We start from the raw sequence: 1,153,433 nt of genomic DNA, 5'->3' as shown, positions 1-1,153,433 counted from the left end.
TGTGTGTGTGTGTGAGAGACAGAGAGAGACAGAGATGGAAGTAGTGATGATATACAAAAAACTGATGGCAAGCTCCTTCTCCCATTAACACTTTTTAACCAGAAGCAAAGGGAAGATTTAATCTGCCATACTCACCTAAATGCACCTACTTCATGCATTGAGTACAGAATACTGGGACCAAACATACAAATTATGCAGACAATCCTGAAAATATGCAATGTGTTTCATATGGCTTAAAAACATTCCCTTCACTTTTAAAGATTATGTTCTGTGTTTCATTGCACCGTCCAGCCAATTCCATTCCTAAATATTTAAGGACAAAAGGAACTAGAACTGGGCAAATTTGTTCACAAATAAGAAAATTGCAAAATATGCATTTTCTGGAGCAACAGAACTATTCATCAAATCAGGTTGATTTCAGCAAATAGTTTTGAGAGAGAAAAAACAGGGAGAAAACAATATTTTAGAAATGCTGAAATGTTTAATTTTGACATTTTGTTTCAAAACAATGTTTTTTAAAAGAAAATGTTGATTCAAAATTGACACCTTTGATAATTTTGTTTCAAATCAACATTTTGTTTTGAAAAGTTGTTTCAAATCAACCCAAAAATGGTGGGAGGGGGAGTTTTTAATTAGAAACTTGTTCTGTTCTTTTCTTTTTTTTCCTCCCTTTTTTTTTCAGTTTGATCACCAAGCTGAAAAGTAGATTATTCACTTAGCTTGAAAAGCAACTGTTATGATCATCTAGTTTATCCTCCTGCATAACGTAGGGCATAGAATTCACCGACCTTATATGTTCATTTTTGTGAATCGTACATCTCTGCAAGTCCAGCAAAATCCAACTTAATGTGTCAAACTAAAGTCATCATTCCTCCCAAGCCCCCTACTCTGCTGGCAATTTTACTACTCTCCATGCCCCTCAAGCTTCCAGTCTCATTTCTTTCCACCTCCTTCCACAATGATGCCCTCACTAAATCCAGGATGTATTTCCTTTGACATCTTATCCAAAATCCATCCACTCTTTTCCTTTCTGACTCTGAAAATCTTTTTTAAAGGCCGTGATGATTTCTAATCTTGACTATTTTGAAATTGTTGATTCACTGTTGTGGTTCTGTCATTTGCGGTACTATGGGGGTTATCTTATCATCCCTCTTGCTCCCAGTATATATGAAGCTTTAATGGGCTAATGAGTAGGCATGCTTTGAAGTGCTCTCAGTATGTTCACTGCACACAGATTTATATTTCTATCTCAATCAGTCCAATGGGAGTGGTTGAACGCATTATCCTATCTGGTAGAGACTGGGGCCTGGATGAGAGCCTGCTGGTTGAAGTTTAATTCAGATATGATGGAAGTGATTATTGTAGGTTGCGTTAAAAAAAACCCCAAAATCTATGGTTCAGATTATATCTGCACTTTTGATTGTGGGTATACATCTGCCACTCATTGCCTGATTTCATAATCTGGGGTGCGGTTAGAAGAGCAACTGGTTTCATACTAGTAAGAAGTAACAGCAGACATATCATTTTTTCATTTATAATGGGTCAGAAGAGTCCAGTATTTTCTTTTAGCTGAAGAATTTGGTAGTGTAATCCATTTTGTTATTACTGAGATCAGACTTTTCTTTATGGGATTACACCTTCATTCTCATCAGAAACGTAAACTGGGTGAGGAATACAGCCACTTGCTTATGGGATGAAGTATCTCACTGGGAGTATACAGCATCTTTGCTCCATGAGCTGCACTGGCTGATCGTTGGCTTTCAGGTAACATTTAAAGTGTTGACTTTGACCCATATAGCCTGAAACCCCCTTCTTGATGTAGTGCATCTCTCTCCTTACATCCCTGCCACAGCTGCGTTCAGCAGATATGTTTGAGTTTAACATACCTTGGTTTTACCTTTAGAGCATGCTACAAGGACCATCTATTGTCACAGGCATTTGGGAAGGGGATACAGAGAGGATGAGGTGGAGCTTTGAGGTGGATTTGGGGTATTGATTTGTTTATTCTGTTATTTTGAGAATGGATCAATTCTGTTAAAGGGTCAGGGTGATTGATTTGTCTTTTCAGTATTACATAAATGTGTATGTGACACTTTAATGTAATGTAACCCACATACTTTCTGGGTGTGGTGTTCTGTCCCATTTAGAGGCACTGAGACCACTTACAGAGAGTTAAATGAGTCTGCTCTACAGCCTTAGCTAAGAGCCAGTTGGCTTTTAGCTCATGCGGTAGAGGCTCATGCACTGAGGTCCCCAGTTTGATACCATCTGCTGATGACTGGGGTCTGTTGGCATTACATAAGGACTGTGGATAGGTCCTTTTCTAGATATCAGAAGAAAGTCACTTTAAAAATTAAAGAATACTGCAACCTACTCAGCTCCGAATTTCTAGATTTAACCTTGCTCTCTTCATCCCATCCAAAATGCATCCACATAGATTATCTACCTTCTTAGATGTGCTGTCGTATCCAGCCCTTTTTCATTTCCTTTCATTGACTTCCCATCTTCTCTGCATCAACTTTCAATTCCCTGTCTTTGCCTTCAAGGGCCCTCCTTAACTTGCTTCCTTTGCCTACTTCTGTGCTTTCATTTCTTTCTGCTGCCTTCCTTGCCCCAAACTCCCCGATGAATCCCCATTCTTATTCTTGTTTCCTCAGGACTTTTTTCCACATGGCCTTCTTGTATTCAGAATCTTCTTCATTAACCAGTTCACTCTGTCTCAGGCAAAGGAGAAGGAGAGTAAGCACAATGTATATGTTTATCTCCTTATTTCCCTGGATGTGTTTCCCATATATTTTCACTTAATAACTAGAGCTAGGTAAATAACTGATTTATTTTTTTTTTGGTTCACTGGCAGTTCTGAATAAATTAGGGGGGAAGTTCTTTTAGGTCAAACCAAATCCAAACATTCTGAACAATCTCGGTGTTTTGGGTCAAATGAAAAATGTCATAAAATAGTGGCTTTGAATAGCCATTGGGCCAAGGTGATAAAAATGACCCTACAGCCTGGTGGTAGGGCACTTTCCTGATACCAAGGAGACCTAAGTTCCAATCTCTTCTCTAAAGTATATTTATTTATACAAAGTGGAATAGCTTCAACTGGAGATATTGATAGAGACCCACCTCAGAATAACAAACAGCCTGGTGGTTACAGAATTCATGGGGGCGGCAGACACCTGGCTTAAGTCCTTGCTCCAGAGTGTAAATTTAAACCAGGGGCTCCTACATTCCAGAGTGCCCTAAACACTGGATTCAAAGCTGTACAGTGGCCGCCATCACCTCCTCTAGCCTCTTTGTGAATCTATCCTGAAAAAACAAATATAGACAAAACTATGGTATTTTTCAGCAAATAAACCATTTGTTTGAAACATTTCACCCAGCTCTAATTATGACCCTCCGCCACACACACACATCTATTTCCCAACACCTCTTCCAAATAGTCAAGGCATCCACTTATTTCATACAGACCCTCTTTCCTCTGCAGATATGGACAGTTCCCTCACCTAGGTCTGGCTGATGCCAGAAGGTGGAGTGAGCTTCTGGAGTTTTGAAGATGAGTTCCTGGTATACCTGCTACTGTGTCTCCCAGCGTCCTTTTGTGGCTGGCCCATGGGAAATGCTGATGAAGATTGTCGGATCTGGGAAGAAGGCCTCCAGGGGGCTAGGTGGCCTAGCATCCAGGTATCTAGGGGGAGCCAACTGGCTTGTTCCCTCCCCTTGCCCTGGTATTTCCCTACTGCTCTCTGTTATGATCCTCCTCAGAGAACCTTTATACAGTTTCTACCCCACTTGGAATGTGTGGGTGGGTGGGTGGAAGTGTGTGCTTTGAACAGCACCAGTAGCCCAATCTCTCTACAATATAAACTCTTTGGGGTGGGGACATTGTCTTCATAGCTGTCTGTAAAGCCCCTAACACACTGCTGTTGATATACACATAAATAATGATATACTAGTGTTTTAAATAGTTGTCCTTGTCTTTGTAGTAAGGGCTTGTTCCCTAATGGGAAGCAGCACTGTTGGAACCACTGTATGTGTGTCCATGGTTGTAGCAAGCTGAGAAGTATCCCCCTTCCCATCCCAATCCTTGTAAAGAAGGTAGTGCCACTACAGGGCCCTGTGACAGAGGTTCTGAGATACTCTGTGGGAGCCAAGGCTGTGAAGGTAAAATATTCAAACTGTCACTCAATTGGGAGTGACTGGATCTGACCATGAAGTGAGACAGCTGACCTCAGAAGCTTCAGGGAGAAAGTATGTGGGTATAATTACCTCCTGTGATGGGGTGGGGGTCCCCATCCAGTGCGGGGTGAGTACACCCCATCCCTTGAGTGTCAGTTTCTTTGGGGTAGGTCACCCAATGAACTTATATGATAAGCTTATCCCGCATCACAGGGCAATAAGGCCTACTGGTCAGAGCCAGTGGCGAATATCTGGTTTGCGGGGTCAAGGCCTAGCGGCCTGAATCACTGAGGCACCCCTGGGTGGCAGGGCAGGCAGGCCTCGTGGATCAAGTTGCTGAGGCGTCCCTAGGCTACAGGGTAGTGGGCTGCCCCCTTGGGGAGTGTGGCAGCCTAGAGTAGGGGGACCCGGGCCCTCCCTACTACACAGGGTTCTAGCCCAGGGCCCTCATAGTGGCAGAGGGTTCCTCCACTGAGGTCAGCGGGGATCTAACCGCAACATGCTGCCTATGTCCAGGACTATGGCTAGTCCCTCCCGGCTACTTCCTACTGTGGTTGTGGTGGCAGTAGTTGGGGCATCTTCGGATTGCTCGGCTGGGGTTGTTCCCAGCGTCTCCGACCCCTCCTGGGTATCAGCAGGCACCTGAGCATTGGCTGAGGCCTCAGAGCTTTGGGCTTCTGTGAAGTGGACTGGGAGCTGCTCCCTGGCGAGAGCCTGTGTGCTACATCCTTCCCCTCTGGCAGTCAGCCCCAACTTAACTGGGCTGCCTGCTTTTGTACAGCCACTGCTCCTGTAGCATGCCCAGTAGGGCCATGGCTTCCTCAGCCACCAAGAAAGAGTTAACCCCTTCTTGTCCAGTGTGGGGTGAGTACACCCCGTCACACCTCCTTATAGCTTACTTGTCCTACTAGTACCACTTTTCAAGATGACCTTGGGTATCCAGGTATATCCATCCCACAAAAAAGCCCCAAAGCACTTGTTGCAGTCTTTTGTTTCAGATAAGGGCTGTCAGAGCCACTAACTCCTGTTAGACAGAGCCAGGTTAATGAAAGAGGGAAAAGTTGTGAGGAAGTAAATAAGGAAATCCCCTTGAGAAACACTACTCCATTCTCTCTAGTGCCACGGTGTCTATTGCTTGTTTAAATAGAAGGCTAAAGTTGAAGGTCTGCAAGTTAATTTAATCAGCAGTGACTGGAGACACTAAAATGAATGCTGTGGCCTTTATTGCCCAGCTGGAGTTTTAGGAAAAGGCTGACAAAAGACAGAATAATTCTTGTTGCTAGTTGTAAAAGAGTGAACAGTGCTGATGTTCATCTATGTAGCCCGTTATTTATAGAATTAACTTGTATGAGCTTGACATTTGCAAGTCTCAACGTTTGGCCTAGAGAGATTTTCATCTTCAAAATACTGTATTAATGAATTGATCATTGCAACATCCCTGTGAGAGAGGTAATGGATAATTACTCATTTGTACTTCTGCTTCTCTTAAGGAACCATTTGACTGAATTCCTACTCATAGGTCTCAGATTTCTAATGTGAACTAGACCCTCCATCTCACCCAAGTTCATAAAATGATGGGGTCTAAATTAGCTGTCACCACTCAAGAAAGAGATCTTGGAGTCATTGTGGATAGTTCTCTGAAAACATCCACTCAATGTGCAGTGGCAGTCAAAAAAGTGAACAGAATGTTGGGAATCATTAAAAAGGGTATAGATAATAAGACAGATAATATCATATTGCCTCTATATAAATGCATGGTACACCCACATCTTGAATACTGCATGTAGATATGGTCGCCCCATGTCAAAAAAAGATATATTAGAACTGGAAAAAGGTTCAGAAAAGGTCAACAAAAATTATTAAGGTTATGGAACAGCTTCTGTATGGGTAGAGATTATTAATACTGGGACTTTTCAACTTGGAAAAGAGATGATCAAGACGGGAAATGAGAGAGGTCTATAAAATCTTAACTGGTGTGGAGAAAGTAAATAAGGAAGAGTTATTTACTCCTTCTCATAACACAACAACTAGGGGTCACCAAATAAAATTAATAGGCATCAGGGTTAAAACAAACAAAAGGAAGTATTTCTTCACACAACGCAGAGTCAACCTGTGGAACTCCTTGCCAGAGGTTATTGTGAAGGCCAAGACTATAACATGGTTCAAAAATTGCTAGATACATTCATGGAGGATAGGTCTATCAATGGCTATTAGCCAGGATGGGCAGGGATGGTGTCCCTAGTCTCTGTTTGCCAGAAGCTGGGAATGGGTGACAGGGGAAGGATCACTTGATTATCCATTCTGTTTGTTCCCTCTGGGGCACCTGGCATTGGCAACTGTTGGAAGACAGGATACTGGGCTAAACCAGTATCGTCATTCTTATGTTCTTTAAGAACTGTTGGCCCTGCATGAAACACTGGCTTGTGAGATCCATTCTGAGACTAGCTGCAAGCACTGCAGTGTATAATTCTTTACAGTCACAAAAAATCAAGGATTGGACCACAGCCTTGCAAAGTGAAGTCTTGACTATACCAAAGATTAAAAAGCAGTCATCTTGATGAAGAGTCTGTAATAACATTCTCCCTCAAAAATGTTAATGGAAGAAAATTTCTCCAGTAGGATAATCAACTGCATCTAGCATATACCATAGCCGTTCCTTCTTCCTCAGCTTCTACTAAGGTCATTGGCCTATGTGTGTTTGTGTCTCTATCCATCTATCTCTATTTAGATATTATATACGTGTATGTATGTATGTATGTATGTATACACACAATAGACACATTTCATCTTGAAGTGTAACTTACCCTCTACGTTAAATGTGAGGCTTTGTGCATGCCTTCAGACTTCTAACCATTCCCTAAACAATGAAAACAATCATAAATAAGGCTGTGAGTCTGTCATGGAGGACATGGAAGTCATGGAGAAGTTTGGGTGTGGGGGAGGTAACTCAGGGCTTGAAGCAGGGGGTTGATGGGTTGGGGGGGTGCTTACCTCAGAGTGGGGGGCTCCCACTGGCATGGCCCTACAGCTCCAAGGTGGCGAAGGGGCCGGGGGGGGAGCTCCGTGCCACGTGCTGCCCGCACCCAGAGGCCCCGCCCCCACAGCTCCCATTAGCTGTGGTTCCCAGCCAGTGGTAGCCGGCACTTGTGCCCTCCGCTGCTCAGGAGCTGCAGGGATGCAGAGCTGGGTAGGGAGCCCCTGCCAACCCCACCAACCCTCCCCCCTCCCAGAACCAGCAGGGGTCCTGGGCTACCTCCCCCAACACCTTTGGTGCCCCTGGACTGCCTCCCTCCAGAGCACCCCAAATTTTAGTCACAAGTGTTTTTAGTAAAAGTCATGGACAGGCCACGGGCTGTGAATTTTTGTTTACTGCCCATGACCCATCCATGACTTTTACTAAAAATACCCATGACTAAAATGTAGTCTTAGTCATAAATTTATATTACCAACACATTTTTTGTAATCTTTAACACTCTGCAGCTCTGCATCAATAAAACCTATTTTCTGATTGTCTAATACATGTAAATATTGTCCTCTGATATCAGGCTTGGGGAAAAATACATGGTTATCAGCTCCAGTATAGTAAATTATAATGTTTTCTCTTAGGTTTTATATGGGATCATATTCCTTAGTTTAAGAGATTAACTTCAGCAGCTGCATATCATAACATTTCCCTCTTAGAATTAGTAAATCCTTTGAAATGTACTGAATGGTATTGCTACAAAAAGTTGCAAAGCAGTATTTGAAATGATAAAAGTACCTACAGACTACAGAGACTCTAGACAATTTGTAAATCCATTTATCAAATTGTGTGTGAACTCTATCTTTAGGCAGATTGACATAACACTAAATATTAAGCTAAGAAAGTTCATCTTTCTCCAGAGCTTTTCAATAAATGTTTTTTAAAAAATCAGTGCAGAACCATTGGCTTTTGCAAACTGTTTGGATTTGTGTCTTATTGTAATCTCCCAATAGAATAAATAAAATTATTTCTAATACTGAAGTGACTGGCAATCCAAACGAGATTTTGTCAAATTATATAACCCTTTGAGGGAGATCCTGGCAGCTAGACCAGTAAAGATAATCTTTATCAACCATATGTCAGGCTGTAGAACAACTGTCCGTGGGGCTATGGAATGCATTAATTGAACTATATTTTACATCCAGAGGAACCCAAAGGGATCGAAAGGATTATGCCATTGTAAGGGTATGTCTACACTACAAGACTATTTCGAATCAACTTAAGTCGAATTTGTGGAATCGACCTTATGAAGTCAAATTTGTGTATCCACACTAAATACACTAATTCGACTGTGTGAGTCCACAGTAACGGGGCCAGCGTCGAATTTGGAAGCGGGGAACTGTGGGAAGCTATCCCGCAGTCCCCGCTGCCCATTGGAATTCTGGAATTTCCCCCCAATGCATGCTGGGGGAAAAAATGTGTTGAGGATGGTTTTGGGTAACTGTCATCATTGAACCGTCAATCACGCCCTCCCTCCCTCCTCGAAAGCGCCTGCGGGCAATCTGTTCGTGCACTTTTCTGCTCAGTGACAGCGCGGGCGCCACAGCACTGCGAGCACGGAGCCCGCTGCAGTTATGGCCGTTGTCAACTCCTCACACCTTATCGTCCACCTCTTCCACAGTCAGCTGCTGAGAAATCGGGCTACTTTTCAATGGTGCTGCGAGCACTGGTGGACCATGGGGGACGTTTTACCAACATCAACGTCGGGTGGCCGGACAAGGTTCATGACGCGCGTGTTTTCAGGAACTCTGGTCTGTTTAGACGCCTGCAGGAAGGTAGTTTCTTCCCGGACCACAAAATAACTGTTGGGGATGTGCAGATGCCTATAGTGATCCTCGGGGACCCAGCCTACCCGCTAATGCCCTGGCTTGTGAAGCTCTGTGCCGGCGCCTTGCACAGCGACAAGGAACTCTTCAAGTACCAGCGAGCAGCGTGACCTGTGACTGTTCAGTTTCTTTACAGAGAAGCTGAACCTGCCCCTGTTTCTTTACCAAGTTACTGTTGACTAGCATCTGCAGTTACATACCCCGTCCACCCCACTTCCAACACACGTTTAAAAATAAAACACATGTTCCACTGTGACTTTACAAAGGTTTCTTTATTGATGACTTTGCGTTAAAGGGTTGAAACTGGGACGCAGACTGTGCTGGGTAGGGTGTGCGGTGATGTAAAGACCGCCTCTAAACTCGAGGAATGACAGGCTCCTCCTCCCAGAGCGGTCCGCAGTGCCGGACTGGTTGTTTCAACGGAGCCTGCCATCCCTCCTTTTTGGGACTCTGTGTGCGGGGGCTATGTGGCCTTGCGGCGGGGGAGGACGGATACAGATTCCTCTGCTGCGTGGCTCTGTGGTCCAGGACAGGGACCATTGCATGAGATCTGTAACCCCCCTCCCCCGCTACAAAGTCACGTACCCCCCCACCCACCCAGAACCTGCAAACCACCTCCCATACCGACCAGGGTGCCTACTGACTGCACTGTGTGTGTGACCTGCTGCTGATCCTGCCCCCGTCTCTGTACCCTGCTAAAGGTGACTGTCCTATGCAATACCCTACCCCCTTCCCCACCCACCCACCCACCCCTTCAAACACAGCGTTGTGTAAAAAAGCATGACGGAAACAGTAATTAACAGCAAAGTATTTTTAATAATTAACCAGACAGTCAGGGGATGAAACTGGGATTGGGGCCTGGGTGAGTCAGGAAGGGAAGGAATTCTCAAAAATTAGGGTATGAGAGCTTTTGGGTACTTGAGCGCTCTGCTGGGGTGCAGTGACAGTTTTCACGGCCCCTGGCGCCACTCCTTCTGGTTACTTTGGGTGACGGGAGGTATGGGACTTTGTGGCGGGGGAGGGTGGTTGCAGATACACTGCAGGGGGGCTCTGTCCTCCTGGCTGCGGTCCTGCAGAACATCGACAAGGCGCCGGAGCATGTCTGTTTGCTCCCTCATTAGTCCAAGCAGCGTTTGAGTCACCTGCTTGTCTTCCTCACGCCACCTCTCCTCCCGTTCGTTGTGTGAGCGCTGGTACAGAGAGAGGGTCTCCCTCCACTGGCTCTGCTGGTCCGCCTCGGCTCGGGAGCACCCCATAACTTCAGCGATCATCTCGTCCCGTGACTGTTTCTTTCGCCGCCTAATCTTTGCCATCCTCTGTGAGGGGGATGCTGTGGCAGGTCTGGAGACAGTCGAAGCTGTGTGATGGGAGAAAGGGAGTGAATTCCTTGCAAAGATACATTTTTGCGAACAATGAACACAGTCTAGTCTGTGTCTGTGAACAACACCATGCACAGCACCTATCTCGTCCGCACTCCTGCAGCAGGCAATCCTGAAAGCATAAACTCTGCCCCTGTTCTACCTCATCACAGTGTCCCCCGACCCTTGCACTTCTGGGTTGAGATCCCAGTGCCTGATGGTGCAAATTTCATTGTCGCGGGTGGTTCTGGGTAAATGTAGTCAGTCATTCCTTCCTCCGGGAAAGCAACGCCAGACAATCATTCTGAGCCCGTTTTCCCTGGATTGCCCTGGCATACGCCATAGCGTGGCAGCCATGGAGCCTGTTTTGCCTTTTGTCACTGTCACCGTATGTGTACTAGATGCCGCGGACAGAGGTGATTCAGCAGCGCTACACAGCAGCATTCATTTGCTTTTGCATGACAGCAGAGATGGTTATCAGCCATACTGTACCATCTACCATGCCATTGTAAATTGGCAAGGTGATGATGGTTACCAGCCGTATTGCATTATACCTTCTGCTGCTGTCATAGGTGCCCCTGGCCGAGATCAGCTGGGGGCGCAAAAGACAAAACTGGGAATGACTCCCCGAGTCAATCCCTCCTTTATGGTATCTAAAAATAGAATAATTCCTGCATAGAATATGGGGCTAGTGTAGTAGAGATCCAGTGTTTCAGAGAACCAGAGAGCACAGCCGCTCCATGTCAGATTATTCAGGAATGATGAGCTGCATGGCATTCACAGGGGGTGCTCCTGCAACAACCCCACCTGTTGCTTCCCTCCTCCCCCAGCCTTCCCGGGCTACCATTGCAGTGTCCCCTGATTTGTGTGCTGAAGTAATACAGAATGCAGGAATAAGAAACAGTGACTTGTTACTGAAATGAAATAAGGGGAAGGCAGCCTCCAGCTGCTATGATTGTCCAGACAGGACATTAAGCAGTGTGTGGAAGAGGAAAACAGCATCCTGCTGCTATGACAGTCCAGGCAGTACAGAATCTTTTCTTTACACATGAAGGGCGGGGGCTGATGGAGCTCAGCCCCCTGTTGCTATGATGAAGACGGTTAGCAGGCCGTCTACTTATGGGCTGATGACGAGGACGGGTACCAGTCGTATTGCACTACACCATCTACAGCAAGGCTGATGATGATGACGACGGATATCAGTCATATTGCACCGTCAGCCACCCATGGGGGGGGAGGATGCTACAGTACAGTGCCACAGCATCGCGTCTACCAGCAGCATTCAGTACACATAGGGTGACATTTAAAAGAGTCAAGAGATGATTTTTTTTCCTTTTCCTTCTGGGGGTGGGGGAGGGGGGTACATTGACGAGCTATGCCCTGAACCGCCGCAGACAATGTGTTTGACCGTACAGGTATTGGGAGATCAGCCAAGAATGCAAATGCTTTTCAGAGACTGCAGGAACTGTGGGATAGCTTGCATCCTCAGTCCCCCCTCCCTCCATGAACGTCCATTTGATTCTTTGGCTTTCCGTTATGCTTGTCACGCAGCAGCGTGCTGAGTCTCTGCTATGCCGTCTGTCCGGAGATTTTTTTAAAATACTTTGGACCAGGCGTAACATTACAGTAATTCCCCTAATTAGATGCAGGAGTCTCCAAGCGAGATCACCCTGAGGACGGTCACTGAAGGAGATAGAGAGCGCATGCTGCGTGAAAGCCAGCACAAACCAGGGCCCTATGCAGCCGTGCTTGGGGAGGCAATGCTCCCTGAGTACCTCATGAAAGCCTGGCGCGGAAAAGTGTGCTACCACGGAGCACCCAATAAGGCAGCTCTCCCCAGGAACCTCCTGCGGAGGCTTTTCGATTACCTCCAGGAGAGCTTCGTGGAGATCTCCCAGGAGGATTTCTGTTCTATCCCCATATATATAGAGACCTCCTTTTCACATACTTCAGCTTCCTGTTATATTAAGAATAAAAGTTTACATGTTTAAAGCACTTACCGAGTGATCCTTCCCCTGATTCAGGGTCCAGGTTAACGGCCGGGGAGGGTTGGTAGGGGATCTCCGTGACAGTGATGAAGAGATCCTGGCTGTCGGGGAAACCAGCATTGTAAGCGCTGTCGCCTGCCTCGTCCTCCACAAACCCTTCCTCATCTTCCCCGTCCATGAACATCGCCGAGGAACTGGCCGTTGACACTGTCCCATCGTCAGAGTCCATGGTCACTGGTGGGGCATTGGTAGCAGGCTCCGTAGCGTCCGTTTGCCGCTTTGATTTTTTGGTAGCCTTGTCTGGAGTCCTTGATTTTCACGCGGCGCTGCGTTGCATCCCGCCTGTATCCTCTGTCTCTCATGGCTTTGGAGACCTTCTCGTAGGTCTTTGCATTCTGTTTTTTGGAGCGCAGCTCCGAAAGCACAGACTGCTCGCCCCACACACCGATCAGATCCAAGACTTCCCGGTCAGTCTATGCTGGGTCCCTCTTTCTATTCAGAGATTACATGAACTCCTCTGCTGGAGAGCTCTGCATTGCTGCCGGTGCTGCTGAGCTCGCCCCGATGTCCAACCACGAAATGAGATTCAAACTGTCCAGACAGGAAAAGGAATTCAAATTTTCCCGGGGCTTTTCCTGTGTGGCTGGTCAGAACATCGAAGCTCGGACTGCTGTCCAGAGCGTCAACAGAGTGGTGCACTGTGGGATAGCTCCCGGAGCTACTAAGTTCGATTTGCATCCACACCTAGCCTAATTCGACATAGCCATGTCGAATTTAGCGCTACTCCCCTCGTCGGGGAGGAGTACAGAATTCGAACTAAAGAGCCCTCTATGTCGAATTAAATGGCTTCTTGGTGTGGACGGGTGCACGGTTAATTCGAATTAATGCTGCTAAATTTGAATTAAAGTCCTAGTGTAGACCAGGCCTAAGACATTTTTCTTTTTATTATAGTTTAGAGATGAGTCAGACTGCTTCAGCAATGTGTGGAGTATCCCCAATCTCTGGGCATTTGGAACCCACCAATAAATGAATAATTGCCTGCTGCTACTGGTCCTCTTGAACTCAGATTAGTTGTCCAGACTATTGGAAGTGTACAAGGCATGGAAGATTTAACCAGAAAGAGGAAGCTCTGCTACTATATCTAGGTGTTCTCCAAAACCTTTTCGTTATTTCAAAATTAGTTTAGGTCATTCTTGACTATAAGGCAATTTCTAGCCTTAAATTATAAAGTTCTGGTCAGCTGAAAAATACAAGTTAAACAATCTACCCATATTTCACCTATTACTGAGGATCTCCAAAATATTTAAAAATAGAAATAGGTTTCTCTCTCTTTTTTCCTTCCCAGCCTTATTGGAGAAATGGATTGATTACACTGGTCTACAATTTTTGAGAAGTCGTCTGCTTCAGAGATAAAATGTGCTATTTATTATGTATTTTGATGTGCTGAATTCAAATATGACAATTAAAACAACTAATTGGCTACTGTTTCTAAGATATTTAAGTTTTTACATTTGATGTCTATGTATATTGTGTAGATAATAGAGTTTTAATCATAAATTGTAAACCTAGGTCTTTTCATGTGTTTATGGTTGCTTTACATGATAATATTTCACCTGTCCTGTTTATGTAATACTTTAAAAATCAGCAAAAGGGTTATCTAACTAAACTTTATTATGAAACAAAAGGCAAAAAACTATTATGTACATAGTTTAGTCCTATTCAGTGTCTACTCGGCGCTTCTTGGCTTGTCTCTTGTATTCATTAAATGGAGCATCTCTTGTCACTGTCCAGCAATAGTCTGCAAGCATTGATGGGCTCCATTTGCCCTGATAGCATTTCTCCATTGTTGCAATGTCCTGGTGAAATCGCTCGCCGTGCTCGTCGCTCACTGCTCCGCAGTTCAGTGGAAAAAAATCTAGATGAGAGTGCAAAAAATTTATCTTTAGTGACATGTTGCAACCAAGGCTTTTGTATGCCTTGAGGAGGTTTTCCACCAACAATCTGTAGTTGTCTGCCTTGTTGTTTCCGAGAAAATTTATTGCCACTAACTGGAAGGCTTTCCATGCCGTCTTTTCCTTGCCATGCAGTGCATGGTCAAATGCATCATCTCGAAGAAGTTCACGAATCTGAGGACCAACAAAGACACCTTCCTTTATCTTAGCTTCACTTAATCTTGGAAATTTTCCACGGAGGTACTTGAAAGCTGCTTGTGTTTTGTCAATGGCCTTGACAAAGTTCTTCATCAGACCCAGCTTGATGTGTAAGGGTGGTAACAAAATCTTCCTTGATTCAACAAGTGGTGGATGCTGAACACTTTTCCTCCCAGGCTCCAATGACTATCAGAGTGGCCAATCTTTCTTGATGTAGTGGGAATCTCTTGCACGACTATCCCATTCGCAGAGAAAACAGCAGTACTTTGTGTATCTAGTCTGCAGACCAAGCAAGAGAGCAACAACCTTCAAATCGCCACAAAGCTGCCACTGATGTTGGTCATAGTTTATGCACCTCCAAAGTTGTTTCATGTTGTCATAGGTTTCCTTCATATGCACTGCATGACCAACTGGAATTGATGGCAAAACATTGCCATTATGCAGTAAAACAGCTTTAAGATTCATCTTAGATGAATCAATGAACAGTCTCCACTCATCTGGATCGTGAACGATGTTGAGGGCTGCCATCACACCATCGATGTTATTGCAGGCTACAAGATCACCTTCCGTGAAGAAGAATGGGACAAGATCCTTTTGACGGTCACGGAACATGGAAACCCTAACATCACCTGCCAGGAGATTCCACTGCTGTAGTCTGGAGCCCAACAGCTCTGCCTTACTGTTGGGTAGTTCCAAATCCCTGACAAGGTCATTCAGTTCTCCTTGTGTTGTGAGGTGTGGTTCAGAGGAGGAGGATGGGAGAAAATGTGGGTCCTGTGACATAGATGGTTCAGGACCAGAAGTTTCATCCTCTTCCTCGTCTGACTCAAGTGAGAATGATTCTGGTGCATCAGGAACCAGCAGTCCTTCTCCGTGGGGTACTGGGCGTATAGCTGATGGAATGTTTGGATAATGCACAGTCCACTTTTTCTTCTTTGACACACCTTTCCCAACTGGAGGCACCATGCAGAAATAACAATTCCTGGTATGATCCGTTGGCTCTCTCCAAATCATTGGCACTGCAAAAGGCATAGATTTCCTTTTCCTGTTCAACCACTGGCGAAGATTTGTTGCACAAGTGTTGCAGCATATGTGTGGGGCCCACCTCTTGTCCTGATCTCCAATTTTGCAGCCAAAATAAAGGTGATAGGCTTTCTTAACCATAGTGGTTATACTGCGCTTTTGTGATGCAAAAGTCACTTCACCACAAACATAGCAGAAGTTATCTGCACTGTTCACACAAGTACGAGGCATCTCTGCTCACTTTGGCTAAACAGAAATGTGTCCCTTTGCAAAATCAAACACTGACAAATAAGAGAGCACGACACTGTATGATTTCTAGAGCTGATATAGGGCAATTTGTTCAGCAGAGTGATGTAAGCTTCGTTATGATTGCATCATCCATGACTTCTAGGAATAACATGATGCAATTCATATCATGTATGACGCGATACCAGCTTCAGATTGCAGCATTCATTGTTTTGCCTAAAAAGCAAGTACTGTCCAAACCCAGTCATAGATTTATTCATAGATCCAGTCAAAGATGTATTTTAGTCATTTCTGGTTTAAATTGAGATCCCTTCCCTTTATAACTCACTTATCCTCCGCTATTCCCAAGTCAAGGGTCGTATATACTGACCCAATAGCATATCTTGAAAACTAGAGCCAATCAACAATTTTAAGCATCATTTTCGTTCTCAGTGACCCAGAATTAGTAAAGTTAGACTACATTTATTTCAGAAGCATTTTGGCTGTAGAGCAGTGAATTATTTACTTGTGTATATATATATGTCTGTGAATAGAGCTGACTGAGGGAAAGGCAGGTCAAAGAATTTTTGCATTAAGTTCTGAACATGGCACACCCTGTCATCGAGATGGAACAGTGCATATGACAGTCTTTCTGATCCATCTGTAATGTACTTCATACTGGTGATACAAATTATCTTAACTTATCACTGAGCTATAAAGTTAGTCTCTGACTGTTCCTTCCCCTTCCTCGAACTGAAAAATTTCAAAATGTCTGTTTTTCCTGTTTTGTGGAATGTGAAAACTGTTTCCTGCCCAGCTCTACTTCATACCTCTCTAATGTTTGTCCTTTATAACAGCAGCAAAGATTAATCCACAAGGGACATATTAAGTATCAGAGGGGTAGCTGTGTTAGTCTGTATCAACAAAAACAATGAGGAGTCTGGTGGCACCTTAAAGACTAACAGATTTAGTTGGACATAAGCTTTCATGGGTAAAAAACCCACTTCTTCAAAAACATGGAGTGAAAATTACAGATACAGGCATAAATATATATTGGCCCATGAAGAGAAGAGAGTTACCTTACAAGTGGAGAAACAATGTTGACGGCCAATTTGGGACATATCAGTTCCCTAACCCCAGCAAGTCCTTTAAAGTAATTATGAAGGGTAAAAATAGGTCCTTAAACAAGCATTCTACTGGTGCAAAAGTCTGTGTTAGCCCTCTGTTCAAAGGGGGAGGTTTCACTTATAATGAATACTTACCCTAAAACGTTGTTGTTGTTGTAACATGCAACTCGGCAACCTGCAGACCTTATGGATGCTTTGTGTGCTTAGGGCCTGATCATAATAGTTGCTGAGCACCGACAATGCTCAATAGGTTAACTGGATGTTGTACATGCTCAAAAAGTATGTAGCAACTCTTAGGGGAGGCCAAGAGCCTGCTTTAACTGTGATCCAGGGCATTTTTTTTCCATTTACTTTATTAAGAGTAAGTTTAGGCCTTATTCTGGGCTCTTTTAAGTCAGTGGGAAGTTTGTCACTGATTTCAATGAGTTGAGGATAAGACCTTGAAAGAGCAGAAGGATTCCTAACATGTGTGTCCCTGTTGCTGTTTTATATTTTCTGTGGGAGTACAGTTATGATTTTTATTTGAAAAGATAACTGCATCTATTTTCCACAGTTCAGCTATCTGAAAGTTGAAAAGTTCACATGGGGGCAAAGCACTTGTCACCATGAATAAACTGTTAAATATATTTGAAAATATTTATTTTAAATTAAAACTGACATTTCTAAGGCTTCTGCTGGTTGTGGCCATCTCATTATAGTCACATGATTTGTGACACTGGCAGTATGGGAGAAGATAGGAAGTTTAAGATATTATTTAAAAAAAAATCTGTTAAACATGAATACGTTACCTTTTGAATTCTCTCTCTCCTATTATTCCCCAAGCTTAAAACAAGTATTATTTGGTATGAACTGGGCAGAGTGACCAGCTATCATGGCAACTGAAGTACAAGATCAATAAATAAGCCAAAAGCCTTTTGTTCATAAAGCAGGGCAATTTTTTTCATCCAAAACTTCTTTCACCAAAACTTTGCAGATTTGGGTCAACCAAAACATTTTGTGAACTTATTGAATTCATCATATTATTATGGTAGAAAAAAACCCACCCACATTCCAAACAAAGTCAAAACGTTTTGTTTTGACCTTTATAAATGAAACATATCAATTTTTCAATTCAAAATGACTTCATTTCCAATTTCCATTCAATTTTATTTCACAATGTAGAAGGGGAAAAAACAACCACCTTAAAATCAAAATGAAATGTTCTGTTTCAGGTCAAACAGAACATACTGTTTGACTAAAACACGTTTTTTATGGTGTTTCATTTTGGTCAGCAAACTGAAAAATCAGTTATTCTTGTTGCTCTATTTCTTATTATTAGATATAGTGTTTCACTAAAATACAGAACTGCAGTACCACACTTTACCAAAACAAACATGAGGTCATCGGGAAATTAATTAAGAGACATTATCAAATTGTATACTGATTGTGGATAACCTGGTAGATACAAGCAGAGTAAAACTTGAGTGCCTGTGGTATCTGGAAATTACTGAAAAAAAACAAACAATTATTTTTGGTAGCATGAAGAAACACATTTAAGAGAAACTGTATATTCTTTTTCTCAAGGCACATAATGCTGTACTCAGACATTTTGTCATAAATATGCAAAATAAAGGACAAATAGAAACCATGAAGTTTTGAATGATGCATTATAATATGGGTTGCTTTGTAGCCCTCCATTTATGGAGCTTTCTGTAAACCCCAAAAGTGTGGGTATATGTTGCCTGCTCACCAAGTCAAACTATTCTGCGGAGGGTCTCTCTGTTGTGGTAAAGGGGAGAAAGTGATGTTTACCGACGGTAGTCACATTACTCATAAAATGCCAAGTTATTCCATTATTTGGTTCCACCCTGATTATTGTTTTAAAGATTTAATTTCCAATTCAGCAAAGCATTTAATCACATTCCTAAATCCAACTGAAGTCAATGGAACAGCTGTATGTGGTTAAAGATAAGCACATGCTTAAGTACTTGGCAGGACTTAACCATGTGCTTTCATCGATTAATAGAATTTTCAAGCTAGAATGAGTTGTCATGATCATCTAATCTGACCTCCTGCATAACACAGACAGAGTAATGTTAATTAGGCGGATAACTTCTGTATGAGCTATGGTCTCATCTTTTAGACAGACCTCCAATCCTGATTTAAAGCTTTGAAGTGCTGGAAAACCCATCACATCCTTAGGTAAATGTTCCAATGGTTAATTACCCTCACTGTTAAAAAAAATGCATTTTATTTATTGTCTGAATTTGTCTGTATTCAGCTTTCAGCTATTGGATCTGATTATGGGTTTTTTTCTGCCAGATTAAAAGTTTGTGTACTATTAAATCCTTTCTCATGTTAGGTACTTGTAGACTGTGATCAAGTCAACTCTTAACCATCTATTGGATAAACTAAATACACTGAGCTGATTAAATCACTGGCTATCAAGTATGTTTTCCAGACCTTGAATCATTCTTATGGGTCTTCTCTGAACCCTTTTCTGTTCTCCAACATCATTTTTGAAGCATTGTCACCACAGTAGGAAACTATATTACAATAACAGTTTTGCCTTTAAGCTAAGCCCATGCTTCAGTGGTTTGATAAAATTGCTGCCTCGGTAGGTTTTGAGGGAGAATCATCCAAAAGCAAACTTTTAAAAATAGTACTTCTCTCCACTGAAAAAGGTTTGTGTGAGTTATTGTGTCTAGTTCAGAAAGTCAAGCACATTAATTCTAAATAGTATAGATTCAAAACAAACTTAAAGAACTAATTCTGGTATCAGTTACAGGTAGAGAACTGTGATTTGACTTACATTCTGAAGTATACATAGTTATATGAATATCTGATAGAATCATAAATGATATGTAGAGAGATGTTTTGATGAACGACTTGGTAAGAACTTGAGGTCTAAACTAATGAATTTGTACCTACCTGTCAACCATTATACCTACAGAAACCTCTTATTTACACTAGTCACACTCACCAGTCACCGTAACTGAATTCTGATTTGCCCATCCATTGTTCTTGGCTATAAGTGTTAAATCAGGCCTTCCTTCAGTCTGGTTGTATTCTGTTTATATAGTGGTGTGAAAGTTACTGGTGACCCCCCCCCCGCCTTAATCACTAGCAGGCAGCCAGTAGAGGGAAGCAGAAGCCCTCACGTACACAGTAACCTGAACTTTTGAACTGTCTTTCCTCCTCTGCCTTGAAGCAGAAGGAACTAGCTCCAAACTGGTTTTCACTGACCAGATAATGGTTTCACGGGGTCTGGCAACCACCAATGAAGTGTTAACATGGCATGGTCTTTGTCTGAAAGTGTATACAAAGTTTGTGAAATTTGTATGAAGCAGAATAAAGCAATCTTTCCTTATCCCTGTCAGGCTGTTGTTGGCTCTCAGCTAGACGGACCCGATATTTCGGTAACAGTTTCTGGCGACCCCACACGGGACTCTCCTAGCTCAGACATCGGACTCCGGACGGCTGCGGCGAACAAGGAGCGGCACCATCGGGGTGTTTAGCCCCTCTTCCTCACTTCACTGCTGCCCCTGGGGTTCGTGCTCTGATAAGGTGAGCCCTAATAGGATAAGGAAACGCTATCTGGTTCTTGTTCTGTTCTGTTTGGTTAACCGATTAACATTTTTCTACTTTACACATTTGGGCGTTAGGTGTGTGGGCGGAACTGAGCCTCTCGTTCGTAATTCCTCAGGGTGGAAGCCATTGCGTGCGATGAAGCACTGAGGTTGAATTGAGATCCTTCTGCCCCGTCCCCTGTAGCAGTCAGGTCAGTGAAATAGAAGTAGAAAATCCTGGTTTAGACCATAATTCCCTCTGCTCTCTGTTTAATTCTCTGTGCGAGTGTCAGAAGACAGATGGGTGGGTCTCAGAGAAAACTCTCTTAGGATAGCCCTTTGGATTATATGCTAAGTAAATGGCCCTTACCTGGTGTTCAAAAAGGGATGTCAAGGAAGCGCTTTTTGCAGCTTTGTACCCAGGAATGGCCAGCTTTGGGAACCACATGGCCCGAGTGTAGCTCCTTTGATATTCCAACTTATTTAACCCCTTTGCTCCTGATATTGGAGAACCAGGCACCCGGGCAAATGGACTATTGGTATTTGTGGGACAATGAGGCTCATCGTCGCCTAAAGAAGGTACAGATTCAGGCCCCTCTATTCCCGAAAGCCTCTGCCCCTCATGAAGCCGATTGTTGGGAGGATATCTCCCCCCCATGTATTGTCCTAGTCCACGGCCACCCCCAGTGGTAGCACCACCGACCGCGGCGGACCCGGTACCCTCCTCTACAGGATCTGAAACAGCAGCTGTACCAAAACAGGACCCGCCACCGAAACCTGAGGAAGCCAGTCAGTGAATCAAGTCAGTGAATCAGCTGGTGGAGCAACCAGCAGTGGGTACATCTCTTCTCTGTCCACCATCCTTAGCCCGTCCTGTACGAGACAGGGAGCAGTCTATAGGGAAGATGCAGTTAATATTCAGGCACCCCTCCGAACCATCCTGGTTCCCATAACGGATGGGAATGTCATAGACCGTTATGTTCATATCCCGTTTAGCACTGCAGATCTTATGAACTGGCAAGCCACTACACCTCGCCTCAGAGACAATCTGGACGTCGTTTATAGGCGATTCCATGCTATTTTCCAGTCTCATAATCCTGATTGGCGAGATGTTGGCCAGCTTCTAGAATGCTTATTGCGTACGGAGGAAAAGGAGCAGGTCCTGAGGGGGGCCCGGGAGGCTGCAGAAGCCGCCAACGATGGCCGCGACTTTATAACTCTCGGCAATCCGGCCCAATGGAACCCGAATGACTCGACTCAACAGGCAAACCTAAAGAAGTTCCTAAACCATATTCTGACAGGTATAAAACAAGCGGGAGAAAGAACTCTAGATTGGTCAAAAGTCCATAATATTGTACAAGGAAAAGAAGAACACCCTTCTGATTTCTATGAGAGACTTTGTAAAGCATTTTGTACCTTTACTAACATAGACCCCAAGGCCTCGGACACACAGTCCACGGTCAGGCTTATTTTTATTTCTCAGTCAGCCCCGGACATCAAGAAGCAGTTGCAGCAACTCGAGGGCGCTGAGGGAAAATCCCTGGAGGAACTGGTAAGCGTGGCCACCCGTGTGTATCACAGAAGAGATAAAGTTCAAGAGACCAAACAGGTGAGGATGCTAGCAACCCTTGTAAACGCTGGAAGTGAGAAACAAGGAGGGAGGTGGGGGAACCCCAAGTGGCAACCAAAAATAGATCAAGGGGGGACCCCAAGTCGCACTAATGACATATGTAATTACTGTAAACAGCTTGGTCACTGGAAAAGGGAGTGCCCAAACTGATGTACTGGACGACAACCCCGACCTCAACACCAGGTGGCTGTGGAAAGAACTGATGCTGTTGATAGTGAGGAATGACGGCGACCAGGGGGTCCACTTGTTACCTATTCAAATGACTTTACCACGAATGTTTGTGCCTCCACAGACGCCCAGGTCCGTTTAACTTTGGGAGGAACCGCTTATTCTTGTCTTCTGGACTCAGGGGCTGCCCTTTCTACTGTTACTGCCAAGCCAAAGAAGGGAAACCTTACAGATAAGAACATTCCGGTAATGGGTATAGGCGGAAAGCCATTTGACTGTCCTGCATTACAAGAGGCTGCTGTAGAAATCTCTGGTGTTTCTGCCTCCCATGCTTTCCTGTTAGCACCCGACTCTCCAGTTAACCTCTTAGGCAGAGACTTGTTGTGTAAATTGCATGCTCAGATCTTTTTTTTTCAGATGACAGGATCGTCCTCCGGTTACCTCAAAACCAACTTCCCCAGCTGTGTGCTGTTCTGACCCAGGCTTCAGAGGACTCGATCCTGCCTGCGGGCTCGATCCTACCCGAGCGATTCAGACAGGAGGAAAGCCTCCTTATGGGGCACTTCAAAGGCAGATTTGGGAACTCTCCGAATAGAGCCGGTACGAATAACCCTGAAGCCAGACATTGACATTCCTCAAATTCGCCAGTATCCCACCCCCCGAGAAGCCTTGTTGGGCCTCCGGAATCTTATCAACACATTCCTGTGGTTGGAAGTGTTGGTTTGCACTAAGTCCCCTTTCAACACCCCCATTTTGCCTGTTAGAAAACCTGACCTGGATCCAGAGGGAAAACCGGTATACCGGGACTTGCGTGCAGTGAATACAATCGTCCAGGATAGACACAATGTGGTACCTAACCCTCACACAATCCTGACTGCCATTCCAACAGGTACCGTTTGTTATTCAGTGATAGATTTGTGTAATGCCTTTTTCAGTATTCCTCTAGACCCAGACAGCTGGGATATCTTTGCCTTCACGTGGACGGACCCAGAGACCGGGAGAGCAGAGCAACTAACCTGGACCTGACTACCACAGGGATATGTTGAGTCTCCAACTATTTTCTCCTCTATCCTGGCACGCGATTTAGCTGATATCAACCTGCCGGGTGGGTCTACGTATCTCTTGTATGTGGATGACGTCCTGGTTTGCTCCCCGGATCAGGTAACATGTGAAGCGGACACTATTTACTTGCTAAATTGCCTGGCAGAGAAAGGACATAAAGCATATTCTTCTAAGCTTCAGTTTGCCAAAGACAAGGTAACCTATCTTGGTTATATGCTCACCCCGGGGCATCGAGCGTTATCCAGTGCCCATATTCAGTCAATCCTTAATATTCCCTGACTAGAGACAAAACATGAAATGCGAGGATTTCTGGGCCTTGCAGGATTTTGCCGTTCCTGGATTACAGGCTCTGGGGAGATGGCTAAACCCCTCTTTGAATTGATCACTCATGATGCCGAGGAGCCCCTCCATTGGGATTCTGGGGCTGTGAGGGCCTTCCAGGGAATCAAAACAGCTTTGGCCTCAGCCCCAGCCCTTGGACTCCCTGATTATCGAAAACCTTTTGTTCTCTATGTACATGAGCGTCTAGGGGTGGCCTCCGGTGTACTCACACAGGCTTTTGGACCTAAGGAATGGCATGTGGCTTATTATTCCCAAAAATTGGATGCTGTGGCACAAGGCTTTCCTGGCTGCCTCTGAGCAGTGGTTGCAGCTGGCCTCCTGGTACCGCAAGAAGAAAAGATTACCTTGGGCCATCCAATGACCCTACGGACCCCGCATGCAGCCCAACAGTTGTTAGTCCAAAAGGGCACCCAGCATTTAACTAGTCAGAGATTAACTTATTTGGAAGTTTCTTTGTTATCTAGGATCAACCTAAAAATTGAACAATACCATACCTTGAACCCTGCTACCCTTTTACCCTTCCCGGACAATGAGCATGAGCCATCACATGACTGCCTTCAGGTAGTGCAGCATCAAGAAAAACCTCGATCAGATCTTTCAGATGTGCCCATTCCAAATGCTGAACTGGAGCTGTACACAGATGGCTCTGCACGGGTCGTGGAAGGCCAGCGGGTATCTGGATTCGCAGTAACTACTCAGTTTGATGTATTACAGTCTGCCCCCCTGGGGCCCTCCACCTCAGCCCAGGTGGCAGAATTGGTAGCCCTCACCCGAGCATGTGAGTTGGCATCAGGTCAGTCGGTGAACATATATACTGACTCGAAATATGCCTTTGGTGTCTGCCATGCCACAGGCCAATTGTGGGCAGAACGTGGGTTTATCACCTCCAGTGGCACTAAGGTAGCACATGGGCCCTTGATCCTGAAATTATTGGAAGCCATCCATTTGCCATCTAAGGTTGCCATCGTCCATGTCCGGGCCCATCAGAAAGGAAATGATCCCACCGTCCGTGGCAACCGGCTGGCTGATACAGCTTCAAAAGCGGCTTCCTTACAGCCTTATGTTGCCCACCAGATGGCACTCACGTCCTCTCTCCCACCAACTTCAGTCCTGGTCCCTTTTACCCCTGAGCCTTTAGAAGTTAAGCATTGGGAGAGCATAGGGACCACCAAGACGCCAAGGGGGGAGTGGCAACTACCAGATGGAAGAAGGGCTTTGCCCCGAGCTGCTCTGCGGCCTGCCCTATTTAAACTACATCAGGAAACACACAGTGAGGCAGAAGCTATGGTGGCTACTGTGAATAGACTTTGGTATGCCCCTGGAGTATTCCAGGAAGCTAAACGAGTCCTTGCTACCTGTGACATCTGTGCAAAATTCAATCCAAGGGGGGAACCTAAAGGCCCCCCGGAGCCAGGTTATGGGCATACACACCCTTTGAATGACTCCAAATTGACTATTCAGAGATGCCTAAGTGCCCAGGCTACAAATATCTTCTTGTAATCGTGTGTCAACTGACTGGCTGGATTGAAGCATTCCCGACTAGATGAGCAACCGCCTTTGTCATGGGATCTCACCCCCACTTTGAGCTTGTGGGTTCAAAGATGGGGACCCGCATGTATTCTGCCACCATGTCCTATGGGATCTCACCCCCACTTTGAGCTTGTGGGTTCAAAGATGGGGACCCGCAGGTATTCTGCCACCACCCTAACCCTTAGGGTAGGGTTCCTTCTCGCTGCCACCACTCAATTAGGAAATGTGAATTGAGACACAGTCCTTCCCCAAAATCCTAGGGGATTCCAAGAGCCCCAAATCCATGGAGTTCTTACACCCAGGAGAAACAAACCATTCCCCCTGCTTCCTCCCCCCTCCCTTTTCCTAGGAGAGATACCGGGATCCAACTACAGAGGGATACCTCCCCCTCCCCTTTCCCTGAGAATCCACCCAAGGAAAGACCAACAAGTCCATAATAGAAAAGAATTTATTAAAGAATAAAAAGAAAATACAGAATCTCTATGAGCCCAAGCTGGACACTCATAGGGTATAACCTTATCAATCTCTGGAGAGAATTCCCCCTCCCCCCTTTCTCAGTCAAAGCAAAATTAGCAAACAGGAACAAAGCATTTCCTTTAGCAAACACACAATTGCAAATGTAGAAATCAAATCATAAGACTAATTCGCCTTTCCAATCAACACTCACTATTAATTAGTAGAACTACTCCAGGAGAACTTGGAGACATGACTGTCCTCTGTTAGATCCAAAAACAGTTCTCACACAGACAAAGGCTTCCCTCCACAGAGATTTGAAAAAATCTTATCTCTGATTGGTCCTCTGGTCAGGTGGTCACCAGGTACTACATGTTAACCCTTTACAGGTAAAACAGACCTTAACCCTTAACTATCTGTTTATTTATGACACGCCCCCCAAATCGCAGACAGTGGGGGAACCACACTGGCGGTGATTTCCTTCTAGAACTTTAAAATAAACAGATTAACAAAACATATGCACTATTACCTATACTACTAAGTATGTAAACAACAAGATAGGACATTGAAGAACACTTTTTATGCATTTGCCCGGACATACTTGGCGACGTCCTTGCCCATCCTCCCAGTGGAAGGACTTCCCCAACCTGTCTTTGGTTTGTTGACCCCAGAATGCCCACTGGGATGTCAGGGCCCAAGCTTAAGAGCTTGTCCCAGTACTTAGTTGGAACTACCAACTGTCTTTGAGGATGCTGGCCTTCCTGGTGTCCACCAGAAAGAATGTCCTTATATAAAAGTTCTTGTTTTACAACAAACTGGAATTGGGTAGAAGAGCTGAGAGGCAGTGGGTTGCTGCGTGCCGCCGCCCAAACTTTCTTAAGGCTGTTATCGGCTTCCTGCTCTGTCTGGAACTGTTCCCTTGAGGCGGGAGACACCAGTTCCTCTGGGAGCGATGTAGGTGATGAGGTTGTTTCCATTGACTGTGGACCGTTCCCCGCTGGTGCACAAGGTGATATTTCAGGCTCTGGCTGAGCCTCTTGGGTAGAGTTGTCTGCTGCTTTTGCCAGTTTAGGCCCGTTGGCGCCCCCTGGCGGTGGAGTTGCAAGCGCTGGCGTCAGTGCTGGCGCTGGTTCTGCCGCTGGTTGCTTTTCCAGTTCCGGTCCTGGGACTGGATGTACTATGGCTGCTGTAGTTGTTGGCATGGGATCCGGTTCCACCACCTCTGTCTGGGTCTCTGGTAACACAGACAGGGTCCTGGTGGATGGCTCAGGAACAGGGATGGGAGTGCCTGCTTGTTTGGCCTGGCCGCGGGTGACCACTCCCCCACTCTTGGCCAGCTGCACCTGGTTGGCCAAGTCTTCCCCCAGTAGCATGGGGATGGAATAATTGTTATAGACAGCAAAAGTCCACTTTCCTGACCAGTCCTTGTACTGGTTTTCAGGGATGCTGTACCCATGGCAGGTCCTTTTAACCTTTTTCAAGAAGGCCTGAGTGTCCTCACCTGCCATGTAGGTGGGAAATTTTTTGGGATGGGGAACAGTGCCTTCTGGTGCTGGCCACACCCCTCTGCAGTCAGTGAATTTTATGTGTGGCTTGCTGGTGTTGCTCTTTGGTGCTGGCCACACCCCTCTGCAGTCAGTGAACTGGTTTCCCCAATTCCTAACCCTTTCTATTCACGAAGAGACTGAATAGAAAAAAACCCAAAAGTTTTCATTTGCAAATGTGTAGTTGCTGTTTGCTGATATACTGAGAAGACCAAAAAAAGCTGGTTTGTCCTGTTTCTAGCAACTTGCTAAGTACCTCACAGTGGGGGTCCTTCTAACAAAGCCTCCTAGAAAAACTTACACCTCTTTCCTAGCTGTTTTTAAGCAGACAGAAAGAAAAAAAGGAGAAAAAAGAAAAGAAGAAGGAAAAAAATCCTTTTCTAACACAGCCTGTTAGAAAACCTTATCCCTCAGCTAAACCCAGCTGAAAATTTGTTTCAAAGAAAAACAAAAAACAATGTCCCTCTCCTGGCTCCCAAGAAGGTGGAAACCTGCCCTGCAACTCTGCCTTGCAATTGCTAAGTACTCTCTGAGCAGGGAGTTCCTTGCCTCCAGAGGATTTTAAAAGACACAGGGAAAAAAATGTGGCTGGAGGGTTTCTGTCTCCCCCCCCCCAAACCTGTTTTCCCCACTGGATGGGAATGTACTTTGTCGAGCACTTCCCCCCACCTTAGGAATCCTGAGTGATACCTGATATCACAAAGGAAGGACACACCTCTAGGGAAGAGTTTTTCCTCAGCATAGCCAGCAGAGAAAAAAAACTCCTAACCCTGAAAACTGCTTTAAAACTGCCTTTTCCTCAAGCTGCCTGTTCAAGCAACAAGAAAGAAAAACTGCTTCAAAACTGCCTTTTCCTCAAGCTGCCTGTTCAAGCAACAAGAAAGAAAAACTGCTTCCAACAAAGCCTGTTGGAAAACTTAATTCCCTTCAGCCAACCTGGCTGAAACTGTAAACTCCCTCTTCTCTCAGGTTGCTTTCCTGCTCTGGAAGAAGAGAATAGCTCCCTTCAGCGTAGCCCAGCTGAAAAAAACTGCTTGTAACAATGGGTTCGAAACTCCGCTGCCACCATGTCATGGGTCTCACCCCCACTTGGAACTGTTGGGCTCCAATGTGGGGACCTGACTTGGTTTCCCTCTAAACTAAAATCCTAGTTTAGATCTAGTAAGCTGCCACCACTCAATTAGGAAACATGGATTGAGACACAGTCCTTCCCCAAAATCCTAGGGGATTCCAAGAGCCCCAAATCCATGGAGTTCTCAAACCCAGGAGAAACAAACCATTCCCCCTGCTTCCTCCCCCCCCTCCCTTTTCCTAGGAGAGATACCGGGATCCAACTACAGAGGGATACCTCCCCCTCCCCTTTCCCTGAGAATCCACCCAAGGAAAGACCAACAAGTCCTTAATAGAAAAGAATTTATTAAGAGAACAAAAAGAAAGTACAGAATCTCTATGAGCCCAAGCTGGACACTCATAGGGTATAACCTTATCAATCTCTGGAGAGAATCCCCTCTCCCCCTTTTCTCAGTAAAAGCAATATCAGCAAACAGGAACAAAGCATTTCCTTTAGCAAACACACAATTGCAAATGTAGAAATCAAATCATAAGACTAATTCGCCTTTCCAATCAACACTCACTATTAATTAGTAGAACTACTCCAGGAGAACTTGGAGACATGACTGTCCTCTGTTAGATCCAAAAACAGTTCTCACACAGACAAAGGCTTCCCTCCACAGAGATTTGAAAAAATCTTATCTCTGATTGGTCCTCTGGTCAGGTGGTCACCAGGTACTACATGTTAACCCTTTACAGGTAAAACAGACCTTAACCCTTAACTATCTGTTTATTTATGACAGCCTTAGAAGTGGGAAAGACCTTATTGAATCACGTCATTCCTAGGTTTGGCCCTCCTAGGTCTATTGACTCTGACCAAGGAACTCATTTCACTGCCCAGTTTATTCAAACCATCGCAAAGGCCCTGGATATTACCTGGCTTTTACACACCCCTTGGAGACCACCATCTTCTGGGCAAGTGGAAAGAATGAATCAGACTTTGAAACTTAAACTCTCTAAACTGTGCGCTCAGACTGGGTTAAAATGGCTTCAGGCCATACCCCTGGCTCTTTTGGCAGTTCGAACCGCCCCCAGAGGCCGGCTCCGTCTCTCACCCTTTGAACTTTTATTTGGCAGGCCATACACCGGATTTGCTGATCCAGGACCTGTTACCGATATTTCAGTAACAGTGGCCTCTTAAGTAGAGAAAACAGATTTTTCCTGAATATGAATCCCTTTTATAATTATGATTCCTGGCTATGCAATATAAATTATTGAAAACCTTCTGTCCTTTTGGCACAATGTCAATTAATATCGATTGATTTTACAGTGCACAGAAATGTGCTACATGCTGTACAGAACAAATTTGTAATTTAATTTAGTCCATATTACTTCATTTTTACTTTATACCTGATTTCTCTGCTGTAATAGCAATAGGTTAACAGATTGATTTACACCCGCTGAGAATCTGGCCCTGCATATTTATTGCTGGATGAAGAATTGTTAATTTGAGCCACGTTAAATGGCTAATAGAACATGTTCAGTTATTTAGCACCTCTCATCTTCAGATGCCAAACAATTATTAGGCAGTGATAACATCTCTGCGTCGGGAAGACATTATTTCCTTTTTACAGCTGAATAAACTGGGGACACAGAGGGGTTGAATAATTTGCCCATTTGCTACAGAGTGACTCAGAGAGATACTTGAGAATAGAAACCTTGCATCCCGACTCCCAATCCTACTCTTTAACTACGAAAAAACCCTTCCAATTGAAATAGAAAAGTGTCATGGGAGGCCCACCAATATATTGGAACAAATATTTCTTGCACTATTCATAACATTTGGAAAGGTTACTTTCACAAGGGATGATGATAGTATGTTGATCAGTGCAGGTGAAATTTTGGGTATACATTGTAAATAGTGAAGGTTGCAACCAGCCAAGAGTGAGACAACTTTCAATACCATCAACAGCTCTTGACAAAGAATATCACTCTGCCCTAATCCTACACCAGTCCCTTAAATGCAGACTTTTTAAAAATTGAATACAACTAGAACTTCAACTGTTTTGAGGTGGTAAAAGAATCCAAATTCTTCATGTGTTAATGACCATGGAAATTAATACACAGAAGTGAGTAAAAATTACTTCATATTAAGGTCAGTTTTTTTTCCCTAGGATCATTTTGTCAGTCTTTGAAGTAATGAGTGAGCTATTAACAGCGATACATTCCACTACAATAATAGGAAAATGTAGAGGTATATACTGTAGCAACCAGAGTCCTTTCATAGTGATAAGAACAAAGATTGGCATACACATTATTAAAACTCATTACCAGGAACGAGAGTGGAAAAGGGGGGGCTGGGGGAAGCAGATGAAATATTGAAAATGAAAGCAAGGGTTGAAAAAGAAATGAAACTGAACTGTGTATATAAAATGGAGATCAAAGTCCATGCAAGGAAAAAGAGTTTGAATGACTATCATTAAATATAACATGTACAACAAAGTGAATGTTGGAAGGGTTTAGAAGGTCTTAGACACACACACCAGAGAAAATTTACCATGATTAAGAGATATGGGCTATGGGAGCTCTACTGTCTTAATGAAGAAAAATGGGATAAACTAATGTTTAACCATAAGGAAATGTTCCCCAGCGTTTTCAGAACCCAAAACAGTAGTAACTTAACTGTTTCACTCCAGGGAGTGTCAGGAATAAATCAATGGAAACACAGCACTCTAGCTGATGAAAGATTAATACAAGTAAGCGTGCTCTTATCTAAAACTACAATTTATTAGATTTAAGCACACACAAGCAAGAGGTTTAGAATATCCCACATATTTACTTAAAATCTGAGATGGTATTGAGTAAGATGAGGCAGTTCAGCAATTGTTGGTTGCTTACCTGTTGGGGATTAAGGTGTCAGAAAAAAACCTCTCTCAGGGTAGCTTCAGAGGACTACCCCAAAGTGCACTTTATTAACTAGTCCTTTTTTATAACTAACTTTAACAAAATACATAGATCATAGCATAGGCACTGACTTTTGGTTTTGCTGGTGCCCCCTCCCGGGGCCCTGCCCCTACTCCGCCTCTCTCTGCTCAGGGTAGGAAGGGTTTCCTAGTGATTAAGGCACAGGCCTGAGACTCAGGTGTTCTGGGTTTGATTCTCTGCTATGCCACAGATTCCATGCTTATCTCTCAGGAAAGTCACTTCACTTCTCGGTTCTCTAGATCCCTTGTCCCAAATGGGGCTAATACTTCTCTGCCTCATAGGCTAAATCCATTCATGCCTATGTGGTGATGGGGGCAATGGAGGTGTCAAGGTTCTGGCCTTCACAACATCCTCTGGAATGAGTTGACATGTTGACTGTGAGTTATGTGAAGAAATACTTCTTTTTGTTTGTTTCCTATAAGCTCTAAGACACCTGAAGGTCTATTTCCAGTAGATGCAAATGTTATCTCCTTTTTCCAATGGCAATGTTTTCTTTTCCTTTTAAGATACTCAGAAATTAGAAATAGAGTCTTAAACATTGTAATCTATTTATACAATGCATTTGATATTTCTCCAGCACAAATGAAAACACACTCCAGTTCAAGGTACTAAAGGTGTAAAGATTCAAAACATAAAAACAAATTTAAAAATTGAACTTACATTTACAAATGACTGATCCATAGCCCCTGGAAACAGTTCGTCCTGAGTATGTATCTACAGTGACCCAACTGGATGATTCTTAACCATGCCTTAATGAAAATATAATATTACACTATATGTCTTAAACGTTATTAAGAAAATTTACCCTCTCTAAACAATGTCATTTTCAAGGGCATACTCAAATATTAAGGAAGTTAGTAAAGAGACCTGTCCTAAGGCTGCAACACCTGGTAGAATTAAGAGCACTTCAGGAGCTGTTAAAAAAAGAAAAAAAAGTCCCTGGGGTCAATAGACTAATTCAAGAAAGAAAACATTTGCATTTCCTGATTGAGAAGCCAAGGTATATACAATGACTTCCTCTGATTTCCATCAGGAGCAACTGAAATGTGTAAGGGAAGCGCTGATTGTTACACTGAAAATAAAACTGATCTGTGTGGGAAAGTCTTAAGGAGATCAGCACTCATCAGGTCCCTTCTCTTGGCCAAGGCTAGCCAGAAACTGCTCTCTCCTCATTCTCATCCTATCAGTTGGGTAACAAGGAGCTATTTACCCCACATGAACTGCTTTCAGTGCCCCTGCTGGCTGGCAGCAGGGTTTCTAAGGCACACAGGCTCTCAGCCGCCCAGCCAAGGGGGCATTTGGGAACCTCATTAGATACTTCCTCTGTGTACGAAGGGGTGGGGCACACAAAGCAATACAGACAGCTCTCCTGTTTCCAGTCAAGGTGAAGCAACACCCTGCACAACCGCGGAATTTACCTTTCCCACAGCCTAGAGCCAAGCGGGAGGGAGGGGCTGCTGATCCAACTCCTCCAGGACAGACCTATTAACCAACAGAAACCTCTTGCTCAGCTCACAGATAAAGGCTTTGGGTTCCTCCTGTGACAGAGTGGAACAGCAGTTCATTTCATGGTACAAAACTCAGTGGGGAGCAGAAGCCCTCCTTAAATGGTTCCTCTGCTCCCTCTACCCTGGAAAGGGACTCGCCTGCAGTCGAAGCTGGGCTGGGAGCTGCAGCCACACATGTTGGGAAACAGCTCAACCTGGCTCCCTGCCAAACAGCTAACCAGGGGTCGCCTGCCAAACAGCTAATTGGGGCCACCCACATGCAAGAGTTGATTTGTGGCTGCCCACAGCTGATCATCCCAGTGGGTGATCTTTTCCATGGGTGCTCCAGCCCCGGAGCACCCATAGAGTCAGCGCCTATGGATTATAGTGACCCCTACGGGCCTTAACATCAATAAACAATTTATCAGCAAACATGCCTAAAAATCTTAGTCCTAAGAAGCTTCTATATCAAAGGTGCACAAAACTCCAGGTTCCCGTTCGCTTATTTTCTTTCAGTCTCAAATTGTTGATTCTTTTTCTCTCCTCCTCCCATTCTGATTAGCAGAAACTACAGATAGTTTTGACCTTGTGGCCAGAAGCCATGCTTGTTCAATTAACCCTTAATTAGGTGGTCTTCTATTTTATAAAATCATGGTGGCTGAATGAACATAATATGGTTGCAATTGATCAAAATCTGGTGCTCACACATCCCTCAATTCTGGACAACTGAAGAGCTAAACTCTAAGGGTATGTCTACCCAGAAGGAGCTATGAACCAACTAGCCTCCCTGAGCTAGCCTGAATTCAGCTAAGCTGGGTAACAACAGCAGCGTGAGCTTCAGTAAAATCCTGACATGGACCCTGGATATGTACTCAACTCACTAGCCCACTCTGAAGCCCACACTGCATTGTCTTCCCCAGGGCTGCCCGGGGGGGCGCAGGTGGTGCAATTTGCCCCAGGCTCCGCAGGGGCCCCCATGAGCATGGCTGAGGCGCCCTCCCCGGCCCCAGCCAGCCCCGTGTCCTCCCCTCTCCAGGCGCCTCAGCCCATCCAGCAGCGTCCCGGACAGCTGCATCGTGGCTCCGGCGGGGCCCCTGAGCCCCGCCCCGCTCAGAGCCATGTGGTGAGGGGGCGGGGTTACGAGCTCCAGGCTGAGCGGAGGGAGCTGAGCTCAGCGTGGAGCTCCCAGCCCCGCTCCCTGACCACACGGTTCTGAGCGGGGAGAGGCTCAGGCCCTGCCGGAGACACGCTGCCTCTGTCGAGTGAAGCTCCTGAATCCGCTGAGACTACGGGTGAGAGGGGAGCCAGGGGTAAGGGGCCAGGGCTGGGGGGGTTGGCTAAGGGGCAGGGAGTGGGCAGATGTTGGGGGTGCAGTCAGGGGACAGGGGGGTTGGATTGTGGGCATTCCAGGGGTCTGTCAGGACTCAGTGAGGGGGTGATAGGGGTTGGGGCAGTCAGGGGACAGGGAGCAGAGGTGGGGTCCTGGGGTGGTGGTGGTGGGGTCTCTGGGGGATGGTGAGGGGGCAAGGAGCAGGATGGGTCAGGGATTCTGAGGGGGGTGGGCAGTTGGGGGGCAGGAAGTGGGTGGAGGTCACATAGGGGGCAGGGCTAGGCTGTTTGGGAGGCACAGCCTTCCCTACCCTAAAGCTCATTCAGCAGTTTGAGGCTTGCAGAAGAGACAAGCTGTTAGCTTTTCCATTAGTGCTACCATCCCTTTCACTTCTCAAATGCAAAATTATAGTCTATATTTAATTTTAGTGCCATAGGGAGAGTCATGTCTGGGTAGGGTAGCTTCGTTTAAAATTAGCCACTGAGGGTACGGATCACATGAGAAGAGCAATATCCTACACCACCTACCTCCTTCCCAACCCTACCAGGGGAAATCGCCCCCTCCCCTATATTTCCTGAGGATCCAGAGGGGTTAATTCAGTGGATCTCAAACTTTTGTACTGGTGACCCCTTTCACATAGCAAACCTCTGAGTGTAATCACCCCCCTTATAAATTAAAAACATTTTTTAGATATATACCACTATTATAAATGCTGGAGGCAAAGCAGGGTTTGAGGTGGAGGCTGACAGCTCGCGGCCCGCAGTAATAACCTCATGACCCCCCTGAGGGGTCCTGACCCCCAGTTTGAGAACCCCTGGGGTAATTTAATTTTAACACCCCATGTCCATTCACATACATGTGCTATTTTGAGCATTTCAGTTTTCACAACATAGGCTCATCCCAGGTTTGGAACAAGCTCAAATGCTCAGTTCGTGGAGTATGTACATAAGATATACTAAAGACAAACCCACAGTAACCGTCTCCAGTTTGTGAGGGACCCCATGGAACCAGTCTCTAGGAAACAGATAAATGCATGGAGGTTAAGTCCATTAATGGCAATTAGCCAGAATGGGTAAGGAATGGTGTCCCTAGCCTCTGTTTGTCAGAGGGTGGAGATAGATGGCAAGAGAGTGATCACTTGATAATTACCTGTTAGGTTTATTCCCTCTGGGGCACAAAAGGTTTGAGCCAATATGGCTGTTCTTATATTCTAAGCTAAATGAACCCAAAGTTATGGAGACAGATATGAGTCAAGGAAGCCAGCAGAGTATCAGAAACCTGGAAAAATCTCTGACTGGATGGGCTCAGGCGTTTGGTCACAAGCTGAGGTGGTTCAAAAAGTTTTGGATTTTTTTTTAAGCAGAATTTTTTTATTGTTTCTTTAAACAATCAAACACAGCAAGCAGCAGATATTTGGCCACACACTTCTGAAACCCCAAACCATGTTCAGGTTATGGCAGACAAATTTCAGCTTTTCACTTAAAAAAAACACAACAAATTTTGAAGGAAAGCAGACGTTGTCCGTGATTTTTTTCTGCTTTTTAAAAACCCCTAGTTTTCGATCCAGAAACAGTTTTGACGGCACGTTTGTCCAACCCTTTTAATGAGCTTTAGTGCCTTTTAGCACTAGCTGATGCTGAGAACCAGTGATACCTTGTAAAGAAGTTTTCTCAAAACTGGATTTGTTCCGAGATGCAGAAGATTTTTTTTTCCCAGGGCCGCCCATGGTGGGGGGGAGCAAGTGGGGCAATTTGCTCCGGGCCCCACAGGGGCCCCCACGAGAATATAGTATTGTAATTTTTTTTATGGAAGGGGCCCCCGAAACTGCTTTGCCTCAGGCCCCCTGAATCCTCTGGGTGGCCCTGGTCTTCCCTGCTGTTGTTACTCACCCTAGCTGGATTCAAGCTAGCTAGTGCACAACTGCTGCTGTACAGATATACCCTTAGAAAAGTCAGTGTGCATGTATGCATAATCTTCCTTTAAAGAACAGATAAAATATTGACCCTAATTTTGTTTAAAAGTGAGTGTCAATGATAGACTGTCAAGATATTTTAATAATTTAAGCATGTGAATAAGTATTCACATGGTCAGCATCTATATTATGAAGAAAAGGAATTAAAGGAAGAATCACTGTAAGTTTCTATGGACACTAGTTCGATGGCAATGGAAGGATTAATGCCACACAGTTACTTAAGTGAGTATCAAGGGAGGATGTCTGAATTTACGGTCAAGGACTAAGAAAATATAGATGGAATTTTTATCTTAGATTACCAACATTAGCAAGAGGAAGAACTAATGAAAACACTTTTTAAAAGGCATTAAATCTGTTAACATGACTTTTTAAAAAAAACATTTTTTATTAATTTATAATATTATACAATTTGACAGAAAAAAGAAGCCTGGACAATGACTAAACAAACAACAATGACTAAACCCATTTCTATAGGCTTGATGTAACACTGATTAAAATCAGCAGGGTTTTTTTCATGGGCTTGGATCAGATCCCATATGAGCCAACAAAAATGAGTGGAGATTAACATCACAGTTAAGGGCAACTGCATCTGTATTCCCCTTCTGTAGTCCAGCAAGTCACCTGATCCAGGCTTCTGAGTCTTCAGTCTCTCTTTGGCAGAGGCATTCAACGTCTCTTTCCTTCCTGAATGGGGTAATTCCCGGCTGCATAGTTCCCTGCCTACGCTGTGAATTCCCCAGCAAGTCATACTGCCTCAGCAGGCCTGCTTTGCCTTTCTTCCTCGCATGCTATGAAAAGCATAATTATAATTACCAGAATGAAGTTACCACATAGCTCTTTCTAAGCAGACACATTCTTTTTAAGGTGAAAACATTAAAGAGAAAACATTAAAAACAATGAAAGAGCCTACCTGCATTCTAATAAATGTACCAGAGATCACTCCAGCTCCATCAAGGGCTTTGTTCATCAAGTTCATCACAGGTGTTAGCTCAGACAAAGCACCCCAAGAACGAGAGCCGCTTTTTTATATAATTTGGGTCTTTGATCTGTCCTCATGTAATAGGTGATCAGCAGACAAAAGGTCCTCTCCTCCAGGTGAAGCTTCGAAAGGCTGAGTCCAAGGTGGGAAATTAGAATTCCTTCCCACCAGGTCATTCTTAGAAAATCCACTTTACTTTAAAAGTTCACATTATTTCAAATTGTCCTTTGAAGCTCATAACACTTCCTAGGGTTTACATTAGACAGGTCTCTTCCTTAGAGACATTACATATGATCACAGCATGATACATAAACATTTGCATTTTAATACATGGAACTCCTAAGATACTTAAACTTAACTCAATAAAGTTTCACTTAATTCAATAAGGTTTTGTCCAGAATATTGCAGAAAATTGCCAAAACTGTCACAATTAGAGCTGGTTGGAGATTAGTCATCACATTCAAAATATTTTGTGAAAACAGTCACTGCCAACAAATTGTTATTGAATTGCAGGCAGGGTTCCAGTGGGTTCCATTGTGAATGACTACAAATGACAACATATAGTCAAGGAAAGAAAATAAGTGATTCTATAGTCTGGCCATTAGGACACTTACATAGAATGTTTCAGGTTCTAGTTTGCCTATTCAAATATCTATTTATGCACAGTGGAACAGTTTCAAGAGGGAAGATTGAGGAAAAACCAGCCTTAGAATACCGAAGAGCCCTGTGTTTGGGGAACCCACCTACAATGTTAGGAGACCCAGATTCAAATCCTTTTTCTATATCAAGCAGAGGGGATAATTTAACCTGAGTCTCCCACCTCCCAGGTGAATGCTCTGGTCATTGGCCTAAATGTTATAAGGGAGATCCGCTAGCTAGAAAATCCATTCCAGATTGACTCATTAGACCCAACATGGATTGTTTCAGTTCACCAAAAGCTTTCATAATTCTTGGACTTTGTGTCAAATCATTTTTTTTAACTGCCAGTGAACAAAAAAAAGTAGTTATTTGCCCTTGTCTAGTTGTAACAAATATCAAGGGACTAGAGTGGTGGGAGGCAGATGCTTACAACAGTTAACTAGTGTGGTGGGTACGATTATTTGTGGGATCATTTTGCAAGAAACAATTTCAGATAATGTTACTTTGAGGGGAAAGCACAGTCTAGTAGGATTCACAGGAGATGTTTTAAAGAGTGGCTTGAAAGCACGGTGCATTCAGACAGTAAGAGAGATCCGGATGCCTGGAGGGAGGAACTGAGAGGGGATTAGAAGAAGGAAACAAAGACGCTGGTTAATTTGTGCAGTTTGCAGCAGAATGGGAGAGGAACAATGTAACTGTAGTACATTATTGCTGTTGAAGGGTCAGAATCCATTAGCTATGGGTGTAAGATCTTAACTACAGTTTCTGCTAAGAACTTTTCAATATAGGCCTGGAGTCCAGAGCTTGGTTTGGGTTATGGGGGCTGGCTAATAGAGAACAATACATAGCTCAGAGGAAGCTGGGATAAACAGATAACCTTGTGTGTTTCAAGTCAGTGAGCGGAGTCAGCATAACTCCGAATGTAATTGGTCATCCTTATCGTGAGTTATAGACACATTAAGCGCTGAGAAATGCCTCATGGTTACTCCCTAATGCAGGGAGGAGATAGTGGTACAATATCCCTCAGATCCTAGACAAAGTTTGGGGAGAAGCCTAATATGATTGACATGAGTTCTGACACTCTCCCCTCACAGATGTATGCCAGTCCTAGCCCACAGAAATGCAAGGGTAAACTTGTGAAATTGTTAAGTACTAATTACTGCTTTTTCACTTTAAATCTCTAGGTCAACCAAGAGAGCTGCTACCTCATTCCCCTGGACCCCAAAATTAGGATATAACCTATACACTTTAATAGACATAGTTGGGGGGTAATTACCTGTGTGTCAGCCATATGTTAATTTGGGCCATGGGCAGAACCATTATGTAATCTTTTAGACCATTGGCTTATTGTGCTTACCTTGCCTTGCTGTTAGGGGTTTGGGAAAACCCATCCCTGTCACTTCTCTCCACCTAATGAGCACCATATATAATCTATTGTAACTAATTATTTTGCAGTGTCACTGAGCCTAATAAGCAAAGTGACACTCCGCCAGCGCTATGTGTAATAAACTCCTGTGCTTGACTGTATACGGTGTGGATTATTGTTCCTTCACTGTAATATTGTGGAGCAGAACTAGTAAATGAAAGGAGGTGATGGAAATACTGTGGTTGAGCTTTCAAACCTGCTTCTCCCCTAGATCTTTATGTATCTGACATTATGTCCCTCTGATGCTGAAGCATGAAAAAGCTGTATAATAATAATAAAAAAAATGTGTTATGCACTGATGCAGGGAGATACTAGTTGGGGGAAATTAATTAAAATATATAACTACTTTAATTACTAAGACCATTAATAAATGATTGTTTTCCATGGAAACTGCTTGGAAGTTGCAAATACTAAATTCAGAATCAGAAATGCAGTTTTTTGGTTGTTGTTGTTTTAATCCAAGTTAATGGACCAGTTACTCAAAGCCATTAACAGATACTGTATCTTTTCTCTGAGTCACTCCCCCTTGTAAGTCATACTCATTTGCACCTTAATGCACTATAAAATTACATGCTTTAGTTTGATATTGTAATATGCTCCTTATTATTTACTAAAGGTCTATTTCTGACACAAAAAAAGCAACCAACTGTGAAACAATTGCCATAGCACTTTTGCCTGTCAGGGGACATAAACCCCAGCTTGTGTCTCAGAAGGAGACCAAACCACTGCTGATAAAAAAGTAGCCATAAGCCGTTCTGCTTATTTACTTGTTTAGTTATAGTTAAGATATGGTGTCAACCCTGAAAATGGAATCAGAAACAGTTTAATTAAATCTATTTTGTAAGTGTTGTCAAGTTACACAGCTCTCCTCTACTAGCCCAAATGATAATTAAAACACAGCTGAGTTCCAAACATGCTAAAAGCTCCCCCTGCTGGCAAAGACCATTAAGAGAAGAATCAGTCTTCATTTTTTGTTTTGTAATGGAAAGCAAAACTCCAGAGCTATAAACCTGCTAGTAACCAGAAAAACACTCATTTAAGTAAGGGCATCTGCAACTGATAAAAATAGGAAGGTAATATGCTTGGTGGAGATTTTAAATTACTGTAAGAATCATAGGATAAGAAGGAATTTCAAGGAGGAAAAAAAAAGACTACTCTAATTAAGCAAATAACAAGAGGAAAATAAAGCTACTGTTTAATTCTGCAACAGCACTATTATTTTAGAGTTGTGGAATCAATGTATACTGTGAATAATTCTAGTTTCTGCCAATGTATATTTCACAGTCATGCTTTAGTCTTAGATACTTTGTTCAAAGGAATTCTGTGATAGAATAATATTAACTTCTGAGCCTGATTTACAGAAGTGCGGCCACTTACAACTCTAACTGAAGTCTGTGGCATATCAAGGTGAATCAGCACCTCTGAAAATCAGTCCCTTCATTATTATTCATAATAACTCAAATTAGTTTATAATAACATTAATAGATTCATAGATTATAAGGCCAGACGGAACCACTTTGATCACCTTCTGAATAACACAGACCATAGGACTTTCCTCAATTAATTCCTGTTTGAATTTGAGACAACAGTTTATTAATGGCAGGGCTTGTGTGTGTGTGTGTGTATGTATGTGTGTATATATATATACCTATGTTTTTCCCCAAGGAAAACAGGTAGTGCAATATATGTTGTTCACTACTCCCAAGTGCAACTGTGTCCAAAGGGCCTGTGTATACTAAGTAGTGCGTGTTTGTGAACAGAATGCACCATGCCTTGAAAATAATAATGAATTATATTGGTGTAAAGGAAATAAGCAGAGATGAAGAGGCCCAGAATGTTTAGGATACTGAAATAAATTGGCTCTTTGGTAAATTAACTGATTTGTATGCCTGTCCTGACCAGATAGGCCTCTTCCATTTCCTCGAAGAAGTGCCTGCCTGCCAGTAGCATAAAAAGCAGACTTTCAGGGATGCCCCGAATGCAGGTCTAGCATTGGGAAACTCACCAGAATCATAGCCAGCCAGGACCAGCATTAAGATGGCAATGAGGTGTGCAAGGGTGGTGGTGGAGGTTGGGGGATGCTGTCATGAAAGGAGGGTGGGAGATGCTGTACTGGTGAGGACTGTGGAATGATGGGATGAGAAGGAACCAAAAACATATAAAATATTGTGGTAGCTCATGAACCAAATAAGACAAGTAGGAAAATTGATCTGGAATAGAAGGATCTCAATGAGGGATGCATGTATGCTGAATCCTATGTCTATAGCACAGAATCTTGGCCTGTGACCCAACTTGTCTGCTTCAGGCTGTAAAACTGAATATCATTCACAGCTGGATCGATGACAGTTAAGCTGTACTCTAGGGTAGAGTCCCAGCTCTGCCACTGAGTTTCTGGGTGACATTGGCCAAATCACTTCAACTCTCTCTGCTTGTCCTCAGTTTATTCATCTGTAAAATGGGTTAATGATGCTTACCTTCATTGAGGTTGAAAGATGAAAATTGTTATAAAGGGCTAAGTATAGAAAAGGGGTTATTGTATAAACTGGTCTGGAATTTTTCATCAAAATGGGTTTTAGTAGAAAATGCAGCCTTTGGGGGAAAAAAATAATCTATCTGGAGAACTTGAACAAAATATTTCATATCAGGTTGACCCAAATAAAAAAATTTCAGTCTGTCAAACCAAATCAAAACTTTCATTTTGGATCACTGTTCGTCTGTCCTGTGGCAGTGCATCAGGTGTAATTTGTGTGCCTTGTGCCCCATTCTCATAAGATGGGCTTCCTGGCTGGACTACATCTCCGATAATGCTATATTACAGCTTAAGTTGACGTAAGTTATGTCACTCTGGGGTGTGAATTAGCCACCCCCTTGAGTGATATAACTTATACTGACTTAAGCACCGCTGTGAACAGCACTATTTTGGCAGGAGAGCTTCTCCCGCCGACATAGCTGCCACCATGCGTGGGGGGCTGGAGTAATTAAGCCAACAGGAGCTCTCTCCTGTCAGCTTAGAGCAGCCATACTGCACCACTGTAAACTCTCTAGTGTAGACATAGCCCCTAGATCTCTCTGTTGGTTGAATTGATACAGTGCATCATGGGAGATGTAGTCCAGCTGAGGCGCAGGGGAAACAGGCTCTTAAAAGTGCAGGGTGTTTTTTGTATTGAAGGCAAACAAACTCTCTGCACATGAAGTATATCATCTTATACCACTAACATTTTGTTTCTATCAAGCTGGAATGCTGAAGCAAATTGTCTAGCAATTCAGTCAGTTGGAAGGATTCACGCAACTAAAAGCGTCAACTAAAATATTATGCAGAGTGTGCAGCATAAGACCAAATTCTCAGTTACCTCCATGCAATACCATTACAATCAATTAGGTGGTACAGATATAGCTGAAGGGAGAACTAGCCCTCTAGTGTTCAGCTAGAAAAACTAAATGGAGAACCCATTTCACTGTCAGGGGTGGCTCTAGCAATTGCGCCGCCCCAAGCAGGGCGGCGCGCCATGGGGAGCGCTCTGGCGGTCGCCAGTCCCGCGGCTCCGGTGGACCTCCTGCAGACGTGCCTGCAGGACCAGCGGACCCTCCACAGGCTTGACTGTGGCAGGTCCAGCGGAGTCGCCGGACGACCGGACCCTCCACAGGCATGCCTGCGGTAGGTCCACCAGAGCTGCCTGCTGCCCTCCCGCTGGCATGCTGCCCCAAGCGCGCGCTTGGCACGCTGGGGTCTAGAGCCGGCCCTGTTCACTATCATGATTCTTTGTGCACAGAAGTGCAGCATATCTTGTTTTCCAGGATGGCAAGCATAAAAACAGGTATTAATTGCCACAAAAGCCATCGTGAGATCAATTGGCACAAAAGCAAAACTGAGATCACTGATTCAAAAGAGTTCTTTGGTACACAGTTGATGTTAGGTCTCATCTGCATGATTATCTAGACCAGTGGTTCCCAAACTTGTTCTGCTGCTTGTGCAGGGAAAGCCCCTGGCGGGCCATGCCGGTTTGTTTACCTGCCGCGTCTGCAGGTTCAGCTGGAAGAGGCGCGGGCTGAGGGACGTACTGGCCGCCGCTTCCAGCAGCTCCCATTGGCCTGGAGCAGCGAACTGCGGCCATTGGCCAAACCTGCAGATGTGGCAGGTAAACAAACCGGCCCAGCCCGCCAGGGGCTTTCCCGACACAAGCGGCGTAACAAATTTGGGAACCACTGATCTAGACATCTGTCTGTTTCTCAACTAATTGTCCACTCACTTCTTATCTGGGCAGCCTGCATAACTCTGAGATCAAATGGCATACTTTAGATCTGGCTAGGGTAGTAGCCTTATGTAAACATCTATCTATAAAGCATCTAGTAATCAAGATATCTGGTCTTTCACATTACATCTTCACTTTCATTTCTTTCCAGTGTGACTGGGTGATCAGGGAACATGTGACACTGGTTTCTCTTTTCATGGCTATTTCTAAATATTTTAACTGGCAATACCCCTTTTATGATTTCTGTATTAGACTTCTGTTACCCTTTTCATATTGGGAAGCATCACAATGCTAGCTTTTTACCCTTCATCTTACAGTACTTGTAGCACTTTATACTGTTTTTTGATGTATACCAGCTACATATCTGATAGTATATTTGGGTACTAGTTTATTCCCAAACTATAGATTATACAAGTGTCTATGTCTATGTCTTATTCATGGTAAGAGCTCCAAAGCATCCAGTATATTTTACTGCTTATCTATGTTACTTGATTCTGGATCAATTCCATTGGTGAAACTTTTCCTGTTGTGACAACCTTTATCAGTGTTTATGATTTACTTGGGGTTGTTCCTGCTTTGAGCAGGGGATTGGACTAGATGACCTTCTGAGGTCTCTTCCAACCCTAATATTCTATGATTCTATGATCAGCTTATTGTGTGAGAATCACAGAGGATTTACAGATTTGTTACTTGAGGGTGCTATAAGAGGCCTTTACTGATTTTAATAATGAGAAATAGTCTTCCAAAAATCCAGCTTTTCTCTTTGATCTGTTACTTCTTCATTCCTTTGTTCCTCGAGTTCTGCTTCCCCATACATCAAGAAAGAAAGCTGTTTTCATTCCACCAGCATTAACTTCAACAGCTGTTCGGTTTATATAATAACACCTATTAAGTTCTTCCCTTTCTACGTGTGCATTGTTGCAAATTAAGGGACTTAATTAACAAGGTGCTGAGCACCTCTTGCAAAGTACTTAGCTACACTGACTAGGAGTTGAATGTCAGCATCTCACAGGTGGTACACAGTACTGATAGAATTGTGTCTTAGGTCTGTAACATCTTACTAAAGCAAAAATATTACTTTATCTCTTATGATTTGCCTTTCAGAATATTGCATTTGATTTCAACACTTTATTAGATGACAGCTGTCACCTTAGTACATCAATTTTGTTTATGCCGAGTAATTTTTTTCTTTTCTTTTGCTATTTGTTCTGAAAATGCTGCTGCATTCTTTTGAGAATATGTCAAATATTTCTAAATGAGTCATCCTAGGAATCAGCAGTGGGTTCTTTTGCATAAAGTAAAATTGCTTGTAAAATATTTTCCTTTATGCTCATCTGACAAATACAGAACCCAGAACCCGGTGACAAACAATATTGGCCCAGTTCTTTGTATCCCAGAGGCACAATACCTTTCTCAGCACCCTGTGGAGCAGTGCTTCTTCAGACTGTCCTCTACTCTTATTTGACTTTAAAAGGATTGGGATAAGAATGCTGAAATATCCTGAATTCCTGATTTTTTCCCTGTACTATTTACAGTCCTTATTCATGCTGCTGAGCATTTAGACATTGTCTACTTTTGGATTTTTACTCCAGTGTAGCTGCATTGATGCAAAACCCTAGTGTAGATGCAATGCAGTGATAAAATCCATGACTGTCTTGTGCACAATTTCTACTCTAGGGCTTTGCACTGGTGCAGGTAAGCCGGTGTAGAAATATTAGTGTCTGAGGGTATGCCTACACTTACAAATCTGCAGCGCTGGTAGTTGCAGCGCTGGTCGTCCAGCTGTGCAGGGCCAGCGCTGGTGTGTGGCCACACTCACAGCTACCAGCGCTGCAGTGTGGCCACATTTGCAGCATTTGCAGCGCTGTTGGGAGTGATGAATTATGGGCAGCTATCCCAGCATTCAAGTGGCAGCAACGTGCTTTTCAAAAGAGGGGGGTGTGGGGCAGTGTAACAGTGACTGGGGAGGGGGAAGAGAGAGTGGATTTTTGGAACTGATACTGTGCAAAATCAGAAAAATTTTCCACCCCCTTACTGTTAACTGCAAACAGCCTGCATCCAACAGCCTGCATCTTTCCCCCCTCTGCCCCCTCCCCCCGTTTCTCTCAAGCAAAGCAAACACTCAACCCCTGTGAATGACTCCTTTTCTCGCTGCTGGTCAAGCAAAATGCAAACACTCAACCCCTGTGAATCACGCAGGGAGGAGGATCTCATTTGATTGTTCACAGATTGATCACAGCAAACAGGAGCTGATAAGCAGCTCCGGTAGAGCAGCTCCGGTAGCAACGGAGCTCCGGAGGTTCACAACAAAACAAAGAGAGGCTGCATAACAAAACAAAGGGAGTAATTTAGTTAAAAGCATTCTGGGATATCTGCTAATACCCTGGAGGCCAATCACAGCGCTGGTGTGTGGCCACACTTGATGACCAGCGCTGCAGCACCAGCGCTGCAATCCTTATTCCCCATGCTGAGTGAGGTGTACGGCCAGCGCTGCAGCCAGGGAGTTGCAGCGCTGAAAGTGCCCTGCAGGTGTGGCCACTTACTAATTGCAGAGCTGGAAAGCCTCCACCAGCGCTGCAACTCGCAAGTGTAGCCATACGTTGAGAGCCCAATGTAGGTAAGGCCTTATACAAATGTCAGTGGAAGCTCCTTGTGTGAGTAAATACTCATTATCCTGAGTAAAGGCTGAACAATCTAGTTATATACACCTCTACCCCGATATAACGTGACCCGATATAACACGAATTTGGATATAACACGGTAAAGCAGTGCTCTGGAGGGAATGGGGGGGCTATGCACTCCGGTGGATCAAAGCAAGTTCGATATAATGCCGTTTCACCTATAACGCGGTAAGATTTTTTGGCTCCCAAGGACAGCATTATATCGGAGTAGAGGTGTACCTATATAGCCCTCATCACCATAGCATCTGAGCACCTCATAATCATCAATGGATGTTATCCTCACAACACCCCCATGAGATAGGGAAGTGTTATTGTCACTTTATAGATGGGGAACTGAGGCACAGAGTAGATTAAAAGGGAGATTTTTCAGGGGCAGATATGACAAGCGCTTAACTCCCAGGTAGTATCAATGGAAGTAAAGCATCTCGCTACCATTTATGCCTTTGAAAATTTCCCAGTAAGTGACTTGTCCAAGGTCACACAAGAAATCTGTGACCAAAGCAGGACCAGAACCCAACTTTCTTTAGTTCCCATCTAGTGAATGATCCATTAGATAATTCTTCCTATTCCAATTTGAGTAAGGCTGAAAAAAGTCAGTATGATTATGATATAAGTAGTGCTTTAGTTTATAAAAAATAATATTAATTGCAAATTGTATAACATTACTGTTTAAATTAAATGTGTAAAAAATTAGATTTAGCCTACTAGATATTGATGGTGTAATAAACTGTTGAAAAGAGTTTACTTTCCTTCATGATGAATGAAATCAAAAGCAATGAATGTAAATGAATACATTAATTCAAATTTTAGGGAAGTACAATATTCCACAGTATACAGTACTCTCTAATGCTTTTATTGGTAGTGGTGATCATAGTTTAACACCCAGAGCTCATAATAACTTTTCACATGGTGGGAATGTGGCACTAGAAACACAGGAAGAGGAGGGGAAACAAAATAAAAGGCCGCTATGATTTTCAGCACTCTGATAGTTTGTTAAATGGTTCTATGCTTGAAGTCATTTGGCTTTCTTATTAAGCTGTAACTTATGGAAAGATGATTTGTTGGTAAGAACACTTTTTATAAAGATCCCTTGATTGTACATTACAACATAAGTATGAAAATATGAGAAGCAGTGACCTATGCAGTGAAAAGATGCCATGTTGTGAGCAATTGGTCTTGGATGAAAAAATTTGAAATCTGTTAGTGAACACAGTTGTTGGCAATAAGAGAGAGATTAAAGGAACCCAGCAATCTGCATTACTAAGTGTTTCCTACAACTTTGGATGGCTGTCTTAATTTCCCCCTACTCGTGTTTAGCTGCTGTTAGATAAAATTTAAAATTTCAGTTACTTAGGTATCTATTCACTTGGCAGTTTTGAACTGCCAGTGTAGTAAGTGGGTCTGCATTGGGAGTGAGGTCAAACCTCTTTGATTACCTGAGTTATTCACCAGACATTATCTAGTGTGTCACAAGTGTTTTGGAGTTGTTCTTTTAAACTCAGTTTGGATTTCCTTGACATTCCCTTAATATTATGGGCTGGAGTGAGAGACAATCGGAGAAGCTTATGAAATTGCAGACAATTATTGTGGTACATAAAGAATGATTAGAGATATCTCAGCCAACAGGCAAGCATGAAGCGATGACAGATGCCTTACGAAGCTGAATAAAAAGATGTCTTGATGTCAACGAGAGGGAGAATTATAGAGGGAGAGTCAAAGTGAATACGAATGAGTATGGAGATGCCAATTCTGAATGCCTGTGGTGAAAAGGGCTAAAAAAGTTCCGTTAGTGGCATAGAGAAAGCAGGGACATGGTGTGGAAGAGGCCTGGAAGAATTATGGAAGTTAATGACTTTCATAATGACTGAAGTGGCACAATAAAGCGCATTCAGGATTTAAAGGGCCTGATGAAGTACCGTTGAATGAATGGGAGAGAACTGGCATTTGCATGACATCTCAGGGATCTTTTGGATGAAGCTGAATGGTTTCTAAACATTTTGGAGCTGGAAACCATAATGGAATGGGTATGACTTGGTGAGATGGTGATACAAGTGAAATGGAGATGATAATATAACCATTAAAAACCTAAAGCAGAGTTCAGAGTAGCAGCCGTGTTAGTCTGTATCCTCAAAAAGAACAGGAGTACTTGTGGCACCTTGGAGACTAACAAATTTATTTCAGCATAAGCTTTCGTGAGCTACAGCTCACTTCTTCGGATGCATAAAATGGAACACACAGACAGGAGATATTTATACATACAGAGAACATGAAAAGGTGGAAGTACGCATACCAACAGGAAGAGTCTAATCAATTGAGACTTTAGTAAACACAATCTAAATATACCTGAGACTAAAGGGGTAAGTAAGCATTTTCCTAAGTAACTATCCCCCTGAGCAAACTGGGTTCTGGAGACTGCTCCAACGTCCATTGAAGTCAATGGAAAGACATCAATGGGAATTGCATCAGGCTTTTGGTAATAATCCACTTAGCAATAAGTACAGATAAAGAGTAATCATTGTTTTTTTTAAATCCATCTGACTTATTTGAACACCTGTTTGTCATAGCTCAATGTGGCAATTAACCCCTTCATCCCAAATTGTACGTCACCACATGCAAAACTTGTCACTTATATGGCTTTTAGGATCTGAGTGACACTGACCAGAGAGAGGGGCAAATAGAGGGTCAGATTATGATTGGCCTTTGGGTGCATGCACAAGGGAGAAAGGAACAGGGAGCCTTATTTCCTACCAAATGCCTTAAACCAGGAACCACTGCAGTCCCTATGTTTTGTTCAGCACAGGAACTTGCTTCCTGCTAGCAATCTCTGGAGTGCAAAGACTGGGTAGGGAGAATATGACCCTAGGCCCTTTGTGTCTGCAGAGGAAGTAATATTCTGCACTATCGTGATGGGACATTCAGCAGCCCTGTTTCTTCCGTGCTCCAAGGAGATCTGGAAGGCATTGAGTTCTTCACATACTGGATGGTGAAAAGGTGCACTACACCAAAATGAACGTGTGCTTTCAAAGCACAATTCGGCTTTCTGGAATTTATAAAAGCCATTTGAAACCAGCATAGCTGGGGGAGCTGAATATTTTATTGTAAATGTTTGGGGTTCCTTAGCACCTCAAAGGCAAAAATCAGCAAAGGAGGAAATAAGATAATTACAAAATACGATACAAAATTAAGCACTACAAAATGGGGAAAATAGTTTAATATCTATGTGTATGAGAGAGTGCTTAAATATACCATCTGACACTCGGAATGCACATCATTACCTTTGATTTCTTGATCAATAGGATGTGATGCTAGAATAACTAGAGCATATCTTAATCAGTTCAGATTCAGAACTAATTAGTGTTGCCTTTGAGTTTTGAAAGGTAAACAGGGCAACTACCAGTAGGCTGCTAACAAAAATCTCTGAAATCATATGGAGTTGCCAAATAAACATAGAATTTTAAAGACAATGGAATAGATTGTTAGGTAGTATAGATCTACATGGATCCACTCATGTCATTGAGACAATGTTGATTTTCATCATCTGATGTTCTGGCCTTATGTATGTGTGCACAGCATATTTATATTCAAAGTCAGAAAGCTTTTTAAGGAGACTGGGCCCAGTTTGTCTGATAGAACCCTGTTCAAGTAAATGGAAATAGATCAGGGATACATTTGGACCACTTAGTTTAAATTAATGTTTTCCTAGCCAAGATGTATTGCTAGTGTATGTTCTATCATTATGCAGAATGAATTCTGTATATGGCATACTCAGAAGAGAAGGGCAAAACTGAAAGCTGTAATGGTTTTTGCAAGACCTCATTGGTCAGGTGGTCACAAAACCAATACAAAGATTTCGATCTCATTCCCGCTTTAAACAGCTGAGTTAATTACTTGCCCAAAGCCACTGATGTTGTTAGAAGTGGTATGGGGACTCAGGAAGAACTAGTTTGTCCTCTGTTCAGAACTCTGAACCACTGATTAGTCCAGAATGCCATACCTTGCATGAAAATATATAGGAAGCCGTGTGGCATGGTGGACAGAGTGGATTGGGATTCAGGAGCCTGGGGTTCTCTTCCAGGTCTGTCACTTACCAGCTGTGTGACCTTGGACATTGATCTGCTTCTGTTTCCACTCCCACACTTTTTCTTGCCTGTCTAGTCTGTAAGTATTTTGGGTGTTTGTGACAGGAACTCTCTCTCTCTCTCACTGTGTGTTTGTATGGCACCTAGAACAGTGGGGCCCCAATCACAGGTGAGGTCCCTAAGAGCTATTTTAATTCAAATAATAAGCAGAGAAACCCCACATATATTTTATGATAATGAGCACAAATTCAATATTGTTTAAGATCCCACTGACATTTTGTGGTGCAATTTGGAAGAAGGAAGCATTTTGTTTAGCAAATTGTCATTCCCTAGCAAACCTAAAACTGAGGTCCCAAAACATGTTGCATGCAATGTGGACATCATTAGGGGGAAAAAAGTTACACACACACACGCTTTAGAGTTAAATACAAGGAAGTGTCTTTTTTTGGCAGAATCCACTATACCAAGATTCAAGGAAGAAAATGCAGTTACCCTTGATACCAATGGTATCTGGAGGTAGTAATTATTAATTGATTTACTCTTTTACTCTTTATTTCAGTTATGTATGAGTATTATCAGTCACATGTACAAGTTCAGCTGATCAACAGATATTAGAGGTCGAAGATATTTTCCCCCAGGACATATTGTAAAGGCTCTTAAAGGGTTTTCCCCCTTCATCTGTAGCACTGAGAAAGGCTTATCTGTTAGGATCAGTTAGCGGCCTATCCTACCGAATTAATATGCTGATATTGCAAGGGGACAGGAATTGGTGGCTCTCAAGCCTTTCTGTCTTAATTTTCCAAGAATAGAGGTGGTCACTGAAGCTGTGTGAAAAGTTGATTACAAAACCCGAGGACTTCCTACTTTCCGATTATGTAGCAAACCGAGATCACATTTGTTTCAAAATATTTGTTAAGTTTTGCAGATACTCTTAGCAAATCTGGACCTGACTCAAAGTGAAACTGAGACATTTTATAGTTTGTGAGAAATTAATGATTTTGCTTGTAACAGGTGAAACTCGGTAGTTTTAGCTGTTGATTTCTGTTTTGGGGTTAATTCATTTCAAAACAAAACAAATCAGCACAGATGGAAAGCAAAGAAAATGTCTAACTTTCCCCTGTAAAATGACCCTAGATGTGTGCTGGCTTTATTGCAAGATGGTAAATATATTCTAATCAACAAAATTTCCCCATACAAATTTGGCTAAAGCCAAGTATTAACAATTCCATCCAAAAAATCTTTTCTCTATTGTTGCTTGTGCAGAGTGGTTCACTAACAGTTGATGGTCAACCTTTTTTTTGGCTCAGATTCTTCATCTGCTGAAGCTGCTTTGCACTACGGTGTTGGTCTCACACATACCTGGCTATAGTGGCCCCTCAGGCTCAGAGAGAGGTCATTTTGTCTTGTTGAGTCAGGCAGCAAATAACAATCAATTATCAATCTCTGGCTCTGAGTGGGGGTAAGATCAAGCCTCCTGGCTAGGGCAGACAGCAAACACAGTCTTGGCTCTGACCCTCTGGGTGGGACAGAGCAATAAGCAAGGTCGCAGGCCTTCAGACCTAAGGAGACTGTGCAGCCAATCCCCAGCTGTGGGGTTGGCAGCGAAGGGGGTAGGAGGATTCAGGGCCAACCTACTCGACCAGGTTCCTCCAAGGGCCCTGCTAGTGGTGGATGATCCTGCCACTTGGTCAGTGGGAAAGCCAAACTCCACTGCCCCGCTTCTTGGCAGCACAACTTGACCAAAGTCTAGTTCCCCTGGGCTACTTCCTATTGCCCTCCATTGGCATGGCTCCATAGTCAGCAAGTACTCAGTCACTCCCGGGTAGACTGCTGACGGCAGTCCCAGTAACTCCTCTCCTCTCTCGGTCCTCCGGTGGCAGGGTGTGGCACAGTTCAGTGCCTGGCCAGAGCCCTGTGGAGGGCTCAAGATGTCTGCCTCCTTCTGTGGCATAGCCCCAGTTGAGCTGCAGGGCCCTCTCTTTATACTTTCTGTCCTGCCCCCTACACTGGGGGAGGGATAGCTCAGTGGCTTGAGCATTGGCCTGCTAAACCCAGAGTTGTGAGTTCAACCCTGGCGAGGACCATTTGGGGATTTAGTGGGGGATTGGTCCTGTACTGAGCAGGGGGTTGGACTAGATGACTTCCTGAGGTCTCTGACAGCCTATTCTTCTGAGGTCCCTTCCAACCCTAATAATCTATGATTCTGGTAGGGGAGCAGGGCTGGTTCAGCTCTTCCCCTGCAGGGAAGTGTAGTGATCCCTCAATCTCATGCTTGGAGTGAGGCCACTCTGCCTCACTACATGGACCAGAGGAGGATAACCACAATACAGGGGGGGTCTTATTTTACCATAAAGAGTATACTAACTCCTGCATGATTCTGCTCTTTGAGGCAAGTGTGAAGTGAAGATGGCTGGGGGAAAAAAGATTGTGTCCAGAGCTTTACTACAATCCTCAGCTACTATATCTGCTTTTTGGCAGCATTAGCAGCTGGTGTAAGCCCTCACACGGTATTTACTTATGCTAAGGGAGTTACACAATGAACAGCTGGCCCATGGGTATAGGAGAGCATGTGAATGCACATACCATAAGCTTACTCGCTCGATAGAGATGGACAGATTGGAGAAAAAGTGAAGAGACTGAGTTGTAAAGTTAATTACATATCTTGTTAATTTCACAAATTTTGCCTGAATTTTATATATAATGTATAATTTCTTCTACACTACCAAAACTTTTTCTGAAGGGTAATGTGCCTGTTGGGCTGAAATATGTTGTAATTGAATTTCTGCTCAGGAAATTCTCTTGACATTGAGGAACTAGCCTTCTATTTAGGGAAAGGTAATCAAGAAACTTGCAACTAAGCAGCTCCAGGGCATCTGGACAATATATGATTTTATCACATCTTTCAACTTGCTGTGGGTTTTTAATTCTTGTTAGCTTTGTCAGTTGTTCCATATTAAGTAGAAGGCAGGGATCAGAAATTAGGATATTCAAAGCAGAACTCACCAACCACCTCTATCAGCACTGGTTTCGTTTTGGTGGCTTTCTTGGTATGGACATAGTAGAATGGAAGACCAACAAATTCTGAAGCATGTTTACCAAGAAATGCTGCTATGTGGCCAGCAATCACATGGATGACAAAAGCTTTAGTGGTACAATAAGATTGCCAATGTCAAGCATAACTGAATAAGAACGTAACAGCTAGACTACCTTAAAGGTCTAGCCCAGGGGTCGGCAACCTTTGGCACGTGGCTCGCCAGGGTAAGCACCCTGGCAGGCCAGGCCAGTTTGTTTACCTGCTGTGTCGGCAGGTTCGGTGGACCGTGGCTCCCACTGGCCGCGGTTCGCCGTCCCAGGCCAATGGGGGTGGCGGGATGTCATGGCCAGCACATCCCTCGCCCGCGCCGCTTCCCACCACCCCCATTGGCCTGGGACGGCGAACCGTGGCCAGTGGGAGCCATGGTCCACCAAATCTGCCAATGTGGCAGGTAAACAAACTGGCCCGGCCCGCCAGGGTGCCTACCCTGGTGAACCACGTGCCAAAGGTTGCCAACCCTTGGTCTAGCCAGGGACAAGTCTGGGTGGTGGTGAATTTTCAGATAGACTACATCCTTCTGGGTTTTACCATGATGATGAGGAGGAGGAGGAGGATCTTGGTGTGGGGATGTGAAATGTTGTGGCATTAGTGTGCGTTATGGATATTGGGGTGAACACCAGACAGATTTCCAATGTTCTTTTCAACTAGCTGTTTTTGATATAATTGATTGCAAGTTGTTCCTCAGTCAACTGCATGATCTAACAAAAGTGAATGGGACTGATCACCTCAGTGATCACCTATATATTTCAGAGAGTGGTAATGAATAATACTCATCTAGTCCAATAACCATTGCATATGGTGTCCTACAAGGGTCTGTTTAGTCATCATACTTTTCAATGTGTATATGAAGCCACGTCAAGAATAGGCACCAAGGTCTACGCAGTGAGAATAACCAGGTCTTATATAACCACCATATCCAATCTGGGCAATTCTGTCTTGGCCAGAATTGCAGGGTGGTAGTGAGACATTTGGTTGAAACTCCTAATGGACAATATGTAGGTATTTTTATGATGCATGGAAAACATATTGAGGATTCTTTCTCTGCATTGGAGGCCATAGAAATAACAAAACTTATTCCAAACAGATTAATAAAGTTTACAGTTTGGTGAGGATCCATTTTTGATGTGTAATTAAACATGAAAGTTCATATTTCTGTAATGGTCAAGAATGGCTGTTTCAATCACCAGAAATCAGCCTTTTCTTCCCGCTGCATGCAACTTGTCAGAGAATGATCATTGTCCTTGTGACTTCTAGGTTAGTTTGCAATGTGAACTTTTGTTGGAGCTACATTTCAAAAGCACTCTTAGATTGTAACTAATTCTCTTGAGAAGCTGAGACAAATGATCTCAGCCCTATGTTTTCTAAAATGTCTGTGTAGAGTGAAAAACTTGATGTGAAACTATGGAGCTGCTATGACACTTCCATAATAGAATTCACAAGCTGTCTTATCCACTAAGTTTTCAAAATCTGTATTGCTTTTGAGTCCTTTCATAAGTAATTTGACTCTAGTAGACCGGGGTCTTTTTAAGCAAATGTGTTGATTTTTTTTCTAAGTATTTAATCCTTGCATCATTCACTCTGAGTGGTACAATATGTAGCTTCTTTTAATACTTAATGAATAAAGTATTATCTTCCTGTTTTCACAAACAAAGCAGAACAGTAACCTGATCTGTTGTTTCTTCGCATGTCCTTGTAATTTACACTTCAGCTGCAGCATTGTTTATTGTGCTAAATTTCCTGACCGACTATTGTGACATGTTCCAATCTCATATTTGCGAGCATGGGTATTGTACTTTGTAATACAATGGAAAATGTTTTCTTTGCTTACAAAAGATGTTTCCATTAACACTGTCCATGTAGTTTGATTTCTTTTAAATATAATTGTAGTGACTATTCAGATAGATGAAACTAGACTGATGTAGCCCTGAAGTATGAGTAGTTCTATTTAAGTCAATGGGAGATGAAGGTGCTTACACAGGGGCTCAGTCTGATTCTTTATATGATGTCTTGCTATATGATATGGTTGTGTAGAGTGCCTTTACTTTTGTTGAAGAGTCTATTAATTGGAAAATATGTACCTGGAAATTTGATGAATCGAACTATTGTGCTGAAAAGCTTTTAGTTTCTAATGCTACATTTAAAATGTTGGGAAGTGCCTAATAGTCACCAAAGAAATACAAAATATAAATAAAAATTAACAATATATATTGTCTATTAGTCAGCACTTTAAAAACAAGGTAAGTTACATTCCTCCCTGTTGAGCACACCCAGTTAGGTGCTGTATGTTTCCCATATGTGTCAATTATCAGCCTTCAGATCACATCACATAGACATTACTGCAACGTGAAACTGCAGCTTCAGTGATAAGGTGAAAGACTTTGGTGCTGATAGTACTAACACAATTACAGAACTGTTCAACAGAAGGAAATTAATGTTCTGCAAGATACAGGAGAAGCAATTAATATGGTTTTTCACTCTGTACTGAACATAACAGACATAATGGCATTGAAATGGCTGACTGCTTATCAATATCTGTACAAGTCATTGTGAATAAGATACGTAGTTGATGAATTGTTATAGAAGAACAATGGAAGAGTTAAAGATATATATTTCTATATGTAGATATATATTTAAAGTTTAGCACCAAGTTGCATTAGAGTACAATCTTTAGTTTCCATCCCTATGGCTTGCGTTTTGCATTTTTGATAGGCATTTAATTCACATTCCTGTTGGAAGCAAAACATCCCACAATAATCACTGGGTTGTTGTGTTGTGTTTTGTTGATTTATTTCCCATGGTTCTCGTGCCAAGCTCAAACATTGCATTTTACACAGCCGACTAACTTCAGCCATTTACTCAGTCACCCTGAAGGTAAAGAAAGAGAGTCTTCCTGCCAAAAGAGAAATAGAAAGTTAGTTAAAAAGAACTGATGAGATAGCAATTGTATTGAACAAAAAACAGACCAGGTGGGTAAACTTTAACAATGTGTAGTAACAAACACACATAGATATCATAGGCATCAACCAAATACTGAATATGCAGCATGGAGAAAAAAAGCTTATGGCCTTTCAAATGTGAGCTCTGGAGATAGGCCTGGATCAAAAGCCTGGGTCCAAATACTCCTGATTTGGGGGCCAGTTTGGCTCTAGAACTGACAATCCTGACCTGATTTTCTTCTCAGCTGGCCCACATTTAGGCCAGTGTAACACCACTAACCTCAGAAGTTACTCCTGATTTACACTGGTGGTAACAGAATTAAGCCTAAACTCGATGGCCTGTGCATATTTAGTGCAACTATCTATCTTGATGTGCTTTAAAGGGTGAGATCTTGCTTCCCAGCATCATCTATATTGTATGGCATTAGGGCAGGTCTACACTGGGGGTGGGATCGATCTAAGATATGCAACTTCAGCTACGTGAATAGCGTAGCTGAAGTCGAAGTACCTTAGATCGAATTACTTACCATCCTCATGGCGCGGGATCGACGTCCATGGCTCCCCATGTCGACTCCGCTATACCGCCGTTCGCATTGGTGGAGTTCCGGAGTCGACAGGAGCGTGTTCGGGGATCGATATATCGTGTCTAGATGAGACGCAATATATCAATCCCCGAGAAATCGATTGCTACCCGTTGATCCGGCTGGTAGTGAAGACGTACCCATTAGTAACAATCTTTAGGTCTGAGGCAATAATGTGGCCACTAAAATGAATCTGTAAATTAGACAAATCACAAATATGAAGAATTTCTTGCAAAGAGGAATGGAATAGGACTGCATTGTCATGTTGGTATCTGGGTTCATTTAGTTCATGTGTCAGAAATGATTCAATACAGCTGCTTTCAACCTGTGGTTGTGACCAATGTTCCCCCTCACTTTTTTTCCCCTGTGTAAGGAATGAGAGGCTGACTGAATGCAGGTTTAATACTGAGCTCAGCTCCTTCATTCTCTATTCACATACTCTTTGGATAAGTGGTTCTCAGCCTGCGGCCCGCAAGCCACTTGCGGCCCTATCAGCACAGAACTGTGGCCCATAAAAGTAATATATATTTTGTGCAGATGCGGTCCACATAACACATAGAAATCTGCATATGCGGCCCACAATTGTAAATAGATTGAGAAGCAATACTTTGGATTCATTCTTCTGAGGTTTCTCATTCACTCTGTCCTAAATTCTATCCAACCCATTCCCCAAGTCACTCTCTGTTCATTCTGAATCTCTCTCCTAGTCTAACTTGCTCAACCATCTCCTCATTCAGTACTTCTCCCCATACCAGCTATGGGGAAGCCTCTACTAGAGGCAGTAGCTCTGTTGTTGTTGCTTAGCTTTCCCACTGAATTATGCATCAAATAGTCGTTTCTTCATTGTTTCAGGCTCATTGATTTGACTTGCTGTAGTGGCCCCTTGCTCTCAAGTGGGGAGGGTGGCCACTCAGCGCTCGGGCGCGGGTCCTGCTCGTGGGGCTGACTCATCAGCAGTCTATAGTTCTGTAGCCACCTAATAAAGGCAAACAAGAAGCAACAGTCCAAGGCTCTCACCCTCCTTCGGACGGGCAGGGGGCACTGAGCAGTCTTTAGCCCACAGCTGCTTGGCTGGGCTGGCAGCAATTAACAATCTAATGCTCTGGCTCTGTGGGCAGGACAGAGCAGGGAGCATGCTTTAGCCTAAGCTTGTGGGCTAAGAAAGCCAACAGTCAGTTTAGGCTTCAGCTAGGGATGAGCATTCACACAGTCTAGGGTCTTCTGAAGGGGGGGCACCAACCGAGTCTAGCATCCTAGTTTGATGGACAGTAGGTTCACACTGGCCTCTTGGCCTATGGTGGGGAGTCGGCCACCCTAGGGGTTGGGTGGCAGGGGAAGGGTGACGCGGGCCCACCTGACTCCACCAATTCCCAGCCCAGGGCCCTCCACTGGGTCAGCGAGGATCCAGCCACAAAATGCTGACCTTGAGTCAGTCAACAGTGTAGCTGGACAGTCATTGGTTGCCTCTGGGCTACTTACTGCCTCCCCAGGGTTTGGAACCTTTGTAATCCACAGGTCCTCTGGCTCCTCTGGGTGCACAGCAGATGGTAGTCCTGGCAACTTCCCTTCTGGGTCAATCTCTTCAGGGGCAGGGTGCTGCAGAGTGTCAGTTCAACTACAGGGTGCTGCAGCAGAGTGTAGGCATCCAGCTCCTTCTCTGGGTCCCACTCAATGGAACTGCAGCACCCTCCCTTTATACTTCCTGTCCCTCCTTGGTACTTCCAGTGAGGGGGTGGGGCAGGTTCGGCAGGAATGTAGTGGTCCCTTGCTCTCAGCTCAGGAGGGAGGCCGCTCTGCCTCACTACACTTGTGCTTAGGCTGGTTCTCATCAGAATTTGTTGTCTTATCTCCCATGCTATTTATGAAGAAACTAACTTGAAATTCCCTACTTTAGTTATCAAGTGCAGATGCCAAAAGCAACTGCTAAAAATGGACAATCCATTAACACCAATGTGATTAAAAAGCAAAGCTAAAAGCATATGGGGCATTATGGAGAACATTATCTTTTTGTTCCTTTGCAAGTCCTGTTTTATTACTCTTCCCCTCATCTCCTCCCACCCTCCCTTGCTGCTTCTGGACCTTTAAGTTTGGCGTGTTATTTTTTCCTCCCTGAAGATTGGCATGTTCTTTTTATTCTTAGATTTATAGACTCTAGGATTGGAAGGGACCTCGAGAGGTCATCAAGTCCAGTTCCGTGCCCTCATGGCAGGACCAAATACTATCTAGACCATCCCTGATAGACATTTATCTAACCTACTCTTAAATATCTCCAGAGATGGAGATTCCACAAGCTCCCTAGGCAGTTTATTCCAATGTTTAACCACCCTGACAGTTAAGAACTTTTTCCTAATGTCCAACCTAAACCTCCCTTGCTGCAGTTTAAGCCCATTGCTTCTTGTTCTATCCTTAGAGGCTAAGGTGAACAAGTTTTCTCCCACCTCCTTATGACACCCTTTTAGATACCTGAAAACTGCTATCATGTCCCCCCTTTTCTAGGCCTTCTTGCTAGAGCTAGGTGGAATTTTTTGGCTAACATTCTTTTATGATGAAAAATGCAGATTCAGGTTGATTGCAACATTTTGCAAATGCATATTGAATTCATTAAATTGTTTTTGTTAAAAACAATCTAAAAAATTAAAATGTTTTGAAATGAAATGTTCTGCTTTTTTATTAGAAACGTTTTTTCATTTCAAAATTTACTTAAATATTATTTTTAAAAATAAGCACTTTAAAAACCTCAAAAATAAAATAAAATATTTAGTTCAACTCGAAAAAAGCTTTTTTCTCCTTTTTTTTTTTTTAAATCAGTTCTTCACACAGCTATATTCCTCACGGCAGCTGCTTTGCTATAGGGCCAGTGGATATTTTCTCTGTAGAGTCTTCCTAATGGAGTCTAATTTTTCTTTGCCCCTATGCTAGTCAAGGGCTTTTCTTGTCCTCTCAGCCCTTCTCTTCTTTCTCTGGATTCCTCTTTTGGGGCCTTCTCCAGTGCTTGGGATGAATAAAACAATTCCTCCTCTCTGAAGGTGGAATCCAGTCACTTCTAACCAGGGGCGGCTCTAGGGATTTTGCCGCCCCAAGCACGGCAGGCAGGCTGCCTCCGGTGGTTTGCCTGCGCCGGGTCCACTGGTCCCACGGCTTCGGTGGACCTCCGAAGCTGCGGGACCAGCGGACCCTCCGCAGGCACGGCTGCGGGAGGTCCACCGAAGCTGCAGGACCAGCGGACCCTCCGCAGGCAAGCCGCCAGAGGCAGCCTGCTTCCCGCCCTCATGGCGCTGGCAGAGCGCCCCCTGTGGCTTGCCGCCCCAAGCATGTGCTTGGCATGCTGGGGCCTGGAGCCGCCCCTGCTTCTAACATCGTGTTGTATTGTGGCTCATGCAAGAGCAAGGAGTGTATGTGTTTCCAGCTTAGGTGAGAGCTTTATTCCGAACAAGTGAATGAACACTATTTTCAGGTATAATGAGGCCGTCTAAATTAACCTACCTCAGTCTAAAGCAAGGCTGGCAAACTAGGTGGCCTTATGTGTGATGTTTAATAAGCAAGCAGGAGTCAAGTTTTTCAGGAAAGATGGCTCAGTACTACTTCCTGTTTGAGGACTTCATTATGATTCAACCTGTTCAGGTTTCTAGAAAATCAAATTGATTTTTCCATTTCTCTAGTATGGAGGGGAAATACAGTATTTAGTTCCATGTGGTGGAATGGAGGGTACATGACGTTACTCAGTGACAACTTTTCTGGAAAATGAAGTACTGGCACTATTTTGCTGTCTTCTTCAAAGAATTCTAATAGGGTGATAGACATGTTCAGTATTGTCAGTCTGGGGCATTAAAAAATGTTGGTCAGTTCTATCATGAGATTAATGTAAAAATCATTACAGAGAAGTCTGTGTGTGGAGGGGAGGGGGAGAGAGAGGAGCAATCTTTACTTCCCTTTTATTTTTTGAGCCTGCAGGGGAAATTCAGGCTTTTCTCTGCAGGTATTAGGGCTAAAAACTTGCTTTAATTTGTAAAATGAAAGCTGACATCATAACACCTATATTTCACTTTTCATCAGTTATATTTCACTTTTCATCAGTAGATGTCAAAGTTCTTTAAAAAGGGCAGTATCATATTCCCCATTTTACAGATGGGGAAACTGAGGCACAGATAGGTGAAATGACTTGCCCAAGGTCACCCAGCAGACCAGTGGCAGAAGCAGGAATAGAACCCAAATTTCCTTCATTCCCATTCAGTGCCCTATCCTCTAGGCAATATTGACTCCATTGACTTCAGGTGCAGGGTCTTTAAGAAAATCACCAAATATCATGAGATTTTCAGTAAAATTGTGAGTTGGCAACACTAAGTACCACTTTCCATTATAGAAGACACTTCTGCTTCCGTGCAGCTGTCTTTGATTTAGAGATGGATTGGAGTAAAACAAAGTGGCTGGTGTTTCAGGGCTGATGTTTCAGTTTGCATCCTTCTTATAGAAGAAGGATTGGGTCATAAAGTTTGGATTGGATCCAATCTAACTTCCAGAAAGTTCAAAGGGGTCTAGATTAAGTGTCCCGATTTGGGTCCATCTGTAATCTAATTCTAGGCATAAGTGCATCTGTTGTGAAGGTATGCATAAAGAAAGAGGACATCTGGATAGTGAACAAAGTAAAGTTTGAGTTTCACCAATTATAGCACAATGTGGTGGTATTAATTCAGGAAAAATAAAGTGAGCTTTATGAACTGGGCACAGAAAAATAGATTCTTAAAATGTATTCATCTGAAAAATGCTTACAACCATTTGTATGGAAACTACACACACTTTTAAGATGACAACAAATTTGAATATGCTCATTAAAATTGTTTTGAACTCTTTTTTAATCTGCAGGGAAAATAGCTACTGAGGAAGCCACTTTTGGACTTCTTCAGGATACCTGATCAAAATGTTGCAGGTAGGAAAAAAAAAACAAGATGGAAAAGGAACTGTTAATTTCTTTAAAAATTAGGTCCAAATTGTGCTCTCACTCATTCCACCATGAATACTTATTGTCTTTAGTGGAGTTACTCCAGTTTTCCTCCAAGGTAACTACAAGCTGAATTTGGTTCATACTATTTATTTAAATATGCCTCATTTGAACAAAGTCAGTCTTCTAACTAGTCAAATTAAGAAAGTTAAATTAGAATGTACTTGTTTCCCTTTCTAGGGCTAATAAACCCATAAAGCAGATCTGAATTGGAGATAGGCAAGATGCCATCTAATGGTGCTTTCCTACTTGACCATAGTACACTACTGAGACAGTTATTCTGATCTGTTACATTGTTGCAAACCTAGAGTGACACAGGGGTAGTGAAGTAACACCTATGTAACTAAGGGCTTGGCTACACTTACAAGTTGCAGCGCTGGGAGTTACAGCGCTGGTCATGCAGCTGTGTAGGGCCAGCGCTGGAGTGTGGCCACACTGACAGCTACCAGCGCTGCAGTGTGGCCACACTTGCAGCACTTTCCAGCGCTGTATTGAGAGGTGCATTGTGGGCAGCTATCCCACAGAGCACCTCGTCCCATTTTGGCGCTGAGTATTGTGGGAAGGGGAAGGAAGTGTGCGGGTCATTCCGCTTCCTGTTTGCCAGCGCCCCGTGGTGCATCGCTTCACATCCCAGCATTCACTCTTTCCGGCAGCGTTTGGCGCCATTGTGAGTGTCTTTCTGTTTTACTCTCTGTGTGAATCGCGATTTCTGTGGCAAATGGAGCCCGAGCTGCTGAGGACTGTGCTGATGAGTGTCGCCAGCACAACACGTTTGGCAGTCGAGCTATTCCTTCAGCTCCAAAGTGACAGTGAGGAGTCTGACGATGATATCGATATCGATTCTCCTGACGCGTGTGACACCAAAGTGCTTGTGGCATTCACAGAAATGCTCAGCACCGTTGAACGCCGCTTTTGGGCTCGGGAAACAAGCACTGACTGGTGGGATCACATCGTCATGGAAGTCTGGGATGACGAGCAGTGGCTGCAGACCTTTCGTATGAGAAAAGCCACTTTCATGGGACTGTGTGCTGAGCTCACCCCCACTCTGCGGCGCAAGGACACAAGATTGAGAGCTGCCCTGACGGTGGAAAAGCGGGTGGCTATTGCAATCTGGAAGCTGGCAACTCCAGACAGCTACCGGTCGGTCGGGAACCAGTTTGGTGTGGGAAAGTCGACCGTGGGAATCGTTTTGATGCAAGTTTGCAAGGCAATTAATCGCATCCTGCTAAGAAAGACCGTGACTCTGGGGAGCGTGCAGGACATTGTGGATGGCTTTGCACAAATGGGTTTCCCTAGCTGTGGAGGGGTGATAGATGGGACGCATATTCCTATTCTGGCCCCCCCCCCCACCTGGCATCAGAGTACGTTAATCGTAAGGGGTATTTCTCTATGGTTCTCCAGGCGCTTGTGGATCACCGCGGGCGTTTCATTGACATTTACACAGGCTGGCCTGGAAAGGTGCATGATGCACGCATCTTTCGGAACAGTGGCCTGTTCAGGAAGATGCAGGCAGGGACTTTTTTCCCAGACAGGAAGATCACAGTAGGAGATGTCGAAATGCCCACTGTGATCCTTGGAGACCCCGCGTACCCGTTACTGCCTTGGCTCATGAAACCCTATACAGGGAAGCTTGACAGGAGCAAGGACCGGTTCAACTACAGGCTGAGTCGGTGCAGAATGACTGTGGAGTGTGCTTTTGGGCGTTTAAAAGCCCGCTGGAGATGTCTGTATGGGAAGCTAGACTTGGGGGAAAGCAGCATCCCCGCGGTTATATGCGCTTGCTGTACCCTCCATAATATTTGTGAAGGGAAGGGTGAAACATTCAGTCAGGCATGGACCACCGAGGTTCAAGTCCTGGAGGCTGAATATGCACAGCCAGAGAGCAGGGCTAATAGAGAGGCCCAGCACAGGGCTACAAGGATTAGGGATGCCTTGAGGGAAGAATTTGAGGCTGAAAGCCAACAGTAATGTTTGCTGCCTTGCATGGGAGTGAATTGCACTGCTTACACTGTTATTCTATTATCCCTAATAATAATATGATTTGCAGTGCCTCTTTCTTTACTGGGCTAAGGTATCTTTAACTATCTGCTATAATAAAGACTGTTTTCAAAGCCAAGAATTGTTTTATTGAAAAGAAAAAAACTTCCTTGACAGACAGACAGACACACAACATTTCATGAACACAAGAGGGCAGGGGTGTGGGTTGGTGAACTGTACAGTCACAAGTTTGCATATGTCCTGTCTGGAGTGCTGTTTAATGAATCCTGCACTTCAGGGTGCATATACTGCATGGTGATGGGTGTTGAGTGCAGAGGGTAAGGGTGGTGGTAGGTATCAGGGCTGGTTGGTGAACGTACAGGTGTTGGAGGCAGCTGGTGGTGGTAAGAACCTGAATGCTGGGGAAAGGCGGTTTGAGCTGACATTGGGGCACAAGGCAAAAAGCTTTGGGACGGGGGGGGTGGGGGAGTAGCACGGTAGTGCTCTGCTTGCATGGCAACGAGTGACTCTATAGAGTCCGCTTGGCGCGACAGGATGCTTAGCAGCCGCTCCGTGCTTTTCCTCTTGGCCACTGCATTTCTCTTGCGGATCCTGCTCTCCTTCTCTCTCCACTCCTTCAATTCTTTACTCTCTCGAGCAGAGTGATGAAGAACAGTTTTCAGCATGTCCTCTTTGCTCTTTCGGGGATTTTTTCTCAAATTTTGAAGCCTCTGTGATGTTGAACATCTGGGCAGTCCAGTAGTCAAGGTCACTGTAGAAACACAGAAATGACAACATTTAACACGGGCAGCATTGTATTCACTATCTCCAGACATGAATTGTTACACTGAGGGAGTTCTCACTTTAGCATTCTTTTCCCAAACGCATAACACAACAGAAGCCACGAAATGGTGAGTGAGGGGTGCTTATAGAGGGAGAAGTGGGGCTTGAGTGATAGAGGGGAGCTGGTTGCTTCGGGTAATCTGGAGTGCTAGAGGGGTTGAGTGAAGATGCAGCTGCAGGGGTGATCTTATCTCCCTATCTCTTCACTAAAGAGTCTCCCAACATTTTTCACAGGAGTTAATCCTGGAAGATGTCTCCTTGCTGCGAGTCACTAGGGAACAGCGGGAGGCTCTTTTAGAGCAATGTGGATTCCGCCCGGGACCCTACGCGGCTTGCCTGTGTTCAGAAATGGTCCCCCCACCACTGGCAGCACAGTGGCGCGGACGCGTCACCGTCACTGGGACAAGGGACACAGTGGCTCTGCCTATAAACCTGCGCAGGCATATTGCCCACGCTCTGGATGAAACTTTTGCTGAGATAACTGAAGCAGATTACCACGACGTGATAGACCACATCAACGGGCTATTCCACATCTAGAGGCTGGTATGCATGCAGCCATAACCCCCCTTCCTCTCCAGAAACATTTCCACCCAGAAAATAAAAGCCGCTTACCGTTAACCCGCTCCTCTGCTTGTCCTTCTGCAACTGCTGGCTGCTGCGATTGGGTACTTTCCTCCTGGCTTGAGAAGAGCTCCTGGCTGCATGCCCACTCTGGGGTGTCTTCCCCCATCCCAGTAGCTTCACTCGCGGTTTCCTCCCCCCCCCGCCGCCGCCTCCGCCGCCTCCGCCTCCGCCTCCGCCTCCTCCTCCTGTCCCCCAGCCTGCTCAGAAGTGTTATCCTGGGATTGGCAGTGGGGTCACCCCCAAGTATCTCGTCCATCTCCCTGTAAAAACGGCAGGTCGTGGGGGCAGCTCCGGATCGGCGATTCCCCTCGCGGGCTTTGTAATAGGCACTCCGCAGCTCTTTAACTTTCACCCTGCATTGTAGTGCGTCCCGATCATGGCCCCTATCCAGCATGGCCCTTGATATCTGCTCAAAGATATCGTAATTCCTACAGCCGGAGCGCAGCTGTGCCTGCACAGATTCCTCCCCCCAAACACTGATGAGGTCCATCAGCTCGCCATTGCTCCATGCTGGGGCTCGTTTGCCACGTGGAGGCATGGTCACCTGGAAAGATTAACTGATTGCACTCCACACACACCTGGCTGCAGCAAACAGGAAGGAGATTTTTAAAATTCCCGGGGCATTTAAAGGGTGGGTCACCTGAGGCAAGAGCAGTAGAGTGCAAACTGATGAGCAGAGTGGCTGAACAGGAATTCTGGGATAACTCCTTATTCCCTGGAGGACACTTAAAGCGCTGGTGAGTGTCCACACCTGCTGAGCAGCGCTGGATCACCAGCGCTGCACTCCTTATACCCCTGCCGGGATGGGTTTTCAGCCAGCGCTGCAGCCAGGGAGTTGCAGCGCTGGTTGTGCCCTGCAAGTGTGGACGGGGTGTAATTGCAGCGCTGGAAAGCCTCCACCAGCACTGCAACTTGTAAGTGTAGCCAAGCCCTGAGATCAGATTATCCCTACCCAAAGCAACTATATCTGTGGCATGCAACTCTCAGTAACACCAATGACTACCACGTAGCCACAGGTACCACTTTGAAAATGTAAACCCTTTTCAGAATCAAGTTACAAACAGAGTGTAAGTAAAAACATTTCTCACAGCAGATTACATGTAGGTGCCAGATACCACAGTAGTTACATAGAGTGAGAAATATTGTGGTGAATGTATCAAGAATACTGCAAATACAATGGTAAAGATAAATACCATGGTGTGGTAAATGTCTAAATTTTATGTTGCCCACTGTACCTGTAGTTACATTCCTATATTTACCCTGCAGTATCATGCTATTTTTAAAACAGGAGACATGGGGAATACAGAATTAACGTGCAGCAGCAAAAAGAGCATGTATTAATGGTGCCTATTCTACATCATTGTTCTGTACACCACAATGTCACTATTGTCGTTTCTCCTGTTGGCATATACATCAACAAGATTGTTTTTAAATGTTTTGTCTCAAGTAGGATTTAAATGGTTTCCCATCCGTTCTTTCCAAATGCTTACACATCCAGGAGATGGGAGGAGATGGAACATCTTTAGTTATTGTCTACATAATTAAACCTCATGTAAATGTCTTTTTTGTATTTACAGAATGAGGGCTATGGATCCTTGCTATGGCATGCAGAGCAGTGATTCATGAAAAGAGGCTGAATTTTGCTGGCCTTTGCTAAACAAAATTATCCCATTCTTCACAATGCACATTCTTAGAGGGGGAAAAAAACCTAAGGGAATACTTGTTTGTAGATATACTGTGGGCTCTTAACATCACTCACTTTATTAGACAGCTGACTCTGCATGGTGCATAAATAAATTCTGTGCAAGGCACAAAATCTTCCTTGTAATCATTTTAGATTAAAGTTCAAGGACTACACATAATGGATCAAATTAAATCTGTATAGAAACTGGTATTGGCATTTTGAGGAAGCATGAACTTTTTTGAGGCTTGGTGCTCAAAGACAAGTTCAATGTTTGCCTATCTAGGGTAATAGAACAGTGATTGGGTTCAAAATGAGACGCAGTATATGGTGAAAAAATATCTGGATGTATGGCTGGACGACTGATGTATGTTTGAATGTGAGTTATTCTTTCCATTTTAACCAATCTCCATCAAAAACCTCACTGTTGACCACACACACTTCATCTGGAATAAAAATAACACATTTCTTCTTTAAGTGATGCCCATGTGCATGCCATTCTTGGTGTGTGTGCACCCAGAGCACGGCTGTCAGAAGCTTTTCCCCTGAGCAGTACCTGTTGGGTGACCCGAGTGCCCTCTGCTGCTGCACACCACTGCATGCAGGTATAAAAGGCAAAGCTGCCTCTAGCCCCCCTCAATTTCTTCTTACCAACCATGATAGTCACTGGAAAGCTTGTTCATTGCCAGAACAGTTTCTCTCCACTCTTTATATATGGTTTAGTAGTTTATTACAGTTAGTAAGTTTTAGTTGTTTGGTTTAAAAGCATTGATTTTGTTGTTTTTTCTCCATTTTGGGGTTCTGCTGCTAACACTGAGGCATGCCCTGGTCACTGAGCTTTAAGCTGTGTGCTTCTTGCTCAAAGCCTGTGCTGGTGAGTGGCCCTCATAGTAGTTGTCTTAAGTGCCTGGATGAAGCATATGTGAAACCAGGATTTGCCCAGAACTCACGCCTAGAACAAAAAAGGAGAAGCAGGAGAGGCTGAAATTCCTGCTGATGGAGGCAGCACTTAGATCCCCATTCGAGCCTCCTTGTCCAGCTCTCTGCTGAGTGCTGCAACTTCAGTGAGAAGCACATGCCTACAGCATTATCAGAGTCCCAGCACTGATCTTCTTCTCCCATGCCAAGGAAGAAATGAGGCTCTGACTAGGGGAATATCTCCACCTTCCATGTCTGGTAGGAGGGTGAGAAGGAGTCAAGTAGAGTGCATCTGAAATCTAAGCACTCCTCCTCCAAATCAGTGCCGCAGTTGGCTCCAGTACTAGAGAGGGCACTATTGTGAAGTTGAGGAATAGCCACTCAACTTCACTGGCACAGCAGCAAGATAAAATCTCCATGCTGAGGTTCCTGGATGTGTTTGCAGCATCAAGGAATTTGCTTGTCCTTTTGGTGCTAATGTCACCAGCAGTGCAGGGTTCAGATTCCTCGGCACTATTGCCCCACTTGGCATCAACACTAACAGTGGAACTTGTGGTACCACTCCAGCTGCCTTCTTCCCAGATGGTCAGCCTGATGGTACCGCCTAAGGGGACGCCAGCAGTGATGGACCCAACACCAACTGGAGCAGTCCCTTCATAGTTGGAGGAAGGGGAATCTTCATCATCAGACTTGGAGGTGGGATCTTATATCTCAACCCCAGACTAGAATCAGACGGTCCCTTTGAAGAGTCTCCTTCTCCACCATCACAAACTCACAATTGGAGCTGCCATTGGAATGTGGTCAGGAGATCACTGGAATCCAGACCCATATCCCTGGACTTTTTGGAACTTGTGGAGTTTTTCCCCAGTTTCTATATTTTCCCCTTGTCATGACTACTAAGTACACTATTCTAGGTGGGGGAATCTACACACCAAGCTGCCCCGTCTCCTGTGTCCAGTATTGGGCCCAGTGCCAAGCCTCAAGAAGAGGTTCTGGAAGCAGAGGAATAGCCACTCTGTGGAAGAGTGTCAACCATTTCCAGTCTTGGCTTCCTCCTTGTCCTCTTGCGGTGAGGTGGTTTCCTCACAGGCAACTTTACTATCTCCTGCTGATTGTAAAGCTTATCAGGAATTGTTAAAGAGGGTGGATTCAGACATAGTAATTCAAGTCAAGGAGGTCAGGGAGTGCTCACGTCGCCCAATTTACATTTATTAATGGTAGGTGCCTCTACCATGGCACTACCAATTACTGAGGCAATATATAAGCTTACAGAGACACTATGGCAGACCCCATTTTCATTGTCTCACATCTCAAAGCAAACAGAAAGAAAGTACTATGTGCCCTCCCAAGGCTTTGAATATTGTTATTCCCACCCACCTCCAAGGTTGTTAGTTGTTACAGCAGCTAATGATAGCTAGTGAGAGGGCATCAGGCTGCCACTCCCAAATCAAAAGACAAAAAGAGATTGGTGATTGGCAGAAAGATTTATTCAGTTGAGGAACTGCAACTTTGAATTCCCAACCATCAGGCTCTGCTGGAACACTATGATTTTAAATTATGAGGCTCTAGGGAAAAGTTCAAAGAACTGCTTCCTGAGAGTGCTAGGCAAGAGTTCTGTTCTCTGATGAACAAGGGCAGACAAGTAGCAAGAACATCACTGCATGCTGTGCAGAGTGTGGCAGACTCAGCAGCTAGAGCCATGACTTGTGGTTACAGTCTTCTGGTCTCCCCTATGAAGTCCAGAATACTATTCAGAACTTTCCTTTTAAGTGTCCTTCTCTGTTCTCAGGCCAGATGGACTGTAAGCACCATGTGCTTGAGGACTCAAGAGCCACTTTAAAATCCTTGGGTTTGTACATTCCTGCCCCAGTCAGAAAGCACTACTGACCTCAGCAGATGCACCATTTTTCTGCTCTACATCTTTGTCAGGTTCTGTCAATAAAGAAGTCAACATATTATAGGCTCAGGCCTTCCCCTTGAGTTCCAGTTTTGGGACCTTCAAGATACCTGGGAAGTACCAAACAGTCACTTTGATGGGCCTGTTGAGAACACCATACACCATACACATGTGTCTCCAGACACATATTCCCCCACCTTTACAAAGAGTCTGTCTCATTTCCTTGGTGCTGGGTCCTGAATTACTTTAGACTGAGGGCCCTGAGCACTCTGGTGTTGGGATAAACTCTACAGTTTGTTTCTACACCTTTCTCCCACTCTCTCTCTCTCTCTCCATCCCTTTCAGGAACCACTTTTAAAGGGAGCGCCTCGTCCAAGAGGTACAATCTCTCTTCTCTTTACAGGCGGTCCCATGCTGTCTCAGAGAGAAAGGGTTTTATTTCCACTATTTCCAAAAGCAAAAGGAGGAGGGGGGTTCAGACCAATTTTAGACTTGCGTTAACTCAACACATTTTTTAAAAATGATAACGTTTTGGATGGTCACCCTAGCTTCCACTATCCCCCTTTGGATCCTGGGGATTGGTATGCCGCCCTTGATATAAAATATGCCTACTTCCATGTGGTAATCAACCAAGCTCACAGGAAGTAGCTCAGATTTCTGGGTAAATCAAAATCAATACCAATTCAATATACTACCATTTAGCCTGCCAGCAACTTCCAAGGTTTTTACAAAAGTTGTGGCAGTAGTAGCTCCATTCCTCAGAAGATCAGGGGTTCAAGGTTACCTCTATCTGTACAACTGGCTTGTCAAGGGCTGATCCAAGAGGCAGGTACTCTGTATTAGGTATCCCTAATGTAGTCAACATTCAATGCTTTGGGACTGCTAGTCAATGCAGAGAAGTCTCTCTTCTCCCTGGTCCAGGGCTTACTTGATTCAACTCAAGCTAGAGATTTTCTTCTAGACTTGAGGTTTCAGGCAATTCAGTCAATTGGTAGATAGAAAAGCATACCCAGCACAACAGTATGAAAGTGTTTGAGGCTCCTTGGACGTATGCCTCCTGCACTTATGTGGTTCAAGTTGCCAGACTGTGCCTCAGGGTTCTAAAGGGTTAGCATGCACCAGTTTGCTCACCAAGCTGGCATCATCTAGACTTGGTAGGGTGTGTCCGTGACTCCCTAGAATGGTGGATAATGTATGTATAGGAGTTCCCTTAGCCCACACGCAACAGATGCTCATGTTAGTGATAGACGCATCTGTCTTTTGTTGTGGGGCCCATCTGGGTTCTCTACAGACTCAGGTCTAAGTCCTTGGAGGACTTAGCTTTACACATCAGTGTCAGAGAGCTGACAGCAGTTTGACATGCCAAGTGTTTCAAGTGCAGATCAAGTTCTATCTCAACAAGCAGGGATTTTTTCTACTCAGTTCAAACACAAGTCTGCTCTGAGAGCTCTCCATTGCCACGTTATATCTAGAAGCTTCTTGCCTACTAAGATTCCAAAATGATCTAGCAGCAGTACTGGGTTCACAATGCCACCAATGGTGCTGTGGCACCAGGCCCACACTTATACGGGTCCCAGTGCCCAGACTGTGACCCCACATTCCACCCTGAGGCCCTGCCCCCCCTTGGCCTCTTCCCCCCAAGGTCACACCCACCACTCACTCCTCTCCACCCCCTTTCCCTGTGAGAGAAGTGGAAGGGTCCTCAGTGGGAAGATGCTGGGTGGGGCGGGGCATTGGGGCATAGTGTGAATGGAGCCTTAGTGGGAAGAAGCTGAGTGGGGATGGTGTCCTGGGGTGGACCAGGGTGCAAGACCATGGTCTGGACTCTGGGGCTCACAAAAGATTAACCTGTCCCTATCTAGCAGACAACCTGAGCAAATCATTTACAAATTACTGGGAATGGACTTTTTTTCCAGACATGGATAGATACATCTGCCATGGATGGGGTTTCCCCCAAGTAGACCTATTTGTGACAAGGATCAACAGAAAGTATCAGCAGTTCTATTCCCTACGAGGTCACATCCTGAGGTCTCTGACAGATGTGTTTTTACTCCTATGGTCAGGCAGTCTCCTCTATGCTTTTCCCCCAGTTCTTTTCATTCACAAAGTATTATTAAAGATAAGATGAGACTAGGCTAGAGTCATAATATTAGCTCCAGTGTGGGCCCATCAGCACTGGTTGTCCACAGTCCTGGCACTGTCAGCGAAACCTTCAATCTCACTTCTGCTGTACTTGGATCTAATCTTGCAAGATCATGGTCTCCTACTCCACCCAAGCCTACAATCCCTTCACTTAACTGCATGGATGCTCCATGGCTAGATAATAGAGAGTGGTCTTGGTCAAAAGAAGTTCAAGAGATAGAAAGTTAAATAGTAGAAAGCTTTCTACAAGAGCCACTTACCTCTCAAAGTGGAGATGTTTTTTTCCATCTGGTCTAGCCAGTATGGAGTATCACCAACCTGTTCTTCAATTCAGCATATTCTGGACTACTTGTTGCCCCTGAAACATTAAGATATGTCTGTTAGTTTAATCAACTATATCTGACAGCTATTTCAGTGTTCCGTCCTAAAGTTGATAATCACTCTATTTTCTCTCACAAGTCCATAAGGTTTTTGAAAGTCAAATTGTATTCTCAGGTGCAAAATCACATTCCCCTGTGGAATCTAAACTCAGTGTTATCATAACTTAAGGGTTCTACATTTGAGCCTTTGGCTACTTACTTTCTGCTGCATCTATTAATGAAAGTAGCAATTTTAAGTAGTCATCACCTCAGCCAGAAGGGTAGGAATGCTGGGCCTCCCTACATGATATTATTCAAGGACAAGGTTTACCTGTGCCCTCCTCCAAGATTTGTCCCAAAGACAAAGTGGTGTCCTTTTTCCTTATTAACCAGACAATTTATTTGCCTGCATTCTACTAGAAGCCTCATTTGAGGAGAGAAGAAAAGTGTTTACGTACCCAGGACATCAGAAGATCTCTGGCATTCTACATGGACAGAACCAGGCAATTCTGTAAGTCCTCCCACCTCTTTGTAGTGGTAGCAGACAGAATAAAAGGACAATCAGTCTCCACCCTCCAAAAAAACATCCTGGATAGTCTCCTGTATATGCAAACACTAGGGCCTGACTAATGTCATCCTGCCAAGCAGAGTCACAGCTCATTCAATGAGATGGCAGTTGGCTTCAATAGCTTTTATGGCACATGCTCCAACTGTGAATATTTGTAGAGCAGTAGCCTGGTCTTCAATCCACACATTTGCCTCACATTATCCTGTTGCTCAGGATTCCAGAGTTGAGGCTAGAGTTGTACAAGTTGATCTTCAATCTTTATTTAAATAGACTGATCCAACCTCCTGTTTTCATGGCTTGTGAGTCACCAAGACTGGGATGCATGTGTACAGTGACTAACGTGTTCTGTAACTGTTGTTCTTTGAAATGTGTTGCACATCTCCTTTCTACAACCTGTCCTTCTACATCAGAGTTCCAGAAAGAAGGAATTGAGGTGGACTAGGGATGGCTCTGCCCTTTATATCTGCATGCAGTGGTGAGCAGCAGCAAAGGGCATGTGAGACTCCCAACAGGTACTGCTGAGGGAATAATTTTCTGGCTGCTGTGCACTGGGTGTACAGACAACATGAGTGGAGTGGACATGTACAAGATATCTTGAAGAACAACAGTTAATGAATATGTTAGTAACTTTTTTTCCTCCTAATGGGGTGAAATTCATCCCAGAGCACAGTGCACTTTCATGACAAGATCCTGGGTCCATTGAAAGTAAATGATAGAGATTGGTTAAATACCTGTGTGGAATCACTACACTGGACTGCATCTCACCAAAAAAAAAAAGAATATATATATAACCTATTAGCTAAAATAGGGTTATTAAGAGTAATTTTGTGGGTTTTAATTACAATTTCAAAGTAGCATATGTATTATGTCCATTCTGTTAGCCAAGTAGCACACTTTAACATATTGTTTTCTAAAAGACTACCAGGCTGAAAAGGCTCTGTTTATATTTGTAATATATTAAATATATTTGTGGCATATTATTACTTCTGTGACTTTCAATATTTTTGTTAAGGACCTAACCCTGAAAATTCTTATCACCATGAGTAATCCCATTGATTACTCACTATAGTAAGTATTACCTTTGGTAGTAAATGCCTGTATGACTGGACACTCATTTTTCATCAAGCACTTTTATGGACCCATGTAGTATGTTAGTAAAACACAGTGGAAAAGCTTTTGTTCTGGGGCCCAATAATTAAACTGTATTTATTTCTTTCCCCCCCACACACAAAAAAAGAGAAATAATTCCTTTAAATGAATTCACATTTTGTAAATTATCACAGCTGAAGGCAGTCATAATTTACACTCTATAGATAACACAGGTTGTAGACTCTTAATTAAATAATTAAAATTAATGTATTCAATAAAAAGGTAGATAATGGCTATAGTAACCCCTGTAATACACTTTCCATTAGAATCTTCTATTAGAATTTTAATGAGCCAAGTTGCTGTTTCAAAATACAAGGAGTCATATGATTTCTCACTGTGAAAACCATTTCAGTTTAATGGAAAGGCACAGAATATTGTGTTCAATGGTTTTCACAATGGGAAACCTGTGCTTGTTCACAAAAAGGCCCAACATTTGTCGACAGATGGCATGATTCCTAGGGGACCACACTAAAGAGGGAGAGTGTTTTGAAAAAAATTTTTTTTTCCTTTGTCAGTTTCCTGAAAAGGAGTTTATCTTAGATTCCTTTTGGTCTTTTAATTCTTAATCCATGGTATAAAAAAGAGCAAATTACTAGAGAAACTAAAGGAATTTTGCTCCAGACAAGCACAAATAGGATAAACCTTGATTTATAGTTTTGCCGAAACAATCATGGCAAATTGCAGACTTCTACAGATAATTGAAAAAAGCCATATATCTCTTTTGTGGAAATTTTCAAATCTAATGCCTCTTTGCACCAGAAGCTTACTTACAGGTATTTTATCATTAAGTCAACAGGAGAGAAAGTTTGCAGCTGGGTAAAATAATTAACGTTAAATATAACAAATGCCAAATTTTGTGTCTATTTTTTTAGCAACCCTGCTATAAAAAAATCTTAAACACATTTGGAAGCTAAGTGTGCTAGACATTGTTGGGTGAAGCTTAACACATGTGAGGCAGAGATACTCATGTTTCTTAATTCAAACCTTTATTTGAATCAAAACCATAACTTGCACTTACAATTACTATAAAAGCAATGGATAACAACAGATATACAGAAATTTATAAGCATCAGTTACTTTCTGCTGGGGTGTAAGCAGGTCATAATGGATTTCTCCTACGATACTCCAACTACTCCATTACATTCTAGCATATTTATACCTTTCCAATTATATAACAATGACTTTCCTCCAATTGACATTAAGCATTATATTGTATGTAACTCACATAATATGTATGTGCAATTTTCAGATTAAGTAATTTTTGCTGTCCATGCTATTTTCATGTTATATTTCTTTTCTAATTGTGTTTTTTCCCCCATTGATCACACACTGATCATGCATGCTGATCAGGCCATGTACCTCTTACTCAAGGGACTTTCCTGTTTTTCCTTAATTGCCTTTTGGCAGTACATTCTGTATATCTGTTGTACTGACAACATCCTCTTATCTATATAATATCCCCCAACTTAGATACATTCCTTGTTCAAAATATTACCTGTGTTCTACACAACACCTATGAGCATTATTGAGCAAGTTTACATAGGGACAAGTCAGCAAAGGAACATCCACATCAAATATTATCCCAGCCTGTCCAAACTTACTGACTGTATATGATCCATACTTCTGACATTTCCAACAACATGTAAGTACTGGCAGCGTGTTTCACCTCACTATGTATAACTAAGATTGAACAAAAAGAATAAGAGTACTTGTGGCACTGTAGAGACTAACAAATTTATGGTAGCATAAGCTTTCGTGGGCTACAGCTCACTTCATTGAACAGATATTCATCATTTTAACTAACTTATAACTAGAAATGGTAGAGCGGGGACCCTGTAAATATTAGAAGCGTTTGAAATGTTTGTAATATTGCCTGAAGTTAGGTGAATCTCAAAGGTAGTGCTGTGTGTAAATGGTAAATATTTATGCACTGAATTTCACATGGAAATATTCACCATTTTATTTTGTGATACATTCTGCTGAGATTTAATTTTCCCATAATAGTTTGGCATCATATGGTTATTTTAGATTTACTTGCCAGGATCCATCTCTGAGACCATTATTAAGCCAAAGATATCTGTTGGTTCATATAATCAGTGACATTGTTACCCATGAGTGCTCCTCTGTCAAATTAATAGTAATTGATAATCTATATGTGAAAACTTCCCTCCTCCACCAGGTAACATGGGTACTGAGTCCTGCTTATCTTAAGCATGTAAGTAGTCCTATTGAAATAAATTTTACTACACATGTGCTTAAAGTTAAGCAGGTATTTTGCTGGATCAGGGTCAGAATGCTCAGCAATTTGCAAGACTGAGTCCATAATGTCTAGATACCTAGATATAGGAATATAAACTCCTTTTAACCCATCCCCTGAACTTCATTCTCAAGAACTTTGAAGGAACTAGATGGAAAATCATAAAAATATTGAATCCATAGTCTTTTTTTAAAACTGCAGTCCAGATCCACATGGGCAGTATTGTGCCCAGATGGAGCTCCGTTGACTACAATTGGACTCCGTGTGAGGGTGGAAGATTTTGCCCTTGCAGATTCCATTGCCTACGTGGGATCTAATTGAAAATCTCTAACATAAGAATTAACAGCATTTAGAGAAATCTTTCTTTGTCACCCCATCACAGGTATTGTAAACTGGTTATGCGATCAGAAAACACTCATCAGCTGTTCCCATGTCATTCACACCTTTCGTAGTAGCAGTAATTATATGTTTATTGACCTATAAACAGACTGCACAGGAATTAATATACAATACAGAGTAAATATAAAGATCAGTTTAGTTGTTCAGCAAATGGCTTGGTTTGTTGAAAGGAATGCTAAACGGCTGGGAAGAAATGAGATTTTAAATTGTATGATAATTGCTGATATCTGACAGACTGGTGAACATAAATAAACACTGGATATTTATGTGATATAATATTTGCCTGATAGGGTCTGAGATATTGAGGCCTGATGATTTTTAAGTATCTTTTATTTTCTGTAATTTAAATATTACTTGTACTTCAAATAATCTAAAAGAAATAATAGGATTACTTTTGATTGACTTAAATCAGCCTCTTTATTTATTTGTCCTGAGTTTTGTATAGATTCGTGGATGTTAAGGTAGGAGGGGACCATTAGGATTCATCTAGTCTGATGTCCTGCATAACAAAGATCATAGAACAGTGGTGGCCAACCTGTGGCCCATGGGCCACACACGGACCATCAGAGTAATCTGCTGGCAGGCCGCAAGACAGTTTGTTTACAATGACCATCCACAAGCACGGCAACCCGCATCTCCCATTGGCCAGGAATGGCGAACCGCGGCCACTAGGAGCTGCGGGTGGCTGTGCCTGCAGACAGTCGTTGTAAACAAACTGTCTGGTGGCCTGCCAGTGGACTACCCTGATGGACTGCGTGTGGCCTGTGGGTCGCAGATTGCCCACCACTGCCACAGAATCTCATCCAGTAATTTAGGTTTCAAGTCCATAACTTCCATTTGAAAGTTATCCAGTCTGATTTCATGACTTCAAGTGATCGAGAATCCACCAAGTTGTTCCAATTGTTAGTTAACCTCACTGTCAAAAATGGGTGCCTTCTTTCTAGACAGAATTTATCCAGCTACAGCATTCAACCACTGGATCTCCTTGTGCCTTTTTGTACTTGATTGTCTGCTTTCAGAAATCTCATGATCAAGTCACCTATTAATCTTCTCTTGCATAAACTAAATAGATTGAGCTTCTTAAGTATCACTATAAGTCAGATTTTCCTGACCTTGAATCAATCTTGTGGCTCTTTTCTTAAAGGATCAACATACAAACCCTACTTTTCACATTTTATGCAAGTTTCCATTCAATAAATTTCAAGGTGCTACAAGGTACATTATCATCCCTAAAAAGGGCATCAAGTAGTACAATTATTACAATTATTTTTATGTAGCACCTAAAAGTATGCTCACTACTTTACAGATCTATCAAGAGAAGTCATCTCCCTAAGAAGTTCATGCTCTAAGTCCCAATTACTTCAATTAGACTATTTCTGGGTGTCAAGTTAAGCATGTGCATAATTGTGTGCAGGATTAAGGACTAAATAGATAAGAGTTGAGACAAGCGAAGGAATCAACACAGGATTTTTTTCTCACTTCCAAAATCTATATTATACTTCTGGTATGGGTTCTTCTAGCAGAATAGACGTCAACTTTTTATTCGAAAAATGAAGTATGTTTTGTTACAATGCACAGTTTTGCCTGAACTCTCTATTTGATAAGACTTCTCAGTTTTCTAACATGGAACAACAAGTGATTGTGTACAACAGACCTGGTTTTTACACTGAGAAAGCTGTATAAGAGAGTACCCTGACTTGGCAAGATTCTCTTGGAAGAGATCACCCAAATATACACACATGGATTCAGTTCAGTTCTGTACCACCTTCTTTTAGAGAACTGATTTTTGTGTGTCACTTTAAGGTTTCACTCTATGTGTTCAGCACATTCCTGCATGCACTCTTGAAAGATCGGAATGAGACACACACCAGGTTTTATGCATGAAAATTCAACTCCGTAATTATGAGTTTCTATCACAGGCTTATTTGTGATTTATTATCTTACTGCCTCATAAGCAGTAATTATAATGTTATTTATTTGTACTGTGCATAATCTCTATTGAGCTGTTAAAATACTTTCTTTTCCCATAAATTTAGCTCTGATTTCAGTCTGACCATGTGTCCATACGTCAGACTCTTGGGCTCCTTTGCTCACCTGTGTTGCAATACAATGAGGAATAAATATGTAGAAAAAGGACTGAGGAGACCACTGACAATTAAAAGATAGCTACAAGAAAAGTTCTCTCTCACACCTAGAGGACACCAATTTTGCGTCCTTTTGAACAGTGTTCAGTCTGAAATACATACAGTTGGAAGGTAGAAAATAGCTGGTCAGAAACAGTTCAAACTCAGGGATATGCTTCTTGACTGAATGCTACTTTCACCAAGTAAGGTCAAATTCTTCTCTTAATCACACTGAGTCAGGAATAATTCCCCTGATGTCCGTGGAGTTACTCCAGATGTGCATCAGTGTAAAGAGATCAGGATCTAAGTGTGTATTAAACACTATTGACTTGTGAAAGCAGAGTTATTCAATGCTACACACTTCCTATTCCTGCTTCTCAAACTGGAATAGTGTGTGACCTTGGACAATAAATGTTACATGGCTCTATTTATCCATTCACAAAATAATGACATACGCTGGGGTGCTGTGGGTTTATTTAATTAATATTTGTGAAGCACTCTGAGACCTTAATAACTTGAATTGTCATTTTGATTTTTCCTTTTATCATTGCACTATTACCAAAACCATCTCTCCACTCCTCATGCCCATCTTTATACCCTGCTCCCATTCATATAACTATGGCCATCCTACAGGAACAGCACAAGGTACCATGAACAATTGCAGGGTTGGGGGTGGAAAAATCAGTGAGTGAGCTGTCACATAATTTCTGACCAGAATGAAACTGAATTACAGATTCATTCTCTATGCTCGTGCACCATAGAGATAAAATAAAACAGCATGCATATGTCTGAATATAAATTGTTATACTCTGTGATTACACATCCAGTAAAATATTAAAAATTGGCTTGTTGTTCTATGAAATGTAAGCAATAAGTAAAGCATTGTGCAATATGTCAACTGTACTGAGAGTAAAATTAGGCTTGTTTTTCATATTTACATATTTGGAAATGACTTTAAGATTGCACATGCAACACAATCAACACATTTCTATGACATGATGCAAATCATATTGCCATGTTATTGATGCTCTTTGTGAGGGATGCAATAAATATGCCATTAGCTATGCTTGAGTATGTGCGTGTTTTCCCCTTTCTTAGTGCAAATAAGTGTTTTCATAAGAATATGCCATATTGGGACAGACTGATCATCCTTCTAGCCAGTACAGTACAGTACAGACAGTGGCCAGCTTCAGGTGGACAGTACAGAACAGGGCAGGTTTGGAGAGATCCACCCCTGTATTCTCCTCCTGGCTTCTGGCAGTCATAGGTTTACAGTTGCCCCAAATAGGGGGTTGCATCCCAGACCATTTTGGCTGATAAAGATTGATGGATCTATCCTCTTTAAATTTATCTAAGTTTTCTTTTTTTTTTTTTAAATCCAGTTACACTTTTGGCCATCACAATATCCCATGGCGATGAGTTCCACAGGTTAATTGTACATTGTGTGAAAAAAGTATGTCCTCTGGTTTGTATTAAACCTGCTGCCTATTAATTTCATCAGGTGACCTCTATTTTTTGTATTGTGGGAAAGAATAAATAAAACTTCTATATTCAATTTTTTCATACCATCCATTATTCTACTGACCTCACTCATATCCTCCTATAATCATCTGTTTTCTAAGATGAACAGCTCTAATCTTTTTTCTCTCTGGTCATATGTAAGCCGTTCCATATCCTTTATCATCTTTGTTGCTCTTCTCTGGAACTTTTCCAGTTCCACTATATCATTTTTGAGATGAGGCAATCAGAACTGCACAAAGTATTCAAGCTGTTGATGCACCATGGATTTATATAGTGGTGTTATATTATTTTCTGTCCCTTTCACAATAGTTCCCTATATTCTGTTAGCCTTTTTTACTTCTTCTGTGCATTGAACTGAAGTTTTCAGAGAATTATCCATGATGACTCCAAGATCTCTTTCTTGAGTGATAACAGCTAATTTAGGACACATCATTATGCATGTGTAGTTGGGATTATTTTTTCCAATGTGTTTTATTTGCTCTTATTAATGTTGAATTTCATCTGACATTCTGATGCCCATGTCATGCTGTCTGGACTGATTCACAACTGATTGCCAACCTCAGGGCAGACTGTCAAAAAATAGTGCAGATTCCTCAGACTGTTCTATAATTAGATTTCACCAACTCAGTAACAAATATGAACTCTTGAACACTGTGTTGGTCTTACCATGGAGTCACAGACAGTCCCCTTGGGCATTCCAGTCTATCTTGCCACTCAGGCAAGCTGGACTCTGTGATAAATGGTCACTTACACTATTGATCACAAAATATTCAGGTTTCTCCCTTTCTCAAGAGACCAATCGCTTACCCCATGTCAATGTGTAACTTTGACCTCACACCAAAGACAACATTAGTAGCCAATCTTATAGTAAATTAACTAAGAATTTATTAACTATGAAAAAAAGAAATGAGAGAATTATTTACGAGTACAGCAGGCAACATATATGCAGAAATGAGTGCATGGTTCCAAAAGATTGCAGAGTTGTAGTAATCTGTCCCCTGAATGTCTTTTAGGGCTAACCAAGGCTGCCCCTGGAAGTTTCTGCTTTTGTTTCCTAGCTCCAGCCCTGTGAGAGTTCAAACAGCATAAAGATGAAAATTTTCCTCTCAACTATCTTTATTTTCCTTTTCCAGGATTCACACTGATGGCATATTCTCTTCTGCATGTAGCCTGTTTAGGGGCATTTAGCAAAGTCTTTGTATCATGATGCTTTACAATGGACAACTTAGTCTTGATAGTCCTCCTCAATGGGCAGGGGAAATCACTTCTTCTGTCTGAATTCACAGGGTCACAGCAGGCATTTTTACAATTATAAAGCAAAACATAGAAATTACCTTATTGCATGGGATGTAGACATTACAAGTAATATTAATGGAAGCAGCAACATAAAAGCATTTTATAGAGACTGAACCAATCTTTACAAGTTAACACCAACTTTGAACAATACTAACATACAGGTGTGATGGTCTGTTTTCTATAGAAATGAATTTGTTAGTGCTCAGCTGACACCAACCACCTTAGCAAGAGCTGACACCTGGTCAACTAGGATCACAGCCCAGTCAACCAGTTCTGGTAGTTCCCTCTGTAACTCTTTGCAGTGAACTTTGGACTTAACTATCTTGAACAATTTTAACTCATCTGCAAACTTTGCCACTTCACTGTTCATTCCCTAGTTCAGATCATTAATATGTTGAAGAGAACAGATCCCAGTACAGATCCTTAGAAGACCCAACTAGTTACCTTTCTCCATTGTGAAAACTGACCATTTATTCCTACCCTTTGTTTCCTGTTTTTTAACCAATTACTGATCCATGTAACTCTTATCCCATAGCTACTTAGTTTTCTTAAAAGCCCTTGGTGAGGGATTTTGTCAAAGAGTTTCTGAAAATCCAGATATGCTATATTGACTGGCTCATCCTTATTCACATGCTTGTTGACACTCTGAAAGAATTCTAATAAGTGGTTAAGGCATGATTTTCCTTTACAAAAAACATGTTAGTGTAACACTGACAGTGTCATAGGTCCAAGGACTCCCTCCCTCGGGGTCCCATGGGGAAGCAAATCAGCATTGTATGTTGTTAATGAGGTTGCAAGAATCGCAAGGCATTTTGGGGGAGGGTCAAAGGTGTGAGTGTGAAATGGAAGATTCCTTTGCAGGTTGCAAGAGGCCAAGAGGGGGAAGGTGGAAGAGAGCAGAGAATGGGTTAACTCGACACTTTAGCTAGCTCTGTGTGAAGATAAGACACTGGCCCCGATCCAAGGTCATGGGGTCAACGAGAAATCTGCAGCAGCCCAGCCAGGAGAAAAGCAGAACTAAATTGAGCAGAGCTGCAGAGATAGTAGTGAGAACAGTGAGAGCAAATGAGATGGTGAAGGCCAATGGGGGGAAAGCAAAGTCTCTGGAGCTGGTGTGTTTTGGGAAGCCAAGGAGGCCACAGCAAGCCGGTTTGGACTGGTACAAAGAGCACCAGGAACAGAGGGCCCTAAAAGAAAAACACTTCCAAAAGAACCCAGGACTTAAAAACCCTCCCGAGAACCAAAGCAGGTCAGAGATCACAGCGGACCCTGGACGACCCATGCATGGGACAAGAACTCCCGTTCACCCCTCCCCCTCTTCTTCTTATGTTACACTCAGTCTTGGCCAGCCTCGGGTTGTGCACATGTGAGTATGAAAGTGGGTTAGGGCTGGGGTACTAATGCTTTCTTGCTTCCTTTGAGTGATGTGGGAGCAGTCCCAACACTCACCGCTGTTATTTTATTAATAAAGCTTTAAAACCTAGACACTTGGTATGCTCCATCATCTCCTGCCCTAAAGATCCTGCAGCCTCAGCCTGATCACCTGGGCAGATTGGTAACAGAAATCTGTCACAACAGACCCTGGTCCTTGGAGGACTGGATCGAACCCAGGACCTCTAGAGCTTAATGCATGAGCCTCTGCTGCATGAGCTAAAAGCCACATAGCCCTTAGCTAAGCCTGTAGAGCAGATTCATTAATCTCTCTCTAAGTGGCCTCGGTGCCACTACATAGGACAGAACACCACACCCAGGATGTGTGTAGATTACATTAGCTCTTCCCCAACAAATTGTGTTCATCTATGTCTGATAATTTTGTTTTTTACTATAGTTTCAACCAATTTGCCCCGCACTGAAGTTAGTTTCATCAGCCTAGAATTGTCAGAATCACCTTTAGAGCCCTTTTAAAAACTTGGCCTTACATTAGTTACCCTTCCAGTCATTTGGTACAGAGGCCTGTTTCAATGATAGATTACATATGAGCTTTTCTGCAATGGCCTTGTCTTCCTTCAGTGCTCCTTTAGCACTTTTGTCAAGTAGTGGTTCCACTGCCAGTTTGACAGGCTTCCTGCTTCTGATATACTTGAGACTATTTTTATGGTTGGTTTTTGCATCTTTAGTAAATTGCTTCTCAATTTTTTTTCTTGGCCTGCCTTATTATACGGTTACACGTAACCTGCCAGAGTTTGTGTTCCTTCTTATTATCCTCACAATATTTTGACTTCCAAATTTTAAAGGATGCCTATTTTGCCTGTAATCTTTGTGATGGGGTGTTTACCCCACACCAACCTCGAAAGGGTTTACGAAGCTCAGAAAGGGCCAATTAGTGTGATAGGCCCCACAGGAGGGGATTAGGCTGGAGAAGCAGTGCCTGATTGGAGGATGAAGCTCATCTGAGCTGATATGGCTTGGGCTAGTATAAAGCCAGGAAGCTGGCAATAGAAAGAGTGGCAGTGGAGAAATGTGTATCCCCCTTCTGTGCATTAGAGAGGGAAGGAGGGAACCCAGGGAAAGAATAAGATCCTGGGATCCTGGCCCTGAGGGAGAGGTATATCCCAAAGGGAGAAGGGTGGAGAAGAAAGCCTCTGTGAGGTGAGTATGAAGCAGCCCAGGAATGAGAAGCCAGGTTGGGGACTGAGCAGACCTTGGCTGCATGTTGTACGGTCCCTGGGCTGGAATCCAGAGTAGAGGGCAGGCCAAGCTTCCCCTACCAGCCACTGACTGAGTGGCACTGCCTGGACATTGGATCCAGGAAGACTGTATCCTGGAAGGGGAAACCCCATAGTGACCAGTCCAGAGGGCTGAGTCATGAAGAGGAAGCTGCAGCTCCTGGAGCGGGGGAGAGGCTGTAGTGTGTGTGAGAGAGGACAACAAGTTGAGATACCACAAGGGGAGGTGTTGGACCTGGCAGAGAGCTAATCTCCAGAGCAGCCAGGAGGAGGAACCCTGTGACATTCCCCCATTACTCTGCTACTTAGGCACGATGGCATTCTTTTGGTGGTCTTATTGTCTTTTCTGATTTGGGGTACACATGTAGTCTCTGTTATGGTGTTTGTAAATATTCCCCTGGAGGCTTTCAGGCATTTAACCCTTATGACAGCTCCTTTTAATATCCATCTAACAGGTATCCTCTTTTTCTGTAGTTCTCCTTTTTTAAATTAAATGTTACCATTAGGGGGTCTTTTGGTATTATCCTCCCAACAAGGATGATAAATTAAATTATTGAGTAGTTCAGATATTGTTACCTCTTGGACCGGATCCTGTGTTTCACTGAGGACTAAATCAAGAATTGCCTCTCCCCTTGCAGGCTCCAGGACAAGTTACTTCAAGAAGAAGTCTTTATGGTGTCTTTATTGGTCTTTCTAAAACTGCCCCGCATGTGAGCCAAGTTCTGGAGAAGTCCTACCCCTCTGGGTGGAGTCAGAGCTGAGAATGGATATACTTCATCCGTATCACAGGGTCTAAAATACTCAGGTGTGGGATGAAAACACCCATTGAGATTAATAGAGCAGTTTAGAGCTCTCGGAACTATTGTTTCAGTCTATATTCATCTCCACAGGGTGTTGTCATTCCACTGAGAACATCACATTGAGCTGAATGGGCCACTTCACGCCTTTCATAGAATCATAGAATCTCAGGGTTGGAAGGGACCTCAGGAGGTCATCTAGTCCAACCCCCTGCTCAAAGCAGGACCAAACCCAACTAAATCATCCCAGCCAGGGCTTTGTCAAGCCTGACCTTAAAAACCTCTAAGGAAGGAGATTCCACCACCTCCCTAGGTAACCCATTCCAGTTCTTCACCACCCTACTGGTGAAAAAGTTTTTCCTAATGTCCAACTTAAACCTCCCCCTCTGCAACTTGAGACCATTACTCCTTGTTCTGTCATCTTCTACCACTGAGAACAGTCTAGATCCATCCTCTTTGGAACCCCCTTTCAGGTAGTTGAAAGCAGCTATCAAATCCCCCCTCATTCTTCTCTTCTGCAGGCTAAACAATCCCAGTTCCCTCAGCCTCTCCTCATAAGTCATGTGCTCCAGCCCCCTAATCATTTTTGTTGCCCTCCGCTGGACTATCTCCAATTTATCCACATCCTTCTTGTAGTGTGGGGCCCAAAACTGGACACGGTACTCCAAATGAGGCCTCACCAGTGCTGAATAAAGGGGAATGATCACGTCCCTCGATCTGCTGGAAATGCCCCTACTTATACAACCCAAAATGCCATTAGCCTTCTTGGCAACAAGGGCACACTGTTGACTCATATTCAGCTTTTTGTCCACCATAACCCCTAGGTCCTTTTCTGCAGAACTGCTGCCCAGCCATTCGGTCCCTAGTCTGTAGCAGTGCATGGGATTCTTCCGTCCTAAGTGCAGGACTCTGCACTTGTCCTTGTTGAACCTCATCATATTTCTTTTGGCCCAATCCTATAATTTGTCTAGGTCCCTCTGTATCCTATCCCTACCCTCCAGCGTATCAACCACTCCTCCCAGTTTAGTGTCATCTGCAAACTTGCTAAGGGTGCAGTCCACGCCATCCTCCAGATCGTTAATGAAGATATTGAACAAAACCGGCCCCAGCACCGACCCTTGGGGAACTCCACTTGATACCGGCTGCCAACTAGACATGGTACCATTGATCACTACCCATTGAGCCCGACCATCTAGCCAGTTTTCTATCCACCTTACCGTCCATTCATCCAGCCCAGACTTCTTTAACTTGCTGGCAAGAATACTGTGGGAGACTGTATCAAAAGCTTTGCTAAAGTCCAGAAATAGCACATCCACTGCTTTCCCCTCATCCACAGAGCCGGTTATCTCATCATAGAAGGCAATTAGGTTAGTCAGGCATGATTTGCCCTTGGTGAATCCATGCTGACTATTCCTGATCACTTTCCCCTCCTTTAATTGATTCAGAATTGATTCCTTGAGGACCTGTTCCATGATTTTTCCAGGGACTGAGGTGAGACTGACTGGCCTGTAGTTCCCTGGATCTTCTTTCTTCCCTTTTTTAAAGATGGGCACTACATTAGCTTTTTTCCGGTCATCCGGGACCTCCCCCGATCGCCATGATTTTTCAAAGATAATGGCCAATGCTCTGCAATCTCATCGGCCAACTCCTTTAGCACCCTCGCATGCAGCGCATCCGGCCCCATGGACTTGTGCTCATCCAGCTTTTCTAAATAGTCCCGAACTACTTCTTTCTCCACAGAGAGCTGGTCACCTCCTCCCCATACCGTGCTGCAGAGTGCAGCTTTCTGGGAGCTGACCTTGTCTGTGAAGACCGAGGCAAAAAAAGCATTGAGTACACTAGCTTTCTCCACATCCTCTGTCACTAGGTTCCTTCCCTCATTCAGCAAGGGGCCCACACTTTCCTTGACTTTCTTCTTGTTGCTAACATACCTGATAAAACCCTTCTTGTTACTCCTAACATCTCCGGCTAGCTGCAACTCCAAGTGTGATTTGGCCTTCCTAATTTCACTCCTGCATGCCTGAACAATACTTTTCTACTCCTCCCTGGTTATTTGTCCAATCTTCCACTTCTTGTAAGCTGGTTTTTTGTGTTTAAGATGAGCAATGATTTCACTATTAAGCCAAGCTGGTTGCCTGCCATATTTACTTTTCTTCCTACACATCGGGATGGTTTGTTCCTGCAACCTCAATAAGGATTCTTTAAAATACAGCCAGCTTTCCTCGACTCCTTTCCCCGTCATGTTATTCTCTCAGGGGACCTTGCCCATCAGTTCCCTGAGAGAGTCGAAGTCTGCTTTTCTGAAGTCCAGGGTCTCTGTTCTACTGCTCTCCTTTCTTCCTTGTGTCAGGATCCTGAACTCGACCATCTCATGGTCACTGCCTCCCAGGTTCCCATCCACTATTGCTTCCTCTACTATTTCTTCTCTGTTTGTGAGCAGCAGGTCAAGAAGAGCTTTTCCCCTAGTTGGTTCCTCCAGCACTTGCACCAGGAAATTGTCCACTGCACTTTCCAGAAACTTCCTGGATTGTCTGTGCACTGCTGTATTGCTCTCCCAGCAGATATCGGGGTGATTAAAGTCACCCATGAGAACCAGGGCCTGTGATCTAGCAACTTCTGTTAGTTGCTGGAAGAAAGCCTCGTCCACCTCATCCCGCTGGTCTGGTGGTCTGTAGCAGACTCCCACCACGACATTACCCTTGTTCATACTTCTAAATTTAATCCAGAGACTCTCAGGTTTTTCTGCAGTTTCATACTGGAGATCTGAGGAGTCATACTGCTCTCTTACATACAATGCAACTCCCCCACCTTTTCTGCAATGCCTATCCTTCCTGAACAGTTTATATCCATCCATGACAGTACTCCAATCATGTGAGTTATCCCACCAAGTCTCTGTTATTCCAATTACATCATAATTCCTTGACTGTGCCAGGACTTCTAGTTCTCCCTGTTTGTTCCCCAGGCTTCTTGCATTTGTGTATAGGCATGTAAGATAACTCCCTGATCGTCCTGCTGTCCCAGTATGGGGCAGGAGCCCTCCCATCTTGCATTCACCTACTTGTGCTTTCTCCCAATATCCCACTTCCCCACTTACCTCGGGGCTTTGGTCTCCTTCCCCCGGTGAACCTAGTTTAAAGCCCTCCTCACTAGGTTAGCCAGCCTGCTTGCAAAGATGCTCTTCCCTCTCTTCGTGAGGTGGAGCCCGTCTCTGCCTAGCAATCCTTCTTCTTAGAAGACCATCCCATGGTCAATATTCCAAACCCTTCTCTCCGACACCATCTGCGTAGCCATTCGTTGATTTCCACGATTCGACGGTCTCTACCATGGCCTTTTCCTGCCACAGGGAGGATAGACGAGAACACCACTTGCCATCTCTGCCAATGTCTGTTGGTCTATAAGGTGCCTCAAACTCCTTTATCCTTCTTTCCAGAGCCAAGTAGTCTACAGTGATATGCTCAAGGTCATTCTTGGCAGTATCATTGGTGCCCACGTGGAGAAGCAGGAAGGGGTAGCGATCCGAGGGCTTGATGAGTCTCAGCAGTCTCTCCGTCACATCATGAATCCTAGCCCCTGGCAAGCAGCACACCTCTCGGTTTTCCCGGTCAGGGCGGCAGATAGATGACTCAGTCCCCCTGAGGAGAGAGTCCCCGACCACCACCGCCCTCCTCCTCCTCCTCTTGGGAGTGGTGGTCGTGGAACCCCCATCCCTAGGACGGTGCATATCATGCCTTCCAATCAGTGGAGTCTCCTTCTGCTCTGTTCCCTCAGATGTATCATCCATTCCACTCTCTGCACTAGTACCTGCGGAGAGAACATGAAAACGGTTGCTCACCTACATCTGTGTTTCTGGTACATGGACATTTCTGGTACTCTTCCCTCTTCTGGAAGTCACATGCCGCCAATTATCCTCGCTGGCCTTCTGTCCCCGCTGCGTAGCCTGCTCTGAATCTTCGGAACATTGTGCCCGCTGCAGCTGATCCTGACGTCTATCCAGGAAATCCTCATTTTCTTTTATGGAATGCAGGGTTGATATTCATTTCTCCAGACCTTGAATCTTGTCTTCCAATATGGAGATCAGCTTGCACTTTGTACAGACGAAATCGCTTCTATCCTGTGGAAGGAAGACAAACATGGCGCATCCTGTGCAGGTCACAACAGCGGATCGCTCAGCATCCATAGTCTCTTCCTTCTCCGAGCTTCCTTACTTGTGGCGGACGCGACTCGGAGAAACCTGCGAGAGGGGGGCCTCAGTAGGCTCTCTCCAGGCGAACTCCCAGGCAAACTCCTTCTGTTTGCCTCTCTGCTGTTCGCTGCTCAGCTGGTTCGCAACTACAAAACCAGTTTCTCCTCCCTTGGTTTTCACACCTCAGATGCTAGAAGAGGGCCTCATCCTCCCTGATTGAACTAACCTCGTTATCTCTAGCCTGCTTCTTGCTTGCATATATATACCTGCCCCTGGAAACTTCCACTACATGCTTCCGATGAAATGGGTATTCACCCACAAAAGCTCATGCTCCAAAATGTCTGTTGGTCTATAAGGTGCCACAGGACTCTTTGCTGCTTTTACAGATCCAGACTAACACGGCTACCCCTCTGATACCTGAAAAATATAGGCATTTAAAAAATAGGTGGAGTGGAGTTTTTGTGCAAAATTGACTAAAGGCAATCTTTGAGAGACCTGAGAACAGAACCTAGATCTCTTGGGTGAAACTTTGGCCCTATTGAAGTCAATGGCAGTTTTTCCACTGGTTTCCATGGGCTTGTATTTTCACCTTTTGAGACCCAATTCTAGTGGTAGGCCTGGTCTAGAGTAAAAAGTTAGGTTGCTGTGTGTTGAAGCAAGTGGAGCTTTCAAGGTCAAAACCAAGAAGACCTAACTTGAAGGTAAACAATGTAGAAATAATGGAGGCGACCATCCATATCCAAGAGGAATGGGCATATCTTTTTGAATGGGAGCAGATAGAAGAAGACATTTCTTGCCAGAATTTGCTTACATTTCTAGGAGTTGTAAAGAGTTCAGCAGGACTCTAGGATGACATATCCAAGGAAAAATGACTTGTAGAATGGGAAAACTATGTTCCATAAATCTCCATGAGTGTTCTCTCTCTCTCTCTAGTAGTACAAATTATATTTTAGTTGAACTAGACTGAGCCAGTTGCTTTGCATCCATATGCTTATTGCTTATTTTTCATTGTGACTTCTAGGTTGTCCATGTCTCCTTCAAATGAAATATCCACCCGAGTTAATGCACATTTCAATAGTCTAATCTCAGTGACCCTAACTGCTATTGGTACATGGATATCTAAGCACATATGGATATCTAAAGCCATGTCTACACTACAGAGTTAAGAAGGCTTAAGTTTTGCTGATGATCATAAATTGTTTTAATAACATCAGTGCAGCACATCCAGACAACACTCCTTGTGTTGGCTGAGTGCATCCACAGTCATTGCTCTTACATTAACAGAGAGAGTGTTGCATCGTGGGTAGCCATCCCACTGTGCAACTCACCACCATCTTTTATCCTCTGCTGCTGGGAGCTCTTGGAATGGATCACAATGCATCATGGGAATGTGCTCGCCGTCCCGTGTTGCAGTTTATTCTGTTCCATCATTCCATGGGCTTCCTAATTCATTTCGTGCCATTTTTCAACAGCCCTTGTAAACTGTGTGCCCGCCATCTCTGCCTGACAGGATGGATCCTGAACTGCTGACCATTCTGCTGATAAGTGTTATGAACACAACATGACTGGTTCTGCAGTATTTCATGAGCTGCAAAACAGAGAGTGAATCGGCGATGCCTGCTCTGCTGTCTGCCATGGAAACTGTAGTGGGGTGGTTACCCCGCGCCTGCCAGTAGGGGTTAAAAACAGCCCAGGAGAGGGCTGTGGCTGGGGCAAGCAGGTCCAAGGCTGATTGGGGAAGGTCCAAGGCCCAGCTGGCCCTTATAAGAGGGCAGTGGGCCAGGAGCAGACAGTCTCTCTCTGCCTGTAGAGAGGGAGACGGGCCTGGCTGCTTGGGAATTCACAGGGTACCTAGAGTGGAGCAGGGCTGGGGGAAGGCCAGAGGCGCTGCGGAGCTCCGGCCTGGAAACCCCCCAGGCAGCAGGCCTTGTTAAAGGCCCAGAAGGGTACTGGGGTTGCAGAGGGCAGCCCAGGAGTAGGCCAAGGCAGCGGGTCTAAACCCCCCTTGTGAATGATGAGTGGCCTTTACAGACTGCAGTCTGCCCCAGTGAATGGGAGCTAGATGCTGACTGGCAGTAGCCACTGAGGCAAGATAGGGATAGGGGGTTGGGGATTCCCCTGAGTGGGGAAACCCAGATTGTGAGTTGCTGCAGTGGGCAAAACCCCTGGGTAAAGGGCACCGGGGTCCAGGAGGGACACGGGGTCCAGCAGCAAGCGGGACACTGGCCTGCAGAGGGTGCTCTGGAGCTGGAAAAAGAGCTAATTCCCAGGAAACCAGCAGGAGACACCTCAGTGGTGAGTCTTGCACTGCTACGGAACAAATAATTCAAGATTGCTGCTGGCATTCATGAATCAGCTTGCCACAGTGGACTGTCAGTACTGGGCTTAGGAACCCAGCACTGAGTGGCGGGATAGCATTGTGATGCATGTCTGAGATGATGAGCAGTGGCTGCAGAACTTTCGGATGCACAAAGCCATCTTCCTGGAACTGTGTACGGAGTTCATCCTTGCACTGCAGCACAAGGACACCAGACTGAGAGCTGCCCTCACTGTGGAAAAGTGAGTGGTGATCGCTGTATGGAAGAATGGAAGTTGTCAACACCAGGCTGCTACTGGTCAGTCATGAATCAGTTTGGAGTTGGAAACTCCACCATGGGTGCTGTGGTGATACAAGTGTGCAAGGCCATTAATTGCCTTCTGCTACGAAGGATTGTTAATCTCAGTAATGTCCAGAAAATAATTGATGTCTTTGAGGCATTGGGATTCCCTAATTGCGGTGGGGTGGTAGATGGAACCCATATCCCAATTTTGTCCCCTGACCATTTTGCGATGGAATACATCAACCAAAAGTGATACTTCTCCATGGTATTACAGGTGCTGGTGAATCACCAGAGCTGTATCACTGACATCGACGTGGGCTGGTCAGGGAAGGTATATGATAGAACACTGGACTATATAGAAATCTGCACACTGGGACTTTCTTTCCAGACCAGAAGATTCCAATGGGGGATGTGCAAATGCCCATAATGACCCCTTTGTTCCTGGTGTAAGGCTGCATGAGCCACGGGAGCTTAGACAGCAGCAAGGAACACTTCAACAATATGCTTAGCAGGTGCCAAATGACTGCTGAATGTGCCTTTGGCCGATTAAAAGGTCACTGGTGCTGTCTTTTTGGCTGGTTAGACCTCAAAAAGGAAAATATTCCAATGGTCATTGTGGCCTGCTGTACTCTCCATAATACATACAAATCGAAGGAGGAAAAGTTTCCCTAGGGGTGGGCCGCTGAGGCTGATCCACTGACTGCTGATTTTGAGCAGTCAGATACAAGGACAATGAGAGGGGCACAGCGGGAGGCTCTTCGAATCAGGGAGGCTTTGAAGTAGAATTTTGACAATGATTCCCAGTAATGTGTCTGTATATGATGCATTTGGCCAGGCAATGTTTATTTGCTGACATAAATTACCCTTTTAGTGTCAATAACTCAACAAATATTTTCTTTAAGTATCTGACCAACTCTAATAACAATATTCATGAAGGAATCAAAGTTCACAGTTAATGTCAGTGTATTTTGAATGTCATTCTCTTCATTTTAGCACAGATATAAAATGACGTCCTGTGTAGTTTCCAGGGGATGGACCCTATTTGTTGTTTTGAACTAAAGCTGGTCCAAAATTTTCACCTGAAAATTGTTTCCACTAAAAATATATATTTTTGTCAATAACAGAAATGTTCATAGGGAAATATTTTTACATTTTCCCTTAGAAACTTCTGAACAAACTAGAACTAACATTTTCAATGTAAGTTTTTGTTTTAATATTGAAAACCTATTTTAAAAAAGATACCAGATTTGGTTTTCCCCGTACAGTATTTAATGCAGAGGTATGAATAATGACAAGGAGGTTATTTTTATCTTTTTCCCCCATTCAACTTTTGAAAAGTTTTGGAGTGGCCAAAGATAAAAATGAAACTCTGTAACATTGCCACTTTGTAATTTTTGAAAAGTTTAAGTTTTCAGAAGTTTATTGTGGCAGCATTACTATTGCCAGTCTAACTCATCCCAAACTGCAGAAGTTTTCAAAATTATAGTAGACTGAAAAGGAAAATGGGGATGGTGGGTATGTGAGGAAATGGACATTAGACACTTTAGTTTGCACACAGTGAAGAAATGAAAATTAAAAAAAAAATCACTAATTTAAAAAAAGACAAAACCAAGAAATCTTTCCATAAAATGATAAGCAAAATATTGACATCTTGAAATTTTTCATGGAATAGATTTTCCATTTTTCAACCAGCTCTATTTGGAATGAATCCATTTTCTGGAGCAATATCACCAAAACTGCTTCAGCTATCATGTGTATTATCTGCACAAAATATAACCAGCTTGTTTGGATTGTTGCCCTTTTTATTTCTTTCTTTGCATATCTCCACTGCTGTGAATATGAACATTAATATCGTGCCCGATCCACTTCCACATTTTAGCAAAACATTAGTGGCAGAAGTTATAACCAATTAAAATGTATATTTCTTATTTTAGTTATATGACACTGTTGCATGACTCAAACAGAGCCCTTATACATTGTCTCTGCCCTGAAGAACTTTCGCTCTAAAGAAACGAGAATCTACAAAGAGTGGGAGAAAGAGAAACAACATACATGGAATAAAAATGGGAAAGTAGAGATTAAAAGACTGATCCAAAGATTAACATAAATAGCCTTGACTTTAGTGACCACAGACCACAATTAACTTGCTCAAGGACCCAGCTGTAGTCTGTGGCAGAACCAGGAACTGAACCCAGATCTTCCAAGTCCCAATCTAGCAGTTGTGCAAAACAACAACCCATGTTGGAGCTGAAATGCATCTGTTGAAAATCATACACAATTAATATTTATATAATAACAACACAGCTACCATGAGAGCCCTTTACTCTTCTGCTCCTTTTTCTTCTATGGCTCATCAACTCTCCATCGCTTTTCAAATCCAATTTTCAATTTTTTTCTCTGTCCCGCCACTTTTCCTTACCTGTTAGTTTCTCTCTTCTTTTAACTTTTTAAATTTTGTAGCCGAGCTATTTTAGAACTATACTGTGTCTTTGCCAGAAGCCCTATATAATGGGATCATAATTCTTTCCTTTTCCAAGGGGTTATTCATTTGTTTCTGTTCCATGTCAGCAGCAAATTATTGCTCCCCAACACCCTCTGAGGTATCTTATGGGGGTGCTGGGGAAGTAGATCAAAGGCTAGATGTCAGTGGCATTTGTTATTCAGCACCTTTCCAGATTAAGCCCTTACAAAGCCATTGCATAAGGCATGCTAGCCTATTTTTTTATCCCTTTGCATATTTTAATGTCACACCACCATTATTGAAGAAGTAATGGCTCCTTGATGTAAGCCTGCTTTGACTCAAGTAATTTGCCTCATTTTTTAATGGGCATGACTGGGACAATGAATGGAAGGCTAAATTGTCATGACAAGCAGTATACTGGAGTCAGGACGGCTAGCTAAAATTAGCAGGAACATCCTGGTGTTAGTAAATGAAGCTCAATGTAAGATAAATTAGCGGTCAGATTATCTATGGAAAGAGCATGCAACACAGAAATTGGTTTCTACTAAATAACCATGCCAATCCCAAATGTGTGATGCAATGTAATGTGTAAATATATAGAAAGGAAGAGATTTTCTATAACTTTGGTTGTGTAAATGCCCTATACCCATCCTCTATGCTCAACTCTGCGTAGATTTCTTGTATGCCAAATAAAGGATATGCAAATGACAACATCTGAAGTCGAACTGAGTTCTTGGGAAGCTGAGTGGAAAGAGGTCTGAGAGGGAATCCCAATAATTGGTACTTATCTACTTTTCATGGTTAAGTTACCCATGCAAGCAAAGTCTTTTAAAGGATCACAATAGAGTTTTTTGACCATACATTAACATTTTTTAAAGAGATTTTTTCCACTTAACCCAATCCAATATTCAAAAAGCATATGGGAAAAAAGCATCAAAGGAGACTTGTATCTTTGATTCTTTAAACTGAAACATTTTTGACCTCGATAAAAGAAAATGAAAAGATAGGGCGAAAGGAATATATGGATAATTGAATTGCTCTTAAAAAGAAAATGGTGAGCCTAAAAGCCTGCTATGACTCTAGTATATATTTTTTTCATTGTAAAACCTTGTTAAGAGGTGCTAAGAATGAAATAAAAAAAACAGGGAAGATCTGTCGTCTCCTTTGAAGGACGGAGTTAATAATATAAATGCCAATGCTATGGTTTAGAAAGATCATATTTTATAACTACTACTAAAACATAGTCACTCATTCTATAGTGAAACTGGTGGAGACCCCCAGAATGATAATTGTGGACTAGAGAATAAAGACATGTTAGTGCCTCTACCCTCTTTAAGCTGTTAATTCGATTTGCAAGTATTAAATTTCCAAAGCATTCTTAAATGTTGCTGTTGCAAAATTGTGCTGTTGATTTCTCTTTGCCTTGTGTTCAGTCAGAAAATCGTTATAAATTGATGAAGTGTTAAGATTTTCATGATTCCTAGGGCTAAGAAGTGAGTACTTAGCAATTCAGTGCCTTTCCTTAGGGAAACTGATGTGATGGTGTTAAAGTAGCAATTTCAGTCAATTAGAGGATTTTTTTAAAAAAGATTCACATTAACCTTCCTTGCAGAGCTACTACATCTTAAGGATTTCAGACTAGGAGGTTCCCAAGATACAAAGAACCTGGTCTTGAACTGTTGTATAATTTTGCTCAAAGTGCATTTTCTTGCCAATTTTATTTGTAGACATAGGTAACTGAGTTCAGTGCCCTGGTGATTCCTTTAGCTTACACTATAAATTATTGTTAAACACATGGTAACTCAATCATGAGAATTACAATCCATGAGGAGGGGGCTTGTGTTGGGCTGAGATTAGCATACAAAAAGGACCAGATTTTTGTAGCCTTTTTTCTCTCAAATTATTCAGAAATAGAGGATCTGAAAGAATAGTGCCTTCATTAACACCACATTCATAAATAGCTATAAAACAAGACTGCAAATACCCTGGGTGCCTCATAAAAACACCTGCATCCACTTTCTGGTTCTAGGCTTGAAATCATAATTAGCTTTCTGAGATTCTTATCACTACTAAAGATGTTTTGCTTTTACAGTTATAACCAACTGGAATATAAACTCATATCTATTGATATTCAAGGAAAGCTAAAATGCCTATTTAAGACCATTTGTTTAATTTGTTTGGTTTGTGTGTTTGTTTGGTTTGGTTGTATTTATTTTGGTGGTAGGGAAGCATCTAAGGGCTTGTCTGCATAGGGAATATTTAACCAGAGTAGGTCAAGTTAATCCAGGTTGAAAATGCTTGCATACACAGGATGCAATTCATTGTAGCACACTGACTCAACGTGTATTTCAAACTCTGGAGTCCTCTTTCATAGGAAACTAACTGTTCTTTTTCGAGTGCTTGCTCATATTGATTCCAATTAAGTGTGCGCGCGCCACGTGCACGTTCGTCGGAAGATTTTTACCCTAGCAACACTCGGTGGGTCGGCACCCCCTGGATATATACCCCTGCTGACCCAACCGCCCCTCAGTTCCTTCTTACTGCCCATGTCGGTCGTTGGAACAGTGGAGTGCGGTTTTACTGACCTCCACCTCCCTAGCTACTCATAGTTCTCTAGTATTTTGTTGTGTATATAGTTCAAACTTTTTATAGTTATAGTGTAGTTAACATTGTTCATAGTTAGTTTATAGTTAAGAGGGGTTCGGGGTTTAGCCTGTTCCCCGTACCCGGTGCCGGGGCCCATGCCCAGTTCACCGGGTTTCAAACCGTGCTCAGCCTGCCGCAAGCCGATGCCGACAGGAGACCCACACGACTCCTGTCTTAAGTGCCTCAGGGAATCGCACCTGACAGATAAGTGTCGCATTTGCAAGGCCTTTAAGCCTAGAACAAAAAAGGAGCGGGACTCTAGGCTAAAACAGCTCCTCATGGAGGTGGCTCTTACCCCCCCATCATCGGCACCGAGCACTGGACAATCGGCGGGCAGAAGCTCCTCCTCAGTACCGGACTGCCCCGGTACTGCCAAGACCTCTCGGCACTGGCCGTCACCGGCACCGAAGTCAACTAGACACCGCTCCCTCTCCCTGAGATCGAGAAAGCCTAAGGCCTGGTCTACACTAGGATCTTAAATCGAATTTAGCAGCGTTAATTCGAACTAATCGCTCAACCGTCCACACCAGGAAGCCATTTAATTCGAACTAGGGGGCTCCTTAGTTCGAATTTGGTACTCCACCCCGACAGGTGGAGTAACGCTAAATTCGCACTTGCTAGCTCGAATTAGGCTAGGTGTGGATGCAAATCGAACTTAGTAGCTCCGGGAGCTATCCCACACTGCACCACTCTGTTGACGCTCTGGACAGCAGTCCGAGCTTGGATGTTCTGAGCAGCCACACAGGAAATGACCCGGAAAAATTTGAAATCCTTTTCCTGTCTGGACAGTTAGAATCTCATTTCTTGCTTTGACATCGGGGCGAGCTCCGCGGCACCTGCAACGATGCAGAGCTCTCCAGCAGAGGAGTCAGCCCAATGCAAGAATAGAAAGAGATCCCCAGCATGGACAGACCGGGAAGTCCAGGATCTGATCGCTGTGTGGGGCGAGGAGTCTGTGCTGTCGGAGCTGCGCTCCAACAAGCGTAATGCAAAGACCTTCGAGAAGGTCTCCCAAGCCATGACACAGAAAGGATACAGCCGGGATGCGATGCAGTGCCGCGTGAAAGTCAAGGACCTGAGTCAAGGCTATCAAAAAGTCAGAGCGGCAAACGGACGCTCCGGAGCACAGCCCCAGACATGCCGCTTCTACGAGGCGCTGCATGCCATTCTCGGTGGGTCTGCCACCACTGTCCCACCAGTGACCGTGGACTCAGTGGATGGCATAGTGAGCCAGGACAGTTCCTACTCGATGTTCGCCGATGGGCAAGACGACGAAGGGTCCGTGGAGGAAGGCGCAGGCGACAGCGAACACAATGCCGCTTTCCCTGACAGCCAGGATCTCTTCATCACCCTCACAGAGATCCCCTACCAACCCTCACCGGCCGTGAACCCGGACTCAGAGTCAGGGGAAGGATCAGGCGGTAAGTCGTATAAACAAGAAAATATTTATTTGCTCGAAAACATGTTTACCAAAAATATAAATTCTATCTATAAATACTATATCTAAAAGTTTTTAAAGGGAAACTAAACGAACAGTAGGTCTACACAGATTGGGATGGAACAATAGTCCTCCATGGACAATTCCACAAATGCTTCAAACAGTTCCTCAAATACCCTCCGCAGGAGGTTTCGAGGAAGAGGTGCCTTATTTGGTCCTCCGGTGAAGCTCACTCTTCCACGCCACAACATCCTCAGATACAGGGGAACCATCGCCTCTACCAGCATGGCCGCGTAGGGTCCCGGTCGGTGAAGTGCTTCCCTTAACATCCTTTCTTTCTGCACTCGAGAGACACGCCTCAGGGTAATCTCGTTACTGAAGTGCTGCATCTAATTAGGGCAATTAGCGAATAGTTACTGTTCTTAATGGTTTACTTATACTTTGCATAACAAAGCCCCGCGCTTAGCAGCCACGTGCTGTAGGCCACACAGGAAAAGCATACATTGATCTTTCTCCTGCAGTGTCGGGAGTGGCTGCAAAAGGGTCATAGTATCTGATTTCCAGATTGCCTTTAGCACGACGGCACAGCTATCCGTTAACTGATAAGCATAATGTACTGTAAGGCTTACCAGGACTCTCTGCTAGAGGGATTCTGCTATCTCTCCCGACTTCTCCGCTCTCCTGTTCAATGGCGCAGCCAATCAGAGCGTAGGCCAAAATGTTGTGCTTCTCTGGAGACCACGTGACACTTGTTGTCCGGTACGGTCTTCTTCATAGAAATTGACTAGACGGTGTTCACTGTTCGCCAAAATGTATCTGTACAAGGAAATCACTAACTTTCCCCATCACACAGCTTCGGCTCCTTCCCGGACTGCCCCGGCATCCCCCTCGCAGACACTGGCAATGATTAGACGGCGAAAGAAGAAGACTAGGGACGACATGTTCGCTGAACTGATGGCCTGCTCCCGAGCAGAGGCTGCAGAGCAGAAACACTGGAGGGAGACCCTATGTGAGCAGCATCGCACACTCATGGAACGTGAGGATAGGTGGCGGCAGGAAGACCAGCAGACCACCCAAACGCTGCTTAGTCTCATGAAGCAACAAACGGACACGCTTCGTCGCCTTGTTGATGTCCTGCAGGACCGCAGGCTGGAGGACAGGGCCCCCCTGCAGTGTCTCTGCAATCGCCCTCCCCAGCCAAGAAGTCCTGGCCCCCCCTCACCCAAAAGTACAAGACGGAGGGGTGGTAGAGGCCATGAGAACTGTCACTGAACCAGAGCAGAGCGGCCGTGTACCCCGCACTTCTCACGTTAGAAATTTGTAGAAGTGCTTCCCTTATAGGCTCAGCCAGTCCCAAATCCAAGGTTCATCCCCCCACTGTTTATTAGATTAATAAAAGATGTTTGCTGTTAATCACTGTTTCCGTCATGTCTTTCCTGTCAGAGGATTTGATGCACTTGCAACGGATCCACGAGCCTATCCGCTGCCATGAGCCCCAACAAGAGCCCTCATCCACGGACAGATAGTCACCCTTCTCCCACACCCATCACCCCTTCCCACGCAGAAACCCGCAGCCCACTGCCGTCATCCAAACCCCTATGCAAAAAAGGCACCACTCGCCCCTTCCTGCAAACCCTCCCCTTCATGCAGAACCACTGTCATCCGTCCCCCACCCCAGGGACCTATGTAGGAGCAGGAGGATGTCAGTCCTCTATGGAGGAAGCGGTCTGTACGTCAGTGCACACCGTGCCCAGCACAGTATGCGTCCATGTCTCAACACCAGAACAGAAATGCAAAGTAAAAGAAAGATTTATTAATAATGAGTGTAACAATTAATTTGCTTAAAAACGTGCTTTGGAAGTGGGGGAAACTTGGAGAACGCGGCATGTAGCCGCAGATCCAAATCGACACAAACTGACACAGGCCCAGGGTCAGTTTCTCTTGAAAGCAAGTGGAGAGTCATAGGTTACCCTGATCTCTGAGGAAACTTGCTTTCAAAGCCTCCCGGATACAGAGCGCTTCCCGCTGGGATATTCTCTCGGCACGGGTGTCTGGCTGAGCGTAAACTGCAGCCAGGCGATTTGCCTCAACCTCCCATCCGGACAAAAAGGCCTCGCCCTTGCTCTCACACAGATTGTGCAGCACACAGCGTGCAGCAATAACTACGGGGATATTCTTTTCGCTGATGTCCGAGCGAGTGAGTAAGCTCCGCCATCTCCCCTTGAGACGTCCGAAAGCACACTCCACCACCATTCTGCACTTGCTCAGCCGGTAGTTGAAGAGTTCCTTCTCTCTGTCCAGGGCGCCTGTATAGGGCTTCATGAGCCAGGGCATTAGCGGGTAGGCTGGGTCCCCGAGGATCACTGTAGGCATCTGCACATCCCCAACCGTTATTTTGTGGTCCGGGAAGAAAGTACCTGCCTGGAGGAGTCTAAAGAGACCACAGCTCCTGAACACACGCGCGTCATGAACCTTGCCCGCCCACCCGACGTTGATGTTGGTAAAACGTCCCCTATGGTCCACCAGTCCTTGCAGCACCATGGAAAAGTAGCCCTTTCGGTTAATGTAATCGCTGGCCTGGTGGGCCGGTGCCAGGATAGGGATGTGAGTCCCATCTATAGCCCCACCGCAGTTTGGGAATCCCATCGCGGCGAAGCCGTCTATGACAACCTGGACGTTTCCCAGGGTCACCACCTTTGAGAGCAGTTGCTCAACGATTGCGTGGGCTACTTGCATCACAGCAACCCCCACGGTAGATTTGCCCACGCCAAAGTGGTTCGCTACTGACCGGTAGCTGTCTGGCGTGGCAAGTTTCCAGAGGGCTATGGCCACTCGCTTCTGCACACTCAGGGCTGCTCGCATCCGGGTGTCCTGGCGCTTCAGGGCAGGGGCCAGCAAGTCACAGAGTTCAAGTAAAGTGCCCTTACGCATCCTGAAGTTTCGCAGCCACTCTGTGTCATCCCAGACCTGCAGCACTATGCGGTCCCACCAGTCCGTGCTTGTTTCCCGGGCCCAGAATCTCCGTTCCACACCATGAACGTGACCCATTGCCACCATGATCTCCACTGCCCGGCGTACCCTGCTTTCTGAGAGGTCTGCGCCACTCTCCTCACCGCGCTGCCGGAGCCTCCTCGCCCGATTTCTCAGCAGCTGACTGTTGCAGAGGTGGACGATAAGGTGCGAGGAGTTGACAACGGCCATAAGTGCAGCGATGATCGCAGCGGGCTCCATGCTCGCAGTGCTGTGGCGTCCGCGCTGTCACTGCCAGAAAAGTGCGCGAACAGATTTCCCGCCGGCGCTTTCAGGGAGGGAGGGCGTTTGTGAGTGACGGTTGAATGATGACAGTTACCCAAAACCACCCTCGACACATTTTTCCCCCAGCAGGCATTGTGAGCTCTACCCAGCATTCCAATGGGCAGCGGGGACTGCGGGAACTGTGGGATAGCTTCCCACAGTGCACCGCTTCCAAAGTCGACGCTGGCCCCGTGAATGTGGACTCAGAAATTCGAATTAGTGTATTTAGTATGGATACACAAATTCGACTTCATAAGGTCGAATCCACAAATTCGAACTAAGTTGATTCGAAATAGTCTTGTAATGTAGACAAGGCCTAAGGCTCCTGCTGCTTCCGTGCCACCTTCACCGCAGCCAGAGAGCTTGTCTAAGTCGGATCGCCCGGCACCAACGACGTCGGCACCGTCGATTCCGGTCCCACAAGGGCCATCGAGTCCAGTGCCTGTCAGCTCCCCAGCATGACCCGTGGTTGAGCTTACTATTCCATCCACGCCGGAGACATTCTCTACGGCGCGGGACCTGATTGCCATGACAGAGTCGACTCTGCCTCGTCCCCCAGCATCGCCTGTGCGGGTAGTTCAGTCTATCGGCAAGCCGGCCATGATACGACCATCCTCTGTTGGCACGCCAGAGCGGCACCGTTCCCGGTCACAGTCCCGCAGATGTTCTCGGTCCCGCCGGCGCTCCCACTCCTGACGCCGCTCGCAGTCCCGGCACCATTCCCCTCACCGGTACCGGTCGCACTCGCGGCATCATTCAATATCCCGTTCGCCAGCCCGCCACTCTCGGCACCGCTCCAGCTCCCGGCACCGCTCCAGGCACCGTGACTCCCGTAGCCGCTCCTGACGCCGAGCCTCAAGATCTCAGTCGACCTCCCGGCACCGCTCCGGTCGCAGGTCCTGATCTCGTTCCCGGTACCGGTATGCCTCCCAGTACCGGTCCCCGATGCCGAGTGGAGCAAGGTCTGCTAGAGACAGAGGCTCTGCCCAGGGCTTCTCAGCTCCTCCATGGCCGTCCAGACACGCATCAGGGTCTTCCCACATGGACAGCTCTTATGCACAGGACCATGACTCTGATGTACCCACCAGAGTCTTCCAAGAGACCCAGGCTCAGGACCAAGGGCCCCAGCAGTGGTCATTCTGGACACCCTGGGCTTACCACCAGGCCCAGGGTGTACCAGTAGTGCCGTCCCGCTCTGTTCCATCAGAGCACAGAGTGCCAGAGGTGACGATCAGCCGTCCCCCTCCGACTGCTATGGAAGATGCCCCAATTCACCCACCGGACTCCCAGGTTCCACTGGAGCAGGAGTTTGCCCAAGAGCAAGAGGCCACACAGGACCCGCTCGTCCCCGGCATCTCCTCTTCCTCTTCTCCAGATGAGGCGGTGGCAGGAAGATCCTCCTCGGGCCCTCCTCCAATAGACCTGAGAGCCCATCAGGACCTCCTCAGGAGGGTAGCACTCAATATGAACCTCCAGGTGGAGGAGGTCCCGGAGATAGAGGACCCGGTAGTGGACATACTGTCAGCGGATGCCCCCACTAGAGCGGCCTTACTGTTTATTAGAACCATCCAGGCCAATGCGGACACTATATGGCAGTCTCCAGCCTCTATCCCCTCTGCGGCCAGGGGAGTCGAGCGTAAAATATATGGTGCCCTCTAAAGGGTATGAGTACTTGTATATCCATCCTCCTTTCTGCTCACTGGTCGTCCAGTCTGTTAATGAGAGGGAATGCCATGGTCAGCAGACGCCAGCCCCGAAATCGAAGGAGGCTAGGCGGATGGACTTACTCGGCTGCAAAGTTTACTCTGCAGGTGCCCTACAGCTCCGGGTGGCAAATCAACAAGCCCTGCTTAGCCGCTATAATTATAACACCTGGGCGGGTGTGGGTAAGTTTACGGAGCTTCTCCCTCAAGACTCCCGCCAAAAGTTCGCTGCCCTCTTGGAGGAAGGGAAAAAGGTGGCCAGAACTTCCCTCCAGGCTTCGTTGGACGCCGCCGACTCAGCAGCCAGGACTCTGGCCTCGGGTGTTGCCATGAGGCGCATCTCATGGCTTCAGGCTTCAGGAGCTGCAGTATACCATCCAGGACTTGCCATTTGATGGTAAAGGCCTTTTTTCGGAAAAGACTGACCCCAGGCTGCTAAGCCTGAAGGACAACAGGGTCATAATGCTTTCTCTGGGCATGCATACACCAGTGACCCAACGTCGGCCTTTTCGTCCCCAGCCTCACCGCCAATTCCCTGCGCCTAGGCAAAGACAGGACTTTGGCAGGCGGTGCGGACGAAGTGGTCGCAGGAGACCTTCAGGTTCCCAAGCGGGCCACAATCAAGGTCCCTCAAAACCACCACCAGGACCAAAGGCAAACTTTTGAAGGTGCGCCCAAGAGCGACGTACCAGTTACAGGCCAGGATCCTTCTCCTCCCTTCTCCAACCGTCTCTCCTACTTCCTCCCGGCGTGGTCCCTGTTGACTTCCAATCACTGGGTCCTGGGCACGGTGGAGTATGGCTACCACCTCCAATTTCTTTCAAGCCCGCCCTCCCACCCTCCAACCCCGTGCCTCTTCAGGGACCCCTCTCACAAGCAATTCCTCTTACAAGAGGTGCGGACGCTCCTCACCATGGGAGCTATAGAGGAGGTACCAATGGACAAAAGGGGCAAGGGGTTTTACTCCCGCTATTTCCTAATCCCCAAGTCGAAGGGAGGTCTCAGACCTATCCTAGACTTGCGAGGACTCAACCAATTTATGATAAAGTTGAAGTTCCGCATGGTATCCCTGGGGACCATTATCCCGTCCTTGGATCTTGGAGACTGGTATGCCGCCCTCAATATGAAGGACGTGTACTTTCACATCGCCATTTTTCCTCCGCACAGGAAATTCCTTCACTTCGTAGCCACCCGTCAGCACTTCCAGTTTACGGTACTGCTGTTTGGCCTTTCTACAGCCCCAAGTGTATGGTCATAGTCGCCGCCTACCTCCGCCGTCGTCTGATACACGTTTTTCCGTATCTGGACGATTGGCTCATCCAAGGGCCCTCCGAGACACTAGTCACTCAGCATGTGGGCATCATCAAGGACCTATTCATCCGCCTAGGCCTGATGATCAATGTGGAAAAATCCACTCTGGTTCCCACGCAGAGGTTAGAATTCATAGGCGCTATCCTGGACTCCAATCTAGCCAGAGCCTGGTTGCCACAACCACGCTTTCAGGCGATGGCAACAATCATCCGAGGTCTACAGAATTTCCCAACAACCTTGGCTCGCACTTGTCTCGGTCTCCTGGGTCATATGGCTGCCTGCACGTTCGTAACCAAATACGCCAGGCTCCGCCTCCATCCTCTCCAAGTTTGGCTCAAATTGGTATACCACCCGGGCAGGGACCCAATAGACACGATAGTCACAATTCCCCCGAGCACCCTAGGCTCCCTGGACTGGTGGCTAACTCCCTCCTTGGTGTGTGCAGGGCTGCCGTTCCATCCGCCCCAGCCCTTAATGTCCCTGACGACGGATGCGTCGTCTCTCGGCTGGGGTGCTCACCTCAGACACATTCGTACTCAAGGCCTCTGGTCACCTCAGGAGCTGACATTACACATAAATGTCTGAGAACTGAGAGCAGTCCGCCTGGCGTGCCAGGCGTTCCAACATCACTTACAGGGCCGTTGTGTCTCAGTGTTTACAGACAACACAACGGCCATGTACTACATAAACAAACAGGGAGGGACACGATCCTCCCCCCTTTGTCAGGAGGCCATCCAACTCTGGGACTTTTGCATAGCCCGCTTGATAGACCTGGTAGCGTCCTTTCTCCCGGGGGTTCGGAACACTCTGGCAGATCGGCTCAGCAGGTCCTTCCTGTCTCACGAATGGTCCATCCGCCCAGATGTGATTCATTCTGTTTTCCAGAACTGGGGATTTCCCCACGTAGACCTGTTAGCTTCCCGCGCGAACAGGAAATGCCAGATGTTCTGCTCCTTCCAAGGTCTCTCCCCCGGATCGATCTCGGACGCTTTCCTGATGCCATGGAAGGGCCAGCTCCTTTATGCCTTCCCACCATTCCTGCTGGTTCACAGGGTCCTGCTAAAACTCCGCAGGGACAGAGCGCACCTCATCATGATTGCTCCAGCATGGCCCAGGCAGCACTGGTTCACCACGTTGCTCGACCTCTCGATAGCCGACCCAATTACCCTGCCACTCCACCCAGACCTCATAACTCAGGACCACGGCAGACTTCGCCACCCGGACCTGCAGGCCCTTCACCTCACGGCGTGGCTGCTGCGTGGCTAAACCAGTCAGAGTTGCGGTGCTCTGCATCAGTACAACAAGTTCTCCTGGGTAGCAGAAAACCTTCCACCCGGTCAACGTATCTGGCCAAATGGATACGAAACGCTGGTGCGAAACGCATAATCTTACTCCCACTGAGGTCTCGATCCCCTCTATTTTGGACTACCTCTGGTCTCTCAAACAGCAGGGCCTAGCAGTATCATCGCTGAGGGTACCCCTGGCAGCCATCTCTACCTTCCACCCAGGGGAAGGTGGCCATTCCGTGTTTTCACACCCTATTGTTTCGAGGTTCCTCAAGGGCTTGGAGTGCTTATACGCCCAAGTATGCCGCCCAGCCCCGACCTGGGACCTCAACCTGGTCTTAACCAGACTTATGTCTCCCCCATTCGAGCCGTTAGCAACCTGCTCGCTACTCTACCTGTCTTGGAAGACAGCTTTCCCTGTAGCCATTACATCGGACAGATGAGTCTCCGAGCTTAGGGCTCTTACGGTAGACCCACTGTACACTGTGTTCCACAAGGACAAGGTGCAGCTGCGACCACACCCGGCATTCCTCCCTAAGGTGGTTTCAGTCTTTCATGTTAACCAGGATATCTTTCTCCCGGTCTTATTCCTGAAGCCACACTCAACGCGACGGGAGCAGCAATTGCACTCCATGGACGTCCGTAGAGCACTCACTTTTTATATTGAGCGGACAAAATCCTTTCGGAAAATGTCCCAACGCTTTGTCGCAATAGCATACCGAATGAAAGGCCTACCTGTTTCCTCTCAGAGGATCTCATCTTGAGTGACGGCGTGCATCTGCACTTGCTATGATTTGGCTCATATTCCTCCAAGCCACATCCCCGCACATTCTACCAGGGCTCAGGCTTCATCTGCCGCCTTCCTGGGTCGTGTACCTATCCAGGAGATATGTCGCGCAGCTACCTGGTCTTCGGTCCACACCTTTGTCTCACATTATGCTCTTGTTCAACAGTCCAGAGATGATGCAGCCTTTGGCTCAGCAGTTTTACATTCTGCAACATCTCACTCCGACCCCACCACCTAGGTAAGGCTTGGGAATCACCTAATTGGAATCAATATGCGCAAGCACTTGAAGAAGAAAAGACGGTTACTCACCTTTGTAACTGTTGTTCTTCGAGATATGTTGCTCATATCCATTCCAAACCCTTCCCCACTGTCAGAGTAACCGGCAAGAAGGAACTGAGGGGCGGTTGGGTCGGCGAGGGTATATATCCGGCGCCATGGCGGCGCCACTCCAGGGGGCGCCCAGCCGACCCATCGAGTGTTGCTAGGGTAAAAATCTTCCGACGAACGTGCACACGGCGCGCGCACACCTAATTGGAATGGATATGAGCAACACATCTCGAAGAACAACAGTTACAAAGGTGAGTAACTGTCTTTGAATTAATTTAGTCTGGTCTATTGTTTGTGTGCATGCAATGCTGCTGTAATCTACTCTGGCACTATTCAGTTGGCTAGCCCATACTGTTTTGATGGCGACTATTAGTGACCTGTGTGTCCTCACCTCCTCTGGTGTCAAGTGGACTGGATGTCCCCTTCCCCATTTATCAGTTGGCACACAGTTAGATTTTGTCCATTTACTCCTGGATTCCAGTTTATAACAACTGCTGTGATATTACTCCAGAAGCCCTACAGTCTGCCTCAAGGAGATACACTGAGATCCTGGATCTCATGGCCATCTGGGGAAAAGCATCAGTGCAGGAGCTTCTTGTAACCAGCCACTGTATTTAAAGACCTTACTGTGGACATTGCTAGGCAGATCTCTGAGAGGGGCTAACAATGCCAGTTAAAGAGAAAACAGCTTGGAAGGACCTACATTAAAACGAAGGATAACAGGGGGGAAAATAGCACACATGTAAACGGTCTTCTTTTTTTTTGAGGAGCTGGACAGGATTTGACATAACTATACAACCATTCAATCCAGAAAGCTTGTGGCGCCTGCTGCACATTTCCCTCTCTCACCTCCATCCCTCTCCCACAAAGATGACCGGCAAGATTCATTGGCGGATGAGCACGAGGAAGCCAGTGAAGAGATTATCCCAGAAAACTTGGATCTCTTTGGCACTCAAAATGCTGATTCCTGCCCTGCAGAAATCCAACCTAGTTCCCAGGCAGCAACTCAGGCCAGGAGGAGGAGGCTGATCCTATAGAGGGAACCTCAGCTGGTAAGTCTTTTTATCATTTTTAAAAACAATTTAAGTTTTAAAATTTATTATAATCCTGCTATACTGCCATACTAGCTTCTGTTCTGAGTGGCCCATGGCCATAGCCGTGCTGGGCAGATTTTACCTGCAAGGCTTTCCATGTCTCAAGTTCCTCCCTCCGACTGTCTCACACTGTCTATTCAGCCCCCATACATCATTTCAAAATGGAAGCTACTTCAGTTGGTCTGTCAGCCTCCGTCTCATACTAAAGCTCTGACTGCTGACTATTTTAAGGCTAACGCTGCAGGAGGCGTGTGTCCATGTACTTATTCTTCTTTCCCCTTCCCTCCACTGTCCTTCCCAGTGAACACTGCCACCCTCCAGTTCCTACCCCCACCCCTCCAGCAGCCCCATTCACCATCTCATAATGGCATACAGCAGGTGCAGCTACAGCTTCTGCTATGCCTGTTGTATCCTTGAGGACAGCAGTTTTAGGAAGAAATCACTTGAGACGCAGAGGGCTGTAGACCTTGAAAAGCAGCCATTTATTGCCACACTGAGCTAACCAACAACCACCAAAACCAGCTGGGTTATCCCCTAATAATCTAACTCAGTTGCCATAGCAACAACAAGATGCTATTACTACAACAACCAAATACACAGCATATTCCTCCCCCGCTTAATGAGAACATCCCCTAAATAAAACAAACACTAAACTAGAGAAGGAAGGTAGACTGCCTCCGTTCCCAGCTAACCCCTGGGGATTATTTTCCCCTATGACCGTGGGTTCGCCCAAGCTAAAGATCCAGTCATTGAGGAGGTCTTCTGTCTCTAGGTGGATGGACTTCCGGTGTTGTTGCACCCAAAAGTATCTTGAACGCAGGCATGACAATGGGCTCAGGGTTCATAGTATAAATGGGTGAGGATGTGGTATCAGCTCATCAGGGAAGGGGTGTATCTCCGTCACAGGCAGTAATGGAGGGGGAAAGTCAGAAACAGGTGACTCTTGATTTGGTGTCTCGCTGGAAGTAGTGAAGTCAGGCAACTCAACTGAAGATGTGTCCTGGGGACTAGTATAACCTGGAAACAGCTGATCTACATGTCGCCAGGTGAGATCCTTGGCAGTCTGTACAATGTAGGAGGAAATAGGTCCTGTTTGGGCAATGACAGTGGCAGGGACACATTTAGCTCCAGAAGCATAATTCCAAGCCAAAACCCAGGCTAAAGGTTCAGTCTTTTGCTCTGGGTGCACACCTGATGACTTGATCTTGCTGCTGACATTGCACAATTTGAGGGGTTCAGAAGATTTCAGCACATCAAAACAAGTGTGCAACTGTCATCCCATCATTAAAAGGCTGAGGACGCCTTGGTCGTTGCATGAGGTGTGTTTCTGTAGGATAGTAAGAAGGTGTCCAGATGGTTTTGAATGGATAATTGTCCCCTTGTTGATTTCAAAGCTCATTTCATTGTCTTCACAAATCTTTCAGATAATCCATTGCTGGATAGATGATATGGTGTTGAAGTGATTTGTGTATCCCATTTGCCTTCATAAAATTTCCAAACTCCTGAGAGACAAACTGTGGTCCGTTGTCACTCACAGGTTGTTCTGGCAGACTGAAATGACTAAAGAGTCCCCGTAGTTTTTGGATAGTACTCTCTGCAGTAGTGGACTGAATTATAGAGACGTCTGGCCATGTACTACCACAAAGAACATGCTTCCTTTTAGTGGGCCAGCAAAGTCAATGTGAATACGCTGCCACGGGTTTTCAGGCCAGTCCCACGGATGTAGGGGTGCCCACTGAGGTGCATTCCTCACATCCTGACATGACATACCAGCTCTTGCCTTTTCTTCAATAGCACTGTTCAATCCCGGCCACCAAAACTAGCTTAGTGCAATTTCCTTCATGCGCACTATTCCACAGTGACCATAATGTAGCTGGTCTAACATCTGTGATCTCAGTGGTGGCGGGATAATTACATGTCTTCCACACAAAAAACAAATAGAATGGACCGATAACTCTGTTCTCCCAGACATGTAGGTAACAAGGTCGGGTGAGACTGGAGAGGTTCATTGAGATGTTCCATGCATCACCAGGTCTATAACTTGGGACAACACTGGGTCTACGCAAGTTGCCTTCTTTATCTGAGAAGCGGTGATGGTTGTGTTCTTTACTAGTTCAAAGTAAAAGATTTCCTTCTGGGCAATATCTTGACATTTGACTGGCAAAGGCAGCCTTGAGAGATCATCTGCATTGCCATGCAGAGTGGATTTCCAATACTGGATTTCATGTGTGTGTGCGGAAAGCAACAAAGTCCATCATTGCATACGACTACAGCTAATGGGGGAATGCCTGTGTGTGGTCCAAAAACTGAAATCAGAGTTTGATGGTCTGTGAGAAGTGTAAACTTTCTTCCAAATAGGTACTGATGAAACTTCTGAAGTCCGAAAATGATTCCCAATGCTTCACGTTCGATTTGGGCATAGTTAGTTTCTGCTTTGCTTAGTGTGCATGAAGCAAAAGCAACAGGTCTCTCTTCTCCCAAAGGCATAATGTGTGACATGACCGCTCCCACTCCATAAGGGGAGGCATTGCAGGCCAACTGTAGAGGTAAGGATGGATTAAAGTGCATCAGAACTCCCAAATTTAGCAATGCACCCTTTGCTTTCCTAAATGCAACATCACAGGCTTCAGTCCACTTCCAGGTCTTGTTCTGCTCTAGGAGTTCATGAAGTGGTTTTAACAGTGTGGCTAACTGCGAGATGAGCTTCCTATAATAGTTCAATAGTCCTAGAAATTAGCGAAACTGGCTAACAGTTTGTGGAGGTGGAGTCTCCACAATAACTAACTTTTTCAGGGGCTTTACAAAGACCTGTAGCATCAATGATGTGTACCAAATATTCATCAAGGGGCTGAAAGAATTCACACTTGTCTTTGAGGACTCGTAGGCCATACTTTTCCAGTCTTTGTAGGGTAGCCTCTAAATTCTTTAGGTGATCCTCCTCATTCCTTCCAATGACCTGAATGTCATCCAGATAACACTGGACTCCTGGCAAGCCACACAAGATCTGGCCCACAGCCCTCTGGAACAAGGCGGGAGCAGATTTTATTCCGAAGGGTAGGTGACAGCATCAATAAAGCCCTTTATTTGTCACAATTGTCAACAGCTCTTGGGACTTTTCATTGACGTGCATCTGTAAATATGCTTGACTCAGATCAATCTTACTGAACTTTTGTCCCCCAGCCAGGCCCACAAAGAAGTCATCGATGTGGGGAAGCAGGTATTGGTCTGCACACAACACCGGGTTGGCTGTTACTTTAAAATCTCCGCAAATCTGGAGGGAGCCATCTTTCTTCAATATTGGAACAATTGGAGTTGCCCATGGGCTATGGGTAACTGGTATTAGGACTCCATTTGTGACTAGGTGCTCCAGGTCCGCTTCAACCTTTGGCCTGAGAGCATATGGTACAGTTCTAGCTTTCAGATATTTAGGTTGACTGTCAGGTTTAATGTTCAATGTCATGGTGTTTCCCTTCATACTTCCCAGTATGCTCTCCTTTTCAAAAACATCAGCATGTTTCCTTAGTACAGTGGTCCAACCGGTTTAATCTTTAGTCATTTGGTGCACTTTTGCCCAGTTCAGCAGAATCTTCCTCAGACAAGACCTACCCATTAAGGCTGGGTAATTTCCTTTCACCACAAATGGTGGCAATTTAGCAGCCTGTCCATTGAGCTCCATCTTAACATCAGTAGTGTCCAACATGGGCACAGCTTCTCCCGTATATGTCTTCAGAACAGTTTTCATTGTCTTAAGCGGAAGATGCTGTAGCTTTTCTTTATACACAATCTCTGAGACCAGTGAGATGGCTGCGCCAGTGTCCAGATCCATCCGTACAGGTTTGCCATCCAACAACGGCGTTACCCAGTATTCATGTGATCCCACTGCCAAAGACAAAACGTGGAGTGGCACCCCTTCTGACGAGGTGTCACCTTGATCATCCTAGGTCTGCTCTAGGGTATGCAGCGTTTCCTTTTTGGTCCATCAGACCTCAGGCCTCTTTTTCTTTTGCTTACAGGCACACTAAATATGTCCCTTTTTGCCACAGTGTCGACACACCAGGTCCTTACACCAGCATTCCGATGCGTGGTGACCCAGCTTACCACAGTGATAACATTCTTGACTCCCCACAGTTTTGTGGGTAGGTTTTTGTGACACTTTATGCACCCTAGGGGATGCACCAATGTATTGCACCTCCTTTGTAGCCAGTTCCATGGACACCGCAATATCAATGGCCTTCTGTAAGGTAATCTGAGCCTCTGTCAAAAGGTGCTTCTGTATAGCTTCACTGTGCAGGCCACTAACCAGTCACGCAGGGCGTAATTTAACATATCCTTAAATTCACAGTGTTCCGCAAGCTTTTTCAAAGTTTCTATAAATTGTACAACTGTTTCATCTTCTTTCTGGTCTCTTTTGTGGAACCTATATCTTTCAGCAATTACCAGTGGTTTTGGAGAAAAACGGGACCCCAGTATTTCCACAATGTCACTGTAAGGTTTGGTCTCTGGTTTCACAGGATATAGTAAGCTGTGTAGCAGGGAGTAGGTCTTAGCCCCGACCACACTTAAGACTATTGGCACCTTCTTCTCTTCTGCAATGTTATTTGCAATAACAAAAAACTCAAAACACTCAGTATACACATGCCATTGAACTGCAGTCTCAAAAGTTTCCAGCGACCCTGTAAGTGTAGCCATGGTTTTAGTTTCAGTTTGTACCAGTCCATACCCCCTTCTAATGGTAAAGATTGTATTTTATTTTATTAATGACCTTGGCTTCTACCTTATTCTGTTGCTGGAGCAGCGCAGGGATCCCACTCTCATCTCCATGTTGTTTTATCCTTGGAGGAAGCAGTTTTAGGAAGAATCACTTGAGACACAGAGAGCTGTAGACTTTGAAAAGCAGCCATTTATTGCCACACACTGAAATAACCAACAACCAGCCAAACCCAGCTGGGCTATCCCCTAATAATCTAACTCAGTTGCCATAGCAACAACAAGATTCTATTACTATAGCAACCAAATATACAAAAACACACCCCTCCCCCGCCACCCAGGCAGTTTTGAATGTGGAAAATATTCGTTTGTGCTAAATGCAAAAGTTTGAGATAGAAGATAGAGGAAAAGAAGTGTGGGTAGAGTTCCTAGTTTACATGAGGTAGACATAGACACTGGATGCCCTTAAAGCTACAAAGAGTACAGCTCCCCACTGAGGTAAAAATGCCCTCTAACATGCATACTTACAGACTGGTAACAGTGAATCTTCAGTCAATCATTGCAGAAGCCTGTCTTTTTCTCTGCGCTGGCTGCAGGGGTGATAAAGCAAAATCTAAGGCTCAGAAATTGCTCAATTTTTGTTCAGGAATTTTCAAAAATAGTTGTACAGCCTTCCCCACCGGTATAGTTTGTCTCCTTTCCACTTCTGCAGTACTTCTGGTGGGGACCATCTTAGTGAATAACTTCACAAAGTATCTTGCTGGTCCACACTTTGCCTTTTTGAACAAGGTCTTTCTCTGCTGCCTCATTACCCACCTCAGTGTAACATTGTCCAGAATCAGGACAGCTTAAAGGGGTTGTAGAGGGGATTACAATAGAGCTTGCCCCTATATTCACCCTGTAAAACCCCTTCAACACCATATAAGCACCTCTAAGGCAGAGCAAAACACTAAAGACAGACTAAGAACTTATTTCCCAACACCTGCCCCACCCCCAAGCTTCCAACATACAACTACCAAGCCAAGCAGTCTATACTGTATGGACAGAAATCCCAATGTACACACTGCTTACCATCTCATAGGTCCCCCAAGACTTGGAAAGAGCTCAGGGAGCTAAAGCCAGAAATAAAAAATGCTGTCACATCCTTCTGAGATTAATACCCACACAGCTACAGCACCTACATTGGCCAGAGCCTCAAGGGGCATTTATCAACAGCTGAGCAGCTGGCAAACCTGACAGAAGGAATCTGACAAGGGGCTTTCCAGGGAAGTCATTGCAGTGGTCAATGACACGTGGCACGTGCCAGGCATGACCATGGCCAAAGACAGAATTTTAAAAAGCAACTCCTGCAATGCAAAGCCAGAATGCCCTGCTGCAGCCAGATGTTGCAGTTAGGGCAGCAGGCAGTGCAGTACCATAAAACAACACCCTGAACAATACAGACTACTGCAAACTACAAATTGTCCTCCCCTCTGTACCCCTGTAGCAGTGCTCCCAAAGACCATTCTGCTCACAGACCCCAGCTCAGATTACTGAGAATAGTGGTACCTGGGAGTGGGATCCCAGCTCTTTTGAACCCTCTATCTCCCCCGGTAACATCATCTTGTCCGAAATAGATTACGGTTCGTTAAGCTTGGTATTGAGTGAGGAAAAACAAGCAGGACCAGAATAACAGTGAAAAGCCAAGTGACTGCGTTTATTTGGGGGATAATTACAACTTGGGCCGGGGGAACAGGCAACTTTGGCTGGGATGGTATCAAAATTACAAACACACCCCAAAACACAGTAATAATACACTTTGTACTGCTCACCACACCACACCAAATAGGCAGACACACCAATCTTACAAGATAGGAATCGGGTTCGTCAGGGCGGTACCCGGTGCAACACAGAACAGAGACCCACGGGCCACTGCCTCAGCCACCCTTGCTTTCACACTAAGGGTAACCCAGAGTGTGGTGCGGCTGCAGCTGGGCAGATTCCACTCACTCAGACCGCGGGGCGGGAACCCCTTGGTCTGCTAATCTCCAGGTGGAGAAAGCTCCCAGATTCATTCACTCTGGAAAAGACAGAGCAGTGATTCACACACATAAAACAGTTTGCAATTAACAATTTACTAACAACTAGAACAATTATACAAGCTAGCTAAGCAATTGTGTAATTCTGAGCTCATTAATACAATCCTGATATCCTGAGTAGATACTTGGTACTGAGTTAGGGAGGGGAAAAACAAGAGGCTAGATAAGCTAACTGTCAGACATCAAAAAGCAAATACCGCACTCCAGGCGCAGCTGACCAGCAGAACAGACACCAGAAGCATGACGAGCTGACAGGGATCGGGTCCAAATGACAACGAATCCAAACGATACGACACGAGCGCGCTTTACCGGGAGGAGACCCTGGCCGAAAGGGTGATCAGGTCCTTCAGCTAACATGCGAATGCTCAATACAAATTTTGGGGGGAAACCTAGATTTATTGAGAGGTCTCACTCCCTCGTATCGGTATCTGATTGGCTCCCTGGTCCCTCCTCCCTCCAGACTCCGAGCAGTTGCCACCCCACGTCAGCAGGATTTGCACACGGCACACTGGAGTTGACAAGTAAACAAGCTTGACCCTTAGATGACTGGGTCCAAAAAGAGCGGGAAAGTGAGTCGCTGGGCAGGATTAACCTGACCTCCAGACAACTGGTCCAAAAAACAGGTTGCCGGGCAGAACCAGGCCTTCACACACAGAACTAGCCTGACCTTTAGATGGCCCAGCAGGAGAGAGAAAAAGAAACAGGAGAACATACACAGCCAGTGTTGCTGGGCAGAATTGAGTCTCTGCCCTCTCCTATACAACAAGAACCTGGTCCAAGATGGAGGCAGTCCTGTCCTTTTAACAGGACAAGATGGCCGTGGACCGACAATTGGCCATTCAAAGCCATAACTTTGTATCGGATCGCGACACATCTCAGCACTCAATACCAGAAGTCTTACAAACCAAGAGAAGCAGAGCCAAGACATGTACTTAGATGTGACTTTAAGTTCTGTCCCCTTGTCTTGTGCACTGTAGTGCATTGCATTTTGCTGTTTTGTTTCACTGATACTTTAATGAAAGGGTTTTTAATGTATTGTTTCTTAATTAAAATCTGTTTTTTTCAGTTGAAGGTTCATTTATGTTTGTTACAAAATATTGTTTAATAATAAAAACCTTTAAAGTTTCCTTCATAAGTAATTGAGATTCCATCTTTAAGAGAAAAATGTGTTTGTACTAATTCATAAGGTAATTCATACTTCATAACCAAACACAGAAATGTACAATAGAAACATTTAAGCAAACACACAATGTACAAGAGAAATTGCCTCTATTATTGAGGCATTCCACTGCCCATATACAATGCTGAACTGCACAAAAAGCTTCCAACTGTGCCCTCTACAGGTTAGCAGCTCAATGTACATCTGCACAATTACAGGCCTGAGACTCAAAATAAGAGCAATGGACATCCCTGACAATATTCATGGGCAGCAGGTGGAGCCCCCCCTTCTAGGAGGCTAGCTCCCGGTTCTGCCCCTTCCACCGCCCTCCCCCCTCGAAGCTGGAGCCCTGATTTCCCCCCTCCCCTCGGCTGGAGGAGCCACAGGCCAGCTGGAGCCCATCCCCTAGCCCCCCACTGCACCGCATCTTCCCAGACCCCAAGCTGCCCTGCAGGAAAAGCTCTTGTCTCTTCCCTTCCGGAAGAAGAACCTGAGCTTTTGATATGCGCCATGCAGGTTACGGGGTGGCTGAGGAGTCAGTATTTTACTCAGTTTCCTGGGTTCCCTAGTAATCTTCCTGGAATTTAGGGAGGTTACTGATGAACCCAGGAAACTGAATAGCAGATACCACCTCCTTGGCCATCCTGGAACGTACATGGGGCATAATAATAAGCAAAAACTTTCCCCACCAAACCCACAAATGGCCTATTATACCCGCCGTCCATGACAATATTGCCCCAGATGTTTTCACTTTGTATTGGACGCCTTCCTGGCTGCTTTCAAAATACTGAGTCAGCCTCTGCACCTGAGTTTCCCACCCATCACTAAGACTATCTCCCTTATTTTCACAAATAGTGTGTAAAAGTACAACATGTTGCTATGATTTTGGGGATGTCTTTTGCAGCTGCTTCCACCATATTCCACAAACAGCACCATCTCTCTTTCAAACGGCACACTCTGATGGCTTCATTTACTAGGAAAGCAGAAGATAAGCTGGGACAACCAAAAGAATGTCCCCACCATTAATGTCTATAGTGTTCCTGCATACAAACAGTCCTTTCTCCATTAATTTAAACAGATTCGAGTTTCAAAAGATCCTAGGATCGTGACTCCTTCCAAGCCACCCTGCATTTATGGGGATACATCCCTTTCCATTTTTGAATTCTGATCCCTGATTGGGTGGTAGAGATAGGAGCAAATAAGAGGCACATGTGTCCCATCAATTCCCCTAGTAAAGTTTGGGAACCCTATGTCTCCAAAGTCACCAGTAATGAGCATTACCAAGCTTTATAACCTGGTGCAACAGTATACTTTATTCATGACATCACACACCTGCATGATAATGGCCCAACAATCAATCTCTTTGTAACCAGCTAGTTCGGCTTGGCATGGTAGCATTCAGGGGTGGCCATTTTCCTTATGGCAATGATGACTCACTTGTCCATGGTTACGGGGCACCACATGTTGGTACATTGCCACTGCAGCTCCAGGGTAGGTTCAACACCTATCTTCAAAAAGATTGCCTTCCCCATTCTGAAATTCTCTCTCCACTGCTGGTCATCCCAAGTCTGCAGAGCACTCCTTTCCCACCAATCTGTGCTGGTTTCCTGAACCCAGAAAGTATATTGCATGCTGTGAAGCTGCTCCAAGGACCAGTCTTCTCCTATCAGTTGTTCAGCATCTTCCTTTTCTGCATCCTGGTTTAATGGTGGCTGAGGATCCTGCTGCTGCTGCTTCCATCTCAGCTGCTTGGTGGTGCAGCAGGCAAAATCCCAAGCTGACTTCATCTAGCATTGAGTGCTAGCCTCTGTGAATTCATGGTTGCCACCACAGTGGCATGCAGCATTGCTGGGTCCATGCTAGCTGACAGCAATTGAAAAAGGGCACTAGCCCACCTGTAAAGGAAGTGCAGTGGGATTTGTTTCAAAATTTGAACTAGCTTGGCTTCTGCTACGCATCCCGTAATGCACAGTGAGAAAAGTCCCAAAATACACACAGTATAAATAACAAGATGTCTTTAAAATTCTAGCACTTTGTTCCCCTTCCACCATACCTAAATTGTTTGCTGTCCATTTAGGGCTGGGATTTCAAAGGAGTCTAAGGTGCCCAGTTCCCATCCATTGAATTTCAATAGGAGCTGGGTGTCTTAAGTCCTCAGCCTTAAAAAGATGATGATCTTTTGGGAAGATACCTTATATTTTTATCTATATGTGACTCACCCAGCATAATATGGATGCCCATATATGATAAATATAGAAGATTCCTGGAACTATTACCTTGTGCATCAGCATCAATGTATATCATGAGTGAGAAATGGGGCTAATGATTCTTCATTGTTTCATGGCAGGGTTTCTCTTTTCCTTCACTGTTATGAGTTTGGGATAAATACTGAGGATTTGCTTTCTTATCCTCCAGAAAAGCCACTTAGGGCTAGATTGTAGCGTTACCACAAGCCCTGAGGAAGGGGCAATGTGTAGTTGAACTGCCCCAGGAGCTTGATTGTCACTTGGTAAATATCAGTGGAAAATTATTTGATCTGTGAATATTAAATTCACACCTCTCTTTTTTAAAGCTTTCATCACCATTTTGTGGTGATTTTTATGGCATGTGTTGTTCATCTTTTAGTAATGAACTTGGAAAATAAATATTGAAATATAAATGAAAATCATTTAAATTCACTTAAGATGTTGCAACTAGAATCTACACTCCTATTTTGAAAGCCATTCTAAGGGGAGGGATTCCTTGACCTTGGAGAAAGCAAATGAAAAATCATTTCCACACAAATTGAACTTGCATTTTCCAGGAGCCTTTCCCTTACGAGCTTTTCAGAAGTTATTGGATGTACAAGGGTTTCTCTTTCTCAAGCTTTATCACCTAGCAGAAGCACTTTGAAGTAGCCCTGAAAATTTGTGTGGCAGGGAAAACTCAATTACAGTCTAAAATTATTAGCAGTCAGTAAATGATAAAGTGTCCGATAAAGCAGGAGATCTCCAAATTAACTCTTTATTGAATAGCCTGCGAAGATATATATATATGTCTAGGTTTATACAATTAGCAGTTCATTGTTTTCTGATGATATATCTCACATTAGGAGCGTAAAGAAAGATTATCTGAAGATGGCTCCAATGTGCACATGTTATAGGAAAGCAAAGCAGTTTTTCAAGGTAATTTTTTTAAAATAAATATCAAGGCAAGTGAGGCCTGGAGGAATGACATAGCCTGAAATGGTAGGACTACCATTAACGTGAATGGGCTCTGGATCAGACCCTATACACAAAGAGTGCTTTGTTTCTTGGCAGCACTCTCACATTTTTGTTCTTGATCCCTTGGAGGGGAAAAATGGCTAATCAGGGAAAGGTTTTGCATTAAGTCAATATTTCAAGGATTTCCTCTTGAAGCTAAGAATTGATCAGATTCCCAGCTGGGGAAGTTCGTGTAGCTTTATTGACTTCAATGGAGCTTTGTCTGTCTATAATGACTTGTCATTTCAAGAGTAACATGTTTCATGTGGTGCTGTTTTAAATTCAGTATTTACAAACATTTTTCATTTTACATGACAAAAGTGGGAAAGTCTTAGACACACACAAAATGAACTAAATGATCATCATGATTATGACTTATAAACCAACATCGGTACAAAGGATAACACTGGATGAACAAAAGTCATTCATTCTATTCATATTTCAATAGAAGATTGGTACCCACTTTATTCCCGTGCACACTGCAGCCATCAGTCTACATCCCTCCCAATGGGTTCACGCCATAGCCCTAAATGTAGAGTATGGATCTAACAGACTAATTTACTATATTTTGACAAGGCTAAGCCTCCCTGCAAATGTCTTGTGCAGGGATGCTATCAGACAATCAGGTGGCTGGCATGCCCACTTTCCCAGATCCAAGTTACTCCATTATTCATCATGCCCTTATGATTTCTCTCTGCCCCAGTTTGTGTCATGGTTTCCCTAGGCAATCATGAAAATTTCCTGTTTCAGTCTCTCTCACTGAAAAGACTAGGAGTGTCAGCTCCTGGGAACTCACCACCCTATGGGGGAGTGCTCAGTGGCCTTGGCCCCTGGTCCTACATTCCCCATCTGCATAAGATTCAAAGGTATTTGATCTGTAACATGCTGTCGGCTGGAAGGACCCACACCCTTTTGGCTACTGTCGCTAGCCCAATTCTGCACAAAGGCATGACTGCAAAGGGCCAAATGCCAGATTCTACCACAGGGGGTATGCTTTGTCTACCCCCTAAAGACTGGGCCATATGATCCACAAAATCCACAATCCCATTCTGTTCTCACAGTCCAGCTACTGGCAGCAGGTGGAGCCTACTCTATAGACTACTGCTAGTCCCTGGAAAATCCAAGGGAACAGAAAACTCCTCTAACACTCAATCCTTGTGTAGAGGATCCTCTAACTTCCTCCCCGAGATCACTGATTCCAGCCCTGGAAAACTCCTGGCCTCTCCCCCACTTTTTATTTCCCCTCATAGCTTGGTAGGGGGAAGAGCATGGCTAGGATATCAACTGCCCTATGCCCACTCACCCACCCCCGGCCAAGAGAACACCTATCATCACTGCCATCCTTCTTGGTTTCTGCTTGGGGCAAACAAGAGTCATGATGTCCTCACAAGGGAAAAACCTAGTTTTAACCTATATTTAAAGGGCCTGGCCCCTGGGCTGCTGCTCTGGGGATGCCCACCTCTGTGCTTCTGGGGATATTTTCCATCCAGTCCCTATGGCATCCTGCTGGTCACCCTGAGGCTCAATGCAGTAATGGGTGTGTGTGTAACCTCAGCAGGCTCCTTGCAGCCTTTCTAATGCAGAATGGTCACCCCAAGTACAGGGAAGGGCTTATAAACCCTCCCCTTGGGTATACATCAGTAAAATAGGCCTATGTTGTACCTCTTTGTTCAACCAATCAGCCCCAGAGAACAATTCCTCAATTGCATGAGGAAAGAGGTATACAGCAATTCTGAGGGGGTGTCAAGGGTTTTCTTTCTCTTGGTGTTCCAGACAAAGCCCTTCCCCCCACCTCTGAGACCGCAGATGGGGCATGTTCTATGCATAAGGCATCAAAGAAGGTGCAAAGATGCTTGTGGAAGAATCAGACCAATGGACCATGCAGGCTGGAAATGAGGAGGTGGTGGGGAAAATGATAAGCTATAGTGGCAGACAAGTAAGTTGGGGATAGGGTGGGTAGGGCCTTAAAGGTGAGGACAAGAAGGTTGTAGTTGATGAAGTGGAGCTAGAGGAGCCAGTGAGAGGATTCAAATTTTTGGAGGGGCAGAGGAGGATAAGATTGGACAGAACAAGAAGATAATCTTAACAGCAGCATTTTGAATGGACTTGAGTCTGTCAAAGGAGTTTTTAGGGAGGCTAGAGAGGAGGACCAGGCTGAGAAGTTTACCTATGTGAACAGATTAAAAAGGCTAGATTTTAGGGCCTGTCTACACAGGAAAGTTAGTGCGGAGCTAGCTAGGTACAAGGAGATGAGTCATCCCTGAATGAGAGCCTGATTAACCTCTGACCTGGGGCTCCCACCAGTAAGTCCAACTGCCACCACTCCAACCCATAGGCTTGACCACACCCATCATGGTGTCTGATGCTAGGCTGTGAATTTACTCTGCACTAGCTACTCCCCACTAACTCCCTGGGTAGACACTGTGACCTAAAAATGCCTTTGTGCACTTTAGCTTAATACACCCCAAAGTCTACTAAGCTACGCCACCCAAAGGCATTTTTCGTTCACAGGAAGAGTGTCAAAATGGGGAATTAGTACAGAACAGCTAGTGTGATGTAAATTCACACCCTATCTTGCTGAGCGCTAACTTCCTGCGTTGAAAAGCATTTACAGATTTTAAGGAGGAAGACACAGCAAGCTCTGTAGACAGATGTAGTCAACACTGTAATACCCAGTGATCCCTGTGTGGCTGGAGCCATAATCTAAGCAGCCCTTACTCCAGGAAGCATGGAACTAAAGGAGGTGAGATTGGGGCAGGGGGGAAATACTCTTCTTCTTAGTCAAGAAAGGCTGTAATCCTTTATGTGCTTGTACACATCAACATGTACATTTTTTGCCCTGTCACAGCTAATCCACTTGGATGACTTTCAAAATGGTTTTCCATAGTAACCAAGGATTTGCCATATCACAACAGACCATTGGTTCATTAAGTCCAGAATCCACCCTTTGTCTGTGTCCAGCTCCTGATTTCAGAGAAAAGGGGAAATACATTTCTGCACCTCACTAAAAATGCTTATAATTTTGAAGTCTGAAATTTAATTAGCCATTTTTTGCATTCATATCAGTTACAAATAGTTGCTCAAAAATATCTACCCTTTATTTAAAATCTATCTCGAGGATTTAAGCTCACACTTGCCTATGAATATTGCTATGTAAATTTCATGTCCTTAAAATGTTAAGACCATCACTATTAATAAACTACAATTTATTTGGACTTTTGTGATGCTTTGGGGATTCACACAGATTAGTTAAGGGGTTGGGTCACTGCCTGCCCTGTAACCCTGGGCACTTCTGTGCTGCTTTGTCTCACACCATAATGGCCTCACCCTGGCTTCCAGCAGCCTGGTTATGCCAAGTACAGTGACACCAAAACTCCTGCCATTCCCAGGTCTCCCCACAGGAATCTCCCTGGTATCATCCAGTCTCTCACACTGGATACTCACAGAAGTTATCCACAGTTTGCTGCCTCCAAAGAGACAGAACAAACACCAGCCTGATAGTTTGGCTGAAGATCCAAAATTCAGTTAAATACACAGCATTGAAATGGCTTTGTAATAAAACAAAAATAAGTATGTCATAAGGTGCTCCCTTAGGTACCCTACATGCCTTACTTTCTAGCCAGTTACTGTTATAAACATGTCCCAGTTGTTTTCCTTTCACCACATAGACCTTTTATTTCTCTGCTCATCTACATACATAACATAGGCATCTCATAGCACAGCTTCCCTTCTGACTCCTCCACCCATTCCTTCTACTTATATCCTCTCAGTTACATCATGAGCTCAATAATTACCACCCAAGGGCTCATGATCCCCCAAAAGAAAGAGTTTCATTGCTCACAGCTGATCCTGCAGCCTTCTTTGTGCTGCAGCAATGTCAGCAATCAGGGAGCTGTTACTAGCACTCTGTCATAAAGTTTATTAATAAAGAATGTAGATTTAGGTGATTTACAAGTAAGAGTGAGTGAGATAGGAAAGGTTACAAATAAAGAAAACAACATGCTTTCTACTGACTAAAACTTAATTCTAGTAAGTTACAATCTTTGCCTAAGCAATTTGCATAGTTACATCAAGTTATAAGCATACCTAGTACTCCAGAAGGATCTAGCTTGAATAGATTCTGAGGTTTCTGTATCCTATTGTCCCCTCAGTAATGGATACCAAACTGGTCTTTTGGTTCTGCTTATATTTTCCCAAATTTAGTTGATCCTGTTTCAAGGGGCAGGAAGACTAGGGGGTGTAGTCTCCATCCCCTGTTGAGATTTTTAAGTGGTCATCTTCTTCCACTTGCTCTCTTGGTCACTCTGCTGTCCATACTTATATGGACAGCTTTTCTTTTTCTTTGGCCTTGTGACATTATCTGATTAAAAAATGACTATGTAGATCTTTGTTGCTACCACTGTCATATAATTGCAACAAATCTTGTACAAAGTATGTGAAGTAAGATGTCTATTGAAATGCTATGATTTGTTGAATATGATTATGCAATTTGTATGCATGTATTATTTTTGTATCTGAAGTTATGAATATTAAGTATGTACTTGTATTTCAAAAGCTTGCTCCTGTGGTAACACCAACATGGTATTTAGCCTGCATATCTTGAAAGGACTATTCAAGTTAAATGGCTCCTCAAGGAACAGTTAACTCAGGATGGACCATGGAAGATGCCTATCTACACTTAATGGACTTTCCTGTAGTGGCTTCTGCTATGACTAAGCAAAATCATGCATTGCCATGTGACTTGCCCTTGTGACTCCAAACACCATCTTATTACCTGTAATTTTCCACAGTGAGAACAATGGTATTCCCTTTACTTGGCAGAAACTATAAACGGCCCTGGAAACATCTCAATTTTGCCTCTTCCCTGCTCAAACCTCTGGACTATGAACTTGTACTAATGGGATCCTTCTAACCAAAGGATTGAGGACCTTCCAGTGATTTGGAAGCCACTAGAGACTTAACAAGCCAGTAGTTTATTCCATCACTGCTACAAGCCTGATCCAAGAACTTTGCAATTATTGTATCTATTTGATACCTTTAACCAATTTTAACTCTCGCTTTCTCTCTTTCTGTTTATAAATAAACCTTTAGCTTATAGATGCTAAATATTGGCAACATCATGATTGTTGGTAAGATCTGAGTTATATATTGACCTGAGTGTGGGGCTGGTCCTTTGGGATCAGAAGAACACTTTTGTTTGATGAAATTGGTTTTAAATAACCACTCATCATTAAGTCTAGTGTCTGGGTGTTGAAACCAGGACTGGAATACCTAAGGAGGCTGGAATACCTAAGGGGACTTCTTGTTAGCCAGTGTGGTCAGACAGAAGTGTACTTTTGTTACTGGACTGGTATATGTTATGGGAGAATAATCACCATTTTAGGGGTGTGTCTGCCCTATTTCTCAGCAGCTTGTCCTTAATTTGGTATTCTCAGTTCTGACCCATGGGGGCATGGTGACAGGCCACACCTTGCTTAATTTACAGTGGAGACACAATCAAGCCAGTGAAACAAAATTCCTTTGTCTAGGACAGGTTGGGCTTATGCATTGCTTGCTAAACACAGTTTTTGGAATATATTTCGAGCACACATCTGTAATTCTCATACACTGTCTGTACATACATCACACAGTAATATTAATAGCTAGTGTGTTACCAGTTTTCATATGACACCTTACATGACTCACTTTAGATACACTCATTGCCATGGTTCGGTGTTGTCATAACCTGTGACAGTTGTTTTTGAGTGATCCATCCCTTATTGTGCAGTTCCACCTTCTGACAGTCAGAGGCTTGGGGACACCCATGGGATTGCATCCCTGACCTTCTTGGCTAATAGCCATTGATGGGTCTATCTTCCATTAATTTATCTAATTATTTTTTGAACCCAGCTATACTGTTGGCTTTCATAACATGTCTGGCAATACATTCCACGGGTTGATTGTAGACCAGGGCTGACATTGTAGATGATGCTTCCACTATGATTGCACACTTTACCCAACCCCCAACCCCCCACCCCAAACCCAATAAGAAAAATAACTTCTGAGCAAATATTTCAGAGGCAGACAATCAATGGGTTATTTATTTATTTATTTTGAATAATTAGAGAGTGAATAATTCTTTTCAATTTTGAGACATCAAAGCCAGTTCATATTTAAATTGGAAAGCAGACTGCTCTAAGGTAGCATGTCACAGCAAGAAAGCTAAATAAACTGAAGTTTAGAAAAAAACCTACAGTGTACTACAATGGTAGAGTCTGCTCTCAGATAAACAGGTGTAAATCCAGAGCATTGCCATCATTGAAATAAAATGATTCCAGATTTAAATTGGTGAAACTGAGAGCTGAATCTGGTCCTTTTTTTTTTTCATTATTGTGTGACCTTGGTGACAGTATTCTGTAAAATACTTTGATAGCAGCCTTGGGCTCAGCATGTTCTGCTTGTTTTTAAGGAACCTATAATTACATTTTCTAAAAGTGGATGTTCAGAATTCAATAGTTTGTGATGATGTGTATTTCTTTGGTCAATTTCATCTAGCAGATTTTTGACACAGCCTGTACTTTGGCTCCATATTTTTCATCTATGTACATAAGATAAATAAATGGAGCAGAGAATTTTACCTTCTGTAGTGCATTAACACATGTATTGTAAGTCACACTCTCTGGTATAGTTTACCACTCAGAGTGCCAAGCTCAGGTCAGACTGTCAGGAAACAGGGCAGACACCTGAAACAGGTTGTGTGTTCTATAATTAGATTTCACCAAGCTAGTAACAAATGTTCACTCCTGGATTACTATATTAGTGATACTACACACAGTCACATTAGGCTCTCTACCCCATCTTTACCACCCAGAAAAATTGGACTTTGTGATGAACGGTTATTAAAACCAAAAATCACCTTATATTAGGTTACTCCCAACCTTAAGGGATCAATCACTTATCCCAGGTCAATAGATACTCTGTATCTCATACCAAAGATTTTACAGCAAATTATTCTAGTAAACTAACTAAAGATTTATTAGCTAGGAAAAATAAATGAGTTATTTAGAGGTTAAAGCAAGTAAAATACAAGTGAGTCAAAATGTATATGTCCAAAATGATAGCAGAGATGTAGTAATCTGCTAGTTTTCCATAATCTCTCAGGGTTGCGCAAAATAACTTTGGTCACCTCTGTCTTTGTATCTTGAGCACTCTCTGTAAGTGTCCAAGACAGCTCAGAGATACAGGATGGCTCCCTGAATCCATTCTTACAGCGAGCGGTCTTCCCTGGAAAGCAATCTGGAAAGTGTCTCCATCACAGCATGGACTTTTCTTCTGTTGACTAAACACAGACCAGGTCTGTGGATTTTCCACAGTCAAACACAATGACCATGCTTTGAAGTTAACATGCTTCTTCATTTACAGTTCGAGGCTCCAAACCCATTTGATGGGCAACCAATTATAGATACATACATAATGTATTTAGTTACCAGCAATATTTCATTAGTTTTCATGTAGTTTAACATCAAGTAAATACACCTTTGATATAGGATTATCTCATTACAGCGTATACATAATGTAACTATATGTAATGTGATAGCAGACAACAGAATACAGATAGGAGAAAACAATAATGTGATGTTGCATTCCATATGCTTTATGGAAATATGCTTATGAATATGACATAACTGGAATATGCTTTTCACTAAGTACCCCGTGTATGGTGTCATTAGAAAGCTTGTGATCTACTAAGTGTGTTCATCCTATTTGTTTGCATGTATTATTTCTATATCTGGAGTTAGGAGAATAAGATATACATTTGTATCACTGATATAAACATATTAAATGGAGGCCATTAAGGGTGCTCCAGAAACAATCAGCTATAAATGGCCTTAGTTACTTGAAAGCCTTCCTGTGTACCTGTGGGCCAGCCCATGGTGAATGGAGACTAGGGGTCTTACAGTGACATGTGACCATGTCACCTGATAATGGAATCCATCTTAAATCTGGTACTTTTCATTTAGAAGGAGGGGTGGGCACCCAGAGAGACAAAATATTCCTGCCTTGTGCCAAAGCTATAAAAAGGGGGCTGCCAGTCCTGAGAAAACCCCTGCTTGCCACCTGAGATGTCTGCTGGAACTAACAAGGACTCTACCAGGGGAAAGGACTGGGCCCAGACTAAGAAGGAATGTAGTCTGCGAAAGAAGCTTATTGGAACAACTTTGAGGGTGAGATATTACCTGTAATCAGTTTCTTAATGCATTAGGCTTAGACTTGTGTGTTTATGTTTATTTTGCTTGGTGACATACTTTGTTCCATCTGTTATTACTTGAAACCACTTAAATCCTATGTTTTATACTTAATAAAATCAAATCACTTTTGTTTATTAGTAAACCCAGAGTAAGTGATTCATACCTGGAGAGCAAACAGCTGTGAATAGCTCTCTATCAGTGATATAGAGAGTGAACAATTTATGAATTTACCCTGTATATGCTTTGTACAGAGTAAAATGGATTTATTTGGGATTTGGATCCCATTGGGAGCTGAGTGTCTGGGTGTGGAGACAGGTAACCTGTGGACCTGTTTTAGTTAAAGTCTGCAGCTCTGGGGGCATGGACCAGCCCCTGGGTCTGTGTTGCAGCAGACTAGCGTGTCTGGCTCAACAAGGCAGGGTTCTGGAGTCCCAAGCTGGCAAGGAAAACGGGCTCAGAGGTAATCCAAGGAGATCTCTGTGACCGAACCCATCACAAATACTATTAACATTTCCTTTTGATCGGTTCTAACAAGTGAATTGGCTTGAACATGCTATGACCTTTGAACATTTCCTTGATATTCACACACAAGTGAATTACCCTATTGCTCTATCCTGGGCAGGCAATCTGCTAGCCAGCATCACACTATATACAAATGTTAAATGATAATGAATAATGATTATAATCATTATAATTGTAATCAACATAATAATTATTAATTAACTCAAGCACCAAGGGATCTAAATAAGCCCATTTCAGCCAGGGTTAATGATTGTTCCTGAGTAGGAGTCAAGGGGATTTGCTGAAGGGGACTAAGGTGAGAGCCCCCCTGCCATCACCAAGGTATACTTTATGGAAAGCCATCCCTCTAATGAGCATCTACAAACCTCTTAGCTCTTCTTATGTTCCTATTTAATTCACCAATTACATAATCTCACAGTTAGATTTCACCTTCCAGCTACAGTGACAAAGCTAGAATAAACACAAACACTTAAGCATACTCTACACTAGAAAATTAATTCTGATTCACTGTGTTGCTCAGGGATGTTAAAAATCCACACCTCTAAGTGGTGTAGTTAAGATGACTTTCTCGCCCCTCTCCCTGTGTAGACAGCACTAGTTCAATGGAAGCATTGTTCAGTTGACATAACTACTGCCTCTCACCTATAGGGGAGGGGGAGTATTCTCCTGCTCCACCCAATCCTGCCTGTCTGCTTTGCCTGACTCTACCAGCTGCCTTGCTGTGCATTCCCCTGGGATTGAATCTCCTGCCTATTGGACCTCTTGGGTGCAGGGGCGGCTCCAGGCACCAGCACGCCAAGCACGTGCCTGGGGCGGCAAACCACAGGGGGCGCTCTACCGGTTGCCGCGATGGCGGCAGGCAGGTTGCCTTCGGCGGCATACCTGCAGAGGGTCCGCTGGTCCTGCGGTTTCGGTGGATTTCCCGCGGGCGTGCTGCCGAATCCATGGGACTGGGGACCTCCCACAGGCAAGCCACTGAAGGCAGCCTGCCTGCCGTGCTCGGGGCACCAAAATACCTAGAGCCGCCCCTGCTTGTGTGAATGCTGACCACCAATCTAGAATGCCCTTCAACCTGCCTGACATTACATTGCTGGGCCTTACATCCTCCTTAGGACAAGACACCTTTCCCATCCCCGAACCCATTTAATCTGTGCCCTCAAACTCCACCAGAGAACAAGTAGAGAGATTACATCCTTCCCCACCAACTTTTCTTCTTAAATAAATAAATCAAAGACAAACCATAAACTCAGACACAAATGAAGGTGTGCAGATGTGAAGAGCTAATGTGAACTTGGCCCTTTAGTTAAATGAATTTAATATTTGTGTCTATTAAGAAATGATGATATAAATTCTCCAAAGAAAGACTCTATATACAGCTGCCAATGTTAAATCCCTCCAAATAATACAATAGCATTATGATAATCTTGAAACAGCATGTCCTTTTGTACCATGCAGATTTGCTTATGAGCTCAACTGCTTTAAAGCACAGTAGGCACATTACTGAAATCACTGCCTGGGTTGAATCATATACAGATTTTCTGGTGTCAAAAAGCAATTGCTAGATTCATTCATGTTCCATGTTAAGTGCTAATCCTGTGATGAATGCTTTAAGAAGCTCTTCTTTGTATTTCATAGCTAGGAACTGCTTAAAGGAGAGCTGTATTTTTTTTGTTATAGTGGTCTTTCCTTTTCAATACTGTGACCCTTGCTCACCAAACTTTTTCTTTTTGTCTGAGGCAGTCTAGGCTTTTATTATCATCTCTTGAAGCTGACACAGCATGCAAAAGCACAACAGTTCAGAGAGAGAGAGGAAGAGAAGTTGAAATATGTCATTTTAACTATACCTAGGGCTTTCTTTTGTTATCTGTTACCACCCCTGTAGGAGGAGTTTTATTTATTTTATTTTTGGATATGCTTATGTGAGAGACCCAACTACATCAGCATTTACATCTGATTCATGTAAATAAAGTTTGTCAAAGACTGCTGTCCCAGACACCTCAATATGATAACCACCAATGTTCGACTGTCTGATGCACCTTATTATGGAGTATAATTTTAGCCATGCCAGTCCCAGGATATTAGAAAGACAAGGTGGGTGATGTAATATATGTTATCGGACCAACTTCTGTTGGTGAGAGAGAAAAGTTTGTCTCTCTGATACATTTTAGACCTTTAATGGACAGCTCCAAGATATATTGCATGGAGACAACTCCCTGGCTTGTCATGGAAAGAGGAAATTCTTTCCTGAGGGCCTGGGGCTGTGATTCAAAAATATTCTTGTCTGGCTAGGTGACATGTAAGAACAATTCTGTTCATAATGACACAATGTATCTGAAAAATACCCCTTTAAAGATGAACGGGGGTGGAGGGGGAGAGAGAGTTGTGTCTTTTATTGCTTGTATGATGTATAAAGAAAGCAACACATTGTTGAGTTTTTTTAAAACATTTTTCTGCTTGGCTTTTTTAATACTAGAAACATTGGGTCTTGGCTTTGATTTTGCTGAAAGTCTTTTCAGAACATTGGAGAACATGAGTCTTAAATTGTGTCAGCATACTCCTTTCCCTTCCTCTCCTTCCTAGGCCGGGGGTTGGGAAAGCTGTATTGCATTTTCCAGATGATCCTTTGCTTTCAGGGGGAATAAATTATATGTTATACTAAAAGAAACAGACAACAAAAACAACAACAGAAGGAAAAAACAAAAAATTGTCTCCAGGAGAGAGGACAGTGTGTCTTTTCTTTAAGATGCTGCAGCAACTGCCTGATAGAATGGCAACTGTAGGAGGCAGACTCTCCGAGAAATTTAAAGTTATGGTACATCTGCTAAAAGATAATGATATTTACATAGGTGCATATGTAATGAGGGGCAGGGAATGCTCAGGAAAAATTCTGTTTAACTATACACTCCCCTTCTTCCTGCACCTTATCTTAACTCTTTGCTGAAGCACAGGCCAGTGTTGTGTGTTTTCAGGACCTTTTGGAAAGCATTACTCAGAGTTAAATCTCAGGGCTATTGTGTGTAAAATCCTGGTAAATGGATGTGAATAGCCCCCAGTCAAGTTCAAAGAGAGAGCACCTTTCACTTTCTTAGTAAAACGAACATCTATAAAACATTATAAATAAGGTTTGGAATACTATGAATAATTTTTAAACAAAAGCTGTTATACAGTAAATTACTGGAGTTCCTTATGCAAACTTTCCTCCTTTTGTTTCTGTTACAAACATTCAAGTATAAGGTTTCAATATAACATTTTCTATACTTCAGCGCACACATCAAAACACAGTCCCTTCTGATCTTCTCACAGAAATAATTCCTTAATCTTCCTAATGCGAGAGTGGTATTTAGTGGCTGTCATCTGGACTCTTCAGAGCTTGATAAAATGGCCCCATCTCCATCCTTTCAAACACTTCAGAACCCTGTCAGCAAACAAACAGTCTGGAGGTCTCCACAGACATTGGCATTCCATCTGTTGGGTTAGTACAGGGGTGGGCAAACTTTTTGGGGCGAGGGCCACATCTGGGTGAGGAAATTGTATGCAGGGCCGGGGCAGGGCGGGTGGAGTGCGGGATGTGGAGGAAGGGGCTCAGGACAAGGGATTGGGGCAGAGAAGGGGTGCAGAGTGTAAGAGGGGGCTCAGGGAAGGGGGTTGGGGTACAGGAGGGGTACGGAGTGCAGGATGGGGCTCAGGGCAGGTAGTTGGGGTGCACGGGGTGCAGGGTGCAGCAGGGAGATCAGGGCAGGTGGTTGGAATGCACAGGAGTGCAGAAAGGGGCTCAGAGCAGGGAGTTGGGTGCAGGAGGGGTGCGAGGTACAGGCAGAGGGCTTAGGGCAGGAAGTTGGGGGGCGGGGGGCAGGAGGGGTTTGAGCTCCAGCCCGGTGCCGCTTACCTAAAGTGGCTCCGGGGTGGCAGTGGCGCACACCAGGGCCAGGGCAGGCTCCCTGCATGCCTGCCCTGTCCCCACGCCACTCCAGGAAGTGCTGCGGCCCCTGGAGGGGGGGGCAGAGGACTCTGCGTGTGCACATGGAGCCCTTTGCCTCCCGGCCCGGGGGCTGCTTCTGAGAGCAGCGCCGGGCCCGCAGCACCACCAGGGGTAATCCCGCGGGCCGGATCCAAAGCCCTGAAGGGCCGGATCCGGCCCGCGGGCCATAGTTTGCCCATCCCTGGGTTAGTAACTCTCAGGCCTGGTCTACACTACGCGTTTAAACTGGTTTAAGGAGCGTAAAACCGATTTAACACCACACCCGTCCACACTAAAAGGCCCTTTATATCAATATAAAGGGCTCTTTAAATCGATTTCTGTACTCCTCCCTAACGAGAGGAGTAGCGCTAGTATCGGAATTACCATATCGGATTAGGGTTAGTGTGGCCGCAGATCGACGGTATTGGCCTCCGGGTGGTATCCCACAATGCACCACTGACCGCTCTGGACAGCAATCTGAACTCGGATGCAGTGGCCAGGTAGACAGGAAAAGCCCTGCGAACTTTTGAATATTTCCTGTTTGCCCAGCGTGGAGCTCCGATCAGCATGTGTGGCGATGCAGTTAAAAATCAAAATAAAAAAAGAGCTCCAGCATGGACCATGCGGATGTGATCGCTGTAAGGGCAGGCAAATGTGTTCTATCAGCGCTCAGTTACGGAAGACTCAAGCAATCCCACAGTTCCTGCAGTCTCTGAAAAGCATTTGCATTCCTGGCTGAGCTCCAAATGTTTCTAGGGTCAAACACAGTGTCCGCGGTGATTCAAGGCATAGCTTGGCAATTTACGCCCCCCCCCACCCACCCCCAGAAGTGAAAGGGAAAACAATCCTCTCTTGACTCTTTTACATGTCACCCTATCTTTACTGAATGCTGCAGATAGATGCGATGCTGCAGCAGTCAACACCAACATCCTCACTCCCCCCCCCCGCCATGGGTGGCTGATGGTGCAATATGGCTGATATCCATCGTCATCATCAGCCTTTTGGCACATGGGGCAGTGCAAAAGAACTGGTAACCATGCTGACTAGCATCCAGTGAGGTCGACCATGGGCGCCTGTGTAAAAAACTCTTGATTTTTTATGGTAGATGGTGCAATATGTCTGGTAACCGTCTTCATCATAGCAACAGGGGGCTGAGCTCCATCAGCCCCCACCCTTCATGTGTAAAGAAAAGATTCAATTGTCCCTGGACTAGCAGCGGGATGCTGGGCTCCTCTCCCCCACGCTGCTTAATGTCCTGTCTGGACTATCATAGCAGCTGGAGGCTGCCTTCCACTCATTTCTCGCTAACAAGTCACTGTGTTTTATTCCTGCATTCTTTATTACTTCATCACACAAGTGGGGGGACAATGCTACGGTAGCCCAGGAAGGCTGGGGGAGAACGGAATCAACAGGTGGGGTTGTTGCAGGAGGACCCCCTGTGAATAGCATACAGCTCATAATTTCTGTGGGATCTGACACAGATCAGCTGTGCTCTCTGGTTCTATGATACACTGGTTCTCTAGTACACTTGCCCCATATTGCTAGTCTGCCATTGCTTTCCCAGAGGAAGGAGTGACTGACAACATTTACCCAGAACCACCCGCGACAATGATTTTTGCCCCATCAGGCACTGGGATCTCAACACGGAAATTCCAAGGGGCGGGGGAGGCTGCGGGAACTATGGGATAGCTACGGAATAGCTACCCACAGTGCAACGCTCCAGAAATCGACGCTAGCCTCGGACCATGGACGCACACTACCGATTTAATGTGTTTAGTGTGGCCGCGCGCACTCGATTTTATACAATCTGTTTTGCTAAACCGGTTTATGTAAATTCGGAATAATCCCGTAGTGTAGACGTACCCTCAATTGCTGGTGAAACAGAAGTCTGTAGCCTGTATTCAAAAGTAATATAGGGATTGGCATCAGCATATAAAAGAGCCATTTCCTGGATCTCTGTAAAACTCCCACCCTATAGAGCACCATCTTCACCCGAGCCCTAACAGCAGACACATTTCTTGGTCCTTTTCTGATCAATTGCTGCGTCCATACTGCTGTATTTAACTCCTGTATTTATGACTTCCCCCCTCGGACTCTGGCTCAGTTTCAGAGGGTCACTAGGGTGTGCCCTGCCAGGTGGATTGCCAACAGTGAAAACTTGCTACACAGCCTCAGAAATAGCTACTGAACATGTATAATTAACTGTAACACCCCATTCTGGATGTTTCTGGGGCCTTCTAATTCAGTTGTCCTGCCTTCTTCTCTACATGTGTGCACAGACACAGAATATCCAACTAAGATTTTTATCTTCTCTCCACTGCTGCTCGCCCTCTCCTCGGAAGAAATGAAGTCAAATGCTGTGGTATAAATCATGTGAATTCCATATACTGTAGAAGATGCAACTAAGGTTTCCACCTCTTGGGATGTCGTTGTCTCATTTCATTACTCTTCCAAAAGAGACCTCCAAAATTTGATATGTTTAATGGGAAGGGGAAATGGTGGGAGTAGGAGGAATAGAATAGAAAATAAACTTTTCTGGGAGCTAACCAGAGACTTTACACTTCAATAGTGACATCCACCTGGGTTCAGAAAAAGTGAGACTTAAGTGATATTTAGGTCAGTAAAGAAGTGAAATTAACTCCAAAAGGGCAATGAAGACCATGATAGTTTCTTTTCCTTTTGCCGTGCACCTTTATATGTGATGACTCTGAAGAGAACTACATTAATGTGACTTAAACACAGACAAAACTATGCAGTAGATCAGGGCCGGCTCTAGACCCCAGCGCGCCAAGCACGCGCTTGGGTCGGCATGACACCGGGAGGGCGGCAGGCGGCTCTGGTGGACCTCCTCCAGGCGTGCCTGTGGAGGGGCCGGTCATCCGGCGGCTCCTGTGGACCTGCCACAGGCATGCCTGCGGAGGGTCCGCTGGTCCCGTGGCTTGGGTGGACCTCCCGCAGGCATGCCTGCGGATGCTCCACCGGAGCCGTGGGACCAGCGGACCCTCTGCAGGCATGTCTGCACTAGGTCCACCAGAGCCGCGGGACCAGCGACCGCCAGAGCGCCCCCCCGCGGCATGCCGCCCTGCTTGGGGCGGTGCAATTGCTAGAGCCGCCCCTGCACTAGATGCATCAGTGCTATTAGAATTTGTTATAGGGAAAAATAAAGCAAAACACCCAGGCTCTGAGAGCTTACTGGTGCTCAGTATATATATGCAGGCACCAAGATTTTCATGGGGGTGGCTAGCAAAAGTATGCTTAAAAAAGATTGAACATTGTGTGAAAAATCAGAATAGCCCAGCACAAATAGCTATAGTATACTGAAATCAATCAATCAATCAATAAAAATGCCCAGGGTTAGCCAATGGAGGAAGCATGGTTCAGTAGAGTTAGAGGATTGGGAATCAGGACATGGATTGTATTTTCAGCTTTGCCCAGGATGGCTATGTGGCCTTGTTCAATGCAGTGTTGTAGTAGCCAGGTCAGTCCCCCCAGGATATTAGAGAGAAAAGGGGTGAGATATCTGGGGATGAATCTTATTACCTCACCTACCTTGTCTTACTAATGACCATGTGTAAGACATTTAGAACAAAACGTTTGTATTTGGCTACTTAACCATTAAGCTCTTTAATCCATATCTAGACTCCTAAGTGTATTATCTGATTTCCAGGAGTTCTGAGCACTGGAAACTCCCATTGACTTCAGGGAATTTTATTTATTGAGAAATATAGTTTATTTAAAAGGTCACACTCAGATCTGAAAATCTATCTGATTTTAAAAATTGCATATTTTCATGAGGGCTATGTGGACTTGTTTCAATAAAGCAAGTATTGACCCAAGTCTTCATCCAGAGGTGTCAAGGTTTCCTCCCCCACTCTGAACTTTAGGGTACAGATGTGGGGACCTTCATGGACACTTCTAAGCTTAATTACAAGCTTAGATCTGGTAACACTGCCACCAGCCAGAATTCCAGTGTCTGGCACACTCCCTGTCCCCCCAAAACTTTCCCCTCCCTGGATAGCCTTGAGGCTTTTCCACCAAGTCCCTGGTGATACCGATCCAACCCCTTGGATCTTAACACAAGGAGAAATTAACCATTCCCCCCTCCTTTCCCCCACCAACTCCTGGTGAGTCCAGACCCAATTCCCTGGGATCTTAAAACAAGAAAGAAAAAAATCAATCAGATTCTTAAAAAGAGAACTTTTAATTAAAGAAAAAAAGGTAAAAATTATCTCTGTAAAATCAGGATGGAAAATACTTTACAGGGTACTTAGATTTATATAGCCCAGAGAAAACCCCTCTAGCCTTAGGTTCAAAGTTACAGCAAACAGAGGTAAAATCCTCTTAGCAAAAAGGAACATTTACAGGTTGAGAAAACAAACATAAGACTAACACGCCTTGCCTGGCTATTACTTACAAGTTTGAAACATGAGAGACTGATTCAGAAAGATTTGGAGAGCCTGGATTGACGTCTGGTCCCTTTTTGTCCCAAGAGCGAACAACCCCCAAAACAAAGAGCACAAACAAACGACTTCCCTCCACCAAGATTTGAAAGTATCTTGTCCCCTTATTAGTCCTCTGGTCAGGTGTCAGCCAGGTTTACTGAGCTTCTTAACCCTTTACAGGTAAAAGAGACATTAACCCTGAACTATCTGTTTATGACAAGAGGTTAGACTGAATTTGAATAGAATCGGTTTCTATTTGTTTGCATTTTGAATTTCAAAAAAAAAATCGGTTAAAATTACTTAATTATTTTTCATTTTCTTCAATGGTTTCTAACTCTAATCTGGACCAGAGGCACAATTGCTGAAATGCCCCAAGAAAAACCATAGTATTTATAACCCAACCAGAAACAGGAAGTACTAGAAACCTCGTTAGAATCTTAAGGACAAAAATTAGGATCTAATTCAAAGCCATTTGTCATCAATGGAAAGACTCCCATTGACCTCAGTGAACTTTGGTCAAGCCCTTTGCAAGAGCCCAGATTCAGAGGCAGAGGAGTGGGGAGAGAAGAGAGAGAGTTAACAGTGAGGTTGCAAGTCTGGGGAGTGGGGAAGATGAGAATGGTTTTAATAGTGTTTGAAAAAGGCAGGGAAAGGAGAAGGATGGACAAAAAAAACCTGGCAGGATGAGTTTTAGGTATATTGAGCATGAGGAGGCTGCAAGAAAGTAGGTAGTATATGCATAACTGGATAGATGAAGAAAAACGGAAAGCTATATTGGCCTTAAAATAAATTACTTACATAGAATGCTTGAAATGAAAATAAAATCTGGTTTATATTTGTACTGGTTTAAAAAAAAACAGATTAAATTCTTCTTTAATATTTTGTATTTTCCCCAGCTGTTAACCAGAAATTATTAAAGAAGGGATCTTTAGAGTCTGCCAAAACTTCAACATACACCACTTGTCTGCTAAAATGCCTCCTCCATCTTAGGCTAGCAGTATGCAGCCAGGCATTTCATATCAGAAAATAGCAAGCCTACAATGTATCATTATTATTGTCACAGTCTGATTCAGCCTTTTTTTTTTTCCAGGGAGAAGGCCTTACTGTAGTGTCACCAACTATTTTTGTCTACAGTCACACATATCTTTACCCCATCAGTTATTCAACTTGTACATTTCTCTAACTTTCTTTTTTATTTTCCGGCAAAGAACCATACATTATAGGATTAGACCAATTTGCCCCTTCCTTTCCCACAGTTCATATGTATGCATTTGATACTCTGTAGAAGAATAAAAGACATCTGACAATAGAAGCACCTGCATTGTTCTTCTATGAATTTAACTTTATTTTGCATGCCAGAACATAATACACTTATTATCTAGTATGAAATATCTGGACAGTAGAGAGCTGTATTCTTGGAACTAGAGACATATATATTTCAATCTTTTAAATTACTTTTCCTATTAAGATAAATATAGAAGAATTAACAACTGGCAATGACTAAGCTGGAGGTGCGACCCACTGTGACTTTTGCCTGCAGTAATAGAGAGAACAAACAAACTAAACCAAGATTCTAGCTACACACTGCAGAACCAAGAATATACATTTTTAGTACTTTAATTTCAGTTTATTTTTTTACTTAGGTGGCACATAGATGATAGATTTTCTACCAAGACAAGTTCATACAATCCCTGGCAAGACATACTGCAGTCTCACTAGAATAACAGTGGTGAGTGATTCATCCTTAATATAGTTCATATTTTCATCCGGGCAAATGTAGAGGATGAGTTCCTGGCAACGAATGAACTGCAGGTGCAGCTCTATAAGGACAATTTAAAGAAACTTCATTCTAGAAGAACAAAAATGTGGAGTCCAATTGCTGGCAGGAGACAGATGGTAGCTGAATTTCTGGTGGGAGGAAAATACATGTTACAGATCTTTGATGGTGCACATATAATTTTCAGAGCGGAGTGGGGTGCACACAAGAGCTGAATTCCAGGCACCATAGTCTTATAATGTGCCAGGTAAAACAGTTGCACTCTTGGCAAGTGAAAACTCAAGGATTTATTATTTGTGAGGGGATAATCAGAAGTTGAATGACAGATGAAGAAAACTAAGTTAGAGGGTTATTTAACAGTTTGACAGGACTACTGGTGAATTACAAACTAAAACTGTATGAAAAGGGGGGAGTCACTAAACTGTCAAGTATATGGTTAAAGTAATTGATTATCAATTTGCATGCCACACATGTAATGTCATTACAGTTGTATCATGCTTATTATTACTGTGCAAAATGCCATACGATTGTATAACAGAATAAATCGGGATTTGCATTGCTAGGAGGACCGTGAGATAGATTTAAGACTTTTTGCTCAATAATCCATTATTCCATTTGGATTTATTTCCATTCCACTCCAGATACTGTTCTCATATGGGATAAAGCCTCAACTTCCAGTCATCATTCATTGTGACGGGATGTCCACCCCACCCAGTGCAGATCAGGTTAAAGTAGGCGCAGCCTATCAGGGTAATTAACCTGCAGGAAAGCCAGGGCTTGATAGGCTGATTGATTGGGCCCAGCTGAGAACAGGTGGGGCTGATCTAAAGCCAGGAAGTGGGTAGCAGAAAGGGCTGTAGGGGAAGTGGTCTTCAGTTACTCTCTGGGAGAAGGCAGATGTGTTTGAGGCTACAGAGTTAAGTAGTCTGTAGTTTCCCTCTGAGAGGAGGGAGTGTGGACTAGTAAACCTGGGAGCTAGAAGATGTAGGAAGGAGTCTGGGGATATAGCAATGGAATCTGGGAGAAAGCAGACCACAGTTGCTTAAGGTCCCTGAACTGCAGCCCAGTGTAGAGGGTGGGCCTGGGTTCCCCTCTGAACAACTGGAGAAGTGGCAGAGACTGGACAGAGCAGCAGAAGACTGCCTGGGCCAGTTCGCTTGTAGGACTGTCCTACCCTGAAAAGGGAGATCTATATTGACTGGTCTGAGGGCAAACCCGTGATGAGAAAGCACCCTGAGTTTCAGAGGGAGAGGCAGAAAGGTGTGTGAATGAGCGGCAGAATTGGGTGTTGGATACTGTGTGTTATACTTGAAGGGGTTAATGGTGTCATTTAGGCACAATATAGAGTATGGGGGCATTGTGGAGCCATATCATCCTCATGGAGTTCTACTCTACAAATTTATGGAGTTCAGCTTACTGTTCAGAACATGGGGAGGAGGTAAAGCCATGGTCATTCTTCCTGCCCCTCCACTCCCACTCTTTTTTGGGGGGGACTGGGTACCCTTGTAAGAGAAGAAAGGAAGGAACACCTGCACAGCCTTGAAAACAAGGGAGACATATTGTCTGACTGTAAACTGTTGGTCGGGGCTCAACCCTCTGGCTGGCGGGAGGGGAGCCACACCGACTCGCTACAGGCGGCAAGAAATCAGGGTTAGCACCATCTCATGTCTCAGGCCCTCTGGATCAGGGGGGCTGAACAGCAATCAGTCTCGAGAAGGTTCACAGGTTCAGATCCTCAGGCAGGGGCTGAACACAAGGCACACAGTCAATCAGTGTAAGCCCAGGCCCTCAATCAGGGCGGGGCACCACAATAGCAGTTCTATGCTCAGATCCTCACAGTAGGAGCTGGGCAACACCAGTTTGATATAAGCCCAGGCCCTCTGGAGCAGGGGGCTGGGTATCAGCGGTTCACCGCCCCCCCCCCTTAAGTCTGGCGCCCGGCGGTCGGGGCCAGGCTCTTCCATTCCCCCAATACGGGACATGAAGTCCGCGTTGGCATGGTCCTTGCCAGCTCGATGCAGAATAGTAAAAGCATACGGCTGCAAGGCCAAGTACCACCGCATGATGTGGGCATTCTTGTCCTTCATCCACGTCAGCCAGGTGAGGGGGGCATGGTCCGTGACCAGGATGAAGGGCGCCCCCAAAAGGTAGAAACGGAGGGCTTCACAGGCCCATTTTATGGCCAGCGCCTCCTTCTCTACCACCGCATAGTTCCTCTCACGGGGGAACAGCTTGCGGCTCAGGTACAGCACGGGGTGGTCCTGCCCATCTACCTCCTGGGACAGGACGGCCCCCAGTCCTACCTCGGTGGAAGTCCGGGCTGTACAGGACTGGCTCTTGACAGAGACATCTCTGGAGGCGCCGGAAAGCTGTCTCGCACTCCTGGGTCCATTTCACCTGCCGAGGGCCGGTGAGGGGGGCTGCTAGGGAGGCGAACTGCGGGATAAACCTTCTGTAATACCCGACCAGGCCTAAGAACTGCCGGACATGTCGTTTGGTGGTTGGGGTCGGGCAGTCCATTAGGGCCTGGACCTTTCCCACCAGGGGTTTTACCTGCCCCCCGCCAACGGTGTAACCTAGGTAGGTAGTTTCCTGCCAGGCGATCCGGCACTTCTTGGGGTTAGCCGTCAACCCTGCCTGTCTTAGGGACCTCAGGACGGCCGCGACCCGGGGCAGATGGTCTTCCCACCGACGACTATAGATGACCACGTCGTCCAGGTACGCGGCAGCATAGTCATGATGGGTTTGGAGCAGGCGGTCCATCAGCCTCTGGAAGGTAGCGGGGGCCCCATGAAGACCAAATGGCATCCTGGTAAATTGATACAGCCCCGTCGGGGTGGCAAAAGCTGTCTTCTCCTTAGAGGTCTCTTCAAGGGGGATTTGCCAATACCCCTTGCTGAGGTCCAAGGTAGTGATAAAGCGGGCCCCTCCCAACCGGTCCAATAGCTCGTCCACTCGGGGCATTGGGTATGCGTCAAAGCGCGAGATGGCGTTTACCCGCCGGAAATCGATGCAGAACCGACGGGTGCCGTCGGGCTTGGGCACCAGGACCACGGGGCTACGCCATTCACTTAGGGAGGGCTCGATAACGCCCAGGGCCAGCATCGCTTGTACCTCTTCTTCGACGGCCTCCCGCATCCTGTAGGGCAGCGGCCGAGTTGTTTCTCGGATCACCTTTCCGGGTTCCGTTTGAATGGAGTGGCAGACCAGTGCGGTGTATCCCGGGACGGCTGTGAAAGTCTTCCGGAAGGCCCTCAGGAGACAGTTCGCTTGCTTGCGCTGGTCTTCGGAGAGTGATTCCCCAAGCATGGGAGTTGGGGGGTCCTCCGCCTGGGGCACTCGGGGACCCAGTTCCGGCTCGGGCGGGTAAGGGTTGATCAAGAGGCCCTCTCAGTCCCGCCAGGGTTTTAACAGATTTACGTGGTAACACTGCATTTCTTTACGTTTATCAGGTTGGCGCACCTCGTAGTTGACCGCCCCCACCTTTCGGACGACCTCGTATGGTCCCTGCCAGCGAGCCAACAATTTGGACTCGCTAGACGGCAGGAGGAGTAGGACTCGGTCCCCTGGCTTAAACTCCCAAACATGAGCCTCTCGGTTGTAGGTCTGCTCTTGTCGCTCCTGGGCCTTCTTCAAATTCTCCCGTGCTAGGGTCCCGGCCTGGGATAGGTACTCCTGCAACTGTAGGACATACTCCAGGAGGCCCTGGGCTGGGGAGGCCGCCTGTTCCCAGGTCTCCCGTACTAGGTCGAGGAGGCCGCGCGTCCGGCGTCCGTATAACAGCTCGAAGGGGGAGAACCTCGTCGAGGACTGGGGGACTTCCCGGACGGCCAGCAGCAAGGCAGGTAGAAACTGGTCCCAGCGGCGGAGCTCCCCTGGTGGGAACTTCCGCATCATCCCCTTAAGGGTCCGGTTGAAACGCTCCACCAGCCCGTCAGATTGCGGATGGTACACAGAGGTGCGGAGCTGTTTTACCCCCAAGAGGGTACATACTTGTTTCAATAGCCGGGAGGTAAAATTGGTTCCCTGGTCCGTTAGAATCTCCCGTGAGAGTCCGACTCTTGCGAAGATTTTTAGTAGCTCTCCGGCAATAGTCCGGGCGGTTGTGCTACGTAGCGGGACGGCCTCCGGAAACCGGGTGGCATAGTCGACGAGGACCAGAACATACTGGAACCCATCCGTGCTCTTCGGGAGGGGCCCCACAAGGTCCATGGCAATCCTCTCGAAGGGTACCTCCATTAATGGCATAGGAATCAGTGGCGCTCAAGGGACCCCCGGTGGTGCGGCGAGTTGGCACGCTGGGCACGAGGCACAGTAACTCTGGACGTCTTGGTGGATCCCTGGCCAGAAGAACCGTCCCAGGATCCAGGCCAGTGTCTTTTCCTGCCCCCTCGGCTTGGACTTCGGGGTGGGCTTCGTCGGACCCCCGGGGTTCCTGAACCGGAACCGGCAGGTCCGGTTCGGAGGTCGGCCTCCCACCAACGGGCTTGAGGCTCCGGGTGCGAGGTAAATTCGTGGCCAGGATTTCGCACCGCCTTCGCGGGGCTCCCCTTTTTCGCCGGGCAAGCGGCCTCAGGCCTGGCGCTGGGTCGCGGGAGCGTCGGCCCCATCGCCGTCTCGGCGGCGAGGAAATCCTCCATAAGTGTCACCGCTGCCGCGAGCGTCGCCGGCCAATGGCGGAGCACCCAAGCTCGTCCGCGGGAGGCCAGGATGCTAATGAACTGTTCTAAGACGACGTGCTCTGTCACCTGCTCTGCTGTCCGGAGATCGGGGAGGAGCCAGCGTCGGCCGGCCTCCTTTAGCATCTGGGCCACCGCCCGCGGCCGGGCGCCCTGCGGATACGTCTGGCTCCGGAATCTTTGCCTGAACGTCTCGGGGCTGACGTCCAGCGCGTCTAGTATAGCGGCTTTTACCCGGTCATAGTCGCGTGCGTCCTCAGTCGCTAGGTCTCAATAAGCCGTCTGGGCCGCCCCGGTCAAGTACGGGGCTAACAGTGTAGCCCAATGCTCTCGGGCCCACCCAGCGACTAGGGCTACGCGCTCGAAAGTGACCAGGAAAGCTTCAGGGTCATCATTCGGGCCCATCTTGGTCAAGCGGAGGGTAGCCGCCATCCGGGGGGTTCCGGTCCCCCCACCACAAGGCTCTTCTGCGGGGCGAGGGAGGGTAACCAGGAGCTGCTGGAGCTGGGTCCCCAGCTGCTGTAGCAGTTGCTGCTGCTGCTCCAGCTGGGCCGCGTGTAGCTCCTGGGTGAGCCGGAGGTGGGCGGCATCCCGTTGCTGCTGCTGCTCGTGTTGCACAGCCTGCTGCTGTTGTTGCTGTTGCATTTGACCAGCCTGCTGCTGCTCTTGGCTCTCCACTAGGCGTTGGATTAAGCGCTCCATATCCATGCTGGTCCGGGGAGGGGTAGATAAACCCCGCCCCTCTCGTTACCCTTTCTCACAAGATAGGGGTTCGGCAGGGCCTCAGAGAAGGCACCAGTGTAAACTGTTGGTCGGGGCTCAACCCTCCGGCTGGCGGGAGGGGAGCCACACCGACTCGCTACAGGCGGCAAGAAATCAGGGTTAGCACCGTCTCACGTCTCAGGCCCTCTGGATCGGGGGGCTGAACAGCAATCAGTCTCAACACCTTCAGGCCCTCTGGATCAGGGGGGCTGAACAGCAATCAGTCTCGAGAAGGTTCACAGGTTCAGATCCTCAGGCAGGGGCTGAACACAAGGCACACAGTCAATCAGTGTAAGCCCAGGCCCTCAATCAGGGCGGGGCACCACAATAGCAGTTCTACGCTCAGATCCTCACAGTAGGAGCTGGGCAACACCAGTTCAATATAAGCCCAGGCCCTCTGGAGCAGGGGGCTGGATAACAGCAGTTCCATATAAGCCCAGGCCCTCTGGAGCAGGGGGCTGGATACCAGCAGTTCAATATAAGCCCAGGCCCTCTGGAGCAGGGGGCTGGGCAACAGCAGTTTATCACAACAGTTCAGTTTAGGGCTCAGGTCCTTGCCTCAGGAGCTGAGCAACTACAAAGTCAGTAAGCCCAGACCCTCTGGTCAGGGCGGGGCAACAAACCCTAGTCCACAGGGCTCAAGTCCTGGTGTCAGGAGCTGAGCAATGGCAACAACTCAGATTGGTGCAGGCATCTCTGTCTGTGTCGGGGTGAGGGGGAGACTGCCACCCGTGAGTGGGGTGGCAGGGTGGACACAGGCCCACCCACTCCACTGTGTCCCAGCCCGGGGCCCTATTAGCGGCTAGCACTGCCGCTGGTCAGTGGGGTCCTGACCGCAACACACCGACATGGGCACCTTGGTGCCTACAGCCTGACAGGGGTCGGCTATCCCCGGGCTACATTCCATTTCCCCCTCTACGGGTACCTGCTCCTCGGTCGCCGTGAGTTCGGACCAGTCCATCGGCATGGGGTCTGCAGGACCAGGGTTTGGGGGCAGGTCTGGCAACTCCTGCTGGAAGTCCGGCCAGGCTGCCTCCAATGGCTCCTCCGGATAACAGCAGGGCGGAAGCGGCGGCGGCGGCTCCTCCTCGTACCGGGCGTGAGGAGGTCCTGGCGGCTGCTCCGGGTTCCGATCCCGGGGAAGTTCCGCGGGCTCCTCGTCGTACCGGGCGCGGGGCAGTGGGGGCCAGTCCTGATCGCCGCCTCGGGTCCTGGAGGGTTCCCAGTCTGGAGCTCCCGCCGGCACGTCTGTTCGCGGCGGTGGCTGGCTCCTGATTGAGCTTTGGCGTTCTCCTTTTCTACTTCCTGTCCCGCCCCTTGACTTCCGGGGGGCGGGGACAGGAAGTGGTGACTCAGCCCACTTGGGCGTCTGGGAGGGACCTCCTCTGCTGGGCAGGAGGGGAGCCACACCGACTCGCTACACTGACCCATGAGACAATCAGGGGCATAATCTAGTATAAAGAAGATATATTCTCTAATTTGATGTGCTATTTACTAGTGCTGAATGTGAAAAGGCTTTCTTCTCCTATGAGAATTTTTGTGATTCTTTTTTTTTTAAAAGAAACTTTACTCTCCTGAATTGGGATACAAAACTGAAATCTCAAACCAAAAACATAAAGGTGTGGCGGGGGGAGGGGGAAGAACTGGATCGGATTAATTGAAATGTTCTATTTTTATTTCAAACTCTTTTTTTTCAATTAATTAACTCTCATCTTGAAATGAAAAGTTGTTTCAGTCTAAAAACAGAAACTTTTAATTTAGTTTTGAAAATGGGAAATGATGGGAAATTTTGACAAGTTTTAATGTTTTTCACTTTTTAAATAGGAAACTCACCAAACCCAATCCTTTCACATGAACTGCTTTTGTTTTGATGAATTGGCATTTTCTGACCCAATGTGTTTTGCAGAAAAAATCGGGACCAGCTATACTAATTTCTATCTAAATAATACTAGACAGTCGCTGTTTTAATATGGTGCAAGCCCTGCACATATCAGTGGCAAGATCAGGACAGTGAAAAAGCAAACATATCCATATTTGCATATCCATCCCTGAACCTACAATCTGTACAGTTCATCCTTTCTTGAGTTCTGGCCAAAATTGTCTGATTTTGGAAAGATGAGCTTGACATGATTGGTCATTCAGACTGGAGGTGCAAAACTAGACAGGATCAGAGATAATGAGAATAGATTTCAGAATCATTAGGATAGAGATGGTGATTGAAGATAATGGAAGACTCTTGATACGTTTAATCTAAAACCACTGAAGTGATGATTCCATGAGAAGGCTGTATTATAATTAAGCCTTATTGAGATAATTGTCTTCTTTTTATGTTGTAAACTTTGTTTGAAGTTGTGAGTGGGCAACAAAAATATTCACCAACAGCAATCTCTGGGACAAATTACAGTAACTCTACAAGTCAGAGGGTATTGCTGTGTTCAGATGTACCAGAAAATGTGTGAGAATATCTGTGATGTCTGCAATCAGGACTAAGCATTTGGACTGGTCTCATACTCTGATGTAATATATAACAAGAGGTGTAATGTAAATATCTATGAATTCCTGCAGTAGTTCTTGCTGCAATGTTGGTCTGATGTACACAATTGAATTCTGGGGATAAGGGTTTGTTTGAAAAGCCAAAGTGGACAATGAGGCTTCTGAAATATAGGAATGACAAGTATAAATAACATTAGGTGATAACATACAGTACAAGGGAGACCAGACAGCAAGTGTGAAAAATTGGGACAGAGGGTGGGGGGGGGGTAATAGGAATCTATATAAGAAAAACACCCCAAAATTGGGACTGTCCCTATAAAATCGGGACATCTGGTCACCCTATACAGTACTGAAATAATTCAAATTGAATTTTAAATAGAGGAAGTATAAATAGAAGAGATGAAGTTCACCTCTACAAACCTTATCCTTCCACCACTCAGGATATTCCTTGACTTCTGCATGAGTTTCTAATTATTTAATTGCTCACGAGCTTATTTGTATTTTGTTCCTTTTCCTAAGGTGCATTGAGCCTTATCAGATGAACCCTGGGAAGGGTGGAGGCGGTCAGGAGAATGCCTAGTACAGCAAGGCAAAAATGTTTGTTTCTGCTCAAAATTTAGAAATGAAAGTTGAAAAAGATTCAAATGTCCTCCTGGGAAATTCTCTTTGCAGTGATTTATGGAAAAGGGTCAGAAAGCAATATACTCTTACCGCAATGCTCAATAATGAGGAAAATGAAAGATGACTGCAGACATATTTAGTCCAACTGAATGGGGAAAACAAATGTATCATGTGCCCAGGAGAGTCAAGACAGAGTACTAAAAACAGTATTTGGAGGTACATTGATGATTCAAAGCAGCAGTGGGTTTAATGTCACAGTCAAAACTATCACAGCAAAGCAATAACAGGCATTTGGGGGAAGGAAAGTATCCTGAATTGTTTTTAGGCATTTGCTTTTATTTGACCAAACTCATAATAATGGACTGAATTTTGCCCTTGCTTTACTTGGCCAGACAGAGTATAGGAGGTGTAAAGACACTCCCCTATCTTTGTGCACTCAAGAGCAGTTTGCAAATACAACCTGGGCTCGGAAGAACACAGAGGATGCACCCCCCTCCCTTCCTTCTAGGGGAAAATGGCTCCGGGTGGAAAGGATGCAGATGAAGCAATACCGCTGCACCAGCACATGCTAAACAGCACAGCCAGCTGTTTGCACAGTAGTGTGTATGCTGCATCTCAAACAGATTCCCACTCCTTCCAATGGGGACCACTGGGAGGTATTGTGAGAATTCGTCCAGCATTTGCCCTGTGAAGGTGTTACCTCCACACCTTCACTTAGCTTGGGTTGTGCCTAATGGCCAAGGAGAAAAAGAAGTTTAAACATATCCTTTGGGTATTTTGTTTATGTTTTATACAATTTATTAAATTTGTAATGATGTAACAACCATTACTGATGTATTCTTAATGTTCAGAAAATGTTAAAGGGTGCATCAAACTATTTTACAAAAAACCTTTACATTACATTATGTATTAAAGTGCTCAGGTGGGAGAGATCTTAAACTGGCTATATTTTAAGTGTTGCATCTCATGTTTCCAGTGTGATAGTCTGAGACAATATATAATGTACAATTTCACAAATGCAGCTTATGTCTACATTTGAGATTCCAAGCTCATGAAGACATACTCACAGTAGCTGTGCATGAGCTAGTGCCTGAAACTAACTGCCTACAGCTGCACAGGCGACTGCTTGGGCTAGATGCACAGAGTACAATCCTGCCGGACTCCCTGGCTACTTACTAAGGTGGCTAGCCTGAGCTGCTGCCTATGCAACCACAGACACACTGCTGATTTTAGGTGCTAGCACCACAGAGCTAGCACAGGTATGTCTACTTGAGCTGAAAAATCACATCTCCCAGTTCAAATGTAGCTGTATGTACGTTAATAGTTATCTGACACCTACAGTTCTACTTTTATACTCTTATTTTTAGACTGGGTTTCATACTTAGGATATTTTTATGGCATAAAGAACACTTCCTCACTGCTATGTACAGCTGTGTTTCTGCCTGCATCTCAATTCTCATTTCCTCCTCCTCTTGCTCCCTACCCTGTCAACTCTATTCCAGCTTTGTTTCCTTTTAGTAGGACTAATGAGGGACTAAGGTTCTGCTCAGTCTGAATAAAATGGCAGAATCTTGTCTATTGACTGTAGTGGAATACTTGTAGAGCAGGGGTTCTCAGACTTTTGTACCAAGCCTCTGAGTGCGAACCCGCCGTATACATTAAAAACACTTTTTAAAATATATTTAACACCATTATAAATGCTGGAGGCAAAGCACGGTTTCAGGTGGAGGCTGATAGCTCGTGACTCCCCAGGTAATAACCTCGCAACCCCCTGAGGGGTTCTGACCCCCAGTTTGAGAACCCCTGTTGTAGAGTAATATGCTAATGATCAACATGAGTAAGGATGACAGAATCTGGAGTAGATTTTGAGCATTTTAATACCACTGTGTCCTGAGACTCCAGTTCTATACTATTTATGGTGTGACTTACTTCCCTGAATAGTCACACTGAACTCAATGGGCCAGATGTTCAGCTAGTGTAAATCTGTGTAGCTACATTTGATTTTACTAGACCTTCATCAATTTACTCCAGCTGAAGATGTTGTGTAATGGGACTACTGAGGGAGTGAATACTACTGCATTCAAATAAAGTAAAGAATTATACCCTTACCTCAGAAACAGTAGTTTATTAAAGTGCACTTAATTAGGCTGCACAAAGTAAAGCTGTCCTGGAAAGCAGAATCAAGTAAGTGACATTATTTGTGAAATAACCTGACCAAGGCCTATGCTATGATGAACAACAGAGATTATCATTCTGCATGATTATGAAATGTGAACCAAAGATTTATACTGTTGGTCCAATCTTAGCGTTAATTTACTGTGTGAGAGCATACGAGAAATGTCATCCTGCCAACTTCTTTATAAAACAACATTAAAGGTAATTCTTTTTCAGTAGTAGTAGATTTCTGATCAAGTTATGTGTGTGTAACCAGATGATAAATGAAACACTCAACATGAAGCACAAAGGGGGGAAAAAGCCACTATATGGCTTCAGGCTGTCATCACTATAATTGCTGAAACAACAAAGTTAGAGTGATATAAATATATGTGAATATGAACCCTGTGAAGTTCTAGGCAGCAAATCTGCACAGCTGAGAAGTACTATTGGAGACAATTGCCTTAAGATGCTTTCTGCACAAAGTGAGTTGTGCTAACTCAAACAGCTTAAATGCTCTTGGATGTGGATAGAACACATCTGGAACCTGTGGCAAAGCATCCAAATTGCATAGTAGGCACACACAGAACAATTTATGTCTTTAATTAAATAGCAAAAAAAAAAACCTCATTAGCACAAAATTGAGGTTCCCAGTGATAGCTGGTTCTCTTCCAGAATGTTGAGTTCAGCAAAACTCAGACTGCTGACAAGCAGGCAATACCGAGTAACTGCCCATGCAACCTTAGCTCTGACTCCCTAATAGTGCTCCACAGAGCATTCTCCAATCGACTCTGGTACTCCACCAGAATGAGAGGAGTAAGGTAAGTCAATGGCAGACACTCTCCAGTCAACTCCGGTTAAGTTATTCATGTAGCTGGAGTAGCATAACTTAGGTCAACTTACCCTGGTAGTGCAGACAAGGCCTTAGTGTAACTAACTGGAGAAGCTGACTTTTTTTTAAAAGATATTTTAATTTTATTTCCACCGATGTCTGAGTATGAATGGATGGTGGTGTGCACAGCTGCACTATCCCAGAAGCAAACACACTGCCTTCTTTTGCTCTGAACTATGCAGAGCGACTACTAACCACTTATGCAAGCTCCTCCAGACATTGTGAACAAGAGTCAGAGCCATGACATTGCCCCTCCCCATTCCTTTTGGAATAGCTTGCAGTCAATGGGGTACTGAAATACAATCGATATTGTCTCCATGTACATGGCTTATGAATTATAAACTGGAACAATTTAGACAACTTTGGCACTTGGACCCATATTCTTACACACAATTTATACCAAACATTTAAATCATATATAAATGTAATCCAACGTCTCTAATCTATCAGATGAAAATCATGCTGTGTAGAATATCTTGAAACGAAGTTTCTTCATTTTAAATTTATCAATGTCATAGTGACTAGATTGTTACATTAAAAAAAACAATACTACAACAACAACAAAAGCTTGCACTGGGCATGAAAGCCATGCAGATATTACATTTGTCACTGGTCAAATTTGCTTAATGCCTCATTGTAAACTTCTTCACTGTGGAGCACCTTTTGAAATGTAGCTGCTAGGGTCATTTCTGGGACAAGGCTGATTAATCACCAATCAACAGCACAACACATCCCAGCAGTCAAATTAATAACCATAAGCTGAAGGTTAGCTTGTAAATGGCATCAGGACTTCTCTGATGAGGCTATAGATCTTGAAACCTCTGAGATGTTAGTCTTCTCAGCATCTCTCCCTTGGAAAACCTATTTATTGCTACCAGAAGTGAATGAATTCTGCTTTTATTACCAAGAATAATTGAGTACTACATTCTCCATTTTTCTTCGGCTTAAACACTTGGTCCTGGGCTGTTAGTTAAACAAACATCCGGTTATCTTCATCCAGGGTGCTAGCTGTCAGGGCAGTAAATTGAATAATGATTTGCTTTAATGGAAAACAGAACTGAGTACAAAATCTCTTTGAGGATATAAGTTTCCATCTATACACAATAAATAGTAATATTTTATCTTTTGGTCCTTTATATGTCAGGATTTCTTTTTTAAATGTAAATTATTTTGAGTTAATGAGTCACTGTATCTGAAACTGAATCACCTATTAATGTGATTTATTGCAAATGTTACACTGTGTTCCCTTGGGACCATACACAGTATCCCCTTGGAATCTAGTGGCCCAATCTCCTGCTTTCCATGCAGCTCTCCATGACATTAAGGGGACTGGCTATACATATCTGAGGACAGTATTGGACTGAAAATATGTCTGGGCTTTCAAACCTTGACTTTTCTACCAGGAAAATTATGCTTTAAAGCAAACAAAACAGCAGGACCATTGACATGACAGTTCAGACATAGAGTCACAGATCCTCAGCTGTGATTGAGATGTGCTAAATGCCACTGTCAGGAGCGTGTGCGCGCAGAAGTAGCTTTCCAGTCTTGGGGCCATCTTGTACTAAGTCAATCTCAACCATAAATTAAAGCAACCCAAAGGGTGTTATTGTAATGGTGACAGACCCCAGTCATCAGTGGGCAGGATTGAACTAGGGAGCTTAATGTATGAGCCTCTATTGCAGGGATTGGCAACCTTTGGCATGTGACCCACCAGGGTAAGCACCCTGGCGGGCTGGGCTAGTTTGTTTAACTGCCGCGTCCACAGGTTTGGCTGATCACGGTTCCCACTGGCCGAGGTTCGGGAGCCATGATTGGCCGAACCTGTGGATGCGGCAAGTAAACAAACCGGCCCAGCCCGCCAGGGTGCTTACCCTAGTGGGCCATGTGCCAAAGGTTGCCAATCCCTGGTCTATCACATGAGCTAAAAGCCACCTGGCTGTTAAGCATACTTATTTAACTCTCTCTCTAAGAGGTCTCGGTGCCACTAGATGGGACAGAACACCACACCCAGGAGGTCTGCGAGCTACATAATAATCTGTCACCTGCCAGGTGCCCCCCTGGGCTATTCAAGCTGTCATAGATTGTTGGGAAGTAGGGACAACCTGGTCACACACTCTAGGCATCTCATAAGGAGGTTTATGAGGGAGGAACTAAGGAGGCTGTATGCCAGGTGTGGCCTCACTTACTGACCATTCAAGCCACATATGACAATCTTTGGAAGTTCAAGAGCTGGGGTGGAGCTTCTACCTCAACAAGCACTCCCTGTGGGGCTGAAGCCCTGAGAACCCCTCCTCCCCACTGGGAAGAAGCCAGAGGGGACCCATAAGTGGGCACTCCACATGTCCCCCAAGATGTTTGCTGGGGTTTGCTGGCCCTGCTCGGTCACATGGTGCTGCCGGGCTCCTCCCCTAAAGGGCAGCTGCTGGAGCTGGCAAGCTGGGAGCTGTGGCCATGGGAAGAGGCAGCAACAAACAGCTGAGAGCTTCAGGAAAAGAGGCTGCTTTTGCTGCTGCCTCTTCCCAGGAAGCTAAGGCAGTGGCTCCTCCTTGCAGCTTCCAGCTGTTTGCCACTGCCTCTCCACATGGACCTAACACCTGGGAGCTGCAAGAAGAGGCCACTGAGAGGGAGTGCATGCGTGGAGGTGTGTGACTCCGGCTGTGGGTGGGATCTTTAAATTGTGCCCTTTCCCCTCTTGGCAGGCACCAGTCATCTCTGAAAGCCCTTAGCCCTTCCACCCCGCTGAAGGGCAGAAGCCTTGAGCTCCTCCCCCACCCCAGTCTGGTAGGTAGGGGGGAACACTTAAACTGTAAAAAGAGCCGCACAGTTTGGCCACCCCTGTTATATGCTATCCTTGGATCCCTCTGTGAATGGGGACTCCTAAAGCAGCCATATTCACGGGGATTAATGCAGAGCAGGGCAGAATGTGGCCCCAAAAATCAGTAAGTAGGCTAATGATAGTTAAATAATTCAGCTAAAAAAAAAAAAGGAAAAACAAGTTTGCTTAATTTTATGGTGTTTTAATTTAGAAATAGGCAAATGACGGACTATACCCAGAGGATTTTATTCATTCATGGTAGGAATGTGTCACGCATAAAATTTGTCTTTTTGTGAGTTCCTCAATAACCTTATCTTTTTATCAATAAACACCAACTCAGAATAATTTAATGATAATGAAATCGAGCCTACCAACATGTAGATGAACTGTTCTCATCCAAATTGTCTTAGCCTTGTTGCTCCACCACATTTTGTCATTTCTGGTGTGGTGCTTCATCAAGTGTCATTAACAAACAGTGACAAATAATCAGTATTGCTTGGGCTGCAATTATTTACAGAGTGTCAAAATGAGCTGGGGCTGAGAAACTTAACTTGACTTTTTTTGATGCTTCCCATGTATCTGTGTAAGTACATTTGCTAATTGCAGGTGATCATATTTCCCCTAGCACCTGGCCTGAATTGAGGATCCCTGCTACTTGCTCATAGCTAAAGGAGTTATTCCTTTAACTCAAGTGCTAGGGAGTTTTGGAGATGAAGGGCTTAGGTTCCATTCCTGCAGATGAGTGGTTGCTGTAGGTATGTGGTGCTGGGTTCATTACATTTGCTTCCTTTGACAGTTATGGAGATTATAGGGGAAAGGAGTTACATTAAAACAAAAAAGGGGAAAAAATACATTCATATAGTTGTCCCACAATAAGCTCAGGCAACTGTTAATAGACTCTGTTGAGCTGATCTGACATTTGTATCTACTTAGACATCGTATCTGCTGTTGGCAGTATAATTGCTGACACTTTGAGGAACAATGGTTGGAGCATACAGATTCTCCTGCTGGTGCCACTATGATGGCTGCTCCTTGAAATCACTTGGTAAAAGTAAAAAGAACAGGAGTACTTGTGGCACCTTAAAGACTAACAAATTTATTTTAGCATGAGCTTTCGTGAGCTGCAGCTCACTTCTTCGGATGCATAGAATGGAACACATCCGAAGAAGTGAGCTGCAGCTCACGAAAGCTCATGCTAAAATAAATTTGTTAGTCTTTAAGGTGCCACAAGTACTCCTGTTCTTTTTGCGGATACAGACTAACACGGCTGCTACTCTGAAACTTGGTAAAAGTACTATTTGTTATCTTCAAAGATTCTTATCAATGAAGGAAATTCTTGAATGAAGTAAAGTATTTGCCATCCTGAATTGCAATCTACAGATAAGGACATTACAGGGATGCCTATCATGGCACTATATTTACATGTTTGCCTGTGATTCTGTGAGAAACTAAAGTATAGGATAGGGAATCAGGAGATCTCGGTTCTGTTTCTGGCACTATCATAGGCTTCCTTCCATTGCAAAAGTCATTTAGGCTCAACTTTTCAAATTTGGGTGCCTAATTAGGCACCTGAATAAGTGGCATGATTTCAGAGATTCTGAGCACTTGCAGTTCTCCCCAAAGTCAATGGGAACTGCAGGTGCTCAGCACCTCTGATAATCAGGCAACTTTCCTTGAGTCTAAATATTGTAATAAAATCCAGGCTGAGGGGGGGAAATAATAAATATTCTGGGAATAAGAAGATCTAGTGCCTGGAATTTGGAATGAAAAAAGAATTGAAACAGAAAATAAAACACCATTTTTTCCAAGTGAGGGAAATTAAACATTGGATCAGCTTACAAGCAATTAGGGTAAATTTTTCATCATTTAGACTCTTTAAATTAACATTATATGTTCTTCTAAAGGATATCCACTTGTTCATTAAAAGTTATTTGGCATAATACAGGAAATACTGAGTAAAGTCCTATGGCCCCTATTACGCAGGAGGTTAGGTGAGATGGCCAAGAATGTTTTCTTCTTACCTTATAAGTGATAATCTTAGGTATTCCAGCTTTGCTATGATGACATTATTTGGGGAATCTGTTTATATACAACTTTTTAATTATGATGTTATGATATTTGACTCATGGAATACCTCCGTGCATGTGAAGTCTTTCATCTGTTGTCAGGGCTGTAACATGTCCCTCCCAGGCCATGTGCAATGGTGGGTTGTTAGAACTTAACTGTTGCCTATTCAGGTGCAAATACTTTAGGACAATAAGCTGGTTGAGGTTGGGCAAGTTCTCCAGCTTCTCTACAGAGGCCTGGCATTTGGAGAGCAGAAAATCCCCAAAACACAGGACAAAGAAAGAGAAAGGTGTTTGTTAACCTTTAAAACTGCAAGGACACACAGGACGCTTTAGGCCATAGAGAGGAAGAATGGGCATGAGTTTGTGGTGGTGAGTTTAACAGAGGTTAAAGGAAGCAAGGTGTGACCTAGAATAGAAGGAGAGAGACTCCATAACTTGGAAGAGAAACCATGTGCCGGAGGGGGATCCTGAAATCCAGTCTGAGCCCCAAGAACTCCCAGAGGGATGATGAAACTGAGGTATGGGAATATGGACAGGTTTGTTTATTATTTCGTCTAGATCTGTGTATCTCATGTGATATTTGAGTAGATAGGTTCTGTAAGGGTTTCTAAAAACACAATAACTATCTGTGTCTGTTTGCTTCACTATCATATGCCCCTGACAAATTACTCTGTAAACCCAGAGCACCCACATGGTTGGAGATCAGGGAGAGTGTGTTCTTACGGTACTGGGGAGTCTGGGTGGTTAGCACTGGTGTTGGGGCCTAAAGCAGTTAGGCCACAGGGACCAATTTCTGTGAAGGGATTAAAAGAGCCTGGGCTCAGGCAATGTCCTGGAGAGGACAATGGGAGAGAGAGTACTGTGGCCTACTGAGACCCAGAAAAGTTAGAGCATGAATCCAGTGGACTGTGATTCAAAACAGCAGCCTAGTGAATGTCCAGCAGAGGGATTTTGAACAGGGCTCTGTGTGACAATTAGCAATTGAGACACTTACTTTTTGGTTTTATCTGTGTAGATATGTATCAGAGCTTTACGGCTAGGCATCATATTTCTTCCAAAGAAGAAATAGCCCAATTTTGTTTCTATTGAAGTCAGGAGATTTTGGTCTTGAATCCATCCACTGTCCAGTGGTAAAATCTTGTTAACCTTACTTGTTTGATTTATGCTGGAATACAGTGGGATTGTGTGTCAACATCCTGATACAAGAAATGAGGGGTGGAACACTTTAACACCTGCTCACTTGAATAAGGCATGCACAATTTACTGGTTTTGAGAAGTAGTTTCATCCCAAACATTACATCATTGTCCCAGTTCATAATAACTAGAAAATTATCAATGCCCAGAAATGGAGCAGGTCCCTTTCACTTATGGAAACAGAAAAGGAAACAAGGCTCTGTGAATAATGAAAAATAAATAGAACTGTAGCAATTTTTAAATTCCTAATCTAGAATGTTATCAGTAACATAGGTAAGGATTTCTTTTAAAGTATGGTATGTTAAGCCTGATTCACCTTTGCAACATTATTTAAATTAATGTGCTTGTACTAGTATAACTGGAGTAGAATATGAGCCATAACATTTATTACGATGATTCTCCTTTAATTTCTAAAAGGTAAAAAAAATAAAAATAAAATACATCTGCTATAGTACGCATTTCTGCACTTTTTGGCATTTTGAATAAAAGCTGCCTTTCTGGGTATTTTTTGGCTTGAAAAGAAACTGCTGAGGTGAGTCACCTTTGAGTCTACAAAATGAATTCAGCTGTAGCACTTCATGAAGACTGTTGGTGCTAGTTTTGTTCAGTAGGGAATAAATTCAATCAAGCCTTCATTAGTTTTCTCAGTTAGAATAGCTAAATGAAATAAATAAATGAAAAGACATTTTACATTCTGCACAATGGTTTGTGTCCAAAGAAGTAAGACAGGTTTTGAATTTTGTCCTGTCCATCTAGTTTCATTGCAATTTACTTTGACACCTGATTGAAATTTTAGTAGTAGCAGTGGTCATCTGAAAACTTCTCTGTGCGTGAGAGGAGTGAAGGGAGTTTGCATTCCCAAACTCCACAAGCTGCTTTAAAATTGTTGACACAACTACCCACTTTTAAATAAGCTTTTCTGGTCTTTTTGAAGAGATGAAAGAGTGTCTGGTGACCATATGAGTCACGGTCTTGAATAAATAGTCTTTCTGGCTGTGAGTGGAGGAATCATGCAGGCAGAAACTCCCATTTTCTCATGGGAAGATTTCTTGCTGTAATTATACCAGAAAGAAAGAAAGAACTCATAACCTAGGAGCATTACACTTTAGCTACCTATGTTATTAAAGGGAAAACTTTGTGCTTTTAATCTTCCCACATTTCTGAATGACCAATCTACGACTTCAATCTGATTACTGAGCCAAGGCCTCCCATGAGCTTAGCTACTTGTTTTTGGCTTCATAAATACAAGGTTTTCAAAGATGTCTAGTGACTGGAGGACAATTCAAGGAGTTGATTTTTTTGAGACAATTTAAAGGCCACTTTCTGAAAATCAGGTCCGTTTAGAGTGTCTTGAGTTGGCACCCCAAAACTGAGGCATCTAAATTCACATCATTTCTGAAAATTTTGGCCAAAGAACTTCATCTTCAAACTACGTACTATAGTGTAAACTTTATTCACATTGGCTGAGGGGGACCACTTGTCTGACTAATGCTCACCAATGTGAGGGCTGTGAAATCAGATCTATGGTTTGAGACACACTACAGAGTTAAGTCGTCATAAGGCAGCTTACATTGACGTAATTATGTCAGTGTACGCACTACAGCCTTGCTGCTGCCGATATATGTGTCCTATTTATGACAGTGTTGTTAGGGCAATGCGGTATTGGTGTAGGCAGCACCTTTGAGTTTGCAGGTGGAATGGATTTAGAAGATGGGGTGGTAGATTGAGAAATAGGTGGGGCAAAGTGTCGTTGGGGGAAAACTAGAATATGTTTGTCTTTGGAAGGAAAAGAGATAAAAGAAAGCAAAGGTTATGATTGAGAGGAAGGGAGTAAAAAGTGTGGATGGGCAACATGGAGCTGAATGGGCATGTGGAAGGATTAGACTAGAGAACAAGCAAGGGACTTTGCCCCTTTGTTAAAGTGCACTGGGGGCCTCTTACTGCACACAAGCAGGGACCACACAGACTAATTAACGTGCAACACATTAGTGAACTTTAGAAATCTCGCTCCTGTAGTGTACCTTAGCCCACTGTGTAAATGTGCTCTGTTTAATTTATTATGGCCCTGATCCTGCTTCATTGAAGTCAGTGCCAATTTTGGCATTGACTTCAACAAATTGTAGGGTAAAGCCATAAGAGTTTTAAAGTAAATACAAAGCTAGAAATAACTGGTCTCCCCCCACCATTTTGTAATGGGTTGAAAACTGTCATTATTATTATATTGGACTGAAGATGATTACCTAGTGTTCAGCCCATTATACGGATTGGAATTCACTGCAAAATTCAAAGCTGTGTTCAGATTTCAAATCCTAGGCCCAACATTTGGGGTGATCCACTCAAAGTGTACTTTTTCAAAAAAGAAAGAATTTGCTTAATGACCCCTAACCATCGCCAATTTTGATATCCCCTGCAGTGTGGTACTGTTATAGTTTACTTCCCAGACAGGAAGTGTGAGGAAGGGGCTGCAATAGTCCATGTTTTGATATGCAAAGGCAGTTGGTGCAGCATCACTGATTGTCAAGGCTGATTCCCCCCTCTGGCACTTCGAGTGCAGAAGGTGGGGGCCTGCAAGGATTCTAAAAATTAATACTGGCCACTCCAGGCTTGTATTAAACTCCCAGGGTTACAGCTTTTCACTGACCTTAGCTTGGTAAACGCTGCCACCACCCAAATGCAAAACCCATTGGAATCCAGGAAGGTGCACTTGGGAATTCCTCTCTTGTGGGGTATCCTCAAGCCCTTACACACACACACACACACACACACACACACACACACACACACACACACACCTGAAAAAGGACAACAAATAAATCAGCTGTTGCCACCAGCTAACTTTAAAAAAAAAAGTGCACAAACCTCTTAAGACACAAAAATCCAAATTCTGTTCTTAAAAAAGGTAAATTTTATTAAAAACAAAACAAAGAAAATACATCTGAAAACTCAGGCTATTGCTAGATTTTTAAAAGAGCAATTCCAAAAATTAAGCACCCAAATAGTCTTCTGGGGGTTCAGCTTAAAGGTTACAAGCAACAAAAGCATCTGGGGTTAGCCCAGAGGAATCCACAAGCCATAAGAAATAAACAAAATAAATCTAATTGCATCTTTCTACACATTTTCTGATCTACTTACATATCTGGGTTTTCAAATAAGCAATTTCTAGGTATGATTCTGATGATTTTCATTCCTGGCCTTTAGCTTCTCACAGCATAACTGGTGCCCTGTTCCCCTCTTCCCTGGAGAACAACAGCAACCCACAAAGGGGAAGTCTTGTCTCAATTTTAAAATGTTCTAGCCGTTCCATTGGCTCTTTTGGTCAGGTGCCCACTCCCTTTCTTTTGCCTATGCAGGGAGATTTTTTTAACCCTTTACAGGTAAAACAAGAAGAGCATAACATTGGGGGAGGGATAGTTCAGTGGTTTGAGCATTGGTCTGCTTAACCCAGGGTTGGGAGTTCAATCCTTAAGGAGGCCACTTAGGGATCTTGGGCAAAAATTGATCCTGCTAGTGAAGGCAGGGGGCTGGACTCAATGACCTTTCAAGGTCCCTTCCAGTTCTAGGAGATTGGTATATCTCCTATTATTACTTTATAGCTAACTGGCTGGCTAGGTGTCCATGAAAGGGAGCTCTCCACCCCACCCTTCATTTATCACTGGTTTACTTCCCAGACAGGAAGTGTGAGGAAGGAGCTACAATAGTCCATGTTTTGTTATGCAAAGGCAGTAGGCACAGCATTACTGACTAAAGAGGATCTCTTTCAAACAGCTTAGGTCCAGAGTGATACCTGAGCAACACAAAAAGTAGCTCCACAACTGACTGGATGGTGTAACTAAAATATGGATTATAATTTATAATTCTAAAAGTATATATGGAAAATCTTAAAAACCACTAGTATGATCAGTATTGTCCCCTAATGCTTTTTTTGGTTGAATACATTAACTTATTACATTTATCACTTAAGCTCACTTTTTTACATTTTTTACAAAATTAAGTAAAGATGTTAGTTTGGGATTTTTTCAAAGAAACCTAAGGGAGTTAGATGCACATCGCCCCATGGATTTTACTGAAATATAGGCTTCCCTATACTCCTTTGAAATACTCCCTTCAACTCCTTTGAAAATGCCAATAAATTATTGTTTTATTAGGTTACTGTTGTGAACTACCAAAATACAAATGTCTGCTTCAGGTCAAGGACACACACAGATCTTTCTACATAATAATAACTCCTTGAAACTGACTTATAGCTAGCAAGTAAATACAGAACAAAAATCTTATATATTCTGCAAGCCCAGGAACTGCAGATGGGCAGAAAGCTCCATTGAACAGTATATCCGACACATTCAGCAAGGCAGGGTACCAGATCTAAAATATGCCTGAGTTTTCACATCCAGTTTTTCACCTAACTGGCACAAAAGAATAACCATTGGGTGGAGGCAATTGGGTATTGTCTGCAGGTTCATTTAGCCTACCCTTTTATATTATACAGAGCACTACAAAAAGTCCTCGCACTGCTAGGACTTGTGCATGAATATTTTTGGACAGTTAAGAAGACCTCCTTATGGAGCACGTCACTTAGTACCTGTGCATAGGCCAATTCAGCTCACACTTCTTGACTTTATAAACCAATCAGTAAAGAAAACGGCAATGCAGAAGTTCAAAATCATCTCACTCCACAGCTGTAACTCTACAACACGTATCATTTAACTGATCCATGATATAATATAACATGACTGACTTAACACTTACTGAAGAGAAAACAAGGTTATCTGACAAAAATTAAGATCTTAAAGAAATGAACTGGAAATTCCAAGCCAAGCCTTTCTTCCTTTCCTACTCATGTAGCATTGATGGAAATTGACGCATCTTTGCCTGACAGGAAGCACAATATAGGGATGATATTTGTAACTAGGTCATTGTTTCGTGTTTGAGCAAAAAATCTGAAACTACTGGGCATATCATCTTCAAAAAGGAGAAAATTCCTTTATCAATAGCACATTGCAAGGCCAGATCCTCAACTTGAGTAGATCCATTGAAATCAATGGATATGTAACAACTTACACCAGCTGAGGATCTCATCCAGAATCTTTCACTATAATGTTGTTGTTTGAACTTAGCCAAAAGGTGAAATACATACATTTTGGAAGGTTTTTTATTTAAAAAAAAAATCTGAGTATTTCTTTTGTTTTATGCGAATTGTTGTACTTGTTTGTGTAAATTTCAAATAATGAACAAATTCATAATTCTTCTCATAAATTCACAAAGAGGAAGAAAAGACAAAATCTATCTGCTAAAAGGGTGCACAATGAATAATTCCACCAACTCTAATTTCTAACTGAAATCAGGCAAGACTTGGTGCTCTTGGTTCAGTTTTAATTTGAGTTTACAGAATGGAACCCAGAACTCAAAGTGAAATACAGGACTTGTGAGTCCATGAGAACTAAAAAGGTTTGAACAGCTGTATTCACAACATACAGGAAGTATTCATAGAATCATAGAATAGTAGGGTTGGAAGAGACCTCGGGTGGTCATCTAGTTCACCCCTCTGCTCAAATTTCTCTAACAATGTCTGTGTGCTTATATGGCTCCCATAAGTGTAGTATTTGGGTGCCTCACAGTCATTAATAAATTATTTGTAAAATAAAATCTTTGCAAAATCCCTCTGAAATAGGGAACTACTACTTTCCTCTATTAGCAAATGGGAAATGTGAACATAAAGAGATTATTGCTTTCCCAACTTCACAAAGAAATGTTTAACCTGTTTGACAAACAAGAAACTGTCCCATTTCCAAAGATCCTACAATCTAAGGCCTGTCCTACACTAAGGTCTACACCCCTGGTACACTGCACACTGGTTTACATCTCTGACAGATGTACCTATACTGACCTAATCTCTGATGTAGATAGCACTAGGTTGATGGAAGAATTCTACAGCCTCTCAGGGAGGTGGATTACCTATGCCGACAGTGAAAGGAAACAGTATTATCCCCATTTTGCAGATGGGGAGCTGAGACAGAGAAATATATTTGTGGGGGAGATTTTCAAACACAAGCATGGCATTTGGGATTTTCAGTGGAATTAGATGTCTAATTGCCATTTGTGTCTTTGAAAATCAATTCCTAACTGAATTCACAAGATGCCACAGACTTCCTGTGTGACATCTGGGATATAAACCATGACTTCCTTAGACCCAGTCCAGTGGCTTAATCATATGACCATTCTTTTCCTTGTGTCCACACAACATCTCTGTCATTTCTTTCATGTTCTTGTTTGTATTTAATTATAAATTATTGGGTTTTTGAGTGGAATACCCATCGAAAAGGGACCCTGGCAGCTCTGGTCAGCACTGCTGACCGGCCCATTTAAAGTACAGTTGGTGGCGCAGCGGGCTCCACACAGCTCCAAAGAAATGGCCGCCATTTCTGGCTCCTAGGCACAGGGGCAGCCACGGGGATCTGCATGCTGCCCCTGACCTGAGCACCAGCTCTGCAGCTCCCATTGACTGGGAACCATGGTCAATGGGAGCTGCGAGGGCAGCGCTTTTGGGAGTGGAGCCTGCAGGTGCGGGCAGTGCACAGAGCCCCCTAGCCCTCCGCCTAGGAGCCTGACATGCCAGCCATTTCCAGGAGCTACCTGAGGTAAGTGCTGCCCAGCTGGAGCCTGCACCCCAAACTCCCACACCTGAACCCCCTGCCCCAGGTCAGAACCACCTCCCACACCCTAACTCCCAGAGCCCGCACCCTTTACCCCAATCCCTCAGTCCCATCCCAGAGCTCCCTCCCACATTCGAAACCCTTCATCCCTTGCCCCAGCCCAGAGCCCCCTCCTGAACTCTGGACCCCTCATTTCTGGTGCCACCCTGAAGCCCGCACCCCCTCCCACACTCCAACCCCTTGCCCTAGCCTAGTGAAAGTGAGTGAGGGTGGGGGAGAGGGAGTGACAGAGGGAGGGGGGATGGAGAACGTGGGGGCAGGACCTTGGGGAAGGGGCAGGACATGGGGTGTGGTAAGGGTGTTCAGTTTTGTGTGATTAGAAAGTCGGCAACCCCATTCTCCAGTCATCTTAAAAAAGTAATAAGTAAATATTCGAGGTAACCCAGAATGTTCCTACACTGTTCAAAACCAACCATTTTCTGCGTATTTATTGCTTAGGTGCATACAATATTGTCTTGGATCTGCATTTTGGCATATTGATGGCTTTTTGTTTTTTCTCTTTAGGGAGCAGTTGTCTCAATGCTGCATTGTTTCTGAAGTTAAGAGCCATAACTGTTCCATTATCATTTTTAAATGCCTACTGTGGTGCAACAAATACAATATGCTTCAAATATAATGTTCCTTCCCACGCAGTCAAATTGTATACTCCAGAAATGGCCTTTTTATAATTACATGTACAACAGCAGTAATTCCACCTAACTGAGATTTGTCTTCACTGAAAGTAGTCCCCTTTCTATTGTGCTAGAGCAACTAAATTTGAGGGGGAGGGGGAGGGAGGAATGGGGATTTTTCAAAAATCCTAAGGTTAATTAGATGTTTAAATTCACTTTCTATCTTTAACAACCTCCTCCAAATGAATAAAGTTGAGTTATAAAGAATGTCATAAGTCTTCTGGTCCAAATTCACAATAATGTAAGAGGGAAAAGACTCCATGAAAATCAAATGAGTTTTGCAGACTTACACTAGTAGTTATTTTTGTGCTATGTCTAGCTAATATAGGGCCTAATTCAGAAGGTATTGAAATGTATGCCCAACTTTAAGCATATAAAAGGGTTACATCAAAATCAAAGGAACTACTAACATTAGACACATACACTTTCTGAATCAGGACTTTACAGATGTTTTTTGTTGTCACATTCCCTTGTAGTCCAGCTGCTATTAGAAAAGTAGGAAGCAATCATGGCTAGTTTCCTTCTCTTCTCCCTCTCTCCCCCCATCCCCAATCTTTAACACAGGAAAAGGGCTGTAGAGGCTTTCTTTTCCATGTGGACCCAGTCATGACCATCTATGCACCTTGAAACTAACTTTGAATAGGTTACAGTGCATTCTATAGAGGACTACATCTAAAAATCACCTGGAAATTGCAGCAGGTGCAGATTTAATTCTTTTGGTTGGTAAGAGGAAGGTTTATTAGGCCTGTGCTCTATGACCTGCAGTTGTCTATCTAATAGTTGCCAGGCTGATTTTAAGATGTTGGGCTTTTTAGGTCAAAAACCTAAATGACCGGGAACCTCCCTAAGAAACCTTTTTCTTCCCATAAGGCCTTGTCTGCAGTACACAGTTAAGTCAACTTAAGTTACGTTGATGCCCATATGCCATTGAAATTCATCAGTTGTGCATGTCCACACAATGCTCCTTGTGCTGACAGAGCGCATCCACAGTTGGTGCTCTTGCATCAACAAAGAAAGTGTTGCACTGTGGTTAGCTATCCCACTGGGTAACTTGCCACCCCTTGCTGCTGGAAGATCTGGGAACAGATTACAGTGCATCATGGAGGTGTGCTAACTATCCCATGATGCAGTTCCTTCCATCTCATCATTCCATGGGCCTCAAACTTTGTTTCATGCAGTTTTTTAACAGCCCCTATAAACTGTGCACCCACCATCTCTGCCTGAAAGCATGGATACTGAACTGCTGACCAGTTTGGTGATGAGCATTCTGAACACAGTGTGATTGGTCCTGCAGTATTTAATGAGCTGGGAAACCGAAAGTGAATCTGTGGTGCTTTCCCTGCTGTGTGCAATGGAAAGAAACAATTCAAGATTGCTGCTGGCATTCATGGATCAGCCCCACATGGTGAACCATTGGTAAAGGGCTAGGGAAACAAGCATTAAGTGGGGGGATAGCATCACGATGCATGTATGGAGTGATAAGCAGTGGCTGCAGAACTTTTGGATATGCAAAGCCATCTTCCTGGAACTGTGTGCTTAAGGACAACAGACTGAGAGCTGCCCTCACTGTGGAAAAGTGAGTGGTGATCGCTGTGTGGAAGCTGGCAACTCCAGACTGCTACCGGTCAGTCGCAAATCAGTTTGGGGTTGGAAATTCCACTGTGGGGCCTGCAATGATGAAAGTGTGCAGGGCCATTAATCACCTCCTGCTACAAAGGACTGTGACTCTAGGTGATGTGCAGGAAATAATTGATGGCTTTGCTGCATTGGGCGGTGGATATGCATTCCATCTCATTTTTTACCCCAGACCACCTTGTGACAGAGTGCATCAACAGAAAGGTCTTCTTCTCCATGATCTTGCAGACGCTGGTGGATCACTGGGGCCATTTCACTGACATCAATGCAGAGTGGTCAGTGAAAGTTGATGATGCACATATCTTTAGGAACAATGGACTGCATAGAAAGCTGCAAGCTAGGACTTTTTTTCCAGATGAGAAAATTATAATGGGGAATATGTAAATGCCCATAGTGATCCTTAGTGACCCCACCTACCATTTGCTTCTGGGGGTCATGAAACCTTACACCGGGAACCTAGACATCAGCAAGGAGTGCTTCAACAACTGGCTCAGCAGATGCTGAATAACTGTTGAATGTCCCTTTGGCAGGGTTAGACCTCAAAGAGGTAAATATTTGATGGTCATAGCATCCTGCTGTGTTCTGCATAACATTTGTGAATCAAAGGGGGGGAAGTTTCCTCGCGGGGGAGCGCTGAGGTGGATCATCTGGCTCCTGATTTTGAGCCGTCAGATACGGGAGCAATGAGAGGGGCTCAGCGGGGAGCTATTAGAATTAGGTATCAGAGGGGTAGCCGTGTTAGTCTGGATCTGTAAAAGCAGCAAAGAATCCTGTGGCACCTTATAGACTAACAGACGTTTTGCAGCATGAGCTTTCGTGGGTGAATACCCACTTCGTCGGATGCAAGTAGTAGAAATTTCCAGGGGCAGGTATATATATGCAAGCAAGAAGCAAGCTAGAGATAACGAGGTTAGTTCAATCAGGGAGGATGAGGCCCTGTTCTAGCAGTTGAGGTGAGAAAACCAAGGGAGGAGAAACTGGTTCTGTAGTTGGCAAGCCATTCACAGTCTTTGTTTAATCCTGAGCTGATGGTGTCAAATTTGCAGATGAACTGGAGCTCAGCAGTTTCTCTTTGAAGTCTGGTCCTGAAGTTTTTTTGCTGCAGATCTGCTATTGTGTGGCCAGGGAGGTTGAAGTGTTCTCCTACAGGTTTTGTATATTGCCATTCCTAATATCTGATTTGTGTCCATTTATTCTTTTCCTTAGAGACTGTCCAGTTTGGCCGATGTACATAGCAGAGGGGCATTGCTGGCATATGATGGCGTATATTACATTGGTGGATGTGCAGGTGAATGAACCGGTGATGGTGTGGCTGATCTGGTTAGGTCCTGTGATGGTGTCGCTGGTGTAGATATGTGGGTAGAGTTGGCATCGAGGTTTGTTGCATGGATTGGTTCCTGAGCTAGAGTTACTATGGTGCGGTGTGCAGTTACTGGTGAGAATATGCTTCAGGTTGGTAGGTTGTCTGTGGGCGAGGACTGGCCTGCCAGCCAAGGCCTGTGAAAGTGTGGGATCATTGTCCAGGATGGGTTGTAGATCCCTGATGATGCGTTGGAGGGGTTTTAGCTGGAGACTGTATGTGATGGCCAGTGGAGTCCTGTTGGTTTCTTTCTTGAGGATGTCTTGCAGTAGGAGGCTTCTGGATACACGTCTGGCTCTGTTGATCTGTTTCCTTATTTCCTCGTGCGGGTACTGTAGTTTTGAGAATGCTTGGTGGAGATTTTGTAAGTGTTGGTCTCTGTCTGTGGGGTTAGAGCAGATGCGGCTGTACCTCAGTGCTTGGCTGTAGACAATGGATCTTGTGGTGTGCCCGGGATGGAAGCTGGAGGCATGAAGGTAGGCATAGCGGTCGGTAGGTTTTTGGTATAGGGTGGTGTTAATGTGACCATCACTTATTTGCACCGTGGTGTCTAGGAAGTGGACTTCCCGTGTAGATTGGTCCAGGCTGAGGTTGATGCTGGGGTGGAAGCTGTTGAAATCGTGGTGGAATTTTTCCAGAGTCTCCTTCCCATGGGTCCAGATGATGAAGATGTCATCAATGTAGCGTAGGTAGAGAAGGGGCGTGAGTGGACGGGAGCTGAGGAAGCGTTGTTCCATGTCGGCCATAAAAATATTGGCATATTGTGGGGCCATGCGGGTGCCCATAGCAGTGCCACTGATCTGGAGATATATATTGTCATCAAATTTGAAATAGTTGTGTTTGAGGATAAAGGCACAGAGCTCAGCAACCAGTTGTGCTGGACAGTCTCTACGGAAAAGGATAAATGGACACAAATCAGATATTAGGAATGGTAATATACAAAAACCTGTAGGAGAACACTTCAACCTCCCTGGCCACACAATAGCAGATCTTAAGGTGGCCATCCTGCAGCAAAAAAACTTCAGGACCAGACTTCAAAGAGAAACTGCTGAGCTTCAGTTCATCTGCAAATTTGACACCATCAGCTCAGGATTAAACAAAGACTGTGAATGGCTTGCCAACTACAGAACCAGTTTCTCCTCCCTTGGTTTTCACACCTCAACTGCTAGAACAGGGCCTCATCCTCCCTGATTGAACTAACCTCGTTATCTCTAGCTTGCTTCTTGCTTGCATATATATACCTGCCCCTGGAAATTTCCACTACTTGCATCTGACGAAGTGGGTATTCACCCACGAAAGCTCATGCTGCAAAACGTGTTAGTCTATAAGGTGCCACAGGATTCTTTGCTGCTTTTATTAGAATTAGGGAGGCTCTGAAGGAGTATTTTGACACCAAGCACCTGTAATGTATCTTTATATGATGATTTGTCAGGCAATGTTTCCATGCCATCTCAAAAGATCCCTCTAATGCTTGCTTCCTGAGCTTTAATTGTATTGAGCAAATGTTCCTGCCTATTGCCACTGTGTTTGAATTTAAGCCACAACTACTGTGTGCATGACACAAAGAGAGACTCATTTTGCTTCAAATATTAGAAGTTAATTAAAAGATAACTCACCCATTTTTTTGCAAATGGAGAACATGGCATTGAGGAGCAGTCTCTTGGTTCAGGCTCTTGTAGATGTATGTAACTCTAGCTTTCATCATGAAACCAGTTTCTAGGTGTGGATTGCAAGGGGTGCTGCGACAGAATGGGAACATGCGAGGAATGTGTTGGGAGAGTTTGGGGAGGGCATTATATATTGGTTGCAGGGAAAGTCATGCACTCAGATTGCAGCACTATCATGGACTTGAGCATTTCTGTCTGTCCTGTCAGTAGCTTCATCGTCTGCTCCTGCCTGTTTCCTTTCCAGGCTATCCAGCCTGAGGTTTTCATTCATTCTCTCTCTCTCCATGCTCTTGTTTTGCTATGTGCTGCATCTATGGACTTCAGCACTTCTCAAAACATATCATCCTTACTCTTGGTTTGCCTACTTATCTGATGGAGGTGCTCTGCAAGTGTGTATGGTTTGGTATTGAAGGGCACATCTGCAGAAGCCAAAGAAACAGTGAACAGAGACAGTATTGAGAGTGCACTCAAAGCTGTGAATCACAAAAGTCACATACATTTCTTTGTCACTGTCCCTTTGCTAGCATACAGCTCATCAAGAGTCCCAAATTTGTGAGTTTGGTGGGGAAGGGGGGAGAGGAGGGGTTGGGAAGGGGGAATGGGCAAGAAGGGAAAAAGGAGCTGGGTGGTTTACAAAGAGGATCAGTACACACACATAGGGAGAGTATTCTGAATATTGGCACCTTTTTCCACAGGCTGGGGGAATTGAACCAGATATCTCACACTTAGGAGGCAAGGGTGCATCTCCTGCATGCGTGCCGCTTCAGACTGGCTCTCTATGCTGCTCGCCTACAGGGCCATCCTTACCCATGCGCAAAGCACGCAGCTGCATAGGGCACCAGGAAATTTTGGGCACCACATTTTCTGGTGCTCTGCACAGCTGCATGCAGCTGCAGCCCCTGCTCCGGCTCTTCCCCAGGCCCCCGCCCCAGCCCCCCCTTCCCCACCCCTGCCCAGCCCTGCCCCCACTTTCTTGAAGATTGCAGCCAGGCCGGACCCTGCACTCACTGTGTAGTAAGTGGAGTGACCCGGCCCCAGCCTGCTCCTCTCCCCTGGCTCCCAGACGGCCACTTGCGAGTGCTGGGGGGGGGGTTTCCTCCCTCCTACCAAGCCTGGGAGCCAGGGGAGCGAAGCAGCCTGAGGCCCCAGGCCTCCGCGGGTGGGAGCAGGGGAACTTGGCTCCAGGCCTCCGTGGAAGGGCTATGTGGGGCCTCAGGCCTCCGCGGGCTGGCCCCAGACCTCTGTGGGGGACGGGGGGGCCTGGCCACTTCCTGCGGGAAGTAGAGTGACCCGGTCGCAGCCTGCTCTGCTCCCCTGGCTCCCAGGCTTGGGGGAAGGGGGAAAATGCCCCCCAGCACTCACTGGCAGCATGGCTGGGAGCCAGGGGAGTGAAGCAGGCTGGGGCCGGGTCACTCCACTTCCTGCAGGAAGTTGCCAGCCCCCGTCGCGCACGGAGGTCTGGGGCGAGGCCCCCCACAGCCCCCTCATGGAGGCCTGGGGATAGCCCTCCCCACTCCCTCCTGTGAAGGCCTGGGGCCCCACACAGCCCTTCCCCTCCCCCGCATGGGGACTGCGTAGGGCACCAAAATAGCTAGGGACGGCTCTACTTGCCTATGTGCCGCTTTGGTCCCTGCACAAATAATTGCCAGTTGGCGCGGCAAAGTTTCCAACAGTGGGGGCAGAAAAAAGGCAGCTCTGCCAAGGAACCTTCAACAGAGGATTGCTGATTACCTACATGAAAGTTTCCTAGAGATCCCTATAGAGGATTCCCAAGAAGTCCCAGTGTACATTAACAAACTTTTCTGCCAGGCCACCACTACATAACTGCATAGGCTCTGTTAATCCTTTATCCTTTCCTCTACCATATAACAAAGTAAATGCCAGGTCCATCATTTCTCCCTCGTCTCTGGGGAGCTGGATGACGCTTGAGAAGTGATTGGAGTGAGGACTTCAGAGGTGAGCGTATTAGTGAATTATTACATTTGTGTTTATGTATATGGCTGCCAGAGTAACATTATCTGATGGTAATTGCGGTGGTGTTCGTCAGTGCTGCTTGGGATCAGTGGCTTTGGTCTCATGGAAGTGCTCACTAACATGTATAAAAGGTTTGAGTTCTGGCCCATATTTATGTAGCACTGTAATCAGTTGGTCGGGGCTCGACCCTCCAGCGGGCAGGAGGGGAGCCACTCCGACTCACTTCTTGTCTCCTGTTAGTCTGCTTGAGTGACAGGGAACAACGTTAGGAGGCCCAGGCCCTCTGGAGCAGGGGCTAGGCAACAGCAGTACAAAGTAGGCCCAGGCCCCCTGGAGCAGGGGCTGGGCAACAGCAGTACAGTTAGGCCGAGGCCCTCTGGAGCAGGGGCTGGGCGACAGCAGTACAATTAGGCCCAGGCCCTCTGGAGCAGGGGCTGGGCAACAACAGTACAAAATAGGCCCAAGCCCTCAGGAGCAGGGGCTGGGCAACAGCAGTCACAGGGCTCAGACCCTCAAGCAGGGCTGAGCAGCAGTTCAAGTTCAGGGACTCAGGTCCTCAGTCAGGAGCTGAGCAAACAACCGGTAAGTCCAGACCTTTGGGTCAGGGTGCTGGTGTGAGGGGGGAGACTGCCACCCGTGAGTGGGGTGGCAGGGGGGACACAGGCCCACCCACTCCACTGTGTCCCAGCCCGGGGCCCTAGCAGCGGCATGGATCCGCGGCTGTCAGTGGGGATCCTGGCCGCAACACACTGACATGGGCACGTTGGTGCCCACAGCCTGACAGGGGTCGGCTACCCCCGGGCTACACTCCATTCCCCCCTCAGGGCCTACCTCGTTGGTCGCACTGGGTTCGGGCCAGTCCGTCTGCATCGGCTCCTCTGGACCCGGGCTTGGTGGCAGGTCCGGCAGCTCCTCCGGGAAGTTGGGCCAGGACTGTTCGGGCGGCTCCTCCGGGTAACAGCAGGGCCTGGGGGGCTCCTCGTCGTAGCGGGCGCTCGGCAAGCCTGGGGGCTCCTCGTCGTAGCGGGCGCTAGGCAATCCTGGGGGCTCCTCCCAGTACCGGCTCCGGGGAGGCTCCTCGTCGTAGTGGGCGCGGGGAAGCTCCGGCCAGGCAGGCAGTTGCCTCGGGCCGAGGAGGACTCCCAGCCAGGAGCTCCCACCGGCACATCTGCTCGTGGCGGCGGCTGCCGGCTGACTGAGCTTTGGTGCCCTCCTTTTCTACTTCCTGCCCCGCCCCTTGACTTCCGGGGGGCGGGGACTGATGGTGGAAGCTCCGCCCACTGGGGGGTTGGCAAAGGAGCTCCCTCTGCCGGGCAGGAGGGGAGCCACACCGACTCACTACAAGCACCCATTGCCAAAAAGACACCTGAATTCTATAGGTAAAACACTGTATAAATCAGGCCCAATGGACTGGCTATAACCCGCTTAAAACTGGCAGAGACTAGACCTGGGTGAATAATGGATTTTTTCTTTTTCTTTTTTTGGGAGGGTGTATGGGGGTGGGGTGGGGTGGGGTGGGGGGTGTTCACTGGTCATTTTGAAATGTTGTATGTGGGCAGTGGAGAAGTGGAGGCGAGAATTCCTTTTTGGTTGGACCAAACCTGACAATTTAAAACAACCCCCCCTTATCCCCAAAGGCTTTTGTTTCAAGAAAGTTGAAATGTTTTATTTTGGCTTTAACAACTTTTAAACTTAAAAAAAAATAAAGGAGATTTTGAAACAAACTTAAACTGATTTTCAATTTTTCAAAACTCGCAGTGAAACAAATGATCAGTTTTTCACTCAGCTGTACTCATAACATCATCCTGCCTTCCTTCCCTCATCCATTTGTGTAAAAAACAGGAAATAACCTTAGTTAAAATGTCTTAAAATGAGTTCAGAAAACAGCCATGACCATCCTCTCTGTTGAAACCAATTACTTCTTATATTCAAAATCACTAGAAATTTTGTCCTTGTTGCTCCCGGAGATATTGTGAAAGAACCGTGATGAAATTATTTGTAGTGGTACAATGTCTTCAATGATTTAAAACAAAGAAACAAACAAAAAAAACCCCATGGAGTTTAAGGTATGAGGTATGATATAAAATTGCTCATCCATGGAAGTTCTTTTTTTATTGGCAATATTATTACTGTTAATAATCTTTCTTGTTTCTTTTGGGGCGTTTTCACATTAATCTTTCTCATTTTAGGGAAATCAATGTGTTTGGAATAAGTGTGTCATAAACACACCACCTATGCTCTGTCAATGTCCATTTCAGAGTTCAGTAAAGGGTCACTATTTCAATGTGGCAAAATAACAATTTGAAGACATTTTAGACTTCATACATTCACAGGACTTTGGCCATTTTAACAAAATATGCTGGAGGACACTTTTGTAACCACATGACTATTTCAGGAGAGTATATTCTACAGTGGGTTTTTGTTTGTTTGTTTGTTTTTTACTCTAAATTAGGGTATGTCTACACTGCAATTAAACACACATAGCTGGCCCATGTCAGCTGACTTAGGCTCATGGGGTCAGGATAAGGGGCTGTTTTAACTGTGTTATAGATATATGGGCTTGTGGTGGAGCCCAAAATCAACATTAGGAACCTCAGGTCCCAGAGCTTGGCTCCAGCATAAGCCTGAACATCTACACCATAATTAAACAGCTACTTAGCACACGGCCTGTAGCCTGAGTTAACTGACACAGGACATCCATGGGTGTTTGTGACCGGAATCCCAGGTTAGCCAGCTGAGGTCACTCAATTAGGGCGAACTACAAAGAATGGGGCAGGCAATTCCCAAAGCTGATGGATATTCCAATACCCCAGCACAAAACATCTTCTATTATACCTCACTGGTTACTCAGAAGTCAACAACACACTTCTCTTAAAGTAATCCAGCCTCAAGCACCCAAGTCAGATATGATGAGGATTAATGAAAATCTTATTTAATCATGCAACAAAGGTTCTACCAGTGAATATTCCAAATCTTACCCAAATACACGCTTATAACCAATTCTTATTAACTAAACTAAAATTTATTAAAAAACAAAAGAGAGAGAGAATTGGTTAAAAGAACAGTCAAACATGAGTCAATCTTGAGATTCAGATTCATAGCAGAGATGGTGAGCTTTGTAGAGGCAAAGAGTTCTTTCAGAAATAATTCAAAGGTTATAGTACAATGTTTATATTTCAGGGGGGTCCAGTCAGAACTGGGATCTCAGTCCTTGTGGCTTAGGCTTTCCCTGCATGAAACCTCAAACAGATATGAGATGACAAGATCAGGACCCAAGGGTCATTTATACAATTCCAGGCCTTCTTTGACACGTCAGAGTCCTTAGTTGAACAATAGGCACTCATGTGGACTTTGAAGTGGACCTCTTTCATAAGCATAGATGGTAATTATCCACACAGATTAAAAAAAGGCAATTGCCTGTTTTTCCACCATTCACAGATGATTTGCCATAGACTTCAAAAAGAGATGAATACAGGGATATCCTATGTTTATAGCTCATTTAAATGTTAAGATGTTCTTTTGATCTCTGAGTTAACAGAATTCAGCATAGGCAGGGACTGTTTGATCACATTGTTGACTTCTACCAATCAGGGCTGGCTCCAGGGTTTTTGCCGCCCCAAGCAGTGGGACAAAAAAAAATAGAAGCTGTGATCACGATCTGCAGGTCTACTGCAACCGCTTCAGTCTTCGATGGCAATTCAGTGGCAGGTCCTTTGCTCTGAGAGGGACCGAGGTACCCGCCACCGAATTGACGCACGTGCTGCCCCTTCCCCATGGCCACCCCAAGTACCTGCTTGCTGGGCTGGTGCCTGGAGCCAACCCTGCTACCAATATATATGTAAATACACAAAAACACAAACATTATCTCCCCATATGTTTTTAAGGGTTGAATTTGAGTCATTTATCCTGCAGGATGCTTAACCCTTTCTGGTCATGTGTCACAGTGTTTAACTGCAGTGTAGAGATACCTTTACTGTATTGTGCTGGTTTCAGAATTACCATAAGGCTAACTTCCCCCTACCCACAACATAACCTATAGAGATCTTTCTTTTTAGAATGAAGCATTACAAGGGCTGTCCATCAATCACATTACAGCACACCATGAAAAGCCTTTCCTACACCTCAAAGGAAAACCCATTTCAATCCAGTACACTTCAGTTCTAGCTGATAGAATTATACATTACATTATGTGTCATGAGCAACAGAAAGGGGAAAAAAATAACCCTCATGTACATTTTTGTTATTTTAAGTAATGATAAACTACATGTCAGGTTAGAGTCACACACATGTCCCTCTGCAGCATTAGAATAAGCAGCAGTGAGAGCCTTTCAGCTTACTACACTTGAAGGCAGGTGTGATTCTGGGCACTCTATCATGCTGTTTTATGCTGTGGCATGAACATTCCATGGCACTAGAATCTAGTGAATGGCCAAGCTAAAGAGATCATCATTGCTTTTGTGATTTATATGATGTGATCTTAGCAAAATTAGGTCATCCTTCAGATAGTGCATTCTTCCTCCCTTCCTATGATACCAATGAAATAATTGACTACCTTCTTCCCCTCCCTTCCCCCTCTCCCTCCACCAAAAGAAGAGGGAAAGATTGATGGTAATGATAAAGGAAAACCTCATCAACTTTATACAATACGTATTATGGTAGGACTAAAAATCTTTGTCTTTCTCATGAGATAGTTGCTCCTGTTAACAAAAGACATTATATTAAGTTTAGCATTTTACCTGGGAGCATCATGCTATGGCACCTATTAGCTGAGTTAGCGGAGATGCTTATTTATAGTCTGATCTTGCAAACTTTAATGGAGGTACTGTGCATGGATTTCAGATGCAATAGGATATGTTCCAGGGTTACGGGATTCCACCCATTACTTTTGTAATACTACTAGTGTGTGTGTTTTAAAATTTGACAGAGTACCATGCGTTCTGGTTTCTCTTTTTATTGTTATTAAAGTGTTGCTCTCCATATAATATCTTCCTGAGAGTCAGTAGGTCAGCCTTGAAGTAAGCAGACACAACTCTCACTGACTTCAAGGGATTAGAACCTACTTATGTCTGGGCTGAATTTGGTCCATTGCTTTTAATTAAGTTGTGAGCATCAGATTCCCCACTTAATGGTAACATTATGCTAAAGATCTATACTGTGAGACGACACTATACGTTACATGCTATTAATTCATAGCTGCAAAGTGCATAGAATCCTCCACAATGTTAATATGCAAAGTGCCATAACACTCCATTAGGATTCAAATCTCTCTTGCTGCAGTCAGCAACAATTCTGAAAAAAGCAGAGAGCTGTTGGTTTCTTATTAGCAGGGATTTGATTGCCCAACATTCTCCCTGCTGTTGAATTTAAGTATGTTCAAACAATTAAAAAAAAACTTTGTTTTAAAAAAATGTTCATTATCAATGTTGTCAGTATAACATCTTAGATTAATGCCATTTTTTTAAATTAAACAGATCACATGTACCTTTTAAAAATGCTAATTTCTGACTATTACTAATGTTTTCATAGTTATAAATGCTAGAAATACCAAATATCAAAAAGTAAAATGACCACTTATGAAGAGTTAATGTTGACAAAAACCTACTTGAGTAAGTGGAAACAGCTAGTAGATGGGATGATTCAATGAATTGTTGTGTGTTTTATTGCATAGTGAGTACTTTCAAAAAAACCTCAATGCACTGAACTGTACAGCATAAGAAATTATATGTACAACTAGCTTTGTGTTATGAGCACAGTGTTAGAATGTAATAAGTCAATTCCCAAACTATAAACAAGATGTGTATAGTGAGTGAAATCTTGACCCTATTGAACACAAAGGGAGTTCTTACCATTTTGACATATGACGTCTTAATACATGTAGGGTTGATTGAGTATAGCACATGGGGAATCAATTAATTTAGAATTAACTGAAAGAATGAGAGATTTTTGGTAAGTGTGTGTGTTTACATTAAATGTACAGTAACAGTGAAAATAAGAAAAGAAAAAAAAGATAGGTTGAATAGGAAAAACCATTTAATGGTGAAAACTATTAGATTACAGTGTAGCCTTTCAAGAAAGTCAGTCAGCCTACAGTATTTAGTGTCTTAAGCAGTACTGATGGCATCTGAATGTCACTGGCTAGGCAAACTGTAGATTTTGATCCTATGCTCTATGGTGTTAAAAGCACAGTTCAAACAGCTAAAAGACTAAAAATCTTAAGTGGCATGTGTAGACAACTCATAAATCTATTAGCCTTGAGAGGGGAGCAAAGACCTATGTTCTTATTGAGGTTACAAGAACATCAAAAAAATTAATCACTTCAGATAGCTTTAATTTTTTCTTTCCCTCTCCTATATCTATAGTTAGTTAATTTGTGTGAAAATGATAGAAGCTCCATTGCTGGAGTAATTTTAAGACTACAAGCATTCTTGAGTGATTTTCCAATGTAGAGAACAGTCTTTACAGCCTTGAGATGGATTAATTGGCCTAATAGGTGTTTAATTTCTGTGTTACTTTAACAAAGCTATAGACTTCATGGCGGTTGTTATGGTGTTGTCAGGGTTCCCTCCCCATTCTTAACTTTAGGGTACAGGCATGGGGACCCACATGGAAGACCCCCCCTAAGCTTATTTTTACCAGCTTAGGTTAAAAACTCCCCAAGACACAAATTCTCCCTTGTACCTTGGATTAGGTAATGCTGCCACCACCAAGTGATTAGACAAAACTCAGGGAAAGGACCACTTGGAGTTCCTACTCCTCCCTAATATCCCCCCAAGCCCTACGCCCCCCTTTCCTGGGGAGGCTTGACAATAAACAAGATGAGCAAAGACCAACCTTGGATTTTTTTTAGTGTCCTAAAAAAAAAATCAGATTCTTCAAAAAAAACCCCAGAACTTTATTAGAAAAAAGGTAAAAGAAGCACCTCTGTAAAATTAGAATGGAAGATAATCTCACAAGGAGACCAGATTCAAAACACAGAGGGTTTCCCTCTGGGCAAAACTTTAAAGTTACAAAAAGAAAACCAGGAATACACCTCCCTCTCAGCACAGAGAAAATCACAAGCCAAAATAAAAGTAAGCTAACACATTCCCTTGCTAGTACTTATTAATTCTAATGGAGTTGGATTGCTTGCTTTCTTGATCTGTCTCCGGCAAGCACACAGAACAGACAGACAGACAACAGACAAAACAAAGCCTCCCCCCTATCCCGATTTGAAAGTATCTTGTCCCCTGGGTCCTTTTGGTCAGGTGCCAGCTAGGTTACCTGAGCTTCTTAACCCTTTACAGGTAAAAAGATTTTGTGCCTCTGGCTAGGAGGGATTTTATAGTATTGTATACAGGAAGGTTGTTACCCTTCCCTTTATATTTATGACAGGTGTACACCATGGACATTGTGATCCTGGGAGCCTCTCAATGGCAACTGCAGAGAGCACACCATACTGAAACTCACACCAAGCCTAACACACTCATTGCCCCTATATACTGTTACCAGAATCTGTGTCTATAAGGTATCTGGTAAGGTATCATATGCAAACTGGTAACCTGATGGTCATTAATAATATTGTCTGATGTATGTGCAGGCATTGTATAAAGAATTATAGATATGTGCTGGAAATGTGTACTTAAATGGTGTTTTGCAAGCAGTGCATAAACTCGGACTGTCCAAGACAAAGGGATGTTGTTTTCCCTGTTTTCCTGTGTCCGCAATGTAAACTGAACCAGGTAATACCTGTGAAGACACTGAAAAGTACATCTGCATGGAAGGTAAACAAAGCCATCAAGTGAAACAAATGGGAGAGGAGGGCACAGGTGGGAAGACTGCTTAATGATCACAATGAAGGATGGAGTGTCAATGTCCAGTTCTTAGCTCTTGAAACAGAGACAATAGACTTTGGGAAATATAAGCAAAGGCAGAAAGACATTTTGGCATCCACCATGGAGGAAATTAAATTTGTCACTGGAAAGCATGTTTGTTTTACTTATTGTTTGCAGTGTTGTTGTAGCCAAGTGGATCTTTTGTCTTTTCTTGCTTATCACTTCACTATCAGTTCTTCCTTAATAAACTTAAGTTTGTTTTATTGCAAAGCTGAAGGGTGAAATCCTCCACTGAACTATCAGGCTGGTGTATATTCTGTCTCTTTGGAAGCAGTGAACTAAAAAATGCCTATGAGTATCCAATGAAAGAGACTGGACACTGCAAGGGAGATGGTTTTGGGGAGACTTTAGATTGGAAGGACTGCTGGTGTCACCCTGCAAGGAACAACCAAGCTGGGGGAAGCCAGGTTGAGGCCATTGTGTTGTGAAAATGCTGCTGGTGTCAGGGCTCTGAGCCAAAGCTGCACACCACAGAAGCACCCAGGGTTACAGGGCAGGTGGTGACACCATCTCTTGTGGGTCTTGGTGAAATCGCATAGCATCACAGCCAATCGGAACTTCACAGTGAGAGAAGAGACTACATTTACATTCTCTGTTCCCAAATAGCCTTGCAAATTGTGGAAGCCAATTAATAATTAACAAGGATTTGAAGAGATCTTAATGAATGTTAGTTAGTTAGCATGAGTTAGGCTAGCTGTGACCCTAATGACGTGAGATTTGTAGAAGCAAGATAATGTAAGACAGAGTGAACTGTGTGAAAGTTATTACGACCTTGCAATATGCAGTCTTGCTTTTTTTCTAGTAGTGAGACAAATAAGATAGCAAAGAGGCTTATGTATAAACAAATGCAATTGTTTTCTTTTTACTTTCTCCATGATTGCTAGAAATTGTCTGTAACAAAGGTATAAAGGCTTGATGTAATTGTTTACCAGTTGAGAGACCTGTCCGGGACTGGGGCGACCCTGTGTCCTATGGCACTCTCTCCCTCCATTGTAATTACTGGAGAAATAATAAAGTATTTGATTTTGCTGCACCCAAACAAAAAGCGAGAACTAAGTTTTTCTCCGACAAAATGGAGAATTCTTGTAGGGGGGTTAATGTTTAAAAGTACTCATTCCAGCCAATAGAAGGTAGGGGTAGGCATTTTCTCCAGGTCATTGCAAGCTATTGAGATAAGGACACATACTGAATAACTTAACCTCATAAGATATAATTGTATGTAATGATCTGTGAGCGGGGGAAAAAATCAGATATGCCTTTCTAGAATACATCGTAACTGGCAGCAGCATAAATACCAGTTTCATAGTAACTTATGAGAGACTACTCATGGCTAATTGAGGGTAAATTGAAAAAGAGATTAAACTGAGAATTTGTGATGGAAATTAACAAAATTCAAAGACAAATAAACAACATGTATTGTCTCAGGCATCTCATCTTGTGTTATAACATCTCAAAAACTAAGTAGAATCATAGAACTGGAAGGGACCTAGACAGGTCATCTAGTCCAGTCCCATGCACTCATGGCAGAACTAAATATTATTTAGACCATTCCTGCCAGGTGTTTGTCTAACCTACTCTTAAAAATATCCAATGATGAAGATTTCACAACCTCCCTTGGCAATTTATTCCAGTGCTTAAAAACCTTGAGAGTTAGGAAGTATTTCCTAATGTCCAACCTAAACCTCCCTTGCTGCAATTTAAGCCCATTGCTTCTTGTTCTATCCTCAGAGGTTAAGAAAAACATTTTTCTTCTTCCTCCTTGTAACAACCTTTTACATACTTGAAAATTAGTTTCATGTCCCCTCTCAGTCTTCTCTTTTACAGACTAAACAAACCCAATTTTTTCAATCTTCCCTCATAGCTCATGTTGTCTAGACCTTTAATCATTTTTGTTGCTCTTCTCTGGAATCTCCCCAATTTGTCCACATCCTTCCCTGAAATGTAGCTCCCAGAACTGGACACAATACTCCACTTGAGGCCTAATCAGAGCAGAGTAGAGTGGAATAATTACTTCTCGTATCTTGCTTACAACACTCCTGTTAATACATCCCAGAATGATGTTCGCTTTTTTTAGAACAGCGTTACACAGTTGATTCATATTTAGCTTGTGGTCCACTTTGACCCTCAGAGCCCTTTCCACAATACTCCATCCTAGGCCGTTATTTCCCGTTTTGTATGGGTGCAACTGATTGCTTCTTCTGAAATGGAATACTTTGCATTTGTCCTTATTGAATTTCATCCTATTTGCTTCAGACCATTTCTCCAGTTTGTCCAGATCATTTTGAATTTTAATCCTATCCTCCAAAGCATTTGCAACCCCTCCCAGCTTGGTATCATACTCAAACTTTATAAGTGTACTCTGTATGCCATTATCTAAATCATTTATGAAGATATTGAAGAGAAATGAATACAGAACTGGACCCCACTCATTATGCCCTTTCAGCATGACTGTGAACCAGTGATGATTTACTCTCTAGGAATGGTTTTCCAACCAGTTTTTCATCCACCTTATAATAGCTCCATCTAGGTTGCATTTCCCTAGTTTTTTATGAAGGGTCATTCAAAACAGTATCAAAAGCTTTACTAAAGTCAAGATATACCACATATACCACTCCCCCACCGCCCCATCCAGGAGGCTTGTTACCCTGTCAAAGAAAGCTATCAGGTTGGTTTCACATGATTTCTTTTTTTGACAAATCCATGCTCATTGTTACTTAGCACCTTATTATCTTCTAGATGTTTGCAAATTGATTGCTTAATTATTTGCTCCATTACAGAAGTTAAGCTGACTGGTCTGTAATCCCCCGGGTTGTACTTATTCTCCTTTTTATAGACTGGCATTATATTTGCCCTTTTCCAGTCATCTGGAATCTCTCCAGTCAGGACTTGTGAACTGAAGGTCAAGCTGGCCTGGGCCAAATTCAACTAGAATTTTCTATACTAATTTGGTATCCGTGTCACACTGGCCTTATTAGAGATCTGATGAAATTCCTGTTACTCCTGGTGTGTCCCCAGGCATTTCAGGAGCTGGTACATAACCTTTGCCACTTGCTGCAACTTCCATGTTTACCAACATGGACATTACCTCAATCATGGAGTAATTGTTGTAGTGGCAACAGGATGTTTTCAGGAATGTGGAAATAAACTAGTTCACATGTATATAGTAGAACGTGAAGCTGGGACTGAAGCACCCTCCTGATGCTATTATCATGGTACAGATAAGTTGGCCACGAACACTTTTTTGCGTGGACTTACATTGAACGACTGGAATTATGAGACAGAGATTGTCCCACTGTATTTTCCTTACCAATATTCAGAGTGTAAAAAGAAGTGAAATTCATTATCCTACTCAAGCACCCAAGATTACATGTTAAAAATCCAAAAAAACCAGCACTCCCGAGTACTGTCAGTACTAGCCAAAGTAATGTTAGTTAAGGACACGCTTAATGGGTAGTTTTTACAGGAGTGATGACATCTGGGAATGGCTGTCTGGTGCATCAGAAGTTCTGGTACACAAATTATCCACTGTCTGCTACCCAGAAAAGGTAAAAATTACTCTGGATAGGAGGGCTTGAATAAGGTGGTGCAGCACCCCAGAGGCTGGTGGAATGGTGGAGGAACTAAGCTTGTGCCCTATCCCTGGGGTCAAGGATGGATTTCACTCTCCAACCCCTTTGAACTTCCTCAAAGTCCAGATTTTATAAAGTTAATTGGAGATCAGTTTTGCTGGGAGGAGTGGAGCAGGGTGACACAAGTGGCTCATTGAGTCTACTTTGTTTGATTATGATGCTAGTGAAGGCCTTTCATCAGCATGGAATGTGGTAGCATACCCTTTTTCTGTCACGTTACCTTCTCTTCCCTCCTGTCCCCTTACACTGAGAAGAGTCGCTTGACACTGACTGGAGATTCCTCCTACACATACTGATTTAAGTTTAGTTTGCATTTTATAAGCTGTGCAAAGTGAACTATGTAGACCAGGGTTTCTCAAACAGGGGACACCGCTTGTGTAGGGAAAGCCCCTGGTGGGCTGGGCTGGTGTGTTTACCTTCCCAGTCCGCAGGTCTGCCCGCGGCACCTCCGCTTCCAGCAGCTCCCATTGGCCCGGAGCAGTGATCCACGGCAAGTGGGAGCCATGATCGGCCGGTCCTGCAGATGGGGCAGGTAAATACACTGACCCGGCCCACCAGGGGCTTTCCCTAAACAAGCGGCAACCCCTGTTTGAGAAACCCTGGTGTAGACTATTGCTTGGTCGACACCAAAAATGTAAGTAGACTGAGCTATATCACTCAGGGCTGTGAAAAAATGTTGTGCCCTGTGTGTCGTAGTTAGGTCAACCTAACCCCCACTGTAGATGTGGCTAGGTGATAGATGAAGTCCTCCATCAACAAGATATACCACATATACCACTCCCCCACCGCCCCATCCAGGAGGCTTGTTACCCTGTCAAAGAAAGCTATCAGGTTGGTTTCACATGATTTCTTTTTTTGACAAATCCATGCTCATTGTTACTTAGCACCTTATTATCTTCTAGATGTTTGCAAATTGATTGCAATACTGCTTCTCAAGGGAATTGATTTACTTCAGTATCAGGAAAAAAAAACCTTCTGTTTCTGTAGGAAGAGTCTACACTACAGCAGCATAGCTGCCATGCCTCTGTAGTGCACGCACAGCCTGGGGAATCTGGCTCTGATCATCCTAAACAAATTCCTTTCTGCATTGACAAAAAGGTGTAACTAACATATTCAGTAAGTGAAATGACTTCTGATGTTCCCTGAGATGGTTTGGGTAGGGAGTGGGGAGAAAGATCTGTATTTAAAACAAAAAACCCATCCCAGCCAAAATACAAGCTAATTAATGGTGTCAGCCATCCCAAATCCAGATGTGGTCTGATATTTCCACTATGTAACAATTTTGTAGATATTTACTATACCCCAAATGCAGCTGTCTGACCACAAAAGGAATAGAAAATATAGCACACGTAAGGGAGATAATTGAAAACAGGGCTTGGAAAAATGTGTTTTAGTCCCTGAATGTGCAGTATTTTTATTTTTATTTTAATGTTTACTGGCTCTTTCCACCAGCTGTTCTTTCATTTGAAAAAATTATGTCTTTTGTTAAAGAAAATATAGATGCTGTTTGCACTTTCAGAGCTAAGCTACACTGCATTAATATCCATTAGTTTTCATTAATTCTGCTCACTTCTGTCTAGCCTATGAACCATGCTAAACCTTTTCAGTGTTTTTTTTAGCTGTATTCAATTTTTTTAAAAACTCAGTTGTTTGTTAAAAGATTCCATTTCACTGCACAAAATTAAATATATGCAGAATATCCATATTATCTAGTAAAGATAGAAACCTGTTTAAAAAAAATACTCTGAAGCTTCAGGGTAATCTACCAATTGAGAATATTTGAAAACTAACCCATTAAAAATTGTGGGTTTTTTAAATTAAGCTTGTTCTGTGACCTAATCCTCAGTATACTTCGTGAGCATGAATACATACAGTTGAATACGCAAGCTTTGTTTCCTCTTCTTAGTTATGCCATTGTAAATCAGGAGCAACTACACTAAAGTTAATGGAGTTGCACCAAAGTAAAACAAGTACTGTAACTCCTCACTTAACATTGTAGTTATGTTCCTGAAAAATGCAACTTTAAGCGAAATTATGTTAAGTGAATCCAATTTCCTTACAAGAATGAATGTTAATAGGGGGGGTTAGGTTCCACGGAATTTTTTTTTCACCAGACAAAAAACTATATATTATATAGATATACATACAGTATATGTTTTTAAACAAACAATTTAATACATTTCACAGCTATGATGACTGTGAAGCTTGGTTGAGGTGGTGAAGTTAAAGGGTGGAAGAGGGTGGGATATTTCCCAGGAATGCCTTGCTGCTAAATCAGTGGTTCTCAAACTTTTGTACTGGTGACCCCTTTCACATAGCAAGCCTCTGAGTGTGACCCCCGCCTATACATTAAAAATACTTTATTATATATTTGCAGCAAAGAGTCCTGTGGCACCTTATAGACTAACAGACGTTTTGGAACATGAGCTTTCGCGGGTGACTACCCACTTCGTCGGATGCATGTAGTGGAAATCTCCAGGTATGCCCCACAGGACTCTTTGCTGCTTTTACAGATCCAGACTAACACGGCTACACCTCTGATACTTTATTATATATCTAACACTATTATAAATGCTGGAGGCCAAGCAGGGTTTGGGGTAGAGGCTGACAGCTCACAACCCCCCATGTTATAACCTTGTGACCCCCTGAGGGATCCCAACCCCCAGTTTGAGAACCCCTGTGCTAAATGATGAACTAGCACTCAGCTGAGCCTTCAAGGGTTAACAGGTTGCTAGTGTAGCCTCTCACTCCACAAGGCAGCAGGAATGGAGGGGAGGAGAGATAGCATAGCAGACAGAGACAGACACACACCTTGTGTGTGGGAGAGAGAGAGAGAAATGCACACTGCCCCTTTAAGTAAGCTGACCCACTCTTAAGTGCATTGTCTTTTTAAGTGGATCAGTAAATTGAGAGAGCAGCTGCTGCCCCAGGCTCTCTGTTTCTCTCCCTCTGTGTCCCCATCCTGCTCTATTTGGAGAAGAAGGGGTAAGTGGGGTGTACAAGCAGGGGGGATGGGGACCCTGATATTAGCCCCCTGCCCCCCACACAGCAAGCAGGAGGCTTGGGGAGAAGTTCCAAGGCAGAGGACAGGAGCAGCACATGGCAGTGGGGGGAGGGATAGCGGCAATTGCTAGCCTGCTGGGTGGCTGCAGCACAGGGAACTTAGGGGAGCAGGGAGCTGATAGGGGGGCTGCCAGTCCACCCTGGTTCCAAGCCCCCACCAGCTAGTTCCAATGGGCTGCTCTTTCTGCAAGCAGTGGACAAAGCAGGCGGCTGCCAAAGGGCGTTAGAAGGGAGCATTGCACAACTTTAAACGAGCATGTTCTCTAATTGATCAGCAAAGTAACAATGAAACAACCTTAACCGGGATGACTTTAAGTGAGGAGTTACTGTATAAGGAGAATCTGTTTATACATTTTAAAAGATCAGACTGTCAAAGGAGCAAGTTTTCTATTTAAAAAACTGATTTTAACAAGTTTCTACTGTAGAAAAATAAAATAGTATTAGTGCGGTATTTATATCTATCTGGAGCAATACTTTACATAGTTAAACTAAAAAATATTACAGAGCTCTTCACTTGAACTCAATACCAATAGTTTAATAACTATGTGTATATACACGCAAAATTGTCAACAATTACGCAGCTAGCACTTTCTTGAGAGACTCAAGTAACTATGGAAAATCATTTAGGAAATAGGCATAAATAATAACACTGGGCTTTGTTAGTTGTGGAATGAAAATGACAGTGCAAGGGGACAGGCATGGAGTTGAGTAAATAAGAGGGAGAAATTACCCAAGAGAAAAGGGCTGAGCTTGAGAATAAATTCATTGGATAGAGTATCTCTTCTGGTAAGAAGGAAAACCTATGGAACTGAGCTTTTCCTCACAAAGGATAGGCACAGTTTCTACAACTGCAGGAGAGAGGTGCCGAGTCAGGAAAGTACTTAAGCACGTGCCATCTTTGGGCTTGTCTACACTATCCGCCAGATTGGCAGGCAGCGATAGATCCAGCTGGGGTTGATTTATCGCGTCTAGTATAGATGCGATAAATCTACTGCTGAACACTCGCCCGTCAATTCCAGTACTCCACCAGAACAAGAAGCACAAGCGTAATCGACAGGAGAGCGTGAGCTGTCGACTTACCACAGTGAAGACGACACAGTAAGTAGATCTAAGTACATTGGCTTCAGCTACGCTATTTACGTAGCTGAAGTTGAGTATCTTAGATCAACCCCACTTAGTAGTGTAGACAAGCCCTTTGTCTGTATTGGGACCACTTGCCTGATACTGTAGCCCTTTTCATATCCTTTGTGAGGAAAAACTCAGTTCCAGAAGATGAGGATCCTCAGCTGGTATAAATTATCATAGCACCATTGAAGTCAAGTCAGCTGAAGGTCTGTCTTTAGGTTTTGCTTCTGACCTGAATCACAGCCAAAAGGATTAAGAGGCACTGGAATTGATTCTGATCTTATTTACCTGGAGTAAATCAGGAGTTATTCCATTAATCCCAGTGTAATTGCAGCAGTTTAAATTGGGAATGAGGCCCACATAAATAAAAAGCACCACTGTAAACTTGGGCCATTAAGCAAGGTGCTAAATTCAGCAGAACTAAACAACAAAAAATCATTTTTGCCAATAATTCCTCTCCCACTAAAAATTCAGGATTACCTACTATCTTAATGTTAGTAGACATGATTTTTTCCCCATTAATTCCATTTCCCTTTATACTAGTATTTTGTATTTAATGCATGTTCCGCTTATTTTGTGTTTGTTTGTCCCATTAATTTTATTGTCAGACACTTTTAGTGTGTTTTTCCATAGACAGAACATGTTATCCAAATCTAAGATTCTTGTGGGAACTAGATCTAATTAAAAAGTTTGTGAGCCTAATTAATTTGTTGGTATATATACATACTTCTGATGTTCACAAAGAGTGTGAAGGGCTCCTGCAGGGATGACCAACAGAGCTATGACAGAGAGAAGCCTGAGGAGCAGGAGGCTCTTATTGGGAAATTGGGATAGCATTTGGACCTAGAAGTTTGAGGACCTAGATCAGGGGTCGGCAACCTGCGGCTCCCGGCTCGCCAGGGTAAGCACCCTGGCGGGCCGGCCCGGTTTGTTTATCTGCCGCGTCGGCAACTTCGGCCGATCGCGGCTCCCACTGGCCGCAGTTCGCGGTCCCAGGCCAATGCGTGAGGCAGGAAGCCGCGGCCAGAACGTCCCTCGGCTCGCGCCGCTTCCTGCCTCCCGCATTGGCCTGGGACCGCGAACCGCGGCCAGTGGGAGCCGCGATCTGCCGAAGTTGCCGACGCGGCAGATAAACAAACCGGGCCGGCCCGCCAGGGTGCTTACCCTGGCGAGCCGGGAGCCACCGGTTGCCGACCCCTGACCTAGATGCTAGTGCCAGAAGGCTAAGTGCCAGCTAGCTAAGAGCTGGGAGGACAGATTTGGACAGAAGAAGAGCTCTTGCTGTGAGATAATCCCAGAGCTAAATATGGATGGTTGCCTGGTGAGGGACTTCATTTGGGATCCTGAGGATTGTTTTTTTTTTTTTTTTAAAGTTTGTTATTTAAACAAACCAGAGGCAAGAGTGTTTGTTATCCATGTGAAAGGCTGTATGCAGTTCATATGGGGCCCTCAAGAGAGGGCTAGAAGAGGCAGCGTGCATGCAAAGTGACCTCTGGCCATGAGTAAATGTCCACCCTGCTGCACACTAACATACACAGAACACTGGAGACCATACAGAGTAAATTTCTCTCTCACATACAAAATCTGTATGGTAACAGACAGACAGGAAGGAAAGCAAATATATGACCTATGCACACCAACAATAAAAGTCAGAATGTTGCAAAATGTTCACCGTTTGACCCAACTCTGCTCCCAACTGAAGTCTCTTGTAAAACTCTTACTGATGTCAATGGAAGTAGAGTTAGGGCAATTCTAAGAGCTTTTCAAAATCCCCTTCTAAGTAAATAAACCAACTCCACAATTCCTCTCTGCAGCGGTGCTTTGTGTAGTGCTCTGTTTCCACAGTGAAAATTCAGCTATAATCAAATTTCCAGTCAGCACCAAAGGTGGAGTACACAGAGGGATAGAACTGGACTTCAAAGTGATCTGGAAAGAGGAGAGAAGTGAGGGCTGAAGGCAGCAAGGTCATAATTAGTACAATTAAATGTAAAGTCTGACAGCTACTGACAGAAAATAAACATCACAAAATGTGGGCACATAACCAGAGGGTAGAAAACATTCTATTAAGGGAAGTTTATTTTTACTCTCCTCTAATATAATTTTTTTTTCGTGCAATTTACCACTCCATTAGTTGCAGGTGAAGGACTGGGAATCTGAAGCTAGAATGGGAGGTCTCCAAAGAGAGAGGCTCTGTATTTGAAGACTGTGCACTTATAAGTTTTAGAACTATAGTTCTGAGACACAAACAATGCTTGTTGCAAAATAACTTGTACCTAGTGCAGCAGTATTCTCATCTGCAACAACATCCTGAGTTTGGGATTGACACTGTGATGGGGCTTCTCTTAGAACATTACTAAAAGGGTCACTCCTATTTCCCCTGGGCTTCCTAGATATATTCTTAGGATAGAGAGGAATAACCAGAGCAGAGGTTTCCCCTTTCCCCCATAATGAAATAATTGATAAAATAGAGACTAAGCAAAACCCATTTCACTAGTCGATACCCACCTGTGTATTTTCCATGTTAAGGACAAAATAGTATAGATACAATGTAAAGTGACATTTTATGATTCAAGGGAAATCACAAATTACATACATGCACATATATACAAATGATCAAAATGGGCCTAAGACAATGGATCTAACTGCGGATACTGCACCATAGATGGGGAGGAGTTTTGCAACAAGCAATTTGAAAAAACAATGAAATTCATATATAGAGATCATAGAATATCAGTGTTGGAAGGGACCTCAGGAGATCATCTAATCTAACCCCTGCTCAAAGCAGGATAAATCCCCAGACAAGGTTGTTTGTTGTTTTTTAAAACCACTCCAGTTCCCTAAGTGGCTACCTCAAGGATTAAACGCACAACCCTGGGTTTAGCAGGCCAGTGCACAAACCACTGAGCTGTCCTTTCCTCCCAATCAATAAGTTGTATTCTGGATCTGTGAAACACACACTTTTGCCCTTCAGACTAATATGATTGGGACTTCACAAGGTAATGTGTGCTTGCAGATTGTGAAAGGGAACTCCTGCAAGAGTGCTTTAGCTTTATAATAACAATGATAAAATCAAGATAGCAGAGTCTTCTGCAGCCCAAGCGGAAAGGGCACCCACATAATTTCCCTTTACAAAAAGAACACCCATAGCATTAAAGATGAAAGTGGATTGGGAACAAATCAGTTTTTGCAAAGGGTTCACACCATAAATTGTGCTGTCATCAAAAATGGTGCCTCTCACTTTCATGGATTATTAATATTCATTTTATAAATGGTTGTTTCTCACATTAATTACTTGATTTACATTTCTCCCTCTACAGGTCTAACAGCAGAAAAGCTAGCATTAAGCGCTTGTTACCAGGGGCGGCTCTACAAATTTGGCCGCCCCAAGCAGTCATGCCCGGGAGGCGCCCCCGAGCCACGGGAGCAGCGGACCTCCCACGGGCATGATTGCGGAGGGTCCGCTGGTCGCACGGCTCGGCTGGACCTCCCGCAGCTGCGGGCAGTTCGCTGGTCCGGCAGCTCCGGTTGAGCTGCCGCAGTCACGCCTGCGGGAGGTCCACTGGAGCCGCGGGACGAGCACCCCCTCTGCAGGCATGACTGCTGCAGGTCCGCCGGCCCAGCCTGCCGCCCCCTCGGGAAAGGGCCGCCCCAGGCGGGTGCTTGCCCCGCTGGGCTCTGGAGCCGGCCCTGCTTGTTACACGTGAGGGTTGCAAGCAATAGTACATAGAACCTCCCCCTACTCAACCTATTACCTCAACCTCCCCCTACTCCCAATGTCATCAAGAAATTATCTCATGTTCTTAGAAAAGATGTCAGCTATACATTGTACTTTCTTCTGAGACACTCAAAGCACTTTATCATGAATTAAGGCTCACAACAACCATGTGAGGTAGAGAAATATTACTATGCCTCTCCGTATGTATGTTGGGGAGTGTGCAAGCTGCCCTACATTCAGGATAAATATAAGAGTCAATTAAACCCCTTTCAGATTAAGATAGATGGAACAGTAGGAGTCACCACCCAAAACACAGGCCTCATGCCACATCGGTCAGACATTGATCTATGTAGGTGACAGGATTTGGCTGGGGTGGGGCTGATTGCAAACTCAGGGGTCTGTCAGCAGGAGTCAGTAGAAATCAAGAAGAAGACAGAGAGGACCAGAAAAGGGATGGGACAACCAGAGATGCACTTGGAGAGTGGCCCTACGAGGAGGTCAAACTTGAGCATTTCGGCAGAGTTCTGGCTGGAAAGAGGATTGGAATTGTGTGAGAGAAAACTGTCTCCTGTTGTTTGATTCCTACTATGTTCAGAGAAGCAAGACTTCATTTACAAAGAATGTATATGAACAAGATTGCTTTGAGGAAACACCTGACACTATCTTCAGTTTCTCCTCCTAATGGAAACAACCTGGAAGACTTCGAATATTGGCTACCCACTTGGGCAAAAAGGGGTAACAGTGGTGCCATTGGTGGGATCCAGGTTTCAAGGTGAGAAAATGTGAGCTGGTATTCCTGTTGAACCGTGATGGAGAAAATGACAGAAGTTCTTGCAGAACTCAAAGATGGCAAAAAGAGTTTAAAAAGAAGAGCTAAACACTTTGCAAAAAGGAATTACAACAACATCTGGAAGCGTCCCAGAAAGGACTGAGGGCTTGGCTACCCTGAAGAGTTGCAGTGCTGGTGGTGGCTTTACAGCACTGCAACTCACTCACCGTCCACACTTGCAAGGCACATACAGCGCTGTATCTCCCTGGCTATAGCGCTGGCTGTACTCCACCTCGGCTTGGGGAATAACGACTACAGCGCTGGTGATGCAGCGCTGCCCCACCAGTGTGGCCACCAAAAGCGCTGTTATTGGCCTCCAGAGGTATTCGGAGGTATCCCAGAATGCCTGTTCAGCCACTCTGCTCATCAGTTCGAACTCTACTGCCCTGGCCTCAGGTGACCCGCCCTTTAAATGCCCTGGGAATTTTAAAAATCCCCTTCCTGTTTGCTCAGCCAGGTGTGGAGTGCAATCAGTGAATCTTTTCAGGTGACCATGCCTCCACGCGCCAAACGAGCCCCAGCATGGAGCAATGGCGAGTTGCTGGACCTCATCAGTGTTTTGGGGGAGGAAGCTGTGCAGTCCCAGCTGCACTCCAGCCATAAGAATTACAATACCTTTGGGCAGGTATCAAAGGCCATGCTGGAAAGGGGCCATGACCGGGACGCGCTGCAGTGCAGGGTTAAAGTGAAGGAGCTGTGGAGTGCCTATTGCAAAGCCCACGAGGGAAACCGCCGCTCCGGCGCTGCCCCCACGACCTGCCGTTTTTACAAAAAGCTGAACGCGATACTTGGGGGTGACCCCACTGCCAATCTGAGGACTACGATGGAAACTTCAGAGCGGGGAGGGGGGGGAGGAAAGCAAGAGTGAGGGTACTGGGGTGGGGGGAGACACCCCGGAGTCCTTGGAGGCATGCAGCCAGGAGCTCTTCTCAAGCCAGGAGGAAGGTAGCCAGGTCGCAGCAGCTGGTACTTGGTGGAGGACAAACAGAGGAGCGGGTTCCCAGTAAGCGGCTTTTTATTTTCAGGATGGAAATTTTTCGGGAGAGGAGGGAGGGTTCTGCATGCATGCATGCCTAGATGTGGAATAGCACATTGATGTGGTCTATCACGTCGCGGTAATCGGCCTCGGTAATCTCTTCAAAAGTTTCAGTCAGAGCGTGGGCAATGCGCTTGCGCAAGTTTATTGGGAGAGCCACCGTGGTCCTTGTCCCAGTCAGGCTAACACGTCCGCACCACTGTGCTGCAAGGGGTGGGGAGACCATTGCTGCACACAGGCAAGCTGCATAGGGGCCAGGGTGGAATCCGCATTGCTGTAGAAGACCCTCCCGCTCTTCCCAGGTGACCCGCAGCAGCGAGATATCTTCCAGGATCAATTCCTGTGGAAAATGTTGGGAGAGTGTTCAGTGTAGGTGCCCCCTGCAGCTGTTTGCTTTCCCCAATGCACAGAAACCCCAGTACAGCCCTGAAGCAATCAGTCCCCCTTACTCACCATTTCGGGGCTCCTGTGGGTTATGTGCGCTCTCTTTGGTATGGGAAAATTATGCTATTGTGAAGAATGTTACTCCTTCACTTTATGGAAATAACTGTCTGAGATATAAACAATGCTGCCTCTGTTAAGTGTTGTCTTTTTTGCCTTTTTTTTTTAATAATTAGAGATATACCAATCTCCTAGAACTGGAAGAGACCTCAAAAGGTCAGCGAGTCCAGCCCCGTGCCTTCACTAGCAAGACCAATTTTTGCCCCATATCCCTAAGTGGCCTCCTCAAGGACTGAACTCACAACCCTGGGTTTAGCAGGCCAATGCTCAAACAACTGAGCTATCCTCAAGGTTGCTTGCTTTTCTACAAGCAACCTTGAGTTCTCGGCTGCCCGTGTTATCAACAGCTCAAAGACTCCAAAACCTCCGGAAGAAGACGCGAAAAAGCAAAGAAGACCTGCTGCAAGCAGTTATGGATCACTCTGCCAGAGAGAATCAAAAAGTGCAGGACTGGAGGGAAAGGGAAAGCAGGATCTGCCAGAAAAACACAGCGGCCAGGAAGAAAAGCACAAAGCAGCTGATAAGCATCCTGGCGCACCAAGTGGACTCTATCCAGTCACTCGTAGCCATGCAGGCAGAGCACTACCGCGCTGCCCCCCTCCCCATCCCAAAGCTCTTTCCCTTGTGCCCCAATGTCAGCTCAAAACCCCCTTCCCCAGCATCCAGGTTCTTACCACCACCAGCTGCCTCCAACACCTGTATGTTCACCAACCAGCCCTGAGAACTACGACCCTTACCCTCTGCACTCAGCCCCCATCACCATGCAGTATAGGCATCCTGAAGTGCAGCAGTCATTGCACAGCACTCCAGACAGGACATATTCAAACCTGTGACTGCACAGTTCCCCTCCCCACCCCCCTGCCCTTTTAGGTTCCCAAAATGATGTGTGTCTGTCAATAAAGTTATTTTCTTTTCAATAAATGAATTCTTGGCTTTGAAAACAGTCTTTATTATTGCAGAAAGTCAAAGATACCTTAGCCCTGGAAAGAAACAGGCACTGCAAATCAGCTTAGGAAAAACAGATTCCTACTAACATTGTAACCACTGCACTTCACTCCCGTGCAAGGCACTAAACATTACTGTTGGTTTTCAGCCTCAAATTCCTCCCTCAAGGCATCCCTAATCCTTGCAGCCCTGTGCTGGGCCTCTCTAGTAGTCCTGCTCTCTGACTGTGCAAATTCAGCCTCCAGGCGTTGAACCTCGGAGGTTCATGCCTGACTGAATGTTTCACCCTTCCCTTCACAAATATTATGGAGGGTACAGCACGCAGATATAACCGCGGGGATGCTGCTTTCCCCCAAGTCCAGCTTCCCATACAGAGATCGCCAGCGCCCCTTTAAATGGCCAAAAGCACACTCCACAGTCATTCGGCACCGGCTCAGCCTGTAGTTGAACCGGTCCTTGCTCCTGTCAAGCTTCCCTGTATACGGTTTCATGAGCCATGGCATTAACGGGTAAGTGGGGTCTCCAAGGATCACAATGGGCATTTCAATGTCCCCTAATGTGATCTTCCAGTCTGGGAAAAAAGTCCTTGCCTGCAGCTTCCTGAACAGGCCAGTGTTCCGAAAGATGCGTGCATCATGCACCTTTCCGGGCCAGACTGTGTTAATGATCCACAAGCACCTGGAGAACCATAGAGAAATACCCCTTCTGATTAACATACTTGGATGCTAGGTGGGGTGGTGCCAGAATGGGAATATGCGTCTCATCTATCGCTCCTCCACAGTTAGGGAAACCCATTTGTGCAAAGCCATCCACAATGTCCTGCACATTCCCCAGAGTCATGGTTCTTCTTAGCAGGATGCGATTAATGGCCCTGCAAACTTGCATCAACACGATTCCAACAGTCGACTTTCCCACTCCAAACTGGTTCCCGACCGATCGGTAGGTGTCTGCAGTTGCCAGCTTCCAGATTGCAATAGCCACCCGCTTCTCCACTTTCAGGGCAGCTCTCAATCTCATGTCTTTGCGCCGCAGGGTGGGGGTGAGCTCAGCACACAGTCCCATGAAAGTGGCTTTTCTCATCTGAAAGTTCTGCAGCCACTGCTCGTCATCCCAGACTTCCATGATGATGTGATCCCACCACTCAGTGCTTGTTTCCTGAGCCCAAAAGCGGCGTTCCACAGTGCTGAGCATTTCTGTGAATGCCAGAAGCAATTTACTGTCATACGCGTCAGGCGACTCGCTATCATCGTCAGACTCTTCATCACTTTGTATCTTAAGGAATAGCTCAACTGCCAAACGTGATGTGCTGGCGAGTCTCGTCAGCATACTCCTCAGCAGTTAGGGCTCCATTTCGCACAGAAATCGCGCTGCACAGAAACCGTTGAGAGAGCCAAGATGGCACCAAACGTGGACAGAAAAACAGGGATTGCTGGGATGTGAAGCAATGCATCACGGGGTGTTGGGACAGGAAGCAGAATGACCCACACCCTCCGCCCCCTTCCCACAACCCACAGCGCCAAAATGGCACAAAAACGGGACGAGGTGCTCTGTGGGATAGCTGCCCATAATGCACCACTCCCAACACCGCTGCAAATGTTGCAAATGTGGCCACACTGCAGCGCTGGTAGCTGTCAGTGTGGCCACACTCCAGCGCTTTCCCTACACAGTTGTACGAAGACAGCTGTAACTCCCAGCGCTGCACACCTGCAAGTGTAGCCAAACCCTGAGAAATGAAATGCAGGCAGAGATGAAAATTTTGTTATGACAGCAGCTACAAAGAGTCTGGGTGGCTTAGGAAGCCCAGATACAACACTCCTAATCTGGAATGCTAAAATTAATTGAAGAGGTGGCCAGCAACCTGATTGCCATGGATCAGAAGGTTTCTCATAACCTACGGACAGTGGTGAGCTGCAGCCGGTTCGCACCGGTTCGTGGGAACCGGTTGTTAAATTTAGAAACCTGTTTAGAACCGGTTGTAAAGGGCTTTTAAATTTAACAAAAGCTCCAGCAGCTCCCTGCCCTGCCCTGCCCCCGACCCCAGCTCACCTGGCTCCAGCTCTGCCTCTGCCTCCTCCTCTGAAGGCTCCCGCTCCCGGCTCTCTGCCAATCAGCTGTTAGCGCGGGAAGCCTGGGTGGGCTAAGAAGGAAGTGGCAGCTTCCTGCAGGTGAGCTGGGTGGGGAGGCACAAGGAGGGCTCTAGGCACCGCGCAGCCCCGGCCCCGGCCCCAGCCCCAGCCCAGACCCCGACTCTGGCCGGGTGGCACAGCTTTGGGCCAGCCCCCGACCCCGACTCTGGCTGGGCGGCGCGGCTCTGGGCCGGCCCCTGGCCCCGACCCCGACTCTGGCCGAGTGGTGCGGCTCCGGGCCGGCCCCCGACCCTTACCTCGACTCCGGGCCAGCCAGCGACTTCAGCTCCCAGCTCTGGGCTGATCCCCAGCCCCGGGCCAGCCCCCGGTCCCCGACTCTGGCCCGACCTCAACTCTGGCCTGGCCAGTGGCTCTGGGCCAGCCCCCAGCTCTGGGCTGGCCCCCAGTCCCGACTGCGGGCCGGCCCCCGATTTCGGGCTGGCCAGCGGCTCTGGCCCGGCCCCCAACTCCAGCCCAGCGCCCGTGGCTCCCAGCCCCGACTCTGGGTGGTACGGCCCCCATCTCCAGGCAGCGCGGTAAGGGGGGCAGGGAGCAGGGAGAGGGTGTTGGATAGAGGGCAGGGGGTGGATTAGGGTTGGGACTGGGGGCAGTCAGAGGGCAGGGAACAGGGCAATTGAATGGGGGCAAGGGTCCTAGGGGGGCAGTCAGGAAGGACCAGGGGTTGGATGGGGTGGTGGGAGGCAGTCAGGGGCAGGGGTTCCAGGGGCAGTCGGGACAGAGAGAAGGGGTGGTAGGATGGGGCAGGGGTCCCGGGGGCATCAGGAATAAGAGGAGGGGTTGGATGGGGTGGCAGGGTGCAGTTAGGGGACAGGGAAGGGGGTGGATGGGGCAGGGGTCCTGGGGGGCGGGGCAGGAGTCCCGGGGGGTGGGGGGGGTGACCCCCTCGTGGGGTGAGGAGGAGGGAACCAGTTGTTAATATTTTGGCAGCTCATCACTGCCTACGGAAGATGAGGAAAGCCTGGCCAATTTAGCTAACAGAGAAGCTAACAATTTAGCTAACAGAGAAGCTGTCACATGGACTGAAGGAATGAAAAATCACGTGGAGAAGTATATCAAATCTTAGAGGATCAGCCCCACAGACGTTATTAAGGTCTCAGCAGTTGAACAACAATAATGGCTACTGAATGTGTAATAGGATGTGTGAAATGTGTGGGGATAACGGACAATGGATGAAACATAACAGTCATTGGACCAAATACTGTAAAAAGGTTGGAGAATAGGGTATCCAAAGTGAACCACCTAATTGGTCCCAGATGAAAACAGAGACTGGGGAATGTCCACCAGTCCAAATAAAAGGGGAAAAATGATTTGAAAATTGGACCTCAGAAATTCAAGAAAGAAATCCGGATTTCTGAGGCAATGGACAAGCTAATAATTGGTTTGGATTTCATCATGGCTAAATGCAGGGAAGGGGTCTTACAAATTAAGTCTGTGGAAATGCCCTCTAAAAATATGGCCCAGGTGAGAGAAATTATTTATATACAATTAGTTTGCAGTGAATAAGTTGTCCTACCTCCTCAGGCAGAAACCATAGTAATAGCTATCTGCTGAGGTAGCTTTCTAGCAAAGGACAGTGCAGGAGTAAGAGCAGCTTTGTGACCCAGAGTATTGAAGAAATTTTAGCTGCTAAAATTCTTGTGGATCTGAAGCAGGAATGTATTCCTGTTTCTTTTATGAATGTTGCTGACAAGAAGCAAATAGTAAAAAGGGGACCCACAGCTTCAAAATGTGAACCAGTGGATCTAATAAATGGTCAGGTAGAAGAATACTGAAAGGGGTAAAAGAGAGCTCCCAGAGTTTCTATTGGACTTGTTCCAGTGCAGTGCTGTTCATTTAAGTAAGCATCAGAACAGTCAGACGTTCTGGTTAGGAATTGGAAGTAGTTCTCCCATTCCAACAAAGATGTATATTGTATAGGCTAGGTTGGGGAGGTCTAGCACAACAGTGATAATGGGGGACGCCAGCCCATTAAACAGTCATATCACTGTATATCAGTAGCAAAGAGGGAAAAGGCTTTAAAGGCTATTGATGACACCTATCAGGAAGGCATAACTGAGCTTTCAACCTGTCCTTGGGTTTCATCCATAGTGCTGGTTAAGAAAAAGATGGCAGTACCAGATTGTGTAGGGACTATAGAAAGCTACATGAAGTCACTTTAAATGATTCACTTTCATTATGGTGAATAGATAATGTAGCAGGTTCAGTCTGGCTTTCCACTCTGGATCTTAAAAATGGGTATTCACGGCAAGGCAAAGCCTGTGGCAATTTAAAGTGATAGCTTTTGGCTTGTGTAATGCACCAGCCACATTGAATAGGCTATTACAAGGCAGGACTCATTTGTTAGACATAGATGAGGTCCCGAGGCATACTAAAAACTTTGAATAGGAATTTACAAGTGGTCTGTGATAAGCTAAAGGCTGCCAATCTGAAACTGAACCCAAAGAAATATAAGTTGTTTCAAAAAGAAGTAAAAGACCCTGGGTACACAACCAGCGAAGGGGGGATTTCCAGTGATAACTATAAAAATAAGGCTGTTCAGATTGGCCCAGCTCCCCAGATACTTGCAGATGTGCTGAGTTTTGTAGGACTTTACAGAAGGTTTATTTAAGTGTTTTCTAGTATTTCAAAAACACTATGTCAGCTGGGAAAAAGAAGGGCAATCACTTCAGTGGTCAGCAGAGTTTTAAAAAGTCTCTAGTGTCTGCTTCTGTCTTAATTTACCTGTGTTTCAAAACCCCTTTCTTATTGGACACAGATACTAGTGCTTACAGCATGACATCAGTATTGATCCAAGAACACAAATAGTAGTGGCGTATTGCAATAAAAACCTAAGCGGTCCAGAGAGAAATGAGTGCACCATCCAAAAAGAACTCCTGGCTGTGGTTAAATCTATAGAAAATTTTCACCACTATAAAATGGGAAGAAGTTTCTAGTCGGGCGAGACCCTGTGTCTCTGCAATGGCTCTTTAGATTCAGAAATCCTAAGAGACAACTTGCCAGGTGTTTGGAAAAACTGCAGGGTTGTTTTAGTCACATGCTGCCCATGAGTAGAGTTGGGTAATTATTTTTTAATAGTAAATTCACCAAAAATGCTTTCCCCCCGCATGATACCAAAATTATTTAAGAATATGGGTCAAACTTGGTGAATAGTTGGAGACAAAACCCCCTGAACATTAAAAATTTGGACATCTCAAAATGGTTTATTTAAAAAAAAAATTGAAACAAATCATTTGAAATAAAAAGTCAAATCAATTAAGTTTTTTCAAAATGTTGTTTTGACCAGAACAATTTTCTTTTGTTTTGTTTTCATTTCGTCAAGAAAAACAAGAATCAACTCCGTTTTGATTCTAAATGAACTGATTTTATTAGTAAGTATTATTTATTATTGTTTTTTAGTTTGGCTCCTGAACTGAAAAATGAATGATTCATTCTGCTCGCAAGCTGATGACTTGTTCAAACAGCCTTGTAGTGAGGCAAATTGCAAACAATGCCCTTATCACTGTATGGGAAAAAAATAGATACTCTTCGGGGGGGCCTATGGAAAGAGCCTCCTCTGAGATTGAAAGGAAATTAGGCCAGGAGAGAAAGAAGCTCCAAGAAAACATGGATGGACGTGAAATTGTTTTGGATTAGTGATGTGTGACTATCCCCCCAGAAAGACACTATCTTAATAGCTAAGATTGTGCACTTTGTAATTTTTGTTTTTTTCTTTCTTTCTGGGATAGGTGGTTAGGGTGTCAGTGTGTTAAGCTCCTTTGGAGACAAAGGGCAAAGCTGAGATAGGGGTGCTAGACTAGAGGGCATGCTAGCTGCCCTTCATTAAGTATAAATGTAAGAAGCAATTAAGCCCCTTTTGTGGAATAAGATAGTTGAAATAATGGGATTCACCTTCCAAAACAGAGGCAACATGCAAAGCTGGCCAGAAGCCAGACTATGTGGGTGGAGGGGTTTGGCTGGAGATTGGTTGCAAATGCAGGGACTGTGTGCTGTGTTGTATGTGCATCAGAAGCAGGCAAAAAAGTAGGCAGAGGACCAAAAAATGGAAGAAACAGGCAGAGAAGTGTTTGGCGTGTGGGCCTTTGAGAAAGAGACCTTTTTCAGCACAGCGCTGGCTGGAAAAGTAGGCTTTGAATTGTGTACAAGGAAACTGCCCCCTGATGTCTGATTCCTATTGCCTTCAGGGAAACATTCTTTGTAAATAAACACTTACATTCTTTGTAAATAAACAGGATTTCTTCAAATAAATACCTTATTCCATTATCAGTTTTTCCCTCCTAATAGAAACAAGCCACAAGGCTCTGAATATTGGCTACCCACTTTGCTCAAAAAGGGGTAATATATATATATACCCATTTTACAGATGAAAAAGTGAAGGCACTGTGAGGCAAAATGTCTTTCCCAAGGTCACACAGTGGATCAGTGGCAGGAATAGAATCCAGGAATCTTGAGTCAGAGACCCTGGCTGTGACCATTTTAAAATGACCTCTCATTAAAACAGTCTCTGTCTCAATATCAATGTACAAACTGCAAAAGCATTTTCTCTCCAATGAGGCCCATTCAACCTTTTATTTAGTTGAAAGAATGAAGCCCCATGAGACATCTCACATCAGTCTTGGTGACTTTTTGTGGTTGATGGAGATATAGTTTGTACTTGTATTGTTTGGTCAAAACTGAACATTTCCATTTTGTGGGAAATTTTGAAATGTTGTTTCTTTGGTCTGAATCAGAATCAAATGTAATCTCTTAGAAGAGAGAGATCAGTTATAACAGAAAGTTACACAGGATTTGCATTGCTATTGTTTTGTTTAGACAATTTATTCTGTTCTTGATTTAAATAAAAAACTAACTAGGCTATTATTGAACCTGATATTGCATTAGCAGAAGGCTAGGTAGTGGTATAATGCATTTTGATTGTTCAGAAACACTTAAATGTTACCCCCATTAGGGTTATGATTAAGGGTCATTTCATTATTTGTTTTCATCATGCTCTATATCTCAAAAACACTCACTGTTCAGGAGATGTGGAGTGGAAAAAAATAATTGCAAGGAACTTACACAAACAGAAGTTACCAAATGAAAAACAGACATACCATGTGAAGAAATGATGAGCTACACTTTAATGGATCAGTAGACCCTCTTTCTTTAGCTCTATTTTATACAGGGTCACAGTTTACCGTGCTATGTCAGACACAGTTTTAAGAACTCCTTTATCTTCATAGATGCAATTAATGCTAAAATAAATACAATGCTTGCAGCGCTGTAGGATAAGGCTTTGATAAGTCTTCAAAGAAAGATTTTTTTTCTTTTACTTTTAGATGTGAATACTCTTAATATAAGAATATTTTCAATGAAGCCTCTGTAGCATAATAACTCAGTAGGTTGTCCTTTGATGCACTTAAATACCCTCTGGTCTACAATATACTCCAGAGACAAAGGCTTGGTCTACACTGCATACGTACTTCAGTATAACTGCATTGCTCAGGAGTGTGAAAAATCCATGCTCTTCCTCTGGCATAGCTACAGCCTCTAGTGGAGGTGGACTTACGATCCCGATGAGAGAGCTGTCTACCGTCGGCTTAGTGCCTTCACCAGACGTGCTACAACAGAGCCACTGCATCAGCACAGCTGTACATTTGTAGTGTCGGCCTGTCCAAAGTCTATTCTCATGTTCTCCAGTGTAAATACAAACTAATTCCATTGTCTTCAGTGGAGAGTAACCCTGGATTTGTCGTGGAGTAACACAGAACAATTTAGGCCAGACTTCCTTTGCATCCTATGCAAACTGATCTCTGTGTGTGAAACACCCTCTTTCCATCTCTTCCCAAATTCTTGCAGTTTGAATTTTTGGCTCCGTTGCAAATCCACATTTTAAGAGCCATGTTTACAAAGCTCGGGTTTACAAAGGAGAATGTTCTTGAGTCTACATTTCAATGCATATTTTAATTCTGATAATGTAGTTAAACCATCTGGACTTTTCTAACTACTTATCTTTTCAGTACAGAGACATTTAAAAATAAGTCTTTTTTTCTGTACTATAAAACTCCCACTTCAGACTATGACACAAAAAGGTCTGTAGTCTTATATAGTCATAATTTGAACCCATCAATTTTCTTTTTTTTTATTCTAACTCAGATCTCCTTACACCTCTATCTTTATAGCAATTTCTTACATCAGTGCTAGAGAAAGGAATTGCTAATGGTAACAGGCTGGCCAGGTGAGCAGCACTCGGATAATCCGTACCAACATGGGCGCCGACTTATATGGGCTCCTGGGGCTTTAGCCCCAGGAATATTCCCAAGCAGGGGCTCTGCTCCACCAATGTTTGGAGCTAGGTTGGTTTCTCCCCTGCTTGGAGCGCCGCCGCCGCCGCCAGGGCTGGAGCTTCCCCCCTCCCCGCCCCGCCCCGGAGCTTCCCTGCCTGAACGCAGGCAGCGTGTCTCTCTCCCTTGCCGCTGCTGCTGCTGTGCCTAAGGGCTACAGCATAACAGCAGTCCAAGCTGCTGTTGCTGTAGCACCTCGGAGGGGAGTGGAGGGGGCCCTGCAGTGCTCGGCAGCCCTCTCCTCCTCCTCTCCCCTCCCCTGCCCCTACCTGGAGGAGACGCGAGGGGACTTCCGGCCAGGAGACGGACATCACTCACCTTAGCAGCTGCTGGGGCTTCCGTGAGTGTTTGACCCTATGATTCCCTCCCAGCCCCAGCCCTAGCCCCAGCCCCCACTCCTGCCCAACACTGGGGAAGGGGCAGTCCCATGCCATCCCCTCCCACCGTCCCCCAGTGAAGCTACAGTGAGGGGCAGCAGGCTGCAGCCTGCAGCAGGGGTCAGGGAGGCAGGAAGCCATATGTGAAGGCAGTGCCCCTCCCCTCCAGCACCCACCCACCACAGGGCAGATGGGGGAGGGGGTTCATAGACCTACCTGAGCAGCTGGGGCTTGGGTGAATTTTATGACACCCGTCCCTGCTCCCCCGCCCCATAGCCATCACCGTGCAGACCCCACTTCTGCCCCATGCTGGGCAAGGGGCAGCCCCATCCACAGTGAAGTTATGGAGAGGGGCAGCAACATGGAAGGCCACCTGTGATGGCAACCCCCACCCCCTAGTACCCATCATAGAGGAGGTGAGTGAGCTTTCTGGACCTGAGAGGGGCCCTAGGAGCATGTGCAGTGACTGTGGTGCAGAGTGAGTGTGCTGTGGGGGGCAGGGAGGAGAGGAGGGGTCCCTTCCCTGGAGCTTGCTGCTGCCAGTGGTGGTGATGGGGAGTCCTCTCTGGCCCTAGCCCTGGGGCAGCCTGTCTGCACCCCAAGTTCCTCATCCTCAGCCCTGCCCCACCCCAAAGCCTGCACCCCCAGCACCGAGCACGCTCCTGCACTGTGAACCCCTCATCCCCAGCCCCACCCCAGAACCCTCACCTGAGGGGAAAAACGTGCAACTTAAATTTGGTGGTCAGTTTGGAGTATCATTTTGTTTAGCACGATACTTGACTATTTTACACCCCTTTAAAGTATATAACTAGTCGTATACAGGTGTTACAAAGTGGGAATGTTCTTAATGTTTTCTCTGAATACTGTGTGGGTGCCTCAGTTTCCTCTCTGCATTTCTCAAGGATCTAGATGGTGGGATAAGGGGGTGTGATTGTTGTAGAGCCCTAGAGGGACAGTGTGAGCTGTCTGCACAGAGAATGGCTGAAACCCTGTCTCCTGGTAACTGATGGCCTGGGCCACTCTCCTGCAAGGTGCCAACTGAAGGTGTTGGAGAACAGAGAGATCGGGTGGCCTCCTAATGCCTGGAAAAGAGACAAAGGCCAGAGGAGGGAGTGTAAGTGCCTGTGCAGACTTCTGGGAAGTGCATGGTGTGGAAGGGGATGCTGTGATGCTTTGGAACAACTCCATACAAAGCCAGTCAGGACTCTGGGGGAGCCTCCTCTCTCGGAGCATACTGTCTCCAGGAAGCTTACACTTTCCTGGGTCTGACCTCGGAGCATTCAGCATGCCCTTCCACATCATGCACTTTCCACAGCGAGTCTGCCCAGGCGGGTTCTGGGGCAACCAGAGGTCCCTGCACCCCAACTCCGCAGTCAGATGTGACTCTCAGCCAGACAGTAAAACAGAAGGTTTATTAGATGACGGGAACACAGTTTAAACAGAGCTTGTTGGTACAGAAAACAGAACCCCTCTGTCAGGTCCATCTTGGGGGGTGGGGAGCCCAGAACCAAGTTCTGGGTCTCTCCCCATTTCCCCAGCCAGCTCCAAACTGACACTCCCTCATCTGGCCTCTGTGTCTCTTCCGGACAAGGAGGCCACCTGATCTCTTTGTCCCCAACACCTTCAGTTGGCATCTTGAAGGGGAAACTGAGGCACCCACACAGTATTCAGAGAAAATATTAAGAACATTCCCACTTCATCACAACAGGTGCAACAAAATATAATACTGTATATTGAAGTAGGCAAGTGCTGCTTCTGACTTTCCACTTTTAATTGACCCTTGTAATCTTGTGGCACTGACGTGTTGTAGCTTCATTTTATATCGGCTTACAGGGCGGGAGTGGGGGGGCACCACCATTTTGGGCCCCACCAAAAATCATACAAACCTGCCACCTATGCGTACCAATACACACAAGTGAAAAAACCAGATGTATGCAGATGGACCCCTGTGCCCGTTTGGAGGAATCCCATTGAAGTCAGTGGGGCTCCTCCCCAGCACAGGGATCTTTACATGCACATGACTGTGCAGGATTGGAGCCCTTTTTTTTAAAAAAAAAATAACTACTGAGTGTTTTGGATGTCCAGTTTGTGACCCCTTAAAAGGGCCTGTTTTTGAGATGTGTCAGACACCCAAAATCATCAGTCATGCTCGGACCTGTAGACCTAGATATCTATCTATGTTCTTTCGTGGCCCCTATCATCATGATATCCAATAGCCTCATAGTCATTAAGTATTTACAATCATGACACCACTGAGGAGCAGGAAGGATGGCGAATTGAGGCACAGAGAGATTAAGGGCCTGATCCATCTCCCTTTAAATCCAATGGAAAGACTCCATGGCCTGTAATGAGAGCTGGATTTGACGCTAAGGGCCTGATGTTCAAAGGTAATTGGATGCCTAAAGATATAAACAGGCAATGCATAAACGGTCTTCAAAAAGTGTGTGCGTGTGGGGGGGGGGCATCCTATCATAATCTGGGAGCAGCAGCTTTGGTACAGCTGTGCTTACAGTGCACCATGCAACCACCCAGCTCAATTCATTGTATTTATTTATTTATTTATTGTTGTGTCTGTGACCTATAGTGCCTCCCTAGTCCACATGCATGTGCACATTTTTCAAGTACTGCAGATAGGCACCTACAATCTTCGGAAGACTTAGGTGCCAAATGCCAGTGATCTCAACGGGAGTTCAGCACCAAGGCACTTCTCAAAATACCACTGGCTGCCTAGCTGCATTTTCAGGCATCTAAATCCTTTTGTAAATCTGGCTCTAAAAAGTCCCATAAGGTCCCACAACAAGTCTGTGGTAAAGGCATGAGTTGAATGGAGTGTCCAAACCACACATTAACTACTATCCCGTCCTTCTCCCTTGTTCCAGATATCCATGTCCAACAGTAACTTCAGCAGGCTGAGCTAAACCTGCTTGATCGCTCTTTAAATTAAGTGGCTGAAATAAATTTTTTAATTAAGATTGACAATTAAGTTAATATTAATAATTGCATATTAATTCATTTAATTAAAAAATCTTGCTGCAAGTTGATTAGCTAGATGATAGGAACATCTCATTTACAAACCTCTTAAATGTCAAAAATATATGCATTTGATAATCATTTTATATTTGTTTAGCAAACAAGAACTCTCTTCTTAAATATGTATTGTGAGCAATGACATGACAAGGGTCATATTCTCTGCCTACCACCTTTGGAGTCCAGGCTGCACTATCCAGACTAAATTCCAGTTTGCTCCAGAGCCCCAATATCCCATCTCCCAGTATCCAGTAAAATTATAACTTTTAGTGACATTCATGCTCTGTAAAATCAGACAGTCAGAATCTGCTCTCTGTTACACTACTGTAGGGATTACTAGTGAAATATATGTAAAGAACCCTGAGTAATGTTACCAAGAGCTGAATGTAGCCCTGTGACTTCACTGGGGGAATGGACAGTATGGAAGTCCTAATTTTGCTATGGCAGAAGAGCGCTGATGAAATTCCTGTCCACAACAGAGATGAAGCATCATATATAAATCCATTACAATCAACACACCACAAAGACTATAGTGAGAGATTGTGGCATCTGATGAAGTGGGTTTTAGCCCAGAAAAGCTTATGCCCAAATAAATGTGTTAGTCTCTAAGGTGCCACAAGGACTCCTCATTGTTTGTGCATCACATATACAACACACAGAAAGGGGTGCCTCCACAAATGTGAATTTTGGCTGGATCAAGCCTCCCTGGCAAATGCTAGCAAATGGTTCACATGAAGTTTTGTTTTACAATTGCACAGTTGGGACCTGATTCTCATTTATGCTACAGTCCCTTTACACCTCTTTAGCAGTGTAATTTACACCTATTTTAAGAGCAGTGTAAAGTGACCTTAGTGTGAATTATAATCAAGCCCTAAATTTGATTAAAATGTGTTAACTGTGCTTGACATTTATTAGTTCTTTAGATGGCAGAGGATAAGACGTCCTTTGGTGAATGAAAGACTGTAATTCACTCAAGGCTCACACTCACCCTGCCAATGCCATAGACCTCAAGTGCAGCGCAAGCAGATTATGGACCAATGTAGAAGCCTGAGGGCTTGGCTACACTTACAAGTTGCAGCGCTGGTGGAGGCTTTCCAGCGCTGCAATTACACCCTGTCCACACTTGCAGGGCACAACCAGCGCTGCAACTCCCTGGCTGCAGCGCAGGCTGAAAACCCATCCCGGCAGGGGTATAAGGAGTGCAGCGCTGGTGATCCAGTGCTGCTCAGCAGGTGTGGACACTCACCAGCGCTTTAAGTGTCCTCCAGGGAATAAGGAGTTATCCCAGAATTCCTGTTCAGCCACTCTGCTCATCAGTTTGCACTCTACTGCTCTTGCCTCAGGTGACCCGCCCTTTAAATGCCCCGAGAATTTTAAAAATCTCCTTCCTGTTTGCTGCAGCCAGGTGTGTGTGGAGTGCAATCAGTTAATCTTTCCAGGCGACCATGCCTCCACGCGGCAAACGAGCCCCAGCATGGAGCAATGGCGAGCTGATGGACCTCATCAGTGTTTGGGGGGAGGAATCTGTGCAGGCACAGCTGCGCTCCAGCCGTAGGAATTACGATATCTTTGAGCAGGTATCAAGGTCCTTGCTGGATAGGGGCCATGATCGGGACACGCTGCAATGCAGGGTGAAAATTAAAGAGCTGCAGAGTGCCTATTACAAAGCCCGCGAGGGCAATCGCCGATCCGGAGCTGCCCCCACGACCTGCCTTTTTTACAGGGAGATGGACACGATACTTGGGGGTGACCCCACTGCCAATCCCAGGATAATGATGGACACTTCTGAGCTGGCTGGGGGACAGGAGGAGGAGGAGGCGGAGGCGGCGGGGGAGGGGAGGAAACCGCGAGTGAAGCTCCTGGGATGGGGGAAGACACCCCAGAGTCCCTTGAGGCATGCAGCCAGGAGCTCTTCTCAAGCCAGGAGGAAAGTACCCAATCGCAGCAGCCAGCAGTTGCAGAAGGACAAGCAGAGGAGCGGGTTACCGGTAAGCGGCTTTTATTTTCTGGGTGGAAATGTTTCTGGAGAGGAAGGGGGGTTATGGCTGCATGCATGCCAGACTAGAATAGCCCATTGATGTGGTCTATCACGTCACGGTAATCTGCTTCAGTTATCTCAGCAAAAGTTTCAGCCAGAGCGTGGGCAATATGCCTGCACAGGTTTATAGGCAGAGCCACTGTGTTTCTTGTCCCAGTCACGCTGACGCGTCCGCGCCACTGTGCCGCGAGTGGTGGGGGGACCATTTCTGAACACAGGCAAGCCGCATAGGGTCCCGGGCGGAATCCACATTGCTGTAAAAGAGCCTCCCGCTGTTCCCTAGTGACTCGCAGCAGGGAGACATCTTCCAGGATTAACTCCTGTGAAAAATGTTGGGAGACTCTTTAGTGAAGAGATAGGGAGATAGTGAAGATCACCCCTGCAGCTGCATCTTCACTCAACCCCTCTATCACTCCAGATTACCCGAAGCAACCAGCTCCCCTCTATCAATCAAGCCCCACTTCTCCCTCTATAAGCACCCCTCACTCACCATTTCGTGGCTTCTGTTGTGTTATGCGTGTGGTAAAAGAATGCTAAAGTGAGAACTCCCTCAGTGTAACAATTCATGTCTGGAGATAGTGGATACAATGCTGCCCCTGTTAAATGTTGTCATTTCTGGGTTTCTACAGTGACCTTGACTACTGGACTGAGCAGATGTTCCACTGCACAGAGGCTTCAAAATTTGAGAAAAAATCCCCGAAAGAGCAAAGAGGACATGCTGAAAACTGTTCTTCATCACTCTGCTACAGAGAGAAAGGAATTGAAGGAGTGGAGAGAGAAGGAAAGCATGATCCGCCAGAGACATTGGCGTAGAAACGCTGTGGCAAAGAGGAAAAGCACAAACCAGCTGCTAGACATCCTGTCGCGCCAAGCGGACTCTCTCCAGGCTATCGTAGCCATGCAGGCAGAGCAGTCCCGTGCTGCCCCACAGCCCCCCCCCCCCCGTCCCAAAGCTTTTTGCCTTGTGCCCCAATGTCAGCTCAAACTGCCTTTCCCCAGCATTCAGGTTCTTACCACCACCAGCTGCCTCCAACACCTGTACGTTCACCAACCAGCCCTGATACCTACCACCACCCTTACCCTCTGCACTCAACACCCATCACCATGCAGTATATGCACCCTGAAGTGCAGGATTCGTTAAACAGCACTCCAGACAGGACATATGCAAACTTGTGACTGTACAGTTCACCAACCCACACCCCTGCCCTCTTGTTTTCATGAAATGTTGTGTGTCTGTCTGTCTGTCAAGGAAGTTTTTTTCTTTTCAATAAAACAATTCTTGGCTTTGAAAACAGTCTTTATTATAGCAGATAGTTAAAGATACCTTAGCCCAGTAAAGAAAGAGGCACTGCAAATCATATTATTATTAGGGATAATAGAATAACAGTGTAAACAGTGCAATTCACTCCCATGCAAGGCAGCAAACATTACTGTTGGCTTTCAGCCTCAAATTCTTCCCTCAAGGCATCCCTAATCCTTGTAGCCCTGTGCTGGGCCTCTCTATTAGCCCTGCTCTCTGGCTGTGCATATTCAGCCTCCAGGACTTGAACCTCGGTGGTCCATGCCTGACTGAATGTTTCACCCTTCCCTTCACAAATATTATGGAGGGTACAGCAAGCGCATATAACCGCGGGGATGCTGCTTTCCCCCAAGTCTAGCTTCCCATAGAGACATCTCCAGCGAGCTTTTAAACGGCCAAAAGCACACTCCAGAGTCATTCTGCACCGGCTCAGCCTGTAGTTGAACCGGTCCTTGCTCCTGTCAAGCTTCCCTGTATAGGGTTTCATGAGCCAAGGCAGTAACGGGTACGCGGGGTCTCCAAGGATCACAATGGGCATTTCGACGTCCCCTACTGTGATCTTCCTGTCTGGGAAAAAAGACCCTGCCTGCATCTTCCTGAACAGGCCACTGTTCCGAAAGATGCGTGCATCATGCACCTTTCCAGGCCAGCCTGTGTAAATGTCAATGAAACGCCCGCGGTGATCCACAAGCGCCTGGAGAACCATAGAGAAATACCCCTTACGATTAACGTACTCTGATGCCAGGTGGGGGGGGGCAGAATAGGAATATGCGTCCCATCTATCGCCCCTCCACAGTTAGGGAAACCCATTTGTGCAAAGCCATCCACAATGTCCTGCACGCTCCCCAGAGTCACGGTCTTTCTTAGCAGGATGCGATTAATTGTCTTGCAAACTTGCATCAAAACGATTCCAACGGTCGACTTTCCCACTCCAAACTGGTTCCCGACCGACCCGTAGCTGTCTGGAGTTGCCAGCTTCCAGATTGCAATAGCCACCCGCTTTTCAACCGTCAGGGCAGCTCTCAATCTTGTGTCCTTGCGCCGCAGAGTGGGGGCGAGCTCAGCACACAGTCCCATGAAAGTGGCTTTTCTCATACGAAAGTTCTGCAGCCACTGCTCGTCATCCCAGACTTCCATGACGATGTGATCCCACCAGTCAGTGCTTGTTTCCCGAGCCCGTAAAGCGGCGTTCAATGGTGCTGAGCATTTCCGTGAATGCCACAAGCACTTTGGTGTCACACGCGGCAGGAGAATCGATATCGATATCATCGTCAGACTCCTCACTGTCACTTTGGAGCTGAAGGAATAGCTCGACTGCCAAACGTGTTGTGCTGGCGACACTCATCAGCACAGTCCTCAGCAGCTCGGGCTCCATTTGCCACAGAAATCGCGATTCACACAGAAAGTAAAACACTCACAATGGCGCCAAACGTTGCCGGAAAGAGTGAATGCTGGGATGTGAAGCGATGCACCACGGGGCGTTGGCACACAGGAAGCGGAATGACCCGCACACTTCCTTCCCCTTCCCACAATACTCAGCGCCAAAACGGCGCCAAAACGGGACGAGGTGCTCTGTGGGATAGCTGCCCACAATGCACCTCTCAATACAGTGCTGGAAAGTGCTGCAAGTGTGGCCACACTGCAGCGCTGGTAGCTGTCAGTGTGGCCACACTCCAGCGCTGGCCCTACACAGCTGCATGACCAGCGCTGTAACTCCCAGCGCTGCAACTTGTAAGTGTAGCCAAGCCCTGAGAGAGAAAAAAAATGTGTATTCACTTTGGGCCACAAACTGCTGCTTCTAAAAAAAATTACCATATTTTAGATCAGCAGGCAATTCAACATTAATACTGATGTGGCATCATCCAGGCCAATCAGTATCAAAATGATCAATATTTCCACAGATTGTTTGCTTGTTGAAAGTGTAAGAAAAAATGCAATAAAAAATCAGATGAAAAAAAATGTCAAAAATGTAATACAAGGAAATGCCAGCTGGAGCTTCTAGTTTCATGAACTTTGTTTATGATGTCACAATAAATCTTCAGTGGAATGATGCCTGTGTACCACATGATTGAAATGATATCCACTTCTCTAAGTATACGAGTATGTATATAAAACATTTTACTGTATAATTTAATCTGACACTGAATATTTTCTTGAAGACTACTGTAGACTTCATTTTCAGAGTGCTCTAAGACATTTGACACATCTGACACCACAGTGGCACTGATACGAAAGTATGACATATCCTGAATTTTAGGACCAGTTGTGCAGGTTCCAGCAGGAGTTTAACATATATGTCCTCTCTGTCATGTATGTCTACAATATTGACAGAAGGACAAACTAATTTCAAAGAAAAGCGATGTGAAGTTCTTTATATATATTTCATTAGTCATACTTACAATGAAAAAAAACCCACTGATACTAAAAAATACATTAGCCCTCTTAAAACCACCACTGATGTACAAATAACCTGTCTGTACATGATGAGTGGGAGTCAAGGGAAGTTTCCTTCCTATAAAAGAACAGATGTTTTCATAATTTTCTCTCTCATCCTGGAAAAAGTGTAACTGATTAACCTTTTAAATATTCCTTTATGTATGCTAAGATCAAAGTGTGGTGTGTTTTTAATTTTGGGCTTTACATCTTGAAATTGAGTAATAGCATTTTTTATTCAATTTTTCAGTGAAATGCAGACAGAAGAAATGTGATATCTTGGCATACAATTATTATTATTATTCCTTAAAATAAAATAAAAATCCAAAACACTACCCCTTGAGTTGTGGTCGCTGGATATATTCCAGAAAGTTATCTTCATTTTTGTTTTAAAAGAACTAGAAGTCAGCATGTTGCTATTGCTTCTTGACATAAAGATAATGTCCTTTATGTTCAGTTTACAGGTCAGTTCTGTAACACCATCATAGCAGAGTCTTTACCGCTTTAAATGATAAAAGTTTCAATAGGCACTTTAGTGGAATTAAGAAACATCTACCACTCTTCCACCATGATGCCAGAAAGCTAGCTTCTGTCTAAGTTGTCATATCAGTACATTGTAGCTAATAGGCCTGAGTTTGTCTCAGTGTTATTCCCAAGTAACAAAAAACACCAACAAAAAAAGTATATCTTACAAGGTTTATCCTCCCTTTGCAGACCAAACCAAAACTGACAGTATGATAAATATAGTAACTTGCTGGAAACAGGTGCTGTCTTTTATAATCAAAGGAATCTTGTCCTATAAAGCCTGGGTTTTATTTTTAGTTTGTTGTTGTTATAGTTTTCTTATTCTTTCCTTTTGGGTTTCCCCTCCCTTAAGTGACTTTATCAGTATTATAATTTTCTTCCTCTCCGAACATCTCTGCCAAGACTTTAAAGCGGGGTCCCCAGTCACTCAGGTAATCGTAATCCTGGTCTGCCTCTGTAGTAAGTGAATCTATAGAGCTCAGAGACTCTGCTACAGATCCATTTCCTTCATAGGCATAGGTTGCCAGTGAATCATAAGGGGGTGCAGTGGGATCCACATCGTTTTCCTGCAGCCTTTGATTAATGAAATCTCTTATGTCTGTGTTGTCTTCCACTGGTGGTCTCTGACGTGGGAAACATAGAGTGTCTGGTTTTATATCCCTGCGTATTTTGTTATCTTCAATCACTTTTGGATTCCTCAGGGCACCGATGTCGAAAGCCTGGGTGTCTTCCTCCCCACCTCCTTCATCATCATAATGGATGACATTGTCTCTGATGTCTTCTTTAGAGGTCATCAGGGTGTCTTTTTTTTTCTGCCTTCGAAGTGCCACGTACAGCACAACAATGACTGGAACAAGGGAAGAATTGTATATTAAGACAAGTATGGAAATACCTTGGCTGTCTGCTGACACTAATATATCCTTCTATGATAGATAGGAGCAATCAAAGGGATCTTTTATTTAGAAGACATGCTCCTGCTGCTTTACTTTTTTTTTTTTAAGCAGTGCTGTAACCAGTAAGGTAGTATTTGCAGCTTGACGCACCTAACTCCCATCATTGCCAGCTATGCACCGAATAATGAATAAGCCCCCAAAGGGCTTGCCTTTACTATAGAGCCATGTAGGAATCATATATATATATTTGGTTTTTAAGGTAGTTTCACAATGTGAAAATGTATTCCATTCCAAAATGGATGGAAGAAAATTGAAAATTGTTAAAATTTCCTGCAAGCTGAAATTGGGGGGAGAGAGGGAGTTGGATTGATCAGAATTTTTAATTCAGATTTTGCCTTTCTAATTTCATATTGTATTTTATAAAGCACATTTTAAAATAACTGAAACAAAAATAGTTTTGAAACAGAAAACCAATCAAAGAGGTCAAAATGTTCCTTATCACTGATTTTTTTGTTTGTTTGTTTTTCAGTTTGGAAATTAATTTTCATTAATGGTGACATATTTTGCTATATGTTTTTATTTTTCACAAACCAGCATATTCTGGTGGAAAAACAATTCATAATAATATTTGAACATGACCTTGAGGAGTCATACTAATGACATGATGCTGATAGTGACTTTGCAGTCAGGGACAAATCATGTTCAACATGGTATAAATTGGTTGGGCTTAAACCCTGGTCCATATAATTTACCCAGGAACCAGTGATACAGTACTGAACATGACTTCTCCCTGTCTACACTGACTGCAGGATCATAGCCAATAATATTTTGTTAATTAACATGGCTCTTCAAGGTGGTGTTCTAACTCAGTGCAATTTTCTAGTGAAAATGAATCTTAAGGGTACAGCAGGTTGACTTTTGAAATATCTGATTTTAAAATCTCTGTATCAGGTAGGTTTCTTAAATAACAATTATGGAGTAGGCGTCTAAGTTACCAATACAACAATACATAGTAGGAAGTGGGTTTGAGATATAGAAGATCACGTTAGGCTATGGGGAGTACTGAAGATTGTCAATGACAAATGAATGTTCCTAGGTCAAGTGTAACATAGCACACTGTTACCACACTGAGTGGAGTGCAGAGAACCACTAACAGACCCAAATCCTCTACTCTGTACAAAGCCAAAGTAAATGGGCCTTGGAGTTCTGTGGGAATCAGTGATGGAACTGACCCCTTCTCTTAGCAGCTGTTGCTATAATCCGTATTACCCAGTTGCTGTGTCACATCATAGAATTATAGACATGCAGGACTGGAGGGGACCTTGATAGGTGATCTAGTCCAGTGTTTCTCAACCTTTTTGGGCTCAGGACCCATTTGTAAAAGTTTACGACCTGTCTCAACCCAGTAAATAGTCTGAGGGTGGAGGCCCTGGGGTGGCTTCGGTCAGATCCTGTCCCCTGTGGGGGGTGGGTCTTGTCAGGCACTCGCCCCTCAGTGGCAGCTCCTGCAGCTCTGTACTGTGAGATTGGTTGGGTTTGGCTCTCCTCTCTGGGCATTGCAACCTTTGGGGTTGAAGCCCTGCTCAGGTTTGGCCTATCCCCCTCACTGGACTAAATTTGTGTGAGTGAAGTTGTTACCATTTGAAACATTCTGACAACCTGATTTGGGGTTCTGACCCCAGAGTTGAGAAACCCTGACCTGACCAGTCCCCTGCACTGAGGCAGGACTATTAGTAGTAGTAGTGTTATCTAGAACAGTGGTTTTCAACTGTGGCTCCCAGATCCTTAAACCATGTCTAAGATTTCCAAGAGGGTCCACACTGCCATTTGAATTTTTTTAGGGGTTCACAAATGAAAAATGGTTGTAAATCAGTGATCTAGAACAGTGTTTCTCAAACTTGGGACGCCGCTTATGTAGGGAAAGCCCCTGGCAGGCCGGGCCGGTTTGTTTACCAGCCCTGTCCGCAGGTTCAGCCGATCACGGCTCCCACTGGCCGTGGTTCGCTGCTCCAGGCCAATGGGAGCTGCTGGAAGCAGCAGCCAGCACATCCCTCAGCCCACACCACTTCCAGCAGCTCCCATTGGCCTGGAACAGCAAACCGCGGCCAGTGAGAGCTGTGATCAGCTGAAGCTGCGGACAGGGCTGGTAAACAAACCGGCCCGGCTTGCCAGGGGCTTTCCCTACACAAGCGGCGTCCCAAGTTTGGGAAACACTGATCTAGACCATCCCTGATAGGTTTTTGCCTAAGCTGTTCTTAAAAACCTTCAAGGACAGAGATTCCACAATCTCCCTAGGTAATTTGTTCCATTGCATAACTATCTTATATGCCGGGAGTGAGTGTGTTCAGGTGAGTGTCCTCCACCAGTAGTTCTGTGTAAGGAGCTGGTCTGAAAAGCTTGGATTCAGGGCATTTAACACCTTGAAGTGCCTATCAGAATCTGAGTTACCCAGTCTATTGTGTAAGCAATAAAGTAGGTTTGATTACACTACTAGTGTACTAGGGCTTTATTCTGGGGAAGATAGGCAGTAGCCTGGGCTGCCAATTACACTGTATAAGTAAGACCTTATGGTAAAGAGAGCTTGTACTCAAGCATCAACGTCATGCTATGGAATCTGTACAAATGTTATATTATTTTGCAATAGTCCAGTCAGCCACAGTCTACATTATAATTATGTCTTCCTGTCTCATTTCTTCATTCTTCTTACTTAATCCCTCATAATAATTGAAGAAAGGCCCTTACCAGGTAGCGGCTTGTGCAGACTTAGTAATTTTAAATATATGGAAATCAGTTCCTCATGAAAGGTATTTAATCAACACTGTTTCAGAGCAAAATTTGCATTTCAAACCAAACTGTTAAGGTATTTTTTCCCGCTCCATAAGAAATATGTAGCAGTTAGCAGATTGCATGCTCGGATTCAAATTAATGGTCAGTGCTTTGGGATATTTTTCTACAAAGGTAGAAGCATAAAAATTCTCTTTGTAAACAGTCGTACATTTTCAGTGGCCTTTGTTAAACAATAAATGGAACTATGGTGACTCAAGTTAATTCACAAGTAAAATCAGAGACGTACTTTGTTACAGGATGAAAACTAACCTAGAAGTATAACAATACACAGCAATATTGCGATCAAAGCCCCTGTGCTGAGTCCAACTGGTAGGAAGATTGCTTCAACATTGCAGGATAGGATGATACCATCAGAATCACATCTACAAACGTGGATAGTCATTGTGTTTGTGCTGCTCTGTACAGGATAGCTGCTGTCTTCTATCACAACTGGGAGGAAATACAAGTCTTGCTGCCTACGGCTGTAGCCACTTCTCCTGGTTTCAATTCCAGCTGTGTTGTCTGCAAAACATGACAGTTATCATAGGATTGTTTATATTGTGCTTCACTTAATATTTAAAAGTTTGTATTTTGTTGAACAGCAGAAAACTAATCTGGCTTCCTGAATCAGTGGATTATATATGCTCTGTGAGCCCCTTGGTTCATTATTACTGAAGCTGTCAAATTCAAATCAGATGCAGCCAAGGTTTTTTTTTCAAGGCAACAACTAATCTTTTTTGTTTGTGTACATTTATCCAGCTAAGCTTGACAGCTAACATTTCAAAGCAGAAATGAAAAAGAATATATATTTCCTTTTTTTTTTTCTGTTACCGGTATTCCATTAGCAGGGGATTTCAATCTTTCCTTTCCTTTCCTTGCAGTGGAGTTTGGATCTGGTCCCCATTATGAATATGTCTCACTTTAGCCCTTTGGATTTGACAATGAGGCAGCTGGAGGAAGCACAATAGCCCCTCGACTTCCCCACCCCACTGAAAACAGACAATTAAAGAAAAAAATTTCAGCAATCAACTGAGCCCTTCATACCATTAGTACATTTGCCCCTAATCAGTGCACAAACTGCACAGAGCTCCCAGGAGCTGAGTTTTGCCACTTCTTCCCAGCAGGAGCTGACTTACCACTGCTTTACATGAATCAAGCAAACTTGAGTAGGAAAGCAATGATGTGAAGATTAAAAGGATTAAGTAGTGGCAAAAGGAAAAGCATGATTGGAAAGCAATTTACTGTCAGGTCTAATTGGGGATAGCTTGCAGTGCTCATCCCCCGTTACCATCTCCCCCATGTGCATTACTGTCTAGTTCAGATCATTTGCTGCAACATTACAAGAGTTCACTTACTAGATGTTTTTTCCCTTCCCCCTTTGAATCCTGCCACTGAATATAAAGATTAAGAGCCACATCCAGCTCTCAGATACCTATGTTCAACAATCATTAAAGCTGATAGGAGTTGAGTGCAAGTATCTATAGACCAGATTTCTTAAGCACCTAGATGCTATTCTGATTAAAGCCGGTTGAACATTGTCCAACTGAACATCTTTCTGTCAGACAATGGTGTTTCATTGAAATTGAAACTTCCCACAGGAATGTCTCAGTTTTGACAACATTTTGTCACTCTGGGGTGGGGGGTAGAGCTTATCTGATAAGGTCTAAAAGTTCCATTTTTGACCTGAACATTTTGATTTCTTTAGTATCAACATGGCATTCCATTAAGAAAATAATTGTATGTTGTATAGTAATGTCAAAATTAAAAGAAAAGATTTCAATAGTCCCAAAATGCTCCTTTCCTCCCCCCAAAAAAATCTTCATGGGTAATTTTTGAAGTTTATTTTTTTTTCTAACTCAGAGTGAAGGCAAAGAATATAAACATTCTGGAATTTATCACAAAGCAGAAACCATGGTTCTGATTAGGTGTCTAATTCCGATTAGGTGCCTTACGGCTGGTCTACACTTACAAATGCCACAGCTGCACCACTGCAGTTGCGTTGCTCTACATACACTGATGGGAGGGATTCTCCTGTCAGTGGAGCTAATCCATCTCCACTAGGTGATAGCTTGGTCAACAGAAGAATTCTTACATTGACCTAGCACTGTCTATAAGGGGACTTAAGTTAGCTCAACTATGTTGCTCTGCAGGTGTGGATTTTTCACACCCCTGACCAATGTCATTAAACCGACCATTTTTTTTAATTGTAGAACAATCCTTGTAAGTACAACAACAGACAGGTAGGTCTTGGTCCTAAATGCAAATATCAATTGTTATGGGAAATTAGCATAAAAATAGGCCTAAAAAGGCTCTTTGGAGGTATGTGTGTGCCTCTGGCACAGTAGTGACTGTTCTGGTAACTTTTATTTTATTGTGAGTCCTGCAGTGCTTGGTGTTTTTTCTTCCTTTTAAACCCAAATTCCTGGAATCAGGAGAATCTCAGCTTTCATTTAAAAATGTTTTAAAACCTCATAGTTGTAGAGAGAAGATTAAAAACGTGAAATCACTTAAAATATTTTTGGGTTCTTTTAATGTCTCATGATTTTATGCCATTTGTGATTTTTGGGAGCCTTAATTCATAAGGTTTGAATGGTTGTGGCTGGCAAAACTGCTGCCATTGTAGTTGCTAGGAATCAGTACATGTCTTTAGGAGCAGAATCTGGTAGACTACTTTGGTGTGGTTTCCCCTCAGCCTCTGGTCCCAGTGATTTCTTCTCCCCCTCCTCCCTCCAAAGGAGAAAATCAATGTTATGAGACAAACTCGTTCATGCTTCATTTCCCTTCTGTGCCTTCCTTCTTCATTTCATGGCTGAACTTAAGGTAGAACTGGATGCAGTTTTTTCATGAAAAGTGCTGCTTTCTTGAAACCAAAGCTTCTTGTGGGAATGTAACAGTTTTAATGAGAGAGGTTTCTCAAACCCAGGATGGAATTTCTGGAGATGGAGAGAGCGAGCCATCCCAGAACAGCCAATAGCCCAGCGGTAAAGGCACTCACTGGGATGTGAGAGACACAACTCCCTCTGATTCAGGCTATTTCGGGGTGTCTCCCTCTTTTTTTTAATGGAAAAAAAAATAAAGGTCCCAGTTTTGTTGTGATATACAGTGGGAAAAATTCTGACATCTTGAAAAAATTTCAGGGCACTAAATAGAGCTGGTAAATAGAATAGATTGACTTGAGATATTCGTCCTACATTCTACTTCACCTCATTCCTTCAACCCCGTACCTTCCTATTTCTGGGCTTCTCTCACTCTATCATCAGCTTCTTATTTTTCACCTTCTATCATCAGAAAGGACTCACTGGCTGACTATGTAACAGTGAATTGTGTAATAAGTGCTATCAAATGCACTAAGTAAATGAACTGAAAAAAGAAGAAAGGTGAAACTCTTTGTATAAAACTTCACCGTGCATGAATCATAATGCACTTACAAAAATGGGCTATTGCATGTACATGCTGATGCTGTGTAGTGCTCTTTGGCTTTGACGACAAAATACAAACACTGGTACAGATTAGTTGGCCTTTTTTTGATTCATGAACGATTAAGGCAATAGATTATGTAAATATAAAACAGAGATTATTTACATACTGTATTATATTTACATATTCAATAATATTAAAATATTCAGTTTACAAAATATGTAAATTATTTACACAGATTAAAAAATTTTAAGGCCAAATGGGACCATTCGATCATCTAGTCTGACCTCCTGTATACCACAGATCCTTACATTTCACCCAGTCACCTTACTGCGTTCAGTAACTCATGTTTGGCTAAAGTATATCTTCTGGAAAGGCACCCCAGTCTTGATCTGAAGTCATCAAGAGCTGATAATCCACCATTTCCCTTGGTAATGTGGGTAAACAACTTACTCCTGTAGTCTTGGACTGTGAAATTTGGTTTGGTGGACACCTCAGGTGAAAGTCTAAAGGAAAACCTTTGTCCAGCAGGGGACAAATCTTTGTCCGCAGCACTGACAGTCTGAATGACCTGAAACCAGATTGAAATTGAATTTGAGGTCAGTTCACTCTTTTAAAAGAAACAGCTTTGCAAGAACATTAACGTAGTCATCAAACAACAGAGATGGACATTTAAGCAATAAGACACGACAGAGTCTGTTTCCTACTGGAATAAAGTGCCATTCCTCTGTGTTGTAAAGTAAGGGGATGAAGGCAGAATGCCACATTCTCTTTCAGAGTGGTGTAGCCAAGAAAGTCACACTGTGAGCTGTCTGAATAAGATTATAAAATCATCCCATGAAAATAATAATGGAAACAAATATTTTGTAACTTGTACCTAAAAAGCATAGTGATAGTCACAGGATAGATATAGATATTCTCTTGCCAAGTAGTAATGCCATACTATATAGTTCACATTAAGAAAAACAAGTATCAGAGGGGTAGCCGTGTTAGTCTGGTTCTGTAGAAGCAGCAAAGAGTCCTGTGGCACCTTATAGACTAACAGACGTTTTGCAGCATGAGCTTTCGTGGGTGAATACCCACTTCTTCGGATGCAAGACTTGATCTGAAGTCATCCGAAGAAGTGGGTATTCACCCACGAAAGCTCATGCTGCAAAACGTCTGTTAGTCTATAAGGTGCCACAGGACTCTTTGCTGCTTCATTAAGAAAAACATGATAATTAGGATGAAATAAATGAGACTTTAAAAATAGAGACAGGTTTGAATCAAAACTCCAGATCTGAATGTCTTTCACAAACTCTGTGGAAGTTTGGCTCCCCATAGGCTCTTGCTATAATTGGTTTAGAGGGAATGGCCAAGAGTCTGTCTCAGAAGACCTCTTTTGTACACAAATGGTAGAAGGGAAGCAGAAGAGCAAAGGTGCAGAGAGAAGGCCAGAGATGCAATAGTTTGGGAGTATGTGTGGGACTCTGACTTTATCTACAGGTACATCTTGCATTGGTTAGAATAAAATTGTTTTTAAAGCTGATTTAGTAAAACCGGTACAAACCCCTTTGTGGATGCTCTTAAGTCACTTTGCACCAGCTTTATTGATTGCCAAATTAATACCAAACTTATGTAAAATGCTTTTTATCAGCAGCTTTCGTAGCTCTTTACAAAGGAGGTTAGTACCATGTCCCCATTTTAAACATGGGGAAATTGAGGCAAAGACAGGTGATATGACCTGCTCAAGGTCACAAAGCAGGCCAGTGGAAAGAGCTGAGACTAGAACGTAGGTCTCCTGAGTCCCTGGTCCAGTGCTCTATCTACTAAGCCCCATTAAAGCTTAGTGGATGTATGTATGCCTTCATAAGTGCTTTCATTGGTTTTAAAAAAGAAAACACTTTAGTTTAGAAAACACTTAATATTGGTACCTGTTAAGCTTTGCAATGCTCACCTGAACCAATTTTTTTTAAGATTCTCCCATCACTAGTATCAGTGACTAGATAACACACAGATAGATGCTTTATAAACACCATATGTTACATTATACCGGTAAAATAAGAAGGTAAAATACATAAGACACATTAGTAGATAGAGGTACATGCAGATCATAGATGCTCACTGATTACTACAGCACCTCACTGACACTGGTTAATACACAATGCTCCTTTTGTGGTAAATTTAGAGCTCTCCCAGCCTTCATCCCAAAATAAAAACAAATGTGCTGGCACTGACGTTTGGGATGAAGTACAACAACTGGGTTAGCTCCCTGTCTTCTCAATGGAGCCAACAATTTTTTGACAGTCAATTTTTATATATTCATGTAATTTGAAATCACAGACAAAACTGTCACTTAAAAAATGAGTATGATGGTTACATAGGCAGGTGTGTTTTTCTTTTTGCTAGTCACTAATTATAGAGCAGGCAAAATCATTCTAATTCCATAGCTGATAACCAATGTTCCCTCTATTTTTTTCCACGCATGTGTGGAATGAATTTTGTTATGTGCACCAGTATGGAGGTAATGTGCAGATGTGCACCATCAGTAGAAACAGAAAACCTAGATATAATATATATATTTTTAAAAAATTACCATAGGGATAATTATTCCAGCCAGGACAGGTTAGGCATTTTAGAACTCACTACTCAAAGAATTATATTTAAGCATAAAAGAGAAATAAAAATTATGAAATGCGTAGACCAGCCAAAAAAATAAAATAGCACTTTGAAAGAATAAAATTAGAGAATATATGTGCATTGTGGGAAGTAACAACAACAAGAATAATACAAGTATGTGTTCGGAGGTGAGTGTGAAAGACTCTGTGTGTGTGTGTGTGTGAGACACAAAGTGTGAATGTGAGACACAGAGAAAATGTGCATGTGTGTGTGTAAAAGAGGGAGAGAGAGAGAGACACACACAGGTCTCTTCCCTCCATGGCCCTGAGGCTGGGCGGGAGGAGTCTCTCCCCAGCTGCCGCAGCCCCAAGACTGGGGCCAGGTGAGAGAGCTGTTTCTCCGGTCCCAGCTGCAGCCCCAGGCAGACCTGGGGCCTGGGGTGACCGCCGTCTCTCCCATCCCAGCTGCAGCCCCGGCCAGAACGGGGGCTGGGGGAGAGAGGCGTCTCTCCCTCCCCCTAGCCCAGCATGCCCCAAGCTCCTCCAAACCCCCATCACCTCACCCCACCCTCCACATTCTTCATGCTCACCTGTGTGCATACCTGTGTGGCTGGTGCGCGGCCCTTGATGGGCTCATGTGCAGCCACACAGGCGAACACTTAAAGGGAACACAGCTGATAACTGAATTAATCAAACTGTTAAAACTCCAAGCCCTGTTTCCTTGAGGTAAAATTTTGATACAGTACAAAAGATGTTATGGCCTAGGGCTTTGCAGAAACTTTGACTGTTCAGCACTTAAACAGGACCACATACCAATGAATTGTGGACCAAATTCTGATGCTTCAGTCAGTTGAGAAACATCTTACTCTGCATATTTTACTATTGACTTAAATGAATCACTTGTGGAGTAAGGTGCTGTTCAGCTGAGTGAGGGTATCACAATCAGATCCTGAGTGTAATGTGTATATTTCAGACTGCTGATTTTGGGTGAAAATATCTCTGCTTTGTTGAGATTTCTTCCCAGGGAAGGAATATATGGATAAAGACACCTGACCAAGTATCATCTAATTGCTTCCTTGAGCCCACCCCCTCTGTTTTATCAATCTGTTGTCTATAGTCTTATGCTTAATCCTAAACTCTTTGGGGGTAGGAATTGTCTCTGTTGTATGCTTGTATAGTGCCTACAGTGGGGCCCTGGCCTCTAGGTGCTACCATACTACAAATAAATAGTACCAATAACAGAAAATATGATGGGCAACAATAAGAATTTCAAAAAGCCAGTGCTTGTTTTCAGTGGGAACACATAGCTAATTTCCAAAAGGATTACAAACTGATACTATCAAAGCTTTCTAGGGGATTTGGATGCTGAATCTTTGGTGCTCAAATCCCTTAGGTAGCTTCGAAAAATCTCATCCACAATTTTTTATTTTTAAGTGTGAAATTAACAATATAGTCTCCCCCCCCCCCAAAAAAAAAACCCTGGCTTTTACTTTTATAAAATAATAGTAACATTAAAAGGAAACCAAAATATCAAAATACCTGTCCCGGTTTTGCGTTTTCACATACAGATGTCTCATATGGCACTGAAATTTCTGGAGGAAATTCGTTGACATCTAAGACATTTATTATAACATTGACTTTGCTGGTTAGTAATGGATTACCTATAAAAAAATTTAGACAGAAAGAAAGAAAAATTAGGAAATACTATTTCTGTATGTCCCCCTCAACAGTGCCCATTATCTTGCCGGAAACACGCAAGGGTTCCAGATACACAGCTTTCACACTAGTGCAACTCCTTGACTTCAATGGACTTAGTTTTCATTCTCACCAGTGTGAGATCAGACTCAATTCAAGGGCTTTATTGTTTTGGACCAGATCCTGATGACCTTACTTACACTGAGTGGTATCTTCCTATTCATGGAGTAAGGTAACTACTCAATAAAAGTAAAAGTATCTGAAATTGACTCTTCAGATGGAAATTATAGGTGAATACTTTTCTTAGATCACTTTACAAGAATTCTACTGCTAATCATTTCCCATGATTTAAAACTGTATTCATTTTTTTCTAATGATGAAATATAAAAATTCCATAAACTTAATACTTACAAGCTGCTATACATCTTCAAAATGCTGTACAAATGGTAATTAATTAGGAAAGTAAGTAGATATACACATTGTATGGATGGGGAAAATGAGAGAGAAGGGTTCAGTGACTTGCCAAAAAGCCACAGAGTAAGCCAGTGACAGTCAGCTTTGGAACTCAGGTGTCTCTAGATTATAAACCAATGGTTAGTCCACTAAACTATGCTGCAACAATTATCCATTCATTGTACAGGTAACACATACATATGGGCACAAAATTCATATTTAAAAAGAGTATGCATCATGTTAATAGGCAAGGACCTTCCAACTCTTCCAAACTGCTGTGTTCTACAGATATTACTGGAAAGTTGTTTATAGATTTATGTGCAAATTCAGTGCTGGTGTAAGCAGGAACAATTCCACTATGCAAAATTCTCTATAATACACAGGGGTTAGAAAATCAAAGGATAATTTTGTCCCTCAGGATTGAAAATATTCAGGTTTCTATGCAGTTACAGTTAGCCATAAAAAAAAAAAGTGCTATAAGTCATGGCTGGCAGAGACAGAACAGCATGAGATAAGAAATATAAGAACTCTCTTAAACTTTCACCCATTTTTAGAACCAAATTTACACGGAACCTTTCAGAAGTGCTGAATTATTTGGATTACTTGCGTATTTAATATTTTTTGCACAAGCCACTGCAAGCCTGGGATCTGTGGCCAGCCCAGGCAACAGCAGGGATGGAGGATATAATAATTTGCTGTGTGTATAGGTTAGCAATTTACAATTCCCCACCTCCAGACCAACATAAAAGCGTGGTGAGAATTATACCTCTGAGAGGCACAATTTCTTTCCTGTCCAGTGGCACAGCTGTATGCTACCTCTTACAAAGCCACAATGCAGACTTGAATGATTTCCAAATCAAATTCATTCAGTTGCAAGTAAAAAGTTGTTGTTATAAATATACAAGTAAAGTACTGCCGCTAGCCCTGCAATCTCAATTTAGGATCTAAAAAAAACAACAAAAGAATATAAGCTGTGTTATTTCTTCTTGTGAATCAACACTAGTACAAGTGCAAGTCAATTTTTGTTCCTTTGCAACCCATTTCCTTCAAATTCATCCTCAGCTACACATTTGCAACCTCGCTGAAGCCAAATGGATATAACAGAGGACAGAATTTGGCCCCACAGTTGGGAATTAAGTGACAATTTTGTTGATAGACAATCTAAAGTAAATTCTACCCCACTCTCTCAAGGTTGAATTGTCTCTGTAGTGCTAAAAAAAAAATAAAAATACGGCAAAAGTTTATTTTAGTCACTAAAGAAAGCAACAGTGATTCTGAATACACTGAGATCAGATGGGTCAAGTAAGAAGGTGTTGTTTTCACAGCTTCACTTTCAACAGCACCTCATTTTAAAAATCTTGCCCATGCAGTGGTGCTCTCTGAAAGGAAAATTGTATATTCATACAGAATATCTCGGTCATACATGATTCTTTGAGTCTATTGTAAGTTCATTTTAGGGGAAGCAATGAAGATCATTCTGGATTGTATTAGCAGGAGTGTTATAAGCAAGACACGAGAAGTAATTCTTCTGCTCTACTCTGTGCTGATTAGGCCTGAACTGGAGCATTGTGTCCAGTTCCGGGAGCCACATTTCAGGAAGGATGTTCATAAATTGGAGACAGTCCAGCGAAGAGCAACAAAAATGATTAATGGTCTAGACAACATGAGCTATGAGGGAAGATTGAAAAAATTGGGTTTCTTTAGTCTGGAAAAGAGAAGACTGGGGAGGGACATAATAACAGCTTTCAAGTATGTAAAAGGTTGTTACAAGGAGGAGGAAAAAACAATGTTTTTCTTAACCTTTGAGGATAAGACAAGAAGCAATGAGCTAAATTGCAGTAAGGGAGGTTTAGGTTGGACATTAGGAATAAGTTCCTGTCAGGGTGGTTAAGCACTGGAATAAATTGCCTACGGAGGTTGTTCAATCTCCATCATTGGAGATTTTTAAGAGCAGTTAGACAAATGCCTATCAGGAATGATCTAGATAATTCTTAGTCCTGCCATGAGTGCAGGGATTGGACAAGATGACCTCTCAAGGTTCCTTCCAGTCATATGATTCTTTGAGAGATAGCTGCAGAAGAAGTTCTGAACCTAAGTTGTAGATGAAGATGACAATATGAGGGCACAGTCATCACTGTCAGTTCCTTTTTATCACTAAAAATATATTAAAATATTTTTCTAATAATGCATTAGTTGTGAATGATGTATGTTCTTTCAAGTGTCTTGTAAATGGAAGCAGCTGACTAGTTAAACTGTTTAAAATCTTGGTAATTCCTATTAAAGTGGTAATCTCTCTATATATCATATTGATTTGAATTTTCTTTTGGAAGTGTTTCATATGAAAGATTATTTTCATTTTGTTTTCAGCTTCTGTAGCACAGTGCAGAAATTAATGGGGGTAAATTAAAAAAAAAAGAAAAGTTAGAAGGAATTTGAGTGACTGCCATTAATATCAACGGTAGTAGTTTGGTTGTGTTTTTTTATTAATTCCTGTGCACCACCTTGAAAATATACTTGTTTCAGCCTGTCATTGATAATCATGAAAGATAATAGAAGGGAGAGATTCCTCTATCCTTACTCATATTGGCTAATACCTTACAATAGTGCTGCCTGAGCCTAGCTATAATCATAAGAATAATAGTGGGGCTACCAGACTTGGTTACTATAAATAATAAATAATAATAATAATAATAAATAATAAATAGAATTTTCTCTTGCTCTGGTCCTTCAATCTGTTTCCTTTTAAAAAATATAACCTCAGGTGCTCTGGTGCTAATAATAGCATTATATGAGCCATAGCCAGCATTATCAGCTTGTAAGGAAAGTCTGCATTATTCATCCATATCTGCATTCAGGATTATATATTGCCTGCCACTATCTTTAGCAATTTGAGTTGCATTGTACTTGTGCTATTACTGGAAAGTAACTAGCTCTCTTGAGGCCTACACAATCACTCCTAGTCAAGATTAGTTGCTGTGGAAGAAAGGTAAGATAAGAATCATCATTGAGTTTAAATACGGCCCATCTTGAAGCCGCAGATGTGCAGTGGAAACCAATAAGGACTCTGTTCCAGGTATGAGACAGGCATAGCTGATCCACAGAAACTTGTTCATGACCTTGACATTATTTTCCATGTAAAGTGGCATGGTGGCAAAGCCCAGTTCCATTTGTATTTCTCTTTGAGCTGCTGGAGGCCAAGATGGTGGGCAGTATTTAAATGAGAAACACAAGACGCAGATCACATAGTCAAGTGTAACAGGGCCTTAAGAGCCAGCCAGAAGTGGGATTTTCTCTAAATTGAGGAGAACAATCTTATTATTTTGTTTTTGTTCATTTCACAAATGTAGATTATTGTATGAGAGGAGAAAACTCTAGACAGCAGAGAAAAGTGTTAACATTTGTGATCCATTGTGCCTACGCTGATTTGGGCACCTAAATACAAGTGATCTGACACTTTCTGAAGAGCTGAGCACAATCAAATCCCAGTGAAGTCAGTAGGAACTGCAGGTGCTTGGACAATGGTGGTACAACCCCGTGTATCTTGTCTATCATCTCTACTCATAGAGCAACACTTATTGGGTAACTATAGGCTGGAAAATTCCTAATGAAGACAAGAGAAGGATGGTTTGTGCTTAAGGCACTGGGTGGGGAGCTGGGACATCTGAGTTCACTTCCTGGCTACAGAACTCTTGTGTGACCTTGGGCAATTTGCTTCACCTGTGCCTTAGACCATTGTCTGTAAAATAAAACGTGGAGAATTGGGGCCCTAGAGATTGCTTTTGGAAATTTGGGCCCTTAGCTATTAAATTCATACCTTGCATACTTGAACTGTATGTATATCACTCCATAAATACACACATGGTTAGGCTTTTTTTTTTAATAGGCTAGAAATGAGGGCTATATACAATTACTTGAATGGATGAGACAGTTAATCAAATCATTCTCTCTCATCCTGGGAGAATTAAAATTAAAATGTCAATTTTTGTATGTGCTAATTTTCAAAAGTTATAAATTTAGTTTTGCTGGGGTGGCTTGGAATGGGAAACATATGAGATTATTTCATCAAAATTGCAAAACGCAATTGAAAAAAAGATAAGTGAACATCTTTTGATCAAAGCTATGATAACAATTCAAAAGGAATATAAAACCTCATGCTTCAGGACATAGGATAACTTCCAATTGACAGGGTTACAGAAGAAACTTTCTTGATGGGTTGGTTATTCTATAATTGTCCATTATGAGGTATTTTTCACCTTCCTTTGAAGCAGCTGGTAATGGCTACTTTCAGAGACAGGACACTGGGCTAAATGGACCATTAATCTGATCAGGTGTAGCCATTCCACTGTTCCTACATCAGTATTGAGTAACTGTCATAATGTTCAGTTTTAAAGCAGGAACTCGTCTAAATAATTAAATTAGCTTTCTCTGTCTTTTTCCAATGGTCCCCTCAGTACTTCTCCTTGACAGAGGCAGTGAATGTGATAAAGTATTTAAAATGTTTCCATGGCAGGGAAATTCAGAAACTTGCCCTTTCCCCCTCTTCTACTACTACTTAGCATTTCTGAAATCCCAGCATTTCCCTCTGTTACCTCTGAGTCAGACAGACCTATATGAAGCTTTGACAGGTAATATTTCTTTGTTCTCCAAAGTATTGCCAATTATAGGTGTACTGTATGTATAACATTTATTTTTAATGACATGAATAACATTTGATGCACAAATATTAAGGTATATGGGGATATGAATTTCAAATGTATGAGAGGTATAGGTTTACTAGGTTGGCTAATGGTTAGAATTGGGAATTTTATAATGTGGGCTACATGCAACAACTCTTAATATCAGCACTATATTACTATAACTGTATTTCCCTTTATATGCCATGTTGAAGTGAACCTGGTTTTTTTGACCTGTTTTTTTAATTACTCTGGAGTCTGGGAGAATAATAGATTCACAATGAGTTCACTAGAACAAATGCCTTATTTCAGGACAAATTCGCAAACCGAAAATGCTCCTTCCTTACCAATAAATCTAAATATTTAAGCTTTCCTTAAGCACAGCCTATAAAGAGATCTCCATGCTGCAACACCATTTCTGCATGCCTTTCAAATTCTCTGAAATCAGATTACAATTCTGCTGGCCTTTTTTTTTTCTAGTTCACTCAAGAAAATGTACTTCCCCCATACAAAGGTAAGGTCAGAAATCACAGGTTTAGGATATACACATAATGAGATGACTCCTTCAGTTTAAGTGCATAGGCACATTATTTTATTTCCTATTCTGTCTTCAGCCTTTAGGGATATTCCTCTGGCTCAGTTTGAGATAACTACAACTGATATTTTTTTTTCAGCTGGAGTAAGTTTTAATAACACACATACATACATATATATATATATATATATATATATATATATATATATATATATATATATATATATAAAGTCCTACCTTCTACGTTATTAGTATGTATAGTTTATTGAGTAATCAGTATGCATTTACTGAATAATGCATAAGGGAAAACATGGTCCCTGCCTCTGTAATATACATTCTAAAACAGATAAACAATACAGTACTGTTGTAAAGTGCACCAGGGGTCCAGATCCACAGCCTATTTAAGTCAATGGAAAGACTTCTGTGAATCAGATGCCAGATGATCGAAAAATAGGTTTCTTTCCCAAAGGATGAAACAAACCTAGGAGAATTAACTTTGACAGGGAAAGAGGTGTGCTATACAGAAGGATGTGAATGAAGAGGGGGATGCTTGCTTGATGCCCCATGAGAAGGAGGGAGTTCCCAACATAGGGGGGCAGACTAAAAGAAGGCACAGAGAGGAGCATGGGAGAAGACAACGAGGAGAGTGATTAGGCAGGGGGGCTTGGGCAGATTGAGAGGAGAGATGGATCAGGCAGGTGAATTCATGCAGAGCCTTCCATTACGGGTATCACCTCAACCTTAACTCCATTCTAATATAGTTTTTGTCTGGGAATTAAAATAACCATTATACTCTTCCCCACACAAAGAGGAAACGTATGCTTTCTCCTTGACTATCCTCAACTTGATCTTATTAAGTAAACAACAAAACAAAGAACAAGAGAAAGGTCTCCATGTGAGAGCACCAACTCTCTCTCTCTCCACTGTAGCACCCACAGACAAAATGGCAGCTATCTCTGCAGCAAGGAGGTACTTTTCTCCATTTAAAAGTTCAGTACACATACGAGACACAAACTACAGTAGTTACACCACAGTTATCAATTGTTTAATCACAATAGTCCCAGTAAAATGCATGTTCTAATATCATCCTTTAACTCCAACCTCTTTCTGATAAAATTTCCATTGACTTCAGTGGGAACTGTGCTTGCTTAAGGAGCACAGGATCAAACCTGACTATATGTGAGTATTTGAATATGATACTTAGCCTTACCAAACTGATACATATTATGCATCCTTAAATCATTTCATACTAATAAACATTTTAGAGGAGGCTCACTTCTGAGCATTGTATTCTGAGAGATACCATTTTAGTATCTTAATTCAATTCATGCCATACTTACTAAGTTTACTTGCAATTATAGAGAAATTGTACTGTGTGGTGCTTTCTCTGTCCAGTAATTCATTAGTTGCAATGGTTCCTTCAGATCCATCTATTGTAAAGTAGCTCTCTGAATCACTCTTCCGATCTATGAAGTACCTGCATATGAAAAAAGTAGAGGCAAGTGTGCAACGATTATACTATCTTGATTATACCAGGCTAGCTTGATGTGTTTTGTTCCACCCCCACCCCCACCCCCCGTAAACAATGATTTCTTTGTTTCAAGGTAAAGGGGAAATGGGAAATAATGAAAGATTTAGTACAACTAACATTCATATTATTTTAAGCCCTTGATACCTACAAACTCATCACATACTACTCAGCTTCAATGACCTCTGATCACTACCGCAAATCACTGCTGAAAGTATCAGAGAGACTTGTAGGGGGAAAGGAAGAATGGATGCGAAACAGTATCAAAGGGCTGGATTCTCTAATCAGATATGGGCGCTTTTCACCATCAGGAGGTACTAAAATGCCAGAAACTGGCGGCAACTAGCCTGGAGCGAATTCCTCTGTTGGAGATGAACTCCCTGAAGGCACGAGTGTACTGACTTCACACTGGATGCCTATCAGTCCCCTCGTTCTTGGCTTAGGTGGCATATCAAGGGAAGGAGGGGTCATGTTGGGGGGAGACAGGTGGGAAGTGGGTGTGTTATAACTCCACTGCACTACATCTCTCCTCTACTGGTGTAGAGCCCTGTAGCAGGGTGGACCCTGCTCCGGGGTTTTAAGGGGTTAAAAGTGGCCTGACAGAGCTGAGCTGATTGGGGAAGTGGCTACAGCTGGGGGCCACGCCCCAAACTGAGGAGCAGGGCCTTATAAAAGGCAGGGAAGCTAGGAGCCCAGACAGTCTCTCTTCTGCCTTCAGAGCGAGATGGGCCTAGCTGCTGGGAAAGAGAGACCAGGTACCTGAGTGCAGCAGGGCTGGGGAAGGCTGAGGAGCCGGGGAGCTCCAGCCTAGAAAGCCCCAGGCTGTGGCCTAGGAGTGGGCCGATAGGTACTGTGGGTTGCAGAGGGCGGCCCAGGGGTAGGACAAAGCAGCAGGTCCAAACCCTCCTTGCCAGGGATGAGTTGGCTGAGACTGCAGTCTGCCCAGAGTGGGGGCTAGACAATGACTGGCAATAGCCATACACTGAGGCAAGGTAGGGATAGAGGGTGAGGGTTACCTAAGGAGGGGAGACCCAGAGAGACGGGGGTTATTGTCAGGGGGCAGCACCCCAGAGAAAGGGGCACCGGGTCCAGAGAGGGACACGGGGGCCAGACGAACAGGTGGATCACTGGCCTGCAGAGGGCGCTCCGGCGCTGGACAGAGCTAATTCCATGAGTCACCAGCAGGAGGCGCCGCAGGGGTGAGTACCGCCCTGTTACAAGCCCATTGAGAACCCTGTATCAATATATCAAATTAGAGCAGCCCATAAGCAACCCTGACTTTTGTCAGGTCTCGGAATCAGAGAGCTGTAACTGTCTTCCTGTCACTTCCTTTGAGCCCTTCTGTGCCAAGCAAAGCTCTGGAACAGCAGAGAATCAAGCTCCGTGTGTTTTCTTCTAGGAAGGACTTAATAGAAGAAGTAGATGTGCTTGTCTGTGAACTGTTCTGTTTACAATCTGATAACTTGTTCCAAAACCATTCCCCTTGAATTCAAATTAATTTCTAGTCTAATTTCTCATCTGATGGTACTGTTTGCAATCATAAGAGAATAATAATTTTTTTCTGATGCAGTGCCATGAGCTACTAATTCCTTTTTCTTTTTCATTATCAGGTAACAACAGCTGCACATCTAGCTGCCATTGCTTGAATAGTAGGCAGGGTGGAATGGACACAGTCATTTGTGAAAAGTAGACAATAAGGATAAAACTGATCATAACCGTAGGTGAATTTAATAGAATATAAATATCGGAGGACTGTGGACTTCGCACATCTTGTGATTTTATGCTCCCTCCACTCTCTTGTGAACCAGTGAGAGTGATTTATAGGAAGAAAATATATGTACTGTAAAGGCAAGCAGTAGAATACCAGACTTTTCCTCAATGCTGAATGAAGTGATGAGTAAAAACGGTAGTTGACATATCGCAGAGTAAACCAACTTGAAGTAAAACTCAAGAACTTCAACTGGAGAAGAGTTAAATTAAATTTCATGACTGAGATGAAGTATTCCTTTGGGAGATGTTTGCTTTCATTACAAATGTACATGACCTCCAAGAAAATCCTATATATATATGTGAGAAGGGTTACATATACGTGAAATAAATAAATATATATATATATATATATATATATATATATATATATATATATGTGTGTGTGTGTATGTATGTGTATATATATATGTGTGTGTATGTATGTGTATATATATATATGTGTGTGTATGTATGTGTGTATATATGTAAGCAGAGTGAAGATGAGCTCTACCCTGACATCTGGTGAATTGTGGCAAGGTATGGAAAAGAACTTCAGAGGCTGATCTTGTTTGCATAGGCACACCTACCCCACCTAGCATGAGCCCAAATGGTCACTTTGGCTGCTGTGGGAGTCTCAGTTTCTCTGTTATTTGGGCAGGAAGAATAAAGTGTTGTTACCCTGATTATGTGAATCAAGGACAATGAAAGTGTTTTATGACAGAGGGATTCGCCATCAACTAAGAAGGACTTGCTAGACAAGGGACATGGGTTCCAAAACCCAGTGAATTGAGAGAGAGGCTGGGGATAGGCATTTGTACCTGAGGGTATGGGCTACTTTTGAGGGCCTGAAATACCAGTTGTTCCTCCTCCTCCTCCTCTCCTCTCGACTATGGAATATCAAAACTAATTTTAATTCCATTAGGAGTCTAGTTACAGGCTGCTGAGCAGAATTCATATGGGGCCAATGGTGCACCAGCACTGAGGCTCCCCTACTACAAGCTGAAATCACTAATGAGATAAAATTACTAAGCTGAAATCACTGAGTGCTGGAGTGGGGGGCTGAAGCTATGTTGCTGAGCAGCTGGCAGAGCAGTTTGTGGGAGAACTGGAGCAGCTTGTGGGACAGCTGGTGGAGCAGAGCGGCTGGCAGAGTGGAGCAGTTCGTGGAATGGCTGGAGTGGCTCATAGGATGGCTGGTGGAGCGGAGCAGCTGGTGGAATGAAGCAGAGCAGTTTGCAGAATGGCTGGTGGAGTGGGGTGGCTGGTGGAGAAGCTCGTGGTGAAGGCTGCAGCAGAGCCCCATGGAGAGGCAGGTCAGTTGGCCTTGGACCGCATAAGGTGCCCCTTAACATTGCTGCGCCCACCCCCTGGGCTGGGAGGTAAAATTCTGCAGATAAACTTTTGAACTCTGGGGCTGCACTGACCAGGGACAGAGACTTTTGGGTTGTTGGACTTTGGGGTGATTTTTGGGTTGCTGGACTCAAGAGACTTTTGGGGTGTTGGACTTTTGGGACTTTGGGTGATTTTTTTGGGGTTGGTGGACTTAAGTCCCTGAAGGGAAAAGGATACTGCCAAACTTACTTGAGGGAGGTGGGTCTTTTGCTCATGGTTTGTGTTATGAATCCTGTTTGTGGTGTTTCCCCAACTTAATGCCACATTGTTTCCCTCCTTTATTAAAGGGATTTTGCTACACTCAGACTCTGTGCTTGTGAGAGAGGAAGTATTGCCTCTTAGAGGCGCCTGGGGGGTGGTCACAGGGTGGGGGCTCGAGCTGGTTTTGCATTGTGTTGTTGAAATGGAACCCCTAGATACTGAACCCGGCCCTTGTTGCTGCCAACTCAGTTGGGCAGAAGGGTTACATATACGTGAAATATATTATTGATTAGCAGCCAGCTTTGCCAGTCCACATCTTAATTTTAAAAGCCTTGTAAATGATTAGTTAAAGGCATGGTGTATAGTTGTATACAACTGTATTGCAATGGTCTGATGTAGGTGACCGACATTAGCCAACCATTTTTGAAAATGTGAATGTCAATGTTCAAAGTAAGTTGTTAAATAACATGTATCAGAAAGGTATATATAGGTAATGTGCTGTTTGTAGTGTTGTTGGTCCCAGGATAAGAGAGACAAAAGGTGGGTGGGGTAATATCTTTTATTGGACTAACCTATGTTGGTGAAAGAGACAATCTTGCAAGCTTCATAGTGACTTGAAGAAGAGCTCTGTGGGGGTATCAACACTTATTTCACTCACAAACAGAAGTTGGTCTAGTAAAAGGTCACCCACCTTGTCTTTCTAATAGGTGAAATATGGCAGTATGCTTTCAGAAGTTTCTTGTTTAATAAAGTGTGTCTGCTACATGTTTTAATTTGCAATCATTGCTGAAATATACTGGAGGCAACCATGAGAAGGCAGCTTCGTTTATCTTCCCCTCTTTAGTGCCTATGTCCAGGGCCAGTGCAACCATTTAGGTGACCTAGGCAGTCACCTAGGGCACTGGCATTTGGGGGGCGCCATTTTCTTCAGCAGTGACCATGGTGGCCGGATCTTCGGCCACCCCGATCGCCGCTGGCATTTAGGCGGAGGGAGCTGGGGCAGGGTAGCGCGGGGAGGGCCGCCGGCAGCAAGGCGGGGGGGACGGCATGCAGGGGAACTCCCCGCCCTAGCTCACCCCTGCCCCGCCTCCTCCTCGAGCATGCTGTGGCTGCTTCACTTCTCCCGCCTCCCAGGCTTGTGGCGCCTAAGCTGATTGGTGCTGCAAGCCTGGGAGGCGGGAGAAGTGAAGCAGCCATGGTGTGCTCGGGGTGCTTGTCTGTGGAGCAGGGGTGAGCTGGGGCGGGGGGGTGCCTCAGGGCGGAGGGTAGGGGGTGGGGAGCTGCCACAAGGGGGGCACCTCAGGGCGGGGGCGTGGAGGGGGGCGCAAGGTGGAAGTTTTGCCTAGGGCGTGAAAAATCCTTGCACCAGCCCTGCCTATGTCAGTTATGTTTGGTTAAATATCTTTGCATGAGTCAGAGAAGATGAGTCAGGATCTGACTCATAGCCCTTTGAAATCAGTGGGAGTTTTCTATTGACTTCAGATCGTTGGACCCAGGAGGCTACAGTTTAAGGTACCAATCCTACAAACACTTATGCCTGTGATTAATTTTAAGCAAGTGAATTGTTCTGCTGAATTCAATAGGATTACTCTTGTGTTTATAATTAAGCACATGCATAAATGTTTGCAGGCCTTGGGACTCCAGCCTGCAAACCCTAATGCATGTCATTAACTTGGTGAATATGAGTCCAATAACTACTCATATGCATATGTGTTTACAGGATCCAGGATTAACCAATTAATTCCCACACAGTGGACCTAACGCTGCTCCCTCTGAGTCCATGACAAAACTCCTACTGACTTCACTGGGATTGAGAATAATTTGGGATGAGAACAATTGGCCATACTTATGAAAACAGCATGGACTATTTATGCTAGTAGTGCTGGCAATAGTCTGAAAAAGGGGTGGAATCACCATCATCAAATTCAATGAACAATTGTGTCCGTGGCTGCAGCATTTAATCACTTTCTCTATTGCTGTTACTTTACTCATAGCATATTGAACCATACTTCTAAGGAAGAAAAATATTCCAATACCTCTTTTCACACAGCACACAGTCAACCAGTAGAACTCCCTGCCAGAAGATGTTGTGAAGGCCAAGACTATAACAGGGATTAACAAAAAACTAGATAAATTAATGGAGGATAGGTCCATCAATGGCTATTAGCCAGAATGGGCAGGGATCGTGTCCGTAGTCTCTGTTTGCCAGACGCTGAGATGGGCAACAGAGGATGGATCACTTGATGATTACTTGTTCTTTCCATTCCCTCTGGGGCACCTGGCATTGACCACTGTCAGAAGACAGGCTACTGGGCTAGATGGACCTTTGGTCTGACCCAGTATGGCCGTCCTTATTTTCTAATGAACACCATTCAGGTTAGGGAAATTATACAGAGGGACCTAAAGAGCTGGAAGAAAATAAAATGAGATTGATTTTTTTAAAATATGCCAATTAAGGACACTGTATAATTATACATGTAATTCCCAGGGGGAATGAACCTGGGAAGGAACAATGAGGACAGGTGGTGGTGGACTGGAAGAAAGCAAATTAATCTTGAGTTTGAAATATGGCTGCACAAAAGTCTACAAGAGGCATTATGTAATGTAGCAGGGAGCTAATAGACCCTGTTTCTGGTAAATACCACCAAGAAAACTGAATTTTGTCTTGGGCACCACATGACAAATAAGATATCAGCAAATGGGAGGGAGTTCAGAGAACAGTATTAAAAATAATTCTGGGTCTTGAAATTTTGAGGAAAGATTAAAAGATCTACAATATGTTTACCTTGTATAAGAGATGACAGGAGAGACAAGATAATGGACTACAAATAGTGGAAGGGTTTAAATACCAAAAAGGGACGAGTATTATTTAGTATTATATAGGGGGCTATAACAAGAACACAGGATGAAATTAAGAAAGAAATGTAGGTTCAATAACAAAATCTTCCTTGGAGTGATACATAATAAGCTGCAGAGTAGTTTCCTGAGACAAATAACAAAAGCCCTATCAATGGACATTTTAAAAACTAATTTGGGCAAAATCATAATATATTTATTGTATGGAAGAATACTGCATTGGCAGGAAGATGTATTGGGTGATCTCTTAGGTCTTTGCCATCTCAGATATCTGATTATAAAGAAATGGATATTTCACACTAAGAATCTAATTACATATAGTAATACTCAGATAAAGTTTTCATTAAGTTGGAATTAAAATTGAGTACATAAAAACAAATTAAAGAATTAGAAAAAATGTTGCAGTTATTTAAAAAACAAAAATACAAGAAGAAATTGACATTTGTCTCTAAAGTTATGCCCCAAAGAAATCCAAATATTTTAAAGTAATGAAGTTTAAAAGGTGCAAATAACCTTAGCTCTGTCCTCTTAGCCTCCTATCTCAATTTCTTTGTTTCTTTCATATCCATTTTATAAGATGAGTTATTCTTGGATTATAAACTTTTTTTAAAGGTATAAAGAACATAAATTTGGGAGAAAACACCTTGTGTCTAGAGCATCAAAAATGTGCACCACAGAGCACTGGTTCACACATACATATCTTGCTCATTGAGATGCTTTGTTATCATACTAACCTTTGTCCTTCTTGTGGAAATTGCATAATTTCTTGATGTGGACATAGGAGATTTATACAGGTAGGTAAACTAGGGTCTGTGTCTAATAACACCTCGATAATTGGCAACACATGGAATTCTAATCAAGAGTGATGAATGATTGCCTTCAGTTTGCTATTTATTCAATCACAAGTTTGTATTACAAGTATGTCTTCCTCAGAGAGCTCTTCATGGCTGTTAAGGGCAGCTGGGACTGGTACAATCAACACTTATCAGAAATAAGGCACTTTGTTTTTTGTGGTCAGTGATGCTGTTAATCTTATTATGGCTAGACAGGATTTTTCTCATGGCCTTCATATTTGGGACAATGTTAAGATTATTTGGGATCCTTATCTGTACTTACAAAGGTTTGGGTTTAGTTGAATCTTCTTTTGTCTTGCAGGAGGATGGATTTGAATAGGCCATTTCTGTGTTTTAACTAATATGATCCTATGAAATAGCTGTATCAAAGATGAAATATGTGTTCATAAGCACAGAAGACACAAGTCTTCATAGATGTGGAGCACATAAAATTCAAGTTGTTCTGTGTTAGCAGTCTCCAAATCTTTTCTGCATGATTATTCAACTCCTCAGTACTCTGTACTATCCAGTGCACATAACATTTTGTATATACATTGGGCTGACTATGCTGTATCAGGTATCTTTCAATAAAATCAAATAAGACTACTATTTTCTTAGATAACCTCAAAATAAATATGATTTAAGTGAAGGTTGACATATTTAAACCTATTAAAAACCTATAGGGCAAATCACACCACTGATTTATGCCAGTTCTAATATTGGGATTTTTTAATAATGAAGCATTCCTACTTAAATGATAAAAATCCTGTGGATATCAACAGAAATCAATTAGTAGGTTTAACCACCACAATGCAGGAAATGTGGTCTTATATAGGAATGGCTAATAATGTTTTGGTTTTTTGTTTTTTTTAAACCTAATACTGTTTCTCATAATATCCAGCCAACACTGAATTTTCTCTCTCTCTATCTTGTATTTATTCTAAGCCAAGAAACAGGAAGGATTGACAACAGAGGCTAATATATCCCCACAAGTTTTTTTCCTCTTTAAATAATTTAGTGAGTCTAGCTCATCTTCTCTTAATGGAGGCATGAACTCCCTATACCTATGCTAAGGATTTTCAAAGCCTTGTTATTTCATTAAAGGTCAAACCAAATAAAATCCTAATGGAGTTGCTGTCAGCTCTTATCTTATCCTCCATGTAACCCTATGGGTACCAGCTTGATCCCTAACGAAGCCAATCTATGCAAATATGTCCCAAACAATTTATAGCATCACTGCATAAATGCTTGCAGGAGAATATTAGCCAAGCAAAATACAAACAAAATGGCAGAAATGTCAAAGATAACAAACAAAGACTTCTTAGGCAGTGTGGCTTACAAACTCACTTCACTAAACCCTTGTTTAGCATCCAGTATTTTCCCCATATGCTCCCTTAAATGTCTTTACTAGCACACAAAGTATACAATATGTGTACAAGAACAGTGAGGTATGGTATGATCTAGAGGTCTTATTAGCATGAATTTGAAATGGTTGCATTATTCACCAGTGGAAAAGTCAACAGTGAGTTGGGTAGGTCATGTCTAACAAATGACAAAAAAACAACACCTTTCATTTTGCACCTCACTGGATAAGCATTATAAATGTGCCATATATTTTCCATGAAATCAGTTTTACAGATATTGTAAAGTGTTTGTAAAATGTGCAATGGGATTACTTTTTTTTGTACCCTTCCACCTGTAAAACCAAGTGTCTTCGTTACTGTGAGGTTTTCAGAAGTATTGGCCTAACTCTTCTCCTATGCAAGTCAACTCTCATTGACTTCATAGTCACAGTTGGGCACTTTTAAAAATCCCACCCATAAATGAAAGTGTATAAACTCTGAGGGAGAGTAACACTAACATACCTAACCCCCCTGTATAAATGACCCACCATGGCTTTTCTAGATTTAGAAATGTTTTGACTTTAAAGTGTTATAAAGCTTTGATGTTTTGTGAGACCTCAGACCCTAAACTTTTCACTGGTGCTAGACAGAATTTTGCATGTTGTGGGCATTGGGTAGTTGTGACTTCAGGACGGTGGAGGGAGAATTCTACATTTGGAGATAAGAAGAAGGAAACATTTCTCTTCACCTTATGAAGACATGGCCAGCTCTTTCACATGTGAATTAGATATAAAACATATGAAGAAATTCAACACTTCCACTGACTAGAATTCTTTGCACACTATAATACAGGACTTGCAGTCTTGCTCACAGCGAGCTACAATCTCACTCCATTTCTAAATAATGAGGGTGAAAGATTAATGTTTTTCAGCAGCTAGCAGGCCACCTGATGTGGTGCAGGTAATGTCAATACAAACAAATAACACTTTGCTCTTAGCTTCTGATGAGAATAGTGAATGTTTATTTGGCATGGTGCAGAACTAATTTACATGAAGGCAATGGCTGTGGGAACACTCACTGATTCTGATGACTACATCAGATTTAACTGAAAGAAGCTGTTAAACTTTTCATAAGCCCTATAAATTTTACATACGAATTTTAGTAAAACACACTAGACAAAATGGGGAACAAAATCTGCTGCACTTCAATTATCAACACTTCCGAAGTGCCAATTGTTCCTGTCTACAAATTTCATCGCTTCCTCACCCTCCCCATCTAAAATGCTGTTCATATACTCATCAAAATCTTCAGTCAGCTCTATTGTCTGCTTTGCATTTCTCATGATGAGATGCATATCTTAGCAAAAGCTGTTGTCATTTGGAAAATGCATTGTTTTTATTTTTACTGGTACTCTGAGCAGGCAGTGCTGCAAGACCGAGAGAGAATGAAAAGCCATAACTTGTATTTCAGGCTTATAAAATTTACCCCAAACATATATCTTCAGGAATCTTGCATTTAACCCCTTTAATACAAGCTTACTATGCACAACATCTCTCCAAGGCTGGTACAACTGTGGTGAACCTACAGAACAAAATTAGGTTAAAGACAAAGCCTCAGAACCCCATTCTGCTTGATGCTGTACTGGATCACAAAATGCTTCTTTATATATTTCTGAGGTTTGGGGCAGACCTGAATGGTGGAGGCCATTCTGCATGTGCACTCTCTCGCTCTCTCTCTAACCTGTCCATAATGAGGGAAGGATGGTACCATCTGAGTCTACTGGTCCAGCATTAGTGGGAGAGCTATTTGCTACCAGCTGATTTATTTCCACTGCCTGCAGATGGGAGATCAGAGTATGTGAAAGGGTTCCTTCTCTGACAGCTTTCCATGGGGAAAGACCATGATGGTGTGGACATTAAAGAGCATCCTAGAATCTCTGGTGATAGGAGGGGCATTTGAGGATAGTTTGGGGATGTATAAGTTTAAAAGAAAAAAACCAACACTGTGAGCAGATAGGGAGCTGGTTGTGGCTCCCTCATTCTCAGCTGTCTGTCTCCAGGGAGCTTTAATTTACACCCAGGCATAAGGTCCTTGGAGTCTTAACACCAATCAAGAATCAAGAGGAGCAGAGCCTCACTATACCATACCCCTTTTGATTTCTGTCCTTCTCCTGACACACCCAGCCCCTCTCCTTATACCAGGAAGCAAATTTCCACTTCAGGAAATGGTGCTGCAAGCAAATGTGACAGCAGATCTGGTAGAGGATGCCACAGAGCTTCATACTAGTAATATTTCTCTTACCCAGCAGGAATTGGCTGCTTTGAGTCTACTTACCAGTGTAAATGTTTGGTGTTCAATATCATATCTTAGTCTTTGAGATGTGTTAACTCAGTACCTATTCTCATTGCATAAATCCTATCCCTATATCATAGAGCTGGAAGGGACCCCAGAGGGTCAGCAAGCCCAGCCCCCTGCCTTCACTAGCAGGACCAAGTACTGATTTTGCCCCAGATCCCTAAGTGGCCCCCTCAAGGATTGACCTCACAACCCTGAGTTTAGCAGGCCAATGCTCAAACCATTGAGCTATCTCTCCCACCTCACCCAATCAGAACTGTAATGAAGCCGAGGAAGCCCAAGAGAGAAAGCGTGTCACACTGAAAACCAGTGGTGCCAAAATTACACGAATGGGAGCTTTGGACACACAGTGGGATGATTCTGTCACCTACTCTGGCCTCACAAACCCTGCAGTGAGGGGTTTGGTACAGGTACACTGTGGGGGATCCTGTGGTGCTGTGCAGCCCATAGCCGTGAGGAGGTGGCCATAAATTGGAATAATCCCAAGGCTGCTCCAGTTTACACTGAAGGTTGTTCAAACCCCACAGAAACCCAGAATCCGGAAGGTGGTTGTTGGTACCCCTTGACTTCCTCTTGGGCTGTGATCTCTGAGGAGATATCTTTGGGGATTAAGGCCTAAATAAGTTTGTTAATATCAGGCTGCAGATTGTGAATGTAAGATCCACATGGATGCCAATAGCGCCATCCCATTTTATGTCTGCTTTTTCATGTCATCCATATACGAAGAGGTGGCCTCAGCAGTTTATTTGCTACTGTCCTATGTGTTGATTCATTTCTCTTAGAAGTCTAAGGACATCCGAGGCTGAAATTGTACTCCAAGCATGTGACCAAATATATGTGACTCTCAATAAATCCTAGCTTAAAACTTTATTAATGATGCTGCAAGGAAACAATTGCCCAAAGTAATAAGAACTTCTCTAAATGAAATGCAACAACTGTTTAGACATATACACCAACAAACTACACAACAGGTTGGACAGGAAGTTAGCACTAACATATCCAATTTAATTAAAAGGGAAATTTAGATAGAATGTATTTGGAGTTCAGTCAGGATACAAGAGCTAAAACCACTATTCTTGTGAAAAGTGCAGTAGGGTCTTTAATTACCACAAGTCCTCCGGGTAGTTTTATGTGGTGGGGAACTATTTCAGTTTTGACTAAGGGAAGGGAACCACTTTGCAGAATGACCAACACTACTCCCTGTAGCACCTGGGTTTCTTTAGAGGTTAGTCCAAGTAATGATCTAAGCAAGATTAAGATGCATTTTGAGCCATGACAAGATCACTGTTTGAGATGATATTGCTGTAGCACATGAAATCACTGTTTCTAGTCCAGTGATTGAATTTTACAGTGTTTGAGGAATCCATTGCTGCAGAGACTTGGAATGAGGACCTTTCATTCAAAAGCAGCAGTTCTACTACATGAGCTAGAGTACAATTGCAACAGAATTCATATTCTTTGCAGAATCTAGCCACTAGAAGGCAAAAATATAATATGCTTCTGCTCCACTAAACTACAAGTGAGTGGTCATAGAATCATAGACTTTAAGGTCAGAAGGGACCACTATGATCATCTAGTCTGACCTCCTGCACAATGCAGGTCACAGAATCTCACCCACACACTCCCGTATCAAACCTGTGTCTGAGCCATTGAAGTCCTCAAATCATGGTTTAAAGACTTCAAGGTGCAGAGAATCTTCCAACAAGTGACACTTGCCCCACGCTGCAGAGGAAGACAAAAACCCCCCAGGGCCTCTGCCAATCTGCTCTGCAGGAAAATTCCTTCCCAGCCCCAAATATGGCGATCAGCTAACCCCTGAGCATGTGGGCAAGACTCACCAGCCAGACACCCAGGAAAGAATTCTCTGTAGTAACTCAGATCCCACCCCATCTAACATCCCATCACAAGCCATGGTCAGATTGTTATACACTGCTGAGCGCTTACCTCCCTCATTCCTGCTTCCTGGCTGGTCCTAACCAAATTTAGGAGCCTTCTATGCCAATTCTTCCTCTCTCCCTCAGTACTAAACACTCTTCTGAGCTACCAGCACACATCTTCTGACCAAACTGTTCATTCAGACAGAGCTTGATAAACTAATGGAGGGGCTGGTATGATGAGGTTGCCTTCAATGGTATATGGCCCACCCATGACTGCTATTAACAAATATATTCAATGGCTGGAGGTGGGATACTTGATGGGAGAACTTTGAGTTTCTATAGAGAATTCTTTGCTAGGTGTCTGGCGGGTGGGTCTCTCCCCTTGGCTCAGGGTTTAACTGATCACATTTGTGGTTGGGAAGGAATCTTCCCCCAATTCAGATTGGCCGATCCCCTTGGGATCCTCTGCAGCATGGGACACAGGTCACTTATTGATTTGAACTCAAGTAGATGGTGGATTCTCTGTAACTTGAAATCTTTAAATCATGATTTGAGGACTTCAGTAACTCAGCCAGAGGTTATGGGCCTATTACAGGGTGAGGTTCTGTGGCCTGTGATGTGTAGGAGGTCAGGTATGATGATCATGATGGTCCCTTCCGGCTTTAAAGAGTGAATTTATGTGTTATGGATCTACAGCCCACCTATTGAGGGAAGAGTACTAGGGTGACCAGATATCACGATTTTATAGGGACAGTCCTGATTTTGGGGTCTTTTTCTTATATAGGGTCCTATTATCTCCCCACCCCGTCCCGATTTTTCATATTTGCTGTCTGGTCATCCTAGAAGAGTACAAATACTTTGTTTTTTTTAAGTAAAATATCAAAAGTAGTATTTGACTTTCTAGTAGTCGATTTTTATAAACCTAGTGGATAGATCACTGGACTGGAACTACAGAGTCCTGAGTTCTTTTCTAAATTCTGCCATTGACCTGCTGAATGACCTTGGGCGAGTCATTTCACCTCCATTTCCCTATCTGTAAAATGGGGATAATGATATTGGCTTCCTTTTAGAGCACTTAAAGTTCTACTGTGGATAAGCACTATGTAAGAACTAGGTATTGCTATTAAAGTTTGTGGGTCCTCTCCTTCCTGACTTGAGCTGTGAATTCTGAATAATCTCTACAGTGGTGTGGTGAATGCCCATTCCCCACACATCTTAAAACAAAGGGTCTGACCATTGTACCTGGATATTTAGAAATCCATCTTTTTCTCCCTGTCCACCATTAGAACAAATCCTGCTCTGGTCAAACAAGATAGTGTTCAGAATTTTCATGGACAGCAAAGTACCTATAAAATTAAATCTTGGACTGCCTTCAAATTTTAAACTATGCTGTTGAATTCCATGCAGAAGAGAGGGATGTGTTCTAAGATAGCATCGATCTCAAAAGAACACTTGATGTTTACCTGTTCTGTTCTTTCCCTCTGGGGCACCTGGCATTGGCCATTGTTGGGCTAGATGAACTGTCACAGAGCATGGCAGGACTCCCTTGGCTCTTGCCTCTGCTAAGTCCACAAAGTCACTCTGAGACCCTGGGGTTAGTATCTATTGGTGCAGTTTATTCACAGTCTTGTTCCCACCACCATTTCACCATATATAGTTGGCCCATCATAGTGTGCAGGCAGAAGGGGCTACCTCCCTGCTTCCACTCCCTGCCTTTTCCCTTTCTTTCTGCTCTTCCCTGGCTTCTTTCCCCTGAGGCTTTTATACAGCCCCAGGCTAATTAGGTGGCAGCTGTTTCTGCTTCCCCAATTAGGGCCAGGTTATCTCTAGCCAGCTCTAATTTATTCCCCTAAATGAGAGCTGGCCTGATAGAGGGCTGAATCAGCAACCCTTCTCCCAGCACCCTGTCATATGGACCTTTGGTCTGACCCAGTATGGCCTTTCTTATGTTCTTAACAGTACATAAGAATGTAAGTAGGGGGGGGTTATATCCTAGTTCTAGAGTTCTGGATCTGAGCAGGATGAATGCACAGCCCCTAGGACTTTTTTGCTTTAAATGGTTCTGTGGCTCATGAGGTAGGGCATATGAGTCAAGCAAGGAGGTTCTGCAGGGCAGTGTCATGGAGGAGAATATCAAACTCATTTTAATTGAAGTCACATCTGTAGTTCAGACCAAAGGTAAAAATCCTTTATCCAGTAAGATACATCATTTCCTAGGAAATTTGACATCTTCAAAGGTGCCACTTGAAATGTGGCTTAATCTCACACAGTGTTAGAGAAGAAATCTCTATACTCCAGATATCATTGTATGTAATTGTGATTTCCCTACCATCTACTTATGCTGGCAATTTTGTTAGTTACTTAGCTTTGTCCCTAAGATGTCACATTGGTCTCAACCTATATCGAATATGTGCAGGTGTAAGCATGATTTTAATAAAAAAACCTGATGCTGTCTCCCACCAAAATAAATTAGATTTAATTGATACCAACATTTTCTGATTTATAAATGACATAAATTCTCAGTGTTTATCTGAACACAGGTTTCAGAGTAGCAGCCGTGTTAGTCTGTATCCGCAAAAAAAACAGGAGTACTTGTGGCACCTTAAAGACTAACAAATTTATTTTAGCATGAGCTTTCGTGAGCTAAAGCTCACTTCTTCGGATGATAGAATGGAACACACAGACAGGAGATATTTATACATACAGAGAACATGAAAAGGTGGAAGTATGCATACCAACAGGCAGAGTCTAATCAATTGAGATGAGCTATCGTTAGCAGGAGGAAAAAAAAACTTTTTGAAGTGATAATTAAGATGGCCCATAGAAGGTGTGAGGAGAACTTAACATAGGGAAATAGATTCAATTGGTGTAATGACCCAACCATTCCCAGTCTTTGTTTAAACCACAGTTAATTGTATCTAGTTTGCATATTAATAATATATATATTAATATGCAAACTAGATACAATTAACTGTATATATTAATTGTATATATATATTAACTGTATATATACAATTAACTGCATATATTAATATGCAAACTAGATACAATTAACTGTGGTTTAAACAAAGACTGGGAATGGTTGGGTCATTACACCAATTGAATCTATTTCCCTATGTTAAGTTCTCCTCACACCTTCTATGGGCCATCTTAATTATCACTTCAAAAAGTTTTTTTTCCTCCTGCTAACGATAGCTCATCTCAATTGATTAGACTCTGCCTGTTGGTATGCATACTTCCACCTTTTCATGTTCTCTGTATGTATAAATATCTCCTGTCTGTGTGTTCCATTCTATGCATCCGAAGAAGTGAGCTTTAGCTCACGAAAGCTCATGCTAAAATAAATTTGTTAGTCTTTAAGGTGCCACAAATACTCCTGTTTTTATCTGAACACAGATGCTCATCTGTCCTGGAGGGCTTGTAACTGTCATGGGCTAGAGGAATCTGATAAGAACATGTGAGAATATTTTCTCTCTTTTTCTTTGAGAAGTGCTTTGGGATCTTTAATGGCCACAAAGTACACAGGACTTCATCTTAACATTTATGCCAAGCATTTCTTGCTGCGGTATGACGGAAATGGAAATGGACAGAATATCTCTCCCGTGAGTACTAAAATCTAAATTTAACACAGTTTGAAAATCAGGTGCACTAGGGCAATGTTCTGAAACAGTGTCACAGAGAGTCATCTTTGCAGGTGCTGACTACCTAAGGCACCTTCTTTTCTCTGTGTGTTCCTATTTCTATTTCTCTGAATGTGTGTTCTGAGCCTCTTCATTTCCATATTTCTGTCAATTTTCATCCCCACAATCCACACTTATTCAAACTCTGAACTTCTCAGAAACCTCGACGGCCCTAATTTCATCTACTGGAGAAAAATAAACCTCAGCATTTTCAGCGATTTCCAGCAATATAGTCTCCCCTTCCCCTTTCCCTCCTACCCCCCCCAGCCCTAAATTCAATCTCCACTATTATTAAGCTACTATCTCCCCCTCCCCATACCTTTAAAACAGACTTAACATTTTTGCCTGATAAAGTGGATTAAGTTGCTGTGACTAGTGTTGCATCCTTTAATGTGAGCTGGTTTACACTGCTTTGTTCTGTTGAGTTATAACTTCTGCTGCATACAGTGCAGATTTGTCTTTTATTCTAGTCTCCATTGTTTTGCAGATTGTTGTTGTAATAGGCATAATAATGGCTAAGCTGCTCTAGGAAAGCATCTCTGGGAACATGAATTAATTTGTAAAGAAACCGTACCATCCAGCACATTATGTTGCCTATTACCTCAGAGAACATTTCTTGCCATTCTGTGTCTACTTAGAGGGTCTCTTTATTTGGAAGCAGTGTTACACTATTTAAGCTCCTTCTTTAAAATATTGTAAAACTGACAGACCATTATTTACCCCTACAAGGTAATCTAGATTTTAAATAGCTAAGAGACCATAATTGCTGTAAGACCCATTTGAAAGTTGTAATCACATGCAGCTCTTTCTAACTAATTTAGGCTTTTGCTAACTTTTCTTTATTGACTCTTACTTTCAATTAGAGGATATAAACCTTATGGAGTATTGAACTCTAATATGTAAGTCATTAACAATTGCATCTCTGTTTTTTCACTTGAACTAACCAATATGTGAACACAGACAGGTTAAATAGTAAGCAATGAACATCTTATCCCCACTCCCCAAATATGGGAGTTCTTTAACTGGCAATTTCTTCAGTTCTAAGGGACTGAGCCAAAGCTCAATGAAGCAAATGAGAGGTTTTCCGTTGACTTAAGGATTGTTAAATCATTTATTGTGTTTGCCATAGTTTTAATTTAATGTTTTAACTAAGTCAGGAAGCTCAGAAAGAGATCCAAAAAAGGGATACAAGAAAGGGAAGATACACTATAGAGTAAATCCTCCAGGAAACTAAGAGATGCCATTCTTCATGCAGTCTTTAGTTTCCTGGGACACACTTCCATCTGGAGCAGAAACAAAGCAGCCCAGGACACGGCAGTCACGGGCTACAGCTACACAGAGTAGCAGACAGTTTGTTACTTCATTTCTATATATATAGCTTCTACACATAATAAAGGGTTTATCTTGACACCACTCTGCTCACCATAAAAATATCACAGGCTACTGCACCCACAAGAAGTCCCACGGACTTAACCAGCGGTTCCTCCAGGCAGATCCAGTTGCAGGATCAGGGCCTAAGACACTCAAGCATGAAAACTGGTCTCTCTCAGGGCCAGATTATCAGCCAGTTACTCTCACTAGAGAATAGTTACTTATTCAAGAGATTAACATGGGACCTTTTGAATGAGAAACTGCTCAGAAACATGAGTAAGGGGCTCACTATCTGGCCCTATGAGAGAGTCCAGTTTTCAAGATAACACTGGGTTTGATGGGACTACTTTTGTAAGCTCACTGAAGGGGTTCACAACCTGGCCCTTTGTTAGTGGCGGGGGCGGGGGAGGGAATGTAACATATGCCCCCCAGTCTATATGAAACGACACCATCTTGTGGTCGAAAAGAATGAAAGATGAGCACGCACAAGAGCTACCTGTGGGAATGAAATCACCCTTCCCGTTACTATGTCAGCTATCTTAGATCCTGAACTCCAGTGATATTTGCATTCTTGTCCTAGGCGCCTCTGAAAAGACTGGCATTTTTGTTGAATTGTGTTGTAGTTTTGGAGATCTACTGGGCAATGGTTACTAAGGACAATTACAAGATTAACAATTTATTTTCACATGTTAAATGTAATCTCCAAGTGTCAAGACTAGAGTAGAGTAAATTATTTTTACCCACATATTAACTACATGTGGTATTTTAGGAGAATCAAATTTCATTCAATCATTAATGTGCCTTTTCTAAATCAGAACCATTAATTCTGTTTACATAAAGTATATTTATCATTAGCATCAGGCTTTTTTTTCTGGAAGTCTGAGGCAGTTTTAGAAAGAGTGAGACTTGTCACACTTTATAGTGAAGTTCCATTTTTTAAATAAAGGGTTAATAAATTATTCATGTTATAGACATGAATACCATGCATAATAAATGGTTGTGAGCACATCATTAGAAGGTGTTAACGATGGATTGTTATATGCAGCCTATTTACCTCTGACACTAACAATCTATAACAATTGATTAATCATTTATTACTCTTTATAAACTATTTATGAATGGAACCTTAATATAAAGCATGACAAAAAGACTATTGCTTGGGAAAGGTGTAGCACTGATATCCCTCCATTTATGCATAATATAGGTGTAGTATGTCCAAAGCATTGCCAATTCCCCCACCCTGCCTTTCCACATTTGCCCCCAATGTACTTCTAAACAGTTTTTCATGGACTCCATCTTGGTATGACACAAGTCTCCATACCTATTCAGTACCCAGAACCACTGCTGAGGTCAAGGGTGTTAGTTAATGCCAACTGGTATGGTGCTTTTTGTGATATGGACTCCTGTTCTCCAGTATCTACTATATATAGACCAACTCATATCATATATGTCACCCAATGCGGCATGTACTTTTTTGATAATTAGTTTCAGCAACAATTACCTGGGATTTAGATTTTCACATGAAATGGTTCATATATCATATATTCATATATTATCCTGATCCATTCAATCTCAATCTCAGACTGAATTTAGAAAAAAGAACATAAGAACGGTCATACTGGGTCAGACCAATGTTCCATCTAGCCCAGGATCCTGCCTTCTGACAGTAGCTAGTGCCAGATGCTATGAACAGAACAGTACAATTGCCGAGTGATCCATCCCTTGTCATCCACTCCCAGCCTCTTGCAGACAGAAGCTTATGGAAACCCAGAGCATGGGGCTGTGTTGTGGACCATCTAGCTAATAATCATTGATGGACCTATCCTCTGCAAACTTTATATAATTCTCTTTTTGAACTTTTCTGAGTTTGATTTGTATGAAAGGTATGTAAGAAGGAAAATGTTTCCTTACCTAACAGAACTGCTGCCAACATCAAGGTCCTGTGCAGTTACAGCACCTATAATGGTCCCCACAGGAGTATCCTCATAGACCTCCATGGTGTACATAGGCTTGCTGAAAACTGGAGGTTCATCCACATCCAACACATTGATCTTCACAGTGGCTGTATCTTTGAATGGACCCACAGAGTGGAATCGATGATCAAGATGAACATTGGAGGCCTCTACTTTAAAGGTATATGCCTTTTTTGTTTCAAAGTCTAACGGCTGTGGTAAGGACAGACAAAAAACATCATCAGATCTGGCAAAATTGCTTTGTAAAAGTCTCTGCAGACTGTACAGTTTAACCTGCTATTGATGTATCAGAGATTGGCAGGCTTAGTTCCCAAATGCTCTCAGTAGATTTGAGATCCCTCCAAATAGTTGGATTATAATATTTATTATTAGCATTATGGTGGCTCCCAACCAAGCCCAAGTTCACACAGAAAGGGTTGGGGTAGAGCTGGGAATTGAACCAGAATCTTCTGTATCCCACTCAAGTAAAGAACACTCATGATGGAAATGGGTCCAACCCAAAATCCTGCTGTGTAGAGATGGGTTCAAAGCAAACCTTAGGGTTTGGTTTAGAATCTGAACTTAGACCTGAATTCTTCTTTTTATTATGAAGAAAAAGCCAGGAACACCCAACAAACCTAAAGAATTTGAATAGGGGATGTAGTCCTAATCCAGATTTTTATTTTGCAAATTGGCAACAGCTCTAACCTATAGTGGATTGAATGCAACATGGCAGTTTGGGTACAGCAAGCTGTAGTTGCCTGACAGACATACATACTAAAATGGGACTACTTTGATTTGAATTTCTTTCATTATAAAATAATCTAGTGTTCTTGGTTTTAGTAAAGTGACCAGGGATATCTCTTCTGTGCATTATTGCAATGATATTCTGTACATTAACAACAAGGAGTCCAGTGGCACCTTAAAGACTAACTGATTTATTTGGGCATAAGGTTCCTTGGGTAAAAAAAACCTCACTTCTTCAGATGCATCCACAAAAGCCTGTGCCTAAATAAATATTTTAATCTTTAAGGTGCCACCGGACTCCTTGTTGTTTTTGTGGATACAGACTAACACGGCTACCCCCTGATTCTGTACATTATTGTACTCATATCTAGTCAGAAAGATACAAAAACTTTATTATCAATACAGCATTTGGCTCTCAGGCTTCTACCATTTTACTGAAACAGCCTTTTCCTGATGTTTAGATAATACTGACATCTAGTGGCTTTTAGTTATAATAGCCAAGTTAGAACATTTCAGTGTAAAAGGATATGGTATCTGAAGAAAAACACTAGGTTACAACTGTAGGATTGCAGCAAGAATAGTTTGATGTTTATTTCATTTCCATCATCATAACCATTGCAACATTGTCTCCCAATCAGTTTTCATTTCTAGCATGGGTTTAAACTCTGCCATTTCTGCCCTTGTCACAACAAGCCTGTAATTGGCCAGAGGCTGGGCTGGCATAAATAGGAGTAGTTCCATTAAAGTTAATGGAGTTATGCTGATTTATACCAGCTAAACACACTGTATAATGGTTTTAAATCCTTGTGAAAGGTGCTATATTTTTAACAGACTATATGGCCAAGCTTTTCAAAGCTGGGGACTTAATGTTAAGCATCTAAGTCTATATATGTCATGTAAATAATCAAGCTTGAAAACTTTGACTATGATGTGCTGCTAATATCAAACTGGGCGGTCTTCATTCAGGAAAAAAAAACGCTATTGAGTCAGTGTGAATTTCTTCTGGTTAAGGACTGCAGAACTGAGCTGATAGGGATCAATTGTAAAGCATGTGCCTAAAATACATATTCAGAGGTTTTACTTTAGGCACAGACTTATGATTTGTGGGACCCCAGGAGCAGCGGGGGGCGGGGGGAAAAGGAAGTAGATAGCCTCCAAGGTTATGATTACATGGTGTTTCAAAACCTGTAGCCACATGTTTCTGCGCACGGGTCTACAGATATGGGCTTGTGCTATGGTGCTAAAAAAAAGCCATGTAGAGATTGTGGCTAAGGCCACAGATGCTGAAGCCAATCTCCCCTCCCTGAGCTTCAGAGCCTGAGCTGCAGTCCCAAATGTCTACACAGATATTCTAGCACGGTAGTGCAAGCCTGAAGCAGTAGGACAAGGGTCTGAGACTCAGTGTAGTCATACCCTAAGTTGCCTTCCCCTCCAGTGCCACCTCAACAACCCCATATTCCAGGTTGAATGAAATGTTTCACTCAAACCCAAATGAAACATTTAGTTTTGATTTTGAGATTTTTTTTAATGTTTCTAATTTTTTTAAAATATATATAAAGGAAATTTCAAAATAAAATAGTTTTGAACCAAAAAATTGGCAAAATGTTTGTGTGGCTGAAGCTGCATTTTTCACTGAAAAAAAAAGTTTTGGACAAAAAATTTCACCTAGCACTAGGTAGGAATGATATTGGGACCCAAAGAAGTTACTTGTGTTACAGATGGCCCTGTCTGACTGGATATCTGATTCACCTTCTCTCCCTGGCATAGTGAGTCTGTAATATGGACTGCCCAGAAGCATAAACTGTACTGAATTGAAAGTCAAAATAATACATTTTATAGTACTAATAAATAGAATAGTGTTGAGTGCACTATTTCAGACAAAATACAAATGGCCCAAAAGATGACATCTTCCACTATCTAATAATGGAAATACTGTATTTTCAAGACTGTCTGCCAAATGAATGTAAATGGGATTTATATAGGCCAAAGTATGTCTGTAGATGCCAACTGACTCAAATTTTAGGGTCCCCCTCCCAATAAATATCATTTTGGATAAGAAAGAGACAACTGCAATAAAGTGTGGAAGCTCTTAAGCATCATTAGCTGTTCCCTGTCCTCATTCCTCTTCATCTAGCTGCTTGCCTACCCATTTCATTTCATTTCATTCAACTCCAGAATGGGCATTGGAAATATTTGCTTTACAATCTGTAGCTGTATGTAAATGAGATTGCTTGCAGACCTCAACCATGCAGATAATTCGTGCAGGTCTTTCTATACACCTCAAATCCTGGCATCCAGTTGGAGTATTGGGCATCTGTCAGAAAATTTGATGGTTGAATATCCTGGAGCTGCCTAGCTCCCAGCCTAGATTTCTATAAACTTTTCAAGTTTTACAAGGTCTGGAATGTAGTCTTTGGTATTGTTTTTGTGGATCCTTCTCACATCACACAAGAAGCTATATAGTGCCCTACTCCTGACAGTTAACTGTAGTATGTTAACATAGTCTAGCTGGCAAAAAAAATTCATATCTGCGCTGCCACCTGGTGTCTGATCTATGTAACTAAACCCTATTATGCACGTAAAGTTCTTAGTGCTAGTAAACTAGTAACTTTGACGTTCAAGGATTCTGAGCACAGCAGAATTTGTACTCAATAAATATTCGGTTCCTCAGCTAGCTTTACCTAAAAGATTCCCCAGTCAAATCTCTATTTCTAATGTAATGATTAAAATGCTTTAAAATTAATGAAAGAAGTTAATAGACACAAAAAATGAGGTTCTATTAAAAAGCAAGGGTCTATGACAGTTCTGCTAAAAACCTATAGAGTTGAATATGTAATGAGCTCCTTTCTACAGTTTTTTTTAAACCTATTGAAAAGTCTTATCTGTACTATAGACTTCTATTAAATTTAAATAGACAGTTACAAAAAATCTGCCATAAAGAAAGACAATCATTTTGTTACGTTTCATAAGATTTTTCCCATAAGGGAATGACAGTTCTGCTAGCACCAGTGTGGCTATTTTTTCAACTATGTAGCTGTAGAGCTATTATGGGAGCATTTTGTAATGATGTCCTGTCAGTCCCATAACAGAGGAGTTTGGCTCCCTTGGCAGGCCCTGTCTGTCTTTTCTCTGTTTTGGCTATTAGCTACTGTATACAGATGCCTAGTAAAACATTATCAGTGTATGCAGAGCTGTGTATCGCAATGTCACTTTGTAAATAGTAAAATGAAATAACACATAATGACAAACCACATTATTTAGCCTCATAGGAGGTACTAGGAATTGGTTTATTTAGTATGAACAGGAAAGCACATCAACCCCTCTGGTTTGAAAGTAAAGGTATTTTGAAATATTACCGCTTCCCTTACCCCATATGGAAGTGAAGGGATACTGAGAAATAATACTCTAATGTAAATTGTGTAAGTAAAATGCAATAGAGATTTTTCCTCCCCAAAAAGAAGGTTGTCTAAAATTCTAAAGTTGCAAAACATGCCATAGATTAAAAGTGGCTTAATGAGTTATCCTGATAAGGATGACATAGGTGGGAAAATAACTGTATGTATCCATCTCATTCTCACAATAAGAAAAAGAAGAGCTCACAAAAAGTGCTGGACAGGCAGCCTCATGACCACCAATATTTATCCACAGAACAAGTACAGCATGACACAGGCAGTACGAGCTTCCCTCAAGCTGCCACATCCATATGCTAGGAGCTCTGGTCCAAGGGACAGCTAGGAAATGTTAGCAGTTACCTCCAGGATTGATGAGAAGGAACAAGATGTACATATGAGCTCCATTCCCTCACAACAAGGAGAGAAGAAGCAGCAGGAGGAGTTCTTGGTCTACGGTGGCAGCCTGAGAAGGATCTAAAGCCACATGACCAGGGTAAAGCAGCCTGGAGACAGGGATGCTTTCAGCGACTCACGGGAAGCCAGGAAAAAGAAGGGGTTAGGGCTTACTGTTTACATTGCAGTTTTGTGGTTTTGATCTTTTTCTTAGGACTCCAGAAAATGTCAAGGACTGTAGACAGAGGTGAAGGAAGTGTCCTTGAGCAGAAGAAACAGTTTGATATCTGGACTAGGTGCCAGCTTCCTTTTAGGGGCTGGAATGGGACAGAAGCTCTGCTTCACTCAGTTCACCAAGGTGAACATAGATGCTCAGGAGAAAGCCTGTGGTCCAGGCAAAGAATGGGAAAAGGGGGGTTGATTTTGTACTTTGGTATTTTTGGACTATCATTATTCCAGAAAGGTGTGGCCTAGTTAATATGGAGATCTAATCCAACTTTCCAGTGAGAGCAAGTGAGGAAATGGCTGAATTCCCATGACTATAAGGTAAGATCTCGTGACAATGTGGCACATCAATGCTTGATTTTGCAGGCAGTGTGCTAAGAATGGAGTTAATCAGCCTTGTAATAATGAATTACAAGCAAAATGTATGCAGACAGTACACAATAACAGCTAGAATGTTTAAAGTGAACTGGTGTTGATAGATGTCTAAGCAAAGGATAAATTTCCCACTCATCTATAGGGAGCTCCAAAAACGTTACTAGCCGATACAAACTCCTTTAGTGTTACAGTTCTTGAACTGCTACCAAAAAAAAAGCCTCAACCAACCAACCAAAAAAACCTGGCAACACTGGCTGATCTGGCCTTCAGGGACTCAAGAGCTTCACTGCTGTTTTCAATCACTTCATTAGCTTTGTACTTTTCTGATGACCATCATCATCTTTCTGATAGCATTCTTTGCTTTATTGTGGGTATCTACCTATGCCAAAGGCTTGGTATGTCTACTCCTCCTTGTTAAAATGTGAAGTCTCCCCATACTTCACACACATGGAACATCCTCTCTGACAAATGACTGTCTGTGCTATGCTGGGTATCGGTGTTTGCAAAAACCCTTGACATTCGCTTGGGTCACCTTAGTTTATAGGTTTTAGTGCTCTTGTAATATATCCTGTGGCATGTACAAGTGTCCTGTCATTAACGTTATTGGCTAATGAAACTTTTGCTTTCTTGTTACTGAGAGAATTTTTAAAAAGGGAAATACACCTTTGAAGTGCAGGGAAGTACTCAGGGCTGGCTCCAGGCACCAGCTGACCAAGCACGTGCTTGGGGCGGCACCTTGGGGCAGGGCGGCACTTGGAGGGTTTTTTTTGTTTTTTGTTTTGGTTCCTCAGGGCAGTGCTGGAGGGTTTTTTTTTGTTTCTGCAGCCTGGCGCTCGGGGGGTGGGGTGGGACTTTGGGCGGGGCGGCGCTTGGGCGAGGCGGGATGCTCGGGGGGGGCGGGACTTCAGGAGGGCGCTCAGGGGGACAGCGGCTTGGCATGGCACTGGGGGGCGGGGGCTTGGTGCGGCGCCAGGAGGAGTGGAGGCGGGGGCTTGGGTGTCACTCGGAGGGGGGCAAGGGCTTGGCGCATCGCTCGTAGGGGGGCGAGGGCTTAGAGCAGCGCAGAACTCGTAGGGGGAGCAGGGGCTTGGCACAGCACTTGTAGGGGGGGCGGGGGCTTAGAGAAGGACGGCGCTCGGGGGGGCGGGGGCTTGGCGCGGCGCAGCGCAGCGCTCGGGCGGCATAATGCTCAGGGGTGGGGTTTCAGGCAGCGTGACACTCGGGGGCGGAGCTTCAGGCGGCGTGACACTCGGGGGCGGGGCTTCGGGCAGCGCGGCACTCACGGGGGCGGTAGGGCGGAGTGGCGCTCTTCCTTTTTGCTTGGGGCGGCAAAAAAGTTAGAGATGGCCCTGGAAGTACTGTATTCCCCAAATCGCCTTACAGTGACCATATGAGCTGTGCTGGTGAAATAATGTCTGATTTGGTAGTTCAAAATTTCTGGTTGTTTTATAATCACTTTGTAAGCATCCATTTTTCATATATGGTCTGGTTTCATATGCTCAGTGGTATGTTATGGCTTACTGGAAGAAGGTTGAGATACCCTGGGAGCTCAGATGCAAATTCCATAGGTCTGACTCAATATTCATCATAGAATATCAGCGTTGGAAGGGACCTCAGGAGGTCATCTAGTCCAACCCCCTGCTCAAAGCAGGACCAATCCCCAGACAGATTTTTGCCCCAGATCCCTAAACAGCCCCCTCAAGGATTAAACTCACAATTCTGGCCAATGCTCAAACCACTGAGCTAAATAAACTCAGTGTCATACAGTTTACTGTGCTTGGTTCTTGCTACTTGGTGTGTTCCTGTCATAAACAGATAGTTAAGGGTTAATGTCTCTTTTACCTGTAAAGGGTTAAGAAGCTCAGTAAACTTGGCTGACACCTGACCAGAGGACCATTAAGGGGACAAGATACTTTCAAATCTTGGTGGAGGAAAGTCTTTTGTTTGTGCTCTTTGTTTGGGGGTTGTTCATTCTTGGGACTAAGAGGGACCAGATATCAATCCAGGCTCTCCAAATCTTTCTGAATCAGTCTCTCATGTTTCAAACTTGTAAGTAATAGCCAGGCAAGGTGTGTTAGTCTTATTTTTGTTTTCTCAACTTGTAAATGTTCCTTTTTTTGCTGAGAGGACTTTACCTCCGTTTGCTGTAACTTTGAACCTAAGGCTAGAGGGGGGTTCCTCTGGACTATATAAATTTGATTACCTTGTAAAGTATTTTCCATCCTGATTTTACAGAGATAATTTTTACCTTTCTTTCTTTAATTAAAAGCTTTCTTTTTAAGAACCTGATTGATCTTTTCCTTGTGTTAAGATCCAAGGGGACTGGATCTGGACTCACCAGGAATTGGTGGGGGAAGGGAGGGGGAATGGTTAAATTCTCCTTGTGTTAAGATCTAAGGGGTTGGATCGGTGTTCACCAGGAACTTGGTGAAAAAGCCTCTCAAGGCTGCCCAGGGAGGGGAAGGTTTTGGGGGGGGGGGACAGAAAGTGATCCAGACACTGAAATTTCTGGATGGTGGCAGTGTTACCGGATCTAAGCTTGTAATTAAGCTTAAAAGTGTCCATGCAGGTCCCCACATCTGTACCCTAAAGTTCAGAGTGGGGGAGGAACCTTAACAGTTCCGTTCTGGTAAGATGAGGGTGATGTCTTGATATCATGGGGAAATATTTTCTCTTCCCACACTGGGGTACAGTATTCTGTGCAGTAGTTACCTGCTACCCACAGGCATTGGCTCTTTCTATTACTGAACTTGTTTGTTTCTGCTGTAGTTTGTGAAGCCCTTTGGGATGAAATAAGCCATATAAATCTAAAAAAAAGAAAAAAAAGTATATGTAGTGGTGTTGTATCTCTGTTGGTCCCAGGATATTAGAGAGACAAGGTGGGTGAGATAATATTTTTTTATTGGGTCAACTTCTGTTGATGAGAGAGGCAAGCTTGGGAGCTTATCCAGAATGCTTTTTCATCTCTGGGAAATGTACTCAGGGTGTCACGGCTAAATACAAGGTGGAACAGATTGTTTAGCAGAAATAGTTAACACATATTTCAAGAGTCCATTGTAGGTGAAGTGGCTCATTAGTATCCCTCCAGTCATAGGAGGGAAAGGAAGGAGGGGGAGCAGCTGGGGCATGGTGGTGGTATTAGAAGCAAGTTTGCTAAAGACAAGGACACACTCACTCAAATCAACACTAGACCCTGCTAGAATAACAGATGCAAAATCTGCAGACATATCTCCAGTGCTATGATGATCAGCACTCCCACACCTTTCAAGAAGCATGGGTCCTACACATGCCTATTACATGTGATGTACCTCATCCAGTGCACTAAATGCCCCAGTAACAACTATGTTGGTGAAACCAAACAGTCACTACACTCTTGAAAGCTCAGATAGAAAAAAATATCCTCTCACCGGTGGACAAATGCTTCAGTCATCATTGTATCTGATCTCTCAATCCACATACTGCACAACATCTTCAAAAGATGAGCCTGAGAGATTAAATTCATAACTGCTAGACACTAAATATCATGGACTGAATAGAGACACTGAATTGATGCTTATTACAACAATTGATACGCCATCAACACCACCCCCATGCCCCAACTGCTTTTTTCCCTCCTCCCTTCCTTTCCTCCCAGGACTGGAGATGTGTTTTATGGACCATTTCATCTTGAATCTGCCCTCTGGTGTCCGTGCCTTGTCATGGCAGGACAGCTTGCATGCTCTAACAATCCCCAGAGTCTGTGTTGGTGGGGGCTTTTTGCTCCTGGTAGGTTCAACCATGCTGGATTGTTCTGTGGGGGAAGGGCTAGAAAAAAAAAGACACCTTGGTCCTCCAGGTTGGGGGTTAGGCACAGGGCTAACAACCCTGTCCCATAAAAAACAAAATATGTTACGGGAACAGCAATGGAGAAATCCACCATTACTGTGTGTGATGGCCTTCAGGAGTCAATGACTCATATGACTACCAATGGTGAAAGCCGAAAGGAAGCCACTGGCATGAAGACTGAAGTGCTCAACACCAAGACAAAAAACAAACTTGTTTTTTGTAATGTACGAACAATGTACGAAACAGGGAAGCTAGCTCAGGTCACAGCAGAGATGAGACACTACAGCTTACATATACTGGGTGTCAGCGAGAGCAGATGGATGAGATCAGGAAGATTAACAGCCTTGGGAGAAACTTTGCTGTATTCTGGACGGGATGATGGACAACACCATGAGGGTGTTGCCAATATTTTGAAGAAAGGAGTGGAGCATTCCCTACTCGACTAAAAGTCCATCAGCAGAAGACTTATGAGAGCCAGAATGAAAGGAAAACATAATATCACACTGATTCAGTGCTATGCTCCGACAAATGGCAGTGATGGAGAAGTAAAGGACAAATTCTACCTTACATTACAGGCACAGTTAGAGACACTACCATACCATGACCTAACTATTGTCATGGGAGGCCTGAATGACAAGGTCGGTAAGGATAACACAAACAAAGACAGAGCAATGGAAAGATATGGGCGGAGTATCATGAATGAAAAAAAGAGAGAGGCTTGTTGATTTCTGTAATATGAATGACCTAGTCATTGGCGGAACCCTATTTTAACATCATGAAATTCACAAACTGACAGTGTTCTCCAAATCATCGACATAAAAAACCAAAACCAAACTCAAGATTTATCAGAGCTTTAATGTACTTTGAACATTATTTTATCATGCACAATGCTGGGGAAGGAGAAAGTATGACATTCCATAAAACCTGCCTCAGAAAAATCCTCCGTATCTTTTGGCCGACACAAGGAGCGTAGTGTGTACGTGTAAAACCGATTCAGTCACTGCGGTGGATGTACAACGATGTTACTTAGGTCGCCTTAATTTTGTAGTGTATACTTGCCCTCAATACATTTCCCAGACCTGAAGAAGATCTCTGTATAAGTTCGAAAGCTTGTCTCTCTCACCAACAGCAGTTGGTCCAATAAAACACATTAGCTTGCCCACCTTATTTCTCTATAAAATGATAGTCACTGTCTATGAAACAAAGATACATTTATGTGCATAAAAATGAGTAATTATATGTCTAACTACTAATGTTTGTGAATCGTTTGAAAAACAGATTGATTAGGATGTTGTTTTTAAGCCATAAGGAATTCTCCCCCTACACACACTTTTTACCTTCATGCTTTCATTTTCCTTGGAGCTATTCCTATACCAACCACACAGTGGTGCTAAATGCCAGTAGGAGCCTCTGACTTGCAGAATGTAACAATCTGTTTCTTGTTTACAGAGTGATCATTGCAATAACTAAGCTTATACACCAGATCTTACCTTGAAACTAAATGGTCAGCAACTCCATTCTGAAATTTAAGATGTGCACCTATTCCACATGAAAAGCACTGGCTTACAAAATCCATCTAGTGCCAGAGAAGCACAAAACTCCCTCTCCTTGTCAATTCACTTGGAATACAGAAGAGAAAAACCTGGCATGTCATTTCTGCCAGCAAATATAGCTTTTTATCCAAACAAATTTACAAAGGGTACGTTTACACTTACCGGGACGGTCGACGCGGCGAGTTCGACTGCTCGGAGTTCGAACTATCGCGTCTGATCTAGACGCGATAGTTCGAACCCCGGAAGCGCTAGTTCGAACTCCGGTACTCCACCGCGGCAGGAGGAGTTGCCGGAGTCGACCCTGGAGCCGCGGAGTTCGCTTCCGCGGCGTCTGGACGGTAAGTAAGTCGAACTAGGGTAGTTCGAATTCAGCTACGTTATTCACGTAGCTGAATTCGCGTACCCTAGTTCGACCCCCGAGCTTAGTGTAGACCAGGGCAAAGACATGTTCAGCATGACAGGTTTCGTTTTCATATAGAAATTGAACCATTCAAAAGAAAAAGCTTTATGTGGTGAATAAGAGGTTCTACCATTGGGAACTTTTCATGGCAAATAAAAGCAAGCTTTACAAGTAGCTTGACTTTGTTTTGATACAGCTCAGCGCTGAGCTACAGCTGTGGTCCAGAGATGTTAATAGTCTGTGATACCGGAAGCAGAGAGGGGAAAGCAAACTGGCTTTGCAAGCAGACAATAACTGTTTGGTTAAATGGTGGTACTGAGAAAATTGTGATTTTTAGTCAAATAGTTAATGGAGTCTTAAAGATGAACCTTCACATTAATAGGTCCAAATTTAGCAAAGTACTTAAGCATATGCCTAACTTTAAGCATTTTAAGTAGTCCTGTTGATTCTAAGAATGTACTTTGAACAGTTTTTATGTTGAACTTCACAACAACTAGGCCCGTGTGAGTAGTACCATTGACTATATGTGTAGTGAGCGTAACCCACATTGTAGCAGATCTCTAAGGGAGTTGTGAATGCTCAGCACCTCTGAAAATCATGACCTAGATCAGAATCCAGCAAAACAGTTGAAATTATGCTTAATTTTAAGCATGTAGGTATTCCATGGAAGTCCACTAAATAAGTGTCTTGATTTAAAACACATAAATAAATAAAGTTCATGAATAATTTTAGAGGCTATGTGATGGTCCTTTTAAAAATATGTTCCTTAGTGTAAAGACTAACAAGTATGAAAGGCTAGTGTGTTTGCCAGGGATTTCATTGTGAATAAAACAATACAGTAACTACTAGTATCCTAGAGAGAGGCAATGCAGGTTTGTTGCTTGGCTTGTATTGAGCATGCTCAGTAACATCTGCTGCAGCTGCTTCCTCTTTCTCTCCCCTCGCCCACTATCAGCAGGTAGGAGTCTGCATAAAAAATGCAGCTGAAGAGCCTAATTGCTGTATTTTATAGGAACAATGCGAAGCCAAACTTCAACATGGAATATATTAGCACCCTTTTACTGGGACAATATTCCCATTAAAATACTCATTCCTGAACCTAAATAGAGGGTGTATCTCACTGCCTGGTCACACCATATGTGTGCACTTATTATAACAGACAACTAAGGGAGCAGGAGGTTTTCTGCACCTCTGAAAATCATGTTGCTTTTATTTATGACTCCCTCCAGTAAAGCACCTAAATCGGTGCACAACTTTAAGCTTGTGAATCTTTAAGCACCCAAGCCATTGAAGTCGGAAGGGATAAATCAATGGGAATGTTACTCGAGCAAAATCATTCAAAGGGCAAAATGCAGGATCAAGGCCTATGTAAAGGCATCCTTCAGTGGAGGGCCCTGCAATCTGGAATTATTTCTTTTGAATTACTTCATACTACAAAGCAAGAATTCTTGACCTTCAAAGCCTCGCTCTAACTGCAGGCTTTTTCTGGTGGCAAAGATTGAGAGGGGATTATGGGTGGTTTTTTTAGTTTGTTTATTTTTTTCCTATTCAGTGCCCGAGTTCTGTTGCTTGCATTAGGTAAGGTTGATTGGCCAATATATTACAGTGGGGATGTTTTTATTGTTGTAAATGCATTCAGAAGATAACAGGTAAAGGTTGACAATGAAAAAGCTAAAATAAGTAAATACAGCAAAAATAGTGTTAAGACCCCAAAATAATCAGACTGAGGATTAACCTGTGTCCATGAGTTTTTATGAGTGGCTCAGTGAGATATTAACCTCTTCCTCACAAGCCAAAAAGTGGGGTCTGTGGGAAATTTTTTTTGTTTTTGAAATTTGTCTTTGTTTCATATTAGAATTAATCTGTTTTTTTAAAAAAATCCTGTGAACCAGAAATCCCCCCAACACACAATTCTGTTTTGGAAATACCAACAGATGGTGTTTCTGAAATGAAATCTGCTCCCTGGGAACCTGAGAATGGCTGAATGAAATTGACATTCTTGTTAATTTCAGTGCTACCCCAGAACCCTAGCCTCTAGGCTCTAACAACCCTGAGAGCTTTAGCTAGAGCTAGGGTTCTCAGGGCTTTCAGGCTCCCTGCTGTGGAGCTGGATGCCAACCCCTAGTAAGAGCTTGGGCTCCTATGACTTTCAGAAGTGATGGTAGAGACATGGCAGGCTTCTCTGTTCCAGGGCAGGGGGAATGTGAGGGGGCTAGTGGCCTGGCTCTTTGCCTTTGCAGTCTTCCAGGAAAGATTTTGTCAATTTCACTGCAAAAGTGAAATTCACAATAGCCATACAGAAGGGCAGTCAGGGAGCCATCCTTCTTGACCTCCCCCCGCAAAAAACCAAAACAAAACAGAAAAATGAATTGTTTGGTCAAACTGAAATTCTCTCACATTAAAAATTAGTTTTGTGAAAAGGGGACATTTTTCATCAGAAAATCATTGCAACAGAAAATATGTTGACCACGTCTACATGGAAGCCACTTAAGACGTTATCTACACTGGTCTTTTTTTTTTTGCACTAGTGTAGTTGCATCAGTGCAAACCCTTGTACGCATGTGTTGCTCCAGTGCGGGAAAATTTTTCAAATAGTGCAGCCTATCCCTTCTTCAAATTTTTTTGCACAAGTGCAGTGTGTATACACTGTGGGGCAGCTGCATTGCTGAAGCTACACCGTTGTGCAAACCTCTCTCCCTCCCCTCACACACAGCATAATAGAGGCTTAAGAGAAAACCCAGGGCCAGGGAGAATTTAATCTTATCTAAAGCCTACTATGCCTGCTCAAATTTGTTTTTCCAATCAATCATTTATACTCATTATTGGTTCAAACTTGGCATCTGGTGTCCCTCACTGTGTTTTTACAAGTTCAAAATGTAGCTGTTTTTGAGGTATCTGCTCAGGCAAATGGGTAATCAGAATTTTCCTAAAGTGAGAGACGTAATTTTTCCAATAATTCATCAGTTAAAAATGACAAAAGATTATATCCAAACTTTTGCAAATGAAGAAGGAAAAAAAAGGCTGTCCTGGAAATGATGAGGTATGGAAATGAAAGCTTGAATCAGGTATTGGGTGATAAACTGCAGGTGACCTTGTCCTTTGATTAAAGGTCAACAAAAGATTATAACGGAAGACAGACCAGCAGGGAGCAAACCGCCATGGTTGAAGTACCTGGAAGGAACCTCTCCGCACCAGGTAGGTGGAAGATCTACTTGGAGAAACATGTGGCATAGGCAGGGGTAGAAACCTTACTGGGAAGAGGCTATAAAACTCATCTTGAATAAATTAATAAAATAAAACAATGTCAAAATCTTAGTAAAATGTTATGATTGACCTGGAATTACATATTTTCCAAAATTTCATAGTGTGGGAAATTTTGGCTTTTTGTTCTGAATTAGAACATTTTTTAAAATGTCCAAATATCCTGAAGTATGGAAATGTTGGTTCCTGACCAGCTCTAATAATTAGTACATAAATAAAACTGATGTGCCATAGGTCATTGTTGATTGTGTGTGACACAATAGGTGAAGTTCTGGCTCCACTGATGTCCATGAGATCTTTGCCATGGATTTCAATGGTACTAAGATTTCACCCTATATGACACATATCATGTTCAGTTGTATGACTCATTTTCAAATTTCAGCCACTAGATTTGTAGTAAATGAATACCTTTTTCAGTTTGATGACCCCTTCCTGGGTGTTCTCATCTGTAGTGATGTCAAATAAATTCCCTCCATCTCCTGGGACAATGTTGTATTCAATTTCTGCATTTTTCCCAAAGTCAGGATCCACAGCTCTGATTCTTCCAATGGCTGAACCAACAAGTGAGGACTCGGGTACTTTCAAATGGAAGATACCTGAGAGAAAGTGTTAAACAATATTTTTTGGGAGTTAACACAATACACTTGATCAGGAAAAAGCATCCTGAATCAAACTAAACCAGCCTTTGTAAAGATGATGTGCTCACAGCAAGATCGGGTTAGAAAAAGACATATCATGTGACAAGTTAAACATGGTACAGTTAAATTCCCAGAGCCCCCAAATATGGGTTTACGAACCCTGGAGAGCTTAATTGTATGTTTTAAAAATCTGTCTATTGTGGCAAATTGCTGGCACTATTATGACGGGTCTCGCACTCTCTTCTTTGTGGGGGGTTCAGGGCACCATTTCTTGCCCCTAAATTGGAATATTAATTGCCCCACTAGTGTCCTAGAGGGGGGGAGTGGAGAGGCAGGGACCTGGGCCCGCCCTCTACTCCAGGTCCCAGCCCAGGGGCCCTGAGGATAGTGGTGAACCACTTGAACTGACGGTTCCTTCCCCTGGGCTACTTCCCTCTCCTGCCCTTCAGCTTGTGGGGGGCTTCCTGCCCTCCCTCTGCACAAGCCAGGTGCCCCTTACCTAGGACTTCTTAGCCCACCACAGCACTTCTCCAAACTGTTCTCTGCTTCAACACCAAATCTTTCTACTCCAACTCCTCCAAACTGTTCTCTGCTCCAACACCCATCCTTTCTGCTCCTACTCCCACACTGTCTGATTGAAGCATGGGTTTTTATCATGTGACTGACTGCAGGTGCTCTAATTGGCTTCAGGTGCTCTAATTGGCGTCAGGTGCTCTAGATAATCTATAGCAAACTTTCTTCCCCTTACAGGGAATAAGACTCCCTTCTAGCCCTCTGGCCATGCTGTATCACACTATAAATATTGACTCTTTTTAATTTGTAGTTAGTGCATGTTTATGAGCATTACTACATAGTCTATTGAAGATGTTTTAATTAATGTAAGCCCTGTGGCCTGAAGACTTAGACTGAAAAGAGGTCACTACAATCGTCTGTTAGTGAAAATGGGAGTGTCCCAGAGGTGCTTAAGAGCTGGGACTCCACTGACAAGGGAGTTGGAGAGCTGACATCTGTTGGAGAGCAAAGAGAGTAGACAGAAAGGGCTAGGCCTCATTTTACATTTCAGTTTTGTGATGGTTTGGCACATTGTGGTTAAAATTCAGTTATATTTTGAATATGAGGGACAACAAAATGGAATTAACATTCTTGGGAAATGCAAGGCCAAAACACTGATATTAAATATGCCTGGGCTTACCCTAACTGACACTGCTGTCAGGCACTATTAGGTCAGGGAACCTGGACAAAGCAGAGGAAGAGAGGGAGAGGGAGAGGAAAAAGAAAAAGACTGTTTTCTGCTACTGGGAGACCCTGTCTAGTGGTAAGGGCTCTGTCAAGGTCCTTGATATCAATGATCTCTCTCTAAGAGCTGAGCCATGCCTGCTATATTGTGGAGTGTGCAGACTGGTGGAAACTTCAAGGCAGTAGCGGCAGGTTGGTGGCAACAGATGGTATAGGGCAGCAGTGGCAGTAGCTGCAAGGTGGTGGATGGTGCCAAGTGGCAGCAGCAGTTGTTCTATGGTGACAGATGGCTCAGAGTGGTGGTGGCACCTTCGAGGGATGGACAGCATGGAGCAGCAGCAGTGATAAGCAGCTTGGTCTGAAACCTCAGAAAAAGCAGTAACCTACCCAAGTGATTCTGGGGTGGGCCTCCCTACCTAGCAATTAAAATAGAAATCATCCCCAGCTGAGTTACTTAGTTGCGCCTCTTACCAGCCCCACAGCACTGACCAACTAGAATCCTTGAACTTCTCCAATACAGGGCAGCTAACCATGAGTGGGAGCTGGGGAGCAGTTCCAGCACATGTATGACATCTAAAAGACATCAGCCACTCTCAATGGCCAAAGGAAGACTAAGGTCGGGATTAGTGTTCAGACACTTTAGAAAATGGAACCTGGAGCTGTTTACTTCTGCCAACACCTGGAAGAATAGTTAACATAATGTTGCAACAGCTAAATTTTGTTTTGTTTGGAAAACTGGATAGAGTTTATCCATCCATTTCACAGTGATGGCTAATGAAAAAATATAACTGCAGTAAGATTTGACCCTGTCACTTTAAATACCTGTGGAGTACCATATCCAGTAAATAGGACAGCAGATTTGTTACAGTGGGGAAAAAAAGTCAGATAGTGTGATTTATTTTTTTCTATTTCTCCATGACATTTTTCTCTGTCCGTGACTCACCTCATAGCAACATATGCTTTTTGGCCCCTGTCCCATGGTGCTCAGCCTAGCTTTCCACTCTGGGCATTATGACCTGGTGCACCAGGTCATACCACCACTCAGGTTTGGCCTGGCCTCTCTTTGTCATGACAGGGAGGCAGATCAAACCTGAGCCCACACACCTGTTAGATTCAATGTCTGGAGCAAAGACCTGGGCCCAACCCCACAGGATATAAGAGTGACTCCAGCTGTTCCCTACCATCATGTTCAGGCTGGGATTAGGGTTGTGGTCCCAGTAACGGAGAATGCTGAGTATAATGGTTGTTGCCTCCAGGGTGAGATGAGGAGGACATTCCTTATTAAAATCAGGCAGCTGTTCCAGCACATGTATGACTCTTACTAAATTTACCGTTAGTGCTCTGGGATTTTTGATAAAATTCAATCCTACCAATAAGTTATGCAATTTCTAGAGCAAAACACATAAAGCTTTCAGGTATTAACATATTAGCCACCAGAGGGTGTTCTTACTAAAATTTTAAGGCCGGACTTCTAAAGCTCCAATTGTACACACCAGGGCTTTTAATGTTCTTTTTCATTTGAAAAACCAGACAACCATGAATCAAACTACAATATTCATTCATAATTACACCCACTTGTGTATGCCTATGCAAATTTTGCTCTCACATAAAAAGGTGGCTTGGAACTGAGGCCAAAAATCATAATTAATATAACTTTCATAAAAGGGCTTCTGAATGCATTAATTCCACTCTAACAAATGGCTTCCCTTGAAAGCAATGGGAGTTTGGACATTGACTTCAACAGAAGTAGGCCAGTAATCAGGACAATGAGGCTTACCTTGAGGCATTACTGCTTGACTGAAGAGGAAGACAAATGTCTATAACATTAAACTTTAGCTTTTCTGCATTATTATTATTATTATTGACCTTTCAACAAAACCAAAACAAGTTTTGGCTTTTGTGTTTATTACGATAGTACTTAAGTATTAAAAAGCATGAAAATGACAGCAGCCTAAGGGCCAATATAGCTAACCTAGGCACTGCACAAACACAGAGTAGTAGATGGTCCCTGCCCTGAGGAATTTACAATCTATATATACCATCCAGATCCAGAGTGGGGGACGGAGTATAACACGCAGAGTGAACTATGAGATGGTGACAAATACCATGTTAGTGAAATTATTTTTTGGTGTGGGGAGGAAAGTTAACTTAGGAAGGAGACCAGATAAATGAAAAGAAAAGGGAAGGGAAGAAAAGGGTGAGGGAGCGGCCAGGGGAGAAGAGGGGAAGGAGTGGAGTGAAGCTCAGGTGTAGAGAGACCATTGGGGAGGGTAAGGAAGAGGGTTGGAGCAAACAGCCAATCAGCACAGGGCAGATAAAGTTCACTTAAAACTGTTGAAAGTTCTCTGAATAATGTCTAAAGGTCCCTGTTCTGGCTGCTTGTGACCCTACCAGTTGTAGTCTCAGAGTGGCTTCTCTCTGCAATTTTTCCACAGGAATGCATGGCTGAGGCATTGCTCCTAGACTGGTGGAGGGTTCCCCTGCATAGTTCTGGGTCCAGGAGAATGCTGGAGAGGCGGGGATCCTAGTGTTAATACATTTTAGTGAAGTCAAGCTCCTCTCTCTGCATTAAGAATAGGGTCTCAGAGCTCTTTTGAGTTGGTCATATATCATGATACTACAATATGTCTGCTGAAACTAATTTGCAATGTTAGGAGTTCAGTTCAGCAGATCCATATTGGCCTGGTTCACTTTATCACTCCCCTGATGCTCAACTGAACCGGGAAGGTGCTGGACTCTAGTTGCGCTGGATCACCGTCTTGCAGCTCTCTCGCTGTTTTTCCTTTGGCTTATCAATTTTTTTCATATATTGCTCTTTACATATGCAGATAGGTTAGACCAAACCTATAAAACTTTTAATTAAAAAAAGGAAGTGCCAACATAGGCAGCTTTGACTATATATGATAGAAACCTACAGAAGACTTCACCAAGGCAGTGGTTCAGTCACTCTTAACTGAGTGAATTCATAGCCCACCTAAAGGCAGGACAGGAGACATTCACAGTATTGAGAGAAGTTGGAGGGCTCCCTGCTTGGGGATGCAGGAGAGCCACCTCTTTGTTGGTTTTTAACTGCACAGTACATTTGGTGTCAACTTATTCAGCTTTGCAAAGTTTTGCAAAGAGAACCTCTCTCAAGGGATTCCATCAGTGCTACTAGATTAGGAACAAAGCTTTGCTCTCTTGTGAGTTAGCAACACACCAGCAATTATTCATATCTGTACTGTGGTACATGCATTATTTGCTTTCCTACTTGAGGGGGTACTGTGTAATTACGCACTGCCTGCCTTCTCCCTCCCTCTCAGGAGGCGTGGATGTGAGGACACAGTCTGGCTTCCATGATTAACAGAGAATCCCCAAGTGTAAAAAATTAGTTGGGTCAGCATCCCCATTTGGTACATTACCTGTATGGCTTTGTAGTATGCATGCACTAAGTAGTAAAAGATTGTGCAGATACTTTTCCACTATTTTTTCCCTTTTGATGTAACATGCTGAGATCTGTTTTTCAGCAGGAAAACAAAATAATGAGGCAAATAACAAGAAATGTCAAGTCAGACTAGGTTCAGCTATTTCTTAGTGGTATCTCACTGATTTAGATTAAGGAGTAAATTTTGTAAGTGGTGTACGGGAGGTACAATCACAAATCTTATTATTAGTTAATGAGATTTGAGCTCCACGTGGAAAGTTATTGCTAAAAGAAAAGAGAAACCTGACATCAACCAACAGGGTTTTATTTACTGTGCCTCCACTTAGCTTTAACTCTGTTGTCTGAGTTTTCCCAAAATATTTATGGGGAATATCACAAAAATCATTGTTGCAGCATTGCTCTGCCACAAGTTTAACAACCATAAAGCAAAGGAACACAAGAGACTGAATTTCCTCCCTCTTTCCCTAGTAGATATATTCTTAGTGAGCCGAAAAGCACTCAGATTCATTAAGAACAAAACATTACTTGATAAAATATTGTGCCTGGTTGTGAAGTGCATGGGACTTATATGGAGTCAAAGAAACTATACATTACTCATTTCAGATTGTTCAGGCTACATCCGTTTATTTTCAGTGACCTGACATTTTATCAGTTCCAGAAGTATAACAGTAGTAAAGCTAGGGTCATTCAGATTAATTTGAAATCGGAAGCGATCTTCAACTCTATCAGAATCAGATCCCTGAAGATGTACTATGTAACCACGCTGCCATCATGCGCCCATAATAGTACCTTCATAGCATGTGGAAGCGCTTAATGGTGATACCTTGAGAATATATTTCTAAAGTAAAAACAATGAACACAAATAATGTACATTTCTGACAAGACAGGAAAAAAAAAGCATCAACAGAGTATGAAAACAAACTTATGAAAACAAAACTTCTGTTTTTTCTCAAAAAATGCTTCTTTGTAAAGAAAAATGTGAATTAATATTGGATAATAAGGACTGCTTGTGAAAAAGACCAGAATGACCATTCAGGGAGAGATCTGGCCTGTCTTTAGATTATAATGTTCCACTGTAATGGATTTGCTGTGACACCTTTCTTTTGGTAAATTGTTATATTCAGTTCTGCCTGTATACAGTCCTGCATGTATTCACTGCACCACTATATTGAAATCAACCGGGATTAGCAGTCTGTTCAGCCTATTCCCTTACACTTTGGAGACCTTCTGTTGTCCTCCAGAGCCAACATGAAACATGGGACAAGCAGGACAGACAAGTTTATGCAGAAACTAGTTACACTGCAGAAGCATTTGTCACAAATGGGCAGTCTCCCAGGGCCATGGAGAACAGGGACTGACAGAAGAAACATGCTGATTTCAGAGCAATCTGTTTTCCTGTTTTCTTTATAACAGTAGCAGTGTGGGCGAGGGAAGGTGAATGCCTGGGTCTTGTTGGGAGAGTGGCAGTGCAGAAATTCAGCACATGCCTGTTCTATAAAGTGGCTAAACATACAGATTTAGCAAGAAATGCTTTTGTATAAGACTTGGTTCATGTAATCAGAGATAGGTGCTGACTTTTGTAAAGGGCAGGTGATTATGGGGAACTACCAGAGATACAGCAGATCAATCCCTTTCTGTTCTCAATCAGCACTAGGTCAGTTTTTGGCTATTTCTTCATTTGGTCACATTTAGCCAAGTATAGCCGTGAATTGGTATGATTTAGCCACAGGACAAGTCCTGTGTAGTATGGCCAGTGAGAGTGCAGGCTTCACCATAGCACCCTATCAACATCCCTCAACCCTAACCTGGCTCAAACTTGTAAACTGGTGTGAGATCTATTAGATTAAATGTTGGTGGACCTTGCTGTCATAGGTCTCACCCCCACTTGGAACTGTTGGGTTCCAATGTGGGGACCTGACTTGGTTTCCCTCTAAACTAAAATCCTAGTTTAGATCTAGTAAGCTGCCACCACTCAATCAGATATGTGGATTGAGACACAGTCCTTCCCCAAAATCCTAGGGGATTCCAAGAGCCCCAAATCCATGGAGTTCTTACACCCAGGAGAAATAAACCATTCCCCCTGCTTCCTCCCCCCTCCCTTTTCCTAGGAGAGATACCGGGATCTAACTACAGAGGGATACCTCCCCCTTCTCTTTCCCTGAGAATCCACCCAAGGAAAGACCAAACAAGTCCTTAATAGAAAAGAAAAGAATTTATTAAAGAATAAAAAGAAAGTAACTTGTCTCTGTAATCCAAGATAGAACCATACAGGGTCTAAATTTATCAATCTCTGGAGAGAATCCCCCCTCCTTTCTTTCTCAGTAAAAGCAAAGTAACAGCAAACAAGAATAAAGAATTTCCTTTAGCAAACACACAATTGCAAGTGTAGAAATCAAATTATAAGACTAATTCGCCTTTCTAATTAATACTCACTATTAAATAGTAGAAACTACTCCAGGAGAACTTGGAGACATGACTGACCTCTCTTAGATCCAAAGAGAGCTCTCACAAAGAACGCAGACAAAGGCTTCCCTCCACAGAGATTTGAAATTATCTCGTCTCTGATTGGTCCTCTGGTCAGGTGTTTCTCAGGTTACTGAGCTTGTTAACCCTTTCCAGGGAAAAGAGACCTTAACCCTGATCTGTTTATTTATGACACTTGCAAATCAAAGTTAGTGCGTCTAATCACAGAGCTATATAAACTGTCAATCTCAGCTGAGTTTGCCTGAAACTCAGCCTACACCCCACAGAAGTACGTAGCCAAAAACCCCTCCCCAAACCAGTGATTCTCTAGTTACGCTGCAAGGAGTTCAGGAATGTCTCAGGCTGCAGGCACAAAGAGAGGCAAAATGGTTTTCTACACCACAGCTGTCAAGAGCACATATTGGCAACCTACCCAGTTCTTAGTGTATGTTGTGAGTATGCAGGAGAATAGCAGATTGAGGAGGTATTTGCACTGTTCATGGAAAAAGGGGGGAGGTCGGGGCAATCTTGATACCACTGAAGATCTCAAGTCTAAAGACTAATGAAGAATCTCAGCTGGCCCCCAAAGACACTGACAAGGCCAAGGTGAGGGATGGGAATACAACCACCTGCTACATCCCACCCAGAAAGCTTCAAAAGCCCAGGATGGGATCCCAGATATTTTTGGGAGAGGGGCAAGGTTGTGTGAGTGAGGAGAGAACAGTGATGTTTGACTGAAACTCAGCCCAGGTGTGTAACACTTTTGGCTCAGTTGGGTTAAGCTTCACTTTCTGAGGCCTGAAACTACCTGAGTTCTGATGTGTTTTGTTTTTCACCACAAATATTTTTCTATACCTGGAGTTAGTGGATGTGTCTCCATTGATTTCTAGTTTGGACTTGGATCAGAGCCTTTATGCCCAGTCAACCCTTGGTATGCCTGCCAGAAAAGTTGTCAGCTATGATAAGAACAATGACCTGAGATCACCATTTCATTTCACAAAGACCAGCAAACAGCCATTAGATGGTATCATAGCCAAGTCACTAACAACAGGGGCAGGATCCACACTGTCTTTCAGTATAATGGCTATAAATCTCATTAACAAACCTCTGGGCCTCTAGTCATCCACAAAAGTGCTTTTATGTGTGTAAAATTATCCTTTCCTGCTGTTTCTTCAGCTATATTTATTTTAGCTTTTTTTTTAAAAAAAAAAGTAATATCCAAAGCACTGTTTGAACACTATTAATGCCATGTAATAGACAACCTAACAACAAATCATTCCTACTGTAAGCTTTCTCTTTGATCCAGATCTCATTTGTTGTTGTGGGAGGAAGGTTGTATGTTTGTTTGGCAGAATTTTCAATTTATTATGAATCTTGAAATGCTAATATTCAAAAGCAACCTAATTGAAAAGAGAACCATCCCTCGAAAAATAAAATGAAAACAAATATTGTGCTTCTTGTTAGCTTTACCCACCAAGACATCTCAATTACTCAATCCACAATGGCATCAGAGATGTTTGGGCAAGTTTTTTGAGGTGACATTTGCCTGATTTAAGGAGAATCCAGGAAGAATGGTCAATGTTTGATGGTTACTTGCCTATAGTCTAATATAATTTGTTCTAGTACTGACAAATGTAAAAGGTAAAATAAAATAATTACTTGGCACTTACATAGTGGGCACAATTCACATTTTTTAATCAGTTGTGATAATATTGTTTAAGTAGCTATTCCTGGTACTTATGGGAATAGCTGCTCAATACTATTACAATCTCCCCCTCATAGGACTTTGTCTTTCAGAGCTTTCTTGGGGGGGAGGGGGAAACCCATCAATTGCAGTTCATGAGAATTTTCTGGAACCAGGACTACAGGATCTAGAAGTCCGATCAACTATTGGGGATCCTTAGGTGCTGAAAAATAGACACAGGCCTATAAACCTTTCTTAACTGGTCCCTTACTGCATTTCTCCTGGGGATATTGAGGTATCTTTGAAATAAAAAAGTCAGAAGACAAAGATAAGAGTGGTATTGAGGTCACCAAACTTGTCAGCCTGGTTTTAGTTTTACAAAGCCAAATTTAATGTTCAGATTCAAGGCCCATTTATCTAAACTTCCATGGGGTGGGCAGATGGGAGGGGAAGGAAAGGCCTGCAGGAGGAAGACTGAGGCCTGAAACTATGGAAATAGTCTTATCTGGCCTGCTGGTATCATTACCTTTGTGTGAGCTATTGCTCAATGGCTTCATGGACTACCTGGAGAGGATGGGAAGGGAGTGCTGTTCTGCATGGGAGCCATTACACTAATGCTATGAAAAGAGGAACGTGTGTGTGTGTATATATAGTTATTTAATACCAAGAGCACCATTTACTAACACACATGAACAATACAACATATTCTCACATTAGTAAGTTCAATTAAGTTGTTGTTACGCACTGAAAATTGATTCTGAAGTACAGCTTTTAAAAGAACAGGTGAGAAGCAGTTTCCCCAAATTATTGTGGATCTGTGCTGCCTGAGAGGAGGGCAAATTAACTACTTACAACTGGACTATTGCCTTAAATGATATAGGAGAGCTGGCTGGGCATATGTGTAACTACTTGGTGTCCTGTACAATTACCTGATTTCTACACAGGTTTTTCAGGTATGATTTTGAAAACTAATTTTTGAAAATCTGGTCAATATTTTTGCCTATAGCAAAATATTACTCTGGTAAGGTAAGCCATATGGGACAGTGGTCTAACGGACAATGGGAACTCCTGAAATCAATTCTCTGTTCTGTACTATGTGGCACAGACCACAGTTAATCACCGTGTGTCAGTTTCCTCACCTGGAAAATGGGGATAATTCAGAGGAAAAAACAATCGTAATTTTAAACAAAGTTCACTACCTAACTTTGGAGTTAATAACTTGTTTATACCAAATAACATTATAGGATAAAAAAGCAAATCATTTAAAGTATGCAAATAAACAGGTAAAGGAAAAGGGATAAAAAACACATAGTCCGCATAATCTCTTAAATAAGTGTACACTAAGAACAGCAGTAATGATTACCTGATTCAGAAGGGTCATGGTAGGATAATGTTAATTAATACTTGTTTAGCACTTTGAAAGAGTCCACTGAAGTCCACAGAAAACTCTCACTGACTTCAATGGGGTTTGGATCAGTCCCTTTTTTATTTTATTTTTTTAGTTTCTTGGGTTTTTTTCACAATCTGAAATAAAAGCCATCTAGACTAAAAAATATGTATTTTCTTTATTAAATGGGAAAACATAATGTCTTCCATTGACATAGTTTACACCAGAGATTTTAAAACATAAGAACATAAGAATGGCCATACTGGGTCAGACCAAAGGTCCATCCAGCCCGGTATCCTGTCTACTGACAGTGGCCAATGCCAGGTGTCCCAGAGGGAGTGAACCTAACAAGTAATGATTAAGTGATCTCTCTCCTGCCATCCATCTCCATCCTCTGACAAACAGAAGCTAGGGACACCATGCATATGACGTTAAGCACAAATGTGAACAATATGGCAAGATTTATTTCCTCTTAATTCTAAAGATTTTAATCAAACATTTCTATGTAAGTATTTCTATAATGTGTATAAAGCACCATAAAGATGTACGGTGCTTAATAGACACAAAAAAAGATTATGCTCAGAAGTAACCAACCTTGTTTCAAAATTTTCATGAAAAATTGGAAAAATAGCATTGGTGCTGGGGAGTCCACTATATTACCATGGAGGAAAAACACAACTTTGTGTATCCCTTCTATAGAACTTAAACAGTATGGTATATGAGACCACCAAAGTGATAAAAATATATTGCCTGGAATGGAACATGGAGTTTGTGCTGCTCTGATTAATATTTTAGTACATTGCTTCTTAACATCTTGTGGAAGCACTTTTCATACTTTCTCCATCACTACAGAACCACAAATAACAAAATTTTTATTAACCCATCATCTCTTAATATTCTTTTCCTGATATCTCACACTTGTATTGCAAACAAGAATGTTTATTATGGAACCATAACTTGCACATTCCATTACGCACAATTCTACAGTCAGTTTCTACTATGGAGAAATGTCCACTTCTTTTCAGCAAATTGTGTGCACAGGGTCTGAAACAGAAAATAAGATTTAAGATGTATCTAGATGTAATTATCCATATATATGTGATTACAAATACAAAATGTAGTTAACCTGCTTAAGTTATGACTTTTCTGTATGCAGTTTCTTTAGGCTAATTTTCTCTGCAGATTTTCACTTTAAAAGTGAGATGTAGTCAGAAAAATAACTCTAAAATTGGGATGGTGGGATTTCACGTTTGTTCATTTTGACTCCCAGAACAAATGTAATCAATTTACTGACAATGACAAAAAATTTTCAAACTTGTGTGTCTAAAAGGTGAGTTTCTGCAACTCCCACTGAAGCCAATGAGAGCTGTAGGGGCTCAGCCTTTTGAAAATCAAAGCACCTATTTAGGTGACTAAATATGGATTTGAACACCTTCCTTTGAAAATATTGGCCATCACCTTTTGTACAAACTGGCTGTGTAAGTCACTGAAAGAAAAAAAAAGTTACCTATCTTTCTGTAACTGTTGTTCTTCAAGGTGTGTTGCAAATGTCCATTCCATTGTAGGTGTACAGTTGTTGGAGAAATGTTTCCATCAGTAGTACCTGTCAGGGCAGCTTCAATACCCTTTGCTGTTGTGCGCCATCACATGCAGGTATGAGGGGATGGAGCTGCACTCGTCAATCTTCCCTGTTCCTTCTGACCGGAAGGGAGGGATTGCAAGTCATAGATTGGACATGCGCAACACATCTCGAAGAACAACAATCAAGGAAAGGTAGGTAGCTGTTTTTTCTTCAGTGATTGAACATAATCATTCCTCTGCAGCATGGGGCATGGGTCACTTGCTGGAGGATTCTCTGCAGCTTGAGGTCTTCAAACCACAATTTGAAGACTTCAGTAACTCAGACATAGGTTAGGGGTTTGTTATAGAAGTGGATGGGTAAGATTCTGTGGCCTGCTTTCTGCAGGAGGTCAGACTAGATGTTCATAATGGTCCCTTCTGACCTTAAAGTCTATGAGTCTATGAGGTGACTCTCGAGTAGATTACCGTGGAGGTGGGCTTGTAGTTTATCTGAACAGTGACTGTAGAACAACACATCCAAGACTGGCAGTGTTCCTGAACTGATGGGAAATGGAATAATGAACAGCAAAAGTGTAAACTGACGACCAAGTCCAGTTTGGCAAATATCTCAAATAGGTACTTGTTTGAAGAAAGCTGCTAAACCTGCTTGTGCTCTTGTTGAATGGGCCAACACTCTAAGACAGGGATCGTCAGCCTTTGGCATGCGGCCCGTTAAGGAAATCTGCTGGCGAGCTGGGATGGTTTGTTTACCTGCAGCGCCCGCAGGTTCGGCTGATTGCAGCTCCTACTAGCTGTGGTTCATCGTTCCAGACCAATAGGGGCTGTGGGAAACGGACCCCAGCACATCCCTCAGCCCACGCTGCTTCCCACAGCTCCCATTGGCCTGGAACAGTGAATCGTGGCCAGTGGGAGCCGCAATCAGCCGAACCTGTGGACGCTGCAGGTAAACACACCATCCCGGCTCGCCAGTGGATTTCCTTAATGTGCCATGTGCCAAAAGCTGCTAATCCCTGCTCTCAGAGGTGGCATGACATGAACTAACTGGTAGCTCAAATTCAAGAAGAAATCCAGGAGGAAACCCTCTGAGTAGAAACTGGTTGGCCTTTCACTCTGCCTCAACTGTGACAAATAACTGAGATGAGGGTCTAAAAAACACCTGGTCTGGTCCAAGTAGAAGACTAAATCTCTTTTCACATCCAATGAATATGTGTGAGGATTCAGGAAGAAAGCTGGCAAATACATTGCCTGGTTAATGTGGAAACTGGAAGCCACCTTTGTCAAGAATGTTGGGTGAGGGCAGAGGTAAACATTATCCTCATGGAAAACTGTAGAAGGAGGCTCTGAGACAAAATCTCTCAACTCACCCACATCCATAGAGAGGTGCAGTAGGGAGCAAGCAGCAAGAGATTCAAATGGTGACGCCATTAATGTTGTTAGTACCAGACTGAGATCACATGGGGAAACAGGTTTTGCATGTGTGGCTATAACAAATTTAACACTTTTAGAAATCTGATAGCTATGGGATTGGGAAAAAAGGGTGGAAAGCTGAAATATCTACCAAATGTACATTAATAGAACTAACTGTCAGACCTTGATGTTGATGGAAGCTTGCACTGGATAGGCACATTTTTGTTGAAACCAAATAGAAAAAAAAGTTTCCATTTGTCCAGGAGTTAGCTGTCTCCCTACCTGGGGGAAAGGATCACTAGCCTGCCAACTACGTCAGCCATCTGGGAGTAAGAGCCTGGGACCACGACAAGATGCCTCCAAAGATGGGACTCTACAGAAAGGAAGCCACCCAGCAAACTGGAATAGAGAGGCCCAGTAGTGCTGGAACTAGGGGTGTTGCCATACACCCTGATTTGGAATAGTAATAACAAACACCAAATACACGGTTTCCATGATTAGCACCCTTACTATAAAAATTGTTCCAGCACTCATGGAGGGCCACACCTCAGACTGAAAAGACTGGTAGGGAGTAACCCAGTGCAGCAGATTCTGACTCCTTACGCCCCTGGCCTTAAAGACTGAATCTCCTCAACCATGCCAGGGCTGAGAGCCAAGCCCTCTAACCACTAGGCCACCCATCCCTCCAAACCATCTATTACACTCCCTCTAGAAGGTGAGATTGGACTGACCACTGAAGAATGGTGTCATGAGAGTAGTCTCTGAAGAGGGACATGGAAGGGCATGGGAAGGGAAGAGAAAAACAAATTTAGGGCATATCCCAGATCCACTGTGGTTAGGACCCATCGATCCAATGTGATGTGAGTTCAAGCACAGAGGAATTGAGATAGACAATTGGAAAACATTTGGGTAGGAACAGAGGGGTCTGTAGGAATTGGTATATTGCTTTCGACAAACATGTTTAGTTTGGGCTGCTGGTTTAGAGGAACCTTCTATTGCAGAGGAGGAGGAGATGGGAGGTGGTCACCTCCTATCATTCCTGCCCCTTTTTCTTGACAAGGTATAAGCCAAGGTATAAAGTTCTGATATCTGTGAGCCTGCTGGGGCTGGAATGGCTTCCTCTTTGTCCCTGATGTATAGATTCCAAGTGACTTCAGAGTTGCCCTGGAATCTTACAGGCAAGTAGCCAATCATCCATCTTTTCCAGAAAGAAGGAGGGACCTTCAAAGGACAGATCTTGGATGGTCTGCTGTACTTCAGAAGGGAGATTGGAAGACTACAACTATGAACGTCTCCCCATAGATATGGCAGACAACATGGATTGAACTCCTGAGTCTGCCATGTCCAAACTATCCTGGCCACTAGCTAGCCCTCTTCCACCATCACACTAAATTCCTGATAGAGACTTCCAGTAACTTGTCTTTAAACTTCATGATGTTTTTACACAAAGTGAAGTCATCACGAATAAGAAGTTGCAGCCATCCCCTTGAATAAAATTTACAGCCAAACAAGTGAAGTCTATTTGACTCCTTCCCCTTCAGTGTCGATGCTTGGTACCCCTGCCTCTCCTGCTTGTTAGCTGCTGCCACCACCAAAGAGCCTGGGGGATGGTGGATGGTAGAGTAGAGGGACATAGAAGGGACATAGTATCTCCTCTAACCATTTTGCTGTAGGAAGGAGGGATCTGCCAGGGTGTTTTGATCAGCTCCTGAATTGCTTCATTAATCAGAAGTGCTACACTGGAGGGCCCTGTTGAAGCTAATATGCCCACTAGCATGTGGGATTTCTTGCAGATCTCATCCACCTGAACAGGTGCAGCTCTATGTATTTTGCCATCCCAAGCACGGTAGTCAGGTGGCTTTCGGCGGCACACATGCGGGAGGTCTGCTGGTAACGCGGATTCGGCAGGAGGTCTGCTGGTCCCGCACCTTCGGTGTACCTGCCGACGAATTGCCGCCGAAACAATGGGACTGGCGGACCTCCTACAGACATGCCGCTGAAGGCAGCCTGACTGCTGCCCTCATGGCGACCGGCAGGTCACCTGCTGCGGCTTGCCGCCCCAGTCACGCGCTTGGTGCACTGGTGCTTGGAGCCGCCCCTGCACCTGAATGTGTAACACTGAGGCCACCCTTTTAGGCAGTTCTTGGTGAGTTCTTGTAATCCTCTGTTGGCAGTGAATCGCTCACCATCTCTCCAGTCTCATCTGGTGATAAGAATGAAGACACACCAAGATGTTGAGGATAATGTTGTCTGTGGTGCTGATAATCTTGGTTCATCCTTGAGGAAGTCAACTCAAGTGGGTGAGGGGAAGTTCTAGCAGGGGGAGGGTCACTCTAAGGTGTCCACAAGGGCCATTGACATGGTGATGGTGGGCCCCATGCTTGCGCAGACCATTGCCCCTTATTTATTTATCTATCTATTGTTTGCATATTTGCTGAGCCCAGCAATAGTGTTTTTAGTGGCCAAATGGAGCTTTGAGAGCCCACTATTGAATTTGGTTAGTGGGCACTCCTCAACAATGTGTATCATTATTTGATCTGTGCCATGGGTGCCGCTTGGATTGTCTCAAAGACCCCAATGGTGCTGGTTGGCTGCACAGAGGCCTGGCCCAGTCGGGAATCTGTTAAGAAGGGCCCACTGATGATACAGAAGGTTGAAACTGGGTGATATTGAGATCTTACTTCTGGGACTGACCCGAAGGCTGTGATGGAGGGTATGCATCCCATCTCACATGGAACACACAAGACCCCATCTCCAACTGCAAAGAAGATAACTCAGAGTATTGTGATAATAGTGGAGCAGATCCTGTGTGGACAGCAAAGAGCTGAGCCTGGGTTTGGCAGTACCAGAGATATTAACAGTGATTTGCCTCTGGATTTTACCAGCCTCTTTGATACCAGAAGTGTAGAGGGTATTGATACCATATGGTCTGAGGAGCTAGTATAGGAAACACAGTCACTGGTATTGGCTGAAACCCTTCCTGCTCCCATGAAGACACTGGTACCGAAAAGTTGAGTAGTTCTCCAGCAGCTGCATATGCTTCCATTGTTGTCAATACCCAGAATTTGGTTCTGAGTTTGATGTTTTTGCATAGGAACTTCAGGTGTCAGCCTCAATGCCCTGGCACAGGTTCCGGAGTCAAGGATTCCCCCACTCCGCTTCCTAGAATTGGCATGCCCTGGTGAACATTTTTCCTCAAGAGTCTCTCCTAGAGTCTTTACCTCTAGACGGCTTTGGTACCAATGATCTTGCTAAATGGGGGACCGACTCCTTGGAAGATCCATGTCTTTTCTTCAGTACTGGAGCCATACAATGAAGTGCCAAAGGGAGTAAGCTCTGAACCCGATGGCTCTGGTGGAGGGCGGAGTGCTGCCTCCATAAGGAGATACTTAAATCTCACTGCTCTATCTTTTTTAGAGCAAGGCTTAAATCCTTTACAATTGTGACACTTGTCACTGATGTGGGACTCCCCCAAACATTCTAGGCAGCTGAGTTGTGAATTCCTGACTGACATCAGCTGGCAAACAATTGGCAGGACTGAAGCCCCAGAGCGAGGCATGGCTCCAGTCCCAGTACCAAGATTCAAATTTGGTCCAAAATCTGAAATCTAACATTCATTATACTTTATACCTAACTAGCTACTGAGAGAACATATGATCTATATGCAAAGAGTGAGGGAAAAACTTTCAGTATCAAGATGGGAAGCACTCCAACAACAGTCATTGATGGTAAGAAGGAACTGAGGAGTTCGGGGAAGGTGTGCAGTAGCAGAAGGCACTTGAGCCATCCCAACAGGTAGTGCTGAGGGAAAAAGTTCTCTGACAACTGTACACTCCTCAGGCACATACCTACAGTGGAATGGACATGTGCAATCACTCAAAGAACAAATAAGAATTTGCAGAGAATTCAATACAAAATGCTGAAGGGATCACTTGCAGTGTTTTTCTGCCCTCTGGTCTTCTCCTGTGGCTGTCTTTGAGAGGTAGCCTGACACAATATACTTGGAGCCAGATTTCCATAACTGCTTAGTTCTCATGTAGACAAATAAATAAGTGGCCAGATTTTCAAAACTGATCAGTAGAACTGGTTGAAAAAAAAACCAAAAAACCTTGCATTATGCTTTTTTCCACTGAGAAATGCCATTTTGTCAGCACCCAGAATGTTCTGAGTAAATGTATCAGTTTTGAAGAACATTTCTCAGGTCAGGTCAAGATGGGGGAAGTACTAAGAAACACCCTAGAACAGCCCAGTGGCTTGGCCAGTCAGCTAGTATGTAGGAGACCTGGGGTCAAGTTTCTATTGTTCCTGCTTCAAAGCACAGCCAATATTGCAATGGCTAGGGGATTCACTTTGATTTATGATATGTGTCTAACTTGGGTAATTTTCATTGCATCTCCCTAAATACCCCAGAATAATTTCCTCATATCTCCTCACAGAAAGCAAGCTGGGTAGAATGGCTGCTATGATTCCACCCAGAGGTTGCTGAATTTCTATGAAGCACTTTTGTATATACCTTTCATCCAGAAAACAACAGATATAAGGTATGATTATTAATGAAGACAGTCTCCTGCAATGATAAAACATTTCAAAATTAACCTACACATTCTGCTGTTAATGGCCAGCCAGCACTTAAAGCTGGCGGTAGGTTAAAATAACCCTATTTCATTAACTGAATAAGAATAGACTAATAACACCATCTTTACAAGATACAAATAATATTTATCTTCTAACCACTATTTGGTAAATAATTGTCTTTTTTGTTCTGGGAATACAATGTGTACTGTACCACAGTACTATATTTTATCTATTGACAAATTCTCTAAATACTATAGTTATTCATTGCATAATGCCGAGGAACATTCATTTTTTTGTTTACCTGCTTTGATGTTGTTGATGGCTCAATCTATCTTGTTTGAGTATTGTAACAGAGGCTTTTATTTTATTCAGTCAATATTCTGAACAGCCTTTCAGAAAGCTTCATCTGAATTACGTATTTTTGTGAGAGCTAAAAATAAAATCAACTCATTAAGAACATGGCAGACAAAAAAGCGGTAAATGTTAAACATTTTGAGATGATGTATTACCTGAAAGTTTGTCTCTCCAGATTTCTGAAAGTATTCCCCACATTTTTTTCCAGTTTATGTTTTAAAGGTGTCCTTGCATTCTTCAGTTTAAATAGAACTTTTCATTCTTCCAGATTCTTCATGATCAGGAACATACAATGTTGATAGCTGACTAACAAAGACAAACAACTATCTAAGCCTTAGGAGTCTTCTGGGAAGACTGAATCAACTGTTGAAGAACTAAGCTGCTCTCAGTGAAAGCTTATGAGAAGTTCTGCTATGATAGGGTGGGTATTCTATTAAAAAGAATTAGCTTAAAGTTAAATGGAAAACTGAATAGAGATTTAGCTACTTTTATTTATTTATATATCCTGGATTAGAGGATTTTTTTAAATGTTATTTTTTTAAACAAGTAGGTACATCCATAACTGTGAAATCATAGTGCTGCATTTGACTGATGGACAATGTGGCCTCGGTACTGAGGCAGGAGACCAAGGTTCTAGTGTCAATGTTGCTACTGACTGGACATACTGTACAGTCTTGGGAAAAACCACATACCTGAGCTGGGTCTCAATTAGTCTCATTTTACACATGGGGAAAAAAACTATAATACTGTTGTTACCTATTCCAAGTTGTGCTGGGAATGCTAATTTGTTAAAATCAAATAAAATCAGTAAGTGTCATATAATAATTATTGCATAACTTCATAAAATGCTAAGCCCAAAGGTTTTAGGCAGGGTTAGAGCTGTGCTTAGGTGTTGCACAAATATGTAGGAAGACATAGTCCCTCTGCAATGAGTTTAAAAACTAAAGCTCTGATCTTGCAAACTTTGATAGATATTAGGTGCTTAATTTTACCACTGTGAGTAGTCTAGCTGAACATAAAGTTAAGCATGTTTGGGTTTGCACAATCAGGGCCAAAAGGGAGGAAAGGAGAAATAGAATAATCTATAAACATTTTAGAGACAGTGGAGCTGTTGGAAAAGATGGAAAAAATAACTTAAATAACTTTGAAATATCTAAAGCGGTTTCCATTTTACAGGGTTCAAAATGGACCCATTTTTGTTTTTAAAAATTACAGCTTATTATTTTATTTTATTTACTGAACTGGATTTTAAGGTAACTGAAAAACTTCTATAACCATGTTGATAAAAGTGAACACAAAAATAGGCAAATAGTTTTGATAATGTTGAGAAAATATTACAAATGTTTTTGGTTTTGAAAAAAAATCATTTCAGATTTTGACTAGCTCTAATGTACACACAGACATTTGCAATTTTCTCCCTTGATAATTAAAAATACTCTGTGTAAGATAAGTGTCAACTGTTGCCATCTGCCTTCACTTTCATTACTAGCTGGATCATTTTTTAGAAGCCTCATGGCAGAGGTGAGCCTGGAGAGGCTAGTGGCCCTACAGAACAGTTCAGAGAGATCATTCAGTCCCCAAAGGGCAACATGGAAGAACGCATGAAGGTGTCTGTGTGAATAGCTGACAAACAGGAGCCTGAAGCTGAAGTAATTGATGATGGGACAGAGAAGGTAAGGGAGGGGTGGGTAATAAGAGAAGAGAAGAAGAGTTGACAAGAGGTGGAGTTGTACAGGGCTTGGAAGATGAGGACAAGAAGCTTGAATTTAATGTGGTGAAATGGGGGAAGCCCATGGAAGATTTGGTCAGAACAAGGGTAAATGAAATGATCTTAGCAGCATTTTGAGAGAGAAGGGCATTAGGGGAGGCAGAGAGTACAGCAGTGGCATGAGAGGCAGGTGTGATCAATGTGTGGGTTTTGTTTTATTTTGTTTTGTTTTTGAGGCTAGAGGTGAGAGACCAGGGCATATTTTGCAGGAAATACTGAGGAGGAAGGAGAGGGATGGAATCTGAGAGTGATGAGGAATGTTAGTAGCCCAGAAGAAATGTGGCTTAGGGGTGGCAAAACTAGGACGCATACAAGAAAATTGTCCTACAATTCTGCTCCATGGTTCATGTGGGAATATTGTAACAGTATAAAGTATTGATTTGTGAATATTTGTCCATGCCTCCAAACACCTTTTGATTTTACTACAGTTGTGCTGGTAGAGGGAACAGTGAGTGAAATCTGGACATAGGCACACAGTCATAGCCATTAAATTAAGGCCATTTGAATCTTTGGTTATAGAGGGTGAAATTGCATGACCCCTGCATGGTTTCCTTATTCAATCTTAGAAATGTTTTGGCCAGCCCCCCTCTTCCCCAACCCTTTCTTCCAGCATATAGCTTCAGGATACTTCTTTGACTCAAGGTATCGTCAATGGGATATGGGGAAGATATCCCTTGTTCCTTTCTCCTGAAGTCTTTGGAGGCAGATGACTGACACACTGACCTCATCTAAGACTCTTCTATATTGGCTTGCTGGCCCATCACCCTCATCAACAACCTTTGGAAAATGACAACAGACCTCCAATTCAAGAATGTTTCTTGACCACCCTGATCTAAAGCTGTGGAACGGAAAACTCATTGCTATACTTTGTGGAGTGGCATGCACCATGGCCCCTCAATGTCAGGACCGAAAATTCCAAATTGGAATGAGAGAGCAGCAAAACTATATGAAGGGAACCTGCATCATTTGTTTTATTGAAATGCCTGAAACAAAATCCTGGCCTTCTACTAAACTCATAGCTAAATCTTGCATGTGACTTTTATGAGGCACCATGCTTTCCAAAGATAATTGAATTCATAAAAAACAATGACCATGATCAGAAACAGGCAATATTGTTTGTAAATCCTATTCTATTATCATTTGACAGGCTTTAAGACAAATGTGTTTCCTTTCTATACAAAGAGAATAGGCAACTGGAATATGTGAAGAATACATATAGGCCTCATAAGAACATAAGAACAGCCATACTGGGTCAGACCAAAGGTCCATCGAGACCAGTATCTTGTCTACTGACAGTGGCCAATGCCAGGTGCCCCAGAGGGAGTGAACCTAACAGGTAATGATCAAGTGATCTCTCTCCTGCCATCCATACCCACCCTCTGACAAACAGAGGCTAGGGACACCATTCTTACCCATCCTAGCTAATAGCCATTTATGGACTTAACCTCCATGAATTTATCTAGTTCTCTTTTAAACCCTTTTATAGTCCTAGCCTTCAGAACCTCCTCAGGCAAGGAGTTCCATAGGTTAACTGTGCACTGTGTAAAGAAGAACTTCCTTTTATTTGTTTTAAACCTGCTGTCTATTAATTTCATTTGGTGCCCCTAGTTCTTATATTACGGGAACAAGTAAATAACTTTTCCTTATTCACTTTCTCCACACCACTCATGATTTTATATACCTCTATCATATCCCCCCTTAGTCTCCTCTTTTCCAAGCTGAAAAGTCCTAGCCTCTTTAATCTCTTCTCATATGGGACCCGTTCCAAACCCCTAAGCATCTTAGTTTCCCTTCTGTGAACATTATCTAATGCCAGTATATATTTTTTGAGATGAGGAAACCACATCTGTACGCAGTATTCATGATGTGGGCGTACCATGGATTTATATAAGGGCAAGATATTCTCCGTCTTATTCTCTATTCCCTTTTTAATGATTCCTAACATCATGTTTGCTTTTTTGACTGCTGCTGCACACTGCGTGGATGTCTTCAGAAAATTATCTGCGATGACTCCAAGATCTCTTTCCTGATTAGTTGTAGCTAAATTAGCCTCCATCTTATTGTATGTATAGTTGGGGTTATTTTTTCCAAAGTGCATTACTTTACATTTATCCACATTAAATTTCATTTGCCATTTTGTTGCCCAATCACTTAGTTTTGTGAGATCTTTTTGAAGTTCTTCACAGTCTGCTTTGGTCTTAACTATTTTGAGCAGTTTAGTATCATCTGCAAACTTTGCCACCTCACTGTTTACTCCTTTCTTCAAATCATTTATTAATAAGTTGAATAGGATTGGTCCTAGGACTGACCCTTGGGGAATACCACTAGTTACCCCTCTCCATTCTGAGAATTTACCATTTATTCATACCCTTTGTTCCCTGTTTTTTAACCAGTTCTCAATCCATGAAAGGATCTTCCCTCTTATTCCATGACAACTTAATTTATGTAAGAGCCTTTCTTGAGGGACCTTGTCAAAAGCTTTCTGGAAATCTAAGTACATTATGTCCACTGGATCACCCAACATGTTTGTTGACCCCTTCAAAGAACTGTAATAGATTAGTAAGACATGATTTCCCTTTACAGAAACCATGTTGACTTTTGCCTAACAAGTTATGTTCTTCTATGTGTCTGACAATTTTATTCTTTACTATTGTTTCAACTAATTTGCCCGGTATTGACGTTAGACTTACTGGTCTGTAATTGCTGGGATCACCTCTAGAGCCCTTTTTAAATATTGGCATTACATTAGCTGTCTTCCAGTCATTGGGTACAGAAGCTGATTTAAAGGACAGGTTACAAACCATAGTTAATAGTTCCGCAATTTCATATTTGAGTTCTTTCAGAACTCTTGGGTGAATGCCATCTGGTCCTGGTGACTTGTTACTGTTAAATTTATCAATTAATTCCAAAACATCCTCTAGTGACCCTTCAATCTGTGACAATTCCTCAGATTTTTCACCTACAAAGGACGGCTCAGGTTTGGGAATCTCCCAAACATCCTCAGCCGTGAAGACTGAAGCAAAGAATTCATTTTGTTTCTCCGCAATGATTTTATCATCTTTCAGCGCTCCTTTTGTATCTTGAACGTCCAGGGACCCCACTGGTTGTTTAGCAGGCTTCCTGCTTCTGATGTACTTAAAAAAACATTTTGTTATTACCTTTTGAGTTTTTAGCTAGCTCTTCTTCAAATTCCTTTTTGGCATTTCTTATTACATTTTTAGACTTAATTTGGCAGTGTTTATGCTCCTTTCTATTTACCTTGCTAGGATTTGACTTCCACTTTTTAAAAGATACCTTTTTATCTCTCACTACTTCTTTTACATGATTGTTAAGCCACGGTGGCTTGTTTTTAGTTCTTTTACTATGTTTTTAAATTTGGGGTATACATTTAAGTTGGGCCTCTATTCTGGTGTCTTTGAAAAGTGTCCATGCAGCTTGCAGGGATTTCACTCTGGCCACTGTACCTTTTAATTTCTGTTTAACTAATCTCCTTATTTTTTCATAGTTCTCCTTTCTGAAATTAAATGCCACAGTGCTGGGCTGCTGAGGTGTTCTTCCCACCACAGGAATGTTAAATGTTATTATATTACATTACAATACATTGTAATTTACCATTTATTCATACCCTTTGTTCCCTGGATACCTATGCAATATTGACGGTATCTTTAGTAGGAGTGTTACACATTGTAATATTGCTGAAGTCAACATGCATATAATGTTCAGTAGTGATAGTGTGACAGCTCCAATTAGATTTAACTTATCCCATTTTTAATAGATTCTATTCAACTTCCTTGGAAAACATTGTACTGTTGATGTGAGGGGCAGTAGGTATTGCATCTAATTTTGGTCATGGGAGTGTAACCCCACAGTACTGCCTGTCAGAACTTGCTTGGGAATCATGTTGAGACACACCTCAACAAAAAGGTTATTTCTGAATCACTAAAGCAGCCAATGATTGACTGATTTATACAGAAGGTGGGGGGTAGAGGAGTGAGGCTTCCTTGTGGGACAATCTGTATTTTAAAAGAAGCCATTAGAATTGGACATTTGTAGAGAACAACATAAGTTTTGTTTTGTTTTTCTAGACAAAACTATATGTTGTTATAGTGCCTAATCTGTGAGAAGGCTCCCACTGCCTTCAACAGGTTTCAGATCAGGCTCACAGTGCATTATTACAGGAGGATATAAACCTAGAAGCTAACTAACTTCAAAAATCTAGAACCTAATTTGGTTTATATTTACTCTGGTGTAAATTCGAGTAACTCCACTTATTTCACAGATGTGATGGAGAGTAGGAGATGAACAGTTCAGTTTCCATTCTATCCTTGGCCTCTCTATGTTAGAAAAGTTAAAAATGTGCCAGTGGGCCTTTGTCATCCCTCCTTATGGAAGTAGATTTGCAGGGTTTCACTAGCAGTGACTGTGGAATGAGTAAGGTGGGCAAGAGTGAGCTCTTTGGGATATGGGCTCTTGTCCCCTAGTAAGCGCTTCAACACATTCCAAACACAGCAACCAATCAATGTTGAGGTGATACCTTTTGGTGACCTCTATATCAATTTAATATTTCCTTAACCACCCACCACTCAAGTCATTTTGCTATTATGCAAACAGCTTCACATCAAACAGCTTCACATCCTACTATTATGCAAACAACTTCGCAGTTAAAGCACCCAAGAGCATATTCAGTCACATGTTCTTTATTGACTTGCGAATTATGTGACAAAACTCTTTATCTGAATAGGGTTTTTTTCAGTAAAAGGTGAATTAAGAGGCTGTCAGGATTTAAAGAAATAACTAATCTGACTTCCAAGAGAGACATTTTACAGTACTCTCATGTTTGCTAGCATTGGAATGAAAACAATATAATTTTAAAGTATTGAATGATTCTTTTTCTGTATGGGGTGGGGGATGTTATCTTCTAAAAGGATATTTATTTTATTAAAATAATATAAACAAGTGTTTCCTTGAACCAGACTGTTTCTATGAGCACTTATTGTACTATATATAATATTTTATTTCTCTAAATTGCTTTCATGTTCACTCTGTCATCATTGAGCAGAAGAAAGAGGCAGGGCAGCTAAAGCACAATAACATTGCAAATTATGAATTAACCACTTCACTTAATTGGTTTGATTCCATAATGTATAATTTATACCAGCTAATTATACAGCTATTGTCATTTAAATGTTGAAGCAAATGCTTCCCATCAAATTCTTCTGAAGCTTATTTTAACAATTGGAAGTCAGCCACAATCATCCTAGAGCCTAGCTCAGAGTAGTCTAACGCCAACATGTTAAGGGTTAGCACATTAGCTTCAAGAAATAATGTTCTGAATTGTCTTTTTTACTTAAACACTTCTCCTTATGCATTACTAGCTGAGAGAGAGAAGACCCATTAGCTGAAACACACCTGAATGTGAATTGCTTTAATCCAGGCCCGGTCTACACTAGAAAATTAGGTCAACATAAATACTTCTCTCAGGGATGTGAAAAATACTCACCCTTAAGCACTATAGGTAAGACAACCTTAAACTCCATCAACTAGGGCACGTCTACACTATGAAATTAGGTCAATTTTATAGAGGTCGATCTTTAGCAACCTTTTTTATACAGTCAATCATGCACGTCCCCACTAAGTGCATTAGGTTGCGGAGTGCGTCCTCAATACCGTGGCTACCATCGACTCATGGAGTGGTGCACTGAGGGTAGCTATCCCACAGTCCCCGCTGCCCATTGGAATTCTGGGTTAAACTCCCAATGCCTGATGGGCCAAAAACATTGCCACGGGTGGTTTTAGATACATGTTGTCAGTCTCCCCTCTCTCCGTGAAAGCAATGGCAAACAATCGTTTTGTGCCTTTTTTCCTGGGTTATCCATGCATCCGCCATAGCACAGCAAGCATGGAGCCTACTCAGCAGCACACTGCTTTTGTGAGCATTGTAAACACCTCACGCATTATCCTGCAGCATGTGCAGAGCCTAGCTAGGAGCTGCCAGCACGAGGAAGATTGTGAGGAGGACATACTTTCAGGAACGTCTGTGTCTAAGGGATGTGGCAATTGGGATATCATGGTGGCATTGGGGCATGCTGATACAGTGGAATGCCAATTCTGGGCCCAGCAAACAAGCACAGACTGGTGGGACTGCATAGTGTTGCAGGTGTGGGATGATTCACAGTGGCTGCGAAACTTTCACATGCATAAGGCCACTTTCATGGGACTTTGTTTGTTGCTTTCCCCCACCCTGAAGCAGAGGAATACCAAGATGATACCTGCCCTGACAGTTTTGGGGGAGGGATAGCTCAGTGGTTTGAGCATTGGCTTACTAAACCCATAGTTGTGAGTTCAATTGCCTTGAAGGAGCCACACAGGGAGCTGGGGCAAAATCAGTATTTGGTCCTGCTAGTAAAGGCAGGGGGATGAATTCAGTGACCTTTCAGGGTCCCTTCCAGCTCTATGAGATAGGTATAGCTCCATATTACATTATTACAAGCAAGTGGCAATAGCCCTGTGAAAGCTTCCAAAGCCTGATTGCTACCAGTCAGTCAGGAATCAATTCAGAGTGGGCAAATCTATTGTGGGGGCTGCTGTGATCCAAGTAGCCAAGGCAATCGGTAACCTTCTACTAACAAAGGTAACAACTCTAGGAAATGTGCAGGTCATAGTGGATGGCTTTGCTGCAATGGGATTCCCTAACTGTGGTGGGGTGATAGAACACATATCCCTATCTTGGCACCAGACCACCCAGCCAAACAGCACATACACCACAAGGGGTACTTCTCAATGGTGCTGCAAGCACTCATGGATCACAAGGGCCATTTCACCAACATCAATGTGGGACAGTTGGGAAAGGTGCACGACGTTCGCATCTTTCGGAAATCTGGGCTGTTTGAAAAGCTGCAAGAAGGGACTTTCTTCCAAGACCATAAAATTACCATTGGGGATGTTGAAATGCCAATACATATTCTTGGGGACTCAGTCTACCCCTTGCTCCCTGGCTCATGAAACCGTACACAGGCAGCCTGGACAGCAATAAGGAGCAGTTCAACTATAGGCTGAGCAAGTGCAGAATGGTGGTAGAATGTGCCTTTGGATGTTTAAAAGGGTGCTGGTGCTGTTTGCTGAGTAGGTTAGACCTCAGTGAAAGCAATATTCCCATTGTTATTGCTCCTTGCTGTGTGCTCCATAATATCTGTGAGATTAAGAGGGAGACGTTTATGGTGGGGTGGGAGGTTGAAGCAAATCGCCTAGTGGCCAATTTTGAACAGCCAAACAGCAAGGCAATTAGACGAGCACAACAAGGTGTGCTGTGCATCAAAGAGGCTTTGAAAAACAGTTTCATTACTGACCAGGCTATGGTGTGACAGTTGTGTGTGTTTGTCCTTCCCCCCTTTGGTGAATGTACTTCCCTGAAAGCCAATCCCCCTCCTTACCTTCGACCACAGCTGACACAAGAAATAAAGTCCCGATTGTTCTGAATCCATTCATTCTTTATTTATTTAAAAACAAAAACAAAAAACGTGAGATCATTGACAACACTGACTAGTAAAAGGTAGCCTGGGTGGGGTGGGGAGGAGGGAAGGACAAGGCCACATTGCTTATTGTAGCCACACTACGAATCAAAGCTGTTTGAATGACAGTCTTCTGTTGCTTGGGCCATCCCCTGGGGTTGAGTGGCTGGGTGCCCAGAGCCTCCCCCCCGCCGCATTCTTGGGCATTTGGGTGAGGAGGATATGGAACTTGGTGAGGAGGGCAGGCGGTTACACAATGGATGCAGCGGGGCTCTGTATTCTAGTTGCCTTTCCTGGAGATCCACCAGATGCCTCATCATGTCGATTTGATCTTCCATTAGCCTCAGCGTCTCCTCCTGCATGTTCCGATCATGCTCACTGTATGCTTTCCTGGCCTCTGTCACCGAATGCCTCCATGCATTCAGCTGTGCCCGATCAGTGCTGATGGACTGCATGAGATCTGAAAACATGTCATTGCGAATGCGTTTTTTTCGCCTTCTAAACTGCGATAACCTCAGGGACGGAGTTAATACAGGGAGCATAGAAACATTTGCAGCTGCGGGGGGGGTGGGGGAGAGGAATAGAATTTCAGAAGATACATTTCTGAGAACAAAAGGGAGACTCTTTCACAGTGAATCAAGCAAGTCACAGTAGACAGCACATGTCTTTTAGGTACCAGGTCACATTTTGCCCTTCCTATAGAGTGTCTGCTGGTATGGTGACATATCACGCACACACATTCGGTTTCCAGGCAGCCATGGTAAGACAAAGGGTATGCAGGGTTGGCTTCTTCCACGTTCACAACAGTGGGAATGGTTTAACACTGCAGTGCTCTCCTTCCCCATAGCAACCAATGCTGGTTGGGTTTGCTGTTTAAAAGGAGTGGCTGTGGTTTTGGGGTGCAAGTGAAGCACACACCCCCCGCTCCCCACGTGGCTATTCTCCAGGATGATCCCTTTTAGCTAAACGCAAACAGCCCAGCATGACCGGAGTCTAATATGCCAGGGATCATCAAACAGAGGGGATTACTGTTCCCTTACAAAAATTCCCCTATTTCAACCAGGTGACCATGAATGTTATCACTCTCCTGAGGCTGACACAGAAAGATAAAGACCGAATGTTGCATGAATGCGACTAAAACCCAGGACCATTCGCTTCCATGCCTTGTGCTGCAATGATTCCAGACTACTTTCTACTGGCTTGGCGTAGAGCTTCATGGAGATGTCCCTGGAGGATTCCCGCTTCATCCCCAGACATGTTAACAGTCTTTTCTAGTAGCTGTACTGGCCGCAAATGCATCCCAATTGTTCAGGGCAAATCAAACATTAAAAACATTTGTTTTTAACTCCTGTAGTGTAGTTACAAATGTGCACTCACCAGAGGTGCCTTCTCCGCCTTCAGGTCTGGGAACAATTCACCCTGGGAGGGTATTGGCTCCAGGGTGAGGAAAAGGTCCTGGCTCCTGGGGAGAACTGATTCTCAACTTGCCTGCTGCACATTCTCCTCCTCCTCCTCTTCCTCATCCACAAAATCCTCCTCTGTGTTGCATGAGGCTGCCACCTTGCAGGTGTCCACGGACAGTGTTGAGTAGTGGTAGGGTCCCCCTCTAGAAAGGCATGAAGCTGATCATAGAAGCAGCATGTCTGGGGCTCTGACCCGGAGTCACCGTTTGCCTCCTTTATCTTTTCATAGGCTTGCCTGAGCTCCTTAATTTTCATGTGGCACTGCTGTGTGTCTCTGGTTTAGCCTCTCTCCACCATGCCCTGTGCAATTTTGGCATATATATCAACATTTCTTATGCTGGATCGGAGTTCTGCCTGCACAGATTTTTCTCCCCATACTGCAATCAGAGCCAGTGTCTCCCGTTCCCTCCATGCTGTTCCTCCCACTTGTTCTGCTAAGCTCGCCATGCTGACCAAACAGGAAATAAGATTCAAAAGTTCCTGGTGCTTTTCCTGTGTGCCTGGCTAGTATATCAGAGTTGAAAGTGCTCTCCAGAGTGATCACATTGGAGCATTCTGGGATAGCTCCTGGAGGCCAATACCATCGAATTGCACAGCACTTTATCTACAGTACCCCAAATTCGATCCAGGTAGGTTGATTTTAGCGATACTCGCTTCGTCAGGGAGGAGTACAGCAGTCGATTTTAAGAGCCCTTTATATCAGCGGAACAGGGTTGGTTGTGTAGACGCATTCCTTATAAAATCAACCTAATGCGGCTAAATTCGACCTAACCTCACAGTGTAGTCCAGGCCTAAACTACCATATCTCAGGGAGGTGGATTACCTACCTCCCGATGAGGGAACCCCTCCCATTGACATAGGTAATGCCTACGTTGAAGTGCTACAGAGGCTCAGCTGTGCAACGGTAGCATTTTTAAAGTGTTTTTAAGACCCTCAGTCTTCTCCATCCAAAGTCTTGTCCTTTCTTTCCCTGAGGATTTATTACCTCACATTCTTGATTAAATTGTTCCAGACATCAGCATTATTCTACCGAAGACGCATACATGTTCACTCCCTCGCCTCTTTGGTAATACAAAGGACCTTTGGATCTGAGAAGATGGTCTCCATGTTTACAAATGTATTCTGTCTTTATCTACAAATCATGCCCAGTAATTTAGAATGGCAGCATGATCAGAAGAGTTAGTCGTAATAGCAAAGGTGTGCGCAACACATTTCATCAGAGTGTGCATCCAGGGAGCCCCGCCCAAGCCCCACCGCCGCCCCGATCCACTCTCTTCCACTTCCCGCCCCCTGACTGCCCCCCTCAGAACCCTCAAACTCCCCTGCTCCTTGTCCCCTGACTGCCCCCTCCTGGGACCCTGCCCCTAACTGCCCCCCAGGATCCCACCCCCTACCTATCCCCTGACTGCCCCGACCCTTAGCCACCCCCCCCACCCTAGACAGACCTCCGAGACTCCCACCCCTATCCAACCACTCCCTGCTCCCTGACAGGATCCCCAGAACTCCCGACCCATCCACCCCCCCTTGCTCCTTGTCCCCTGACCACCCGCTCCAGAGACCCCTTTGCCCCCTAATCGCTCCCCAGGACCCCACCAACTATCCAACCCCCCTGTCCCCTGACTGCCCCAACCCCTAGCCTAGGCTGACCAGATAGCAAGTGTGAAAAATCGGGACAGGGAGTGTGGGGGAGTAATAGGAGCCTATAGAAGAAAAAGCCCCAAATATCGGGACTATCCCTATAAAATCAGGACATCTGGTCACCCTACCCTAGACACATATCCACCCCCTTACAGGCCCTCTGCGACTTCCACACCCTATCCAACGCCCCCATTCCCTGCTCCCTGACTACCCCTGAGACCCTCTGGCCCATAGCCAACTCCCCTGGCCCGGCCCAGCCCCCTTACCACGCCGCCGCTCAGAACACAGTCCTCACCAAACCCCACCCCCTGGACATCCCCTTGAACAATGATGTGATGGCATTTACAGGGCAGGCACAGAGAGCGCCAACCAAGCTGGAGCACAACGGTGGCAGAGCACTATGACTGATGTAAGTCAAAGGTCACATGTAGCGCTGGGGAGGCAGTGATTGGCTGGGTGAGCCTGGGCGGGGGGGCAAGAGGGGGTCATGGTAGCAGTGTGGGGTTCATTGTGTGACACGACAACAACTTTGTGCAGCTGCTGGGGAAGTTTGTACAGGCAATAAATACACCCTACGCGGGCGGGACCCTGTCACCCCGACTCATAGGTGCTGACTTTTGGTTTTGCCGGTGGGTGCCCCATCCTAGCTCCATCCCCTTATCCAAGGCTCCGCCCCCACTCCACCTCTTCCTGCCCCATCCCCCTAGACCCCGCTGAACACCATCTTCTTGCCAACTCCCTCCCCATAATGTCTCCCACTAGCTGCTCACTCCTTTCTGCCCCTCCTGCCTTAAGGGTGAGGTGTGGGTGCTGGAGGGGTACTCTGCTAGTTTTGAGGGGAGGCTATTTTCAACATGTATACACTTTCATTCTAGTTATTGAAAGTGTGTCTATCATTGGTATCTCTCCTTCCTGATGTTTCCCAGTTCTTGCTCTCCACCTGTGTCCCTTTTCCCATCTCTCTCTGCTCCCCACTTCCAGGTAGCTCTGTTTAGCACCTGCTCCCACCCACGCACTCAAAGCAGCTCTGTCTCCCCCAAAACCCCAACCCCTGTGGCCAGCCTAGAAACTACATGCCCTGTCACAGAGAGAAATTTAATTCAACAGCTCAGCACAGAAATGGCCCATTCATTCATCCTACTGTGTGGCTGCTGTGTTGCTCCAGCTCTTCCCAATCCCAGGGCTGCAGCCCACCCCCACTTTGACTCCTTCACATACTCTACAACTTTTGTGGGAGGGGAGCCCCTGGTGGGACCATGGCCAAAGGCAGGGGAGTGTGGGCCAGTTGCTTCCTCTGCTGGGCTGCAGCAGCCCAGCACCCTGAAGCAAGAGGAGCTCAGGTGTCCCAAGGGCAGCATCTCCTGACTTGAAGCTGATACAGGGGGATGGATGAAAGGGAAGGAATTCCCTGGGAGCTGGGGAGGAGGGGGATCCAGGAATCAATCCTTCCTTACACTGGGAGGAGGGGATGCTGATCGGCGGGGGAGGAGATACATTTAATCTCTTGGAGGAAAAGCCCCTCAGGCAGGCTTGATCTGGGCATGGGGGAGGGGGAGACAGCTTTGAGCTGAGCAAGCATTACTTTCCCAGGCATGAGAGAACCATAGGGGTTGGGAAGCTCCCAGAGCCTGTGTGGGAGGGGTCTGGGCAGCATCCAGACTTGGGGAGGCTGTTCATTTGCAGCTGGGGCTGGGGCTGCAGTGAAGCCCCTCTGGATGGGTAAAGAAGGGGGAGGGGGCGAGCTGTGGGCCCCAGCCCAATTTCACTCATCAGACACAAGGGAGAACTTTTCTTAAAGGAGCCATGTCCTTTGGTTTGTCCCCCTGCCCAGCACTAAGAGGGTCAGCAGCTGGTTTCTCCTGGCTGATGGGGGAGCACAGGTCCTGGGGGAAACACCAGGGTGGGCTGAGACTGGCTGTCTGAGTCCTTGAGAAAGCCCCCAGCCCATGCTCCCCCCAGCAGCCCCCTGGAGCCAGCCGAGAAGCTGCCTGCCCATCTCCCCCCGGTCCCCTACCAAGAGGCTGCCCACTTCATTTCCCCACCCCTCTGCAGCTAGCCCAGAAGCTGCCGTGGCCTGGCTACTGGTCCCCCCAGCCCAGCTCCCTCTATAGTCTCCGAGCTTCAGCAGCAGCAGAGGAAACAGCTGATAGGCGAGGACTTCGCTCCAAACAGCTGATTGGCTGCAGCCAGCCAAAGAGCTAATGAGGGCTGCTGCGGCATGCTAAATAGCTGATTGGCAGTTGCCAACAGCTGATCTCCCCGGGGGGGGGGGCTAAGCCGCCTCCTCCTCTTCCTCCTCCCCCCTCCAAGCCTCCAGCGGGGGAGGGGGGAGGAGCAGCCTTAGCAGCCTTCCAAGACGGAGCTCAGGCATGATTAGGGTGTGCCTGGGCACACCCGGCACACCGCGTGCGCACGCCTATGCATAATAGACATGTGTAACCCCTATGGAAACATATTCCTACTAATGTAAACTTAAAACCATTCATCATTCCAGTTATATGAAAGTCCGTGGAAGCAGATTATCTTGCTTTCCAAAATGTGGGTCAAAAAGCTCAATCACAGATGTATAATGCTTCAAGGTTTTCCTGTTTTCTCACTGGCCCATCTTCATTACATAAGATGGAACTTTTCTGTTGAATACTTTCAAAAGTGTATTTCCTAAATAAAAATGCCATGTTCAGCAAGACAGTCAATGATCTTTCATCTCTAGAATCTGCTATTCTGTCTAAACCCACCTGGCTCTTTTAAGGAGCCTCAGTGAAATGAATGTGGTGGTGTGTGCTTGAAATTTTTTTGGCAAGCTTAAAATCCATTATTTATCAGTGTATAGTTCCTTCCTAGTATTAATAATATAGGCTGTCTCACTTTTGTTGGGAAAAAAGTCCTAACTGAATTCAGAAAATAAGCCTAAACCTTATTCTATCATAATGAATAGTTTCTCACTCTATAGAATAGTGTGATGTGCAGCATCTTTGGCAACAAGAGTAGTTGCCCCATTAATGGACCCAATTTTGCATGGTCCTGAGCAACTTTGGTGAGATGCCAAATGCCTCAATTGCCATGGATCATGGACTCCATAAAGACACTGGTTTTGTGTCTCATTACAACAATCTGTAACCCACTAACCCTCCTTTGTCCTACCTATGCCAGCAAAGGTGTTAATTGCCCACTTCATCTTGAATGGTTTCTTGCAACTTGTTAACTCCTTATGTTTACCAATCTCTTCCATCTTGTATTTAGCTGTGACATTCTGATTACCTTCCCAGACCTGAAGAGCTCTGTGGAGTTTGAAATCTTGTCTCTTTCACCAACAGAAGTTGGTCCAATAAAAGATACTATGTCACCCACCTTCTATCTCTCAATTCCTATTGAAATAGATGAGGGCATTCAGGGCCTTGAAGGCCTGGGCCTAATATGGAAGCTTAACACCAAACTAAAAATATACACTAGAAATACATTAATTGTGACAAGCCAGGGTGGGATTCACAAAGGTACTTAGGTGCCTAACTCATTGATTTCAATAGGAGTGGTGCACCTAAGTACTTTGTGAATCGCACCTCTGTGAGTGACGAATCCATCTCAAGTGGGTGTCCAGATCAAGGGCAGGTCCACACTACAAAATTACTCTGGTATAACTAACTACGTCACCCAGGGATGTGAAAAATGCACACCCTTGAACGACGTAGTTAGAATGACCTAAGCGCTGGTGTAGACAGCACTATGTCAGTGGGAGAGATTCTCACACTGATGCTAATCCACCTCTGTGAGAGGCCATAGCTATTATGCCGATGGGAGAGTCCCCATTGAGCAGAGCTTTTGCTATTACTGTTCTGAAAAAGCAGTAATTACTTTTCCTTAAACTAAATCTGTTCCTTCTGTGACACACCCAGTAAAGACTGTTTCAGTGATGTGATTACCCCTGAATATGCAAGTCCTTACTGGAAAGGAATACCCCATATCATTCTCTCACATTTTAGCCTTTGGCCATAATAAATATATGTTACTTCCATTACACACTGTGCATCTCAGATATTATTCCCTTCTGTTTCATCAAGAGCTATTGTTATTAATTGACTTCTGACATTTGATATAATAAGAGGGAAAATATTTACAACTCTCAATATGCAGAGGAGAGGAGAAATGTGATCTGTTGATATTTTAACCACAGCACACAGCCTTGACTGGACTAAAAAGTCATCACTATAGTACACACATGAAATAAGACCTTTAAAGCTGTCTTCCTGGAAGTGTAAAAAATAACCTGCTGGTATCTCTATTTTTTTAAAGTATATTTTGTTCCTTTGTACTTTGAAATGTTTCAGTCTATTAAGCCAAATGGTCACATTATAAAGTAATTTGGGGGGCTGACTAAAGCCCATAGCAGCAGAGTCAAAGGTACACCTGAAAATCTGCTGGAAGAAGGGCTTTGTGAACTGGGATCGCTCCAGAAATGCAGTGAATTCCATTCTCGAAGGTGGGAAGAACAAATGTTTGAGAGAAAACAACAGTCTCATGAAGACATAGGTGTGATATGGAGCCTATGTCGCCAATAAGCCAGTTATATGTAATTACAGTATGTTATGGATTCCTCATCGTGTAGGAATGTAATCAAAACAAGGTAGAACCATATAAATAGTGGTAAAGTCAACACTCCTGTGCCATCACTAAATTGTTCATTCAAATATTCTAATCTAATAATAGAAGTTTGTCTTGTTGACTGTCATTTAGCGACTAAGGACAAGATTCACCAAGGTAATTAGATTCCTATCTCCCATTGAAACCAGTAAGAGTTGGGTGCCTAAATACATTTGTGAATGCCACCCTAATAGTTTGTCATGACTACTGAAGTTTACAATTGCTACATGTTTGCAAAGTTTATTGTTTTGAATAAATACCAAGGACTCAATTTTCAGACTTCCTGAGCACTGACAACTCCAATAATCTTCAAAAAGATCTGCATGTGCTAGTGCTTCTGAAAATCATCACCCTATCAATCAATGTTTTTTTAAATGAGCACATTTCTGAAAAGCCTGATTTCAACTAATTTATATAAACATCTTTGGTACATGATCTCTATTCTGATTCCATAAATATTTTCCAGTACAGACTTAACCTCAATGGGCCCAGATGGCACAACAGAGTTGCACCTGCTCATGACAACAATTATTCTGACTCGTAGTACTTTTACCAAATATTGTTTCTTAGTTTTTCTTTTGAGAAATTCCACCTTATACCTTTAATAAAAAGGTCAGAAAAGTGTGACTCACCCTCAAATGTAATAAGTTTATAATCAGGAGTCATTTGAAGAGTAACATCAGCTTTCCCTGGATAAAATATATGCCCCAAACTTATGTTATAAAAAAATATAACTGCTACCAGCTATGGGCCTGATCTTGCAAGATCCTGCATATCCTCATTTCCCATTGGATGTTTGGCACCTTGCAAGATTGGACCTTGTTTTCTTTAAAACAGTTCTTGTCTTAGCAAAGATCCATTCCATACTTTTCCATCATGCATTAGGGTTCCCTTCTGTCTGACCTCCAACCCGAGAAATTATTTAAGGGAGTCTTCACATTGATGTTATAAATGACACTCCTTTTGAAATTAGTGTATGCAAAATAAAACATACTCTTGGGAAATCTGGGTGGGTTGTCATTGACATCGGTGAGAGTTATGTTTACAGTGGTAGTTCCAGCTAATCCTCCCAGCTGTCCTCCCATATCCTTGGCTTGGATGAGGACTTGATATTGTTCTTTTACCTCTCTGTCCATGTTTGGCAAAGCTGTTCTTATTACACCTTGGAGGAAAAAAAGAAAAGAGAATCACAATACATATAAACCAAAGCCTTGGCAAAGATTCTGTTTACAGAATAATATTCTTTCCTATGTACGCTGATGGTCAGATTCCCCAAAGAGTTCATCAACTGGCAGTTCCCATTTAGACATCTGAATGAAGTGCTCAGATTTCTAAAAGAGCCCAGCAGTCAGCAGCTCCCATAGAGAGACTCACATTGATTTCAATGGGTGACCAGAAAGAAGCTTGATTACACAGCAGTATTTCAGGGCCTGTCTCCCCTGCCCCCACTTTAAATAAACAACATTTTGGATGGTGAATTAAGACTGATAAGTGAATTTTGACTAGGGATGTGAATGAGAAGAGAGTGAATGTCTCCACCTCAGAATGGAAAAGGCATAAGGGGCAGTGTGGATAAAAGCAGAGAGACATGTGTAGGAGAAGAAGAGGTGAAGGGTGAACAAAAAAAAAGAAGTAGAAAGAGATGAGTAGACATCACTACTTCTCAGACTGTCTCTATGACTCTCCTGCATTTGAAACAAAACATCCACTATCGCCACCAATGTAATGAGGTTCCATTGGACAAGACAACATCCCTTCTGTACAAACAATGGTGTTTGGTTACAAAACGTATCACTGTTCACCTGATACAGCGATTGCTGAAAATGCTCAGGCACTTTTTGAATAGGGTATGGTAAATATCCTACATGCAGTTGCAAACACACAGTTAGTCATTAATCAATTGTGTTTTAATCTTGAGTGACTTTGAACAGTTGGCATCTAACGACACCTTCTGTAGCGTTCTTTCTGTTATGTTAAAAATGTAGGATTCTGTGACCAAATTCATGGGAAAAGGTATGTTACCTTGTCATAAGCCAACACCGTATAATGCAATATAATTAAACAATATCTCTCAGAAATGGTTCAATGCAGGCAGTTTAATGCCTGTGTAGTTACAAAATAAGACAGCTGGAGAGGGATTATTATTATTTCAGAAATTATTATCTCTGAACATTAGGCTGGTTGGTTTTAAAATCTGTCTTTTTCCCTTTTGTTACAATGTACACAGAGTGATACGAAAAAAAATCTCTCTTGGGATGCTTGTTATTTCTTTGCAATTAACTCGTGTGTCAACCAGTAAGAATGGAATCAATTAGTTGAGAACGCTTGTTAGGAGTCTAAAAATAACTTTGGCTTGGATTCACCACTGGTTCAACTGATCAAAAAATCCTAATAAATTGATTATATAAGAATGAAGTTTTCTTTCATTTGTAACATTGATGATAATAGTAACAATTATTGAAAATAATATACTGACTTCTTCCTCAGCATGGCAGTTAAAGCACTAAATAATAACTAAAGTCTGAAACAATTAAGCACATGTGTACATAGTCTTGAAATAAAGGTTGTGATTCTTTTATTTTCAAAAACTCGATGCTATTCAAAAGGCTCCACTTTTCAAGGTAGAACTCCTGGAGGTTAAAGCTCCAGGATTATAAAAATAACTGAAAATACATATTTAAAAAGTGAATAAAATACTAAAAAGCCCTACTAGCATCATTAAAAATGGGAGTCATTGGAGACTGAAAACAGAAAGGGAAGTATTTTCATTTGTTTTCTTTTTTTAAGTGGCAAAAGTCCTTTTGTAAATTGGAACAACACTATCAGTTTTCCTCTGAAACCTCTTCCCCGTTCCATGACTTAACATCCTGAAATGTTTTACAATGTATTTCTTATACTCAAGTCCAGGGAGTAAACAGATATGGAAATTAATTGTTCCCTTTGTTATAGTAACAGAAGAGACCAAAATAATAATAATAGTTAAATAAATAAATTAAATAAAACTGAGGTGTTCAGCACTCCATGGAAGAGGCAGAGAATATTTCACAAACAAGAGGTGCAGTTCACCTTGATTTTTACATTATTTTTTAAGATAACATTGGTTAGCTTTAAATCTGTTAAAAATCTTCCTAACAGATTACAGTACATAAACAATTGGCTGTCACTCTAGCAGTGAAGTTCCTAATCACCTGCTGCTTTTCCTGTCTGGAAGTTGGAAGCATCTGTAGCTTTTCCCATAAGAGATCTCTGTCTCCAATAAAAATCAATGAGAATAATTTAAATGTCAAAAATAGTCCAATGGCAATATTTTTCCTTCACTTTGCACTCTATATTAAAAGACTAAATAAAAATGTAAAACAACCTTTTCTATAAAAAGGCATGTGTTTATATGGATGTTTCAGAGAGCACATTTAAGAATCTCGGTAGAGCAAATCATTATATGGAGTAATGATTAACAGGAAAGAAGCCATTGCATTTCTTCTTCCTCTTCACAAAAAAAAATTAGAATTTTGAAATCAAGGCTTATTGTAATGAACAGATCCACATGGATTCAGTACTGCACTGAATGTTCCCAGCTTTTACTATTTTAAATATTTTAGTGTTAACCAAGAGGGCCACAGAATTGAATAATATTTAAAGTTTTTTTTGTTTGGTTGGTTGGTTGTGTTTTTTGCAACGAATACAGATATTGAATGTGAACTGATATACAATGTCCATGAGGTTGCCAATAGACTGACAAGTATAAGCTCCTATCATGAGTTCTATGCAGGCCTTGCACCTGGACTGCCCTACAGTGATATTAATGGAGAGTCAGGGGTCTGACGACATGGAGGATGTGAGCCTCTTCTTGTAAGGAAGTTCATGAGTTAATACTAATTTGAGCAGCTCCCTTGGTGTGAATATAACCCCTCTAGTGGGTTGCATATACCCTTGTATATTGCAAGTTAATGTTGCTCAGAGTAGCATTAATCTATATGCTCATTTCTGATATAAGTTCCACTTGAGTAGCATGTTCAGAGGGGTTGATGGTGGATGTGTGATATATCGGGTTTCTCCTCTGCATGACTTTCAAGGTCTCTTCTTGTGTAAGCTTTGCCCATCTGCTCCACTCAATACTGAGTAACAAAAGGCAGCATATACCCCAAAGAGCTAAAACAATGCAGGGAATGCTGGTGGGGATATCATCAAGTGTTACATGAGAAATATAGACACCTGTATTCAGCTTGTGTCTGGTTAGAGCTTTTCAGTTCACTTTTAAATTTCTCTCCATTTCCCACAAGATTTAATCCAAAAAGAAGCATTAAGGTTAAGATTTTTTTCCAGGTGTCTGAAAAAGTCAGATTTTGATTTTCAAAGTAGAGTCATTGAGCCAGCCTGCAATATGATCTACTGCTAAATGGAGCATGTGACAGAGGAACGTGACCTTTGGAGATTCTGCACTAACAGTGTCGTGCATCTCCCATCTTCAATTATTGATTAATCTGTGAGAAAGTCTTTAACATGCCATCTGACATTCAAGTACAGCTTCACTGGGAGAAGAAATTCCATTTGTTGAAAGGGGCATATGGGTGACTATTCCTGTACACATTCAATCGTTTGTAGCATTTAGTGTGTACATTCTTGGTTCTTTCACTGAATTATTAAATATAGAAACAGGAATAGCATTTAAAAATATAGAACATGATAAAATATTGCAATCTACCTTTCTCCTCTGCCAACACATCTAACAACCTCAGACCAATATCCTGTGCCCCAGCAAAAGAAGAGGGCAGGGACCAATCAGCTGTCCACATTCTCTAATTAAGAACATGCAGCACAAGAATCACTGCTAAAGTATTCTTCATTCTAGGCAAGCAGACTGCAAATTGAGTCAACAGGATGAAGACTTGAGATTTGGAGTCAAAACATCCAGGAAAACACAAGAGAGAACACACAAACTGAGCAGTACCTCAAGACAGAAGCAATCTTAACAATGTGGAAGTAAGAGTGCATCAGGAAAGACCTCTTCAACACATACATACTTTAGACATTCCAAACTATATGGCAGGTTGCAATTTATTCAAAACCCAGTCTGTGCACAAAGCAAATATATGATTATGGATTGGCCTTTGGGTGTACCACAGCATCAGGTATTTATTTCTATATACCCCAATAATGCTGCCGCCCACTTGGATGTTTAATCAAAATGTAAATGTTTGAAAGCGAAATGATAATATTGTTGCTGATGAAACATTTACCTGTCTTAGGATCAATGGAGAAGTATGGTTGCCCCTGAAGAATGCTATAAACCACTCTGGCACTGTTTCCATATGTTGGATCATCAGCATCTGTAGCTTTAACCTGAAGCACGTATGCTCCTAGAAAAAAAAATACAGATGTTTTAATTTCCAAAAGAAATCAAAGATCAGGAATATTGCTGACATATTATATAGCTTAGCCCCTTTTGATGAAGGCATTTGCTGTAGCTCCTGCTTCTTTGGAAACAAGAAAAGAATAATGTAATTGTTTCAGCACCACACTGACATAAATGTAAGTAGCAGTTTCAGCAAACGGGGAAGAGAAGGCAAGGTGGGCAGGCACCCACTCTTCAGAAGACACTTACCAGCAAGTTGGAGGGGAGGGGTGATGTGTGGGAAAGCAAGCCAGTTGCCCACCCTTGGAAATGTAAATAGGTTTGGGAGTAACAGGATAATCAATTTCCCCTTTTAGAGATGTCTAAAGGCAAGGGGGAGCCCGACTACACCCTATTGGAAGGAGGTAGCTAGAGAGGAGGGTATTTCTTGTGTGCTTTGACAGTTTTAACAACACTCACTTGGGACCATGCAGTTACCAGTCTGGCTTTGAGCATTTGGATTTGCAAAGACACCAAACTCCAAGTGCAGCTTGGGAGTCCCCACACTTTGTAAACCAAGATCACCAGCAGGGTTTGCTGACATTCATGTGAGTGCTTAGCACCACTGAAAAACAAGCCACATATTTAGGGTGTCTACATTTGGATATAGGTGCTTAATTTTAGACAAGATTGTGTATTTGGACCTCTTTGTTCACAGGTTTAGTAACACAGCCACAAATATTGCTTGCTTTTGTATATCTGCTCACCATGGAAACTCTGGTTTCCAACTTAGTGGGGTATCAAGCACTTTAGTGTCATCTGTCTCCCTTGTTCTAATAACAGGGATTCTATAGTTATGTTTACGAATAATATTGGTTCTAAACACCTCACTTACAATAATAATAAGAAGAAGATTTCTCCAAGCCTGAAAAGACATATTAAAATGCTGGGGGCCTGCTCCTGCTCCTGCCATGGGCATTTTGCCATTACCAATAGCATCAGACCTTTGAAGAGATTTAGTTATTTATTTACAAACATCTTCCCTTCACACATGAAATGGACACTGGTGAAAATATAGTGCCAGATTTAGAATGTGGGTGCCTAAAGTGCATGTTGAAAGCTAGACACAGCTCATGGCATGTTCAAAACCAACATTTTTGCACCCAACTGGCATTTGCAAAGTAAAATGTATAAACTGACACTGAAATCAGTACTTAGGCAGGCAACCACCTGATCTGCCTGCAGCCAGACCACAAAATACCATGAGAATTATAGCGCGGCCTCCTAGAAGAAAACTTTCGAGTGCTAGAATATAAGTCCAAAAAGGAGTGTGTACATTTTAAAATTAACAAAGTATTTTATTCACTAAGTTGGGTTTGAAATCAAGGCTTGAGTTTTGTTTCATCTACCGGCTTTGGTCAGCTTCAGATAAGAATACTGCAGAAATAGAGTACTGACACTTATATCAGGTGTGTTTACAGTAAGATAGTCTGCCTTGTGTCCATACATATAGGGGTACTCAGAGAGTAAGTTTACTCCTTTTCCCCTCTGTGTCACATTGAGAAGTAGTTGTAAAATGGTGGTCTGAAGAGAACTTCAGGGTGGTCTACAGAGAGCAAACTGGCTATCCCTCCATGTTTCTGATGCAAAACTATATTACTTTCATATTATTCCTCCATGTAATTAATTGTGGTAGTTGCCAAAATGATTTTAAACAATCACTTATACAGAGGGAAGTGAATGGGAAGGAAGATCACATGACCCGGTGGTCCATCATACAATCTTTCTGTTAGGATGGGGTGCATACTACAACAAGTTTGAGAACACCTGGCATTCCCCAGGGAATACTGCAAATGCTGAAAAATTATTAGCTATAAAGGCAACTGGAAATTTTTTAAGCATCATCATTGTACTAGCACTAACAGTGATATGCATGTCAACGTTTATTTTATTTTTTAAAAAAATAAACAGCTGTTTTGATAGTGAAAGATATAGTCCAATATAGTCAAGGGAAAAGTTTGAGGTGATGTTTTTAAACTCTCCTACACATCTCTACTTATGATTGCCAGCACTGGTGGAGGAATTGGAAGTGAAACTGATAGTGAAAATAAATTGTCTGCTTGTTGGATAGTATTGTAGAGTTGCTACAGTTACAGATGGTCACTGGCCAAAGCAAAAATGTTAAGGTGCCACAGGAGATTTTTTTTTTACTACACTGATGATCATGGGGAAGCTTGAGAGTTCATGAAAAGCAATTTGATTAGCAAGACCAGTTTTAAAATAATGCTGTTCATGTTTACAAGGTGAGGGCACGTTAATTAGAGTCAACTTTCAATGAAAGGAAAGATTAGGGATGCAGTAAATAAAATAATACTGCAGAGATCATCTGGACTCATTTCAGAAGAAGCTTGAGGTTAGTCTTTGATTTGCTGAAGGATGGGGAATGTCACATTTTAGAGGCCAGGAGGTGCAACAGAAGACCAAAGTCATAGTTCAACATAATGATTATGGAAGCACTGTATACTCAGACATTTATGCCTAAACTTCTCATCTAATACAGAATCAAGATAATGGAATGTGTGCTATGTAGCTCTACTGGGGGGCAGGGGAGAGGCATTGGGTATGGAGGTTCTATCTTTTGGCCAGGATAAGGATCAGCATGTTTTACAATACATACAAAACGTTCCATGGACTCACCACAGGGGGACGAAGATAGAGGGGTCTATGTAGCAGGGGATCTGCCAATTCCAACCCTGTCTGCACTTGCTGGAATGCAGGGAACCCCAACAAAACTGAATTCTCTGCTAGGGAAGGGGAAGGCATAGGGATTGCATGATATATCCTTCATAGTGCCTCCTGAATCGTGCCCCTCAACTCCCACCTTGAAAAGTAGAACTTCACTGGTTCTTCTGCTAAGGGACCACTAGCATTCCAGAGGAAAGGCAAGATTTTCCCCTTACTGCTTAATTACACTAACAGGACTGCCATATATAACACAACCCAGGTTACTCACAATACACTACAACATTAATTCACATCCTCAATCCAGCCACAGTTATAAATCTTGATACCAAACCAGGGCATAACCTATGGGATAAATATGTACTATGTATTAAGTTGTAGTGATTGAGGACTTGATGGCTCATGGGATTGGGTAAAAAGGCTGTGCATTTGGGTTCCACAGGAACCTGAATAAACAGAAATATTTAGATAAGCTTGGGAGTGTCAGTATTTCAATTAGAGTTTACAGTTTCTGTGGGCTTTTTGGAGAGGGGGGGATGCTCAGGAATTCATTTATAGGGCTAGTAAAAGTGTGATCTGTATGACTTTAGGTATTCCCTGATCCATTAAAGAAGCTAGTAAAATGCAAACCCCAACTACTTATACAAATAAACACAAATACAAGTAACTACAACCCACATACATGCCAATGGAATATGGAGACTTTTATCTTGAAAAATGCCCTTATGTCTATCTATCTATCCACATATCCTTCCCACCACACAGTATCTTACTATCTTTCCACCATAAAACTCCAATTTATTCTATTCTTTGACTGAGGGAATGTTTATTTGTGTCATTTTCCTCCTTGTCCTACCCTGCTACTTTCTTTCCTCATACAGCTGGCTTTTGTTCCCAGCTCAAACACTAAACCCAAATATCTGATTCCCTGAATCCTGAGATTTGAATTAGAGTTGGGTGATTTAAAGGTTTGATTTAAATAATCATCCCAAAATTTGTATTCTTACTAAAAGCCTGGCTGGTCCTTCAGGCTCTTTCTCCCCAAACAGATCTCCTCCTTTGAACCATTCCCTCCACACTGTCCCTTAAATTTTAGGTTGGTTGCTGTTGTGAGGGGAAGAGAAAAGGAGTTGGGAAGCTCATATCAGACCTCAAAAGCATGTTTTAAGAGAAGTAGGAGACTATCTACCCCATATAGGCAGCAAGAGTATCTGAGTAACAGAACAAAGCTCTTTCCCAACATTAACAAAACAGTAGGGGGGTGTGACGATGCGGTTCTGGCGTGACCCAACTGAGAGTGCCAATTCAGGACCAAGTATCAGAGAGGTAGCCATGTTAGTCTGGTTCTGTAAAAGCAACAAAGAATCCTGTGGCACCTTATAGACTAACAGACGTTTTGCAGCATGAGCTTTCGTGTGCACCAAAGTGGGCATTCACCCACGAAAGCTCATGCTGCAAAATGTCTGTTAGTCTATAAGGTGCCACAGGATTCTTTGCTGCTAATTCAGGACCAATTGCTCAAACAGGGCAGTCACAGCCCAAGGCTGGGGTTTTTCCACCTCTAAGGCAAACCAAACCAGCCAGACAAAAGGACTTTGGTTTCACCCCACTGGCTAACCACAAGTCACACAAGCAATTTCCTTAGACACTCCAGTCTCCCAGTATCACCACCAGTGCCACTCGTCCTGGGGATGAATGGTTATGAAAACCAACACCCCAGTAAAAGAAAAAAGGTTCTCTCAATTCCAAAGAATCAAGCCCCAGACCCAGGTCAATATACACATTAGATCTTACCCACAAATCACGCTGTTGCCAATCCTTTAGAACCTAAAATCTAAAGGTTTATTCATAAAGGGAAAAAGGTAGAGATGAGAGCTAGAATTGGTTAAATGAAAACAATTACATACAGTAATGGCAAAGTTCTTAGTTCAGGCTTGTAGCAGTGATGGAATAAACTGCAGGTTCAAATCAAGTCTCTGGAGTACATCCCCCGCTGGGATGGGTCCTCAGTCCCTTGTGTAGATTGGCACACAAGTAGCACATAGCAAAGTCCCTCCAGAGGTAAGAAGCAGGATTGAAGACAAGATGGAGATGAGGTATCAGCCTTATATAGGCTTTTCCAGGTGTAAGAACCAATTTGTCCTTACTGTGGAAAATTACAGCAAAATGGAGTCTGGAGTCACATGGGCCAGTCCCTGCATACTTTGTTGAGTCACAGGGCGTGTCTGCCTTCTCTCCATGGGTCAATTGTGTAGCTGATGGTCCTTAATGGGCCATCAAGTGGCTAAGCCGGGCTAACACCAACTTGTCTGCGGTGTCACCCAGAAGCAGAGCATAATACAAAATACAGACAGTACAGAGCCAATACTTATAACTTCAACTACAAAACGATACACAGACATACAGACAGCATAATCATAACCAGCAACCCATAACCTGGTCTTAGACACCTTAGATGACCCCCTTTACCTAAGATTTGGTGCCACTACAGGACCTTGGTTGGAAACCATATTCTATATGGTCCCAGTTTATATCAATAACGTCACAGGGGGCTACCTTGAATTTGTACCCCAGAGTGAATAGCTTTCTCCTCATACCCCAGATGGAGAGGTACATCCAATTTTTCAAAAAAATGGTGAATTACACTGGGGCTTCTGAATGTATCAGCTGATTTTCAAAAGTGTTGGGCACTAAGTAGGTCTCACTGAAATCAACCAAGATTTTTAGCTTAACTTTAGGCTCCTGTTTTCGAAAATCTTGGCCACAACAATCCTCTCATATGTATTATCAGAATGGTTTGAACACAGGGGGCTTTCAAGCACTACGGCATAGCCCTCCAATAGTTGAGTTAAAAGAATAACTCCTTTATTGTTATCATCTAGATGGCCAGCTACCAGAAGGGGATGCAATGCACATTTTGCCAGTGTATTACATAGATAAAATTTTTGGATTGCTTCATGCACTCTGGAGCTCAAAATACCAGAAATGTAATGTCTTGCATTTGAAAATACACCTGAAGCTCTATTATGGATTAATATTTAGAAACTCTGGTTCAATACAGCTCACATACACCTTGAAAATAGTACATAACATTGATCCATTCCCCAGGATTTTTTTTCCCTTTAGCTGAAATTCTAATACTGTATTGAGCTTGCAATTTAAAATCAATACTAGCTGATACACTCTAGCTGCAAAGAGGAAAAATAAATCATAAATCTGATTTTACTTCAAGACATTTCATCAAAAAAAATTACTAGTGCTGATTTAGTTAATCAGTAACACTTCATTTCTAGCCTTTACAACTACAGGACAGCATCTATAATTATCACCATCATTGGTATTATTTTTAATCATTAGGTGCTCAGTTCATAAGATAGATTTAATTATAGTGTACTTTATAGTACAGCTTCAGATATGCTAGTTTTCCTCGGTTTATACTCATAAAAAGCAAGGCAGACTGTGATCAGGTACATTCATAGAATCATAGGAATGTAGGGCTGAAAGGGACCTCAAAAGGTCATCTACTTCAGCCTCATCTGCACTGAGGCAGGACCAAATATATCTAGACTGTCCCTGGCAGATGTTAGTCCAACCTGTTTTTTAAAAACCTCCAATGACAAGGATTCCACAATCTCCCTTGGAAGCCTATCCCAGACTTTAATTACCCCTATAGTTAGAATATTTTTTCCGAATACCTAACCTAAATCTCCCATACTGCAGATTAAGTCTATTACATCATGTCTTAGCTTCAGTGGACATGGAGAACAATTGATCCTCTTTATAACAGTCCTTAACATACCGGTATTTGAAGACTGTTCTCAGAGCCTCCCTCTGTCCTTTTTTCTCAAGACTAAACATACCCATGGTTTTCTTAACCTTCTCTCTTAGGTCAGGTATTCTAAACCTTTTATAATTTTTGTTGCTCTCCCCTGGACTCTCTCCATTGTGTCCACATCTTTCTGAAAGTGTGGTACCCAAAACTGGACAAAATACTCCAGTTAAGGGCTCACCAATGTCTAGTAGAGTGGGACAATTACCTCCTGTGTCTTATGTATGACACTCCTGTTAATACACGCCTGAATGACGTTGGCCTTTTTCACAATTGCATCACACTGTTGGCTCATCTTCAGTTTGTGATCCAGTATAACCCCAGATCCTTCTCTGCAGCATTACTGCCTAGCCAGCTCTTCCCAATTTTATATTTGTGCATTTGATGTTTCCTTCCTAAATGAAGCGCTTTGCACTTATCTTTCTTGAATTTCACATTGTTGATTTCAGACCAATTCTCTGATTTGTCAAGGTTATTTTGAATTGTAATCCTATCCTCCAAAGTGCCACCAGTTTAGTGTTATTCTCAAATTGTATACACATACTGTCCACTCCATTAGCTAAGTCATTAATGAACGTGTTGAATAGTTCTAGTTCTAGGACAGGCCTCTGTGGGACCTCACTATTACATGGGACAAGTCTTGCAGTCTTTACATTGGTCTTACTTAGGCAAAACTTGTGTAGCTTTCATGAGCCTTTTGCCTGAGTAAGAATTTGGTCTTGTATTTGATGGATTATACACAAAATGTTGTCTCACATTCATATTCTATGCATGTAAGTTAATAGAGTGACACCAAGGATGATTAGGGCCCATTATCCTTATACAACATTACAGTTGTGATATAAACTCATAAAAAATAAAGAAATTTGGAGTTAATAGAGTGCAAACTCTGCCTTTAACTCAACCCATTATGCCTAGCTATTACAGCACATGCAGCATGGTATTTAATTTCACACAGTGATCTGAAAGAAAAGAAAGTCCAGCACAAGAGATTCATAAGATTCACTAGGATACAGCAGTATAACATTGTTTAAGGGCTCAGTCCAATGCCCACTGAAGCAAATGGGAATCAGATTGAAACCTCACTATATATTCCCAGAAAAAAACAAACAAAAAAAAACCAATCCCCCCAAAACCTATGTTGAAGGTTGAATGTATGTATCAGTAACACTGAAGGATAAAAACATTACAGCGATATTGCAATCTCAGCAAATTAAGCAGTAAAAACCCAAGGAATTTAGCAGTTGCAATTAAAATAAATCCAAACATACTTTGGTCAGAAATGCCCTCTTAAGACACAAAACAATCTTAACTTTGTCCTGCAGTGATGTCATAAATTAACCATACAATGATGATTGCATTTCAGTTTTTGCAGTCCCAAATTAGATTAAACAGATTTTATTGGGCACAGTTGGTTATTTTCATATTTTTTCTCTGACTATCACTACAGACAAAAAAAGGTGGCCATGCCATTTGACCTGCTCATTTATCTTTCCTGCATGCACAAGGCTTTATACACATAAGTATTAAATAAAAAGAGACCAGAGTGAACCCAGCTGAAATTAGATTCAGTCCCTGGAGGTCCTAATCTTTAACATTGCTAACAGTTGTATCATGTTAAACAAAAGCTTTCTGCTGGAAAAATATTTAGAACTGTTAGAAAACTGGCCTTGGTTATGAAATTGTGATAGGTCTGCTGATAAAGGAAGCACCAATAAAAATAGTTTCCCCTGGAAAAGAACCTGTTTCTGGAACCTGTTCTATCTTGAAGGGATTAAGGCCAATGTTTTCAAAGGTGGGTGCCCAAAGTTAGGCCCCTAAATTCATACCCATGTTTAGGAACCTAAATAAAAGTACCATGAGTTTCAAAGGAAATGGAAGTTGCAGGTAGTCATAACCTCTGAAAAATCATGCAGCTTAATTTGGTGCCCAAGTATCAGTGTAGATGTTTAATTTTAGATGCCTATATACATTACCTTAAATTCCTTCTCACATACTCTCTGCATACATACACCAGCTAAATTATTCAAAATAAGGTAGAACTGGTGAATAATAAACTGTTTTATTAAGGAAAACTCTTAGTCGTGTTTTCCTCAGGCAAGTAGATGCAGGTAGGCTTCGGAATCCCAACAGTAGTGTGTGTGTTGGTTTTGAAAAATAATATCTGGACATTGTTAATTCACCTGACAACTCCCCAAAAAACAAACTTGAAAACATGGATAGTGTGTGTTTTTCAGAGAGGTTATTTCTTGCTTAGTTTTTTCTTATGTGGCTTCATTGGTTCTTCAACTACTCACATATATGTCCAGTAACAGGTTTTTTGAAACTAGTTTCTTATCTTTTCAATGTTATTAAACATTGTCCATTCTGCCTGACTAACAAATGTACTGTTTTATACTAAAGCATAAAAAACAATTATAAAATCAGCCTTTATAACTTAGTTATTTCTCCATTCAATAATACAGTGCAATATAGCAGTGAATATTCATTGTCTACTAAGCACTGATGGAGGGTTAAATTTATTACATCCCTGGGCATTTTAATAAAAAAACATCATTTTATTTTATATCCTTATTAATAAACAAACATCATAAAAGGGCCAAAATAAACAAACTATAATTTCTTCCACTGTAGATATGTCAGACTATATTCAGAATAAAATGAAGTTTTATATCATTAATATTTGATCTTTAATTTGGAAATCTTTGTTTTAGAGATTGTAAAATACAGCGAAACAGACTGATATGCTTAAGCCCTTGCTCTTTCTTTTTAAGGGTGGGAAAAGGCTAAACTTAAATGCTATGAAATGCCAAAGAACTTTAAAGGCTTAAGAAAATGGACATTCTAATGGTTCATCAGGAGTATTTTTATTTTTAAGTAACATCAAATGACATTGGAGGACTAGTGTATTTCAGATGGTTGCTTCAGACATGTTGATTCCAAATGGAACAGGATCATTACCTATGACTTAAACCACCCTGACCAAAGATAGAGAAAAGTATTGTAAACATTCATGAGGGTGATATTAGGATGGCTAGGAGAACTTCTACATAGAAAGCCAAGGGTTGTGTATTGTAAAGTGGATGCTTATGGAAATAAGGACCTTGAAACAGAAGCTAAAATCAAGATTACTGCAAGTAAAGTAGGTGCTCACACAGTTTGGATCTGCAGCATTTCCAGCCCTTGGCCCACCCAGTGAACAGAATGCTGATACTATCTGATATTATGGCCACAAATAATTCTAAAAATTAAATGTTCAGTTCTACAAGTATTAGGGGATTACTCATATGCTTAAAGTGAAGTATGTTTTAAAGTGATTCACTAGATCAGGCCAGATTGCCCAACACCTATAAGTATTGAGCCATAAACACACAGAAACATGTGCCCTAAAATAAATGACAATTAATCCAAAGTCTCCATAAGGGAATGCACTAGTGCACTAACCCTTGGTACAATCTAGTTCACTACAGTTCTACTGTAGCCATGTGTGTCACAAACCACATTGTGGAAATATCATGGAAATTTCTGGATCTGGAAAAGCATTACATTGTAGCAAATACTTGTATGCAATAATGAGAAGCATTCACAACACAGCATAAAACTGGGGTGGTTTACCTTTTGTGTGATTTTTTTCTTCTTCTTTTTTTTAAACATACAGCTAACCACCAGAAAATAGCTGTTGAGCTTTTTATTTGCTGGACATTATTCCAGAGAAATGAAAAGGGATTATCTGAAAATCATAAGGCCACAGCATTGAGAAGTTAGTTCACTGGGACCAGAAAAAAAGATTTATTTTAGGGGAGAAAATGAGGACACAGGACTAATAAAGTTTTCATATCTACTATTATTTAAAGTTATACAATTCCCACAGAAACAAGTCTGTAAAATAAAAAATAAAAACTGCATAAAAAAGGACTAATCACCAAGCCTTTTCTCACCAGTAGCTTCTACATGAGCCCATAGCATCTCTGTGGACATCTCAGGTTGCTTCTCTCAATATGGTATTGTTCACACAGCTCACCTCTAACACATTGACGTCCACGTGACTTTAGGAGCCCCAGTTAGTGAGATGGGTCAAACTCTCTGTGCCTTGCAGCACAAAAGGATCCACTCCATGACCAGAGGACAGACATCCACTCTTTTCCTGTTGGTCCTTTCTGCAACATCTGACACTGCTGACCACAAAATATTGCTGTCTCGCTTGAGAGAGGTGGAAAGGGTTCAGAGTAATGCACTACAACGGCTCAAGTCCATTCCTGGGAGATGCATCCAACAATCAGTAATGTGAAAATACATCTCCACCACAAGACCCCTAAGTTGTGGTGTTCCAGAAGCATCAATTCTCTGTCCAGTCCTTTTCAACATATATATGCAGCCTCTAGATAAACTGGTCAGACAACATGGACTCAAGTGCCCTGAACATGCACTTTAATACAAAATCTACCAACCCTTTAATACAAACAACCACACCACTAGCACCAAGATGGCCAACTGCTTAGATGAGGTCAGCTCATGGATGAAAAACAGCTGGCTGAAGCTGGGCCTAAGCAAGTCAGGGGTGATACTAGTGGGAAAGCATTTTGATGAGTTTTCAGCAGCAGTGCAGTCTCCTTTGGTTGACTGTACACATCCAAAATTGATCAATTCACTCTGCAGTCTAGGAGTAGTCTCAGCTTCTTAGCAGACACTAAGGCCTGGTCTACACTAGGGTGGGGGGGTCGAACTAAGGTACGCGACTTCAGCTACGCGAATAGCGTAGCTGAAGTCGAACTACCTTAGTTCGAACTTCTTACCTGTCCAGACGCCGCGGGATCGAAGTCCGCGGCTCCCCCGTCGACTCCGCCACCACCGTTTGCGGTGGTGGAATTCCGTAGTCGACGGGAACGCGTTTGGAGTTCAAACTATCGCGTCTAGATTAGACGCGATAGTTCGAACTCCGAGAAGTCGAATGCTACCCGTCGACCCGGCGGTAAGTATGGACGTACCCTAAGATCTTTCATAGCAGCAACCATAAGTAATGTTTTCTATCATCTCCAGTTAGCTAGAAGACTGCATCCTATTCTACAGGATGAGGATATGGCCTCATTTATTCATGCCTTCATCACTTAACTGGACTAGAGCAATGTGATATACTTGGGCATGAAGCCTTCAGCACTGAGGAAACTCCGGCTAGTACAGAATGCTGTAATGCATCTCCTTAGTAACACAGGCTACCATGAGCACATCAAATTTGTCCTTCACTCTCTGCACTGGCTTCATATAGAATTTTGAATGAGGTTCAGGGTCTCAGTCCTTATGTCCAAAGTGTTTCATGGCCTGGGCTCAGGGTATCTAAAAGGTTGCTTAAAAATCTTGGATGAAGACCATGGTCGACAACTTCACTCCTTTAGCACAATGGACCTCTCTACAATAAGGGTAAAGTTAATCTGTGCAGAGCCAGAATTTTCTTGTGGGCTGCTCTGAGATGGTGGATTGAATCCCCCAGGGTCTAAGGACCACCACAAACCTTAATACCTTCCACTGAAAGTTCATCGTACATTTATTTTACCTGCCCTTCTCCTCATATAAACACAAAGCAACATATATACAAACAAACCTAAAACCCCAAGAAAACAAGACTCTCCACTGCACATGCTTTTCCCTTGGGGAGAGAATGATCTAACAAACACTATGTAGCAGATGTGATGTCACGCTGTTTAGTGCACTTCTGGAAGGAGCTCACATAATATGATGGTAATTATACCTCTAGTTTCTTAGGGCTCGTTTCTGCAATCGTAGCTCATGGGGGTAATGCTTACTGTTAGCTAATATATGTTAGGTCTAGTATATGCCACATTAATAGGTATTACGTGCATAGTATTAACACAACATGCATTTATATATAAAATAATAATTAGAGATCTACCTATCTTGTAGAATGGGAAGGGACCTTGAAAAGTCATTGAGTTCAGCCCCCTGCCTTCACTAGCAGAACCAAGTACTGATTTTTGCCCCAGATCCCTAAGTGGCCCCCTCAAGGATTGAACTCACAATCCTGGATTTAGTAAGCCAATTCTCAAACCACTAAGCTATACCTCCCCCCTATATATATACACAAACATATACTTGGACTGTCAAGTGATTAAAAAAAATAATCGCAAGTAATCATGCTGTTAAACAATAATAGAATATGATTTACCGGTAGTTAAATATTTTTGGATGTTTTCTACATTTTCAAATATATTGATTTCAATTACAACACAGAATACAAAGTGTACAGGGCTCACTTTATATTTATTTTTATTATAAATATTTGCACTGTAAACATAAAAGAATATAGTATTTTTCAATTCACTTAATACAAGTAGTGCAACTTTTCAGCTGCAACTGGCTGTACTGAAAGTTTAAAAGATATGCCATCACCTCATTTGTAAAAACTCTTCCTTTCTATGTTTATACATTTTGTGTGTTTGTCACAGTGCTGGGAACTGAGGGTGCTCAGCACTTTTGAAAAATCAGGCCAGTCATACATTACTTTTTAAGTTTTTATATTTTTCATAAGGGCACTGGGGGAGAAGGGAAACGGTAGCCCAGAAACCTCACACTTGCAACAATATTCCTCATCAATATTTCTCAAAATAGCTGCCTGACATCCAAAACAATGTTCATCTTCATTTCTGAACTCAAACAAAACCTAATCAACATGTGCCTACCTTGGTTTTTTTCCTGTTTAGAAAATGTGAAGAGTAGATTATGACTCACTGCAGCACTACATTGCAATTCAGATCAGGAGGCCCCCAGTCTCAAATCACATTCCCCTGACCTGTCATTGACAGTTTTAGCAAAGCTCCAGCATCGTGTGAGCGTGTGCATCTGTAAAGGGAAATGCTGACATTGCCCTTGTGGGGTTTATCTTTTATAGGAAAAAATTACCAATAATATGTTCTGAAGATATACTCTGGAAGCTGACTCCTACATAAGTAGTATGAGAAAGAAATATTTTACTTAGAGAGGCCTGTTTCTAGCTTATGCATTCACGGCTGTGCTGCCCTGATAATAATACAACCTTGCTGGCTCCATCAATATCTTGAATACTAGACAATTGGGAAGGCATACTCTTGTCCTGTTTTGCATTCCAGACAGCACACTGAATATAATATTTTTTTTCATTCTTAGCTGTCAGAAGTAGCCATGTCCACAAAAGCAATGCTGCCATACCCCATTATAATTGATGAAGAGTGGCAGCCTTTTGCTAATACCTTCAGTGCACCCGCAGCTAGCGGCAATTGGCCCAAGTTTCAGTGTTTAGTGCATGACTAAATCTATTTCTAATATCTCCAGAATAACACAAGTTGATTTATACTGCCGACAGAGTGGGGAATATGAAGGCTGGAGTTCACAACAGGTTTACTTAGGCTGCAGCACAAGTACACTCTGATTGCATCTACAAAACATTCAGTGCACACAAACCAACATTTCAAGGCAAAACTTGAAGAATATGCCCCAAGTAGTTTAAAGGGTAAATCAATCATGGCTGAACACTTAAGAGTCAACCCATTACCTCACTGGCAGAAATATAAATTTATAACACTACCTTTGCATTGAAAATTGTTGAGGCTAATTCCCCTTTTCCCCTTGGATGCTGGTAGCTGGGATGGAGGTGTGAGTGGAGGGTGGAAAAATATAACAGTAGGATCTTTATTTTCAGACAATTGTATTGTTTAGAGACCAGTTAGGCATTCATTTTTTCTCTTCCATTGTGATCAGTCAAGTATAAGCTACTGGTGACTCTGTCTCCTTGAATAATTATTTAATTTAATTATTTTTTATTAATTGCAATTATTTATTTATTTATAAAGCAATCTAGCTGTATACACAGTCCCAGGGCTGCCATAATGTTTACATCAATTGCACATCTGAACAAAGCAAGGAGCTCAAAATAGCAGTTAATAAGCTGTACCCAAAAATGCACATGAAGAAGCAGCTGGGTATAAATAACTGCTAGAAATAATGCACTGGGAGAGAAGCACAAGATCCAATTAGGAAATACTAGGTTTGCTACCCAGCCATTTAAAATATATGCCTTTTTAGAGTGATTTGTTTCCTCCATTCTCAACTCTGTGGACTATGACACTGTCACTCATGTAATTTAAATGTGTGAAAAGCCAAAACTACCCCAACTGCCACTCAGACTGGTGTTTCAAAAAGAATAGAATTTAAGGACTATAGAAACCTATATTTGACATGTTGTTTGTTTTTATCATCATGACCACAGTGGCACCGCATTAAGCCCAGATTTCACAAGTGGCTTAACTACGTGCCTAGCTTTAAACAGGAGTTGTCCCATTAATTTAAATGGGGCCACATACATGCTAAAAGTCTGGGGACTTAGACTCATCATTGCAATGCCTAATTTAGGCATCCTGATGCATAGTGGCAGCCACAAACTCTTGTTAGAAGCCCAGGCAATACAGGGAGTGAGATGGGTACCTAAATAAAAGGTGCTGGCGATACCCCGTCACTCAATAGCTCTGTGGTTATAGGACTGTGATGATCTACATTATTATGTTCACCACTTTTAGAAAACTATGATTAATCTTGTACAAAGTATGCCTTGTGAGGTACCATTTGAAAACTCATAATCTGTTGAACATTATTGTCCTGGTAAAATATGTGCATCAACACTGAATGTAAAGTTACAAGATTCTGCTGTATAGTATTGTTGTAACATGTTCCACGTTTAGGAAAAACAGGACCAAGCCAGTTTTTCAGAGTCAGACACACTAGCACCCCCAGGCAAGTGTTAAAGAGCTATCACCTGTTTAAGCGCCATTCTCCAGCAAGGGGAGGGTGTAGGAAAAAAAATGACATTTCATCACAGGGATGCTGCAAATGTTACATCCACAACTGTCTGTGTCACCATGACTCAGCAAAGATGTTTCTAGCACAAGAAATTGAATTATGAAGATGGGAGGAAAACGCTTGATTGCATTCTTCTCTGCTCCTTCATCTCTGCTCATGACATTAATGACTCTCAAAGAACTGAGCTAAGGGGGAGGGGTCCCAGGCTGAAAGGAGACCCAGCCTGTGATATTTACTGCAATGTATGGTGAGACAAAAGCTTTTGTTGTTAAGTACACTTAGGGTAGGTCTATACTCACCGTCTGGGTCGACGCGGTGAGTTCGACTTCTCGGAGTTCGAACTATCGCGTCTAATCAAGACGCGATAGTTCGAACTTCCCGCGCGCTCCGGTTGACTCCGGAACTCCACCACCGCGAACGGCGGTGGCGGAGTCGACCTTGGAGCCGCGGAGTTCGACCCCGCCGTGTCTGGACGGGTAAGTCAGTCGAACTAGGGTACTTCGAGTTCAGCTGTACCCTAGTTCGACCCTCCCCCCCCTTAGTGTAGACCAGGCCTTAGAGTGTTAAGTTTGGTATTTTTTACTCTTATTTTCTTTTGTAACCAATCCTGACTTTTATGTATCATCATTTGTAATCACTTAAGTTTATTGTACTGTTTTATCTTAACCAGTGTGTTTGGATTAAAGTGTGTGGGAAACTCCATTTGGGATAACGAGGCTGGTGCATATAATATTTTCCTTCAATGAAATGACAGACTTTCTATAAGCTTGCATTGTTCAGTAATGAGCTGGACAGTACAAGGTGCACATTTGGTGGGGAACAAGGGTGGTGTTAAGAATTTATGGGTGTTGCCCTGTATGTAATTCATGAGTGACTGGTCACAGTGCTCATGTATTTAGCTGGGAATGAATTTGCATGCTGAAGGGTGTTTAAACAGGCCAGGAGTGGATGATATGACAGCAAAGCAGTGTAAAATGCACCCCACACTCAATGTTTCCTCTAATTTTTTACATCCATGTGTGGAATGAATTTTGTTATCTGCACCAATATGGCGGTGATGTGTCACACATCACCACCATATTGGTGCACGTGCACATAACAAAATTAATGTGGTGGGAGTGGAGCCAAGGGGTTCAGAGTGTGGGAGGAGGCTCAGGGCTGGGGCAGAGGGCTAGGGTTAAGGGGCGGTGAGGTCTCTGGCTGGGGTGAAGGCTCTGGAGTGGGGCTGTGGATGAGGGATTTGGGGTGTGAGAGGGAGCTCTGGGCTGGGGCAGAGATTTGGGGTGTGGGGGTGTGCAGGCTCTGGGGTTGGGCCAAGGAAGAGGGGTTTGGTGTGCAGGCTGCCCAGGGGCTACAGTGACTCACCCCACCCCCAACCCAGAGACGACTCCTCCCACCTCAGCCCTCTTTCACCGCAGCAGTTTGGGGCCGGGGGAGAGGTTCCTCCCCCCCGGCTGCGGCAGCTCTGGCAGGACTGGGCTGGGCTGAGGGAGGGGCTCCGCTCTCCTGGCCACAGCAAGTCCAAGGAAGATCTATATTGGGGCTGGGGGGAGGGGTGTCTCCCTCCACCGTGGCAAATCCTGGGCAGCTCCGCATTGGGGCTGGGGGGAGGGGCGCCTCTGCCCCAGCCACGGCAAGGCCGCAGCAAGTCTGGGGCAGGTCCACAATGGGGCCGGCAGGGAGGGGGGCCTCTCCCCGCTGTGGCAGCATTGTGCTGGACCCCTGATCCGTTGCACGGGGCTTAATAGGTAGCTGTGCGGCTGCGCAGCTTAGAGGGAACTTAGCCCATGCTACAGAATTCAGGGGACACAGTTGTTCAAAAGTCCAGATTATACCCTGGGTAATGTCACAAGGACTCAGCCAGGACCTGGGATACCCAGGTTCAAATCTCTACTGATTCAGCGCAGGGTCTGGGTGTCCCAACGGAGTGCTCTAACCCAGTGGTTCTCAAAGCCGGTCTGCCGCTTATTCAGGGAAAGCCCCTGGTGGGCCGGGTTGGTTTGTTTACCAGCTGCGTCCGCAGGTTCGGCCAATCACAGTTCCCACTGGCTCCAGGCCAATGGGGGCTGCGGGAAGGGCAGCCAGCACATCCCTTGGCCCGCGCCGCTTCCCGCAGCCCCCATTGCTCTGGAGCGGCGAACCGCGGCCATTGGGAGCCATGATTGGCCAAACCTCCGGACATGGCAGGTAAACAAACTGGCCCGGCCCATCAGGGGCTTTCCCTACACAAGCAGCAGACCGACTTTGAGAACTACCGCTCTAACCAGTGGACCATGGGATAGTGTAGGTTGGGCTTCTCATGATGTCTTCTGCTGAAGCTTTTCCACTTTGTATACAATATTTAAATACTCATTGGGCAAGAGAGAGAGAAAAATGGCACTATAGTCCCGTGGTTAGAACACTGTCTGGGGAGAAGCAAGGTCCAGTCCCTGCTCTGATACATATTTAAATATGGTGGCGGGGGAGGGCATCACTTCCTCCTCAGCAATGCTTTGTGTGATTTAGGTGTGCCCTAAGAGTGTCTACTAGACTGGGCCCTGCAGGCTAGACAGCTCCTGGGGGAGACTCTGAGTTTGAGAACCTTGCTGGGATTTAGGCACTGAGCTGTTTGGTGCAGAAACTTAGGTGCCTACAGCAGTGGTGGGCAACCTGCGGCCCATCAGGGTAATCCACTGGCGGGCCGCCAGACAGTTTGTTTACATTGACTGTTTGCAGGCATGGCTGCCTGCAGCTCCCAGTGGCTGCGGTTCACCATTCCCAGCCGATGGGAGCTGCGGGAAGTGGAGGCCAGCACATCCCTGAGGCCCGCGCTGCTTCCCACAGCTCCCATTGGCAAACCATGGCCACTGGGAGCTGCAGGTGGCCGTGCCTGTGGGCGGTCAATGTAAACAAACTGTCTCATTGCCCGCCAGTGGATTACCCTGACACTCTGCGTGCGGCCCGCAAGTTGCCCACCACTGGCCTATAGGGTTAAACAGCAACTCAGCAGGGGTCTAAATTTTGAGGATCTAAATTTTGGACTTAAGGCACCTAAAGTGGCAGTTAGGTTCCTAAATCCCTTCATTGATTTAGTTCTTGGTATTTTGGGGTGAAAATATGTAGCACAGAATAAAACCAAAGGCACAATCCACCTCCATAAAGCAGTATCAGCCTCACCATGATCAAAACATGCTTCTCAGCAAGCTTGAGCAGAGGTTGTGTGATCACCACATTTAGTCTGTTCAGTGGGGACTGTAATATACTGGAATTGATACCTGGCATTTGAAAATTAATGTTACTAGATGGTTGTAATGACATTCAGATACACAGCATTCATTATTATATGCTGAATGCCTTTCAAAATCCATGCCATCCTCCAAGTACCAGCTGAAACAGTACCAATGGATGAAATATTTTAAAACCATTTAGGCACCAGCACACACTTTCCCCATCTAGTAGCTCCTTGGAGACCTTGAAGGTGTGACAAAGGCCTTTAAATTGTGACAAACAGACCTAAATTGATGGACTTGACACAGAGCACAGGAGGAAGCTTAGCATAATGTTCATTTCTTTAATGCGTAAAGTTGTTCATGAGCTGAGTTTCACACCCCAGCATTTCAAATGTCAAATAATTTACACAGTACTTAATAGTGAGATAACCGCAGGTTTACACAGGACGGAAAGAAATATGGGTCTGAAATAAATGTCATCCACAACGTGTGGCAGTTCAGAAGACTTTGCCTTTATTTGTTATTTGCATTTGATATAAGCATTGTGCATGAAGGCTTGTTTGTTTGAACTGTTTAGTCCAGATTTTGAAAGTGATTACAAATAAATGCATGTATCAACCACTCAGGAGTCCCAGATAAATAAAGCTTGCAATTCTGGGGTAGAGTTGCAAAAAACTCATTGGTTCCTGTTGTATCCTTGGGGCAGCCGGTGTAGGAAACAATCACTTGAGGCCAGAGAGCAGGCAGCTAACCAAAACCTCCATTTTATTTACATATATACAGAGAGCTTCTCAGCCGGTTGAAACCGGTTGAGCTAACCCATAATAATCTAACTCAGTTGCCATAGCAACAAAACCATGACAACCAAATACACAACATATTCCTCCCTCCCTAATAAGAACGTTCCCTAAATAAAACACACACTAGACTAGAGAAGGAGGGTAGACTGCCTCCATTCCCGGCTAAACCCTGGGGATTATTTTGCCCCATAACCGTGGGTTCGCCCTAGCTAAAGATCCAGCCGATGAGGAGGCCTTCTGTCTCTAGGTGGATTACGGCGAACTACTGGTGTTATTGCACCCGAAAGCACTAGGGGCTCAGGGTCCGCAGCACGAACAGGTGAGGAGGTGGTATCAGCTCGTGCTGGGCAAAGGGGTATCTCAGCCGCCGGCAGTAATGGAGGAGAACAGTCAGAAACAGGTGACTCGTGATTCGATCCCTCACCAGAAGAGGTGAAGTCAGACCCCTCAACTGCAGATGGGTCCTGAGGACTGGCATGACCTGGCAACAGCTGATCTACATGTCGCCGCCAGGTAAGATTCTCTGCAGTCCGGACTGTGTAGGAAACAGGTCCTGTTTGAGTGATGACTGTGGCCGGGACCCATTTAGCTCTGGAAGTATAATTCCGAGCCAAAACTGGCTGTCCCGGGCTAAAGGTTCGGTCTTTTGCTCTGGGTGCCCGTCTGATGACTTGATATTGCTGCTGATGTTGCACAATTTGTCGGGGTTCAGAAGGTTTCAGCAGATCAAAGCAAGTGCGCAGCTGTCGTCCCATCATTAGAAAGGCCGGAGATGCGTGGGTCGTAGCATGAGGTGTGTTTCTGTAGGAAAGTAAAAAGGTATCCAGACGCTTATGAATGGAGTGTTGTCCCCTTGCTGATTTCAAAGCGTTTTTCATTGTCTGCACAAATCTTTCAGCTAATCCGTTGGTGGACGGATGATATGGTGCTGACGTGATGTGGTGTATCCCATTTGCTTTCATAAAATTTTGAAACTCCTGAGAAACGAACTGCGGTCCGTTGTCGCTCACAAGTTGTTCTGGCAGACCAAAACGACTAAAGAGTCCTCGTAGTTTTTGGATAGTACTCTCTGCAGAAGTGGACTGCATTATAGAGACTTCTGGCCATTTAGAATGGGCATCTATTGCCACCAAGAACATGCTTCCTTCAAGGGGGCCAGCAAAGTCAACGTGAATACGTTGCCACGGGTTTTCAGGCCAGTCCCATGGGTGTAGGGGTGCCCACTGGGGTGCATTCCTCACACCCTGACATGACATACAAGCTTTTGCCTTCTCTTCAATAGCGCTGTCCAGTCCAGGCCACCAAAAATAGCTTCGTGCAATTTCCTTCATGCGCACTATTCCACAGTGACCGGAATGTAGCTGTTCTAACATCTGTGATCTCAGTGGTGGTGGAATAATGACACGTCTCCCCCACAACAAACAACCAGATTGGACCGATAACTCCGTCCGCTTGGACATGTAGGGAACAAGGTCGGATGAGACCGGAGAGGTTTGTCGAGATGTTCCATGCATCACCAGGTCCATAACGTGGGACAATACTGGGTCAACGCGAGTTGCCTTCTTTATCTGAGTAGCAGTGATGGGTGTATTCTCTACCTGTTCAAAGTAGAAGATTTCCTTGTGGGCACTATCGTGGTGTTTGACCGGCAAAGGCAACCTTGAGAGGCCATCTGCATTGCCGTGTAGAGTGGATTTCCGATATTTGATTTTATATGTGTGTGCTGAAAGTAACAATGCCCAACGTTGCATACGACTAGCAGCTAATGGGGGAATGCCTGTGTAAGGTCCAAAAATTGATGTCAGAGGTCGATGGTCTGTGAGAAGAGTAAATTTTCGCCCAAACAGGTACTGATGAAACTTCCGAATTCCAAAAACAATTCCTAATGCCTCACGTTCGATTTGGGCGTAGTTAGTTTCTGCTTTGCTTAGAGTGCGTGAAGCAAAAGCAATAGGTCTCTCTTTTCCTGAAGGCATAATATGTGACACGACTGCTCCCACTCCATAAGGGGAGGCATCGCAGGCCAATTGCAGTGGTAAGGATGGATCAAAGTGCGTTAGAACTTCAGAATTTAGCAATGCATCCTTAGCTTTGTTAAACGCAACATCACAGGCTTCAGTCCACTTCCAGGCCTTGTTCTGCCCAAGGAGCTCATGAAGTGGTTTTAGCAGTGTGGCTAACTGTGAGATGAACTTTCCATAATAGTTCAGGAGTCCTAGAAACGAGCGCAGCTGGCTTACATTTCGAGGTGGGGGAGCCTCCACAATAGCTTTAACTTTTGCAGGGGCCTTATGAAGACCTGCAGAATCAATGATGTGTCCCAAATATTCAACAGAGGGCTTGAAGAATTCACACTTGTCTTTGCGAACTCGTAGGCCATACTCTTCCAGTCTTTGTAGGGTAGCCTCTAAATTCTTTAAGTGATCCTCTTCATTTCTTCCAGTGACCAGGATATCATCCAGATAGCACTGAACTCCTGACAAGCCACACAAGATCTGGTCCATAGCCCTCTGGAACAGGGCGGGAGCAGATGTTATTCCGAAGGGTAGATGACAGTATCGATAAAGCCCCTTATGAGTCACAATAGTCAACAGCTCTTGGGACTTTTCATCGACGTGCATCTGTAAATATGCTTGACTCAGATCAATCTTACTGAACTTTTGTCCCCCAGCCAGGCCTGCGAAGAGGTCATCGATGCGGGGAAGTGGGTATTGCTCTGCACACAACACTGGGTTGACAGTGACTTTAAAATCACCGCAAATCCGGAGAGAGCCATCTTTCTTCACGATTGGAACGATAGGAGTGGCCCATGAGCTATGGGTAACTGGTATTAGGACTCCATTGGTGACCAGGCGCTCCAGGTCTGCTTCAACTTTTGGCCTGATGGCATATGGCACAGTTCGGGCTTTCAGATATTTTGGTGGACTGCCAGGTTTAATGTTCAATGTCACAGTGATTCCCTTCATACTTCCCAAATCATCTCCAAAAACAGCAGCATGTTTCCTTAGTATAGGGGTTAGACTGGTTTCTTCTTTAGTCATCCGGTGCACTTCTGCCCAGTTCAGTTGAATCTTCCCAAGCCAAGACCTACCCATTAAGGCTGGGTAGTTACCTCTCACCACAAACAGTGGCAATTTAGCCACCTGTCCATTGAGCTCCACCTTAACATCAATAGTGCCCAGCATAGGCACAGCTTCTCCCGTATACGTCTTCAGAACAGTTTTTGTTGCCTTAAGCGGAAGATGCTGTAGCTTTTCTTTATACACAGTCTCGGAGATCAGTGAGACGGCTGCACCGGTGTCCAGTTCCATGCGTATATGTTTGCCATCCAATAACGGGGTTACCCAGTATTCATGTGAGCCCATTGCCAAAGACAAAACATGCAGTGCCACTTCCTCTTGCGATGAGGTGTCACCTTGATCATCCTGGGTCTGCTCTAGGGTATGCAGGGTTCCTCTTTTTGTCGGCCAGACCACAGGCCTCTTTTTCTTTTGTTTACAGGCACACTCAATGTGTCCCTTTTTGCCACAGTGTCGACATACCAGGTCCTTACACCAGCATTCTGATGCCTGGTGACCCGGCTTACCACAGCGGTAACATTCTTGACTCTGCACAGTTTTGTGGGTCGGTTCTTGTGACACTTTTTGCACCCTAGGGGGTGCACTGATGTATTGTGCCTCCCTTGTAGCCAGTTCCATGGAGACAGCAATATCAACAGCCTTCTGTAAGGTAAGCTGAGCCTCTGTCAGTATGCGCTTCCGTATAGCTTCACTGTACAGCCCACACACTAACCTGTCACGCAGGGCATCATGTAACATTTCTTTAAATTCACAGTGTTCTGCTAGCTTTTTTAAAATGGCTACAAATTGTACAACTGTTTCATCTTCCTTTTGGTCTCTTTTGTGGAACCTATATCTTTCAGCAATTACCAGTGGTTTTGGGGAGAAATGAGACCCCAGGATTTCCACAATGTCACTGTAAGATTTAGTCTCAGGCTTAACAGGGTGTAGTAAGCTGCGTAGCAGAGAGTAGGTTTTAGCCCCTACAACAGTTAAGAATATTGGCACCTTCTTCGCTTCTGTAATGTCATTTGCAATACCAAAAAGCTCAAAACGCTCAGTATACACATGCCACTGCTCTGTATTCTCATCAAAAGGCTCCAGGGGCCTGGTCAGAGTAGCCATGATTTTTAGTTTCACTTTCACAGTCAGTGCAAAGAAGCAGCTTTTTTCCTTTGTTTGGTCTTTACCTTGACTTCTACTTCCTTCTGTTACTGGAGCAGCACCGGAGTCTCACCCTCGTCGCCAGTGTTGTATCCTTGGGGCAGCCGGTGTAGGAAACAATCACTTGAGGCCAGAGAGCAGGCAGCTAACCAAAACCTCCATTTTATTTACATATATACAGAGAGCTTCTCAGCCGGTTGAAACCGGTTGAGCTAACCCATAATAATCTAACTCAGTTGCCATAGCAACAAAACCATGACAACCAAATACACAACAGTTCCGTGTAACAGGGATTTACCAGACCCTTTTTGCTAATTTTGTTTGCTTAGACCAATATTTCCAAACCTAGCTCAGGAGCGTGGGTGCCCAAGCAGGACACCTTATGGGGCCCAGCTTTTAAGAGGATGGGGGCTTAGCACATTCTGAAAATCAGATCAAGGGGGTTTTGCCTGCTTTGTGTTTCCTTATGAAAGCTTCATACTGTGATGTTCCCCTCTGGTGTTATCTGGACCGGTGATGTGCTAGGTCACTCCAATCCTTGACTCTGGGAGCCAGTCTTACCCTGCTCTGCTGTGAGAACCCCACTCCTGGGCTGGTCACGCACAGCCTCTGGCATGTAAGCTGCTCCTTGGATTGTGAAACTGAATGACACTAGCCAATATCTCCGGTCCCAGACACAACCCGAGGAACCTCCATCTTGCAGTGTCAAGTTATGCTCGCTGGACGCTCCAAGCTTATATGAGTTCATCAATTTAACACAGATGTTGATAGGTATCAAGCTTGTTATCACAAGGGAAGTCTCTGACATGCTTCAAACCAAGCACACTGCTTTAGGTAAAATAAACAAGCAGATTTATTAACTACAAAGATAGATTTTAAGTGATTATAAGTGATAGGCAAAAAGTCAGAGTGGTTACTAAAAGAAAAGGAAATATAAGCACGCAGTCTAAACTCCCAACCCTATTAGACTGGGCAGCAACTAGATTAAGCAGTTTTTCCTCACCCCTCTGATACTGCAGTCAATAATATACAGGTCTGTTCCTTAAACCTGGGCCAATCTCCTGTGTTGGAGTCTTGTCTTCGCAGCATCTTGGGTGCTTGCAGCATAGGTGGGAGCAGGAGAAGGGCCCAGTATGTGTCCACTCTGTCTGTCTGTTTTATACCCTCAGTCTATGTGCTTGGGGAGCAAAAGTCCAGGCATGTCTTGGGGGCATTGCTGAGTCTCTCCAAGCAAGGCTGAGCAATTCCTCTGGTGTGGCCTCATGCAGGTGAGTTATTGCATTGTAGCTCCCTTGCTGGACAATGGTTGTTGATGGGTTGTTTGACACCCCACCCTGGCATTGGTTACTTTCCTTGCTGTTGCCTCTTAGGAGCTAAGATCTGGCTGATTCCCCAAGTTACAGCATGTTTTAGTGACCATCATACAACACAATTCTCATAACTTCATATGCATTAAAGATATACATATATGGATAGAGAAATGACTTTCAGTAGATCATAACCTTTCCCCTGATACCTTACAAGGCCTGCTTTATATGTGAGATCATGATTACATGAAATGAGGAATATGGGGTTTACAGTACGCTCCCCCAAGGTATAGAATGTCACACATACATCTTTAGTCTGGAGCTCACACAGTTTCATGGCCAGCCAGAAGAGATTCATATGCAGATATGTTGCTGAATACATCAACTAGCTACTTGTTTCTTAAAAATTACATGGTATATTCTCCCCTCCATATTGTTATGTTTGTGCCAAAATACTATGAACAACCACACCTGAGATCAAAATCTTTAAGCCTATAGCAAGTGCTCAAATGCCATCTGTCCCAGGGTGCTCTGCTCACCCCTGGTCTGGCACCTCCTCCTGGTCACTGTGGGGATTAGCTCTCAAGGTTAATGCCTCCATCTGCAATTTGCATGCCATCACTCTGACTCTGGTCTGCAGCCCCTCTCACTCCAAGACCTGCAGCACCCGCTTTCTGAGTTAGCCCTCCAGCTAGGTCACTCAGTGTTCCCCCTTCCAGGGTTCAGTCCACCAACAGTCCTAGGCATTTTTCCCTCATTTACTGCCCCCATGCCATTCCCTCAATGGCTGATAGGGGAACCCAGGCCTGGCGTCTTCTCCAGGTCCCAGTCCAGGGCCCCTAGCTCAGCAGTTATAGGCCTCCTCTCTCTAACCTCACTGCTCCTTCCCTGGACTGCGTCCTACTCTCTGGCTCCCCTTCTCTCTCTGGGTGTGCCAGCTCCAAGAACCCTCTTCGCAGAGAATTATAGCCCTTTCTCAGCAGCTATCCCAAGCTGAAGCCAGCTTCCTGGCTCTATGAGCCCCACCTGTTCCTGCACAGGTGAGTCTGTTCCTAATTAGCTGCCTACAGCCAAAAGCTCCCCTGTTTGAAGCCTAACTAGCTGATTGGGCCCTCCTGGATGAATTCCACTCTTGCAAGGCTAGTGTGGGGATCTCACAATATCACACTATCATACAGATGATGCTAGATTTTTATATGACTCAGGAATGGATTTCTTATAGAATGGCACAGATTCACTTCTGGTCCCACACTGGCTTCTGCTGCTATAAACACTTGGTGGCTTTAAATCTGCCAGGCATGAGACTGCTGCAGAATATAAGAAGAAGAAGAAATCTCCCTTCCTATGGTGGGAGGTCTTTAAGCAGCCAGAATAACCCTAAGTAGTGCTGGTTGGGAAGGGGGCTTAGATGCGGTAGCCTTAGAATGGAATGCATCACCTCTGCAGTTTCTGTTGAGACACAACTACAATTTAAAGTCACGCCCCCTTGGTAGAAACCCAAGGGAAGAGCAGATGGCAAGACCATCAGACAGAAAAGAAATCAGCTGGTGCAGAGAGGTATAATTTACTCCTCCCTCTGCCAATATGCTTGAATCAAATGCTATCTATTCACTTTGAAATTCACTTTTTCCTCACAAAAACGTCTTTCCATGTGCCAGAAATTCTCATTTCCATCTTTCATTTGCTCCCCCTTCCTTCTCTCTCCAAGTTAAATATTAATGTATAGAAGATCTCAAGACATATTAAGCAATGTTATTCATGGACCGATACACAGAAGCAAGTTCCTCAGGGATATTGATTCCAAACCTGCTAGTTGTCTTGTTACAAGCTACTTAAGATTTTAAGCTAAATCCTTCATAAAAGGAGTTTGAAATATGTTCTGATGATTCTGCTTTTGGGTTGTTGGGTCCCACTCTCCCCTCCCCAGCTCCAAATTGCTAAGCCTTCTAAGAGGCAAACTTAGGCATGATGTTCACATGGTAACAAGCAAAATTATATTTAGAAAGCAATGCTGACTATTACATTATATAGTGCACAGAACAGCATATACCACTGGTGGAAGGTGTTGATTTTGTTTTAATTTAACGCTAACATTTCTTTGATGGCTTACCTACCACTTTAAGTGCAAAGTAATAAAGGAGCAATAGGACTTTCCTGTACAAATCTGCTTGTACTAAAATTGAAAATTCTTTGAAAATGTCATCTTGTGTAGATTGACTACATTGATCATTTTCTATTCAGTTCCATAGGAATTTTTCATATCCTCCTGTTTCTTCTGCTCTCCAACCAGGCAGCAGCTGGGAAATAATAATAATAAAAGCCAGAACCTTGTTACTGCAGGCTGAACTGCTGGGAGCTTCATGAAAATCAGTGGGGTCTCACCCAAGGGTCCTCTCCGGTGGAGCAGCTTCTGAGATCATGGCTAGATTGTAAACAACCTATTTTTAAAATATTTTAGTCTTCAGTGGAAGTGCAGATGTGCATTTTTAAGATATTTTTCCATCCTCAAAGACCACTCTTGGCTTTGAGATGTACATGAAGCTCTGAAGGAGTTTGCTTTACATTAATCTCTTCCTCTATCCCTCTTTAATAGTCTTAAACAAACAAAGCATTTTTTTGCTTGACAATTATCCTGAATACCTACAGTGAAACATTCAAAATCATTGATGTTGGAAGTTTTAACATTGACTTCAATGGAAGCCAGCTTTGGCTAGCATTGAGGGCATTTGAAAATCCTTTGAAATCTTTAGGGAATCATTTGAATAATGTTGCTATTTCAAATCTAAAGAAAACTTCTTTGATAACCATTTTTTCCCAAGAGTTACAATTTCACTTTCCAACTTAACTGAGCCTCTCAATTGAGAACTGAATCATACAATAGCTAGCTAAACTTAGTAACAGGGCTTGGGCATAATGCAACATTTTATTTATGGTTTGTTTTTGTTTTTTTAATTGCCAAAGATTTGGGGCAAACAAATACAGGCTGAATATCACATAAAAGTGATGTATACTATAATACAATAGAACACTCACCAGTAATTCTGCAGCAGAACTTCTTTCTCTTTACTTACATCTGTGGAACTTCTCAGAACAGATGGGCTGTGTGTACACACACGCTCATGTAGTAGTGGGGAGGAGTTGCTATATTGTCTGATGTCTGAATGCAGTCATGCCTCAATTTCCCCACCCTTTCAGTAGTTAGTTTTATCCTCAGTCAAACCGAAAAGTCCCCCTATTTAGGGGTAAAAAGCCCAAACAAAATATAAACTCAAATCTTCCACCCAACTTCCTGTTCATCCTCTCTCCTCTTTGAGGTGTAATGGTACTTCACTAAGTCTCTCCCTCTGAATGCAAGCATTTACAAAGATCTTTCCCTTGGTTGTATGGTATAATTGCACCATGTCTGGGTGGTACCCTGATGCTCAATGTGCCATACCTCTTGCTACCATGGACTCTGTCCTGAGACCCTCAACAATGAAGTGGCTGGCTGAGCCAAACTCAACCATTCCTGTTTTACTTCCCCCATGTCCACTTTCTACACTTGCCTATTTTCCTCTGAGACCTCCTACCAGAGTCTTTCCTCAAGATTATTCAGCCAATCTCCTTCCCTGACTCTCTCTCCTCTGGGAGTGCTACTGCTGGCCCTGGCCCAGATTCTAGTCAATGGGAAGTCCCACCAGCAATCTGCTGCTTTCCCAAAGTCTCTCTGCAGTAAACAGAAGTGAGCTCCTTTATATCCTGGTCCCCTACCCCCGCATGCAGTGCTTCTAGTCTTTGACAGTCTCCTCCTCTGTTCCAAAATACCTTGCTTCCTCTCTTTGCCTCCTTCCCTTGGTTATATTTTTATTGATAAATTTAATTTTTTTTCAATCCAGTTGGAAACTTGAAAAGAAGATATCAAGTTTCCAGGGAGTGCATTGTGTGCAAAATGATTGGCACAGCTGTACCAGTTAGTCTTTCCATGTTTATGTCCCATGACATCCATTGCCAACAACAGACTTCATGCCAAGATACTAGGAAAAACTAGCATGACATGCATCCAATGAAGTGGGCATTCACCCACAAAAGCTCATCTCCAATACGTTTGTTAGTCTATAAGGTGCCACAGAATTCTTTTCCGTTTTAGCATTACTGTGACACTTGAAACAAGCTGGAATTTTAAGAGAAATCTAAGAATTGTCAGGTCACTTCTAATGGTTTGACATTTAATTTGAGCATTTTGAATTTCTCTAAAGGTGCACCATGCTCTTCCTAACATCAAAAGCAGACAAGGAAAGTAATGATCACTTCAAGGAGAAGTGTATAAGCAGATAGTGGAGAAAATAGTCTCATTCATCTTTTAGATAAAGATGCTAAACATGAGATGTAGAATAGAGTCGGGTTTCCATGAAATTTGGTATGCATGTGGAGGTTGATGTGAATGAGGGAATACACTCTTTGACCATTATGTAAAAATGTTTAATTAATTTTCTTAGTCAGTTTCAATTTCATTCTTTGGTCTGTTGAGGATCTCATAGGTGACTGATTTTGCACCTGAAATTACAATTCTGTGTAACTGAAGCCACACTGTAGCCTCATTAGTACAGCATGCCTTATTTTGGTTCTGATCCTATAATCTAAAAGAATTTTTCTTTTAAACTACCAAAATTAGTATCTGGGGTTTTTGTTTGTTTTTATCCACTCACATCTGACATGGGTGATGAAATCTTTCTCCATTGGATTATTTTCTTAAGCAACGTTCATACTTGTGATAAAAAGTGGTCAAAAGTTTAAAACACAGAAGTTAGTATTACAGAAGTCACAAAGTCCATGTGAGTAAACAGGGTAGAAGGCAGCATTTGTATTTTCTTCTGATTTTCTGTCTCTTCTTTATTGGCCATGATGAATATTGTGATCAGATAAAACTAAGCACTTTACTCATTTATTATTTATTAATAGCTTTGTATAGATGGCTTAAGGAAATGCCTGAGAAATTATTTTACTTTTATTAGATTTATTGCCATCTGAAAAATTTATTGCACAGACAATACTCATGTTAGCACCACACAACACCCACTCAAAATGTGGTGATTCTATTGTCACCTACTCTGAGTTTCCTCCTTCTATAAGTTAATTCCCACCTCTTCCAATAAAACATTCTAGTCCAGTGCAGCAACAAGGCATTCATTATAATTTTCAACAATTCCTTTTACAAGATGAGTTTCATACCATGAGATGGCGCCATTTTCCTAGCAGGATATGGAACATATGCAAACTCTTCAGTTCTTCCTCATATACTATATTTAATAATCAATATCTGCCTGTTTGCTATTTAATCTGTGTTTTGTATATTTATGAGTTCTGTGTCAATGTTTATTTACAGGTAGTAACCAATCACAGAACATATTTCACAAGGAAGAGATGACCCAGCATAACTCCAATTGTCAGATGTGCTTGTTGTCATTTTCTTATTTTCATCATTTGCTAACTACTTTCCTTACTGTTATTCACTTAGGGCAAATTCTTCCCTACCCTCTGCACTGCGGAACTGCTATGCTCTGTACCAGATACTATACATTGACATGAATGAATGTTCAGCACACAGACCTAGTTCAGAATACATGAGAGATTATAGTGGCAAGTCAGAGAAAGGCATGTTACTCTGAGATGATCACTTATGTTTCTACACTTGAGGTTAAAAGAGTAAATATTTTCTTAATTAAAAAAAAGATCAAAACATTTAGATCATATTTTGTATTATATTCCCCTCTGCTAATCAGCAGTATATCTGTGTGATGTGCTGAAGCATCTCTGCTCTGCTGAAGTGCCAAAGAGCTACCACTTTTGTCACTGTCACTCTGTATTTCCCCTACAAAAAAAATAAAATAAAATAAAACACACAGGGATATAGATGGCCAAAAAAAAAACCCTCCACCAATTCAAGTTTTTCATTTGTGTATTAGCTAAAAATGTCTTTTTCTTTGCCCACTGATATGTCTAAAAGATACTTTTAAAATATGTCTCTTTTGGCTTATCAAATTCAGCTCTGCCATGAGATGCAAATAGCAAATAAAAGCCTTAAAGAAAATGCAAAGGGGCCCAATTCTCATTTTCACTAACATCCCTTTACACCGCTCTGGTAGTATAAAGGGCCATAAAATCAGCAAAAATATAATTTGCAACCATTTTAAGGCCTTTTACACTGCCAGAGTGGCATAGGGGGGCCCTAATATAAACGAGCATTGAATCCTTGGAGTAAACAATCCAGTGGGATAACTTTGAAAATGCACTTGTCACTAAACACAAAACTTGGTGCACAAGTGACATCTTTAACAGGATATATGTTGCTAAAGGCCATTAAGAATCTTTACATGAAAATATGTTGTGGTAAAGGACAAATAAGGGACTTTTATCATTAGCAGTGTTTTTTAGACCTTATTCTCAAACTGATAAAAACTGGAAATGACTTTGAATCAAAGATCAGCTCAAGCAAAATTAACCGAGACCCCACAAAAGTCCCCATCCAGACTGTGATTTCTGTTAACACCTAGTCTCCAAAATCTGACCATCATAGAAAGGTGATCCAGTTGTATTTGATGCAGGATATACTGCACACACACACACACACTGGATTTATCAGTCAAAACTTCCACTGATTTCGAGTGGAGCAAGATCAGGTCAATGTTTAACAATGACCAATAGCATTAACTAGATTTTTTTTAAAGAGAAGCCTAAAGATTTTTATTGTTTAAAAAGCTTTTGCTATTGAGCTTGGGAAGCTGAACCATGTTGTAAATTAACTTCAGTAGAACTTTATACTATGCCTTTCTTATTTTAAATTGCTTGTGGTTATGACATGGTTTTTATGTACTGGCAACAGATCCAAATAGCATTAAATTTGTAAGCATGTTATACAGCTGCAAGAGGAATAGTCTGGACCAGTGTTTCTCAAAATTTTCAGGATTGTAACCCCTGGGTCAAGAAGCACTGGTCTATAGCATGATTTCTGCTTGCATAAACGTTTCAAAATATCTCTGTAGATAGATTCTGTCTGAGTTGGCAGAAGCATGCTAAGTGATTTCCATCTCTGATACTTCTGCTACCACCTGTGGCTCCATGCAGAAATGTTTCCTTCTTCCAGACGTAGATCAGTACAGAAGAAGAAGAAGAAAAAGGACCCACTGCATAATTAGTTGTAACTCAGGCTGTGGTACAGGCTGACTCCCAGGTCATTCACTATTTGTCTAGTTTAACAAGATAATGTTTTCAATTAACATCAAAGGAACTGTTTAAAATGTTCATCTTATTTCTAGCCTGAATTTGCCTAGCTTCAGCTTCTAGCCACTGGATCTTGTTATGTAACATTGTCCCTATAATTTGCTAAAGTAACCCCTCACTTGTATTGTTTTAAACAAAAAAAAGTAAAGTTGTGATGACTGTAGAATACAATAAAGCTACATATTTTTGGTCTATTTTATCAATGTGAATGTGATTGAGTGTGATTAATGGGTGACATTTATAGGGACTGTGGAGTGAAAGACTCAGGAGTTCTTCTGATAACATGCCACATACACTAAGTGTTGAATGTAGAAGTCTCAGAGTACCTGGGACAGCTCTCAATTAAAGGGATACAGTCAGTCAAGACAGAGCATACTGAAAACAAATACTCCTCACCAATATTGCTAATAGAAAGTTAGTCCACTGAAATGAAATATTTTATTTTTAAAAAAATCTAAATTGACTTTTCATAATTTTTAAATAACTTGTGCACTTGTTCTGCTTCACTCAAGCTTGGCTGCTGGATTAGTCAGGTTCTCTCATCAGTTTCACTGTCTGATTTTTACACACCAGTAGAATGTTGCGGTGTTTGGGCTTCCAGCCCAGAAGAAAATATTCACTGGGCCCAGAGACGGGGTAGAATATACAATACTACTATTTTTTTAAATTGTATAGGAACAATCACCACCGGCAGCAATGTTGTTTATGGTATGTATTACAAATACTACCCAGAGGTAGCTGCATAGTGGTAAATGAAGCAATACCTAACCTAGCACACAGTCTGTATAGCAGAGCTTTCTCAATGCAAGACACTACAGACCTGAAGGCTGCTAATTAAACTGTATCCTCAGTATAACAAACAATTTGGGGAATTTATGTAGCCTTAACTTGGTACGAGGATGTATTTTCTATAGCGATAATCCCTCTTAGCTGAACATGGAGCCTGGGGTCCTTTCCTAGCTGATGTACTGAAGATTGTCGGTGCTGTGGGGTTTGTCAAAGACAGAATGTAACTGGCTTCACAATTACTTGCTTCACTTTTAGCATGGCAGATAGGTGAGGAGGGCTGTCGTGTGACACCATATTGGGACTGAAGACGAACCACCTAGTCATGAACTAATGTAGTCACATTAAGCATGATACATTGCACTTTCATCCCTTACCATCAAGGGAAGTACTCTTGTTCTTTTTATAAAGCTTCAGTAAGCAGCATCAAATGTGCTGAAATGCTGACACTTATTCATCCCTATTCCTCTTTAATAAGGGCCCAAATTCAACTTCCTATTAAGTCAGTGGAGAGACACCTCTACCCCACTGACTTCAGAGCAAGCTGGATGAAGCCCTGTGACAGCATACAAGTGACTGATAGCACAACAGACTGGACACCATTATTGTAATCACCTGTTTATGGGGAGGGGAGTAAACTTTTTTGCTCATTTCAATTGGGAAGAATTTCCTTTAGCACTGTTTGTTATAATGAAATTATATGGAATTATTCTAGGAGATATAGGTGAAAATCATCCCCCAGTGCTGCCATTCTCCCATGTGGCTGGTATTCCAGTCTCCATAGGCTGAAATAGCAGCCACAACCCGACTTGAACGGGGTGTTTGGGTGACTGGATTGAGGAAACACACATCCCAGGGCCCCTTCCCTGTTGAATCTCTTTTGATGGCCTTCAACACAAGTTTATGCACAGACTTGTTCCATGGCATCTAGAAGGCGCATAGGTACCCCATATAGCCACTCTACCTGCAATTCACCCTTTTGGTGCCTCTGTGCATGAATTACATGGTTCTTTAAGCTTTACCCTCTGTACCATGTGTGAATTCCACTGTCAGTGCTTTCAGGTAAGTCTGTTGCTAGCAAAAGCTAAACAAAAGCAAATCCCTAATATTTTATTTAGAATTCACACATGCCATTTCCTCTTCAAAGCCCTTTACACTCATTAACTATTGAAACAAGTATATCACACCACACCACATACACACCTTAAATAACTGTGTTTAAAATAAATAAATTACAAGTGTATTTAAAGTTTTAATTTAAAAAGAGCAAAGCAACTGCAGGACATTGATCCAAATTTCATAATTAAATTCACAGAGGAACTTCAATCCACACCTGTACTTACTTTATTTTTATTTTCTCTTTAATCTCTGTATACTTGAATTGAATCAAATTAAATTTAAATTTGAAGTGACACCCTACCAGCATAACTTCAGCCCCTGGCTCTGCTTTTCTCATGTGCTGATGGAGAAACTGTGATTCCTGAAAGTGTGCTCAGATTTTTAGGTTATTATATTAAAAGCTGTGCACTACTTTGGTTTTCTTTTCTTATTATAAATTTGACTAATTAAAATTCCTTGGGCAATATTTTGTTCTCAGTTTCATGCAAGCAACCCCACTGAAGTCACTAATTAACATTTAATCAGATAGCCAATAACTTCTTTTTAGGAAAAGAAGGTAAGGAAGGGAGCAGGAGGAGGGAATGAAAGGGCTGGAAACCTCAAATGAAAGGAGGATTAATCAATGCAAATAAATAACATAGGTGTAACTGATGGCTGAATTTGAGCTCTTTCTTCTTTTCCTAACTTTGATGACTTTACATTCATAATAAGCTTGGTGTTTCTTTTTAAAGGGCAAAATAAAAATGAGAAACTGCTTAGTTATGATCCCACTTGAATAGCCCACTGTTGTTATTATTGTGGTGTAAGATACTAGGCAGGTGGGTGGTGGAATGTCTGTTAAGTACGTACCCTGGTAAAAAAAAATGATCCATAATTCCTTAACATTTGTAACAGTGGAACTGTAATGTAGGTGGGGTACAGGCATTTTTATCTCTGTCCCACCTATCCTTAAGTCAAGATGGTTAAAAATACTTACCCCATCTTACAGTACAGATACCACCATTGCTATCACAAACAAAGCTGTTTTGGTAAAGCATTGCAGATCTGAATTTTGCTAGTGTAGACATAGCTTAATCAAATCGTACTTTTGCTATGCAAACTATGGCTACACTGCAATCCGAGGTGTCATGTGCAGTTTGGGTAGCCATACCCAAGCTAGTTTTTAATCTAGTTACCATGCTAAAAGTAGCAGTGAAGATGCAGTGACATGGGTTTCAATGCAGGCTGTAAAAGCCCACGCAATCTACATGGGTTTGTGCTTGTGATGCTAGTCCATGCTGCTGCTTCTTCACTGTTATTCTTAGTGAACTAGCTTGGTTAAAGCTTGTGCTGGTACACCTACCCAAGCTATAGTTGTACCTTTGCAGTATAGACATAGCCTGACATTATGAGCCCCATGCAAATCATCTGCCATCAAGCTGAGTCCTTCCATTGACTTCAGTGGGCTTTGGATCAGGGCCTGTAAGAGCTTTTTGCTGTACATACAGGAAAAGTATTTTTCACATTTTTACTAGTGTGAGGAGTACTCAGAAGGTTCAGAGTTTGGATTTGGATCAGATAAGGCCTCAGGAGTCTGAAAGCTAATCTAAACCTTATCTGAATCTGTTGAGTCTTCAGAATTGAGTTTGAAATCTCATGAGAAAAGGCTCCTTCAAGAAGGTTTCCAATACTCTGCTTCCAGTCAGGCTGGGGATACTGAAAAACACCCTTTGTTAGTGATTTTACAGCATTATTAATTATTAATTATTATTATTATTAATTATTTGGCACCAGTCTCAGCTGGAAATGCAGATGAATGTGCAAATATCAGAGAATAAAACTAAACAAATATTTCAGACCTTTCCAAATATTTTGGATTTGTTTCTAGGATTTATTTAGAGGGCCTTTTGCTTTTTGTTTCCCCATGACCTTATCTGCCTATACCTAATTTTTAGTGAATATTTAAGTATCTCTTTATTTTGTATTAAGATTGACTTTACATTAGTTTCAGAGGGGGTAGCCGTGTTAGTCTGTATCAATAAAAACAACGAGGAGTCCTTGTGGCACCTTAGAGACTAACACATTTATTTGGGCATAAGCTTTTGTGGGCTATAATCCACTTCATCAGATGCATGGAGTGGAAAATACAGTAAGCAGGTATAACTATACAGCACATGAAAAGATGGGAGTTCCCCACTTGGTAAAGCAACTCTCATTTTTTCATGTGCTGTACATTTATACCTGCTTACTCTTTTTACCACTCCATGCATCTGATGAAGTGTATTATAGCCCACAAAAGCTTATGCCCCAATAAATTTGTTAGCTTCTAAGGTGCCACAAGGACTCCTCGTTGTTTTTACCTCAGTTTTATACTTATGTCCTGTCACTGGGACTCAACAACCCTGTATTGGCAATGTAGGTGATGGGTGTGTTCCATCTTTAGCTTTTATAATTTAATAACAATGACAAATGAATTCTAATATATCCTTTAATGTATGAGATAGAAATAAATTCCCACACTGCAATGGGTTAGCAATTGGCCCTCCCCTTTGGCTCAGTGGGAGGTCACTCTGCCTCATCGCATCACTGGGGCACTGCCCAGTATCAGGGAACTAGCAAATCAAGTGCCGGGCTAGAGGCCCCTTTGGCAGGGTAGGGTAGAGCAGCAAACAGTCTAAGGAATTGAGGCCCTTAGGCAGGGCATAGTCATAGGCAGTCTTTCTCAGGCCCAGGCAGATGGCAGACACAGGCCTCTGGGCCTCAGGGGGTAGGTTGCCACACAAGGGTGGGGCAGACTCAAGGGGTTGGGGAACCAAGGCCTACCCTACTCTATCGGTCCCAGACCAGGGCCCTGACAGTGTCAGAGGGCTACACCACTGGATCAGTGGGGATCCCACCAAAACATGCTGACTTGGGTACTGGCAGGTAAACTGGACCAAAGTCAGGTTTCCCTAGGTACTTCCTAAAACAGTTTGGACAAGGGGTTATGTAGTCCATGGGTTGTCTGTCTCATTGGACTGTTTGGCCACTGGCAATCTTAGTCACTATTCTCTGCTCTCGGCTTCCTCTGGGGTCAGGGTGCTCCTTGGTTCAGGAGCAGAGCCCAGGGTCTGCAGCAGCCTTGGGACATCTGTCTCCTTCCAGTTTCAGGCTCAACTGGGCTAGAGACCCTGTCTTTTATACTTCCTGTCCCGCCACTTAGCTTCTGGCATGAGAGGCAGGCCTCACCTGGCTCCACCCACTGGGGAGCAGAGAGTGGTCCGTCCTCCTCTGGCTCAGTGCGAGGCCACTCCCCCTCACTATACACACTTATAAATCTGCTATCCATCTGCTTTCCTATTGGTGTGTGTAACGGGCCGGTGTGGCTCCCCTCCTCCCCTGGGAGGGTTGAGCCCCGGACACCGGAAGGGGCAGGGCTACAGAGCAGTGAGCCCGCCCCTCAGAGGGTCAAGCGGCGACCCGGAAGCATAAAAGCCGGCCACCCGAGCTCAGTTGGGGCCCAGCCACCGCTGGGAGTGGACCTGCCCGATGGCGCTCGGGACTGGGAAGCTGCTGGGGCCCAGAGCAATTGCCCGGATTGGCCGGAGCTTCCCCTCGCTCGATACTGGGAGGACCCGCCAGAGCTCCCCCGTGCCACCTACGAGGAGGAACCGCCGGAGACGTCACCTCTCCCTTGCTGTTACCCCGAGGAACCCCCGGAGCAGAACTGGCCGGACTTCCCCGAGGAACTGCCGGATCTACCCCCCAGCCCGGGCTGCGAGGAGCCCTTGCTATTGGACTTCCCGGGAGCGGACGCCACAGACCAGGTAGGCCGAGAGGGGGAAATTGGAAGTGACCCGGGGGCAGCCGACCCCCGTCAGGCTGCAGATCAAACAATGCCCATGTCAGTGTGTTGCGGTCAGGATCCCCACTGACCGTTGGCGGTAATAGCCGCTGCCTAGGGCCCCGGGCCGGGACGCGGTGGAGTGCGTGGGCCTGTGTGTCCCCTGCCACTCCACTCATGGGTAGCAGTTTTCCCCCTCACCCCAGTGCTCAGCCTTGCAGCAGAAGGCCTGAGCCCTAATTGACTCTTATATTGTTGTTCAGCCTTGCAGCAGAAGGCCTGAGCCCTAATTGACTCTGATATTGTTGCTCAGCCTTGCAACAGAAGGCCTGAGACCTAACTGACTCTTGTATTGTCGCTCAGCCTTGCAGCAGAAGGCCTGAGCCCCTAGCTGCCTGTTGATAGTGTTGCTCAGCCTTAAAGGAACAGATCAGAACCCACGTAAGAACGACGGGCCGGTGTGGCTCCCCTCCTCCCCTGGGAGGGTTGAGCCCCAGGCCCACATGTTTACAAGTGGCACCTGACCAGGTACTTTTCGAACCCGTGCCCCTGTGAGAAGGGGCCGGTAAGCGGGCGGTGGTTCACCCCCTTCCTAGCCAGGAACATGGATATGGAACGGCTGTTCCAGCTGCTGGTGGAGAGCCAGGAGCGGCAGCATGCCGCCCAGCTGGAGCAGCAGCAGCAACGAGATGCCGCCCATCTCAAACAACAGCAGCAGCAGCAGCACGTGGCTCAGCTGGAGCAGCAGCAGCAGTTAGTCCAGCAGCTGGGGAGCCAGCTGCAGCACCTCATGGGCCCCGCACCCCGCCCTGCCGACTGGCCAGCGGGGAAGGGTGCTGGGGGGGGCCACGTTCGGCTGCCCCCCTACGCCTGACCAAGATGGGCCCGGACGACGACCCCGAGGCCTTCTTGGTCACATTTGAGCGTGTGGCCCTCGTCGCAGGGTGGGCCCGAGACCAATGGGCCACTCTTTTGGCCCCATATTTGACCGGGACGGCCCAAGCGGCCTACCGCAGACTGGCGACAGAAGAGGCCAGGGACTATGACCGAGTAAAAGCTGAGGTTCTGGATGCTTTGGACGTCAGCCCAGAGACCTTTAGACAGCAGTTCCGGTGCCAGACCTACTCTGCGGGCGCCCGTCCCCGGATGGTGGCCCAGACCTTGAAGGAGGCCTGCCACCGGTGGCTGCAACCAGAGGTCAGGACGGCGGAGGAGGTAACTGAGCAGGTTGTCTTGGAGCAATTTGTCCATACCCTGCCCGCCTGGGTACTCCGCCACCGGCCAGCGACCCTGGCTGACGCCGTCTCGCTAATGGAAGGCTTCCTCGCCGCGGAAGCCTCCATAGGGCCCACCTTTCGGCCACCTACCTCTGGGCCCGAATGCCCCCATAATGAGAAGAAGGCGACCATCCTGCCGAGCCCGCGAGGTCCGGGTTACGGATCAGACTCTCAGCCGGGGTCCCAAACCCCGCACTTCGACGCGGCTCCCCGGCTGGTAACCCCAGCCTTCAATCAGGGGGCCCCAAGGGCCCGTCGGAGCCCCCCCCGAAGTACCCGAGCAGCCCCCCCTCGGAGCGGACGCCCCGAGCTCGGTCCCTGCTTTGGATGCGGGAAGGCGGGGCACCTACAACGGGACTGCCCTGAAATGGACTGTAGCTTTGGGCAGGTCTACGCAGGGGCCCGCCGGACCCGACTACCCCAGGTCCCTAAGCTCACGGTCCCGGTGACGGTTGAGGACCAAGCCACGCAGGCCTTGATTGACTCTGGGTGCGGCCAGACATTGGTTCGCCAGGCTCTGGGACCCCTGGTCGACCCCCATTTGAAGCCGATCCGTGTGCAGTACATTCATGGGGACGTCTGGCCCTACCCGAGCGCTCGAGTCTGGCTAACAGTGGGTGGTATCATCCGACAGTTAGTAGTCGGCCTGGCGCCCCACCTGGCGTACCCCGTGATCCTGGGGCGGGACTAGCCCACCTTCGAGGAGGTTCTCCGGTCAACGCCGACGTTAGAGGCCGAACCCCAGGAACCTCTGCCAGATGCAGAGAAGGACGGTGAGGAGAGCGAAGCAGGAGGCCAAGAAGCCAGTGGACCATCGGGAGAGGCCCCCACCGAACCCCGCTTCGACACCGACTTCTCCCGCGACCAGCGCGCGGACCCTACTCTTAGCTGGGCCTACGAGCAACTCGCAGCCATAGATGGGTCCGTAATCAATCCTCATCGGGCCACCCAGTGGCCCCATTTCAAACTACGCCGGGACAGACTCTACCCGGTCGACCGAGACCCCCGCACACGGGAACCGCAAATGCAGTTGCTGGTACCCCGCTGTCACCGGTGGGCCGTGATGAGATTGGTCCACGACGTGCCAGCCGCCGGACATCTAGGGCATGAGAAGACCCTTGCCCAAATCCTGGCGCGGTTCTTTTGGCCCGGACTCCACCAAGACGTGAAGCGGTATTGCAACTCCTGCCCGGAGTGTCAACTGGCCGCTCCGCCTCGGGTACCCAAGGCGCCCTTAGTCCCCATGCCGTTGGTCGAGACCCCATTCGAACGGGTCGCCATGGACCTAGTAGGCCCACTCCCCAGAAGCGCGGCCGGCTTCCAATACGTCTTGGTCCTCGTGGACTACGCCTCCCGCTTCCCAGAGGCTATCTCCTTGCGGAGCATCACAGCCCGGACTTTTGCCGGGGAGTTAGTAAAGATTTTTGCCCGCGTAGGGTTGCCCAAGGAAATCCTAACCGACCAAGGTACTAATTTTACGTCCTGGCTACTCAAAGAGGTCTGCAAGCTCCTGGGGTGAAACAGCTCCACACCTCCATGTACCCTCCGCAAACCAATGGGTTGGTGGAGTGGTTTAACCGCACCCTCAAGGACATGCTGAAGAAATTTCCCCCGGGGGAGCTACGCCACTGGGATCAGTTCCTACCACCCCTGTTGCTAGCTGTCCGGGAGGTCCCCCAGGCGTCAACAAAGTTCTCCCCATTTGAATTGTTATACGGACGTAGGCCACGGGGCCTCCTGGATTTAATGCGGGAGAACTGGGAACAGTCGGCCTCCCCATCCCAGGGTCTCCTCCGGTACGTTCTCCAGTTGCGGGAGTACCTCACTCAAGCAGGCACCCTGGCACGGGAGAACTTGAGGATAGCCCAAGTGAGACAGGGGCAAAACTACAACCGGGATTCGCAGGCACGGGAATTTGCTGCCGGGGACCGGGTCCTACTGCTCCTGCCTTCCAGCGAGTCGAAGTTATTGGCCTGCTGGCAGGGGCCGTATGAAGTCACTCGAAGAGTGGGACCCGTTACCTATGAGGTTCACCAGCCAGATCGACGAAAGAAGACCCAGCTATACCACGTCAATCTGTTAAAGACTTGGCGTGACCAGGAGGGCCTGCTAATCGACCCTTACCCACCTGAACCGGAACTGGGCCCCGAGGTGATCCAGACGGGGGACTCGGAGGAGCCCCCGCTGGGCAACTCACTCACGGAGGAACAGCGTAAGCAGGCCAAATGTCTCCTGCGGGCCTTCCGGAAGACCTTTATGGCAATACCGGGCTACACGACCCTGGCCTGTCATACGATCCAGACCGAGCCAGGGAAGACGATACGAGAGACCACCCGGCCCTTACTGTATCGGATGCGCCAGGAGGTCGAGGAGGAGGTCCAGGCCATGTTGGCCCTGGGGGTTATCGAACCGTCCTGGAGCGAGTGGTGCAGTCCAGTGGTTCTGGTACCCAAACCGGACGGCACCCGCCGGTTCTGTATAGATTTCCAACGGGTAAACGCCATCTCCTGCTTTGACACCTATCCAATGCCCAGGGTGGACGAGCTCCTAGGACGCCTTGGGGAAGCTCAGTTTATCACTACCCTGGATCTTAGTAAAGGCTATTGGCAGATCCCGCTCAACGAGGGTTCCAAAGAGAAGACCGCCTTTGCCACTCCATCGGGACTTTATCAGTTCACCCGAATGCCTTTCGGGCTCCATGGCGCCCCGGCGACCTTCCAGCGGCTAATGGATCATCTACTACGGCCACACCAGGATTATGCGGCCGCCTATCTGGACGACGTAGTAATTTACAGCCGCCGCTGGGAGGATCACCTCAACCGGGTCGCAGCGGTCCTAAGGACCTTGCGGGAGGCGGGGTTGACAGCCAACCCCAAGAAATGCCGGATAGCCTGGCAGAAGACCACCTACCTCGGCTACACCATGGAAGGGGGACGAATAAGACCCCTTGTGGGGAAGGTACAAGCCCTCATGGAGTGCCCAACGCCAACGACGAAACACCAGGTGCGGCAATTCCTGGGCCTCGTGGGGTATTACCGGCGGTTTATCCCACAGTTTGCGTCTATCGCCGCATCCCTAACCGAGCTGCTAACCAAGAATAGCCCCCAACAAGTACGGTGGACCCCTGCATGCGAAACTGCCTTCAGGACGCTCCAGGGCTGCCTGTGTCAGGAACCGGTCTTGTATAGCCCGGATTTCAACAAGTGGTTCATCCTCCAAACGGACGCATCAGAGACAGGCATAGGGGCAGTCCTGTCCCAGGAGGTAGATGGAGGAGATCACCCGGTCCTGTACCTAAGCCGGAAACTGTTCCCCCGCGAACGGAATTATGCCGTAATCGAAAAGGAAGCCCTCGCGGTGAAATGGGCCTGTGATGCTCTCCGTTTTTTCCTTCTGGGAGCCCCATTCACTCTCGTCACGGACCATGCGCCCCTCCAGTGGTTAATGCGCATGAAGGGTAACAACCCCCGTATCATGCGCTGGTACTTGGCCTTGCAACCCTATGCCTTTACCATCCAGCACCAGGCGGGCAAGGACCATGCCAATGCCGACTTCCTATCCCGCCTCGGGGAGATGGAAAGATCTGGCCCCGACAAGTGGGAGCCACACATGGGGGCGGGGGGAGTGTAAAGGGCCCGTGTGGCTCCCCTCCTCCCCTGGGAGGGTTGAGCTCCGGACACTGGAAGGGGTGGGGCTACAGAGCCCGCCCCTCAGAGGGTCAAGCGGTGACCTGGAAGCATAAAAGCTGGCCATCAGAGCTCAGTTGGGGCCCAGCCACCGCGGGGAGTGGACCTGCCTGAGGGGGCTCGGGACTGGGAAGCTGCTGGGGCCCAGAGCAATTGCCCGGACTGGCCGGAGCTTCCCCTCGCTCAATACTGGGAGGACCCGCTGGAGCTCCCCCGTGCCACCTACGAGGAGGAACCGCCGGAGACGTCACCTCTCCCTTGCTGTTACCCCGAGGAACCCCCGGAGCAGAACTGGCCGGACTTCCCCGAGGAACTGCCGGATCTACCCCCCAGCCCGGGCTGCGAGGAGCCCTTGCAATTGGACTTCCCGGGAGCGGACGCCACAGACCAGGTAGGCCGAGAGGGGGAAATTGGAAGTGACCCGGGGGCAGCCGACCCCCGTCAGGCTGCAGATCAAACAATGCCCATGTCAGTGTGTTGCGGTCAGGATCCCCACTGACCGTTGGCGGTAATAGCCGCTGCCTAGGGCTCTGGGCCGGGACACGGTGGAGTGGGTGGGCCTGTGTGTCCCCTGCCACTCCACTCACGGGTGGCAGTTTTCCCCCTCACCCCAGTGCTCAGCCTTGCAGCAGAAGGCCTGAGCCCTAATTGACTCTGATATTGTTGCTCAGCCCTGCAGCAGAAGGCCTGAGCCCTAATTGACTCTGATATTGTTGCTCAGCCTTGCAGCAGAAGGTCTGAGCCCTAATTGACTCTGATATTGTTGCTCAGCCTTGCAGCAGAAGGCCTGAGCCCTAACTGACTCTGATATTGTTGCTTAGCCTTGCAGCAGAAGGCCTGAGCCCTAACAGACTCTGATATTGTTGCTCAGCCTTGCAGCAGAAGGCCTGAGACCTAACTGACTCTTGTATTGTCGCTCAGCCTTGCAGCAGAAGGCCTGAGCCCCTAGCTGCCTGTTGATAATGTTGCTCAGCCTTAAAGGAACAGGGCAGAACCCATGTAAGAACGACGGGCCGGTGTGGCTCCCCTCCTCCCCTGGGAGGGTTGAGCCCCGGGCCCACACATTTACAGTGTGATATGGATAAACACAAGCTTGCCAAGCATTCTGCACTTCCATCTGTTAATAATTAACTCATGTATACTACTGTCTCTCACACAGTGACCTTAAAAGTGTCCCACAGCTTGCTGCTAGAAACCTAAATACAGTAACTCCTCACTTAACTTTGTAGTCATGTTCCTGAAAAATGTGAATTTAAGTGAAACGATGTTAAGCGAATCCAATTTCCCCATAAGAATTAATTTAAATGGGAGGGGATGGGGTAGAGTTTCGGGGAATTTTTTTTCACCAGACAAAAATCTATATTATATATACATACACACCCACACACCCGCTATAACTTTTAAACAAACAATTTAATACTGTACACTGCAACGATATTACACAGAAATAATGATTGTGAAGCTTGGTTGAGTGGTGAAGGCAGAGGGTGGAACAGGATGGGATATTCCCAGGGAATGCCTTACTGCTAAATGATGAACTAGGATTCGGCTGAGCCCTTATGGGTTAACTCATTGTTGTTAATATAGCCTCACACTCTGCAAGGCAGCACAAATGGAGGGAGGGGAGACAGCATGGCAGACAGAAACAGTGTGTGGGAGAGAAAGAAAGAGAGATGTGCATTGCCCTTTAAATACTCTGACACCACTCTAAGTACATTGCCTTTAAAAAGATCAGGAAGTTGAGACAGCAGCTGCAGCCAGCAAGCTCTCTTCATCCAGAGTCCTATCATGTATCCACCCTGCTCTATGTGGAGAAGAGATAAGCAAGGGGCAGGAGTAGGGAGGAGGGGGACACCCTGACATTAGCCCCCCTCTCTTCTGCCCTCCCCTGCACAGCAAGCAAGAAACTCCCAGAAGCAGCTCCAAGGCAGAGGGCAGGAGCAGCACATGGCAGTGGGGGGGAGGGACAGCTGAACTGCTGGCAATTGATAGCCTGCTGGGCATCTGCCGCACAGGGAACTTAGAGGAATGGGGAGCTGATAGGGGGTCTGCCGGTCCACCCTGGTTCCAAGCCCCCACCAGCTAGCTCCAAAGAGGTGCTCTTTGTGCAAGCAGTGGACAAAGCAGGAGGCTGCCAAACAACGTTTTAAGGGAGCATTGCACAACTTTAAACGAGCATGTTCCCTATTTGATCAGCAACATAACAACAAAACAACCTTAACCAGGATGACTTTAAGTGAGGAGTTACTGTAACTACATGCTCAAAACCACACAGAAATATCAAAATATGGAACCCAATGAAATATATCTCTATAGTCTGGGATTTACTAAACTGGATGTGGCTTGCAAATACCTATTATCATTCAATCTGTCACAGTTGTTGGCACTTATCAGTTATAGATGCATCCATTCTAGCTGCTAGGATTGTATGGTATGTTTACTGATTCCACATGAAATAATATTCACTTACTTTTACTAAGTTTGCTTTGAATGTTTGATTGTGACCTACGTGGCAAAGGTGAAATGTAACTTTCATTTGCAATATTTTTACAGTTTTATAAAATCTCACTGAATTATCTATGGTACCTGTAGTAAAGCACTATTGTAAAATTACGTTTAATTAGTGTAATAGTTATATTCAACAGTAAAATGAAAGCATCACTTGAAGATGACATATGGTCCGCTTTATCTTCTAACAATCTGGAAATATGGATCAGAAAATAATGTTGCACCACAAATCTGAGCTATGTTAAGAGAGTTTTCTACTTTAAAGCTTATTCCCTCTCGAAAGAGGTGATGACGTTTGGAGTGGGGAACTAGTGTGGGCACTTTGTCATGAAAACAGTCATCACCTTGGATGTTGAGTGAAACGTTTCAACATTTGCAGTAAATGAAGCATGGAACACATACTCTAAGGCATGACAGCCAAATTACTGGGTAGGTAAATATTCTGTCTTGGTGCCCTTTCGCTGCCATATACTGTTAAGCATTGAAACTGTGGTTCTGCTGTGAAAAGTAACTATGAAAAATGGCAGCTTCCTGCTTCCTATATTTTCAGAGTCGCACTTGGTCACCTTACCGACTAGATTAGAGTTCACTCCTGCTTGTTACTTTCATTTGTTCTGTACAGCTAACATAGCTATGGGAGTGCGAGCAGGAGCTTTACATCTCACAGACAGAATTGTTCAATAAGTGTCAGTAGCAGAATCTTAATGGTTGATGCATCCTGAAGAATAAAGATGATGGTATTGAAACTTAATTCACAATTCCATTCATGGTAATAATATCTCAGAAACAATAAATCAATATTATCTTCCTGCTTCTTATACCTTGCCTAGCACTGCAGCATTTTAGCATTTTAGAGTAAATCTGCCCTTGATATTACAATGGTTCTTTTCATAATTTAGAGTTTATGAATAAATAGTCAAAGAACAGCTAGAATAGTTCAAAGCCTGTGCTAAATGTGAGGAAAAAATGGAAACAACATAAGAAGAAAGAGCTATGGGGTTCTGGAAGGAAAAGTTTCTCCAAATACACACCAAGCTGGCAGTGCAGCTGCTTAGTTCCTGCCATCTGGGTGTGTCTAATTAGAAACTACCTAGAATAGCTCTCACAGAGCTATTAAAGGAGAAGTTCCACAGCAGATACTGCTTTGAATCCCTGAGAGCTCAAAGATAAGGCTGCAAGAACCTGTGGATCACTGAGCACTGGGAATATCAGATCACCTATCATGGGGCTGTTGTACAATGCAATGTTCCTAAAAGAGCTAAATATCACTTGTGTTTAGAATTTACATGAAACCCTACAGGGAGTGATGATTACAGAGAACCGTGAATATAAAGAAAGTGAAACAACATACATACAGCTTCACGCTGCTAATGCAGACGCACCACAGTTTAGGCTGAAGTGTTTTGTTGTTTTTCTTTCCTTCCTTCGAAACCTGATTTTCAGCTTTTAATATCTCCATTTTAAATCAGATTGAGCTAACACTGAATTTGTGTACTTAATTTCAAACCTTAATTAAAAAACAAAACAAAAAAACACACTAAAATGACTTTGAAAGATAAAATAATGTTTAGGTCTGCATCAGGCTAAAAAATGTTACTTTTTTTCCATTCTCTAGCTAAAAATGGGCTATTTTTTTTAATTAAATGTGCCAAGCTTGTCTGGACTAGTACTTTCTTAGTTATTTTGATATAGTGAGTAAGTACTTTGGATCCCCGGCACAATTATATACGGGCCAGCTACCTCGTCCACACCCCATGCCACCATGGCTATGTTTCTATTTTTAGCATGACAGCTTGATCAAAGCTGTGGCCTGTATGTCTATCTGAGCTGGAAATTACACCTCCAGCTTGAAGTGTAGACATACCCTAAAACTAGGTCTATCCTTGCAGCAGAATGTAGAGTACAGATATTGTATCTGCTAACTGGGCATGCAAATAGCAGTGTAGATAGTGAGGCACTGCTTAGAAGAGTAGAATACAGAGACACCAGCACCCTAGGTTCTCTACATGTCAGAACCCTACATGCCTTTCTACACACCCAAGCAGTGCCTCTCATGTCAACACTGTTATTTTTAGAAGTGTAGTGTCCCACTGCCTTCTCACTGCCAGAACCTTTCCCTGGCAGATGGGAAAAGCTATGGCCAGGAGTGAGGAACTGCTGCTGCCTCCTCCCAGCTACAGCCTTTTGCTGTTGTGTGCAGCTTGTTTCGGAACCCTGGGTGATGCTCCAAATGGTGCAGACCAAGATAATGTCTGTCATTGTGTTTTTATTCTCTATTTCTGAATCCCCAAATAAATTTATATATATAATTCATAGTTAAAAGGTGGTCTTATTGTGTTTTTTACAGTAGTCTTTTGAGAGGCATCCTCAATAATGAGTAATATTATATGACTCTCTCAGAAAGCAATATGATTTCTTTCACCAATCTCACCTGTTCCTCTTAAAATCCAGTACAAGAACTTTTCAATACCACCAGCAGCCATTTACAGGCTCCAGTAATTCGGTGGGAATTTCAGACACCCGAAAGTTTAATTGACAAGCCTTTTGACCAATGGCATAGTTAATTGCCACTTCTTAAAAGACCCCAAATTAGCATAATCCACTGTTGTGAGTAAATTTGGAGATGAAATGAGTTTAGGGCCTCAACTTAATCTACAGAGGAAAAGTGTCCCTAATTACAAATTTGATCAGAGTGTGTTATGATTGGGAAAAGATTGCAATGCACCTGTCTTTTGTAATGCCTTTTCCTTGCAAATGCTACAGGGCTGCCCGGGGCGGTGGGGGGAGGGCAAGTGGGGCAATTTTCCCCAAGCCTCAGGGGCCTCACGAGCCCTGGCCTGGCAGTGGTCCAGGTCTTCGGTGGCATTTCGGCGGCGGGGGGCCCTTCAGTCACTCCGGGTCTTTGGAGGCATTTCGACGATGGGGGGCCCTTCAGGGCTGCCGAACACTCAGAGCAACTGAAGGGCCCCCTGTCGCTGAAATGCCGCCGAAGACGCGGACCGCCGCTGGGTGAGTACGAGCACCGCAGCTCCCCCGCTTTGCCCCAGGCCCCCTGAATCCTCTGGGAAGCCCTGAAATGCTGTCAGTTTGGGTAGAGTAGAGCTTTCAGGAGCCAGGCAATTTTCTACCTTTTACTAAAGAAATAAAACTTCCCTACATGCCACTACCTTATTACATCATTTAAAAGGTTAATAATGCTTGGAAATTTTAAGGGAAAAACACTGCTAATAGAAATTGCATGCCAAATATATTTTAACACTAAAAAGTTAAACATGCTTAAGTTCTATTGTGAATAGTGATCAACTTAAATATGTTCTTAAAAGTAAAGTATATGCTTAATTTATTTGCTGAATTGGTTCAGAGAACTGTAGGGATATTTGGGAAAGACTGAAAGTGTGCAAAAGAAGGAATATTTGGTAATGTTTTCAGACATGCTAAGTGATTTAGGCACCTAAACCCCAGTGAAACTCAGACACACAGGTAATTTAGGTGCTTTTTAAAATGTTGCCTATTGTCCTGTCAGTACATGGGAAATCTAAGTGTACAACTCCTATTGACTTTACAATAGCTACCTACATAAAATCACCAAATACAAATGGAAGAATATTTCTTTTATGAAAACACAGAGCTGAGAAATTCTGAAATTTCCCAACCCCCATGGAAAATTTCAACAGCATTTTCAGTGAAAACTTCCATGGAAAATTTCAACTTTTTGGCAAAAAATTGAACACTGAAAATGTTCAGCTGAAAATTTTTGATCTGGAAATGCCACTGTAGTACATCATGGGAGTTACTATTCAGCTGCCTCATGCCTCCATTCTTCTCTATGGGCTGGGGTCCCTGGTTGGACTATGTCTTCCATGATGCACCACAGTCTCCCCTCTTGCTAAGCTACCATGGTACATAATGGAAGTGTAACTCTAGTGCATCATGGGGGACTTAGTCCAGCTAGGGAACCCAGCCCACAGAGAAGAATGGGATCATGAGGGTCCAAAAATATGACTCCCCTGGGTCACCATGGCTGAATTTCTTAATTGAAACTGTGTTGGTCAAAACTTTTTGCTTTTCAGCTGTTCATTTTTTTTTCTAACAAAAAGTCAGAATGAATTTTCTGCAGAAATCATACTTCCTTGAAAAATTTAATTTAGCTGAAACCCCACATTTCTGTCACAAATCAGTTTAAATGGAAAATATTTGACTAGCCCTATGTAAATAGCCGTGGAATGTCAGAAGCCCAAACACTAAGATGGTGAAATAAGATATAACTCAGGATACATGAAGAGGAAAGATATCTGCTATGGAGTGAAGCCAGAAGCCCCATATTTGGTATCAGCATATCACATAACGAAATCTCAAATCCAGGTATCAAAAAGTTAAACTTACTACCATAATACTAATGCACAAGAGCATTTTAGTTTCTATAGTCTAGAGGATAATGATGTGATTTTAAAAGCATTCCTATAACTCAGGGTTTCTGGGCCAATGGCAGCGATCTGCAGCCAGTGGGAGCCGCGATTGGCCGGACCTGCGGACGGGGAAGGTAAAAACACACCAGCCCGGCCTCCCAGGGGCTTTCCCTACAGAAGCGGTGACCCCTGTTTGAGAAACCCTTCTATAACTTGTCCACCCTTCTTCTTGATGATAGAAATACATATATAAAATGTTGTTTGCTGTTCTCCATCAAAGAAATCTCTTGACAGGGAATCTGTATCTTGCTAATAGAGCCTGTGAAGAAGAAAAAAAAGTGTGACCCCTGAAGATCCATGACAGTAAAAAAGAAGTGCTGTCACAGACTTTTACATGTATCTGCCTCTTACCATAGGAGAGAAACTGAAACATACTGCGGCGCTGACAGAGACGGCTGTTGCTGCAATACAGAAGAATTTTGGAGCACAGCAACTGTAGGTAATGTTGAAAAACAACCATGATAAGGTGAGATCCTCCAAACCTGCTATCTAGTTACTTATATGGAACTCATCACTGCCAGATCTGAGCCATTCAGCATCTTCAATGGATTTTATTCTCACAACTCTTGTTAGGTAGGGAAGTGGATTGCCCACTTTACAGAGAGGTGACTGAATTCCAGGGTAAATTATGTGATTTTCCCAAGGTCACACAGGAAGCATGTGGCTGAAACCAGATATCCTTCCTACCCTTCTCCAAATAAATTCTATATATAAAGTATAAAGTCAAACTTATACATCCATGGAGTTTGCCTTTATCGGTAGCTCATATAATAACTTAAGCTGATCAAATATAGGCATTTAAGAAGTTCCATAGGTAATTGTAATATTTTGACATTTGTCTTCATCTCCAATGGAGATGAAAAGTCACAATATTAAAGTTTTTTACTGAATGAAAAGTTCCTAAAAAAATATTTTGATTCAAAATGTCTAAATGTTTAATTATGAGTCAGTCCAATTTTGAACTACATCTACCTGAGTTACCATGCCTCATGGGGGTTGTAGTTCAGGTGTCTCATATCCTCATTATCTCCTAAGGGCAAGACTCTCTGGCCAGACTACATTTCCCATGATGAACTGCACTCATAGGATTCCCAGGATGCACTTTGACAGCTCAGCAAGAAGCGTGAGTAATGGAAAATATAGTCCTGCCAGGGAATCCATCCCATAGGGCATCAGATGACTGATCTACAACTCCTAAGGCTATGAGATGTCAAAGCAGCTCAGGGGGACACAGATTAATGTCAACCCAATCTGAAACAAAACATTTTGTTTTAATTTTCCCAAATTAAAAAAAAAATTGCATTTTCCATGGAAAATTTTGAATCAGTGGAAACTAAATTTTCTGTCAAAAACATTTTGATGCAAAAATTCTTAACAGCCCTAATAACAACAGAACATGAAGTTCAGCCTAAACATACTTCTGAAGCCTGGCTGTTCCTGAAGTTTCCTACAGGGCTTCTCTATCTTTGGCCTTTGTTCCTTTTGACCATAGGACCACACCCAACTGTTCTGGTGGTAGGAACAGGTTTGCACTGGATACAATGAGTCAGCAGAACATTTTGCTATCTTTATGCTGGATTCTAACTAGCTAAAAGGGAGGGTCAACAGAAGAGACTGAGTTTTGGGTAACCATACCCTTGTAGCCACATAAAATAAGAATGCATATCTGGCCTCAAGCAAAACATTTAAGTATACTCCTGTTCAGAAAATCACTAAGCACATTCTTAAACCCACTGAAATCAATGAGATTTAAGGAATGGACTGTTGCATCAGGTCTTAAAGATTAAATGTGAACAAAAGTCATCAGAATTTATTGTTAGAATGATTTAAAGATGTGTGGTTATGTAACAGGTAGTTCTGTCCCCTTTACACTGCTCTTGCCTGTCTTACTTTTGCCTCTTTCTGGCTCTGCTTCCTACTCTTCCTCTACTGACTAAAGGCAGAACAGGAAGCTGGGAACTTCTGAGATCAAATCCCAGCTCTGGCACTGATTTCCCCTCTATAGAATTGGGTAAGTCACATATCGGCTTCAGTTTCCCCATCTATGAAATGGAGGCAAAAATACTTACCTACCTCTCAGAGTCATCGTTGTGCTACAGAAGGATGAAGTATTTTTTTAATTAACAATAATTATTAATATTCTATAGTGCTTTTCCTACTAGGATTTCAAAGTACTTTACAAATGTTGATGATTGGTTAAGCATCATAACGTCTCCATGAGGTTACATATTGGTATTCTTTTTTTAAAAAAAATACTGCACTCTTCATTTAAGTTTTGTATATAATTTTTTAGGAAAAATAAGCATGTTTTAATATATGCCCTTTGAAAAAGGAATAAGAAAAGACACTGAATACCAAAATCAGTTGGGTTCAAAGGGACACAGAGATGAACTGTAGATGCCTACCTGTCTGTGTCTGCCCACTGGTAAGCTTGCAGCACTCCTCATTCATTATTATTTTAGTCTCTTCCATATTACAGGTTACTTTTTGCAGTAACCCCAAACTTACTGAAAACCATTATTAACTTTTCATACGAAAAGAAAAGGCTCACAGCAAACAGAAGACAGCAGCAGTAAAGGGCATGCACATAACTCCTACTCATGATGCAGGTGTGAACATTTAAATAGTTGTACTACATAACTTTGTTCTTGAAGAGTTATAATTATGATGGACAGACAATATCTAGATTTGTCTTTTGCACTGTAGAAATTATAATGACAGATAAAAAACCCTCATTCTTGAAAACCCTCATTCTTGTTAGAGCTATACCGTGTGTGCTCTGCAATAGTTTTGCACCCTACTTTGCATTTTTTCCTATTTTGATGATCAAAATCATTCCTCTCTGGAGACCAGATAAAACATTGCTTTAGTTTGCACAGTGGCAAAGGATTAAAGAAAAGAAAAAGGGGAAAAAACAGACTAATGAAAAATAAAGCTCAAATTGTAAAAAAAAAAAAAAACTTTGCCCAGAGTCTTTGGATGTCATCCAGGCTGGAGTGTGATTTCACCCTCCTTTAACTTTAGTGATAATTTTATTGTAGTAATTTGTCTTTGTAAGCCAAAAAAGCTCCTTTTATCTTGTTTACATATAGTCACAAATTCTAAAATAATATAATCATCACATGTATTAGTGAGTCTTCTATAAACAAAATATTCAAGTACTGAAATACTGAAGGTGAAAAAAAGACTTCTCTGTACTTTCAATAACTAACCTTTTTTCTACATACCTGTGACTATTCCTTAAGTCATACAAACAAATGTCTTTACTTCTTCACTAAATATTTTCTTAACATGTGTTTGTATATTTTTAATAAAGATGGACCAAAACTGCTAACTTCTAGATCCTGATTTTAAAAGACAACGAACAAACAAAAACCCAGCAGCACCACCAACAAAAAAACAATTTGGGTGTGTGCAGATCCCAGGTTTTGTGTTAACCCATTACTGAACTATGGGCCAGCTGATAAACTGAGATCTGGGGCCAGATTCTGATCTTCCACTCGCAAGGTTGAAGGGTGCTTAGGTCCAGGAGTTATAAAAGCTGATCCATAATCCAGAGAAAATCAAGAGGAATCTTCCTATTAACACCTAAATGTGTTGGATCTTACCCTTAATGTCTGATCCAGGCCCCAGTGTAATCAATGGAAGTCTTTACATTGATTTCAATGGGAGCTGGATCAGCCCCCAGTGCAGGCCTGTCTTTAGTATTATTATTATTATTTTATTATTATTTATTATTTTTAGTATCTACCATGCATTTAGGACCATCTATAAATATGTTGCTAAAATTCCACTTACTGATTGTCCAAACTGTATCTCTTTCAACCCCCTTCCCAGATTAAAAGAAAAAAAAAATTCTGGCGGATCCCATGTTACTGTCTACTACAAATCGGTAATCTCTTGACTGATTACTCAGAACACAGATAGAGGAAATTAAATATCATTCCTCTTGTGAAATGCCAGTACATGGACAATAAAGTAAAATAAAATAAAAACAACCAGGCACTTCCTTTGGCACAGATACTTAGTAATAAGAGTTGATTTTTCAAAACTAAGCTTTCTGCCTGCCCGCCCATTTCCCAGTCCTTTTGGCACTGTATCAATCAAAGAGTGGATACAAGTCTTTTCTAAAGAAAAGAAAATGACAGTGATGCTGAACTGTTTTTGCAGACACTGCAATTTAAGTGTAAGATCAGATAGCAAAAGAACAGACACACAACCAAGACGGGAAGTAAAAATGCTATAGAGTGGATGTTCATGGTTAGGAATGTGCTTTATGCTCAGGAAATGATTGGTTATAACGTTTATGTTTGGGTCAATCACTATTTGACTGTTTAATGGCCATAACACCTTTCCTTTGATGTTCAACTATGGGCTATTACCTACCTCTTCATTCTACAGTTCCTTTCCTTCACATTTAATTTTGTGATTGCCTCCTGCACTCCCCCACCCCTTATTTTCTCTAGTGTGGATCTCCTCCATTTCCCTTCCCTGCCCATATTTGCTGCATCATTCTGGATTTATGGATCCAATGAGTGACAAGTGCACACAAGTATTGTAATGCATACTCCCCCATGACAACTTAGGTACTTATACCATCCCGATTATTGTTGTATCTAAGCACTTTTCTGCCTCCAATGTATCAACAACACCCCCGTGAGGCAGAAAAATACTATCATCCCAGTTTTACAGATAGGGAACTAACATGCAGGGAAACTGAGTCCCAGATCCACAAAAGTACTTAGGTCCCTAAACCCCAGATTTAGGCACATAAGTACCAGATCTGGCTCCACTGTGATCCACAAAACTGCTGCTGAAGTCAGTAGGTGCCTACACTCACGTTGGCACTTAAGTTTCCAGGTTATAAGTTTCCTAGGAGCCTAAGTTTCTGTCTCTGAACATGTGCACTGCTGTCTCCCTTCAGGGGTCTGGCTGCCTAACTCCTGCCTAAGCCCTAGAGCAATCTACCTACTGGAGTCAGATATATCTTCAGCTGCCTAAATTGTGTGCAGGGCCTGATCCAGCAGGCATGCTCAGAGGCCGCCTATCAGCTTGGGTCCCATTCAAAATCTGGACAGAGGAAAAGGTGGTGGTGGTGCCCACCTCATAACTTTTAGCCCAGTGAAAAGAACGTTCACGCAGAATGTGGGAAAGCCAGGTTTAATTCCCTCCTCTGCCTAAGGAGAACAAAGGATTTGAACAGGGCTCCCCCATAACTCTCAGGAGATGTCTCTAACCACTGAGCTATTCTGATGTGGAGATAACATCAAACTCTCCTGTTGAAGCTGTTTCTCTGTAGCTAAATAAATAAAGAGTGATTGGAGCAGGGGGACTCGATCTAGGGTCTCCCAACTTCCAGGTGAATGTCCTAACAATTGGACTACTGAGGCAATTACTACTTTCTTTTTGCCCAATGACTGTTCCACTGTGGATAAGTTGGACTTAAATTGTTCTTGGGTGTGCACGTGCATGAGAGAGAGAGAGAGAGAAAGACTCTGTGGTCAGGGCACCCACCTACAAAGTGGGAGACCCAGGATCCAATGCCCTTGCTCCAACCACTTGTTCATTATTTATCGACAGTGGAGCAGCTTCCACAGGAGAGACTGAGGAACCCCCATATGAGAATATCTTATAGCTCAGTGATTAGAGAACCCTCTTCAGAGGTGAGAGACCGCTGTTCAAATCCATTCTCCCCCTCATCTAAAGAGGAGAATTGAACCTGAATCTCCCACATTCGTACTGAAAGGTGGATTGTCAGGCTGGAGGGAGGTTATTAGTGGAGTTCCTCAGGGATCAGTTTGGGGACCAATCTTAATTAATCTTTTTATTACTGACCTTGGCACAAAAAGTCGGAATGTGCTAATAAAGTTTGCGGATGACACAAAGCTGGGAGGTATGGCCAATACAGAGAAGTACCGGGATATCATACAGGAAAATCTGGATGACCTTGTAAACTGGAGTAATAGTAATAGGATGAAATTTAATAGTGAAAAGTGCAAGGTCATTCATTTAGGGATTAATAACAAGAATTTTAGTTATAAATTGGGGACTCATCAGTTGGAAGTAACAGAGGAGGAGAAGGACCTTGGAATATTGGTTGATCACAGGATGACTATGAGCCGTCAATGTGATATGGCTGTAAGAAAAGCTAATGTGGTCTTGGGATGCATCAGGCGAGGTATTTCCAGTAGAGATAAGGAGGTGTTAGCATCGTTATACAAGGCACTGGTGAGACCTCATCTGGAATACTGTGTGCAGTTATAGTCTCCCATGTTTAAGAAGGATGAATTCAAACTGGAACAGGTACACAGAAGGGCTACTAGGATGATCTGAGGAATGGAAAACCTGTCATATAAAAGGAGACTCAAAGAGCGTGGTTTGTTTAACCTAACCAAAAGAAGGCTGAGGGGAGATATGATTGCTCTCTATAGATATATCAGAGGAATAAATACCAGGGAGGGACAGGAATTATTTAAGCTCAGTACCAATGTGGACACAAGAACAAATGGATATAAACTGGCCATCACAAAGTTTAGACTTGAAATTAGACAAAGGTTTCTAACCATCAGAGGAGTGAAGTTCTGGAACAGCCTTCCAAGGGGAGTAGTGGGGGCAAAAGACATATCTGGGTTTAAGACTAAGCTTGATAAGTTTATGGAGGGATGGTATAATGGGATAGCCTAATTTTGGCAATTAATTCGTCTTTGACTACTAGCAGTAAATATGCCCAATGGCTTGTGATGGGATGGTAGATGGGGTGGGATGTGAGTTACTACAGAGAATTCTTTCCTGGGTGCTGGCTGGTGAGTCTTCCGTACATGCTCAGGGTTTAGCTGATTGCCATATTTGGGGTCGGGAAGGAATTTTCCCCCAGGGCAGATTGGCAGAAGCCTTGGGGTTTTTTCGCCTTCCTCTGCAGCCTTGGGCATGGGTCACTTGCTGGAAGGTTCTCTGCACCTTGAAGTCTTTAAACCATAATTTGAGGACTTCAATGGCTCAGACACAGGTTTGATACAGGAGTGTGTGGGTGAGATTCTGTGGCCTGTATTGTGCAGGAGGTCAGACTAGATGATCATAATGGTCCCTTCTGACCTTAAAGTCTACGAATCTATGCCACGTGACTGATTTAACAACTGGGCTAAAAGTTATAAGGTGGCTGAACTCCCACCTCATTTTATGTGGCATGAGAAAGGTGCCTAACTCATTCTTGTGAGAAACACCTTAGGCACCTAAACTGAACACACTTTTCTGTCAGCATCTCTCCTATTGGCTACCTTAGGCAGCTCCTTGCCTAGAGTACTGTCTTTTGTGAATCACATTCTTAGGAATTAATCTCTCCCCATTCATTGTACATGGAACCTAGGCACCTAAATCAGGCTTTGCGGATAGCGGTGTTGTTCCTGTGATTGTCTATATGCCATACATTCAGCATTGTAATACCCAACACCCTTTGGATTCTGCCCCAAGTGACTTGCCCAAGATCACACACAAATTCTGTGGCAGTGCAGGGAACTGAACCCAGATTGCCTGGGTACAAGGCTAGGGTCCTAACACAGGACTATCCTTCCCATTCTGGGACATGTGAGCAGGAGTTAAATCCTGAAGTTACTTGCAGATCCAAGTCTCCAGCACTACAATATAATCTGCTATGCAATAATTCTAGGTTCACAGAATCATTTAGTATTTCTCTAGATTGTAAAATTAACCTACTTGGATATAGATTTTAAAGAAAGCTATCTAAAAAATGGCTCCTGTTAACGTGATTTGCCTTGAGTGTGAATGAAGCATAACATTTTAAAAGTGGTGACTGAGGACAGTTTTCAAAACCATTAAAACAAATTGCTGTTCCTTCTGCCTTAATTGCAAACTTCACTATAAGAAACTACTTTTAAGACATAGTTATTTAGAAAAGATTTCTGAACACAGCTGATTGTGAAGTCTCAGCAACTATTACACAATGCATGAAGTATCCAGAAGCTCTACTTCATTACACATTTTTAGGTCAAAAAACTCTAATTTGGGTTTCTAAAGTCAGTCATCCAAATAAAATGTGCCTAATATTCACATAAGCATAGTAGATGCCACTTTTGAATAGCTGGTGTTAAGGGCCAGATATTTTAAGGTATTTAAACACCTAAAGATGAAGACAGGCATCTTTAAATCCTAGTGGGATTTTCAAAACTGCCTGAAGGCCAAATTTTTAACGATTTGTAGGTATTACTGTGCTCAGCATTGTAATGCCTAACAGATTTAGGAGTCTACATCTCATTTTCAGAAAGGATTTAGGCACTTAGAAGCCTGAATCTCATTGAGAGTCAATGGGATTTAGACTCCTAAATGCCTAAATCCCTTTGGAACATGAGATTTAAGCTTCTAAATCAATGTGACACTGAGAACCTTTAAAATTCTGAGCCTAAATGCCTGACTCTCATTGAAATCAATGGGTGTTAGAAACTTTTGAAAATCCTACTTAGGCATCTTTCTGCATTCTTAGGCACTTAAATACCTTTAAAAATCTGCCCCTAGGGGTATATCTATGAAGTATTTCGGAATAAGCAGGATCTAGCACCCAGCCTGGATTGACAGATATGGGTTAGTGGGGCTTGTGCTAGCACTCTAAAAATAGCTGCCTAGACAGAGCTTTGAAATTGCGGCTCAGGCTGGAGCTCTGGCTCTGAAGCCCAGGAAGGAGGGTGGGCATCAGAACCTGAGTCTCAGGTTCAAAGTGCTGTCTATACCGCTATTGTTAGAGCAGTAGCAAGAGACCAACTAACCCAAGTCTGTCAACCTAGGCTGGAAGGTTCACTCCACTTCACCTAGACATAAGTGAGGATGCCATGGTGTGAGTGTCAGCATGGGCTACACAACCCTGCCTGACACCCTGAAGTACATACTCACTTGCAGAGCCTATATTGCAATGTCCACACTTCTACTTTTAGCAAGCTAGCTAGACTACAGCTAGGGAGAGTACATCTACATGAGCTACAAATCACACCAGCGGCTACAGCATATAGAGGTACCCTGTGCTGCCTTATTTACACCAGAGCTTTAGAGTGTCAGTTAGAACATATTAGCTAACATATTCTGTTCTAGTCAAACACACAGAGCTCCATGCATGCAGTGGCCTGGAAGAAAGGATTCTTTCCCCACAATCTTGCAGCTACTCCCACCGTGCACAACCAGCTTGTGGGGCTGTGTTTTGGGGCCAGCATATGGGCCATAAGTAGTTCAACACCTCTCTGTTATTTTAAGCTGCCCACCTGAGGATTCTGAAACACATCCCTGCATTCACGTAACATTCAGTTCACAGGGATAAAGGCTATAATTTTAGCTTATTTATTGATTTGATTTAAATAAAAGCTTAACTGATGTAGAAACCGATCAGCTCATCAGGGCAGCGACTGTCTTTCATTCTATGTCTCTATAGTGCCTACCACCATGGGGTCTCCAGCTTGGTTGAAGTACTTAGGTGCTACTGTAATAAATAATAATAATAATCACTATCATCACAACAAGTAAGTGTATCTGTCATTCTCCATACAGACTCTGTATAGGCAAATGGATATGTGGAGCACTGCTCAGGTTTGATCAGTTTCTTATATCAAAAATCTTTCCCCTCCCCTCCCCCCACTTGCTTTTAGAGGAAAGCAGGGTTTTCCTACAGCAATAGCAGCTGGAAAAGCTCTGGAAGTCAAGTAAGATCATCCATTATTTGAACAGCAAGGTGTTTTGTCTCACTGGATTATGTTCAGTGATTACTGTTGGTTTAGATCTAAAAAACTGTGAATAGAGGCTTTTGTAAGCATTACATGTGAGCAAAAAGCTGTCTGACAGAGTTAGGTTTTTGTTAGGGATGGGGGACATGGAGTGGAAGTAGCAGGAAAAACTGGATGAGTTTAGAATTATTGAACCAAAGAAGTAGCAAGAGGGGCTGCTAATTTGACCATCTGTGTCTGCATCATCTCTCATAGGAGTATAAACTGCAATGGTGAGCATTTGAACCTGCTCTTCCAACATGTTTATTTTTTTTCTTCTGAATTATTTCAAGTCTGTTGAAAATATTAGTTAACCTATTGCTAAAAAGATGGAGCAGAAATATAGCAGGTTCCAAGGCAAGCAATGAAAATAATCAGAGGTGTGGAAAGATTTTCATATTAAAAGAGTTTTAAAAGAGTATTACTGTTTAGTTTTGAGATGAGACAAAGAGTACAAAATAATCAGTATTACAGAGGAGGTAAACTTGCTGTTTCTACTTAACTTTTCTCATAGTACAAGAACAAAGGGACATTCAATTAAATTGACTGATAGTACATTTAAAAATGATAAAAGGAAATAATTTTTAGATAAGACATAATTAACCTGTAGAACTCTCTCCCACTAGCGATCACAAGGCCAAGACTTATGGGAAATTAAAAAAAAAAGTATGAGACATCTATAACAATGAGTTACACTCAGTAGGGTTAAAAAGGGATATAAATTCTTAAGGCATATATTAGTAATGGTTGTTTGGATGAAACTCCCTTATTGGCAGATTATTGCATAACTATCTGCTTCAGGGTTTTTGTACATTCCTCTGATGTGCTGGCCTCTGCCAGAGAGAGCATACTGCACCACCAATCTGATGTTCCCATGTCATATGAATCCTGGGTATCATATTATGAGGTATTTCAAGTTATTTTGGATACTCTTTTATACCAGATTAAGTGATGAACGCCTCTTTTTTTTTTTTTTTGTTCTAACATAAATAAATCTGCACTGGCCGATGAACTACATGATTCACCGGATCTTTTCCAGTTGTAGAATCCATGATAATATTGTTACCACATCAATATTTGAGCTTTGTATTTAGACTTATAACTGGATTGCCACCTAATTTGCATCCCAGAAATGGTATACCCACTTCACTGGGTCAGTTGCCAGAGAAAAGAGCAACTCCAATGAACACCATAAACTCGGAAGAATAGTGTAATGGTGTTGTGAATTTAATTATGAATGGTCAAATTCAATGGTATGCCTAAGGTTGCTTGAAAGCTTATTACCAGTCAATAACAGGTGTGAATTGGTGTTTGTGTGTCAGACATTTCCCACTGCATGTCCCTTTGTTTACTACATGCTGTTACCCTTCTCCCTTATGGTTGGTATTTGAGTTATCTTGGTTGTTGTTTATTCTGAAAGCAGACTATAAAATAAAAGTAAATATCTCCCAGCAATGGGGACTGGGTGACCCTGAGGACTGGTAATGAGATCTACAGCCATTCCTTTTCTGATTGCCAGTTTGAATCCAACACAGACCATTAGTTACTGAAATTTACTATTGATGGCTGTTCAATGGCTTCTGTGAAGAGAGTTTTGTGTGCCCCAATTAGCTCTACCTCAATACAGCTATCATCCTTGTTCCTCTCTGACCTCAACACTTGTTTCTCCTTTCTCTGCTCCCAACATCCTATCCTTATCCTTAGGGACTTCAACCTTCCTACTGATGATCTGTCTCACTGCTGCTTCCTGCTTGTTCTTCTACATTTTCACTTTCAGTGTGCAACTCTGAACCAGGGCCCCCGCTGGCCTCACCAAATATTCCTTTTACACTCTCAACTTCAGCATTCCCTTTCTCTGATCTGTTTTCATACTGCTCATGCAGGGAGAGTTCTGTCCCCATTATGTGTCTGTATCCTCTTTCTTTTCTCCTTCAGTGACACTGGCTGTGGAGAATATTAAAAGAAAAACCTTCCTGAGTGACAGCTGCTTTATATTGAGGACCCCTGGATTACTAAGTAGCCTGGACAGATGGGGATGAATGCTGGGGGGCCAGCAAAGAAGAGAAGGGTGATCCTTATGCCTTGTGATACTTTCTTGGCGGTGCCCAGGACTATGTCATCTTGTTACCCTCCTGCCTCCAGAGAGAAAGAGAGAGGGAGACTTGATGGTGCTCAACTGAATGTCAGCTCCCTGGCAACATCAGTCTGTTATCCAGTCCAACAATCTCTACTCCTGAGGGAATTCTGTGCCAAAACATTAAAAATTTGGTAACCAAAAAAAAAAAAATCTGCACACAATATTTTCAAATTCTGCAAAATTCTGTATATTTTATTTGTTAAAATAATACAATATAATCACACGAGTTTCAATTATTTTTGGTGATTTATTTCAAAATACCTGTCAGCGAGTATATCTGTAATTATACAGACAACAAAAAAGATTCAGGCAATGTTTTTTTTTGACAAATAGTCATGTTACTGGGCCTATTAATACAGAACTCTGAGTAATAATCCATTAAAACTACAATATAGAACCATATTTCTCAAAAACCTCAGAAGCAGTGCAAAGGGCTGGGGGAGTCAGGGCTAATGGAGGAGCTGAGGGAGAACTAAGTAATTGCTGGGAAGGAACCTCGGTGTGAACTTGGAAGGTTGTTGGATATGAGTGGGAAAAGTATGGAACAGGGGGGTTTTTTTGGTGTGGGAGGGATTGTTAGGGAGCTTCTCCCATGCAGACCCTGGCTAACACCTAGCCTCTCCCATTCAGTTAGGCACATTTGACTCTATCCCCATGTGTCCCTGCACCCCCATGTGTTCTTGCACCTTCTGCCCATGTGTCCCTCCACACCCACTCAGACACTCACTCTCTCCATCCCCATGTGGCTCTGAACACCTTGCCCCCATCACCATGTGTTTCTGTGCCCCCACTCAGCCACCCCACTGTCCCTATGTGGTCCTGCACATCCTCCCCCATCAAATCTCAGAGGTTTAATTTATTAATTGGGGATTCTGAATTAATTAATATAGCCAAAATAATCAATATACAATCAATAAATCAAGCAACACATGTGAACCAAGGCAAACAGGTGAATACACATCCTTTGTCTGGCAGAAACCTATTTGTCAACCCTGCCTTAATTTAGACTTTTAGGAACATATTTTCTTTCTCTGTGTGTACACACATACACAGAGAAAGCTTCTTCTTTGTTATGAGTATATACATTTCACGACAGTATTAATTATCAGTGTCACTTCAGCTTTTACTGCAGACCTAACATTACATTCTTTATGGATAAGTACAATGAAAGTAGTGTGCTAAGTGTAGTGAGTTTGTCAGGCCTGTTAGGAGTTGCTATTACAGAATAGTGAAGCCTTTGTCAGCTTGTACGAATCCGTCTCAGTGTCTCGTACCTATTGTATATTAGAGAAGAGCCACCTCGAGTAGAAGTAAGACACATAGACAGACAGACAGAGGCAGCTCCAGATAGGATAAGAGAAGAATATTGAAGTCTGCCTCTAGGTACCACTTTTACAAAACCCTTATATATTAAATAATTAGCTAATTAACTGTATTATAACATACACTTGTCTTGTTAAGTTCCTTTCCATTCTTACTCATAGTTGGGAGAAAAAAAACACTTCTTATTCTGAAAATCTTAATAGTGGTGGCTCAAATAATAAAATGCTATTTGGGTAAATAATTAGTTGCTTTATTTAATCCTAGAAGTTTGAGATTCTTTCTTAAGGACCTTGCGTTGATGAGTTATTTAAAACATTTCTGTTGGGTGCACTCTACCCAAGCATAAATTTCAGATCTCATTTTCTTGTATTGTACATCCCTATACTTACAGTATTCCCAAAATATCTATTTACACATCTCTCCTGTACATTTTCTCACCCATCTTCCCACTTCCTTCCAAACTATGCCTTATGACTGAAACACCTTTCCTATTTGGCTATGCTAAATAACTACCAGTTAATTCCAATCCCTTTTAAAAATGTGCTTCAATACCAATCCTTCAATACCAGCTCCTTGAGTGTGTTGCACCTTGTTCAGTCATTCAGTACACGGCACAAGGAGTGCAAATTGGATCTAAACTGTTACCATTTTGATTTGGTATTGTTTCAGACCCACTTTTTATTGATGTAAATGACTATATATGGTGTAAAGCAACAGAGAATCAAGCCTTAAGTCTTAATATTTTACTTAAAGAAAATGTGACATTCACACCACTCAGTGACTGTGCCTTCTCCTTGAAATCCAGAGTATTGTGTGTCTACTGCAATTTGAGCTGGCCAGAAAGGGGAATTTCCGTTTTGCAGGAAATTCCATATTGTTGATGTTTTGATTTCTATCAGAACAAACATCAACATTGTGGAATTTCCAGCAAAATGGAACTATCCTTCTTGTTCCTCCCCAAACTGCTTGCCAGGAAGTGGGGCAGCTGGCTGGCTTACTGACTGGCTGTGTGCCTGGCTGCCTGGCCAGCCTACCCTTCCACCAGCCAACCAGTTCGGCAACAGGCAAACCAGCCAGTTCCCCAGCTGGGTGAACTGTCTGGCTCTCTGGCTTCTCAGACAACTGGCTGGTGGGTGGAGGGATGCCCAGTTCCCCTGCCAGCTTGTCAGGCAGCTGGCAAGCTTGCCAGCCAGATGGGCTACTAGCCAGCCTGTCTGGTTTCCTGCTAGCTCAACTGCTCACTAGTTGGCTAGGCAGATGGCTGGCTGGCAGGAAACCAGACAGGTTGTCCAACCAGTCTTCCTTCCTGGTTTCCATCAAAAGTTTACACAGAATTGACATGTTCCTGCTTAATATTTTGATTTAGTTGAAACCATATTTTCCACTAGATTTTCTAGTTGTTCTCTTGGAAATTTTTTGATCAGCTCTGTTGGCAACCTTATTGGCCAAAGGCTGAAGGGGCACAGAGTTTAAACTTTCATCACATCTCTCTCTAGATCAGGGCAAGGTGTTTGGGCAGGGCAGCATGAGGGAAATCTTCATTGATTCTGCCCATGTTGTATTTGATCTGTGGCTCAACAGAGGACTCACAAGCACTAAAGTGCACAGATAGACACACTTAGGCATGCTGTTTAAACAGGTTGTACTGTATTCTGTCCCTCCCTTGTATAATATTTTTATGGATTTTAAAACTTTATTTTACATGTCATTTGTCTAAAAGATTACTTTTATGTCCAACACCTGGACTATATATTGTAAACCCCTTACACCCCAAAAACAAAAGAGAATTTGTCATTTTCACCATGTTTACGATCAGTGATTTTCCTCTTTAAACTCTTATTAATCCAACTACTCAGGATCACTTTCTTGTCACTTGGATACTTCCTGGGATTGTAGCTAGTTTGCCACATGGAGTTATTTCTACACCTAGAATTAAAGTCATTAATCATGTATGGTTTGCTGATTCCCATTTGCTTAGCAATCTTGAGAACATTTTGCCTTCTGCTTTGTCCTATTCTAGGGCTGCTGATGACTCGATTGATTCATGCAATCCATCAGTGTCTGGACCAGCTTGCCCTAATGCTGCAGATGGTTCATGTCTGCTTACTCTTTGGTGTTCACTGCAGAATTACACACTCAAAAATGAGGGGGAGGGAGGGAGGCGAGGGGGCGGAGAGAATGAAGATGCGCCCGGTGCCTATGCTGTATATCTATTATAATCAGTTTAAATCTCAGCTTGTTCTCATTATCCACAATGTCTTTACGAGGGTACCATGACTGGGACATGATTGCTTGTCATAAACTAAAAGCTGAGTTGTGACAATGAAGTCTTGCGCTTGCTTTCTTGTGTGAGAAATATAAATAGAAGGCAGCTAATAGGAAAAAAAATAGCTCAATAGCTGGAAAGCAACTTTAAAGAAAAATTATGTCTATAGCCACTCAGCCAGTAACTGGAAAAGCAGTTTTTATAAAACATATTTAATGTTTACAGGCACTCGGTGGCTGGGAAAAGTAATACTTTTAAAATATGTTTAATGTTTAGAACCATTTGGTGGCCAAGAAAGCAGATCCTGCTAAAAAAAGATATTTAATGTTTAGAGTTGTTTTGTGGTAAGAAAAAAGAAACTTCTTGTTAATTTTTAACATTTACTGCTGATCAGGGGCTACTAAAGAAACTATTGATGCATGTTGTGTGTTTAGAGACACTTTGTGCATGTACAAAAATAATTCCTACACATCTCAAGCCAATACCAACGCATTGCAGTATCTTTACCTCAACAATAGCTTCAGTGACAAAAGCAACACATACCCATAACTATGTAATACAACCTCTCCTAGACCTCAGGATGATTATGCGTACCAGTACTCGGCAAGCAACTGATATTCAGCTTATCAAAAGTGCCTAACATGTCCATTCAGTGTAAAAACAATAGTTGACTCTGAGAGCCAAAATGCTAGCTGGTTAAGTGTACAGATGGGTTTCAGGGTCTGGGTCTGAAGATCCCTGAATTTTGGGGTGACGAGATCCAGTGTATTGGCTGAGCTATTACACTGAGAAGAGCCAGGAGCAAAGTTTGGATCTAGGTTTGGATCTGAACTTCTCCAGTGCTGAGGGGGTCTTCCAAGTTAGGATTTTGGCTTGCTACATCTCTAGTTAAACATACCAAAGGCTGTGTCCAAATATAGATGAGATGGCTCACATACCCATAGGAAAAGTACATTTCACAGTGCTGGCAACTATTTGGACGTGTGTTTTTACTACATATTGCTTTTTGAGTTTTCACATCCTTCAAAATGTTGAGGTTGTGAATTAGCAAGAACTGTTTAATCAGTTTTCACCTATCTTTAGTTTTAGCGATTTCTCACTTATAATCACTGTGCTCCAAGGGGTTTGCAGGACTCAGCCCAGTATGTCTTTCATTTTCATTTCAGATGGGCTCACAGTAGCCAGTATTATTTTTCATCTTTAAGGCTTTTCATAACTTTTAACACTTTATCTATATGTTCTGCTAATCTATCATGATATCAAGCCCTACTTAGTTCAACGAGCATTCCTAGCCTTTGTGCCCTACCTGTCTTCTTCTCCCTTAAACACCTCTATGCTTTCTTCTAGGGCTGCTCCTTGTGCATTGGAAAAATTCCCTGATAAAATCCAAGCAGCCATGACCTCATCTTCCATCAACTCCCTCCTCTGCTATGAAGTTTATAAAACCCAACCTGATGATCATGGCTAGGCAATTGACAGACAGTGACTACTGCTTTTCCTTCCTTTTTTTTCCCTGCTCCGTTCCTCTCTACCTCCACTCCCACTTAAAAAAAATGCAATATAAAAAAGCTGTGGCAATTCTGTATCAGGTTTACTGTCCTGCATGTTGTATCCTCACCCCCTACCATTAATCTGTTTGTTTTTTTTAACCTGTAAGCCTTTAAGGACAGGAACTTTCTCATTTGTATTTGCAGATCACACAGCACAATGGGGCCTGAGTCTGATTGGGATTTTGGGGTGCTACCAGAAACAATAATATGGGCAGCTGGACTGATGTTTCCTTGTTAAATACTATTTTGGCTCCCCAGAACTGCTTGGGCACACTGTTCTAAGTGAGCTGACCTTTGATATTTAAAATGCGATTACTTGTTATTATGGTGATATTATGGCGAGGTGGATCATATAATTGAGAATGAGCTAAAGATAAAAACAGAGGGATAACTTTCCTGGGGTAGCAATATGGTGAAGAGACTTTACCTTAATTTAATATGAATGTGTGGAATGTCTAGTATATGCCCCTGTAATTTTATCTGTTGGTCCTAACTGAGAAATGTGCATGTTTTCTCACATTCACCTTACTTCCATATATAAACATGGAATCCTCTGCATTTTTTACTAACACTTCACTAATTAGTTTGCTTATTGATCACTGTAATTCATCTGGATGGTCTCTATGTCTCTTCTTGGTAGGCAATTAAAACACTACAAACTGGGACCAAGTTAAATGCAAGAAATGAGTTTGTGGGCACTATCCATCATACAAAAAAGCTGGGAAGCAAAGAAAAGGGAGAGATAGATAACATGTCATCCCACCTGCCTTACTGTATAGTATGGACACCTTCAACTATACCATGCAAATAGAATCAAATTATAATTATTCTTTTGAACATACTACTCATTCAATTATTTACATACCGGTATTTAGTTTTAAATAATATTTTTTTAAAATGCTGATCCCAGTCTCTAGATGCCCTAATACATCATTCATAATACAATCAAATCACAGTAGCATTGAACTAATTATTTTAACAGGCATGCAACTAACCAGCCACTTACAGAAACTCCTTTGCACCCCTCCTTCTTGGTGGGCAACATACCCTCAGACTTCTCCAAGAATCTTATCAAACAGATGTTTGTTGAAGCAGCAGGATGCCAAATTTAAAACATTTATATAGATAACTTTAGTATCATTATGGTGGGGCAGGTTCCCCACGGAGGGAGAAGAAGGGGTTAAAAGCAGCACCAGGGAGGCTGCACAGAACCCACGAATCAGGAAAGGGTTTATTGAGCCCACCAATTGGGGGAAGGCTTGCTGGAGGAGCCAGTCAGGATCGGCGAGGACCATATATAAAGGGCTGCTCAGCAGAGCACAAGTGAGTCTTTCCCCGGAAGGCAAGGGAGGAGGACTGGCTGCCTGAACAGGGGCGGCTCTATGTATTTTGCCGCCCCAAACACAGCAGTCAGGTGGCTTTTAGCGGTGTTTCTGCGGGAGGTCTGCTGGTAACGCGGATTTGGCGGCATGCCTGCGGGAGGTCCGTCGGTCCGGCACCTTTGGCATACCTGCCGCTGAATTGTCGCTGAAGCTGCGTTACCAGCAGACCTCCCGCAGGCATGCCGCTGAAGGCTGCCTAACTGCTGCCCTCACAGCGACCAGCAGGCCGCCCCTCGCGACTTGCCGCCCCAGGCACATGCTTGGTGCGCTAGTGCCTAGAGCTGCCCCTGTGCCTGAAGAAGTGCCATAGATAGAGCAATGCTGGGCAGGGGCAGTGGCAGCAGAGTGCGAGGGTGAGGGTGAGTTGCTGGCTGACCACTGCCAGGCTGGGGCCTTGCTACAAGGGCTGAGAGGGTGCTAGGACTACGGGGAAACTGGCCCAGGGAAAATAGGCAACAGGTTGGAAGAGGGCAGTAGGTAGCTTCCAGCTATAGGGTCCCTGGGTAGAGACCTAGAGTAGTGGGCGCGCCTGGGTCCCCCACTTGCCAATGAGGAGAGTGGCCAGTATCCAGACTGCAGTTTGCCCCTGAGGCGAGGGGCTGGACCTTGGAGTGGAGTTGGCCGCTGAGGCAAGTGGCAGGACTAAGGACTGCCAGTCCCCTGCAGTGGGGGAGATACCAGAGTGAGGGCACAGCTGGAGGACCATGCCCAGAAGAGGACACTGCAGTCCAGGGACGATGCAGGTCCAAAGAGTGGAGACAGCAGTGAGAGCAGGCGTGACACCATTAGCTGAAGGCGGATTGGAAGGGCTGAGAGCTAATTCCTAGAATGGCCAGCAAGAGGCTTTATCACAGTCATGATACAGAGTGAATACTAAAGCTATACCAAATAGAATTTTCAAGTAAAACAATAATATAAATATTTTAGGGCACTCATTTTAAGATACTTATTAATTAAAAGCTGTGGAGGCAGAATAATTCCCACTGTCACCTGACCTGTAGTTTATTAAAAAAAAACACTTAAAGGACAACACTGGCAATATTTTCTTATAAATGGTCTCAATTATATACACACATGCCCTGCCTGCAGATATCTTTGCATCCCTTATTTGTACATGTCTGTATGTGTTGGTTCTGTTTTTTTATGTTTGTTTTCTGTTATGTGTTGAACTCTATAACTTAATAATTAAAGCCTTTAAAAACAGAAACTTCTGAAAGTGTTCTACTATTTTAAAATAAATAAATAATAATACTTCTTGCACCTTCCTCTGAAACTTCTAGTACTGACTAGTACTGACTACTGTTAGAGACTGGATATCAGAGTAGATGGACAAAGTAGATACTTTGCAGTCCAGTATAATTTTGGAGAGGCAATAGTATTAGTAACCAAACAGGAAACAAGAAACTCTGGCACCCTCTGAAAAGTATTTCCCTAAGGAACTCCATGTTATTCCTTGAAGTCTTCAGTTGTCCTTTCTATGAGAACTGCTTCACTATAAAACACTCTATGAATAAACACTTTTAACTTGCTATGTAAATCACCAACTGTCAACACGGAAAAAAGATACTGAAATCCGTTCATTACAATGTATTATCGTACATACAAGGGCTGTGATGGGAAAGTATCAAGGTAAAAGGAAGTCCTCAATGTGCACAGCAGTTTGTAGAATGTAACTTCCAGCTGAAGAGAATTCCAGGGGAGAAGGCCTGCGAATGAGTGTACTATCCTCATGTCCTCTGCATCAATGAGCTTACAAGCAGAGTCAAACAAAATGCTTAATCTCAATGCAGTTTAACAGTTGAGTATATAAGATGATAACGGAAGCTGTGACCATTGGGCGATTTGTACATGGTATCCAATCTAATTTCACCTGAAAGTGAACCGGTGGCCAGGGCAGAGGTCAAAGGACAAGTGTAGAATCTTCTTGTCTGGGGACTCTACTTAGAAGAGAGGAAGCCACATCCTGCACAGCTGAAACTTCCAAGAGGTCTTCAAGGTTTGTCTCAGGTAGTATCCACAGAGCACCAATAACAGTGGTAAGATTTGCACCTGAGAAGAAAAGTCCCAATTTCTTGGCTAATCATAAATGACAGAAGGCATTTCTGGACAATTTCTGGGAATCTAGGAGCTGAGGATTGTGACTCACTTTAGTAACAGACAATCACTGAAGTGAAAGTGTGTGCTTAGGACATGGATGAAAATCCACCAGAAACGGTTGTAAAGAAGAAAACAATCTTTAACTTCTCCTTTTAAAGTACAGTTTGAGCTGCTACGATTATATCTTCTAGGGGCAGAGAAAACAACTGGAGAACACGGAGTCCTGATAAGAGGATACCAGCAGAGAATGCCTCTTTGTAGGCCCAGTGGAAAGTCAAACCTACGTCTCTGATATCCCAGATGAATACCCTAATTGCTGGACTATTGGGTATTCTGGGACACATCCATTGACCAGCCTTAAAAATTCCAGACTTGCTTGCCCCCAGCTGTCTTTTAGGAAATTTTTAGGCCTGCTCAGCAGATGCCTGTTGGATCAGTCCCCAGAGACAAGATAGGCAGGGAAACACCTAGTTTGAGAATCCTGATGGGGCTTACACATGTCCCAGAGCTGCGAGCAGCTCAGATTAGCTGTAGGACCATTGTCAGAACTTCAGCAGCTTTGGGCAGCCATACCAGTGGACATCTAGGCATGTATGAGGATTTAGGTGCCTACTGGGTTAGGCAGCAGCAGAGCAGTGGGTATTTGAATGTCAGTGGTGCCTATTTTTTGGACATGGGCACCTATGAGGGCAGTTAGGTACCTAAGCCCCTTTGTGAATCTAGCTCACGGCATTTAGTGCAGTGTAATAGACATACTGCACAGCAGAACCTGAAGGCAGCTCCTCATGCAAGACATCTGGTTCTATTTTGTTAGTTCTTCTTCGAGTGATTGCTCATATCCATTCCAGTTAGGTGTGTGCGCGCCGCGTGCACTTTCGTCGGAAGACTTTTACCCTAGCAACCCCAGTGGGTCGGCTGAGCGCCCCCTGGAGTGGGGCCATAACGGCACCGCATATATACCTCAGCCGACCCACCCGACCCTCAGTTCCTTCTTACCGCCCGTGTCGGTCGTTGGAACAGCGGAGTGCAGCTTGTCTGACCTCCGCTTCCCTAGCTTCCTCATAGTTTTTCTCTGTAAAAATTTGTACATAGTTCTTAGCTTAGCTTAGGTTTTCTTGTTTTGATAGTTTAAAATCAGTTTAGTGTTAGATAGTTAGCGGGTTCGGGGGTTAGCCCCACCCGCACCCGGGACCGGAGCGTATGCCCAGCTCCCCGGGTTTCAAGCCGTGCTCGGCCTGCCGCAGGCCTATGCCTACAGGAGATCCTCATAGCTCCTGCTTGAAGTGCTTAGGAGAGTCGCACTTATCTACTAAGTGCCCAATTTGCAAGGCTTTCAAGCCTCTCACTAAGAGGGAAAGAGACATTAGGCTGAAACAGCTCCTAATGGAGGCAGCCTTAACCCCTCCGGCCGCGGCACCGCCCCGACGGACTCTCGCAGCACCGCCATGGCGCCGGGCCACTCTGCGGTGCCACCAAAACCGCCATCGGCACCGAAACCGGCCCAAAGACGCTCTCTCTCGCCGAGGGCGAAGAAAGGAAAGGCCGCTGCCTCCAGAGTGCGCCCCGTCCGGACCGCCCGGCACCAAAACCTGCCGCGGCACCGGTTCCTCTGCCGCAGACGCTTCTGCCGGCACCGGCGACTCCGGCCCCTGAGAGGCCGTCGAGCCCGGCACCTGTAACCTCCCCAGCTCCGACCGCGGTTGAGATCCACTGCCATCGACTCCTGAGACCTTCGAGGCGGCACGGGACCTCATTGCCCTGACAGAACCGGTTGTGCCACCGCCCCCGGCGCCGCCGGTGCGGGCGCCCCGCTCCATGGGCAAGCTGTCCATGTTTAGGCCACCTGCTGGCACCGACTCTGACTGGCACCGAACCCGTTCCCATTCTCGACGCCGATCCCGCTCCTGCTCTCGGCGCCGATCACGATCTGGCCGTCGATCGCACCGCCGCTTGCAGTCCCGGCACCGCTCAACCACGCGGCACCGGTCGGACTCGCGGCACCGGTCGTTCTCTCGATCTCCGACCCGTCACTCCCGGCACCGATCAACCTCTCGGTACCGATATGGCCGCCGCTACTCGCGGAGTTGCTCCCGGCACCGATCATGGAGATCCCGGTCGACCTCCCAGCACCGCACCGGTCGCAGGTCCCATTCTCGCTCCTGCTCTCGATACCGAGATGCCTCCCGGCACCGTTCACCACAAAGGCGGGAAATGAGATCTGTGGGCACTTCGGCGCAAGGCTTATCTGCTCCTCCTTGGCCCTCTCGACACGCTTCGGCCTCCTCACACGCCGACAGCTACTATGTCGATGACCACGACTCTCAGGTCCCTTCGGGAGTTTTCCGGCAATCCGATCCTGCGGACCAGGACCCAAATCAGTGGGGTTATTGGACCCCTTGGGCCTACCACCAAAGCCAAGGCCCTCCTGTGCCTCCTATGCGCACCGTATCGCATGAGCCACGCGTCCCAGAGGCTACCGTAAGCCGCCCCCCAGTTGACACTGAGGTACCATCCGGTGCAGACGAAGGGGCTCAGCCTGCCCAGGAACCTCTGGGGCAGGAACCTTTACAGGGGCCGGATGCTGACCAAGATGCCATTCTGCCCAGCACTTCTTCCTCCTCCTCTCCCCCGGATGAGGCGGTGGCAGGCTCGTCATCAGCGGGTCCCCCGCCAATTGACTTAAGAGTGCACCAAGAGCTCCTTCGCAGGGTGGCACTGCGAATGGATCTGCAGGCTGAGGAGGTATCGGAAGTCAGTGATCCGATAGTGACCATTTTGTCCGCGGACGCTCCAACCCGCATAGCTCTCCCCTTCATAAGGACTATCCAGGCGAATGCTGATACCTTGTGGCAGACTCCGTCGTCTATTGCGCCCACAGCCCGAGGGGTGGAACGCAGATACATGGTCCCTTCCAGGGGGTACGAACATTTGTATGTGCACCCTGCCCCCTCGTCCTTAGTGGTGCAGTCGGTCAACGACAAAGAGCGCAACGGCCAGCAGGGCCCCGCTCCTAAGTCAAAGGAGGCCAAGCGCATGGACTTGCTTGGTTGCAAGATCTACTCTGCCGGTGCCCTACAGATCCATGTGGCCAACCAGCAGGCCTTGCTAAGCCGCTACGGCCATGACACTTGGGCTGAGGTAGAAAAATACAAAGAGCTCCTGCCTCAGGATTCCCGACAGGAGTTTTCAGCCTTCGTAGAAGAAGGCAAAAAGGTGGCATGCACCTCCTTACAGGCCTCTTTAGACGCGGCTGACTCGGCGGCACGTACTGTAGCCTCGGGTGTTACCATGCGCCGGATCTCTTGGCTCCAGAGTTCGACGCTTCCTCCTGAGGTTCAATATACCATTCAGGACCTTCCTTTTGATTCGAAGGAGCTCTTTTCTGAAAAGACGGACTCCAAGCTTCAAAATCTAAAGGACAACAGGGTTATCACCCGCACTTTGGGGATGCATACCCTGGCTACCCAGAGGCGTCCGTTCCGTCCCCAGTTTAACCGCCCTTACTATATGCCTAGCTACAGGCAAGACTCTGGTCGGCGGCGGGGTCGTGGTGGCCGTGGGCGACGGCCTGGCAACCAACCGTCCCAAGGGCGAGCCCCCTCTAAACCACCGGGGCCTAAACCATCTTTTTGAAGATGCGCCCGGGGACGACATACCAGCTCCTCCTCCAAATTCCTCCCTGCTTTTTTCCAACCGCCTTTCCTATTTCCTCCCGGCGTGGGCCCAGCTGACCACCGATGCCTGGGTCCTGCGCACTGTGGAACGTGGTTACCAAGTCCAATTCGTTTCACCTCCACCTTCCCACCCCCCCTTCCCAGTCCCTCTTCAGGGACCCCTCTCACGAGCAACTCCTCTTACAAGAGGTGCACTCGCTCCTAGCCATCGGAGCGGTCGAGAAGGTTCCGGACGCGGAACGGGGCAAGGGGTTTTATTCCCGTTATTTTTTGATCCCCAAGTCCAAAGGAGGCCTTCGACCCATTCTCGACGTGCGAGGACTCAACGCATACATGCTGAAGTTGAAGTTCCACATGGTATCCCTCGGGGTCATTATCCCTACTTTGGATCCAGGAGACTGGTATGCCGCCCTCGATATGAAGGACGCTTATTTTCATATCGCCATCTTCCCACCGCACAGATGCTTCCTCCGTTTCACAATCGCTCACCTACACTTCCAGTTTGCGGTACTCCCCTTCGGCCTCTCCACGGCCCCAAGGGTGTTCACAAAGTGCATGGCCGTTGTCGCCGCCCACCTCCGTCGACGTGGCATCTCCGTTTTTCCCTACCTGGATGACTGGCTCATCAGGGGGGACTCGCAGGCCACGGTCCAGCAACATGTCACAGAGATCAAAGACTTATTCACGCGCCTAGGCCTACTTCTCAACATAGAGAAGTCCACCTTAGTTCCAACTCAGAGGTTGGATTTTATTGGTGCGGCCCTGGACTCCTCTCTAGCCAGAGCCTTCCTTCCGCAGGTCCGGTTCCAGGCCCTTACGCAGCTAATCCGCGACCTACAGGCCTCTCGGATGACCTCGGCCCGTGCTTGCCTCCGCCTCCTCGGTCATATGGCGGCTTGCACACACGTCACTCCGTTTGCCAGGCTCCACCTCCGCCCGCTTCAGCTGTGGCTCCATTCCAGGTACCGCCCACACAGGGACCCCCTGGATACCATACTCACCATCCCAGCGGGTGTCCTTCAATCCCTGGATTGGTGGCTGACCCCGTCCCACGTATGTGCGGGGGTCCCATTCCAGGCTCCTCAACCTTCCCTGTCTCTTGGATGGGGAGGCCATCTCGGCGATCTTCAGACTCAAGGTCTTTGGTCGCTGCAGGAATTGAACATGCACATCAACGTCAGGGAGCTCCGGGCAGTACGCCTGGCCTGCCGAGCGTTCCAGACTCGCCTCCACGGCCGTTGTGTCTCGGTCTTTATGGACAACACAATGGCCATGTACTATATCAACAAGCAAGGCGGGACCCGCTCATCCCCCCTCTGCAACGAGGCGATGCTACTGTGGGAATTCTGCATAGCCCACTCGATACATCTGGTGGCGTCGTTCCTTCCTGGCATCAAGAACACCATCGCGGATCGCCTGAGCAGGTCCTTTCTCTGCCACGAGTGGTCGCTGAGAGCAGACATCGCTCATGCCATTTTCCGACAGTGGGGATTTCCCCATGTAGACTTGTTTGCATCCCGATTGAACCCCAAATGCCAGGAGTTTTGCTCCTTTCAAGGCCTGGCACCGGGGTCTCTGTCGGACGCATTTCTCCTTCCATGGACTCGTCACCTGTTCTACGCCTTTCCTCCGTTTCCCCTCATACACAAGGTCCTGCTGAAGCTCCGACGGGACAAGGCGCGTCTCATCTTAATTGCGCCAGCGTGGCCCAGGCAACCCTGGTTCATCACGCTGCTCCGTCTATCGGTAGCCAGCCCAATTCCTCTACCGCTTCACCCAGATCTTATAATGCAAGATCACGGTACTCTCCATCACCCGAACCTGCCGGCCCTCCACCTCACGGCGTGGCTCCTCAGTGGCTAGACCAGACGGAGTTGCGCTGCTCTGCTCCCGTGCAGCACGTTTTATTGAGCAGCAGAAAGCCTTCCACTCGATCTACCTACCTGGCCAAGTGGAAGCGCTTCGCTTGCTGGGCTCAAGCACGTGACGCTATTCCTTCGGAACTCCCGCTTCCGATGGTCCTGGAGTATCTCTGGTCGCTAAAACAACAAGGTCTTGCGCTGTCCTCCATCAAAGTGCACTTAGCGGCCACCTCCGCTTTCCACCCCGCTGAGGCGGGATATACGCTGTTTTCTCACCCGCTGACTACTCGCTTCAGAAAGGGCCTTGATCGTCTCTACCCCCAGGTGCGTCATCCGACTCCCACCTGGGACCTCAATCTGGTCCTCAACAGGCTCATGTCTCCGCCCTTCGAGCCGCTGGCCACCTGCTCTTTGCTGTACCTCTCATGGAAGACGGTTTTTCTCGTGGCTATCACATCCGCCAGACGAGTCTCTGAGCTCAAGGCACTCATGGCAGACCCGCCATACACCGTTTTCCATAAGGACAAGGTACAGCTATGTCCACATCCGGTGTTTCTCCCAAAGGTAGTGTCCGCCTTCCACAATAACCAGGATATCTTCCTGCCAGTTTTCTTTCCAAAACCTCACGCATCTCCAAGAGAGCAACGACTTCACTCCCTCGATGTTCGCAGGGCGTTGGCTTTCTATGTTGATCGGACAAGACCGTTCCGCAAATCTCCGCAACTGTTTGTGGCAATTGCTGACCGGATGCAAGGTCTTCCTGTCTCATCGCAGCGAATCTCCTCGTGGCTCACAGAGTGCATTCGCACCTGCTATAACTTGGCTAATGTCCCCTTGGGCCATCTCACCGCCCACTCTACCAGGGCCCAGGCGTCCTCCGCTGCCTTTCTGGCGCAAGTACCCATACAAGAGATATGCAGAGCGGCGACCTGGTCGTCCGTCCATACTTTCGCCTCACACTACGCCCTGGTCCAACAGTCGAGAGGTGACGCAGCCTTTGGCTCTGCGGTCCTGCATACCGCCACGTCTCACTCCGACCCCACCGCCTAGGTAAGGCTTGGGATTCACCTAACTGGAATGGATATGAGCAATCACTCGAAGAAGAAAAAACGGTTACTTACCTTTGTAACTGTTGTTCTTCGAGATGTGTTGCTCATATCCATTCCACACCCACCCTCCTTCCCCACTGTCGGAGTAGCCGGCAAGAAGGAACTGAGGGTTGGGTGGGTCGGCTGAGGTATATATGTGGTGCCGTTATGGCGCCACTCCAGGGGGTGCTCAGCCGACCCACTGGGGTTGCTAGGGTAAAAGTCTTCCGACGAAAGTGCACGCGGCGCGCACACACCTAACTGGAATGGATATGAGCAACACATCTCGAAGAACAACAGTTACAAAGGTAAGTAACCGTTTTTTTCTATATAAACATACCTATCAGCAATAGGGGAAAAGAATTTCCTAATAATGCAAGCAGTGATATTGGTCATCATTTCTTTTTGTCCTGTGGTGTAAGATCATATCCTATTAGCATCCATTTACTATCTGATACATCCTCTCATGGGAACTATATTTTGAACTCAAAATCTAACCAGTCCTTTCTATTATTAACTAATTGAACTGCATGTGCATTTTTATAACTCAGTGAACTTCTCTGAACCCACTTGTTAGGTCAGGATGATAACATGAACTGACTGCCTGATCATATCACATATACAAATGTCATATACATCCCAGTTAATTCCATAAGACAATTTAGGTAGCTGGCTAACCTTTTTTTTTTGCCCCCATGATAGTCTATCCAGTCTCCATTATATGTGCTGTTTGGTTAGAGGGCCAGTAAAAGCCATCTCTACAGTTTCAGAGTTAGACAGCCTTAGCAATTGTTCATACTTGGAGTTTTAAATTATAGCCTAGGAGGTGATGAGCAACTCTGATTTGTGAATGTGCTAGGAAAAGGGGAAGCGGTTTTGGAGTGAGTGCAGAGGGTAATAAACAGCAGAAACCAGGCACCCTATACACGGATATTTGAAAGCTCCTTCCCCCTACCCCATAAATCAGAACTAAGCAAAATTATTGTTGGTCAGGTAGTGCTACCTTGGGAGAGAAACTGGTTCTGTTGTTTGAATTAAAATCCTTGTTTCTATCCCCAGGTTGTATGGATAGCTGATCATGATGTGAGCACAGTTTGTGACCATTTAAGAGCCAGATTGTGGCTGTTCCAGTGGATGCACAAAGTAGTGGGGACCAGGCACCAAGAGTCTTTTCCCCATTGTACCACTGCACAGGCACCTGCCATAATCACCCTGAGTGCAAAGGCTGTGTGAATCTAGCACCCCCATGTGGAGCAGGGGTGGGAGATAGCCTGGTGCTATGGTTCTATGCCAAGCCTCTGCTCTGGACAACTGAGCTGGTGCAAGGAGAGAGCACACTACAATGTGCAAAACACCCTTCCTGTTTGCATTCCTCACAAAGCCCATGGACCCATTTTATTTGAGTTATCCTGGCTCCTACTGCTGAACAGCCCTAAACATACTTGCCCCCAACCCTTCTCAGTGCAGGCTTAAATCCCTTGGTAGCCACTTATGCATTAACTGTGGGGAAGAGAAGAGACTTGAATGTAAGAAGATAATGCTAAAATAAAATTGAAATCTGTATATTCCTAAGAACAAACCCAGCCATTTTCTGTGTTCTAACCATGAATTTTAGGAGCTAAATTTCCCCTGCAGCTTCCTCGGTAGGAAGTTAACATTGAAAACCAGTAAGTAGGATCTAGTTAGTTATCAAGAGGTGTATATTTATTACTCACCCACTGGAGACATTTCCGGTACACTGGCAACATATGGACCATCTAGGAACTTTGGCTCATTATCATTAATGTCCTGCACTTTGATGATGAACTCTGATTCAGGCTCCAGTGGTTTCCTGGTGTCTATGTCCACAGCCTGAGCACGGAGTGTGTAGAAAGGCTTTTCTTCTCGATCAAGGCTCCTTATGGCGTGTATGTCCCCTGTGGTCTCATCGATGGTAAACACTGTGCCAGCTCCATCTCCTGAGAGGGTGTATTTAACAGTGCCCGCTCCCTTGTCCAAGTCAGAATGAAGCTTAACAAAAGAAAAAAAGAAGGGGGGGGGATATTAATGGGTCATTTTGTGCTGGAAGACAGATTATTTTGTGCCCTCTTAATGTCATCTAGGTATAAGAGGAAATGGCTGGCAATATACCAAAGATCATTTGTATCAGTTACTAATATCTAGGAAGGAAGTATTTCAGAATCCTAACTAATTAGAGCCATGCAAATTCCTTACCATAAAAGCTCAAATGCACCAGGTTTTGACTACAAATTTGAAGCTAAAACCAAGGTCATCAGAAGGTTGGCTACCACTTTAAGCAAACCTCGGCCTACTTCAGAACAAACATGAGCTGATTTGCAATTGTGTGTCAAACACATGACATTCATTTGGCTTTTACACACATGCAGATGTTGTGACTGAGTTTTGCTTTTAGATTATAGGTTTTTTAAAACTCCAAACTTTGTTTAAAAGGCATAATGAATTTACTGTGTTATAACTTGGTTCTAAGCAAGCCAGGAAGCTGAAATTAGAACTCATTTAAGGTCAGATTCTACCCTCACTTACACCCATGCAACCCCATTGACTTCAATGTTCAAATATTAATCATTTAGCACACTCCCTACTGTGAACTACAGTAGTTACATTATACCTTGTGACACAGCAACCATTTGGCAAAGGGCCGCCTGCTCTTTACAAACATCTCTCATCTCAGACTTCACAATCTCACTACATCAAACACATATCTTACAGGATATTTACCCATAAAGTATCTAGAGAAAGCTTATAATAATTGCAAGATGTATGTACAGGTAATATTTTTATGAATAAAATAAAATTAGTCACTAGTGGATAACGAGCCTCGTGATGGCCCTTTTGGGCAGGGAGAAATTGCCCCCAGGCCCTGTTTAGCCAGTGACACAATGCAAAGCTCAATTGTTTAGCCTTGTGTGATACTAGGACTTTGCCTCTGGCAGTTTCCCAATAAATGACAAACAATCAAAATCACTTGCAGGTAAAAAAGGAACTTTAGAACAAGAGAGCGATTCACCGTCTGTGACTGTAAACCAAAAGACTGTTTTCAGTATAACACAGGGAGGGAGAAGCACTGGTGAGCCATTTGCCCTTGTGGAGCATGGCCAGGGAGCTCATGAATGTTGGTCCGGCCAGCTCTGCAACAAATTGAATTGGAGGGGCAGGGGTTACTTTATTAGCTAGGAAATAAACTATTGATACATGTAGATCCAGGTTTTTTGTTGCTGTTGTTGTTTGCTTTGTCTTGTAACCATTTATTTCCATCATTTGCTCTCATTTCTTGTTAAACAACAATCCTACTTTTGTTTAATTGCAAGTGCTCAAATGTGCTGGTGATTTACAGAAGCGATGGTTTAAGGTGAAACTGTTAAAACCACCTCAACGAGCAGCGGTTGCTATGTTGGCGGGACAAGCTCTTCTGCCGACATAGCTCTGTGCACACTATCACTTATGCTGGTGAAATGTATGTTGCACGTGGGGCGGGGGGGAGTGTTTTTTCACACCGCTGAACAACATACGTTTTGCCAGCATAAGTGGTAGTGTAGACATGGCCTAAGTGATTTTACTCACAGAGCCCTGGTCTACAATAAAAAATTACTTCGGTATAACCATAGGCGCCAACTTTTGTTGGCACTGGTGGGAGCTCGCGCCTGCCCCCCCCCAACTCAACCCCCTCCCTGGCCCTATTGGATCACTCCCAAAATCCCTACCCTGGCCCTGCCTCTTCCCCAAGCGTGCTGCGTTCCTCCTTCTCCCGCTTCCTTCCCAGGCTTGCCGCGCAAAACAACTGTTTTGCGACACAAGTGCTGGAGGGAGTGGGGAGAAGCAGGACGCAGTGGCCTGCTCAGGGGAGGAGGCGAAGCAGAGGCAGAGGTGAGCTGGGGCAGGGGGGCTGGGGCACGGAGCACCCATGAAGTCAGCGCCTATGGGTATAACTACATCTCTCAGAGATGTGAATTATCCAGACCCCTGGTGATGTAGTTATATTTACCTAACTGCCGGTGTGGACAGCGCTATGTTGCTGGGAGAGCTTCTCCCATTGACATAGCTCCTGCCTCTCATGGAGGAGGAGTTATTAAGCCGATGGCAGACTTAGAGCATCTTCACTACAAGTGCTACAGCAGTGCAAGCTGCATCTGTGCAGTTGTGCCACTGTAAATCTCTAGTGTAGACCTGTCCTCAGAGGGAAAACTAGGGCTGGAACTCAGGCCTGGTCTACACTAAGCGTTTAAACCGGTTTTAGGAGCGTAAAACCGATTTAACGCCACACCCGTCCACACTGAGAGGCCCTTTATATCGATATAAAGGGCTCTTTAAACTGGTTTCTGTACTCCTCCCTAACGAGAGGAGTAGCGCTAGTATCGGAATTACCATATCGGATTAGGGTTAGTGTGGCCGCAGATTGACAGTATTGGCCTCCGGGTGGTATCCCACAGTGCACCACTGACCGCTCTGGACAGCGATCTGAACTTGGAAGCAGTGGCCAGGTAGACAGGAAAAGCCCCACGAACTTTTGAATATTTCCTGTTTGCCCAGCGTGGAGCTCCGATCAGCACGGGTGGCGATGCAGTCCGAAATCAAAATAAAAAAAGAGCTCCAGCATGGACCATGCGGATGTGATCGCAGTAAGGTGTGGAAGCAGGGAAATAATTTACAGGGATTTGAAGGGGATTTTAATGCATGTCAGTCAGTTAGCAAGAGTCAGGCCATACTGTAACCCTAATGACGTGAGACTTGTAGAAGCAAGGATAGTGCGAGGCGAGAGGACAAGAACTGTGTACAAAGTTATTACGACCTTGTAACTGATAACCAAATATGCAGGCTTATTTATCTCACTCCTAAGAAAAGCAAGATAGCAGAATGGCTTATGTATAAACAAAATGTAGTGTTGCTCTTTATTGTCTGTTTTATTGTTAGTTATTGTCTGTAACAAAAGTATTATGGCTTGCTGTAATTGTTTACCAGTTGAGAGACCTGTCCAGGACTGGGGCGACCCTGTGTATGGCACTCTCTCCCTCCATTGTAATTACTGGAGAAATAATAAAGTATTTAATTTTGCTGCACCCAAACAAAAAGCGAGAACTAAGTTTTTCTCCGACAAAGGGCAGGCAAATCTGTTCTATCAGCGCTCCGTTACAGAAGACGAAATTCAAAATCATTTTTAAAAAATCTCCAGACAGACGCCATAGCAGGGACTCAGCGCACTGCTGCGTGACAAGCGTAACGGAAAGCCAAAGAATCAAATGGACGCTCATGGACTGGAGGACTCAAGCTATCCCAGAGTTCCTGCAGTATCCAAAAAGCATTTGCATTCTTGGCTGAGCTCCAAATGCTTCTAGGGTCAAAAACAGTGTCCGCGGTGGGTCAGGGCATAGCTCGGCAATTTACGCACCCCCCCACCCACCCACCCCCAGAAGTGAAAGGGAAAACAATCCTCTCTTGACTCTTTTACATGTCACCCTATCTTTACTGAATGCTGCAGATAGACGCGATGCTGCAGCACTCAACACCAACATCCTTGCTCCCCCCCCCCGCCATGGGTGGCTGATGGTGCAGTAAGACTGATATCCATCGTCATCATCAGCCTATTGGCACATGGGGCAGTGCAAAAGGACTGGTAACCATGCTGACTAGCATCAGTTAGGTTGATCAAGGGTGCCTGCCCCTAATTTTTCCTGGTAGATGGTGCAGTATGGTTGGTAACCACCTTCATCATAGTAACAGGGGGCTGAGCTCCATCAGCCCCCACCCTTCATGTGTAAAGAAAAGATTCAATTGCCCCTGGACTAGCAGCGGGATGCTGGGCTCCTCTCCTACACACTGCTTAATGTCCTGTCTGGACTATCATAGCAGCTGGAGGCTACCTTCCACTCATTTCTCACTAACAAGTCACTGTGTCTTATTCCTGCATTCTTTATTACTTCATCACACAAGTGGGGGGACAATTCTACGGCAGCCCAGGAAGGCTAGGGGAAAGAACGGAATCAACAGGTGGGGTTGTTGCAGGAGCAATCCCCTGTGAATAGCATACCGCTCATAATTTCTGCAGGATCTGACACAGAGCAGCTGTGCTCTCTGGTTCTATGATACAGTGGTTCTCTAGTACATATTCTAGGCAGGACTGATTCTATTTTTAGATACCAAAAAGGAGGGATTGACTCAGGGAGTCATTCCCAATTTTGGCTTTTGCGCCCCTGGCTGATCTCAGCCAGGGGTACTCATGACAGCAGCAAATAGTGCAGTGCAAAAGGACTGGTAGCCATGATCATCTTATTACCGATTTATGGTATGGTAGATGGTGCAGTGTGGCTAGTAACCATTTCTGCTGTCATGCAAAAGCAAAAGCATGCTGCTGTGTAGCGCTGCTGAATCGCCTCTGTCAGCGACATCTAGTACACATACGGTGACAGTCACAAAAGGCAAAACAGGCTCCATGATTGCCATGCTATGGCATCTGCCAGGGCAATCCAGGGAAAAAAGGCGCGAAATGCTTGTCTGCCGTTGCTTTCCCAGAGGAAGGAGTGACTGACGACATTTACCCAGAACCACCCGCGACAATGATTTTTGCCCCATCAGGCACTGGGATCTCAACCCGGAAATTCCAAGGGGCGGGGGAGGCTGAGGGAACTATGGGATAGCTACGGAATAGCTAGTGCAACGCTCCAGAAATCGATGCTAGCCTCGGACCGTGGACGCACACCACCGATTTAATGTGTTTAGTGTGGCCGCGTGCACTCGATTTTATACAATCTGTTTTGCTAAACTGGTTTATGTAAATTCGGAATAATCCCGTAGTGTAGACGTACCCTCAGTAGTTTCTGTCTCACAGTTCCACACATCTGCCAGCCCGTTGGAATGGTAATTGTTTATTCCGAATGAGATAAAAACCCAAACTGCAAGATTTCTGGCTCAAGGACCATCTTTTTTGTTGTTTGTTTGAATAGTGCCTAATAGAATAGGGCTTTAATCCCTGTTTGTGGGGACAGGAATTACCACGATAGTAACCATAAATAATATCATCAGGTTTCTTTTCTACATGATGACATCGGTTTCACACTCATATTTAAGATGAAGCTAGAAAACTTTAATGGATGCCCAAAGTTATGTCACAGTGGTCTGAACTCCCTGGTTTGCCACAGACTTAAACAAGGGGGGACATTTTAGATGCTTCTAGTCCCAACTAATATGGAGTAAGCAGATCTGCTGTAATGGACATAGCCTGGAAACAAACTTTCAAGATGCCTCGGAGTGAATTTTCTTAAACCGTGCAGTCAGCTATAGGCTTTATTCATATTATGCATTGTAGAAGGCAAAACACAATAGAGAAAACATGGAAAGTGAAAGTAAATTATACCAAAAATGCATTACTGAGAACTAGCTAAATGGTCTCAGTAATGGGGCAAGAAGCTGAGTTACAAAGGAAGCAGTGAAGACATTTATTAATATTTATAGCCCATTCTTCTCTTGAAATTGAATCTAGGTCCTTGTGACTCAGGAGGAGGTCATGGTTTGTGGGCTAGAAAGAGCACTCACACAAACGGATTCCCCTTCCTAAGCTTTTTTAGCCCATCCCTTCTCCTCTCTGAGGTAATGGGTAGCTGACCCTGCAACTAGCTACCCTATAGGTGGGGTTTAAATTACCTCACCACTTTAGCATAGTGTGCTCCTCCCATTGTGTGCTAGGTATAAAAAAAATATTAAGGCTAATGTTAAAAAAAATATGTAATACATAGGTTGAGCAAAGTGTTTGTACATCTGGGTATAGTGCTTAGATTATCCACAAATATAGAGTTTGTTTTAAAAAGTCATATGATACATAGAGTACATAATCAGCAATAACCCAAATTTAGGTGAATAAATTTAACAATACTGTTTAGATATTTGATTCAAAGGCAGCTTATCCACCCGCTGCTGGGAGTCAAACATCCCCTTTGTTTGTGAAATGAAAAGATAATGGCTGCCGCCCTGAGATAATTAATGTCTCTCTCTTCATCACTTAAATTAAAGTGGTTAGTTCACATGCATCCTGCTGTGCCATTATACTTTGGTCAGTTAAAGCTGCTTTCAAATGTAGGTTTAAAGTCATTTGAGGAGTACAAGAAGAAAAAAAACAAAATGGAAATGAATAAAACAGAAAAATCTTCATATGGCACCGAGAACTGCAACAATTTCTGACATGTATATTACTGAAATTAAGGCTTTTTTTTTGGTATGTGTATCATGTGATCTGAGCTGTTCTAGCAGCTATGACAAAGGAGGGAATGACACAAGCCAAATGTTTGTGGTTTGGAAACAGGTATTTGCAAACAGGGAGAGCCACACCAACCATAATTTCTCTGCCCCTTCCTCTGGCTTGGATCAGGGATGGCAGACTGTGATTCCTATTTGCCAGTTGGAGACTCCATGACAGGCTAATAATGAACCAGACATCACTGTACATGGTAGCTATGAGTCTCCATTCTACCAGAGAGGAATGAAAAATGGCTGTGTGTAAAAGTGGCCATGGGAGAAAAATATAAAGTATATGGAGGGGGAGAAACAGAAAATAAAAGTTTCTGAGAGAATGGTCCAGTGAAAAGAAGCTTAAATTGGAAGAGAAGCACAGCTGCAAATTAATGTGGTTAGTTCAGAAGCAATAGGCCTTGCAAGTGTTATATTTTGCAGCATTACAAGTTCAGTTGTCAAAAATATGTTCACTGTATTCCATACTAGCAATGGGCTAGATCACCAGTCAGTGTAGTGCCATTAATTTCAATAGAGTGATGCTGTTTTACACTAGGTGAGGATCTGGCCCATTATATTTATTTCATCAAGCTGTTTTGTCCTTTGATTTTGCTGATGAAATCCATTATTGGACAACAGGCAAACCTGGCACTTACTTTTAGTTATTTTGAGCTATACAAATTATGGGGTGATTTGTAGATACACAGCGTCTCCCTAAATATGATAAACCATAACTAATCTCAAATGAACCAAGTTCTCCAGCAGAAAAAGAGAGAGCACATTAACCAGCTGCATCACCTAGGCTTAATCCCATTGAGTTCCTAAATCACTTAGATTTCAAATAACAAGCCATTTAAAAAAATAAGCAAACAGTTGTGTAGGTGATGGAACTATAGATCTGCATCCAGACAGCTGTTTGCTATTGGTGGTGGTGTTATTGTTGATGTTCTCCACATCAGCTCAGATGGTGCGTGAAAATCAGATGCCAAGAGAGCAAGAGAGAAGACTAGGATCTGCTGGGTGTGCACAAGAGTACAGGCTGATCTTGACTTTCATTGCTTTAAACTTTACAGAAAGCAGTTTAGTCTACACTACAGAATAAGTGCTTGCTATTCTGTATCTGATTTATATGTTGCGAAGTGTACTGCACTGAAAGAAAAGACATTTATCCTTGTCTAGTCCGAGTTGAAAAGTGCACATAAAATTTGAGAGAGCACTTTTTCTATCACTGTGTCCAACAGTAATTTTGTTTCATTCCATTTTTTTCTTGTGGCTTTTATTTATTTTCTATTTTCTATTACCTGCTTTTCTGCTCTTTGAGCAAAGCTAAAGGGAAAGAGAATAGACCCCTCCCCTCAACTCAGAGCATCAGCTTTGTTTAAATATTGGAGTGAACTGAATTTACTGTACAGTGACTACAAATGATTGCATCCATGCCAATTTCCTTTGCTATCGTGTTTTCTTTGTAATTCTTGAGTAGTAAAAAAGCCATGAAGCTTTGAACACATGAAGGATTCATTCCCAGCATTATTCAAATTAGCTCTCTTGCTCTCTGTATCCCAGTAACATAAAGATAATTTTTAATGTCACATTGTTGTTTAGGCAAATCTTTCCCATATGTAAAATTAAAGATTTCTTACAGCAAACACTGTTAGTGCAGAAAATCATGAATATTTCTCTGTATGACAGCAAATAAAGACAATGATTAATAAAAGGAACTCTAGAATCTCTCACTTATCATAACACACATACCATACCATGAGCTACTGATATATGCAACAAAAGGACATGTACCTCTGGGGAGTTGGGTGTTAAAAATATCAGCTGTATCATGTTATCATGGAGATGCTGGTTAAATATCTTTGCTAGATGTACTTGGAAATTAATAGATTATCCTTAGTCAATTTATTATTTTATAATAAACTCCAGTAAACAGAGTGAATGCCTTCCATAGAGGATTTGCCAAACGAGATCAGGATTTGCTTCATCCACTCTAGCATCTGATCTTATTTGGGCTGCTATCTTGTAGCTAATACTCTGCTTCAGAGGAGGTGAAAATCACCATAATATATGTAGTCACCTATGTAATGCATACGTACATTGAGTTTATCTGGAATAAATTATTTTTCTGAGTCCCACAGGCAATTAGTGCATGACTTTAAAAATGAGATAAGATTACTGCTATCTTAGCAATAAATGTAATGGGTGGTCATACAATTGCTCACTCCCTTTGAAAATAAAGTCATGGTATTTGACTTCATGACTTGCTAGAACAGTGAATTCAAGGTTTATTATGCACCATACAGTCATCTGATTGAATTAATTGCTGATGGAGATCAAGTTCTTCTACAATATCTCCTAGCTTCAGTAGAACATTGTCAAGGCTTGACTGATGAAAAAAGTCTCTGGCTGCTGCCTCTGGTTAATGAATTTGTGCTATCCTTCTAATAAAGGAATCTCCACTTTAGGAGGGTCAGGATTTTGTCTTTGGTATTCCATATCATTTAACCCCATGTGAATACATATCCTGGGTTATACCTTATGTGATTGCCACCAAACAAGCAACACAAATACCTGTAGTCAAGCTCAGTCGCTAACAACCTAATACAGGAGCAAGCTCTTTTTTTGCAAAATGCAAGCTGTTTAACTTTTATAAATACCTTTTATGCCCCTACTGGAAAACAGTTACATGTTTCTACCATATGCAGTGGGTTTTGACAAGACTGAACTTTAAAAGAACAAGAACACTCATAACATCTGAGAAAAAAGTAGATGTGCCCAGAGTATTATGTTCTGGAATAGGAACTTAAGAACACACAGCTGGCATCTGATGAATCTCTCAGGACCACCATGGACTACTAGGTCCCAGTAAAGCACATGCTGAAGTCTCACTGACTTCAGTAAAACAAGTACATGCTTAGGTGTTTTACTGAACGGGGATGGACTTCAGAATTTCTTAAAGTTAAACAAGTGTTTAAGTACTTTACTGAATGAGGTCTTTACTGCTTCAGAAACTTAACAAATGTGTTACAGCCTTACAAAGTCCATACCTGTTCTCAGACAATTTAATTATTCAGCATGTTAATTATTCCCACACACTTTATGGGGTATATTACACTGGAAAGTGCATAAAACTTCAGCAAGTATGTCAACCCTTATACTTCATAAGGTGCACAGGAGTCATGGCACAATTGCTAAATAGTCTTCAGGCAGTAATGTGGATTACCAGTGTGTGTTCCTTGGAGATGTACTCTTGCTCCATTCATGACATCTGAACAGCTTATATTAATCCTCTCAGAAAGTCAACACAACTTCGAAAGGACTGGTACACATTTCCTGAGGTAGGCAAAAGGCCAAATGCACTTCATAAAGGGCAAAGGAACTCTGATACAGATGCTGAATAATTAAGTTGCTCATACACTCCTACACATTTTGTAAGGTGTGCAAGGCCTCTGATGCTCCTGCCAAGATTATATGTAGTTTACAAAATGCGCAGGAGCTGCAAAATGGATGCTGAATAATTAAGTTCCCCATGGATTTGTGCGCCTACTGAATTCAATAACAGTTCTGAAAAAGAAAAGAAAAGAAAGCTCTAAAAGCAGAAAAAAACCCACCTAAATCAGAGTCCAAACTAACAGATGCAGCCTCTGTTATACTCTGATATGCAAGGTTATATTAGCCAATTTCATAAGGTTATCTAAGGGTACAGACAAAAATTCCTATAGCAGACTAACTCTTTTGATGCTATATTACAGTGTAGGTTTGGGTTGCAAAACAGTGTTAGGTGTACACTCTTCATTGTTAACCTTCGCATGTGAGTGCCGACCTCCTCTTTATACAGCCCATGCCTAAATCTTCTCAGTCTTTGCCACTTGTTGCTAGTTTCATTTTTTATTATTGTAAGCAGAGTCAGAATGGGCTCTACCCTGACATCTAGTGGAGAGCTGCGGAAAAGGATTCCAGGGGCTGATCTCATTTGCATGGGCACACCCACCCTGCATAGCATGATGGAACTGCTTGCCCAAATGGTCACTTAGGCTGCTGTGGGATCCCCAGTCTCTGTGTTATTGGGGCAGGAGTAATAAAGTGTTGTTATCCTGGTTTCGTGAATCAAGGACAGTAAAACTCTACTTGGCATTTTATGATGGAGGGACTCACTCTCAACTAAGTAGCATTCACTAGGCAAAGGACATGGGTTCCAAAACCCAATCAATTGAGAGTGGTTGGGGATAACTATTTTTTTCTGGTAGAATTGGCCCCTTTTGAGGACCCTAAACACCCCTTTGACCGTTTCTCTCTACTGTGTAATAACAGAGCTAATTTTGATTTCATCAGGAGTCTTGTTACATGCTGCAAAGCTGAAATCACTAGTACATAGGTCTAAGCCAGTATTTCTCAAATGGGGTCACTGCTTGCATAGGGAAAGCCCCTGGCAGGCCAGGCTGGTTTGTTTACCTGCCCTGTCTGCGGGTCCAGCCAATCGTGGTTTGCACTGGCCGGGGTTTGCTGCTGCAGGCCAATGGAGGCTGCTGGAAGTGGTGGCCACTAAGTCCCTGGGCCCACACCACTTCCAGCAGCTCCCATTGGCCTGGAGCAGTAACCGCGGCCAGTGGGAGCCACGATCGGCCAGACTGCAGATGGGGCAGGTAAACAAATCGGCCAGACCTGCAGATGGGGCAGGTAAACAAACCCGCCAGGGGCTTTCCATACACACGTGGCGACCCCAGTTTCAGAAACACTAGTCTAAGTATTAGACTTACTTTGGGCTAGTGGTGCACCAGCACTGAGGCTTCCTTACTACCAGCTGAAATCAGTAAAGAGCTGAAGTTACTGAGAGTTCTGTTAAGTGTGGGGGGAGGGGACCTGAAGGCATACTGGTGAGTGGCTAGCGGGGTGGCTGGTGGGGAGGAGTGGCTCGTGGTGAAGACTGCAGCAGAAGCCCACAGAGAGGCATGGCAATTGGCCATCAACACGAGCAGTGGAGCATGTAAGGTGCTCCCATACCTTCTCCCCTTCCGCCCAGGCTGGGGGGTAAACTCGGGGCAGTGTGTGTGTGGGGGGGGTGCTGCACTGAATAAGGACAGAAACTGTGGGTGGGGTGACTGTCGGGTTGCTGGTCTTAAGACCCTGAGGGGAAAAGGACACTCCCAAACTTACTTGGGAGTGGGTCTTTTGCTCCTGGTTTATGTTATGAATCCTGTTTGTGGTGTTTCCCCAACATAATGCTGTATTGTTTCTCTCCTTTATTAAAAGGCTTTTGCTACACCCAGACTCTATCCTTGCGAGAGGGGAAGTATTGCCTCTTAGAGGCACCCAGGGGGCTGATATGTAATTGTCTCAGGTTACTGGGTGGGGGCTCGAGCCGGTTTTGAATTGTGTTATTGGAACGGAACCGGCCCTTGTTGCTGCCAGTTCTGATGGGCAGAAGGGTTACATTATACAATCCCTTAAGCTGTGGAACCACACTAGTCCAAGTAACCAAAGCAACATAACTGAAGCTTAGTGATAAAAATATGGAATGGTGGCTTGTGTAGAGGCATGGAAATAGTTAGCTGTGTAAGTTAAGGTACGGGGAAATTAATGGTTGTGTAATGACTGGTAAAATGCTGAAGTAGATGGCTATGTGAGTGATGGCCATTGAAGAAATCGGAAATATAGATAGTCTTGATACCAACACCTCTGAAAATTTCCAGTTTGGATCCAAATCTATCCTCTCTCTGTTTAAAGATCTATATTTTGTACACATTTGTATTAGTAAAAATCACTAATATCATGGATGGAACGGAGACACTGGATTTATGGCTTATTACAACAATCTGTAAGCCACTTAAGCCAAAAACACACTAGCACAGCCTTTTCCCCCCCTTACCCCCTATGACTGGAGAGGTATTAACAGGTCATTTCACCTTTTCCTTGAATGGTACCTTGAAATACATGTTAAGGGAAACTAAATAATCATTATATAGATAGTAAGCACAAGAGAGTTTGTTTACTTAGACTGTAAGCTCTTTGGGCCAGGGTCTGTCTTTTTGTTTTATGTTTGTATCGTGTCTGGCATAGTGGGGTCCTGGTTCATGACTGTGGCTCCCAGGTGCTATGATAATACAAATAATAAATAATAAAATAATGCCAGAAATAACCAGCATTAATTAAATTTGTGAAACCAGCAAACTATGCATTGATCATCACCATGACCATTTTGTTTTGGTGTCATATACCTTTAGCTGCTTTTCCTGCTGTGTGTGTGTGTGTGTGTGTGTGTGTGTGTGTGTGTGTGTGTAATTATTACATTTCATTATTATACAGGAAGATTGATTCATCTAATCAAAGATTTATAAAAATAAACAGCACATAAGAAGCATTAAACAGCCATTTAAAGTAAAGATTATGATACTTTACATATGCTCTCCAATAAAGTTTCTGATGCTATTAGCATTAGACAGGAATTAAACATCTAACCCATTCCTAATTATTTGACAAACAAAGCTGAAGGTTATTTAGATTTAAATTAACCACCAATTATCCAATTAAACAAAACATTATCTCCTCCTGTCACAAAGGTTTAATTTAAGTACACCAATTCATCCCCAATTTTTCCATTAAGGACTGCAGCTGCCTTTTAATAACAGTATTGATTTAAAAAAAAAAAGACATTAGGGAAGAGACAGCACTATACCTGCTCTGACCTGGCCCTGATACTGCACAGGTATCGGCTACCATGGACCTTTATGGGCCCAGGAACCCATTGTGGAGTCTCATTGACTTCAGCGTTAGAGGCTATTTTTTCCCATAATCACAAGTGTGTTCCATTCTGTTGCATTATCAAGCATGCAGCAATAATGCATGTCATAGCATAGGGATCGGCAACCTTTGGCATGTGGCCCGCCACGGTAAGCACCTTGGCGGGCCGGGCCAGTTTGTTTACCTGCCGTGTCTGCAGGTTCAGCCCAATGGGGGCAGCGGGAAGCGGTGGCCAGCACATCCCTCAGCCCGTGCTTACCTTGGTGGGCTGTGTGCCAAAGGTTGCCGATCCCTGCCATAGCACATTCTAAAAATACTTATTTTACTTGCCCTGCATAAATCAAGACTGGATGTTTTTCTAAAAGCTCTGCTCTATGAATTATTTTGAGGAAATTCTATGGCCTGTGTTATGCAGGAGGTCACACTAGATGATCACAGTGGTCCCTTCTGGCTTTAGAATCTATGAAAATATAATTACCCACAGACATGAAAAATTTACCTCTAAATGAAAAAATGCAGCATTAGTAAAACATATAAAAAGTAAAAAACAAAGCAACAAAAAAAAACCACACACACGCCCAAACTCTAGTCAAGAATTACTTGGTTTTGTAACTAGATTTCCTCATTTATTTAAAATTGGAACACACTCACATTTTTATATACATACATACACAGACAGACGGAGAGACAGACAGACAGATCTGGCCTTATTTCTTACTAATCCTATTTTAATACAGTATGCAATTACTTCTGGAGGTAAATTATTTTTACTGGATGCAAGTAATACAACCATGACACATTTATTTATTGCTTGGTTTACCCAAATCCATACCAACATTCATTTCTAGTTGAGAAAATAAGATTTGCAAGGGTTCTTTCATCTCAGCTCAAATCCAGTACATGTGAGTAGTGATAGAGAGATTTGACCATCTGATGGAGTGGTTGGTAGTTAACATGAAAATGAGTGTGGTCATATTACCAACCCAAGTGTTCAAAAATCATGTGATAGGCTTACAATTCATATGGCTTCAAAAATAATAAGCTTTGGATTCTTTTTATTTGTCATCTTGGTTTTCAGTCTTTTGTGTTCATGGTCCCAAGATTCCCTCTGCAGCTGTAAAGACTAGAAATTTTGTCATAGTTTTTTTAAAAATTAAAGCCAGCAGTCCCATAACTGAATCTCATGACTCCAGGAGCTGAGTCTTTGAGAAAAAGCACACCAAAGATCTCAAGAATTCGCAATACTGTCTCATTCTATTTCTAGTTAGTCAGGTGGCAAGCTGTGCTTATTGATCCTAACTAAGATTTGTGTACTTTTGTCATTCCCATCTCCCCTGCTGTCACCATGACTCCCTTTGTTATTCTCATCCACCTCTTGTGTTTTGTCTTTCAGAATGTAAGTGTTTTGGAACAGGGATTGATTTTCTATGTGTTTGTACAGCACTTAGTCCAATGGGGTCCTGACATGGTCGAGGCCTCTAGGCACTACGACAATATAAATATTTAATAACAACAGTAAATGTCAATGGAAAATTCCAATATGGTTTGCTAGTCACTAATATACCATATATACTCGATCATAAGTCAGTTCGTTTATAAGCCGACCCCCCCACCAAGATGGATAAGTAAAAATGGAATTTTTTTATACCCCGTTCATAAGACGACCCTATAATTCAGAGGTCAGCAAACTTTGGCTCCCGGGCCATCAGGATAAGCTGCTGGTGGGCCGAGATGGTTTGTTTACCTTGAGTGTCTGCAGGCATGGAGTTAAACCTAAGTAAACCAAGTGTCCCAGTGCACCAGCTGCTTACCCTGATGGGCAGGGACAGCAACTGATGGGGAAATTTTTTTTGGGGGGGAAGCTGGGAGTCAGGGGAGTAACCCCTGTGACCACCCCACACGTTACCCCACCCCTAGCCTGGGACCCCCCCACTCCCCCCATCCCATCCCTTATCTGGGGAGGGCCAGGGGAGGATGTCACTGACCTGGCTGGAGCTGCTCCGGCAGGCTGGGCGGCGCAGCCACTGCCTGCTCAGGCGGGCCAGACCGGGCGGCGTGGCCACAGCCTGTTCCAGCGGGCGGGGCTGGGCGGCACAGCAGCAGTGTGCTCTGGCGGGCTGGGCGGCGCGGCCACAGCCTGCTCTGGGGGGAGGGGCCGAGCGGCATGGCTGCAGCCTGCCAGCCCCAGAGTTGCAGCTGCTTCGGAGGCTGGGTGGCGAACAGCATGGCCAGAAGCAGAGAGACTCTGGACCCGCCTCTTCCCTTCTGGCTCTGCTGGCTGTGCTGCCTCTCCTTGCTCCCTCTGGTGGGGGGAGGGGCTGTGTCCCACCTCTCCCTCTCTATACCTGTTCATAAGCCAACCCCCTTCTCTGGTGCTTTCCTTTTTTACTAAAAAAATCTGGCTTATGAACAAGTATATATATATGAACAAGCACCAATTCAGGAAACACCTCTGTGAGGACAGCATTTGGCCACATGCTTATTTTTCAGCACACACTAAAAGGTAAGAATGTAATTAAGTGTTGTCCTGCATATGGATGGACTTGCACATGTTTCAGGGCCACAATGACTGCACTATAACATGTGTAATGCAATATTCATTGTAAGATGCAGCTGCAACTGGAAGACTATTGTATGTGTTTAGCAACATCATCATGTCAGCACAAACCTAATTTATTTGAAAATCTTTACAGTCAGACAAGATAACTTTATAAATAGATTTGTTCCCTACAAGATAAGGCACCTTTACTAGCTCTGCAGTTTTTCTTGCTAAATTTAACTATCTTGCGATTAAAGAGGAGGCAGCACCATGTGGGCTTTGAGTTCAGGACAAAGGCCTGATTCTGATCGCAACCGTGTAATTCCACTGACTTCACTGAATCAATGTACATTTCTGTACAGTGGTGTACAGCAAGCCCAGAGTCAAGCCTCATGCTTCAGTTTCCAATAACTCACTTTTAAACTTGGGGTTGGCTTTAAATGACAAACATGAAACACTCTCAAAACCTATTTTTGTTTTGTTTTAATTTTTCCCACCTGGCCAGGTGCAATCTGACCTAGACTGTTTGCTGCTGATGCTGTACAAATAAGCAATGAGCAACTCAAGCGTTCAGTGCTGGCTTACAACCATCTTTAAAAGGGTCTGATACCACTGAAGTCAGTGGGAAATAGCAGGTGCTTATCTCTTCTCAAGGTCATTGTGCATTCACTACAACCACCAACAGGAAAGAGATACTTGAACTCTCACTGCCACCCCCAACAGTTTAAATATCCACTCTGTTAACTAGTTCGTTTTTGATGATCTCAGCAGAACATCCAGCATTTGTGCTCATCTTATAATGATCTCCCTGACTTCTCCACATAGGGATATAATGGCAATCATTTACACAGGGGCTACTAATTTCATTGTACTAATAAGTTTCATATTTAGTTTAAAAAAACCTCTCTTTTTATTCATTAATATGAAATAGCCACCAAAATTAACAGTCAGCCACACAAAAGTGGATCCAGGGACCTAATACCGAATTTAGGTACAGCATGCTGTGGAGCACTTGGGGCCTTGTCCAAAATTCTCACTGGCATGGGCCTGCAATTTATGATACACTGACTGCCTTGTGGCTGAAAATTCGGGACCAGATCCTCACCTTGTATAAATCATTATCTTCATTGACAGTAGACTATTTGATTTACACCCATGAAGGATCAGGCCTCATTCGGCTCTGGCATAATATTTAGCAAAATTTCAAGTGGTAGGGAAGAATTCAACTCTGATGGTTGAAGCTGAGGAATAGAGGAAGGGCTACTGTACTAAAAAGGGGCTTGTGGGGATGAGGGAAGTCACAGCGGTGACCAGAAAATATCACCCTACAAAGAATTTGTATTTCTTATGATAAAAGTGCATTTAATAAATTGGAACTTAAAACTGAATTCCATATTTATGTTGTTGGTTATGGCCCGGATCTACAGAAAACCTGTTGACCTTGCTATAATTAAAATGGCAAGTGTAGAGCTGCAGTACAATTATTTATTTAGTAATAATGTGCTTAGTTTTTTTCCTCATTGTAACAGATTTCACTGTATGAATATCAGAAAAGAACTGCACCTTTTTGTGTCCGAAATACTTGCAATATATATAATTTTTACAGCATGCTCCCCGCTGTAACACATATATAAATTATGAACAGACATGAAAGTATTATTTATGTTCCATGAGTAAATATAATAGAAGTGTATAGGCGCTACTTCCAAAGCTTTCATATGAAACATGTTAAATCTATAATGAAAACTTAAAATACACGTTTAGAAGACAGTTTATGATTCTGATTGATTGACATTTATGATGATTTTCTTTGTGAAAAGAGATTGCAATTGCTCACAAAGATAGGAACAAGGAGGAATACAGTAGTGTAAATTGCTACTGAAATTAAATTGCTGGCCAAGTTAGGTTTCTTCACTGTAAAATCGTGTCTTTTTGATCATATACTGAAATTACAAAATCTGATTTCTTTCAAGGATGTGTGAAGGTGACCTATTTTTGGCAAATGATATTGTATGGCTGCCTTAAGCTATAAGGTATAAAATCATGTCAATGTACGTTCTTTTCTTCATTCCTTATCAATTAACTATGTAGGTTTTACAAAGAAAATATCATTAACAACAATGGGCACATACATGAATTTCAAATTATGAATAATTATAGTTTGTGTGTAAGATTTCACACATCATCTCATAATGGGTCATGATCATAAACAATTTCCATGAGATTTAACTGCTTAGGCCACCTGTAAAAGTTGCCCAATGCCGTAGCCTTTCCTTTCTCACATGAATTGTACTGCTGACTTCAGTAGGAATACTTCTGTAAAGGCTGCAGGATTAGGCCACTAAAATATGCTGCTAATATTAGTTTGGAATAACAGCATGGTTACTGCTTGTGTCCAGTGTATGAAATATTGACAAATAATAAGAAATTCAGCTGAGAAAGTAATATTCATGAGACCTACACTCTGACCTAGAATTTTTTTACCTCTACAAACATAAATAGAAAAATATGAAATGTTAGTGATCACATGTAAGCCAAGGAAGAACTGGGATTTTTATTACAGCCGAGGGGTGAAAATTCTTTAACCGACCAAATTCTGAGTTCTAAGAGAGAAAGGATAGTCCAGTGCTTACGGAACTAGCCTAGAGGAAGACCCAGGTTCAATTCACTGCTCTGCCACAGACTTCCTATGTGGACTTGAGTCAGCTGACCCATGTTAGGGGGAACCCTGGGTTTGAGCATCTACATGGTATTTTAACCCTATGTCAAGACTTTTCTAACCTGTGCTCGAACCTAGGGCTCTGGTGTACATACTGCAGTGTACAGACCCGAGTCAAACTACCCATACCGCAGAGTCCCTATTTCCAGCCCCAAATGTGGCTGCTCTAGCCCTAGGAGTGTGGTGCACTGTGGGAAAACTTTACCCCCCACCCTGCATGTTACCAGGAAGCAACTCACTTTGCAAAAGGCTTGATTTGTTCATTCTCCATTGCAAACCCAAGAGGTTCACTGACAGTGTGCTTACAGAGCGGTGATCAGAAGAGAATGGGTTAACAATGACTGAGTTGCTGCCATTTGCCGGGAAGGGGGGAGTGAGAGGGGGCTTTCATTTTCAATACAGTGTATTGCAGATTGTTGGGATAGAGAGGACTAAGGAAGTTGTACTATGAAATTATGGGATACTTCTGGCTGATTCCCAGACCCAAGTCAAGTGAGGCTTCATCTATGCTGCAAAGCAATAGAGCTTAGACCCTGGGTCCTGGATTAACTTGAGTTTGGACCCTCCAGCCCTGCAGGGTCCTGAGACCCTGGATTGGAGCATCGTGCAAGTGCAATTTCAGTGTAGATGCAAGGGGCATTAGGCTTGAGTCTGGGCTCAAGCACAGGCTTACATTGCAGTGTAGGAATACCCCCCCAGTGGTCCCCAACCTTTTTCATCTGGTGGGCACCAGACAACGAGCCACAGAGGACCATGGCAGCAGATGAGCATCTGCTGAAATGCTGCCAACAAGCAGCAACGTCAATAGGTGTCCCCACCGAAATACCGCCGACAAGCAGCAGCATCCAGAGCAGCATCACCGCCAAAATGCCACTGAAAATCAATGGCATTTTGGTGGTAATGCCTCTCGATGACGCTGCTTGTCGGCAGCATTTCAGTGGATGCTCATCCGCCAGCCAGTACATAGGCGCACTTAGATGCCCCGGCGGGCACCATGGTGCCTGTGGGCACCGGGTTGGGGACCCCGCCTTAGTGTCTCTGTGCCTTAGTTTCCCATCTGTAAAAAGGGGGACATAATACGTCCTTACCATGGGTGTGGTGAGGATAAATACATTAAAGACTGTGAAGGCTTTGAGACCTACTGATGAAAAAGCAGTATATAAGAGCTAGGTGGTATTACATGGATATAGATTAAAGAAGTAAAGATAAATAAATGACCTTGAAATTCAGGGCTTGCACCCTTGTAGCTATGTAGGTGTCTGAAGAGAAATGATATTACACCACCTTCCAGGGGTGCACAGGTTTGTAAGGGCTAGTCTACACTTACCTGCCGGGTCGACGCGATAAGTTCGACTTCTCGGAGTTCGAACTATCGCGTCTAATCTGGACGCGATAGTTCGAACTCCCCGCGCGCTCCGGTCGACTCCGGTACTCCACCACTGCAAACGGCGGTGGCGGAGTCGACCTTGGAGCCGCGGACTTCGATTCCACGGCGTCTGGACAGGTGAGTAGTTCGAACTAGGGTACTTCGAATTCAGCTACGCTATTCACGTAGCTGAATTTGCATACCCTAGTTCGACCCCCCTTCTTAGTGTGGACCAGCCCTAAGGCACCTCAGCCCTACCTCCCCTTAGTGTGAAGCAGTCTTCTCTGTAGCTCAGCTCTCTGAAACCAACAGCCTCTGGCCACACAAACACTGTCTTCCAGGCCTCTGCAGACCTCACTCTCTACATTCAGCTTAGTAATAAGCACACCAGACACCGAGTCCCCAAAGCATTCCCTCAGGAGGATCCAGCCTTGTCATTGGATACTCACAGAAATTACCAGGTAAGCTGTCACTGATGAAAGAGTATATGCACAGTTTGACTAGTACAATTTAGGACAGATCCTTTTTATAACAAGACAGCACTAGAATCTACTTACAGTGAAAATGAACGTAAGTTTATTAACAAGGATAAAATTGAAGAGCTAGTGAGCAGGGATAACAATAACAATAAAGAAAACTTATAACATGAAATCCTAAGTCTACACTTACCAATAGTTACCTTTCCTATTTAATAAAGTATATTTTCTCTCAAGGATTCAGCCTTTGACAGAGCCACTGATTTTCAGTCACAACCAGGATCCAAGTTTTCATGAATACCCAAACCCTTCAAGGGATTTCCTCTGTGAATGGATGACAAAATATTTTTTTGCGTTTCCTTATATTTTCCAATAATCATTGTTTTCTTCTCCCAAAACAGATTGACCCCTATGGTTCTCTTCCTGGGTGTTGGCTTCAAGATGTCTTCCCACCCACCCCATATCAACCTGTTTTTCTTGTTGACTGTCACATATAATTGGAGATTGTGTTGACTTTGCAATGCTTAATTTACAGAAGGGATAGGTGAATAGACATGCTTTGTCTGGCAGAAAACATGGTTGCTAGCTCTGCCTTGTTCCAGACTTTAAAGCATAGTTTCAGTGTGTATATGTAACGCTGACAGACCTCGGTCATCAGTGGACAGGATCGAACGGGGGACCCCAGGAGCTTAGTGCATGAGCCTCTATTGCATGAATTAAAAGCCAACTGGCTGTTAGCTAAGACTGTAAGACTCATTTTATCTCTCTCTCTTTAAGTGGTCTCAGTACCACTAGATGAGACAGAACACCACATCCAGAAGGTGTGTGGGTTACATATACACAACTCCTTTTCACTGGTTTTCATTTGATACCTTACCAGACACGTTCTGGATAAATAATATGAAAGCAGCATGTTGGGTACAATGAGTTTGTCAGGCCTGAGAGGAGTTACTGTTACAGAACAGTGGGCCCTGTGCCAGTTGGCACTGAGGGAGTCTTAGGGTTCCAAATATCATACTGTTGTGTGTGTACTGCACCTTTAAATGTGCAGGAGCCTCCCTGCCTCGGGTAGGGGGCCATTTAAGGTAACTGCATTTTGTGTTTCAGTTCAGATTAAGGAAAATGACAGAGATATATAGAGAAAAAATATAATGCCAGAGAGAGAGAGAGAGAGAGAGCGCAAAGTGATCTGCTCTGTGCCATTCTGTATCTGAAGTGACAAACAAAATGGCAGCTGCCTCACAGCTGTCACTGTGGTTGACAGGGAGACTCCTACATATTTAATGGTGTGGTACCCACAAAAAAATCATTTCCTTTTAATCTCTGAAGTCCAGTTTTCCTTATGGTAAGTAGGGACACAAAGATTACCAGAGAGAATCCTCCTGCATTTCCACAGATACACCTTTGTTGAAAACTGTGGCTTGCCTGACCGAATGCAAGCATGTTACTGTAACTATATTTCAGGGGAAAGTTCCAGCAGAATCTCCATGACAAAATATTCAACCCATATTAATGTGAATGGGAGGCCCTGCTCATACATCAAGGGAAGAAAATATACCTTTAACTTGAAGATGAGGAGGGAGACTTGCATATGCACTGTAATTGTGTGGTCCCTTGACTCCCTTTCAGTAAACACATTCTTGGCAACATGCACTGAAGCAGCACTGATTTAAGTCCACTGCATTTGTAGAAGTCAAAGATTTTAAAGGGATTATAAAAGCTTATGCTTAATTTGACATTGATTGAGACAAAGTAGCAAATAAATCTTTCACTGGTTTGTTTATTTATTTCACTTTGTTGTTAAATTCCACTAAGATTGTATGGTGTTCTAGAACAAAAGTCTTTTAATTTGGGCTGGTATAGATTAAGAGTCCTTGATTTTGATATTTGAATTATGTGGAGTTATGCAATTTTTTTTCTTATTTTTTTAATTACTCCCTTCACTAGTTACATTCCAGATAGATACAATATCTTTTCCTCCCATACCATTGAATTTAAAAACAACAAGATGTTATGCAAATCATTCATTTTAAAGTGCTGTCATTTAAAGTATCTAATTTTTGTTAGATAATGATATATCAGAACATGTAGGGAACAATAGAACAGAAAAATTCTGCTTCAATCTGCCTGTCACAGTTTCACATGGCGTAGAATAGTAAATAATTTGACCAAGTCCCTTTTTTGAACCAGGAACAAAATATCAGTTTATATTGGATCACAAAGTTGAAAAAATAATTTTCCTGAATATAGTAACGAGAAATTGTCAAGTACTTTAGTAAGGCCAAAATAGGATCTGTCATACAACAGCATAATCTGCTGTGGAATGTCTTCTGCTTTCTAAATCTCTCTCACACTCGCTCTCAGCTTTTTAAATTCCAACTTGGTCAAAAAAATAAAAGCAAAATAGCCTATCAGCCAAGGTATGCGAGATCTTAACCCTGCACGGTGGTATGAGGATAAAACATCCCTTGTGCCTCTCTGTGTAGGATTAGACACAATTACAGCTCTTATGCTACAGGAGGGCACAGTCCATATGACTCTAGAAGCCCTACTGGTGCTAGACTCTCCAGAGGGGGCAAAAATGGGTTTTGGTCTTAATCCCCCACCCCGATTTCCACAGGTGAGAAGAGCTGATACTTTACATGATGACGCTTTCACTGTCCTCTGTCAAAGGGTGGTATAGCAGCAGCACACTGTTGAGCTGTGAGAGTCAATGTGCCTAACTCCAGGAGTTCCCACTTAATAGCGTGCCTCCACACATAGGCAACAGTCTTGCCTAAGCAAGCTTAGGCAATAGCCTAAAACACTGGGCTGTGACTCAGGAGATCTGGATCCAATTTACCACCATGTCAAAGATTTTGCTGTGTGGCTCTGGGCAAGCTGCAGAATCTCTCTGTGCCTTGGCTTATACTCAACAAAATGGGGATAATGTTTCATTTCTGCCACCTTTTACCTATCATGTCTAATTCAAGAAGAACTTTGTTTAAATATAATCAGAGAAAGCTATGACACTCAAATCTCATAATAAATAGGGAGGCTTTTTTGGTTCCTTGGATGTTTGTTTAAAGCAGACTTCATTGTACCGGGGCCTTGCAGTAGAAACGAATGACCACTGCTGTAGCACTTCAGTGTCGATACTACCTATGCCAATGGGAAGAGATCTCCATCAGCATAGCTAATGGAGATAATCCACCTGCCTGAGAGATAGTAGCTAAGTCAACAGAAGAATTCTTCCTTTGACCCAGCGCTGTCTACGCCAGGGGTTAGGTCAGCATAACTCCATCTCAGGAGTATGGATTTTTCACATGTCGGAGAGACGGAACTATGCTGATGTAAGTTCCCAGTGTAGACCAACACTAAGATTTATAGATTCATAGATTCATAGACTCTAGGACTGGAAGGGACCTCGAGAGGTCATCGAGTCCAGTCCCCTGCCCTCATGGCAAAACCAAATACTGTCTAGACCATCCCTGATAGACATTTATCTAACCTACTCTTAAATATCTCCAGAGATGGAGATTCCACAACCTCCCTAGGCAGTTTATTCCAATGTTTAACCACCCTAACAATTAGGAACTTTTTCCTAATGTCCAAGGTATCTCACTTATTATTTGCAATTACATCCTTCTTAACTGAGGCTTGTTCTGCACTAGAAAATTTGGTCAGTTTAACTACATCAGTCAAGGGTGTGAAAAATCCAGAGCTAAGCTAACCTAAGTCCCCATTTAGACAGCATTAGGGCAATGGAAGAATTCTTCCGTCAATTTAGCTACTGCCTCTCAGGCAGGTGGATTATCCATGCCAATAGAAGAACCCTTCCATCAGGAGAGATGAATAAGACTGGGACTTTTCAGTTTGGAAAAGAGATGACTAAGGTGGGGGGGATATGATTGAAGTCTATAAAATCATGACTTTTGTGGGGGAAATAAATAAATGCTATTTACTCATTCTCATAACACAAGAACTAGGGGGCATGTAGCAGGGTGGACCCCTCCTGCTCCTGCTCCTGCCCCGAAGGGGTAAAAACAGCCCTGGGAGGGGGCTGTGGCTGGAGAAAGCAGCTTTTAGGCTGGGCTGATTGGGGGAAGTGGCTGCAGCTGAGGCCATGCCTCAAACAGACTCAGCTGGCCCTATAAAGGCAGAGAAGCCAGGGGCAGACAAAAGTCTTCCTCTGCCTTTAGAGGGAGATGGGCCTGGATGCAGGGAGCTAGAGGCAAAGTCCCTGAGTGGAGCAGGGCTGGGGAAAGGCAGAGGAGCTGGGGAGCTCCAGCCTGGAAAGCCCCAGGCTGCGGCCTAGCATTGGGCTCAAAGGTACTGGGGGTTGCAGAGGGCAGCCCAGGGGTAGGCCAAGGCAGCAGGTCCAAACCCAACCTTGCCAGTGATGAGTAGGCTGATACTGCAGTCTGCCCCAGGGCGTGGGGCTAGACAGTGAATGGCAGTAGCCTGATACTGAGGCGAGGTGGGAATTGTGGGTGGGGGTTCCCTGGAGAGGGGAGACCCTAAGACTGAGGGGTTACTGCCAGGGGGCAGCACCCCAGGTAAAAGGGCACCAGGTCCAGGGAGGGAGCCAAAGGACAGGCAGATCACCGGCCTGCAGAGGGCGCTCCAGAGCTGGAACAAGCTAATTCCCAGAAGTCACCAGCAGGAGGTGCCGCAAGGGTGAATCCACACGTCTACAGGGCACCAAATGAAACTAATAGGCAGCAGGTTTAAAACAAACAACAGGAAGTATTTCTTCACACAATGCACAGTCAACCTGTGGAACTCTTTGCCAGAGAATGTTGTGAAGGCTAAGACTATAAGAGGGTTCAAAAAATTCATGGAGGATCAGTCCATCAATGGCTATTAGCCAGGATGGGCAGGGATGGTGTCCCTAGTCTTTGTTTTCCAGAAGCAGGGAATGGGTGACTTGATGACTACTTGTTCTGTTCATTCCCTCTGAAGCATCTGTCACTGTTGGAAGACTAGATCCTGGGCTAGATAGACCTTTGGTCTGACCCAGTATGGCCATTTTTCTGTTCTGATATTCACTATCAGTAGTGTCTAAACTGAAGCGCTACAGTGGTGTGGCTGCAGGGGTGCAGTTGTTTCATTGTAGCATTTTAAGTGTAGTCAGGCCCTAAGATACTGGTCATGGTTTTTGGTACTATCCAGCCCAAGATTTTAATTCTGACATTTATTATTATTCACTAATAGTATTTTTTTTTTCCATGTTTGCAGTGTTGTTGTAACCGTGTTAGTCCCAGTCTCAAAAGCTTCTCTCTCTTACCAGTAGAAGCTGGTCCAGCAAAAGATATTACCTCAACCACTTTGTCTCTCTAATTTTTTCCACACATTTATTCTGTACTCGGGAAAACCTCAGCTTGGCATCTGTCTGTAGCTCAAGCACCTTAATTGGCTGCAAAATTGTATTTAACTACACATCAGTGAATGATGCAATATCAGAATGGTCTTTGGCAGAGATGGGTCCAAAATACAAAGTTCAGATCTAAATCTAAATTTGTACTTCTCTGAAGTTTGTAGGATACAAATCTGGGATTTGGTTCATGCCCATCTCTAGTTTGATTGAGCCAGATAACACGTTTAGGAGCACAGAGTTATCATGCTACAGGAGAAGATCTGGTATCTCCATTTTACTAGTGCCTCTTGTTCTGCAGTGCAAGTGAGCTTCCAAGTGTCAATCTCGACCACACTGATATCAGAGAATAAATTCCCATTGACTTCAGTAGGGCCAGAATTTCAGAATTTCTCTTCAAAACTTTACTTGGGATTTAATTTCTAAACAGCCATGTTAATAGTACATGTCACACAACAAAACATAATATTAATTAAAGGAGAACATCAGCCTCTTGTTCTATTTAAAACAGCAAAAATTCAAATATTTCCTCTCCTTATAAGTTCAGTTATTCCCTCACTAGCCATGATGTCTGATGCTAGTTGCTGCCACGGAGGATAGGCAGCTATGGCGGCAGGAATGGCAGCTGGAGTGGATGGAACTGACCTCTAATGGCCTCTTTGGTGATAATGTCAGGCACTGGAGGTGGAAGGGAGTTGGGTAGTTCTAGCAGCTGAGGCTGGATCAGGACTCAAGTTCTCTTACCACTATGAAGATATTTCCATTTGGGGCTTATAATGGAGAAGTTGCTCTGGAGGCAGCATCAGTGGCTAGAGCTGAGGGGAGCAGGGTTTCCCCTGACTCGAATAAAAGAAGCAACTGGGAACAGCTGTGAGAGGGACAGTTTGAGAGAATGAACTCCTCGGGGCAGAAACAGTGTCCTACTATGTACCTGTACAGTGCCTAACACAAAGAGCCTGTGATGCTAATTGGGGCCTCTGAGGAATACAAACAGTAATAAGTGGAGGCCCCAACACCACCTTAAGAGAGGTGTTTTGTCTTGTTTCCTGGGTGGTTGGTTTCCAGTCTGATCAGCGGATGAACTTTGCACCATGGATCATCTAAAGGCCAGTGAGCACAGTTTTAACAGTTGAAATAATAGGAATAAGAAGAAGCTGCCACAGAAAGAGCAGCAGTGTGTTGCTGAGGTGGTTGGATTAATGGGGACATGTTAGATGAAGAGAAAGGGAAATATATGGGAATTGCATGCTTTGAAGCTCTGCTTGGTTTCCATTCCATGCAGCATGTCGTCACCGGATGACCCCATTATCATTCCACATGCAGAACTACCATAGAAATTAGAGGGAGCAGAGTGCATATTAATGGCAGAATCAGGCTGAATGATGAGAGCTATATTCAATTCAAGTTCTATTAGAAACAGGAAAACATATCATGGATATAACACGTAGGGGTATAAATTTCATTTCCAAGCTTTGCATATTATAAATAAGAACAAAGCGTAAGATCCTGCAGTGTTTTACTCATGTGTTAGCACTATTTTTATGGATAGTATCAATGATTTCAATGAAACTTTGCATGTAGAGTGCATTCATATAGGTGAGGCATGAAGGACCAGTGAGTGTAGTAAATATACATAAAAATAAATAAATACAGCTATATATAAAGTAACGGACATTGCATAGTTTGCATTTTTATCTAGTTAGTCTCACTGAAATATGTTCTGGCAATTTTGCAGGCACAAATAAATGTCTCTCTTACTGGAGTGTTTCAATCAATCTACTTTCAAAACTGATAAAAGCAGACTCCTGAGGTATAAGTAAACTGCCAGACACATTTTGTTCTTCAGGTTTGGGGGGTTTTGTTTGTTCTTTTTAAATCAAGCAGCATTTATACTGGACCATACAGAATTTTATGCTATTACAAAGATTCTGAATGCATTATAAATCCCCAACCATTTCAATTGTTTATAGGAAAATCAACGTAATGATGTTTAAGTGCTCAGCTGTCTACTTCCTTTCCTATGTTTATCTCTTCATAGTCTTTCAGATAGCAGTAGAAGAAAAATTATAATATGTACCTGAGCACTAATAACCAAAAGAAAAAAAAATCCTCCATGGCTTGAGATTGAATAGCATCTTTTCTATAGCAGTGGGGTTTTTTTTGGTTTTTTTTATTGGCTATTTATTGTCTCTGCTGGTTCCCAGGCTATCCCAATACAATTGTATCAAAATTTGGTTGTTGTTGAATTTATGTTCTCTCAATGTACATAAACAATTTTCTTTCTTTTCATGTCTTTGGGCAATTCTACACAACCGTGCTACTTCAGCAATTATGAAGACACACTATGCCTATGAGAGAGCACTCTCTCATTGGCATAATTACTCCACCTCTGCGAGAGGTGGAAGCTATGTTGGCAGGAAAGCAATATAGTGTGATATGGACATCACTTTAAGTTGATGTAATTTGTGTCACTTGAGGGGGGAGGGTCACTTTCACATCCCTGAGCAACAAAAGTTGCATCAATTTAAGCAGTGGTGTAGACAAGCCCTGCATGTTTTTTAAAGAATAATGAAAAATACCCAGAGAAATTAGTGGAAAGTAGAGTGTAATAGACTGGGAAATTAAAGAGCAGTATGAAATGGAACAGTCATAAGTATATAGATCCATTAAGATCTGTGGTTTCTATACCAGCAGTCCTACCAATATTCCTCTATCCTTATGAGGCCAAACTATGGCCATCTCCAACACTGCTGTGGTGTGGAGGGAGGGAACAGACAAGTTATTACTCCATAGTACACAGAAAGCAGCCATAATTTGGCTACAGGTGATGAGGAGCATAGGAGAAGAGTAGAGAAAGCTGGGAGAGATGTGTCTGGCTGGGCCCAGCCATCTTGCCAACTGACAAGTCTGCTCTGGAGAAGCTTGTTCTACAGGTACACCAAGTCCCTCTGCATGTCCTCCCTGGAACATCTAGAGCCCCTAGGATTTAAAAAGGCATAATCTCTCCAGGCACCAGAGAGACATAATTGTGCTCATATGGTGAAATCCTGGCCATAGTAATGTCAATGAATCTCACCCATGGTTTCCTGAAAAGTTGCTATAAAGTGTATACTGTCCTTACCCTCTGAAACAAATGGAAACAAAATAGGGCTATTTTGGTTTTGTTACTCAAACTAATAAATTTCTTTCTCAAAAGTGTTAAGACTAACTTGTGTCTTAGGGAAAAGTATTAATTAGAGACTAGTTCCATGTCAAAACCACACAAGTGACACAAGATTTTGATAGAAAACCATGCAATGTCCCATGTTTACAATCTTTTATGCACTTTTGACTAATAGTCTGAGAATCACGTTAGGAATAAAACTTGATCAAGGGAAGATTTGCACAGTTCTAGTAATAATCGTTTTCTTAGACTGAAATGACTCTGAAGTATCTTTATTGGTGCAGGAGTTGTTGGTTATATGGGAGGTGGCCTTATCTATATACTAATGCACATGGGAGGAGGGTTTCTCTCACTGGTAAGTAGCTATAGATGTTGACAGTCAGGTTTGCCTCTGATGAATTCATCTGGGTTTGATGAAGTTTCTATTTATGAGAAAGGCAGCCATGTCTCCAGAAGCTGCAGCACACTTTCTTCTTTGTTCATAGTAGGAGCAATGTTCCCTCTAGATCAGGGGTTGGCAACCTTTCAGACGTGGTGTGCTGAGTTTTCATTTATTCACTCTAATTTAAGGTTTCATGTGCCAGTAATACATTTTAATGTTTTTAAAAGGTCTTTCTATAAGTCTATAATATATAACTAAACTATTATTGTATGCAAAGTAAATAAGGTTTTTAAAATATATAAGTAGCTTCATTTAAAATTAAAATGCAGAGTCCCCCGGACCTGTGGCCAGGACCCAGGCAGTGTGAGTGCCACTGAAAATCAGCTTGCATGCCGCTTTCGGCACGCGTGCCATCGGTTGCCTACCCCTGCTCTAGATAGATGCTCCTCATGCCTCTTTGAATCCAAAATCAGAATTGGCTATTAGATAATAAGAGTTCATGAGCTGGAGACCTTCTAGACAGCATAGAAGACCTACTTCCACTGCTGTCTGAATTTTCATTTTCATAGATTTACAACACAGTTCCCATGTGAGTTGTCTTAAGAGTCTTACTCTACATATGGAAAAGTAGATTAAGAAATATGCCTGCTATAAGCAAGTATTTTTATTTGCAAAAAGCCCCACCTCTGGACTCACTACTAATGTGTTAAACTTCATAAACAAAATAGTGCAGGGATATCAGAATACAAACTGTGGATTGTAGTGGTTTTGTGATATTGAGTGGAGTGATTGCTCTTTAAAAATAATCAGTCTAAACTCACAAGATCTGTGATAAAAACAAACTTCTGCATTTTTCCTATAGAGAAAATAATATATTTCACTCACTGAGGAACAGAGAACCTGTGCTACAAATTAGCTTGGCTAAGCTAACACATTACACCAACCTTGCTGAAAGATAATGAATCTTAACCATACTTGAAAAAACAGCTATAAAGAAACTACATGTTCACTAATGAAATCACAGAGCACTGATAGCCATTTGAAATTAGATTAGCTAATCCTAAATTAATTAGCATATGTTTGTTTATTACTTTAGCAATATTAGCACCATAAAATGATCCTTATTTAACAATGGGAAATAATGAAATCTAATTTACATAGGACAATAAGTCAATTACTGTAAGGACCCAATTTCTTCATGGAACTTATTACGTAAACTAACTTTCGTTTTGTTTCATGCAAATTAAATTAGAGACAGGTGGTTGCACTGATTGGCTAATGAGTTTGGAGAAAATTAGTTTGCAAGAAAATGCATATCCAGGTTTTTGGGGGAAATATTCTAGTTAAATATTAAAATGTGAAAAGTTACTGCTTGTAACTCCATTAACATAGGAAATAAAACTTCTCTTTAGACTTGAGACAGAAGATTTATGATCATCTATTTGAAGAAATTATACATAATGAAAGTTCTCATCAGAGTAATCTCACATTCAGGGCCAAGTCCAACACAAGAGGTTGGGGCTAGGTCTGAATGCTCATGTTATCTAAGAGGCAAGGTTTGTAGCATCTATGCAGCCCCTCCTACAGCCTCAGGGAAATAGATCTGACCCCAAAAGTCCACACTGAACACCCGCTGTGGACTCTCCTGCTAGGCTGTGCTCCATAGCTTTATCGTCATTTATATTGTAATAACATCTGAAAGCCACAAGCAGGGCTCGGGGCCCCAATGTTCACTAGTCGTATACACAACAAAAAAGTTCCCTTCCCCACAGAGCTTACAATCTAAGGACTTGATCCTGTACCATTGAAATCAATGATAGTTGTGTTACCTGTTTCAATGAGAACAAGGTCAGGCCTTAAGTATCTGCCCACCATTCCTCTCCTGCCAAAATACACCCACCTTTCCATGCCCTCTGTCAGTCTCTGCACAATAGAACCATCATCTCCATGATGGTGGGCCACATGCCAATCTCGCTTAGAGTAGAGGATGTAGCCCAAATGCTAGGTAGGTCAGGGATTGGCAACCTCTGGCATGGGTCCCGCATGGCGGGCCGGGCCAGTTTGTTTACCTGCTGTGTCTGCAGGTTCGGCCGATCGCGACTCCCACTGGCCGTGGTTCAGTGATCCAGGCCAATGGGGGTTGCGTGAAGCGGCACGGGTCGAGGACATACTGGCCGCCGCTTCCCTCGGCCCGCACCGCTTCCAGTAGCTCCCATTGGCCTGGAGTGGCGAACCGCAACCAGTGGGAGCCACAATCGGCCGAACCTGTGGACACAGCAGGTAAACAAACCAGCCCAGCCCGCCAGGGGGCTTACCCAGGTGGGCCGCGTGCCAAAAGTTGCCCATCCCTGTGCTAGGTTTTCCACCAGACTGGCTAAAAACATGAAAAAGTAAAGCACTCACTTATAAAGTACATTTTTAAACATTTGGCATAGGGTCATCACTCACTGGCATCCAGATGGCCTTGCTCTGAGCACTGTACAATATGCTTTGAAAAAAATTATATAGCATAGATGAAGAAAAATATTTACGCAAAAATAAGCTTTTGATTTACTATACCTGTGCCTTAAAAGTGCATCTTTTTCATTTTAATAATACATCTACAGGAAGCACATATTGCTGTTATGGGATCTCAAGCACCTGTCACAACATGAAATTTTGTGCTATAAAAATACAAATAAGTTGTGCCCCAGCACAACATCAACCTTATGAGGGTGATGCTTTTGTTATAACAGAAAGCAATTAAACTCCATATTTTTTCCAAATATTCATTTGGAGAGCAGAAAGCAGGTGGTGGGGCTTCTGCTTAGAAATTGGACGTTCATAAATACAGTAAGCTTTCTTTGCTCATTTATTAGTTAACTTCCTCACCTGCCCAGACTCGCTAATGCTGATTAATATGTTTGTTCTGTACCTTGACTTATCCACTGTACATTAGGAAGGCAGAATTAGTCAGACCATAGTAAGGTAAAGGAAGGGTATTAAAATGAAAATCTGGTTGAAATATTATTTTTGAGAGCAGTGTTTTCACCATTGGAGAAGTGGGGACCTCAGGAAAAATGAAAGCAAAATAAAATAAATTTTCCTTCCTCCCAATGCAATGTACAAGTCACAGCTGACACTCCATCTTCCTGATGAAAGATCTATATGCGAGCAGCTGTGCTAATGCCCCAAACCACTGATGAGCCATACAGGGCTTGCATCAGCCACTTATTAACAAAACCAGAGTTTGGGCCATACAACATAGAATTCCAGCTTTCATTAACATATCTAACCTTTGTATAGAGCTTCACAGCTTTTAAGGCCAGAAGGGAGCATCAGATGATCTAGTCTGACCGCCTATATATCACAGGTCATTAAATTTCACTCAGATACCTCTATATTAAGCCATAGGAAACCTCAGAAAACTATGCTGCCTGTCACAGACAAAGAACAGGAGAGACTAAGGTGCTACCAATTCCTGAAATACGTCCACGTGATCCCAGGAGGAAAACCATACCCCATGCATCAGAGGAAGGTGAGAACTTCTGTGATCCCTGCCAAACTGATCTAGGGGGAAAGTTCTTTCCCAATCCTAAATCTGACAATCAGTAAGATTCTGAGCCTATGCGAAAGACCCACCAGCCAAACATCAATAAAAAAAAAAAAGATTCTGTACCATTTCAGAGCACTGGTCTGCTCTGTCCTATGTCGCATCTCCAGCTGTGTCTAGTCTCTGCTGCTTTAGATGAAGTTGTAAAAAAAAAAAAAAAAGCATCTTGTTTCAAGGTTGAATTTGTCTAACTTCAACTTCCAGCCACTGGATCTTGTTATGTCTTTGCCAACAAGTTTGAGCTCCCCACAACCCTCATATATAGTGATCAACTCTCAACCTTCTTTTTGATAATCTGAATAAGTTGAACCCCTTAAGCCTCACATTGTAAGGTTTGTTTTCCAGACCCTGGATCATTTTTGGGTCCCTCCTTTGAATTCTCTCCTGTAATTCCACATCCTTCTTGAAATGTGGACACCAGACCTGGACATAGTATTCTGGTAGTGATCTTACCAATGCTGTGTACAAAGGCAAGATCATTTATCTACTTCTACGTGATGATCCCCTTTTGATACATCCTAGGATTACATTAGCCCTTTTTGCCACAGAATTTCACTGACAGCTTGTGTTGAGACAACTGTCTATGATAACCCCTACATCTTTTCCCTTGCAATGATCACCTGGAAATGATAAACAGAGAAAAAACAATTGTAAGAGTGAGAAGAATATGAAGTCAGTCTGTATGTCATCAGAGAGAGGCTGATGGGATGAAGGGACTACCCAATGTCATACAGCAGGGTAATGGCAGAATCTTGGTACAGAACCAAGATTTCCTGACACCCACTCCAGTGCCCTATCCATCGTCTGCTTTCCAAAACCAGACAGAACTTGGCAACTTTGGATGAATGTCAGTTTGTTTGTTGTTTGTTCTAACACAAAACACAATGTGAAGATCAGATGTGTGAACTTGTTTGAATCAGGGCCACCTAACTTCACAGAGCTTTCATTGGAAGCATCTAAGAAGGGAATGTGCCACATCAGTCTTAGTCACAAGCAGCCCCTTATCCTTCCTCAGTATGAAAATAGGTCAATCCAATCCATGGGGAAAGAACTGGATGAAGTGGTTATTAAAACTTTACCATTACTAATAGTCATCCCTCCCTCCATCTATTCATCTATGTAACTATCTTTCTGATTCATACTTTTCCCTGTAAGGGAAAAATCAGAATGTGATCAAACACATATAAATCACACCTCCTGGATTCTGCATTACTAATAGAGGTTACAAAACAGCTAGTAAATGTTTCCAGACAAAGGGACAAATGGATTTTACATGTGGAAAATGACAAGTATTTCAAAAATACACATTTGAAAAGGAACATGGAAAAAAACAGATGGAATTTTAAACTGGATTCTAAGTACAAGAATTCTCTATCAAGGGTTGTGAATAATATATGCATCCCTTTCTGTCTCTTTTAAATATATATATTAAAAAAAACTTTGCAAGATTCACTTTTGTATTTTAGATACAATTATAATGAGTAATTTCATTAACATATTTTCAGGAGAAACTATTGCCTTAGGAATCAGTATGCATTAAGATCATTCTTAAAAAAAAAAACACAGCTTGAAAGATTTCCACTCTTCATAGCCCTTTACACATTTTTTTCATATGGAAAATAATTTTCTCTTGACAAATTCATTACTGAGTTGAGCTCCTTTTCCTTTTATTTTTTAACTGAACTTTGCCTTGCATTTCTTTCATTACTTCAACAAAAGTCCATCTTTTCATTGTTTCCTAAATTAAGTTCATCCTCATATTCTTTTTTTCATTTCTCATTTGCCCTGCAATAATCTACTCACATTGATTGTGTACACTTACCAGCCCCTAATTGCTTGCTGCACTAAGGTCTTGTCTTTATCTTCTTGTCTTTCTGGGGGCAAAGCCCTTTCCTTTACCTCATGTACTTTTCTCATCCTCTCAAGACAGTTATACCAAGCACAGTTGCCAACATTCACATGGTAAATAAGCACCCTGACTTTCACAATAAGCCAAAAATCAAGCTCATCCCATTTCAAAACAAGGCCAAAACAAGCCAATCCCTAAGAATCCCAACACTCTATTGACTAGATCCCTCCGGCATGCAGTCTGGGACTGTGGTGGGCCCGGTGTGCACCCCAACTTTCTCCTCCCCTTGCCCCTGCTTGCCGGGAGCTGATCAAAATAAAGAAGCAACAAGCTACAAGCCAAACAAGCTACAAGACAAAAACTAGCCAACAAGTAACTCACAAGCCAATTAAGCCAAAAACAAGCCCAATTTCTGCATTTTTTTTTGCAGGTTTGGCATGTCTGATACCAAGCTACTAGACAAAGGTCCTACACTCAACTATGCCCAAGCTTCACTCAGATGTAGTGGAGAGTGACAGCTAGAGAGATCCCATTACAGTACTCTGATTCAGGGCTGTCTGGCTGGTGCTGTAAATTATGGCTGTATGTGGACAGCCCTAACTTACACCACTAGTAAAAGTTCTCTCACAGACTTCAGCAGAGGATAGAACATGGCAGACTCCCCTCCCTATCCCCAGTAGACATGCTCCTTCTATTTTTCCATATTCTGGGGGGGGGTGTTAAAATTTGCAAATTTAAAGGAGACTGGTGACTTTAAAAAATTACAGATGTGACTGAGAGCCTATCCAGCAAAGATTTATGCGTGCACTTAGCTTTAAGTATGAATTCAATGGGACTACTTATGCACTTAAAGTTAAATATAAGTCTTCGCACAATCAGAGCCTATATTTTAACCCATAATTGTTATAAGTGTGTGTGTTTCCTTAGTTTTATTCAGTTGTTTACTTTGTGATTGGCAACATTTTGCATTTTCAATTTCTCTCTTTCCCTCAATAATCCATTAATTAGGGCCAAGTCAAATGTTCACGGAAGAATATGGAAAGACTAATATTGACTTCAATAGGTGTTAGATCTGGCCCTTTATTTCCTGTGTTCTTTGTGGGGGGCTTTTCACACAGCAACAGGAAACAGAAAAACATCTTTTAAATAGAGGAAAATGCAACTGTAAAACCATCAAACAAAAAGAAAATGGCAGAATGGCTCCCTAACTCAAATTAATTTTAACTCTTTTTTTAATTGACTAGATTAAAAATGGCAGTGTCTTTTTTAGCTCTCCCATACAGGTAACTTAGGTAAATACATTCATTCAACAGTATTCTCAATAAAATATTAATGGCAAAGGACTAAAAACAGACTCCGCATAGTAATCATACAAATTACTGTATAGTGAAGTTCTATATAGTTTCTCCCCTTTCTGATGATATTTGGCTCCACAAGGGAGTTTTGTGCATCATTCTTTCTTGTGGCACTAGCTCTATCGAGTAGTTTGGTACAGCTAAACACCATGTGAGACACAAAATATTGAAAAGATTGGAGGGTTTGGTTAAACCTTAAGCAAAGAGGAGCTGAATCTGAACATGTTCATTTGGCCCTAAAGTCAATCTAACACCTTCATATTTGATTTTGATTAACTGGGAGAAAGTATTAGCTAGCTCTTGAATTCTAGGTCTTTGGGGAAAAAAAATAAAAACAAAAAAACCCTTTCCTATTATCCTGATCATATTTCACTCTTTTAAAGGAAAAGAAAAGGAAAGACCCAGTTTATTCAGGTTTCAGAGTAGCAGCCGTGTTAGTCTGTATCCGCAAAAAGAACAGGAGTACTCGTGGCACCTTAGAGACTAACAAATTTATTTGAGCATAAGCTTTCCTGGGCTACAGCCCACTTCATTGGATGCATGCAGTGCAAAATACAGTAGGAAGATATATATACAGAGAACATGTATATATCTTCCTACTGTATTTTCTCTGCATGCATCCGATGAAGTGGGCTGTAGCCCACGAAAGCTTATGCTCAAATAAATTTGTTAGTCTCTATGGTGCCACAAGTACTCCTGTTCTCTTTCCAGTTTATTCAGTCCAGCATACAACTCAATGCGTCGGTGATTATTCCTTTAGTTTACATCTAAATTACAATTTATGGTATCTTCTCCTTAAGTAAGAATATACATTTATTATTGACTGCTTATAAAATTAGTGCTACCAGATCATGAAATGAAGTGGAATTCGATGGGGGGAATGAAAATTTATATCCTTATCTCTAACTGAACACAGATTCTGTAAAATGCATAAGCATCATGCTGCAAAACGTCTGTTAGTCTATAAGGTGCCACAGGATTCTTTGCTGCTTCTACAGAACCAGACTAACACGGCTACCCCTCTGATACTTGTAAAATGCATGTGTAGGATATTGGCAACACTTTGACAAATGTCCCCATTATCTCTTGCACAGGCACTGTTTTGGGCCCTTGTTCATCCTGTCCTTTAGTTTATATCACCCATGCACATTAAGACTGTAAATAACTTCAGCTATTTAAATACATAATCATGATATAATATCAATGGGTTAGCAAAGTCCTTGCATAATTTTGCATGTATTTCTTTTTTTAACTTACTTTCTTCCTGCAATGCAAGCTACTTTAGTTACACTGGAGACTAACTACTGAAGCAAAAAATGTGCATATTCATCTGGCTTACACTAATATATAGATTTCTCCATTAGAAATAGTCATAAAAATGTAGCCGACATCCATAAATGGAATGAATTAGTTCTTATTTCTAGTTTTGTGGATTATGTGCTGCTAGTTAGTAAATACTTCTTTTCTATAAAACAACTGACTTGTGGCATTTGCATAATGTACTCATATTGAGTATACAACCATTATTCTCCCATTATACAGGACAATAACAATATGAAATAAATACTTTTTTCAAAAACTACATAACTGTAGGCCGAGCTACACTAGGAAAGTAGGTCAGTATAACTACGTCTCTCTCTCAGGAGTATGAAAAATCCACACCCCTGAGTGAGACAATTAAGCCGAACTAACCCCCAGTGTAGACAGTGCTAAATTGTTGGGAGATCTCTCCCATTGACCTAGTTACCACCTCTGGGGAAACACCTCTTCCTGTCAGCATAGGTAGTGTCCTATGTAGGTCCTAGGTAGCACCGAAGCACTTCAGTGGTGCTGCTGCAGTAGTTTAAGTGTAGACAAGCCCATAGTTTGTTGGAAAGGTAATACCATTGATCAAATAGTGATTGGATGGCTCATTACATATGTGATTGTTTCCAGAAGTTGCTATTACTAACACTTGAAGATTATTTAACAAAATGATCAGTTGTGCCAAAATCATTTAACATATGTTTAGCAAACAATTATTACAAATACTGTAGAATCAACTTTGGGAAGTTGGACACCTCTTACAGGAGATAAATACAAGGCAATTTATCCAAGCAAAATAAGGGGAAAAAGCTAAAGACACAATATGAAGTGTAAAGGAAAAAAATGTGTAGACTATTATGATTTTAAGAGCACAGTACTTTTTTATTGCATATTTTTATCTTGTTCTTCTAATACTAGTGTAGTTTAGTTTGATGGTCCATACATGTAGACTCCCGGGAGCTTAGTTCACCTTGCAGTTGTAAATTTGGTAGTGTTAATATCAAGTTGCCTGACTTAGAAGCTGAGCACTGAATCTAATAAGAACCATAATTACTGGATTTAGATAAACCTTCTCAATAAGCCTTTTATTTCATTTTCAACAGGGCATATATCCTCACCAGGATAGTTGCCAATCACCAAATTGTAGGCCGTCATTCACATAACACACACTATTTTTGGTAAGACAATTAATAAAATAAAGCATTAAACGTGAATGAAAAACACAAGACCAAATTCTGCACCGATGTATATACCCCGTGCCACTGCACTGAATTTGGCTCTCTAGCTATAGTACAGATAGGCGGTAGGAAGGATGATCTATACAGAGCATTGGACTATGACTCAGGAGACCTGGACATGGTTCTGACACAGACTTCCTGAATGACCTTGGGTAAGTCCATGAATCTATCCTCTTCCTCAGTTCCCCATCTACCCTCTTCCTCAGTTCCCCATCTGGGAATGTGAGGACAATGACTGAGATATTCAGAGACGACAGTGACAAGGCCCATATATATATATATATATATATATATATATATATATATATATATATATATATATATATATATATATATATATATGGGCCTTGTCACTGTCGTCTCTGAATATCTCAGTAGTGCTATATATACCTATATGAATGCTTACATTTTATAGAGAGAGGAGTAAGTGCAATATGTAGGGAATTTTCATGTGGTACAGTCTCAAATATATATACAATACTTATACAAAACCTTACAAACATTACTGCGTCTTTTATTGGTTCATGTAAAAAAAAAATTTAAGGGCCTGATTCTCCACTGTCTTGCATCCATAATTTACACCTGTGCAAAATGGGTGGAAAATGACACAGCATACAAGTAGCAGCAATTTATATCCAGTTTGCACAGGTATAAATTATTATTTAGGGACACAAAGCAGTCAAGAATCACAGCCTATAAATCTCCCATAGTATTTGCAACTGGAATACTGTAGTATTATGTGAGCAAATCAAATCAGTCGAGCTTTACTTTATATTTTGTGTAAAATATAACAAGTTTTTTAATACCCTCCCCCCCTTAAAAAAACAAACAAAAAACATAGGTAAGGATCGTTTTGTGTCCATTTAATTTTTAAGGTATATGAAACTAGTCTGTACAGCACAAGAGCTATTCATGAAAAGCAAGTATTGTAAGTTAGTTCTATGACTTTCTATTTCTTGACAAAACTGCAATGCATATATATATATATATATATTACTGAAAGGAAACTGGTCATTGTTTCATCTTTGCAGTATATTTATGACAGCTGTTAAGCTGCTCGAATGCCAGCTGCCAGAATTAATTAGGATTATGTGTGAATCTTCTTCTGAATCCACAGACATTCATCGATTTATTCAAGGTCTCTACCACTGGCATCAATTAGGGTTAAACTAGAAGCAGTTACCTGCTGTCAGATTGATACAGCTGGTGTTGACAACTAAGGGCTATTAACTGGATTTTATTATTGTCTCAAAAAAGTGTTCAAGATTTGTACATTGCCCTAATCATTGCAATGAGATTTTTTTTCTGGCTTTCAGGAGGAAAATTTACTGCAAGAACAAACAGAAGGTTCCTCACAATACAAATGGTGATTATGATGATTGATCAGACTGCATAGAGAAGAAGGCTCACTACACCTCCCTAATGAATTACTGTGCATGCAAGTTATAAATATGTGTATGTATGTGTGTGTATACACACACCCACACACCGCTCAATATTTTCAGACTTGGTGATTAAAATCTATATTTAGGCACCAAAATTAAAAATGGCCTCATTTTCAAAGGTGCTGAGCACCCACAAACCCCACTGTCTTCAGCAGCATTATACTCCATATTTACATTAAACTGAATAGAATATTTCAGAATATGGTCTAGGGCTCCAAGTTGGTTAACAACCTGCTAGTTCATCACTGCTGAGAAGCAACATGACTAGCAGGATCCTAATAGAACATTGGCATCTTCTCAACTCAGTGATTTAACATATTTTCCAGGGATTATTTTTTGCTTATGGCCATAGACAGAGTTTAAAAGGGTGTCCTTTTCTAATTAAAACAAGTTAACCATCTTTACACACACACACACACACAAAAAATCATCATTATGCTTAAGCCTCCCCTCAAGCTTCTTAAAAGAGCACCTGGGAACTGGGCATCAGAGTACATTTATAAACAGCCACAGGAGTACAGAAAATCAGAAGTCTAGTATAAACGTCCCTTATAGACAAGAATGTTTACTCAATCCATACATCCAGCACATACTATTGGCAAAATTATCTGGTGTTTACTTTGTGTTTTGGAGTTTTCCTCATAAAGATTCACAAAACATTGATGTTAGTTACGTAAATTAGATGTGTTTATTTTTAACTGCACGTGAGTTTCAAAGCATGATTTGTTTAAAATACATCAAATCTAAGAGTCTGTGGTATGAGAAGTGCTTAGTACCTCCAAAGGGGTACTCAGTAACCTACAAGATTAGGCCTTTAGTGAACATCCATTATCATCTACTATACAGTACTTCAAGTAACAGAAGGGAAAGGATTTGGGAGAACATCACCAGCAAGTGAGCCTAAAAAAAATATTTAAAAGGATGATCCACGGAATGTTGTGGGAAACTCCAACACCTCTTATGGACCCTTTCAAATTACCAAATGAACAAAAAGTTCTTCCACAGAAGCAAATAGAAGACAAGTGTTCTTATGTTCACTTCCTCTTTCTTATTGCTATTTATTGTATCAAGAACAAACACAGGGGCCAGAGTTTGATCCTTACTCGTGTTGAGTAGGCCTTTTTTCATGAGTCATCCCATTGGCATCATAAATAAGACTACACTATCTAAGAGTGCAGAATCTATCATAAAAGATGTAGGATATCACAGAGCTGGATTTGATATAAAAATAGAAATATTTAAATAGATAAGAAGAATAGAAACATTGTAATCAAGATAGCAGCATGGAGACATGACATCCACCTTAGGCCCAACCCTGCAAACTCTTAAACACCTTCAACTCTCACAGATTTCAGAGGGAATTGGAAGATGTTCTTGGTCACAGATCCTAGTGAGTTCCCCTTCCTGGACACCTTTAGGACAGCTGTGAGGGGAACCCAATCCTCTGTGCTCTGGATCCCCTGGGGTGTGTTAAGATTCTGGACAAAGTCCAGCCACTATCCCAATCTCCGAGTATTTAGGGGGCAGACCTTCGATCTGGCACCTCCTTTCTGAGTTGGAACTACAAAATGCCGTGTTTGTACACATTGTGCACTCAGTATCCTTTGGTGATACTGAGGCCAGCAGAATAACATTACTAGTATATCTGAATTCTTATTATTTTGGATTTGTATCTATAAAAATTCTACTGTATGATCTATTCTGAATTGCATCTCTCTAGATTCTATTACATCTTTTAGGTATAGTTTATAGGGCAGTATTATGGTATCCCATTGATTTGTATCATCTCACCATGTTTCAGTAATGCCTATTAAGTTATGACCACCTTCTATTTCAAGAAACCCTAGTTTTTACTTATAAGATTCTTGCATTGATATAGGGACTGTGGGACATGTATTCATTTTTATTTTTAGCTGTCTAACTATTTTTATCTCCCTAACCTGACACTCTTCTGGTATTGCAGAATTTAATTCCATGATCTCAACCTGTTCCTCCTTCAGTTCTGATATAATTTCTGTTTTAATCCTTTATTGGATACAGAGTTGTTTTTAGATTACCAGATGTCTATGTCTAAACTGAGTGTTCCTCAATATCTGTCAGCTTTTCCTCAGCATCTAGATTAAAATCCCCTTCAGACTTTGCAAATCATCTCTGCCAGCAGTCATGTTCCACTTTGGTAAAATTAGAGCCCATCCCTTATGCATACACTCTTACTGATCCACAAAGTTCCCAAGTGCTTTTAAATCCTCCTCCTTCACACCAACATTTTATCCATTCATTGTGCTTCTGACAATCCCACATCTGTCTGAACCTGCATGTACAAACAGAAGGATTTTACGGAAACATACTACAGACACAAGCAGCCTTTATTCTAGTCATCTAAATTTAGCTTCCATGAACTCTCTCTTACACATCCTTAGATCACAACCACAGGCTTATCCTCAGCACCATCTAGTAGTTTGTGTCTAGATGTCTCGTGAGATCTGTTGCCACCAAGCGGGGAAACCACTCAATAGTCCTCACAGTCATAACACACTCTGCTACCTCTGACTGAATTGCATGTCACCATTGATTGCTGATGTCTCACAACTGTAACCCCTCTCTTTTGTGACCTCCTTAGTGTGTGAGGAATGATCATTGATCAGCCACCTTTACCTCTATCAAAAAGTGTGTCCCAACTCAAAGAGTTTGTCCTCCCATTCCACCTGGGTCTCCCTCACATCATAAGTCCACATTTTTGTCCATTCCTGAAACCAATTAAAATGAAGGTTTCATCTGGTTTGTTTGATCACCACATATTTTATGTAATTCTTAGCAATATAAAAACCACAGGCAGAAACTGTTGCTGTGATAGATACCTGGGTTTCTAATTTTCCACATAAACTGCCTGATGTCAAGCATTAAAGAAGCAAATCCACTAGATCAACAACAGCAGCAACAAGTGTGTTATATTTAACTCACAGTCCTTTACGACATGTTTCAGTGATACTGCGTCTTTATGAAATTCATACAAAAGATAAACTTAAAAAGGGAAACATTCAAAGCAAATTTACGTTGCTACTGGGAGTTTATGTATTTCTACAGCTCCACTTTATAAAATTCCATCCCACATTTTCACGTGCATTTGTCAAATATATTGTGAGTCTTGTGTACTTTATGCAATGAATTGGATGCAAAAATTTCAAAATCCTCCATTTTTCACTATTTAATATTAAAAGAGAGAGGTGAGGTCAAATGGTCTGAACATAGTCACATGAGTTCTAATCCCAGTGCTGATTCCCTCTGTGATCTTGAGCAAGCCGCCTAACCTCCCTTCCTCAATTTTTCCATATCTAAAACTGGGATACTGCTGCTCTGCCAGTTAACTTCACAGGGACATTGTGAGAATTACTTGATTTTTTTAAAGCCCTTTGAAGACTAAAATTGCTAAGTATTATTAATGTTTCATATATTCTTAAAAGAAAGTATGTGTTAGGAACAAAGCAATCATCACAACAATACCCACAAGAGGCACGTAGCTAAGAAAGAACATCACTGATTAAGGGTTTATCTAAACGTAATTGGAGGTGTGTTTTGCAGCTTCTGTAGACATACCTGCACTGACCTCTAGTTAGCTCACTAAAAATAGCAGTGAGGATGTGATGTCATTGGCTTCAGTGTGGGCTACACAATTCCCCCTGACCCCCTGGGAATGTACTTGCTTCTGCAGCCCTCATTGTCTTGACCTCACCTCTATTTTTAGCAATCTAGCTAGATTTCAGCTAGTGTGGGTATGTGTACATGAGATGTAAACCACAGCCTGGCTGCTGTGTAGACACACCCTAACTGAACAGAAGCATCTAAACTACAAAACAAGGGTCCCAATTTTAACCTCCAGTACATTGGTTCATCTCCCAATGAAATCTGTGGGAAATTTCATCCATGGGGTTGAAATGGCCGTGAGTTTCTGGTGGGGTCAGAAAACATGCTGAATAGCTTATTAATAGAACTACTGCTGTTCTGAAGCTGTTCCTTTAACTTTAAATGAAATTTGTCCACAATCCTTTATATCCAACAAGTGAGTAACTGAGATGTCCTTCTCAAGGGACTGAATTAACATATGTCATAAGCAATAGTCCATGGAACATCATCTCTTTTATCTCCTTGAAAGTGACATCATATGAATGACTAATGGGAATGATACAGAGAGCGCTTCCTATTTCTTTTTTCAGTAGCCTGTTCTCATTTGTGAGTTTTGAATCAGATGTGCTAGCACAAAAGCTGGGTGACAGCTGGCAAATGAAATGTTACCATGATATTACTCAACAATAGAAATCTATTACACATATAATTTAAAAGAAAATCAGATTAGCCAAGGCACATGCCTCAATAAAGATTTAGACTAAGATTTTTGTTTAAAGGGCAATATGGTTTCAAAATACATGTACGGACTTATTTTCCTTTTAATTTTATTGTTTTATTTCCTTCAAGTGAATGTAGTGTTTGTAAACAGTGTCAGATTAAGTGTCCCAGAAACAGAAATCTTTTGTTTATCTAGAGGAGAATTATAGCACATGCGGTTTAAGCTTCCTTTCCTATTTTGTTTTGTTTTGGAGGCATCAGCCTGAATGAGAAAGGACAGTTCACTCTCCTGGAACATTCTGTCCTTGGTATCTCTTCTGAGCCTGCCAACACAGGCACCAAACATGCTGGTGATTTTTGTAATATTGATATCTGTCCATCATTAAATGGGCTGATGCCAGCAACTCATTTCCCATTAAGAATGTGTATAGTCCAGTGTTCATATTTCATGTTTGTTGGCCAGATTATCAGGAACCATAAAGAGAATTTCCCCAATGGCTCCCTGGTGTGGACATCTCCCTTCCCACACTGGTGTAGAGGGAATAGTAGGGGCATAACTGAATGCAGAGAGGGCATAGTGGAGCAATAGTGGGTTACACCTATCCTGCAGTGGCATAAGGACCATTAAGAACCTTATGTCCGAGGCCTGCTAGCAGCTTTAAATTGTGTTGAGGCTAGAGCTAGTCCTGAGGATCAGGGTCCCCACATATATCTCACCCTTCTGTGCCAAACAGAGGTCTGAGGAGAGAATCTTGCCATTTGTGTTTACATATATATATAAATCCATTTCATTTGTTGTCCTTGCTGTCACTTTTCTGGCATCTTGAGGCATTAAAAATCACAAACATTATTTACTTATATACACACACACACACACATATATATATATATATTCAATTTGCCTACAATCCTTTATATCCAACAAGTGAGTAACTGGGATGTCCTTCTCAAGGGACTGAATTAACATATGTCATAAGCAATAGTCCATGGAACATCATCTCTTTTATCTCCTTGAAATCTATATATCTCTGTGTGTGTGTGTGTGTTTATATATATATATATATATATATATATATATATATATATATATATATATATATATATATAATGTTTATGTGATGTTTAATGCCTCAAGATGCCGAGAAAGTGACATCAAGGACAACAAATGAAATTGATTTATTTCTACCATCCAATAAGCATGCAAAAATCCCCATGATTTGCCCAAGTAGAACTCAGGGCAGTACTGGGCACAATATTTGCATTTTAATCTAGAACTGCTATAGATAACTGCTAGAGAGACTTCCCTGAGTCTTTTGCCTGTAAATCTGGCAGATTCTTACTGTGCTCCCACACTACTGTCCAATATGCAGGCACAGGATTTCTGAAACTTTGATTTACTGTTCCATTTACAATGGCCAAAGTGTGTTGTCAAGAGAATTCTTTACGGACAGCTTTGAATGTGTCAACTTTAAGCACTATTTCAGGTTCTCTAACTGTGAACTAGCCTAATCCCCATCAGTTTCTACAACAATCTTTTGAAATGCAACCTGACACTTTTTAAGATAGTCTCCTGAAAACCAACATAAACTGGATTGAGAGTTTGGGCTGATAATATCTGACATTACTGCTGTAAATCTCTTCCGTTCTGTTCCAAGTGGCTTCCAAAATTAAGTAGTCATCCCTAAATGTTTAGTGAAATTGGCAGCTGATTTAATAAGCACATTAAACCTTTATTTATGGATTGCAGAGATATTGTTAGTGCTGCAGTTCTATAATAAGCAATATAACCAACAGTGCACCTATCAGAGAATTGTCCTGTTATCCTGGCTGGAAGAAAGAGATACAAAAGCTGTAATTCCAAGCACAAAATATAGTCTTACATGCCACATGAAAAATCCTGGACATTCCAATGCACTTAATAACACCTTCAAGATATATATATAATCAAGTAGTGCTAAGTCAAGAATTGTTTCCCAAATATACAGCTTTAACTTGATGCTAAAGAATCATTACAAATAAAGTAAACATTGGAATTTTTTAAATATTTAGGAACTCATTTGTGCACCACATGCAAAACCTGAGATATCTCTCCACTGCCACAATGATCAACAGCCCCCTCAACACACTTTTCAAGATTCATGAATCCTACACATGCCTATCACAACAAATTGTGTACCTCATCCAGTGCTTTACATTCCCCAATAACAACTATGTGGGTGAAACTATAGAATCACTATCATCTTGAATGAAGTCACACAGGAAATTGATAAAAGACAAAAACACCCCATCACCTGTGGGCGAACACTTTTCACAAAGTGATCACTCTCTATCTGACCTAACAGTCCTCATCCTCAAAGGAAACCTGCACAACACTTTCAAAAGATGAGCCTGGGAGCTTAAACTCATTACTCTGCTAGACACATAAAATCATGGACTGAACAGTGACACTGGATTCATGGCATATTACAACAATCTGTAATGCACTAACCCCCTCTTTTTGTCTTATGACTGCAGAGGTGTTATCGGGCCACTCTAACTTGAATTGTCTCTTAGCATATATTGTAAGTACTTATACTAAAAATCTATTTCATTTTGCTGTGATGCTGAGAGTACCTTTCCCAAACTTGAAGAAGAGCTTTGTGTGGCTTAAAAGCTTGTTTCTTTCACCAACAGAAAGTTGGTCCAATAAAAGATACTACCTCACCCACCTTGTGTCGCTAATGGAAGTTTCATATCATCCAGTGGGGAAATGTCTGTGAATATCCTCTTCCCAATTGGGTGTGCATCCCAAGGTTAAATAACAGCTCCAGATATTTACTCTATTTACTATACTTTCAGTTGGAGATAGATAGATAGATAGATAGATTCTCCAATTTAAAGTATAGTAAATAGCTGTATGTCTAGGATAGAGCTGTTAATTTTGTACACACACACCCCTCTACCCCAGTATAACGCGGTCCTCCAGAGCCAAAAAATCTTACCACGCTATAGGTGAGACAGCGTTATATCAAACTTGCTTTGGCCCCCCTGCTCCTTGTCCCCTGACTGCCCCCTCCAGAGACTCCCATCCGTAATCACTTCCAGGAACCCACCCGTCCTGCTCCCTGTCCCCTGACCGCCCCTATCCACACACACCCGCCCCCTTATGGGCACTCACCGGCAGCGGCAGGAAGCAGAGCAGCCTGGCCCCAGCCCGCTCCACTCCGCCAGCTCCCAGCCACGGCGCTCCTATTCCCACTGTGTGGGGAGGTTGGGGAAAGGATACCCCCTGTACTCACGTGTGGCGGGAAACAGAGTGCCGTGGCCCCAGCTCGCTCCACTTTCCTTGCCCTGGCCCCAGCCGTGTCGCTGGGGGTGGGGGATTGGGGAAAGATCCCACACTCACCGGCAGCGGCGGAAGCGGAGCAGCCCAGCCCCAGCCGCTCCACTCCACGAGCTCTCAGCCACAGCGCTCCACTTCCCACCACAGGTGAGTATGGGGGGCGTCCTTTCCCCAACCTCCCTGCACTCACCAGTTGCTGCATTGTACCCAAACTACTGTTATATCGGGTCACATTATATCGGGGCAGAGGTGTGTATATATACACATTATATGGGAAATCCAGCAAAGAAGCAGCCACTTAAAAAATAATGTATTCAATTATCTCAGGTGGATTGTTGGAGATAAAATTCTGCCTCACAGAGGTAATTGATAACGAGCCTAAAGTAGAACCACACATTGTTTCAATACATGATCAGCTCAAACAGTTTTCATGTCCTGGAATCAGATCTGTGTTTTCTGCCTCAATGTTAATGAGGCATTCATTACCCTTTCTCAATTATTGTGTGTTTCACGAGCAGATCCTTCATATTTTATTTTTATCTTCTAGGTAGAAGTGGCACACTAGGGGCACATTTCCTTAAAGTGTACACTAAGTACTCAAGATGCATCAATATTACTTATCTTAAAGTGCAATTATATCCATACCCCTATGTGTGATAAAAAAACTCCTCTTTTCAGCAACTTGAATCAGTTAAAAAAAAAAAGACTTCAGAGTTAAAGACAGACCTGGTTAATCTGTAAATTCTACTCATGACCAATATTGCTCCTTAACCATAATGGTTATTTTGGTTTGATAAGTAAAGATGCACAAATGTTACCCATTGTTCATGCAAGCCTAATATGACCCAGTTATCCCTTTGTCAGACTAAAATTGCCCAGAATTATTAGCCAATCATTTTACATAAGATCACAAAGATCTATGAGCCATGGTGGTGCTATGTTCGCATCTCTATGTGCTGCGACAGAGGAAAGCTTAGCAATCCTGTACCACAGGAGATGATGTGATGTAAAACCTTGCAATAGGATTTCCTCTCAAGCATTTTCTGTATAGAACTGAGGAAGGGGTGAATTAAGATAAACTATAATGTACAGCGGTAGCAAATTTGATGATCACTTTTATTATTTACTTACATTTTAAAAAGGGAGAGGAGATGCAGGGTTTCCCACCTCCATGTGCTCAGAAGGTCAGGCTTGAGTCAGATGAGCAGCACTGTAGTATATCAGGATTTTTCAACTACTTTGATTGAGACAGGATTTGTCAAACAAGCATCCAATCTCAAATAAACAATCCTAAAGTAATTTGAAAAACCCAGTACAAAAGACCATAAAATATAAAGCTACATCGTCTATCTATCCATGTCTGTATACCACTCTTATCACTACAGTATGTGAGCACTTTTCCGGATGTCACCAAACACTGCATGACTCCAGGAACTATAGGTACAGTAAATCTCAGACACAGCATCAAGGAACAAATTTTATCATCATATTAGTTTGCTTTTGCAGGGGGCGGGGGAAAGGGTGATAAATAGCTTCACCGTGTTACCTTTTGTGTTTTGTCCTCATTATAAATATTTTGCATTTCAAAATTTTATCTCTCTCTATTTTAGGATTTTATCAATGCTCAAAGCTATAATATTTGAATATATTCCACTTTACACTGGCAAAGCAAAGTCCCTAATGGATTTTATGGAGTCTTCTATTCTTCTTTCCCTGGTTCTGAGGGGTTTGCTTGGGGCAGGAATGGTAGAGAAGTGAAGTTGTTGTAAATATCATTCAGGTTACAGTTAGAATATGGTATTCATTCCCCACATAGACAGAACTATTTACATTTAAAACAATGATGGGAAAAAAAATCTCAGTGATAATAAGCTGAGAGCCAATGCATGATGCTGCATTTCTGCTGCAAGCAAAACTCCAACACTCATTTCAGTGGCAGTTTTGAGTGCCTAAGGAACAAATCATTGGCCTCTGACTTTCAGTGAGTAAAGTCCTGTGGTCAAAGTAGAATTTATGCATAACAGAAGAGAGGAAAAATATTAATTAGGTAAAACATCACTCGGTCAATTTCCAGTGCATCATACAGATTTTGACGTATCCTACTAAAACTTAATTGGAGCAGTTAACTACTCCTCCAACCTCTGTGCAACTCTGAACATTGGCTGCCTGATATTTTAGGTTGTGTCTTATCTTTCATTTCTGAAGACACTTTTCTCATCATTGCCCCCACCCCACCCAACTGGATGCCAGCTTATTCATGCACCACAGAAGAAATAATGATCAGTGTAACACACACACACGCGCACACACACACACATACGCATGCACACACAGAGTCATGGTTCAAACAAACATTATCTTGTAATGCAGCCCTTATATTGTGTATGTGTGTCTGAGTGTGCATGCACACACACACACACACACACAATACTAGAGCTGCATCAGATTAGTATATTTGTTTGAATCATGTGATATGAGGCAACCTGTCCACCTGTCAGACATGCATGGCAACAGTAGGAATGATCAGAAAATGAAGCATATGATACCATAATATGATTTGTCCTTAACAGACCAAAAGCAATTGTTTGCCAAAAACTAATGGGAGTAATAGTACCCAAACACAGAAATGATAGTTTACATATACAGTACCTACGTACGGATCAAGTGGCAGTATGCTTGCCCCTGGGCCCAAGAACGACAGATCCAAATCCGACCCCTGAAATTGATCTTACATCTAATTCTAACAATGAACAGCAATATAATAGATCCTACTAGGTTTAGTTATACATACTACACCAAAATGTTTCAGAATTCCCAGATTTATTTTATCTCCAAAGCAAGGGATAAGAAAATTAGTCCGATGTGAACATAGATAGTAAGGGTTAAAAATGTGTGGATAAAATATTGATATCCACATTAATTATATGCTGGGGTGGGGAGTTGTTTGTACTATTGTTTGTAGTATTCTAACAAATAAGATCTAATTTTCAGCTGATATAAATCAACATAACTGCACAGAAACAAATGGAGCTATGATAATTGACACCAGCTGAAGATATGATCCCTATACAGTATGTAAACTGCATTATTAATAGCTTTATTGTTCTCTTTGCTTACATGGCACATGTACGAAACACCAAAATATGGGTTATTTATTTATTTACTTATTTTTAAGCGGCAGGAAAAGTGAGGGACTTTCTGAATTTCAATTTAATTTAAGCACAGTTTTGCATTCATATTTTGTATGATCCACCAGATACACAAAATATAACACCAGAAGACTCAGTTTAACTTTATGGGAGTTGGGAGTGGGAGGGAAGGATGGAGAAAATTCATCCTGTCTAAAATGTACACATTTATAGCTTATATTACTATCTGTGTGTCACTTCAGCATTTAAAGAAAAAGTAAAAAATTACCTTTCCCACATACTGGGGTTCAGAGCCCATGTATTCCTCCAGCACAAAAAACTGATTCCATACCCAGCCTCGTTTGACCCGCTGGGTGGGTGACCTCCTCCCTGGCATTGTGACAACATTTTCTCTCGGCTGTGCTTCTAAAGTCTGTTGTAGTTGTGGATGCAGTGGTGTTAGGAGACCTCCATCAAACAGGACCCAAAGAAGCAGGGATAAACAGTTCCTTGTAAGCATTGGCAAAGACTTCCCTACAGCAAGTAATAAAAACTCCAGCACTTAATGTAGAGCGGTAGAATCCAGGTTTGAGGTGTCTGTGGCCTCCACCACTTAGCTTCAGATTTTATTGCGGAAATGCTAATGCAGACATTAATCCTTCTGATGACAAGGTTTTTGCCGCATTAAATTCCATCTAAAGGGACCTATAAAAGAGATTTACATGGCAACATTAAATTATGTAAAATTACATTGAAGTGTTCATCAAAATTTTCACACCTAGTTAGTTTCTTGAGACAGAGAGAGAGGATCAGGAAGCAGAGTTTAAAAAACTAGTACTCTTTTGCTGATAGCATTGAGTAGCTGTAGGATACTGCACAGTAACTGTAGGAATGGTTCATTCTTACTCTGTTTAGTATTACTTTTGTGTCTGTCTGAAGACAAGTGCTCTTTTTGGCCTAGTTATGAAATAAATTTGTTACACCTCAGCGATTTCTAATATACTTACTCTTGATTCATGCAGAAAATACTGACATATAGTGTACCAAATTATTAAGAGGTAGGATGCTGTACTTTTTTAAATCTCCGCCACAAAACATAAGCCATGGAAACATTCCCCCTTTCTTACCATAACTGGAGCTATACACAGACAGCTTTGCATTGAATCTTATTCTCAGAGAGATGAAAGTGTGTGAATTTCACAGGAACTAAAAAAGGATGAAAAGGAAACTATGCCAATATAGCAGAATAAAATAAAACCACTGATTCAGAATGCATGTGTCATGATTGGCGGTCTCTTCTCAGGAGAGGCCTAGTGTTAAATGGCAGGGATGTTGCAGTTCAGGAGTGGGCTTGGGTCCTGAGCTGCTACCATAATAAAATAAAATAAAATAAAGTAAAATAATGATACAGTAATAGGGGGAAAACAGCAAAAGAGCAGCAAATGGGGAAAACTGCAAAGCTGCACACACACACACACACACACACACACACACACACACACACACACACACACGGTAATGCAAGACACTGATACACATTTACACTGACATATACCAAACCTACAGATTAAAAAATAAATCAGCACAGTAACTATGTGGCTGAGACAGAACTATCATATCAAGGGAGCTATTACAATTGTAGTGACCCTGTAGCAGCCAGATGCCAGCAATGAAAAATCATATTGTCTGTCTGTGTACTTGTCTCAGTGAGTCATATTAAACACATTAAACTGTGAACCCCAGTGTAGAATATTTCATATGACTAATGAAAAAAATGTTGTGTTTTCCAGCCAGTGTAATTACAGTGATGTTCTCTCTCCCTCTCTATTATTTTTGTATTTATGAAATTCTTTGATTCATTGTCAGTAGTTAGTAAAATGGCAATGGTAGAAGGATGCAAAATAAGCAGTTACAATATTTTTTTTAAAAGGGATCAAATTCAGCCCAACAAAAGTCTGAGCACAGCTACCATAATTCAGTGGGCTATAAATGGTGAAAATTAGCACCCACAACACCTACATATGGTCTGATCCAAAGCCTATTAAAGTCCATCTAAAGATTCCCATTTACTTCATTTGGCTCTGGATCAGACCCATACATTTTAACTCATGCCATACCATCCCTAACAAATGCTGTTTCTCTTGTAAGTGAACTCAGGGCTCAACAGATGAAATGTTGTTCTCAATTTCACTGGTGTAAGACCACAGAATCTGCACTGGAGTCAATGGAGTATCTCTGGATTTTAGAATTAGGTAAACATCACAACCTGTCTACACACAGCCCCATTGTGTTGGATTTCCACTAACATTCAAGCAACTGAAGTATGCTTGAACAAACACTCAGAGAATAGTCTTGCACAGATAAGTATTCATAGGCAGCAAATGTTTCTTGCCATGATGATGATGCTACGATGATGATGATATGCTGGTGGAATTGTCAGGATTAGTCCCTTGGCATTTTTATGGGGCCCAAGTATGTCTGTTTGGCACATCTCCCTCCTGGACTGATATGACTGCTCCTTCTTCATTGTGTGCTGCTGATGGCCAGCAAAGGCAATCATTCTTATTTTCATGGCAGGGAAGCAGAGTTGTTTTCTGCCTAACTTACACCTGCATCCATCATGTATTTACAATACCAGCAAGACTGGGACTCCGCTGGAGATCTTGTGCACAACAAAGATAGGTTGTTCAAAAGTTCTATGTATGATGTTCTAAGGCAAAATGCAGTTTCTCAAGCATGCTGTAAATTTCTTCCAGGGTTTAAGAGAGGTGCATTTTAAATTTAAAAAAAACAAAATGCAATTTATATCACCATGGAATTCACCACTTTGTTAGTGCCATAGTGTGCCATTGATTTTTAAGCAGAAGTCTTCACTGATTTCAGTGAAGACTTCTGCTACTAAATAAATAAATAAATAGATAAATAAATAATCAATGTTGCAACATGGCCTTTAGTAAAGAAGACACTGCAAGCTACCTTACTGAATATATTTTCTCATGTTCAAACAACGTCAACAGTTATTTTTCCTTGTGCATAATGTGATTCTTTCAGTAATCATGATGCAGTTATTATTTCTTAGGCCTGGGCTACACTGGGGTGGGTGGGGAATCAAACTAAATTATGTTACTTCAGCTATGTGAATAATGTAGCTGAAGTTGACGTACTTAGATCGACTTACCGTAGTGTCTTCACCGTGGTGATTTGACTGCTGCCGCTCCCCCATCGACTCTGTCTGTGCCTCTTGCGGCGGTGGAGTACAGGAGTCGATGGGAGAGCGCTCAGGGATCAATTTATCACGCCTAGACTAAACACGATAAATCGACGCCCGCTGGATCGATTGCTGCCCGCCAATCCAGCGGATAGTGTAGACATACTCTTAGATATAGGCTCAATTCTCAGTATAAAAAAGACACATAATTAGGAGGTTAGGGAAATGTAACAAGCTTTGAGAATAAAATAAAGTAGAAAAAACCTACATATCCTAATCATAAAGGATATTTCTCTTCTTCCCTCCCCCGAAAACCATCACCACACTGGACTCATTGCAAGATTTAAAGAGCAAACAAAGACATGCACAGATACTAATAAAATGGGATATTAAAGTGCAGTGAAAAGGTATTTAGTTAAAATGACTGCTTGATCTTTATTTTCAGAAAGGATTAAAGTTTGATATTTGCAATACGGGGGAAAAAAAGGCACAAGCCTGACCCAAACAATTGGTTTTAATAAAGATACTTTCAAAATTTATGCAAGACATTTCTCTTTTAGGTCTCCATAACTGAATATGCTTCGGTAACAAAGGAAAATTATTGATTGTCAAACTTTAATACTCTCTCAAACTTCCAACCTACTTTTTATTTGTTGCCTTCTACTGACACCAGCCATAAGAAAGGATTCTATTATACTACAGCTCTGCATACACTCTCAATATTGGTACACATAAAATTCATTTATTTTAACAGCTTTATTTATTTAACAGTTCAGATGACTTTTCGTGCTTCCCTCTTTAATGCACATACAGTATACAGCATTGTGTTAATCAATAATTCAGTTCCAGGGCTGACAGCTCCTCGTGCCTCTCTTGTTCTGCAGTTGCTGAGTTTTTGCCTAGTTTGAATGACAAAATCTCAACAACCATGGATCATCCAAACAGAAAACCACATGTCCTCTCCAAATCCCCAGTCCTAGATTAGAGCTGAAAATAAATAGTGATAGAAAAAAGCTCCAGGAGAAGCTAAAAATCATTCTGTATTCAGTTTAACAGCTATGCCACTGTCCTTTATTGAGGAGGCTCTACTCAATACATTATAGTTCTCCCAGCTGATCTCGGCCTCCGGCCACATCCATCAGCTAGGGAGCTTTTAAAGTGTTATATGGCACCAAAAGTAATGTAAAAAGACTGAAGGACTCTAGTGAAATGGGAATAGTTCCCCTGTGTCTGGAAGGTTGGTATCCAATACAAGTATATGATTTTAACCCCTTCTCTGTTGGTCTGTTCACTTGCTTTCCAGCATCTCAGCTGCAGTAGAATGTTATGGCATTAGTTTGAAGCCCCAGTGTTGCTGACATCTTTTACCTGAAATATCTAAGTCGCTGTGTGTGCGTGGGGAGGAGAGAAGGGAGGAAGGTGATGACAGGAGTGATATGTGGAATTGAGAAGCAGCCTCTACATCAGCTGCAGCAGAGTTCACCATGAGAAAAAAAATCTGTATGTGGACAGGCCCAGAGCTTAAAAGACGTCTCTTTAGCAGACACATTTCCCACTCTTTTGAATCTTCTGCTAGATTACACTTGAGCAATGGGAGATTGAGGCAGAGGGTCAGAAGAAAGGACAGAATAGTTCTTTAAAAAAATAAAAGTTTTTGCTGACAGCACCAGAGGAAGAATGGCAGAACTGACAAACAGCTAGTACATTTTGCAATACATTGGACACCCATTTTGTTGACATTGTACTTAAAGCTGACAGAAGTATTTCAGCCATATTTTTTGGTCACCAAAAAAATAAAAATAAAAACCCAACCAACCAACAACAAAAAAATAAAAAAATAAACCAAAACAAAAAACAAAACAAAAAACCCACTTGCAGATTCAAATAAACCAAAACATATTGTGAATTTGAGTTGATTTTGGCTAAATGTTTCAGTTGAAACATTTCAGGAAATTATTTTTTGGAAATGTCCAAATAAATCCTTTTGATTTTTCAGACTAGATTCACAAGAGGATTTAGGTGCCATTCGCAAAAGAAGAGGAACAAGAACCAGGATACTTGCCTGGGATATGGGAGACCCAAGTTCAAAACCTTGCTCTGGAGCAGGGACATGAACCCAGGTCTCCACCCCCCGAGGGAACTGCCCTAACCACAAGGCTTTGGCTATTCTAGGACACAGTCTTCTCAAGCTGTTCTGATCAGACCTAGATTCAAGTGTCTGCTCCAGAGTGGCACTTCAGACCTAGGTCACTCACAGGAGTACCTCTAGCCACTGAGCTGTTGGAAGCACTACCACTTGAATCTCCTTAATTTTAATTTCTTTTCCTTTGCTTTTTAAAAAAAATTCCCCAAAACAAAACAAAAAATCCTTTGTGATTTTTGTTTATTTGCCAAAAATTCTGGTTTTATACAAACACAAATTATTATTTCCTTTATTTTTCTGAAAAGTCCATTATTCATAGATTCTGAGGCCAGAAGGGAGAGAGTCCAGCAGAGAGGAACGAAAATGATCAGGGGGCTGGGGCACATGACTTATGAGGAGTGGCTGAGGGAACTGGGCTTATTTAGTCTGTAGAAGAGAAGAGTGAGGGGGGATTTGATTGCAGCCTTCAACTATCTGAAGGGGGTTCCAAAGAGGATGGAGCTAGGCTGTTCTCAGTGGTGGTAGATGACAGAACAAGAAGCAGTGGTCTAAAGTTGCAGTGGGGGAGGTGTATGTTGGATATTAGGAAACACTATTTCACTAGGAGGGTAGTGAAGCACTGGAATGGGTTACCTAGGGAGTTGGTGGAATCTCCATCCTTAGAGGTTTTTAAGGCCCAACTTGACAAAGCGCTGGCTGGGATGATTTAGCTGGTGTTGGTTCTGCTTTGAGCAGGGGTGTCATAGGTTTCTGACAAGGGGGTTGGACTAGATGATCTCCTGAAGTCTCTTCCAACCCTAATAGTCTATGATTCTAAGGGACCATTGTGCTCATCCAGTCTGACCTCCTGTATAATACATGCCAACTTCCCCAAAATAATTCCTAGAGCAGAGCTTTTAGAAAAACATCCAATCTTGATTTTAAAATTGTCAGTGATGGAGTACCCACCACCCTTGGAAAATTGTTCCAAAGGTTAATTACTCTCACCATTAAAATTTATGCCTTACTTCCCATCTAAATTTGTCTAGCTTCAACTTCCAGCCATTGAATCATGTTACACCATCCTCTACTAGAGTGAAAAGACTTATATAATATATCTTTTCCCTATGTTTATACCTCTAGAGTGTAATCAAGTTACTCCTTAATCTTCTCTTTGTTAAGGTAAATAGATTGAGCTCCTTGAGGCTATCACTATAAGGTATGTATGACACTCTGTATCCCAAAGCAACACTCTGACACCCACATATTCACCATGGTTGTATAATTATTACGTGTTTTGCACACAGTATGCCTTGTAAGGTATCATTTTAAAAGTCTTGCTTTGTTGAATATTGTGCTATCATTGTATGGAAAGTTATGAAGTTTTGCTATGTGTGTGTTACTGAAATATGTTGTATCACAGTATCTGTATACAATGAAGTCTTCTCATAGGGAGCATGTAAACAATGGTCACAAGCATAGATGTTTCCAGCAAGCTGGAAAGAACTACAAAAGAGGGGAAGTGACATCATCATTTGGCCTCTCTCTCCCTTCCCCCTCCCCCCACAACTCAACACCTGGAAATACGTCTGGTGAACAAAGACTAAACTGGGGAGGCAGTCCCAGCTTGGAAAGGAGAATCTCAGCTTGTGTATTAAGGAACTATACCATCAGGGTGAGACACTGCTTGATTTAAATCCTGTCCAGTTTATAGAACTCAGATTATAATTTTACTTTTTATTTCTTAGGTAACCAACTTTAATCTGTACATTTACTACTTTTAATCACTTAAAATCTACCTTTCTGTATTAATAAATCTGTTTTATATTTTACATAAAACAATGGGTTTTGCTTGAAGTGCTTGGGAAGTCTGCTCAGGAACAAGAGCTGGTGCAGGAACAAGAGCTGGTGCAGGAACAAGAGCTGGTGCATGTCCTCTCCACACTGGGGGAGGGCGGACTGGGTAATCAACTTACACTGTTCAGGCTTCTGACCAGGGCAAGATGGTACAGCTCTGTGATCCTAGGCTGTGGGGAATTGGCTGTAGCCTCTCTATTGTTGGTTCATGAGCAGCTGGCAAAAGCATTCATGTAACTCACTTGAGTGTATCCCTGCCTGTGGACTTCTGTGTAAGTGCAGTACTGGGTGGGATTTTCAGCTTGTCACAACACCAAAGTGTGAGAGGGAGCCCAGGTTGTTAAGACATAGAGCTTAGCCGTACCCCAGTTCCAGGTTACACCCCGGGGAACCTGTCAAAACATGTTTTCCAATCCTTTAATTATTCTTGTGGCTCTTCTCTGAACCATCTCCAATTTATCACAACTCTAATTGTTTTGGGCAAATAGGTACTATGACTCTATATTTCTGTCTATATATATTTACGTATCAGCATTTTATGTTTATTGAATTGTGGTTTTGGTTTTTTTTTCAACTATGTCCTGGGCTCAATTTTTAAACCTGGATGCCCAAGTTTGGTGCCTAGATCCTAACATTAAATGTTTAAAAGTGGTATCCAGGTCTCTATGTGCCTGATAAATATGCAAGGGGTATTTGGGCAACCAGTTTAGGTGCCTTAGTTTGAAAATTGAGCCTAGCACACTTTTGTCTAAACTCTGTGCTCTGTTCACAAGTCTGGTGCTCATCTAGCCTCCAAGCCATGTGTCGAAGTGTGCTGTCCGATACTTAGCTTCCTATACAGTAGATATTAGTGCAGAAGGTTAGATTTTTATCTTGTTGAAAACCAGTTTCCCCTCACAGTCCTATTTGGACTTAAATATTGTTACTTAAGTCTTTAACCTGCAGAGGAATCTGCAGGGGGAGACCCCCTTCAGAAGATTGGAACCCTAAAGAAGTCAAAGGGACATAATACGCATGGACACCTTTGCAGAAATGGGGCCTTATCCTTTTTTCATTTGGTTACTTTCCCTGACCCAACTTCACTATTAACGGTGCACCTGGCTGACTGCAAATAGGGACATTCCAAAGAAACATGATATGTAGGAAATCTTGTTCCTATTTACCCTAGTCAATACACTCTGGGTAAAGTAGTTCAAGACTAGAGCCAGGCATAAAACAGTTTTTCTATCTCAAGTTTTGAGATTTGGGAAACATATCTCTTCCTGGATCAGGACAAAATGTCATTTTTTTGTTACAAACTGAAAATCCCCCAAAATTCAGTTTGGGTCACTTACAATGTTTTGTTTGGATTATTTTGAAACTTTTCCTTTTGATTTTTTTTTAAATGCACTACATCTTAAATTTCAAGATGATTTCAACAGTTTTCCAAGTACAAAAATTCATTGAAACTGATACTTCACTGTGGAAAAGTTCAGTTTTGACAAATTAGCATTTTTTATGAAAAAAGTTGTTAAAAAATTCCCAACCAGCTCTATTCATAACATGCAACTGAGAAATTGACTATAATAATTTATTAATAATATCAATGTAATACAGTATTATTGTTACTACTTGAAACATTCTAACACTAAAATTCAATTAAGTTGACCAACAATGAACAGCTTGAATGAAGGATTGCTCTAAGAGTGGAAGCACCTGCATGCTACAACACTGCCATTGCAGCCTTTAGCGAAACGTATTCTGGTACAGAACAAGAGGATATCCTCACTGAGCGTGGCAGTGGCTACACTTTTTTATGGAAAGGACAATCATATGTCCTTTGTGACCACTAATCTGCCCATAATAGTCAAATCTATAGAGAACTTTGAAACACAGACCTAAATGAGCTTTGTTGTTTATAAGGTAACTGGTGGAGTAAAAGACAGCAGATGAGCTATAGTCCCATGTAGACTAACAAGAAACACTAAAGTTCCATGAAGCACTCAAAACTGTCTTCAGTCCAGCAAAGATGATAATTGCACCACTGTGAATGGATGTGAATTGCTTACTGACAAAGTATCCATTATGCGCTGATGGTGGAAACATTTCAACAGCCACCTTAATCATAAATCAGTCATTGCAAAGAACACTTTTTGCTTATGTGAAACACTAGCTAATGCAGAACAACCATCTTCCTACCCATAAAGAAGTTTGAAAAGTCTTGGCAATAGTGAAAAATGATAGATCTGTGCCAGATGGAAAACCTACTAAGATGTAAGAATGTGTAATGGCTGACCATCTAACCTCATTTATCTGCAACAGCTGGAAAATAGAAATAGCATGGCAACAGCTAATAGATTTTGAAAAATATTAGAATGGAAGGATGGGCCTGAGACTCACGAGGTCTAGGTTCAACCCCCACTTTTGATACAGACACACTTTGTGACCATGGGAAAGTCAATTAATCTCTCTGTGCCTCAGTTCCCTATCTGTAAATACTGGGATAATCATATTCCTACAACCTTTTCTATTTAGCTTAGCTCTTTGGAGCAGGCAAGGTCTTTTACTGTCAAGCAAAGGAGGGATTTTGATTTTGTTGGGGGCTGGTCAGTGCTTCAGTATTACAAATTATAATAAATAGAAGCCGTGGTGCAGTAAAGCATTTAAGCACATGCTGAAATTTAGGCATATGAGTAGTCTCATCCCTGTTCACCAAAGCACTTCAGTATGTGCTTAACTTTGAGACTAACCACCTGCTTAAAGTCAAATATATGCTGAAGTACTTTGCTGACCAGGGATGGGATTACTCAGGTGCTTAAAGTTAAGTAGATGCTTAAGAACTTTGCTGAAGTGCAGCCAAATGTTAGAAAAGTTCTTGTCAAGAGACTAATTAATAACATTATATAGACAGAATCAGTACAGACAACATACCAGGATCACAGTGCAACTGTCAATTAGAATAGAACACTATTAAAATTATCTTCTTTGCTTGGCAAATACAACTGGAAAAATGGAGGGAACAAGAAAGTCTTTACTGACCTAATAAAAACCTTTGAAACAGTGAGGCTATATGGATTTTGGAGGCTTCTGAGCAAGAAAAATATGGATGCCTGCATGGCATGGTCAACACTGTCTGTTGGCATAATGAGGGTGACTCACATGATTGGATAAATCTATTTAGACAGAATTTTATCTTGCAGATAAAATAATACCTGATTATTCTGAAAATACACATATTGTACACAGGGTGGAGAACTCACTGTCTTATGGTTATGTTGAATGAAGTCTCCTTTTGTTGATCTCTGTGTATGAAGATTAGCTTCTGTTCAGGCAACCTCTTTAATCAGTTTCATGCGTGACAAACGATAAATGCAGTGGGAATTCCTAATACCGAATTAGGGCCAGATTCTGATCGCAGTTACATTGGTAGAAATCAGGAGTAACATTGGTGCAAATCTGGATTACCTACTGAGTTAGAACTGGTATAAAATGAGGCCTTTAGTCTGTGTATGACTGTTCTTTTAGCACATTCAGAGCAAGACGAACATATAATTATATTATGTTCTGGGACCCACTCTGTAAATGTTGACTTGATCATTAACATTACAAAAATAAGTGATATATGAAACCAGCATCCCACAAATAAGGCAGAGACCATCTTTTTGTTCAGTGTCTGTTCACAGTGGGGCCCTGGTCCATGACTGGGACACTTAAGAGCTATTGCAGTGCCAATAAATACTAATGATAGACTCATCATGCTCCAACAAATGGCTCTGAAGTGTAATAGGAAAAAGAGGGATAACGCTATTGTTTTGAAGATGCTCAAAAACAAACCGACCTGTGGCTGTGTACTATTGACTTAGAGTAATAGTAAATTATAGCTGCCAAATAAACCAATTAGTGACAAAAAATAAATGATGGAAAGAGACTGTTTGGAAATAGTCAATGCGATTACAGAACAATGTACCACCTCTGCCTACAACTAATTTTCCACATCCAGTGTGTCAACCTTATCAGCACCACCAAGACATCTATCTAACCCAGAGCAGAACATTTAAGTCTCAAATGTAAGACCTAAAACCTGCATTTTTCAGAGATAATCAATTTTAATCTACAAATATGCATGAGAATACCTGAGCAGGAGGAGTGGAATCAAAAGAATAGAGTGAAGCTTTCATTACAAACCTGAAACACTCAGTACAATTGGTTCCTGGTTTCATTACCAAGTTGACACATCCCACTAAAGATGACAAGTAAATCTTGACCAAGCAGAATTCAAGACAAAGCCTGCATTTCTATCAAACTCTTATGTAACTCTACAGCTTAACTGTCAGTTCATTGTGTGTGTTTTTTTCTAAATGCCTAATAGTAATATACACTTTTGCCTATTTTCTGAAAATGGTCAAGTAATACACTGAAATCACCAGTCTTATTTCTGTTCTGTTCTGTTCTACATCAATGTGCATGCAATGTTGGCCCCCGCTCACAAAAAGTACTAACTCTCAGAAAAGAATATATAGCCACTTGGTCAATGATCTAGAATCTTAAATTTTTGATAAATTACAAACGTTTTCATTTCTGGTAGAAATCTATCAAAGTCAAAATGTGCACACTCATGAAACCATCCTTCATTTGATTCTGTCAGCAATGTTTTAAGATAGAGGGGGAAAATATCAAGCTCTTTCAGCAGACTAATAATGTCTATAAATAGAAACCTGAAGAGAGCAGGCTATGACTAAAAGGTGTTTTTAATTTTACAAACAATATGTGAGACTAAAATGAATCAGAGCCTATTTGTAGCCAGTTATTCTGAAACATGCAATATTGTAATTTTTTTAGGAGGGTTGTATCAGGTTATCATGTATTCTAGTAAAACCTTGTGAGTACATACATTTTCAGTGATATATATAAGGCAGAGTTTCTCAAACAGGGGTCGCCGCTTGTGGAGGGAAAGTGCGGGCTGAGAGACTTACTGGCCGCCGCTTCCAGCAGCTCCCATTGGCCTGGAGCAGTGATCCACGGCCACTGGGAGCCGCGATCGGCTGGACATGCAGACGAGGCAGATAAACAAACTGCCTCGGCCCGCCAGGGGCTTTCCCTACACAAGCGGCGACCCCATTTGAGAAACCCTGATAAAAGGGGACTGATTTTCAGAGGTGCAGCACGCATAAGAGTGAGCGACTTCTGTGTGGCTAAGTATGGACTGAGATATGTAACCTTAGACACCATGTGTGGAAATATTGGCATCAGCCTCTAAGGGATTATTAAAATTAGGGGGGCAATGTAAATAAGGAATTTCTATGACCCCCTAGTCCTTATTTTAAGAGATTTTTAACCCTTTGATCTCTTTCTAGATCAGATACTTGGTGGCACAGCTAGATTTTTATCTCACTTACAATTTGGGTTTCCTGAATAGTCCAACACTATTGGAACAAATCTGTTATCTATTTAATTTCATAGGCTGATACCCTCTCCAGGGTAAATTGACAGCCTGTTTGCACAAAGAGCTAGAAGCCATCACTTTTTATCCTGTGAACATTACAATTTAGTAAGCATTGGGTTGAAGAGAAGGCATAGTTCTTTCACTAACTTCAAGAACATTCATATTGGGGTTCTGAACTAATTTACGTCACATAGTGCATGCTCAGAAGCTTAACACAAACGTTAGCATAGTCACTCCCATGCTATCAACATGTCATCTGTTCTCACAGGGTTTAGATTTGGTCACATCTGTAGATCTATCAGACCAGATCCTCAGCTGTCATGTCATGTTCTGCTAAGTCTCTGGTCTGCGTCCCTTCTTTGAAGATTGATATATCAAAACAGAACTTTTGTTTTTGAAAGTGTCAAAAATGCCACTGTTTTCTGTGGCTTATACTTTTATTCTTGAAAACTGACAGTACTTTACTTTGGCCTGGCAGCCATTGCAACATGAATATTGAAGGATAATGTATTAATAAATAAGGCATGCACTTGGTGATTGGCTCACTGCTATGATTAAAGACGGCTCTGGCCACTGAAACTGGCAACACTGGTCCTAACTCAAGATACCAGCCAATTATAAATGACTCTAATCAAAACAAATCTCCATGTTTTGGTTGTGCAATTTTTCAAAGCAAGAACCAGATATGTTTCAGAGGGAACCCAAATATCATGAAGGCCCATGAAACACCACAGTATTCTCATTTCTCCTTTACAGAATTTCCACTACTGTCCTTGTAGGAGACTTCCAGATTTGCAGAACAAAGTTAGCTACTAAACAGCTAGACACATTTAAAATAACTATTTTACATTAACTCTCTAAGTAAGGTAGAACAGGAATCTTGTTTGACCTACATCATTAGAAACTCTTAAATGTCTCTGGTGTACATACCACACATTTCCCAGTCTCATGACTAATGAATTGAGTAATTTCACAACAGATGCTTGCTCTGGATTTCAGCACTTAGGGCCCAATGCAGACAGCATATGGTGTGATAGAAAGAAGAAATAAAAAGACACATTTTTTGACAGCTTCTAATGCAGTATCATTCTGCAACTTGTCTAAAGAAACAGCCTGGATTCTTACAAACAAACACTCCATTTACCCCTCACCTTTATTTCTTTCATTCAATTTCAATGCCTTTCCCTCCAAATATTTGAAATATAAAGAGGAAAATGAAGGTAGTATAAAAAGACACAGGTGTATACTAATCCAACAACAAAACTGAGAGAAAATTATAGCAGGCTATTGATTTATTTTTTGCAGTCTCTCATTGTCTGACACTTCCTTTCTCCATATGTTAAATGAGCTGTCCTGTACTTTTTTTTTTTTTGGTATGAACATATATTCACACTTCCACTCATGCAGGTAGCTCCTTTAATTTCAGAAATGAATACCTCTTAATGCTCTTATCTCTCACTCATTCTGTTTGTCTTCTGTCACATATACACATCCTCTCAGTGTTATACAGTGAATACAAGAAATAGGCATTTTACAGTGAACTGAAAAAAAATCACCTTCTTTAGAGGCATTGCTACAACTATAGGTTATTCTTTTCCAGCACTGAACTGTGTGTCCTGCCAATAAGGCAGAGATAAAATAACTTTGGTTCAAAAACGGATATTATAAGGCTAACCTACAGCAATGGCCATAAAAGTCAACATTTGCAGTTAGCAGTTTTACCTTATACTAAGAATAGGAAACACAGAGACACCAGTGAATTGTAACTGCTGGCAAATATTGGCCATTGTAATGGCAACCACTGTATCATTCAGGGGCGTTCTGAGGCTTAATGCATTATGTTGGTTATATAGAAGGTCAGACTAGAGGATCTAACGGTTCCTTCTGCCCTCAATTTCTATGCTTCTATGTACATAAAGATCCTTGAGATCTTCAGAATGACTTTTAACAATTAAAACTGTTTTCTTCCAAACCATTCCTTTTGGATTCAAATCTAATACAAATACAGCTATATGGTTATGTATGTGTTTATGTTATATATAAACTAATTCAATGTAAGTAATCAGAAGTCATGTCTGCTTATCGTGTTATTTTTTATAATAAGCATAAATGTCTTGTTATTGTACTTTGCAAAACTGTGGTTTAGAAATGAAATCAATAATGCACTTGGACAGTTAAGACTCAGTGAAAAGCACAGAAATAGTCCCTGGTGAAACTATAACTTAGCTGAACTGACAAACAATAGCATTATGGGGAGAGGATAATGCCATACCTGCAGTATTATAGATTGTAGCCAATCAATCAGATATACTGTAATAACTAAGGTACAATCCTCCTATTATGCTCAAGGAAACTGTGTTTCAGTCTCAAGATATGTGGAAAAATAGGCAGATCCGTTTGGGAGCAACTTAGATTGGATCCCCCGTAAAGAGGGGTAGACAAACCTCACCATGGGATATAGCAAATAAATAAATAAAAGCCTACCACAAAGAAGCATGAGTATCAGAGAAGAAGCCAGGGAGAGAGTGGTAATGCTTTTAGCACCAGCAAAGCACATACAGAGCCAGATCATGCCATCAGTTTTTAAGCAATGTTTGGGTCCCAGGTTATGCCCATTCTCCCACTGGCTCCTCTCTAGGGTCCCTATGTCCCACCACTCACCATTACACTGATCTCTTTTCTCTTTGCCCCTTTGTTCTCCTGCTGTTGACTACTGGTGAGGAAAAGGCGGGCAGAGAACCAGCAGAAGAGATCAGCTCCTACCTGTGCCCTACTTATGGTAGGGAAAGAAAATGCTGCAGCTGGCCTCTGTATAGCCATTTTCTCCTTTCTAGGGATGCCATTCATTTCAAGCTCAGCGTTTTCTATGTTTCATACAGATTTGGTATCCCTTCATTTTTATTGTTGAATCTTAGTTGTGGAAGCAATAAAGAAGCCTGTTCCTGATTTTTTTTTAAATAAAAAGTTATTTACACTAAGGGAAGGAATCCCATAGTATTTTAAGCTTTGTGGATGAATAATTTGTTTTGCGTTCCTCCTTTTGTGCTTGCGTCATGCTTTATGTTCCACATTTGGGCTTTGGCTGCTCTCGAGATATGCTGCCCAGAAATCAGTCAGAGTTTTACAGGAGTGCTCTATAAATGAGTGATGTCTATATAGGTAAACACGTGGTAAATAAAGGGCCAGTAGTTGGTGCTCAAGAACACAAAGCATAGATCCTGAGTTTTAAATGACCAATGGAACTTCATGTTGTGCATTGCAAATGGTTTCCATTGGCAGCTCTTTACATGGAGCACTTAACACGCACAAAGGTCATCTAAGCTATTGATGGAAAACCTTTTGAAAATTTTAGTGGCATCTTTTAATGTGGTTCCCTCGAATTGAAAATTAGGAGGCACATTCCCTGCCTGTCATAACTGTGCTTCTGAGTAGAAACTTGGCAGATATAAGTTTCAGGTAGTAAAAGGGGCAAATTCTCAGATGTGAAAAAAAGGTGGCTTTATTTGCAATTTATATTTTTTTTAAAAAGTTTTCCTTTGATTTCAGGAGCAACATAAAGCTGTTTATTTGGTAGAAATAAAGAAAGGATTTTTTTCTCTGAACGCTTATATATATGTAACCCTTCTGCCAGGAGCTGTCATACCTACTATGGGCTGGACACCAATAGCTAAGACTAGACTCCTTCTTAGTCTGGGCCCAATCCTTTCCCCTGGTACAGTCCTTGTTAGTTCCAGCAGACATCTCAGGTGGTAAGCAGGGGTTTTCTCATGACTGGCAGCCCCTTTTGTCCTGCTCCACTCCCTTTTATAGCTTTGGCACAAGGTGGGGATCTTTTGTCTCTCTGGGTCTCCACCTCTGCTTCTAAATGGAAAAGTACCAAATTTAAGATGGATTTCATTATCAGGTGACATGGTCACATGTCACTGTAAGACCCCTAGTCTCCATTCCCCATGGGCTGGCCCACACATACAAAGGAATGATTTCAGGTATCTAAGGCAATTTACAACTGACTGTTTCTGGAGCACCCTTAATGGCCTCCACTTACTATGTTTACATCAGTGATACAAATTTATATCTTATTCTCCTAACTCCAGATAGAGAAATAATACACGCAAACAAATAGGATGAACACACTTAGTAGATTACAAACTTTCTAATGACACCATACAAGGGGTATTTAGCGTAAAGCATATTCCAGTTATGTCATATTCATAAGCATATTTCCATGAAGCATATGGAGTGCAACATCACAGGAGGAAACCAGCTTTCTACCGTCAAGCGCTTCAGGCCACAGCATTTACGTTTACACAGATTTCCACACACGGAGCCAAAATCATTCCGACACACATTCTGAAGTAAGAACCTAAGTGGTTTAAATTATTTTTTCTTACTTCCCCATTAATTTTCTCTCTGTTTTTTCCTGTTACACAAAGAGTAAGGACTCAAAAAGTTAAGTCCCATACCAATAGCTGAAGCAAGATAAACGTCCTTCCTTTATTTACTCCCTAAATGTGCCTTCTGAGATTTTTTTCTTTTCCCAGTAGAACCCCTTGCGTGACTTCACTTCCTTTGATGCTTAATTATTTTAATTCCTGGGGTTTGGGAATTGTATGTCTGGGTTTATTTCATTTTTAACCCCCTCTCTGGTTTACAAGAACATTTTAGTTGTGAGTGACATAGCATACATATATACATACACACACATACATACACACAAACACACACACACACACACACTTTGGGTATCCACATTTTTATATCTATATATCAATATATAGATATAAACATTTGGATACACAAAGTATAGGTACCTAATTTAAACATCTAAATAAAAGCGGCTTGATTTTCAAAGATTCTGAGTACTCACATCCCATGCTGACTTCAGGTGCCTAATTTAGGCACCAAGGTATTAATATTTTAGATGTGATTTAACTACATAAAAACTCAAATTCTTTGTGAGGAATGGTGCTATGTATGTGTAAATAATACAATAATAATATGGATATTTTAAAATAAATATCAAATGTGGTTTTATTTAGGAATGTAACATTTGCATTTAGTTAAAAAGAATAATTTGCATATTGTGCAATATTGTGCATATTGTGCATATAATATTTCCATCCAACATATTATTCTGCTGTATATTAAACTGTTTTGAGTTATATTTTGGCCCTATATGCAGTTAGCAGAACTTGGCTGGTGACGCAGATACTATATGGATAATTTTCAAACTTTAGAGTTAAGATTATTTAGAGGTTTTCTTTAAGTATATTAAGAACATTCAGGTTGATCAATAGTCTTACCTGATTATGCGCACCTCCCTGGAGATGCTAAAATAATTTGTCAACATTTAGATTATTCAAGAATATCAGGTGGATAATTCATCCTCCATATAAGCAAGTATTTCTTTTTCTGCACTGTCAGTAAGATGTTGACAACAATCAAGAATATGAAAGATAATAAAAAATTTCTCTCTTAAAGAGATTCCAGCTAGACTGCTTTTATTTCCATGCCTCGCTTTAGCTAAAAGTACCTCTGATGATTGAGCTTTTGATATTCCTAGGAGGGCTTTCTCCCCAGGAGGACTCTTGCTTTCCATTACAAAAAGAACTAAAATAAGTCTTTGTTTTGTACCTTATTTTGATGCACATACATGTTTGTGTATGGGTTGTTGCATTAAAAGGTATTAAAAACTAAACCTTGCAACTTAGAAATTTAATAAAGTTTTACTTTTGAGATTATACCTACAAGTATTGCCTTTATTACCCCTTTGATGGGGCAATGAGAATATAATACAATAATTTCTGTGATTAACAAGAACTTTTTATTGATTCATCATTTGCAACATTGTTTGCCACATGTAATCATCTGCCCAGATGCCATAACACTAGGAACATGGAGTCCGCTCAGATCTCCGTGGCAATTATGAGCACTGTAAACACCACGCACATTATCCATTAGGATATGTGGAACCAGAACCTGCCAAAGCGAAACCAGACGAGGAGGCGATGGCAGCGTGGTGATGAGAGTGATGAGGACATAGACATGGACATAGAATTCTCACAAAGTACGGGCCCCGGCAGTGTGCACATCATGGTGTTAATGGGGCAGATTCATGCTGTGGAACGCCAATTCTGGGCCCGGGAAACAAGCACAGACTGGTGGGACTGCATGTGTTGTGGGTCTGGGACGATTCCCAGTGGCTGCGAAACTTTCGCATGCGTAAGGACACTTTAATGGAACTTTGTGACTTGCTTTCCCCTGCCCTGAAGTGCCAGAATACTAAGATGAGAGTTGAGAAGCGAGTGGCGATAGCCCTGTGGAAGCTTGCAATGCCAGACAGCTACTGGTCAGTCGGGCATCAGTTTGGAGTGGGTAAATCTACTGTGGGGGCTGCTGTGATACCAGTAGCCAACGCAATCAAAGAGCTGTTGATATCAAGGGTAGTGACTCTGGGAAATGTGCAGGCCATAGTGGATGACTTTGCTGCAATGGGATTCCCTAACTGTGGTGGGGCGATAGACGGAACCCATATCCCTATCTTGGCACCGGATCACCAAGGCAGCGAGTACATAAACCGCAAGGGGTACTTTTCAATAGTGCTGCATGCACTGGTGGATCACATGGCACGTTTCACCAACATCAATGTGGGATGGCTGGGAAAGGTATATGACACTCACATCTTCAGGAACTCTGGTCTGTTTCAAAAGCTGCAGGAAGGGACTTTCTTCCCAGACCAGAAAATAACCGTTGGGGATGTTGAAATGCCTATAGTTATCCATGGGAACCCAGACTACCCCTTAATGCCATGGCTCATGGAGCCATACACAGGCACCCTGAACAGTAACCAGGAGCTGTTCAACTATAGGCTGAGCAAGTGCAGAATGGTGGTAGAATGTGCATTTGGACATTTAAAAGCATGCTGGTGCAGTTTACTGACTCGGATAGACCTCAGCGAAACCAATATTCCCATTGATATTACTGCTTGCTGTGCGCTCCACAATATCTGTGAGAGTAAGGGGGAGACGTTTATGGCAGGGTGGGAGGTTGAGGCAAATCGCCTGGCTGCTGATTACATGCAGCCAGACACCAGGGTGGTTAGAAGAGTACAGGAGGGCATGGGGCGCATCAGAGAAGTTTTCAAAACCAGTTTCATGACCAGCCAGGATATGGTGTAAAAGTTCTGTTTGTTTCTCCTTGATGACCCCCCCCCGCCCCTTGGTTCACTCTACTTCCCTGTAAGCTAACCATGCTCCTCTCCCACTTTTGATCACTGCTTGCAGATACAATAAAGTAATTGTTGCTTTACATTCATGCATTCCTTATTAATTCATCACACAAATAGAAAAGCTCATGCTGCAAAACGTCTGTTAGTCTATAAGGTGCCACAGGATTCTTTGTTGCTTTTACAAATAGAGGGATAACTGCCAAGGTAGCCTGGGAGGGTTGGGGGAGGAAGGAAGGACAAGGCCACACTGCACTTTAAAACTTAAAGTCTTTAAAACTTATTGAATGCCAGCCTTCTATTGCTTGAGCAATCCTCTGGGGTGGAGTGGCTGGAGGCCCCACCACCGCGTTCTTGGGCATCTGGGTGAGGAGGCTATGGAACCTGGGGAGGAGGCGGTTGGTTACACAGGGGCTGTGTCGGCAGTCTGTGCTCCTGCTGCCTTTCCTGCAGCTCAACCATACACTGGAGCATATGAGTTTGATGCTCCAGCAGCCTGAGCATTGACTCCTGCCTTCTGTCAGCAAGCTGACACCACCTATCATCTTCAGCCCACCACTTACTCTCTTCAGCCCACCACCTCTCCTCGTGTTCATATTTTTCTTTCCTGCACTCTGACATTGTCTGCCTCCACGCATTCTGCTATGCTCTGTCAATGTGGGAGGACAGCATGAGCTCAGAGAACATTTCATCCCGAGTGCATTTTTTTCACCTTCTAATCTTCGCTAGCCTCTGGGAAGGAGAAACATATGCAGCTGGTGGAGGAATCAAAAGGGAGAGTGATAGCTAAGAAGACACATTTTATAGAGCAATGGATACACTCTTTCACGGTAAACCTTGCTGTTAACATTACATAGCACGTGTGCTTTCGTTGCAAGGTTGCATTTTTATGGCTTCACCCCTCCCCCCACCATGTGGCTAACAGTGGGGATGATTTCTGTTCAGCCACAGGCAAAGAGCCCAGCAGGAACGGCCACCTCTGAATGTCCCCTTAATAAATTTCCCCTATTTCAACCAGGTGACCATGAATGATATCAGTCTCCTGAGGAAAACACAGAGAAATAAAGAACGGATGTTGTTTGAATGCCAGCAAACATGGGGACCATACGCTGCAATGCTTTGTTCTGCAATGATTCCCGACTACGTGCTGCTGGGCTGGTGTGGTAAAGTGTCCTACCATGGAGGACGGACTAAGGCTGCCCTCCTCAGAAACCTTTTGCAAAGGCTTTGGGAGTACATCCAGGAGAGCTTTATGGAGATGTCCCTGGAGGATTTCCGCTCCATCCCCAGACACGTTAACAATTTTTTCAGTAGCTGTACTGGCCGCGAATGCCAGGACAAATCAATCATTAAACACACTTGCTTTTAAACCATGTCTAATATTTACAAAGGTACACTCACCAGAGGTCCCTTCTCTATCTGCTGGGTCCGGGAGGCAGCCTTGGGTGGGTTCAGGGGTTACTGGCTACAGGTCCAGAGTGAGAAACAGATCCTGGCTGTTGGGGAAACCGGTTTCTCCGCTTCCTTGCTGTGAGCTATCATCTTCCTCGTCCCCAAAACCCGCTTCTGTGTTGCGTCCTACTCCATTGACAAAGCACAGGGCTGGGGTACTGGTGGCTGCACCCCCTAAAATGGCATGCAGCTCATCATAAAAGTGGCATGTTTGGGGCTGTGACCAGAGCAGCCTTTTGCCTCTCTGGTTTTTTGGTAGGCTTGCCTGAGTGCCTTAATTTTCATGCGGTACTGCCGCGAGTCCCTGTTATAGCCTCTGTCCTTCATGCCCTTGGAGATTTTTTCAAATGTTTTGGCATTTCGTTCACTGGAATGGAGTTTGGCTAGCATGGATTCGTCTCCCCATACAGCGATCAGATCCCGTACCTCCTGTTCGGTCCATGCTGGAGCTTTTTTGTGATTCTGGGACTCCATGGTCACCTGTGCTGATCAGCTCGCCACGCTGGCCAACAGGAAATGAAATTCAAAGGTTCGCGGGCCTTTTCCTGTCTACCCGGCCAGTGCATCTGAGTTGAGAGTGCTGTCCAGAGCGGTCACAATGGAGCACTCTGAGATAGCTCCTGGAGGCCAATACTATCTCATTGTGTCCACACTACCCCAAATTCAACCCGGCAAGGCCGATTTCAGCGCTAATCCCCTTGTCATAGGTGGACTAAAGAAATCGATTTAAAGAGCCCTTTAAGTTGAAAAAAAGGGCTTCATTGTGTGGATGGTCCAGAGTTAAATGGAGGCAACACTGCTAAATTCGACCTAAAATCATAGTGTAGACCAAGCTTTAGTTAACTGCATTCACTTCCCCATTTCAAGGGATTATTGAAATCACAAATTTACAACACTGCTACACAAGACAGAGCAACTCTAGAAGTAGCCCTGCACAACATTTATCTATTTATCAAGGAGTGAAAGCTGAAGAGAGGACTCCTTTTAGAGACTTCGAGATTAGCTACACTTGCAGATGTGCAGCGCTGGGAGTTACAACTGTGTTCGTACAGCTGTGTAGGGACAGCGCTGGTGTGTGGCCACATTTGCAGCACTGTTGGGAGACGTGCATTGTGGGCAGCTATCCCACAGAGTACCTCGTCCTATTTTGGCGCCGTGGGTTGTGGGAAGGGGACGGAAGGGTGCGGGTCATTCCGCTTCCTGTCCCAATGCCCCGTGGTGCATCGCTTCACATCCCAGCAGTCACACTTTTCCAGCACGTTTGGCGCCATTGTGAGTCTCTTGCTGTGTTTTACTCTCTCTCTGTGAAGCGCGATTTCTGTGGGAAATGGAGCCCGAGCTGCTGAGGACTTTGCTGATGAGTGTTGCCGGCACATCACGTTTGGCAGTTGATTTATTCCTTCAGCTCCAAAGTGACAGTGAGGAGTCCGACGATGATATCGAGTCGCCTGACGCGTGTGACACTAAATTGCTTGTGGCATTCACGGAAATGCTCAGCACCGTGGAACGCCGCTTTTGGGCTCGGGAAACAAGCACTGAGTGGTGGAATCACATTGTCATGGAAGTCTGGGATGACGAGCAGTGGCTGCAGAACTTTCAGATGAGAAAAGCCACTTTCATGGGACTGTGTGCTGAGCTCGCCCCCACCCTGTGGCGCAAGGACACGAGATTGAGAGCTGCCCTGACGGTGGAAAAGCGGTGGAAAATCTGGAAGCTGGAAACTCCAGACAGCTACCGGTCGGTCGGGAACCAGTTTGGAGTGGCAAAGTCGACCGTTGGAATCGTTTTGATGCAAGTTTGCAGGGCTATTAATCGCATCCTGCTAAGAAGAACCGTGACTCTGGGGAACATGCAGGACATTGTGGATGGCTTTGCACAAATGGGTTTCCCTAACTGTGGAGGGGCGATAGATGGGATGCATATTCCTATTCTGGCACCCCCCCACCTACCATCCGAGTACGTTAATCGGAAGGGGTATTTCTCTATGGTTCTCCAGGCGCTTGTGGATCACCGTGAGCATTTCATTGACATTAACACAGGCTGGCCTGGAAAGGTGCATGATGCACACATCTTTCGGAACAGTGGCCTGTTCAGGAAGATGCAGGCAGGGACTTTTTTCCCCAGACAGGAAGATCACAGTAGGGGACGTCGAAATGCCCATTGTGATCCTTGGAGACCCCGCTTACCCGTTACTGCCTTGGCTCATGAAACCCTATACAGGGAAGCTTGACAGGAGCAAGGACCGGTTCAACTACAGGCTGAGCCGGTGCCGAATGACTGTGGAGTGTGCTTTTGGCCATTTAAAAGGGCGCTGGAGATCTCTGTATGGGAAGCTAGACTTGGGGGAAAGCAGCATCCCCGCGGTTATATGCGCTTGCTGTACCCTCCATAATATTTGTGAAGAGAAGGGTGAAACATTCAGTCAGGCATGGACCACCGAGGTTCAAGTCCTGGAGGCTGAATTTGCACAGCCAGAGAGCAGGGCTACTAGAGAGGCCCAGCACAGGGCAACAAGGATTAGGGATGCCTTGAGGGAGGAATTTGAGGCTGAAAGCCAACAGTAATGTTTGCTGCCTTGAACGGGAGTGAAGTGCAGTGGTTACATTGTTAGTAGGATTCTGTTTCTTTACTGGGCTACGGTATCTTTCACTTTCTGCAATAATAAAGACTGTTTTCAAAGCCAAGAATTATTTTATTGAAAAGAAAATAACTTCCTTGACAGACACACAACATTTTGGGAACCCAAAAGGGCAGGGTGGTGGGTTGGTGAACTGTACGGTCACAGGTTTGAATATGTCCTGTCTGGAGTGCTGTGCAATGACTACTGCACTTCAGGGTGCATATACTGCATGGTGATGGGGGTTGAGTGCAGAGGGAAAGGGTCGTAGTTCTCAGGGCTGGTTGGTGAATGTACAGGTGTTGTAGGCAGCTGGTGGAGGTAAGAACCTGGATGCTGGAGAAGGGGGTTTGGAGCTAACATTGGGGCACAAGGGAAAAAGCTTTGAGCCCGGGGGGGGGGGGGAGCACGGTTTTGCTCTGCCTGCATGGCTATGAGTGACTGGATAGAATCCGCTTGGCACACCAGGATGCTTATCAGCTGCTTTGTGCTTTCCCTCTTGGCCGCTGCATTTCTCTGGCGGATCCTGCTTTCCCTTTCTCTCCAGTCCTGCAGGTTTTTACTCTCTCTGGCAGATTGATCCATAACTGCTTTCAGCATGTCTTCCTTGGTTTTTCGCGGCTTCTTCCTGATGTTTTGTAGTCTCTGTGCAGTCGAGGAGACGGGCAGTCCAGCAGTCAAGGTCGCTTTTGGAAAGGCAAACATGGCAACAGTTAACAGGGGTTAGCATTGTTCATAATCTCATCCAGACAGTAATTCCCACACACTTAAGGAGTTTACAGTCTTCACTTTAGCATACTTTTCCCATACCAAACAGAGCACACATAACCCAACAGTAAGTGATTGCTTCACGGCTGTGCAGGGGTTTCTGTGTGTTGGGGACAGCAAACAGCTACAGGGGGCATCTGCACTGAACAGTCTCCCAACATTTTCCACAGGAGTTAATCCTGGAAGATATCTCGCTGCTGCGGGTCACCAGGGAGGAGCGGGAAGATCTTCTACAGCAATGCGGATTCCGCCCTGGCCCCTATGCAGCTTGCCTGTGTGCAGCAATGGTCCCCCCACCCCTCGCGGCACAGTGGCGCGGATGCGTTAGCCTGACTGGGACAAGGACCACAATGGCTCTCCCTATAAACTTGCGCAGGCGCATTGCCCACGCTCTGGCTGAAACTTTTGAGGAGATTACCGAGGGTGATTACCACGACGTGATATACCACATCAATGGGCTATTCCACATCTAGGCATGCATGCATGCAGCCCTAACCCCCCCTCCTCTCCCGAAACATTTCCATCCTGAAAATAAAAGCCACTTACCGGTAACCCGCTCCTCTGCTTGTCCTTCACCAAGTACCGGCTGCTGCGACTGGCTACCTTCCTCCTGACTTGAGAAGAGCTCCTGGCTGCATGCCTCCTGGGACTCCGGGGTGTCTCCCCCCACCCCAGTACCCTCACTCTCGCTTTCCTCCCCCCCTCCTCCTCCTCCTCCTCCTCCTGTCCCCCACCCCGCTCAGAAGTGTCCATCGTGGTCGTCGGATTGGCAGTGGGGTCACCCCCAAGTATCGCGTCCAGCTCCCTGTAAAAACGGCAGGTCGTGGGGGCAGCGCCGGAGCGGCGGTTTCCCTCACGGACTTTGCAATAGGCACTCTGCAGCTCCTTTACTTTAAGCCTGCACTGCAGCGCGTCCCGGTCATGGCCCCTTTCCAGCATGGCCTTTGATACCTGGCCAAAGGTATCGTAATTCCTACGGCTGGAGCGCAGCTGGGACTGCACAGCTTCCTCCCCCCAAACACTGATGAGGGCCAGCTACTCGCCATTGCTCCATGCTGGGGCTTGTTTGGCGCATGGAGGCATGGTCACCTGGAAAAATTCACTGATTGCACTCCACACCTGGCTGAGCAAACAGGAAGGGGATTTTTAAAATTCCCGGGGCATTTAAAGGGCGGGTCACCTGAGGCCAGGGCAGTAGAGTGCAAACTGATGAGCAGAGTGGCAGAAAAGGTATTCTGGGATATCTCCTAATACCCTGGAGGCCAATAACAGCGCTGGTGTGTGGCCACACTTGACGAGCAGCGCTGCATCACCAGCGCTGCACTCGTTATACCCCAAGCAGACCAGGTGTACAGCCAGCGCTGCAGCCAGGGAGTTGCAGCACTGGATGTGCCTTGCAGGTGTGGACAGTTACTAAGTTGCAGCGCTGGAAAGCCTCCACCAGCGCTGCAACTCTCAAGTGTAGCCAAGCCCTTAGAGGGAAAAAAATCAATAGTAACCAGTAAAACAAAAAGTGTTCAAATCAGTAGTAGTAGGAAGAGTAGCAGCAACTTCATACCCTATTCATTCTTTGTTTCATGATTGAACTTGTGAATGAACCTGAGACGTTTGTGGGATTTGTAGAAGGGATGAGAAAACTAGTGTGTATAAAAGAAAAACAAACAGAAAATTTTGCCCATTTTTAGAACCTTTGCTAAGGTTCTGAAATGAGCAGATAAGTGTTTTACATCTTCACATTCTGGCTGGGAACAGAAACCAGAAGCCTAAATACCATTATAAACATTTTTCTGGGAGTGGCAGCAATGGAAATCCAAAGAGCAAGCTTGTTCTCTCCTAACAAAATCCCAGTTTTGCAGATGCAGTAGTTTCATTTTAGCACTAGAGTTTTGGATAAGTAGCCACCCTTTAGGATGCATATCCAAAAGCAAATCAAATTCTGAATCATTTTAAATTTGACTGTATTTAATCCATAGAAGCATTTTGTAACCAACAATTTTGTTTTCACAATGTCTTTATGTTTAAGGATGACATTCCAGTCCAGAGGTAATTATAGGGCAGTACATTCCCTACTTACATTATTTGAAGCATTTATAGCTTTCCAATATATTTACTAGAGTAGTAATACTGCAGTTTCTTTTTTTTTTAAATAATGCTAATTGTAAGGTCACACTAAATGACCAGTTATTGTAAAATGTTAAATTGAAATACCTGAGAGGTGTGATACAGTTATCATTTGTTTGCAAAGTAACTGTAACAAGGGCAAAATAAATGTTAGCTTGAAAGTTTGATTGGTGGAGGGACAAATAAAAGTGTCACCAGACTTGTCCTATTTAATATCTCTCAGTTCTCCTCCTCATCCCTTGAGAAAGTGAGCAGAGGGGAAATAAAACCTGTTTGCCTTTGGTACAGCATCCATGACCGTAATATCTAAACCCGGGGTCAGCAACCTATGGCACGCATGCCAAAGGTGGCACGCAAGCAGATTTTTGATGGCACGCGGGGCGGGCTGAGCTGCTCAGCCCACCACCAGTCTTGGGTTCCCACTGCTGGCCCCTTGCCAACCGGGCTCCTGCCGCCGGTCCCACTCAGCACCCGCTACTGGCCTGGAGGAAGGAACCCCAGGCTGGCAGTGGGCTGAGACCCCGGCTGGTAGGAGCTGGCAGCTGAAACCCCAGATGGGGTCTGGCGGAGACGCTCAGCCCACTGCCGCTCTGGGGTTCCGGCTCTTGGCCCCTTACCAGTCGGGGTCCCCACCGCAGCCCCACTCACCTTGCTTCCAGCACAGGCCTTCTGCCAGACAGGGTCCAGGCTTCCAGTCCTGTTCAGCCCTACCAGCCGCCAGCTCCACTCACCTCAGCTGCCGATCTGAGGTTCCAGCTGCTGACCTGCTGCCAGCTGGTTATCAACTTATAACTCAGAAGCCTGTGTGCAGCTTAAAGTATCTAAATACCTGCCACCAGACATTGGAAAACTCAGCAAATAAAAGCAAGGCAAGGATCACACTAAATTAATAAGATCTGCATTTTAATTTAATTTTAAATAAAGCTTCTGAAACATTTTGAAAACCTTGTTTACTTTATATATAACAGTAGTTTGGTTATATATTATAGATTTATAGAGAGACCTTCTAAAAAATGTTCAAATGTATTACTGGCACGCGAAGCCTTAAATTAGAGTGTATACATGAAGACTTGGCACACCATCCTGAAATGTTGCTGACCCCTGATCTAAACAGTACTAAAATAATTCAGTGTTTGCTTAGTGTATTTAGCATCTGGAACAATATATTGGGGAAGGGTCAGAAACTATGGTGTCCATGTTTGAATTGGACAGTAGGATGGAGAGCTCTGCGGGAAGTAGACAACTGGAACAGAAAAAATGATTATATAATTATTTCTTACTAAAATGTATGTAACTTCTCTCAGCCAATCAATGGAAAATGATTTGCATACTGGACCATTATTCAGAAATAACTTGAACAGTGATTATGCAAATCAGGAACCTTCAGCCAAATGACAGAGATATACATATTTTACTGTTACTGAAAAAAAGCCATTCCATAATTATGCAAGTGAACCTCTCAGATAGGGTGCAGAGAATTGCATAATTTCAAGATAAATGTACAGTTAGGCATCAATAGCTGTACAACATCCCTGGACTCTGACTGGCTGAGGTTATTCCATTTAAAATGGTGTACAATTCTATGCAAGAGAGTCCTCCTAATGTGTCAATAAGGTGGGCACAGACACATGCGCCCACACACACAAAATATGCCACTATGGTAAGAATTTTACACATGGCATTTTGGGGAGGAAAAGGGAAATATCAGTAAATGAATAGATTAAATGTGCTATGGTCCACATTTTCAATAAGTATCTCATCTATATTTAGACACTTGACTAAAGGTGACCTGATTTTCAATGGTGTTGTTGGCCCACAACTTGTATTCACTTCAGTGGGAGTTATGGGTGCTCAGCGCTTTTGAAAATCAAGCCCCTTATATAGATGCACATAGGTATATTCCAGGCATACAAATGAATCCTTAAGTCTGACTGAATGGTGCTGATTGCAGGACTAGACACCACATCCAATCCCTGAGCTGGCCTGGGACTTGCAGACCCTGAAGCAATTTAGAGCAGCCTCAGCGCTGCTTTTAAGTTTTGTCCAGATGTCTACTGACCCATGAGGCCATTCTGGGGATCACTAGAATGCAGCAGAATGCAGGTTACGCCTCTTTGTATCAGATATACCATCTATGCCAGAGAATCTCAGGGGTGGTGGAATAGATTTGATGAAGCAGTCACTGGCTGGGGGAATTGCCAAGTAAAACTATTTTTATGGCCTGTATGTCCTGCTCATAGTGAGGGTCCTGATGTGGCCCACACACTGCATGCATGTATGGTACTAAGCCAGCACATATATAACTATGAGCTTTGTGATCCCTTTTGTAGTAAAAAAGTGAAGAGAGTGCAAAAATCTTCAAAAATATATTACAAAAGTGAACTGAGCAAATAAAAACATAATCTGAGACTTGAATTTTTTGTTTTTTAATTAATTGAAATGGGTGTTGCTAGAAACATTTAGAGATTTTAAAACTTCAGATGCTTTACTGAAAAATATGTGTAGAACTATGGTAAGGAGCTAAGTAGTCTGCAAATGTCAATCAAACTTTTCCAAGCATCTTGAACTCTGAGATGAAGAAAGTATGCTCCCACCAGGTGCAGCTATTTCCTTCATGCTTCAACATCCACAGAAACTGAGCCTCACCAGACACCAGATTTTTGTATTTCATAGTAATTACTATTCATTTTTTGTGTAACTTATTTTGATTTTACAAGGCAGAATCGATTAGTATTTTGGCTACTCCCTGATTCTTCTCCTCTCTCTGGGCCGCATTTCAGTTTCTAGAGTTTTCAGGTATTCTGTGAGGCCATTTTTGTTTTTAAAGTTGGCATGATAGCAGGCCAAGCAGAACGCTATAGCTTTGTACAGCTTTTCGAGGCAGGTTTTATAGTAAATTGCTTCATATTTCAGCAAGCAAGCCCCAGGCACATTTGGTCCTATATTAGCTACTGATATACCAGCAGCTTATATCCTGCTTTCAAATCAATTACAGTGCATACAGGATATATAAAGACAGATATATCCTTCAATCAATGTGTTTGGAAATGATTTAGATTTAGGAACTGCATACTCTTTCCTACTGAGGAGCTAAGCTTGATACTTTTCACTATCATAAATTCTTTCATGGTAGATCTCTCCCAAGATGCTTCCCATCATCTCCCTCAAAGTCCCCAATTCAAATGTTGGTCAAAGGGTTGAAAACTGCTCACTGGTCCAATACTTTCACCCATGACAACCTTACATCTTTAGCTTAAGGGTGACCTGACTTTTTAAAACAACAAACAAACAAATAAATAACTATTAAAGAGGAACTGCTCTGGGGGAAGCTGTCATAAACAGACAGTTAAGGGTTAATGCCTCTTTTACCTGTAAAGGGTTAAGAAGTTCACCTAGCCTAGCTGACACCTGACCTGAGGAACCAATGGGGGAACAAGATGTTTCAAAAGGAAGGAGGGAAGTTTCCTTTGTTTAGTCAGTTTTTCAGTTTCAGACAGAGTGAAAAAGATCAAGGAACCAGCCTCTTATCAGAGTAGTAAGTTTTAGAAAGGAATAAATAAGTTTATGTTTATTTCTTTGTAACCTGTCTTGTGCAATTAGAGGTAGAATCAAATTGGGTATTTGGGTATTTTCATTGGTGTACTAAGTTTTTGCCCAGGGGACCATCCTCTGTGTTTTGAATCTGTTGTCCGTGAGAGTAGCTGGTATGCTAATCTCTCCCAGAGGGTTTTCTTTTACCTTTCTTTTCTTTAATTAAAAGCCTTTTTCTTAATACCTGATAGATTTTTTCCTTGTTTTTAGATCCAAGGGGGTTGGATCTGGATCCACCAGGAGTTGGTGGGAGAAAGGAGGGGGGATGGTTAATTTCTCCTTGTTTTAAGATCCAAGGGGTTTGGATCTGTGTTCACCAGGAAATTGGTGAAGTTTCTCAAGGCTACCCAAGGAAGGGAGTGCTTGTGAATGGTTGCAGCCAGACCAGATCTAAGCTGGTAATTGAGCTTAGAGCTTCTCATGCAGGTCCCCCACATCTGTACCCTAAAGTTCAGAGTGGGGAAGGAACCTCGACAGAAGCCCTAGAGAGTAAGGAGATAAATAGGAACCAAGTTCTGAATGAAGAAGTCCATCTGGACAAAATAATGGATATCTTGGTTCTCTGGTAATTGTGAAAAACAGAAAAAAAAAAGTTGGGATCAAACTGAAAATATTTTTTCAAGGATTTCATTTAGATTTTTAGCATTTAATATTTTATTTTAAAAAAATTGTAAGCAATTTTGCAACAAAAATGTCAAAACAAAACATTTTGGTTTTTTTTAGGTTTGCCCCCCTACCCCCCAAAAAACACAATTTGGCAAAATCAACACGAATGCATTTTTCACCAAATAAAGGTTTGGACATAGAGGTTTTTTAAATCTCTATTCAGTATCCTCATTCTACTATGTCTGGGAAGGGTAAAGGGGTTGGGGGGAAGAGGGAAACATACAGAAAGCTGTAGGGCTCCCCAACCAAACTGTGTGTGTGTGGGGGGGGGAAGTGATAGTGGGCCCCCAAAAAGTACTATTGTAGGAAGCATGCTCCAAAATGGTATTTCATGGGTTCTCTCCCCCAAAATATTGTTGCGAGGGGAATGCTACTGAGCACCCCCTCACCAGATCTTTCTACTACACACTAATAGCAATACAATGAAACAAAACCTTTACTCATATTCACCTCTCTAATCCATACATTATCATCATCATCATCATCAACAATAATTATTTGTATTACCATGGAGCCCTAGCCACGAACAAGGACCCCACTGTGCTAGGTGCTGTACAAACGGAACAAAAAGACAGTCCATTGCCCAAAGGCCTTACAGTAAATATAAAACAAAAGACAGCAGATGGATACAGACAGATGGGGAAGTGCCAGGAAACAATGAGACAATATTGGACAGCATGATAGGCTGCAGTCTCTGCACACAAGCAGAATAACTGCTGTCGATTTTTTTGTAGGCACCATCGCAAAGGAGAGTTTTAAGGAGTGATATGAAGAAGAACAATGAAGTAGCTTTGCAGACGTTTAGAAGTTTCCTTCCAAACATCAGGTGCAGCACAGTAGAAAGCATGAAGATGAGTTTTTTAAAATTTAGCAAGTGGGCATTGGAGACTGGCATCATAGGCCAATTAGAAGTGGGAGTTGATCTTTCAATAATGAATGAGAAGTGATAGGAAGATGTGCCATGAAGGGCCTTGAAAGATGGGAGCAGTTGTTCTGTTCACACACTACAGAGTGAATTGGGGAGACTGCACATGGCTTCCAGAGTTCTTTATGACGCTAACTGAATCAAGGTGCTGGCTCATGAAATCAGCAAGAACCCAAGACATATAAATAAACCCTCTCCACTCAGCACAAAAATTAGCAGGTGTAAACAATGTGTGAAAACAGAGAACAATAGATCTGATTTTAAAATACTCTTCACCGTGAGGTTTATAAGATGTTAATAACATAAGTAAGGGGAAAACCTGTCTTAAAAAATGACTTTCAGAGTTGGTGTCTCTTGTAATCTAAGTGGAATGGCGAAGTTTTATCTCCAAGCATTAAGATTAGTGCTAGGAAAAAGTTATTTTTTCTGAGAGAAAAGCCCAAGTTAAGCATTACAAATTCTCCTTCCCCTCTCTTATTGATTAATCTGCACTCTTAGGAAATCAAGGAGAAAGCTGCAGGTCCCTTAATTTCTTCAGCTTTGCATCATTCACTGCAATTCATCTGACACAATCCTCTCCCTTTAGTGGAATGGGACTCTCCTGTCACAACTGTTGCTGCTTAAGCTGGAGTTTTCAGACTGTTCTCTCCCTAGATTTGGGGGGGGGGTAATAGGCTTTGTGTGTGTGTTTTGGACCTTTTGGATTAGGGCTTTGGTACTGAGAATGAGACCTTTGGTACCAATGAGAATGGTACTGAGCAGAGAAAAGTATCAGTAATATTAACTGCTGATGTTGAGGGCAATGGACATTAAGAATAAAGTGTAATTGCTCATCTTTAACTTGATAGTAAAACTAACACTTCTGCAGAATATGAAGTCAATTCTTGACAATTCCAGCCTGGCAATAAGAAGCCACTTCCTCAACTTCTTAGTCAGATGGGAGTTGTTCCTCAGCCCCCAGATTTGCACACCGAGGAGACCATATATGGGTCTCCCTCCTCCTGCATAGAAAGGAGAGGTAACTGCCATTGCAACACTGTTCCCCTCAACATCTAGACTCCATAGAGGGCATACTGTGGGTACAATATCTGTGCAGACTGATGGAGATTTTGGTCATATATTTCCACTATAAAAATAGTACATAACAGAAAAATATAGCATGAAAAATTATGCACACTTATTTTCTATTGTTTTGCTGTTATTCAATTTATTCTATAACTTGGTGCACTGCTGCCCTCTCAGTAACACCTTACGGCCCAAAGATTGTTTTCAGTTCTTACTTTTCCATTGTAAAAGCTAAATCTGGGCTTCCAATTAACTTCTAGCAATTAATGGGGTGTCGGGGGGGGGTAAGACTTAAATGGCCAAAAGGCTGCTGAAAATACATACAGGTTCATACAGGAAAGGCAGAAAGGATAATGTTGATTAAGATGCCAGAGGGAAAACAGGAATTTTAAACTGAACAGGCAGATTTAAAACCAGTCATGATTCAGCTGTGTAAAAAATTTTGTTTCCTCCAAAAATATAACATTAAAGATGAAACAGTCACTTCCTATTGAAGCAAAACCACAGTGCTCAGCACCACAGCATAATTGAGGTGGCTGAGCTGCATTGAAGCTTTAAGAAGCTGAACTGGGAGCAATTTCAAGGCCCTGTGTTCAGCTGAAGATGAGATGAGATGTTTAAATGAAGAAACCCAGAACAAACGGGTTGAGTAAAAAAGTTAGTAACAGTTTAAAATCATCATGACTTTCTTTTCACACGCTCAGCCATGCTTTTTCTTCCCTCCCCCTATTAATATTTTCACAAGACTGTAATTGAAATAAAAAACTAAAGGGGACATATTTTCTTCCCTATTCTGTCTCCTTTGCACCAGCAACACAGAAGATATTAAATCAGGCCCCAGATCTCCTAATGGAGACAAAAGTCATGCAAAGGTTGGGAGGACGAATGGTCAAAATACATTAGGCTCTGGTTATCCCCAGATGGTCACCTATGAGTTGGACCTTGCTAGTGAATCAGTCTCACAAGCAGTCCACTGACTACTTCTTCATCCACCTGCAACACCAAATGGATCTTGCCTGTTGCAGAGAATCTGGCCTATATTACACAACACATTGGGAATTCACCACTTCTGTGTTTATGGAACACGGCCTTTGCCTTCAGGTCAAACAGCACACCTAAAGCATGGTGATATCTTATGACACATGCCATCTCACATAACCTTGCTTCATTAAGCTATTACCACAAATTGTGTGTGGTTTCCCGCAACACAGGGCTATTAGGACCCTGGTTATTTATGTAAGTTAAGCGAAGAACAATTTTGGAAGACAATACTGCCAGGAATATTGAAATACCAGGGGTAAATACTTTGAGCATCCAAAACACTCCAAACAATGTATTTTAGAGGACTAAAGGATGAATTTCCAGGGCTGCCAACACAGGAATTTGCATTAGCACTAAATTCACTTTAATAAAAATAAAACCAAGCCCCAAATAATGAAAAATACTTTAGAAATCTTGGCTTCTGTCTTATCTTTGCATAATGAAGCAGATAATTTGTTGAGCAAAATACTCTGGTGAAAATTATCTTGGAAATCTCAACTTGATTTTATGCATTTTCCAGAATAGAAACATATCTTTACATATTGGCATAAATGCCATGATTATTGTATGTGACCCCGGAAATAACTTTTAAATCAGTTCTCATAATGGAGTCATAGTCATTATTCCTCTGATTCTTGGCGTACTAATAGTGCCACATATGCTGAGGCACTATTTTAATCTACGTGTCTGAAATAATAATCAGACATTACTACTTAGTGCATCAGGGCCAATGTGTATAATATGCTGTCCTAACTGTGGAATTTTATTGAAGCAATAGGTTGTGACCTAATGTTCATTACACTTCGTTTCTGAGGTGCTGAAGATTGATGCACGAGCCAAAGTGCATTACTGTTTTCAATGAACCTTTACAGTTATTAGTCACAACTTTGAGGCTAATGGAATTAGTCTGTTAGTGGGATTGATGTCCAAGGTTAGATGAGTGGATGAGCTCCTGTTCTTGACCAGAAATTATTTGCCTGCTAACAGTTAGAAAAGGAAATAAAAAATGGTAAAATGGAAGTTGAAGTTAGAGCTAGCAAGAGCAGATATTAGATGTACACTATAAAGAGCTAACAGTCCAAAATTCTCAATTCCATGAATTTGCATTTTGGATTATATTTGTATGGTACTGAAATAAAAAATAATGGCATAAGAAATCTTTTTCATTCGCCTGTTTTCACCTAGGTTTTTGTGGTACTATCTTATGTGAAGTAGACTATAACAACATCACAGGTGACACAATGAAAGTTAATAAAAATGACTGCAAGGTTTCTCATGAAATATGATCAAATGAGATTTGCAAAAAGTAAATCTGTAAGCCATCTCTGGGGAATCTGAACAGCTCCCTATAGTTAGAAAGTCACAAGCTACTTACCACCTTTCCTCGATTGCATATTGTGATGCTTTAACAACCTGTCACTACACAATACATAAAAGCACTGTATGTAATAGCATAATGCAACAGTCTTCCCTTCCAGGACACACATTTTCCACCTCCTCCACATACATGAGGCTTTTTCTTCGTCTTACTGAGTCAGTTCAAAGATTCAATTCTCCCTAGAATTTTTTTCATTCGTGTTTCTTTACATCACAGAAGAACTCAGATGATTGAATAGATTTACTGCTCAGAACAATATACAATGGGCCTTTGTTTTGTTTTTGTTTCCCTTTATTTTCCAGTAGACTGTTGGGATATTAATTGGATACTCTTGTAAAAATATTTCTTGTACCACCTTTCAAATCCTTTACATTATGTAATCCTTTTCTTGTTATTCTTTAGTTCCCATTCTTCTTCACAGAAAAATCCATGCAGAAATACAGCAGAGAAAATATCTCTAGAAATACATGTCATCAAAATCAAGGTCATTCACTGAATCAAAATTCCTGAGATATGCATGCTTTTTAACTACATTTATAGGTAAACATTTCATTTTTCAAGTTTCCATTTGTAATTACTGGTATTAGAACTTTTCCTCAGCTCTCTGTACTGGAAATCCTACAAAAGGAAGAATGTATTATGTCTCATATTTCTGAGATAGCACAAAAATTGTTTTCTCACAATGTTCTCATTGGAATTTCCTAAAAACAAGGCAGCTCCCCGTTTTATTTCTGGAAAGGTGGTGTGGAATGAGATACTGGAGAAATGAGACAGGGACATATTCCCTCAGAAATCTGAGTAATCCCCTATTGAGCAACATGTTTTCTAGTAGGAAAAAGTGAAGTAAAGGACTCTAAGAAGTGAAAACTTCTTTTTCTATTTGGAACATTTATGTGATTTGTTATATTGGGGAGGTATGCTGATTATCAGAAGTAGTTGGAAAACACTGCTGAAATGGTTGTGTCAGAAAATGCTGTTTCAAATTATATGATTTCCTGAAAAAAATAGGTTTCATTTTGACAAAGCTTCACTCTGCAAAATTAGAAGAAATTTTTCAATATTTTTGGAACAGAATGTTTCTTTTTTTTTTACTCAAAACAACTTTTCATGTTTTCTATTATATATAAAACTAAAAGTGGTCAACATTGAAACAATGTTTCAGCTGAAGTAAAAATAAAGTTTTTTGGTAGTTAATTTTGTTAAAAAAATAGAAATTTTGCCTTCTTGTCATAATTTGGGCCTGATTCTTTTTCCTCATAGTCTCAAAATTTTTCATCGGATGGAAAATCTGTTTTCTGATTAGCTCTATGAGAGCTGCTCAAAGTTCAAAAGGTAGAATTGGTCTGAAAATGATTTTCATCCTGAATAAACTTTTGATTGGGGCAGAGGATGCCTTTAGTTTTTGCTAAATTTTTTCCACAAAATATTTGGATTAGTTGCTGAAAAATCTAAAAATATGAAATATTCTGGGAAAAGATCAGAATAATTCAGCCAAAAATGGGAATGTGTGCCTCATGGAGTTGTAATTCTCCTCAATGGGCTGGGCTCCCCACTTGGACAACATCTCCTCTCTTTTGGTGAGGAGAAGCAGCACATGACGGATATGGTGGCTATGGTACATAGTGGGAGATGTAGTCCAGAAGTGATCCCAACACACAGCGGAGAATGGGGACACAAGAAGTTAACTACAAATCCCATGAGGTACTTCTAGTGACCTCATTCTCCTCTATGTGCTGGGATCCCTTCTGGACTACATCTCCCGCTATGTACCACAGCCACACTATCATGATGCACTGCTTCCCCTCACCAACTCCATGAGACACACATTTCCATTTTTGGCTAAAATATTCTGGCTTTCTAAATCTTCCTATCGAAAGAAGACACTTTTTGTGATGCAGAAGCAGTTAAGAGAATGCCAAGCTAAACAGGCAGCCCACTACAACAAAGGAGCCACAGACCAGAAGACACTATGCACAAGTGAATAGGGCTGAGTCCAACCATCAGATAGGCACACAAAGAAACATCAAAAGGTGACATGCCAAGCTGTAGTGGGAACCAAGTCAATTGAAGTAGCTACAGACTCAGGGTCAGGACAGCAGTGGAGATGAAACTGAAGATAAGTGTAGAGTAGTGGCAGATAGCTGATGCATCTGGGCAGAGGGGACATAGCCAGGACATGGATGACATAGAAAGAGACTCAGCCATCAGCTGGTCCAATGTAGGAGAGTCAGAAGAAACAAGGTACATGAGAACCACAGAGGACAATCAGAATACCAACCTACTGACTGAAGGGATCAACAATGTAGAAACTGATCTCCCACCAACACAAACAAAAAATGGCAGACTCATTTGAAGACCAGGACACTTAAAGGACATGAGTCCTAAGAGGCTGCAATGGGATGGTGTTAAAGCAATGTCCTAAAGGTGGGCAATGTACTAGTAACATCTGACCCTCATAAGCCAACAAATACATTCACCAAAGAGATAACAAAATTGTTAAAAAGAAACTGGGTGGGGGAGAGCACAGATTACAGGAGGCACCAGGAATTCAGTCTATGTCATATAACTAGCTGCAGATGCAGCATCTCTGTAAATAGTTGTCTTAATAAACGGCCAATTTAATTTTACAAACATGGACTCCTTTCATATTATTACCCAGAATGCAGTGCATGAAACACCCACCTTCCTCGGAGCTGATAAGCACAAAGCTTTCTCCAGTTGCATGCTGACAATCACAACTGCAGCTTCGCTCTTGGCAAGTTGCACCTGCTAATAACATGGAGGCCAGTAGCCATCTTAAAGAGTCCATCAGCTCAGCTTCTGCTTTCCCACATTGTCTCCCTACACATGCACACTTCTCTTCTTACCACTCAGTATTACTTGAAGTAACAGAACAGACTTTAAGTGTGAGCCAAACCCCATGGAAGTAAATGAAATTTCTTCCATTGACTTCAGTGCATCCCATCAATATCTGGCACTCCTGATCCATAGGAAGCTTCTCTATCAAGTCAGGCAAAAGGAAGATTAAAAAAATGTGCTAAAAATGTAGCATGCCTTTGGACACTGAAAGATAGGAATAATGTTTTATAAGATTACAATTTAAACAGTATTTAACCTCGGTCCTTTTGAAAAAATAGCAGATCTTTTATCCATTATATTTCAATTAAATTAAATTTTAAAAATGAACAGAAGAATTATAGAGTCAGAGTCTGATGATAGTTAGATTCACGTTAAACTAGAGTAACTCCACTGAAGTCCATGTACTTAGTCTGAATTTGACATGGCTCTAAGTGAGATCAGAACCTAGCCCTAACACTTTTATTTCTTCTTCCCCCCCCCAAAAAAAATTAATTCTCTATTCATTCACAATAGTTTTGAACCTAAAACAATACCTGCACATTCCTATAGCTGCTAACCAACAACTTTGAAGTGTAATGAATAAAGTGCCTGCTCTATATATCCAAAGTACTTACTTAGAATCCTGTTTAAAAAAAAAAAGTATTTCTAGATTTACATGGGAATAGCTATCAGAGTCTCATCCACAAGCATTTTTCACCAGCCTTCACAAAAATCTACATGAATATACATTTTTCTGAAAAACAGAATACTTTTGCCTTTCCTCTCCAACAAAAAGCAAGGAGGAGGCGAATTTTCTTTATATACATTTTAGCTACATGACAAATAGAATTTAGTGACAGAAAAGATCTTGATGATAATTATATTCACCCACTATCAGTTCAGGGCTGTTACCTAAAGTATAGTACCTAGTACATTGTCCTGTGACGATTTACCTCTCTCAACCACGTCACTTGAGAGACTAATCCACCAGGGATTTTTCCCCCTTACTAGTCTGTCTAAATTTCTATTTCATTTTTCTATAAATAGGGTACCTATTAAATAAGGGTTTTTTTAGATTAATCAGTTTTAAGTGAAGAAGAGACCATTCTGATCCTGATCTCCTGCATAACACAGATCATCAATGTGATTCTGAGATTTGGTATTTAGTCTTTGTTTATGACAGTTAGGCTTGTATGGTAAGATCATGGACTTTTGGCAAAAAAATCACAAAACTAAAAGTTTAAGTGGTTGGCACGGTCAAGATCATGCCATAGATTCTTCATCAAGGTATTTATCCTGCAGTTATTGTGTACTCAAAATTCCCATAGTCTGGAAAAAATAATACAGGCTAATGCTCCAAATTTTTGAGCCTTTGCAGAACAGAAGTTTGGGTTCTTAGGGCTTGTTTTGTTTTTCTTGGGGGGGAGGCTCAATTTTTTTCTATATGAGTACTGTGAAGTATGTTGTACATACAGATGTTTTTAAACAGTCCTATATGTAATAACAATGCATACAATTTTCACCATTTTAGGATGACAAAATAATTACTGCTTTCTATTATTGAAAGTCATTTTGAGTGATGTAAGTAAATCAGTCAGAAGTGTATTAGGAGGTGATCTTTTCAAAATAATCAGCCATCCTTTACTTCAGTCTGACTTGGTTCTTTGGCTCTGTCTGTCTGTAGGGATTCAGAAATCATTTGTAAGATCATTTTCCTACCAAAAAGATTCACACAGTTCCACAGAACTGACAGGAGAATTTTCATCATTCAACATTTTTTACCCACATCCTTTTTGGAAGTGAAAATTCAGTCATTTTGTGGGTTGTGAAAGACTGAATGCGGTGTTAATATCTGCAGAGGCCCTGTCTTAGATAATCAGTTCTACTCTTTTTGAGGAGAGGTACCTGCAATTATCATATGCCAATCCACACAGCCAGTTTGAAAAGCCTGACCTCATGCTCATTCAGATTCCATGAACTGAAAGCTGACAGGATACTTGCACAGCATCTTTAATAATCAGAGAAAGCAAGGCTCCTTGAGCATTGACTTGGATGAAGAGCAAGATTAAAAATGGTTACGGAGTTCCACATGAGTTATTAGCTGTTAGCTTGCTGTAAACATGACTAATGGGTAATGGAATTAGCTTGGCTGAGCAGAAATCACTCAGAAGAGCCAAACACATCCCTTCCATCATTAAATATTTCTTAGGAGGGGGGAAAGAAGGTCTGTATGTGTGTCACTTTGGGAGACTGGGTGGGTTGTAACATTGTTTGAAATAGAATTCTCTCGGGGAATGCACCTTTGATCTTTACACAAGCAGTTGGAGGATGGGGAAAAATAAATAGTATGGAGGATGGGACATCATAAAAAGAAGTGTCTCTGTCCTCACTCACTTCACTTTCATAATGTCCTGTCAAAAGCTTTAGTTGTGTTTGTCATTGCTTCCTCCCATACATGGTTTTCTCTGAGACCTTTGCACTTATTATCCTACTAAATGCTTGTCCCTTAAAAGTAAAGAACGTGTTTATTTCTTTATAACACTCTTTACTCTCTTTATAAGCAGTAGCAGACTTGATACTCCATTATTTAGAACTGATTGTCAGAGACTGGAAAACTTTCCTGCACAAGCTTGTAGGGTATACAGCTATTTGCCCACTGTATTTTGAAGACGAGCAAGCCTTACAAAAAAAAGAAAAAAAAATCCTCACCTCAGTTACACAGATATAAATGCAAATTATCTCCATTGCTTATAGTGTGGTTACTCCAGATTTACACCAGCATAACTGAGATCAGAATCTAGCAACTGATATTTAACATTCAAATGATATATACCTGTGAAATGTGCAAAATCTGAGTCCACACACACCACAGCATGGAAGAAAGATAGAAGGAAGGAAGCATAAAATAGTGTGACAAAGTTCCTCCTCTACCTTGGTGGGTACTGCGCTTATTGGCAGATTTACTCGGCCTGGGACTTCCATTATATTACATGCTGTACAAACACACAGGGAGACACAATAGCCACTCAGCGCTGCAAATTGAACTAACTTTTCCCATAAAAATAGCAAATTTTGCATAATTTCAAAGTAAAATAATACATCAACCAAGTTTGTTTGTGGACAATTGGTCACCTGAAGAAACCTATCAATCTTTCAGAGAATCTGGCATGAGAATTGCATTTGTCCTAAAAACTCAGTGACTTCCATGACAGTCCCTGTATAAACACTGTGGTTTCTGCATGCTTCCACTCTATACACATTGCACTATTCTATCTACTGTAAAAATGCTTCTCAGCTAGAGGCACAACCTAAAGTGGTCACAAGAAGAATCCCAATGAGTTACACAGAGTGGCTGAGAACTGCAAAATCCCTGAGTCACTAGGCAACTGCTTTCCCACTTGTCCTTCTGCTGCTACTTTCACCCACCCCTCAATTCAAGAGAAACTCCTCACTCATTCTTTACACACTTACCCAGCATTCACCTGAGGAGCCAGCTTCACAATCTCATGAAGCAGCATTTTCCAACCCCTGGACCCAGTGTTCTTCAGATCAATGTAGAGTCAAAGGTGATGGAGAAGCCTCTTCCACACACTCACTTTTTTTTTATATACAACCCATAAAACAACTGAAAAATTGTCCAGTGACCCTAATCTCACAACTTTTCGCACCCACAAAGAATGACAGGCTGTGGTAATTTTTCAGCCATTTTGTAGTTTGAGGGCAGAGTTGGCATCGATGGCATATCTACACCAGCAACACCATCACAGGACCTAACCAGATCAGCCACACCATCACCGGTTCATTCACCTGCACGTCCACCAATGTAATATATGCCATCATATGCCAGCAATGCCCCTCTGCTATGTACATCGGCCATACTGGACAGTCTCTAAGGAAAAGGATAAATGGACACAAATCAGACATTAGCAATGGCAATATACAAAAACCTGTAGGAGAACACTTCAACCTCCCTGGCCACACAATAGCAGGTTTTAAGGTGGCCATCCTACAGCAAAAAAACTTTAGGACCAGACTTCAAAGAGAAACTGCTGAGCTCCAGTTCATCTGCAAATTTAACACCATCAGCTCAGGACTAAATAAAGACTGTGAATGGCTTGCCAATTACAGAACCAGTTTCTCCTCCCTTGGTTTTCACACCTCAGCTGCTGGAACAGGGCCTCATCCTCCCTGATTGATCTAACCTCGTTATCTCTAGCTTGCTTCTTGCTTGCTTATATATACACCTGCCCCTGGAAATTTCCACTGCTTGCATCCGAAGAAGTGGGTATTCACCCACGAAAGCTCATGCTGCAAAACGTCTGTTAGTCTATAAGGTGCCACAGGATTCTTTGCTGCTTCTACAGAACCAGACTAACACGGCTACCCCTCTGATACTATTTACATGAACACACCCACTCTGCCTAGGTATCCAGCAGACAGAGCTGTGTTGCCAAAATGATCAACTTTCGTTGGTACTGAGTTACAAATCAGTTTAGTATTGAATGCAGCGCTAATGAAATGTTGTTGTCCTTATTGTATGTAACAGGCAGCAGAATTCTGCTTAGCTTGCCCTTTTTGAGCAGGTTACCCTCAACTGAAATGAACTCTTTAAGCAAAGGGCTCGGATGCCAGACCCTTGTAAACGGTAAGAGGAGATGTCCCTGCCTGGAGGATGGACTCTGCCTAAGAGGCATGGTTTAACCTGCCCCTCCCTGCTGTTCAAAGACAGAGCTAATTAAGGCTCCATCAGGAGTCTTTTGTTAAGTGACAACTAGAGCTGAAATCACCAATTGGGACAGTGTTTCTGCCCAGCCTACTCCAGCAATGAAGTTCCCCCACTAATTGCTGACAGTCACTGAGAGCTGAATATCACTAAGAGCTGGATGGAACCCGAAGAGGCTGACCCATAGAGGTCACGGTAGAGAAGCAGGTGGCAGCAGAAGGTAACAGTGTGCAGAAGAACAGCTGGTGTGGAGGCCAGTGGAGCAGCAAGTGGCTAGTGGGATGGCCAGCGGAGCAGTGGCTGCCTGGCAGGGCAGTGATGCCAGAACAAGCAAGGTTCCTTCTGCCCCATCACCCCAGTGGGAGGTGAACTCACACAGATGCACCTTTGAACTCTGGGTGTTCACTGACCAAGGACAACCACTGTGAGTGGGGTATGGTGAGGGAGCAGAGAGGGGCACCTTAAAGGAGCTTCTGGTTGTAGAATTCATGAAGCTGAGGCAAAAGACACTGGCTAACATATTCTGGGGTGGATGTTTTGCTCACGGTTTTGTGTTTATGAATCCTGCTTACTGCGTTTTCCCTAATTAATGCCAGGTGATTTCCCTCCTTTCATTAAAAGTTTCTTTTCTACACTCAGATTCAGTGCTTGTGAGAGGGGAAGTATTGCCTCCTAGAGGCACTCAGAGGTGGTGTGTAATTTTCCCAGGTTACTGGGTTGGGGCTCAAGCAGGTTCTGCATTGTACTGTTGTAAAGAAACCCCTAGAGATTGAAGCCAGTCCTGGTTGCTGTCGACTCCAGCTGGCAGAAGGGTTACAACTATAATATGGTAAAATTCAATGGCCATAAAAGCATTTCTATCCAATGTATATAGTACTATCTGTCTGTACATCCATGCACCCATATATTTTCATTAATAACTGTTTATCTGAAGATCTCATAGCACTTTATAAGAAAACATTCGTGAATAAAAACATCACACCACACCTATCAGGAACATGAATATCAGGAGATTCATTTTACAGAAAGAGAAACTGACACAGATGATATATGATTTAAGTCTGTCTGGGCCAGTATGATTATCACAGAGCTGGGATTAGCACTCATGTGTGCTGAATTCCAGTCCAATATTTTAACCACGTGGCAGTCCTTCCTTATTCTTGGAAATACAGATGAAAAGATTGAGTTTAGAAGTCATTTTAAAAGCAATGTGACCTTCTAATCTGGTGGGCACAAAAATGCATTCATAGTTGGCAGCATTTACAGCCATGTGATCTGTAGGTGTAACTGTTGAATTTAGACTTCTGAGGCAGAATTACTGAAATTGAATTATCTGTCATGTTAACTGCTTGCATGCTGCAAGATTTTCCAGGTACATTGAGCAAAATGAGCAGCATATACTGTCATCTATCAGGAATGTAACTTTGAGGCACCAATATTTCTATGGAACCAGGGCATCTTAGAATAACAGCACCACATTCCATGACAGCATAGAAGCTATACCAGAACCAGAACCAGCACAGATGAGGTTAAGATTTATAGGGAGAGTTTCTTTTTCTAAATAAGGTAAACTTTGTGTTTGAACTTACTGGACTCATAACAATGTCAAAGATATAACTATTTCACTGGACATGCTGATTTGTCCTTTATGCTGTTCATCATTGTGTTATGTCTTGGAGGAGGGGAGTTATACCTGTTAGATGGCATTAAGCTTTGTGGGTTATGCAGATGAACTGTAACAAAAATATTGCTGAACTCCTCTCTTTCCTGAAAGTAGTGAGTGATTCTCTCCCATAACACCTCTGCTTACAACAGTTAAGGTTTAATAGCACTTTGAAGAGTCACTGGATATAGCCTGTCATTACTGAACTATAATGTATAATCATCCTGTACTTTCACTTTTGTTTTTAATAGATGTGATAATTTAGTGAACTTTATTCTTTTGTCTCTTTTGATGCTTTATTAATCATTGTAAGATGAACTGGTTAAATTAAGTTATTGAATAGAATAGTATTACCATTAATAGGAGAGCTACATGCTGATCAAAGAACAGGATCCATTTTTGAATAATAAAACAATCTATCTTAAGTATTTCTAAGGTGCTTTGTGGTATCCAAACACCACACCCATTTTAAATGCCAATAAAAGTTTTAAGCAGAAGTAATAAATATAGCATTTAGCAAAAATGTTTGTTAAACTTTATTCCTTCAGTTATTCAGTATAAGTAAATGATTTTCATTGCAGCTATAAAAACCTTTCATATTTAAATCCCTAATCAGATGAAACTCTCAGGACGATCAAGAAAATCTCAAAGAAAACCTTGGCTGGCTCAGAACCATTCCTCCCAATAATAAATCCCTCTTAGACAATATTTCTTAGTTCCCATCTGTTCTTTGAGAGGTCTTCTTGTTGGGAGTGAGAAGGGCTGTAACTTTTCATCCCATCTGAACTCCCTGGACAAACTGGTTGACCTTTCCCTCCCAACATCTAGTTTGTATTTTTTGATGAAGGGTCTTCATTATTTTTTCTTGCAGCTGTGACACCAAGAAATGTCTCTCTTGTCCCACTGCTCCTAAGTATCTAGGACATTTACATCACTCTGGAGCAGACACTCCATAACATGCTTTGGGACTGTCCAGAAGGGGGACCCTTTATTAATATGGCATTTTTGGGGGGGAAGAAGTAATCCAGCTCTCTATTGATGATACCAGGAAGAGGCCACCAGTGCCTTCCCAGAATGTCAGAAACCCTGATGGAGACAGTCAGGCTTCAAATAATCCTAATGTTAATTAAATTGTGTAGTCCACTTAGATTTAATAGAATTATGTACGAGATCACTAATGAGAAAGATTTATTCAATTATTCAGTCCATCTTCCCTTTTGAATGCAACATTCCCTACAATATATATTTTCTCTAGTATATCTTCTGGTTATCTCTAGATATGGTAATATTGTTTAAAAAAAAACCAAAAACTTGCGCACAGACAGGCCTCTGAATTAGAGAAAGTTTTTATATTCAGCCTTTTTACATTCTTTACTATGTGCAGTTTTCAAGTATCCCTATATGAGCAAGGTTTTCTTGGAATGTTTGCTGAAAGGTGTATTTTGGGCCCATCTCAGGGATCAGAATTCATTTTGGGCACTATGGAAGATGTTTATAAAGTTTAAGTAATCCTGTTGTGGAATAGAAACAATGCTATGCAATTTAGATGACCATGACTTCCAAATCAATGGAATACTAGCTATTATAATAACGGCTCTGTCATAAACAGATAGTTAAGGGTTAAAGTCTGTTTTACCTGTAAAGGGTTAAAATGTAGTACCTGGTGACCACCTGACCAGAGGACCAATCAGAGATACGATTTTTTCAAATTTCTGTGGAGGGAAGCCTTTGTCTGTGTGAGAACTGTTCTTGAATCTAACAGAGGACAGTCATGTCTCCAAGTTCTCCTGGAGTAGTTTCTACTAATTAATAGTGAGTATTAATTAGAAAGGCAAATTAGTCTTATGATTTGATTTCTATATTTGCAATTGTGTGTTTGCTAAAGGAAATGCTTTATTCCTGTTTGCTGATATTGCTTTTACTGAGAAAAGGGGGAGAGGGGATTCTCTCCAGAGATTGATAAGGTTATACCCTATGAGTGTCCAGCTTGGGCTCATAGAGATTCTGTATTTTCTTTTTGTTCTCTTAATAAATTCTTTTCTTTTCTTTGGACTTGGTTAATTCCTTCCCGTGGGGAAATTCAGGGGAAGGGGAGGGGGAAGTGGGCTGCTTCCCTGTGTGTAGAGATTCAAGGCGTTTGAATCCAGGCATCTCTGTCTTCAGAGCAAGCTGGAGAGAGGGAAGAGGGGGGGAGGTTCCTCCTCTGTGAATTGATCTGTGTTCCCAAGGGGGAAAACAGGGGTGTCCCAGCCCACGGAATTGACCGGGTGGTGGCAGCCGAAGGGGAGACCTACCCTAGGATTTTGGGGTGGGGGGAAGACATGCGGGTCCTCACTTTGAAACCGCCCAGTTTCAAGTGAGGGTAGACTCTGACAGGCTCACATGAGGCTTTCAAAAACGGGTGAGCATTATTTCCCCATTTTACAGCTGAAGTAATGGAAGCACAGCAAGGTTAAGTGACTTGCACATGGTCATACAGGAAGTCATTTATAGAGCCAGAAATATAATCCAAGTCTCCTGATTCAGCTATAACCTTATACAACAATGCTTTCAGGAATTCTCATAAGAAAGCCATTCTTCCAATTTCTCTCCCAAGCAGAATGAATTTGGAAAAGATCAGGAAAGCTTCATGTATTCACCCAAATATTTAGCAACTCATCCAAACCAAACCTCCAAATTGACTGCTAATGATTCCATATATGACAGTAAGTGGTTACTTGGCAAGATTCCCCATCCTCGTCATTATGGGATGATTTGTTATATAAATATATAATTTTATAAATAGTACCTCACAATTCATCTCACACCTAATGCTTTTTTAAGACAGTTTTATACTCAAAGGCTTGTAAATGGCCTTCAACGAGGTGCAAATGTCTGCTTTTGATAGAAGCTCAAGAAGAAACAAAAATGAGTTAAAAGATTTCTGTGTGGCACAAATTGGGGGAAAAATACTCACAGTAAAGAACTGCAACAGCCAATCCTGCAATATCCCCTGGAAATCTGTACCATTCTCTTATACAGTATAATTCTGTTCTCCTAGGAAATGGTGGAAATAGTGGATTCCCGTGCTTAATTTGTGCCAGGGCTGAGCCTCAGCACCTCTAGGCTTGGAAGTTCACAGCCCCAGCACCTCTGGGCTTGCCACGTCAGTTATGAAAGTGAAAATATTTCTTCAGCCCCGACACCTAATTGCTTGAGCCCTGGCACCTCTTTCATTACAAATTAAAGCACTGGTGGATTCTTTGTAACTTGGAATCTTTAAACCATGATTTGAGGTTGGGATCTATTATAGGAGTGGGTGGGTGAGGTTCTGTGGCCTGCAATGTACAGGAGGTCAGACTACAAGATCATGATGGTCCCTTCTGACCTTAAAGTCTATGATTAAGTCCCAAACCAGTTGGGTGCAGGAGTCTGGTAGAAGGCAAATATACTGGCCACTGAATGAATAGTTTTCTGTTCCCTGAGTGACCCCAGAATAGGGGCTGCCCTAGAGCAATCAGGAACCTGCTAGAACAAATTAAGACAGGCAAGCTAATTAAGACACCTGGAGCCAGTTAAGAACTTACTAGACTCAATTATGGCAGGCAGGCTAATCAGGACACCTCATTTAAAAAAGGACCTCCCATCAGTTAGTGAGAGGTATGCAAGGAGTGGGGAGTAAGAAGGCGTGCTGCTGGAGGACTGAGGAGTACAAGTGTTATCAGGCTTCAGGAGGAAGGTCCTGTGGTGAGGATAAAGAAGGTGCTGGGGGAAGTAGCCCAGGGAGTTGTAACTGTCACTCAGCTAATACAGGAGATGTTGTAGACAGCTGTGATCCACAAGGCCCTGGGCTGGAACCCAGTGTAGAGGGTGGGCCTGGGTCCCCCCCATTCCCCTATCTGACACAGGAGGAGTTGACCTGGTCTGAGAGACACACCAGAGGGGAAGGTCTAATTTGGAAAGGGATATGGCCAGTCCCCGACCCACTAAGTAGGACAACAGAGACTGCGCAGATTGTTCTTCGTTGCCCCCATGCTGGCCAGTGATGAGGTTAGCTGAGTGAATGGCAGGTTTGAGCCTCTAGCAAAAGCAGCCAAACTGAGGGCTGCCATGAACCTCTGAGGTGAGCAAATCCACCAGAAAATACAGGACACAGCAAGGCAGAGAAGGAACTTTGTCACAATACACACACACACATTATATATATACACACACACACACACACACACACACACACATATACACACACACACACCAGCTGTAACTGTTCTCCTGTATTCATGTTTGTTTTCTTTCCACACGTAAAGGACCCTAAAATTTGAAATAATTCAAAAGTTAACTAAAAAGTGAGAATTTCTTGGAGTTGGGGGGGGAAGAGGGTTCTGCATATGAAGGTGCAGAAGAACTACTTGACTCACATGGACATTTCTTTTGGTTTGTGCTATGAGAAAGGGTGAAGATGTTGTGGAGGAGTCTGGGAATAATACAAGACAAAGTGGAAGGCCAGTGACATTTGTGTCTTATATTAGTGGTCCAGTGTCTTTAAATGAGAAGTGATGTTTTGCAGAGTTTAAACCTCTTGAGACCTTTTTTCACTAAAGGTCCCCTTGGGATAGAGAGAGAAATGTGGCTGCCCAGGGCCTGGTCCAAAGGCTCCTGGCCCCTGGAAGATGTGTCTGAGTATCTCTACTCTTCAGCTAAACACCCATGACCGGCCCATGTCAGTTGACTTGGGCTCATGGGTATTGGGCTAAGAGGCTGTTTAATTGTGGTGTACATGTTTGGGCTTGGGCTAGAGCCAGGGCTCTGGTATCCTGGGATGGGGCAGGATACCAGAGCTCAGGCTCCAGCCTGACTCCTAATAGCTACAATCACAATTAAATAACCCTTGATCACAAGCCCCATGAGCCCAAGTCAGCTGACATGGGCCAGTCATGGGTGTTTGGCTGCAGTATAGATATACCCTCCAAGGTAGGATGAGAACAAAAATGATCATTTGCAGGTTTTAGTTAATAGTGAAATCAACTAGCAAGTAATTTCATTTCATTTCAGCTTTGAAGGAATATATGAGTACAAGCATATACCATAATGGCATGATTTTTTTTAAATGTATGCAAATAGGTAAATTGAGTCTTCTTTGTGAAAATGTAACCAGTCAGTCTGTGTATGCTACACACCCCCTCCTGTGCCTGATCCAAAGAGTACAAGAATCCCAGGTCGTGAATCTTTAATTCAAGCTTAAGACTTGAATGCTTTTGGACCCCAGTTCAATCCATAATGTATTGGCCAAGTGGGGGGGAGGAGGGTTCAGCTAAGATTCAAATTCCCTTGCACCTCAGATGCTTGGGATGAACTGCCTCTGTTCAGAGGAACAATGCAACTCACTGACAATGTGTGTTATGGATTTCCCCTCTATGCTCCATCCACAGAGAGGATGTGGACCTGCTACAGCAGCCACCTACAGAAGCTGGTTCTTAAGCTCAAACTGCAGAGACTCTTGCTTTGGTTCTATGGTTCAATCTCCAGTGCCAGTGAAAATGGCAGCCATCACAAAAATACCAGCAGCCTGGTCTGTGAAGAAGGAACAAATGCTGGGAATATATTCTTCAATTCACAATAGCTCTACCAAACTTCATTTCTCCATTATAAAGACTGCTTGGGCATAGGGATTTAATTATGTCTGGGTAGTCTCTCCTACAAGAGTCTTCCCAATTATTTTCTTGTGTGTGTGTGTGCGTGTGTGTGTGTGTGTGCGTGCATGCATTATCTAATTTTACTGGGTATTGACCCTTCTCAACTCTACTTTGGCCATCAAGTCACAACTCTAACCATAGAGCTAAAGGTGATTTTCTTTGAGCTGTTTGAGTTGGATGACATTAAACAGATAGGAATACACTCCAGATGAAACAGATACAATAACTGTATCTTTTTCAGGATAGTGCTTTTCTACCTCACAAGGTATTCTGTTGGGAGGCTTAGTTCACTAAATGTTTATAAAAAAAAACCTTTGAAATATTCAGATGGGAGTTGTTACAGAAAACCAAAGCACTATTTTTGCTTTTTAAATTCTCTCTACAGAAATTATTTTGGTCACAAAAAAACTTTAATGCCTTCATTTTTAAACTTCTAGCACGCATGCACACACACACACACACACACACACACACACACACACACACACAGGTTTGTTTCATGTTTGCCACAAAGCTAACACATCTCCCCTTATATGTTTGGTCCCAGGAAATGTACAGTAGAGATAGAGTTAGACTAGTGACACTGTGAGTTAAGTAAAGTAACCACCTAGAAATAATGTGAAAACTGCCTTAAAACCCATTTGAAAATTATTTTGTGGCTCAGCCTATTTCACAGTAGAGTTGTGTCCCCATCACAAAGCCACCATTCTGTTTCATAGAAAACAGTGAACTTCCTGAGTCCCAAAGCCAAATGTGGGTGCCTCGAGTTGGATTCCTAAAATCTTATTTAGAAACCTAAATAACTTCATTTTCAGAGGTCATGTGATGTTAGGATAGAGTTGTAGGTGTCGAAAATTGAAAAACAGGCAACCTTTATTTAGATTTCTTTCTAGATGAGGATTTACACAAGATTCTTGCTCTGAGGCACATAACTTTGGAGGGGAATGGATAAAATGTGTAGCAACAAGGGGGGGGGAAAAGGTATAGCTGATATTTTGTAGCAAAAATTCCCCATAGCAAAATAGATACTGAATTATCTCTAATGTTTCTCTGAGACATGTGTTTAAAGTACCCATTCTCCCACTCTCCTCTATGGGCTGGGCTTCCAAGCTAGACTTTATTTCATGATGCATCATAGCCGTGCAATGGCCATGACACACCACCTACCCTCACCAAGAGAGAAAACCATTGTGCATCATGAAATATAGTCTGATCAGGGAGTTGGACTATAGAGAAGAATGGGAACATGAGGAACTCAAATTGCAATTCTTGTGAGGCACCACAGCATATTTCTGATTCAAATTACTTCAGTTTTCAGCCACAACATTTTCAGGTTTGATTTCCCCCCACCCCACCCCAAAAAAATCAACATTTTCCATGGGGAAAAAGACCCCATTTCCCAACCAACTCTAATCCCATTGTGAGGCATTTTACAAACACAGCAAAAGATTGTACATTCTTCCTGATTATCTAAAAATAGATAAAATAGACAAAAGGCTGCAGGAGAAAAAGTGCCACATAGAGATAAAGTGACTTTCCCAAGCTCACAAACAGGTCACTGTCAGAGTGAGGAACAGACCCCAGGTCTCCTAGTTCTCAGTTCACCAAACCATATTGCTTGCTTCTCTCTCTCTCTCTCTCTCTCTCATCTCTTTGTAATAAAGATCCATATTGTGGTTCTAAAGAAATCACTATTACAGATCACATCCCTAAAACTCCTCTCTTTCAATCTGCTACCTCTAGTGCACAATGCTGATCTGTTCCAATGCGTAAATAGACACTTAAAATCATCCACTTTTGTATCAGTCCATAATCTTAATGCTAGAATATAACTGAGTTTGTTACAAACACTCACGGAAACAGTAGGCTCTTTAAAGTGTGTGCGACTGCAGATGTACAAGCAGGGTGATGTTCTAACATACAGAAAGTGTCCCTTGTCTGATTTGTATTTTGTCAAGCGATTGTAAACCAGACAACCTGAAACAACTGCAAACTGCTGAAACTACATTAAGAGTCAGACCTGGACAAAAGCCAGGAAATTCAAAGTTGCAGCTCAAGGAGTTTCCTGAGTATTTGGCTTATCCTATGTACCTTGCTCAGCTATACAGTCCTCCTGAGTGCAGTCCTTTTACCCTCCATTTCCACGGCTGTTTCTGTATTAGACTGACCTACCTTCTTCCACAGCTTTAAGTCTGTACTCCACAGCTCCCTGTGCTAGTCAGTCCCCAACATGTAATAAGGAGGTAGAGGTAAGTGTAACACATGCAGAAAGAGGGAGTAAGGACTTAAGAAGTTGAAAAATTTTACATGAAATGTCATCTACTGGACTCCTTTCACATTTTCTGAATCAGTTAAGAGGTTTAAAGCTTTAGAATATGCCAGAATACTAATGTAAATGGCACAACTAGTTGAAAATTGATATATATTTTCTAAAAAAAGGTTTCAAATGACAAAAATATTTTTGTTGTGTTTCAGCGTTTTAGTGGAATTTTCCTTTCCCATTTCCTGTCCCATACACATTTAAGGGGTTATTTATTTATTTCCCTCTTCCAAAGGAAGAAAAGAGAAGTAAAAAAAGAGGGGGACTCCGGGGGGGGGGGCGGGAAATTGGAAAAAAGTTACTTAAAAGAAAAACAAAACAGAAACAAAAAATCACAAAATTATTTTCAGTAAAGAAGCCATTTTTGTCCCCACCCAAAAAATTGTGAACACATTTTTGGTCACCTGTAGTTACAATGCTTTATTGAAAATGCCACCTAAAAGTTTGATTTTTGGTAACTATAACTGTAATATAATAATACACATCATTCTAGGAGAAGCATCTTCTATGTGTTCTCATATATCAGTCGAACTACATCTCACCTTATGTTCTTGCCCTCACCCAGCCCAAGAACAGGTCACATCTATCCATCTGTATGTTCAATACTGAAGTGTGGCAGTTCATCTGGCTAAGATGCAATGAGGAGCCAGGTCTTATTTCTTGACTACGATCTTCTCATAAGGGTCTTGACTTACTCTGGCATTTTCCTGCTGAGCAGCAAGGATGAGACTCATCTCGACAGGAGAAGTGGACTCCCTGATACAGACACCCATCCTAATACAGGTGGGCCTCACACTAGGTTTCACTTTCCAGTAATGCATCTGCAGATGAAAGTCTAGATGAATTTTGTGGCTATTACAAGATAGTAAACCTGTGGAGCAACTAAGTGAAGGGGTGATTTTTCCCAGTAGGTACTTGATCTTCAGTGATTAAAACTGGTCCTGGAAGACCTCCCATAGAATCATGTACTGTGGTCAAGTATGAATATAAAACAAAGTCAATATTTCTAAAGATTACAATACATGTCAGTTCTCACCCCTACTGTATCTGTATTATTGTGAATGCTTTGGTATGTTTGTTTATTATAGAGTCATAGACTTTAACATCAGAAGGAACCATTATGATTGTCTAGTCTGACCTCCTGCACAATGCAGGCCTCAGAATCTCACCCACTCACTCCCGCAACAAACCCTTAACCCAGGGATCGGCAACTTTTGGCATGCAGCTCGCCAAGGTAAGTACCCTGGCGGGCCGGGCCAGTTTGTTTACCTGCCACGGCCGCAGGTTCGGCTGATTGCAGCTCCCTCTGGCTGTGGTTCGCCTTCCCAGGCCAATAGGGACTGCGGGAAGTGGTGAGGGGCCAAGGGATGTGCTGGCCGCTGCTTCCTGCCACCCCCATTGGCCTGGAGCAGTGAACCGCAGCCAGTGGGAGCTGCAATCAGATGAAACTGTGGACAGAGCAGGTAAACAAACTGGCTCGGCCCTCCAGGGTGCTTACCCTGGCGAAACTCATATCAAGGGTTGCCGATCCCTGCCCTAACCTATGTCTAAGACATTGAAGTCCTCAAATCATGGTTTAAAGACTTCAAGGTACAAAGAATCCTCCAGCAAGTGAGTCATGCTCCATGCTGCAGAGGAAGGCAAAAAAAAACAAAAAAAAAAACCAGGGCCTCTGCCAATCTGCCCTGGAGGAAAATTCCTTCCCGACCTCAAATATGGTGATCAGCTAAACCCTGAGCATGTGGGCAAGACTCACCAGCCAGACACCCAGGAAAGAATTCTCTGTAGTAACTCAGATCCCATCCCATCTAACATCCCATCACAGGCCATTGGGCATATTTATTGCTAATTGTCAAAGATCAATTAATTGCCAAAATTAGGCTATCCCATTATACCAACCCCTCCATAAACTTATTGTGCTTAGTCTTGAAGCTAGATATGTCTTTTGCCCCCCACTATGACCCTTGGAAGGTTGTTCCAGAACTTCACTCTTCGGATGGTTAGAAACCTTCATCTAATTTCATGTCTAAACTTCCTGTTGGCCGGTTTATATCCATTTGTTCTTGTGTCCACATTGGTACTGAGCTTAAATAATTCCTGTCCCTCCCTGGTATTTATTCCTCTGATATATTTATAGAGAGCAATCATATCTCCCCTCAGCCTTCTTTTGGTTAGGCTAAACAAGCCAAGCTCTTTGAGTCTCCTTTCATAAGGCAGGTTTTCCATTCCTCAGATCATCCTAGTAGCCCTTCTCTGTATCTGTTCCAGTTTGAATTCATCCTTCTTAAACATGGGAGACCAGAACTGCACACAGTATTCCAAATGAGGTCTCACCAGTGCCTTGTATAATGGTACTAACATCTCCTTATCTCCACTGGAAATACCTCGCCTAAGGCATACCAAGACTGCATTCACTTTTTTCACAGCCAACTCACATTGATGGCTCATAGTCATCCTGTGATCAACCAGTACTCTGAGGTCCTTCTCCTCCTCTGTTACTTCTAACTGATGAGTCCCCAGCTTATAACAAAAATTCTTGTTATTAATCTCTAAATGTATGACCTTGCACTTTTCACTATTAAATTTCATCCTATTACTATTACTCTAGTTTACAAGGTCATCCAGATCTTCCTGTACGATATTCTGGTCCTTCCCTGTATTGGCAATACCTCCCAGCTTTGTGTCATCTGCAAACTTTATTAGCACGCTCACACTTTTTGTGCCAAGGTCAGTAATAGAAAGATTAAATAAAATTGGTCCCAAAACCGATCCCTGAGAAACTCCACTAGTAATCTCCCTCCAGCCTGACAGTTCACCTTTCAATATGACCCGTTGTAGTCTCCCCTTTAACCAGTTCCTTATCCACCTTTCAATTTTCATATTGATCCCCATCTTTTCCAATTTAACTAATAATTCCTCATATGGAACCGTATCAAACGCCTTACTGAAATTGAGGTAAATTAGATCCACTGAGTTACCTTTATCTAAAAATTCTGTTACCTTCTCAAAGAAGGAGATCAGGTTGGTTTGGCATGATCTACCTTTTGTAAAACCATGTTGTATTTTGTCCCAATTACCATTGACCTCAATGTCCTTAACTACTTTCTCCTTCATATTTTTTCCAAAGACCTTGCATACTACAAATGTCAAACTGACAGGCCTGTAGTTACCCGGATCACTTTTTTTCCCTTTCTTAAAAATAGGAACTATGTTAGCGATTCTCCAGTCATACTGTACAACCCCTGAGTTTACTGATTCATTAAAAAATCTTGCTAATGAGCTTGCAATTTCATGTGCCAGTTCCTTTAATATTCTTGGATGAAAATTATCTGGGCAGCCCGATTTCGTCGCATTAAGCTGTTCGAGTTTGGCTTCTATCTCGGACGTGGTAGTGGCTATCCCCATATCCTCATTCCCATTTGTCATCCTGCCATTATCTCTAAGCTCCTCATTAGCCCATCAAAGACTAAGGGAAAGTATTTGTTTAGATATTGGGCCATGCCTAGATAATCCCTAACCTCCATTCCATCCTCAGTGTTTAGCGGTCCCACTTCTTCTTTCTTTGTTTTCTTCTTATTTATATGGCTATAGAACCTTTTACTCTTGGTTTTAATTCCCTTTGCAAGGTCCAACTCTACATGGCTTTTTGCCTTTCTCACTTTATCCCTACATGTTCTGACTTCATTAAGGTAGCTTTCCTTGCTGATCCCTCCCATCTTCCACTCCTTATAGGCTTTCTGGTTTTTCTCTGAGATGCTTGCTCATCCAGCTTGGTCTATAACTCCTGCCTATGATTTTTTCTCCCTTTCTTGGGTTGCAGGCTTCTGATAGTTTCTGCAACTTTGACTTGAAGCAATTCTAGGCCTCCCCTGCCTTTAGATCCATAAGTTCTTCAGTCCAATCCACTTCCCTAACTAATTTCCTTATTTTTTTTAAGTTAGCCCTTTTGAAATAAAAAACCCTAGTCACAGATCTTTTTGTTTATCCTTCCATTTAGTTTGAACTGAATTAGCTCATGATTGCTCGAACCAAGGTTGTCTCCTCCAACTATTTCTTCTATGAGGTCTTCACTAGTCACCAAAAACAAATCTAAAATGGCATCCCTTCTTGTTGGTTCAGCAACTACTTGATGAAGGAATCCATCAGCTATTGCATCCAGGAAAATCTGAGCCCTATTATTATTACTGTCACTTGTCCTCCAGTCTATATCTGGGAAGTTAAAGTCTCCCATGACCCCACAATTCCCATTAGTATTTACTTCATTAAAAACATTAAAGAGGTCTCTATCCATATCCAAATCAGATCCTGGTGGTCTATAACACACCTCAAGCACTATCCCAAGGGACACTAGTAGCTTTCTTCCCCGATGTGATTTTTACCCAGACAGACCCTGTCTTATCCATGCCATCACTTATTTCTTTAAAGTTTACCTCATCATTGATATACAATACTAATCCACCACCTTTGCCTTTATTTTTGTTTTACCTAAAGAGCACATAGCCTTCAATACCTGTACTCCAGTCATGACTACTATTCCATCAAGTTTCTGTTATCCCTATAATACCTAGTTTCACTTCCTGCACCAGTAACTCTAGTTCCTGCATTTTGTTACCTAGGCTCTTCACATTGGTGTACAAACATCTTAATTTTTGCTTTTGGCTTCACTCACATTCTTTACCCCATTAGGCCCAGACATTCTACTGCCAGTATCACCTGTTAGACTGGTATCTACACTACCCTTCCTCCTTATGTCCATTCTCCTACCCACGGCTGTATCCCATTCTTACTTCGTTTTCTTCCCTCTCAATGTTAAAATCTGGTGTGGAGATTACTTGGACATCTCCCAACCATCTTCCCCAAATTCCTAGTTTAAAGCTCTCTTAATCAGTTGTGCCAGCCTCCATCCTAGAAGTCTATTTCCCTCCTTACTCAGGTGAAGTCCATCCCGAGAGAACAGTCCTATGTCCATGAATGCTTCCCAGTGGTCATACATCCCAAAGCCCTCTTTATAGCACCACTGCCTGAGCCATCTGTTGATCAGCATAATCTTGTCACACCTTTGTTGCCCTTCTCTAGGAACAGGCAGAATCCCACTGAAGATCACCTGAGCCTCGATTTCCTTGAGCATCTTCCCCAGCCTGGCATAGTCTCTCTTGATACGTTCCAGTGAGAATCTAGCCATATCATTTGTTCCCACATGAAGGACAATCAGTGGATTCTTTCCCACTCCTGTTAGTATCCTCTTCAGACTCAGGTCCACATCCCATATCTTAGCACCCAGCAGACAGCACACCCTTCTCTTCTCTGGATCAGCTCTAGTTACAGGCTTGTCTATTCTTCTCAGTAAGGAGTCCCCAATCATGTAGACCTGCCTTTTCCTGGTGACGGTGAAATTCTCCAGTCTATCCCTTGTTCCCTCTGGCTGCAAGTCCTCTTAATTCCTATTCTCCCTTGCAGTCTTCTGCAAAACATCTTGTATCCTCCTGGGGCTCATATTTGCTGTTGTTGTCTCCCATTGACTCTTCCCCTCTTCCCAGAGAACTAGCTGCTCTTCTCTTCTTCCTTGCCCTCCCATCTTCAGTGAATACCTGCTTTGCCCCTTCTTCATTTTCCAATTTCGCAAACCTGTTCCTGAGCTCTTTCTCCTTCACTAGCCCATCTTTTCCTCTGCCTGGTTCTCTTAGTCACATGATTCCACTGTCCGCTTTCTTCACCCAGCAGTCTCCCCTCAGAATTCTTTGGTCCTGATTCCATCTGCAAGTCTGAGCTTTTTCCTTCAGCCTCCAGGGGCGGGTCCAGGCCCCAGCACGCCAAGCGCGTGCTTGGGGCGGCAAGCCACTAGGGGTGCTCTTCGGACCAGCGGACCCTCCGCAGGCAAGCCGCCGAAGGCAGCCTGCCTACCGTGCTTGGGGCGGCAAAATGCCTAGAGCTGCCCCTGAGCCTCCTCATGTCTTTGCTCCATCATCTCCTTGAACCCCCTTTTAAACTCAACCAGAGTTTCCACCTGCATCTCCAGTCATCAGATCTTTTCTTCCATCAGCTCTATCAGGCAACACTTCATGCAGACAAAACTCAAGTACCCTCTCCAGGATCATATACATACCGCAGCTTCCACATCCAGTCATCTTCATTGTGTCTTACACTGCTTGGGTCACTACCCACTACCACTGCTGCCTCTGTATCTGTCATAGCCTTCCCACCTAAGTGTAGCCTCTACAAATGCCTTCTCCTCCAACAGAACTCCCACTCAAACTCTTCTGTTTACAGCTCTGTCTGCTGGCTCCTGTGCCACTGCAGCTGTCTCAGTTACTTGTTATTGATTTAGATTTTTAAAAAAAAAAGGTTAAAGGAACCAAGCAGGAAAGGTGAAACAATGACCTAGATGAGAGGTATTCTAGCAAACACAACAACCATGTTTATATCTCTGATGAGACAACTCCTTGGATCCAGCCATTATGACAGCTGTTTTGCCAAGGCTGAGAATCTGTAGATCCAAAGACATTGGTCTTTTAAAGGACCTGCCCTACAGAGAGGGAGTGGGGAAGTTGTCAGCTGCTGTAGGCTGACACAGACTGACTAAGAGCCAGGGGTCTTCCACAAGCAGGCTGTAACTTAGTCTCCAAGAGATTAGGGGCACAATGTCATGCCTCCAAGGACTGGAGGGGAATGCCAAATGTAAGCATGACATGTACAGGTCTTGGTTGTTTTAAATCCATTTCTCTGAGTGCTGTGAACCATTTAGCAAAACAAATCATACTTTGGTTTGAAAAAGCTGCTTCTCTGACACTGCATAGTGTTACTGTCCACAGGCTTCCAATGAGAAACTCTTCCTATTAGGGCTGCTAGCTATCACATTCGGCAACCATGAGGGAGCAACCCAGAGATCCAGTCAGAGAGTATTTGGATCCTGGGATCCCATTCCAAAAAGAAGTGGAAACTCGGTCCTGTCACTCAAGAGTTGCATGCGTGGAACTGGAAAAGGGCCTTGGAAGGAGCAACCTACCCATAGAACCTGACTAATAGCATCTGAGATACCACTGATTTCCCCCATACTTGGGGGGGGGTGTAAATTACTATGTTAACTGTTGGTTAATATTGTATTTATAATGGTGACCACTATAGTAACTACTAGTACAGTAGAGCAGAAATTGTCATATTCCACTTTTGATATCAATGACTTGTATTAAGAAGCTAAACACAATGAGTGAAATCCTGACCTTACTTAAGTCAATGGGAGTTTCACCACTGGCTTCAATGGAGACAGGATTTACATCCCAAAACTTAGTGCATATTAGAAAAGAGGTAACAATGCTCCATTAAAAGACATTGAAGCCTTAGAAAAACCCTCAAACGACAACAAACAAACAAAAGGAAAAGGAAGATGTGAAATGAGAACAGCAGTATGAGAAGGAACTCGAAAGAGAGAACCACTGAACAGCCATGCCAGCTAGAAGGAAATGAAAATTACATATGCATGGAGATGTCCAAATCATGATGATAATGGTTATTTTATTTAATTCCCTCTACTTCCTGAATCAGACTCTGTTCATTTAACCTGCTGAAGCTGAATATTCTATTTAGTCCATATTACAAATTCCACAACACTTTTAGCCAGCCAGAGAGCTGACACTTCTCCTTTTCAGCCACACAGGATTCCTTCTTTCCATTGCTGTGCAGTGTGATGGTGCTATAATACAAATTAATTTTGAATAATTACAGAAAACTAAACACTACAACTTTAATTACAAAACCCAAAGCAATCAAAGCCACCAATCCATTTAGCATAATTGGCAATGTCCATTTAGGCCTTAATAGAAAGAAATAGGCGGTGCACTGTCGATTGCCCATTCAGCTCTGCCAACAGCTGCTTGAAATATGCTTTCCTTCCTCTAGTGTCATCACTTCTACTCTTTCCAGTGGTATAAAATTCACACACAAGAAGTATACAAAACTGTCTAGTTGGTCTTAAAAATCTAAAGTTAACTGTCACTCATTCTTCCCTAGAGCCATGGATCGCTGGATCCTACTTGACACATAGTTCTGTACTGAGATTGTCATTATTGATAAGAAAATGCTGACAATCAGTGGGACTCTCAGCTCTTATCAGAGAATGCTATCCTGATGGAACACCCACTCCACTTTGGCACCTCATAACAAAGACCTTCAGAGAGAAAGAGAAGGCTTTATTAATGCATAGCAAACTCTCAGACATGAACACTTCACAATAATAACCAATGGGACAATTGGGGCACGTATGAAAATCCACATAGTTTATAGCTTACTTTACAGAAGATCTTTTGAAATATATGCATTGCAAACTGTAATATATAAAAATATTGTGCACTTTTGTGCCTGCCATCTGAGGATCTCCAAATGTAGATTTCTTTTATTAGACTCTTGCACTCAAATTACTTACTCTCCCTTTCCTAAAAATGAGGTTCTCACTTTAGATTTGTTGGTGCAATAACAATACTCTGAAGTCCTAAGTGCCTTTTCTAATGCAGGGAGATAAAAAATAAATGAAAACCTTTTGTCTTAAAAATTTCTGCATTCTGACAAAGCAAAGTCATTTAAAAAGGGATTACATTTAAACTTGTATACTATATGGCCATTTGAACAGTATGACTTGAAATCCTCCTGGACTATTTGGAGTTTCAGGTAGTGCAATAAGTCATTCAAAACTTAATTTCCTCTAGTTTTCCAATGAAGTCCTATATTTGATCTATGACATCTACGTCACAACAAAGTGGCCATTCTTAATGTAACTGTGCCTCAAACACATGCTTCCACTAAAGAAAAGTATGTTATGAAGGATATTTGGCCCGGTGGTATGGGTCCACAATCATGAATAAATAAACTGAAAATGACATAAAGAGCACTATGAAAAATAGGAACATGTTGAACAAATAAAAATCATTGCACTAAGCCTTCAATTTGGCAAGATACTTAAGCGCTTGTCTAACTTTTAGCCTGTGGTAGATCTGTGCCTGTGCTCTCACCTGCATGGTGAAAAGGGAGTACTGGGGACACGGAGGGAGTGTGACTGAGCTCTGCTCCACTACTCCTTTCCTCCACTGGCATGGGGCCAAGTGGAAATGCAATTTAGAACTGGCTGGCAGCAGCAATAAGTATCACTGGGGCCAGTGTCAGCTCCAGCTTTTTTGCTGCCCCAAGTGGCGAGGAAAAAAAAAAAAAAGAACCCAGTCGAGCTGCCGCCAAAGAGGATGACAGCAAGCGAAGGACCTGCCGCCAAATTGCCACCGATCTGGACGTGCCACCCCGACAATGGATGCACTGCCGCCCCAAGCACCTGCTTCCTTCACTGGTGCCTGGAGCTGGCCTTGACTGGGGCTGAGGCTGGCCCTGAGGGCCAGGAAGTCATAATCAGCTCCCTCATGCCCTCGGCATATTGCTCAGACGGAGGGGCAAATCTGACTCTCTGTGGATAGAATCACCTCCCCAAATCCCCAGTTTACCACTTTCACCACTCCCCCTTGTTCAAAGACATCAAAAATGTCACTTCTTCCACAGTGTCCATAAAAATAATTTAGATTATGCTGGAGTTTGGAGGGGAAAAAATAAAAAAAACCCTGCACAGTTCTCATTTTCCCAGTGCCCTTGTCTTCTATGTGTATCTTTTAAATCATACGTTTTTGGGGCACAACTGTCTTCATTTTTTATATTATCCAATACCAAGCATAGGGTCACTGCCAGATAAATTATATCCATATGACAGAGAATATCTATGCTGATACTACTCTGTTGCCAGTTGGGGGCTTGAGAGAAGTAGATCACACAGACACGGTGCAGAGGTAAAGACTATGGAATTGAAACTGGGGTTGTCTCCTTCATCAGAGACACAAACAACCAAAATGAAAGGGGTCAGACCAAAATGAAATAGAGGTGTGTAAATCTACAGTTACAGTAGTAAAACCAAAGAGAAACGCATGAAGTAAACCAGACTCCCTGTTACAAAACTATGTGTAAATGCAGCCTCAGCATTACAAAATGACATTTAAAAACAAAATAAGATGCACACATAGCAAGCCAGTGTTATTCATGGTAAAATATAAATAAAAATACTGATGAGGAAATGACAACAGTTTCAGAATTTAGTGAACATAGACTGTATAACTAAACTCTCCCAACATTTGCAGTCCAAACAGTCTCAGCACTTCTTCCCTCCCACTAAAAAGCCCTGTGATAGACCTTACTTCCATGACAACCTCTAACCACTATCTCCCTCAATAGCTCCTATCCAGTGTTGTCTTCAAGGGGATATGTGACCTGCTTAATTTATCTGGTGTCTTTTCATATGGCTGGTTTGCTCCTCTTTTGGTGTATTTTGGGATTATAACCCCAACCTCCCTCTTACACGGTCCTGAAAAAAAAAATCAAAATGGCTTGTGCTAGGCTTAACCAATCAGGAATTGTGAAGAACTGCCAGGAGATACTTTAACTGGGTTATTAAGTAAATAAATAAATAAATAAATGTCTACCAACCCAGCACAAACTTGAAAATGGAACACAAAACAATAATCTGTCTTTGAAATTTTTGCCAAAACTCAGATAGTGAGACAAAAAATTATCCAAAGGGAATTGTCTGTGGGATCGAGTAGTTCTCTGTCCCTCTCTGACAGCAAAGATTCTGAAAGAAACACCATCGTAAGCAAGAATTTTCAGGGAATGGCACTAGTTGTTCACTTACTGCTTCCACAGTGTATCCCGTCACTGATCAGCTCCTACTACCATACAATGCCAAAATGAACCATTTTTTCACCATTCAAAAGACTGAACCTTGTTTCTACTTCAATAAAATATCCCTCATGATTTTTTGTGAGTTTGTTGTATTATCTCTTTCAAAATTCTGTGCTCAATATTATGCTAACAATATTTTGCACTTTTATAGTGCCTTCTGTCAAATCATTTCTCAAACATTAATGTACTTCCAAAGAAATCTTCTGATATAGGGAAGTACTTGTATCCCCATTTGTCAGATGGAGAAACTGAAGCAGACAGACTTAGTCCCATTTTTTTTAGAAGAGGCCTCTCATATTGGGTGACTAATTTTAAACATCTACCTCAACTGAGGCATCCAAAACAAGAGGCCATTAAAAAAAATATAGGCCAAGTGATTTAACCTAGCTCACAAGGAAGTCTGTGGTAGGGCTTGGAATAGAGCACAGATTTCCCAATTTCCAGTCCAGTACATCAATACAAGACTGTCCTTCCTTTTTAGTGTTCCTGCTACATTTGTGTTGACAGGCTACCTATTTTAGAGTTAATGGAATAATACTAATTGAAGAAGCAGTATTTAAGCAGGTCACAATATATAAATAGCACTACATAGCATCATGCAAGTTCTGTCATGGCATAGCCATGTTAAGATATTTCCCAGCCCCCATCCACCTCGACATGAAACATCCCAAGATAAACAACAAAAAGTATCTTTATGAATTATCTAAATCCTCCATCAATAGGACGGGAAACTGCATGTTTAATACACCATTTAGAAAAATTAAACATTTAAAATAAATTAAACTCATATATGTGTATATTCTTACACATTCATAACTATTGCCATAACCAGAAGGAGACCATTTAAGACATGGTGCAACACATTTCTGTTCAAATAAGCATTTTAGTTAAGCAAACATTTCTTACTAGTGGATGGGAAAATTTGGTGAGGACTCAGTAGAAGAGTATAGTTTTTTAAAGAGCCATTGTCATTGGCTATTTTCCAGTGTTTATTTTTAATTTTTGTCACCACAAATAGATACGGATTCAGTATGTTCATTGTAAATTATTGCATAAATATAAAATAAGTCCCGCTGACATACACACTCAGTGATAAATAATACCAAAAAAGAGGCAATATCATTTTAGTTCCATTGTTGATCAATATTTATTATTGAAGTGTTCAGATTATAATTTGGAACACTATTTAAGTATGGTTTTAATGGTTGCTGCACACCAACCCGTTCTTCTATAGAGTATTTGAGTTTTGTACACTGCAACTGTTTATTAGGTTAATTTATATACCAGTATTGCAAACATGTATGTGCTTAACTTTACTACAATGAGCAGCACTATCACATTAGTAAAATTAAGCATACACATCCATGAGGGCAAAGCAGTGGATGTGTTATTCCTTAACTTTAGCAAAGCTTTTGATACGGTCTCCCACAGTATTCTTGCTGGCAAGTTAAAGAAGTATGGGCTGGATGAAAGGACTATAAGGTGGATAGAAAGCTGGCTAGATCGTCGGGCTCAATGGGTAGTGATCAACGGCTCCATGTCTAGTTGGCAGCTGGTTTCAAGTGGAGTGCCCAAAGGTCGGTTCTGGGGCCGGTTTTGTTGAATATCTTCATTAATGATCTGGAGGACGGCATGGACTGCACTCTCAGCAAGTTTGCAGATGACACTAAACTGTGATGAGTGGTAGATACACTAGTGGGTAGCAATAGGATACAGAGGGACCGAGACAAATTAGAGTACTGGGCCAAAAGAAACCTGATGAGGTTCAATAAGGACAAGTGCAGAGTCCTGCACTTAGGATGGAAGAATCACCATTCACTGTTACAGACTAGGGACCGAATGGCTAGGAAGCAGTTCTGCAGAAAAGGACCTAGGGGTTACAGTGGACGAGAAGCTGGATATGAGTCAACAGTGTGCCCTTGTTGCCAAGAAGGCTAACGGCATTTTAGGCTTTATAAGTAGGGGTATTGCCAGCAGATCGAGGGACGTGATCATTCCCCTCTATCCAACACTGGTGAGGCCTCATCTGGAGTGCTGTGTCCAGTTTTGGGCCCCACACTACAAGAAGGATGTGGAAAAATTGGAAAGAGTCCAGTGGAGGGCAACAAAAATTATTGGGGGCTGGAGCACATGACCTACGAGGAGAGGCTGAGGGAACTGGGATTGTTTAGTCTGCAGAAGAGAAGAATGAGGGGGGATTTGATAGCTGCTTTCAACTACCTGAAAGGGGGTTCCAAAAAGGATGGATCTAGACTGTTCTCAGTGGTACCTGATGACAGAACAAGGAATAATGGTCTCAAGTTGCAGTGGGGGAGGTTTAGGTTGGATATTAGGAAAAACTTTTTAACTAGGAGGGTGGTGAAGCACTGGAATGGGTTACCTAGGGAGGTGGTGGAATCTCCTTCCTTAGAGGTTTTTAAGGTCAGGCTTGACAAAGCCCTGGCTGGGATGATTTAGTTGGGAATTGGTCCTGCTTTGAGCAGGGGGTTGGACTAGATGACCTCCTGAGGTCCCTTCCAACCCTGATATTCTATGATTCTATGCAAAACATAGAATCATATGATTATATGTTTTGCAAAATTGAGGCCTGAATTCTCCAGTTGACTGCATGCTGGTCATGTGCTTACATGCTGTCAGTTGCAGGCTCAGCATCAAAGATTCCTATTATTCTATAGGGAGGCTATGAGAAGAACTTACATGAGTTTGCTTTCCATGATTCCACTGAGAGTGTCCACTTAGCCCATCCCCTTTGTAAAAGTAGCAGACAACTCATATTACAAAATCACTTTTCTGACCTATGTTTGAATATCTGGGAGTCAACACAGTCCCTTTGCCTCAGCATTCCCTCCAAAGTCCCATTTGTCCCTTGGCAGTAGGTCTGCTTTGGGCTCAAAGATTTGTTTAGTCTAACCTAACATCACTTAAAGGGCAAGGTGGACACCCATATGTAAGACAAATAGTATGTCTTTACTCCCTGCATTACAGAATGATATTAAAATTAAAGGACACAATCCTACAATTGAGTGTGCATGAACAGACCCTTACACCTGCATGGAGTCTGAATGAAGTTAGTGTGGCTCCATATGGGCACAAGGGTTGGCTCTGATTTCAGGACTGGGGTTAAAATGTTAGACTGGGATAAGAAAATAGTGTCATGGAATATAAATGTAAACCAATAAAGATAAATTTCATATGGTTCTGAACCTTTTTCAGCTCAGGACCCATTTGTAAAACTTGATGGCCTATCACAACCCAGAGACTTCCTTGAGGCATCCCAGACCTGATCCCTCTCATGCACAAGGGTTCGGGGGCGGGGGAGAAGGGGGGTTGGTGAGGAACTCGGAACTAAGATTCCAGATATTCCAGGCAGATGTTAACAGCTGGAGACCATCCCCCAACAACTGGGAGGAGGCATGGTGAGCTAAGACACCCCCTAAAAAATTCACAGCCCTCCAACTCATGGAGGACAGTGGGTAAGGGTTGGGGAGATTTGGGAGTCCTGAAAGTGAAATAGGGAGGTTGAGATGTGTGTGCACAAGTAGTGAGGAAGGACTGGGAATTCTGGGGGTGCTGGAGAAAGAATTTGGGGCAGAGTAGTATGAGGGAGCAGTGGGAGAGTAGGGGAAGGATATGGGGCAGAGCGATCTGTGAAGGGACAGTGAGCCAGATCATCTCCCAAAAAAACAGTCAGCCTCCCACACAGCCTATGGGGGTGGGGGACAAAGTGTAAAGGGATAGGGGCTTGGGGTCCAGAGGGTAAAGTGCAGGAGGGCTGGGGAGATCAAGGAATAGTGGTATGACACAGGAGCAGTCATCTGGAATGGGGGAGGTATACATTGGGGCGCCCATTCTAGGGAAGCTTGGGGGCAGAACAGGGGACATGGAAGATGGGGTGTTACCTGGTTGTGGGGAGGGAGGTATATTGGGGGGGGGTGATACTTATCCGAGACTGGTCTTCCCCTGTGGGACGAAGGGGCAGGTAAGAGGGAGCAACCCCCCGCCCCCAGGCCACCCTCCCGTGAGTATCCCACAGCAACCTGCTGTGTCCAATGCAAACATACAGCAAGCACTTCCTCCTGACTCCTGCCTTCGGTGCTGGCTGGGCTGGGCTTCCCGCTCCAGGCATTGTTACCTCAGGGGTTGCAGCACCATTCAGGGTTGGCCCAGACCCCTTAAGATGCACCAGCCAGGCCAAACGTCTGAGTAGTACAAAGAGTCAAAACACCTTTTCCTCAAATTTGGCCTGGCTAGTCCCCCATCATCATGGTAGAAAGATGGTTGGGCTAAAATTGAATGGTGCTGTGACCTTGAGCAACAGGTTGCAATGCCTGAAGCGGGGAGCTGAACTCAGCCAGCTCCACAAACCTTTCAGTCATTCTGGCAACTCATTATTGGGTCATAACCCATCTATTGAAAAACCCTGCTCTAGAGAAAATTCCCCATCATTCCTCACTTCTGTATTCAGGGTTGGCCTAATTTGTAAAATATTCTATCCAAGTACTAATTCTGTTGAATTTCTATATAACAAACTATATGTCCATCATTCCTTTATCATGCCCAACAGCATTAAACATCACATATCCTCCAATGACATATCCACCTGAATCCATGAATATCAATAATCTTGCCCTGTCATATTACTTTCACCACCCACTCTACTCCTCCCACCTCTACATTATTACCAACAGAAATGCCAAGTACTAAAAAGAATGACTATAGAATATTCTGCAACTCATCTTGTTAGCAGCAGTCTTCTTTGTACTAGTAGAAATACTCAGATGAGCCAGCCCTGAACAATGCAATCCTTATGCAGGATCTCAAAAATCAATGTATGATCTCCTGCATAAACCTCTCTCACTCCTTCTTTGTTTGTCCTCTCTCTTTATTAAAGGAAAATTGTGAAAGCTAAATTCTCCTCTCTAATTTGTAGTAGTCAATTAGAGAAGTGTTCAAATTTGCTTTATTTAGCTTCAAAGAGAAGATTGCTAGCTGAGTTATATGTTATATTCTTTGAGTATCTGGATGTGAAATGGAATTCTTCTCCTCAATTTACAATACCTACACAATTTGGCCTGACCCAAATTCATGGGCAAAGCCATGTTTCTAGAATATGTTTGTTTCTAATTGTTTGAGGGCAGAGTTGCAATAAGTGATGTAAGCTGTACAACTACTAATTTTCACGCAAAAAAAATAGTAATAATTATCCGCAAACTATAGTGGCTTGCTTTGCAGTCAGGTATAGGCAGCAGAAACCAGACCTGCACACTTATTTAGAGTTGTCACAGTCCAAACAACCTGGATGTAGGCACACATGCAAATATACATACGTTGGCTACACAGAGCCCCCAGGAATACATTAGCACAAGGCCAGAACTAGCTTAATCTGGACCTAACGTAGGCAGAGTAACGAGCCACTGACATACCACCATGGCATATATGTTTAATCAGATTAAATGCTCCTGAGATGTCCAAAGGGCAGAGTGAGTCATTGCATATGCCTGAAGACTTTGATGCACAGAGCATCTCTTGTTCACAAAACAAACTTAAGTGCCTTGTCTCCGTTCTCCATCATAAATAATTTCTGCAAATGCCCATTCTATTTACTCCTTTTGCTTTGATTGCTTTGGCATTCTGTTTCAAAAAGAAAGTCAGTCATATTGGTTCACCTCTTGGAGCTGTCTGTTATATTTCAAAACCATGTCACTCTATATTTAACGGCTTCATTCCAGTTTTTGGAATAATTTGGACCAATGTAATGGTCTCTGGTTCAGTTTGAAACCCACAGACACCAAAGAGGACATGTATCTGTCAAGAATCTGTGAATCTCATCTGCTTTATTTATGTACATTCTTTTGGCTTTGGTTAGAAAAAAATATCTTCACCAACATCAGATCATCTCATCATGTGAGAAGCTATCCAAAGTGTTGGGCCTCCAAACAAGCTCCATTTCCTTTAAGTTTTTAACTATAAAACTGTTAATTGATGGCTCGGTCACTTAACCTATTAACCAGACAACATATCTTTGACCCAACTTCCATTTGTCTACTTTAGTTAAGAGGAAAATTGTGCCCTATTGTTTGTGTAAATAAGAATTCCATGTGCACTTTTTGTCCATGCCCTTAAAAAAAAAAAGAGAGCACTGACGCTTTAGCCATCTTAATGTGAAAACTGATCTTTGATTATGTTGGTCAGAAAGTGACTATGTAAAATAAATACCTGTTCACTGCACAGATGTGCTCCCTGTGTGAATTTACAGCTATCTCAGTTTTCTTCAGTGAGAAAAATAGGCTTTTCCTACACTATGTCTAGCTGGCAAAACAGACCCTAAACAGCTATGGGAGAGTGATCTGGATTCTTTTTTGGTTCAGGCGACAAGAAAACTGTTAACTATGTTCCAAATACAGACTCTTTACCTCATGCTGTGCAGACGTACACCTTAACTATACCGATAATACACTTTAGATGGGATACAGTTACTGGCAATAGTGCATGAAAGAAAACAGCTTGACCTTCAGACTTCAGTGTTAGTTTGCACAGCTGGCCAGGTTACATACAACAGCATCATTTTACTTTCTAAATGAAAAAGGTTGATACTGAAGCTGCTGAATGACCAGAACTGCATTTTAAGGCCTCTGTTCTTACACTGGCAAGCCTGCATTACTACTATTAACTTTAACATATATATCCCATTTTTTAACCAAATGCAAGATTGCTAACACCGGCATTTTCCTCAACCTAATCTTAAATAAAGCAATGAAGTTCCCATACAATGCTTCCTCAGCTCTCCTCCCCTAACATCCCTACTCTACTTGCGCTAAATTGATGACATCTTCATCAGCTGGACCCATGGGGAGGAGGCCCTTGAGGAATTCCACCAGGATTTCAATAATTTCCAGCCCACCATCAACCTCAGCCTGGACCATTCCACACAAGAGATCCACTTCCTAGACACTACAGTGCTAATAAGCGATGGTCACATAAACACAACCCTATACTGTAAACCTACTGACCGCTATACTGACCTACATGCCTCCAGCTTTCATCCAGACCACATCACATAATCCATTGTCTACAGCCAAGGTCTAAGATACAACCACATTTGCTCCAATCCCTCAGAGACAAACACCTACAGTACCCACCTGGTGAAATTAAGAAACAGATTGACAGAGCCAGAAAGGTACAGAGAAGTCACCTACTACAAGACAGGCCCAACAAAGGAAGTAACTGAACGCTGCTAGCCGTCACCTACAGCCCCCAATTAAAACCTCTCCAGCGCATCATCAAGGAGCTACAACCTATCCTGAAGGAAAATCCCTTACTCTCCCAGACCCTGGGAGACAGGCCGGTCCTTGCTTACAGACAGCCCCCCAACCTGAAGCAAATACTCACCAGCAAGTACACACCACACAACAAAAACACTAACCCAGGAACTAAACCCTGCAACAAATGCCGGTGCCAACTCTGTCTGCATATCTATTCAAGGAACACCATCATAGAACCTAACCACATCAGCCACACCATCAGGGGCTCATTCACCTGCACATCTACCAATGTGATATACGCCATCATGTGCCTCTGCCATGTACATTGGCCAAACCGGACAGTCTCTATGCAAAAGAATAAATGGGCACAAATCTGACAACAGGAATTACAACTTTCAAAAACCAGTAGGAGAACACTTCAACCTCTGTGGTCACTCAATAACAGACTTAAAAGTGCCAATTCTTCAACAAAAAAACTTCAAAAACAGACTCCAACGTGAAACTGCAGAATTGGAATTAATTTGCAAACTGGACACCATCAAATTAGGCCTGAATAAAGACTGGGAGTGAATGAGGTCATTACAAAACCTAATTTTACCATACTAATTTCCCCCTACTGTTACTCACACCTTTTTGTCAACTGCTTGAAATGGGCCACCCTCACTACCACTTCAAAAGTGATTTTTCGTCCCTTGGTATTCTAGTGTGAATTGAATTGTCTTGTTAGATTGACCCCCCACCTGGTAAGGCAACTCCCATCTTTTCATGTACTATGTATGAATATACCTGCTACTGTATTTTCTACTCCATGCATCTGATGAAGTGGATTCTAGCCCACAAAAGCTTATGCTCATTAGTCTTTAAGGTGCCAGAAGGACTCCTCATTGTTTTTGCTGATACAGAATAACACAGCTACCACTCTGAAACCCTACATCACCATCACTGTCCAGATGATTCTAATGGTCCTGTGTAGTACAGGTTACTCTTAAGTTACGTGCTAGACCCAAGTCAGAGAAGGTAAAGGTGATATAATGGATCACCATATATCCTCTCACCAGCTCACCAGAGATGCAGAAGATACCTCACCCCAAAGGCAAATTCATCAACATGAGTTTAGATGAGATGCAAATCCAGAGACAGGACCCGCATGGGAATCCTAGTACCCTACACTTATACTGGCCTTTTATTAGAACTAACAGAGCTACTATCAAACTTAGCACTTGAATTGCCAAAGTACATCATCTTGGAAGGTTTCAATACAAATGATGATTACATTTTTTAGATCTCCACAGGAGTCTGACAGAGTAACCCAGTCAGGACCTCATATCCACCAGGGGACTCTCTGAAATAGTCCTTAGACCCACTCATTCTGTAGGACATGCTCTGAACTTTAGCCATAGTACAGTTAGTGGAAGCGCAGTAAGTAGAGCTGGCTGAGAAATGTTCTCCTACCCACTTCAGAAAATTTTAAATTTTTTTGTTAACAGTCCCTAAATCCCTGGAAAAAAAGAAACTTAAGCTTTTTGTTCTTCAGTTTGTAATGGAAAATAAGATACTTTTAGAGACAAATTTGTTTAATCAAAAATAAATCAGCCTTAACAGTAGAATTATAAAAACAAAATAATGAAATTATTTTAAAAGGAATATATAAAGGAAGGTGCCTAAATTATTGTTAATAAAAAGACAGCTAGTAGAAAAAAATGTTTTGTGAAAATCTGGAAAAATAAAACATTTTCATTCCATTTGACATTTTTTCAGGATTTTCTTTTGTTTTGTAATGAAAAGTTTTACAACTTTTTTATTTGGAAATGGTGAGGAATAAGTTTGATATTTTTTACACTATCACTTTTCCCCATTAGGAAAAATATAGCACAAAAAAGTAAAAACAAAAATGGAGAAAAAATGATTTTTTTCTGTCCATAATTTCAAAAAACATTTTAAAAATTGTCCATTTTTTGGGGGGTGGGGAAATTGTGTGTGGTGGGGTGATGGAAATTCAACAAAATATTTTTCCCCACGAAGGACTGTTTTCAATGAAACCTTATTTTTCATTGATTTTTTAATACCACGTCTATCCTAAACCTTTTTTATTACCAAAATAAATTGCCTGGATTTTAGAAAATGTGCTGGGTATTTAGTATTTCCCAATGAGATCAATTTAAGGTGAGTACATTAAAAACTTTCTTTTAAAAATAATATTAGGGCCAGTCAGAAAACAATCACCAAAAAACTGTTTTTCAATGGTTTGACTAAACTCAATATTTTGAAAAAAGTGGTTGCTTTCTATATATATTTTAAATTAAAAAAAATAGCCAACCTTTTTGGTTTGTTTTTTGCAATAAAAATAATCTAAATTTTCCATGAAAAAGTCCAACCAAATAAAATAAAAAAATAAAAAATAATAATAATAAACTTATTTTCTGACCAGCTCTATTGATTACTTCAATATTGTTTGCCAGCACTTATGCTGTATAGATTTTATTTCAAACTTTTGCAACAACCTTTCTGTATTCAGGGATGGAGGCAGTCAAATACAAAGCTAATGTAGGTGAGAATTTAGGCGTTCTACATATGCCCACAAATAATATTATTGCTCAATATTACACACTCAGTAAGTAGTATGTTTTATAAGATGGCATTCATATGGTAAAAACAGAGGAAAACTCTGTACTAGTAGATGCTGCACAGGTATAGAATAATGTATTTTTTTTTAAATCTAAACAAAACATTTTCATTGCAGTCCAAGTAATCCATGTAAACAAATTACTTTCAGAAGAGTCCAAAAATATTTTATAAGAAGTCAAAAGAATCAAAATAAATACAGAATATTGGGGTTGGAGGAAAGAGTTTTTTTAACCTCTACTAGAACTGTAAATTTGATGTGAGTTTAAGTTTTTTTTAATATGGTTAACACCAAGGCCATAGAGCAAAACTAAACATTTTAGTCCAGAAAAGAGGGGAAAGGGGAACAGCTACACCAGATACTACCTATGGACAATACATTTATCACCAAATAAGTTTAAAAGTAGATTTTCCAAGATAATATAATTTCAGGGCAAAATTATTCCTTCCCTTATGTGGGTGCAATACCAAGGGAAACGTGAAGTCCCAGGATAACCTGACTCCCAGCAATCCATAGTGCAAGGGGGAACACCTGTGCTGCCAGAGGGGTGACATTACTGCCACCATCCTGCTCCCTCTGTATGTCACAATGCAGCCAGTGCTCTTCCCAGTGCAGCCAACAATTTACATGATCAGGAGACCTCTCCTTCAGTGATCCCACAGTCCCAGAATAAATTATGCTTTTCAGAAGCACAGTATTTGCAAAAACATATTCCCCGTGGCACCACCACTTGTGTGGTGCACTTCCTTCCTTTTCCTAGCATGGTTAAGGCTGTTAGGAACCTTAATGGAGCCCACACTGTCTGATATCATATGCACTACACTATTTTTTATAGCTTTATACAAATACTTAAAATGTTTTGACAGATTGTGTTCTAAGAACATTTAACTGAATTTCAAGTACCTAAAATCACATAAGTTTTTCTGATGCCATTCCAGTTGATTAGCTATAGTACAGACACATGCTCAAACACAGCAAATGGATATTTATAGTTCGTAAAATTATAAAGATGACATTAAGAGATTCAATATAAAACAATGTTTTCACTCTCTTGAATGTATGAACCTGACTAGAATTCAGTCTTGGGTGTTTTCTTTTTTCATCCACAAGACACAGGAAAATAAATCTGAATTCATTAGTGGACACCATAAAAAGCCAATTTCTACTAAAAGTGCTACTCGCCTTCTAGCTCAATAGAAATAGGATTTATATCCTACTTATCTATTTACTACTGTAAGGCAGAAGAAATATTACAATATTGACCCTTCTCCCTTTTGATCTTTCTCCAAATTGATAAAACACTTAACAAGGAATGTTTTGTTGCCACTGCTGGAAATAAACCAACCTACAATGGAACAGTCAAAGTCTCTGAGAGGTCTGTCCTCCCATCCATGTATACACATGCCTTCTATTAACACTAATGAGAATTACCTCATGAATTACGGATGAGAGATCAGGCTCCTTAATTTGTTTAGATGAGACCCATTTTAATCAGTGTAGGCCACACATAATATTGTACCATGCTTGTGCGGCTGGTGAGTCAACACATTTGAAGTTATCACTTTATATTGTAAGGGTTGCTAGCCAGGCCTATAATTTTAAGCAGAAGCACGTCAGAATGTTAGTCAAGGGTAACATTCTCAGGGTATTTATCCCCTGGTGAAGGAAAAAAAGCCTCAGGGACTTGGAATGACTTTGTAACAGTAAACTACTGGGGACTGAGCACTGAATGTGATAAGCAAGATTCAACCCTGACCCCATGGTACCAATGTCTTGCAGCTGCCACTGTTTCTATTATATAGGAGACTTTGATTTTGTTTATTAAAACACAGGTCAGCAAACATCTAGTTCTCGTGATGCTTCAAAATTTTCATCACCTTTTACCCTCTCAGTAACCTGATGTTAAGCTCAGTAAAGACATTTGTTCACAGAACAACCATCAAGGGAAATCATTTAGAAGTGCTACATAAATAGCACCCAAACATAGTATACAGGGTGAGATAAAAAAAAAAGAACACAATGGAGGACATATTTCTTTATTCCCCTGACCTCCATTTGAGAATTGCTATCAGTGAGGGCAGGAGAAAAACACTCCCATGCCAAAGTGTACATATGCCACTACCTCTCCCTTGTAATGGAGATCATTCTACCCAACCCACTTCATACAGCTCAGATTTTCCCTCAGATGCAGGGTGGATATCTCCCCAAATGACAACAAAAACTGACATTTATTATGATTTATAGAATATATTAAGCAGTGGAAGCATTCTAGAGATCACTTAAATCTCTAATGTTAAGGGCCAGATTTTCAGAAAGGGTGTGTGAATTTGGACATGCCATTTACATGTGCATTTGAAGTCCACAGGTCTTTGCTCAAGTGTGTGTCCACCTCATGCAGATCCAACTGAAGGATTAGGACCATGTATTTTTCCCTGATGCCCCCTTCAACATTTCTTCTCCCAACCCTAGTATGATGTTAAGTTGTTACTCCTGGTACCATGGGATGGCGATCTTCAGAGCACCCACTTGTGGCCCATCCTGGCCCTGCAAGTGTGCTGCTCACAGTACTCACTCATGCTCTTCCAGTCAATCAACGAGGCCAGATTAATTCGAAACACATAACCTTTTTGTCAGGGTTGAGTTCATTAACTCTATAGAGAATAACTCACTTCTTTAGTCATTCAAGTTCACATGCATTCTGAGTCCATGTAACTGTGTCTAGGACTCTCTGGTAGATTTTTCTTGCTCCTTTTCAAGAAGTCCCCTTAACCCCACAACTCCATTACTGGAACTGAGATTATTTTGAAGCACAACTTAATCTCCATGAAATACAATCAGTCACTCAAAACACGAGAGTCCCCAGCTCTCCTCCTTGAAGCTGTGGACTATTATTTAGACCAGGGGTTGGCAACCTCTGGCACACAGCCTTATCCTGGCGGGCCGGGCCAGTTTGTTTACCTGCTGCGTCGGCAGGTTTGGCCAGTCATGGCTCCCACTGGCTGCAGTTTACCATCCCAGGCCAATAGGGGTGGCGGGAAGTGGCACAGGCTGAGGGATGTGCTGGTCGTGGTTTCCCACCGCCCCCATTGGCCTGGAACGGCAAACCGTGGCCAGTGGGAGCCGCGATCAGCCGAACCTGCCGACACGGCAGGTAAACAAACTGGCCCGGTCCACCAGGGTGCTTACTCTGGTGAGCCGCGTGCCAGAGGTTGCCGACCCCTGATTTAGACAGTCCTTGTGTCTCTCCTGAAGACAGGAATCTTAAATATTCACTTATAGAATCATAGGGAATTACTGGAACATTGAAGTAACAACTTCAGCACACATAGTCAGGACTGAATTTTCTGCTAATTTCCCAGATCAGATACAACACCACAAGGACACACAAGACAACAACTTAATACTGTGTAATGATCAGTGGAGACAGCACCTATCAAGAGATTGTGTTTTATCTTTAGCTTAGTGTTGTCATCTTCAATAGCTCAAAAATCATGAGTCAGATCCCCACAAATCAAGAGATATTTTGTAAAGAATTATATTATGGGGTTTTTTTTAGGTCAGTCTCTTGACTTTTAACTCCCCCTGCCCATCCCCAGAGTATGAGCATGTGACAATTAGTGTCGACCACTCTCCCACATGTACTGTATAATATGATTTTGGGCCTTGGTACTGGAGTTCTCACCCCCACATCTGTCAGTCTCCTGTCCAGCAATTAATCCTGTCCTCCAGTCTCCCATCAGTTCTGTCCCCACCCAACCCCACTTCAATTCAGCCCTCCCTCAGTTCAGCCCCCAACCCCATCGACCCCCCCGCCCCGCCCTCAGTTCACCCACCCAGCACTCACCCTATCTACTCAGAATCCACCATCACTACAGCCCCTCCATCCCATCAGGGCCCACCCTCCTCATTTTAGCCCCCTTGCAGCCCCAAGGCCACAGTTCAGCCCTCCCAGCCTCACTTCTGCTCCTCTTAGGGATCTTCACCCACAAAGGCCCGTGCGGGCTCCAGTGGGATCCAGTCTCTCACTTCTAAGGCTGAGAGCTGAAGCCGGCTGCCCAGGGATGACAGCCAGAGCTCATGAAGAGGGGCTCCTGCTTTAGGCCTGCAAAGAAGGGACAGTGGAGGCTGATAGTGAGACCACCAGCCAACCGGGGCTGACAGGAATCTCTAAGTAAAATTAAGCCTCATTCATGATCTCAGGATAGAACTCTCAAATGTCAGGATATTTTTTTTTCAGTCACGGCTGAAAAAAAAAATCCTGACATTCAAGAGTTCCATCATGAGACCATGAATAGAGCTTAACTTTTACTTAGAAATCATGTCTCTGGCGATAAATTTGTGAGAGTTGTCATGTCTGATTATAAGTCCCCCAGCTCTTCTCCTTGGAACTTGGGGTGGAACTCAGGCCAGCTGTAGGGCCTTAGCCAATTTCTCTGTCAGCTGGCTTCTTTTTCACCAATTATTCTTCAGGCTCAAAGGGTTCAGCAGGCCAGCCTTCTCCTACTGGTGTCTCTCCTGCTATGTGGTAGGAGGCAGCATTTATGCTGGTCGCCTTCCTAAAGCTCATCCCAGTTAGCTGGGAGACAGATGAGCTGTGTCCTACCCACTCTGCACACTTCTTGGTGCTGGACCCTTAAAGAAACAGTAAGAGGATTTCTTCCCAAATACTACTTATTCCCAGGACAGCTTCATCTCTACCAATATCGCCTAAGTCCTTGAATATAACAGATCTTCTGGAATCTTAAAGGGTAATGAAATGTGAATGGGGTAGGCTGATTCCAGGCACCATTCCCCTTAAGGGGGCAGACTACTTCGCCACACTTAGTTTTAACAAATCCAACTCACAACACTTTCAGGCTGTTCTATTGTAACTTCGAGGTCCTGTGAGGCCATAAGGTAGAGTGAAGCCATGAGTGAGTTATGCAGGTCTTCCCTAACAAATGTCCATATAATCTGCATACCACACCATGCCATTAGATATACTTGTATATGCCACAGGTATAAGATTTTTTTTTATAAGTATAAGAGAGTTTTAAAAATATCTACTTGTTATTATTTTTGTATTCCTTCCCCCCATAGCTCCAACTGCATTTGCTACCAAGTACAACTTTATAGGGCTCAGAGGAAATCGTAAATGACTCCCCCCCCCCAAAGGACCTAAAATACACAATGCTTCAATTTTAAGGGCTGATATTTTGCACCCCCTGACTCCCCCATCATTAGAAAAAAATGCCATCCTATTGGAAAGGTGGGAATGTTCCCTTTCAATGGTATGCAAAGCTTCCGTTTCCAGGCTTCATTACACATGAGATGTCAGAAGTTTATCCTGCCAATAGTGCATGAGTAAGCATTGCTATGCACTCCTCCCCACCCAGTCATATTTGGGGCATAATCAACATTTGTGTGTTGTGGTGAAAGAAGTATCTCTCTTGTGCCCCCCCCAACATCCCCTGCTTTTTTTATAATAATGGCAGATATTTAAAGCTGGTCAGAGATTTGTAATACAAAATGTAGCTCCAGCAGATCTGGATTCATGAGCAGAGTCCAGCTGAAGTGGCCAAAGGTGCATGATTAATGCAATCTATCACGTCTTTGCAATTTATCACATGGCTCTCACATTTCCCTTCTCTCACACAGATCTAATTGTTTTCTTTGCCTTCAACACCATTTTCTCCTTGGACCATAAGTGGTGGAATGAGCAAGAGAAGCACAGTATACACATTTCTTTTTCAGTCTGGTGAAGATTAAGTATTTTTTAAAGAAGACAACATACTGATTTCTTTATGTGATAATATTTATATAAAAGTCAATGCTGAGATTCACATTGCACCTGTTAAGAGTAATAAAATAATTTCCTTTTGAGCTATTTATTCATGCTAGCGTGTTTAATGAATTTTGCAGAAGTTATTGCAGGATGGCAGTAAAGAAGAGAAAACTGGATTGTGGAGCTATGCAATTTAACACTGGTGATATTGAGAAAATAACTAGCAATTAAAATGTTAACATTATATACCGTTTCCTTGATTTATGAAGGCATTAACATGAGAAATTGTTAAAAACATTTTAAAGGGAACCATATTTCAGTTTACTAACCTAAATGTATATAAAGAGCCTAGAGCTTTTGAAGCAAACACCTTATTCACATTAGACTGAGGGACAAATAAGCTTGAATGTAAATGAAACAGTGCCCTCACATTAATTTTATCTTAATTAGAGTCAAAGGACTCATTGTGATACGTCTTAACAAGATGATCCCAGTAGATATCAGATTGCATGTTTAGTAAAAACATTCATCTTTCATCTCTGATGATCCAGATTCAAGTCCACCAAAGAAATGAACCTGAAGGTTACAGTCTACATTCTAGTAGGGGTTTGTTCACATCTCAAAACCACTATGCATTTTTAAGCAAACTCTGCACATCTGTCAATTTCTGCTCAGGACCATGCTATTCTATCCAAACTGGGTTTTCATACTGTACCCACCCACCATAGTATCTGAGCACCTGAACTGGCTGACAAAGAAGTGCCCACTTTCTGCCATGCTATTAGTCTTTTGCTTGCCTAACTGGTAAATTCTTCATCCGATTTAAAATGAATCAACTGTATCCCAGAAAAGCTCTAAAAATTCACATAGAAATTAAGGCTTCCCTGGAGACAAACCATTTAATTAATCTGCTTGGTTTGTCACCACCTTTTCATTTAAATATTGGAAGATGCAAGGGTACTGAGAATTAAGAGAATGTCAGGTCCTTATTCTGCTCTGAAAAAAAATGCGATGAAACCTGCTGAGATTTACTGATCTGGCTTCCACTCACAGAACTATTCAGCAGAAAAGTATACCAAGCCATGTAAGTATTTTGGTGATGATGTACAGGAACTTCCCACAGAGAGCTGTTAGGAAGCAGAGCTGATGCTAAAAACCTGCTCTGCTGAATTTTCTGACTCAGAAGATAAAACAAAAAAAAATGGTGTTTTGCTCCAGCAGCAGCAATTTTTGGGAGCTGACAGTCAGTCTTGCCAAAAGACTGGCTGGTAAGCTGTTCCCATTTGTTTTTAAAATATCTAGTTTCCTGACAAGTGGGATGGGGAGGGCGGGGGGCCATACTCAAATGATATATATCTTTAACGCTTTGGAAGGATGCTGTTAATGATGTCTATATCTAGATAGGGACGAGCTACCTTTTTTCGATGAAGCTTTTGAAGACCCTCTGTGGCATAGACATCAGCATGGGTTTGAAGCATATTTTTATACCTATGTTGGAGAGCAGTGGGGGGGAGCTACTTTCTCTCTCTTCCCTCTCTTTTTTTCCCCATTTAAAAATGGATGAAGGTGATAGGTTGCCAAAGAAAATAATGCAAGCCCAATAAAAGTCAGTCTAACCCAGAGGTTGTCCACTAACTAGGTGATGGGACATCATACTTAGGGACATGGCCAGGTCGTGCTTAATGAAGGAACAAGCATGGTTAGCAATGAATAGTGATTCTGTATTACTCCCCATGACTGCCAAGATGCCCTGGAATGAAAGAAAATTTTATGTCAAGTTTCCACCCTGTTTATTCACAGACAGACAAATTTTGTGAGGAAAGAATATAAGCTCTTTAAGGCAGGGAACATCTTTTGTATTTGAATTGTGGAGCTTCAGCCTTCTGGCACTACCATGACTATAAAAAATATAAGTATTTGCAGAAAATAAAAATCAAGTCCAACTAATAACTTTAAAGAATCAGAACATGAAAATGGAACTCTTTGGGGGCAAGAGCGGTAGTCGTTTGTATTGGCTAGTCATCCAATAAGAGAAAGAAAACAAACCACTAACACAATGCAACAATTGGAGAAACATATCGGCTGCCACTGGACATGGTGCGAGGAACGCAAGGAGCTGGAAGTCCTGGTGCCACAGATGAAGAATACAGATCACACTATCATCACTCCAAGAGATAGAACCATGCCGGAGAGGACCCTGAAGGAAAGCATCCACTGTCAATATGTGGAAAACCTGAAACAGAAGCCGGACCAGGGCAAAGCCTTCTAGGTGATGTGCAAGTGGGAAGCCAGCAACAGCTTCCTCCTCAGGGGCAGCTTCATCCAATTTGCCAACTAGAGGTTCATCCACAGGGCCCAGCTCAACTGTGTCCCACTGAACGGAGCCTCCCACCACAGGAATTGGGATAAGCAATGCAAGTAGTGCAGCTACGCCAACGAGACACTACCCGACGTCCTGTATAATGCAAGCCCCATTTGAGAGCTTGGAAGCTGTGACACAACGCTATCCAAGATCACTTGGCCAGAGCCATCCCACCACCCATGGGGAAGGTTGCCATAAACTCCGCCATCCATGGAAATGACAGCCAACTTCAACCGTACATCGTCATCACCAATGAGGACCGGAAGAAGATCATCATGGTGGAAGTCACAGTGCCATTCGCGAACAGGACCTGACTTTCCACAATGCCCAAGCTCGAAAGGTAGAGAAATATGCCCCTTTGGCCAATACCTTGAGAGCTAAGGGTTACCAGGTCCAGACACACGCACTGATTGTCAGAGCCTTAGATGCATGGGACCCCAGTAACGAGCAAGTGCTGAGAGAATGTGGAATCAGTCAATGCTACACTCGGCTGCTGCGGCAACTCATGGTGTAGGACGCCATCAGGTGGTCAAGGGACATCTACATAGAACACATCACTGGACATCAGCAATACCAGGAGGTATGAGCTGGAGTGCCGATGAGAAGTACAGTCAGGAAAGTAACAAATACTTTCCTCATGGATTGTATTTTCTAAATGGACAACCAACCTAATTCTCAATTACTGAGGGACAGTCTCCACTTACTGAGATATTTTGCTTTCCACAATCAAATCTCTGTACAACCTTTCATGAGTGATTTACCAGAATATTCAGATTCTAATATCTAAACTGTATTGTTAAATCTATTCACCTAAATTTGGATTATTGCTGATTATGTGTTCTATGTATCATATGACTTTTAAAACACTAACTTTATATTTGTGGATAATCTAAGCACTATACCCATATGTATAGACCCGCTTTTCCCAACCTATGTATTATTTTTTTAACATTGGCTGTACTGGCTATGTCATCCAATAAGAGAAAGAAAACAAACCACTAACACACCCAATCACACAGTTTGACTAGTGAATTTAAATTATTGTATAAAAAAGAGAATATTCACATTTATCACAATTCACAAGCAATCCAATCGACTGGCATTTACTGACCAAAAACATTCCATGAACAATTTAGAATACCAAACAAAATCATAAAAGAAATGCAGTTTGTCTATGGACAATTCATAAACAAGAGGAGGGTTAAATTTGCTGAGTAAACTGTTCTTAATCCCTTGACCAGATCTAGTCCATTCCTTTCACTGTTGGGGGACGGCTCAATGGTCATGGATTAACCACATTATCTAAACAAGGTTCAAATGTTAGGAGCGTTCTCTTAGAGTTTTGTATTTCTGAGGCAGAATAAATGAGTTCCACAAAATTTTCTGTGTGGAGGTAGGTCTTGTGAACAAAACCTTTATAAAAAGAAATCAAAGTCTTGACTGATTTTCTAATGTTTATGGAGGTTAAAGACCTCATTAGTCAGAAAGTCAGAAGCACTTATATCCACAATTGGTGGGCTAATGTGCCCAAAATGTTATGACAAATTTGAATGCAAATACCCAATCTGCATGTGCAATATAGCAGTAATTGCTCATGCAATCTAGATACATAACTGTGCGTGAATGTTTGCAGATGGTCCTAGGCACACTACCTTTTGTCCAGTTGCACTCTGCACGATTAATTATCTGCCCCAGTGTCTTGATCAAAATTTAATGTTATACGTTGTGCATACATTGTCAAAATAAGGACTCTTCCCTGATCTGATATGGCAATACATAAATTCCTATTAAAAGCTGGAGCTAAGAAAACAATCTGGTATGTGTAACTGTGAAATTATTTTTGTCCTGAAACTTAAATCTATTTTCCAGATGTTGATTTTTTTTTAATATGACTGTAGCAGAGGGAAGAAATATGTTACAAAATATGTGCTAATGCTGAGAAATGTCAAGCACCCACAATTCCAATAGAAGCTTTCTGTGGGAGCTGCAGGTGCTCAGCACCTTTCAGAATCAGGCTCTGAGGGCATCATTTACACCCCAAGAATTTCACATTTTAAGACAGAAAGAATGTCTGGGTGTGGTCTGAGTTGAGAACACCGAATCAGAAACTATTAATTTCTTACAAACTCTTTCTATGGTATATGGCCTCAAACCAGAAAATCACTTAAGAATTAATTTAAATTTAAGTATGTGAGTAGTCTCATTAAATTAAATGTGACTACTTGTGTCTGCTTAACTATAAGCACATACTTAAAAGCTGTGCTAGATTAAGGTGCATGCAATCTCTTATCTTAAATTTCTCTATCTCACTATCTTCACAGTGATCATTCAAGGACTGATCAGATAAGATTTGTAAACTTCAATATAAATGTTACATTTATTATTATTGAAAATCTCTGTTAAAGATGTAGAAAATATTCTGGCAGTTTCAGATGAAATAATAGATAAACTCTATGAGTCTAAGGGCAGAATGGACCATCAGGGTCATCTAGTCTGACCTCCTGCACATCTCAGACCATAGAAACTCACTCACCCCAACATGTAATAGGCTCATAATCTCTCGCTGAGTTACTGAAGTCCTCAAATGTTGATTTAAAGACTTCAAGTTACAGAGAATCCACCATTTACTTTAATTCAAACCAGCATGCTGAAGAGAAAGGCACAAAAAAGGGTCTCTGCCAATCTGACTGGAAGGAAAATTCCTTCCCAATCCCATATATAATTATCAGATAGACTCTGAGTATGTGCGCAAGAACCACTAGCCAGACACTTGGAAAGAATTTTCTATAGTCGCTCTGAGCCCACCCCATATAGCATCCCTTTGGAGACATTCCCTAGTAGCAGTCGCAGATGGGCCATATGCCATTGTAAGTGACCTCATTATTCCATTCCCTCCATAAATTTATCAAGCTTAAAACAAGCTAGGTTTTTTTTGCCCCCACTACCACCGTTGGAAGGTTGGACAAGAACATCACTCTTCTCATGGTTAGAAACCTGTGTCTAATTTCAAGCCTAAACCTATTGATGGTCAGTTTATATCCATTTGTCCTTTTACCCTGTTCTTTTAACAATGGTCCTTAACTTAAAGGACTCCTGTCCCTCTGTGATGGGTTGGATCACAGAAACCCTCTTGGGAGCTGCCACCCAATGTGCCAAGGCTACTTCTATCCTATCCCTGCTTTCCCTGCCAGCTCAGGACTCCAGCACCCTGTCTTGCTGAGCCAGACACTCCTGTCTGCTCCAACACAGACCCAGAGTCTGAACTACTTGCCCCAAAGCTGCAGGTTTACCTGAAAGCAGCTAACAGAAGTGTTCCGGACTTTAACACTCAGATGCCCAACTCCCAATGGGGTCTAAACCCAAATAAATATGTTTTACCCTGTATAAAGCTTATGCAGGGTAAACTCATAAATTGTTCGCCCTCTATAACACTGATAGAGAGATATGCATGGCTGTTTGTTCCCCCAGGTATTAATACATACTCTGAGTTAATTAATAAGTAAAAAGTGATTTTATTAAATACAGAAAGTAGGATTTAAGTGGTTCCAAGTAGTAACAGACAGAACAAAGTAAGTCACCAAGCAAAATAAAATGAAATGTGCAAATCTATGTCTAATCAAACTGAATACAGATAAGATCCTCACCAGTTCCAGAATGCTTCCTTTTACAGACTAATCTCCTTTTAGCCTGGGTCCAGCAATCACTCACACCCCTAGCAGTTACTGCCCTTTATTCCAGTTTCTTTCAAGTATCTTTTGGGGTGGAGATGCTCTCTCTTTAGCCAGCTGAAGACCAAATGGAGGGGTCTCCCAGGGGTTTAAATAGACTTTCTCTTGTGGGTGGAGACCCCCTCCTCACTCCTATGCAAAGTCTAGTTCCAAGATGGAGTTTAGGAGTCACCTGGGCAAGTCACATGTCCATGCATGACTCACGGTTTTTAGCATTGTTTACATGCTACCTTGAATGTCCTCAAGTAGACTTCTTATGTGGACTGGAGCATTCCAAGATCCATTGTCCTTTAAGTGTTTCTTGATTAGGTACTTAATTTCAACATTCCTTTCTCCAGGAATTGACCAAATGCCCACTAAGGTTATTTAGAAGTCAAACCAGTACACAGCCAACATTCATAACATTCATAACTCCGAATACAAAAAATGATACATGCATACAAATAGGATTAATACATTCATTAGATCATAATCTTTACGGAGGTATGTTACATGGCGTCTGTAGCATAAAACACATTCTAAGCATATTTCCATAAAGCCGTATGGGAGATACTGTCACACCCTCCTTGGTGTTTATCCCTCTGAGGTATTTATAGAGAGCAATCATATCTCACCTCAGACTTCATTTTGTTAGGCTAAACAAGCAAAGCTCCTTAAGTATCTTCTCATGAGGTAGGTTCTCCATTCCTCTGATAGTCCTAGTTGCCATTCTCTGCATCTGTTCCAGTTTGAATTAATCTTTCTTAAACATGGGAGACCAGAATAGCTCACAAGTATTCCAGATAATGGTAATAAAACTTCCCTATCTCTTTTGGAAATACCTTGCCAGATGAATCCTTGAATTCCATTAACCTTTTTCATGGCCATATCACACTGGCAGTTCTTAATCATCCTATGATTGACCAATACACTCCAGGTATTTCTTCTCCTCTATTGCTTCCAACTGATACATTTCTAAGGTATAGCAAAAATTCTTATTGTTAGTCCCTAACTGAATGACATTGCACTTTACATTATTGAATTTCATCCCATTTCTATTACTCCAATTTTCAAGGTTGGCCAAATATTTGTGTATGATTTTCCTGTCCTCTATGACCTTAACCACTTTTTCTTTAAAAATAAAAAACCACACATGTGCACACACATATACACTACCTGATAAAAATTCCACACTCACCTGCCCACAAAATCCCTTTTAGAAACACCCACTCAGACTCCTTCATTTTCAGTTGTGTTTGCTGGCTCCTGTGCTCCTTCTCCTGTCCCATTGGCTGGCTGCTTTTATAGACCTGCTGATCATGGATTCCAGGCCATAAAATTATTCCTCATATTAATAACTTCTCAGTTTTATACATGAGCCCAACTTTGTAGACCCTGCACATAGTTCTTCTATAGCTCAAAACACTAGACTGCAACACTAATGCATCCCAAGTCTCTTTCACTATTCACACACACACTATTGATATTAATGGGAAAAGTTCATCATCTCTCATCACAAGGTAATAAAACTTGACTATAAATTGTTTCTTCATTGTTACTAATAACTATTAAACCTCTGATAGAAATTGCTGCCTGCTGATTAATCTATGCTTTGATTTTTTGAAAGTTAACACAACATTTCTGGGGTTAGAGGTGTTGCAATGGCTTGAGTTATTCTGTGCTTGGCTGAACATATGAACTCCATGGGAATTTTACTAGTTGCACTTCCATTAGAGCTGAATAAAACTTTAGGTATGAAACCCAAACTCAAGTGAAAACTTATCTGGTCCCACACTTCTTTACAAGTGTGAAACACAGCCCACAGGCAGTTTGGGTTGAATTTGGCCTTGCGTTTTTGTACAATTTTAAATCTGAAACTCAAAGTGAAACTCAGAGAGAGTAGTACATGTGAACAAAAGTCAAATACAAGTTTGCTATGAACTTCTGCAACCATGATTCTAAGCATCCACCCCATAATACTTTGTTCCTGAACCCAATTCCTTGCTTGGACATCCTGCTTCTGAAAAACAATTATTTCAAGAATGATATTGTAGCAGAAATCTTGACTATACAAAGTAGAGGGTCAGCAGGTAATCTGGGACACCATGTGTATATACAGGTAAGCAGTACTATAAAGACAACCTATTTATGTGGGGTGTGTTTCTCTGCTTCTTTCATCTAAGCACTGCCTCTCTCCTCCCAACATCCTTAGTTTTGAGTTGTCTCACACAGAGTGAAGATTGGGATTTTGCCTCCTGCCCCTCGTCACCCAGCTAGCTTTCTCACTCGTACAGCTTTCATCTGTTGATGAAAGAATCAGAACAATCACAAATAAATTCCTGTAACAAGTGGATTTAGGGTGAAGTAGTGCAGTCCACTGAACTTAGTTCTCTCTGTTCCCTTTGTGGGGCTTTGAACCATTGTTGAAGGCAACCTTAGAGATCCCAGTTGGGCTCAGTCTATTTGACCTTCTGATTTGCTTTCAGGGAAAAAGCACAGTGCAACCAGGTGCCTCTCATGCAGAAAAGCCATTCCTCATAGAAATGGTGCCCTTCATGAGATTGTATAAAGCCTTCCTTTGCCACAGCTTTTGGAAAGCCCCAGATCACCCCTCCAAAAATCTCACAACTACTAAAAATTGCATATAAGATGCAGTTATTAGAAAAGGCACATGTTAAAGCATTCTCTACCTCCAGGTTCTGCTAGTCTTCACCATATTGTTCCTCCTCCTTAAATCAGTCACGGAAGGCAATTCCTAGTTTGCTTTACATACTGATCCTGACTGGGGAAACTTGTCTCAAGCATCTGAGCTCCACTCAGTTCAAGTCCCGGATGTTGGTGTGCCACCTTTATAACCGACCACTGCTTGGGCTAATAGTAAGACTTGAAACTGGGACCTTCAGCACTAACATCATGAGCCTTTATCCCTTGCACTAAAGGACTAAGTACTTTAGCTAGAAGTAGTAGCAGAATTATGTCAACCAGGCTTTCGCAGGGGACAAAACTTTCCTACTTTAAGTTAGCTATAGTCATTCCACTACTGGTAACATGTTACTTATCCTTACAGATAGGTGCTGGGTCTTTCACCAAGTCCCAAGGATGGCAACGACACCTCCTAACCCTCACCTTGACAGGTTATGATATGACCTGAATACATATTTTTATCACTGCCTTTTGCCAAGGTACTTCTTTTGCATATGGATCGTGTGTGTGTGAGTGTGTGTGTGTGAGAGAGAGCGCGCCCTCAGTGTTTCACCTAGGTAAAATCCTAAAAAAAATTTCTCTCAGGAAGTTGGGATTTTGTTTTTGGTTTTTTTTGGTTGGTTGTTTGTTTTATATGGGCCTGGCTTTCAGTAAGGTTAAAGGCTAAGCTTCAGCCCTCAATGCTCTAATGCTGTCTCAGTTTATGTCTGCACACCATGTTGCTAATGTAAAATAAGATGTAAATGCTAAATATTGTTATTAAAAGATTCAGACTGCCTGTAAAAATATCACATCACCCCACTGTCCCTAAAATACAGTCTATAGCAGTAGTTTTCAAAGTTATTTTCTGGGGACTCAGTTGAAGACATTTGTTGATGCCCGTGACCCAATGGAGCAGGGGATGAGCGGTTTGGGAGAGGCTCAGGGCTGGAGCAGAGAGTTGGGGTGTACGGGTGAGGATTGCAGGGTGGGGCTGGGAATGAGGGGTTCAGGGTATGGGAGGAGGCTCTGGGCTGGGGCAGGTTTTGGGGTGCAGGAGGGGGTCAGGTCTCTGGGCTGGGGGTGCAGGCTCTGGGATGGGGCCAGGGACGAAGGGTTGGCACACGGACTTACCGCTGGTGGCTCCCAGTCAGCAGCATAGCCAGGGTGCAGAGTCAGGCTTCCCATCTGTCCCGGCACTCTGGATTCTGCTGCACCTGAAGTGACCAGCAGCAGGTCTGTCTCCTAGGCAGAGGCGTGCAAGTGGCTCCATGCAGCTCTCACCCGCAGGCACCATCCCGTCCAGCTCCCATTGGCCGGGAACCAGCCAATGGGAGTGCGGAGCTGATGCTTGGGTTGGGGGCAGAGCATGGACCCTCATCACTCCCCTGCCTACAAGTCAGACCCACTGCTGGCCACTTCCAGGGCACAGCGCGGTGTCGGAACAGGTAGGCACTAGCCTGCCTTAGCTGGGCAGCACCACCGACCCGACTTTTAATGTGCTGACCAGAGTGACCAAGTGCCTTACATGCTGCAACCCAGTACTGAGTCACAACCCAAACTTTGAAAAATACTGGTCTAAAGAGCTTTATCGAAGGTTTACCTTAAACCTTAAGGCTCTGTTTCTGATTGCTATTGTTTGAGAGAGAAAACCAGTGAACTTTCCCTCAAACTGAATTCTCTAAAGATTAGATGGTTCTGGGTACTGTTCCTTGTTTGTGCTACTCTGTTTTCAAGGCAAATATCATCATAGTTAACTGCATGCTAGCAGTTCTCACCGGTGCGAGCATAGAACTCCTATGCCAGTGCAGTAGGCCTGATGCTGCCAAAACTAACCTAGTCTCCCATTTAGCCCCTTTCCCCTATTACCTTGGCCTGTGTGCTCCTGACAGACTTCTCAACTCACTTCAACTATCTTGTTTCAATGGCAATGATATTCTCAGTAGCTCTCACCCTGCTGTAGGTATTGGGGGACAGGAGGAGGCAGAGAGGGGACATCTGAATATTTCACTTAGAAACTGTATTCCCCTCTTTTTTTGTCTCCGAGTCTAATGAAGCAGAGAGACAGCTTCACCGTCAAAAGGGATTATGAGGGTGACAGTGAGTTTCTATTGTAACAAAACCAGAGAACTTTGTGTAGGTCAACAGCTGTTTATCCAGCATGAGGCTCCTAGAAAGAGATTTAAAGCTGAGTATTAAGAGCACTGATCTGTACCTTGATTACTTACTTTGATATATACCCTGATAGCTGATTAAAATTTGTGTAAAGTATTATTTTGGCACTAATTTTATATGCACTTCTGTATTACTAGTTTACTCAGATAAAGTACATTTGGTATTCACGGAGTGATACCTTGTATTCCTCTTTAATGACATACCTGTGATTTCACTCCCTACTTCTGATAAGTGGCTAAAAATTGAACTGAGGTTTTGTTCTTAATGCTTACAACAGTAGAGAACTTGGGAGAAAAGGACGGCCTAAAGGTTCAATACAACTTTCATTGAAGTCAATAGAAAGACCCCAATTCTATGGGTGTTGAATTACACACTAAATTCACACCAGAAAAATCCAGCTGCTACTTTAATTTCCCTGCCTGTTCAGTTTATGACATGAACAGAAGCTCAATCAGTGTGGAATAATTAGAACCAGTATCATTTGCAGCTAAGTAGCCTCTTTTCAGCATTTTTTACAATCAAGGCCACTCCACCTAATAGAAAGGGAAATAGGGAGAGCAGCTAAAAGTAGTTAGCAATTTGTGCTAAGACCAACATGGAGAAGACAAGAGAAAAATTCTAAAGGAAGCATGATATGGAGCCTTTCATTTGCAGTACCAATGATATCTGTCAATACTGGAATTAACTGCAGGCCAGCTTTATAAAAGCCTGAGATAAAAAGATTAATGCCCAGTGATGTGTTAATTTTAGGGAAAGGATTATCTGAGAGAAAAAAAAAAGTAAAAGAGAAGATTTCACAATTTTCATACAACAACTCTACATAGCTAAAACAAACTAGTTCAATTATACATGAATGTTATAGCAGTACTGTAGACAGAAGGATGTCTCATCTCAATGTCATTTATGTGGGGTTATGGGAGCATACAAGGGACATTAAATCCTCCCCCTACTCTCCCTTCTTGGAACAATTGTGGTCTCTTTATTAAGAGGAGCATAGTGTCTGCTCCCTTCACTGTGCCCTGGCACCACAATCCGCCTCAGAGGGAGACACTTTACTTCATCACCCTGTGAAACTGGGTTGGGGCAGAAAGGGGAGCAGACTGTGACATCCCAAGGGTGCATATTCCACTGTGCATCAGAGAGCTAGGGAAAAGATTGAGAGTGTGACTCCTTGAGGCATAATCCCTCACTGAATTACCAGTGGGGTGGGATGGCTCTGCGTGGCTTCCAATGTAGGCCAGTGAAATGCCATGACCTGATTCATACTGTGTTATATCCACCCCCAAATTTTAATGCATGGTTTATTTTCTTTTATGAATTACGTTCCTGCTGAACTTCAAAACAAAATTGTGAAACAAATTGGTTTCTTCTTAGTGATTACACATTGCAAAGGTTCAAATTAATTGACTTTAAAAGAGTTTACAGTGATTAACTCAGGAGCATATTGCTCTGTCATGGTCAGCCTCACTTTGTTTTCTCCCTTGAAATTGATATTTCATGTTAAGAGCTGCACGCTGTCTTAACACTCTGCTCTCTGCTTCAGTGTGCCAGTAACTCAAGGTCTTTGCTGGGAAATTCAAACTCACAGCAACAAAGTCAAATAATTGTCATGAAATTGGGAGCAGATGCAGCCTCCCGATATTGACTAAATGAGTCACATCAGAGTTTCAATAATCCATAGCTATACTTTCTTTTTTGATTTTTTTTTTAATTTTTAGGGTTGCTTGTTGTTGAAAGCAGCAATAACACTGATTAATTTGTGTGAGGAGGAGACAAGACGCATTTCAAGGCCAGCTCTTCTCAAGTTTTAAAGACTTAGCTCTGTCTCCTTTCTTCCTTGAAAAACTCCAGTGAAGTCAGAGGGATAGATCTGCAGCTGATGAAAAATTGGCATAGCTGTAGTGAAGTCAATGGAGCTAAATCCATTTACACCAGCTGTGGGTCTGGCCCAGGAACTGTTTTGCCATTGACCTCAATGAGAACTGGACCAGGCTTTTAGTGGTGAGATATAAATAATGACAAAGATTTTGATTTGATTTCAAATACATATTGCATTTTTTTATGTGCACTACCACTAGCGATTTCACCTCAAATACCAAAGCACAAAAAACAAGCCTGAATCTGTTGTGTCATAACTGGGCTGAACAGGCACAGATGGGCTAGATTCTAATCTCAGTTACACCAACGTCAATCTGAAATAACATTGCTGAAGTCATTGGGGTTAAGCCAATAAAACAGAGATCAGAATCTGTCCCATTGTGTCAACTGCAGAGAGCCGTCTACAAGCTGCATAAAGTTTTAGTGTGTTTTCAAACTGCAAATGCTAATTGTGACCTTGGTCCTCCTCAAGGAGAAGCCCTTGGAAGGACTGATACCTTGAACATGTGGCGTAAAGAGGTGAGCCAGCATCTTTTGGAACAAAGGAATTAAAGGAGCAGCAGCATAATTACCTGAAATGGTTAACTTAAATGTGCTGTCTACTCCACTTTCCCTTATCAGTTGAAGCTGAAACATGGATTTTAAAAGATTTGCAAAAGTTTAAGTAAAAGGAAATTTAAAATGGAAATGTAAGGGGTCTGATTTGGAAATGCAAACTCCAATTTTGCCTGCACAGTTTTGTGCTCACAGATCAGGTGGTCATATATGTAAATTAAGTTGTTTTCAGCAGCAAAACTGAACCTGCAAAATTTAAGGTCAGGTTTAGGCATTTTAAAAATCAGACCTATCTGACATGTAAGAGCATAAATAATCTATCAGTTCTGCAGTACAGGAGATCTGGGTTCAGCTGCCAAACAACTAGATTTTGCAGTCCTCATGCAACCAAAACTCTGAACGTCTTCAAAATGAGTTTTTGGTGCACAATGAGGGAATAATGCCAAGCTCTGTGCACCCATGTGCACTGTGCCAATCACGTTGGTTGGTATTGGAGCTGCTCAAAGGACAAATAGCTATTTTTGAGGTGGGGGGGATTAAGCTTTTAAGTGTTTTTTTTTAATTGACTCAATTTTCTGCAGGAGTTTTTAATATTTTCTTTGTTTTACATTTATATTGAAAACATTTTTGAAGGGATCAACATTTTTCATTTCCTGAAAAATTTTCACAAATAATATTTTTGAAAGGAAAGAAATCTTGCCAAAAAATATGAAGAAAGAAAAGTAAACAAATCCCTGAGTTTCCTCCAAATATTTCAGTTTGGGGGCAAAAGGCCATTTTTCAATGAAAAATCTTTTAACTCCACAAAATTCCAACCCACTCCAGTTGGTTCTAAGAAGGGGAGATAAAGGAGGAAGCACCGGAGTCCTACTTACACACATACGGTAGCCTCCTTAAATATAAGGTGCAGAAGGACAGTGATCACTATTTCAGACAGTAAGATGGAACAGCAGCCACAGAGGGGTTATACTGCCCCATGGTTTGAGTGGTGAATTCCTTCCTCCTCAAACCACACAGTTTTATCCTTTGTGAAATGGGAACAAAAAAGAATGGATTTTCCCCTTTCCACCACAACCACCCATTATTTTGTATATTTTAAGTTTTATATATATATATGTTCTTGTCACAGAGTCACTGCCTCCCAAACACTCCTGCCTGGCTGCCAACCCACTCCTTTCCAACCAGAACAAGGAGTAATGGTCTCAAGTAGCAGTGGGGGCGATTTAGGTTGGATATTAGGAAAATCTTTTTCACTAAGAGGGTGGTGAAGCACTGGAATGGGTTACCTAAGGAGATGGTGGAATCTCCTTCCTTAGAGGTTTTTAAGGTCAGGCTTGACAAAGCTCTGTCTGGAATGATTTAGCTGCGGATTGGTCCTGTTTGAACAGGGGGTTGGACTAGATGACCTTCTGAGGTCCCTTCCAACCCTGGTATTCTGTGATTCAAGATACAAATCAGGCCCCTTCCCCTTCCAAATTTTGTCTTTTTATTTTCTCCATCAGAATTATTAGATGCAAAACATTTTCTACCTCATCTGGGTTTCATATAGCTTTATACTATGTTTTTAAAGCAAATAGAAAAGTCCTTCATCCCACCAGAACTTCATACAGCTTTACATCAGGTCCTCACAGTAAACAGAAAATCATTTGCCCTACCTGGATTTTCTAGGGCATTATCCAGGACTCTCAGCAAGCCCTCTTCTCAGAAAGCCCACAGTTAGTTAGCTAGCTAGCTTTTCTTTCTTTCTTTCTTTCTTGCCCATCCTGAACTCCTACCAGACCCTTTCCAGCCTCTAGCAGCTTTCCCTCACGTCTTCTCCACTGGGCTTCCCCCTGTCCTTTAGAGAGGCTAGCTATCTTACATGAGGTTGGACAGGGGGTGCTAATTAGTCACAGATGGGCTGGACCTCACTACCATTAAAGGGGCAGAGTCCCAGGGGTGCTAGAACAATTTCTATAGTAAGGGTGTGACATTCTATACCTTGGGGGAGCATCTTGTAACCACCATATTCCTCATCTGTGTGTGTATATATAAATAAAATTGTGATCTTGCATGTGAGGTATCAGGGGAAAGGTTATGATCTGCTGAAAGTCATTTTCCTTCCATATATGTATATCATTGATGCATTTGAAGTTATGAGAACCGTATTGTATGGTTGTCATTAAAACATGCTGTAAGTTGGGGAATCAGCCAGATATTAGCTCCCCAGAGAAGGCAGCAAGGAAAGTAACCAATGCCCAGGTGGGGTGTCAAACAACCCATCAGCAGCCATTGTCCAGCATGGGAGTTACAATTCAATGACTCACCTGCATGAGGTCACACCAGCGGAATTGCTCAACCTTGCCTGGAGACTCAGCAATGCCCCCCAGACATGCCTTGACTTGTGTGTTCCCCAAGCACATGGAACTGAGGGTATAAAACAGATCACAGGCGCCCCATGCTGGGCCTTTCTCCTTCACCCACGTACACTGCAAGCAACAAAGACACTCTGAAGACTCCAACTGAGGGGACTGGCCCGGATTTCAAGGGTGAAATCGGTGTACTATGAACTGCAATATCCAGTGGGGTGAAAAAAACTGCTTAATCTAGATATTGCCTAGTTTAATAGAGGTGAGAGGTTAGACTGCATGCTTATATTTTATTTTAGTAACTAAGTCTGACTTTTTGCCTATCTTTTGAAGTCAAATTTGTTTAACTGTTTATCTTTACCAATGTGTTTGTATTAAGTGTGTGGCAAAACTGATCAGGTTTGCAAAAGCTAGTGTATGTCCACTTTCCATTGATGAAGTGGTGAACCAATTAATAAATTTGTACTGCTTATCTTGAGCAGTGTAAGATGGCATATTCCTAAGGTACTGTGCTAGAAGCTGGCTGGTGCCTTTCCCTGGGCGATTCATGACTGGCTCTGGGAGCATTCATGCAATCTAAATGGGTGTGGGTCTCTACATGGGATTGTGCTGAGTGATAACAGCACCTGGAGGGGTTTGCTGCTTGTCACTAGCAAGGCAATGTGAGAGACAGCCCAGGCTGGAGAGAGTTAAGAGGGGCACAACAGTCCCACAGTCCCAGGTTGCACCCCAGGGAACTCATCTCAGCTACAGAACCAAACTATAAATTTGTAAATGGTGGACCACACCCCTAGTTCCAGCACCTATGCCAGGCCCACTAGCAATAGTCCAGCAATCATTCCCAAACAATAATTTCCATAACTATCAAGTATTTTTAGGCAGTTCTATAACTTGCTTTCCTGACCACATACATAGAATTATTTTAGGAAAGGTAAATCTACTTGGCATATTTGTGATAGCACTTTTGGCAAGGGGGTGGGACTGCAGAAAAGAAATGTATTTCAAATTGCATATGCCTCAACGTATCTGCCACTTTATAGTCACTGTGTAACCCAATAAATGAGAAATACTAGTATTGGCTGTAGAGTAACAGCTCCTATCTGTGTTCAACTAATTCCATGTGGTCAAGGAAATAAAAAGAGATTTATTTCATTTATTAAAACAATTGGAATCTTTACTTTCAAGATCATGCATAATCAGTACTATCTCAGGACGCCAGCTTGCACTCTAAACAACTGAAATTTGACCACCATTCCTCTTTAATGTGTGGTGTCAGTACCATCTCTCAGGGAGACAGACTTCCCCATTTGAGAGTCCATTTTGACCCCAAATACATTAACCCAGCCTGCCCACATTTCTTCCTGTGTTGTCATATAAGATGTACTCCACATGAAATAAGGAACATCGACCTTGAAAGGAAAGGGAAGGGAAAAAAAATAAATAAAAAACATTCAGCAGCCCAGACCGAGATCTAGGCTCTGTCAAAATGATTTCTTATTCCATTTTACTGAAGCAGTGCCATGCTTTATCACTTCTGAGTTCATGTCTTACAGCTGAGGCAGCCCACTTGAATTGGTAAGTTGTTTAGTTAAAGTATACATGTGCTATTCACATTGTCAATATGATTTAAAGGGAAAGAGGCGTTTTGCAGGTGAAATACAGCTGCAACAGTCATAGGAAAATGGAACCCAAAACATTAAACCATCTATAATTAATTGCTATGTGTCTCACTAAACTTTTCTCTGCATTTATGGGCAGTTTACAGTTAGACTTGTGGTTTGAGATGCTGGTGAGTGGTGATGATACCAGCTTCAGATCATTTGGGAGCTTTTGCTAAAAAGTCTTTCACAGAGACATAAGTAAAATGGGTCTGGTAATCTTAGGTAAAGTCTGATGAACTGTCCCCTGCATCATTAAATCACCACACAAGTACATACACATACACTATGGCATAACTTGCAGCAGTGCTGAAGTTGCTTTCTGAGTATAAACTGTAGTTGCTGGACACTTCAAAACAAAACAAAAACCAAGTCACTGAAATCTTTAGTTTTCAGCCATGAAAGTTAATACTTCATTACACTTTGCTCAGAAGCAGTTGAATTTATTTAATATATATTTTATAGAGGTGGTCTGGGATGCTTAAGTTCGGCAACACAGGCAGGGTGCTGCTTTAATATGAAGTATCAGTGGCAGTAATAGTGCAGAGTAATTCTCCTGAAGTAGAAATATCCCTATTAAAGTCCAACTGCGGAGGGTGATTTGCCCAAACAGCAGAGAAATCAAAAGCCTTCTTATTGTGATTTGCAAATAAGTAAGCCCAGATCTGGAATGCTAGAAGAGCTCCCCTAACTCTGTTTTAATTTTGTTTTAATGTAATTGAAAAATCTGTGGAGCCAGTGTTGAAAGTCGTGCTCATTTTCCATTACATTATAGTACAACACCAAACAGTCTATGCATTTCATGTAAATTAACATGATCAGACTACAATGAATATAAACACTCCTCCATCTGTAAGTTCTGAAACGTGAATAAATAAAAACTTGAAAGTAATGCAGATGAAGGTGCTGACAAAAGAGCTGTACAAATTCAGAACTAGGTCAAAAGTGAATGCATTAGTGCTCGATATAATTCCATCTGAGATTTTAATGTTCTCTTTCTCCTTTTGTTCTTGCTGCCAATTGATTACCTTTCAGTAAAGTTTACATGTTATCATTAAATGTTAATAATGCATAAATATTAAGCACATCATTGTAAACTTAGCAACACTATTAATACCCTCAATCTTGGTAGGTAATATTAGAAGTTACCAAGATCAGTGTCAATTGTCAGAATCATAAAAACCCTGTTACTCTGAAATTGATAGCTATAAACAATAGTTATGGTGCAATTCATAATTAATACATTCATCCCTTTCTCTGTGGAACTGCATAGAAGGAAGAAAGCAGTGTTAGAAAATCATAAATAATTCCACTTAAAATTCTTTGTTTTGTTTTTATAACATATCCCCTTTTGTCTGTCTATATATGGCATTTCTAAGGTATCTGTCACCACCTTAGTACCTTGGCATATTCTGCTCTGCAGTTTGTTCAACAAAAAGCAAAATCAACCTTCTGAAGCATAGATGTTACTTTCAGCTTCCTCACCACAGATCCTTGTCAGGCAGGGCATTGTTAGAGAAGCAGGCAAAGACTTAAATATGCATTGCTGCTCTAGATTTTCAACCCCACTAGGTGACAACTGCTAGTTAAAGTATACATGTGCAGTAAGCTTTACAACCCCCTAAGTGTGCTAAATCATTGTGTTGGCTCAAATTTGTTTTTTAAGAGCTTTGCTGACTTCACAGCTGGTAAGTTGACACTTTCCATCACTCCACCACTTGGCAACAGATGCCTCTCACTTATGCACAGATGCTGAGTATCCACCCAACCCTAACATTAGCCTTGTGTTCTGAACTAATTGGGCCAACACAGTTGTAATTAAGATTTGAATAATTAGAAAACTAACATGATTACTTACACACTTAATCTTCAGATTGTATCATTATATTTTTTTTCTGGAATTATGGTTGTTGATCCCTTCTTATTTCTTTGTGACCTGTACCCTCATCAGCCTTCTAATCAGTGGAGTAGTAAATTATTTTGAGGATGTTAATTATAATAAAATGGCTTTAAAGAGGATTGGTGGACAGCAATCTTACAGTGGTACAATAAGCACTTTTGATTGAGTTTGTCTTCCGATCAATTTGCCTTTTGTATGGGTTGTCCCTGAACAATTTCATAGAAAGACTTTTCACGCTGTGATTTTTCTAATATAGAGCATTTCAATGCACATGGGTGCATGATACAGAGGAAGCTGGTTAACATGGACTAATATCCATCTGACTTGATGTCTGTTCTAAGTTGGTGGACAGTGGGGAGTTACTTTCCAGCAAGGGAAAACAGGTGAGGGGAGAAGAAACAGTGAGCTACTTGGGAAGTCTGTCCTCATAAAATGATGATTTCAGTATTAGCAGACAATAGCAGGGAGTCTTATTTGGAGGACAGATTGGTGACGGGAGTAGGTGACGTAAGGGAAACCTTTAGAGAACTGAATGAAGTCAGGAAAATGTCCATCCAATACATAGGTGTAGATGCCATTCCAAACCTTGTATACTTTGGATGATAAATTTACATGAATGAACTCTTTAAGGTTCATCAGTCACTCATATACATCGTGTGTGTGTGTGCACGTGCGCACACACGTGTCCCAGATCTGTCTGAGATATGCTTCTAAACACGTCCTCAGAGCCCAGATCAGCTCCTGAACTCAGATATCTCCATCTGAAAATGTTAAATCCACAGCAGTTGAGCTATTTTAACCTTTTACTGTTTATCATGATGCTTTATAACTACAGCAGATAGTTTCTGATTGCTAATGTATGTTTGTGGTTTCTAATGCATGTTTCTGGCAGGGTTGCTAATGTATGTTTCTGGCAAGTGTAGCATTTTACTTTAAAACTTTCTTCTCGATAAATAAAAAATATGGTACATTTATATAAGAGATACACACTTCACACAATCTACACACTGGTTTTATAAAGCACAGGGCATCAGAATAAGGTGGTGTGATATGTGCTCTTTCTGATGGCTGATTTTAGGACTCCAGATCTTTGGTTGCATGTCAACATATAGGAAGTCTGGTCTTTGTTATTTAAGTACCTCTTAAAGTGTGGACAAGGGCAGACACTTCATCCATAGTATTGGATTGAAAATCAAATTGAATTTAATAGAAGTTTTGTTTGAATAAGGAATCAGTATCAGGCCCTAACAGGGTTACTTGATTTTTTCCTGGAACTAATTCAGATCTTGGCATTCAGCATCACTCAAGAAGTATTAAGAAACCTACCAGACTGGACCACATGTGACGATCCCTTCAGCAATATAGACCTAAAGAAACCTTGGGTGAAAATCTGGTACTGTTAGAGTCACCCTTTTTTTACAACTTCTATTATCGTAGCACAATATATTTTATTAAACTCCTTTAAAACACCTGGACATGTATCATAAATATTTATAGATGTGTTGTATGATGGCCAGAACTGTTTATTTCTTATGGTTTAACCTCAACTTTAACTTAAGTTGGAAAATTAAAATATATCATCTGCAGTTGAGAATGTCTTCAAGTTCCCCCTTCTCTCCCACCTCCTGAAAATTAACATATGGAGATATACTTATCTCATAGAACTGGAAGGGACCTTGAAGGTCATTGAGTCCAGTCCCCTGCCTTCACTAGCAGGACCAAGTACTGATTTTGCCCCAGATTGCCCTCTCAAGGATTGAACTCACAACCCTAAATTTAGCAGGTCAATGCTCAAACCACTGAACTATCCCTCCCTATCAAGGTAAAGAGCCCCTTTTAATAATGATGGATGTAAGCTAGGCCATTCCAGTAGTCCAAACATATGTTATCTGCTTAGATACATAAACTATTAACATAGAATAATATAGAATATTTTGTCAGAGACTGCAGGGCAATAAAAATTGCCAAAGCCAGGTTAAAAGGAAATGCAGGAATTCCTAAGAAACAGAAACTATTCATAATTTTATATATTTCCCATTAAAACCATCCAAACCTTTACTTTTTCTCTTCTGTTTATGCATCTTCCCCTTTCATCTCTCCCACTAATGGAGTATACTAAGACTTGGAAGGATTTGATGTTGATCAACATAGATTTTATCATACACAAACACACAAATACTTCCATCGATAATAACACATTTAGAGATAGGCAAAGTCAGAAAAATGCTACTTGAGAACATATTAGCATTTGATTTAATCATATTTATTTTGTGTATTTTGACATGTGATGTTGGCAATTTGTATTTTAACAATTACAAAGCTATACCTTTTTGAATCTCAACATCTACTGTTGTTAAATAAATATTGTCTCATCCTCTTAGTGTTTGCCCATACCCATAATTTCCTGCAACTGTGAACATTTAAAATCAGTAAAAATATAGAATGCTTAAAAATAAATATTGACATTACCTGTCAAAATTATTTAAAAAAAATATAAATTACATTCTGCCATGCCTAAGTATATAGTATTTGATATATAGAGATAGACCCAAGATAAAATCCCAGATCTCAACAGACTTAAACTTTATGGAAATACAGACATATTTTTGCAACTTGAAGTTATCTCTAATAATATCATTGTAGAGATTCCAAGAACTCCAAAAATGATGTCACATAAATAGGGAAATATTGACAACTTTTTCCTACATAAATGGAACAACAATTTTAAGAGGGGAAAAAATGCTTCTTTGGCTAAAGAAAACCTTACCAGTGTCAGGCCTGGACTGGCTCAGGATGCTTAAAACATCATGGTATATGTGGGAAATGACTTGTGATTTTTTTTGCCTGGTCTATTAAATAAGTGATACTTCAAGGCATGGTATCTCATGAATCACTGATGCTACTGTTACACAGTTGATCCACCGGTGACTGTTACTGCTCCCCGGTTAAAGTTCCTTTAGCTTGTGTGGTTAGGGATCTATTCTTTGGAACTACAAGTCCCAGGCAGAGGTGTATAATTAACGGAGTTGTCTGAAAAAAAAATCATCCAGCTTCAGTCCCAGGTGTTGACCCAACCAAAAGGGTTAGTAAGCTATATGCCATTGGACAACCGGGAATCTCACTCAATTAATGATAATTGTTCCTAGTCTTGGTAGTTTGTAACATATCAGATTTCAAAATCACATTGTTATTACCTTCTGGACCTTTTTCTCCCACTTAATTTCCAACTTGATTTTAAACACCCTGTACCTTGAAAGCTGTTAGAGCTGGAACTAATGTTGAATACTCTCGGATAGCTTTCAAGTATCATAAAGCATTAATATCTAGCTCTAGGAGCTGGTAAAAATATTGGCTGTGAAAGTAATGCTGGAATTGAAGTGTGAGGAGAAAGCAACATAGTAATTAGAATTATCCTATTTTAAATAATGAGTGGGAGTTCATCTATTATTTCGCCCTAACGTTTTTTATTATTTTTCAATATCAATTATTTAAAACCTGAGTAATTTCACAAACAAAATTAAGGATAGTTTAATTTGTGCTCCAAGAGACTGCAATTCACTTCTGCTGCAAAGTCTAAGAGGTTGTTTAAATAGCTATAGGACCTGGTCCTTTAGTTCAAGCTATAGAGGCTCATGCTTTTTGTTATGGCCACCCCACCTTCAATACCTGGTGTTGGACAAGTTAGTGGTCCTCACACAACAGCATTAAAAAAGTTGGGATGGCTGTCCCCAGGAGTGAGAATGCATCATTCCAGCATAGTCACCTTAAGAAGGATATAAATAGAATGGTAAAAAGCTGGGGAAGGGAACAAGTTCTCCTTCTCTCCATCAATGGTTGTACCAATGTGCTACACCTGGTCAACAAAGTAGAGAAAATATTGGATGGGGATGGAAATAATGACATCCAGTGAACTCCAGGTGGGGCTGTTGCAGCACTTCTTGGATGCGGAAAACGGGAACTGCTTGTGAGGTCATGATATAAGCAGCATGGGAGTCAAACAGCCACTCAGACTTTGCCAGGAGAAGGAACCAGTCACAGCCCAAGGGATACATATGCACTTTTCAATCAGTTTTATGAAACAATTGAAGTTCTGAATAATTAACTTTAATGACAATAAACCTATTGGACTAAAATAGCCCAATAAGCAAGGAGGGGACATACACTTTAAGATCTGAGCCCTGGTCTACACACAGCCCCGGGGTCGAACTAGGGTACGCGAATTCAGCTACGTGAATAACGTAGCTGAATTCGAACTACCCTAGTTCGAATGACTTACCCGTCCAGACGCCGCGGAAGCGAACTCCGTGGCTCCAAGGTCGACTCCGCCAACTCCTCCTGCCACGGTGGAGTACCGGAGTCGACCACGGCGCTTCCGGAGTTCGAACTATCGCGTCTAGATCAGACGCGATAGTTCAAACTCCGAGAAGTCGAACTCGCCGCGTCGACCCGCGCGGTAAGTATAAACGTACCCTAAGACACTGACTTCCCAAGGCAGAGGAACACTTGGACAGATCACTGAAATTATTTCAGCACCAGTAAACTTTTATAAACATTGACCCTGGGACAATGACCAGATTGAGGATAGCTCAAACGAGTCACAGTAGTACTGCCCTGTAAGCAGCAATGTCACTCAGCTGAATGCTGCAGTCTCATCTCTCAGTTCAATTCACCCAGCATAGAAGGTGGGTTTCTGCCTACAGTAATGTTGGGGACAAGCAGGGTAGCTGGTGTGCGCACCAGGGAGGAAGCATGACCATATCATAGCATCCTGGACTGTGACCCACCATCCCACCCCAGGCAGAAGCATATGCTAGCAATAAAAAAGCTATCTGCTGCAGTTATAAAATATCATTTTAAAGGTTAATAAGAAAGTAGCTCAGTTTCTGTGGATATGTTTAGATAAAAATATGTGAATCTCAGGAGCTCTGAGTCTCTGTGGATATCTATCAAATTTATCTATAGAGCTGGGTTTTTATAGTGTATTCATCATCCTCTTATAATGCCTTGCATAAAGGGCCTGATACAGCTACTACTGAAGACAACAGGACTCTTTCTATTGACTTTAGTGGGGGTTTCATTGCATCTTAACTCAGGTTTGATTGCTCCCAAATAATTTTTTTTTTGCCTCTATGGTACAAACGTTAGCCTTCTAACTGCCATCTTCTGACCAAGATTTCCCCGAGTTTCATCTGCTGCCTTAAGGATCTCTTTAGGAACATGGCATTGGACAATTAAAAATATTTGGTATTTTCTTTCCAACTTTTTGTTGGTGGACACAAAATCTATTTTCATAAAACGGACAGATCCCTCTTTGCCTAGATGAGAGCTTTGGACAACAATCCTACTGCAGTATGGTTCCCTTTATACCTGCACAGAAGAGTATATATTGTAACAAAGAGGCATCAATAAATCTCACACTCATTATCAAAGAACATTTTACTCCTTGGACACTTTGGAAAGTTTTAGAATGTAAACTAGTAAAACCCAACTTGTTTATAGCTATATAACTTCAAAGCATAATATGCTGATGCATCAAATGGTTGTTTTGCATTCATTTCCTTTTCTGTACATTTATGTTTTAGTACACTTTGGTTTTTGTTATTATAATTTCTTATCTTCTAAAACATATATCTAGTTATTTATTAATATATCTTACAACTGCTTATCTTTGCATCTGTAATCCTAGTCCTTGTCAAGATAAAAATAATTGTATAGCTCTGTACTTGTTTTGTAATATATATAAAGGAAGAGGAAATAATATAATAAAGGAAAAGCAAGATGTCTAATTAGACTTCTGAAAGGACATAGACTCCTAGAACAATAAACATGCTTACTCCCCACCACCCTTCTGACAAGAGATATTTCTCTATTATCTTTGTATTATGTTTCTTCTTAGATCCTAGTCACAACATTTATCTTAGTGTTATGGTTCTCTCTCCCTTTTTTCAAATGTTTGCCTTCAGGGGTACTGAAACTACTAAAATACATTGTCTTTGGTGGATCTGCATTAAAAATCACTTCTTTTTCCTGAAAAACAATTTAAAGCAGCACATTTTTGCCTTGCAAATTGATCTTTTAAAATATATAGAGAGAGACCTAGAGCCATCTGACCCAAGTTTATTTTTCTCCAACAATTGCAATTTCCATTTGGGAATATTATTGTTAAATATCTGTGATAGAAATACTTAAAAAATGTTACTGTTTACTTTTTATTGATTTTTAAAACATGCCATACGAGAAAATGTATTAGAACAAGTCATAAAAAGGACAACTTAATTATAGATATGTCAGAGATAATGGTATAATTATTTCTCAGAATGCATGTTAGGAAAAGAAGAATGATCAAATGGCCATACCACATACAGATGCAGCCTACATGTATACAATATTTTGTATTTTTAGGCAGTATGCAAAATGTATTGTTTTTATGTTATTGCACCAATTATTTATATAAACATGGGGAGAGACTCTTTGGATTTGCAATTAATTTATCCTTTCTCTAATACAGCATCTGTCCCAATAAAATGTCGAAGATTCAAAATAGGTTCCTGGTAAAGAGGGGAGATGCTGAGATACTCAGTTACTGCGATGATGGGGACAATATAAGGACCTAGATAGATAGAATAGACAAACTTTGTGTTGTGCCTTGTATGCCATGTGTGACTCTGCAATGAAACTGGCAACTGAAGTAAGCTACAGAGGACCAGTTCTGTCTGTTACTTATCAGAGGAAGACTTACATTAAAATGAATTTGTTACATCTTGGATTTTAGTTTAAATTATAGTATACTACTAACTATTTGGGCATGGTGAACCCAATTTTGATTCGTGCCTCCCCCCCCGCCACAACCGGTTTCTGTATTCAAGAAAAATCCAAGCACACTGAATTTAATCATCTAGTTGCATCTGGTAAACTGTAATCCCAGCTAATACACATGGGAATATAATCCTGAAAAGATCTGAACACCTGCAAAGCCCTGTACAATCAATGGCTGTTCTGGGCATTCAGCACCCCTGGAGGATCAAGCCCTCTGTTAGTCCAACAGAGAATTTCTGAAAGATACTAAAGTGCATGAATTTCTGATTTAAAATATGCATGCTCATTGATCACAAATAGGGCAAAAAAATGTCACACAGTTATTACAGAGAAAAGTGAGTTGATTAAAATAGGTGACCTTTAAAAAGCATTTGCAAAAAATGTCTACTGTTTGTTAGAAGATAGCGCCCGAGGGAATTCCAGACTGGGTTCAATTGAATAGTTTAAACAACAAGCTTAGAAAAAAATGTGGGATTCTATGGTTTTTGTGTGTTTGTTTGTTTGTTTTTAAACAGGAAAATATATTTCTTTGGAGTACTTTCTTAGTCTTTTTTTAACTTGACCTATTAATACATTCAGATGGCTGGCCTGATGGCTATGCTTTATTCTGTCACACAGGACACCTCATTTGAACCCAACCTAAGGTTCCTCACTTTATGGGCTGGTGCAGCTCAGATGTGTCATTGACTTGACACACTTGGGCTCTCAGGGTTAGAGAGAGTGACAGGTAATTGCTACATCAGTGCAGCGTGTGATGGTTAATTCAAAGTGGCACTGGTGATGGTCTTGAAAGCTCACCCATTCTGTAAACTAGATAAAGGGCACCACAACTTTCTAAAAGAAAGAAGTCATATTATATAAGAAAATGGTTGTCCCTCAAAATAAAGTGCAAGATTCTTAAAGCCAAATCTGCACAGATGTGCAGTGAGTGCTAAATACCAAGATGGAAAAGTTTACCTGGGATGAATGGTAAGGACTGAACACAGAAAAAGCACATAAAGTTAGTTATATACTAGCCTCAGCAAACCTTTGATTTGCAGACATAGATGAGTTGCTATAAGAGAAAAGCAAATCTTTTTTGACATTAACCATATCATATTTTGATTAAGTTTAGTTAACTACATCTCCCTCCCCTTACCCAAATTCCTCCACTCCCGCACTTTTTGTACATAGCTACTCTTCAAGATAGCACCCAGTTCCAAAGGCAGAAAGGCCAAAATACTGAAAGAAAAACTGTTCTCATGTAAAGTCCTGCCCAATTTCGTAGGCCTAGGAGGTTTGCCTAAGCATTCAACTTCCGGGTGGGAATCTGAAGCAAAGCTGAACTTTTTGAGACATGCATATCGTTAGTCAGTACAATGATGAATGTCCAGTTAAAGGCAGAGGGTCTGGTTCTGATCATAAGAGTAATTCAGAATTAACTCCAGTGAAGTCAATAGGCTTGCACTGAGGTAACTTCACACTGAATAGGTCCATTATCTGTTCTCGGGCACACATGTTTATCAGACAATGGAGTAAGAAATGTTATTTTTGAAAGAGAGTGCAATGAGTTCTTGTTATATTTACCAAGTTACCAGTAGTTAAAGGTTTAAAATTAGATTTACTGTAACCAACTAGTAAAAGAACTTAATATTTTATTAGCATTTTAGTTATAAGTGCAATAACCATTAACAAGCAAAACATTCACAGATTCTTTTGAATGGCTATGAAAAGGCTTTTAGCTTTTGCTGGATAATGAGCACCTCAGTTAAGTGACTAAAATGCTGCTTTAAATGAAAGCTTGTTGAAAATATAATCTGTGAAATGCTTTGGTCATAAAAATCCTTAACATGCATACTAAATTAAAGAATTATACTTTGGCTATTCAGACCAATGGAAACCCAGTCAAATGAATTAGTCTTATTCTCCCTCCACTCCAGTTGCTACAAATATTCTTAGAACACCACCATTAAAATGTACTACTTGATACATGCATTCCATTCACCAATATTCTTTTTTGTTTGCTTTATTTTCAAAAATGGGAAAAGTGAATGAAACTTGCGACCAAGATATATTTTAGATCACATCCTGGAACCCAGATATCGAACTAAATACAAAATAGTTATATGAAAGACTGTAACATGCACAAATAGACTCAATATGTACAAAGATAGAAATGCCAAGTAGATTATTCTTAGCAAATTCACCCTGAAGTCTCCATATAGGCGCTTAACAGAGTTACTCAAACTACCATTTCAAGAATGCCCAGAAGCTTTGCACACTTTAAAATAAATTAATCTGAGAAGGCTGGATATCTCAAGACGTTGAGAGATGGATACAGAACACAGAGCACTGTTTCAAACTGAGCAAAGACAGGTAGTGATTAAAAAAAAAAAGGGGGGGGCTATGGTCCAATGTCTGTACAGTGGCCTTTGTGAAATGAGTCAGTGTTTCAGGCAAGTTTTTGGTGGGAAGCATTCCACCTCACCAATACTACAATTAAGACTGGCACTTGCTGGCAGTCTTGAAAGAATGGCTAAGAAATGAATAATCACAGATTCTCAATGACCTGTCAGTCCAACTGGTCGGTCTTAGGGATCAGGGTCAAAACATATTGGAAGGGCCAGGTCAAAACAGATGAAGGGAGGTGGGGGGAGGGAAAGAGGATTTTGGGCTCCAGAGCTATTATAATGAGTAAATAAATAAAATACTATTTATCAAGAGTCACTTACTATCATATTGTCAATATGTTTGGTGTGTTGGGCAGAGTGGTAACATTATCAGTGATTTAATGAGTTTGTGATCAGTCATAAATCCAGTCTAACACTGGAAACAGAAACCTAGTGCAGGGTTCCCTTTAATTCACTGTTCCTAACAATCTTCTTTAGAGGATCTTCCACTGAGTACATCAACTTTAGATTTGAAGGACTCAGTCTTGTGAGGTTCTGGGCACTTCCTGAAAGGTGTTAGACAATCTTCACTCTAAGTGAAGTTAATGTGAACTGAGCGTATCCAGTATATCTGAGGCAGAAACCAGCAGCTTTCACAATCAGGCCCACAAGCAACATGATCAGAGTGTTGGAGAACAGGTGTCCTGTTAGTTCCAATACTGGGTTTTGTTTTATTTTTTTTGTAGAGTTCATTTTTCAAGGAGAGGACACTAACAGAGTAGTGGTGGGGCAAGTAGAATGTTAAGGAAGAGGTGTATATAAAGAAGCAAAGGAGTGGGGGAAAGGATGGATAGGAGGAAATGGGGACAGATAGAGTAGAAAGATATGGGAGATGGAGGAAAGGGAAAGAAAGGAGGGAAAGAGGGGATGCTGTGAGAGGAAGGATGAGAAGGAGCATGGTCAGGATGGGGAATGAGGTGCTATATCGGAGGGAATTTGATAGCCACAGAGAGACAAGAATGAATATCCAGGAAACAAAACATGAAAGTGACATGATTTCAGTTTCAAAGGTTTCAATGACAGCGGGAGGCTGCTGGACATGTGAAGCCCTGCTGGAGATGGTTTGCTGCTCCTGTAAGGAGTTCTAGGGGGCTGGAGCTTCAAAGCTGCCCTAAGAGCCTCTCTCTCATTAGTCCTGAGCCTTTATGGTCTGTGGGCTCAGAGAAGGGAAGCTGCTGGAACTCGGTGCCACATAGCATCTCCAACATAGTCTTATTTCTCTTTTCTCATGCCCATCTAAAATTATATAGTTACCCTTTTCATTCCCTGGCATGGAATTGTTAACTTTAGCCATTAACAAGAATTTCCTTTTTTTTCTCCCCACACTATCATCACACTTGGATCAGAAGTGTGCCTTGTTGCTCTACAATGGGTATATTTCTGTCTGCCTGTAGATAGAGCTCATTGCTTTTACCTCTGTGTTATTTTAACCACACTGGTTGTCAAGCTTCCTTTAAAGAAGCCCCAGAAATGAAAGTGTTAGTATCAGATACTAATTTCAACTGAGATGAGCTAGATAGCAAGCTCTATCTTCTGTCAGGAGTATGAAAGTCAGCTTGAGGCAAAGATTTGAACACTGGCCTCATTCAAAGACCTAGTAAGAACTGAAATAGAGCTGAAACCTATATATAACTCTTAATGTTACTTGCTATGGCCTTATGGTCAAAACAAAGGCCTCAAAGGCAGAAGACCTGGGCTCTATTCCCAGCTCCACCACTGGCTTCTTACATGAGTATATCACACAACAGATGTGTGTCTCAGTTTCCCTATGTACTGTGTTTAATGGGAATAATTATACTCTCCTTCCTCCCTGATATGACATTGAAAGGGTAATGCTTATAAAGTGCTTTGAAATCCTCAGATAGATGGCTGCTCAAAATAATTAGTATTGTCTTTTATTTTTTCATAATGTGAAGAAGATTGTATGGGTGGAATCTGCAGGTGTTTGGAGAAACATCCTTATATATGATCCCAGCAAATTAGAAAGGGCTCTTCACTTAAAAACAGAAGGTACATCTGGATTTGGTTTGGTTTTTAAATACTCAAATAACTGAAATACAAGGGCATGTGGGTTTAGAGAGCCACAGACGTGATGAAACTAAATGTGATGCTTTTCTTTTTATCTACTTCAATGTCTTTGGTGGAAATGCAACAAAACCCATCATGTCAAACACTGTTTATAGTTAGCCCTTGCGAAAAACCAGACAGGAAGTTGTTGCTGTTTGCATGTGAGCACACAAATCAGCAGCTGTGTCAGGAATGCTTAATCTCAAAGCTAGGGAACTTTTCCCTGTAAAGTAATAGGGTGTTTTCTTTTGATTAAATTTTGGATAGATGTTTTGACTCATGTATATTAATACTAATTATGTTGAGGAGCCATTGATTATTCATGAAACACAGTTCAGTGCAGATAGCTAGAGCAGGAGCTCGATTTATCCTAGTAAATCCCCTCCCAGCCCTGGTCAAGACAAAATATCCTCTCTGGGGAGAAGCAGCACATGCCTGAGTAAATATCTCTTCACTACTACAAGGGCTGAGAAATGGGCCAATGTGGCAAACCAAACTAGTTGTCAATGCTTGTACCTACCTCCAAAGGCAACTCCATTCCAAGAATATAACAGTTACACGGTGACACCAGTCTCAGATACACTGCCTATGGAAATTAGTATTTGCAAGAATGAGACCATATTGACAGCCAATTCAGATTTTCAGGGCTGTCAGTACATTCCCCAAAACCATAGTTCAGTTTCACATATGCTTGCATTTATGAAAGCAGGATGGAAGAAAGGAAACTTTTCACCAGCTCCAGCCATGAAGAGCTGATGGGATAAGCAGTAAGCGTGTAGATAACTGAAATTTTCCTGAACTACTTTTGTTGCAGGGGGTGGGGAGGTTAAGGAAATCCAAAAGTGTGCCTACATATTTAATGTATGACAAAATGCTATTAATGCTATTGAAAATAATGGTAACTGATAAATTATATATGGATATTTGATGCCTGTTAAAATGATTTCGATGATAGTTACAACACTATTGGCTGAAAAATAAGGAAATGTAATCACACTTAAAAAATATCTAGGATATATTCATATGAAAGTAAGATATTAAATCAATTAACTTTACATTGATCTCACAGGGATTTTTCTCTTTATTAGGACAGAATTTTAAATGAACATTTTATGTTCCCTTTTTTCTTCTTTTTATTGCCCTCCCAAGTAACATGCTTAATACAACAGATCTTCCTTTGGGTCTCTCACTGGGTTACAAAGTTTGGACAGTTTAACCAGCTCCTCACATCTAGCTCCTGACTACATTGACATTAAGTATGGACTGAGCTGAGACCATCAAATTCAACTCACTTTAGACACATTAGGCTGGCAGGCTAACAGCAGTCACTGTAAACATCCCTGACTTTTTCTTAAGAATACATTTAATCTTTTGAGACATCCTCTTTCACCTGTTCTCTGTTCTTTTACAAATAAACATCTTAATCATCAGTTTCTTTCTTTCTTTTAACATGCCATGCTGCTTCCATCACCCTATGAAGGCTTAGTCCCCATCCTTTTAATCAAAACAATGATTCATGTCAGACTACTTTTTCGCTGAAAGCTATAGATTTAATTCTCTGACCACTCACATAAGAAACAGCCCTCCTCCCCAGCCTAGCTGGTAGTCCTGCACTGGAAACTGTTCAAAAACATGTCAGATGCTTAGTATAATATCTCAGACTCCTCAGTGGCATTGCTAAAGTGGGAAGCTGCACACATATTCTCAACTCACATTTGAAATACCCCTTTCTCGTTTAAATACGGTGGAACTTTGAAGCCTTTAGACCATGAGTTTCCACTTGAGCATGAACAAAACCTCTTTAATCAAAATTAAGTTATCTTTGCCTTGCAGACGCCTTTAAATATATTAAGGGCAAAGAAGAAAGAGTGTGTGTTTGCCCCCTTCTCTTCCCCACCCCTTCTTATTTCTAATTATTTTTGCAAGATTCAGAAGACCATCTGATCAGAAATATTTCCAACAGTTCAAATGAATCTGTCTAACAATCTTATTCTCTTAAAACAATAGTTCCATTATGGGACACTTATCTCTAAACTAAGGCTTTTACTGACATAACAAACGGACTGCCTTGCTGCAGTGCAGAATGTCAGTTTACTCAGTTAGAACTTTCAATGCAGAAATTCAGCATGATGCAGTCCCCCCAGATAAAGCAGCACTTACCTTAATTGAAATCCTTTCTCTGATAGAGCTGAGGCATCAGTCAAATCAGCAGTGATTTGGGGGCAATCTAAGTTTTCAATCAACACCCTCCAGGTAGCTGCATACTGTACTGCCTTTTTTCGTTTGTGTTGAACTCCTCACTGTCTAAAAGAGAGAGAGAGAGAAGCTGAAATCCTCAGAGGTTCCCAGTGAGTGAGAGAAAGAGTACCAAAGCAATGTTTCTTAACATGAGATTCTCTGCAAACGTGCTCAGGTCTGGAAGATCTTGTAACTGCTGTGATAGGCTCCTGTCATGTCCCGGGAGCCGTGGGATGATCATTGACCTGATTAGCACCGAACACTCCCCACACGCAGAGAAAGCATTGAGAGGATTGGTGAGTTGCAAGGGAATTGGGAAAGGCACCAAGGCCACTTGGGAATCTTTTCTCTTTCAGACTAATGGATATGCTGCAGCTGAGGCTGTAATTTGTGAGGAGGTTATGCACAATGTTAACTATCTAAGGACTTAAACAAATGTGCTTTTGCATGCTGTTTCTCAAGGTGCATCATCGTTCAACATAAGGTACATCTGAGTAATTAGAGACTGATGTAGCTGTTTTATAATATGAGGCTCACTGTATGTAATGTTCTGTAATCTGGGAGATAAAATAGATTCATACACTTGCCTATGACCCTGGAAAACAGAGCTCAGTTCCAGCCTAGAATAAATGAAATGAGTTTGATGGGCTTATGTTAGCCCCCAGATTTGTCTATGTTAAAAAAAAGCAGGCTAGACATAGTAAATAATCATATCTGACAGCTTAAATAAAATAGATTAAGAACGCTGAATTATCATTTCATTACAGAAGGTCCCCTTCAAAGAAGCAATGTGCAGAATAGTTTAAGAAGCAAACATAATATAAAGCAACTAAACTTTACAGGGCTTGATTTGCCTCCCGCATCACTGTAAATCAGGAAAAAGTCCAATGGACTTTAGTTGGTATTGTTTAAAAACAACCTGGTTTAGAGCGGAAGCGAGGGCAGCTATACAAAATATGAATCTATATATAACAAATGGAATAAAGAGTAGGATGATAGTAATGAATATAAATCAGAAGTGATAGAAAATTTATAAGGGAAACAAAGGGACATGAGGAGAAATCTATGGCTAGCAGAGTAAAGGACACACACACATAAAAAAAGTTTTTAAAGTGTATTAGAAACAAACAAACAAAAATCCTAACAGTGGAATTTGTCTGTTACTAGATGGAAATGGTAGAATTATCAGTAATAATGCAGAAAAAGCAGAAGTGGTCAATAAATATTTCTGGTTTGCATTTGAGAAAAAAAAACAGATTATGCAGTCATGTATTATGCAGTTATGATGATAACACTTTTGTCATTCCACTACTACACCTCTACCCCGATACAATGCTGTCCTTGGGAGCCAAAAAATCTTACTGCATTATAGGTGAAACCGCATTATATCGAACTTGCTTCGATCTGCTGGAGCACGCAGCCTCGCCCCTCCCCCCGCCCCCCCCCCTCCCCAGAGCACTGCTTCACCACGTTATATCCGAATTTGTGTTATATCAGGTCACATTATATCGGAGTAGAGGTATACCACAGGAGGATACTAAACAGCAGCTACAAAAGTCAGACTAAACAGCAAATCCAAATTCCTTGCATCCAAGAGTTTTAGAAGAACTGGCTGACAAGCTCATGGATCATTAATACTGTTTTTCAATAAGTCTTGGAACACTGAGGATGTTCCAAGAAAGCTAAAAAGTTGTGCCAATATTCAAAAAGGGTAAACAGGATGACCTGGGTAATTATAACCAAGTCAGTCTGACATCAGTTCTGGGAAAGATAATGCAACATCTCACATGGGACTACATTCATAAAGAATTAAAGAAGGGTAATATGATTAATGGCAATCAACATGGGTTTATGGAAATTACATCCTGTCAGACTAACTTGATATCTTTTTTTGATGAGATTACAAATTTGGTTGGTAAAGGTAATAGTGCTGATATAATATACTTAGAGTTCTGTAAGGTATTTGACTTAGTACCCCACAACATTTTGACTAAAAAACTAATCACATTAAATGGATTAAAAGCTGTCTAACTGATAGATCTCAAAATATCATTGTAAAGTACACTACACTGTTTAACATTTTTATCAATGACCTGGAAGAGAACATAAAATCATAACCAATAAAGTTTTCAGGTGACACAAGGATTCAGGGAGTGATAACTAATGAAAAGGACAGGTCACTGACACAGAGCAATCTGGATAATACAATTTTTAATGTGGCTAATTGTAAATGTATGTAACTAGGAAAAATGAATGTAGGCTATAGTTACAGGATGGGGAATGCTATCCTGAGAAGTAGTGATTCTGAAAAATATTTTGGTATTGTTGGGGATAATCAGTGGAATATATGGCCAAAAGGGCTAATGCAATCCTTGGATACATAAACAGGGGAATCTTGAGTTGGAGTAGATGGGTTATTTTACCTCTGTATTTGGAACTAGTGTGACTGCTGCTGGAATACTGTGTTCAGTTCTGGTGTCCAAAATTCTAGAAGGATGTTGATAAATTTGAGACAGTTCAGAGAAGAGCCACAAAAATGATTAAACAATTAGATGATGGACCTTACAGTGATAGACTTAAAGAGCTTAATCTATTTAGCTGAACAAAGAGACGGTTATGGGATGACTTTATTACAGTCTATAAATACATGCATGGGGAATAATATGTAATACTGGGCTCTTTGCATACAAAGGTATAACATGATCTAATGTCTGGAAGTTGAAGCTAGACAAATTCAGACTGGAAATAACGCAAACATTTTTAACAATGAAGGTAATTAGCCATTGGAACAATTTACTGATGGTCATGATGGATTAACCATCATTGGCAATTTTAAAATCAAGATTGGATGGAATCATTTTCTGGAAGTTCTATGGTCTGTGTTATACAGGTGGTCAGAGTAGATGATCCCATTCATCTTCTGGCCTTGGAAATCTATGAATCTGTGAAAATGTATGGTTTTAAATAGGTGGAAAACCAGTGTAAGGAAAATCAGGCCCATTATTGTATTGTTCTTAATACACAAAACTTTACTGGTATATTTAATAACACCAGTTAAACAAAACTAGAATGCTGGACAGAAATTGCACAGATTGTGGCAGTCAGTCACTTTGTTTCAGATATGAGAACTTTGGTGACCACAGTCACCTGCTAAGCGCCTGCTCCTTGGATGACCTATGTGTCACTAGTCAAATAACAGGATTTCCGCCTGGGTGTTATCTTTGGAAGCACCTGTCACTAAAAAGAGATGAGTTCAAAGAACATCTTCATTGACACTGGCTGCCTGATGAGGGAACACCATATGGAAATAACTCTATGGATAAAGGAGACAATATCATTATCTGGTAAGTACAGGCCTGGAATAGTAATTAATTGTTCTGGAAAAGGGGTGATCAGTGAAGTGGTAAAATTGGAAATGACTAAAATATTTAAGTTAGTCATAATTAAAGAAGACTGTGAGAAACTCCACTGGGACTTATTGTTAAGTTGGACAACTGGGCAGTTTAAATGTCATGAATTCATTGCTGACAAACATAAGGTAATGCACATTATAAGGAATGAATCTGAACCACTCAGACAAATGGCTGAGTTCTAAATCTTTTAGGGAGACAGAGTACAGGTCACAGGACTGGAAGCCAGGAGATTTAGGTTCTATTCTTGCATCTGCCACTAACCTGGTATGCGGACAAGTTACTTCACCTTTCTCTGTCTCATCCTCTGGTTTCTCATCTATATTAAGAGTAAGTGTAATGTATCCTTCTTTGTACATGACTTTGAGGTTTATACATGACAAGCACCGAAGAAATGCTAAGTAGTAGTAGTAGTAAACTAACTATAACCACTCAAGAAGAAAGGTCCAATGGCAGCATTGTGAACAGCTCAATAAATTCAGCGCTGTTTTGTTCAAATAAGAGACAATGTATTTGGATGTATAAAGAATGGTATGAAAAATAATAGTGAACATTTTCTAATGTCATTATATAAAATCAGTGACATACCTTCACCTGAAATACTGGGTTCATGTCTGGTCACCCATCACAAAACAAACAACAAACAAAGAAAAAAACAAAAATGTAGAAATAGACCCCGGGGACAAAAATGATCAGAAGAAAGGAAAGACTTCCACAGCAGTAGAGAGTATAAATATATAGCATAATAAATGGTATAGATAAAAAAAATGGGTATCCCTTTTTACCCTTCTTTGTACTACAGAAACAATGGGACATTCAATGAAAATTAAAGGCAACAATTATAGAAAGAGAAAAGGAAATACTTTTTTTTACACAATCCATAATTAATCTTTGGAACTCTTCGCCAAAAGATATCATTGAGGCCAAGAATTTAGCAGAACTCAAAAAACGGATTAGACATTTATATGGCTAGTGAAAATATTTATATTAGCATTACAATATATAAATGATATGAGACCATAACACAAGAATGGCCATACTGAGTCAGACCAGTGGTCTATCTAGCCCACTATCCTGTCTTCCAACAGTGCCAGATCCAGCTGCTTCAGAGGGATGAACAGAGAAGGGCAATTATTGAGTAATCATCCCCTGCTGTCCAGTCCCCACTTCTGGCCATCAGAGGCTTAGGAACATTCAGAGCATTGGGTTGCATCACTGACCATCTCAGCTACTAGCCATTGAGGGGCCTACTCACCATGAAGTTATTTCATCCTTTTTTGAACCCAGTTATACTTTAGTCCTTCACAACATCCTGTGGTAACAACTTCCACAGTTTAACTGCATTGTGTGAAGTACTTCCTTATATTTGTTTTAAACCTGCTGCCTATAAGTTTCATTGGGTGATTCCTGGTTCTTGTGTTATGTGAAGTTATATACCCTCACGCTTAAGGGTATAAGCCAATTATTAACAGTGAGAAGTTAGGGTGAAAAAATCGCTTTTGGGCAAGTGATTCCATAATTCCGATTGCAAGATTTATTGCACTTTTTTTTCTGAAGCATCTGATATTGGCCACTGTCAGAGGCAGAATGCCAGGGTGGATGGACCACTGGTCTGGCTCAGTATGGTAATTCCCTAATTCCTATTTCAGATACCCCTGATGTTGTCTTTTAGTAACAACCATTATTGTCTTGGAAAATAACCTGGCCTGCTACTGTGCTTTAGTACTTTGATTTATTAATAGTAAAGCTTCAAAGCAACCCACTATATCACTGTTCAGGTTACAGAAATCACAGTCAGAGGCTATTAGGTATTCATTTTTCATTAAAAATTACTTTGATTATTATGGCTACAGCATTTCATCAAATAAGTGGTAAATGTTGATGAATATTCTTAAAACAGACATTTGTTTGGATGGGAAGAGCAAATGTGATGTCAGAATAAATACAGCAATGATGGGCTTGGGAGTGTACTGCACTTCCATTTAGGAAACCTATTTTCAATTTGCGGATTTCTTCCTCTGTAGCGAAGAGGTGTGAAGAGTATGATGGAGGGGGTACACTAAACACTTGACAGGATGCTGAAGGACTCACAGATGGACTCCATAGTGGGTATTGTCTAGTCCATCTTGGCTAGAAGGATGGTGACCATGTTTCACCGTAAGGAGTGACCCAGGATAAAAGTAAAACAAACAAAACAAAACAGTTTTAGTCTACAAGTTCTTTTCTTCAACGGTTAGTGTAAATCAGAAAATAAAAAGAAAATATCCTTTGGCTTGTGCTTCAAGCCAGTCCTGTAACTCCTGGACGTGGAGCCCTCCCTTTTCAAGGGTATTCTTCTGATTTTATCGTCCAAGCAGGGGCGGCTCCAGGCACCAGCACGCCAAGCACATGCCTGGGGCAGCAAGCCACGAGGGGTGCTCTGCTGGTCACCGCGAGGGCGGCAGGCAGGTTGCCTTCAGCGGCATGCCTGCGGAGGGTCTGCTGGTCCTGCAGCTTTGGCGGACCTCCCGCAGGCGCGCCGCTGAATCCGCGAGACCAGGGACCTCCCACAGGCAACCCGCTGAAGGCAGCCTGCCTGTCGTGCTTGGGGCAGCAAAATACCTAGAGCCATCCCTGCTTCCAAGCAGCCATTCTTTTAGCCTTTCCCTGTGCACAGAGAGGGCAAAGGTCAGCTGGGATTAACATCTTGTTCACTTGGACCTGCAACACCATCCTAAAGTGAAGTAACCTCAGGGCTTAATAGGAGAAATGGGGGGAAAAAAACCTCCTTGTCTTTCACTTCCCCAGAGTAAAACATAACCATAACAAGCCTATTAATTGTGTTGAAAATACTTCCCAATAAACCGCCCAAGCATTACTGAAGACAAACAATCTTCCTATTCTTGGGAAATTCAGCACCCAAACTTTTCCATGATTGTTGGGAGCTGCCAGGCTGGCTACCTATCAGGAACACCTGAAAACTCCTCTTGCTGGTATTTATTAACATCAACACAAAGCTCCAATTGACTTCAATAGTACAGGATTAAACCCCACAACCTCAGCAAGCATAAAACAGCATAGCTGCATTGACATCAATGGAGCTACACATTTTACTCTAGATGAGAATCTGACCCTAGCACTGCGGCAACTTCTTACGAGATAGTACCAAAGATTCTGCTGGACTCCATACATCAGCACCCCTTACGTCTGTGCAAAATGTTCTAGTTTTTGATGTAGCCCATTTTACAGCCTCCTTTTCAAACTGCCTGGACTTCATGATGTACAGCCACCATGGGAAGCTTCTTTTGTATCTAGCAGCACTGTCAGCATGAACATTCAGCACTTTAATTCATCTCCTTGTCCAACAAGCTGTTGAGGTTAAGTTAAAGATGTTATCTAGTTGGAAGGGAGCATCTGGCTTCTAGCCACACTCAGTTGAAACTGCTTGACTCATCCACTTTTCCCTGCTGGTAGCTATAGGAATCTTGTTAACTCCAAAACACACTTGTCCCTATCTGCCTACTGCTCCTGAACACAATCCAGGAACAATCCTCACTAACATCCTTCTTTACCTAGGCCAGGCTTCTAAAGATAAGGGTAGTTGTACAAACAATTGCTGCAAGACATATCATATTATTTTATTTAATGAAATGCAAGACGTGAATTGAGCTGGCACACGTTTGCTAAGCAGGGTGATATACTGAACTATACCAGTTCTGATGCCCTTGCTTTAATTCCCTGGGGGCTGGCCCACAATGTTGGAGACCTCCAAAGGGAAGAGACCAGGCAGGGATTTAAGAAAAATCCCATGAGCTGCATGGAGAGAACACTTTGCAGATGCTAAAGCATGAAACCTCAGGGTAGGACAGATCTTGAAGTGAAGCTGATGTCGGAAGGCAAATGGTGGCTGCAACACCCAGTGCTCCAGGTTGAGTCAGGTTTTAGAGCATAGTCAATGAGAGGAGACTTGAGAGAAACAGGGAAGCATGTAAGGAATAGGGAGTAAAGGGAAAAGAAGGATGGAAGGACTGGAGCAGCAGGGCTGGAACAATTTCTATAGTTTGGGTGGTGAGAGCCATTGAACCAACTTGTAAACCCTGTATACGATGGAAACCAGTTCAAAAAGTAGAAATGGGGAGAGGAGGACTCAATAACAGAATGAATGGAGAGAGAGAAGGAGGCATCAGGAGAGGCAGAGTGGCAGAAGTATTGGGAGGCTGTAAAGAGGAAAAGATGAAAGGAGAAGATATAAGAATGGGACAGAAAACTATAATAAGAAGGAGATAGCCAAAAAAGTCATCCATGAAGAGAGAAAATGATGAAGATGAAAGTGGGAAACAAAAATGGAAAAAGAAAACCACACACTGTTAAGGGTAGCAAATATTGTGGGTGCATGGGGAGGAGATTTAATTATTCATGTATTTACATTGCTTTTATTGTATTTCCTTGACAGAAAATCAGGAGTAGAAAGGAGAAAAAAAATCTACTTTAATCCCAGGGTTGGCAGATGTAGGAAACCTTTTTTCAACTGAAGCTGGGAAGGAGTGCTGAGAACCTAAAGGCAGCAAATATTTTCTGTATGGGATGGGGGAAGTGTATTATCAATGTTCTTAGTTCTCCAGGTCAGACACAGAGGTATTGGACAATCAGCAATGGATACAATGTAAACAAAAATAAAAATGAAGCTCTCCCTATTGGGCTAGGGATAAAACCCTTCCCAGCTAATAGCACTTACTCATTATCAGACTAAAGTGGGTTGCTATTGCCTTAGGTTCAATTTTATTTTTGGTATGGGAAACTCATCCATTGTGTATCATAAAAGATTTTTACAGTGCTGGTTCAAACCATCAATTAAATGCCAGATAGTGACAAAACCAATACGAACAATAGACAATTATTTGACTATGTTACATGCCTGGAGTACTATTTACAGCAGGATATTATAGAAGGGAGCTTTGGTGAAACATAGTATCCTCTCTTCTAGGGAGAGAAAGCCTTATACAGGAACTCAGTGTTACCGAGTAGAATGCACCCTCTGCGGGACAGGTGGAATTTTGTGTTTTATGAAGATGTGGGGAGAGGAGGGAATTTTCTGTCATGTAACTCATGTAAGAGGGATTTTTTGCTCCCTTACATGAAAGTGAAGTCCAAGTTACAATTTACTCCTAGGATTCTCCTAGGCATTTTTATAATTAAAGCCAGCTCTGCTACTTCCTGAGAATAATACATTAAATCAAACACATTTTAAGGGCCACATTTTCAGAGTCATAAACTATCATGCCTGTCCATTTTTTTTTCAGAGGAAAATCTAGGATGTTCAGCATTCTATAGCATGCAAAGAGGGTCACATCTTGGGATGGGAGAGCACCTCTCCCTGACTTAAGGGCAAGAATATTTCAGGTATTGTTTGGTTTGTGTAAAGAGTCAAACCACTATTAGATAACAGATTCAAAACCTCAAGTACTGCAAACTTCCTAATAAATAAATATTGTACAATGGTGCTCCATGTCGGTAGGTATTTTTCATCCTCCAATCTTTTCTCACTTCCAACCCTCAACAATTTTCTTTTGTATCATAAGGTGTCTTTTCTTCCCTCAGACTCATTTTATATAATATCTCATCATTTATTTATTTTTCTTTCCTCTAAAACCCTCAGCAGTCTTTCTTTGACACATTTTTTTATTCTTCTGGTACCATCTTGTTTACCTCTCTAATCTGCTTTCTGTCCAAATCTCTCCTCAACCCTTTTCTTCTTCACCATTCTCCCTTCCTGCAATTTCCCCTGCCCCCTTAAACACCCTTTAGGCCTGGTCTACACTAGGGAGGGGGGTCGATCTAAGGTACGCAACTTCAGCTACTTGAATAGCATAGCTGACGTTGAAGTACCTTAGCTCGAATTACTTACCCATCCTCACGGCACGGGCTCGACGTCCGTGGCTCCCCCGTCGACTCCGCTACCGCCACTCGCTCCGGTGGAGTTCCAGAGTCGACGGGAGCGTGTTCAGGGTTCGATATATCGCGTCTAGATGAGACGCGATATATTGAACTCCGAGAAATAGATTGCTACCCGCCGATCCGGCGGGTAGTGAAGACGTACCCTTAGTCTTCTACTCGAAGGATTCTTTCCCCATCTCTCTCTGTCTTGGGTGGAAGCTGTGCGGAGGAGAGGCAGGGGAGAGGAGATCTGTGCTGCACTCATTCCACGGGTATGTAGCACCCCTTTCTGAGGAAGAGGAGGAAGTTTGGCAAGATGCATTCTCACTCCTTTGGCTCCTTTGCAGCACTCCCTCAGCTCATCTTCAGCAGGACCCAACCAACCGGAACTGGAACATTCGTCTGTTGCTGAAATGGGCTGGACCTTTCTTTGTTAGTCTGACAATGAAGCTCTATGCACCTGTATTTCTGTCTCCCCATTCAACCCATTAAAATTGATTTCTCTCTGAGAGCGACAATAGCTCTCCAGCTAGAAAGAGCAGCTTACTTCTGTATAACACATAAACAGAGGAGCCAGTATACCCTATTGTGTTATTTTGTTTTGAATTACAGGAGACAAGGCAGATGAACTGATGGGTTGATGGGAACATTGGCCACAAGCTGAGCTGTCCATTAGCTTCTACACATCCTCTTAAAGGTTTGCAGTGGCTGGCCAGTATCTAGTTTACTTCCAGCTGTCAGAATACTCACACTGTAACACTGGAGGGTGATGCTGGAAAAGGAGATAAGGCAGAGATCTCCTTCTAAGCGGCCTGAATAGTGCAGAATTTTCAGAGCCTTTAAGGAGACACAATCCAGATGATTACAATGTGATGGCCTCTGAGAGTCCCCATACAAGCCATTACTTCTACAATGGCTACACTCTCTCCAAGAATTTAATTGGCTGTGGGACTCATCTTGAATTTTATGGCCCCCTTATGGTATCCTCTGATGCCAAGGAACCATGAAGTTATCAATCTGGGTAACTAGAGACAGCAGCTGTTCAGTGATGCCTGAGTCTGTGGAGCTTTATTTTTGTTAATCTTGCTTATCTTCATCTCCCACATTAATCCCCTTAAGTCTGTCCTGTTTCAAATAGTGTCATCTAGTAGCACCCTACTAGGTAGCTGTTTATGCTGCTTTGATTAGGTTGTCCGTCCTTTCTCATCCTCCTGCACAAATCCTCATACTGTTCCTGTAACTGATGCCTACCTTCATTATCCTACTGCTTCCCTGCACTGGAAGAAGGATCTGTACTGGAGGCACCAAGTGATCTTCAACAGAGTAAATTCCAACCCAAACCCAGGTCGCCAAGCATTTACAATCATCTGGTAATTAGACTAAGTGGTAAGAAGGTACCTATAGATGAAAAATATTTTTCCAATTTCTCATCTACGCAAACATGGTTTCCCGTGAGACCTATACATTTATTAATAGAAATGCTTAAAAGTTCAGAAAAAAACTAGGGCCATATTGTGGCAGGCTATTGCATGGGTGTGAGCTAAGGGAGGCAGGGAGTGGGCATGGAGCTTCCTTCACTTGTGCAGCCCATCCAAGGCCCACAGGCAGCAGGTTTAAAAGAAACATAAGGAAGTACTTCTTCACACAATGCACAGTTAACCTGTGGAACTCATTGCCATAGGATGTTGTGAAGACCAAAAAAGATAGGATAAGTTCATGGAGGATAGGTCCATCAATGGCTATTAGCCACAATGGTCAGGAATGCAACCCAGTCTCTGGGTGTCCATAAACTTTTGATGGCCAGAAACTGAGACTAGAAGGGAGGTGGTGGATCACTTAATAATTGACCTGTTCTGTTCATTCCCTTTGAAGCACCTGGCCACTGTCAGCAGCTGGATGGACCATTGGTCTAACCCAGTATGGCTATTCTTATGTTCTAAAGGCCTGTCACAGTTGCAGTCCCTTCACAGACTGCTTTCCCTCAGTGTGCCTTTAAGGAGTGTGCACAGAGGAGGCTGGCAGGGTATGTAGGACTTCAATCTCCATCCACAACATCCCGAGGAACAGGCTGTATTATCATAAGGGATGGTACAGGGCGTGCAGCCCCTCTTAATGTTGGGACTGCGCTTCCATGAAGCACAATCCTTCCCCACTCTCCCTACAGGGTGACTGGTTTTACCCCACCCAAGTCCAGGGTGAGTAGATAAATACCACAATTTGGTTGTGCCTTATGGAATGCTCCAGCTGCAGAAGACAAATGAATCATTTACAATATGTTTAAAATAATCTCCATGTTCATAATAATACCTTCTTCTGAACAGGCATTATCATTATGTGATGATATCCAAATTGGGCCATTAGCCTCTCTTTCCCCTTGTCCTGGTCACTGAAGAATGAAAGATACTTTAATTATAGCCCTATGGAATTACCTCCAATTGGGGATGGCGGGGAGAGGATAGAGCATAATCAGAATACAATGCACAGACACTAGAATATTACTTTAAAATACTTATTCCCAATATCTCTCACAGTTCCACTTGCATTCGGAATGAAGCACTACATTTAAAATACATATATGTGGGATCAGATTAAAAACAAAAAATGTACTCAAAGCCACATTTTAGAATTTATTGGCCTTGTTCCCCCCTTCAGTGGGTCACAGTTTTTATCTCTTTGTTTTATAGATACTGGGTGGTATGAAATGAAATTTTCTAAGGACAGGATTCAGATTATATTAAAAATTACAGATAAACTGTAATGTGTATATTAGCCTGAATAAAGAATGCCACCCATACCATATACGTACTGGTAGTGGTACCTAGTAGCTACACTGAGACTCAGAAGACCTGGGTTCTGTTCCCAGGTCAGCTACTGGCTATTGGATTGCCTGGGGCAAGTCACTTCCTGCTCTGTGCCTCAATTTCTCCATCTGTAAAATGAGGATAATGATACTGACCTCCTTTGTAACATGCTTTAATATTTATCAATAAGACCACTAGGTAAAAGCTAGATATTATTATTATTCATATCTTCCCTTCTCCCAAATCAAGTATATTGTGCAAAGCTGCATTTAGCTAAGGTCCTGTGAAAATCACAGATTTTTTGTTGTTGTTTTATTTCTCTCTTTCTTTTCTTTTCTTTTTTTTAAGAAAATTCACAGCAGTGTCATGGGTAAACTAGCAAATTTTACTGAATAGGCACAGAATGCAGTCAGTGAAAAGTCATAGCTGAATTTCTTTGTATAAAACTCACCTCTGAGTCCCAACTGAACTGCTGAGATTTTTCAAACAGCAGGGAGGCTGAAGCAGGCTTCCCCATGCCCTGGTCACATATTCAGTGTGGTTCGTAGTCCACAACAGCATCATATTGGAGGAGCAGTTTGGGGTTTCACATAAAACTGATAAGAAGCCCTCATGAACTGCTGTTGTGTGCTACAAGGCACACTGGGCATGAGACCAGTCTGTGTGGATGCTGTAGGAAAAATTGAAGTATTGAAAAATTTCACAACTTCCATGCAGTCTGCGAAATTGCAATTTTCGCAGGGCCCTAATCAGTCTGAATCAGTAGAAACCCCAGTATCACTTATTTCCCCTTCCTATTTAAGGGAACACTTTTGAGAATAATAATTACACTACTTGGCCTTTATCTAGTGCATTTAATCTTTAAAGTGCTTTTCAAATACTAACTCGCTAATTAATCTTCACAACCCCTCTTATTCCCATTTTACAGATGGGAAAGCTTTAGCAGAGAGGTTAAGTGACCTGCCTGAGGCCACAAAGGGAATGGCGGAGGAAAGTAACAAAGGAAAAGATGGATTTAACTAGTAAGAAATGAAGGTGGATGGGACAATTATGGTGATGTTTTGGCAAATAGTCCTGCATCTCCAGTGAGGAGTTTAATTTGTCACTGGAGGCCAGGCTGTGCCAACTGTACTATGTATTATGCAGTTGCTCAGTATTTCAAAGCCTGAACAAATAAAAATATGGAAATGACAAATTAAATGTATATTTTAAGAAAAGCACACTTCTGCAACATTTGTAAACAAAATGCTATCTGTTCTTAGGTACCAGAAGAATCTTAAAATACATCCTGAGCACAAAATTTAAGTCAGGAAGTTGGGAAATTCCTTCTAATTGATTTGGCATTCCATTTGATGGTGGGCTTCATTTCCTAGACACTGAATTAATTGAACATAAAAACTGCATAATATACTATGAAGACAACTTATGCTGAATGACTAGAACTTCTGTACCCAGATCCTGTTCCTCTTCAGGGGGGTTCATCCAAAGTCACTGGGCTTTGGATCAGCTCTCAAGTCAGGTTGTATGAAACCAAAGGCCTAAAAAAAAGTTTTCCAGAGGCAGAATCTCAAATAATAACCATTTAAAATTGCAGCTATTCCATTCAGATATTTTTTTTCCACAATACACATTTCCCTTTAATTCAGATCACTGTCTCCTAACTGATTGCCTCAGAAATCACTCACTGCTCTACTAGACATACCCCAATTTAATAAGACAATTTTGCGCGCGCGCACACACACACATGCACACACACATTTTGGGTAAATGGGGTGGTGTTATTGTATGGGAGCTTAAGTTGAGCCAGTCAAAACATTTATGGCCATTAGGGCACTGGCTTGGGGTGTGTGAGACACAGGTTCAAATCTCTGCCCTGCCTGGTTTGGTCTGATATGGGGTGAAAAATATAAACTATCTGCCGGCAAACTGGAATATATAATGTCATATTCATTATGGCCAAATCCAGCAAAGCCAATGCATGCGTTTAACTTTACTCACATGTGTAATCCACTATTCACACACTTTTGTCTTTGCTGGACCAAGAGTTATATGAAAAGACGACTTTGTTTTGTTTTTTCTTCTTTTTAAATTACTCCATAGCTTCTAATAAAATAGTGTCCAACCCTGCTAACACTTACTACTCTGTATAGCACAATGCCTTGTGGAAAATTTGGTTACAGAATATGGCTTCATGCTGGAAACCAGGTGATAACACTTCAGAAACCAAGGAGTTTAAAATTTTGGTGGGTATATATATAGGAGAGACACATCTTTTGTTATTGTTAGAGATTCTGGTTTGATTATATTTATTGAATCGAAACAGAGACAAATTTGGGGCTGTCGGCCACTGTACCCGCCCCATGCACACTCACCGCTGGTGGGTGGCAAGCGGTGATCTGGCCAGAAGCAGGATTGCCAGTACTGATGGGGGGGGGGGGAGACAGAAAATAGGGGACAATTTGCCAGTTTTTAAGAAAAAGTCGGGACACCTGCAGGAGGGCTTACATACAGGACTGTCCTTTTAAAAATGGAACATCAGGTCACCCTAGTAATGACTATATTAATGTAACTCACAGAGTAGGAAGGTTAGCAGCACAAATGTCCAATACAAATACACTGATTTTCAAAGGCTTCCATCTCTATATGAATGGCTGCATTCTGGGTAACTTTACATGTTGATTGTTACTGAAGGGAGATAAGGCCTATAAAGATGTAATCCGGAGTGTGATTGAAGGGAGACGGGGCAGAGACAGGGGCCCGGGGAACATTCTGCAGCTGTTTTGTATCTTGTGTGGAGAGAGGGTGGGGAGTTGATGACTGCAATGCTTTGCCTTGACTATTCCATTATTAGAGAAGGCAGTTCAGTTTTTCCTTATTTTGCAATTCTGAAAATAATAGTTTTAATATAGTTGTTTTCCTTACTATTTTTAAGCAGATGACCTGTAGGAAGGTGAAAGTCAGACAGACAGGGAGTAAGAGAAAGAACACTTGATGGTGTGGAATAAAGTTTGGATTGTCTTGAGTTTGACATGACCACGTTACTCAGTGTGAGTTATGGCAGTCATTATAAACAAGTGTTAATACAATCTTTAAAAATCCATGATGATGTGATACAGTATAGTTATGCCACATTTAACTGAAAAGATACTTCAGATTTTTCTTTAAATTGCAATATTGTGTTAATTTCCATGTCTCACTGCCTGGAACATTGGGTTGCCATAGGCAGAGTACCTGACATTTTAGGTAGATGGAAATAAAAACAGCACTACTGTATTAGAAAATAGTCTGAACATTTTATAGACTATTTTCCACCCATAAAAAATAAAGTGCTGATCCCTCAAAATGATGCTCCTTTCCTCTCAAATTCTCCTTCCCGGGTCACTACAAACTTAAAACCTCTTGATTCCCATTTTTTGACTAACTCTACTTCAGCGTTTGGGCTTTGTTTTCCATTAAGATTCATACAGCCATTGACGAGTTATGTGTAGATAGCTGCAGTTAAGGCTGTAAATTGACTGTAAAGGATAAGGGTGGAAATATTTAGACTGTGGATGCTGGAAAGGAGATATGAAAAAGAACTGGCGAGAGAAGATATGGATGAGCTATTGAATAGAGCTGGTCAAAATTCAGAATTTCCCTTCTGTGGAAAATGCCAATAAAAATAATAATACTGTTTCAGAATGAAAAGTAGAAATTTCAAATTTTCCTGTGGATGGGGAACATCAAAAAACCTTAACCCTGTAGGCACCTTAACTTGGTGACTAAATTTCCTCCGTAAAAGCCTATTAGGCACCTAAATTTCTGCCTCTGGGCATATGCACTGATGCCTTAGGCAGGTGTCTGGATATCTATAATCACACCTTAACCCCATGTGATCCTCAAACAAGGGGAAGATAGATGAGGGAACACCTATCCCGCCTGAGGGGCCTAATCCAGTAGGTGTGTTCAGACCAAGCCTATCTCCACGTAGAATAGGGGCGGGAGGGTTGAAGGGGAAGGAGGTGAAGGCTTTCTATGTTATAATTAGGGCTGTCAAGCGATTAAAAAAACAAGTCATGATTAATCGCACTATTAATAAGAGAATACCATTTATTTAAATATTGTTGCTTTTTTGTAAAAAACCCAGAATAAATAGTATTTTTCAATTCACCTAATACAAGTACTGTAGTGCAATCTCTTTATCATGAAAGTTGAACTTACGAATGTAGAATTATGTTAAAAAAACTTCACTAAAAAACAAAAAATGTAAAATTTTAGAGCCTGCAAGTCCACTTAGTCCTACTTCTTATTCAGCCAATCGCTCAGACAAACAAGTTTGTTTCCATTTGCAGGAGATAATGCTGCCTGCTTCTTGTTTACAATGTCACCTGAAAGTGAGAACAGGCGTTCTCGTGCCACTGTTGTAGCTAGCAGCACAAGATATTTTTATACCAGTTTTTGGAAGACACTTCAGATTCTTAAATCTTGGGTCGAGTGCTGTAACTATCTTTAGAAATCTCACATAGGTACTTTCTTTGCATTTTGTGAAATCTGCAGTGAAAGTGTTCTTAAAATCAACAACATGTGCTGGATCATCACCTGCGATTGCTATCATATGAAATATATGGCAGAATGCAGATAAAACAGAGCAGGGGACATACAATTCTCTCCCAAGGAATTCAGTCACAAATTTAATTAACACATTTTTTTTTTTAACGAGCGTCATCAGCATGGAAGCATGTCCTCTGGAATGGTGGCCAAAGCATGACGGGGCATACAAATGTAAATACCTTGCAATGCCGGCTACAAAAGTGCCATGCAAATGCCTGTTCTCACTTTCTAGTGACATTGTAAATAAGAAGAGGGCAGCATTATCTCCTGTAAATGTAAACAAACTTGTTTGTCTTAATGATTGGCTGCACAAGAAGTAGGACTGAGTGGACTTGTAGGCTCTGAAATTTTACATTGTTTTGTTTTTCAGTGCAGTTATGTAAAAGAAAAATCTACATTTGTAAGTTGCATTTTCATGACAAAGAGATTGCTCTACAGCACTTGTATGAGGTGAATTAAAAATACTGTTTCTTTTGTTTATCATTTTTACAGTGCAAATATTTGTAAACAAATAATATACACTTTGATTTCAATTACAACACAGAATACAATATATATGAAAATATAGAAAAACCATCCAAACTATTTAATAAATTTTAATTGGCATTCTATTGTTTAACGGTGCAATTAAAACTGCAATTAATCGTGTTTTTTTTTTTTTAGTTAATCGCATGAGTTAACTGCAATTAATAGACAGCTCTAGTTATAGTCTTTAGTCAGTGGTTAAGGCACTGGAGAAATAAGGCCTGTCTCAGCTGCTATGCCTTTAATATAATAAAAACTACTTGTACAATAAGGTATTTTTTAGTGTCATTTTAGCAATATTTGCATTAGCAAAACAATATCAGCACAAAAAGCCATTTTAAAATATGAACTATCAGTATGAAGTAACTGGAAAGAGTTTTGTAATCTTTGTGAAATTAGCTTTATGTTTTATTCATACATTTATGAAATTTTGGAATGATGTCTCTCACAAGGTTGTTACTGACAACTTAATTGAGCTTCAGATCTACACCCAAAAAATCAGTGTCATGCAGCACAATGCTATTTATCTAGAGCTCAGTGGATAGCCTTTCATACAGGTGTTTGCTGGTCCCCAGACTTTGGTACCTGCAATTAAACCACTGTTACCAGCACATATTTAATTATCATTTGTTAATATGATCTGAATGTTGCTGATGCCAACACTTTCAAGTATTGGAGGTTATTTTGAGCTAGTATGAAAGTGTCACTATTATTTTTAGCATCTTTATGTTTCCATATGGTTTGGCTTTATACTCTTCTTCCAGAATACAGTACATAATTATTTTCGATGCCTTTTTTTATTACGTAATTAAAACTACACAAATGGAATAAAGTAAACTAGTTCTATCACAACTGGCATTTGCACAGCAGCACATTTGCAATCAAGTGAAAGTCTATTTGTCCAATGTCATTAATGATATAAAAGATACAAATTACTTATTTATGATGAATATTAATAATAAAATATTAATTTCTTCAAGAAAATGCAGTATAAATAATAAATAATGCTGATCTCTTCACGACCAGGACAGCAGGATTAGATTTCTCTAAAATAATTTAGAAAATAATTCTACATATAACCACATATGTGAAAAATGATTCTCTGTCCTTGTAAGCATTGGTAAAATACAAATCTCAGAACAATGCTTTCATAACAACCCCTATGTAAACATCTGCATGGGAACTGTATTGTAATTTTGAATTAACATACTATACCATCCCTTAAAACTGAGTTGCACCTTCAAAATGAAAGTGTCATCATTTTTCACAGACAAAATTCTTGATTGACAAAAGAACCTCAAAGTCTAAAATCAGCAATAAAAGTCAGGAAAGAGAACCTGAAGGAAGTCAGTCCAACAATACAAACACACATTAATCCTTATATTATTACAGGCTCAAATTCAGGAAAACATTCCTTGACAGGAAAGCATTTAAGCATGCGCTTATCATTAAGCCTTTGCTTGAGCCCGATTGAAGTCAATACTTTCTTTAATCAGAGCCATTATTAGCAAAAGTATTGTTAAGGAAATTAACTAGAGATGGATCAGAACAAAACCCTGAATCTGAATATAGTTACGGATCCAGAACCAGAGTTTTCAAGTTATACCCAACTCTAACATTAACTTAAATTTGCATAGCATCTGTCAATCCAGAGAATCCCAAAGATCTTTACAAACAGGCCCTGCTTCAGTTACTTGTGCATGTGGCCTTTAACTGATCTACTTACTTTGTATTCTCCTTCTTGCTCCCTTTCTTTCTCCTATGTCTTCATCCAACCCATACCCTTTACAACCTTCTTCCACTCTTGGATTAAAACCTTCACCTAGGCTTCCCCAAAAGATAAACCACTTTTCCCTCCTCATGTCCCCCCAAATACCTTTCTCCTCCTTCAAATACCTTTTGTTCAAAATACATTTTTTCCATATAGCTTTCCAATTATGACACCTGGACCCTTCAAACTCGTAATGTCATTTGCTTTCTTACATGCCTGAGCCGTTTTGCCTGGTTCTTAATTAGAGGCTGATCCTCCAAACACTTAATACTAGGCATAGTTGCAATGACTTCAGTGGAACTATAACTGGTAGGAAGTTCTACACCTGACAGTAAGTGTCTGCAAAGTCAAGCCCCTAGACTGCTGGGTTCTTAGAACAAGGATTATATCCCATTTTTGTACAATGCAAAGCACAATGTACACTCTCAATACATAATAAACCAGGGGTTGGCAACCTCTGAGACGTGACTCACCAGGATAAGCACGCTGGTGGGCCGGGCCAGTTTGTTTACCTGCTGCGTTGGCAGGTTTGGCGGACCGCTGCTCCCACTGGCCACGGTTCGGCACTCCAGGCCAATGGGGGCAGCAGGAAGCCACAGCCAGCATATCCCTCACCCACGCCACTTCCCGCCGCCCCCACTGGCCTGGGACGGCAAACCGCGGCCAGTGGGAGCCGCGATCGGCTGAACCTGCCAACGCAGCAAACAAACTGCGACCCTTTACTTAGAGCCTGACCCAGAAAAACATATGAAAGTGAATAACTAATGAGCAAAGATTTTAATGAAACTATGTGTGTACTCAAATTGTGGCACATAATTTGCTTAAATTCTTCATGAAGTATAGCATTTTATTAAGTTACTATTTTCCTATTGATAAAACATCTATACACACCTGGGCACAGATTCTTCATAATGCTACGCCTTGCATAACCTTCTACATCAGCATAAAGTTGAAGGAAAATGATAAAAGCTTACTGCAGTAGAATGTATTTCCACTTTTCACTGCTGTAAATGACTACACACAATGCTGGGCAACTAAGAATCAGGTTGTGTTTGTTGCAACAATGACTTAACCTGTGACTATTCATGGGAGCAAAGATTTTCACTGAATTTGGCTCTCAATGTGAAACCAACACATTTTTGAGTTTTTTGAAAGTACTACTTTGGGTGCAAAATGTATGGAACTGCACTTCAGAGTCTCACAGAAGTGTTCACAATTAAAAATATTTTTACACCAATGTAAATGAAAACAATGAATACTTCATATTGTTATTAAAACTACATAAGACTCAGTCTCTCTAGGCTTCCTCTGACTGTGTGGACACAAAAATATAACATTTATAATAAAATAAAATTAACAAAAAAAAAGAAAGAAACCCCTTATTTCTAGTGTGCTTTCTTCTCCTTGCCTGCCAAGTTTGCATGACTCTGGCTGCCTGGATGATTACCTGGGCATTCCACAGTGTCCTTTCACTTGGTGTTATGCCAGATGTTAAACTGAAGGGCATTACACTACAGTTCCCATCATCCATTGCTGTTCTAGCCTGAACAAACTTTGTCTGAAGAACCAATAGTTAAAAATAATAAAAATGCTATCCACAGCTGTGCTCACTCAGGACCCCAAAACTCTGTACAAAAATTACTGAATTGAGATTCACACAACAACCTTAGAGTCACATATATTTTACGCCCGTTTTATAGATGGGGAACCTTGGCTCAAATAGACTAAGGGCAACATGTCCTAACTTGTTTTCCTATGATTAGACACCTAAATCTATATTTAGGCATCTAAATAAACTGTCTCATTTTCAGAGGTGTTGAGTACCTTTATGTCCTACTATAGGTGCTGGAGGTGTTGGGGGTGTTGCCACACCCCCTCGCTTGAAGTGGATTCCATTATATACAGGGTTTACAGTTTGGTTCAATGGCTCTCAGCATCCGCACTATAAAAATTGTTTCAGTGCCCCTGTGTTTCACTGAAGTCCACAGGATTTGTAGATGTCAGCAGCTCTGAAAATACAATTACTTTTATTTAGGTGCCTAGATGTTGCTTTAGGTCACCACCTTTAGGCAAACAGGTCTGGAACTGTTGGCTGAAGTGACTTGCCCAAGCTCACGCAGTTAGTCAATGTCATACCCAAGCGATTTGTGGTGTTCCAAAGAGTGGCTTTAATTTATTTTGTTTTATTTTTAATCTTCAATGAGTTTGTGCTCAGATGTCAATACATTGTAAGATCTTTCTGCCATGCGAGTGGAAATTAGGTTGTGTGCCCAAGTTGACCATTTTTATCCTTTGTAAAATTACACAAATATTTGATAGTTTGCAAAAGCAATCTCTACAGTTTTGCCCAGGTCTAACATTTTAAAGTGTGTGTAAAAACTTTCCATGTGTGCTGTAGATTAGAAAGAATATGTAAACTGATTTTATCTTAAATCAAAGATACCATTTTACTACTCCTTAACTCTTTTCCCATGGATATTGTTTTATTATGAGGTAAATTTTCAGTACAATACTCTAGAAATTAGCCACTCAACTCCCACTGTAATGGGAGTTCTGCCTCTAATTAGCCATGAAGCACACTGCCAACGTACAGACACCCTGCTGTAAGTCCAAGGTAAGAGAAAGCTAAATGGTATGGGTATAGCCAGCAGGAAGAGAACATGCACAAATTCAGAAAATAAGTAAGGTTTTTTTGTTCCCAGTATCAGGCTGATTTTGTAGTTTTGTCACAGGAATAACCTGTCATTTTTGACAATGTTGTGTGGGGGAAAAGAAACAATTATAGGTAAGGCTGCAAGAAAATCATGATTTTTTTGGTTCAAAAGTTGCAGACAGTTTGTTCAAGTTCCAGTTTTGGTGCGGTCAGACATCAGCAGGTCAGCGTGGCACTAGGCAGACACTCTCCAGGTGGTCTAGTCTCAGGTTTCCTCTCAACTTGTTTCCTGATGAGAAATTAAGACCTCTCTCCTTTCCATAGTCTCCACAAGGAGCAGCAGCCCTGGGCACACACCCACACATCAGTACTAAAGCACCTTCCTCCAAGGCATTCAGTCCTACCATAGTAGGGAAGCAGCACAAAAGAGAGCCATATGTCCTACTTGGCTCTCAAAGTCATGAATAATGGAGGGGTGGCCTGGTCAAATTTGAATGGTGTTGTGACTTTGTGTACAAGGTCACAATGTCACTCACTCAAATTTGGTTCAGCCACCCTTCCATCATGACAGAGGGGCAGCTAGGCCAAATGTGAGTGGGACTGTAACATGACACATAAGATCACAACAATATTCAAATATGCAGCAACTATAAAATGTTTCAGTGTATGTTAAAAGTTGAAGTTTCCATAACAAAACCATGGCCCACAATTTTCTGACAGCCTTAGTTATAAGTAGTGTGACAAAGTTCCTCCTCTACCTTGGAAGATTTGCTCGCCACACAGATTCACCCTGTGGGTCGGGAAACAGCCCAGACACGTTCCCTTCTGATAGGGGCCACAGTCCAGGTCAATTCCTCCTGTGTTTGATCAGGAGTTGGGAGGTTTGGGGGGAACCCAGGCCCGCCCTCTACTTCAGATTCCAGCCCGGGCAGGGGCAGCTCTAGGAATTGTGCCACCCCAGGCAGGGCGGCACGACGCAGGGGGCGCTCTGGCAGTCGCCGGTCCCGCGGCTCCGGTGGACCTCCTGCAGACGTGCCTGTGGAGGGTCCGCTGGTCCCGCGGCTCTGGTGGACCTCCCGCAGGTACGCCTGCGGATGCTCCACCGAAGCCGCGGGACCAACGGACCCTCTGCAGGCACGCCTGCGGGACATCCACCGGAGCCGCGGGACCAGCGGACCCTCCGCAAGCATGCCTGCAGGAGGTCCACCGGAGCCGCCTGCTGCCCTCCTGCGGCACGCCGCCCCAAGCGCGCGCTTGGCACGCTGGGGTCTGGAGCCGGCCCTGAGCCCAGGGCCCTGTGGACTGCAGCTGTCTAGAGTGCCTCCTGGTACTGCTGTGCGACAGTTACAACTCCCTGGGCTAATTTCCCAGAGCCGCCTCCCAACACCTTCTTTGTCCTCACCACGGGACCTTCCTCCTGATGTCTGATAATGCTTGTACTCCTCAGTCCTCCAGCAGCACACCTACTCACTCTCAGCTTCCTGCATGCCTTTTGCTCCCAGTTCCTCACACGCACTTCCTCTCTTCTGGCTCCCTTTGGCCTGACTGGAGTGAGCCCTTTTATAGCATCAGAGGGACCTTAATTAAAGTCAGGTGCTTAACAGCCTCACCTGACTCTTAGCAGATTAATTGGAGTCAGGTGTTTTCATTAGCCTGGAGCAACTCCTGCTCTGGTCACTCAGGGAACAGAAAACTGCTTATCCAGTGGCCAGTATATCTCTCTTCTACTACACTGCTGTTCCCAACTGGCCTGGGTCTATCACAGTAAGTATTGTTACTTCACTCATAAGAGATCCATGTGAATTGCGGGTGTAAATATAGCATCTCTGCTCTTTGGGGCAACAAGGGAACATTTCCAATTTTATTCTGTAAATGCCTTGCCTTCAAAACTGTGTAACCATACTCAGTATAGCCCTTCCCAAAACTGGGTACAACACAAGGCTGTGCTGTAACAAAGAGTTTGTGAGGAAGTTGATAGTGGCCAGCTGGAGACAGCAAATGAAAATAACTAGAGGTCCATTTCTTCATCTATAAAGGAGTGTTACAGAAACCATGCTTTCACATGAAATAGAGTAGCTCTTTTCACTGAGGAAACGACAGCCACACTCCCATAAAATAAGTAGACATCCTAATGTGAAGCACATGTCAGGAGTGCTCCTATAAAGCTGATAGGACAGACATTCCTCTATATTGGAGATGCTAAGACATACCACATAAAATGCTATAACCTATTTAAGTAATCTTGGTCTCATCATTATACATCAATCAATCATATAATGGCAGCCGCTTCCAGCAGCTCCCATTGGCCTGGAGCAGTGGACCGCGGCCAGTGGGAGCCACGATTGGCTGGATCTACGGACGCGGCAGGTAGATAAACCAGCCTGGCCCGCCAGGGGCTTTCCCTAAACAAGTTGTGTCCCAAGATTGGGAAACACTGCCTTATGCCATTTTCTTTCTCTCTTCTTTTACTTTTTTTTTCTTTTTAAACCAGCATAAGAATGGGAAATTGGGTCAATTAAATCAATGGAGTTACGTGAGAAATAGAATTGTCTTATTAGACATATCTAATGCCTACAAAATGCATGAAAAATAGAAGTATGCAATGCTACTGTGCATCTATTTAAATGTTTTCTATTTTGGCTGGCAACTAAAGTTGTAAAAGCTGTGAAGGCAACAGGGATTTTTTAGTCACATGGCAAAGGTCAGATTAGCATAGTTTACTGTTTTTGTCACAGGTGTATAGCATTGTTCTGTGTAAAAAGATTGTAATGAGAACAGAATATGTAACTACATGAATCCACACTCATGATAATGATTGTAATGATAATTGGAAATTGTACAAACAGAACCAATCCTATTGCAATTTAAAGATGTTAATCTCATGGCCATTCCCAGTTTCAATCTTCTTGTTTTCAGACTGAATAAAATGCACGTAGAGTTTATGTATAAATTTAAAATAGGAAATAGCACACCTCCTAACAATCATTACATCTAATCTACCCATCTGTCATAGTACACACATATTAGACAGACAGGTATGTACTAGAGAAGTAGGAAATAATCGCAGCATACAGTTGTTATTGTTTTAACAAAGCATTTTGTGCTATATCTCTGCAGCATTAATAAACACTGATAAGTTACAAATTATGAAAGGGTAATTCCATTTGACTTATTCTAATGAATCTCTTTCTTTTTAATTTAATGGGTATGAACCACAATGTTCCAACATTCATTTCAGAATACTGTGATGAATAATGGTTATTAAATTAAATTTTAAGAGATACTGAGCATCGTTACAATGCCACATAGGAGAAACACAAATATCATGCACTCTATTTTAAAATACAATACATACGCTCTGTGTGTGTGTATATTGCAATTGCAAAAGTAAAATGTAACCCTAGAACCTACATTTTCATTTATTTTCCCTAGAGATGTAAACAGAGAAAGTTGATTTTCTTTTCACTTTCAACTGTGTAAATTGGGATGAACTGTAATCAATCAACCTACATCAGTGTAATATTAGAGTAAGTGATATCAGGAGCAGGACCTAAACCATGTATGCTATTTATGAAAGATCCTTTGCACAATGTTACCCCATTAAATTAGAAACAACAAAAAGATACAAATGCCTAACACTCTGGTATACAGAGAGGAAATAAAATAATAGCTTTGTCTTTGAATTGCTTTAGAAATGTAACTCTGTGATATATGGAAACATGAAGTTCATCAATCAGCATTATAATTAGAGGTGCTGAGGACCTCCAATAAAATCCAAACCATTCTCAACTCCCCCAAAATCAAATGAAGCTGGGTAAAATTTTCAACTGTTCCCCCCTGCCACCCCAACAAAAAATTCAGACTGGGCAACACCAAAATGTTTTTGTGAAGTCATGTTAGTTTCACTGAATTGTGGGTTTTTTTTTTAGGGGGGTGGGGGAGGTATTTTGATTTTTTTTACTCTGAAACAAATTTTTGTTTTAAAAGTTCCTTTCACTTTATTTTTAAAAATTCAAAACCATTAAAATATGTTTATTTTGGTTCAAGCAAAACATTTCATTTCATCCAATAATGCAATTTTTAAAAACTTTTCAGTTTGCCAAAATTTTCCATTTTTGTTGTTTTCAGTTTGACACAAAAATTTTCTTCTTATTATTTTTTCGTTATACTTCATGGAATTATAAATTAACCAAAACATCACCAGTTCTACTCCCAAGTCCTACTGACTTTGGAGTGGACAGGAGTTAATGGCATTCATCTCTTCACCAGAATGGCTCAGCATGTTGCAGTGAGCCAAAATACTGTAATTTTATTTAGCTCTTGCTCAGACAACGATCCTATTGAGTTCATCTGGTTTAGTGAGATTTTTGTCTGTTGAAAGACCACACATTTTGGACCAATGAAAATGATGCACACTAAGTGTGTTTCTCATACTTGTATTTCTAATGAAATAGTAAAATAATTACAAAAAAATATTCTAGGGAAGACTGACCAACAGGCATACAATAAATGTACGCTTTAAAATACTGCCATGTGTAATAATATGAAACTAAGAAATTTAGTTTCCATATACCCATAAAACGTAGGCTGTGTCACAAAGTTAAAACACCATATATTCAGCACATAATATCTGGGATCTGAATGATGAAATTTAAGATACTTCCAATTAATTCCCAGGATCAGTACTTGAAGTACATCATTGGACAGTGTGGGTTTTCAGCATCAGCAAGAAATGACAGAGTGACATTTTCAATAACATTGCAAAAATGGCAAGCACACTAGAATTTGAATACAGAAGGGTTTGAGGTTTGTAACAGCTACATAAGTAAAGACAAAGACAGGATGCTGTTTGGACACTCTTGATGTACTCTGAAAGTCATTAGTTCTAAGAGGAAACAGAAAATCTGTAGCAGCTTCCTTGAATTTTGTTCTGTGTTATCTTGCTGTCACATCCGCAGAATCAAAAAGCTTGTGGGATAAGGTAATTTTCAAAATAACAGAAGTGTCCATAGCCACCAGACTGTTTGTTCCATTAATAGCACTGCAAAATGGTCTTTGGTTTTAATTATATAGTTGTAATTTTCCACCAGGGTCATAGGTCTGTGGGCTCATTAGCATACACTTTTGTTTGTTTGTTTCACTTCCTTCCTTAGCCCCTATGTTTAAGATGGATCAATTTCCCCATCCCCTTTTATGTGATCTTAAGGAAAACACTGTGACCTAAGCTTCATTAGGTATCGTGTTAATTGCAGAAGACCTTGTATTTCACCTTCAATAAAATCAAGAGAGAGGAGCCAGAACTTCATGAGGGGGATGATCTGTGGCTCCATGAAATGCTTTCCCCAACCAACCAGAAGAAGACTGTACAATTCTTTTGGGTCAAGGCTTCCTGGATCAGGAACAAGTTGTGTCTGGAAGGGAGATGCCAGAAGCAGCTGAAAACCACAGCAAGCTGCTCTCAAAGCCTCACAAAATATCCTAATGGTTATCAGTACAAAAGTTAATGCTACTCTTAACATTAATATTTACTACTGTAACTAAGCATTAATATTGCAATTGGCATTATGTTGGCACACTATTATTTATTACCCACGGTGTGGTAGGTGCTTGAAAGAAATGGTCCTTCACACCTTTCGACAGTCTCAGCAAAGAGACTAAGGACTGAATAGGCATGAAGACTTAACCATTGTTTTACTTCTACAGTTGCTTCTGCCAGATCGGGGTTTTGGATATAGGCAAGGCAGTGTGGGAAAGCTGCACTGACACTATTTCTGCAGTATCTGTTCTGTGGATAACACAGAGGGCTTTGGTTTCCATGGCTGACAATCTGGTACCTTTCAGAAGCCCTAAGATTGTTGATAAAGCATAAAGAAAGAGAGAGAGGAAACAAAAGAAGATCATTGCAACCTTGTACACATCACTGATGGCTCAATAAACAGAGAAGCAGACACATTATTATTGAATACTAATTGCTTGTAATAAGTTACAAACTTTCATTAAGTACCTGCTAATGTAAGGGCTGCACCAAAGCAATGGACGATCCACACTTGGAGAAATAAAAGCTTTGGCGATAATCTTACATTGTGCCTCATAAACATTTCCACAGACCATCAGTGACTAAGCTTGCCTGAAGAACTTTTTACATTGTTCAGGGGACCTTCTAGGTCATTGATTCCCTTTACACCTGAATTCTACCCAGTCTATGCAGGATGTGTTCTGCAGCATTTTAAATGAGTTGGAAATTCATACTCTTCAACTTCATTATTTTAATAATCAAATACAAACTCATTTGAGCCAGACTATGAATGACCCAGGCAAAGGTGAGCAGGAAGAGAGAACTCAAGCAGTCTCCACATTTGCATGGCCTGAGCATGACCCACACAACTGTAGTCCTTATGTAGCCCTCCAGGAAGTCCAGGCTATAGGAGAGAATGGGAACCTGAACTACAACTCTCAGAAGGCATTGCACTACAAGGGAAAATGCTATTTAATTTTTTTGTTGAACTAACTTGAAACTGTTTTGAGTCAGTTAAAACACCCAAAATATTCCAAGTCAGGTCTAGCAGACCCCAAATGAAATATTTTATATAGATTTTCCGGACAGAAAATAGAATTTTGATTTTTCCACAGAGATTGCATTTTCTGTTAGAAAATCATCCCAATGGAAAATTCCTGACCAGCTCTCCTCAGAATGAATGTCCCCTACCATCATTTCAGTTAATAAATGGAAAACTGATTTGTGTGATATGTTGTCTAAGGAAAAAGATATAAGATTTGTGCACTGGACCAGGGCTCAAGAAATCTAGATTCTATTCCTGGCTCTGCAACAGACCTTATCGGAGACCTGGGGCAAGTCTCTTCACTTCTTAAAGCATCAGTTTCCCCTTCTGTAAAATGGGGATAACAATACTGACTTCCTTTGTAAAATGCTTTGAAATCTACTGATATATAGAGAGATAATATAAGAGAGACATTATATGTTGCTATTTATAGAAAGGCATGGTTACTTTTTGTCATAATATTTTGGATAATATTCAGAGTGTGAACAAATCTGTAAGCCTCACTATCTTTTCTCTTTATTAATGATATCTCTCTCTTATGTCTCTCTATGCCATGTAGACATACGGCCCTTCACCACTGCTTCTCTCCTTTGCCAGTCTCTCAACAAGGGACTACACTCCTACCAGTATACCTCCTAGTGTCATGGGGGCATGAACACCTTCCTGGTACCTCAAGATGAAGTCCATGGGTAATGATTAATTAATAATATATTTTTGTTAATAAGAACAATGTTTCATAGCAATGTTTGCAAATGAAATATTAACTGCTTGAAGTAAATACATTGCAAGAATTCGCAAACTAGCAAAAATGTAGGTTAAAGAACAAATATATTAAGTAAGAAAATGTGTAAGAAATGTTACCTGGATATTATACAGGGGATTGTACAGACAAAGTTTTATCCTATTATGTTAAAATGCAATCTGTTCCTTTGGACTCCAGAGTTTAATTTTTTAAATGCTAACTCCCTTTTCAAGTTCACTGCATAGGAAAATAGCCAATCTTCTGACAGACAGATTATCGACACCTTGTTGATTAATTTCAGGAAATTCATTGAGGTATCGTCTTAACAATTTATGGATAAGTACCTCTTCTTATGCCCTCAGGGACATATGTATAAGGTAGAATTTCAATATCAAACTGCTTTATTTCCAGACCACGTCATCGCCCAAAATTTTTCCACAGTGATCTACTGATTTTTCAGGAATCTGTTTCTATAGTAACTGTCACAATTCCAGGGTAACTGCACCTTTATTCTCCCTCCTTGGTCTCTTGAGGGCACCCATATAAATGTTTCTGACTTCTAACCATCTCCTCTCTTGGGCAAACACCTGTATCTCTTTCCCTCTAGACTGGGGGTTTTAAGGCTGCATACCTTATGCTATGTTACAACTAGGAAGCCAGATTGTGTAAACGGTGCCTGCATTTTGCCTTATCTCCAAGGGCTACAACCAGTGAATTGCAAGAAGTTACAAGTTAACACACTCAAGCACATTTATTCTTAAGGTAAAAACATAAAAGAGAAAATTTATTAAAACAATAAAGGAACCTACACGTGTGCTAAAAAAGCTTACCAGAGGTCACCCACAACTCCAACATTCTGGTAGGTTTTAGTACTTCACAATTCACAACTGGGTTTTCCCATGGTTAGAAGTTCATATCCAACTTAGATCCAGAACCAGAATAAAGCCTGGGTAAAAGCAACCATTTTTTTATACATCTTGGGCCTTTGATATTAGCCTTCTACAAAAGGTTATCAGAAGACGGGACCCCTTTATTCAGGGACTAGATTGATAAGTCTGGGTTTTTCATAACTGGAGTTTGGGTAATTTGCATGAACCTCCCCCTTGGGAATCACCAGAAAATCTATCTCTCATTTTTTGTTCCAAAAGTCCATGCTTGTCAGGAACTTTTTCAATATAGTGTATTGAACTGCCAGGTCTTACATATGTCACATCATCTCCCAGAAAAGTTACATATAATCCTAGATCAAAATAATATATAAATGAAATACAATAAGGTCTTTCAAGGATATTGCAGGAAACTACCATATCTGTCACAGCGACCTTCCCAACTTATTGGTGGCTTTGTTTAAATTATTTGTGAAGTCTTAGGCAGAGTATTATTTTAAGTGTACAAATTAATGTAGCTACACAAACAGTAATCTTAAAAGGGGTGCAATCTTTTATATAATTGCAATAGAATTCCCCTTCTGGCTAATTAACATTTGAAGAGTTAAGTGCCTCTCAAATTTCTTTGTACCATGATTTTTCCATTAAAATGACTCCACGGAGTCAGCTGTAATTCGAGACAGACTAGAACAATTACAAAATTAACATACATTTGTTCCTCACAGGCCCACACACAGATGAGAACAAGTCAGCCAACTCTGACCGCTCTCTTTCCCAGGATCTACACTGATGGCTCTTCATATGGTCCAGGACCCATCAGTGGAGAGATGAAGAGAATGTTTTGTTCTCCCACTGCACATACACACACCAACACCAGTGAAAAGGGAAACTTAATCAAACTCCGGCAACCCAACAAAGAGCTTCTCTGGAACAGCCACAGGCGGTGGTGGTCTGCCATGAAGCCAGTTGATACAAGAGGCTTTACAGCTTCCAGCAGAGTTTGGGGAAACTGGATGTTATAGGTGTCAAACCCTCTGTTTCTTTATGGGGGTATGGTGAGGGGCTAAGCCCTCTTCATAACAATAGAATTTAGAAGACAATCCACACAGAGAACTTTGCTATTTCCTCTTCTCTTGACAATCGCCCATAGGTTTTCCAGTGGGAGGGAATATCTGAACTGCAAAAGTTGTAAGTACAGATTAAATTAGTGAGAGCTTTAGTGACATTCATACTTTGCACATATGCTGTTCACATAGTCTTAGGAAAAAAATAAATACATCTTTGTCATCACAGAGTAAAATGTTAGCTTCTAAAATCTTGACGAAAACTCAGATCTACAAGTATTAACAGTAATAGCTCCTCAAACTTAAATCACACTCAGGGTGTATCTACACTATAATTAAACACCCACAACTCTCCCATGTCAGTTGACTCACACTCATGGGCCTCGGGCTTTGGGGCTGTAAAACTGCAGTGTAGACATTCAGGCTTGGACTGAAGCCTGAGCTCTGGGACCCTTCCCCCATGCAGGATCCCAGAGCTTGGACTCCATCCCAAACCCAAACCTCTACACTGCAATTAAACACCAGCAGTGAGTCTGGGTCAGCAGACATGGGCCAGCTGGAGGTGTTTAATTGCACTGCAGGCATATCCTTATAAGCCTAAAATTGTTATGGGATCTAATTTTTTTTTTCTTAAGAAATGACCAGTGATTTAAAATACCCATCTTGAGATTAGAGCTGGGTGGGAAGCATTTTTTCCATCTAAGAATTTTTGACATTTGAAAAAAAAATCCATCTAGAAACAGATGGAAAAGTTGAAATCCCAAATAATTTCACAAATCAAAAGTTTGGGGGAAAAAATCAGTTCTAGCCAATCAAAATGTTTTATTTCATTTTTGATGTTTTTCCCATTAAAAAAAAACTTTTTAGTGTAAATTTATTAAAATTTTGAAATGAAAAGTAATTTTGACTCTACAATCTCAAAGCTTTTTTTAAAACCAAATATTTTTAGTTTGATGTTTTGTCGAAATTGACCATTTCATAAACAGGTTGGTGGTGGTGATTAATTTGCATTTTTTGGGGTGGGGCTGGAAAGGTTGTTGAAAAATTCCCAACTGACTCTACTTGAGATTCCTTGAAGGAGCCTGATTTTCACAAAAAGTGTTGGGAACTTTCCTTCTAAAAATAGGTCTTCGTTACTATGTCTCAATTTGGGAACCCAAAAACTGACGCAACTACAAAAATTAAGGTATTTAAAATGAGTGCATTGTAGTCACAAGCTGTGGATTCCTCTTTGGTGATGTCAGGTACAAATCTGAGTGAGAGATTGCATTCAAAGCCTTGCTCAATTAGACACAGCTAATCTGATTTTACCCAGGCAGTCACACTGTGTATCTGAAGATGTACTCTGAACAGAGACCATACCCAGATTATTGGATCACACTAATATTTTCAATATAATAGCCAGGTTGGTATTTTGTTTTTCTTTCCTCCTGCATGCTCATAAGAATTTTGAAAATAGTCAATTCAAATCAAACCCATCTCTTACAAACAGTGATACCAACTGCATCATGTGGAGGTTTTACAAGAATATTAACATGGAGAGGTGAGTTATAGAATATCAGGGTTGGAAAGGACCTCAGGAGGTCATTTGATTTAACCCCTTGCTCAAAGCAGGACCCCTCCCCAAACAGATTTTTGACCCACATCAGGGCTGCCCAGAGAATTCAGGGGGCCTGGGGCAAAGCAATTTCGGGGGCCCCTTCCATAAAAAAAATTACAATACTATATTCTCATGGGGGCCCCTGCGGGGCCTGGCGCAAATTGCCCCACTTGCTCCCCCCATGGGCGGCCCTGGGAATAATAAACCTTCTGCATCTCGGCACAAATCCAGTTTTGAGAAAACTTCTTTACAAGGTATCACTAGTTCTCAGCATCAGCTAGTGCTAAAAGGCACTAAAGCTCATTAAAAGGGTTGGACACATATGTGCTGTCAAAACTATTCCTGGATCGAAAACTAGGGGTTTTTAAAAAGCAGAAAAAAATCACGGACAATGTCTGCTTTCCTTCAAAATTTGTTGTGGTTTTTTTAATTGAAAAGCTGAAATTATTCTGCCATAACCTGAATATGGTTTGGGGTTTCAGAAGTGTGTGGCCAAATATCTGCTGCTTGCTGTGTTTGATTGTTTAAAGAAACAACAACAAAAAATTCTGCTTAAAAAAAAATCCAAAACTTTTTGAACCACCTCGGCTTGTGACCAAACGCCTGAGCCCATCCAGGCAGAGATTTTTCCAGGTTTCTGATACTCTGCTGGCTTCCTTGACTCATATCTGTCTCCATAACTTTGGGTTCATTTAGCTTAGAATATAAGAACAGCCATACTGGGTCAAACCAAAGGTCCATCCAGCCCAGTATCCTGTCTACCGACAATGGCCAATGCCAAGTGCCCCAGAGGAAGTAAACCTAACAGTTAATGATCAAGTGATCTCTCTTCTGCCATCCATCTCCACCCTCTGACAAACAGAGGCTAGGGACACCATTCCTTACCCATCCTGGCTAATAGCCATTAATGGACTTGACGTCCATGCATTTATCTGTTTCCTAGAGACTGGCTCCACGGGGTCCCTCACAAACTGGAGACGGTTACTGTGGGTTTGTCTTTAGTATATCTTGTGTACATACTCCACGAACTGAGCATTTGAGCTTGTTCCAAATCTGGGATGAGCCTATGCTGTGAAAACTGAAATGCTCAAAATAGCACATGCATGTGAATGGACATAGGGTGTTAAAATTAAATTACCCCAGGGGTTCTCAAACTGGGGGTCGGGACCCCTCAGGGGGTCACGAGGTTATTACTGGGGGTCGCGAGCTGTCAGCCTCCACCTCAAACCCTACTTTGCCTCCAGCATTTATAATAGTATTAAATATATAAAAAAGTGTTTTTAATTTATAATGGGGGGTCACACTCACAGGTTTGCTATGTGAAAGGGGTCACCAGTACAAAAGTTTGAGAACCACTGAATTAACCCCTCTGGAGCCTCAGGAAATATAGGGGAGGGGGGGGTCTCCCCTGGTAGGGTTGGGAAGGAGGTAGGTGGTGTAGGATATTGCTCTTCTCATGTGATCCCTCCCCCAGTGGCTAATTTTAAATGAAGCTGTCATAGGTCTCACCCCCACTTAGAGCTGTTGGGTTCCAATATGGGGACCTGCATGGACTCCCCTAAACTAAAATCCTAGTTTAGATCTGGTAAAAGCTGCCACCACCCAATAATGTACGTGTATTGGGACACAGTCCTTCCCCAAAATCCTTGGGGATCCCAAGAGCCCCAAATCCATGGAGTTCTTACACCTAGGAGAAATAAACCATTCCCCCCTGCTTCTTCCCCCCTCCCTTTTCCTAGGAGAGATACCGGGATCCAACTACAGAGGGATGCCTTCCTCCTCCCTCCTCCCCTTTCCCTGAGAATTCACCCAAGGAAAGATCAACCAAGTCCTTAACAGAAAAGATTTATTAAAGAATTAAAAAAAAGTAAACTATCTCTGTAATACCAAGATGGAACAATACACAGGGTCTAAACTTATCAATCTCTGGAGAGAATTCCCCCGTCCCTTCTTTCTCAGTAAAAGCAATAACAGTACAGAATTAAAGAAATTCTATAGCAAAACACACAATTGCAAATGTAAAAATCAAATTATAAGACTAATCCGCCTTTCTAATTAATACTTACTATTGGATAGTAGGAACTACTCCAGGAGAACTTGGAGACATGTCTGGCCTCTCTTAGATCCAAAGAGAGAACACAGAGCTAACAAGGAACACAGACAAAGGCTTCCCTCCACAGAGATTTGAAATTATCCTGTCCCTTGATTGGTCCTCTGGTCAGGTGTTTCTCAGGTTACTGAGCTTGTTAACCCTTTCCAGGTAAAAGAGACCTTAACCCTGATCTGTTTATTTATGACAGAAGCTATCCTCCCCTGACATGAATCTCCCTATGGCACTGAAATTAAATATAGACTATAATTTGGCATTTGAGAAGTGAAATGGATGGTAGCCCTAATGGAAAAGCTAACAGTTTGGCTCTTCTGCAAGCCTCAAACTGCTGAATGAGCTTTAGGGTAGGGAAGGCTGTGCCTCCCAAACAGCCTGGCCCTGCCCCCTATCTGACCCTCACCCACTTCCTGCCCCCCAACTGCCCACCCCCCTCAGAATCCCCGATACATCCTGCTCCTTGTCCCCTCACCATCCCCCAGAGACCCCACCACCACCACCCCAAGACCCCACCCCTGCTCCTTGTCCCCTCACCATCCCCCAGAGACGCCCCCCATCCACCACCCTGGGACCCCCCCGCTGCTCCCTATCCCCTGACTGCCCCAACCCCTATCACCCCCTTGCTGAGTCCTGACAGACCCCTGGAACGCCCACAATCCAACCCCCCTGTCCCCTGACCACACCCCCAACCTCTGCCCGCTCCCTGCCCCTTAGCCAACCCCCGCAGCCCTGGCCCCTTACCCCTGGCTCCCCTCTCACCCGTAGTCTCAGCGGATTCAGGAGCTTCACTCGACAGAGGCAGCGTGTCTCCGGCAGGGCCTGAGCCCCTCCCCGCTCAGAACCGTGTGGTCAGGGGGCGGGGCTGGGAGCTCCACGCTGAGCTCAGCTCCCTCCGCTCAGCCTGGAGCTCGCAGCCCCGCCCCCTCACCACACAGCTGTGAGCAGGGCGGGGCTCAGGAGCCCCGCCGGAGCCACGCTGCAGCTGTCCGGGATGCTGCTGGATAAGCTGAGGCTCCGGGAGAGGGGAGGAGACGGGGCCAGGTGCGGCCGGGGAGGGAGCCTCAACCATGCTCATGGGGACCCCTGCAGAGCCCGGGGCCTGGGTCAAATTGCACCACTTGCCCCCCTCTCTGGGCGGCCCTGACCCAGATCTCTAAATGGCCCCCCTCAAAGATTGAACTCATAACCTGGGTTTAGCAGGCCAATGCTCAAACCACTGAGCTATCCCTCCCCCAATGACAGCACAGAGCTTGAAGACTTATCATTTTGGTCAACTACATTCCCCCCCCCCAAAAAAAAAGAGGAAGTCTTTCCAATGACTCATAGAAACTTGAAAGGCAAAATAATGGCAAAAAGAAAATTAGGATAACAGAGCTGTTGAAAAGCTGAGGATAGGCAAAGCCAAAGGCAACGCATGAGGGGGAGAAATGGGGAGTCATGTTCTCCCCTACTCCCAGATTTGCTGTTTGGTTAGTACTGAGTATGCTCACAGGGACTGAGCAAGCTCAGTAACACTGCTGAAGCCAGCTGCCCTCACTCTGCCCCCCCTCCCCACTATCGACAGGCCTGGGTCGTCTCTGGACAAAGCCCTTAATATGACATTTATTTTTGCTGTGATCCTGTGTCTTTTGTACAGTGGAGTGCAAGGTTGTTGCATTACAGTACAGGTGCAAGCAAAAACTATATGTGGCCACACATCAGTTTAAGTACTAGGATTGCAAGGAGCTGAGCAGCCTCAACTTTAAATGACTTCAGGGAGAGTTAAGCATGCTGAGCACCTCAAAGGAGCTGTCCCTGTGTATGGTGAGTAGAAATCAATCTCAATCTTAAACTCTTAAGAGCACAAGATAAAAATTGACAAGATGTGGGGAGAGAATGTGCATGTCTGAAGACACAGCCAAAGTGTGATTCTCAGAATGCAGATGAGGTGCTTAGAGGTGTATGTCTCTATACATGCTTATAGACAGGAATTACTTGATTTGAGCTCATTAATAAAAGATTGAGGTCTCTTCCTGGTCCTGCATTTTGCACTCTTAGTTTTACCCATACAAATGAAACATTCTGCACCTGCTCAGTGCAGACTCAAACTCTTAAATGGGATGATGGGAGGGCCTCGGGATTCTAATTTATGAAAATGTATTAATAACAAAATATAAATTTTAGGACTTCTAGTTTATTAAAATGTATTAATATGTCAGAGAAGGATACAAATGTATTCACTTAGTGATATCAACTGGAAAAGGGAATTTTGGTTTAGAGATAAAGAGCTACAGTCAGAGGTGAGTGTAAGTATAAAGTATCAGAGGGGTAGCCATGTTAGTCTGGATCTGTAAAAGCAGCAAAGAGTCCTGTGGCACCTTATAGACTAACAGACCTTTTGGAGCATGAGCTTTCGTGTGTGAATACCCACTTCATCCAGGACATGTCCCTTTGGGACTTTTGAATTACATGGTAAAACTCACCAAAGTGTTCCCTTGTCCCCTATCTGACTCTGTCTAATATTTATCTCAACTCAAGAATCCTGGAAGATTTTAATAGTACAAGAAACAAATCTCCTAACTGCCTTATACATGACTGATAGTGCACATTTCATGCCAAACTCTGTATAAACTGATTAGTTATACTCCTTTACATACACTCAGACTCCCTTACACTCAATGAGATTACATGCATAAGTGAATGTAAGGGATCAAAGTTAGTGTAAATGACATGCCAAGGAGTCACATAAAGGGAGTCGAAGTAGATGTAATTTACACCTTCTGCTGCCCCCACAGCATACATACACTACATCAATATCACATTCTTTAGACTCCCTCAGACAAACATTGACTTCACAACATGTAACTCTGTGCCCATTTACCAACTCTGAATCGGTCAGAATATGAGTTGGTATTACTCAGAAGCTCAGAGTCCAGAATGTGGAGGGTGGGGCAATCACACAAAAAGCAACTAACAGGAGGGTGCAAGAAAGTGTCAGCCAAATTAGGCCAACCCATATTTAAACATATACCATCTTCTGACTCCTTGGCATGTCATTTACGCTAACTTTGATCCCTTACATTCACTTATGCATGTAATCTCATTGAGTGTAAGGGAGTCTGAGTGTATGTAAGGGAGTATAACTAATCAGTTTATACAGAGTTTGGCATGAAATGTGCACTATCAGTCATGTATAAGGCAGTTAGGAGATTTGTTTCTTGTACTATTAAAATCTTCCAGGATTCTTGAGTTGAGATAAATATTAGACAGAGTCAGATAGGGGACAAGGGAACACTTTGGTGAGTTTTACCATGTAATTCAAAAGTCCCAAAGGGACATGTCCTGGCTTTATATTGAATATTGATTAATTATGAGAGGAAATTTTCTTCTGGTGCAAATTTGTGGAATACTTCAACGAAGTAGGATCAGTACAGCCCAGAGATAAACTACTTATATTTGAATTGCCTGAGGTGTGAAACTTAAATATACACCAAAATAATATACTGAATGCCTGTCTATAACAAAATAATATATGGATCAGATTTTCAACAGGTGTAAACTGGCATAGCCTCATTGACTTCAATAGAAATGCACCAATTTACACTGGCTGAAAATCTGCCCTGTTGTGATTTCAGCATGGGTGCCCTGATGAACTATTTTTGGTCCATGCAATAATACTTAATATATGCAGAATATGAATGTTTGCCAGAGAATGCCCACCTCCGTCTCAGCAGGAAGGAAGTTTGGTCTGACTAAAACGGGAATGGCCAAACCATGGGAGGTGGAGGGGAGAGCTCCTATCCAGATATACTCGAGCTGAGCCCCTCTTTATGCCTCAAAGTGCAACATGTCAGAGTATGCCTGGGGATGGGGCTTCTCTGCATCCCATCGGCCAGTTTGGGGGGATAATAGAAGCTGATTGGTTCTCGCAGTCCCCTCCTCTCAATTTAAAGCTTTCCCAAGCAACTGAGAGCCATCTTGCTGTATTGCTGCCCCATCCTCTCTCTGTGTATTTGAGACATCTGATTGATCACTTGCTTTTTGGATAAGGAAGGATTTTTTTTCCTATTGGGCCAAACTGGCAGGGGTCTTGTGAGAGGGAGTGGGGTTATCTCTCTCACAGCATTGTTGAGACAGAGTTTAGGTTAAAAGGACTAAGAATAGGAATCTTAGTGCTAGAAGGAATGTAGGTATGTTCAGTTCATCACAACTTGTTGCTGGTGTACAGGGTGGATAAAGGCGAAAAGGGCCACCACCCAGATTATAAGTGAGCTCTGGGATTTGGCTGAGGGACATTTTGCCTGTAAGACAAATGGGATACCTCAAGTCTTTGCAGGCTGAGGTTCCTCTTTAAGTATCTTCTACCCTCTTGCCAGTAGGAAGGCGAGATGAATCAGCAGTGGGCTGACTCATACCTGTTAGATTCTAGGTCTGCCCTGAGTTATTGGTTGTATGGTGGGAGACTTGGAACCCAATTAAATACCTGGTACGTGAGAAGGGGGTGGATAGTGTCCCTCACCATTGTTAATAAAGTTGTAGCCTGTTGGCACTTAAATCCATCTCTCTTTCTTTCATTCGCCTGTGTGTCCTGATCAATGTTAATTCCTGTCATAATGATCTGTTAAAATCTGCATGGAATTATTCTAAGTATTTTCTGAATGCATGTCTAAATCTCACAGTGCAGTTCTATTTTCCAGTTGAAATTTATTTTAACAATATAAAACAATCTTAAATAATGCTACTCTTCCCCTTCACAGACTACAGAAAATATCATATTTTAATTATCATAGGAGGAACATTCAAGTTGAACAAATAAATTATTACAGTTCTTATTGATTGCCTCTTTTAGGGCAAACAAGACTTTGGCAATCAAAGACTAGATTCTACTATCTTTTTTTCATCCTAAGCAGTCCTTTTTATATATTTTTTTTTGAGTACTCCTAATGAAAACAATGATGCTACTCAAGAAGTAAGGTACTATGTAAAGTGAGTAAGGGAAGCACAATCTGCCTCCAAGTGGGCAACATGCCAGTTTATATGCATTTGCATCCTGGAGTTGTGTTACTGTTAGATAGCTCTGGCTTGATTAATGTATTTTAAATGCTGTAATATGCCATGCAAGAGCAATCCAAATTCTCAGTTAATGAAGTCAGCACTACCTCAGACAAATCACAGATGTATCATATAATACACAAAAACCCTCTGAACACAGTAATGAAAAAAAAACTGAGCTGGAAATATACCTTACTATTGAAAATGTGTTCTTTAAATGCTCATCAGAGCACTTTAAAGAAAAAAACAGATTGTAGAAAAGAGAAAGAAAATAAATCAATAAAGATTTTTAAAGTTGTCGTTAACTGACCCCAAGATTTTTTTTAAGGGCAGAGATATGGTGTTTTAAGAATGAGCAAATCTCACTCAAGTGTACATAAGAATACAATATATTTCTGTCAAGACCAAATAGAGCATTTTATTTAGACCAAAACATCTATTTTTTTTGTACTGTAGGTCATTTCACTATAGGGTGTCACACATTTTCTATTTTGGATTAAGTTTTTAATGACAACATTTTTATTTCAGAACCCAAGTACCAAGAGATTTTCACAAGCAGAGATGGACTTATTAAAATAGTTTCAATTGGAAAAGGAATGTTCTTCATTCCAGTGGTAATAAAACAAAAGATGGTGCAGCTGTCATTTTACTTTCCCTTGCTCAGAGGGTATCATTGCACAAGTGAAGCTAAGCAAGCCTTAGTCAGTTTGATTAGATTGAAGCTGTCACCTCTGGGGTCACCAATGTTTGGAAATAATCCATAGTGAATGAAATATAAAAGCAGAGAAAAAAAATTCCAGCGAGTCACGAGAAGGGCATTAGAACACTTACTGGGTAGACTTCTGATATCAGTGCCCTGGTAGCTACATGATTAAGAGGATATCCATGTTTCCATTAATAACTCCCCATTTATAAATACAATTAGGCATTGGTGCATTTGATTATTAGTTTTAGGCTAATCCTGGAAAATGCTGAGCAATCTCAGGCCCAATTGACATCAACAGGAATCAAGGTTGCCCAACAATTCACAGAGGTGACCATCACCTTGTAGGCTTGGTTCTATCTTCTGTAATTTTAACAGAGAACATAACTTACCCACCATATACAGTATATATTCACACCATTAAAAAGTCATCCCTTGCGAATCAGGATATCCAGGGATGAAGCCCTTGCCTGTTTTGGATGGGCAGAAGCCAACCATCTCCAATGGAACAGTTGGTCAGCATCTACATAAGCCAACATGAATGGAGCTTCCTGCTCCCTACATGGGAAAAACCTGCAAAGGGGCAAACAAGGCCCTTAGTTTGTTTATCTACTCTGTTTATTCCCATACATAAAGGGAGCTCATTCAGTGCTCTGAGCACTGCCTACAGAATCTCACTAACTCTCCCACAGCCATGTTGGCTCTGCCGTGTGAACAGGAATAACTAATTAAATCCTGTTTCAGTCAATAGTGTATGCAGATTGGACTCAGATCTGTTAACTATGGAAGGCTATTTTTACAGTCAATTTTCTGCCCCAAACTGCTCTTTAAGATTCAGACAGGGTATTTCAAAAGGAATGTCTTCTTTGTTAATCTGGAAACAGATACTTTTAACAAGAAAAGGCACCCTTGAGACACTGCCACATGGCTTCTGGCTTAAATGGAAAAACAATTCTGTACATGACACCAATTCAAATGGTAAATTTATACTGCAAGATATAGTTGCAGAATGACTAATTTGTTTTTCAAATAAAGATTAAATCAGATTCCGCATTTCATAATTTCACATATGCTGCTGATGCCTATATATTCTCCTCTGTACCTTTCAAAAGAGGCACATAGCCTGAGGAACTAATTGTCCTCTAAGCGTCTTTAAATAAGGCTGTCCCTGTTTCCTTTGAAGGGAACTTTGTTATTCAGTGATGTCGGTGGGCTTGTGTTATATGGTGAAGGTGGGAAAAAAAGATGAGTTACAGGGTGTGCATGTGTATATGAAATGTATTTCATTAGGGAGTCTCAATAATTCATTAGTGCTGGACCCTCCAAGATTATTCATAATATTTGCACATCTCAAATAAGATTTATAACTATATTAATATAAGAAAAAGGCTGATTTAACTGTTTGCTTTATAATTTCACTTGTTTCATTCCAGCTCCATACTCCAGATGTATATAAAACAAAATTCATTATTTATCCAGCCAGGCTCCCTCAACCAGAAACATCAAATTTAAAGAACTTATGAGCCATGAGTCCTTTTGTAATAACATGTAAACATACTATCATTTACGGTGATAACTAACATAAAATGTTTCATAAATTAATTTAAAATAACAAACTATTGCTGTAATGGAATTTCTTAGAAATCTCATGTGTGATATGTTTTGAATGATTTAATTATATCAGTTTATTTTATCTTTTCTACTACTGGTGCATTTTTGTTCAAACGCTTACATTTTCATCTTTTTTTCATAGCCTCACTTCAAACAAGCTTAATTGCAATCAATTTCCAATACATTAACTCTGACTTCTGGATAATTTATTGCTCTTTTTCTCTTGTCCTTCCTGTGTAGGTTTGATCTCTGTTCCTCTCCTCTTTCTGGAAGTTGCGCCTGAGTACTGTAGTACTAAGCCAACTAATTGAGAAATTATCAAAAAAGAGTCCGATAACATGCCAGATGCTAGAATCCTGGATCTTGTCTGCTCTTCACATTAATTAACCATGTCTGAATACACATACAAACACAATGATTATCAGCTGGGACTGTACTCAGAACTTTCAACACAAAAAAGTATAGGCCTCTTCCAACTGAGGTAAAGGGGAACTCTGTTAGTTTTGAGATAGTTGTAGGCTATGTAGTCATTGGGACTAGCCACTGGAGGACACCATGGTCATATACATTAGGCCACTATACTATATACTGATGAGGGAAGTACATCCACATTCATCCAGCTGAGCCTCTGTGTGGTACTTGAAATGGTGGAGCACAAATTACTACTATCTTGCTCGTGAGATGCTTCAGAAGTGAATGTAAATACCCTGAATAGTCCCAACTCCTTCCTCTTAAGGAGTTGGTCTATGATTGTTATGGTAACAGTTCATCCACCTACAAAGCCCTTACTTACAAAGAAAGTACCACAAGGCTCAATCCTCTCGACCTGGCACCTAGCTGAAGTCATTGGAAAAGCTTGTGAAATACAGGCCAAAGTGCCAGCTGTATGCAGTCAATATCCTTCTCTACATCTCGAGTTCAAATGCAAACAGCCCTAAATTCCTGAGTTCTCAATGGCCAACCAAAATCTGAACCTTTATGATGACTAGTTAGGTAATGCTCAACTAAGACTGAGGTGATACTAGTGAGGAGGAAGAAGCAGTCTATAGAACTTCATCATCTATAACCCCATTCAAGGGTGCCTGGTGCTAACCTGTTAAGTAGGTTCATATGCTTAGGGACTTTTTGGATTCTGCAACACAACTAGATATCCAAGTAGTCAAGGCACCAAAAATTACTGTTACTGGCCAAGGTGTTGCATCTCTTCTTATCAGACAATGATCTAGCACTTTAGAGGAAGGCAGAATTTGACCCATTCATGAGGAATCATCACAATTACCATGTGGCATAAGACTGGAAGGAGTCAAATCCCTGGCTATCATAGGCAACCCCATCATACAATCCATTAATAAAATGTACCAAGCTTCATCTTAAAACTAGTTAGGTTGTTTGCTACCACTACTCCTATTGGGAGGCTGTTCTAGAATACCACTCCTCTGATGGTAAGAAATTTCTAATTTCCAGCCTATGTTTATTCATGACCAGTTTATATCCATTTGTTCCTGTGTCAACATTGTCTTTTAGCTTAAATGGCTTCTCCCCGCCCCTGATATATTTATAGTCAGCACTCATGTCTCCTCTCAGCCTTTATTTTGCTAGACTAAGGAAGTCAAGCTCTCTTTAGGCTCTCCATTCCCCTAAACTTTCTTTCTTGAAATGCGTGACTAGAATTGCACACAGTATTCCAAATGAGGTTTTACCAGTACCTTATAGAACAGCATTAATACTTCCTTATCTTTACTGGAAATCTCACCTGATACATCATGGGATGGAATTTGTCTTTTTCATGACCACATCACATTGGTGGCCCATACTCATCCTGTGATCAACAAATATGCCCAGATTTTTCTGCTTCTCTGCCATTTCCAACTGATGAGTCCTCAGCTTATATACAAGGGAACAGTCAATTGAGCAATGTACTTAAATATTATTGTATTGTGATCCAATTTGAACTTTCCCTCTCCATGACAGCAACTTAGTTTTTAGAGTAAAAGGAGTGCAAATATATAATTTCATTTAAAAAAATGAAATTCGGTCAGAGATCAGTTCCTTAAATTACCTGATCATTTATAAATAAAATAAAATAAATAAATAAATAAATAAATGAGAATTTTAAATTTAAGAAGGGGCTACTGCTCCAATGGATTTTTCTCCAAAATACAAGCCATTATACATTTTTAAATAAATGATAGCATACTTAGGGCTCCTTTTAGGTAAATAACATACATGTTACTGACTTATTTTTAAGGGCCCAAAGGAGAGTAATCAGATACCCTGAATATGTTTGTTGCTAAGTGTATTTTCCTGAAATACTAGGATGTGTCTTCTCTGTAGTTGCTTTTATAAGCTTTTTATTAATTAAATCATGGCTACTCCACTGTTCACTTCCATTGCTGGAAGTTGACTATCAACTCCTATTGTCCTATCAGCCAGGGCTTTTTGTGCAGCTCCTCTAGCTAACACAATGAATACTCCTAGCCTATTGTTTTTTTTCCCCATCGACAGCATGTGCAGTTCCAGCATCTGATTGTTACCCATGAAGAGCTGTGTCATCACTTGCCCTTCAACCCTGGGTACCTTACAATGCTTTGGTACAGTAGCTTTCTGCCTGGGATGCCTACAAGCACACAGGCCACATCCTAAGTGTCTGTGTGCTAGACAGCCCAGGTTCACCAGCCTGTCTAAAGCCCCACAACTCCATTCTGGCTTCCACCACCCTTGTTCACAACCAGCCAGGTGACTCCAACACTCTCCTAATCCTGATTTTTTCCAATCATGTGCTCTGCAATGTCTAGCCCTCTCCTGGACAGTTCAGGGAAATAATAAGGTCTGTTTGTTTAAAGAGATGAAAGCACATAACAGCTTATTAACTTAACTGGAGTAAATACACCCTTCCCTTTGAACACAACATGAGTTGGTTTATAGTAAAAAAAAAACAAATTTATTAACAATAGGAGCTAGGTTAAGTGATGCCAATTAAAAAAATAAAGTTAGAAAGGGTCAGAAGGAAATACATATGAAAACACTTAATATAGCAAAGCAAAGGCTTTGTTCAGAGATGGTTTCTCTCACTAGTAATAATTCTTTCCAACAATGACTGACTTTCCCTCAGTCAGGACCTTTCACAGAAGTACAAGATGCTGGCTTCCCTTGTCTTTCTAGGTGAAAGATCTTTGCCTAAGCAGGTTACTCACCTATATTCAGTTCCCAGAGACTTCATCCCATCTGTCCACACCCCAGTTGAAAGACCCAGCTTTCTCAGGTTGCAGTAACTTGGTTTCCTTGTATCTGTTTAATGATGGGTAACTTAGGGGTTCTCTGCCCTTCCCTTTATAGTTTAGTTAATGTTTAGTTAACATTTGAAAAGCATCTCTCTCAAAGTTCATTGAACTTGCTTCAAGAAGCAGGAAGATCTCATGGTATTCTTCCCATCCTGTGGTTTTCTCATCCCTCTGATGATTTCTGTGTAAATGGAGCATCCATCATTTTTGATGACACCTTGCTTAATGTCTCTGGGGACAAATAGATAGCTGTGTCATTCCCTCCTGTCTGGGAGAGACCTGTTTCTCCCTTTGTTTGGGTCACAGCTATTAAAGCATAATATGAATATGTATTCATAATTCCTTATGTAGTGTTAATACATACAATTCACAATAGTAATCACCAATGTGTCATAGGGTTTCATAAATGACATCGCTCCCTACACTTTTATAATACAGTAATATTGTATATAATCAGCTGATTCAATTGCTTATCATTGGATGTTCAGCCCCCCTATCTTTTTAGACCAGTAAACTTTTGCAATGTGTTCCTTGAAAAATAAAACCCAGACAAAGATTTTCCCTCCGGCTGGGTGTAGACACCATACTGTTTCCTCCCCCACCTGTTAGCTTGATAGCTTTGTTTCCCTAATATGAAAATGTAACTTCACTCTCTCTACTGGATGACTGGTCTGGTCAAAGCATCAAATACACAATCCTTTGCCTAAGGAAGACTGTGCTTATGCATTGTTTGCCAAAGACACTTTAAGAATGTAATTCTTAGCTTATATTCATAACTTTTTGTACACACCCTGTGCATACATCATATGGGAATACTAATGATCAGTGAGTTACTACTTTTGCAATGACATAGCAGATGACACCTTTTAGATAGAGATTGGAAGCATAGTGATGTGAGGTATGCTGAATTGGTCAGGCCAACTGAAATTCATTATTCTGAAGGTCACACCTCCCTTGTAATAGGGTGGCACTCACCTCTTGCGAGCACCTCTTTGGCAGAGTGCGTGTGCCTGCACTTTCTCTCCCTGTAGCCCTGTCTGCAGGGAGAGAAATGGTCTATATATGGTAGTCTATAAATGGTTTCGACCCTTGTATCAAGCTCCAGCACTTCCCCCCTGGAGGCAATGTCCTTATTCTCTTTAGGTCTTTCAGGCCCCAGCTCTCTTTCTGGGCCACTAAAAGTGTTCAATTTCCCTTCTGGGATGTATCAAAGTCCAGGCCATTTCCTCAGTGGCCCATGGGGTGCGGGGGAACCTGGGGCCATCCACTACTCCAGATCGCAGCCCAGGGACCCTATAAATAGCAGCTGTCTGCCATGCCTCTTTATCTACATTGTCTCACTGCTATGAGTCCCTGGGACACTTGCCCACAGCCCCAGCACATTCTTCACCCATTACCTCAGGGTGTTGTCCTGGCTGAGTCCCAGCAGCAAGCCAAGAGCTTCTTCTTGCTACTCCTGATCTCTGCCAGGACTGCTCTGTCCCAGGTCCTGTAGCTCCCTCAGCCAGCCAGGCACACCATCCCCACTCCTCCAGTTCCAGCAAGGAACTGAATGTACTCTGCCCCTGCAGCTTTTTTTATACTAGCCTTCTGGGTCCTGACTGACTGCCTCTGCTGCATTCTCTCTAGGCCACTGGGAAGACCCCACTCTATTGTCTTTTTCACAAAATGGCACATAATTAAGCAAGCATAGGGTAGAGAGTGGAAGCACAGATGAAAAACCTTTGCACTAAGAAAACATACATTTTACAAACTCCTAAACATTTAATTTTTTCACATAGATATTTGTCCAGCCATCTTAGGACCAAATGAGATATTTTTATTGGATAATTTCTGAAACTTTGTAATAGGGATAAATATCTTGGCTCAAATCCTGCCATAGAGAAATAACACTCAAATCTTTTTCTTTTTCACTATTTTTCCTCAACTCTTAAGATGAGAAGAAACATTTTAAGTTGTGGTGTTCATTTGTATTATGATTTACAGAAGAAATCCCTGTCTCTGATCTCACTTTTACCAGTGTAAGTTGGGAACAACTACTGAAAATGGAATATGCCAGTGTAATATTGGCATGAAGTCAGAATCAGGCCACAAAAGTAGGATTTGTTTTTGTTTTTTAACATTCACCTTCCTCCAGTGTCCTACTGAAATGTGGTATAAGAACCAAATGTCCTGTGTAAAACTCCTTGTCATAGGCTGTAAAAATCCATGTTCCGTAGAATTCACGCAGTGTGAAACCATGCAATATTCTCTACACACATTGATTTACCTGTTTTGGAGCATTTCTTTAGCACGCCTCACAATAGCTCCTGAATGTCCTGAGTGTTCATGAGGTGTGGCACTGGCACTCAAGGGGGCAACAGATATGAGTGTATGTACTCAATTATTTTATCAGAGACTGACATCAGCAAAGGAGAGATACCTTGTGAACCCAGAACAAAACCAGAACACTTAAGTGCTCATGGTCTTGTCTTGGAGAGTTCTCAATTGACTTTAGGCTCCTCTTAGGAAAAAGAGGCAGGTGTAGAAGGTGCCATTATGCATGTACTAGGTGCTTAAAGAACTCATTCACTGAAGTCATCTGCAGATAGTGTTCTCCTTGGCTGCCTGCTGGTTGCAATGAAAGGTTCCAGGATATAAAAGAAAAAAACACCCCTGCTATTTGCCTTTAAAACACAAATCCACTTATTTATCTCTTCTTTACATATTTAAAAAGTACATGTGTTTGACTTCATTTCCAATCTCTCACATCAATCATAAGCTAATAAATTACAAATATTTTATTATGCTTTTATTTATACTCTTTTAAGACCTTGTACATCATATTTTGATAGCAATAGAGTTTATACTGTAAACATCCAACAAACGTACTTTTTGTGGAGTCCTGCTGTGGCACACTGACAACATCTGCCATATTAGCTTTAATGTTTAAGGTTCAAAATTTCACCTGTCCTCTGAGGGGTTTCCTGAGGTTGAATTCCACTGAAAAACATTTACAGGAGATGAAGAATTGGCCAACTGTCATTTCCTTTAGGAACTCAAACTGCTAATGATTTCAGTATAGCTACATCAATATGCATCAGCTGAGGATCTGTCCCTGCCCGCATTACCTGTAATAGGACAGGCAGAATAAAGCACCAAGACTTTCACATAATGTCACAGAAAAGAGGTCCAACTGAAATTTCTGAAGACTTCATTGTGTTCCAGCTCCACATGAATAAATCTCTCCAAAAGTTTCTTTTTTTGTCAGGTCTTTATTTTACTTACATGACCAACAGATTTGAAAATGAGACTAGATGAGTAGTAAACAAGGTGGCGTGAAAAAAGATTATAATGGTTTGAAGGAAGAAGAGAAAATAAGCTAAATACCTGTTTTGGGGAAAGCTCTAGGAAGTTGGAAGGCAAGAGGGACGTGACATGGCATGTTTATAAAAACAGTTAATTGTTTATAAAAAACAGTTACCTCCTCAAATACAAGTGGAGATTGATTTTGCTTAATTGACAATTAAGAGAGGTAAAAGAACAATCAAAAAGAACACAGAGAGTGAAGCTGAATGGCAGATAAAGAGCTAGAAAGGATGTGTATATGTTAGTGTCATGAGGCAGACATTCTGAGGGCTTGAATTTCTGTTTTCATGGATTTTTCTGATCTTTTCAAATAAATAGTGCACGAAAAAGATGACTCTGAAAACACACACTGCATTAAAACAATATTTTGACTGTTAATGCCGAAGTTGAGGTAAAAAATGTGTGAACAAGAAGTTTAGAAAGCTCTGCCTAAAATCAGGAGTAGAGCTGATCAAACATGGAATTTCAATCTTGTGCAAATTCCAAATGTGACAGATGAGACAATTTCCTGTAATATCCAGGACAAAGCTTATTAAATTAAATAAATCTTACTGAATTAAGTTCAAGTACTTTCAGAGTTCATTATATTAAAAATGCAAGTATTTATTTATTATTGTGTGAGTGTATGGAACTTCTCTAAAGGGAGGCAGGACTAACGTAAACCCTGGGAAATGCTGTGAACTTCAAAGGGCTCTTTTAAAACAATGGGCCAGACAAGACTGAGTTTTTAGTCGAGGGAGATTCCTAGGATATACCTGGGAGGAGGGGAATGCAAATTTCCACTACTGAACACATCCTTTTGAAGTTAGGAGGAGAAATTCATTTGTTTGGCTGATTACATATTTATGGTCTCTGCAGATCAAGGACACAAAACTACATAACAGTGACTTGCAGATTGTTGGGAGTGCTTGTTCTGAACTTGTGACTACAGAAAAATCCTTTGTTGGGGTATGATGAACTGCACCAATCAGAGCCCATGCTGAATCAGGACATGATCTCTCATAAGCTTATTAGTATGCATGCAGGTTCTCTTGTTTTTTTTATATGTTTTCTCTGTAATGTTTCTACATTAAGAATAAATGTGCTTGCTTAGAAAGAGCTGTGTGGTAACCTATAACGGTGGCAATTACTCTGTTTATAGCCTTCAAAGAGAAAGCAGAGGAGGCCTGCTTGGGCAGTCTGATTTTGCTGGGGAATTCACAGTGGAGGCAGGGAACTGTGCAGCATGAAATACTCTGGTCAAGTAGGAGAGAGGTGTGGGTCTCCACCTAATAGAAGGTACAGCTGAGTGTGAGGCGCCTCAGAGTGGAAGAACTTGCTAAGCCATGGTGGGAGGAGAATGCAGTGCAGTTGCCCTGAACAGACATAAATGTTTCATTTTTTTTGACCCAAATCAGGATGAAAAGCCAAAATATCACAAGTTTTGTCAAATGGAAAGTTCAAAAAAAAATTAGAAACAGCAGTGTCAACCCTCTTCATGTTCTGTCTGAGCTGCTGTAGTGCCTCATGGGAACTGTAGCTGAGGTCCCCTCATGTTCCCATTCCCATCCTGAGAACTCAATAAAAAATTCTCCCAAAATCAATCTTTTCCGAGAAAAAAATAAATTTTGACAGAACCCAATTTTCTGACATGTTTAATTCAAAGTTTTAATTCAAAGCCCCACTAACAAATATTTGCAGACCACAGCACAGGTGGATATTTTATGTTTGGAGCACCATTTGGATTGTACTGCAGTACTGCCAGAGTTGTGGCAGAATTTGCAAGCATACCACTTAGTATATGAGACAGTGTCTTTCCTATCAGTACCGTAAGAAGTTATTTCAATAAAGCACCTTGATTTTGTTACAAAGTAACCTCGCCCCACAATGTTGGATTTGCTAAAGGATGTATTTGTTAGTAATTGAATGTTGAGATGCTAAAATAACCCTAAAATGGTGCCATTTTCTTTTAAACTGCAGTGAACTATTCAATGGAGTCAAAATGTGGCGAACAAGCCCCTGAATGCTCTTGAGTTCACTACCATTACTCCCCCATTAGACTTGCACTGAAGAGCAAGTCAAACAATATGTTGCTGAGCTGACAGAATGTTTCAGACTGCCTCAAGCACAGAATCCAGTGGCGCTGATGAAACTCTAAGGTAACAGTTATATGCTGTAGGATACTCACTTCTCATACCAATGGGTGTTGAAAACTAATTGCAAAGATCTGTTAATTTGTATGTATCACTAGCATAGGGTCTTGGGAAGCAATTCCAATTCTAGGACTAACCTTTTTTGCACATTCAGTGGTCTTTAGAGACAGAACAAGTTAACGAGGTGTGGGAATGTCCTGCTGTACAAAGCTGACATGAAGGCCAGAAGACTCAGAGGAACATTAAAGGGAGCCAGAAGAACCACTAAATGAGAACAGACGCATATTGATGAAAAAGCTGCCAGTAAGGCTTGGAAAAAAGAACACTCTGGATTTATTGCAAGGGTTCACAAAGATAAGTAGCATTGGAAATGGCCTAAGTGTCACCACCCTGATAGGCTAGAGGAGCATATGAAGGGAACATGGGTATCCATAAGGCCATGAACAAGGACCTGATGTGTAAAAAGGGGATCAAGGAATTATAATTCATATAGACATTGTTCCATATGTCAAGGAGCTTACAGAAAACATCACACACACACACACACACACCACAAATACTCCTGAGCTTTATAAAAAAAGGAATGAAAGTGTTAGCCAACTTTTCAGAAGGTTCAAGTTGTAGGAATGGACACAGTTCCAGTGAGTAAAGGAAGGTAGGTTTTTCTCTCCAACCATTCCTGTTTTCAAACAACAGTATATTTTCTTAAAGGCATCTACAAGAGTTTGTCACTCTTGACATCAGCTTGTTGTTTGTATATTTTAGGATTCACAAAGGTGTTCCTCCCATATGCTGCCAGCTAATGATATCCTCCATATTTTTATATCTATATCTAAAATTTGGCTAGAAGTGCTAGTTATTCAAGTGTGATTAATATAGCCTCAGGTTGCTGGGATTAGTCTCTCAGGTTGACCTGGTTGTAGAACCTCAGATCTGAATTCAGGTAAATTACTAATACAAAATGCATACTGATTAGTGGTTGAAGACCCTACATGAGACCAGAACTCTGGCTTGACAGATTGTTGGAACAGAGCAAAAGTGTAATAATCTTATTACAGTAGAGATAAAAATAGATAAACTAAGTGTTAATGTGATTTTTTTTCTAAATCTGCCTTGAAATGAAAAGTGCAAATTAGGCTGGTTGTAAAATCTCACCCTGTCTAGTATTGCACAAAAGGAGAGATTTGAAGTTCACGGGGGAAGTCCTGCCCCACTGAATAGTAGCGTTGCCACTGACTTCAGTGGGGCCAGGATTTTACCCTCATTTAAGATATTATTTTCAGCTCATGCAGAAGCCAAAGAAATGGGGAGATTGTAGTTATATGTTCTTTTCTCCTAGAGCTATGATATCTTAGTCAATGCAACAGTCTGGCAAAGTTTTTAAAAGTAATCAAGCTTAACTTTTTATGTACCCTTACAGGCATTTGACATATGGATATCAAAGTGATACATATATTTTTCTATGGGTATACTCTGAAATAATTGAATTTTTCTTTAAGGATAACTATAACCACGCAGTGTCAATGTGCCTCCATGGGTGACAATTGAGAATACCAGATTCAGGACAAACTGCTAAGAAATGGGACAGACCAACTCCAACTAGTGGTTATTCTTCCATAAGATATAACAACCTAGTAACAAAAGTAAACTTCTATCTCACCACACTCGTTAACAGCATATAAAAAATGCAGCCTCCTTAGGTATCTCAGCCCTTGTTTCACTACCCAGCCACTAGATTTTTTGATGAGTGGATATTTAAAACCAATTTCATCAAACAAAGGGTTCTTCTAATTCCAAGAGATAAGCCATATAGCCAGGCCAATATATAACTCAGATCCTATCCAATTATCATGCTTTTGCCAGTCCTTTATATCTAATATCTAAAGGTGTATTTGTAAGAGAAAAGAAAGAGGAGAGAATTAAAATGGTCATAGGAATCAAATACATACACTCATGGCAAAGTTCCTGTATCAGGCTTGAAGAAGCAATGGAATAAACTACTGGCTTATAATGTCTCTGGTAACTTCCAAAAATTGGAAGGTCCACAGTCCATTGGTTGTAATGCTCCTGTTAATGTAAGTCCATAATCCAGAGATCAGAGCAGGAAAGAGGCAAAATGGAGATGCTTCCATAGCCTTTATATTTTCTCCCATGTGGAAGGAAAGCTCTTAGTCTTAGTTTGTGGAAAAGTACACATACAAGATGGAGTCCAGGGTCACATGAGCAAGTCACATGCCCTGTCATGTTTTGATGAGTCATAGGAGGAGCCATTACCCATATTCTGTCTGAACTGTCCTCAGGAAGACTCATGGGGTGGGAATATGCATCTTCTATCTTCAATTGTGTAAGCTAAGTGTCCTTCAGTGGGTCATCAACTTGAATAGTACATTTACAATGTGCTGGAGAGACTGGATGTAAATTAACTACCCTGTGGATATTATCACAGAAGCAAACACTTTTGAAATACAGGTGCATAGTCAAAATTCATAACTTCAGACACAAAATGATATATGCATGTAAACAGGATAATCATATTCAGCAAATCATAAGTTTTCCATTGACAGCTTACATGACATATTTTGTACAAGATGTGTTGCATTTGTATAACAGTAGTAGCAACAGTGATATACATGCTTATATTTAAATCATTAACATTGCACCCAGTAATTCATGTCCCTTGAATATTCACTAGCTGTCACGAGTTGATCAAAGTCAGATGAGACAGAGAGCTCAGTCCAAATGTGTGTGTCTGTTAGGCAGAGAGCAATATTTAAATGTTCCTAATCCCTTTTAAATTCAATTTGAAGAAGGGCAAAGTGCAAACCCATCAAAAGAAGCAGCAACTCTATTGGCCCCACTTATGTCAGGAGTAGACCTGGTACAGTATTTACAGTTATCCATGTGTGTATACATCTGGTTTATTGATAATTTATTTGATTGGCATGTTTGATTGATACAACTGCTGGGAATGAACCTCACAGCCCAAGTTGACAAATTCTTGCTAGTGGGGCTCGAGCTAGTGTGCTAAAAATTACTGTGTAGACATTTGCTTTGAAGCACAAACCTCTCCCTAGATTTCAGAGTCTCAGTTCCAGCCTGAGCAGGAATGTCCACATTGCTACTTTTAGTGTGCTAGCTTGAGCTAACACAATTTTGTCCACCAGGGATGGAAGACTTGCTTCCATCAGCCAGAGCTGCTGGGACAATTTGGATAGTGGGGCTGCTGCAAGTCATTGAACCAAACTGTAAATCTTGAATATGGTGGAAACCACTTCAAGCCAAGGGGTGTGGCAGCACCTGCAGCACCCATAGTTCCAGCCTCTATGCCATAAGCTGTGGATACATACCCATTGAAGCATCTCTCTACTAGATAAAAATGTCTTAAGCATCTACAAGGAAGTATGAATCATTAGCCAACAGCTTACAATAATTAGTGTTTGCTTTTTAATAAGTTAATTTTGAGAGGGAGAGAAATAAAAAATACTTATTGGCCTATTTCTGAAGCCTTTATTTGTCCAAAAGTCCCACTGAAATCAATGGGCCAAATTCTGCTCTGAGTTATATCCATGCAAGCCCTCTTTCCTTGGCAGAAATTGGGCAGAATGTAACCTAATGGGAGTTTTGCCTAAGAATAGAATTTAGGATCTGACCCATTGTGAATAGCTTTATGTCCTAGTCAAATATTTTCTATTTCAGTTCAATGCCCATGTAAATTGTTCCTCCAGTTTCACCCCACCCCCCAAAAATAGACAGAACAAGTTTAGTCAAGTGCAGAAATAGTGTACTGCACAATAAAGTAATGTTCAAGTTCTGCTTTAAGTCAGGTCAGAGGTAACTATAATAAATGCCTCTAATGCCTTCTGGAAAAATTGAATTGTGCTACAAAGTTAGAATAATGTGATGTGTCACTTCTTGACAGAACTGAGACAGCCTTGTAATATACAGTTTCCACAGAAGATTTTGACATTCATATATCTCTGCATCATAATCTGGTTTGCATTATTTTCTTGTGCAAACACACATGCACCTCTTCCATATCCAGTACGTTCCAATCGACTGATTTAATAACTGATAAAATTGTTTCTCCTTCAGCTTTCATCAGCTGCTGATCAATTCCCTTCTATTAGTTCTGAGCATTAATTACTTACTTACAGCTCTTCACTGCACTTTTGTCTTGAACTTTTCTCTGTTCAGCATTTATTATTCAAGATATATTAGCTGTTAACAGCCACAGATACCCATATCTACTGTTTAACAAAATTATAGGCACACCATTCACACCACTTGAGTTAAGGTTGTGTCAGCACTTCTGTAATAAAAACTGCTCTTCAGAGGTTTATAATTCAACCACAAAAATTTGGTCTGGGCTGAATCTTGGCATATAAGGTCATAGCCCAAGGCAAATTTGTTTTACCAGTTTTTAGACAAATGGATTCTGCCATTTTGAGTGGGGCAAGTATCAATCAAAATAGAGATTTACCAATTTAAAACTAAAAATGGTGGGCCAGATTCATCTCTGATGCAACATCATTGATTTTCATGGAGTTACCCAAGGAATGAATTTAGTCTCGTCAGCCTAAACTCTGCATTACTGCTTGTGTACTTTCAAATAAAACAGAGGACTTGGGGATCCAAATGGATGATTTCGTCTCTCTTAGGCAGTCTCTCTTGGGCCAAATTCATCACTGGTCCACTTCCACTGACTTAAACAGCTTTGCACTCACCTATTTGAATCACGAATTCAATGCTTTGCCAGTCAGGGGACTGGGAACAAATAAAGAAAAAAGAAAAAAACCTGCACAGCCAACATAGCTATGCTGGCAAAAACTTCTGTGAAGATACAGCTTTGATGACATAAGAGAGTTTCTGTGATTTAGATAAAGTCACTCAGGGAGGTGGTGTTACTCTGTCAGCAGAAGAACTCCTTTGGTTGGCATATACTGCATCTACACTTGGGGCTCTGCTGGCATAGCTATGTTGACATAAGCTCTGTAGTGTGGACATGACCACAATTGTACCAATTTAATTACATTAGTTTATAAACCATGTTTATAAAGCAAGTGTTTATATCGGTATGGCTTAATTCTGTAAATTCATGGCTATACGGATATAAGCACCTTTATGCAGACAAAACTGCATCCACCTTAAGGGTTGCCACAATTTAACGGTTTCTGTTTCTAATCCGATACACTTACATCAGGACAAAAACTGTGTGAATACAAGCTCTCAGATGACTGTGAATGAGTTTAATGATAATCTTATCATTACATACATAATATACTTAGGCAGTCTTTGCTGGTGGCAAACCTAAGACCGGTTCTTATTTTTTACATTAATTGGACAGAGGTTTCTTGTCTTCACAAGAGAGCTGGCCCATGTTAGAACTTAATATTAGTGTCAAGAACTCAGCTGAGTTCCTTGAGGGTTTTGCTTCACTCTAGCAGGGAATTTGTGTGCGATGATTTGCTGGTAACTGCATGACTTCAGAGGAATTTATGCACCAGACTGAGAAAGAACTGGTGTTCCTGCAGACAATGCAACTTTGCTATACTTCTGGAAAGGTAAATCACACTATCTGGAGTGCAGTAGTGAGACACTTTAATGGTGTCATGTTATATGATGCCAGTGATGTTTGTGTGTGTGACCAATGCAGGTGAAAATATAATAGGCATAGTAAATTGCAATTCTATCAAGTTAGCATTGTTTTAGACCTTTGGAGCGTGGCTAGATGGACAGAGAGACCTTCTCCTGAGCATTAATTTCTCTAGCTCATCCAGGTAAGATACTCCAACATTTTCTCAGTCCTTGTTTTATTTTAACAGGTTTTGTCTGTTTACATTATACTTTCATGTTTGTTTGTTTTTCAGGGAGGACATTTTGAAAAATATTTTTTCCTCAAAATTTTGTACAATTTTTTTTCAAAATTTCAAGGGAAAAATTAAAAAGGAAAACTGATTTATTTCAGTTTTTATTCTCTTTCTCTCCCTCTCTCCCTGACCTTCCTTTGTCCTTCATGGCTCCTACTTCCCCTTTTCCAGCAGTGAAAAGGAAAAAGCAAAAGATCGGGGGTAGCTTAAACAAACCAAAACCAAAATACAATAAATCAGTTTTCAAAAAAAATGTTTTGGTTTTAATTGAAAAACAAAAACTAACTATTTAAAGAAAATTCATGGAAAAGTTTCAGTTTGGAAAAAGAAATTCTAAGAGAAAATACTTTAACAGAAAATATTGAGCAACCCTAGCACAGTAACTCCTCGCTTAACTTTGTAGTTATGTTCCTGAAAAATGTGACTTTAAGCAAAATGATGTTAAGCAAATCCAATTTCCCCATAAGAATTAATGTAAATAGGGGGGTTAGGTTCCAGGGAAATTTTTTTCGCCAGGCGCGCATGCATGCACACACACACACACACACACAATAAGTTTCAACGAAACAATTTAATACTGGTACACGGCAATGATGATTGTGAAGCTTGGTTGAGGTGGTGAAGTCAGAGGGTGGGATATTTCCCAGGGAATGCCTTACTGCTAAATGATGAACAGGCAATTGGCTGAGCCTTCAAGGGTTAACCCACTGTTGTTAATATAGCCTTACACTCTACAAGGCAGCATGAATGGAGTGAGGGTAGACAGCATGGCAGAAAGAGACAGAGACACACACACCCTGTGTGTGAGAGAGAGAGATGTGCATTGCCCCTTTAAGTACGCTGACACCACTCTAAGTACACTGCCTTTTTAAGTAGATCAGCAAGTTGAGACAGAAGCTGCTGGCAGGAAACTCCCTCCGTCCTGAGTCCTGTTCTGTCTCTCTTCCCTCCCGCCTCCCCACTCTATGGAGATGGATAAGTAGGGGCAGGAGCAAGGGGGGGACACCCTGACATTAGTCCCCTCCCCCCCCCCGCACAGCAAGCAGGAGGCTCCTGGGAGCAGCTCCAAGGCAGAGGGCAGGAGCAGCACATGGCAGTGGGGGAGGGACAACTGAACTGCTGGCAACTGATAGCCTGCTGGGCTGCTGCTGCACAGGGAACTTAGGGGAGCAGGGAGGTGATGGGGGGCTGCCAGTCCACCCTGGTTCCAAGCCCCCACCAGCTAGCTCCAACAGTCTGCTCTTCCTGCAAGCAGTGGACAAAGCAGGCGGCTGTGAAGCTACATTATAAGGCAGCATTGCACAACTTTAAACAAGCATGTTCTCTAAGTTATCTGCAATGTAATAACAAAACAACGTTAACCAGGATGACTTTAAGTGAGGAGTTACTGTATTTTGCTTTTGTCAGTATCAAGCTCATTTCCTACAGAATAAAACACAAAATAAAGGCAAAACTGGCATTTACATTTTAAATGCGGTTTACTGCATGTGCCTAAACACACTTGAAAAACACGTTTGATATGGTTTTTTTTAACTTCCAAACATAGTGCCAATGCACAGCATATGTATGCCAAGTATTCTATAAACGCATTTACTGAAAATATATTTAAGAAGTATATCAAAATATTGTGGTAAATTTGCCAGTATTCAAGCAATATCAGAGAAAAGTTTCAAATGATGACCTCCTTTTTGCATGCACAATATGTGCCTTTAAAGCTTGTGTTTTTGTGGGTGCAATTCAGATACCTGTGCCTCTAACATCCAATACTTATAAACCTTAATTATTGTAGATCTGAGCACCTCACAATCTTTAACATATGTAAACACAAAACACCCCTATAAAGTAGGGCCAAGGCCGGACTAAGGCATAGGAAAGTCAGGGATGTGCCTAGGGCTCACTTCTTGGGCAGGCCAACCTGAGGTCCAGCTGGTCTGGTTCACATACTGGTGCAGGAGTTGGCCCAATGGAAATGGCAAGAAGTGGCAGCAGGTCAGTCATGAGGGAGGGCTACGGGATCAAACCTGAGTGGGCCATGGGGCGGCCAACAGTGCTTCTCCTCACTGCTGCTGTGGAGCTGGCTCCTGCACCAGGGCTCCACACCCCTGGGCATACCCAGCTTCACCCCACTTCCAGCAGCCCACTTCCCCACTGTCTGCCCACAGGACTTGCTCAGTGACAGCCTCAAGACTTGTTTCAAGTATGGGGAGCTGCGGTGAGTGACCACACAGGAGAGGGGTGATGTGGAGCACTGGGGGACCGACATGAGGATGTTTTGCCTAGGGGTTAATCCAACCCTGGGGAGGGCAGTACTATTATCTTCACTTTAAAGATGAGGAACTGAGGCATAGGGAGCCTGTGATTGCCCAAAAAGGAGGGAACTGAATCCACATCTCCAGTATGCCAGGCTAGCACCCTAACCACTACACCATCCTTCCTCTCTAATGCTGTGGACTCAGGTGTTAAGAGGTACAATAGTATCCACAACTTGTAGGACCAACTGCATATGCAAAAGGAGACATAAAAGGCAGGTAGGCACCCAACTCCCATTTGCACCTCTGAAAATCTCAATCTACACAAATACATATTGGAAATTATATTTTGTACTTAAACATTGGCCAATATCATGGTATTGTTAATATAAGTATGCCATAGACTCTATTGATAGTGACATAGTCAAGCTCCATTTATAATGATGTTGGATGGAAGTCCCAGATTAGCTGTCCATGGAAACAATCATGCTTCTGGTTTTAGGCTCTGTCCATTGAAACCTATGGGAGTCTTTCCATTGACTGCAGTAGGCAGTGCATCAAAGCCATAGTGGTAGCCTGCCTCAGGTGAAATTCGGGGGGAGCGGGAGGGGGGAATATAGTCCAAAATAGAAGGTTTCCAGTAAATTGTATTTATTCACTGTCAAATGCATTTAAACATGGAGTACGTGCAATACATTTTGTATAATATACAGTACCTTCTGGGAGAATGTATTGTTTTTCTATATGGGTAATAGAGCTCAGAATTTTATTCAATCAGTAATTCACTCTGGCATACACAAATGAATAATGTTGCACTGATGATTCCTGGCAAATTTGTGCTGTACATGGAACAGCACTGGTGGCTTTGAGAATGACTTAACCTGAGTCGTGCTGGAATAAGGGATATAATATCAACATTTCCCTAACCTGCCTCTTAAATAATTGGGATCACTTCTACACTTATCATAATACTTAGCCAAGGGTAATCATTTTAGCTCTTTGTAACAGAGGCACAGAGAGGTTAAGTGACTTGCCCAAGGTCACACAGCAAGTCAGTTGTAGAAAGAGAGAGAGGAAAAAATACATGCCTTAACTCCCAGCCCTGTGTGCTCAGTTCAATACATGATAGCTGCCAGCTAATTACATTACTTGTTATAATGAAAACCAGAGTTACCAAGGATTAGAAAAAAGAAGCAATATAGGCTACCTTTAGGATGAAACTCTTTCTTCACTTCATTTGTGCATGAATTGTACTCTGCAAGATTGCTGCCCAGTTCATACAGTGCTGAGAGAATGAGCCTATTGAGTTAGGGCAGCTCTTTGATGGTAAGCAGAGCAGGTTTTGCCTACACCGCTTTGAAAAAGAGTCCTGTATGATCTCTATCTGCTGCTGCAAATTGCTTCTGTATATATATTTTTGTGTGTTCATGTTGTCTGCAGTGATTCAGCCTTCAATCCGTGTAGATGCTGGTGTGGCCTTCATTACCATATATCTGAGCACCTCACAAACATTAAGGAATATATTCTTATTGAACTCTTGTGAAGCAGGAAAATATTATCTACCCCATTCTATAGATGGGGAACTGCTGGAGGGGAATAACTTGCCCAAGGTCACATAGAAAGTCTGTGGTAGACCTGGGAACCAAAACTAGGTCTCCTAAATCCCAGGCCAGGGTCTTAACTAGGGTTGCCAGGCATCCTGTTTTCAACTGGAATGCCCAGTCAAAAATGGACTCTGGCAGCTCCAGGCACCACTGCTGACTTGGCCCTTAAAAGTCCAGTTGGCCAACTGCAGTGGGGCAGGCAGGTTGCCTGCCCAGCTCCACACAGTTCTCAGGGAACTGCCGGCAACTCCTTCTGGCTCCTAGGCATGGGGCAGCCACAGGGGCTTCGTGCGCTGCTCCTGCCCTGAGCATCAGCTCTGCGGCTCCCATTGGCTGGGAAATGCAGTCAATGGGAGCTACGGGGTGGTGCCTGCAGACGGGGATGGTGTCTGCAGGCAGGAGCAGCACATAGACCCCCCTGGCCACGCCTCCACCTAGGAGCCAGAGGGAGATGTTGCCACTTCCGGGAGCCACCTGAGGTGAGTGCCACCTAGAACCCACACCCTGAACCCCCTCCCATACCAACCTCCTGACCCATCCTGGACCCCCCTCCCGCACTCTTAAACTCCTCATTTCTGGCCCCACTCCAGAGCCTGCACCCCCAGCCCAGAGCCTATACCTCCTCCTACACCCCAACCCCCTGCCCCACCCTGGAGCTCTGAAACTTCAGCCTGGAACCCCCTCCCAGACCCACAAACCCTCAACTCCAGCTCCCCACAGAGTCTGCACCCCCAGACAGAGACCTTACCCCCCTTGCACCCCAATGCCCTGCCCCAGCCTGATGAAAATGAGCGAGTGAGTGAGGGTGGGGGAGAGTGAGTGACAGAGGGAGGGAGGAATGGAGTGAGCAGGAGGCAGGGCCTCAGAGAAGGGTTGGGCAAGGGCATGACCTCAAGACGGGGCAGGGCAGGGCAGGGCAAGGCTGTCCAGTTTTCTGAAAATAGAAAGTTGGCAACTCTAGTCTTAACCACAAGATCAGCCTTTTCTGTTATTTAACTGTTTGGACTTAAATTCCTTTTTAAATGCTCTGAAAATCTAGGAGGAATGACCAGTGTGCATCTGCAGCGGAAGCCTGGAAGAACCATACTTTTTATCGAAGAATTTAAAATCCAGGCCCTATGCCAGTCAAAGGGTTATGGCTTATCCTGCTAAGAAATTCCAAAGGTGGGAAAGATCACAGCCTCAATTTAAATAAAATAACCTTCGGAGAAAACATATATCCAAGTGGGTTCTTGGAATAAAGTCAGTCATCGGACATCAGGGGGTGAGGAGATTAGATAAAAGAAGGTGACTGGTCAATTAATAGTTATTTTCTTAAGATGCTTTTTTTAGTTATCTTACTGATTAGCTAAATAAATCATGGTGAGCAGAAATAGGTTCCAAAGCCTATTCTGGATTTTGTGCATAAACAAGCTACTTATCTGTGTTGACGCTTTGAGACTGCAGCAAAATCTACAGCCTGTCAAAACACTACATACAAGTGGCTCTTGAATAAGATGGGAAACAGAGATAGACAATTGCTTCCCACTAACTTTAAATACATGCATTGACTGTATGTGAGTTTAATTGTTTCTGAGACACTTTTTCTGCATTTATTAGATGGGCAGAGAAAGTGTCATTAAATGGCTTTTATCTTAAACTCGTATATTTGTGAGGTTACTTTTCCACAGTCTGGTGGGACTTTTTTTTTTTAAGTCAAATTCTGCACTGTTAACCACCCATATATATATAAACTAAACCAAAAACAAAACAAAAAAAACACACACAAGATGTTCAGTTTTTCACTGTTTTACAAATTGGATAACTGACACAGAAGGTCGGGACGGGGTGAGAATGGTTCTGATTCTGATAATATAAGTTATACCCTAGGGTACCTGTAACCCTAACAGCACTCCTATGCCAGGCAAGTGGATCTCTGATAGGTAGCAGCAAGTTTCAGCTAACCTGACCACTTCAGTGTATCCCAATTTACTATTGTTATAATCTGTATCTAAAGAGGTTTCATCTAATAATATATAATTGGAAAACTAATAATGCACTGATCATTAATATGTGTGCATGATGTATGTATGGTCAACCTACAAAGGATTATGAAGGTATGGTAAAAAATTGATAAAACCAGGCAATCAGGGGAGTTGATTAATGGGTTTTCTTAAGACGAAGAGGCCAACACTTCAAACCAGGTGTGGCCAAATTCAAGGGGCTATTCATTTGTACTAGAGGCTGTAGGAAGAGATCATGTGCATTGTCAAAATCCCCAGTAGGGGAGAAGACAGCATGGATTCTACACTAGACAGTGTGATGTCCGCACCCAGCAGTGAAAAGGAACTTCATCTGGCTATACATTTCAGAAGAATACATTTCAAAGGTTTACTGGACTATAAAGAGAGTGGGGGAGAACCTTTAAGTTATCCTTCACCCGAGGAGACAAGGAAAACCAGCATCTTGGACTCTGTGGGGATCCTAACTAAAAGCTAGTCAGCCATTACCGGGAAAGGAAGATTGGTGAGGCAACTACCTTGAATAAAGACTGTAGCTTGTTAAATTAAAACTTAGTGTCATGCTTTCTGGAGGGGCTCACAACTGTGAGTCTGAATCTTAGGTCAGACTGTCAGAAAACAGGGCTGACTCCCCAAACTGGTGGTATATTCTATAATTAGATTTAACCAGGCCAGATAATAAATGTGAACTCCCGGATCACTATCAGTCTTATCATGGAGGGATAGCTCAGTGGTTTGAGCATTGGCCTGCTAAACCCAGGGTTGTGAGTTCAATCCTTGAGGGGGCCACTGAGGGATCTGGGGCAAAAATCAGTACTTGGTCCTGCTAGTGAAAGCAGGGGGCTGGACTTGATGACCTTTCAAGGTCCCTTCCAGTTCTAGGAGATGGGTATATCTCCTATTATTTATTATTATGGAGTCACAGATAGTCCCCTTAATATCTCCAGCATATCTTGCCACCCAGACAAACTGAACTTTGTGATAGAAGGTTATGAAAACCAAAAATCACACTACATCAGGTTGTTCCCAGTCCAAAAGGACTAGCCACTTACCCCACCTCAATTAATACTCCAGACCTTACACCAAAGACAATGCTGGCAGCCTGTTCTATAGTAAACTAAAAAGAAATGAGAGTTACTGAGAGGTTGAAGCAGGTAAAATACATTAACAGGTGAGTCATAATTTGTAAGTCCAGAATAAATGCAGAGATGTAACAGTCTGACAGTTTCTCAAAATTCTTTTCAGGGCTACCCAGAATAACTCTGGGGACCTCCATCTTCTTTTCAGTTATTCTAACATGTTAGAGTCCAAACAGTCCAGAGATAAAGCATCTCTTTGAATCAGTATTGATAGCTTTTTTTCATGACAACAATATGACAAGTGCCTGTACCCACACAATGGCCAATTGCTTTGAATATAGCACTCTTCTTCATTTGCATTCAATGACTTATTTAGTCCCAGGGATATACATAATGTAAATACCTGCCATTACATTATAATATGAGTAGAAAAGTGAAAACAATACAGGCAATATTCCATCCATTTTCATGAAGTTCTAACACCTGAATACACTCTTACATTAACACACACTTTGATCAAGGGTTATTCAATTACTGGACATGCATAACTAACTTTATTCCTTATGCTTGAGCTCACTTAACTCTCTTTGATTAAATAAACTTGTTTTAATTTTTATTTAAATCAACCAAGTGCTTTTGATTGAATTGAAATGCTTGTTAATCCAGTCAAGATAATAATCTGTTTCCATCTCTTTAAAGGAGCAGCAAACGTCTGCAAATATCTTCTGTGAATGTACAGTGGTAGAAGTTGGGCACTGCAGAGAAGAATCACCGAGGAGGTCAGGGAGTTCACTGATGGTTTCTGGCAAGACAGACAAGCTGGTGTGTCAGGGAGTTGTCACAGAGCTTAGCTGCAGCAAATCTCCCACTTGCTGAAAGAGGTAGCACAATGTCTCACAGCTCTAGATAGCCCCAACAGATTATCACAGTGAAAAATCAACATTAGCTCCATCAAAGTCAGTAGAGGTACTGTGACAAAATATGAGTAAAATAAAAGGTTTTTCCCCCCCCTATGCAGCTGCACTCACTTGTATAACCAGTCTAAGATGTGGAGCTAGCTATTGGTGCAGAACACACCACAACATGGAGCCAACAGGGCTGAGCCCATGCTGAGCTCATTGCAGAACTGGGGCCTCGGAGAGAGAGTATGCCTGGCCAAGAGCTGGAGTCTCTTATGTTGCAGCAGCTTAGGTATTAATTGCCTATGGTCCAATGTGCAGAGCCATAACAGTGGTTGTCAGAGGGAAAGGAACAGAAGTCAAGGCAAAAAAAGTGATGAGAAAATGTGGTACAATAGAGCTGGGATGCAGCCCTGGCAATCAGACTCCATGGCATTCAGTACCAAGATAAGTAAGAACTGTGGGCCCTGTTTCTACAGTGCACACCTTGCCTTCATGCCCAAGATGAAAAACAATAACTTCGAAGCCTGGGAGGAATTTGGGGCATGAAAAATAAATGAAGCATATACTGAAAGATTAATTAGAAAATATCATATTTAAATGTAATAAAACATTTCAAGACAATTGGGAAAACTAACCTCAGCTTTGTCCATCTAAGAGTTTGCAACAGTTGAAAAAATACTGAAACGAGCTTTCCATTATTTCCGTAGACAAGCTACATACTCCATGTAAAACTGCTTAAACAATAGTTCTAGCTTATAGGCTCCTGGAGAGGCAGCTGTGGCAACAGGTTTAGCGGGAGGCACTGATCAAAACACTAATCCATGTTGGCAGAAAATGTGTTTCTATTTTCTATTACAATGGAAAATTAGTTTTAAAAACTAGCAACACGTTAATAGAGTTTAGACCTAGGTCACTCTTTGCTACTGAATCTCAGCCATTCTTCAAAGGTGGCAGTTGCGCCTGAATAAATGAAACATTTGAAAGAATGGAAAACTGTGTCAAGAGGAAAATCAAGTGTAATAAATAAATAAATAAAAGTAAGCACTGCTGGGGTGGGAAAGTAATTTGAGTTCCGCCCTTCACGTAAAATAAGATCTGACAGACTCAATCTTGTCTCCAGTTCACTTAAATCCAGAATGAAATTACTTCAAATTCATCACTATGGAACTTCGGTCTCACTGGGTTCCACAGGAACATTTGAGGGTTGAATGCAATACAAGTTGGTTCTGATAACTGTAGTTAAAGGTCAACTTTCAGATTTGTGTAAAAACTTCTGCATATTCAAGTTAACATATATGTGACAGGTTGGATCACAGAAACCCCCTGGAGCTGCCAACTGATGTGCCAAGACTACTTCTGCCTCTGCTTTCCCTGCCAGCTTGGGATTCAGCACCCTGTCTTGCTGAGCCAGACACGCCCATCTGCTCCAACACAGACCTAGTGTCTGAACCACGTGCCCCAAAGCTGCAGACTTAACTGAAAATAGCTTAAGAAGTGTTCCTGTCGTTAACACTCAGATGCCCAACTCCCACTGGAGTCCAGACCCCCAAAAAATCCATTTTACTCTGTATAAAGCTTAAGCAGGGTAAACTCATAAATTTTTCGCCCTCTATAACACTGCCAGAGAGATATGCACAGCTGTTGGCCCCCCAAGGTATTAATACATACTATGGGTTAAATAATGAGTAAAAAGTGATTTTATTAAATACTGAAAGTAGGATTTAAGTGGTTCCAAGTAGTAACAGACAGAACAAAGTGAATTACCAAGTAAAATAAAACACGCAAATCTAAGCCTAATACAGTAATAAAGCTGAATACAGATTCAAATCTCACCCTCAGAGATGTTTCAATAAGTTTCTTTCACAGACCGGATGCCTTCCTAGTCTAGGCACAATCCTTTCCCCTGGTACAGTCCTTGTTCCAGCTCAGGTGGTAGCTACGGGACTTCTCATGATGGTTGCCCCATTGTTCTGTTCCACCCATTTATATATCTTTACATAAGCAGGGAATCCTTTGCCCCTCTCTGGGTTCCCACCCCTACTTCTCAATGGAAAAGCACCAGGTTAAAGATGGATTCCAGTTCAGGTGACATGATCACATGTCACTGTAAGATTTCATTACCCACTTGCCAGCACACAAGTATACAGGAAGACTTACAAGTAACACAGAGCCATCTACAGACAATTGTCCTGGTTAATGGGAGCCATCAAGATTCCAAGCCACCCTTAATGGCCCACACTTTGCATAATTACTATAGGCCCTCAGAGTTATATTTCATATTTCTAGTTTAAGATACAAGTGTGGTACATTTACACAGATAGGATGGCCACACTCAGTAGATTATAAGCTTTGTAATGATACCTTACAAGAAACCTTTTTCATGAAGCATATTCCAGTTACATTATATTCATACTCATCAGCATACTTTCATAAAATCATATAGAGTGCAACATCACAATATATTTCTGTAAATTATTATTATCCTATAAGATGCAATTATAACTGTTGTCATTACACTTTTATTTAAATAAACCAGTGAAGCATGCATTTTCTTGATATCCTTGTTTTCTGTAAGATTAAATTTGATCGATTTGTAGTGAGGTGTATTTTTAAAAAAAAACAGCATACATAGAACTTTGTATATTTATTTATAGGAAACAGATGCTTTTCTCCCTCTTTTTGTTTTTAAATTCATTCCACAAAATGACATCCAGCATACAGCATTTTGATCAGCAGTGCCACTTCGGGAGGTTACAAAGCCAAGCAACCAGTTAATTAAAAACAAAACAGAACCACTGCTTAGAATCAGCATGTGGTTCGGAAGCTGGAGTAACCTCAGAGACAAATACTGCTTCTACTGATGTGTACTGGAGTAACTATGGAAAAATCAAGTACAGGACTGGAAGTGGAATTCATACCTCTGGTATTGAAAATATAAAAGCATGGGGAAACATTTCTTGTACTATTGCAATTTGTGGGCCTGATTCTTCTCCTATACTGGGGTAAATCTGGAGTCACTCCTCTGAAGTCAGTGGAGATTCTCTGGTGTGAGACAGAAATCAAGCCCATTATGAATAAAAGTCATGTGTTTTAGTCATTCAGAGTAAGGAGAGAAGCATATGGAGCTGGCTGCTGGGAGGGTTAGAATATGGGTATATGTTTGCTATTGCTCCAAAGCAGCTGTATTCAGAACAGACCAAATCAGGAAATGAAACAAATGTCAAATTCAAGTAAGTGCAATCAGAATCTGAGGCAAGAAGAGAACAGACTGAAAACCATCCCCTTTCTTCAGAGACAGAGAAGGCTGTTGCCCTTAAGGAGTAGAGACAGCAATAAGGAGAGGCTGGAGATGGTTTACATAATCTAATCCAACACTAAGCAGGACAGGTTGCTAATTAAACAATCCTGTCAGCAGGCAGACACTGGAGAAAAGACAGAGTTCTCTGAGTCTTGCCCTTCCTGCAGTGGCATTCAGTTAGAAACAAAAATACAAACATCAGTGTAAGGAAACGGACAGACACTGGCCATAAATTCCATCTATTCAGACACCTGAGGAGTGAATTTTGACAATCTTGTTGAGGGAATAGAAAATGAGACATATTTTAATGGCCTTAAGACTGAATGTGGATTTTAACATTTAGTTCCCATGAGCACGACCAATGCCAATCTTCCAACAATAGGCAATGCAAGAAATCCAGCAAAGTCCCTCTTTTTGAAAAGCTTCCTGGGTCTTTTAGCTGTCTGCTAATTTAAAGAAAGAAACATATTGGTAACAGTTCCTTTTGGAAAGTTGGCCGCAGAGGAGGGATAGAATCATAGATTCATAGAAGAACAGGGTTGGAAGAGACATCAGGAGTTCATCTAGTCCAAATCCCTGCTCAAAGCAGGACCAACTCCAACTAAATCATCCCAGCCAGGGCTTTGTCAAGCCAGACCTTAAAAACCTCCAAGGATGGAGATTCCACCACCTGCCTTGGTAACCCATTCCAGTACTTCACCACCCTCCTAGTGAAATAGTTTTTCCTAATATCGAACCTAGACCTCCCGCACTGCAACTTGAGACCATTGTTCCTTGTTCTGTCATCTGCCACCACTGAAAAACAGCCTGGCTATATCCTCTTTTGACCCCCCCTTCAGGTAGTTGAAGGCTGCTATCAAATCCCCCCTCACTCTTCCCTTCTGCAGACTAAATTAATGCAGTTCCCTCAGCCTCTCCGCGTAAGGCCCCAGCGACCTAATCATTTCCGTTGCCCTCTGCTGGACTCTCTCCAATTTGTCCACATCCTTTCTGTAGTGGGGGGCCCCAAACTGGACACAATAGTCCAAATGTGGCCTCATCAGTGCTGAATAGAGGGGAATAATCACTTCCCTTGATCTGCTGGCAATGCTCCTACTAATGCAACCCAATATGCTATTAGCCTTCTTGGAGACAAGGGCACACTGTTGACTCATATCCAGATCCTTGTCTACTGCAATCCCCGGTCCCTTTTTCTGCAGACCTGCCGCTTAGTCAGTCAGTCCCCAGCCTGTAGCAGTGCATGGGATTAGCATAGGTTAGTAGTTAAACCACAGGACTGGGATTATGGAGACTGGGGTTCCCTTCCTGACTTCCTGTGTGACCTAGGGAAAGTCACCAACTCTCTGCCCCTGAGCTACCCACCTAAAAATGCAGATAATACCACTCTTTTTCTCCTGATCCTTGTCTGCCTCATGCATATACATCATAAGCTCTTTGGGGGCAGGCACTGTCTCTCTTCATCTATGTTTATACAGCTCCTAGCACAATGGAGCCCTGATCTCATTTGGGGCATCTAAGGGTACAACTAAAAATGGCAGAGGGTCCATGTTAGCTGACTCAGGTTCCCAGGGTTTGGGCTAAGGGGCTGGTTACTTGCGGTGTAGATATTTGGGCTCGGGCTGGAGCCTGAGCTCAGGGACCCTCCCCACTTTCCTAAGGGTATGTTTACACTGCATTGTAAACCCAGATCAGTGGGATCCAGGCTTGCGGACTCAGTGTTTCCAAGCCCATTGAGCATCCAACACTGCACTGTAAACCTGCGCTTACCATTGCTGGACCTGGGTCTCATAGCCATGCTAACACATCAATACTGCACTCTGCACAGTTCTGAGCCTTGAGTTGAGACCACACTGCAAAATGACAGGACGTGGGCCCGAGTAAGGTGACCAGATGTCCCAATTTTATAGGGACAGTCCCGATTTTGGGGTCTTTTTCTTATATAGGCTCCTATTACCCCCCATTTTTCACATTTGCTGTCTGGTCACCCTAGGCCCGAGTCACAGTAGGACTTGGACTATGACCCTCTCACTCCACAGCAGAGTCCTAAGCCTTGAGTCCTTGGTATTTGCTGGCCTGAGTATGACTGATTTGTGTATGGCTGAACAGGGGTCTTGAACTCCAAACTGAGTCAGAGCCCAGGCTTAGTGTGCTATAATAAGAGTTCACCACTTAAACGCAAGCTTATAATTTGCTTATAAACAGTTAAGTCCCTGATTCATCAAAACACATAATCAAATTCTTAACTTCACGCATGTGCTTAAGTGAATGAGACTTAAGTAATGTGCTTAATTGCTTTGCTGAATGGGGATGGAATTGCTCACATGCTTGAATGCTTTGATGACTCATGTAAGAATTCTGCTCATACAGCCCTATACCTGAAAAAAATAATAATCCATTTCCATACAAACATTCAGCAGATTTGTAGCTAGTCTTAACATGAAAAAAGCCCTTTAATTATAAATGCCTAGCACAGATGTATAATTGATATCATAATATACTGTAGGTAGAGATTCATTTCAGATGAATTATGGTGAGCAGTGAATTTTTCGACTGCTAACTAGCTCGCTGGCTTCCTGCACACCAAGGCCAAAGCATTCAATCACCAGACCCCACCTCTTCCTTCATGGGTTGATAGTTTTGCATTAGTTTGCAACTATTGTAAATGACTCTGACATGCAATAATTTGGGGTGAATTATAAGTACTCTGTTGAAAGTTAAAACCAAAGTGAATATCCAGACTGAATTTTGAAAGTCACAAGTGAGGTATTTCCAGAGATATTATTCAGGTGCCATATAACATAACTGATAATGCTGTTCCTTGAAACAATACATAGTAATCCACCTGTAAACTGAATCCCAGAGCTGCAAATGCGGGGGGCAGAGGTGTATCTGAGGATATTATAAGTTCCCCAGAGCTATCCTATCACCAAGGCAGGATGGCTCGGGGGGCAATACATGATAAGGCACATGCTGCTGCTTTAAAAGAAAACAATGCATGCCTCTAACTGAGATGTGCTGCAGACTTCAGGAAAATAACTGGAGCTTCAGCACATCCCTTTGTAACTGTGGAGAGGTTGGTGTGTGCGTGTGTGTGCTTGTGTGTAAGTGTAATAGCTAATTCAATAGAGGGAGAAAGAAGCTTCCAACAGGCCGTTCCCTTTAGCTCAACACAGGGCAAGATTTGGCTGGTCTAAATTTCCCAATACAATCCACTCAAGCCGCAGAATGTGCATGGATTTCATACAAACTGGCTGAGAGGACCCTTTGCAGAGGGGAACTCCGCATTGGCATAAAGCTGTCAGCACTAGGAATGGCATCAGCCGTCTTACTCTGCCCTGGTGCTCCATGTGAAGGAGAAAGGAGGTGCTGCAGAAAGGGGCAGGGAACACCACAGTCCAAAATGCTGATTCTCCCATGGCTTTAACTAACACCAGGGCCAGGCTGACATTGAATCAGGGAGACGTAACATTCTCCCTGATACTCCCCACCAGTCATCAACTTGCGACAAATGGAGATCAGGTGCAGGGGAGAATTGAGTTCTATGTATTCAAATCACTGATGATCCAAGCCTCACTTATCTTTCCAGTAGATAATTGAAAATCATAAAGAGAAATATTATGGTAAAACCGTTTTAGGCATACTGTACGTATTTTGCCATGGATGCCTCTCACAGATGCTGGGTCTGTTGGTAAGAAGGGGCGGATTATGCTCATTGCCAAGACCCCTCAGATGAAAAGTCAAAATTTCAAACCAGGTTGGCCTTTTAATGACCTGTCCTTTGAAAGCAGCTTTAGCATTTTTCTTCAAACATTGCAGAAATATTTCCCTTTGCCTTCAGAGTAAATATGCCATTTTTTAGGCCAAATGGACATCCCAAGTCAAAGTTACAGGGGTGCTAAACCAGATAAATTAATCTATCTGAAATAGATAAATTAAGGTGCTACAAATACTCATAAATAGTTATAAGGCCATAAAAGGTTTGTAGTGGAAGCTTGTTGCCACATTAATCACTGAAACACAGCCGCAACTGGGGAAGAATATTGTCGTTTAAAAAAAAAAACATAGCATCCCTCTAAAGCACTTTAGGACAGTGTGATGGAGATGTTTCCTCCACACTAGCCCTGAAAGGATTAATGAGGCTGAAAAGGGAGCCAAATTAACTTGAGAGGCCACATCTGAAGGAAATGAGGCTGGATAAGCAACCCTGGACTGAGAATAGAATCTATCTGAGAAGGAAAAGGTAGGGTTAGGATAAAGCCATCAGAAAAGGGCTGCGGTGTAGAGTCCTGCAGTCACTCCCTAGCTGTAGAAAGGGAAAGGAGGAAACCAGAGGGAGAACAGAGCTCTTGGAATCAGGGCCCTGAGGGAAGGGTGTGCTCAGAGACGGGTGGGGAAAGAGCCTGATAGAGGCTAAATAGGAGCAGCCCAGGGACTGTGCACACCATGACTGCTGGTTGTAGGGTCTCTGGGCTGAAACCTAGAGTAGTGGGCAGGCTTGGGTTCTCCTACCAGCCACTGGAGAAGTGGCACAGAGCAGGCTGTGGAGTAGAAGATTGACTAGGGCTGTTATCCAATAGGACTTTGATACATTGGAAGGAGAAGATTATAGTGACCTGGCCGGAGGGCCAAGCAATGGAGAAAGAGCAAGCCAGGAAGGGAGAGCACCCTGAGTTGCAAAGAGAGAGAGAGAGAGAAGTGGCAGTGTGTGCGAATGAGCAACAGAAGGGGGTGTTGGACTTGTAAAGAGCTAATCCCCAGAGCAGCCAGGAGGAGGTGCCATAGCAGTGAGTGGACCCTGTTACAGACGGGAAATCAAAAGTGGAGGTCACTTAATTAACTGGAGGTTATTAGAGATGTGTGGTTCCTATCTGTATTCCATACATTGGTATGCATGCACACCATGAGCCTGAGTCTGGAGATTTTAACAAGCAATATCTTTTGGCCCACACAGATGCAGTAGATCTGCACATAATCCTGACCTAGGGTCTAAGAGGAAGTGCAGGTTGACCTCTGCTCAGTTCCTCTTCTTACCACGAATTCAATCAGATCTAAAGCAGAGAGGATGGAGGACAGTTAGTGGAATATAGTAAATAATCTTCACTTCTTTTTCAAACGCTGACCTTTATGTGGGTTCCACATGTGAGAGATTGACAAGCAGTACTTAGATTGAAGGAAATCGTCAACAAAGATGCATGCAGTACCATAAATCCCATTGCTGCATCTGCACTAGATGTCTGGACTAGTGCATAACGATTATCAAATGTGTGTATGGTGCTTCTAGTGTCCGCTCTGCATATGTCCTGTATCGGGATCTCCTGCAGAGATGCTACTGTAGCAGCCTGTGTTCCCGCAGAGTGGGCCATTATACAGGCAGGAGCAAGCAAGCAGGGCCGGCTCCAGGGGTTTTGCCGCCCCAAGCAGCCAAAAAAAAAAAGAAAAGAAAAAAAAAGCCGCGATCGTGATCTGCGGCAATTTAGCGGGAGGTCCTTTGCTCCGAGCGGGAGGGAGGGAACCTCCGCCGAATTGCCACCGAATACCTGAAAAGTGCCACCCAGCTCCCGAGTTACCGCCCCAAGCACCTGCTTGATAAGCTGGTGCCTGGAGCCAGCCCTGCAAGCAAGTCTAGCATTTGATAACACAGCCAGAAACACACTTAGACATTCACTGAGTGGATTTAGCCTGACCACAGGATCTCTCTGCTATTCCAATGAAGAGTCTAACAGACTTTCTGATAACCTTGGTTCTTTGCAGGTAAAAAGCCAGTGCCTGCCTGACATTGAGGGAGTGAAGTCTCTTGTCTTCAGGAGAAGCATGGTGTTTCAAAAAGAGAATAGGTATGTGAATACAGTGGTTAAGATGGAATTCAGAGACAACCTTATGTAGCAATTCTGGATGAAGGTGAAGGGATACTTTCTCCTTGTGAAACATCATAAAAGGCAGGAGAAGCAATTCTTGAAGCCTGGGACTCTGGCCATAGTCCCTAGCCATGGAGAGGGAGTCCCCAATCCAGGGAAACAAACTTCACTAACTATACTAAAAACAAACTGAACTAAGCTAAAAAAATAACGATTTGCAATCTTATTTACAGGTTTTCTGAAAGGCTGAAGCAAGAAAGGACACTGGATTTTGACTCAGGCCATTCAGCTGTAAGAAAGAACTCAGGGAGCTTCTACCTTCAGTGCCCTTATACCCTCACTTGGGAGTATCAGGAGATCTACTGCATGTGCAAGCCAAATTGTTAAAATCTCTGGAATTGGGCGCATGGGGTGCATGCATACCCACATGTGGAATGCACATACGGGCCATCACTTGAAGAAGAATAGCTAGTTATTATTTACATAGACAGGTTAAAAGTGTGAATTTGGTTAGGCGAGGGTGGTTAGTCTTCCTTCTCTTTGGAAAAGTACAATGAAATCTCTAATGACCACAAGTGCTCTCTCACTTGAAAGCTGGAATCTCAATAGGGCTGCAGCCTGTTGCTATTCAGAACATAGGCTGTATATCAGTGGTGGCCAACCTGTGGCTGGCAGGCCGCAAGACAGTTTGTTTACATTTGCACGGCCACCTCCAGCTCCCAGTGGCTACGGTTTGCCGTCCCCGGCCAATGGGAGCTGTGGGAAGTGACGTGGGCCTCAGAGATGTGTTGGCTACTGCTTCCCACAGATCTCATTGGTTGGGAATAGTGAACTGCAGCCACTGGGAGCTGCAGGCAGCCATGCACATGTAAACAAACTGTCTGGCAGCCTGCCAGTGGATTACCCTGATGGGCTGTGTGCGGCCTGTGGGCCGCAGGTTGCCCACCACTGCTATATATCCATTGAGGGATGTGACGGTCTTGGATTGCCCAATATTAATCTTTCTTCAAAATAAGCAGCACATCAAAATAAAAACCTCCATTGTGTTAGAATATTTATATTAATGGTTACTCTCTCCCTAAGTTACCCATTGTGTCTATTTCTTGTAGGAGACATGACTGATCTACAATATTGAATGGGCAGAGTACTTGTGTACAAAATGTATGGTGAAGCAGAATGGCAGTTTTCACTTTATGGGCCTAATTCTACATTCATAATTCTTACAGATGAAGATACTTTCATTAGCTTCAGTGGGACTATTTGCAGGGGGAAAGAATTGCTCACGCGAGTAAAAGTTCCAAAACTGATATCAGGCAAGGTCAGGAGGGCCCTGGGACCAGAGTGGTACAGGGGAAGGGATGACTTTGCCTAATTTCAATTCTGGAACTTTTACTCACATGAGCAATTATTTCCCCCGTACATAGTCTCACTGAAGCTAATGAACGTACCTTCCTTGGTAAGAATTATTAATGTGAAATCAATGAGTCTCATAATGCGGTTCCATTGAACTTCCACTACCAGTGACTTCCTCAAAGGAAACCCAATGTGGGGAGACTACAACTGAATATATAATATTGCTTTAGGCTGTTACACTTTCTTGAGCAGTTCTCCAGGACTTGAGGGGAGGCAACATGAGCCCTCACTCTACACACATTCAACCTAACCATTGAATTTGCCCCTCCTACTGGTCCAGTGTTTACACTCTCCACTTAAACAGGCTCCAGACCCCCGGAGCAACCTCTACGAAGCCCAGATGTAGAAGGGGAGCGTGCTGCGAAAACATCTGAGCCTCACATGCAGGGGGAATGATCCAGGCTATTAATATAAGTGTTATTTAAATCTATTTATTTATATCTAAACTTATTTAAAGAAATAGCATAAAGCAATCCACTATAAAAGTAATGTTTGACACTTAAATATTCTTTGAGCTGCTTTCAACTACATTAGAGAATAAAATTCCTCCAAGATGTCAGATTTTAAAGTGAAAGAATGTCAAAAAATACATCTAGAACAAGCCAACTTATTTAAAAAAAAAGATTTAAATATTTGAGCTTTTTATCAGGGAAAATAAATCACAATTCTAAGATGACAATGTGCTACTTGACAACATTAAACCTGATGTGATGAACAATAACCTGCTCAAAATCAGAGTTTATAATGCAGGCAGCAACAGAGCCTTTTCATTATTAGTGACAAGAAATTGTTTTCAGTGAGTAATAGACAATATTAAACTTTAATATAAAATTCCTGTACAAAAACACTTGCTTAAGAAGATACATTTCAGGATGAGACTATATGGTCCTTCAACATTACCTTCTAGGTTACAAACAACACCTACAGACTAAAATAGTAGCAGCCTCCTCTGTGGCTCAGTACAGAGTGGGGATACATAACATACACTGAACAATGGGTTATATGATCAATGCTCATGTGTCAAAGTGCAAGCCAATAAGCAACAAGGATCAGGGAAATATTTACTCCCACAGTATTGCAAAATTAGATGCATCACTGAGGTTTTATGCCTTCCTTTAAAGCGCCTGGTAGTGGCCACTATGCCAGACAAGATGAACTAATGATCTGTTTAAATTTAGCACCTCCTAAATACCCTCCCCCTCCAACCCAAAATTACTCCTGGATAAGAGACGTCAGGTAAGCAATAGGGCTATTATTTAAGTTGAAGAAAAACTGATTTAAACTGTATTATTTCATGCTATTCAGTTATTAGCTACTTGAACAGAAAATTTCTATTCATAGAGTGTACATATATTATGATTTCTTTTTCCCCAATAAAAAGGGGAATCTTACTGTATTCTGTCTCTTGTTTTCTTAGTTGACAAATCAAGGTTAAAACTGATAATGTGCACTATCACAGTGAAACATATAATTGCTTCACATCCAGCCTTTATGTACTCTTGCTTTTTGGAAGAGGGCTCTGGCGCAATGGCCTTTCTTATCAAAGACTGAAATCTGAAGACTGAAAATGAAAGATAAATTTGCTCTTGAAGAACCACTACAACCAAATGTCGTATCCTTCCCAAGAAATTTAAGAGGATAGGTGATCATAAACATTGACTGAGAGACATAATTTCTGTCAATTTTTACATAACTCAAAGCTAATTTTGGGTGCTGCTCTGGTCCCTATACGCTCAGTTTTCTGAAGATTCACGGCTATAGTGCAGCTAACAGTCAGATTGGTAAAGGCTGTTCTGGAGCCTGTTTTGGCCCCACAGTAACCCAGAATCCAGGCAACACAAAAATGATGAAGGGGAGGAGCTACCTGTAATGCAACATGAGTGTGAGATGTGGAGAAAGTCTTTGTTCACCTCTGGAGGCAGGGACATTAAGTTGTGGAACCTGAAGATAGAACCATATAAACATAGGTCTGGAAGAGACCTCAAAAAGTCATCTAGTCCATTCCCTCGGGCTGAGGAAGGATTAAGTATATCTAGACCATCCCTGACAGGTATTTGTTTAACCTGTTCTTAAAAACCTCCAATGATGGGCATTCTACAATCTCCCTCAGTAACCTGTTCCAGTGCTTAATTATCTTTATAGTTGGAAAGTTTTTCCCAATATCTAACCTGAATCTCCCTTGCTGAAAAGTATGATGAGGTTTTGCCCTACCCTTGGTAGACATGGAGAACAACTGATGACCATTCTCTTTATATATTTTAAGACTTATGTCTCCCTCAGCTTTCTCTTCTCAAGATGAAAAAATGCCCAGTTCATTCAACCTTTCCCCATAAGCCATGTTTTGAAACCTTTTATTTTTGTTGCTCTCTCTGGACTCTCTCCAGTTTGTTCACATCTTTCTTAAAGTGCAGAGTCCCAAATTGACCGCTGTACTCCAGCTCAGGCCTCACCAGAGCTGTGTATAGAAGAAAATTACCTCCTGTATCTGACATATAACACTGCTGTTAATGCACCTTAGAATGACATTTGCCTTTTTCATGCTAACATCACATGTTGACTTATATTCAATTTGTGATCCTCTATAACCCCCACAAAATCTTGTTCTGCTGCTACCTGGTCAGTTATTCCCATTTCTATTGATAAATTTGATTTGTCCTTCCTGAAGTGTCGTACTTTCTATTTGACCGTAGTATATTTCATCTTATTGATTTCAGATCAATTTTCCAATTTATCAAGATAATTCTAACATGGTTTGCCCACTAAACAAAGATTTAGAGCATAGATGGGGACATTTCCCAGAATGTAAGGGGTTTTGGAGGCAAGGTGACTCACCACCACAGAGATTTAGGTTACTCTATAAGTAAACTTTAAATCTGCCCACTAATCCATCCATGTTCATATTATTTCTGGCATTCGAAACAATTTAGCATCTTCAAAACCTGCAATATTTTTGGCAGCCTGTCAGAGAAACTGTTTCCTTCTTCCCTTCAAATGTGGAGTTTCTCCTTACTACTGGGATAATCTGAGGCTAGGGTAATGAGGCTAAGCACCAGAAGCCCAATGAAGTCCACATCCAGCTAGACAGTCAGGAGGTGATCCAGATTTCCCAGTTTCTTAGTCATTGCAACACACCTTACTCCCTTCCCACTTGCCCCCTGATTTGAGAAGACTTCCAGCTAGAAGGCAAAAAGGTGTCTGAATAAATACAACATCAGTTCCATAGCAGAGGCAGCAGTGCAACTAACAAGCCACATAACTACTGCTCCAATCCCTATTGCCTGAATCTATCAAGCCACCTGTCACAACTTTCTTGGTACTAGTAGGCTATTTATTTAATTGTGCTAGATACATGATCATGAAAGTGATCATATAAAAAATAAAAAAAAAATTAAAAAAATATATGGAGATATACTTATCTCATAGAACTGGAAGGGACCCTGAAAAAGGTCATTGAGTGCAGTCCCTTGCCTTCACTAGCAGGACCAAGTACTGATCGTGCCCCAGATCCTTAAGTGGCCCCCTCAAGGATTGAACTCAACCCTAGGTTTAAGAAGCCAATGCTCAAACCACTGAGCTATCCCTCCCCCCCTTAGCAGGTATATTCCTGTATTTCACATGAAAGGTTATACATTTCAAATCATCTTATTACAACATTATACAGTCCTATATTATGATTCAAGCTGGTTGAAATTTCATGAGTGTTCAGTCTTTGATTAAACTGTTTTTGTTGAAAAAAATGAATTTTCAATTAAAAAGTGTCAAACATTTCTGGATTTCTTCAAAGAGCTATAGACCTGGTCATTTTTTTGATAATTAAAAAACTTTCAACTTTGTTTTATATATTTTTGAACCACCAGTAAATATTTTCAAAAAATTATTTTTTTCAGCCAATTCTAATCATGTTCTCTATATTGATTGCTCTATCCTCTGCATGCCTTCTGATGGTATGTTATGATGCTATTGATAGGTAGCTAGAGTATGCATATCTTTGTTTCTGCCTATGTTGCTTATCCACTTCTCATGATAAACCCTTTGTTGTTCAAGATAAAGTGCATCTAGGGGTCTCCATTAGGTAGTTATTTATACCCCTTTAATTTGTTTGATTAATGTCACTCATCTTTTTGCAAAACTCCAAGCTGTTTCTCTATTTTGATAAGGGCTTAATTATATTACCCCAGTGATACCTAGCTTGGAAGGGTTGTCTCAGCTAGGACTAGAGATGAGTGAAGAAGGTAGAGAATTTGGACTCAGTAGATTTAGCCTGGGGTTGGGTTTAGAGCTCAGACAGGATTAGAGCTAGATTGAGCCGTGCTTAATTTTTATCTACTGCTCAGTGAGGTGACAAGAAGTACCACAACTTTTGACAATGGAGTAATTAATTTGTAAATTAATGTGTATAACTGTAACTTATATTTACAAAATAGTAATATTTCTAAAATGAAATACACATTGTTTAAATAACTCTTAATTTCCTAGTCCCAGGTTTTTTCCAACTTGTGTTTCCATGATGATGACATTTTACAGAAAAAAGGAAAGACTACAATGGAAGTACTTAAATGAGACAATCAAGTAAGAGGAAGATTCTCAAGCTACAAAATAAAAGAGAGCACTAGCCATACAAACACTGATAAATGGCCTAGAAACAGCATTGAAATACTTTGAACTTATGCTTAAACGTAATAATTATACATGAAACTACAAATAGTGTAGGAATCTTTGGTGACTTTTGCAGAGCTTTCCCAAACAATTAAATCTGAACAGGTAATGCAGTATGTGAGGTGTTAATTTCTTTCCTTTCATATATTGTTCAAAATATGTTTACCATGGAAGCATTTTCTCATCAGATAGTACACTATAAACAAGACATTTAAACCAGATACTTTCTTTAATAAATAAATAAATCCCAAACCAGCTCCACATACATAGAGGAGGAAAGCCCCTAATTTATATTATCACACAACTGAAATTCTCTCTCTCTCTCTCTCTCTCTCTCTCTCTCTTCTTTTTCCCAGATCTCAAACATGCTTTATTATTAAAGTTTTCAGGAGCTCACGCCACATTAAATTTTCAGCAATGACAAATAAATCTCTTAATGCATTTTTTACACATGCTCACTCTGTGATTATCTGGCATGCCCTGGGATCTTTCACCATAGATCGAAAAATAAAGATGCCAATCACATCTGCAGTTTTTGATGTTATTGACATAAACTGGGACTGTATAGATCATTGGTGCAACCAAGGTCCTGTAGTGGTGCCAAATCTTGTATAAAGAGGGTCAAATAAGGTGTCCAAGACAAGAGTATGGTTTGCTGGTTATGATTATGCTGTCTGGATGCATGTATCATTTTTATATTTAAAGTTATAAGTATTGGCTTTATACTATCTGTATTTCAAACTTCTGCTATGCTTCTGGGTGAGACCCCAGATAGTTTGGCAACAGCACTGCCTAGCCTGCTTGATGTCTCATTAAGGACCATCACCTATACAACTGACCCACTGAAAGAAGGCAGATACACCTTGTGACTCAGCAAGGCAAGCAGGGACATGCCTATGGACAGAACTCTAAGGTTTTTTAATGCCATGTGCTGGATAGCTTGTCTTTGGAACAAAGAAAGGAAGGCCACATGACAAGAGAATATAAAAGGCTGCTGCAGCTCCTCCGTCTTGTCTTCAATCCTGCTTCTTACTTCTGGAGGAACCTTCCTACAAACTGAAGCTCTGAATAAAGGACTGATGACCCACGCAGCTGTGGATGTACTCAAGAGACTTGATTAAAACCTGCAGTTTATTCTATCACTGCTACAAGCCTGAACCAAGAACTTTGCTATTACTGTATGTAATTGATTCCATTTAACCAGTTTTAGCTCTCATTTATATCTTTTTTTCCTTTTATGAATAAACCTTTATATTTTAGATTCTAAAGGATTGGCAACAGCATGATTTGTAGGTAAGATATGATTTGTATATTGACTTGGGTCTGGGGCTTGGTCCTTTGGGATCGAGAGAACCTTTTTTCTTTTACTGGGGCATTGGTTTTCATAACCATTCATACCTATAATGAGTGGCACTGGTGGTGATACTGGGAAACTGGAGTGTCTAAGACTGTAAGGGAATTGCTTGTGTGACCTATGGTTAGCCAGTGGAGTAAAACCGAAGTCTTCTCTGTTTGGCTGGTTTGGTTTGCTTTGCTTTGATGTGCAAAGGAACCCCAGCCTTGGGCTGTAACTGCCCTGCTTTAAGCAATTTGTCCTGAACTGGTACTCTCAATTGGGTCCCACCAAAGCCAGCATCGTTACAGCAGTGTCAACTGAAAAAAAGAGAGAGTCAGTAAAAAAGTCATTTGTGTTAACCCTGATGCCGGACAGTTGGTTAGTTTTAGACTCTCTTCCTATTTGGAAGAGGTGTTGTTGTTGTTTATTAATAATCAGAATTATCTTAGCACTACATATCTTAAATTATGTATTTGACTATCTATTAACCATTTATTTTGCTTACATCCCCTGCTGATTAAGGCTGAAGTTTTCAAAGCCACCTAAGAGAATTGGATGCCCAATTCCCATTAAAATTATACAAGTCCAGTGCAGGTAAAGTGCCTCCAGTCATTGCTGTCCATGTGGGTGGAAGGAGTAGCAAACAAGAGTGTCTGCACCTCCTGTGCAAGTCTATGGCCACATTCATCTATACTGTGCCTGGACCCATTAGCTAGGCCACTGATACTCACACACAAACACCCCACATGGTGAAATTTGTGATCTGCTGCAAAGGTCTCTTAGTGTGCTTTCAACTGCTTTAGCTTCTCTGGCAGCAGATATGCAGCTTTTAAGCTGTTTTTGGCCCTTCTGCTCACCCATATAGAGGTTATATTAAAAAGGCAGCCCTCACCAATAGTTGACATGTGATAGTATTTGCAACTATGACAGTATTGCTCTCTACTTAGAACTGGATATACTCTTTAATGGTTTCTACTCTACAGTGGTTTCCATTAAAATCAACATTCATCAATAGTTGCCACAAAATGGTATGTGAGATAATGCTTTGTATACTGAGAATGGGAAACAGTTGTGCCTAGGTTCTGTATCATGATGACTGGTGCATGGGAGAGACAGAGACAAAGAAAAAAGAGAAAATAAATCTCAAGATGCCACAGCGAGGTAACTGTAAACGACTCTTTAATGGTAACCACTGTAAGTATCCTGGCATTGGACCCTATCCCTTTTAAAGCAGTCCTTCAGTATAGATATATATATATATCAGCTATATTTATTACTAGCTTATTTTATTTTCTAAGAACCTTTGATACTTATGTGATCCACTAGGATTAAGCTGCTCTTTCTAGAGACTGAGAAGACAAAGAGAAGAGCAAGACTTGTGTAATAATAGAATGTATTCAACTCAAATCTAAACATACCTGAAATCAGACTTGGTTCAAATTCCACTTACAGTTCTAAATCTGTAGGAGTTCATGCGTGTTTTGCCTAGGTCTACAAACTTTTAATCAAAGCTCGTTGCAAACTATATGGCTTTATTTTGGAATCCGAAAATATTTTTAGCCTCCTCTATCAGTGTAATTCAAGTGAAAATTATATTCATTTGAAAAGATCACATTGGGTAACTTGTATGGTATTTTCCAATATGGAAACTGATCCCACTCCCAGTGAACCTGCGAACCTATGATAGTCTGTGTGAACTGGTGAAAACTCATACAAATGTAAGCAAAGCCATCAAAAATAATCATTGCCTATGGCATCATAATGGGATGTGACATGGAAAAAGTACTGTTTTTTTAAATGAACTACAGCCTCTGAAATTTCAGAGCCTGTGAACTCATGCAGACTGAAAACACACAAAAAAATCATCAATCCATTCTATACTGAATTTTAAAGGGGTTGCATGACTAGTACAGCAAAATATGTTCTTTTTGTGTATGACTAGGTAAGTAAACAAAAGAAACAGATGCAACATTTATTAATCAAGTTATAAAACTCAGAGATTCAAATTCTTTAGAATGTTATATTGTATAATGAAGGTTTATTTGCCACACCACATTTTGGAAAGTCAGCCTTATGCCAAGTGGAAGACAAAGAAAATGAAAAGTAAATGCAATCAGGAAGATAACATTAAACCAGAAATTATCTGTTTCAGCTACACACTATAATGTCAGACTCTTCCAAACCCTTTTGGAACTCAAGTCTAATGAACAAACAGAACAAATTGTAAAAATTGTAAAAATTGTAAATATTTGTTTGTGAATAACTTGGAGAAAACTGTGAGGCCACCATCCAATCTGCGGATTGCTTTCTTCTTCTCTAGTTAGAAATCCAGTGGCGGAAATTGGTGGGATAGGTACTGAGGATTTCTTGATTACTGAATAACATGGGCATGATTGTGCATCTGACCACTGTGTGGGTGCACAAAATGGTGAGGATTAAAAGGGCTTTCTTGACACTTTTCAGCCCCTTGCAGGATGTGGGTATACTGGCAGTGTTTGTGTGTGCTTAGGAGGTGAAGCATACTGCACCTATATAGAGCCAACACATTTAGGTGTTATGTGGGTGGAATGAGGAGTAGTAGGGGAAGTGATAACCAGCCCCAACTCAGACAGGGTCAGGATATCAAGCTACTGTGCAGTCAACCTCTCACCAACCCATCTCTATCTGTTGCTATCAGCCTTTAGTCTGCAATAGAGGCTACAGAACCTCTATGTGAGTTGCATGGAGTATTGGGGTATTATAACCATAGCTTAGCATGTCCTTATCCTCAATGTGGCCTTAGTCTGTGTGGGCCCAGCATGGAAACTTTTTATATAATGCATAGAGGAAATACCGGCATGCCTATCTGACCACTGAGGTACAACCCACACCTTCCCACACCCCTCTCTCTCACACACTCACACACATTATCAGTGTTGAGCTTATGTAGAGATGGGAGCTGCCACAAAGTCCTTTGAACCTGGGTGAAAGCTCAGTTAGTGGTATTGCTGCAACAGCCTCTTCAAAGGAGGCAGGAAGACGGAGGTCAATGGTTATACACAAAGTGGAATTAATATTGCACACTCTTTCAAGCTAATACAATACCTTGCTCCTCTGTGCAACCTACAGTTAGAGCAGGCATTGTACCTGCTTCCAGCCCTATGCCTCCTGCAGTTCTAGCATCTGCTTATCCCCAACACTGGATAGCTCTCCCTCACTCTCCAGAACCGTTTCACACCTCTAGTTTTGCTTTCACAACTTAGGCCATGCAGGGTAATGAATATCAAGGCTAGATCCTCAGCTGGTTTTAATCAGAAGAGATTCATCGAAGTCATTTTATGCCATTTTACCCCAGCTGAGAACCTGAGTCTATTAGGTGGTCTCTAATTGTGTTTGCTTTTGAAAAAATAAAAAAATAAATAAAAAATAGAAAGGATGTCTTGTATAGAGTTGTCTTTCTAGATTATGGTTATTTTCCTAGGATCCTGGGTCCAGTCTTGAACGTGCTCCATGCATTACATTCCAGATCAGCATGCAGAGCACTTGCAGGGTCAGGCATCCTTACCAACCTAATATCCTTTGTTATGAATGTGGAGGAAAAGTTAGCACTTCATGTATTTAAAACATTCTGCTCCACACACTGAATTCCTATGAGATAGGGCAAAGAATCTAATCATCATAATACTTACAATTGTCAACATTATAATCTTTACAATGTTGCATTTGCAAGTACTGTAGGTAGTGTTACATGGTGCTGTTAAGCACAGCAATTTTAATGATTTACAAAGATAAAGACTGTTATGGTGACCACTGCAGCACTTATATACACACAATTTTGAATTTTTGAAGGACTGTGCAGCTAATTAATCCTCAGAGATCCCCAAACAGATTTTACAGATGGGAAGTAAATGAGAAACAGAGGGACATATTAAGTCAGTGTATGAGTCTCACACCACTGATTTGCCTCCAGGGCTGAATTTGACACACAGACACATTTAAGTGGCCTAATTTTTAGAATTTTACAATTTCTATTGAAGTCAATAGGTGCTGGAGTTGTTCGGCACCTCTGAAAAACAGGTCATAAGTAACTAGTCCCAGGCCCACTGAAATTAGCGGGACCATGGATATAGTCAAGTACTTTTATGGATTGGGGACAGAATGCTGAGTACTTTCAGGATCAAGCCCAGAGTTAGTAGTCAAGCCAGAATTAGAACACATGAGCTCCTGGCTCCTAAACACACACTCAATCCTCTAGATATTGCTTCCTTAATAAATCATCCAGAAAAGACCTTGGTAATCCATTTTCTTTCCTTTCTCCCCTCTTCTGTACTACTATGCATCACACAAATATCTGAGACTGTGCATAGAACTACAGCAATACACTTTATTTTATACACTGTATGCATCAGCAGCTACTCACCCTTGACAGTGCTGAAACACCTTGACAATAGTTATCTGCTAATGCTCTGGTCACTGCAGATCTGTCTGAAGGTTTGCCTACTCCATCTTTACTGATAACACAGAAGCACAAAATGAACCCTATCTTTTTACACATTAGCTGGGCCCAATGAATCAATATGCAAGTGAGACTTGTTTCTTAGGCTGCAATGCAAAGTGTAGAATTCCTCCCTCTTACTATTACTGGAAAAACCCTGGATTTCAATGATTTGGAAAAAAAAATCTCTGCAGAGAGATGGAGGGCAGCTTCCAGGTTCTATTGGGACCAGAACAAGAAATTAACCCCCACCTCACAAACAACATTCTCGACTGCAGAAGCCCTGTTCACCAACAGGCAACAGGCTTATATCATCCTTTGCCCTCCGTCCTCCCCACTAAGGGACTCCTCTAGGTTTAGGTCAAGCTCATCCTCTTGCCTCCCCTATCACTGCCCCGATGCTGCTGGAGATGTACCAACTCTATTGTTACCTCATGCAATATGTGCATGTCTATATGCACCCCGCTGGACACTCACATATCTGCTGGGTCCATGTGCTTTAAGCTCCCCTACGCCTGAGTAGGCTGTTTCTTTTTTTGGCCTCTAGGATCATCCATGGCCATAAACACTCCCAATAGGACCACTTCTCTGAAGTAAGACCCCCCTCAGGCCAATTGCCCTAGGTCCCAAACTACTGCTTCCAAGATTCTCAGTAGCTTAAGCATACGTTCTCCGCAGTTCCACCCTAGTTGGAACAACTATTTATAGTTTAACCCTTTGGGGACATAAAGAAGTTGAATCGAATAAAAACAAAGACTTTGCAGAGGGATTTCTAAACCAATCACTCTTTAGTTCTACTTTTACACAGCATGAGAGATATACAGATGTGTGGAAATAAGCAAAATCTGTACAGCATTTCCTGACTCGGTTTCCTCAACAATACCAAGCAATCCTTAGGATTTAGTCAGTGTCATGGGTTCTAGGACCCCTTTCCTAGACTTTACTTCTCCAACACAGGCTTCTCTTTTCATTTTCATAGAATCATAGAACTGAAAGGGACTTCAAAGGGTCATCTAATCCAGTCCCCTGCACTCAAGGCAGGACTAAGTATTATCTAGACCATCACTGACAGGTGTTTGTCCAACCTGCTCTTAAAAATCCCCAATGATGGAGATTCCACCACCTCCCTAGGCAATTTATTCCAGTGCTTAAACACTCTGACAGTTAGCAATTTAAGCGCATTGCTTCTTGTCCTATCCTCAAGGTTAATTTTTCTCCCTCCTCTTTATAACAACCTTTTATGTACTTGAAAACTGTTATTGTGTCTCCTCTTAGTCTTCTCTTCTCCAGACTAAACAAACCCAGTTTTTTTCAATCTTCCCTCATAGGTAGTGTTTTCTAGACTAGTGGTTCTCAAATTTGGGCCGCCGCTTGTTCAGGGAAAGCCCCTGACGGGCCGGGACATGTCTGCGGGTTCAGCCGATCGCTGCTCCCACTGGCCGCGGTTCGCTGCTCCAGGCCCCTGGGCGCTGCAGGAAGCGGCACAGGCTGAGGGATGTGCTGATCATCCTTCCTGCAGCCCCCATTGGCCTGGAGCGGTGAACTGTGGTCAGTGGGAGCCGCGATGGGCTGAATCTGTGTACGGGGCAGGTAAACAAACCATTCCGGCCCTCCAGGGGCTTTCTCTGAACAAGCAGCGGCCCAAGTTTGAGAACCACTATTCTAGACCTTTAATCATTTTTGTCACTCTTTTCTGGACTTTCTCCAATTTGTCCACATCTTTCCTGAAATGTGGCATCCAGAACTGGACATGATACACCAGTTGAGGCCTAATCAGCACAGAGTAGAGCAGAAGAATTACTTATCGTGTCTTGCTTACAATACTCCTACTAATACATCCCAGAATGATGTTTGCTTTTTTTGCAACAGCATTGCACTGTTGACTCATATTTAGCTTATGATACACTATGACCCCTCAGATCCCTTTCCATAGTACTCCTTCCTGGGAAGTCATTTCCCATTTTGTATGTGTGCAACTGATCGTTCCTTCGTAAGTGGAGCACTTTGCATTTGTCCTTATTGAATTTGATCCTATTTACTTCAGACCATTTCTACAGTTTGTCCAGATCATTTTGAATGTTAATCCTATCCTCCAAAGCACTTGCAACCCCTCCCAGCTTAGTATCATCCTCAGACTTTATAAGTGTACTCTCTTTGCCATTATCAAAATCATTGATAAAGATATTGAACAGAACCAGACCCAGAACCAATCCCTGCGGGACCCCATTGTTATGCCCTTCCAAACAACTACTAGGAATGATTTTCCAATCAGTTATGCACCCACCTTATAGTAGTTCCATCTAGGTTGTATTTCCCTAGTTTGTTTATGAGAAGGTCATGTGAGGCAGTATCAAAAGCCTTACTAAAGTTAAGATATACCACATCTACCACTTCCCCGTTATCCACAAGGCTTGTTACCCTGTCAAGGAAACCTATCAGGTTGGTTTGACACAATTTGTTCGTGACAAATCCATGCTGACTGTTATTTATCACCTTATTATCTTCTAGGTGTTTGCAAATTGATCATTTAGTTATTTGCTCCATTATATTTCCAGGTACAGAAGTTAAGCTGACTGGTCTGTAATTCCCTGGGTTGTCCTTATTTCCTTTTTTATAAATGGGGACTATATATGCCCTTTCCCAGTCATCTGGAATACTTTCGGTCTTCCATGAATTTTGAAAGATAATTGCTAATGGCTCAGATATCTCCTCAGTCAGCTCCTTGAATGTTCTAGGATGCATTTCATCAGGCCCTGGTGATTGAAGACATCTAACTTGTCTAAGTAATTTTTGACTTGTTCTTTCCCTGTTTTAGACTCTGATCCTAACCCATTTTCACTGGCATTCACTAATTTAGACATCCAATCACGACGAATCTTCTTGTTGAAAACCAAAACAAAGAAGTCATTAAGCACCACTTTTTGTAGGACTCTTTTTGAGTTTTAGGCCTTGGCTACACTTGCGAGTTACAGCGCAATAAAGCATCCCCTGGCACCCTAGCTCACTCCTCGTCCACACTGGCAAGGTACGTAGATCACTCTGACTCCGCAGCTACAGTGCTGCTGGTACTCCACCTCGACAAGTGGAATAACGTTTGTTGCACCCCCCGCTGGAGCGCCACAGTGCCAGTGTGAATGGGAGTTGCGTTACTGTGCTGTGATCAGCCACCAGAAACGACCCATAATTCCCTTAAATCAAGTGGCCACTCTTGTAATTGTTGTGAAATCGACTGCAGGAATGTGGAAATGCCATTTGAAAGCTCTGTTTCAGAGAAATCGGCTGCTTATCAGCGCCGAGAAAAAAGCAAACATTTACTGTTTGCTTTGAGTGAGAGAGAGAGGTGTGGGGGGGGAGGTCTAAACTTACAAGACAGAATGCTGACATACTCTCAGCACCCTAAAAACCCACTCTCTCTCTCCCCCACATACACACAACACACTCCCTGTCACACTCCACCCTACCCCCCCATTTTTAAAGCACATTGCAGTCACTTGCATGTTGGGATAGATGCCCATAATGCACCACTCCCAATGCCGCTGCAAGTGCTGCACATGTGGCCACGCCAGTGCGCTTGAAGCTGTCAGTGTGGACAGACTGCAGCACTTTCCCTACTGTGCTCTATGAAGGTGGGTTTAACTAACAGTGCTCTACATCTTTAAAAAAGGGAAGAAAGAAGATCCAGGGAACTACAGGCCAGTCAGTTTCACCTCAGTCCCTGGAAAAATCATGGAACAGGTCCTCAAGGAATCAATTCTGAACCACTTAAAGGAGGGGAAAGTGATCAGGAACAGTCAGCATGGATTCATCAAGGGCAAGTCATGCCTGACTAACCTAATTGCCTTCTGTGATGAGATAACCAGCTCTGTGGATGAGGGGAAAGCAGTGGATGTGCTATTTCTGGACTTTAGCAAAGCCTTTGATACAGTCTCCCACAGTATTCTTGCCAGCAAGTTAAAGAAGTATGGGCTGGATGAATGGACAGTAAGGTGGACAGAAAACTGGCTAGATGGTCGGGCTCAACGGGTAGTGATCAATGGTTCCATGTCTAGTTGGCAGCCGGTATCAAGTGGAGTGCCCCAAGGGTCGGTGCTGGGGCCGGTTTTGTTCAATATCTTCATTAACGATCTGGAGGATGGTGTGGACTGCACCCTTAGCAAGTTTGCAGATGACACTAAACTGGGAGGAGTGGTTGATACGCTGGAGGATAGGGATAGGATACAGAGGGACCTAGACAAATTAGAGGATTGGGCCAAAAGAAATATGATGAGGTTCAACAAGGACAAGTGCAGAGTCCTGCACTTAGGACGGAAGAATCCCATGCACTGCTACAGACTAGGGACCGAATGGCTAGGCAGCAGTTCTGCAGAAAAGGACCTAGGGGTTATGGTGGACGAAAAGCTGGATATGAGTCAACAGTGTGCCCTTGTTGCCAAGAAGGCTAATGGCATTTTGGGTTGTATAAGTAGGGGCATTTCCAGCAGATCGAGGGATGTGATCATTCCCCTCTATTCAGCACTGGTGAGGCCTCATTTGGAGTACTGTGTCCAGTTTTGGGCCCCACACTACAAGAAGGATGTGGATAAATTGGAGATAGTCCAGCGGAGGGCAACAAAAATGATTAGGGGGCTGGAGCACATGACTTATGAGGAGAGGCTGAGGGAACTGAGATTGTTTAGCCTGCAGAAGAGAAGAATGAGGTGGGATCTGATAGCTGCTTTCAACTACCTGAAAGGGGGTTCCAAAGAGGATGGATCTAGACTGTTCTCAGTGGTAGAAGATGACAGAACAAGGAGTAATGGTCTCAAGTTGCAGAGGGGGAGGTTTAAGTTGGACATTAGGAAAAACTTTTTCACTAGTAGGGTGGTGAAGAACTGGAATGGGTTACCTAGGGAGGTGGTGGAATCTCCTTCCTTAGAGGTTTTTAGGGTCAGGCTTGACAAAGCCCTGGCTGGGATGGTTTAGTTGGGTTTGGTCCTGCTTTGAGCAGGGGGTTGGACTAGATGACCTCCTGAGGTCCCTTCCAACCCTGAGATTCTATGATTCTATGATTCTACATCTGCAAGTGTAGCCATGCTCTTAGATCACTGAAGATCTCCTGGTTAAGCCAGGGTGGTCTCTTGTCATACTTCCTATCTTTCTTACGCAGTGAGATAGTTTGCTCTTGTGCCCTTAATGTCTCTTTGAAAAACTGCTAACTGTCTTTGACTGTTTTTCCCTTAGACTTCCTTCCCATGGGATTTTACTTACCAACTCCCTTGAAATCCATTGTCTTCATTGTGCTGTTCTCCCTCCTACCATTCCTTAGAATCATGAATTCTACCATTTCATGATCACCTTCACCCAAGTTGTCTTCCACTTTCAAATTCTTAACCAGTTCCTCCCTATTTGTCAAAATCAAATCTAGAATAGCCTCCCCCCTAGTAGCTTTCTCCACCTTCTGGAATAAAAAAATGTCTCCAATACATTCCAAGAATTTGTTGGCTAATCTGTGCCCTGCTGTGTTATTTTCCCAACAGATGTCTGATTAGTTGAAGTCCCCCATCACCACCAAGTCCTGTGTTTTGGATGATTTTGTTAGTTGTTTAAAAAGAGCCTCATTTACCTCTTCTTCCTGGTTTGGTTGTCTGTAGTAGACTCCTACCATGACATTACCCTTGTGTTTTACCCCTTCTGTCCTTACCCAGAGATTTTTAACAAGTCTCTCTCTTATTTCTATCTCAACCTCATTCCAAGTGTATACATTTTTAATATATAAGGCAACACCTCCTCCCTTTTTTTCCCTGCCTGTCCTTCCTGAGCAAACTGTATCCTTTATACCAATATTCCAGTCATGCATATTATCCCACCAAGTCTCCATGAAGCCAGCTATGTCACAGTTGTGTTTATTTACTAGCATTTTGTGGAAGCAGGGAAAGAATTAATAAGGATTTGAAGGGGATCTTAATACATGTCAGTAAGTTAGCAAGAGTTAGCCCAGCTGTAACCCTAATGACGTGAGACTTCTAGAAGCAAGGATAGTGTGAGACATAGGGAAAGAACTGTGTACAAAGTTATTACGACCTTGTAACTGATAACCAAATATGCAGGCTTGCTTGTCTTAGGAGTGAGACAAATAAGATAGCAGAATGGCTTATGTATAAACAAAATGTAGTTGTTGCTCTCTATTGTCTGTATTATTGCTAGTTATTGTCTGTAACAAAAGTATAAAGGCTTGCTGTAATTGTTTACCAGTTGAGAGACCTGTCCAGGACTGGGGCGACCCTGTGTCCTATGGCACTCTCTCCCTCCATTGTAATTACTGGAGAAATAATAAAGTATTTGATTTTGCTGCACCCAAACGAAAAAGCGAGAACTGAGTTTTTCTCCGACAATTTGGGGGCTCGTCCGGGATGGCAACGCCCACGGACCCACAGACGTCTACTACGGATCGTTCCCCTTCGAACCCCATGGCGCCACATGAGAGGTATGAGACCTTTTGAAATCTCTATTGAGGTATCGGAGGAGGACTGTCCGTGAGGACGTCTGTCTCTGTTGGGCTCACGCCATCTGAACTTATTGACTGTGCAGCAAGATCAGATGCAGAGTGGTATTGGGGAGAGGCCCCAATAAGGTTAGTTTATAGCAGTACTGGGAACTGCTGAGTTGGCCAACAAGGTAATGCATAGGTAAATGCATAAGGTAATGCATAGGTAAATGCATTAGAATGCACCGGTGCTGAGGGGTTTTTACCGCCTCAAGAGGGGTTGTCATACCGCCTCATGGTATTGGTCCGGACCAGGTAAAGATGCATCGTGGTTTAAAAAAAAAACAGAGGTAAAAAAGGAAAAAAGAAAAAAGAGGCCTTGGTGTGTGTGTGTGTACACCAGTGTGACTGTTTGTTACCGGAAGACGCCCAGAGTACCCTGTGAAGCGAAGGCTAGTGATCAGGACTACTCTAACGCAAGCCCGGTAACTAGTGGATCTTTAGGAGATCCGACCCACGGTGGGCTGACTCGGCCTGGCATCGTCCGACGAGGAAGCTTCCTGAGTCTAGGAGTGTGTGAACCCATCTTCCCTCCCCCCCTTCCTTTCCATGTGGGCTACTGACAGTCTGATCATCTCACTGGATGCAATCAGAGTAAGCGGCACCGTCTCCCAGAGACTAGCCGACGCTCTTTGCTGAAGGGAGGTGTAGGAGAGTCATGGTCATTCCCGTTAGTCTCTCCTGTGTGAGTGCCCTGTAGGGAGAGATCCTTAGTTTCTGAGCCACTAGCGCGGACAGGGCACCCTCTCTGTGTGTGTAAATGGAAAATGGGTAAGGGACAGTCTAAGCATTCCACCTCACCCCCTAAGGGTACCCCAGCATATTCCATGTACGTACATTATGGTCCTAAAACTTGCAGATATTTAGAGAATTGGAATCTTCACACTTGTGAAAATCCATCTAAACAATGTCCATTAGAAGGTACCTTCAATCTAGATAAGATCATATATCTCAGAGGAGCTTTTAATCACCAAAGAAAAGCCTCTGACACAGTGTGAGCAATTTGTCTAGGAACGGGTTAATTTGAAATTCAGCTTAGCCCAAAGATAAAGGGAAAGTTGCTCTACGTTCAAGGTCAAGAACCAGCGCAGACTATGCTAAGTGCAAAGAAAAACTGCTTTCAGCCCCAGCTGCTTGTGGAGGATAGAGACACAGGCAAACCAAAGGCAATACAAGTTACAGAATTGAAATTACATTTGCAAAGCTTAACTTTCCAGTGAGATCCAGCAGTGTGCTTCTGCGACCCTGTAGCTGGTGTGGCTTGGAAATTCCTGGAAAAGCCACAGGCAGCTAACCTGACCTGGAATCTCTGAAAGAGACACCGCAGGAGATTCCAGGGTGTAAAAGAACAGCCATCCCAAGAGCAGAAGTATGTTGGAAATTCTGAACACGCTGTATACAGGATAATCTCCCGTCCACCTATTCCCCCTTCTCTGACCATTATACACAGACGTGGCCAGTCTGGACATGTGTGAGTATTAAAGTGGCTTAAGGCTTGGAGCATTCATATTTTTCCTGAGTGATGTGGGAGCGTTCCCAACACTCTCCATTGTTGTTTTATTATTTTTAATGAAGCTTTAAAATTTGATTATATGGTGTGTTTTCTCTATCCTCCCCCACCGTCCTGCAGTGTCAGTCTGATCACCTGACATGAGGGATAAATTGGTAACAGATATTTGTCACAGTTTGGTGAGCGATTGAGAATGGGGGAGCCCTGCAGAATTTACACCATCTATCTGTTTTACCCTTGTTATTTTATGTTTGCTTTGTTTGGTATTGTTGGTGTTATATGTTAAGAATTGCATGATTAAAGGTGAGCCCTAATAGAATAAGGAAACACTATTTGGTTTTGGTGCACTATTTGGTTCTGGTTCTGTTCTGTTTAACCGGTTACTGTTGTTTTCTGCTCTGTTCATTTGGGCGTTAGGTGTGTAGGCGGATCTGAATTTCTCGTTCGTAATTCCTCAGGGTGGAAGCCATGTGTGCGATGAAGCTCTGAGGTTGTATTGAGATTCTTCTGTCCCACCCCCTGTAACGGACAATGTAATAGAAGTAGGAAAAAATCTGGCTTAGACTGTAATTCTCTCTGTTTTCTGTGTAATTTTCTTTTTTGTTTAAGTGTCAGCAGACAAATGGGTGGGTCTCTGGGTAGACCCCCTAAAGGGGTTTGGATTATGTGTTAAGTAAATGGCCTTTACCAAATGGCCATGTATTTTTGCCCAGGTGGCAAGCCTTACTAGGGAGGACTCGGGTAGTCTTGTAAGTAAAAATGTTTTAGGGAAAAGACCAGAAGGGTGGGGGCTAGTTGTGAAGCCCACCCTCTGAGCTAAACTGGTAGTGGAAAAGTTTGTGCCCATGAAAGGGACGGTTCAGAGAGAAAAACAAGATCGGGCCCAGGCGGGCAGGCAACAGACAGAGAGATTGGAGAACAGGTTGGAAACTTTTGAAGGTGTAGTGGAAGGAAAGAGTAAGTGAGTATAAGCATGAATATTTCAAATACCCAGGAGGGTATTTGGAATGGTGATTTGAATTGGTAAGTGGCTGTTGAAAGACAAAGCAAGTGATTTACAGGACAGTGAAAAGTTGACTCTGTAGTTGCTGGAAGGAATAGCAGTTGAACTTTGTAAAAATGCTAAAGAGAAAAGTTTTTGGTGTCTTTGACATGTTTGTAAATAAATTCAGGCAAAGAAATTATTAGATTGCAATCATTTGGCTATGAACAATTTTGTTAAATTAGTTAAAGAATGTATACAGTGCTATGTAATTAATATTGTATTAGGCTCTAAGGGCTCTGTAAGTGGTGATGTTTTCTTTCAGTGTTTAAAAGCAAAAGTTAAAAGTAAAAAGCAAGCCAGAAAGCATCAGTGTTAATGCAAATTATCTAACTGATAAGGTAGAAGCCGCTGTAACCTGGGCTGCCTATAAAACACATACAAGAAAATATGGGGTAATTCCCCTGTTTTGCCTAAAATCAACAAGAGTATTTGTATATTTTAAGTAATTGACTGCCCAGAAGGGGTAGACTTCTGTTTTTGTCTTTCAGATAATCAAAGAAAACTGATGCCAGCTGAACAGCATTCAATGTACCATGCGTTTACTGACAGAGTAAAAATTATGTTTTGTGTTCTATGTTCTGTCTTGTGGTGTTTGTCTCGTGGCCAGAATTGTTGTGTTTAATATTTTCATGGGATGGTCTGATTTAAACTCTAGCGGAAGTGTTGGATTGAAATGTGGATACTTGTTTTGTTCGACTTAGAATACAAAGTGTTTGGATACATCAGAAAAATGTGATATACTAACGCCTAGTACATTTTCTTGGGTGGGAGAAAGAAATTACATTGGCCAAATCTTTTAATTACAAATTGTTGTTAAAATTTGCATAATGACGGTCTTTGGAAGCAATGACATGAAAACTTAACCCACTCCCCATATTGTGCATGGGATCTTCTGGCTACCTCAGATTTCTAGCCAGAGGGCTGGGGATGGTAGGAAGCTATTGCTGTTGTTAAATGTACTGCTCACAAGACCCCTCATGATGAAGTTACCCGTAGAAATGCTTTGGCAGACTCTGCAGCCAAAGCAGCGGCCCTTTCCGTACCTTAGGCTGAACATACTTGTGTCCTAATTGAGCAGTCTTCACTAGCCTCCCTTGAGGATCTGGCTAAGATCCAGGAGGCTGCATCATGAACCAAGAAACACTCTTGGAGTGCTGCTGGATGCATTTTACATACTGATCATTCTTTGGTGTGCCCCGGATGGTCACCTGGTGGCACCGAAGATGTTACTGCCCTATCTTGCTCACATATACCATGGAATGGCACACGTGAGCAAAGGGGGGATGGTTGCTGCAGTTTACATAGATTGGTGTGCACCGAGTTTCCCTTCTGTAGCACAATATTTGACAATATTTGACAATATTTGCTGAGAGGGTGGAGGTCGAGGAACTACCCTGACAGGACGCCCACTTTTTCAAGCTAATGATAGCTGTGTGTACGTTAAAGCCACCACATTGCAAGATATACATATTAATCTTACCACTGCTGCAGGCAATCATATCATTTACTGGCCTGCAGATAGAATGTTGCAAGTAGCTCTTAGATTTCAGGTATATTTTAATTGGACTAGAGTAGTGCCTGATTGGTTTCAAAATTTGCTTTCACTGTTACCGGAGGTTCAAAGAATCTCTGGATTGCAAGGGCAAATTCACATGCTTCAGAATATATATCAAGCTGAAAAGAATGCCGTTCATACAGCTTATAGAGTGTCTACTTTATGTACTAAGTATGATGTCTTGTGCTTTGTAACCAAAATTGTACAACAACCCCATTATATTATTCCTATGGGAATGTTATTGTTTGTAGTGTTGTTAGTTAGCTTAGGATTATGTTATTGTTGTTGTTGTTGTAAAAAAACGTAATAATAGCAATACCTTTCATGTTCATGCTAATCATGCTTTGTCATTACATCCAATCAAAACCCCTAAGGTTGAAACATCTGATGTAGAATCTGAAATCCATGAATTAATGCAAATAGAGATTTGAAAATATTTGTTGTACTAGAAGTACAAAAGGTGGGAGTGTGGAAGCAGGGAAAGAATTAATAAGGATTTGAAGGGGATCTTAATACATGTCAGTAAGTTAGCAAGAGTTAGCCCAGCTGTAACCCTAATGACATGAGACTTCTAGAAGCAAGGATAGTGTGAGACATAGGGAAAGAACTGTGAACAAAGTTATTACGACCTTGTAACTGATAACCAAATATGCAGGCTTGCTTTTCTTAGGAGTGAGACAAATAAGATAGCAGAATGGCTTATGTATAAACAAAATGTAGTTGTTGCTCTCTATTGTCTGTATTATTGCTAGTTATTGTCTGTAACAAAAGTATAAAGGCTTGCTGTAATTGTTTACCAGTTGAGAGACCTGTCCAGGACTGGGGTGACCCTGTGTCCTATGGCACTCTCTCCCTCCATTGTAATTACTGGAGAAATAATAAAGTATTTGATTTTGCTGCACCCAAACGAAAAAGCGAGAACTGAGTTTTTCTCCGACAATTTCAAGTTCTTCCTGATTATTCCCCATACTTCTTGCATTAGTATACAGACATCTAAGATATTGATTTGATCCCCCTCTCCCAGTTCTGTCTTCTATCTCCCTTATTTCTGCTATAACAGCTCATGCTCCCCCCAGATTCCAACCCTTCTCCCAGGTTTCCAAATTTTTGACTTACCTGTGGGCTTTGTTCACCTTCCCCCATCGAACCTAGCTTAAGGCCCTCCTCACTAGGTTAGTCAGTCTGTAACCAAATATGCTCTTCCCCTTCCTCAATAGGTGGAACCCATCTCTGCTTAGCAGTCTTTCCTCCTGGAACAGCATCCTATGGTCAAGGACACTGAAACCCTTCTAGCGACTCTATCCTTGCAGCCAGGCATTCATCTCCAGGATGCGTTTGTCTCTGCCGAGGCCCCTACCCTTGACTAGAAGGATTGAAGAGAACACCACCTGCACTCCCAACTCCCTCACCCTTACTCCTGGAGCTCTGTAGTCACTTCTGATCTGTTGAAGGTCATACATCACAGTATCATTAGTGCCCACATGGATGAGTAGCATGGCGTAATAGTAAGAGGGCTGGATGATCCTCAACAATCCCTCCATAAATCTCAGATATGGGCCCCTGGCAGGCAGCATACCTCCTGGGATGCCACGTCAGGGTGACAGATGGGTGCCTCTGTCCCCCTCAGAAGAGTCTCCAAACATGACTACCCTACGTTTCCTCGTAGGAGTGGTGGCTGTGATCCTCCCAGTCTTTGGGGTATATGGCTTCTCCTCTTCAACCTTTGCGCGTAATTCCTCATCACTCATTGCCAGGGCAGCATAATGGTTCTCCATCACCATGGTGGGTGGGTTGGGAGTAGGGGTGGAGCACTGCCTGCTGTCAAAAGTAACCAGCAGCCAGTGTCCTCCCTGTACCAGCGCCTTATCCTCCTCCCCCAGTGGCATGACAGTAGTCCTTTCTAGCTGGATAGTGTCCTCAGCCTTGGAAGTCTCCATATGAATACTGTCAATGAATTATTTGTGTGCACACATGCTCCTCAGCCTACCCACCTCCTTCTGTAGCTCTCCCACCTGCTTCCTGAGAGATTCCACCATCAGGAACCTTTCACACTGGATGGTCTCCCTAGCCTGGTTTTCTGTGAGTGGGAAATGCAGGCCACAGTCTCTGCAATTCCACACCAGGATCTGGATAGAGGCATCCATGGTTAGGTTCTCTGTCTGGATACAGGTGCAGGTGGAGGAGACAGGAGCAGTGTTGGCAGTGGCGATGCGGCCCTTCCTAACCATAATTATATTATGACTCCCTTCAACAAACTCCCTCTCTCAGACTCCCTGTTCACTAGCTCCCCTTGGTCGATTAGCCTCTGGCTTTAAGGCCTTCCATCCTAGGTCAGTCCTACACCTTGCTAATCACACAGGAGGAGGAGGATCACAAGGCTGACTGAGGCTGATCCAGGATGATCAAGGGAACAAAGGATCAAACTGTCCCCAAACACACAAGCCCAATTGACCCTGTAACTGAAATAACCTGAAAGAAAAACACAAACAGCGAAACAAACTCACTCACCCCAAGGTTAGTACTCGCACCTTGTTCGTTTAGCAGGGGAATCTCCCTAGCTCTCTCTCAAACTCTCCTGTTTGCGGTCCCTTGTTCACTAGTTAGTGAGAACACACTGCTCCAAGAAGACCTAACCCTCCTGGTCAACCTCAAGTTCCCCATCACCCTTTTCCTTCCCCTGCCTCCTCACCCAGGTGATCAAGGTCCTTGATGAGGTGGTTGTGTGGTTACTGCCTACCTGGACTCCAGACTTGAAAAAACTGGTTAACCATTGTTCTGCTAGGGAAGGGCCTATTCAGTTGTTGATGGTCCTTAACAACCATTTCATGCAGACAGATACCCAGGCACTATTCCTCTGCCCCTCTTCTTCTTAACACATGAAATGTGATGCAAGTCTTCAGCAAATGACAGCCAAGAGGCATAAACATACAAAGACTTAAAAAAAATCTAACTGGAATTCATCATTTGTACAAAGACGGGTCCCCCAAGTCATCACACTAAGCACTCCAAAATAAAGAAACAGGATGATAAGAAAGAGGAAATGTAAAAGGGAAAGATGATTGAAGAACCAATAATTTTGCTTATGGGCCTGATTCACTCTTGGCATAAATGCAATACCACTGACTTCAGATAGTTGCACCCTCCAACACAATCTAAGACTGGATGTGAATTGGTCTTTATGTGCCTAAAATAACAGGTTATTTTAAAACAATCAATACATCAGACAGAAACAGTGACCACAATATATTGGCCCTTGAAGAAAGCAGGTTAGCTTAATGGTCTACAGCCCTGGGGAAGGACAGATGATATTTATGTAGCTCTCTGCATATGAATAAGAATGGGAAAAAGGTGAGGAGGTTATTCTATTAACCAGAGCCATCACCGGAGAGCATGAAAATTGTATTATATTTCCCAACATAGTCTGGGGGGAATTGTAATGGGTCCATTGATGTTATTTTTTTGATTCTGTCTAAATTAAGTGAAGGCTTTACATTTATATGTTTTCTATATAGCCAAAGATCAATATCCAATTGCATGTTTCAACTTACTGTGTCCTGTAAAAAGTTTTTGCTGTGATTTATGGGGGAATTTTAATTACTGAGTGCGGTATAAGTAATTGAATTATGAAAAATATGTCCTCCAAAAGACAGCCGCAAGTCATGCCCAAATAGAACTGCTTAATAAAACCATGGACTTAAAATATGCAGGTCTCAACTATAACCTCTAGTTTGGTGACAAGTTGTTCTTTTTAGGAAACTCAGACTCATAGACTTTAAGGTCAGAAGGGACCATCGTGATCATCTAGTCTAACCTCCTGCACAATGCAGGCCACAGAACCTCACCAACTCACTCCTGTAATAAACCCCTAACTTCTGCATGAGTTACTATAGTCCTCAAATCATGGTTTAAAGACTTCAAGTTATAGAGAATTCACCATTTACACTAATTTAAACCTGCAAGTGACCCATGCCCATACTTCAGAGGAAGGCAAAACAAAAAACAAAAACAAAAAATCCCCAGGGTCTCTGCTAATCTGACCTGCGGGAATATTCCTTTCCGACCCCAAATATGACGATCAGTTAGACACCGAGCATGACAAAGGGTCAAACCAAAATTCAGAATTTGAACAGCTTTGTACACTGAGGAAGGATAGTCTTGTAGATAAAATAATGGGCTGGACTCCTGAGAACTGGTTCCGATTCTCATCTGTCCCACAGACATCTGGTGTGATCTTGATCCTTCTCTGCCTCAGTTCCTCATTTGCAAAATGGGGACAATTACTGTTCCTTTCACCCTCTTTTTTTCCTCATCTGTATAGTATGCAATCTCTTTAGGGGTGAGACTGTTTATTATTGTGTATTTGTACAGCATCCAGGACAATGGGGCCTTGACATCAGGTGGGACCACTAAATGGTACAGTAATGTAAATAATAGTACATTAAAATCTGAAAGAGTACAGAACCAGATCAAGATCTGAATTAATAGCTAGTCTCGATAGCCCTCGTTTTCAGTCAGAAGGATGTTTTTGAAGATCTGATGTAGGGCTTCCAATTCCCCAACATGTGCAAGCAAGTCACATTGTGTGTATGCATATATACATGTATGCATGCAAATCCAAGTCATGTACACACACAAGGGAGATGCATAGGGTGACCAGATGTCCCAATTTTATAGGGACAGTCCCGATTTTTGGGTCTTTTTCATATATAGGCTCCTATTACCCCCACACTCCCTGTCCCGATTGTTCACATTTGCTGTCTGGTCACCCTAGATATGTATGCCCAAGCTGGGAGCACAAAACACACACACACACACACACACACACATAGAAACACACACACACTTGGGTCCTATTCTAAAGTCCTTTTAAGTCAATGGGATTGGCTCAGACTTAGAGCTGACTGGAAGATGAGGATTCCTTTTTGTAGCAACTTTTGTGGTTTCAGAGTTTGTTTTTGTTCTGCACTGGAATGAAAACAAACTATATTCAATGCTCCTGCAAAACACATGCATATGTCTTTCTCTGGGTTGTTAGGAGACTGGTCTGAGATGTGGGAGACCCAAGTTCTCCACAGGGATTTAAATCTGGTCTCTCACATCCCAGATTAGTACCAGTAATAGAGTCAGTCAGTAGTCTCTTCCCAAAAGCCTCTGACAGAAGTTTAGTGAAAACTTATAGATTTTCATTAAATATTTCAATGAAAATGTTCTAAAATCTGGTCTAGTCAGACCTTTAGATGTACACCTGTTTGAAAATCTGGTTAATCTCTGTAAGGACTAAATCCAAATCTAGATCCAGGCCACTCCCAATGTTTGGGAAAAGTCAGAACCAGATCCAAGCTTTGAAAGAAACGGATAAGGTAGATTCTAATAAAGGGGAATGGGGGAAGGGAGATCAACAGGACCCAGTACAAACATTTGATCCTATCTACTAACTGAAATCTATTCTTTTATTATTAGGATGAATCATTCCTTTTAAATATCAAGCACTAAACGTTTTAAAACACAGGAAGGATGCTTAGCTGTATATTGACAGCCCACATACTGATCCATACACTGACTATTACCCAAGAAGAAAGTGAATCATATTCAGAGGATGATAAGTAATATTTGTATGCTCCATGGCATATGCAAGGTCATTGTTTGAAATTCAGAATCACTACCAAAAGCCAAATTTGTAAAAAAAAAGAAAACATAAGAATTAACAGTCTTGTTTTCCCAGGTGGTGTGAGGGGAAGGTGTGTTGTTAACTTATACAGGGTAAAATTCTAGTGAAGACAAGGCAATTTGAATTTTCATATAAATTGAAAATTGAGGTAAACCCTAGGCATCCTCATAGTCTTTAACTTGACCTGATGACTCATATGAAAAATTCAAACTGCCTTGTCTTTGCTGGGATTTTAACTTGTATTAGTAAACTTGAATTAAGATCATATCTTTTTTCCTAGTGAAGACACCGCTTGAGTGTCTTCATGTTTTACTTACACATGATGTTGGTTGTGAATTCTATATAACCAGTATGAATGATTCACAAAGCTACAAATAACTTAGAGCTTTAGCATACACCACCAGTAAATAGATTCGGGGACTTATATTTGGTCCCTCTTAAAAAAGACTTACAGCTGCCTTAAAGCAGCAGCTGATGATTCCCAAAGCATAGGGGAATCCTGAGCTGCTGTAACCATATGTGTACCTGTCTCTTCTGACCCCTTACTTGCATCCGGTACAGGGATTACTTGTTGATCACAGCCTGTGCAGCAACCCCCTGAGGACTGTTATCTGCTGGTACAAGGTAGAGCAGCACCTATGTGGCTTTTTAAATTGTGCCAGGAGCCAGTTTGGCTCCTGGAAGACCCCTTTATAAAGCAGTGGCAAGGTGGAATGAAACTACTTATGTTTTCCCTGACCCTTTCAAAGGTAGGCCAAGCACTGCTCTGCTATACCTGGTGATACAGAAAGTTCATGCAGTGTAGTAATGCTGAATAGCCATATCTGGGCAGATAGATTCTCCTTTCCCCACATTTCATCACATAAAGTATGTTCCAGTTTCCCTAAATTCAGAGAGCCATGATCTCATATCCATAAATATTTTAATCTGCTGGTTGCCACTGAACAGCAAATATAATTTTCACAGGACACTGACACACAAATTACAGTTAAAATTAATGGCAGGCTAACATTTTTGCAAGAATTTTCTGTCTCCAATCGACAGACATTCAATGGGGAAGAACAAAACGTATATTTTCCTCAGCATACAATCCATTTAGTCTGGCAGCTGAAGTAGAAAGAACATATTTCATTACACAGTACTAAAGATTAAAAAAGATAAAAGGGAAAGCATACAGCAAAAACCCTTCAAACACAAAGGTTTGGTAGGTGTTCCTAGTAATAAACAGGGTTCCTAGTTATAATCATCTCTCTTGCAGAGTTTCAATTCAAATAAGATATAAATCACTGGATGAAATAAAGCCAAAAACCAGGAAGCAGGGTTGTCAGGAACTATGCCTAATCATGCTGAGTAGTATCAGCAATCACTGGGTTCCCTTGTGGAGTAAAATGTTACTCAATAAGGGTTGGAAGCATCTGGTTGGAGTGCTTTCATTTTTACCATAGACACAGTGGGCACTCCACGTCACTTGTTGAAGAAGACTCAGCTGTAGTTCTTCTTAGGAATGGTGGGGAACTTCAGTGCCTCATTTTGTATCCCCATGTTCTGTGACTGTTGTGGAGTGAGACATTTATATTTTATTATGGAAAACATATTATTTCTCTTCTTTCGCGTTGGTGCTAGAGGATTATCTGGAAGATACAGTTAACAGGGGAACAGCAGCAGTTTGCCTGCTTTTCTCCAAAATAAAGTTCCAATAGAAAAGTAATTGAGACATCTAAGATGCTGTTTCATATTACATTAGCATACTCATTGATAAGAAGGGAGAATGCAGATTATGAAGCAATACAGTATTAAATATGTCATTAACAAGCCAAGAAAGATTTGGATATCTTATATGGGATACTTACTTTGTCATCAACATTTTGGATATTTTACCATTTCCTTTACCACTACTTACACATACTGAGCTAGATCTCGCTCTCATTCACATCCATATAAATCAAGAGTAAATACACTAACTTAGTGTAGCAACACCAATTTAAAGTGAGATTAGAATCAGACCAGAATCTTCTTTTATGTCTTATCAATATCTTATTTTTAGTGTGTGTGTAAATTACAATACAGTCTCTAACTAGATGATGTTATTTCTCCAGTGCTGCACAGCATTATACTTTTTAATTTCTGAAAAGTATCAGTGTCTGAAACCAGGAGGTTACAATAGTAACCATTATGCAACCTTTACTACAGCAGTGTCTGTCCTTCCCACTGTCCCAACTACAACACTGAGCAGGTAACACATATTATCTGCCATCTTTAGCTTTTATGATTCTAAACCTCCCCCCCCCCGACACAAAAAAAACCCCACCAAAAACAAAAACAAAACAACCCTGAAACACTATTTTAAAGTAGGTGACAGGCATTTAATACATTCCAGTGTTGAGATATTGATAGTTTTATATACATATGGTTTTGTAATTTCATAGGTATGGATATATCCCCTTTTCAGCCCCAAACCAAATCAAGCCAACAGAAATGAATATAGAAGCTCGAGAACCAAGGACAAGCTAATTAAAACTATCCTCCCTGTAGCTCTATGTGAAAAGTTACACATCCACAGACAAAGAGTCTGTTTGAGGAGGTGATAAGAGTTGTTGTAAAAACAACTGTGCTCTGAAATTGGTCTTGCAGAAATCCCATATGCCCTTCATTTATTATCATGCTTGTTTTCTGCTATTGTATTAAAAAGGTTACATAGACTGATGAAAGTCTGTCACATCTGGAAAATAGAATTGTAAAATAAGAATGTCGAGGAAGAGGAGGTAGTAAAACAAAAGTGTAATATGTGACTTAAAGATAAAGGATGAATGTGAATGAATGTCTGTGATGCAAATAAATAACTAGCAAATCAAAGGTGCCAGCCTAAGAGTTATAACTGTGATCTCCCATGGCTGAAGAATGCGTAGCACTGAGATAACCGGATGACCCGGCAAGGCAAGCCAGAATCCACCCAAGTGCCCCTCCCCGCGCCCATGGAGGGCTGAAGATTCGAAGAAAAAGATAACATTCAGCCATCAGGGATGTGCCACCTGCTGATTGATAATCACTTCAAACAAACATCAGCATGATGAAGCGATTCCCACAGACTTGTATAAGGACAAAATCCTATAAGAACAGAACCAAAAACTCAGGGACTTTGAGTCTGGTTCTGCAACCACCCTCCAGGAACATCGGATGCACATCTGACAAGGACTCAGCTCCACCCTCATGTGTAGGCTACCTGGCCAGTACTCTGCCACAAGCAACCTCTAGGCTGATAACTATAACAACTCTGCAGAACTTGTATGAATGAGTGTGTGAATGAATAAGGAATAGTAGTGAAATAATATTGAACTGCATATCCTGATTTCTCTCTCTTTCTTTGTATTTACAATAAACACAGCATTTTGTCTTCTCCCTCTTATAAGATCCTGTTGGTATTATTTTATTAGTGTAACACCAGGGAAATTATTTATGCCTATTATTTCCTTCAACTAGGACTCAGAAAATGTGGATTTGAAGGACAGCTGTCAGTCATTCAGAATCATAATATACCTCACTGTTGGCAAGGCAACCATAATATCTGCAGTACCCAGTCCCTTCCTGACCTTATGTTCTGTTTTGTGTTTTTGTTTGTTTGTTTTTAAAGATGAATCTTCCTGTTAACAGACCATATTTTAACCAACCAAAGACCAAATTCAGGATACCAACTAACCTTTAAAATATAGAAACATCTCAGACAAGGGACCTGAGAAAAGACAGTTGAGCAGGAAAAGGCAAAATGATTTGTGTTGTGGAATCAGTTTTAACTTTACTTTCTTGACTGTGTGCTTTTACAGACGAATCCCATTATTTAAAAGTGAACAAGATTAGAAAAGAATCCCTAGCATTTAAATGTGTGTTAAACTTTAAGCAGGTGCTTAAGCCCCTTTACAGTCATGTGCTTAAATGCTGTGCTGACTAGGGAAGGATTTAAATACATGCTTAGGTTCTTTCTTCAATTGAGCTCTTGGATCTTAATGGGGAAAAAAAAGGAAAACCATAAATGGATATAGGACTGCAATGCCATGTAACAAATAGCCAAGGGATCTGTCTGTTCAGGCAAAATGTCATGCAATTGAATTATAAGATTGTAACTAGCAGTAAAAAGAGGAATAAAATAGTGCATTTTAAAAGTAAATATTCTCAAACGAATTTGTTTAAATGGATACACACACATACATACACACAAAGAGTGGCCAAAATTTAACACCACTGTAAAGTTAATCTGAGTGACTACTGCGAGAGGTTTTAATTAACCATTGACCGTGCTAAATGTTTTAACAATCATGTAACTATCCTGATGTAGAATGGACAGAACTGCATTAGGCACCAGGAGAGCACATAGAAGCCATAGAATATCAAAGTTTTCCCTTTCGTTTTAAAAGTAGCAGTCTCTCATTCACACAAATTTATCATTCAATGGGTAAGTATTTCATTGTATGTATAATTTCAACATGAATACTCCAGTTTCAGGTTGGAAGCACTCCAATGGCTTCAAACCATGAACCTAAAATGATAGCTTTTAGTGGTGGAACATGCAGGAGAATACTCTTTCTGTGGGGAAAAGATAGAGAAGAAAATCAATAGTACTTTATTTATGCAAACTAGTTAATCCCCCTTGCCAAAAACTGAAAGAATATTCTCAGTGTGATAAGAACATATTGACCGTTGAAGGTAACATATTAAAAGAGGTTCTCTGACTTGAATTTCCAGAACTTGTACACTAATGGTATAATAGATTGGTTCACAATCCTGAGAGGCAGATAGGTTATTAGTTCACGCTATCATACTCCTGCCATATCTAGAAAAGTACAGACACAGAATTGCCTTCTCAACTCATTCACCCTGTGGTACTACCAGACTGCTGACCTACAGTAATGAATCATTATTATCTAGATAGACCCCCTTTGAACAGAAAAGCAGTGTTTCCAGCAGTGACTCCATAGGTTGTCTTTACCATTGTAATTGTAATAGATGATGATGAGAATTGTATGAGTGAAAAGTTAAGGTTGCATTGCAAGCACGAGTCTCTACTTAAAGTGCCTTACCTGGCAGCAGCAGCAGATTCATTAACCTCTTATGTGGACCTGCCATTAGCGGAGGGCAAAAAACTCGATTCTCTTAGTTTGAGTTACACATGCAACAACCACCTTTGGCATCTCCTGACTTTGGAATGCATGCTAAGCCCTGAATACTAAACTGTTTTTTTTTTTCTTAAAGCAAATATTGTTTGTTTGTATTTTGCATGTCAAATTCGGCTCCGATGGAAGAAAGCACAACTCTCATTGAATTTGATTCAGCAACTTTAAAATACTCTATTATTGTATGAAATTAAGCAGAAAAATGCTAGTTATTATTTATTTTTATTACAGTAGCACCTAGGCTCACCAATCATGGACCAGGACCCCATTGGGCACTGTGCAAACACAGAACAAAAAGACAGTCCCTGCCCCAAAGGAGCTCACAATCCAAGTATAAGACAAGAGACAACAGATGGATATAGCCAGACAAATAGGGGAATATAAGGTCATAATGGGATAATATTGGTCTGCATGATAGACAGTGGTCTCTGCACACCACCAGCTTATCTGTTATGCAGAGTGGAAAAACACTCACAGAACCATTAACAATGATTTACTGTAACAAGTTGGAGTTACTAAACTGAATGGACTTTTATTTTATTTTGAATGCTTAATCAGGTGGTTACAAAATTCCAAATATGGCTTGATGAACTGAAACTATAAATGAAAAATAAAAGGGATTGTATACATGCAATGCCTGCTGCTTCAGGACCAACCTGATTGTTCTGAAGGTGTAATAGATAGATAGATTGACAGACAGACTCACATTGTGTTCCTAGACTTAAACCTCCAGGAGAATAAAGGTATTTGGCTGCTGAAAAAGTTGTTCTAAAGTTAAACTTCTTTGTCCAGATACTCAGTGATGTAAGCAGGCCTTACTCCCACTGAAGAAAATTAAACTACCTCAATTTACATCAGCCCGTTATTTTTCTTTCTAATACTTCAGAAACTCTCACTCTGTCTATCACAAGAGCAATACCTACCTTTTTTTTGCTCCCCCCCCCGCCCCCAATTGTTTTCCTTGGGTCCTGAGTCTTCATAACAACAGGAAGACCAGTAATCATGTTGGCAGTCTCAGCTGAGAGGCAAGGATTTAATTAGCATGGATTCAATCTCAACTACCCCATTCACATCTAGATCTGGTCTCCCCCCCAAACAGATTCAAAGCACATAGAAGGGGAATGAGGATACTTTGGATGATGTACTTTCTGCATGTACATGGATAAACTAAGGAATTTGGTATCCTGGGTTAAGAATCCATCATCTTTCATCAACTCAAAATTTTACTACAGATTTAAAAGAAATGTGAACAAAACTAGAATGATAGAGTCACACTTTTCATAACATTTTTCCTACTCTGTTTTGTAGGTAAAGTTAAATTTTCCTAGATAATCACTGCTAAAATGTACCCTGCTGTAAAACAGTATGATTGTCTCTAAATTGACAGTTGTGTTTCCCCCAAACATCTTTCAATTTTATTTCAGATACCTCCATTTTTCCTTCCAAATTCATAATTTATCACCTAAATAAAGATTATTTTGTCCAAAGAGTGATTTCATAAAAGGAAATATTTATGCCTGCAGCAGTAACATCCTTCTACAGGATGTGGTTCTGGGCTAGATGCGAAGTCGGGTGAGGCTCCATTGTAGATCAATGCTATGTCTCTCTCTATTTGTCCTGGGGAAAACAAATCCCCATTGGACTCCTGTTTCATTTATTCATTTAATTTTGTTAGAGCTTTTACAACGTGTCTCTAAGAGATAATCAGAAAAAAAAGACATATAGAAACTAAGTAAAAAGTCCTTACTGTCATGAAAGGAGCACATGTGTCTAGCAATCCTTCCGCCTGGCATGAGGTATAACATATAGTATATAGCAACCCAGCTCTGTCCCTTACACTAAGGAAAGATTAGCTGCTCCTCACATACTATACATGACAATTGGCAACCTATACAACCAGAATTGGCATCCACAATCCACTGAGCCTGGGCCTATGCCAAATGCCTCCAACCATCCTCATAGCCCAGGGACCAAACCGTAATTCTCTGGGTAAATACATTTCTATAAATTACTCCTTTAATTCCAGGTAAATGAGAAGTGGAGCAAATGAGAGCACTAGAGACAGAAACCGGAATTAACTAACACAATTAGTGGTTGATTTGGGACAACAAAGTAAAACAGACAAAGCACTTTGCTTTCAGAGTTAATTTCGTAGGCCAGACCATGGCATGGTTCTACAAAGACATAAATAGGAATGAAAGGGATGCTATGTGACTGAGGGTACGTCTACACTACGGGATTATTCCGATTTTACATAAACCGGTTTTGTAAAACAGATTGTACACGCGGCCAGACTAAGCACATTAATTCGGCGGTGTGCGTCCATGTACCGAGGCTAGTGTCGATTTCCGGAGTGTTGCACTGTGGGTAGCTATCCTGTAGCTATCCCATAGTTCCCGCAGTCTCCCCTGCCCATTGGAATTCTGGGTTGAGATCCAAATGCAAAAACAGTGTCGCGGGTGATTCTGGGTAAATGTCGTCACTCAATCCTTCCTCCGGGAAAGCAACTGCAGACAATCATTTCGCGCCCTTTTCCCCTGGATTGCCCTGGCAGACACCATAGCATGGCCATCATGGAGCCTGTTGTGCCTTTTGTCACTGTCACTGTATGTGTACTGGATGCTGCTGACAGACACGGTACTGCACTGCTACACAGCAGCATTCATTTGCCTTTGCAAGATAGCAGAGATGGTTACCAGTCATATTGTACCATCTACCATGCCATTGTAAATTGGCGATGAGATGATGGTTATCAGTCGTTCTGTACCATCTGCTGCTATCATGGGTGCTCCTGGCTGGCCTCGGTGAGGTCGGCCGGGGGAGCATAGGCAAAAATGGGAATGTTTTGTCTAAAAATAGAGTCAGTCCTGCCTAGAATATGGGGCAAGTGTACTAGAGAACCAGAGAGCACAGCCGCTCCGTGTCAGAGCCCCAGAGATCCCACAGAAATGATGAGCTGCATGCCATTCTAGGGGGTGCCCCTGCAACAACCCCACCCGTTGCTTCCCTCCTCCCCCACCCCTCCTGGGCTACTGTGGCAGTGTCCCCCCATTTGTGTGATGAAGTAATAAAGAATGCAGGAATAAGAAACACAGACTTTTTAGTGAGATAAAATGAGGGGGAGGAAGCCTCCAGCTGCTATAATAGTCCAGGCAGGACATTAAAGGGTAGTGGGGGAGAGGAGACCACCCTTCCGATGCTATGATAGTCCAGGCTGTACATAATCTTTTCTTTATACATGACGGTTGCTATGATGAGGACGGTTACAAGCCATTCTGTACCATCTGCTGGGAATGACCAGGAGTCATTCCTATTTTTACCCAGGCGCCCCCGGCCGACCTCACCGAGGCCAGCCAGGATACCAGTCCTTTTGTACTGTACCGTCTGCCACCAGGGAGAGGATGCTGCTGTTTAGCTCTCCAACACCCCATCTACCAGCAGCATGCAGTAGACATAGGGTGACATTGAAAAAAGGCGAGAAATGATTTTTTTCCCTTTTCTTTCGGGGCGGGGTGAAGGGTGTAAATTGACGCCATACACCCTGAAACACCCGGGAAAATGTTTTTGACCCTTCAGGCACTTGGAGCCCAGCCAAGAATGCAAATGCTTTTCAGAGACTGTGGGGATTGTGGCATAGCTGGAGTCCTCAGTACCCCCTCCCTCCCTCCATGAGCATCCATTTGATTCTTTGGCTTTTCCGTTATGCTTCTCACGCAGCACTGTGCTGGGTCCCTGCTGTGGCCTCTAGAGATTTTTTCAAATGCTTTGTCATTTCGTCTTCTGTAACAGAGCTGTGATAGAACAGATTTGCCTCCCAATACAGCGATCAGATACAGTATCTCCCATACGGTCCATGCTGGAGCTCTTTTTGGATTTGGGACTGCATTGCCACCTGTGCTGATCAGAGCTCCACGCTGGGCAAACAGGAAATGAAATTCAAAAGTTCTCGGGCCTTTTCCTGTCTACCTGGCCAGTGCATCCGAGTTCAGATTGCTGTCCAGAGCAGTCACAATGGTGCACTGTGGGATACCGCCCGGAGGCCAATACCGTTGATTTGCGGCCACACTAACCCTAATTCGATATGGTAATACCGATTTCAGCGCTACTCCTCTCGTCGGGGAGGAGTACAGAAACCAGTTTAAAGAGCCTTTTATATCGATATAAAGGGCCTCGTTGTGTGGACGGGTGCAGTGTTAAATCGGTTTAACGCTGCTAAAATCGGTTTAAACGCGTAGTGTAGACCAGGCCTGATATTTTCCATCCTCCCGGGTGAATAGGGAGTGGGCAGAGAGGAGCAGGGAATGTGTGGCATCTTAAGTCTACCCTCCAGTGTGCTGGCCAACACATTGAACTGTCATGGAGAGTGGTCGTAATTTGATACTGGCCCCCTTTCCCTCTGTGCAGAGGGAAAGAAGATGGGGTATTGTGCCACCAAGATGTATAGTTCTTTGCCTGTCTGCTCTCAAGGCAGTACAGCTCCTTCCCGTACATAGGGCTAGCTTTAAATTCTTAAAGGCCCAATTCTGTGAGGTGCAGCACCTCTCAGGAGTGTGAGGCACTCAATATCCCTTTGACCATGTCCAGTGCCTTACTGAATTGGGCCCTTCATGTTTTGTCAGCCTATGTGCCATGTGCAACATTTCTCCTTGATTGAAAGGTCATCAAAATTACATTTTTTTCATCTGTGTAGCAACATTTGCTAAACAATAGAAACAAAGTAAATATTCCAATAAATAATTTCACAGATCCCAGTCTGTGAAGCAAATCCTGTTTCCACCATGGGCTTGCAGGTCACATTAATTGTTGATTATTTTTGAAACACAGCCTATCAGGTCAGTCTTTATATTTGGGTTGAAAATGAAAGAGATGATCTTGGATGGGCACAGAGGTGGAGTCCAGTGCTCAGCAAACACATTTAGAAAATAAATAGGAATTCACTTTGAAGTAAAAATCTGCCCTTTTCTGGATGTTTCATTCTGCAGAATTATCAGCTATTCTTATTTTAAAATACAGGTTATCTTGGACACCCATTACAGAGCTGGTTTACCTATACACAAAAGTTAAAAGACAGCTAAATTGTTCAGTATTAAGCCTTATTAGCATTATTATTATTAATAGGTTTCAAAGCCAAACAGGACCATTGTGAGCATATAGTCTGATCTCCTGTATAACACATTTTAATTTATTATTTGTATTAGGGAAGCTCCTGAATTCCCCCCTAGTCAGGAATCAGAGCCCCATTGTGCTAGGTGCTATCTAGCAGCCACAGCTATTATCATATCTTCATTGTCATTGGTAAATTAAAGATTGTGAGGTGCTCAGATGGTACTGTAATGGGGGTCATACTAGTACCTAGTCATGACATTATCTATTTTAATTTAATTTGGGGTTGATATCCAATGTTGGGTTTATTTTGAGCACAAACCCACTCACTCGGTTTATTCCAAACAAGCACACAGAGAACCACATTTCAGCCAGCCTATATATTTGTGAGCACACATTCTGCATTTGTGCACATAAAGCATGTAGTTGGCTGTGTAGTTACCTGAGGTCTGTATACAAACAGGTATGTACAGGTTATTGCCAATATAAGTCTAGAGGTGGTGACTGAAGAGCTGGCCCCAGGTATGAAGTCTGTACCCCTGGTTCATTATGTACACTACACATATTTAAAAGCAAACACAAAACACTAGTTATTATGGTTTTGTGAACAAATAAAGATGAAACATCATAGGAGCTACTCAGTGTGATGGAGAGTTTCATAAATATTCATGTACAGAAGGTAATAAACCAGCACTTGAATCATCATCCATGATGTCTGGATTCTTCCAATATAAGGAGCAGAAAGTGACATTGACTTATTATTATTCTCTCCAAAGCAAGAAATCCAAACTCAAGTCCCTTACACCTCCATTGAACGAGCTGGGCTGGAGGAGCAAGCTGCTTGCCCATCTGTAAAATCTACAACAATATAACATTACTTGCCAATAATTGAAACAAGACTAGAAATAAACTACTAGCCACATATTCAAAAGACTCAATAAAACCTATCAAGCTCAGCATGGCACCTCCTGCTGTTGTGAATTGTGTTTTCCAACACATGCAGAGCTGAGAAGATACTGCTGCAGTTTCCCAGAAATCCTGCATAGGCACAAGGAATATCCAACAAACTGGCAGTGGCCTAAATGGTGATGAAGAGGATCCTGAATGCAATCTTGTGATTAGACAGACCCACAGGGAGAAGAGCAGTGCAAAATACCAGAGATGACACCTCACATGTGAAAACAACTGGTGAAACCACTAGGGGAAAACCCTTTGCTCCCATCCACCCCCTGCCCCAAGAAAAAAAGAAAAAGAACAAGAAAGAACAATTCTTATTTCAAGTCAACATAGAATATGCCTTCATCTAATGTAATGGCCAGATCTCTCTTCCTTTTGTCTATAATAGTATTTCTCAACTACTAGGTCACAGCTTCTCTTCCCCTCCCCCTCTCACCCCCAAGGAGGTTATCACAAAAGACATCTGGGAGTTTGTAAGCTGTTGACAGTTTTATTACAATCAAAGCAAAGAAAATCTTACTCCCCCATTCACTACTCACCCTTACCCTTGAAGGTCATGTATTCTCTACCAACCTCTCAAAATATATACACAAATTATATAGGCTTATCACAGACACATTTACTATCAAAGTAAGAGTGAAAAATGTTAGGCTATTTTGAAAATTCTTGACTTCAAATAAGGGGATGCCAACCTGAAAAGGTTGAGATACACTGATGTGTAACAATTTGATCCGGCTGATTCACCACCAGCATTCAGAGAGGCAGGAAAAGGACACACAAATCATTCAATGAGCCAAACACTGTAGGTTTGTATTGGGAAGGTGAAAGGGGTAGGAGGAAACCAGATAGATTACAACCCTGGCTACTGTTCCATGAAGGAGAATTGGGAGATGTGAGGAGGGTATAATTACCAGCCTGCACAGGTTACCCATGTTGCAGCTTGCAGCAGTGAGATGGAGAGCAGTCACAACCCAGCTACTGATTCCCGGGGTGGTGCGTGGGCAACTCTGGCTTCGACCCCATGTGCTAACCAGTGCAGCTGAGCAGGCAGGCACAGAGGATGAAGTAAGCTGTACCAAGAAATGGGCTGGCTCAGCACACTGCCCCTATGGAGCAAGAGAGGGGAAGCAGGGAATGAATTGTGACTCTGCGCCCAAGACAGCCTAATTTAGGGTTAATCACAAAATGCCAACCCAGCCCTGAACAATAAATTTACCTAAACTTAGTCTCATTCCTTACTTGTGGTGTATGGAACTAATGGCACTACAGTAGACCCTTGTTTTATGAATACCAATCTTACGAATGACTGGTTATCTGAATCATTTTTATCCCTCAATCAACAAAGATCCATGCTTACACTGGTAAAAGCACTTTGTATCAGACAAGTCATGCCTCAGAAGGGTTCTTTGTGAGTTCCCACCACCACATTCCTTTTTATGATGCCTAAAAAAAAGAAAAATCAGCAATTTCTCTAGAGATCTCAGGGTCGCTACAGCGTAGTATGTACCTATAACACTGTATGATATAGTTCAATCTATTTGCAAGATAGCAATAGGCTCACTGTAGACGTTTGTTATGTACACTATCATTGATGTTTTAATGCATTAATTTATGTGCCATACCTACTATAATTTTGTGATGTCCAATTTTATGAACTTTTTCAATCTCCAATTAGCTTTTACATATAATGTACATATATATGGTGAACAAAGTTTGGACCCAACTCTTGGCAGTCTGCTGGACTGAAAGTTAAGGAAACCATCCTTTCTATGCTGATTAAATTTGATAAGCAAATCATTGAGAGGGAACAAATAATGAGTGACAAAGTAACAATTACATAGTCACTTTTCTGGTATGCATTGAAACTCACTGGACATCATTGCACATTTCTATAGAACAGCATTGCATATTTTATTCCAAAATACATAATAAGATACTCAGTATTGGATTCAAAAGAGCCAATCATGTTTACTGAGCATATACTGTAGTACACATTAAACACTTTATAGAGTAAAATGACTCTTTTGCATTTATTATTATTATGATCAATAGGGTAAAAACACATTTTGGAATTTAAATAATTATTCATACCATAGGCTACAATATCAAAGATCTCATGTCTGAATTTTCACACATTCCCTTGAGAATATTTCTATGTATTATTTAAAAAATGTAAATATTAAACAAAATGAACAAAGAAAATGTTAAATGATATCAAAATATATGCTAATTTGGGGCCTGATTCTGGTCTCAGTTACTCTAATGCAAATCAAGAGTAATTCCACTGAAATCACCAGTCTATGGCTCTGATCCTGCAGACACTTAGGTATGTGCTTAACTTGATTATTGTGACTTCAGTGGGGACTGCTCCAGTAGTAAAGTTAAGCATGTGTATAAGTGTTTGCAGGATCAGGGCTTAAAACTGGCATATGCGAGAGGAGAGACTGTTCCTTTATGTTGATAAGGAAACTCAAAGTCTGCTGCCTTGGACAGCCTATAGACTTCCTGATTCCTCTTTCACTTAAATTACAGTTTTTTAGTTATTGTTGATTTACAACTGTGTGAGGGGAGACTCAGGCCCACAATACCTTTAAATACTGTTATTAGACATCTGCAAGATCACAACAGCAATGCAACAGGAGTAAAGACCTTTGTGCCAGAACACTTTTTCCTTAGCTTTAGGTTTCCCTGTTCTTGTGTGTTTATGCATATTTTTAAATACAAAAAATGTTGTTTCATCTGCTGTATATTTTGGAATTATTTGCCCAAGGCAAGTTAAAATGTACATTCCATTCCATTCCAACCGCTACACTGGTCTAGTGAAATATATACTTTGCTATTTACACACTTTGGTTATATTCTTGTGGGACCTATGCATGTGACAAAGGCCCAATCATGTCAACTTTTATTTGCTTTACTCTTGCGAGTAATCCCATGAAGGAAGGGCCATTCACATGAGTTTTTGTAGGATCAGACCTCAGGTTACAAAACTAATAATTCTGAAGATAACTATTCTGCACTCTGAGCAATGGGATCCACCAGCACAAACTCAATTAGAACTCATATTAATATTTTATACATTACATTTTATAAGTTATACTTCAGTGAACAGAGCAACTGAAGTAAATTTGATTTATAATTAAAAACTTATCAATCATCTCAAGAGCACAAGCACAACCATGCTATATATTTGGCACTTCCCTCTCACTGAAAATTGCAAGGTAACCTGCCAGGTAATAAGAGCCATTGGTTCCATGCAGGAGACAATTGTTTGTGGTGATACACTGAGTATTTACAGCTGATCAGCGATGTCAATGATTTATTACACTCATGAAATGTATACTATACCAGAAAACTGCAGATACGCAGTGATGCATAAAACATCAAAGTTAAATAGTTTTCAAATTTTAAATAGCTCTGCATTGTAAAAGCCTGGTTTGGTTTTCTTTCATTGTTAAATATATAAATGGGGTGGGAGGATGAGAGAAAAGTCTTTTTTACAATAATGTCTGTATAATCCAGCTTCAGTCATTATGGGCTTGATTTGAAGCCCAGTGAAGTCACTGGAAGTCTTCCCATAGACTTCAACAGGCTTTGGATCAGGCCCTATATGTGGATACAAATGGAGGTGTTGAAAGATGTATCATTATTTCCCTTTCAATCGTCATTTAAAAAACATTACAGATAAATTAAGCTGATATAGTTTTGTGTTTAGCATTTTGAAGTTGATATGGCTCTATGATCATATCATTACGGTTAAGATGATATACAGGGCTATATGAGGGGACTACCAGACCAGTGTGGGGTTATTTTTCATATTCTGTCTATGTTGTTAAAAGATCCAATCCTGCTAGGGACTGATGATGCTGGCCTCAATTAATCAGCATTTCCAATAAACTTTGACTTCAGTAGGACTACTCATGCGCTGAAAGTTAAGCATGTGTTTAAGTGCTTTTCTGGAGCCAAGCCAGAATATTCAGCACCTCATTGGTTTAATTTCATATAGGTAAATCCACTGAGCTTTATCCAAGAGTATTTAAATAACTGTAGTATGACATTCCCGTAGACAGAGCTAGTACGTACGCTCACAAAAACCTGAATGAAGCTCCTGAACTGACAGAACTTGTATAAGGCACACTTCATTGATCTTCACTGTTTCCAAATGGACTGATAATCTTAAATAATAAAGGCTGACTTGATTAAAGCCATTCCTTTTTATATTAAGTAAAATCCAGGAAAAACCTTGATTGTGTAGTAATAATAAATGAAAACTCATTTTGTAAAATATAGTTCAGGAAATTGCATTGTTTCAATCTAACATTTTGCAAATGGGTTAAGTAAAAAAATAGAGGCCAATGCCAGACACAATTTTTCTCTCTCATTTATTTCCTTTGAGCTCTTTGTTCTGATTTATTTTATTTTATCCTATATCATTTATCTCATAAAATAAAATAAAATAAAATAAAATAAAATAAAAACTTAATTCAGGAACATTTACATCAACAATTGTTTAGCCTGGATGGTTGTTTGTAGGTACCCCGTTGAAGACTTGGCAGATAACTGCTGAAGTGTGTTACTCAGTGATTTCTTTCATCTTGCATAAGACTATTTCTCTTAGATGCTACTCTGCCTCTCATCCATTACCATCTCTCTTTTTCTCTGACTTAATGAGAAAGCTGTAGGTTGTATCAGCAGTAGAGGACCTCAGGCCTCCAAGCACATTATATAATGTGCAAATCCCATATGTTCATTTATATGAAGGCACTTAAGTCTGCCGAAGCAAGTTAATTTCTGGTATTATAGCTAGAAGTACAAATAAACCAACCACCAGGTTTCAAACTCTGTCTTCTTTTAGTAATCCCAACCTTAAAGTGCCTACTTATTGACTACAGTATGTGAGGATGGTGGAAAGATGTATGAATCACACAGTAGATTTGTTATTCAAAATGTCTGCCATCCTCCACAATGTCTTTTTTCATCTGCTGCTAATCTAATCAACTGAGAGTGACATTTTACATTTATTCTGAAACTAGGACAATAGAGCTATTTCTGTGTGACACATTATGAAGTTGGATCAGGAAAATGCCTGTGTGACACATTATGAAGTTGGATCAGGAAAACAAAGGTCACATACACTGTCTTGTGTGAAACAGGCACAATTATTTTGTTACTTAGGTTGAGATTTTCAAAAGTGCTTATGAGAATTTGCCACTAGCTGGTTTTCAATGAGAGATGGACATCTAACTGCCCTTTCACTCTTTGAAACTCCCAGTCAAACTATCCAATTCTGTCCACAGATACGCATATGGCCCCCATTGATATAGAATCTGAGCACCTCAGAAACTTTAATTTATCTCACAACACCCCTTTGAGGTGGGGAAGTGCTATTATACCCATTTTACAGATGGGGCACAGAGGCACAAGAGTCTAAGTGACCTGCTCAAGCTCACACAAAGTCTGTGGTAGAGCAGGGACTTAAACCCAGGTCTCCCAAATCCTTGGCTAGTGCCCTCATCACTGAACCATCCTTCCTCTCTAATTAATTTATTTTGCATTCAGCTGCAGGATGGATGGATGTCTTCCTCGTCTGTGGCCCAGCGTACCCGAAGGGTAGCCCACACTGAAAATGCCAAGATCAGGGCAGACTGCAAAAAGGAGAGCAAATTCTCCTAAAACTGGGGGTTAACACTATAGATATATTCACCAACCAGTCACAAACTGTGCCCCGATCCCCCACACTGGTTATCAAAATGCTAAAAAAAAAAAAAAGAAATCACACAGACCCCTATATTGCATTTCAGTCTCAGGCTCCCAATCCGCAAATAGATCCAGTAAAGTGAGAAGTTATTTAAAACTCTATTCCCTACACAAAATATTATTCTGATACCAAAGGGCCAGACACATTACCAGAGCAATACTAGTTTGGATCTTACCAAAAATACTACGTTTCCAGACAATCCATTAGTATCTAAAACCAAAGGTTTATTATAAAAGAAAAGAAAAAGAATAGATTTGTTAAATGGTCAAAGCAATCAGATACATACATATGACTTCACAGTCCATATGTCAGGTTCCTAATATCTGATTGGCAATATACAAAAACCTGTAGAACACTTCAACCTCCCCGGCCACACAATAGCAGATCTTAAGGTGGCCATCCTGCAGCAAAAAAACTTCAAGACCAGACTTCAAAGAGAAACTGCTGAGCTTTAGTTCATCTGCAAATTTGACACCATCAGCTCAGGATTAAACAAAGACTGTGAATGGCTTGCCAACTACAGAACCAGTTTCTCCTCCCTTGGTTTTCACACCTCAACTGCTAGAACAGGGCCTCATCCTCCCTGATTGAACTAACCTCGTTATCTTTAGCTTGCTTCTTGCTTGCATATATATACCTGCCCCTGGAAATTTCCACTACTTGCATCTGACGAAGTGGGTATTCACCCACGAAAGCTCATGCTCAAAACGTCTGTTAGTCTATAAGGTGCCACAGGACTTTTTGCTGCTTTTATTCATCAGTAAAGACTCTGCAGACCAGATTAGATGTGCAACCCCACTGTCCTCAAATTATGTCATCAATAGGCACAGGCGGGCAGTGGGTGAACTACAGACTTGGGGAGATTAGCTCCTGGCCTGGCCCACCCCTTCTGCCTGAGGCCCTGCCCCTCCCACACCTCTTCCTCCATGGAAGTCCAAACCCCACACCCCCTGCAGCTGCCAAATTGCCCCCAGCCCCAACCCGCCTGAGCCCCAAAGCACCATGTGGGCAGCATGCAGCCCCACCCCGGCCCCAGAGCACTGGGTTGTGCATGCCCCCCCCAGCCCTGGAGCGCTGGGTGGCCCCAGCCACCCCTAATCCCAACCACCCTAGCCTTAGCCCCCCTAGCCTTAGCCCCAGCTGGATCCTGGGAGAGAAGCAGCCTCCCTGGGCAGAGGCCAACTAGCAGCAAGTAGGAGGGGGCCTCGGGGCAGAATGTGGGCAGGGCCACGCGGGGCTTTTTGCGGAGGCACAGCCTTCCCCTGCCTATGTTATTCACTGTCCATGTCAATAGGGCTGATTTCAATATTTCTGATGATGTTTCACAGGAGCATGATGATTTTTGATGGAACATTTTTGAAGCAATTCAAAATCCAAATGGGGTATTTTCCTCTGACTTTCACATTTCATTCTGACTTTCTTGTTTTCTTGTGACTTTCTTGTTTCATTTCAATGTTTACATCAAATTATACAATTTTAATTTTAATGTTACATTTTGTATTATATTAATTATATTTAATATTTTGTTTTATATTTTGAAATTCTCAAAACATTTCAGTATGGTCACTTGGATGTTTCTAATTTTTATTTTTTTATTTTTTTTTAGAATTTCCCTTCTATGGGGAAAAAAATGAAATTTTGACTTTTCACCCTGATTCGAGGGATGGAAATTCAATCAGCTCTAGTCTTCACTGATATTTGTGGAAAAATACCCATTATATTCAATAGGTTTGGACATATGGACCTGATCACAAGTTAGTAAATAGTTCTGCTGATGATGGACAAGAAGGAACAGAATCCTGTTCACTGTGTCTTAGCTGTGTTGACTACGCAGGCTAAAAAGCAGAAAAGGAAAAAAAAAGTTGTTCTTTAAAATCACTGACCTTGAATACATCAGAAAAAAATATGTGGGGCAAGAAGATTCCATTTCATAATCACCTTTTAGAGCAGTTCCACTCTAATGTGCTTAAGAAGTGCTGTACAGCCCACTTGCAGATGATTAGATTTCACTCTAAGACCTGCTATCAGTGCTGGCCTAGGAATGGCCTCCAGAACACTGTTCCAAATGAAGAAAAATCCTTGATTCTTAATGTTTAATTAACACTTGTAGACAGTAGCAAAGAGCAGCAGCACCGAGACATAAGGACCCAAGGAATGTTTATCCGAAACAAGCCATTTCTTGGTAATTATTGCATTTCATGGCAGTTATTTCTCATTTCATTAACAACAACATCACTCTCTTTTTTAGACCATAAGGAACCTTGCAAAAAAACAAAAAAAGGACTTGCTTGGTTGACATAAAAAATTTACTACAGCGGAAGCCTCTAATTGGTGTCACATCAGGTCAAGTTGCTTTGTCACTGCACTTACACTGGAGGTAGAGCAAAAGTGGCCAGTGTAATAGCTCATGAAACCTGGCTGGGGATAATGAGCACCATGTCAACATGATGCATCAAAAATTGATTCCTGGCCTTTGCAATTAAAGCAGAAATTGTATCACTTCTTATGGGCTGATAGAATTTTTAATTAAAAAGACAATCTTCCTTAGCCAATGGGCCATAGTCTATTTTGATTTGGGGAGATGAGGCTGCTTTCTCCAAGCAAAAACAGAGCTCATTTTCAAAGCATAGCACAAAGAGAAAAGGGAGGGCTCAATTACAAAGCGTAGCATAAGCAAAAGGGGAGTTAGTGCTCACACTTAGCCATTGTTGTACTGTAAAAAGAACGAGAAGTACTTGTGGCACCTTAGAGACTAACAAATGTCTTTGAGCATAAGCTTTCATGGGCCTGTACTGTGACAGCTAACAAATATGCTTTGTCTTTTTCAGGCAGGCATCATCACATGTGCATCTTAATTACTGACGATGGAAAAGAGAGGGATGGTAACTCCCCCGGGAGATCATGCCCATGCTGCCTTGTGGATATTCACTGATGAAGAGTTCCAGCCAAGACATACAATAGCTGGGACTCTCCCCTCAGGGAACTAAATGGTTCACTTTAATCACAGTCATCCTCTGTGTGCCCAGATCTGGGGATATACCGCCACGTTTGAGTAAGATCTCCCTTCTGGCACAGCAGTGTCAGGAGTGTGACACAAGGGAGTAGAGCATGTTCAGCTATCAGAAAACGTGCCTCAGCATTGACTAGGTTCCAACTGTTGCCCGTGAAATCCTGCATAATTCACTCTGAACACCTGCTGCATTAAAAAAAAGAGTATCATATCCTATTATTGTAATATGCAAAAGAATGCCGGGAACTTATCTACTATGGTACCAATAATGAATATAATGCATAATGTACTGGATAGTTTGCATTTCAGTTGCCTTGCAAGCTTTTTGTAAGATTATAGCTATAAAGAGTTGGGATTTAAAAAAAACAAATGTTTTATGTATTTTATGCTCTATTCCACTGCATAATTTCGCAATTTTAAGTAATTGGGATGAGTTTTATATGAAAACAATAATGCTTTTATTTAAAAAAATCCCCCTTTCTGAGTTATGTATATCACATAAGAAAAACAATAGCCCCCGCCATTGATAGCATCCTTCAAAAGCAATATAGGCTAGCACTTGCAGGAAATAAATTGACTCTGAGGGCTGGCACTGTGTAATGCACATCTTTTTTGTTTTTGTTTTTTTTGTTTTTGTTTTTTTGTATAGCAGCATATGGTAGTTGGAAATGGAATACATTTAGTACTTCCTACTCTATTTCAGCCTGGATCAATGACTTCAAAGCATTCCAACCACTTCACAATCTAGAGTTGTTCATTTAAAATAAAATAAACTCAATAATAATAAAAAAGAGAATACACTTTTTTTCTGAATTCAAACAGATGTAACACATTTTAAAGATACTGACCTTATTTGAAATTATTTTTGAAGAAAAAATAAATTAAAGGAAACAGCATAACTAAAAAGATAATGATAATTCACATGCCATTGTAAAGGGGACACACCATCCAGCCTCTAATCTTGCACATGCAAGATCAAATTTACCCTATGCAGAAGGCCTAAAATTGTGTGGGTCTTCTTGTGTGGGCCTAAAATTGTGTGGGCCCTGTGTGTCTGGCTAAGAACCCCCACACTTTTCATTTAATCAGGCAGCATAGCACTTAGAGTAGTACAATTACTTCACCAGATGCTCTCAGAAGAGGATTCCTGAATGGATTAGGGTGAGAGACAAGACGCCTAACTGCTCTTCAAGAGGAACAAAATAATCAAAAGAAAAAAAGAGAGCATAACATAGTGGTTGCCCTGAGGATAAGTACAACGTGACTATGCCAATTCCCGCGTTAAACCTTTGAGTATGCCCAGTGGGGAACAGATATTTTCAGAAGCTTGAGAAGACTTGAATTGAGCTGGGTGCTCATGAAAGTCAGAAAAAGTGCTGTGCCTTTTCCCCTGAGGAACCTGACTCTTGAGTGCCCTCCAAACACTGTATGGGATGGTGTCATATCCTGTATATAAGACTGAACTATAGGATGTGGGGAATCAGGTTGCTGTGCTTCCCTCTTAACCAGGAAGACCTTTGGGCATATCATACAAATCTAAATTACCCCATATATTTTAAAAGTGGCTTTTTAATCTGACAGACTGTAAGAAAGGGAGTCATTTTGCAAATCCTTCTTATTCTATGCACTATTGATTTGAGTCAATTGAGCTGCCAACCATGTAAAATGAAGTCCATGTGCCAAAAATAATCCTCATGAAATACTTATTGGGGAAAAATACTTCATATTTGCACTAGTGACATCTACAGTTTTGTAGCTCAGGGATTTAAAATCTGCTTTTTATTTCTCCAAATTACCAAAAACAACCAAACTATGTCACAGAACAATCATTCACCATCAAAGATATATTTTAGCTCTCCGAAGCGAGAAAACCACATTAAATAGATCACATTCACATGTTCCTTTCTACTGCTCAGTAGTGTAACTTAAAAATGGTCACATTTCAAGTGTCAACCAAAATCCAATTTTCATAGCCCACTGCAACCTCCTAAACAAAGTTTATAATTAAACAACAGACAGAATATATATAGAGAAGAGTGCATCATATAATGAAAGCTCTGCTGTATATTCAGGGAAGTGAGTGTGCAATATTCTTTTAAGGAATTTAGAAAGGACTTGTGACTGTAGATTTGAGGGTCTTGCCAGACTCATCATTCTCATTTGTATATAATAATTACTTGTTCTGATATAATAACCATCATATGAGTTTCTCAAAGCACTTTGCCACACTATGATAGTAGCTGACAAGTTATGATCCATGTCTGGCTGTCCTTTGTGAGACAAGACTCCCATTAAATCCAATATACAGCACTACTGTTGAAGCTCAGCACAAATGGGGTTTTCCCTGAGGAAGAACTGCATGATTTCACTTTGTACGTGGCATACGCTCCTTTGAGCAGCTTTGAAACCTGTTTGTTCTGGAAGAATCCTTGCATTACCTGCCCTCCTACCCCCGCATCAGTCCTGTGTAGACATGTAGGAAATGGTAACAGAACTTCAGACTGTATGATCTTTCCCATTAACCCCCTCCATGCAGCGAAATTATGCAGGAGATCTTCACTGAGGGCCTCATCCTCAGAGAGCATCAAATGCATAACCACATTAACTTCAGTAGAGGGCAGCTGACTGACACTAGCTGAGGCTCCTGCTGAGAGTTTTCCTCCTTGCAAACCTCATCCCACAGGTATCTCCACAGGAGGGGAAGCTCTGGGTCCTGGACCATACCTCCTCCCCCTCTGTTTTTTTTCTCCTCCATGAGGCTGTTGTTATTGCTGTTGGTATCCTATCACCTTATTGCAGGATGTTTATTATTATTTTACAAATGAATCCTTTTAGGGATTTCTATTAGATACTTTTTTATTTTCCAAAATATTCCTATTTGTTTCCCAGGATTTATTTTCTTTCTCTTCCCCACTTTTATTTTTTTCGTGCCGTAATGGGATCATCATTTTCATACTACCATTGCTGCTGTGACTGCTACAGTTCAATTTACTTCATGAAGACTCAATCACATTTATTTCCTAATTGTATCATGGCTATATTTTTCTTTTATGGCTTAGCATAGTATGTCTTTCAAAGCTTCTGCTTCTTGATTCAGTGAAATTTCTAATGTGCTTTGTTGTCTTATTTTGGAATATGTGATTCATTTCACATTAGGGTAGTGGACTCAAGATAGTACTTGAGCTCTGCACTGTCACAGGGCTGCATTTATACTTGACAGCATATAGAAAGTTGCATATGCCTAAATACTCTTCCCTTTTCTAATGTGCTTTCATTCCTGATTCTCATTCTCAAGAGACACTCTGTTTCATTCCCCACTGTTTGCATTAATCTAGAATTTGTCTTATTCTCAGCTTGACTTAGTGTTGTCTGATTTCTGAGTACTTTATCCCCATGTGTTCAATTTGTACATGTCTTTTTTCCCTCCATTTACGAACAATCTAGATAAATGCATCAACTTTGTTAATGCAGTGTTGCGGTGGAGATTTTATAGTCACAAAAGCTGGACACTGCAAAAGTCTGAGGACTAATCCCCTTTGTGGGAAGTACCCAAACAGGAAACTAGGAAATTCAGCAAGTTGAACACGAAGAATTTCCATTCTATTGTTCTGTGTAGGAGAGAGGAAGAAGTGCAGAGGGGGATAGATGCCTCCATGTTGAATGGACAGAAGCAAGATCCATCAGATTTGCATATAACCTGAGTTAGGCAGGAAAATGTTGCCATGCTTGGCAATAGGGATGGGCAGGGTTTTTTTTGAGTGAGTAGTAAATTTACCAAAAAGTGGGTTTTTTAGCACACCACAACTAATTGTAAATTGGGGTAGAATTCTGTAAATAGTTTCATCTGAATAAAATGAAAATAAATAAATAAATAATCAATTCAAAACAACATATTTTAAACAAAATGTCAATTTGAATCCACATTTCCTTTAGAAAATGTCATTTTGATTCACACTGAAAATATTTTGTTCAACCCACACAACTTTTTTCAGTTTTGCATTTTGAAACAAACAAACAAACACACAAAAATTATTCCCTCTTAATTATTCTCTACTTGATAGACACAGACACCCAGGATAGGGCAGTCCAACTGAGACTCATGCCTCCAATTTGCTACTTGTGCCCTGTACTTCTCTGTGACAACATATTCCTTCCTGATCGGTGATATGTTATTTCCACTGGCTGCTTCTCTGAAGCCACCCTTTGAGAGGGGTGATGTGTGGGATTCACAGCACAGGGGGCAGGGGAAAATAGGTTTTCATTACCTTCTTGAGAAAATTCTCATGGGTGTTGTGGAACGGGATAGAGTTCTGATACCATCAATCAGTACCTTACCCCTTAAGTAGTTGCACTAAAGTTAATTGAACTATTTGTGGCGTAACATGCTCCTCAACTTAAGCCTAACAGAATTTGGCCTTAGCCAGCAGCCATCCCCCGTCCCCGTATACCATGGTGGAGAGCACTGACTGAAAACCAGACCTACAAAAACAAGTGCCTAAAGTCAGATTCTTATGTCTATAGCTGAGTACCTAAATAAAGGAACAAATTTCCAAAATTGCTGAGCACTGAGTATTTGCATTGCTCAGCAATTTTGAAAATAAGCCTGCTTGCACAGGTGCCCAACTTTGGCTTTAGGAGCCAAATTTAAAACACCCATTTTTGAGAAAATTGGCATTGACAGAAAATAATAAATACTTTCTGCATGGAACAGTATCAAAAATTCAGCATAGGCAAAATCTGTTAGAGAAAGCCACCTCCTTACATAAAGCACAGTCAGTCATTTCTGCTTAAGATTGCCATTTGGCATTGACATTCACTTAATCAAGCACTTGACCAAAGGTCACCATGCTTTCTGGAGGAAATATTATAAAATCAGATTGCATATCATCAAATTCTGAACTATTTGTCACATAACCTATTATTTAATGATACACTCTGCTTTATGATTGTCAACTGCTTTCTGTTTATGTTGGACAGTCCCAGGAGGTTTTTGTTTGTTCTGAGCTTGTGAAAATGTCAAAAGGAGACTTCTGTTGTGTGTGACACCAACATCACTTCTTGTGGTACTTAGAAAAATCCCACGTATTTGATTAATACTGAATCAAAAAGATCTTTGATGATGGGGAAAACACCACCCCATACAATAACAAAAACAAGAATAGCACTAGCCCAATTAAGCTTGGCTAAATATTTTTGGCCTAACTTCTCCAAACTACATTGCAATGTGTATAATGCAAAGAATAATGTTATACTGAGCAGGTATTTCAGGTGAAGTGAAGTGTACAAAAGCTCTCAGTTAAAGACATATTGCCTACTTCATGTAGGCTCATTCCACTTTCCCCCATGCAAAACTTTTCCCCAAGTACCCCTCTTAATATTTTGGCTCCTAAATCAACCCAAAGGTTTGTTGTTGTTTTTTGCTTCCCACCCCCACTCCCCCCCGGTCATTTCAAGAATATGTTTTTTTAACTCTGAGCCCAATTCTTGGATGCTATTTGCTCCCTCTTCACTCAGCAGCCAATCTTATATTTTTATTCCAGCTGTGAAGGATCCTTCCTTTTGGTTCTCCGGACCCTACATTGTGTGATTGTGTTGGGAAATAAACTAGGAAAAATAGAGTTTACCCCTTGTGATGTTATTGATATAATCTGGGACCATACAGAACATGGTTGCAACCAAGGTCCTGTAGTGGCACCAAATTTTATGTAAAGGGGGTCATATAAGATGTATAAGACAAGGTTATGGGTTGCTGGTTATGATTATGCTGTCTGTGTGCATGTATCATTTTTTAGTTGAAGTTATGAATATTGGCTCTATAGTGTCTGTACTTCAAACTTATGCTGTGCTTCTGGGTGACATCCCAGACAAGTTGGTGTTAGCTCTGCCTAGCCTGCTTAATGGCCCATTAAGGACAGAGCCGGTGCAACCATTTAGGTGACCTAGGCGGTTGCCTAGGGTGCTAGGATTTGGGGGGGGCACCATTTTCTTCGGCAGTGACCGCGGCGGCCGGATCTTCGGCCGCCCCGGTCGCCGCCGGCATTTAGGCAGAGGGAGCTGGGGCAGGGGAGCGTGGGGAGGGCCGCCTGCAGCAAGTAAAGGAGGGTGGGCGGCATGCAGGGGAACTCCCCACCCCAGCTCACCCCTGCCCTGTCTCCTCCCCAAGCACGCTGTGGCTGCTTCACTTCTCCTGTCTCCCAGGCTTGCGGTGCCTAAGCTGATTGGCTCTGCAAGCCTGGGAGGTGGGAGAAGTGAAGCAGCCATGGCATGCTCGGGGAGGAGGCAGGGCAGGGGTGAGCTGCTTCACTTCTCCTGCCTCCCAGGCTTGCGGCGCCAATCAGCTTAGGTGCCGCAAGCCTGGGATGCGGGAGAAGTGAAGCAACGACGGGGTGCTCATGCACGGAGCAAGGGTGAGCTGGGGCGGGGGGGGGGTGCCTCAGAGCGGAGGGTGGGGAGCTCCTGCAAGGAGAGGCGCCTCAGGGCAGAGAGAGGGAGCTGCCATGGGGGGGCACCTCAGGGCGGGGGTGTGGGGGAGGGCGCAAGGTGGAAGTTTCGCCTAGGGCGCGAAACATCCTTGCACCAGCCCTGATTAAGGACCTTCAGCTATACAAATGACCCACTGAGAGAAGGCAGATACGCTTTGTACTCAGCAAAGTATGCAGGAACTTGTCCATGTGACTCCAGACTCCATTTTGCTGTAACTGTCCACAGTAAGAACAAAGAGGTTCTTACACCTGGAAAAGACTATAAAAGGCTGATGCCTCATCTCCATTTTGTCTTCAATCCTGCTTCTTTCCTCTGGAGGGACTTTGCTACAAACTGAAGCTCTGAACAAAGGACTGAATGACCCATCCCAGTGGGGGATGTTCCAGAGACTTGATTTGAACCTAGAGGTTTATTTTATCACTGCTACAAGCCTGAACCAAAAACTTTGCCATTACTGTATTAATTGATTCCATTTAACCAATTCTAGCGCTCATCTATATCTTTTTCCTTTTATGAATAAACCTTTAGATTTTAAATTCTAAAGGATTGGCAACAGCGTGATTTGTGGGTAAGATCTGATTTGTATATTGACCTGGGTCTGGGGCTTGATTCTTCGGGATCGGGAGAACCTTTTTCCTTTATTGGAGTGTTGGTTTTCATAATCATTCATCCCCAGGACGAGTGGCACTGGTGGTGATACTGGGAAACTGGAGTGTCTAAGGGAATTGCTTGTGTGACTTGTGGTTAGCCAGTGGGGTGAGACCAAAGTCCTCTTCGAATGGCTGGTTTGGTTTGCCTTAGAGGTGGAAAAACCCCAGCCTAGGGCTGTAACTGCCCTGTTTTAAGCGATTTGTCCTGAATTGGCACTCTCAGTTGGGTCCCGCCAGAACTGCACCATTACACCCCTACACAGCCCTGCAGCTTAAAATACACAGAACTTGTGTAACAAGTACTCTATGCCCTGTACAGCTGCTGGCAGAGAAACTGGCTCCGATCTTACTTCCTTCAGCTCAGCCACTTTGGTTGGGTAGTTGTTTATTTCTCTTTTCCTTTCATCTCCCTGACCTTTTTTTCTAATATGTTGAACAGTGTTTGGAGTCAGTGATGAATGAGATGTGATGATGAAAATTATACGAAGGATGCAATGTGTAGGCTTCTTTCTCGGGCAGCACAGATATCAGACAGGCAGGAGGAAAAAAAGTAGAAATCTGACAAGTTTAGCCTGCTGACAGCCCAAGTTTATGAGCTCTGTAAAGAATACAGATGAGAGAGAAAAGAGGAAGAGATGACTATGGCATAATAAATCTTAGCCATAGTGTTTTCCACCAAAAAAACTGAAGAAATAAAATCAAGTTTTGGATGCTGTTAACAGTTAGGCTGTCACAGGATAGAACCTTTTCACTATCTGCTTCTCTGGATGAGAAGATTCATTAGACTTCTCTGTATAATACTTATGAGCCGCAGCCGGAAAAATGCAGTTCTTTCCCTTTTGACCGCAAGGCATTTTGGACAGCAAATAAGTTGGGTATTTTGGTTCAAATGCACGGGGTGGTGTGTCTGTCTCCTATTTACCAACAGGATCCTAAAATATCCAATGGGAAAACAATGGTGTATAATATATATTTTTAATGAATTAATGTTTGTAAAGTGCTTGGCAGATTAAAAAAAATTAATTGGCCAAATCCTGAAGCTCTCATACACAGACAGTTTCACAGCTTTTGTAAATCAATGTATCTCTACTAACTTCAATGGAGCTATACCAGTTTATACCAGCTGAGACTCTGGCCCTCAGTTCAGACTTCAGGATTTAGCCTATTATGCACTTTGTAAATATTTAGAGTACTGATGCCTGGGATTTTTTCCTCTAATCCGTAGCCTCTAGACACAGTACATATTTCCTCCCGTCTTATTCATGTATCAGACATAAACATGGCTCAGATTTCCTTTGCGTTAAACTTTAGATTGTCTTTTTTATTTAACTGTAGTCTCAGGAAATTTCTCATGGCAAAAACGTACCACACAATCTCAAAAAATCCTGAAATCACCATTCACTGAAAAAGAAAATATTTAAAAAAGAGGACCAATGTCCTTCTCCAGTGACCTGTTCCATACATATTATAATTGACATCTGGGCTCATAATTTATTATACATTTCAGTGACACCTAAAAGTATGACAGCCAAAATGTTGCAGCAATTAATGTAATTTATATGTGTATTTATACAATGCAATTTATCCCACACATCTTTACAGTTAATATATGCTTCAAAGCGCCTCTAAAAATACAGTGTATATATTTTATTGTGCATAAATTAACTAAGTAAATGGGGCATTTGGCTAATATTAAGTCAGAATCAATTCTGTAATGGTATTAATTACATGAGGCCTTCCATGTTTGTAATCCTGACCGATCCAGTTTCTGTTATCAAAAATTGTGTGGGACCAACATAATAGAATGGTGACTTAAGCCTGGTCTATACTAGGCGTTTAAACCGGTTTTAGGAGCGTAAAACCAATTTAACGCCACACCCGTCCACACTAAGAGGCCCTTTATATCGGTATAAAGGGCTCTTTAAACCGGTTTCTGTACTCCTCCCTAACGAGAGGAGTAGCGCTAATATGGGTATTACCATATCGGACTGGGGTTAGTGTGGCCGCAGATCGATGGTATTGGCCTCCGGGCGGTATCCCACAGTGCACCACTGACCGCTCTGGACAGCAATCTGAACTCGGATGCAGTGGCCAGGTAGACAGGAAAAGCCCCGCGAACTTTTGAATATTTCCTGTTTGCCCAGCGTGGAGCTCCGATCAGCACGTGTGGTGATGCAGTTAAAAATCAAAATAAAGAAAGAGCTCCCGCATGGACGATGCGGACGTGATCGCTGTAAGGGCAGGCAAATCTGTTCTATCAGCGCTCCGTTACAGAAGACGAAATTCAAAATCATTTTTAAAAAATCTCCAGACAGATGCCATAGCAGGGACTCAGCACACTGCTGCGTGACAAGCATAATGGAAAGCCAAAGAATCAAATGGACGCTCATGGACTGGAGGACTCAAGCTATCCCACAGTTCCTGCAGTCTCTGAAAAGCATTTGCATTCTTGGCTGAGCTCCAAATGCTTCTAGGGTCAAAAACAGTGTCCGCGGTGGGTCAGGGCATAGCTAGGCAATTTACGCACCCCCCGACCCACCCCCAGAAGTGAAAGGGAAAACAATCCTCTCTTGACTCTTTTACATGTCACCCTATCTTTACTGAATGCTGCAGATAGACGCGATGGTGCAGCACTCAACACCAACATCCTTGCTCCCCCCACGCTATGGATGGCTGATGGTGCAATATGGCTGGTATCCGTCCTCATCATCAGCCTATTGGCACATGGGGCAGTGCAAAAGGACTGGTAACCATGCTGACTAGCATCCGTCAGGTCGATCAAGGGCGCCTGGCCCTAATTTTTCCTGGTAGATGGTACAGTATGGCTGATAACCATCGTAATCATAGCAACAGGGGGCTGAGCTCCATCAGCCCCCACCCTTCATGTGTAAAGAAAAGATTCAATTGCCCCTGGACTAGCAGAGGGATGCTGGGCTCCTCTCCTCCACACTCCTGAATGTCCTGTCTGGACTATCATAGCAGCTGGAGGCTGCCTTCCACTCATTTCTCACTAACAAGTCACTGTGTCTTATTCCTGCATTCTTTATTACTTCATCACACAAGTGGGGGGACAATGCTACGGTAGCCCAGGAAGGCTGAGGGAAGAACGGAATCAACAGGTGGGGTTGTTGCAGGAGCACCCCCTGTGAATAGCATACAGCTCATAATTTCTGCAGGATCTGACACAGAGCAGCTGTGCTCTCTGGTTCTATGATACAGTGGTTCTCTAGTACACTTGCACATATTCTAGGCAGGACTGATTCTATTTTTAGATACCAAAAAGGAGGGATTGACTCAGGGAGTCATTCCCAATTTTGGCTTTTGCGCCCCTGGCTAAGAGCAGCCAGGGGCACTTATGACAGCAACAGATGGTGCAGTGCAAAAGGACTGGTAGCCACGATCATCTTATTACCAATTTATGGCATGGTAGATGGTACAATATGGCTGGTAACCATCTCTGCTATCATGCAAAAGCAAAAGCATGCTGCTGTGTAGCGCTGCTGAATCGCCTCTGTGAGCAGCATCTAGTACACATACGGTGACAGTCACAAAAGGCTAAACAGGCTCCATGATTGCCATGCTATGGCATCTGCCAGGGCAATCCAGGGAAAAAAGGCACGAAATGCTTGTCTGCCGTTGCTTTCCCAGCGGAAGGAGTGACTGACGACATTTACCCAGAACCACCCGCGACAATGATTTTGCCACATCAGGCACTGGGATCTTAACCCGGAAATTCCAAGGGGCGGGGGAGGCTGCGGGAACTATGGGATAGCTACGGAATAGCTACCCACAGTGCAATGCTCCAGAAATCGATGCTAGCCTCGGACCGTGGACGCACACCACCGATTTAATGTGTTTAGTGTGGCCGCGCACACTCGATTTTATACAATCTGTTTTGTTAAACCGGTTTATGTAAATTCGGAATAATCCCGTAGTGTAGACGTATCCTTAGGCGTCCATGAATATCCTCTGTGTGGAACACATCTTCAGTGCTTGTGAAAGGCTCAATGCAACTCCCATCGAAGTCAGTGTAAGTGTTTCCGTTGGTTTTAATAGGAGTTGAATGGGGCAATGAGGAAAGTTCCCCCAGCGGTTATATTATATGAGAAGGTTCCACCAATATCAGTAATGACTGACAGGAAAATCGAGCTGCATGACCAACACTGAAATGAAAACCCATGTTCTCCAAAAAGATAAGTACATGGGTAGAGAAATGAAAGCAAAGATACTAAACAACTATTTTTGAATTTTATTTTTTTTAAGGCAGGAACTTTAATTATGATTAAGGAATTGTTTCTTTTGGAGTTACAGATGGATTCATTTTAATTAAAATAAAAACAACACACAGCTCTTACACAGCACTTTTCATCTGATGTCTCAAAGAGGTTTGAGGAAGGCAAGCATTATTATCCTCATTATATACATACCAAAGCAGAGGCACAGAAAGGTGAAGTGATTTGAACAAGATCACACAACAGGTCAGTGGCAGAGCCACAAATGGCAATCAGACTTGCTGAGTCCCAGTCCAGTGCACTTGCCACTGGACAACACTGCCTCTCAGTTAAAATATAGCAAACATTTAAGGTAAGAATCAATGTTAATAGTAGAAGCCAATTTAAAAAGTTCTAAAAGTGTGCGAAAGCTTTCTGAGAATAACTTTTGTGAAAATAAGGTTGTCCAAAGATGGCCACTTGCAGTCTTTCTTGGAATTCTTCATAGTCTATTTCACATCTTTAAGCAGATATATGCTAAATATAGTCAAACATATGCTAAACATTACCATTACTATAACCTACTGTAACACTTACTAACACTAAATGTACACTCACCTCCATGACAACATTCATTCCCCCCACAACACTTAATATTATACCCCATGGATATTTTGGCTACCGCTTTGTCATTCCCTGTCAAAAGTAAACCATGTAAAGGGAAATAAAATCCACTGTTTCTTTTATTATGTGTCCTCAATTCACAAAGGATATAAATATGATACAGGTTCCAGCCCAGGTACAAGATCTTACACTTTAGCTCAAATTGTAGAGGCTCATGCTTTTAGTTCTTGAGGTCCTCTGTTCAATCCCAGGTGTCAGCCAAGATGGCGGTTATCACAACATCATCAGAATGCAAACCCATGTCTCCCACATAAAACTGCAGACAAGCATCAATAGGCTAGCAGACAAGACATAAATGGCCTGATTTACAGATGTGCTGACAATTCACAGGTCCTGCTGCTCAGCACTTCTGAAAATCAGGCCACACATATAAGTATAACATTTGTAAAAAAAGATATTAGAAGGGGGTTCGAGCAGATGATGGAGCAAATACATGAGGAGGCTGAAGGGACAAGCTCAGACTTGCAGATGGAAGCAGGACCAAAGAATTCTGAGGGGAGACTGCTGTGTGTGGAAAGTGGACGGTGGAAGCATGTGACTAAGAGAACCAGGCAGAGGAAAAGACGGGCCAGTGAAGGAGTAATAGAACTCAGCAACAGGTTTGCGGAGTTGGAAAATGAAGAAGGGGCACAGCAGGTGGTCGCTGAAGGTGAGAGGGCAAGGAAAAAGAGAAGAGCAGCTAGTCCTATAGGAAGAGGGGAAGAGTCAATGAAGACAACACCAAATATAAGCCCCAGAAGGATACGGGATGGGTTGCGGAGGATTGCAAAGGTGAATAGGAATCGAGAGGACTTGCAGCCAGTGGGAGCAGGGGATAGACTGGAGATTCACATTATCACCATGAAAAGGCAGGTCTATGTGATTGGGGACTCCTTACTGAGAAGAATAGACAGGCCTGTAACTAGAGCTGATCCGGAGACCAGAAGGGTGTGCTGTCTGCTGGGTGCTAAGATACGGGATGTGGACCTGAGGCTGAAAAGGATCCTAACGAGAGCGGAAAAGAATCTGTTGATTGTCCTTCATGTGGGAACAAATGATATGGCTAGATTCTCACTGGAACGTATCAAGGGAGACTGTGCCAGACTGGGGAAGACGCTTAAGAAAATCGAGGCTCAGGTGATCTTTAGTGGGATTTTGCCTGTTCCTACAGAAGGGCAACAAAGGTGTGACAAGATTATGGTGATCAACAGATGGCTCAGGCAGTGGTGCTATAAGGAGGGCTTTGGTATGTATGGCCACTGGGAAGCATTCATGGACAGAGGACTGTTCTCTCGGGATGGACTTCACCTGAGTAAGGAGGGAAATAGGCTTCTAGGATGGAGGCTGGCACAACTGATTAAGAGAGCTTTAAGCTAGGAATTTGGGGGAGATGATTGGGAGATGTCCAGGTAATCTGCACGCCGGAATTCAACATTGAGAGGGAAGAAAACAAAGTAAGAAAGGATACAGCCATGGGCAGAAGAATGGACATAAGGAGGAAGGGTAGTGTAGATACCAGTCTAATCGGTGATACTGGTGGTAGAATGTCTGTGCCTAACCGGGTAAAGAATGTCAGTGAAGCCAAACGGCAAAAATTAAGATGTCTGTACACTAATGCGAGGAGCCTAGGTAAGAAAATGGAGGAACTAGAGCTACTGGTGCAGGAAGTGAAACCGGATATTATAGGGATAACAGAAACATGGTGGAATAGTAGTCATGACTGGAGTACAGGTATTGAAGGCTATGTGCTGTTTAGGAAAGACAGAAATAAAGGCAAAGGTGGTGGAGTAGCATTGTATGTCAATGATGAAGTTAACTGTAAAGAAATAAGAAGTGATGGAATGGATAGGACAGAGTCTGTCTGGGCAAAAATCACATTGGGGAAGAAAGCTACTAGAGCCTCCCCTGAGAGAGTGCTTGGAGTGTGCCACAGACCACCGAGATCTGATTTGGATATGGATAGAGACCTCTTTAAGGTTTTTAATGAAGTAAACACTAATGGGAATTGTGTGATCATGGGAGACTTTAACTTCCCAGATATAGACTGGAGGACAAGTGCTAGTAACAATAATAAGGCTCAGATTTTTCTGGATGTGATAGCTGATGGATTTCTTCACCAAGTAGTTGAAGAACCAACAAGAGGGGATGCCATTTTAGGTTTGGTTTTGGTGAGTAGTGAGGACCTCATAGAAGAAATGGTTGTAGGGGACAACCTTGGTTCGAGTGATCATGAGCTAATTCAGTTCAAACTAGATAGAAGGATAAGCAAAAATAGATCTGGGACTAGGGTTTTTTATTTCAAAAGGGCTAACTTTAAAGAATTAAGGAAATTAGTTAGAGAAGCGGATTGGACTGAAGAACTCGTGGATCTAAAGGCGGAGAAGGCCTGGAATTACATCAAGTCAAAGCTGCAGAAACTTTCAGAAGCCTGCATACCAAGAAAGGGGAAAAAAATCATAGGCAGGAGTTGTAGACCAAGCTGGATGAGCAAGCATCTCAGAGAGGTGATTAAGAAAAAGCAGAAAGCCTACAAGGAGTGGAAGATGGGCGGGATTAGCAAGGAAAGCTACCTTATTGAGGTCAGAACATGTAGGAATGAAGTGAGAAAGGCTAAACGCCATGTAGAGTTGGACCTTGCAAAGGGAATTAAAACCAATAGTAAAAGGTTCTATAGCCATATAAATAAGAAGAAAACAAAGAAAGAAGAAGTGGGACCGCTAAACACTGAGGATGGAATGGAGGTTAAGGATAATCTAGGCATGGCCCAATATCTAAATAAATACTTTGCCTCAGTCTTTAATAAGGCTAATGAGGAGCTTAGGGATAATGATAGGATGACAAATGGGAATGAGGATATGGAGGTATCAAAGGGGTAGCCGTGTTAGTCTGGTTCTGTAGAAGCAGCAAAGAATCCTGTGGCACCTTATAGACTAACAGACGTTTTGCAGCATGAGCTTTCGTGGGTGAATACCCACTTCTTCAGATGCAAGTAGTGGAAATTTCCAGGGGCAGGTTTATATATGCAAGCAAGAAGCAAGCTAGAGATAACGAGGTTAGTTCAATCAGGGAGGATGAGGCCCTGTTCTAGCAGTTGAGTGAAAACCAAGGGAGGAGAAACTGGTTCTGTAGTTGGCAAGCCATTCACAGTCTTTGTTTAATCCTGAGCTGATGGTGTCAAATTTGCAGATGAACTGGAGCTCAGCAGTTTCTCTTTGAAGTCTGGTCCTGAAGTTTTTTTGCTGCAGGATGGCCACCTTAAGATCTGCTATTGTGTGGCCAGGGAGGTTGAAGTGTTCTCCTACAGGTTTTTGTATATTGCCATTCCTAATATCTGATTTGTGTCCATTTATCCTTTTCCTTAGAGACTGTCCAGTTTGGCCAATGTACATAGCAGAGGGGCATTGCTGGCATATGATGGCATATATTACATTGGTGGACGTGCAGGTGAATGAACCGGTGATGGTGTGGCTGATCTGGTTAGGTCCTGTGATGGTGTTGCTGGTATAGATATGTGGGCAGAGTTGGCATCGAGGTTTGTTGCATGGATTGGTTCCTGAGCTAGAGTTACTATGGTGCGGTGTGCAGTTACTGGTGAGAATATGCTTCAGGTTGGCAGGTTGTCTGTGGGCGAGGACTGGCCTGCCACCCAAGGCCTGTGAAAGTGTGGGATCATTGTCCAGGATGGGTTGTAGATCCCTGATGATGCGCTGGAGGGGTTTTAGCTGGGGACTGTATGTGATGGCCAGTGGAGTCCTGATGGTTTCTTTCTTGGGTTTGTCTTGCAGTCCTCGCCCACAGACACTCTTTCATATCACACTCTTTCATGTCACATGCATTCGACGAAGTGGGTATTCACTCACGAAAGCTCATGCTCCAAAACGTCTGTTAGTCTCTAAGGTGCCACAGGATTCTAAACATATGTAGGGAAAGATCAAGTGATTTGCCCAACATCATCCAGAAAGTCAAGAGTGGAACCTAGAAATTCTAATTTACAGCTGCTAATCTAATTATGAAACAGACCTGAATTACAGCTTGTTACCAGTTACTTTATCAACGCCTACCCTGGTCACTATGTGCAGTATAATATAGCACATATTTATCATCAACTCTATTACATTTACTCTGGCTAATGGGATTCCTTCAGTCCCTGCAGAGAAAAGATTTTTACTGAAGGGGAATTATTTACTGGCAATTATGTTACTTGTAATTATTTTCTTTGAAAGTCTATTAAAATGTTTCTAGCTCTTCTCCTACAGAAAATAGGGAGGCTGTGGAACAGACTAATACACAAATTATAGCAGATATATAAACAACAAGAATAATAGAGAACAAAGGAGAAAAATCACAGGAATAACTAAGCAGTAAGAGAGCCATTATTCTCTAGAGAGACAATCCTCTCTGTACACTGTTGCAGATACTGCCAATTAAACAAGATTACTTGTGTTAGTTATATTTTAGTATTTTTATGTTCAGCCATAGTTGACAACTGTTTGAATATTGACAAGCTGATAGTTGGAGGTCCAAATTTTCACTGCCTCTAAATTATGCTTATTTAATTAAGCAAGAATTGGAGACACCAGGAATGATGGGTCTGATTCTGCGCTTAGTGCAGGACCAGAGGGGAAAAAAGGGAGCAAAGGCTGTAACCCACCTTTGTGCCTACCTACCTCTGGTCCTGGCTTCTCTCTCCCTTGTGCCAGCATTGTGCCCCAGCCATGCCCATGCTTTCTCTCTCCCCACCCCCATCCAGTCCTAACCTGACCCTGATACACCTCTTTGATCAGGGCCGAGGTGGACGGCCGGGGAAGAATGGTGTAGATCTGCACATGTGAGGAACCCCCCTTCTTTATTTGCAGGTATAGGAAGGTGCAAACCAGAAACCATGGAAGCTGTTTTAAACCTATTTCATGTTACATTTTTATTAGAAACCATTTTAAAAGGTACCATTGGTCAACCAATCTAAAAGAAATGTAAAGAAAATAACTGGGATTCAGTTAATTAAAAGTGCCCCAGGGGACTGTCCCGTGCTATATGGGAACCATCCATCATAACATGCCAGAACACCATGCTGGAGAGAGAGGAAAAATAGGAAGGACTATGCTTTGTCTGAAATGTTGACTAGACATCACACTTACAGAAGGGATGAGATCATCTAAGAGAGGTGGCTGCATCTCAAGACTATTTGTTATTTTGAAAATACATGTGACTCTTTAGTGCTGTCTTCGGAGTAAAAGCGCCTGCAATTAAGTATTTATTTTGCTATGAGAGTATTCCTTGCTTGCCTGCCATGTTATCCCAGAAGGTGTTAACTGAGACAATCAGAGTACCCATAATGAGCTGGAACTCTGAAGGAGTAAGTATAAGCAACTGGGGGCTCAGGAGGGCTAAGGCACTGTGTTTGGGGGTTTCAGGGAGCCAGTTATGGAGCCCCACATCCGAAGGAAGGGTGGCAGACAACAGGTCTGCCCCAGGAGTTTACCTCAGAGAACTAGAGCTAAGAACAGAGACCCAGCTCTTCCCAAACACCGGGGGATTAAAAACATGTGGGGATGTGTAGGGGTGTTGTGAGAATACATACATTAGCGATTGTGAGTTGCTCAGATACCATGATAGTGGGGGTTAGATGTAAATACCTATGGATAGATAGAATCATTGAGCTGGGAATATGATGGGCGATACACAGCTGTCCTCTCATTGCATACTTCATTTGCTGCAAAACATTTTACGATTTAAAAACAGCAAGAATTGATTTATTTTTAATGGGAAAATTGGACAGCAGCTAGGAGAAGGATTAAACAGCAGTGCACTCAACATTTCTGTCATTGTTCTGAGAGTAAGCAGTTCATGTGATGGGGAAAATCTCCATGTCACAAAAGGATATTTCTCTTATACCACAGCTGGAGGTGTGTGCTAGAGAACAGTGCTTTTGCAAACTTAACATTGGGTTTGACCTGACCCCCACTGAAATAAAAATGTTCAGAAAGTTCTCCAGAAACCACAGATCCATCTGTTCCTCCATGCCAGCATCAGAAAAAAAGAAACTCATTGACTTGGAAACTAGATTGGGATTTTTGTCATTATTTCCAAATGGAAAATTAATAATGATGCATCAAAAACATACCAACTAATTAAAACATAAAAAAAGGTTTTCTTTTTAGGTAGCATGATGTAGTGACTTATTAAATATGGAGATCAGAATGCAAGATCAAACTTACCATAGTGGTCAAACTGCTCCCAGCTTCAGAGGGGCATGTTGCAATGAAATCAATGGGAGTTACAGACATATTACTAAGGGCATGATCCAAAGCCAGCATTCAAATAACAAGTTTTGGAAGAATCAGTAGGTCAGTCTATCTAGTGACCTTGCCACTTTACACTGCTTAGAAGGCATAAAAGAAATGGATACTGCCTGTTTTTGGGAAGCTCAAATTTTCCCTGGTCAGGGAAGGAGCTCTCACCTGGCATAAAGTTTGTGTAGCTGGCTCTTATGCTACCCTCCATCACAGACTCTGACTTGACGGGTGTGCTGGGTGGTACAGGAGAAAAAAATATATATATATATTAATAGTCCTCCCCCAGGCTCTCCAGGGAAGGCTTAACGGTCATCCCCCAAACTCTCTGGGGAAGGCTTAACAGTCCTCCCCCAGGCTCATATATATATATATGAAAGAGACCTGAATGTTCATAAACAGTTTGTTAGTAGATAAGGTTCCAGTAGATGGCTGTAGTGAGGTAGAGTGGCCTCCTTCTGTACTTGAGAGCAAGAGACCACTACACTCCCTCTGGTGGGCGGAGCCAAACCTGACCTGCTCCCCTCACTGGAAGTACCGGGGTGGATTGAGAGCTGGTGGAGTTGGGTGGGCCTGGTCCCTCTACCCCTTGCTACCAACCCCACCCCAGGATGGTGGCCTATTCACCCCTAGGCCAGAAAACCTGTGCGTTGCTTGTGGTCTTCCCCAGCCAGGAGACTATGGGCCACAGTCTGTTTGCTTGCAATCTGCTTTAGCCAGGAGGCTTAGGAAAAAGCTTACTTCCTACTCTGCCCCGCCCAGAGGAACAGCGCTTCCCTTATGGACTGTTAAGTGCTGTCTGCCCCAGCCAGGAGGTTATGGGTTAAAGACTGCTTTTGCTCTGCACTGCCTAGAGTAGTGGTGGGCAACCTGCAGCCCCCGAGCTACATGCAGCCCATCAGGGTAATCTGCTGGTGGGGCACCAGTTTGTTCACATTTGCATGGCTACCCGCAGCTCCCACTGGCCACGGTTCACAGCTCCCGGTAATGGGAGCAATGGGAAGCGGCGGCCAGCACGTCCATGTGACCCACGCCACTTTTTGAAACTCCTATTGTCCGGGAATGATGAACTACGGCCACTGGGAGCTGCGGGCAGCCATGCAATGAAACAAACTGTCTCGTGGCCCACCAGTGGATTACCCTGATGGGCCGCAGGTTATCCACCACTGACCTAGAGGGAGCTAGAACTCCAGACTGTTAATGATTGTTTACCCCTGCTGGGGGCTATGAGCTATAGACTGCTTACTGCTCTGCCCCACCAGCAAGACCCGAGCTGAGTACTGCTACGCAAGTGAGGAACCACTACAATGACACTCAGAACAGAATATTTAGCACAATTCCTGGGTTTTCTAGGATCAATAAAATGTGTTGCATTGTATAGTACAAATGGTTTCCTGGTGCAGTATTTTTTCATGGCCTTCTTAACACCGGGAAGCAGAAGGGTACATGTGGCTGGATCGTCAATCACCAATGCCAGTTCTCAGTTGTGGATGGTCCAGATGACATATGATGCTCTGAACTATGCCAAGCAATGGGGCTAGTGTTGATCAGGGAAAGGAATCGGAGCTGTAGTTGGTACCCTGATGTCTCATTCCTTTCTCCTGTGCTAAGCCAGTGGCAGATTAGCCACTGGGTCAATAGGGCCCGTGCCTGGGTGCCCCAGAAAAATGGGTGCCTCTGCCCCTACTGCCAGGGAGCAGCATCAAGGCACAGGGACTTGTCCCGTTCCCCCCTCCTGGAATTCCTGCCGGGAGCAGGGGAAGCCACTGCGCCCCAAACCTGCTCCCCGGCAAGAGCACCGGGGGCGGCAGGGGAACTGCAGGTGCAAGGGGTGGGGAGAGAAACCCACTTGCTCTGGCCAGGGTCCCTCAAACCCCTAATCCACCTCTGCACTTTGCACATATAGGCACAAGAGAAAATCTGGCTCAATATATACTCAAGGAAGTGTCATTTCTGTTGAAAAGGAGGGTTCTAGAATATGAACCTGTGACTAAACATGACCTGCTGCACCTTACAACTAGCCATGGTCAAATACATCATCTCCTAGATCGCAGCATGTAAAATTAATGCAATTTTTCAAATTATCTTCCTTATAAATATATTTATGTAATTTTTTTGTATTGATATATACACATGGTCCCAAAAGTGACCTCCATTTCTCCAAATTGGAGGCCTTTACCCAGCATAACCAACTTCTTAAAATAAATTTAAAGGATTTCTGTAAACAGTGACCTCTGAGGTGCACGTAAGTGCCCTTAAATGGTTGAAATCCAATAAAAACAACTGTTTGCGTTTTGGTGTCCTGTGATGAAAAGGTGGGGGACATGTCAGAGCTTTCACGTTGGTGTCTCCATTAACCCTACAGGATGGGAGGAAATAATCTTGACAATATGGCCATTGGCACTCTAACAAACTTACAGCAGAATGCAGAGGAGATTTCTGCCCCTAAGATGTTCACATTAGCTAGCTGCTAATGTGATAATGTTTCAAGAAACCCATTCCACCAAAGAATCTCAATTACAAATTAGGGTTTATCAGCTTGTAGCTGCCACTCATCATCAACAGTTCAGAATCTGCACCTGTGTGAAATTTGGACTTAAGTTTCAAGTACTTGGAGAATCTGAGGAAGGCAACATCACCTGGCACTTTATACTTGCAAATGGAGTAAATATGCTGAATATTTACACACACACACCCCGCCCCTTTGGAACAGTGGCAACATCCTTCCCTGCCTCTTGTTTCATATACTGCAGTGGTATGCGGAGACTTCATGTCACCTCTATACAATTGCCAGCCACCTGATGCGCCTTGATTGGGCAATTGCTGTCAAACTATCCTGCCTTTATGAGCTAAAACAGTTTCATACTCTCCACTCAGCTTTTTGGGATACCAGAGCTCATTTTTTTACCTCTGTAGATACTCCGTTTTCAATCTCACAGCATACATTTGGAAACTTTCCACACTCGTAGCATCACCCCTTTTTAACAGAGATAGCAAGTCTAGAGATTGCACCGGCTCAGGTCAACACATAAAAGAGACGGAACCTTTGGTGTGCTAGTTGGGAACACTTCAGACAAGAAATACACAGAGACTCCTCATAGTCAGGGAATTATGACATATGGCTGATGATATGAACTTGGCTTATAAGGTCTTCCCTGAGACTTTATTAAGTGTGGCTAGGGCATATATCCCATGCTGTGATGATGTCAATGACAACCTCTATCAAAAAGAGATACAGTCTGCTTCACCAGACACACACACACACACAAAAGCAACTAATATATCAATGGAATGTCTTAGTGTTAAGAGGCAAGAAAGGTAGCATGAATGTTTTGAATGTCTAGACTTCATGTGCTCAGGATATAGGGTTTGGGGCCTCCTTCTTTGTCACCTTTGGGCAAAGAAAACCCCTAGATGCCCTACACATCTCAACAAATGAGGTGGCAGCCCAACCTGTGGCCAACAGCTGACCACTAACTACAAATAGAGAACATGATTGTAAGGTATTGCCTGTGCTCAGAAAGTTTTTGCCTATCCCCTCAGCCAAATCTAGCTTCTTCCAGACATTCACTAGGCAGGAACTGTGATTTCGTTCTTAAAACCTTACAAGGCTCCTGAACTAGTCAACATCCATGGGGAGTTCCTACATCATATGAGCTCATCCTGTTGCAACCTTCTGTTAAGATGCTATAATATTTATCTGGAATGCAGTACTGTTCCAAAGATCTTGCAGAAGTCACACTTAGTGGCACTTCTAAAGCTTGGAAGGAAGACGGATGACCCAAAGAACTTTAGCCTAATCACTCTGATCAGTGTCACTTTTAATCAGCTTAAAATCTGGTACTTAAATGACTCTTGCCTTTAATCAACCCACAATTACCTCATCACCAGGTATGGTTCCAAACAGCTTGTCGTATTGAGGTTGAAGTGTTTATTGAGGATGTCTTTGAGGCAGGACAGCAGGTTGGCACTGTTTTTGTTGACCTTTCTTCAGCATACTACAAAGTTTGGCACCATGAAATAGTCTTAAAATCATATTCCTTGGTCCCAGACAAGAAACTTGTAGAGTTTTTTATGCAGATGATTTCTGAAAGAATAGTGATCATCAAGTGTAGAGATGGTTCAAGGCTGTATGAACAAATGACTTCCCCGGGGGCTGTACTCGCTTTCATGCTCTTTGATATAAATACAACTGATCTGCTGCTCACCTCAACAATTGAGTTTGTGTACTCTGAGGACAACTGCCTGGCAATAGCCAGAAGAGCTCTGTAAAGCTGGAGTCCTGCCTCTCATCTGACCTTGATGTACTGACCAAGTACTTTTTGAAGTGGCGACTTAAACTAAATGCACCAAAAACTGTTTCATCTTGTTTACATCACACTAGCTGGTTAGCTCATCAACAGCTGCAGTTCCTTCTAAATAATCAGCCCATCATTTTTTAACCCTACCCAACTTATCTGGGGATGAAGTGTGGCCACTGTTTGTCCTTTCAACCATAAACCTAGAAGATATGCTAAAATCTATTTGAGAATCCACTTCTTTGCATTTTTATTGGCAACTCATGAAGCACCAATGCCACAAACTTATGGACATCTACCAATGTCCTCCGTTCAGCATCATGGAGCTCCACTTGTCATTCTTACAATGATCATCTCTACCCTTCGCATCCTCACTGGTGTGACCTGGACAACTCTGGTCTCCAACCTTCTAGTCCTGGTTGGCATTGGTCCCCTGACGATTAGGTGTAAAGGCAGGGCCCTGGCCTCCTTACTGCATTCAGACAACTATCAAGACATCTTACTTCACAATTTCATCTCAAAACACACAAAATATTTGCTGAAGTAAAGATATCTCTTCCTTGAAATAGTTGAGCATCTCAGACAATTCATCAGACATGACTTTTCTAAGGAACAGCAGCAGCAACAGATGGTGCAGGACTATACTTTGGGTCAATGGTGCATTTCTTAGCAGATGGACAACTCAGATCTGCATCCCCTGCCTCTCTGGATCAGCTGTCGCATGTCCCTCAGAACAACCTTATGAACCAAAAGATCCTTCTTTGTTAGAATAGGATACATTGTGGTCATGGACAGTTTAACTTTCATTTTTACAGTCAGGGCTTCTTGAGCTCCCCATTCTGCCCCGGGGAACTCAAGAACAAACATTGTGCCATTTGGTTATCAAATGCCCTCTTATCATCTTGATGATGGATGGATGTGCTTGACATTTTCTGGTGCTGCTGCTGATGTAGAGGGGCTACATCTTTTACCTAGCATCTAATTCACTGTTTATGCCTTCAGAAACCATACTCCGAAAGAAGAAGAAAAGGTCAAATTTCAAATGTGGGATTTTCTTCTGTACTCTGTGGTACTTAATGAATGAATACACCACATTTCAAGATACCAGCTCAGTGAGAACATGAACGTTGTGTCAGTCAGTTACTTGTTGCAAGACTGTTTTGTGTACACACATTATTGTGCAAATTGTGTATTTTCACTCTCTATAAGAGAGACATCTAAGTCTTCATCACCCATGTGATCACACATTGTTCTTTTAGCTGTTTCTAGGTCAGTGGGTTTCAAACTTTTTTTACTGGCGACCCCTTTCACATCGCAAGCCTCTGAGTGCAACCCCCGTAATAAATTAAACACACTTTTAAATATATTTAACACCATTATAAATGCTGGAGGCAAGCGGGGTTTGGGGTGGAGGTTGACAGCTCGCGACCCCTCATGTAATGACCTCACGACCCCCTGAGGGGTCCCGCCCCCCAGTTTGAGAACCCCTGCTCTAAGTCTTTTGGAATAGATGAGGATCATAAGACTTTTACTGAGCAGCAAGAATATTATCAAACCAGTGTGGCTTTGCAGCACTGACCGGTGTCCGTCTGTGATGTCAGAAGAGAATTCCACTGCGCTGAAGAGCAGTTCCCCGGAGCCTACGGGGCAGTTCAGCTGTGGCTGAAGGTACTGCTAAACCCATTAGGTATAATGTATCACGCACCTTTTGCATCAGTCTTGTAACCTACGATCACAGCACAAAGGGGCACATCCAGCCACCTCCTCTATGATGTGAAAATGATGTGGCTCCGCTGTGCTACAGGGGGCCTTGGTGCATGAGTGGCACACAAAGGGTGTTCACTTGGTCTGTGTGAGATCTGATTGGCAGCTTGTAGGTTTCAGGAAGGGTCAGACTTGGGAGGGTTGAGGAACAGAGGGCTGGGATATTCACCACTGTGCAGATCCTCTCTTTTTCCCAGGAGAGTGTGGCACACATATTGGGGGATGCAGAGCATGTAAGGAACTATAAAGGCTATCCCAGTCATTCCACAGCCTGGGTGGGGTCTAGTCCTCCTGACTACAATCCCATCCGCCCTTCTATGCATACTAACAACCGGACTCAGGATTTATTACTCAGGGAAGAAATATTAGGAGTTATCACACAGGAAAACCTTGTCTTTGTTGGTTGCTTGTAACAGGGTCGGTGCAGGTTCTCCCACTTTTGTGCCTGCACCCAGTGATGAGCTGCTAAAATCTTAATAACCGGTTCCCTATAAAAAGTTCTGATTTAAGGGATGTGCCACGGTATGTATTTTTTGTACCAATAGGGTTACCATACGTCCGTATTTTCCCGGGAGGAATTTTTAAAATTTACCACCCAGACAGTGATTTAAGAACCTAAAAGCCTGACATCTCTGGGAAAATACAGATGTATGTTAACCCTACCTAAAGTTCTTTTTTAAAAAGATGGGCCTGAACTAGAAATGAGCTCCATTTCACATGTGTGGGTCCCCGCCACTCCCTTGGGGTGTGCTAGGGTGACCAGATGTCCCAATTTTATAGGGACAGTCTCAATTTCTGGGTCTTTTTCTTATATAGGCTCCTATTACCCCTCACCCCGTCCCAATTTTACACACTTGCTGTCTGCTCACTCTAGGGTGTGCACATGTGTGGGTTCCAGCTGCTCTCTGCCCCACCTCATTGAAGCAGGTGTGCAGGGCTAGTGCCCTGAGAACTGCAGGGCACCAGTGAACATGGGGCTGGCTGCAGACAGGGGCATGGGGCAGGGCTCGCTGGAGGCAGGGAGTGTGACACGGGCTGGCTGCAACAGGAGCTGGCTGTGGGCAGGTGGTGCAGACAGGGGCTGGCTGTGGGCAGGTGGTGCAGACAGGCTGTGAAGGGGAAAGGGGCTGTGGCAGGGGTCAAGGGGGTGGCAGGGGCTGCGGGCAGGGGCTGGCTGTGGACAGGGGCTGCGGGCAGGGGGCGGAGGGGTGGCAGGGGCTGTGGGCAGGGGCTGGCTGCAGGCAGGGGGAAAGGGGGGTGGCAGGGGGTGGCTCTGGGCGGGGGAGGGCAGGACGGATGGCAGGGGGTGGCAAGGGCTGGCTGCGGGCGGGGAAGGATGGCAGGGGCTGCGGCAGGGGCTGGCTGCGGGCGGGGAAGGGTGGCAGGGGGTGCAATGGGGGCTGGCTGCAGGGCAAGGGGTGCAATGGGGGCTGCCTGCAGGGCAGGGGGTGCAATGGGGGCTGCCTGCAGGGCGGCAGGGGGTGCAATGGGGGCTGGCTGCAGGGCAGGGGGTGCAATGGGGGCTGGCTGCAGGGCAGGACGTGCAGACAGGAGGCTGGGGGCAGGGTGACAGGGGCTGGCTGCGGCGGGGGGCGCAGACACTCACACAAGGGGGGAGCGGCTGGGAGCAGCAGGACGCGGCCGGGGACTCACCAGGCAGCAGCAGGAGCCCCAGGGCCAGAGGAGCAGCAGCAACAGGGCCAGGAGGCAGCCCACATGCCTCCCGCAGCACAGCACGGCGCCCCCTGGTGGCCGGGAGGAGGAATTACACCCTTCCCAGCCAGAGCCCATCAAAGCTTCCCTCGCAGGGAAGCCAGTTAACAAGCGGTTCTGAAACTGCTTCTAAAGCCTGGTCTACACTACGCGTTTAAACCGGTTTTAGGAGCGTTAAACCGATTTAACGCCACACCCGTCCACACTAAGAGGCCCTTTATATCGATATAAAGGGCTCTTTAAACCGGTTTCTGTACTCCTCCCTAACGAGAGGAGTAGCGCTAGTATCGGTATTACCATATCAGATTAGGGTTAGTGTGGCCGCAGATCGACGGTATTGGCCTCTGGGTGGTATCCCACAGTGCACCACTGACCGCTCTGGACAGCAATCTGAACTCGTATGCAGTGGCCAGGTAGACAGGAAAAGCCCTGCGAACTTTTGAATATTTCCCGTTTGCCCAGCGTGGAGCTCCGATCAGCATGTGTGGCGAGGCAGTTAAAAATCAAAATAAAGAAAGAGCTCCAGCATGGACCATGCGGATGTGATTGCTGTAAGGGCAGGCAAATCTGTTCTATCAGCGCTCTGTTACGGAAGACAAAATTCAAAATCATTTTTAAAAAATCTCCAGACAGACGCCATAGCAGGGACTCAGCTCACTGCTGCGTGACAAGCGTAACGGAAAGCCAAAGAATCAAATGGACGCTCATGGCCTGGAGGACTCAAGCTATCCCACAGTTCTTGCAGTCTCCGAAAAGTATTTGCATTCTTGGCTGAGCTCCAAATGCTTCTAGGGTCAAACACAGTGTCCGCGGTGGGTCAGGGCATAGCTCGGCAATTTACGCTACCCCCCCACCCACCCCCAGAAGTGAAAGGGAAAACAATCCTCTCTTGACTCTTTTACATGTCACCCTATCTTTACTGAATGCTGCAGATAGACACGATGCTGCAGCACTCAACACCAACATCCTTGCTCCCCCCACGCCATGGGTGGCTGATGGTACAATAAGACTGATACCCATCGTCATCATCAGGCTATTGGCACATGGGGCAGTGCAAAAGGACTGGTAACCATGCCGACTAGCATCAGTTAGGTCAATCAAGGGTGCCTGCCCCTAATTTTTCCTGGTAGATGGTGCAATATGGCTGGTAACCGTCTTCATCATAGCAACAGGGGGCTGAGCTCCATCAGCCCCCACCCTTCATGTGTAAAGAAAAGATTCAGTTGCCCTTGGACTAGCAGTGGGATGCTGGGCTCCTCTCCTACACACTGCTTAATGTCCTGTCTGGACTATCATAGCAGCTGGAGGCTGCCTTCCACTCATTTCTCACTAACAAGTCACTGTGTCATCACACAAGTGGGGGGACAATGCTATGGTAGCCCAGGAAGGCTGGGGGAAGAACAGAATGAACAGGTGGGGTTGTTGCAGGAGCACCCCCTGTGAATAGCATACAGCTCATAATTTCTGCAGGATCTGACACAGAGCAGCTGTGCTTTCTGGTTCTGATATACAGTGGTTCTCTAGTACACTTGCCCATATTCTAGGCAGGACTGATTCTATTTTTAGATACCAAAAAGGAGGCATTGACTCAGGGAGTCATTCCCAATTTTGGCTTTTGCACCCCTGGCTAAGAGCAGCCAGGGGCACTTATGACAGCAGCAAATGGCACAGTGCAAAAGGACTGGTAGCCACGATCATCTTATTACCAATTTATGGTATGGTAGATGGTGCAATATGGCTGGTAACCATCTCTGCTGTCATGCAAAAGCAAAAGCATGCTGCTGTGTAGCGCTGCTGAATCGCCTCTGTGAGCGGCATCTAGTACACATACGGTGACAGTCACAAAAGGCTAAACAGGCTCCATGATTGCCATGCTATGGCATCTGCCAGGGCAATCCAGGGAAAAAAGGCATGAAATGCTTGTCTGCCATTGCTTTCCCAGCGGAAGGAGTGACTGACGACATTTACCCAGAACCACCCGCGACAATGATTTTTGCCCCATCAGGCACTGGGATCTCAACCCGGAAATTTCAAGGGGCGGGGGAGGCTGCGGGAACTATGGGATAGCTACGGAATAGCTACCCACAGTGCAATGCTCCAGAAATCGACGCTAGCCTCGGACCGTGGACGCACACCACCGATTTAATGTGTTTAGTGTGGCCGCGCACACTCGATTTTATACAATCTGTTTTGCTAAACCGGTTTATGTAAATTCGGAATAATCCCGTAGTGTAGACGTACCCTAAATTTAACAACTGGTTCGTGCAAACCGGCTCCAGCTCACCCCTGCCTGCACCCTATGTTTAGGCTGGTATAATAAAAAGCCTTCCACGCCTTCTTTTGCTGGATCACCAAAGTGTCTTTTATTCACAGTGTTTGTGCAGCTCCCCAGTCTCCCCACAGCTAGCGCCCCACAGACCCTCCCCAGGGTCTCCTGCCTCTGAGGCACCCCTTTTTGGTAAGGCGACAGCAATACTACCCTCCTGTCTCCTCCCAGTCTAGCCTCCTCACTGAGGTTTGTTCAGGGTTTTTATAGCCTTCCCATGCCTCAGCCCAGCTGTCAGCACTCAGCTCAGCATGTTCCTCTGAGCCAGCCCTGATTAGGGCTTGCAGCTGAGCTCCCTGCTGAATACCTGTGTCTCTGGCCAGAGAGCAGACTGCAGCCAGCATTTTGGCAGGGCTTTAAAGGGGATTTTACCCTTGCCCTGCAACATTGCTATACACTGTATTTGCTCTACCTTTGTTTGTTACTATTGAATCACTTTTCTCTAATTCTTAAAGAGCAACAGATCATGTATTGGAAGGTAGTGGTGAAAGTTCAGAAAAAAATGAACATTCCAATTTCATTTTAAAAGAGAAGATGAAACTCCCTTCAGCCTCTCTCACATATCTACTAAGTTTGATTTACAAAACTTTAGCTTGTATATGAAGTGCCAGAAGAAAACTCCCCTACTTCAAAAGTTAAGCTGAAAGGCTTTTTATCAGCTAAGATCTGAGCTACAGGTGCTTTTTCCAAGGACAACATTTGACACTACCACCACCTAAAACAGAGCAGGAGGCTGTATTATTTACATTGCATTATTTACATTATTTACATTGCATTAGTTGTAAGTGGTGTTCTCAGCAGTCAAAGGTGAAACACGGAATCCTGAACTCAAGTCTTTGCTAGAAAAATAGATTTTCTATTCCTACTCATTAAATCAACTTGAATAACAACTTTCACTGCTAAAAGGGCTGAAGGGGTGTCATCTTTTTTAAAATAAAGTTAAAATGTTAATGGTTTCTTCTTACGAACGTCTAACATAAGAAATTAACCCAGACTGTTACACTTTGACAACTAAAGACAAGCAATTCAAATACAGAAGAGCAACAAGGCTCAGTCAAACAGCAACTGTTGCAGGCAACCACCGAAGAAGAATAGAAGTCTGAGTGCAGGAACAGAAACCAGGGCTTTGCTGATAGGAGAGAAAAATAATTGATTTTTTAATGGTTTTCTTTTAAGTTTCATTTACATGTAATTTTAAAAGTCTCCTTGGATAGGATTATTTCATAGATTCATGGATTTTAAGGCCAGAAGGGACCATTAGATCAGCTAGTCCAGTGGTTCTCAAACTTTTGTATTGGTGACCTCTTTCACACAGCAAGCCTCTGAGTGCGACCCCCGCCCCCTACAAATTAAAAACATTTTTTTTATATTTAGCACTATTATAAATGCTGGAGGTGAAGCAGGATTTGGAGTGGTGGCTCACAGCTCGAGACCCCCTGAAGGGTTACAACCAGTGTTCCCTCTAATTTTTTACATCCACGTGCGGAATGAATTTTGTTATGTGCACCAATATGGAGGTGATGTGTGATACATCACCTTTATATTGGTGCACATAACAAAATTAATGTGGTTGGGGTAGGGATGAGGGGTTCGGAGTGTGGGAGGGAGCTCAGGGCTGGGGAAGAGGGTTGAGATGTGGGAGTGTGAGGGTTCTGGCTAGGGGTGGAGACTCTGGGGTGGGGCTGAGGATGAAGGAATTGGGATGCAGGAGGGGACACAGGGCTAGGGTTGGGGTGTGGGGTGATGAGGGCTATGGCTGGAGGTGTCGGCTCTGGGGTGGGGATGGAGTTGAGGGGTTCGGGATTCAGGAGGGGGCTCAGGGCTTGGGCAGAGGGTTTGGTGCAGCAGGTGAGGGCTCCGGCTAGGGGTGAAGACTCTGGGGCGGGCTGGGGATGAGTGGTTTGGGATGCAGGAGAGGGCTCAGGCCTGGTGCAGAGGGTTGGAGTGTGACAGAGGGGCAGTGCAGGCTCCAGCTAGGGGTGAAGGCTCTGGGGTGTGGCCAACGTGAGGGGTTTGGAAGTGCAGGCTTCCCTGGGGCTGTGGTGGGGAGAGAGGACTCTCTCAAGCCCTCTGTTGCTGCAGCAGCTTGGGGCTGGGTGAAAAGCGCCTCTCCCTGGCCACAGCAGCTCTGGCGGGCCTGGGCCACGCTGAGGGAGGGGATCCTCTTTCTGGCAGCTCCGATGGGCCTGGACCTGGGCTAGGGGAGGGGCGCCTCTCCCCGTCTGCCTGCACAGTCCTTCAAAGCCTTCTGTGTGGCCATGCAGCTTACAGGGAACGTAGGTCACAACCCCCAGTTTGAGAACCCCTGATCTAGTCTGACCTGCTGCATAACTTAGGCCATAGAATTTCATTCAGCTACTCCTGTATTGAGCCCACTAACTTGTGTTTTGCTAATAACTTGGGTATTTTTGTGGACCGTTTCCAATAGAGCAGACTGAAGGGTAATTTCTCCTTTTTGAAAATCAGAGAGGTGGCAAACAATGGCAGATGGCACCACACATTTGCTCCAGTAAAATACACCAAGGGAAAAATAGGGGAGAGGGGCAGGCTAACAAATACCAGGGAACTCAAGAGTCGGAGAGTAGAGGAATCAGTGCAAAAAGGCATCAGAGGGTTTTGAAAGAACAGCTGCATTCCGGTAGGGAATAGAAACATAACCAGAAGCCACAATCATGCTGTGTTTAATATTGGAAGCTATAAACAAATGCAGATGAGACCAACCTTTTTCAAATCAATTTGGGAATCCACAGGCTCATGGTGTGGGTGTCCCCAGTTCCACTCTAGTGAGACCCTATCACACCTATGGAGATCTGAGATTTGTTTGGTCCTCTCCACATGCCTCCTCTCAATATCAGGCTCCAGCATTGCTCACTGTGAGGTATCATTAGCTGCCAATCTTGTTCAGAGAAAATCTGGGACTCAGTTTCTTGAACACTTAAAACAGAGACTATGTGCAGGTCCACTAACATGTCATCTTTCTCAGTCAGCAAGTAGTTTTGGAGACAGTGAAGGAAAGAGAACCGTCAGATGCCATTTGGATCTATACTCTGGTAAAAGATATTTATAAGCCCTTTGCTAGCTTACAGACTCAATAACTTTTGAAGGCAGCAGTCTTCCAACCACTCTAAAATACACAATATCCCTACCAGTGATCAAGAAACCATCACACAGTGCAAGTGATTGTGATTAATTTGAGCAAGAGTTTTGTCAAGCTTAAGATGAACAACAGTATTGCCAGTGTTAGGCCTAAAGCTTCTGGAAGCTTTATAAAATGAGCTTCGCAAAATTATCTTTAAAACAGCAATCTTTGCAAAATTAAGCTGCAACTTGTGATCAAAAGATGCCTACAACCAAACAACATTTTATGCTGACTCCTATATGGTATAAATAGGTCATGCCCCCCGGGTACGGCTTATTGAAACAACCTTTGAAACTTGTGGTTAAGAGACACTGCAGCCAAAAATCTGATTCCTATGTGGGTTTGATGGGCTAGGTCTTTAGGCATAGGTCATCAAGATAACCTTAACCACAATCAAGCCAATAGCCCATTTAGAGGTAAGTTACCTAGAGAACTAAGGAAAACCACAGTCGAGACAGTGGGCTACATAGAAGTAAGCTATCTCCTTAAGCATAACTTATAAACTAAAACAATAGTGGATAAAAAAAAATAAGTAAGCATGAATTATACAGCCAAAGCGATAACACTAAATTTGGCCTAACCTGATTGGTTGACCTGCTTCAAAACATGGCGGGCAGATGAGATTAAATGTGTAGAACCTCAGGGGTGTGGGGGTGTGTGGGGGTGTGTGTGTGTGTCTTAGTCTAAAAATTTATTCTCTTTGATCGGTCTGACCTGCACCCCCTGAACCGAGGAAACCTGAACTGCACCGACTATCTGCACCTGGCCAATGCAAAGAGTGGTCGACTAAAAGGTAGCATATTCTCAGCAGAGTAAGGTTTTAAAGTAAAATAATCTGGTTGCATGCAAAATAAGGTAACAGAGTAAAGAAGTCTGGGTTGTTCGAGCTGTTTTGATCTCAAGTTGTACTGACATTATAGTATTAAGAATGGTAGTGTCGGGATAATTTGATCTCAGATTATATTAATGCTGCAGTATTAAAAATAGTAGTAAAAGTTTACTTGTACTTGTGCTTGTCTTCTGTGTTGCATTTATAGCTGTAAGTTATTAAAAGCCTTTCTTGAGGAATAATCAGTAGTTTTCATTTCTTTATGCGGACACCACTTAACCTCATTACATCTGTGTTGGGTGGTGGGAAGTAGTGATTACCCAGAGCCCCATTTGGGCCCTGATGTGTGTCCCCTTCTTCCTATATCTCCACAGTGATCTCACTGTCACCTAGAGTCTAATATTGTCTTCCTGAGCAAAGTGATTGAGAAGGTGATAAAGAACCATCTCCATCTACAGCTGATTTCTCCCAATAGCCTGACTGTTTCATATCAGGCTTAGAACTGAGCTATTGCACAGAAATGAGGCTGCTCATGCTAGGAGAAGATAATCTGCAATGGACAACGAGCAAATATTTATTGTTATACTGATGAACCTCTCAGATGCTTTTAATACAGTAAACCATGAAAAGCTGGTGGCATGCCTTGAAGATCTGACAGGAATGAAGTGTCTTAATAATTAGAAATAGCAAATATATATTTGTACATACATTTATTTAATACTTAAAACATTTCAGTTTACTTCTATAATATACCATTGTGGCAGTTTGGAATATTTGCATATGAAAAATCTCTACCTTTACAAAATCACACTTTCCTTTTCCATTTATTTTATTTTTTCTCTCTCCCCTCTCCACCCTCTCTTCACTGTGTATGCTTGATGCATAGCAATTGAAGATCCATAGTGTACAGCAATTTAATAAGAAGAAGCATCAAATTACCTAGAACTCCAGTTGTGAAAAAAACTTAATGTTGCTTAGAGACTCGTCTCACCCTTGTGCAAACTTTTCTTGAGGCACCACTTTTCTTACAGTTGAGAAGAGTTGACATTCAAGATTAATGCAATTTGGTTTTTGATTTTTCGAGGACAGTCATACACCAAACGTGATTTAATTTTGAATTATTGTATCATGAGGATTGCTGTTAAACCATCACATCCCTTGACTTACTGTATGAGTTTCAGTGGACAACGTTAAACCCACAGAATTTTCAAATTGAACGTGTTGCTGTTCAAGAAGTTATTAAAATTCAAGACAAAATGCATTAATGTACTGGGAGGGAAGAAGCTGAAGGACCTTTCCTCATTCCTAAAATTCATATATTTTCCCTTGCAGAGATATATCAAACATATTACTTCAGCCTGCTTAGAAACTATTCCATTCCTAATATTTATGCAGTATTGTTTGGTTTGGTTAATGATGAATGTCTTTCGATGCTACCATTAACTGAAGAAGTAGTGTGATAACTCAACTACAGCAGACATAAATAGCAAAAACAGTTTTGATAAGTATAACCATGTTTGTTATGTAGCTGCAAAAATGTTGTGCACATTTGGTGTACAGCAATTCTGTATATTCTAATTGGTGATTCATTCGTTAAACCTTTAAATGGCAATTATATTTTACATTTGATGCTCACTATTTTTAAAGTGGTGACTTATGCTTAAAAACAAATTATTTTAAAATCATTGCTCTTCTTGTGTGTCCTATTCTTTAAGCATCTACATGATATTATATGAAAGTGAATATATTTTTTCAGAAGGTTATTATTAAAAACTATACTAGTATTTCATTTTATTAGTATTTATTATTTATTGATATCTTTTTATAATCTGGCTCCTGTACCAAGCTCTGGGCACCTAGCATTATTTAAAATACATTACCACATTTTTTAATCTACAAAGCAAAATTTAAAATGTTCAGTTATTCAATTATCCAGTAACCTCAATGACCAATTAAGATGATAAAACCACCCACCAAACTCCCAAGGCTCCAGCTAAACCAACACACTGTCTGCAGGCCCATCCACATCTCTCCCAAATGCTGGAGGATTAACAACTCTGAGGTCTGGCAAAGGGGAGCAAATTCTAGAGCCAAAGAAACCTCACTGAAAACACCATAATAACAGCTCCCATTTAAACCAGGGTAATCCAGTTTACTCTGAGGGTATCGCACAGGGAGACATTAGAGATGTTAAAGAAATTAAATTTGCCTTTTAAAAAAATGTCTGACAACATTTGGGTGGGTGTAAGCAACGTTTTGGAATAATTATGTGCAGTAAAGAAAGTGAAAGTTGTAAAAGCCCTTTTCATGCACAAATTTGATCATGAGGAACAAACAGTCATGGTGGTGCTTCCCTCCAGATCACACAGCCCAGATGAGCTCTGAGCTTTAGTCCTACTTTTGTTACTACCTGGTTTTATACCACTGGACAGTCTTTTATTTAGTTAGATGACAAGGAAAAAATAAATTTCCCCTATTTAACACACCAGGAATAATTTCAGTGAAACTGAGGCTCAAAAAAGTTAGTGATATATCCAAAATCATGAACCAAGTCAGTGTCACTACCTGGATTAGAGCCTGAGTCTCTTGTCTGGTATGGCCCATGCTTAATTCACTCATAAGCACTACCCTTCAGGACAATCACTATGTATTGGTTTCTCCAGCTGTAAAGCTGGAATAACGCATGTGACTATGGGTCAAAAATTGAAAAAGAGTGAATATTTCATGTAAAGTTTCCAACATAACTTTCAAAAACTTTTTTTAAAGTTTTTGTTTGTTTGTTTGGTCAAAAGTTTTCAGTTTATTATTTTTCTTTCATTTTACCAATATAATGAAGTGTGGATGAAGAGAAAAGGGGGAGAAAAGGGACAAAAATAAAACCCAAAAGCTGAAAAAAGGAAAATAATGTTTTTGAGTTTCGGGGGGAAAAAAACAAAACAAAACACCCGAACTGTTTTTTTTTAGAAGTTTATTCTTCCACCACAGGAGCTGAGACAGACAGCTGCTGGCTGTTTTCTAATTACACTGATGTAGCTAGAGTTGAAATTTTGGAGGGCCCTGACTTATAGTGGACAAGAAATGTTCAGCAGAAATGGGAGATCCCCGCAGACTCAGGGGCAAGCACCGGTTGAGCTGGGTGGAGGAGTGGTAAGCAGCTGCATGGGACCTGGTTCTCACTGAAGTTGGCCAGGGCCAGGAGAAGTGTGTGGCACTTGGAATTCACACAAGCTCAGATTTGAATGTGCCTGGGTGCTAATGGGATGGGCCATGGCCCATCCAGGCTCACCTGTGTTAATCCCCGTGTCACGCACCCTGGCATACAGGGTTTGCCAGAGGCAGGACTCAGGGTGAAAGAAAGGTGGAGGAGGTGGAGATGAAGCACATATTGCTGCTGAGATTCTGGGCAGAGCTGCTGCTCATTGGCAGCTAGGGACTGGCTACCGTAACTCAGGCATCCTTCAGACACAGTACAGCCTGTCATCCTTATTTTGCAGGTACTTAGCTGTACAACCTGCCCTCCTAAACAATGTGATCAGGTCTTGAATAATGTCACTATTCAAGAATCCACCTCTCTAAGTAACAGTTACAGGAATGATATCACCACCTCACAGAACCTTCTACTGGCTAACAAATGGCAACATTATTCTTGAGTATACCATATCCTGTGGCAATATATCATGTCAGAGAGTGGTTCTGATTACATACACAAATAGATGGTACATTTGTGGGTTACGCATGCATTCTTAAGAGAGTCAAGCATCCTACTGTTTGTTCATCTGTTGTAAACAACAAAAAGAAAAAAAAATATCACTTACTTGGAGTAATATTTAAATTGAAAACTCTCACAGTGGCAGTTACTTAGAGGTCAGTGAACCTCAAATGAATCAAAGTGTTGGTGAGTTGTAATGTTTAAACCATCTTCACTTAGATATTCAAGAAACCATCACCCGCATTGTATGCGTTACAGGCAGTGTCCAATCTGATAAATGACCATCACTACAAGCTTACTAAAACGCACTACCACAAACTGCAGCTAAAGTTATGGAACTGCAACAAGCAAGCGTTATGAACTAAAGAAAAAAAATCCTTCAATTGTATATTCTGAAGGATAGTAAGCAGTGGCTGGATATCTATTTGCATATTTTGTATATTACATATGGTGAAAACATACCTATATTTTTTCATGATAAAAGTAATCATCATTAAGTTGACATATAATATTTTAAAAACTCTCCAAATAATGTTATATCTAACAGTCTGTTATGACTTCACTATCTCATATGCCCAGTTTTATGATACGTGAAAAATGATGTAGCTGTGTCTTGTTAAATTAAATTACGTACCACATACGGCTTTAGCAATTGGTGTAATTACTCTATAATTTCTAAAATATGTATAATAGGAATGCACAAATGATATAAAGCCCATTATTCTGTAAACAGAGTAATTAATACAGAAATCTCAAACTCTCCTGACTGTCAAAAGCAATATGCTTGCAAACTTTGGGAAGGTCTGGCTTAGTGCCTTGAAAGACTTTAGAAGAAACAGTTTAAGCAGCTTTCAGCACAATAAATATATTCATAAACTATGCAAATGAAATTCAATAAGTATTATATAACAAACGCCCTAGGATGTGAAGCTATGATTCACCATTTGTTTTTTCTCAGGATAATAAAGACTAATTGTGACTGTGCTCATCTGAATAGGAAAAAAAGCCATCAATCTTTGTATCACAATACAGAATGTGATTTGGTGGTTGGCATCACATCTATCCTCATTGCTTTGCAGTGGGCTCTACTCCACTCACGTTTATGCTGGAGTTGGACAGACTCTGAACAAAAAAGCGGTACAGTGCACCTCTTTTCAAATGACTCAAAGACAGTATTTTCCTTCTGACAAGTTGGGGCCCAATTCACCACTGGGTTACTCTGCTTTTACCCTTATGTAACTCCACTGATTTCAAAAGAATTACACTGGTTTAAAACCAGAATAATTCAAGGATGAATAAGGCCCTTAGCGATAGCAGTTGAGATTGGAATCATTTAAAGGGCACACTATAAATGTCTATAAGAATCCAGAGGAATTACAGTGAGGATGAAGAGGCCTAAAGAAGCCATTTACAGTCTCTTCTCTTTTTTTAATCTATTAAGTATTGGATTAATAAACAACTACCAGTAATTTCAATGTGTATAACAAACTATTTTTATTATTGCAAGTTCAATCCTACTCAAAGAGTTCATTAGTGCCAGCAGCAAAAGGCTCTGGAGGCTAAAGCTTTCCAAGTATCAGAAGTAGCAGCCTAAAGAGCATTCAAAGTGCTTTTGAGGCAGTTCTACCATCCAATTCCTGTTACCCCAACTAGTTCATGTCTATTAACCACTTGTGCACAGTGCATCCTTATGAAGAAAATTCCTTGGAGCTGAACACTATGTAAAGCACACGGAACAAAGCAAACTTCCATTGTCTTTGAAAAAATGCCCATATTCTACACCCGTGTTCAAATTAGCCATGGGTGAAATGGCATGGATGAAATTAGAACCAACCTGCTCAAAGGTCAGACTGAACCAGATAACCAAACTTTTCTGAGGTTTGAACAATGTGTTACTAAGTTGTTGTAGTTTCATTTTCGCACCCTTTCAATCTATGTAGTTGAGGCAAATTTCTGAAAAACCGTGAGAAAAAAATATTAGTATTATAATTATTTATGGCAGCACTCAGAGATCTGAACCATGATGAGGGCCCATTGTACTAGGTACTGTACCACAAAATATATAGAGAGAGAGAGAGAGAGAAAGAGAGAGAGAGAGAGAGAGTAAGACAGTCCCTGCAACAAAAAAGTTTACAATTTAAATAGAAAAGACAGAATAAGAAGGTAGAAAGAAAATACCATTATTGTCATTTTATAGATGGGAAACTGAGGCAAAGAATGATAAAGCAACTTACCAAAGTCACCCAGAAATAAGAGTTGTGCAAATAACAGATTTCTCAGTTAACTGACAATTCCAAAAAAAAAATCATTTCAGGTTAACCTCAAAATGATTTTTTCTTTTTTTTTCTTTTTTTTTTCCTTTTTTTTTCCTTTTAATTTTCATTGACTCAAAATGTATAAAACATGGTTTGGGTTGAAAAAAAATGCTTCATTTCAATTCTGAGCATTTTAAACATTTTTTAAACAAAATTGAAAGAAATTTCTAAACAAAAAGTAATTTTCAATAAAAAATTGATTGCTTCGTTTAAAAAATGTCCAATAAAAATTTGACTTTTTTGAGACTTATTATTAGGTGTTTTTTACATGAACAGTTCAGTGACACTCACACAATTCATGAAATGCTCTGGTGTCATAGAATCTGCATTTTTTACCGAAAAAAGTTTCAGCCAAAAAAATTTGCCCAGTTCTACAAGGAAATTCTGTGGCAGAGTCAAGAACCAAACTCAGATCTTTTGAGTCCCCTTCCAATGCCTTATACACAAGCTAAGAAAGTTTCAATAATCCCTCCATCTCTGTGTTTGAAGTTAGAAGTATTTAAGTAAACAAATATTCCTGTTTAATCATTTGTTTGAGTAGAATTTAAATATTGCCTGCACTTGACTTCTTATTTTATTTGCACAAATGCAATTATTTTTTTAAACCATTCTTCTGTACCTATACTGCAGATGTATCTGTTTATAGTACCTGATAACTGGAAGCATACACACATGCACACAAACAAAATGGCCTATCCATGTCATCTCCGTATACCTCAAACTACCAAACACATGCAATTTTGTAGGGCTGGGCAAACTACATGATGGGGGTCTAACAAATGCATCACAATTAGGTCCTCAATGTTTTTAGTAAGCACACTTATAATGATCCTAATTAATCATCTCCAGGGCCGACTCCAGGCACCAGCGCAGCAAGCAGGCGCTTGAGGCTGCCAACGGAAAGGGGCAGCATGTCCGGCTCTTTGGCGGCAATTCGGCGGCGGGTCTCTCAGTCCCTGTTTGAGGGAAGGACCTGCCACTGAACTGCCTCCAAAGAATGAAGCGGCGGGGTAGAGCTGCCACTGAAGTGCCGCCAATCATGGCTTTTTTTTTTTCCCACCGCTTGGGGCGACAAAAACGCTCGAGCCGGCCCTGACCATCTCCAGTATTAAAATGCTGTCCTATTTTCTGAAATACAGTACTTCAAAGCAACATAGTTGTTTCCAGGGTAGTGTGCATAATAGAATCTAAAAATAATAATACTAAGAATCTATATAGTACTTTTCATACACTGGTCTCAGCAAAGAAGGTTAAATGAAAATATCCATGTAGTAAAGAATAGAGGGTAAGTGACTGGCCCAAGGCCACAGAGGAAGTCAGTGGAAGAAATTGCCTCTCTTGTGCACTATCCATTGCACTATGATGCCTCCCTATAAAAAATACAAAAGATCCAATCTGACAAGCAAGTCATAGTTAGTTGAATAGTAACACTAAGTTCACCTGCATTTCCCATCGATTCTGCGTTACTTTGTTAATATACCATCTGACTTATTTGTCAACAGAAATTGCTTCTGATGTGTTTCTAACAGAAGATACAGATGCACTCAAAGTTGTTAGAAAAAGAACTAGGAAGCTGGTAAGTTTGAGGAAGGGGTGGCATGGAGAGGATTATGCTTTCCATGTGTATTGTTTGCTCCTGTAAACTCAGTCCACATGACTATCAAACAATAGCTAACCTTAAGCAAAATGTTTGGTAATGTTTTTAACTACTCATGAGTTATGAAAGAAGAAAAAAAAACAACAGAAATCCCCAACACACAAACCCTACCCCCACCATCCAAATCACCACTACACCAAAAAACCCTTTATTCTTCTTTCTCCTGCCAGGGGCGGCTCTAGCATTTCCGCTGCCCCAAGCAGGGCGGCACGCCGCGGGAGGCGCTCTAGTGGTTACTATCCCGCGGCTCTGGTGGACCTCCCGCAGGCACGCCTGCGGATGCTCCACCGGAGCCGCGGTCCCAGCGGCACCTCCGCAGGCATGTCTGCGAGAGGTCCGCCCGAGCCGCCTGCCTCCCTCCCGCTGGGACGCCGCCCGAAGCGCGCGCTTGGCGCGCTGGGGTCTGGAGCCAGCCCTGTCTCCTGCTTTCCCTTTTTTCAAAAACAGACAACGAAATTAGATTGTTTAGAACTTGCTGTATCCTATTTGCCATCCGCAATTGGAACATCTTATTTCAGCCTTATTGTACACAGCCTAGCCAGCCTTAAAAAGCTGGCTCTCTTCGAACCATGGGAAGTGCAGCATAGCAGACACAGATGTTAGAGGAATATTGAAACAACCAAAAATTATGTTCCTTTTGGCAAAGGTTTTGCATGTTTGTTTATTGGCATGTCTTTAAAATAGTTGTCCTGGTAACTTTTTTATGCAAATTGGTCAATACTGGGGATTGTAGAAGCATGGTTGACTTGCTATGAAAGTCTATAGCCGGCAGGCTTAGATTTATCTTTTATGCCATGACCATGAAAAGTATGTACACAAAACACAATACCACAGCTGGAGTTTAAACAAACGGCAATCCATTAAGTGTTTTTCCCCCAAAACATTTTAAACATCTCTTTTCATATCAGACAGCCCAAGGGCAAACAAGGTTGCTTGTCAATTTATAGGCAAGTTTAGACCTGCAAGTGTCCCATGAGCATGTTCTAAGCCTCAAACAAATGTCCGTTTCCTTTATGATGCATTTGGGCTTTTGAGACCAATATCCTCCAGGTGCATTATCTTTGTCTGAGACTCATTAACATGGTAAGATAAAAATTGTAAATGACAGGCTGTGAGATGGAATCTTATTTTAGCATTTTAAGGGCTAGGTTTACTAGAATTTTGTGTAACCTTAAATATTTGGTACTGTTAAAAAATGAATGAGACAAAAACAATGTTTCAGTATAGGCAAGCTAATGTTAAAAAGTGTGGACAATTCCAAATAAGGGAATTATCTACACATTTCTGTTTCACTAAACTGCTTAGACATTACTAAGCAATATTCTCAGTAAAGAAGAAAAATCCAATTGGCTCGTGAAAGAGTTCAGTATTAGAATTTCAAGAAGGCTCACTATCCATTCATACCTCTTGTACAATATTCATCACTATTATTCATTTGTACTTACAACTCACAGTCACTTACTAATCTTTCATTCTTTCATATGGTTCATTGTCCTGTCCCCAAATATCACAAATTATAAATCTCTTTTGTCCTGGCATTCCCCATCCCCATTTAATTAAATATATTGAGATCTTTCCCCAAACACTTTTGATGATAATAAAATCAGTTAGACAGAACAGGACTGGTGTTGGAAAAAAAAAACCCACCACACACACACAGACAATTTGTCAGCAAAACAGCTTTTTTAAAAGGATATTTAAGCCTCCCAGCAAGAATATTATTTGTTAGCGGTAACCTTGTCTTCTCAATATTTCCTTCTTCCTTTCACCTGCCAGTCTACTCATTTTCTCCTGTTTCCTTTTCTCTCATCTCCTTTACTTTCATGACCATCTCCCCTTAGGATGCTTAGGGGGGTGCAGAGGAAAAAGGAAGCTTAAGAGCTCCACAAGGAGTTTGAAAGTCTAGCAAAGCACTTGGGGCATGATCCAAAGTCCATTTTAATCAATTGAAAGACTCCCACTGACTTCACTGGGCTTTGGATCAGGCCCTTAAATGATTGCTTAACTTTAAGCAGGCCAATGGGTCTACTCTCTTGTAGGAAGGTAAGCGCATACGTAAGAGCTTTGCTAAATCAGGGCCAATGCTAGAATAGATTTAAATATAGCAACAAAATATACACTTGCAGGATCTGAGATGGCATATGTACTTACGTGTTTAAATATCTGCAAGCCCACTGGTAAAAGCTCTTATCTTTTAATAAAAGCTAATAATTAGTTGATAATTTATGAACTAATCCAGACAGTTTTCTCAGTACATAGATTTATTTCTTACAAGACCACGTACAGATATTACAAGGTGCAATACACCTTGGAGTAACACATTATTAATACAGAAATGAGATCTCCCACCCACTTCAGAGATATATTTTTATGTGATCTGTTAGCAATTCCTTTGATTTCAGCACTGGGCAGGTCTGGGTGATGTACATATCCTTTTATCTTTGTTCTCTCATATATTTTTCAATCATCTATTCCATGGCTTCTGTGTGCTCTTACACATATTTCAATAGCATGTATAACATGCAGTAAATCCCAAAACTAAGAAATACACGTAATAGCTTTTACAGTAGTAGTGTCAATAAAGTACCGGTACTTATGGACTCTTAACCTTTATGCTCCTAATCAGGTTTGTATTCACAGCAGGTTCTCATTTAATCACATACATATATGTTTATTGACCTACTTGTGTTTTAGCTCATTACTCACAGGTACTCTTAATAATCAGGGGAGTATAAGATGAAAGCAGCGTGAAGGAGGACCTGATTGAACCAAAAAGTGGAATTGCTGTTTATCTACAATAGCTTCAGAAAAGCTGCCAACAAAAAACAAAACAAAACAACAACAACAACAACAAAAACCAGCACACGTGCTTCACTAGGGAAGGAGAGAAAGCAGTGTTTATTTCATTGGTAATAGAGAAAAGCATCCCCCTTAGTTATCAACAAATCAGGATATTACTTTGTAGCTTTATAATACAGCTGGTTGGAAAACAGAATTTCCATTTCATGGGAAATATTGATCTTTCAGAACAAAAAACAAACAAACAAACAAAAAAACCCTGTTCAACATGAAAAGATTTTTGCAGAATGAAAATTCCAAAAAATATTCAATTAGGAAACATCTACATATTTTGTGTTAATAAAATTGAACCATTTTATTTCAATTATGTCAAACATTATACAAGAGTGTACATATATTTAATATTAAATTATTTGCATTACATGAAAATATTACTATTAGTTTCAATAAAATTAAATAGACAGAACAAAATGTGTTTACCTTTTCTCAATAAAATGTTTAGACATTATTGAAATTAAATGAGCAAGTCAAAACTATCTGTTTTGACTTTTTCCTTTTGAAAATTTCAACAAAATCAACATGTTCCCATGAAAATATTTCCATTTTGATACAAATGCATTATACCACAGAAATTTGTTCCTTTATTTTTTCCAACTACCTCTACATTTTGAAGCTCACATTTTGTCTTTTAATCCCATACTAATGAGCCTTTTCAACATTGTCACTCTGTTCTGCTCTTGCTGCCTGTAGTCATAACAGAGACCACAAACTAAGCCCCTAATTTTCTTGTGCACAGTTTGCATTGAACATAGCAGAGAAAGGTGGGTGAAAGAGTCTGCACTAATTTCATCAGAGAAAATTCCACTGGCATATAATGGGTGTCTTATACACAGAGCAAGCATAAGCCATGCAAGAAAGATGCAGCTTAAAGAAGGGAATTTTCTCTATTGAGAATAAAACTGCTACTGAAAAGATGCCCTTGTACGTAGCCTACTGGAGAGTTCTGTAATTTACTGGGGGAAAAAAACTGATTAAATTTTTGTTCTACTTTTTATCATGCATTGCACATTTAGCGACTGTATTCAAGAACACAGACAAATTGCCACTGGATAACATTAATGTATTTTTAAAAAAATGTCCTTTTATGCTCTTGCCTAAAATCTGCATTTGATTCATTCCACTGTACCAGCCACACCATTTGCAACCACTCAAATGAATCTCATGTATCAAGGTAATGACTAAGCCCTTAGCTTGATATATTATATGCTACAGTATCTTGAGAAATGAGTAAGTAACACATCGTTGTGCAAAAAAAAAAAAAAAAAAAAACCACAACCAAAACATATATTTAGCAGGAAGAAGCTTCTATGTATAAAATACCAGGAGTCTAATGTTTAAACTGTGCCTGTGGGTGGTTATGGCTGATGCTGCATGAAATGTCCTTAAAAAAAATGACATTAACAAGTAGCGTGACTAGTTATTTATATATTTACTTACATCTTTATAGCCTAAAAAGAACTCAGTGGATATTTTTCCTACATCTGATATAAATTGACTTTATCCTTGGCTGAGATATGTTTATACTAGAAACAGTCAGTCTCAGCAACAAGAAGTAGGTTGCTATAGATTACAACCTCCTCAGGGTATGGATCATTTCTTTGTACGTTACCTGATACAATGGAATCCTCATCCTGGGCAGGGTTTCTCAGTGTTATCACAACACAGATAACAACATACTGTACCATAAAAGCATTTAAACACCGTGTTAAAGTACAAAGTGGCATTAATATTAAAATTACAAGTTTAAAGGCATGAAAGTCAGGAAATCTGGAAGTTAAGGTTGAAGGAACCTCTAGTCCATTATGTCTATGCATTTTTATTTATTTATTTGTATTAGTATCTAGGAGTCATGGACCAGAACCCCATTGTGATATGAAACAATTTTTGAAAGCACCTAAGGGATTTTGAACATGGGTATTATTCCAGTATAGCTATTCCTGATTAAATCCTGATGTGGATGCTCGTCTTCTAGGCCCTGGTCTACACTACAAGTTTAGGTCGAATTTAGCAGCGTTAGGTTGATTTAATCCTGCACCCGTCCACACAACAAAGCCATTTTTGTTGACTTAAAGGGCTCTTAAAATCGATTTTTGTACTATTCCCCGATGAGGGGATTAGAGCTGAAATCAACATCACCGGCTTGAATTTGGGGTAGTGTGGACTGAATTTGACGGAATTGGCCTCCGGGACCTATCCCAGAGTGCTCCATTGTGACCACTCTGGACAGCGCTCTCAACTCAGATGCACTGGCCAGGTAGACAGGAAAAGCCCCATAAACTTTTGAATTTAATTTCCTGTTTGGCCAGCGTGGTGAGCTGATCAGCCCAGGTGACTGTGCAGAGCTCATCAGCAGAGGTGACCACGGAGTCCCAGAACTGAAAAAGAGCTCCAACATGGACCGAATGGGAGGTACGGGATCTGATCGCTGTTTGGGGAGACAGATCCATGCTATCAGAACTCCGTTCCAAAAGATGAAATGCCAAAATATTTGAAAAAAAAATGTCCATGGGCATGAAGAACAGAGACTGTATCAGGGACCCACAGCAGTGCCATGTGAAACTTAAGGAGCTGAGGCAAGCCTACCAAAAAAACAAAGAGGCAAACGGCCGCTCCGGGTCAGACCCCCAGACATGCCGCTTCTATGATGAGCTGCATGCAATTCTAGGGGGTGCCCCAACCACTACCCTACCCCTGTTCATGGACTCCTGCAAGGGATGAGAATTTTGGGGACGAGGAAGATGATTATGAGGAGGAGGAGGAGGGTAGCGCACAGCAGGCAAGCAGAGAAAGTGTTCTCCCCAACAGCCAGGAATTGTTTATCACCTTGAAGACAATTCCCTCCCAACCCTCCCAAGGCAGGCTCCTGGACCTTGAAGGCGGAGAAGGCACCTCTGGTGAGCGTACCTTTGTAAATATAATACATGGTTTAAAAGCAAGCATGTTTAATGATTAATTTGCCCTGAAGACTTGGGATGCATTCACGGCCAGTACAGCTACTGGAATGCATTCAAGCAACATCTTTATCTCTCTGTGTTTTCCTCAGGAGAGTGATATGATTCACGGTCACCTGGTTGAAATAGTGGAATTTTATTAAGGGGACATTCAGAGGCAATATGCGACTTTGTACTGAAAGCACATGTGCTACGTAATGTTAACAGCTTGGTTCACCGTTAAAGAGTCTACCCATTGTTCTCTAAAAAAATGTGTCTTTTTAAATACTACTCTCCCTTTTTTTCCATCCTGCAGCTGCAAATGTTTCAACGCTCCCCCTATCATCTCCTTCCCAGATGCTAGAGCAGATAAGAAGGTGAAAAAAATGCACTCGTGATGAAATGTTCTCTGAGCTCATTCAGTCCTCCTGCACTGAAAGAGCCCAGCAGAATGTGTGGAAGCAGACAATGTCAGAGTCCAGGAAAGCACAAAACTGAATGCAAGGACAGGAGGGACATGTGAGAGGCGGGAGCAAGATGACAGGTGATGGCAGCGTGATGAGAGGAGGCAGGATGCAATGCTGAAGCTACTGGAGGATCAAACTGATATGCTCCGGCGTATGGTTGAGCTGCAGAAAAGGTATCAGGAGCACAGACCATCCCTGCAGCCCCTGTGTAACCGACCGCCCACCTCCCCAAGTTCCATAGCCTCCTCACCCAGACGCCCAAGAATGCGGGGGGGAGGGGCCTCCGGGCACCCAACCACTCCACCCCAGAGGACTGCGCAAGCAACAGAAGGCTGGCATTCAGTAAGGTTTGAAGTGCAGTTTGGCCTTGTCCTTCCCTCCTCTTCTCCTCCCACACCCCACCCGGTGCTTCCCTCCTCTCCCACTACACCCAGGCTACTTTGGCATTTATCCCCCAATTTGTGTGATGAATTAATAAAGAATGCATTAATTTGAAACAACAATGACTTTATTGCCTCTGCAAGCGGTGATCGAAGTGGGGAGGTCTTGGTTGGCTTACAGGGAAGTAGAGTGAGCCAAGGGGGAGGGTTTTCATCAAGGAGAAACAAACAGAACTTTCACACCATAGCCTGGTCAATAATGAAACTGGTTTTCCAAGCTTCTCTGATGCGCAGCGTGCCCTGCTGTGCTCTTCTAACCACCCTGGTGTCTGGCTGAGCATAATCAGCGGCCAGGCGATTTGCCTCAACCTCCCATCCTGTGATAAACGTCTCCCTCTTATTCTCACTGATATTGTGGAGCACACAGCAAGCAGTAATAACAATGGGAATATTGGTTTCACTGAGATCTAAGCGAGTCAGTAAGGTCTAAGTGTGCCAGCACACTTTTAAATGTCCAAATGCACATTCTATCACCATTCTGCACTTGCTCAGCCTATAGTTGAACAGTTCCTAATTACTGTCCAGGGTGCCTGTGTATGGCTTCATGAGCCATGGCATTAAGGGGTAGGCTGGGTCCCCAAGGATAACTATAGGCATTTCAACATCCCCAATGGTTATTTTCTGGTCTAGAAAGTAAGTCCCTTTCTGCAGCTGTTCAGACAGACCAGAGTTCCTGAAGATGTGGGCGTCATGTACCTTTCCTGGCCATCCCACGTTGATGTTGGTGAAACGTCCCTTGTGATCCACCAGTGCTTGCAGCACCATTTAAAAGTACCCCTTTTGGTTTATGTACTGGCTGACAAGCTGGTTCGGTCCCAAGATAGGGATATGGGTTCCATCTATAGCCCCACCACAGTTAGAGAATCCCATTGCAGCAACGCCATCCACTATGCCCTGCACATTTCCCAGAGTCACTACCCTTGATATCAGCAGCTCTTTGATTGCCTTGGCTACTTGGATTACAGCAGCCCCACAGTAGATTTGCCCACTCCAAATTGATTCCTGACTGAACGGTAGCTGTCTGGCGTTGCAAGTTTCCAGAGGGATATCACCACTCGCTTGTGAACTGTGAGGGCTGCTCTCATCTTGGCATTCTGGCATTTCAGGGCAGGGGAAAGGAAGTCACAAACTTCCATGAAAGTGCCCTTATGCATGCGAAAGTTTCACAGCAACTGGGAATCATTCCAGACCTGTAACACTATGCAGTCCCACCAGTCTGTGCTTGTTTCCCAGACCCAAAATCAGCGTTCCACGGCATTAGCCTGCCCCATTACCACCAGGATATCCAAATTTCCGGGGCCCATACTTTGAGAGAGGTCTGAGTCCATGTACTCATCACTCTCAATACCGTGCTGCCATCACCTCCTCGCCTGCTTTTGCAGGTTCTGGTGCTGCACATACTGCAGGATAATGTGTGAGGTGTTTACAATGCTCATAACTGCCGTGGTGATCTGAGCAGGCTCCATGCTTGCCGTGGTATGGCGTCTGAAAGAGAGCAGGAGACCAGAGTTGCAGCAGAAGCGATGGATGACGGAATAGATATTTATAGAGAGATGCCACGAGAATAGATATTTATAGAGAATGACGAGAGGATCTGTGAGGTGGATTCATGAGAGCAGGAAAGCAGAGTTGCAGCGGAAGTGGGAGCCCATGACAGCCAACATGGAGATATTCGCTATCCATCGAGACAAGAGCAGGAGAGCAGAGTGGCAGTGGAAGCAGTTGTTGGAAGACCAGTTTTACAGACCTACTTCACTATCTTCTGCCAGGACACAACAGCGGTGGTGCCCGTTAGCTGAGCTGAGCAGGCTGCATGCTTGCCATGGTATGGCGAGACAAGAGCAGGAGAGCAGAGTTGCAGCGGAAGCGGTGGATGATGACAGTCATATAGAGGACCTGCGAGGTGGATTCATGGCACCAGGAGAGCAGAGTGGCAGCAGAAGTGGTGGTTGGATGGCCAGTTTTGCTGACCTATTACACCGTTTGCTGCCAGCAGCACCAGGACACAACAGTGGCGGTGTCCATTAGCTGAGCGGGCTGCACACTTGCCGTGGTATGGCAAGACAAGAGCAGGAGAGCAGAGATGCAGCAGATGCCACAAGTATAGATATTTATTTATAATGACGAGAGGACCTGTGAGGTGGATTCATGGCACCAGGAGAGCAGGAGAGCAGGGTGGCAGCGGAAGCAGTCGTTCAATGACTACTGTTAGCAGTCCTACTGCACTGTCTGCTGAAAGCAGTATGGCGCCTGCACGGAAAAAAGGCGCGAAATGATTGTCTGACGTTGCTTTCACAGAGGGAGGGGCAACTGACAACATGTACCCAAAACTACCTATGACAATGTTTTTGCCCCACTGAGCATTGGGGGCTCAACCCAGAATTCCAATGGGCGGCAGAGACTGCGGGAACTGTGGGATACCTACCCACAGTGCAACGCTCTGAAAGTCAATGCTAGCCACGGTACTGTGGACGCACTCCACCGACTTAATGTGCTTAGTGGGGACACACACAATCAACAGTATAAAATCACTTCCTAAAAATCGACTTAAATAAATTCGACTTAATTTCGTAGTGTAGACATACCCTAGAATAAGAGTGCCTTACTCCAAAGTAGTTTAATCCACTTGCAAAATGGATTAAGCTAATTCAGAAAAAGGCTTGTCCACATTGACATTTAGTTCACAGCAAGCTGGGGTGTGAATCTAGCCTGATACACACTAAGTGTCATCGTGGACCCTGCTGATGCATGCCAATTATTCCTTAGTGCTCTTTGATCTATTCTTGTTTCAAAGTGGGGTAGATCAAAGCAAACTAGGAAACCATTAGTGTGCATCAGCAGGGTCTGCTGTGATAATTGAGCCTACAAATTTACCCTTGTTGTAAACTGTGAAAAAGTGAATGAGAATTCATAAAATGTCACAATAACCTATAAAAAACAAACATTGAAGAGAAAAAGGAAGACAGGAAGACTGTATTAGTCTGAAAAAAAGGCTTAATGCGGTAATTCAAAGATTGGGTTTAGGTCATGTCTGGTAAACAAGTGTGGCAGTGGACTGGAATTAACCAGAATAGGCCTAATTCATGGGCACAATAATGAGAGGCTGGACTATGCCACCTGCCACTTGACTTTTGGGGTCCTCAAAAAAACTCTGGAGGGAAATTTGGCAAGTGGACACAGGGATGTGAAAGCTGGCTGACTGAAAGAAGGAAGGAGCAAGCTTCACTCTCATTATGGCCATCCTCACAGTCCCCTGGGTCCCAAGGATCCAGCATTACACCCCTGTATCTTAGGCCTGGTCTACACTACGAGTTTATTTCGAATTAACGATGCACCCGTCCACACAACGAAGCCCTTTATTTCTTAATATTGATATCTGTACTCCTCCCCAATGAGGGAAGTAGCGCTGAAATCGGCATTGCCATTTTGGATTAGGGTTAGTGTGGCCGCAATTTGACGGTATTGGCCACAGTGCACCATTGTGACCGCTCTGGACAGCAATCTGAACTCGGATGCACTGGCATCAGGACAGGAAAAGCCCCGTGAACTTTTGAATTTCATTTCCTGTTTGCCCAGCGTGGAGCGCTGATCAGCACAGGTGACCATGCAGTCCCAGAATCAAGAAAGAGCTCCAGCATGGACCGTACGGGAGATACTGAATCTGATCTCTGTATTGGGAGATGAATCTGTTCTATCAGAACTCCGTTCCAATAGACAAAATGCTAAAATATTTGAAAAAATCTCCAAGGCTATGATGGACAGAGGCCACAACAGGGACTCAACACAGTGCTGTGTGAAACTTAAGGAGCTGAGACAAGCGTACCAGAAAGCCAAAGAATGAAATGGACGCTCATGGAGGGAGGGGCGACTGACGACTGTAGCTATCCTACAGTTCCCACACTCTCTGAAAACCATTTGAATTCTTGGCTGAGCTCCCAAAGCCTGAAGGGTCAAAAACATTGTCACGGGTGGTTCAGGGTATATGTCATCAACCGCCACCCCCCACCGAAAAACCAAAGGGGAAAAAATCATTTCTCGCCTTTTTTCAATGTCACTGTATGTCTACTGGATGCTGCTGGCAGACGTGGTGCTGTAGTGCTACACAGCAGCATCCCCTTCCCTTCCCTTGTCTTGCGGACGGCAGACGGTGCAGTATGACTGATATCCATCATCGTCATTCCATGAGTGCTCCTGGCTAGCTCCGGTGAGGTCGGCCAGGGGCATCTGGGCAAAAATGGGAATGACTCCTGGTCATTCTCTTCTTTAAGCTTTGTCTAATGGAGATTCACTCCTGCCTGGAATATCATAGCAGTTGGAGGCTGCCCGCCCCTCCCCTCTTTGATCTCTGCTTGCAGAGGCAATAAAGTCAGTGTTGTTTCTTATTCATGCATTCTTCATTATTTCATCACACAAATGGGGGGATAACTGCCATGGTAGCCCAGGAGGGGTGTGGGAGGAGGGAAGCAATGGGTGGCGTTGTTGCAGGGGCACCCCCTAGAATGGCATGCAGCTCATCATTTCTGCGGGATGTCTGGGGCTCTGACCCGGAGCGGCCGTTTGCCTTTCTGGTTCTTTAGTAGACTTGCCTGATATTCTAGGCAGGACTGACTCTCCCTTTAGACAAAACTTAAAGAAGAGAATGACCTACGGAGTCATTCCCATTTTTGTTCATGTGCCCCCGGCCGACCTCACTGAGGCCGGACATGAGCACCCATGACAGTAGTAGACGGTACAGTATGACTGGTAACTGTCATTGTCAACTTGCAAAGCAGTAGACGGTACAGTAGAACTGGGAACCGTCTTTGCTAACTTGCAAAAGGCAAGGGGATGCTGCTGTGTAGCGCTGCAGTACCACTTCTGTTAGCAACCAGTAGACATACGGTGACAGTGAAAAAAGGCTAACGGGCTCTATGGTTGCCGTGCTATGGCGTTTGCCCGGGCAATCCAGGGAAAAGGGCGCAAAATGATTGTCTGCCGTTGCTTTCACGGAGGGAGGATTGTCTGACGACATTTACCCAGAATCACCCGTGACACTGTTTTTGCCCCATCATGCATTGGTGTCTCAACCCAGAATTCCAATGGGCCGGGGAAACTGCGGGAACTATGGGATAGCTATGGGATAGCTACCCACAGTGCAACGCTCCGGAAATCAACGCTAGCCTCGGTACCTGGACACACACCGCCGAATTAATGTCCTTAGTGTGTCCGTGTGCAGTTGACTTTATACAATCTGTTTCCAAAAATCGGTTACTGTAAAATCAGAATAATCCCATAGTGTAGACATACCCTTTGTTGTCCTGATCCTGAGAGATGTCCTGACCAGACCAGGCCAGAGAGAGGAAGCCAGATGACAATAACATCACCACCTCCACCAGCAAAAACTTGAACACCATCAGGGATGTCAGACTTTGCACATACATTCATGAGCACACACACACAGCATGTCTTTTCTTTCCTCATTTTATTCCCTCTCTTTCCTATCCTCCTGCCTGATAAGAATTTGTCTCAGGCAGCCAAGACTGCACATTCTGCCACACTGCTGTAAACCTCTCACCAGAAAGATGCAGATCAAAAGCAATGCCCTAAACAGCCTGACGCTGGTACAAATTTGTCAGGTCCTGGATTGTGTGCTGTGCCTATGTTTTGTTCCCAGCAGTGAGGTTGCACCTATTGAGAATCTGGGAAAGGGCAGGCACAAGTCCTGCCTATATCTAAAAGCCCTTCCCCCCAACAAAAGGAGAGAAGCTACCAGACCCATATCCCAAGTAAATATGGGTGACAACAAATGATAAAAACAAAAGAAGTGAGGTTGCAAGCGAATGTGAAAACCAGAATAGAAACTGCCTTTTCTATCTTTGATCTTCTTTTCTTTGCCTCTGTGTGTGTGTGTGTGTGTGTGTGTGTGTGTGTGTGTGTGTGTGTGTGTGTGTGTGTGTATGTGTGTGTGTGTGTCAGGGCCGGTGCAAGGAAGTTTCACGCCCTAGGCGAAACTTCCACCTTGTGCCCCCCCCTCCAGCCCTGCAGCAGCTCCCCGCCCCCCCTCCACTCTGAGGCGCCCGCACCCCCGCGGCAGCTCCCTCCCTGCCCTGAGGCTTCCCCCCGCAGCCGTGCAGCACCTCCCCACCCCAGCTCACCTCTGCTCCGCGTCCTCCCCGAGCACGCAGCCCTACTCTAATTCTCCTCCCAGGCTTGCGGCGCCAAACAGCTGATTGGTGCTGCAAGCCTGGGAGGCAGGAGAAGTGGAGCAGCGACCACGCGCTGGGGAGGAACCGCTGTAAAAAAAAAATGGGGACACCGCTTTTTGGCGCCCCCAAATCTTGGCGCCCTATGCAACCGCCTCGTTCACCTTAATGGTAGCACTGGCCCTGGTGTGTGTGTTTGTCTTGTTTAATCTTCTAGAAAATAGGACTGAACTTCAACAGCAAAAGCCATAAGAGCTCCAGCCCATCTCAGCTAACTTCTCTTTTCCCAATAAAGGACAGTTACCACCATCTTCAATACCACCAATAAGACTCTAAAGAAGGAGTTTTTCCATATCAACATTCTGTACAGCAAAAGGGAAAGGGAACAAAACATTGTTAAAATGAAAGTCTTACTTAATCCTTAATCATTTACATTTACAAAGGTTTTAAATATGTTTAACATATTTAAGATGTTTGGTGTGTTTGCCATGGTACTAAGCAGGCAAAGGTTTCTGTATACCAAACTCCAAACCTTGCTTAAAACTGTTTAATGTTGGACAGTTACAGGATCGTGTGAACACCTTTGACTTTTTGGGTCCATATACGCCATCTAAATTAATTCAACAGATCCACATGGAGTGGCAGACTAATGTGGGATACATTTATACCCCCAGCTTGCCACAAACTAAATGTTGCTGTAGACAAGCCCTAATAAGCTCTTATTCCACTATAAAAGCATTCGCAGAGAGTGGTAATCAGGAAGATCAAGTCTATTAATTAGCTGTTATTCCAAGTTAGCTTCCCTGTGTAGACAAGCCCTAAGTGACTGAGGAGCCTAAGTTCAATTTTCAAAAGTGGCTCCTAAGTCACTTTTGAAAACTTTACTCAGTCTTTAACAATAATGTTTACTATTGCTCAAATAATAGAGTGCCATTTATGCATATTTAACTTATTTTCACATTGACACTGAATGAAGAGACATACTTTTTGAGAAAAAGTGGCCCCCGTAGGCAAGATGTCCACATATCCCACCTTCCTTAACAAAATGAAGTAAAACCTGCTTAGTCAGCAGTACACTAGGAACCAGGGAGTTCCTGCAGTTGCTTCAGGAAATGGAGACAGGACAGCTATATCTAATTACCAATAAAAACACATAAAGAAGAGTATCCAGAAGTCACCTACTACAAAACAGGCCCAACAAAGAAAATAACAGAATGCCACTAGCCGTCACCTTCAGCCCCCAACTAAAACCTCTTCAGAGCATCATCAAGGATCTACAACCTACCCTGAAAGATGATCCCTCACTCTCACAGATCTTGGAAGACAGACCTGTCCTCACTTACAGACAGTCCCCCAACCTGAAGCAAATACTCACCAGCAACCACACACCACAGAACAAAAACACTAACCCAGGAACCTATCCTTGCAACAAAGCCTGATGCCAACTCTGTCCACATATCTATTCAAGTGACATCATCATAGGACCTAATCACATCAGCCACGCCATCAGGGGCTCGTTCACCTGCACATCTACCAATGTGATATATGCCATCATGTGCCAGCAATGCCCCTCTGCCATATAAATTGGCCAAACCGGATGGTGTCTATGCAAAAGAATAAATGGACACAAATCTGACATCAGGAATCATAACATTTAAAAACCAGTAGGAGAACACTTCAACCTCTCTAGCCACTCAGTAACAGACCTAAAGGTGGCAATTTTGCAACAGAAAAGCTTGAAAAACAGACTCCAATGAGAAACTGCTGAACTTGAATTAATATGCAAATTAGACACTATCAATTTAGGCTTGAATAAAGACTGGGAATGGCTGAACCGTTACACACATTGAATCTATTTCCCCATGTTAAGTATTCTCACACCTCTTGTCAAACTGTCTGAAATAGGCTATCTTAATGATCACTACAAAAGTTTTTTTCTCTTAATTAATTAGCCTCTTAGATTTGGTAGGACAAGTCCCACCTTTTCATGTTCTCTGTATGTGTACATATATCTCCTCACTATATGTTCCATTCTATGCATCCAATGAAGTGGGCTGTAGCACACGAAAGCTTATGCTCAAATAAATTTGTTAGTCTCTAAGGTGCCACAAGTACACCTGTTCTTTTTATAAAGAGGGAAGTTTCTCAAGTGGAGGTTTTGTTAGGAGTTGTCCTGCTATTCTGATGTACATCTGAGGGTAATGTCTACACTGCATCTGAGAGCAAGCTTCCCTGCCTGGGTCCACAAACTTTGCTAGCAAGCATTGCAAGCACTAAAAATTGGATGTGTAGACATTGCAGCTCGGGCTCTTGAGCCCGGATTTCAAAGCAACATCTACTCAGCTATTTTAGCAGGCTAGAACAAGGCACACTGACACAAGTCTTTGGGCTCAGGATTGGACACCCACCCACAGATGCAGTGTAGAATACACTCAGGGTCTTTATTTAGCTCAGTTCACAATTGTGGAGAAACATCATTGCTCCTGAGTCAGTACTTAGTAATACAATAATTTCTTCCTCTTAAACAACCAGCTTGATTAGTGTATCTTTCAATCAATCTTTTTTTCTCCTTTCTTGTTGATGTATACTAGTTTCTTATCTATTTTTTTATTTTGAAATATTTACCTTCAATTAAAGCTTTTCTCCTGTTTCCACTGGTTACATTTGATCAAAATGGCATGGCTAACGTGTAGTCTGGGGTCATTCAGAAAGTCTCATTAGCTTGTTGATTGTCTGCGACACCTTCCAAGAGAAGGTTTAATTATCATGCAAATGGAAATAGCCCTTTGTTCAGACATGCTAATTGTTACATAGCATGATTTATAGATCACTAAATATTAAACTCATCAAAATGTATAGAGTTGATGAAATCCACATCACACCAACTAGATATTGCCTGTTACTCACACCAAGGGTGAGGAAAGAGAGAGAAAGATAATGGGGAGTCACCTCTATGCTGTGACATTGTTTTGTGTTTTTGTTTTTAGTAGCAAAGAGTCCTGTGGCACCTTATAGACTAACAGACGTTTTGGAGCATGAGCTTTCGTGGGAGAATACCCACTTCGTCGGATGCATGTAGTGGAAATTTCCAGGGGCAGGTATATATATGCAAGCAAGAAGCAGGCTAGAGATAACGAGGTTAGTTCAATCAGGGAGGATGAGGCCCTCTTCTAGCAGCTGAAGTGTGAAAACCAAGGGAGGAGAAACTGGTTAGAAAATCTTAAGGTAGTCATCCTGCAGCAAAAAAACTTCAGGACCAGACTTCAAAGAGAAACTGCTGAGCTTCAGTTCATCTGCAAATTTGACACCATCAGCTCAGGATTAAACAAAGATTGTGAATGGCTAGCCAACTACAAAACCAGTTTCTCCTCCCTTGGTTTTCACACTTCAGCTGCTAGAAGAGGGCCTCATCCTCCCTGATTGAACTAACCTCGTTATCTCTAGCCTGCTTCTTGCTTGCATATATATACCTGCCCCTGGAAATTTCCACTACATGCATCCGACGAAGTGGGTATTCACCCACGGAAGCTCATGCTCCAAAACGTCTGCCACAGGACTCTTTGCTGCTTTTACAGATCCAGACTAACACGGCTACCCCTCTGATACTTTGTTTTTAGTATTCAGCTCAAATGCAGCCATTCAAACTCAGGGCAACACAAGAAAGAGAAAAGCAAACTTAAAACTGCTCTTTCAAAATCAATTTTCTTAGCATGCCATCTCCCTTCTCTAGGAAAGATTCGTCACAGCAACCACCATTAAATAACCAGATCATTAAAACATTTGTGAGACATAGAGCTCTTTTCCATACATTTTTCAAAGAAATGGGCCAAAGCCATGAAGTTTGCACCATGATCTAGTGCTCTAGTTCGGACTATTTGAGAGAATTTGGAGCTTTCAGTCTATGAAAGAGTTGAAGCATCTGGATCCAAATTTAACCATCACCATATTTTGGGATGGCGAAAGGGCTAGATCTGGTGTTCAGCTTCAGGCCTGTCTTCCACAACAAGAAAAAAAAATCACACAGAGTCAGAGAGAAAGATTGGAAGAAAAGCAGCCTATTGGGAGGTACACCATCTGGGGCTATCTGAAAAAGCTTCTGCTTGTGCCAACCAGTCATAGAGAGATCACCATAGAAGCATGTATTTAGCCTCCTCTCCTCGCATGCTACTCCTCCAGGGCCAAATTGACTTGTAGTTCAATCTTCCTGAATCACCAGCAGTGAGTAGGTTGTCCACTACTGTTGACAGAGGGTGCACGTATGGCAGGAATAAACAGCCTTTTCTAGGAACTTGCTTAACCCTTCTTAAATATAAAGGCCCAGATTATCTTGTCCTGTTCCAGCCACTATATGCCATCTGAGCATGTCAACAGGGGCAGAAACTGGCCAGCTAAGAATTTACCAGCATAGAGGAGCTCACAGAAGTTATAAAGTGAGGTAGATAACTCCTACACCAAATGCCCCCCCTTCTGGTAGGCAGGCATTATGAGGTGGCACTGGGGTTAAGACAGTATGTTCCTGCACTGTACCAGTTCACAACCACCACATAGTCCCACAGAGTCTACAATCACCTGGCATATGTTAGAGCCATTAAGGAACCTCACTGACTTATACTGAGGGGCTTGGGCCAGCACAGAAGCATCACAAGAATCAGGGAGGTGTAACATGTTTCCTGATGGGTCCCTCCCTCTCCTTTGCAAAGTGAATCTCAGCACAAGAAAAAAATGGCCCAAATCCCCTGTTTTTAGATGAAATCTTATGAGAACTTTAACAGGAAATAAAAATACAAATCAAAAATGGACAAGGTAAGTAAATTTTAATGTCCATCTGGTAGGCTGGAGTATATATGTACATTTCCAGTCAACAGGCAGCTGAGAAGGTTTAGGAATAAAATCTTTTTAGACTCTGTGGATATTACCCTGAACAATCAATGCTGATATCCTATATTGAATAAAGTGGACATCCACCCAAGCAGTTTAGTCAGTCATTCCATTCTGTACTTATCTGATTATTAGAAAGATGCAGAGTGATCTTTTAGACACACAACATTAACCTTCAATCAATAAACACTTTAATGGCAGATGGACTTCTCTTTCTTCAGCCTCTTCCAGCTGCATTATAGTGACACCACCATTTGGATAATGATTAACATGCTCAATATGTCAAAGTTTAATTCCTGTTTACACTGAAAGATGCTGCATTACACATTTCTATACAACATTCCAGGTCCTCCAGCAGTGGATTCTGACAAAGATAGGCTGTTGATTGCTTTCAGAATGGCCTCTGCTGAAGAACAGAACTGCTGTCCCTTTTTCAACACTGCAAATCAGTAGGTGAAATTATGTGAAATGCTACTATTTGGGGAGTTTTAAACTATGAAGGAATATATGTACACTCTAAACTCTAATTTGCTGGGGGGAAAAAAGAAAGAAAAGCAAAACCAAGAAATGTATTTTTTCTGCTCTTCTGATTTTTTAGTGCAGACAAAATTTAAAGGGTAAGCTAAAAGGGTAATTTTCTGAGTAGAAAGCTAAAACCAAGCTAAGTTTATCATTTCTTTGCTGATATAAACTGGAGCATGTATATTCAAGGGACAGCCATCTGCATCATCTGGTAAAGAAACACTGAGAAGTTTAAAAATATGGAAACCCTTTACAATAATGATTAATTCTTTTACGTGTATATTACAATGGAATTCCTATAAGTAATATGAATAGTACTAAGCAATCAGGTTTGCAAATCAGAGATAAAGCATCAAAACAAGCAAAACCTATTTTGAAATCAAGCCTTTGTAGAGCTCGTAAATTGTTTGACTTTCTCTCCAGACCTCCCATTTGGAGAGAACCAGAAAACCAGAAAAATCACAACTCTGAGCTGATAAGAAAATTTTCAATTATTTTTAAAGAAAAGGAAGATCAGAAACAATTAGTTATACAAGTATTTATTGTATGTAAAGTACCTACTATCTGTAGCCTTCCTGCCTATTCATAAATAAGCAAGTATCTTATGTTAGGAAACATTTGCTCTTCTTTGTGCAACATTTTTAAGTAATTAGTTATTAACATGTTTTTATGGTGAATCTAGCCAAATGCTCTAGGCTCAGGTACCAATTAACCAAAGAGGATACTATATCTAAATGATCAGTAACATCTCCCCATAAACACTCTCAGACCACTCCCATCTCAACAGGAGCTTTGCTCTTGTGTATGCAGTGTATCCTGAAGCTCAGCAGACTCAAGTTCCCATTGACTAGAAGGGAACTGAGTTCCACAGTCAAAAGCCACTCACTGAAAATGCCCTACTCCCTCTCTCCATTTAAACCAGCTGGGTGCAACCTTGATTAGCTCAGCTGATCCCAAGTGCTATGCTCCACCCTATGAGAGAGAGGTAGCTGTTAAGCAGACTAGGCCTTAAATTTTTATGGATCCCAAACCAACACTTCAAAGTGCATGTAGAGATGAACTGTGGAAACTGGTGCAGATGATGGAACACGGGTCTATGGTGTTCACTGCTTGATTCTTGTTGGATTCTGGGAAGTGGGTGGGTATAAGCCCGCCCATGGCTAAAGGTCCCTCCCCCAGCCTAAGAGGAGGAGCCACTGAGCGTGGGACTCAATTAAATATGGGGAACAACAAAAGAAAAAAAACCAGGATATGTGTGAGGGTGAAAAGGTCAAAAGTAGGAACTTGAAGGGGACACAAAGCAGAGAACCCTGGACAGCACCCACTGCTCCTCGAAAGTGTTAAGGGAACCAGTGGACATGGCCCAGAGGAACTCTACCCAGATACGTGAATGGAGAGAGGAACAGAAATAGGCCCCACAGTCGCAGAGAACCTCCTCAGCCAATATCCTCTCCCTGGTGTTATAGATGGCCACTTTGGCCATCGCTAAGAGGAAGTTGACGAGGAAGTCCTGTGGGGCCACGAATGGGGTGTGCATAAACAAGAAGGTGGGGGGAGAAAAAGCAAAAGCGAGTCTAGGAGATTTCCCTCATGTGCCAGGGTTTCCCTCACGCCACAAAAGGAAAAGGCATCAGGGATAGGAGTGAACTGTGCCAGGTACACACCTTTGCTCATGGCTCCACGATGAAGCTGCCAACTAATATCCCTGGTGGGCCATGGGACCAAGGTGGAATACAGTCTGGCCACAGGGCTCATTGCTTGGCTAATAGGCAGCCACATTCCACACTGTCTGAAGTTTCTAAGCGGTTTGCAAGTGTAGTTCACACAGACAGCATTTCCACTATGGAAAATCCAGAGAAATTAATGGAGCTATGACCATTTGTACCAGCTGAAGATCCACCTCAGGGATGAACTCTTCCTCCATTGGAGTCAATGGGAGTTTTGCCACTGACTTCAATAGTGCCAGGATTTAACCCTAGGTGAGGAAGGCATGGCTAGCCATAGTGAGGTCCACATCCAAAAGAAATAGTTGCTAATGTTACCTTCTAGATTAGCCTAGATGGTGAAAAAATGGCCACTGTTGCCACCTGGATATCCAAAAGCAGCTGGTGATCTAACAAGCTCTACAAATTATGAACCTGCCTAACTAATAAAGCTGGTCCCAATTTTGGTGGTTTTTTTTGTTTGTTGGGGAAGGGGGTTATGAAATATTTCATCTAAGTTTTGAATTTCAACAGAAAGAGGAAATATATTTTTGAAAAAAAGAAAAGGGAAAAAAAATTATCATTTTCCAACCAGCTCTAACAATTAACAGGCATAGTCCCCTACTCAAAGGAGATGACATAGCTACCACTCTTCCTTCTGTAAGAAAAGAAAGAAACTGAGCTAAGCAAAGCAGAGAAACAAGACAGAGGAAAGATGGCACTCAGAACCGCATGTGAAAAGGGTTGCCCTCTCATGCTGGCTTACCCCTGGATCTACTAGAGAATGATAGGTAGAAAAAAATATCTTTAGACTGAGAAGAGTGGATCGTATACAATATTTCTCTGTCTGCAAGAGATATTAGATACAGAAGATGGATCACATTCTACAGTCCTCACTAAGGGAAAATTACCCTGGAGAATGACATAAAACTGAGTAAGGTCTGCATGACCTGCTCCTTTAAAAAAAATACAAATAATCCTGCTTTTCTTTTCCTAAAATGAACAAACAAAAATGAACAAAAACAAATGTACAAGATATTGGTTTGTATGGTGTATCTTCCAGTTTCTTCTCACATTTTCACTTAGATGATATTCTTGTTCACTTCCCGTCTTATAATAATAATATTGTGCAGTATTGCGCTGTTTAACACCTTCCATATACCACCCCAGAAGTAGCTGCATTTGTGTGGTAGGGAAAGTAATACATGTACAGATTCTACAATAAAAAGCACTATGTCCATGCAAGAAAAAATAATAAGTAATAATTACTATAACCAAGGCTTGATTTGGACCTGCACTTAAAAAAAATGCTATTTATAGCCATAAAAATAGGTTTCAGTTAAGACTAAGGGCTTGTCTACTGCAGCTGCGCTGCTGTAGCACTTCAGGGTAGACATTGCCTATGCTGAAGGGAGGGGTTCTCCCAGTGGAGTAGCTAATTCACTTCCATGACAGGCAGTAGCTAGGTCAACACAAGAATTCTTCCACAACCTAGCACTGCCTACATTGGAGGTTAGGTCGGCTTAACTATGCCCCTCAGGGTTATGAATTTTTCAGACTCCTGAACAACGTAGCTGGGTCAACCTAATTGTTTAGGCCTAAATGGAAACCTCTATTAAATATTTTGATAAGGTGAACAATCTACTCTCTTTAGTATACATCAGACAATAGGGCTATAGGATCAATTTCTGCATCTTTACATATCAGATGTGTTTAAAAAGCCCACAGGCCCAAGCCTGCTTTTAAAAACGGTTTTCTCCTTCTCTTCCTGCCTCCACCCCCACCCCCCAATCTCTCTCCATGGTGACTCTCAGTTATTTAGAGTGGGTAAATTCCCTCTCGACTTGATAGCCAAGGTGTCTCACTGTCTTCCCATTAACTGTAATGGTCCATGATTGTCTTTTCTTGAGCTGGACAGTGGGTGGTTATTTGGAACTGGTTTTCATGGTTTGGGAGGTGCCCCTCCCTGTTGTGAGGTGTAGTTGAAGATGTAGTGTGGGTTATGAGCACAATTTTCTATATACATAAATTCATAACCACAGTCTGTATACAGCTCATAATGATCATGATGTGATAGCCTAATTTTGGCAATTAATTGATCTTTGACTATTAGCAGTAAATATGCCCAATGGCCTGTGATGGGACACTAGATAGGGTGGGATCTGAGTTACTACAGATAATTCTTTCCTGGGTGTCTGGCTGGTGAGTCTTGCCCACATGCTCAGGGTTTAGCTGATCGCCATATTTGGGGTTGGGAAGGAATTTTCCTCCTGGGCAGATTGGCAGAAGCCCTGGGGGGTTTTCGTCTTCCTCTGCAGCGTGGGGCACGGGTCACTTGCTGGAAGATTCTCTGCACTTTGAAGTCTTTAAACCATGATTTGAGGACTTCAATGGCTCAGACACAGGAGTGGGTGGGTGAGATTCTGTGGCCTGCATGTGCAGGAGGTCAGACTAGATCAGGGGTCAGCAACCTTTCAGAAGTGCTGTGCCGAGTCTTCATTTATTCCACTCTGATTTAAGGTTCCACGTGCCGGTAATACATTTTAGCATTTTTAGAAGGTCTCTTTCTATAAATCTATAATATATATCTAAACAATTGTTGTAAAGTAAATAAGGTTTTTAAAATGCTTAAGAAGCTTCATTTAAAATTAAATTAAAAGGCAGAGCCCCCCGGACCGGTGGCCAGGACCCGGGCAGTGTGAGTGCCACTGAAAATGTGAGTGCCACATCCGAAGAAGTGAGCTTTAGCTCACGAAAGCTCATGCTAAAATAAATTTGTTAGTCTTTAAGGTGCCACAAGTACTCCTGGTTTTTTTTTGTGGATACAGACTAACACGGCTGCTACTCTGAAAACTGAAAATAAGCAGTCCCTTGGTATCAGGGAAGAGTAGATCAGGGAAGAGTAGAAAGGCAAAACTGAGAGCATAAAGGGCAGGCTGACAGCGATGGCTGGACAGCTCAGTATTCGATGATAAGGAATTCTGGGGATTGCTGCAAGCCATAACCATTTTAATTTCTCAACATTATTGCCTCTTGACGTGTTTCCAAAAATAGACAACAATTCCCTTGCCCTCCTGGATAATACAATATTACAACTTAGTTACTGTTATCTATCAGACTTACTAATTACCTGATCCTGCAATCTTTAAGTGTGCCAAATTCCCACTGAAATCAATGGGGAGTAATACTTGAATGAAGACGGCAGGGGTGAGTTCTAAATTTAAAGTGCTGGAGCAGACAGCAAACTATGGGGGTTTATCCACTCTGATTAAAAACATGAAGTCTGCAAGTGTTTGATGGCCAGTGGGTAATATCGAGGCATCTTTAGTCTTTTTAATTTGCTAAACTGTACATCCAGGGTACTTTGTTAGCAAAAGTGTGTTATATTTTACATTCAAGACTCTGCCTTAATTGCACAACACTGTGCCTCATAGGAATTACACAGGGGTGTAAAACTGCAGTCAGTAATAGATTTGTGGGCAAGAGGCCAACGGTTGTGAGACTGTGACTGACAGTTGCGTTTTCATTTTAAAGTCTTCTTCCCTGCTCTAATTACTGACATTATAAGCAAAGGGATATTTGACTTACTTAAAACAGGCTACCTCTAATTAGCTGGCCTTTTGCAAGCACATACAAATTCTCTGTGAGGTTAGCTATACTTTCAGGCAATCGCTGCTGAATTTAGAGGGTAGTATACAGTTAACGGCAATGGTTATTTTCAGCTTTAGTCATCACTGGAGCTTGTCACATTTACGTGTTTTGATCTCTTTAAGCCCTATTCACCTGTATCATGTCAGGGCCACTGATGATCTAAAAACATTAGGGCACTGGAAGAGTTCACTTTAGATTAGCAAACAGCTTATGATGCCAGCTGTACAAAGGAGTCTTATACTGCAGTGCAGCATTCTTTTCCCATTGTCAGCTTGCAGCAAATAACTTAATGAGACAACAGAGGGCTGACGGAGACTGATGAGAGTTGAGTTTGATGACAGCAGTTAGGGGGTAGCTCAGCCAAACTAATTTGGTGCTGTGACTAACTAGCCAATATTATGATCAATAACACCTCTTAATCTTTCATATTTCATTGTATATATTATTGTGGCCCTCTTCCCTCCTCCACTTCCCCACCCAGTAATTACAAAATGGTACTGACACCTCTGGTGGTGGTGATCAATTTTCCGCTAAATTAGCCCACAGTTGGTAATTCCAGCTTCTATCCTCAGGCAGCTTTGTGCATGCTCCAGAAATTTAATAGTAAAGGAAGCCATTCAAGGTGTTAACATTTGCAGCACTTACCTGATAATGGGGATCACTGGAGCCTTATGGCACAAACAAACAGATAATAGAACCTCTCATGACTATTTCTTGTAAGGAGTGTGGCGAGGAAAGAGGGCTTGTTCAAATAAAAGAAAAAAGTATTGGTGTAAGGCTAGCAGTTTAAGTGAAGCCACTAGGCCAGACCCTCAGCTGGGGTAAACTGAAGTAGGTCCTTTAGCTTCCATGGAACAACATGGAATTACTGCACCAGATCTCAGATGGTGAGAGTGGAAAGGACAATAATAGTGCTATATCCTTGTTCCACCTTTGAAAACTTGTTTATCTACCTATTAGCTACACCTATTATATTCTATTTACTACAGAAAAGCAGGAGTGTTGGTGTCAGTGTGGGTTTGAGGGAAAACCATCATCATCTTCTCTATGCTTTTTGTGTAGCTCAGATCTTCAGCATCAGCATGTGCAGAATGCTAGTAACCCGTCTTTTCACATATACAAAAAATATATACCGTATATACTTGATCATAAGCCGGTTCATTTATAAGCCGACCCACCCAAGATGGATAAGTAAAAATGGAAAAGTGTTATGACCCATTCATAAGCCGACCCTATAATTCAGGGGTCAGCAAACTTTGGCTCCTGAGCCATCAGGATAAGCCATGGCGGGCTGAGATGGTTTGTTTACCTCGAGCCTCCACAGGCACAGAGGTAAACCTAAGTAAACAAAATGTCCCAGCATGCCAGCTCCTTACCCTGACGGGCCGGGACAGCAACTGGTGGGGAAATTTTTTGGGGGGGAGAAGCTGGGGGTCAGAGGAGTAACACCTGTGACCACCCCCCACATGACCCCACCCCTAGCCCGGGACCCCCACACTCTCCCCATCCCATCCCTTCCCACCTTATCTCGGGAGGATGTCTCTGACCTGGCTGGAGCTGCTCCGGCAGGCTGGGTTGCGTGGCTGCAGCCTGCTCCAGTGGGCCAGACCAGGCGCATGGCCGCAGCATGTTCCAGCAGGCTGGGCCTGGCAGCACGGTGCAGTGTGCTCCGGCGGTGTGGCCACAGCCTGCTCTGGGGGGGCGGGGCCGAGCAGCACGGCTGCAGCCTGCCAGCCCCGGAGCTGCAACTGCTTCGGAGGCTCGGGGGAAAGCAGAGTGGCCAGAAGCGGAGAGACTCTGGACCCGCCTCTTCCCTTCTGTCTCTGTTGGCTGTGCTGCCTCTCCTTGCTCCCTCTGTTGGGGGGAGGGGCTGTGTCCCACCTCTCCCTCTCTATACCCGTTCATAAGTCGACCCCCATCTCTGGTGCTTCCATTTTTTACTAAAAAAAATTGGCTTATGAAAAAGTATTTATGGTATACTCTTTGTCTGAGCTTCACTAAAGTACCAAGTACCATTGTATCTAGCTGATGAATACAAAAGTAAGAATCACCTTATTTGGCAGTTTACTGTCTCTGAACCATTTTTTTTAAATATATGACAAGGCTAGGTGTTTCTAGTGGAGTCCCATGGGGATCTGCCCAGTGCTATTCAATATCTTTATCAATGATGTTTATGAAAATATAAATTATTGTTGATTAAGTTTGCAAATGACACAAAAATGGATGGATTGGCAAATACTTATAAGGAGAGGTCAGTTTACTGAGTGATCTAGATCACTTGGTAAGCCAAGCTCATTTGAACATGTGTTTTAATGCAGCCAAATTCGAGGCCATACATGTAGGAATCAAGAATGTAGGTCACACATCACAAGCAGTAATTCTGAAAAGGATTTAATGGGAGTCCTGGCGGACAATCAACTGAACATGAGCTCCCAGTGTAATGTGGTGACTAAAAGGGCTAACACAATCCTTAGTCTTATAAGTAGGAGAATATCAAGAATAAGTAAGGAGGAGGCATCACTTCTGTGTTCAGTAGTAGTGAGATCATTATAACAGATCTTGGGTCCACATCTAAAAAAGGATCCTTAAAAATTACAAAGGCTCCAAAAAAGAGCTACAAGAATAACTACAGGTCTGGTAATGTCAGGTCATGTAGTGAGAGGCTAAAGAAGCTCCATATATTTACCTCATCCAAGAGACAAATCAGTCTAAAAGTACTTATATGAGAAGAAACGAGGAGTACTTGTGCCACCTTAGAGACTAACAGATTTGTTTGGGCATAAGCTTTCCTGGGCTGAAACCCACTTCCTCAGATGCATGGAGTGCAAAATACAGTAGGCAGGTATATATACACAGTACATGAATATATCCAGACTAACACGGCTACCACTCTGAAACCTGTCACTACATGAGAAGAATATTTCTCATAGTACAGGGCTCTTTAATTCAGCTAACATAGTCATCATATGAGCCAGTGGCAGGAAGCTGAAGATAGTAAAATGCATACTAGAAATATGGTACTTTAAAACAACAGTGTGCATGGTGAGGGGTGGGCCGGGGAGAGATTAACCTTTGGAACAACACATGTAGGGATGTGGTACATTCTTCCATCATTTTAAGATTTTAACTCAAAATTAGATATTTTTCTAAAATATATTTTTTACCGTACCAAAAAGTTACAGTATTGCTGCAGGAATTACACAGTGAAGTTCTATGGGCTGTGTTGTGCAGGAGATCAGACTAGAAGATCATAATGGACCTTTCTGGCCTTTGAAAATGTGTCTATTTATAAGTTCCAATTGAGTTATTTCCTCAGAAACCTTTTTGAAGTGTAAACAAACTTTCTTATTTTCTTTGTTTTTACTACACACTATTTTGTTAACTAGTTCAAAAAATGCCAATACATTAGAAAGGAATAATGTGTGCTCTTACAAATGTCATGTTGCTTTGCTGCTATCGCTGAATAGCTGTTATATTTGTAATAGCTAATTATTTTCTCACCTAGCATTTTTTCCCTGTTGATGAGTTAAGGATCATTAGATTATAATTTCTATGATCACTCATCTCTCTCGCTATTTTATTTCTTTTCTTTAATCGACTGGTACCACATTCACTACCCAGGCTGCAAAGAGAGCATCTGGCCCTGTAGAAGCTGCCAGGCCTTTTAAGACCCAGACTTAGGTTTCAAACATGAAATTTGGATCTGGCTCCAAACTTTGCCAAAATTCTGAGGTGTTTGATGAGGGCTTTGGTTTGGGTCCATCTGTATCAAGTTCCCACTACGGATCTTGCATAAAATCAGTAAACATGTGGAAAGGAGTCTGGCATTTACTTGGTAGAAGATACTTTGGAATGGGGAAAGGGGTGAGCTGATGAGACAATCCAAATTTGAAAAAGTTCTGGGCTTATATCAATGTTGAAAGTTCAGTACATCTTCCCCCAGGTGGTCAATCCATAACCACTACTGATCACATTCTGAAAGAAAATTAATGCACTTCTTCTGTGTTTTTTTCTTAGCCAAAAGACACATTGGAGTGAAAAGAAGACAGCATCCCAACCTAGGCAGCTCAGCTTTTCACTGACTACAAACAGCTATCTAGACAATAAAACACACTAAATTCCCAACAGGAAAAAAATTTGAGTGAGTGAATGGCAAAGGCATAAATGCATACCCCTCCCAAGAGCCATCATGAAATCTAAGCTTAATGGATCAATTATGAAACAGTTGATGTTAAATAGTCCCTGGTGGTGGTTGTCAAACACATGACGTATACCTCAACTTAACATTGATTTACAACCAGAAAGCCTTTAAAACTGCAAATATTCTATCATTTTTATGGGATTCCATCCATATTCGACCGTCACAGATAAACAATTATAATGAGGGGGAAAATCTATATTCTACTATTTCCCATTAACTATAATGACTCTAATGTCTGTAGAGAAAGGTTTACTGACAAAAAATATAATGAGACTAACTCTGCTGACCAGACATTTGTCTTCTTATGTGACCTGATTGTCAGGATATTGGTCTCACAGTCCGGTAACAGCAGTTACTGTATTTCACCAGCTACAGGATGCAGAAAAATGTTATGACACAATCTGTCCACTTCTTTGAGAGCAAAATATTGACAACTTAGTGGTTCTAAAATGAAGATCCGCCAGAGCCTAGAGAGACTTTTGTTTTTGTGGGCCACAGAACCCCAAGAGAAAGAGAATGATGTGTGGAAAGTGGGCTGAAGAAAGGACTATTAGAAGATCTTTTCTTACAAAGTCATGCACAGAGAGGAAATGATGAAGAACCCCTGGACAAATGAGACAAAGCAAGCAATCCTTATTGAGTAAGATAGCAGTTGATACAGATGACAGTGTGTGATACGGGCATATAATTTCAGGATAGAACCCTAAAACAAATTGACATTTTTCTCATATTTACTATAGACAAAAACTAGCCATTTGTCTAAGTACATGGTACAGATGATTGGATGTAAAAATGTGTTTGAGGAACCTGGTCAGCAAGGTCCCACTGTGATGATATTTACTTGTAGATGTACTCTTTAGCCACTAGATGTCTCCATGCCATATTGTAAATTCCAGGAACAGGTGTGTGTCTTTGGATGCAAAGATGGAAGCCAGTCTGTTTTATTAGTACCTTATTGATGTTCTCCCTAATGGAGACCTATTTTTAAAAGAGGTTTGTGGCTGCACATAGTATGACACTCACAATGTGTATAATCCAGGCCTCCCGTCTCCAATACTTGACCACTCCTTGCACCTCTCCAAACCCCCGTATTGCCAGCCATAAGCATTCAAAATGCAGGAGTCAGGATCCAAAAAATCATGGGATTTTAAAAATAATCAATTTTAGGTTTTTTTGTTTGTTTGTTTTATAATTGGCTTGTGCTGTTGGAGCATTTAGGATTCAAGATTTCAAGCTTTTATCCACAACTGTGAGGGATAGAAACATACATTGTTTAAAGGAAAGATGAGATTCTCAAGTAATAACCTGAAGGGGTTTTCAGGAAAATACCATGAGACTGTAATAAAATCATGAGGCATCTACACTGTAACCCCAGTCATTAACCTTCTGCATCACCTCACCAGCACACAAGGAAAAGCACACCTTGTCTGCTACAGCAGCAGCTATAAGACTATGAGCTGCAAACCCTTGTGAAAAAAGAGTGTGGCACAAGAGAAAGATTTTTCCAATACCCAACTTGTATACTCAGGCATGCAGAGCAAAAAGATGCTTCCTTACTGTTCTTAATCTTTTCCTTTGCAGTTTTATTTGTTTACTTGCTTTCTGTTTAGTGGGCATTGGATTCCTCAACATGGAGGCAAACTCTTATTTTTTACATAAAATGCAACATCATAACATTTTGATATGATCAGAGGAGAAGGGTTTGCCCTTTCAATAGTAGCACCTTCTATTTGAGGGTCTCACATCATTTTACAAGCCTTATATTTAAATCTTACTCTTATGAGTAACAGTTTTACACCCGTTTTACAGATAGGAAAATGGAGGTACAAAGAAATTAGCTGATCTGCAGAAGAGAGTCAGGAATAAAACTTGGGATTCATGATGTTTGCAGTAGTACATACACAAAGATCAGACAGACATTCTCACTCTGAAGGACTTGTTTAGAATTAGTAATAAATCAAGAAAGGAAAAAGGTAAAGTCTTCATGAGAAATGGTAGTGTGTTTCTCGTCTACAGAGATTGTAGCAAATATGAGAGGAAAAATGGCCACTGATCTTCACAATTCATTTATAGAAGTGTAAAAGACACGATATACACAACACAAAGGTAATCCAGTTTCATAGTTACATACACCACACTAGACTATCTCCTACTCTAACTGCTTGAGAATTTGGAGACGGTATGATTAGGGCAAGTTCCTCCTTCAGTCATAGGATCTTTTGTTTCTAAATGTTCCATAGACTCTTTTTGTGTATTTTAAATAAACACATATTCTATATCATTTCAGTAAAATGAGGGAGAAATGTACTCTAAATATATTTCATACAGTTTCTTGTCTTTGTTCTTTTTTCTTTATAGCTCTTATGGCTTTTTGAAGATTCCACGAAGCACAGGGTCAGCTAAGCATATAAATCGTGTTTGCTTTGCTAGTTCTTGTGAAATAACTTTAATTCTTCTAATCTTGCCTTTGACAGTGGACAGGTTCGCAGGTCTAATGGATAAAACCACAATAGCACTTCAATAGCTTTCATCCCAGAGAGTTTCAGCCATGTCATTACATTCTAGTGCAGGGGTTGATTTAAGAGTTATTTAAAAGTTAGATCACAAGTGATAATAGACTGGTGTTTAGGCCTTTTTGTTTGTGTTTTTAATTTGGTTAACTACCCTGTTGCCCTGAGGAAAACTGAATCGCTAACAAGAAAGGTTACTCTTGACTTTATCATGCCACACTCCCTTTTCATTCTGTGTCCAAGGGTTAAAAGGATATATTGCTCTTTGCAAGAGGTAGTTCGAAAAACAGCCAGGATTGCTTGAAGAAAGATTCAGGCAGAGATGTGTGAATAAACTGATGGAAAATGCACAACTGGAAATGACTCAAGGAAAGATAATCTGTAAGTAATTTGAAAGTAAAACTTGATACGGTACAAAAAGAGCAAGTCTTTCATTTCAGATACTTATGAGCACCTCATATAGTGAGCTCTGACATCCTGCAGAGACAAATGAAAATTCCTTTAAAGGCACAGATTAGATCAGAGGGTCTCAAACTGTGGTATGTAGAAGGCTTGCTGGTGATCTAGGCAGAGCTGGCTGCCTGCTTGCTAGTTCTAGTTCCTTGTTTCTGCTAAATCAGCTACAACTCAAAAATACTTTCCTAATATTACTGTTCCATGTAAGCAATTGGTTTAATTACCAAAAGGATGTTATATAATTGCTAATGGGAAAGCAGAATGGTCCAGTGAGACGGCCCACAGTATGGAAGAATTGGAGAACCCCTAAAGCAAGATGTAAATAACACGCTGCATGAGGGATTGTTCCTTTGAGCAACATGGGATTGAAGGAATACAACAATCAGTGACCCTTCATAATGAGTGATTACATACCAAAAGATTGGTTTAGGCCTCTAAATCTCTTGGGAGATTTAAAAGCCAAGAAAAAGTTATAGAAGAACACAGAGAACAGGCCCTGGTGCTAGTGATCATGAAAAATAACCACTTAATAACTTTTGTTTCAAGAAGAACAAACACTGATAACATGAATTAATAAAATAGATAAAGGAAAAAGAGGCAGACGTGATGTATTAGTGAGAACAAGGAAAAAATCTGAACACATTATTTCTGCAAGGATGCTACAAGCATTATTTTTCCCTGTCTTATATAAAAGGCAGGCGGATAGTGCATTCGCTGACCACTACTAGGTGCTGTCAGAAGGAGAATGTCAATCATTTGAGTGTGATCAAACTTTTTTTTTTTCCCGGAACTAAGTGGTATTTAAAAAATAATAATATGATGGAACAGTCTCATTTTGTGATGGATTCTGCTGAATGACAATCCTGAACCTGCATCACACAGCAAACTCTTTTAAAAATTATTTTAAAAGTAGCTAAAATTCCTTAGAGTAATGAAATACCAGTGCTGCTATTACAACCCATGCCTGGTTGGTGTCATTTTGTCCCCCTTTAGTGGTAACTAGGCCAGCTAGAGTTCAGTGAGTCTGCTACATGCCTTGGCTAACAGAGACGTGTCTTTTTGTTCATGCAGTAGAGGCTCATGCATTAAGTTCCAAAAGTCCCAGATTTGATCCTGGGCACCGCTATCAAGCGTCTGTTGCCAGTACACTATGGATATAGCTTTGCAGACTTAGCTTTGAGTGGCAGCATGCCTAGGGCACTGTACTGGGAGCCAGAATACTTAGGCTCCATTCCCAGCTCTGCTGCTGATTGTCTGTGTTTCCTTGGACAGGCCACTTGCAGCTCCTCACACTTCTGTTTCCCCTCCGCTCCTTTGTTTTGTCTATTTAGATTATAACACTCTTCCGGGCAGGGGCTGTCTTTCTGTTTGTACAGTACCTAGTACATGGGACCACAGTTTTGGTTGGAGCCTCTAAACACTACTTTTAATTAATAATGCAAATAAATAAATAACAACATGCTTTCTGTGCTGTATTACTAGTTTGATCTCTTTGTTCAAGTTAAAATGTTACTTTGGTTGAAAAGGACTGGCATGAGGACAGGAAGCTTTCACAAATCTGTCTTTTGTGAGGGCTTATATATAAGAATTTGGTTAATGGAAATCACCCTTTAGGCTTTCTCTCTCACAGTCTGGCTTGATGGCCAATGCTCTTATTTAGTGACTAAACCTGACTGATATATGCTTTCTCATCCACACAGCTACTTAAATACCTTTTTCAAATCTTTCCCCTGGGCACGTATGATAACTATAAAACTCTATCTACTAGTCTGAAGGATATTCCCATCTAAAACCAGCTGATTTATTCATTATGGGGGGGGGAAAAACCCAAACCTGATCAATTGAATTTCACTTTCCTTCCTGTTCCTAAGTTTTTTGGTGAACAAATCACAACTTTTATGAATGTATTAGTCACACAGATATGTGTGCAAGCATACTTCAACTAATGTAATGTTAGAGCAATGTTTGTGATGATCTTTAATTCAAGCATTTGGAATTTGTTATTCAGGCTAGTCGTCTGGTCACCTAATTCACATGGCATTATTTCTCCTCCCTTATTATATGAGGAACACTTTACAAATGGCAGGACTGCCTGAATTAACCACTGGTTCTTTGATTCTTCCAACAGATGGCGAAGTAGGAAGGAAATATGTGGCGGGGGGGAGGAGAGAGATAAGAATGTAGAGTACTTTAGGAAATTCTGAATCTTTTTTCTGTTTCCTTGTGCACAAGATCATAATATTTGGCTTTTTTCATGAACCCAGGTTCAAGAACATTTAGATTCTGTTCCGGGGGGGGGGGAGGGAGGGAGAGAGAGAGAGAGAGCATATTTACCAGCTGTTTAGCAGACTTCAATTTTGTCTTATCACATTCGCATAAATGTGAATGTGCTCTTACTGCAGTGCATGTGTTCACTTGTTTTCCCATCTTTTCTTTGAGCAGTGGCCGAGTGCCAGGGATCTGGCCAGAGGGACTTGAGGAGCTGCTGTGTATTGTCATATTCCACCCGCAACACATTGGGCTAGATCCCCAGCTAGTATAAATGGACACAGCTCCCTTAATGTCCATGGAGCTGCGCCTCTGTACACCAGCAGAGAAAATGGCTTACTATTTTGTACATCAGCCAAGTTCATGAAATGAATCTAAGAGGTTTAATTTTACATCTAAGCCATAAGCACCGACTTCCTCTCTACCCAGGGGCTGCTCAACCTCCACCCTGCCCCAGGCTTTGCACCCACTCCGTCACTTCCCCCAAGGCCCCCACACCGATTCTTCCCACCCTGCCTCTTCCCCACCTCTTTCCACCCCCTCCCTCTCCCTCCCAGTACCTCCTGCACACTGCAGAACAGCTGATCCGTGGTGCGTGGGAGGCGCTATGAAGGATGGGGAGGAGTTGATGGGTGAGACTGCTGGGGGGCAGAAGGCAGTGAGGGGAGGAGGGAAGGGGGGAGCTTGGCTGCCGGTGGGTGCTAAGCATCTGCTAATTTTTTCCCATAGATGCTCCAGTCCTGGAGCACCCATGGAGTTCGTATGATCTAAGCTTTCGCCAAGTTCCAAGCACTCCAGTCAAGGGATCTTTCATTCAGTCTTTCCCTCTATTGCTCACTGCTGCTCATGCAGATTTTTTAAGAAACCAGTGATCTTAGAAGCATTCTCCCTGCCTCCTAACATCCTCATTGACAAACAGACAAAATCAGTATGGGCAGTGGTTAATGCATATATTGTTATGCAGCACAGCTATTCACATTTGCATGTAAATATTCTCATATGCACTAGAATACACATATTTATCCTTAATATAAGCACCTGCTCACACATTCATGCAAACAAGAAATACTTCACAGAAACATTATAGGTAAACCAAAGAAAAATGGGTTGCAGGCAGGGCAGAATCATAAAGAAATCCAGAATTTGAAAAAATAAAATAAAATGACAAATAGTGTAGATTTTAAAGCACACTCAACTGATTTTGGATTTTCCCTGATGTATTATTTTTAATTTTTGTTTAACATGCAATCATTCCTTCTGTTAAATACACCACACTTTGGTCTGTCAATATTTTTGTTTCAGAAGAAGTTGGCAAACTCCATGCTGTTTACAGCTCATTTGCAATTAAATTTTGTTTACAGAAAGCTGGTGAAATATGGATGATCTGGATGGCACTCAGTATGCAAGGAGATTTCATCCCATTGGGATTTGCTTTGATAATGGTGATAGTAAAATATGGAAGCAACCATTAAAGTATTGCATCTCCTGAGATGTGGTGTTCAACTGGCATAACTATAGACACGTGTGCATGTGTGGTTAATTGAGTGTCATCCTAATTGAGTTTTGTCTGTGTAATTTTATTTTTCCTGCCAGGATCATTTTATAAATTTAACATTGCTTAGGGTACCTGGATGTACGTACATAAGCACACATATGCATATAATTTTAAACTCCCAGCAATTCTTGGGCTGTGACTGGATCTCATGAAAAAATAAGAGAATTATGCTTTCAAAGGATGTATAGCTTTAATTCTATTTTAAAATGTAGGTGCACACAATATGTCATTTCTTTGACAGCTGTCACTTGAGACTATTAAACATCAACTGTTGCATAATTAATCTGTTACACTTGGACTTCATAAAGACTCTGGGACTGATCAATTTGCTCTTGACTCATTTTGCATAAAGCAGCAACTTGAACTTGAGGCCAGATCCTAGACTAAAAAGTTCTGTAATTAATGCACTAAAGCCCACCTTATACCTTGAACAAGATAATTCTTAACTCTGTGAAGCATAGTTAGGATGTTTGCTATGCGGAACAAGTATTTCATATAACAAATCATTTGTCACCCATGAACCTATCTCATTTATTAACAAGTGTCCTAATGAGGATCTCACCCAAAGCAAAAACACATTTTCCAATAAACCATTGTGACAGAGTGGTAAATTTATCTTTCAGCTATTCAGTGTCTCAACTTTTCATCCAGTAACCTTGAAAGAAAATTGCTCTTTCTTTTACAATTTTGATAATTTCTATCAACAAAGCCATGATAAAATTAAACATTAAACCTCATTTAAATCAATGGGAGTATCCTCTGTATCCCATATCTGCCAGGAGAAGACTCTGTTGTCCCATTCCGGAAGGAGACCTATGTACCATTCTGTACTGTAGTGGGGAGAGCAGAGTGTACTTTAAAGAGGCAAGTATCTTTTTGTCCTTGTGTTTAAAAGTTTTCTTTCCTGTTTTAGTGACACTGAAAGATTTTTAAAATTTAAAATAATCTATCATTTTTTGATCAAATGTGTAGTCCCTTCTCGACTTCTTGTATTTTCTCTTAGCTTTTGCCAGTTTCATCTTAGTTTATGATTGCTCACAAATTTCACTTTCTGGTTCTCCTGCACTACCAAAATGCTGAAATGTTTGGGTTGCGAACACTGCAGGGAAATGTTTGTGTGGGGTATTTTGTTTGTTTTTTAAGTGTTGATAAACAAAACAATTTCCCGAAAGCAAGAATGTTGGTATTAAATTCTGTGTTTGTTTTTGTGGGTTCCTTTAAAGCTGTCAGACATACATATTAGCCACAAATGGAGCTTGAGTGACCTTTTTAAAGAGATATCATCAATGTGATTACACTAGGCCTGCATTAAAAACATATGAAAATTTGATTTGTACAAACAACACAAATATGGTAGGTGGGTTTACCAACAGATGTAGTACATGGGATATTTTTTTATGTGCCTACTTCCAAATAGCTTGCAAAAATAGAATTAGTAAATACACACACACACACACAATTCCATGTCTTATAATTTGGTGGGTCTCAACCTTTCAGGAGTCTGATTTCTCTTGAGTACCCCCAAGTTTCACCTCACTTAAAAACTACTTGCTTACAAAATGAGCCATAAAAATACAAAAGTGTCACAACACACTACTAATGAAAATTTTCTTATTTTCTCATGTTTAAGATATAATTATAAAATAAATCAATTGGAATATAAATATTGTATTTACATTGCAGTGTATGGTATACAGAGCAGTATAGACAAGTCATTGAATTAAATTTTAATTTGTAGTGACTTCTCTAGAGCTTTTTTATGTAGATAGTTTTAAGACTAACCAAATATCTAAATGAATTGATGTAGCCCCTGGAATACCTCTGTGTATCCCCAGGGGTACATGTATCCCTGGTTGAGAACCACTGTTCTATTCTATTTAGTATCTTCTCTATTAAGAATATCTAGATAGGCATCATGAATAGGACACTTTCAAAGGATACAGTTGAACAGTTACTCTCAAAACTATTCTTGGAACTGTTTAATGAGGAGAAACTTCAGGTAAAAATATTAGGACCTCATCAGCCTGGTTTAAAACTCAGGCAATCCTCAAAAAGACAGGAGTAACAACAGCATGGAGGCACGGGATTTTAGAAAGTTATTGTTCTGCTTTGTCTTCTTGCTGTTTGGAGTGAATGATTTAAAACATCTTTTCAAAAATATCAAGAAACACAGATCATGTAAATGCCACTTGGGCATTTGTAACATTATATGATTAAAATATGACTATGCATATAATTTTTGCTACCACTGTTATACAATTGAAACAAATCTTGTACATTGTATGTCATGTAAGGTGTCAATGGAAAAGTTATTATTTGCTGAATATGATTATCCTGTTTTTACGCATGTATCATTTTGGTATCTAAAGTTATGAATATTGATCCAAGAACTTTGCAATGAGTTTATGTATTTGCTTTCCATGACCACTTTAACTCTCTCCTCTTTATTTTCTCTTCCAAATAAACCTTTGGATATTAGCTACTAAAAGATTGTCAACAACATGAATATTGGGTAAGATCTGAGTTATATATTGGCCGGGCTACATGTCTGATCTCTTGAAATTAGACGAACACTTTGTTTGATGAAACTGGTTTTAAATAACCACTCATCATAAAGTGTAGGGTCTGGGTGATGAAAAAAGTGCTGGGATGACCAAGGAGACTGCATCTCTGACTTCTTGTTAGCCAGTGTGGTGAGACAGAAGTATACTTCTGTTATTGGCTTGGTATTCCTCAGCAGTTTGTCCTGAATCTAGTATTCTCAGATGTGACCGACTCAGGCACAGTGGCAACATTTTAATAAAGCTGGCAATATCTGGAAGTGTAAATACTGCAACAGAGCAGGGCAAAAATCTAACAGGAAAAAATCTCAGGGAAAAAGGAGTTTAGGAAAGCTGGCAGCTTCTCAAGGACATAATATTAAAGGCACAACTGCAAATTATCCTGATGGGAAGAAAAGATAGGAGGACTAGTAAAAGGCCAATGCATCTCCATCAGGAGCTCTTTAATGACCTGAAAATGAAAAAGGAATCACAGAAAAAAGTGGAAACATGGACAAACTGCCAAGAATTACAAAAAATATAGGAACAAAAATCAGAAAGGCTCAGGCACAAAATTAGTTACACATAGCAAGGGACATAAAAAGGCAATAAGAAGAGAGTTTTTTAAAAATACATTAGGAGCAAGAGAAATACAATAGAATGTGTATGATCTCTACTTAGCCGAGGAGAGCTAATAACTGATGACATCAAGAAAGGTGAGGTGTTTAATATCTATTTTGCTTCAGTCTTCACTGAAGCATTAAAAAGGTTAATGGTGACCACATACTCAAACAATTAATATTAACAACAAGGAGGATGAAATGGAAGTCAAAGTAGGGAGGAAAATAAAACAGGTTAAAAACTATTTAGATATGTTAGATACAGTGTTCCCTCTAATGTTTCCCAGACTTATGCGGAATGAATTTTGTTATGTGCACCAATACGGAGGTGATTATATGTGTGTCACACATCACCTCCATATTGGTGCACATAACAAAATGCATGTGATGGGGTGGGGCCAAGGGGTTCAGAATATGGGAGGGGGGTCAGGGCTGGGGTGCAGGGGGGATGAGGACTCCAGCTCAGGGTGCAGGCTCTCGGGTGAGGCCAAGGATGAGGTGCTCAAGGGCTGGGCTGGGGTAGAGTTGCGGGGGTGGTGGTGAGGGCTCTGGCTGGGGTGTGGGCTCTGGGATGAGGCTGAGGATGGAGGCGCAGGGCTCTGGGATGCAGGCTGCCTGGGGCTAAAATGGGGAGAGAGGAATCCACCCAACTCTATCTCCCTGCAACAGCACCAGGACTGGGGGCGGGGGGGGGGGATAGGCGCCTCTCCCCTGTCATGTCAGGTCCGGGCCAGGGCTGCACTGGGGCCGGGAAAGGGGCACCTCTCTCCCCGGCAATGGCAGGTCTGGGCCAGGCCTGTGTTGCGGCTGGGGGAGCGGTGCCTCTCCTCCCCCTCTCTCCCTCCACCCCTGTCCTCGGCAGTTCTAGGGCTGGGTTGCAGTTGGGACCAGGGGAGGGGCACCTCTCCATGCCGCAGTAGATCTGGGGCTGGAGGAGAGGTCTCTCTCCCCACTTCAGCCCTGAGTGCCTGCATAGCGCTTAATAGGCTGCTGCATGGCCGTGCACCTTGGAGAGAATTTATGTTACATATATTCAAAGTCAGAAGAGCCTGATGAAATTCATCCTAAGGAATTGAAGGAACTAGCTTAAGAAATCTCAGAACCATTAGCAATTATCTTTGAGAACTCATGGAAGATGAGCGAGGTCACAAAATATTAGAGAAGAGCAAATGTAATACCTATCATTAAAAAAGGGAAGAAAGAGGACCCAGGGAATTATTGATAAGTCAGCCTAACATCAATACCTGGAAAAAATATTGGAACAAATTATTAAACAATCAATTTGTAAGTATCTGGAAAATAGTAGTGCTATAAGGAATAGCGAACATGGATTTCTCAAGAACAAATCATGCCAAACCAACCTAGTTTCCATTTTTTGGTAAGGTTACTGGCCTGGTGGATAGGAATGAAGCAGTAGATGTGATACATCTTGATTTCATTAACAATTCTGGCAAAGACCCAGATTATATTCTCATGAGGAATTTAGGGAAATGTGGTCTAGATTAAATTACTATAAAGTGGATGCACAACTGGTTGAAAGACTGTACTCAAAGAATTGTTCTCAGTGGTATGCTCTGAAACTGGGAGTATCTAGTGGTGTCTCACGGGAGCCAGTCCTGGGTCCAGTTCTAGTCATTTTTTTCATTAATAACTTGAATAATGTTGTGAAGAGTATATTTATAAAACGTGCAGATGACACCTCACTGGGAGGGGTTGCAAGCACTTTAGAGGACAGTATTAGAATTCAGAATGACCTTGACAAATTGGAGAATTGGTCTGAAGTAAAAAAGATGAAATTCAGTTAAGATGAGTTTAAATTACTTCACCTAGGAAGGAAGAATCAAATATACAACTACAAAAAGGTCAATAACTGGCTAGGTGGTAGTACTGCTAAAAAGGATCTGGACGTTTTAATGAATTAAACATTGAATATATGTCAACAATGTGATGTAGCAGCAAAAAAGACTATCATCATTCTGGGGTATTAACAGGAGTGTCGTATGTAAGACACGAGAGGTAATTTTCCTGTTCTACTAGGATCTGGTGAGGATTCAGCTGGAGTATTGTGTCCAGTTCTGGGCACCACATTTTAAGAAAGATGTGGGCAAATTAGAGAGAATCCAGAAGAGAACAACAAAAATGATAAAAGGTCTAGAAAACCTGAGGAGGAAAGGTTAAAAAATGGGCATGTTTAGTCTTGACAAATGAAGAGTAGTCTTGAAGGGGGGACCTGATGACAATCTTCAACTATGTTAAGGGCTGTTACAAAGAGGATAGTGATCAATTGTTCTCCATGGCCACTGAAGGTAGGACAAGAAGCAATCAGCTTAGTTTGCAGTAAAGGATATTTAGGTTAGATTTGAGGAAACAATTTCTAACTGTAAGGGTAGTTAAACTTTGGAACAGGCTTCCCAAGGAGGTTGTAGAATCCCCATCATTAGAAGTTTTTTAAAAAAATGGTTGGACAAACACCTGTCAGAGATGGTCTAGGTTTGCTTGGTCCTGTCACAACATAGGAGGCTGGACTGGATGACTTTTTGAGGTCCTTTCCTGCTCTACATGTCTATGAAATCTATCATGTAGGAATAAGAAAACATAACAAGAAAGTTGACAGGAACCAGTATATTCTGTCAAAATTAATTGTTTGTGTATGCTTTTGAATTGACATTATTTGACCATAATGAAACAGAATCATCTTTGAATTTAGGAGTGTTTTGAGGTTTAGCAGATTTTCTATCCAGTATAGACAGGGAATGTGAAATGTGAAAACTACAAGTGTTTAAGAGTCTTTCAAAAACTATGCAGAACGAGCTGCTTGAATGCATGCTGCACATGATTAAACAGTTCATTATCCAGCAGTTGAGAAGAACCTAATATGTGGCTAAACAAGCTGCTGATCAACAGTATTGGTTTACTGATGGAGAAGGGTAAAGTTTTTGAAAGGTTTTATGGTTTTATACATTTAAAAAATCCTGTGCAGAATCAAATGCTACAGCTTTTCTTGATCAATTTTCTTTGAGCACTGTGACAAACAGAAATTGATTGCTCAAAGACATGATGCTGCCAGTGCAATATTTGAAGAGTTTGGCAGGATCCAAAGGAAGGTAAGGGACAGAAACCCAAATGTACATTGTTTATTGTTATCCCAGTAACTAAACCTAAACATGGAGCAAGAAATATGTAAAATATTGCAAGGGAGAATTTTCTTTGGCTTTGAAGCCTTCTTTACACACTCTCCAAAAAGGACTGAAGATCCAGATGCCAGTGGCCCGCCCCCAGTCCACCCCATCCCCTAAGCCCCACCCTCATCTCACCTTGTCTACCCTGCCCCAACCCCGCCCCACCTCTTCCCTCCCCTGAGCTTGCCCCGTCCTTGCTCCTCATCCCCCTCGCCCCAGTGCTTCCTGAACACTGAGGAACATCTTATCATGGTGGTGAGAGGTGCTGGAAGGGAGGGGGAGGCACTGATCAGTGGGGCTGCTAGCAGGTGGGAAGCACTGGGGGGAGTGGAAGGCTGCTGGTGGGTGATCAGCACCCACTATTTTTTCCCCGTCAGTGTTCTAGTCCTGGATCACCCAAGGAGTCAGCGCCTATGTCAACAAGTCTGAGTTTCCCAGATGTAGAACTTAAATGAAGACAATGAAGCAAGAGGCACAATATATCTGTGACAATATAATTGTTCATGTATATGAAAGCTTTGTATTCACAAAACATCTGGTGAGTGCAAAGTTATTGCAAAATGACAGATGGCAGGGGACCCCCCACAGCTTCCCAGCCCCGGGGGTGGAGGACCTGCAGCTACCCAGCCATAGTGGGTGGCGGGGGGACCCTCTGCAACTGCCCAGCCAAGGGGTGTGTGTGAGGGGAACCCGCAACAGCCCAGCTCCCACAGGAGGTGGAGGATGCCCTGGAGCTCCCTCCTGCTATGGGGGAGGGGCCTGGTGTTCCCTGCCACCATAGAAGTCCCCCGTCCCGAGCTGCTCAGCCTCCTTGAGGGGTGGGAACCCGGAGCTCCCACTCATCACTGTGGCAGGAGACCCCAGAGCCACAGCAGTGGTGAGGGCTGAACCCACCTCCCTCCTCTTTTTCTCAGGGATATTTTTAATGAAAGTGAGGGACTGGTCATGGGTTTCCTTGAGTTTTTCTTTATTGCCTGTGACCTCTCCATGACTTTTCCTAAAAATATATGTGACAAAATCTTAGCATTAATCATAAGACCATAAAGTTAGAAGGGACTGTGAGTGTCATTTAGCCATCCCCCACCAAGATGCAGAATTTGTTATGTCTAAACTATCCAAGACAGATGGCTATACAGACTCTTTCTGAAAACTTCCAGTGTAGGAGATTCCATGACTTCCCTAGGCAGTCTGTACCGCTTTCCTACTGGTTGTTTTTTTTTGGTTTTTTTTTACAATTAGGAATTTTTTTTTCCTGAGATTTATTCTAAATCTGCTATGCTGCAGTTTGAACCCATTGCCTCTTGTCCTGCTCTCTGTGGCAAGAAAGAACACTTTTTCTCCATATTTCTTACGGCAGCCTTTCAAGTATTTGAAGGCCACTATCATGTCTCTACTTAATCTCGTCTTTTCCAAACAAAACATACCCAGTCCCTTCAGCCTTTGCTCACATGGCTTGCATTCCATCCCTTTGATTGTCTTGTCAGTCACCTGTGGATCCTTTCCAATTTCTCTGCATCCTTTTAATAGAGCACTGGCCAAAATTAGACATTCCTCTAGCTGAGGCCTAACCAGTACCAAGTAGAGTGGTACTATTACCTCCTATGACTTGCCTCTGTTAATGCAACCCAAAATTGCATTTGCCTTTTTTTGCAACCGCATGAAATTGTTGACTCATGTTGAAGATTTTAAATAACACCCAACCCAGAACAGATCCCTGTAGAACTCCACTTGAAACCTCCTTCCAATCTGAATACACTAGTGATGCTGTCAGTGGAGAAACAGATGATCCAAGAGATAGCAGATTTCAACAAGACAATTATTGAGAAGTTTTCTGCTCTCAAAGATCACCTGGAAAAAATCATTTATAAGTAGCTGAGTGTGTTTTACTTCATGACTGCTTTACATTATAGAAATATCGTTTTTTGTTGTTGTAGTTCAAAAAATTATTATTCAGTGACATACATTGTACATTGAGCACGCACATCACTACATAGTCTTCTGATTAAATTGCACAGTGAACAAAAATATTTATACTGGCCCTGTATGAATAGATGTCACTTTACATAATATGGATGCTAGTTAATCATAATATAATTTCGATGTTAAGAAAGAATTGGTGTGAAAACATTTTTAGTCATCAATATGATTTCATGATTTTTTCCCCCTGCAATGTCCCACTTGCACAATACTCATAAATTGCCACTTACCATACAGTAAAACAAAATTACTCTAGTCAAGTCATGGAATCTGTACATGTGGTTCCCCCACAAGTCAGCACATCATTCAGTTCTCAAAAGGAGACAGAAACCCTTAGAGCAATACACTTTCATTGTTTTTTTTCCCCATTCTTTGTCTGTTCATTCTTTGAACTGCTTTTTCATACAAAGACAATAGTCACAAGCTCAGCTGCAAAGTTTATCCACAGCTTGTACACGTGAGATGTATTTCCATTCTTTGATGAACTGTCTACTCCTTTATTCACACTAGGAATTGTCATTTAAACACTTGGCTGTCATTGTTAGACTGCAGGCATAATATTAACAATAATTTTGTACATGTATAGAGTGACTTTCATCCTGAATAATCCCATGTATTATAGGGATTACAGAAACATGGTGGAATAGCATTCATGCCTGGAATACAGGTATTGAAGGGTAGGCGCTGTTTAGGAGAGAGCGAAATAAAGGTAAAGGTGGTGGGGTAGTATCGAATATCAATAAAGTAGTAAATTGTAAAGAAATAAAAAGTGATAATATGGACAAAACAGAATCTCTATTTGGGTCAAAATCACTTTGGGGAAGTATTATAAAAAGGTTCTGTTGGGATAGTGTTAGGGGACAGCTATAGATCCCCATGGTCAGACCTGGATATGGACAGAGGTCTCTAATATTGTTAGAATGATGAACACTTTTGGAAATTGTCTCATAAGGGAAGACTAACTTCCCAGATATAGATTGGAGAATAAATGCTACTAATACTAGTTATTCCTCAATGTCAGTTGATGACAGTTTTCTTTATCAAATTGTCATTGAACAAACAAGAAGTGATGTAATTTTAGACTTGTTTATGGTAAGTAGTGAAGGCATCATAGAAGAGATGGTCATAGGAAATAACCTTGAATCAAATGGTGGTGAGTTGATTCAGTTTAAATTAAATGGAAGGATAATCAAAACCAGGCTGTCAACTATGCTTTTTTTTATTTCAAAAAGGGCAGACTTTGGAAAATTAGTTAAAGAAGTCAGCTGCACTGAAGAATTCAAGGATGAAATGTGGAGAAGGCCTGGAATTTCTTCAAAGCAACTGTACAAAATACTGTATTTCAAACAATGGGTATAACATTTGTAGGCTCCAGATTTTGCTGGATGAATAATCACCAGAAATGCTACTTCATGGAGGTTAGAACATGTAGGAATAAAATTAGAATTGCTAAAAGCCAAGCTAGATTAGCTCTTGCCTAGGAAATTAAAAAAAACAGAGGTATGAGTTATATCTATAAAAAGAGAATAAGGAAGGATGAGGTTGGGCTACTATGCAGTGTGGCTGGGAAACAGATGAGAGAATCTAGGTATGGACCCAAAACTAAATGATTATTTTCCATTGGTTTTCAATAAGGATGATAATATGGAATATGTGCATGAAGGCAGTACAGCAAATGGAAATGAGCATCTAGAAATGGATGTTACCAATCTGAGGTGGAAGAAAAATGTAATGCACTCAAATCAGGAGGAATGGACCATCCCAGAATATTGAAAGAACTGGTACATAGGAATCATAGAATCATAGGACTGGAAGAGACCTCGAGAGGTCATCTTATCCAGTCCCCTGCACTCAAGGCAGGACTAAGTATTATGTAGAGCATCCCTGACAGGTGTTTGTCAAACTTGCTCTTAAAAATCCCCAATGATGGAGATTCCACCACTTCCCTAGGCAATTTATTCCAGTGCTTAACAACTTTGACAGTTAGGACGTTTTTTCCTAATGTCCAACCTAAACCGCCCTTGCTTCAATTTATGCCCTTGCTTCTTGTCCTATGGTCAGAGGTTAAGAAGAACAATTCTTCTCCCTCCTCTTTGTAGCAACCTTTTATGTACTTGAAAACTGTTATGTCCCCTCGCAGTCTTCTCTTCTCCAAACTAAACAAACACAATTTTTTCAATCTTCCCTCATAGGTCATGTTCTCTAGACCGTTAATCATTTTTGTTTCTCTTCTCTGGACTTTCTCCAATTTGTCCACATCTTTCCTGAAATGTGGCGCCCAGAACTGGACACAATACTCCAGTTGAGGCCTAATCAGAGTGGAGTAGAGTGGAAGAATTACTTCTCATGTCTTGCTTACAATACTCCTGCTAATACATCCCAGAAAGATGTTCGCTTTTTTTTTGCAGCAGCAGCAGTGTTATGCTGTTGACTCATATTTAGCTTGTGATCCACTATGACCTCCAGATCACTTTCCACAGTACTCCATCCTAGTCAGTCATTTCCCATTTTGTATGTATGCAACTGATTGTTCCTTCCTAAGTGGAGTATTTTGCATTTGTCCTTATTGAATTTCATCCTATTTACTTCGGACCATTTCTCCAGCTTGTCCAGATCATTTTGAATTTTAATCCTATCCTCCAAAGCACTTGCAACCCCTCCCAGTTTGGTGTCATCCACAAACTTTATGAGTGTACTCTCCATTATCTAAATCATTGATAAAGATATTGAAAAGCACCAGACCCCAAACCGATCCCTGCATGACCCCACTTGTTCTGCCCTTCCAGCATGATTGTGAACCAATAACTACTTTCTGGAAATGGTTTTCCAACCAGTTATGCACCCACCTTATAGTAGCGCCATCTAGGCTGTATTTCCCTAGTTTGTTTATGAGAAGGTCATGAGAGACAGTATCAAAAGCCTTACTAAAGTTAAGATATACCACATCTACCCCTGTCCACAAGGCTTGTAACCCTGTCAAAGAAAGCTATCAGGTTGGTTTGACATGCTTTGTTCTTGGCAAATCCATGCTGACTGTTATTTATCACCTTATTATTTTCTAGGTTTGTTTGCAAATTGATTGCTTAATTATTTGCTCCATTATCTTTCCAGGTACCGAAGATAAGCTGTCTTGTCTGTAATTCCCCAGGTTGTCCTTATTTCCCTTTTTATAGAGAGGCACTATACTTGCCCTTTTCCAGTCTTCTGGAATGTCTTCTGTCTTCCATGACTTTTCAAAGATAATCGCTAACTGCTCAGATATCTCCTTAATCAGCTCCTTGCATTTTCTAGGATGCATTTCATCAGGCCCTGGTGATTTGAAGACATCTAACTTGTCTAAATGATTTTCAACTTGTTCTTTCTCTACTTTAGACTCTGCTCCTATCTCAATTTCACTGGCATTCACTATTTTAGATGTCCCATCGCCACCAATCTACTTGGTGAAAACCAAAACAAAGAAGTCATTAAGCACCTCTGCCATTTCCACATTTTCTATTATTGTCTTTCCCCTCATTGAGTAAGGGGCCTACTCTGTCCTTGGTCTTCCTTTTGCTTCTAATGTATTTGTAGAATATTTTCTTGTTTCCTTTTATGTTCCTAGCTAGTTTGATCTTGTTTTGTGCCTTGGCTTTTCTAATTCTGTCCCTACATACTTGTGTTGTTTATATTCATCCTTTGTAATTTGACCAAATTTCCACTTTTTGTAGGACTCTTTTTGAATTTTAGACAATTGAAGATCTCCTGGTTAAGCCAGGGTTGTCTTTTGCCATACTTTCTATCTTTCCCACGCAGTGGGAAAGTTTGCTCTTGTGCCCTTAATAATGTCTCTTTGAAAAACTGCCAATTGTCTTCAATTTTTTTTCCTCTTAGACTTGCTTCTCATGGAATTTTACCTACCAACTCCCTCAGTTTGCTGAAGTCTGCCGCCTTAAAATCCATTGTCTTTATTGTGCTGTTTTCCCTCCTACCATTCCTTAGAATCATGAACTCTGCCATTTCATGAGGTTGCTAGTCCAATGGCAAGGATTTTTAATAAATCTATCTATTTTGGGGTAGAACCATATGACTGGAGAATTGCTAATGTCATATTTGTAGTTAAGAATGGGGAGTGGGAAATGATCTGGGCAATTACAGACCTCCTGGTCTGACCTCAATAATATTCAAGGCTTTAAGATAAATTATGAAGGAAAGAATAATTAACTTCCTGAAGGTAAGTGGTAAAGGTAGACCATGCCAAACTAACCTGATCACCTTCCTTGAAAAAAATAACTGATTTGTTAGAAGGAGAAGTGCAGGGGATCTAATACACTTGGACTTCAGTAAAGTATCTGACACAATACCACATGGGAAATTAGACAAGATGGTTATCAGTACAGGCATTGTAAAGCGGATAAAGAACTGGTTTAAGGGGAGAAGGAAATAGATTGTGCTGAAAGCTGAATTATTGGGTGGGAGGAAGGTTGCTAATGGAGTACTTCAGGGATCGGTCTTGGGACCAATCTTTCAATAATTCGATTAGTGATCTTGACATAAAAAATAGTAGCATGCTAATGAAATTTACAAAGTTTGGAGCATCATCAATACAAAGGAGGATTGGAATACTATGGAGGAAGAGCTAGATTAGCTGTAGCCTTGTTGGACCCAGGATATTAGAGAGACAAGGTGGGTGAGGCAGTATCTTTTATTGGACCAACTTCTGTTGGTGAGAGAGAGAAGCTTTCAAGTTTACACAGAGCTCTTCTTCAGGTCTGGGAAACATACTCAAAGTGTCAGTTAAACACAATATGAAATATGTGTTAACAACTTATGCTAAAAAATGTGTTCAAACCTTGTTTTTAATAATGATACTTGAATTAGTTTCCCAGACCTGAATAAGAATTCTGTGTAAGCTCGAAAGCTTGTCTCTCTCAGCAACAGATATTAGTCCAATAAAATATATTACCTCACCCACCTTGTCTCTCTGAAGGCTAGAGTAACAGAAATGGGATGAAATTCAATAGTACAAAGTGGGAGGTCATGCACATAGGGTCTAATAATAAGAGTTTCTGCTACAAGCTGGGAGCTCATGAAGTAGAAGTGACAGAGAAGGCAAGAGAGACTTGGGTGTATGGTCAATCAGAGAATGACTATGCGCCACCAATGTGATGCATTTGGGAAAGAGGCAAACAGAATCCTAGGATGCATCATGCAAGGCACTTATAGTAGAGAGACAGAAGTATTAATGCCATTGTACAAGGTAAGACCTCATTTGGAATACTTGTTCAAGAAAGATTAATTTAAACTGGAGCAGGTCCAGAGAAGAGCTATTATGATGATGAGAGGAAGGGAGGGCTACTTCTTATTAGAGAAGACTGAAAGAGCTTGGCTTGCTTACACAGGAAAACAAACAAACAAACAAACAAACAAACAACAAAAGCTAAGAGGGGATATAATTGCTCTCTATAAATTGCAGGGTAAATACCAGGAAGGGATAAGAGCTATTTAAGTTAAAGGAGAGCACTGGCCCAAGAACAAATGTATTTAAACTGGTCTTGAACAAATTCGGCCTGAAAATTAGAAGAAAGTTTCTAACCTTCTGAGGTTATGGAACAGCCTCCTGATAGGTGTTGTTGGGGAACACAACTTAAGTAATTTTGAGAGCGATCTGGACAAATTGATTAGATCAATTGTATGATGGGGTTGCATCTGATGGGGGCAGGTCTCAACAGCCCAAGGGCTGAGTTCTGTTTGACATCTTACATTCCTAATAAGGGCTTATTAGGTTCATTATTAATAATCCTGTTTCAGGGTTTCAGATGGTCAGGAAAGGATTCTTCCCTGCAGGGATCAAAAAGAGATTTTTCCCTCACCCAGAATACATTGCTTTTTTCCCCATTTCCTTCCTCTGAATCGCCAGAGGTGGCCATGGCTGGAGATGGGGCACTGGACAGGGAGGGTCAGTGCTCTGAGGTGGCATTGAAGTTCCCTCTGTCTCAGGTGCTTGGCTGACTTTCTCTGTCACATGCTCAAGATCTAACTGATTTTCTTCCCAACCCCACATTTGGCATTTTCCCCAAGGTCAGATTGGCAGTAACCTTGGGTTTTTTCACCTTTCTCTGAAGTGGGGGTCACTTGCCAGGATTATCTGGGTATTCATAGACTCTAGGACTGGAAGGGACTTCGGGAGGTCTGCGAGTCCAGTCCCCTGCCCTCATGGCAGGAACAAATACTGTCTAGGCCATCCCTGATAGACATTTATCTCAATTATTTCTCTGCCACTGCAGGGTCCTTGGGCATTGGTGCACCTCAATCCCTCCTATTCTCTGCCTGTAGCACATATTCTAGTCTAATGTAGCAGGTGCTGGGTGGTGTTGGTGGCCTGTTATATAGAGGAGGTCAGATTAGATCATTTGGTGGTCCCTTCTAGCCTTAAACTGTATGATAATATTTGCAAATATAAAGAAGAATACTAAGTAACTTGTTTCCCCCACAGTGGAGGAACACAGACACTGAGGAAGCCGGGAACAGGACAAAGTCTGCTATCCTCCATTCACAACCACATCAAATGCCATTGCTGGGGTACTGCTCCTTGGCTCCGGGTCTAGCAGCCTCCTTCCCCTTAGGCTTCACATTTTTCTCCTACATGCAGTGTCCTGTGAAAAGCAGCAGCTCCTCAGCCACTCCAGCAAACTATAACCATTAGTCAGATCAGAAAGCCAGGGCCTCCACAGAGTCAGTAGTAGAGCTGTGTGAATAATGGATTTTTTTATTGTATTTTATTTTATTTATTTATTTTTGGTTTCGGGCAATTCAGAAAAAAATAAAAAAAATAGGTTTGGAATGATCAACAATTAAAAAAAGGTGTCAGTCAGAACAAATCCATTTAATATGTGTCATGGCAATTTTGTGTTGTTCCAGTTTTTTAATCAAAATGTTGTGTGGTGTCAAGTCAAATACCTTCCAGAAGATTCAGGGTGTTACATCAACACTATAACCTTTATGAACCAAAGTTATCATCTCATTTAAAAAAAAAAAGTTAGTTTGACAGGATATATTATAAACAGATGGTAGCTTCTCCATAGTTCAGGTTTGGACCAGCTTCTATTATTAAACCCTATTTTTACACACACACACACACACACACACTTTATAACTATTGTTTAGGAAGTTCATTTGCCCTGATAACTGCCAAAAATAGAATATTTCTTCACAGTAAGGAGAACATTTGTCAAACTGTTTATGAGTTACAGGTCATTAACAATTACCCTACCTTGTAATTTTGACTTCTTATAATCTGTCCTTCTAGTTCAGACAGAGCTTGCTACTGTCCTTAAATCCTGCTAAATACTGCCCATGTTCTGTAATGAATATATATAAGCAGTTCTGCCAATTGTCATATTTTGTAGTTTTCTTAAATTCTCTGAGTCATGATTACATAAGAATTTCAGCTTTCATTAAAAAAATAATAATAATAAAAAAAATATCCAGCCCTCATCATTGCAGAGGAAAGTTTGAAAACATTCATCCTCAAAATTCCAAAACAAGAAGGCAAATAAACAGAACTCACCATTTATTAAGATTTTAAACAATAAGATTTTAGCCAGTCTCATGATTTTAGGGTGTTTGGCTCAATTTTTGATTTTTGAATATGAAAACTTTCTTCTCAAATACAAAGCTTTGAATATTGTATCATAACACAGAAATCTTGACTGACCCAAAAATAAATATGGTTCTTTCATCAGTAAAGTAAGTGCAACACAAAACCCTGCCAAAAGAAACAACTTATATATGTACTTATGCAACACTGACAGCTTCAAATGCCAGGCTGCATGCATATATGCTTTCACCACAAATTGATAGTGGCATACACCTTTCATATTAAATTATGATGAGAAAAACCAGTTACAAGAAATTTACCACCAACAATATTACTGTCAATTGATAATATATTAACTGATATTTCCAATGTAAAAAAAAATTAGATATTGAAATCAAGGGAAATAACAACACATTAAAGAAACAAACAATCCATCAACTGGTTGGAAGTAACATTGTTATGTTATGATGGAATATACATTCATCTACACTTGATAAGAATAATGTGTTTATTATGTGGGAGTGTAAAGATTTATGAGTTCCTTAACTATTAATTTCCTTGTTTTTGAGTGCTTGGTTGGTGTAAATAATGAGACAGTTAAGTATATTTTTGTCACTTAGGAACCTCAACTGCTTTTTTTTTAATTCTTCTTATTTATTTATTTATTTATTTTTGCAGGAGGCCTATTATCACTGAATTGTTTTTATTTCCTCATCTTGGAATCTACTTAAGCTACTTAAACTGTTGCATTCATACACCCCGAAAGAACCTCAGAAGAAAATGAGTCCATAAATATTTCAGCATTACTGAACTCAAATGCTATTTTTAAAAGTGTTAACTATCAAGACACATGTACCATTTACCAAAGTAATTAACTATCTATTGTTTCTCTTGTCTTCCCATCCCCATGTTTAAGACACATGTAGGTAAATGTGTGTTAGTCAATGGGAATCTAAGTTAGTATAGTTTGTGTGCTTAATGGACCAGGAGGTGCTGTAAATTACACAAACTTTATGGCTTGTCTACTCTGGCAAGTTTCTGCGCAGTAAAGCAGCTTTCTATGTTGTAACTCCTTATGTGTACACACTGCCAAGCAACTTAGTGCACAGAAACTGCAATTGCAGTGCTGTAAAAAAACCAACAAAAAAAACCAACAAAACACAAGAAGCGTACAGCTTTCTGTGCTGGGGCTACAGAGCCGCGGTGCTAGTGTAGGCACCCTGGTTGATTATAAATCTGCAATTTTCCTCCGGGAGTTGTCCCACGATGCCTGTCATCACCTCTCTGGTCATCAGTTTGAACTCTATGCCCTACCCTCAGGTGACCAACCGTGAGCCCCACTCCTTTAATTCCTTGGGAATTTTGAAAGTCCTCTTCCTGTTCACTTGGTGATCCATGCAGTGGTTTCAGCACATCTTTACAGGTGACCATGCCTGCTCCATGCACCAGGAGATCCCCTGCTTGGAGCAATGCCGAGCCACTGGACTTCATCAGCATTTGGGGAGAGTAGGCTAACCAGTCCCAGCTGTGCTCCAGCCATAGTAATTATGATACCTACGGACAGATTTCAAGACTCATGATAGAAAGGGGCCATGACCGGGACACACTGCAGTGAAGGGTCAAAATGAAGGAGCTGCGGAACACCTACGACAAGGCACAGGAGGCAAACCGCCACTGTGGTGCTGCGCCCACGAGCTGCCGGTTCTACAAAGAGCTGAATGCAATACTCGGTGCCAACCCCACCTCCACTGCGAAGGTCACTGTGGATACTTCAGAGGCTTGTGTGCTGGTCGAGGGTGGACTAAGCCAGGAGGAGGAAATCTTGGACAAGGATGTGGAGGCAGAGGATGACTTGGAGGTCAGAGATGCATGCAGCCAGGAACTCTTCTCTTCCTGGGAGGAGGCTAGCTAGTCACAGCTGTCGGAGCCTGGTGAAGTACAAACAGGAGAGGAGGCCTCTGGTAAGTGGCTTTGATTTTGGGAATCACTGAAGTGAGTTGTTGGGGGCAGGAGGGTTGCAGAAAGCAAGCTTATGTCTGTATGATGTGCTTACCACCACATGCCTAGTCTGAGCGGTGGAACAGGCTGTTGATTGACTCCCTCACTTCATGGGAATCTGCCTTAGAGATCTCCATGAAACTCTCATGGAGATACTGGGCAATTTGCTGCCACACATTCTTTGGCAAAGCTGCTTTGTTTCTTGCCCCATTAAGGGTAACTTTCCCACATCACTCTGCCGTCAATGGAGGGGTAACCATTGCTGCACACGGACAAGCCATATAAAGACCAGTGCAGAAGCCGCAGTCTTGGAGAAGACCCACCCTTGATTCCCTGCTCACCCTCAGCAGCAAGATATCTTCCATAATACACACAGCCTGTGGAAAATGTGAGGACAGGAATGATTATAAGCTCCCCCACCCCCAGTGCTGGCTCTCCCTAAGAGCCACATGCCCAGTATACAGTACGGTCCTGGAACGCTGATTTCCCCTGCCCCTGTGGTTACTCACCATTTGTGTGTGTGTGTGCATGGGGGGTCTCATGGCTCATGTGTGCTTGCCTGGGGTCAGCCAGTTAGTGACATGGTATGTGAATAGCAGCTGTGTTTTAAAATCACTGGATCAGTGGTCTGTGTATTGCAAACAATACTGCTTCTGTAAAATGTTGCATTTTGGCTTCACAGAGATGACCTTGGGAGCCCAGCCTCCCTCTTTGTTATCGCTGGCTGAACAGCTCCACAGAATTAGAAAGCAGCCACAAAGAACTAAAGAGGACTTTCTGCGTGAGTTCATGATGCTCTCCATGGCCGAAAAAACAAGAATTGAAGGAGTGGGTGGACAGCAAGAAGAAAGACCAAAAGGAGAATGAGGCATGCAAGAATGAAGCCATGGAGCGTCCCTTAGAGGTTATGGAGTGCCAAGCTGACAAGCTCCACGTGCTACTAGCACTGCAAACCGAGCAGCTCCCTGCCCACCCTGCAGCTGCTGTTTAAAAAAAACCTCTTTCCCATGCACCACCCAGACACCGCTAACACACTTTTATCAACCTCCTGGCTCCAGTCTCTACTCGCTGCATTCCACTCCTGCCCTGCCCTGTTACAATCCAGCTACAGTACCCACTGCACTAAACACCCGTCCCTCTGCAGTTTAGCCCTGCTGAAGTACAGTCCCCACTGCACTGTACTCCAAAGGACAAGGCTGCATATGATACCTGGACACACACAAATCTTTAACCATCCCAGGACCCTTCCTCCCTTTCTCTCCCCCCTACAGTGCTGATGGTTTTTTTTTTGTTCGGCTGTTTTTTTGAGGGGGTCTCTCTCCTCCTATTTTTTTTTAATAAAATAATTGTTTTGGTTTGAAAGCAATCATTATTCCATTAATTGAAAGCAAACAGAGCCCTGCAAAGCAACAGGCAGTTTTCTTAAACCTTCACAGTGCATCATCTGCACCAGTCACAATCACCTCCTAGGATTGGAAGCACTGCACTCTCGAGCACAGCACCAAATATTAGTGGCTTTCAGCTTCAAATTGCTGCCTCAAGGCAACCCCGATGCTTATGGCCCTGTGCTGTGCCCCTCTAATAGCCTTGGTCTCTGGCTGTTCAAATTCATCCTCCAGGCACTGAGCCTCAGCGGTCCAGCCCTGAATGAAGCTTTCACCCTTTCCTACACAAATATTATGGAGTGTACAGTACACAACTATAAGCATAGGAATATTGTCATCGACCAGGTCCAGCCTCTCATAAAGGCAGTGTCAGCGGGCCTTTAAACAGCCAAAAGCACACTCAACAGTGATTCTGCACTTGCTTAGCCTGCTGTTGAACTGCTCCTTGCTGCTCTCAAGATTCCCTGTGTATGGCTTCATAAGCCACGGCATTAAGGGGCAGGCAGGGTCTCCCAGGATCACAATGGGCATTTTGACTTCCCCTTCAGTGATCTTCTGGTCCAGGAAGAAAGTCCCTGCTTGCAGCTTCCTGAACAGGCCAGTGTTCTGAAAGATGCATGTGTCATGCACCTTTCTGGACCAGCCTCCGTTAATGTCCATGAAATGCCCACGGTGATCCACAAGTACCTGGAGAACCATAGAGAAATACCCCTTCCAATTAATGTACTCAGTGGCTAGATGGTCTGGTGCCAGAATTGGAATGTGTGTGTCATCTATCGTGCCTCTGCAGTTAGGGAAGCCCATTTGTGCAAAGCCATCCACAATGTCACACACGTTACCCGGAGTCACGGTCTTTAGGAGCAGGATGTGATTAATGGCCCTGCACACTTCCGTCAACACGCGTCCAACGATTGACTTTCCCACTCCGAGCTGGTTAGTGACCAATCGGTAGCAGTCTGGAATAGCCAGCTTCCACAGTGCAATCGCCACACGCTTCTCCAACAACAGGGCAGCTCTCATTCTCGTGTCCTTGTGCCACAGGGCTGGAGCGAGCTCATCACACAGTCCCATGAATGTGGCTTTCCTCATTCAAAAGTTCTGCAGCCACTGCTTGTCATCCCAGACATGCATGACGATGTGATCCCACCACTCAGTGCTTGTTTCCCAAGCCCAAACGTGGTATTCAGTTGTGGTCTGCATCTCCGTGAATGCTACAAGCAATTTCGTGTCGTAGCTACTATGCGTGGCAAGATCAATGTCAAACTTCTCTTGCCTTTGTAGTTTACGGAATAACTCCACTGCCACTCGTGATGTGTTAGTGAGAGCGAGCAGCATATTGGTCAACAGTCCAGGATCCATTCCTACAGATTGAAGAGGCAGGATGCGCAGTACACAAATTGTTGAAAGATGGCACCAAATGCGGACAGAAGCACAGGGATTGCTGGGATGTGAATCAATGCATCACAGGGCATTTGGACAGGACCCAGGATGCCCCGCAACCCCCTCCGCCTTCCTACAACTCTTAGCAGCAAAAGAGAAAGAGATGTTGTGTGGGATAGCTGCCCAGAGTGCACCACTCCAAATACTGATGCAAATGCTGCAAGTGTGAACACACAACAGCGGTTTCCCTTCAGCGCTCTCTGAGCAGCACTGTAACTGCTGGCACTGTAACTCTGCCAATGTAGACATAAGTCCGACTTCTGTATTTACCCTCTCTCTTTTAGGTGTCTGTGAAGAATCACATATCTGGTGTCTCCAGGGCAGGGCATAGACCCAGTGGTGGGGCAATAGAGTTGAAGCTTGCAGTGGCATTGTCCATGCTATTTGAATGATGTGGATAAACAGAAGACTTTAGTCAGCAGGGCCATCAATCTGACAGATGTTACTTTTTTTTTAAGGGCAGAGTATGTGAGATTTACATGCCTTGTATCCTAGCCAAGATTATCTAAAAGTAATTTTTTTTAATACAGTGTAGAGTATAAATGTTCAGCATGTCTGATGATTTATCACATACCTGCCCTGTTTCCTTCTCATTACTATTCTTGACAAAATTTGCATGCGGTTATAAAGTAATTTTAAATCCTCATTTTGAAACATTCTGATGTGCCAAACAGAGATGGTAGGAGTATCATGTGTCATGATTGGAATTAGAATAGATTGTTTCCCAGCAATTCCATGTTTTCAGTCATCTTTAAAAATGAGTCAACAGACTCTCCATGTGGCATAAAGATATTGTTCATGAACACTATTTTTTTTTCAGAGAGATCAATTCTATGCTACTTTCTTTTTTTTTAATTTAAAAAATACAAAAACTATACATAAACAGAAAATGTCTAGAATCTTCCAAAAGCTGTGTGCAAAGCACAAATAAACAGGAAAAAAAAGTATCAGAACCATGTTAGATCTGTAAAAAGTCGATCTGTAAAAAGTGACAAAGAGTCCTGTGGCACCTTATATAGACTAACAGACGTATTGGAGGGGGGAAAAGAATATCTAGGCATAGGACATTTAAAATGCCCAGTATGAAAACAAAGACAGTAAAAATTAAGGCTTTGATTACAGACTCTACTCCTATCTTCTCCGTGGATTTTCCTATAGCACATCTGCATGGCTTCCTGGTTTGTTGGGTTTTTTTGTTTCTGATGCTGCACCAGTACCACACAGCTATTCTTCAAAGTATATTTTGATAGCCCCTGACTTGTGCAGAGCCCCTTCCCCTCACTCCTCTCCCATCATGGTATCCTCATGCAAACTACTCCTGGTTAAAAAAAAGTGACTTCATCTCAATTGTTGTTCATATTTTTTGACCAGCTGTTTATTTGACTAAAAAAATAGATGATTTTTAAAAAATGCAAAAAAGTTCATCTCTGTTTTGGTAGAAATTTTGAGTTTTATCCAAAAAAAATCAAAACATGGAAAAATTCAACAATCTTTAATGAAAACACATATAGCTGGTTTAAAATGACTTAATCCAGTTGGAAAATTTTGGAAAGTTTTCATGAACACATCCCCCCTCTCCATTATTCTAAAAGTTCCATTACAGACAATAGATTGTCTTTCCAGATAGATTACAGTAAATACAATACAATAGTATTGTAATAGATACAATAGTCTAGAATAGATTTTTTTTAGGCAGCATAGCCTAGTGGATTGAGATTCAGAAGACATGGCTACTATTCCTGATTCTGCCACTAGCCTGATGGGTGATCTTGGGCAAGTCACTTCAACTCCCCTGTTCCTCAGTTTCTCCATCTGTAAAATGGAGATAGCAATATTGAGCACTTTAGTAAAGAGGTTTGAGATCAACTGATGAAAAGTGCTAGGTAAGGGATAAGTTTTATTATAAATTATTATTATATGTGCAAATAAAGTGCATTGCCTTTTATTGCAAAGCTACATTTCTGAATTTCAACCAGAATGGCATTGGCAAAATATTATCTCTTGGCTGTTTAGTACACTATAAAAAAATACAAATTGGTGACACTAGACTACTTCCTAGTAATAGATGTCAATTATTTATAGAGCATCATACATGTCAATTTCTGGGTCCTTCTAGGCATTTGGTCAAATGAACAAAAAAGGGAATGAAGCATTTGATTAAATGCCTAGAATTACTCACTGAATTAAACAACCAAAGGGATAAATGCTTCATTGGATAACAGAACAGAGCAGAACAGAACAGACTATCAAATGTCATTTATTTTTCATCACTATGGAGAAAATTTGCTTCCTTTTCCCTGAGGGAGGAGTGCCCTGTGCAGTTAAGTTGCCCTCAGAGTTTTGGTTCGCCAGTTACCATAGGAGTTGACTGGGATGGGCTGTATGAGGATTTTAATACAGGGGAGGAGTGCCCAGTAAGAGATCATTCTCTCTTTCTCTACTTAAGCACATGAAGTCTGTTGTCTCTCTGCTCACATTATAGGCTCTAGCCCACAGTAGTCAATACTATTCAGCTGTATTATGCGGGAACTAAATTTGTAGTCTCCACAGGTGGTCCATATGCCTGGTGGCCGCTCAGTTCCCTGCACTTCAGGATCGGCATTGGCAGAGACGAGCCAATAACAAGGACAGGACCAGTGCATCAACTGAGGCCAAAAGGTTAGCAAGATCCAAAAGAGGATTGGACATTTACATAACTAACAAAAACAAAGAATTACACTAGTAAGGAATACATAATTAAAATCCATTTTTTAAAAATGGTCTGGAAGGAAAATAAATCAATATTGCAAACCCCAAACATTCAAAAATCATGAGTCAGGCACCAAATACTCATAAGAATAGCTTCAAAATCATGAGGACTTTTTAAAAAATAAACAAGTGTGTGGGCTCTTTTTATTTGCCTTCAGGGTGTACTCATTTCATATTTTCAAACTTTTCTCCCTAATTGTACTTAAAAAAAAAAAAAGAAAGAAAGCTGAGCTGCTCATGCATTCTCTGGATTCTAGCAGCCATGGCTTTAAGAAAAAAATATGAAATAACAGGAGGCTCAATAAAATTATGAAGAGTTGTCAACACTGATCAGCTACATACTTCAGGGCATAATCTGACCTCTCACTAAAGGAGGATTAGGAGGAAACTCCCTGCAGCAGGTTACCCTGTAGCTGCCTAATGAAGGGTTTCTTGCACCTTCCTCTAAAGCACCCATTGCTGGCTTCCATTACTGACAAATTATTGATCTAATCTGCCACAGCAATTCCTGCGAGAAAGGGTTAATGATGGAATATTGGAGAAATCAAGCTCACAATTCAGTTAGCTGATTTGATTTATGCACATTCACTTGATTATTTATGCTTGATTGAAGCTAGTCGGACTTAATATAAACACACTCTTATTCCTTGTGAGATACCTCTGCATCCTACACAGCAAGCCTGAACATGCTTGCCATCATTGAGCTTAGTGCAGCCCTAGCAAATAGGAGAATAAGGGGTTATCCTATCTCTTATTGCAACATTGTCCCACAATCGGTAGTTCTATTGTAGATACAATAAAAAGATTTGATGAGCATGAACCCACAGGCCTACATCAAAAGTTCAAATTTAGCTTTCCTTATGGCAACCAATATAATTTTACTCATAGCAGTATTTGTCAATTACTATATAAATGGATTCCCCCAGAAAATCTTCAGAGCAAGGCAAACTCAATCAAATTTGCGGAATGTTATTACAGCAGTCACTGCTTGATTGTTATTATACTTTCCCTCAAGGTTAGCATGACAAAGCAACCCTAGGGATTTTCTTGTGTATCTTTCAAGAATGAGCTCTAGTGATGTAATTTCAACAGGATATTCTGGTTCCATGATAATTCATACCACAGTTTCCCCTGGAGATTGCAATACAACATTGAGAGAGAGAGAGAGAGATAGTGTGTGTGTGTTTTGGCCTTCTCCTTTGTTCCTACATTGAGAAAAGGTAATGGATGAAGAGTGAAGCAGTGCAGAAAAAAATGTGTTATGGCAGTGTTCTCAAACTATTATTATTCGTATTACCATACCACCTAGGAGCACTAATCAAGGACCAGGTTCCCTTTGTTCTAGGTACTGTACAAATAAAAGAAAGACATGGTCCCTGCCTCAAGGAGCTTACAATAGCCTGAACCACCAAAGGACCATGGGGCTCTTTCTACTGATCCACCAGACCATTGGAGAAAACAGAGAATGCAGTGGGGAAGGCAGTAGAACTGAGAAGTTGGGAGAAGCAGATGATTCATCTCTTAAAATGTTCTACAGAGTAAGGAAGTATGAGAACTATTGTGTCTGAGGTTTGACAACTAGTCAAAGTTCTCCTTAGCCAATGGCTCACTAGGTTGAGGGGTGGTGTTAAAGTGCATCAGTTTCATGGCCAACAGTACACAAGGGAGTGATGTGGCTAACATCATGGTTGAGTGTCCTGACCCAACGGGTCAGGTGGCTGAATAGTTAAGATGCTCAACTGCAATCATGAACAGCACAGATTTGAGTCTCACTCAATCTCATGCTGAAAGTCAACCTCTAATTCACCAACCTAATCTACTAGGGACATGGACAACTGTGGAGCAGAAAGAGATGAAAAGGGAAGACTGGTGAATGAAGCTGTATCTGTGAATAATAAAAACTACAAAATAAGACAACTTCCCTGTGAGCAAAATTCAAGTGTCCTGTCTTTGATTGTGGGTACAAGAATAACCTAGTAAAGCAGCTATTTATTCAGGTTCAGTTGGTTTGGCATCATAATATTCTGTCACAACCACCAGGTGGTGCATTAACATAACCATAATACACAAGAAAGAGTTTTACTTTGTTCAGCACAATTATTTTAATTCCAAAATGCCTCAAAACAGAAGTAAGAGTTCACTTGACATTTAATGTGTTGTATTTAATTAGTTCTGAGGATTTTTAACACAAAGGAATAGAAACAAGAACAAGTTAAGTATGTCTTGTGATTTCAGTAAAATTCACTATGAATAATCCCCTTTTGTGTCTGTATCTGTTATTTTATTGATTTTATTTTTAACCTGTGTTACAGACTGTTTAAAAGCTTAGAAGTCTCTGCATTACTGCATTTCAAATCCTATTGCAACTGAAGGCTGTTATAACAAACATTTCCCTTTAAAAATAGATGACCAAAAGCAGGGCTTGTACTAAAAGTAAAGTACCATTGTGTTGTCTTTTGTTTGTATTCTTTATCTCAATTCAATATGTTCAACTTTCACAATTCAGAGGTATATGTTGTTGATACATTCAGTTGCCTTACTCAAGTCATTGTAATTTAGAGACTATACACAAACATCTCCGATCTTGCCAGAGAGGGTTGAAATGTTTCTAGCTAAATGGTTTTCTGATAGAATGGGAGGGGGGGTTTGGGGACAAAATGTTTGTTTGTTTTGAAATGTCATTGTTTGTCATATTTTGGTTTGGTTTCATAAAAATGTTGAAGCAAAGATTTTCTGGGGAAAAAAAACAACCTTTGGCAAAAAATTTCATAGGGAAAAAATAATCTCCTGACCAATTCTACTCAGAACTGCAGGTGTCTGAAGTATAACACTAATAATGCTAATACCTGATCATCTAAAACTGGAAGAACCCAAATCCAGTGATGTTGCATTAAAAAAAAAAAAAGAATGTGGACAGAGGTATAACTAAATCAAAGCTCTGGTGGAGGCCTGCAACTATAGAATAGAAAATGTAAGTGTTAAACATTTACTATCCAGATTCCCAGATTCATATTTTTATTAATGAAAATGCTGAAATTGTCTTACATGTAATTTTTTTTTTTTACTGAATTATACAGCTGGAGATGTGTTGTGCCTATCAACTAGTATGCCAGACCCCAGGTCCTACAGTCCTTGCATGAAGTCTCCTTTGCAGTGTTTGCATTTCCTATTTGTGCATCTTTCACATTACTTCAGTTAGGACTCAAATTGTGACTCCTGTGGGGTCATTCAGTAGGACTGCTCATGGCACTAAGGTCTCACCCAACAGTAAACGTTTGTAGGGTTGGGCTTGTGGTCTCTAGCAACAGTTCCGTCAAGTAAATAAAAAGGTGACCAAGCCAGTAGAAGCTTTGCTGAACTTGTCTCATCTGGAAATTGCTCTTGGCAAGTTTATAGTATAATCCGGAGGTCGGCAACCTTTCAAAAGTGGTGTGCCAAGTCTTCATTTATTCACTCTAATTTAAGGTTTTGTGTGCCAGTCATACATTTGAACGTTTTTAGAAGGTCTCTTTCTATAAGTCTATAATATATAACTAAACTATTGTTGTATGTAAAGTAAATAAGGTTTTTAAAATGTTTAAGAAGCTTCATTTAAAATTAATTAAAATGAAGAGCCCCCTGGACCGGTGGCCAGGACCCAGGCAGTGTGAGTGCCACTGAAAATCAACTCACGTGCCGCCTTTGGCACACGTGCCATAGGTTGCCTACCCCTGGTATAATCCCTTGAATTATAAAAATTCGATACTTCACATGTACTAATTGTCAAAAGAGACCAACAGATCAACAGAGCTGTTTTAATTACTTTTTATGGATTTTAATTGACTTTATTGTTGGATGATTTTGGCTTCTGTTATCAGAGACAAACTTATGTGAACTTAGCTACTACACTAGAATCATACTAATGTCAAAAAACCCTACAGATGTGAAAATGTATAGTTGAGGGATACCTTCATGATTTTGTAAATAAGAAATGATGAAAAGCACAGGAGGAAATGAGAGAAGCAGTAATTAAACACTGTAAATTTCTTCAGGATATGAAAGGGTTAGTATTTTGCAAAAAAACAGAATATTTACGGAGTAAACTAGACATCACTTGTAATCATCAGAGCATTCTTTGTAGACATTTTGATGACAGAGTACAAGAAACAGCACATGTATGTCTACCATCCAATCCAAATTATTTACATATTGTTTCTGTAATTTTTTCCATAGCCCATCTGTAGTTTATTCTTTGCCACCAAATATGGTCTTGTTCAGGGTAGTAATGGAACTTATGTATACAAGTTTTCTAACATTTATTTAGCAATGGATTTATCTTTACAGTTGGTAAAACCTGGAATGAATGTCTACAATGAACTAGCAGCTACCCCCACAATGAAACAGCTTGCTTTTTTGAACGAGATTGCCCTCAATCACATATATCATCATACAATGGCTACCAGCCATAACCACAGGCTTCTATTGTAGTGAAACCAATTAAGCTGGGCCTCCTTTTTTTTTTTTTTTTTTCAAAGTCCGTGGATGCTGCATCATTCTGGTGTTGCAAACTAGAAGTGCTGTTGCAGTTTCTTGTAAGTTTAAAAAAAAAGTGGTTTTGAATAAATGGAATATGAAAGTGAATGATATTGTTGCTATGATTGTAAATTGTCTTTATGCTGTCTCTATGTTTTTAATTTTCAGTATGCATCAGATTTTTGTATTGATGACATGTAACTGTGGTAGTTATGGTGGAAGCTGGATGTGTTGGCAACTTGACTAAGGACAGTTGAGAGTGTTAGCACCTGAGAGGGCCTAGGAAGCATTTTAGAATTGTGGAACACGCACATTAGTTGGGTGTGTCTTCTAAAATGATCACGTTAAATAGTTGACAATGTTGACATTTGCATTATTATGCTTAGGTTTCAGAGTCAATAAGTCACTAAATGGGGCAGTGTGCATCACTCAGATCTGTTTCAGGCTGTCTATAGACTCAGGAAGCAAACATTGTACTAGTTTAGACTCACTTTACATTTTCAAAGTTGTCTTTGTAGCCAGGAGGGCTAGAAATACATATTAATGAAAATTTAGATTTTGAACACAATTCTGTGGCAAGTGTTGAGCAAGGGGTGGATTCTATTTCAAATAGTGCACTATGCAATCACTGAACACACAGAGTCCAAATTACATTCTACGTTTCACTTAGAATGGACATGTCTTCTCTGCTTGTCTGCAGTCACCTGTGGCAATGTACAAATAGTACTAAATGCTGTATTTAAAATCCAATGGATTGACATCACCTGGTACCAATGCCAAAATCATTTATATTTATAAGCTTTGGGGGGTCTTTTTATTATATGTATGTACACTCAGTGTCTAGCACAAAGGCATATGATTCCTCATCAGGGCCTAAAGGGATGACTCCAGTACAAAAGTATCTTGCTGCAGAACAAAGTTGAATCTTAATATAGCGTAACTTCACCTACAAACAGAATGGTCTTAGAACATTCCCGTCACTAAGACTACTCAAGTGGGTAAAGGTGCTTTTGCTATATGATATTAATGAATACCTCTGATATGTGGCTCTGTGATGGCTTTACCAGAGTAAAGATGCAACATACAGTTGTATTGTCCAAGCAGGAGACTACATGGGAGACTTTGACTCCAAGAGCCATCTAACATCAAAATATCCACACTATTAATAGAATTAATGGACCATACACCTCAAACGTTTACCGCCAAATAATAATCACCTCAAATCTCTACTGAGACAACCACAGATCCCCCAAAATCCCACGTCTCTATCCAAGCCTCTGAAAGCAGAAGACAAATAAAGATAATTCATTGTTATTTATTAGTATTTTAAATCTCCTGATTTGTAAGCCAATCTCATGATCTTGGCAGTCCTCGAGATTTCTGTAAATTTGTGGTTGTCAATACTGGTACAATATTTAGCTGAATGGGCCCCTGATCTCGTTCAGAACATCTGCACGATATTATAATACAAATAGTTTTATTAAACTAGCAAGAGTACAATCCACAGACTATGGGATCTGTGCCAACAAATACTGATGCAGGACAAAGTTCAAAAGAGTGCAGAATCTGATCACAGGCTACATGGCTGCTCACTTAGGACTGAATTTCCTGACAGATAATGCCATAAAATTCAACTCCGTTCTTCCCAAACAACTTGTTAATTATATTTCAACTCCTCTTTCAGTAACACTACCTCTTAAATAGAAAGATTATTTACATTTGTGTATAACACCCCCTAAATACAGATGCATTTTACTCAATACAACATGATACTATCCAGGGACAGATGCCATTAGTCAAGATTGAGGACAGGATGGAGGCTTACCCACAATAAGGTTATGATTTTTCTCTTCTACAGTAAGAGGGTGGCATGTTAGTCCATTTTAAAAACAAAGTTAAGTGTCTGATTGGCATGGGAGGGTTACTCTTTGCAGGAAAGATTATGGAAACGTGGGGGTTTTGACGGGAATTTAAGGAAGAGATGATAAAAGCACTCTGGAGTGGATCAGGGAGGGTAGTCCAGGCATAGGTGGCAACACAGAAGCAAATGCAGAGGCACTTGTTGAAGAAGAGATAAAAATGGAATTAGCAGAATTTAAGTCACAGGGGTGACACCAGATATTAGATATTAGCAAGGACAGAGCTGTGTACAGCCTTTGAGGTAAGGATGGGGAATATGCATTTGAGGTGGGAGGATTAAAGAGAAACTCTAGAGAAGCAATGCGGTCTATCAGCACTGGATTAGGAGACCAGATTGATGAGTTTTAATCCTGGTTCTACCTCTCCCTTGTGAAATATTGGACAAACCACATACAAACTGATCCTGTAAAGATTTATGCATGTGCTTAACTTTAAGCATGTGAGTAGTCCCACTGCTTCAAACAGTCTACTCATATGCTTAAAGCTAAGCACCTGCATAAGTCTTTGCAAAATCAGGGCATCAGAAATAAATTTTCAAAAGTGACCTTTAATTTTGTGAGCCTCAGACTGTGGGTACTCCTTTTTAGAAAATCAAGGTCTCTAAAGTTGGGAAAATCGAAGAACTAGGGCACCCAAATTTGGAGATCACTTTTGAAAATTTTCTCCTATATTTCTCTGCCTCAGATACCTATCTGCATTGTGAGGCTCACAGTACTTCTCCAGTGTGAAGAATAGCTAGTTAATGTTTGAAAAGCATTGTATGAATGCTGAGCGTTAGATTTATTATATGCAATGTCATTAAAAAGGTCAGTAGGCACCTATAAAAAGACATCTTTTTAGTGAAAATATGGACTTCCCCATAGTGTTTTCTTTCCTGTGGTTAAAATAATAGATGTTTACACTGAAATTTTAATTTATTTTTCAGATTTCCCTCTCTTTCACTACCAGTCTCAGGCTCAAGGAAATTCCATTACTGGCTATCTGATGTTGTAGTAAAACAGGGGTTAAAAGCAGCCCTGGAGAGGGCTGCAGCTAGGAGAAGCTAGGCTGATCCGGGAAGCAGCCACAGCCGGGGCCACGGCCCAATCAGACCACACCTGGCCCTTTTATAAGGGCTAAGGGGGAGCTGGAAGAGATACACTCTACAGAGAGAGAGAGAGAGAGAGAGAGAGCGGGGAAGGGGGGGACCTAGCTGCCAGAAGGAGCAAGGGTACCTGAGGCTGAGCAGTGCTGGGGAAGGGCAAAGGAGCTAGGGAGCTCCAGCCTGGCAACTCCCCAGGCTAAGGCCTTGGTTAAGTCCTAAGAAGGTACTGGGGATGCAGGGGTACAGCCTGGCAATAGGCAGAGGCAGCTGATCCAACCTCCTTGCCAGTGATGAGTGGCCAACAGACTGCAGTTTGCCCTAGTTAGCGGAGGCTAGATGACGACCGGCAGTAGCCACGGAGGCAAGGTGGGTGTAGAGGGTTGGGGGTTCCCCTGAGAGGGGAGTCCCAGCATGTGGGGGTACTGCTGGAGCAGCACCCCAAGGTAAAGGGCACTGGGGTCCGGGAGAGACACGGGCGGTCTGAGGCAGGTGAGCCACTGGCCAGCAGAGGGCACTCTGGGCTGAAATCGAGCTGATTCCCAGGATAACCCATAGGCAACAGCTGTTTTGCGCTGCAAGCCTGGGAGGGAGGGAGGGAGGGAGGGAGGAGGAGGAATGCAGAGCACTTGGGGAAGAGGCAGGGCTGGGGCGGGGATTTGGGGTGAGGTCCAATAGAGGCAGGGAGGGGGCGGGGCCGGGGGGCACGAGCACCCACTGGTGCCAACAAAAGTTGGTGCCTGTGGGATAATCAACAGGAGGCACCACACAGGTGAATCTCTCTTCATTACAGATGTATCTAGGTAACAGTTTACCAGCACTTTACAATGTCTTAGCCTGAACACAATGAGGTTATTAACCTTAATGCTTTAATTATTACCTAAGGCAGCGTTTCCCAAACTTGGGATGCCGCTTGAGTAGGGAAAGTCTCTGGTGGGCTGGGACAGGCCAGTTTGTTTACCTGCCGCATCCACGGGTTCGGCTGATCACGGCTCCCATTGGCCACAGTTCGCTGCTCCAGGCCAATGGGAGCTGCTGGAAGCGGCGTGGGGCGAGAGACGTACTGGCCGCCGCTTCCAGCAGCTGCCATTGGCCTGGAGCAGCGAACCACGGCCAGTGGGAGCTGTGATTGGCTGAACCTGCAGACATGGCAGGTAAACAAACCGGCCCGGCCCGCCAGGGGCTTTCCCTACACAAGCGGCCTCCCAAGTTTGGGAAACACTGACCTAAGGTTAAACTGTATCCTCAGCACTAAAATTAAATTCTTATCTGTTCCAGGTTCTGCATCTCAAAATGTAGAAGGTCCCCAATAGAGAATTGTGCTTTCTCTAGAGGCAGAAGTGGTCTCTATAATTCAGTTCCTTCCCATACCTTTATCTCCTTAGTACTGTAAAACTATTTTTCAGCAATCAACCATATGACGTGGCCAAGTCACAGCTACTGAGAGAGTCTTTTTCCTTTCCTATATTTACAAATGGTAACCCCTCCCACACAGCGTGTCCCATTGTTCAGAACAGTAGAATGTCATAATACCTTACAACACTATGTGTCATGACTTATCAAATTACTTTACAGACCCTGTAATTTCAGCTCATGATTCAGAATCTTCAGGTCACACCAGGTTCACTTTTACAATAAAGGGCATCTCCAGAAGAGTATTGCCCCCAGTAGGAAGTTGGAGAACTGGTTAAATATAGATTGAGAAGGGAGAGTGCCACCAACTGAATTGACAACACCATTTCACCTGGGGCACCTGGACTTTCCTGGGAGATTTACCATGAAAGTACTTGTCAGACGAGACTCTGCTTAGCTTAAGGGATCTGGACATAACAGACCATTATTGAACCCTGCATTTAAACCAGGCACAGTCAAAATTATCTTGTATCTATTTTGGATGAACATTTTCATTGAAATATTGAAAGTCAATAAAAATGGAACATATTTTCCCCCTAAAAATATCTTATTTTTTCAACCACTTCTAATTTAAATTCAGGTAGAGCTAAATATTGTTGTTGTTTTTTTCCCCCAACATGTATAGTTTTCAGACTGTGATTAGAGGACCACTGGAGAGCCACAGAGACTCTGCAAGTGGTTCGAGGAGAGTTCCAGCTGCACATCATGCTGTTGACTTCCCCTTATGCATCTTGGAGCTGACGTGGCTATAGAAGCTGAGGGGAAGCCAGCTTCACAGCACTTATTAAGGGGCTGCAAAAGGAACCTGGGACCGAAGCCATCTACCCAAGGCCCTGGGATCTACCCCAGGGGCTGCAACACTATGTTCTGAGGCCTTAAGCCAGGAACTACCAGCCTAACAGGTAATGCAGGAGGCATACATGTCAACTGTTCTCAACCATGAGCAAAGTTCTATTCTTTTCTCCTGTCCCCATTACCCTGAAATAAGTCCTAGCCCAGTGCCTTATTCAAGTGACCTAGCTCTTGAACTACTCCTTCCCCCCCCCCATCAACTCCAATCATTCTCCAGCTACCTTGCTTTAAATGCTGGCCACTGGTACCTTTCTCCACTGCTATTTTAAGCTTTTAGTTTCTGCTACAGATTGGTACTATGTTCACCCTGGATGCAGCTGTATTTTCATGGGAAGTGACTGATTCTTCTCAGTGTAGTCTGTAAGGCACTCTGGGATCCTTCTGGACATAAAGTACTGTTACTATGACATTTTGCTGTTATAAATAAATGGGTAAGTAGAAGATATAGCACAGAAGATCCACATCAACATTATGTTAAGGGTCATCTATTGTTTGATGCCTCATATCCCATATAAAGTCAATATAAAGAACACAATGTGTCCTCTATTTCAGCAATTATTATGCACAGAATGACACAATGACATACAATGTAACATGAATGCAATTTTAGGTTGCGGTCCTGTAAAAATAAACTCTGTAGAGTAGTTTTCATACAGTTGTCCTTTATTTCTTTGAAACATAGGCAGTAAATTGACTAATATATATTTGGGATTTTGTATTCAGAGTCCCCTAGTCACAAATACGTAGATAGACCTTTCTTGAAGATTTCTATCTTGTGTTATATATGTCTTCTCCCAACAGACACTACATCTACTTCCTTCACTGCAAGCCCATACATTTTCTGTGAAAGCCCATGTTTCAGGACTTCTCTTGGCAGAGGCCTGACATATTGCATTTTTGCTGAATCAAGACTTTGGGAAAGGATGGAAAGCCCAAGCAAGAAGAATTGATCAATAAGATAAGCTTGTGGACATGGGACCAGATCCTCAGCTAATGAATCTTGGTGTAGCCCCATTGACATCAATGGAGCTATGCCGATTTACATCGGCTCTCTTTTTGTCACCTACCATCTTTTTTTTTTTAAAGATAATTTTTTAATGCTTTACAGAACAATTATTTTATTACAAATTGAAAAGAACTCTTGGCAGGTTAAGGCATATATAAATATTTCTATGTTAATGTCTACCAAGCTCAGGCTGTCAAGTTCCCATCTCCCATCAACAGAACAACATTATTTTTCAAACCTCTAAGATTTTTCTCTGCTGGAATTTTAAAAGGCGGACACACACATTGTAGCACTGAAGAGGGAAACTTATTGTCATATAATACAAATCTGAACAGGAAATAAATACAGTGTGAATACATGATAAGAAACATGTATAAGTTTGATGTACAAAACATAATTATAGGTAACTAAATAAATAGGTAACTAAATAAAAGAACATGAGGCATCTCTGTTAATGTCAGCACAACAAGCTATCCTACAGAAGTAAAACATTGTCTTTGAGATGGGAGTAAAGAAAGACAAAATAGTTATTTCTGTGATTTCATTGCTAGATTCTGCATATTTAGTAAAAGAAGACCAAACTGCATAGTACAATACAGTAATGGATATTTTTAATTGTTTTTCAGTCTTGTAATTTCATACATCGAAAGAACATTCAAAACCTTATTAAACTAAATATTTAAAGTGTTCCAGCCTGAGGCAAAAGAAAGAGATGAGCTGCAATCAAAAGAAATTTAAGAAGAGAATCTACTTTCCCTTCAATGATTTTTATTATTCATACTCAGGAGATTGACGGACATATTTAAATTAAATGACAGAATATTTTTTTTAATATATTGAGAAATTAATTTCCCAAATATTTTAACTCTGGGTCAGCATAGTTTCTGAAGGCATCGATCACATCACTACCAAAATGGCTCTTTGATGAACTTATTTTATATCATCCCTGTGATGTAAGATATGAAAAATTTGATCATTTCTATTTTAATAAACTCCAATCTTGCAAACACACAAGCAACTTCAATGGGACTACTCACAGTTCACTCAATTAATCATAGGTATACAACTTGATAGGATCAGAGCCATGGTGTGTACATATGTTAAGCAGATTTCCAGTTTTTTTCCTAAAATTTGTTGCCTGTGCCCTTGGTGATTAAGATATGTTGCTTCCATCTTTTGATAGATTTTCTAGAAGGGGCTGTATTTTTCACACTTCCACACTTACTTATGTGAAAAGTCTAATTTGGGTCAATGGAGCTACTCACGTAAATTACAACTCAACTCCAGTAAGGGACATGGAATTAGGCCCTCAATCAACAAAGGTAATGGGGCTGTTCATGAGCACTACTTAGTTTGTGCAAAGGGTTGAAGAATTTAGCTTTTGTGTGGGTGTGTAGCTTTTAACAGTATTGCCTAGATTTTGAAATATCTTCCTTTGTATAATAGTGAAAGGGTTGGCTGAATTTTTAAGCCTGCTATTGGTCTTAATGAGAATTATTTGTAATTATGCAAATATAACAGTTTTGAAACTATTGAAATAAATCTAAGTTAATGTTGTGTTGGGTTTTTTTAAGTGATAAAAATTGGACAACTAAGCATTTGTTCAATATTGATTATTTGTATAAGACTTGCGTCCTAAAGACTCCAACCAAAATCAGGATACATTGTGAGAGGCACTATACAGGCACAGAAGGAAAGAAAGGCCCTGCTCCCAGAAGCCTAAAATCTAAATAGAGAAGAATGGACAGGGAAACAGAGGCACAGAGTGGTGAACTGAATTGCTCAAGATGACATGTTGGGTCAGTGGAAGAGCAAGGAGAAGAACTGAGGTCTCCTGACTCCAGATCCAGTGCTCTATCAACTAAATCACCCTGCCTTCCTATTTCCACCTAGCAGTTGATCAGATACAAGTTATCATGTATACTGAAAATAATCTAGTGCCTAAAGAAACAGTGATTAAATAAAAATGTATTTAACAAAGGACGAGATGGAATATTCAGAATTGTTATGAATTCTGCCCAGATAGTGACAGTTTATCATTTTGACCAGACATTTTTTGATGAAATGTAAAGTAGAAATACTGAGGTTGAATTTAGAGGACATTTAAAAGAGAAAGAAAGAAAAGAAAGACTTACATCTATTTGTCCTTGTAAAATGGAATCTCTTTGTTGGTAATTTGTATCTACTTTCTAAGTACCCTGCATAAATTCTAATCCCTTCAAAGTAAACAATAAACATGATAAAACAAATACTCAATTATTCATGAGATAACACTCCTATGTCATCAGATATCCTTTTCTAATATACTAATATGCATTCTGATATGGCTACAGTAGCCTGAACAGAAGGAATGCTTTCTGACTGGCTCATTCACACTTCTATCCCTGTCCCCTCCTTCTGCTCAGTCACCTTCAGGAGGCAGCTTTAGTTCCAAACACATTACATAACCCTTCACACTGGCTGGAATGACGCAAAAGGAATTCTCGGTGTATTTGAGACCCAAAGGTGACAATTGGATCATTAGATTTGAAGGCCAAAAGGAATAATTATGAGTAGGTAGATGCATAAGTGAGCAGAACTGGACATTCCCAAACCTTTTTATATCAATTTTTTAAAGTGTGGGTATAGGTAGTACTCCAGCCTGAGGCAGTGAGATAAGGGCAATTGGAGTAGGTCCATTGGTGAGACACCACAGAGGTTCCTTTACGAGCTCAGTGGTGGCCCATCAGAAGTTGTGCCCTAGACACCCACCCACGGCAATGATACTTTGCAAGCGTCTAGAACTGTTTATCTTATCTGGATTTAAAATTATAATTCATTACCTCCCATAATCTGTTTTCAGGCTATTGGAGTATATTTCTTATATGAGAAATATCACTTAGCCTTTTATCTTATATACAACTTGTTCAGATAACTGTTCAGTGAAATGTCAGTGCGATGGGCTGTACAAACCCCACAGTGAGGAACAAGGGGTTAAGGAGCTACTCTGGGCTCAGCCATCCCCACCCTGCCACACCTGTAAGTGAATGCACTAAATTGAGAAGGAGCTAAAAGGCAGGAGAACAGCTCATTTGGGAGCATACCAGGGAGGAGAGCAGACCTACTGCAGACAGCTCCAGGGAGAAGAGCTGGGGGAAGGCAGAATGTCTCTCAAAACTGCCCTCCCAAAGGCCCCTCCCCGAGGAAAAGGAGGGCCAGCTGCAGAGACCGCCTGAGAGGGAAGCATTGCCCTCTCATATGAACTCTGGACTGGATTGATCCCCTTTATTTTTGTTTGGATTACCCCTGCAGAGGGAAGCCTTGGACTGAGCTCGTCCAGGAGGCTGGGCCATACCCCAGGAGGACGCAGTTGCCCTCATGCCACAGACAATGACGTTTGGACAATTGCAGAGAGGTGGTGGGAAGTGGCTCAGGGAGGGCTGCCTTAAGCCTCCCTGGCTGTCAGAGCACTGGTAGTCCTCAAAGGGCCCTGGGTCAGAGCCAGGTGGAGTGGGAGAGCCTGAGCTCCCCTTCCAACAAGCCCTCTTTGTGTCACTGCCTAAGCCCCAACCAATAAGCCATGTTCCCCTACCAACCAGCTCTGAGTGAGGGCCGTCACAGTCAGCAATGGCATCCTTTTGTATTTTATGCTTTTTAACAGCAAAATCTTTTAGGAGTATATTATACTGTGAATGTAAACCCAACTGTGGCACTAAGGTATGGTGGAGTATGTACACACCATGTAAGGAGTGGTGTGAAGCTGCACCACCCCCAAGGGAGCTTGTGAAGGAAGAAAGCACCAAGCAATAAAACCCCTCGCTGAGTGGCACGCAGCACAGGAGGACTATGCAGACTGCAGTATCATTGACAACAGTGCTGCCTGCTTCCTTCTGTGCAGCCAGCTTGCTCTGTGTTGGCCAATAGACAGGGTTGGGTGGGGCCATTGCCTTGCCGTTCTTTCCTTCTTTTAGGGCTCTGTATGACCCTGGGGATGTACTGATGGAGGAGTCCCTGCTCAGCATGTAAATTATATTACCTTATCATCCCAGAAGTTCATGCCATGTCTGAATATGGCACATAGACTAGGTTTGTTTGCATGTGGGTGTGATGTCTGAGTTAGCTCATGTTTTTCAGAATAATTAAGCAGTGAAACCACAAAGATCATGAAGGGAAAAAGCTAGGCCTGTCCTAGACCCACAGCTGCTAAAGTTGCCTAGGATCATTATATCATCTCATCATCATCCCTGATATAACTGATTGCATAGCAGGTCAGTGTAGGGAGCCGGGGTGGCCTCCCTCCTAACCAGAGGGTAAAGAACCACTCTCTTAGCCTGAGTGGGCGGAGCCAGGCCAAGCTTACTCCACCCCCCGGAAGGGGAGGGGTGGAACAGGAAGTACAAAAGGCAGGTCCCTTAGCCCAGTCAGGGCAGCACCAAAGAGGGAGACAGACACAGATCGCTGGCTGTTCCCTGTAGAGCCTGCTGCCGAACCAAGGGATGCTCTGCACCAGGAGAAACCTGACCTTGAGGAAGGACTTGGGCTACCAGGACTGCCAGCCGCAGAGTATCCTGAGAGACTGGAGGAGCCAGGCAGCAACTCGAGCCCGAGTGAGCCGGACAATGAAGGTAAGCTGGAGCTATCAGAGCTACTGGTGGCTGAATATCCCTACGAGTTGGAGGAACCAGAGGGACCCAATCAAGAGACCAGGTACGAAGTAGCCCAAGGGCAGAACTGCACAGTGCGGTGAGTCTATTTGATCAGCGTGTTGTGGACGGATCCCTGCTGACCCAGTGGTGGGACCCTCTCCTCCCGCCATTGTCAGGGCTCTGGGCTGAAACGCAGTGGAGTCGGGTGGGCTTGTGTTCCCCTAACCCTGCCACCCCATCTTGGGGTGGCAGAATCCTGATAAACAGCTCTGACCCTTGCCAGCGCTCCCCTGCCTGAGGGGGCACGTCACAGACTCTTGCCGGCACTCCCCTGCCTGAGGGGCATGCCACTGACTCTTATCAGCGCTCCTCTGCCCAAGGGGCATGTCACAGACTCTGGCCGGAACTCCTGTGTCACGCCAATTATGATGGCACTCCTCCCTCCTCTAATTCCCCGTCGACGGAGAGGTGTGACCAAGGCCTTTCAGCAAGGTAATAGCTCCCCACCACCTCCAAGTGGCTCAGCGGACCAACTGAGACCTTGCTACAGTCAGATTCAATGATTTTTTTCCATGATGCCCCATAGTCCTATTTCCATCATCATCTGAAGCTGACTGAAACTAAAGGAACCAAAAGGCAGCTCTCAGAGGTTGTTTAAATTGTTGGGTCTCATATGGAGTTTCACCAGAGTCCTAGCTGCCTGAACTAAACAGAAATTTTAAGTGAAACTGAAGGGATGTGAAACCACATCAACGACATATAAAACGTCTAATATAGAATTCCCCCCAAGTTGGATGAAAACACTTCCTTGATTAGGAAATTGTCAACCTAATAGTTAGTAATTCCAAGGATGTTTTAGTACCAGGAGCTTGAAACCTCCATCATATGTCACTCAAATTGAAGTTTCCCTTGATCACACAGATTTTTCCCTACACATTATAGTTAGGCGTGTAGGGAACTGGTCATCCTGTTCCCTAGTTTGATTGATGGTCCATAGCAGACACCAACTAATACCCCATCTTATGTTTTATTTGTTAGGACACTGATTCATGAGCATTCAAGATAATTTTCTTCTTAGTTATCACTGACTCAGAACCAGGCAGCAATATTTTTGACAGAGCACCCCTCCCCTTCCTTTTTAGCCCATCCAATCCTTCCAAAATAGGTTCTGACCATTGGTTTTAACATTCCAATCAAGGGAATAATCCCATCAGGTTCCAGTAATTGGCTTCCACACCATCCTTACCTCTTTTCATTGTCTCTTCCTTAGCTACACTCAGCTATATCTAAAATCTAGCCTTCGGGTAAGGGCAAAGATACCTTAAAGAGTTACCAGGTACCATAAAGAGTTCTTGCTATGAATCTTCAAATATAAATGTCTAATTCACCTATGCCAGGATCCCAAGGCTTTGTATTTTGAGTCCTTCTTCAAAACTACCATGCTTCAGATTTGACATTGACAAGATGAGGTATGAGACATTCCGCAAGAAGATCTGGAGACAGGAGTAAGAAAACTGCAACAGATCTGTGGCAGAAGTGTCTTCATCAAAGGCAAGGTACAGCATTCTGGCAGGGATAATTTGGTCATAATGGCTAAGGAATGGACTCTTTAAAGAATAGTCTGCTGCTTCTGAGCTCCTTCCCCAAACGACGAACAGCTCAGAAAAAAAACAACATTACTAAATAATTGCCCACATAAACTGCTGGAAGCAAAGAGAAAGGGGAATTGGCCCTCACAATTATAATCCTATAATACTCTACACGGCAAAATAAAGTTGCCAAGGAAATAGGTTCAGGACATTACTTGCCTGAATACACTGTTCTTTTTAAAACTACTGTCCTATTATTATAATATTTAAATGTCAGCATCCTTTGAACATTTTCCCCGTTATCATTTAACTCCCCATGAGTTTTCTTGCCTCAAGGATCCTAATTTGAGGGAAGAGAAATTAGCATATTTGACACATTTATTTTCTCTGATTTTCCCAATTCCAGAGAGTTCCACCTCTCTCCTGCTCCCTCCCCTGACCCTAATGTGAACCATACCACCTTCCTAGCCCTCCTCTGATCCCCTGAGGAACTCCAAATGTGGGTTCCCCCACCACGCAAACTGATGTTTGCCCCATTGTCACCTTCCCCTGCCAGACCTTCATCCCTTACTGCCTCAAACTGCCTCAAATGGCCCCTGTTCCTTCTATACCTTTCCCATACAAATGCCCCCTCCCTCGTGTCTTTTACTCTGAAGGAGTATTGGCATCAAAATATGGCAAGAAAGCAGCCTGGGAGAGGAAGACAATTCAAGAATCATTGCAGGCAAGACTCCTGACCTGGCCCCACCTTTTAGCAGTCAAACATTCTACCTTCTCAGCACAGTAAACTACAGTTTGCTACTCCTTAAGCCCAGGGAAGTGGCTGACCCTTAATCTTTGGGTGTGTTATAAGTTATCTAGTCACCAAGGCTTAATACAATTCTGAACTACTTTTAAAAAAAGTTTCAGTTTTCTATTTTAACACTTCTTTATTTATAATATCGTCCTCAAAAGTCTGAAAATATTTCTTTCCCTGTGGGTTTTATCTTCTTTTCATTTAGCAGTCATTGATGTATCACCCCCTCCCCATGTTTCTTACACAGCAAAGTCAACACAGTTATGTTTTATTTACATTCTTATTTGTGTATCAACATCATCAATGGCATCAGAATAGTTCTTGCCAAGTTTTGGGGTTTTTTCTTGTTAACTTGTACTCCATAACAAATCACAAAATATTGTAGCCCTCCCCCATAAAGTGACTTTTTTATTTCTATGCAACAGTGAGAACTAAACATGCATAGATATTTGTACACACACGTATAGTGCAAATTAAAAAAAATGTTAAAATGAGGTTAAGGTTGAGAGTATGTATCAGTAATTTAATAATAAGAACACATTACAGGGATCTAGTAATTAACCACAAAACAAATTTTAACTATAACAGTTCAGCTACTATTAGGGGGTCACAGTTCCCAAGGAACATATATACATGCACAGTTTAGCAAAGCTGCCATCCACAAGAGATTTGATATTCTCAACAAAGATAGCATGTAGGAGCCCTACTGCTTGACAATGCGCTACTTTGGCAACAAAAGAAGTCTCCATCCACTCTTAAAACACAAGTGACTAGGTAAGTGCCATTGTATCTTCATTAGAGCTGGGTGAATTTTCAGCTGAAACTTTAAAAGCAAAAAATGCAGATTTTTGTGGGTCTCAATCTCTCCCATAGAAGCTGTTCCAGTCTGTATAATATTAATTGGAACAGGAACTGAAACCCCAGTTTTTCCTCTCCCAAGTGAGTACCCTAACCACCTGGCTATGGATTCAGTCTCACTTTCTTTCTGGTACAATAGCTATTTAAGTATAAAGGTGAGTGCTTTAACCATTTACTAAAGGTTATAAGGGTGCCACTGGTGCCACTCTAACCACTTTTCACTTTCTTTATTTAAAAAAAATGCCCAAGAAGAAACTAAATGATTCATTTGCAATAAAAGATTTTTCCCTGATTTTTGATTTGCCAAAATTAAACAATAAAAAAGTTAAAAAACCCCAACCCCTCAAATTTTGCAAAAAAATTCAGAACTGCCAGGAAACTGAAAAAAACCCCAAATCAGATCAGTTATTTACACAATTCTAATCTGCACTGAAGAAGATTTCAATTACCACTAGCACCATCAAAACTGATGTTCAGAGATTCATCAAATTTAAGAAAAGAAAAGACCATTAGACAATATAGTTTGATCTTCTGTATATCACAAGCCATTTCACGTAGTTATCCCTGTATGATCTTTATTGTTCATAAAAAAATATGGGTCTGATCCAGCATACACTCCATGTGTAAAAGTCCAATTCAAGTCAATGGGAGTTCTGCATGAAAAGACTTTACCATATCAATCCTTACATTTTTAATCTTCTCTTTTAAAAATACTAAGATACTTTATACTTATCATACAGGCTTCACCCCTACTTCCATTAAAATCAAGGGGTTGTATAAAGTATATTTCCATATAGCTATCAAAATGGCATCTTATGTTTCTATGCTTATCATCTTTCAATGATTTCCTGATCAGCACTGCCTAGTTTACAAATGCAAAAATGAATTTCCTAACTGCCAGTTCTGTAAAAGCATGGGATCTAAAAGCTAAGCTGAATTCTTTTCAGGTCTTACATCACCCAAACAATTGGAATTTAGGTAAAAACCCAGCTAATTTTGTGAGAAATGAATCCAGCATGCTGTCCTAGAGCGGTATTGCTCTGCAGTGCTATCAGGATGCAGTAAAAAGTGTAATAAACACCATAAAAGTAGTCAGCTCTCACTCTGTATGAACATAGGAAGCAGATCCGTTGAGTAAAACGAAGCCATTTTTACATTACTGTTTTTCATAGTAGAACTTCACTTTAAATGAGAATGCAGAAGCATGCAGTTGGCCTCAGAGTTGCTGTCTGTTTCAGTGGGCAATTGCGTTTTCAGCATAATTTGTGATATAATTGTGCATTTAGATTTAGTCAATTCATTCATTTGTTCACATAATTAATTCTGATTTATTTTCAAGCTCTCTTTTTGCAATTCTTTGTTTTTCATTTTCTGCTTATCAACTTGCTGAAAGATAGATTAGATTTTGAAATCCTTTGGAAACTGTTTTGATCTTTTATATTGAAAAAATTAGAAGTCAGAAGTGTTTTTTCCCTCCCTGATAATAAGGCAACACGTTGTCATTTTTATTTGTAACATTCTCAAAACAACAAACATTACAGAAGAATCCAGAGGTCTTTACTCATTCTTTATTCAGCACTCTCCTTTACAAGTTGCATGGTCCAAGTGTGGGGAAAAGCTAAAAGTGACTACAAATTTGGTTCCCTATTGTTGCTCTAACTTTGACTGGAGGTATTGGTCCTGCATTCAGTGGCCCCATGATGAACTTCATGCCACCTTTGCACTCTACCAATCCATGTTGTGTGCAGTTCAGCATAGGATCTAACCACATATCCCAAGTGTTAGATTTATGAACTGCTTTTACAACAGTTGGTCGTGATTTGTTGATCGGAATGGAATCCTAGTGGAAATAGATGCGGCTGCCCTTTCGTGGCCTCATTTCTATTGTTGTGCTTAGTTTCCGCTAGTTGCTTGTCTGCCCCAAGAGCTCTCTCATATAAGGTTTGACAAGATTCCATCCTCTCTCCCTCTCTTCGTCAATATGTACATGAGGTAGGGTTGCCAACATTTGTATTTCAAAAATATGGGACTGTTTTATTAGCACTCTTACCCAGAGGCGACATGTGTTTGTCAGAGTGTGGGGGGAGGAGAGGCATGCAGGTCACGTGCTCCCCCAGATTTGCTGAATGGCTTGTACTGAGCATGCTCACACCAACTGAGCATGCTCAGTAACATCTGCTGAACCCACTGTGCTCACTTTGCCTACCCCTTGCTATCAGTTGGTACAAGTCATCTCTGCCCCCTCCCGATATTATCATCCTCATCATCAAGTAGTATTCACCTATATTCACCTATTTCTTGCTGCTTTTTTTTTTTTTTTTGCAGCACTCAGCAGCTCCCAATCTTGTTGTACAGAGATAAAGAAATCTTTGTAGGATAACTGGAAGATTATGCAAATTTGGAGGTTGCTTTTAATTAAATTTCTGTTGCATGTATTCCGTACATCAGATCATTTATTCCCTATTAATGAAAAAAATCCTTTCTACAAATTTGATCCTGGTACACTAAGTACAAACAACATAATTTGGAACAGGTTTTTCAAGTTTTCTGTTCCACACCTCTGAAGCTCATACACCCATTTTTTTTTACTGATAGATTTGGAAATGTCATTTCTTGATGTTTTGATTAAACCTCGATTGGTGCAAAATACCTCATAAAGATGGTCCATGTTTATGATTTCCCTCATTTTGAGTGTATCAGTTGCATCCTCAAGATGTGAGAAACTAAGCTTCTCAGAGACCAATGGGTTTCAACTTCATCAGTGCATTGTCAGTAGAGAAATCAAACCATTTATTGACGTACAAAATCAGAGTCATAAAACTTAATGAAGTCTTGCTTTACGTGTGATTTTTTTTGTTGTGGTAGTAGCTTTCCCATCAGTTGTTTGGCTTGGAATCCAAAAAAACCCAACACAATCCTCTTTCTGTTTTGGTATCCTCATCTAAAAATGGCACATTACTACGTACACATCAATAATGCATAGTTTTGATTCCTCCAACTTTCTCACAAGTACATCAAAGACACAAGCCACTTTGTAAAAAAACATGTATGTTTCCACAACGCAGGGATGCTCAAAAAAAACTTCAAGTTGTTCTCCACATATTGCAGACACAGAAAAATGGCTATAAATTTTCAACACAAATGTTTCTATGTCAACCAACAACTGATCACTCACTTGTTTGCAAGTATAATGACAGGTCATTTTCAGGACATAACCAATATACCAAATTGTGTTTGCCATAGTTCACATTTGCATCAGCCGCAGAGTATGCAGTAATGCAATTAACATTAAGCTGGTGTTTCTCTAGACAGTTCATCACAGCATGATGAATGCCGTTTACAGATTCATCACTGTCTTCATAAAAATTGAGCCACTTGCACTGAACACCATTTGATATGGTGAAATATCATAGGTACATTGGAAACATCTTCCTGTTCCCCTTATTTGAGGCGTCTGTTGCTACAGAGAAATACAAGTGCTGTTTTGGGGGGCGATGGTAATAAATCCCATAAACAATCCCCCACAGACTTTGGGGCCAAAACATTGGTCACTAATAGCTCTGCTTTGGTTCTTCCACAATGAAATATTCCATAATATTTGAATCACAAAACGTTTCACTGGCAAGCTTATTACCGCAGTCCATACTTTTGTAACTTGGGTTGTGTTTAAATGTGTGGGAAACAGTTGTAATTTCTCATGCTGCAATTCTGTCACTTTCAGTGTTTGAAGAGACAAAGAATTTGCTAATATTTATCATAGTTTTAGCCTGTGTGTTTTTCTTATGTTCATCAGTTGCTGTGTGCTTCCTCAGGTCAGTTTTGCCTCCATGCCTGATAGTGAATTCACACCGGCACAAAGTACAAAAGTCTTTACCAGAATCACAACTGACAGGTTTAAGCCAGTCGTATTTTTCTTCGCATTGACTTTTATATCTACACTGTCTCTTCATTTTTTTTCGGTTTAGGTTTAGGAGGACTGTCTGGTGTTCCCACTGCTTTGCTCTTAATTGCATTGAACATTTTCCTGACCATGTGGTAAAAGTGTGCTGCAGCTAATGCTAGCCACTAATAATATGATTTCCAAATATTAGTTCTGCTATATTTGTTCAGTAAATCATGGGACCAATTCTGCATTACTACATTGCCTAATTTGAAAAACTTTATATCATTGGAAGGTAAGGTAATAATAAAACTGCCTTTGCATGATATTTTTAATATGCTGAAATATGGGATAAAAGGTGTCCTGTACTGATTTAGTACGGGACAGGCAATTTTCTATTTAAATAAGGGACATCCCTTGAAATATTGGACTGTGGGCAACTCTGCCAAGGGGCCATTAGGAAGGATGATAAGTAAACATGGATTATGGTGTTTCCAGTACATTGGTAACACCCAGTTCCATAGCTGTATACCACTACTCCAAGCCAAAGCCACTGAATTCCTTAGCCAGTGTTTGGTAAACAGTAGGACACGGAAGAGGTCTAGCTGGTTGAGCTTCAACTGGAATAAGATTGAAGTATTACAGGTAGGATGAGAAAATAACTAGAAGAGTTGGGAGATTATATCTGCTACCTTCCTTGAGGGTATGTTGCAGTCATTGGTTACAATTATTATTTAGGGGCATGCGTGGATCCCTCAGTTGCTAGTAAAGGCTACACTGCAGCAACAACTAGGATGATTTTTTTTCAGTCTATATCTCTGGCCAGGAAGTTGCAGGTACAGACTTTGCTAGCATGATTCACATCTTGAGACTAAACTGTATGAATGCTCAATCTGCAGGGAAATGGAAGCTGGTGCTGAATGCACTGGCTTATACCTTCTGGGCATTTTTTTTATCACAAGCATGTAGCAAGTTTTCCATGATCTGCACTGCCTCCCTATCAGTTTCCAGGAAAAAATTAAGATGATATTCTCATCCTACGAAGCTTTTCATGGATGCGTACAATTTGGATGAGCAGCTCCCCAATGTACCCTAGTGCTGTCTTTGAAATCAGTAGAACTGCTACAACTGAGGCATCCTCAGTTCAAAAGATAGGCATTTTCTTTAAGGGGACCTCATCTTTGGAATTCACTTCTCTTCTTTGGTCTAGAACAGTGGTCTGCAAAGTGGGATGCGCGCACCCCAGGGGGTGCACAAGAGGCTCCTTCGGGGTGCACGGCAGGAGGAGCACCACCGTAGCAGCACTGCTTTTTCCCCCGCCCCCCCCCGCAGTAGTTCGGCCGGGAGCGCCTTTTTTTTTTTCTCTCTTCGACAGTTCAGCCGGGAGCAGGGGGTGCGTGCTCAAATTTTGTACTGATGGGGTGCGCGATCAAAAAAAAAGTTTGTAATAATCCACTTCTATGGACCTTAGGGACATCATGTAAAACACATTTCTTCAGCCAATCTTTTGGACATGGAAGGACACATTGGCTAAATGATTATTATTATTTTGATAGGGAGGTTGTTTTTATTTTATTTTTGGCTATTTTTATCCTGTTTTGGGGGAAGCTGCCAGGCTAATTTGTGTTTGAACCTGGATTGTCCTTTTAGCTGATTTCAAAGGAGCACAGAGAGCAGGACTGGTACTTTTAAAATGTATCATACAAATTCAAATAAAATATACAAACATTATGAGAGAGAGGAGTGCAGATCTGAATGGAATCAAATTTAAATTAAGCTAGAGTTTTGAAATCCAACTTTCTCACCCTCTTGCATAATATTTATTTGTAATATAATTCTTTTTTTCCCACATTGTCATTTTTATCATTTTGGTGAAGGTGGCTCAGCATATTTTGCCTACTATTACAACAGCTTTACAAGCCTTAGTTAAACTACTCCATAGGTTGGATCTGTACGGACAGATAGATAATAGGCTTCTTGAGGGAAATGAAAGAATACATCTGAGCCCTTTCAGACTTGCAGTGCTATTGTGCTGATTGTGTATTGGATGGGTTTTGTTTGCCTTTATTTCTTTTTTAATGAAAATACTGGAGGAAAGAAAGTGACTTCTATGCAGTTCTAGAAAGGACAGAGGGAGATTGTGTGGCTCTTTCATGACAATTGTATATAGAAGTGCATGCTAAAATATATGTTTTCAATATGTAATCTTGTTAGTCCTTATTTCTTTTAGAGAATTATTCAGTGAGTGATATAAACCAAAGATGAAAATAACATAGTGAACACTAATAGAGAGAGAAGCCATTCTGAGCAAAGGGAAACTGCAGAGATTAGTCAAAGTAACAGATAGCTAAACAAACATACACACATACACGCTAGTATGTACATTTAAAACAGTTACTGAGAATAAAACACAAAATTTGTCCTTTGTAGCTCTGCCCCTGTGGATCATAATTAAATCTGCAATTACGCCCTCTTACTGGATTGACTTTCTTGTTCTACCGTGTACATTTCGTAATTATTATTCCAATACCTTTTTTTCTTGATTTGAATTCATACTGTTGGATTTGTGACTTCACAATTATTTCCATCACAACAGACAAAGATGCCATAAGCAAGTTTGATGATTTCTCTGCAAGATGGGGACATCAAGATGGGTAGGAGACAAATAGCTTCAATAACAGCACAGGCCAAATACATTTCATTTTGATTTGTATTTTTAAAGTATTTTCCCCAGTGTCACTATAAAAAGACTATATTGTCATGGATTAAACTACCAATTTAACCCCTTAGTTCTTTCTAAAGATCTTCACAAATTGGCATGTTATTGAAACATTTCTGCACTAATAAGTCTGTTGGCATATTCTCTTAACTTCTGATTTAAAAAAAATAGAAGCCCATCTGCTTTTTAAGCCGTTCCCCCACCTCTCCTCCCCATCCAAAACTAAAACAATCTTCCCTTTCTTTCTGGAGGTTTGAATAGCAGAGAACCAGGAGGACATTTTCTTCCCTTGTTTGTTTCTTCAGGAAGACATGGATGAAATGCACTAAGAGACAGGGAAGGAAATACTCTGAAACACCAGCTAATGGATTCTTTGCCTGACCCATCTTCTCTCTTTTTGCCACTGGATGAAAGGTACACAATGAGTTTCAATACAGATGACTTAGCTTTGGAGATTATGTACCTGTTATATTCCATTTACAGTATTTATTAAAGGGTGATTTTATTCTAGAGGTCAGTGATGTGGAACCTTTCCAAATGTGAATGTGAAAAATGACATTTTGATGTCAGGTGCCCCTTTACTCCTCTATCTCTGCCTTTTTTGTGCTCTCTCTCTCTCTCTCCCACTCTCATCCCTTCCTCTTATTGTGCTTCATTTTGCCCATTATGCGCCTTTCACTCCTATTTCTTCTCTTGTACCCTTTTCTATCTATATATCTAAGATATATGCATGGTTCCCATCAACATAGTATCTGAGCATCTCACAATCTAATGTATTTGTTTTCACAACACTCTTGTGAGATAGGGAAGTGCTATTATCCCAGCTTTACAGACGGGGAACTGAGGCACACAGAGGCTAGGTTACGTGTTCATTGTCACACAGGAAGTCTGTGGCAGAGCAGGGCATTAAGCATGTCTCCCAACTGCCAATCTAGTGCCCTAACCACTCACACTCACACACAGAAGAGCTGTCTGGAGAGCAGAGATTTCAAAATTTGGTTTCATTATTACAAACAAAATCCAAGAATCTCTAATTCTCTGGAAAAGAGAGTTCTTACAAAATTTAATTTTGATTGCCACTTTTTAAAATTGTATTTTATAATATACAAAATAAAATACAAAATTTGAAACAAAAATGAAAGCATTGGAAAATAAAAATCAAAACACAAATTTATGGAAATGTTGAAATGGGGTGTTTCAGCATTGTTAGACCTTTTTTTATGAAACAAAAGGTGTGTCTTTACTAAAAATGCTGTGCCACTGCAGCTGTGCCACTGTAGCACAGACACTTACTGCAGCAATGGAAGGGGTTCTTCCATTGCTTTAGTAAATCCATCTCCCTGAGAGGCAGTAGCTAGGTCGACAGAAGAATTTTTCCATTGACCTAGTGGTGTCTACACCAAGGCTTAAATCAGATTAATTGCATTACACAGGGTGTGGATTTTTTTCTGAGCTATGAAGTTATCTTGACCTAACTTTGCAACATAGACCAGCCCACAATTTTGTCAAATTCAATATAGTTTCTTGAAGCGTTTATATTTAGACAGAACTACATTTTCCAGCAGAAAAATTTCACAGTTTTTCCAGCCAGCTCTAATTCACAATTTGTGCTGGTCCTCTTGCTCAACTTCCAGTGCAGTTTCAATGTACACGTTAAAGAGAGGGAATGGAGGACACATTGCATAAACCATTAGGTGACTGAGCTACCACCAGCCATTTTCATTTGAGCTTCCCACACCACACACTTGGGAATTGAGCCACCCACCACACAGACTGCCTCATTCAAAGTCCAGAACATCATTCCATTTGAATTATCTGCTCCATATGGTCTTCATTACCTCTACAGACTGAGGAAATACATCAAATGTAAACATCTTCCCTCACTTCCAAAAGGAATCCGTTTATACATCCAAGCACATATGTGGTCATGTCACACATTAACTATATTTTGGTCTAGTTTTAACAGCTACATTGTAAGTCTCTAGACACATATTTTGTTTACTCTTCTTGCATCACAAACAAATGAATTAGCAAAACCCGCCTGAAAATGAAGAATTTCAGTTTGTCTATATGGTAATGTTGGACAGTAAATACTACAAACCATTTGATTCTTTTTATTTTAATACATAAGAACATAAGAATGGCCCTACTGGGTCAGACCAAAGGTCAATCTAGCCTAGTATCCTGTCTTCTGACAGTGGCCAGTGCCAGGTGCCCCAGAGGGAATGAACAGAACAGGGAATCATCAAGTGATCCTTTCCCTGTTCCTCATTCTCAGCTTCTGGCAAACAGAGGCTAAGGACACCATTCCTGCCCATCCTGGCTAATAACCATTGATGGACCTATCCTCAATGAATTTATCTAGCTCTTTTTTTAACCCTATCATGGTTTTGGCCTTCACAACATCTTCTGGCAAGGAGTTCCACAGACTGACTGTGTGTTGTGTGAAGAAATACTTCCCTTTATTTGTTTTAAATCTGCTGCCTATTAATTTCATTTGGTGACTCCTAGTTCTTGCGCTATGAGAAGCAGTAAACACTTCCTTATCTATTTTCTCTACACCAGTCATGATTTTATAGACCTCAATCATATCTCCCCTTAGCCGTCTCTTTTCCAAGCTGAAATGTCCCACTCTTATTAATTGCTCCTAATACGGAAGCCGTTCCATACCTCTAATAATTTTTTTTGCCCTTTTCTGAACCTTTTCCAGTTCCAATATATATTTTTTGAGATGGGGCGACCACTCTGCACACACTATTCAAGATGTGGGCATACCATGGATTTATATAGAGGCAATATGATATTTTCTGTCCTATTATCTATCTCTTTCTTAATTATTCCCAGCATTCTGTTCACTTTTTTGACTGCCGCTGCACATTGATTAGATGTTTTCAGAGAACTATCCACAATGACTCCAAGATCTCTTTCTTGAGTGGTAACAGCTAATTTAGACCCCATCATTTTATATGTATATTTGGGATTATTTTTTTCCAATGTGCATTACTTTGCATTTATCAACATTAAATTTCATCTGCCATTTTGTTGCCCAGTCACCCAGTTTTGAGAGATTCTTTTGTAGCTCTTCACAGTCTGCCTGGGTCTTAACTATCTTTAGTAATTTTGTATCATCTGCAAATTTTGCCACCTCACCATTTAGCCCTTTTTCCAGATCACTTATGAATATGTTGAATACGACTGGTCCCTGTACAGACCCCTGGGGGACACCACTATTGACCTCTCTGCATTCTGAAAACTGACTATTTATACCTACTCTTTGTTTCCTATCTTTTAACCAGTTACCAATCCATGAGAGCACCTTCCCTCTTATCTAGTGTCTGCTTACTTTGCATAAGAACCATTGGTGAGGGACCTTGTCAACGTCTTTGTGAAAATCTAAGTACACTGTATCCAGTGGATCCCCTTGGTCCACATGCTTGTTGACCCCCTCAAGGAATTGCAGTAGATTGGTGAGGCATGATTTCCATTTATTAAAACCATGTTGACTCTTCCTCAACAAATTACATTCATCTATATGTCTGACAATATTGTTCTTTATTATTGTTTCAACCAGTTTGCCTGGTACTGAAGTCATGCTTGCAGGCCTGTAATTGATGAGATCACCTCTGGAGCCCTTTTTAAAAATTGGCTTCACATTAGCTCTCCTCCAGTCATCTGGTACAGAAGTTGATTTAAATGATAGGTTACAGACTACAGTTAATAGTTCTGCAATTTCACATTTGAGTTCCTTCAGAACTCTTGGGTGAATAGCATCTGGTCCTGGTGATTTATTGCTGTTTAATTTATCAATTTGTTCCAAAACCTCTTCTAATGATACCTCAATATGTGGCAGTTCCTCAGATCTGTCACCTACAAAGAATGGCTCAGGTTTGGGAATCTCCCTCACATCCTCAGCGGTGAAGACCGATGCAAAGAATTCATTTAGTTTCTCTGCAATGGCCTTATCATTCTTCAGTGCTCCTTTATCACCTTGATCATCCGTGGCTGGACTGGTTGTTTAGCAGGCTTCCTGCTTCTGATGTACTTAAAAAAAATGCTATTACTTTTTAAGTCTTTGGTTACTGTTCCTCAGATTCTTTGTTGGCTTTCCTAATTGTATTTTTACACTTCATTTGCCAGTGTTTATGCTCCTTTCCATTTTCCTCACTAGAATTTAACTTCTACTTTTTAAAGGCCTTTTTGCCTCTCACTGCTAATTTTACTTTGTTGTTTAGCCACGGTGGCTCTTTTTTGGTTCTCTTACTATGTTTTTTAATTTGGGGTATACATTTAAGTTGAGCCTCTATTATGGTGTCTTTTAAAAAGTTTCTAAGCAGCTTGCAGAGATTTCACTTTTGGCACTGTACCCTTTAATTTCTGTTTAACTAACCTCTTCATTTTTGTGTAGTTCCCCTTTCTGAAATTAAATGCTACAGTGTTGGGCTGCTATGGTGTTTTTCCTGCCACAGGGATATTAAATTTAATTATATTATGGTCATTATTATCAAGTGGTCCAGCTATATTCACCTATTGGACCAGATCCTGTGCTCCACTTAGGACTAAATCAAGAATTGCCTCTCCTCTGGTGGGTTCCAGGACCATCTGTTCCAAGAAGGTGCCAAGAAAGTTTATCTTTGCATCCCGTCCTAAAGGTGACATGTACCCAGTCAATATGGGGATAATTGAATCCCCCGTTATTATTGAGTTGCTGCTGTTTTTTAGTCTAATAGCCTCTATAATCTCCATGAGCATTTCACAGTCACTATCACCATCCTGGTCAGGTGGTCAGTAACATATCCCTACTGTTATATTCTTAGAGCATGGAATTTCTATCCATAGAGATTCTATGGTATGGTTTGATTCATTTACAATTTTTTACTTCATTTGATTCTACGCTTTCACATATAATGCCACTCCCCCACCAGCACAACCGATTCTGCCCTTCCAATATATTTTGTACCCTAGTATTACTGTATACCATTGATTATCCTCATTCCACCAAGTTTCTGTGATGCTTATTATATCAGTATCCTCATTTAATACGAGGCACTCTAGTTCACCCATTTTATTATTTAGACTTCTAGCACTGGTATATAAGCACTTAATATGCTTGTTCTGAAAATGTATTTTTAGGCAAATACTAAACAAAATTTTAATTTCTTACCAATTAACAATGTAATTTTACTTCCAGAGGGTCATTAACCTAGTCCTGTACTCTTTATATCTATTCTTGCTCATAGTACTGCAGGATTATTTTCTTTGATGTCAGATTTTGAAAACTAATAGGCTCCCTGGGTATTCCCAAATTATTTAATAATATAAAGGATTAACACCTTCTCTCCTCTGCCTCCTCCCCACCCCCACAACCACATATCTTTTACATATAAAATGTGTGTAAGAGTTCAATGGCATTCAGAAAAAAAATCCTTGTAACATTTGTGTCCTTACAATAAGCAATCATATTTCAAATCTGAGTGTAGAGATCTCCATGATATTTTCCCCTCACCCTACAAACTACACTTACATTTTGTTAGGTCTGTAAGCACTCGAGAATGGGTTTTCCTTTGTCTTGGGCCAGGACACATATGAAGGTTATGATCAACTCTGAGCTGAGGCAAGAATCAGGAATGGTCAAGATAAGAGTCACAGGTTTTTAATCCACCCCAATCTTTCTCTTGTTTTACAAGGAACAGCTAACACACAGCATATAGATGTCACCTTTTCTTCACAACGGGGCTATGTCTCCTGTCAGTGCATAGGGAATTACTAATAGTGGATGTTGGTTAGCAGCACAGTGACCTCTCAAAAGATTGAGAGAACCTATCCCCTCCACAGCATTTTGAACACATTATTGACCCAGTGGGTGAAAGCCCAAACTGAGTCTGAAACTAGAGTCTCCCATGTGACAGTGAAATGCATTAATGTCTGTCTTGGTTGTACATTATGTCTCCTATACAATAGTTAAATGTATAAATGAGTTCACAGTTAATGTTAACCTCTAGAATAATTGGATGCTATCATAGCACATGTGTACATTTCATTTTCCAGGGATATTTTCATGCCCCCTTCATGTATTTCAGGATCACTCAGTACATTAACCAGTCACTATGAGTCCCTTGAGCCCCACTGCATTGAGGTATGTAGTGTATGCATTCCCACAACATAGACTTTATAAAAGTAAGTCTTGAATAGCAACTGTTTGGTTTACGCAAACAATTTTTCCCATTCTGATGGTAACTTCTGGGCTTTTATGAGGTTTAGGCCCATATAAACTCCAATTCAAAAAAAAAACAACAACAAAAAACAAACCCTAAGCCAGAACAGATGAGATGCCAAAGAGTGACACACACGGTATCAAAGTTATATGAATCGTTTCCTCCCAGCCCCATAAATCCATCAAATGTTGCACAGATTTATAAAACGGTATGCAAACTTTTGGTAAAGCTGGCTTGAGCTTCACATTTGATATGAAAGCTGAAACCATGAAAAAGTGTCATAACAGTACAAGCAGTACTCAAAAATCTCACTAAGAAAGTTTATCATTTCTGACAAAGATGAAAAACGGTTGCAAGCACACACTTTGCACAGCATGATGCAGCTGTTTCAGCTTTCAGTAGGAAACAAACTATTCCAGTCATGGCAAAACAGCAAAGAGAACCAGGATACTCTGTGCTGAAAAAGTCAACTCCCAGCCCAGTACTGCATACAGGAGCTTATGCAAATCACCATATGTCAGGTAAAGCTGACTGAGCTACAGCTAATGATATTTCACTGAATTCCACTGTCCAGGGCATAAAAGTCCAGAGAGCTCATTTGATGGTTGTTTGGCGACCTACAGTCTGTGAAATTAATTAGTGGTCACATGTACAAAAGCAGCATGCAACTGACTCTGTAGCTTGGTGGTTAGAGCACCCACTTGGCAGATGGGTAACCCAGGCTCTGGTTTCTGTGCTCTAATTACTTCTAGAAGTTATTTTTCCACAGTGGAACAGCTCGGTGACTAGGGCACTCATGTGAGAGGTGGAAGATCCCTGTTGAATTCTGTTTTCCTGCTCAGGCAGAGGGAGAACTTGAACTCAGGTAGATAAACAAAGGATAAGAATAAATGGTCAGTTTTCACAATGGAAAGAGGTAAATAGAGGGGTCCCACAAGAATCTGTACCAGTAGCACTGTTGTTCAACATATTCATAAAGGATCTGGAAAAAGGGTAAACAGAGAGGTGGCAAAGTTTGCAGACAATATATAATTACTCAGTATAGCTAAGTCCAAAGTTGACTGTGAATCCATCAGAATTGGGTGACTGGGCAAGAAAATGGCAGATAAAATACAGTTTTGATAAAGTCAAAGTAATGAACATTGGAAAACTGAATAGGGAAGTTTTATTTACTCCTTCATATAACACAATAACTAGAGGTCGCCCAATGAAATTAATAAGCAGCAGATTTAAAAACAAACATAGGAAGTACTTCTTCACATGACACACAGTCAAAGTATGGAACTCATTGGCCTCTGTGAAGGCCAAAAGAATAACTATATTAAAAAAATAATTAGATATCCTCTCTGAACTTAAGTCCATCAGTGGCCAAAGCCACTTGGCCACCCCTGCTTGTGCCTAGGAGCCAATGGACATGTCACCATTGCGGAAACTGCCAGAGGTAAGCGCCGCCCAGCCAGAGTCCGCACTCCACACCCCCTCCCACACCCCAATCCCCTGCTCCATCCCTGAGCCCCCTCCTGCACCCAAATGCCCTCCCAGAGCCTGCACCTTGCACCCCCACCTCCTGCCCCAGCCCTGAGCCCCCTCCTGCACCCAAACTCCCTTCCAGAGCCTGCACCTCACACCCCAAACCCCTCATCCCCAGCCTGAGACAGAGCCTGCTCCCCCTCCCACACCCCAATCCTCTGCCCCAGTCCTGAGCCCCATCCTGAACCCAAACTCCCTCCCAGAGCCCAAACTGCACAGTCCACACTCTGCACCCCCTCCTGCAATGGAGGGGGGGTGAAGCAAGTGGGGGAAGGGCCTCAGAGCAGGGGGCAGGACAAGGTTGTTTGGGTTTGTACAATTAGACAGTTGGCAACCCTAATGACAAGAGATGGATCACTCGGATAAACACAAACTCTCTAAATACATCAGACAAGATAAACTATATAATAATATCTAACAATATGCACTGAAGCTCAAACTTGGGTTCTGGCACCACACACACACACACACACACACAAAGAGAATGAATTACAAAGGCAGAGGTGATGTCAAAGGATATTTCACGAACAAAGATGTTGAATATGTCAAAGATGCAGAACAGGTGTCTTGTTGCCATTAAAATTAATGGTGGTTGGGAGTTAAAATCTTCTCGGGCCTCTCTTTAAGTCCTCATATCCAGGCAACGTATACATCTTAAAGATTCTTTCTGAATAACTTCTCTAAGATATAGATTTTCCTATTCACAGCTAAAACTCTTGTCAAGGTTCACATTGTCTTGTGTCTCGATTACTTCAATGTTCTCATTTGGCTTCGACAAATTCAATCTCACATTATTTCAGAATCTCAATGTCTACTGTCATTAAATAAATTGTCTGACCCTCCCAACAATTTTCTGCAACTGTGTACATGTAAAAAAAATAAAAATAAATGTTGGAAACCCATAATTTTGCACAACTATGAACCTAAAAATTTAAAAATATGCTTAAAATAAATAGATACTAGCTATCAAAATTTTAAAAATAAATATGCCCCAAAACATCCTTTTCTCCTTCATCAGCTTGTATCAGCCACAACTTGATCTGTGGAATGGGATCACAGAAAGGGTATAGCTTTAAGATTGTGAACCGAAGCCACAGGCCACAAACCAAGGTGCAGAGGGAATAACTGAGCAAAATGATACTGCCCAATTACTGCTACTTCATTTGCAAATCTATGTCCCCTGGGTGAGCTGAAATGTTTCCTGACTGTACTGGGAGTTAGTTTGGCTCTACATGACTGGAGTTTGGTTTCTATTAGCTCTATGCCCCAGGGTCCCAATCATCCATGGAGAGGGCCCTGCTGGCTTTGTCTTCCATCCCCCGCCCCATCCTCAGTCTGTTTGATACCAGTACAGGAAAAAAAAAAAAAGCTTTTATAGGCTTCCCTTTAAGGCACTCTGTGGCTCTCCCTTCTAAGGCCTTATGCATAGCTGAAAGGAAGTAGCCTGTGGGAAGACGACAGGGAGGATGGAATCATCGCCACAACCTGCATGGGGGGCAGGGCTGTCAGGCTCTCTTCACTGTTGGGCCAAGGATATTACTACAACATATGACCATAGATATAGGGAGAAAACAGGCATAGCCCTCTCTCCCCTCCTCACTGGTTTGTAGCCCCATTGATCCAACCTCTGCATAGGCTGACTAGCCATACCTCAAAAACGGCCTCCTTCCAATCACTGTGAAATCCAACACACTGTTGTCAGAGACATCTGCTATGACACAGGAGTTGAGGCTCCCTTGTTCAGATACTTCACTGCCTGGCCTCCCAGACAGCGGAAATGTGGCATTTATGATGTGTTTAGGGCCACAGACACTCATGAGCTGGCCTATGACCCTCTCTGTAGAGAAGCAGGGACCTGAGAAATCCACTTAATCCCTAACATAAACTGTACCACGTCACAGTGTGGGTGAAGAGCAGCTAATACAAGCTGCTATTCTCCCCACTGCACAGACACGTAGGCAAGAAGTGGATGCATCCTTGATTGCAATCCCTTCTTCCCAATAAAGCAGCCAACATAGCTGAGCTGGCATAGAGGAGGCAGACAGCTGCACGGGGAAAAAGGGATATCATAGAACATTGGGAAAACAGAGAGTATGTTGTGACTGAGTTACAATTCTTTCCCTACTGTGCTCCTTGGACAGTGAAATTATGTTACCCCCCACTGATGGCAGATTGCTAGGGGCCAAATCCAACAGAGAAGGAACAGCAGTATTTGCTGTTTAACTGAGGGTGGTGGGGTGAAAACAGTATTAAAACATAACGTAGGCAATATACTACAAGGAGGGACTGAATGCTTTTCAAAATGACTTATTTTTATTTCATTTTTGAAATGTCTTATACATGTTTAAACTTCTCCCATCACTTTTGAATAACTATTGTGAAGGAGTGCCCATCACCAATGTTGTACTGGCAGCATCTAAAGACGTGTGTTATAAACGTTAGAGTTGTGTCTGATGTAATTCAGGCAAAATTACCTTATAACAAAGAAGTATGTAAAACCGCTGTGTTAAATTTTAACATGATTTGACATAACTCTAATACAGAAAAGTAGTGAAACCGACAGCTAAGTCAGTCTTTGAACAAATCTTGACACTCCTCATTGTCTGCCTCCTCCTCCCTGCCCATTACCTTTCAGTTAGGCAGAAAACAATAGAGGCTTGAAGTCAGGAAAGCCTTACATTGTTTATACATCATCTATAAAAGATTGTACTTTATATGCTATGAGACATATTCAAGTTCTCAATCTCTCGCCCAGCATGAAACCATCATGGAAACTAATTTTAAAACAGGCCATGAGCTCTGAATAGCACAGTTATAGAGTCCAGTTCTCAAGTTGGATAACATTTCCTATCAATAATCAATCAACATTAAAGGATACAATATCTCTAGATGAAGGGAACATTAAGGTTACATCTTAAAATTACAAAAAGCTAGGACATTAAGAGCTAACACAGTACCCATGAAAATCCGTATATGTCTATATTAGCATCCAGAATTTGGGTAACTGCAGAGATCAATACACAATCAGTGTCCCAAATTGGTGGTATGAAGGGGGAATGAGATTTTAAAGTGTGTGCCACTCTGCCTCCACCAGCGTGACCTTGTGCACACGATGTGTGTGTGATGACACTGGCAGAAGTAGAGTGGTGCACTCTTCAAAATGGTCTCCTCCATAATGTGCAACCTTGCACATACAGTGCATGTGAGGTCACGCCAGTGGGGCGAGGTGCTCTTCAACATGGTGTCTGCAAGGTCATGCCAGCAGGGGTAGGCCCACATCATTCCCAGAAGTACAAGAATATCCAATATTCTGGGGATGCGTGAGTAGCCACCCTAACATACAAATCTGAAGCTGCAGACATCGTATCCAGGCCCACAATTCACTAGCCCTTCATTCTTAACTCATCGTGCTGTGCATTTCCATTGCAGACCTTCACTTTCTTTGGCCCTAATTTCATATTTCTGTATTTTATCAAAATGCCACAGGATAGGTGACATGTCAGTAGAGATAAAAGCATAGTATAACAATGAGTGCTGTTATTACATGTGTGTCAGACTACAATGAGTATCTCTTTCTTTAATAGGCCTTAGTCATGTGAACACATGAAGCCAGGTTAACTGATTTTTCAGGTGAATTGCAACTAAGGATACGGTAACAGTAAGCAACCAAGATTTTCAGAAATTACTAGTGATTTTGGATGCCTCAATTTTCATGTGCTCAACCTGACACTCTGAAGGAGCCTAATTTATAGAGGGTGGGTGCTCAACACTTTCCAGAAGTTCCCTGTTTATTCAGCTAGCTAGATCCTCAGCCAGTGTAATGCAGAGACTTACACCAGCTGAAGATCTTACAGCAGGTTTAGTCACCCAGGTATTTGAAAGTGAATATAGAACAATGTTTCTGCAGCCATTGATTTCCAATTCTGAATGTCCTTGGCTTTTGACACATACAGACTATAATAAGTTGATATTGTGTATGTATTTAATTTCCTCTTTTGGTTTATGGCCTTTCAGAGACGAAAATACATTTTACGTAGAAATATAATAGAGATGATTGATAGCCCATATCTTCTACAATAATCATTTGTCTATTTTTCTTCCATAAAGTTTTATTACAATTTTTATAGAACATACTATGTACCCAATGAACCACAGAAGTCTGAATCCTCAGAATAGCTCATCTTGGTAATGCATATTTAAATAACTCTTAAAAGCACATAACGTATAGCAATTGAAAAGCTAGGTCCTGACCTTGCAAACAAGTATATTTTTGGTGAGTTGATCCCAATGGGCTCAGCAAGATTACTCTGGTGAGTAAGAGTACAAATGCTCAGGCTCTAAAAGGGCTCCTCCACCTATTGTACAAACTGTCAATATCAGTTAAAATAAGTGCAGTCTTGGTAAATTCTCATGTGCAAGGCTATTTCAGTGAATACAAAGTGGTAGAACTACAAGAAGTAGCACTGACACTTTCGCACACCCCAAAAGTGAATAGGCTATTTGTGCTACACTCAGAAATGCTGTGTGTGAAACAAGTTTACGTTATTTTGTACAGGCAGACTGGGTAATTTCAATGGATCACTATCTTTTAGGACCACGGTCTAAAGAACATATACAACAATGTTATGTATATTTTTTTAAAAGCATACAAAGAACTGTAGCAAGGGATAATGCATGCTTCAGGAAAAAAGTTTTAAAAGGGGAATGTTGGGAGACCAGGATCCATCATTCCTGTACCACTGGTTTGAATCTTGTCCAACCCTGGACTGTCACTAGGTAATAATTCTTCCACAGCATGTATGAAACAAGATTGTGTCAGTATAGACCTTAATTAAATGGACCAATTGGCAATGACAGCAGAGAGATCAAGGGCTGTGGGCATGGAATGGATATTGAACTATAGTCTCATCCCTGAGCCATTTCCTTCAAATCAGGATTGTGGCACATTTTAAGAGGAGTTTGCACTACCCCTGACTGTACTGTCTGTGTTCAGTAATAGGATACTCCACATTCCAAGGCAGTCAGAGTTTCACTGGGCAGGGTCCACTGACCCCGTGGACTCCTCCTCAAAGCAGTGGGCAACATCAAAGTCCTTGTGACTTGAACCCCCATTCTTGTTTGTTCATGCTTTGTTCATCTGTACTTAGTTAAGTCTTGGTACTGTGGTCCCTTCCTCCTCTAATGAGACAGCCTTCCACTACTTTGGGGGGGGGGGCTCTGCCCATCAATCCCAGAAGGTAAATAGGGTTTTAAATGCACTAAGGAATAAAAAAAAAAGTCAGAGGCAGTGTTTCCTAGTGAATAGAGCAGTGGACTGAGACTCAAGACACATGGGTTCTGTTCCTGGCTCTGTCACTGGCCTGCTGGGTGATCATAGGCAAGCCATTTTACCACCATGTGCCTCTGTTTCCTCTTCTGTAAAATAGTAATCTACTGATAAAAAGCATTAAGAGCTAAGTATTAATTAGTAGATGAGCTTTGTGTGGCTCAAAAGCTTTTCTCTCTCACCAACATAAGTTGGTCCAATAAAAGATATTACCTCTCTCTAATCCTTGTCTCTCTAATCCATTTAATGAATTATGCAGTCATTGCATGATCCATAATAGTGATATGAAGCAAGGTAACACCTTGGACTGTGTTCTATGTGAGTGAGAGAGAAATTGTATGTTGTGCTTTACAATAAGAAAGGAAAATATTGGTAGGAAAAAAATAAAGTTTGTAAGAAAGCATTTCCAATCATATAATTAAAAATAAATCTAAATTAAAAATGTATAAAAATATAGTGTTTTAGTATCTCATTAACTACATCATTGCTATCTAATGTACCAGATACACAAAGTAACATCCACATCCATTGTCTCTATTATCAATCAGATACCCAATGAAATATCAATATCCTAGGGGAATACTGGCAATTAAATTAAAACCTATGTATTCAGAGAAAGCAAAGGAATGGTCATTTAAAAAACAAAACAAAACAAGTATTCCATTATAGGGAAAAACGTGCAAGTCATACACAATCTGTTTGGATTATCAAAGAATATAATTACTCATGAATGAGGTAAAATGGTATTATGTGAAGCCTTTAAAGCTTTGTAATTTTTTTGGGAGGGGGAGCAGAGAGGGAGCAAGGCTCAAACTGAGCTGGCTTGTAGCACTTCAGCAAACCAACACTTTGATGACTATTATCTTCTGTTTCAAACCCTAGGATTTCTTTCTTTGCCCTCCCCCGCCAAATTAAGTCTTTGCAAACAATAACCAACATATGTTAACTAAGTCTAAAATGATGCAGAGATGTCTCCCTGAGTCTGAAGAGAGCATAAACAATAGCCCAGAAAGTTTTGAATGACTCTTTATTCATTTCAATGCATTGTTAATTCTGAAATTGAATGATAATGACACTTTAAATGTCAGCACTGGACTATTTCACTGCTGATCAAAGTACACAAGAAAGAGGAAAGAGAATGTGATTTTAAAGATAGAAACTCTGCTCACTGTATTTCTGGGTGGAGCTTAGGAAAAACACCACAGTTCCTCACCTCCCTCCCAAAAAAAATGTTGATGCTTTTAGCACTTTACATTATTCTTTCACTGAAGCTCAGCAGTTTATTCAGAATCATCAAGCTGTGCACACAACTAGCTTATACTACCACTAATCGACATTACCCATGTCTTCACTCACCCATCCCTTCTATTATTCATCACACATTTGTTATACATTGTCTTAAATTAGTCTGCAAGCTCTTTAAGGCCAGGACTGGAGCTAGTAAAAACTTTGGGAATTGCACACATCTCTATTTCCCCCTCAAACATGACTATTTTATTTGTTGATGTATTTATTGCAGCTTTATAGGTGTGTTGTATGATTTGTTTGTTAAAAGAAAACTCGAAAATAAGGAGAGGGAGGATTTTTTCTTCTTTTCATTCCCAATATCCCTTCCCCCACTTCTTCAGGGGAAAAATGGCGAAAAAAAGTGATGAAGAAAAAAAGGAAAAAGAGAATTGGGAAGAACAACAGGAAGAGAATGAGGAGAAAAACAACAGGTATGTCTACTATAATTGGTGTCTGTGATTGCTGCCCATGTAGGCATATGTGCGCTATCTTTAATCTAGCTAGAGTGAGTACCAATAGCAATGGAGCTGTCAGATTACAGGATTCAGCCTGGGCTGCCCACCTGGGACCCTCAGTGCACATGCAGTGAGCGAGCCTGTTCTGAAGCCCAGAGTGCTGCAGTTTCACTGCTATTAGTACCCAAGCTAGGTAGATTAAAGTTTGCTTGGGTATGCAGCATGTGGAGACAATAATAATAGGAGATATACCTATCTCCTAGAACTGGAAGGGACCTTGAAAGGTCATTGAGTCCAGCCCCCTGTCTTCACTAGCAAGACCAAGTACTGATTTTCCCCCAGATCCCTAAGTGGCCCCCTCAAGGATTCAACTCACAACCCTGGGTTTAGCAGACCAATGCTCAAACCACTGAGCTATCCCTCCCACACCTCTGACTGCAGCATAGCCAGAGGGAAAATAATTAAGGTGCTCACTAATTTTTTGGAACAAACAAAACAAATTTTGACCAGCTCTAGTAGGGACCCCATCTTTTTATGTGTTTGTATGGAGTCCAACGGAACAGATTCCCCATTCTCAGGGGAACACCTGAGAGTGCTACCACAATACAAGCATTAAATAAACCTGCAATTAATGTAATGATCAACAGGTATTTTGTGGATTGATTCTTTGTAGTAAAGAGTAAACTGGAGGATCAAGGTCTCATACCCTCTTACCAGAGAAGTGGTGCTGCAGTAGCCAGTTCCTTTTCAATATAACCTTTTAATCCTTTTACTCATTTTATTGGAAGTCAGTTACCAAATTACAAAGACACAGACAGTTAAATAAACAATAATAGTGATGAATTAAGTTTCAGGATAGACTGAGATCTGGGGAGGGAGGGGGAAAAGAAGATGACTCAATATACATAAATCCACAATGGTAAAAAAACCCTGAAAAAATCTGAACCAATCACATGAACTACAAACAGAAAACACTGATCTTTATGCTAAGATTCAAAATGCTATCTTAGATACAATCTTTTATACATTTGTCTGATAGACCCATAGGACAAGATTTTCACAACTGGATGCCTAAAGTTGGGCTATAGAGTCCATATTTAGATGCTTTTAGTGGTCAGATTTTCACAAGTGCAGAGCACTAATAAGCTCCCAGTGAAGTCAATGGAGATACACCAGGAACTAAGTTGGCCACAGTGTTCATCCAAACATTGGGCTCAAACTGTTTGAGGTCTTTCAAGTTTTGCATGATTATTTTTAAGGTTATGGAGACAAGATTATCCATGACTGTTTTCAAAGATTTATCACTCCTACTCTCAAAGTGGTCTTTGATTTCTTTTAAAGCTCTGGCTCATGTTTCCCAGGGGAACATCATTTCTTAAACAACAGTATCAAACAATATGAATGACATGGATGTGCAACCCAAATGATAAATGTCCTTACAAATAACCTCAATACTTGCTTACTCCCATACCCAACCTTTCTTATACACAGAAAAGGGCTCCCAGAGCCAGTGTTGGCACCATAAGACTTCCCTTAGAACTCTAGGGACCTCAAAAGACCCCAAAGCCTTCCTAAAGGACTTGAGGGAAAGAGGAGGAGGAAATACAGTTCCAGGAGACATCTGATAAGACAGAGGTGAAGGTTGTTTACTTCCCCAGGCAAAAGATATCTAAAATCTTGGAGGAAGAGTTAAGTTGAGCAGAGGAAATGCAACATAGGATAAGGGGTTCTCTGATCTGAGAGTGGAGTGTTGGAATAGGTGGAGGTGCATGTTATACTCTATTTTAAAGGTCCAAATATTAGCCACTATTAAAACCTCTGAACCTAACTACTGCATTATTCCCATGTGCCTGCTTATGCAATACTTAATACTCCCAAATACTTGGGGGGAAAAGCCCAGTTATGATCACATGAGATTGATATATCTGCATCTTAGACTGGGGGTACCTCTGAGGGGGACAGAGAAGATACACAACTATCTACAGTGACATCACTAGAAACCTGAGAAGAAAATGAATAAATAGTAACTTCAAAGCTGAGGATACTGTGGTGGAAGGGGAGGCAAGAATGAGACTAAGTAGTGTCAGACTTCTTTACAATTTGACATCAAACTTCTCAAGTGGCTAAAAGTTTTAAAATGCGAAGGGATACGGATCACTTAAAAAAATAAATCACATTGGTTTTTACCATTCAGAAAACAAGACGGATGAAAACAAAATAATCTGAGGCTATGTACAGTCATGGGCCAAAATATGCAAAAGATGTGCCCACATTTATATTTTAAATCCATATTTAAGCACCTAAATATATGACCTGATTTGCAAAAAGAGCCAAGCACCAGCTGCAAAATGAATTCAATGGGCACTGTTGAAAATAGTGGGTGATGTTGGGTGCTCAGCACTTTTGAAAATGAGGCCAATGTAGGTAGCTAAATAGGGAAGTAAGAGACTAACTAGGTATTATAAATCTTGGCCTTGAAACCTTAAAACTCCACCTTTCCTGTGAAGAGGAAAGACAAATCCTGTAGGACAAGAGGTGATTTAAGACTCCAGGACTATAATGTGTGAATTCTATTTTTGCTGAATTTCTTGTGTATTAAATCTAGCTTCCACAGAAGGAAATAAAACAGAAAACACCAGTATAGCTTAATGGGAATCAAGCTATCCAGACTTCCCTTATATTTTTTTTTCTTGTTGGAAAGTGCTTTTATTAAGTGTTCTTTTAATAGGTAGGAACTCTTATTAAATCAACTTTAAAACTATTTTTCCTGCTCTCTTCCCAGAAGGCACATGCCACTGCTAATTGAGAGAAGCTTTTAAAAAAATTGACACCCTTTATCCCTGAACAAAGATTACATGCACACTAAGTTGTAATCCTTGGCTTTGCAATATTGCTTTACGAGGTTAAGAAGATGAATGTTCATTGCTTTTAATCCCCACCATGATTTACGAGGCTCTAGGTATCCTTTCCCCAGAGCATCTACAACTGTGTGGTTGTTCCGCCTGCTGCTTAAATTACAGAGACATCTGCAAAGTAAATTATGGATTGTTGTCTTACAGTCGAGCTGCCTCTTCATCTCTCCTGCAATATTTCTTTGATTGTAACAAGAGGATTTTACATTTTACCTTGTTTGTTTACTCTGTTTGTTTCTCCCCAGAGTGGGTGATATTATGATGACCTGGATTACTGCCTGTCATGCTTACTTTCAAACAACATTACTACATCTGTAAAAGCGATAAGTGGGTGGGAGCTGAAATCACCTTGCCTTTTTTATTTAAAGCTCTTAAAATTTCACAAATATAGTACTGATTTTCCTAAACTTAACTGAGAAGTCTGTGACCAAAGGACCACTTGAATGTTCTGCATCTATAATGAATACACAACATCTTTCTGTTGCCCTGACTGATCTGAACTATTATTTCAATATTAGAATTGCGCACACACACACACACACACCCACCCCTATCCCTCCACAAATATATATGGAGGGATATCAATGCATATACACATATTATATGCTTGTGTATGTTTATATGAGTATATACATCTATAAGTTAACCTATACCATATGGTGAATGTTTGAAACCTAGCTGTCTAAGTTTAGGCATGTAAAAGCTACATTTGTACACCTAAATAAGTGACTTAATTTGCAAGGATGCTGAGCACCTGCACCTCTTTGATATGACAGTTGTGGGTGCTCAATACCTGACAAATGGGCAGCTTGTTTCAATGGCTAAATATTGATTTATAGGCTAATTTTAGGAATAAAAGTGTTGGAAATTTGTTATGGTGAATCCACATTTGATGCGCTTCTCCTAGTAGGCTTAAGGGGACTGAGGTACACAAGCATTCAGATCTCTAGCAAAAAGATGACTTCAGTTTTGCTTGCAAATAAAGTGCTAGCAGTCTCCATGCGGAAACAGCCAACTGCACTTTCCCCCTCTTATTTGTTCTTTATATTTGTTATCTTTTGTAGATGAATCATGATTCCTGATGATAAGCATGCACTGTCAAGTCTTGACACAAACAGCACTAGAAAAATGTCTAGTGCCATGTTGTCTGCCAACATTTCCTAAGAGGCATGATTTGTAATTCCAACTCTAATCCCACTGTCAAAAAATTAAGCAAGCAAAGTAAACCACACAGTAATAGGTTATCTAGGGCATTCTCATGAGGCAGGAAATGTATTTTCAACAGCTGATAGCACAACATGATCCTGGAACACAGCTACCAAAGAAACTAATCAAGATGTTGATGGCACTAAAAATCAGAAGCTTAAATTATGCATCAGGAAAGAGAACCATCAAGGTATGAGACCTCTGTATTATATCACCAGGTCTGTTTTGATTTTACATACACAACACTGTCCCATGAAGAGACACACATAGGGACATGTGGCCATTTTATTATATTGCTGTTCCCAAAGGATTCTAAATGGAGATAGGGCTGAACCAAAATCAGGGTTCCAGACAGTCCCAAACTTGGAGTGTTTGAGATTTTTCATCAGAATTGTGTGGCCCAGACTCACTGATGAATTCAAAGTATTTTACATACTACATACTGTGCATTCAGAAGAGTTATTGAAATGCAGCTGCCTCCGTGGCAGAATGTGGCATCTGTAACACCATTACCACTCAACTCTTTAGGACAGAATGTGAAGTACATACTATCGAATGGCAACTACGAGAGGTTTAGACATACAGAATGGCATTATGCAAGATGGCATTTGGGCAGGCCACCATGCCGAATATCTTACTGTGAAAACAAATACAAGGATTATTTAATTACCAAAACCTTAGTTTTGCATCCCATCCAAATGATGGCACATCCAACATCACACTGTCCCCAGCACTATGCTCAGACTGCGATATAGTACTGCTTCTGAGGGAAGACCTATTGAATCACCAACACTACTTCCCTCTTCATGTAGGCATTCCTTGAAGATATCCCATCCAATGCTGAGCTGGTTCAATCTTACTTTCCTCATTACATTGAACGGAAGCACAAACCAAGGTGGTATGACTGTAAATATCACACATCACAAATGTAACTCAACTGCTCTTCCCCCCAACCCCCACTCTCTTTGCAGAATGAATTGTTCACTAGACCAAATGGCTAATCTAAATTGATTGTCATCTCCTGGGGATTGAGATGCAGACTCCAAATTTATTTTGATTTCACCTTCAGAATGCATATTATAACTGCCATCACACATATGACAGCAGTGCTTAAAAACCAGCTACCTCCATCTGGTCTGAACTTTAAATAAGTATGGAACATTATCAATGGTCCTCATTCCCCAGCATTTGATTCCTGACATCAATAAAGGAAGAGAAGCTTGGCGCTGAATTCCACAATTGATCTAGACACTAGCATATTAATATTAATAAACATGAGGGAGCCTGTGACATTGTCTTCTTTTCCTCTCTGAAAGAGCTTTTACTGAGGTATGACTTTGAAATAAGGCATATCTCATTTGACAAAAGTAATACCCTGCAATTACGAGGAAAAAAAACACATTATAAAAAAGTGAAGCTCAAAAAGAGAAAATGAATTTTTGTCCTTTAAGAGGCATTGAGCAGGCTGTAAAAGGACTTTCATTTCCTCCAATCTGCATGTAAATTGAAACAGTCTGAAATGCATGACAGTACAGGCATCTGTAAATATAATTCTGTGAGCAGAACTGGTCACTTGTACAATACTCTGGTTTGAACAGAATATTTCTTCTGAGACTTGCACCAAACACACTATAATATCTAGATTCTTCTTTCTTGGTTTTATGTAGCAAAAACTGGCTTGACTTTATATACAAACAAAATTGAAAAAAAATATTGCATTTTAAACTACAAATTAAATGGATTTGTTTTAGAAAGGATAATTTCATTTAGCACAGGTTTCCAGCAGGTGATGCAGAGATCTATAAAATAGAAAAGTCTACCTGTGATTATGTTGCCACATCATCCAAGATCTTAGAGAAGTACAGTTCAGTCCTTAGCTGGCCTCATTCTCCAAAGTCATCACTTGGTTAGTCACTAAAATCTGCCAAAACAAACATACAAAAAGAAAAAGTAAAATACTTAAATGTCAACAGTTTATGTTTAATGCATGAAGTAACATATAAAGTATCTGATTAAAAAACTCAGTCCTATGGAGGGGGGAAACAAAAAATTACAACTGCATTTTTTTCTCTGGATCTTGATGTATAATGTACAGTAAGTGTGAGGGGGAGTGGCTCTTTGTGGTATATGGACTCCAACTGAGAAAACATGCAAAAGCACTGAAGTGCCCATATTTCTAACAAGCTGCCTAAAAACCTGTTGAATTTCTATTGCCAATGCCCATTACTGAAGATCATGATGCTAGGAAACCTGTGATAATGTAGATTCACTGTTATGTCTGTATTTCCTTCATGCCAACTATCATTCATCTCAGCATGAAAATAAACATACAATGATTTCTCTAATGGATGGCACAGTGATGACATGAGTTAATTGCATATTTAGTGTGAAATGCTGTGTTAACGTTCTTATTGTTTTGAAGTTAAACTGTGTAACCACTATGGTTTAGTTCAGAATCACATACTGACTTAACAAGTGCACCACTGGACTGAAGATGTAATTAAAAAGCCTATAATGGGGTAAGTAACACAGCAAGGTCATGTTGCTCTCTCATTTTTGGAGCTCTGGCTTCAAAGCTGAAAGAATGAATAAGTCACGAGTGAAATACTTTAGACAGAGTCTTGATTATTATAGGATTGACAATGTGCTTAGTATTGTAAAAGATTAAGTGCCCACCCCTGAGATTTTGATGATCTAGAGGACAGAAAAAGACAGACAAGTCACAATGGTAAATGTAAAAGAAATTACCCAAGATATGTTGATCATGTTTTTAAATAATGTACACACTGGCTACTTCTGCATGGGTGTATTCCAACACCAGAAAAAAAATGGTCATGGAGGATAAGGCTTAAGTGGCTTAGCTGAGTTGTGGGACATTCATAGCACCATCCCAAACTGTGCCTAATGCTAAGCAAGAATATCAGTTTCTGACTTCCATGAACACCACCCTCTTAAAAGTTAGAGTCACATCCCCAAGAAGTTAGAGTTATTTTACTGCAAAATCAATAAACAGTGCAGTGATGACCAAATAGCATAAGCACCAAAATGGGGAAATTGACATCATTCTCTTGTGGAAAAAAAAAAAAGAGAACAGCATAACCATTTGAACTTCTTAAAGGCACTGGCAACTGAACAACTCTACTAGTGTTCTGTTCCTGCACTCTGACACTGGATGCAAGGCTAATCAGTTTCACTACATTACCAATACAACAAGAAAGCTCTGGGGTAAAATCATGGTGCAGCTGAAGTCAATAGGAGTTTTGCTATTGACTTAATCAGAGTAGGATCCTTCATCAATTTCTTGTTCAGTTGTTAGTGCACTGGAGTCGCTGAAGGAAAATGAAATGAAAAATGAAAAAGAGAAACATAGAACAGAAAGGAGTAGGAAAGAAAAAGGAAGTGAAAGAAACAAACAAAACCCACAAGAACTAAGGCTGAGAGAAAAATAAGGAAAGACTGAATGCCCAGATGAAAAGAGGAAAGATGCAAAGACAGAAGTAGAGTTGAGCTGACAAGCAACTTTTCACCCTCTACCTTTGGTATCCCATGTAATTTTCACATGATAGATAATGTGGGTTACTAGATCACACTGTCCATCAATGCACGTACAACCCTGGCATAAACATGCACACAGCAAAAATAGTTAATCTATGCATACAAATATATACAGCAGAGGTTTTCAGCCTGTGGTCTGTGGACCCCTTGGGGGTCCACAGACTGTGTAATATTTCCAAAGGGGTCCGCCCCTCCATTCAAAATTTTTTAAGGGTCCACAAATGAAAAAGGTTGAAACCCACTGATATATAGTATAGGCAGAAAAGAGAAGTAAACTACCACAAATCTAGCTATATTTAAAAAATATGCATTTTATTACATAGCTGTCTAAGACAGCAGAATGCTAATTATGCATTTATAAATACAAAGCCTAATTTTGCAGTCCTTACTCGGGCTATATTCCCACTGATTTCATCATTGAGCCCATAAGAGTCAATCCATCTTCTGTGTATGGGTTATCAATACCATGCCATTTAAACAAAAGCTAGCACCAAAATGTCCATTGGCTTCACTGGAAGCAGGATTGGGTCCCAAATGATTTTTTGTTATTTTGTATGCCATGTTGTTGTAGCCATGTTGATCTCAGTATATTAGAGAGACAAGGTGGGTGAGGCACTCTTTTTTATTGGACCAACTTCTGTTGGTGAGCAAGACAAGTTTTTGAGCTTACACAGAGCTCTTCTTCAGGTCTGGTAAATATACTCCGAGCGTCACAGCTAAGTACAAGGTGGAACAGATTTAGCTGTCAGTACGTTTCCCAGACCTGAAGAAGAGTTCTGTGTAAGCTCGAAACCTTGTCTCTCTCATCAACTGACATTGTTCCAATAAATATTAACTCACCCACCTTGTTTGTAATTTTGCCATTAACTTATAACTTCTAATTAAACCTCAGTTTATTTGGCCTGGTAGTGTTCACTTAAGTGAGAATAAATACCCTTCACTGCAGGAAGTGCTGGGAGAAATTCTATGGACTATGTTATGAAAGATGACAGACCAGATGACCAGTGATCCCTTCTGCTTTCAAAAAAATCTCAGAATCTAATACAAAAAATGTAATAGGAGAGCCAAATCTAGAACTGGTCGGAAAATACCAATTTGTGGAACCCAAGATGTTCTCATGGAAACACAAGAGTGCTTGGAAACCATGAGAATATTGCTTCTAACCTAGGTTTGGCTCCTGGCAGCTGGGAGCCTGTAAACCTTAGAAATACCAGCTCCAACTAGTGCTCTCAGGGATTTCAGGCTCCCTATCGCTGGCCCCAGGAGCCTGTCCGGCCTGAAAGCCATGGCTCTCATGATCTAGGCACCACAGCAGAATGTCTGGAAGCCCTTTGAAACCTGATGTAAGCTAGGGATCTCAGGGCTCCTCAGGCCAAACTCTCAGGGTAGCTGGTTTTTCAGGTTGCACAATTTGGAATCCAGGAGTTTGGAATCCATGGGATCTATGGTCCTGGGGCAGTGCGCATGACCGGGCTGCCCAAGTGGCCTGGACCCTGAGGTCCATAAGAGCTGCTAAAATGATTCTTGTGAGATTCAGTGCTGCCCAGTAGCAAATAGCAGCAGTGAACCTGACATGAATCATGTCAATTTCACTGAGCAGCTCCTTTCAGAAACATTGTTTGTGTTTTCAAAAGAAAAATATTTTTGAATGTCCTCTTCATGGAACAGTTCAAAATGACATTTTTTCCTGAAAATGGGAAGTTCAAAATTTCAACCAGCTCTTGCCAAGTCCTGCTCACCTTGCTCATGAGACATCCTATTGACTTCAATGTTAAAGCAAGAAGGATTTGGATGTCAAGTTTTTACTCCCAGAAAAAAAAAATTGCTTTTCTTTTTAACAATTTACTGGTGACCCTGCAGAATTCTCTAACTCACATTAAAACGTGAACATGTTTAGAAGAAAGTAAAAAAGAAACCTTCAGAAGCTCTTTGTTTCTCAGAATCTGCCACATGACAGAAAGCGTGACAAAAAACTCCTTTGATCTGTCTACTGTAGTTTTGCCTTTGCAGGCTTTACATCTGATCTGCTGAAACATGCATGCGTGTACACACCCACACATCAAATTTTCACTTTCACCTTTCCGCTGCAGTCAGAAGTCATCAGAAGTTCTCCTAACAAATTTATACAGTAATAATATAAACTTTTTTCTCATCGTGTCAGTGTCATGTACTATTGATCTGGGCTTTGTATCAGCAATATTAACTTCCTGGATCAATAACTCTTGATATCAGTTAAAAACAGAAGTCAAAAATTTTGCTTAGGGTTACACACACTGCACTATTCTTAAGAGATACTGTGGCTGCTGATGTGGAAGATGTATATGTGTATTAATATACAAATGAATATTATAATACTGGAATTTTGAAAGCCAGAAAATATTTAGATTTTTAGCATTAACATTGAAAACCCCTATTTTTTTTAAATTATTTTTAACACACAGTGAGTGCACCGTCCCATTTGGTTTCTGCTTGACACTTTCTACTGAAAAATACTGACAACTGGAAAGAGATTAGAGTGATTTATATTGCCAAATAAAGACTTCTTTGGTACTGTAGTACTGATTTTTTTATTAGTTACATTGATTTAATTTAAAAAATCTTGTTTCTAACTATTCAGTTTGCCTAGCTGGAGGAAAAGATGAACACACACAATATAATGTATGGTTTGGTTTTATCATCAAGTCTAGACTGTGACTTAGAACTATGCTGCTTGAATACACCAGAAAATACTCATGACAACAGGGAAATTTAGAAAAATCATTTACAAAACAAAGTTAATGCTGTCAAGATTGTTATCCCCCAGGAAATTGAAGGAGAAATCTTGTTGAACCAAATTATATAGAACCTGAATACTTGGCAGAATACTGTGCTATTTGAATTAGAAATATATAAATTTTTTTCAACAAGACAATTAACTGGTGGTCATCTACTTTAGACTAGATTAAATTACAGTTCTCTACTCTATCCTTTCCGCTTGACATATCTGGGACTCCACTAAAGCTTCTAACAATTAATGAGAGCTGGAATGTTTATTCAGGATATACACTATAACAGAATAAATGGCCAGAGATTAGGGATGAGCAAAAATGGGGACCTCCGATCAGTACCTTTTTGGCTGAATTCCTTGACACACACCACCTACAATGGTTGCAGATTGGATATGAAATTGGAAGAGGACTGTTTACTTGTTTGAATGAAAATCAAATCTTACATAAACTACTATTATTTAAAATATTATACTCCAGAATGGTGTAAAACACATTCAAACTCATGATCTTGTATGTCTGCCAACAGCCTTGAAGAGATGGATGTCCCAGACAAAGGCCTGGGACTGTTGACAGGTATCTACTCCACAGTTTCTGTTGTCTCCTCCACTCCAAGATAAAAACAACAACAACAACAAAAAAACTAGTGCCACCAGCTTTTGTATTCTAGTGCTTGTTCCTGAACAGCCACAGCATGGTGCATTAATTAAGACAATCTCCATACATGAACAGCCTGCCAGGTGTTATGGGAAGTGAAGTGGCCATATGTTCCAGACACTTGAGGACAAACCAAACTAGACCTCAGCACTGGGTGTTCAGAATGATCGTCAGAATGGAGTCACAGTACACAGAAACAGAATGAGTGAACAGAGAAAGTTTATGTTGATTCACATATATAAAAGACAACTATCCAAGAGAGAAAGGAAGACAGGTCATTTATTACTTTTAGCCTTAATCTTGCTGTTTTTGATGTCACATTGACCTGGCTGCATTCTTAAAATAAAGTTAAAGTAAAAATCTGACAAACATTAGTATCCTGTGCTTCAGATCAGGCACTTTAAAACTGGAAAGATTAGATAAGTGATGTGTTGATAATCCAAAAGAATGATCAACACATACCGGGATATTGTCAGTCTTACTGTAATCAAACAAAGGGAAACACACACACACACACACACACACACACACACACACGACCTATCATAATGCTCCTGGAAGTTTAGGAGATGAGACACATTACTGTAGTCATGTCAAATAAATCAAATAAAAAATCATTATTGGTGGATGAGTGACTAGGAAATACAATCTCATAAAAGATATGGACCTATGAATAATGTAGATTAAAAGGACCTCGCATTGTTTGATTATAGGTACATATAAATATATTGCACTCTGGTTGGATTAATTATTTATCGGGCAATTCACTTGTCTACCTCCTAGATGCATTCAGTTCTGCTGTATTATTTGTAGGACTGGCATTCCAGCTTGCAGTCTTTGTCAAGTCCATTGTACACCAGCATGTATTCTTCATAAAGGAAAAAACTTTCAACTAAGGTAAAGATGGTCTTTTTGTACGCATCACGCTTATGTGCAAAGTCAGTTGAGGACAGACTGTGATCACAGACTGAAAGGCTTTTCCCTCCTTTACTTTACGAAATCATCATCTTGAGATTGATCTTATCTAACATTGTCATGTAATGAATTTGGCACAAAAAGTGGGAGTGTACTAACAACATTTGCAGGTGACCCAAAGTTGGGAGGTACATTGCCAATCTGGAGGAGGATTGGAATTTCAAACAAGAACATTTGATGACTTAGAAAACTGGAGTAATAGAAATAGGATGAAATTTAATAGTGTAAAGTGCAAGGTCATGCACTTGGGGACTAACAACAAGATTTTTTACTATAAGATGTGAACATATCAATTGGAAGAAACAGTGGAGAAAGGCCTGGGTGCATTGGTCAGTCACAAGATGACTATCAGCTGCTAATGTTATGTGGCTGTGAAAAAGGCTAATCCAATCCTAGGATGCATCAAGTGAGGTATTTCCAGTAGAGATAGGGAAGTGTTAGTGACATCATAAAAGGAATTGGTGAGTCCTCATCTGGAATACCGTGTGCAGTTCTGGTCTCTAGTGTTTAGGAAAGATTAATACAAACTGGAGCAGATGCAGAGAAGGGCTACTAGGCTGATCAGAGGAATAGAAAACCTACTTTACGAGAGGAGACTCAGGAGTTTAGCTTGTTTACCCTAAGCAAAGGAAGGTGGAGAGGAGATATGGTTGGTCTCTATAAATACATTATAGGAAGAAACCCCAGGGAGGGAGAGGAAATATTAAGTTAAGGGCCAGTGCTGGCATAAGAACAAATGGATATAAACTGGCCAAAATAAGTTTAAGCTTGAAATTAAAGGAGAGAAGGAGAGTGGAGGCAAATTACCTAACTTGTTTCAAGACTGAGTTTAATAAGTTTATGGAGAGGATGGTATGATGAGATTGCCCACAATGGCACAGGGCCCATCTGAAACTGCAAAGAACATTGCAAAGAAATGGACTTCCATTGAGAGTTTATTTTATAAATATACACTCACATAAAGATGTGGTGAGGAACAGTTAAAAATGTTGTCACATTTGTTCCTCCAAAAATCAATACATAAAGCACACTTACTCCTCTGCCAGGGCCTCATTCTCTCCCTAGCAAAATTAATAGCAAAGCTCCCAGTGGCTTCAAAGGTACAAAATCAGGCTTTGGAAGCGCTCTCCCACACTGCTCCTATCAACACAGCCAGCCCCCCCCCGCCCCCTTTTTTTTTTGGTTGCTATTTCTTCTGTGAGCAGTAGGTGGCAACAGTTCTTCCTGTTGCAGGTGCACTTCAGCTAAATTAGACCTTGGTTACTAAAGCAACATGTTTTGTATGACTGAGCAGCCATGGCTGCTCATGTTTTCATTCTTGGCCATGTAAAAAGGCATATCTCCAAAAGGTATGGTTTTATTCACAAAATTCTGTAGAATTCTTAGCAGGGAAAGGTTTTTAAAAGTATCTTTCTGCCTGTGGATAAGTACTGCAGTTGCAGTAATATCTGGTCCACACTGTCCTTTTGTTTTGAAGGAACTTCTATAGTAGTAAGTATTGCTCCATTAAACTTTTTCTTTTTAACCTTTCACCATAGGTGAAAGGTTTTATCACTTTTGTTGCTCTCCTCTGGACTATCTCCAATTTATCCACATCTTTCCTAAAATGTGGTGCCCAGAACTGGACACAGTATTCCAGCTGAGGCCTCACCACAGCTGAGTAGAGTGAGACAACTACGTCTGACGTCTTACAAATAACACTCTTGAATGATATTAGCCTTTCTAAAAAACTGCATCACATTGCTGACTAATATTCACTTTATGTTCCACTATAACCCTCAGATCCATTTAGCAGTACTACCAGCTGGCCAGTTATTCCCCATTTTGTCATTGTGAATTTGATTTTTCCTTCCTAGGTGAAGTTTTTTGCACTTTACTGAATTCCAGCTCATTGATTTCAGACCAATTCTCCAGTTTGTCAAGGTTATGTTAAATTCTAATCCTGTCCTCCAAATCACTTGCAACCTCTCACAGCTTAGTGTCCTCTGCAAATTTTACAAGCATACTCTCCACTCCATAATTTAATTCATAATATGTCAGGGGTAATGTAATACCCACAGGCCTGCTGACACTCATAGAACCACAGTGTGCTGTCTTTAAATGACTGAGGTCTATGTTCATCCCATTCCTTTTACTCCTTTCTGAAAGAAACTTGGCTTTAGTTCCTACCTCCTGAGCTGGGTCATCTTTTTCCATCCTTTTCACTTCTGTTTGAATGCAACTTGGCTATTTTGGTCACATCCACTCCTAAACCATGTTTAGATCTTTTCATCTACTCTCTCACTTTCAAAATGGTCTGCTAACCAATGGCAACTGGGGAGAACATTTACTAAGGCCTCTTTGAAACATGGGCTGCACTATCACTCAAACAAACTGACATTTCAGTCACTGTATGAATTGTATCTTATGTGCACAGACCCTTAATTTAATTAATAATTGGAGATATACCTATCTCCTAGAACTGGAAGGGACCTTGAAAGATCATTGAGTCCAGCCCCCTGCCTTTACTAGCAGGACCAAGTACTGATTTTTGCCCCAGATCCCTGGGTGGGTCCTCAAGGATTGAATTCACAACCCTGGGTTTAGCAGGCCAATGCCCAAACCACTGAGCTATCCCTCCCCTTTTATGCATAATGATTTGGAATCTATTATCTAATTCACTATTTTCCCCTGGTGATGAGGTGCCTCCCCACACTGGGATCTAAGGGGTTAATAGAGCCCTTGGCAGGCTGCGCTGGAGGAAGCCAATCAGGGAAGAGCTGGCCCATATAAGAAGGGCTGCAGAATAGAGCAGCTTCAGTCACTCCCTGGAGCTTGAGGAGGACTGGTTTCCTTGCAGACTGAAGGCAGCATGCACCCTGGACAGAGCAATACTGCAGGCAGAGACTCAGAGTATGGCTACACTTGCAGCCATACAGCGCTGCCGCGGGAGCGCTTTGAAGTGTGAGTGTGGTTGCAGCGCCAGTGCTGGGAGAGAGCTCTCCCAGCGGTGCAGGTACTCCACCTCCCCGTGGGGATTAGCACTTTGCAGTGCTGTAACTTGCTGTGCTCAGGGGTATGTTTTTTCACACCCCTGAGCGAGAAAGTTGCAGCGCTGTGACGCGCCAGTGTAGCCAAGGCCTCGGAGTTAAAAGCAGCTCCTGGCAAGCTACATGGATCTGAAGGCTAAGGCCCTGAGGTGAGGGCAAAGACTGTTGGGGCCATAGGGAAGTGGCCCAGAGAGATCTACAGAGGAGTCGGAGGGGACATAGCAAGTGGTGGACATCTACAGGGTCCCTGGGCCTGGACCCAGAGTAGTGGGGGGGCCTGGGTCCCCCTCTTCTCACCACTGAAGTAGCAAGACAATTAGCTGCAGTTGCCACTGAAGGAAATGGCTGGACAGTGGATTGCAGTTCCCCCAGGAGAGAGGAGAACCAAGTGTAACACAGCTGGAGGGCTGTGTCCTGAAGCGGATGCTGTGGTCTGTGGGGTGACATTGGTCATGGAGCAGAAGTGATGGTGGCAAGACATCACCAGAAGAGGGCACACTGGTGAACAGAGCTAATTCCCAGGACAGCCAGCAGGAGATGCTGCAGTGGTGAGTGAATCTCATCACATCCCCCTTATATGCTACTTTACAAGGCTGCATTTACTTTGCTGGCTAAGCATTATGGGGCTTTATTACAGGTGGAAACTTTTTTCTTTATCTTCAGAAAAAGAATCTGAACATAACCTTCTCATCATTTAGTTAGTTTTGTCCATGCTTACGTGAAGAATCATGCATGGAGTACTTTTTTCTGGCACGTAGTTAGTAGTAGCACTTCTTACTGAGGTTTGCAGGCCTCTGCCAAGGACTGGCCAATATACTGAAGGGAATAAGAACAATATTGGGTTACTTTAAAAAACAAACAGCCTAATAACAGTTTTCAAATATGTTAAGGGATGTTATAAAGAAGACAGTAATCAATTGTTCTCCCAGTTCTCTGACGGTAGGAGAAGAAATAATGGCCTTAATGTGCATCAAGGGAGATTTAGGTTAGATATTAGGAACAAACAAACTACAAGGATAGATAACCACTGGAATAGGCTTCCTCAAGGGAGGTTCTGGAATCCCCATCATTGGAGGTTTTTAAGAACAGGTTGAACAAACAACTGCCAGGGTTGGTCTAGGTTTACTTTGTCCTGAGGCAGGACAGAGTATGGGACTTGATGACCTCTTGTTGTTCCTTCCAGCCCTACATTTCTATGATTTTTTTATATACATGTTTTAATTCATTTTAGTGCTAATAGAAGATGCCAATGGTGCAAGAGAACTGGAATTCTCAATTTTTCCTAAAGAACAGCAGCCTGGGTAATAGTTGTGTCAGCATCTGTAAACTAACTGCCAGATACCTCAGCCCTATTTTGGAGGGACTGCTTCTGATAAGGTGATTAAGGCTCCATTGCCTGCTCAATCCTTAAGTCTTCTATAATGCTGACAATGGTAGTAGTTATTTTTCCATGTGGACACCAGCTCACTAGGAACTGCAGCGAGACCAATCATACATTCCGCATAGCAACTGCAGCACTTTCAGATAGTAATGATTTTCAGTCACCACTGACTTGGCTTGAATTTGAACTACTGACCCAAAGGGCAAAAGCGCTCCAGCCAATTATCAATCTCCTGAGCCATCCAGCTCCTTCTATTATCTTGATTTCCTTTACAAGATTAACACTGTTACCACAATTTAATCAAATAAATGTTTTCGGTCTGACATTTACTTCATCCCATATCTGCTTCCTATCAAAGATAAGATGGGACAAGAGGGCCTTAAAACAGCTACCACCAATACCTCTTAAGAAATTAAATGCTGACTGCTCAGACTATGTATGAAGAATTAAGACTGAGAATTCTGTTGATTCACTGTATAGTGCTCTATGTCCTCTTGAAGAGGCAAAAAAGCACTTTGCCCTAATTTTTCAGAAGGGAACAGTAATGTGGGATTGTTTCAATGATTGGGTGCCCAACTTGGATCATTATCAAGAGGGGGTTGATTTTTCAATGAGTAGGTACTCACCACTTTCTAAAAACCAGGCCCTTTTAAAATGTACCTAGTTGGGCACCAGAATACTGACAGATCAAAATAATTACTACCTCTTTTTGAAAATTTAGCCCACCACACTACTACGTTATTCAACATATGTATAAAATTACCAGATACAGATAAAGTTTCCTTCATCTGAGATGGGAAGTTGATTCTAGACTGGTTCACAAACACCTGATGGTAGTTTATTATTACATCTTCAGATCAACACTACTGGGGATTTCTCAGTCTGCATTAATCTCCATCCATTTGTATGCATATGCTAGAGGGAGAAGGAGAAGGCTCTTTTTAAAATTCCACAACCAAAAGGAAGGATTCACTCTGAATACTGCTAAGTGATCTTCCATAAGGTTGATTTATCTCTGGGTCTGAAAATATTTTAGAAGCCTTTCATCTGTGGAATTGACCACATTGTACCAAGTGTAAGGTACATTAAAATAATATAAATATTAAGAGGATCATCTACAAGACTCTCCTGGCATGGTCTTCACCCCCCACTCAGATTGAAGTTACAAAAGTTGAACTCTGTACTATACTTAACACGTTTTTCAGGAACAACAAAAACAACTTTACAGTGAACATACTTTAGACACATTCCTTTGTAAGATGGGTTCACTTTCCTTGGAAAATGGCTATGAGAACATGGTTTTATTTAAATGGGAAACCAAATTATTGAATTCTCTAATCTCTCACCTCTCCCTCTGCAACTGTGCACATGCATACCACTGGGACACACAGCTTTATCCCAGTTTAAGTAGAGGGTGGAGGATTTTTGTGAGAGATGATTCTTCAAATTTGGTATGTTCCTGTTGGCAGTTTCCCTATCATTACATTTTATTAGTTTGAATTGAGACTATATGTCAATGAATCATAGAATAAAGCAGCATGTCAAAATAAGTAAACAGGTAACTTTAACAGAATTCCTATCAACCTCATTTATTGCAATAAGAAGAAAACACAGAATATAACATACCAGAATAATCTGTTATGATTCCATACCCAAGCTGGCCATTACATTGGATTCTGTAATCCAGTTGCCCTTATACAATATTTTCATGTTGAATTCATTTATTAGAAAAAGCCATTATCTATCATTTTCCAACAATCTAAAGAAACACCCCTAACCCCCCAAAAAACACCTCTGTTATAAGGACATTTTAACAGCATTGATAACTGGGTTTGAAAACAGTGCCAACTGAAACCTATTAACCAGTTTAATTCATAACTATAAAATGAGATTGAACTGCTCTCTTCTTGGTAAGGATCCATATGAAAATCAGGAGAAAGGAGAAGGAAGTGATGTGAACCCAGGAGCTATTGTGAAATCACAATTTGATTAACCTGTAGGTCTCATTTCTACAAGAAAAACATTTATATACCTATAAATAAATAATTTTGCTTTTGCATACAACTAGACAAGCTATTTGGTAAAATATTAGAGTATTATTTTCTATATCTCTCAGGCTTACTTCATAATTGTTTTGCTAACCACTAAAATGTAAACTTAGACACACACAGAGAACTGTTTTAGCAGTGAGTAAATCAATCATTGCTTCAACTACATGTTATACACGTAACTAGGCACATGATATTCTCTCATGTATTGGATGATAAATGGTTTGAACAGAACAAAAAAGAATGCACATCCTATATGAATTTGCAGGCAATTATATGTGTGTTAAATTTGTGAAACTGTCAAGATTTTAGAATTTTCATTATCCAGTAGTGATTGACAGATCTAGTATCGGCCCTTTTATTTCTGAAAATGTTCACGTAGCTTTTTTCCCCCCCTTTCTTCAACAGCTTTTACTTCATATTAGTTCAAGGATTTAAATTTACTAGAGTACACTTGTAGATTCTCTTTTCATCTAAATGAAACTGGATTTTTTTTCTGAACATGGAGCTTGCAAAAATTCTGCTAAATTATATGTGAGCATTGAGATTGTGTGATAAAATCTTCATTAAATTCAAAATTGTGGATCCCACAGCAAGAAAATAAATGGGTCAAAGAGTTAAATTTACCCACCAAAGACATCACCCTGTCAACACAAGGAATGTGGAATGGGCTCCACAACTATGGTGACAGGTTACACTATAAAACTGTAGATAGATAACACTCAGTCCATACACCCACTGCTAGTACATCAAGGGCTTTATGAGATGTATTTGTTGAGACATGTAACCTACGTCAAGGAGAGACCGCATGAGATAACATTCAAATAATGCACTATTGGCTTGATTTTGTGAGTGCCCACCCATCCTGCTAGAATCAATAGGAGCTGGAGGTGATAGTCACCTTTAAAATCAGACTGTGTGTGTGTGTGTGTGTGTGTGTGTATTTAATTGCGTCTAATGAATTAAAGGTATTTGTTGCAATAGATGACATGTACATTTCTGCTTGTGTGTGAGTAGGCTTGGATATCTACAGTTAGTATACACTGAAGTCAATACAGAAAATAATATCTGAGGTATGCATATGATACAGGGGTCGCCATGACAAGTCAAAACAACGAGTCCTTTGTGGCACTTTAGAGACTAGCAGCTGCCAACAGATATTGCACAACTCATAGCTATAACCTATTTTAAGTAGGATAACACTATAATATAACATCTACCACTGCAGAGCAGTGATAGCACAACCACTGACTCTTTAAAAAGGACCATTCAAAAATGACCATTGTTTATAAGTTTCAGAGTAGCAGCCGTGTTAGTCTGTATCCGCAAAAAAAACAGGAGTACTTGTGGCACCTTAAAGACTAACAAATTTATTTTAGCATGAGCTTTCGTGAGCTAAAGCTCACTTCTTCGGATGCATAGAATGGAACACACAGACAGGAGATATTTATACATACAGAGAACATGAAAAGGTGGAAGTATGCATACCAACAGGCAGAGTCTAATCAATTGAGATGAGCTATCGTTAGCAGGAGGAAAAAAAACTTTTTGAAGTGATAATTAAGATGGCCCATAGAAGGTGTGAGGAGAACTTAACATAGGGAAATAGATTCAATTGGTGTAATGACCCAACCATTCCCAGTCTTTGTTTAGACCACAGTTAATAGTATCTAGTTTGCATATTAATTCAAGTTCAGCAGTTTCTCTTTGGAGTCTGTTTTTGAAGTTTTTTTGTTGCAAAATTGCCACCTTCAAGTCTGTCACTGAGTGGTTAGAGAGGTTGAAGTGTTCTCCCACTGGTTTTTGAATGTTATGATTCCTGATGTCAGATTTGTGTCCATTTATTCTTTTGCGTAGAGACTGTCCGGTTTGGCCAATGTACATGGCAGAGGGGCATTGCTGGCACATGGCATATATCACGTTGGTAGATGTGCAGGTGTACGAGCCCCTGATGCTGTGTCTGATGTGATTAGGTCCTGTGATGGTGTCACTTGAATGGATATGTGGACAGAGCTGGCATCGGGCTTTATTGCAAGGATAGGTTCCTGGGTTAGTGTTTATGTTGTATGGTGTGCAGTTGCTGGTGAGTATTTGCTTCAGGTTGGGAGGCTGTCTGTAAGCGAGGACTGGCCTGTCTCCCAAGATCTGTGAGAGTGAGGGATCATCTTTAAGGATAGGTTGTAAATCTTTGATGATGCGCTGGAGAGGTTTTAGTTGGGGGCTGTAGGTGATGGCTAGTGGTGTTCTGTTATTTTCTTTTTTAGGCCTGTCCTGTAGTAGGTGGCTTCTGGGTACTCTTCTGGCTCTGTCAATCTGTTTTTTCACTTCAGCAGGTGGGTATTGTAGGTTTAAGAATGCTTGATAGAGATCTTGTAGGTATTTATCTCTGTCTGAGGGATTGGAGCAAATACGGTTGTATCTTAGAGCTTGGCTGTAGACAATGGATCGTGTGGTGTGTCCGGGATGGAAGCTGGAAGCATGTAAGTAAGTAAGTATAGCGGTCAGCGGGTTTCTGGTATAGGGTGGTATTTATGTGACCATCGTTTATTAGCACAGTAGTGTCTAGGAAATGGACCGCTTGTGTGGATTGGTCTAGGCTGAGGTTGATGGTGGGATGGAAATTGTTAAAATCTCGGTGGAATTCCTCGACTTTGTCCCCTCAGTATGCCAACATCTTTATGGCTGACTTAGAACAACGCTTCCTTAACTCTCGTTCCCTAACACCCCTACTCTACTTGCGCTACATTGATGACATCATCATTTGGACTCATGGAAAAGAAGCCCTCGAGGAATTCCACCGAGATTTTAACAATTTTCATCCCACCATCAACCTCAGCCTAGACTCAGTGACAGACTTGAAGGTGGCAATTTTGCAACAAAAAAACTTCAAAAACAGACTCCAAAGAGAAACTGCTGAACTTGAATTAATATGCAAACTAGATACTATTAACTGTGGTCTAAACAAAGACTGGGAATGGTTGGGTCATTACACCAATTGAATCTATTTCCCTATGTTAAGTTCTCCTCACACCTTCTATGGGCCATCTTAATTATCACTTCAAAAAGTTTTTTTCCTCCTGCTAACGATAGCTCATCTCAATTGATTAGACTCTGCCTGTTGGTATGCATACTTCCACCTTTTCATGTTCTCTGTATGTATAAATATCTCCTGTCTGTGTGTTCCATTCTATGCATCCGAAGAAGTGAGCTTTAGCTCACGAAAGCTCATTGTTTATAACATTCTCAAGCAAAGATTACATGAATTGTCTTCAGTGAGGAATGCAAGTGGCACTATTTTTGTGTTAGCTGAATGTAAACAAGTTGGAATATTTATTTTTAAATGGTGAAAAATACTGGTTAAAAATTTGGTTAATCTGTATTTTTTGGCCGACTGCATTTGATGCAATTTTTTTGCAAAACAAATCACAACCGAGCTAAGAACTGACAACATAGTTATGTTTCAGCAGATATTATGATGTTACAAATACTAGTATTCTAAAAATATGTAGCTTCCTTAGCTATAATTTTTCTAAGAATTGGTACTAAATTGCTACAAATGTTTTTATAAAACATTCCCCTCCTAGTGGAATTTGCAGATGAAAATATTAAACTGGTTCCAGCTAGCAAGTGGAACAAAAGCAATACATGTTTTGGTAGCCTGGTTCCTGGAGCTACAGATCCTCTAGTAGAAACCAAGAATGATCAGCTGACAGCTTTTAGCCAAGTCTACTGGAATGCCCATTTGGGCTACCCATTGCTATGTTCTACAGTAAAAAAAAAAAACAACATTTTGCTTTTGCTGACCTAACGCTGAAAAGGGCATGGTATTTTAGTTTTTCCCCTGCCTAAATACATGTAAATTGAAGTGTAGTTAAAGCTCATTCTTCAATATAAGAACTGCAATTTCCTAGAAGAGCAGTCTTTGCATTGTTAGAGTGGCTCCTTCTTAAACCATGTAGCTGAGGCTGTAATGCACTACAGTTATTTTCAATCACAACAGAAAAGACAACTATACGGGCTTTACTGACTGTCCAAAGATTGTGAATTATAGTTTTAGAGATTCCATTGTTCTGCTCAGAAGTTTATGAAGTCATAAATGTTTTAAGCAAAGGGTATTTCACGAGACCTTAATTTTGACAACTAAGGTGTTGGAGTCAAAATAAAATAGTCACTACATTTCATCATTTTAAAGAATTGAATTATTTTAAAAATTCATAGCCTGCAATCACATACTCTCCTGTATAATCTACCTTTGATATTTATTGAGTGCCAGTCACTCACTACCAAGATGTGAAAAATGCCATGTATGTTGTTTATGTAGCACCAACAAGCTGTTATTATCTTATTGTCTACAAAGCACCTAACTTATTATGAAGTAAAAATGACATAGCATCCAAATAAAATTTAAGACTATGATAGCTGTGCACTGTAAAGAGAATTAGCATATATTTTTATATTAAAAATCAATCACTGATAGACTTAGAACAGTTTAAAACATCTGCTTTCAACCAATGCATATAATGTACAAAGGGTACTTTTCACAAGGACCTCCTTTTGAGAAGTGTTTGCACATCATTATATAGTGGAGCTGTGCTCCATGAAAAATAGTACAGAAGGGAAAAGAAGGCTGGGCAAGTAAGGGGTGGCGACATTGTCATTAGGACCATAATTATGCAGATTCAGTGTCCAAAGGTTGATTCATAGGAGGTGTAGCCCCTAGGAACTAAAGTAGCTGCTGCAGGCAGGATGGAGGGTTTCCCCAGCAGCGCAACTGGATTGTATACTCTCAATGCTGCACAAAACCAGATTTTCTCAACAAAGGTGTGAGAGAGAGAGAGAGAGAGAGAGAGAGAGAGAGACTGTATGTCTGAAAATTGAGCATATAAGTGTTATAATATTTTTATTTTTCATTTTCAAAAATGTACATGCAATTGAGAGAGACTTATCAGGTACTAAAATTGCCTATTCAATGGGCCAGCTATGAAACTACTTGGAAACTCCAAACAAAAGTGCCAGACTTGTGAATGTGTGCAAAGGTGGTAAATGCACATGCATACCTGCCAACAGTCTCATTGTCACTTTTTAACTCTGAACTCTAAAGAGAAAACATACATTGACTTCCTTTAAAAAAAAGTTCTTCTCAGACGGACTTTCAAGAAGGTAATCTCTTTTGTGTAAATAAGAATGAGGGGTGAAATTCAGATCTGGCCATAGCTAAATGGAGCTCAAGAAAATAGTCTTTTGAGAAGGAACTATGCGCTGGTGGAGCCATGGTAGCCATGAAGTCCTTCCACACTCACTACTCCAGCCCATTACAGGGTACCTTATAGCTACTGAATGTGTAACTGTCTATAACAGCTATATAATAGTGGAGCCAATGGCTACAATCTTGGCCCTCCTCCTTTCACTCTGTCTTGTACAAAGCCCAACCCTGCTATGAACATTAGGTACTCAGCTCCCCTTGCCTGCCTGCCCTCCTCCAACAAACCAGCAGTGATTATAGGGCTTTCCAAGGACCTTCCTATACAAGATGAAGTTCACCCTCTACGACAGTTTTGCAGTTACACACTTTGTCAGCATCAAGAAATCACACCTAGGGTGGATATCACTTAATAGCAACACTTTGTCAGCAACCAATCCCATCCCTTCCAATATGGGCAATGGCATGCCACTTACTGAGAACTTTTTTTTGGAAGAAAGGCACTGGCTGGAGGCAGGTTTGTGGGGCTGCAGCTAGGGAAGGAAACACTAGAAGGTGTGAATCAGTGGGCGGGGCATTCACTCAGGCCAGGGCTTTATAAAGCCGTGCACAAGCGACCAGGGAGCTTTGCGAACAGGGGCTGCTAACAGGAAGTTTCGCAAGGGAGTTTAGAAGGGAAGTGGGAAGGGGAGTGGGAAGGGAGTGGGAGTCCCTCGCCGTCCGTAACCCCTTCCCTGTGCCCCCCCCACTAAAATCCTAAAACCTATAAACCAAACTACATTCAAAACCTCTTTCTTTAAAACACCCTTACATTAACTAGGAGACAATGCAGGCAGAAGCCCAGCAGCAGGGTGGGGGCTATCCAGTTTATTGCGCTGAGTGTTGCATGTATGATTACCTGCCCTGTGGGCGGGTGGCGTATGTGTGCAGTCGGTGCAAGGAGCTCCTGGCCCTTAGAGACCACGTACGGACTTTGGAGGCCAGGGTGGCGGAACTGGAGGAGCTAAGAGAGGCAGAGAGGTATGTTGATGAGGCTTTCCGGGACACTGTAGAATTGTCCCACCTCCGCTCAGACAGCTCCTGTGCTGTTGAGGAGGAAGAAAGGCCCAGGGAAGCAGAGCAGTCAATGGGAGCAGAGGGAAACCTTCCCATACCTCGCACTGAGGTTGCCTTCCCGGGGGAGGGAACTCCAGTTTCTAGGAAAAGGCAGATGTTAGTAATTGGAGATTCGATTATTAGAAATGTAGATAGCTGGGTCTGTGATGACCAGGAGAACCGTATGGTGACTTGCCTGCCTGGTGCGAAGGTTGCGGATCTCTCGAGGCATCTAGATAGACTTATGTGTAGTGCTGGGGAGGAGCCAGCGGTCGTGGTACATGTAGGTACCAATGACATAGGGAAGGGTAGGAGAGATGTCCTGGAAGCCAAATTTAGGCTGCTAGGGAAGAGACTGAAATCCAGGACCTCTATGGTGGCATTTTAAGAAATGCTCCCAGTTCCACACGCAGGGCCAGGTAGGCAGGCAGAGCTTCAGAGTCTCAATGCGTGGATGAGACGATGGTGTAGAGAGGAGGGGTTCACATTCATTAGGAACTGGGGAAACTTCTGGGATTGGAGGAGCCTATACAGGAGAGATGGGCTCCACCTAAACCAAAGTGGAACCAGACTGCTGGCACTAAACATTAAAAAGGTTGTAGAGCAGTTTTTAAACTAGGAGATGGGGGAAAGCCGACTGCTGCAGAGAAGCGTGTGGATCGGACACAGACTTCTCTTAGGGGAGAGTCTGATGATAGAGAATCTCCAGGTTATAGTCAGGAGCAGAAGACTGAAAAGTATAATGTAAGGTCCGGATCAGATGTTAAACAGTCACATAAAAAAGAATCTGGCACATCAGAAAAAGGCAGGCTAATAAACAGGGACAAGTTTTTAAAGTGCTTGTACACAAATGCCAGAAGTCTAAATAATAAGATGGGTGAACTAGAGTGCCTTGTGATAAAGGAGGATATAGATATAATAGGCATCACAGAAACCTGGTGGACTGAGAGCAACCAATGGGACACGATCATTCCGGGGTACAAAATATATCGGAAGGACAGGACAGGTCGTGCAGGGGGAGGAGTGGCACTATATGTGAAAGAAAGTGTAGATTCAAATGAAGTAAAAATCTTAAGCGAATCCACATGTTCCATAGAGTCTCTATGGATAGAAATTTCATGCTCTAGTAAAAATATAACAATAGGGATCTATTATCGACCACCTGACCAGGACAGTAATAGTGATGATGAAATGCTAAGGGAAATTAGAGAGGCTATCAAAATTAAGAACACAATAATAGTGGGGGATTTCAATTATCCCCATATTGACTGGAAACATTTCACTTCAGGATGAAATGCAAAGATAAAATTTCTCGATACTTTAAATGACTGCTTCATGGAGCAGCTGGTACGGGAACCCACAAGGGGAGAGGCGACTCTAGATTTAATCCTGAGTGGAGCGCAGGAGCTGGTCCAAGAGGTAACTATAGCGGGACCGCTTGGAAATAGTGACCATAATACAATAGCATTCAACATCCCTGTGGTGGGAAGAACACAACTGCCCAACACTGTGGCATTTAATTTCAAAAGGGGGAACTATACAAAAATGAGGGGGTTAGTTAGACAAAAGTTAAAAGGTACAGTGACTAAAGTGAAATCCCTGCAAGTTGCATGGGCCCTTTTTAAAGACACCATAATAGAGGCCCAACTTCAATGTATACCCCAAATTAAGAAAAACAGTAAAAGAACTAAAAAAGAGCCACCGTGGCTTAACAACCATGTAAAAGAAGCAGTGAGAGATAAAAAGACTTCCTTTAAAAAGTGGAAGTCAAATCCTAATGAGGCAAATAGAAAGGAGCACAAACACTGCCAACTTAAGTGCAAGAGTGTAATAAGAAAAGCCAAAGAGGAGTTTGAAGAACGGCTAGCCAAAAACTCCAAAGGTAATACCAAAATGTTTTTAAGTACATCAGAAGCAGGACGCCTGCTAAACAACCAGTGGGGCCCCTTGATGATCAAAATACAAAAGGAGCGCTTAAAGACGATAAAGTCATTGCGGAGAAACTAAATGGATTCTTTGCTTCAGTCTTCACGGCTGAGGATGTTAGGGAGATTCCCAAACCTGAGCTGGCTTTTGTAGGTGACAAATCTGAGGAACTGTCACAGATTGAAGTGTCACTAGAGGAGGTTTTGGAATTAATTGATAAACTCAACATTAACAAGTCACCGGGACCAGATGGCATTCACCCAAGAGTTCTGAAAGGACTCAAATGTGAAGTTGCGAAACTATTAACTAAGGTTTGTAACCTGTCCTTTAAATCGGCTTCGGTACCCAATGACTGGAAGTTAGCTGATGTAACGCCAATATTTAAAAAGGGCTCTAGGGGTGATCCCGGCAATTACAGACCGGTAAGTCTAACGTCGGTACCGGGCAAATTAGTTGAAACAATAGTAAAGAATAAAATTGTCAGACACATAGAAAAACATAAACTCTTGAGCAATAGTCAACATGGTTTCTGTAAAGGGAAATCGTGTCTTACTAATCTATTAGAGTTCTTTGAAGGGGTCAACAAACATGTGGACAAGGGGGATCCGGTGGACATAGTGTACTTGGATTTCCAGAAAGCCTTTGACAAGGTCCCTCACCAAAGGCTCTTACGTAAATTAAGCTGTCATGGGATAAAAGGGAAGGTCCATTCATGGACTGAGAACTGGTTAAAGGACAGGGAACAAAGGGTAGGAATGAATGGTAAATTCTCAGAATGGAGAGGGGTAACTAGTGGTGTTCCCCAAGGGTCAGTCCTAGGACCAATCCTATTCAATTTATTCATAAATGATCTGGAGAAAGGGGTAAACAGTGAGGTGGCCAAGTTTGCAGATGATACTAAACTTCTCAATATAGTTAAGACCAAAGCAGATTGTGAAGAACTTCAAAAAGATCTCACAAAACTAAGTGATTGGGCAACAAAATGGCAAATGAAATTTAATGTGGATAAATGTAAAGTAATGCACATTGGAAAAAATAACCCCAACTATACATACAACATGATGGGGGCTAATTTAGCTACAACGAGTCAGGAAAAAGATCGTGGCGTCATCGTGGATAGTTCTCTGAAGATGTCCACGCAGTGTGCAGAGGCGGTCAAAAAAGCAAACAGGATGTTAGGAATCATTAAAAAGGGGATAGAGAATAGGACTGAGAATATATTATTGCCCTTATATAAATCCATGGTACGCCCACATCTCGAATACTGTGTACAGATGTGGTCTCCTCACCTCAAAAAAGATATTCTAGCACTAGAAAAGGTTCAGAAAAGGGCAACTAAAGGGGTTTAGAGAGGGATCCCATATGAGGAAAGATTAAAGAGGCTAGGTCTCTTCAGCTTGGAAAAGAGAAGACTAAGGGGGGACATGATAGAGGTATATAAAATCATGAGTGATGTTGAGAAAGTGGATAAGGAAAAGTTATTTACTTATTCCCATAATACAAGAACTAGGGGTCACCAAGTGAAATTAATAGGCAGCAGGTTTAAAACAAATAAAAGGAAGTTCTTCTTCACGCAGAGCACAGTCAACTTGTGGAACTCCTTACCTGAGGAGGTTGTGAAGGCTAGGACTATAACAATGTTTAAAAGGGGACTGGATAAATTCATGGTGGCTAAGTCCATAAATGGCTATTAGCTAGGATGGGTAAGAATGGTGTCCCTAGCCTCTGTTCGTCAGAGGATGGAGATGGATGGCAGGAGAGAGATCACTTGATCATTGCCTGTTAGGTTCACTCCCTCTGGGGCACCTGGCATTGGCCACTGTCGGTAGACAGATACTGGGCTAGATGGACCTTTGGTCTGACCCGGTACGGCCTTTCTTATGTTCTTATGAAGCCCCACAAAAATCTGCCTGTTCCTGGGGAGTGCACAGGAGGTAATGGGCTGGAGCATCTACATCCCTGCTCAGTGCGGGAGCCCCTGCCAGAGTCCCAGCACTGCTGACTGGGAGGGGAGGCTTTGGGCAGGGTAACAGCAGGGGTGGGGGTTCAGCTCAGATGCCAGAGCTTTCCACAAGCAGTAGGGGCTTTGGGGGCCCGTGGAGCTGCACGATAGTTCTCCCTGCTGCTGCTCTGCCCAGTCCCCTCCCAGTTCCCCTCATGCAGCTCTGCAGGTCCCACTGCCTTCATTCCCTGCTGCAGGCCCCCTCCCTGTGGAAAGCTCCAAGATCCTGGCTGCAGCACCCCTCCCCATTGCTGCCCTCCCCACAGATAGGTTTTCAGAGCTGCAGCCTGCTATGTCCCAGCACTTCCTTCCCTGTCTGCAGCCCCATAAACCTGTCTTCCACGTACTGGCAACTGCCGAATAATGGCAGATTTTAGCCATCAACCAAGGGGTAGCTAATAAGCAGAGCCTACAGCATATCATTTGTCACTGGGGAAAAGTTTTTTAATCCTCCCTTTGTTTAAAAAATAGAACCTGAAGGTCTTGATCACAAGCTGACATTATTTATATTCAGAGGGAAATAACTGTAACCAACCAGGAATTATTGTTCAACCATATGAATGTTTTGCTTAGGATTTTATAGATTTTTTCATTATTTCAACTATGAAAGATCTCATGACCAGCTTGTGAATTTATCATTTTTATCCCTGCAGTTCATGGGGCCTTATTTATCATCCTTGTTGCTTATGCATAATGCATATTCACGTGAAACTGACTAACATGATGAAAAGGACTAGGAAAATTTATGTACATTTACCCCCAAAAAACAATGTCCTATCCCCAAGTAGTGAGATTAACTGACCCTGTAATGTGTTTTCAGTCTTTGGGCACAGAACTCAGACCTCTTTATCCCTGGCTCAGTGACACTGCTGAAGAGCTTGCCAGGTGTGGAAGTTTAGGCCTGTTAATCAAGGTGCATTCTTATGACAAAACTATGAATTACTTTCAACATGCATATGCCCACTGTGCAGCATGAAAACTGATTCACTTAGCTAACAAAAAGGGTTAGGTTAACATAGGTCAGATATGTGGACCATACCTGAAGAAAGATTATGGTGAAAGCAGAAATAAATGTTCTGTTTTTCAGCATGGTAAAACCCATAGACCCTACAATGAGATTGTGTCAGCAGGGAGCAACTAGGGTGTGGAAAATTTAACCTTATATAACTGAAATTGAAATAACTATGCACATAGACTGATTACTAATTTACTGAAGCAAACACCATCCAACCACAAACAGCATCAGAAGAGCCTAGCAGCCAATTTGGAAGTGTTTTATGAAGGGATGCATGGACGATAGAGTGCATGCCTTCAGATTTCTTTAAAAATGTATATGTCAACCTAATATGCTATTACGGGAGTGGGGCCTGAGTGCAGAAAGGGAAGACAAGTTATTTGTCATTTTCAGCTGGGATCTACCCAAACATAGGCACCAACTCTGTGGATGCTCTAGGGCTGGAACGCACAACGGAAAAAAATTTAGCAGGTGCTCAGTACCCACCAGCATTCAAGCTCTTCCCCTTCTCCTCAGCACCTCCTTCCCCCAAGCAGTCTCACTGATCTGTCCTCCCCCTCCCTCCCAGTGCCTCCCGTCCGCCACGGATCAGCTGTTCTGCAGCATGCAGGAGGCACTGGGAGGGAAGGGGAGGAGTGGGGATGGGGCATGCTCGCGGGAGGGGGTGGAAAGAGGCAGGGAAGAGACAGGGCAGGGGTGGGGCCTTGGGGGAAAGGGTGGAGTGGGGGGCTGGGCCTGGGGTGTCAGGAGGTGGGGTCGAGCACCCCCCAGATAGAGAGGAAGTCAGTGTCTATGTACTGAAATGTTGATGACAAAGCATTATTGAGCTTGATCCTCTAGTTCTATCTAACTATATTGTTAGTCTTGTGTGGACATCAAAGCTGCACCAGAGTTTTCTCTTGGGTGTGATGGCTTGGGACAGAAGGATAGTAGTGCTCTCTCCCATGATTTATGGAATATGAAGTTGACTTCAGGGATAAATACTAGTTTCAGTCCAAAAGCCTTTTGTCAGCATGAAAATACTCAATGGACAGAGCTTCTAAAAACCAATGTTTGTCTGCCCACTGGGATTTTAGTGTGTGTGTGTGTGTGTGTGTGTGTGTGTGTGTGTGTGTGTGTGTGTGTGTGTGTGTGTGTAACACAGGAATACTTGAGAGAAACTCCTAAATTTTTCCTCTGGTATATTATGATGTTTCCAAGAGCTATTTTACTTTGGGAAAAATCAATTTAAAAAAAAATGATGTTAAAATATCAATGCTTATTTTAAATGTTTCTATTTAAATTCACTGTTGTAGGAAAGCATGTGGAAGAATCAGACAACAGGGTGGATCAGACAATAGTTCTCTAATGACAGTAGACAGATTCAAAAAGTAAAAACTTTATAAGTGTTAACCCACAAATTGTCAACATCACTGGTTAAAATATATTAAGTAACTATCCATAAATCAAACTCACTCAAGCTGCAGTTTTCTTACTTTGCCTATCTACAAGTTTTGATTTTTAAGGATGGAAATATTTTGTTTTCTGTGTGTCCAGTGAAATTAACTTTTACCAACACTTACAGATAAAATCCAATCCCATTTATGTGTCTTTTTCCAGGAATACAGCCAATTTTACCTGCATTGGTGGCCAGAATCCTGCCTCAGAAATGCAAAATATGTCAAGGGTAATCTGAAAATAAATACTGCTAGGGATAACTACCAAAGGGTTGCTCCCGGCCTGACATTTTTTACCTTTTCAGGAAGGAAAATCATCAGCAATCATACCAATGCCAGGATCACTGATGTGGATCAATATCACGGAGGCCCCTAGCATTGCTGAAGCTTCCTTGTAGCTCCTTAGAGATTATTTCATCTCTGTCAATTAGTTTATGGATATGAATCCACAAGCTGTGAATTACAAATCCAAACTCCTTATCAGGGCAACATTTAGGGATATAAGGACCTAATCTTGATCTTGAGGGAAAATCTCTCATTTTGTTGCTTGTGGGTGGGATTTTCAAAAGTGTCTAAATGATTTAAGAACATAAGTATCACTGATTTACAGTCTATTGAAAATCCCTCCCTATATCCTATTTATTCTGTTTAATAAAAGGTTCATTCAGGTTAAGGTTGACTGCTTCAATGACTCTCCTTAGTCTCTGTAGTCTGAGGGAACAATCTTTCCTTCCAACAATTCTGCTGAGAACAGGAATAGACTTCTCTTGCCTGTTCTTCTTGTAATTTAGACAATGCTTTGGATCTAAATCCTAGAACACTTGAGTCAAGGTTCCTTCCCCACTCTGAACTTTAGGGTACAGATGTGGTGACCTGCATGGACACTTCTAAGCTCAATTACCAGCTTAGATCTGGTATCACCACCACCACCCCCAAGCACTACCTTTTTTTTTCTTGGGTAGTCTTGAGGGACTTCACCAATTTCCTGGTGAACACCGATCCAACCCCTTGGATCTTAACACAAGGAGAATTTAACCATCCCCCCTCTTTTCCCCCACCAATTCCTGGTGAGTCCAGATCCAATCCCCTTGGATCTAAAAACAAGGAAAAAAACAATCTGGTATTAAGAAAAAAGGCTTTTAATTAAAGAAAATAAAGGTAAAAGAAACCCCTATGGGAGAGATTAGCATACCAGCTACTCTCACAGACAACAGATTCAAAACACAGAGGATGTTCCCCTGTGCAAAAATCTTAATACACACAAGAATACCCAAATTAGATAATTCTCTTCATGGTACCAAGACAAGTTACAAAGAAAATAAACATAAACCTATTTATTCCTTTCTAAAACTTACTACTCTGATAAGAGGCTGGTTCCTTGATCTTTTGCACTCCGGCTGAAACTGAAACTCTAAACAAAGGAAAACTTCCCTCCTTCCTTTTGAAACATCTTGTTCCCCCATTTATTCCTCTGGTCAGGTGTCAGCTAGGCTAGGTGACTTCTTAACCCTTTACAGGTAAAAGAGGCATTAACCCTTAACTATCTGTTTATGACAACTTGTCAGAATCTTAATGATAAATCTGACTCACTCTAAAAATGGACAGCCTCCCTTTCATACTGTGTTTTTTCATGCTGTGCAACAGCTAAAGCTATAGCTATGTGAAAAATAAATCTCCCTGACACCAAACAGCCCAAGAAACCCATGTTCTTTCACAGTTCTGAAATCCTACAGAGTTTTCCCCAACAGAAAATATTTGTTTTCTGCACATATTAAAACTGGTTGTTCCACAAATCCATAGCAAACATATAAAGAAAAGGCCATTCCAGATCAGCTTGTGTATTATTATTTGTTGGTCTAATAGCATGATATCATTTTTATCTACCCAGACCACACACAGCTGTCACAGGAAGACAAGCTAATTGATTCCTCTTGGCATTTTTGTGAAGTTCAAATTTAAGAGGCATATAATGCTGATATTTCATTTGCAAGAGGACTATGCTGCATTGGATCTGTGCTTCTCTTCAAACAATTCCTTCACTTTTGGGAGCTTATCAGTTAATAGCCCATTAACAGACATGAATTGTTACCAATCAGTATGGCTTACCAGGAGGAGGCTGGCAAAACATTTCTTCTAGTTGAAGTCTCTGCACTTATGGAAACACTGGTGTCCCAGAAGTGAGAATAAGGGCTGGTCCACACTAAGAAGCGGGATCGAACTAGGGTACGCAAATTCAGCTACGTGAATAGCGTAGCTGAATTCGAAGTATCCTGGTTCGAACTACTCACCCATCCAGACGCCACGGAATCGAAGTCCGCGGCTCCAAGGTCGACTCCGCCACCGCCTTTTGCAGTGGTGGAGTACCGGAGTCGACCGCGGCGCTTCCGGAGTTCGAACTATCGCGTCCAGATTAGACGCGATAGTTCGAACTCCGAGAAGTCGAACTCACCGCGTCGACCCGGCTCGTAAGTGTAGACTAGCCCTAAGGCCCTCAAGTTTTTATGACTAAGGTTTTGCATTCATAAATGTTGAGAATTGTGTGTACTCAACTGAAGTTTTCATGTTGAGAGTGATTCTTCAAAGCTACTATCTGATTCTACATGCACAGCTCTGAGGTTGTGCAAAGCATAGGCATCAAAAAGCATAGGTGCAGTTTTAGAATCTGATTCGGGAAGTTTGAGTCTCTCTCCCCTCACTCAAGTTTTCAATTCACTCATTCTGTGTTATTCAGGTATCTCACATCTCTGAGATGGAATACATACCACTAGCTTCCTTTGAGTTAAGAGTATATGTAAATTAAGCTCCAGTTTAGGAGATGCAAATAGAAATTTTAACTACAAAAATATTTGCCTTTGGTACTTCATGAAAGAGGCTCCAATGGACTGGCCAAGGAGCAGCGCAGCAATTGGCTTAATTTGAATTATTTATAAATTACCTCTTCCATCCCTACACAGATTAATTTCCCTCTTTAAATTTTAAAGTATGTCTAAAAAAAGACAAATGGCACCCGGTGTTCTATTTTACCACAAGGTCCATTCAGACATAGGATGCAGCTACCAGGAAAAAAAAATAACTCTTAATTTTTATTTTGACAATTGAGTATTAAACATTTCAGTTTTAAATTCCCCTGTTTCTTAGATCCCCAGGTTAGAGAGACAAGACAAACCAATTCAATTACACTACAGACTATGATGCTGAGCCCCACTGTCTGCAATGGTGTAACTCATTTACCTTAAAATGAGCTGGATGTGGCCCTTATCTATAAAAAATGAAACCAAACTAAAAAAATCAAAGACCACAACCACAAGCCAGCTCTGGACATATCTTTACCACCCTCAAATCAATTATTTCATGCAGAAGAACATCCAGCAGAGAGCTGGAGCATAGGAACAGATATACACAATAGCCTGAAAGTCTGAATTGGGGCTGGGGATTTGAATTTTCCTTTTGCTTATTCTGGTTTTTAGAAGTAGAAGACAAATGCATGAAAATATGATGTGCTGGCAAACTGCCAAAGCGCTGTACCAGCTGCACTGCCAGGTGGGACATTATGTTGTTTGACAGAAAAACTGTCACTCAAGTGCCTAACACTATTGTTTGCTTGCAGCAGGAGATGTGATTTTTGAAGTGTTAGTGGGTAAGTTTACAGCAATTAATCCTTGTGTCAGGCAAGGCTCTAGTTGCAAGCCTTGTTAGTAGCTGCTAAAAATACTTACCTGAGTACCACAAAAAAGACTCCCTTGGATTTCTGAAAGGTGATGCTTGGTAATGCACTTTTCTGCTTCATTACTAAAATTCTCTGTCTGGCAAAAGCCAACTAATTCTTGAGAGCCATACTGAGACATGCATAAAGTATGTCTATGAAGGAGTATTAAACAGATGTGCATAATAAACTAGTTATCCTGAAAATAGTGACTGTACTGATTATATATTTACCTGAGATACAGCACATCCATAGAATAGAATTTACCTCACAAAATTTAAAATGGGCTTTTGCTTAATCATTTACCACTTTACTAACTGAGCCAGCACCCACATTAGTCTGAGTAGGCATATTTTAGACACATACATGTTTGTGAAAAAGAGTGCTTCTTTATAGGGTTATTTGATGAGGCAGATCTTTAACTGGCTTCTTCGTTTTAATGGGTGTCACAGAAGAGAACGGAAAAGCATAAAATTAGTCACTTTGCTTTTGTCTCTGGCAAGGTTTCTGATTTCAGTTCATTACTAAAAAAGATAATCTGCCAATTTACTTTTTCTTGTTCTGTTAGAAATTCTGGTATGCTGTTTTCAAGGCAAAACCTAATTTTTAAGAGGTTTTTTGCTACAATTGAGTGGCCCTTTGCTGTTTTTATTATTATTATTATTATTATTATTTATTTAAATAAAGCAACATGGTTAAAGGTCAGAATCTCACACTGTAGGTCTTTGTTTCTCATCACCTGGATGTCTCTTCCTCATTTACAGGATTTTGCTGCCTCCAAACAATATTGATTCATTCCCTGGAAAGGATTACTACAATGTTTTAATGTATATGGCTTCATATATTAAAAGAAAAAGAAATGGAATCTAGCACTAATAGTATAGAGGTAGATAGATGAGACAAAAAAGATATATAGATAATACTTAAGATGGGTATGCAAGTCTTTGTCTACTAAAACCTCATCATTTGTAGTTCAGCTGGCAAGTTTAAAAAAAAGAAGCCACACTGGAATCTTATTGGTATTCAAAAGGAAATCATTACTGATAGAGTGTTCCAGGAACTGTAGTGGATACAGGCCAAGAGAGTAAATTAAAAACACTATGGTAACATTCTTCACATTTTACAAGCCAAGGAACCTGATCAAGTTGCTAAGCTGACATCATAATATGAAACTAGAGATCGAGTTCTGTTTGGCTATATGTTATTATAAGCCTGATACTTCAATGAAACTGAGCAGATCTTAAACTCTAGCAACTGGAAGGGGGGCAGACAGCACAAATTACACACACAGTTTAGTCCCAGAAGATTTCTAGTTTTAAGGAGAGCCTATGAAGATTTCCAGAATTAGAAGGAATTCCTCTGAAGCAATTTAATGGATATTTTCGTGACAGTTCTTCCAAGAGTTTCTTCCACTGATTTTCCCTTGGACAGATGCGGTACTTTAAAATTCCATCAGCCTTCTTCCCTTGCAATTGTTGATATATGAATGGCTTCCCAAATCACCTCCTACAATGAGGAAGATGGTGGCACAGTAACAGCTAGGACAGGATAGTATGCAGTGGGATATAAAGAGAACTTTAAAACCAAGAAGATCTGGATGCTAAAGTGCAAATACAAGACATATCATAGAGTGACATACCTATTTAAAGGAAAGGGTAGTACTTTTTTTTCCCCATTTAAATGGATCTTATCTGTTGCTGAAGACTAGTGAACTTGACCTGCATGATCTCACTAACAGGGAGATTATTTTTTTCCATATACTACATTTTTGTTAGCAATTATTTGAGATATTACTGTCTTAGGCCTGGTCTACACTAAGAAGGGGGTTCGAATTAGGGTACGCAATTTCAGCTACGTGAATAGCGTAGCTGAATTCGAAGTACCCTAATTCGAACAACTCACCCGTCCACATGCGGCGGGGTCGAACTCCGTGGCTCCCCCGTCGACTCCGCCAACTCCTTCTGCCGAGGTGGAGTACCGGAGTCAACCGCGGCGCTTCCGGAGTTCGAACAATCGTGTCTAGATCAGACGCGATAGTTCGAACTCCAAAAAGTCGAACTCTCCGCGTCGAACCGGCAGGTAAGTGTAGACGTACCCTTAGATAGTCACAAATTTGCATAGTGAAGGCTGCAAAGTTTCCTTATTACTCCTTGAAAAGAAGCCGCCCCAAGCACCTGCTTGCTGGGCTGATGCATGGAGCCAGCCCTGGATCCACCCAAGACAGGCAACAGCCAGAGAGCTGGAAACCTGAGAGTTGGTACCCTTTCTGGACTACTGAGGGGAAACACAGGTGTAGTTGCCCTGAATTAAGACACACCTCTTTTTCAGAGGAGGGATAGCTCGGTGGTTTGAGCATTGGCCGGCTAAACCCAGGATTATGAATTCAGTCCTTGACAGGACTGAGGCAAAATCAGTACTTGGTCCTGCTAGTGAAGGCAGGCGGCTGGACTCAATGACCCTTTGGGGTCCCTTCCAGAGATAGGATATCTCCATTATTTAAAGAAACAACAAAAACACCTTTTCTATAATTGTTGTAAGATGTGACAATAACCAGTAGGGAGATATCTGTGGGTCTTGACCTATTGAATTTTACTGTTATTACTTTTTGGTTCAGCACCCAAAGCACTAGATAGGCACTTTATATATATCATCCAAGTTCTGTAGCTTTTCATTACTGATACTACTTTTGTGAAAGAAAGAAACCTCTCTAAATGCATTTCCTTTGCAGACTGTAGCCTATAGAATGGTTTGGGTTAAGAAATAAGGGGAAGGCAGGTTTGAGGCCTAAGTTACCCTAAGCGTAGGAGTATGAAAAATTGAAGTTGTTAGTGTGAGACAAAGTATTATGGGAAAGTAATAATTAGAAAGGATGTTACCCAGGGCCACATTACCATTACATTTGGATATAACTTGTTTTACCCAGGTTTTTAATGGATTTTTTGAGAATTGTGAATGCTTTATTAAAATACAATCTATATTGACAGTATGAAAAGGGTATTGGTGCAGATGTTAATTTAAATAATGTGTAATGTAGAGAGCCTATAAGGGAAATATAATTATAGCAAAGGAGTTTAATGTTAATTAGTATTATAATGGAGTATAAAAGTAGTTTTGCTAAATTGTAGAGTGCTCCTACCCTTAGGTTTCAGGATTATAAGTCTGTACTTCACTCTGTTATCAGTGGACTTATCGCCCATACATCATTTCATATTTAAGTGTGAGTATAATTTTGGCATTTGTATAAGTAGTAATTGCATGCCTGCTTGCTTAACTAATCATTTTCCCTTTTAATAACGTTTGGTTGTATCATTCAGTGTGTAACCTGGAGGTCCTCTATGAAATAGATTTTTCGTAACCAACCTAGAGGCTCAAACCTGAAAACTAAGTTGATTTTTACTGCACCCTCATCTTTAACATAATATTATTTTAAAACATTTCAAGATAAATGTGACAGAAGGTTACATGATTCATACTTTAGGAGAGTGCCTTGTAAATCCCAGAACCATTCAGACGCATTAACTCGTTGTGATTACGCTCATCCACCAACCATCATTCTATGTAAGGTTACAGAAGACTTATCACCCCAACTATTCTCAAAATATAAAGAGGGAGAGAAGGAAGATGGTACACTGTGGATGCTTTCTATCTTCTTTCTGACACCTCAGGGTACGTCTGATGAGGCCAGGCCACAGAAATCAAATGTGAATTAAGCAACTTGTTTCTATTTATGTAAGGTCAAATCCTTAGAGAAATCAGCCTAGCTATTCACATCATTAAAGACCAAAGGGGTGATAAACTGTATTCACAGATAGCTTAATCTGTTTACAAAATGTTTCCAAACCTGTTACTAGCAAAGAACTCTATTTACTAGCAAGTACATTTAGCTCTTTCTTCATGGATTGTTCACTCTAAGAGATTAAGCTGACAATTGCAATGCCCAGTTGGAGGCTTGAGGAATGTATAAATCAGAGTGACATAACACACTCCCAAAATAAGCATCTGTTCTGATCCTAGAATCAAAGGAGCAGTGTAGATTTCTGTCATTAAGTGAACTGCATATCACTGCCTTGAAAATCTTATATACAGACACATGATCGAAGCAAGCTATAGAAACAGAAACAGCTACACCCGAATTCTCCAAGAACACTGGAATTCCTTCTTGCTCATAACACAGTTGTGTGTGTGTGTTTTATATGTATTTATATGTAAAATACACACATTTATAAAAAAATGTAAATATAAAAACACACACACACACACACACACACAAATACTATCACAAAATACAGGTCATCTATGACTTGCACTTCTCCCCAAATGCAAAAAGCAACTGGGATGATTTAAAAAGTTTAAGTAGTTATAGATATCTCATTCTATAATTTTGTAGCTTAACATCAAGATCTACCACAAAGAAGAAGAAAATTATGGATGATGGTCAGATACAAATGGAATTCAGACACCTCCTGGAGCAATAATTTGGTGATTAACACCACCTTATGCCTTTGTGAATGAGAGTAAAGAGTAGAGGAGCCAAAATGCATGTATTTTGATTTCCCATTGGTTGCTATAATTGCAATGAAAAAGGGTAACCTTTAGAGAGAAATGGTGAAAAGAAAAGAAAGAAAGATACAATCTTTGTGGTAAATACTAGATTAAAATCCCACAAGCCACATTTACAACACTGGTTGCAAACTTGTGGGTACTACTTCTTAAAAATGATTAAAAGGAAGGTGAATGAAAACAGATGTCCCTTCCATGAGAACAGGAATGAACGTAGAGAAATACAAGCTACATTTCACCAAGATTAGCAATTATTCTAAGATAACATGAACCAGACAAAGCTATTTTGTCTCATCTGAAACGTGGAGTACCATGAAAAAACCAAATAGTAGCTTCTGCCGCCAGTGAAGAAGTAATTCATCTGTCAGAGAGCCTGTATCTGTGTTCATAAAGCTTTCACTTCCATCTCCAACCCATTACCCAAAAGTAATACATAGTCCTACTGCAACAAACTTGCACTCTAATTAATACTTTAACAGCACCTTCAGTGGTGCTTTGGCAGACTAACTTCTCCAATGCATGGCATGTGTGATGAAGAAGATATGCTGATCTTTTTTGATCTAATTGATATGGGCGCATAAGAAGTCAATAATATTCAATATGTGTATTCTGTTTTGTTCCCCCCCCATCAATGAGATTTTACAAAATAAAGTTTTAAAACTCTTGTTAAACTGAGATCTGTAACATTATCTATGGTGTAGCTACTACTGCATAATTTCTGACTGTGCACCAGTTTTACAGTGCTACAAGAGATGCTGAATTTACTTCATTCCATTTTTAGTGTCCATCTGAAAATGATATTCAGTGCTTATAAGGCTGAGAAGCTAAGTACACTTCTACCCCGATATAACGCTGTCCTCGGGAGCCAAAAAAATCTTACCGCGTTATAAGTTAAACCATGTTATATCAAACTTGCTTTGATCCACCGGAGTGCGGAGCCCTGCCCCCACGGAGCACTGCTTTACCGCGTTATATCCAAATTAGTGTTATATCGGGTCGCATTATATCGGGGTAGAGGTGTACTTATAAACAAGGAATAAATGATTAAGGTAAGTGCCCCAGTTACTGAACACATGCTGCTCTCTTTGTTTAAAATAATAAACTGAAATAATGGCCCAACTTTTAGAAGCTGGAGTTTGCCAAGGATAACCAACTCCATTACATACACTAGCATCAATAGTCTCATGTACCTAAGAGGCAGACTGCTGTTAACTAATTGCAACATTTTACATTCCTGTACACCTACCAACTCAAAGAATCCCAAAGTGACAATAGTCACTTCGGAGAGTAGTGCTGCACTGGAACTGTTCTGTTGTCTCTAAACTCATGTGCATTATTTGAAGCTGTAGAGAAGACTGGGAAATTAGGCAGAGCAGAATGTAATTTGGCCACGTCACAGGTGTTATTTACATCCTTACTATCATGCAAGGTCTTACTGAGCACAAGAAAACAGAACTTCTATATATCCAGCTGCTCAGTTTCTCATACCACCACCATACTGTGGCATTGTTTCAGTCCTGCAGCTAACTGAATACTACAAATTCCCCAAGTAACCTAGATTTTTCCTTGGAGGGGATGGGAGTGGGTCAGGGGAGGGAGGTGTAAGTTGCTAAGGAGGCCCAGCTCTGCTTTGGAACAAAATTCTCATGAGACCCATACACACCTAACAGCAGAATTTAATCCTAAAATACTGAAACCTAAGAGGTTCATGCTCTAAGGTGATATTTAAAAGGCATGGACAGGTGTTAATGTGCCTTTTAAGGGTTGATTTTCAATAAGTCAGGCCTGCAATTGCACATATAATTGTGCACTTAGTTCACATATGCAATTACTATGATGGTATGCACAACTCAAGTATTTGGGTACATATATGCCCTGTTATAAATTTAGATGCTTCCCTGGAGTATGAAAACCCTCAATATTAATATACAACAGCAATTTGCATACACAAATTACCGTAGGTCCCCAATTATGCATTCATTTTTTACATGCAATCACATGCCTGAATGGCTATCAAGTTCTTATTTTCTTTGCCTGAATCTTTGCAGATATGTATTTCCAGAATCCTCAAATACACAATTTACAACAGACTAACTTCAAAACGTATTTAATCCAATCACATTTTGCAGGTGGTTTCCTTTAATTCACTGAATACAAGCTGAATGAAGCATTAAGAAACAGCAGCAGAAAGTTCATGCAATTAACCTCTTTATAAAAAAAAAAAAAAAAGAAGAGTTGATTTCTTACCGTCCCAATAAGAAACAAAACAAAACACTAACTGCAAGCCTCCCTACTCAAAGAAAACACACCTGTGTATACTGCACACCTCTACTATCTCTGCCTTTTATTGCATCAGAGTCCACATTATAAGCAGCACTGAGGCTAATCGATATGAGAATGGGAAACCTGCAAGGAAGAAAACCTGGTTGCTCAGAAATGGTGCTAATTAGCACTCTCTGGGTGTGTCAACACTAATATTTTTCTTAGAATTTCCCACCTTTCCTGTAGTGCCAGTGCAACTTCACCAGTGGTAGTGACTGTGGGAGCAGTATTATAGACAAGGTGTGCATGCTTTTAACACTGCATCAACTAGCCTGCTCAGAGCAGATCTAGACAAGCTGGCTACAGCACCAGTAGCTGGGCTGGTCTAGCACTCCCATCATTGTTACAGCCCACAGAGTGGCATTGACGGTAGTGTTATTGTGGAAGATCAAGAAAAATGTCAGTATAGGTAAATCACCTCTGAACCAATACACTATGTGGTGATACAGAAAGTTATTGATGAAGATGCATTCTTCCAGGAAAGAAAACTGAAATATGGCCCACATCTATCTTAGGTATGTATATAGACCCGTTACCATAATATCTGAGCACTTCACAATTTAATATATGTATCACCACAACAACTCCATTGAAGTAGGGAAGTACTAATAGCTCTGTGTTACCTATAGGAAACTGAGGCACAGAGGCTAAGTGACTTTCAAAAGGTCATACAGACAATCAGTAGAACAGGCACTTGAAGCCAGGTCTCCACAGTACCAGGCTAGCACCCTAACTTCTGGAACATCCTTACTCTTATTAGTAATTAGAGAAGGGGTGTTAAGCCTGGTTTTCTGGACGTGTTCCGCTTTGACTCCTTGCATTCTGCCTAATGCAGCTTGAATTCCTCTTACATTTATCTAAGGCATTCTTCACTTTCTGTGCAATACTGGCATGCAGTGTTTCTCACAGTATTTTCTGCTGTCCAAGAAAACATTAGAGGCTAGGTGACAACTCTTGGCCTTCCCCTTCCACACCAAAAAACAACATTAAACAGGGGAAGCCAAGACTAGCTGTCTGTAGGCAGTTTTATGAAGATGTAAAGAGTCGTGACATCTTTTCAGGAACTTTCTGAAGTGAACTGGAACTGTAAACCTTTGGAGATTTGTCCATAATGCAAACACATATATACAGCACAATCCCTTACTTTAGTCACAAACTGAGGATTGAGGCATGCATAAAAATTGAGAAGTTCATAAAATTGAACATCTCACAATTATAGGTGGTACAGTGCATAAGTTAATGTATGAACCCTTTAATGATCGTGTACCTAAATGACTGGTAACAAAAGGTATACAGTGAGTCTATTGCAATTGTGAAAATGGATTGCACTACATCATATTGGTGATATACATGCATCCTGTGCAGTAGGCTCCTACAGACACTGGGGAAATTGCAGAATTTTCCTTGTTTCTAAAGCATGCTACTAAAGCATTTTCACCAGTGCATAAGAAGTCCAATACACCTTGCTCAGACTATGTGTGAACTCTGTTCCCAGCTGAAGTACATACATGTGTACATTATTGATTGAGGGATAAAAATGGTTCATATGACTAGTTGTTCATAAGATCTGTGGTCTGTGTTCATCAGGGTACCACTACAAAAGAAATCACTATTGGATAAAATGCAGACCTCTGTGATCAACTGCATTTTTCGTTTCTCTCTTTCACCTGCATTCTGCCTGCTAATCCACCTACACTAACATTACGTCTAACACTGCAATTGAAAGTTAAATGCACATGGTTCTGCAGTTTATGACATGGGTATCCGGTAATGTTTGGATCCAGGTTAAGACTAGATATATAAAGGCACTATGGGTTATTTGTGAAAAGCTATATAAAAAGCACTATCATTATTTGCTAAAGAGAAAAACTTCTTTGGGAGTATATTAAGTGATTCAAGTTTTGCCCTTTTCTACAGTCCGAGTTTTCAAAAAAAGGAGCAAACTACATGGAATACCAATTTCTGGGTACACAGGAATTTCATGCAAGACACAGGTATAGTATGAATAGTGTCAGTATACATTTCCCCACATACCACAACAACATGACTCAACAATAGTATTGCCAAACACAAGGGTTAAAAATAATGAGGTAGTCATTAATAAAAGCCAATAGATTCATTTTTAAAATTTCAGTATTAAGCTAGTTGGGGGGGTGTTGTTTTTCTTTACACTCAAGTTCCTGAGCATTCTGGAGACCACATTTTCAAGCTTTTTGCCTCAACTATGAGTAGGGTGACCAGGTGTCCAGTTTTCAACCAGAACACCAGGTAGAAAAAGGGATCCTGGTGGCCCTGGTCAGCATCACTAGCTCCCTGCTAGCCTCCACACCACGTGGCTCCTGGGAAGCAGCCAGTATGTCCCCCTTTCAGCTCTTATGCATAGGGGCAGCCAGGGGGCTCCACACACTGCTCCCCTCCCCAAGTGGAACCACGGCCAACGGGAGCTGCGGGGGTGGCGTGTACGGACAAGGCAGTGCACAGAGCTGCCTGGCTGCACCTCCACGTAGGAGCTGAAGAGGGGGCATGCCACTGCTTATGGGAAATGCTTGAGGTAACTGCTGCCCAGAGCCCGAACCCCAGAGCCCCCTCCCTCATGCCCCAAACCCCTACCCCAGCCCTGATCCCCATCCAGAGCAGCCTCCTGCACCCCAAACCTCTTATCTCCAGCCCCACACCAGAGCCCAAACCTTCACTTCCCCCACCCATGCCCCAATCCCCTACACCAACCCTGATTCCCCCTTCCACCCTCTAAACTTCTCAGTCCCAGCCCGGAACACCCTCCTACACCCCAAACCCCTCAGCCCGAGCCCCCTCCCACACTCCAAACCCCTCAGTCCCAGTCCAGAGCCCCCTCCTGCATCCCAAACCCTTCATGCCTGGCCCCACCCCAAAGCCTGCACCCCTAGCCAGAATCCTCACCCCCTCTCGCATCCCAACCCACTGCTTCAGCCTGGAGCCCCCCCCACACTCTGAACTCCTCACTTCTGGCCCCACCCCAGAGCCTGCACCTCAGCAGGAGCCCTCACTCCCTCCCACACCCCAACCCCTTGAGCCAGCCTGGTGAAAATGAGCGAGTGAGTGAGAGCAGGGAGAGTGAGCGACAGAGGGAGGAGGAGTGGAGTGAGTGTGTGGGGGGGTGGGTCTTGAACAAGGGGTAGGACCTTAGAGGAGGGGCAGAGCAGGGAGTGGGGAAGGGTGTTCGGTTTTGTGAAAATAGAAAGTTGGTAACCCTAACTATGAGAGTTAGAAATGTACTTTTCTTGAGTAAAATCTGAGATTCCCACATCACCATTTGACTCCAGGAGCTGGAACTTTTGGAAAAACACTAAATATTGTGACCCTTGAAATAGAATTGTGTGAGCTGGTAATATAACAATACTGGTAACATAAAACATCCACCTCTGAGAAGGTAGAAGTCTATCCTTATGCCTAGTTTTTAAACTCTGACGGTTTCAACCAGAGTGCTAATTAAAGCCAATTATGGTGATTCCCTTTGTGATGTGGGCCTTTTTCCATTAGGAATAGCTTGAAATCAACAAACTATCTTACATTATACAATTGTACAGAGATCAGAAGGGAACAGGCTTAATTTGCAGAACTACCTTGAGATGAAAAGCTCTAAGATCTCTTGAGATTTCTGGTATCTTGTCATTTTGGATGAGAAAGTTTCCAGAAGAAAAGCTTTTTGTCCTGATGTTTCTGTTTGGAATGAAGACGTGCAGTATGTGAAAATGAAATATAAATGTTAAGAGCATCTTGAACTTCAGAAAGAAAAATGGAGGTAGAATTTGTTTCATGTTTAGGTTAAAGTGTTCTAAAAGTTTTGAAGATATGCAAGCATCCTTTCAACTTCTTTGCAAAGACTTTGTAGCCAACCATCTGTAAATTACACTTAATTTGTACGCCAATAGTAAAACATGTGAGGTCTCTGACACATGATTAGAAGAAGCCTTTACATATAAAAACCTGATTTGTACATAAAACTGCAAAGGATTAGTATCCCTTTTAGATCTATAATATTTGTTGACAGGATGTATAAGCGCCTTGTAAAAAAACCTGTTACAAGCTATGAAGTTTATATGTGTTCTCAAAATGCCACAATTCCCACTTCACCCTCACCATGAAATATGGGAACATCCTTTCATTCTCTCCCTGCCCTTGAAAACGCATGCTTATTAAATGTCCTCTGGAAACCTTCATTCTAGAAGGAAGGCCAGATGTTGTTCCCTTTAGCACCTGACAGTGTCACTTCAGCTGGGTTAGGGTGGGAGTCTGGCTGGAGAACACCACAAAAGACATCTGTCTCACAAACATCCAAGAGACTCTGTGATGACTTCACAGTCCTCCTATAACAGTCTATTTAACAGAGATTACAAATTATGAAGTCACTAGAGAACTTCCCAGCCTTAAAACAGTAAACTAAGCGAAATATGCATAATAATCAGTTCTGAAAGATTCATCTCTCATATAGCTATTCATTTTACTCTGTTTTTACACTCCCACCCTCCAAGCATTGTCAATAACTCACTTTCAAGTCAATTACTATTGATAATTTACAAACACCTTACCGTTCATAAGCTCAAGCAGTATTCAGACCCTCACAATACATAAGCACAACATTAAAAGTCAAAGACAGGCAGACTTAACATTTTAATTTCCTTTAACTAATAGCTGCTGCAAATATTACTTATTTTCAGTGTTTGCTTTTTATTTTTTTAATATTTGGTTGGATCTTGTATGCATCATTAATAAAAGGAGATATACATTGTATAAGCATTCTTGGATATTGAAAGATTAACAACACTGCTAATTTATCAGATAAAGGGCGATATAAACAGCTGTCATAACAGCCATTGCTCTAAGGAGTCCCTCAGCAATAGGTCATTGCTGAGGTTGGTACAGGGGCGGCTCTACAAATTTGGCCGCCCCAAGCAGTCATGCCCGGGAGGCGCCCCCGAGCCGCGGGAGCAGCGGACCTCCCGCGGGCATGACTGCGGAGGGTCCGCTGGTCGCGCGGCTCGGCTGGACCTCCCGCAGCTGCGGGCGGTTCGCTGGTCCGGCGGCTCCGGTTGAGCTGCCGCAGGCATGCCTGCGGGAGGTCCAGCCGAGCCGCGGGACCAGCGAACCGTCCGCAGTCATGCCTGCGGCAGGTCCGCTGCTCCCGGGGCTCCGGTGGACCTCCCGCAGGCATGACTGTGGCAGGTCCGCCGGCCCAGCCTGCCGCCCCCCCGGGAAAGGGCCGCCCCAGGCGGGTGCTTGCCCCACTGGGCTCTGGAGCCGGCCCTGGGTTGGTAACTACTAATCCAAGCCAATCATTACCTTCAGGATCAATACTGAGGACATTGCTTACTATTGTATTACTGAAAGTAGTTTATAGCTCTAATAATGTCCTTAAGAAGTTACTATAAATCACAGCTGAATCGCTGCATTGAAAAAAAATCAGTCATTTCTGTTAACCTACTGATTTTCTACCAATTACAGTGCAGGAAACACTATTAAATTATAGTGATATGCTGCACTGCTATTAATGTTTTGCAGATACAATTTTTCCTTTTAGAGTAAAGTAATAGATGCATTAAAGATTAAATAAAACATAGAAGAGGTACACTACAAAAACGAAGCAGTACAAATTAGAAAATAAGATAATGGTAAAGTAAACAGCCAGGACAAATGAGGCGTCAGGTACAGGCCTTCACACAAGTAAGGGTGTCATTCACCCATTAATTTAAAGGACCCATGAAAATGAACCTAGGCTGGAATACAACAATGGTGACTGCATGGTATAGAACAAAATGAGGAAGCATGAGAAAATGAACGTTTCTGGACACTGGTGATGAGGAAGGAAGCCTTTTACCTGTTAAGTCATCAGCTCAAATTCTGCGGAAGTTGGTAATGACTGAACGTCATTACCCAAGGATGGTTGCTCAGTAGTCTACATGAAATGAGTTGGTTATTTCAGTTTTGTTTCTACTGGAGGTGTGTCCATGTGACCATTAGTATCCACCTTGCAGTCTACATAGAGAGGCCAAGGGCTGAATGAGGATGGAGTCTAATTATTGTCTGACTTCAAGGAGGTGTCCCTTTTGGATTCAAGTTCTGGCATACTACTACTGCTTGTGTCACATCTTTTCTGTTAAGAGTTAGATATAATATCCACACTTGCCAGTCTAGAACACTGTTCACTTAATAATATTAGATAGGTAGAATCGAAGCCTTAGGGTGTATTAACTACTGCACACCCATACAAAGAAGCCTCCCCACCTTGCACTGCCTGAGTAAGAGTCTGAAAAAAAAATGCAAGGCCTGCTCCCCACTACTTCCCTGTGAATGCATGACACAAAGAGGTTGGGGAAGGGTGCAGAATAGGCAACACACCAGGGACGAGCTTACTGCACCCCATCAGAGAATTTGCCCGTGCTTCTCTTGTGCACCAGGAAGGAGTCTGCTACTGCACATCCCCTTCTGCTGTCACAACTCCTGATATCTCCCAACTCATGGATCTCCTTAAATGGCACAATCAAGCTTTTAACAATCACAGAAGAATAGAAACTCAAAACAAATTTTAAAGTGTTTGTAGAAGCTGCAAACAGCAGCTATCTTTTTCCTTGAAGTTTTGTCTCAAGATGGGCCCAAACCAAAACTCAAAAGACAACCCCCCAATCCAGTAGTGTTGATGTTCAGTATGTCAGTTGTCAATTGTGAACGCCTTTTGTTTTCATTGTGACAAAGTTCCTCCACTACCTTGGTGGGTCCTGCGCTTATTGGCAGATTCGCTCACCTCAGTGATCTTCCCCTCTGGTGGAACCCACAGTCTGGATCAACTCCTCCTGTGTCTGATCAGGAGTTGGGAGGTCTGGGGGGAACCCGGGCTCTCTACTCCAGGTTCCAGCACAGGGCCCTGTGGACTGAAGCTGTCTATAGTGTCTCCTGTAAAAGCTGCATGGCAGCTACAACTCCCTGGGCTACTTCCCCACAGCCTTCTCCAAACACCTTCTTTATCCTCACCACAGGACGTTCCTCCTGGTGTCTGATAATGCTTGTACTCCTCACTCCTCCAACAGCTCACTCTCAGCTCCTTGCACCTCTTGCTCCCAGGTCCTCACACACCCACCACAAATTGAAGTGAGCTCCTTTTTAAACCCAGGTGTCCTGATTAGCCTGCCTTGATTGGCTGCAGGTGTTCTAATCAGCCTGTCTGCCTTAATTGGTTCTAGCAGGTTCCTGATTACTCTAGTGCAGCCCCTGCTCTGGGCACTCAGGGAACAGAAAACTACTCATCCAGTGACCAGTATATTTGCCCTCTACCAGACTCCTGTACCCCACTGGTTTGGATCTGTCACATCATACAAAGATGCTTGGGTGATGTTATGCAGACATCAGGGCAAATTTATAGCATCAAGTGGCTTTGATAAGTGGGAGAGTTTTACCCAGTCTGAGTTTAGGGATTAGTTTGAATGTAAAACTCAAAGAAAAACTCAAGAGGGAGACGGTTGGGAAGCCAGGTGTTTTGTGACCAGAGGGAACATGTGTACCCAACCAGTGAAACAAAACCATGAATTGTAAGACAATTTTTATTAGGGAAAAATCTAGTAAATCTATACTCATATTATTTTGCACAGTATCCCACTTTAGTTAACTACGTATTGCATGTAGGTGTTGTATGACTGTATAACCTTCCAGTTCAATATTTGTTAGTTATCAGACAATAAAAGTGCCAAAAGAGAAAGTTGTTTAGGCACTTTGTAAAACATGCATTTTATTTTTTTCCTCTTTTACCTGGAAATCTAACTCTTAAGTCATTAAAATAAATTTGCAATTTGTGAAGGAAGTACCTACCTGATGTAACTTAAATTTCCCAGAGAGACCATTATCATCTTCCACAATAACATAACTGCTGTACATGCACACTTACGGCAAAATCTTGGCCCTTTTGGTGTGCAGGTGCACTAGTGGAGGAAGAGTGATGGAATTTTATTTTCACTCATGAATAGCTCAGGAAAGTGCCTCTTTGGGAGATGGGTTACTGACTTGGCCAATGACTAACAATTCCAAGAATGTATGTACAGCCAAGTCACTTTGTGCATTTGTTGCACTGTGTGACAGTTATGGCAATTTTCTACAACATCCTGGACAAATCTTAATGAATTAAATCATATTAAATTAAGTACTTTTGGAATCCATTGCCTTAAAAATGAGAAGGTATTGTATTATTGTGAGGGTTGTATGTAACTTCTCTATGGGGGATATGTGGCCAATGTAAACCTTGGGAAGTGCTATGAGCTTCAAAGGACTATGTTAAATAAACAATGTGCTGGACAAAGTTAAGTGCTGTTCCTGGGGAGGTGAACGCAAATTAGCACCTCCAGTCATGCATAGACCCTACATTTTGAAGCTTTGCCCTGAGGAAGGGACTTTTCTCATGGTCTCTGCAGATCAAAGAGCCAAACTGGATAAAAGTGACTCACACATACATGGGTGTACTTGTCATGAGCTAACTGTTGTTCTGAACTTGTGACAATAGGAAAAAAAACCTCTTGGTGGGGTTTGAAGGACTGATCACTGCCGGAGACCTTGTTGCAGTGAACTCTGGTAGGCGTTTAGCATGCATGTAGGTTCTTTATTGCTTAAACAAGTTTTCTCTGTAATATTTTCACCTTAAGAATAAATATGCTTGCTTAGAAAGATCTGTGTGGTAACTTAGATCTGTTTATAGCCTTTGTAGAGAAAAAACAAAGCAGACCTGCTGAGGCACTCTGACTTGCTGGGGAATTCACAATGTAGACAGGGAACTGTGTAGGCCGGAAATACTCCTCCCAAGAGAGGTGATGGCTGGGGAGCTGAAAGCCTTGGAGCATTGTTCCCTCTCTGGACAATGGAGGGAGAATGCAGATGCAGCTGCCCTGAATTGTGACATGTTGCACTGCTTCTGGGACACACTGAAGATACCACATCTACCACTCCCTTGTGTAAGGGGAAAAATGAGTCTGGGAAATAATAGTGTGTTTGGGGACAGAGCTGGAACAATCATACAATTTACTTCAAACATGAGATTTATTTTTTTTGTTAGTTAATCTGAATCTAATGTTATTCCTTCTATCCATATCAAATATGTATGTAACTAGAAACAATAAGGAATTGAGTGATGGCTGGATTTTTCTTCCCAAGTGGGACATCTGACTAACATGGTAAAACAATAAATGCATGTATTTTTCAGCAAATAAATATCTAAAATTAAGAAATTATGGAGGCAAGGAACTGTGAGTCACCTCCCATAACAACTGTATGTGCTTCTCACTTCCTTTCTATTTCATTGAGGTGATGAATCAGAAACATAAATGGCTTCTGCACTCACCAGATGTACAGTATCACTGCTTACAATTATAAATACGACTCCAGAAGCCTATATATTTTTTAGAGAGTGTAGGCGGGTAACCGCACAACTCAATATCTTGCTTTAAAAATTTAGTTGGACTGTTGTCTGCTAGAAGTTGCTTTTATTTTATAACCAAAGTGTACAAGGTAAAAGAATCAATCCATCATTAAGAGTATGGAAGTCATTTTTGTTAGTGAGTAATGGTGTTTGAGGATTTTTTTAGAAAAAATTCTTACTGAATAAGAATACTTTGATTTATGTACAGCTTTATACATGTTTGTTTGGGGTTTTTTTGGGGGGTGGGGAAAGAAGGGGACCTGAATTTACTGTTTGCTTTGTACATTGTTATAGATTCCATGGCAAATGAGATTTATGTTTGCTGTAATGTAAATTGTAAAACCATTGGTGATAAAAACAAATGTTAGAAACTAGAGATTTGTGAATAGCATGTTGCATTCACAAACCATTTTTGTGTAGACTGTGCTTCACAAATAAAAATTACTCACCCTCCATGCCACACGGCTACCCATTGTCTATTAGGTAGAAACAAATAAAGGTGTCCATAGGCACATTTGTGAGCTCTTCACAGTTTACTTGGGGTCAGTATTGTGCCTTTAGTGTAAATTTTAGGGTATAGAATGTCAAAAGTCATAGAGTTAAAGTAACATTCTGAAATCTCCCTATCTCCCCACTTTGGTAAATTGCACTTTGCTCATCTCCAAGTGACAATATGTCCTATATCCTCGTCACAGAGTTAAAAACAGACATTGAAAGACTTTTACATAGTCTGCCTAAGCAAATTTACTTCTCTGCTGCCTAGCTTATAATTTCCAGTATTTTTTAGCATTATTATTTTGCAATTTTACATGAGGCAGTCCTATTTATCTTATTCTTATCTCAAGCACCTGCAAAATAAATCAGCTAATATATCCAGTGTTTCATCTGCTATACAGATAGCAAAGCAGAGATTCAACTACCTGCTGAATACATCAGAACCTGACCACTGCAGAATAAAGCTTTCTAAAGCATTTTAGAAGTGGATTGTTTGTCAGCTACATATTTTATTAAATAAACCAGAACATAGCATCACATTTTATTTTAAAAAAATGTTAATATCAGGAAATTATTTCATCTAGTACAGTCATTAGCAATCACAGTAAACAATAAGAACAACAAATCAATAGTAACCTTATTTTATAATGCCTGTTGAAACTGCAATTGAAGACAACCAAAAATCTTCTTTATGGAACAATCCTACACAATTTATATGAAGCCAATAATATTCTATTGAAATGTATCAGGAATTCTATAAATTAGTGTAAAAGCCTATGGAATTTAATACAGAATAAGATCCTCTCTATAGGGTTTTCAAGCCATTACTTCAAAGTAAACGTTATTATGGGAGGTATCCACAACATATGGCTAACATTTGCAAAAGTGAATTTGTGTTGTTTAATCTGAATTACTGAAAGGGACCTCATTTTCAGGGGGTTAACTGCTCAGAGCTTTGTGTGTCCTATATTAGGCACAACTTTTGTGGCATCTAAAGACTACTAGTCACTTGGAAATCTTGGCCCATATGTGTGAAATACACACTCTCTAGGTTGATTTCTGATGGTGTAACTGAAAGATAAAGCCTCTGACAAGAATTGGGAAGGAAACAGTTTTCCTGTCCCATAAAGATTTAGATTTCAAAAAAATGTCCCATCCAAAATTGGGATGAACAGTCAAAATCTTGAAAACTTTGCAAACTAATAAATTGGGGAAAATATCAGTTTGGATCAATCCAAATGTTCAATTTTGAAACAGTTTGTGTTCAACCTTGACTTTCTTTTCTTTACTCTGATTGGCTCAAATTTCTGTACTAAAAGTTGTTTTGAACCAAAGAATTAGAATTTTTAGCTTTGAACATATCAAAACAATATGTTGTCAATATTAAAAAAAAATCAGAAATTGAGAGAAATGTGTCAAAACTGACCCCTCCTGAAAAAAATTTTCAGTTTTGATAAATCAGACTGTTTCAATGAAGAAGGAAATTTGTAAAAAAAAATTCAAAACATCCCTACCTCTGATCAATATCAGAAATGTGAATGGATTACAATGAGGCCCCCAGGACAAACAGAATGGTAGATGCTGGCAGAGTGATGTGGATCTTATATGTGGAGTTCCAGATCTGAGCTATTGTAGTCCATTGGCCTATATCAAGAGAACAATTGAGGTTTGGCTTTGTGGCCCTTTAGTTTGCCTGCAACTGGGAGAACAGTCAGGTAAAAACTCAGACTTGAGTCATGATTGTGTTCATTCTAACCTTTAAAATGGAAGTTGTGATGGACAGTTCCTGCAAAGGATACAATCTCCACCTTCCCAAACATCTAATCCCCTCCCAAACACCAGCTGCAAAGGCAGCAAAATACATTAGTCCAAATGTCCTTGTTACATTATGTCTAATTGTAGCCTGCATGCTGAAGTACAAAGCCCCACTCCTATATTTTGTTACACATGGGGACTATTGGCATCTAAACACAGGCCTATAGATTTCTGAGCAGCTCCACAAGGGCGCTCAATGAATTCTAGTTCTGGGAATAAAGTTTGCAAAGACAAAAAGATGACTGTGAAATACTGTATGTGCCAGACACTACACTTGGAAACAGGGGCGACTCTAGGCACCAGCAAAGCAAGCACCTGCTTGGGGCAGCCCATTTGCAGGGGCGGCATGGGAGCTGAGAACCAACAGGGGGCTCTGGGAGCTGTAGTTCCTTAGTTAGCTCCTTGCCTATAGAGCCAGCCCTGGAGCAGGGAAAGAACTACATTTCCCAGCATTCCCTTGACCACTACCAACTGGAAAGGAAGGAGGGGGGCCTCATGCAGCAGTGTGCTGTGAGTGGAGAGTCGTAGGGAGACCATATTTTAACATTCAAAAAACAGGACACTCCAGGGGGAGGGAAGCCCCACCCTGCCACCATCCACTCCCTCTGACTGCCCCCCACAGAAACCCCAACCCATCCAAACCCCCACCCGCTCCCTGTCCCCTGATCAGACCCCTGCCCCTAACTGCCCCCCAGGACCTCACCCCCTATCTAAGCACCGCTGGTCCTTGTCCCCTGATTGCCCCCTCCCGGGACCCCTGCCCCTAACTGCCCCTTGGGACCCCACCCCCTATCTAAGCCTCCCTTCTCCTTGTCCCCAACTGCCCCTTCCTGAGACCCCCCCACAACTTCCCCCCAGGACCCCACCCCCTACGTGTCCCCTGACAAACCCCTGGGACTCCCATGCCTATCCAACTGCTGCCTGCCCCCCCGAACCTCCACCCCATCCAACCCCCCCTGCTCCCTGTCCCTTGACTGCCCCCCCGGAACCCCCTACCCCTTCTCCAACCCCTCATCCCCCTTACCGTGCCACTCAGTCCAGTGTGTCTGGCTCCGCGCAGCGCCAGACAGGCTGCTGCATACATGCTGCTGTGCTCCCCCGCGGAGCCCACAGCTCCCCCCCACACACACACAGCACCTGCCTTCCAGATTTGAACACCTCAAAATTCAGGAGTGCTCAAACTCAGTTTGGGCAGGTGTTACTTCATTTCTCCCAAATCAAATATACTGATCCACTGTAACTTGCTGTAGAAAAAGTAGGATAAAATTGAGCAAGAAATGCTTCCCAGTGCTTATTAGGACTGGAATTGCTATTTTCAACAGCCATTGCCTGTTTGTTTGTTTGTTTGTTTGTTTAAAAGGAAGACAGTGATATTGCATTGGCAAATTCCCCATAGAAGGAAAGAGTGGAACAAAAGAATAATAAAGGCACCTCAACTTTTCCTCATTTATGTAGGACAGTCTTATAATATACATCCAGATATCCTCCAATCACACAAGCTGAAAATTGTTCCACTTTACTGCAGCTCTGTAACCATATGGGACCCAATCCTGTCTGTGTTCTGTGCACATCCAAAATTCCTGCTGAATGACCTGCCCTGGGAGCGAGTTACCAGTGACCCAGGGCTGGGGCAGCAGGAGGGTGCGGGGGAGTGGGGGGGAGAGCCCAGGGCTGGGGCAGCAGGAGGTGTGTGTGAGAGGCACTGGTGGGGGTAAAGGGGGAGCCCAGGGCTGGGGCGGCAGGGGGGGTGGGGGGAAGGCACTGGTGGGGGGGGGGAGAGCCCAGGGCTGGGGCAGCAGGGGGGTGTGTGGGGCAGCCTAGGGCTGGGACAGGGGGCAGCCAAAATTTTTTTTGCTTAGGGCGGCAAAAAACCTAGAGCCGGCCCTGCTTGGAAAACTACACTCAAGAGATGAGAGTATATTTTTGGGTCCTGAATCATAAATATGTCTAAATGTTCATTTATACTTACTCTTGGGGGCCTAATTGAGGCCAGTACTGCATACTGGCACCTGCCTCAGACTATCAGGTTGTTGGTCAGAATCTCAGCTATTTTTTTAAGCAAGTCTCTAACCTTTTGAGATACAAAAAAAGCCAAGAGTGTGTGAAACTAGTGTAAAGTGATGCAGTGATGCCTGACTCCATCAGCAGACAACCTGTGGAAAAAAAGAAAGAAGAAAAAAGTTTCTGCTACTTTTAAGCACTTGTCAGCACTCCAGAATGAATTCAGTTTATAGGTCAATGAGGAACAATAGAATTGTTCTCTACATTCCAACAGCAGGACCAGATTCCATCATCTTCCTTTATTCCCATGCAATGTTACTAAAGAAAAGGAGGTTGTACAGACATAAGTGAGGACAGAATCTTGAGTGAGGTCATTAGAAAGACATCTGATTCTTTTGACATATGGTGGCGATCAGTTAGACTCTGAGTATGTTAGCAAGACACACCAGCGAGAAGCCTGGGATAAAAATTCTCTGCAGTAACTCAGAGCCTTCTCCATCTAGCATCACATCACTGGCTGTTGGAGATATTTGCTACTAGCAGTTGATTTTCCCTCACCCCTTAGTTTAAAAACCTCTTCTACCGACTTATTAATATTACATGCCAGCAGTATGATTTTGTTTTGGTTTAAGTAGAGACCATCTTTCCTGTATAGGCTCCTCCTTTGCCAAAAGGTTCCCCAGTTCTTAAGAAACCTAAAACCCTTCTTCCTACACCATCATCTCATCCATGCATTGAGTCCCTGCAGTTCTGCCTGTCTTTCTGGCCCTGTACATGGAATTGGAAGGATTTAAGAAAATGCTACCACGGAATTCCTGGACTTTAATCTCTTATCTAACAGCCTAAATTTGGCTTTTATTCAATTATATTGCAAATGGTTTAGCTAAAGAATCTCCTCTGGTAAATAGCACTGTTAGAACTTACACACTCTCTTTGCCACACAAGTACCAGCAGGTAAGATGGTCAGAGACTCTAAAGCAGGTTTGCTTCCTTCTTAAGAAGACAGTTCTTTATTAATCAACCCGTACTCATGGAGAAACAGAGATAGAGTTAGGCAGGAGGTGTCCATCCGGTACTATAAAAAAATTCTGTTTTCAATTTTTTTTCCCTTTCTAGACAAAATTGAGACTTACAAAAAGTGAGAGCATGTTTTCCCAAAATACCAAATACCCTGGTGTTTAGGGCACTTCACGGGGATGTGGCAGCATCAGGTTCAAGTCCCCCCTTCTTCCACAGTGCCCTGACCACTGTGCCATTTTATAGAGTTCTCGCTCTCAATCTCTCTTGTAGGAACTGTTTCACTTTGTATGTCTAATTAAATATTCATTGGAGCAGGGACTTGAACTTGCATCTCCCACATCCCAGGGAGTGCTATAAAGTTAGTCTTGCTCCCTGGCCCAAAGTGAAATAACTCTAAATAGGAGAGATTGAGAGTGACCTACCTCCAGAATAGTTAATAGCCTCATGGTCAGAACACTCACCTGGGATGTAGAAGATCTAGAGTCAAGTACCTAGTCTCAAGCAGGCAGAATAGAAAATTGAACCCTGTGTCTCACATATCCTAACTACTGCTAGTGGTTATTCTGGCTGGTGCTCTCTCCCTCCTTGTTTAAATCAGAAATTCTGGACCTGAGAAACATTTCCTGATGAACGTTTAGTCAAAACTGGTACATTCTCTCAAAAATTCAGGATTTTTTGATGAAGCCAGATAGCTGTAGTGTGAACCCTGTAGAGTTCTATTTGCAAAAGAGCTCATGGATTAAACCCTGATGTGTGATTCCCAGTGAATGGACATGAACCAGCCCTACAGATTTCTTGGAACCAACAGTTAACTTAACCAAACATCCACAGCTGCTCAAACACTCACTCCACCATTCTCTTCCATCCTCCTTTGATGTCTTAAGGGATATAGTTATGGGGTTGTCCTGGGGGTTGGTTGTATGGGGAAGAGATGTGAAGGAAGAAAGCTTGTGGGATGGAGGCTAGCTGGCTGACTTCCTTATTATGATGACCACTTCAGCCCATTTTTCTCAGAATGTCAATGAACATTGGTCAAAGCAATGAATTTTGAGCCCCAAGTTTAGAGTGGGTTTAAACACAGAAATTGCTAATGGGAACAGAGTAGCACTTGTTGGTGTTACAATGGTATCCATCTTTTATAATACAACAGTGTCTTTTTGACTATTTAAATTAACCCGGGTAAGCAAAATTCATTGCACATTTCATTCTCACTCTAAAATCAGGACCTGAAAGGTAACTTTTTGCCTATTGAGTTCCTTTTTTTCGTAATTCTTTTACCCTGGACATTAATTTTCCAGACAGTAACCAGCTTTTCAAATTTTTACTCCAGACTAATTTAATGACTCTGTCAAAGCTAGGTTTGATTATATTGTATTTATACTGGGCTTAAGGTTAACACGAAATCTATTCATACATTGTTTTTGGATTCAGTTGAACAGTGCGAGCGCAGAAAGATTTAGGCATATTTTCCCAGCTTGACTCCAGGACCCTGCAGTAAATAAGCCTTGTTTCCTGTAGCCTTTCTAGCATTGCAGAGGGAACAGACAGATACAGATGCTTTATACTCCATGGAGTATTTAAATGAGCCATTGATAGGTCAGAAATCAGCCAACTCTAAATGTCTTGCTCATTCATCTTTAAAAAGTATAATATATTTGTTTGTGTACTGTACTCTCTGTAGTCATCCATTTACTATAACCTTCTCTCCCTTAAGTAAATGGCCTAAATTTTAGAAGTGAACCCCAATCTCACTTGTAGGGTTGCCAACTGTCTAATCACACAAACCCAAACACTCTTGCCCCACCCCCTGCCTTCCCCTTCCCTGAGGCCACACCCCTTTTGAGGCCTCACCCTGCTCACTCCATCCCCCTTCCCTCCCTTGCTCTCCCCAACCTTCACTCACTTTCACCGGGCTGGGGCAGAGAGTTGGGGTGTGGGAAGGAGCATGGTCTCTGGACTGGGGCAGAGGGATTTGGAATGTGGGAGGGGACTCAGGGAAGAGCCTGGGGTAGGGGGTTGGGCTGCAGGAGGGAGTGCGGGGTGCAAGTTCTGTGAGGGAGTTTGGGTGCTGGAGAGGGCTTGGGGCTGGGGCAAGGGATTGCTGGCATGTCACTGTGGCCCCTTGGGGAGAGGGCTCCATGCACTGCTTGTGCCCACAAGCACCGCCCCCTCAACTCCCATTGGCTGCAGTTCCAAGCCAATGGGAGCTGCGGAGTCGGCATTGGAGACACGGACAGTGCACGGAGCCACCTGTCCCCCGCACCCTCCCAAGGGCCACAGGGATGTTCCAGCCAGTTTTGGGAGTGGAACAGAGCCATGACAGCCAGGGAGCCTGCCTTAGCCCTGCTGCGCTGATGGACTTTCAGCATGTAAAATCTCCCAGTTTGGCTTCAGTATCCTCTGGGATACACGGAGATTCTGGGAGACTCCTGGCGAAACCGGGAGAGTTGACAACCCTATGTGCTCACATGAGCCAAGCTGTGAGTGCAGAACAGATGATGCATGCAGATTAGGACTGAAAACATGCAGAATTACATACACATATAAGTTCATGACTTTTGCACATGTACTAAGCATTTTCCATATGCATTTCCACTTGCACCTTTTGGAGTGCACTTTTAAACACATGGTTCTGTATTTCAGGACCACAGCCTTAGAGGTGGGAGGAAAGATATACAGTACAAATGAAATAATGTATAGTGGAATAGAATGAGGGGCGGGGGAAGAGAGTCAGTTCCAGACAAAGAATATTCACAGACTGAATTATCCTACAATTGATTTCTGCTTACTTGCAACAGTGAAACCAAAAATCTCCAGAATACTGCAAGCATCCTTGGGGAGCTGATTGCTTGTATGTTTCTATATTTGTTGTCTGACTGTACTGAGCAGCTACAGTTTCTACTTCTGGCAGAAGGACTAATACGTGTATCCCTGATAGCAACGCAGGTCATGTACAATTACACTGAGAAGATTTATTTTGTAAAGTTGAGGCTATGCACATCCATTAATAATTGAATTCCGGGACTATAATTGCAATCACATAATGACTGAAATGGGGAAGTCAGAAATTTCAAGGATTCAGCAGATTCTGTGGAAGCAGCACTCAGACCAAGACGATCATTTTTTTTTCCTTTTCAGTGTTATGTCTCCACAGACTTAACAAATTAAGTGTAATGGTGACAGATATAAGGGTCATAGCCTGGCTTCATGGTACTTGATATGTGAATGGCTAACTTGAACTGACTGTGTAAATGTCTTATCTGATTATATTAAGTTTTAACTGGTTTCAACTGCTGGCCAATTATGATCAGAGTAGCATCCTTGGCATGATGGGTCATTTTAGCAGTTGACAGAGTACATTGAAAATACACATTTAAATATCTTGATATAGTAGTTAAGGCAAAATCTGAAAGAACTGGCTTTATTCACTGCAACAGATATTTTCTCTCATCAAAAAGTTGTGGTTTCATGTAGAAAATTTGCAAAATGTTGCATCTTCCATAAGAATACCGTGTGTTCCCTGTTTGGAATTTCGTCAAGGGTTTACCCTTTAAGGAAGATGAGGATAAATACAGTTGCAATAAGAGAGACTGTGTGACAAAATGCATCATTATGCAGAGGCCAAAACAGAATGTGTGCACCAATTTTAAAATAATCTCACAATACAGGCTAAACTAAGGGGAGAAGAGTCACACAAAAGAGCAAAAATACTTCCTAAAATATTAGATATTCTCTCATTTGCTGTTTAACCATTTTTACATTTTTTCAATCATTTCTGCTGAGAAATGCACCTAAATCCCTTCTTTCTTCAAGCTGTTCCAGCTAGCAAAAATACTGCTGATCACATAGATGTCTCATGACAAGTGCAATTTCCCCTTTGACTTTGAGCTTCCTGTGCACATATCTGCCTTGTTTACAATCAGACAAAATATTTTGATATGTTTAATAAATGCCTCCCATATACACAGAAACCTCTTCAAACTGCACCATCCAAAAGAAATATGTCTCCTTTTTCCACAAAAAAGCCACTCTCACTGTAATGCAGCAGTCTACACCAAGCAAACTAATTTATGTATCTGACAGGTAAGAAATAATTTATCCTCAGTCCCAGGTATTCACATAAAAAGTTGGACATATTTTTAAGGAATGCAAAATAATGGATATCCGAGTCTAATATATCAGTGCTCAAAAGCTGTAAAATGTAAATGTAGTGTGTAAACACATGCAATGTTAATCTGCACTAACTTCTTGATTGGGTCTCAAATTTAACCTATTATAGATAGCAAGGTTTACCTGAATTATCTACTTACTGTCTAGGCAGTAATATAGCATGCAATGGGTATAACTTGCAATTCATTACATCTTCAGCAAATAAAGTCACTTAGTCATTTCCATGTGTCATATGTCTCTTTTGTCTGAGGTTTTATATTTACATGAAATCTCACTTCTACTGCTGTAAACTCCTAGTTTAGAGCCAATCTGAGTCAGTATTCAGTAGTAAGAGGAAGAAATCAAAGAAATTATCCAGTAATGGCCAGAGTCAGGTCTATGGTTCTTGCTGGAACAGACTATACAAATTAAAAGATCCCCCTAAAGTTCAGTCACAGAGAGGCACAATATTGCTCAATTGTCCTTTGCTGGTGCTATGCCTGATGTCAGAGGGTATAGCCAAATACTTCTTGAAGAACTGCCTGTCATCTAGTAGAAGATGTCTAGCAGAAAAAACAAAAACAAAAACACCCAAGCAGTAGACTTACTACCAGAGACCCAACTTCCTTTCAAGCTTGCTTGATTTAGACCCAGATTCTGCTTTACACAGGCAGAACTTTGGACCCACGGGAGGCCCAATGAAATCAGTGGCACTGTGCATGGTCACACATATCTGTCCAAAAGGGGCAGCTTACAGGATAGTGGCCTAAAATCAACTGATAAGTGAGCAAGATCTGTTTCGAGGGGTGGGTGGAGGAAACCTTGCACTTTTAGTAGACCAAACTGGAAGCCTTGAGAGATCTGTTTATAACCCCATGCCCATCTAATATCTGTCAAGAAGAATCTCCTCCACCACTGTGGGACAGAGTAAACCAGAAACATACCACGTAGGAAGGAGGTAGCTGAGCACTCACTGTATTCTAGAGTGTGTGGGGGGGGGTTTGTTTTGTTTTGTTTTGTTTTTGACAACCTAATTAGCACCCCTGTCTCTGTTTGCACTGTTGGCTACTATAGCTGACACAAGGAGTTCATTCACTATAATCAGCTGTATGTTAGCTTGATCAACCTACAGGACATGCTAATAAGGCAGAGCCACATGCCAGTGAGTGACTAATGTTGAGTTAAGAAGGAGGTTCCATTAAGAAGAGAGTAGAAAAAGAAAGTTTACAGTATTGACTTCTTCCCACATTATCTCCCAACCTCCTACTAGTTTATCGCCCAAACTAATTCTATAGCACCAAATGCTTGACCTAGTCATTTTCAGAAAATTAGCTCGAGAACACCCAGCTCACCCCTTTTCACTATTAGGGTCCATGTGGGAGAAGGGAAGAAGACAATTTAGACAGACATGCTTTTCAGGAAAGAATGCAGGAGGTTGGTAACTCATTGTTGCCCTATGACTCTCAACAAGAAACCAAAAGAACAGAGGCATTCCATCATAATACAGTCTGACAAGAGATGGTGAATGGTACAAATTACCATGGACTGTTTCTATCTGAGCTATAGAGCAAAACTAACTTTAAGCCAGTATGTATAATGGGGATGGGGCAGGAAGAGGCTGGGCACTAGTAGTCTCCACATGTTCTGGCCACATCCCTATTCTTGTGAACCTGGAACAGCTGGTTGTTGTGGAAGCAGGGTCTCGGCTCTGCCCTTTTGCCACAATGTCCAAGGAGTCTAATATCTTTGAGGGGGACGCAACATGGTCTAGCTGGTAAAGCACTGGACTGGAAGACAGGACCACTGTGTTCTATTCCCAGCTCTATCACTGACATGCTGTGTGACTTCAGGCAAGTCACTTCACCCCTCTGTGCCTCAGTTTCCCCTCCTACCCACTGTCAATCTTGAGTATTGGATTTTCAGAGCCAAGACACTCTCTCACTTGTTTGTATCATATCTTGCACAATAGTGCCTGATATTGGCATACCCTCTAAATGCTACTGCAATACAAATAAATAAGTGATGTGAGACATTCCCAGGCCTTGTGCACTTGCATCAAGTATTGGGATTTTATGCCTGACCACTCCAAGGCAGCAGGAGAGAAAGGACTAATTTTCCCCTCCCGTATATGCGTCTGCAGAAACAGGCGCTATCTAAACCAAAATCTGTAATCTCATGTTTCATCACAAATACCATGTCCATTTATATCATATCAATAATTCCCGCTTCCTTAGAAGCAAAATCTGATAAAGCACAATGGCTCCCCTAGCATCTATGTGTATTATAATATGTCTTTTGTATACTTTCTCTTATTCTGTATACAGAACATCTGTTAACCCTGTCATCCGCATCTGGTCCCCTTACCACCTGATGTTATTCTCAGAGCTGCATTAAGAATCTCTAAATTGGTATGATAAAAAATGAGAGGCTTTCATATATAATTAGGTCTTCCTCATTTGTATTGACAGTAGGGCTGGTAGAAAATTTTCTGGCAGAAAACTGTTCCATCAGAATATGCTGACTGGACAAAATTGAAACATTTCACTGGCATATAGTGATTTTGTTGAAATTTTTAAAAGGAAATTACTGAAACTTTTTTTGATAAGGTCAAAATGTTGTTACAACTTTCTATAATATATACATGTAAAATGTTAGTATGTAATATAAGAGAAAAGTCTAAGTCATTAAGTTGGAATGGAAGACATTTCCATGAGGTTATTCCAATATTAACAAAACAGAATATTTTAGAAGTTTCATTCTGAGGTAATTTAAAAGCATGGACCACCCCACACCACCAAATAACAAAAAAAGGCTTTTTTTGTTCTGATTTGGGATAATAGAAAATTTTCCCAGAGAAATGAAAATCTGAATTTCAAGCAGCTCCAATGGAGTCACCTAAACAGATATGCTTAGCCAAAACCAGAAGTTATCACTAATCCACATGATGGTCTCTGAAACAGATAGCTTTGAAGGGAACATCTCAAGTTTAATTTAGGTGGGATCTCACCAAGGAAGACTTACTTACCTCATTGTGTCCTCAACTATATAATTAATAGGGAATTGTCTGTTTATGTATAATTTCATAAATCTGTCAGCCAAATCAAAGATCCAAAGGCAAAGTGTAGCACCCAGTGACTTCATGCCAAGTTTTGAAATTCCCTGGAAGATTTCGGCTCCGTAAAAGCTACTGAGCAGATGATGAGACAGTCAGAGTGAAACTTTGGTCCTAGTTATGCCCTTTGTAACTCCATTACAACCTGTGACTGATATTATTTTGAAAGATAAAGGGCAATAGTAAAATGAGAAATCACTGCTAACCTAGAATTCTCTTTTGAAATTGCAGACTTCTGGAATGAATAAAATTGGAAGAATTTTAACCTGCTACATTTTATGTGAGCAAACAATACAGAACAGAAATTGCCTTTACAAAATGATGGCTGGCACATCAGTGAAAGAAGAGACATGTCAGTGAACGGCAGTAAGGCTGTGGCATGGCATGAGACAGAAATCTCATGGCAGTTTAGGCAATATGCCATCACCAAAAAAGTAGGTGTATTACATTCCTTTAAGTCACTGATATGTATTATGCAATCCTATACAGCATAATGCTGTGATGCATAAACATCAGAAGCATTAAATTGATAGGCCATATAGAACAACATTCAGAAAAATCTAATTTATACAGCACTGAAAATAATGAAAAAGATGGATGAACCAGCGTCTGTGACACGCCCGAACTGTGAACAAAAGGGTGGATTATAATGAACATTGAGGCTGAACTATGTGAAGAAGCAACCAGGATATTCTTACAGAAAAAATAAAAAAAAGATCTTACAGTCCTTTATTATTTACCCATCAGCTACTGGCTTTCCCCTACTCTTCCAAGAGGATTCTAACTCTTTCAAGGGGATTCCTGGGCCAGGATTCTTTTCTCTGCTCAAAGTGCTTCAGTAGCCCTAAACAAATCATCCAGCAGATCATAAATAACAAGATTTATCCTACTTGCTACCAATGTGAATGCAGTGTCTGGGGATCTGTTATCTAGCAGCTCTGTGTTGTTGGGGAACCAGAGCACAGTACCCAGCCTGTCTGACTCACAAAAGAGCTCCCCTCCCCCACCCCGCCACCCCCAGCCTCTGCTTTAACCAAATCTGCATCAGATGAAAGACTTATAAAAAGCAATGGAAAGGCAGTGGGAGACATACCTAAACTCTCCTAGCCTCATTTGCATTGAAGATGGGACAAGGAGGCATCTCCATTAGCATACAGAATGGAGAACAGAGATTCCAAGGCAAGAACCGCACTGAATTCTGGGACCAGGAAAGCAGGGAAGCACTGCATGATGGGGTATCTCTGCTCCAGATATTAATGAACCGGTGCCTGCACATCCCCAGCTCAGTAGTTATCAGGCCAATTCCGGTAATAAATCAGTTATTGGTACCCAAAATACTGAAGCTGCCTAATTGCATTGTGAGCTCCCTCCAAGGAATACTACCCATAGCCCAGAATGATCAGCTCCCATGGTCTAGCCTGAAGAAAACAACTTTGGTATACTCCCTTGTTTACACATAAATATATCTAGTGTTCTCCCTTGAACCATTGTGGTTCTACAAAAACCCTTACCCATGTTCAAGTAAGTGTTCTGATGCCTGGATCCAAAATCTGCATCAGTTCCATTGGGACTTCATCTCCTGACTGATCATGCTGGGGGTTCTGTCTGTCTCCAGCACTCCAGACCCTCAGCTACCACCACCACCTGGCACCTCTAGTTATTCTGACAGCTTTACCAATTAAGAGAAAAGGCCAATAGTATTGTAAAGCTATCAGGGGCATGCTCCCTGTACTATAAGTTTGTTTCTGTCTTTTTTCACCTGTTCTGTAAACATTCACCAACATACTCTTTCCCATTGCTGTCCTCTTACCACTAGAGCAGTGCAAATAATCACGTTTTTGGTTTAATGGCCCTTGGGTTAGGAGGAAGGAAGCATTTTTGGTGGACAGAAAAAGTCAAAAGAAATTGTTTGGGATTAAAAAAAAGATTATTTAAATAAAATTGAGGGAAACATCCTTATGAAATAAAAAGTCCAAACACCCCTACCCCCCAAAATGACTAAAACAATTAATCAAAATTGACCCAAATTTGTGCATTTTTAAGTGGGAAAATTTCTTCCAGCTCTATTTACCACTGATATGTCTACTCTCTCCTTGCCAGGAGGTACTATCACAGAAGCTGCATAACAGTTTTCTCAAATGGTGCAATTTTGTTCTATACCCAGTGTTACCTTTAACTCAAAGTATAATTAGGCATGTACTAAATCCTAATACCCAACCTAAACCTCCCCCACTGCAACTTACTCCTTGTTCTATCATCTGGTACCACTGAGAACAGTCTAGATCCATCCTCTTTGGAACCTCCTTTCAGGTAATTGAAAACAGCTATCAAATATCATTCTTCTCTTCTGCAGACTAAATAATCCCAGTTCCCTCAGCCTCTCCTCATAAATCATGTGCTCCAGCCCCCTAATTATTTTTGTTACCATCCGCTGGACTCTTTTTTCCACATCCTTCTTGTAGTATGGGGCCCAAAACTGGACACCGTACTCCAGATGAGGCCTCACCAATGCTGAATAGAGAGGAATGATCACGTCCCTTGATCTGCTGGCAATGCTCCTACTTAAACAGCCTAAAATGCTGTTAGCCTTCTTGGCAACAAGGGCACACTGTTGACTCATATCCAGCCTCTTGTCCACCATAAACCCTAGATCATTTTCCGCAGAACTGCTGCCTAGCCACTCAGTCCCTAGTCTGTAGCTGTGCATGGGATTCTTCGGTCCTATGTGCAGGACACTTCACTTGTCCTTGTTGAACCTCATCAGATTTCTTTTTGCCCAATCCTCTAATTTGTCTAGGTCCCTCTGTATCCTATCCCTACCCTCCAGCATATCTACCACTTCTCCCAGTTTAGCGTCATCTGCAAACCATCCTCTAGATCATTAATGAAGATATTGAACAAAACCGGCCCCAGGACCAACTCTTGGGGTACTCCTCTTGATACCGGCTGCCAGCTAGATGTGGAGCCATTGATCACTACCCGTTGAGCGTGACAATCTAGCCAGCTTTCTATCCACCATATAGTCCATTCATCCAGCCCATACTTCTTTAACTTGCTGGCAAGAATACTGTGGGAGACCATATCAAAACTTTGCTAAAGTCAAGGAACAACACATCCACTGTTTTCCCCTTATCCACAGAGCCAGTTATCCTATCATAGAAGGCAATTAGATTAGTCAGGCATGACTTGCCCTTGGTGAATCCATGCTGACTGTTCCTGATCACTTTCCTCTCCGCGAAGTGCTTCAAAATTGATTCCTTGAGGACCTGCTCCATAATTTTTCCAGGGACTGAGGAGAGACTGACTAGCCTGTAGTTCCCCGGATCCTCTTCCTTCCCTTTTTTAAAGTTGGGCACTACATTAGCCTTTTTCCAGTCATCCAGGACCCCGCCCGATCGCCATGAGTTTTAAAAGATAATGGCCAATGGCTCTGCAATCACATCCGCCAACTCCTTTAGCACCCTCGGGTGCAGTGCATCCGGCCCCATGGACTTGTGCTCATCCAGTTTTTCTAAATAGTCCTGAATCACTTCTTTCTCCAGAGAGAGCTGGTCACCTCCTCCCCATACTGTGCTGCCCAGTGCAGTAGTCTGGGAGCTGACCTTGTTTGTGAAGATAGAGACGAAAAAAGCATTGAGTACATTAGCTTTTTCCACATCCTCTGTCACTAAGTTGCCTCCCTCATTCAGTAATGGGCTCACACTTTCTTTGATTTTCTTCTTGTTGCTAACATACCTGTAGAAACCCTTCTTGTTACTCTAAACATCCCTTGCTAGCTGCAACTCCAAATGTGATTTGGCCTTCCTGATTTCACTTCTGCATGCCTGAGCAATATTTTTATACTCCTTCCTGTTCATTTGTCCAATCTTCCATTTCTTGCAAGCTTCTTTTTTATGTTTAAGATCAGCAAGGATTTCACTGTTAAGCCACGCTGGTCACCTGCCATATTTACTATTCTTTCTACACATCAGGATGGTTTGTTCCTGCAACCTCAATAAGGATTTTTTAAAATACAGCCAGCTCTCCTGGTCTCCTTTCCTTCTCATGTTATTCTCCCAGGGGATCACGGTAGAGGTGAATTTTAAGGAGGGATTTGAGGGGGGACAATGAAGTGGCTTTGTGGATGAGTAGAGGGAGATTTTTCCATGCTTAGGGGTGGCATGGGAGAATGTGCAAAGGTGTTTGTTGGAAAGTTAAGTGATTGCATAAAGGCTGGCATCCACGGCAATACATCCATAAACTGTGCTTGAAATCGGATATCTTTATTTCAGGATCTCATACAAGCTTCTTGTGGGCCTTGGTCCAGAATGTTCTGCTCCTAATTTTGTGCTGCAATAGGTGGCTTCTATATCACACCTCTTTGGCATATATTTGAGCTATACAGCATGCTTGTTACTTACTGTCCAGAGTAATCCTTCATGGTGCAGTCTCCAGTTATATGTTGGGGCCCCCACTGGTCATTATTTAAAACATAGCATTTTCCAACTTGTTGCTGAACAGAAGACCCTGACATACCACAGTCATTTCCTATTGAAAGTTTAGGGGAAACTGTGGCATTTCCTATCTCAAAGTATGCAACTATTGGCTAATTATGACCGTTTTTTTAAGCTAGGTGTCTATGGTGGCCCTTAAGAATAAATATAAATGTGTTTCATATATGGCTATTCAGTTAGGAGAAGCCAGTGAACTTTCACAGGAAACTGTGACCAGTGAGCTCATTCTGCATGATGACAGCTGAATGAACTTAAATGTATGGGTTGAACATCTACCCTGTGTTCCTCAAGCACAGATCTGCGAATCTTTCTCACTTACTACACTAGCACATCTGTAAACACAAGTTCACAAAACTCCAACCTGAGTAAGTTAGAGGTTCTGCTTCCCTCACAGCAGATTGCCTGATGCAAAGACTTTGTGCTTGGGCTGGTGTATTTCATGACAATTTTCCAAGACAATTTTTCAAGACTGTCATAAACCACATATCAGTTGAAGGGTTCCCCCCTGACACACACTTTACAAAGTGTAGCATATGGCATTTAGTTTATACCTACTGCACATCTTCAAACAAGCATTTAAAATCATGGGCATATGTGTGCATTGCATTAAAAGTATAAATAGACTATCTTCAGAAGTATTTATGTTCTTATGCATATTACCAGCACCTGTAAACAAGCCACATAGGTGAAGACCAAGAAAATTAGCTGAATTCCCTCGCTAAATTAAGATATAACTTAGCCCTCATTGCTATGCAGGACCGGGGTTATTTAAAAATCTGTCATTGAAATGATTAAATATTTTCTAATTATTTTAGCTCATTTCAGCACCTATCACCATGCCCAATGTTTGCTGCTACTAAATTACTTTCCAAGCAAATTCAACATATTTGTATCAATTATTCCTATTATGATTAATTATTCTTACTGTTACACTTAATGGAGCTATGCTTTTGGCTCTGGTTACTTATCACCACTGTGAATATAATTGCATAATTGCTATCAACCATTAATAAGACAATTTAATTCCTTTTTATTTTCTCTGCCAGTATTGTCTTGAAGGTGGTAGAATTCCATGTCTTAAATTATCAACTGAATAATATTAGCCACATCTGTAAACAAGTGCTCTGTCGAACTCTTGGCTTTCATGTTACCCCCAGAACAGCAGAACTTCATAGCGAGAGATCTGGCATATTACTTAGTACAGAGGTTAATAGAACAAGTAACCTTGCATAGAAACAGTTTACTCATATACTTTGCCATCTGGCATCTTCTCTGTTATTGTGTTCCTATGGGATGTTTCTATATTGTCAGTAGATACCTTTTCCATCAAAGGCAAAACACAATCATAAGGATTACAGCTTTCACATTATCAATACACATGACATAGTGCAGTATTGTACTATTTTTGGAATTGTAGCAGGCAGGTTCAACAGATTTCAGTTATACAGCTACCCTCACCGCCACAAACATACAAAGTAGTCATAGTAAGCTAAAACAAATACATGCTATCCTGGTAGTTTCATGGATGTTAGAGAAGGAGAAAATAAAAAGGTTCAATTCTTCTCTGCCTTGCCCATTTCGTAGTCACTCACATCTGTACAAAGTCATTGTCAGAATTATATTGTTTTGTACTCTGCACACCAGCGCAGATTTATTACTTCAGTGTGTCCAGTGTGTAAATCAGCATTGATTTTTGGACCTGTGTGCCAGTTATATCAGCCATCAGTGACATTCTGACCACCGCGGGGCCTCAGTAACAGGTACAATACCCACAGAGATGAATACAAAATACTTGAGGTTATGCAAAGACACTACTTAAGTATCAGCTGTAGAAACAGCCCAGAGGAACTCAATTCATTTCCATACAATATGTATATTAAAATACAAAGTGGCAAGAATGTGGTGAAGACAAGGCTACCTTTGGGTACATGGTATGAGACTGACCCATTGCATTCCTATGTGTAAGGTTGTTTTTAGAAGAAGTTCCTTGATTTGAGGGATTCCCACGGGTTTGAATTTGGCTGCAATCACATTATTATCACTTAATTTGTGGTATCTCACAAGATTCCCGAGATGTTTTCTAAACAGAGGAAGACACCAACAATAATGTGTTCTGACTAAATGCAAAAAGAAGTCACTTGAGAGCCACAGCAATAACTCGGCAGTTAATATTTAACAGATTTCAAATATGTTGTAAAATAGTGTGAGCAGATGCTCTACCAAGATTGTCAAATGGAAGAAGCTTCTTTAGGTTCAATTTCAAGATCTTTTCTGTGATTGTATATTTAATTGAAAACTCTTGTTACCTTATAATCATAGACGTGTAGGTCATCTGGTCCCACACCATGCTGAAGGAGGATCAAGTATGCTTAAACCATCCCTGACAAGTGTTTGTTTAATCTATTCTTAAAAATCTCTAATGATGACAATTCCACAACCACCATAGGTAACCTGTTCCAGTACTTAATTATACTTACAGTTAGAAAAGTTGTTTCCTAATATCTAATCTGAATCTCCCTTGCTAACCATTTATTATTTGCCTTGGGAAGTGGAGATGAAGAAAACTATATTTCTTCTACTATTTCCCCGCTTTTTTTCCCCCCACCATCTCACTGTTTGGTTTTATTTAGTATAATAACTCATTCTTAAATGAGAATGACCAGGGCTGGGCTTAGGGGTGGGCCATGCGGATGACCACCCAGGACTCTGTGGTCTGGGGGTGCCATGCGGCAGCACAGAGATGCACACTGTAGGCTGGCAGGGGAGCGCCACAAACTAACAGACTATTTCCTCCTGGCAGAGGAACATGGGCTGGGTTCTCTTTTTGTTACTTTATTCTTGAGAACATGCAGAAACCTATCAGCAGAAGCCATATATTTGATCCTGAAACCTTTATTCTGCAAGGAGTCCTTATTTATACATTTAATCCCATTGAACTCATGAAGGTTACATGATCTGTCCCTGGCTCCTGCTGTAACTCAGCAGTTCAGACTTTGGAAGCAGCACTATATTTGGGTTGATTTATCTGCCAACATTTTAATGTTTTGCTGCTGCCATGAAGAATAAAGACTGATTCTATGTTCTACCACACAGTCTTTGTATCCTGAAGTAGACTCACATATGCCAGACTCCTGTTGGCTATATATAGCATTGTTGTGAGAGATAAAGCCTGTTTTCTTGCCGATTCTGAGACAGATATTGCAGATGTGCAATGCTGTTAAAGCTAGAATGTACGGGTTTGCACAGGAGGAATTTCCCTATAAATTCATTCCTAATAAAGGTAATTTTTTCAGAATAAGCACTGGAATAAATGTTTGCAATATTGATATTTGCAATAATCAGATTATTATTTTTGTAAAGACCATTTCATAGTAGACAATGTATGAGCAAAATTTATACCTCTTATATCACAGTTTTTGCACTTGTTTATATATTTTTATTATTACTTTATATTTTTTTGCTAATATAGAAGTTTCTAAGTGGGGGCCAAGGAAGATGGGGAGTGGGGCACTCATAGGGGCCAGGGGCAATGATGGGGATGCCGTAACCATGAGTGCTGGGACGCCAAAATACAAGTTCACCCAGGGCACCATTTTCTCTAAGGCCAGTCCTGAGAATTACTATCTATTGCTTTATTTCTTTATTCAATATATAAGCACTCTTGAGACACACCCTGTTTATTATCCCTAAATCTACATATCAAAAGTTCTTTCCAAACTGGAGATCTACCACTTAAAGGACTTAAGTGTACAGTGGTATATTCCATTTTTAACTATAGAGAACCCTGATAATATGTCACAGTCCAGTAAACATTTTTTTAAATGGTAGTGCCAATAGATTAAAAAGTTGTTTTGTTCTCTCCTAATGGACAAATGTCTAGATTTAAATGTATCAGGGGGGAGCCATGTCTGTAGTTTATAGATTCTTTGGTATGTAGTGTGTATCCACAAAAACTACAAAGAGTCCAGTGGCACCTTAAAGTCTTACAGATTTATTTGGGCATAAGCTTTCGTGGGTTTTTTACCCATGAAAGCTTATGCCCAAATAAATCTGATAGACTTTAAGGTGCCACCAGGCTCCTTGTTGTTTTTGTAGGTTTAAATGCTTTGCTGATGCACCATAGGCACAGTTCCATTGATTTCAATAGCAGGCAATTCGCTCATTTATAGCAGAACAGAGTCTGGTCTTTAAGCTTCAAATTTAAATGATTTTTTTTAAAACCCCACACTTTTTTATATGATGTATCCTGATAAAGATGTAGAAAAATTACTCCGCCTCCTTCAAACTGGTGACCTTATAAATGAAAAAGCTGGAAATAGAGCAGCAACAAACCCTCCATATCCCAGAGTGCCAGGTGCATGGAAGAGACTGGTAAAGCAGAGATAGGCATGGGAGTCACATCTAACTTGAGTGAGTGTGCTAGAGCAAAATGTAAGTCATGTTGATCTTTTCTTCATAAATATGTGTGGCATTGGTTCAAAAAATCCTTCTGATATAAACACTAGATAAATAGTGGGCAACTGAATATGAGGGTCTTCATTGCTAACTGAAATGAGGAGCAAACCACCCAGTCAAGGCTTTTAATCACATGATTTCTCAGTCCAGTTCCTGATTTTTGAACACTTAAGTGCATGCAAGAATTGCCAGCTAAAAGTGCTTTGCTGAATCAGGATCTAAAGTGTCACTAGTTGGTGTTTGTGGGCCTTGTGAAAGTCAATGAGTTTCTTTAAAGAGATAGTTGAATGAAGGCATGGAAACTTACCTGGTACACTGGCATGAGAGAGTTTCAGGGAAGTACAAAGTTCATGTGCATAGAGAAAACAGACAGGTTTTTATTCTAGGTTTCATAAAGTTGTTAAAAATGTATATGAAACCATGGTATTTTGTTATTATTTATCACTATATAATATGCTGGGTAGGGTTTGGACTTCTTCAGGTCACTTGTTTTGATGGAGTTAGGGGAATGGAAGACAAATAAAACTAAAAACACTTGGGAAAAAAAAACAAAAACTCTGCACATACAGCATACTGCAGATATAAACAATATATTTTGCCTTTTCCCCCTTTCCCTTGAAACTCATTTGCATCTTACCTGCACTGGAATTTTTAGACAGATGCACTAAAATCATGGCAGAGTTTCAAATTTGGCATCTGTGAAAAGCAAATCATCCTAAGAAATCCATGAGGATTAAAGGTTTATTTATTTCTGTCTGGTTATAAACAACATGTCAGAGGTACAGTGCAAACACAGCTAAAAATGTATTTCTTGAGCAATAAGATAAAGAAGTTCAGAAGTCAGATTCAGTGTTAGTAAATCACTAGTTAGTAGGGTATTTTTAAGCCCTTCTCTAACCAAGTCCAGTCCACTGAGTAACCAGGATTGTATGCAATTCTTATTAAAAAGAAAATCCATTAAATAGTTTTGTGGGTTAGAATGCAGAAGAGAGAAGGTTATGCGGGATCAAGTGTCACTTTTTAATGAATTAAAACTATGTAGGGAGTAGAAATAAAACAAGCCTCAAAATGAAGGAGTAAAGAAATAAAGAGACTAGTAAGAATAGTTGTAGAGGGCTAACTGGAGAAAGAAGGCAGTGTAGGAGCGACCATACGTTGCCCAGGCCCATCCACAGAAACTGAATCCAAAGACGGATGTTGTTTCACAACTATATTAAACAATTGTTTTTATAACTGATGCAAACCTGGATAAGAAAATGTTTGGCTTGATCATCACTAATGAGGTTTCTGGACAACAGTTTGAATCTTCAGAAAACAGCTCTTTATAGAAATGTTCATGATGACTGGGCTCAAACTAGAGGACCACACAGGTGAACCAATCTTTAATCTTTCCTTTAAGCTGACCCACAGTTTAGCCTTTTTCAAGCCCAACTGTACAAAACCTCTCAAATTTTACTGACCTCCTTGGTTTGAGCTGCAAAATTTCTGCAAGAAAGACTATTGTCTTGCTTTGTGATGTGGCTGATAGTTCAAAATACTGCTAACACTTCATAGGTCTCTTTTGCAAATCATTTTCCTTTCTACTTTTGGGTGAGTTGCTCTGACCTTTCATGGTAACGGAAGAGGGAGGAAAAGTGTGTTCCCAGTCCCAGTCCAAAAACAGGTCAATCAGCCATGACAGTGCCTCTCACCACACACTAAAAGAAGTAACTAGAACAAACTAAAAACTTCTAGCTCCTCCATATCACCACCACCATTGTGGACAAGTTGTATGAAATATTGGAAACTTTCTACAGATGTTTGGTTTTTGTTTTCAATATCCTACAGATTTTAATTGAAAATTATCTCTGTTGTAGAATTCAGGGACTTGAACATGGGTTTCCCTACATCCCCAGTGAGTGCTCTGTCCATATTGACTATTCTGGTCTGACTTGCTTCTTTCTTCCCTGCTTACCTCCCCAGAAATTTAATCCTGGACCCAAGAAACCTTCCAAGAGACAGTTTCATTGATACCACAATAGTTTTGTGAAAAGTTTCATTTCTGACTGATTTTTTTAGGTGGGGCCAGAAAATGCCATTTTATCAAAAACACTCCCAATGAACTCCATTCCTATCATATTCCATATTTAAGATATAAAACAGTGACCTCCCACAAGAAAGTATCACATTCATCACAAGAGGAAAACAGTAAGACTACAAATCTGTATCTTCCCCCTTTCAGTTTGTCATTGGCAAAATACTGCCTCTCTGAATGAAAAAGCAAAGCTAACAAAAAATATAGCTAAAGTAGTTGTTTCTTTATAGAGCACTGTTAGTATTGCTTCTAACTGGTTTATTACATCTGCACCTCCGCTAGTGAGCTGAGCATCAGAGGAATCAGGATGGAATCCTGACACTCTCTCCATCTCAATATACACCATCACTCCTTTGATCATTGCATTATGGCTTTTTCACTTTCATCTAATCTATCACTTACTGCCCACTACCCATGGCAAGAAACTGTACTTGATGGACCAATATCTATGATGGAAATAGTCTGGCAAACTCTACATTCATTCCTAAGAGACTAAGAAGAAAACATTTACACACTGGCATAGGTGAACTAGTACAAATATGTATTTTGCCATAAGGATATTATACAGTTTGTTTGTTTGTTTGTTTGTTTAATTTCAGTGGGTATTGTAAGGAAGTGAAACAGTCATTAGGTGAACATATTGACCCTTAAGCAATCTATACACTTTGGTATCAGATAAATAAGGCCTGAAGAGCACAATGCCTGTCTTAACAAACAATCCCTTTACAAGAAGTGGTTTTATTTTGGATTGTGCTATACAATCTCCTCCCCGACAAACATACACAAAAATTTTACTGTTGAAAGCTGTGTAAGTGTGCAGTGTCTGTTAGCGTCAAAGAGGAAGCAATGCAGATGGTTAATCACTGGAGTACAATGTTGTAAAGATTATAATCTAAAGCATTTTATAACGTTTTTCATCCTAAAAGCGTTTTATGAACAATCTTAATAACACATCCGAGGTTAGTGGATATGGGGATAGTATTCTCCTTTTACAGGTAGGGAAACTGAGACAGAAGAAGTAAGTGACTTTTCCAAGGTCACACAGCAAATCAGTGGCATATCCAGGACTGTATTTTAGATTTTCTGTTTCCTAGTCCAGTGCTCTGACCACTCTAACTTGTGCTGAGCTAATATTAAAGAATTTTTGTTGGCAATTTCATTCAGATATACATATGCATGGGTGTATGTACATATGCACCTGTGTAAATCTGTATATATTTTTATTTTAAATTTTAATACATTGTATTTGCCAATTCAGATTCAGTGTGAGATCCAAAAAAAGGTATAAGTCCCTGCCACCTACAATGCTCCCACTCGATTTTACCCACAAGCAGTTCTGTATTAAGGCTTTTCATGTGGCTCTTCTGTATGTAGCATAGTTTTTTTCTGTGGCATGTACAAATCCCAGCAACATCTGGGAGAGCTCTCGCTTAACTGGATTTGATAATACAGTCAAATCATTTCTCTTTTCCCATTGTTGTTGGTGTTGAGTTCACAGGTGAATCTGTCAGTTCAGAAGCTAGCATCTGCCTGTTCCAACGAAATCCTAGCTTTTCATTGTGTTCTATGGAGAAATGCACCTGAGCCTTAAAGTTCAGATCTGGAATTCTGAATCAGTCCACTATAGAGAGGGGCCACTCAGAATTTGGATCTAGATTCATACTTCCTTCAAGTTCAGGTGCGTTCATATCCTGGCTTTTGGTTTGGGCCCCTCTCTAGTGCCAGGTTATGGCACTCATTCCTGTGTGCATCTGAGACACTATCTGATCCTTTCTACAAATAGTGCTTCCTGCTCAATACATAACCATGACTAAGCCAGTTAAGGCTTTTATTTAGAACTGTGCTTTAAGTGCAGAAGTCACTCAACTAAAAAGGTACCTCCATAATTTGGTAGGCATTATTTTTTGGTTGTAAATTCTTCACTGTAATAACCACAAATTTGAACTAACTCACCCTGAATCCCCTAACCCTTCAAAAAAGACCTTTCACTCTCCACAGATTCAGACCACAGTAATGGTGAATGTGGCATCACCTTTGAATTTACTGATACCTTCATAGGAATGTTTGCCAACTCCTCAAATAATAAGAGGGAAATTAAGGGAAAACATTACAGGTACTTATCAGCTGGAAGAGAAAAAGTTAAACTGGGCACAGCCACATAGCTGCAGCCCTAGAAAACAATCCAGGAAAAGAAGTCCCTGTTAGAGAGCAGTTCCATATAGGGGAGAATGAATAAGGACCAGAAAGTCACTAACGTGCCTTGTGTGGTCACGGTGCTCTAACAAACCCACCTCCACGAGGGGAGTTGCTCCCAGCGCTGGGGCACTGTTTACACTGGTGCTTTACAGTGCTGCAACTTGCTGAGCTCAGGGGGGTGTTTTTTCACACCCCTGAGTGAGAAAGTTGCAGCACTGTTCATTGTCAGTGTAGACAAGCCCTTAAAAAGGTAACTCTGGGAAAGGTGGTGATATTGTGCTGTACGTCTCAGTACTATATTACATATCCCTAGAATCTACATAGGCTGGCTTCATCCTCCGAGTTTGACTGGTTTTGAATGCAGGGGATCAGTGTCAGATTTTTCTAAGTCTATCTAAGAAAGAAATAAAAATCTACTTTTCTGGCATTTTCCATTGTGGAGGAGATACCTCACCCTTATAATCAGAACAAAATATTGGGAGCAAGTTGCATGTCAAGAAAACAGATGACAATAAATCTCCCTAAAGCTCCATCTAGCACCTCATTCTGACACTAACTAGACAGGCGTGTCATATAGTTTTCTGCAACTAAACAACAAAATAGAATTGTGTGAAGAAGCACTGATTTGTCAGGAAGTCAAACTCATCCATCCTGGGTGACTTGAATCTATATAAAAATCCCCCAATATATCCAAAGAAAAACTGAACAAATCTCAGTGTTATATCAAGCACAGAACAAATGCAGAGACTCACTTCTCTGTCTTTAAAAGAAGTTACCCTTTTTTGTAATTCAAGTTTTTCCTTAGCAAAACATTGTGTAATCTTGCACCTATCTTCAATACATTTCTGCACTTTATCATCTATAAACCTTCTATAAACTCTTTTCTCTATCCGAGCTGATTAGATTGTTTCCTTTGTATGCTTCCTTTGTATTCTTTTTCCATTCCTCACTTTATACCTTTTATGCTTCATGCTTGGAACAGCCTCCCAATTATTGCATGGCAATCCTCTTCCCTTTATCAAAAAAAGAAAACACTAGTAACTACCAATTACTACCAATATAGACTTGTGGTGCAACTGCACATGTCTATATTGCACCAATTAGTAATCACCTCATAACTTTAGGTGGTAAGCTCCTTGGATCATACCTTCATATGTGTGCACAGTTTACCTGCTGTACTGTGCTAAGTACACTTACAGAAACATATAAATGACAAAAGTATTAATTTGTGACATTCATTCTAGTTTGTCTCTGATCATTCCATGAAGGGCCATCTCTGTCAGGCTTATTACTGTCTAGCTACATTTGTTCAGTGGACAGCAGACTTTCTTCCTGCAATACTTACTATGCAGTAGGAAGCAAGTTGTACAAATCTATATATAAAGGGTTCTCTTTTTAAAAGACTTTTGGAGTGGGTTATTTCTTTCTGGGGAAGAGCAAATAAATAATACATTGACTGTCTAAACTGTGAGTTTCCTTATTCATCTATATGGTCAATGAGATGGGAAATTGCTACGTATATCTGGGTGTTCTCTGTGCATTCTGGCTCTACCAAAAGAGCAGGCAAAAGTTTGGGGCTAACTGGAAGGTGCAGGCCAGCAATACTTATGTGATCATTTATCCATTTTCAATGGCAAAAAATAGTTTTTGTTTGTTTTCAGTGTTTCAAATAAAAAAAATCTGAAAAAGAACCAATAAAAATTGGCAAAACACAAAACTTATGAGAAAGAATAATTTGCCGGACAGCTCAGAAGTCTCCTGTGTCCCAGTTCAGTGCCTTATCAAAGCTATTCTTCCTCTCGCTGACACTCTTCCATACCCTTCAACTAGATTAGGGTTACTGGACCATTTGCTGCTTTGACTGACTGAGAGAAGTATGCCCCAAAAGGTAGCTATACAAATAGTACAATGTTACCTGCCTGCAGGTAAAAAAGAATACCCTTGCTTGGTTTCTAAATCCCATCCAAGACAACAGGAAAACTGTGGACTTGGCAACTCAGACATATGTACCTTGAAGAGGTTTGGGTCTCTTAATTCCCCTCTCCTCATTAGAATAAGAACTCAGTTGCTAAACAGTAGAGCCTCATCTAATTAGACTCTTTACATGTTTTTTTCTCTTTTGCCCCTAAGTATACAAAATGTATTTGCATTGCCACTGGCATGATTCAGTTCAGAAATCCTTTCTATTGCTTCATAAGGACTTGTCTGTTCCTTTGGAATCTGGTTTTCCTTGTCTCCACAACACTTTGTTAGTATTTATTTTGCCAGATAACAAAACTGGTTTTTATCCCACCCCCTGCTTGTCCTGAGAATTGTAGAATCTGGCTATTTCAAGTTATGAAGGATTGTCTATAGATTCTTTGGTATATAGTCACTTCTCCCATTTGTGCACATAACTGCCATGATTGTAGCTGATTTAAAATTGATATGTTGCCCCTCTCTTTCCCTGAAGTAGTTGCAGCTAAGTTTTGCTTACTTTTTCTCAACGCTCTCCAAAATCTGCTAAAACCCTCTGTATCCTGTGAGTACTTTTCATACCAGACGTTTATTAAAAGAGGAACCTATACATTAGATTATATACCTGCTTGTTTAAAAATAAACAAACAGAAATCACACCTTTACAAAAAAATAAGTTAGAAAGAATACTTCAGCCAAAGGCCAAATTGTATAAAAATTGATTGACTTATCTGGATTTGCACTGGTGAAACCGAGCAGAATCTGGCCTGCAATATCTATGGCTTCAACTGTGGCTGTGTCATAAATTCAGTGTCACAATTTGATCCCTGGATCCCCAGAGGCAAAATTAATCTCTACCAGCAATATATGGTACCTGGCGCACATTGCTTTCCATTCCACAATGGCTCAACTGCTAACTCATTGGTGGTGGAGACAAGGATTCATCCACTCCCTACCCCTATCTGCTTATATGGTAGTCACCATCTTGGCTGACACACTGGGAATTGAATTGGGGATGTCTAGGCTAAAAGCATGAGCTGCTACAGATTGATCTAAAGAGCCATGGGTCTCTAGCTGAGCTGTAAAGACACATATCCTCAGTGGATCAGACGCAGAAGGGGACCTGTCACACACTCTAACTAGTAGTAATATCCATTCCTCATGCATCTGTGTGGGAGGGGCAGTAGTAGCACATTTACACTCCCCTCACCCACTCCTCCCCCGTGCATGTATCCTCATCTAGTCCTGACATAAAAGGGATAACATTTTAAAGCCTCTGACTCCTCTCGATGTCAGTGGGAGTTGCAGGCAAATTAATCCCTGATTAAGCAACATAGACTTCCATAAACTGAACAAAAGTGGTAATAAAAAAATCATTTTAATGATGTGGAAAAAGATAATAAAATTGTGATTAAAGTACAACCTCAACAGGTTTCTCACTCACTTCATTTGAAATATGTCAGACACTTAATCCATTAAATTAAATATGCTTTGGTTAGCCAGCATGGGAATACAGAGACACTGTTTTGACCAGCACACGGTTCCCTTATTTTTCTATTAATGCAGTAGAAACCTAATATAAATGAAGACTTTTTTACTGAAACACTGACTAAGGATTATCAAGTTCTTTCAGCACTGCAGACTGATTTGGAAGGAAAATTCCTTATTTTGGATCCACTGATAGACAATTTTTGAAGTATCTGTGTGTGCAAGTATCTCTTGTGTGCAAGTATTTTGCCATGTGCTCGAGTGACATATTTACATTTAACATTCACATTTTTTAAAAAATGTCTCTCATTCAAATAGTTCAATATGACAAACCTAGAGTTCTCTGTAGGATGTACTGGTGATCTCTGTGTATGCAAGGTTCTTGATAATTACATTTAATTTACTTTGGCCCAGTTCTGATGCTGGACAAATGTTTACAGCTTTAAATGAAATCTGTTGGCCAGATTGTGCTCTTATTCACATCAGTGGAAATTTGGAGTAATTTGGAGTAATTCCTTTTACTTTATCCAGTTGAACTAAAGGAGATGTCCCTCAGCCAGCAGTTAACAGTTATTTCCTTTATCCTCTTTGGACCAGCCACTAGAAGGTGACACACAACCAACATATTAGACAATGCTTTGCAAGGCCTTAAACTCCCGCAAGTTTCACACAGATTGAACTAATATGTAGAAATATGACATTGTTGAGACGAGTTAGTCAGACAATGCCTCTTACCTGATGGTGCCTGTTAACTACGTTCAAGCTATTCAACTGCCCCTATCCTAAGAAGTTGAACCTGTAGTGGGATGATAATTCTGCAACTGATACAAAGGCAACATAAGCTCATTAGCATTTATGATGACTTGTCAAGATGTTCCTCTTCTAAAGGGAATCTTTCTGGGAATGATGGCAAAAAAAATTGATTGCATCCAAGGCAGGAAGATATAGAGTCAACTGGCAAAAAAGCATGTTACCTATACATCACTTGACAGAGGAATAGCTAAAGTTCTCTCAATCAGGGATAGCTAGGTCAAAGGAACAATTTTTCTAGTGACTTAGCCATGTCTACACTGTGAGTTAAGTTGCTTTATTTATGATTTTTTTCACAACTCTGAGCACCACAGAAAAATTGTGTTGACATAGATAAGTTTGGACCAAGCCTAAATAGTTACTTCACATTTATATCAGTGTAACAGATAAAAATCTACCCAAGCTGTTTTGGGTGACATAAGCCTCCTTGAGACTTTCCAACTCATCTCTATCAATATCTTTGTCTAACATCATCAATATATGTAAATAAGCTTAGTATGGGAGCTCACCAAACACGAGAGCTGGTTCAACACGGACGGACAGTGGATTTCACTACATAATGTTAGATGTCTCACGTGATTATTTCGCTTCAGGTTTCAAGAATAGCTTTGCTACTCTGGTCTTTTTATTTACACCTGGGAACCTGTGAATAATTATGTCTCCTTATAAAGCTTATTGTAAATGGTAAACTATGGATTCAGAATCAGCAGTTTGTAGCTCAGCTATAAATACACACACACGGCTGAAACAGGAGATATTCAAGGTTATAAGCCCCGAAACACATGAAAACAAAATATAAGAATGTTTAAAAATATGGTTAGCTGAATTTGTGGCCTAGGAGTGGGGAAAAAACAAAACAAAGTAATGAGTGAAATTCACAAATTGCACAGAAAAAAAGTATATATTGGAGATTAAATGGCAAAAAAACTCTGCAGAAACATAAGGCTCAATATTGTGCTTACATTATGGCTGTAGGTATAAGAAGCCAGGGTTGTGTGGAACCCAGTGGATTTTCTAGACTTCAGTTCACTTAGTCCATATATGAGAGTCATTCTTCTCCCCAATGCGTGTTACATAGACAATCCACAGAGGCAATCCAATTTAGACTTGGCCCAAGGTTGTTTCCTGACACTTACTGTGACTCAGCAAAGACATCCTACCATGTCCATTACGTTATCCCAGTTTTAAGCTGAAATAACTTGTCTGTTTATTTGCTGCACTGTTATGGGGACTCTGCATGTATAGAAATTAACTGTTGATATGGCATGCTCTATATTATACATTGATCTAACACAACATCAGATATTTTATGTATAGATCAAGTGTTCAAGTGTTCTATTTTTATATAGATAAAATAGAGGACTGTTTTGCATAAAAGAACGACATACTTTAGAGGCATGATAGGCCAGTGAGTAAATAACATATGTAGAAAGCTGTCTCTACTTTTTAAACAGGAAATATTCCATATTTGAAAAAGAAAAACTATAGATCAGGTCTTATCATTGCCTGAGAAGTGACTCAGAACTACAGTTGTACAAAAAACACACTAAAACAATGAAACCCCAAACCAGATAGAATGTTTGTTTTCAAATTTCATTAGCAACTCCAGATTCAGGTGGTGTTCACTGAAAGGCTCACTGGGGCTAGTGAACCTTTCCATTAAGTTACCAAGGCTGTGCCTATGCTGCCCTGCAGTTCAGACTACAGGAACATGAATCGCAGTGAACACCAACGTGCTGCTCTATAACTACTCTGAGTGGATGCAGCATGTGCAAAGTAATTCTCATAAATGTAGTCCTGTTCAGAGAGGACTATGTTAACACAATCTACGAACCTTTTAGTGCAGGCCTGCAGCATCCGGACCGGAGAGTTACAAAGCAGCACTTTGGTGTGCCCTGCAATTCACGCCCCCATAGTCTGAACTGCAGGGCAGTGTGAGCATCGCCTTAGATTGTAAGATCTTTGGGGCAGGGACAGTCTTTTTGTTCTGTTTGTACAGTGCCTTTTGCAATAGGGCCCTGGTCCATGAATGGAGCTCCTAGGCACTACAATAATACAAATACATTAATAAGTTCTGAAGGAATCCAGGCTAAGTTATGGCTTTCAATGGCAACCAGATCAAAGGTACCGTTTTGTGCTGGTTTCCACCAAAATAAATAAATAAAATGGGGGAGGTGGGTAGATGCAGATTGTTCAAACCTGAAAGGTAAAGTGATACACAGTGGATGAAAAACCAATGAACCAAAGTGCTTGGTACTGCACACACAAAAATAAAACCATCCCTGCCCTAGAAGGTTTGTAATCAAAATATAAGACTAGAGACAATGGTGGATACACAGAATGGGAAAGTACAGCAGAACAATGCAATAGTTATGGTTAATGTAACAAGCATCCGTCACGACACACTATCTGCCTCGCCATTGTCAAATATTCTTAATTTAAATTGTCAGTTAGCACAGCTCCTGAGACTATTATGCTTGGGCTAACTGGCTATTTAGCCCCTTAACACTTTCCTCTTCCTGTGACTCGACGCATTTGCCACTGAGCCCTACAGCTGACCAAAAGCAGTAAAACAAGAAAACACCTATCACCACAACTGAGCTGTGTTGTCTACAGTCTACAATTATGAGGAGTTGCATTCTCTCTCAGACTCCCCAGAAGAGCAACACCCATCCTCCCTTCACAGCCTATTCAGCTTCCTCCGGCTCAGGCAACAACAGGCAGTTGTTTTCACTGCAGAACTCAGTGACTACTGAATCACTGGCCTGCCTAACCCGGCTATCCTATCAAGAGTGTCCCAGGCACAATTTCCCCATCTCACAACACTGTCTTGTCAGAATAACTCAGCAATTAGGTAAACACAGCATGACCTTGTAAATAACCAAAGTGACAGATGGACAGGAAAAAATAGAAATAATGGCAAAGTAAATCTCATTCCTCTTTTCAACACTTGTCCTTAGTGTTCCAAAGACATCTTGTCAGTCATTGTATGTGTGTTTAAAGCAATTGCTGAGTCTCCAGAAGAATGAAACCTTAAAAAACAAAAAAAACCAGAAGCCAACATGATCAGCCATAAAATGTAGTTAAGAGCTGGGAGAAGGAGAGAGTGACAAAATATTTTCAAGGGAGAATTATACAGTTTGGCAATAACCTGATGATTATTTTGAATCAGAACTCCTTACTCTATAGGGGATAGCATGCAATGCATTCAGCTGTCAATTATACATGATAACTAATGGCTGGTAAACACACTTGTCAGTCATAAGACACTACATTGCATTTGTCATCTCTCAGACAGTCTCCCATCGGGATTGCAATGTACCTCATTAACAGAGTGCTAAGAATTAGGATGCCATGTCAAAATTTGTCATGTCTGGCAATCAAAGAGAGAAAGTGCTCTATTCGATTGTAATACAGATCCTGTGCACAGATAATCAACTGAGGGTCTTTCACTGACATGAACCCACCTCCCGCTGAACTTATGAAATAAAGATTAGACCTATGATGTTAATCAGAGGAATTTCATTAAGTAACAGATTGCTCAGTATATTACACATCAACTGGAGGGGGGTGGGTTAGATAGTAGCATGTAGTTTTAATTTTGTTTCAGTCAGCATTTTTAGTTATAATGTGCCATAGCTGTTAGCAATTATTTCTTCAGCACCAAGTAACCATGCACCCATATGTAGAAATGCTTCTGACAGGCAGTAACTCAGCACACTACAAGCTTGGCTTCAATTAGACTAGAAGACCATTGTATGTTTTATTTAAAGATAATTACTTCTAACTAAATAGATTTTTCATTATATAATATAAGAGCAAGTAATAAGTGTGTTCATTAGGTCAAAGAACCTTGAAGCAATGTACAGAAATTATGGAAAGTCTTGTATTATTTAGCATTCTGGAGTAATATAGTATTTACAAGAGGAAATCTGTCCTAATATGATTGAATAGCAGCAAGGATAGAAAATTACATTGCTTAAGGTCTGGGATTTGCTCTTGTATATTCAGTTCAGGACCAATGCCAAAAAAGCACTTTACCCTGAAGAACTAAAGGCAGTTTTAAGCTCTAATATTCCATGAATCACAAACACTAGGAATACAGGCTTTACATCATGGAAAGATGAAATATGTTGCCAGCTTTCCCTTGCTTTTAAGTCTTCAGTTTCAGTCATCTAGAGAGGCAGGGAGGACTAGTGGACAGGGCACAGGACTGAGACTCAGGAGATCTGGGTTATATTCCTAGCTCTGCTACTGGCCTCCTGCATGGCCTTAGGCTAATAATTTCATTGCTCTGTGCCTCAGTTTTCCCATGTAAGACTAATGATATTGACCGCCTTCATAAAGCACTTTGAGGACTATTGATAAAAAAGCATCATATAAGAGCTAATTTTCATTATTATTTACCTGCTATGTGAGTGTAGAAAAAAAATCACTTCACTTCTGTGCCTCTGTTTCCACTCCCCCTGCCTGTTTCATCAATTTAAAATAAAAACTAAACCAGGGCAGGAATTCTCTCTTTTTTGTGTGTATCAGTATTCAGCATAATGGAGCTCTGATTTTGGTTCAGATCTCTGGGTGCTGCTGCAATAATAACAGTAATCCTTTAGACTTAGTTGCTGGCAGTGGGGTATTTACCAAGAAACAGAATTCAGCCCTACCCAACCCTGGCATTGGAATAAGGAGATGATGATAATAATACTTGAGGATGTTCCATATCTCACAAGATAAATAAACATTTTTTATCCATAGATCTCAAAGCGTTTTCCAAAGGTAGATGCAAAAAAGTGCACTGTTACTGAATATACAGTAAATGTTCAATTCATTGTTTTGAAATGTATTATCGATGAAAATAGTGAAATAATATGCTATGTTGCAGATCTGAGGACTCATTATACTTGATACATCAAGCAGTATAAATGACCAGGATCAAATGGTATTCACCCAAGACATCTGAAGAAACTCCAATATAAAATTGCAGAAGTAACAACTTTGATATGTAACCTATCGCTTAAATCAGCCTCTGTACCAAATGACAGAAGGGTAGCCAATGTAACACCTACTTTTTTTAAAGGTTCCAGAAGCAATCCTGTCAATTACAGTCCAGTAAGCCTAAATTCAGTATCAGGCAACCTGGTTGAAACTATAGTAAAGAATAGAATTATCGGACACAAACACAATATGTGGGGGGAAGAGCTTTTTTAAAGGGAAATCATGCCTCAACAACCTATACAAATTCATTGAGGGAGTCAACAGGCATGTGGACAAGGGTGATCCAGTCACTATAGTGTACATGGATTTTCAGAAAGCCCTTGTCAATTTCCCACACCAAAGGTTCTTAAGGAAACTAAACAGTCATGGAGTAAGTGGGAAGACCCTCTCATGGATCAATAACTGGTTGACAGATAGGAAACAAAGAGTAGGAATAAATGGTCAGGTTTCACAAACAAGAGAGATAAATAGCGTTCCTGGCATCCCAAGGATCTGTACTGGGACCTATGCTGTTCAATATATTCATAAATGATCTGAAAAAAGGCGGTGAATATTGAGGTGGCAAAATTTGAAGATGATACAAAATTACTCAAGATAGCTTTCAACTTAACTGACTGTGAAGAGTTACAAAGGGATCTCCCTAAATTGGGTGATTGTATGACAAAATGGCAATGGTGATAAATGCAAAATAATGCACACTAGAATACAATCCCAAATATACATACAAAATGATTGGGTCTAAATTAGCTGTTTCCACTCAAGAAAGATCTTGGAGTCATTGTGGACAGTTCCCTGAAAACATCCACTCAACGTGCAGCAGCAGTCAAAAAAAGCTAACAGAATGTTAGGAAGCATTAGGAGAGAAATAGACAATAAGACCAGAAATATCATAATGTCACTATATAAATCCATGCCCACACCTTGAATACTGTGTTGCCCCATCTCAGTATAGATCAGAATTGGAAAAGACAGAGAGAAGAAAAACAAAAAGGATTAGGGGTATGTAGCAGCATACATAAGGGGAGAGATTAGGATGACAGTTCATCTTAAAAAAAAGAGATGACTCTTTATGAAATCATGAATGGTATGGAGAAAATGAATAGGGAATTGTTATTTACTCTTTCACATAACACAAGATTTAGGGATCATCCAATGAAATGAATAGACAGCAGGTTTAAAAGAAATACAAGGAAGTACTTCTTCCACACAGTACAGTCAACCTGTGCAACTTGTTTCCAGGGGATATTGTGAATGACAAAGTTATATGTGGGTTCAAAAAAGATTAAGATAAGTTGATGGACCTATCTTCCATAAATGACTATTAGCCAAGATGGCCAGGGGCACAATCCCATGCTCTCAATGTCCCTAAACACGTGATTGCCAAAACCTGGGACTAGACAACAGGGGATGATCACTAAAAATTGCCCGGTTGTGTTCATTCCCACTGAAGCACCTGACACTGGCCACTGTGGGAAGACAGGATAATGGGCTAGATGGATCCTTGGTCTGACCCAGTGTGGCCAGTCTTATGTATCTATCATTCATCCCAGATGAAATGTCACACATAGCCTTACGTGGAAAATTTGATCACTCCTTGCAGTTTCTACTCCTGGCTATTCCCAGGGCTATACAACAGGCTGCTGCTTCCCTTCCTTCCCACCTCCCTATATTACTTCTTCCTCAGTGTGCCTCTTACTACAGCATGTTGGAACAGACTGATGGGAAGAACAGGAGTTGACATTGGATGCTTCCCGCTCTCCTACATGCCCCCTGGACATGAGCATCAGCACATCCCACCCCAGAAGGAGTCGGGGAGAGAAATCAACATGCAGGTGTTAGCAGGAGAAACAGAACCATGTGGGAGAGAAAAAAATGGGGGGGACAAAAGTACTGGGTGAGGCAAACTGTCCAGTGCACTGGGCGTGCAGGAGAAAGGAAGCACAAGGACTGCACAGGAGATCAGGAGGAGATCAGACCATTGGGAGTCAGAGGACTAGAGGAAAAGTTTGAAGAGAAAGAAAAAGATGATGGGAAAAGGAAAGACAACAGCTGGGAAAGGGGAGATGAGAAAGAGACTCAGACTGAAAGAAAGAGAAGAAACAAAACACTGAAGGTACAAATAAGGGATAGTTGGTCTTGTAGCTAATCCATGTGACCAGGAGTCAGGATTTTAGATTCTACTCCCAGATGAGACTCTGTCACTTTGAGGCCCTTAGAGATAAAGAGAATTGTCCAGTTTCCCCATATATCAAATAGGGATAACACTGAGCTATCTGACAGGTACGTGAAAGCACTCAGAGATCCTCAGATCAAAGGTGTTGTACAAGTGCCCAGTGTTACTGCTAGACAGGATGAGCCTAGCTGTATCAGAAAAAGGGTGCTGGCATTGTGAAATAAAAGTCACAGGAGGAACTACATGAAACTAGGCAGCTGCACATGAAGTAAGAAGCCTTCAAAATAAGTAGTCTGGTTTCCCCATGGAATCATCCTTTAGGCCCTGAGTTACTCTTCTGGGAGGACTCTCCTGTTAATAAAAAATAAGGGCCAGGGTGAGTAAGAGTGTGGTCTTGATCTATTTCAAATAAATTTGAAGTCAATTGAGTTGCATTTCAGGCTCCTCTGGGCCTATCCTAGGATGATACTGAGACTGCCCCCAGTGCCAACAGGCAAATGGCTCGGATCACTGTTCTGAAAAAGTAACTGTTGACAGGTCTGACAAACTCACTATATGCAACACATTGGATAAATTACTATGAAAGCAATGAGAGTTGTGAGGTATCTACTGATTAATCATTGTATGATGTATGAACAGGTGATTTTTAAAGTCTAAATCAAAGCAGGGTTGACAAACAGGTTTTGCCAGACTAAATTGATTTACCTGTCTCGCTGTCAGCTATGAACATTAAGCATTAAACATGAAAGCGAAATCTGCATGCAGAATAAATAAGGGAATGGGAAGACACGAGAGACTTTTAAACCACAAGGGATTGTGCAGTCTTGTGGGGGGCAGTGAAGAACTTTGAAGAATATAAACAGAATGCAAAGAGCCTTTTAAAAAATCTATTTACTGAGGAAACCCTTTCAAGAGAAGGGTGTGTTCATGAATGGTTGGATGAAAACCAGCAACTCTGCAAAAGACTAAATCCTGGGTGTGGAGGAGACTATTTTATTAAATAGGAAAGCTAACTATTGATAAAACACAAACCTAGGCCTACACTTATGTTTTATATGTAACCATTTCAGTTTCCACTACACTTATTCACTATCGAATTTTAGCCTTGAGAATAAACGTATGCTTGTTTGCATTATAAGTCTATCTCAGTGCTTGTCATAAACAGATAGTTAAGGGTTAATGCCTCTTTTACCTGTAAAGGGTTAAGAAGTTCACCTAGCCTAGCTGACACCTGACCAGAGGAACCAATGGGGGAACAAGATGTTTCAAAAGGAAGGAGGGAAGTTTTCCTTTGTTGAGAGTTTCAGTTCAGCTGGAGTGGAAAAGATCAAGGAACCAGCCTCTTATCAGAGTAGTAAGTTTTAGAAAGGAATAAATAGGTTTATGTTTATTTTCTTTGTAACTTGTCTTGGTATCATTAAGGGAATTATCAAAATTGGGTATTTGGGTATTTTTTGTGTAACTAAATTTGTGCCCAGGGGAACATCCTCTGTGTTTTGAATCTGTTGTCTGTGAGAGTAGCTGGTATGCTAATCTCTCCCAGAGGGTTTTCTTTTACCTTTCTTTTCTTTAATTAAAAGCTTTTTTCTTAATACCTGATTGATTTTTCCTTGTTTTTTAGATCCAAGGGGATTAGATCTGGACGCACCAGGAATTGGTGGGAGAAAGGAGGGGGGATGGTTAAATTCTCCTTGTGTTAAGATCGAAGGGGTTGGATCGGTGTTCACCAGGAACTTGGTGAAAAAGTCTCTCAAGGTTACCCTGGGAGGGGAAGGTTTTGGGAGGAAAGGGGGAGTTCCAGACAGAGGGATCTGGATGGTGGCAGCGATACCAGATCTAAGCTGGTAATTAAGCTTAGAAGTGTCCATGCAGGTCCCCACATTTGTACGTTCAGAGTGGGGAAGGAACCTTGACAGTGCTGTGACGTTATAAAAGGACCTGTGCTCCTGAGTTGGACCAAACAAGCTAGTGTGTGCATGGAGCCACACTGCTCCTGTAGGGATATTTTGCCTGGGACTTTTTGTGAGCATCTAGTAGACAAGGGCTGAATACTGCAGTGAATGCTCCGAGGATTTGGTGGTTGATGTGTACCTACACAGAGAGGGTGAGGTCTGCCAACACCTGGAAGGCTGTGCTTCTGTGGGCCAGAGGCCATTAAGTTCAGGATGCTGAACTACAGACACAAGACTCCATCATACTACAGGCAAGCAGTGTGAGATTCCTCACAATATTATGCATATTATGTTTAAGGCTAAGATTTAGTTACTGGTAGTTTTGGTAAAAGTCACGGGCAATAATTAAAAATTCACAGCCCGTGACCTGTCCATGACTTTTACCAAAAATACTGGTGACTAAATATCTACTTCTGGACCCCACTGCTCTGGGGGAACCCTGTTTGGAGTGGGGGGTGCTCCAGTGCTGGGAGTTGACTGCTCCCCCAGCCGCTGCCCAGGGACTGCTGCTGCTTGGGCTGTCTCCAGGGCATCCCCAGGACCACTGCTCAGGCGCTCTCCAGAGCCAGCCACTGTTCCGGCAGTCCCTGGAGCCAGATGCCCGGGGCCGCATGAGTAGTGGCTGGTGCGGCTCAGTGATTTCCCTACACCCCCCTGAATTTTCCCAACACCCCCCCAAGTTTTGTGAGCTAGTTACATACCAATTTAGTGACTGTTTGGAAATCTGAATTTAAACTGAAACATTAATACACACTTTAAAAGCTTATACAGTGTATGATAAAATATGTCAAGTATCAGAGGGGTAGCCGTGTTAGTCTGGATCTGTAAAAGCAGCAAAGAATCCTGTGGCACCTTATAGACTAACAGACATTTTGCAGCATGAGCTTTCGTGGGTGAATACCCACTTCTTCGGATGCAAGTAGTGGAAATTTTCAGGGGCAGGTATATATATGCAAACAAGAAGCAAGCTAGAGATAATGAGGTTAGTTCAATCAGGGAGGATGAGGCTGTGAATGGCTTGCCAACTACAGAACCAGTTTCTCCTCCCTTGGTTTTCACACCTCTGCTGCTAGAACAGGGCCTCATCCTCCCTGATTGAACTAACCTCGTTATCTCTAGCTTGCTTCTTGCTTGCATATATATACCTGCCCCTGGAAATTTCCACTACTTGCATCTGAAGAAGTGGGTATTCACCCACGAAAGCTCATGCTGCAAAACGTCTGTTAGTCTATAAGGTGCCACAGGATTCTTTGCTGATAAAATATGTGTATCTGAAAAAGTATAATATATTTGAAAAGTATGAACATAGACTAGCTTCCTTGCTTCCTTATACAGCTGTTTTTTATGATGTCAGTGCATTCATTTAGTTGATGTTGGCCAACCTAATAATTTCAAATGATGATTTGTAAGCAAAGTCTAATTGAGGTCTCCCTGACAGCTAGTGATGAGCTGAGGGCTAAGGCTTCAGGGCCAGATTATATTTACATTCACACCTAATCTACCTAGGTATCCAGCAAACAGAGCTGTGTTGTCCAAGTGATAGATTTTGGCTGGGGTTGGGTTACAAACCACTTGACTGTGGGGGAAGGGGGGATGAAATGCTCTTTGAGCTCAGATGGGGTGAGTAGTCTCTTGGTCTATCCAAGGCCGTGATCAAGTGTCTTGATGTTTTGGTCTTTTGGCCTCGAGATGAAAACCTTGTCTGTGTCTTGGGAACCTTGAGGTAAAAAATATTATCTAAGTTGTATTTGTTCTTATTGTATGAGTAAAGGGCAGTAGAACTGTACTTAGTCTGTGATGATTTGAAGGCATCAAGAGAGAGGGTGGGGACCTGTCCCTCTCCACTGTTTAAAGACAGAGCTGATTCGGCTCCATAGATAGTCTTTTGTTCTGTTAAGTGACCACTGCAGCTGAAATCACTGACAATCAGGTCTAAGTGCTTAGTCCTGTTGTGGGGACAGTGTTCCTGTGAGTACAGTGTTTTTGTGTAAGAGACAGCCCAGACTGCACTAGCAGCAAGGTTCCCGCACTGAGAGCTCAGCTGAAATCACTGAGAGCTGGTGGAACCTCAAGAGACCAACTCGCAGAGGTCACAGTGGTAGGTGACAGAAGAAGGTGACTGTGCAGGGCCATTGGCAACAGAATGGTGGAGTGAACCATGGCACAACGAACAGCCGTGGCCAGAGCAAACTGTGCCTTTTTGTCCCCCACCTGGAAGGTGTACTCACGTGAAAGCACCTCTGAGTCTCCACTGACCAAGGACAACACCGGTGAGTGGAGTGCGGTTGAGGGAAAAGTGAGGGGCATGTTAAATAAACATTTGTTTGTTGGACTATATTTTAGTCACTTTGCTCCAGAATGCTAGATTTGTGACTGGGAATGGAAACTTATATAAATATGTTTCCCAGTAGGCCAAGATTTTTAAAATGCAGTATTTGCCAAGGTTGTTATCTCACATTGTTGCTATCTTGAGAGGTCATTATGTTGGGGAGTTTCTGTACTAAAAATTTTTATTATAATTAATTTTTACATAAGAATGGTCATACTGGGTCAGACCCATGGTCCATATAGCCCAGTACCCTGTCTTACAACAGTGGTCAAGGCCAGGTGCTTCAGAGGGAATGAATAGAACAGGGAATCATCAAGTGATCCATCCCCTGTTGCCTATTCCCAGCTTCTGGCAAACAGGCTAGGGACACTCAGAGCATGGCGTTGCATCCCTCTCATCCTGGCTAATGGCCACAGATGGACCTGTTCTCCAGGAATTTATCTACTTCTTTTTAAAATCCTGTTATAGTTTTGGTCTTCACAGCATCCCCTGGCAAAGAGTTCCCTGGGTTGACTTTATATTGTGTGAAGAAATACTTCCTTTTGTTTTTTTTTAATCTGCTGCCTATTAATTTCATTGGGTGACTGCTAGTTCTTGTGTTATGTGAAGGATTAAATAAAATTTCATTATTCACTTTCTTCGCACCAGTCAAGATTTTGTAGACCTCTATCATATCCCCATTAGTCATCTCTTTTCTAAGCTGAAAATTCCCAGTCACTTTAATCTCTCCTCCTGTTTCATACCCCTCATCATTTTAGTTGCCCATCTCTGTACCTTTTCCAATTCCAATATATATATTTTTAGGATGGGTGACCAGATCTACACACACTATTCAAGGTGTGCACGTACCATGGATTTATATAGAGGCAATATGATATTTTCTGTCTTATTATCTATCCCTTTCTTAATGATTCCCAACATTGTTTGCTTTTGTGACTGTTGCTGCACATGGAGTGGATGTTTTCAGAGATCTATCCACAATGACTCCAAGATCTCTTCCTTGAGTGTTAACAGCTAATTCAGATGCCATCATTTTGTATGTATAGTTGAGATTGCTTTCCAATGTGCATTACTTTGCATTTATCAGCATTGAATTTAATTTGCCATTTTGTTGCCCAGTCACCCAGTTTTGTGAGATCCCTTTGTAGATCTTCGCAGTCTGCCTGGGACTTAACTATCTTGAATAGTTTTGTATCATCTGCAAATTTTGCCACCTCACTGATTACCCATTTTTCCAGATGAATATGTTGAATAGGACTGGTCCCAGTACTGACCCCTCAAGGATACCACTATTTATCTCTCTCCATTCTGAAAACTGATAATTTATTCCTACCCTTTGTTTCCCATCTTTTAACCAGTTACTGATCCATGAGAGGATCTTCCCTCTTACCCCATGATGGCATACTTTTCAAAAGTCAATTTAAATTAAATACATTTTTTTTAATTATTTTTTTTTTTAGAAATCTAGATCTGTTATGTGTTTTGGTGTAACTTGCATTTTCCTTATGTTAAATTTGGATTATCCTAACAAAACATTTACTTTATTCACTTTCTTCACATCAGTCAAGATTTTATAGACCTTTAGCATATCCCCCCTTAGTCGTCTCTTTTCTAAGCTGAAAATTCCCAGTCATTTTAATTTCTTCTCCTGTTTCATACCCCTAATCATTTTAGTTGCCCATCTCTGTACTTTTTGCATTTCCAGTATGTCTTTTTTGGGATAGGGTAACCAGATCTGCACACAGTATTCAAGGTGTATATGTGCCATGGATTTATATAGAGGCAATATGATATTTTCTGTCTTATTATCTATCCCTTTCTTAAAAAAGCAAAGGTTTCAGAGGAGCAGCCGTGTTAGTCTGTATTGCAAAAAGAACATAAGCTTTCGTGGGCTACATCCGTTGAAGTGGACTGTAGCCCACGAAAGCTTATGCTCAAATAAATTTGTTAGTCTCTAAGGTGCCACAAGTGCTCCTGTTCTTTTTAAAAAAGCAAACAGAATGTTGGGAATCACTGACTGCCGCTGCACACTGAGTGGATGTTTTCGGAGAACTATCCACAATGACTGCAAGATCTTTCTTGAGTGTTAACAGCTAATTCAGACTCCTTCATTTTGTACGTATAGTTGAGATTGTTTTCCAATGTACATTACTTTGCATTTATCAACATTAAATTTCATCTGCCATTTTTGTTGCCCAGTCACCCAGTTTTATGAGATCCCTTTGTAATTCTTCGCAGTCTGCCTGGGACTTACCTATCTTGAATAGTTTTGTATCATCTGCAAATTTTGCCACCTCACTGTTTACCCATTTTTCCAGATCATTTATGAATATGTTGAACAACACTGGTCCCAGTACCGACCCCTCAGGGATACCACTATTTATCTCTCTCCATTCTCAAAACTGATAATTTATTCCTACCCTTTGTTTCCCATCTTTTAACCACTTACTGATCCATGAGAGGATCTTCCCTCTTACCCCATGATGGCTTACTTTTCAAAAGTCAATTTAAATTAAATACTTTTTTTTAAAATGTATATATCTTTTAGAAATCTAGACCTGTTATGTGTTTTGGTGTAACTTGCATTATTCTTATGTTAAATTTGCATAATCCTAACAAAACATTTACTTTATTCATATCTCTTTTACATATCTCATTGGTCCTGACACCCCCCCTGTAAATTTGAACACCCCCCCTAATTTCAATTCCTGGGGAAACCACTGGTGCGGCTGACCCTGGAGCTGCTCCCAGGACTGCTGCTCACATGCTCCCTGGGGCCGCCCCCAGGACCGCTGCTTGGGTGGTCCCCGGGAGCATGCAAAGGGCCTTCCAAGCAGCAGCTGGTGCAGCTGGCCCCATGGACTGCCCGAGCAGCTTGCCCTGGGTCACTCCAGCAATGGCTGGTGCAGCTGGCCATGAGGCACCTGAGCAGCTGGCCCTGAAGACATCCGCACCAGCCGCTGCAGAAGTCATGGAGGTTGTGGAAAGTCACTGAATCTGACTTCTGCAACCTCCGTTAAAGAATTGCAGCCTTAATTAAGTCATCACTAGGGTGTAGGACCAGCAGCCAGAGCAGGCAGCCTGTAGACAAGGCTCTTGTACTTTCTGCTACACGCAAGATTCAAGCTCCTGCTGCTGCTTCCAGTGCTGCTAGATGTGACAATTTCCTGTTTTCCTGCAGGTAATTACAGCGCAGCTCTGTGATACTGAAAGCCAGTGAAGTGGATCTCTCCATTATCTGGAGCTCAGTCTTAGCCCCTGCTGCCTATGCACACCACTGGAATGGGGATTTATCCAAAAACCCATTCACCTGAAATCACAGAATCAGAGAAATGTAGGTCTGGAAGTGGCGTCATTAGGTCATCTAGTCCAGTCCCCTGCATGGAGGCAGGACTAAGTATTATCTAGACCAACCCTGACAGGTGTTTGTCCAACCTGCTCTTAAAAACCTCCAATGACCAATATTCCACAGCTTCTATACATAATTTGTTCTAGTGCTTAACTACCCTTAGGGTTAGGAAGTTTTTTTTCTAATGTCTAACCTAATTTTCCCTTGCTGCAATGTAAGCACATTGCTTTTTGTTTTAGTTGTACCCAAACACTTCAGAGCAAAGGGTTTTTCTATATGATATCTAAGACAATGCTTGTAGTTTTACTGATATATTTCCTATTACTTTTTCTTTTAATTAAATCACCCCCCTAATAAATCTGCTTGTATTTTTTTTGGGAGGGGGCGGGGGAGGAAGGGGAAAAGAAGAAATCAGGAGGGAGTTGTGTGTTTAATTCCTTTTATCTATATAGTATCTCAAGAAAAGCATGAAGAAGAGCATAACCCTCTGCCACTGTCATTTTCTGAAAAAAACTCCTCATCCTGAACCAAACAAAGAATATTTGGACCTTTGTCCTTATTACAAGAACAGGTCAATCTACAACAGAACAGGGTGTTATAGAACTAATAACAGCTAGAGTTCAGTTTGCCCAAAGGTTTCCATTACTGAACCCTCCATTTAAAAACCATTCATAATGTTTTAAAACTTTCACCTTTTGGAGTGAAAATTTCCTTGCTTCAATTTCACCCAAGAGTCAATACTTATAGTTAGGATTAGTATTTACAGACAATAAAAAGGGTTATTTTAATTAACTGAAAAAGGGATTGTAAGCGGTGGCACGCACCACTGTGGCACCTCCTGACATCAGGTCAGGGTGTTGCAGGGGTCTTTAGCTCAAGCACCCCTTGTTGGTCAACTCTTTGCCCCTGCAATGGACAGGTTCTATCACTGATTCTGTCACAGGTCAGCCCTCTGGCTAAATACCCTCTAATCTAGACCCCTTTCTGAGTGACAACAGTACAACTAAAAGTCATAAAAAAAGAAAAAGTCCCACCACAAAATATCCCTCTGTCTCCTTTGAGGTGGGCTATTCCTTGGCTTTAGTCTTCAGCCACACCATGGGCTCAATCTTTACATCAGATTTGTATGCCCTTTCCTCAGGGCTGGAAGCCATTTCCATGCTCCGTTTTGGGTTCCAGTCAAATAAGCAGATAGGTCTCCTTCAGACATGGTGCTTTTTCCCTGAGCCACTTCCTACCTCCAAGTCCTTTGTGCTGCTTCACTGCTGTCTGTGCTGAACATGGCCTTTGCTCTGATTCTCAGGCCTCTGGCTTCTTCATAGATTCCCCAGCTCCTTCTTTCTTTTCTGAACACCAACCCCCGACCTTTCGAGGGTCCACCACAGGAATTAATTCTTTCCCTGTGCCTTGTTCAATTTGCCTTCCCCAAGCCCTTCTCAGACAGAGGGAACTCCCTACTCCACTCACCTGGGTCTGCCTTCCTTTTTATGTAGTCTTTCCTGACCCTTCCACAGTTGGCATCATAGTTGCCAGATCAGTTACCAGGTAGGAGATAGCAGCTAGATCACAGGCAAGGCTGAGCCTGACTCCCCTTAAAAGGCCAGCCAGCCAGTCGGTAACAGGGATCAAAGAATTTTTACACCTCCCCCAGCCAATATAAGGACGGACATATGGCCATGGGGTAAAGGCACTGCTTGGATGCAGGAGATCCAGGTTCAATTTCCCTCTCTTTCAAAGCCTTCCTATGTGAACTGAGGCAAGGATGTCAATTTTCCCCATCTGTAAATTGGGGACAGTAGTACTTCCCTACCTATCTTAGATACTTACATGGGCCCATGTTACTGTAATATCTGAGCACCTCACAATCATTGATGTATTTATCTTCACACTATCCCTGTGAGGTAGTGAACCTCCATTATCCCCATTTTCCAGATGGAGAACTGAGGCACAGAAAGACTAAAGGTGAGATTCATTATGGTTTTTAGGTATTTAAGTCCTGTTTTTAGGCACCAATGTGATCCACAAAACTGCCACTCGACTGCTGCCTAATCCTGTAGGTAACTAAACTCAATTGGTGTCTAAGAATTTTTCTTCTGTGCATGTGCACTGCAGCCTAAGCCCCAAAGTGATTCACAAATCACAGAAGATAGGTGTGTGGCAACTTAAGTTGTGTGCTGGGCCCGAGCTGGTAGGCATGCTCAGAGGCAGCCTACTGGATCAGGCACCTAAGGCATGTTCACACAAAACAGCCATGGGTGAGGACTTCCCCTATAATCTTTAACCTAGTGCCGGGATCAGCAACTTTTGTCATGCGGCCCTCCAGCATAAGCACCCTGGAGGGCCAAGCCAGTTTATTTACCTTCCGCATCCGCAGGTTCGGCTGATCGCGGCTCGCTGTTCCAGGCCAGTGGAGGCTGCAGAAGGGCAGCCAGCACATCCCTGGGCCCACGCCGCTTCCTGCAGCCCCCATTGGCCTGGAGAGGCGAACCATGGCCAGTGGGAGCCACGATCGACCGAACCTGCGGATGTGGCAGGTAAACAAACCAGCTACGTGCCATAGGTTGCCGATCCCTGGCCTAGTGGATTGCATACAGCTCGGATCTGGGAGATCGAAGTTCAAGTCGCTGCTCTTCCTAGGGAGCAAAAGGATTTCATCAAAGCTCTGCCACCTCTCAGGTGAGTGCTCTATCCACTAGACTATAGAGCCATTCTAACTTTCAGACTGCCAATTAATATGTAATTATTCAATTGTTTAATTGAAGCAGGACATCTTCAACAGGCAAGACTGAGGGAAAGCCACATTAGAATATTCTATACTCTAATGGTCAGGGCACAGTTGTATTAATTCATATGTAATAAATGGACCAAAGGTGTTAACATAATCAGTCACTGTACACCATTAAATAGCATTAGACAAGATCAAAGGTTTGGTATACAGAGATGTCAGCCTGTTTAGTATGGTGGCAGACACAACTTTGAAAATTATTTTAACCTTTTATTAAAGATAAAGAAAAGAAGGAAAAACACTTAAAGCCTTTGAAATGTAAAGCATTAAGTGAGGCTTTCATTTTACCAAAATCCCTAGTTCCTTTTCCATTTAGCCAGAGAGTTTTTAGAAGGAACCCCTTCTCCCCTTTTTTTTGACTGTCTATTCCATGGTATCAAAAATGGTAATAACTGTCCTGTTGGGCTAACAAGAAGTTAGTTGAGATGGGCTGAAGCTGTTGTTGTATCTGTTGTCATTAAAGTCTGATCCCAGGTGATGTTTGGGATTCAGTTAGAGCTGGTAATGTCATCGGAGTCCCTCTTTCTGGTCCAGTCGGGTCAGGACATCTCTCAGGATCAGGCTGACGAAGGTCTGGGGTCCCAGGAGATGATGGAGGTGGCAGCCATAATGGTAATTCTCACTCCGGTAGCCAATTTTTCTCCCTAAAGTCTCTTTATTTAAATGACCCACAAAGGGAACAGTGGGTGGAATAACCCATCACCTCATTATTTTGTCTGCCAATTATACCTAGCTTCTGACACACCAATTTTGGCTCACTGATTTCTGGTTCCACACTTCTCTTGTTTACCAGGTAGCAGGAGGCCTTTTTCTTTGGACTAATTCACTTTGTCTCTCTTTCATACTTTGTCCCAACAACATTTGTTAGTATAGGTTATTGTGATATTTTATGAACCTTCATGTACTTTTTACAATTGAGCTCACAATTAGAGTACATTTGTAGGCCCAGTTATCACAAGCACTCGCCTGAGAGGTGGGAGCTCCTTATTCAAATCCCATCTTACCCTCAGGATGGGAGACTTCATATATCCCAGGTGAGTAACTAAACCACTAGCCTAAAAGTTATGAGGAGGTCCTACCCCTCTGGCCATTTTGTTTTGGGCCCACCTGCAATTTAGGTGGCCATATGCCTATCTTCCCTTGTTTGTGGATCATTAGCAGAGCTAGATGCCAAACTCCATGAGGGGGGCGGTGTTAGCATACACCCCTGTGGTCAGCATCTTTCATTGGCTAGCTTAGGCAGGTCCTGTCCTTGCATGCTGGTTTTGTGGATCACACTCTAAGATGCCTTTCTCCCCATTTACATGATAGGAGCCTGGACACCTAACTCAGGTGGATCACAGTGTTGTTCTTGTGGTTTTCTAGGTACCTAAAGGCCAGGTGCCATTATACTCAGAATTGCAACATCTAAGTCCCTTCTTGGATCCCATCCTAAGTGACTTGGCCAGGGTCACACAGGAAGTCTGTGGCAGAGCAGGGAGTTGAACCTGGATTTCTCGCAAGTGCCCTAACCACTGGACCATCCTTTCTCTACATCTCACAGAGTCATTGTGAGGATTAAGTAATTTTTATAACATGCCCTTGTACTGATAAACCATGGGACACAAATGAATCTTGTATTTTATTGCCATAACGACCATTAATGAATTTATATTTAATGAAATAATTTGATTATAGGGCTAAATTGTTCCAAGTTCTGGTTGGTGTTGCAGAATTTCCACCATCTCATATGATGCTTCTGGATTTTCAAGAACAGAGTAACTGTACCACTTTAGACTGAATGACATATTCTTTGTGGGGTCAACTCCATTTTCCAGCATAAAGAGGGAGGGAACAGATTCATGGCACCTCTACCTCCACACCTTCAATGGAGTCCAGTACTGGCAGAAGCTGATGACACCACACTGCTGGCACTCACCCACCTTGTACAGCCCACCCAGTGGCCTGTCACACTTTTGCTGGTACTCTATGGTGCTTATGGAATGGAATGGAATAATGCTTGTGTAAGCCGGGGCGTCCTCTGATCCTGTCGCTACCGGCTGCGGCGGGGGGTCCGTGGCACGCCCCTCAGGCAGGGGAGCGCCAGCAAGTGTCCGCAGCGCGCCCCTCAGGCAGGGGACGCGGGCAAGTGTCCGCAGCGCGCCCCCCCGGCAGGGGAGCGCCGGCAAGTGTCCGCAGCGCGCCCCTCAGGCAGGGGAGCGCCGGCAAGTGTCCGCAGCGCGCCCCTCAGGCAGGGGAGCGCCGGCAAGTGTTCGCAGCGCGCCCCTCAGGCAGGGGAGCGCCGGCAAAGTCCACAGCGCGCCCCTCAGGCAGGGGATCGCTGGCAAGTGTTCCCAGCGTGCCCCTCTAGCAGGGGAGCGCTGGTAAATGTCCCGGTCCACGATCCTCCGACTCGGTCGGATAGATCGCGGCAGGCAGCTCCGGCTCCGCGGGGGTTGCCGGGTCCTCTGCCTCCCCGGAGTCGGCAGCGAGGGCGGGCGGAAGCGGCTCGGCGTCCGCGTCTGCCTCCGTCCGTGATGCCCCCCTCCCGGAGCAAAGGGCCCTGCCCTTTGTACTCCCTACTCTGCCCCACCCATAGCTGGGGACGGAGCGAACGCGCCCTGGCCCCGCCTCCTCCGGCGGGGAGCGCGGCACGACCCGGTCCGCTCCGCCCCTCCCACCGGCGGGGTCGGAGCGAACGCGCCCTGGCCCCGCGCTTTTGGGCGGAGAGCGCGGCGTGTCCGGGTCCGGCTCGGTAGGGGGCCACCCCGGCTCCCTACATACCCCACCCCTCAAATCCAGGTCCCGTACCTCGGAGCTGGCATCCTCAGCCTCGCCGAGGCGGGACAGGAAATCCGCATTAGTGTGCTCGCGCCCCACCTGGTGGCGAACCGAGAAGGCGTAGGGTTGCAAGGAGAGGTACCACCGTTGAAGGCGGGGGTTCGTGTCCTTCATTTCATTGAGCCACTTCAGGGGGGCGTGGTCCGTAACAAGCGTAAAGGGGGCACCAAGGAGGTAATAGCGGAGGGCGTCCACTGCTCATTTAACTGCCAGGGCCTCTTTCTCCAGAACGGAGTAGTTCCGCTCCCGGGGGAACAGCTTCCGGCTTAGGTAAACCACCGGGTGCTCCTCCCCGTCAACCTCCTGGGAGAGGACCGCCCCAAGTCCGGCGTCGGAGGCGTCGGTCTGCACGACAAAGTCGCGATGGAAGTCCGGGCTGAAGAGTACCGTCTCGCTACACAGCCGGGCCTTGACCGCTAGAAAGGCCTTCTCACAGTCGGCCGACCAGCACACTCGGCGGGGGCTATTGTTTGTCAAGAGGTCAGTCAACGGGGCCGTAAGGGTCGCGAAGTGGGGTATGAACTGGCGGTAATAACCAGCTAGGCCCAGGAACTGCCGTACCTGTCTTTTGGTGGTCGGCCGCTGGCATGCTTGCAGTGCCTGAACCTTTCCGATGAGGGGCCGCACCAGCCCTCGGCCTAACGTGTAGCCCAGGTAGGTAGTTTCTTCTCGTCCGATCTGGCACTTCTTGGGGTTGGCTGTAAGTCCGGCGCCGCGAAGGTCGCGGAGGACAGCCGCTACCTGGTTGAGATGGCCCTCCCAGTCGCTGCCGTAGATGACTACATCATCGAGGTAAGCCGCCGCGTACGTAGTATGGGGCCGCAACACCCGATCCATCAACCGCTGGAAGGTTGCGGGGGCCCCATGGAGGCCGAACGGCATTCGAGTGAACTGATAGAGCCCCGAAAGGGTGGCAAAGGCAGTTTTCTCCTTAGATTGTGGCTCCAAGGGGATCTGCCAATACCCTTTCGTAAGGTCCAGGGTGGTAATATATCGGGCGTCCCCAAGCCGCTCCAGGAGCTCGTCTACGCGAGGCATGGGGTAAGCATCGAACTTCGACACGGCGTTGACCTTCCGAAAGTCGATGCAGAATCGCCGGCTCCCATCGGGCTTGGGGACAAGGACGACAGGGCTCCGCCACTCGCTCTGGGAGCGCTCAATAACCCCCAGCTCCAACATCGCTTGGACTTCGTCTTCCACGGCCTCCCGCATTCGCCTGGGTAATGGCCGCGTCGTTCCCCGGACTACCACGCCGGGGTCAGTCTGAATCACGTGTTGGGCCAGGGTAGTTCGCCCGGGCGTTGAGGTGAAGGTCGTGGGGAACGCGTCGATCAAGCAGGTAGCTTGGAGCTGCTGCTCGGGGGTGAGCGTCTCGGCGAGGTGGGGCCGGTTGACTCCCGAGTCATCCGGGAGCTCCGGGCCCAGGTCTGGCTCGGAGGGGGTATGGGGCAATTAGTAGCCCTTCCGGTTCCTTCCAGGGTTTTAACAGGTTTATATGGTAGATCTGTTTTTCCTTCCGGCGGCCGGGCTGTCGGATTTCGTAATTAACTGGGCCAAGTCGCCGAAGCACCTCGTAGGGGCCTTGCCAGCGGGCGAAGAGCTTCGACTCCTCCGAGGGGAGTAGGAGGAGGACCCGGTCCCCTGGTGCAAACGTCCGGGCCTGGGCGCCCCGGTTATATTGCCCTTCCTGGGCAATCTGGGCGGCGCTCAGGTTTTCTCTGGCCAGCTCACCCACCTGTGCGAGACGCCCCTGCAGTCGTAGGACATACTGCAGGAGACCCTGCGTCGCGGATGGGGTGTGTTCCCACGTTTCCCTCAGGAGGTCCAACACGCTGCGGGGTCATCGCCCATAGAGGAGCTCGAAGGGCGAGAATTTCGTCGAGGCCTGAGGGACTTCGCGAATTGCTAGTAACAGAGGGGGAAGTAGTTGGTCCCACTGGCGGAGGTCCTGTGTGGGGAAGCGTCGTAGCATCCCCTTCAGGGTGCGGTTGAACCGCTCGACAAGTCCGTCTGTCTGGGGATGGTAGACAGAGGTTTGCAACTTCTGGATCCCCAGCAGGGCACACACTTGACGGAACAGCTTAGCTGTAAAGCTGGTTCCCTGGTCCGTGAGAATCTCCCGCGGGAGGCCTACCCGGGCAAAGATTTTCAGAAGCTCGGCGGCAATAGAGCGCGCGGTAATACCGCGTAAGGGAACGGCCTCGGGGAAACGGGTGGCATAGTCCATCACGACGAGAATGTATTGATACCCCGCCTGGCTTTTGGGGAAGGGCCCGACGAGATCCATTGCCACCCGCTCGAACGGCACCCCTACGACTGGCAAGGGGACCAAAGGGGCCTTCCGGACACCGGCGGGGGCAGCGTGTTGGCAGTCCGGGCAGGACACACAATAGTCCCTTACCTCACGGTGAATACCAGGCCAGAAGAACTTGGCCAGGATCCTGGCTGCGGTCTTCTCCGGTCCCAGATGGCCTGCGGCGGGGATGTCGTGGGCCAGCTTCAGGACGGCTCGTCGGTGAATGCGGGGAACCACGAGTTGGGTTCGAACCTCCTCGGTTTGGGGGTCTCGCTCGACGCGGTAGAGGCGGTCGTGGCGGAGCTCGAACCTCGGCCAGTGGGTAGTTCGGCGGGCATCCACGACATTCTCGTCGACTCGGGCTAGCTGCTCGTATGCGAACCTGAGGGTAGGGTCCTCGCGCTGATCCCGACTAACGTCCTCGGTGCCCTCCTCGGGGGCCCCGGTCACTCGCCCGTTCGGGCCGGGAAGGGGGACGGGGCCTCGTCCCGGTCCGGGCGGGTACGGGGGCCGATATCGGGCTCGGAGGCTGCGCCCTCGAACGCCTCGGCCGAGCCCGCGGACCGGAGCACGTCGACAAATCCGGGCCAGTCCCGGCCTAGAATGACCGGATAGGCCAGGGACGGGGCCATGGCCACGCTCAGCAGCTGGGTGGCCCCGTTCAACGTGAGCGGGAGCTGAGCCGTAGGATACGGTTTCACGTCCCCATGGATGCACTGGATCCGCACCTCCCCCGTGGTCGGCTGGCCCTCCGGAAGGAGTGCCTGCTGCACCAGAGTCTGCCCGCAACCTGAGTCGATCAGACCCACCACGTGGGTCCCGGCGACCTCCATGGGAGCCGTTAACTTGGCCGCTGAGGGCGGGCGGGCTCGATGTTCCCCCGCATACACGTGACCAAAGTCACACTCCATCGCGGTACAGTCCCGTTGCAGGTGACCGCTCTCGCCACACCGGAAGCAGGGGCCTAGCTCCGAGCGCCCGGAACGGGTGGGGGCGCTGGGGGCCCCGCGGGGTTGGCCAGGTCCTGGGGATTGGGTCCAGCGTCCGGAGCCGGCACGCGGAGGTGGCTCAGGGGGTCGGGCCCAAAAGGTCCCCCCGTTTTCTGGGCGCCAAGCCCGGGGCGGGGTCCCCGGCTTGGAGCTGGAGCTCCGCTCCGGCCTCTGGGTGCCTGGTCCTGCCGGGTGGCCTCGGGCAGCCGGCCCTAGGGGGGCCTCGGCTTCTAGAAAGTCCTCCATGAGGGTGACGGCCGCCCGCAGGGTCTGAGGTCGGTGTCGCAGCACCCACGCCTGCCCGGGTGTCGGGAGGATGTGGGTGAACTGTTCAATGACAATCTGCTCTATTACTTCCGCCGCGGTTCTACGCTCCGGCTGGAGCCACCTGCTGGCTGCATCCTGTAGTTCCTAGGCGATGGCTCAAGGCCGGGCGCCGGGAGGATAACGCTTTCCCCGAAACTGCCGTCGAAAGGTCTCGGGGGTAATGTCAAAGGCGTCCAAAATGGCGGCCTTCACTCAGGCATAAACCCGAGCCTCATCATCGGGGAGTCCCCGGTACGCCTTCTGCGCAGGCCCCGTCAAATAGGGGGCAAGGAGAGTCGCCCACTGGCCCGGGGCCCACCCAGCCACTGCCGCCACCCGTTCGAAGGTGACAAGGTACGCCTCGGGGTCATCGTCGGGCCCCATCTTGGCCAGATGTACCGGCGGTGCGGGAGGTGCAGGGGCCGCAGCCCCCCCGGGCGCGGCGCCACCGGGGCTCGACCACAGGGTGGCGAGCTGCTGGAGGCATTGTGTCTGTTGCTCCCGGTGCTGGACCCCCAAGGTCTGGAGTAGCTGCTGTTGGTGGGCCCCCAGCTGCTGTACGAGCTGCTGCTGCTGTTGCTGCTGGCTCTCGGCCAGGAGTTTAATAAGGGCCTCTACCTCCATCTCCCGCCCAGGACGTCCGCTGCGCCCTGGCTCGGATCCCTTCCGGCAGGGATGGGTCGAGTCCCTGGTCAGGTGCCACTGTAAGCCGGGGCGTCCTCTGATCCCGTCGCTACCGGCTGCGGCGGGGGGTCCGTGGCATGCCCCTCAGGCAGGGGACGCTGGCAAGTGTCCGCAGCGCGCCCCTCAGGCAGGGGAGCGCCGGCAAGTGTCCGCAGCGCGCCCCTCAGGCAGGGGACGCGGGCAAGTGTCCGCAGCGCGCCCCTCAGGCAGGGGAGCGCCGGCAAGTGTCCGCAGCGCGCCCCTCAGGCAGGGGACGCGGGCAAGTGTCCGCAGCGCGCCCCCCCAGGCAGGGGAGCGCCGGCAAGTGTCCGCAGCGCGCCCCTCAGGCAGGGGAGCGCCGGCAAGTGTCCGCAGCGCGCCCCTCAGGCAGGGGAGCGCTGGCAAGTGTCCGCAGCGCGCCCCTCAGGCAGGGGAGCGCCGGCAAGTGTCCGCAGCTCGCCCCTCAGGCAGGGGAGCGCCGGCAAAGTCCACAGCGCGCCCCTCAGGCAGGGGATCACTGGCAAGTGTTCCCAGCGTGCCCCTCTAGCAGGGGAGCGCTGGTAAATGTCCCGGTCCACGATCCTCCGACTCGGTCAGATAGATCGCGGCAGGCAGCTCCGGCTCCGCAGGGGTTGCCGGGTCCTCTGCCTCCCCGGAGTCGGCAGCGAGGGCGGGCGGAAGCGGCTTGGCGTCCGCGTCTGCCTCCGTCCGTGATGCCCCCCTCCCGGAGCAAAGGGCCCTGCCCTTTGTACTCCCTACTCTGCCCCACCCATAGCTGGGGACGGGGCGAACGCGCCCTGGCCCCGCCTCCTCCGGCGGGAAGCGCGGCGCGACCCGGTCCACTCCGCCCCTCCCACCGGCGGGGTCGGAGCGAACGCGCCCTGGCCCCGCCCTTTCGGGTGGAGAGCGCGGCGTGTCCGGGTCCGGCTCGGTAGGGGGCCACCCCGGCTCCCTACAGCTTGTAATTGCAATGTCTTTGATGGAGTAAAATGCATGTTATCAAAACCTTGCTTAGTGGATTATCATTGTTTTTCATTATCCTGTTTAATCTTCTCTCTCATGTCAGATGACTTGTCAGAACTTGATGGGAGATTGTACATGCATTTCCATTGCTGGAAAACATTTAGTATCAGTCTTTGTCATGGTGAAGTTGATTGGTGGTGCATGATGGTGGATATCATTAACAGACTTTAGTCAGACACCTTTCATGCCAAATCTAGCTATGAGCTATTTTTTATATATAGGTTCCAAGCCTTGCAAAACAGGCAGTGATGGTAGAAGTATTGGCAGGTCCTTAACTCCAGTGGCTCTAGCAGGCCCTGCTAAAATGACTTCAAACATATATCCATTGCTGTTAAGGCCTAAGTTGAGCCTCAAGAGAAAAGAGTAATAATATTAAAATAAAGTCAATGTAAACATCTGTCTGCTTTAATCTCTCTTTATTGATTTTTTCAAGATTTTAGCACATATATTTCCCAGCTTTATCTCAGCGTCAATGAAGGCTATGTGCAGTCATTACACTGGAAACTACATATATGCTTTCAGCAAGTACTCAGAAAAGTGACATACACAAACACTCTGCAAAGAACATGATGACTCCACACACACAGAACTTTATTTAAGAAAGAAGTGAAAAATATGGACTTCTTACCTATAGTAGTTTAATTGTTGTCAGAGAATGTAGTTTGTGATTGCAGTGAAAAAGTCTAAAATCAAAAACATATCTTAGAATGCTGTTACGTCTATATTCATATGCTATGACCATTCCAACATGTACATATTACTAGCCACGTATGTACAGAGAAGGTCCACTATCTGTGGCACCCTGAACAGCAGAATGTCTTTCTAGAGGTGTGGTTTTATCTACTTTAGCCTTTTTTGAGAACTCTCCCACAATGTCTCTGTTACTGGTGCAGCTCCAACAGTGATAGCAACACTAGGAGTGTTAGCATAGACAGGATACTGGGTTCTTCTACCACTCCATCTTTTAGCCCTGCTCTGAGAAAAAAATCATGTATGCAAATATTTCTGACTGCACCCACAAAAGTTATTTGCACACACATTGGCTGGTTGTACACCTAACTGATGGTGTGTGAGCACAAAGTCTTGTTTTTCTCTAAGCAAATGACATTTGTGTATACAAATAGAACCCACCTCTGAAAATCCAGTCCTCTGATGGATTATTGTCATGGTCTGAAAATTCTCTTCTAGAAAGTTTCAGACAGGAAAACCTCAGCCCATCCTCAGATGCAGTGGTGAAACATTTTCCTTCAGTCTTTTTTTAAACTTTTTTTTTAAAGTTAATAGTTTTCTTGTCCTGTAACCATCGCTTTATTTCCCACCATTAGTATTATAATTATTTGTAACACAGTACCACCCACACCTGCCCAATCAGAATCAGAGTTTTACTATGCCAGGTATTGTACAAACATAAAATAAAAAATTTGCCTTGCCCCAAAGAGTTTACAATCAACTCTGTTAGTGAGAAAAGAAATTCGCTTTGGAAAATTTTTACTTGCTTTGTTCATACATTTTTCAGTGTTCCAAATTCAGCTGCACAATTTAAATCCTATCGGATTTTCTATGACTAAGATGGGATTTTTACTTCAATAATAGGTTTGTGTGTCTTGTATTTTTGTTTTGTTTCACTTTGTCAGAACAGCTGATATTAACTACCTGATGAAACAGAAATCAGGAAGTTCTAGAAATAGTTATATTTAGGGCCGTACCAAATTCACGGCCATGAAAAACATGTCACAGATCATGAAATCTTGTCTCCTCCCCCCCTCTCCCCGCGTGAAATCTGGTCTTGTGTGTACTTTTACCCTATACCAGTGATGGGCAACTTGCGGCTCGCAGGCCACCCATGGCCCATCAGGGTAATCCACGAGCAGGCTGCCAGACCATTTGTTTACATTTACATGGCTGCCCATAGCTCCCGGTTCCTGCGGTTTGCTGTTCCCGGCCAATGGGAGCTGCGGGAAGCGGTGGCCAGGCCCATGACGCTTCCTGCGGCTCCCATTGGCCAGGGACGGTGAACCACGGCAACTGGGAGCTACGGGCAGCCATGCAAATGTAAATAAATGTTCTGGCGGCCCACCAGAGGATTACCCTGATGGGCCGCATGTAGCCCGTGAGCTGCAGGTTGCCCACCACTGCCCTATACTATACAGATTTCACAGGGGAGAATGGAGGTTCTCAAATTGGGGGACCTGAAAAGGGAGTTGCAGGGGGGTTGCAAGATTATTTTAGGGGGTTCGTGGTATTGCCACCCTTACTTCTGCGCTTCCTTCAGAGCTCGGCAGCCAGAGAGCAGTGGCTGTTGGCTGGGCACCCAGCTCTGAAGACAGCACCCCACCAGCAGCAGTGCAGAAATAAGGGTGGCACTACCATACCACACCATCCTTACTTCTGCGCTGCTTTTGATGGTGGCTCTTCCTTCAGAGCTCGGCTCCCAGCCAGCAGCCACCACTCTCTGGCCAACCAACTTGGATGGCAGCAGCAGCAGTGCAGAAGTAAGGGTAGAAGTACCGTGACCCTCCACAACTCCTTTTTGGGTCAGGACCTCTACAATTACAACACTGTGAAATTTCAGATTTAAATACCTGAAATCATTCCAATTTTTAAAATCCTATGACCGTGAAATTGACCATGAATTTGGTAGGACCCTAGTTATATTCAATATGCAGAGTTGTACTCTGTGCCAACTACTGGAATAAGACTAATCAGACATCTGTGACTAAGGGCAAAGATCAACAAACAGCCTCCGTATAGGAAATGGCAACACCTCACTACCATATTTGGAAAAATGACAGACACATGATATAATGCAAGGACTACAGTGTCAACTATTTTGGCAAAGCCACAAAGAGTTATATGCAAGAATAATAAAGCATCATGAGAAATGAAAATGCAACATTACAGGCTGTAACACAGCCACTAAAATAAAAACCTTCTGTATACAAGTGCAAACAAAGCCAATTACAATATGGAAGAGCAAGGCTCTGAAAGATAAAGCAAGGACATTTTTACACCGACACAATGGAAAAATCCACCATCATGCACCACCAATCAACTTCACCACGACAAAGACTGATACTGATACTAAATGTTTTCCAGCAATGGAAATGCATGTACAATCTCCCATCAAGTTCTGACAAGTCATCTGACATGAGAGAGAAGATTAAACAGGATAATGAAAAACAATGATAATCCACTAAGCAAGGTTTTGATAACATGCATTTTACTCCATCAAAGACATTGCAATTACAAGCATTATTCCATTCCATTCCATAAGCACCATAGAGTACCAGCAAAAGTGTGACAGGCCACTGGGTGGGCTGTACAGGGTGGGTGAGTGCCAGCAGTGTGGTGTCATCAGCTTCTGCCAGTACTGGACTCCATTGAAGGTGTGGAGGTAGAGGTGCCATGAATCTGTTCCCTCCCTCTTTATGCTGGAAAATGGAGTTGACCCCACAAAGAATATGTCATTCAGTCTAAAGTGGTACAGTTACTCTGTTCTTGAAAATCCAGAAGCATCATATGAGATGGTGGAAATTCTGCAACACCAACCAGAACTTGGAACAATTTAGCCCTATAATCAAATTATTTCAATTAAATATAAATTGACACACAGGAAAATGAAAGCACCAACCTCATTCATGGTACAAGAGAACAATGGAATGTTTTATCAATTAATATCAGTGTCATAACTGGGAATGACTAACCTGAAACAGATTCTTATTATTATTATTCAGTGATAGCATTCCTTTAATCTTAAATTGTGTACATTATGGCAAACAGAAGAAGCCATTATTTATTGTCTGAATATATAACAGAAGTGTAGTTTATAAGCTTTATCTCTCAAGTGTATTTTACAACTCCAAGAGCAAAGTCTGTCACAGACAGCCGACCCCTACTGAGCAGGGAAGGAAATGACTGCAGATCAGCCACCCAGAGATGCAGCAATCAGGATTCTGAATATGAGCTGTTATAAAACAATACCAAGGCCATTTTCAAAGTCAGAACTCCTAAAAATTAGATGGACTGGTTTGATCCTGAGGTACTCAGCTCCCTGGAGATAGGTATGAGACAAAGAATATGCCTACAGAGATTGTAACTCAGGGGCAGTGGGAATGGATTTCTTTTCAGGAATACCTCTTAAGCACACAACGATCACTGTAGGTTTGTTAATACTTCTGATCAAAAATTCTATGGAAAGCAGAAAAGATGACCCCTTTTTTAAAGAGACAGGTGGAACAAAAGAGTCAGTCAGGAACCGCTTTCTGCAGGCTGTCAGTCTGACTAAGGGCTGGTTTACATACAAAAGTTGTACTGCTTTAATCATATTGGTATAAAGTGATACAACCCTCCTGCCCCTTAGTGTGGATGCAATTACACCATTACAAAAGTACTTATTTTAATATCACTTATAACCATACAGGAAGGAAATAAGTTACACCAGAAGTTTATAGCAGTATAACTGTGTGTACACTAAGGGTTGTACCCAGCCAGGGACGGCTCCAGGCCCCAGCACGCCAAGCGCATGCTTGGGGCGGCATGCCGTGGGGGGCGCTCCGCCGGTTGCCGGGAGGGTGGCAGGCGGCTCCGGTGGACCTCCCGCAGGCATGCCGCCATGCCGCCGTGCTTGGGGCGGCGAAATTGCTGGAGCCGCCCCTGTACCCAGCATAACTATACTGGTAAGAAACCACAGCCTTAACCTAGTTATACCAATACAAAAATTCATGTGTAGACTAGGCCTCAGGGTACATGAAATAAATAGATGTATTTTCTTTTTCTGTTATTTAAGATGAAACAGCTGATCCAGTTTAGCTTGTAGTGAAGTATAAATTTAGGGAATGTCTACACTTAAACTGCTGTATCTCTTAACTGTAGACACTACCTATGCCAATGGGAAGGGTTCTCCCATCAGCGTAGGTAATCCATCTCCCCGAGAAGCAGTAGCTAGGTGAATTGAAGAATACTTCCTTCAACCTAGTGCTTCCTACACAGGGGGTTAGGTCAGCATAGCTCCATCTCTCAGGGGGGTGGATTATTCACACCTCTGACACACAAAGCTATGCGGATGTAAGTTCCCAGTGTAGACTAGCTCCTAGTCATAAAAAGAGATGCCTCTAATTTTCTTTTATCCATTTTTCCTCTTTGCTTTTAATCTTCAAATAAAACTTGTTTTACTAAGGAAGCTGTTATCTGTTTGGAAAGGCTAACTCAGAACTTCAGTCTGACAAGAGAGACAGAGACACAGATAGAGTCCCTATGGATGAGGCTGCCAGGTAAAGGAGATTGGGAAGTCAAGGACGCACCTTTGTTTCAGTGTAGAAAGGCAAAGATTATAATATCCACACCACAGAAGGGTGAGTTGGAAAAGGCAAAAGAAGGCAACTCACCAGGGGGCAGGTGAGAGACCAAACATGAAACAAGAGGTACCAGTGGCCTAATGTTCTCTCACACACATTATAATGTAAGGTCAAAACAGATCTGCATGTATGCCTTGTTGCTCGCTGCTCACCTCTTATTCCTGCAGCTGTGATGGTGTCTGTCTTGCTCCTGCCCTGTTCTGGTCTTGCTCCAATCTACCTCATCTGTACTTGGTTGCCTAGTTTCTAAGTCTGGCTCTGATTTCTGGCTCCAGTCATTTAAATCTATTCAAAGAGAGTACAAAATGCTTCTAAGGGCTTGTCTACATGGAGATTTGCCTGGCTTGCTATGCACTGTCTCCATGCAGGCAAGCGCTAGCACACACCCAATATGATTTGTCAGCATTTCATATCCATTTTGTGCAAGGGTAAATGGGTCCATCAGATGCAAGGCAGCAGGGAACCAGCCCATGACCTGCAATGGGCCTGCATCTGTGACTAAAAAAAGCACAATTCCATTCTAAGTGTAAATTAGACCTTTCCTTCAAGGCACTAGGGGCCCAGTTTGTATGCACACAAGTAACTTCAATGAGTCTCTTGTCTCCTAAAGGACTTCTGGCACTGTTTTTTAGTATCAAAGGTTAGTCAAAGGGAAGTCTACTCCCCAGTACTTAGGATGAAATCCAGCTTTGTCTTAAGTTCACCCATTTCAGTGTTTAGATCTTTTTTTACTTCTTTAACAAATAAGCCTGAGGTGCCAGAATAAGTGATTCTCTATAGAAAAAGTGCTTACAAAAATGTACCCTTGCAGTAATCCTCTCTCTAAACCACATCCACCAACCCCTATGGGGTACTTCATGTTAGCACTACAAAACATATGTTCTTCATTCACTCAATTTGGGATGAGCACTAAAAAAAAAAGTCCTCTCTTACTATGGTAGGCTCCATATGCTTCAAATTGCTGTGTGGGCATGGCATGCAGACTATTCAGTTTCACAGCAAGGAAATAAAATACAGTAAATTGCCTTTCCAAGACATCAAAGCGGCATAGATTGCTCCTCTTCTCCCATGATCATCAGATGATTAAATATCATTTTCTCATTAAAGACTCTTGCATGGCTCACCCCCTCCTCTGCCCTTTGCTTGCTTATTAGATGACATCAAGGATTTTACCTTCCTAATTGCAACTGGATACAAGCTCTGTAGCACTGAAGGGGCTTTGAGAGAGGGGGAAGGGAATCTGTTTCCTACTATGTAAAAATGGTTTAAATTTAAAAATACCTAGAGACCAAAAAGGTATATACAAGGTGGTCTTAATTTCCCTTAATTTCCCAGTACAACCCAGGACACTGAACACCCAGCAGTAGAGAAGCTAGCTAGTTTCCTCAACTGAGCCTGGCGTTAGCTTCAAAGGAAGGTTAATGATCCCAATTGGACTGTGGCAGAATCACATGACTGGCCGGCCTGCCTGACAGGCTGAAAGCAACCAACAGGTCTGCACATGTAAGCTCAGCAGCCTGGGTACTAGCTGCTCACCACTTATTCCTGCAGTTGTGATTGTGTCTGTCTTGCTCCAATCTACCCTATCTGTACTTGGTTGCATAGCTTCTAAGTCTGGTTCTGATCTCTGGCTCCAGTTATTGGCTTCTGATTCTGGCTCTGACCCCTGGCTTGATCCTTGATTCCAAATTTGTCCTGTGGTTCTGGTTCCTGGCTCTAACCATTAGGTAAGACTGCCCATGCCCTGGTCATGACAGCAACTCACAAGGGTCCTGAGGCTATGCCAGGCAGCCATAAGCCTGCTCCATCAGTGGCACACAGTCAGCAAACCCAGCCTCGGAAGTGGGTAGTGCTGCCAGGGAGAATTTATTGATTGATTGGCCCTTTTCCTCACTGATGTATATGAGCACCTCCCTAAATTAATTATGAGGTTAGCCCTGTGAGGTAATGAAGAACTGTTATGTGCCTTTTATGGAAGGGAACTGTGACTGAGTGACTTGCCCAAGGTCACACTGGCAGTGTGTGGCAGAGCCACGAATTTAATCCGGCTCTGGTGAGACCCAGTCGAGGGCTGCAACCACAAGACCCTCTTTCTCCCCAGAATAATGACTAGGAAGCTAAATGTGCTGATTTAGTATATTTCCTATGCAGTTTCCATCGTTAGCATTCAGAGCAGCTCTCCTCTGGTGATTCAAACACAACCTTTCCTCCCTCAAGACTGAATCCCACGTATTGGTATAGAGGACTGTGATTTTCAAAATATGCAGTTAATCAAATTCTTTCTCTCAATAAGAAGAAATCAAATTGCCTATTTCCCTCCTCCCCCTCCCAACCACACAAATAGTCCACCTGAAGCTGTCTACAGCAAAAGAACACTTACATTTGGGGAGTCTTATTTTAAAAGTAACTGATGGTGTGATGCTGTGGAATCTGAAATCAAAATAACTGCTTAAGATACACTAAAACATGCTTTATATTTTTCTCTCCTTTCACCTTTCCTACATTTACAATATCCATAACATTGTTAAGAGGGAGCAGGGCGAGAGTATGGTAAGCAAGTATCTGAAGGCTGTGAATACCAAGCAGGGAGAGAAATGAGAGTATTATTAATAATAATATCTAGTTCTTATGTAGTAATTTCACTGTAGACCTCAAACCACTTTATAAAGAGGGTCAGTTTCATTATCTTCATTTTACAAGTGGAGAATCTGACGTATAGGAAGTGATTTGCCCAAGGTTACCAAGCAGAACAGAAGCTGAGATCAAGTCTCCTGAGACTAAGTCCAGTGCCTATCCACTAGCCTACATGTTGTAGGAGGAACAGTGATTTAATTTGTGTGAAGAAAATCACCGGGCTAAGCTAGTATTTACTCAAGAGTTGAGCAGGCAATACAGTGTTAAACACTATGGCAGAAACACTAACCCACATATGTACAACACCCTAACAAAGATGCTCATAAGGCTATTGAACACTAGAAAGTCAATAATGTGGTGCCTATTTTTAAATAAAACTGCTGAGATTTACAGCCTGCTGAGATTCACCCCATTACTGAGTAAACTGATGAAGAGTCCAATTAAAGATGGAATAGCAGAACAGTTGGATAAGTATAATTTGATAGGCTCAAACCCAGCGTGATTCCTGTATGGAAAAACCTCGATCCTTTTACCTAATAGAGGGTTGTTGGGAAGTTGTTTTTTTTAAGTTAGAGGAAAAGTAGATAAAGTTGGGCATAATTAACTTGTGTTTTCAAAATCATATTATTAGGTCTTTCCCAAAAGATCATTAATAGGATTTTAAAAAATAACTATAGTATATTATTATTTATGTGTATGGCTGGGTACTTTTCTAAAGAACAAAAATTTTTCTGTGATTTAGAAACTAATTAAGCAATAGGAAATTAAAGTTGAAAAGCTGCTCCTAAGAATGGAGATGTAGTAAGTTTTGAGTGAGGAGTCTCAAGTGTCTTTATCATTATTAATGATTTGGAGAAGAAAGTGGACAGCAAGTTGATGACATTTCCTGATGATACCCAGTTGTTTCAGTTAGCAAAAGCCATAGTGTTTTGTGAGAAACACCAGATGGAGTTGGAACACATGAGGGGATTGAACAGCATGATGGCAGATAAAATGTAATTTGGCTAAATCTAAGGTAATGCACATTGGCATTATTAATCTAAACTTCTCAGATTTGCTCTTGGGCTCTGAAATTGTAGGGTCTCTGAGAAAAGAAATTTGGGAGTCATCACCAACTGTTTAATAGAGATATATCTCTCCCATATGCAAAGAAATTTAGAAAAGCAAACAGAATGCTTGAGTTCATTCTATAAAGGAACAAAATAAGTGATGAGGAAGATCACCCTGGAAAAAGGACCAAATTTATCACAACTCTTGAGCTAAATAAATCAAGACTTTCTGGCTGATATTTTCCAAATTGTCTAGGGAATACAGATACCCAATTTTATTCAATTAATTGAAACAGTGCATCCAAATCTTCAGGCAGCTTTGAAAATATCAGTCTTTATGTCCCATCTGCTGTAGCCCAGAGGGTTTGCTTACCTCTATTCTATTCTGTGCTTTGCATTATATTCTACTTTATTATATTCAGCAGTAATGCAAGGAAACTACAGGCTTGTATCCTGTAAGACATTGGCTTCAGCAGTTAGCATGAGGCTTGAGGTTTACAAACTTTGACATAGATAAACTTAGGTAACTCATACGTTTTGGGGAACTGGAAGTAGAGTGTAGGGGGGAATTTTGTCCATAATGACGTAAGCCACCTTCTGGAAGATTTTGGATGGAACATCCGACAGCAAGAGTTCCATGGCAACAAATTGACGTATATGATAAAGGGGTGAAATTATAAATACAGTAATCTATAGAAGAAGGACACCTTAACATTGGTAAGGGGAGGAAATAGAAATAAGGAAGAGGGAAGAAACTCCTATTGAATATGCATTAGACATGGTAATGTCAGCCTAATATATTATAAAACTGGCATCCCAGCCTGGGGATAGTAGGAGAGAGAGATGTAGCCTTTGGAAGGGGCCAGGATGATGGCCACTGGTGAAGATGAGGAAGGAGATGGCAAACATTTCAGGTTGTTCTGCAAGGGATGGTATATGTATGGATGCTCAGATTTACTTTCTGTATTATCCCTATCTACCTTACTGAGTGAGAGCGTGTGTGACTTTGCTAAATGTATTAATAAGTTATTTATTTATAAATATAATAGAGTCTCTATTGTGTGTGTGTTGCACCTGTGCATACTGGGGTTCCCAACTATATACAACAAGAACCTTTCATCCCTCAAAGTGATAACTGGGAATTTTTATTTATAGTCTATAGATCAGGCTACTCTACTCAAATCAAATAAATTTCTTTACCTTTTTTTCTACACCTTCACTCCTCCTTCCCCTCAGCCTCCCAAATACTTTTTTAGATCAGCATATTGGAGAAGACAGCAAGCTCAACATGAAATTTAAGGTGACATAAAATCCCTTCTTAACTCCTAAGGAAAAGACACAGATGATATGCATACTGCCAGTGTGTGAAGATGAGATGACCTGTAGAAACCATTAAATGCATTCACTGTCCTCTCAGATCACCAATACATTAAGAACCTCTCAGATCAAACAAAATGTGGCTACAAGAATGGAAAATTCTATCACAGAATAACTGCAAATAAAAATGCACGCTAAGCGTAAAATAGAACCTGCTTCATCCCGATTTAATCAATTGTAAGGACGTCTCCCTATTGAACAGATTCTGAGCCTAATCCAAACCCTGGGAAATAAATGGAATCAGTCCAATGATTTCAGTGGACTTTGGATTAGGTTCTCTTTGCCCAAATGCCCAGTTTTCCAGACATATATTTGGAAAGGTTCAGATAATCATGAGTCTAATCATATATGTTCAAATGTGGCACCTTTCAAGCTATTCTGTCGATACATCGAAGAGCTTACAAAAGTATTTCCAGCACTGGTGTCTCATTCTAACACCAACATTATGCCACTGCTGAGCAGTAGCAGACTTTCAGGGCCTTGCAGTTCAATTTCATGTCCTGGCTATATTCTAAATGTAACTTTTAAAAAAATAATGTACCAGTCCTAAAAGTGGACTGATACATTCAAGCATCATTCAAGAATCTGTTCTTTCAGAAATCTGAGCCCAATACCAATGTCCTGTTCCTAAGGAGCAATTCTGCCTCAAGTATTGACTGTAACCAGAGAGTAAGGCACAGAACAAATTCGTCGTGGCTTACATGGGTCCCTTTGCAAGAAACACTGCCTCTACATAGAACCTTTCATAACAATAATCCCACAGCATGTAACCCAAAAACTGAAGATTTGCTTACACTATAAGAAAAAAATAATAATAAACTTGGAAAACTATGCCACTTATAGCAGGATAGTTATTCAGTTGAGTATGTTTGTTATTATAGTGATGTTTTGTACATGCACAGTACCTTTTCATCCAAATTTTTCCAAACAATTTTCCAAACATTAATTAATCCTCACAGCACCCCTATTGGGTAGAAAGCATTATCTCCACTTTACAAATAGGTAAACTGAGATAAGGCAAGTTTAAGTGAATTGTCTCAGACCACAATGTAAGGTAAAGGTTGAGCTCAGAGAAGGAATCAGTCTTCTTTTTTTCCCCAATCACTTACTCTAAATTGGATAAAATTGAAGCTATAGAAGGTTCGTTATTTCATTATTATAAATATAGGACAAAATTCTGCTCCCTCTATTCATACAAACTCATGGGGTTCCCTGGGCAATAAGAATTGCACTATCTAGTTTTGCTTCAATGTTTGGATTTGAATGACTGAATTTCACCTGATTTCTTGACAAAAACATGCCTGGTTTCAACATACCACCATAAACCAACCCAGGATGAAATAAAGAAGATTCACAAACTATAGCAATTTTTGGCTGAGTTGTTAGATTGTAAAGAAAAAAAAAGCGCCTGTTATGTATATTGAGTTTTGTATCCAAAATTTACTCTAAATCTATTCCAATTTGGGACAGTACACAATAAAATAAAGTAAAATGGCACATCCTAAAAAACTACATACAATAAATGGTTACTGGTTGTCTTCTCTTCTCTTTCCTTATTATTTGTTTTTAGATCCAATAACTTTTAACACTCAGCAGTACCCAACATGGTTATAAAAATATTAAAAAATAATAATCTAACAATAAACATGTTCCCTGTTTCCTTCTTTTGCAACTCAGTGTTGTGATCTGGCTCACCCTCTTATTTGCTAGAGGGGGAAGAAGGGACAAATGCCATCCATTTACAAAGGCAAATAACAACAACAAAGGAATAAAGGTATTTCAGTGTAGTGTTCTTACTAAAGCTCAAAACCTAAAGTAAATGCAAAAGGAGTTAGTGGGTAGAGAGATTTCATATGTCACTCATCTGACATAGAATTTCGGACCTGTGTTAATAAAAAAAACACCTCTCACAAAGCCCACAAATATTGCATCCAATAGGAAAAAAATATCAACAGCAATAACAGCTAATAACATAGAAAATATCATAATGCCACTATATAAATCCATGGTACGCCCACACCTTGAATACTGTGTGCAGTTCTGATCACTCCTTCTCAAAAATATATATTAGAATTGGAAAAGGTACAAAGAAGGACAACAAAAAAAATTAGGGATATGGAACAGTTTCCATATGAGGAGAGAATAAAAAAAGGTTGAGACTGTTCAGCTTAGAGAAGGGATGACTATGGAGGGATATGATAGATGTTTATAAAATTATGAATGGTGTGGAGAAAGTGAATAAGGAAGTGCTGTTTACCCCCTCATATAAAAGAACTAGGGGTCACCCAATTAAATTAATAGGCAGCAGGTATAAAACAAACATAAGGAAGTACTTGTACACACGTGCACAGTCAGCCTGTGGTATTCATTGCCAGGGGACATTGTGAAGGCCAAAAAAAATAACTGGATAGACCACACTGAGAATGCCACACTCAGTGTAGACTGCAAGAAACAGGGCAGAGAATTCCCAAAGCTGTTGGTTTACACTATAGATTTACCAAAAAAGTAACAAAAGAGCTTCTGCAGTAACACATTGGTTAACCAGAAGCCAAACATAGTCCCCTTTAGGCATTCCAGCCCTTGGCTCCCATCAACCCATTTCATATATGTGAGGTTCTTTCTAATCCCAGAGGCTCAAACACATATCCCCATGTCAATATGAAGCTCAGATCTTACCCAAATATCACGCTGTCAGCCAATCCTTAGAAAACGAACAAAACATTTAATAATACAAGTAAAGAGAGTTATAAATGGTTAATAGATCATATACATAGAAATGCAAAGTCCTTATATCAGGTTTGTAGCAGTGATGGAATGGACTCTCTGGTGACTTCCAGAAGATTGGAAGGCCCTCAGTCCATAACTCGAAGATGCTCCTTTTAGTAGTAAAGCCACAGTTCAGAGACTCAGAGCAGGAAAGAGGTAACATGGAGATGTTTCAGGTGTCTTTTTATATGCTCTGCTATATGCATGTAAATTTACTTGCCCAAATCAAGTCCACAGCCCCTGTCTGTGGAAAGTTACTGTCCAAGATGGAATCCAGGGTCACAATGAGCATATCACATTCCCTTACACGTTTTGCTGAATCACAGAGAGTGGCCATTGGCTACTTGCTGCCTGAGACATCCTCAGGAGGAGCTATCTGGACAGGATGAGTTTCTTTACTGGCGTATTCTGACAGTAGAGTGTCCTTGATAGGCTATCAACATGCATCTTGCCCTAATATAAATTCTATCGGGGCGGGAGTGTGTCACCCAGGAATACAACACAGGTTTAGATAAAAATACATAGTCAATATTCATAACTTCAGATACAAAGATGATATATGCATATAAACAGGATAATTATACTTAGCAAATCATTTTCATTTTCCAATTTCCATTGTCACCTTATATGACATAATTTGTACAAGAGTTGTTGCAATTGTGTAACATTAGTAACAATGATACAAATGGTCATCTTCCTTATGCACAGCATCACAACTGGTTTCAATGAAGAATTAGATAAATTCATGGAAGATAGGTCCATTAATGGCTAGTAACCAAGATGGTCAGGGATGCAACCTCATGCTCCAGGTATCCCTACACCTCCAACGTCAGAAGTTAGAACTGGATGAAATGGTATGGATTACTCGATAATTGTCCTGTTCCCAGGATGGGCAGTGATAGTGTCCCTAACCTCTGTTTGTCAGAAGCTGGGAATGGGCAACAAGGGATGGATCACTTGATGATTACCTGTTCTGTTCATTCCCTCTGGGTATGTGGCATTGGCCACCGTCGAAAGACAGCATACTGGGCTAGATGGACCTTTGGTCTGACCCAGTATGTCTGTTCTTATGTTCTGTTAATTCTGTCTGAAGCATCTGGTTCTGACCATTGTTGGAAGACAGGATATTGTCTAGATGGACCATTGGTCTGATCCAGTATGGCCATTCTTATGTTCTTAATCCATGATGAGGAAAGATATTCAAACATGGTCCCCAATTCATTTTTGGAGACTTCTGTCTTCCTCCATTTGTTGACAGAAATAGATAGTAAAGGCCTTGCTGTTGTTGCTGAATTCCACAGTTTCAGGGTCTCTTGGACTGGCAAGAGGAGACTCCAGTGAACCTATCCTGCTCCCTCCAGTCTCCTGAACTGTAAAGAGAAGCCCTTCACAGGAAGTAGGGTGGTCTCAGGCCCACAACAGTCTGCTCATATGGAACATCTTGCAGGAATTAAGAGCTTTGCTTCAAGGGCAAAGACTGAGGGTATGTCTACACTTAAACTGCTATGGTGGCACAACAGCAGTGCTGCAGCTGCATCACTGTAGCGCTTCAGTGTAGACACTACCTGCACTAATAGAAGGTAATCCACCTCCCCAAAAGCCTCCCTAGAATTCTTCCTTCAACCTAGCACTGTCTACACAGGGGGTTAGGTCGGCATAGCTACATCTTTCAGGGGTGTGGATTTTTCACACCTCTGAGAGACATATCTATTCTGATGTATGTTCCCAATGTGGCCCAGCCCTCAGACTATTCATTTAACGTGCCAGAATTACAGCTCAAAACACATAGAATATGATCCTAAAAACCAATTTTTTACAGTCTACAAATAAGTACAGTTTTTAATAACTAATATCAAAGCTGACATACTCCCCTTTGAAGAGTTTTCATATGGGACAGATATGAATCATATTATTTACATTGTTAAGTAATGGAATAAAAAAGCTCACCGAGAAGGGGTCATTGCTACAAAGGACCAAGTTATTTCTAAGTAATTAAAAAGATTTTATTATGTAAGAAATACAGCAAAATTAATTCACCTTTCATTTACTTTTATTGTTAGACCATGGAAATCGAGAATGATGACCCAAGCCACTTGAACTCTCTCAGAAAGGTGAAATTCCTCACAAAAGAAAGGAAAATGTAATATCTCCAGAATGCTGTTGAGTCCTCTCTACCACCACTCCTATAAAGTTTTTATAAAACTCCTCCAATCTTCTGCCAATTTCTCATCCATGTGTCAACAATAAATCAAAACTCCTTCAATGTAGCAGGAGAAATGTCCATTTCTCCATAAATTAAATATATGCAACAAAAGATGGGTTTATTTGTTTCATACATCTTTGAGGCAGTAGTTTGTGAGAGACTGGATGACTCAGGGAACTGGTAATGGAGTATTTCTTCTCTAGGCCACAGATTGAAATTTAATCCAGGTCAGAAGAGAACACAAGTCATTCACACTCAATGTCTATTGGATGGCCAATTGTATGAGAAGTGAGTCTGTGGTCTCAGTCCAGTCCATAATGGACAGGTTTAGACAAAACACAGCAATCACCAAAATCAGTACTAATGGGTTCCTCATGGCTGACAGTCTCAGCAGATCCAAAGATTGGTAGCCTTTTACTCCTGGAGTTATTCCTTCCTGGTAGTTGTTTGAGGTGTACACAGAAGGCAGGATGTGGAATACACTAAAAGATTTTCCAACACATCAACTTGAATAACTGTTTAAATGATTCTGGAAGGTAATGTTAGAGTCTGTCATAAACACATAGTTAAGGGTTAATGCCTCTTTTACCTGTAAAGGGTTAAGAAGTTCACTTAGCCTAGCTGACACCTGACCAGAGGAACCAATGGGGGAACAAGATGTTTCAAAAGGAAGGAGGGAAGTTTCCTTTGTTTAGTCAGTTTTTTCAGTTTCAGCCGGAGTGAAAAAGATCAAGGAACCAGCCTCTTATCAGAGTAGTAAGTTTTAGAAAGGAATAAATAGGTTTATGTTTATTTTCTTTGTAACTTGTCTTGGTACCATTAAGCGAATTATCAAATTTGGGTATTCTTGTGTGTATTAAGATTTTTGCCCAGGGGAACATCCTCTGTGTTTTGAATCTGTTGTCTGTGAGAGTAGCTGGTATGCTAATCTCTTCCAAAGGGTTTTCTTTTACCTTTCTTTTCTTTAATTAAAAGCCTTTTTCTTAATACCTGATTGATTTTTCCCTTGTTTTTAGATCCAAGGGGATTGGATCTGGACTCACCAGGAATTGGTGGGGGAAAGGAGGGGGGGATGGTTAAATTCTCCTTGTGTTAAGATCCAAGGGGTTGGATCAGTGTATACCAGGGACTTGGTGAGGAAGTCTCTCAAGGCTACCCTGGGAGGGGAAGGTTTTGGGGGGAAAGAGGGTGTTCCAGACACTGAGAAAACTGGATGGTGGCAGCAAGACCAGATCTAAGCTGGTAATTGAGCTTAGAGCTTCTCATGCAGGTCCCCCACTTCTGTACCCTAAAGTTCAGAGTGGGGAAGGAACCTTGACAGAGTCACAGTAAACAATTATGAAATTCCAGTGATACTTACTATCAGAACAAGAGTAAATAAATCAGATTCCTCCTCAGAGTTGATCTAGTACGTATACTTATTTGCTCTTGATCAAGATTGTGATTATCACTCTTTGTTCATATATATCACCAATTAATACACACACAGAAGAGAAAACAGATTCCAATGTTTTTAATGGGGCAGCACTGTTTCTGGAAAGCATGTTTGCACTGTTCCCTGGAATGGAAATTCAGGATACTGAACAGAGTGACTCATAGCAGCTACAAGGAGGACTGCAGCTGTGACAGCATCAAATTGTCATTATGCAGCAACACATTCTACAACAACCTCAGTTAAGGGAAGCAGCTGATTTGGCTACCTGCTGACGCACTGTAAAAATTCACAGCCTTCAAAGGCTCCCAGTTTTTCTTACTTTATACATATGATTTATATTCCTATCACCAAATTGCAAAAGTCTGTATATTTCAGAACTTTTAAAAGGACTTTGCTGTCAAGATACACTTGTTCTCTTCCATGTTTATTTCTTTCTGCATCTACCTGGATCACATTCAACAAACAAGTCCAATAGTAATTGTTTTGAAAACTATACAGAAATTATGATGATCAGGATGGAAGCTCCCCTTTTGCAGTACAAGGACCTGGTGCCACAGAACACTTGATGCAGTGAGCACAAAGATTTCCAGATGGAATAAATGATCCAGACATATACATTCCAAGCACAAAGTTATGTATGTCAATTGTGAGAAGCTTTTTTTGCCATAAAAAACATTGTGTGGCCTGAATATATAGCTTTCTATGTATAACAACCTATGTGTATATTATTTTATTGTTGCTGTTTCCTTTTAAACTGCTTATATTCCAGTACCATAGTAGGATAAGCATTGGAGAACCTCTGAGTGGATTTATCTGCATAGATCCTCTTGTAGTATCTGGGTCTCAGAAGGTAAATTGACTAAGAAGTCACTAAATATGAGCAAAAAGAACGAGGCATACTTGTGGCACCTTAGAGACTAACAAATTTATTTGGACATAAGCTTTTGTGGGCTAAAACCCACTTCTTCAGATGCATAGAGTGGAAAATACAGTAGGAAGATATATATATATATACACACACAGAGAACATGAAAAAAAAATGGGTGTTGCCATACCAACTCTAACGAGACTAATCAATTAAGGTGGGCAATTATCAGCAGGAGAAAAAAAAACTTTTGTAGTAATAATCAGGATGGCCCATTTCAAACAGTTGACAAGAAGGTGTGAGTAACAGTAGAAGGAATCTGACAAAGTGGGTATTCACCCACGAAAGCTCATGCTCCAATACGTCTGTTAGTCTATAAGGTGCCACAGGACTCTTTGCTGCTTTTACAGATCCAGACTAACACGGCTACCCCTCTGATAGTAGAAAGAAAATTAGCATGGGGAAATAGTTTTTACTTTGTGTAACAACCCATCCACTCCCAGTCTTTATTCAAGCCAAATTTAATGGTGTCCAGTTTGAAAATTAATTCCAGTTCTGCAGTTTCTCATTGGAGTCTGTTTTTGAAGTTTTTTTGTTGAAGAATTGTGACTTTTCAGTCTGTAATTGAGTGACCAGGGAGGTTGAAGTGTTCTCCAACTGGTTTTTGAATGTTATAATTCTTGACGTCTGATTTGTATCCATTTATTCTTTTGCATAGAGACTGTCTGGTTTGGCCAATATACATGGCAGAGGGGCATTTCTGTCACATGATGGCATATATCACATTGGTAGATATGCAGGTGAACGAGCCTCTGATGGTGTGGGTGATGTGATTAGGTCCCATGATGGTGTCCTTTGAATAGATGTGTGGACAGTTGGCAACAGGCTTTGTTGCAAGGATAGGTTCCTCGATTAGTGTTTTAGAGGGTTTTAGCTCACGGAAGCTTATGCCCAAAGAAATGTGTTAGTCTCTAAGGTGCCACAAGTACTCCTCATTCTTTTTGCTGATACAGACTAACACAGATATCACTATGAAACCTGACACTAAATATGAGAAAGTGGGGGAATATTTTCAATGGCACAACAGTGAGGCAGCATCCAGGGGCAGACTGTTAAAAGTTCTTAGGTGCCTAAAGATGCAGATAGGTATCTAGTGGAACTCCCATGTGACTAATGCACCTACGCATATTTGAAAATCCCATTAGGTGCCTATCTGCAGGCACCCAAATCATTACGCAGATAAATACCTTTAAAATATGTCTCCTAGCTCCTACTGAAAGTCAAATGCAGCTGGGTGGATAACTGCCCTTTATACCTTTGAAAATCTCTCTGTTGTATGCAAGGTTTAAAAAGGGTCCAAGACATATTATACATGATAATGTTATTCAGGACTCCCCTTTCTCTTCTTCACTATTATCTCCATTCATGTACCTACACGGCAAGGGGAAGGACCCAATTATTCATGTTCTGCAGTGGAAGTTTGGAGGGGAGTAACTAACTGCCTTCTGGACAGAGGAGGCATAGCTAAGCCTTATAAGTAGACTGAAGGAGCTAAGTTGGGGGAGAGATAGTAGAAGAGACAGATCTCTTTGACTGAGAGAAGCCCTGGGATAGGGCTTCACAGGCAGGATATAAGACGTTAATTATAATGAAACCTAAGAGGGAAAGAAAAGCTATTAATTTGAAGACTTGTTTAAATCTTTGGACTTCTTTGGACTACCCCTAAGGGGTTAGACTTTTACATGACTTGGGGGAGTCGGGAGAAGATCCAGGTAGAGAAAAGTCATTGCATGCCCAAGGGAGAGTGCAGCAGAGGACCCCGTGCAACCAGAGACTAGGGGTGCCCATGAGGTGAGGACGTGCTGCCACACATGGTACCAGAAGTGGGTTTGGAGACTACACCACTGAAGAAGTTGGGAGATGTCCACTACCTTAAAGGTGAGGGGCAGAGGGACATTTCTTCTTCTTTTGGGAAGATGGAGAACATAGTCTATATGCTGGCAGCCCAACAGGAACAGACACATACTCTACTGTTGCACCTGCTACAAGGGCAGGAACAACAGCAAGAGAAGAACAAGAACAGGCTCAACAAGATCATTTCCTGTAATGTCTGGAAAAGTGGAGGCAAGGGAGTGAAGTAGTTTTGGGAGAAGGGAATTTTCTCAGAGCTGTACCATGCCTGACATAATTGGGACCAGGTGATGACCCAGAAGTGTTTTTGAGCATTTTTGAGAGGATAACAACCATAGCAGGGTGGGCTGAATTCTCTTAGGCAGCTCAAGTGGCCCCAAGCTTCTCAGGAGAAGCTTAGGCAGCCTACCAAGTTCTGTCTGACAAGCAGATATGGGTCTACAAAATGGTAAAAGATGCCATTTTGGATAGACTGGGACTCATCTGGAAGCATATTGCTACCAGTTTAAAACAGAGCCATCCCCCTAAGGTGTACACCCTAGAGTGGCAGTACAATGTCTATGGGATCTGGTAACATGACAGTTGCAGCCCAACACAAACTCATTAAATAAGGTTGTGAACCAAAAAGGCTTAGAACAATTTCTAAGGGTCCGATTGCTGGAGCCTAAAGCTATGTCCAGAGGTTTTGGCCATTTTCTACTGATGAGGTCATGGGGAGGGCGGAGGTCTGTATGGAAGCTGATAATGCTAAGCGACCCAGACAAGGAATTAGTTCAAGTGGAACATTCTGAGGGAAACAAGGTTTTGGAGAACGCTGACCCTGGGATGGAAAAAGGGACAAATTAGGGAGAAATTCTTAGACAGTTCTGTACCTAAGAAATTGGAAAAAGTAGCAATGCCTCAGTCATTACCAGGTATCTGAGACAGAAACCCAGGAATTGGCCAGGAGAACCCAGTTGTGTATTTCTGGTGTGGGCAACTGGGTCATATAAGAAAGAGTGCAGCTATTTGGACTATTATTACAACCAACTCTGTGGTTTGGGATGTTTCCTCAGTAGGGGCACACTACCAGTTAACTGCAAAAGTGGACGGACAGGAAATGAGAGCACTGACTGACTCCAGTGGTCCCCAAATCCTAGTCTGGGGACACAGCCTCCCAATGCTGAGAATAGATTGGCATTCGCCAGTGCACATTTCATGCATGTTAGCAGAGGGAGAGATAGAACTACGAGATTGGATGAGCTAGCTGAGGTTGGGCATGGTAAGAGACCTTTCCTGGCCCATAATTTTAGGCAGTAACTGGCCTAATTTCCCAGCTCCATTATGAGAAAGACTACCGTTCAGACCAGATGGCTGTAAAATAATCCTCACCTGAACAAGGGTGTTGGGCTGCATGGTGCAGCAGCGAGGATGAGTGAGGAGTCAAAGGACTGGGTGGAGCTAGTAAAGAGAGTCAAACAGAAGTTGTCAAGTCAGTTACAAGCCCTGGAGACACAGTTACACAAGGAAAAATGGGAGCTGGAGGAGGTGAAAGCTTCATGACAGAAAATAAATGAAGAGGCAGCAAAAAAAGAGCAAGAATTTGTTCAGACAGGACAAGATCTGGCACATGAGAAGAACTGTTGGCAGCAACTTGAACAGGTACTAGCTGCACTGCAAACCAGGAAACCATGTGATAATTTGACCTCAGTCTCTAGAAGTCCACAAAATGCCCTTTTTAAAGTGAGGAAACTACTAAGGCAAATTAGTGGGGGGCAGACATCCTGAATGAGGAGATGAGACAGAAGCTGCCTTGATCGTGGATGCTGACCTGTCACCCCAAAAGCAACTGCAGGAGGCAGGACCAACAGTGGAGAGTACATGTTCCTGGAACTTCGGGATAGGTTGGCTGCCGCAGAGGAATCCTTGCAAATACATGCAAGATAAATAATATTGGAAAGAATGTTTGAATACCTGCTAATTGAGAAAAACAGTTTGTTCACTTGGGTGCATGACTTAGAAAAAGAGCTGAAATGACTGTAGGGCCTAATACAGCGACTCTGAGAGTGTACCATGACTGGTACTTCTTTGAGAGGAGGATATGTGATGGGGCTTAATTCCTATCACCAACAAGGTGAGGGACATCTTCTTAAACCTTGCTTATCCTGAAAACTCCAAGATAGAGATGGGTCCCTGCATTCAGTCAGAGCCCCATTAAAGTCAGTGAGGCTCCATATAGACGCAGGGGTCTATATAGAGCCATGAATTTGCCGGACAGGGGCCTTATGTGGACACCAGTCCTGAAATTGGATGCACTTGGGCAGAGCCCCACTGACTTCAATGAACTCTGCACTGGGTGCAATATTCTGCCTGCATGGATCCAGTTGGAGGATCTCAGCTATATTGTGTATATTTATATATAAATTGTAAAAAGCATAATTAACCATCAAAACAAAACAAACCTTCTGCCAATGAAAATTGTTTATAATGTCATGATGATACAAAGCCCATTTAATCTCTTTAATTATTAGTGAGGCGTAGGAAAGTTTTGACTTGAGACACAGTCAGTTGTTGCCCAGAGATGGGATTCCTAGTAAACCATCCGATCCAGTTTTGCTGGGGATAGTGTTTGGACTTGGTGCTATGTGCTCACAGGGCTCTGGATAAAAAAGCAGCTCTGAAAAGTGCCAATATTGGTGGAATTATAACAGAGACTCACTGGTGTTTTTCATGACAGCAAGAACATTCCAGAAGAGAAAAAAGATTCATAAGCCCAGAACATGATTATGTGCATTTATTTGCTTAATTTTGTTGTTTCTTAATAATTTCACATTTGACTTTAAAAAGAGAGAATTTGTTAAGCAGAGTATATCCAAAATGTGACTGATTTATTATTTGGTCTGGAATGTCTTCCAAATTCTATACAATAAGGACAGATTCTATCACTATCAACAAGATACTAATGCAATGTTCATGTAGACCCTACTGTATTTTGAGCTGCCCTTTCAGATGTCCAAAGCAAACCAATGGAGGGACCACATGTTAACTAATACAAGTTAACTAACAGGTACTCTAGGCTTTACAAAACATGAAGCACAAAACAAATGCAAAGCTACTGAAAAGAATTAATGATGTCCCTTTAATTATGCGCTACATAGATCTGCAGTGAGAACCAAAATTTTCCAAAGTGTCAGAGCTCTAATTTTGGCATTTTAAAATGACAGATTCATGTCTAGGATTTTATATACGTCAGAAAGTTTGGTTGCCACAATTTTCTAATCTAATGAACAAGACATTTCAGAGTGTAAGTTAGGCTCACCAAAACTTGAACAAGCATTTCTGATTGCAGTAGAAACACCTGAATAAACAAGTGAAACTTCATAGGTATGTAAACTAGAATCAGGGATCAAAACAGCAAATGGCAAATATGGGCCTTATAAAATGATGATAAAACACCATGCAGTCTCTCCCAGGAATAACTACAAGGCAACACTAAAATTCTAAGCACTTCTTTTTTCCCTATGGCCTGTTTCAGTGAAGCACTTAAGCATGTGCTTAACTTTGGTGTCAATGGACTTAAGTGTTTTGTTGAATTGAGGGGCTGCTGCGAGACAAGTAGAGCCAAAATTCCTTTTGCTTTGGAATCTGAATTTGCACAGCTCTTGTATAGGGAAGCATCTGTATAGTACAGAGAAGTGTTCATAGTGCTCAGGAACATTGAGCAACCCTCTGTTTGCCTGAGTGGAATGGTACCAGTGTTAGGGCAAGAAGTGGAAGGTGTGAAGACAGGGAATGGCTGGGACATAGGTACTTAGATGAAAATGACATTTTATAATTTTTCAGTTAGCCTCAATTGCAAGCCCACACTAGAAGCTCAGACAAGTATAATACTTAGAAGAAACTGAGAGAAAGGCAGCCAGGAAGGCCAACCACTGACAGAGAAATTCATCAAAGGATTCTAAAAAAAACAGCATGTCTTGCAGCCACCTGCTTACTGCCTTGTGATGTATGCTGATTATAGTGTTCCTGCAAACCTACCAATCTGTAGCCCTACATCCCATCACAGAGTAAAGTTCCATGGTCAGCAACCTTACTGGTTACTCAGTGCTGTTTCCTCGCAACCCTCCAAGTTCAAGTCCTAAAAGAAATGCTTGTTACCTTATGCTATAAAATTGTAATAAGAAATTTAGTCACTTCAAAATTTTTCAGTCATAGCTATAGCAGTAGCCATTAAAAATCTTTAACCTTCCATAACTGGGTCTTTAACATTATTCCACAAGAAACAAATAGCCTGCTGCCAGTGCTAACTATGACTGTTCAGCATCTTTGAAAATCAGCATGTAAAATATTTGCACTATAACTACAGGAATTAGAGGGTGTGGTGTTGGAGCTGCAAAAACTGCACAGAAAAGAGGTATTGGACATTCCATTTTGGAGTTTCCATTACAGCTGTGAGCGGAGGGAATTAACGAACAAATCATTTTTTTTCTGCTTGTTCATAAAAATGCATTTACCTATCACTGTTTCCATGCTTAATGATTTATTATGGTTAATTACCTATTTCTTCTTGGAATTAAGAAATGCTCTTAATTCTCTATTTGAGCAATTCTGAGACTTGTTCACTTGCAATTCACAGTACTAGTTAGCAAGCAAACAGCTCATAAAATTAACTCAAGAAAAGATAGAAAGGGAAGCCATTAACAGTTTGTCCCAGTTCTATCTAAAGCATCCACAAATATAAAAGAAGGGGAGGAGGAATAACTCAGTGGTTTGAGCATTGACCTCCTAAACCCAGAGTTGTGAGTTCAATCCTTGAGGGGGCCACTTAGAGATCTGGGGCAAAAATTGGTCCTGCTAGTGAAGGCAGGGGGCTGGACTCAATGACCTTTCAAGGTCCCTTCCAGTTCTAGGAGAGTGGTATACCCCCAATTATTTATAAAAAACCAACATTAAATATGTCATGGAAAATGCAATTCAAATATTAAATGTTTAAAACTGGCTAACACACAACCTATATGTTTAAAGGCAAATTGTATATTTTTATGAGTTTTGGAGACATATGCTCTGCAGATGCAATGGCACTCAGAAAGCAGGAGAAGCCATTCTGTGTACTTAGCTCCTGGATTCTGGTGCATGTCTGAAGGTTTACATGGATTTCAGGACAATCACAGGCTTGTGGAGGGGAGTGAATGAGGATGGATTGTGGGGCACAGAATAGGATCAATAAAATACTCTCACCTATTACATTCTGTTCCCTTTTACAAGTCTCCACTTGTGCAGTGTGGCAACAAACCAAACAGTTCTAATCACTGAGGAATAGGAAGGGGATTTCCTAGGAGGTATTGAGACAATGTAATGGCTCTGCACCTGCACCATTCCCACCATACTCAAAGTCCCCTGCTTAGGGGTAATGGTCAGAGAAAGCAGTGGGAGTAGAGCACCACTGAACTCTGGCTATTTACAGACATCAGAATGCTCCCTTAGGACCATAGGGTATCAAGTGAAAGTTACAGCAGCCTCAAGGCTGCACCAGGAATCAAACTGGCCCTCAGCCAGCCCCAGAGTAAGCAACAATACTTTAAAGCCATCTTTCCACCACTCCAGTTCCTGTGTTGAGCAGAGCTGATATTCAAGCCCATGGAGTCCAAAATGGTGGAGTTTCCTTCATGGGAATAATCCACAAAGGGGGCAGCCCGGCCTTTCATTTATAATTTATGCACTGTTTGTTTTCAGAACTTTAAAGTAGAAAGAATGTATGTAAAAAGACAGAGAAAAAGCTAAATAACACTTTAAAAAAAAAAGCTAAATAAGGAGTAGGTTTGATTTACTTGAATATTCTCCCTACCCCAGTGCCAACATTATCTTGCAGCTTAAAAGAGGCAAGTGCTATCACTCGCAGGAAAAGAGAACACTGCCTGAATCGCATATGGTAAATGAGTTGGCAGATCATGTATTGAGAACATATTTTCCTGTTTGAAAAAAAAAAGTTTGAAGGATGTTAGGACAGGAGTTACTCTTCCTTAACTATTGATGATGTCATCTGCTCTAGTTTGTAACACAGTATAAAATGATGGAGTGGCACAACTAATAAAATGAGCGTGTTATAAAAGAACTACAGGAAAGTGGTGTAATTTGCAAATTATATGACCACATCAAAGGCAGTGAAACAGAAACAATTCTATTTACTGTCTTCAGATTGAAATCTGGTTACCAACCATTTTTGTTTTTACTACCTTTTGATTGCTGTATGTATTTTATACAGCTCTATTTTTAGACTTTTTTCTTCACTGTGGATGGGAGTGGTGCTGCCTGGGTTAGAGCTCTTAGTCATTAGGAAGCTCAAGTGACTCTGTGTTAATTAGAATTTACAAAGGTTTCTCCACTTCATAATGCTCTGTAATAATTACTACCCAACCAATTAGAATCGCCTGTTAATGAGCAATCAGTCACTCTAATCAAGAAAATTCTGAATGATTTCTCTCAAGAACTGTAATTAAATCTGCTGAAAGTGGAACTGGGTTTGATTACTTATGCCTACTCTTCACACAGACAGTTGAGAAAGCATTTGGGATTTAATTGTTTTATTAATACATCAGAGACCATCCAAGGACAAGAAATTTGCCCTCTTGACGTGATTTGAAATGGAACTATTCATGCACTTAAAATTACAAAGCTTGCATGATTAGGGATTTAGCAGATTCCTTCACACTCATTCACCTACATTAAAAAAAAATCTTCAAATACCCAGCCACCAATACATTTGGCAGCTATTACCTTGTATTTAATAGGAAGTTTAGATGCCACATTTTTTTTCTTTCATTTTACTCTGGAATACATGCTGTACAGTCCCAGAACCATCCCTCTCTCTCACTCTCTCTCTTAACTTGTTCCATTAAAGCTACACATTTCTGACATATTCCCCCTCTTTGACAACAACAGTGTTGCACTCAGATTCCAGATCTTCCAGCTCTTTTCACATTCACGTATCACAGCACAACTATGGACCTGATCCTTGTAATTTAATCTCCTGCCACTTGCCATCCTTCGTTTGTGAGGCTAATTTCTAAGATAAGGTGCAGGAGGTATGTTCCGAGGGATCTCCATATGACAAATCTCCATCGCAAGCACTGGAATGCAAGCTCAACCTGGTGTCAGAAAGGTGTGCTTGCAATTCAGGGATTTAAAATGACCCCCACAAAGCCCACTGAATTCTGCCCATGGCAATATGGTAGCCCCAGATTTGTGAGAGAGCTGAGGGTACAAAACACTGCAAGCAGTAAAATTAAACATCACCATTGTAATCTACTTTACAAGGATAAATGCTTGCTCTCAGCCAAAATCCCAAAGGGATACCAGCTAGCTAGCTAGCAGGTAAAAAAAAAAAAACTCTCCTCCTTTTCAGCGAGACAGCACACATTTCAGAGAAAGCTATTTAAATCCTACAATACATAATGAAGCCAACCAGCACTTTTGAAGGTGGGAATGTACCTTAATAGGAAAGCTTTTACAGCCTGACCTATCAGAACTGCTCGCCCACCCTAAAAAGACAGAAACCCTGCTGGTTACCATAAAAGAGAAATCAAGAAAGCATTTCATAACCCTGATGGAGCCAGAGTTTAGAAAGCTTAACATATGGGATGCTTCAGACTAGCTTCGGGCAATGATATGACTAGTGAGCTAAATCTGGATAAATCTCTTGTGTATGCTGTGTGAGGCTCAATTTTAAAAAGTTGTAATAAAATAATTCTGAATTGTTTAGTTGTGCTGAGACAGTCACATTTGTCATTCAAAGGAAATATAAAAGAAACTAATGAGCAGGACATACATATATCACCTATTATGGCAGTTAAGACTTGCTAGAGCTGTGTCAGTTACCAGCATTGTTATTTATTAAGCACTAACAATGTACCCAGCACTGTACAAGGCAAAAAAAAAATGAAGAGTTTAAAGTCCATTGAACCTAGAATTGCCCTCTCCAGGGCGAGTAGCAAGACATGTTACCAGAAAAAAATCTTTGCCTCTGGGGCTTTCTGCTTCTGGTATTGACTCAGCTTGAGGTAAACCTTCATACTCTGACTTTCAAATAAAAATGGGCTAGAACAACAAAGTTGGCATCTGGATCCCGATATGAGCCTTCTCCATGGTTGAGGCTGTTTCAGATTTTATTAAATATATAATGTTTAGTGATTTTTATATTGTTACATTGAATGTGAGGTATCCAGAAATTATAGCTAGAAAGAACAGCTAGGATCTACACCAGTGGTGGGCAACCAGCGGCCTGTGGGCCGCATGCGGCCCATCAGGGTAATCCTCTGGCGGACTGCCAGGCACTTTGTTTACATTGGCACAGATGCCGGCAGCTCCCAGTTGCCGTGGTTCGCCGTTCCCAGCCAATGGGAGGTGTGGGAAGTGGCGCAGGCGGCAGGTTGCCCACCACTGATCTACACCCTTCATCCCCCCCCCCAAAAAAATGTAATAAAGAAAAAACTGGAGTAGGGGTGACAAACTAAAATAATTTACCAACCGGAGAGAAAAAATGTACAGCTTGCAGAAACTGTATGCAAACAGATCATTTTAGGGTTGGTGTTACTTGTCTCTCCCAGATTTATAAGAATGGCTACCAGAATTCCCACCATGTTCTTCTAACACTGAGCACAGTAATGACTAAATATCTTTACAAATCTGACCCAAAAGATTCAACTTTATGACAAACTCCAACCAAAGTAAAAGCATAAACAGATGAGAGAGGGAAAATTGGAGTTTATAATCTGAACTCTTGGGTCCCAAAGAGTATGAGGCTAAAAACAAATGATTTTATGAGATTTCTGCTGTTGTGGGCTGTACATTAGGATATCTCATGATGTTTCAGAATCATTAAATCCAATCCCAGTTCTAACCTAATATAGATGCAAACACCAGCCTACGGTACTAATTTCATCTCTAATAAACAATGGTGGAAAAATCTCTGTACATTTTCAAGGTAAAAGGTAACAGTTTATTGAAAGTGACCTGTCTTGATTTCTTGAACCTATTCTTCATTTCAATTTACTGAATTTGTTCTTTGACTCTAAAAGATCTGATGTTGATACATACATAACATAAGTGACAAAGGGAAAACAATCAAACAAGATTACATAGTCAATTAACATTTGTAGAGAAAGATGGGGTAGTAGAAAAGTAGGTAAATGTAGTCAAAGGGCTACATTGATATGGTTCACACATATATCAGCAATTAAAGTAGTACTACAGGGAATATAGGCTCTGTGACCCTAGTAAACCAAGTGCCAGCTCTGGCCAAGGCCATAGGCATTAGCTAAGAACTGACAAACTCATAGCTGGAAACCAAACCAGCTCACCTGTACGTTAGTTTTGTTCAAAATAGGTATTAGTATTATAAGAATGTAGTTAGTATTTCCACTCTATAAAATACCTGTATGCTGTTGCATGTATTAATCTCACTTACAAAGTCTGTATTCCGTTATATAGGAATTACATAAGTTTTGCTTTATAACTTTGAAAATGTATGCTCTGAACTTGTGAACACAGGCACAGGAATCATCCTGCCCCACCCATCCAGGAGGATTATCAAAACTTAAGTTGGTCATCATAAAACAAAAGCTTTGTTAATTTCCCCATCCACCCACGTAAAAGTATGTGCAGAAAGCCTAACTTCATCAGGTAGAATGCTCAAAGAGGGAAATAAAAATAGTAAACATTAAGATTTCTCATCTCTTTTCTGTTTGAACTCTTAAAGGACCAAAGACACTAAATGGAGGCAAAGATCCCCAGTGGCTACCTCTGGGTTCACCCTGAAAGATATTTTGAATTGACAGATTCACCACATCTCTGTCATTTTATGGAATTATAGATGGTAACTCATTTGTATATATGTTTGCTTGCGCTTACTTTAACCTCTAAATAATTCTGTTATTTCTTTTTCTCCTAATTAATAAACCTTTTGATAATTTAGTACAGGATTGGTGACAGGTGTTGCCTTTGATGTAAGATCTAAGGTGCCAATTGTTCTGGGGTAAGTCACTGGTCTCTTGGGACTGGAAGGAACCTGAATTTTGTGATTTTTGGTACCATTTATCACTTAGTACAGCTTGCCTGGATGGCAAGATAAACTGGAGAATCTAACTCCATGGTAAGACTGTTATAGTGATCCAGGAGTTCACATTTGTTACTGGCTTGGTGAAATCTAATTTTAGAACTGCTAACAGACTGGAGTGTCTGCCCTGTTTTTAACAGTCTGAATTTAGACAGTCATGATTGTCAGCCACTCCAGACAACATAAAAGGCTTATTACCAAATCAAGGGGCAGGGGCTACTCAGTGCACAAATCCAAGCATAGCTAGTTAGATTGTATTATACTGGAGTTACAAGAAGAACTTGAATATTACCAGTCTTGAATATTTCTTCAGTCTAACAGGTTATCAATTATCATTTGGGTTCTAAGAGGTCTCCCTGAAAATTAGCATCTTGACCCAGATTATTCTTCCTAAACCCAAAAAGTCTTTTTCTTTTTCTACATTACTGTATGAATATTTTACCATGTTCAACACACCAGTGAACAGTAAAGTGTTGTTTTCTCCCTGTTGTCATATAATAAAGGTTTCTCTCCTATTCTCCATGGTCACTTTTCCTTCCCTTATCCAGCATTAATACTGAATTCTATTTAATGAAAAGTTTTCAGTAGAGATAACTGATGATTTTCCATCAACTTTTTACATCTGGATATTGGCTTTTTGATGAGATGGGATTTTTTTTAAATGGTATTAGTAAAAAAAAATTGTAAAAAAATGGTTTTAATTGAAAATTGCTATCTTTTTTTATAAAACCCAAAATATTTCAAAGAAAAACTGGTGAAACCAAGAGAGATAATCCCTGATGCAGGTTAATTATCAAACCAGCCATAGACTCTTACTGAAATGTAAGACCCAGTTCAGTAAAGCTTTTATGATGGCATTAACCATATTAAAATATATGCTTCTGAACTGGAGCCATACTGAACACTACAAATTAAATGATCTGTATAGAAGAAACCATTCATATTTGGCATCAAGAGACAGACAGACTGTCACAAAAGAGCTGTGGGAACATGTCTACAGTTTGCTTCATGGATCAAGGTTAAATCTAGTCTCATGTAACATTTTCATTAATGATCAGGATAAAGGAGTAAATAGCTCCTTGCTGGAATTCACAAGAATGGACTCTATTTTTGCAAGGTGAATCTCTTCTTTTATTTAGCAATGGTCATTCTGAAAAGGACAGAGTTTACCAAAAAAAGATTTACGGCTCCACTCCCTACAATTCATCATCCTGCCACTCTGGGTACATCTGCAATAAACATCCCTTCTCTTGAGTTTGATTTTTACAAACAATGCTGAAGAAATTGTGAAAGAACTTGTGCAATGGCTGCAGGTTACACAGACGGGCAGCTAATTACATAAGCACATAAGAGTGGCTGTACTGGGTGAGGCCAACGGTCCATCCAGCCCAGTATCCTGTCTACCGACAGCGGCCAATGCCAAGTGCCCCAGAGGGAGTGAACCTAACAGGTAATGATCAAGTGATCTCTCTCCTGCCACCCATCTCCACCCTCTGACAGACAGAGGCTAGGGACACCATTCCTTACCCATCCTGGCTAATAGCCATTAATGGACTTAACCTCCATGAATTTATCCAGTTCTCTTTTAAACTCTGTTATAGTCCTAGCCTTCATAACCTCCTCAGGCAAGGAGTTCCAAAGTTGACTGTGCGCTGTGTGAAGAAGAACTTCCTTTTATTTATTTTAAACCTGCTGCCCATTAATTTCATTTGGTGGCCCCTAGTTCTTATATTATGGGAACAAGTAAATAACTTTTCCACAGGCATTCAGTTACACTTTCTTGGTGAAGGTGAGAAGATTGTTCAGTGTCCATGTTCATTCCATTCAGAGCATCTGAGATTGTCAATAGAAGTGCCGATTGTGATATGTGCACAGTTACTGTTGAGCTTGTTCAGCTTTGATCCAGAGGCTCCAAATTCAGCCACTAATCACTTGAAAGCCCCAAACCCTCATCCCTGATGAAGATTTCAGCTATTCAAAATAAATTTGATCTGTGTTGAATGATCCATGTCAGAATGTCACTTATTAGAATTGATCAAAAACTGGTATGTTTCATAATAAAAAAGTTTTCATTGTGATTTTTCAATGAAAAACAATACAAACATTATTTGAAACCAAATAACCATTTCTTCTCAGTGTACAGTTTTTCCCCTTTTCTTCATTCCTCCTCCTTATTCCTGTTTCCCCGCTTTTGGCCACTAAAAAAGGAGGCAGGGAGAGAAGCAGAAGAGGAGAAAACTCAAAAAATTAAATTTTCATCAAAAAATTTGAAAAATTTCAAAACAATGATTTTTTTTTTTAAATTCCAACAAACATTTTTGACTGTCTCTACTTGTTATTCACACTCAGAGTCACTGTGGTATTTACTAGCTTCTTTAACTCCCTGAACAAAAGTAAAAATAAAACTGAATGAAAAACTTTATACAGCATATAACTTGAGTTATATAATTATTTTTAGGAATCCATGAGAGTCCCCTCCCCCCGCCCCAATTTAGAATACTGCAATTACTTATCATAAGAAAGCTAGAATAAGTGTAACTTGTAAGACTGCAGAATGCTCCTTTAACTCACTTCCAGTTGCCCACCACACAGACCGCAAGACAGCACTTGTGACCAGTAAGAACTGAAAATGGCTCAGGGTCTAGAACGGGTCAGAAACCTACGGCACACGTCCCACCTTTGGCAGGCGAGCCAATTTTGCCTGGTACGCGGCTGCCAGCTGGGGTCCCGGCTGCCGGCCCCGCTCAGTGCACAGCTGACTGAGTGAACGGAATCCCAGGCCGGCAGGGGCTGAGCAGGGCCGGCGGTCAGGACCCCAGACCGGCGGTGGGTGCGCCCCCCGGCTCCCCCTCACCACGCTCGGGCTCTGCGGCTCCCAGAAGTGTGAGTCACCGGGGCGCGGGGCCCTGAGCCTGCTGCAGGAGGGGTGGCAGCTCACACTCCTGGGAGCCACAGAGCCCGAGCGCGGCAAGCGGGGAGCTGAGGGGTGCACGGGGATTGCCACACGCATGCATCCGCTGCAGGAGCCGGGGCACCAGGCCGCAGCCCGGGGAGGCGCGCCCCCCGGCTCCCTCTTCACAGCGCTCGGGTTCTGCGGCTCCCAGAAGTGTGAGCCGCCGCCGCCGCCCCTCACATGTGTTTATGCAAGTATGAACCATATTTGCATAAACACATCTACTCTGCCTATGTTTTCAACAGACAGAATTGCTTTACGAAAGTGATCAATTTTGGTTAGTTTTCAGTTACAACTGACTTTTAATATTGAATGCAGGGGTAGAGAAGTGTTGTTATCCATATTGTACAAGTAAAGGGTAGCAGAACTGTACTTAGCAAATGCTGATTGAGGGGGTCACCCTAAACTGAACATCATTTGCTAAGCTGAGTGTAGGGATGCCAAATGCCATCAAAGATGAGAGGGGGTGGGGACAGATGTGGGATGGACTCTGCCTAAAGAATCCTAGACACCATTTGACTCTCCCCTCTCTAGTGCTTAACAACAGAGTTGATTGGACTCAACTGAGAGTCTTTGTTTCTGTTCAGTGATTATTAGAGCTGAAATTATTAATGAGCAGGTTTAGGAGATAAGCTTTAGACCTGACGTGAGAACAGTGTTGCAATGAAAAGGCAGCAGCACAGAGGTTGTCTGTTACCCAGAGAAACCACTAAGGAGCTGACACTACTAACAGCTGGGCTAAGTGGTGGACCCTCAGAATGTGGCATCACAGACATGGCAGTGAGTGGCAAACAGGAGCAATGGTAACAGTGGCAGAGATGAGCGGCTGCAGATGTAACAGAGGCAGAGGTGGCAGTGAGCGGTGCAGTGGCAGAGTTAACAGCAGCACTGAGCTAGTTGCAGAGGCAGCAGCAGTGGCAGCATGAAAGCATTGCTTGAAGTAACCCCCCCACATTTTTTTTGAGGAGTGGAAAGTGGACCCATATAAATGAGCATCTTCATTTTGGGTCTTTGCTGACAAGAACAACCATTGTGAGTGTGGTGCAATAGATGGAAACAGGGGTGGTGTGTTACAGGGACATTTGTTTGAAAACTTTCATACCACAAGGTACGAAACTGAGGCAGGGGACAGTGCCCAACATAGTACGGTGTGGGTGTTTGCTTATAGTGACATGCTTTTGAATTGCGGTTGTGGTGTTTTCTCAAATTAATGCTGAGTTCCATTTCCCATTTACTGAATGTTTTCTTTTGTTATGCACAGACTCAGTGAGTGCAAGTGGGGAAGTATTGCCTCTTACAGGAACCCAGGAGTACTGTTTAGTTTTCCCAGGTCCTGGTTGGTTACTCAAGCTGGTTCTGTTTGTGATATGAAGAGATATTGAATCTAGCCCTTGTTGCTGCTGACTCTACCTGGCAGAAGAGTTACATGGGTGTACATTGAATTTTGGATGTGAGGATAGACCAGTTCTTATTTTAGCTAAACAGACATACCCGTATTACTTGCAGTCCTGCATTTTTTGCTGATCTGACACGATTTATTCTTAAGCCAATATGTGTGTCCCTGACTGCCACAAGAGCTATGGGTCTGACCCATCACATTCTTTATTTAGATCTGTATCTGACAATCTGACTTCAGATCTATCAATCTGAAAAATAGAAAAAACCTTCAAGTGTGTACATTCATGAGAAATATAAATCAAACCACAAACCCTACAGGATTAAAAACATATTAATCTCTTTACACTATAATGGAATCACATTGGATTCCATAAATCAATACTTGAGTGAACTTGAAGAACAATCTTCAGCCACTGGCACATACATAACCCAGTCTTTAGAATAGATGTAATAATGAAAAAAATTCTAAAAGTAAAAAAAAAAAAAGCATTTGAAAACATATATAGTAAAAGCTTTGTTATCCGGCATGTGGTAGTGGTGTGGGGATGGGGGGGCTTTTGCTGGTTAATCAAAAATTCCAGTTAAATAAGAGTTATATATTTTTTTACCAATGGAATACCAATTTTCAAATAATCAGAATACAATAAGATGAATAAAGTATAAAATAGTATACAGGTACTCACCAATCCAGTAGCAGTGCTGCACTGCAGAGTGGTTGATTTCTTGAAGCACTTTGGTGTATACAGGTAAAGTTTTCTATACAGTAAGTTATCTTATGACACTATGTATCACTATGGGCAGTGCATGATGTATACCCAGATCACTAAAAATACACTTAACTCAAACTATACTGAACATAATTTAATTTTTCTTTGATGGTTCGGAAGGCAATTCAGGAACTTGCAGTGCCTCAGGGTCATCACTATCAACATCAATTATCATTGTAGATGTAGAAAGTGTAGGAGATTGGGCTGAATCTGTAATGTCCCTATGACACACCCTGGAAGCTGCTTTTTTTAATAAGTCCCTGGTATCTGCTAACTTACTTGTCTTCTGCCTCCTTTGCATAAAAGTAGAGTGCAGAATGTGCAATTACATAACCTCCCGGGCAGTATATTGAAGATTTGTATTGGGAGAGATAAGAAATGCCAGTTAATAGAGCTTTCTGGTTGATAAAGTGCCGGATAACAAAGGTTTTACTGTACTTTGAATGCACTAGATTCACCAACGTTAAAAGCAGGCTGTGAGCTTATCTATATGGGGATGTTATTCCAGAATATAGTAGAGTATGAATTTAAAATGCTACAGCTACTGCTGAATATCTCTGTGTGGACATTTATTTTGGAATAAGAGTACCTCAATCTGGTTTAGCTAATTCACATTCAAAAGGGATTAAGCTAGAACAGAAAAAGGCACTCATTCTGGAATAGGAGTGTCCATACAGGGAGCTATTCTGTAATAGTTTATTTCATAAAAGCTATTCTGGTCAATTTCCCAGGTTGACAAGCCCAAAATCCCAGCAACCTTTGCTGATAGCACTGAAAGGCTCATTGATCTGTTGTGTAAAATGGCACAGTCAGTCATTAACAGATGGTGAGAACAGCACTTGCAATCAAAGTCTATAGCAGCTATAAAAAAGTTTTAATTTTTCCATCACAGGCCCCCCAACATTTAGGGATAGAGAAAGGTAATAAACTGCACTTTGCAAGCGATTTAACACACACAAATGCCTTCGCAATTTCAAATCAGGTTGTGAGTCTCTTGAATGCTTCTAGTAATCTAGTTTTCTTTTAAAAAAAATCTGAACCAGAGCTGGGCTGAATATTTCAAACATACCATATTGTGCATAGAGCTCAGAATATCTCCCTGGAATTCCTTCATGAGGATTCGACTTGTATTTGAATGTAGACTTTTTACTTTACAAGTTTCAAACTGGAGATTTATAGGGATAAAAATAATTTAAGAAGTTGTTCTAGCAGTATGGATTCCTGCTTCCCACACAATACTCCCCAATGTGATTTACGTCTCTAATCAATTTAGACCAACTGGATCCTTTTATACCCAGATTTGTGGATGCTCATTAACGGGCAAAGCCTTAGCTGGTGTAAATTGGTGTAGTACCATAAAAATCAACAGAGCTATGCTCACTTGAACCAAATAAAGGTCTGACCTGTAATCAGTATGCTGAAGCACACCTTCTTCCTTCCATTGCTTTGCCCACATACATACACATAAATACATGGATGATAACAAAGAGCCAGAAATGATTGCTGGAACCACTACTGGAAATTGAGAAGATTCGTGTCTTATCTACAGGTTAAAAAACAAAAAACAAAACAAAACAAATGAACAAAAAAAAGCCATGCTTTCTTGTTGATTAATTAAGGGAAATATTTTGTAAACAGAGTTTTGTTTACAAAATTACAGCTGGGAAAGTTGTGGGGACGTTTTGTTCCAGTTTTCAAACTGTAATGAATTTTTTATTATCTTTCTTTTAATTCCATGTAGGTTTGTTCTTGCTGATAACATGATCTATTGTTCTCTGAGTCATGGTGAGATTGCCATCTCTTAAACAGACAGCACTTATTGGAAATTAAACCTCTACTAATGTATTATAATTATTACTTCAGGGTAATTTGCTGCTCCAGCAGGGAGTCAGAGCTAATCTGATGGTAACGTTTCTTCCATGGAGCCATTAATATTTCTTCTATGCTGAAATTCCACATAATGGATCTAGCCTAAGGCTGATTAATGATCTCTGTGCTGGAACAGTGATTTGTAGCTAAATCATCCCTCACTGGAGGAGATTCAGGGTTGTTCCAATCAATACTGTTAAATAAGTGTAAACAGTGACGTCTGTTAGCACAAATGCCCTCTAGTAAGGTAAGAGAGAGAGAGGCTCTAAACTGAAGTAAATAAGGGAAATTCTGCTATCCACGAATTTCATTTGCACATGTAACAGATATCAGGAAACAATACACACTGCAGAACAATCAGAACCTGCGGTGCTTTTTCCCACAAAAAGCAATTTGTCTGCATTGAAATACAGTTTCCTAAACAATGTAAAGGCAAAAAAGAGAAAAATAGATAAAACAAATCAGCATTTATTTTCCCCTGGTGGTTATGACTGGGCCTGAGTGATATTATAGGGATAAGAGGGTATTATTTTAAGTAATCCAAATGTAGGCTGGGCTCAGGAATGATTTTTAATGGATTTTACATTTTACCTCTAGAGAGGCTACTTTGTTTGCACTGAAATTTAAGAGAAAAACCAGCAACTGTATATTTTATACATTTATTAAAAGAATAAACAGCCATTTATAGAACAAAATTGAGTATAAGCAAAATATTTCACTAACCAATTTAACTTATCGTTTTCCTAACCTAATTTACAATAACACAGTGCAATAATCAAATCAAGGGTAGAAAGGAAGTATAATCAATATGTTAATAGTTCAATTTATCTGGCTCAGCAATTAGTAATTAAATCAAATTATAATGACGTTGTTAAAGGAAACAATTCTCTTAATATTTCCCAGGAAGGTTAAGGGGAGAAGCAGTTCCTTTTGATTTAGGCAAGTTAGCCAAGAGTCTGTTAGAGCTTAGTCCTTGCCATAGTTTTAAGCTCTTTGACTATTTTCCCAGTAACTTCCTACTTCAGATGTTTTCTCCTGTTAAACTTCACTGCTGGCAGACACTACATCAAACTGTTGTTTGCTTAATCTATCTCCCGTCCACACTTTAACACAATGTCTGCAGCTTCCTTTCTGGCAGTTTTGCACAGACATGAAATAATTTTTAGAAATTCACATTTCTAGCCGCTTTAGAATTACACTTGTTTAACCCAGAGAGCTCTTATTATTTAGAAACAGACATACTTTGGGGAACAGATAGTGACACACAAAGACACACAAGCACACACACACACACACCCTCTCATAGTAATGAGCTTTGGGGACATTTGAGCATGTCAAATTGCTTTACAGAAGGATTTTCATAACTTCTTAAAGTCTTAACTCACATTGTTGGTCTAGATTTGGAACTAAGCTGTTATTTATCAGTATCTTTATTGATGATACAGTGAAACTTGAAGCTTTTTTGCATCCAAGGGGTGAGGGAAAATTTAGTCTCTTCAGACTTGGCTTAGGCAATGGGCAGAGTCTTTCCCCTTTCTTTCTTTGGATGTCTGGTTCAGGGAAGAAAGCAGGATACAGCTTTGGGTATTGTTGATATGAAAGAGCCCTCCACCCCTTTCCTTTTGCTTGGAGATGGTATTTTGTAGGCATCAGTGTCCCCTTCCTCTGCTTTAGGTGACACCCTGATCTCTTCAAGGGCCAATTAGGTATTACAGCCTCAGCCTGATAGAAGTAATTTGACATGACCCTAGAATGGCCTAGAATCTTCATCTTGAATTCACATTGAAGATTCCAGTCCAAGATGCCAAATTTCTAATCACACAAAATTGAACACCCCTGCCCCGCCACCACTCACTCCATCACCCCTTTCTCTGTTGCTCTCTCACCCCACCCTCACTCACTCACTTATTTTCACCAGGTTGGCTCAGGGGGTTGACAGGGGGTGAGGGCTCTGTCTGGGGGTGCAGGATCTGGGGTAGGGTCAGAGATGTGGGGTTTGGGGTGCAGGAGGGGGCTCAGTGCTGGGGTGGTGGAGCCAAGGGGTTCAGCGTATGGGAGGGGGCTCTGGGCTGAGACAGAAGGTTGGGGTGTGGGAGGGGATACGGGATCTGGGATGGGGGTGCAGGTTCCAGGGTGGAGCCAGAAATGAGGGGTTCAGGGTGCGGGAAAGGGCTGGTGTGGGGCTGGGGGTGAGGGATTTGGAGTGCAGGAGGGGGCTCCAGACGGGGGCAGGGGGATCAGGGCTGGGACAGGGGGTAGGGTGTGAGGGGCGTGAGGGCTTCAGCTTGGGGTTCAGGCTCTGTGGTGAGGCTCAGTGTGAGAGGTTTGGAGTGCAGAAGGGTGCTCCGGGGTTGGATTGAGAGGTTTGGAGGGCTGGAGGGGGATGAGGGCTGGGACAGGGAGTTGGAGGTGCAGGAGGGGGGTCAGGATCCGGGCGGCACTTACCTCAAGCAGCTCCTGGAAGCAGTGACATGTCCTCACTCCCGCTCCTACACGGAGGCACAGCCAGGCGGCTCTGCACGCTGCCCTGTCTTCAGGCACTGCCTCCACAACTCTCATTGGCCATGGTTCCTGGTCAATGGGAGCTGCAGAGCCAGCGCTTGGAGTTCGGGAAGCATGTAGAAGCCTCTGGCTGCCACTTTACATAGGAGACAGAGGGAGACATGCTGCTGCTTCCGGGAGCCACACGGAGCCACGGCAGGCAGGGAGTCTGCCTTAACCCCGCTGCATTGCTGACCAGACATTTAACAGCCCGGTAAGCGATGCTGACGAGAGCCACCAGTGTCCCTTTTTGACCGGGTACCTGGAAACCCTAAAGTTTGTGTGTTCATGTCTTGCAACAATTCATTCATAAACTCAAGGAGATAAATCTTGAAAACTGGACATAGGTAAATGCAATGTTATAAGGAGCTGGTTAGCAGACACCTGTTAGGCCCAAGACACATATGTCAGCATTCACGTGTCCACTCATTCTCACACATCCTCATGACAATGAGTAAATTATGACACTGGAAAAATAACTCTGAGAAGTGGGGAAAGAGACTGGAACAAGTGAATGACTTAATCCCAATAACCTTTTGCCTAACAAGCAGAAAGCTGCTTGAGACATAGCCTAATAATGCCGACTTTCATTAAACATTTGGCCAATTAAAGTTACTCAGGCCCAAATCTAAATATAGCCTATGGTCCCTACACTCAGGTAAGCAAAGATTATTATCTGATACCATCCAAGCAGGTTATCAGCAAAATAAAAACAAAACACTGCACTCTTGAGCCGATGACATTATGTGTCAAACTATGATGCACTTATGTCTCCATATGCTGACATTTTCAATGTGATAGTGTCACATTCCGGGGTGCAATCCAGACCAGTAAGGTGTTGTGTCATCGCCTGCCCTGCAACCTTGGGTGCCTCATAATGTTTTGCTGTTGTAGCTCCCAACCTGGGTTGCTCACAAATAGCCTTACAGCATGCAGCTCACACCTTGAGTGTCTGTGTATATTTATAGCCCTGGTCCAGAAATTCTGACCTCAGCAACCTGTTAGCAATACACCAGCCACACTCTGGCTTCCAGCAGCCTTGGTTACCACTTGCGGGGTGACCCCAACACACTCCCTGTCCTGATGTTTCCCCAAAATGTGTGTTCTGCACAGGACCGGTGCAACCACTAGGCAAACTAGGCAGCGGCCTAGGGCGCCAAGATTTGAGGGCACCAAAAAGCGGTGCCCAAGATGTCTGGGATGCTCACCTGGTGCCGGCTAAACATGTAACCCTCTTCCCGCCACTGTGCAAGGGGGCACTGCGGCTTTGATCAGCTCCGGCCAGCCGGAAAGTGATGTTATTCTTCCTTCGGCCGGCGGGGGTGCTGCGCTGCTCCCTGCTGCTCTGGCTCTGCCCAGGGCCCCCGCCCCTGCTCAGCCCCACCCCCACTCCCTGAGCTCTGCAGCAGGGCCGGGCCTGCACTCATCAGCGGGGGGAAGTGCATAGACCCGGCCCCAGCCGCGCCGCCGGTGAGTGCTGGGGGGTGGTTCCCCCCCGTCCTCCAAGCCAGCCCCACCCTCCCCGAGGCCTGGGGGCCCCCCGCCCAGCCCAAGGACCCTCTCCCCACGGAGGCCGGGGGCACCACGCCCCCTCCCCTCATGGGTCCTAGAATATCTAGGGACGGCCCTGGTACCCGCCATCCTGCCCGCAGCCAGCCCCATACCCCCTGTCTCCAGCCAGCCCCTACTGCACCCCCTGCCCTGCCTGCAGCCAGCCCCACACCACCTGCCCTGCCTCCAGCCCTGAACCCCTTGTCTCCAGCCAACCCCTGCTGCACCCCCTGCCCTGCCCACAGCCAGCCCCGCACCCCCTGCCCTGCCTCCAGCCCCACACCCCCTGTCTCCAGCCAACCCCTGCCGCACCCCCCTGCCTGCAGCCAGCTGGACTAAATAATGAAATTAATAAATTTTCAAGCTGAACGTGTATCAATTCTAATGAACAATGCCATATTATGCAGTATTCATTTTTGAAAGTTTATAATCGATGCTCTGGAGGAGGGGTGGGGGTGGAAGGCGCAAGGTGGAAGTTTTGCCTAGGGTGCAAAGTATCCTTGCACCAGCCCTGGTTCTGCTCTGTTCAGCCCTCTCCCAGGCAATTCAGATAAAGGTATATTCTCCCTGTAAGGGGCCAGTATTCAACAGTTTACTACCTTAAGTGGAGGTACCGACTCAGTTCAGTTAAACACAACACTAGTTTTAATTTTAAAAAATAAAACAAGTTAATTTAACTGCAAAGATATAGATTTTAAGTGAGTACAAGTGGAAGTTATTTAAGTCAGAAATGGTTACAAGAGCAATAACGATAAAATGCTTTCTAGTAGCTAAAACTTAACAAGCTAGACTCAATTTAAGGTAAAATGCTTACCACAGGTTCCCATCCCAGCAACATGGCTGACCAAATTCTCAGGTCAGGAACCTCCAAAGTCAAAGGGATGGTTCCTTTGTCTTCTTAGGTGAAAGAGAATGAGGTGGGAGAGAGGGAGAAATGCTTTGGGCTATTTTTGTCCTTGACTTTTGTAGTCCAGTCACCCTTTGAAGTGGATTCTTTTGAGGATTACCCCTCAAAGCAAACTTTACTCAAACAGTAAACAAGGCAACATGGAGTCTGGTGGTGAAGATGACTATATGCTCTTTCTCTTCCCCTGTGTGTGCTGAAATGCAGATTTGCCTTGTCTCCTGCCATTTCCTCCTCTTGCTGTCTCAAGCACCATTTTTAATACTTTTATGTAAATTGAGGTAAAGACACATTTCTTTGTTTAGGACAGACCTGTTTAAAAACTTTTGCAGGGCTGTGTTTGGTTTGAACATGTGCTAACCGCATCATCCAGGAAGAATTCATAACCATACATATAATGTTGCTACATACATTTCACCATGATAGTATTGATCAGCAGGTTATTAGTTTTCAACTGGTACCTCACAAGGCATATTTTGAACAAAAATATTACAATATGGTGTGAATACAGGGGTGCTTTTTGTCACAGATGTGGTTCCCCAAAAATATCTTAGATACTGTGTATATGAGCACTACAGGAAAACAAAGTCACTCCGGGAGCTCACCCCAAGAAAGCAGTGACCCATGCACAGGTATAACAAAGAGTGGAAATAACAGCTTTAATTTCTAAATCGTGTTATAAAACTTGCTAGCATACCAAAGATGCATGGAGGAATGTATGGTTCAGGGGTTGGATAAGAGGATATGCTTAGAGCTGACCGATTGACAATAATTCTGTTCTCTGGCAATTTTTGAGATTTGTTTCCATTTTGCATAGGAGAGTGAGAGTATGCACTGTACATCAGTGCCATGCCCTAGAATGAGTGGTTAGGAGAGTGCTGTAGGAAATTCAGGTTTAAGTCCCTGATTTGGAGTGATCAATGATGAAATGTACTGCTATGAATCAGGCAGAGCAGGGACTTGTACTGGGGCTGCCGACACATGAAGACCCCAAAACCTTCCTACTAAAGCTTTTGTGGAAACTAGGTCTCGGTGCAACAGTTTGGCTTTACCAAAACAGCATATTTTGGCCATTTCTAAACACACACACTTTCACTTACTGGTTCAAATTCAGCTCAGTTTTCTAGTGAGCAAAAGTTATTGCCATCTCATGGCTGTTTGGTAGTCGCCATTCAGTTCCCTGAAATCAGTGGGATTTAAGAATGTGTTTAAAGTTAAGTATGTGCTCGAGTGCTTTGCTGACTCACAACTTCAATTTGAACACATACTAAAGCAAACTAGGATGTTTAACAGTGAACAGAAAGCAGATGAAATGGGAAGAGAAGTCAAGTTTTCAAAAGGTAGAAATAAAGGGAATATTTCAAAATTCATTAGGGTGCCTTAAGAGTATTTTACAATGAAATTAGTTGAGTTTCTACACAGAATAAATTAAATTCCCAACATACCAAGAAAACATATTTCAAATATTGGGGGATGAATTTTGGAAATGTGGCAATAAAAAGATGTGTACTCTGTGGCAATATACAATACTACAAATATTTTGGACAAATCTTGGTGAAAAATGTTGCCTTGGACCAGGCTTATTGGAAATATAAAGCTTTAAATTCTATAGAGATTTACACAAAACTAAAAAAGAATATTTGATTTTTGTTTTATTTAAAGCAAGCTACTGGAAATGCCCAGCAGTTCTTCCCCCACAAACAGAATGGTAGTGAATGCACTGGATAGGGAAAGGTTAACATTAGTGAATGAATGGCAACAAATAGGGAACAAGAAAACCCTCATGTTACTATTTAATCATATCTCAAATCATTAAAACATTACCAGAACATAGGCTGCAAAGCTTCATGGACAGTAGAAAATGTATAACACTGCTGGGTATTTTATGATTAATCTCTTTTTTTTAAAGATTTTAAAAAAAATTGACTGTGTTCATTTAACATGCTTTGCTTTTCCAATTCTTGACCTCTCACCAGGTACAGACTGGCAATTATGCACAGCAGTGTGCAGTACTTTTATATTGTGAAAAAAAAATCTTCTGAGGTCTAAGGTGAGACCAGCAAATGTTTTGATTAAGTTAAAATATACCCCGAGTGGTGGTTTATGATGAACAACACAAAACTGCCCTTAACTGTAATAATGCCATGGGTGTTGCTGTAATACTTACATAGTGTGACTCCCTTGATCACAATGGTGCGTAATTATTGACCCGACTAGTCCCATTCAGTCAATGAGACTGTGTGGGTGAATAAGTGTTTATCAGTGTCTTTAGAGAAAGTGAGGGTCACATGTATGTAATGTTTATTGTAACAGGGTGCTGGCTAGGAGAAACAAGCCAGGCCCCTGTTAGCTCTGTTCCAGGGGAAGAAGGGTAGCAGTTGGGCTGGCTGAGGGGCCACGCCCTGATTACCAGAGTGGATCCACCTGCAGGCCTGGGTAGCCAGACTGCCCTATAAAGCTGGCTAAGAGACAAGAAGCAGGGAGAGACAGGAAAGGGAGGAGTGTGGGCTCTAGATCCTTGCTGGCTGGGAAGTTAGCAGTCTCCCAGAGTGTTGGTCTCTGTAAATAATAGGTGGTGGGAACGGACACAAACAATAAAAGGACACGGGTGCTGCACTTCAGTTGGTCTCTGACTGCGTTTGTGGAGGTGCCAGGAGAAGGCACCACTACATTTATGTATATACAGGCAGTCCTCCACTTTACAATGTTCAAGTTCCAATGAACGACACTTACAATGTTTATAAATTGTCATTGTGTTTTGACTTTATGATGTCAGTTTTCGACTTTATGATGCTTGATCAGACATTGTTCCTATGGGAAATTTGAGTTATGATGTTTTCGACTTAAGACGTGACTGTGTCATAACGCTGAGGACTGCCTGTTCTATGCAAAATTGGCAAAGGAGTCAAAATACATTATATTTCTGATATGAAGCAAAATCTTCTAAAAAGGGGACAGGGAAGAGTTAACTGTTGGATACTATCCCAGCTGAAAAAGTCACTCAGATGGTGGGCAATTAAGACTTTTGATACCTTATTGTTTTATAGGCAAAAATATCATTGAAATGAAAGATACTAAAATAGGTCCAAGATCAGTTAAAGTGGTGGCTATTCATAGGATTGCTCTGAAATGTAGCTGAGTTGCTCTTTTTTTTTCAAACAGAGAATATGAGCTAATAATAAATGGATTGACTAAGTAGTATCTTATTTTGTGAGTAGGTCCACTGGAATCTATAGATATACTCATGGAATAAGGTATAAGAGTAAGTGTGGCAGACCCTGACCTTTGGTCATAAAAGTTAGGGACAGATCATCAGCCCTATGAGTTTGTCTTCACTAGAGATTTTTACTATGGTGTTAGTTGACTGCCAATTATCTCAACGTAGTTAACATGTTTGTAGAGGTTAGTTAGACATTTCCTAGGTTTACTATAAGCTGATACCTAGAGTAAGAACAAAAGTTTTTTCTTTCTCTGAAACAAGTGACAGGGGAATATCCAGATTAGCCTTTTCAAGGGAGTTAGCTACTTTGCTTTATTGGAAATCTGCTAATTTGAGGTAAGCAAAACAAAACATTACCGTGTGTGTATTTTATGTGAGTTAATCCCATCACTCAGATGTTATTTCCCATTATGCTGGGGAGAAGGAAGCAGGACCTGACCTACATGAATTGGGAGTGCTTGTAATGGGGCCTCATATGGAAATGCTATTCAATATTTTATCAGTGATCTGGAAAAATATAAAATTGTTACTGTTAAAATATGCAGATTACAGATTGAAGGAGTGGTAAATAATGATGGAGATTGCTTGGTAAGGTAGGATCTTATGAACCACATGAATTTTAATATAGCCAAACCAATGTCATGCAAGTAGAAACAAACAATGTGGGTCACACTTACAAAACAGGAGACAGCATCCTGGATTACAGTGACATGGCAAATGATTTAATGGTCTGAGTATAAGCTCCAATGTGAAGGTGCAGCTAAGAGGGCAAATAAAAACCTTAGATATATAAGCAGGGGTCAATCCAGTAGAAGTTGGAAGGAGGTATTACCTCTGTTTACAGCATGAGTTTGATGATTACCGGATTATGTCTAACTCTGGTGTCTGCAATTCAAAAAGAATGGTTAAAACTTGGAAAGGGTTAAATAAAGAGTTACAAGAACATTCCTTATATATTGAGAGGTTTAAGAAGTTCGGTCTATTTAGTTTATCTAAGAGAAGTTTAAGAGATTTCTAGATTATGATCTATAAATATATATATGGGAAAGAGATTTCTGATAGCAAACAGCTCTTTATTTTAGCAGAAAAAGACATAATGTTATCCTATAGTTGGAAGCAGAAGCAGCGAAAATTCAGACAGAAATAGGACACGTTTTTAAGACAGGTTAATAACCATTGGAACATCTTATTTAGGAATGTGGTGGATTTTCCAGGACTTGAAGTAAAATGAAAATTAATATCTTTCTAAAAAATGTGCTATAGCTGTAACAGAAGTTATGGGCTTGAGGCAGGAATTACTGGGTGAGGTTCTCTGACCTTTATATTTCCTTCTTCTGACCTCTCAAAGCCCTGCAGAGCTCACTTAATTCAAGCTGCCATCCATTCCCTTACAGCAGAGCTCGTTGAAAATTTTGAAAATGAATTGCTTAAGAAGTATGAAATTATCAGCCACAATCCCCTTTTAACCTGCCTGTGTAGCCTACTGTCACGAACTCAGCTCGAATGCTTTCCAGAACAGAACATTTTTTATGGTTTGAAATAAAGAGCACCATGTGTAGCAAGCAAATAGTTATTTTTTCCACTATACTTAGACTGTAAGCTCTTTGGGGCAGGGGCAGTCTTTTTGTTCTGTGTTTGTTCAGCTTCTACACAATGGGGTCCTGGTCCATGACTAGGGCTCGTAGGTGCTACCATAATGCAAATAGTAAATAATATCTGGGACAACCTTGCACACCTCACAACTTGGTTTCCTTATGGTATATTTATTTAAATCTGAGAGGAAGGCCAGTTTTGTGGTTGACACACTGCAGTGGGATGCAGATCTAGGCTCAATTCCTGACACCGACACATACTTTCTGTTTGAGATTGGCCAAGTCACTTGGGTAAAGTTTTCAAAAGTTAATAATGGGCTTAGGCCCCTGTATGCCACTGACTTTCAGAAAATCTTATCCTTAATCTGGCTCAGTTTCAATCTGTAAATTTAGGGTAATACTTACTTATCCGTACTCTTCATTTATCATATCTGTTTGGATTGTAAACTCCTCAGGGCAGGGATTTTCTTTCCCTATGTATTTGTACACAGTGACACTGGCAGACATCATGCTAGAGTGTATTCAGGTCTATTCATTTGTGTATTAGTATAGAATAAAGTAATTCTTAAATATATAAGAGTGTATTTGGTATTTAAACTTCATGGAAACTAATGGGACATTACATGCATTGTTTTATTTATCTGTGTCCTGCTATAATACGATAGCAAATGTTTACAGTGTAAATACCCCATAACTAAATAACCCATCAGACAAGAAAAAAGCCTCATGAAATGCAAATGAGGAACTTTATCAGAAAATGCTAATTTCAAAACAATGGGCCATCATGTGTGATGACCAGAGGCCAAGCACTCAAAGTACATTCCCCACTCACCATCATCAAAGGAAAAGTCCATGTGGGTGGAAATAGTCAACTTGTCTTCTTTAAATATGGATTAAAGGAAAAAAATCCTTCATCTCTGGACTATTTGGACTCTTACAGGGAAATGTACCCGATGCAAAGTGGAGATTCCCCAAAACAATCTGGGAAACCTGAAAAGACTTTTGGGAAACTGACAATTTGTTACATCACTTACACCATCTGGAGTTACAAACTGTATGTATATTTTACCTGCTTTAACTTCTCAATAACTCTCATTCTTTTTTCTTAGTTGTTAAACCATTAGTTAGTGTACTATAGAACTGGCTGCCATCATTGTCTTTGGTGTAAGATCTGGAGTACGAATTGATCTGGAGTAAGTGACTGGTCACTTAGGATTGGGAGCAACCTGATGTGGTGTGATTTTTTTGGTTTACATGACCATTATCACAAAGTCTAGTTTTTCTGGATGGCAAGATGGACTGGAGAAGCTAAGGGGGACTATCTGAGACTCCATGGTAAGTCTGGTATAGTGATCCGGGAACTCACATTTGTTACTGGATTGGTGAAATATAATTATAGAACACACCATCAGTTTGCGGTGTCTGCCCTGTTTCCAACAGTCTGCCCTGATGCAGGCACTCACAATTGTGAGCTACTCTGGATAGCACGACATACAGCACACTGGGACCCTGATCTCAAATAAACCCCCCAGGCACTATATATATATTAATTATATTATAAATAATAGATAATTATTCTCTTTGCAATCCAAATATACAACTTGATATATATTTTAAGTTGATGTGTCCATGTTCATCCCTATTTATAAAAAGGGATATAAAGGCACACATAAACATGAAAGCACCTTTGACATTTATGGAATGTAGCCAATTGTTATTGTGCTACAAAAATATAAACTGTTGATTTTTATATATATATTTTTAAAATTGCACAAACAAATCAAAGGAAAAATACAGACACAAAAGTTTCTGAGACACAGAAAGCTTAAGTGACTTGCTCCAGGTCATACAGTGAGCAATGGAATAGTCAGGAATAGTCAGGAGCATTAGATACTATTGATTCTGGTTGTTATATGAAGATTAATTGAAAGTCCTGTTTATAACACTTTTAATTACATTACTCCCCTCTCTCTTCCTTACAAACCCCTCTAAGGAACTCTCCTCTCAGGTTATTCTCTTTAAAGTATAGAATCATATAGAGATTCTTGTATAATTTAAGGCACCTTTCCCAGAGTTCTACTAACATGGAAATGTAAAGTTTGTACGGGTCTCTTATGCATGTCATCTATCATTGAAGTAAATGCACTATTTTTAGTGTTTTAAACTAAGACCAAGCCTCATAAGAACAGGTCAAAATGTGAACTTCCATGACAGTCTTCCTTCCTTTCTCCCTGTCCAGAATTAACCAAGGTGTTCCATTAATGTCTCCACAGTAATAGACAAGTACAAAAGTTTAGCATTAAATCTACTGTTTGCATTCTTTTCCTTTTTGCATATGCCATCTACTTCCTCTAAGTGTGCAAATATGTCTGTAAGAGAAGTGCTTGTGTCAAGTTCTAAATTCTTGAGCAGCATTCATTTTGAACAGAGTCTTTTACATAGTACCAGACTATGAACCCTTTTCTCACACCGGTGAGCTGCTCCTCAGAGGAGAAGTCCTATTGGTTCCAGTCATTTCTTGCCAGGGTAAGTAAGGACATCACAATCTGGCTAAGAATCTTAACATAAAGTTTTAGAGTTAATTAATTATCAGAGATAAATTAGATCACAGAGGGATAAAATAAGACATCTGGGTGAAGAAGAAATTTTCAGTTAATTCTGGAAATGAAATGGAAAGCTGATGAAGATGTGAGATATAGGACAGTTATTCCAGACAGCAGGAGCCACAGAAGAAAAGCAGCTTGCTCCAACAGTGCTGAGATTAGGAAGAAGAGCACAGCGAGGATGACAGGAGAATGAGGAAAGATACAAAGGAGGCTGCAGCTAGTCCATAGTGGGTTTTAGAAATAAGGAAGGCAATTTGTAAGTGGATCTTGAATTGAATGGGTAGGTAATGAAGTTATCCGATGTCAGGATAACATGGTTGTAGTTTTTATATTTGGGAGATGGTGGCAGAAGCACTTTGTATGTATTGGATCCCAGAACTGTGATTTGGAGTAGCTATGCAATGTGAAATGCAAGAACTCCATTCAATATTTCATATGTGGATATATTATACTTTCATGCAGTGCCATATTCAACTCCTGAACAACCAGAGTTGGGGATCTGTCTGACGCTTATAAATTTCTCTTCTTCCACTATAGATCTGTAATTAAGTACTGCTATATGTAGAGTGCCAACTCTGTGATTTTATTATCTTTTAGGATGTAATTCTAGAAAGTGACATGCAAAAATAGAGAGAAATCTCTCCATTGTGACATTTAGACACAAGGCACTTGTAGGGTCAGTTTGGAACCTGACCCAACACAAGAGGAGCTGCAGGAGAGATTGTGCCTTAAGGAACTACATTCCTTCACAGTTCCCAAGGGGAAATCTGAATAACCCTTGAAGAGGGTATAAAACACTCCCCATTACGCCATGCATCAGTCCCACTCCACTGACCAATGCAGAAAGGAACAGGGCTATCGACTCCCATACTCTTCCTGAGTGGCTTATGCCCACAGGAGTATTAGGAGAACACAGGAGCTACAATTGTGCCTGGCTCTTTTGTGGGTCATTACAATCTGGACCTAGGGTCAGATTTGGTCTCACACCAGGGTTAATTCAGGCTTAACACCAATAAAATTAATGGCCTATGTTCTACTGTGTATAGTCACTTCCTATACAACTCAGGTGGTCCAGGAACAGGAAGAGGTTAAACAAGCATTGCGCTTCAGAGGGAGCATTCCTTCTGAGTGAATATTACAATAAAAACTGTCACAGAATGATACGTTTTTGTATTGCAGTCTTTTCTGGTATGAAACTGCAAAGCAGATTATATTAAACTGTCAGGAAGAAAAGATTCAAGGTGACATAATGTAAATGGATTCAGTGCATAATGTTTCTGGTTGGTTTGAAGCTAGACGCAGGGTTTTTAAGTGTAGACAAAATAATATTCCTCATAGGATGTAGGTTTCACCGACTAACGAGCAGCACTGCCTTTGAATTCAAAGTAATACTGTACTTGTATAACACCACATCCTGAATGCACATTACTATGTTAATCCCCACACCAAGAGAAACTGGTCTTAAACTATGCTCCTTTTAAAATTAACAAAACACCTTCAGAACGGCCAATATTTTTTGTTGTAGGACTCCTGGGCCTGAATTTGTGTACCTGTTATAAATAGCAGGATGACCTGCTCAAATGTGTGTAGCACATGGAATATATCATTTGCAGCCATAATTTAAAGAGAAACAATCCCAAGCATACAGCTGAGCTGAGAGAATGGATGAATGACTGACAGCGAGAATGCATACTTTCAGTATCTGCCTCAATTTGTCATTCTCTGGGAAAACTTTCTGTAATCGATGCCATCCACTCCTACAGAATATGCTAGCATCAATTTCTCAGCACACCATCTCCTGCACGCTTTTTACCAGCTGATGGACAGATGACAGGTTTTTTGATGACAGTGGGGAAGGCAAAAAGTCACAGAAGCTGGTGAGGGAACAGCGGGCCCTGGTAAAACTCCTTAGAAAGGAGTTTCAGAGGAATGGTGGAGAAGGGTGTGAGAGGCTGAGTGTCAGGGCCAGGAGGCCTGTGGCAGAGCGCTGGACATGTTATGCCTGTTTAAGGTGGGGACATATAAAAAGGGATTGTCCCTACTGGGGTGGGGGCAGGGCGCCTCCCCCAGGAGAGAGATAGGGGCAAGTCCCGAGGGCAGTCCATCGGGTGAAGCAACCCAGGCGGCTGCTAACCTACTGGGCCTGTGGGCAAAAGGTCCACATGCAATGGGCATGCCTGGGCCCAAGGGGCAAGGTCCAGGTCTGCCCTGGCGGAAGGGTGGGACCCGAGATGGACCAGGAAAGACTCAAGTTGGCACAGAGACAAGGAGCCCGCTGGGCCTGCCATATACCAGGCCACATGAGGAGGCACTGCCCTCTCAAGGGAATTGAGGGCCAGTTGATAGAGGGGTCTGGAGGCCTGGAAGGGCCAAATCTGGAGAAGGCAGTAGCCGGGATGGAGGGGACCCTGAAGGAAGACGGGACCCAGACCGTTGCTGGGCTGGTCTCCAGTAAAGAAATCCAGACCCTGAAGGAAGAGGGCCTGGGGACTCAAGCCTGTGCGCGCAGCTGGAGGCTGCAGAGCAGACCCGCCGTGAAGCCGAAGCAAGAGTCCTGGACCTCGCTAATGAGTATGAGGCCATTGCAGAGGAGGAGACCGGTTTGTGTAAGTGGCTGGAGGAGTCAGAATGGAAACGGGCAGCTCTGGAGGCACATGGGCAACTGGTCAAGGCCAGAAAACCCTCTCAATCCCAGGGGATTTTGAGGGGGAGTATGTATATCATGGTGGTCTCTCCCTCCGGTTCTGAAGGGGTTAAACCGACCCAGGGAGGGGGCTGAAGCTGCGAGAGGGCTGCTGCTGGGGAAAGAGGCAAGCCTGGGCTGAAAGGGGGAACAGCCACATCTGGGGCCACGCCCCAGTCAGGGCCCAGCTGGCCCTTATAAGAGGTCAGTGAGTCAGAAGCTAAGACAGAGTCTCTCTCTCTAGCTTCCTGAGAGAGGAGGGCCTGGCTGCTAGGAGCTGAGCAGGGTACCTAAGAGGAGCAGGGCTGGAGAAAGGCTAGAGGAGCTGGGGAGCTTCAGCCTGGAAACTCCTCAGGCTGCAGGCCTTGATAAAGGCCAGAAAGGTACTGGGGATGCAGAGGGGCAGCCCAGGGTAGGGAAAGGCAGCAGGTCAACCCCCCCTTGCCTATGATGAGTGGCTTTGACACTGCAGTCCGCCCCAGTGATCGGGGCCTAGATGGTGACTGGCAGTAGCCCAAGACTGAGGCAAGGTGGGGATAGGCGGTTCCTCTGGGAAGGGAGACCAGAGAAGTGAAGGGGTACTGCCAGGGAGCAGCAGCCAAGGGAAAGGGGCACCGGGGTCCGGGAGGGACATGGGGCCAGTGACAGGCAAGACTTGGGCCTGAAGAGGGTGCTCCAAAAGCTGGAGAGCTAATTCCCTGGACGACCAGCAGGAGGCACCGCAGGGTGAGTTGTTGCACCGCTACAGATCCAAAGAAAGTAAAGCAATACTACATCACATCTGAAGAAGTGGGTTTTTTACCCACTAAACCTTATGCCCAAATAAATCGGTTAGTCTTTAAGGTGCCACCGGACTCCTTGTTGTTTTTACATCATCACAGCCAACTAGGTGGCACACCATCTTCTGCTTAATGGCAGAGTTCTGAACAAATAGCCTAAAATATTAATTAGATGGCAAACTGATCTAAAAGAAAATAATTTCAGTGTGCCATACATGATAGATGAACTCAGTGCTGTAATAAGTCACCTGAAGAATGGCAAAGCATCTGGACTCGATGGCATATGAAAGGAGCATATTAAGCACTTTGGTCCTGCAACCAATTTATGGGTATTATGCCTTTTAAACAATTGCTCATCAGAACACCAGATTATGGTGATGAGCCCATGTAATAGCTCTATTGAAGCCAGGAAGGAGGCCTCTGGCCCAAAGAACTTCAGGCCAATATCACTCCTATGCTACCTCTATTATTCTCAATCACCTCTGACCTCATATTGAACAGTATCTAATAGTATCCAGAACAACCCAGAATTAGACAAGGAAAGTCCTGCACTGGCCAAATACTAAATATCACCCAGCATATAGAAGATAGATTCGAGAGAGGGATGATAACAGTCTGTGTTCATAGACTTCCCAGCAGCATACAATACAGCCAGCCACTAAAACCTGCTTGCCAAAGTCTATGATATGGTGCACAACTGCAGCTCATCCAATCTGTCCTGGAGAACTGACATTTTTATGTAGAACTGCAAGAAACAGAGCCACTGAAGACAACAATGAAATGCCTTCACACAGGGCAGTGTGCTAGCACCAATCCTCTCCAACATATATACCAATGACCGGCCTATACAGAGCAATACAAGGAGCTTCATATACATCGATGAACTATGCATCAAATCACAGGAGAAGGACTTGTGCACTGAGCAACTTCTCAGCTTATTATAATAAGAACCAGCTTTGTGCCAACTCAACCAAGACACAGGTGATGACCTTCCACCAGTGCCACTGAGAAGCCAAGCAGACATTAAACATCACCTGGGATGGAATTCTACTGGCTAATCACCCAAACCCTGTCTACTTGGGGTTACATTGGACAGAACACTTTCCTTCAAAGCACATGTAGAGAAGATGAAAGGGATAGTTAGTGCCTGCAACAACATCCTCAAAAAATCGGTCACCTCAAAGTGGAGAGCCAATCCAGCTACTTTGCAAACCATTGCTATTGCCTTGTGCTACTCTATAGCAGAGTATGCATGTCCACTGTGGGAACAATCCATCCATGCCAAGAAACTAGACCCTGTTTTAAATGACAGCTGTCAAGCAATAACAGGATGTCTAACACCAACACCAAAGAATAGCTTGTACTTACTGGTTGGCATTGCACCATAAGACATCAGGAGGAAGGTGGCAAGCCAAAGGGAAAGATCATGGCAAATGGAAGACACAAGGCATCAATTTTATAGTCAAATAGAAGTAACTAAATGCCTTAATTTGTGAAAGAGTTTTATAACCAGTGTTGAGCCTTTGGATATGACAACTGGCAAGGCATGACTGAGATTATGGAATGAAAGACCATGTGCAGTCAGATGCACCCAAATATATCTGGAACCCCAGGAGTCCTCTCCAGAGGGGCCAATAGAGACTGGCCAACATGGCGATGCCTGAACAACCTGCACACGCAAACTGGCAGATCAAAAGGCTAACAGGATCAAATGGGGCTACTCTAATGACATGAATACACGAGTGCAGTGAAGTCCAGACCATGGAGCATCTGCTCTTTTGCCAACTCCTTCAGAAGACCTGTGTGACAGACTTTCCCAGGGTACAACCTGGAACTGGGGTACTGCTGAGCCCTATGGCATACGATCCTGGGCTCCCTCACTCACTGTGATGCTGTGACAAGCTGCAGACTGCTCCTGGTCCTTCACTCCCACAAACATGCACACAGGCAGGGACACAACCAGCTGCAGTTACATGAAGGCTTCTCCTCAGCCACTTATGAACTAACAATAGAGAGGCTCCAGCCAGCTTCCCACCCCAGCTTCTCGGCATAGAACCCCAGAGTAGTACCATCTTGCTCTGGTCAAAAGTATGTCCAGTGTAAGTTTATAACCCTATATGCCCCTCCCTCAATGTGGAGAGGACAATGCACCAGATTTTGTTCCTGAGCAGATTCCCCAGGCACTTCTTAGATACTGTTTTATAGTTTGTTTTATATATATATATATATATATATATATATAACAAATTAACAAATTTATTAACTACAGAAAGATAGATTCTAAGTGATTCCAAGTTGTGAGCATACAGATTAAAGCAGATGACCTAAGAAATAAAACAAAAAGGCAATCTAAGCCTTATAAACTAGATAGGATTTGAATTAAACAGTGTTTCACCCTGTTAGACAGTACAAGGAGGTTACAACTTTTGCATACACATGTTGGAATACTTCTGTCCCACATGGAACCCCCTTCCCCAGTTCAGATGTTGTGTTATAGCAGGAGTGAGGTCCCATGATGATGTCACTTCCCCCTTTTATAGCTTCTTCCATGTGGAGGGAACTTCATTGTCCCAAACAAACCCCCAGCACAGTTTGTGGGAAAGTACAGGCACCAAAATGGAGTCCAATATCACATGATTTAGTTATATGTCCTTTCATGCTTCAATGAGTCATGGCACCATTACACATATATTGGTTGAAGCATCCACAGGAAAGCCCTTCAGGTGAGGATAAGCTTTTCCCATAGCTCTTTGTTATTGTTGATGACCCATTACCTAAAATAACCCATTCACAATGTGCGGCTAGACTGGATGTAGACTACCTTGTGGGAGTTACCCATCAGCAAGCACATTTGAAATACAGATGTGTAATCAATATTTATAACTCCAGATACAAAAATGATGCATGCATACAATTAGGATAATCACATCCAGCAAACAGTAACTTTTCCAGTGACACCTCATATGACCTATTTTGTACAAGATGCATCATAATTATATTATAACCATATCATAATCATATCACTATGTTGAATATAGGGTGCACAGTGTCACAACCTGTACGAAGGAGGACCTTGCTGCAGTGATGGAAAGAGCCATTGCTTGTGCATGGTTCTGAAAAAAATTCTAGTTGCAACAAGGACACGAGAAGAAGAAGAAATGTTCAAAGCCCTGCTCCAATCAACTTCAGTTGGTTATGAGGCCTCAGCACTCATGCAACTCAGGCCTCAGGTGTCTCAAGTTCGGCACCCAGAAAATAAGGAGCACTCCATTAGTTGTCAATTATGACATTTTGATTTTAAGTGACTTGCCTAGCATCACATAGAATCTCTGTGGCAGAGGCACAGACAAAATGTAGTTCTCCAGGGAGGTGTTCAACTGTATTAACAATAGGATCTTCCTTTCTATTCCTGAAATCCCTGCCTAATTCAGTACACAATGTTCAGTTTCTGCAACAAATGGGCCAGGGGACCTGCAGACAACACTCATTCACAACACAGCCCTGATTTATCCTCAAAGAAGGTTCATTTTGTGCGTTGAATAAGGCACGATCCTGTGGAAAAAATAGTATGTGCTCATGTAATTGAAGACTATCATAGTGCATATACATAGGTAGGCCTAATGAAAGTTGATGGGGAAACCTTAATCCTTACGTTTCCTAATGTTTTTCACTGCATGACTTTGCAAGTGCTCCTATTTTTAAAGACAAACTGAAAAAAATAAAAACAGAAATTCCAACAATATATATGTTAAGGCAACCTATGTTAAGCATTAGCTAGTGCTACAAGTTTCTCCTATAATAATGAACATTTTACTTTATATGCACTAAATGCTCAAAGGTGATGTGTTCATGACTGAATTTCAATTCTAATTCCAAGTTATTCTGAACATATATTGGCCAAATTTGTTGTCATTTACAACTGGGTAAATCTTGACTAACTCCACTGACTTAAAAGGAGTTTGGATTTATAAAAGAGCAAGAGCGGTACTTGATCCTGCACATTCTATGAGCGGACGGTGGTATTGTCTTTATGTATTCAACTTGCTTCATGAAGGCCCCAATTCAGGAAAACATGTAAACACTGACTTGAGTTCCATTGATGTCAATGGGATTTGTTCATGTACTCAAGTGCTCTCCTGAATAGAGGAGGTCCCATATATTACATTCAGTGTCAGGGCACCATTTTGCTTGGTGCTATACAACCATAAATTGAGATAGTCCTTGTCCCAAAGATCTTACAATGTAAATAAAGACAAGATGCAATGGAGGTGTAGAACACACCTGTGTCTGAATGGAGAATGAGGTGGGAAACACTCAACACAAGGATGATAGAGGAGGACAAGGTTGCATGTATTAGCTAAATGTGTTACAGGTTGAAGGCTTCAAAGATTTTGCTAATAAGTGGAAAAGAGATATTAATGAATTGCTTAAGCTATTATCTCCTGCTTAAGCTATTATCAGCACTACTTGGCAGCCTTGTAGGCAATATCAATGGAGAAGTCAAGGACTGAACAAATACAGGTGCTGGACTAACTTCTCATGCCTAAGGATGGCCAGTCTCTTTGTGAGGGCTGGGAAATACTGTGCTCCTGCTTCTTGTACTATGCTGTACTTAATTTAAATAGAAGATTTCAATCTATAGGTCTGTCAGTGTGGTACCTTTCATGAAGACTAAATTGATTTAAAAAAAGAAGTGAAGAGGAAGATTAAGTTACTGATGATTCAATAGTGGCTGGACTATTGAGCTTCTTTTTAAATATATCTTTAATAAGAAAATAAGGGGAAGTGTTATAGACAATTAGGAAGTAACAAAGACTGTGTCAATGCAGCTAATGACAAAGGTTCTTGAAGGACACAGTGTTTGTCCAGCGGAATGCTGCAATTTTCAGTATTCGGCTTTATTTTATATAACAACTTCATTAATAATCTGTGAGAAGGTATAAACAGTTCATTAATTAGAGGAGGTGTTCCCACTGCTGGAGAGAACAGACACATAATGAGAAAGGGTCTAGAGAGGACAGAAATCAGGAGAGGAAATAAAATGAGATTCAGTCTGGAAAAATGCAAACTTAGGAACTTGTCTCTGGTGTAGGCTGCCTCTGCTTTCCCCCAGTGGAGTGAGCAGAACACTCCTCAAACTGATAAATGCCTCAATCCTCAGATGTGCCAGAATTTAGCTCAGCCCACCTGAGGGTTGAAAGGTCAAAGGTGATGTTATGCCTGCAATTTTGGGGAGGCTAATATGGACGTTGGAGTAAATTAGCCTCAAGACTTCTCTAAATTAACACAGTTAAATGTGCTCCCCAGACACCTAACCCTATCTTGTACTAGCCCCATGCAAACCAGAAAGGGAAGTTAGAAGTTTGAGCCTTGAGTATATCTGGGGAGCCCTCAACTGCCAGGAGTGAGACCTGATGAGGTAACTTACCCTGCGACAGACCTTATCCTACAAATAGTTCCTCAAAATTAGCCCCAGTGAAGGGAATGGTACCCTGCATCAGAATAAGTATAAATAAACAAGTGTAAACAAGAAGCTCGAGCAAATATTGTCCCCTTTAGCATGTGATTAACTGTGTTTGCCACTTACTTGCAGAGTGTGGAGGTGTGAGCTTGTTGGTAGAACTAGGAGATCTATTGGTTTGTCTTTCTATTTTTAAAAAGAGCGTGGCTTCAAAATCATAACCAATGCCCTGGTCCTGCACAGAGATCCATTAGTACAGACTCCTGGGCTCATGCAGAATACTATTTGCTTCAGTCAGGCTCAATACAGGCCCTGGGGATAGCTGCTAGTGGATCTCAGTGCACATGGAAAACCAAACATACATTAGCTGTTCAATGGATTCAGTTTTGTTCCTGAAACAAAAAGTACTGAGTGTATGGTAAGTAAAGCACAGTAAGCTGAAGAAAATAGTTGAAATGGAGATCTTGTAAAGGGGTCAAAAGTGAATCTCTCTTGAGACATTGCTTTTTACATCTCTCATTTGGTTGGAATGTGCCTCATGTTCTAAAAGCAAAAGTTTTGTTCTTCAGCAAAGCTCTTCAGTTTTGTAAGTCATCTATCATAGGGGTGATTCAGCAGTTTCCAGCGGGAGGCTGAACTCCATTGGAGGGAGGGAACTATCCCAGCTTTCCCTTCAATTGGACAGCAGAATCTTATTATGGAGCTCCTTAGTGCTGTCTCCTGCTCATCAGGGAACAGTCCTTTAGTAGCAGGGAGATGGACATATTTACTTATCTGTCTTTAACATCTCTGATTCTATCCTTTACCCATCAAGATAATACTTATATCTACTCCTGGAACAATTATTACTAAGGTCAGCTTCTATCCCCGAGTCCTACTATGGTATAAAAGAAGGAAGGAATTGCAGAAGTCTCTGGAGAAAGTAAGATTCATCTTGAAGTTTATTGTAGAAAATCATGGAATTTGAAATCCATTTGGCAATGGGGGTTTACTTTGGCATACCCCTAGTAATCTCTGAGACAAGCTCTGATGACAGGGAGAGAATGCGGAGGGGCTCTGCAAGCTTGGTGACTGAAGTTCTTACTAAATGCAAGAGACTCTAGAAGCCACCAGGATGTAGGTAGATAAATACATGAAACAGAAAGACAGATGAAATCTGGAAAGCATAGACCATCAAGGAAGAGACATTGGACTAGTTGCTCAGCAGGTGTAAATTGGCATTGCTCCACTGCACCAAATGAGGATATGGCTGGTTGTACATAGAAACTTACTCCTACATTGGTTGAACTATTTAATTATTCTCCATGTTTGTTAATAGAATCAAAGTGCCAAAGAGGTTCCAAGCAAGATTTCCCATTTTATCCTATTTTTTCAGCATTCTTCATTCAGTAGAGTACAAAAAATCCTCTATTATGGTATCATCTTTAGTGCAGAAAATCTTTAATGAGAAAAGTAATAAAAAGGATGATTCATGTTTATTTTAAAACATGAATATTTTGAAAAGTGATTTGACATTCATTATTTAATAGTTTGAAGAGATTGCTGAACGCTAATTAATGTAACTTAAAAGGCTGTTTTTCCAACCTGACTTTATCAGCCAGGGTTTCAAAAATATGTGTGTGGGGGGGATTATTTAATTATTACCAAATTAGCTGACAAAGAGGCATACAGTGATATTACAATAGGCTATGGTTGTTTCTGATTAAATAACCTCAATTAAATTAGCAGGCAGCCTTAGCTAGGGAAGAACAGTCTATTTTGCTTAATCTAAACCCTTCTGAATGTCAGAACTCATTCTAAATGAGTTTGAGCTATACAATACATTGTGCGTCTCACTTCAATTAGTAAAATGTTTTCTCAGCTGAAGAATGAAATTTAGTATGTCATACAATATACACTGGAAATACATGAAAATGCTGTTCCCAGATAAAGTGCCAGTTGGCAGCAGGAAAAGGAAAAACAATATGAGCATGAGGCAAAGTGAAGACCTGAACAGGGGAGGTGAGAAAAAATAATGTGGATTGTAAAATGGGAAATATAAAGATAGATGTAGGGACTTGAACAATGTGTGTACTTCCCCCCCACCCCAACCCTAATCTGGCGCCCTCATTCAGCTTTGGCTAAGACAATTGTGTTTTTAGCTCTTGCTTCTAGAACCAGAGATCTCAGGATCAATCCTCATTGTTGATCATAGAATATCAGGGTTGGAAGCAGGGGCGGCTCCAGGCACCAGCACGCCAAGCACATGCCTGGGGTGGCAAGCCATGGGGGGCGCTCTGCCGGTTGCCGTGAGGGCGGCAGGCAGGTTGCCTTCAGCGGCATGCCTGCAGAGTGTCTGCTGGTCCCGCGGCTTCGGCGGACCTCCCACAGGTGTGCTGCCAAATCCGCGGGACTGGGTGTGCTTGGGGTGGCAAAATACCTAGAGCCACCCATGGTTGGAAGGCACCTCAGGAGGTCATCTAGTCCAACCCCCTGCTCAAAGCAGGACCAATCCCCAGACAGATTTTTACCCCATTTCCCTAAATGGCCCCCTCAAGGGCTGAACTTACAACCTTCAGTTTAGCAGGCCACTACTCAAACCACAGAGCTGTCACTTGATGATATATACAAGGAGCTGATGTTACAGTTAATTGAGCTGGAGGGGTTACTGTTTAAAGACTGAGGGGTAAACAACATATGTACTGTAAAGGGTATGTACATATACCACCACAAAATTACTGTGCAGGTAAATATAAATGAGTGATATGTGAACCTCAAAAAGTTCAAAGATTAGTTCCAATAAGTACCTGAAAGTGGGATGTTCTCCCCAAACTGGACTCAAATCTCTAGTGTCTGCAACATTGATCTTGCATTGCAAACAGAAGTAACTTAGACTCTAAGTTCTTTGGGACAGGGACTGTCTTTATTACATGTTTGTACAGTGCCTAGCACAATGGGGCCCTCGCCTCTAGGTGCCATTGCAATACAAATAATAAATACTCCTTAGTACTCCTACTAAAGAGGCAGTCTTGTCGTAGTTCAGTAGTGCCATCTCCAGTGCTGGCTAGAAGCTAAAGTTGAAGAGCTGACCAAATGTAATTTACACACACTGTAATTCCTACTGATTAACACCTTGTGAAAGTCAATAGAGAATTTGACCCTGGCCTATTACAAGAACCACTGGAAAATAATAAAGGCCTCAGTATGACTTGAGATTCATGTGGTTTTGAGATAACAGTGGGTGTTATGTTAATGTAACTCTGCAGTATCAAGTGCGTCTTGCTTTGAGTTTTGGATTACAGAGGAAGAATGTTCTTGTAATTAAAGCACTGAACTTGATTCAGCTCCCAGGTCTGCCAAAGACTTTGTAACACAATAGGAAAAATCACTCAGACCATGATACCACAGTGAGTTCTGAGAGGGCAGGCCCCTGATCCCCCACAGTATATTAACTTCAGGGCCTGCGTCTCTCTATGCATCAGTTCCTCATCTGGATAATGAAGCCAATATTTCCTTTCCTCCCACTTCTTGTCTGTCTAATTTGATTGTAAAATCTTGGTGGCAGGGATTATATTTTATTAATACAGGCAAATCTGGTAGCATGGCAAATAGTTAAGCTTGCCCAACATTCTCTGTTATAAAACTCATTTTCAGTTGCTTAAAATTCTGCCAAATTTTAACCACATGGGCTGAAATTTTTCATGCTGGGTGTCCTCTTCAGGCTGTTTTTTCTTCTTGGCGGGGGTAGGGGGGGACTTTCACCAAAAATGTGTTTATCTTTTTGAGAGAACTTGATGAGAGGAAAATACATTGTTTGTCCATGTTAATATATTTCAAATATTTAATTGAGAAACTTGTGTGTTTTCTTGCATAGGAGCAGAGACTTTAAATATACTGGGTAGGGGGAGCATTCCTGCTGTTAGGGATGTGCTATTTCCTGTTCCTCTTGGCACCCAGGCATCATGGAGGAAGAAATGAGGGGAGGATTGCAGGTAGAGCTGGTTGGAATTTTACTTTATTGTTTTTGGTTGCAAAATGCTCATTGATTGAAACTAAAACTTTCTGCGGAAACAGTTATTTCAACAAAACATTCATCATGAAAGAATTCATAGATCCAGGATGAAATCTCAGGAGTAATAGGTGCCAGTAACTCATTAGTTAGGGCATTTACCTACAATGTAGCAGACTGAGAGTTCAAGGACCTGCTTTGCCTTAATCAAGGTAGAAACTTAGTCTATCCCCCTTGTGTGCATTACAACTGATTCATTAATTTCATGATCATACACAGAGTTGGGTGAAATACTTGGATACACAATTTATTCACTGAAAAGTGCAGTTTCAATTCAACTGAAATTATTCACCAATTTGGATCAAATACAGCAAATTGTTTCAGCTGAAAAAAAATATTCAAAACAGTCAAATATTGCATTTTGACATTTTCACAACAAAATGTTTTGCTTTGTTTCAAAACAACATTTCATTTAAAAATCAGCTAGAGATCATTATTTTAAAAGGGTAAAAGAAGCATGAAAACAAAACTGTTTTTATTTTGTTTTGGTGGGAACAAAAACAACCAAAACCAACATAAAACAATTTGCATTTAGGGTCCACCAAAGTGTTGTTTCCTTTTCCTTCTTATTTTTCAATTTGGCCACCAAACAGACAAAAAATCCCCCACAATTATTCAAGCAGCTCTAATGACAAACTATTGTTTCCTTAGGACCCCATCTAGTGCACAAGATGGAATATGCTCTGAGGCTGACTCAGGGCTCTATACTGAATGAGACTATTACCTGTAAGATCCCTGCAAAAATTGGGTTTATTGCTAAGGAAGCAAGGGAATGCTGGAAGAGAAAGGATGGACTCATGTTTAACACAGATGAATGCTGCCCTGGAGTCTTGGATTTTATCCCTGTTTCTGCCTCAGTTCCTATATGATGCTGGACAAGTCACTTACACCAAACATTTCACAACTGGACACTAGTTGTGTGTTCCTCATTTTCTGAGTGCCTGACTTGAGACCCTGGTATCTGATTTACAGAAGCGCTGAGTAGCTATGCTTTTCGTTTTGGCTATGTTAATACCTCCCCTACTTCTCAGGGCATGCTGCTTTTGAAGGCACACATTATGTTTTGATTAGGCTGTGAATTACAAATTCCCTCCAGCGTTCTTGTCTCTTCACTGTCATTGACCTTCCCACACTCAAACCTAGTTTGAGATGATTATTGTTATGAGCATGATTCAGGAAATGTTAAGGAAAATAATCTTCGCTTCCTAATGCCTGCTACTTCTGTGATGGGTGTGTGTGTGTGGCGAGGGGGGTGTTGTCCCTCATTCTAGTTCTTTGTCCCATATGTAGTCACTAACAGGCTGAGTGATGAAATAGTGACTCTATGAGAAAAGTAATACAGAAAAAAGGTGAGGATAGCTGCTTATTAAAAACCAAGAAGAGGATTACAGTGGTTTCATTCTTTGAGACTAAGAATTGTCTCGTGGATGAATCATGGTACTGGGAATAAGAAGATCTGAGTCCAGGCTGTGACACTAACTAAACTGTTGTGTGACCTTAGGCCAGGCATTTGAGTCTTAGTTTCTGCATCTGTGATATGAGACTATTACCTACCTCGAAGGAGACAATGTGAAGATTAATTCCTTACTATGTATAAAACATTCTGATATCTATAAAAGCATGATGCTTTGGAAATGCATTTTTTCCTCTCAGAATGGTAGTGTATGTTTGTGTGTGTGAGCGCACATGTACACAAGAAAAAAACCCTATGTCAACAGAACATTAATGCTTCAAAGTCAAGGATTAAATGCCTTGATTAAAGTTGCAAAATGCCAGGATTAAAGTTATCTGTGAAGCCTTCATTTGGGTATGAATTAAAATAGTCTTGGCCATCATCACTTAGGCAGTTTCTGACAGAATCAAGAGACGTGTCCTGCTGGGTTTCAGTAATGAGTCTTTCTCTTCATACAACCCTCTTCCAAAATAACTATCCACCCTGTATAGTGACCGAAGGAGGGGCTCTGTAGAACAAATATGTGACAGTGTTATTAAGGATGATAGTAAAATGAATATGCACAAAGTGGCCAAATTAGAATTGCACAAGTAACGTTAATTCTGGCATTTTCCTACTCTTTAGCGTTCGACTTTGAAAATTTAATATGTTTAAATGTAGCGTTAAATACCCGGTATAATTCTTGGGGTGTATTTTTTTTTAGAAAACAGACTGAACAAATAAATCCCTTTATGTGAAAATCTACTGCTCTCCTCCTATCCACCCTGCTCTGCAAGAGTAGTCAGCAGATTTGGAACCCAAAGCCTCTAGATTCGCAGTACAAACCTCTACCATTTGAACTTGGAATATCTGGAAGCAGTACTACAGTAATATCCTCTGTCAACCAGTCACTAGATGGTGCTATCCCAATATACTTTTCCTTTGGTATACAACTATTTCCAAGACAGTGGAGGATTGCTGAGAATCAGGAATTCTGGGTTCTTTTCCTAGCTCTGGAGGAAAGTACAGTCTAGTGGTTGTTGATAGCATAGATTTGCCACAAACATACTGAAAGAAAATGGTTCAAAGAATTAGGTTGAGGTCATCCTTATTGGAGGTAAGGGGGTCTATTTGCATTCAAATTCTCTACAGTCACCTCATCTGTAAAAGTGAGGGACTGATACTTGCTTGCTTCCTAAATTAGGGCATAAAACCTTTCCAATAATGTCTGAAGTACACAGAATTATCAACAGCAGTGACTGGAGGAGCTGAAACTAAAACTAATAGTCTCCTCTCAGACACAACACCTTCTCCTAGGCCAAAGGGACTGCAGTTGCATCCCCCCACCCCTCCCCAGGGGTCTAATTACATGCCTACCATGCATGAGGCTGGGGGCTGAAGCATGTTCACTGCAGATGGAATGCTTAGAAATACTAGCATCAGGCTTGTAATAAAGGTCTACTACATGCAAGTGGTGATTTTTAGAGGACAGACTTATCACTTCACCAAATCTGGATGGATTTTCATGGCAAACATCATCTCCTTGACTACAGGAATGTCTCCCCCTAATTATGATGGAAATAGTTTGAAAATATTTTTAGTATTGGTAAACTACCTATTTTCCTCTAACCTCATTCTCTGAAATGGCTGAATCATTTTTATTGAAACACACAAAAATCAACCGGAGAAAGACAACAAACATGAACAATTTCTGACTGAGTGGTTAAAATTAGATGGAGAAGCAATTGAAAACAGAGATTTATAATGGAATGGATGATGCAGAATTCAGTATATATAACTCTAGTAGCTCTGTGTATGGTTAAATAACCAACTGGTACTATAGCAAAGTACATACAAAAAATTCAGAACAATATCCGTGGATTGAAATTGCAATTAAGAACATATATAAAACAAATGCAATACTGGAAGCAAATGACCAGGAAGAGACTAAACCTCAAGAGGATAAATAGATGTTACAGAATGGTGACCTAGTAGTACTTTCTTTAGATAGCAATCCAATGGTAATGGCTCTACTCACCTTTTGTAACATGACTTAGTGAAAGTTATTAATTTTGCTATTGGAGATTTAGGATCAAATTCGGCCTCAGCATAAGCAGGTGCAACTCCCTGGCTTCAGTGATGAGCTGCCAAAATATTAACAACCGGTTCCCTCCTCCTCACCCCATGAGGGGTCATGCCCCCCCACTCCTGTCCCATCCAACCCCCCCATGTTCCTTGACAGCCCCCCCCATGCCCTATCCATCCCCCTTCCCTGTCCCCTGACTGCCCCTTGCCACCCCATCCAACCCCTTCTCTCATTCCTGATGGCACCCCGGGGCCCCTACCCCATCCAACCACCCCTTCTCTCTGTCCCCTGACTGTCCCTGGAATCCCTACCCCTAACTGCCCCACACCGCCCCATCCAACCCCTGCTCCTTTCTGACTGCCTCTCCCCCAACCCTTGCCCCCATTCAATCACCCTGTTCCCTGCCCTCTGACTGCTCCAACATTAATCCACCCCCCCAACTCCCCTGCCCTCTATCCAACATGCCCTTCCTGCTCCCTTACCTTGCTGCGTGGGCTGGGGCTGGGGCCGAGCCCCGCCGCGCTGCCCTGCCGGCCCGACCCCGGGACAGGACGGAGCCGAGCCCCGCCGCGCCGCCCTGCCGGCCCGACCCAGGGACAGGACGGAGCCGAGCCCCGCCGCGCTGCACCGCACCGCCCGGCCGGACCCCGGGCAGGAGCCAAGCCCCGCCGTCCAGCCGCACCTCCCCTCCCCCGCCCCAGCTTACCTGCCTCCCTGCCTGCCTGCCTGTTGCTTGTTCAGGCTTCCCGCGAACATCTGATTAGCGGGAAGCAGGGGAGAGGGAGGAGAAAGGGGGCGGAGCAGGAGAGGAGGGGAAAGTGAGCTTCCGCCAGAGGTTTTGTTAAATAAAGCCCTTATAGAACTGGTTGTCCTGGAACAACCGGTTCTAAAAGGGCTGCTAAATTTAACAACCGGATCGCGTGAACCGGTGCAAACCGGCTCAAGCTCACCACTGCCTGGCTTCCATTTGAGCTGTGCACACTTAAACCAGGGCTGAATTTGGGCCATAGAGTAGTTTAAGAATCATACATGACTTTTTACTCTCTTGAAAGTAAATGAAAAACCATCTAGGACATCAAAAACAAAAGGTAGCTAACATCCATAGTTTAATTTTGAGTCTTAGGATAGAATAGAGCTGTATTTCCAAGTGAAAGATCCATATTAACCTGTGCCACCTCCCTACTCCTCAAGTTTCTCTCTGATATGAAGTAAAGAAGCTTCTTCTCACAGGTAGTTCTGGAGGGAAGTTCTTCACCACTTTATTTACAGAGGGCTGGATTTAGTGAGGTGCTGAGTATCCCTCTAGAGAGCACAGCCTGTCCTTACCCTTGAGGTGGTTCTCAGCATCTTGCAAGATTGAGTCCATACTGTGGAATTTTGAAAGCAACTTTTACTGCCAGTTTTCATTTATTATATTTGTGAATGTCCTGGCATTTGTGTGCAACTTCAATTTCAAGTGTCTATTTTCAATGCAGAAGACAATGTCAGCAGCAGCAGATGTGAAAGTAATGATAGGCTGACAAGTGATGTACAGATTAATTTTGAAAAGCACTTTCGTTGGCTCAGGACAAAATCAGGTTGTTTTGAAGATTTGCATCATAATCAGTTATCCATTTTCAACCTCTGGGAAGGGAAAAGTTTCTTTTTGCCTGCACACCAATTAAATGCCTGATCTAGGGGTGTGTGAGAAAATAAGAAATACAGGGAAAGCATCATTACATTAACGAGGAGTACTTGTGGCACCTTAGAGACTAAGAAATTTATTTGATGCCACAAGTACTCCTCATTCTTTTTGCTGATACTGACTAACATGGCTACCACTCTGAAACCCATTACATTAATGTTATTGAAAAGAAAAGGCAACCAAGAAAGGAGGAGTAAACACAAGGAAAAGAAAATGAAGAGGTAGACAGAGTGAGTAAAAAGGAAAGAACACACACACAAAAATCTGCGATTAAGGTGTGGAACTGGGATTAATAAAACCTGGGTTCAATTCCGGACTCTGCCATAGACTTCTTGGGTGACCATAGGAACAGCTAAGTAACATAGGGGGCTGAAGTCCCATTTTTCAAAAGGGACTTAGGCATTTAGCTGCCTAAGTCTCATTAAAAGCCCATGGGACTTGGGCGCTTAGGGGGACAACTAACTTTTGAAATGGAATTTCGGCACTTCTGCAAATTTTACTTAGGGTACGTCCATACTACCCGCCCGGGTCGGTGCGTAGCGATCGACTTCTCGGAGTTCGATATATCGCGTCTCATCTAGACGCGATATATCGAACTCCGAACGCGCTCCTGTCGACTCCGGAACTCCACCACCGCGAATGGCGGTGGCGGAGTCGACGGGGGAGCCACGGACTTCGATCCCGCGCCGTGAGGACGGGTAAGAACTTCGAATTAAGGTACTTCGAGTTCAGCTACGCTATTCGCGTAGCTGAACTTGCGTACCTTAGTTCAAACCCCACCCCTAGTGTAGACCAGGCCTTAGTCTTTCTTAATTCCCAGTCTGTCACATGAGGGTACTACATTCTGTGACAGGGTCAGGGCAGATGGCTACAGGAGAGTGTTAGAAGGCAGATATATTAGTCTCAGATTAAGTAGATCCCTTTTTCCTGGGTAAGGTAACAGGAGCAGTTCCAGAACTTGCTGGAACCAATTAAGGCAGGCAGGCTAATTAGGACACCTGCAGCCAATTAAGAAGAAACTGCTAGAATCAATTAGGACAGGCTGGCTAATAAGGGCACCTGAGTTTAAAAAGGACCTCACTTCAGTTTATAGCGTGCATGCAAGGAGCTGGGAGAAAGAGGAACTAGGATCTGAGAGTGGGAAGATGTATTGCTGGAGGACTGAAGAGTACAAGCATTATCAGACACCAGGGGAAAGGTCTGGTGGTGAGGATAAAGAAGGTGTTTGGAGGAGGCCATGGAGAAGTACCCCATGGAGTTGTAGCTGTCACACAGGAGGCATTCCAGGAGGCATTCTAGACAGCTGCAGTCCACAGGGCCCTGGGCTGAAACCCGGAGTAGAGGGCGGGCCTGGGTCCCCCCCCACCCCACCCCCAAAACCTCCCAACTCCTGAGTAGACACAGGAGGAATTGACCTGTCATGTGGGTTCTACCAGAGGGGAAGGTCTCTGGGCTGTTCCCTGACCCACATGGTGAATCTCTGAGGCAAACAAATCCACCAATAAGTGCAGGACCTACCAAGATAGAGGAGGAACTTTGTCACAATTCCTGCCCCACAAGACTGTTGGGCAGATAAATTCATTACACTATCTGAGGTGCTCAGATCCCATTTTGATAAGTGTGTTTTGTTTTTGTTTACAATCAGACCCCTATATATAGAAAAGGTGGACTGAGTAAGGCAGGATTTTAAGTGAAACAAAATGTTAAGCCCATATTTTGTCTCAGTTAGGCAGGTGGTAGTTGAATGGGGTTATTATAACTGAAGTGCTTATTCTAAGAAGTATGGCCCTGGATGGGCAGTTGATTTTCTGTTGTACCCTCTGGACTTGAAGGAGTAGGTAATGCTACAAAAGAAGGATGATCAGCCCCAGGAGTACCTCATGACATCAAGGCCGGCTCCAGGGTTTTTGCCGCCCCAAGCGGTGGGGGGTGGGGAAAAGCTGCAATTGGTGGCAGTTCCACCACACTGCTTTCTTCAGCAGCAGGTCCTTCCCTCCAAGAGGGACCGAGGGACTTGCTGCTGAAGAGCCCGACGTGCCGCCCCAAGCACCTGCTTGTTGGGCTAGTGCCTGGAGCCAGCCCTGCATGAAATTGTCCAGAGACTATTCTGTACAAGGTAGAAGTTCTGCTCAGGAAAGGATCTAAACAGCTGTCTCCTCAGCCAAAGAAGGGCAGCAAACCATAGAACTTGAAGGTGGCAGGTGCGTAAAATCAAGAAACTAAGCAGTGCTGTTCAGTCATGTTGAATCACACTGCTTCCTCAGTACTTACACCAGGAGTAGGAATGGTTCACCACCATTACTACAGTTATTTGCCATGTTTGCTTACTCTTGGAGTTAGCTGGTACCATATATGCATCTAAATATCCCATTAAAGATCATGGCCATGCTTAAATATACTGCAGGGTAAATTTCTTTTATACACATTTTAAAGTATTATTACATTGGACCCTTCACACAGATCCTAAACACAATGAATTTGGCTGACTGAGTCTAAGGACTTTTGCCATCACACATGGTTAAACTTTTTTAAAGGAATTAATTGCTTTTCAAGTTTTCTAACCTCTTATTTTCAAGCTGTGTATATCTCCAGAGCTGCCACATCTGATAGAAAAGTATCAAATCTTAAGTAAAATTCATACATGGCTCCCTGTTGCAGTTGATTATCTAGAGCCCTGCTTTCTCCACTAACAATTTTCAGGGCATCTTTCCACTGCTACACTAGCACCAGTAGAATGCCAATAATGGTAGGAGTACTAGTATAGACTAACTGCTTGCACATTTAACCAGCTGTTGTTGTCTACAGCTGCTCTGAGCAGAGTTTGGTACACGCATCAGCTCCCAGTCTACACTATTGATTGCAGTATTACTAACACTGGTGGTACTGTAGCAACCTGAGTGCAGAGGTGGGAGATTTAAAAAACAAACAAATGAAACTTCAGTGTAGATGCAGCATAAGGGAAATACTACTACCGCTATTAAGATCAACCAGGAGTTAGTGATAGAAATAAATAGGGCTGGCCAGGAAGCAATTCCACTTTGTAAAATGTTTCAAAATTTGTTTTCATGCCAATATGGAACCAAAACAAAAATGAGAGAGAAACACTCTCTGATGCATAGGAGATTGGCCTGGGTGAGGGGGAACTCAAGTTCAATCTCTGGCTCCAAATCAGGCAGCATAAGGACTTGAACCTGGGTTTTTCCCAGGCTAGTACCCTATTATTAACATCAATTATTTGTATCATCACAGTACTTTGAAGCCCTAGTCAAGGACCAGAACTGAATATTTCTCCCTCCCTCCCTTAAATACATCCTGCACCTGAGAAACCTTCCTGATCATATTGTCACCAGAACCAATATTTTGGTTTTGACACAACAGCATATTTCAACAGAAAAAAAGTTCTCTCAATATTTTGACCAGCTTTAGAAATAAGACTTTTGCTAAAACATTGTACCTTGTGGAATTTGTGTATCTGACTTTTCAGCTGCTCTAACAGAGGGGTAAAATAATCTGGTTTTATATCTATCTAAACCTCTCTCAATGAGGTCCAAAATGGGATTAATGCTATATCACTTTGCTCCCTGTGGGATGTAGCTTGTGACATTTTATCATTGTTCTAAACACCCACAGATTTTTCAGCAGCTAAATTGTAGAAGCCTTGCTTTAATTTATAAAGAGTATATTGTAAAATAAAATATTTAAAATACATTGTAAATGTGGTTTACATTTGCCTGCCAATAATAAAACCTGCCCCAACAATTGTCTACTGAAATCTAAAAATATCATTATAGTCACTTTACCCACTCAAGTCGCCCCAGTTTCTTTGTGTGACACAGAACTAATCACATTCTTTTGAAAGGCAAACTGTTCCCTTATAGAAAATCCTTAAGAATTTAATGGAGAATGATAACCCATCACATTTTTAAACCAACCTACAGAATTTTTTTGTAACTTTCTATTAAATTCTGCTGGTTGCCTTAAAACTTTTACAGCATGGATACATTTTTTTATTAAACCCTACTACGTTTTTTAACTGATTCCTACAACTTCCTCCTGGTTAACTTGCTTAGAACGCTTGGTTTCCTCTCTATTACGTTCTATAGGACTTTTACACAAGGGTTTACCCGCTTAAAATACAGTATTAAGGCATGAGTAATTCTGTGCATGTGCTGGTGTATGCTCATGTCCCTAATTTGTTTACACATACTCAAGATCTTGAAAATAAAGTCAAACATGACCAAATTCATTAAACTTATCCGGATCTTGGGACTTGAATATTGTGGAAGTTACTAATAATTATTAATATTTCAGGTACTTTAAGTAAATTGAGAGATGCAAAGTGTGGGAAATATAATATGGAGATCATCATGTACACGAGTTTAATACTAAACAAGAAGTCTTAGCTCCTTAAGCATTCAAGTGCTCATTAATCCCCTTAGAAAGAATTCAGAATCAGAATACTTGATACATTTTATTGTTTTAGTTACTGGCAACAGAAGTACAGAACCATGACACTTCCTACCTTCCATGCCTTTTTCAAGGTTTAGAGACAGAAGCAAGGTTTTATGTTAAACACAGAAAGAATACCATTAATTTATGTAAAGGTACAGTCTGACCTCTACATACACATTTCCTGTTAAGTAGGAGTTGAGTTAATTCATGGCAGAATTAAACACGAGAAAAATGGGGTCATTGCCCTGACACACCTGCTTCTGATGTATCTGATACAAGCCACATGGACATGGTGACACTTTTGCCCCAAAACCTGGGGCTGCACCGATCTTGCACTGTATTTGAGCCTCAGGAACTCTAAACCTTTATTTATTTTTGTTTTGGGATCAGCACTTTCTGGTTTAATTATTTATTTATATTATCAAAATGCCTAGGAGCCATAGTCATGGGCTACAATATCACTGTGGCAAGCAGACAGTGGGAATTCAGGCATAGTTTCTGACCCAGAAAACTGTGTAACCGCCATCTTGGATTCATCCTTATGCCCTCCACTACTGCTGAGCTGCTATCTTGTAATGACTTTGACACCACTGTTCAGTGGTGCAAAAAATACAAATTGGTTTAAATGTCAGCTGTCTTTTCAACTGTGCTTTTAAGAGGTCCCTGATCCATTGCCACTGAATTAGTACCTCTAGGGGTCCCTGTCACATCTATACTGCTACTTCCAGTATCTCGTGTGGCTATACAGAGATTTCATTGCCTCAGCCCCAAATCTGGAGAAGATGCCTGCAGAACCACAGACTGATGGGCAATAGATCTGAATGAAGGCATAGAGAGAGTGGGAGAAGTGACATCAGCATCAACTTTTCAGAAAAATAACAAAAGAAGGGGAGCTGAATCAGGCTTAGCTGGACCCTGCTAAACCTAACCTCAGGTAGGAGAGTTAAGACAAATCCAGGCTGCAGTCAAGGCCAAGAGTGGTGGAAGAGTTGAACAAACCAGACCAGGAGGGATAAGAGCAGGAACAGTGTGTATGAAAGTCAATGTATGCGTCTCACAGAATATACAAAAAAAATCTCTTGCCCTCGTATCAGGAACAGGAGGAAATCACAAGCAAGGAAAAGAGTCATGGATCCTGCAATTTTAGCATGATATTCTAGTTGTATTATTTGGTTGTCAAAGTCATTCAATGGTTAAGGATGAATTCCAGTTTTAATCGTGAGCAACAGTATATGTTTATGACTGAATGCTACCTCTTTCTACAGTGGATTAGTCACTGATGTCAAAGGGCGAAACATCAAAGATGGAATCTGGTCTTTGTATAGTAAACTCATAAGAGTTATTATTTGTGCAGCACCTAACTGACACATTCTGCATGGCTCAGTCAGTATTTTCATCTTTTAATAATTACACTGTTTGCTTGTGTCTCCTTATGTTTTTTAGAGTGTATATCAGTGCCACCGACCCTATGCCCTCTCAGTTCCTTCTTGCCAGCAACTCTGACAGAGGGGCAGGAAGGCGGGTAATGGAATGGACATGAGCAATACATCTTGAAGAACAACAGTTACAAATGGTAGGTAACTGTTTTTTAATTCTTAGAGTGCTTGCTCATGTCAGTTCCATTCTAGGTGATTCACAGGCAGTATCCTTAGAGGTAAGTGCAGAGTTCACAGCCTACAGGAATGCAGTACTACTCTACCAAAGCCAGGCCCAGGCCTGCTGGGTAAGTGCATAATGGGACATGAACGTGTGGACAGACAACCAGGAGGCTGCCCTACAGATGTCTTGGATTGGCACCTGGGATAGGAAAGCTGCCAAAGAGACTTGTGCCCTGGTTGAGTGGGCGGTGACAATCACCAGAGATGGCACCTTCGCCTCATCGTAGCAGTAGGGAATGCAGGCGGTGATCCAAGAAGAAATTATTTGAGCAGACACTGGATTACCTGTCATTCTGTCGGGCACTGCAATGAACAGCTGCATGGATTTGCGTACTGGCTTGGTCTGATCAGTGTAGAAGCCTAGTGCCCTTCTGACATGTAGGGAATGCAGCTAATGCTCCTCCGACTTATGGGGCTTTGGAAAAAAGACGTGCAGATAAATTTCCTGCCCCATATGAAGCTGGGAGACCATCCTGGGTGGGAAGGTCGGGTGTGGATGCAGTTGGAACTTGTCCTTGTAAAAGACTGTACAAGGCGGTTCCAAGGTATGTGCTCTAATCTCAGGGATCCTGTGGGCCAAAGTAAATATGCCCAATGGTCTGTGATGGGATGTTAGATGGGGTGGGATCTGAGTTACTACAGAGAATTCTTTCCAGGGTGCTGGCTAATGAGTCTTGCCCACATGCTCAGGGTTTAACTGATCACCATATTTGGGGTCGGGAAGGAATTTTCCTCCAGGGAAGATTGGCAGAGGCCCTGGAGGTTTTTTGCCTTCCTCTGCAGCATTGGGCACGGGTCACTTGCTGGAGGATTCTCTGCACCTTGAGGTCTTTAAACCATGATTTGAGGACTTCAGTAACTCAGACATAGGTCAAGGGGTTGTAACAGGAGTGGGTGGGTGAGATTCTGTGGCCTGCATTGTGCAGGAGGTCAGACTAGATGATCATAATGGTCCCTTTTGAACTTAAGTCTATGAGTCTAAGTTATTGCAAGCAAAAATGTGACCTTCCAAGAAAGGAGGAGGAGAGAACAGGAAGCCAGAGGCTTGAAAGGGGGTGCTAGGAACTGGGATAATATGAGAATTAGGTCCCAAGGAGGGACTGGGTCCCTGACATGTTGGTAGAGGCACTCAAGGCCCTTGAGGAACCTAGCAGTTATGCCGTGGGCAAAAATCAAACTGCCCTCTAGTGGCAGATGGAAAGCCGAAATAGGAGCCAGATCGACCTTAATGGATGACAGGGACAGGCCTCAGAGCTTGAGGTGCCGAAGATAGTCCAGGATTAAGTGCAGCGAAGCCCGCTTGGGCCGAATGCCTTAATTCAAATTTTAGGGTGACGCTTTAAGAAACTGTGTCAAGCACCCAACAGTCAGAGATCAGCCGCAACCAGGCTGATTGGAAGAGACCTAGACGGTTGAGGAAAAAGCAGGGAGGAGGATTCTGGGCAGTGGCTGGGGTGCCGTCCTTGGGCGCATCCTCAAAATGCCCGCTTCTGGTTGCACTGATCTAAAGATGGCTAAGCTAGGCAGAGGAGTGGGAAGACAAAGGGTTCAATCACTTATATCCCTTTTCTTTCTCCTTCCTTCTGTAGGAGCTGGACTGGGGGACATCCCAAAACCTGGATGGAGGCAGAGGATATGGTGGCTGGAATGGCTTTCTAGTCTGAGGAGTGAGCAGGCCCAAGGACCGAAGGGTGGCACAGGAGTCTGTAAGGCAGTGGAGCCATGCATAGGTCAGCTCCAAGAAGAGCCCTTCTCCCTCAAATGGGAGATCCTGGAGGGTAGTCTGCATCTCCTGGGAAAGCCTGGAGAACTGTAACCGGGAGCTGCGCCACATGACCACTGCAGAGGTAATAACCCTGGCTGCTAAGTCCGTAGCATCCCAGACAATCTGGAGGGCACCTCTTGTCACCGCTTTGCCCTCATCCACTAAGGTGGCAAACTCCTGGGCTTGGTCCTGCAGAAGGCCCTCCTTGAACTTGCTGATGGAGTCCCACAAGTTGAAGTTGAACCTGCCTAGCAGGGCCTGATGGTTAGACGCCCAAAATTGCAGGCTGGCCATTGAATTAAATTTTCTGCCAAATAAGTCTAGACATTTGGCATCTTTATTTTTTGGGGTCCCACTGGCCTGTTCCTGCCTGTCTCTTTTTTTGATGGTAGACACTACCAGGGACTCTGCAGGAGGGTGGGTATACAGGTATTCAAATCTCTTTGCCGGGACATATTTCTTTCCTCTTTCTTGGAGGTAGGTGGAATGGAAGACGGGGTCTGCCACACTGACTTGCCAATTTTCAGGACCCCTGGGTGGACGGTCAACGAGACCTGGCCAGGGTCGAGGAGGGTATGACATTGAAGAGGTCGTTGAACTCCTCTGCTAGCTCCTTGACCTCCAGGTTCAGGTAAGCAGCCACCCTTTGGACCAGTGCCTGGTGCTCGTTAAAATCATCAGGGGGACTTCTTGGTTGCGAGGGGCCCTCCACCGCCTCGTCTGGAGATGACAAAGATGATTGTACCACAGGGGGAGAGGCGGCTTCCCTTGCCTGTTCGGGGATAGCTCCTTGGGCATCAAGGCCTGCTGCACTGCTCCCTTGTCCGATTCAGCACTGTGCCCTGATGCCAGCTGGACTGGAGGCAGTTTGTCTGATGCAGCCTGAGAGGAATGGTCAGAGTATGGGACTGGCATGATGTGTACACCCCTCGGACTCCAGTATTGACATTGGGTGGATCATTGCCCTTGCTGCCACATCGCCGCCCCTAGGCCGTGCCCATCTTGTGGGCTGTTGGTGATTCAGCTCTCCTAGGTGAAGGGCTGAACTCTCCCTCCAGCTTGGACCACTGCCCTTCTGGCGACCAGGGTGGAGCTGTAGATGCCTGAGTCTATTGGCTGGCTCTTGTCGGCAACCGGTAAGGAAAAGGCAAGGAAGTGCCCAAAGAGTGGTACTGGAGAGTCAGAGACCAATGCTGCGACCAGGAGTGATCCTGCACCAAGGGGGATCAACTGGGAGGGGAATGCCTAAGTGATGGGGATCTGTGCCACAGTGATCTCTGGTGGGAGGCCCAGCAGTACCATGGGTACAGGATCAGTGTCATGGCTCAGGTGTCCCATGCCTCGTAAGTGACAACCTTGGTCACTACACAGAGATCAAGGCTGCGGCGCCGGGGACCTAGGCTGTAGTGGTGTGGATCGAAGCCTGTGGCCCGGGGAGGCTCCGTCACTTTGGAAGAAGGTCTCATAACCAGCTTGCACTTAGAGGTCTGGGCCTTAACCAGGTCCATCGCTTGGCTTGATGTCTGAAGTGCCAGCTGGCCTACTTGATCCTTGGCTGCCAGGGCACCCTTGGGTACAGGTGGCCCTATGAGGGGCCAGAATTCCCTGCCACTCCCGGGAATCAGAGGCGGAACCCTGGCTGAGCTCGTGGGTCTGACCACAGCAGTACCACCATGTAGCTCCGTAGCAGGCACGTGGCCTAACACAGGCCCTTTTCCTGAAGTCCCCTTGTCCTGCAATGCTAACAGGCTCTTAGGCTTCAGACACTTCTTGGGCACCGGCGAAGGGGAACAGTGCTGGGCATGTTCCAGTGCCAGCAATACGCTGCGTGTCAACACCAAAGTACTAGGCGTGGAGTCCGAGTAGGAGGGATCCAAGGCAGGACAAAGCACAGCCTCCATGAGGACGGCCCTCAAGTGGATATCCTGAGTTCGAGAGTGAAAGTTCTTGCAGATCCTACACTTGTCTTTTCTATGTGATTCCTTCAGACAGTTATCGTGGGGGTCACTAAGGGGCTTCGTCTGGGTACACGATAAACATGGCTTAAAGCCTGAGGAATGGGGCATACCCCACTCCAGGGCAAAGTTCCAGACAGGACTTTAATTACTAAAACTATCTAACCCTAAACTTAATGGTCAAATTAAGTACCTAAAACAAACTACAAAGGAGACAGAACAATGGGTTGAAAGATCCACTAATGCTCTTGCAATGCAAGAAAAGGGACTCTGACCAACCATCACAGGCAGTAAGAAGGAACTGAGGTAGCGTAGAATCAGAGTCATCTGATATACTGACGCATAAGCACAGCACTCAAGGGGGTGCCACAGCCGACCCTACGGATACTGCTAGGGCAAAAGTCTCTGAATGTGCACATGGGCGGGCACACACCTAGAATGCAATTGGTATGAGCAAGCACTCATAGAAGAACACTCTTTTTAAATGAGAGCTTAGAATCTGCAGCATTTGAATGTATCAACTGAGACTCATAAATACATTCATTCAACTGGATTCCCTCTGTGGGCTGTTTGATACCTCACCATTATTCAATATTCTTCAAATTCTGTGTCTTTTTGAAGCTTTTTTTACCCCACAAAACCCTCAATACAGTGTAATAAAATAGGATGCCTCTCAGCTAAACCAATCTTGGAGAAAAGAGAAAACTGTCCAGCAAAACAACTGCAAGTGTGTTAGGACTAACTAAGCAATAAAATAATCAAACTCAGGCATTCTTTCTCTGCTTTTACATTGTATGTAGTTAGATTTTGGAGAAATACTTATTGTTAGTTGTGATGCAGTTGTTTGTTTAGATGTCATCACCACTATAAGTTGGTTCTGTCTTATTCTCTCTCTCCAGTGGAATAATTTCTTAAATGCAGTGCTACTGCTTCAAAGAAACCATGCAAGAAAAATAATTTATATATATATATAGAGAGAGAGAGAGAGATGCTAAAGTCATTATATCAGTGACAGAATCTGATCAGGAAATGTAATACAGATAATTAATTATAGTTCTGGACCCTTAATGTTTGTGTTCACTGCCTTTTTTGTGATATTAACTGTATACAATTTTAATGTGGAATTATTATTTATGCAATATTTTTGTTTCATATCGTCCCCAATTCAAAGTCTTTAGTCAGTCTTTACTCAGGCAAACTTCCCAGTGACTTAAATGGGAAATTTTCCTATGTCAGGAGTGAATAAGAACTTCAAAATTAGATTCTCTAGTGTGAAAAAAAATATAGCTAAGGATTTAGGATGACAAAAAATAAAAAAAATACATGAATGATTGATTCACATTGGTATTCCCAAGGGCTATCTAATTTTAAATAGGCATACTTTTATCTACTCTGAGCACAAGTACACAGTTTTTTAAAAATTTATTTTGATACTAATGCAAAGAAATCTTGGTTTTAGTTTGCATATTTCTTTAAGCCAAAACTACTCATGTATTTTTTTTAGAAAGTTTACAAGTTAAAATAAGTTTTTATGCTCAGAGAATAGATTCTCTCAACAGGAAAGACAATATTTTTAATTAGTTTCATCTTAATTTGAGGTTAATCCTGGCTAACTGATTTGCATATACTTTCCCTATGGACAGGGGGAAAATAATCTAATATTAAATTCAAAACAGAGAAGTACTCCACACTAAACTCCTAAAGTGAATAAAAAGCAGCACAAACCTTCAAAAACTCTATTAGAATATTATAGTTAAATTGTTTGCTGTATAGTTAAGATGAAATTAACCCTACCATAGAGGGTTCATAGAAAGCACTCCTAAATGCAAGGCAATGCAATTCTTGTAGTAGATTTGTCTAGAGGGTGGTTATAAATAGGCCACACTGGAGGCGGGAGGGAGGACATCACCTGCATTCATGGTAGGTATTTTTCATGCTGGTCCTGGCTTAGCTGGTTCAAGGAAGAAACTGGGTATTACTGGATCTGTGCTTATGCAATTTCCATGTAGAGTCACTGAGCAAGGAAGGTGCTGTGTTATAGCCCATGGTCCTTCCCTTCAGTAGATTCCTCCTTCCTCACCCCACAGAGGTCACTAAACAAAACACATTTGTTCATGCCTGTGCACATGTTCTGAATTTCACCTACAAGTAGAGCTGGGTGAAACTTTTCAGATGAATAATTTACTCACTAAAAAATGCAGTTCCTGGTTGACCAAAACTATGCACAATTTGGCATCAATATTTGGTGAATAGATTCAACTGGAAAAAAAATCCCATTTTTTCAAGTCTACAAATTTCATTTCAATTTCTGAAATGCATCATTCTACTTTTTTTGTTTTGAAACTAGATTTAAACTAGATTTTTTTTTCACAAAAGGGTTAAAAAACACTTGAAAAGCAAGGTATTTCAGGTTGAATGGATGTTTCATTTGACCTGGGAGGAAATGATTTTCAATTCAAGCTACCAAATCAAAAAATTAATTATTTGCCCAGCTCTACCAACAGTGAATAATAATGAGAAAACAACACTAGACAGCTGTGTACTCAGAACCAAAATCAGCTCTCATTTACGTTGGTGCAAATTCAGAGCAATGTTAACAGAACTATTGCAATGAAAATTCTGAGCAACTGAGTACTATGTGGCCCTAAAAGGCATGGGAAGTAGGGTGTGGGGGCTGCACCCCCAGGTTTTGTGCCCGGCATCCCAGCCTCCAGCCTCGCGCCCCTGCTGCCCGGGGCTCCGCCGCCATTCCCGGGTCCCGCCTGGCTGCCGGCACTGTGGGCTCCGCTGCCAGCCCCAGAGTCCCGCCTGGCCGCCAACCCCACACTTGGGGACTCCACTTTTGGCCCCATGGTCCCGGTTGCAGGCCATGCATGCGGGGTCTTGGCCGTCAGCCCCAGGGTCCTGACTGCCAGTCCCACATACGGCGTCTTGCCCAACTGCCGACCCGAGGGTCCCAACCACCAGTCCTGGGGTCCTGTCCGCTGGCCCCACATGCATAGTCGTGCCCGGCCACTGGCCCCACACCTGAGGCTTTGCACCTGGCCCTAGCTGTGGCCACAGCCTCTGCTGCCTTACCCCCAGGAGCACCAGCAGCCTTTTTGGTGCCCTAGCCGGCAGAAGGTCCCGCCACCAAAATGGCGCCCCTGAGAGAGGCAGCGGAAGGTCCCACCCCCGAAATACTGCCAATGACCGCGATGGCCAAAACCGTGGTCACCGCCCCACAAATGTCAGTGCCGTAGGCGACCGCCTAGGTCGCCTAAAGGGTTGCACCGGCCCTGCTTACCCCATTCGCATTCTCCCTCCCAGAGCCACAACCATGCTCCCAGCCCCAGCTCTAGGGGGCAGTGAGGGGCGCAGACAGGGGTAAGAATGGTGCAACTCCACACCCCGACTCAAAAAACTGTTCCAGCACCACTGGTGTCCCTGTATCTTTTCCCTCAACACCAGTCCCTTTCCCCTCCCATATGCTGTTTTAAATCTACTTTATTGTGGTATAGGAATAAGCAAATTAAGAATTTAATAGTGCAAAGAAGAAAAAGCTAGTGGGCAGTTTTATGTTCTTATTAGGCTAATCTACATTATAAGCACTACAGTGGCATCGCTGCCCGTTCTGCATAATAAAACCACCTGCAAGAGAGATGGTAGCGATATTGGCCAGAGAACCTCTGATACTTAGGCCTTGTCTATACTACAGGGGGAGATTGATCTAAGTTTCACAACTTCAGCTACATGACTAATGTAGCTGAAGTTGACGTACTTAGATCGACTTACTGTGGTGAGTCGATTGCTGCCACTCGCACGTCAACTCCACCTGCGCCTCTCGTGGAGGTGGAGAACAGGAGTCAATGGGAGAGTGCTCAGGGGTCGATCACTGCCCACTGATTCAGTGGGTAGTGTAGACATACCCTCGTTTGAGTGGAGTACAGTAGTCCACGAGAGAGCGATCTGCGGTCAATTTAGCGGGTCTTCACTAGACCTGCTAAATCGACCGCCGATGCATCAATCGCCATGCGTTGATCCTCCGGTAAGTGTAGACATCTCTTGGGGGGTGGATTATTCAACTTATTTAACTTGATTCTAGACTACAGAAAATACTAGAATTTGTACTAGAATTTGCCACAGTTACTCCGTCCAAAACTCTCCTGTTAGCTGCCTCTCTTTGTGGCAATGAATTACTTTCACCATCATTACGTAGGGACTGATGAAGGGCAAAAATTCATCACATTTTTTTCCCCACAAAATGTCATTTATTCTTAAATTAAACAAAAACAGTTTTTGGACCAAATTTAATGGGAAATATTTTTGTCATGTGATTGATTGAGTGCAAATGCTAAGCCATTCATTAGAAAATTCTTTAGTTTTGAAAAATCTCTCAAAGGAGAAAAAGGATTAGTTATGGAGCTATTTTCCAAAAGACACAGACCCCAATACTGCAAACCCTTACTTACCTACTTAACTTTACTCCTGGGAATTACTTTCTAACACTTCTATTGTGATAGAATTTAAAGGACCTGACCAGGCTGGACCCATCCTACTGTGCTAGGCCCTTTACAAACATATAATACAAGACAATTTCTGCCACAAAACTATATACTCACTTAAATGCTTTCAAGAGTGGGACTTTAATCTTGACTCTCCCATTAATTTGCTATGGGACTATAGTTATATTTTCATTCATCATAATAAATGAGTTTTTTGAGAATACTGTGTAAATTTAAAGGGTAATGTTTTCAAAAGTGCCTAAATGCCTTAGGAGTTTCAGTCTCATTTTCAGAATGACTAATGTACTTAGGAAACCAACTTCCATTGACATTCAATGAGACTTAGGCTCCTAAATGCTTTACGTCACCTTTCAAAATGGCACTGAAGCTCCTAAATCATTTAGGAGCCTTTGAAAAATCGTATTTATATTAATGTGAGACAGTGACAGCTGTTAGAATGGAACAGAGGACCTTTGCTCTTAGCACAATCCCTACACCATCCACAGGAGTGTTCCTTTTCCTCGAATTTTTGCAGTCTCTTAAAAAATGTGCACTACATCTATTGGCTGAAACGTCATACAAATATGTGTTCTCAATAGTTTTCACATGCTTCACTAGAAAATGTTCTCCCAATATCCCATGAAAACATCTGAAAAATTCAAATGGTGCATCACACAAAACACATTAATTCATATGTTCATACATGTTTGTGAATTTTCTAGTACCTTCATCCATCTCTGACAGAAACATCAGTGGTAGCTGAAACATACTGGGGGTCGTTTGGCCCAAGAAAAGGGGACATTGTTACCATCTAGGTTAGATTAGCATTGTGTAATGAAATGATATGACTCTCTGCCCATTCAGAAATATTAGAAGATAACTCTGGAAAGAGAGAACGAGATTTGTCATTTTTGGAGCGCTGCATTGTAATGTGAGGCTTTTGTTTTTTTAGAGTTACATAGGTAATTATATAATTTTCATCTCCAAACTGCTGCATGTCTACTAGATGGCTTTACCATGTGGCAAGTGATTTAATATACTAATTATCACATGGGTTCAGTGGTCTTTTTCACAAGGGCTGTGAAATCATGCATTCTTCAACTGCCTTTCTGCTTTTGGCACTGTGCAATATTGCTGGCAGAGAATGACTACCACAACCCATTCCACAAGTGGCTGCTTGCATTTCATTGTGTTGAGCATGGGGATTTCTGCATATACTGTTTGAACTGCATCTTTTGCATAAAAGCCTGTGTGTTGCTGTGTGTGTGTCTTTCTCTCTCTAGAAAGTATTATCAGATCACATGCAGGTGAAACACAAAGGTTTGAAAAGATCAGAACAGAGAGAACACACTGCTATTTCCAGAAGCCATTAATTAAAGGAGCCAGTGGAAATTAGAGTTTGTGGGTATATGCATACCCCTAACAGATGGAAAATGCTTCTGCGAGAGTAATTCTTCCTCTTCAACTAGAAAATGAGGGTCATTGGAATTATTCAGTGTGGCACCTACAGTAACTGTGCCACAAAGATTCCTTTATGTTTCTGAAATGTTCATGTGTGAGAGAGAGAGAAAGAGCCATTTATCAGTGATTGGTAATTTCTAGCAGGAAATTTAAAAGAAAACATTCAAAGTCACAAGTACAGCTGGGAGAATAACTGATTTTTTTGGTTCTCTGGCAGTTCGGGGGGGGGGGGGAATGGTTTAGGTTGAACCAAAATTAGATTTGGAACCACAAGTTTTCAAAAGTTTCAACAAATCAACAAAATCCATTTTGGGTTTAATTAAATTTTGCATATGATCCAAAATAGACTATATTGATTTACTGAAATTTCATTTAATTTGACACAAATCATTTTGTTCCTGGGCATTTTTTAAATGTAATTGTAAAATTTCTTAATAATATTGAATCAACATAAACTGTATTTTTTGGCAAATAAACTATTTGTCCAAAAATATTCACCCACCTCTAGTCCTGAGCTCTCCAATTGATATTAAAAATGTCCAAATAAAAGGGATTTCCTCTGATATTTGCTTCCTGATGCTTGGGAGCAATCAGCACGTCCTAAAATGTGAGAACTAAGGCACTATGTATACTTATTTTATGTCTTTTACTGCAAGATCTATTCATGTAGAACACTCTTACAACTGAAATATTTAAAAGTTCACAGAAAAAAAAAACCAGGAGCACTGATAACCACAGTAGTTAAGGTTGCTTAAGCCTCTTCATTCTCACTGCCTGTTTTCAGTCATCTATAGTTTTCTAAAGCATTCATCTTTCATTATGACATTTTTCAGGTTAGGCCCAACTGCAAACAAACAAACCACACCTGTGAAAAAATTGTGAACACTTTTAGACTGAGGAGTCTCAAAAACAAAACAAAACAAAACAAAACCTCTACTTTCCCATGTAACAATTCTAGTGACTTTTTTTTTAAAAAGTCTAGCAGCTAAATGACTAGGGCAGAAAGCTGGAATTTGGTACAGAAGAAGCCCATATAAAGGAGGAAATGCCTTTGAGGTCCTGTGAAGTGGTTTTGATAGTACTGAGTTCTAAGGCTGAGAACTGTATTTTACATATGAATAGTGTAAGTGACATGATTTTAGCAGTTTTTAGCAACAGTCAGAGGAAAGGTAGAGTATTCTGCAAGCGCGTTGTTAGATTACTTCACTGCTAAATGAAAGATTAATAAAAATGAACAATAAATGAGGCTTTTTTTTTCAGGAGCTCTGTGTTTGTTCAATGTTTGCACAGTACCTAGCATGATGGGGTTCTAGTCCATGACTTGGGATTCTAGGTGCCACAGTAATACAAATAAGTAATAATAAAACTCATTTCCTGCATCTTATAAGAACATATAACCTTAATTTTGTTTTCCTGTGCTTATGCATGGTGGGGATATGGTCACATACTGCCACATAAATAATACAATCTATCACATATAGTTTATAAAACATTTCTTCTTCACCTCATTGTGAGGAAAATTGTGCCTTTCAGCACAGCTCTGAGAACCAACCCATAAGTACCCCCTGGAGGCAGAGTGACTTTCACACACTTCTCTGAACAACAATTCTCCTCTTGCTTCCTCCTTGCTCTGGAGGATCTAACTATTTGTTACCCACCTATCAACATCAGATTATAACAACCTGTCTGGCTAAATTGCGCTGATCAGTAAGGGAGATGAGGTGAAGCCAAGTCTTGGTCTTTTCCCAGTGAAATCCCTGCAACCTGCACGGACCCTTTTCAAAGACACCATAATAGAGGCCCAACTTAAATGTATACCCCAAATTAAAAAACACAGTAAAAGAACTAAAAAAGAGCCACCGTGGCTTAACAACCATGTAAAAGAAGAAGCAGTGAGAGATAAAAAGACATCTTTTAAAAAGTGGAAGTGTCATAAACAGATAGTTAAGGGTTAAGGTCTCTTTTTACCTGTAAAGGGTTAACATGTAGTACCTGGTGACCACCTGACCAAAGGACCAATCAGAGACGAGATAATTTCAAATCTCTGTGGAGGGAAGCCTTTGTCTGTGTTCTTTGTGGGTTCTCTTTTTGGATCTAAAAGAGACCAGTCATGTCTCCAAGTTCTCCTGGAGTAGTTTCTACTAATTAATAGTGAGTATTAATTAGAAAGGCGAATTAGTCTTATGATTTGATTTCTATATTTGCAATTGTGTGTTTGCTAAAGGAAATTCTTTATTCCTGTTTGCTGTTACTTTGCTTTCACTGAGAGAGAAAATGGGGGAGGGGGAATTCTCTCCAGAGATTGATAAGTTTAGACCCTGTATGGTTCTATCTTGGATTACAGAGACAAATTACTTTCTTTTTATTCTTAATAAATTCTTTTCTATTAAGCACTTGTTTGGTCTTTCCTTGGGTGGATTCTCAGGGAAAGAGAAGGGGGAGGTATCCCTCTGTAGTTAGATCCCGGTATCTCTCCTAGGAAAAGGGAGGGGGAGGAAGCAGGGGGAATGGTTTGTTTCTCCTGGGTGTAAGAACTCCATGGATTTGGGGCTCTTGGAATCCCCTAGGATTTTGGGGAAGAGACAGTCCTCCTGGGTTTGATTCAAGCAGTTTGAATCAGGTATCTCTTTCCAGGACTAGGGAAGGGGAGGGGGGAAGTGAGTCCCTCTTTGTGTTGAGTCAAGGATTTGACTCGGTGTATATCTCTCCAGAGCAGGCTGGAGAGAAGGAAGAGGGGGAGGAGGGGAACTGGCTGTTTCTCTCTCTCTCTGGTGAGATTCAAGGGGTTTGAATCTGGGTTCCCCAGGGGAAGCTTGGGGGACAGGCAGTGTGTCAGACACTTTAACCTGACTGGTGGCAGCGACAAGGAGACCTATCCTAGGATTTTAGGGTGGGGGGATACATGCTGGTCCTCAACTTGAAACCCCCCAGTTTCAAGTGAGGGTGCAGACCATGACAGGAAGTATGGCTGTTCTTATGTTCTTATGTTTTCCCTGACACTCTCCAAACAGCTGCTTGGAGTGTGGCGAATAAAAGGGCATGCAGCACTTACTTACTCCATGGGTTTTGTGACCATGGCTTAGACCTCATGCTAGCAGAAACTATTTGAAAAGCTGCTAAGTAAAGACTGAGCTGTTAAACTGTTTTATACAATAAAGGCATGTGCTGGGAAATCATCCTCAGGACATACTTTGCATGTGCGGGATGTAGGCGAGAGGTGGCTGTGGCTGCTAGCTGTTTTTATTGTTTATTTTCAAGTTGCTTTCCCAGTGAGGGGAATTTTGGAGCCTTTCAACTGTTCTCTTAGCAGAGCACTTCAACTGGCCATCCACTCCCTTTATAAGACTGGCTGGGGGAAGAGACTCGGGGATATTCCTTGTTCTACCCAAAATGGGAGAAAGGATTTAAAACTGAGCCTGCATGACACAGATGCTTAGTGTGGGTCTGAGTGGCATGGGTAGGATAAACCTGTTTTAAGAAAACAACGTCATGGCAGTCTGAGAGGATCTTACTATTCACAGTAGAAAGGAGAGGCTAGGAGTGAGACACTTTTATAGAAATAAGGGAGAAAGCCAAAATGTGTTGCTTCTTAACATGGAGAACTCTTTGAATACTCTAAGGGCCAGATGGAGGTTCTTGTTTTATAAATAGGCTGGGCCAGACCTTCATATCCAGCAACAACCTTGGGAATTAAACTTTCCCCCAAGTAGAGCAGCTCTATGTCAATCCCACCACCATTCTTTTCACAACACCGCTACCTACTGTGCCAGGGGAAATGGCATAAAAGATTGCAGGGATAGGCTGGGTGGCACAGTGGACAAGGGAAATCCCTACCTGCATAGGACTAGGTGTGTCTAAAGGCATAGCCATCCCACAGCATGGACAAGAGTAGATCCTGTACCCTATGGTGCTAGCTAAACAATGAACATATAAACTGAGTATGTACAATATTGTGACTATGTTCTATTTCCACAGTCATCTGAGTTAGAGATGGAAAAGACTCTATCACAGAGGAGTGGTCCCTACAGCATATTTTTCAAGTATTTAGTTAAGTCTCTTTAAACATAGCAAAGTATGGGCTTTTCATCACTTAACTTGAGAGAAAAATCTTTTGTTTAAAACCTGTCTGTAAAGAAGTTTTCCCTGATATCCAGCCTACATTTTCCCCTTCTTACCTCTAGTCCTTTACTCCTAGTTGTTACACTGTAAATTACTTATCTCTGTCCAAATATGGTCTATAATAGCAAGATGCGATCACACCAGGACCATCTACAGAGGAACTATTATTTCCATGTTAACTGGTGATGCTGTGTACATAGTTCAACATTGTGTTCACCTTTCTATTGCTTTGTCACATTGCAAATTAATGTATAGTTTGATATTCTCTATCATGGCCAGCTCTTTTACAGTATAAACAGTTTCCAGGTTCCTCCCTCCCATTGAAAGCCTGCATGCTGGATTATTTTCCACAAGTCTATTAGCTGTATTTTTGTCCAAATTAAATCTCATCCTGTTTTCTATACAGGTGTCTAATCTCATTAGGATTAGTATTTCCCTCTCCTGTCTGGTGGTGGCAACTCCGCCCAGTTGTGTATAATCTGTAAATTTAACTGCAAATTTGTAAATTTATGATGCTTATTCCCTTTTCCAGAGAACTACTGAAGATATTAAATAACCGTTCTTGCAGTACACTACTAGATACTTCCTCTCCCCAATTACACAACACATTATTTATAGGTCCCCTTTCTCTAAAGTGCTATGACAGTGGTATTCCAAGCAACAGGATATTTCCAAGTGAGCTTTCATGAAGCAGTATCAAATTTTGATGATTATTATATGCTAAAAGGCTATATCAGGTACAGTAATAATATCAAACAACTAAAAAGATATGACTAGTTTAACTGTTTAACCCATCAGGACAGTCAAATACCTCTCCTCTCCTTCAAGACCACCTGTGGCCTCCTTACCTTCCCCTGTTTTTGGAAGCCTGGGGAAAGAGAGAAATTGTGCTGCATACCTTGAAATCCAGCCAGACTGTCAACCCAGAACTGAGGATCACTCTTGAAGAGTTATCATCCACTTCACAGCTGGACAAGAAGACTGTCAGATGAAGCTGCCACACAGGGAGAGAGGTGGCCTCTCGGGTAATTAGATCTCAACACATTTAGGGCCATCTAAGCAAAAATCAATATTTTGGAAATACACTTGGAAATGAATTGGAAGCCAGTGAAGATCTTGGAGCACTGATGCAATGCAGAATATGTTTAAAGTACCAATAAGAATGTAGGCCATTACATTTGCACTCGCTGAGATTTTCTGAATTATCTCCAGGAATAGCAGCACTTAGAGCAAGTTAGAATTGCCTAATCAAGAAATGACAAAAGCGTGAATAACTTAAGTGAGGTGTGCTTACAAAGAAAGGCCCCAACATTCTAGCCTAGCAGAGATGGGGGGAAAAAAGTGTTGTCCACACAGCAACAGTGATCATTCAGAAACCACTGAGGAATCTAACATTAGCTTCTGTGACTTAATCTCTCAAGTGAACAGAGGTAATCGATAATTCTTCATATGCTTTTAGAAATGTTCCACGTATTGTGTTCCCTTCCTCTAATAATTGTCAAAAGTTAATTAGAAACATAAAGTTTCTTTGGAAAGATCTATGCTTTAGAAATACACTGTTCTCATTGTTTCTGGTTCCTTATCTTCTAGATATGTAATGGTCTTCACAAATTGCCAGGATAATTTTTAAGTCAGTGTATTTTCTTTACTCCAGTCATTTGGTTCTGCCTCAGTTGTGAATTTAAAAAAAAAAAAAAGATTAGCCACCTTCCTGTGTACTAGCTTACATGGAGTTGCCACAGAAAAAATGGTGTGCAGGGGCTCTAACGATAAACACTCCATCAGCAGCCCCAACTCGTGAAATCTCAACACCACTTCTAGGGCCTATTCCAGGAGACACTGAGGCACATTGGCAAATTTACTTCTTAGTCCCACAGTGCACAAAGTTAAGCAAGTAAGTAAGATTTTAGAGGACAGTGTTTGCAAGATTAGACCCTTCAAGGGGAACAGAAGGCCTTCACTAGGATCCATCCCATGCTATGGATCAGATCTTCAGATGGTGTAAAACAGCATAGCATCATCTAAATCACTGGAGCAGTGACAATTTAACACCAACTGAGGGTCCAACCCTGGATATATTAATGCAAACTAGAATTCAAAGAACAGAACAGAGTTTTCATGAAAATGTCATCCACTTTGTTGAGATTTTGACCAGCTCTACAGCAAATATTCCTAATGTCTTTTTTTTTTTAAATCAGGAATATATGGAAATGTTTCCATTAATGCCATGAATTACTCAATGTACTCATTTATGAAGACTCACATTCTAAAGGGGCAATTAAGCTAGAGGGCAACACAAATCTGGGATGAGCTAGGATTTCCCTTTTGTATTAAACTGTAATGATCTGTTTCAATTGTAAAATCAAATTAAAGTAACTAGGTAAGTTTATAATACTTACACAGAACTAGGTGAGAAGTGAGGATCAACTATTTTTTGTTCCTTTTCATTGGAATTTTGCTGAAGTGAACCTGTCAAAATAACTACAGTTATTGCAAGAATACTGAGTTTACAAAATCTGAAGACATTTGAGCAAATCTTTATACTGAAATGCCTCTTCACCTTTTTAAAAATAAAAGATGCCAAAATTCACAGTGCAGTCAGCGGATGTGATGATTCTGATCCCACTTCAGTGAACACCAGAAATAGCCCCAAGAAAGTCAGTGGAGTCATACTGGTGTAAAATCAGCATGTGAGATCAGAATCAGTTCTAATGGGAGTGTCCCTTAGTAAAGTCTAAATACAAACTGACCAGAAAGTTCCTAAGACTCTCACGACTTTGCCAATATTTATTTTCATTTTACTTCTTACTGAGCAAAGACTTCAGTAATTAAACATGAAGTTGGGAGGATGCTTTAGAAATAATGATGGTAAAACCAGGCCCATTCTCCTCTCCCTACATTCAGATAACTCCTATTAGTGTCAGTGAGAATGATGCACATGTAGGGGCTGACAAATATGCTCCCAACAGTGTTCACATTTCATTCCAGCCTTCTGGTTTGGAAGGCAGAAGCTGTCATCTAATTGTCCTCTTGTTACTGGCTCTAGTAATTAACTATTTAGACAAATGATTAATAGTTACCAGATAATTACATGGTTACAACACAGTGGCTATATATGCTTTGTAGTAAAAGAGAAATAACCAAGCAACAGTAAAAGTAAAGAAGAGTTGGGTATTTTACTCTCTATTCATCCCATGCATCCTGAGATTTTAAACTTTAAAATAGTCTACTATGCATTAAGCAAGACACTGCATCTCTCTCTCTCTCTCCTTTTTTTTTTTTTTTTTAAATTTAAGATTGCCTGGAACATTGCCTTCCCCCACCCCTTCCTTCGTATATACTGTATGGTGTTTTGTTTGCTTAAAAGAGATCCTCCATATCTTTATGTTATAATTAATAAGATTTCACTGTCAGCCCAGACCCCTTTGGGAACTGGTTATTTATTCAACAGAAAAATACATTTTTGAGAAAAGAGATTTCAAATCTGGGAGAATAAATAACTCAAGCTAGTTCTCTTCCGTTTTGTTTCAATCCTCAAGTATTCATTCCTTATCCATAAGAAATTTCACACATATCTCTCCAATCATCCTCACAGCCTGCACTAATACATTTAACCCTTTCACCTTTACTCCACTAAGCAAAGCAGGTAAGATGGGGTAACCACTAATTAGCATACTAGTTTATTTTACTTATGGTGGGAGGAGGAAAGGAAATTCTACTTCTACTAGAAGTAAATCTGATAGTATCAGCTATTCACTTTTGGAAAAGACCTATACAATTTAATATAGATGAAATGGTTCCATACAAATTACTCACATGTACTGAATTAAATAATTAACCTTTTTTTGTATATGATTTTGAACCACTCTTTACAAATAGTAAGGAGGGATAATTCTCTATTACATTTTATAGAGTATTTTGAAAAAATTAAAGCTTATTTTTTCTAATGAATTTTATGAGGCTTTTCTACAAGGGAGAAAAGGAAAAGTCTTCAGTCATTCCTTTTAACCTAATAGTAAAGACTTTTCCCATACTGAAAATATTGCAGCAACAGGTAGAAGCTAATGCCCAAGAACTTAATCTTTGCCCTAGAGGTTCTGGTGCATAGCCTAAAAATTTGATGATAATAACTGTTAAGGAAAGCCCCCTGGAACATTTCAATTATAATTTATCTGTACGCTGCAACATCTCCCAGTGAAACACTGTGTCACACATAATTATACAGAACCCAGAGATAACACAAAAGACCATCTGTAAGCTTTGAACAGATGTAGCTTTTGAATACTTGAGCTTATCTTAGGCTTGAAAATTTTTAAGCTCAAAACAAGCGTGGCTTAACAAAATGATATGAGAGTGGTAACATTTTCAAAAACAGAGATTTCTCTATTGTTCTGTATTCTGCTCAGTACTGTTTAGAAACTAGTATCTATTTGTCCCACAGTAATACGTTGTAAGTAAACTTATCTCTGTTTTTGACACACACTTTGTTATTCAGCTGCCAGTGACCTCTGCAAGTGAAATGTCCTCTGAAACGGTCTGAAACTTAGCACAGAAACATAAGACATGATTAAAGGTTTTGGGCCCCACACTACAAGAAGGATGTGGACATGTCTTGAACATGGTGGAGGGGCATTGCTGACACATGATGGCATATATCACATTAGTTTTAGGTATCAATCATTTAACTCCCATCCAGCCCTAAAAAAAACCACACGGGGCTTGTCTAGATGAAGCATTAGTGCATGGCAAGCTGGGGTATAAATCTACAGAATAATAATGTGCCACCTGCTAACTGTCCATATGGACCCTGCTGCTGCGCTCTACAGGTTTCCAAATATGCACACACAAGCCCATACAAAACTCCCAAGCACCATAAAACCACCATAAGGACCTGGCATTTTGGATAGAAGTCTGAGCACAGGGGACATGTCTTGAACAGGCTTTAAACATGGACCTCCACTCTCTGTCCTGCAGATGTAATACATTCAGGTGAAAGGGGAAGCTTATTGGTGGGGCACGATAGGAAATTTTCACTTAACATGCCTGTGCTGTAACTGTTCCCTGGATCAGTGGCTCTCAACCTACTTACCATGGTGGGCCGCATATGCAACTCTCTATGTGTTGTGTGGTCCGCATCCACACTACCTGTATGGCCCTGAGGATGTCCCTGGGGCCACAGCTGTGTGCTGATTGAGCTGCAAGGGGCGTGCATGGGTTGAGAAGCACTGCTCTGGATAAACAAAGGACTTCAGACTCTAGTGCTGTTAATCTGATATCTTTGACTAACAGTATATTTAGTTTAGTATACAGTAGAAACTGACTCCTTCAATTCAATAATCACATAGTGTAAAGGGTAAAGAATGGATGAAGAGTAAAACGGCTGGATTTCCCACTGTCCAAATACTAACCACTATGAAAGATAAAAGTAAAGTCAAGGACAATTGAGCCCAAGATGACAAGTAACTTTATAGAAAGCAGATGACAGACTTACAAGTGAACAAGGTAATCTCTGGGGGTTAATAGAAACTGTACACAAAGACAATTTGAAAGACAAACTCTAAAAAATTGTTCCCATTTACAGACACCTTATCTAAGTGTTCTTAAGGGCAAAACCGAGATTAACTGAGTCAGAAAAGCTCTGTGAATGGAGGCAACCTGAGAGAATCAGAAAGGTGTTTTAAATAAGCAAAAAAGCGACTCATATGGGATAAGTCTATATCCAAATATACTAGCTTATTGGCAGGACAGGTATGACAATCACAGGCATATCTTGAGGCTATTGTATTTAACATTATGAATGTTATCTGTGTGGGACAGCCAGCCCTTGAAAACATGAAAAACTTCAAGACTATTACACTGCGATGGGCCAGATGATCATTTGCCCTTATTCATAGACCTTTGTGTCATTTGTTATGTGTATCTTTGAGTTCCTTACTGATTGAGTGGGTTCATTGGGGAGCCAAAAATCCCTATCGCATTATAGGTGAAACGCCGTTATATCTGGGTAGCGGTGGCAGGGCTGCAGCGGTGATTTAAAGAGCCTGTGGCTCCCTGCAGCAGCCAGAGCCCTGGGCCCTTTAAATCGCCGGTGAGCCCCACTGCCAGAGCCCCATAGTAGAAGCGGCAGGGCTCCAGCGGTGATTTAAAGAGCTCCGGGCTCTGGCCGCTGCGGGGAGCCTGGGCCCTTTAAATCGCCGGCGGAGCCCTGCTGCCGCAGCCCCGAGGGAAATAGCTCAGTGGTTTGAGCATTGGCCTGCTAAACCGAGGGTTGTGAGTTCAATCCTTGAGGGGGCCACTTAGGGATCTGGGGCAAAAATCAGTACTTGGTCCTGCTAGCGAAGGCAGGGGGCTGGAGTCAATGACCTCTGAAGTTCCCTTCCAGTTCTAGGAGATAAATAATAATAGGAGATATACCTATTTAGGTAGCAGCAGCAGGGCTCCAGCAGTGATTTAAAGGGCCCGGGCTCCCTGCAGTGGCCAAAGCCCCGGACCCTTTAAAGCGCTGATGGAGCCCCACTGCTACCGCGCTATATGCGAACCCATGTTATATATCGGGTCACGTTATAGGGGGGTAGAGGTATGAATGAACTCACACAGAAATTTGATAAAAGACAAAAACAACACATCCCCCGTGGGTGAACACTTCTCACAAAATGGTTACTCTATATCTGACCTCTCAGTCCTCTCCTTTAAATGAAGCCTTCCTGACACCTTCAAAAAGATGAGTCTGGAAACTTAAATGTATAGCTTTGCTAGACACTAAAAAATATGTACTGAATAGAGACACTGGATTTAAGGCTTATAACAACAATCTATAACCCACTGACCCCTCCCTTCCCCTTTTTTTTCTGCTTTCCATTGGTAACTTGAGAGGTGTTAACTGGCCACTTCTCCTTGAATGGCCCCTTGAAATGTGTGTTAACTACTTATGCTAAACAATCTGTTCCCACTTGTATTTAGCTGCAGCAAAGAATCCTGTGGCACCTTATAGACTAACAGACGTTTTGCAGCATGAGCTTTCGTGGGTGAATACCCACTTCTTCGGATGCACCCACGAAAGCTCATGCTGCAAAACGTCTGTTAGTCTATAAGGTGCCACAGGATTCTTTGCTGCTTCTACAGAACCAGACTAACACGGCTACCCCTCTGATACTTGTATTTAGCTGTGATTCACTGAGTCCATTTTCCAGACCTGATGAACAATTCCGTGTAAGCTTAAAATCTTGTCTCTCTCACCAACAGAAATTGGTCCAACAAAAGAAATTACCTAACCCATCTTGTCTCATCAAATAAGGCAGAGAAAGGTTATTCCATTTCATAGAGGATTTTGATATTTTCAGATTTGCTTTCGTTCTGATTCTGAGCAAATATAAAAATTTGGAAATTCTCCATGAAAAGAAATGGAGTACTGGTTCTGAAGCAGACCACCCGATGGGGTGTCTTGGACCACAGAACCGAGACACCTTGGAGTCCCTGACTCTGAGATGGTCTGCCAGGCAGACTGCTTCAAAACTGTCGATCCTGGGAGCCCTAAGAGCTTGGGCTACTCAGGAGCCATGAGCCTGGAAGCCAGGACTTTTAGGACTGGCAGGGATTCAGGTAGATTTATGGTGGAAACCTGCCTGGGTTCTGCTGAAACTTTGTCAAAATCAAACCGCCTTCGTGGCACATTTCAATTTCTATGAATCAGAAAATTTAAACGAAAAATATTTCTTTTGCTTTTTTCTGACCTGCTCCACCTAAATCTTTGGGTCACATTCAGTCCTGTACCCACTTATAGAGAGCTGAATTTAACCCTCTAGCAAAGCTGCATTATTTAACATGTCCAAGACTTTTCACACATATAGGAATCAGTATTATCTTGATCTGCATGAACAGGATGCTTTAGAAATGTGCATAATACAAAATAATGTCCTTAATTAATATTTTGTGGCACAATACCAACAATTATAGCATTTTGTGACTCTCACTTCACTCTCTCTAATCATTCATGTGTCTCACTGGAGTTATCCTGTGTCAAGAATATATTAGCAAACTCTGATAATAATAGGAGTTAATTTAAACTAATTTAAAGCTTTGATGTTAATAAACGACACAGTGGGGAATCAAGGAAGGCACTAGAAAGGGATTTTAGGTTTATCATTAATGATCTTGAAATACAAATGTCTGCTTAAAAAGCTTTGACAACATTTCTGTTGTCCATAAATAGTAGAAATTCTATTTATAATTTTGACTGTTTCATGACATTCCATGTTTCAGATGACTTTGCAATTTGGATGGCATAATTTTGGATATAATTTGAAAAAAAGGTTATGTTATTTTAGTCCTATACTCTATGTAAAATGAAATGCACTGCTTAATTGGTTCTATCTTTCTCTTTAAAAGAATGAATAATTCTGGTCTGTGGGGGCAAGGAAGAGCAATCAAAATTTCCAAAATAAGGTGTCTAAAATAAAGCATTTAGAGGGAGATTTTAAAAGGCACAAATATAAGTTGGGCACCTAATTCCCATGACATTTCAGTGAGAGTTAAGTGCCTAATTGCCATTTGTGTCTTCTAAACACTCTCCCATACATTGTAGACACCGGTGCTGGCTTCTTCTTTTCCCTGAGGGTGCTCAACTCCCACTCAGCCCCAGGCGCCTCCCCCACTCAACTCCTTCCCACTACCTCCCCTCGCATCTTCCTGCCCCCACTCCACCCCTGCCCCGTCTCTTCATTCCATGTTCTGCCTCCTCCCGCAAATGCGCCCTGGCCCTGCTCCTTCCCTTCCCCCCCCCCAGTGCCTCCTGCACACTGTAAAACAGCTGATTGTAGTGAGAGGGAGGCGCTGGGAGGGAGGGGAAGGAATTGATCGGCAAGGCCACTGGTGGGCGGGAGGTGATGGGGGGAAGGAGGGTAGCTGGCTGCCAGTGGGTACTAATCATCCACTATTTTTTTTTTCGTGGCTGCTCCACAGAGTTGGCACTTATGTTTGTAGATATTTAAAGAAGAGGTCAGATTTTTCACAGATGCTGAGCACAGTTCCCATTAGACATGTAGGTGTTCCTCATCTTAGAGATTCAAGCAACTTCTTCCATTGAGAGCCTAAAAATAAATGTAGTTCAGGAATCCAGGTTAGAACAGTTTGACCAGAATACAGTGTGTCAAACTAGACCATTGGTACTGGAAGAGGTATATTCTGTTCATAACAATTTCTTATTTTCATTTGGTGTGAATGACTTTTCTGAAAGAAAATTAAGTAGTCACCCAGATCAAATGGAGAGAGAGAGAGGCAAATTTACAAATGTCTTGATTTGGCCAATATACAACTTTTGTAACAATGATCTTTAAAGACAATGTTACGGGGAATCCATTTTCCTTAATTATTACTAATTTTATTAGGGTTAAACAATAGTTGCATGTTATAATTTTTGCAGATACATTGGAACTTTGCAAGGAGGTGTTTTCATCATTATCACATATTTATGATAGATAGATAGATACATAGATAGATAGATAGATAGATATCCTAGAAACATAGCAATAACAATAAAGAAGTAAGTGACTTTTATGTAATCTTGCACCTTGGCCTTGAATATTAATTATTGTTATTAATTTATTTATTTTTATTGAGTTAGCACCTTGGAGCCCCTGTCATGGGTCAAGATCTCACAGGGGTAGGCACCTTAGAAACAACTGACAAAAAGACAGCCCTTACCCCAGAAAGTTTATAATCTAAGTAATATCACTGCTTCTCTTGTTGATAAGAACATAAGAATGGCCATACAGGGTCAGACCAAAGGTCCATCCAGCCCAATATCCTGTCTGCTGACAGTGACCAATGTCAGGTGCCCCAGATGGAGTGAACCTAACAGATAATGATCAAGTGCACATGTCCACTCCACATCATCTAGTAATGTGTAAATTTAATATTTTAACAATGTTCTTTACATAAAATCCTAAAGTAGATTCCTTATGTTTAAAAAGATAAGAAGCCACAAATGTTGCCTTCAACTTTCCATTCTGCCTAATAAAGTTCAACCCTACTAATCCAGTCAGAGAAATGCAAAAGGTCAGAAAGATTTAAAAAGTCATGAAAATATATTAATTGCTGGAGCATTAGTCCATCTGTCATGAAGCAAGAGCCTTGGTCCTCCACAGTGCACTCAGCTGTATCAATAATGTAACTGTTGTTCAAAAGCTATGCTTCAGTTTAGCTCCTCCTGGAGCAGACATTTAATTGAAACACAGGCTGACTCAGTGCATGACTCCCTGTTGTTAATTGGTCTTTGGAGACTCTTAGGAAGTGTGCCAATTATCTCCAGTCCCACAACAACAACAAAAATTAAAATGAAGAAAAATAATAAGGTCACCTTGCCACTTTGTTAATGAGCAACACTAAAAAGTTTCAATTTAAAGGAAATGTAAGTCTAGGTGGTGCGGTCTTTGGACCTGAATTTGAACAGAAGTATGGCACAGCAGTTGTTCATGCTAAGGCAGGTGGCCTAAAAAGAGTCTGATCAATGACAACACAACAACATTTTTTCCTTCAGTTAAAATTGTTCTCCCCGGGAAAAAAAAAAAATAAAAGAATCTTCATGCAAGATACATGAAAAAAAGAATAAACTATTAAATGCCACGTTGATTTACAAGACTGGTTGGTGGAATTGGAGCAACCACTGATATATAAAAGACAGTGCAAATATGGGTTATAAAGCCCCTATAGTGAGGGTGACTTTATAAACTATATTGTAAGAGTGTTCACCGGGGCTCGACCCTCTCCGGGGTGGAGGGGAGCCACACCAGCTCACTACACACTGGGGAGTCCGGGGAAATAGACCGGCCGGGGTCTCCCTCGGCAGTCCTTGCAGCAGTCGCCTGCCCTGTTCGGCGAGAGGCTCAGACCCCTCAGCAGGGCTGAGCTGTAACAAGAGCTATGAGCCCGGCCCTAGGTCAGGGCGGGGCAGCAACCACAGAGTCAGAAAGCTCAGGCCTTTGGTTGAGGGCTGAGCAACAGTATCAGTTACAGTTAGTGGCCTCCTCAGATAGAAGTTATACAGGTGAAATATGTAACACATATTGTTGTCCCATAAAATAGCGCTTGTGTGAACCTACAGTCTTCATGCATTCTCCATCAAATCCTTTGCCACGCTACAGAAAACAATGGTCTCGGCTTATGACATGCAATGTGTTTTGCTCTAGTTTTACGTAACTAACAGTCACTATCTCAACAGTATAAAGAAAGTGAAACCTATTTTGAATTTAAAAGAAAAGCCAAGATGGGGGACACTCTGCAAATATGGATCAGGATCTGAACTCTCTTAAAGTTTGGAAATGTTTGGATGTGAGATTTTAATTTCAGCCTCCCTAGCACAAAACAATTCGTACAGTGCAACCTCATATGCAATATCATTTGAACTTACAAACCAGGAAAATTAAATATCTATATTCAGTCATCTGAGCCTGCAATTACTTATATCTGAAAAATGAGACTGTTTTTGAAGATTATTCCCTAAATTACCATAAATTATTTGTATATTTTCCTGTCCTCGATCATTACCTGGATAATTTGCTAAAAGCATTCAGTAGACAGCAACTTTCTTCTTTTTAACCACTATAATAATTTATTCATTGACAAAAGAAGAATGTGTGAGTGCAAATATTTATGTTCCAATCCTGCAAACTCTGAATCATGTAAGTAACTTTACACAGATGGTTAGTTACCATTCTGTTGATCGTAGGTTTATAAAAGCTTATTTTTACAAAATGAAAATGCTAGTTTAAATTCGGGTTGACATTGTCTTTTTAAATTACTCACCAAATTCACTCAGTGAGCGGTAGACCTAAAAACTGAACCCATGATCCCAGGTCTTTTGGGTCTCCATCTACTGTTGTATCCAGGGCCGGCTCCAGCTTTTTTGCCGCCCCAAGCGGTGAAGCAGGAAAAAAAAAAAAAAAGATAAAGCCGCGATCGGCGGCAGCTCTACTGTGCCGCTTCACTCTTTGTCGGCAATTCGACGGCAGGTCCTTCGCTCCCAGAGGGACCTGTCACTGAATTGCCGCTGAAGACCTGGACATCCGCCCCTTTCCATTGGCCGCCCCAAGCACCTGCTTCCTTTGCTGGTGCCTGGAGCCCGCCCTGGTTGTATCCATTAAATCAGCGGTTCTCAAACTGGGGTCATTGGACCACTGGGGGTCCACAAGTCATATCCAGGGCTACCAGCTCTGATGATCAACTCATCCCCCTCCCTCCCAATGCCTCCTGCATGCCATGGAACAGCTGTTCACTGGCGTACAGGAGGTGCTGGGAGGGAGGGGGAGGAATGAGGAAGGGGCGCGCTCAAGGGAGGAGGTGAAAAGAGGCAGGAAGGAGGAGGGGTAGGCGTGGAGTGGGGATGGGAGGAGGTGGGGCAGGGGTGGGGTGTTGTGGGGAAGGGCTGAAGTGGGAGCGGGCCTGGGGCTGAGTGAAGTTTGAGCACCCCAGGGAAAATTAAAAGGTGGCTTGGGGAGTCTGTGAAAAAAATTAAATCAAAATGGGTTTCCTCAGGTTGCTAAAGTTTGAGAATAGCTGCATTAAATCATACTCCTTGCTAATATCTCAAAGCTGTTTATTGTTCTGAAAAAAACCCAATAAATTAGAAAATTGAAATCATGTACCTATAAGGTAATTTAGTTTAGGGGAAATAGAAATCTTTTCAAAGGTAACTAGAGGGGATAGTTTCCTTTGAAAACCTTACCCACAATGCTTAATACCTTTTCCCTCTCATTTGGGATGAAAACAAATGTTGACATATGAGAATTTCTCATGGGCCAGAAATTCCAAATTTTTCTCAGCTATACATCTAACATAATAACTTTCTGATACTACTGCTATGTGAATAATATGATTTTAAACCAATATGAAATTAAATGATGTTAACATAGCTGTTACTAATATAAAAAACATCTGAGTATAAAAATATTAATATTAATGTGGGAATGAATTAATTAATTATCTGAAAATGATTAAGCAACTTCCGCATCAAAATCAGAAAGAAAAGATCAATCTCTCTGGAGGTGATATACACTAATCTTGGTGAACAAAGAGAAACAGTGGCTTTATTTTGAATTTAAGATTCTTATTATTTATTAGTTTGCCTGTCTCAAAGACTGTTCCTTGAAGTGATTTGGTGGGTTATAGAAACTGCTATTTCATCTGAAGAGATCTTGAATGACTTCTTTTAAGTAACTGACAAATATTTTCAGCAGTTTCATAGGGCCTAGTACAATCTCTTATCTTTGCCCATTTATAAACGGTTTTGCTTATTTATGATACCTTACCACAGGCTTACTGCTAAATTTGGAAATAATAGAATTTGGTCTTCATATACCTGGAGAAGTGTGTCCCCACCATGGTGGAGACATCCTCCAATGTATAATCTCTATTGAAAACTCTTCACAGAAAGCCATACCAAAAAGATTGTAACTGAAGTAACCACTGTTTACTGCCTGTGTTTTGTTTTGTTTTTTTCTTTCCCTTTCTTTATTAATAAAAAGTTCAGTGTTAATAATTATGAGTATTGTTGTCCCTTTTTGACCCATATGGCTAGTAAATGTTTGGGGTCCTAGGGATATTCTAGTTAGGAGGAGAAATTGGCGAGAGTCAGGTATTTCTTTGATAAAATCTAATTAATTTTCAAGAAATGTACAAAGTCCTGCTTCTTTGAATGCAGAAGGAACCAAGAACAAAAGGAGCAGTTTCATAGCTTACTGCCCCAGTCCTCTTTAGAAAACAAAGCCAAAAGCTCCCTCTAGTTTTTCCCAGAGTCACACTGTGCTCGCTAGCTATAGTTTGGCTTTGCTGCTTTGTGCCTCTGCCTCTCTGTGTTCTGTATGTTCACTGTTCCTGTGTGTTCTCCCTTCTCTCTCTCACTCACACACACACACACACACACAACTTAGCAAAAGCCTTTTGCTCACTCACTCCAAATACCTTGGAAGGTTCACAACCCCTTTTGTCTTGGGTGGGCGCTTGTGATTAATATATCCTTACAGTTACATTAATTGAAGTGTGCATTCACACCCATCAATCTCAGGGAGGTTTTAACTTGACCCATAACAAGGCTTCACCCAGATCATCACAATTCTTTGCTTGTACTTAATTCTGAAGTCCCCTGAATGCATGGTGAGAAGCAAACTATGTGACTAACATAATTGAAACTCCAAATTATGAGAGAGAATTACAGAGAGAATCCTTACGATTTGGCCTGCTATTTCTTGTTCTACATTGTACACTGATAGTAGTTTTGGGGATAAAATTACTTGTTGTTCAACACCTTAAAAATCCTATTCTCTCCTACATGATCCAGCCTCTAGAATGGGCAGTCATGTTGAAGAGATATGGGTTACACAAGGATCCTCTGAAGAACCTAAACTCAGGATAGAAACATTATTTATATTAACAATATTTCTTTGAGATTCAACTTCTATCCTAGTCACTGTACAAACAGATTGTAACAGACAATCCATGTCCTAAAGCCCTTAATTGAAATAGAGAAGGAAAGGAAAGTGTAGGAGAAAATGAATATTATTATCCTCAGTCTACAGAAGGGAACTGAAGAACAGGAAGAGTGACTTGCCCAAGGACACTCAGGAGATCTGTAGCTGAGATGTCAATGGCATCCAGAATTCCAGAATCCCAGTCTAGGTCTTAACCCACTAAACTTGATCCTCAACTTCCTGAAGATTGAAAGGATATGAGTTGGGAAAATGTTTCTCTGTGTTACAGAAGAGATACAGAAATGAGGTTTTCTGAAGCTAATCTAGGCGAGAAGGTAGCTGTAAAACTGCTGTAAAACATATAGCTGTAGCTAAAGAGAGAATAGTTTTAATTTACTAAAAGCACCATAACTGTATTTATATATAGTTTTATACAGTTTACATCAGTTGGGGATCTGGCCCAAAGTGAAACTTTACTGCATTGTTTAATTGTGTAGACGGTTCTGTTCTCAGTTTGCTAGTCACAAACTGCATCCAGTTTTTTATCTAAAAAATATCCTCAGTGCACCACTGTTCTCTATTTCCATCTAACACTATTTGTGTGGCTGTAGTGTGATAAACCATAATGACCTCATTGTGAACATCACAGCTAGTACCTGACTGTTCAACTACAATCAGACAGTTCTTTGGGGATTTTGAGCAGATCTTGATATTTATGTTGTTAAAAAACAAAAAACCAAAAAAACACCACGGGTCCTGGTTTGAAGGGAAGGGAGCATAGCCTTAGATTTTAAATGGTTTGCTTGTTGGTCATTCAGTTGCACTGCCACTAGCTAAGTGTGTGATTCTGGGTCAGTGAACGGATCTTGTGGCAGCAGCAGAGACTTTGTGCTCACCTCCAACCTCCCACACACACAAACTCTCCCCCCTCCAGTAATAACACCGTGGAAAGTTTTAAGCACACTAGACATTTTAGATTTACAGAGGGTAAAGTTTCAAGGGAATAGTTCTTAAGCCAATAGTCCTTAAGCCAAATAGAAGTACTTTTATTTGATAACTGTTTTAAAACACATTTGTAGGTAGCATGGTTTCAACACAGTTTCACTATCTAACGTGGACAGACATTGGTATAGACAATCATGCTGAGTCTGGTATATACTCTTCCCAACAATTTCATCAATGTTTTCATCCTGTTTGAAAAGATGCACTTAGTACCCATGCAGTACATGTACACTGGCAGTGACAGATTTCTCATCTTCATAAGAAACTTACTTCTGACTCCAATAGTTAAATGCACAATGTGCCACAAACTACCCTCCTTCACAATATTACACATAACCTTTATTAGGACCACACAAACACATAACTAGAGCTGAGCAAATAATGAAGTTTTGGTTTGGGGACCAAACTCAAAAAGTCAGTTCAGTTCTAACCAAAAACACTTTTTTTTTTCCAAATCATAAAACTAAAAAAAAAAAAAGTTTATCTTTTGGTGTTTTGTTTGGATTTGAGTTAAAAAAAACCAAACAGTTTGCACAACTCGAAACATTTTTGTTTGTTGGTTTTTAGTTTTGATTTGGCTGTGTTGGGTGTTTTTATCCTGTTTTTTTATGTTTTCCCTCCTAAATTGGCCATATTTGAAATTGAAACATCATTTCAAATAGAAAAGTCAAAGCAAAACTTTCGACATTATTGAAACATAACAGTCTAAGCGAAATGTATTGAAATGGTCAAAATAAAACTTTTAAACTCTTTTTTAAAATCCCCACTAAACCCGTTTATTGAATTCAGGTTGAATTTGGCAAATAGTTTTGGACTATAGAATCAATCTGATTTGGCCAAAAACAAAATAAAATAAAATATTTCATCCAGCTCTACATATAACAAATGGCACACATAACCTATGCCCCTGTGACAATTTAGATTTTGTGTTATAACATGAGAGAGTTATGTGTTGTCTGTAGCACATTTCCTCTTGGGACACAAAAAGAAGTTTCTTGTGAATGGGTGAAATCTGCCACTGTCAGTGGGAATGTCTGAGTGTTAAAATATGGGAAAGACTTTGATTATTTTTAATTGGAGGGATGTCACAATCAACATTAATTCCTTTTAAATGTATTTTTTGTCCATGGAATGTACATAAGAACAAACAGTATTATTGTTAATTATAAATGAGAAGAACACTAGTATCATCTGGGTTGGAGATAAATTTGGGTCTGAAATGAGAGGTGTCCCTCACAATGAATGACATTTTGGATGTAAATTCAGCAGATTATATTTAAGCTATTCTTTTTTTCTGTGATTTTTAAGGGTTTTGCATTTCCAAATGCAGCTGAAAGCAAAGGAAAGAGAAAATGTTAGATAATTCATATGACACATTGAAAAAGAGAGAGCAAGAAATGATCAGAACACAAACATGGTTTTGGAGCAGCTAGTAGTTAACTTTTTTCTTGTGAGTCCTGATGAACACTTCCTTTACTGCAATTACATTGTTATTTTAGTCAAGAAAAGCAGCAAGTATAAAAAAGGAAAAAGGAAGGAGCAATGGAGACATTACATAAATGACTAAGCATGAGCTTAACAATAAGAAAAGTTTTTTTAATGTTACTATTAATTGCATTCCTCTTCCACAAGCATACTAATAAGAGCCAGAAGGTAGAGATCTATGACAGGAAAACCTCAAATAGATGTCTCAAAAGTGTATGAGGCAAAATTTACCCCTTCCTTTCATGCATGAAACTCCACTGACTGGGATCACATAGGTGCAGCTGAGACTTGAATTTTACCACTCGTGTTTTTGCTTGCAATGGGCAAAGGATGAGAGTGCTCAGTAGTTTGTGGATAAATTCCTTGGTATGTTAATAACAATAATAATGATACTCCACAATTATATAGTGCTTCCCACCTTCTACATGCTGTACAAACATTAACTAACGTACATTACCCTCATTCTAGAGATGAGGTAAATAATGCTAAATGAATTACTAAAAACAACATGCACAGTGTGTAACAGCTATGGTTAGAACTCAGGAGCTCCTGTGTCACTATCCCACATTCAAATCAGTAAACCATACTCCTTTCACTTTAGAAGATGCTGCCCACTTTGAATGCCATCCCCATAAGTCCTGACAGTACTAAATGGCCGATGCCAAGATACAAAGTGCCTCAAGATCTTCCTCTCTCACTACTGTCAGTAAGAGCTGGCCCCTACAGTTTGCCCAGAATGTCAATAGAGTTCATCTATTTACATGTGAGTTTGCTGGAGAGAATATAAAAAGGTGATTATGGATCTTCTTATCATTAATAGGGGCAGTGTTTAAAGGTCTGACTCTCAACTACATGATGCATATATGCAAAGCAGAAGAGGATCAAACACTGAGTATTCTGTTACCGGAGAACCAATATTATATATTACTGTAGATGCTCTTGGGAAAGGAGATAATTTGCTAAGTACATTTAAAAAATCTTCCAGAAACACTACCATCCTGTCTCGAACTTTCATAAAATCTCTTAAACAAACATCACTGCCATAAAAGAAAATATGCTATTTTTGGCGTCACGTTTAGTTCTTAAGCAATGTGGACTGATCTCCTACTATATTGTACTTTGTTTAATAATTTGTACCTAAACATGAACAGAGGGTGCAGGCAGATAGCATTCTAATTTGTAGGCATTTTACAGCCACTCAGAGAAGGTGTAAGGTAGTGGAGAATCAGGCCCAAGATTCCTGAATTACTATATCTATGGCCAGACTCTGTTCTCTGGTAAAGATGTACAACTCCCATTGAAGTGAAAGTGTACCAAATAGGAGAATTTAGCTTCTGATGATGAATCCTTCCTGAAGAAATTGCACTGGGAAAAGTGGGGAACAATCCTGTTATTAGAATGAGGGAGAGAGGTAGCTGTAGGAGTGAATAGAATGAGATGAAGTTGGCCAGCGAAGTCACTATGAAAATATATTTAATTCATAATTCTCAAGGTGAGTATTTTGCCTAATATAGTTTTTTTCTGTCTCCTGGTATCTTAACTGTTGCTATTTCAGCTTTGACTGCTGTGGGCACTTCATTTTTTAAATGAATTTTTCAGCTTAAGCAATGTGGTGCCACATGAAAGTAACTTTGTGCCTAATACGCTCCATGTCCAAATTCTCATTTTAAATACAAATTATAATCCCTCTTCAAAGTTAGATCAATGATATCAATATCTGAGTTGCGAGTTCCAACCTCAGCACCAGAGACACAAGCATGAGAAAGATCCAAGGAGAGCTAGCCAGACTTAAAAAAAACAAAGGGATTTCTTATAAAGGAAAACTAAGATATGTCATTTAAAAATTAACTTCCTAATGCACTAAATTTTACCCTATGACCTTCCAGTTCAAACATATTTCTTTTTAAATGTTTCACTCTTTCTAAAGACATAGAGTGCTCCTTAGGGAAAACAGTATATCTATAGTCAAGAGAAATTTGTTTCTATATTAATTATCAGAGGGGTAGCCGTGTTAGTCTGGTTCTGTAGAAGCAGCAAAGAATCCTGTGGCACCTTACAGACTAACAGACGTTTTGCAGCATGAGCTTTCGTGGGTGAATACCCATCCGAAGAAGTGGGTATTCACCCACGAAAGCTCATGCTGCAAAACGTCTGTTAGTCTATAAGGTGCCACAGGATTCTTTGCTGTTTCTATATTAATGTGTTTTAATTGTATACATATATAAAATATCATATCTCAACTTATAAAAATCTTCCAAAGATGTTTGCAATGTGTGATTATATAGGGACATAGGCTAAGATTTTCAAAAGTGACTGGTGATTGTAGGTGCTAACCCTGAAAATCAGGCACCTTGAGTTTGACATCCAAAAAATCATTAGGCACTTATAGAAATCTTGGCCATAGTTTGTCACAGATTAATCCAACCACTCACCTCTTCCAGAGTGGTTTCAGCTGACCATCTCCAGTATAGGCAGACAACTACAAGCAGTGGGGTTGATTGATGGAGCTCAATGCTTTGTGGAAAGTACTCCTTGCTCGCGCAAGTCATAGATAGATGACAATAGTTTTTTGTTTTCATATTTGGTTCTTCTGCAACTCTCTGTATATTTTCCCTCTTATTCTGCTCTTTCACCTCACCACTTGTTATCCTAGTTGAAATGAACACTCACAACCATATACTTTTTCAAGTGTGAAATCAAAGTATGACCTCAGTGGCACATTTATAACCTTGGAGGTTGCTTTCTAGTCCCCTTTCTTTCCAATACTAGAAGTTGGAAGAAAGAGCTATTCCCCCTGGATACTGCACAAATGAACAAAATTCTGATGGCTTTTCATGTGTTGAACTGCCTATCACACAGACAAATCCCATTCAAGCATCATAATTAGTATTCCAAGGTTAGGATCCTACCTGTTCCATGTATTACAACAACATGAATCAGAGAGGGGAGGGTGCGGGGGGGCAAAGTCTCCCAGTAGATCTCAACATGACAGACTGCACGAATCAATTTTAATTAATTCTGCCTCTTTAAATCTGTCTGCTTTTTTGGAAAGATTGCTATCTGCGTCAGACACTATGGCAAGATAATTAACAAAAACACTGCAGGATGCTGATAGCACTATTGGCCAATTTACTTGGCAGCATCTCAGTTTTATGAGAGTGCCAGGTTAGAAGGTCCATTGTATTAGGAGGGGGATTTGCAGTGTAATATCATGTATAAAATACACATATTTTACCAGAGAACACCTTGCAAGGTTTTAATTATGTGGCTTCGAGCAAGGATTAATGAGGCATAGAGCTTCTGAAAAACAACGTTAGTGTTACAAGGCAAAAAACTGTTTCAGCAACCAAGGTTGCTGACAACCAAAACCCAATGTGTCACTCCTTTAAAGTTCATTCTGAGAAACATAAGCTTATAAACTGCTCTCGGTTTTTTTATGCTATTTGGCATTCATTTCAAGCCACCTACTGTATAACACTGACTTCTCTGAAGCAACAATGTCTCTGCTAAATCATATTATTCCATTTCCCATTAAGGGACTTTGGCGAGATGACATGATTCAGCACAACACTATGTCACCATGAGTGCCAATAAGCTGGCATTTGTTTGACATATTTCATTAGTGTAAGCAGTTAACACTTGTGTCAAGCGTATGTAGTATGCACCAGGAACACACAGCTGCTCTCTTCCAATTCATATGCCTAAAATCATTACTACCATTTTTTTAAAATCACTTCACATTTGTAAAAGAAACAAACCGACAAATCTCTTCTCTAAGACAGCACCTCCCAGGGCATATTGTGTATCTACTTGTGTTGTCCATTACAGCTGTTTAAAAACACCCCCCAAATCATGAAAACTCTTTTTTGTCAAAATATGAATTTTTGTCTCATTTAAAACAAATCTAATTACAGCCATCTCTACAGTGTATAAGGGCCCTGATCCCCCTTAAAGCACCATGCAAAGCCTCACTGACTTCAGTGTAGATAGAGTGTTCTGTCTGCACAGATGTTCTTGAAGGATCAGAGTATTAGAAAGCAAGCTCCTTGAAACAGGGGCTGTGTCACTGTCTGTTTTCCGTATAGCACTGAAGTTAACAAATAATAATGCTATCTTTGAGTTTAAGTGTCTTCTCTCAGAGCTCTTGTCCTGATTCAGCAAGGTGCTAAAGCATGTGAGGAGTCTGAGTAATGTCAAAGGATATTGCTCATGTACTTAACTACTTTGCTAAATTAGGGTCTCTATTATCAAAATATTATGGTGACAGTCATTTCTCTCCATATTTCATGGTATCTGTTAGAGATAGGTAGGCCTTGTCCCCCCCACAAATAGCCAGTGGAGTTTAATTTGATGGTCCTCACAACTAATTGTTGTGCTGTCAGATCATTTAACTCTGACTTTCATTGTGGCTGATAACTGAACTAGAGGAATAGGTGATCTCAGCATGTTTTTAAATTCAGCAACAAAATCTTCATTCTACCTAGACAAGGTGGTGTTCAGGCCAACTCCTGAATTCTGCCATATGAAAAATCTCTTAATTCCACTGCAGACAATGCCTTACTTTACAATCATTTTGTCCAAAATGCAAATATTTTACAGAATAAAATCAAGGCATTGCACACTTACAAATCAGTGAAGCATTATGTAAAAGAACTAGATTGGAGGGGAAAAATAAATATTCAATTTGTGTGAGGGCCAAACTTTCCAAATCCTCCCTCTCCAGGTGAATCAACCATACCAGCAGGCAAACCTATATACTGGTTGACAAGGTTCCTTCTTGAAATGTCAAACTCAGTGAATCATATTCTTGGCCATTTAACAGCAAAATGGAACAGAGACTCCTACAAAAAACAAACTACAAGGTGACTATCTTGGTCTTGCTGAATTATTTCATGTGTCATAATGAGGTCTTTGAAAATCTTACCCTTAAAAAAAATCTATGGCCAAATCTATTGGAGTCATTATTAAAAACTATGGGTAACATTTCAAAAGAACCTATGTGATTTAGGAGTCTAAGTTCCATAGAGTTTTAACGGGATTTAGACACTGGAATGGACAAATTTTTCAAATTACAGAAATCAAAGCAAACCTTTTTTCACCCTTTAGTGCTTGTTCCTTAACTGTTTTCACATTCACAATAGTGTCATCCAGATTAGTGTATTTCTGAATGTAGGAGAAAGTTGAACCTTGTTTTTAATGTTGGTTGCTCACAAGGAAACCCAGAAATCTGGAAGAATTCCTATTCCATCAAAAGCAAACAAACATAAATTGGGACTGAAGCACTCTGATTTCATTAGCGATTCACTATGCCAAAATTCTTCTGCATGCTCCCTCCATAGGTAGCACAGGTTGCTTTGCCCACTTACATCCACCACACTGGAGATGTCATTATTAGAAAGTCCATTGAAATCAGTGGGAGTTTTTCCATCAATATCAGTGGTTTTTAGGTCCTAAGAGATCAAGTGTCTCTCTCATTGTTCCCAGACATGATGGATCAAAAATGGTTTATTATGAAAGTTGTTATACTATTTTACATCCCAACCATTCCATACAAAACCCTGATAAAAAGTGCTGTATAAGAACGAGGTATAATTAATATCATTTCAAGGCCGTAAATCTATTTCTAATGAGAGTGGATCATAATTATTAAACACAAAACAATAATTCTCCAGCTAGGCCAGATGTCTGGAAGTCACTAGGCCTCCATTCACTGTAATGTATGTGCATTCTGGTGAATTTCAGAATGTTATTAATGGGAGAGATCCATGACTGTGCACAGACCAAGCACAAGGCCTATAAGCACCATTTAAGCCCTGTTTAGTTAGACATTTTCCAACTGGCTCTATTAATGACAAACTCCTCTTTACTCTGGTTGAAGTGGCAGATGGTGTTTAGCCTGCCCAATATAAAATGGATCAGCTACAATGGGTTGGTCTGGGTGGTTTTAATACTTTATGGCCTGCAAAAATGCCCGCCTCTATTTATACAGTAATTAATGCTTTTTTTCTAAAGGTCTCAAAGGCAATGAATGAACTAATGAGACATTTTTGAAAACCGCTTAAGATCACACACCGGTCTTACCCCTTTACAGTGAAATATACAGTGAAAGAAGGGAACAGCTGATATGTAAGTGCACACTAATAATCAGGTAAATATTAAAATAAGATACAAGAATTTTGCATAAATCAACTGAGAGGAGCAATAGTGCCAGCCCCAGAACTCAAAAATCATGAGTCAGTCCCAAAATACAGTGAGATTGAGAACAATCAATTCCGTTTTTTGTGGTGGTTTTATTTATTTAGTTAGTTAGTTAGTTTTGTTTCACTTGCTTTCTGACTTTTAACCTTTTTCTCTGCAGTCATGTGGGTAGAAACCTTATTTGTGATTAATTATGAAAACTTGAGCTTCTCATGACCTCAGGAGCTTGAACTTTAAGCAAAACATTAAATATCACAAGATTCATAATAAAGTCTCGAGAACTAGCAACAGTGGAAGAGAAATCAGTTTTGTAGAAAAGCGAGGGACTTAAGCAATGTGGTAGTTTCTCATGCACACTGCCACAGGAATTCCCCAACATCACACTCTACCAGGTGCCCCCACTTTCTGGGCTTGATGTAGGTCCATCGAAATCAATGGAAGTTTTCTCTGGGCTCATTACTCAACCATTCACCTTGTGAGTGGTATTAATTATTGTCTTCCTGCCATGCCCTTAATATAGCGGAGCCAACCCTCCATGAGTGGCCTGGAGTCTCCAGGAATTAAAGATTAATCTTTAATTAAAGATTATGTCATGTAATTAAAACTTCAGGAATAGGTCCAATCAAAACTGTCAACCCTACCTTAATCTCCTTGTCTCCTCCAGTGCCTAGATTTATTCACACCTCCCACTCTGCATCTCACTTTACTCATCTGCCTAGCTTCATCCATTTTAATGCTCCTCTTCTCCTCCTTATACGCACAAATTCCTCTCTCACCAATAGCACAGCTTCTTCCTCCCTTCTTTCTACAACTCAGTCCCCTAAATCATAATCACTGTCAACGATATGAGTTCTTAACAATGGGTGAGTTTAAAACCAATCAAATTCACCTGGAACCCTTTGGAAACATGCACAGCCAAAACACAAAACCACATAGTCTTATTATCTAACCCAAGTCCTTTCTGCCTTCACTCTTTGGCCTGGACTACACTCGGCGGGGGGTGGGGGGGAGGTCAATCTAAGATACGCAACTTCAGCTACAAGAATAGCGTAGCTGAAGTCAAGGTATCTTATGTCGATTTACCTCGCATCCTCACGGCACGGGGTCGACTGCCGCTGCTCTCCCGTCGACTCCGCTTCCGCCTCTCACCGTGGTGGAGTACAGGAGTCGACGGCAGAGTGATCGGGGATCTATTTATTACATCTACACTAGAAGCGATCAATCAATCCCCAATAGATCAATCACTACCCGCCAATCTGGTGGGTAGTGTTCTTGATCCTTCTGCTTATTCTGGTTGTGTGTGTGTGTGTTTTCTGTGTAATTTTAGACTAAGCTTTTCAGAGAAGGTCTATACATTTTTCTCAAATACTTAGCACAGTGAGCTATAATTAAATAAATATAACAATCTAAAATTTAAAAATTATTAATAATTACAGTGGTTATGTTACAGGAAGAAATGAACTGTATCACTAACTACTCTCTCAAGAATGAGAATGGCCAAGATTTTCCAAAAGGACTTAATGATGTCGGGTGCCGAACTTGACATTCTTAGTAGGGGCTTGACTTTCAGAAAGTGCTGTTTCATTTTTAAGGTGTCTCAAGTTGGGCGCCCAACATCACAAGTTACTTTTCAAAATTTTTGTCGACGTATTCTCACAATGATTAAACAGGCTATGTACATATGTAAGACCTAAAGCCTAGGCATTTATCATGGTAATGCTAAAGAACTCCCATGAAGCTTTGCAAAATGTAATGCTAAAAGAATTTATACAGAATTATTATCAAATAACAAGCAGATTTGCTTGTTAAGTGGAAATATGTTTAAGAGAATGACATTTTTCATAGTTGTTTGCAGTGCTGTTGTAGCCATGTTGGTCCCAGGATATTAGAGACACAAGATGGGTGAGGTAATATCTTTTATGAGACCAACATCTGTTGGTGAAAAAGACCAGGTTTCAAGCAACACAGAGCTCTTCTTCAGGTCTGGGAAAGGTATTCAGAGTGTCACAGCTAAAAACAAGGAGGAACAGATTATTTGGCATACACATTTAACAAAAATTGTAAGAGACCACTCAAGGTGAAGTGGCCAGTTAACATCTCTGCAGTCATTGGACAAAAAAGAGGAGCTATTGTATTACAGATTGCTGTAATAAACCATAAATCCAGTGTATATATTAAGACCATTTTCAGCATCTAGCAAAATTATTAATTTAAGCTCCTACGCTTGTCTTTTGAAGGTGTTATGCAGGTTTCCTTGGAGAACAAGGACTGAGAAATCAGTGATCATTTAGTGAAAAGTGTCCATCCATGGGTGATACAGTGTTTTTGTCTCATCATTTTCCTGTGTGAGCTCATTCAAGAGCAGAGTGATTGTCTGGTTGCACCTATATAAATCTTACTGGGGCATTTAGTACACTGGATGAGGTACACCACATGTTGTGATAGACACAAATTGTAATATGGGATAAAGATCTTGTCTATAAAAGTCCATTAAAACTGTTGTCATGTGGCCCACTGCATGCAGATAGCCTGGTGACCCCAGAGGCTGGTAAGCTATTGGCTCTCTGTAATGTGCTGTCATTTTCTTTGGTCAGCGAAACCTCATTTAATAAACTTGGTTGAGCTTACTATTTAAAGTTTCGTTAATTAATACTCCAATAGAACCCATTATTTACAGCAAAATAAACTCTTATCCAAATCAAAGAAAGAGGACTATTTTTAAGGATTTCCTTTTTTCACCTGAATTTTGAGACAAAATAGTTACTAGAGACCTTTTGGGACAGGATAAAGGGATTTCCTGACTTGTGAAAGATCAATATATTAGAAGATTATGTTCCTAGCTAACATAGCATGGACTACTTGCTTATCAACTTTGTGTTTGAGTTTGCATTTTTATCACAGAAAGGATCTTAATTAGGCCCCGGGCTTGTCTTTTCTAGCAGAGAGAGAAATTTTCACATTTAAAATGCCTAATCAGAAAGAAAATCGCTATGTAAAATCTGAAATTCTACTAACATAAAGGAAACTAATTAAAGAAACAAAAATAAAACTTCCACTGTAGCAAATTTAAGACTATAAAAGAATAAAAGGGAAGAAAGTAAAGAACTAGAAACATGTAAATAAAAAAAATCTGATTTAAAGACATAAATAAATATTGGTATTTAATTCTTTTTTTTTAAATCAGGATGTTTATTTACCCAGTTATAGAAGTGACAATAGGAACTCTGAACAGACTGGTGGGGGCAGGGTAAAGAGAAATGACCTGAAAGGTGCTGAGTCCAATTACAACTGATGATTCAGAATATGCTACAGAACTTGTAGAAAAAGGAATCATTGAGAGATTGGCTAAGACTAAGATTTTCATAGAATCTGTATACCCAATTCCTGAGTTTTTGAGAGATGTAGCAGTGGGATTAAGACCCAAGTATGAATATTAGGAAAATCTCCTACCATGGGGCAGGTTGTGATCTCTTACATAGATAAGAATCCAGGATAACTCAATTGAAATTAGTTGCATATTCCAGATTTCACCCATGCATTTGAGATTATAATCTGCCCTAGTGAGATTATTGCACAAAATGGACTAGATGGCCTAATAAATCTTTTCCATGTTTAGATTCTGTGCTTGCCAATAGGGTATCCAATAGTGTAAAGTAGGTGGATAAATGGGGAAACGAGACAGTTACTGTCTCTTTCCCCTCATTTTCTCTCTTTCTTATTTTCAATTATTTTTTAAATTACACACTTAAAAGTATGTTGTATTCCCTCCCCCATAAGTGCCTCCTGTTCAGCTTCTCTTCATTTGGAGAAGCTGCTGTGAAACATGAACTTAACAATTTTTATATAAATCAAAAGCATCTATTTTTTTCTTCAGTGAAACTCCAGAAATAGCCTAGCAGCATCTCAAATGTTACTGAGTACAGAAGCCAAAAAGGGAGAGAGACAATATTTCTCTTTGAAGTTCAGCTGCTTGAGAATGCTAGTGGCCAAACTTCAAAGAGAAACTGCCCTTCCTACCTGGGTGTAGCACTTCAGAGAAAACTAATTTAACTTCTCTGGTGAAAGTCAAACCTTCCTGCAGCCTAGCTGCCTAGGAAACGCTGCAGCTGGTGGACTCTTGAACTAGGTGGCTATTTTCTTTGAAGTTCAGCTGCTTGACTCATTAGCCATTCAGAAGTGGTGAAGATACTTTTTTTTTTTTTTTAGTTTTGATATCACTTAAAAAGCTAAATCGGGATTTACTGATTTATTTCTTAAAGTCATAGTTACACTTTAAAGGGCAACATTTCTAAAAACAGCCTCTAATTTTCTGGAATTAAAATGGCATCATCATATTTTGCTTTGTTTTGTTCATTTCATACATTCAGGCTGGAGTGTTCATTGGATGCACAAGTGGTACTTACACTTACATTGCAAATTGTCTAACTACTGTAACTGATTTGGGCACAATAGTATCAGTTCATGAATATTTTGCAGATTCACAACTTGGTTGCTCACATTTGCATCCCTCAAACTAGCGGGAGTTTAAGCACACAAACTATAATCCTGACACAGTAAATATTTATGTAAATGTATAGTCTCATTGAACTCTATGAGCTTAATCACCTATGGAAAATTCCTTGTGTGTGTGTTTTCAGGATTGGAACCTGTGAAACCAGATTCAGATTACTTTGAAAACTCAACACTAAAATCAGCCTAGCAATTTACCAAGCAATGATGCATATAGAGGGTGGGCATGTTCTCAAAGGGGGGGAAATGCATTAAATAAAGTACTTTTGCTGAGTGTGAATGACAGGGAGTATGTAAAGAATTGGGAGGAGAGAGGAAATGAAGACATGGAAAAAAGGATGTAGAGAGGAGGAAGGAAAAGACTTAGTATTCAGATGAAAAACAGAATAGGGGATTCAAATTAAGAGATCTTTAAAATAAGAAATTATAAAGAGCTGAAAAAAACCCCCACCACTACCGCAATAAAGACTTTTTCTAGTCTAGCCTCTTACCATTAAGATTTCTTTTCCATTTTCCATTGTGGAAAGTTATGTTTAAAAAAAAAAAGGAGAGATTTTTTTCCTCAAAAAAAGATAGTTTAAATAAATTAATTGAAGCTTAAAGAGCCATATTGTAATAGAATTAAGGCACTCCAGGGCATGTTTTATTGGTCGATTAATACACATCTCAGGTGGTTAAAAAGCACTCAACCACACAATGCACCCGGAATGTGCATTAATTGATCAATAAAACACACTCTGTCCAGTCTCAGTGCTATAGTGTTGTTACAAATGTAATAAGCACACTTTTGTTTACAAAATATCCCCATATTCTATCTGTACCTACGATGACATTGTACTCTAGCAGACCCGATGTTAGCTAAAATAACCAAGTATATTTATAAATGCAGGAGGAGATTGTCCTGGTCCCTTGTGAGGATGAGGATGCCTGGAGCATTCCCTCCATTTTGTGCACCCGGCACAATGGCTAAGGGAGCACAGGAGTATCCCACTGTGTTCTCCTAAAGGGGATGCATGTGGTCCCAAAGGGATGGGACAGAGGAAGAACCTTGGCCCTAGCCACCCCTCCACACCACCTCACTTATCAAGATAGGACCTCCTAAAGGATGACTACCTTTATGCATTTAGAAGCTCAGAGACAGATTTTGGCTCCTCGAAGCACACTCATTCCTCAAGCTCCCCATGGGGTGGTGAAGCTCCTCATGGCCCCTTACTGAGGGGCTGTGTCGTGATCTAGTTGAAAATAACGCAGTTCAGAAAGTGTGATAGGTTGTGTTTACAATTCAGTCAAATTCTTGGTACAGAGATGTACCTACACTTTCATGGCATATGATCACTATCAAGTACATGTAATTACATCTAAAAAGTAAGCACTTATGTGGTGAGTGTTTGCAGGATGCTTACATTATGTGCAGTGTACTAAGACAGGTCTGACCAGATTTTAATGCCGGAGTATGGAACTATAAACTATCCTACCCACTGTGCCTGAAAAACTCTCATGTGTATCCAAGCAGAAATAAATATACAGATCAGGAGACCACATGTAAATAGGAGGCAGGAAGAATATTACCCAACATACACACAGTAAATAACCAATTGCACATGCAAAGGTAGAATTTCTACAGGGACAGCAGGTATAGACATAGTTTTTTTGTAGACACCACATTGAAATGTATCTATTTATTTAAAATATCACTTCATTTTCTCTGACTTCTGTACAGATGGACCTGGTATTGTCTTCTATAACTAAGTCAGCTGAGGAAGGAGGGGGACTGGGAGCCAGTGGTAGGGAGGCAGGACGGTGGGGAGTAAAAGACTGAGATTGGATGAGTAGAAGGATGGGGAGAACTGGGCTGGGCTGGACAAGGAGACTGAGATGATGCATGGAGGGAGGGGGTATGGTATTCTGTAATAAGAAGCCCAAGGTGAGGAGACTGAAACTAGGATGACAAGCTTGGTGCAAAAGTGAAGCTGGCAAGGGTGTAGAGAGCACTGGCTCAAGCAGTAGGGGTCAGGTCTGAGTCTGAGGGGAGGAAGGGTCTGTGACCATTAGTTTCACCTTTCCTCTGCTGTCAGAAAATGTGTGATACCCACTGGCAAAGCTTGTGTCATCCCCCCCTTCTGGCTGGAGCATATAAATGATAAGAACATAAGAATGGCCATACTGGGTCAGACCAGAGGTCCATCTAGCCCAGTATCCTGTCTTCCAACAGTGACCAATGCCAGGTGCCCAAGAAGGAATGAACAGAACAGGAAATCATCAAGTGATACATCCCCTGTCGTGCATTCTCAGCTTCTGGCAAACAGAGGCTATGGACACCATCCCTGCCCATCCTGGCCATTGATCCTACTATTGCTATCAGTTATTCTGTTATCTCAAATAGCAGAAGTCTGTGCTGCGATCTAAAGGTTCCAACCCTGCTATGACCCATACGGGCATCAATATGACCCCACTTGATGGAATTTCTGTTTTAGTTTTATTTAAAACCTTTGAAAAATAGTATGCAGGCATGAAATTAAAGATTGTATTATAATGCATACACACAAAGAGGGCTGAATGAAGAATATATATAGACTGCTCTGGCAGTCTATATAAATTGTGTATATAATTTTACATACACCGTGTTAATATGGATATTGTAACATAATAGCATTTAATGATTTATATAGTGGCTTATATTTAACTTTTTAAAATAGTATTAGATTTTGCATCTGCTGCAGTAATTTAAAGAAGAGTTCAAGGTAAAGATTGTTTAATTTTGTGAGGAAGTCAGACAGTAGATCAGCCACATGTTCTAGGATATGGAATGTTCTTCACCTGGATCAATCGGTCTTCAGCTGTTGTTAAGACTGTGCCGATCACAACACGTCCGCCATTCTTCTCGCATTCTTGCCTTTCTTCTCCATGTTCGACCAAAATGTTTTACATTGTCATCTTCCCATCTTCTCGGAGGCCGACCAGGTGTTTTTTTTCTGTTCTCGCGGGTACCACTCAGTAATGTTTGCGGTCCACCTATTGTCCATGAACCGTGCTATGTGGCCCACCCATTGTATCTTATTATATCTGCTTTCCATAATAATAGCTTTCACAGCGCTGTGTTCTCTAATCATTTCATTTGGGATACGATCCAGAAGGGAAATTCCCAACGTAGCTCGTTCCATTGCCCTTTCAGCTATTGACAGCCGCTGTTCTTCTCTCTTCGTCAGTGCCCACGTTTCACTGCCATACAGCATGGCTGGAAGCACTGCTGAATTGAAGGTATGTGTACGTGTGGTCTTGTCGATTTTTCCTTTCAGGATGTCCTTGATGAAATTAAACGCACAGTATTCTACCTGAATCCTTCGCTAGAGTTCTCCATTCATGTCTTGGTGCATATTAACTTCTTGGCCCAAATATATGTACTGTTCCACTTCTTCAATTTCTTCTCCTGTTAACATTATTCAGGCTTTTCATAAGATGTCTGATCACATGTATTTCGTTTTGCAATGGTTCATTTTCAGACCGACCTGACTGCTTTTCTTGTTGAGTCTTCGTAGCATGCTCTGCAGTTGGTTGGTGCTTTCGGCAATTAACATGATATCATCCACGAATCTGAGATGAAATAATCGTTCTTCATTTATATTAACACCACTTCTCCAATTGATCTTGTTCATAACCATTTCAAGGCAGGTGGTAAATAGTTTCGGTGAAATTGTATTTCCTTGCTTTACGCCTTTCTCGATTGGGATGCGGAGGGGAGTTTCGAGGAGAGTAATGTCTGTTGTACATCCAGTATTCACTTCCTTCAACAAACTGATGTACTGCATGTTAATGCCCTGCTGTGCGAGCGCCTTTAATATTGTGTTGAACTTGACTCTATCAAAGGCCTTTTCATAGTCAACGAAAGCAATGCACAGCGGGAGTTTGTATTCCCTTGTTCTTTCTAGGAGCTGGCTAAGGGTAAATATATGGTCGATCGTGCTGAAATTTCTTCGAAACCCTGCCTGCTCTCTCGGCTGTTGTTCATCCAGACTTTGTGAGAGTCGGTTTGTTATCACCTTTGTAAAGAGTTTATAGATATGAGAGAGCAGGCATATAGGGCGATAGTTCTTAAGATTTTCTCAATCCCCCTTCTTGTACAGAAGATGGTATTCAACTTCGTCTAACTTGATGGTATTTTTTCTTCTTCGAGGTTTTTTGTTTTGTTCTTATCTGACTATAAAATGTATCATAGCAATAAAGAAGTTGCAGATTAAGAATGCCAACTGTGATTTGTATCATTGCTCTGTATCATAGATCACTGTCACATTCCAAACTATCACCACCAAGTCATAAGAATACTGAAAATATATGTAGTAATTGTGGAGGTAGGACAGAAAAGGAACCTTCTGCCCTGAGAGTAGCCTCTTTCCCTAATCCAAGTAGTAAAAGACCACTGCCCAGCTCAGAAAAGGCAAAGGAGGCAGGAACCCAGCCCCATAATCCCTTCCTCTCAGTGACATATCAAAAGGCCACAAGAATGGGCTTGCAACTCACAGCTCTGCAGAGGCAAAGAGAGGAGCAGGAAGCTCAGCACTCAGGACCTGTTTTGATAACTGCCTTCTCCCCTGCAGGATCATGAGATATTTCAGGGGTCGGCAACCTTTCAGAAATGGTGTGCCGAGTCTTCATTTATTCACTCTCATTTAAGGTTTTGCGTGCCAGTAATGCATTTTAACATTTTAGAAGGTCTCTTTCTATAAGTTTATAATATATAACTAAACTATTGTTGTATGTAAAGTAAATAAGGTTTTTAAAATGTTTAAGAAGCTTCATTTAAAATTAAATTAAAATGCAGAGCCCCTTGGACTGGTGGCCAGGACCCGGGCAGTGTGAGTGCCACTGAAAATCAGCTCGCGTGCTGCCTTTGGCATCCGTGACAGAGGTTGCCCACCCCTGATATATTTCAATCCTTAAACTTGTCACTGGTATGAATAGTGTCCATCCTTGGGCCTTGGGTAAACATAATTAATGGGATAAACTGACACGTGGAGAAAGCGGGGGATTAATGTTGGTAGATTTGGAACATAAGAATAAATCCTTGCAGAGATGGATAGTGGGCACAATGCAAGAGATGGGGTCAAAAGTCCATGATACACAGGATCAGTCTTAGGAAAAATGGCACCGTGAGCAAACTTTCTTTCTTAGTGAGCAGCAGGTGGAGCAGTGCGGCACTGCAGGTGTCATGCTGCCAGGGGCGGCTCCAAGCACCAGCACGCCAAGCGCGTGCTTGGGGAGGCAAGCCACTGGGGGTGCTCTGCCGGTCGCCGCAAGGGCGGTTTGGCGGCTTGCCTGCCTGCCGTGCTTGGGGTGGCAAAATGCCTAGAGCCGCCTCCGTATGCTGCCAGAAGGGCAGAGAGGGGACGCGTGTGAGCACCTGGATCCCGCATTACAACTCCCTTTATCCTTTCCCCCCATATCCCTGGCTAGCAAGGACCTTCTGCAGTCTCTTGACCACAGCGCCCCTCCCCTCCTGACCACAGCATCCTGAGCCTTAATCACATGGCTCTGCTATTTCTCACATTACTATTGCTAGCACATTTGCACTACAGTAGGTGAATATACATAAATATTATATAGTGATATATATGAATATATGTACACACATAGATATGGCTGTAGATAGTCCTACTTTAACTGGATCTAACTGGCATTCTCACAAGCTGCAATGTATCTTATCTGTAGCCAAGAGACACTCAAATGAAATCTCTTCACACTGAGAACAAAGAAAAGCAAAGACATTATTTCTTTGCAACCAAATGCCTCTTGATAAGTGAACACAAGGGGCGAACATCAGCACCAGAAGGAAATTATTTGGAATTCTATTTTTGACCCATAAACTGCATGATTTGAATGACTACCAGGGGTGCTAATCACTAACGCTGAATTTCGTGGCATATTGCTAATTGTTATCTGAATTTACTAATAATTTAAGTGACTTATTTGGTATGTGTTACATGGAGTGACAACCTTCTCCTGAAACAACATATAACTTTCAAAATTATCTTCTGGAGTTCTATTTTGGTCCATAGCCATATCTCTTTGCATTAGTTAAGATAGGGAAGTATTTACATGGGAAAAATCCCAGGTTTTACTAGGAAATGGTGTTGGTGATTCAGTAGGTGGCACAATTTGTTGTAAACTAGTAATTAACTAGTCCCACAGCATTGAGCATCTACTAAATGTCCTCAGGGCACTTTTTGTAAGAGTGTCAACCACAGTGTTCTAGGCTAAATCCCAACAGGGGTAATTATATCCTTCCTCACTAAATTCTTTAATGTCAAATCGGGAAAGTGTTTTTCCTTTCCTGTCATAATGCTTGTGTTGTGTGCTGTTAGATAGTGTCTGTGTTTTTTTCCAAGAGGTGGCTTTCAGTTGTAGATAAAATGTTGTCTTTGTAGAGTAGTCTGTAAAGCTCTTTGAGAGCCTCTGGATTGAACAGTGATATGCAAATACAAGATTATTACAGCTTTGGTTCTTTAAATAATAAAAAAAAGTTTTCTTGATGTATGCAAAGTGTTTCAGTAATCTCATTTTAGGACTAAGACAGGTATGTTACTTCAAATTTGGTATCCCCATGCAGCCAGCAAAGCCCCAAAAAGCTAGAAGTCCTTGAACCCAGTAAAATTCAATGCCATTTGGAGTCAGATTAACTGTTACTGAAGCTGATGACAGTCACCAAGAGTAATGGTTCTTATGAGCAATACTATCCTGCATTTATTACCTGTTTGCTATAGAACTCATCATGTTGAAGTGCTCAAGTCCTCATTAAATTTACAGTATTGCTGTAGTCAATCAGCCTTTTGGGGAGCCTCCTGTGGATTGACATCTACGAAAATTCCAGGAATTAAGCCCATCAGATGAGTGAGTGACATTTTTATGGTTAAATGTTAAACAATGGGGAGTGGGGCAAATTCTCTGGTAACGTAAATTAATGCAACTCCACGTGATCCAAGGATAACTTTATTTCCAGTTTGCCCTCTCCACATCTATATTAAACTAATAGATTGATTTTTTTTTTTTTTTACAGAATGAGAGTAGTGTTTGAGCCCCATTAATTTGAACTGCTAGGGTTCTCAAACTATAATATTATGGTGTACTTTAAAAGAAAAATCATTATAGCTCTTCCTAATGCTTTTAAATCCCGCCAAGTGTAGATAAACAAACCTCTCTCAAGTGTCGCTATCATACAAAGCACTGTCACTATTACTGTCCTAAAGGCTTTTTTCACAGATCATTGTGTTCTCACCATGGTCACATTTAAAACGTTTTTCTATTTATAGTTGTAATTGTATTAGGGAGTCTGCTTTTCAAATTTTTCTAATGAATGGCTGTGATTTGGAGTCATTTTACCATCAGTCTGCCAGGATTATTTGTGAGACAAGGTGTTGAGGTAATATCTTTTATATGACTAACTTTGGTTGGTGAAAGAAAGAAACTTTCAAGCTACACAGAGCTCTTCTTTAGGTCTTCTTCAGGATAATTTGTGGCTTTCCTGCTTAAAGAACTTATTTTCCTTTCTTGTCTCTATCTAAATGACCTGGAATGGAAGGCAAGATGTATTTGTCTTCCTGGTTCCACCTGTTGTCTATTGAACTTTCAATATACATTCAGAGTTCCTCCTAGAGCAGTTTCATTTTTTCCTTTCTCTATATCTGCCACCAAATCTTCACTGACATTCTGAATGTGTGCATGTTTTAGCAATGGTTTACTATTCCTTTTTTGGAAACTCATTAATCTATTCCTGCTCTTTCCAAAGGTTCTTTCAAGGACTTACTTTTAAATCCACAAGTGCTTGAAGTCTTGATTCTTCTCTGTCAATGCGTCTTCCAGCTTCTTCATTTTGGCTTCCAATTTCCTCTTCAGAGTATCAGTTTTTGTACTGCTTTTGTTTATGCAAAGGAGTGCTGTTGGTAAACTTTGATAGTTGCATTTTCTCTTACAGTTTGCTCTCAGTGCACTGCATTTCTGATTTGCTGTGAGCTGTTCTCCACTTATTGTAAATGTGTTCAGCATCCTCTGATTCAACATCAGTTTTTCTATAGCCATTATTGGACGAATCCATACTTCTCGCACGTGAGCTTTATGTTTCCCTTGTCCATGAAGGATGGCTTTCCCTTTCTCTGGCCCAGGGTCTGCTGGTGCTACAGGCTTGTGTGCCTTTGGCATGCACACATACATTACTTTCCATTCTTAAGGCCTGTTACTCTGCCATTTCCACAGCTCATCCAATACCCACATCAGAGATGGATACCACACATTTCCTATTGGCATCTTTTGCCCTCAGCAAAGATGATGACTACAGACATGCAGCAATTCCACAACTATATATATATATATATATATGAGTCAGCTTGTCGCCTTGAATATGGTACAGTTTGAAGATGCAATCCAGTAAAGCACTTAAACACATGCTTAACTTGAAATCAATGGGACTACTCACATGATTACAGTTAAGTGTTTTGCTGGAATGGGTTCTGAGCGCATATTTGTGGTGCCTCTTGCTAATGGGTTTCTTTCTTTCTTTCTTTCTTTCTTTCTTTCTTTCTTTCTGATATGCCTTGTATATAAAGGTTACAGTAGAAGTTATAATCTGTATTTTACATTTTGTTGCATTATCTGACATTTTAAGAGAGACCATGTTTAATAGCACATCACAAGTAGGCAGGGTTATGCTTGAGCATTCAACCTGAGTTTTGAGGATTTTCTTACTTTGGTGTGTAGTGGGAAAGAGTCTGCACCCTATAAATGGATGTAGTAAGCTTCCTTCAATGATTTCTGGAGAAATTCTCTCTTGCTTCTCTCCCTTGGGCCATATGGCTCTGCACCATCCCTTACTCTTGGTTCTTCCTGAGTAGCACAATCTATGTCTCATGGTCAGACAAGTTTGGCTGAAGCACTGTGATTGTGGCCCAGAGGGGGAGGGATAGCTCAGTGTTTTGAGCATTGCCCTGCTAAACCCAGGGTTGTGAGTTTAATCCTTGAGGAGGCCACTTAGAGATCTAGGGCAAAAATCAGTACTTGGTCCTGCTAGTGAAGGCAAGGGGCTGGACTCAATGACCTTTCAGGGTCCCTTCCAGTTCTATGAGATAGGTATATCTCCATATAAAGACCACTGACCATCCCTGACAGCTGTTTGTTTAACCACTTAAAAACCTCCAATGGCAGGGAATCCACAAGGTCGAAAGTTTTTCCTAGCATCTAACCTAAATCCCATGCTGTCGATTAAACCCATTACTACTTTTTCTGTCTTCAGAGGACGTGGAGAAACAAAGAGATCACCATCTTCTTTATTAAAGCTCATAACATATTTGAAGACTGTTATCAGGTTCCCCCTTAGTCTTCTTTTCTAAAGACTAAATTTGCCCATTTTTAAAAATATTTTTTCCTAAGTCAGTTTTTCTAAACCTTTTATCATTTTTGCTGCTCTCTTCTGGAATCTCTCCAATTTGTCCAGATCTTTCTCAAAGTGTGGCGCACAGAACTGGACACAGCACTCCAGCTGAGGCCTCACCAGTCCTGAATAGAATGGAACAACTATCTTACATATGACACTCCTGGCAATATGCCCCAGAATTATATTAGCCCTTTTTGCAGCTGCATTACACTGTTGACTCATATTCGATTTATGCTCCAATATACTCCACCAATCTTTTTTCTGCAGGATTACTACCTAGCCAATTATATCTCCATATTGTAGCTATGCATCCAATTTTTCCTTTTAAAATGTAGTACTTTGCACTTTTCTTTATTGAATTTCATCTTGTGGTTTAAGACCAATTCTCCAATTTCTCAAAATAAATTTGAATTCTATTCCTACCTTCTAAAGTGCCTGCAACCCCTTCCAGCTTGTATCATCTACAAATGTCATAAGTGTCCTCTCCACACCATCATCCAATTAATTAATGAAAATATTGAATAATATCAGATCCAGGACAGACCCCTGCTGGACCCCACTAGATATGTCCCACAGTTTGACAGTGAAACATCGATCAACTACTTTTTGGGTACAGTCTTTCAACCAGTTATGACACCCACCTTACACTAATTTGGTCTAGACCACATTTCCCTAGTTTTCTTAAAAGAATGCAGCAAAAGCCTTACTAGAATCAAGATATATCACATTTACTGCTTCCCCCATATCCATTTAGCCAGTAACCCTGTCAAAGATAGAAATTGTTTGGATTGGCATGATTTGTTCTTGACAAATCCATGTTGGCTATTCTTTATAACAATAATAATTTGTTTCAGTATCTTTCCAGGTATCAACATTAGTCTGACTTGTCTATAATTCTCCCAGTTCCTTTTGTTCCCCTTTTTAAAGCTCGGTTCTATGTTTGCCCTTCTCTAGTTTTCTGGGATCTCACACGTTCTTCATGGGTTCTCAAAGATAATTGCTAACTGTTCGGAGATCACTTCAGCTAGTTCCTTATATACTTTAGGGTGAATTTCATCAGGCCATGCTGACTTGAATACATCTCACTTATCTAAATACTCTTTAATGTATTATTTTCATATTTTACTTGTGTTTCCTACACCTTGTTGTTATTATGAATTGTGTTAAGTATCTGGTCACAATTAACCTATTTAGTGAAAATTGAAGCAAAATAGGCATTAAACACCTCTGCCTTCTTGATGTCATCTGTTATTAGTTCTCCTTCCTTCCTAAGTAAGAACCCACACTTTCCTTTATCTTTCTCTTGCTCTTCATATATTTGGAGAACCTCTTCCTATTGCCTTTTAAGTCCCTTGCTAGGTGTAACTCATTTTGTGCCTTAGCCTTTTGATTTTGTCCCTACATAACTGTACTAATACACTATGTGCATGTTTTGTGCATGTTTATTACAAAACAAAACAACCCCCCCCCCATTCTCTATTTTAACAAACATTGAGAAATCACCTGTTCTCTAAGATCCTGGGGTATAGCAGCAGCTAGTTTCATGGGTTCTTTGCCAAAGTGGTATCAGAAGTAGCTTAAACAAAGCTTTGAAATACCCATTACATTCTATATCCACATTTTCATTCCTTTTTAAAATAATATAGTGATTTCACTCATTCTGGGAGAGAAATAGAACACCTGCTACTAATATTTCACAGGATCTAAGGGAGGAATTTTGATTATTAGTGTTAATTATAGTTTTATACATGTGCATACATGTTTTCTCTTTACAATTTAACTTTTAGCAAAGTCTTTGCAGTTCACCTTTAAGATGAAACATTCTTCATAAATAAATTTAAAGATAAAACAAAACAAAAAGAAAACCCCACTGAACTCTGCAGAAAAAGGAAGGAAGTATGGGCTTGTATTTAAGGAACTGATCTGGAGTTCAGGAGACCTGGGTTCAGTTAAAGAAGACATTTAATTTCTGAGTGCTTCAGTTCCCCATCCTCATTACAGAAATTCTCATATACCACATATAAGTACCCAGGGAGGATTCATAAGCATGGATGCACAGGAAGGATGGTAAAGTGGTTAGGGGACTAGCCTAGCATTTGGAGACCTGGATTCAATTCCCTGCTGTACCACAACTTTCCTGTCAGATTTTGGGCAGTCTATTTAGTCTCTCTGTTCCTCAATTTTCCATCTGTAAAACAGGAAGATAATACCACGTCTCTGTCTGACAGGGTATTGTGACAAATTACATTATGTGAATACATTAAAATTGTGAGGGGATCAGATATTATAGTAATTAGGGCCATCATAAGTACTTCAGATGGATAGATAGGTACCACAGGTGGTTTACAAGTGTCTGTTAAGATAGAAAAAAATAGAAACTATGTAAAAAATAAAAAAAAATCAATGAACAATACATTTTATTGTTAATTTAAGGTCAGCCTCAGACTATGAATATAAACTAGAATGCTTATATTTGACAGAAGAAAATTAAATATAATCATAAGAATTTTAGTTAATACTGCATCTGGGGTTTTGTTGTTGGAAAACATTTTAGAATTTACATATTCTCACAAAAGAGCTTCAAATGTCTTAATTTCATGGATGACACAACATTTAATGGGCTTTATGGTTTTATAATAACCCAGATTTGTGTGCTGCTATAGTATCATCGGATGATAAAACAAAACACTGAAGATATTTTAAATGCTAAAAGAAGATTTCTCCTTATGAAGTAACTAGACAGTTTGTCTGGTTCATTGTGTAACATGAAAGGTGGTTTAGCCCCTAACTATCAGAGTCAATTTTTAGGGCACTGAGGTCTGTGCTCTTAAAAAAAAAAGAGAGAGAGAGAAAGAAAAAGAATGAGATTCCAATCTACCAGCCAAAACCTCTAGGATCAGTTTGCATAAGAAAGCTACATTACTGAGAAGGTTGTGGTTTTGTGGGGGCAGGGGGGCGAGGAAGGAGGTTGGCTGGCACATTGCTTAGTGTGACCTGATTGTGGGAACAAAGGATGGGAGGATATTATAATGACGTGCCTCACATGCAAGAAAAAAAATGTCAGTATTGGTTTCCCATTTGCTCTTCAGCTGTTTTGCACAGCGATTTGAGCCTTCTCAGAGGGCATTTTAATCATCTGCTTTATTACTGGACTTTACATGGTTGCAGTGAAAAGAAATTAAACTATTGTGTCCTGAGAGGCGAGGAGTACCTAGAGGGGGAAACTGTTTCTTTAAACTTACATTACTGTATTAAGTGGTGTGCTTTTTGGCCAAATTTCATTTTAACTCTTATCACTGTGACTCTTTCTTCTCAATCCATCTTCACTGAACAGCAGTGAAGATCAATGGAAGAAATCAAGGATGCCAGATCAGATGGCTTATGAAGCAAAGCACTGCCAGGAACACTGCAGATTGAGACCAAGCATGTGACTGAAGACAAAGTTATAGATACTGAAGAGGGAAATATATAGAGGAATAAGGTAACCAGGAAAAGTAGTAGGGCAGAGAAACAATGTCTATGGAGCCTCCCAACCTTGCCATTAACAAAACATATTATACCCTTGAGGAGGAGAGAGAAAAGACACCAAAGATAGATATTAGCCTGGCCTGTGACCAACAAGCAAGTGCTAACAGGGAGCTTCCACAAACACAGAAGTAATGTCAGTGAGTGAATCCATAGGAAGTAATCCAGCACAAGATGTCTGTGAGCCAGATAAAGAGCAAATAACAAAATGCTGCCTCTTAGGAGTTTTGACATGAAGAGAAGATCATATATCATGTGCGAACAAATGACAAGTACCAAATGAGAACCTGCTGCAGGGAACAACCTTTCACAGCTTGCATTTCCACCTGCAACTCTAGTAGAATTGCAGGCAAGGGGAGATGGTCCCATGTTGGCAGGGGCGGCTCTAGACCCCAGCGCGCCAAGCAGGCGCGTGGGGCGGCCCTTTCCCGGGGGGGCGGCATTCGGCTCCGGTGGACCTGCCGCAGGCATGCCTGCGGGAGGTCCACCGGAGCCCGGGACGAGCGGACCTGCCGCAGGCATGACTGCGGCGGGTCCCCTCTTCCCGCGGCTCCGGTTGAGCTCCCGCAGGCATGCCTGCGGCAGGTCAACCGGAGCCGCGGGAAGAGGGGACCCGCCGCGGGACCGGGGAAGGGCGGCGCAGCGCACCGCGCTGCTTGGGGCAGCCTGATTTCTAGAGCCGCCCCTGCATGTTGGTTCTATTTCTTTCCCTCCAGCAGTTTTGGTCCCAATGAAATAGAATTCCACTGCGTTGGTTCTTTTGGCACCATACAGCAGATGGGACAGAACAAAATAGAAGAGTCCTCTGATTTCAAAGTAAAACAAACAGCATTATCCTAATGACCTAACCTTCCTGAAGGATCACTAAAGTTGTACATGTTTAGAGTTACATGCTCCAGACTAACTTGTTCAGCTCACTCATGTTGGAAATAACAATATGTTGAAACCGACAAGTCGTTAAGTTAGGTAGCACACATATTTACCAAAATGCAATACAGAATGGTACAACACTGTATCTGTCTAGGTATTTATATAGCCTCATCATCACAGTATCAAACCACCTATGTACAATACCAAATTTATTGCCAATATAGGGGAAAAAAATCATGGAACAGACAAGATGTCACTGGATTAAAATTCAGGATAATTTTTCCCCCCAATCTTCAATTTAAAATGACCTCACTTTGGTGCTATAAGGTTAATGAATAGTTCAGTGACAAGAATCAAAGAGGACAGAGTAATGACACCTTGTTCTCTTGATCTTAGAAGGCAACATCTCTGTCCATAGATGATTTTCAACACTTTAATCGATGTTATAGTTCACGTATCCCTGACCTTTGATGCCATATGCCCTGGTGCAACTATGTGCTTTAAAAGAACAATCATAATTGGTATATTAATCACAGAGCTAAACATGAACCTGGGTCTTGTAAGAAAGAGGCTGCAAGAGGAGTTAGAATTAAGATCACAATATTAGTAACAAATTAGCTAACTGATGCATTACATTTTAACTGATGGATGTAGAAAATGAAAGGATGAAGATAAAAAAGGAACCTAAGATAAAACAAAGGCTTTGCTTATAAAACAGGAAAACCTGTTGAGAGATTTTAGCTAGATCTTTGCACTAAAACAAAACATGATTTATTATCTTTGAAGGCCAGGGGGAAAATGTGGGTTACCCTTCTTGTTATGCAAGGGTGATTTAGTTATGTTACATTGTGCTATAAAGAAGCCCCTTGATAACAGGCTCTATTTAAAGTAAAAATTTCCCTTAGTTCAGATGCCTTCAACATTCTTTTTAGAGTCAGTTGGAATGAGTTTCGTATTTGGGTAAATCAGGAGACATGTACAGCATATTGAACGCAGCTATTTAATTCTAATAAATTTTCCACTGATTTTTCATGTAGATACACAGCATATTCTGCATAATTTTGGGGGGGGATCTTTTATTCAATGCTTTGAAAACTTCACACTACATGTCAGCTTTCGTTTGAAACTATTTCATGTCCAGCATGTTTTCTGGTATTAAGGGAGCTTTTGGTTAATTTTGTTGTTGTTTTTATTTACAAATTAAAGCTCTTGGGAAAAAAAACACACTGACTGATCTTTTCCCCCTAGTTTTGTCTCAGTGCAGATGGCTGTAAAGATTAGCAGTCCCGTTAAATCCAGCATAGTTCCAGCTGGACAATTCTGTGTATTAAGTCCAAGGTGAAGTTCTCAGTAAAGGCTGCTCAACTGTCTTCCACATCTGATTCACTCTGTGTGCAGTATCATACAAAATTCAAAGTTTGTATGGTAAACAATCTCTGCTTCAATAAGCATTGCAAAACTACAATGATACTACAAGAAGTTTGTACAGTGAAAGGAATGGCCTCAAGAATGCCTCCTTTACATACATTATGTGGCTCTCTCTAATGGAACACATTTGATTGACTCCAGAGCAACAATATATACCCTATTAGTATGTTATTCGGCTAGTACAAAATGCTCTGTCAAGGAATGGAATCTATTTTTTTCTGATGTCCAGTATATATTATAACCTATCAAATAGTTGCCTTTAGGTTTGTCAGCATACTTTTTCATTTTAGTGTCCCAGATCATCAGCTGGTGTAAATCGGCATAATTTAATTCACTTCAGTATCTAAGGATGATTTAGGAATATAGAGCTGACCCAAAGCCATTATTTCAATAGCCTTTGGGTCAGGTGCACAGAGGCTACATGAGTTCCTGTCTAAGTTTCATAATAGCAGCTATTGCTTATCTACATATCTCAATCAAAATCATCTGTATATTTGACTGTCCTACAGTGTTCTCTGCTTTGTTTAGGCAGTAAAAATTCACCTTTGGCCCATCTCCTTTGTATTTGACATGGAGCTCAGCAGAGGTAGGTGGAAGGTTTGTAAATGGATATTTATCCAAATGTGGGAGGGTTCAATAAGCAACAGCATCCTTCTACCCTTCAGCATTACTCCAAACAGACCTGTTCAGTTGTGGTGTCACCACGACAGAGAGACAGATAAGGCAGGGTGAAAGGGAGAAGCAGAAAACCAAGAGAAAGAAAAAAAAAACACTTTCATATCCTTCCTCTCATAATAATCCTGGTGAATCCTCAACCACAATAAAAGCCCTTCCTCCTCCAGAATCCTTGTGCAACCCAAAATCCATTACTCTAGTTCAGGGGTAGGCAACCTATGGCACGCGTGCTGAAGGCGGCACACGAGCTGATTTTCAGTGGCACTCACGCTGCCCAGGTCCTGGCCACCAGTCCGGGAGGCTCTGCATTTTAATTTAATTTTAAATTAAGCTTCTTAAACATTTTAAAAACTTTATTTACTTTATATACATCAATAGTTTAGTTATATATTATAGAGTTATAGAAAGAGACCTTCTAAAAATGTTAAAATGTATTACCGGAACACGAAACCTTAAATTAGAGTGAATAAATGAAGACTCGGTACACCACTTCTGAAAGGTTGCCAATCCCTGCTCTAATTACCAATGGACATCTCAAAAAGTTGTGTTGGTTTGGATTGGATAAACACCAAAAATTAAGATGCTTACATGAACTTATGGAAAACAATGAAGTGCTCAAGAAATCCTGGTACAGCTCTCTGAAGAACAAGCTCTAGTGATATATACATTAATTCCTGGTTGCAGTCAAGTCACCATGAGCCAGAGTCTGATCTCAATTACATTACAATATTTCCACTTGAGGCTCTACTCAAAGCCACAAACAGTAGAGGTGCACAACTTATTGTGACATGAAATGTTTTGAATCACCAAAATGTTTTTAGTTTTTTGTGATCTGACCAGTTTTTCTTTCATATTTTATCCAAAAGGATGTTGTTCCTGAGTCTACGATGTTGCCAGCCCCTGTGATTTTAATCACAATTCTAGCAATTTTAATGTTTTTTTAACCTGTCTCATGAAAATGCAATAAAAGGCCACAAACATGTTAATTTTGCCTTACTCAGAATGGCCATCATCTCCTATTACTGTCAACTGGTCTGAAGCTAGCAAGAGGGCTGCCATTTTCTTAAATCTATCCACAAGTGATGCTGCCCTTAATAAAGATGGAAGCCACCTCCCACTGCTGTGAATTAGACTGAAGCCATGCCAAGGAGCAAAAGAGATGATTCAAGGTGCAGAAAGGACACTATTTGGACACAGGGACTGTGAGGAACAGCAAAGACAATGTAAAAGGAGCATCAGGAGACTGGGGGAGGGCAGAATGCAGATTTAGCGGTTGCAAGAGCTGTGAGGGCAGGAAGGAGGCTGAGGGGGGCAAAGGGAGACTAAGGGGGAAAAGGTTAATATAATAAGCGTACAGGAAGAGACTGAGGAGGGTACAAAGAATAGCAATGGGATGGGAAATGGAGTGAGTTAAAATGACAGTTCCCCTACTTTGGGAGTAGTAGAAATTAAGAGCAATCCCTTTTAGCAGCCCGTGAGAAGGACAAAGTTTTGCATGTGAATTTAAGGCTGGATTTTGATGCTTAAAAGGTCTCACGTATTTTCAGGGCAGGTCGTTTCCTCCTAAAGCTTCAAAGACACATAAGGCAAATACGAAACCCACACATATATTATTTCAAACAAATTCTCAAGATTTTAAGACAGTCTTATGATTTTGAAAGGCCTAACTCATGATTTCTGAATGTATGTGGTTGTCAATCCTGGGTCTAGAAAGCTAAAAGTGTAGCTTATGCAATATGGTCACTGGAGCTGGTGGTATAATACAAAAATAACATTCTGAAATATTTGTTGGTAATGGCTATTTGATTTCAACAGGTTTGTTCCTCTTATACACTGTTCTCAAAAAGGTATTTTTTCAACTAGAGGTGTGGGAATGGCTACTCTTCTTACAAATAAGCATTCATCTATGAACAAACAGTCTATGTGCAAAGAAAAGGATTCACTATTCATTATTCTCTTGTCTAAAAGGTTTCAGTCATCTAATCAGGGAGCTGAAACAATACCATGTGACTTACATGATCAATTACATGCTTCAGATAACAAACGGTAAAGAGTGAACAGCTGAATTGAACCTTCCACAAACAACCCACATGATGGGTATTGTTTGGCCAACTATTCAGTAAATACTTACCCATCATTAATATAATGGCGACATTCAGGATTCGCTCATGAATGATTCACAGTGTTAGACATTTCTGTGCAGTGCTAAAAAAAAAGGTGCTAAGCTCATTACATAATTTATTTACAGTGAAATAATTAGGCCACATCTAAGTGCATGAATAAGAATGTGCCTATAGCTATTTTTAAAGATCTGTTTGACAGAAAATTGTCATAGTCTTTAAAATAACCATTTTTTTCTTTAATCTGAACATTTCTACGTAGTGTATTAACATGAATATTAAAGTCCTCTGACTCCATAATTAATTTAGGCCCTGATGCTGCAATCAGAGACTCTATGTGTGGTGTACCATTGACTCCAATGGAACTCTGCATGGGTTCTGGGGTATATCCCAGTGGATCTGATTGCAGCATCAGGGCCTAATGGTATAAATAAAGAAAGGTTGGGGCACTGCACAGAAATATCTAACAGTGCACATGTTTTCAACTACACGTTACAAATCAGCCCATCTGAACACATTTTCACTCTATCCATTTTTGTGATGACTTCCTTTCTATCTATATTTTCATCATGTTATCATAGACTTACTACACAAGACTAATATGTCTTTGCAAGAGATTTCAGAGCACCTCCTAAAATGCACAGCATTGACACACACAGAGAGTCATCCTCAGTCATAAAAACAGGTCTCAAACTGAAATTCACTGTGTATGGAATCCCATCAAAGTCAATGGGACTGCTCACCTGCTTCAAGAATGAGAACTTTGCTGATTCAGGGGGCCACATCCTGAATAACCTTCAGTGACTTAAGTGTATGTGGAAGAACTTGAAACTACTAAAACTGAACCAGATTGTAAATCCCTTACTCACACGAATAGTCCCATTGAAGTCAATGGGATTATTTATGCGAGTAAATTGTTCACCAGTGTGAGTAAATGGTTTGCGGTGTGGGACAAAGTATTTATCAAGCAAGTTTTCACTAAGATTTTGTATCCTGTAATAAAGTACAGAACTAAGTTTTACTAAACAAAAAATGATAGCAGGAGTTGCCTGTGATATGTAAATATAATGAGAATTGGTCAGAAAAAAGGTGCACCATTCTGTAAAAGTAACAAAACAAAAAACCCAAACATATACCTTTTTTCATTAAAAATTTTAAAATGATGAACATTTTCAACCAGCTCTAATTTTAATAAACCATTAATAACTTGCTAAATTTACAGAAGGATAGATTCATCCCTGCTGGAAGTGAAATAGGGGAGTCTTTGAAATAAATAGAATTACACAAAGAGTCAATTTGACCCCTTCATGTTTTGCAGTATATTTAGTCTTTGTGTGATATACTCCATATTTGTTTCTTACACAAAATTCCCATTGAAAGCAATAAATGTTTTGCACATGGAATGATTCTACTGTCTGCCAGAAGGCAACAGAAGGTGGCCCTTTCAGCACTAGTTACAATATACATACGTATTTAAACAACGCTTGTCAATTGATCAATCGCAGTTAACTCACGTGATTCATTAAAAAGTTAAGCATGATTAAAAACTTAATCATGAATAAAAACATGAATTGGGATTAATTGCAGCTTTAATTACACTGTTAAATAATAGAATATCAATTGAAATGTGTTAAATATTTCTGGATTTTTTAATACATTTTCAAATATATTTATTTCAATTACAACACATAATACAAAGTGTACAGTGTTCACTTTATATTATTTTTATTACATTTTTTTGTTACATAACGGCACTCAAAAACTAAACAATGGAAAACTTAAAGCCTACGAGTCCACTCAGTCATACTTCTTGTTCGGCCAATCACTCTGACAAACAAGTATGTTCACATTTGCAGGAGATAATGCTGTCCACTTCTTATATAGGATGTCACCTGAAAGTGAGAACAGGTGTTCACATGGAACTTTTGTAGCCGGCATTGCAAGGTATTTACATGCCAGATATGCTAAACATTTGTATGCCCGTTCATGCTTCGGCCACCATTCCAGAGGACATGCTTCCATTCTGATGATGCTCATTAAAAAAATAATGTGTTAATTAAATTCGTGACTGAACTCCTTGGAGGGAGAATTGTATGTCTTCTACTCTGTGTTTTACCTGCATTCTGCCACATATTTCATGTTATAGCAGTCTCGGATGATGACCCAGCAAATGTTGTTCATTTTAAGAACACTTTCACAGCAGATTTGACAAAATGCAAAGAAGGTACCAGTGTGATGTTTCTAAAGATACAGCACTCGACCCAACGTTTAAAAATCTGAAGTGCCTTCCAATATCTGAGCTGGATGAGGTGCGGAGCATGCGTTCAGATGTCTTAAAAGAGCAACACTCTGATGAGGAAACTACAGAACTTAAACCATCAAAAAAGAAAATCAACCTTTCTGATGGTGACATCTGACTCAGATGATGAAAATGAACATGCATCAGTCTGTACTGCTTTGGATCGTTATCCTGCAGAACCCATCATTAGAATGGACACATGTCCTCTTGAAGGGTGGTTGAAGCATGAAGGGATATATGAATCTTTAGCACATCTGGCACGTAAATATCTTGTGATGCCAGCTACAACAGTGCCATGTGAACACCTGTTCTGACTTTCAGATGACATTGTAAGCAAGAAGCGGGCAGCATTATCTCCCGCCAATGTGAACACATTTGTTTGTCAGAGCGATTGGCTGAACAAGAAATAGGACTGAGTGGACTTGTAGGCTCTACAGTTTTACATTGTTTGTTTTGGTTTTGAATGCAGTTATTTTTGTACATAATTCTACATTTGTAAGTTCAACTTTCATGATAAAGAGATTTCACTACAGTACTTGTAATGGGGGAATTAAAAATATTATTTCTTTTGTGTTTTACAGTGCAAATATTTGTAATAAAAATAAACATAAAAAGAGCACTGTACACTTCACATTCTGAGTTGTAATTGAAATAAAAATATTTGAAAATGTAGAAAACATCCAAAACATTTAAATAAATGGTATTTTATTATTATTTAACAGCACAATTAATTGTGCAATTCATCATAATTAATTTTAATCACGTGATATCACATAATTAATCGTGATTACTTTTTTTAATCGCTTGACAGCCCTAATTTAAACTGAAAGCATCAGCTCTTACTTTAACTGTTCTGTCATACCAGAAGAAACAAGTGTTACTATTTTTAATACAACATTCTACTGTTTTATTGCTGGCTAGCATTGAAGTTGATTAGAAAGTTAAATTTTTATTCTCATGATTCTCCTTTCAATGTAAGAAAAACAATCATTTTTGGAGGGGGGAGGGAGAAGAATCTTTAGTTGCCCTTCAGCTGAAAGGCATGTATATTCTCTAACATAGTAAACACTTGTATCTGCTTCATTATTTACTCTGCCCATGTTAAGATCTTTCAGACAACCAATGAATTGCCTGCCACTTCTATTTCAAATCTGTCCACCTCCACTCCAACACATTTATTGCTGTTTTCACTGAAATAAGAATGAATGTACTTATTAAGCAGTAAGTGCCTTTTAAATATCATTCCTTTTAGTACTGTGGCTCCATGTAAAAAGTTGAATTGTTTTTTTTTTTTAACAACAAATCCTTCAAAGTGGCCTTTTAAACTGCCAATTGGGCTTTTGAAAAGTACATAAATAATAGACCTGTTTTTCAAACTTTCGTGGCTACTTAGGTAGTTAAATACCTATTTTAGAGCCTGGCCCTAGGTATTGAATCAAGCATTTAGGATCAAGTTCTCTGCTGGTGACTTAAGTGGACCTTTGTTCAATTACACCAACACAGAATTTTTCTCCTAAAATGAATTTAAGTACTTAATTATTGGGCCCAATAGTGTCAAAGAAATGTAACTTTAAATTCAAGTTCAGCATGTGTGCCCAGGGAGAGTCATTTGAATAAGTTTGTAGTTGGGGAAATCTAGCTAGTTGTATTTTGTGTATGTGTGTGTGTGTGTGTGTGGCTTTCCTACCCATTGCTGGTTAAGCTATCTCATCTGTTCATGTTTGCCAAAGGTTCTGCCAAATGGCTGGGTTCCAGTCCTATGTGTGATGTGAGAGACGTGCTGCCTGTTCTGATAGAGATATAAAGAGGGAGTACACTGAGAGTGTTAAAGGATAAGCAGCACATTAGGGGAGTTCTATGGAAGAGACAGTTAATGGAGCCAAAAAGCAAAATAAAGAACTCCAAAATAAAGGGGTTGACTATCCTCAGCAACTGTCTGAATAAGTCTTTAGTTGAGCTAAAGTCTAGGAATGAACAAACCAAAGTCTGGATGCCACAAACAAGTGGGTACCAAAATAATAATACGTGGTAGAGAGTTCAGCAGAGAACAGGGAGTCAAGAATTCTAATGCTAATTCTGACATTTTCTCCTTCTGTGGTCTTGGACCAGTCACTTATCCTCTCTGCCTCATCTTCCCCAGCAGTAAAATAAAGATAAGACTATTTGCAACAACAGGAGCATTGTGGAGATTAATTAATGCTTGTAATGTGCTTTGAAGCTGAAAAAGTACCACAGTATCATAAAAACAAATGTGATCAAGCAAACCTCTTTTCCTCACTCCAATGTATCCAACAGAAGAAAAGAAGATATTCTGTTGAATCTCTATATACTGTAATTCCTTGTAAATATCTGCAGTTAAATAACAGCAGCAGAGAGATTAGATAGAACTTTTTTTTTCTTCGCTGCCCTTTTATATTAATTGAAATATGAGGACTAAGTATAAAGCATACAGACGGTATATTACTTTGCTTGGCTTTACAAAGTTTGTCCTATAGTTTGCTATTGAGTTGTTACTATTATTCCATGGAGTGCAGAATCATTACCAACTGTTGGTTAGATCATACCCTAGCCCTAGGTGGACAAGTAGGGGAGAAAGCCTCTCCCTTCCCCACATCTCCCTGCACAGCTGCGGAGGACCTACCAAGGTCTTTGGTACAGACTGGGGAAAAGGCCATGGGCTATGTTCCTGACATACTTCTCCATCTGAGGAAGTGAGTATATAGAGGCAGGAAATAGGCATAGCCATGGCTCTGCACATGACACTCCAGTCAATGGGGCTTGACCAATCTCACAGGGAAAGTATGTTAAGTCTTTGAAATTGCTGATGCTGCACTCTCCCCATTTCAATATAAAATGGCTGCGCGGGAGTAATTGTGCTTCAAAGAGTTGTATCTAAAGCACAGTTTCTTCCTAGAGTTTCTCCTGCAGTGGCACAGCTATATGCTGGGACCACATTAAGGGCCTAACCTAAAGGCTTAATCTAGCCATATGTGGGACTGGGTAGAGAGCACCAACCCCTTCCTTTCCTCCTCCTTTTCCCAACTCCCAGCTACTCCGCGTAAATCCAGTTGGCCTGGGGGAGAGAGACGGAGAGTGTAACTCCAAAACACGGATATGGCAATAAGTATGGACCCACCTGGGAGGGTTTCAGCCAAAGAATAGATGGGGGCTGGACAGGGAAGAAGCCTGTAATGTTTTGGGGAGACAACAAAGAGAGCTGGGCAGCAGCAGAAGCAGCAGCACTGATTGAGCTGGGGCAGAGTTTGAACTAGGAGCTGCTTGGAGGAGAGCCAGCTAGTTCTTGCAGAAGGGGAGGCTTACAGCCACATAGCCTGGAGCTGACAAGAGAGCAAGATCCATCAGTCTGAGTTCGCAATGCATACCAGGCGCAAAGTGCTTGGACAGGCTGAACTCTGGGGATTGCATTGTTGTGGGGCTGTTCTGCTGTATGCTGTGCCAGGGCAAGCGTGCCTGTGTAATTCCTGCCAGAGATTCTAACCTGGATCTACTCCTGGCTTTGCCTGGGTTAGATAATAGTGTTGTCCTATTGTTAAGTGTGGTGCATGTTTCAGGTGTTAACTCTGATCTCCTGGGAAGGAGGGCTGGTGTTTGTGCAGACATGCGTGGCTAGGGCCTGGAATCCCTTCTTCCATCCTCGGAATCTCCCCGACCTGGTACACAAATAAACACACTTCTCAGGCTCAAGGATAGATGTGTCCCCAGGAGTATGTTTTCACTGCCACCTTCCTTTGGGTTTTCTATGAGGAGGGCAGCTTTAAACTGTGGTCAGGACTGTAGCTGGACAAAATTGCAGCCAAAACTTTTTTCCAATGAAAAATGGAGATTTGGCATCAAGCGAATTCATGTCAGTTTTACCAAATTTTTCATTTTGGAAAACACAATAAAACAAAAACAGATCTGAAAAAAGCCTAAACATTTCACTTCAACATTTTCAAAATGAAACATTTTGATTTTTTTTTAAACATTTTAACTTTTTATTTCAAGATTTTCTTTCCTTTTTAAAAGAAATACAAAAATGTAAAAAAAAGTTTAAAACTGAAATGAAAATTTCATTTTTGATCAAACAGAACATTTCAGTTGGTCCAAAATGATTTTTTTTCAACTTTTCAATTCACTGAAAACTTTGAAAGAAAACATTTTCAAGTTAAGCCAAAACAATTTTTTTCCCCTACAATTTTTTGGAACTGTCAATTAACTGAAAAATCCTTTGTTTGCAGAGCTCTAGCCAAGAATCCCTCTTTGTGCTCCATCCCCATCCAGCACCATTGATTTCTGAGGTTTCCCTAATTGTTTACAGGCTTTGCCTGGGGAAAGTTGATGACTTTCCATCCATAGGAATCTCTGCCTGGGGTAGGATGGCAGAAGCACACGTGTGTGTGTGTATGTGTGTGTATATGTGTGTGTGTTGATAGACACATGGTATAAACTGAAATGAAACAAATCTATATTTAAAAAGTGTGGGGACAGGGACCATGCTCTGAGGTAATGATAGTATTGGGATTTCAGAGAGAACTGGCAGTGCCTGCAAATCGAGCTTCAAAGCATATTAATGACAGTCCAGGCTCCTAGGGCATGTATACACAGCATTTTGGAGTGAGCTTCCCAGCCCAGGTTGACAGACTCAGACCAGGAGGGCTCATATTAGTGGTTTTAAAATAGTTTTACAGACAGTGCTTTGAAGTTGTGGCTACTGCTGGACCTCTGGTTCTGAAGCCTGGGGGTGGAGAAGGAAGGGGGCTTCAGAGCCCAAGTTTCAGCCTGAACCTTATCTTCAAAGAGCTACCTACACAGCTATTGTTCCAGCACTAGTGTGAGCCCTGTTAGCCCGAGTCTGCGGACGTGGGCTGGAAGGCTCACTGCCCTGGGCTGTTCAGACATACCCTTAGTAACGTGTTTAGTCAGAGATAGTCAAAACAAAAATGAAAATTTGATCTCAGGGGCCTGGTATTGATCTCACTTACGTTGGCTTAAACCAGAAGTTTAAATCAACAGAGTGCTACTGTTATAAAACTAATGTAAGCATTGACAGAATCAGACCCTACATTTTAAAGTCTCTACGACTTTCAAAACCATGATTTCAATTAAGTTAAATAATATATGGTGATTTTATAGACAGTATGTCCACTCAGGATAAATGAGATCCAAGTAATTTCATTTACTCTTCCAGACCTTGACAACCCCTAAATTAGCCTCATGATATCACTTAAAAAAATTAAACATCCCAGGCTCTTAATGAATGAACTAATTTATTTACTTTTGTTATTGGAATGAACCTCGCCCTAATAGTAATTTCCCTGATGTGGTGACAGTGTTACCCTGATCTTTTTCATCCCAAGTAAGGGCACAGTAAACTGCATGTTGAATTCTACATCAAAGATTAAATTTAAAAATCCACCATTTTTAAACTGTGAGATTCCAAATACCCATGTACACACACATTATCACTACAGGCCCTGGCAAACAACTGGATGTTTACCCTCCAAAATAATTACTATTTAAGTACTCCTAAAATGGGGAAAGAGCAAATCTTAGTTATGTAAATCCATTAAACAAATTTCATCTGCTCCTAAAGATGTATAGTAACTAATTAAATAGTGTAATAAAAAGTTTTTATCTAAGGTATTTATGCCCACTAGGTGTGCAACAATTACGAGTTTATTTTTCATGTGGCTCTTCTTAGTGACCTGATAATATACAGAAAGCATTGTAAGAGGAATAGGGGGAGATGTTATTAATTCTGCTGTAAATTGCCAAAAGATTTATTCATGATGGTCACTTCATTGTTAGTCATTACTAGAACTGATCATTTTTACCAGAGCCAACATTAAACAAATCTGTTGGGAGAATGTGTTACTGTATGCAGAGGTTACTGTATGCAGGAAAAAATAATATTTAATTACCCTTTGACAGACATACAAAATCCAGTTGATCCAAGCTACAGTATAAAAGCCTGATAAGCTATCACTAATTTAACTGTACAGAGGATCAGGGGGGAAAAAAGATTTAAAAATAGACTTTTTTTGCAGGATATTTTTTACATATTTTTGACCAGCCCTATTCAATAGAATCACATATCCTGTATCAGCCAATTGAATTAAACATTATTGTCGGTGTTCTATTTTGCCTCTTTATGTGTGCAACCACTTCCTCCATGTTTCATTTTTTTAAAATTAGTTCATGGTTATTGTCATACTATCTGCAGTGGCTCATGACTATGAGTGCCAACCACAAGGCAGACTGTCAAGAATCAGGGCAACCCCCACCCCAAACTTGTTGCATGTTCTATAATTAGATTTCACCAACTCAGTAACAAGTGTGAACTCTACAAGCACTATAACAGTCTTACCATGGAGTCACAGACAGTACCCTTTGGCATGACAGTATACCTTGCCAACCAGGCCAGGCAAGCTGGACTGTATGATAGATTGTCACAATAATATTCAGGTTACTCCCAGACCCAAAGAACCAGTCACTCAACCCAGGTCAATTGTACTCAGATCTCAAACCAAAGACAATGCTTGCATCCAAAACTGTAACAAATTAACTAAAGGTTTATTAATCAAGAAAAAGAAATGAAAGAGTTAAAGCAGGTATGTATACACATACAATTGAGTTACAGTCAGAACATCAGGGTTGGAAGGGATCCCAGGAGATCATCTAGTCCAACCCCCTGCTCAAAGCAGGACCAATCCCCAAACAGGTTTTTGCCCTAGATCTGTAAATGGCCTCCTTGAGGATTGAACTCACAACCCAGAGTTTAGCAGGCCAATACTCAAACCACTGAGCTACCCTTCCCCCCAAGTTTTAATAGGTAATACAAACTTTTATAGTAAGCATTTAGGCCTAAACTAGGCAAAACCCCTGGGGACTCCTTGCTTATGCTTAGAAATCCTTGCCCCTCAGGAGTTCAAGCAGCACTTGAATAAGTTTTTTTATAACTATTTTTATTCCCTTCCCCCCCCAGCATTCATGCTGTGATGGGACCACAGCTTGGGCATATACCTTCTTCAGGGCCATAGAAGAAGCAATCAACAAAGTCTTTTGTTCACAATGGCTTATCTGATGTCTGTAGATGTTCTTTTGTTGGGGAGGAGATAATATCTCTTGTGGTGAACTAGTATTTTGTACTTGCTAATGCTTCTCCCAGAACTGTGGGGGATTTACAGTCTCAGACTATGTCTACACTACCACTTATGTTGGCAAAACTTATGTTGCTCAGGAGTGTGAATATTCCACTCTTCTGAGTGACATAAGTTACGCTGGCATAAGCACTAGTCCGCCACTCGCAGGAGTGGGGTTTTTAATGCCAATGGGAGAGCTCTCTCCCATTGGCATACAGCACCTTCAGCACACATGGTACAGCTGCGCCGCTGCAGCGCTGCAAGTGTAAACATGCCCTTAGCAAACATTTTTATAGTTACAGAGCAAACATTTAATCATTAACGTATAACGTGGAATACAGATATTATAAATAGGATTAACATATGTTTTCTTCTACATGCTATTCAAAAGGTTTAAAAAAAATCAAGTTGACATCTATTTTAATAAGTGCTAACACAGAGATGAACCAGACTGGTTTCCAGCTATGCATTTGTTCAATGAGGCCCAGGGCCTTGGCATGAGCTGGCACTTGGTCTGCCAGCATCACAGTCATCTCGCCCTCTCTTTACTGCTGTCGTTTCCGATGTGGGACTTCAGGGGGGCACTACAGTCAGACTCAGATTTCAGTGTTCTGATGCTCTATACTGTTTTTCCACAGTGATTCAAAGAAAGCTTTATGGATGCAGGAGCAGATTCTGATTAACAGCCGGTGCACCACTAACTGCCATGCCTCAGTGCTGCCCCTCTTTGTCCTCAGCATGCCCATAATTTCCCAAAGGAGGATATGCCATTGCACCCAAAAAGACCAGTAACATATTGGGTGGAGTTAGAGATAACTATCCATGAGTTAATAAAAATCTTGATGAAGAAACAATCTTTGTCAGTTGCCAGGAGACAATTTGTATGCCATGGGGTAAATTCAACTACACACATATCTGCAGGGTAACATATGAAAGCCCCAAAGGCATAATCTAAGAAGCTCCTATTGTATTACACAGAAGACAACTTTATCATCTATAAAATAACCAGCTGGAATGAACCTGTCCTGGATGGATTCCTTAATGACAGAGAGGAACTGAGTAAGCAACTTGGTAGGAGTCACTATGAGCTATTCAACTTCACTATAGTAAGGAAAGGGCTCAGTGTACAACAAAATCACAAATGAATTAGGTTTCAAGAAAGCACTTTTTGCAGGAATTAAGAACTCTAGTGATTAAGGTGCAATACAAATAATTATTATAATAGGAGGGGGCTGAGGGGATAGATTATAACAAGGCTATATGATTATAAGAAAATACGGATGGCATTTCCTTTGAAAATGATAAAAGGAAAAATGTGGATTCATGAGAGACTACTTCGAGACCTAAGGGTAAAAATAATACCCTTTTTATTAGAAAGCCAGAAGTGAGGAAGCAATCAAAAAGATTACATGTGAGTTTGTAGCACAGAGCTAAACACATCACTGTTCCTCTCTTGTCTAAGGTAATTTGTGTCTGTTATTTGAATAGCCAAAAGATCGGCTAATGGCTGGCCAAAAGATTGGCTAATGGCTGGCTGTGGAGAGTGCATCACATTTCCACCTGAGATAGCAAGTTTTTGTTTCCAGATCCAATTATTTACTCCCTTAGTGCAGCAAGTGTTAGGAACACTGCAGAGATAGTACAATCTGGGCTTCCTAAAGAGAGTAGAAAATATTTCATTTTGAAGTAACTCTTTTAGCAGAGCAAGGTTCAGGTTTACTGGAAAAAAGAAACCCACCCAACCGTCCAAAGCCCACAAGAGTCACCGGAAGGGTGTGGGGGACCTCTGAGAGACCTGTAAACTGAGCTTTTGGGTTGGGGAGAACACAAAGGGTTTAGTCTAATAGGGGAAAAAGTTTAAGGCTATTTGTCACTGTGCAGGGTTACTATTCACACTGCCTGGCTTTCCAGACTCCTTCCCCCTGTGACTTCTATTCCCTTGCTTTCCAGCCTTCTCCTCTCTTCTTCTGAATTCCATTTCTACTTTGGGGCCAGATTAGGCTTGACCTTGACACAGGTGCACAGCATAAGGGCATAAGGGACTTTTCACCCTTTTGGTCAGGTCACACAAGAGGCAGGAAGAAGTCCACTTTGTGTGCTCATGAGTGTGCAGGAACTGGTTCAGTTCTATTTTCTTTATACTTCATGGTACAGTACCTCAAAGGGTGAGAGTAAGGATGAGTAATAACTGTAGTCATGGTTCCGCCCCTGTGCACTGGAGGTAATGTGTTTCCTGATGCTTCCCTTGATGCAGAATCAGGACAAATAACACAACCAAACCCTTACCAACACACTAAGACCTTGGCTGGCTTGGTGCATTACTTGCCTGTCTTCCATTTGAAATTAATATGCAATACAAATTTTGGCCTTCCAAATCCCAGGCTGTGCACCATGTTCACTGTAGCTCTATGTGCACAATGGAGCAGATGGCAGTTGACTGGGACTTTGGTTGCTGTAAGGTTGCTGGCTGGAAGTGAGGACTCATGAGCATGGGGAAAGTTAGTCAGTCTGGGAACCTTCTGATTATATTGAAACTGGGACAAAACCCGGTTTTCAATACATTGTAATTATAATAGTATTGAGAGTTGCCAGGTGGGGCCACTACAAAGAGTTTCAAACATTCTGTTTAATTCAGTGTACAGCCAAATATATCCTGGAAAATTCTTATTGTTAACTGTGGTACTTTTATTTAGAGAAGCTGAATTTTGTCTTGTTTACTTTCTTAGTCTTTCTCTGACTAAATAACTTCTTAAGCGTAGAGTTACTGCCTACAGGTTCAATCCAAGCACCCTGGTGGGCCAATTTGTTTATCTGCCGCATCCGCAGGTTCGGGTGATTGTGGCTCCCAGTGGCCACGGTTCGCCGCTCCAGGCCAATGGGGGCTGCTGGAAGTGGTGTGGGGCCGAGGGATGTGCTGGCTGCCGCTTCCCGCAGCTCCCATTGACCTAGAGCGGCGAACCGCAGCCAGCGGGAGCCACGATCGGCCGAACTTGTGGACGCGGCAGGTAAACAAACCAGCCCAGCCTGCCAGGGGGCTTACCCTGGCGAGCCGTGTGCCAAAGGTTGCTGATCCCTGCTCTACAGCATGAGCTAAAAGCCAACTGCCTGTTAGCTAAGGCTGTAGAGCAGACTCATTTTATCTCTCTCTCTTTAAGTGGTTTGGTGCCACTAGATGGGACACAACACCACACCCAGAAGGTGTGTGGGTTACAAAAGCATTTTTTTTTCTTAAGAAAAAAATAATCAACCCACATATCTGATGGAACATTCATTTGCTTCTTTAAAACTTAGAGCCTTATTTCAGTGGAACACCCTTTCAAACAAATGAAATATTCTAGTGGATCTCAACAGTTTCCATCCCAGGACATCCCTTCCCATCTCTCTGGAACTCTTATCCGATATAGCAATATGGAAAGGACTGTGTGGGTGTGATCCCAACACCTGTTCTCATCATCCCTAGGCTGAGAAACCATGAAATATTCAACCACACTGGATACAAATTTTAGTCAAGAATGATTATCAGTAGTTTACAGTATTATGAGTACATTTGCTGTTAATATATTCAGCAATGAAATAGTTAATTTGACATTTTAATGTCATCATTATGTTTCAAAGATAACACCTCATTTGGAGGAATGCAGGGAAATGGCACCACTTGCAGAGCTATTGTTTCAGTTTCTCAGAAGACAGTCCTGCATCTGCATCACATTCAGAAGGTTTCTGTTGAAATTGGATTTGTTGAAAATCTTGTTGTTTGACACAGAAAGCCTAAATTCTATGAGAAACAGAATATCAGAATTAACAGCTCTTCTGGGAAAAAACCCTAAATGTGTGCAGAAATTTTACACATACACAGAGGTTTCCTTGATAATACCTTTTAAAGTTATTTGCTGTAGGTAACAAGAGTTGGTCAGAGTCAGGATGTGGCTTCAACTCTTGAAAATAATAATAAAAAAAATTCTGCTCCCTTAAAAATGCAGGAACAGTCTAGACTGCAGACTCCCTGACTTCTTCTGTTCTGGCTGCATAAGTATCCAAGTGGTTCTCCACTAAAGTAATTTATTTGCTAAGTGTTTCTACCATAGTAAAGGAGCCATCATAATGTGTAATGCTTTAATAGTCATCCAGATTAAATTAAGATCCAGCTTGGCACAATAAAACCTTATCAGCACCTCTCCAGAAATCCAATTATGATATTGATTACACATATCCAGGAGGTTCCTTGCTTTTATAAAAATAATAATTTCCTCATAGATCAGACCTCACTACACAAAGCTTTTGTGTATTTACAGACATACAAAATGAGATTGTCCATGTCTTCCTGTCTTCTGTTGTCCATCACAAGTGGTGCACATGAATAGCACCCATACATGCAGCAATTAAATAATCCTCCAGAAACCTTCCTTGACTAAAAGGTGGAAACCATCCTTGCCAAGGAAGAAACATGCTGCAAATGTAGCTTCATCAAAATATTTTCTTTCCTTTTGGGGCTACTGGGGACAAGATCTCTGGCTACTTCCTCAGAGTACCTTATGTTTGAGAGCCACGGTTCACTATGGACTTGATCCAGCTCTCACGGAAATCAGTGGAAGTCTCCCTAAAATGAGTAATACATGAGTATGTGTTATTCATTTATTTAGATTTTTTCAGTTCTGTACATGCCGTACTGCATAGCACAAATTAAAATACAACCATTTATCAAATATCCATTACAGAACTCTTAAAAATACTCCCCAACCATCAAATGGTTTCCATCCCATCTCCCATTCATGGCCACTCCCTATTCTCACCCCAATCCAGTAAAAGCTTGGGCAGGGAAGCAGGGGATACATAGAGGAGAAAATGACTCTTGCAGCATTCCATTAAGGTAACCAAAATCAAGGTTTTGACAAACCAAGTGGGAAGGGGAAGTTAACTCCAGAACCCAAGATCTCTCAGGGTCGTCCTCCTGCCATTGGCCCCTCCCTAGCAAACCAGGGGGTGGTAGCTCAAGCATCTCAGATTATAGCAACTGCCACCATATTTCACTGATTGCCTCTCAATCAAAACTTACATCTTAACTTCACCCAGAAGCAAGTGCAGATGACAGAGCACACATCCAATGCATTCTGTACATGAAAACATCATTCAGAAATGGGCAGTCATGCTCTGTACTAATTGCAATTTCTGAATAGCTTTAAATAAACAGTGCATTGCAATAATCTAACCTCAAGATGACAAAGGCATAATCTACTTTTATGGGGTCTGCATCTGAGGGTACAGGGCACACAATCTTGTCAGCAAGTGTAGATGGTAAAAAGAGTATGCTTGGCAACCTCTGCTGTCTGTGCCTCGAAGAGCAACTGAGCATCTAATTGGTCCCTAGTGTAATTTACAGCATCATTTAGACTGTTCTACATTATTTTGGCTAGTCCTTGTAAAAGCTGGTGTGCTGCCCAGCGATCACCCCCTCACGTTTATAGGAATGCCCCCTATACCTGGGGAGGGGTAGGGGGTGCAGAGTTGAGAATGGGTGGCATGGAGCTTCAAAGCACCTGGAAATTCCCCTCTATAGCATAAAGCTGCCCTACTGGGACAACTCATGATTCCCTTTGCACTGCCTGAGTTTCTCTGGCACCAAGTCCTATTACTGTGGGGATGGAGGGGAGGGAGGGCGAGCAGGGTTGAGAGTGGGGTGGGATGGAACTGGCTATGCTGGCTTTACAACACTCAGATATTCCTCCCTTCAGCAGGAGCAAGCCCGGCTGCTTGTTAGGACAACTCTTTAACTCCTTTGTAGTGCCAGAGTTTCTCTGGCACCTTCCCTTCTCCTTCAGGATGGAACTCAAAATTACCTCAGAACCATGGCCCGACCACTTCCTCACTGTGTAATTTTGTCCACCTTCAGTAATGAAGTGTAAAAGAAAGTTGATGCCAGGGCAATAGGGAAAGAAATGGCTTTTATAGCTCTGGTGCTTCCTGGCAGGCTGCAGTAGGAGCATAGTGATAGCTTTGCCTCTTCAAATGCAGGAAGAGAAGTGAAAAAAGACTAAAAAATTAAGCTTTTAGCTACAGTGAAATTTTATGTGGGAGAAAGTACGTCACTGAGTGTTTTCTGCAGGTAAAAGTAAAGAACAAGTTGGCAAAATTTCCTGATGATGCTAATCTATTTAGTTAGTGAAACCTATTCTTATTATTACTTTTTATCACAGTAGTGCCTAGAAACCTGAGGACCCCATTGTGCTAAGTGCTACACAAACACAGAACAAACCTCTAGTGGATTCTGAGAAAGTGAAAAAAAGATCTAACTAAACTAGCTGATTTTATAACATGATTGTAAAAAGAAATTGAAAATATATAAGATCAAGGTAATCTAGACTAAAAAATATAATAGAATCTTCACATGTACATGAATAGAGACAGAAATAAATATTTTAGATCCACTCATTGAGATAAAATAACTGGCTTTTATGGATGGGTCAGCAAAGATGTCTGGACAATTCTCAACAGTGATTAAAATAGCAAACAATACATTTGGGGGCATTACAAACTGGAATATAATACAGAGGTATATTTGTATCTTGAGTGCTGTGATCAGTTTTGATCACCTCAGCCCCAAAAACATGGCAGAGGTTGCAAAAAATCTCAACAATAATGGCTTTTAGGAGAAGTGATGATTGTTAGCATTAGCTAAATTGTTAAAAGAATGCACCACGCACAACTCAGGAGTTCAGAGTTTACCAGCAGTAAAACAACAGTCAGCTGCCACCTGCTGGTCACTGATTGAAACAGGAAGTTCCATATAGTTCTAATTCAAAGATCCAAACATGCAAATTAGATTAATTATTAATTAATTATTATTATTATCCGCCTTAGGGATGGATTCACACATGATGAGAGGTTACAAAGTGAGGTATTATTTTTTCCTAGAAGGCGAGGAGTCAGAGGAAATTTAAACGAAGTACCCAAAATTGTCAAAAGCATAGGGTGCAATTCACCCTTTCACAGGTCAGTGCACAGCCTAATCACCACTTAGATGCTCAAAGTAGGGCTTTTGTGGCATTCAAGAGGTGTTTAGGATGAATTTCACTTATATTGAATGCCACAGATGCTCCTTTTTACATGAATAAGGGGAGATTCCATGAAATTAAAAGACAATCAGTTTAAGCATACAGAATACTTCATCATGAAGCATATAATCAACTGGTAGAATTCACTGCTGCAGGAGACCATTAAGACAAATCATGTATCCTTGTACATATTTTTGAAAGGATTAGATGTTTCTTCATGCTGTTAAAATTTGCAGCTGTACAATCTAAAAAACAGTAGATATAAGGGAAATGGAATTTCATGCTTCAAGGCATAAACTGATCAGCTGAGAAGTTTAGGGAAGAATTTTTCTCTCACACACTGTATTGTACTGTTGGCCAGCTGCAATAAGGAAGTTCTTCACTTTCATTCAAATCAATGTTTCCCAACTTGGATTGGAGGAGGTAGGCTTGACCTTGGTGGGAAGGGGTCATTTAGGGCACAGAACAGTAACACTAAAGAAAGCATGATCCTGGATTTGTCCTTCACTACCCATCCCCCGACCCAAATTCAAATATGCTCATGTGGCTGCAGGTAAAGCAGCATGTGCCTCCATGAAAGATCCACATTCCATCCCTGCCCACACAGAAGTTCCCGATGCAGTCTGTGACAGGAGCTAACTGTGCAGTCTGTGACAGGAGCTAACTGTGCAGTCTGTGATAGGACTGCTGGATTATGCCACAGCCCAGCGACCCATGTTTCTCTCCTCTGTTCGCATAGCACTCAGTTACACTACAAATGCATGTATGACCTGTTACCATAAAGACAGACAACAGCAGATGCCGCCACCTACCAGACCAGGCAGTCTTCTGCCTGCTGGGGAACAGTGCGCTGGCCAGACGAAACAAGAGAACAAAACAGTATAAAATTTAAAAAGCAAAAAGAAATACAGAGTAAAGAAAAAAAAAAGAAAGAAAAATACATAGGCAGAAAACTAAGGAATAAAATGGAGAGGCAACAATCACCAGGTGGGCTTTACCACAAAAGGTTTGAACTAAAGCATCAAGGATAAGCCACTGATCCAGACAGTCAGCTCAAAATGGCAACTTCACTTAACTCAGAAATAGACTGTGCTCTAGAACAGACTTTTCCAGTCATTTTTAGTGGAGCCTCATTTAAAATAGATTGGCAGATGGACCATCTTTGTATGTGCAGTGATGGCTCCATGGGCCTAGGTCATATATGTTCTTTCACTTTAGCTGGTGCCATGGGAAGAAACTGGGGCCTGTGGCTTACTGATTTAGCCTTCAGTCCTACACACAGGACCTGCTTCTGTGTCCAGCAGTATAACATACTTTCAAAGAGAGTGAACTATGGGATGTTGTTGTTTGTCCAAGGTAGCTATTTATCTGTTAATGCTTACTTACATACCATGTGCAATGCATATTTCTGTGCAAGGCATCAGCTAAATTGTATCTGTATGAACATACATCCTTTGTTTGCACAGTTACCTGATTCAGATGTGCAAACGAATACTCTGAGGGTATGCAAGTGGGGGTGCATTTGCTCTTGCATTTGTTGTGCATGTGAGACTCCACTTAACAAACTTCATCAGTCCTTCAACGAAATTACATGAGCGAATAGTTCATAACTATGTATTCAGAATCACTCTCCTCTATAGCTGCAATATGTGCACTATTTTAAAACGCCACATAAAATGCTTGGACTAATTCCACCTGTAATGTCTATGGCAGATAGTTGGAATTAAGTGGCAAGATTTGGTTCCAAACACCAATGTCTTTGACTGCTGCAACATCTCAGACATTTAAACTTTTCTAGTGAGAGTGCAGCTGAGATGGTGTGGTCATGTGGCATGTATGCCTAACAGCAGAACACCGAAGGCCATCCCTTACAGAGAACTGCAAACTGGAACTTTTTTTAGAAGCAGTCCAAGAAAACATTACAATGACACTCTCAAGGCCAATCTTGCAATGTTGACCTCAACACCTGGGAGCTCAGCCCATGACATGATCCGACAGTAGCAGCTCTGCCACCTCAGATGGAAAGATTTCAAGAGTTTGCAGATTGCAAGAGAGACATGAGAGGCAGAAAGCTAAAAGCAGAGCACATTCATCTACATTGTCTTCCCCTGTGGCACTTGTGGGCAGGACTGCAAGTCTGAAATTGATCTTTGGTCTCATCTCAGGACCCACAATAAGTGACTGTCATTCATCCATTTAACTTGATAGAAGACTCCATCACGTGTTTAGAAACAGGCAGAATTTCTTCTTTTTTCCTGTTAAAACTACACAGATTAGCTTTTTCATTGAACATAAGCGTACAGTAGGCACCACAGCACAACCAAACTGGTAAGATGTAATCGATTTATATAAAAAAAATAAGTCAAAATTAAATTTTTTACTCAGCATTTAGACACCACAATTAAGCTGCAATGACTTCAGAGATGTGTTATCATCATCATCCATTTGGCCCACTTGATGTGTTTTGATGTTAAGCAAAGTATGCAAAATGTATTTTATACAAGCCAAAACCAAGATAAATGCACTGCTTTCAGGTGCAGTATTGATCCACTCAGTACTCAGAAATAGAATATACATAAATATTACATACTGAAAAAATTGTACTCTGTCATTCTACAAGAGAAGCATTTAATTTACTGTAATAAATTACTTATCTGACAGATTGCAGACACAGTAATGTTTACTGTATTTTAAGGTCTATCTTGTCTCCTTGTTCTTTGTGATATTTTGTCCCTCAGAGATAATTCATGATTTACTCTATCTTGTTGCAATGACAAGTGCAGTAAATTATATCTGGAGTTATTTTAGCCAATCAGGAATGCTGATTAGTTGTAGTCTAATTAAGGAATAATATATGGGGAAGTGACAAATTTCCCCTTCCTCATTTATTCTTGTAATTAAATTGCATACCATGCATCAATCAAATCTATGTTATTAGGAATTGCAAACTTTTTCAGGGGTTCACATGTTGCTTCATTGGCAGGGAAATTCATCAGGTTTTATGGCCACCTGTTGGATAATCACAAAGCACAGTCTTTAAGCTAACTAGCTAATCCTGACTTCAAGGAAGGATGGAAAACAATTAACCAGAGCTGTTACAAGGACTTCATGGTCTTACTTCTTCCCAATCAGTCTGCCATCATGGAATTGTGCAATGCTCTCACAGGGTATGGAAGAGAGTCAGGGCACTGATGTTCAGGTAATTATTTAGTATGCCAGCCAAAGACTGAGATGCAATAGTTATCCCTGGCTCTTTAAGTCATGCATCAATTTAGTACAGCCTAGGCTGCCTATTGTCCTCACACAATGTTCCCCTAAGACTTGGCATGGACTGAACAGTAATGGAGTAGACTGCAATGCTGACTAAACTAAAAGCAAATCCTCCATAGAACAAAGCCAGACAGCACCCCACATCCCATCACACCTATCAGTAACAGATATAATGTATCCAGGAGTCAGCATGGTCTAAAGAAATAAGCACAGAGTCTGAAGTCAGTAATTCCTCAGTACTAAAACTTCAATGGGGGGAATAGCTCAGTGGTTTGAGCATTGGCCTGCTAAACCCAGGGTTGTGAATTCAATCCTTGAGGGGGGCCACTTAGGGATCTGGGGCAAAAATTGGTCCTGCTAGTGAAGGCAGGGGGCTGGACTTAATGACCTTTCAACATCCCTTCCAGTTCTAGGAGATTGGTATATCTCCAATTATTATTATTAAGCTGGTCAGTAAAGAAGAATTTTCCAGTGCAAAATTTTAATTTTTCAGAGGAAAAAAAATAAAATTGAGATATTTTAGCCAATTCACAACTGCAACTCCAGTGCATCCTGAGAGTTGTAGTTTAGGTGCCTCATGGTCCCTTTCTCTTGTCCAGACTGGGTGCCCTGGTCAGAGTGTTTCCATGATGCACCATAATGAGGTGAGGCAGTGCAGCATAGGAGTTCCATGGCCATAGTGCATCATGGGAAATGAATTCCATCTGGGAAGTCTAGCCCACAGAGGAGAAAGGGGACACGAGACAACTGATCTACAATTTCCACTATGCATCGTAGTGACATTTCCAATTTGAAATACTTTGTTTCAGGCATTTGGGATTTTGATTTTCAAAGAGCTGAAATTTTCCACAGAAAGAGGACACTTTTCACAAAACATTTTGTTTAGTGAAAATCCTAGTTTTCCCGCTAAAAATAGTTTTTAACAAATTGTGATTAGCCCTATTACAACTTCTGCTAATGATGACAGTGCTGTCTGACTCTGGGTAACTTACTTTGCCACCTGTTATAAACTTCCCCATCTGTAAAATGGGGAGAATAACACATGATTACCTAATAACCCTACAGTGGTGTCATTAATTAACATTTTAACAGTGCTTTCAATATACACATTGGCATGCAACTACTAAATACTGTTATCTTCATGGGAGTCTGTTCTCAAAATTCCCCTCCAAACCAGGATCCAGTCTCTTGCATATGGATCAGATTGTTTTAGCTGCCCTTTTAAATGTGGAATACCTTCTATCTTCCTATTTTTATGGTTCGATGCTTTCATCCCCTTGTTATTTCATATCCCACCATGCCAATTCTGATTGCTGCAATTGGGTGACTTAACCAGAACTGTGGGATACAAAATAACAGTAATAAAAGATCAGAATGCAGAAATTGGCAGGTGAAATATTTATGCATAGAACATCTGCAACAGCTGTGTTATGCCAGTGTCAACAGCCAATTGATCCATGCTAAGTTTATCTATCTATGGCACTTGTGCCTTTTTTTCATTAACTGAGTATAAAATGAAGTTGCACTGAAATTTTGGAGTGAAAGTAGCCACCCACAAGTTAAGAGTGGAACTGAAGTTCTATTATAAAGTCAATTTTGCCCCACACCTGTATTCCAAAGTACACCAGAAAAAAGTCACACTACCATCAAATTTGGCAAATAAGATCTCAGGCAGAGATATACCTTTTCTATTAAAGTTGAAGTGAAATGGAAAAGAGGTTCCTGAATTATTATATATTTCAAATAGAGATGTTCACCAAAGTTCAAAAAGCCTGTCTCTTTTCCTTGTATTTAGCTGTGATGCTCTGAGTATCTTTCCTAGACCTGAAGAATAGCTCTGTTTGCCTCGAAAGCTTGTCTTTCACCAGCAGAAGTTGGTCCAATAAAAGATATTTCACCCAACTTGTCTAATATTTCTTTTCTGCACAGAATTTTCAAAATGTAAACCAATCACTAGGAAAGCTTGTGAGTAGAAAAATAATTATTTTCACCAACTGTTCTTCTGTTCCATTTGAGCCAATGGGCATCCTATGACTCATAAGAATTTGTGGGCAACAAACATTCTAACACTCAGTGGGGATACTCCATTCCTGCTGACATCAGGGAGATCCACGGGAAGGGTGGGTGGAAATCTCATCCCAGATTGTTTCCCTCCTAGCACCTTGTCTCTCCAGTACACACCCTCCAAAGACTGTGTGTGCATCTCAAAAAAGATACCAACTCTCATTCAAATGACAAAGCACAACCTTAATTCTATCCCAGGGTAGTGATATCTAAAGTGTATAATCACACACAATATACACATTAAAATGCCACAAATCATTTTGTAGATCTTAGATCTTTCTATAGACTCACTCCCCTTGCAGGGTCTCATAGCCCGGGCTCCAGCCCGAGCCTGAATATCTACACTGCAATTTTTAGCCTCAAATCCTGTGAGCCCAGGTCAGCTGACCAGGCCCAGCTGCAGCCGTGCTGTGGGTCTTTTATTGCAATGTAAACATACACTTACAGTATGTCTACAGAGCACACTAAACCTGGGCTCTGACTCAGGTTTGAGGCCAAGCCCCCCTTCCATCCTCACACCAATCAGTCCGGCTTGGGCTGGCAAGCACTCAGGTCTCAAGTCCTAGGACCCTGCTAGGGGAGTGAGTCAGAGCCTGAGTCTCACTGTGGTCCAAGCTCTGTCATTTTATAGTGTGGATGCAGCTCAAGCTGCAGACATGAGTCAGAAGGTCTGTCTAGTGCTGCATGGATGCATTAGCACAGCTGTGAGACCGGTCCAGCAATTGTAAGTGAGGTTTACAGTGCAGTGTGGACACTCAAGAGTGGGCTTGGAAAAACCAGGTCCACAAACCCAAGTGCCACAGTGTAGACATAGTTTTAGTCTCTTGGTCCCTCAGTTCCTCATATGTAAAATTATATTAATGGTTCTTCCCTACTTCACAGAGATTCCATTATCTATTATGCAATTTCACTTTATGTTTATTAACGTTCCAAAACACAGAGTTACAAAATATACTTAAATAGCAAGAAGTACACTGCTATAAAACTACTGGACAGAGTGGTTATTCACTGAGAAAAATCAGTGCTTTGCTTGAAAAATGGGTCCTGGAGCCCTCAAGCGATTTTTAGATAGCCTTGGAAATGTTGTAAAATGCCGTTAATCATAATGTGAACTGAGTCTGAAAACTTTCCAAATTATCTCAATCATGTTTGAAATCCTGAATGTTCTTGGAGACAGTAATTAACAGGAGATAGAAATTGGGAGTGGGGGGTTTGGCCTGCACAAAGTGGCGTGTAGAACCTCTGTTCGAATATCGTATAAAAGTTTAAGTAATCCATATAGGATAGAGCTTAAATATCAACAGTACTTGAGAGAATAAACTAGCATGGGCTGTAAACTTCAAAATGAGTGAATACTTATTGATCTGTAAAAATGATTATGCTGCTCATGTACGGGGGAGAAAAATCCCTTTCTATCAAAGTTCAGAGATAAACATTGTGAAGGACTTTCCGGAACTGAATGAACTGCAACTATTAGCAAATTAGAATATGCAAAATTCCATAATTTTGATGTGCTACACATTTCAAAAAACATTTTCTCTTATTTCACTGTAAATATGTACCATTAAGCAGCTGAGGAATCTAGTTTAATATGAAAATCTGCTTTTTGATATTTTTAAAATTTTGATATTTTAATATTTCTAGTGAGGATTCTTGCATAATGCATTTAGATTAGAATAAAAACATAACATAGTGAGGGATGAATGCATTATAAAGGAATAAAAGGAGTTCATCAATTTGTTGTGCATCCCCAACTTTTCCTCTTATTCCCCCCCATACATCAGGGGAACATGATTTTGATCACATGGAATTATGTTTCCAGTTTTTGATTTAGATAGCTGGAAAAAGCAGGCACATTTCCAAGGTTTATGAAACTGGTATGTGGGGGTGTGGGGGGAGAGGGTATTACCAGGTTTAAATTAATGTAGAAAAATTGGTTACTGGTCCTGCCACTAATGAACACTTGTCTCTCTGCAGTTACATTTATCATTGTCTAGCAACAAGGAAAGCTGAACAATGTTAACAGGGGTTTTCCATTTGGATTTTACAAAATCAGTTGCTTTTCTCAGGAAAACATCCTTGTACCATGTAATACTTCTCTCCCTGGCTCTCTCTCTCTGTCCCCCCAGTGACAGAAACTGATGGAGCATTGTTAAAAACAACAACAAAACTAATTCATCGTATCTAACAACAATCACTCCTTTATCAAGGTTACTTATGGAGCTGGTAACAAAGATGTTTGGTGTTCTGATCCCTCACCCCTTGATCATAACATTTAAGGTAAGAAAACATAATGAACCTATTTCTGTGGCCATTCATATTTTAGCTGCAGTCTGTATTAATCAGACATGTTTTATGTTTAGCCAGGGTTTAGTGCCAATGAGGTTATGGCACTTTTATTGGAAGCATTTAACAAGATTCAGTCCTGGAGCAGCTGGATGGTCATTGTGTATGAATGCAGTGGTTGGCAAGAATAGCCAGACTATCCACAAACAAGAGAGAAGGAGAGGTAAACCTTAAGAACATTCACACACTTCTACAAATTTTCACGTCCATTCCTGTCACTAAGAGTGCTTCAGATTACTGTTCCTCTGTGAGGAGACCTGCAGAGTAAAAGACAATGTGACAGCACCAGAAAAAGAAAATCTCATGTTGGCACTGCAGTGTATTCACAGTTAGAAAACTTTCCTCACAATGCTTGTGCCAGTTCAAGACTGTTCTACATAGGGTGCCCAGACAGGTAGTGTGACAAATTGGGACGGGGGTGGGGAGTAATAGGCGCCTATATAAGACACAACCCCAAAAATCAGGACTGTCCCTATAAAATTGGGACATCTGGTCACCCTAGTTCTACATGACACCCGTAATCAATAAAAAGCCTTTGGAAAGTATGAACATGCTCTCTCTCTTCATGAAAAACTGCTGCACAAGCACAAAGGAGATATATATATATATATGAGCAGCTTTCATTGTAAATAATCTGCCACAGATCAGAATCAGCTAACCTTCCCCACCAGAAGAAGAAAAGAGGGAGCAAAAGACAGAGTGAGGCAAAGATCTGATTTCTGCTAATGTCCAGTCCGTCTGTTCAGCCAGATGGCCCAATGGAACCACAAGAGGCAGGTGTCACAGTCAGAGAGAAACCTGACCCTTGCCTGGTTTCTCATACTCTGGCCAAAAATAATAATTCACCAGCAGCTAGGAGAACCCTCAAGGCTTTATGGACTAGCATAGTGAGTTTTCCTGTAATCACTGGGATATCTCCAGGAACAAAGGGTGGCATGACTCATTATTTGGATGCGATAACATGACCCACACAAACACTAGGGGATAATGGACAAGTCTGCACTCTGCAAATCAAATCGCACCATGATCCATCATTAACCTAAGTGATCCATTGTTTTACTGAAGTAGCCCTCTAAATGAACAGGTCACAATCTAGTTTAAAAGCTCAGAGATTTGTTAATACTCCAAGGATTTATATTCTTTTAGAACATACAGTCTGAGTGTAAGTTAAATTGTAAGCACTCTAAGAGTGGGGGAAAGGAGGAGGAGAGATGGGAAACACATGATTTATTTAACTTCAGAGCCATTTTTCAAACATGTTGATGTTATTTATGGATATACATAAGTATATGGACAGACATTTTTATGTATAATAGTAAATTAGGATTTGTATAGAAAAAAAAGAAGAAAGAAATTCACCTTTTGAAAAAAAGTTTCCACTCCTTCCAGGATTTCACAGTGCAAGGTGTTCAGAAGAGACTCTGACATGGTGTGGAACTTAAAGCACGGCCAGTTAATATGAAGCAGCAATTCATGCAGAATTAGCATTGCCCTTCCGAACAGATCTACTGAATTGAACCGAGGAGGAGTTTAAGATTAAGTCATTTAATTGCTACTTTAGGAACTCTGGATTTTGCATAGACATGAGTCCAGGTGTTAAATCTGATTCTTCTCTGTTCATTTCAGATAACAGGACTGAGCCTCAGAACCAATTAAGACAAACCTTTCAAAGATTTCCTCTTCTTTTCAGTCCATCATGGGCGTTTTATTTTAACTGTGGACACCACAGGGAATTGGGGCCATTACACTCAGAGTGTGTTGAGTCTTGAATGAAGAGAGGATTCTTTCTCTTCTAAATTATTCTGAACTACAATTTATAACATTAATTATTTATTTGGCCTTGCAATCCAAATTATAGTCTTTGTTTTCATCCTGATGACACCTAAACTCACTCAAGTTGTTTACATGTTGGATGCTAAGTGAATGAGATGACTGGCAACAGTTACACACACAGCTGTCTAAACAGAGGTGGGGTTGCGCTTGAGAGTCAGCAGGGGTGTACTGACCACATATTGGTGCCTAAAGGGAACATGTTGGGCTACAGGACTAGAGGTGCCCTTCCCCATGTAGGGAATGCTGGTGGGAGCATGCTGGGCAGCAGAAATTCCTACATAAGAATAATAATCCATGTTCTTTCCCACCTTACTCCTCTGCTTTTTTACTTGCACACACACAAACTCCCCTCTCTCTCCCCAGTCTGCTAGTGGTGGCAGACCCCTTCTGCTCTCCCCATCACAGTCAACTCCATTATGACTATCCTTGAGTAGATTGGCAGGGAGGTAAGGGGCTTCTTGAACACTCTCCCCTTTCCAGGGCATCAATGCAGGGGCAGACTTTATTTGGCTGTAGGTTTCTAAGGCAACACCAAATAAATAAATAAATGAATACTCCTGTACAAGCTGTTTTGTTAGTTTCCCCATCAAATATATTTCTTCTATTCACCATGCACTTCTTTCCCTTTATTCTTCTTCAAGCTCCTCTGAGAATTTTACCTACTGGATTGAAATTCACTATGCCAGGCTGCTTTTATCAACAAGGGTGAGCAATTTTCTTCTCCACCTGTAGCTTCAAGAACATAATAAAACATGCATGCTTAGGGGACTGAATTCACTCCTTCAACAATCCTCCAGTTGGCACCCACAGCCAAAAACAACGAAATAGCTTGCATGTGCACGATAATGAAATCCCTGTGCACCACTCACAGGTTCTGCGTGGATCTCGGAAACCTGACTATGTACTTGTGCCTGCCTCTCCTCTGACTTCAAAACCTAGCTTATACTTATATTGAGTTAACCTAACTGAAATGCTACTTACATTAATAATGAGACAACTAACCCATATTGTTAACTTTTATTTATAGAGTTTATTTACCTTTGATTATTTAGGTTGCAATATGTGTGGTGAGATGGGCCAAATTCTCCTGTCTGCTAAGACTAATTTGCAAAGTTTACGAAATAGACTTAAAACAGCCAGCAATGTCGAATGGAGTAGTCACTGTCCCTTCCCAGTCAGCTTCCCCACCTCCTGCGCTAGCTGGCCCTGACACACCCCTTCACCTTCAGGGTACATCTACACTGCAATCAAAGGGAGTGTGTGCAGCTCCAGTAGACATACCCAAGCCAGCCATCGTCTAGCTAGCTCAGGTCCTGGAGTAGTGAAGTACTCAGAGCACATGCTTCAGTGTAGGCTATCCTAGCAAGTCCTAAAAGAATCAGTCTTGGGCAAGCTAGTACAGCCTGTGCTGATGCCCGTGTTGTCATAGTTTCACTGCTCTGGGACTCAAGTTAGCTAGATTAAAGCTAGCCTGGGTATGTCTACTGGAGCTGCACACACTCCCCCTGATTATAGACATAACCTCAATGCAGAGAAAGTGCAGAGTGAGGACGTGGCAGAGCATAGCTACACTCTGTTCTCAAAGGGGGAAGTTAAAGATACTCCCCTGCTGCTCTATCTTGCACCAGGGTAAAATGGTTCAGGATCAGGAAGCTGCAACCTTCCCCCGATAGCTTCCTGCTCCAAAGCCTCTGAGTGGGATATAGAATCTGCCTCATTAGCTTAAAGCAACTTTGGATGGGGTATAGAGCTAAATCCTGGTATCCACTTTGAGCGGATTGAAGGAGCACACGTGACAATGGGATTTAATGTTATTAGTTGTGCATGGCCCAATCCCTGAATCCATCCTCTATGGCGTTTCGGCAGTACGGACCTGATTCAGCGAGGTACACGAATAGTCTCAGTGAAGCCAATGAAACCATTCAAGTGCTTACAGTTAGGCAAGAGCTTCAGCACCTAGAAGAACTGGGACCTATGTGAGCTCAGTATAGTCTAGAGCAGGGGGTCTCCAAACTTTATGAGACGAGGGCCATATAAGATTTTTGAAGGGGCTTCGCAGGCCGAAGTGACTGTAAAAGAAATTAAATATATGCAAATATATGCAAAGTCATTAAGAAAACAACACTACTGTATCAGTGTTGCATTAAATTCTAAATCAGGTACAAAAGTTAACCAATGCAAGTACTGTGAAATCACACAAAATATTTGTCAATACATTCAAAATCATTTCACTTTTTATTTTTATTTCTAAAAACTCACATTTGTATCATACAAATACTGTTTGGTTCTATTAGTGCTGTAGTTAAAATGTAACCATTATGAACGTGTTAATTTCCATCTTCTTTACTCCATTTATTGGAGATGTAATTAAGCATCTGGCTTGTATTTTTACTCTAAGGCAGGGGTCTGTGCCTGCTCGGCTGCAGTAGCAACTCTCCCCTACGTTGGCTCCCCTTTTGGGGGGACACTGGCTCCCAGGAGCACTCACCCTTCTGCACAGCTCAGTGTGCTGCCACCCTGCGTGAGCTGCTGCCGGCGGCCCCTCCCCCTGCCTGCTCCACGTACCTACTCAGCTGTTCGCTTCTCCCCTGTTGGTTGGAGGGCCGGACAAATGGAAGCCCCAGGCCAGATCCGGCCCGCGGGCCGTAGTTTGGAGACCCCTGGTCTAGAGGCTCACATGGATTCATGCAGACTCTTCTTTGGTTTTAATCAGTGTAGTTTCACTCTTGTGTTTTGCTTTGAGTTGGGAGGTTATTCATCAAAGCCACCAATTTTCAACTGTTCTGACAGTGCAAGAACAGGAAACCAAGAATTGGCCCAAGGCCAGATCCAGCTTCATTTGAAAGGTTCACATTATCTTCTGAAGAGCCTGGATGAGTTCTAAGTTAGTAACAAAACTTGACACGAGGAAAGTTTTGCCACAAAGATTTTTATAGTTCCACATTGATAGCAGTTTATTAATACTGTAGATATTATTAGAGAACATGTGTGTTCCTAATACTCAGCAGACACAGATATGATGTGATGTCATTTGCAGAAATAGCTCCAGAATAAAGAATTTTTAGGAATGGGATCATAGGTAGGGCTAGCCAGAAATCAACAATTCTTCCCCACCCGCTCCCCGCCCCCCGAAGAAATAACTAAACAAAATCCAGGTTTCAGAATTTGTTTTTATTCTGTACTGGGGTCTTTTGAAATATTTTGCAAGAAAAGAGAGACACCCACCACTCCAGAATAGCTACCAGGCCACCAGTTAGATACTTTACTTGGGTTGTGGGAGACCCATGTCCCAGTCCCTATTCTCTTTCTCTCTCTCTCTGTCCTAATCACTGGGCTATGGGCTATTCTGGGATGATGGGTTGATGCGCCTCTCTCTCTCACTTAGACCTAAATTCCGTCCTGAACCTGAGAAAAGTTCCCAGCGAAAGTTCATTGAAACATACATTTTTGTGAAAGCTTTGCGTTTCAGGAATTGGTGTTTTCTGACAGAAAAAGGGTTCATCAAAAAAAAAAATCCTGACGAACTTCAAACACAGAACAAACATTTTTGATGCATTAAAGTGCATAATTTCTCTACGTCTCTTTTTAGTTTGTACGCTCACACTTATTTACACATGCAACAACTCCAACACCACGTGCAAACAGACATTCCATTTAACTCAGGGGCAGGGCTGGTGCAACCATTTAGGCGACCTAGGTGGTCGCCTGGGGCACTGGGATTTGGGGGGCGCCATTTTCTTCGGCAGCGACCGCAGCGGCCGGATCTTCGGCTGCCCCGGTCACCGCTGGCATTTAAGTGGAGGGAGCTGGGGCAGGGGGGCACGGGGAGGGCCACCTGCAGCAAGTAAGGAGGGAGGGGGGCAGCATGCAGGGGAACTCCCTGCCCCAGCTCACCCCTGCCCCACATCCTCCCCGAGCACGTTGTGGCTGCTTCACTTCTCCCGCTTCCCAGGCTTGCGGTGCCTAAGCTGATTGACGCCTCAAGCCTAGGAGGCGGGAGAAGTGAAGCAGCGATGACATGCTTGAGGTACTCGTGCGTGGAGCAGACGTGAGCTGGGGCAGGTGCCTCAGGGTGGAGGGTGGGGAGCTGCCGCAAGGGGGGGCCTCAGGGTGGAGGGGGGAGCTGCCACAGGGGAGGGGCACCTCAGGGCGGGGGCATGGGGGGGGCACAAGGTGGAAGTTTCGCCTAGGGTGTGAAACATCCTTGCACCGGCCCTGCTCAGGGGTAGGCAAACTACGGCACGCGTGCCAAAGGCGGCACACGAGCTGATTTTCAGTGGCACTCATACTGCCTGGGTCCTGCCCTCTAGTCAGGGGGGCTCTGCATTTTAATTTAATTTTAAATGATGCTTCTTAAACATTTTAAAAACCTTATTTACTTTATATACAACAATAGTTTAGTTATATATTATAGACTTATAGAAAGAGACCTTCTAAAAACGTTAAAATGTATTACTGGCACATGAAACCTTAAATGAGAGTGAATAAATGAAGACACGGCACACCATTTCTGAAAGGTTGCCAAACCCAGATTTAACTAATTGCATACATGTCAATAGTATCCAGGGCTGCCCGGGCCGGGGGGGGGGGGCAAATGGGGCAATTTGCCCCAGGCCCTGGGCCCTGTAGAGGTCCCCATGAGAATATAGTGTTCTATAGTATTGCAACTTTTTTTATGGAAGGGGCCCCCGAAATTGCTTTGCCCCAGGCCCCCTGAATCCTCTGGGCGGCCCTGATAGTACCCAGTTTTTACATGCAAACGGTAAATGTAAATGTGGGTTTTCAGTATGTAAACAGGTGTGCACACAATCGGAAAGACCTTTAAAGGTCCACATTTTCAAAATATCCCCACAGGAAAGATGTGTGGGCAAAATGAATCTGCAACTGCATGCAGAAAACAGATACCTGCACCTAACCCCCTTTGCATTTACAATTGTCCAATTGGCACATTTGACTGCAAGTAACTTTGCACTTCAGCAAGGTACACACTTAAAAAAAAAAAGTCCTTGAATCTCCATGTCCTGAAGGTCAGTTTCAAAGGACCTCCATTTAGTGCACTCACAAAATGTGTGTGCACTACCATTCAGGTGTGAAGTCCTGCACTTGCCTGTGAAAATATGCCTCCCAATTTTCCAAATGTACAGTGTTAGGCCACAATATTCTTCCTAATGGTTATTTGTGATCAAAGAGAAAGAATGCATGATGGGACATCTGGGACTTAATCTAAAATGTGCTTTCTAAGTGAAACCAACAGAGAGAGAGAGAGGCTAACTAGACTGGATAAAGTACTGGTCCAAATCCTTGCCCAACCCTTAAACTGAATCTTCTCTGAAGTGAATAAATTTTGGCTACATTTTAGAATTATGGTACTTTTCATTTTCAGACATCAATCCAGCTAAGCCCGGAAGAAGGAAGCAGCAGAAATTTCACAAGAGGGCAGTCTCATGGCTGTCCTACATTGCAGGCATTACAAAAACTCTACTAGGGGCTGTTCCAGCAGGCAGGGATTGCCAGGGCACAACAGCAGCATTCTAGCCATGTTTTCTTTCTCTAGACAAATACCTACCATGTGCCAAAAACACAGCTGGATATAATGCTTTAGGATTCCCCAATGAAAAGAAAATCCCCAGCAAGTTGGTTCAGTCACCTTTCTGCCTGCTCTGTGCTTCCAGAATGGTCCAAAGTAAGTGAATCAGGGCTCAGGGTGTGGTCCAATTGGCATAGGTGTCAATGATTACTGCTGGAACACAAAGTGTGAGGTACTCGAGAATCAGGCTTGTACTTGTTACTAATTGAGATGCCTCTTTAGTGACTCACATAATTTCAGTGCCAGGGTAGGCTGTCTCCATCAGTTCCAGGAATATTTAGATGACCAGGTTGAATTTAATCAGGTTTAATTAACTTCTCCAGCCGGAGTCTTTATACTAAGAAGGTATTTTAGACCTGTCCCTTCCCCAACTTGCACCTCTACTTCCTCTCCCTCCCTCTCACCATCCATGTGCCCAGCTCATCAACCCACTCAATCCAGGCCATTTTTATTTTCTTTCAAAAATGTCTCTCTCATTCTGCTCAGTCATGTGCAGGGACATCTTCAGTTCTCAACATGTTGCATAACCCTTCACGTTGACTGCAGTGATACCAAAAGATTCCACAATGCATAGGAGACCCGCACAAAAAAGAGCAGAAACAGAGTGTACATCCTTTTGAGAGTGGAGAGGGATCACAGGTTAAAATACTGCAGCCAGAAGAGCGTAGATTGGGAGATGCCTACTGGTGAGTGACTAGCTCCGAGGTGCCCCCTTGGAAGTCATGCTCTAGGCAGCTGAATACTTAGCTGATGCCTAAGGCAGACTTTGCAGGTAGAAGGAATTTTTCCACCCAGGCAAAGCAGATAAAAATATAGAAGAATTCAACATACAGTGAAATGGTAGATGTAAAATGTATATGAACTGAAAGTGTTTTATAACTAAAACCAAACGATATGCATCCTGTCATATGACACATCAGTGAAATGCAACCACCTCTGGAGTGGAACACAGTAGGTGGTTAAGAGTGTCCATCAATAGCTTTGGCTAGGAAGAGACGAATAACTTCTCCAAGTGAAACAAATTAAAAAAACATTGGCCAGGATTACTTAAGAAGACATTTTTCCAGGACACCAGATTTTACACTACTATTATTTCAAAGAGTACTATGGAATCCTTAGTGATCACAAGTGGTTAGGGCCATGGCTTTGCATCTCATTGAAATAATAGCACTTTTTGCTATTAATAAAAATGGCCTGAATTTTTTTCAGTTCAGAGTCCCTTAGCACTATGCTAGGGACTGGGAACCCAAATTCAGGAAAGCATCCCTATTCAAGACTTCAAGACTTAAACACACATTTTTAAATCCACATTTAAATGGTGTACTGAATAGGGATCAGTTTAAGAACATGCTTTCTTGAGGTGGAACCTGCATTAAAAAATTGCTCACATGTAAGAGCGATACTGACTGAGTCCCCACTACCTCATCTTAAAATATCTAGGTTTTCCTTAGATGCTTCCCATCTAACCCAGGAGCCAACAGTGTTTTCTGAGAGCTGACAGAATCACAACACATGATCATGTGAATGTACATGTGCACACACATCAGTTGTCCTACTTTTTGGACACAACTACTTCTATAACATGATGATATTTTAAAATACCATATAGATTTCAAATGTAGGCCAATCTGACTAAGGCCTGGTCTACACTAGGACTTTAATTCGAATTTAGCAGCGTTAATTCGAATTAACCGTGCCCCCGTCCACACCAGGAAGCCATTTAGTTCGACCTAGAGGGCTCTTTAGTTCGAATTCGGTACTCCACCCCGACGAGGGGAGTAGCGCTAAATTCGACATGGCTATGTCGAATTAGGCTAGGTGTGGATGCAAATCGAACTTACTAGCTCCGGGAGCTATCCCACAGTGCACCACTCTGTTGACGCTCTGGACAGCAGTCCAAGCTTGGATTCTCTGACCAGCCACACAGGAAATGACCCGGGAAAATTTGAATTCCTTTTCCTGTCTGGGCACTTTAAATCTCATGTCCTGGTTGGACATCGGGGCGAGCTCAGCAGCACCTGCAACGATGCAGAGCTCTCCAGCAGAGGAGTCCATGCAATCCCAGAATAGAAAGAGGTCCCCAGCATGGACAGACCGTGAAGTCCTGGATCTGATCGCTGAGTGGGGCGAGGAGTCTGTGCTTTCGGAACTGCGCTCCAACAAACGGAATGCAAAGACCTATGAGAAGGTCTCCAAAGCCATGGCACTCAGAGGATACAGCCGGGATACAACGCAGTGCCGCGTGAAAATCAAGGACCTGAGACAAGGCTACCAAAAAGTCAGAGCGGCAAACGGACGCTCCGGAGCACAGCCCCAGACCTGCCGCTTCTACGAGGCACTGCATGCCATTCTAGGTGGGTCTGCCACCACTGCCCCACCAGTGACCGTGGACTCTGAGTATGGGATAGTGTCGAGGGGCAGTTCCTCGGCGATGTTCGCCGATGGGGAAGATGAGGAAGGGTTTGTGGAGGACGACGCAGGCGACAGCGCTTACAATACCGCTTTCCCCGCCAGCCAGGATCTCTTCATCACCCTCACAGAGATCCCCTACCAACCCTCCCCGGCCGTTAACCCGGACTCTGAATCAGGGGAAGGATCAGTCGGTAAGTGCTATAAACATGGAAACATTTATTTTTTAAAAAACAGGAACAGAAAATATGTAAAAACTATATAAAACCTTTTGCTTAAAAAACTATATAAAGAGAAGGTCCACACAGATAGGGATGGAACAGAAATCCTCCTGGGACAGTTCCACGAAGCTCTCGGAGAGCAGCTCGAAAAGTCTCCACAGGAGGTTCCTGGGGAGAGGTGCCTTATTTGGTGCTCCGTGGAAGCACACTCTTCCGCGCCAGGCCATCCTAATGTACAGCGGAATCATTGCCTCCACCAGCATTGCAGCGTACGGTCCTGGTCTGTGCAGGGATTCGAGCAGCATCCGCTCTCTCTCTCTCCGAGTGACCCGCCTCAGGCTAATCTCGTTCGGCGACTGCTGCATCTAATTAGGGCAATTAGTGTACTGTTACTATTGTGAATGCTTGACTTTTACTTTGCATAGCAATGACCTTCGCTTAACAGCCACGTGTTGGAGGCCACAGAGGAAAAGCATACAGTGATCTTTCCTGTGCACAGCCGCGAGGGGCTGGAACAGGGTCAGACTTTATGCTTTACAGATTGCCTTCAGCGGGAGGGCACAGCTATCCATTAACTGTTAAGCAGCCTATAGTGTAGTGCTTACCAGGCCTGGCTGCTACACGGATTCAGCTGTACCGCCCCGCTTGTCCGATCTCCTGTGCAAGACCGCAGCCAATGAAAGCGTATTCCGAAATCTCGAACTTGTCCTGAGAGCTCGTGAGACTAGGTGCCCTGTATGGTCTTGTTCACAGAAACTGACTAGACTGTGTTCAGTGTTCGCAAACATGTATCTTTTCAAGGAAATCACTTCCTTTTTCCCATCACACAGCTGCAGCTCTTTCACGAACTGCCCCGGCATCCCCCTCACAGAGGCTGGCGCAGATTAGGCGGCGAAAGAAGAAGACTAGGGACGACATGTTCTCGGAACTGATGGCTTGCTCCAGAGCCGAGGCGTCCGAGCAGAGACAGTGGAGGGAGACCCTATGTCAGCACCAGCGCTCACACAGCGAACGGGAGGACAGGTGGCGACAGGAAGACCAGCAGGCGACTCAAACGCTGCTTGGGCTAATGAGGGAGCAAACGGACACGCTCCGGCGCCTTGTAGATGTTCTGCAGGACCGCAGGCAGGAGCAGAGAGCCCCCCTGAACTGTATCTGCAACCGCCTTCCCCCGCCACAAAGTCCTGTCCCCCCCCTCACCCAAAATCACAAGAATGAGGGGCGCTAGAGGCCGTGAAAACTGTCACTCCACCCCAGCAGAGCGCTCATGTACCAAACAGCTCTCATTCCCTAAAGTGTGAGAAGTGCTTCCCTTCCTGGATCACTCAGTCCCAAATCCAAGTTTCATCCCCCCACTGTGTAGTTGAGTATTAAAAGTAGTTTGTTGTTATTCACTGTTTCCGTCACGTTTTCCTTGTCAGAAGACTTTGTGTGAAGCGGGGGGAGGGGTTTTTTAATTGCATAGGACAGCCTCCATTACCAGGGTACAGACTTGGGGGCAGGATCAACAGCAGGACACACACAGACTGCAGTCACTAGGCACTAGGGTCATTCTGGGAGGTGAATGCTGCCCCGGGTCAGTCTGGGAGGTGTATGCTGCCCCAGGGTCCTAGCGCCTGACATCCACAAATGGCAAGGCAGGCTGCCCTTACCATGCCCTTCCCCCCTAGCCACGAGCCTCTCCGATGCCCTGAACCCCAGCAAGAGCCCTCATCCACGGACACATACTCACCCTTCCCACACACCCCTCACCCCTTCCTACGCCCCAACCCCCAGTCCAGAGCTTGCATCCAAACTCCGTCACAAAGACGGCACCCCTCACCCCTTCCTGCAAACCCACCCCTTACTGCACACCCACCTGCAACCGTCCTCCCCCCAGAGACCGCAGTAGGAGCAGGAGCCTGTCATTCCTCTAGTGTAGAAGCGGTCTGGACATCAGTGCACACCGTACCCACCACAGTCCGCGTCCATGTTTCAACCCTTGAACAGGAATTCATAATTAAAGAAAACTTTATTAATAATCAGTGTTCCATTAAAGTTATTTTAAAACGTGTGTTGGAAGGGGGGAAACCTGGAGAATGGGGTATGTAACCGCAGATCGAAGTCAACAGTCACTGAAACAGGCTCAGGTTCAGCTTCTCTGTAAATCAACTGGAGAGTCATAGGTTACCCTGCTCTCCAAGGAACCTATCTTTCAAAGCCTCCCGGATGCACAGCGCTTCCCGCTGGGATCGTCTATCGGCACGGCTGTCTGGCTGAGCGTAATCAGCAGCCAGGCGATTGGCCTCAACCTCCCATCCAGCCATAAAGGTCTCGCCCTTGCTCTCACAGAGATTGTGGAGCACACAGCAAGCAGCAATAACAACGGGGGTATTTTTTTCGCTGAGGTCCGAGCGAGTCAGTAAGCTCCGCCATCTTCCCTTGAGACGTCCGAAAGCACACTCCACCACCATTCTGCACTTGCTCAGCCGGTAGTTGAAGAGTTCCTTCTCACTGTCCAAGGCGCCTGTATAGGGCTACATGAGCCAGGGCATTAGCGGGTAGGCTGGGTCCCCGAGGATCACTGTAGGCATCTGCACATCCCCAACCGTTATTTTGTGGTCCAGGAAGAAACTACCTGCCTGGAGGCGTTTAAACAGACCAGAGTTCCTGAACACACGCGCGTCATGAACCTTGCCCGGCCACCCCACGTAGATGTTGGTAAAACGTCCCCTATGGTCCACCAGTGCTTGCAGCACCATAGAAAAGTAGCCCTTTCGGTTAATGTACTCGCTGGCCTGGTGGGCCGGTCCCAGGATAGGGATGTGAGTGCCATCTATAGCCCCACCGCAGTTTGGGAATCCCATCGCGCCGAAGCCATCTATGACGACCTGGACGTTTCCCACGGTCACTACCTTTGAGAACAGTTGCTCAACGATTGTGTGGGCTACTTGAATCACAGCAAGCCCTACGGTAGATTTGCCCACGCCAAAGTGGTTCGCTACTGACCGGTAGCTGTCTGGCGTTGCAAGTTTCCAGAGGGCTATGGCCACTCGCTTCTGCACAGTCAGGGCTGCTCGCATCCGGGTGTCCTGGCGCTTCAGGGCAGGGGACAGCAAGTCACAGAGTTCAAGGAAAGTGCCCTTACGCATCCTGAAGTTCCGCAGCCACTGTGATTCATCCCAGACCTGCAGCACTATGCAGTCCCACCAGTCCGTGCTTGTTTCCCGGGCCCAGAATCGCCGTTCCACACCATGAACTTGACCCATTGCCACCATGATCTCCACTGCGCGGCGTACCCTGCTTTGTGAGAGGTCTGCGCCACTCTGTGACTTCCTGTCCTCACCGCGCTGACGGAGCCTCCTCGCCCGATTTCTCAGCAGCTGACTGTGGAAGAGGTGGACGATAAGGTGCGAGGAGTTGACAACGGCCATAAGTGCAGCGATGATCGCAGCGGGCTCTATGCTCGCAGTGCTGTGGCATCCGAGCTGTAACCGACCAGAGAAGGGCGCGAACAGATTTCCCGCCGGCGCTTTCACGGAGAGAGGGCGGGAGTGACGGTTCAATGATGACAGTTACCCAAAACCACCCTCGACACATTTTTCCCCCCAGCAGGCATTGTGGGGAAATCCCAGGATTCCAATGGGCAGCGGGGAGTGCGGGAACTGTGGGATAGCTTCCCACAGTGCACCGCTTCCAAAGTCGACACTGGCCCCGTTACTGTGGACTCACACAGTCGAACTAGTGTATTTAGTGTGGATACACAACTTCGACTTCATAAGGTCGATTCCACAAATTCGAATTAAGTTGATTCGAAATAGTCTTGTAGTGTAGACGTACCCTAAGTGTATGGTGACAAGTCGTTGTCACAATAGGGCCTGGACTCCTATACAATACCTTTAGGGCAGCATAACATGGACGTGCATGGAAGGAATGCTGTGCTGCTGGAGGTGTCATTCTTCATATACATGTTTAACCCAAGATGGCCTGCCTCTGATTGTCAGCTTCATAAGTAAAAGCTGAAGATCATGTGGCATTTTTCAGAGTCCAGTGCCTTACACACATGCCTTCTTAACATCATTTGTCTATTCAGCGTCTATTACCAGCATGCTTTGTGATACTTTGAGTATGACAGGTGCTCTTTAAAACCAAATTCTATTCTACTTTAAAAAATGACTCATAAAGAAGTCTCCACTTAAAGTGTACGTGTCTCCACTTTAATTATAGGTATACACACACATACTTCTTTATACACACCGATACTTTAAGTCAAGGATGGGCAAACTTTTTGGCCTGAGGGCCACATCTGGGTATGGAAATTGTATGACAGGCCATGAATGCTCACAAAATTGGGGGTTGGGGTGCAGGATGGGGTGAGGGCTCCAGCTGGGGGTGCGGGCTCTGGGCTCGGGATGAGGATAAGGAGTTGGGGGTGCAGGAGGAGGTTCCAGGCTGCTACTGAGGGGTTCAGAGGGCAGGAGGGGGATCAGGGCTGGGGCAGGGAGTTGGGGTGAGGAAGGGGGTCAGGGGTGTGGGCTCCAGGCGGCACTTACCTCAAGCAGCTCTCGGAACCAGCAGTATGTCCCCTCTCCAGCTCCTAAGCGGAGGCACGGCCAGGCAGTGCATGCTGACCTGTCGCTTGGGGTGGAGGCAGTGTGCGGAGTCCCCTGGCTGCCCCATGCATAGGAGCCTGAAGGGGGACATTCCGCCGCTTCCAGGAGTTGCGCGGAGCAGGGCACCACTCCCTGGCAGGAGCTCGAGGGCTGGATTAAAACACCTGGAGGGCCGGATGTGGCCCTCGGGTCATAGTTTGCCCACTCCTGCTTTAAGTGGACACATGTTCAAAGTCATTTTTCAAGTAGAATAGAATTTGGCTTTATAGAGCACCTGTCATACACAAGCATTTTACAAAGCAATGGTTTAGAAACTAGTAATGCAGTGATTCTGTGGATACATTAACATCATTTAAGAGCAGTGGACACATGTATGCGTATTACAATTTTCTTCATTTACCAATGAGCAGAACAGCCACAATTATATTATGAAAAATCCAGATGCTACTGGATCTACATTAATTTATTCTCTCTTTCCACCTTTCTCTGAATTTTAACAGTTTGCACTTTGTACATTCAAATATTTCTCCTGTCATAAATAAATGATATAATGTGGAAATGAAATTAACATGTGTCTGATTAGGTGAGTAGAAAAATTAAAATTTACCAATGTATTTAATTAAAAAACACATGTTAGTTCTTAGAGAATATTTTTCTTCCCCACTTGTTTGGATTGTAATTTAATTAATGATGTTTAATGTAGATTTCTATGAGCTGATGAGATCTACACTGCAGGTATTTCACTATTTTTTTTTAATTATAATCACAGTCTGGCTATTATCACCTTGTTAACAAAGAAAGTAAGAAAACAGTTTTCTGTTCATGATTTCCTATCAGAAACAGCACTAAAGGTAAAAGTTGTGATTCTTTAAAAAAACATATACGTGCAAATTGGACAGCTGTGTTGTATTACCAAAGTCAAAAAGGAAGTTCCAAGCACAAAATGGTTTCATACCCTGCTTGATATCTGGTATTGCCAATGCTATTTACATATAATTATATAATATATTCACAGAGATAGCACTTAACTTTAATCAAACTTGGAATTATCAGGCAGTGCACATAGAATTTTGCTGTTAATGTCAGCAGTTAGCATAAGTTCTGAGGACCACTAGGAAAAAACCCCACAAAAATAGCTTTTAGAGAAAATCTCTTTAATGTAAGAGCATTTTTGTTGTTAATTATGGCAGTTTCAAATTATTGTGGTACATGACATCTGTCCAAGAAATATATATGTATAGTGTATACACACACACCACACCAAAATATTCAAGAACAACGTGGGGTATTTTGTTTGAGCAGATATTGTCATTTTCAGGATTATACAAATCTAGAAATTCTATTATTATATGCATCCTTCTCAAAGAAAGTTAATGTTCATAGCCAGTTTTCCTTAGCATGATAAAACATTGCCTTCCATATATTCATATTTTTCAGACTGTCAGATTTAATTACTTCTTATGTATATTGAGCCTGATCCATGCTCACTAAAGTTAACAAGAGTCTCTGAATTGACATTTATGGACTTTGGATCAGGTCCATAAATGACATGTATATGTGTGTACACACACAACTACCAATCAGATAGCTGGCTAGATGTGTTAATGTATAACAGATGCAGATATGTGCCCACATATCTTTGCTTCATCAACACACAGAGTTGTGTGAAGAGAGTTAACATAATTCCAACTCTTTTGTTCTAGTATTAGAGTTATTGAATGTTTATTTCAATAATGCATTTCTGAATACATCCTGTAGGTATACTGGTCATACTTTATATTAAAGGTATATTTATGAACAATATAGAAAGGTTTAATATATGATTAATAGTTGTGATAAGCGTGTTACAAACATGAGTCATGTGTTATAGATTGTTATAAACCATTGTTACTTGCAGCCTATTCTGTTCAAGTCTATAATAATTATTTATTAAAACATCTATTAATCATTTATTAAGTCTTTATAAAATATTTATAAATGTACCCTTAATGTAAAGTGTGACCATAATACTACAATCTCTGGAAGGAAGTAATGAGTGTTGAAATTTAGAATCTTCTCTCTCTCACATACACACTGTCTCTCTAAAAACATACATACTCTCTCTCTCAACATTCCCAAGTATATTCGAGAACACATGGGAATATCAGATCATTACAATCATTTAAATATTGCGGAAAAAAAGGAGTATATACCTAAAGATTATTTGGGGGTAGTTTACATTCTTTGTAGTCCATAAACTTCTGGAATTCACTCCCATTTCCAGCACCACCATTGAAGTGATGAGTTATTTAAGGCTTGAAAAAAAACCTGTTATATGAATGGATATTTGTTTTCCTACCTGAAAACTGGTTTCTAACCACTGAATATGTATGGTTGTTAGTAGGATTTGTTTGGAAAGAGAAGAGCCCCATAGATGGGTCCAGAATATGAAGCTGAATAAAGTAGTGCAATCCTGTCATATAGATTTGGCACATCTTTATATATAATTTTTTTTATATGGCTCTAAAAGTGGTGAGGTAGTAGGATCTGAACATTCTTGGTGGGCAAACTTCCTTCTTACTGTTTGTGAATACAACACGGTGGGATAATCTCCAACTGCTATGCGATCCACCAGAAGCCATAGATTTAGCAATAAATACAGATTTTTTTTTTGGCAAACGTATCCAAATCAAGTAAAATTTAGGCAGCAAAATATGTAATTTAATGATAGCTGTGAGAAAGGCAAATGAGCTATTTTCCAAGGAAGCTTTTCACATTAAAGCATTTTGTTTCTTATCAGAAGAGAGAGGATACGTTTTCCATGCCTTCTCCAGAATGGACTCTTTGATCTCACCACAGAACATCATAAGGCAACTAGTTTGATTAGTTAAGATGTAAGCCCCTAGTTTATGTGCTGATATGTACCTGAGAACTCCAAATCAATTTCAGCAATTAACTGCTTATGACTTTGTAGTATAACCATCTGGCTTTCAGTCTGAGGACATATTTTGTAAGAATCCTGGAATCTGCTCAACAGTAAAATGTGATCAGTGAAATGGCTAATAAGGTGTTGGCAGGAATGAAATAACGACTTCTTGACCAGTTCATGAATCTCAGAGATTGAATTCTAAACCCCTTGTTTCATTGAAATATTTTACTTCTGACATAATTTTTATCTGAAATCTGATGAGCATGTGCATTATAACACCTGCTCAGTATGCTTGAATTGTTATGCTTTTGTAATACACAGTGCAATTTAAATGTTAGGGGGAGGGGAAACAAACAAAAATTGCTTTTGGGTGTTATCCAGCATTGAAATAGTGCCTTTTTTATTTAGCTCCCTGTACATATGTTTCACAATATATGAAAAACATCTGCGAGCCATCACAAAAGATCACAGAATTAGCGCAAAAGTCCAACAGTGCCTACCCCTGCACTGAAAATCATGTTCCAAATATGACAGACATGTGTGTTTCATAATGTAATCTAGAAAACATTTTAGAACTAAGATACCAAAGTCACGAAACTCATCACATTTCTACTTTTCATTAAAAAAACACCAATTATTCGAGAAATATTTATCAAGAAAGATACAGAAAAAACATGTTAATCTACCTGATAGGCACGCTTGTATCTAAAAGGCATGAATTGCAGTTCAGTGCTAAACTGTTAATTTAAATGTTTATTTAAGGATTATGTATATTTTGCTTATCACCACATGACTAATTTGTACATGATCACTTTGAAACATAGACCATAATAAATCAAAGCTTGCATTTTGATACCTTATTTACCAAGGCTGAATTAATTTCTTGCCATGTTCTAATTCTGCAATCTAGTTCTAAATAAAATAAAAAACAACAAAAGATTTATCTGGTTGTTTCAAAAGTTGTTTCAAGTCAAATTATTTTGTCTTGCCCTCTTCCTTTAATGGAACATATCTTTTTAAACCTTCCCCTTTCCTCCCACCTCCAACCCCCAAAGAGACAGAATTTAAAAAATATATGAAATCCTGAGCTACTTAAGTTTTGCACTATATTTTATTTATATATACTTTCCAACAGATTTTGAACAGTATCTTAATATTTGGCAGAAGTGCTCTACTCGCCACCAGTTATATATGTGTGTGTCATACCTATGTGTTTTAAAGCCACTTAACAAACCCTTTAATAGTTAAGCACCTGCAAGATTTCAAGGGGCAGAGAAATCTCATTCTCCCTCCCCTCCCTTTAACATCATCTCCTGGAGACCAAAGACTTATTCACTTTGTTTAGAACTTATTGAAGTTTTATGATTCCAAACAACAAAAGCAAAGGAAAAACAACCTGCTAATTCAGATATCAGATTTCTTGTGTATGCTGTTCCAGCTTCTAAAGAGACTCAACATCTTTCTATGCATTGTTTATGAATCCTGTACATAATAACAGATGCAATCACAAGATTCAATCACACACCAAAAAAAAAAGGCAAAAAAGCCTTACCTGCTAGATGAAACTGCAGCAGCAACAGCAAGAGCAGCAGCAGCAGCATGCACAGTAGCTTGTACTGAGGTAATACCTTTTTTTCTCTAAATCACTGTGGCAACAAACTGCCCTTTCTGGTGTTCCCTTTCATTCACAAAGGATCTCACAGGCAAGGCAGACAGGTAGAAACCACTGTCTTACTGGAAGAGGTTGTCTCCCTTCTCAGAAATGACTGTATCTCTCTCTGTGGGTCCCTAAACATTTACCCTTCAGATCAATACTGCTCTTTAGCAGCAGCTTGAGCTCAACTGCAGCTGATAGAGTCTAGCCAATTGGTATTGAGGATTCCCTTTCTGTCACCCCCTCCCTCAAAAATACACAGCATGCATTTGAAATTGTATTAGTTGTGAAAAGTAATTTTAACCCATTGCTTGAAATCTAACCTGTTCTTTTGGCACTCCCCTCAGCTTGCATTTTCTTCTGGTTTTAAGAAAATCCCTGACTGAACAAAATATTCCCAGTTGGAATCTTTAAAGCTGGTCTAGTTCCACAGTGTGAAACCTAAAAGCTCTAAAAGTGCTAGCGACTGACCAAAAAGCTGCTGCTGCTCTGAAATGTCTGCAATCTATTAGGTTCCAAATATCATAAAAACTGCAGACGCATCAAACTGCCATTGGCTTATCATCAATACTGAGTTATTTTCTCCCCTCCTTCCAGCATTAATAGATTTCTGACAAAGAAACTTGTCCAAAATATGATGACATTTTTTCAAAGATTCTATCAGTGCATGTTTTTATATTTATTTACTTTGATTTTTTTAGAGCACCCAACCAAAACTCTATGAGCACATTTATCAATTCCATCTACTAATATAACACAGTCTAAAACTGCTGAACCAAAGTGTTGGAATTAATCATTTTGGAGCTATATAAAAAAAAATTTAACCTCATATTTATAATCCTGAAAGCAAGTGTATTCCATATGAGTGCGCACACAGCCATAATAAGATGTGTATGAAGGGAAACTGCTTTTGGATTGTATGGAAATATATTTTATATGCAAGATTTTTTTTTAATTCAGTAGGAGATGCTGGATGCTCAGCACTTTAGAAAATCAGGCCACTTAGGTGCAAAACTTTCAGAGCCAAACTTTACATACCCATTTAAAAAAAATTGGCCTATATTGAAAGAGAAAAAAATCCCAAGACCCTTAATTCTGCCCTATAGTGCCCCTATGCAATAAACATATCCTTATGATTATAATATTTTAAGGTTTGTGGTCTCAGATTAGTTAAACTGATTTTTAAAGACACATTCATTTTTTTTAGCTCTCAGCTAATAAGTGTGTGATGCTGCACATGACAAAATACTCAGATGATCATGGCAATGAGAGGTTAAACAACCTTAGAATGTACAACCAATAAGGACTCAGTCAGCCTCTAAATATTCTCACTTCTCCACCCACAAGGAGAAATGAGGGTAAAACACCTGCAAAACACCTAAGTATCAGAGGGGTAGCCGTGTTAGTCTGGATCTGTAAAAGCAACAAAGAATCCTGTGGCACCTTATAGACTAACAGACGTTTTGCAGCATGAGCTTTCGTGGGTGAATACCCACTTCTTCAGATGCAAGGATAAAAACACCTAAGGTTTCCCCTTCTCTTGATAGGCTAATAACAGACACAGCTGGGATCTCTCGTTCATGTTTACCCTAGGAAACAGCCCTTTCAGTCTTTTAGCTGCACTAAACACTGGTCATGAGTTGCAATGAATGAGGTATTCTCAATTACTTCCTTCCATTGCTGTTTACCTAAAACGTGGCCTTCAGGTTGCTGCGCAAGGTAGGCAACATCCCCCTCCTTCTGGACACCCTGTCAATTTGGCCCTTAGAAAAAAAATCCCTTTCTGATCCCAAAATTGTCAATCTGGTCAGAAATGCAGCTCAGCAGTGCCTCAACTACAGGGTGGAGGACAGGTTCAGCAACAGCAATGAAATGGCCACTGGATGTCTAGGAGGGCTTTAAATGTGGCCTATCAGAGCTAATTGGTCCCCCAATACCCCTTCCCCCTCAAGTTAGCCAGTGGGGGCTAATGGAAGCAAAGAAAACTCTCCCCTCCCTTGCATCACATTTTCCATGTACAGTCTGAAGCGCAAGGAGAGGCAGGGGCCGGGGGTAAGTATGGGGCTCCAGTGTAGTAGAGTGTGAGTACTCTTACTCCCCTTGTCCCCTCAGGACTAGTCATCTCCCTGTCAATTTGACCAAACTCCACACCCACCATCACGGACATGGGAGGAGGAGGGTTATTGTCTAAGGCCTGGTCTACACTGGGGGGGGGGTCGAACTAAGGTACGCAACTTCAGCTACGCAAATAGCGTAGCTGAAGTCGAACTACCTTAGTTCGAACTACTTACCCGTCCTCACGGCGCGGGATCAAAGTCCGCGGCTCCCCCGTTGACTCCGCCACCGCCGTTTGCGGTGGTGGAGTTCCGGAGACGACGGGAGCGCGTTCGGAGTTCGATATATCGCGTCTAGATGAGACATGATATATCGAACTCTGAGAAGTCGATTGCTACCCGCCGATCCGGCGGGTAGTATGGACGTACCCTAAGGTTAATGTGTGTCCTATGCCTCAATGTGCAACCTTCTGAGCAGCACTGTTCTTGTTGTACTTAACAGTGGTAATATGTCACCATGCAAAACAGGCCACCTCATGACTGTTATAAAGAGTACTGTGATCACTTGTTCTCCATGTCCACTGAAGGTGGGACAAGGAGTAATTGGCTTACTCTTCAGGAAGGGAGAGTTAGGTTAGATTTTTACAGATGGGGGCAGGGGGGATGTCCTAACTGTATGGCTAGTTAAGTACTGGAATAGGTTGTCAAGGGAGATTGTGGAATCCTTGTCACTGGAAGTTTCTTGAAGAACAGGTTAAACACCTGACAGGTATAGTTTAGGTAAACTTGGTCCTGCCTCATCATGGGGGGATGGATTAGATGACCGCTTGTGGTCCCTTCCAGCCCTACATTCTGTGATTCTATGTAGCATTTTCTTCTTATTCTTGTATACCTATACTAATTTCACTGTCAGAATGATCTAGTATAGCTATATTGACTTACACTTTTAAATGATAAACACTCTGTTCCTGAAGATATGTATTTTGATAACGTTATACTTATATATCATTGTTTTCTTTTGAGGACAGAGATTTCTGTAAATTGTGATTTAATATCTCACAAGCTGTTTCTCAAAAAATGGCATTAGAAACATATTAATAGTGTCCATTTATAATCCCTTCATGTTTTACTATGTCTCTAATGAGCAAGTGTATTTGTATCCTAAATAGGGAAATTTATAGTTTCCATGGTACTTATCCTCAGTCCTTCTTAGTAAAGTGCAAATAATATTTTCTCTGAGTAATGGAAATACTTCATTTAAAATGCTGTTAAGCTGTCTTTTTAAAAAAAAATTCATGTTAGAATCTGTCCACGGAATTTTTCTTTGCTTGCTACTGATTTGAAAGTTATCTATATATTTTCAGCTGGACAAGTAAATTGAAAACTGACTCTTTAAAAAGACATGAAGATGTGTGTGTGTTTCTACATGAACAGCACTTCTTAACAGCTGTTCACAAATGTGCATCTAAAGAGGGTAAGGAGTTTACTGTGCACTTAGAGCCTTTATCTCAATAGAGTGGTTCATTCTAGTGTTTTGCACTTATATAGCACTTTTAAATATGTAGGTCTCAAATCACTTTACAAAGCATTAGTAGCACCATTTTTCTGAAGGTGCTGAGAGATATAAAGCAATTGTTTGAGAGGCACTGTGGAAAAAACATGGTTAGAATATTGGACTGTACTCACGGGCCTGGATTCTATTCCCAGCTCTGCCAGTGGCCTCCTGGGTAAGTCACTTCATCTCCCAGTAACTCGGTTTCCCCATCTGTAAAATGGGGATAATGATACTTATCTCCTTTGCAAAGCACTTTGTGATCTACTGATACAAAGTGCTATGTAAGAGCTAAGTATTATTATTATCACTGCATAAGAAATCAGCATTCTATGCTCAACTCTATGACAAACTTCCCAATGTTAACCACGTTACCTAATCTCTGTAGCTCATTTACCTAACGTGTAAAATGGGAGTGAATGTTATTTACCATTATGCATGTTCTGGTCTGAGGCCACGTTAAATATCTGAAACACAAGAAGATGACTGACAAAAGAAATACTGGCTGAACATGCAAAGAAATCAATCATAACTTCACTGGCGAAGCAATCAGAGATTTCCCTGGCAGCCCATTTTTCAGAGACCTATATGTAGGTCTACACTGTTTTTTTAAAAACCCCGCAATGAGTTTCAGAGCGCAGGTCTACAGACTCACACTATGACGCTATAGGTAGTCGTGTAGATGTTGTGGCTCAGGCTGGAGCTTTGGCTTTGATGCCTGGGAGAGGAGTGGATTTCAGAGCTTGAGCTCCAGCCCAAGCCGCAATGTGTACACTGCTGTTTTTAGCACTGTAGCATGAGCCTGAGTCTGTAGATCTGGGCTTTGAGACTCGCTGACGTGTTGTTTTCTTTTTTAAATGCAGTGTAGATATCACACAGAGAATGAGTGTATATTCACTGGAGAAAAATCATAGCCCCAAGGAAGTCAATGGGAAGTTGGCAGGGCTCCGCACTGTGTGTTTGTGTTCTTTACAGTCTATGCACATCCATGTCTGTGTGCCATCATAAATTATCTTTCATGTCAAAGTATCCTTCTTTTTTCCTTTCCTGGAACACCTCTAAGCCCTGGTCTACACTGGGTGTGTGTGGGGGAAAATCGATCTAAGTTATGCAACTTCAGCTACGTGAATAACATAGCTGAAGTTGACGTACTTAGATGGACTTTCCGTGGTGTCTTCACCATGGTGAGTCAACTGCTGCTGCTCCCCCATCGACTCTGCTTGCGCCTCACATGGCCCTGGAGTACAGGAGTCAACAGGAGAGTGTTAGGGGGTTGATTTATTGCATCTAGACTAGACGCGATAAATCGATCTCTGCTGGATCGATCACTGTCTGCTGATCCGGCGGGTAGTGTAGACATACCCTAAATCTCCCTGAAATACATTATACTCTTCCTAAGCTTTTTAGAGGTGGTACAGTTAATCACCAGCTGGATACCTGTATGCCGCATGTGATATAGCAGTATTTTATTTCACATTCTCCACAAAGATGCCTGAGGAACACCAGGGGACCTCCGGCATACATGCCCACAAAATGTATGTTCACATTTCACAAAACATCTATTGATGGGGACTTATTTCTTCCACTCTGTACTGTGATTATTGCTGATGGATAGGGGTTAGTGCATCCCTTTCTGCAGCTGAACACAGGGTAATACTGATAGATGCAAAACAAAATAGATGGGAAATAAAATAAAATAAAATAAAAAAAATCTCACCCTGCCCCCTTCCAAAAGCAAATTATATTTTTTTTCCTAAGGCTTTGGAAAAGCCTATGATCATGTTGCTAACTATAGAAAAGCAAAGGATCTTCTGTGTATATCTTGCTAAATCAATTCACTGTCATTGTAAGGGCCATGGGCATTGGTGCACCTCAATCCCTCCTGTTCTTTGCCAGTAGCACACAATAATGGATTTCTCTGAGGGCTGCAATACTTTGACCAAAGTCCGGTTGTCGGGCTTCAGATGGGAGTGGGGGATGGCTGGGTGGTGTTTAGTGGCTTATGGTATACAGGAGATAAGACAAGATGATCTGGTGGCCCCTTTTGGCCTTAAACTCTAGGAGTAGAAACTATACACAAAATCTTGTTAAATTGTATATTTATAATATCATAATATATTGGAAAATATGTTTTCCTATATTTTAGCTATTTTTAAAAGATTTTGTAGAAGCCTCTGTGTAGGCCCTTCCAGTGCTCTGGGTGCATATTTCATACATTTAAAATATACCATGTAAACATCACAATATAATGGACTGTTCTCCCCACCTTGCAGATTCTAAGGAAGGAAGTGTTCTGGAATAGATAATAGCAGGTAAGATCTGGCACAGGAATGCAGGCCTGGTGATGTGCTACTTAAAAAAAAAAAACTGTATAGAAGAACTTTTGAAACACTATCACTGAATTTAGTAGGATCTGGATTATGTGCATTCTGCTGACCATTGATGTAATAAATGCCCTGCTTTAAAACATGAAAAAAACCAAAAACACCTCTCTAATATCCTGTATCTACCTACTACAGCCATGGCCAAAGCAAGCTGACTCACTGTTGTATGGCTGATGACTTTGTACAGCAGTTGAAATTTTCTGAATTTAATTTTTTTTACCCAAAACATTGGCAAGAAATTAAATTTTCAATTAAGAAAACACCTCAAAAAGTTATTACTTTTCCCCCAAAAATTATTCATTTTTTTAACTCCCTCTAATTGTGCCATGACTACAAATAGTTCCACAGGGTAGTGAACATGTTCTATCTGTATTATGAGGTGTTAAGAACATTTTTATGATGTAATGTATAATGTAATGTATCATCCTAATAATTTTCATCACTAAGATTGATTGGCTTTCTAACTGGGGGGGAAATGTAAGCAAATAAAGACCTGTCCCTAAGCTATGTACAGGACCTGTCCTGTGTGCACCAACTACATGCTATGCACAGCACTACCTCACTCTCCTACTGAAGAAATGAAAATGTCTTATGGTATAAACACAGTTCTCTGTATGCATTTTAGTTTTATAGAAATATAGGATTGTCATACTGCATCAGAATATTGATTCTATCTTCTAAAATTACAACAATATTCTACGCTAAGGGTCCTAATTACTAGAGTTTAAAACAGAGATACAACAATGGGTTGTGGAGCTATTATTGCAGGATACTATGGTCGTTATTAAAAAAAAAAATGTGCTCCAGATATGGTATCTGCCTCCAGCAGTGGCCAGTAATTGAAGCTTCAGAGGAAAGTGAAAAGATTTTATAATGCACATGGCCAATTGTTCTATCCTGTCTATAAAGGGACATTCCTTTCTGACCCCTATAGTGATAAGCTCATGTCCTGAAGTATGAGATTTTGACTTGATGCTTTCATTTAGAATGGTGGCATTTGGTGTTTTTCTTTTTTTAAAAAGCAATTGTTACAGTAAGTGTTTGCTCCTAGGAAACCAGTTACTATACAGAGGAAGGCTTAGAACAGTCAAAACAATTTGTTTTCCTTCTTTCCCTGACTGTAGTTCTATGCTTCATTGACAATGCAATCACATTAAAGTCAGCATTTAAAATTACTTTTGTTGGAATGCTCAGCCTGTTCCCCTCCTCTCCCTCAATAAAGTTTACTTTCTTCCAAAAGACAGACTTAGAGCAATGATACAATCTGAAGGTGATAATACAGATATGTAGTATCCCAAAGTATTGTTTTACCAGTGCCGGATATTGAAATATAACACAGACACAATTGAAACCATCAGCTAATAAATAAAGCTGTAATTAAGAGGGGGAAATCTGCCTGAGTGAACAAACAATTTTTTTTCTTTAGACCTTCTGTTATCTCTCAATGCTAGAGAAAGCTTGTTTTAAGTTAATGAAGAATCAAAAAAGGGAGGCCAAATTCAGGACACAAATTATGGCACATGATAGACATTTGATTTTATGTTTGATAGCTACCCATTCTCTACCAGGTTTTTGAGAAACTGCTTAGGCAGAAGATGGCCTGTTATCACTTGCTTTCTTCTAACATGGACTTTTTGAAAACCAAAGTCACTATTTTCCCATCTATCAGTAACATCTCTATGTTACTGTCACATTTCCTATAATTGTATAGGAGAGAGCTTTGGTTGGAGTTAGAAGGTACCAAATATGTAACATATTATTGTGTTCTTACAGTTTCAATAAAAGATGAAGAACTTGTGGATATAAAAGCAGAGGAGGCCTGGAATTACTTCAAGTCAAAGTTGCAGAAACTATCAGAAGCCTGCATCCCAAGAAAGGGGAAAAAAATCATAGGCAGGAGTTGTAGACCAAGCTGGATGAGCAAGCATCTCAGAGAGGTGATTAAGAAAAAGCAGAAAGCCTACAAGGAGTGGAAGATGGGCAGGATTAGCAAGGAGAGCTACCTTATTGAGGTCAGAACATGTAGGGATGAAGTGAGAAAGGCTAAAAGCCATGTAGAGTTGGACCTTGCAAAGGGAATTAAAACCAATACTAAAAGGTTCTATAGCCATATAAATAAGAAGAAAACAAAGAAAGAAGAAGTGGGACCGCTAAACACTGAGGATGGAGTGGAGGTTAAAAATAATCTAGGCATGGCCCAATATCTAAATAAATACTTTGCCTTGGTCTTTAATAAGGCTAATGAGGAGCTTAGGGATAATGGAAGGATGACAATTGGGAATGAGGATATGAAGGTAGATATTACCACATCCGAGGTAGAAGCCAAACTCGAACAGCTTAATGGGACTAAATCGGAGGGCCCAGATAATCTTCATCCAAGAATATTAAAGGAACTGGCACATGAAATTGCGAGACCATTAGCAAGAATTTTTAATGAATCGGCAAACTCAGGGGTTGTACCATACGACTGGAGAATTGCTAACATAGTTCCTATTTTTAAGAAAGGAAAAAAAAGTGATCCGAGTAACTATAGGCCTGTTAGTTTGACATCTGTAGTATGTAAGGTCTTGGAAAAAATTTTGAAGGAGAAGGTAGTTAAAGACATTGAGGTCAATGGTAATTGGGACAATATACAACATGGTTTCACAAAAGGTAGATCGTGCCAAACCAACCTGATCTCCTTCTTTGAGAAAGTAACAGATTTTTTAAACAAAGGAAATGCAGTGGATCTAATTTACCTCGATTTCAGTAAGGCATTTGACACGGTTCCACATGGGGAATTATTAGTTAAATTGGAAAAGATGGGGATCAATATGAAAATTGAAAGGTGGATAAGGAACTGGTTAAAGGGGAGACTACAACGGGTCATACTGAAAGGTGAACTGTCAGGCTGAAAGGAGGTTACTAGTGGAGTTCCTCAGGGATCAGTTTTGGGACCAATTTTATTTAACCTTTTTATTACTGACCTTGGCACAAAAAGCGGGAATGTGCTAATAAAGTTTGTGGATGACACAAAGCTGGGAGGTATTGCTAACACAGAGAAGGACCGGGATATCATACAGGAAGATCTGGATGTCCTTGTAAACTGGAGTAATAGTAATAGAATGAAATTTAATAGTGAAATGTGCAAGGTCATGCATTTAGCTATTAATAACAAGAATTTTAGTTATAAATTGGGGACGCATCAGTTGGAAGTAACAGAGGAGGAGAAGGACCTCGGAGTATTGGTTGATCACAGGATGACTATGAGCTGCCAATGTGATATGGCCGTAAAAAAAGCTAATGCGGTTTTAGGATGCATCAGGTGAGGTATTTCCAGCAAAGATAAGGAGGTGTTAGTACCGTTATACAAGGCACTGGTGAGACCTCATCTGGAATACTGTGTGCAGTTCTGGTCTCCCATGTTTAAGAAGGATGAATTCAAACTGGAACAGGTTCAGAGACGGGCTACTAGGATGATCCGAGGAATGGAAAACCTGTCTTATGAAAGGAGACTGAAAGAGCTTGGCTTGTTTAGCCTAACCAAAAGAAGGTTGAGGGGGGATATGATTGCTCTTTATAAATATATCAGAGGGATTAATATTAGGGAGGGAGAGGAATTATTTAAGCTTAGTAACAATGTGGACACAAGAACAAATGGATATAAACTGGACAATAGGAAGTTTAAACTTGAAATTAGACGAAGGTTTCTAACCATTAGAGGAGTGAAGTTCTGGAACAGCATTCCAAGGGGAGTAGTGGGGGCAAAAGACATATCTAGCTTTAAGGCTAAGCTTGATAAATGTATGGAGGGGATGGTATGATGGGATAGCCTAATTTTGGCAATTAATTTGGCAATTGATCTTTGATTATCAGCAGGTAAGTATGCCCAGTGGTCTGTGATGGGATGTTAGATGGGTTGGGATCTGAGTTACTACAGAGAATTCTTTCCTGGGTGCTGGCTGGTGAGTCTTGCCCACATGCTCAGGGTTTAACTGATCGCCATATTTGGGGTCGGGAAGGAATTTTCCTCCAGGGCAGATTGGCAGAGGCCCTGGAGGTTTTTCGCCTTCCTCTGCAGCATGGGGCATGGGTCACTTTCTGGAGGATTCTCTGCAGCTTGAGGTCTTCAAACCGCAATTTGGGGACTCCGATAACTCAGACATAGGCTAGGGGTTTGTTATAGAAGTGGATGGGTGGGATTCTGTGGCCTGCGTTGTGCAAGAGGTCAGACTAGATGATCATAATGGTCCCTTCTGACCTTAAAGTCTATGAGTCTATGAGTCTATGAGACTGAGGAAGACTTGGAGGAAAGGATAGTGGTCCTTCGTACTCCTCAACTGTATCCTTGTTTTACTCAGCACTGAAACTGTACTGTTCTTTAGGAGAGTTGGCAGTTTTTTTTTTAAATAGATACTATTAAGGTCACAAGAGCAAACTATCCCACTGCATAGGAAAAATAGGAAGCATGGTAAGAGGCTACTCTGACTTAACCAAGAGATCTTCAGTTATCTGAAACTCAAAATAAAGAGTCATACAAAAAGTAGAAACTAAGTCAAATTACCAATATATATATATACATTGGTATACATTTATATTGGTATAAATGTATACCAATATATATATATATGTATATATTGGTATACATTTATACATATATATCAACAACTGCATAGGGAGAACATTAGAAAGGCCAAGCCACAAAACTAGATTAAACTAGCTAAGGACATAAAGGGTAACAAGAAATCATTTTATAAATACATTAGAAAAAAGAGGAAGACCAAGGAGAGGGTAGGCCTGTTAATCAATGATGCAGGAAAGGCAATAACAGAAAACACAGCAATGGCCCAAGTGTTAAATGCCTTCTTTCATTTTTCACCAAAAAGATTGTCAGTGATTAAAAAATTGACATAGTGAACATCAGTATAAAGGGGGTAGGATCTGAGGCTAAAAGAGGGAAAACATGTTCAGAATTATTTAAACAAGTTACTGGTCTTCAAGTCAGCAGAGCCTGATGAAGTAAATCTTAGAATACTTAAGGAATTGGCTGAAGAGATCTCTGAGCCATTAGCAATTATCTTGGAGAACTTATGCCGGACAAGAGAGATCCCAGAGAACTGGAAATTGACAAATATAGTACTTATCTATAAAAAGGGGAATAAGGACAACCCAGGGAATTATAGACCAATCAGCTTAACTTTGGTACCCAGAAAGATAATGGAACAAATAATCAATCAAATTGTAAGAAACTACAAGAAAATGTGGTGATAAGTAACAGTCACCATAGATTTATTAAGAACAAATCATGTCAAACCAACCTAATATCCTTCTTGGAAGGGTAACAAGCCTTGTGGAAATGGGGGCAGCAGTAGATGTGATACATCTCAACTTTAATAAGGCTTTTGATAATATCTCATAAACAAACTAGGGAAATATAGACTAAACAAACCTATTACCAGGTGGGCACACAACTTGTTGGAAAACTATTCAGAGAGTAGTTATTAGCGTGCCACAGTCCAGCTGAAAGGGTGGAGTTTCACAGGAGTCTATCCTGGGTCCAGTTCTATTCAATCTTCATAAATGATTTGAACAATGGCATAGAGAGTACACTTATAAAGTTTGTGGATGACACCAAGCTGGAAGAGGTTGAAAGCACTGTGAAAGACAGGATTAGAAATCAAAATGATCTTGACAAATTGAAGAAATGGTCTGAAATAAATAGAATGAAATTCAATAAGGACAAATGCAAAGTACTCCACTTAAGAAGGACTAATCAATTGCACAAATACAAAATGGAAAATGACTGCCAAGGAAAAAGTACTGCTGAAAAAGATCTGAGGATTATAGTGGAGCATAAACTATTAGTCAACAATGTAATGCTGTTGCAAAAAAAGAAAATATCATTCTGGGATACAGGAGAGTTGTGGAATTGTAAGCAAGATGCAAGAAGTAATTCTTCCACTCTACTCAGCACTGATAAGGCCTCAACTGGAGTACTGCGTGCAGTTCTGGGCACGACACTTCAGGAAAGATGTGGACAAATTGGGAAAAGTCCAGAGGAAAACATCAAGAATGATTAAAGGTCTAGAAAATATGACCTACAAGAAAATATTTTTTTTAAAAAAGGATTGTTAAGTCTGTGGAAGAGAAAGACTGAGGGGGACATGACAATCATCTTCAAGTATGTAAAAGGTTGTTATAAAGAGGATGGTGATAAATTATTCTCCTCAACTGCTGAGGATGGGACAAGAAGTAATGGGCTTAAATTGCAGCAAGGAAGATTTATAGACAGTGGGAAATACTTCCTAACTGATAGTTAAGCACTGGAACACATTAATTAGGGAGGTTGTGGAATCTCCATCATTTGAGGTTTTTAAGAACAGGTTAGACAAACACCTGTCAGGAATAGGCTAGATAATACTTAGTCCTGCCTCAGTGCAGTAGTGAACTAGATGACTTCCTGAGGTCCCTTCCAGTCCTACATGTTTATGATTGTATCATTATATGGACATTTGTATAACCTGGCTGAACAAGAACTGCCTTCATACAGGGGTTTTAAAATTTTCAAAAATACTTTGATAGTTATGGAGGGCTTCCATCCTTGTGAGAGTCAGTTTCAGGAGGAAACCTTACATCTCTCAAAGTAGGTGGCTAGTTCCTGCTGACTTTTGGGCCCACGATATCCATAATGCCTTACAGGGGGGCTATATAACGATCAGTTTGCCTTTATTTCCAAGACAGAGGAAATAGAGTAGTTTATTTTAAATTACCCAAAAGGAGCATTTGTTTAAATTTGAAAAACAGAACTATTACAGTAGAAAGTAAACTAGTCTTGTCACTCTAAAAATACATAAGCAGGCAGTAAAGTGGCCTACAATTAGCAAAATTACACACAAATCTACCAGGTGGTGGGGCTGGATGGATGAGACTAAAAAGCTTTTGTTTCAATAAGCATTCAAATGTTTTAATGTCTATTCCAACTCTCAGATTTCATTGAGACCCACATAATCCCCTTTCACTTGCAACAGATCCATCCCCTGGCAAATATTTATCATCCTACTTGTTGTCGTCATCTTAGACATGTGAAAAAAAAGATGGCTTTCTGCCTCTCCCAGGTTTTTTTGCTACATGGCAGGCCCACTCCACTTCCAGTCAGGCAAACCTACTGCTATCCAATCCACCTCAAGATGGTCTTTTAGACTGGTGGGGGGAGACAGGTATGGGAGGTTTGGCACTTTTACCTTTTTGTAAAAATTGCTACATATTAATCTCTACAAACTGTGCAATATTACTATTGTTAGATACAATGCTTTGGACCACTATCATAGATTACTTTAGTTCTGTATAATAAGTGGCACAATAGCACAGAAACACTTCATTGTACTGCCATTATCTGCCAGGGCTGCCTTAATTTTTTTTGAGAAAAATGACATACAAAATACTACAAGTTTGTGGAAGCCATGAGAATTGGAAAAAAAAGGGGAGTTTAAAATGCTCTGAATTTTGCTTTGAATATTTAAACTTTGAACTGCAACTTAATCAGTAAATTTACTGTAAAATAACATTGGGGGGTTTCATACTTATTCCTTTTCAGTGACTTGAATGTAAAATTTGATCTGTTTAGGAGTCACAAGGTATTTCTAATTGCCAATATTGGAAATTTGGCCCAGAACCTGAAAAATCAAGCTGTGTCTCTTTTCTTGCCTCTTACATCACCACTATCTGGAACTTTGCCTAACAATTTTCTTGGTGGTGCACCACACAGAAAAATCCGTCTGAATTTTCCACAATCTATTGTCTCTGTAGTGCTAGCACAGGGCTTCTTGTTTGTTGTTGTTGTTTTTTGTCAGTATAGAGCAGAGCTACATTTGGAGGACAACAGGAAGTTGCTTTATTCAGTAAGATGGTGACATTTTTTCTAGACTTTATTCTACCTATAACCATAGCTTAACTAATGTGGTTTTATTTTTGTCCTCTTCTCACAAAATCTCTTTTCTTTCCCTGACTGGTCACAGGACAAAATTATATATAAAATGTAGCAGAATAAAAAGATAATGCTTTCAACTTATCATGCAAAGCTATTTTCTCTCTCCTCTTGATCTCAGAAATTTGAATTTAAATACCTGCTCCTTGTTCACTCAGTAGTATGATCTCATACCCAACACTATCTTAAATGCTCATAGACTGTAATTTGAATTTTTCAAAGGTTTCTTAGGACAACTTTCAGGAGACTGTTTTTAGATGCATTTTAAGGCGTAAATCAAAAAGTCTTGTGGCAGGAAGGCGACAAGATAAATGTCCATGAGCTTGTTTACTGCTCTAATTTGTGACTGACAACTCAGTAAATATAATAACCTCTTTAGTTGAGGGACTGAATGGCTCAGGAGATTGGTAATGAGCTATGGAATCTTTCAGATCTGGGTACCCATTTTGCATGCAGTCTGACTTGATTGTGATTCAAAGTTGTTACTATCTGATAGCTGTTCGGTAATCTATGCAGAATGCATTAGGACTCTCTCTCCAAGTTTCACCACGTATCAAATACTATTGGCAAAGCGGGTTGGAAAATGTTTGATTTTTCTGCAGAAAATTTGAGCTTTTCAGGGAAAATAAATTCCAAACTGAAATTTTTTGGCCAAAAATTTTCATCTGAAAACCAAATACTTCAACTTGGAAATGCTGCTAAGGAGCTCCATGGGAGTGATACTTCGGATATCTTATACCACCATTCTCCTCTATGGGACAAGCTCCCTAGCTGGTGTTGCAATAATTAGACCTAAAAATTTACTCTGATTGTAAGCTCAACTGTAAAAATTGTATGAAAGTTCATAAATGTTACAATAACCTATAATAGCAAATGTTAATAAAAAGTAAGTCATGTTGCTTTCAGTAATACTGTAATTAAAGGTTCATTGAGATGTGTGATTCCTATCTGTATTCCACACCTGTGGTATGCATGTGCTCCATGCATCTGAGTCTGGAAGTTTTCCCAAGCAGTAACTGTTGACCTGCATGTGAGCAATATCTTCCCTTATACTTCCAACCAGGGCTGTAAGGAGTGGTGCGGGTCGATGCCTCTCTAGTTCCTTCTCTTACCATAATGCAATAGAGTCCAAAGCAGAGGGAAGGAGGGTGGGTAATTGAATACAGATAGGAACCACATATCTCAAAGAACTTCAAGTTACAGTAAGTAACCTCCTCCTCTTCTTCGAATGCCAGTCCCTATGTGTATTCCACCTAAGGGTGACTGGCAAGCAGTGATCAGCATGGAGGTGAGTGCAAGGAAGCTTGTAATACAGCTTGTAATACAGAGCTGCTTGTAATACAGCCATTCCTACTGCTGTGTCTGCAGCTGCCGCTTGAGTCAGGGTGTAATGTGCTGTAAATGCATGAACTGATCTCCAAGTTGTGGCTTTGAAAATGTCCTGCAATGGGACATCTGATAAGGATGCTATGGAGGTTGCTTGTGCTCATATGGAGTGAGCTGTAACACCGGGCCAGGAGAGAGAAGTTTTGCTATTTTATAGCATTCTAATATGCATCCTAAGGCCAACTCTAGAAATCTTCTGTGAGGATATGGCTTTTCTGCCATGGTAACAAGGATATCGGAGATTCCTAATAGGTTGGTTCTTTGCAGGTAGAATGCAAAAGCATTTCTGATATTGAGGGAGTGCAGTCTCTTGACCCCAGGAGAAACATGAGGTTTTGGAAAAAATATGTTTTTAAGTTCTTATGTACATGAAGTGAGCTAAGGGCTAGACCTGATGTCTTTAGGGCAAGGAGCTATTCAAGGATAATTGTAATGCTCACTGTGTCGAGGGAACAATGATGGTGTAGTGCCAAAGCCAAGAAACAATGCCATTTAGCTTGGTAGCATGCTCTGGATAAATCTTTTCTGCTTTGGTTAAGGGTCTCATAGACCAAGGTAGAACATGAGTGTTCTATTTCTGATACCCATCCAAACACTAGGCTGTGAGGTGGAGTGAGGTCTGGTTGGGGTGCCTGAGGCTTCTGCAGTCTTGAGTTAGGAGATCTGAGAATGGGTGAATCCTGGTTGGTGGGCATGTAGACATCCTTAAGAGATCTGTAAACCAGAACTGTTTGGGCAAATAGGGTGCTAGGAAGATGATGGTGTCTGTGTGTCAAAAAATATTCTGGAGAGCATGTGGTATCGGTGGGGGGAGGCAAAAAAGGCATATCTGAGGTCATGTGTCAAAGGGAGCAGGAGAGCATTGCCTGAGTCACTGCCTGTAGCTCCCCTGGAGAAATACACAAGAAACATTCTTTTTGTCTGGGACACAAAGAGGTCCCATAGGAGAGTGCCCCACTGTGTAAAGATGTTGGTCAGAACATGTATTTCCCATTCGTGGTCTGTGGAGAGACTTCTGCTTAGTCTGTCTGCTAGGGAGTTCTGAGGACCTGGGAGGTATACAGCTTGTATGTGTGGAGGCCAAGAATTAATTAATAAAGGTTTGAAGGGATCTTAATGTATGTTAGCTAATTAGCAGAGGTTAAGCTGTTACCCTGTATCTGGTGCAGAGTGAATTGTGTGAAAAGTCGTTATGACCTTGTGAATTGCAGTCTTGTTTTCTGTTCTGGTATTGCAGACAAATAAGATAATGAATAGGCTTATGTATAAACAAATGCAAATGTTTACTTTTACTGTCTGCAAGTTTGCTAGCCACTGTCTGTTAAGAAGGTATAAAGATTGTTATGATTGTTTTACTAATTGAGAGAGATCTGTTCAGGACAAGGGGCAACCCAGTTCCTGACACTCTCTCCCTCTTGTGTTCACTAGAGTATTATAATAAAGTATTTGTTTTTGCTGCACCTAAACATAAGCGAGAACTGAGTTTTCTTCGACAATTTGGGGGCTCGTCCGGGATGGCAACGCCCACGGACACACAGACGGCTGCTACGGATCGTTCCCCTTCGAACCCCATGGCGCCACAAAAGAGGTAAGAGACCTTTTGAAATCTCTATTGGGGTATCGGAGGAGGACTGTCTGTGGGGGACGTCTGTTTCTGTTGGGCTCACGCCATCTGAACTTTTTGACTGTGCAGCAGGATCAAATGCAGAGTGGTATTGGGGAGAGGCCCCAAGAAGGTTAGTTATAGCAGTACTGGGAACTGCTGAGTTGGCCAACAGGTAATGCATAAGGTAATGCATTAGAATGCACCGGTGCTGAGGGGTTTTTACCGCCTCAAGAGGGGTTGTCATACCGCCTCATGGTATTGGTCCGGACCAGGTAATGATGCATCTTGGTTAAAAAAAAAAAAAAAAAAAAAAAAAAAAAAAAAAAAAAAAAAAAAAAAAAAAAAAAAAAAAAAAATTTTAAAAAGGTTAAAAAAGGGTTAAATAGAGGAAAAGAGGCCTTGGTGTGTGTGTGTGTGTGTGTGTATACCTGTGTGAGTGTTCGTTGCTGGAAGACGCCCAGATTGCCCTGTGAAGCGATTGCTAATGATCAGGAGTAGTCTAACGCAAGCCCAGTAACTAGTGGATCTTTAGGAGATCCGACCCACGGTGGGCTGACTCAGCTTGGCATAGTCCGGCGAGGAAGCTGCCTGGGTCTAGGAGTGTGTGAACCCATTTTCCCTCCCTTTCCCTTCTGTGTGGGCTACTGACAATCTGATCGTCTCCCTGGATGCAATTAGAGTATGCGGGTTTATCTCCCGGAAATGGAGTCTTTAGCCGACGCTCTTTGCTGAAAGGAGATGTACGAGGGTCGTAGTCTTTCTTGTGAGTCTCTCCTGTACGTGAGTGCCCTGTAGGGAGGGATTCTTAGATTCTGGTCCGCTAGCGCGGACAGGGACCCCTTCAGTTGGTGTGACTGGAACATGGGGGGGAACAGTCTAAACTTTCCACTTTACCCCCTAAGGGTACCCCAGCATATTACATGTACGTACATTATGGTCCTAAAACCTGCAGGTATTTAAATGATTGGAATCTGTACACGCGTGAAAATTCATTTAAACAATGCCCATTAGAAGGTACCTTTGAGTTAGATAAACTTACATGCCTCCGTGAAGCCCTTAAATCACACACCTCTGCTGCGCAGTGCGAGCAGTTTCTGTCTTGGTGGGAGGAAGCAACAAAGAGACTCCATGAGTCTCGGGTGCGGAGTCTGAAGGACTCCCAGGAGAAATTAAAAACTGAAGTACAAGATTTAAAACTTAAATGTCAGACATCCAAATGTCTTCCTGCTTCAGTGCAGCCCTCTGCTTCTCTTTATCCTCAATTAGTTAAACCTGAAAATGAGGAGGAGACTACAGAAGATATAGTGGATTTTTTTAGCAGCATTCCACAGCCGCAGCAGGCTTCCCCCTCGGCCCCCCCTTCTCGGGCTGTGCAGGCAGTAATTGTTTCATCGCCGCAATTATCAACTGCACAAGTTGTTCATTCTCCTTCTTCGGAAGAATTATCTTCTTCCCTACTGACTGACACCAGTAGTCCGGTTAACCCTGCTTCTGCTGATAACCATGCCGGCTACTTTCTTAGAAGCACGACACAGGCACTCCAGGCTCCTTTAAGGGACTTGCCTGGAGCTGGAGCGATAGGGGGGTTAATTAAGGTACATGCCCCGTGGACACCTGGAGATCTTAGAAACTTGGTGAAAGAATTTCCTAAAATCAGGGAGGAGCCAGTAAAGTTTAGAGAAGAGCTCCAGACAGTGATTCAGTGCTATAATCCATCTTGGGCAGATATTAATCAACTTTTACGAGCTGTACTGCCCGCCGAAGTACAGCAACGCCTTAACAGACAGGCGGCTTGGCCTGATGCCGACCCTGGTATTGGGGATGCTTTGACAGAGGCTAGGAATCGTCTCTTGACCTCTATTTCAGAAGTTTGTCCTAAGAAAACAGATTGGACCAAGATTGCAAATTGTAAACAAAATAAGGGAGAATCCCCTGCTGATTATCTTGATAGACTGACTAAGGTCTTTGAACAGCATTCGGGAATTACTGATCCAGCTGATAATGCCAGGGAAGCGGTGGGAGCTGCTTTTGTTCAGGGACTCTTGCCAAAAGTTCAGCAACCATTGAGAACTATTTGTATTGGCTGGCAAACTAAACCCCTTTCAGAATTGGTGACAGTTGCAAATCATTGTACAGCTTGCATAGACCAGAAGAAAGAAACCAGTGAAACAAAACTTATGGCTTTACAGTTACAAACTTATCAGAATAGGGGTCGTGGGGGACTGAGAAGAGGACGGGGACGAGGTCGTGGGAGAGGTATGGGACGAGGTTCCTCATATCCTGCCCAGAATCCTGCCCCGACTGGGAGCACTGCATGCCACTTGTGTGGTCAGGAGGGACACTGGAGAAATGAGTGTCCAAATCGATTTGCTCAAAATCCTACTCAGTTCCCCAATCCTGAAGCGCCTGTTTTCTCCCCACAAGGAACCCCTTACTAGGACAGCCTGAGGGAACGTAACTGCATCATGAATCCTTTAATTTCTATTAATCAAGAAGGCCCGTTTGTTGATTGTAATATTGCTGGTAAATCTGTTACTTGTCTTGTAGACACTGGGGCTAGTAGGTCTGCTCTGAGATCCTCGGAGTTTCCCTCTGTTCCTTTGTCCGCTTTGTCTGTTAATGCTGTGGGCATTTCAAACTGTCCTGTTTCGCATCCTGTCTCAGTACCCCTCGAAATTTGTCTTGGCCCTCTAGAAGATAAACATTCCTTTCTACTCAGTTCTACTTCTCCTGTGAATTTGCTGGGAAGAGATCTGTTGTGTAAATTAGGTTGTACCATCTACTGTACACCAGATGGCGTATTCTTACAGGTTCCTGATGAGAATACTAACCTGGTGTTGGCTACACTCCATATATCCGAGCCAGCTGCGTCGAAGTCTCCACTCAGCCCTGACCTTGTGCATTTGTTGTCACAAGTGCCCCCCCATCTCTGGTCTCGTCATGCAAATGAAGTGGGACAGATTAGAACAGCCGAGCTGGTTAAAAATTCTTGTGGACCCTGCTAAGCTTTTGCCAAGGATTCCACAGTACCCACTGCGTCCTGAAGCAGTGGCAGGCATAGCTCCGGTTATAGAATCTTTATTGCAACAGAGTATTATTGTTCCCACTATTAGTTCTTGTAATACTCCTATCTTTCCTGTAAAGAAGCCAGGAAGGAATACCTATCGGTTTGTTCAAGACCTTCGCGCTATTAATGCTGTGGTTTTGCCTTCTTTTCCAGTGGTTCCAAATCCAGCTACAATTCTTTCTTGTATTCCACCGTCAGCCACTTATTTCTCTGTTGTAGATTTGTGTTCAGCCTTTTTTTCCATTCCAATTCACCCAGATAGTCAGTATTTGTTTGCCTTTACTTATAAAGGATGTCAGTATACCTGGACCAGGTTACCCCAAGGGTATACTGAATCTCCCTCCCTGTTTTCTCAGATCCTGAAGAAGGATCTGGATGATGTGGTTTTCCCTGGAAAATCAGTACTTATACAATATGTGGATGACCTTTTACTGGCGTCTTTCTCTTTTGACTCTTCTAAAACTGATACTCTGACTCTTTTAACTGCTTTAGCTGCCAAAGGTCACAAAGCATCCCGAGAGAAACTCCAACTGTGTCAACCCAAGGTTCATTATCTTGGTCATGATATTTCTCATGGCAAGCGTCATTTATCAGACTCTCGTATTTCAGCTATTTTAAATATGCCTAGGCCTAGTACTGTTTCTCACATGCGTACTTTTCTGGGCATGACTGGATATTGCAGGCAGTGGATTTTAGGTTATGCAACAGTGATTAAACCCTTACAGGATCTGACTAAGTCTGGTACCCCCTGAACCTCTTCCTTGGCCCCCAGAGGCTGAGAGCGCTTTTGTTGCTATTAAACAGAGACTATCTACTGCTCCGGCCCTGGGACTTCCTGATTATACTAAACCATTTACTCTTTTCTGTCATGAGCGTAATGGGTTTGCTTTGGCTGTACTAACGCAAAAGCACGGGGACAAACACCGTCCAATTGCCTACTACAGTACTGCCTTAGACGCTGTGGCGGTAGGATTTTCCCCTTGTTTACGGGCTGTAGCGGCAACGGCCCTTTCTGTTCAGTTATCTGAATCTATTGTATTGGGTTCCCCTTTGAGTGTGTGTGTTCCGCATGCTGTGGCTGCACTCTTGTTGAAATCTAGGACGCAGCATTTATCCGCTTCTCGTCTTATCAAATATGAACTGGTTTTGCTTTCTTCCTCTCATATTACTTTGGCTCGTTGCCCTGTTCTTAATCCAGCCTCTTTGTTGCCTGGGCCTGAAGATGGAACCCCACATGATTGTGTGTTTGTAACGTCTGTTCTTACTCGTCCTAGAGATGATTTACTGGATGTGCCTTTGCAGAATCCTGATCTCCTTTATTTTGTGGATGGCTCGTGCTTGCGAGATTCTAAGGGTAAATTAGTTGCTGGTTATGCTGTCTGCACTACCTGTGCTGTTGTTGAAAGTGCTTTCCTTTCTTCAGTGTTTTCCTCGCAAGTAGCTGAACTGGTGGCTTTGACTCGAGCTTGTGTTCTGGCTAGAGATCAAACGGTCACTATCTATACGGATTCTCGTTATGCTTTTGGAGTGGTTCATGATTTTGGATTGCTTTGGAAATATAGAGGCTTCCTTACATCCACTGGTTCTCCTATTAAGAATGGTTTTTATGTTTCTGCTCTTTTGGATGCTCTTTTGTTGCCTAAAGCTATAGCTGTTGTTAAATGTACTGCTCACAAGACCCCTCATGATGAAGTTACCCGTGGGAATGCTCTAGCTGACTCTGCAGCTAGGACAGCGGCTCTTTCTGCACCTCAGGCTGTACATTCCTGTGTACTGATAGAGCAGCCTTCACTGGCCTCCCTTGACGATCTGGCTAAGATCCAGGAGGCAACATCAAGAACTGAGAAGCACTCTTGGAGTGCTGCTGGCTGCATTTTACATTCTGATAATCTTTGGCGTGCCCCGGATGGTCGCCTGGTGGCACCAAAGATGTTATTGCCCTATCTTGCTCGCATATACCATGGGATGGCACACGTGAGCAAAGGGGGGATGGTTGCTGCAGTTGCCCGAGATTGGTTTGCACCCATTTTCCCTTCTGTTGCCCATTCCTACTGTCAACACTGTGTGATTTGTCAACAACACAACATTGGTAAAGCTGTTAAAGCTATGCGAGCAGCCCACCCTCCTCCTTGGGGACCTTTTGTAAATATTCAGATTGATTTTATTCAAATGTCTAAATGTTGTGGTTATGAATATGTATTGGTTTTAGTTGATGTATTTACCAATTGGGTTGAAGCTTTTCCCTGCAGGAAGGCAGATGCCAGGACTGTTGTGAAACTTCTGCTTAAGGATTTTGTCCCTCGTTTTGGCATTCCTGTGAGTATCAACAGTGATCGTGGAACTCACTTTACTGGACAGATTGTAAAGGAGTTATGTACAACTTTGCAGATCCAACACAACCTTCACTGCCCTCATCACCCACAATCTGCTGGGACAGTGGAACGCCAGAACGGGATTTTAAAAAAATAAACTGGCCAAGATTTGTGCTGAAACGAACTTAAAGTGGCCAGATGCCCTTCCATTGGCACTGATGAGTATGAGAGCCATTCCCAATCGAAAGACTGGACTCAGCCCTCATGAGATTTTGACGGGGCGCCCAATGCGACTACCAACTGCACCCCCGCTGACCTTAGCTCAGATGGACATTCATTTGATGGATGACATAATGCTTAAGTATTGTCAGGCACTAATGAAATGTGTTAAGTCTTTTTATACACAGGTGAAGGAAGCCTTACCGAAGGATCCTGTGCAACCTTGCCACTCGTTGGAACCGGGAGACTGGGTCTACATAAAGGTCCATCAACGAAAGACTGCCCTGGCTCCACGCTGGAAAGGCCCTTTCCAAGTCCTGTTGACTACCAACACTGCTGTGAAGTGTCAAGGACTACCTGCCTGGACCCATGCATCGCACTGCAAAAAGACCCCTCCACCTCGGGAGGCCACACCTACTGATGATCAACGTGCTCCTTCTTCTAGCCCTGCTGTTCCTGCTGGACAGCGGAAGAAGAGGACAAGGTGACGTACTGGTGACCTCTCCCTTGTCCTCTGACGGACCTACTGTGCCTTTGGATTTTTCTAAAGGTATTCCCACATTACAACCCTCTTCCCTTTATCATGCTAGACCACGATTGTTTTTGGGGAAGAGGAGAAGATGCATTCGTTCTGCAAACTCCTCCAGAGTCCAGGGATTCCTGACTAAAAGAGACATTATGAACTGGCCCTGGTGGAAGAAACGAAGCATCGTTTATTGGCAAGGAGGGAACTGTGGGGAGCGTGCTTGGGCGTGTGGGGTTCAATGGTGGCTAGGATTTCTTCCAGGGGCAGGGCTCTGTGCTTATGGACAAGTACCCTGGGGATGTACTGCCCTCCCTAATTGGCTTTCAGATAATGACTACCAAAAGCACCTTGCTACCACAAAGGTTACCCCCACTAGCCCCTCAACCCTGGCCGTCACTTCTGTAATTTATCCAGATGTAAACGAAATAGTATATTCTAATGAGATTCGTTGGCCCAGACCTTCCCATCTTAGTGATTTATTAGGATATTGCTCAGAAAGCCTATTTTTTAAAGTTCAACAGACTTCATATGAGAGAACCATTGAGTGGAAAACAAATGGATCAGTGGCAATAGAGATCCATAATATTACTGCAGATCAGCCCCTAGACTTTAGATATGAAATTGATGGATTCCATAGTGAAGTAGATATGATGGTTATTCCTGGAATTTGTGCTATGTTTCCTGAAAGAGGCCCTTATTGTTATTTGGTTACCCAATTAGTGAATAATCAAACGACTACCCAAAGAGTTTGTTCTACTACTGGGAATTTTACCTGTCTTGAGACCATTCCAGTGACTGATAATGTGACTTGTACTTTATTGCAATACACTCCCTCTTATGCTATTGATATTAATGCCTCTCAGAAATATATGCAGGTCTACAACCAACAGATGTGGTATAGACCTACGCTGAGGGGAAATGTGCCAGAATATCGGTGGACTGTACTAAACACTACACTAGGGACTGTGAAGTTTACATTGCCTTTATCTAGTTTTCACATCACCTCTACATATCCAAATTGTTCCCAAGGGGCTGCCATTAGATTAGCACAACTGAGGGCCTGGGTTATTTCCTCTAGAAAGAAGAGGGATCTAGCCGGATCCTTGTGGGATGGGGCCAATTCTGCAGCTGCTGTTTGGAATATTTTTAAGACCCAGGAGCATGATGAGAAATTGGGCCAATTAGAGAAGGCCACTGGCCTGATTTCTGGGGCACAGCTGACACAAGTGCGAACCGGAGTGGGTGAGTTACATGTCATTTCCGCCCTTAGTTCTCTGACCCAGAATTTATTGAGAGAGATGGTACTGAATATAACTGAAGCTGGGAAGGCATTGCAGTGGGATCTAGCATGTTCGGAAATTCAGGATTTCCTGAATGACCAGCTGATGGCCATTCGGAATGATCTAGTGCACCAAGCTTGGCCCACTGCCCTTACAGACACGTCAGGAGTACCATCTGATCTGTGGCCATGGAGACATACTTGGAGACTTTCTGGATGGAAATGTGGACGTTCACAGTGCTCCTTCCAAGCATATGGACCGGTTAAGTGGTGTGGGCTCCCACATACCGAATCCTGCCGGGTCCATGGGGAGGATGCATGTGGGATTGGGTGATTCACCGAGATATCTGGGAAGTCAGGCCACCTGATTCTCCTAATCGATTTTTAGTTAGTGCTCCTGGGATTACAGCTGATATTTGGATGGGGTTAGGGAATTTATGGACATTTTGGCCGTTAGAACCACCACAGCTTCAGTGTATACGGAAACTGAAGCCAGGGGAAGTTGTCACTGTTTATGACAATATTTGCTGGGAGGGTAAAGGTCAAGGGACTACCCTTACAGGACACCCACTTTTTCAGGCTAATGATAGCTGTGTGTACATTAATGCCACCACGTTACAAGATATACATATTAATCTTACCACTGCTGCAGGCAATCATATTATTTACTGGCCTGCAGATAGAATGTTACATGTAGCTCTTAGATTTCAGGTATATTTTAATTGGACTAGGATAGTACCTGATCGTTTTCAGAATTTGCTTTCATTGTTGCCAGAGGTTCGCAGAATCTCTGAGTTGCAGGGGCAAATTCACATGCTTCAGAATATATATCATGCTGAGCAGAATGCCTTTCATACAGCTTATAGAGTTTCTACTTTATGTACTAAGTTTGATGTATTGTGCTTTGTTACCAAAACTGTACGACAACCCCATTATTTTATTCCTATGGGGATGTTATTGTTTGTAGTGTTGTTAGTTGGTGTGGGATTATGTTATTGTTGTTGTTGTTGTAAAGGACGTAATGATAGTAATACTACTTTTCATGTTCATGCTAATCATGCATTGTCCTTACATCCCATGAAAACCCCTAAGGTTGGGATGTCTCCTGTGGACTCTGAAATCCATGGTTTAATGCAAATTGAGATTTGAGGTATTTGTTGTACTAGAAGTACAAAAGGGGGGAATGTGGAGGCCAAGAATTAATTAATAAAGGTTTGAAGGGATCTTAATGTATGTTAGCTAATTAGCAGAGGTTAAGCTGTTACCCTGTATCTGGTGCAGAGTGAATTGTGTGAAAAGTCGTTATGACCTTGTGAATTGCAGTCTTGTTTTCTGTTCTGGTATTGCAGACAAATAAGATAATGAATAGGCTTATGTATAAACAAATGCAAATGTTTACTTTTACTGTCTGCAAGTTTGCTAGCCACTGTCTGTTAAGAAGGTATAAAGATTGTTATGATTGTTTTACTAATTGAGAGAGATCTGTTCAGGACAAGGGGCAACCCAGTTCCTGACACTCTCTCCCTCTTGTGTTCACTAGAGTATTATAATAAAGTATTTGTTTTTGCTGCACCTAAACATAAGCGAGAACTGAGTTTTCTTCGACATATGGTAACCTGATTTCTGACACAGCAGTTCCACAGTGTGACTGCCTCCAGACAGAGGGAATAAGATCTTATCCCTCCCTCTTTGTTTATATATATCACTGTAGAGATTTATCTGATAGAATTTGCATGTGGAGTGAGAATAAGAGAGGAAGGAAAGCCTTGCAGGCTAGGTGGACTACTACGAGGTCCGGTAAGTTTATATTCAGTCTGACCTCCTGTGGTGTCCATCTACACTGAGCGGTGTGTATGTACAAATGAGTGCCCCATCCTCTAAGCCTTAGGGAGACATCCGTCACAATGGTGGCCCTTAGTATGGGAAGGCTAAAGGGGGTCTCCAGCATGACCCTGTTTGGGTTGGACCACCAAGCAAGAGAGGTGAGAACTCCAAAGGAAACACTGACTCTGGTGTTGATGCGGACCTTGGTCAGTTGGTAGGTTGAGTGGAGCCAAGCTTTTAGGCACCACCAGTGGAGTCTAGCAAAAGGTGTCACATAGGTGCATGAAGCCCAAGAGGGAAAGGCAGTGATGCACCATAATTTGAGGTGTGTGGGTAATGTGAGCGATCAGGGTGCTCATCACATAAAACCTGTCTGGGGCAAGGAAAACCATTCTGTCCAGTTCCAGTATGGCCTCATTTATTGGAAGGGCTACCCTGGATAATCCCTGTGGCTGTAAGATATCCAGGAGACGGTGTTCAGGGTCTGTATTTTCCTCCTCTTATACCGTCGGAACCAGCTGATGAGAGGGGGAAGAGTGGTAGGACACTTGCAATAGTTCCGAGCATCCACTGTAAGGATCCCAGGGGCCCCAGTACAACCAGAAGGAGGGATCTGTCAGTCATGGAGGTCCCCATGGGAATCAATAACAGGTGTCCCTGGGGGGGGGACATAACAGAAAAATTGGGTGTCTGTCTTGGATGTCTGTCTGGGGTCCTGTGCCTTCTCAGAAACATTGGTGGGGCTATTTCCTCTAACTCCTCCAGGTCTGAAGACATTTCCGTTGGAAGCGGTGGTACCGTCGGTACCAGAGTGCTCATATGTGATGGATAGGGATGCGTTCTCTCTTGCAACAGCAGCAACAGTTCATCTTCCAGGGTAAGAATGTCTGAGTACGGCAGGGCCTGACAGAAATGGAGACTGCGGGTAAGAGAGGAAGAAATCCTTCAGTATTAGAAATGTCTCCTTCTGGCCTGGAGTCCCTAGGGACCCAGTTCATCTATCGAAGCCAGCTGGTCTCTGTATTACTGAGGCAGTACCAGTGATGCAACTGGATCTGCCCTCCTAGATAGGAATCCTAAGCACAGCCTGCCCCCTTCTCAGCCCATTGGGCTATTGTTCCTGGCTGGTCATCTAACTCAATGGTCAAAATAAAATAAATGTGAGATGCCATAAAAACAAACCCAAAAGTCAAGTCAACAGTGCCGAACATTCATCTACCGAAGTGATGGGAGAATCCAAAAACAATAATATTGGACCATGACTGGGTTATGTTAACACCTTTGGCCCATTTATTCCATCTAATTTAATACAACACTGGACAACATCTCCCATCATTCACCACTGTCTCCTCTCTTGCTGATCCACTGCAGTGGTCCATGGGAAATGTAGTCTCCCAGGAAACCAGGCACATAGAGGAGAATGTGGACATGGTGGACATGAAATACAAAAACCCAAGTTTACAAATCTTGGCACTAATTGCAGTTTCCACAGAGGCTAAGGATTGAATAGGTATTGAAAATTAACTACCTTATCCTCCATTGTGATAATGGTTAGATTAAAAAGGTTTTGGTTTAGAGAGAAGGTACCATGGAAGGTACCATGATAGTGGTAAAAGCCAAATAATCACAGTAATGAATAATGAACTCAATGAATATGTAACATGTGGAACTCATTGCAACAATATATTAAGGCAAAGAATGTAGCATGATTCATAAAAGGATTGCCATCAATATGACTAATATCTAAAATAACAGGAGCTAGGTACACGTTTAGGAAGGATACTGTCCTACATTCTTAAGAATGTAACTTAATTATTAACTAATGAAATCCAATCAAACAATTTTTGCATGTTGTTCTATAATTGTTATGGGGATTCTTATGTCTTCTTCTAAAGCACCTAATACTAGCTATTCTTGGACACAGGGTAGTGGACTAGATGAATCACTGGTTTAGAATTACCACTACAGACGCTCCCTGGGTTACGCAAACCTGACTTACGCAAATCCACACTTACGGGAAAAGTTCTTTAAACTTTTTTTTTTTTTTGCATAATTGTTGGGTATATGTTCCCGACTTACACAAAATTTGACTTACGCAAGGCATTCCGGAACGGAACGCCTTGCATGAGTCGAGGAGTGTCTGTATGGCAATTCTTATGTTCCTATATAAGAAGGTATTTCATCTGGCTTCAGGTTGAGGCAGGAGAATTTATAGAGGCCTGAACTGTTGTTTCATCCTGTTCAATAGCTAGAATTCCAGTCTCTAAGCCTGTCATGCTCACATGTTGCATGAGAACTACATTTTTTTAAGTAGTAAAGTTCTGAATTTTGTGAAATGTCTGTTTTTCTCATATTTAATTAGACATTTAAACTATAATTTAATTCAGTAAGAGTTACTCAGCAAACTAAACATAAAAGCTAATCAGCCCCACCTCTTTTTAGTGAGGATGGCTCAGAATTGATTTTTTTTAAACAAATTGTTTACTGTTTGACACTTCCCCCCCAAAAAAATCTTTGAGTACAATGCATTTCGATAGAGTTTAAAAGGTGTGTCTATCTTTTTAAGCAAATGTTCCTACTTGCAGCTTTCAGAGGTTGGCAGCTGTACCAATGCTGCTTTTTTCCCCCATTTGGGGAGTGGTCCCTGTAATTATTACCACTTAAGAAGAAATTTAATATCGGTTTGCTGTTTAAATTAGAAAGTGACAGTCTCCATAGCAAAAGGATAAAATCATTCTTTCAAGTCCCTAGTTTGATAAGCCCAGAGGCAGCAGCTGCTGTCACTTCAGCTCTTTGTCTTTAAACATGTACTGTTTGGAACCTCAAGATGCTATTTATTCTTCCAGCGGAGCCCAAAGCTCACAAAATCATCTTTCAGTGTAAAGAATATAAATGTAACCAAATTGTTCCTCACTGGTACTAAGCTAAATAACCTCAAGCATGCTTCATCTGGAGGTAGATGTTAATGTGCCCACATCTAAAATACATGCATGTCAATTCCTATGTTCTAGACTACACAGTGATATCTCTTAAAGTTTCTTGTTTAAAACCCAAGCAGGAAAAAAATATTTAAAACTGCACACATTCTCTAGCCAGAAGCATAGAGTCTCTTTTATGTGTCATATTTGAATACACAGATCACTTTCTTACTTCATTTTCCTGAAGGTTGGAGAGCAAAGAAATTATAACCACCCAGCTCTCATCTCTGCTAATAATCAGTTCAGAAGAACTGGATCTCTCCTGAGTCATATTTAGAATTAATTGGAGCTGACCACATAGCACAGAATGTAATTTGTGGATGGTTTTGCAATACATGTGATGAGTTTGCTCTGCTGTTAGTGGTGGGGTCATGTTATTTGTTTGTAGGTTACATGGACAACCAATTTTAATTTATAAAAATGTTAATGACTGCTGAAGGCTATGTGAATTTTAGCATGAATAGTGATTTACCTTCCAACCAGTGGTGCATTATTCATTAGTCATGCTTCATTATTTGCTATTTCTTAGTATCAGAGGGGTAGCTGTGTTAGTCTGGATCTGTAAAAAGCAACAAAGGGTCCTGTGGCACTTTATAGGCTAACAGATGTATTGGAGCATAAGCATGTGTCTGACGAAGTGGGTATTCACCCACGAAAGCTTATGCTCCAATACATCTGTTAGTCTATAAGGTGCCACAGGACCCTTTGTTGCTTATTTCTTAGTAGTTATTCTTCTATTTAAGAATTTTCAGTCTTCCAGTCAGAGAGCAGAAAATACCATGTGATTCAGGTGACAAATAATATACCAAGAATACTCTGTATCAAACAACTGAAAATATATTTAGAGCTGGCTAAAACTCAGAATTTCCATTTCATGGAAAATTTTGACATTTAACCATTCGTTTTCATTCTAATTTTGAACAAAAACAAATACTTTTGAAATCCCCCATGAAAAGGAAATGCCAAAAAATAGTTTTTGAAACATTTCATTTTATAAATGTTTTTGAAATCGTGTTTCAAAATAAAATTTGATTTAAAATATATTTTATGTTATGATTTTTCATTTTATTATTACATGTATTATTTGTATATTATTTCACCACATCACTAGGATTATATAGTACTGACAGGTCATAATATAACATGTCTTGACATAACATAATAGTTGAAAAATTCCATTAATTTCTTTTATATTTTTATTTTTAAAATGATTAAGCATAGCTGCTACTTGGTACTGATTAAAATATCTCATTTTATTTTATAGATCAAAATGTCTCCTGTTTGTATTGCAATGAAACAGTTTGACATTTACACTTTGATCTAGAAAATAAGAAAAGCACTCAGACTCCTAATTAGAGGCACTGCTGTTTTCAATAATATGGTGTTAGACTTTTAGAATATTTTTATTTCTAAAATACTTTTGTGGGAAAATGTCAAAATAGATGCCATTTCACGAAAAAAAGTTGGTTTAGTTGAATTTGATATTTTTGGGTGGAAAACTATTGACAAAAAATTTCTGACCAGCTCCAGATATATACCACATTAATCGCTCATGAACAATGAATGGGTTGAATTTTGTTTGTACAGGGTGTGGTCAAGATCTTCAGCTGGTGAAAATTGGTATAGCACCATTGACTTAATGCAGCTAGCATTCATAGATATACCTAGGGCCTATTGGGGACCAGAAGTCAATGAATGCGGTTCACTGGCCTTAATGAATGACTCATAATGAATTCTGCAGAATAATAGCACTCAGACACTTTGCTGATGGGAAGCCAGTGTAAATAATTAAAACTTTTGTAGAATTCAGGTAGGGCTGACAAGCGATTAAAAAAATAATCATGATTAATAGCGCAATTAAAAAAAATTAATCACGATTAATCGCACTGCTAAAGAATAATAGAATCCCATTTATTTAAATATTTTGGATGTTTTCTACATTTTCAAATATATTGATTTCAATTACCACACAGAATACAAAGTATACAATGCTCACTTTATATTATTTTTATTACAAATATTTGCACAGTAAAAAAACCCAAAAGAAATAGTATTTTTCAATTCACCTAATACAAATACTGTAGTGCAATCTCTTTAGCATGAAAGTGCAACTTATAAATGTAGAATTATGTACAAAAAAATAACTGCACCCAAAAAAACAAAACAATGTAAAACTTTACAGCCTAAAGTCCACTCAGTCCTACTTCTTATTCAGCAAATCACTCAGAAAAGCAAGTTTGTTTACATTTGCAGGAGGTAATGCCCGCTTCTTGTTCACAATGTCACCTGAAAGTGACAACAGGTGTTTACATGGCAATATTGTAGCAAGATATTAATGTGCCAGATGTGCTAAAAATTCATAGGCCCCTTCATGCTTCAACCACCATTCCAGAGGATATGCGTCCATGCTGATGACGGGTTCTGTTTGATAAAGTTCCAAAACAGTGTGAAATGTTGCACATTCATTTTCACCATCTGAGTCAGATGCAAGCAACAGAAGGTTGATTTTCTTTTTTGGTGGTTCGGGGTCTGTAGTTTCCGCATCAGAGTGTTGCTCTTTTAAGATTTCTAAAAGCATACTCCACACCTCATCCCTCTCAGAGTTTGGAAGGCACTTCAGATTCTTAAACCTTGGGTCGAGTGCTACAGCTTTCTTTAGAAATCTCACATTGTGGTACCTTCTTTGCATTTTGGCAAATCTGCAGTGAAAATGTTCTTTAAATGAACAATGTGCTGGGTTATCATCCGATATTGCTATAACATGAAATATATGGCAGAATGCGGATAAAACAGAGCAGGGCACATACAATTCTCCTCCTAGGAGTTCAGTCATAAATGTAATTAACACATTTTTTAATGAGAGTAATCAGCATGGAAACATATCCTCTGAAATGGAGACTGAAGCATGAAGGGGCATATCTGGCATATAAATACCTTGCAATGCTGGCTACAAAAGTGTCATGCAAACACCTGTTCTCATTTTCAGATGACATTGTAAATAAGAAGAAGCGGGCAGCATTGAGTCCCATAAATGTAAACAAACTTGTTTGTCTTAGTGATTGGCTGAACAAGAAGTAGGACTGAATGTACTTGTAGGCTTTAAAGTTTGACATTGTTTGTTTTTTTAGTACAATTATGTAAAAAAATAATTGACATTTGTAAATTTATCTTTCACGATAAAGAGATAGCAGTACAATACTTATATGAGGTGAATTGAAAAATATTATTTCTTTTGTTTATCATTTTGCATTCAAATATTTGTAATAAAATAATAATATAAAGTGTGCACTGTACACTTTGTATTCTGTGTTGTAATTGAAATTAATATATTTTGAAATATATTTATACATTTATATATAACATATATTTAGAAAAACATCCAAAATATTTAATACATTTCAATTAGTATTCAATTGTTTAACAGTGCAATTAAAAGTGTGATTAATCATGATTAGTTTTTGTAATCACAGTTAACATTTTTGAGTTAATCATGTGAGCTAACTGCGGTTAATTGACAGCCCTAAATTCTGGATATATTCAGAAACAATTTGCTAACAGAAAGACTGCATTCATTGTCTGATTTATTATTAAACTAGCAACATTAAGTATAACTTAAGTATAATTTTTTATTTTTGAGGAGGTGAAATTAGGAAGCGGCAGTATAGTGGGACCTAGAGATCTTTTTTCATTACTGTTCTCTCTTTGTCATTACTGTTCTCTATCTTTTTTCAGCAACACATCAGGTGACAGCAAGTTGCTCATAAAGATCTTGTTTATGGCATTGAAGATGCTTGGCTATTGTAACACAGGTAAATCCTTCTGGAATACAGATGAACACTTGTTGGTAGCACCATTTGGAAAGGTTTTTCACCATAATTCATCTAAATAGACTTTTTTCCTCAGTTACAGCTTCACTGAATATTGTGTGAGGTAAAGCTTGGCCAAATGCCTTCTTTTCCCTGATCTGCTTATTCCATCTTTCTCACAACTCGTGACCATCCATAAGTTCTAAAAGCAAGCAGGCCAATTTTCCTCGCTAAATATTGAAATAATAAATTTGGAAACTCTTATATATTACAGTATTAGTTTGCTGGACCCAATGGACCAGAAAAGGAGGTTGGTAACCATTTTCCAACAGACTGTGACAGTGTCATTGTCCTATTTAAATTTCATCTGTCTTGTGTGTGCTTCAGAGGTTAAAAAAATGCAAGATAAGACAGTAATATCATCTTACTGTGTTAAAGATACCTATTAGTCATGTCCCAGGCAAATAGGAATTTATGACTCAGACATAATTCTTCCAAATATGCCTGCTGTTCATAAAAGGGAAAGATATATGATTCAAAATAACATTGAGACAGGAATAATTTTACACTTCACTTTGCAACATTGACTTTCCTCCAGAATGTACAGCAAAATCTCTATGTTTTATGAATAGTTTTCTGTCAATACAACAGATTTATGGCTCAGAATTCCAAATCAAGTGAAGAGAAGATCAGCTCTGATAAAGAAGAAAGGAAAATGTAGATCTTTCTTATTCCAAGTAACTGTGTGCTATTGGGAAATTGAGGCACATGCCACACATTCTATATGATGGCTTCAATTAAATGTCCCTTTTGTCAAAATTGACCACGGCAATAAATACGGTTAATGGGCAGGACCTTCCCCAGGACATTTTTCTGCATTCCAATTCTAGCTTGCAACCACAATTGCTTCATTCTGAAAGCAACAGTTTATAGAAGGGGTGGTAAACATCACTAAGTATTGAATGTATGGAGAATATATGCTTGAGGAAGAGACACAACTATTGAATTGCAAGTTTTACCCATGCTTTCAACAGCCACTAAAGGATCTCCCTCTAGAGCTAACATTCTTGCATTTAATAGCACATATTTGTGGGTTGGTTTAGTTGACATATAGACGTTGACATGATTCACATTTTTTTGTTCCTGTTAAATTCATAGATTCATACTATACATCTATGAGTTAAGGACACACCATTTTCCCAGTGAAGACAAGGCGTATAGGGCACTCCCCTCGTGGCCTCCTAGTAGTGCTGGAAGGGGATGCAGGAAGGGAAACGGTGTGTTTGCAGCTTTCTTAGTGAACAACAGCCATTCAATCCAAGTCTACAACCAGAGACAAGATTATCTTTTTTTGTATGAGCCTCCAAAACTATCCCTCCTACTTTGATCACATTGTTATGCACAGAGCTGTGCAAAGAATTTGAAAGATAATTATAAAAGATACGCTCAAACATAACTATTTTACATTCAAAGTATTTGTATGAGTGTGTATCTTTAAGTCAGACTCCTCTTGCAGAATTGTGGCCCAGCTGCTAGTTTCTTTCATCCCAACAATAATTTATATTGGTTTCATACATACACTTATAAGGCTATCTTCACAAGAGAAGGGCTTGAAATGTTCATTTAAAAAAAATGGAAATGGATATTTTCCCCTACATGGTACCCAAAGGCCATTGCTCGCTCTAGCTGATGTTCCCGTTCCTGTTCATCAGTTAAATGCAGTATGTCATGACTCCCTCCCTCTGCTTTGCTGATAGACTTAAAAGTTCACTCATCTCTCCTTATGGTTTATGAAATGTGTTTTAAATTGAACTGCAATACTCACCTACTTCAATAAAAAAGTATTTATGTAATGCAGAGGTGGAGGAGAAATCTCCTAAGAGGAATTTCCTCTTTCAAAATCAGCAACAGTATTTTTAGGCAGAAATACCAGCCAACAGAAAGTTACAGGCTTAACTGTTTTCACAGGCATTTCAGAAGGGGCTAGACGTCAGCATATTTTAGGTGGAGGTACATATTGTTCCTGATAGGATAAAAGGATGAAGAGAGCTAATCACTTGCTGTCAGTTCATTTGTGAGATTTGTTGCTATTTTTATTCTGCATATACCTAGTTCAGTAGGATGGGTGCATTTTTAGAAATGTGGATAACTAGCAAACATACAAAGCCACCCATACTTAGAGATACCATTGACAGTTTCCATTACACATGTAATTCCTTTATTTAATCTGCATTCTAAACCTATACAGAAGGGTCCTTCCTAAACTACGGATACATACAGTTTGTCAACATAGGTGAAGGGATCATGGATAGCCATTGAGACATCTCTTACAGTTGGACTGGAGCCATTAGACACCTTTCTCCTAGTTAACCTGTCAATATCCTATGATGAGTTGCCTTTTACAATAATTCGTGCTATTTCTTGTTTCATAACTCATTCTTTGATATCAGCTAAAGCAACCTATAGGTTTAAGTATTAGAACACGATGACCTGTCTTCACATCCTGCAATTAAAAGGCAAGTGAAAATCTCAACATTGCTTCCAACTCAATGACTCGGTGAAAAAACAGCAAGATTGAGAGTGAAGATACCTCTTCTTGTCTTTGCATACAAGAATACACAATATTTAGCTCTCACTTGCTTTCCTGATTAGTTTTTTATTTGCATACGCCACATTTTCTTGTGATCTGCTGTTCACACAGCTGGAGGGAGCAGGGCCCTTTGCTCCTAAACAAATAGGCAGTTGGCCTACAACTCAACAGCATTGCCTGAAAGGTATTCAGATAGTGAAAAAGGAAACAAACAGGAAGCAAAGGTACACGGAACATAGTGCCACAAATTGGTATTTGCTGATGTCATACAAGATACCTTTTCTAGTAAATTCATTTCCTGAGATGTAAAATATGAAATGATTCAATTCTGAACATCTTCATCAACAACCATCCAGAAGAATCTGATATTCTGATTCAAACTTTTTCATTGCACATGTGATCTGCTACATTGTTACTACAGTATTACCACCCCTAAGCATTCACCATGACCCAGCCCCCAAAATCTTGAGATTAAAAAGTATAAGGTTAATAAATGATAAATTTGGGGTTCTTTATACTTGCCTTCTGGCACTTTAACCTTCATGATGCTTGTTGGGCATGTTTTCAAGCTTTTATCTGTACCCATGAGGGCTAGAACCTTATTTAAAAAAAATGAAACCCAAAATACTCATGAAATTGCAAGATCCGAGGAGCTGGGGCTTTAAGAAATTATAACAAGAGTTAGCAACACTGTTACCATGGAGCTATTCCAGTACTGTTCTCTGAAAGTTTAGTGGCAAGATAATTCTGTTACCTTAATACACAAGGATCCTGGTACCAAGATTAATGAATGACATGTCTGTGGACTCTGTTGATATTCCCAAGTGTGTGTCTCTTCTAGTAGAACTGATGTACTGGAAGTACCTCAGAATTCTTAGACTGTTCTTGGAAGAATATGAGCTAAACCAATCAGAGTGTTTTCTCACTGCACCTCCTTAACTAAGTGCGTCTGTAACCACTTTATGCTTTCCAGGTTTATGGTGAACTATAAAAGTGTATTAAAATCTCTTCAGGGTTTTGCTTTGTCAGGGGTCACTGTAGAGTACTGTGGTCTGTATAGCCTATGAATACTGTTACTAGCAATTATGGATGATATGCTTGAGTGCCTCCACAATATCTCAACATCATCCATAGATGAATACTTGTTCTGTCTTACACCCAATTTCTCACTCCCCTAAACCACTATCTGTATTCACAGCACCATGCTCAATCCACTCAAATACAAATCTAACATAATTCTCTGATATATCATATTCCCACAAGTGAACAGGTTAGGTCTGAGAGTTTAAACACCATATGATTTAGCAGCCTTTCTAAGAGGCACTTTGGTCTTCTTCACTCAGCAAAATTTTCCCAAATCTGTAGAAGCCATGAAGAACTACAAACCACTGTACTGCCTCTAGGTTTGTAGGCCTCTTCTAGTTCAACTTCCTGTCCAAGGAAGTTTATGTGAGATCATGCTAAATGACATTTGTTCCCTAACAGTTCAAAGTCTAACTCCTTCAGGAGAAATAGATCTCTCTAAGATCCCAAAAGATGTTGCTTCCATTTTTTATGGAAACTAGTGCTGGACAGAAAATGGAAATCCCTTCCCACACAAAAATAATCACATTTTTTGGGAAAAAATCATCTCAAAGTGTGGCAAAAAGTCTAAAACATTAATTTTTTACAGGAAGGGATTTCTAGAAAAAATTAATCTGGGGAGAGCCCAAATGGATTTTTTTTCTCTTTCTGGCAGTCCACCTGAATAAGTTTACCCATTTCACTTTTTCCCTGCAGACAGAAAGACAAAATTGACAAGAGCCTTCCAGGTGAGCAGTTAGAGGTGGTGTGCCCTGTATTTCTGGTCCAGAAGGGACCATTGTGATCATTTAGTGTGACCTCCTGCACATCACAGGCAACAGAACCTTGTCTACCCGCTCCTGTACTAGACTCTTAACCTCTGTCCAAGTTACTGAAATGATCAAATCTTGATTTAAAGACTTAAAGTTATGGAGAATTCACCATTTACTCTAGTTCAAACCTGCAAGTGACCCAAACCCCAAGCTGCAGAGGGAGGTGAACCCCCCAGGGTCTCTGCCAATCTAGCATGGGGAAAAATGGCTTCCCAACCCCAAATATGGTGATCAGTTAGACCCTGAGCATGTGGGCAAGACCCACCAGCTAGACACCTGGGAAAGAATTCTCTGTAGTAACTACGCACACTCATCCTCTAGCATTCCATCTCCAACTGGAGATCTTTGCTAACAGCAGTCATGGATGGGACATATTCCACTGTAGGAAATCTTATCAGACCATCAACTCCATAAACTTATCAAGCTCAGTTGGGAAACAAGTTTGTATTTTTTGCCCTCACTACTTGCCTTGGAAGACTGTTCCAGAACTTCAGTCTTCTGACAGTTGGAAACATTTGTTTAATTTCAAACTTAAACTTCTTGATGGGGGGTTTTTATTCATTTGTTCTTCTGCCAACATTGGCCCTTAATTTAGATAACTCCTTTCCCTTCCTGGTTTTTATTCCTCTGATGTATTTATAGAGAGTATCATATTTCCCTGCAGCCTTCTTTTGATTAGGCTAAACAAGCCAAGCTCTTTGAATCTCTTCTCATAAGGCAGGTACTCCTTCCTCTGATCATCTTGGTAGCCCATCTCTGCACCTATTCCAATTTGAACTCATCTTCTTTAAAATGGGAGACCAGAACTGCAAACAGTATTCCAGTTGAGGTCTCACCAGTGCCTTTTATGATGGTAACATACTGGAGATAGGATGCATCAGACAATGTATTCTAGGATTGCATTAACTTTTTTTATGGCCTCATCACATTGGTGGCTCATAGTCAGCTTGTGATCAATCAATGTACCCAGGTCTTTCTCTTCCAACTGATAAATCCAAACCTTATAGTAAAATACCTTTTTGTTAGTCCCTAAGTGAATGACCTTGCACATTTTACTATTACATTTCATCCCATTTCTATTACTCCAATTTTCAAGGTTGTCCAAATCTTGTATGATATTCCAGTCCTCTTCTGTTTCATATGCAAATTTGTTTCATATGCAAATTTTATTAGCACAATCCCACTTTTTCTGCCAAGATTATTAACAAAACTGAAAAATAAGATTGGTCCCAAGACCAATCCTTGAAGAATTACACTAGTAATCTCCCTCCAGCCTCCCTTACCTTTCAGAATGACCTGTTGTAGTCTCCCCTTTAACCTTATCCACATTTTGATTCTCATATTAATTTAACTAATAATTACCCATGAGGAATTGTATCAGATTCCTTACTGTAATCCAGATTCATTAGATCTACTGCATTTCCTTTGTATAGAAAATCAGTTATTTCAGAAAAAGAGATCAGGTTGGTCAGGCATGATCTACCATTTACCTCTAAGTCCTTAACCACTTTCTCTTTCAAAATTTGTTCTAAGACTTTGCATTCAATTGAGATCAAAATATCAAGTCTGTAGTTTCCCAGGTCGCTTTTTTCCCCCTTTCTTAAATATAGGTATATTCGCAATTCTCCAGTCATAGGGTACAACCCCCGTGTTTACAGATTCACTACAAATATTTGCTATTGGCTTGTATTTTCCTGTGCCAGTTCCTTTAATATTTTTGGATTGAGATTATCTGGGCCCCCCCATTTAGTCCCATTAAGTTGTTTGAGTTTGTTTTCCACCTTGTTTGTGGTAATTTCTACTTTCATTTTCTCTTTCCCATTAGACACCCAGCCAAATATGCCAAGCTCCTCATTACTCTTTTTTTAAAAACTGAGGCAAGGTATTAGTTTAGGTGTTGGGTCATAATTAGATTATCTTTAAATTCCAACTCATTCTCAGTGCTTAGTGGTATCACGTCTTCTTTCCTTGATTTCTTTTTATTTATATGGCAAATCCCAAGCACTAATCCAGTAAAGTCTCTGTTACCTTTCTTCCCCAAAGTGATTTTGATCCAAACAGATTCCATTTCATCCATTCCATCACTTCTAATTTTTCTAGAACAAATTATCTAGGCAGGTTGTGGAATCTTATTATTGGATATTTTTAAATGCAAGTTACACAAAGATCTGTCAGGGATGGTCTAGAATATTTATTCCTGCCATGAGTGCAGGGGACTGGACTAAATGTCCTCTCAGCATTTCTATTTTCCACTGGAAAATATCTCTGATTTAAAATTCCTAATCAGCTCTGATTGAAACAAATTAAGTAATCTACATAGATGCAGGTGTCTCCAATTTTCAAGACTTTGGATAGACTCTTAATTTCCTAATGGAATGCCACAGAAACATTCTTCAGTCTGTTATTATTATTTATATCACCATAGCACCTAGGAGGCCCAGTCATGGACCAGGTCCCCATTGTGATAGGTTGTGTACAAACAAACAAAAGGACAGTCCCTGTCCCAAAGAGCTTGCAGAATGGCCATCCTCTGATACTAGAACAATCTCTAGAGTGTCACAAGAGATTTTTCTTGTTCTTCCTTCACCATTTCAGTTTGATGGTATTCAGGCACCAAATCAATACTGCTAAATGTAAGATTGCTCCTGCCATCTTAGTCAACATAAGAACATAAGAACATAAGAAAGGCCGTACCGGGTCAGACCAAAGGTCCATCTAGCCCAGTATCTGTCTACCGACAGTGGCCAATGCCAGATGTCCCTGAGGGAGTGAACCTAACAGGCAATGATCAAGTGATCTCTCTCCTGCCATCCATCTCCATCCTCTGACGAACAGAGGCTAGGGACACCATTCTTACCCATCCTGGCTAATAGCCATTTATGGACTTAGCTACCATGAATTTATCCAGTCCCCTTTTAAACATTGTTATAGTCCTAGCCTTCACAACCTCCTCAGGTAAGGAGTTCCACAAGTTGACTGTGCGCTGCGTGAAGAACTTCCTTTTATTTGTTTTAAACCTGCTGCCTATTAATTTCATTTGGTGACCCCTAGTTCTTGTATTATGGGAATAAGTAAATAACTTTTCCTTATCCACTTTCTCAACATCACTCATGATTTTATATACCTCTATCATGTCCCCCCTTAGTCTTCTCTTTTCCAAGCTGAAGAGTCCTAGCCTCTTTAATCTTTCCTCATATGGGACTCACTCTAAACCCCTAATCATTTTAGTTGCTCTTTTCTGAACCTTTTCTAGTGCTAGAATATCTTTTTTGAGGTGAGGAGACCACATCTGTACACAGTATTCGAGATGTGGGCGTACCATGGATTTATATAAGGGCAATAATATATTCTCAGTCTTATTTTCTATCTCCTTTTTAATGATTCCTAACATCCTGTTTGCTTTTTTGACCGCCTCTGCACACTGCGTGGACATCTTCAGAGAACTATCCACGATAACTCCAAGATCTTTTTCCTGACTCGTTGTAGCTAAATTAGCCCCCATCATGTTGTATGTATAGTTGGGGTTATTTTTTCCAATGTGCATTACTTTACATTTATCCACATTAAATTTCATTTGCCATTTTGTTGCCCAATCACTTAGTTTTGTGAGATCTTTTTGAAGTTCTTCACAATCTGCTTTGGTCTTAACTAGTTTAGTATCATCTGCAAACTTTGCCACCTCACTGTTTACCCCTTTCTCCAGATCATTTATGAATAAATTGAATAGGATTGGTCCTAGGACTGACCCTTGGGGAACACCACTAGTTACCCCTCTCCATTCTGAGAATTTACCATTAATTCCTACCCTTTGTTCCCTGTCGTTTAACCAGTTCTCAATCCATGAAAGGACCTTTCCTTTTATCCCATGACAGCTTAATTTACGTAAGAGCCTTTGGTGAGGGACCTTGTCAAAGGCTTTCTGGAAATCTAAGTACACTATGTCCACCGGATCCCCCTTGTCCACATGTTTGTTGACCCCTTCAAAGAACTCTAATAGATTAGTAAGACACGATTTCCCTTTACAGAAACCATGTTGACTATTGCTCAAGACTTTATGTTTTTCTATGTGTCTGACAATTTTATTCTTTACTATTGTTTCAACTAATTTGCCCGGTACGGACGTTAGACTTACCGGTCTGTAATTGCCGGGATCACCCCTAGAGCCCTTTTTAAATATTGGCATTACATTAGCTAACTTCCAGTCATTGGGTACCGAAGCCGATTTAAAGGACAGGTTACAAACCTTAGTTAATAGTTCCGCAACTTCACATTTGAGTTCTTTCAGAACTCTTGGGTGAATGCCATCTGGTCCCGGTGACTTGTTAATGTTGAGTTTATCAATTAATTCCAAAACCTCCTCTAGTGATACTTCAATCTGTGACAGTTCCTCAGATTTGTCACCTATAAAAGCCAGCTCAGTTTTGGAAATCTCCCTAACATCCTCAGCCGTGAAGACTGAAGCAAAGAATCCATTTAGTTTCTCCGCAATGACTTTATCATCTTTAAGCGCTCCTTTTGTATTTTCATCGTCAAGGGGCCCCACTGGTTGTTTAGCAGGCTTCCTGCTTCTGATGTACTTAAAAAACATTTTGTTATTACCTTTGGAGTTTTTGGCTAGCCGTTCTTCAAACTCCTCTTTGGCTTTTCTTATTACACTCTTGCACTTAAGTTGGCAGTGTTTGTGCTCCTTTCTATTTGCCTCACTAGGATTTGACTTCCACTTTTTAAAGGAAGTCTTTTTATCTCTCACTGTTTCTTTTACATGGTTGTTAAGCCACGGTGGCTCTTTTTTAGTTCTTTTACTGTGTTTCTTAATTTGGGGTATACATTGAAGTTGGGCCTCTATTATGGTGTCTTTAAAAAGCGCCCACGCAACTTGCAGGGATTTCACTTTAATCACTGTACCTTTTAACTTTTGTCTAACTAACCCCCTCATTTTTGCATAGTTCCCCTTTTTGAAATTAAATGCCACAGTGTTGGGCTGTTGAGATGTTTTTTCCTACTACAGGGATGTTAAATGTTATTATATTATGGTCACTACTTCCAAGCAGTCCTATTTCAGTTACCTCTTGGACCAGCTCCTGCGCTCCACTCAGGATTAAATCTAGAGTCGCCTCTCCCCTTGTGGGTTCCCGTACCAGCTGCTCCATGAAGCAGTCATTTAAAGTATCGAGAAATGTTATCTCTGCATTTCGTCCTGAAGTGAAATATTCCCAGTCAATATGGGGATAATTGAAATCCCCCACTATTATTGGGTTCTTAATTTTGATAGCCTCTCTAATTTCCCTTAGCATTTCATCATCACTATTACTGTCCTGGTCAGGTGGTCGATAATAGATCCCTACTGCTATATTTTTACTAGAGCATGAAATTTCTATCCGTAGAGACTCTATGGAACCTGTGGATTCGCTTAAGATTTTTACTTCATTTGAATCTACACTTTCTTTAACATATAGTGCCACTCTTCCCCCTACACGACTTGTTCTGTCCTTCCGATATATTTTGTACCCCAGAATGATTGTGTCCCATTGATTGCTCTCAGTCCACCAGGTTTCTGTGATGCCTATTATATCTATATCCTCCTTTATCACAAGGCACTCTAGTTCACCCATCTTATTATTTAGACTTCTGGCATTTGTGTACAAGCACTTTAAAAACTTGTCCCTGTTTATTAGCCTGCCTTTTTCTGATGTGCCAGATTCTTTTTTATGTGACTGTTTATCATCTGATCCGGGCCTTACATTATATTTCTCATTCCTCTAATCCTGACTATAACCTGGAGATTCTCTATCATCAGACTCTCCCCTAAGAGAAGTCTGTGTCCGATCCACACGCTCCTCTGCAGCAGTTGGCTTTCCCCCATCTCCTAGTTTAAAAACTGCTCTACAACCTTTTTAATGTTTAGCGCCAGCAGTCTGGTTCCACTTTGGTTTAGGTGGAGCCCATCTCTCCTGTATAGGCTCCTCCCATCCCAGAAGTTTCCCCAGTTCCTAATGAACGTGAACCCCTCCTCTCTACACCATCGTCTCATCCACGCATTGAGACTCTGAAGCTCTGCCTGCCTACCTGGCCCTGCGCGTGGAACTGGGAGCATTTCTGAAAATGCCACCATAGAGGTCCTGGATTTCAGTCTCTTCCCTAGCAGCCTAAATTTGGCTTCCAGGACATCTCTCCTACCCTTCCCTATGTCATTGGTACCTACATGTACCACAACCACCGGCTCCTCCCCAGCACTACACATAGTCAAGCTGTTAGCTATGTTAAAGTGTGGGTTGCCTGCCTTAAACTGGCAATTAAGTCTCCTATGCTAAACACACATTGCTCTGTCTCCATAGAACTTCTAGACAATTACAGTTGTGGGACATAGATTGCTCAGTGAAACGATTCTCTAGCATAACTCTTTTTTTTTAATGTTAGCTAGCATGGTAGGCGGGATCTGTTATATGACCTACCTCACTGGAACACTTTTATGTTTAAGGACTGTCCAATGCTGCACTCAATCATATCTGCCAAGTTTTAGCTTTCTATTTAGAACATGTTGGTATTTTGTAGAAACAGCTGTTTGAATTGCTATCTTTCATTCCTTTTTACTGAGTATATTATCAAGTCTGCTCAATCATTTACTGAATGGATTGCTTTAGAATCCTGGTTCCTGTGAGCTTATGAGACAACATTAACATGCAACTTTGCCCCCATGTTCTAATGTTTCACTAGCTGAACATTTTTGCCAGTCATGTTGATTCCTCCTATGTGGAATTCTTCCTCTGAAGTAGCTTAAAACAGAATTCTGCTGAATACAGTTCACCCTATTAAGTGGAGTTTGACACGAGCAGCACATTGCACTAATGTGCTCTGCGATTTTCCCCACACATTAAACTAACTTGGACCTACCATAATGTACTCTCAGGTACATTGATAACAATGTAAAAATATATTTTAAAAAACCTAACAGTTACTGCAACACGACAAGTCAAATACTTGTCAGGCCAAGTGCACTAAAGAAAAAAGCCTTAAACAAAAACCTGTGTCACATTATAACCTGACCTCATCCCACTAACATATTTTTTTATTTTGTCCTGATTAATATACATTAACTTTCCAGCCAAGTATTAGGAAATCTTTTTCATAACCTCTAGGTATTTCTTTAAAAAATTACGTTTGTAGTTAGTCAGCCCCTTGGCATTTTATTTTGTTCACACTCCAAAAACAGTAATCATACATTATAAAATCTACTTGATCGTATAAGAGACTGTCAGATATTTTTCATACTGAAGTCATTTATCATTCTTTATTTCTCTGTGCCACAAATGTTTTGGAACTATCCTTTTTCCAAAAATGAGCTATTGCACATCTGGCTGACAACCCATTGTGTTAGCAGTGCGCAAGCGACCAGGGAGCTTTGCGAACAGTGGCTGCTAACAGGGAGTTTTGCAAGGGAGTTCGCCAGGTGAAGGAGGAGCAAATACAGCACCCTGGGGGTAAATGGCTGTGTATTTGTGTTTGGGGGTTACTTGCTGTGTGCTGAGCTTGTGTTTGTCTGTCTGTCTGTTTGGTTGGTTGGTTGGAGGACCGTGTGCTGTGGCTGGCAGTTGGAAGATGTGAGCTTCAAAGAAAGGTTTGAAAGCTAGAAGCCTCTGGTAATTGGCTGAGCCTTAGTCAGTGGGTGGGGCTATCAAGAAGGCCAGGGCTTTGTAAAGCAGTGCACAATTGACCAGGGAGCTTTGCGAACAGGGGCTGCTATCAGGGAGTTTCGCAAGGGAGTTTGGAAGGGGCGTACGAAGGGAGCAAGGTTCAGTTGCCATCCTTTAAAATCTGTAAACTAAACTACATTCAAACTTCTTGATTTAAACAAAACCCTTTCATTCACTAGGTAGCTGCAGGAGACAATGCAGGCAGAAGCCCAGCAGCAGAGTGGGCGCTATCCAGTTCATTGTGCTGAGTGCAGCATGTATGATTACCTGCCTTGTGGGCGGGTGTCGTATGTGTGCATTCGGTGCAAGATGCTCCTGGCCCTCAGAGACTGCATACGGCTTTGGAAGCCAGGGTGGCTGAACTGGAGGAGCTAAGGGAGGCAGACAGGTATGTTGATGAGGCTTTCCAGGATACTGTAGAATTGTCCCACCTCCGGTCAGACAGCTCCTGTGCTGTTGAGGGGGATGAAAGGCACAAGGAAGCAGAGCAGTCAACAGGAGCAGAGGGAAACCTTCCCATAATTAGGACCCTCTTTCCAGATGGTGTTAGGGTATCCTCTTGCACTGAGGTTACCTCTCTGGGGGGAGGGAACTCCAGTCACTAGGAAAAGGCAGGTGTTAGTAATGGGAGATTTGATCATTAGAAACATAGATAGCTGGGTTTGTGATGACCAGGAGAACCGTATGGTGACTTGCCTTCCTGTTGCAAAGGTTGCAGATCTGTCGAGGCATCTGGATAGACTTATGTGTAGTGCTGGGGAGGAGCCGGTAGTCGTGGTACATGCAGGTACCAATGACATAGGGAAGGGTAGGAGAGATGTCCTGGAGGCCAAATTTAGGCTGCTAGGGAAGAGACTGAAATCCAGGACATCTATGGTGGCATTCTCAGAAATGCTCCCAGTTCCACGTGCAGGGCCAGGTAGGCAGGCAGAGCTTCAGAGTCTCAATGCGTGGATGAGATGGTGGTGTAGACAGGAGGGGTTTAGATTCATTAGGAACTGGGGAAACTTTTGGGATGGGGGGAGCCTATACAGGAGAGATGGTCTCCACCTAAAACAAAGTGGAACTAGACCCCTGGCACTTAACATTAAAAAGGTTGCAGAGCAGTTTTTAAACTAGGAGATGCTGCAGAGGAGCATGTGGATTGGACAGAGACTTCTCTTAGAGGAGAGTCTATTGATAGAGAGTCTCTAGTTTATAGTCAGGAGCAGAGGATGGAAGAGGATAATGTAAGGGCCAGATCAGACGAGAAACATTCACATAAAAAATCGGACACATCAGAAAAGGGCAGACACATAAACAGCGACAAGTTTTTAAAGTGCTTGTACACAAATGCCAGAAGTCTAAATAATAAGATGGGTGAACTAGAGTGCCTTGTGATAAAGGAGGATATAGATATAATGGCATCACAGAAACCTGGTGGACTGAAGACAATCAATGGGACACAGTCATTCTGGGGTACAAAACATATCAGAAGGACAGAACAGGTCGTGCTGGCGGAGGGGGTGGGGGGTGGGGGAAGGGCGGGCAGTGGCACTATATGTGAAAGAAAATGTAGAATCAAATGAAGTAAAAATCTTAAGTGAATCCACATGTTCCATAGAATCTCTATGGATAGTAATTTCATGCTCTAATAAGAATATAACATTAGGGATCTATTATTGACCATGTGACCAGGATAGTGATAGTGATGATGAAATGCTAAGGGAAATTAGAGAGGCTATCAAAATTAAGAACTCAATAATAGTGGGAGATTTCAATTATTCCCATATTGACTGGGAACATGTCACCTCAGGATGAAATGCAGAGACAAAATTTCTCGATACTTTAAATGACTGCTTCATGGAGTAGCTGGTACGGGAGCCCACAAAGGGAGAGGCAACACTTGATTTAGTCCTGTGTGGAGCGCAGGAGCTGGTCCAAGAGGTAACTGAAATAGGACTGCTTGGAAGTAGTGACCATAATATAATAACATTTAACATCCCTGTAGTAGGAGAAAACATCTCAACAGCCCAACACTGTGGCATTTAATTTCAAAAAGGGGAACTATGCAAAAATGAGGGGGTTAGTTAGACAAAAGTTAAAAGGTACAGTGACTAAAGTGAAATCCCTGCAAGTTGCGTGGGCCCTTTTTAAAGACACCATAATAGAGGCCCAACTTCAATGTATACCCCAAATTAAGAAAAACAGTAAAAGAACTAAAAAAGAGCCACCGTGGCTTAACAACCATGTAAAAGAAACAGTGAGAGATAAAAAGACTTCCTTTAAAAAGTGGAAGTCAAATCCTAGTGAGGCAAATAGAAAGGAGCATAAACACTGCCAAATTAAGTGTAAAAATGTAATAAGAAAAGCCAAAGAGGAGTTTGAAGAACGGCTAGTCCAAAACTCCAAAGGTAATAACAAAATGTTTTTTAAGTACATCAGAAGCAGGAAGCCTGCTAAACAACCAGGGTGGCCCCTGGATGATTGTGATACATAAGGAGCGCTTAAAGATGATAAAGTAATTGTGGAGAAAATAAACAAATTCTTTGCTTCGGTCTTCATGGCTGAGGATGTTATGGAGATTCCCAAACCTGAGCCAGCTTTTGTAGTTGACAAATCTGAGGAACTGTCACAGATTGAAGCGTCGCTAGAGGAGGTTTTGTAATTAATTGATAAACTTAACATTAACAAGTCACCAGGACCAGGTGGCATTAGCCCAAGAGTTCTGAAAGAACTCAAATATGAAGTTGTGGAACTATTAACTAGGGTTTGTGACCTGTCCTTTAAATCGGCTTCTGTACCCAATGACTGGAAGATAGCTAATGTAATGCCAATATTTAAAAAGGGCTCTAGAGGTGATCCTGACAATTACAGACTGGTAAGTCTAATGTCAGTACCGGGCAAATTAGTTGAAACAATAGTAAAGGATAAAATTGTCAGACCTCTAGAAGAACATAAATTGTTGGGCAAAAGTCAACATGGTTTCTGTAAAGGGAAATTGTGTCTTATTAATCTATTAGAGTTCTTTGAAGGGCTCAACAAACACGTGGACAAGTGGGATCCAGTGGACATAGTATACTTAGATTTCCAGAAAGCCTTTGACAAGGTCCCTCACCAAAGGTTCTTATGTAAATTAAGTTGTCATGGGAACAAGGGAAGGTCCATTCATAGAATCATAGAATATCAGGGTTGGAAGGGACCACAGGAGGTCATCTAGTCCAGCCCCCTGCTCAAAGCAGGACCAATCCCCAACTAAATCATCCAAGCCAGGGCTTTGTCAAGCCTGACCTTAAAAACCTCTAAGGAAGGAGATTCCACCATCTCCCTAGGTAACCCACTGAGTGCTTCACCACTCTCCGAGTGAAAAAGTTTTTCCTAATATCCAACCTAAACCTCCCCCACTACAACTTGAGACCATTACTCCTTGTTCTTTCATCTGCTACCACTGAGAACAGTCTAGATTCATCCTCTTTGGAACCCCCTTTCAGGTAGTTGAAGCAGCTATCAAATCCCCCCTCATTCTTCTCTTCTGCAGACTAAACAATCCCATTTCCCACAGCCTCTCCTCAGAAGTCATGTGCTCCAGCCCCCTAATCATTTTTGTTGCCCTCCGCTGGACTCTTTCCAATTTTTCCACATCCTTCTTGTAGTGTGGGGCCCAAAACTGGACACAGTACTCCAGATGAGGCCCACCAATGTCGAATAGAGGGGAATGATCACATCCCTCGATCTGCTGGCAATGCCCCTACTTATACAGCCCAAAATGCCCTCAACCTTCTTGGCAACAAGGGCACACTATTGACTCATATCCAGCGTCTCGTCCACTGTAACCCCTAGGATTACATCTCATGACTGAGAACTGGTTAAAAGACAGGGAACGAAGGGTAGGAATAAATGGTAAATTTTCAGAATGGAGAGGGGTAACTAGTGGTATTCCCCAAGGGTCTGTCCTAGGATCAATCCTATACAACTTCTTCATAAATGATCTGGAGAAAGGGGTAAACAGTGAAGTGGTAAAGTTTGCAGATGATACTAAACTGCTCAGGATGGTTAGGACCAAAGCAGACTGTGAAGAACTTCAAAAAGATCTCACAAAACTAAGTGATTGGGCAACAAAATGGCAAATGAAATTGAATGTGGATAAATGTAAAGTAATGCACATTTGGAAAAAATAACCCCAATTATACAAACAGTATGACGGAGGCTAATTTAGCTGCAACAAATCAGGAAAAAGATCTTGTAGTCATCGTGGATAGTTCTCTGAAGACATCCACACAGTGTGCAGAGGTGGTCAAAAAAGCAGACAGGATGTTAGGAATCATTAAAAAGAGGATAGAGAACAAGATGGAGAATATATTATTGCCCTTATATAAATCCATGGTACACCCACATCTTGAATGCTGCGTACAGATGTGGACTTCTCATCTCAAAAAAGATATACTAGCACTAGAAAAGGTTCAGAGAAGGGCAACTAAAATGATTAGGGGTTTGGAATGGGTCCCATATGAGGAGAGATTAAAGAGGCTAGGATTGTTCAGCTTGGGAAAGAGAAGACTAAGGGGGGATATGATAAAGGTGTATAAAATCATGAGTGATGTGGAGAAAGTAGATAAGGAAAAGTTATTTACTTATTCCCATAATACAAGAACTAGTGGCCACCAAATGAAATTAATGGGCAGCAGGTTTAAAACAAATAAAAAGAAGTTGTTCTTCACACAGCGCACAGTCAACTTGTGGAACTCCTTGCCTGAGGAGGTTGTGAAGGCTAGGACTATAACAGTATTTAAAAGAGAACTGGTTAAATTCATGAAAGTTAAGTCTATGAACGTCTATTAGCCAGGATGGGTAAGGAATGGTGTCCCTAGCCTCTGTCAAATGGTGGAGATGGATGGCAGGAGAGAGCTCACTTGATCATTACCTGTTAGGTTGACTCCCTCTGGGGCACCTGGCATTGGCCACTGTCGGTAGACAGGATACTGGGCTAGATGGACCATTGTACCCAGTACGGCCGTTCTTATGTTCATATGTTCTTATCAATGGGACCTCCGCCAAGTCAATTCTTACTGTAAACTAGTAGAATTACTATGGGTTTAGTCCAGTAAATATTGTGGTTTTCTGTTTAGGATTGGCTTACAAATAGTTTTTTGTGTGTGCTATGTGAATAGTTGCTGATGAAGTCGTACTATCACACACTAGCACAGCTACTCACTCAGTGAAGATGGGTACTCTTAGTAAAACCTTTAGCTTTAAGGGTCCATGCTCTTGAGTTAGACAATTATTTTGGGTGGCCTTAGTCCATTGGCCTGGGTTGCATTTAAAAATTAATTTCCCTTGTCCCATGAAAGGGAATCTATGAATAACTTAACATGAAAATACTTTCTGTTTGTAGACAAATAACTAGGGCGAATAATTTAATATACTGCTCAGATTAACCTAGCAGGAGGTTTGGAATTAACAGATGAAAAATTTAAGGGAACGCCATTCTCTGCTTTCTCATTCAGAACCCTGTACATAACCATCTGATCCATAGGCTTAGCCAGTATTTTCTTTTCTTCTTCGCCAACAGATCATGTAGTTTGCCCATTAAACCTTCTGTAAACAGACTTTTCACATGGGGCTCCTTCCTCACTTGTCTTTGGGCAGAGGCACTTTTCTGAAAGCTGATTTGAGACTCAGTGCACCAAGTTTTGCTTCACCTGGACCATCTCTTATTTGCTAGTACAGGGACAGCTATATGCAACAGTCACTGGAAAAGAAACATGATTATGAGGGAGATCACCTGCTTGGAATTACCTGGCATGCTATGTCTTCCAATTTCAAAGAGCTAGTCCTTCTTTGGAGTGGCTATATGAATTTTTACTTAACTCTTTATGTAATCCACAGTCACTGAGAAGCTGGTGGTAAAAGGCCTTTGCATCACCAGAAATACTGCCAGGTACTTAATTCCCTATTCAGACCACTCCTACAGAGAGATTAAAAATTCAACATCTGTTAAGCACTCCCAAATTCCACAGTCATCTACATAAACTCTTGTGGTGAGGAGGTATTTGGCCAAAGGAAATGTGGTTAGAGCACTGGCCTGGGATTCAGAAGACCTGTGTTCAGTTGCATGCTCCACTTGAGGTTTCTCAGGCGAGTCACTTATATTACTCTCTCTGTGCCTTGTTTTCCCTATCTATAAAGTATTACTTCCCTAACTCACAGAGGTGTTATGAAGATAAATACATGAAAGATTTTGAGGCACTCAATACTACAGTAATACATACCATATAGAAACCTCAGATACAGAAAATGTATTCCTCTAACACAAAGGGGCCTCCATCCTATTTGGTGCTTCAAGGCATAATAATAAAAGTTGGTAAATTTCCATTGTTTGCTAGTTGCAACAATTATTTCCCTTGATGGAAGAAATTTATTGGTGACAATGTAAGGCATTGAAACAAAGACACAAGTGAGAACCTCTGGCTCAAAATTTGTTTCAAAACTGGAAATGAGCCCAAGACATAAATTTCAGATCTGGATCCAGATATAAACTTTGTAAAATTTAGAGGATGGTTCAAGCCTACCTGTTTTATATCAGTAATCATACATGCACACAGGACTATAATGTTTTGGCCTTAATGTAAAAGTGCAGCACCACTGACTGTTAGAGATGCTATTTATCATTATAATATCTTATAGTTTTGTCTTTGTTAGAAAGTTTGTTTTCTCTCAGAGACAGGAATGTGGGTAGTATCACTCAGGGTGTAAGGATCTGTTTGTACTAATGGCTTGTTTTCACTATTGGGGTAAGTCGACCTAAGTTATGCTACTCCTGCTACATGAGTAAAGTAGCTGGAGTAGATGTAGCTTAGGTCGACTTACCCCGATGTCTTCACTGTGCTACGTCGATGGGAGACACTCTCCAGTTGACTTACCTTACTGTTCTCGGAGATCTGGAGTACCGGGGTCAACTGGATAGTGCTCTGACATTGATTTAGTGGGTCTTCACTAGACCTCTAAATTAACACCTGCTGCATTGATTGCAGCAGCATCAATCTCCCTGGTAGTGAAGACAAGTCCTGAGTAAGAAACAGTGTTTGCAAAACTACTTTAAACTATGATCCCACTGTGGATAAGACAGAAATGAGGGAGTTAAGGATTCAGAAGCTGTCTTGATCTAAGCTAAGCTCTTATGAGTATCTCTAAGGAGTATTTACATTTGATTCACCGGTCTTGAGAGTGATCAGACACTGAAATTTGCTTTCTGAATACCAAAAAAGGCCCTAGCTTATAGGGGGTTTATCTAAAGAAAGGCTTGACCATTTGTTATGCAAAATAATTGAATGTCTGAAGAAAAAGTCATCTTATGTTGTCATAAAAATAATGTATTTCTATATATAACCTGAACTATTGAGGTAACTTATTACATCCCACTGTCTGTCACTTTAAAATTGTGCCACTTTGTTAAAGGTATCTGCAAAGAAAAAAGAAAAGAAATGCTTTACATAAGAATATTTACTATTGTAAATAGTTGCAGAAATTTAAACTATCAATATTTAAAAACAAACACATACCTCTAAACACCACAATACTTAGACTATTATAATATTTAATATGAACAAAGGGGAAGTCTGCATCCTTCATCCATTTCTCCATCATTTCATTTATATAACTTAAGCTAATTGTGATAAAATATTAAATTATTTCTTAGAATGTAAGCTCTTCCTGTTATGTATTTGTACAGTGCCTAACACAGTTGAGTCCCGGTGACTCAGTTCTATGGCAGCATCAACAAACAAACAAACAAACAAACAACAATAAAATTGTCCTCAGTGCAAGCACTTGAATCTTTCCTATGAAACCCTCTAGTAGCATTCCACAAATACAAAACAGAATCTTTTCTCTGAGATATTGTCCAGTGGAATATCACTTAACCTTTCCTACTCTTCAGAAGGACAATTCCATACTCAATTTGCACTTGAAGGACATGTCTACAGCAGCCCCACATTTTGGACTACAGGGGCGTGAACATCAGTATGCACCAAAATGCTGTACTTCAACTCCCCGATGTGGACGTTGCGGTCGTGAACAAAAAGGATCATACTTCACGTTCATGTAGTCCTTTTTTAAGGGGACTATGTTAATGCAAACTAGGAAACTTTTAGTTTGTGCCTGCAGCGCCCGCGCAAGGGAGTTATAACATAGCATTTTGGTGTACATGGCTATTCACACACACATAGTCCAAACTATGGGGCAGTGTAGAGATGTCCTAACTTATCAAAAGCCTACAAAATACCATCTTTGTTTAAATGGGCATTTCTCCCCTTCTCTCTAAGCTTTCAGGTAGCTAAAAATGGTTCAAAGTTTTGTCATTTCTTTTTAGGTCACATGGTAGAACTAAACTCTTACCTCAAGTTATATTAGTAGGGTGCCTGATACCTCTAACATTTTGCAAGTCAAACATGCTGCAGCTACTGAAAAAGCAACTTAAATGTGTAGCTCTTCTGTTGTTCACTATTATATATATTTTTGCTGAGTCCTTTCTTAGCCCCATCCTGCTTTGCTATGCACTTAAGATTTAGTGCAACCATCATTATCAGCAAACATAATAAAATCTCACAGGATTTGGAGGTACTGTATTCGTAATTGTGTGCGCTCTATGTGAAAGAGGACTGGCAGCATATACGCTGACCTATGCCAATACCATTATTAATTCTTCAGGTACTGTAAGTAGCTTCAGGCTACAGATAATAATTTACTCAGAAAAGCAATAGGAACTTTCACAAAAGCCTGTCATCTGAATAGTTTTGTTTTGTTTGTTCAGCTCTAAACACAAGCCAACCGTGGTATCAAGGTGTTAAATAGCAAATATCTCCAAGCAGCATTATGTTTATTACCTATTGCTCTGTTAATGTATGATGTTCCTTATTATATTTATTACAGTGTGTGTTTAAAATCTGCTGATTTAGAAACTGGCAATGTTTTTTTCGCCTGCTATTACAACCTGTCAAATAATTTAGTTGTTCTTCCCATAGAGCTGTAGAAAGGCATGCTAGAGAATTTAGTTAACATTGCAACAAAAGTGAGTGCCTTGACATGCAGCAGAATTCCAGGGGCCCTGGAAATACAACAGATGAGTCACTGGAAAATACTGGTGGTGTTACAAATTTACAAGCTAATTTAAATTGATTCATCAATTTATTATGCTTTAAAACAGAGTAAAAATAAATCTTCCATCTGCAATGCAGGGAGGAAGGTGAAGCTTCAAAAGATCTTATTTGCACCAAAATTTTGCAGAAACAGCAGAGATTTTTTCAGGAATATTACAAAATTCTGCAAGGGAGAGAGGTGGTGACCCTCAAAAGCAATATGTTCTAGTGGGTGAAGCACAAGTCTAGGAGACCAGGAGTCCTTGAGTTTTCTTTCTACCTCCTTTGCCATACACTAACAGCACATATATGAAGTAGTTATATATTGTTCCCATTTAGTTAAGGTGACCATTTTTTTCAAATTTAAAACCAGGACATTTAAAATAGCTCAGCCAGCATGAGTAATAGTCGCTGTCGTAGAATATAAGTTGAAAAAATATTGCGGAGTATGCTTATCTTTTTTTTTCTTTAAGTGAAAGAATACAATAAAATGTACTTCTTTTATTTATATTATATATTATGAAAGTAATTTTGCGGAAAAAAAAATTTGATATGGGTAGATTAGTACATAATTGTATACTTAGGATTTTGGGATCCAAGTAATAAAGAAACAAGTGTAGCAGTAAAACAAAATGGTTTTAATAAAAAATGGTACAAAAGTACTTAATCTACATTCCTAATTTTGCTTCTTATATTTTTGTGAAGAGTGGATTGATTTTAATAATAATTCGTTTTCCTGGATGTTTTTATAAAATTCCATGCAAGTTTGGTTAAAATTATATTTAGTAATTAGCAAACATTTCAAAGTTTCAACATGTACTTGAGTTTTATCACTGGACCAGATATTGTTCATCAAAGAAAAAAAGACGTTCGGCAGGTGCATTGGTTCCTGGTAAACAGAGACAATTCTACCAATTTGCCAATATTTTTGTAGGAAACATCATTTTCACTGAAGGCTTTGAATATTTCAATCCATCTGTTCGACAGTGGTACAGAATTTTGTCTCCAGTGAGTAATTTTTTCATCTGTAATGTAGCGCAGGACAAAGCAGGTTTCATCAAACAGTTCATCTTCTACTAAATTGATTTCAGAAAAATACTGAAGAATGTAATCACTGCAAACTTGAATGTTGTCATGGGTGAGTTTAGTGTTTAACAAAACCCAATTGAATTTTTCGGTATGCTTAATAGGTCCTTCCCATTCCTCTAGATATTGAATACATGTGTCATAAAATTCTACCACTTTTTCTTTGAAAATAGCAGGTTTTAATATGCCTTCTTCCTCAAGCTGCTTCAAATTTTGCCGCACCTGTAACGGCAAGAAAACGTTTGCTTTTCTGTCAGCTAATTTTGTTTTTAAGTCACTGTAAATATTGCTAGTTTCTATAATAGAAATCTCCTGTCCTTCTATTTTCAAAATAGCATTGTGGAACATTGATGACACGTTATGCAAAAATTAAAGCCAAGACTCTGTCTCTGAATTATCAAAATAATTTGTGATAATTGTGGGGCTCTTCTCGTTTGAGGCAAAATATGATTTTAAGGCAGGATATATTTGTAGGACGCGCTCAATCGCGGGTCGTAATGCCAACCATCATGTGACACTGTATCCCAAGACTTTCTTATATTCGATGTCCACGAATTCACAAAATTCTTTCAATTCATTAACGCGCACTGTATATATATAAAAGTATGAATAAATCTTGGTGATGAAAGTTTGCACATCAATTGGTACACAGTCAGCTGCAGTTTGCATTGTTCAAAATATGAGCGGCACAACCAATTCCCACAAGCTCTCTTCCACCCAAATTTGATTTCAGCTTGGTAAAAATGTTATTTTTCCCACTTCTTCGCATTCCTCCAAAGTTAGTATTGGTGTTGTCAGCACAAAATCCAAGTACCTTGGTATCTAAACGATACTTTTTTAACACTTCCAAAATATAATCAGTAACTATGTCAGATGTTTCGCCTGGCAAATCTCTTACTTCCAAAATTTTGACGTGTATTCCAGACTGGTATGAAAAATATCTTCTTATTATGGGAATCAACTTTACTTCCTTGTGGTCTGATGCATCCGAATAAATAGAAATAAAATGTGCAGCATCTAAATCCTCTTCCAATAACTGTTTTGCATAAAGCATCAGCACATCGGTAACTATTGCCTCGCATTTTGTTCTAGAACATGTAAACCTGGCATCAAAACACGTTTTAATCAGTTTGCAGGTACAATCCATTGATCGGAATGAGTGATTATGCATTACTGTGTGGTACGCCCATAAACCTTCAGCTGCAGCTAGTTTTCTTTCAGCATCTTCAAATTGTTTTTTCTTAAAATATGATGTCACACTCGTACTTGCAATTGCTGCAGACACGGCCCATTTATGTTTGACTGTTTGTATGTGGTTTTCAATGTCAGTTTTTCCACTGTTTGCAATAGAAAATATACTTCTGCATTTTACACATTCCACCTCACTATTGTCATTATTAGTACTTGCTTTGATGAATGTATATTTTGATTTTAACTCGTCATTGAAGACGCACTTTCGTCGTTTTGGCGCCATGGGTATCCAAAAATAAACAATTATTACAAACTTCGTCGGATGTCGGTCTTGGTCCGAGGGGGCGAAGTCACCGGTCCAGGATCGAGGGGGGCGAAGACGCTGGGCCTGGTCCAAAGGGGCGAAGGCGTCGATCCTGGTCCAAGGGGGAGAAGTCATCGGGTCCTGGCGAAGCAGCGAGGTGCGCCGTGAAAACGGCGGAGCAAAAAGCTCGAGTAACCGAGAGAGCGCGGAGCTCTGAGGGCCAGTGTCACGGTCTGAAGATGCCAGATCACTGGTGCCTGTCCTGTGCTGCGGAGGGCCTTTTATAGTCCAAAGCTAACACCGAATTGGTCGATTTTGGCGGGCTCTGTGTGATGACATCATCATCGAGTTCCCACGGTCAGGCTGTATGTAATGCGCGAGAGTATTATCGAAGAGTCGCTGCGGCCACAATATAGTGAGAGTGGGTGTGCTGAATGCTGAGTATTGCCGAGATCCAACAACGAGAACCGTCATGTAAAATAAAAATAAAACTAGGATAAATTAATAAAATTGATTTAGGCTGTTTTATCAAGGATTGATTTGATGTACTCAATCTTTTGATAAATTAATAATTTTTGATTTTGTAGTCCTAAACTGTACTGGTTACATCTCACGACTAACCAGACCAATGTCCAAAAAACCAGTACTGTACTGGTAAAACCAATACATATGGTCACTTTACATTTAGTGATAGATAAACTAAGGCTCAGACACACACCAAGCAAATAAGTGTCAGAACAAGAATTGCCAACAGTCCCTTATTACAAGGGATGTCCCTTATTTTTTCCTCTCTGTATAGCAAGATCAGGAGTTGCTGAGTGCTGAAAAAAACATCAAGAAATACTCCTGGTGAATGTAGGTGAGTAATTTTATTATTATTATTATTATTAGGAGGAGGAGGAGGAGGGTGGGGGTGGGGCAAAAGTGCTAAGAAAACAGTCCCTTATTTTTGAAATACAATGTTGGCAACCCTAGCAGAACCAGGATCAGAAGGCAAATGTCTAGGCCTTTACCTAATTCGCTAGATCACAGTGCCTTGTAGGCACTTGCCTTTCTCTGGGCCACATTTTCTCCATATTCAAAATGACTGCAACGATTTTTACCATAAATACATTATAAATATATTCCCAGGGTAGATCTTGGTGCTTCAGCCAGAGGGAGAAAACAAAGTGCATATTGGGAGATGCAGACAGGCCAGGGAGCTGGGCCCTTAGTGGGAAAGGGGGCAAGAGGGACACAGGACTACAACTTCTATAAGGCACCATGGCAGTTCAGACACACACAAAGATTGATGTCCATCTGAAATGAAATCTTTTGTTTTGGGTCAACTAACCAATCTTAAATATTTTGATTCAATCAAAAGCATCATAAAAAGACTTGTTTACATTTCCAAATCATTTTTCCCCAGAATTTTATGTTTTTAAAAAATATGTGGTTTTTTTTACTATTCTGCTCAATGTAAGACACTCCTCCCCTCCCCCCTCAGCCCCTCACCCCAGCCCCACATACACTGAACATGGTGTCAAAATGCCAAAATTTCCCACAGGATGGAAATTCCATTTTTCTCTCAGCTCTAGGGACAAGCAAACCTTGCCAGAGATGTTAGGGCATGATGACAAATTAACAATGTATATACTATTTCAGCTATGTGACAAATGATTAATGTGCGAGTTCATTTAGACTCAGTTAAAAATGATTAACCATTGTCACATCAATAAACTAGATAGAAAATGGGATCATTAGGGTATTTTTGAGGTAGGTCAGAGTGCAGCAGTATATAAAAGCAGCAAAGAATCCTGTGGCAATACTGCAATTTTAAAATAATCTTATTTTGCTAATGTTGTGCAATGGCATAGTTATTCTGTAATTTAGCATGCTCTTTTCCTATGATCATACAGCACACAATGTAAGAACTACAGGTGGCAACAAACAAACAACATTAATTGGTGTAAAAGCTGATGTAAATTGCTTCACTTGAAAACTCGGTTGTTGACTCCATAGACACAAAGCCGAGCAGCTGAAAACTCAGAGCTCCAAGGACTTGTCTACATTGTGGACATATCTGTTGCTTATCTGAGTAAACAGCTAGGAATGAATAGTAGTAATAGGTCTATGAGATAATTTGGGTTTTTATGATTAAAGGGTTCTATAAGCAAGTAATGAAAATCTTGAATTCAATATGATATTTACTGAGAGGCAATGGGGAGATTTAAGGATGGGAGTGATAAGATGGCAAACACTAGTCCCAGCAAGGATTTGAGCCATTGTATTTTAAATTAATTTAAGATGAGAGATACTGTAGCCTTTAGGGATGCTTACAAACTAAGAATTAAAATAATCAGACTAGAAAAAAGAAATTAATCTGTCAATCTGTCAAGTCTCTTTGGTCAAGTAATAGTATAGCTGTAACAACATCAGTTTGAATAAGGCAAGAAATTACTAGAAACATCACCTAAAATTAGAACAGAAAAGAATCCCAAACTTTTTGGAGATTTGAAAAAAAAAGGTTATTTTTTTCTGTTTTTTTTAATATTTTTATAAGACTGTAAACTTCCTGGTTTCCCACAGGTTCCTAAACAGAAATACTACAAAAAGAGCAACTCGTGTCATTATCTCCAACCCATTAAAGAGACATATGTTATTTGAAAATTCATTAGAACCTGTTTCTCATGAGATTTTCAGTCAAATTCCCAAAACAAACTATGTTAGGATAAATCTTTGAAAAAGCTTCTGAACAATTTGGAGGCTAAATCCAAAACATAATGAACCTCTAAAACGTCCATGATTCACTCATCATTGTCAATATTTTAGATGTTGTTTAAAAACACCCTTTGTAAATTCCATTCAATACTTTGGAAATTCAAGTAGCAACGAATAAACATCAACCTGCTTATAGAAGCAGGTCAGGATTGAGTATCTCCATTTAACTCCCACTCCTAATGTAATTGGTGCTTCCACCAATACTCAGTTGGCTAATTATTTCTCAGTGGTAACTAACTCCTCAGGAGGAATTCTTAACACAGATACTTTCATTTACCAAATTCTCTTTGTGATAATTTTCTATTTGTTGCTCTTGAGGATTCCCCACTTTTTTCATTCTTTTTTCATTATCCACATCCTTCTGATTATGCACAGCGAGGAGAGAGAATCTGGATCTCCCATCCCTCATTCTTCAAAATGGGTGTCAGGACTAACCCTTCTCCCCCTAATTCCAGAAGTATCTCATTCTTTATGATTATTATTTGTTTTTCACATCACTCAGATATTTGAGCATAGATGGTTCACCATTTGGTGACTTTCACACTACTGATAGTTTCAATCTCTGTATTATTACACTAGGTTTTCCTTTCTTTATGTACCAAGGCAAACATTCTTAAACTTCTACGTGTGGGTACAACTTCCTTGCCTTGAAATTACTGTATTTTTAATAGTAAGCAGCACCTTTTTCATAAGCCTCTACAAGGAAGTATAATGCAGTATAATTATCATGTTTATTACATAAGGCATTATTTTGATACTGTACATGAAATAAGTCTGAAACTATGATAACATTCACTACTGAAACTGCTACCTATTAACTGAAGGAACATAAAAGATCACCCCATCTCCAAATTAGAGAATTATGACAGTAACTTCACACCAGCCTTTAAAAGTGTCATTGTCAACATTAAGGAGTTGTTCATGCAGAAAGAAAGAAGCAATTACTACTCTCAATTATAGACAGACAAAATGATTAAAGTAAAATAAAAATGAAAATACCAGATAAACCCTGAACAATGCTTGATCTAAAGCTTTTATAATACTAAAACCAGGTGCAGATAACTTCCGGCCTTATGTTATGTGTTCTAAATTCAATGAGAAACCACACACGTGTACTATTTGCATGGGTATGCAGTTTCTTAAATCTACAGGAGGAAACCAGGCATGAATAACAAAGTCTGAAGCTCTATAATGAAGCAGAGAAAGAGAAGTCTCAGTTGTCCAAATACAATTCCTTGTTCAGTATTAGATGAAAACAACTCTGAGTCTTTACTAGTGTAACATGATATGTATTTATTTTAGATGAAGGAAAAAAGTAACAGTGGATTTTGTGCTCTTCAACAGGATGTATCAGAAATGAAAACAAAATGGCAGTGCCTTTAGCATACTCTAGATTCCTAGACACTTAAGTAAGTGGAAACACAGAAATCAAAGGGATAACATAGTTACGTGCCACTCTCTCCTTATTTTTTTCATTTTCAAGCCCCTCCTCACTTGAAATTAAAATTAAAGTGTTAAAATATCAGCCACACCAGGACTAGGAAGAGACCTTGAAAGAAAATTTGCTCTGAGGAACCCTGCAGCACAAATTCGCAAACTCTTATTCTTACATATTCTCTCCCACCTTAAAAAAATACAATGATTATGGAGCTATGGCCCTTACTCAGGCAAACTGCTACTGAATTCAGTGTGAGTTTTCTCAGAAGTTTATATACAATCCAGTCACAGACCAGTTTCCATCCTCTTTACTCATGCTTATTCCTTGTTGATTCTATTCCTTTGATTTCAATGGGACTACTCGTAGAATAAGGTATTTCTTGGGGAAAGGGTAGAAGAATGTGGCCCAGTATGATTAAGCACTATACTCCGTTGCTGCTTTGATGGTAAACATCTGATTATTTTGCACTGAACACACTTATGTTGTGAGGCAGTTCAAGTAAAGTGACTGTATATGCTGGTTTTGCTTAGACAGTAGCATCTTTTATATGATGTTTTAGTGTACCAAGGAACTTATTTTGGGAAACTGAAATGAACGATGGGGACATTTAAGTCAAAACAAGGGATGAGGTTTTTGATCACTATAAAATGTGTACTGAAGATGATTTGCTATACCAATTTAGATTTGCTCCATGTTTAGCAGGCACACAGTCCAGTGGAACAAGAACTCAGAGTGACACACAGTGTTTGGAGTCTGAATAAAAATAAATGCACTCTCAGAACTATTATTTTTAAATCAAAGTGAATATTGACATCACTTATTTAGGGTATGTTTACACTACGGGATTATTCCGATTTTACAGAAACCGATATTTGGAAACAGATTGTATAAAGTCGAGTGCACGCGGCTACACTAAGCACATTAATTTGTGTTTAATTAATTACAAGTGTTGCACTGTGGGTAGCTATCCCATAGCTATCCTATAGTTCCCACAGTCTCCCCCACCCATTGGAATTCTGGGTTGAGATCCCAGTGCCTGATGGGGCAAAAAACGTCGCTGGTGGTTCTGGGTACAGCCTTCCCCCTCCCTCCGTGAAAGCAATGGTAGACAACCGTTTCCCACCTTTTTTCCCTGGGTGAACTGTGCAGACACCATACCACAGCAAGCCTGGAGCCCGCTCACCTCAAGACAGCAGTCATGGACATTGTAAACACCTCGCGCATTCTTGTGCAGTCTATGCTGAACCAGGACCTGAAAAACCAGGCGAGGAGGCGGCGGCTATGGCAGCGCGGCGATGAGAGTGATGAGGACATGGACACAGAATTCTCTCAAACTGTGGGCCCTGGCGCTTTGGAGATCATGCTGGTAGTGGGGCAGGTTCTAGCCATTGAACACCAATTTTGGGCCTGGGAAACAAGCACAGACTGGTGGGACCACATAGTGTTGCAGGTGTGGGACGATTCCCAGTGTCTGCGAAACTTTTGCATGCATAAGGGCACTTTCATGGAACTTTGTGACTTGCTTTCCCCTGCCCTGAAGTGCCAGAATACCAAGATGAGAGCAGCCCTCACAGTTGAGAAGCGAGTGGCAATAGCCCTCTGGAAGCTTGCAATGCCAGACAGCTACCAGTCAGTCGGGAATCAATTTGGAGTGGGTAAATCTACTGTGGGGGCTGCTGTGATGCAAGTAGCCAAAGCAATCACTAAGCTGCTGCTACCAAAGGTAGTGATTCTGGGAAATGTGCAGGTCATAGTGGATGGCTTTGCTGCAATGGGATTCCCTAACTGTGGTGGGGTGATAGATGGAACCCATATCCCTATCTTGCCACCGGAGCACCAGAGCACCCAGTACGTAAACCGCAAGGGGTACTTTTCAATGGTGTTGCAAGCACTGGTGGATCACAAGGGATGTTTCACCAACATCAACGTGGGATGGCCAGGAAGGGTTCATGACGCTCGCGTCTTCAGGAACACTAAGCTGTTTAAATGGCTGCAGCAAGGGAATTACTTCCCAGACCAGAAAATAACAGTTGGGGATGTTGAAATGCCTATAGTTATCCTGGAGGACCCAGCCTACCCCTTGATGCCATGGCTCATGAAGCCATACACAGGCAGCCTGGACAGTAGTCAGGAGTTGTTCAACTATAGGCTGAGCAAGTGCAGAATGGTGGTAGAATGTGCCTTTGGATGTTTAAAGGCGCGCTGGCGCACATTACTGACTCGCTCAGACCTCAGCCAAACCAATATCCCCATTGTTATTGCTGCTTGCTGTGTGCTCCACAATCTCTGTGAGTGTGAGAGGGAGACCTTTATGGCGGGGTGGGAGGCTGAGGCAAATCACCTGGCCGCTGATTATGCGCAGCCAGACACCAGGGCGATTAGAAGAGCACAGCAGGAAGCGGTGCGCATCAGAGAAGCTTTGAAAACCAGTTTCATCACTGGCTAGGGTACGGTGTGACTGTTGTGTTTGTTTCTCCTTGATGAAAACCTGCCCCCTTGATTGACTCATTCCCTGTAAGAACCCACCCTCCCCCTTCAATCACAGCTTGCTTTCTAAGGAAATAAAATCACTCTAGTTTAAAAATCATGTATTCTTTATTAATTGATTATAAAAAGAGGGAGAGAACTGACAAGGTAGCCCGGCTGGGGTTTGGGAGGAGGATAGGAGGGAAAGAAAAGGCCACTAAAAAAGTTCAAACTAATGACAGCCTTTTGGTTGGGCTGTCCACTGGGGTGGAGTGGGTGGAGGGCCGGTGCAACCATTTAGGCGACCCAGGCGGTTGCCTATGGCCCCGGTGATTTGGGGGGCACCATTTTCTTCGGTAGCGACCGCAGCAGCCGGATCTTTGGCAGCCCTAGTCGCTGCCGGCATTTAGGCGGAGGGAGCTGGGGCAGGGGAGCGCGAGGAGGGCTGCCTGCAGCAAGTAAGGAGGGGGCCACACGCAAGGGAACTCCCCACCCCAGCTCACCCCTGCCCCACCTCCTCCCCGAGCACACTGGGGGCAGGGATGAGCTGCTTCACTTCTCCCGCCTCCCAGGTTTGCGGCGCCAATCAGCTTAGGTGCCGCAAGCCTGGGAGGCGGGAAAAGTGAAGCAGCGACGGTGTGCTTGGGGTGCTCGTGCGTGGAGCAGTGGTGAGCTGGGGCAGGGGGGGTGCCTCAGGGTGGAGCTGCCGCAAGGGGGGCGCCTCAGGGTGGAGGGAGGGAGCTGCCGTGGGGAGGGCGCCTCATGGTGGGGGTGTGGGGGGGGCACAAGGTGGAAGTTTTGCCTAGGGCGCAAAACATCCTTGCACTGGCTCTGAGTGGGTGGGTGCATGGAGCCTCCTCCCATGCGTTCTTACACGTCTGGGTGAGGAGGCTATGGAACATGGTGAGGGGGAAGGGTGGTTATACAGGGGCTGCAGCAGCACTCTGTGATCCTGCTGCCATTCCTGAAGCTCCACCAGACGCTGGAGCATGTCAGTTTGATCACGCAGCAGCCCCAGCGTTGCATCCCGCCACCGCTGATCTTCCTGCTGACATCTCTGATCTTCCTGCCGCCACCTCTCATCTTGAGTGTCTCTCCTCTCCTCACGTTCGTCCCTCCTGTCCTCACGGTCACTGGCATCTTTCCTGTACTTTGATACCGCGTCCTTCCACTCAGTCAGCTGAGCTCTTTCATTGCGGGTCGATTCTA

The 1,153,433-nt window shown here is 42.0% G+C and overlaps 1 protein-coding gene and 1 long non-coding RNA gene across 4 annotated transcripts; one reads left to right on the top strand and one right to left on the bottom strand.

Annotated features, from left to right (window-relative positions):
• Positions 1 to 210,424: 210,424 nt before the first annotated feature.
• Positions 210,425 to 1,125,122, bottom strand: CDH12 (cadherin 12). 3 transcript variants are annotated; one of them, XM_045005599.1, is made up of 15 exons: positions 1,125,035 to 1,125,122; positions 1,002,074 to 1,002,143; positions 811,503 to 811,603; positions 545,541 to 545,684; positions 434,012 to 434,427; positions 382,886 to 383,180; positions 304,090 to 304,209; positions 299,847 to 300,014; positions 263,500 to 263,687; positions 248,880 to 249,133; positions 229,124 to 229,260; positions 221,967 to 222,088; positions 218,284 to 218,401; positions 214,684 to 214,935; positions 210,425 to 211,541 (listed from the first exon to the last, which is right to left on the bottom strand). In XM_045005599.1, the coding sequence occupies exons 5-15, from the start codon at positions 434,240 to 434,242 to the stop codon at positions 211,042 to 211,044; spliced, it is 2,385 nt and encodes a 794-aa protein (XP_044861534.1). In that variant the 5' UTR covers positions 434,243 to 434,427; positions 545,541 to 545,684; positions 811,503 to 811,603; positions 1,002,074 to 1,002,143; positions 1,125,035 to 1,125,122; the 3' UTR covers positions 210,425 to 211,041. The 3 variants fall into 3 exon arrangements, with proteins under 3 accessions (XP_044861534.1, XP_044861535.1, XP_044861536.1); XM_045005600.1 differs by lacking the exons at positions 811,503 to 811,603; positions 1,002,074 to 1,002,143; positions 1,125,035 to 1,125,122 and adding an exon at positions 545,768 to 545,886 and having other exon boundaries at positions 545,541 to 545,680; XM_045005601.1 differs by lacking the exons at positions 545,541 to 545,684; positions 811,503 to 811,603; positions 1,002,074 to 1,002,143; positions 1,125,035 to 1,125,122 and adding an exon at positions 531,570 to 531,665.
• LOC123363960 lies at positions 347,344 to 422,899 on the top strand. Its single transcript, XR_006576956.1, has 3 exons — positions 347,344 to 347,453; positions 354,393 to 354,502; positions 422,803 to 422,899. It is a non-coding gene; the product is annotated as an uncharacterized LOC123363960 (long non-coding RNA).
• Positions 1,125,123 to 1,153,433: the final 28,311 nt, after the last annotated feature.

The sequence above is a fragment of the Mauremys mutica genome, chromosome 2 (assembly GCF_020497125.1).
Source record: "Mauremys mutica isolate MM-2020 ecotype Southern chromosome 2, ASM2049712v1, whole genome shotgun sequence".
Lineage (NCBI taxonomy): Eukaryota > Metazoa > Chordata > Testudines > Geoemydidae > Mauremys > Mauremys mutica.
This window is presented reverse-complemented; position numbering and strand designations above follow the sequence as displayed.

Excerpts from the sequence above, each read along its gene's own strand:
- CDH12 (XM_045005599.1), bottom strand. The coding sequence starts at position 434,242 with ATGCTTACAAGGAACTGTTTATCCCTGCTTCTTTGGGTCCTGTTTGAT. Across the intron at positions 300,015-304,089 it reads CTCCATTGATCCTAAGACAG|GTGTAATAAGAACAGCTTTG; the intron begins GTAAATGTTTCA and ends TTTTCCTCCAAG. Across the intron at positions 214,936-218,283 it reads CACAGTCCAAGACTACAGGA|ACAACACAGCTGGAATTGAA; the intron begins GTAAGTTGTTTA and ends CATGTTTTGCAG.